The sequence below is a fragment of the Capra hircus genome, chromosome 22 (genome assembly GCF_001704415.2).
Source record: "Capra hircus breed San Clemente chromosome 22, ASM170441v1, whole genome shotgun sequence".
Taxonomy (NCBI): Eukaryota; Metazoa; Chordata; class Mammalia; order Artiodactyla; family Bovidae; genus Capra; species Capra hircus.
This window is the reverse complement of record NC_030829.1, coordinates 38,066,695-38,896,028: the sequence shown is the minus strand read 5'-3', so window position 1 is coordinate 38,896,028 and position 829,334 is coordinate 38,066,695. Positions and strand designations below refer to the sequence as shown.

At 40.9% G+C, this 829,334-nt stretch overlaps 1 protein-coding gene across 22 annotated transcripts; it reads right to left on the bottom strand.

Moving 5' to 3' along the window:
- On the bottom strand, positions 16,794–497,707 carry CADPS (calcium dependent secretion activator). 22 transcript variants are annotated; one of them, XM_018038330.1, is made up of 34 exons: positions 496,865–497,706; positions 369,401–369,514; positions 360,130–360,462; positions 275,868–275,948; positions 266,187–266,420; positions 262,024–262,145; positions 204,361–204,472; positions 195,861–196,000; positions 183,919–183,985; positions 174,706–174,814; positions 168,798–169,010; positions 163,742–163,753; positions 155,493–155,629; positions 151,905–152,092; positions 149,971–150,129; positions 134,911–135,012; positions 133,637–133,700; positions 133,124–133,247; positions 130,715–130,783; positions 129,827–129,844; positions 117,038–117,144; positions 116,029–116,037; positions 112,394–112,414; positions 111,054–111,210; positions 110,070–110,211; positions 102,214–102,360; positions 98,703–98,858; positions 94,621–94,768; positions 84,767–84,841; positions 83,794–83,877; positions 61,960–61,992; positions 54,925–55,032; positions 21,192–21,296; positions 16,794–17,941 (listed from the first exon to the last, which is right to left on the bottom strand). In XM_018038330.1, the coding sequence occupies exons 1-34, from the start codon at positions 497,306–497,308 to the stop codon at positions 17,762–17,764; spliced, it is 4,314 nt and encodes a 1,437-aa protein (XP_017893819.1). In that variant the 5' UTR covers positions 497,309–497,706; the 3' UTR covers positions 16,794–17,761. The 22 variants fall into 22 exon arrangements, with proteins under 22 accessions (XP_017893819.1, XP_017893828.1, XP_017893823.1 ...); XM_018038339.1 differs by lacking the exon at positions 102,214–102,360 and having other exon boundaries at positions 496,865–497,707; XM_018038334.1 differs by lacking the exon at positions 112,394–112,414.

Genomic DNA, 829,334 nt, shown 5'->3' with positions numbered 1-829,334 from the left:
CGGCTTTCGATGCACATATAACCACACTCACGCATATATATGCACACGTAAGTATATTGTATGTATATGTATATATGTTCACTGCTCTCCACAACCCTTCACTTAAAATGCCTTTTGATTAGGACTCTGAATCCAATACCTGCATGTCTCAGTTTGCTAGTCCCGAGCAGTAGTGGGGGCAGGTAGTCATCTTGTAAATGCCTTTTTTTCTTGCCAAGTGATTTCCAGGTAAAACTCAAAGGAAACAATAGTTTACAAAGAACAGTTATATTTTGCATATATTTTATACACTATGTACATACATATAAGTGTGCATTTTATATATATATATATATATATGAAATAAAAAGGCATTTTGGAGGAGTAACAGACCCTGTAGCTCGGATGCTGTCGGATTTCTAACTCCCTGGGAAGACGGCTTAGGATCCTCCGCGTTATTTAACTTGGCAGCTAGTTAAACTCCGCGGTGGAGCCTGCCCAAAGGTATTAGCGTTAAGTGCTAAGAGCTGGAGTTAAGCCGGCAGTGAAAAGGAGGGACTGGAGGGGCCAAAGGGGTAAGAGGAACTGATTCCAGGTTTGCCCAAACTTCTGGAAGTCTGCCGGGCAGAGCAGGTCTGAGTTGGATGGCCTGTTGGATAGGAATCCCAAACTCTGTGATCGCTCTACAAGTGAATCTCTTGGTACTGTTTTGTTTGCTTGGTTGGTTTGGCTTTGCTTTGCTAGGTGTGTATCAGAACGGAAAAGTTCTTTCCTGCCCAGTTTTCTTGAGTTCTCACTAGTTCACGCGAATCCCATCTTCTCCTCACCTAGGTAAAGACTTCCGTCTCTGTGCTCACCTCTGCAGTTTGCAGTTGGGCTTAGATAACAAAATAGGAACTGTAACAGTGCTAAGTAGCGCTCCACCAAGAATGAATAAATCTCTTTCTGGTTCCATCCCTGTCTCCCTCTCACATACAGACCCTCCCACTTTGGGGGTTCAGCTAGGGTGGCCATCAGTGAGTGAAGTCGCTCAGCTGTGTCTGACTCTTTGCAACCCCATGGACTGTAGCCTACCAGGCTCCTCTGTCCATGGGATTTTCCAGGCAATAGTACTGGAGTGGATTGCCATTTCCTTCTCCAGGGGATCTTCCCAACCCAGGGATCAAACCCGGTCTCCCGCATTGTAGACGTGGCCATCAGTAGATGATTACTTATTACTGAGGGCCTTTTGTATGCCAGGCACAGGAGTAGCTAAATATCCACTCTAGTCAGTTCTCAGTTTTGTCCTATAAAGTCAGTACCTATAAATGTGCCCATTATACAGATAACATGTCCAAGGTCACACAGCTGGCAAGAGACTGTTTTAAGAACCCATTCTCCTAAGGACCATGCCAAGAAAATCACAAAAAATACCATCTAGACAATTAGCCTGAGTTGGCTGGTGGAGTGTAAACTGGGAAAATTTGGAGTAGAGTGTAAACACTTGGAAAATTGGTTCGCAGTAACAATTAAATTTGAATATGTGCATTTCTTATAACCCAACAATTCCACTCCTAAGTATATACCTAGCACAAGCGTGTACTTAAGCTCACAAAAAGTCAGGCACTAGAATGTTCATAGCAGCACTATTTGTAATAGTCCTATGCTGGAAATTTCCTGAATAACCATCAAGGGTGGCACCCATAAATAAATCAAGATAAAATAATATACATCAATAAGAATCAACTAACCACTACTACACTAAACATGAGTTTCATGAACATAATATTGACCAAAGCAGCCAGATCCAAAAAACTACACACTGCATGATTTCACTTAAGGTTCAAAGTAGGCAAAATTTGGGGTCATAATGGGGGCTTCTGGGGTGCTGGTAAGGGTTTGTTTTCTGATCTGGATTTTGGTTTGTGAATATTTTTTGAACTATGCACACTTATTATGTGAATGTTTTATATATGTTTGTTAAACTTCTATACATCAGTTAAATACACTTATCTGTTCACATTTTAAGATATCTATTATAATATCTCTTAAAGTCAAAGTGTCATTCACTCAGTCATGTCCAACTCTTTGCAACCCCATGGACTGTCGCCCACCAGGATCCTCTGTCCATGGATTTCTCCAGGCAAAAATACTGGAGTGGGTTGCCATTCCCTTCTCCAGGGGATCTTCCCGACTCGGGGATTGAACCCAGATCTCCCGCACTGCAGGCAGGTTCTTTACCATCTGAGCCACCAGGGAAGCCCAATATCTCTGTATTTGTTAAATAAGTGAATTTTCAGCCTGAATATGTCTAACTCACTCCCCGTCCCCAGTTTCCCCAAAAGATACTGCTCCTTACCTGCCTCTTGCCTTGCATTTCTTCCTTTGCACCAGACAACCACATCAGTTAATTGGGCTCTCATACTTAAAAATAAGCAGCTTCCAGACTTCTAACACAATAGTCTTTGGAGCCTGGGCATTGGATCCAACTTCCCAGGGAACCTGCAATGGGCTCAAGAATGCTTAATCAGGGGAACTCATTTGAAGCATTCTGCTCACCCAAGATCTTAGCGTAGGGGTGGTAGCTTTGAACTTGGACCTGTACCCTTCGCTGCAGGTGAAGCAGGTAAAGAACCTTTGGCCAGGAACTGCCTCAAACCTTTCAGAAACACAATCCGGCAGGTTGCGCTGGGAGATGGAGTTCTGGCTGAAGGTGGCAGGGTGGGATATGGGATGTTTTTAGGGACTAGCATTAATAGAAAGCTTTGGCAAGTCCTTAGAGCTCAACTCACTGGTTCCTGGCCCAGAGGAGTCCAGGGGGAAAAAAGTCTTGGCTGCCTGGCAAAGTGACCCAGTTAGCAGAAGGAGCAGCTCTGCTTTAGGAGAGGGTGGGGAAGTTTATTTCAGCAGGAAAAAGCTTTGGGGCACAGAAATCAAGTACTTGACAATTCCTTTGTGCAAAGCCAAGGTAAATTCTACCAGGGGCAATGGTTGCAAATCTGATCTCAGCACTTTAAGAAAGAAATCTTAAAGAACCTACAACTAAAGCAATTAAAGAGAAGGTAAGAAGGTAAGCTATAATTTAGACAGACTAAAAAGATAAAAATTCTCTGGCAAGTAGATAAGACCCAACATAGAGTAATTCATTCATTAGTTAGCCTCATCTATCTGAGACTTTCTGTATTGGGTACTTAAAAGCTACATGCCAGAGATATAGTGCTTACCAAGATAGACACAATCCATACCCTCATGCCTCTTCAATTCAGTTTAGTTGCTCAGTCGTATCTGACTCTTTGTGACCCCATGGACTGCAGCATGCCAGGCCTCACCAACTCCTGGAGCTTGCTCAAACTCATGTCCATCGAGTCAGTGATGCCATCCAACCATTGTCCCTTTCTCCTCCTGCCTTCAATCTTTCCCAGCATCAGGGTCTTTTCCAGTGAGTCAGTTCTTCGCATCAGGTGGCAAAAGTATTGGAGTTTCAGCATCAGTACTTCTAATGAATATTCAGGACTGATTTTCTTTAGGATGGACTGGTTTGATCTCCTTGCAGTCCAAGGGACTCTCAAGAGTCTTCTCCAACACCACAGTTCAAAAGCATCAATTCTTCAGTGCTCAGCTTTCTTTACAGTCCAACTCTCACATCCCATACATGACTACTGGAAAAACCATAGCCTCGACTAGATGGAACTTTGTTGGCAAAGTAATGTCTCTGCTTTTTAATATACTTTTTAATATCTTTTTATGATCCAGGTTGGTCATAACTTTTCTTCCAAGGAGCAAGCATCTTTTAATTTCATGGCTGAAGTCACCATCTGCAGTGATTTTGGAGCCCCCTCCCAGAAAAAAAGTCTCTCACTATTTCCATTGTTTCCCCATCTATTTGGCATGAAGTGATGGGACATGATGCCATGATCTTAGTTTTCTGAATGCTGAGTTTTAAGCCAACATTTTCTCTCTCCTCTTTCACTTTCATCAATATGCTCTTCAGTTCTTCGCTTTCTGCCATAAGGGTGGTGTCATCTGCATATCTGAGGTTATTAATATTTCTCCTAGCAATCCTGATCCTAGCTTGTGCTTAATACACCCCGGCATTTTGCATGATGTACTCTGCATATAAGTTAAATAAACAGGGTGACAATATACAGCTTTGATGTACTCCTTTCCCAATTTGGAACCAGTCCGTTGTTCTATTTCCTGTTCTAACTGTTGCTTCTTGACCTGTACACAGATTTCTCAGGAGGCAGGTCAGGTGGTCTGGTTTTCCCATCTCTTTAAGAGTTTTCCAGTTTGTTGTGATCCACACAGCCAAAGGCTTTGGCATAGTCAATAAAGCAGAAGTAGATGTTTTTCTGGAACTCTTTTGCTTTTTCAGTGATCCAGCAGATGTTGGTAATTTGATCTCTGGTTCCTCTGCCTTTTCTAAATCCAGCTTGAACATCTGGAAGTTCATGGTTCATGTATTGTTGAAGCCTGGCTTGGAGAATTTTGAACATTACTTTGCTAGTGTGTGAGATGAATGCAATTGTGTGGTAGTTTGAACATTCGTTGGCATTGCCTTTCTTTGGGACTGGAATGAAAACTGACCTTTTCCAGTCCTGTGGCCACTGCTGAGTTTTCCAAATTTGCTGGCATACTGAATGCAGCACTTTCACAGCATCATCTTTTAGGATTTGAAATAGCTCAACTGGAATTCCATCACCTCCACTAGCTTTGTTCATAATGATGCTTCCTAAGGCCCACTTGACTTCGCATTCCAGGATATCTGGCTCTTGATGAGTGATCACACCATCATCCCTCCTACATTTGTTCATTCAACTAATACACTTACATCAGTACCTTCTATAAACCAGGTTATGGGCTCAGAAATGGAGAAAAGACAATGGGCATGGCTAAGGTGGTGCAAGATTCTTAAAGAGAGCAGAATTTGAGGGAAAAAGTAAAAAATATACCCAAAGAACCAAAATATAACCAAAGAACTCCCTGACGGGGAAGTTAAAAAATTTTAAAGCTTCTCACTCCAACAGAGGCCACAGGCTGAAGTCATAAATACCAATTCTCTAGAGACATTTCCATGATGGGTAGGTAGACCCCTCTCCGATAATTTATCATCTGGTGCTTTTTCCTAGAGACAGAATTTTCTGGTTTGGATGGAGCATGGCATTTCTTAGGATATTAGGACATAGCATGAAACTCCTTTCTGGGCTTGGAAGGGCTGAGTGTTTTTGAACCAGAGAATGGTTCTAGAATCAGATCAGGTCAGAAGTCTGGCTTGTCTGAGAGCCGTCGGTCTACAGGCAGGTTACTAAACATCTCTTCAAGTCTGAGTTGCCCACCTTGGGCAGGAGATGAACACCTGTTTGGTCGCAGGGTGGTGAGGACTAAATGAGAAAATGCAGAGAGAGAGCTCAGCACCCATACATGGCCAACGGAAAGCCTTCAGGGAGCATTTGCTATAATTATTATTCTAAGTGTTGTCATTTGTAGATATGGTCCTTCAGTCTGATGGGTAGTGAGATGGGAGAAGACAGCCACAAACATTTACTTTGCTCTGTACTTGTTTTACTTCTTTTGGTAAATAAAGTGAGGTGGTTTTTCCTCCCCTGATTTAAAAAGTAAGCAGTGGAAAAAATATTGGAAAAAGCAGAGAATTACAAAGAAGCATATTAAAATTATATTAGTATTGTACCTAATCTTGTAATTCAGAAATCACAGACAATGCTTTGGTATATATTGTTTTTTTGCCTTTGAATGGTTACCATCATAGGATATATACGGTTCGATAATCTGCTTTTCTATTTAATATAGTATGAATGTTTCCCTGGTCTTAAATATGCAACTAAGACATGATTTTGATGTCTCCATGGTACTCCACTGCCTGGCTTTAACAGGAGTTAGATAGTCCTTTGTCGCTGGATATGTAGGTTGTTCACAAATTTTTTTTTTTTCCCTAATAGTTCAATCAGGAACATTCTCACACATTAATTTTGTGCATAGCTAATTCCTGTAGGATAAATTCCCAGAAGGAGAAATACTGTGGCAAAAGATATGCACATTTTTAAAGCTTTAGATACCAAGTGGCAGATTGCCCTTCCAAGAGGGGGTGCCATGTCTCCTTCCCAGCACCTTCACTAACATTGGGCATTAATTATCATCTAAAACACCCTGACCAACCCGATAGTCCCCACATGGTATTGCATTGCTATTTCTGCCTATCTGTTCCTGTCCAGGGTAGACTCAGGTGCCAAATTATGGAGAACTTGGAATGTAGGAATGTTGGTACAGACTGGGGTGACAGAAGAGAGGAAGAAATATGGGAAAGCATGTCCCCAGAGAGAGAGAAACATCCAGAGAAAGCAAGGAGGGACAGCGTCACATATTTTGGGGCATCCAAATGGTTCTAGTTTGCTTTAGGATTTGAACATTTCCTGAGAAGCCTCCTCACGCCCAGCAGAAAGTGAGCTGCTCCCTTCCTACTGCTTCTAGACCATCTGGCCCTTCCGCAGGCTGGCTTGCCCCTAGGTCCTGCAGGTGGATGTCAATCTGTAGCTGAAGGTCCAGCCCCGAGAGTGGAGTCCTGGGCTAAGGAGGCTAATGTGGTCTGTCTCCCTCCCAAAGGCAGCTAGAGCAGTTCAAAATCTCTCACCATGCCCAGAAAAAGAACCAGAATCCCCAGGCCAAGGAAATGACATGAAATGAGAAGCATGGTCCTGCACATGTGACCAAAGTAAGGGAGGATCTAAGGAGAGTCTCGTGCTGAACTTGAGCCTCTCTGCAGGCAGAGAACTGCACGATTTTCATCACCTCTCTACCTTTCCTGGTGATTAAAAAATAAGCAAATCTTAACAGAAGTGTTCAACACACACAAAACAAATACATAAAAATATAATGACTCCATAGGCAGAGTCCCAGTAAGACCAGTCCTTGGCCAATCATGACTCATCTACATCCCCATCCACTTACCTCCTCACATTGTTCTAAAACAAGTCCAAGACGTACTATTTCATCAACCATAAATAATCTCAGTACCCTCACCTAAGATATCAACGATAATTTCTCAACATCATCAAATACCCAGCATGTCAATTTCTGATTTTTAAATGTTAGAATTTTCAGTAATCATTGGCTTAAATTATGATTCAAATAAGGTCCTTACATTACAATTGGTTGTTATGCCTTATCAGTCTCTCTTAATTTCTAGATTTCTCTCCACCTCTTCTTTCCCCTTGCAATTTCTTTAATGAAAACTCAGGTTTTGTTGTTGTTTTTGTTCTATAGAGTTTTCTTTCACAGTCTACATTTTGCTGACAATAGCTACAGTTTTGGCAATTTTAAAAACTCACGTCTTCAGATGTTGTCCTCACTGCACTCCGTGAACATTCCTTTGAGAGCAAATCTTTGCTAAGTCCTGTGGTCTGTGTCCTCCTGGAGGGCAGGGGCATCTCTTGTTCAATTTTCTCACTGCAGCCACTTGCACTCACCGCTTGGACAGCAAGCACATCTGGTTGGTTGGATGAATCGAATGCCTGAAAGAATTACGTTCATTACACTTCTGCCGGGTACATCCCTGAACTCAGCTTGCAGCCCTGCATTTTATATCACATGTATTTTTTCCCCCATGTGTGGTTAGTGTCTAAGGACAGGATAGATCTCATGCTGCTTTTAAAAACACAGACCTTTTCTCTACTAAGGAGCCACCTATAAGGATGCTCCACACAGATCAAGATTCTGAGTTATGACTAGTTCAAAGGCCAACTGACTTTTCGTCTTTTTTGGTTCTGGAGTGTATACTGGTGCTTTCATTCTCCTCATATTTTAAAGTGTTAGTTGCTTAGTCATGTCCAACTCTTTGTAACCCCAGAGACTGCAGCCCTCCAGGCTCTTCTGTCCATGGGATTCCCCAGGCAGGAATACTGGAGTGGGTTGCCATGCCCTTCTCCAGGGGATCTTCCTGACCCAGGGATCAAACCCGCGTCTCCTGCACTGCAGGCAGATTCTTTTACCATCTGAGCCACCAGGGAATCTGGCTGTTCACTGAAAAGAAGGAAGCCCTCTCAGACTTTTCCTTGGATATTGAGAAGATATTTAATTCCAGAAGAAAGATTTCCTTTAGAGCTGCAGTTCTCTCCCACCCACACCTCCATAGGTCCCCTGGGGGTGGAAGTGGAGGTGGTACAAAGTTCGGTACAGGGGAAACTTAACATTCTATAAATAAGGGCTTGCTTAAGGAATGAAAGAAGAGCCGTAGCAAGGATGTCTCTATCCCTCTTGTTAAATTAAATTGGAGCACATGCTTATTTAACATAATCAAGTGTAGGAAGAATTCTCCTTTGATTTCTTCTCAGATTAAATTTTCACTTAGGACACATAAAGGAGTAAGTAAATTAATATTGATCACCTAGGATCTTATTGGTGGATCAAGCTTTTGTGTTTCTAGACTGAATGACTTTAATTGCTAACACTTAACTGCATTCAAGTAATGTAATACGTATGCAATGAAAATCAAGTCTCCCACCTAAATCTCTGGCCTCTTTCCCCAGAGGCAACTACTTACTTTGGTTTCCTACTATGTGCCAGGTCCTGTGAGCTTAATCATTATTACCAGTTACTGTTATTATTGCATAAATAGTGTGAACTTGTAAAGCAAGTAGACCGGGTATCTTCCTCTTCAGATGAAGTAAATGAGACTCAAGGGGTAGCGGTAATTAGCCTAAGGCTGTATGTCTTTGGTTTTGTGTTAGTTATTTCTGGCTGCACAGTGAAGATGTGTTCACACTGTGAGGGTCTATGATCAGGAATTGAACCCATGCCCCTGCAGTGGAAGCACTAATCTTTTTTACCACTGGACCTCCAGGGAAGTTCCACAAGGCCACATGTTTAGGTGAGAGGCAGAGGCAACACTCAGAGCTAGCCAGCATGGGATCCTACACCCATGGTTCTTAGCCATTAACCATCCTGTCTAGAAACACAAAATTATGACCTACTGATATCCTTGAACAGTAAATTGTAGACTATCATTTGTCAAAACTGTTTTTGCCAGTTTGATGGTTTGAATTTCTTTCAAAAAATTAAAACTCTACAGCTTACATGGTTTGTATAAAAAAGGAAAAGACAGAGTCCCCATTTTATAGGCAAGGAAATTAGGAAGAAAAACAATGGATAAAGCAAGGAGTGGGGTGGGGAGGCGAAAGATGAAGAGCTTTGGCATAAATTTTCAACTTTTCTGTGTGTGTGCATGTGCATGTGTGTGTATGAGTGTGTTTATATGTGTACAGTATGTAAACAGTAGAGCCCTTTGACAGTCTGGTAAGACTATGGACCTCTTCTCAGCATAATGCTTTAAAAAGGCATAAAGTAGATATAATTGCAAGGCAGGCCAATCACATTCATGCACAGTTATCAGAATCTTTAAAAAATCAATGTGTGGCATCGTGATATACGTGCTTCCTTTTTAATGCATTAAATAAGATCTGGTGGCAGGTGTAATAACTAAGGAAATTTAGAAGTACTGATGAGTGTAAATGATATTTTGAGATACTGCAACAACTGTAATGTGATATGAAAATATCTGTGATTTCTCTTGGTGACAAAGTCACAGATGCTACTATGGTTTGCTGTCTCTCTCTTTTTATTCTTTCTTCTTCAAGTTCACAGACCTCTCGAATTCTGGCCCCAACACTCCAGGTTCAGACTCTCTCGCCTGCAAGAGGATATGAGCCAAGGTTAGAGAGCAAAACTTAACCTTCCATCCTGCACCTGCTGCTACTACTGTACTCAAGTCCACAGTTTTCTTGTCCAGATGATGCTCTGTTGGGACACTGTAAACAGTAGATTCATTTAAATGATACTCCTTTAAACTATTTTTAATTTGAAAGAGTAGTGAATGCACATGGTTAAAAGAACCAAACATAAAGCAGTACGCGATGAAAAATGCATCCCCTCTCCCAGAGGTGAACACTGCTACCAGATTCTTCTGAAGCCCTCCTGTATGCCTCAGTGCTGTTGGTCACCAGCAACAGAAACTGACAACAGACAAGGAGCTGATGCGGTAGCTCCGAGAACCCACTGAAGGCTGGGGAAACAGGCTCAGTCAGGAGCCAAGGGTCAAGTGAGGCGCAGACACGAGAGCCCTGGGAACAGTTTTGCTTGGGCTGCTGTTGGGCAAATGCATAGTCGCTGGAAACACCCCTGGTCTAACCAGCAGCCACACTGAAGGGTGTCTGACGCTGCTGTGCCTTGGGGTCCTTCTTTTAACGAACACAGTGTAACAACAGGTCATGCTTAGGGTATTGTTCTGGTTATTTCTCTTTTATAGATGAGAAAACTGATGCCTAGGAAAGATTAGGTAATTTGTCTGAGGTCACAGGGTAGGTGTTCCCACCAGTTGGCTGAAAACTGAACCAAGGTGAGCCTGACTCCAGAACCTGAGCTTGTGCTCTTGATCTCCACCTGTTACTCCTTGGTGCTGTAACTGTCACCCAGGGGTCTGCAGAGCCTGCAGCCCCTGCTTTCACCTGTACTTAACGTTACAAAGAGTGGCTTGAACCCCCATCCTTTGTAATAACAGGATCGGGGCCTCTCACCATTTCAAGGATCATCTTCTCCTCACATCCTGGGAGCAAAGGGGTGCTTGTTTCTCATCCATTCCTGAGCCAGTTCCTAGTTCTGCCTATGCCCTCAGTTCACTGTGTGGGAGGCCTTCCCCTGAGATAGATAGCTCTTTTTCCTTGCATTTTCCCAAAGCAATATTAACACTATGTGTACAGCAGGGCTGTTACGGAGCTGGCGTGGTGGCAGGGGTAGACGCAATGCGAGCTTATGTTTGTTTTCGCAGTGGAGGGATGAGCTCCAATCTCAGACATGCTAAAAAGGAAAAGAAAAAGGTTTGTCTTTGACTCAATGAAACATAAGAATTGATTTCACTTAGAGTCAGAGAAGAAGTGGATCAGAGATGGTTTTACTTCATTTCAATGTTAAGAAGAAACCGTTTCCTTGATTCGGAGATCATTCATCTAGGTTAATCTCTCCAAAATTATTTTATCAGAGATATCCTGAGTTCCAGAGAGAAAGACATCTCCCCTGCCTGCCAAAAATCACTTCATAGGGGTTCAACTTATAGTATCACGAGATCAGAGACTGTCGTTTAATTAAAGCGTCCTCTGAAGAGTTCAAACTTTCCAAATACATTACGATGTCAGTATTCTCCATATGCTCTGGAATTTTTAGTCTATAATCTTGATGTTTGGGTTTTTTTTTTTTTGAAGGGTGGTTTTTATTTAAAATGAAAGTAACTGCACAGAAGAACACGGTGGAGGACTATATTGTGCTCCAAGTTCCATTCTGGGCAGTGGCTGGGGAATCTCAGCGAGGTGCCGAGTTCAGGACCATTCATATAGTGACATCAGAGTTTGAAACCTGGTCCTACCGTCCACCTAATCTGTACTTTTGTTTGCATGAAATACTGGCAGTATTTGTCTTTTTATATTCCCTTTGGTTTTAAGTGCATTCCAAAATTTCCAACACTTTCTCTGAAATCTGTACTATCTTCAATCATGTTTCCTGCTTGGAGATTTAAGCAAAGCCTTGTATGTTCTTCGCAATTGTATTCTCTACCCAGGAAACAAGCCAACTTGTTTCTGATGGACAGAGGGAAATATGCCAGCTTAACCATGTTTACAATTCCTTTTTGCCATCACATCATCAATTCTTAGGAAATAAGGAAAAATTTTATTTGGGTGCTCTTGGCTTTCTGTTGCCTTTGCAGTCCTCTTATTTGTAGTCAGTGTATTAACTGTGATCAGTGTATCCCTCTGTTTGCTGGGGACTGTGATTAAACTGTTGTGGAGGGCTCTTCTTTGACCTTTTCAGTGTACTGTCATCAGAAGAGAGGACTCTGCTGGCTGGCGGCACTGTCGCCAGTCCTTTTCTCCGTTTCTGCTTAGTTACCACAAAGGCAGATTTACAACTTTACATGAAAGGCATAGTTTCATAAGAAGGGAAACAGATGATAATTTTAGTATTTAGATGAAGAAAAAAACACAACCTTGAATAAAAGATGAATATTGATTTTTAAAAATTTGTTTACCCAGAATTGCAGAATTGTGCATAATGTGATTTCAGTTCAGATTTGTTAATCATGTGCTGATGGAAACTGGCCACAAAGAACACTTATTTTGGATTTTAAAATTTAAATAAAATGAACTTCTTAAAATTTATGCTGAAACAATAATGATACAACCCTGGCTGGTTGATTTCCTGAAATTTTTACAGAACCCCAAATTTATGACAGCATGACTATTCTTGTGTGCACCAGAAGTTTGGGTCATGTTAGTGACAAGGTAGATGGTTTTCCTAAGGCTGTTGAGATTCATCTTTTTTATTTTGTAATTCTTTCTTTATAGACAGAGGATACTGTAATAAATTGTCTGTACTTTCTTAGTTATGATCATACTCCAGTATGCCTCTCTGATGTTCTCCCATTCAGTTCAACTAACATTTACTGAATGCCTACTATATTCCAGGCACCTGAATGGCACACACAAATAGACGTAGAGTCCCTGACCTCAAGCAGTTGGCAGTCTGTCGAGGAGACAAGACACACACACACAAATCAGTATAGTATAGTGCAGTTAGACTGGGATTGAATTTGGGGTGTTTCAGAAATTCTTCAGTCACATTTCAGACAGTCTCTTGGGTCACTTCCACAGATGGCTCATTTCCACCATTATGTTTTGATTCATCCTAGATTTCCTCCCGGAATTTTAGTTTATCTTATTTTGCTCTTGTTTCTTCTTTGATTAGACAATCTCCTTAAACACAGCACAACCATTAAAAGTAATACAGAAAATCTGTATGTGCAGACATGGAAATGATCCTTCACTGATAAATGAAAAATATGATTTGCCTCAGTAGGCTCAGGCTGAATCCCATTTGTGAAAATATATTTCTAAATATATATATAAATATATAAAAATATAAATATATCCAACTGGATATTGGATATATGTATTATATATATAAATATATATCCAATATACTTATATATAATTTGAACATATTTGGAAGAATATAGGCCCATCTGTTAGCAATGGCTACTTTGGGGAAATGGGTTGGGGAAGGAAGAGGCTTCAACTTCGTGTTTCATAGAATTCTGCTCTATTTGATTTTTTTTAACTTAAAAATTTTTTTCTTTAAATATTTTGAAAAAGTAAAAATCCTAGTTATGCAGACCATTAAACCCAAACTAAATGAAACTTGAAACCTTAATGCACCCTTCCCATCTTACTCTCTTCTAACCCCCTGCATAAATCTTTCCATGAAGCCAGGTTCCCATAACACACCAAGGATATTCATTAATGTCTCAAGTCAACATGTATTTGTTGAGCGCTTACTATGTTCACCAGGAATCTATCAGAGGAAGGAAAAAAAAGAACAGCTTCAGCCAAGTGGCACATTCCCCTCACCTCCCTCTGCTTTGGACCATGTCTCTTCCTGTCCTTTCTTTGGGCTCTTCAAGGCCCCCTCCTCCAGGAAGCCTTCCTTTCCTTTTCCCTCGTTTGAATCTTATTCAGTGTAAGTCTTTTAAAGAATCATACTGGCTAGACTAAAGGTTCTAAGAGAACAGTAATCATATATGGAGTGACTACAATAAGGATAGAGCAGGGAAGTTGGCAGGGATCACATCCTCTGGCAGTGGGGAAGAACTACATGAAACATGTAATGATGCAAATAGCCCCTCCAAGAATAGTGTGATGAACAGTATGAAAGAGGAGCAGAGCGCATCATGAGGATATATACCAGGAACGTGGATGCTGGACTGAGGGTTGGGTGTGGAAGGGCTTCCCTGCGGAAGTCAAATTTATTTAGCTGGGATGTGAAGGAAGAGATGAAGTGCTTAGGGGAGGAGCCCAGGTGGGAAGCACCATGGTGCCCAGGAAGTAAAAGATGGCAGGTATAGCTGTAACCTAGAGAGAGAGGGGGGTAGAGTTAACAGAGGAGGCTTGTGGGAGAGGTGAGGATCCAATCAGATATGACCTTGTATGTCCCTCAACGAATTCGGGCTTCATTCTATGGGCAAAGGAAGCCCTGAATTCTTTTAATTGGAGGATGGGCAAGATCACACTTACCTTTTAGAAAGGACCCACTGGCTAATGGGAGGGAATGGATTAGAGAGCGAGCCTGGGTGTTTCTAGCACTGGCCAGATAGTAGGACTCCTCTCTCTGCAGACTTGATTGCTAATAGAGTGAATGCTTTTCCATCAGGTTCACACTTCCCTCTATATCTCTGTCTCACCATCCATCTGGCACTTTTTCCTACGGCCTCTTGCCTACCAGTGTTCATACAACTCTAGGATTTTCCTCTTTTAAGAAAAGGGAATAAAATTGAAACATGCAATTCATGAGAGGCTACCCAAACTGCTATTATATGAGTTAAAAGGCAATCAATTCCATTTGTGTAATCACTGAACTACAATTATAAACCACTGCACCACTTACCAGAATAATGAAAATTAAAAGTAGTGACAATACTTAGTACTGTCAAGGGCAATACCTATGGTTGTCAGGGACTTTGATTCTCTGCTGGTAAGACTGTAACTCTGTTCTTGCTCTGTGGAAAACTGGCAGTATTTCCTAAAAATGAACAATATATCTTTACCTTCTAATCCAGCAATTGTACCACAAGTTATGTACAAAGAAATTCATGGCAGTATGATTTATAAGAGCCCCAAACCGAAAAAAAAAAGAGGTTAGCATAGATAAATACACTGTAGTATAGTCATACATTGGAGTTTATAGAGCACTGAAAAGAAATGAAGCACAGCCACACCAACAGTATAACACAGAGCAAAAGATTATGTACTGTGAGTCTAACTGCATCAGAGTTTCAATTTAACTGATGCAATTAGAAACCAGGATAGTGGTAACCTTTGGACAGTGGTTACCCCTAAGGAGGGGGAGAGACTGGGAAGGGGCGTGGGCCTGGGTCTACCTGGGGGTGTTCCTTATGTGCCAGTTCTTGAGCTGGTGGTGATTCAAAAAATGTGCTCCCTTTCACAAATCACTGAGCTGTATGCTTAGGATGTGCATACTCCTTTGCAGGTATATCACATTTTAATTTAGAAAAAGGAGAAGCAAACTTCACATTACATCCCAAAGGAATAAAAAAGAAAGCTCAAGGTTCCCAAATGGTCTCCTTCCCAGTTTTGAGCTCAGGATAATCTGAATGTGAACTTGGTCAGTTTTTGGTTTCTGAGCCCTTCGGATGTCATTTTCTTTCCCCCAGCCCTCCCTCTGGGGTCTCCCCATGGAGGGATGGTGTCCAAAAGGAGCCTCAGTGCTACGCTGTGCTGAATTCTTCTTTTGGAGGAAACTTAATAAAAACCCACCAGCCTTGCTTTAAGGTCTTTTCTAACTTGCTTCTCTTTCCGCCTTTTGGGTTGGTTGCCTCACTGCTCCAGGCTCCTGAGCATTTTCTTCCTCGTCCAACTCCTATACAGGTGATGTGCTCTCTTCTGCATTGTTTAGTTGTTTGTAATCACAGCAAGAAACAGACTTTAGTTTTGCAATTCAAAATGTCACCGACACAAATATAACACAAATATATCTTACAGCATTCTAACTCTTCCACCCTGACTTTGTGCTGTTGGGCAATCAGAGATGCATCCTCAGTTCAGTTCAGTCGCTCAGTTGTATCCGACTCTTTGTGACCCTATGGACTGCTGCATGCCAGGCTTCCCTGTCCATCACCAATTCCTGGAGCTTGCTCAAACTCACGTCCATTGAGTCAGTGGCAATCAGAGATGTTTTACACCTGTATCCTCATCATTTGTCTGAACAATTGTGTGCTAGTATCTCTAGGTGAGTGTTTCTACATGGAATTGTGTCACCATGGGGTAAGTTACCTTATCCTTTCTTATCTCAGTATTCTCGTCTAGAATGAACATAATTACAGTCCTCTCTCCCCAAGGTGGTTGTGAAATCTGAATGTGGTTAAGACATGTAGAAAGTATAAGGTGAGTACATTTGATAATAAGATAGTTGCCCAATAACAGCAACTGTGGGTATAAAATAGTTGCTCAATAAATGGGAGGTATTCTCAGTACCAAGGGCAGGAAGTACTGGTGATTTGTTCCAGCAGACCTTAAGGATTAAATAGAGTGAGATGTGCTATATTTAGAGGGGTTGATCTGTCGAGACCAACTGATGAGCATTTTGCCTGGTCCTAATGAAAAAGCAGTTGCTTCTCTAAGACCTTTGTCAGCCCCAAGGAAAAGGTCAGACTGATTTAGTGGCAGACACAAATAAAACAGGCAAGGCTACCAAAATGTTTGGTTGTCTTTTAAACTTAGGTGATTATACGGCTGACAAAGACTGGGGAGCAAGACGAGTACTCCATATCTTACAGAATCTTGTAAAATGCTTTAACAAATATATAAGAATCATATATAATTGGCACACGCTTTGTTTGAATGCAAACACTGCTGTTAAAGTGGTGCTTAAAAACAGTTTGTTGGCCTTCTCTTCATACAGGAGAAACATTTCTCTCGTTTACACTACTCTCTTGCTTAGCAAACCCTTATTTATCCTATAATGCAAGTGTAATCAGCCCAACATGTCCAAATGCCCACAGATTCTGAATTAGTGGAGTCTGCATTAATGGAATTTTACACTGTTTCTTGTGGAAACAAGTGTTTGTAAACTACCCACTCCAGCAGGTTCGAGAACACTCTGTGAAAACGACCCCTGGCCTCCTCTTGTCCACATCTTCCTGATTTGTGTGTTTTAGTTCCAGCTTTCAAAGGAGATGCAAGGAAAAAAGACTCAAAAGTACTCTTGGGACATCTGAATAGTTATTTATTGAGAAGCCACAGTTTTCCGCACTTTCATAACTGTAGGCTTTATATAAGGCAAAAGCAAGATGGATCTACTACTTTACACAGAAAGAAAGAGCTCTGCAGAGGACCCCAGGGTCATGCAGTTACAGAACAAAATGCAATGTACATGACAGATATAAAAACCAACATGGAACAAAATAATTTTAAACTATGGTTACAATCTACTGAAGGAAATATCCATATCTTAATATAAACACATTTATAGTCTAGGGTCATAATTTAAATATTCAGGTTTTTTTTACATACATGGTTATGGAAACATAAAAGCATAACATTTAATAGGATAAACTTTGATAGAAGACAGTGGCTCTGAACTGTGCTGGATGTCATGAGAGGATCGCTCGTGCCACGGCAATTAGGAGGATCAAGCCACTGGTATGTAGCCATCCTTTTTTTCGGTAATTATTTGGATAAATGACAGTATGGGTTAACAAGGATGCCAAGGGTTCATTTTTTTCAGTTTCAGGGGAAGAGAAGGAACCAAGAGTTGGTTGTTGGAGACTTGCCTTTTGTTTTTCAAAAAACAAAGCAGATCTATTTGTCTTAAATTAATTTATTGTACTCATTTAAATAACTGGCATCCACATATGGGAAATAAAGAAGGTACTTGGCGTACTCGCCCTCATATCCATTTACTGTCAACGTACACACACAGCACATTAATGAAGCATCACTGGACTCTGCTGTACACAGGGGGACACCTAGCAATTGAGCTATGTATTCTCCAAAATGGTATTTGAAAGGTCATTTGCTAATCTTGGTACCACATACCTAAAATGGCAATTGTCTCGGTACATATCTCATGGGCATGGTAGTCGACAGAAAATTCCCTAATGGGGTTAACTAACAGACTAAGGACATGCATTGATTACAAGACTCTGTCCTAACGGGCCCCGAGCCCGAGCATTCTAATCGTCCTCTTCGTCTTCCTCGTCGCTGTCCTTCATGCTGATCCCCTGCAGGCCCCCACCCTCGCTCACAGACGCTGTGGCCTCCTCCACAGTGAGACGGTTCCGGATGGTTTCGTAGGTCTTGCTGTTTAAGGTCGAGTCCAGGACTCCTTGCAATCGGAAATCTCTATAGGTTTTCTAAAGAGGGAAAAGATGCAGTGAGGAGGGAGGTCTCATCTCCATGAAGGGTGGGAGGGGGCTCAAGGCGAGTGTGGGGGTGAGAACAGTGGCCTCAGCTAAGTGTCACACTGCATGCACTGCCACATGAGAAGCCACCATGCTCAGAATTCACTTGTACTGAAAACTGAGATTTGTTGAATGACAGAAAATGAGAAATGGTGACAGGATAAACTGTATTAGATGAGACAAAGCAAAGAACATAAGCTTGTTTATTCAGTTTCATAAAGGGAAATGTTCCATCATTGTTTTGGTTCTCCTTTTTTTTTTTTTTTGGGTCTGGTTCTTTCTCTTGGGTTAGTATACTATCATATGATAGACAGTGTGAATAGCTGTAACACATAAATAATGGATTGCGTGATATGGTATTTTGTGATTGCTGCTGCAGTCTGGTCTTCAGTATTCTTTGAGGTTTGTGACTGCGTATCCCTTTGTCTCATTCACAAGACAGACATATGCATATTGGTGTATGAAACCGATCACGGGCAGCCACAATTAGGGGGAAGATGGAGCGTTAATGCCTCATCAGTATGTTGCAGGCATGTGACTCATGGCTTGTCTCCTTGGGAAAGAAGTGTATCTATTCTGTTCACAACTTCGTGGTCTCAGGGAAGAAATTTGGCTCTTTTTCAAGAACAATGGTTTGGTGTTGCTGTACCACCAGTTTTTCCTTTGTTCCTTCAGGCAATTTCTCTTGGATTTCCTGAGGTATCCCAGGGACTGTTTTTCTAGGAATCCCTTTGCGTTAATTGAACATGACCAGAAGCATCTGGCTGTTGTCTACTTCGCAAGACATGTTTTTTTGCAGAAGGTCCCTCTCTAACTACAACTCTCCTCATCACACTGCATATCATTTTAGCTACTGATTCTGCTGTTTGTTTCTCCTCTTGATATGGGAAGCAGGCTAAGGGGTCAAAGGAAGGTACAGTAACATACTTCAACACCACTTGCATTAGGATTTCTGGTTTCTATAGTCCATCTGATGCAGTCCTAGTGTCATTCACCACGTCAACCACTCCTGAAAATCACGTATGGTAATGACTGCAGAGTTAACTCGTGAATGCTGCTCAGCTCAATGAAGTCCAATAACAAAAGATTATAAATAGGAGGACCATGGGTTCCCTTTGCCAGGTTATATCTGTGGTCCCAGTATGATTATCTGCAGCACTTTTCTTTCTTAAAAGTAATCCGTTCATCCTAACTACTTAAAAAGTACATCCTAATTACTTAAAAGAAATTCAAAGGTCACCCTAACTGTGGCTCAAGCTGCAAGGCTAGGTAGCTAGTAGAATTGTGTCTTCACCTGGAGGGGGTATGGGTAAGAGGTTGATTAGATGCCAGTCTGGTGGAGACCAGATATCCAGACGATTTACTTGGTTGTTCTGTACTTTTCAAGCACTTAGAATTAGTTGCCAGAATATGATGGGGAAAAGAAAGGTAGAGACCATTCAAATATTCTCCTCTCTATTCAAATTCCAGAGCAGTGTGTTTCTCAACCAGACTCCGCATGTCTAATGACATAGAGTTGTTTTTCTTTTTTTTTTAAATACTCCACTGTGTAACACATAAGTAGGGGCTCAACTAATATTTGTCTCAGGTTGGATGGATGAACAAATGCTTGCTGGATAACGAATGAATGGATGAATAAACGGAGTGGATGGAGAGGCAGGGGAAAAAAGCCAATTATCATTGGAAGTTTGCCTGAAGGAGGAGGAGGCCCCTGGTTAACGTACTTAGCGAAGAGGTGGTGAGTGCTGCTTCATCCCTCTGTGTTGTGGCTGTAGTTAAGCCGGGCCCACTTTTGGCAAAAGTGAAGGAGTTCCTTTGGCAGGAATGTTTCTGTGTCCCTTTCCCTGTGGCTCATGTCTGTGTTGTTTTTGGCAGAGGCTAAGAAGCAACCTCCTCTCTGACTTATATTTTTTTTCTTAATAAAATATTGCTAATTCCAACAGTCTCAACAAAAATCTGGAAATATCAGTAATGGGAAGATATTGTAACAGACTAAAATGCACGTCTGCCCAGGAAAGGTCAAATAGAAAAAAATTCCCCTAAGAGTATTTATAGCCAGAAAATGGAATACAAGGGATCAGGCAATGGTTAGTGAGGTTGCCTTAAGGAACTTACATTTAAAAATATGAAAATAAGGCTGGGTACATAGTCCGACTGCATACGTTTCTTTTTTAGGAGCTGCAATACACTGTCTGTAACCTTCCCTGGGAGGACTCTTTTTGAGATCAAATGCATATGATAATAATTCTCCTTAATTACACTCAACGGAACAGTAATTGGTTTTAAGTCAGCACTGAGGTAGAGGAGTACCTTGAATGAAATGGTGCTAATCCGAAAGAGACTAAGAAATGGGGCAGGCGGGAGTGGGTGACTTTTGGCAAACTGTTAAGAAATAAAATTCAGCCCTGTTTTATTGTTAAAATATTTTTAAAGAGACTTTGTGCTTTGAATGAGATTTTTGCATACGAACGTTTTTAAAACCCTCTACGGTGCAGCATCAAATGGAAACTGAAATGATCAAAAACGTATTTACCCCCTTCTGTGATCTTATTATTTCATGTAAACCACTGAGATTTCACGCTGAAATAATTATCATTAGTCCAAGGCACACACACAAGAACAGGGGGAAAAAAAGCTACGTTCAGGGTATGTTACCTCACCTTCGTGATCCTTTACATTTGATTGTGTACACGCATTGCAAGAAAAACTACTTCAATTAACTATGAGAACAATATTGATTTGCATCCTGATAATGGTCACAGGACATATTTAGAAGAAGCCGGAGGTAAATATTTCTATTAAATTAATTGTGGCAAAATTTAATTTAATTAAACCATAAATGAAACTCATAATGGAGGTGATTAGCATGGCGGTACCCCAAAGCCAGCTTCTGAAAGTCTAATGCAAAAGGGCACAATGGCTCCAGCAGTATATCTGCATGGCAAATACATAAAGTATTTTTCCAGTCTGGATAACGTATCAAATGCCTTTTTATTAAATTTCCCTTTGATGTCTGAATAATAAATTAACCAGGCAGCCCACAATGATTTCATCGGTTTTTCTTGCCTGAGATACTGTTTTTAGAATCGTCTTGTTTTATACATAAACTAATATTCTTTGTGTTAGAGAAGTCCTACAGCTTGCCAATGCAATGTATTTCAGCCAGCTATTTGCAAAGGAGAATCACCATGTTTTCTTTTACCTTGACCATCCTAATTAGAGTTTTCAACTGATAAATGTGAAGCTGTAAGTCCATCCGGTCCGTCAGCCAGGTACAGATCACGTTCATGGAGCTGTTGTACCATTGCTGAAAAAAGAGACAAAAGTTCTCCAGCCAACACATCGTGGAGCATTTAAACAGCAGAGAGGGAACAGGCCACGTGTGAGCACCCTGCTCTGCTCCAAAAGGAAGACAAAATGGTTAGAATTTGAGAGCACAGAGATCACGAACAGTGATTTGACACAAAGTCACAGAGTCCTAGGTCAGCCGAAAAAGAGAGCGGTTTGGACTCTGGGTTGAAAACAGAACTCTTCCACTCTACACACCTCATATGCAATCAATTGCATAAGGACCATCTTTTGCTCTGTTGGTTCATTTTACTCAGCCGAGATGTAAGTCACTGCGTATGTTCTAATGCCGTTGTCTCAGGGGTCCGGGAAGATGGCTCCACTGAGCCAGTTGATGCCACTGGCTACTTACCTGTTGAGAAATCCAGACCCTGTCTACTTAGGATGGTTCTGGGAATCAGGCTGAGAGCCTTAGGAATTTAGGGCAAAGTTTACCTTCATTTACCCTAATGGGGCATCTGAATAAAAACAATGAGGGAGGGTTTCTCTTTAACGGCCAAATTATACTCTGGGCAGCTTATGTGGCCTTACATTGGCTGTGCAATCTGTTTTAATCTTAACACCCAAAAATTATGGAAGATGAGAGGGGGGAAAAAAACATCTACAAATGAGCTCATTTCAAGCTGTTGAAATCATACTTCCCCTTAAGGGGGTTAAATTTTGCTTCTTGTCTGTGAAAAATGCTTGAAGCTGTGTCACTTTAGACTGCCACCCCTGTGGTGAAGAGAGTCTCTGGTGCGGTATAATTTTGCAGCACTGCTCATATATTCATAAATCTCACTCGGAGACATATGAACAGTGTTATGAAGTGTCAGTATGAAAAAAAAAATCTAATCTTTTAAACTTCACCAGGTTTCATTACGCGTTGCTGCTTATACCAAACAATTTACAAATAAAATGAAAAGGTGTGGATGGACCTATATATTTATTTATAGGGAAGTATATGAACTGTGCACAGAAAAGATGTAAAAAAAAAAGTGGTTAAAGAATTGAAACATTGCATACTCTCCTGCTAACTGACACGCACATTCGCACACATGCACACGCACACCAGTGGAGATTTGAAAAGCATAAATAAAAACATGTTTCTGATGGTAACTCCACCCTTTCTCACCTAAAGATCATCCAAAATCAGTTTATGCCTAACACTCACAGTTTTTCCGAAGCCTTGTTTCTGACTTAATTTCTTAAAAAAAAAAAAAAAATTAATTTGGGTTTTTACTTGCAAGGTAGAACTGCCAAGTTTCACCTTGTAAGAAACGACACAGTCGCAGCCATGGCCCCTCTCTGCAATCTCCCATTTCGAGGCTCTTTCCTCATCAGAGCCAATTGTGGCTCTCCTTGGAGCCCAGCCGCAAACAGAGACCACACTACCCCAATCGAAGCAGCACTGCAGCCTCACAGCCAACTTCTGCTCTTTTAAAGATCATGGAGGCGAAATTGTCAGTTTCGGGGAACCTTCTGTCCCTCCCCAAAAGAGTGGGTGGGGTGGGGGTGTTCTTTTCCTTCAGATGTGCAGTTCACCCCATGTCGGGAGGGGGTTTGCCCTGGTCAAGCTACTTTAGGCGTGGACAGGTTTTCCCCTCTGGGAGTAAGAACATTTACTGAAACATTGTTTTTTCATGCGGGTGGTGGATGTGATTATTTGGGGTTTTTTGGCACCTCCTGCCTTGGGATCCTGGAGCTCTTGCTGTCACCACTTCTGGGTTTGTTAAGGGGCCCGGGCAGGAACATGACTAGGTTATGGGTGCAGCCCTGCTTTACTCTCAGCAACTGGGGGCCCTCTTGTGTTTACCCCAGGTCTCAAATTCCCACATTTACTGGCTTTATCTGACGTGCAGTCTGGGGGCTCAAATAGTCTATTTTGAGAGTCATGAGCAACGTCCCCCTATCCCCCCACTCCCACCTCCTGGGGTTGGAGAATGACCCTCAAAGGAACCTGGGTGACCTCCCGGCCAATTCGACCAGACCAGGGCCCCATGATGGGTGCATCTCAGGGACACAAAAGAGGAATGTGGCACTCAGGCTTCTAGGCAGAGGTGGCATTTCGCTTTGGCTGTGACAACAGGCAAACCGGCGCTGGCTTCTATCGCTGCCAGCAAGCCTTGTGCAACATGCCTTTTTCTCTTTGCTGAGAGACATGCCACCTTTCAGGGGAAGAAGAAACTAACGAGCGCCCCCCACCCGCTGTTTCATATAAGTAATTCCCCTTCTTGTAAAAAATGGCTTTTGGATAGTCAAACAAGAACAAGAAAAAGGTAGACGGCTCTCAATACTCTTTCTGTGCTGCTGAAAGGGAGATGGATGCGTCAGCTTATCACACTCACAGATTTCCACTCCAGGAGAACAAGAAAGCCCTGGAACATCCATGCTTTTCCTCCTGGATCTCACATCGCGTGAAAGAAGTGTAAAAAATGTATGATGCCCCATTGGCTACACATTTCAAGAGGCAAAAGGGAGTAAGTCACTCCTTTCCAAACCTTATGCTCAGGAGATGAAATTGGAGACACTTTTGGATGAAGTGCGGTGCTAACTTGGTTTTCCAGAAAGGCGCTTACAGGCACTTGGATGTTGGAGGAAGCAGGAGTCACTGCCTTCGAGAACTTGAAAACGTTAAGGGGTGAAAGGGATCTTCCTCCTTTGATCTCCACCTTGGAGAGGAGGCACCCAAGGCCCAGAGAGGTGAAGTGACTTGCCCGCAGTCACACTGCTAGTGAGTCCGTAAGTGGCGGTTTTGCAGGGTTAGGCACTGGCATGAAAAAGCTGATCACCTAAGACTGCTACCTAGGAGGGTGTAACAGTGCACTGGGCATGAGAGCTAATCTGGTGTATCTCTTCCCAACTCTACATTTGGGGGGTATCACACTGATAGCTAGAAATAGGCTTTAGTGGGAGTTCTTACCCTATGGAAATTGGCAAACGCCACCAACTAGGGCCTTCTCCTTTCTAGAAAGCCAGTTGTTAAAGCATTTCATCGGCATATTACTGGGTGTCTGGGGTGTTCTTGCTTTTCCTCATGCAGTTTACAGTGCTTATTAATCAGGTTTGCTTTATTTGAGATTGATGCTAATATAGCAGATTTGTTATGATTCTTTGAAAGATGAAATTAATACAACATTTTAAGTTCTCCCTGCTTTGTTTTGTCTTTGGTTCAGATATGCCTTTTCCAGAGATAGCCACAAAAATTTTGGTAAAATGCACTCTAAACCGTTAGAAATAAAACTTGCGAGTGCATGACATATACTATGCCTTGCCTTAGTTCAGGTATATTAACTACAAACTACCTACATAAGGTTAATTTAATCCTAAAAAAGCCCTTGAGAAATAAAATCACCAGTTACCTGGGCACCATGAAAGTACATTCCCTAGGGAATAATTTTGTGAAGGTTTTGCAGTTAGAAGCCAAAAGAAGAAAGGCTAGTAAACCCTTAGAGAGTTGGGAACTTCTTGGGTAGCTAAGCTGCTGAAACTAACATGATACTGTAAATCAACCACACTTAAATTAAAAAATATTTTTTTAATTGAATGCAAAAAAATAAAAAAAGAGAACTTGGAAGGCTGATCTAAAACCTTACCATTGATTTTCTTTTTTCTTTTCACTTTCCTTCCTTTCTTCCACACAATTGTTAACGTCATAGGCCTGACCTCCTTTTCACCTAGGTTTGTGATCCTGGGCAAATTACTTATGTTCTCAGAGACTCAGTTTCTTGTTCAGTCAATGGGAATTAGTCACTTTCACAGGCCCTTCTGATGGCTAAATGAATTAATGCTAATAAAGCTCACATCACAGTACTTGGCACATAATAAGGCCTCAATAAATGTTAGCTGTTTCCACAATGAACACTACCACCAGCATCATAACAACAGTCACCACCGTCGTCGTCGTCATCATCACCATCACCTCTCTCCTCTTTTTTCCATCTCTTTCTCAAACCAAGAAATGCCATAAAACAAGGAAGAACACAGAACAAATGACCAGAGAAAGCCATGCGGTGGTGGAAGAGATTATTCCTACCGGAATATCTCTGGGATCATATGCCCAAGTCTTACAGGACACATGACTAGCTCTCAACAAAGCAATCCCACTGTAGAGAGGCTTTGTGTTAGAGCATCACCCAAACCTATAAAACCATCCTGAGTGCCATTATACACATTTGAAACTATATTGACCTAGATTTAAATATTGGATTCAAAGGATTCAGACAAGTAATGAGTGATTTTGCAAACTCTACATGGATAAATTACACCTTCAGCTTGGGTTGGATACTTATTAGCTGGATAAACTCAATTCTTAAGCTACTTAACTCTCTGACCCCTAGTCTCCTCTTGGGGTTAATATTAGTACCTACTTTATAGGATTACTGTGAGAGTGAAAAGAGGTAATTGTGTAAAGTGCCTAGCAGAGTGACTGTCACATAGTAAGCACTCAATAAAATTTAGCCAGTACTGTTATTATTACTCCCCAAAATGGACCAGATATCCTTTTATGAATAATACACAATACAGAAGACTTTTCATGATCCATTTCTAGTAAAAATCAACATGCAGATATACTCAGGTCACACATTCTGTCCTGCAACTAACTACACTGACTTCATGCAGAGGAATCCTTACACATAACATGCCTCTTCTGTAAGTGGGGCTTCACTGCAGCTAGAATTAGGGTGAGGCAGGATCTTGCAAAAGTGCAGGACTGGATGCTGCCTTTAATTACTACAAACTCAAATATGAGTTTGTTCATTATGGATGTCTTGCATTCAATTTTAAAAAACATATTAAGACATTTACCTTGATCACTCGTTAAGATTTTGAAACTGAGAAGTGATTCATTCATCTCTCCCCAGTCCCTATACTTGGGTTCACTGTTTATCTGGGAATTTTATCCTCTGGAAGTGCCGTAGGATTGTGAGATGGGATAGATAATCACACCACACTGGACAACACGTTTGGGTTGCTATACTGGGTTTGGACAGCCCCTCATCAGCGGGATGCAGCGTTACCGCACTATAAAAAGGTTGCCGCCTTCACTCCTCTACCATCACAGCCACCTAGATGAGTCTAAATTTTCCACCCTCCCCCACCTTGATGTTAATTCAGCATCCCAAAGGGACCTTACTGTTAATGACTCATTTGTTTTCAGAGCCAGCCACATCGCATTCGTGAGTGGCAATGAAAATAAGGAACAGAGGCTGAAAAGGAGATAAAACTATTCTGTAGTGTTTCCATATTCACTAAATCGCAAGGGCTAACATATCTGCTTACCTTACATGGCTGCCTATCACACCATACCATTCTCTAAGACTTTAGAGTCTATAGTTTTGGCAAAGTGCTATTTTGTACAGGATTCCTAACACACACAAACACACAGTACCCCAAATTAATATAGCTACCTACTCACTGAACATCGAGTCCTTGGAATGTACAAGTAATGTGCACAGCATTCTATAAGCATTATGTAATTTCACCACAGAGCCGAACTTTTAAGAGCATCAATAAGGGGAGAGATGGACTGAGAGTTTGGGGTTAACAGATGCAAACTATCAGATACTGGATGGATGGGCAACAAGGTCCTACTGTACAGCACAGGGAACTATATTCAACGTCCTGGGATAGACCATAATGGAAAAGAATAATATAAAAAAGAATGTATGCATATGTGCGTGTGCATAACTGAGTCACTTTGCTGAACAGCAGAAATTAACACCATATTGTAAATACATAATACATAAATATGTATTGTAAATACATCAATAATAAAAATAAAAAACATAAAACAAAATGACACACTTAAACAAGTATCAATGGTATTAACAACCCTGTTTTACAGATGAGAAAAAGGGGCATAGGTAAGTTAAATAAGGAGCCTGTATTCAGATGACTGGTAAGCAGTGAAGCAGGCTTCAAATTGGTTATTTACCACTACACCTATGTAAGTTGTCACACTTAGCTCAATAATTTTAAAAACCAATGGCTTGTTTATATAGAAACAGATCTACTTGCCAGGTACCCTTTCAGCAAAGTCATTCAGCCCTGAATTTCTCAAACGAGAAGTGTGTGGGTGGGTTCCAGTGTTTTTGGAACTGTCTCCCTCAGAGTCTAAGCTTGGCCTGTTATTGAAAATATTCTACTTTCTATGAGCCTAGAAAGTTGCTAGGTATAGTGTGTGGAGTCAGGGGTTTTCCCACCACGAAAAAAAAAAAAACAAACCAAAAACCTCAACAGCCTTACAGAACTAATAATGGATGAGAGACAATCATTGTTGACTCTTAAAGAGAAATGATTCAGAAAAGTTGGATGGGGGTGAGGGATGCTATTTCTTAGCTAGCATCAATGTATTTTTAATTTCTCTCTGTAGTCCTACCTCATTTCTTCTTCTTTTCTCTTAGGTTGGTAACTCAGCAATTGCTACTAAGAGAAAACTCTCACTGTGGGCAGTTTGAGTTTTCAATGACAAATACAACTAGAAAAACTGCCTCTGTCACAATGGATTTAATTTTCCTAACAGAGTGTTGGAGACACAAAAGTTATGACACTGACCAAAATTTCAGTTCCGAAAAAGTATCCATCATAAGCTTTAACCCTGTCTGTGAACAGGGAGAGGACGAGAGCCTTGGGGAAATTCAGTTTCATGTTCAGTTAAATAGGGTGTCATTAGAAAGGGCTGAAGGGGAAATGATTTTGGGTCGAATATCAAATCCAGTGAAAATAGTCTAGTGCAAAAAGTTCTTCCTGTGTTGCTTTTTTCTTCAAAGAAAAATTTTATAGAAGTATATAGCATGCACACTATAGTGTACCACTTTTGGCAAACCATAAGCATTTACATACAAATTCCAAGCGCATGCCTACAACAGAAGGTAATATTTAGCCCGACACATGAAAATGTACCCTTTCAGAAATTATGGTATTTGGTTAAGGACCAATAACCACACCATGCACAAACACATCTCTTCACACACCTTCTTTGATTAAAAACTGTGACTCTGTCCTATACAACCTATTCACGAATGATAGTTACAATTTACAATGATCTGAGTTCTACTGTTGGCTCATTTCCAAATACCTGTTTCATTTGAAACTGGCATGTTCACCCTACTAATGCCAGGGAGGCAAAGTGCTAAGTGCCTGGGCAATTCGTGGCTAAAGTCTGAACAGTTGAGTCTTTATCATCATCTATAGCCTCACTTCACAGATTAGGAAACTGAAACTGAGAGAAGCAGAGTGGTCTACTAGCTAGCAAGAGATGAAGCCTGGCCTCAAGAGGCTGAGATGCAGTACAGCTTAAGAGACTGGACTTGAATCAGGCCTGTCCTGTGTTAGAATCCTGATAAATTCCTTATCATCCCTGTGCCTCAGTTTTCTTATCTGCTGAATGGGGATGATCAGAAAAACCACTTAGGGTTGTTGTGGGAATTAAATGAGTTAATACATGTGGCATGCTTACAACAGCACCAGGCATATACTAAGTGTTAGCTGTTACTATCTAGCCCTGCTGTCCTACCTTATTCCATGAATAAGAAATATTAATAGTACGTTCCTAAGTGCCAGCTAGTCAGGGTTGTGCAAAGCTTTCTGAGCAGTTCCCATTCTTTGCATAAGACCTGAGCAAACAGGTAATTTATAACTTCTTGATAAGCAACCTGTATTTCTGAAGTGAGGAAACACAGTGAAACCTGGAAGATTTTTTCTTTTCTTTGGAAAGTACCCTTTCTCCAATGCAACACAACCAGACATCAGAGAAACTGCCTCAGCAGTTTAATGAAGAAAGGACACTTTATATGTTGGCAGAGAGTCAAAGAGAAAGATAATACTTGGACCACACCCATGTGACTATGTTCCTCATGCTGCTTTTTGGGACAAAAGTTGATTATTATTAGCAGAAAGGAAACCTGCAACCTATTTAAATGGCTGTATTGAAATACTGTAATGAAATATTTTACATTTGAAGCTTTCAATGCATGTTTCTTTCTTACAATTTGGGTAATTTAAGAGGATGTGAAAAGCTTCATTAAGGTTTCCTCCACACTCCTACCAAAGTCTCCAAAGCTTTGTTGACCTGGGCCAAAATTCCACAGCCTCACGGGTTTCTTACGGCTAAGGATCTGGTTGTATTTGGTGTTCTACTCCAGATTCAGAGAAGGTTTGACAAAGGCTTGGCATGTTCAAGACATCTGTGCCAAGTCGATGAACACTAAAAGACTGCACATAAGTTTCAGAATTTGTCAGAGCCCCCAAAGGGAGCTGATATGCTTTGCTAAGAGAGTGTATCATCTGAGTACTTAAAAAAAATGATATGTAGTTGAAAGATGCAATCTTTTGCCTTACATGAGTGACACTGTAATTCAGGATTTGATTCACCAAAACAACTGCTTCTCGAAGTGGGTATTTCCAGTCACAGCTTCAGGACGCCCAGATAAAAGCACAAAGATACCACAATCCGAGGGTATAGATAATCAGGGTGACATTCTAGGCTGTCCCAAGTGTTCTTTTTCAAATTGAAGGTTTTTTGTTTTTTTTGAATCTTTAATACTTTGGCCACCTGATGCAAAGAACTGACTCACTGGAAAAGACCCTGATGCTGGGAAAGATTGAAGGCAGGAGGAGAAGGGAACAACAGAGGATGAGATGGTTGGATGGCATCACCGACTCAATGGACACGAGTTTGAGCAAGCTCCGGGAGTTGGTGATGGACAGGGAAGCCTGGCATGCGGCAGTCCATGGGGTCGCAAAGAGTTGGACACGACTGAGTGACTGAACTGATAATTCTCTGGATGGCTAAAAACCATTTCATTGAAATCTTTACAAAGCTGTCTAGATGCTGTGGCTTTTCAGGGTTCTAAACTCTGGACAGCAACCTCTGAAAGTCTGATGCAATCCAGACTGAGGGGGACATCAGAGGCAACTTGCTGAAACCATGGTTCCAGAGACCTTTGCTATCTACAATGTGGTAAGAAGAGAACCCCAACGTGGTATGAAGAGAACCCAGCGACTCTTTTGCCTTTAGTTTCTTCTCATAAGGAAGAGATACTGCAAATTAAATATTTTTTTAAACTTTGACTTAAATTGATACTTTTTAAAATTTTTGCTTCTTCTATAGGAATATATATAGAATTTAACATATGGGAGCAATTTTATTTTTAATTTCCTTCAAAAGGGCCTAAGTGATACCTTAATATTCTTTTATCAAAATAAGCAGTTATCTATTCAAGACCAAATTTTACCTGTCTAAACCTGAAATATAGAGAAATGTGCAACAAGCAATGTCTTCAGGAATGACATTTCAAATGGATGTTCAAAATAATGACTCTACTTGGACTCTTGACTAAATGCACTGTAGCCTTTTCACCAAGTCAATACCATCACTACTAGTTGCCTGGGAGAAAAGACAAGGAAAGTAAGAGTCCCATAGGGTTCTTTCTAGGATCAAATCAAGCAGGAGAGTTTAATTCAAAGGTTATATTTATACAGGTTATACAAGGATCTCTCTTTGGAAGATATATATATACATATTTTAATGGTTTGATAAACTGACAATTTCAGTAAGCTGTCCAAAACACCCAAAGCCATGTGGGAAATGAGTTTGCCGGTTCTGAATCAATCAAACTATGTGAAATCCAGCAGGTCACAAGTCTCCTTGTATCCCGCCCAACCCCACATCTCAGTATGGTGAATGGTCACCTGCAAGGAGCTGAGATAGCATCCAAAAGGTCTGCTTCCCTAATACTTCCAAGATATTGCTGTAAAGTTTTCCAACTCTGAATGAAAAAAACTCAAAGATCAGCTCACAGATATTTACCTAAAGACAGAAAGGCACAGAAAGGAGGCACGAAAGTGAATTTTCTGCTGTGAATGCAGCTTCAACTTCCATTGGGATACCAATCTTCCACCATTTCCACAACCTGAGTACCTGCTGTTATAAAAAGATGGGAGACCCAGCAATTCCACAGATGCAAGGAAATGGAAAGCAGGATCCTGAAGAGATATTTGCACACCTGTGTTCAAAGCAGCATTATTTGCAAGAGCCAAAAGGCAGAAGCAACCCAAGTGGCTATGGATAGAAGAATGAATAAACAAAAGGTGGTATCTATACATGGTGGAACAGCATTTAATCTTAAAAAGGAAGGAAATCCTGTCAAATGCTGTAACATGGAGAAAACTTGAGGATACTGTGCTAAGTCAGTCAGTGAAAAAAAAAAGACAAATACTATGATTCCACTTCCATAAGGTATCTACAGTAGTCAAATTCATAGAACAGTGTATGAATGTGGTTGCCAGGGGCTGGGGAGGGGGAAAATGGTGAGTTACTGTTGAATGGCTATAGACTTTCAGTTTTGCAAGACTTAAAAGAGTTCCAGAAATTGGCTGCGTAACAGTGTGAATGCACTTACCACCACTGAACTGTACCATTTGAAATGGTTAACCTGATCAATTTTACATCATGCTTGTTTTTACCACAATCAAAACAAAAAGAAGGGAAATGCAGTATTGCTCTCCTGATTGAAAAGGAAACTTTGCTAAAGAAAGCACGGCCAGGTAGCAGTGTACATGTTCTAATCTGGAACACTCAATCGTGTTTCACAAAAAGCCAAAAAATGATGTGCATGAGGAATGGGGGCCGGGAGGAGATGATTTCTCAAGGCCGAGCTCTGCGACTGTGCAGAACAAAGAACATATCTGGTAGCATTTGCTCAGTCACTTATTGGGTTTATTTAAAACATGCCACGGGGCCAACATTTCTAAATCTGTGAAAGAGAATTAAATGAAGCCCAGAGATGAGAACTGAGAATCCTCATAGAGGATTGGGTCCAAACAGCCAGAAAGGATGCATTTTTCACACCGCGTGACACATCACCTCATATGTTTTCACGGAGACTCCCCCGTCCCCTTCCTGCTCCCCGCCCCCTGATGTTCCCCATACAGAATTGATCAAGCAGCGCTCAGCCCCGAGACCCCGGTTCCCTCTTCCCAAAAGGGCAGCGGCTCCACCATTCAGAATCACCACCCCCCCCCACAACAGACTTATTAAGGTTTGGAATGTGTGTTTAGGAAGCCCTTATTTTAGGAAACAATTAAGTAGAATTAGGCTAATAATGCGAGGCAGGCGAAGCTTTTGCCCTTTGCTGAAAAATAACTCCTACATGGAACAGTTATACTAATAAAAATCATGTATTTCTTAAATGCCTCAAAATGATCTTTGTACCCAGCTTGGCAATTAACACTGCCCCACTGAGGAACATTTATTCCCCAGGCTAAGGAGGATTAATCTCCATGTTTGCTCGACCAATGTCTTCCTTCGCTGAAAATACAGTATGAGGCTTTGGGCTGCAAACAGAAATTTCTGTAAGTGGAGATCTCACAGGAGGCTTAATTCCCTTCTCATCTTAGAGGGTGGCAAGGTGGACAGGAAGGGTTGGGTGCCCCCTACCAGACCCACTGGAGGCCCATGCCAAATACCTCCTTGGGCCAGTCCTTCACCCTGAAGGAGGATGGGAAGGCCTTTCTTTGGGTGGCCTGGGCCTCATCTATGGAAGGGGACTTTAGCTCCCAAATCCCCAAGCTGACTCCTCCTCACTGTAGCCATTCCAGGACCTTCTTCTGGGCCAGAATCTACAGATTTCCCACCTCCAAGCCTGGGCAGGAAGTGACCGCTGGGCAAAAGGGGCACACAGACCCTCCCGTTGGACGCTTTGTCTCCTTGACAACACCCCAGCTGGTGGCCCGAGGAACAGACTTAATTTCTTTTCTTTCTCTGCCCACCCTCCCCGCCCCATACTTCGTTCCCTCTTTCTGTAGATGCAAACGTATGACATCCAACATAAAGTTGCCGAAATAGCAATCTTGTCTCTGAATATATAAATTGCAAAAATTGATATGAATAAATCTGCAAGTAGCACACTGATTGTGGCACATTTTATCAAAAAACGGCACTAGGGTGCTCGCTGGCTGGGCGGGGGGTGGTGTCATTACACATACAGAAAAACATCTGCAAACTCCCAGCTTCTTTACTTAGAACTGAATGGAGGCATGACCTCCTGTTCCTTGCCATGAACCCTGAGTTCACACTCATATTTTACATGTTACAGGAAGCCACAGCTCGCCCCAGGGGTGCTGCAAACAGACACGCAGAAGCCAGATGTAGCCCCCCCACCCCCCTTGCTCCTTAATGCACCTGAAGAAGCTGGCAACTCGACATTCAAAAGCTGACATGCTCGTAGCTTAAGGTCACTTCAGATTTTGTAAAGCGGAGGACAAAACCAGGAATGCTTCTAGGGCTGGGCTGTCAGCAGGGAGGCGGAGGGATTACAAGAAACCTGTGACTCTGCCTCTTTCTGCCTTTGCTGGTAGTTTTTTTGTGTGTGAACAAGTGCCATACAACAGATTGAGCCTCGTATAAAGGCCTGAGACTGTGCAAGGGCCCCCCGCTGGGCCTCAGCTGTGCTTGCAATTAGCAATAGGCACGGAGTGATTATTGTTGGGGTAGCGGATGGCAATGCGAAGTGACAAGTTTTATGGGGGAAGTTGGGAGTGGGGATGCTCGGCAAGTTTCTCTTTCTTTTTTCTTTATTTTTTCCTGGTTCTGCAAAAACCCCATCCTTGGGTGGCTGCAACCTCCCATTGCAGTGAAAGCTAATTCCCCCCTCCTCATCATTCAAAAGAGACTGAACAAAATTGGTAAAAGAATATATATTTTTTTCTCAGTGCTTCAGAATGCGGGTTTTCTAGGTCAGAGCTTCCTGGCTGCCCTATTTAATGTCAGAAATACCCATTTGCCTCAAATTAGCAGAGATCTGGGAGTTGAGGGCAGGAGATTAAGCATACAAAATTACTCAGCAGGTGACGGTGGGGTGGATTTGAGGGTTGAGAAGTCTTTAAAACTGACTACAAGACATTATATACTTCTGACAAAAGAACATAGTAATCCTACCTGCTTGCTTTAACCACTGTTGTTTGCCTATTATTATGTGCTTTAATGCTCATGAGAGCAAAACTAGTGCTGATACTACTCAATTACCATAGTAACTCACACCAGTGACCTCTTATCTCAAGGCTCCCCAGCCCAGCTGAACTAATCCGAAGAGTTTGTGTCTTTTTATTTATTTAAACGGTGACATATACTTGGACTGGAAAGCTCCAGAGGGAGGCTACTCCTCTCTTTGTCCAAGATCAGAACTTGTTTTGAGATTTTGAGTAAGGCCTTTTCACCTTTTGAATCCAAGGTGGTTCTGAAGTTTATGGATTGGAGGCTGTGGGATGTCTTTAAAAACCACTATGAAGACACAGAACAATGCCAAGTAAAGACCAGCAACCTCCCAGCTGCACGATAGTCATGTTGCCCCTTGGGCCTCCTTGGGAGGGGGAAAAATGGGAGACTCTTAATGGGGAACGTTGGCTGTCTTATCCCATCCATGGGGCCAAATGCAGACAGGACAAAACGACTACCCAGAGGAATTTCATCACAAGCTTTTAAAAAGAATTACAAGTGATACTAGCGTAACGTTTTCAAGCTTTTCAATTTTACCTGGCCTGTGAATGTGTTTGCACACATGCATACTGTATACTAGGTCTGAATACTACTGGTGATTCAGAGCCACAGGGTTGCACTAACACATTAAATGTGCTGAAAAGTCCTGCAGTAAAGAAACCCACTGAACTTTGCTTCCTATTTTCCAAATGTATTTGACTAAAGAATCACTTTTCATGAGCCACCTAGTAATAGCTTTCAGGGTACTAATGTTCCGCTGAATCCGCTATGGAAAAAAAATCCTATAATGACATAACTAATAATAATGAACAATAATAGTAGTAAAAATAACGAGAGTAAACATTTAGCGAGCACTTTTTATGTGTCAGGCACTATTCTAAGCGGTTTATATGGGTTAAACTCATTTAATTCTCCTAACAACCTCAAGAAATAGTTACTTTTTAAATTCCATTTTACACTTCTATAGCACCATACTGATATGGATTCATACTCCATGAAAGAGGGAGAAAAGGAAATATAATCCATATGTAATGAGCTGGCTTTTAACGTTCATTCTATTTTTCCTGTTTCCAGAGATCCTGAAGCATGTAAGCTCCCTATATATATATATATATTTTTTCCCCCTATAACTCAAGGCCCTATTTAATATCAAGTTAAATGAGGAGTGAGGCATGACTCCCTGCAAAATCCTTCCACCTGTGAACTTAAGGTACTCAAATAGCAAAATATCTCTCTCTCCTCTGTCTCTTTTTGATTAGCCTCCAATGCCCTGCTGTCCTGAAAAAAAGAATCCAATCTAGGTATCAAAATTAGATCTGTGCTTTCCTGTACACAACGTGATTTCTAAAACTGCTGGACACCTAAGTAATTGAATAAAAATGTAACTAGAGGTCAAGCCCTGAATGGAAGATGGAACATGGGCCCAACACCAGCTGTTCTAACACCCTCTGGCTGACCAATGGGACCTATCACTGTAAATCTGAACATACTTGTGTTTCAGACTTTTATTAACTAGACAAGTTCTTTAGCAAATGTCAGAAGCTGATACCTAACTTTCAGCAATCCCTGATACTTAAGGGAAAAGAAAAAAGCTCTCTCGGGTACCTGGATTTTCTCAGGCTCTTTCTTTCTCCAAGAGACGTAAATAATGAGCCAAACGCGATTAATCCCCAATCAGCTTCTAGCCAGGCCTCGTCTGCCGCCTGGGCTGCCCAGGGCAGGTGTGCAGTTTGGACATTAACAAACTCACCCCGGTTAACAATACCTTTTTTAGGGCCTATTTTTCTCTGGATATGTTGGGGATTTAGTCCTGGGCCTCCCTGTGCATTGAGAAAATGGACCCCCATGCCTTGAGCCTCTGTCCTCTCAAAGAAACCTACTGTTTTGAGAAAAATGTATAGTTACAATCCAAATTCACACTTTCAAGTCATCTCAATCACTTCAAGCTCAATTATGTTGAAAAAGAAACTAGTTTTGGTGGCACATCCTACTAACCTATTATCCACGTGAGAAGGGTTAAGACTTGAGCTGAAAACTGCTCTCTGGGACGCATACAAGGACCTTAGAGGGAGGAGAGAGATTCATCCCAGGAGCGGAAATCAGATTGTTCACGAACAGCATCTGCCCGCCCCCGACTGCTTCATAGGTACAGGAAGTGCATCGAGAGTTAACTGCATTAATTCACAAGCATATTGACGTAAGCAACTGAATAAGAAATCTGCATACCATATAGAAATGATTATAGAAATCATACTCTAAAATAAGGATTGTAACTCATGTACCGAACGGAAAGATAAAGTGGAATGCCAACTATGTCTTTTTAAAACAGGGTTGGTTAATCACATTAAGAGGCTAATTTCATAATTCGCACATATTCACCTTTGTCTATAAAGTCATGACTCGTGAGAGTTTTGTGAGTCAAAGTTGAAGTTCTTATGTGGGAAAATTCATATTGACTTCAGGGAGTTCTTTTTCTGGGCTGAGATTGTTTTAGTCACTACTCTCAATATTAAAAACAACAACAACCAAAACCCATGATCTGCACCTTCACATAATTTGTTATTCCATGGAAAACATTCAGGTAAACAGACAAACGGGATGCTGTTGGTCCAACCACACAGAGAGTTTCCAAGCAGAAGATGACTGGGTGCTTCTCATATACCATCCAGGAGGCAGAGTCCAGAGCCGCAAGGATTCTAAGACAATAAAGCCAACAACTATATCTATGGGTCCAGGACCCTTTTCCAAAGTTCTCTAAGCAGTTTTAAAACTACATCAATGTCAGCCCTCGGGAACCTGGGCTTTCTGGGGAATGGTTTCCCATAAGGAAAGGGTACCATCTTTTTAGGACCAGAGATGGCACTGATTTCCAAGAAGCTGTCCATGGAACAATACTCGGATGCTGGTTCAGGAAGGCCAGGTTTCAAAGACAAGTCAGTGGCATGAGAATGGAGGAGAAAAGATGGCGGGGGCGCTGGTGAAAACTTCTCAAACTCTGAGGAGGAAACATTTAGGGGTACATGGTGATCACCCCTATATAAAGGAGATCAGAAGGTAAGTTCTGATGCCTGGGGCTCAGAGATGAAGAAAAGAAAATCAAAGTGCTGCTTTTTAAAAAGTTAACATGTGTTTTCACCATGTACAGCTGGGCTCTGCTTCCCAAAGGCGCCCTTTCCTCTTGCTTTATTTTTAATCTCCGTAAACCATATTCCCCACTTACTACTTCTCACTCAGTGTGACTCTTTTTTTTTTTTTTTTCTACCTTTCTGGGAGGGAAGAAAAAAAAAAAAACTTCACATTTGCCAGATCACTAACCCAAACCTCCTTTTGGGGGAGCTTGATACCTCATCCCTGCAAAGGGCATGGACCTCAGACCACTGTCCCCACACAGGACACACATCAGACCCTGCTGGGCGCCCTCAGTGTCTACAGACGGTTCTGGATCCACCAGCCAGGAGACAGGAAGGCTGCATCAGGTGCCTTGCTGCAGCATTCAGACGAGTCTAGGACCTGAGCGCATAGAGTTAAACCGTAAATTAGCCATGAGTTAATATGTGCAGGCGGAATCCCTCTGCCTTGCCATTAATGCTTTCCGTCCACAAGGCTCCCTCCCCCTTCTCCACCCCCCCTTCCTTTTTTTGAGGCGACAGAATAAGAAATTAAACACTTGTGGGTTCATTCGAAAGAGTGAATGAAATTGAATAAGCTCTCAGTACTTGAGGCGCACAGCGAGTGCCTGAATGGGGCAAACCTCCTAAGTTGAATGGAGTGTCTTTTGGGACCAATTTGTCTCTTTTCACTCTTTATTCTTCCCTTTCTGCTGACAGATGTACAAAGGCGGAACTGCGCCGTGCAGCTTATCCGCAGGCACCCACAGCAGCTGTCACTTTTGTCGAGCAAGTTAATCAAGCAAATGCCACCATATCCCACTTTCTATAAGGAACAACATGTTATAGACAGTAGTCTTGCTAGAAAGAGACTTTATTTTAACTTTGATTGGCTTGGTTCCTTGGCCCCTCCCAATGCTTCCCCCCTTTTCCCCCTAAAAGGAGGGAGAATGGGGGGATTGTGCCCAAGCCAAAGATTTGGCTGTGATCACATTATAGATTTAATAATAATACTGTGTGACAGGCTGCAGACTGGATTCCAAGTTCTATCCTAAGGACTGAAGGATGCCCTGGGTCTGGTTTTTTTTTTTTTTTTTTTGAGCATGATATTGTTTGCACTGGACTGTTAGGCTGTGTGTCTCAAGTTATAAAAAGAAAAGCTGAGGACAAAAAATAGTATCATGCCACGGATGTCTTGGATTAATTTCATTCTGTTTTCCTTTGTAAAGCAGGTTGCATTATTTACATACTTCTTGTAATAAACCCCCTTGCCTGGCCAGGCTTACAAAAGCTGAGCTAAACGCAGAATCACTTGTCTTTGTACATCTTGCCATTCGTGAGTTCTTTAAGCTGAGTGCCCAAATTTATTTCTAATGTGCACCAGCACGGGCCATCAGGCCTTCATGTCTCTAGTTCTCTGTAAGCCAAGGGGGGGCCACCTTTAAGAGAATCCTAGCACGTCTGCATCCACGTCCTCCCGTGCGGTGGTCACCACTAGCTGGTGACTTCCAGAAACCATAGGCAGAAGTGAGCTTTAGTGAACAGTGTACCACTGCTGACCTTGCTGCCACCGTGAGCCTGCACTCACTTAGGAAGCTGAATGCCCAAAGCAGACATATTTTCAATAAACAAACTCTTTAGAAACAATGTGGAGAGACAACTTTCTAGTGGCCAAGGGATTTGCTACTTTCAAGGGTTGGCTGACAGCTGACGATCTATCTGGTAAGCTCTGTAAGGCTTCAACACACACACATAATTCCTTCCTTCCTCCCTCTCTCCCTCCTTCCTTCCTTCCCTTCTTCCTTCCTCTTTTATCACCCTGTCAGATTGTTTATTCTAATCTTCGGCTGGAAATAAGTCAAGGAAGGACTTTGGTGAAACCCGATCGCAAACTTTCACATTGCTGACATCTTGGGCATTGTTGGATAATGACCACATAATGATTTAGTTGCAACTACATTTGTGTTACGAATGGATTGTATAACCGTGTTATTCTGTAATTCTGGATTACTTTCCCCCTCCTGTAAAGCCCTGCTGATCTGTGAAACTTAGTGCCATTGACAATGCAGCTATGTGGGCAGGTTAAAGGAGTCCATGGGGCCTCGTAGGAGACTCTGGGGCATTGTTGCTGAATTATACCACTTGTGTCAAGGTTTGCTTAAGGAACTTAAGCTGCTACCCTAAACCATTTATCAACTGTCTGGGATGTAATGGTATTGTGTTACCATCATCCCCCTTGCCTCAAATAAACCACAAAACTTTATTCTTATGGGATAAAGGATCTTAGACAGCACCCAGAGGGAAATATAGCCTGAAAGCTGAAAGCCTAGGTAGAAGAGGCTTTTGCAGCACATATGGCATGCAAGCTTCCCCACTGTGTTGCGGTCCCTCTCTGCTGAGGATGGGATTTCACCCTAAAGTGGGTACAGTAGAGCTTCCTGGGGTCTCCCACCTTTAGGTCTAGATTTGCTGGTACAGGTGGAACTCCAGCTTGATGACAAAATCCTCACATTCAGGAAGAGGCTGGGTTGAGTTTTCATTAAAAAGTCTGCCTGATTAGCTATGCAACTCCCATCATTGTTCGTGGACAAGCCGTGACTAACAAGCTCCTTTCTACGAGGGGGTCACAACTGCAATTTCTGTCTCGAGTGCTGCTGTGGCAGCAAGCAGGAAATAATGACTGTGTTACTGTTACACGTGTGGTGGATGAATGTGGGAGGCAGAGCCCTCACTGGATGGGAATTTGGGGCTGCGTATGAAGACTATAGTTTTTTTTTCTGAAAGATATCATGGTTAGGTGTCTACTTTGCATTGGAAAGAAAGGACTTTGATCTAGGACTGATCACTTCTCTGGCTTCTGAATTTACTGAAGTCAATGTACCTCTCAGTGACTCAACTTCTTTGTCTATAAAAACCCACCTCTAAAGAAAGTTACGACAGTTACAGAAATGATTATATTAAGTTCCTAGAACTGTACCCTGGTACATAGATGAGTGAGTGAGGCAAGTCACTCAGTCGTGTCCGACTCTGCGACCCCATGGACTGTAGCCCACCAGGCTCCTCCATCCATGGGATTCTCCAGGCAAGAATACTGGAGTGGGTTGCCATTTCCTTCTCCATGGTACCCCATAAATATTGGCTTTCATCAGCCTCAGTAGCTGTAAAGTGGGCATCATTAGGTATCTACTTTCTAGGGCTGCGAAGAGGACTTACAAGAAATAACACTTTAAATGAGATGATGTGGTTACCATCAATGAATAGTCAAGAGATATACCTAAAAGAAAGACTAAATAAACTTTATCATTATTATTAAACCTGTCAATTATTGGGGCTCTTCCTCCCTGTTTGTACCTACAAAGCAATCCTCTTCCCTCCCTTCACAAGTCCTCTTTGGGACTGACTCACAAAAGTAGCTGATAAACATTTCAGCCCCATCTTCCTAAGGCCTGGGGTACGACAGGAGGAGCACTGTATTTGGAGTTGGGGAGGTTATTAGCAATACTGGATAACTCACTCTTTCTACACCTTCATGACTGGACAGCGTCATTTGGGGTTTAGCAGGGTAAAGCCAGAGCCCTGAAAGATGCTGACCCAGGGAATGAGATTTGGTTTAAAATGCTCAGTAAGGCAGAAAATAGACCTAAGACATTGTAGAAAGTCTATCCAAAGTAGAGGCTGAAAGAGAAATGGTTTTCTAATAAATCTTCAAAATAACTGAAAAGCTGAAAAGCCAAATGGACCCAAACAATCCACTCCTCATTAAATTAACCAGAATACTATATATTCAAGGCTTCTGAACAAAAAATAAATAAATAAATAAGGTGACAGTTGCAAAAATCCATAGTGAGACATTTAAAGAATTACTATTTTTGAGTTAGAATTGGAAATTACAAAATCCTTTTAAAAAATCTCTGACAAGGTCCATGAGGCAGGTTAGAGATTCAATACCTGTGTATACACAGTGACTGAGAGTTCATGGGTGCAATGGTGAGTAAGACAGAGAATACTGCTGCTCTCAGTGTGGTGGTGGTGGAGGGTGGCAGCAGCGGCAAGGCCACAGTTTCAAGAGATGGGGTCCCTGGACTTGGGGGTCTTGGGCAAGCTCTTTTTGGACCTTAGGTTCCTATCTTAAAAATGAAAATAATAGTACCTTCTTCTATCTCTTTGTATGCTTGATATATATATATATAAATATAGAAAGGTTATCAAGTCGTTTTGTTGGCCACAAGATGGAAAGGTTATTACTAGAAATAATAGAACTAAACATGTCTTTTTGACTAAATCAGGACTTATCAACCTTACTAGTGTTGAAATTTAGGGCCAGATAATTCTCTGTTGTGGGGACTGTCCTGTGCAGGGTCATGCTGACCATCTACCATCAGATCTTAGCAGCATCCCTCCCCCGACCCCAGAGGTGTGACTGTCAAAACGTCTCCAAATCGTTTCCAAATGCAAAATGATCCACGGTGCAGAAAATACTGCTCTAAGTCAGTAATTCATGATTGGGCTGAACCCTTGGACTTGTTTAAAAAAACAGATGCTTGAGCTTTATCTTACACCTACTGACTCAGAATCTGTGGCATACAGAATCTGTGGCTGGAATGAATACATTTTTTAAGTTAAAAAAATATATATATATAAATATACAACTTCCAAATTCTAAAGCCCTGTCTAAATATGATTCAAACAATCAGATAATTAACAGAGGGGTATCCTATGTATCTGACCAACATTCCTTAAAATTTCATGTGACTCAAAGAGGAGCCTAACATGACACACAACTGAATATAATGAGATATGATCAATAGGATCCTGGAACAGAAAAAGGACATTAGGTAAAGCTAAAAATGTATGAGAGAACTGTGGCTCACAAAAGTATGTAAGTAATTCTTATGTACACCCCTGGTTAACAAGCACATATTAATGACAAAACAATACCTATTAACATAAAAAGAATTTAGCCCTTAAGATGATGGAGCAGCTGATGCCTACGTGGCAAATATCCAGATGCCTAGACTGGAGTCATCATAACCTGAGTGAAGCTATCACTTAAGTTCTGAAAGGACATCTCCAAACAGAAGTCCTGCCGAGGCTGATGAAGCTACGGTGGTGGTGAGTCAGGGATGCTCCCAGAAGAAGCAATACTGTTTCCCTGTATGGCGCCTGAGCACAGAATCCTCTCTCTTTCTCTTCCCCAAACCCAACCTGCCCAAGCTGGCTCCTCTGGGGTACTATCTCTGCGGCTCCAACCTACAGGACTTTGTTCTAGTTTAAAGCAGATTTTCCCAAGGGAACCCTCCTACACTGTTGGTGGGAATGTAAACTGGTACAGCCACTATGGAAAACAGTTGGAGGTTCCTTAAAAAACTAAAAGTAGAGCTATCATATGATCCAGAAATGCCACTTCTGGGCATATATCTGGAGAAAACTCTGATTTGAAAAGATACATGCACGCCAATGTTTGCAGCAGTATTCTTCACCATAGCCAGGACATGGAAGCAACCTAAGAGTCTATCGACAGATGAACGGATACGGGTGGGAGGGTGGGTGGGTGGGCAGGGGGTGTGTGTGTGTGTGTGTGTGTGTCTGTGTGTGTGTATATGAATATTACCCATCCATAAAAAAGAATGAAATCATACAATAACATGGATTGGATGGACCTAGAGATTCTCATACTAAGTGAAGTAAGTCAGAGAAAGATATGTATTATATGCTATCACTTATGTGTGGAATCTAAAATATGATACAAATGGACTTAGATAATATAAGCAGACTCAGAGACATAGAAAACAAACTTTTGGTTACCAAAGGGGAAATGGAGTGGGGGAGGGATAAATTAGGATTTGGGGATTAGCAGATACAAACTACTATATATAAAATAGATGAACAAAATCCTACTTATAGCACTGGGAATTATATTCAATATTTTACAATACACCAGAATGGAAAAGAATCTGAAAATTCTCTCTTTATATAACTCCATCACTTTGCTGACACAGAAAACTGACATAATATTGTAAATCAACTATACTTCAATTAGAAAAAAAATTTTTTTCTTTAGAGATCCTGTAGCACAACTGGGTTCTTTGTTACTTACTATTATATTTTCTATTTCATCTCTGGTTTTTCAAATTCCTGTTGACAAGGAATGTATCATTACTTTTCTTTGTTGCAAAGCTTATTTTAGTGTTAGGCAAGAATTTCTGTTGGGTTTCATGGTACTACCACTACTGTTGGAGACAGCAAAAGAAGGGGCATTTGTGGAGCAATTTGAATGCGCCAAGCATCATATGGTTTATTCATTGCCTCACTGAGTTGTTCTAATCCAAAGAGGTAGGTACTGTTTTTATCCCTATTTTTAGAGGGGGAAATTGAGGTTACTCAAAGTCACACAACAGGTAAGCAGTCGTAGACCCAAAAACTGACCTTGGGGCTGTCTTACTACAAAGCTTATGCTCTTCATGTCTGTTTGACATAAAGAAGTTAGTTCCTTAAAAACTTGAAAGGACACTTTTTAGTAAAAGGAAGGTGTGGTGATTCATTTAACTGACAAGATTGGAGGTTTATTGATGTACTGAAGTTTCATGGGAACCACTCATGGATAAGTGTTAAGTTCAAGATGAGAAAGACAGGTGTTAAAGATTCTTTGGTTTTTATTTTTGAGACCCTAAAAAGATGTCTTTGGATGACGCTTGTCAAAAGGATTTTGGAGACTAGTTTCTGATAAATCTCTGAAGTCGAGTATTCTTTAGAGACAGAAATCGGAATCCCTTGGTGAGAAAATGATCCAAAGATAATTGCATGTTTTTTACCAACATTTAAAGTTAAATAGCCCATATCACTGCAGACAAAGGATTTTTAAATTATTGACATTTTGAGCTATATAATTCCTTGTTGTGGGGCTGTTCAGTGCAGCCTTCCCGGTCTCTACTCACTAGATTCTAACAGCAACTTTCTATCTGTGACAACTGAAAATGTCTCCAGACATTGCTGAATGGTCTCTGGGAGGTGAAACCACCTCTGGGTTAAAAAAAAACCACTGGTCTAGTACTCCTCAAATCGGTGAGGTACCTCAAATCGGTGAGGTCTCTTCTCTTTAACAAGATGGATCCCTAGGCCAAATAATGAACTTTTTGAACAAAAGGAGGTGATGGTTCTCTTCCTTAAAAAAGGTGTAAAACAGGCTCAAGGATGTATTGTATAACATGTAGAAAACCACCAATGTTTTGTAATAAATATAAATGGAAAGTAACTTTTAAAAATTATAGAAAAAAATTTTAAAAAGCCAAATGGGGGAAAAAGAACTCTACTGACTTAGAGAATTGTACTGGAAAACTCATGAATTTAACTTGGTTTACATATTATTTGTTCTTTGCCAAAAAAATTTTTTTACACAAAATATGATAGGATATTTTATATTCTGGATGGCATGAAGATCTGGTAATTAATAATAATTCCATCCTGGACAAGACCTGGAGATTTGTTGGTATAATGGGCATTAATTAGTCCAGGGATGGTTAGGGTGAAAAATTCTGCCAAAGGCAGTCAAGGTGACCCAATGTGGCAAGCCGCGCAATCATTATAAACCTTCTGATACAGGAATATTCATACTGGTGGCAAATTGCTACACTCCATTAACTGGATTTTTAGTGAACTCAGCAGGAGTTTAACAGAACAGGAAGCTGTTAACTGTTCTCTTCAGAACTGGGAATTTAGGATGAATGAAGTATTCAAGTTGAGCCTTCTTTTCAGGTTTTTGGACACACACAAATAACTTGTAGCCACCTAGTAGAAGCAAAAAAAATAATTTTTTTTTAACCAAGGTCCTGATGAAATTATAAAAAGCAAAGCAATTGAGGGAGGTCAAAGTGGGACTCTGCACTGCTGACCTAACTTGCTGCTCTGGATCCCTCCCCTGGTTTTGAGCGACGACTCCTGAGAGCCATGGTGAGGGAGGTAGGGAGTCCTGGACGTCTCACACGCCTGTCCCATCGCTGCACAAAGCCCTCCAAATATAATCTACTTCCAAAACAGGCACAGCCTCCATGTCACCTCTGGGGTTGACAAGTGGACTCTTCGTTGCTGATGCTACACACACTTCTCAAATGTGTGCGATGGTGGTGGCAGAGGGACATATGACACACAGAGACGTAAGGCTCCCTTGTTCATGTGGAGCATTAACCTCTGGGTCATCCAGATCAGTGGTTCTCAAACAGGAGTCATTTTGGTGTCCCACCCTCCTGCTCCCAGGGTACTTCTGGGAATGTCTAGAGGTTGGGTCATTACAGCTGAGAAGGGGTTGCCCCTGGCATCTGGTGGGTAGAAGCCAGGGAGGCTGCTTAGCATCCTTCAATACACAGGCCAGCACACCCACAACCAAGAACTATCTGGCTTGAAATGTCAGTAGTGCCAAGAGTGAGAACCTCTGCCCTCTAAGGACCTCTTAAAACCTACAAATCATACAATGAAATCATTTCATTGGTTACCATCAAGATTTCTGAAAGACGGAAAATAAGATATCACGCTGCACCTCACAGAGGGTGAAAACTGTTTCATAAACTTTTGTTGTTGTGTGTGTATGCATAAATACATACTGGGTTGTAATACAAAATGTGCTTCCTATTGTGAGTCATAGGCATATAAGAGAGTCACTGATCTTACCCGGTACTTCTCAAACATTAAGTCAACAGAGGATCTTGTTAAAATGGAGATTCAGATCCGTTTCAGCTGGAGTTGGGCTGCAATTCTGTACTCCCAGAGGAGACAGATGCTGATGGTCCATAGAACCACACTTTGAATAATAAGAACCTAGATGATATTTAAAATCTATTCATTAAAAAATTTTAGAGCAAGTGATTACGACTTAGACATCAAGAGATAGTGAAATCTTATGATAGTAACCTCTACAGAGCACTGCAAGAAGGGAAGTATTTGGGGATTTAGTACATCTCGTATCTTCAAACTCAATGTGATAATATTTGTTCCACAAAATGTGCCTTGGCTACTGTGTGTGTGCCTGTATATATGGGGTGTGTGTGTGTGTGTGTGTGTGTGTGTGTGTGTGTGTGTGCATGCACGTGCACATGTGAGTCTGTCACTTACTGCCTCCATGCCATAAGTCTGTCATAAGAAAAAAACAAACCTTTTCTAAGACACAAAAGTATTGTGTGGGTCATGTTAGCAAGGATACTGTGACCTTAATGTAACAGAGCAATCAGCTTGGCTTCTTAGAATGACTATTGGAACATTCTCCGTTGGAAAAGAAAACAAATTAACTGTATTCACCAAATGTCTCTTGGAACAGAGAAAGCTGTTCTGATAAAGATACTTAGCAAAACTCTTTGGTAGGCGCAAGCTCCAGAAAAAATTCAAGACTGGTTTTATGTCGTGTGCCTGAAAGTAAACGAGATCTATTTCTGTGAATGGCTTCAGAGACAACATCTAGATCAGAAAGAACTACTTGAAGACATGGCCCTGAAATATAAATCTGTAAGAATGATGCTAACAAAAAATAAATACTTCCTTTTGGATAGTAACAGCTCATTTGATACAATTAATCCAAATAATCCAAATCTATTAATGCCTCCTTATCTTTTCTGCATGCAGGACTATTGAAACCTCAGGCATGGAAAGAAGCCTGTGGAACAGAAATGTGTTTCTATATCTAAGACTTGAAATGCAAAATAACTGCTATCATTTACTAGTTATTGTGAAGGATATGTATTTGAAAATAAGATTTACTGCCATAGGGCAACAGAGGCATGAAAACATTCTTCTTCCCATCCCCTCCCATTCTAGTAGAGCTTGCTTTCCATCATGTCAAAGATCACCATTATTCATGCCTTACTCTTTGGGCTTAATATCTGAATAAAACTGCCAATATTCCAACAAGGGCAGAACTAAGTCTTCTTCACCTTAATACCGGAGCAAATAGCACATCTGCTAAAAGCAGATCTACATGATGGGAAACAGGGAAGTCATGAAGACATTGGGTCTTTAAGGAGCACTGGATAAAAGTCATGAAAGTGAACAGTTTTCTAATTCCAGCTTGGAACGGTCCCGAGTCTGAGGTTCACTGCAAGAACTCAAACCCTAATATGTGTGTGTGTTTGTATTTTATATTCCTTATAATGTTACAAATCAAGGTGAGATGGACAGGTTTTCCACTTCTCAATTCCCTCTGACTCTGTGCTCCGTTTCCACATTCTACTTGGGAAACGATACTTGGCCCAGGACATGCCTGAACTGCCAGAGTTTACTTTGGGATTCACGATCAGGTGGAAAAAAAAAATCAGTGATCTTTCCTTTCCTGTATTTCCTGATTCATTTTGGATCTGTTTTCCTGTTCAAGTATATATTATCACACAGATTCTCAAGGATATCCTAGGAGCCTGGAGAAAACAATCTTTAGCCTCATCACTGAGGATGATGGGGTTGAGGTCATAGTTCAATTAAAGCTGGATCTGAGGAGTATTGAAAAGCTCAGCTTCAGACTGATTTGAAGGGCTTAATTTCAGATTGATAACCTCAGAGAAAATCCTAGCAGAATTAACCAAGAACCCTTCCAAACGATGTGAGGTGGGGAGTGGGGGAGGCCAGTCTAAGTTCCCAGCCCAAGATTTCACCAAAGCAGTTACAGTGAGATGAGAAACACTGAACTGGGACCTCAGATTTCCTTCTTCAGCTCAGATACCTGTGCCTTAGTGCAGGAAATAAAATCACCACAGCTCTTCATATGGGCAACTTGTTCTTGACCTCTCTGAAGTCCTTGTGGTTTAGCTTTTTATTTTAAAACTAGCTTCAGAAATTTTCCTTACATACAGAGACAGCTTTAAAAAAAAAAAAAAAACAAACCCTGGTTGAATTATGCTGAGTTACTAATTATGTCCAAAAGAGCTACTTGGTTGAATTCAGCTAGATATATATTTTTTTCTCCTTAAATTAGTTCTATGTTTAGATAGTAATAAACTCCTCCAGTCTGCAGAACAATTGGCACGACAGTCCCTTTAAGTCAGGATCATGAAAAAAGGGCCAGTACTGGTAAAAATGAAATTGAATGTACATCTCCACCAGAAACAACGTGTGGCCCTGAATCACAGCCTGGGTTGCACAAACCAACTATAAAGAATATTTTGGGGACAAGTGGGAAATTCTGAATATGGACAGTGAATTAAATGAACACTTACTGACATTGAAAATCAAGACCATCAACTTAAAAATAGCAATTTTTCCTCACTTACTTTGGTTAAAAGTATATCATATACATAAACAGAAAAAGAATCAAAGAATAAACACTCTGCCTGCTGGACATGTAACATTTTCTTATTTCTGCTTAGCGGTATTTTCTAAATGTCTAAAATGTACATTTGTTTCCTCTGTAATAATAAAAGGTATAGTCACTCCTTCCTATCCTTCCCTTCCCCAATCAGAAGGTCAATTATAAGTTATTTGCCAACATACTGTTTCTTTGTTTAGGAGGTAGGGCTAGGTCATTTCAGAGTCAATGGGATGAACAGATAGTTCTATGAGATGATGATGATGATAAAAGACTTGTTAGATTTTTAACCATGCCAGTCTATATTCATTATGTTCTTCAGTCCTCAAAACAACTGTTAAGAAGTCAGTTTCTTCATAGGTGAGAAAACTGAGGCTTAGAGAGATAAAATAATCAACCCGAAGTTAGACAGCTAAGAAGTGGCAAAAACAGAACCCCTTCTCCTGTCTGGCTTACTTCAAAGCCCCAGCCCTGATCACCATTCTTCTACCTGCTTCAGAACTATGTTTTACCAAAGGTACCAGGCGACTGTACATCCTGTAATTCTAAGCAAGTTTGGAGTTAATGCCTGCAAGTGATGGCACGATTCTTACAGCACCTTCACATGGATATGGGGTTTTGTTTAACAAGGAAAAAAGATGCCTGGGAAAAGCCTTTCCACTCCAGGGATGACGATGATGTGATAATGGTGGTGGTGGTGGCTGACACTTACCAAACGCTTCCTGGGCCTGATGCTGGCAGGAGTGCCCGGTGCTCCACCCTCAGAACCACTCCACAGGAAGGTTCTGTTTATTATCATCTCTTACACAGATGAATCAGCTGAAACTGAGAGATTAAGTACCTTGTTCATGGTCACCTAGCTTGTGAGGATCAAGGGTGAATTCTGAAGGCTCCAGAAGACAGGCCTGGGCTCACTACCCAAGAACTCCCATGAAGGGGCAGCCAAGCCGGCTTCTTGCTTCTAGAGGAGATAACTCACTGTCTCTGTGTCTTGAACGCCATATGCCTTGATTTTCTTTAATCAGCCCTTAGAACTACAACCTATTCTATTGGTGAATCTTGTATGCTTCTCTCCACTTTTGTTCTTTTGGAGGTAACTTCCCTCTGAGGCATAGCTGGCCACGCACCTGACAGATATCACCTAAGAACATAATGTTTCTCTTGCTGCCTGGTCTTCTGTACACTTCCTTCCTCGAGCAGAATGGCTCCTACTTTGATTGATACATGTTCACTTAGGTTGTGCTTTTGTAATTTAATCAGGTTATCTGTGGCATCTTATATAAATAAATACAGCAAATATATTTTAATAGGCAGGGGTTTCAGTTTTCAAATTACCCCTTTAAAGGGACATATTCACACTCAATTACTGGGCTGACACATAAAGTGGACAAATACATGATTTGATAATGGAACAGCAAATTAAAATCCATGAAAGGCAGAGAATACGGGGCGGCAGCCCCAACCGAACCTGACTGTGCTGCCTGATTAAGTGCTTATGAGGCGGTGTGGTGAGGGGGCCCTTTCCTGATCTGATAACTGCCAGGGAGAAGCCAAATGCAGAGTCAATCTGCAAATACTTAATCCTCCAGAAGGCAGATTAAGTGTATAATTGACCTATATAATCCACGTATCATCTCCAGTCCAGTGTTTGCTAGGCCTGGTTCACGGTGACACGGGGGCCCGGGGAAGGCAGTGCGCATGCAGCATTACCCCCAGCGTGGATGCCATCCAAGTTTGAGATGGCTTTTTAATCATTCATCTCCGAGCCTGTGAGGTTTAAGCAGATGAATTCACCCTAAGCACATCTCTTTTAATCCCGATTTTCTTCTCAGTCTGTGTCTTCAAGAAGTACAAGGAGGAAAGAAAATAAATTAATTTTTGTTTAGACCTTGAAATCTTAGGTGCTTCTCTTGATGATCTGATCTCTAATTTCCAAAAGCATGTTTTTGTTTCAGGGGAAATGGTGAATTAATCACCAGAGGTGGGGGGAAGCTATCTGCATGATTTATGGACACTCAAGCTTTAAATTGCTGTCTTCCAGTTATTTCTTGGGCTGTGCTTTCCTTTTCAAGCTGCTGCTTCAGGAATATGGAGATTATTCATCTTCATGTTTTATATTTTCTTTAAAAGTCAGCAATAATTTTCAAAGAGGCCAAGCTCTCACTTGAGTCTGACAGCAATCAGATTCTCTTTTCAGAATTCAGCATCTTTAATATAATTTAGATTCCCTATGATTGTACATATCAGCATATTTGCTTGCTCTAAACCTCTGTATCTTTCCCCTCAAATATTATGAACTGTTATTTTGAGCAATTAGAACTGGTTTACAATGGCTCACCATTTTTTAAGCAAAAAAAAAAAAAATTACAAACATGCAGATGAAAAAATGTACATATCTGAAACACCAAGAAAAACGGTTTAAGGATTCTTTTCCTGTCAGCACTTGATTTTGAACTGATCAGTGTTTTTTTAGGAGCATGACTAAAAAGGTTGCTAGCATTTTATAGGAGGACTATGTGAATCAGTGATTAATAAACAGGGAAACTTTCACTGCATTGAAAAGACTTGGTGAGACAACATTATGCTTGACTGTATTTCTTCAATCAACCTAGAAAATGCCTGTTTAAAAAAAATTTTGGCGAAGATGAATTTGGAAAGCTGTTCTTAAGTTACATAATAAAATAGATAAAAATGCAGAACATTAAATATAGAGCCCCAAATGCTATGCCGATAATCTCCCACAAACACCCAATTCCAGCCAGAAGTACAATGACGAGGAAAAGAAAAACCCCAGCTCAGACAGAGACAGAGAGAGAGAACACGGAGATCGGTGCTTGGATAAAACGGAAGATGCACTCATTAAATGACTGGGTATTAGTCTAAACATTCTCAGGAACAGATACACACTAAAGCCATCCAGACTCTTCCACAAGGTACACTCAGAGGCAAAAAAAAAAAAAAAAAAAGAAAAGAAAAGAATCCTGAATAATAAAAACTTAAAGGACTTTCCAGGTAAATTAAACTGAGACTTTGAAACACCGTTAAAAATACAACAGGAACTCTGAGAACCCTCCTCTGAATGACAGATGCCAGCAGGAACTATAAAACAGAATGACACAATAATCAAAATCAACAACCTCCAAACAGCAAACAATCTCGGAGATACATATTTTCCTCATTCAAAATGCTAATGTTCTATTATTCATTTTTGCCATTTATCAAAATGCAACAATTTGGAAGAGACACCTCTCAGATCAACAAGTTTTTCTCAATAGCTTTCTGCCAATTGTTTAGAAACCTGCCCTAGGACCACTATCATTAAGAATGAAGTTGAAAGGGTAAGTCCACTGTAGCAAGAAATGCAGGGTGAGAGGTTTTACAGACGTCCTTTTTGCCTCAATATTCCGATTCCCTTGTGTAGCTTAGTAGACAATGAGGGCCTTCCAGAGCATATATGTAGAGAAATAAACATCCTACTTGAGGAAACAGAAGCCGAAGATAATCAAACATGTTGGTAATCTGATGTTTTGCTGCTAGATTATAGAAAAACAGTAAGTACTGAATTAAATTACTGGGGCTGCATGGTAATGAAGCTTCTTGAGAAGCTCTGGGTTTTATCGAATGACAAATGTTTTAAAATCATGACAGATTCAAGAACTTTTCCTGCACGACATCAGTTAGGTTGCCTAGCACCAATATTCTGTAAATTAGGGGAGCAGGTTATTTGGGAAGTAAGGAAGTAAATGGCACAGAAATTCGCTATCTTGAAATAAAACTGCTGAAAAATTTTTTTCCACAGGGGTGGGAGTGATGTTCAGTGAATGACTGTAATGGTTAAGTTTTAAACTCAGATATTCAGGGAAGTGCAATTAAGATTCCTTTGGAAAAACAGAATTAGGACAATGGGAGATTAAATTGTGGGGATTTTGATAATATTACTGATGCCATTTTATGCTGGTCAGTTTGTAATTCCACAAGGGATTTGACATACTTGTGAATTTTTGAATAACTCTAAACATAATTTGCATTCCGAGAAACATACTCTGTGTATTGTTTCTTTTCATTATTAATTCACACCAATGACCAGAGGGCTTGAATTTGCCTCTGTTCTTCAACAGTTGGGCAAGTCCAGTTTACCATCTGTGCTGGCCAAAGCTACAACCGTACTTTTAAAATCAAGATCCAGTTGTACTTTCCCTTTAAAAAAGCCCCAGAAAAGGACAATCTGCCTTGCTGCCTTTGACAAAGCCACCTTAAAAACATTTTTTCCCCCACCATGTACAACTTCTAATTAAAAAAAAAAAATCAGGAGGAAAAAGTGGGTTGTTTGTCAATGAAATAATAGGCTAAACTGTGGATTCAACATGAAATTCAGTACTAGGTGTCTGAAAGTTTTGGAGAGCACTGGGTTATTCACACACACACTCACACAGAAACACACACACACATGCACACGAGGGCCACACAAAACTGAGAATTAGAAGATAGTGATCAAAGAAAAGAAAAAAAGGCAACCTAGGCATTGAAAAGAACAACCCCACAGGCTTCCTGAACATTTGTGGCTTGGAATTTCATTCAGTGGAGATGGGCAGAGAGTCCACACTCCAAAACACAGACCCAAGGGTGCTGCCTGACTGTTTTCAATGCCTATTGGCTGGGTGATTGGGCCCCAGACACTCCAGGCTTGGTACTTTCATTAAGGCACGCATGCAGAGAAGGGAGAGGACCCGCCGGTGAGCTTTATGCATGTATGAGGCATTCTCAGTGGATGTGGGCCATGCTAGAAGATGTACACAGGAAGATTATTTGATTCTAATTCATGCCACTTGATATAATGTGATAAAACATTTGACATGAGAGATAAGTTCCATTTTAATCTGAGAGAGGACGGGTGGGAATTAAAAAGTAAGAAGGGTTTTCTTGAAGAAAGGTGATGCAGAGGAAAGAGTGATATTGAACACAGAAAGGGGATGATTAGAAAAGAGAAAAAAAAAAAAAAGACAGGAGCCTTTTCAACACACGAGGAAAGCAAATGAGCTGGAAGACAAAGCGCAGAAAAGTCAGGAGCTGCAGATTCTTAAGCGGTGCCAACAATGAGCTCACTTAGCCATGGAACAAAACACACACACACACACACACACACAAACTCGATGTAAATTGCTGAACACAATCGCGGAAAAAATATAGAAACACGGATTCCATAGTAGACCAAAACATTAATGTTCGAGCTGGCACTCAAAACACGGAAACCTGGACAGGAGGAGCTCACGCTTCACAAGACAGAAGTAGGCCATACAATTAGAGCCACACGGAGACAAGGACGCCGGCTTCCATGCACTCTGGCCGGGTCTACACTGGCAAATTCGGTGGGAACTTGAAACAAAATATCTGCCTAAATCAGGCAGCCCCATCTGCTTTGGCCTGAAAGAGACAGAAAATTTGAGACCGAAGCAGATTCCTTTTTATTTTTTGCTTTTGACCTCAGTGGTTTGCTTTGGGAGTGCAGATGTAGTCACAGTGGAAGTAAGTTTACTTGGTAACTAGTACCCCTCAGAAATGTGTTCTCTGAACTTCAAGCCAGGCTGGCAGCCTGATGTAACTGCTCTTTATACCCCTGCTTCTTTTTCCAAATTTTTAAGTGGGTGGGGTGGGAGAGGTGGGGAAGGGACACCCCGGTTTAGAACAGCAAAAGAACAAGTAACTAACATTAAGTGTTTGCCAAAACCCAGGGCTAAAGATTTCTAGTCTTCCAGAAACGCAATAGTCTTTGAAGTGATAACGATGCTACGTTTCCTGCAACAGCTGCATGCCACAGCTGTGAACCACCCTCAGGAGAGGGGCCAGTTGCAGTCTCCCAGACGGCAGGGAGCATCTCGCTAAAGCAGGGCTGGGTTGCAAGAAGGGGAACCATGACCCAGGAAGGTCTTTGCCAGTTAGAGGAAGCTGCCACCTCACAAGCTTCGTGCAGGGAGGAGCCGGCTTGTGCGAGGTCTGTGTGCCGCGCTATGTATCACACAGGTGGGAACTGAGACACGGCCACGCCAGGGAGGGTTGGGGACAGACACAGGACAGATAAGAGCCTAAGGCGGAGGGGAAGGAAAAGATTTAGTTTGCATCAGGACCAATCCATTTTCTCAAAATGTGACTTATCCTCCTGTCTCTTTATTTTGTCACATTTTGGAGGGTCTCCTCCTTGGCCTTCAAGGAGGAGAAGGCATTTACTTACATCAAATAACCTTTCTATATACATCTCCTCATTGACCTTATCACGAAGGACATCCTGAGAGTGGCGGACGAAAGTCACGTACGCATCGGCCACGTCCATCCCAGGTTTCTGCAAAGAAACAGGAGAACGTGAACATGGAATTCTCAGACAGTGGCTCTTTCTCGACTACCCCTGCATGCTCTGCCCACTTCACCCTGCCTGGAACCCCAGCACTTCCCCTGGACTTTGAAACTCTCCTCTAGAGCCAGGAGCAGTCCAGAGCACACCGAATCCAGAGGGTCCACCATATATGGCATCACTATCCACAGCCTGGACTGAGATTCCAGGAACTGAAACTGATATTAAAATCTCCAGCTCTTTCTAGAAATTCAACCTGGCAAGAGGGAGGTTGAGATTGCAGGGTTGTACAGGTGTTTTTTTTTTCCCCATTATTAATTTTTTTTTTCTGGCAAAGATACTCTAATGGATAAATCTTTACCAGATAACAGAGAGATATTCTCTGGTTTTTCTTTTGGTTGAAAGCTCCATCAAAAAATACTCAAAAATATTCTATCTTCCACTTGTCTGTCCTTAAATAATATTAGAAAAATGAAAGCTTTCCCTGATCCCCTCAATTTAAAAAACTGAGGATGTGACAAGTAAAAAAATTCTTTTTCAATCTATACCGCCTCCTACCCAAGTCATATTGTGGGGGTACTTTAACCTGAGTATATAGTGAGTATTTCCTTATTAGTTTACTCAAAGGAGACATTCAACCAATTGTCTTTCTTCCTGGTATAGCTTTAGAGTCCAAGGATTCAAAAAGATGGGGAGGAGGAAGGATTAGACTTTCAAATAAATTAGGTGTTCTGGAAAGGTAAGCAGGTGGTCTCATTCAGTAGTTACAAAATCATTTATGGGAAGAAAAAGAAAACTAAACTAACAATGCATGCTGCTTGAGATGTCGCAATCAAAGTTTTCTCCAAAGAAACCTATTAAAACACTGTAATGTGGGTCATTAGGAGAGCTGCCACAAACCCCTTAAATTTCCAGTCTATATATATGTTTGCTAATAACTAAAAAGATTAGTTTTCATTACTGTGACTTTACCTTAGATCACAAAGTATCATTTTTCTACAAGACATGACTGTCAGGCACTGCAAATTGAAGTTAGTTAACACTTCTGTGTAATTTCCAGGGTGAAAATGAGGAAGGTTTGGAAACAGTAGGTTTGTATTTTTTTTTTTCCTGATACAAAGCAAACAATTATCAAGCAAAGGGCCAATGCCTGGCCCCTGGGATGCTACTAACATTTCTTAACACCTGCTGAAACAATGACAAGGTATTAATTTGAAAAACAATGAGGACAACTCAAAGCGGCAGTAGTCAACTGCTACACTTTCAAGCAATTTTCAGCGAATGGATTGAGCAGGTTGTGTGATGGTCCTATAATTGTTGCAGTTTTCTGATACGAAACCATAGAGGTTCTCCAATGAGATGGAAGTGATAGCTATCAGTTCTAAGCTGGCAACGCTCTCCTCCGCTCCCTTTGGCAGCCACTCATCACAGAGCATCCTCAGTGGGGATGGGGACCCCTACCTGGGGCACTTGAGAAACTTATTATTGTTTCCATTTCTTCCCTGGTGATACTTGTGGCAGACGTTGACTTTTCCTGGATGCAGGCAGCCATCTTAGAGCTAAGATTCAAAGCCAAATTCAGCAGACCTATTTGTAACCACAATAGCGATCTACAATAACGGCTATTTCCACCCCTCCTTCTCGTTTCACTAAATTGCTGTCCTCAAAGGGGCCTTTCATTTATGCTTTAGAACTTTGAAAATAAATATTAGTGCAGTTCAGCTCACCCAGGTAGTTAAAAAACTGAGTTTTTGACTGAGCTTTTATTTTTCTTCATAGCACTCACCAATATCTGACACTGTATAATATATTTAATTGCTTTTTGTCTTCTCCCACTTAGCACATAAGCTCCATGAATACAGGGACCTTATCTGATCTATTTTTAAAAATTGTATCCTCAGCACAGGAATCATGGCACATAGTACGTGCTCACTAAATATTTCCCAAATGAACAAAATCATGAATGAATAAGTCTCTGTCCCACCTCCTTATTTAAACTACTCAGTCACACTACATGGATTTTTTATTTGATCCCCCACACAATGGAGCTTTTGAAAGTCATTTCAACTTCTCTGGGCTTTGGTTATAACCATCTGTAAAATGGGATTAATAATAGCTCCCCTACTTACCTTCAAGGATTGTTATGATCATCAGCTAAAATAATGAAAGTTAAACTGCCTCGAAGGCCACAAATTGCTATTTAAACATAAGCCACTATGATTCTCACCCCCACATCCCCCACAAGATTATATCACTTCATGACCTTACCTACCTTTGGAATCTACTTTGGAACCAAGAAGAAAAAAGTTGCTTCAGAGAAACCAATGTCAAAAAAAAAAAAAAAAAAAAAAGACCAAGTCTGCATGAAAATGTGTTTTCTCCAAGTCCTCTGGTCCCCACATTTTTGACCAGCTTTTTGTCCAATTCTGACAAGCCTGTTTTCCATCCTTTGGTGGACCAGGAAGGGCGATGAGGGGACTTATTTGAAACAGAGGTGCTGACAGAAGTTATCACCTTTCCTGATACCCTTAGCTTGTGGGAGAAGGTTGCCAAACTGGAGCATCAGACATGTAGACTCAGCATACAGTGAGGTCTGGGGCTGTGAAGGGCTACGTCTTGGGAAGTCCTTGGGGGAGCAGGTCACTAAATGGCCACTGGTCACAGGGAAAAGGTGCAAGTACTGTCAGTTCCCATTTAAAGAGGTAGAGAAGGTTGTGCAATGCATTCTAAGCAGGTTTTCAACCAAAATGGTTACACTTATAACTGTTCACTGACCAATAAGCTAACTTGTAGTTGTAGATGAAAAACATTGTTGGTTGAACAACTGATGTTATTAGATAAATGAAGCTTCCCTTGTGGTTCAGCTGGTAAAGAATCAGCCTGCGATGCGGGAGACCTGGGTTTGATCCCTGGGTTGGGAAGATCCCCTGGAGAAGGGAAAGGCCATCCACTCCAGTGTTCTGGCCTGGACAATTCCAGGTGTCACAAAGAGTCGGACACAACTGAGCGACTTTCATTTCACTTTAAACCACATGGCTATCTAGTAACAATGGGAAAAACTTTACAGGATGGTTTTTAATATTTCACAATTACATTGCTTATTTTAAATGTGCCTTGGACAGACTGACAGCATGAGATGTAGATTTTAAAAAATAATTAAACAAATAATGACCATATAAATCTCCATATAGTTAACTATAATCCATGTGTAGAAGACATAATTTGAAGAAGCCACTTGGTGGCTTGGAAGAAATAGGACATTTTAATCATGGTGTGTTCCTCCCAGGATATTTCTGAGCTTGAGAGAAATGAATGCAAATTTCCAGCATCCTAAAGCAATTCTCCAGGCAAGAACACTGGAGTGGGTTGCCATTTCCTTCTCCAATGCATGAAAGTGAAAAGTGAAAGTGAAGTTGCTCAGTCGTGTTCGACTCTTAGCGACCCCATGGACTGCAGCCTACCAGGCTCCTCCGCCCATGAGATTTTCCAGGCAAGAGTACTGGAGTGGGGTGCCATTGCCTTCTCCAAGCCCTAATCAGGAATGCAAATCTGCTCCGTACTGAAGGGTTGAATATTCCACCTAAGACAAAGAGATGTGCTTTGGGGATCACGCAGTGTTTTGAATGACTGATAATAGTGCTTCTCTCTCTTAGTGTAGATAATTAAGAGACAAACGTCTACGGTAACTAAATACTAGTCCCCACAAGAAACTAAACCAACAAACTGTGTGCCAAAAACGTCACAGGGCAACAGAGGTCAACTCACCAGAACTAGAAACAACTTAAGAGATGATTTTATCCCAGAGTTCTTAAACCTGGCTGCAAATGGGGATATGGGAAGCTTGAATGATATTAATGCCTAGACCCCACACCCAGAGATTCCCCTTTAAGCTGCCGAACAACCTCATAGTGATACTTGTGGGAAAAAAAAAAACTCCCTATGTTCCCAGTATAGAACAAAGGTCAAGAATCACTGATTTAGCCACTGGATCCCAGAGTTGTGCAGAATACCAGAATCTAGTGGACAGCTTCTCAGAGATCTCCAGGCTTCACCCCAGAATGGCTGAGTCAGAATCTCCGGAGGCAAGGGGCTGGGAATCTCTATTAAAACAGCAAAAACAACTGAAACAAACCGAAAAAACCTTGCCAACTATCACCTCTGCACATTCTGGTTTGGGGACTACTGATTTAATAGGTGATATTTGCTGGTGAGCTGGTAGACAGACTGGCTCTTCAAGACAAAAACAACCAAACAAAACAACCAACCTTGAAGTGTAGTGCTTGACAGTTTCGTGGTGTAAATACTCCCCCCAAGGCTGAGTTTGAGCCACCAACGTGCCCTCACTGACGGCAGAGTTGGAAGCAAACACACACCATTGACTCTTGGAAGCCAGTGCCAGTGGCTCTCTGTATCAAACCGCTAGCGCTTGAAGGTTCATGCACCCGTCAACTTGTCAGGTGACTGTAGCAGCCACGGAACCTCCCTGTGCCTCAGTTTCCTCACTGTGAAACACGATGGTCCTATTACTCCCCTCCCAGGGCTGTTTCGAGAAGTAAATAATTATTGAGAAGTAAACTAGTATTTACTCTGGGTGAACAATGTATATATAGTACATGTGTATCCTGTACTAATGTTTTCTGGAAAATTATTTATTAAAACATTTGCTATAATATTATTGTCTGAGCCACCAGGGATTTGCTGCAAAAATACTCTAAGGAACTTAATTTTAAAGTTGAGCTTTGTCCCCAAGGCGTACTAATGGGTGAAATCAGGGTGAAAGAGCACATTTGACATGCCGATTGTATTTTTCTAATATTAATTAAAATAATTTCTCGGTTTTTTCAAAAAAAGATGTTTGTCTATGCACGAAAGGAAATCATATTCAGCAGATGATACAGTGTTTAAGAACATTAAGGCTCAGCTGTGCCTCTTATGAACCGTGGGATCCTCAGCAAGCCACCTCTCGGGGCCACGGTTTCCTCATCTCGAAGGGGGATTGTTGTGAAGGTTAAATGTAAAGTGCTTCAAACAATGCCTCACACACGGAGGTTGTTTATAAGGCTTGGCTGCAGTTTTTGTTCCTATAAGATTGTATATTGTGGGTGGGAAGTATACTGCATTTGGGGACATACTGCATCACTTTCTCTGTCTCCCTAGGCGGGGAAAACTTGGCTAATTGATTTTTGTGCCTTTTCGTGTCGACGTAGAATCCATTTTGTTCACATCTTGACAATAAATCTGAGCCTGGCTCACAGGAAGTGGGTTAAGCAAAGTGACATTACCAATACTTGTCTTTTTTTGACCTCTGCCCCCAATAATTTTAGTTGATAGAACCAACTGCCAAATCAATTTTTTCCAACATTTAGGTCTTGCCCACCTATTTAAGGATGCCCACCTAAATCTGTTTAAATCTCATTGGTGAGATCTCCCCTTTGCTTTGAGGTGTAACAGAAAACAGACTTCAGTTACCAGATCTTTGGGTTGGGGACTATAAACTCCCTTTCTATGACTGCTGAAGCCCAGGCTAGGCCAGGGTGGATGTCAACAATTCATCCCACCTCCTCCCTTGTGCAACAAAGCAGAAATATCTCACCCCACCCCACCCTGCTCCTGCTGCAGAAGAGAGTATCCCATGTATGTGCCATGTCATCTGCAGAGTGAATCTGTGATGTGCGTTTTTATCTCTATTTTAAGGATGGAGAACCAGGCTCAAAAACGAGTAGTCTGCTCCCCGTGGACTGGAAGTTTCTACTCTGGGGCTTTTGCGAAAATGAATTACTTCTCTCCTAGCTCCAGGTATGTGAGCTTTTTCTCTTCTCCATTATAAGGACTATCCACGTGAAGGAGTCGGGGGTCCCCCGATGAGAAGTATTATATAAATTCAAAGCATAATTATTGATTGTACATTCTTTCATTAAACAAACAAAATATATGCTAATGCTAAACTCCCTCCAATTTTCCATTTTGCCATCCTTTGAGAAATAAGCCAATAAACCATTACACACTGAGCTTCCTGGGGAAATGAATTTAAATGTTAATATAAATCCTTTTAGAAAAAAACAAATTTTAACAAATAAGTATTTGAACAAGGAGGGTACTTAACCACGTTCAGAATGAGAAACGCTCAGTACAAGGCCCTTGGTGGCTGTTGAGATAAGCTCTTTAAATTTAATATTTTATAATAGACTCACACCTCTTTTGTTAGAAATGGAGAAATAGAATCATTTTCTTTTCCCCTTTACTGGAATATATTTAAATCTCTCCAATTTTATTTTGCTAATAGGCAGGCCCAAGTCGGTCTACAAATGTATCCTGATTTATCACAGGTAATCCCACACTCTAGCATTCATGTGTAATACTTAACCTCAATTTAAATGTAAATTTTGGGCAACTTTGAGTGCTTTATCTGTGAACTTGGAGAGCTCTCTTCATTAATGAGGTCTGGACTAATTATAAGCAGTTTTGTAAGGTTTCTTTAAAACAATTGCAGAATTGACCCCAAAATGAACAAATTCCGAATTTATTTGTTTTTGAAAAATGCTGGCATGCTTGTGCAAATTTCTAGCTCAACGCCCTACTCCCAAGGTGTGCACGTAGGAGGGGAGGGGAGCCGGATGATAACAGAATGAAATATGCCAGAAAAACCAATGGAGATGGAAACGAAAGTGAATCAGGGTCACCCTCCAATACAACGAAAGTGAATCAGGGTCACCCTCAAATACAATCTCTCTTTCCTGCTGAAAGAAACCATACCCTCTTCTCATCTCAAAACGATTTTACCAGGAAATATTCTTGCCTTTCTTCTGGTGATCCAAGTCAGGACTATACAATTTAGTGGCAACTAATGAAAAGAGCACCATCAAAATTCTCATGAAAGCCAACCCCTCCCCCCAAGAAAAACAGTTTTCAAATACTCACAGGCACATCCACGTATTTGGAAGCTGCCTTCACCTAGGGAGGAAAGGAGAGAATGGAAGTGAGGCTGGTGTTTATGTTTAGCTGTTCACAGCTCGATGCTGTATCACCATCGGAGTTAAAACAATCTGCTGGCAGACAGAGCTGACCAGGAAACACAAGAAAGGTACTAAAACAATAAAATCTGTTTGCTATTTTTTTCTGCAAGCGATACCCACTGCTTTGGAGAGAAAAAGAGTGAGCGAGAGGGAGGGAGAGAAAAAGAGAAAGACAGCAAAGTTTTACTGACACACTGGAACTAGTGTGGGAGTTCTGCATTTTCCTCCCTCCCCTTAAAAAAAATTATTATCATTATTATTTTGATGTGGACCATTTTTAAAGTCCTCATCAAATTTTTTTCAATATTGCTTTTGTTTATGTTTGAATTTTTCAGCTGCAGGCCAAGTAGGATTTTAGCACCCTCCCCTCCCGCTGCACCCCAGTATTGGAATCACCACGTTCACCCACACGTCTCCCAGGAAAATATCCAAGGAAGTATTTGTCCCTGTTGCTCTTTTCTCAAAGCCACTTCTTAAAATGTCAACTCTTAGGGTATATATAAAGTTCACCTTAAAAATGCATTCCAATCTACATTAGGTGCAGACAAATGTGGTCTGATTCCACTTACACGAGATACCTAGAATAGTCAAATTCAGAGTCAGAAAGTACACTCAAAGATGCCAAGGACTGGGGGTGGGGTGGGGTGGGAGACTGAGGACTCGGTGTTTAATGAGGAGTTTCAATTTAGGAAGGTGACAGTTTTAGGAGATGGATAATGGTGAGAGTTGTAGAACAATGTGAATGTACTTAGTGTTACTGACGTGTACCATTAAATATGGTTAAAATAATAGGTCTTATATTATGTGACTTTTTCCACAATTAACAACTTAAACAACAACAACAAAGGAGAAATTAGTGAGCCAATGGGCAGAGTGGAAAGAGTACAGGATTTGGACTTAAAAGTTCTGTAAGTGACAGAACTGTTAATATTAATAGTTGACCTTCAGATCATCACTCTGGAGTCCCTTCGCCTAGGTTACTCAATTTCTAGAATAGGGTGATAGCACTGCGTACTTTGTAGGGTTGATAACCTACCTGATCAAGTGAAAAAAATGTATAAGAAAGTGTTTTGTAAACTTTAAAGGGTGGAATACACACTGATTAGTAAATTTTTGAGAGGACAATGCATTCTATCTCCTGAAATCACCACCAACACCCTAGATGATTCCCAGAGTATCCTGGTACAGATTCTCTGAGAACCCTACTTTTTTTTTTTTTTCTTTGCAGCTCTGATTGCAACTGCAATTCAGTCATTTCTCTGCAATGTCTGTCTCCCACACAATGTCATGTCTTGCCCATGGCTGTCTCCCGTGACTCATTTGGTATCTGGCTTAGAAAGGGCACTCAGGGAAAATCTGTAGAAGGAAGAAGCAGCTAGTGACCAGTGCTGGCTTCAGGATGCTTAAGGGATAAGCAGACAAGATGGAGAAGTCACTGCAGGAGTCAGTCTGAAAGCCCAAAGGGTTGCATATAAAGCTGGGTGCTTGCAAAGCATGGTGGGTGAAGGAGTGAACCCACCCTGGGCTGTTAAGGGGAGTATGAGGAAAGCTTTCTAGATTTCACATAATTAACATTTTGCCAAATGATTCTCAACCTGAACTATTGCCTCTTTATTCCTGTTCTGGAATTTAGTTTGAGCAAGAGGGTGACTCTCCTTTCACGTCTCCTCTATGTACGTTAACATTTAACACTTCGATGATGTTTTTCACTTTGCAAAACATTTTCATGTATTGTTTCTTTTTAAGCCAACCTGCAAAAGGGGGGAGGGCTATTAATCCTATCTATTGACTATTGAGAACATTAAAACCCACCGAATTTAAAAATTTATTTGATCCTGACCTGGGCCAGAAGGCAGAGAAGCCCAACTAAGATGCAGGTCTCCTGAGCCCTAACTTTTCCTTTTGAACTCCTGATCTTCTCACCACCGGTAGAAAGTGTGAGGAAGGTAAGCTTCAGTGGTCAGGCAGGCAGTTGCTGACAAAATTCTTCTTCGCAGCTACAAATTGCCTCCTTCGCTCTGTTGAGTGAGTGCTTGGCAGTTGGTAAGAGTTTTGCTACAGCTGAAATGATCAACCTTTCAACACGCCCACTCTTCCCACCAACATGCAGTTTGAACCCAGAAAAGGACACCAGTCAGAGCCTATTCCTTTCAAATCAGATTGGGAAGATGAGGTGAACTCTGTATCCGGATGAAAATCATCCCCTCTGCTACATGCACCAGCACTCAGTTCACGGGTCGTTTTTAAAAATTTGATAACTGCTGACTTGCACTTAACCTTATTAACCTTTCTCCATCCCATAATAAAAAACAGCACAGAATAAGTTGTGGTCCTATTATTATTTAGAAAGATGTGCTATATCATTTTTGGTTCTGGCCACTGAACTTGAAGGAGGATGTTGAGGACCCAGGGCGGTCTGGAAGTGTCTTCTACAAGAAAAGTGAAGGAAAAGTCTCTGGAAAAGGAAGGGCTAACGGCAAAGGAAATGAAAACCTTCATGTAGTTCAGCAAGGACCTTCAATGTAGAGGGTTGAACTAGGTCATGGTAATTCTTGAGCATACAATCAGGAAGGATGAGGAACACAATGGGACTCTAAAGGAAGGTGAAAACAGCTATCTTGGTCCAGCCAGGCGCTGGCTGTCTCTGTGACCGAGGACACTTTGCTGGAGGAGCTCAAGCATGAGGTATGCAGGATGCTCTGACATGAGCTTTTCCTCATGCGAGAGATTACCTCTAAGACTGCTTCCCGTTGTTGCTCATCTTTTTAAGAGACAAAATGCTGGGACTTCCCTGGTGGTCTAGTGGTTAGGAATCCACACTGCAATGCAGGGACATGGGTTCGATCCCTGGTCCAGGAGGATCTCACATGTCATGGGGCAACTGAGCCCATGCACCACTACTGAGCCTGTGCTCTAGAGACCTGGAGGCACAACTGCTGAGCCCGTGTGCTGCAACTACTGAGGCCTGGGTGCCCTAGAGCCCGTGCTCTGCAACAAGGGAGGCCACCACAAGGAGAACCCTGTGCACTGCAACTGGAGAGTAGCCCCTGCTTGCTGCAACTGGAGAAGGCCCGTGTGCAGCCAAGACCCAGCACGGCCAAAAATGAATAAATGAGTAAACTTTTTAAAAAGATAGAAAGCTATTATTAGCTCTGTTTCTTCGTGTGTTTGTTTTTCAGTACACATGTCGAGATGTAGCTGAGTGAGTAAGCTGACAGAACCAGGATCGAACTGTGGCCCCTAGAGAGCCCTTTCCTGCTTAATGTCAACCTTTATGTGCTACCTTTAGGTGCTTTTTTTAAAGTATCCACAGGACTCTGTCTTTGTCCAGCTATATGCTAAGTAGAGAGGAAGCACCAGATCCTCCCAACTCAATAGGGATTTCGAATCATTGTCAAGGGTCAGAAAAATTTGAGTGCACACCAGGTGACTTTGACCAAGTTAATTAACTTCTGAGCCTACTCTGCAAATGGGACAATTATAACGTTCCTCAAAGGAATACAGAGGGGACTGGACGAGGTAATCCAGCTAAGGGTGAAGAACAGAGCTGCAGATGTGGTAAAAGCTACCACATGTACCTCTTCTTACTCCAATGTTGGATTACTGGTGTAGATCAAGTACCAGCTCCACATCCCAGCGGCCATGGAGACAGTTTCATTGCTCATGTCTAGTCCATGAGCAATTTCTCACCATAAAAAGGATGCTGGAATCTCCCCAGGTTTCCAGCAGGTATCTTAGCTGGTTCTCAGTCTGGCAAACGTCCTGTCAATTCCGTGAACACCATATGCAGTGGACTCCTCTCTAGAACACTGAGGCAGTGTTCCCTTCTACTCCCTTCCTCAGGCTGCCCGAGCCAGGGCACAAGTGGGAGGGCAATTCCCCAAGTCAGGGTGCTCTGTACATGCAATCACATATCCCTAGCACTCTCTAGTACAAAGCTAAGTGCCCTATGGCACAGGAGAAAAGGCTGAGGGAGAGGGGTTTGCCCAGACACCATCCTTTCTCCATAGGGACCCAACTGCCCTCCAAGGGAGGCAAGAACTGTGACTTCAACCAGACCTCATTTCCTGAGACTCCCTACTTTCCCACCATCCCCTTTGGTGGGACAAAGAATGCCTGCCTCCTCTCTAGCAGTATCCATAAACACCCCACCCTCACCCCTTGACCAGACAGAGCCAATTCTGGGTTCAAAAGAGACATACAAACTAGGAGAAGTTGATGGAGACCAAGGGTGAAGGTGGTAAGACCAGCTGATCATATTTTCACAGGTCTTCAGGAAAGAACAATTCTCAGGTCCTGGGGACTGCACTAGGGGACAGGGATGGAAGCCACTGATGCTTGACTCACAGCCCCTTCCTTGGATGGTGTCTAAATGCACTATCTCTCCAAACACCCAGAATGAGTCATGTCCCCCGCCACGACTCATAATTATAAGTAACATTTCTTGAGTGCTTCCTACTTGCCAGGTGCAGAGTTAGGAAGACTGCACTTGTTATATTTAATCCTCACAACAACCTTTGAAAAACAGTCCTATTAACAGTCCCATTTTACGGCTGATGAAACTGAGGTTGAGAGAAAGGAAGCAATTTGGCTTAAAGTCACACAGGCAGTAAGTTACAGCTCTGAACCTCACATCCCCCAAGCTGTCTATAATCCAGTTTTTTAAAAAATCTATCAAACCACTTTTATTAACCAGTCATATTTAAGTCTTGTTTCTCATTGTATGTAGACACAACCTAAAATGGCTTTTCCTCGAAAAATATTTGAGGGATTTGAATAATAATCTGTGCCGACTCAGGGCAGAAGGTCCAAAACGGTTTCTCTGGCTTTGAATGTCCCAGCTAATTACCTAGACCCTCCACCTGACTTAGCGTGTGTAGACAGGCTTAATGGTTACTCTATTGAGCTCCTCCATTATTTTTCAGGTGCCCAAAGGTAATCTTTTCATTGAACACTCACCATTCTGGGATTTTCACAATGCTGATGACTAAGGGATTTTCTTCTGCCCAGTCCTAATAAGGGGACCTGAGTTAATCATTGTGTGGCTCTGACAGGGAGCACCACGGGGGCTTAAACCACTTCTCTTGCTTCATTAGGGGAAAAAGCAACCCAGGTGCAGACCACGAGGACCTCAGGGTTTGATACTATTAAATCAATGCACAGACAAAAAAAAAAGTGGATTAGGCCCTTTTTGCAAACAGAAATCTGGTGGGTAGGACGCAAAGATGGAAGAAAAAAGAAGTCAGAACAGATACCACTGCATTAGCGACTGCCTGAGCTCTCTTTCTCCCTGTGGTCCCTTAAAAACAAAAAAAGACAAAAACCAACCAAGCCAACGATTTATTCTCTGCACGAGCTGACTCCACCCGTTTCTGTTTGACTTCACAAGAGCTCTGAGCTGATTTCTCTGCCTTTGCCTAGAAAATGCTGACCACACTGCTCTTTCAAGGGCCCAGCAATATCTACTTCAATGCTTGGTTTGTGAAATATCTGCTGCTAGGATCATGGTGCTATTTTGCCTCTTTTTCCATTTCCCTAACCAAGAAGATCTTAGAAATCATTTTTTTTTTTTTGAGAGTTGAGGCAGTTCAGTATCTCAGTATCATACTTTGTACCACTACTATCTATAAAATGATTTTATCTTTATTAGTTGAATTTTATCATTTATCACTATCCTCATGTCTAGACTGTAGGCTCCATGAGGAATAAGAATTTCTTTCTTTTCTCCTCACTATCTATGTGCCTGGTATACAGTAGAGGCTAAATAAAAAACAATCAACAAAGACAGGGGACTCTACTCAACACTCTGTAATCACCTATATGGAAAAGAACCCGAAAAAGAGTAGATATGTGTGTATGTATAACTAAATCACTTTGTTGTATACCTGAAATGAACACAAAATTGTCAATCAACTATATTCCAATATAAAATAAAAAATTTAAAAAGTGTTGAAAGAATGACTTGCTGAGCATGGTACTCTTTATTCTGTACCCAGGATAGAAGCTTCCAGCGCTCCCTGGAATAACGTAATAACTGGTACACAGTAAGAGCTTAAGAAATATTAGCTAATATTGTTACTAGTGTCTAACTCACATGTAGTTAGCTGGGAGCGACTATACCAAGTGAGTTCTTAGTTGTAGTTTACAGACTAGCAAAAAGGATGGCAAACTCTTGCCTGTGGGTCTAATCTAGTCTGCTGCCTGTTTTTGTGTAGTTCACAAGCTAAGAATGGTTTTCACATTTTTAAATGAAAGAAGATCAAAAGAAGAATCTTATTTCCTGACATGAGACAATGACAAGAAATTGACATTTCAGTGTTCATCGATAAAGTTTTACTGGAACACAGCCATACCCATTCATTTATATCTTGCTGATAGCTGCTTTCATGCTACAAGGCAGAGCATGCGTTACTGTGACAGAAAGTATGCAACTTATAAAGTAAAAAATATTCACTATCTGGCTCTCTCCAGAAGAAATTTTCTGACTTCTGGACTAGAACTTGCTTAAGTGGAAGCCACTGGGATGAGGGTGGGGAAAAATCATGAAATGCACATTTCTCATCTCAGTATGACCATTAACTATTTGACTGTCTATTTGTCCAGCCTGTTGGCCTCTTGTCCTTATCTATGATAATAGGGAACAGAGCTCAGGGTCTTCTCTGGATTTCTTACAGAAATGCAACTCTTAGATGGTGTATGAGGCAGCTGCTAGGAAGGATGTGAAGCAGGGAACACTTCCCACACCTTGAAAAGTTCATAAATACTCTAGCAGGAAAACAAAAGGTTAATAATATTTTAATATTAACAAGAGCTCTGGAAATGAGCCTCTAGGAAAAACTACATTAACAGGGAAAGGGAAAAAACAACAGAGATAAATAAAGACCCTTTGCACAGGTACCAGATAATGCAGCAGTGCCCAGCAGGCAGAACCGGCAGGGAGACAGCAAGATTACAACAGGCAGTGTGTGCTGCCTAGTCACTCTGTGCCAGGCTCTGTTCTCAGTGCTTTTTATGAACCAGCTCATTAATATTCCTGGTACCTTTGAGATACGTCATCTGTAGCTCTCTGGGCTGTCATGAGATTTAACTAAGATGATACACACACGGGGCATAATAAAGGACACAGCAAGTGCTCAGTACTTGCTACTGTTACTACTGTTGGAACTGCAGGCTAAACGAGCAGCCATTAGTAAGATCAGCTAATTTGCCTTGCATCCCTACATGTGCCCCTCTGTGTCCTCAGTCTCTAGTTCTTGTGCTCTCTTTTGTTGTGTGGCAGAGATGGAATGGGCTATACACGCACATAAGCCCCCATGATACGCATCGCTTACGCCAGTAACATGGGAGAAACATGAGTCCATCATTAATCAGCAGATTGGAACTATGTGAAAAAGGACGTGGGCATTTCTAACAGGGCTTAGAGGCGGTGTGGAGAAGCAGCTGAGAGCACAGACTCTGGGGTTAGATGACGTGGGGCCAAATTCTAGATCTACCATTTATTAGACAATTTACTTCACTTTTCTATGCCTCAACTTTCCTCATTTATAAAATGGGGATAATAGAACTTTTCATGGAGTAGATGGGTTATTAAGTGACTTTTCAGAATAGCTCCTGGTTCACAATAAGAAATACGTGCCAGCTCTTAATATTATTTCTGTTGGAAAATCAGGTTGTTCTAGGTTGTCAAACCTTTATATTGACCTTGGTCTGGCCCTGCACTATCAGACAGGTACAAGTGGCTATTTAAATTTAGATAACTGAAAAAGAAATGCAACTAAAAATCCAACTTTTTAGTTGAACTAGCCACATTTCCAGTACAGGTGGCTATTGTATCAGACAGCTGAGATATAGAATAGCTCTGTCATTGAATAAAGTTCTATCAGACACTTCTGGTCTAGATTCAAGAGACATTCATACATATAGGTTATTACATTTTTTAGTGATAAGAATGAAGAAGTGTATCATTCAATTCTCATATCAGAACACGAGATCAGCTGGAAGAAGAAGCAAGGTGAAGGAAGAAGCGATGGGTGTCAAGAGCCTCATCCTGTGGATGAAACAAGAACTCAAGGTGGATGGGAATTATGTAAAGTGATAAAGATTCCAAGGGAGTGCTGGTAATATAGATGCACCTGTAATAGAAGGGAGCTGGGAGGAGAAACAGAGAGGGTAAAGGGAGTAATGCTCTACCTACTATAGCAGGGGAAAAAATCATCTCTATGATCGATAAACCAGAAAGAGCAATTTAAGAACAGCACTTAGAGCTAGGAAGAGAAAAGCCAACTTGTTTAAAAGGGTCCCTTGAGGAATAAGGGATTGAGAGTGGAAAGAGATGGGACTGAGAACTGTTGCTTTTAAAAAATTACTACGGTGTTTCTGTTCTATTTCACATTTCAAATATGTATATTTCCTTCATAAGAAATTATTGCAAAAAGAACAAAACCAGCGATAGAATTTTCAGCATTCTAGCATTTGCAGGAAGACTGTATCTTCTCCAGGGTAACTTCTTCAAGGTTTTTGCTTGACTGAAATCATGTTTCTGAGCAGCAAAACCTAGCAAAAACCCCCCTCAATACATAATCTGGATGCTCTAAGTGCATCTTGGGAAGAGGAATGAATTGCAAGTGCCAACCGAGGGACTGACGGCTTGGGGGAGACAGAATGTGCCAGTGGGTGGATGTACTGGGACTGTGTGTGCGGGTGAGCAGTTGAGCAAACCTCGGTGGCTCTTGCTTGGGGCCAAGTGACAATTACAGTGAAAGCCCCTTCCAACACTTTCTGAGCACTGGAGCAAAACACAGCCCTGAAGTGGATCTGGAATTGCAGACAGCATGACGGGTTCCCAGAGCTCTGCCACCAGAGGGGCTGAAGTGTTTTCAATGCTTGCTGCAGATCAAGGTTGTTTCTGGCCAATTGGGAAGCGCTGTGCCCGTGTCAGCACCGAACTCATGCCGCACAGACGCTCACTCAGTGTGAGGCCATTCTCCTCTGCTTTCCTTTTTAGGAGGGCAGGATTTTAGAAGCGCTGTTTTTACCAGATGTGGGAACTGTGACCTCAAAAATTGTTTATGGGTAGGTCATCAGAAGGCCGCTGCTCAGCAAGATCATCACTGGTTTTCAAAATGTGATTCACATTTGAAAGATAAGAGTCAAGCATCAAAATGTTTTCAAATAAAATTTCTCTAAATTGCCTGTAAGTGGAACTTAAAACAGTTTTTTTTTTCAGATGAGAGAGAGTGAGTACTGGATTCTAAATTCAGACTCTCACTATTGTTTTTTCAATGACTGGCTCTATGAATTTTGGGAAAGTAATTGTCTTTTCACAGACAACACAGAAAGAACACTTGATATAGAGTGAAAGGGAAAGTGTTAGTCACTCAGTTGTGCCCGACTCTTTGCGACCCCATGGACTGCAGCCCACCAGGCTCCTTTGTCTATGGGATTTTCCAGGCAAGGATTCTGGAGTGGTTTGCCATTTCCTTCTCCAGGGGATCTTCCCCACTCAGAGATCAAACCCAGGTCTGCACTGCAGGCAGGTTCTTTACCGACTGAGCTACCAGGGAAGTCACTTGATATGAAGTTGTACATAAAAATACGGATGCCTAATTTACAGTATCTAGCCAATTCTTTTCATAACATGTCTTCTCATTTTACAAGTGAAGGAACTATCACTCAGAGAGGTTAAGCTGCTTTCCCCAGGGAACACAGCTAACATAAGGCAAACCTGGGATCTGAACAAAAATGGATCTGACTTCAAAGGATTCATTACTGCATTATGCTGCCCCCTACCCTGCCACACCTTTGTTCACAAAACAATTTACCTAAGTTTGAGGATAAAATCCAGATCATGGCTTACGGATCTACTTTGAAAAGCAAAGAGGGTCTGCGCTCAGTTGCTTCATTTGTGTCCGACTCTTTGAGACCCTACGGACTATAACCCTCCAGGCTCCTTTGTCCAAGGGATTCTCCAGGCAAGAATACTGGAGTCGGTTGCCATGCCCTCCTCCAGGGATCTTCTTGACTCAGGGATCAAACCCGCACCTCTTATGTCTCCTGCATTGACAGGTGGGTTCTTTACTACCAGCACCACCTGAGAAGTCCAAGGAGGTAATATTATGATGATATTCACCTATCATCACAACAAGACTTCATATGTAACAACTGATGGAACCATCATGGATATTCTGAAATAACCTCTGAGGACCACTGGAGAGCTTCAGAGGGACTGGGGGAAGGTAGGAGAGAGCCCAGGCTTCCCTGGAAAGCCTCCTTAGGCAAGAACACGAGTTGCACGGCTGCTGGTTGATTGCACGGCTTCTGTGCATGTTCATAAATATTGATCGTGATTAAACTATTATCATAGTAATGAGGGTAATAATACCTCCTCCAGCCCATCCCACCACACTACTCTAAGTCCCCACCTTTCATCAAACAAAGAGCTGCTGGCACTGTTGGGGAGTTGGGCAAGAGGCAGGGAAATGATCTCTATTAAGCAAAAGCATTCTGTTCCATGCGCTGATTAGGCGCCGCAGCCTCATTAACGAGGAGAATTGTTCGCGTCTCCTGTTGCTCAGGGTACTGTGCTCCGAGACTGGGTCCAGGAAGTGTATGTTCTCATCTCTCTTCCCCGCTGGGGCTTCCGAACAGATGCCCGATGGAAGGAGACCTGTTTTTCTTTCCACTCTCCCTCATTTCTGTCCCAACCATTATTTCCCAGGGAAGATTTCTGCAAGGCTCAAGGGCTCCTCCAAAACCACTCTTTCTTCTCATGCTGCTGAGACTCAACAATGGTCACAAGCTTATTATTTCCCTGGCACGAGGCTAAGCGATTTATTGGTAATTAACCCTCACACTGGGAGGGGTGATGGTTATTACCCTTTAGAGATGAGGAAATTGAGGCTCAGAGAGGTTTAGTGACTTTTAAAGGACCCCAAGTTGGCAGTGTCATGGAGCAGGTGTGTGAACGTGGGTCCGCTGGACTCCAGGGTCTGTGCCCTCTCAAGGCTACTGAGCTGCTCTTCCATGTACTTATTGACATGACATCCTCTCACTTTAGGGGAAATGTGGAAATGCAGAATGGAGAGCTTTAATTCTGGAAACTCTCCATGAAGGAATAAAGGCTTGTTTTGATTTGATTATATTGGGACTTCCCTGGTGGTCCAGGTGAAGAGTCTGCCTTTCAATGCAGGAGACGCAGGTTCGACCCCTGGTTGGGGAACTAAGATTCCACCTGCCCCAGGACAACTAAGCCCATGCGCCGCCCCCACTGAGCCCACCTGCCCTAGTGCCTGCAACAACAGAACCCACTGCAGGGAGCTCGCACAGCAACTGCAGAGACTGCTTGCCACAGCAAAGACCCAGCACAGCCAGAAAATAAAGAAACAACAATAGTAGGGGGCCCTTGCCCACTTCTGCCATTTTCGGGCTTTATCTTGTAAACATCTCTCAACACCAAGAAGCCCAACTGAATGTAAGCTGGAAGAGGCCAGGGGCCATGTCTTACTCGTGTCCTTGCTTCCACATGGCCCTGGTGCTGAGCCAAGGTAGCCTGTACTGAACAGTAATGTTTCTACATGAGGGCACCACTTGTCACCCCTGCTGCCTTCCCCTATCCCTGCAGCTGCCTCACCTTGAACTCAAGGGTATACAGCGCTTCTACTGCTGCTGCCAGAGATAACCTCTTATAGCCAGGCTAGGTCTGCTAGAGTGAAGCTTTTTTTCTCCCCCGCATTTTTTTTCTTTACTGCATCTCAGGTAAAGATCAGGGAAAACAAACACATTGATAAGACAGGAGGTCTGGGTTCTATGTCAAAATGACTTGCTCAAGTCATTTTCCTTCTCTGGTCTCAGTGTAAACAACTGCAAAAAGGGGTGGCTAGAATGTATCACAACTTCCCAAACTTTTGGCATCAATACCATCTTCCTGATTTGGCCTACTGCCCATCGGCCCTCTGTATGTATTGTATTTACTTATTTACTTAATATTGTCCTTTAAATTGGCTCACTTTTTAAATACTTAATTCTAAAAAGAAACCTGGTATCACTGCCGTAAATGGAAACACAGGATCACTCTTAAGAAGAGAAGGTAAGCGTAAAAATAAATACAACATACATATGACGAAGTTATTACTTTCTAGGTAGACAGGGTTGCCTGCTAAGGGTGCTGTGTCTGAGGCTGCTCATTCTCTCTGTCTCTCTTTTTGTTGGGCATGAAGATCTGAAAATTTGGAGAAGTCTGAGAGGCAAACACTCAAAGGAAACTTTTTCCCTGATAGAAGGATATGGAGGGAAATACAATTAAAAAAGAAATAACTTCCTCACAACTTGACTGGTGTTATTTAATACTGAGTTTTTGCCACATCTGACACCTTCTCACATAACATGTAGACTGTCCGCTACATTTGGTAAATACTCAGTGATACACCAGGAAAGGCTATCAGAGAGAAGGAGGAGGAGGAGGGAGAAAGGGAAGCAGCAGCAGAAGCAGCAGCCTTGGTTGGTAGAATCTGCTAATTTCTGTGCTATGTGCACTTTTACTAGGTCAATGTCAAGCTTCCAACAAGACATCACTAAAAGTGAACATGGAAAGGACTGCAAAGAATTTGCTCTTAACAGCAGGTAGAAACTGAGCACATCACTGGAAACAATGGACCAGAAAATCTCAGGTTCTTGCTTTGTATGGACTCTAGATTGTACCTTTCAGTTAACAAGAATCAAGTCTTTTTAAAAAAGTCTTCCCTAGTCTACAACTCTAGCTCAATAATTCGCATAGAGCCATCATTTAAAACATGGTGGCTGATTAAGTAACTGACTGTAATACTCAGGACTCAGTGATATAACCACAGTAACAACCACAAACATACCAGTATTAAAACAAGCACTGAATGCTTGAGTGAAGTCGCTCAGTCCTGTCCAACTCTTTGTGACCCTGAATGCTTATCCCATTGCAGATATATAGCATTTTCTCATTTATTTCTAAAAATACCACATAATCTAGGTATTATTATTCCTATTGTATGGGTCAGTAAATTAAGATAAGAAGTTAATTAATTTGTTCAAGATTATAATATGGTAAGGGGCAGAACTTGACAAGTAAGTATGGCTTGCTGTATGTTGAAATAAACTTGGCTCAATTTAACATTTTCTTGGAGAATGGAAGATTCAACTCTGGTAACAGAACTATTTTGATTAATAGAGATTCTAGAGATCATGTATGAATGAAAAGTTCCTGAAGAATTAAAGTGAGAAATGCTAAAAGTATACTAAAGTTAATGGAAAATATCTTTGAGGAATCCAATTTCTGGATATGGAAATATGCTGAAATGGAAGTTATAAGAACTTATAAGAGAGTTTTGGTTGCTTCTGTTACAGAATAGTTTGGGTTGCTTAGGAGAAAAGATGCTATGCTAAGGACTGAGCCAGTGAGAAAACTGCTGGTTAAAAGTATTAGGGTCATTTCAACCTTCCCACAGGTTTAAGATGAAGGAAGGTTGTTGTTGCTTATTTTCTCAGTCAGTCAGTTCAGTTGCTCAGTCGTGTCCAACTCCTTGCAACCCCATAGACGGCAGCACTCCAGGCTTCCCTGTCCATCACCAACTCCCAGAGCCTACTCAAACTCATGTCCATCGAGTCAGTGATGCCATCCAACCATTTCATCTTCTGTTGTTCCCTTCTCCTCTCGCCTTCAATCTTTCCCAGCATCAGGGTCTTTTCGTTGAGTCAGTTCTTCGCATCAGGTGGCCAAAGTATTGGAGTTTCAGCTTCAGCATCAGTCCTTCCAATGAATATTCAGGACTGATTTCCTCTAGGATGGCCTGGTTGGATCTCCTTGCAGTCCATAGGACTCTCAAGAGTCTTCTCCAACACCACAGTTCAAAAGCATCAATTCTTCGGTGCTCAGCTTTCTTTATAGTCCAACTCTCACATCCATACATGATCACTGGAAAAACCATAGCTTTGACTAGATGGACCTTTGTTGGCAAAGTAATGTCTCTGCTTTTTAATATGCTGTCCAGGTTGGTCATAACTTTTCTTCCAAGGAGCAAGCATCCTTTAATTTCATGGCTGCAGTCACCATCTGCAGTGATTTTGGGACCCCCCAAAATAAAGTCTCTCACTGTTTCCATTATTTCCCCATCTATTTGCCATGAAGTGATGGGACTGGATGCTGTGATTTAGTTTTCTGAATGTTGAGTTTTAAGCCAACTTTTTCTCTCTCCTCTTTCATTTTCATCAAGAGGCTCTTTAGTTCTTTACTTGCTAAGTTGTGCCTAATTCTTTGCGATCTCATGGACTGCAGCACATGAGGCTTCCCTGTCCATCACTATCTCCCAGAGTTTGCTCAAACTCATGTTCATTGCATTGGTGATGCCATCCAACCATCTCATCCTGTCACCCTCTTTTCCTCCTGCCCTCAGTCTTTCCCAGCATCAGGGTCTTTTCCAATGAGTGGGCTCTTCACATCAGGTGGTCAAAGTATTAGAGCTTCAGCAGCAGTCCTTCCAATGAATATTCAAGGTTGAAGGAAGGTTAAGAATGGCTATTTATGGGACTCCCCCCATAACATGCCAGGTATCATACAAGGCCAATGCTCACTTTGTACCTAACTGTTCCCTCGAGTCTCTGAGGTAGGCACTAGCATCACCACTTTACAGATGAAGAAAGTGAGACTCCAAAATGTTCAATGACTTTCTCACATTTCTGTAAGTCTGGGCTTCACAATCACGTCTCTTCATCTACCTTTCTGGGGATAAGCTTCCCACTGCATGTGACTCAGAGGTCTGGTCAGAATCTCTATCTTTTAATTTCAGAACGATTACTTTCTGTTTGAAGCCATGCACAAGTTTGTTAGGCATTTCTTTCATAGCTGACCTATTACCCTATAGTTCAGCACCTCATGTTCTAAAGAAAATATTGGGTCTGTGTCATGTTCACCCCGAATACTTTATCTGTTTACTAAAGAATATTAAGGGAAATGATTAACTTTGGATGCTTACTTTATTTCTTCTGAAGGGCTGCCTTGGACAGCAGATATGTTAATTGTCATGTGTGTTTTAACAAGGCATGAACTGGAATGAGGATGATGTCCTACTAGGTGATAAAATTATCTGTCACAGACCCCAAAGTGGATGTCAAGCTCTGAAACACTGGGGAGCAGCTGATGAAAGACGTCATAGAAGACACAGCAGATCAGTATTTTACAGTTCTTGAGCATTTCAGGGCAAGCTGTTTTTGTTTGGTCCATGTGAACAAAACACATTAGACAACCTAAGTCTTGCCTTCCACTAGTGGCTCAAAGCTTCAAAACGAGAAGACTGCAAACCCAACACTAGCTTGTAGAAGGCAGCTGGGCTCTCTATGGCCTCTCTTAACTTCTCCGACTGAATCAACTTCCATTATGTCTCTATGCAAACCCTTAAATCCCATAACAACAGGCTCAGGATTAGATCCTTAACTCCATCCAACTCCATCCCTGTCATTTTCCCTCTTTGGCTCTGGCCCTACCCTGAGTCACAATGAACCTCCAGTTTCCAGAGTGAAATAGACCTTCGGGGCTTCTCTGGTGGCTCAGATGGTAAAGCGTCTTCCAGAAATGCGGGAAACCCGGGTTTGATCCAGGGTTGGGAAGACACCCTGGAGAAGGAAATGGCAAACCACTCCAGTCCTCTTGCTTGGAAGATTCCATGAATGGAAGAGCCTGGTAGGCTATAGCCCATGGGGTCACAAAGAGTCGGACACAACTGAGCGACTTCACTTTCACTTTTTACTTTTTTCCTCCCCAAGTCTTTGTACTTTGGACATTCTTTGTTTTCTTCTTCACCAGGTGAGATTTTACTTATCTATTAGACCTCTGCTCAAACGCCTTTCCTCTATGGCCTCCCAGGTGAGGCTGGGTCCCTTTGCGCTATGGTCCAATTGCATCAGCTATGCTGAATAATCGCTACGCTTGTAAATTATTTGTTGAGAATGTCTCTCTCATAGGAATACAATAAGAGATAATGTTCCTCTCATTCATTGCTAAGCTCCCAGTGCCTAGCACATAGTAGGTGCTTCATAAACATGTGTTGAATGGAGCAGCATAAAACTAAAGACTGTTCAGAAAGCATAAAGGAAGTGGGGAGATGCTGTGTGTCTACTCCTTTGGTTTTACTGCAAAACTAATTGGCTGGTGGGTAAATTATAACATACTTTTGCTGGTGAGATGTGAGAAATAGATGACTCTTTCCCTTAAGAACAGTCGATGGTTCTGGGAAGAGTCACTAATTACCTTCATCTACGGGTTTCTTAGCTTCTATGGGGAATAACATTCTGGTGATAATTAAGCAGTAGATCTAAGGTGGAGTTTTATCAGCAGTGTAAGACTCAGCTGGGCACATTACTCAACTTACCTCATCTGTTAAATGGGGTAATCATCATATCTATTACATAGGGTGACTGTGAGGACTGGATGAGAAAATGCATGTCATTTACTTAGCACTGTGCCTGGCACACGTCATGTTCAAAGCATGGAAGCATTTACTACCATGGCCGGTGCTTCTGTCCAAGGCAGGCACCTCTACTCTGAAGTGCAAAAGCCAAATGACTTGAATCACATGAACCTAGCATCTGATAATTTGATGAGGTTACCCTCTGAGGAAGAACCAAGACCTCTCTGTCTATACCGCCATCACCAGCCCACACTGTAAAAAGCCATTTCTCCCTTGCTGGTGTTCCCTGAAGCCAAAGGAAAAATGGAACGCCATCAGAGGTAACACTGATAAGTCAGGACCAACCTCAGCCCACACTACACTTTGAACTGCTTCCTGATCAAACTGTTCTGTGGACAGAAGTGAATACCCTTGATCCAGTTCTGGCCTTTGACCGAGCTGGCAGTCGTGCTCTCTGGCCTGCCCTCAGGGGCTCTGCACTGAAGCAGTCCAAGCTGCTGCTTCATCTGCAGGAACATCAGCCCTGGCCTCAGACTCTAGCAGGAAGAGAAGCATGTCCACCGCATTTCATATCTAAGCGGCAAAACAATTAAAATGCTGACAAAAGGGGAAAACGGTGAATGAGGGTAATTTGAGACCTAGGAGACTGGTCAGACAGTGGAGCTGGGGCCCCTCAACAGCCCTTTATCCTCCCTAACCTGAGCAGTTTCCATGCTATGCTGTGACCATCTCGAATGGATGTGGGTGATGCGGGGGAATCTTAGGTAAATTTTAGGGGGCTTCAGGGAATCTGATGTAATCATTCTGTCTGCTGGCAGCGGGTGCCTCTTACATCCTCCCTTTTCCTTGGAGGCTCCAGAGTGTACAGGGAGAGAGAAAGCTGGCCAAGCTGCAGGGCTTAACCTCCTGAAGCCTCAGTTTCATCATTTGCAGGAGAGCCTTGTTGCAGCAGGATTGTTCAGAGGATTCGACAAGAAAAAATATATTTAAAGCACTTAGCCCTGTGCCAGGCACTTAGCAAGTGCTTAAAGGATAGGAGCTGAAGCTCTTGTAGCTATTTTGGACTTTCAAATTCATCTACCATAGCCATCATCAGATTACACTGAGAGGAATTCAAAACCAAGGGGTGGTCCTGTGTCCCAGGTCACATAGTTTGCTGGTGGGGGGCAGAGCTGGGGTCCCGCCCCCAGTCTCCCCACCCTATGATGTCTTTCTTCACTAAATCCCTTACTCTCAGGACTCATCTGGCTTAGCTGAGTTCTCCATAAATCACACTTCTCAAGCTTCCCATCTTTGTCCCCTGCAACTGAATCTACCCTCTACTCAATCCCTAAACCCTTCTGATGCTCCTTTCAAAGTACCCTGTGAAAATGTCTTCTCTGCTTTCCTGCCACGTGGCCATGGCAGCTGTTGTTCTGTCCAGAAGCATCTCCTCTCCTTTTTACCCATGTCTGGTCCCTTTAAGTCTGGTTCCTCCATCTCCTCCTCGGAGAGACTGTCCAGGACCATCACAGATGAAGGAACACCGCCCCCCCACCCCCGCCACCTTCTCTCTGTCTCCAGTTTGTGGTCTGTACAGCAGTGGCCCCAGCCCCAATAACTTTCTCTTCTTTTTCTTTGTCTTGCATCCTCAGTGTAAGCTCCCAAAGGACAGAGAACATGCCACCCGCACTCACTGCTGGGTCTCTGGCACTGACATGATCCGCAACACACAGGTTTGGGGTAAACACACACCAGGTGAATGAATGCATGAGCCAACAGATGGATTCTAGAAACAACAATTTGGTAACACCTGGAGAGGACCAAGGCAAAGATTCTAACTTGCTGGGAGGACAACCTGGACACCTGTTTGGCCCCCTTCTTGGCCTCCTAAAAGAACAGCGCCTAGCTACCCACAAAGACAGGGAGTCTTCCAGGCAGGCAACCCACACAAAAGCACATCTTGCAGTCGGGGGAAATGGGCGGATGGTTGCTAATTGCGACTTCCAACTGGGCTGATCTTTCAAAAGTTCGAAAGGCGCCTGCCTCCCTAAATCCCGGGCTGCTACCGCTGCTGGGGCTGGAGGAGAGGAGGGGTGTGCCTGGGCGCCTCTCGGGCTGGCACGGAGAAGACACATCTCCTCCTCCCTCCTCCCCCCAGCTCCTCTCCAAGAGAGGAAGCAATGCAGATGGAGACGAGAAATAAATATTCCTGCCTGCTCTGTGCCACTGCAGACGTTTTCCAAAATGTCTGGCTTGGACCATGAAATCAAGCCCACCCAGGAAAGGAGGCGCTCAGCGGGAGAAAGAGGGGGAAAAGGGTGGCATATTTGTCGGTACTTGTCAGCTTTCTGGGGGGCAGAGCACACGGCTCAGACTTGGCAGCCCCCCCGAGGCGGGGACGCGGTGAGTGCACAGTAATGCTTAAGGAACAGAATCGGAAATGGGAGCGAGTGAAGGAAGCCCTGCCAGGCTGTCGGCAGCATCCCTAAGCCTTTGTCCGCGGTCGCAGGACTCCTGGCTGGTCCCCCTGTCCTTGGTGTCAAGGCCTGGTCCACAGTACCTGCTGCCTCCACGCAGCCCTCCGACCTCCACCCCGCTCTGGGATGGTTAACACCACGGCGCCGCAGGCAGTCTTCAAAGGCTCTATGAGATTCGGGCAGGAGCCCAGGATCCACGTGTGGAGACATTCCTGCCACCTCTCTGCATAGCTCGCCTCCTCCAGCGCTGGAGCACCGGCAGGGATGAGAACACAGGCTGCAAATGATAAGTGGGTGCTTCTGGCCTTGGGGGAGCCGAGAGTGTGGGAGGAGTGTCATTAAGGAGGGGAGGTAACGGGCCCACCAACAGCCCTGCAGTGTCCCGCGGTGACAGGAGCTTCACGAGGCGGGCTGCGCGGCTGCAAATGTCTCCCAAAGGGGAGATCGAGAGGCTGAGAATTCCAGCACGAACATTCTGGCATGTGCTGGGTCTTCTTTGCTTCTACCCCTGCTGTGAGAATCCCCCTGGCCCCATGTTCCTGTCACCTCCGGACCACCTTTCACCAGGTCCCCTGGTAAGCAAGGAATGTTCCCCTGGCATTAGGGTGGGGTCCTTAGAGGACTGAATTCTGCTCCAGGAAGAGCAGAGGGGCTTTTATGGTTTGCACTGGTTCAAATCCAGTGCAGCGAAAACAGTTGCTCAAAATGAAGACTCAAAGAAAGTGGTTCTCTTTTGTGGGTGTCAGGATAGCGTTATCCAAAAATGCTGCCTTTAGTTCTGCCTCTTTTCACCATTTCCATGACTTCACTGAGGAATGAGAGATTATCTAATATTTCCCACTCGTGTGCCCTGAATCCTTCTTTATGAATCTTTCCTGCTCACATGCCCATCTGCCTTCTAGTGTCAGGCAATTGCCAGCTGAATGCCACTCTCTCCAGGAAGCTGTTTGGTGGTGGGGAGAAGCTGGCAGAAGACCTGAGTTCCTGTCCTCATTCTTCCAGCTGCTGAGTGACCTTAGACAGATTACTCCCTGTCTCTGGGCCTTGGTTTTTCAGTTCATCTAAGAAATGGGTTGGACAGGGTTCCTTTCAGCTTTGACACATCATGCGTGGTCCTACTGAGTGAATCAAACTGCTGTTCTCTGTCATCCTTTTCCCATCCCAACTTTGCGAACAGACTCCAGAGACCAAGGCCATCACACTTTAAGGACTAAGTTCAATCCTTACACTTGGGAAAGTCAGAACTGCATATCAAAATAAGCTGGGCACATAGATAAAGTATATACATACAATCTAAAAATTGCTTTAAATGTTTTCTGTCTACACTTCCCTTAATTCCCAGGAAATCTAATATATGTATTAGGGAAAGACCAAAGCAGGATATATTTGCAAAGAACTTGTAACTATGTATTAAGTTTGTAATGCATAATCACCTTCTTAGTTATCTTTTATTAATCAAGGCTGCCATTTACTGAAACCTACTATGTGTTATGACTATGCCAAGTCTTTCACTCACATTATTATCATCATGACAGCTCATTACAGAAGAAATTACTTACTCTCCACTTGCCTACAACATTGGTAGTTGATGTGAATTAACACAGAGAAACATAAAGCGAAAACAAAAGGACGCAATTGCATGCCTCCTACAAACCAGAAGCAAACTCAGGCTCAGAGAGGATGAGACAGCTACTCTAGATCACACAGCTGGTTAATACAGGTAATGGGATTTGAACCCAGGTCTGCTGGATTCCACAGATGATGTGCTCCTCCTCTGGCCCGTGCTGGGCTCTGCCTTGGCATTCGATGCCTGTCTAGGAGATCCTTCATCTCCTAGAAGAGAGGTTTTGAAGGACCCATAAATAGCAGGTCCTAAACTGACTGCCTTTCTTATGGTGTTGTGAGAGGAAAACAGCTGGTCTACCAGCCAGCAAAAACCTTGCTGTGAGAAATAGCAAGAAAGCACGCAGCAGCGGTGCCCACCTCGCACAGAAGGGTGAACTGGTAGCCCATTTAAGCCACCATCTCCATGGATCACTTACCTACAGAGAATGAGTCTGGCTTCTGCCAATGACCTATCACACTTCTGTGTCCATGCGCCATGTTGGCACAGAATTAGAGCTTTTCCGAATGTGCACAGATTGGATCATGCGCAGCAGAAGTTGTAAACACCAGTGTCCCCAAGCCCAGGCCAGTACAGGAATGAGCAAAATGGCAAGCAAAGGGGCTACAGGGAACTGGTAAACACCTCTCTGATCTGTGGGGCCTACCGACTGAGCTCCAGCAGACTGCTGCAATGCACACATGCAGACCGAAGGCTGCCGACTGCCTGCCTTATGAAGAAACCCCCAAATACTGACATCTCTGAGTTCTCTTGATTCTTAAACGTGGGCAGCTAATTCAGTAAAGGAAAGTGTACTGGATATGGTGAGGACCAAACAAAACCTACTTAGGAGCTCTATCTGACTTTTAGATCTCTGCTTGGTAATCTCCAAAATTAATTCTCCTCATTTGCAGGAAAAGGAGCCCAGAAATACCTGAGCTAGCTAAGGTGAGCACAGACTGGCAACCCTCTTTGGATACATACATGTATTAATAGAGACATATATGTCTCTGTGTACATGCATATACATACATACATATTATATATCCAAAATTAAATAGAAATGATTTGGATTACTTGTTGTTATGAACTGTTTTGCTTATTTTCCTGTGTTATTATTATACATTAGCAGTTGACCGCAATGAACCTATGTATACAAACCTAAACCAAAATGACATAAAAAGCACCTCGCTCCTAAACCCAACCCAAACTAGAACATACATCAGGAAAGAAAGAAGCTCTTTACTTACGGTAAATGACAAAAAAGAAGAAAACAAAGTCCCCTCATCATATCTGGACAATTTTGCAAGCACTCCTTCCAGGATTGTAACGAACTAGCAAAATAGCAAAAAGGGAAAAGAATCATTATTTCAAACTATAATTGCTCATAATAAAGAGCAACATTTCCCAACCTCCCAGGGACCAGCAATGAGCTCTTGCTCATTTTTAAGTTCTATTATTTGGTTCCTGTCTTTGGGGAAAGGAAGAGACTGCCTTTACACAGAAATATTTGACTTATTCGGCTTTCTCTTCATTATTATGTGATTGCAAATATAGAGTGTTACAGAAGTGCAAAGTGACAAAATATTATTGAGTTGCATATAGCATGCGATAATATTAAATGCACTTTTCAAAATCCAAAACTGCGCAAAGCAGTTTTTACGTTACATATTAGCACTACATTTAATCCAATCTATTTTTATTTGTATTTTATCAGTAATTTTGGGGAAACAGAAGTTTAGTACTGGCAAATATAAATGTCTTCCCATTCAGCATTACTTAGTTAAAATTCTATAATTCATGAGGGTGACTGAAATAGCTTTATCTGACTTTTATGTTTTATTATGACTCTCACTGCATGTGAAACGAGGGGAAAGGGGGTTTTCATGATGGCAGAATTCCTTATTACCATTTAACTTTCTGTTTTTAAAAAGCTAACTTTGTCAGGGCTGAAAAACAAAACAAATATTTCCTGCATAACCTACTGCAACATTGGGGGACAAATTTTTATTAGGGTAACATATGCCACTTGATCAATTCATCTTCACCGGGCTCACAATCATCAGAAAATCCTTCAGAGCTGCAGCTGGGGGACATACTATCTTGTTTCCTGAGAAATACAAGCACCCAGCGCAACTTTTTAACATGTTACATTTTAATGGAAACACAGACATAACAAAGTAATATTCACAATGAAACATTTCACCTGAAGCTGAAGGTTACCTTTGCAACCAAGAGTGTTATCATTTCTTTAACAGTTTCTTCAATTAGTTCGTCTATTTTTGAATGGTATTGATGCTAAAGAACACAGAAAGACAAACATTAGCATGTTTGGGAGGTGCTGGCACTGCATCCATCGGTAATTTTTAGACAACACAATTTATAAATAAAATGTGGCCGGCAGACCTATTTTATTTCCATAGTTCCAGAAGCAGCTGTAAGATTCTGACTCCATGTCTTTGAAGAAGAAAGATCAGAAGCTCTTAAAAAAAAAAAAAATGACCAGACACATCGTTCCTTACCCAAAGCTTTTGCTGGCTTTGATATGCGTAGACACACACATTTACAAATAGGATGCAGGGGTGGCTTAACAAATGGTCTGGCAGTGTGTTGATCTGGGTCTTATAAAGCAAGACACCGCACTGATTTAATATAGAGGATGAAAATTATCTTTAGGAAACTGCTGGGTGATGTGACTTTGGGAATCACAAACTCCAAAGGGAATGTGACCAAGACTGACTAATTTTGCACAAACTGTTCTCAAGTTATCAGATCCTTTGGGTTACCGCCTGAGAGCCGCCCAGTTATACCTCCAGGGGTTGACTCAGTCTAAAGGCAAAGCATCTCTCTAGGAACTCCTGTGGCAGTTACTCAGTTTCTTCATTTGTGGAGAAGCAGACCCAGGTTTATAGGTTCTCCTGAGACTGCTAAGCTTTTCAATTTATCGTACTGCCACTGTCAATTAAAACTTAAACAGTAATGCAAAAACAAATCCCCACACAAACAAAAATCTGCTGTAAATGCCAGGGAAAAAGGAAAAGCGATTTCAACAGAAGATACTGCATGCCAGCTCCTTGACATTTATTAGATCATTTTAGTATCCATTTGAATTATTCCATATTTCCTTAATAAAAAATAACAATGCAAAACATTGCTATTTGGAAAGCAAAATGCACTTACCCACTCTTTAGCAAACTTTCAGAAGGATGATTAATTAGGAACAGAAAAGAAAAGAAACAGTGCAAATAAAAATTAGGACAAAAGGACACATGAGAAAAATAAAAATTAAACAAAGCATCCAAAAAGTTATGAAAACATACATAAATAATAAGCCATAGAAATGTGGTTTGATATTCTGATAACTGGCAATTAGGAGCAAAGGGATGTGAATTAGGTAAATTCACTTAAAGTCATAGGTGAATTCTGATTGTAATTGAAAGACTGAGATAAAGTCCCAGTGCAGAGTTGGTAAGTCATGATGTCTAAGAAAATATGGCTCAGTTTCCTCATCTGCAAAACAAACAGGTAATACTACTACCACCCAGGACCAATGATAAGGGAGGGAAGCTAGTAGGGAATGAGGCAAACTCTGTATGAAGACATTTAGCATTATTAATATGATGATAAAACCATGGCTAAGTCCTTTCCTGCCAGTCCTGCTCTCAAGCTCAAAAATCTACTTTGAAGATCATACTGAGGGTCTAGATGTGAAACCATTTTGTCAACTATAGCTGCAATTCAAATATTTGTTCAAGGTCATAAAGGAGAAGACAAAGCAAGGGAGCGATCACCATCAGTCATCTCATTTTAGTTTTTTAAAATTTATTGAAGGATAATTGCTTTATCATTTTAGTTTTTCATTTTAGTTGATTAGAGGAAAATAAGGACATGAATGGTCCATGTTGGCTCTACTGGTAGCTTCATGAAAGTGGCATAAACCTTCAGGTAAATGGAAAAACTATTTGCAGGATTCTGTGTTAGATGCACAAAGAAAGATGTCAGAGCAAAAGAATTTCAGGAGTATTGACGAAGCTCCAAATTCATTTTTAGGTCTTGAGATAAGATCCAGAATCACATGCTTACTTTCCCTCCCCATGTGACTGCCTCACTCTGCTAGATTTTCTTTAGAATTACTATAAATGATTCACCTTTATTCAATTAATTATGAGGTTTAACTCAGGAAAGCTAGCTGCAGGCAAAATAATATAATGTGAAATATTAAATGAGGGGCTTCTAACCAAGCAAAGAACATCACTGAGAACAGGAACTCTCTCTTGAAACACTTGGCTGAAATGGCAAACAAAGCCAACAGCAATCACTCTCCACACTCTAAGAAAGATTCAGGCTTGGGCTTTCCTGGTGCTCCAGTGGTTAAGAATCTCCCTGCCAATGCAGGGGACCAGGGTTAGATCCCTGGTCCAGAAGGATCCCAAATGTCTGTGGAGCCTGCGAGCTCCAACTACTCAGCCTGCACACCTAGAGCCTGTGCTGTGTAACAAGAGAAGCCACTGCAAAGAGAAGTCTGCTCATCGCAACTAGAGAGACAGTAGCCCTCGCCTGCTGCAACTAGAGAAAGTCCCTGCATGGCAACGAAGACACAGGGCAATCAAATATAAATAAATAATCCTTTTTTTTAAAGGGAGATTTAGGCTCTTGATCGGAAGATTAACAATGTTATTTTGGCTTCAGAAGTGAGAGAACCGCAAACCTTTTCATTCTCTAAGGTATCCAAGCTAAAGTTTATGGAGACACGGGAGCCTCTTCCTACCTTCAATATTTCCATGCGGAACACAGTCCTGAGCATTCTCCAGGGAGAATCACTGTCACTCCCTTTCTCTCTTGGTGAATACTGGGATCTCCACGCTTCTACACCTTTCTTTTTTTCCTACTTATAAAAAAAGGCATCTGCCATGATTATTCTGCTTCTGACTTCCACAGGAAAAACTTGAGCATGTTCACCTCTGCCAGTCTATTTCCTCCTCTCCTCAGTGGGGCTAGAATTAAACCTCTTGTGAAAGTAGGTTGACCAAACAAAGTCATCAAACGATGCTCGGAAACATGATTTAGAAACCCAGAACTGCTATCTGGCAGAATCACTACTACAGTTACTAATTGATTACTACAATGTTTACATGTGTGTATACCTTCTCTCTGCTGTGCTGTGCTCAGTTGCTCATGTCTGGCTCTTTCTGTCCTTACGGACTGTAGCCCGTCAGGCTCCTCTGTCCATGGGATTGTCCAGGCAAGAATACTGCAGTGGGTTGCCATTTCCTCCTCCAGGGGATCTTCCTGACCCAGGGATCAAACCTGCGTCTCCTGTACTGACAGGTGGATTCTTTACTGCTGAACCACCAGGGAAGCTCTTATATGTAAACTATAATCTGAATTAAATAAAACCTACTTTGGGAAAGGTTGTAGGGCAGGGTAGTTATCTACTCTGTTAATCACGTAGCAAAGGGTTACGTATCAAAGCAGCCCCCATTGCTAGTCAAGTAATTACAAAAACCGTGAATTCCTTTCACCGGATTCTTCTGAGACTTATTTGACTGACTTGCTTTTTGGGAGAAATAGTGACCAAGGAATGTGCCTTCACTCTGTTCTCTCAGGAGATTCTGTTCTCTCTCTCCCTGCAGATGAGAAGCTCCATGAAGACATATAAATACTATTGTGGAATCTTTTAATTACCATCCTATCTAGATAGTATTTCCTTGGTGGCTCAGATGGTAAAGAATCTGCCTGCCATGCAGGAGACCCAGCTTCAATCCCTGGGTGGGGAAGGTCCCCTGGAGAAGGGGACTCCAGCATTGGAGCCTGGATTCTTGCCTGGATTCTCCAGGCAAGAATGACTCCAGCATTCTTGCCTGGAGAATCCCAGTGGACAGAGGAGTCTGGAGGGCTACAGTCCATGGCATTGCAAAGAGCTGGATACGACTGAGTGATCAACACTAGATAATACTAGATTATCTTGTCACAAAATTTCTTGCAGTCAAAGGAACTATCCAATTCTGCCTGTAACCTCAGTCAGTTCAGTTCAGTCGCTCAGCCGTGTCCAACTCTTTGTGACCCCATGGACTGCAGCACACCAGGCTTCCCTGTCCATCACCAACTCCCAGAGCCTACTCAAACTCATGTTCATCGAGTCGGTAATGCCATCCAACCATCTCATCCTCTGTTGTCCCCTTCTCCTCCTGCCTTCAATCTTTCCCAGCATCAGGGTCTTTTCAAATGAGTCAGTTCTTCGCATCAGGTGGCCAAAGTATTGGGAGTTTCAGCTTCAGCATCAGTCCTTCCAATGAGAATTCAGGACTGATTTCCTTTAGGATGGCCTGGTTGGATATCCTTGCAGTCCATAGGACTCTCAAGAGTCTTCTCCAACACCACAGTTCAAAAGCATCAATTCTTCAGTGCTCAGCTTTCTTTATAGTCCAACTCTCACATCCATACATGACCATTGGAAAAACCATAGCTTTGACTAGATGGACCTTTGTTGGCAAAGTAATGTCTCTGCTTTTTAATATGCTGTCTAGGTTGGTCCCAGCTTTTCTTCCAAGCGGCAAGCATCTTTTAATTTCATGGCTTCAGTCACTATCTGCAGTGATTTTGGAGCCCCTCAAAATTAAGTCTCTCAATATTTCCATTGTTTCCCCATCTATTTGCCATGAAGTGGTGGGACCGGATGCCATGATCTTAGTTTTCTGAATGTTGAGTTTTAAGCCAACTGTTTCACTCTCCTCTTTCACTTTCATCAAGAAGCTCTTTAGTTCGTCTTTGTTTTCTGCCATAAGGGTAGTGTCATCTGCATATCTGAGGTTATTGATATTTTTCCCAGCAATCTTGATTCCAGTCTGTAACCTAATATGGTACAAAAGGGGATCCTGACTACTTTGGCATTTTTCAGTCCTCTCTGTTGGTTTTCTTAGGTTGGTTTGACCCAGAGGGCTTCCCTGGTGGCTCAGCTGATAAAGAACCTGCCTGCAATGTGAGAGACCTGGGTTAGATCCCTGGGTTGGGAATATCCCCTGGAGAAGGGAGCAGCTACCCACTCCAGTATTCTGGCCTGAAGAATTCTATGGACTGTACAGACCATGGGGTCGCAAAGAGTCAGAGATGACTGAGCCACTTTCACAACAATCATAACAATATTTCTAAGGTATATTCTAGGGCACTAGGTTGTGATGACAGCAAGGGAACCACTGATCTTCATTGGCATGGAAAGTTTGGAGAGTTTACTTTTGCTTCTGATGAGCTAAGTTGCAACGAATTCACAATCACTTTGTGAAAATTATTCCACTTGACTTCCTGTGCTGCACATTCTGCCTTGTCATGGAACAGATTGTGTGTACGTTGTCTTTCTGTTAAGACCATCTGACCTTGGAAATGAGACGAAAACACACTAGACCAAGTGAGAAACTATTTAATACACAATTTCCTCTCTATTGGGGCTTGACAAATTTTAATGAAAAAATAAATATTTAAGATGGAAAAGTATGGTTAACAAATGTTTCAACAGCTGCCTTTAGATGAGACTTTATCCCAGTGATGAAATTCAGGAAGTGATCTTAAAATTGGAAAACACTGTATCACCTGGTTGATATCTAGTCCAAAATACCTTAAGGGAGTTGGAATCTAGGTAGAAACAGGTATAAGTCACTAGATATATAAAATGAGTTTACTATCAAAATATTCACAAAATGAAAAGAGAGTGAAGTCTCAGTTGTGTTTAACTCTTTGCGTGCCCACTGACTGTAGCCTGCTAGGTTACTCCATCCATGGGATTTTCCAGGCCAGAATATTTGAGTGGGTTGCCATTCCCTTCTCCAGGGGATCTTCCTGACCCAGTCGAACCCAGGTCTCCTGCATTACAGGCAGATTCTTTAGTGTCTGAGCCACCAGGGAAGCCCCACAAAATGAAAGCTACATAAAAACATTGGACTTCTTTCCACCCAGTATTGTGATGTCTCCAGCCACCCTTGGCCAATCTCACTTTAACAATTGTTTTACTTTGGAGATGAATATCACCATTCTACAAAGTGAGAAAAATTGAGAGATCACTTGCATGAGACTTCCCAATAAAGTTCTGGCCAAGGTCATGGCTACAGAGCCAGATGTGTGAAGGAAGTACATATTTAAAAGGATGTCTAGTTTCATTCTCACTGTTCTCAGTCATTTGGCATTCTAAGATCAGAAGAGGCCTCATTTTTCACTTAAGTGTCTCTGATACAGTTATATCAGGGAGAAATGGCATGGAAGGTCACTCTAGCATGGCTTGGGAAAGTGACAGGCCTAGGGTAAGGATCACAGACTAGAATACAGTATTGGATGTGCTCTTAATAAAGATCATTTAGTTCAGTTGTCTGTGCAGTAGTTCTGGGAAATTGTGAAACATTTATAAGTGTCAGTTATTGTTTTCATTTAAAAAAAAAAGGAAATAAAGCATGTTGACTCATTTAGGGGTAAATACATGAAGTTTTTTCTACCACATAAAATAGAATAATGTCCAGAAAAAAGCAGTCACTGCTGTTTAGCCTTGAAAATGTTACTATTTGGGAATATCCAAGACAACTTTCTAATCTTACATACAGAAATTAGGAAGCTTTATCCCCAATTTTGACAAGCTACATACCTCTCAAATGTTGTGTGTTGCGTACTCTCTCTCTCATCTGACAAATGACAGCAAGATTATGAGCGTAAGTGACTTGCTCAACGTCATGTAGTTTGGTAGCTAATGTGTAGAATTCGTATGATTTAGTTACTAAAGCCCTTGGACAATTTATTCAAGAAAACCAAGGCTTTGAGATTAAGCCAATGTCATACTACTCTAGCAAGGAACAGGTTAGTGGTAAAAATAAGAAACTGTGGCAAAACAAACTGGTTATTTCTCATCCTATATCTCCAACCAGGGTCTACAGGTTGGCCTGACAAGGCCCTGAAATCGTACAGTGAAATTTATCAAAGTATGTTTTTTTTTTCCTCCTGGAAAATGGCTTCATCCACTTCATTAGATTCTTAGTAGGCTGCCTGACAACACCTCCCTCCACTCCTTCACCCTACTACCACTACCCTCTCAACTCCAGTTCAAAAAGAAAAGATCAGAGTGACTAGCTCTGTTTGAAAAGATGGTTCAGCCATCTGACCAGGTAGGCAGGAGTTCTATGATCAAGGCCATAGCTGAGTCAAACTGAAGAGGGACTGTAAAAGTTGCCAAGGGTAAAGGAAAGCCAATCCTAGTGACACCACCCTTTCCTACCCTGAATGGTGCCATCCTTGTAAAACTCAGTTAAAACGGATATGCCAAGCAGCTATGAGGAGAAACAGATAAAATGGATTTCCATTTTTCTATTTTAAACAATGTTACCAAGAAAGTAAAAAAATAAAAACCAACCCATAGCAGGTAAGAAAATACCTGTAAATCATATATATGATAATGGTCTGATATCCAAAAGATATAAAGAACTCTCATAATCAAACAGCAGATAACAACCCAACTGTGAAAAGGAGCAAGAGATTTGAGCGAATAGACTTTTCTTTAAAGAAGACATACAAGTGGTCAGTATGCTTATGAAAAGATGGCCAACACCACAAATCAAAACTATAATGAGATTCTGTGTTGTCCACACTAGGATGGTGATACCAAAAAAGATGGTTAAGAAGAAGCAGTATTGGCTAAGTTATGGAGAAATAGGATTTCTCGTACATTGCTGACAGGACTGTAAAACGGTGCAGCCACTTTGCACAACAGTTTGATTGTTCCTTACAAGGTAAACACAGAGTTACCGTAAGACCCAGCAATTTCACTCTTAGGTATATATCCAAAAGAAGTGAAACAGAGGTCCACATGAAAATGTGGACAGGAATGTTCGCAGAAGCATTACTCGTAGTAGCTAAAAAACAGAAGCAACTCAAATGTCTATCAACTGACGAAGTGATAAACGAAGTGTGGTATATTCATGTAACAGAATATTATTCAGCTATAAAAAGGAAATCAAGTGAATCTTGAAGACACTTTGCTATGTGAAAGAAACCAGATTTTCAAGGGTTACACATGAGATGCCAGTGATATGAAAAGCTCAGAATAGGCAAATCCTTGGAGACTGTAAGTAGAGGGGTGGTTATCTAGTGTTGGGAAGGGAGAGTTGAGGAATTCCTACTAATGGGTCTGAGTTTCTTTTCAGGGGGATGAACATGTCCTACAACTGACTGTGGTGATGGCTGCACAATTTTGTGAATATACTAAAAATGACTGAATCGTACTCTTTAAAAGGCTGAATTTTTTGGTATGTGAATTATATATCATAATATAAAAAAGCTCAAAGGGAGAAACATTTAGAAGGGATGGTACTTTGGAGTTTGAATTCAAAGGTATTTTAATGAACTTTAGATATCACTAAGAACAGGTTTTTAAAGTAGACTCTGTGAAGCCTATAAGATTGTTCAGAGTCTCCCAGAGAAGTGTTGGTGGGTAGGTGGCTGGTGGGCAGTGAAGAAGTGCAGAGGTGGAGTGGAATATGGTAGGTTGGACTCTGGGCCCCCTATTTCTTGAATTCCTGCCCCCTCCATTTCATCCAGAACAATTTTATTCATTCCATATGCTGGCCTTGGTGAGGTCTGAAGAATCGACAGCTAAAAACAGCCTTAATGAAACTATCCTTTTACAGATGAGGAGACTGAGGTTTGAAGAAGCTGAGTGACTTGATCAGCTCCAGGTTGCAGCACCGCCTGGGGAAAAGAACCAGGGTATGGATGCCCATCTAACCTAAGCCTTTCTCAGGAGGCTGGCTTGTCACACCTCAGCTATTCTCCATAACTCTTTTTGGATACTAAGCCTCCAGACCAGTGGTTTTCACAATGGGGTCTCCAGACCAGCCAGCAGCATCAGCATCACTAGGAAATTTGTCAAAAATACAAATTCTTGGACCACACCTGAGACCTATCGGAAACTCGAGTAGGGTGAGACCCAACAATCTGGGTTTTAAAAAGCTCTCTGGATGAGTCTGATAGGCACTGAAACTGGATACCTACTGCTCCAGATAGTTCTCATGCAGTGAATAGAGCCAGCAAAGAGAACCACTGGCACCTTGCATTTGAGTGTAGTGCTCAGAACACAGCCCCCCGGGGCAAGGTACCCTACAAGAAGATCCATCAGGAGCAGCAGCTAACAGGGATGGCTGAGGAAGCTGACTTGGAGGGGAAAGAAGGTTAGAGACAGTCTTGCCAGGAAGAGAATACCACCAACCCACATTTAAAAATGGAAGGTGCTGAAAGAGAAAATAAATAACGAATAAGGAGCAAATATAATTTAGTAAAAATTCTGAGCATATAAGGCTGGTATCGAAAGATCTGATTTAGGAGCAATTTATGCCAATTGGCAACAACATGAGAGTTGCCAGAAATGTTTCTGAATTAATTCTAAATTGGTATATGAATATCTAGCTGGCTTAAGGCCATCAGAGAAAAATGATCATGATAGTCTTTAATCAAGCCCAAGTTGCTGTTTCTTTCTCCTTTACATTTTAAATACCACTTTGGGATTTGAAACTTAGCAAAGGATTAAACTTTTGGTCAGGGAAGATTCACAATCCATTCAGTCTAAGGGAAATGAAAAGCCTGGGATTTCTTGGAAGTTCAAAGCCTGCTGGCTGGGGACTGGGTGGCAGGGTGAGCTAATGCTATACATCCTTAAGGCTGTGTGATGCTAAGAAGAGCTCTCTCCTGCTGCCCAGATGCTCAGGTAATGAAATGTATTTCCCATGTGAAAATGACTTGCATTCTGTCAAACACACCTGCTGGAGATGCCACCCCAACAAATAAGGTCATCAAGCTTGATCTGACTGAAAGGAACTTTATGGTCACCCCAAGCCCAGACGAGAATCACTTCCAAGTGACTGGCACAGTCATCAGCACATGCCTTAGAAATTTACTTAATGAACAGACAGCAAACATTCATCTGTGGCTTGATCCACGTTAGAGTGTATTTCTGAAACTAGCAGGCTAGAGTAGATGGAAGGAATTTATGAAGTTTTCTTCTACATGATCAATGGAGGAGGGGATGAAATCTGTATCTTTTTTTTTTTTTTTACCTCTTGGCCCATTTCCATGCTGCAAAGTTTTGTTGATTGAGCTTTGGCATCAACCATAACATTAAACATGGTGCATATTGACTGTGGGACTCGGAAATCTGTTGATCGACTGGTTTTTTGCAGCTTAACTTCAAATGCAATCCTGGTTCTATTAAAACAAAGTAGGAAAAGACCGATTCAGCATTCAGATGGCAGCAGGTGGAGGAGACATTTTCTGAGAGGTCAGTGAAAAAGAAAATTGAAGGCTGTAATCAGTTTCAATCGACAATGACTTCACATGTGTTCTTTTAAAAATGACTTTCCCAGCTAAGGAAGCCTATTCACAGAGACAGCCACGTAAACCCTTCCTTTCTCCACAGCACATGGAACACCTGTAGCTCAGCGTATTTCTGTCTATAGTTTACATGCTATGGAGAACCCTAATTGCAGAAGAATGAATGAATAAACAAAAACTCAATTACAGCATTATAGCATATATAAGTTCGCTCACATTTGCACCTGACTACGTTGAAATACTTCATTGAAAAACAACAACCCCCACCCCCTAAAGCAGTTTCTAATGTTAAAAAAATCTCATGGTGGGAAATATCTTAAATGACATTATTTTTTCCCCCTTTCTGGTCGTGAAAGAGAGAGACATAAAAAAAAATTCAAGAAGTTTATTATATTGCTCTAAAGACTAAAAATATAGGATGGTTACCTTTGGGGAGGAGACTGAAATTAGGAGGAGTGGTCCTGGAGAGTGCTTCTACTATGGTTTTTTTTTTTTTTTTGGCTGTTTCTGGGGTTTTGCAATGTTAAAGTATTGCTTTGCAATAAGATTATATTATTTTTACAAGTAAAAGCATCATAATATACTTACCATTTTAAGAAGTATACAACGGTGGAAACTTAAAGTGACTTGATTTTGACATAGGTCAAATTATGATCCCATCAATGTGCTAACTGCTCACAGGAAAAACCTAGTCTGACATGAGCAGGTGGTAATACAGGGCGGAGATGTAATCCTTGGTATCAGCATTGTAAAGGGGGCCAGTTAAGATTTTAAGAGGTTTCGGAGAAGTGGGTCAATGTCATGACATGTCTCTAAAAAAAAAGCACCTGGTTAGTAAGTGGCTTTAATAATGCTCCTTCTGTCTGGTGCATCTTTTGAGCATTGTTCACGGTCAGGTTCTGGAGATCACGCAGCCACCAGGAGAGCACTACTTTAAGAGGTATTTGTAGCAGTTTTCTAACAGTGCATAGGGAGGACCACACAGCTAGTTAGCTCAGGAAAGGATGCCAGCTTGCTAACACACCCTGGGTGCATGCAGGGAAGCCAAGTATAATTTCTAAGGTTGGAAGCCCAGTTCTTAAGAAAAAAAAAAAAGAACTAAAAGGAAAAAAATACCCTTAAAACACTCCTATATATTATATGATCATGTTAAAGATAAATGTATCTTGGCTCCCAAAGACTCGGTGCACTGAAGAAGCTTTCTAATCATGATGATCATTTTAAGCTACGTTGAAAATACATTGCTTTCTGGTTTTGTGAAAAGGGGGCCTGATGCGGACTGACTTGGACAGGTCCCTACGCTGATCTTCTGAGGTTTGTGTGCCAGTTCCGGCCCCAATTTGAGAAATGGAAATGCTAAATCACTCCCTTACAATGAAGTAATCGTCTTCTGTTTTCACAGGAGAGCTGTTCATAGCCCTTGGAGTGTGTGGCTGTGAAAAAAGGAAGCTGAATGCAAAATTAATATGACTGAGAGGGCTCCATGGGATGGAAAAGCCAAGGTCAGTTACTACACTGCCTCTCAGAGGGTGGTTAGGGTGCCTTATTTTGTGTGGATCTCACATAAAGGAGACCAGAAGCTCCGTCAAATGTATGATTTCGACTGCTGAGAAACTTTGAAATGAATGCCTGATTGACTTTCAGGCACTGCACATTTACACCTATGTAGTAATGTTCTTGTCCTTCTAGAACAAGACCCTTTTATTCTTTCCCAAAGAGGAAAGCTAACGTTCTAGGCTCTACTCATGTACATTCTATGTCTTACAACATCCAAGGACTTCTTCAATTTTTAACTGCTGAATCTGGGGGTCTAGGGATGGTATTTGCCGCTATGCTTGCTCTGATCTGCTTTTGTTGGGGCCTCAATTGAAAGGGACATCGGGAAATTTAATGTGTACATGTGAAGCTGACCAACTTCTGTTCACAAAAGGTTACCTAACAGCTGCTATGTGTCAGGCATGAGGAGGGGACCTGAGGAAGGTTAGGAGCTCAGAATGAACAAGATACATTTCCTGCTTTTCAGTAGCCCACAGTCTTGGTGGTGGATGAACCATAAAGACGTGTGATAAGGGGAATTCCCTGGCAGTCCAGTGGTTAGGACTCCGAACTTTCACAGCAGAGGGCGTGGCAGGTTCAATCCCTGGTTGGGGAACTAAGATCCCGCTAGCCAAGCCATGTGGTGAGGGAGGAAATAGGGTCACTATCTACCTTTTACATCCCTGTGTCTTCCCTTTTCCTTACAACATCTCCCTATTTCTTACTCCATAGTCAGAAGTCTGGCTTCTCAGAAAAGGGCAAACAACCCTTTGTGTACAATTGTGTGCAGAGACCAGAAGCTAGTAAGGCTTCCTTCTAGTGCACTGTAGCCAATGTGTAGCTAGAATTGTGCATCTAGTTGTAGATCAAAGGAGAACTTTTCAGCACAGGGAGACTGCCCTGCAAGGATTTTTTGGTGGGTGTTATGGCTTTAGGGAAAGATTTGCTTTTCCTAAAAATGACCATGTAGGAAGTGGGGGAAATCAAAACCCTAAGGAAAGATTTTGACCACTGGTTTGAGAATAGGCTTGTCTTTGGTTCTACGATTGGGGAGAAAAGAGTAAAACACAAAACCTGAGTCCCTAGGACTTTAAGCTCTTAGAAGTGCCATCAGACAGACACCTGTGCACACAGCCCCTTTCCCAATTCCTGCTGTGATGCTCCCCAACCTGGGATTGTGCTGTTCTTTTGCTTTTCGGCCTCCAGTTCTGATGCTATTCCTTCTCGTCTCTTCTTGCAAGATACAAGATACCAGATTCAGATCACTCTCAGCCAAACCCAGCCCCCATCACACACAACTGATCCATCAACTCAACTACAGAACATCTGGAGATCCAGAGGAGTCTGTGGTGTCTGGGAGACTGGGGGTTTTTGTGAGCGAGGAAAGATAATGAAACAGTTATGGACTGGAAAAGGAACTTGGATGTGTGTCTGGAGATAGACAGGGTGATGATAATGATGTCAAACCAGACAAATCTCCTCTCTCTCTCTGATATTCAGATGTAGACACTCCATGAGGGAAGGGATGTGATCTCCCACCCTTCTTGGCATGCCAAGAACTCAGCACTGGGCCTGGCAGACAGGAGGGGCCCAAACAGTTTTTGTTTCTGGTCCTCATTTTCTTATTTCTCTGGAAAGTCTACCTGGAAAGCACAAATGCAGCATCCCCACCTCAATCCCACATGCCATGGTGACAAAATGGGCAATGTGTAGGAAATGAGAATGCACAATTAATGTCTCATGCCCCTTTGTTGCTATCTAGTCAGATTTTGGGCAAGATAACTCACGGTCAGCATGTGGTATGTGCTCACAAAACGAACAGTGCTGTGGAGGTCTTGTCCACATCACTGGAGAGTCAAGAGATGCCTGCTCCCTGTGCTTAAAATAGTGGATTAGTAGGTTCTCCTCTTTCTTTCCAGCCAGCTACCCACCCATACATACACTCATACATTTAACAAATACATATTAACTAAACATTTTGCGCCAGACACTTATGGGTATTAAGTATACAGAGACAAGAAGGACCCTTTCCTCACAGAGCTGAATGAAAACATGGGCAGCCTTAGTTTGTGCCCCTTTTTGTTGGGTTTGGCAAGATGTGGTAAGGTGAACAGAAGCTGTAGTGTGGTCATCACTCCAGCTGACTATGACAAGCAGTCACCTTCTCCCAGACACTCCAAATGACGGCTGACTCAGAGCGGCCACCCAGCCCTTCCTGAGTCAGTGCACAGCAGGGAAGGTGTGCAAAACCTGTCCAGCCACCTGTGCTCACCTTTTGACACAAGATTCGATCATGTCACTTGCCATCAGCTTCAGCCGTTGTTCCAGGTGCTTTCCAAACTCTTCTTCGGGCCAGTGCAAGTCCCGAATGAAGGTCTGCAGGGCATCGAGTTTCCAGAATAGATCTTCTGAAGTGCCTGATCCATTACTGGCAGGATAAAAATGAGAAAATAAGACTCACCCACTGGCCAAGGATTCTGCAAAAGCTGACACAGAACAAGGGGGGGACTAGAAGGCTTAAGGCAAACAGTGGCTTCCACATACAAAACGACGAGTGTTGGCGGTGGAGGTGGGGGCAATCTCCACTGGCAGATTAGAGTTTTACCATACATGACTTAGCAGGCTTTGTTCGGCCAATTATTCCAGACCAGTGAGAAGTCTGAGGACGTGTTGCCCCATCACTCGAACAATGTATGGTAAAAATCAGCCTTCTTTTAATAACCACATTAACACATGTGATGATTCAGATGAAGGCCACGAACCAGGGGGAGAAGTAGGTCTCAACGGATAATAACTACATGGCAACATGCAGTTATTAGAATTCAGGGTTTCATGCATTTCCCCAGCTCCCCTCCAGAGCGGAGGCCTCTTGGAGACTGCACAAGACTTTCAGTTGTAAAAGGACAGTGCTAACAAAGTGGTGAGCGAGGACCCACTTTCTCCCTTGAAGAGCTGGAAAGAAATTAGGGTGACTCAAACCAAGCCGAGTACACCTGGATACCTTGAATCCGAGATTCTTGCTCAGTTTGGTTATTATTCCAATTTTCATAGACCAGCCCATTGCATGACAGCCCCAGGACAGGGTGGGTTGTTGAGGGGAGGTGAGTGGAAAAGGAATATTTGCAAAGCTTTAGGGCACAAAACCCGAGCTCCTGTACTGTTGCACCATCTTACCCAGTCCTCTGTACAGATGGAGAAACTGGTCTCGATTCCTTTCTGTACAATGACGTTTAAGAAACATCTACCTGGGGCAGCGACGGAAAGCCTGTGTACGGGAACTGCTCCACCTCCCACCCTCTCAACCTTCTCTGGCTGGCTTCCTCTTTTAAAACAATTCCATTGGGAGCTCTAAGGGGTGGCCACCCCCCACCCCCTTCCTCGCATACCACTAATGCTAACACGGCAATTTATAAAATGTCCAACATACCATGCATTACCACTTGTTCTGACATCGTCTATAGAAACAGATGAGAGTGGGTGTTTCTATTGTGACAGATGCCAGCTGCATTGAATTAATGCTTCAGAGAGAGAAATATAGCTAGTGCATAAGTGCATACACAGCTACTGCGGGGGGGCGGGGTCGGGGGGCAGACTCCCAACATGCCGGGAGGGAGCCCACGGCCTGCACCAACAGGATCACGTTTTCAAGGACAGACCAGTCTGAGGTCAGTACGTAGATGTATCTGACACGGAGGAGCAGGTAACATGGAAACACGTCCTTAAAATGAAAGGTGGCAAAGGAGGAAACTGAAATCATGAAAAGATATAGAATCAGGCATTTCCTGGTGGGTGACTGAGAATCTACATCTTCTTTCAAGATACTGTGGCAGGCACTGTTCAAAAGTGGGGGAATGCATCGTCAAAGTTTGGCCTTCCCCCTATCCTGTCCTAGGCTTGGGAAAAAGAACCCCCAACTTTGTCTAGTCTAAACCCCGTTTTGGAACTGCATGGTTGTATGTTTTAAATCATTAAGTACATATGAATGCAATAATTGGTATTTATTACAACAACATTTTGACACCCATCTGGTTTCAGAGTTTCAAAAAATTCTTCTAGGGTTTTTTCTTTTTTCTTTGAAGAGCTTATTATTAAGTTTTGACATGAGGAAAAGAATATTTTCTTTTTATTTTTAAGATAAACTGTTAATGTTAAGGCAATAGCACCAAGATTATTTTGATTGCTGAGCAGTTACCAAAATGTGTTCCCACTCATGCCTTAATTAATTGAACGGAGACCATTATCTGCTTTATTACAATGTCTTGATTCATATCTTTTCAAAAACATGTCACAGAGCATGCACAGAAAGAGGTAAGGGAAGCTTTCAGATATTTATTTTTAAATTTTTAACAGATACTACCTAATCTAACTTTTCATATAGTCATCTTAGCATGAATATGATTTATGGGTTTTTTTTTAAGTTTTTTTTTTTCCTCCCATATACAAATTTTGGAGGTTTTAATTTGTCTTCAAAAGAAAATCAGACACATTGACCAGATGATTTCTTTGTGAACTTGTGAGCAAATATACGAGTTTTTAAAAAATGTTAGGTGGCTTTGGAGAAGCCAAGTAGAGCAATCATTCTAAAGTTCTGTTCTCTACCTGGATTACTGCAGAAATAAAAACATGGAGGGCCATCTTGATGAATGTGATTCTGAGATTTCAAAACATCACTGCCAGTTTCAGATCATTTTTTATTCCTTTGATAATAACACTTCCCTTTGAAAATATGCCAATTTATTCTTTCAAGAAAAAGCTGATCTGGCCTATAATTAGCTGTGGTCTAAGACAAGGATCAAAGGAGGGTGTAGGATCACTAAACCTTCTTTCACTTATTAAATCATGCATGTGGTTCTAATTTAATTTTCCTAAGGGAGGATTTTGGGGTGCTGGATCTTCTTCTTGCTTAGGAAAGAGGGAGAGAAGATTCATTTCCTAAGCTAGAAGAAATGACTTCTCAACCTCCACCCTTCAAACTGCTGGCTTTAAAGGGGTTACCTGACCTCCATGGAAAAAGCCCATAAATTGCTGGCATTTGGATGAATACAGAGAAAGGCCCTCGCTACACTGAAACCACAGATGATATGCCCATCCCCGATTTAATGGCACTGAGTTCTCAGATTCAGAGATCTTCTTGCTACCTAGATCTCAATGCTCCAAATTGTATTATGATCTTGGAATGTAGTTTACATAACATTTACATTACTAAGGCTTGATCCATTCAGAAATTTTTGTTTAGCCCAGAACATACTGTTACTATATTCGGCCATTTGCTGACACCAGAAATATGCTTTATGGTTTAAACATTATCTAGGAATTTTTTATTAAAAACAAACAAACAAAAAAACCAAACCAGCTTCTAGATAGGTGTGCTTTTCTCTCTGATTTGGATCAAGCCAAAAATGACTGGCCAGCCCAGCAAAGAGGTTTCCTGGACTATTTTTGGGTGATTAATTTCTAAAGTCATGTCACCTGGATTAGGAAAAAAACAACAACAAAAAAGCAAAACATGGGAAGAAGCCTTTTGCAAAGGAATTCAGGAAGTGAAACACAGTTCTCAAACATTCAGTGGGCGTTAAGACAAATTGTTAGTGCGGTATATATAGCCAACGTCTTACAAACACGCTGCATGCCAGAAATAAACAATATTGTCTCTGTATGATCAGCAAAATATGTCTAATTATCCATCTCCATCTCTGTTATATAGGATGTATAGAAATAAACAATACATATCCATGCCAAGATCACTTAAATTAAATGAGATCTAATGTGAACTGAATACACACTCAGCATCATATATAGCAGCCATCCATGACGGTGCCGAAAAAGTAGGCATTTGTGGGATGCCTAGAGGGATGTTAACTGGTAGATTTGGTACTTTGGGAAGGTTCACATTGGGTAGGTTCACATTGGGTAGATTACTGGTTAAACTCCTGTGGAAGAAACAGACAGAAAGAAAAAATACCATCACAGTGACAATGCAGATGTGGCAGAAGCACGCGACAGTTGTAAATAAACCGGCTAAGTCCACAGAAAGACAACAGTGAAAACTTAAGCAACACATTTCAGAAAGCAGCTTACGGATGGGAGCTGTGGTGTGGCTCAGTTGTTCAGAGAGAAATGATAAAAATTAATGGGAAAAAAATTAACCACAGAGAGACTGAAAAGTGTGGACACTCATGGACACCTATATACAATGATGTTACACATGTTATTTCAAAGCCTGTGTGAGGGGCTTTCAGTTTCCAGAGCCACTGCTTGTGAGGGTCTGGACCTGTCTCAGACAAAAAACTTTAAGTTGATGGGATTCTTGGCATTGCTGTGGCGAGGGCTGTAGTGAAGTAGCTGGGACTGATGGAAAGGGTAGAACACACTTGGATTTTTTCACTCTTGTTTATGAGTTATTTTTGATGGAGGCACATTTCTTAAGTCAGAGAGTAGATATAAGTTGGAGCAGGAAATTCACCCACTTGAACCCATACATGACAGTGGACAAAACCTGAATTCTTTCCAACCCCTACTTCTGAAGACAGTGTATGTGCAATGGGGCATCAGGGTTGATGGCAAAGATAAAGGAATTGTGTCAACAGGAATGATTAGGTTTGTATAATTTTATAGAACACTTAAAGAGAATGGAGACCTCCCCTCCCAAACTAAGTCTAAATAATGTGAAGAAATGCTTACACTCAAAAAGGGAAAAAAATCCCAAATTCAGCTCTTACAGTAAATTCTTTGACCACAAGAGGATTTAAAATGTGGTCTTCTGTTATAAGTAATTACTTCTGAAAGTGAGATAGAGACTGGAGGAAAGGATGACGGGGCCTTGTAAGGGGCTGGGGATATTCTGTTTCTTGATTTGTGTGACTGTCATTTGAATATTAACCAAGTTTTATATTTCCTGTAAAAAGTCAAAATTTAAGTTAAAAAGTAATAAACAGTTAAAAATTGTGACCTTGTATCAGGTTTTCTTTTTAAGCAAAGATTGATCAACTGAGGTAATGAAAGAGAGATGGATGGCTTTATGAGTAAAGAAAGGAAGTAAAACAAAACGAAAACTCCAAAGCGAATCAACCACATCTCTTTGGAGGGACTGTGTCATATACTGTTCAACCAGCTGGCATCGTGCGATTCTGTAGTGGCATTTCAAGGGTGTTCCATCCAGCCAAAGTCACTGGCACAGTGGAGCCCAGCCTAACTCTGCATCTGAGAGGAGCCTTCCTGTTTAAGTGGAGTTGACAGCATTTTGGCAAAGAAGTTGAGGTTTTCTTTTTGGATCTTGCAGAAGAAGAGTAAGTTTTGCCAAAGCAGCTCTGCCCCGGGCAAGCTGTATTTGACTAACACAGCTCTTTCAAGGGCCGGAGCTGCCTCTGGGCTTGCTGAGGGGGGCAAGTCTCCTGATAGGTTTGAAATTTTGGACCCCTGAGATAATCTGGACATCTGTCTCCCTCTAGAAATGAGCTGGCCTTTCATAATGGGAATAGAGCCCTGGATGGTAGATGGAGGAACCTAGGATGCAAAATTGCCAGCCTGGCATTCTCTTCCTTAAGGGAAACAGGTGTCTCAAAGGTTTGTCCTTAACACTTGACATTTGGGGAAAGACAATTACACTTCTCTGCTTGGGACGAAGGGGTGCTCTCGTGGGAATGATCAAGAGCTTAGCTAAAGCTATTAAGTAGAAGGAAAATGGAACTTTGACCTCCATGTTTCTCTGTTTAACTGGGGAATCTGCCTTTGAATTCAGTCCCTAGTGGTTCTCATTCTTAAACACTGCTCTGCAATAAAACCGTTGGCGATTTCCACTGAGACATGTGTAAGCCTATATAAGCAAATGTGATCATTAAATGATACACACACTGAATATTGATCAAGGAATTAGAAGATCTTTTGAGATGGCAGCCTGGAAAGTTAAAATGTCAATTCTGAGCAAATTAAAAATAGCTAGGAATGAATAACATACAAATATATGCAACAGCAACTCAATTTAAACATATTAGTGGAGGGTGGGCACACAAATTAGAAGTGAGCTTTGTTTTAAACATGAAAAATTTTTAAATACTTAGATAATCAAAACATATTGTATTGGCAAAATATGACATTTGGCCAGACTGCTGTAATGGACTCATAGAAACATTCTCGTTCTGTGACGTATCCTTGTGATCTAGTTTTAAAAGGCTGAAGAAACATGCTTGACATTTCTGATTTTAGCAAAATAACATAGTGTATTACTAATGTTATTGATAATTCATTTGGATATTAATCATCTAAGAGTCAATTTCAAGCATTATATGTGACTCATATATATGTTAAAGGGGGAATTTTCCTGTAGCACTCAGGTCTACAGGCTCCTGCAGTGGCTGATGGATATAACAAATTATTACTTTAGAGGGTTGTTTAGCAACTGCATAGAAACAAGTCCAGCATACTTCTCTGTAAAAATCATAATTGGGTATCTCTGGATAGTGTAAGAAGTGTAGACTGCAATCATAACAACAGATACATGCTAAAATTTGCTATTGTAACAACATATACATGTTAAAAATTAAGACTCATTCATTTTGGGGACTGCTGAATGAGTTTGGGGATCTTCTTCAGGGTAGCTCCCATTCATGTCAAAGGACTCATCCCTGGAGCACTAGATTAAAATACTCTTGGTTGCTCTCTCTCACAAAAGGATGAAAATTACAAATATGTGAACATCTCATCATTTCTATGGATTATAGAGTCATTCCTGACTTCTAGGATTAATTTTGGGGCTTTCCTGGTGGCTCAGGTAGCAATGCAGGCCTGGGTTCGATTCCTGGGTCGAGAAGATCCCCTGGAAAAAGGCATGGCAACACACTCCAGTATTCTTGCCTGGGGAAATCCATGGACAGAGGAGCCTGGTGGGTTAGAGCCCATGGGGTCACAAAGAGTTGGACACAACTGAGTGACTAGCATACTTATTTCCTGGGCAGAGAGGGTATCATTGGGTCTTCTCTCAAAGTCTTCTGCTTTAGATTTCTGGATGGGGTTAGATTTAAGACACAGAAAGCCTTCCACTGTATGAACCCTTTGCTGCATGGATACACACAGCAAGACATACTATATACATAGTACATCTTGTCTTCTCTGTGTGCTCTGAACACTAAAACTTCTTTCCTGGTGTACCTTTAGGTCTAATCCCTACTTTGGTCCATGGGGCACTCTTTGGTATCTTTCTAGAGTTTAGAGGGGGTGTTTCTCAACTTTTTGTTTACTATCACTACCAGCCTTCCCCACAAAAGCCTTTTTTTGTGTGCGCATGTTGCTCAGACTCAACCAGATTGAAACGTCCATTCAGGGGAATGTATCTCTTTTTTTCAATTTATTTTCCCCATAGTTCTCCTGCGGTACTCTTAAAACAGTTTTCAGCCTGTAAGGGTTTCCGAATAAATATCAGCTAATCAATACATGGTTACTGAACACCTGCCCTAGGTCCTGTCTGAGGGGTTAGGGAGGCACTGCTGATTAAATGTGTATATGGAATGAATATGGAAATTCAGATTTTCTAGAATGTCTTGGATATTCAAAGTTTATGTTTTACAAAGGAGGATACTGAGGATCGAGAAGGTCATTGGATTTGCCCAAGGCCACTTAGCAAGTTATTAGCAGAGTTGAAGAGTTCTGCCTCTTAGTCTAAGATTTGTCTATTTTATACTAGGACACCTGCATATTGTTATGGTATCTTTGGTTTGACATTTTATTAAGATATTGACATCTTTAGTAATCTGGGAAAAGACATTATTTTAATACTTCTCACATGGCTATCTCAGGCAGAGAGAGAGAGCGTGCATTTTGAGAAACGAGAAACCCAGTTTTTCGAGTGTGCACGTATCAGGAAGCAGTGTTCAGTTCTACAATTCAGAATCACCCTGACCTGAAAGGGGCAACTGTGAAGCGTGGATTCCTTGTGCTGGGAAGTGAGACTGGGGATGATCTGTCAGCGAAAGAGTCGCAGAGGGCTTTCTGCAAGCTTTACATTAGATGCTTTCTAAGTTTTCTTCCACATAGGTCAGGATGACATGACTAGCAACAAACCAACTCTTAAAAGCTGGTAGAATGAGGTCCATCTGCATGGACCAGAAGCTCATACTCCAGGGCCACTGGAAGGGTTCTGAACAACCTGCCCAGCTGTGGGTGGCAGCCCTATGATGTGTCTTGATGGAAACCCGAGAGGGCCATGGGCTCCAGCCAGGCTTGCCCTCAAGAGGTTGACTGACTTCAGCTGTGGTGAGAAGCTACGGGATGACATTTTCCACCAAAGCCTGGAGATTCAAATCACAACCACTATCTGGTCTAATGGACATGGAGATGCAGCTCCTTTTCTCTTCTTGCAGAGATGGAAGCTCACCTTTCTAGAGAAAGGCAGCAACAAGGACCCAGTCATTTCATCCTTTCTATCAAATGACTTTAGTTGTATGAAAGCCGAATAATGATGCTTTCTTTTCTTTTACAGGACTATATTTTGAAGGAAGAAAATCTGAAGGATAAAGAATATTTATACTCCTTTCTTAGGAACTTCATTACATTGGTAGCATTTCCTTGTCAGAGTTCTGTTTTGCTTTAACATTTTAAATATTTTGTTAATTCTTGAACAATGTGGGGCTTTAGAGGCACTGACTCCTGTGCAGTTAAAAATTCACATATACGTTTATACTTAGCCCTTGTACCCATAGTTCCTCCTTACCCTCAGTTCCATATCTGTGGATTCAACCAATCTCTGAGTAGAACTGTCATGTTTACTACCAGAAAAAAATCCCTGTATTAGTGGACCTGTGCCATTCAAACCCATGCTGTTCAAGAGTCAACTGTACCAGTTTTTCCTGAAGTAAGTTTTACAATGCATTTCTCTGTCATTTTATGTATAATCAGGCGCTATAGCAATGACTTTTGAAAAGTAGAAGAACAGAACCATTTGAGTGTAAGAACTGTTTGAGAGAAAGGCTGCGGTGTTTGTTTGTGTGTGTGTGTGCGTGCGCGCTGCAGGATCACATGGCACAATTAGAGATGACTGAGCAAACTACCTAAGCCAGCTTCTTATTTTTGAGTACCCTGATGAAAACCATTCCAAAAAGCTCATTTTTCACTTGGGGGATAAAAAGGATCTAAAAGTCAGACAGAAGCTCATACTTTCTTTTTACATGGTAAGAAGTAGAGCGATTTATCATATAGGTGTGCTCTCAATTCTGTATTCCCTTTTATACCCTTCATATGTGCCAGCCATTCTGCAGATCTGTTCTGTGGTATTCACATTCTGTTTACAAATCAGCTAATAAAATGTAGGTGATTTCACACAATTTAAATTTAGCTTATGTACTAGCTGGCATTTTCCAATACCTCTACCTACTCTGAAAACCATGTACTATTTAGTATGAATTAAATAAACCACAGTCATATTCATGAGCCCACCCACAGCACAGTTTAGGAGAGAAAAAAGCTACTTAAGGGAAAAACACATCCCTATAAACTATTTTTAGGTTTTTAGTCACAAATGATCAACTCTTTGCTAATTTTCAGATCTTTAAATTACTGATCTGAGAGTTCATATTTTATTTATTTCTACCCCTTAAAAACACCCTGTGAGAACATTCCCAGACCAAGACTTCCAATTGTGAAAATAATTCTGAGTCTACTTTTACTTCTGACTGATCACGTATATGTTATGGTGCAGAAGGTTTCTGAAGACTTTAACAGGTTAAAAATGACTTCAGGGACATGATCACAGAGCTTCAGCACAGATTTCACATAATGAGTAGAGACGTTTTTAAAAGTTAGTTTTACAGATGAGAAGACACTTATGGAGGTTCAAGGCCTTGCCTTCTGGCTAGTAACTGGAGAACAAGGCCCCTGCCTCTAGGGCCTTTAAGAAACAGGAACATCCGGATGCCCATCATTTCCTCCCGTGTGTGCTGATGGTAGTAGCCTTCACCATTTAAACCCAAGTAAGTAAATGCTATTTCAAGACCACTGCTATTTTCAAAATGTGAGTATTACTCATTTTAACCTTTTCTTTTTTCACAACCATTCTGCACGGGACAACTGTCTTGATTCGAGTGAGCATTTAAAAAAATACACTCGTTCATGCTTTATCATCAAAGGTCCCGTTTGTATTCTCATGAGTTGAAAGTCAGCAGGGCTGTATTAAAAAACTGTTGTAAACCTGAGAATTATAAGCAAAAATTTATATATATATATATATATATGTATGTATGTATTTTGGTACTTGCAAATGAAGAGCTACTGCCTATTAACCTGCTCAGTAGGGCAAGTCAAGAGACTTCTTATGTGGCTCAGATGTGGAAAGAGGGGGGTATGGGTTGAAAAACCTATTTTGCATTGATTCTTTTATGAGTCAGAATCTGATTCAGTGTAATATTAGAAGGGGAGTCTTGATTCAGAAAACTACTGAAAGACAGGGTGCAAGTAAAGGCTTCCAAGTTGAGAGAAGGCTCCTGAACATCTGTTCTGGTGTACCTGACAGGGTGTGGTACACACCCCACTTCACTCCATGCTGGTTGCCACATCCCACAGATGTAAAGGACCAAAAGAACAAAATGGTTTTTCTTACAGAAAAAAAAAAAAGAGAATCTAACAGAGCAAAGCTCTTATCAGGCTTTACTGGAGCTTTTCTAAGCCTATCAGAAAATTCTCTCCCTCAAGAAGTTCTTCACTTCTCCAGAAAAGGGGTGGGGGGAGGGTCTGAGACTGACCCTCTGGCAGCCTTGAGTGACAGCCCTTCTTCCTTGCTGGGGAATGGAGGTGGCACTGAATCTGCAACCCATTTCTAATAGGATCTATCTGCCAAGCAGCTATGGCAACTGTCAAAATCACAACCTATGGGATTTCCTGTGCTTGGTTCTATAGGATAGATATCCTGTTAGGAAAATAAGTAGTAATTCAGAAAGTTCTAGATTAAGAATGGGCAAAAAAGTTTCTGTATTAGTGTACTCTCCGAGTTTTAAACTACTTCTCGGAGGCTACCCAGGAGACAAGGGTGTTGGGTAGATGAGGGGGGTATGCAGAGTTTCCTAAACATATCTGGCCACAAAGTCCTTTTCTTGAGGAGCATTTCAAAAGCCTAGGCCAAGAAATGACAAACTGGCTCACAGGCCAGCTTCCTGTTTTTGTAAATAAAGTTTTAGGGGAATACAACTATACTTGTTCATTTACTTATTGTCTGTTGCTGCTTTAGCACTACTGTAGAGTGGAGAGCTTATACAGATCATGTGGCATAAAAAGCCAAAATATTTACTATCTGGTCATTCATGAAAAAGTTTGCTGACTCCTTAGACTCCTGTGGAACCCACTTTGGGAAACGTCAATTCCTAGGGGTAAAACCACTAGAGTAAGACACACAGTACAAATATCACAGGCAGGTTTATATCCCATATTGCTTATCTATATTGTGCAATAAAACGAACATTTCATTTTATGAAACATTTCTCAACCTCTTCCCCGCTCCCCTCCTTGGACAAGGAGGGTATGAGCATCATAGTTGGGAGTAAGGTGTTTGCTCTCTGTCCATGTAAACAATGAACACCATAAGACACCATTAATCCATTTGTGTATGACTCTCCAGCCATTTGCACCCAAACTCCGATAGTATCAAAAGAGGTTTCCTTACTTGACTGGTTCCCATGACTCCCGCTCAAAGCCCCTGTGAATGGATTGTGCAATTGAGGACTCCATCAAATCCACATATCTAACCACAAGTGGGGCAAACAGGTCTTGCAGGTGTCTGTGAAATTTTCCATTGCACAAATTATCTAGAACAGATAAGCAAAAGCTCAGTAAGAATCCACAGTAGCTTTATCAGCATACAATGTTGACGTAGAGAGGACCGTTTTCTCTTTTGCAAATACTGCGTCTTAAAAAGCCAAAAAGGAGAGGGAAGAGGACAAGGACGAGAAGGAGGATGGGAAGGAGGAGGAGAAGAAGCAAAGCAAACGGTATATGAATGGCATCATGCTTCAATCTGGGGGGAAGGATAATGGAATTCAAAAACCTTTTACTCATTTGTGTCACTCTCCAGAAAAGGGAAAAAAAGAATGCCCCCTTAAAGAACAACAAAAGCAAAAAGTGATACTTTTATTTTCCTTTAACTTTTCTTTGTACCTGCTCCCTTTCCCCCCTTATGTTACCAGGAAAAAAGGATTCTGTATCCCTTCTTTCCTTCATCATTCTGAGGAGGACGGTCTACTTTGTGGCTATGTGGTGCTCTAAGACACTCTGAAACACCTAGGTGTTACTTAGCTTGAAATTGTTTTTCATCTAGGAAGCATCTTTTGATTAAAAATTCAGAATGTGTAGAGCTGAAGTTAATTAGCTTATTCAAGAGCAAATAAAACACACGGGCATGGGCACCCCTTTCTCCCTGAGCTTGGGTTTTTCTGCCTAGTGAAGAGAGGGCTTCCCTGCAACAGGATACTTGCTGGAAGAAAGGGAATTTTATCAGCTGTAACCCGTTTTTTTTTTTTTTTCCTTTAAAGTAATCATAAAACTCGGAAGAGCTGTTTCCAACATGTAGCCTGCCTGGGATAAACACATTTCAGTCATCAGTTATCTGTACACTACTTAAGAAAGACAAACAGTCAAAGATGATACATACAATCAGTCCGGAGAAAATCATTCAGCAACTGAAACAGTGGGAAACTGTCCCACGTGTCTGGGGGCTGCACTTCCAATGCTGCATCCATGTCCACTGCAAAGAGTGACAGGAACGTCTCGGCATGTTCCACCATCAAGTCTGACCACCACGCGAAGGCCTTTGAGATGTGGCAGAAAAACAACAGGTAAAGAGGTGATGAGCTTTTTGTCTCCAACCTAAGATGTGACGTCAAGCCCTGGCTGTTAAAGACTGATTGTGCATCCAGCAGGGTTTGGTAATCTTATTGTAAAGAGAACAGCACTTTTGGATATAGCTGCGCCTCTATGTGGTCCAGGGCAATGTTTCTCATGAGTCCAGGCCTGCTTTAGAAATCTGCAGCTGTGGAAATGACAGGCACAGAACTTCTGTTCAATTTACAATAACTCAGTACCTTTTGAGTCATGCTCTTTATCACTCTTGTTGACTAGTTCTTGCTCTAAAGTATTAGAATTTGGGAGTTTCTTCACTGTGTTTATGGGTTTTCTGCTGGTCTAACTTGAAAGTTGGTAATTATTGTTTATTATCTCTACACATCTGGGGCTTAATTGTCTGTGGTTTCATACAAGCTTAGCAACTCGCGTTTTCCCTACATGTTAGAAATGTTACTCCTATTTCATACCAAGGCAAAGGAAACCATTGTTGTATTGTCACAAAACTTTTGAGTTGAAATCTCTTTAAGCAGGGAGCCTCTGGTTTTGCATCCTGTCTATAGGAAAGATCAGGCTTTAAGCTAGGAGACCTCAGTAAGATTAGGACTTACTTTTCTGAGGGCTGGACACATATGTACATTGAAAACCAAAAATATCAGTGAAGTAACTCATTTTCATGCACATGGGTCCTTGGAAATCATTGTGCAGGGTCTCAGAGGTGACATTCACATCAGATGGGCCAGATGTGAATGCAATTCAAAGGCATGCATGCATGTTGACTAATCATTTCTGGCAGGGAGCATGCAGAATGAGTGGCAGTGTCAACAGGCCCCCTTTTTATCCCCTTTTGCTGATTTCAAAGAGAGCAGAAAAACAAAAACAATTTGCCAGCCCTTTTTATTCCCCTACCTCCCCACCCGGTGCCATAAAGTATTTACATGGGAAACACTTTCCAGAGCATTCATCGAAAAAAAGATGGGAAGGCATTTCAAAACATGAAAGATGATTATGGAAATAATTCCATAAATAAAAGAGTTTGTTCAATGGCCAAGCTCTTCTGTGATCTCTTAGTTATCTGGGGATATTTTAACAGCCACCAGGAGGCAGAATAGGGGTCCACCTCTCTTCTTTCATGAGATTTCATTTACTTACTTCTCCTTTATCAACATGTGGCTGGTTTGGAAATTAAATGGAAAAAATCAAGTCATGGACCATTCTGCAAGGGCAGCTTGGCTGGAAATAAGACACCTGCTGTTTCCATTTTAACTTACAGTAAAACCTCAGTGATTCAGAGTAAGGGAAGAGAAGAGATGCTAGTCTGTCAGCAAAAAACCTCAATTACTGGGCTTTCTAAAAAAGAACGATCATTTAGCCTCTTTTCAAAGCAGGTTATACACGGGAGCCCAAGTACAATGTATTCATTGACTGGCTATCACTAAGCGTATGATAAACTTAAAAGTATTTTTAAAATTTCAAGTAATTATAGATAAATTGACCTATAAATTGAAGTAAAAAAGATGGGGGCTTTAATTTCATAGATCCTGGGATAAAACTTGGAAGAAAAGCCATTAGAATTTCTAGAGAAAGTTGAGATCATGTCAAACATTTTACTGAAGAGAAATTAAAAGAGCCACATCTGAAGTTGAATTGTCACAAATTAGGAGGAAATGGGTCTGAATCGATGAGATTTTACTGCAGTTTTACCACCTGAGGATGAGAGCCCTGGGGTTTGGGGCTTGTTCCACTGACCACCTGGCTAAATCCAGCCAAGGGAGAAACCCTCCACTCCTCCCCCAGAGCTCTCCTAGCCATCTGCCTTCTAGGCAGAGACCTTCTAAACACTCAAACTTGCTTAAGTTCCACTGCTGCCACCCAACCCTGTGTGGAGGGCAGATTCTCATCAGTCCTGATGGAGGATATCTGCACTGATCACGAAGGCATACCAAACACTGGCTGGCACTTATGCTTCAGTTATTTGTTTCACTTGACATCTTCAGGGTGAGCTCAAAAAATAGTAACTGGGGAGACTGAAATGCCTTCCCAGACACAATTTTGCTCTAGGATGACAAGAAAAAAAAAAAAAAACCCCACAAAATGAAACAAAACAAAACTAATCCTAAATGCCTAAAATAAAAATTTTCTCAGACCAACCTCATACCTGGTTCTTACCAGCTTTATTGAAAAGTTGCAAACCAGAGGCCTTAAGAAGCACCCATTTTTACTCTCTACAGAAAATTTAGTCCCTTGTTAGAATCTGATAAATTATTGAGAAATTATCTACAGTTGTTATATTAATAATCATATAGATTGGCAGCCCTATGGAGAACAATGACTACTGTGATATGAATTATTATCATTAATATCTGGCAGAGAAACCTGGTAATCTAGCGAAGGAAGAGAGATTAAATAGGGGGGTTGTTGGAGAAGTGAAGTTCAAATTTAGTTTTTTATACCCACAGTAATTCTTTCAGAACCTCATAATCAAACCTGACTCATTAAGAAGGAGAAAAAGATTCAGGCGAGAGCAGTAATCACCAAAAAAGCCATTTCTTAATTTTAATCAAATGAACAGAGTCTGTGAACCTGGACTGGGCAAGGCAAAGGTTTAAAATAAAATGACGACGACATCTATATTTACTTTGAACTTGCTCATACAGGCGAATTCTATTTTTGTACATGTCTATGGTGTCTAAAATCTTCAGAAATCTTTTCCAAAGACAAGAAGGGGTTGTACTTTGGTTTCTAGATACTTACCCAGCGTTTTTCATTATTTAAAGGCAAAGATGTATACTTCAGGGGTATGGTCAACCACACTGAACACACTCCGTATTTTCTATACAAACTACATGTATATATGTACCCCTATGTGTACCACAATACATATATACATATACATACGTATACATAGAGAGAGAGATTGGGAAAGTGAAGTTAACAGCACATGAAGGTATAATTCCTGTGTGTGTGCAGGCGTGTATATGCGCATGACTGAGGCTCTGAGAGCAGAATTATGTTGTAATTTAGAGATTCGGGTGATAACTGCTACCATATACTACTTGTGTGTGTGCACATGACAATATTCTTAGCTGGTGGGGATTGTGTTTTCTCCTGAAATATTTAATTACTTTATATTGGAATTCAAAGTAGTTCTAAGGATTATTGACTTCTGTGGGGGAGGTGATCCCATTTGTCACTTTTATTAGTGTGGTGCCAGCAAACAGCATGACTGCTAAGGTCCAGCTAAGATTCATGTTTAGCTCTTACTGATTTTCTAGAGTTCACTGGGCATCTAGAGAAGATGGCAGTGAGTACTGGCCAGTAGGATAAAAATTTCATCCTTCATCCTTTTGGCAGCAAAACCTCATCCTCTCATCCTCAGTGTACCAGGGCAAATTTTACTTCTTTGGTTGCAGCCAAGGGTCTCTTGACCAGGCGTTACCCTGAAATCAGCTGGACAGTTTTAAAAAATCACCAGGGCTGAGGGAAATGTCTCTGTGCTCATAGATGGGTATTTTTGATCAACTGAGTAATGAGGTTTTGTGATTGGGTGAAAGGACTGATTTCGGAAATCTCTCCATTTATCAAAAAGCAAACTGGGCCTCTGAATTCCAAAGTATGCCAAAGTTTTTGTTTCTCACTTCTGAAGTCAGTAAATGAGAACAGAACTGAGTTTATTTCTGCCCTATTTATGAATGGCTTTTGAACACGTAAGATTAAAATATTTTGTGATGATGGTTATGAGGGTGGTTTAAGATGGTGATTAGTACTGAGTGAAGAAGGGCTTTTTGGAAAACTGGGGAAAAAAGGCTTCTTTGGAATATCAGCTTCTCTTTGGTACCACTTGTGAGTCATTTGGGAAAATGTTCTCCTTTCTCAGACTGCAGTAGCCTCAGAAAATAACTTGATTAAATCAAGCATATGTGTCCATTTCCTTCTTCAATCATTCACTGAAAGAAAACCATCTGCTTTGTATCCATGTCTTCAAAAATCTGGTCTGAAATATTGGGAAAAGTCTCAACACCCAAATCAGGAAAGGACTGGCCAGACCTCTCCATGCCTCTGGAGATGATTCTGTAGATACCCAGAAAGAACATACTTACCATCACAATGAACCCCAGATGTCCCCATCTGAAAAGAACATCACATAGGATAGAGTAGAATAAAAAACTCTAGCCCAACTTAATTTTCTGTCTGAAGGTGTCTACATTTGGAGGGTGTTGACGTAGCCCCTCTTCTCACTCTTGGCTGTGCATTTGCTAGGTGTTGCCGGAGTTAGTTGTACCTACCTCGAGGGGTCTTCACCCCATTTTCAGTGAGGGTTTGGGGGACATCATGGTTCGTTGGCACTCTCTCTATATATAAATACTGTATATATGGTTCACATACAGACAGCTGTAGAGGAAGATTAGTATCACTCTGGCTAGCTACTGGTGACTAGGCTCGGTACTCATCTGCTGGGATGAAGGTAAGTACAGACGGACAGAGGAGCTACAACACGCTAAGGGGACAGAGTCAAGGCAGCTAGGAGGCATGTGTTGGGATGTAACCGCAGTCATTGTTAAGTATTATCAATTGCTTCATGCACGCACAAGAGAATCACCCACATTGACCCTGCCGTGGAAGGCCACCCATTTCACAAGCAGTCCACTGGAAATTGCTGTTACATTCCTTGGGTCAGTGTTAGGAAGCAGGGGCACTGGGAGAAGTCCCATTAGAAGACATGGTACTGGAAGGGCATGCACAGACTATGACAGCAGGTGGCTGACTCATTCATTTGGGTCACATACCTCTTTCCCCTGCCACGATCAGCCAAGATTGAGTGGAACAGTAGAAAAACAGGGAGGAAATTTAAATATGCAATCAGGCATTAGTTGGGATGACTGTCTTTATGGTGTATTATTTAACTATACTGTTGATTTTCATTTACTCATGGGAATTAGCATTTTAGGTGCCTTTGACATTACTTTTATTGATGCCCTCTTTTCCCCCTTGTAGATCTGATTGGAGGGGAAGAGGGAGCATGAGTGAGGTTTTTTAGATAGGCGATTTTAAGAGAAATGCTTTTAAATCTCAGTTTTGAAACAAGCAGTGGTGTAACAGTTTGATCATTATGAAATCTTGGAATCTTTTCTTGGAAGGGTTGGGTTGTTTAAGTCCTTACAGGTTTGGGATTGAATTAGCCTCTAAATCCCTCAGTGTATAATTATCAAAATAATGATTTTGACAGTGGCTTGTTAAAAAAAAGTAAGCTATATTTATTTAGATGTAGGTTGGAGAATCAACAAGTTGAACAACACAGAATAATTGGTTTCTGTCACTGAGTTTAGCAACCCAGGTCATCTGAGATTAACAAATGAAGACTCTAGGGCGAGCAGACTAAGTTACAGAGATAAATTCAAAAAGACGGCTCTCAATCCACACACCAAATAAAATAAATCAAAACAACAGTGGTAGCAACAGAAACAGCCACAAAAGACCAAAAAGCATTTCATATGTTCCTGACAATAACCATATGCTGCTTGAATAATTATCTCAAAGATATACTCACCTCTTTGGCTTGTTGCTAGAAACATCTGAAAACTCAAGCTGAAATGTACATCACACAACCCACTTTTTGGCTGTTTTAAACAACCCTGTAAAGGATCCTCCTTGTAAAATTGCCACTTTCATTTGCATTACAAGGTCAGTTAAAAGAAAATGGGAGTTAAGACACTGTATTCACAAAGTTGCCAGTAGAATCAGCCCTGCTGTATCTTCTGAGGAACGAGAGGCCCTGCCCCGCTGGCGCCCGCTTACCTCTGCGTGGTGCTCTTCATTCTGCTGAAGAACTTCAATGACTAGTTCAGCAAGACGTATTGTATCTTCCAGCTTTTTGGCAGGAGTGATTAACCGGCCTACATTTTCTGTAGTACAAGAATTTGTGTTAAAATTCAGTGAAAGTGGTGGGCTAATTTTGTGGCCATTAGAACTAGTGGACAAGAAATTCCAAAGATTATCCCCTTTTAAATTTTTTTCTTAGGTTTCATGCAAATGTTAAATGCCACATAATTAGTAGTGAGCAAACCAGAAAGCCATTTTATTATTATTATCACCATCATTATTATAATACATACTAAGAAAAAGCAGTGCTCCAGCTTCCAATTTGCTTATTAAAGCTGTATGAAGACTATGACAGCCCGTTACAAATTTAGCGACATTTTGTACACATGTTCTTTAAAGACAGCATAAATGGACTATCGTATATCCCTCTCTAGGCAGTGTTTGTGCTACCTGAGGTGGGACGATGTAACAGAAGCTTAGTCTTGATTGCTGCTCCATCTACTTCCTGGCTTTGTCCCTAAACAATACGACAGCACTGTTTTTCATTCAAGGTCGGCATGTTTAACGGGTATTGGAATGTTCATTCTAAAAAAGCAGACTTAAAGGTCTGGCTGTTTTAAGTTGTCCAGGGTGGAGACTGAGAATTAATGGGCATTCCTGGGCCATTAGATAGAAGGCAGGATAGAATTTTTAAAAGAACATAGGGTGTAGAGTATTGGATGAAGTGGTTTGTTTCACTGGTTGGTACAAGTGAAATTTTATCAGTGAGATGGCAACAATGTGCTTTAGGTTCTACTGTATTGAAAGGGCTTTTATGGACTTAAGAACAAACTGATCCCTGGTTTCCAAACTCTGGTTTTCATTTTATCCTTTATAGAGCTAAATTCATGAATGTTTGGCAATGTTATTATGTTACAAAGAACTGTACTTTTTTTTCCTGTTGGGGTGGGGCAAAGCGTAGTAATATTTGAAACAAAGATTTCCTAAGCCAATGAAATGGCCTGAATTCAACCAGTCTAAACTCACAGGTGAACTTGTAGTTTGTGCTTAGACCCCTTCAAATCTTGAAGCCTAAGTCATCTATAGCCCATGGTGTGTAACAGCAGTGTGTAACAGCAATTAGGATCCTTTAGCACAATTCCACAAGGAGGGTATACATGTGCACAAAAGGACTGCTGAAAGTTATTTCAATCTCCTCATCTGAAGCAAATACGTTTTGACTTCAGGGTTTTACTGGCCAGAGAAGGTAACTGAATATTTCACAGGCAGGGCTGGTGTCCTGTTGGTAGTTGGTTGTGTGTGTTTGTCAGGGGAGTGGTAAACAAAATGGTAGGGAGGTGGCTAATTTAAAAAGAAGAGAAACAAGCAGTGTCTCATAATATTTTCCTATTTTTTCGTGCATTTGTTATATAGGTGATGAACATGGAAGATGATTAATAATGTAGGATTTAACAACAACAAAGAAAAATTCTGTGAAACACTATGCAAAAGGAGTGGTCCAGCCAATGGGAACGATGAATGATGGATGCAGTTGGTCAGATAATTGAGGGAGTGCAAGTTTCACTCTAACAAGGCCTGATGACTGGTGTGAAAATGAGCTTTCTGGAATCAGGCCAACAGAATGCTCCGTTGTCTCTGCCAGGTTCAGGTGGAAGTGTGGCTGCGTAGAAGGTGGGGGTTTGAAGGTGGGAGCTGGGGGAAATAAATCTGCAGATTAGGCAGAGAGTCTCCACCACCCAGATAAGGTGATGTGCACAGCTCAGGGGCTGACAGCTCACTGCCTGGTCCACGGCAATAATACCTGGAGCAAGACTGAGTGACAGGTTTGATACCTGTGCTTCTGGGGTGCCTGGTCTGTTTGTAATTTCACAAATGGACTATCATAATTTCATTAGTAGACTTTCAGGCATTTCTAACAAACATACTGTGTATATATGTTGAGGTAATATGTGTAGAGTGAGGTATTTGCATTTCGATAGTAAATATGCACAGGCTACTTTTTTGTTAGTTGATATTCACATTTACACATCAATTTGCAAATTCCTCATCCTATGCTTATTACCTATTCGACACATACACCCACATACACACATCACATACTTACATACATTTTCTAGTAACCAGACAAGCCTGCACGTTAATACAAATCTGCAGGAAATCCCACTTGGGGCACATCTTTGAAATCTCTTACTTACAAAATAGAGACTACTATCCTTTTGGGCGGAACACTTACCGAATCTAGGGAAATTCTATATGTCCATGACACACGATGCAGTAATGGAAATCATTCCATCAATATTCTTCTGTACTTTTATTTCAAAGACGTAAATGATTTTTGTGTTGGGAGAAATCCAAGATGCATAAGCTAGGATCACCTGAAGATTTGTTTTAATATGCAGTGCTCTGAGATTGACTACCATATATATCAATAGATACACATAGAGTGTACATGTGCACACAATCTTTCTGTGAGTGTGTACACTTGTACGCAAATATGTGTATGCCTGATGTATATATACAGACAGTATGTTTAATAAAATCTTTTGCAATTCTGCTTTAACCTGCAACCATTTCATGTAAGTAGGTTACGTATGCTTGAATCTAGAATATTTGATTTTTCAATGGACCCATATAGCCAGACTTTCATTTATTATTAATTAGCTACAATTCCACTATCTGTAGATCAAGCTTCTATATTGAGACATGACTTTATTTTCCTCTTACTTGCATTGTTGACTCACTAGTTAGTAAAAATGGTACTAAAATCAACTTGTTTAAGATGTTGTCTTTAAAGAAAATATTGTGCAAAATCCTGTAGCCCCTCTTCCATCCCCCCAACAGAGATCAAGGAGAAATTTGTGCTTAGAAATGATTTTTTTTTGGGGGGGTCATGTCTGCTGTCTGCATATCTGGAAACACTGCAATCCTCCTATCACCCAATCTTGTACTAGCTGGAGCACTGACAAAGGGGAACTAAAAATACAATATACTTAGTAAACATTTCATACAACAGAATTGAAGCTCATAACATAGAAAAAAATCATCATGCAAAATGTTATGCAACAATGTTATTTTGTGCTGACACTGAGATTTGAAAATGTTGCATATGTCAGACAGAGCTAGACAAAAAAAAATGTGGACATTTGGAAATAATGCTCTCTTTTCAAGTCTCTCAAAACCTACGGTGTCAAACTTGAGAGTCTGAGCCTCAGGTTAGTATGCTGAAGAAAATTTCCAGAGAAATGAACAGAAAAGCAAACTAAACTAGAAAGCTGTCGCATAAAGGAAACGTAAAAGTTTACAGTACTTGGTTTTGGCCTAGGCATGCCTTTGAGCCTCTGATATAACATGCTGGTCTGCGTTTGGGTGGGTGGAGGAGGCCCAGGAGGTGGCGGGGGAGCTGCTCGGGTAGGTGAGGAGAGACGGTTAAAAAAAAAAAAAGTAAAGAGACAAAGTGACTATCACAAAGGTGACAAGTAAGATGACAAACTCTGAAAAGAACAACCAAACAAGCAAAAATGATCACACACGAAAGGAGAGCTGCTGCTTTCCTGGAGTGACTGCAGCGTTACAGAGGTGTGACACTGCCTGACGAGGACAAGACTCTTACCACCGTACTGAGACACTCAGAGGCGGAATGCCTTCATCCGGATGGGAACACATGGATGATGGTGGTGGTACCACTGACCGAAAGAAGATAGACTTTTTGTATAGTAAAGCACGCCTAAATGTTAACAGCTGCTTCCTCCTTCCAGATGACCAGAAATAGCACTTGATGTCAACAGAGCTGGGGGACATGACTTCTCATCCTCACGAGGCTACTTAATTTCCTATGGAAACTTCTCCCCTCTATGTAAGCCTCTCCAGGCTTCAGCTTCCTCCTCTGTAAACTGAGAATATTAACATCTTCTTTTTGTATACCTTGAGAGGTTGCCAAGAACAGCAAAGAAAATAATGCATGGGAGGGATCTCTGTAAAGCTTCAGGTGCCTACAAATCTTCACTGTTGTCTCCCACGTGCTGAGAAGGCAGGGATTAATTGCTTTGCAAAAGCAGATGAAGGGCCATTATTAGTTCAATTGAGCTGGGGAATATTCTTGCTCCCTTTGTGGAATTTCAACATGTCAAAATCTGTCATTTTGCGGGGAAAAAAAAATGTGTGGTATCTGATTGTTTCCAGCTCATTTAATTATTTTCAATTTGGAATTCTCATGGCTTTTATATTGTGGGTTGAATCATATATAAAAACTTGCCAGCTTATCAAATATGTTACTTGCTATTCCAAATGTTAGAATACGGTAATCAGCACTTGACCCATCTGTCATGTGGTTTACAATATCAGCACAGCAAACATCCTATAACAATAGCCTCTCCTTCAACACAGGCGCAGAGCACTATCAGCTTCTGCCATTCTCTCTCTTTAATGAGTGTCTCATTAACCTCGGACCTGGTCCTTTCGAATGGTTTTCATTTATAAAGCAAGCTGTATGGTGAGGGGGACATACTACATTGCCAAGTCTGCTTCTTGGTTTGCTTGAATTTTTCAACTGGGAAAACGAAGTTTACTGCAGGCTTATAGGAAATGGAATTCTAGCGGCAATAATAAAAAATACAAGAAATAAGGATAAATATAATATCCTGGCAAAACTATCTCTTAAAAGCAAAAGTTGATATCATCCTTTTCTTGTGGGATCACCTCAATGTTTGAAATGAAGGACTAAAAAAATATTCTATTCACCAGTCTCTTCTTATTTGAATCTTTTGTTTGGGAAAGATTGTATGTAAATAGACTTTTTAAAAAAATCAGTATTAAATGACAGCTATATAAAGGAAGGCAATTACTAATCTCTTCTTTATAAAAAGGAATTCTATATTTTATGTCTTGTTAAAATCTGCTTTTCCACCTACAGCAGGGCACAAAGTTGGGAGCATTTCTGGTAACGCCTCCTCTGGTTCTCTGAATGAATGTGTATTACCTGAGTGTGCAATTCTTAGGAAAACTCCTAATTTATTCTTTCTCAGATAACAGAACCTGTGTAAACCACTTCGTAAGTCACTTTATAAAACAATGAAATGTCCCAGGGCGGATCCATAACCAGCAAGGCAGCAGATACATATTTCAGCTCAATGGGTCTCAATGAAAATTCGTAAAGGGATTCCCTCCTGCCAACTGTCTGTCCAGAATTCTGACAGTGAGGTTTGCCACCATAGAAAAACAAGCTCCCTATTTTTTTCCCCCTCACAGAGCAAAACAAAAACATCATACCTTGGTTTCCAACTTCATTTACCCAATTACCATTGCTCATGTTTACACAATTAAATCTGCTTGGCTTCCAGAGAGGGAGTTAAATGTGACTGCAGAAAAATAAAAAAGAGAATTCCTCTGCAGGCTCAGCTAAGCAAAGGAAGAGAGGCATCCAGGAGCGAGAGATTCTCCAATAGCCCTTAAATAACCTGACCAGCTCTGACTCCAACAAGCCAGTTAATTGCCAGTTCCAGAAACATCGTATGAGAAATGGATATGGTTGATTGAAAGAACACTTAAAACCAAGTTCCAACCTATTTATGTTTTGCTGAAGATGCCAGTGTTTGTATTACGTAATTACTGAAAATAACTATCCTGGAGCAATTCACTAGGATTTGGGGGTAGGGGTGGATAAAAGCTAGAGTGGGAAGAGAAATCCGAACAGATAGCCACAACATGCTTCCCAGAATACTCTGCCTATCTAAAACAATGGCTCCAAGGACCACACATTTCAAACAGGGTCATAATTCAATGTAACTTCTTCAGTGGGGCAGGCCATCATGCATACTTGATCCCCTGTATCTTCATCACTCCCTTTCAGAAGATTCCATTTTTAGGGCAATATGAAGTATATGTTACTAAAGACCAGTACCTGAGTCACGAATTGTTTACTCTTTTTATTAAAGCCATCTTTGACTCCTCCCCATAAGGACATGGGTGGCGTGGCCTGCCCAAGCCACCTCTACTGTGTCTCTTGATTTTACCTCCCACTGTACGAGATCATGTGGCTATACTCTTGCTGACAGAGTTGATGTTCAACTCTCGTCTCGTCATCTCCACCTCAACGGTTGCTTAAGACTCCAAACCAGCCTTTAGTTCTTTCCCTCCCTTGTAGTTCATTGCTCACACAGTATTCACGGTGATCTTCATACAGCACACATCTGGACCTATCATACACTTGCTCAAAAGCCTTTAAGAGATTCCCTACCACGCCTCTCCCCAGTCCCAAGAGTTATACCTTCATAACAAAGACTCAACTCTTCTGTTGATACCTCTGCTTGAGCTCTTATGGTCCTTGACTAATGGCATGTTTGTCTTTCCCTGTACCCAGTGAATTCTGTATTTCTGGGGACTAGTACAGTACCTGGTTCAGAGCAGGAAATCCTCAGTGGATCCAGCCCAATGGTGTGCTTTCTTGGAAAACCAAATATTCTGTGGTTGCAATATGCATAAATACTATACAGGCAACTTTCATCTCTTAGCCAAAATCCCTGGTTATGGAGCAAATGCATGTAGCTGAATTGCTGAATAGCAAACATTGTTAACTTCTACTTGCAAACCAGAAAACAACTTCAGGTATTTTAATGCAATGAAAAGTGATTTAAGATAATGAAAAATCTTTGTATTCAAATTAAAATATATCCACAAGAAAGAAACAATGCTATTAAGATATATATATATACACACACACACAAAGATATATACATACATACACACACACACAGATATATATACACACACACACACATACATATATATATTTTTTTCCCTCCAATTTGGTATCTTTGTATCCAAGGTCAGGCTTGTCCTCGAGACTGAGCTGTTGTACCTAAGAACAGTAAACTTAATTCTAGAGAGACACAGTAGTGGACATTTGCTATTCTTGTATGTGCAGTTGCCTTGCTTAGAATTGCCTCTCTTCTACTCTATGCGGCTTTAGTGGGAATGTCAAGCAATGAATCCTACATAGGAGCAGCCATGTGAGCCAAGATGGGGCAACCATAACACCCCACGTCATCATGGGTATTATGACTGGCTCAGGGACTAACACATGACCCAAGCCTGGCCAATAAGAGTGTTCTCTGGAACTGTTTTCAGTTTCATAGAGAGGAAACCTCTTTTTGCCTCATGCCTCAGCATCTGGGATAAAAACCTGGTGCTATCTGTGGCTATTTTGGCCCCAACCCCTGCTATCATGACAATCACATTAAAGAAGACTGTCAGCAGCTGGAGAGATCAAGACACACTAAAAGCCTTTATTTCTGAGTCCAATCCCTCCATGCATTTCCTAGCTACACGGGCCAAAAATGACCTTTTCTTGCTTAAGCTATTCACGGTGGTGGTGGTTGTTTTCGAACACTTGCTCTAATAAGGCTACTTATTTAATAGTACTATTAAATATTCACCCAGTCCCCAAATAAACTTTCACTTATATGGTCGTGGGTGCTCTAGGACAGACTCTGGGACGTCTGGATGGATGATGAGCAGGTCTTCAGCAAGGCCGAGGAACATCCCAGGCAGTTCTTGGGGGACCAACCCTGGGCGCCATGCATCAAGGACCCCAGCCCAGGTGACATCCCTGTCTGTGGCATCCCTGCAGCATCCTGCATCTCCCTCCACAACACAGTCTCTAGATGAAATCACTTGTTTTATCGCCTGTCCTCTCCCTGAGAAGTTTATTGGGAGCTGCCTGAGGGCAAGGGACCTGGGCTGCTTTTTCTCACAGCTCCCTTCTCTGGTGCCTGACCCAGCTCCTGGAACTCAATGGGTATTTAACATATGTGGAACTATACTGTAACATTTTCTTTTGAAATTTATGATAAAGAGATAAATCGGCTGCTTCCTATAGCCCACTGACATTCAAACCACAGCCCCTGCCTCAGCGGCTTCATCATCAGTATGTTAGAAATGCAGATTTCCATGCCCCGTTTTAGACCTACCAAATCAGAATGTACGTTTTAACGAGATCCCCAGAGATTTGTATAAAGATTAAATTTTGAGAAGCACTGCTTTCTATTCCATTTCTGAAATCAAATAATATGTCTATATTGTACATTTGGATTTGGGGGTTTCCTTTTAAATAATAATACACCAATAATGACATAATTTTATGTTTATAGTAATATATATAAAACTTTGTCTTTATAGATAGATAGTATTGAGGGCTTATTATGCACCAGGCACTGTGTTAAGAGCTCTGTTGGAAATGTATGTTTTAATCTTTGCAACAACCCTTGGAGAGGAGGAAACATTATTAGCCCCTTTTACAGAAAACAAAGGGGCTTCCCAGGTGGCGCTAGTGGTAAACAATCTGCCTGCCAATGCAGGAGGCATAAGTGAGACGCAGGTTTGATTCCTGGGTTGGGAAGATAGCTGGTGAGGGAAATGGCAACCCACTCCAGTATTCTTGACTGGAGAATCCCACAGATGGAGAAGCCTGGTGGGCTATGGTACACAGGGGCGAAAGAATTGGACATGACTAAAGCAACTTAGTACGCATGCACAGAAAACAAAAGTGAGACTTAAATAGGTTAAAAAGTAATTGGAACCAAGACTGTGTGATGTAAATTTTTGACATAACAGATCCTGAGTGTTCAGGCTGGTCCTGGGAGACTGTTTTCTTGGAGCTGTGCATTTAGGATTCTGGTGTGTGGACTCTGGAATCCCTCAACTGTCACACTAGAAACCAGTTACTAGATCATGAGTGGGGACAGTATCTCTTGGCTGAAAGACATGGCAGCCTGGTGGTGGTGGCGGGGGTCAGTGTGGGGGTGGGTGAGGGCCCTAAAGAGTGTGCAGGACCCCAGACAAGAGCTGCTCACTTGCCCATCTTATTTTGAAACAGGCTTCTTTTCTCTATGCCTTGGTCTCCCCATCTGTCAAATGGTGGTTTGGGATTAAGTGATTGAGAAACCTCTTCTAATTTTATCACTAACAATCACAAGTCTTTCATAGTATAGAAGTTGAAAGTGTGGGCTTGGAATTAGGTTCATGTTCAAATTCTGTCTCTACAACTAACCAGCTGTGTGCCCCTGGGCAAGTTACTTAACATCTCTCTGTTTCATTTCTCTGCATTTCTACAGACAACAGTGATTTTTTATTTCATGGAGTGTAAGAGGCCCATTTTAACATTTCTGAAATTGGATGCATCTTACATTTGATGGTGTGTCATAATTTAGTTGGCAGCATTATTTTATTCTTAGGATTACATAAATTAATGGTGCATCTTATAATTGATGCCTTTTAGATTCAATGAAATATGGTAACAAAATACTTATAGAATGTTGTGAAAATTAAATGAGATATGCATGTATCTACTTAGCACATACTAAATTCTCAATAAATGACAGATAACTCGTGATCGGCAGCATGTCTTTTTGTTCTGGGAGAAGAGATGTCAGTTTCATATTTATTGATTCATGGCATATTTTTAACACATCCTCTCTTCCTCCAGGATCTTCCTTGGTGAGAGTGTTTGAAACATGTTTCTCCCTGCCCTCCTCACTTTTCATAAAGTATAGATGAGATACTAGTCTACAGGATAACTCTGGCTTGGAAACCCTGGTTTATGTATCACTGAAACAAGAACGATGAAAAGATAAACCTTTACTCCCCAGTGTTTAAGACAGGAAGTGTTAGATGGGCCTTGTTTTAGGAATTTAGGATGGCCTGGATCTTGCTGGGATGGGATTTACCCTCACTGGTCTCTTGGGTGAGTGGCTCCATACTGTGTGCTGTTGAGTGTCACAAGCTTGCTTGTTTCTTTTTTTCTTCTTCAACTGGACTCAGACCTATAAGGCTTGATGGAAACAGGGAAAGATACAGAACCTCACTACTACAGAATCTGCCTGAAAGTCATTTGGATAAATCTGACTTGCTCTAGAAGGTTTCTGTCATTTGGGAAGAAAAGAAAAATCCTCAGTTCTCTGACAATCTCAGGGGATCTCACTGCCCTCAGGAAGACTTCACAGGGGAAAGATTCTGACAATGATCTGGGCCCAAAAGACTGCTCTGACTTTGGTGGTTTTCCTGAAATAAAAGTTGTAAGTAATTTTGAATTTATCCACTGAATGAAAGGGTAATATCCAAATGCTATCATGCTGGCTGGAAAGGCTGAATGGAGGAAGGAGACCCCTCCCCCACAATAAAAGGAAAAAAAAAGCATGGTGTTTGAATTTAGAATGATGTGGGTTCAAATCCTGCTGAAGAATGTCATTTATCCTTTCCAAATCTCGACCTCCTCAACTGTAAGAAGGGCAGTAATGAAACCTTCTTGATAGGACTAAAGTAACAAATGAATCAGATCCTTCTTATTAAGTCCTTAGCACAGTGCTTGGGCCCATGGGTACGCTGTCTGTCTGTCTAGCTATATATCTATTTTGCAAATCCTTGCTGTATTTGAAGGAAAAATTATACAAGTATTTAGCCGAGAACTGAGGCAAACCAGCAACAGGTGTGTAGACTTTCTCAGAGATTTGCTGGGTTCAGAAAGTGTGACGGTTTGAATGGAAATGTATTTAAAATAATAGAATTCATTTGCGGAAGTCACAGCTTTTCTTTCATAGAGTAACAGCCTTTTACATCTCTCTCTCTCCTTTTTTTGGAGATACTGTAATTAAACTGAACATGCAATTTCTAATAATGCTCCCCGACAGAAAGCATAAGTCCACCAAAATGCCATCTGTAGAGTCTCGGAGCCTCGCAAAGCACAGTCTGACTGCAGGCTTCAGCAGCTGTTTGCACCTCGATTTTTGTATGGATAACTCCAGTTGTGCCTGGCCACCTCCACACAGTTAGTTTTGCACACCCATCCATGTATTCACACTTTGTTCACTCTAAGGAAACTGAAAAGGTAGGGGGAGGGTAAAAATAAAAGATGTAAAGATCAGGAAAGAAGTGATTATGGTTGTGATTACAGCTGAGATCTACTTTGCTTAGAAGGGGCCTGGGATGTACCAAGCTTCAAACCCAGTTCTGCTGCGATCTTAACTTTCAGGTCCACTTTCACCTCTCCCTCCTCCTCAATCTGTTTTCTCTATCTCTGCTGGTACGGTTTTTCTGGAGTGCAAATCGCCAAGCTGCCCTCTTGCTTAAAGAGCCTTACTGGCTCTCTGTCACCTCTGGATGGGAGACATGTGGAATTTTTCTTGTGAAAACTGTCTGCAAAAATTGGTACAGATTCCAGGTGAAGAACCCAGGGACCACGAGAGACCATCTGAGCTCTCTGTTATGAAGGTACAGAGAGCTCTCATCTGCTGCCTCTGTTGCCATCACTGTGCCCACTCCTGCTGTTCTTTCAGCCTGTTGTACAACCACACTGAGTTACAGAGTAGTTCAGAGTATGGCCTCTGCCTGGCCTCAGACTCTGGCTCTGCACTCAGGCTTCTAGGAACATGTTATTTAACCTCTACATATCTTAGTTGGCTCATTTCTAATATGGGAATAACAGTAGTAGCTATCTCATAAGAGATTTTGAGGTTTAAATGAGTGAATACATATAAATTACTTAAGAGTCATCGCTGGCGTGTAATACACATTGAATAAGCCTTAGCTATTTTTATTAATGGTATGGTTTTATGTATTTGCATATATTACTCTCTTTAGCTAGGATGCCTCTCCACTTTCCCATCCCATCTCCTTTTCACTGATTCTATTTCACCTTTCAAGATGTAGTTCAAACTTGCCATCCCTGCCAAGATTTCTGTGGCTTTCCAACAATGCCCTCTCACACACAACTCTACCCATTAGTATTGCTGAGCGCAGAATTCGTAATTTACATTTAATTACCCATGGACACATATGCTCTATGAGGGTGTCAGCTGTTTCTTCTTGTTTACACAGTCCCTGGTTTTACCATTGTACCTGGCACATGGCAGGCTCCCACTAAGCACCTGTCGAATGAATGAATGAGTGAATGGATAAATGAACATCTTCCCTTCCAGGGAGAGAAGAGCTTATATGTCTTGAACATAGGTTTGTGAGTCTTCAAATACTTATTACTAGCCTAGTGCTTGGCATGTGCTCAAAAATGCTTTCTGAACTGATCTGAAACACATTCAACTTTACTCAGATGATAATTATCTTTGGAGAAGTCTTTAGACCTTAAAACCATGATCTATACTATATATTTTTTCAAGCTTTCCTCAAAATAGACTCAGAAGTTTGGGAACCAAACCAGAAGAAAACTGCCATAGCCAGAAAACTTTTAAGGGCTTTCCTCTCATGAAAATTCTAGCAATGGCCCCTTTAGCCACCTGTGTGTACACCCTGCCCCATCACATGGTACATGCAAGAACAACACGGAGACGATTCCTCTCTGCCTTGGCTGATAAACATTCATCAAAGAACACAAACTTCTCAATAGAGCAGAAAACAGGAAAAAGAAATGAAAAACAAAAAGGAAGATTAGTTTGCTTCAGTCACTTTAAAAAGAAAAAAAGTACATGAGGCCAAATCACTGGAGTCCTTGAAGCCAAAGATGAAATGAAGCTCCACAGCAAACCATAGTTCTGTCCCTTCGAAGCTTATGCCTTTACAGAAAGTCTGCTCTACAGAGGTCAACATCTCGTGGGCAAGAGATATAGTGAGACAGCACAAATTAACTCCTTAATATCATTGCAACTCCACATCAGTCTTTGGGAGTACACACGTTAAGGAGCTATTAAGAAACAAAAACAGAAACAAAAACTAAATATAACTCAACAGTCCTGACAGTTTATAATGCATATACAATGGGTTCACCTGCATCCTTCTGATTCTCTATTTGAAAGAGAAAGCACAACAAGGAGAGAAGAGAGAGAGAAACAAGAACACATATGCAGGATTAATGAGCAAGTGAACCAAAATGCCCCCCACTTATGTGTGATACATGATATTGGAAAGAAAAAGTTGCCCTTGAGTTCCCACCGCCCGGAAGTGTGGGGGCCAGCAAAAAAAGGCTCCTTCACAGAGGTGAAAAATGCTGCACAAATAGAAAATTAGTGAAATTAAGTTTTAATGCGAAATCAAGCTATGAAACATACATGAACTCTCCAAGTGACAATTAAGTCATATGTTCTAGCCAGAGCTTAGAGGACGAGGACAAGTTCAAATCTTCAGAAAGAACAAGGAAAAGCTTCCCAGCTTGCGCGAGAACAGACAGGAGGCATATAAGAGCTCATTTTACATAGAAGGGACCACTTGTGCGATCTTCTACCCACAACAGTTCAACATCTTAAACATGGAAAAGAAAGCACGGTTTTGCCCCAACTGTCCTTTTCCTGACACCTAACACATGGCTCCCCGCCTAGCTGCTATCTTTTGATTGTGTACCAGTGACAAGCACTTTACAAATTGGGGTTACACACAAGCAAAGTAAAAATGCATTCAGGTCACAGACAGAGAATAACTGAAAAACTTACAGACAAATCTGAGTTTATCACAAACAAATGGCTTAATTGTCTAACCTGTGTTAGGCTGATAAAAAGTGACTGGACTTCTCACATTGGGTTTCACAGACAGAATCAACAGACAAGCCAATGCTAAAAAACTTGAAGCAAGGAGAGTGAGTTGATTTGGATCTGGATTTTCTTGAAATAATGAAAACAGAAAGAGTGAAGACAGCATGGCGAGGAGGTGGTAGGTACTCACGAATGGTTAAATCCATCACTTGGGAGGCCAAGCAGAAGACAGGATGCTCATACATTTCTCTCTTTTTCCCTATAAAAGAGGATTTGGGCATGCAAGAGGCTTAGGTCAGAGGTCAAGAGGTTAAAGGTCATAGGTTAGAGGAAAACGTTACATTAGCTCAAAGGAAAATAGCCACAGAATATTTTGGGATAAACACAGGATAAAAGAAAAAAGGAGTATCAAAATTGGAGATCTACTGGATTAACCATTCAGCATGCCGTGAGTCACGAGAGAGATTGTGACCATGATTTTACACGTCTCTTTAGAATAATTTGCAAGAATACAATGACCGAAAACATCATGAATAAAGGGAAACAGAATTTCATTGATTGAAGGCTCCAAGATACTAAGGATTTCAGACTTTAGTATCTAAGGCTCTTGAGGTATTTCTTCATAAACATAGTCTCCGGCAATATTACTATAACTTCTTTCCAACATTCTCAGGGAACTAAGCTATTAATGGTCACAGAGAAGCTCAAATGTCAAGATTTCTTTTCTGGGGGCAGGATCAGTACCTTGTAAAAGAAAGTTGACTGGTAGTAATATCTTTAAAGCTGCCATGTCTCAGCCTATGGTGGACTATGTTCATGAAAGAAAACCTGATACATGCAGCCAGAGGATGTTGGGTTGTCTGAATTAACAATCCCAGCATGCTTTGAAATTGGCATCACAGCCACTTTTGCAGAGGTAAAGTCAAAAAGTGGCTGAGCCAATCACGGACAAGGAAGGAGAGAAGCAGAAGAGAGCAGGTAGTGTGGAATGAGGTACTTCTCTGACAAGAGAGTTGGAAAAAAAAGACTGATTTCTCCAAAGAATCCCCAGACCTAAAAGTCACAGTGCAAAAGATAATTAACACAACCAAGAAGAATTGAGGCACAAAAGGAAATTACAGACCAGCTGATCTACTTTGGAAACGAATGCATTTTTACTTACAGATCTTAAAGTTTGTTTTTGGATATATTTATCTGAAAGAAGAGAGCAGATCTTACCAAAAGACTAGTCATAGCTAGACCAAGACCTACGTACGAGTCAGCGGACATGGCAACCGAATGTTTCTTGATCCCATCCCATCTCTGGCCTGGCCTAGAATTATTAGGTCCCCAGTTGACTTTAACAAATACAACCAATCATTATGTCCTGGCAAGGTAAATGCTGGAATCAGTATTTGCTAATATAGCCCTTTAACAATCTACTTGTTCCTCTATTTTTGTCACTCATTACCAAGTCAAGAGTTGATCATCCTTTTAGTGCCCAATTCTTAAGTGTTTCTCCCTGGATGCATAACAATGAATTCATTACCACTGGTACACAATTTGCATTGTCAGACAGACAAAATTGAGAGAGGGAGGACATGGAATGTACAGAACACTGCGAATTTGACATGATCTTAACCTAATTCTCTAAGGAAACAAGAACTTTAGCAGGGTAAGTGATGGGGCTTTAGTAGTTAATTAGGTCTCTCTCTTTATTTTATTTTTTTTCCAGTCATGTCCTGAAGGCAGACAATGAGTATTTGCTGGATTGATTGGGTGTTTCACAAGGGAGAGAACATCGGATTCCAGAATGCGGACACACTGAGTTTTGCACACAGAACTTCCACATTTATACACTTACACCACGGGTCAAGTTGGGTGTGGTTTTCAAATCACCCTATAGCAGCCAACAGGGTAACAATGAAAAGTAATTAATACCTTTTCAAATAAACAGGTCCCAAAGAACCATATCTTCTTTCTCAAAGTGCCTTTGGACGATTACTTGGTCATTAGTGACCACATCCCTAAAACCTGAAAGGGGAGTGATAACAACCATCCTAGGTTTGGAGTAACAAGATTGAACAAGATCTATAACAAACCAGGAGCCATCAGAGACAGTGGAACACTAACCTGCCATCAAGTTTGAAAAGCTACCAAGAGACAAGATATGTTCAAGGGGCAAGAAAGAATTAAGCAAAATCTTGATGTTGCTTTATTCAATTCTTGTTTTACTTCCAATGCAATCAACAGTGGATAACAAACTGTTTAGTTTTCCTCTATTTAAAGAAGGTAGCCATCCTACAGAGCTCTTTCATAGAAAAACATTAGCCACAGAGCAAAGTTAGGGCCAACACCAACTCTTAGAAGGATCTTAGTTGTCCTATAACATCCTATATTCAACATCTTTTTCTACAAAGACTGTTTCCTGAGCCCCTGTTCTTGAATTCATTTATGTGGCCACAGCCGAGGAAGCTATCACATTTCAAGTGTTTTCAAATTTCAGCTTAAATATAGAGATGGGCCACTATTTTCTGGTGCCTGTCAGGAAAGAGAAAGATGTCCCCAGGGAGGCATACCAAAATTTAAATTAAAAACTGGGGGCAGAAGGGGGTCTTACCTTCGATTTTGGCATACTCTGACAGTCGAGAATAGTTGACTAAAGCAGCTTGCTCTAGACATTTACGGATGACTGCTTTTACCTCCTCCTGTGGCACTGGGGTTACAATGTCTTTCATCAAGACCTACAGGTGGAAAAACAAGGCTCTTAAAACGGTTCAATGATATGTGTTACCCATTTATACTTAAATAATTCAGTTTAAAATTAATTGTGAATGCCTCTTTGCAACTTAATATTGATCATGCACCATGGTTAGAGACAAAATAAAAAACTGCAGTGCACAGTTGGGCTGTCAAAGCCTGTCCATGATTCATGGAAAGGTTAGGAGCATATCATCAGTATATCTTAACTCTTTGAGAGGTTGGCAGTTTTCTCATATTTATTCTGATATTTGATGAACGGTAAAAAAAATCTTCTGAAAATGAGAAACTAGGTCATTCAACCACAATATTTCATCACAGTGATGTTCATGTCTCTGTGTACATGTCATCTGTCTTTTACTTTCATTCTTACCCTTTCCAAGAGTGAGAGGGTAGCTTTCAAAGCACCTTCAGGTCGACCAAATGGAAAGCAATACCTAAAACAGACAGAAAAACGTTCAGGTTGCCGAATCGATTGCATTTTAGCGTGAAATATGCTATAACTTGATTCCTATGGCAACTCTCTCTGAGGAACAGAGAATGCTTTTTATTTTGTCACGTTGTGTTATGTTAATCTGAATTCACACCATATATGTGTGTATATAATGTATATATATGTGTATGTGTGAATAATGACTAAAGAGAGACTCTGCAAATGTCTGCAACAGAAAAGAATATTTCCAGTGATGACATAAGGTTCTGTTTAGATTTCTATTGTGAAGGAGAACTCTTTGTTAGCTCAATTGTGACTTTATATATAATTATTGAGACTGGCATTAAGAAATAGTTTTAGTTGAAACAAGCTAAACTTCAAACACACCTAAATCCCTAGAGGATTAAGATAGGAAATACAAGAGTATATTTTGAGCAAATTCACGATTCTGCTAATTGTCTTGCCTTGACTGTAGTTTTTAATTGCTATTTGATCTTTTGTTACTGGCAATGTATCTTGCATAGAGTGTACAACCAGTAAGGATTTATCCAGGGTTGTGTTGTTTTTTTTTTTTAATGTGTATCACACACAGATTTTATTTATTTTTGCTGCACCACACGGTCTGTGGGATTTTAGTTCCCCAATCAGGGATTGAACCTAGGTCCACAGCAGTGAAAGCCTGCATCTTAACCACTGTACCATCAGGGGAGTCCCTATCGAGGAGGTTTTTTCATGATACAGATAGTTCTAGTGACTATTTCGGGCAGTCATAAGCCTTGCAAGACACTTCCTCATGGTACATAGGGAGCAGGACAGCTTATACAAAGAGGGCTTTGTTCTTTTAGTGGAAATAAAATGACCTTAAGATTTCTAAGTCTCCTGAATATTAGCAAACTCTGTCTTGGTTGGCTTTTTCACTTGTTATTTCAAGTTTTTTTTAAAGTATAGCTGGTTTTCAACATTGTATTAGTATCATGTACACAGCAAAGTGGTTCAGTTTCATATATATATATTTTCTTCTCAGATTCGTTTCACTTACAGGTTATTATAAAATATTGAGCTTAGTTCTCCATGCCATACAATAAGTCCTCATTCAGATGTTTTTAAATATCCAGTGTGTCTCTGATAGATTTATAGTTTTAGAAAATCAAACCCTTAATTTGCCGCTCCTCGGGCTCATCCTCCTAAAATGCCCTTTAACCCCAGATCCTTACCTAAAATGTGTAATCTGATTTTCCAATAGAACCCGGAGCCTCTCCTTGATTTCTTCAAAACGTTCCTTTTCTTCAACAGTCACAGTTCCAATTCCATCAGGCCTGAAAGGAGACATGTCATGAGGTGATGGGAACCTCATATGCTGACACCATCAAATCAAATCTCTAGCAGGAGGAAACTGTCCATTTTAGAAGAACAACTACAGTGATCGATGTGACCTTAGGAGAAGTCCCGCTTCTCGGTGCTGGTGACTAGAGGGGATGGGGTACGCTGAGGTTATCATTTGGAGACATTTGCAGAACTGTCGCTCATTTATTGTGAAATGGTAAAATGCACAAAGTGGTGGCTTGCAGGTTAAAGCAGCTTCTAGATCTTTTCTGTTTGGATCACAGCTTCTGAAAATTTTGAACTGCTTGCCACATTTGTTTTTTTAATTAGGAAAGTTTTATAATACAATTCTCTTAGAATTTGGAACAACTGGCATTAACTGGCAAGGGGCAGAAACAGCTTCTCCCTTGGCTCTGGCAGGTTGGTCTTCTAGTCCACATTTCTACTTTATGTTACCTGAATCTCTTGCAGGCACTTAGGTTTGAGACTCCTGAATTACACACACAAACTCCTATGAAAACCAGGTGCCCTGTAAGTGTCTATCTTTCCCAGAGCTCAATGCTGATAAATGACTCAATTTCCATAATTACAGATGTTCAGATTAATTTAACCACTTATATAGTAACTAAAGAATAAATTACAAGACAGTGTAGAAATTATAAGACCTTTATGAAAGAAACTGAAGAAAACAGATGGAAATATCTTGTGTATTTGGACTGGGAGATTTAATATTGTTAACATATCTATACTATTTAAGTCATCTATATATTTTATGCAATCCCTATCAAAATTCCAGTGGAATTTTTTTTCACAGAAATCCTAAAATCTGTAAGGAACCACAGAAGCCCCAACTAACCAAAGCAATTCTGAGAAGGCAGAACAAAGTCAGAGGCATCTCAGTTCCTGAATTCAAACTTTAAAACTGCAGTAGTCAAAACAGTGTGGCACTGGTATAAAAACACACATACAGACCAATGGATCAGAAATAAACCCTCGCACATACGGTCAAGTAATACTTGACAAGGGAGCCAAGTGTAGTCAATGTGGAAAGGACAATTTCTTCAATAAATGGTGTTGGGAAACTGGATGTTCACATACAAAAGAACGAAGCTGAGCCCTTATCTTAGAACACTCACAACAAAGAACTTGAAATGGACTAAAGATCCCAAACTGTAAAAATCCTAGAAGGAAATATAGAGGAAAAGTTCCTTGATACTGGTCTTGGCAATGATTTTTTTTGAATATGACACCAAAAGCACAAACAACAAGAGCAAAACAGACAAGACAAAAAAGTGACACTTTAGCAAACTAAAAAGCTTCTCCATAGCAAAATGCACAGACAGTCTATATAATGACAGGAAATATCTGCAAACCATCTATGTGATAAGGGGTTACTATTCAAAATACAGCAGGGACGCATAAAAAAACAGCAAAGACCCCAAATAATTTGATTGAAAATAGGCAGAGGACATAGACATTTTTCCAAAGACATATAAATAGCCAGCAGGTACATGAAAAGATGCTCAACATCATTAATCTACAAGGAAATGCAAATTGAAACTGTAATGAACTATCACCCCACACCTGTCAGAATAGCTGTTCTCAAAACAAAAAGACAACAAATAAATGCTGGTGAGTCTGTGGAGAAAAATGAACCCCTGTGCACTGCTGGTAGGAATGGAAACTGACATAGCCACTATGAAAAATAGTATGGAGGTTTTTCAAAAATTGAAAATAAAACTGCCATGTGATCTAGTAATCCCACTTCTGGGTATATATCTGAAAAAAGGAAATCACAGTCTTCAAGATACAACTGCACCTTGTATTAACTGCAGCATTATTTACAATAGCCAAGATAAGGAGACAACCTAACTTGGGTATTGACAATATTATCGACTCAGATGAATGGATAAAGAAAATGTGACCTATACAAAGTAGAGTATCATTCAGCCACGAAAAAGAAGGAAATGCTGCTTTTGTGACCACACGGATGGACATTGAGGGCATTATGCTATGTGAAATAAATGAGACAGAGTAAAATATACAGTGATATGTGTATGATAAACACATATCACTTATATGCAGTATCAAAAGAAGCTGAACTCATAGCAAGAGAGAGTAGAATGGTGGTTGCCAGGGTGGGGGAGTGAGTGAAATGGGGAAATATTGGTCAAAGGGTAAAGCTATAAGAGGAGTAAGTTTTGCGGATCTAATATATCCTATGGTGATTATAATGAACAGTACTGTATTACTTACTTGAAAGTGTTAAAGTAGATTTTAAATGTTTCCAACACACACACAGAGACCCACAGACACACACAGTAAGTATACGAGGGGATGTAGGTGTTGATGAACCTTATTTCAATAATCATTTTAAAATGTATACATGTATCAAGTCATCACATTGTACATCTTAAACTTACATCGTATGTCAATATCTCAATAAAAGCAGAGAAAAGAACAAACCACATAGGCTATTTTTTGATCTTACTGAACTGCTGCTCATTTAATAAGAAAGAATGACCCAGCATAAATAAGTGAATTTCAGTTTAGTCCCAGTATTCTCATGTTTCTGAATCACCAATAGGTTCACACACATTTTCCTTATTTCCTCTGGCCCATTCAAGTTGAGAATACAAAGGAAGGCTGCATATTTATAGCCCAAACTTATCTGTGCCAAATTAGACGTAGGATAATCTGACCCATTCAAAGTCTTCAGCTACCCAGATCTTGTAGTGACTTGTTTTGACTACTGGCTGAGCCAGTTTGCAGATTGGTGCGTCACCATGAAACTTCTATTGGAACATTCTTCAGTTTGCAAATGCAAGTCATCTTGAGACCAAACAAATGGTCTTATTTATAGGCCTTCTCAAGGATCCAGCAGAAGTTGGGAAAATCCTGTATACTAGACCAGTCTGACTGCACAAAAGACTTGGCAAATGATAGCAGTGTACCTCCTGTTAGGGGTTTATTGGTCAGCTTCCCTTCTTTTTAAGTACTAAAAATGCCCTATTTGAAAAAAGAAAAAACTTCCTCTTCCCCATTTTGTGGAAAATATCCGTAACAGTAAAATCCTATACTGTGCATTTACTCACACCCTCCTGAACTTAAGTAGATGCAAAACAGTAAATACCAGGTAGGCAGTTTGAATCTATACATGTGCCCTTATTTTTAAATTTTCAGAAAAATCTCAAATGTTAATTTATGAAATTAAAAAAAAATGTTTTAAGCATGAAATGCCCACAAATCTGTAGTTAAACCTCAGGATGAATTCATTGGCCCCGCAAAATACATGTGACACTTTCTGTAGTAACATCTCATGGGTCTGTTATAATCTAAAACTTCCTTTGGCTATGGCTTTTGGATTTTGTTTACACAAAATTCAGCTTGCTAATGCACTGAATACACATTTATACAGTTGTTTTGTGTGCATACCTACAATCAGTTTGGGAAAAATTGAGCCATTTTAAGCATTTTGTTTCTTAGTGGGGAATTAAGCCAGAGAAAAATGCTATTAAATATAAGGCACAATTCAGAGAGGAGTTTACAGATCACCTAGAAAAGCCTGAAAACCATTTCACAAAGGCAGCCAGAGATGTCTACGGCCATTACTAGGAAATAAACCTCTGTGTGAAGAATATCATTCCTTCCTTACCCAACAAGCCTTCTAAGGCAATCAGGTAATTAGGAAGCAGCTCTCAGATTTGTGTTTGAGATGATAAAAACTGAACATTTAGTATGTGCCTGGCTTTCTTGTAATTCTCACTATAAATGGCATTATGAACATAACATTTCTGATGCTTTCCCCCTTTTGTTTTAATGATTCACATTTATAATTATTAAACGTATCAGATGGCAGCTTCCATGTCTCCTTGGACTACTTTGTGAGCACTGTTAATCTCCCTATTCAAAAAGGTAAACAATGAAAAATTATTGTTATCTTTTCTTAAATTTGCTTCTTAATCACCTATGCCAGTGTGAACACTTTCATTTTAAAATAAATGAAACAAACTAATCTATAATTCATTATAGTTTTGACTTGTATTTCTGTAAGACACACAGTGCAGAGTTCACCAACAAAAACAGGTGATAAAACATATCACGATTTAGACATCCAATGCACATTCATTTGTAATTGCCAGAACTGCCCTGAAATGATGCTAGTAATGAGGGATGTTATTTTACAAATCAAGGGAGAGAAATGCAGGAATAAGAGAATTTGTCTAAGATCACAGATTGTCACTCTATCAGTTAAAAAGCAAAAATAACCTTGGCTGCATTGATTTCTCACAGTTTTTGAAAATTCTGTCAAACATCAATTTCTTTTCCATTGACCCTTATAATTCATCAATGTTAACTGTACAGGTTAACATGGATCTACTAACTGAAAAATCCTGTTCAATATTCTGGGGAATACGGTTCTCCTAGAAGCAATAAAATACTTTCCCTAGAACAGGAGCCACACAAGCCTGTCTTATAATCACACAGAAAGCCTGTGAGACCTCAGACTGAGGGGCTACCTCAGACTGTGGGTGTGTGAGGTACGATCTGGCGGGGGACCTGAGAACTGGCCTTTCTAACAAGTTCCCTGGTCCTGCTGGTTTGGAGAACCTTACTTTAAGAACCTCTGCCTTAGAGAGCAAGAAAATATTTGGTGGGTGGCCGAATACATGAAAGGGTATTTTGGTTCAGGTTTCCTAATTTCTCTCGGATTAGAGTGAATCTGGAACCAGAGATTTTCTCTAAGAAGTACACAGTCCACTTAACGAAGCTAGCAACCCCTTCCAAAAATGGCATTTGCACTGTTTCCAAGGTGCCATTCCAAGCAGTTCTGGTTGCAAAATAAACAGAAGAACTGTACTGGTATCGCTCAGAAGCCATGCTTTGTTTCTGTGTTCTGGAAACATTTGGGGGTGATTCTATAATTGTCATAAAACTGGCTCTGCATCCTGTTCTGCTCTCAATACTTCTAACACTTAAGGAATCAAAAAGAATGAGAGAAGAGGAGGACTGATGCTGGATCTTTACACTCCTACCTAGCAAATCCCAGGCTGAGATGTTTCTTCACTCAGGACACATGTCTAGGAGCCTGAATCCTCTGCTCTCTTGGATCCTATTACATCTTCTGCTGCTGTTTCTGTACTTCTTAGGGTCCACTGCCATTTCCTTAGGGCACCTAGATCTCCTTCGTTAGGAATGCCCTTGGCTGCACTGTGCATAAACTGAGGTGCCTACTCTCCTGCTGTCAATGCTGAAGCCTTCATACAGGCCAGCTCCTCCCTTCGGTGGTCACTGGACATCTCAGTTGGACTATGAACTACACTCAGCCAACTGGACACTCTTCCCTGGAACTTTTACATCAAAGAAACAATGCAAAGATAAAAGAAACAGGTGGGGTTTGCTCATGCTAGCAGCTGTGCCCTACCCAGCCCATCTCCCTATGTTCGTAGTTCTTAATCTGTGACACTACCTTAGAACCAGGAGAGAGCTTTGAGAGGTCCCACCCTCAATCTCTGACTCAGTGTGGGCATCGAGGCCTACACGCCACCAGTTTCATTCCTTAAGTTATTCTCATGTGCAGGTAGGATGGCACCATGGCTTTGATCCTGTGTCCTACTTTTCAGTCACTGCTTGATTCCAGGTTCCCCCTCCCTTTCTTTGAGGTTCCTGGCATCATCCCAATAAACTTTCTTTTGCTTAGATTATCCAGAGTTAGTTTTCGCTCCTTACATGGAACTGCCGTACATGCATAAAGCACACATTCCTTCCTTTCCCACGCGCTCAATTTTAGTAGAAATGTTGACGCCTTTGAATCTAGCTTTACAGACACACATACAAGAAGGAAATGTGATCCCTCGTCACTGGTTCCACCTAACTGCACACTGGCTAACCACTCACTTCTTGTATATCATGATCCTGCAAACTTGAGACAATATGCAGGTCAATTGCAGTCATTTCTGGAGCCCTGTTGAAGACTGGAAGCTCTCCCACCTGCAGGCCATCGCTGGAGCCAGAAGTGGGTCTCTCGGGCCACGACAGACTATATTGCATCTGACACAGCAAGCATCTCCGGAATCCACCTTTCAAGTTTTTGGCAAACCGTTTTCTCACTGTCCTTCACAAAGTTGACATTTTCGGCAGCACGATAGGAAAGATGTCACGTCGGCTGCTCTTCAAGTTCTTGTCACAGTGGTTAGCACCAGTTCTGTCATCTTCATTCTCCTCACAGCCTCCCATCTTAAGCCATGTCACAAATAATAATACATCCAGAGTTGTGTTTTTCTGTTTCTTTTTTTTAAAATCAGATTACAATGACCCTAACCCAGCTGCCCACACTTCAGAACTAGTACTGCCAATTCTCCTTCCTTCACCCAAATATTTCTGAGCTAGAGCTTGTTACTTAATGTCTACTGTAGGATTAATCCAATATGATTAAGCATGAGGCTTTTAATGTGAAAATACTTTATCTTGATATTTGAAATTAAGTGTGAACAACTGAGGCAAAGAATTCAAACTACCTTGTGTTTTGTGAAAGTGAATTGACCTCTTTGGGATTGTTAAATTGTTGTTAGACACCCAGGTGGGCACATGGAGTCCTAGCATTTAATTATTCTGCCAACAGGGTTCTCTACATTGAAAGCTGGGCCACAAAACCTCCATGTGGAATGTAGGATATTTCAAGAAGGTCAGGTTACTAAATTAATTTGAAACATATTGTATTAATTGATGGGTGTGTTCTGACACTGCATCTATCTGGTAATCAAGTGCAGAATCCAGTGTGAAACGAAATGTGTGAATTCAACAAAAGGGGAAAGCGTGTCTGGTCCACCTCTCTGCATTCAGCCAGCTTTAAGCTCCAATCACTATCAACAAGGGGTAAAACTCCAGCTGAAGTGGGAATATACTTTCTCTCCAAATGCAAATGTCCACATATGCCGGTGCAGGCACCGTAAACACGATATATTCTCTCTCTCCAAATGGATGCATGCCTGCAGACCGCAGTATGGATCCATGAAAATGTCCTTAAACAAGCAAGATAACCAAATCCTGCTTGCTACAAAATTGTTCCAGCCCAGAAACATGAAAGCTGAAAGGGTCAGAGTGGAACAGAATATTTTAGTAGCCGTTCCTTGCAATGGTCCCTCAATAGAACATTCAAACTAAACACACACTCTTAACCTCTCTCTCTCTCTCTTTAAAAATTGACTTCTAGCAATTCTTAATCGTTACAACTTTCAAAATGACACTTTTGAATTTAATCCTATTGTGGAATATTTTCCTTTGTCTCTTTCAAGTGGTTAATAACTCCACGTTTAAGAACACCAAAGCAGCACATCTCAAAAGGAGGCATCCTCACTTGCTCATCTGGATGGTTTGTATAATCTCTAGGTTAATTATAAATTGTAATTAGGACTCTCACATCCTGTAGTCACTGCTTCATTATGAAAGCCCAGCCTTACCCTTTCCTTCTCCTCTCCCTCCAGCCCATGCCCTTTTCTAATTATGCCCGGATGCCCTGGGGCTCAGACACGCTGCTAAAACAAATATGTCAAAGTGTTTGTATCACAAAGAGTAAGCTAGGAAGCAACAGCAACCAGTTTCTACAACATTACAAATGCATAGTGAAGATTCTTGAGACTGGCTTTAGTCAATTTGAGAAAGAGGTTAGACCAGGGCAAAAATACACAAGTCAGGTTTTTTGTGACTTGTTTACTGCTTTTCTAAATATGGAGCTAAAACCCAACAATATCAGAAGGTGTCTTTACTCTCTCATAACGATGGGAGTGACAGAAGTCTCTCTCTACTGAACAATCTCAGAATGTGTAAGTTATTGGCGCAAGGACATTAATTAAAGTGGCTTAGGCTCTGCCCAGGTGCTGAGTGAAGCAAGAGCCCCAGAGATGATTAGAAAAATGATGTAAAATGTATGCATTATAGGAGAGTACATATTTCTTTCTCCAGAGAAGGACCAATTTCTAAAATTTTGACTACATAGATTTTTCTTTTTGAGGACTAAGCAAAGAGATGAGTTTCTTTATTTCTAGGCAAGCAAAGACACACCTAGGTTTTAAATTCTACCTTGAATATCCTATGACCCTATGTAAAGATTTCTGAGTGGTTCAGAGCAGTAATATCAGTGGTCCGAGTTTTTGGGTATCACACCTACCCTAAAAAGGGTATGATATCTGAAAACATATTTTGTACCAATGAGCACAGCATGAGGACACATTAGTGTAATTTTAGAAGGAAAATGCACATTATTTGGATTTTCTGTTAGTCACTAATGGGATAGATATCCAACACATTTTATATATGATTTTATATTTGAATTGGAAAATCTGCTATTCTCATGGGGCAAATTTCCTTCAGGAAGAGAGTCACATGGGTTAAAAGATAGCATACAAGCTCTAGAGAGAATTTCTTCTTGGGATGCAGACAATTACATGAAATATCTGGTTTTTCCCTCCTCTCCTTCGCCCGATTAGCTGAGGCTGGTTCATTAGGATTTAAAGAGTATGACGCAGCCGCGTATAAGGCTACCACCACCCACTCGGAGCTGAGAGGTCAAGCAGCCAGGTGCTCCTGTCCATAAGTGAGATAAGGCCTGTGTCAGCATGTAACATGGGGCCAGGAGTTTGAATGTCACTGTCACCCCCCCTCCCCACGCCTGCCTGCTACCAAACTGCTGCATTCACAGGCCGGTAAAAACAGAACTACCCTGCTATCGTCTTTTCTCTCTTTTTTTCGGGGAGGGAGAGTTAGAAAGCACCAGACATAATGTCCTGATGGCTGTATGTGCGTGTAACACAGACAGAAAAGGAGGAAGGAAAGGAGGGAAGGAGATACTGGAGAAAAAAGGAAAAAATAAATACAGATGCAAAATGACTCATTTACTTCTAGGTAGGCATTCCCCCCACAATAAATAAAGGCAACCATGATATGACATGGATTGGGAGTGAGGGACCCACACTGGAGGCAAGGACATGGACAGTAAAGCAAGTGCTGTGGTCCAGGGGAGGGAAGATAGAGACCTGAGCCCTGGCAGTGGTACCGAAGGTGAGGAGAAGTAGGCAGACTCGAAAGAGATGTAAAAGCATGGGCAGGGCACAGTAACTAAAGCTCTGTGATGCGCTGAGGAAGGAGACATCAAGGACGGCTCCCAAGGTTTTGTTTTGGGCAAATGGGTGGGTGGAGTCACTCACTGACTTAGAAACAGGAGTAACAGGAGGAAAGTGAATTCCATCTGAGTGCTCAGTTACTAAGCCACAGGGATCACATGGTTTCTGCACACAAGCAGCACCTTGGCTTCAAATGCATCTCCCAAAAGAATCCTTGGACACATTTTCAGAGATTTTTAGGACTCATGCCCTCTTACATCTGCTTACAGACGCATTAATCTATGCAGCCTACTTTGGATTGGGGCGGTTGGCATTATGGATTTGTTAATTGCTGATACAATGTACTTTCTCCGCAGGCCATATGTGAAGAGCAGCACTGGCATTCAAGAAATGTTAAATAATAATGTAAATGAGAAAAATTTCCAATCCCAATAATAAAGGGATCCAAGGAACATTGACGCAACTTGCAATCATCGGAGCTGTTTGATTGCCTTGTCACTGTGGGACAGTGACCAAAGTGATGTTAATCTAAATGTCATCTAGAAAGAAGACTAAAAATATTATGGTGAAAATTAAGTACTGCAACCTTAGGAGCTGATTTAAAAATTAGAAGATATAGCGATTTACATCTGTGGATTTGATGATCGCCAAGAGCAACCAGCTGAACGTACTCACATTTTCCTTTTCTTTCCCCTCTCTTTGCAAAAATGGGTTCAGTTTTAAAGAGCTAGTTCAAACTAATGTTCCCTCAATCAATGGTTCTTAAATGCTGCTACATGTAAGGTTTAAAACCAAGATGCTTAGGTCATATCCTAGACTAAATCAAAACCTCTGCTGGTGGGGCTAAGGCATCAACATTTTTTCAGGCTCTTAAAGTGATTTCAATGTGCAGCTAAGTTTGACCACCAAGGTCCTGAATAAGTAGGATCTGAAGACCAAATGCCTTAGAAATACCTGGGGAGGAAATGATTAAAAAGGGAAGATGCCTGGCACCATCGAACACTTGCTGAACCAAATTATTTGAAGACGGGACCTCATTCTTTCCATTTTTACAAACTCCCCATGTGATTTCTGTGACAACCCCTGCACAAGCTGAAGATCAGTGTCAAGCCTTTAGACACAGAATACGTCTGTATAAAAGAAACCAAAATCCAAATAAAAAGAAGAAATTTCATCCCAACACCTGGAAGTTTGATGTTCCGGGTTTTGTGTGCAGGGTGCTGCCCTGTGCACTCTAGGATCTTTAGAAACATCCCAGGCCTCTACTCACTAGATGACAACAGCATCACAAAGTAACAATCAGAATGTCTCCAGATATCACCAAGTGTCCCTTGTGGAAGAGATCACCCCAAGTCAAGAAGCTAAAAGATTCCAGGCATGTCGATGGTTCCATTATCTTCCACTGCTTGGAATCATGAACGGTGAAATTGACCAGGTATGTCTACCCTGGATTAGGTGTTCTGGATTCAAGTAGGCATAGTGTCAGGCTTCCCAGGTGGCACAGTGGTAACAAATCTGCCTGCCAGTGCAGGAGATGTGGGTGTGATCCCTGGGTCGGGAAGATCTCCTGGAGAAGCAAATGGCAACCAGTCCAGTAGTCTTCCCTAGGAAATTCCATAGACAGAGGAGTCTTGAGGGTTTCAGTCCATGGGGTTGCAAAAGTGAGACGTAACTTAGCGACTAACAACAATAACAGGCATACTCTCTCACAAAGATGTAGCACAGGCTTTCAGAGAAGATGGGATAAACTCAGTCACCAGCACCTGAGTGATCACTAATGATGTCTAGCTGCAGCAGGGCTGGGCTCTGCCTCCATGTTTGGGGCTGCTGAGTTATTAATAGGTAAAAAAATTAATCAATGGACAAAAAAGCTACTTTTTACCTAATCTAAAGTTGGTTGGGAGATGACAATAGGAATGAGATCTATTATTGAGTTAAATTCAGTTAAAGGGCAATTTGTTTCCATGGGTCATCAGTTCCTTCTTACTGTGAGTCAAAGAATAGATAACCTGTCCACATGTAAACAGTGTTCATCCTGGTGAAAGAGGTAGGAAAATATTTTCCAGTGTTAATTGGTGCTCAAAGGAACGTCTCCTCTAGGTGGCCCTAAGCTCCAGATACACTCTTTTTCTACAAGGTCAAAATCACCAGGTGGGCCAAGACTGACTGTGGATATCTTCAGGGCAAAAATGGAAATTTGTAAGTAATTTTAAAAATTAATTAATTAATTTTTTAATTAATTCAGATGGCTGCTATAGTAGGTCACCTGGAAATGTTGAAACTCATATTCAATGGGCCAAATTTGCATCTCATACCATACAGAGTCTAATGCTGGGCAGGTAATAAGGCAGAGAAGTTACCAATCCAAGCTCCAAAGATAGAATAACCATGTTTGCTATGTGAACCATGCTCACTGAAGACAGTGAATGAATTTATCTGAGACTCAAACTCTTCATCTGTTACGTGATAGTAATAATAATACAGATCTCACAGTGATGCATTAAGGTTAAAATGAGATAATATATGTAAATAGCACTTCACACAGTACTTTGCATATAGCAAACATATTAAATGGTGACAAGTAGCCTTATTTTAATTACACTTTATTTATGAACTCTAACAATGGTTTCAGGAGGCAGGTCAGGTGGTCTGGTATTCCCATTTCTCTCAGAATTTTCCATAGTTTATTGTGATCCACACAGTCAAAGGCTTTGGCATAGTCAATAAAGCAGATGTTTTTCTGGAACTCTCTTGCTTTTTCCATGATCCAGCGGATGTTGGCAATTTGATCTCTGGTTCCTCTGCCTTTTCTAAAACCAGTTTGAACATCTGGAAGTTCACGATTCATGTATTGCTAAAGCCTGGCTTGGAGAATTTTGAGCATTACTTTACTAGTGTGTCAGATGAGTGCAATTGTGCGGTAGTTTGAGCATTCTTTGGCATTGCCTTTCTTTGGGATTGGAATGAAAACTGACCTTTTCCAGTCGTGTGGCCACTGCTGAGTTTTCCAAACTTGCTGGCATATTGAGTGCAGCACTTTCACAGCATCATGTTTCAGGATTTGAAATAGCTCAACTGGAATGCCATCACCTCCACCAGCTTTGTTCATAGTGATGCTTTCTAAGGCCCACTTGACTTCACATTCCAGGATGTCTGCTCTAGGTGAGTGATCACACCATCATGATTATCTGGGTCATGAAGATCTTTTTTGTACAGTTCTTCTGTGTATTGTTGCCACCTCTTCTTAATATCTTCTGCTTCTGTTAGGTCCATCCCATTTCTGTCCTTTATTGAGCCCATCTTTGCATGAAATGTTCCCTTGGTATCTCTAATTTTCTTGAAGAGATCTCTAGCTCTAAAATCACTGCAGATGGTGACTGCAGCCATGAAATTAAAAGACGCTTACTCCATGGAAGGAAAGTTATGACCAACCTTGATAGCATATTCAAAAGCAGAGACATTACTTTGCCAACAATGGTCCATCTAGTCAAGGCTATGGTTTTTCCAGTGGTCATGTATGGATGTGAGAGTTGGACTGTGAAGAAAGCTGAGTGCCAAAGAATTGATGCTTTTGAATTGTGGTGTTGGAGAAGACTCTTGAGAGTCCTCTGGACTGCAAGGAGATCCAACGAGTGCATCCTAAAGGAGATCAGTCCTGGGATTTCTTTGGAAGGAATGATGCTGAAACTCCAATACTTTGGGCACCTCATGAGAAGAGTTGACTCATTGGAAAAGACCCTGATGCTGGGAGAGACTGGGGACAAGAGGAGAAGGGGACAACAGAGGGTGAGATGGCTGGATGGCATCACCGACTCGATGGACATGAGTTTGGGTAAACTCTGGGCATTGGTGATGGACAGGGAGGCCTGGCGTGCTGTGATTCATGGGGTCACAAAGAGCTGGACACGACTGAGCGACTGAACTGAACAATGGTCTATTTAACTTGTTACAGCCCATGGAAGATAATTTTAGAGATTGATGGAGTATAAGAGATGCTATGATTCTATGTGCTCATTTTGCAGATGAGAAAACTGAGGCACTGAAATGAGATATGATCATCTTAGATTTATGCAGAACAGGCTTTAATACTCAGATCAGTAGAATCTATGTACAGTGCTGATGTGGTACAAAGAAGAACTTCAGACTCAGAATATCTGGGTTTTCCACCTCAATTTTCAGACATTCAGTTTCATCATCTGCAAAATGGGTATAAAAGCATCTGACCTGAAAATGTTATAGCAAGTGACATGTATGGAGACAGGAGTATATTAAAAGCATTTTGTAGACTGTAGAATATCACACTTAAGTACAGATATTTAAGATTATTTTTTCTTCCTTACAAAAATAGCAAATATAGACCCTTATTTGTATAAGCCTGAAAGTACCACTCACAATCTTTCCTGGTAGTTTTTCATGGCACAGGAAACAGGTCAGGCTCCAGGAAGTGCAGCCATTTGCTCTCTGCTCCATTTCAGAGCCGAGCATGCCAAAACCAGTACCTTGGACAGCAGCCAGAGAAGCCTTTTCAGGCACCTATAATACTCTGCATTTTCTTACCGACTGCAAGCTACTTCTGCCCTGCACTCTGACCCACACAGGGAAACATGACAACTCCACTCCACTTCTCTCTGCGTATACTGCAAGTTCAGAAGATGGGTGTTCCCATGAAATCAGGGCTTTCTTTGACCTTCACTAATAGACTGGCATACAATGATCTCCTGCCTGCTTCATTTTCTAGGAAGTGAAACTGGCCTTTTCATTTGGTCTGCCTACAGTGAACTGTATGAATTTTAGGACTTAGAAATTTTCAACTGAGCAAATTCATAGTGAAACATAGAGCTTAGCTCCCTGAGAACTTTGTGTCCTTTGGCAATGTCAGGGTCAGAACATCCATTTCAAAACCTCACCATGAAACTTTAAAATGTCAGTGTTAATTTGAGGCAAGATAGGGAAGGTGAAGAAGGACATAGGGATAATGCTGGATATAACTGTACATCTACCTCATTTACTTTAAAAGGGGATAAAAGCCACCGGTTTGCCATTTTACCAATTCACAAAGAGAACAACTAAAAGACACAGGAAACAAGAGAGGATAAACATTATTTTAGAACTTTATTTTTTTTTTTTTTTCCTTATTGGATTTATTTATTTATTTATTTTTTTAAAATGTGCTGATGTATCTTCTTTTTTTTTTTTTTTAATTTTTTATTTATTTATTTTTTTAAAATTTTAAAATCTTAAATTCTTACATGCGTTCCCATTTTAGAACTTTAAAGTATTTTCAAGGTGACTTCATCATATAAATGATTCTATGAGGAGTCATTAATTTGGTGCCTTTATTATAAACAATTATTTGAAAATGGATTACTTTCATGCAATAAATGTAGAACTGAGAGGGTCTGCTGAAAACGATGGACCTACTATAAAGGTATAAACTCATTTTAAGCCAACTCATTTTATTTGCCCCTTAACCATAATTTCAAAATTATAAATCATGGGTTGCTTATTATGAGCGACTTGTTAAGGTACCTGGCCCCTAACTAGATGCCACCAAAAAAAGCAATCTGACTCATGCTTTTGTTTACATATTGCACAATTAGTCTTTTTCAATATGAACATGCTTTAAGAGTCACTAAATACCCGATTCAAATTCAGTCCTAATACATGATATTTTTGCCCATTGCTAGGGTTTTTTTAAGTGCACCTTCAAACAGAGACTTCAGGAATACACAAAGCTTGCTGTTTGCTAAGGTTGAGATTCAGCACAGATGGGGGAGAGGGAAAGGTCACAGACATCCCAAAACACAAGCCAATAGACACAAAACATCTTACCTTTTAGGCTCTGGATTTGCCTGGGTTTTGGGATTTTTTCTTTTTTTGGATTCCTTTTTGGTATCTTTTTTAGCCTCTGGTTCAGATGGGGAGGGAGTTTTGCTCCCTTCAGGGTCTGTGTTTGGTGGCAGCCCACCAAGGTACGCATGCATTTGTTGACTTTGGAGAGGGGGTGGTCGCATGGAGCATGCACAAAGTATGGCCAGCCATGGGAGAATCAAGAGCACACACACATGCACAAACAAAAGAAAGAAAAAGAAGGATGCATCAAACAGCAAAAGCAAATGCATTCGAACTAAAATAATAAGCAAAAAAAAAAAAAGATGCAAACTTGCATAAGGAAAATCAGAACTGAAAAGAAAATAAGAAATCCAAAACTGTTTCCATGACAAGATGTATAAACCTAACTGTGAATCAAGTGGCAGTCTTACAATATGAAATCCAGACAATGTGTATCATAATTCATGATGATGTTTACCAGGGAGTTTACAAAAACACTTCATTATTTTATAACACTTCCTTATTCAGCAACATATGTAGAATACAGTGTGACAACCCAGAGAATATAATGCAACTTCTCTCTCTCTCTTTAAAGAATTCAGTCCAAGAGGCTGTAACAGATAGTCATCAAAGTGTACATATTTATAAAAAGCAGAATTATGCAGAGATAGTCCCCAGGTATCAGAGTTTTCATGAATATCTTTTATGCAAATGAAAGGTCATGTGCTGGGCTAGCAAACCTGGTAACAATGAGAGGTGATGAAAATCTTGTTCCCTGTTAAATATTCAAACCTACAGTGCTATTGTTACCCAGCTCTAAATGTTGAAGTTGCATCTCATAAAATCTACCAGCACTAGAGAGAGGGAAAGCACAGAACCAACCCCACAGATATTCCGGAGTTGTATAGCTTGCAAAGATGGCTGACATGGTTCTGATTTAAAAGAAAAAGCTGTCAATTCTGGACTCTCCCATGTAAGAATTTCCCCAGAGCAGTAAGTTTTTCACTGCAGGCTGGGTTTCTGAAGTCACCCAGTTTTCCGTGTGTGTGCCTTCCCTGGCTATTGGTAAGGGTTCGTGGGGGTAATGGAGGCTTCTCTTTCTAGTAATGTGAGGCTACACACACTGGGATAGTAAACTGGCTCTGGCAGTGCAGAAATTTATTCCGGGTCTTCAGAGCCAAATGGTACCATTCTTATTTGCTGCTTTTTGCATTATTCAGAACATAGATCTTTTCCTCCAGGAGCTGGGCAATGTCTAAAGAAAGAAAGTACTTACTATGTATTAGAAGAACTGATGTTCTGGTCTTGTCTGTAAAACCTATAAACCAAAGGGGTTGACTACACCATGGTCTCTGAAGTTCCTCCCAGCTCTCTGGTTAAGCTCAGTGTCATGATTATCTATGTCTCCCAGCATCACCTTGCTTGCTTCAGCCCTTGAGTTTCCTCTGCTGAGCATTTGTACATGCTCCTCCTTTCGCCCAGAACCACTCAACTCCTAGTTCAGCACTCGGCCCAAGCATCAATTCCTCAGGGAGACTCTCCCATCATCCTGCCACCCCATCTGAATCATGGTCTTTCATTAAATGCTACCATGGGATTTCATCCCTGTTTCTCAAAGAATCAATTTCTCTGTAACTCTGCCTTTGCTTGACGTCTAGTTTTTGCTCACCATGTACGTGGAAGGTGCATCAGAGACCACCCTAGAAGTCCTGTGTGACGTTTCTGTTGAGACTCATGAAAGCAGAAGAAATTCAGACCTGTGTGTATGTTCTTTGTGTTTGTGTGGCTGGTGTGTGTGTGCGCCCACACGTCTGTATTACTGAGCAAATAGGAATGGGTAGACTTACAGATGACCCTAAAGCAGGACCAGCTGTAAACCACTGCCAGCACCTTAAACATCTTTTTAAAAGGAATATCCCTGGACACGTGCCTACCTGTTCCCATGGACGTGGGATGCACAGAAGGCGAAGCTATAGTGAAGGAGGGTTGGGTCGATCATGGCGCCGTTTTCTGCCCGTTCAAGCAAGTCTCTGAGGTAGCACAGATGTCGGTGACATCCTCGGACTCCGTTCCGGGCGCAGTACTCGTCTAGTACAAACACCTGGCCAGGACTGAACCAGCCCTGATTGGGGAATAAAGGAGAGACCTTCTTTCAAATATAGGTTGGGTTTATTTGGGGGAGAGCTCTACAGTTGGGGGTGACTGGAGAAGGGGGTTAAAAATAGCCAGAGCCAACGCTTCTTGATTGCTTATTAAGCCCCAGTCACTCTGTCAAACACCATGTGTGCTAGCTAGTTCAGTCCTCACCAGAGCCCTGTGAGGGAGATGCTGCTCTCCCTGTTGGACGGATGGGAAATCTGCGCTCAGGGAGCACATGGAATTTCCCTAGTGTCCCACAGCTAGTAAGTGATGGAGCATGGATTAGCAGAGGGCAAGATCCCAGAAACAAGAGTCTCACCCACTGCTTTAACACCAAACTGTAAACCCTAAGAGCACTGGAGTGGGGCTAGGGCAAAGTCTTGGTTACTGATAAGAGAAAATAATAACATTAATGCCTTAAATTGGTACAGTGCTTTACCCTTGACAAGAGCTTTTAGTTGAGCCCATGGCAACCTTGAGAAGTAGACAGGGCAGGTTTATCTTTATTTCACAGATGAGGAAATGAAAATAAGAGCTCACAAAGAATACAAAATAGCCAGGACTCAAACCCAGCTCTGTCTTTCTCCGTATCTTCTGTATTTTTAATACTCTGGAGCATTAACAAATACTAGGATTGATCTACATTCATGCCAGGACTTCATAAATCCTTTCACTTTGGAAGAAAAAAATATATATATTTTTTAGATTTTAAAATGAAGATAATAACAGAACTTTCCAAAAAGAACAACATGACTTTAAGTTCTCAAGTTGTGAATCATATATGATTCAACTAAACTGAGAGGAGCTTCCTGTGCCCAGGCTGAGTGCTTTATATTCTCCTTGGCAGTTATTTGTTTTCTTATTATGTATTTGCGTGCTGCAGGACCACACAAAACTCTGCTCTAAAAAAGAATCGGGCTGGACTCTCTCATGCAGAGCACATTAGGAGGTGCCATGGTGTAGAAACTGCTGCCTCCACCAAGCACTTAAGAAAAAAGATGCTCAGTAAGGCCTAGTGACTTGCCACTCAAAATCACTCTTGGGACAAGCCTATAATGAAATCACTTCTTTCAGTCTGAGTACCTTTCTGAAGCCAGAAATAAAAATTGAGGTGGTACTTTATAAGCTGGGAATTTAGGATGATCTTAAATATAAACCTAATTTTACTTTGAGGGTCTTCTCTGAGTCATCTTCTGAATATACCTCTCCATCCTGGGAGAGAAAAGGCAAAAGGAGAAAGTGACTGGGTGGCAGGTAGAGGCCACAGAAGTGCAGCAAGGGAGGCCCCCGCAACACTCGAATCTTGTGCTAGGGATCCGGGGAATCTTCGATTGACAACATGCAGCTCAGCAATGCATCCGACGAAAGACGGCATCTTTCCTATTTCAAATGATAAGTTACTGCAGAGGGCGGGAGAGTAGTCGAGGCAGTGGGCTGCCCCTATAGGCAACTTCTTTGCCACTCCATCTGCTACCCCAAATGCTAAATCTTAGAAACAACACTGCTGTGAAAGATTAAAATATATTTTCTACGACTCAGATGACACCAAGTCTTTTGTAGATGCCAAAATAGCTGCTTTGAAAAGAGTTGAAGAAATATCAATTAGGAGCTCAGTCGAAGACACAGAAAAATTTATGTATCCCTGCTGGTCGGTCTCCAAAACTGACTGGAAAAAAAGACTGTAATAATGAGAAAATGGAATGTATGGAGGCAGGAGATGGGGTCCTCTTAATGGCTCTTATTTTCTGAAATTGGGGGATGATGATTAATACATACAGGTATAAAAATGGGAAAGGAAACTATTTTACACTATTCACAATTAATTTGGAGTTTTTAGGCCTGAATATGACTAACAGGAAGCAAGCTTCAAAATTTCATTTCTGGTTTAATTCTTTAGATGGCATTCACTCCTCAGTGATGAATGTCTTAGTGAAAAAGAAAACTGAAGAAAGTACAATTTGAAAAAAGTCTTGAAAATAATATGTCTCAAAAAAATTCCTCAAGAGACTAGGAATTATATATAAAAGGAAACGATTTAAGTTCAGAGGCAAATTCTTACAAGTTTCATGAACACAATTTATAATTATGTGAATAATTACATAATCACAGAAAACATATTTGAGAAAAACTGCCTTGCAATGCAAGGTAAGCCTTTTTCTTTTTTTTAAAAGTCAAAATGATGTATTCCTTTTCAGTTTGGCAAAGTTCAGACTTCTGATACTGTGATTCTAAACCTGAGATAATCAATGAATCTTTTATGAGACAAAGATTAATAAATTATTCCACATAATCCTGCTTCTGTTTTTTGGACTATTTTATCTGTCATTTTTATATTTTGGCTTCTGACAAAGAACAAAAAAAGGAATTTAAAAGAAAAATTGGAACAGATTTAGGAGAAAGCCATATCATTTAAAGAAAAAAACCCAGATTTTCATTATATTTATGTTGATATCAATAAAATGTCAACCTGAGTTAATTAATATTAACAATATACAGATATATTCATCTTAGTATGTGGAGTGAGAGATGAGGCTTCTCCTCTGCGTAAAGCCATTGCATCCTTAGCCCTCACCTTTCCCATCTTTAAAGTGGGATCAACAGTCTATCTTTAAAAAATAACAATTTCTGGTTTGCAGAAGAAAATAAATTGAGTCTCTTTTAAATTGCATAGCATAAAGCCCAAAATGTATCTTCAGAAATCCAATAAAGACATAATAGCAGTCCTTTGCATGTAAATGATTTAAATCTGGGCTTAAAACAGGATTTTAAGAAATACCCATGCTCTTGTGGGAGAGTTGGACTTCTAACCATCTTAAGCACCATAAAAAAATTCCCTCAAAGGGTATAAAAAATGCTTGGAATACTATGTAGGGAAAAAAGCCACCCAAACAAACAAACCCAAACCCATTTAGCTTATGAAAGGGGAAGTGAACTTTATTGACAAATCATTTTAATCTTTAAAAATATAAACAAAAAGGACCCATTCATTTCTGAGACAGGAGCACAGGGTCTTATTATCTGGGGTGAGGTGGGAGGGGGATCTTGAAGACTAAGAAACCAAGGCAATTTTTACAAGTTCTCTACAAGTAGGTGCCAAACTCGATTATCCTCTTGAGAATATTTCTCATGCAGCAGCTGAAAAGGGGGAAGCTCAGATAGGGAGGCTGAGGAATTGGATCTGTCTCTACTGATAACTTCCTCCCGCTCTGTCTTCTTTCTTTGGTAAGGAAAACTATCTCAACCCAGGAAATCAAGAACACATTTATAATTGTTAAAGAGGTTCCGTAATGGGGAGAAGAGCTTCTGACACAAAGGTAGAGAAATATTTTATCTTTCAAAACGTTATTGCATTTAAATTGCTGTAGACCAAAGAATATACTTGCCAGGCAAGAATAGGAATCATTAAGTCTGTGATCCAAAGTTAGGCGTTGCACCATCTCAAAGAGGGAAGCGTGGTCAAAGTTACAGGGGTTGGAAGAGATAAATTCATCCATGCCATGTTTTTGAGCTCTATCTGCGTCTGTTCATTTATACATGTAGAGAGAGACACAATTTAGAGAAACATCGCATTTTCTTTGACATTTCAAATACACAGGAATTCACTAAGCATTACGAACGCTAGCTGTTTTCCCGTTGCCGCCCACCAACGTCCCCAAGATACTCTTTTTACCTCCCATTGTCAACTTGCATCACTTACTGGTGAGTTTATTGCATTTCGGCAAAAATATATTGGCATCAACGTGTTTATCAAATGATCACAACTCTCGTGCATTTATGTTGTTCTTGAAAAACTAAGCACACGACCGTAACTTCGCCTGTGTTTCACCAAACACTGAAAGCAGATCGGATCTTTGCTTATAAAAGCCTATTTAGCTTTTCAATTTTTAATAGATTCTGCCATTCCAGTGGTTATGTCTAGAGCAATTTCTCTACAATTACTGGGATCATCTGGAAAAAAAGGGTTATGCTGATTCTCAGCCAAGTGACAATATTAGTATCCTCCCCTTTCAAATCCCCGTGGCCAATTTGGTTGCACAAAAGATTTGGGTCCCCATCCTCCAAAATTAAAACAAAATAATAACAAAAGATTTCCACTGAAACCTGGAGAATAAGTTCACTGGGAATTTAGTTAGTGATAGCAAAGGACACTGCCTGAGATAGTGTGCTTACTCAGTTAGCAAAGCTTATGAAAGACAAACAAATTTACTCAGCAAGGGCTATGATCTGCCATTTATTGTGAATTAATAGTCTCAATGTATTCACACTTTTCCTTACAGGGTGAAGGCTGTAGGCAAAACCTCCTAAGGGCTAACTAATTAATCTCAATATGTGTAACTAAAATAGTCTATATTCAATCGGCAAAATAACTCAGAGAATTCAACTCGAGTGAGACCAAGCAAATCTCGGAAGAGGAGGGAATGAAGGTCCTGGAAATTAAAAGAATCAGCTCGCTCCATCTCATAGTTATTCACTCTCCTGAAATGCTGCAAGGAAAAGGAATCTTAAATCAAGCAAGAGTGTATTCATCTCCTTGCGTGCAACATTCTACTCGAATACAGGGACCTGCCAGGGACCAGCGATGCTGTCAGGACATGCAGAGAATGGATTTCTGACTTGAGAAGGTGTTTGAATAATATTTTCAAACGTGGCCTTCATCCCAGGCAGCTTTTTCTCTCTTCCCTGCTTGGGGGCTGACTGAAAATGGGGGTTACAGTTACAGGGTAATATTAGGATGATGATTTTCCCTCATATTATTACTTTTGTGTATCATTCCAATCTAAATGCATGGTGTGTCAGATGTATGCCTTCTTCCTATTAGGTTTTTAAATCTTCAGCAAGTGGTCAGTGTTTGAACAGGATGTGTTGTTTATGCCCAAGACACACGAAAGCAAACGTTTCCAGAAGGCAAGTTGAAGAATGTGTGTTTTAATAGCCAATTCGCTCCTTTCGGAGGATAAGACACGAGATTTTGGAAGGGCTATCACACAGGCAGAAATTTTATTAGAGAATATGGCTCTTTGCTGGGTTAACTGCCTGAGATTTGTCTTCAGGAAAGTGCTTTCAATTTGGAGGTTAGGTGCTTAATCTTTGAGCATTCTTTTGTCTGGTAATGTGGTCTCCAAGCTGTATTTCTCCATCAATTCAGGATGGCGGGAAAGAGAGGTGGCCAGGAAGCTGGTTCTGAGGAAAAGGCTAGCTGTTTCTGCGGGGCGGGGTGGGGTGGGGTGTGTGTGTGTGTGTGTTTCCCGTGGCCCAAGGCAACTGGTTTGAATCTGCTCCAACTTTAGGTGTCTTCCTGCAAGATGACACTCCTGTAACCCAGGCGGTACCGCTCCATCGCCTAGGACAAGTCTGTTCTTTTAGCCCCATCGTGTCAGTCCCTGGAGAAACTAACAGTGGGGTACACACCAATTGCTCGTCCTGTTTCATCCTCATAAAAAGCCTCACTCACGCTGTGCCTCCCAATTTCTAGCAGATAGATGAGGCGAGTTTCGGCCAGCACCAGCTTCCTGCTCTCAGATTTCCCAGAGGAGGCGGCAGGCTGACTAACTGGTCGGGCCGTTCACCTTACCAGCTTGGCTCTGCCATTTTACTGCTCTTCAATTATGATGACGCAAATGGTCACTCAGCTAGAGAGAAGAGGACTCTCTTTTGCGGCTGTTAAAAATATAGCCCGTGTTTCAAGCCTCTTACTCTTTATCTGTTGAGCCTCTTGAAAACTTGGTGATGAACTATTTTGCTTGGCTGCCAGTTCAGGAAATGGATGTGCAAAGAGAGCTTGGCTCCTCTGTGGAGACCCGGGTACAGACCCACCCTACCGCCTTCCCCATCCATCATCATAAGACAGCTTCACCACGCTAATTCTTGGCTTAGACTTCATAGAAAGAACAATTTCATTTTTACTGACAATTTAAAGCAGGCTTTAAAATAGGCTTAAAATTCGCCTGTTTTCCTTTTCTGAAAGTAACCCTATCAACATAAAAATTCCTGTTTCCCTTCTTTCTCCTTTTGTCTCTTGTAAGTTCACATGGTGAATGAGCCTGGGACTGAGGGAGGGGGTCTGGACGCTCCTGTGAGCTCTGGTTTTAAAGAGGTGCGGGAGACTGGCAGAGGTGTTGATCCGTCCTCACGTTTAAAATGAGCCAAACTTTCAGTTCCCTTTCTGGTGTCACTGTCACTTAATTATTCTTAAGGTCCCTTTTACACCTTCCATGTGCGTGGGATGGAGCGTAATGCAGTGGGGATTTCCAGCAAGTAAACCGAGCAGCCCCTGGATTTTGCTTACATAAAATCATCATTTACTCAGAATTAGGCTCATTATTTCAATGGTTCCAACAACTCAGAGTGCTTAACAGGGTGGCTGGCTTCCATGAAATTTCTGAGAGTTTCACTGAGTTTATTATATTCGAGGGTGGGGGGGCGGGGAGAGAATCAGTCGGTGGTGAATGCTATTTTAAGGTGTCCGTGGAAGGGATGTGATTTTGAAGCTCCATCCAAACATGGATTTTGAAATTTTTGCTCTCTGCTGTGCTCCCAGCACCTACCACAGAACCTGGCACACAGCAGGCACTCAAGACATATGTGTTAAAATAATTTATTAATATTTCATTGAAATAAATAAATACAGTTGGTCAACAAATATTTTCTATTTCTTGACTTTCAGAAATGTTGACACATTAAATTCAACAGGAACAATTTATCTGAGGTAGGATAGCAGGTGCTGAGATGGCTGGGCTTAGAGGGTCACAAAGACCGAACGTGAGGCCAGCTCTGCTATTAGAAGATATGAGACGTGAGGAAGTTGACTAATGTTTCTGAGTCTCATTTTCCTCATGTGTTAAGTTGAGAAAGGTGTCTGAGTCTACCTCAGAGGTGGTTGTTGACAGGATCTGGTAAGAAGAATCTGTAAAGCACCTAGGTACCTGGCGTATACAAAGTGCCCGCCTTAGCCGTGAGTGGACGAGAAGGCTTCTCACCGCTCTCAAAGTCAGTTGGTCTAATATTCTCAGAGAGCCAAGGCTGTCTCTACATTGATCACTAATGTTAGTTAGAGGCTGCCTCTTAAACCATATTGTTTCTAGGAAGCTGAGAGTCCTTCCCAAGCTCTCTGCTTTATGCTTCTCCTCTGGCCCTGTATAATTAATTCCTAATCTCTGTCTCTGTGTTTTTGCTGGGTGATGTTCCAGTTTCTCTGTGGTCAGAACACACACTTAAATTCCCTGATAGATAATATGTTTCTTGAGGGTACGTTCCTGATCTGTGATTTTCCCTGCCAGCTCCCAGAGGAGCCAGGTCCTTGAGAGGTATTTATTAACTGACTTACTCTGACACCTCCATCCCAGGAAACTTCCCATCGACTTTATTAAGGAGTCACACACATGGGGATTCAGATGGCATCTTGCAAATCCCAAAGTGGGAACATGTGCTCTTAGGGGGGAAAAAAATCTTATAAAAGGAAACAGAATTCTAGGTGCAGGTGTCTTTGGATACCATTCAGATTGTCTGCCTGTGTCTCCATACATGTCTAGGACCATATGCATTACATATGTTGTCTATTTTAAAATAAAACACTGCAGCGGTCCAGCTGTTCTAAATTCTGTTTCAAAGAACTTGTGGGTGCTTCTCAAGCAACACCATCCAGTCATCCTTGCAATGGCCCAGTCTGTTCTTCCACAGTGCTGAACATTAAAAACTAAATGCTCCGTGCAATCCCATTTTGCCCTGTACAAACGATTGGAACAGGCTGATGAGAGAAAAAGAAAACTCCAATGTTGACATTAGCAAGGGGAAAACAGCCCAGAGCAAAAGGGTGAGAAAGTCAATTCCTGGATTCAGGACACCTTGGGATCCATTCCTTTGCCAATGTTTGGCATGTGTCAAGGGAATGCAAATGAATTTAAATACTAGGCTGAGCAAAACAGAATTAGGAGGGGAAAGTAGAAGCTTAAAGCTCTAATGAGGTTTGGATTAGCTCTTGCTTTCAGAGACACATACCAATGTTCTTTTTCATTAGTGTGTGTGTGTGTGTGTGTGTGTGTGTGTGTGTGTGTGTGGGTGTGTGTGCGTTTAACTTATTTAAGAAATCAAGGATTGACTGAATTTTAAGAATTTACTTCAGTCTTAACCTTTTTCAGACTTGGCTGAATAGTTGCTAACTCTTGCTTGATTTGCAAGGGCTTTACATGTACTGAAAATGGGCTACGTAATTTCATAGGCTTTGGAGCGAGGGCATAATTCAACACATCTTCCAAACAATGCTATTTGTTTCACTTCTGGGCTTTAACTGTATAAAAGATTTTGAAGTCTTCTATAGCATGGGCATAGAAGAATGACTTCACACTGAACTTAAATGAATAATGGTGCCTAAACCACATTTATAAATTTAAGGAACTATCCGTGGGCATCCATGATAAAGGAAAAGGCTGACAGATGCACAGACTTCAGGAAGGCAGGTATCCTTTCAAGTGGAAACTAACTAAAATCTTTACCCCAAGTTTGCTGAAAAACAATTTTGGTGTGGCATTTAAGAAAATGAGAAAATTTTTTGAGAAAATCATGGTTCCTGGAATGATATGATTATGTGGACTTCACACACTCATTTAATCTGCTTAAATTTCAAGTGATGTTCCTCATTGACCATCCTATCATTTATCTGTTCTTTAACCCATCACGATGTTTGGGTTTACTGCATGTCTGCTATTTTCTCCCTCACAATGGGAAAGCACGTATCGTATTATTTCATGATCTCTTAATAGTAAGCATATTTGTGTGATCTTATTTCTGATCCAAAAAAAGTTTAGGTAAGTTTGCAGTAAGGTCTACCAAATGGAATTTTCTTGAGGGGGTGGATAATACAGTTTTTCAATTTTCATTTTATGGAGACTTTATTATCCCAGCAGCTCAGGGAATAAACAGAAAAGGTCAAATCTCTCTTTTTATTTTGTAATATTACATTTTAGAACTTTTTATAGGCTAGAGAAAAAAATTCTGCTGTTGAAAATAAACCATGACTACGTTGCTAATAAACTGTCTGAGAGAGGCTCCTTTCTCTACTGAATCCCTTTTATAATAAACTAGAGGTAGCTGTTTTATCACTGAAATTTAGAGCACAGTTATGGCTGCTGTTACTCCTGATGGATGCTTGAGGCAAGAGAATAGCTAATGTAACTATAAAGTCATTGTGAACTCAAACTGCAAATTAAAAGGTGACTTTGTATCTTTCTTATATGGAAAATGTGTGCTTGTCATATCTGCTTGACAGTGTAAGAGTGAATGTATGGTTTGGACAATAACGAACAATGACAGTAGTCAACCTCATCAGAAGACATGAAATAGAGAAATGACAATGATTGATGGCAGCTGGCTGTTTACAGACTTTTCTAGAAGAGTTTATCTTGGCCATGACCAAGTAATAACCAGGGGATGTTGCTCCCTGCCTGAGCTCTGCACGGCAAGCAAAAGACTGGTCCTCCCCTGCCTGCTGCCCTTGAGAAACAACTTAATTCTTTCATGGTCCCTTTGACTCAGTCAAGCTAACTTGCATGGCCAACACCAAAAGGCTTCCTCAGAAGCTATCAAGGGCCACACTGCATTTTGCAGAAATCACTGACAGGACAACCACGGGGATAAACATGTGATATTTATATCAATGTTCATTTTTGTGATTCTTCATAGGGCAAATGCTTTGAATAAAAATCATCAGAGATTTTTGTCAGTGATCAGGATACAAATAAGTGATCTGTAATTTTCCCTGCTTTACTTATAATTTACAGAGTACTTGATAATATTTTTATGGCACTGAAGCATGAGCTAACACAAATTTTCGGGAGTTGACTAATTAATAGTGTAACAATATGTAGACGTGCCTGAAGTAGGTAACAAAGAAGTGACCCTTCATTTACTATGATCTATTGAGAGCCTACCACAGTATTTGGAAAATTTTGGACCTTACTGTGAGAGTCTATTCTTTTAAAAAGTCATATACTTTATGGAGAGAAGAAATGTGATTTATAGTGTGGTTTGGGGTCATGCAAGTTAATATTGAATTCATTCTCTGATGTTGCATTCCTGCAATGTAGTAACTGCAAGTTGACAATACAAGAAGATATAGCAAAAAGTCTCCTCAGACAAAACTCTAGACAGGAATCAGGCAAATGACTATTTGGAAGTCTATTAGGATATCAATGTGTTGTTGGGAAAATACACGTAATTTTACTAGAAAAAAATTCACTCAGTCATCTATTCAGCCATCTTGTAGATTTTTTTTTTTTAAGTATAGCAAAATCCTAAATTTTTACCAAGTTCACATTCTCCAGTAAGCTTTTAAAAATGCTTCATCAGACATGTAAAGGAAGGAAAGTTAAATTAAGAATTAAGTATCTGCTTGGAGTGGTAAAAAAAAAAACACAAAAAAATCTGTCTGCTAGCCAGGGGTACATTTATGCAAAAGAAAAGAAAAAAAAAAAGGAAGGAGGGGGAAAGCAAAATTAAGAAACGAAAAGAGTCAAGGACTATTATTAAATGGTCAGGAGAAATGATGCGACCTACAACTTCTAAGTGAGCGTCCAGAATACTTGAGTACATATTTGCCTGCTCTCTTGACCAATTTTTCTAGCTCCCTCTAATGTCAAGTTTTCCACATTTTTGGTGACTGACTTTTTCCTCTATGAATAAAGGAACTGTATACTCTGTTTTAGTAATAAATAGTGAAGAGAATGATTTTCTAAGTTTTAAAGTTTCTTTTTTTCTCTTACAGGTGTATTTTTAGAAAAATGAATACAAATACAAAAGATGTAAAAAAACGTTATTGTTGTCTTTGTTCTTGGGAGAGCAGTGGAGAGAGATTTGAGACTAGAGGTCTAAACCCTCCATGACATTGTGAGATTGTGAATCTGAAGCTTCTGTGAATAAATTACATGATTTCAATTGTGTCCTCAATTTCTTGCTTTTGTGTGTGGTAGCTGCATGTATTATATCTCTCTTTTCAAAATTAACCTCTATTGGGTTTTAGAGTACACCCTCAATTTAGGCAGAATGAATTCTTTCACGTTCAAATAATGCATTTACTTTATTAATTGTGTTCTGCAGTTTCTTGGAGTCTTGCTCAGTTACCATCTTTGGGTTTCCTAGCCCACCTTTCTGTTTGTGAAGGTATCCATGGTTACCACACCATTAGTTCTCTGACCATTCTAACCTTTGGAATGGGAAAGGAAAAACAACAACAACACCACATCATCAGAGTGCAAAATGATCTGTTTTCAGGCATTAAGCAGTCAGGTAGCTGTGAATTCCATGAAACGAAGGCATTATTTGCCATTTCGTTGTGATGTTCATTAATAGTCTTAGAATTAAAAAAAAAATAGGAGATGTTAATGGTTGGCTTTACTCAGAGGATCATTTGATGCCAATATGAAAGCCAAGGAGAGGAGGCAATTATGCACACATCACATGCATCCTAGTTCCAGTATGGAAGCTTACATTTCCAACCTAAGGTCAGGAAAATTACATAAAAAGTTTTACTACAAAGTCTAGACATGAGGAAGATTTCAGAGGAGAGGGAGGAAGCACATTGCAGGTGTCAGATAATCTAGTCTGATTATCTGAGCTGTGCTAGCTATAGGGGAACACTTACCCTTCAGTCCAGCTAGAAGTTAGCAGGGTAAGAAGGAACAAACCAGAATAACATAAAGACTAGCAACAAGGCTCAGGAAAGCAGACAGGAGTTCTAACCTAGCAGCTAAAGTTCTCGGGTTCGAGCAAAGATTGAACAAGAAAACTTAAATGAAACAAAACAAAAAACAAGAAAACCAAAGCCAACCCCACCCCAAACCAACAGTAACCAAGGTCCCCCTAACTGTTGAAGGCTGTTCAGGTGGTAGCAAAACTAGAACAATTTTCAAAAACATCCAACTTTAGGGATTTATGATGTGATTAACGGTTATTAGTTGAGAAACAGACATTAATATGAGACTCATTGCAAGTGATATATCAAATAATCATTGACCAAATAGCAAAGCTTAAAATTCCCACTCCCCTCCCAGTCTTGAGAATAGAGGTACTGATCTTCACTGTTGCTCTAACACACACTGGACAGGGATCAGGTGTTTCAGTGAGAGGCCACTTGGTATAACAAATTGTGGCAACACTCAATTATACATTTGGATGTCATTTCCAAAGTAAGCAACATTTGCCTTAAGAAATTGGAAAATTATAAGTATTTGCTGTAAAAATTGTATAGGTAAGCACTGACAATTTTTTTAAGTTTTAACCAAAAAAAAAAAAAAAAAGAGAGAGAAAATTAAATCAACAATAACACACACCAAAAAAACCACAAAAGAACAAAAAAGTTGTAAAGTTTGGTGGAACCCTCCCAAAATTATTGTAGAGTCACATAGAAATTAATGAATAGCAGGATCTATTTTTTTCCAGTTTTCCCAATTTCGTACAAATACTCCACTCCACTCTTAGACGTGTCTTTTCATTTTGAAATCGAACTTCTGAAATTGCTAAAGAAATAAAATCTGCACCCAGAAGTCTGTCAAACTGAATTTAGAAAGACCCAAATAAACTCATGATTACAGTCAAGTATCCCAAACTGTAAAATGTTCCATTTTCAAATTTCCCTTGAGCAGACAGCGACATGACAAGACTGGAGTGTTTATTTTTCCCTATCCAAAAAGCCTCTTGCATTTTTCTGTTAGCTTCCCTTTGCCATATAAATACTAACATAGTGATTACAAAGTTAACTCATTAAAAAGTTCTTCTTCATTCACTTGCAAGGACGGCAGCTACTTTGAGTAAATACTCAAAACCAGCGATTTAATGAGATGTGCACAGAATCAAGTATTTAACAATGATCCTTACCTTTTGGAAGTGAAGGCAATCTTTTTAAAATGCAATACTTGATTGTATTTACTCCTTTTGTTAGAGAGTCTGTGACTGACAATGTTTGTGATGTGACAAAATAAACTGAGGTATAGACTGAGAAGCAAGTGTCAGCGAAGGGCCAACACTTGCTATTTCTTACTATGTTGTGATTGTTTTTCATTTTTCTGTAATCTTGCTTTGCAGTACTAGGTAACCAATTTTTCAGTTTGCCCAGGACTAAACAGCTTCTGCAGAGAAGGCAATGGCACCCCACTCCAGTACTCTTGCCTGGAAACTTCCATGGATGGAGAAGCCTGGTAGGCTGCAGTCCATGGGGTCGCTAAGAGTTGGACACGACTGAGCAACTTCACTTTCACTTTTCACTTGCATGCACTGGAGAAGGAAATGGCAACCCACTCCAGTGTTCTTGCCTGTTGAATCCCAGGGACGGGGAGCCTGGTGGGCTCCCGTCTATGGGGTTGCACAGAGTCGGACAAGACTGAAGTGACTTAGCAGCAAACAGTTTCTGGGACACGGGACTTTAATTGCTAGGATAAGGCAAATTTTGGCAAATTTGGATGAACTAGTTAGGATTCTAAGTATGAATAAACACTAACTCTGACTTAGTTAGTATAAATCTAAATCTAATCTGTTTAATAGTGAGGGTTTGAATTTAAAGGTTTAAATGCAGCTTTGCAGTAACTGTTCCGTAACCTTCACTCTATGGCAGACTCCGCTCAATATGATATAGCCCCCACTCTCAGCGATGTTTGGGTTGTTTCACACAACTACTCAGTGACACCACAGAATACAAAATTCTTGGATCCTGTTTGGATCTTTCTTGTGGGGTTTATATACTCTCGACTGTAAATGACTGGGGATCAGATACAGAAGTTTGGGTAAATCCTGACCAGATTACGATGCTGGTTTCTAAAGTATGGGAACAGAGCCTCACTTTTTGGTACTCTGGCCACAGTTTTCATTAAGTGCCTATACTAGCAATAGGTAAAAGTCTGGAGTAGTTGAGGCTCTGTTTCAGGGGTAGTAAAGTAACTACAGGATTACTGGGTTTAATGCTAGGGGGTTGAAGCTCCATGTAAGGAGTGTCACTGACTGTGGGGTCAGAAGCATACAGTTGTGCAAAGCGGGCACTGCACAACTCAAGAGGCACCGTTCATATTTTTGTCTATGGGAAAAGAGCCTCCTGAAGGGCACAACCTGCATGGCTGAAAGCAGTGGCCTTCTTACAGAACCTGGTATGTGGGGTACGCCTCATACTCTCTAGAGACCTTCTATTCCCAGGCAGAGATGAGGAGGTAATAGAGAAGGGGGTGGCTCTCGCAGCAGGTACTGATAAATCCCAGGGGCATGACACCCCTGACCTTCTCACTCACCTCCCAGCCTGCCTCACATGCTCTTGAGGGATGATACTACTTATCCTCATCCCCAAATTTTAACTCTTAGAATTCTGCTTTGGATGCTCTATTTAACAAAAGCTTCTTCTGTCAACTAGGATAGTAACATATATCAACCTTGTGTCCATGCAAAAAAATCTTCTAGCTGATGTCTACTGACTGGATTCTAATTTCATAGCTAAATGAATCCTACCCACAGAGGGAACTCTAAACCAAGAGCCCTAGTGTATTCCCATAAAGAGGCATGCATCCCTTTCAACAGCCTCTTTCAGTCATCACCTTTATAGAATCTATGTCTGGTCTCCATTTCACTTTACCTCTGAATTTCCATTCTCTTTCCTATACTAGAGAGAAAAAAGTGGGCTGATCATGAACCAGGTACTAACTTCTTAATCTGGGGAGACGATAGAACAGAGACACTGAATGTAAGGTGAAATGACTTCAGAAGAAATGGAAATTATTTGGAAAGAAAGCCGAGATTTTCCAAATATCACCTGTGATACATGTTTTATGAGGTTGATTTAGATGGTGATCATAATTAGGCATTTTTGTTTCCTCATGCACAGATAATTCCATCTGAGAGGGATATGACAGGATGTGTTGTTTCAAAATTCATTTATAAGGAGCCTGTTAGGCCAGGTGAAAGAAGGGATTCTATTACAGAGGAATTTTTATAATTAAGTTAATATTGGGGATGTTTTATTTCAACTAATGACTAAACCATTTACAAAGAGATGCTTCTTTTCTTTCTAAGTGTCACAAATGTTACAGGAAAAAAAAGTAGGAAACTTGGTGGTGGTCATGGCCAGAAGTGCTGTCCCTCCTCCCCTGAGCCCTTCCTCGACTTCTTATTTGTTTGGGGTTTTCTATGTGGAAACCCACATGACTGTGTGATTATTTACACTGTCCCACAGGGAAAGCATCTTCCTTTTAAAAAAAAAATACCCATCAGTACAGGACAAGCATCCCGGGGAGCAGCTGTTGGGTAGTATTTGTCATCCAACAAGAATGTTTCCCCACCAGCAAAGGTGTAACAAGATTTAAGAACATAGTCTGGTTAAATAGAAACAGACATGGCAGTGGAATTCATCGAAAGGGAATTACCTCTACTTAGTTGCTACAGCGACAGAATCATGTGGTCCATGTTTTAAGAGCAAGTGGGGAGAGACTGTGTGAAAGCCCTGGGTTCAAGGTCAGGTTTCCGATGAGGGACTTTCACACTTGCTTTCCCTTTTGCTGTGATTCTTTTCCCACAGATGTCTGTGGGGGTAATTTCCCATCATTTGGGCTTAAGCTCAGATCATCTGTTATATTTCCTCTCCCCATTCACTCACCAACACATGACATTCTTTATGGTGTTTCTCAGTGTGTGAAACTAACTTACTTTTTTTTTTTTTTCACTTGGTTTACTGTCTAGACTTCCCCACTGGGCTGGAAGTATCCTGATGTCTTCCTCATCAACATGTCTCATCACCTAGACAGTTGCTCAGTGAACTACACTGAATGAGGAGGTGCCATGCTAAAGACAAGACTCACCATGATTATTGCTGAAAACTGACTTGTACCTGAGCTATTCCTAACTGACCTGTATTCAGGGTATGGCAGACATTGCTACTTAGGGTGAATGCTTGTAACTAAAATGAATTTGGTGCTTTATGTTTCCAATGTTTCCATTTTCTTTGTTTTAATAAATATCTACAAGGGCATGCTGTGTTTCATCTTACCCTGTGCATCTAAATTGTCCCAAGATCAAAATTATCTTGGTAGCAAGACGGCATGGTGAAAGGGCAAGAAATTAAAACTGATGCTAACCTATAGAGGGGAAGAGACTGGAATATGAACTGGGACTGTTGAAGGAGATGGTTTCATTTCTGGGTTCTGGTATTCTAGCTCAGAATGGGATTTTAGATACTGTGTCGTTTTCCTGTGTGTGCTCCTGTGTCCCCCCCCGCCCATTGCATGTGATAATGTCATCATTTATTTTTAAATGGTTCTAAGCTGCATATTAAAATTTATTTCAAATTAAGCTCTATTTTAAAGTTACTTTTAATAGGAAGAAATGAGGCAAGGACATACATAGCCTAGTATATTTGAAGGACTCAAACAAATACCTGTTTGGCTGTGAATTCTAAACTTTCATCAAAACACAGAGAGAAAAATCTACCTGAAACATATTTTTCTTTGTTTAGTCCTGGAGGAGGGGATTGTCAAGTATTGCACTTTAAAATTACTTTTATCTAACATTTTTGTCCCAACTCTCCCCCTCTGAATTCACTATCTTTTTGGTTTTTTTAAAGGCAAACATGATTTTGAGCATCCTTAATATGAAAGCAACTAGATTTTCTAATTCAACTTTAGAAGACTGACTTTACAGAACTAGTTTTAACAAATGGCATATTTACTTACAAAATTGGGAGATGGGGGCGTCCAGCTGAGGCACATTCCCTCCCTTGGCGTTTAGTTTCTGGACTTGGGTTGGGGGCACAGGCTTGTGTGACTGCCCAGTGGCCCGATACATGGCTTGGACCCAGAGAATGCGATCTTGCTCATCATCACTTGCAAATATCACGGTGTCTCCTTCTTTGACTGCATTGAAGAAGGCTCGGCCACCCTCCAAACCTGTATTAAAAAGGAAGAAAGACTACTAAGTTGAGCTGCAATGTTCTCAGCAGGACTAAGCTCTGAGCGGCAGTCTCTATGCTTTTTCTGGGGCTGGAGAAAAGAGGTGCATCGTTTATCTAACTATAGGATAGTGATACCATGATGTCCAAGAGGCATTTTGAGCCTAGCTGTTGTCTCCTGCCACCTTTGTTTTACTGAGGAAAGAGTCGTCAACTCTGCCTAATGGCAGGGTAAGTATCCATCTATAAACATTCTATTACTTTTCTCATTTTTAAAAACAAGCCAAATGACAACAACAGAAATGCCTCTTGACCCCGCCTCTCAAGTCTACAACCTCAGAGAGCTTTTGGACTCCTGATTTTTGTCTCACTGCCCATTCCAATGAAATTCTGAAGACTCTACTTTCAGGACATTACAACAGAATTTGACCTCTTCTTCTCCAGCGCTACTACTCTGAATTCACCCACATTCATCTCTAACCTGGATTATTCTAGTAGCCTCCTATCTGATCCACCTGCCTCCACCCTCACTCTCTATACTTGACCCTCCAGATGGGAGCCAGGGTAATTGGTTTAGCACAAGAGTCAGGTTGTGCCATCCCTTTGCTCAAAACCTACCAGTAGCTCCGCATTTCCCTTAGAAGAAAAGTCTAGGTTCTGCCAAGGCCTTCCAGGCCCCACGTGAACTGACCACCCCCCCCAACTCCTTCCGCACACCTTTCTTACTATGGGCACATGTATGCAGCCACTTCACGCAGCCATGCAGCCTCCTGCTGCTCCGTGAACACTCCAGGTGCATTCTCGCCTCAGGATCTTTGCATAGTGCTACTGTCTGTGCCTAGGACTCTTCCTCCAGTTATTTTCATGAGTCACCGCCTCGCCTCTTTCATGTCTTTGCTCAGACATCACATGCTTGTTCAGGCCTTCCCTGACCTTCACCTCTCCTTACTCACCTCTTTTCTCTCGCATTCTTTTGCTCCAAAGCTCTTACCACCTCTAAAAAATTATATAATTTACTTCCTAAAGGCAGGGAGTTTTTGTCTCTTTTGTTCCCTGCTGCATCCTGGTACTGAGCACTGTGCTTGGCAGAGAGCGAGTGCTCAACAAATACAAGTTGGATGAATGAATGCTCTACAGACCCATTTTGTCCCATAAGCAGTTCTCTAGGTTAAAATTTAGAGAGAAGTGGGCAAAAGAGGCCTCTCTCTGGGCTCAGGCCAGAGCTACATTGTGTCTGTCAACATACTCCAAAAGCCCATAATTCTGGGGTGACTGGGACTCTCGGTCCATAAACAAAGCTTTGTATCTTCACCAGTTTCCTCATCATTCCTCTACCTTCAACCTACCTCTTTAAAGGTAAAAGGGGAGTAAGTGGAGTAGTTAGAATCCCTAAACCAATAGGGCCCAACTGCCAACCTATTTGACATTTGCCTTGGGAAAGATTTCTGGTGATGTTAAGACTTATCTATTGTGCCGACAATATTAATTCAAACGTCTACTTCATAAGAATGGGTGTGTGTTAATAATTTTGCACTTAGAATTGCCAGGGATTATAGAACAATAAAGATTATCTTTTTTATATGAAGAGTTGAGCCGTACAGCAATTTTAATAAAATGTTTGTGTGTGTTTGTGATTATGAAGCAATATTTTGGTTCTTTTCTTACAGAGAGCTTTAAAATGTGTGATTTGGATAGGATGGTGTAAGCTCTGAAAAGTGGGTACCAAGGAGCTGAAAGGAAAGAATGGGTTCAGTAGAGTTTCTGCAACCTAGTCTCATGGTGACTCCTGGGATATGGTGCTGGGATAGGGCAGGTGAACCCCAGGCCGGCCATCACCGGGCGAGACCTTTCCCCTGCCCTACCACCTCCCATTTGCCAGGGCCTGAAGCTCAGAATAGGGACATTGCGTTCTTGGAGCTACTGTCAGAAAGTCTGTTCATGGGGCTGACTCAGGAAGGAGAGAGGTAGAGGTGCACAGATGCTAAGAAGTGTTGAGATTTTTATGGACTCCTCCCAACAGCCTCACGAAGTGTGTACATGTGGTCACGTACTCAGCCGCACAGTTGTGTCTGACTCATCGCGACCCCATGGAGTATAGCCCGCCAGCCTCCTCTGCCCATGTAATTTCCCAGGCATACTGAGAATACTGGAGTGGGTTGCCATTTCCCGCTCCAGGGGATCCTCCTGATCCAGAGATCGAACCCACATCTCCTTCATCTCCCACAGTGGCAGGCAGATTCTTACCACTGCACCACCTGGGAAGCCTGTAAAGAATATACATTATTGTCCTTATTGTATAAATGTGGAAATTAACTAACTATCTCGTGAACACGAAGTGGAGCTGTGAGGACTGGAGCTGGGCTTCTGACCCCCGCTATCTGACTCCAGAGCTGACAATTATAAGCACAGTGCTGGACCCTCCGGAACCTGGCCAGCACACCTGGCACGCAGCAACTGCTCTTAGAGGATGAGTTACTGACAACAGAGTGGAGCCTAATTATGGGGTGAGGCAAAGAGAAACATGTAAAGCAGGAGAAGCAATGACAGTGACAGCAGTGAAGAGCAACAGAGCTTTTCCAGAAAGCCCGGGAGACCAAGCACACCCCAGTGAGAATGAGGAGAGAGCAGGGCAACTAGCTCAAAGAAAACCAAGGAAGAGGAGACAACGTGAACGCCAACATGTGCTCCCGGGCAGCATTCTTACGCAAGGCAGCAGATCCTGGGGACAGAATCTGCAAAATGCGATGTATGATGATGCCTGGGCTCTCCATGGAACATCCCACAGGGACCGACCTTCAGGAACAAGAGGAGATGTCTGGGAATAGATGGAGGCAGACCAGGCAAGGAATGCTAGCCAGTTCCCTGGCCGGGGATCGCTGTTCCAACCGCACACATGGACATAGTCTATCTAGGGTAGTAAAGTTGTCGAAGATTTAATTTAGTCATTGAAATTGTGCCACTGAATTATTCCAAATGAATATCCTCTTATTTGAAGACTTCCTTATTTAATCTAATAGGAACTGAGAGATTGCTGCATTCTCTTTGAACCATACCCAGGGAAAGATAAAGGGAAGCAGTTTCATCTTTAGATTAAAATGAAGAGCCTAAATGTAAAAACTACTTACAGTTATTTACCAACTCCCCAAACCAACTTTTAAAGGACCCTATACCAGAAGAAGTGATTTAGAGCCAGTGCTTATATTTGGGTGACTGCTGTGATCCAGGCTGGCACAAAGGCAAGGATGTCTATGCTATGAGGCTACCTGCCCCATCTCCACCAGCTGGTTCCACTGACAACCAGAATAAAGCCAAGAGGAGGAGAAGGACAGCTGGACCCAGAGGTCTGGCTTCAAGTGCACACTCACCTTGTGGGCAGCAGTAGGGGAAGACTTCTCAAATCTCTGAGGACACTGGCCAAGTTGTGTATTAATTACCCTGATCTTCAGCTGCAACTTTAATGTCCAAAACAATCTCCTAGAGTGCTTATTTATTATTTAGTAAGTGACCGATGTGGGCCGTTTTTAAAGTCTTTATTGAATTTGTTACAACATCGCTTCTGATTTTACGTTTTTTTTTTTTTTTTTTTTAGTTACAAGGCATGTGGCATCTTAGCTCCCTGACCAGGGATCAAATGTGCACTGAAAGGCTAAGTCTTGATGTCTGGACACCAGGGAAGTCCCCAGAGTGCTTATCTGAACCGGAGGATTCTGGTTCTTCGTTAGGTTTAGGGTTCAGGAACTATTATTTTTCACAATCACTTTTTAAAAAATTCTAGGTTAGATTTTTCCCATGACAATTGGGAGAATCTGCATCTCCATTTTCAATCAAACGTTGCTTTGAAAATAACTAGGACTTGGCACACAGAAAGGCAGAGAAGACTCTGTTTTATTCTCAAGAACATAATCACTCTGCTTTCCATTTACATCCTTGGTAAAGGAATTTATAAATTATATCCCAGGGGATCAATGTGAAGAAAAAGAAGAGAAGCTTTTACACCGTGTGTGCACAGCTACTCCTTTTGCATGTAGATGGAACAGCCTTCTCCCCACTGCAGAGAGGTCTGCTTGCTTCCGTATGAGAAGATAACAACTCAAGCTTCTCTAGAGCTGTACACATAGCCATGTTTTACTGCAGGTGCCAAAGGGTGAGATGGGTTAGACCTCAAGTCCCAGCGCTGCTTCTTCCTTTACGAAATGAGATGACAATTCTGGTCCTATATACTTGGTGGACTGCAGTGAAATCCAAATGCTACCACGTAGAGGAAAGGAAAAGGGAACTGGCTTAAAAGGAGGTAGTGTCACAAAATAGTGCTGTTTTTCCTGCTCATATTGGTCCCTGAGTTTCCCACTTTAAAATGGAGGTCTTGGGAAAGAGGGACTATTTCTCTGAAGGGAATGCCCTGATTTGAGAAGAAACTACTGCAGAATGCCACGAGGGTTCGTTTCTTAATACAGGGGCCACATCCTTTGCTCTAGTTGTTGTGTGAAACTGGCTCAGACTCCAGGGTCCTGTTCATGAGGAGGGATTTCCAGGACGAGCCTTTAAAGTCCTGACACATTTTACGTGGTCAGCTCTGTATCATGCTCTGGCAGGACGCGAATTATCCGTGGAGGTCTGAGGGGGCAGGTCTGGTCCAAAGCACTCGGGAGTGACAATTCTGACGCCCACTGAGATGATAATTTTTCCAAGTGAACTGGGCCAGAGGTCTTCCCAGTTACACCTTTTCAGGTTAACGCTCCATCTTCTCTCAGACTCTGTTTTTCCTTTATGTGTATTTTGTTGCATGTGGAAGAGCAATATGGGAGTAGAAAAAAAGGTTTTGGGCCAAATAATGCAGTATGGTTGGAAATGCTTTCCTTGTGCAGATTTGGCATAAAAATAAACTTCTCTGGGAGAGGGCTGTTGGTGCCTGTTGCTCATTAATATGCTGAAATGATTTCGCACCCCCCCCCCATTTTGAAGGTTCCTTGAGGCAGATTTCTATTCATTTTTTTTTTCTTTCTGGGAAAAAGATAACATGGGTTTGGAGAGAGGTGTGAGAGGGCAGGATGTAGAACTTATGCAATGTAGAACTTCTGAGAAATACTACCATTTGTGTGGTTCTCTTAGTTACATAAGGCTGAGTTTGGATGTCTACGCTGTGGACTGGTGTCTTTTAGGAGAAAAAAAACGGTTTAGAGAAGACTTTCTTTTCAAGTACTATTAGATAACTGTGACTTGTACTCAGCAAACGTGGACCTACAGGGAAGGTTTATCTGGACAGGAAACACAATGCCTGCCAAGCCCATGCATCACTGGTGAATAAGACACAACACACACACACACACACACACACACACACACCTGCCAAGCCCACGCATCACTGGTGAATAAGACACACACACACACACTCATGAGAGTACATGTAGGACTTCTTTTTCAGGAATTTCTATTGAACATTCTAGGGTGGAATTAAAATTTGAGGTGGGCACAGCTACATAAAAGAAAAACGTACTACATTTTCATTTTGGTTTTATGAGGATCCCTTGAGTCAAAACAAACCCCGGACTGGAATTGGCCCTTCTTCATTCAGGACAGAACCTCCAGGGGATGGTGAGCTGTGGCTGTGGCACCCTAGTAACTTGGCTCAGTGTCCAACATGGAGGGAAGGGAAAGAGCTTTGTGAGTTTATGGCCTAGCAGGTGGGCAGGTACCTGGTTGGGGGTCTGTGTAATCCACGGTGTAGCCATCCAGTTGGAGAAGTTCCTGAGGCTCGGCTTTTTTCTCCCGGTAACTGCACATGGCAAATGTGTACTGACTCACCTGAAAAGGAGAAGCAGAGACTGTGAGGTTGATTCCCTAGAGTCCGTCTTCCTTGCATAAACCCTCCCCATTCAAGCCTGTCCTTTCCCCTGAGGCCCTGCACTCTGGAGCTGGGTTCAGTTTGCATTTTTCCATCTCCTGGCTGTGTGACTTGGAGCAAGTTAAGAGACTTCTCTGGGCCTGATACCTCACCTGTAGATGGATATAATCTGAGAACCTACCTTGTCACTGCCTTATTGTGTGGACTGAATGAGTTCATATCTGAAATGCATTTCAAATCTTGTCTTGATGCTTAGGAAGTGCTTGAGAAAAGTTACTGCTACTGCTGCTGCTAAGTCCCTTCAGTCGTGTCCGACTCCGTGCGACCCCATAGACGGCAGCCCACCAGGCTCCCCCGTCCCTGGGATTCTCCAGGCAAGAACATTGGAGTGGGTTGCCATTTCCTTCTCCATGAGAAAAGTTAGCTATTATCATTACTGCTATATTTTAATTGGGCCAAGCTACATGAAATTCACATCTGGGTAGGTCAAAACTGGTTGCATGGCAGCAATTTTATAGCTCCTACCTGTGACTTTGACCCTGGCTCTGGCTGAGGCTGTCATGCTCTCAGACTCAACACAGGTCTTTCAGTCATAAGTTAGGGCCTAGATTTTTATTTACACCCGCCTCCATTTCTTTTAGTATTTTATGCTTTGCAGGTCAATTCTCTGCACTGAGCCACACATCTCATTTCTTCCTCGCCCTTCCCATGGAAGGGGTGCCTTTGGTTGCTTTGAAAAGTCTTCCCTTCATCTCAGACAAGTGCAAGAGTGACATGCTGTCACAAGCAATGAGTGCTTGATCTCTAGGCGCCAGTCACGGGAGAGCCACCCTCAGCCCCTGTCCCTCACCAGCCTCCGCCCACATCAGTGCTGGGTGCATGCTCCACAGCTGCAGGCCGGCCTTCAGGATCCTGTCGCCACAGTGCATCCAGACCCAGCATGGACACTGAGCATTTCTTCATCCAGCCTGTCTGCAAGGAGCCCAGGGAAGAGCAAGCATCCTTCAGGCTTCGGGCTAAAAGCTCAGGGGCATACTTGCCATCCGTGGATGTCAAATGTCTTGGAGGAGTGCCACATCCCTCATCTCTTAGTTCCCTTTATTAAAACAGACATTTACTAAGTGAACTTTGATCCCGGCAGGGGATGTTTTTTTATCTCCTCCGTGGATCAGATTTGTCCTTTTCTTAAATGGTAAGAAATTAGAGCTCTCAAATCCTGCATATATCTCCCACAGTCCCTCGCCTGAAGGTCCCAGCAGTAAGATAACAGGAGTTTTAGGGAGAATGTTTCATTGGTTGGTTTATCTCTTGCTGCCCTCTGTTGGTTCCTGATGAAAACTTTCTGCCTAACTTGGATTTCTTTACTGTGCTTATAGTTTACAGAATCTGTTCCTTATACTGCAGGGTCTCGATGGGCTTCAAGGGAAACATAAAGCTGCTAAGAGTATGTTCGTAAGTGGACATATGCTTTGCAATAAGCATCTTCTTCTAAAGAGGAGGATTAAGAATGGAAGCTTTGCGTAGGGGTCATATAGGCCTGGGACCTCATCCCAGCTCTCCTAAGTTCTCATACATGTAACTCAGAGTCCTTCTCTGTATTTTACCTGTCTTATTGTGGCAGAAGAATAAACTGAGTGGTGAAGAGCTTTCTACATTGTGTGTGATATTCACCTGGCAAATACTCAATATATGCATTTATCTAAGCAGTTTCCTTACATTTGGCACTACTTTCTCCTACAAAGTAGCTGAGCAAGTGTATTTGCCTATCAGATTATAAGTCCTTTGAAGGCATGCCTAGAGAATCATATATCTTCGTTATATTCCCCTTGCCATGAGCAAAATCTACCATGTAATGGGCATTCACTAATTGAGTCTGATTGATTCTAGAAAAATGAGTATTATCATCCAATAAAGAGGTTTCCTCCCTTCCAGATTTACATGTTACTCCAGTCCATTACTGATCCCAGAGACAACTGATTCTTCATACCTGAGAGTAAACAGATATTGTTGACATTGCTCTGCAATGATATTCTTCACCTCTCTGGTAAACTGGACATTATATAGCACATTAATGTGATGATCAGCCAGACAGAGGGTTGGGGAAGTTTATTTGAGATCAGCGAAACATCACAACGGAAAGGTGCTACTTCAAGGTTCAGGCATTTACTATTACTACATGCTTGGGGCTTTTTGACTTTTCCTTCATCTACTTAGAGTCTTGCTTCTTGGAGAGCTGTACGCTGCTGCCCCCTTCTGGCAATACTGTTGAAGTTGTTCCAGACAAACTGGGCTCAAAGAAATTGGTTTATCAGGACCATTTTAATAAGGAATTTGGCAACTTACTTTGGAAAAAAAAGGAGGACAGAAGGAATGATTTATTTTTTAAATATTTCTAATTATTGCAAGGAACCTCAGATTTTCTAGAGATCTTCAAGTGTGAGGGAACAGCAAGGGTTTGGGACTTGCCAAACTGTTGTAAAAGGAGGCAAAAGGAGAAGGGGACAGTAGAGGATGAGACGATTAGATGGCATCAATGACACAATGGACGTGAATTTGAGCAAACTCTGGGAGATAGTGGAGGACAGGAAAGCCTGGCATGCTACACTTCATGGAGTCAAAAAGCGTCGGACGTAACTTAGTGACTGAACAACAGTGAAGCCTTGTAATCCCTGACCTGCCAGAGTTTGCTACATGGAGAGGGCTCCTCAAGAATGAAGCCAGTTTAGAGGAAAGCACAGTCAAGAGATTCTATAAGCAATGAAGCTGCTCAAAAATCAGTGGGTGGATGGATGAATGGATGATACATAAATAGGTAAGAGATTTGTAATTTTAAAAAAATTTGTAATGTAACAAGTATAGTAAAATGCTAACAGAAGAATTTAATCGGTGCTTTTAGAGGTTTTCACTGTAAAATTCTTTCAATTTCTCTATATGTTTGAAAATGTTCTTGATAAAATAGTAGGGATAGATAAAAAGATAACAGGAAAAAAAGCAAAGAAATGGTTCAGATAGAGACTGAGTCTTGGTGACTTTGTTTAAGCTCTGGATCCAGCCATGTCAAAACACTCTTTAGCTAATTAGTAATTTAATAACTAACCAATAAAATTCTTCTAAAACTTAAGCTAATTCAGGTTGATGGTTGTTGTTTACAGAATATAAATATAAACGTCTTTTAGGGCACTTGTGAAGCTGAGTGGCAAGAATGAACATTCATTCAGCGACTAATCATTCACATACTCCATGTCTTACAATTCACTTTCATGGTTAACTTAATATTGATTTCTGGGTGGTAACTATTGTATTATGAGGTGCTTTATATTATCAGGCAATATGCTAGCTTATTCAGATTTAGATTTCTAGAAAGTTGGAATGGTCAGAATTTAGGGACATTATGTTATTTCTATATTTTCTCAGGGCTTCCCTGGTGGCTCAGATGGCAAAGAATCTGCCTGCGATGCAGGAGACCTGGATTCGATCCCGGAGTCGGGAAGATTCCCTGGATAAGGAAATGGCAATCCACTTCACTATTCTTGCCTGGGAAATCCCATGGACAGAGGACCCTGGTGGGCTAAGTCCATGGGGTTGTAAAGAGTCAGACATGACTGAGCGACGACAACTTCCACTTCACTTTCATATTATCTCTAGGGAATCAGAGACAAGATATTATTTCGGGACTACTTAGGCTCTAACTGATGCAAGTGAGAGAGCTGTAGGCCGCTGTGACTGCCCAGTTTCATCTGAGAGTCTAGCGTCATGGAAGCCACCTGCAATCAGAAGACCTGTGTGAGGCTGCACACTGGTGGTCTATGAGCTGTTGCTCCTGGGCAAGTCATTTAAGCAGCCTCGGCTTCTGTTTCCTCCTATGTAGAACTTGGGTGGTGGAGGGGGTAAGATGGGTCCTCACTACAGTACAGAAACATTGTGAAGACCAGCTTGATACACACCCTGTAAACTCCTAGAGGCCGTAAAATAGAATTATCAGCATTATTAGAGAAATCATATAAAGGTGCTAAAAGGGGACAAGTATCTCAGAAATAATTTGACTGAAGACCAGTTAAAAACTGATTTTAACAAGAAATCATGGGGGTGTGGAAGAAAAATATTTTAAAATAAGAAGATGATAGAGGTGAGGCTTTCTAATCTGATATGGATGAGGAGTTGGCTGCGTCCACTCCTCCCCTTCCAACCCAAGATAGGAAGCTCAGAGTGGGGCTAATCATCATTAGCAGCCGTCTGGTCATAGTTCCTGACAATGGTAATCAATGCGCTTGGTCCTGACCACGGCCCTGGCAGTTTAGTTACCCTGATGCTCATTTTCTTGGAGAACATGTACTCTGAGAGAGCATAGTCTACAAGGAATGAGAGACTTGGTTTAATAGGGACGATGACTTCTGAGCAGTGTTTCTTCACAGGTGGTCTCTGGACCCTGCACCAGCACCTCCTGGGCTGCGTGTCAAGGACACAGGTTCCTGAGCTCCATCTCAGAGTCTTCTCTGTGTCAGAGGCCTCTGCATGGCTCCCGAATCTGCATTTTAAACAACACGCAGTCCAGACAGTCCAGGTCCATAACCGGAAAACACGGCGGAGCAACACTGAAGTCTCTGTCACAGAAACCCCCTGAAACGGCTTCATTCCTACCAGGGCCGGTGGTGCAGGCTCTAGTCACTCACCATCATTTTAGCCTTGATCCTTATACACGGGAATTGCTGCTTTGGCTCAACACTCCTCAAAGGGTGGCCTTAGTCCCTGGTTAGTAGGAAGTCCATTAACAGGCTATTTTTTTGTTCCCAAGGTAGCAGCTTAGCTCTAAAAGGAAATCTCATTAAGACAGAATGCAAAAATTCTGCATTATGGACAAAAAAGGAGACCATGTGCGTGTGTGTGTGTGAGAGAGAGACAGACAGCTAGGGTGGGAGAGGAGATGGACTCTGAGGAGACTGGCGTTGGATATGTTCTCTTTAGGCTTTCCAAACAATTTTCCTTGTATTAAATCTAAAGGAACTCACGATCCTGTTGGAAATGATACATCACCAAGTCTCTATAAAAAAACACTCCGTCCGAATGGAGAGGAAACAAACATTCATTGAGTCACGTGGGTAGCTGTGCTTCCTAAGTGGTGGCTTCACGTTGTCCACAGAGACCCCTCTGAGGCTGCTTGGGGAGTCAGGACAGGACAGGGTGGGGGATCTGCTTCTTCCCAGCTCCCTCACCCATCCTCAGATTTGATCAGACCGGTTCTCCTGTTTGTTGTTTTTGGCCACACCACACACTCAGCTCCCCAAGTAGGAACCAGAGACTCTGTGGAGGAAGCGTGGAGTCTTAACCATTGGACCACCAGGAAGTCCAGGTTCTCCTGTTTTTACTTTTGCATGCTGGGTGTCAGTGGAACGGTGCAGTGGCTGAAAAGAAACTCAAAATCATCTGTCTGTTAGACTGGATTCCATACCACATGCAGCTGCCCGGCGCCAATGGGCACCATTTGGACCATCATCTTTCTCTTCAAGCAACCTGGGGTATTTTTGGTTTCCCTGAATTGGGCCAGGATTTGGGGCCTTGAACTTCTCTCTTGCAGTTCTGTTGGCACTGGGGTTGTTTCAGAGTGCTTAAGTTTTTGTTTATCATTTTCATAGAGTGCCTGTAAGTGTGATCATCTAAACAGCAGAGATGAAAAGATGAGCAGAATCCAAAAGTGACGCAGTATTTTCCAGGCAGGCCACTAAAACTGCTCTGAGACACTGTTGTAGTGGACAGGACAAAAAGGTCAACAAAACCTGAGCTCTCCTCCTGGCTCCCCCATTACCTTGGTGATGGTAAGGCTGTCGTATCATCTCTATAGGCCATAGAAGGTGTTAAGGGAAGCATTGGGTTTAGATTGAAGCAGGTTTAGTTTGAGGGATCCCTGTACCCAGTGTACCGCAAGGGCTCTTTAAAGTGAATGAGTATCACATGTACATGAAACATCTCTCAAAATCCTTGTAGGAAAGATGTTGAGCTTTAGGTGGGCCTCCAGTGTCCTTTCATGATTTTCAGAAGTGAGCTCAGAGCCTGCTTTGTAGCTACTGGGTGATTCTTATCTTCTTTTGGTAGAAGGCTTGGTGTGAATGCCCTAAAATGTCTGTGTTCCAGTTGCCTGGCTTACAACAATCATTCTCTTCTTTCGGGTTCAGTACATATTGTATAGACATAGCTTCAGTAACATTTTCAGCACAATTAATTTTTTTTTTCCTGAAGAGTGAAATCTCTCCCAAAGTAGGAGATCAGCCACATCTCCTAAGCACTCTGTCGTTTCAAAGATCCTCAGAGGAAAGTCTTGTGTCCAGGAACGGGCTGCCACAGTGGGAGACGAGACTTTGTATCACATGACAAGGCCGCTTGTCCCACTTCCTCTGAGAAGGTGTCGCCAGCCACTCTCCAGGCCATATGACCTTTCCTTTCTCAGAACCACCTGAAGCACTGCCTGGGCTCTCTCTCTCCTCCTTTGCCTTCTTTCTTCCACCAAACACTTCCTGAGTAAGCATGCCAGACACTGAGCAGGACAGGGTATGTGTTGGAGCTGAGGGGAGGGAAGGACAGCTGGAGGAATCAGAAACAGAACTGACCCTGAAGCAGCACACTGTCTATGCAGGAGCCAGACTCACAAATGAGTCTAGCGGGGCTGCTCTGCCCAGTGGGAGGCACAGAAGGGGAGAATCACCCATAATCCAGCATTACTTCTTTTGATGTCTGTTTCTCTCAACCTACATGCTCTCCTTAGAGTTGGTATCACCTGTTTGTGCCTGCTCAGCATTCACTTCTGCGTCTGGTAACGGCACCCTGATTTTGCACTGGAGACAGCTCAGTGGCACTGAGTCAAAGTGCCATGGCCTGCCCTGTGAAAAGCTGGGTGTGTGACACAAGCTGGACTGAGCCAGCTCCCTGTCTCAAATTCGACCCTTGAGTGGAGATGCAAGGATAGGAAATGGTCAGAGCTGATTCTGTCCTACAGCCACAGCAATGACACTGGCCGTGGTTCCTGCTGCCTGGGTTTCTGGAACTCCTCTGGGAAGTAGCTTTTGCAACAACTGTATCAACTACCACAAAAGCCTTCCAAAATACATTTTTAAAAATCATAATTGCCTTGCATCTGTTTCTGCTGTCTGCTTATGAGGAACTCTAAGAGATACTCTTTTGGAAGTAGGGACTAGGTCTCCAGGTTCTTCTCAATGATCTATCAATGTGCCCTAATCAAAATAGGTACTGGATAAATGTTGCTTAGCTGATATTTCAAGGAAATGTACTGAAAGATTAAATGTCTTCTATCGCTCATTTGAAAGGGTGGGAAAAATTTCGAAGTTTTCCTTTGGCTAATTTATTTTGAGGTTTTGTTGTACCCTAGAGCAATCATGAAAGCAAAGATCATGTCTTGCTTACAGCTAGAGAGATGAAGTCTGCCTGAGAGGCTCAGCAGAGGCTTGACTAGATCCACAGAAGGTCTAGCCTTAGAAGCTCAGGGTTGGTAGAACTTTCAGGGCCATTTAGACTAAGGGGCAGCTGCTTTACTCTGAGGTTTCGGAATTGGTAGAGCCCAAAATACTAGTCAAGGCTCTTTGCAACCTCAAGGACTGTAGTCTGCCAGGATTCTCTGTCCATGGAATTCTCCAGGCCAGAATACTAGAGTGGGTAGCTGTTCCCCTCTCCAGGGGATCTTTCCAAATCAGGAATTGAACCAGGGGCTCCTGCACTACAGGCGATTCTTTACCAGCTGAGCTACCATGGAGGCCCCATAGCCAACACAGTAACCCAGAAACACCTTTAGTCACTTAAATTTAAATTACAAGTTGACTCACTTTATGACATGTTTCAAAGTACAGCATAAATTAATTCTGACAAAATGAATTATAGTTTACATGCTCTGGTGGAACTTACAAATTAAAAAGAGGTAATGGCAAATTCCTTTATAAACTGAAAAATCCTGATGCAAAAAGCAAACAAACCAAAAAGAAAAAAAAGAAGAGCGAGATTTTTCAAGGATACATATTACTATTCTGGAATTATATTTTTCTTAAGGAAGCACAGAAGAGAACAGTGATATCATTTATATGTTTCTAGTGTATTATTAGTACCAATGTCTGTACCTACACCTGCATCTATATATACAGAGACGTTCCTGGCTGCACGGTTAGTAACAGTCCCAACTGGAGAAGCCCAAAGGACATCAAAAAGGAAAACTCAGTGTCTACAATAATTTGTGTTCAAAAACAAAAAAAAATGTTAATAAAAAACATGAAGAGTTTGGTTATTTTTTTAAAAAACATCTATGTGGAAAGATATGTTTAGAAAGCTAATCTTAATTATTGGGGATCTGGAAGCCTCAGAAATCAGTGAGACTGGAATGTTTTTCAGCAGGTAATTCACAACCAAACATATGAAACAAAGAAAAAGATGTAAAAAGTCCAACTAACTTCTGGCTTTTCTCATAATGACCATCTTAATGCTTTTAGAAACAGCAGATTCTTGTAAAACAGGCACACGCTTACTCTCTCCCTGGGCCCTGCATCACTGGCAGAGGTGAGGGTCTACTGTTACCACCTTTCATATATATTTCTATATTGTTAGAATTTTAAAAATAATTAGCATGTATTAATGTTTAGAATTTTAAAGTGATATAAAAGTAGGAAAAAGAGGCATCTGTATCTCTCTGAATGGTGACTGCATGGATATATAATAAATAGAAGTTCATCGAGTTAAACACTTGAGCTTTGTGCCCTTAAGGTAAATTATATAAAAAACATTAAAGTGCTTAGCTGCTCAGTCACGTCCGACTCTTCGCAGCCCCATGAACTATAGCCCGCACCAGGCTTCTCTGTCCACGGGGGTTCTCCAGGCAAGAATACTGGAGTGGAGTGGAATTGCAATGCCTTCCTCCAGGGCATTTTCCCAACCAGGGGATTGAACCCAGCTCTCCCACATTACAGGTGGAATCTTTACTGTCTGAGCCACCAGGGAACCCTCAAAACATTAATGAATCCTATCAAGCGTTTAAAAATAATGGCTCTTAAGTTTGATATTAGAGTTGAAGAGTTACCTGCACTAAGACAAAGAATCTTTTCTTCCATCTCTTCCAGACATTCTTACCGATGGCCCATAAATACCTAAAGAAAAGAAAAAGACCAGAGGTGCATTAAGCTTGAGCAAGTGCACTGTTTAAATTGCTGGGTGCTCATGGACAAGGAAATTCACAGGGCTCAGAAACAGAAAGCAGATTTGGGGGTGTGGTTGAGGATAAGAAACAGGAGGCAGGATTTACTTCCACTTATAGAAAGCACTGTGGCCCATCATCAGACTCGACTTAAACTCCTTGTCAGGTTAAGCACCTTGGAAAATGTTATACTGCCCCTTAATTTGTTTATGTGCTAAGAGTCTTGTAGGCAGGGAAATTCCTGCTGCTGCACAAGAGAGAAAAGAATAGTGCTAAATATTACAACTCTAACTCTTTCACCTCTCCTCAGGTCTTACTCGGGAAAAACTTCTCTTGTTTGCTTCTGCTGTGATTCTGGCAAAAGAAGGTATGATACAGAAAGGAAGACTCAAGCTGACGCAGCAAGTCCTCCCTACACCTCTCCTTCCTCCCCCAAACGCTCGTCTGTTGATGGAAATCATTCTTCATACAGGAAAAAGAAAAAAAAAATTAAGGGAGGTTAAGAATTACAAAGGCACACTTCAAAGATTCTATTATCAGTGTAACTGACTGTTACTGATTCATGAATTATCCCCCACGCCCGGCCTTGTGGACTGATACATGTTGAATTGGCACTGATTAAGGAAGTGAGGCTGGTGCTTTTCAGGCTTTATTGGATCAGGTGAAGAGAGACCTGGTCATACTCAAATGCATTCAAATCCCCGAGTTCCCAAACTGGCTTTATCTGCTGTCAAAAACCAACTGGCCTACTTCCAAGTTCCCACTTCACCTGCAATCAGACAGAATTTCCGCTTTGGAATGTAATGAAGAATGCACCTAATGAAAACATACACTGTTTGACAAATTTCAGGGGCTTCTGGGAGTGGCTGGTGGCCAAAGCAGTCAGACCTTCAAGCCACAGACCAGAGTCATCTGGGTCCTCATGCATATTCCTCAGTCGCAAGTGTAGCTGATTTTTACCTCCTGCAAAGTTCCTCACTCTGCTCACACCTCCCCTCTTTCAGTCTCAGCCCACATTTGAGGGCCATGGTTAACCACAGACCAGAATGATTTGCATCTTCCTTCTGGCCTCAGGACGGATCCTACCATCTGCACATTCTAGCATGATTTCCCTGGGGAAACACTTTCACTGAGTCTCCCCTGTAGACATGAGGGGGGTCCCCAACTTCAGCCACTCACACTGCACTTCCATGATTTATTCCAAATCAATCCATCTATTATATAATTTACTTGCCTTTTTTTTCCCTTTAACTTGACTTATTTAACATGAATAAGTTTATTTTGAAAGGAATTGTCATATCATGTTTATATTTATATACTAATTTTATATTATACTGCATAGTACACATTAAAATAGGTAACTCTTTAATTTTATCTGTGTATCATAAACGGTGTTGTGTAGCATCAGTGGTAATGGGTCAACTAGATCAGGAATACACTCAATCGAAATAAGAATGCGCAACTATGAGAGGGTTTCAAGCAGGGGGCGTGACACATTTTTTTTTCTAATTAAGATGATCCCAACAGTTGCTGAGTGCTTAATGCACTGTAGATTGAAAGGGCAAGAGGGAAGGCAGGGAAATCATTGAGGAGATGGTTACAGGGGTGCAGACCAGAGGATGGTGGCTGAGGCTGTGGAAAAGGCTGGTTGGTGGGTAAATTTATCAGCTCTGAGGCCAACACAGTCAGCTCTGGTTATGTGGATCACCTAGCTGCCTTGGACAGTACTCTTAACCTTCTGGAAATATATTAATGTATCCATGGAAGAAATGGACCTTAAAAGGAAGCCTCAGCCAGGTCTAAGGAGAGAGTGGCTTATTGGTTTGTACTGCTTAAGAGTATATTCTTCCAGTTCCAGTTTTTCTGCTTAATCCAAGGTGTTGGACAAGATACTTAACCACTTTGTACTCTGGAAAAGCATGGCCAGAAACAGCTCTCTCTTGCAGGGTTATTGTGGGGATTAAATGAGATGATGCTTGTGAAGCATAAGCACAAAGTTGGCAAGAAGTAGATGCACAATGAATGTCAGTCTAATTATAAAACATACATAAGCATATCATTACTAACAGCTATTAACAGCTCCATATGTGGTAAGATCTGTCCTTGCACATATGTACACAGGGAAACAGATGAAATGAAAGATCAAATAAAGACAATGGGCAAAGGTTTTTGCGTTTTTAGTAATGACTGGTAAGACTATAACAGTCTCATACTTTTCTAGCAGCTACTACCCATTTTTTCTTTCTTCTTGACCTAAATCTGTAAAAAGAGATTCAAAAAAACAAACACAGCTACTACATCTAAAGAGTTACAGTTCGTTTAAGATTTTTTTTTTTTTTTTTTGGCGTGGACCATTTTTAAAGTCTTTATTGAATCTGTTACAATACTGCTTCTGTTTCATGTTTTGGCTTTTTTGGCCACAAGGCGTGTGGGATCTTAGTTCCTGACCAGGAATCAAACCACACCCCCTGCATCAGAAGGCAAAGTCTTAACTACTGGACTGCCAGGGAAGTCCCATAAAGTGTAGTTTTAACTGAGGAGAATGCAAGTAGGAAAACGAGTTCACTTGAAGTTGCAGAATATAATTCATATGGAATCATTAGTTTTTCTCCTTCATAACAGAAATACTAGCTACTGCTAAGTCTTACTATTCTTCTGTGTTGTGCCCAGTACTTTACATGAATTGATTATATCCACTTGGAGGAGTTAAGAGCTTGAATTTGGAGCTATATTGCCTAGGTTCCTGAGTGACCTTCGGCAAGTTACTAAACATCTCTGCCTCAGTTTTCTCCTCTGTACGATGGAGATAAGAATAATAGTACCTATTTCAAGCGCTGTTGTAAGGATTAAAGTAGCTAATGAAGTAGAAAGTGCTTAGAACAACATCTGGCACAAAGTAAGAACTTACTACTCAGTATGTCACTATGTTATTACTCCTATGTTACAGCTAAGGGAAATGAAGTTCAGAAAGCTCAAGTAACTTCTCTAGGGCTTCAGGCTGGTGAATGACACCACCAGAATTTACACCTGCAACAGTGGCTCTAGACTGCCCTTGCAGCATGCTACTCTTCCTCTTGCAAATCACAAACACTGGCTTTTTTATTGAACTAAGAACATGAATGGCTATTCCAATCAGAGAAGACTTGTGGTTAAAAGCTACTGAATAGGAAAGCTGAGTGGGATCAGAGAAAAATTAATCCTCCTTTAGAAAGCATCATTTGGTTTGCCTGAAAGAAGGGTTTTCCATCTGAGGTTTTCCTCAGAATTTATTGCTAATCTGGCACATAACAGAAGATGTCAAAACTGAGAAAAATGGAGGGCTACAATGCACTGTTTCTGTCTAGCCAGCTCCAGCTCTGTATTTTCTTAGGTTGGAACATGCTCCTTAAGCAGAATGGAATACACCTGGAGCAGATGGAATTCTTTCACTGTAGATGTACAGGTGGCTTTCCCCCTGCTCCCCACCTTACACTCCAGCTCTTCAATCCACAGACAGACCCGTGTGGGCAGTGGCCTTCAGCTGTCTCTTCAAGCCATCCAGATATGTAGAAATCTGGATTTGGGAATAGACATATGAATATTATAGCGCTGTGAGCCTAAGCTAAGCTGAACAGTTATATCTTAAACTCAAGGTGGAAGTACTGAGGTGGGAATTAGCCTGCCATTAGCTATCTTTTGGCTTAGCTACCCCATGCCTCAGTTTACTCAGCTGTCAAATGGGGATGGCACAGCATCTACCTCATTTGGTTGTTGTGAGGAGTGATGAAGATGACTTACCTAGTAACTGGCACATAGTAAGTGCTCAGTAATGTTAGGCATTATGGATGTTTGTTGTTATTATTAGTAGTAGTAAAAAATAGTAGTCCTAGTAGAAAGAATTATTGAGTTGGCCAGAAAGTTTGTTTGGGCTTTTCATATGCTGTCACAGATAATCCCGAACAAACTCTTTGGTCAACCCTATATATATGCAATTACCAACTCTGTAAAGGATTCATCATTGGATTCTCTATTTCAATTTGTGTTCAGCTTCTGGCACACATCTACTGGGAAATAAAGCAACATTCACATATTTGGGTTTGAGGCTCCAGGCAAAACTCTGCATCATGCTTCTAACATATCCTTGCTTGTAACATTTTCTTAAAATCCATGCCTGTGAGACACTGACATCCCTGCCATTCACTAGTGGCATTTTAGCTATATGAGAGTCCAGAGTGAACTATAAAGGACTACAAAGGGAGGAGAAAGATCCACTTGGGTTCAGTTCAATTTTGGGTCCAGGAAATCTCGAACAAATGCATGGAGGAGTCCCTGGCGCCAGCATCCCTCTGCTCTGGGACCACCTAGCAGAGGAGCACCCAGGGTGAGGCTCGCATAGTTGTCATTTGTGTAAAAAGAAAAACACGGGGCAGTCTTCCAAGCAGAGTCTGTGAATGTCCGCAGCTCTGTTTATTAAGTATTGTCTGTGTTTAGTCCTAGGGGAGCACACGGAGGGTGTTCAATGGCTATTCGTGGGGAAATGCTGATTGTGTATCTTCGGGTGTCTCCTCGGGTGCCTAGGGATGAGCCTCCAGAGCAGGGAGAAGAGTACATGGCCCCCTCGCGACATCTGCCAGAATCACTTTCCCCTTACAAAGGGGTGAAGGTGGCTAAGACAGACCTGGAAACCAGGGAGGTGGAGGTTTCATTCTGGGGGGACTGTGGAACCAGAAGTCACGGAGGAGCCTAGAAACGAAGAACTGGTGCCGCCTGGGTTGAAGTGCAGCGTGCGCCTCAGTCCTCAGCATGTAGGAGGCTATACTAGCTCTCCTCTGTGTCCCGCTACTCCTGTGTCACCATGGTACCTGGACCGTCACGATATAATAAGGCAGAGATCCCTTTTTGTTGCTGTTGCTAGAAATTTTTCATGAGACTTTTTCCTAAGAAGACCAATCACAAGAGGACAAAAGCCATTACTACTACTAGGAAGCTTCCCTTCATTCACTGAGGAATGAAAGAGATTACCAAGTGCTAAGGCTCCAGGTGCTTCCATCTTCCTGCAGCATCTCAGCAGGAAGAGGCATGCACTGAGAAAACGTGCAAAGTATAGACGAAAGCAAATGACATGGACGATGACAATCGCCTCCGCCACCAGCTCTTCTGTAGCTGTGGCCGTGGCTCTTCCCATGTTCAGATCCTGTCCTAATGCTTTACGTTTATCAACTCATTTAATCCCCTAGGACAAATATTATCATTACCCCCATCTTATGCTGAGCAAAATGAGGTTCAGAGAGGAGTACGTTCTAGTCACTTGGGATTTATATAAATTGGCCTTTATATAAAGCAATACAATGAAGAAGATAAAACGGAATCAAAGTATTCAACTAATTCAAAAGAAGGTAGGGAAAAAAGGGAATAACTATCAGTTGGGATATACAGAAAACAAACATCAAGATGACAAATACCAATTTAATTTAAACTTAACCTTATCAATAACCACATTAAACAGAAATAGGCTGAATATCCCAATTAAAAGGATATTTAATGCCCAATGGCAGAGATCTTCAGGTTGGATTTTAAAAGGCAGACCTAACTATATGATCCCTGCAAGAAATACACTTTAAATCTAAAGACACAAGTAGGCAAGAAAATAAAAGGATGCAAAAGGATTTATGATGCCAACATTAGTTTTTAAAAAATCTGGAGTGTTTATATTTATTACTGTCATGCCAAATAAATTTCAGGGCCAAATATTACCAGGGATAAAGATCAATTTATAGTGATAAAAGGGTCAATTCATCAAGAAGACATAGTCATTTTAAATGTTGATGCATCTAATAACAGAGCTTCAAAACGTATGATGCAAAGATGGACAGCTTCAAAATATATGCTGTAAAAATGGACAGAACTCTCAAGCAGAAAGAAATAAAGCCACAATTATAGTCAGATTTCAATGATTTATAGAAAATCAGTAAGAATTTAGATGATTTAAACAACATTATCAGCTAACTTGATTTAATTGATCTAATTATAGGAAATAAGCCCATGGGAAATAAAGTGGAATCCCAAATATATTCAAGTAGGTCATTCTAGGTAGTACTGATTGAGAGACTATGTCAAAATGAGTGGTGTCTTGAAGACTTATGGGACAGGAAGAGGAATGTGATCGTCTTCTAGAACAAGAAGTCTAGAGCAATGGCACAGCTAAAAAGATGGAAGAGGATAGAGGATTTTAAGAAACATGGCTGACAATCCTGTCAGTCATTTTGAAAGATGTTTTCATTGGGTATATAGATCTGAGAACATTAAAGGTGTTGCTCCTCTGTCTTCCCACTTGTAATGCTGCTTTTTTTAAGCATTTTGAAAAATATATTTATTTATTTATTTTGGCTGCACTAGGTCTTAGTTGCAAAAATGTGGGATCTAGAGTTTCCCGACCAGGAATCAAACCTGGGCCCCTTGCATAGGGAGCATGGAGTCTTAGCCACTGGACCACCAGGGAAGGCCCTCACTTGTAATGTTTCTAACAAGCACTGTTTTGTTCTTTTTTAAATTTATTTATTTTTTATTTGAAGGATAACTGCTTTACAGAATTTTGTTGTTTTCTGTCAAATATCAACATGAATCAGCAAAACGTATACATATATCCCCTCCTTCCTCCCATCTCCCTCCCTCCCACCTCCCTCCCCATCCCACCCCTCTAGGTTGACAGGAGCCCCTGTTTGGGTTTCCTGAGACATATGGCAAATTCCCATTGGCTATCTATTTTACATAGGGTAATGTAGTTTCCACCTTACTCTCTCCATGCAACTCACCCTCTTCTCCCCTCTACTATTTTGTTCTTGTGTGTGCAACATTTTATTGTCCTCTGGCTGCTTTTATGATTTGCTCTTTATTACTAGTTATTAACATTATACTTACACTGTGTTTTTCTATAGGGTTTTTTTCCATGTTTCTAAACATGTGTTTGTTGAACTTTTTGGATTTAAGTTTTATAGTTTTTATTAAATTAGAAAAATCAGCGCCCCCAAAATCAGAAGAATTGCTATAAATTACCTCTGCCTGAGTGGACTGTGGTTCACTGAATGAATTCCCAGCGGAGCCATGGGAAGCTTTGTATTTTATTCATGTTTCAGGTCTTCCATCAAGTTGATTTCTTTCATTTCAAATGGAAAGAAATAACACAATTCTAGACCTGGCTCTGATGTTTACTCTGCCCTGGGCAAGTGTGCTCACCACTATAAACCTCAGTTTTCCTATTTGTAAAGCAGACATTCATTCATCCATATTCATTTATATGGCAACAAATTTATTGAACTTTTAGTACAGTCAGGCACTGTACTAGCTTCTTTGAACAAAGAAGACAAATGCCTCTGCTGATAAGGAACTCAAAGTCCAGTGGGGAAGACAGACAACAAAATAATAAATGAAGACATAGCTGGTATGTGAGATGACTGTAAGTGCTCTGGTGAAACAAAGAAAGAAGAGAGAGAGAAAAAGGTAGAGAGAGGATAGGTGGGTCAGGAAAGGCATCTCATAAGGTGCAGAGAGGTGCAGAAATCAAGATATCCATCTGGGTGGGGGAGAAGGGACTTCCAAAGCAGAGGAAACAGTGGGGACGAGGGCCCTCAGATGGGGGTACACATGAAGTCCTTGGTGAAGAGCAAGGGGGCCGGTAAGGCTGAAGCCATGATCAAGGTCCGACAGGCAGTGGAGTCTATCAGACAGGGCCTTGGAGCCATGGAAACAACACTGACCTTTATTCTAAATGAGCTTGGGGAATCACTGGAGATTTTCCAGCATTCAAGTGGTAGGATCTGACTTGTGTTTTTTAAAAACATTACACTGGCTTCAGAGTGGGAGATAGCTGACAGGAAGCAAGGGCAGCAGCCAGGAACAGCTTTCGAGGCAAGCGCAACAAGTGAGGGAGTACAGTGGTGGTGATGAGAGGCTAAACTCTAGATTTACCTTGAAGGTGGAAAGAAGAGGACTTGATGACGGGTGAGATGAAGGGTGGGGGACAGAAATATGTCAGAGATGACTCCAAGGATCTTGGTCTGAGCAGCTGAGTGAAGGGAAAGACTATTTAAGATGGAGGGATAATGATACCTAATCCTTGGGAGGCTGTTTCAGGGATAAAATGAGATAATGCAAATGCATGCAATTCCAGAACCTGAAAGCATCATATGGATACAAAAGATGAAAAATTAGAAAGTCATTGAAGAGCTGCTCGTTCTCAAACGTTCCCAATACTCATATCTTAAAGCCAAAGACCAGTGTTGATTTTCTCGCTGACAATTTCCCACTCAATAAAGAAAGCTATTCAAATGGCCCAGTGGCTCATTCCAGGAACCACACAGTCCACACAAAAAAAGAGTAAATCATAATAATTCTAATGTTTCCTTTAAAATTTTAACAAACACTGAAGTAGATATAATTTATTGGGTTGGCCAAAAAGTTTATTCAGTTTTAAGTAAAAATTAAAAACCTATTTTTCATTTTCACCAAGAACTTCATTGAATAACGTATTCACTAATCAGACTTCTTCACTAACCCAATATAATCTCAGCTGTAATTCTTAAAAATACCTTTCTTTTATTCTCTAAGTGAAGTGAAGTGAAGTGAAGCAAAGCCGCTCAGTCGTGTCCGACTCTTCGCGACCCCATGGACTGTAGCCGACCAGGCTCCTCCGTCCATGGGATTCTCCAGGCAAGAATACTGGAGTAGGTTGCCATTTCTTTCTCCAGGGGATCTTCTCGACCCAGGGATCGAACCCAGGTCTCCTGCATTGCAGGCAGATGCTTTAACCTCTGAGCCACCAGGGAAGCCTCCTCATTCTCTAAGCTGTGACACTATTCTGATATTTTTATCCTCCTTCCCCATATAATAGGGTTTCATAAACTATTTTAAGTTCAAATGCAAAAAAATATATAGTTGAGAACATTTTTATTTTCCTTGCATCATCCCTTGAGCAGCTAAGGTCATTCTGATTTTAGGGCACAATGGGTCAGACCAGGTTTTAAGGCAACCACCATTCACTTTTCAGAGCATCTCTATGCCCTCCTGGCATATTTCCTGGCAGGGGTAGTTTTTAAATGGCAGCTTAGTAAACTGAAATAGCTGTGGAGCCCATCAGAAGTGAGTTACAGACTTCTGTCATCCATAAACTCAAGATGGCCTAAAACATGTTAATAATAATTCTACAAATGAATCAAGAGAAAGAAATTACTTAACCCAGATTGGTTAGAGAAATGAAGAGTGTGTGAGAAACAAGACTCTGTCTGAAGAGGAAAGGGGTATGTGTGTCAAGTGTCTGCAGTGGGGATTAAAGAACAGAGTGTTTCTAAAATTCCTGGTTCAGAGCTTCAAAGGGGCCTAGAAAGTAGGGTGAGCTACTGATCTTTTTGAGGAAGTTTTTTTTTGAAGCATGTTTAAGGACAAATATATTCATTCATATTCTCTTTTTTCACTGCTTTATCCTCTGCACTTTGCCCTTATCCCCTCCATATTGCTCACTCACGTTCTTGTTCCTTTAGCAAATATTTACCAAGTATTTATGAGACAATGTCTGCTTCAGACCCATAATCTGTTTCTGGGTACCACAGGAACCCAACAGAATTCTCAAATCCTTTGTCTTAAAAGTAGGATGTTTATATTGAAAAAGAAGAGATTTTAGGGAGAAATCCCATTTACCATTTTGGGAATAAGTGCCAGGAATACGATAAAGAGGAAAAGCTGACCTCAGAAACATGTCACAAACATTTTTTTTTTTCTTGTATGGAGAATTTTATTTTATTTTTTTTAAAATCTTTAATTCTTACATGCGTTCCCAAACATGAACCCCCCTCCCACCTCCCTCACCATAACATCTCTCTGGGTCATCCCCATGCACCAGCTCCAAGCATGCTGTATCCTGCGTCAGACATAGACTGGCGATTCAATTCTTACATGATAGTATACATGTTAGAATGTCATTATCCCAAATCATCCCACCCTCTCCCTCTCCCTCTGAGTCCAAAAGTCCATTATACACATCTGTGTCTCTTTCCCTGTCTTGCATACAGGGTCGTCATTGCCATCTTCCTAAATTCCATATATATGTGTTAGTATACTGTATTGGTGTTTTTCTTTCTGGCTTACTTCACTCTGTATAATCGGCTCCAGTTTCATCCATCTCATCAGAACTGATTCAAATGAATTCTTTTTAACGGCTGAGTAATACTCCATTGTGTATATGTACCACAGCTTTCTTATCCATTCATCTGCTGATGGACATCTAGGTTGTTTCCATGTCCTAGCTATTATAAACAGTGCTGCAATGAACATTGGGGTACATGTGTCTCTTTCAATTCTGGTTTCCTCGGTGTGTATGCCCAGCAGTGGGATTGCTGGGTCATAAGGTAGAATCAATATAGTGAAAATGAGTATATTACCCAAAGCAATTTACAAATTCAATGCAATCCCTATCAAGTCACAAACATTTTTATGAGTTGCTAATGTAACTGAAGCGAAGCTGGATGCCCTTCATGATGGACGGCTGAAAAAGGGCAGAGCATATAGCAGAGCCCTGGCTCACTCCCCTACAGCCTTTACACGGCCACGGGCAGAAGAGCTTTGCCAAAATCCCACCTCATCGTCTAGGAATAGTCTGGCCACCAGACGATGCCATGGAAATTTGTCAAATCTAAGCCAGAGCCCAGGTTCAGTACCTGGTCCTTAGTTTGTGAGGGCCCTTTGCTTCCTCTGGAGTTCCTCAGATCTGACCCCCTCCAATGCCCTGGCTGGTAAGTATCTATCTTTACCTCAAATCCTGAGCCTTTTCTGTTCCCTAGAATCTGGGAGCACCAAGACCAGAATGCCGCTCTTTACTCGGATCACAGGCTGCCGTGATCTGCTCAGTTGCTGGGATGTGAACTGCCCATCCTGACCACGTGCCTCTGAACCTCTCATGGGCTTCTGTTTAAATCTGTCCTAACCAGTGGCCAGTCCCTGCTCTATGAATTCGCCAAATATTTAGCTCATAACCAAGCTTCAATTGAAGCTTGAATGCAGAATGATAGCTGGTTGGCTGTGGTATGTGCAGAATCCTTGGAAAACAACCCACTCCTTTTCATTGGTTTGGCATTCTCCTTATCAGAGTTAAATGGTCCAACTCCTTTCTAAGTGATCACATTTTCTGAGCTTGTGGGGTCCAAGCAATTTAGCTTTGGGTGATGGCGCTCCATATAAACCCACGTGTCAATAAACATTTCCTGTACAAACCACTGGTTTGATCTATAAAATAAAACTACATTTTATCTTTTTTTTAAAATCCTACTTGAAATTACTTTATTGGTCATTCTTCTCAAATCTTAAGAAACTTAAGACAAATTTTCCACTTTGTGGTTAATTTAAATGCTACGCGAAACACTAAAACTGATTCAATGTGAATTGATTGTTTGAAGGTTGCCTAAGGCAACTGCTCACACATCCTGGATGTGGCTGTTAATGAAGGTGTAAGCGCCATGTGTCGGAGAGTCAGAAAGATCTAGATGCCTTTAAAAAGGTATGTGAAGCCAGTAAAACCTCATAAACCAGAATCACCCAGCCTGGGCCTGGGAAGGTTTTGAATTGTACTGGAAATTTTTTTTAAAAAGGAGAAAGAAACAACTATCCTGACAGTTTAGTAAAAATGCAAATACAATAATCATGAGGGTTAAGGAAGTCTATAGTAAATATCATAGTCATGAATTTTAATAATCTCTCATATATTTCTTAATGTTTTCTTCCATGTCATTCTCTAAAGATCAACTTTTTTTTTTTTTAATAAAGAAATGAATGAAGAAATTACCCCTCAGAGAAGGAGCACTTACCCAGAATGCTTCATATTCTGAGGTTTGTCCATTCGGACAGCGAGTTTGATTTTGAGGTCTTGATCGGGGCAGTTTTTGGAGACTGTCATTTTGTGCCACTCTGACTGTTTGGGGCTGTTCGGGGTGGGATGGAGAATAACCTGCAGGGATAAAAGACAACCACCTTAGCCAGAAAATAGGGACACGATATGGGTATGTTTTCACAGATGAGAAACTTTACTGCTGAGAATCTAGGGCCTTTATCCATGCCCTACGGCTAGCAGGAAGGCAGTTAAGGCCTAAACATCAGACTCAAATCCAAGGATTCACCTACCAACCACGGCTGACTGGTGCCATGCAGCTGGGCCTGAGAACAGAAGCAGCATTATTGGTTTTCTTCTCTCACTCCCTGGCTAATTCTGAAAGGGCAGGGATCACAATTTCTGTGATCATGCTTTTGAGTAAAGCAACACAGAACTAAGAATGTACTCCACACATTACTCTCCTCAAAGAAGATGGCTGCATAAAAGGAAGAAATACACTTCTATAGTAGAGAGAACATTTATTTCTTTTCCCATTCTTCAGGATTTCTTCTGCTATCTTGAGAGGAGAAACCCCTTTAGGGTTGCAGGGGAAGAAGGGAGGGACATGATTTGATGTCCCACATTTCAACCTGGATGTGACATCACACAGCACCCAACTCTGTCCTGGCCCAGAGGGAAGCACACACAGCTTGAAGAAGGATAGGCTCTGAGGAAAGGCCTGTCACCAGGGTGCTTCAGAGATGACAAAGTGACTTGGGTCTTCCATCCCAGCTCTGACTGTCACAGATGCCGTAAGTGAAGCCAGAAGGGGACCCACTTTCCTGTAAATCCACTTTTTCATGATGTGCCAAAAGAGTTCTCACTAAGGAGCTAGCTGGGGTCTTGGGAATATGCATTCAAGAGGAGTGAAGTATTTGGAAAAACCCCTAAACAAAGGGAATGTGAACCAAATATAGGCATGACAAAAGCTGGGCCCCTGCTTCTGGGATGGTAGAGTGCCCTGGTTGGTGCATGCTGTTTGGTCTGTTTTCAAAGCCTCTCTTTTCTGCAGGCGCAGCAAAGGCAGCCCCTTGCAGTCTGCAAGAGGATGAGGGAGAGGCGGTCAGAGTCTCAGGGCTGGACACTCGGCCTTCCAGAGGCTGTGTCAGCCTCAGGGCAGTCATGCAGGCTTGGCCTGCACTTGGAGGGTTGGAGCACACAGCTTCCTGTGGGACGGAGGAGAAAGAGCTTGGAGCGGAATAGGAAATGGCAGGAATATAAAATCAGCCCTTTAGACATGTCTTGCCTGCTGATTTTTGACCCCTTCTGATTCTAGGCCTGACCCTTTTTTTATCCACTCAGTTCTGTCTTTCTGATAAAACAGAATTTGTACATTCTTGATAACTCCAACATTTGAGTCCTTTTAAGGTCTAATGACCTGATTAAAATACAAGAAGGCCTGATTTTTCAAAACTGAGGCTGCCAACATTTTTGGATCATTACAGACTTCAGTAAAAAATTTTTAAGCAAGTAGCCAAAAACCTATAAATAGATTATTAGTAATATAAAAATTAATATAAATGTATATAAAATATATATCCATGTATATTTTATATGCTGTATCTTTATATTAATACTGCATTACATATATTTTAAAACATGCACAAACAGAAGTTTTTAAAAGATGAGTTAAAGATTAAAAAAAAAACTTCTATTTTTATTTTTTACTTTATTAATTTTTTTGACATTGCCATCCTTGCAGGATCTCAGTTCCCTGACTGGGTATTGAACCTGTGCCCCTGCAATGGAAGCACAGACTACTAGGGAAGTACCCTCAAACTCTAGTTTTAAACATCTTGCTAATGCTGGTGGCTCTGTACTATTATTAGCTATATGTTAAGGTACCAGGTACAGGTAATGCAGGGCTCACTGTTAGTGATGCCAGATGTGAATCTGTGGTTCAAGAGGACTTAATGGATAATTTCATCCTGTTTTGATGGACATCCACACTGGCATCGTTTTTATCTCATGACATGGATGGCAGAACTCTTCATTAGCAGGACTGATGTCACCTCTACCTTTTTCACATTTTTTTTGCCAGACTCGCAATACCAGTATCGTGTTTAAATCATAGCTCTTCTGTAGTAATCTTTTTGGTCATTTGCTCATTTTGTGAGGGCTGATTTAGCTGAAATTTCTATCACAAAATGTTATCAGTTCACTTACCTGGCACTAGTGAACTGTGGCATGCCTTGGGCCATTGGAAAGAAATAAGTTAGTCACAGTGCCACTGGGTTGTAGAGATCTCTCATTATCTCTCAAGATAAAGCCTGTCCCTCTAGGACACCTCCATCAGGTTCCACATCCTGAGACCCCAGACTGTGGAGGCAGAGAGCAGGCCCTGCTGATCTTGGTGAAGCTGACTTTATCAGCTGTGCTCATTTGGCTCAAGAGGTGATGAGTTGGGAGAGGGGGTGATGTGTTGGGAAACAGGAAGGGGAGGAGCTGATAAGGGAAACACCACCAGGGCCAGAAGAGCAGCAGGTAAGGCCCAGGGCCTCCTTCTGCTTCTGCTCACTTGGCAAAATTGAAATGGGCACTGGGTACCCAGAGCTCATTAACAGGCCATCCACCATATGGATCCTGGGCACATTTCCCATTGGCAATATGCTGTCCATTCGCTGACACAAATGGCCACAGATCATCACTGTCCACTCCACAAAGGCTTCTTCCCCCATTTCATCACTCCCTGGGGAGACCTCATCTCTAGGGTGGATGGAAAGATGAGGTCACTGCAATCCTCCTCCATCTTCATCCCACCCTGCCATGTGCCCGACAGGCTGCCAAATCTTTTGTAAGTGTCAGCCCCGCTGAATTATTAGGGTCCTTCTGGGGGCACACGAGCACACAAGAGTCCTGAGCAGTCCAGACACCTCATCTAGACATTCCAGGCTGCTAATCAAGCACTTTGTCATCTCAGCCGCAGTCCATGTGTGCTGTGCTTTGATGTGGTAATGCTGATGTGGGAACACGTGCCATCCTGAGCAGTAAGCTGCATGCTGGCCGGCCCCAGCTTCCCTACATTACCTGGGCATCCAGAGAGATCCTTCTGGTGGATGGCTTCACCCTGAGTCTTTACCTGGCTTTATTTACCTGGCTGATCCCCTCCAACACTTAGCCTGTAAGTCTCTCCTGATCTCTGCATTCTCCTGGGTCAGTGTTTCTGCTCCTCAGACTAGAATACATCCCCTTGCTATGTGTTCCCTAGGTATCTTTCTCTAGCAGAGCACTCACCCCACTGCACTGTAAGTTCTGGTGTTTTGTCTCCACCCCTTGCGTTTTCTGAGGTTACGGACTGTTCCCTGTCATTCCTGTCTGCTCTGTGCGTGGCACAAATGACCAGACGCGGCAGGCCTGCGCTCCTATTTGATGAATGTGTTTGACAGTACTGCAGTGTTGGCAAGAGTGTGGGGAAACAGACATTCCCTCATGCCTTGTGAGAATTATAAATTGGGGTACACTCTCTGGGGCCTCCCAGTTGGTATAAATGGTAAAGAATCTGCCTGCCAATGTAGCAGACCAAGGGACACGGGTTGGATACCTGGGTTGGGAAAATCCCCTGGAGTAGGAAGTCACAATCCACTCTAGTGTTCCTGCTTGGAAAATTCCATGGACAGAGAAGTCTGGTGGGCTATAGTTAGTGGGGCAACAAAGAGTCGGGCACAACTGAGTGACTGAGCACATACACTCTTTAGGGGACAATTTGGTAGTATCTGTCAAATTTCAATTTTCATTCAGCAAGGTAGTTTTTTGAAATTTATCCTATTTATGTACACAAACATGCAAAGAAATAAACTTAAGGTATTTTAAGAGGCATTGTTTATATAGCCAGAGAGTGGAGACAATCTAAATAAATACATGTACATAGTGTATGTGGCTATGAAAACAAGAGGGAAGTCAGTATGTGGTGATACAGACTAATCTCCAAATATCCTGATATTTCAAGCAAAGTGCAGAGCAATATATATCCAACTATGCTCTTTTTCTCTCTTTTTTTAAAGAGAGATATATTCAAATATGTTTGTACATACTATGTTTGTACCTCCTAAGAATATCTGGGCAAGAATACACACCAAAAACAAGGTTTTCCTCTGGTAAAAGAAACTAAAGTTAGGTGGGTGGGCTCATTCATTTTCATTATATATCCATTTAGATTATTATTTTTTTTTAGTATATGAATGAGCTACTTTTTAGTTAGCAAGACTAATAAAAATGAAACATAAAAACACAAATAGAACCAACGAAATACTATTCCATGAAGGAACATAGCACCAGAATCTGTCAACGTGGCTGTGTCCTGCTAAACTTGGGAAGAATCTACGCATAGAAACACTTATTCAAGGGGTCCAAAGAATCTCCCCCAAACTCCCCTCCCATCCTGGTGGAGGGGAGTCTGGAGGAGAACGCCTCCATGTGTATGTATGGCTGGGTCACTCTGCTGTGCACCTGAACCCATCACAACCCTGTTAACTGGCTGGCTGCCTGCTCAGTTACTAAGCCATGACTGACTCTTTGTGACCCCATGGACTGTATGTGCGTAGCCCACCACGCTCCTCTGTCCATGGGATTTCCCAGGCAAGAATACTAGAGTGGGTTGCTATTTCCTTCTCCAGAGGATTTTCCTGACTCAAGGACTGAACATGTGTCTCCTGCACTGGTAGGTGGATACTCTACCACTGAGCCACCTGGGGAGCACCATTAATTGGCTATTTGTTGTCGTTCAGTTGCTAAGTTGTGTTTGACTCTGCAGCCTCATGGACTGCACAGCTTCACTCTGCAGCATACCAGGCTCCTCTGTCCTCCACTATCTCCCAGAGTTTGCTCAAATTCATGTCCACTGAGTGGGTGATGCTATCTAACCATCTCATCTTCTGCTGCCCCTTGTTAAAAAGGCCACTTCTGTCACCCAGCTGCTGCCTGTGGAGGTGCTGCCGGCAAAGGGTACCCACCGCGCCAGCACTAGGGCCAGGCAGGCCAGCTCCACTGCAAGGTGGAAAGTTTCTTTGGCAGGAAGGAAGGGTAAACTGCTATCTGGCGGAATCTGTAATGAGACTGGAGGAGAGTATAATTTGTTAAGAGATTAATGGCTGTGAGGGGCTGTGGCAAACTCATGGTCTTCACCCCAACAGCAGAGGAGTTTTTGCATAAGAACAAAATGGTGTAGTAAAAACAGCCCTAGAGATGAGGTGACATCATTCCTGGCAAGTCACTTACCTCCTCTGGGCCCAAGAACAGAGGAGGGTAGTAACTGTGCCTTCTCCCTAAGGTTCAGATGAAGAGTCAGTGAGGGGCTGTGGCCTGGCCAGCGGTAAACATGCAGCTGGGTTTGGTCCCGATTGAGTGGGTGGCTGTGTGTGTGCACATGGGCGTGCACTAGAGGATCCTGCCTTCCACAGCAGTCAGTTTTCTCATCTATAAAGTAAAAGGCTTTGACTAGACCAGCGGGTTTTAACTTTTCTGACTCGAAACAGTTTTAGGAAGCTGGCGAACACTTGGATTAGCAAGCATTACTACGTCCCCTGCCCCAACATCTGTAAACAACTTCAAGGGGCTCCTGAGGCCCATGGAATGGGCTCGGGTTGATGCCTCCTGAACTTGAGTCTGCTAACACTAATATCCTAGGTCTCTGAGACACTCATGATTCCTGATTCGAGTCTTCATGGAAAAAGAAAGGTTTGAAGAAAAAGAAAAGACAGGCTCCTTCCCCCACTCTGTGTGTCTCTTTCCCTAGGGATGAAAATGAGTATTTGTCATTTCACAAAGAAAACAGGTAAACCTCTTCTTACTTTAATCCTCCTCCTTTTTTGTGTGTGTGGTGGGGAGAGGTCTTTTTGCTATTAGTCTTGTTTACTTTTTGCCTTATTTCCATCTGTGGTCTCAGTTCAGTTCAGTCGCTCAGTCGTGTCCGACTCTTTGTGATCCCATGAATTGCAGCACGCCAGGCCTCCCTGTCCATCACCAACTCCCGGAGTTCACTCAGACTCATGTCCATTGAGTCCGTGATGCCATCCAGCCATCTCATCCTTGGTCGTCCCCTTCTCCTCCTGCCCCCAATCCCTCCCAGCATCAGAGTCTTTTCCAATGAGTCAACTCTTCGCATGAGGTGGCCAAAGTACTGGAGTTTCAGCTTTAACATCATTCCTTCCAAAGAAATCCCAGGGTTGATCTCCTTCAGAATGGACTGGTTGGATCTCCTTGCAGTCCAAGGGACTCTCAAGAGTCTTCTCCAACACCACAGTTCAAAAGCATCAATTCTTCGGTGCTCAGCCTTCTTCACAGTCCAACTCTCACATCCATACATGACCACTGGAAAAACCATAGCCTTGACTAGGCGGACCTTAGACGGGAAAGTAATGTCTCTGCTTTTGAATATGCTATCTAGGTTGGTCATAACTTTTCTTCCAAGGAGTAAGTGTCTTTTAATTTCATGGCTGCAGTCACCACCTGCAGTGATTTTGGAGCCCCCAAAAATAAAGTCTGACACTGTTTCCACTGTTTCCCCATCTATTTCCCATGAAGTAATGGGACCAGATGCCATGATCTTTGTTTTCTGGATGTTGAGCTTTAGGCCAACTTTTTCGCTCTCCTCTTTCACTTTCATCAAGAGGCTTTTTAGCTCCTCTTCACTTTCTGCCATAAGGGTGGTGTCATCTGCATATCTGAGGTTGTTGATATTTCTGCCGGCAATCTTGATTCCAGCTTGTGTTTCTTCCAGTCCAGCGTTTCTCATGCTGTACTCTGCATAGAAGTTAAATAAGCAGGGTGACAATATACAGCCTTGACGTACTCCTTTTCCTATTTGGAACCAGTCTGTTGTTCCATGTCCAGTTGTAACTGTTGCTTCCTGACCTGCATACAGATTTCTCAAGAGGCAGGTGAGGTGGTCTGGTATTCCCATCTCTTTCAGAATTTTCCACAGTTTATTGTGATCCACACAGTCAAAGGCTTTGGCATAGTCAATAAAGCAGAAATAGATGTTTTTCTGGAACTATGATTCTATATAGTTCTATAGATGAAAACCAGTTAAAGGAAATGAAAAAACAAAGGTACGAAAAAGAAAGTCTGGTTAATGTGCTCTTCCTGGTGTTCTTAGGCGCATGTACCATATGCACGCCTTGAGGTATTCTGTCCCTATCCTCAGAGATGATGTGTCAGAGGCTCGGAGAGGTGAAATGTCTTGGTTTGTGTCACACAGCTTTCAGAAGGGATTATGCATTCAACTAGTGCAAATGAAATGTACTAACAGTCTATGTGCTGGGCTCTGGGGATAGGTATAGGGTGGTGAACAAAACAAGGTCCAGTTTCATGCTCATGGTCTCTCTCTTGCAATGGGAAGAGGGATGGGGGAAGGGGCAAAATGGGGGTAGGGGATTGAGAGGTACAAACTACTATATATAAAATAAATAAGACACAAGGCTATACTGTACAATAGAAGGAATATATCCAGTATTTTATAATATTGTTAATTTGAGTATGATCTATGAAAACACTGAATCACCATGCTGTACACCCGAAACACAACACTGTAATCTGACTACACTCTAATTTTTTAAAAAAGGACAAAATTGCTTTCTGTCTCCTTTGGAATTTTTACAGTTCAGTGGGGGAGACAGAAGCCCAAATCTCTGTAAATTCTCTCAGTGATAAATTCTGGAGGCTATGAACAGGGAAGGAACTGAGGGGGTAAAGGAAGGAGGATGGGGAGTCCACAAAGGGCTCTCTGAGGAGGCAGTGGCATTTATTAGAGAAGCAAGCAACCTCTGGGAGGGTTGGGTGGTAGGAAGAGGGTCCCAGGCAGAGAGAAAGCCTCCTGAAATGAGATAGAATTTGGTGTACTTGAGGGACTAAAATCTGGCCAGTGATGCCGGTGCATCTGGATGAGGGGCGGGGTGACAGAAAGTGAGGCGGCTGGGGCGGTGGGGAGAGGCCAGGTCACACGCGTCACTGTGTACTGCGCTACAGCTCTGGTTTCACTATGGAGTCATGGAAGCACTGAAGGCCAGCAAGGAACAAAGCCACCTGGAGCTCTGAAAATACTGGCTGTTTGGTGCAGAATCAGCCAGTAGCGGAGGTGAAAGAAGAAATTAGTCATAAAAGAAATGATTCAATAAGAATTATTATCTCAGTGGTACTCACAGGGATTGGTAGCACCCTTTGAGATGTTTCAGACATGTGGGGGACATTTTTTGGTTGACAAAACAGTTGGTGCTGGCCTCTGCTGGTATTGAACGGGCGGGGCCCGGGGCACTAATCATCCAGCCACAAGTGGGCTGTTCCTCTATAATGACGAATCGTCCTGCATTCCGCCTGACTGTTGAATATGCCCATCAGATAGGAACAAAGGTAGAAAACACTGCGGATAATCAACTGAGTCTAGATCCTAAATCTCCTACATGTATTCTCTAAGCGTGTTTAGCACTTTTGCAGGGAGCACTTACCCGTCCCAGCTCTTTGTCCTCCAAGGCCAGGACTCCCGTGCTCTCCGTGAACAGCTTCACCTTCACAGCGGGCAGTGCATGGGTTGTAGAGAAGTCACCCTGGGTGCCCCAGCTGTGGACAGAATCAGAGAGGTCATCACAGAGCCCTCCACTGTGACAATGCTCAACTTAGCCCTGCCTTCTTCTCGGGTTGGGTGAACACAGGGTTAACCCGAGGCATCATCACTGGCTGTCACATCCCTCTTCCCTCCCTTCCCAAGCTGCCAGAATGACAAAAAGTGTTAATTAACTTGTTAGACAAATGCAAGACAGATGCTCAGAAAGTTGCCAGGGGTCTTCACAGAGCACTAGAAGGAATCACTTGGAATTAGCATGAAATCAAGTTGCTGAGAACTCTGTCCCATGCACTTGCTTTCCCCACAAACTACTCCAGGGTAACTGCTAACATCTCCTTGTAGCCTCTGAATCAATCCCTAGTTCTTGGAAACTGCTGCTCTAGATTTTGAGCTGGCACTTCCTCTGGCCGGAGCTAACAGATGACTTTACAATGAGACCTCACTAGTAGCGGGGAGGGAGTGAGTCCTATTTCCACTGACATTCACAGATATGTGGACTAGAGCAATGGCTGGAACTCAGGCCTGCTGAAGAGGAATGAAGGTGGAAGGATGTGATGAGGGAAACCCCCTTCCCCACTCACCAATCTCTGGGAACCATAGTGGATGTCCCGAGAGGGGAGCCCCTGGCTTGCCTGGCATCTACCAGTCTGGGTTGACATGAGCCCCTGATGTGCCCCTGACATGTGACCTTTCCATTCATCTGCATGATTCTCACAGATCTACTTCCATCCACTCTGCACCTGAAATAGTGTGATCTTCCTAAAGCGCTGAGTGGATTACAGCGAGCTGCTGCCCTAAACCCTTCCGTGGAACCTGCTCCACTGCCCTGGGGGCCATCCGGACCCCTGGTATGGTCTCCCAGTCATCCACCAGAGGGTCACGGGCTCTTCCTCACGCTTCCTCCGGGCTGTTGCCTGCACGGCTCCCTCTGCTGGCTAACTCTTCAGGGCTCAGCTTAAATAACTTTCCCAGAGAATATGTCCCTTGAACTCCCAGTCTCGATTTGGTTCCAGTGTTAAACTCTCTTGAGCGTACTGTTTAATTTTCTATCCTAAGAATCACAGATTTGTAATGACTGATTTACTGTGGTGATTATTTAGTAACTGGATCCTCTCGCATTCTGTAAGCTCCGTAAATGCATGACTGTGTATTTTGTTTATCTTGCATTACCACAGTACTTAGCACACAAGAGAAACTTAACAAATATTTGTTGAATAAATAAATTAGGCAAATATGTATTCTTTTACAGAATTAGGAAATAGGAATAGATATACTTTTGTACAGAAATGTTTCTCAGTTTGCCTATGTAATGGTTGATTTCCATATTATAGATTAACTCACTGAACATTATTTTTAATGACTGTAATATTATGGATGCATCATAATTTATTTAACCATTCCTCTGTTACTGAGATCGGGTTGGACATTACTTTTAAACTTCATTTCTGTGTATTTCTTTGGGAATCAGGGAGTCAGATGGGAGATTATTTCTTCATTCACTCATCAACAAAGACGGTAGTGCTCCTACAATGTTGTGGGAACTGTGCTCATCAATGATGACTTTCATGGCTTGGAAGTGATCATCCATTTCCAAAATGCTTTCCACACAGGTGGTGACTGTCCTCCTACCATACGGGAAGGAAAGTGCAAATCACAAGGCTTTCTGCCTCCTCTGGATGTCCCTATTCTTTTTTTCTTCTGGCCAATTTTGTCATTCTTGTTTTCAGGGGCATTTCTGTGGTAAATAGCAGGCTTGACTATGTTACTCTATGTTTGCTGGCTGATTATATTTCTTCATTTGTAAATGATGGAACCCTTCTAATCTCATGGTTGTACACAATAGGCTAAATCTCACTAACTTAACTCAAAAACATGAGGTACCTAGAGAGCTGGCAAGAGAGCACGAAATGGAGAGAAGGGGACATCCAGCTCCGCGGGGATCCAAGTGTTTGAGAACCACTGAGGAAATACCGCAGTCACAGAGACAAAGGCAGAGGACATGAAGACAGGACAAGCAGCAACAGGTCTCAAATGCAACAGCAAAATGTTAGATGTACAGATGGAAGCACCTCATTTTGGTCATTAGCTACTGCAGCTATTCCCAAGCTCCTAAGATGGGGAGCCTCTGTCCTAGCAAAGGCAACATGACAAGGCGTAAGGTTTCGAACCCAACATTCTTCATTCAAATTCTGTTAAGTCACTAACAATTGTAGGACTTGGGCGAGTCAATGTCCCTGAGCTTCAGTTTTCTTAGTGATAAAATAACACAATTTCAGAGACTAGTTACAAACAGTAAATGGCAGCAGGTTTGGGACAGGGTAAGAGCCCCTCAAATTTTAACTACCTTCCTTCCCCAAATAAGGATACATAGATGTATTCTAGAAACCATGACACTCACTGATCTTTTGCGTTATTCATTCAACACATATATATTAAGCTCTTATTAAGTATCTGACCCTTTGCTGAACAAACAAGAGGGACTTTACCCTTCCTACTACACAAGGTAAAAAGTTCATACTGTGCCTGTTTTGAAGATGAGAAAACTAAGAACTTCAAGATCTTGTCCATTTTATTCCAGTGAACTGTGATCAGTTTGGGCTGGAACCCAAATCTCTTAATTCCCATTTATAGCTCTTGCTGCTATTAATGTTATATTCAACAACAAGAACTATTAACAATTTTGCAGTGATCATTACTATTTATGATTAACTGTGCTATGAATTTCTTTGGGCATTTATCATGCTTAGTCAAAGAAATAAGGAAGATTCCTGCTGGAAACCAAGAGTGCTCTAAAATGAGGTACTCTATCATGGTCACAAGAGAGGCCTTGATCCCAGGTCCCTGGGCATTCCTCACACTGGATCCCTGGGACACTGACCTGGACACTGGTGTGTAAGGGTTTTTCTGGCCTGTTCAGTGGGCACGACCCAGTCTGCCTGGACCCCTGGTGCCACCCAAGGCTGCTCAGTTCATGAGGCATTCAACATGACTCAGACCGTGGGGCATGGCAAGGTCTCTGAGACCTCATCAGCTGGATGGAGTTCAAGCTACTGGAGTCTGTCCTGACAACTCTGTCCCTTTGACCAGTGGTTTCCTTTCCCTTCCACCAGGCTTGCAGCTGTACCCCTGGCTTTCTACCATGACCCCTGGCTCACCTCAAGTTGCTTGGTTGCTACCGACTCCCAGCTTAGCCCCAGATTTCAAAATGGCAACTCGGCCCAGTGGAGCAGGAAAAAAGAGAAAGCCCTCAGTGTAATCAGGACTAGCTACGTTATTTCCAGGGTCTGGCGCAAAATGAAAATGTGGGCTTTTTGTTCAAAAGGCAGGAAAAAGTGCTAAAGACACTAAAATACAGTGTCCTCCTTTCTCTGAGTATTTCCTCTGTTCAAACGCATGTGTGTTATTCCATAAGACCCCACTTAACTGACTCAAGGTCAAAGATAAAAGAATTAAGAATTTCAAGATAGAAATAAAGAGCATGGACGATACCAAATGTCTGCGTGCGGGGCCTGTGCAGCCACAGGGATCACAAGCTCATGAATCAGGCTCTGAGCCCAAGGCCACCCAGTCTGTTTAGTGTGGTCAGAGCACGGGTGATGGTGGTGGTCGGGAGGAAGGTCGTCACAGTCACAAGACTCTGTGAAAACTACTCCCAGCTCCTTTTGGCAATGCTTCCTACTAGGAGGTGCCCCAAGGAGATTTACTTATCAGCACTTTCCCTGCTCCTCTCCCCTCTGGAAAAAATGTCATGGAAATGTTCATTGTCTTTTTCCAACTATGGTAACAACCTGACTATAACAAAAACAGCTTATATTTCTTGAGAGCTTCCTATGTGCTGGTCACACATTCCTATGGTCATATGTGTATTTTTCTTTTTAAGCGCCCTTGGCCATCCTGTGAAATGCTTATAATGATCTCCCCGCTAGTGACAGATAAGGAAACTGAGGCTCAGAAGGGACAGTAATGTGTCCAAGGTCACAGTGGGCAAATGCATTCTGGCTCCACCACCCAAACTTTTAGCCATGCCGCCAAGCTGCCTTCCTCCCAAATGCCACCAACTTACTTCTTGGTGTTGGGATCCTATTAACATCAACTACCTCTGTAATTCAAAGGCAGAGTTTTGTTACAGAAAGGATGAGACCACTCTGAATTCATTTCACATGCTCAATATGCTTCGCAGACTGCTACATAACCTGCAGACAAATCAGTCCGCGGTGGAACTGGGTCTTCTTGGTGGAGCCAAACATTGATAAATGAATCTGTTTCTCATGGTTGCCTTCTTCTCTGCTCATTTCTTTTCCTTTGTTGAGAACTGACTATGGCTATTAAGATGAATACCTTTACAGGACTGAAATAAAATTCCACTTTGATTGGAAAAGACCAGGAGTTGATAGGATTTATGGCAAACAGCAGTTGGAAAGGTCAACTAAGCTCTCCTTGAACACAGGATACATAAAGTCAAGTGGGTGAGGTGGCCTTCTTCTGAGATTGTATCGCACCTGCTACTGTACTCACACTGTACAACCAGCTCACAAAAGCACTAAAAACAGTCACCAATTGAGTGCTTATTTTGCCAGGTTCTGGGCTGAGCATTTTTCATGGATAATCCCATTTAATCCTTCTGACAGTTTTGTAAGGCATATCCTGTGATTATCACCACTTGATCAGTGGAGAAACTATGACTTGGAGAGGTTAAGTAACTCAGCCAGGGTTTCAGGCTATCCCAGAACTGGGCTTCAAACTCACAGTTTCTGATCCTAAAACCCATGCATCAAACCATAGAGCCTGACCGCTTCTCCATGACTCACTAAGCTGTGTTAGAACTGACAATCATCTGTGTGTCTAGCTCCCTCTCTAGATGAATATCTTGGGGCAAGGAGCATGACTTTTCAAAAAAAAAATATCTACTGTACCAAACACAAGGCCCAACACACAACAAACATTTGTTTAATGACTAGGAAGATATGACAAATTCAGAAGAGTCATGTCACCAGACTCAGGGGATTTTTGAAAAGATCAGACACAAGAGATACCCAAGGGTGTGACTGCCTCCTTTAAGCCAAGTTCAGTTCAGTTTAGTTCAGTCGCTCAGTCGTGTCCGACTCTCTGCGACCCCATGAATTGCAGCATGCCAGGCCTCCCTGTCCATCACCATCTCCCGGAGTTCACTCAGACTCACGTCCATCGAGTCCGTGATGCCATCCAGCCATCTCATCCTCGGTCGTCCCCTTCTCCTCCTGCCCCCAATCCCTCCCAGCATCAGAGTTTTTTCCAATGAGTCAACTCTTCGCATGAGGTGGCCAAAGTACTGGAGCTTCAGCTTGAGCATCATTCCTTCCAAAGAAATCCCAGGGCTGATCTTCAGAATGGACTGGTTGGATCTCCTTGCAGTCCAAGGGACCCTCAAGAGTCTTCTCCAACACCACAGTTCAAAAGAATCAATTCTTCGGTGCTCAGCCTTCTTCACAGTCCAACTCTCACATCCATACATGACCACAGGAAAAACCATAGCCTTGACTAGGTGGACCTTAGTCGGCAAAGTAATGTCTCTGCTTTTGAATATACTATCATAACTTTTCTTCCAAGGAGTAAGCGTCTTTTAATTTCATGGCTGCAGTCACCATCTCCAGTGATTTTGGAGCCCCCCAAAATAAAGTCTGACTCTGTTTCTACTGTTTCCCCATCTATTTCCCATGAAGTGACAGGACCAGATGCCATGATCTTAGTTTTGTGAATGTTGAGCTTTAAGCCAACTTTGTCACTCTCCTCTTTCTCTTTCATCAAGAGGCTTTTTAGTTCCTCTTCACTTTCTGCCATAAGGGTGGTGTCATCTGCATATCTGAGGTGATTGATATTTCTCCTGGCAATCTTGATTCCAGCTTGTGTTTCTTCCAGTCCAGCGTTTCTCATGATGTACTCTGCATAGAAGTTAAATAAGCAGGGTGACAATATACAGCCTTGACGTACTCCTTTTCCTATTTGGAACCAGTCTGTTGTTCCATGTCCAGTTGTAACTGTTGCTTCCTGACCTGCATACAGATTTCTCAAGAGGCAGGTCAGGTGGTCTGGTATTCCCATCTCTTTCAGAATTTTCCACAGTTTATTGTGATCCACACAGTCAAAGGCTTTGGCATAGCCAAGAAAGCAGAAATAGATGTTTTTCTGGAACTCTCTTGCTTTTTCCATGATCCAGTGGATGTTGGCAATTTGATCTCTGGTTCCTCTGCCTTTTCTAAAACCAGCTTGAACATCAGAGAGTTCACGGTTCACGTGTTGCTGAAGTCTGGCTTGGAGAATTTTGAGCATTACTTCACTAGCATGTGAGATGAGTGCAATTATGTGGTAGTGTGAGCCTTCTTTGGCATTGCCTTCCTTTGGAATTGGAATGAAAACTGACCTTTTCCAGTCCTGTGGCCACTGCTGAGTTTTCCAAATTTGCTGGCATATTGAGTGCAGCACTTTCACAGCATCATCTTTCAGGATTTGAAACAGCTCAACTGGAATGCCATCACCTACACTAGCTTTGTTTGTAGTGATGTTTTCTAAGGCCCACTTGACTTCACATTCCAAGATGTCTGGCTCTAGACTAGTGATCACATCATCATGATTATCTGGGTCGTGAAGATCTTTTTTTACAGTTCTTCCATGTATTCTTGCCACCTCTTCTTAATATCTTCTGCTTCTGTTAGGTCCATACCATTTCTGTCCTTTATCCAGCCCATCCTTGCATGAAATGTTCCCTTGGTATCTCTGATCTCTAGTCTTTCCCATTCTGTTGTTTTCCTCTATTTCTTTGCATTGATCACTGAGGAAGGCTTTCTTTTCTCTTCTTGCTATTCTTTGGAACTCTGCATTCAGATGCTTATATCTTTCCTTTTCTCCTTTGCTTTTCGCCGCTCTTCTTTTCACAGCTACTTGTAAGGCCTCCCCAGACAGCCATTTTGCTTTTTTGCATTTCTTTTCCATGGGGATGGTCCTGATCCCTGTCTCCTGTACAATGTCACGAACCTCATTCCATAGTTCATCAGGCATTCTATCTATCAGATCTAGACCCTTAAATCTATTTCTCACTTCCACTGTATAATCATAAGGGATTTGATTTAGGTCATACCTGAATGATGTAGCGGTTTTCCCTACTTTCTCCAATTTAAGTCTGATACCCAGTTGTGGATGTGACTGGTGATAGAAGCAAGATCCGATGCTGTAAAGAGCAATATTGCATACGAACCTGGAATGTCAGGTCCATGAATCAAGGCAAATCGGAATTGGTCAAACAAGAGATGGCAAGGGTGAATGTCGACATTCTAGGAATCAGTGAACTAAAATGGACTGGAATGGGTGAATTTAACTCAGATGACCATTACATCTACTACTACGGGCAGGAATCCCTCAGAAGAAATGGAGTAGCTATCATCGTCAACAAAAGAGTCTGAAATGCAGTACTTGGATGCAATCTCAAAAACGACAGAATGATCTCTGTTCGTCTCCAAGGCAAACCATTCAATATCACAGTTATCCAAGTCTATGCTCCAACCAATAACGCTGAAGAAACTGAAGTTGAACGGTTTTATGAAGACCTACAAGATCTTTTAGAACACCCAAAAAAGATGTCCTTTTCATTATAGAGGACTGGAATGCAAAAGTAGGAAGTCAAGAAACACCTGGAGTAACAGGCAAATTTGGTCTTGGAATGCGGAATGAAGCAGGGCAAAGACTAATAGAGTTTTGCCAAGAAAATGCACTGGTCATAGCAAACACCCTCTTCCAACAACACAAGAGAAGACTCTACACATGGACATCACCAGATGGTCAACACCGAAATCAGATTGATTATATTCTTTGCAGCCAAAGATGGAGAAGCTCTATACAGTCAACAAAAACAAGATCGGGAGCTGCCTGTGGCTTAGATCATGAACTCCTTATTGCCTTTAAGCCAAAGAAAGGGCTTTATCTCCTTGAGGATTAGCTGTGTTGTTAGAGCACCAACACTCTGAAGTGTAACACAGTGTCTGGGAACATGAAGAGGGGAACCAAAAGACATAGCAGCAAGGACAGCACTCTGATGAGCAAGGAGCAGGTCTCTGAAGGTCAAGAGTGGTTAGCTCACAACGCCAAGGCCTGGAAGCAATGTGGGGGCCAACAGTATAATGTTGGAAAGTGTCACCGAGTTCCAAATGAACTACTGTCATTACTTTTGGTCTTTTCAACCAGAAGCAACACAAGCACAGACTGCGCAAATGCAATCACCCACAGTGGCGCCTCCAAATATGAAGGAACGTGTACTGAGACATGTATGTTCACTCCAAATCAAATACCTCTTGCAAGAGGGTGGAGAACAAAGAGAGGAACAGCTGAATAAACTATATGTGCCTTGGTGCTGGATGAAGCTCTGACTTCCACTGCTTAGGACGCAGACCTATACTTTGCCCTCCTGTATTTAGAGAACACTTGCTGAATGTCTACCACGTGCAAATCACTTTGCTAGGTGCTGCTGTGGATCCAAAGATGAACGAGGTGTCAGTGCTGACCATATAGATGTTATATTCTACTTAGGGTGATGTCACGTCCAGAAATAACAACAGTTGTTGTATGTGAGTTGGAGCCTCAACTTTTACATCTGTAACTGGAGATAAGAACAGTACTGATCCTAGAGCGTGGATGGAAGGATAAGTAGGAGATAAGCTATCTGCATATACCGTGTTCAGCTCAATACTCAGCACATGTAAAGCACCAAAAAAAAGTAAGCCTTCCATGTTAGGATTACAGACCATGGACTGGTAAACTAAAGTCTATGGGCCAAGTCTGGCTAACTACCTGCTTACGTATGGCTGATGGACTAAAAGTGGTTTTTACATTTTCAAGTAGCTAAAAATAATCTAAAGAAGAGTTATATTTTGGGACACATGAAAATTAGATGAAATTCAAATTTCAATGCCTTACAATAAAGTTTTATTAGGATACAGCTACACTCATCCATTTACAAATAACCTTCTGCACTTCAAAAGCAGAGGTGAGTAGTCACGACAAGAGACCTTATGGTCAACAAACTTCAATTATTTACTTTCTGGTTCTGTACCGAAAATGTTTGCTGACCCCTCCTACACACACAGTTCAATCACCAGCTCAGCCTAATGGAAATGTTTTTACCTTCATTAGCAGATTAGGAATATGCTCACCAGAGCACATCCACAAAGATAAACTGTAAACACGCACTTACAAGGAGCGCTCGCCGCATGGTGCTTTAACATGCTGCTCGAAATCCTTCCCAGAGCTCTTGCTAGGGCTCTTGGTGTACAGGAAACCTGGGGATTGGGAATCACTGTGTTTCAGACACGTGGTGCCCAAATGCTGTTTTCAGATGCACTTGAGCTGGCTGAGTCATTCAGCCACACTACATCACTATTAATATCAAATAATAAACAAGAGTAGCAGATAATTCATATTTGAGGAAGGATGGAGATGACTTTTAAAGTCACAGCACGTTATTTTTCCGAACCTGTTCCACAGCATTACTGCTTTGAAAATGAATGCTTTGATCTGGGATGGGGTGGAATAGGGGAGAGGGATGTGCTTGGATGGAGGAAGGGAGGAATCTACGGGCAAAGCCACCTTCTACTATGTGCTCAGAGAGCATCTGCTCCGTCGCAGTCCCATCTCTGTTTACTATTTAAAGCCTCTTATTTGCGGAAGCCTCCCCAGACCATATGTTATCAACAAATGTTGCTAATCAAATACACACAGTAATTTTCATTAGAATTTCCCCCACCCCCCTCATGAACAAAAAACAACATTTGCCACAAAGGGAATATACCTCCCAAAATGACAGTAAACATCCACTGCAAACCTCTGACAACAGAATGATATTTATGAATGCGTATGTGAGTAAGCCAAGAACACATCCATGTTAGGCAAATAAGGACCCTTGGAGAATAGGATTTTGTGCAGTTTGGTGTTGGGGGGGGGGATGATGTCATTAGTTGCCATGGCAATGCTCAGCATAAGGCCATCATTCATGCCACAGAGACTAGATTTGCATTTATTCAAGGTATAGGGCTCATGCGAGCTGGGTGTTAGATTGGTGTGGTTCGTAAAATTAACTGTGGGCTTTAACAAGAGAGAAGTGTCATTTCAGGGAATGAAAGTCCCTTGGTCTTGTTGCTAAGAGGGATAAAGTTATTAATTGCCTGGAGACAGCTACGTTAAAATCTTTTGGCCTGCCTTTCAAGGCAAGACAGCATGCTATTCTACATCAAGCGAGTCAATTGTACCACTATGATGTGTTTCATGCAAACTAATTGATAGAATGTGACTCGGGGCCTTTAATGGACTAAAGCTAAACTCCCTCTTGCCTACACAAATGAGGTGTCTGCTTTGTAGAAATTGGGTTGTCCAGGAGGCAGAGGGATGGAAGCTCCAATCTGCCTACCTGACATTTCCACCAGAACAGTTCCTCTCCAGGAATCAGAAATCCAATGTGTCCAAACTTCAGCTTTAACTTTCTCCCCTCAAATCTGTCCCACCAAGGCGTCCCCAACGTAGTCAAAGAACTGCCAGTCACTCAGAAAAGAAAGGTTAGAAGTGTCAGAAAGAGGGTGGATGAGTGGACAGTTAGAACTTTACCAAGAAGCAATTAATTACTCATACTTCTTTATTTGGTTTCTTGTCTGTCTCCTCCTGCAAGAATGTAAACTCCCCCAAGGGCAGGGTTCGTGCCTGTGTATCCATGATATCTAAGGATGGCTGTATCCCTAACACCAAGCACAGTGCCTGGCACGTGGTACATGTCCAATAAGCATTTCCTTAAGGAATGGATTCAATGAATTGTGACTTTATTCATACTCATATGCACATTTGGAGATGAGATTCAAGTTGAAAGAGAAATTTAACAATGTTGGGTTCACCTGGACTTACATTCTTTGGCAAAGTGAAAGAGGAAGTACAGGAAAATTCTTTACCAAAAACTTTATAAGAGTGGGGACCAAGCCCATCCCTGGGCAGTCCAGTGTTTAGCTCTGCCCACTGAAGAAGGAACACTGGATAAATGCCTGGTGAATGAAGGCCAGAGGAGATAGAGTACAAAGATCTGCCTATCAATCCTAGTTTTCTCATTAGCTATGTGACCTTGGACAAACCCATTAGACAAGCAATTTACTTATCTCTATAATAAGGGCAGGGAGACTAATATTTTTTCATCCTAAAGATAAGAGCCTGGCTATATGATTTTGAGCATTTCCTTCTGATGCCTTAGAGTTTTCATCTCTCTGCTTATATTACCCTTTTGTTCTTGTATGTTATCTACTTTTTTTTTGCGCTATTAGAGACCTTAGTATATTAATCGTAGTTGATTTAAATCTCCAGTCTAATAATTTCAACATCTTTACCATATCTGAGCTTCATTCTGATACTTGCTCTGTCTCTTCGAACTGTGTTTTGCATCTTCTCATTTTTGTTGAAAGTGACGTACTGGGTAAATGGAACCCCGTGTGGCTCCAGGAGCAATTTCTTTTCCCAGTCTTTGCTCCAGTAGGCTATGATTCTCTCTGTCCATCTCTCTAAATTTGGGTGTAGTGGTTTTCCCTGTGACTTAAATTCCTTGATGGATCTAAGGAGAGTTGCTGATTTTCTGTTTGTTCAGCCTTTCTATTATTTTGACAACAAAACCCATGCCTTCCAAGCTCTTTACATTCCAGATCAGAAACCAGAAATCCACTAGAGCCTGGCTTGGTCAAGATCCTATCCAGCTGTGAGAATTGAGGCTGCATTCCTTAGTGGAGGCTGACTCATAAGAAAATATACAGGTGGTCAAAAAGAGAATCTAAATGGGAAACTCAAGGCTGGAGTTAAGTATGAGAATGGTGTGGCATTAGGGTGGATGGGGTGGTATGCAGCGCTGGTGCTGCAGGGTGGCGTGAGCCTGGGGTTGGGAGTCGTGGGGTTTGCAGGGCTGGGAGGACATGTCAAGGACTAAATCACGAAGATGACAATACCTCATATGACTTGAGTGTCAGGGTTGGAGTTTGTGGCGTGGAATAAAGATACCCTCTATCATGACGAAAGGGGGTGAGCTTCTGTCATTTGAAACGATGGCCATCTACCCATTCTGAAGTTCTCCTGCATCTCTATCACCTAGCTGTCTTTCATTATCTGTTTATTCTAAGGTCCCACGGACCATTAGAAAAAGTGAACTGTTCACTACATGGTAGACACCAAAAAGATGCTTGCAGGAGACTGCTGAGAACATGTCCATCTACTTTCTTCTCTCTGTGACTCAGCCGACCAATGCTTATTTAATTCCCCACACTATGCTTTTTCCTATAATTGCTCTGGTAACCCGAGCTGGTTATTTGTGTTGCAACCTGTGATTCTCATAATAACTAGGAGGGCCTGTGTCTTTAGAACTTGAACCTGCCTTAGGACACCTTGCAGCTTCCAGAAGATTTACAGGTATACAGTCAGGGAGACTAATGCTGTCAGAAAACCTGGCCAGGGGAATCACAAAATGCACTGCAAACCCCTCTGCACTCCAAGTTGGTTCCACTAAGAACCTGAGCCAAATGATGAAAAACAACTACGAGAGACAGCAACAGACTGAGTTGACTGGGGCTCTGATGATCACTGTGGCCAAGCTCCTTATTTACAAACGAGGAAGCTGGAGCAGTGGGGATGAATTCTGAAGTCAGACTGCTTAATTTCTATCATTTCACAGTTAACTATAGCAGGCAAATGAGTTTGTCTCTCAGAGCTCAGTTTTCGTGTCTATAAAACAGGCACATTATGACTATCTACCGATAGTGCTTCCTATCTGCCTGTCCCCCAATTAAATGAGAGAAGCACTGACAGCTAGCATTATCCATGGAGTTCAGGATTAAGAAAGCAGGCCTGAGAGTCTAGCAACCTGGGTTCCACACCCAGCTGAGCCGCTGAGTGGCTACCTGAGTGAATTTAAAGAGCTGACTGAATGTCTGTGGCCTCCATTTTCTTACCTGTAAAATGAGGACATTAATAATGCTTCCCACTTAGCATCCCCTTGTTAGAATTAGGTGAGGAAAATGCTTCCCAGTCTAGTCATCAATAAGACCTCCAGAATTACTTAGGCCATCTCAGAAATACACAACAGCACTCCAACTGCCAGCAGCAGAATCAAACATAAAGCTATGAGCTGACCTTCCAAGTGTTCTCAAAACCATCTGGGCAATGACTTTTGTGTTTTCTCAGCCTGGGGACGATAAAATTGGGACTTGAATTTTGGACTTATTTTGGCAGCAATGGCACAGGACTGAGAGCTGAAAATGCATTGTCATTTTCTCAAGACTTCATTTTCTCAGGAAGGGCCTGAAACACTTCCTCTTACCGCCATCCTGTATATCATCCTTCTCTGGCTTTCTCTTGACCCTGGGGTGGGGGCTAGTGTATTAGACTATTATTCAAACGGATTCACTCTATCCTGCCTTCTCCAGGAGAACTCAAATTTGACTTTGAAATTGCTCAGGTGACTCTTCTGGGCCAGTGGGGTATTAGCAGATGTGATGGAATCAGGGGCTGGAAATGTGCTTGAATGGTTGGGCTTATTCCCCTGAGCCTCCGTCATCATGGTAAGTATTGTTTCCTCCAGGTAGCTCTGGACCTTCAATCTGGATCCCACAGTGATCTACCTGGAGCAGGACCAAGCCCAACCAGATCCACAGCTGAAGCAGAGCCACCCAGCTGAGCTTGGTACAAACTGGCTAACCCCCGAGCAATATGCACATGAGTGAACGAAATAAATGACTGTGTTTTTAGCTACTGAGTTTTGAGATAGTCTGTTACATGGCAACAGATCACTGATACACTGCCTTCATCTGGTGCTTAATCACATCATCCTCGTTCTATTCTGTCATATAGAATGGTCTGGAGCCCTCAGCTAGGATAGCACATACGGGAGACCTCACACATCTCAGTCCTTTCATATTATTAAAAAGCCTATTGCAGTCACTCAATAAATACCCATCTAAAAACCTTGTTGCTTTGAAAAAAATAGTTCCCAGCTCATATGTCCTCATAAAACCACCTCCCTGTCTGCCAGTGTCAAATGAGGCTGTCTCTCCACAGTGTAAGAACTGGACTCAGGCCTGAGTGTGCTGGTAAAGGCTGCCACAGGCACTGACCAGGTCCCCTAGGGAGCAGGAGGGTCAGACACTTCCTAAGGCCAAGGCAGGCAGCCTGTGTCTCTCACACCACCTGTGGTCAAGCGCTCCCAGGGGAAGACTTAACCACATCAAAGGCATTCCAGATTAAGCCTCCCACATGGAAGGCGACGAGCATCAAGCCAACCTCGGGGACACTTGAGTGCCCTGAACATTTGTAGCTCTGTCTGAGTGGGCACCCGAGCTGTGGCAGGCACACAGAGGCAGCACCGGGGGATCAGGGATGGCCATTGGGAGCATCGGCTGCCCTCCAAGCGCCAGTCTCTTCCTGTGAGACCTCCCAGCAGCCTTTGATAGATAGAGAGGACTGTGGGAGCTATTGTTGGCTTTGCTTCCCTGGGCTGGGTTCCCATCATCCCACAGAGGGGGATCTCCGAGGACACCATTGTGAGCCGCGCTTGTCTCGTTCCCCCAGGGACTGGCTGGTGGATCTGTTCTTTTTTCTCTCTGTTTCACATTTGTGAGGAACCACTGGGAGTGGTCCTGAATGCCAGGAGTCTTAGAGAGAAACACTGAATAGGCCAGCTGGCCAAATGCCCTTCAGTAAGGACTGAGGTGTTGTCTTAGAGCACTGGGAAGATTGCTCTCGAGACCAAGTGTGATGGCACAGGTCCAGAGTGAAGCCAGTGACTTGTTCCTGAAAAGTGACAAATCTCATTTGTAGACAAATATCACTGCCACTCAACCATCCAAGGTGTACTGACGCTGTCTTAGTGGGGTGGAAACATTGCCGATGTTTCCACTCAAGTCTGGCTTTCCTTGCGCTGACTACAGGGGTCCTCCCAGGGCCCAGCTACAGTAATTTCGGAACTCCCACCCACACAAATATTAAACATACTGAAAGGACTCCTCCAGACCATCTTGCCAAAAACATACACAAAGCCGAATGAAAGCTGGATTGACTTGCTATCAACTAGTAATGGAGGGCAAATTTAAGAGACATGTAATTCAATACTACTTTTGATTTTGTAATTATCTTCAATTTGGAGTTAAAATATTTCCTTTTGAGGTTTAGCTAATTTCTCATCCTCTTAAGGACCTTCTGGGTCCCAGGCACTGTACCTCCTGGAGTCTAGTGTGTAAGATGACTCTGCTGGCTAGACTGTCTCAGGCCCAGATATAACTAGTATTTCATGACTGGCACTTGCTTTTCACTCTGAAATAATACATTTGGGGACTTCCCTGGTGAGTCCACTGGCTAAGACTCTGCGCTCCCAATGCAGGAGGCCTAGGTTCAATATCCATTCAGGGAACTAGATTTCACATGCCTCAACCAAGAGTTTGAATGCCACAACTAAAGATCTCACGTGATCTTTAGATGGACCTGGTGCAGTCAAATAAACAAATATTAAAAATGATCTAAAAATAATAGTAATAATCAATTTGAAGTCCCTGCAATTGATAGGAGCCAGGATGAGCTTTAACCTCCACCCAATGCTGACTTGCACACATCCTCCCAGTACAAATCAGCTTCACATTATTTGCCCAGAAAAAGTAAGCAGGCAGATACTGTCATTATTTCTTCCTGCCTGCAAGGCCCACGTGCTCTCTTGTCCTAGTGCCACAAGAGACATAAACAAAAAGCAGGCAACTCGGCCAGGTGTACCTGAGATGCTCAGAGCAAGAGCCGACCACTTGCCTCTGGACCAAGTTTTCTCACCGGCTCTGGGATTTGACAGTAACAAAACCTCCTTCTTTAGCCCCCTGGATTGATGAAGGTCATAACAAATTTCAGGGCTTCAGAAGACTTCACAAATGTTACTTATCGTTTTATAATGGAATCTATTTTTGTCACACTAGCATAACTGAGTGCTTCCTTCCTGCGTCCTCTTCTGCCTTGTGTACAGACGGACACCAGCCCTGCAGTGACGCCCACCTGGAGCCCGTCAGCTCAGGAGCCTTCTCCATGCCCTCCACTGGCTACTTGGTAGGGGCTCTGTTTTGCTTTGTCAGGTTTCCATCACACTGAGGCTCAATGTATCGGAAAACAGAGTGCAGAAAATGTAGGTGCAGCCAGTGAGGACATCTAAAGGTGCTGTGGCTAGCAACGTATGTTCAGATGGTCAGATGCTCTGGTTTTGAACTCAGCTCCTTCTTCTAGAAGCTGTGTCATCATGGGCAAGATACACTACGTCTTGGAGCCTCTGATTCCTCATCTGGTAGGATAAACAAAATACCTACCTCATAGGGTTGTTATAAAGAATAAATCATATCATTCAGGTAAAGCACCAGCATAGTGAACACATGCTTGGCTGAACAGAGTTAGCCACTGTTATTAATTGTGGGCTTCTGGAGGTGGCAGGGGTTTAAAGGACCCTTTAGAAATTTATGTGTTGAACTTGGAGGTTTTCTTGAAGAAGGCCGTGATTAAACCTTCCTTTGGCACACCTGGGTTGTCAGGAACAGCCAGCATCTACATACCATAAACTTTGCTATACCTACACCATGATGGACTTGTTTGCAAGTTTTCTTTAACCAACATAACCACCAAGATTCACTCAAGCATGAGTGTCCTCTCCTGGCTCCCCTCCTGCCTCAGGGGCCATGTCTCCTCAGTCCCCTTTGCTGCTGTTTTCATCTTCTCTCCAGACCTCAGCAGAGCCAGGCTTCAGGCTATGGACCTCTTCTCTGTCTGTAGCAGTGGTTCTCATGGGGATGGTTTTGAGCCCCCGGGACACATTTGGCAATGACTAGAGACATTCTGGGTTGTCCTGAAGTGGTGGGTGCATGTTCAGCTACTGGAATCTAGCGGGTAGAGGCCAGGGCTGCTGCTAAACATTCTGCAGTGCACGAGAGAAACGTTAACAACAGAGAACTTTCCAGCTCAAAATGTCAGCAGCGCCGAGGCTGGGAAATTCTGGTCTACACTGACCACACTAATGAAGTCCCACAGGCACCCCCAACTTAATACGTTCAACACTCAACTCCGAATCCCACCCATTCCAACTCAAATCAGCTCTCCTGAAGTCTTCCTCGGGTCAGCAGTGGGTAAACCCATCCTTTCAGTTGCTCTGGCCAAAAGCTTGGAGTCATCTGCGACTCCAGCAGATCTACTGGTCCCATCTTCAAAGAACAGGCAGAATCTCACCATTCCACTCATCCAACCATGGCCCAAGGCACCGTCATCTCCTCCCTGACTTAGTACACTGCCTTCTAACTTGTTTTTCTTCAACCCCTGTATTCTCCAGTGCCCTCCAAAGCCATAGTGATCTATTTTCTTTTAATTAATTTTTATGGGAGTACAGTTGCTTTATGGTGTTAAGTTTCTACTGTACAGCTAAGTGAATCAGCTCTATGTATACACATAACCCCTCTTTTTAAGATTTCCTTCCCATTTAAGTCACCACGGAGTACTGAGTAGAGTTCCCTAGCTATACAGTAGGCTCTCTTTAGTGCTTTACTTCATGCACAGTGGTGATATATGTCAATCCCAATCTCCCAATTCATTCCCCCTCTCCCCCTTGGTATCCATAAGTTGGTTCTCTGTATCTGTATCTCGCCACAGTGATCCTTTAAAACGCAAGTCAGCTCTCAACATTCCTCTGCTCCAAACATTCCAGTGCTTCTCCAGCTCAGTCAAAATAACTGACAAAGTCTTCACTACGGCCTCCAGGGCCCTACCGGAGTTCGACTTGCACTGCCTCTGATCTTGCCACTTTCACTTTCATTCACTCAGCTCCAGCCAGCACAGTCTCTTTGCTGTTCTTTGAAAATCCCAGCACACTTCCACCTAGCATCTTTGCATGTGCTGTTCCCTATGTCTGAAACACTTCTCGCCCCATACACTGGATGAATTACTCTCTTGGTTTCTTCTAGGCTCTGCCCAAAGTCACTTTATCAGTGAAGACTTCCTTGACCAACATGTCTGAAAAAGAACACCCCCAGGCTCCTGATTCTCCTTCCCTGCTTCATTTTTATCTTCAGCGCTTATTGCCATCTGACATATATTTCCCTTTTGTCTGTTTATTGCTCATCTGCCCCCACTAGAGGCCACACCCTGTGAAGGAGAGTAGCTTTTGTCAGCTTTGTTCTCTGCCACATCTGTATCAAGACTAGTAACCTACACTTCACAAATGTCTGTTGAATAAAGAATTGATTCTGAAATAGTGCTATTGTTGAGTTCTGATTTCAGAATAACTTTCATTATCAACAGACTATTCCAATTACTCTAGGCCAGCTAGAAATCTGTTCTATGCTGGGTAACCAGGGAAAGCTACTTAAAATCTTTGGGCCTCAGCTTCCTTATCTGAAAACTCATCAGACTTTCCATTCATAGATTGCTATGAGATTCCATGAAATAAAACACATAAAGTATTTGACACAGTGTCTATAACACATAAAACACTGAATAAATCATAATAGGCATAGTGATAACACTGGAGCTGTACTTGGGGAGTTTCTCTAGTCTGTAGAGGAGCTCACTAGGAATTCCCCCTTTAGCTGCCCAACTCCAAAGACTTTCCTAAAGTGTTCCATCTGCCTCTTCCCTACCCGTCCCCTGACAGACTTTCTGGGTCAGGCCCAGGGTTCCCCTAGGTTTCTGAGCCCTCTGACTCCATTTACTTCAATCCAAATCAATTCAATAATAGATACGGGACCTAAGTGTTGTTGTCCACAATGGAGATGAATTACTGGGTGCCAGGCAGATGCCTTCTGCCCTGGACTTGCAAGATGACGGGGAGCAGCCATAACAGAGTTGGGGACAGAAGGGAACTGACTGGACAGCCGCCCTTGCTACTCCCTCTGAGTTTTCCAGTGAATGATAGCAGGTTTACTCATTTGCTTCCATATTTCTCATTTGTTGTTGCATTTTTGTTGTTGCTGTTCATTTGCTCATCCATTCACAAATTCACCAACCACTCTATGTTGATCACCATATGTGCTGGGCACTATTATAGGTTTGGGGCAAGAGTCAGTGAATAAGACAGAGAAGGTCCTCACACTCACGAAGAAGGTTTTATCATTTGGGCCAGACAGATAATAACCTGATAAAAAGTGTGATGATTTCTGGGAAGGAAAGACACTGTGAAGATAGTAGAATAGGGTCAGAACACGGAGAATCCTGGGCGCAGGGCTACATTAGGTTGGATAATCAGGGGACAGACTGAAGACATGGTGTTTGAGCTGAGACCAGAGGGGAGGGGTCTGCCATCAAGCGGCCCACATCCTTCTTCGTCCCCCTTCTCTAGTGAAGTAAAGGGACAATGAGGTGGGGCATCATGGCAAAAGGGAGGGATCTAAGCTCTTGGTCTCCAGTTAATCCCTGGTACCCAGTATCCTGAAAATCCTCACTGAGTAAATGAGTGAGTCTGGTTTGATATCCCCGCTCTCTTTACTCCCTTCCTTTTCCCTTCCTTTTTTTCTCCCTCCCTTTTTTTTCTCTCTCTCTCTTTCTGAAGACACTGTCTGAGTACAATGTGGTAAGTAAATTTATTTAAAATCAGAATTCCCAGTATCTAAGTGTTTAAACCCTCCCCTCACAGTTTCCAGATTTATATAAATGATAAGACAATTCGTGACCTCCCCTGAGTGCACACTGTCACACAGCTTCACCCCCTGCCCATGAAGGAGCGGAGCAGAATCAATACCACACAGCTCTGCAATCAAGTTCGAGCGTCATCCCCCTACAGAAGTCTGCATGCCTTTTTCCGCTGCCTGCAAACACCCCCTCTCTCCCTCTAATCTGTAGCTTAGGCTCTGGCAGTTCATCACAAGCACAACAGAATCAGGTTTATTCCCTTCATCAACCGTCCAAGAAAATTTATAGAATTGTGGTCATTAATTTCATCACGTTAAGTGGAGGAGGAATAATAATTTCATCATCCACTATTATTGCTTATAAATTTTTATGAATTATTTGCATTATTAAAAATTCAACATGTGCCTAATGTGAAAATGCAGAGCTGTCTGGATCAGCCAGGCTTTGTTCTTCTTCTGTCAGGCACAAACACTGGTGATGTTTAGGGCACTGACACGTCCTCTTCCCTTCATACAGGGTGGCAGAAGTGGAGTTAGGCTCTTACAGAGTGAGAAAAAAAATGCCAGAAAATCATTAAGAGGCACAATGGGTGACTGATATATGACTTAGCCCTTCTAACAGCAGTGATACTACAGGATGGTTTAAAAGACTGGCATATTCATATTTACCATGAGGAGTCAGACGGCAATTTCATGGTCACGTGCAGGCATCTTGGCTTGGCTAGTGCCTCACCTTTAATAAGGGATCATGTTCCAGCACACCTTGTGTATAATTCTACATTTCCCTATACTCTGTCACTGTCTTAGTCAGCTTGGGCTGCTCTAACAAATGCCCTAGACTGGTAACTTAGACAACATTTATTTTGTTTGGCTACTCTGCTGCTGCTGCTAAGTCACTTCAGTCGTGTCCAACTCCGCGCAACCCCATAGACGGCAGCCCACCAGGTTCCCCCATCCCTGGGATTCTCCAGGCAAGAACACTGGAGCAGGTTGCCATTTCCCTCTCCAGTGCATGAAAGTGAAAAGTGAAAGCGAAGTCGCTCAGTCATGTCCAACTCCCAGCGACCCCATGGACTGACTGCAGCCCACCAGGCTCCTCCGTCCATGGGATTCTCCCACTCTAGAGTCTGGCAAGTCCTAGTACTAACACATTCAGTGTCTGGTGAGAGACTGCTTCCTGGTTATGTCTTCACATGACAGGAGAGATCATTTCTCCTTTGTCTCTTTTACAACCTAATTCCATTTATTAGAGCACCAGTCTTATAACCTAATTGTCTCACAGAGGCCCTACTTCCAATTACTATCATGTGGGGGAATCAGGGCTTCAAATCATATGAATTTGGAGGGTGACATGAACATTCAGTCCGTAACCTTATGTTCCTAGACCTCTAAAATTCCTGGCCTTCTCACAGGCAAAATGCCATCCCAAAAGTTCCCCCCTGAAACTCCGAAGTCTCCTGTAATTATCATCAGGACACTGATTTAGCCAATGCTGATTCTGTAATAATGGATCACATTACAGTGCATCTTGGGCTTCCCTTGTGGCTCAGCTGGCAAAGAATCTGCCCGAAATGCAGAAGACCTGGGTTCGATCCCTGGGTTGGGACAATTCCCTGGAGAAGGGAAAGGCCACCCACTCCAGTGTTCTGGCCTGGAGAATTCCATGGACTGTACAGTCCATGGGGTCATAAAGAGTCGGACACAACTGAGCGACTTTCACTTTCACAGTGCATCTTGTCTGCAATGTCACGTTTTTTTGTATACCGTTAGCAATATTTATTAACTATGGATCTTTGACACGATGCTCAACACTGTATGGATATCATGTGCATGAATCCTTGCAACAACCCTATGATGTAGGTATGACTACTTCTATTTTACAGGTAAGGTGTTCTAGGGATTCACCAAGGCAGAGGGCTGTTTTTGAGTGTCTAATTCCACAGGTATTTACCATGAGGTAATTCATCTGTATTTTGTTAGGTCTATATTTTACTAAAGTTGTCTGAGTAAAGTTAGGGACTTTTTAAGATTAAAAATAATTTTTATTCAAATGTTCTAATCCTATAAAAAAATCTTGCAGAATAAGATATCTTACATTTTCTAATTTTATGATACCCTGTCACCCTGGGAAAAAATGTACGACCAATCTCTTGGAAAACATGAGTTGGTAATCTACTCTTTGCACATCACAATCTTAAGTTCTGAGGTGCTACAAAGATGTCTGGCTCCCAGTTTTTGTCCTTGTTTGTCTGAAGAACAAAGTAATTTTCTGAACAATTAAAAAACTGCCCAGAGGAGCTAAATGGTTTAATATAGTTCAAGAAATGTCCCAAGGCAGAATACAGTCAGCTAATAAATGGATAATAGAGGTAATGAATACTGTGGTTCAGAAGACAGTGAGAGTGATAAACTTTCAACGATTTAAAAGTCATCATGGTGGGGGCAGATGCAACTAGCAGAGGTCCTAAGAATCGGTAAAACGCAGATACAAATATATGGATGTCAAGGGTGAATGGGGGGGTGGGCAGAATTGGGAGATTGGAATTGACATATATACACTAATGATACTATTTATAAAATAGCTAGGGGCTTCTCTGGTGGCTCAGTGGTAAAGAGTTCACTGCTAATGCAGGAGACACGGGTTTGATTCCTGGGTTGGAAAGATTCCCTGGAGAAGGAAATGGCAACCACTCCAGTATTCCTGCCTAGGAAATCCCATGGACAGAGGAGCCTGGCAGACTCCAGTTCATGGGGAGCACAAAAATGTTGAACATGACTTAGTGACTAAACAACAGCAAATAAAGTAGATAACTAATGAGAATATACTGTATAGCAAAGGGAACTCTACTTAATATATTGTGGTGAGCTAAACAGGAAGGAAGTTCAAAAGGGAGGGGGAATGTGGTTGATGCATTTTGCTGTATAGCAGAAACTAACATTGTAAAGCAGCCATACTCTAATAAAAATTAATCTTTTTTAATGGATAAAATATGGATGCGCAGAGGCCATATACTGGGGAGGGGAAGTTGAAAGCATTGGTACTAAAAATCCTTCAGAGGAGAAGGAGGCTACTCAGCAGTAGCTCTATAACAGAAGCTAACCCACGTCCACAGAGAAGTGATGGCAGTCACAGAGGATGGCTAACTTAGGCTTCTGGGTAAACGGTAGAAATGTGTAGGTCTGGTATGATAAATGAACTATCACAAGGCAGGTAGAGATGGCCCAGAGAAAACGAGTGAACTGGGTGAAGTTTATGGACATCTGTTATTTTTCCTGCCCAACACTCTCGTCCGGCCTCTAGTTACAGTACTGTAATTCTGCCTTGGCAACCACCTCTCCCTGGCCTTGGTTCATGTGGTTTGAGTGAAGCTGACCCCACTCCTGAACTGAGAGGTGGCCATTCTTGACACTGCATTTCCTAGGCTAGGATGCTGAAATCAAGTGTGGATCTTTGACTCAGTCGATTAAGAGTCAGCTAAACTTTGGCTAAAAAACAAAGGAGAGATGCTTTTCCTTTAGGGTTACTACATGCAGAATCTGCCTGCAATGCAGGAGACCCAGTTCGATTCCTGGGTCAGGAAGATCCTCTGAAGAAGGGATAGGCTACCCACTCCAGTATCCTTGGGCTTCCCTTATGGCTCAGCTGGTAAAGAATCTGTCTGCAACACGGGAGACCTGGGTTCGATCTCTGGGTTGGGAAGATCCTCTGGAAAAGGGAAAGGCTACCCACTCCAGTATTCTGGCCTGGAGAATTCAATGGACTGTATAGTCCATGGGGTTGCAAACACGACTGAGTGACTTTCACTTTCACTACATGCATAGAGTGTAACCCATGAACTATTGGCCACAACCAATTTGCTTCCATAAGGGAAGAGGTTACCTGAGAATGAAAGCAATCCAGTGGGATAGAGCTGAAGGAAGGAGAAACACCTGATGACGCCATCTGAGCTTTAGGGTCAAGCCATGCCTGCAGGCCTAGACACTTCAGTTACATGAAACGATGGACTCCTGTCTCAGTCTAAGCCAGTTAGAATCAGAGTTCTGTCCACTGCAACAGAAGCAAAGCAAAGCCCCAACTGACCTGCTTGCTGCTTCTTCATTTACTTCTTCCCACAGTTCAGTCATCTCTTCCTTTCAGGTGCCTGCAGCCTCATGACCGGAGTCTGACCTTTTGCTTTTCAGACTGCATTGGCGCTACTCTATTTTTTGAGCATTTCTTTAGAATTCTTCCTAATCAAATCTACTTGCCCTGTGTTCTGTTCCTCCAAGTCCTTAACAGAATACAGATTAGTCAGAAAACACAAAACTTCCTTTATCTATTCCTTCATCTCATTTATTGGCCATCCCTAGGTTGGGAAGATAGCCTGGAGGAAGAAGTTGCAACCCACTCCAATATTCTTGCCTGGAGAATCCCCATGGACTGAAGAGCCTGGTGGGCTACAGTCCATAGTGTTGCAAGAGTCGGACATGACTGAAGCGACTTAGCATAGCATAGCATATAGTAGGCCTAGGCACTGTACTCCACACTTGGAAAATTAGGTAGGAAAAAGTCCCTGCTCTCATGGAGCTCTACTGCTAGATTAGTCGTACAGTAACTTAATCTTTCTTAGGTAATGATGACTAGGAATGGTCTAACCCAGGGATCACCAAACTATATGTTATCGGCTAAACTGGGCCTGTAGCTTGGTTTTGTAAATAGTTTTACTGGACACATCTATGCCCATTCCTTTATACATCACATGTGGCTCTTTTCACATGAAAAAGGCAGAGCTGAGTAGCTGTGACAAAGACTGCAGAGCTTACATTTGCCATATGGCTCTTCACAAAAAAGTGTGCTGACCTGTGGCTTAACCCTCCCAAGGTACTGCATACGTGAAGAGTAAGTGAAATCCCAAGAGATCTGGTGTTTCAGTTCAGTTCTTTTTAATGGTGGAGGTAAATAAACTGTATTGAACTCAGGAGAATGGTGGCCATCTCTGAAACACCATGCTGCAACCACTTTTTCAAAGTCACTGATTTAAAAAAAACCCTATGCATTGTGCGTTCTATCCCATTACGTGGGTTTCTTGTTTCAATATAAAAATCCTTCCAATTTTATCAGTAAGCTGGTTTAACAGGAAGATGCTCCTTGTTGAACTCTGGGACTTTGGGATCCACGCATGTTCCAGCTGGAAAAGCGTCGCCTGCATTCAAAATAGCATGTTTCTAAAGCGGGGCTGTTCAAGTCAAGGCTTTGGGGAGGGGAGGCTTTCTTTAGCTTCTGTAGCACTTCTGCCACCATCAAAGGGATGACAGCAATCAGAAATGCCTGTGCTTTGGATTGAGTTCTGGCCCCAGCATCTGCTCCTTCTGCCTCTTTGGAGTGCTGAGAATTTACAAGGCTCTGAAAAAAATGCTTGGTGTCCTATTCTTGTAGCTTTTGGGGAAGCATTACCGCTTCCTTAATGAGAGGAGACTTTCACATATCATTCTTTAAGCTGTGTTTTATGCCCTTCCCCCAGTGATCTGTTACCACTCATCAATATATTATCTGTGGACAGAGACTGCTTATGGACGCATCTCTTGGTTTGAGGTTCTGATTATGGATTTTTTGTTGCCTTTATTTATTTGTTGGGCATGTTTGGTGGTAGAAAAATCGTTTTGTATGGATGGAGCATTACACTGTTACTGATGTACAAAAAGGTACTCATTATTTATTGGGTGCTATCGATTGCTCTTTTACTCTTGGGCAACTGCGATTCTGTTTATATTGTTAGGTTTTGTTTACCTCTATTGAAAAAAGATTCGCTTAGCAAGACAGACTCAGTCCCTTCCTCCTGGAAGGGTAAGGATGCCAGGGAAGCCTGAGGGACTGTTATCATTCAGGGCTATCGAATGGCTCACTCATGAAAGACTCTGACTGAGGGCCTACTATGTTTCTGGTCTGTGCTAAGCACTGTGTCTGAAGGAGCTCACTGAATTGCTACCCCTGTCATCGGAAGGTACAGTCTTCACCCCCTAGTTTACAGACCATTGACATGTTCAGTCTTTAAGCAACTAGATCAAGGTCAATCCACTGAACAACAACAATAATCATAAATCAACACAGCTCATTATGCTGTGTACTGTGCTGAACACTTTAAACCCGGTGTCTTATTCCATCATGGCAGCAGCTTAGGAGCAGGTACCATTACCGCTGCAGTGTCCACAGTAAAATGGGGCTGAAAACATTAGCCCCATTAGAGAACCTGCCTGCAGATCACCAGACTAGTGAGCAGGGGGGCTGAGACTGCAGCCCCGATAGCTTGACCTCAGAGTCATCTTTTCAGAAAGCCACGCTAATACTCACGTCTTATTATCAGAAAGTGAAACTGGGATCCAACAAGTGCGGCGCCTGCTGAAGTGAATACCCCTCTACCTCAGCAGTGCAGGCCTTAAGCAGCCTCCGGACTGGCACCTCTGGCCTGGCCTTCCTGACACTGAGCAGGAATTCCTGCATGGAAGAGGAATCCCAGTGCCCCTTGCCTCTCTCAGGATGCTGGGTGCTAGGTCAGAAGGAGCACAGGATGCAGAGTTTGGAGGCCTGGGTTCCAGCCCCACTAGAGTCCCGTGCAACTCTGTGTATGTTCCAAGCTCTCTCTTTGAGCAGCCATTCCATCCGTACAGCAAGGGGTTGGATGGGAGGAACTTAACCCTCCCTTCTGGGTTCAGCATCTTTGTTTCTATCATTTAATCTCGCCAAAGATATTGGAGATTTTCCTGTGACTCCCATGTGAATACAAAATATAGACATATCTCTGGATGTAGGGTAGTCACAGTTTTCTAGGAAGTGGATGTTGCATGCTCCATTATGGAACTGGGTTGGGGCCACTCCTGGGTCCTTCACCTGGAGAACAGGATGGAAGGCAGGCAGCAGAGGTGCGAAGAGCGGCCCTCGGCAAAGCAAGAGATTGAATGCCATCCAGGCAGGGCAGGATGGCAGGCTTCTAGGCTTGAAAGGCTTGCTGGGTCGGCAGCATCTCAACGACCTGAATCTCACTCTCCTCTCTCCTAACAGTGACCTCGTTACCCCCAGGCTCCCTAGGTCCCCTCGCTAGGGAGTCTTGCCTGGGAATGTGGGACGGACTGGGAGTCTGGAATTAGCAGGTGCAAACATACACAGAATGATATAGATAAACAGGGGCTTCCCTGGTGGCTTAGTGGTAAGGAATCTGCCAGCAATGCAGGAGATGTGGGTTCGATCCCTGAGTCAGAAAATCCCCTAGAGAAGTAAATGGCTACCTACTCCAGTATTCTTGCCTGGAAAATGCCATGGACAGATGAGTCTGGTGGGCTAGTCCATGGGATCACCAGGGGTTGGACATTAATGAGCGACTAAACAACAATAACAGCACAGATAAACAACAAGGCCCTATTGTATAGCACAGGGAATTATAGTCAATAGCCTGTGATAAACCATAATGGAAAAGGATGTGAAAGAAAATAAATATGTGTGTGTGTGTGTGTGCATGTGTTAGGTGCTCAGTGACTCTTTGCAACCCCATGGACCATAGCTCGCCAGGCTCCTCTGTCCACGGAATTCTCCAGACAAGAATACTGAAATGGGCTGCCGATTCCTCCTCCAGAGGATCTTCCTGACCAGGGATTGAACCTGCGTCTCTTGTGTCTCCTGCATTGGCACGCAGATTCTTTACCACTGTGCCACCTGGGAAGTCCTGTAGTTCAAGAAAGATAGGATGAAAACTTTCCTGAGTCTGCTTTCTCCACCAGTAATGGGTCCTCATTCTTCCTTTAGGCAAATCCCACTCGGCCCCAGGCACTTTCCCTGATCATTCTGGCCCTTGATCACCCCTCCCTCCTGCTGCAGTTACTCCTACCCTACGGAGTTTCTTGAACTGTTTCCCTGAGTTGGTTTCGGTTTGGAGCTGGTGTGTATCGCCAGGCAACCTGACCCAGGGCTGAGTGGGCCCTCCAATGTCTTAGAGAGTCTCAGTGTGGAACGGGGACGAGCTGGAGTTAAACGTCCCCAACTTCTGCATGCCTCTCTACTCTCAACAACAAAGACTATTCTGCACTTGGACTCTGCGCTCCAAGGTTGAGTTCTAGGCGCTGTGGATACACCACAGGGTGCAAGACAGACCCGCATTTTTACTTGTGTTCCAGACCCTTAACGTTTGTTTTTCTGGGTCATGAAACTTCTTCTAACAGTTAAACAATCAGGCCTAGATGCATATGCACGTCTGATTTGTTTTCCAGAACATGGTGATAGTAGGCTTTCCTGTTTTATATAAAGTCCTTTATAGTCAGGACTTTAAAGGCAGACAGCCAGCCTTACTGAAGGAAGTAATACAAACATATTTCATAAATGGACAGGGCCAAGCATTAGGTATACTGATATTTTTAGGCATCTTAGTTCCTTCTTATTACAGAATTCTTTGCTTATCCCTGAGCTAAGTTGGGCTTCGAGGATACACTGGCCTATCATTTGTTCACTGGTAAGATACAAATAGGGCTTCCCAGGTAGCTCAGCGATAAAGAATCCACCTGCCAATGCAGGAGGCATAGGTTCAATCCCTGGGTTGGGTAGCTCCCCTGGAGAAGGAAATGGCTACCCACTCCAGTATTCCAGCCTGGGAAACCCCATGGACAGAGGAGCCTGGCGGGCTATAGTCCATGGGGTCACAAAAGAGTCAGACATGACTCAGCAACTAAACAACATCAAGTAAAAGTGAAAGTCGCTCAGTCGTGTCTGACTCTTTTGGACCCCATGGACAGTAGCCCACCAGGCTCCTCCGTCCATGAGATTTTCTAGACAAGAATACTGGAGTGGGTTGCCATTTCCTTCTAGAGGGGATCTTCCTAACCCAGGGATCGAACCTGGGTCTCTTGCATTGCAGGCAGACTCTACTTGAGCTACCAGGGAAGTCCCTAACAGCTACAAAGATACAAACAAAGGATTCCTGAAGCCTAGGGGAAAAGGAAGCTATAGCAGAATTTAGCCACTAGATGGCGATCCCAGACCATGAATGCCTCCCACTCAGCCAGGGTGGATTTTCTATTCTGTGTCCCAAGCACATTTCCACTGGCTGCAGAAATACTTCAGCAGACCTAGAAAGGTTCAACAATGGCACCAAGCCCTCTCAATTCTTAACTACCTTATTACTTCAACAGTTGGCGTTAACTGATAGATAAGAGGAAAGTATAACTAGTGTTTAGATTCACAGGTAATTTTAAAATGCACCTTGTTTTTTTTTTTTTTTTAAATATGAACCTTGATTCTGCTTTATACAAAAGTGTAACAGTGATAGAAGAAGTCAGAATATCTCAAGAAATGTCCACTTCCCTTCTCTGTGTGGGGTGGTTACATCTATGGCACTTGTCCAGCGCTGACCATACCAGACAGAGACACAAGGTCAAAGCTCAGCCATGCGGATTTCATGCTTTAGAGACTCTGAAACTTGGATCAGGGAAACCGAAGGGTGGGGCGGGGCAGGGCGGGGCGGGGGGAGTTTTAAATGGAAAGTGTCATTGGATTAGTCTTTATTAGTGGCTGATAACTACTGGGTATTTAATTAATATTGAAATACAATCCTTCCATGTCCTCTGATGCAATCAATTTAATCAGGCTCCATCCCTGGCTGCCATCAGGAAATGGACTAGACTGGAATGTATTTCTACTTATTTTTGGCATGTAAGAAGATAATAAATATGACTCAAGAATAAAGTCCTAAACTGATTTACAATCAATTCCCAGCTTCCTTGCTTGCTAGCAGTACATTGGTCCCTATTTGGCAATAATATGAAGAGGGTTAGAGCTTGGACTGGCGATTTTTTTGAGTTAACCATCAGACAACCACATTCTTTGATATAGTTGTTCATTGATGATACTTCCCACAAGGCCAATGAACACAAATTGTAACTTCCCAGAGCTGAACAATTCTTTTCTTAAACTATCATTTCAGTCAGTGCAAAGTAAATTACAGATAAAAAGGACTATTAGTTAAATCAGTGGTTCTTGGTTGGTGGGGACTTCACCTTCCATTTTCTAGAAGATGTTTGGCAAATGTCTGCTGACATATTTTGGTTGTTACAGCCAGGTGTGTGGAGAAGGAAATGGCAACCCACTCCAATACTCTTGCCTAGAGAATCCTGTGGACAGAGGAGCCTGGCAGGCTGCTGTCCATAGGGTCGCACAGAGTCAGGCACAACTGAAGCGACTTAGCATGTATGCATGCACTGGAGAAGGAAATGGCAATCCACTCCTGTGTTCTTGCCTGGAGAATCCCAGGGACGGGGGAGCCTGGTGGGCTGCCGTCTATGGGGTCGCACAGAGTCGGACACGACTGAAGTGACTTAGCAGCAGCAGCCAGGCGTGACTATGCTGCTGGCATCTATTTAGCTTATATCTATAGAATTTATTCTCTTCTTCCTCTTACAACTTTTGAGAGCCTTTTAGAACTTTTCAGAGTTCAGGAATACTGATATGTATCCTACAATGCACAGGGCAACCTCCCGTAACCAAAAATTAATTGTCCCCAAATAGCATTTTGCCAACAAAGGTCCATATAGTCAAAACTAGAGTTTTCCAGTAGTCACGTATGGATGTGAGAGTTGGACCCTAGAGAAAGATGAGTGCTGAAGATTTGATGCTTTTGAACTGTGGTGCTGGAGACTTTTGAGAGTCCCTTGGTCAGCGGGGAGTTCAAACCAGTCAATCCTAAAGGAAATCAACCCTGAATATTCATTGGAAGGACTGATGCTGAAGCTGAAGCTCCAACACTTTGACTACCTGAATTGAAGAGCCAGCTCACTAGAATAGATCCTGATGGTGGGAAAGACTGAGAGCAAGAGGAGAAGGGGATGACAGAGGATAAGATGATTGGATGGCATCACTGACTTAATGGACATGAGTTTGAGCAAACTCTGGGAGATAGTGAAGGACAAAGAAGCCTGGAGTGCTGCAGTTCTTGGGGTTGCAAAGAGTCGGACATGACTTAGCAAATGAACAACAAAATATCAACATAGTGCCGAGGTGGAGAAGCCCTAGTCCATATCTTTCAACTCCATCCAGTGGTGTGGAAATTTTAGCATTTCTAGGAGTTACCCAAACCAGTGAGAGGACTGATGGGGCTGTCTGTGTTTGGGGAGGACAAAATGTTTGGTTCCTTAATCTCTGTCTTTTTCATTGTCTCCCCATCCCCATCCTAGTGTATTTGCATACTCTTCCCAACTCCAGCTGTTTGAGAACTGCATCAGATCATCCGTCTCTAGGAAAGAGGAATCCAAAAATGCAAATGACTTGTTCTCTGCTAAGTACACAGCTGTGCAAAGAACCGTTTAAAACAGAGCTGATAATACTTTTTTTTTTCCCAAGAAAACTTCTATTCTCAAGTTTCCCCAGCCTCTTAAAGAATCTCTTAAACAATCTCTTGTTGAAAGATTAAGTTGTCCATTTCAGATGAACCTGCTTCCTGCTCTACTGAGAATCTGAAAATTTTCACAGACTATTTTTTAAGGAAAAGTCTAAAAAACTTTCAGGAAATTTCTGTCTAATGTCTTTCGTTTATATTTTCAAGATTCTCCCCATTTCACAGGGCAAGTTATCTAATGGTACTGAGTCTCAGCTTTTCTTAGCTGTAAAGTGGGGATGATAATATTTTACAGAATTGTGCTGAGGTGGGTGCACATGGATATTCAGCTGAGGGTAATCCTCTCTCTCTGGCCCCTCCTCCAGGATTGGTTTGGCCTCCAGTAGCCATGTCTGTCGTGTATGAATTTGCCTTCCTGGCCACAGCTGACTGATTCAAGGATAAGGACTTGACCTAGTCTGAGCCAATCAGAATCCTTCATTCCAGAGTCGGAAACTTACAATGGGGAAGCCCAGAAAGGGGCAACAGCTAGAGCTGGGTCACACCAATGGCAGTTCACCAGCATTCTTAGCTCGGTTTTCATGTTATCCCTCGCAAATATCCTTGTGTTTTTAGGTTCCTTTCTCTGAGTTTAATTTTCAAGAATCTTTTTTTGCCTTTGACTCAACTTATATTTATAGATTTCATTCTCCTTTTTTATACCTTTTTACATTCCCACCACATTCCTGAATTTGCAGGTACTTCACAGCCAAACTCAGAGGCCATTTCAAAAGCCATCTCCGCTAGGAGCACTCCTTCGGTTTTCTCAAAAAGAAGGAATCTGCAGTTCACCTCAGAATGGAATCTTTTCTACTTCATATTCACTCTGAATACACATTTCTTATTTCCCTGTGAGTGTGTATGCATCCTAAGGGCAAGGTCTTTGCTTTTCATTTATTCATCTTTGGCCTCTAGTAGTGTTTTACAAGTTGGATACTCAATGGAAATTTATCAGATGAATGAATTATTCATTTTATTTGTGGCCTGGGAACTTCTTCAGTAATTGTTATCTCATCTTTTTCAAGGCTATAATAAAAAATGCTCATGCATATAAAAACAAAATTCAGAGAAAAGCAAGAGCCTATTTCAAATGTTTCCTTCCCTATGGACCTTTCTTTGGTTTTCCCATCAAGAATTAACACTTTCATTTGATGTTTTACTCAGATAAGTCAAGAGACAAAGTTAGTTGTGGAGAAAAACATTTTCTTTTTTTTGTCTTGACTGTCCACCTTCAGTAACATCAATTAATTTCAAACATTTGAAACTAATTGTTTCTCAGTTACTTTACTTCACAAGCTGGCATGGAAGATTTACTAAGCATAGAGAAAACCACAGGATGTTCTTGGAAAATCATTCCAGAAATTCAGAGTATATTTAAGCTCTTTAACAAATAGTTATTGAGTATTGTGAGTCTCAAAACGCAGACTAGTATTCCGGAAATGATACTAGGTGGCACAAAGAGGGGGCAACGAATGCCCATGCTAGACAGCCATCCTCTTCCCTTCCGACTCCTCAAGAAGACTGGCTCAGCATGGCAGAAGAATGTCTTGAATTTGCTCATCCTCTTTTATTTGAAAGAGATGGCAGTTTGTTGACATTGGCGCCTCCTTCTGCAGGGAACAGATTCAATCTAGAATTTACTAAAGTTGTATTGTTTTCACTGAAGTTATTTTTATGGCTACTCTCTATTCACAATCAGACAGAAAAAGGTCTCCTTTAAATCTAAGTTCTAGAATAGGAGTAGATTTTTAAAAATATGAATAAAACAAATAATAGTGCTGGTTGTATGCAGGTATGGTGTGAGGGTGGTCAGGAATGACTGTAGTTTTAGAAAAGACAGAGCCAAGCTAAACACTGTATATTTCAGTGCTGACTGAAGTGCAGTGGATGGTAAAAGTATGATGGATTTGAAAAAGGGAGGGTGACTTACAAGTAGATATATGTCCTAATTCTTCTTAAAGTCAAATACAGAATTTTTTTCTGTGAAAAAATGAGATTTTTCTGTGAAATCTCATTAATATGTGTGCATGATTTATTTTTACATAGTGTTAAGCCCTTAATTCCTCTGAATCGTTTCCACATTACAGTCTACTTTCCTTCCGGTTTGTGTGTGTGTATATGTGTGTGCATCTTGCGTGTGTGTGTGTGCACATCTTGCTTTCAACAGAACACAACAGCAAACATGAACTGTCGTATTCTGATTCTGACAAACTATGCAAACCTCTGCCTAATCCAATTATTCTATGTAATTAAAGCAGTTAGTTTTAAATTACAACTGAGCTGAATTTTAAGGGGAAAAATAAATCTCTCTTTTTAATTTTCTAGTGCCTTGGTTTTATCCAGCTTTGCAAATCGTGCTTATGGCCTGTCTATAAAAATAAACCTAAATGTAAATTATGATTTAAATCTCTGTGGGCAAGCTGTTCTGCCTTATTTGTTAGAAAGCAAATAAGACCTACTTTATGGCCTGTTTACAGAACTGAAAATTTCAAACTGAGGGATTTTAAAAAGACAGCAACCGTCTTGATGCCCTAACTACAGAAATGACTAAACAGAGTAATGCTCTCAGAATAATCTGACAGTCTTGAAAACAAACCATTACTTGATGTCTTTCTTTTAAATTATATGATGATATGGAATTAAAAAATTATACATAAATATATGACTTCTATTCACCATTTAAGCTGTTATTTATACAATCTATAGAGATAGAGGGCTCTAATCTGTTGAGTTTCTTTGTGATGTAGTTTTGATTACAGGCGATCACTTAAGCTTGCATTCAGTCCCCTCCCTCCCTCCTTCAAACTATTTCACTCTTAGTTTATGCTTTTAAAACCACTGGGAAGAAACAGAATTCTCCCTCTCAGTGAAAAGCCATTATTATTTGAGATCTCAAATATATTCAACCTCATACTGTCATATGAAATTCTAATTGTGAAGCTCCAGGGTAGGCAACGTGTTCGTAAATCAGTTGATCTATCCCTGAGGAAGTTTCTCAGGTGACATTGCTCGTGCTCGTAATGTCTAAATATTTAGGTCTGCTCTGCTGTAGGTGGAGTGGAGTATTCCTCTTCCTCTGTTCAGATCCACAAATTAGGAGGAAATCAATTAGGAAGGTGTTTGCTGTGTGACTTGCCTCCCATGGGCATAACCAGAGTGGAAAGAACCCCCTTCCCTGCCCCTGGCACCTGCGGAGAAGAAAAAAACTGTGCGAGCCTGCACTGCTACAAGGGAGAACGTCTCCCGAGCCACATCACTCACTCGGGGCCAAGACACTGATGCGGCGGGATGAAGATGAGATGCAATTCCCCATGCACACTGGCCAGGGAGCAATCATTTTCTTCCAGACTCAAAAAGAAAGAAAAAAAAAAAAAGACATATAAAAGCACAAGAGAATTAGAGAGCTGTTAACACAGGGACAACTCTGAATCCTTTACAGTTGACTAAATATGTGTGTGTGTGTGTGTGTGTGTGTGTGTGTGGGCGCCTGTGTGTGTGTGTGTGTCTGTGTCTGTGTGTGTGCATGCAAAACTTCCTAATTACCAGCACCAGGCTGCTTACAGATACTGACGTAGCAGGTATGCTGACAGAATGAGCTGCTCCTGTCATTCAGGAAGTGGCACCACCACTGTGCGGTCACTCAGACCCCAAACTGAGACCTTATTCTGGATTCTCCCCCCGTTACTTTCACGAATGCACACAGTTTATTTTACCATGAGCCTTTTTGCATCTTTCTCCAAAACATGTCTGTTTTTCTTCACTGTCACTCCAGTCTAAGTCACCATTATCTCTTGTTTGGACAGCCCCCCACTAGTGGCTTCCCACTAGTTTCCTAGTGTCTCTTTTATTTTCAAAAAGGACAGATATGGAACTCCTTTTCTTCTGATAATTTTAAATAACAGCCTTATTCACGTCTAATTTACATACCATAAAATTCATGTTTTAAGTGTAAAATTCAATGATTTTCAGTAAATTTACATGATAGCAACCAATCATTCCCAAAAGATCTGCCTGCAATTCTGCCTGCAGTTCTAGGGAAGCACTAGTCTACTTTCTATCTCTATTGATTTGGCTTTTTTGGATGTATCATATAAATGGGATCACATAACATGGGGTTCTTTGCATCTGGCTTCTTTAACTTATAACGTTTTTGAGGCTTATCAGTGTTGTAGCATGCATTAGCACTTCATTGCTTTATGTTGGCAAATAATAGAGCTATATACATAATTTCTGAAGCACAGTAATTACACAACACCCAGGAAGTTATCACTCAATTTTGAACCAGAAGGTTACAAAGGTATTTAGTGTTCTGTTTATCTCCTGACCCATCACACACATAGAACTCACAAGGTACCTGGCAGGGTGGTCATCCTTTGCTCACAGCTTCCAATGGCTTCCTCTGGCTGTTAAATTAAAACCTAAAGTCGTTTAATGGCCCACAAAGCTCTATCTACCTGGTCTGGCTGTTGCCTATCTGTTTCATGACAGTCCCCCTTGCTTATGTATTCCAGATATAACACTTTTCTTTCTTTTCCTTGACCATCATAAGCTATTCCCACCTCAGGGGCTTTAAACTGGTTCTATGCTCTTTCTGGAACATTCTTCTGCTTGCTCTCCAGGTGGCTGACTTCTTGACACTGAGTTCTCAACTCCCAGAGCAGCATCTCAGGAATAAATTCCCTGACCAATTTATTAATAAAGGGAACTTCCCATGATAGAGCATTTCCTCTCATATTACCCCTTTCCATTTGTTCATAGCACTCACTGCTGTCTTAAAGGGCTTCCCTGCTTCCCTTCCTGAAATTCAGGAGATCCAGGTTCAATCCCTGGGTCAGGAAGACTCCCTGGAGAAGGGAATGGCTACCCACTCCAGTATCCTTGCCTGGAGAATCCCATGGACAGAGGAGCCTGGTGGTTTTCATTATTTCAGTTCAGGTCAGTTGCTCAGTCGTGTCCGACTCTTTGTGACCCCATGGTTTGCAGCATGGTAGGCCTCCCTGTCCATTACCAACTTCTGGAGCTTGTTCCAAGTCATGTCCACTGAGTCAGGGATGCCCATCAACCATCTTGTCCTCTGTCGTCCCCTTCTCCTCCTGCCTTCAATCTTTCCCAGCATCAGGGTCTTTTCAAATGAACCAGTTCTTCACATCAGGTGGCTAAAGTATTGGAGCTTCAGCATCAGTCCTTCCAATGAGTATTCAGCACTGATTTCCTTTAGGATGGACTGGTTGGATCTCCTTGCAGTCCAAGGGACTCTCAAGAGTCTTCTCCAACACCAAAGTTCAAAAGCATCCATTCTTCAGTGCTTAGCTTTCTTTTTAGTCCAACTCTCACATCCACACATGACTACTGGAAAAACCATAGCTTTGACTAGACGGATCTTTGTCAGCAAAGTAACATCTCTGCTTTTTAATACGCTGTCTAGGTTGGTCATAACTTTTCTTCCAAGGAGCAAGTGTCTTTTAATTTCAAGGCTGCAGTCATCATCTGCAGTGGTTTGGGAGCCCAAGGAAATAAAGTCTGTCACTGTTTCCCCATCTATTTGCCATTAAGTGATGGGACTGGATGCCATAATCTCAGTTTTTTGAATGTTGAGCTCCATGCACAGAGGAGCCTGGTGATCTTATTTGTTTACATACTTAATGTCTCCTCCCACTAGAATACAGGTTCTCTGAAGGCAGAGACTGTCTTGTTCATTGTTGTACTCCTGTGGCTAAAGCAGTGTCTGGTTCCTACTTTATATAAATGACTGCTAAATAAATAAGGAAACAGAATATGAATCAGTGCAGAACAACCAGAATATACCAGGATGCAAAGTGGATCAAGAGATCTGGAACAGCTAGGCAGCAGAGTCGCATCAAACCATAGTTTTTGTTTTGGCTGAACTGACAATATTTTTGTATCTGCACTATCTCATTTTCTTTTTAAAATAAGTAATCCTAGGAAGAAATTTTAATCACTTGTCCCTTGATTAAATTTAACCTCATGCAGAGAAAGTATGTACTTCTAATCAGCACCTTGGGTCTAAAAATCATTGCAAATACTGCTGGTCTGGAGCTTTCTGTGATTTATCCTCACTTTTTAACAAGGTGCTTGACGTCAATTTCAAGAAACATGGTTTTAGTTACCCTGGCAACCTAGGTTTAGAATTAAGCCCTATTAACTGCCTCTCCATTTAGAGTGTCCTCAAGGTTATGTACATTTCTCATCTTATTTCTTAAGTGCTCCATTTTGAATATGGGTCAAATCTTTTTCTTAGTTTATTTTTAAAAAGAGATATGAAATTTCAAAAGGAAGAGAAAATTCTTTCCTCAAATTATATCTATGTCTATATCTCAATTATGTTTATACTATTTTGTTTTTTCTCTATATACTTATATAGAGGAAAATATATCTTTTTTTTTACTATGTATTTTTCTGTGTACAATACTTTTTCCTAGATCCTAGAAAAAATTAGGTATTAGGTAATGAAGTTGGTAGCTGATCTTAGGTTACTTTAATTAAAGCCAGTGGTATTAACCTTGGTTCCATGACTTGCCTGGCAGACACATTTTCACTGGAACTTAACACACAATGTGGATATCAGTAAGTTAAAAAAATGGAGAAGGAACTAACTCCCAAACTCTATTCCAAACAGGATTCATATTATTACTAGTTATTGAAGAAGATCTGGAAAATTTCTGCAATGAGATGTGTCTGTTTCATGTGCCTTGTCTCTCCCTGTATAATTTAATCTGCAACTCTGTTTCCTCTCCATGCTTTACTCACCCAAGATTCTATACAAATATAACTAAGAAATTAATTCTTCTCACCTCAATGTATAAACATCACAATGTAACCTGCTTGCTAAGTTACATCAACTATTACTCTGCTGTTTATATAATAATTTTAACTGTGAGCTTTTTTTATGTATCCAGATTAATGAAGCAAATTAAGATTGCTCAGTGAGGCCAGAGAATGACCTTCATTTGAGCACAATGATTGTCTGCTGTTTGTATACAAAGAACTGAATCGCATCTTAATTTGGGGCTTCCCAAATAGCTCAGTTGGTAAAGAATCCACCTGCAATGCAGGAGTCCCCAGTTCTATTCCTGGGTAAGGAAGATCCCCTGGAGAAGAGAAAGGCTACCCACTCCAGTATTCTGGCCTGGAGAATACCATGGATGGTATAGACCATGGGGTCTCAAAGAGTCAGACAAGACTGAGCAACTTTCAAGTTTAAAAGCTGCCAGGAATTCTCTGAGGCCCCAGAGACAAAGACAGCATCCTGATGGCTGAAGCTCCCAATAAATAAACTCATCAAGTGACTATCAATCATATCCTCTCCCCAGCACCCTGCTTGCAGGGTGACGGAGGCTGAAAATCTGTGTTCACTTGAATAGGGTGACCAACTATCCCAACATGCTCCAGGACACAGGATATTTAGTGCTAAGACTGGCAAGTCCTGGGCAAACTGGGAGAGTTGGTCACTCTACTCACCAATAGGAAATAACTATGAACCATTATCCCAGGAATTTCTCCAAAAGAAACAACCATAAATGAATATAAAGATTTCCATACAAGGGTCTGTATCATGTGCCTACATTTATGGTGTTAAGTATACACACTCATAGATACAGAACTGCAAACTGGAAAAACACCACCAAGACATTTATATTCACTATTGACAGATATTGGCATCATGCATAAAAATTCTCCTTACAATTTGTCTCAATTTTTGTCAACATATGACTTTTTTGATCTGAAACATCAAATCTGATATTTAAAACTAAGTCAATAATAAGAACAAGCATGGTGCTTTATACAAAACAGAAAATATTACCTGATGTTTATGTACAAGGTATGTATTTTCCACCCACACTTTTTCAGCAGCTGCACCTGTTAGGAGAATCCTAGGTCTAAGACTCCATTGTGAAGTTGGAGACTAACATCATTTACTTAAATATAACTAAACATGGCTCTTAAGAAAGACTTTAAGTACTCAACACTCACATTATTTACAGAGAGCCGCTGCCTTGTTTGGTGACGTTGAGCCTGTTGTAGGTTACTTCTTGAAATGCTTTCACATTCATACTCCCCAAGCACAGTGCAATCTGACTTTTACACCAAGCAGGGCATGTAAGCTTAAGGGGGAAGCAAATGCCTTTAATTTTCGTTTTTGGTTGGTGTCAGTGTCACGCTAATGTCAGCATGTAGCGTTCTGTAAAAGGTGTATCTTTGCGAAGGTGGAGAGGGGACGGATGCAGCACAGCTGTGGAGTGATCCTCACAGAGAACAAGAGGCCCAGCCAGGGAACCGACTGTCCCAGCTGCACATCCAGGACCCACGGGGCTGCAAGAGATGCCTGCTGACTGCAACGCACTCAAGGTCAGTCACCAAGACACTGGAACCACAGTGTACACACTGGCAAATAACGTGAGCAAAAGCAACGTTTGGGGGGTAATAAACACCTACAATTGCACTCATCTCACACGCTAGTAAAGTCATGCTCAAAATTCTCCAAGCCAGGCTTCAGCAATACCTGAACCGTGAACTCCCTGATGTTCAAGCTGGTTTTAAAAAAGGCAGAGGAACCAGACATCAAATTGCCAACATCCACTGGATCGTGGAAAAAGCAAGAGAGTTCCAGAAAAACATCTATTTCTGCTTTATTGACTATGCCAAAGCCTTTGACTGTGTGGATCACAATAAACTGTGGAAAATTCTGAAACACATGGGAATACCAGACCACCTGACCTGCCTCTTGAGAAATCTGTATGCAGATCAGGAAGCAACAGTTAGAACTGGACATGGAACAACAGACTGGCTCCAAATAGGAAAAGGAGTGCGTCAAGGCTGTATATTGTCACCCTGCTTATTTAACTTCTATGCAGAGTACATCATGAGAAACGCTGGACTGGAAGAAACACAAGCTGGAATCAAGAGTGCCGGGAGTAATATCAATGACCTCAGATATGCAGATGACACCATCCTTATGGCAGAAAGTGAAGAGGAACTAAAAAGCCTCTTGATGAAAGTGAAAGAGGAGAGTGAAAAAGTTGGCTTAGAGCTCAACATTCAGAAAACTAAGATCATGGCATCTGGTCCCTTCACTTCATGGGAAATAGATGGGGAAACAGTGGAAACAGTGTCAGACTTTATTTTTTGGGGCTCCAGAATCACTGCAGATGGTGACTGTAGCCATGAAATTAAAAGACGCTTACTCCTTGGAAGAAAAGTTATGACCAACCTAGATAGCATATTGAAAAGCAGAGACATTACTTTGCCGACTAAGGTCCGTCTAGTCAAGGCTATGGTTTTTCCTGTGGTCATGTATGGATGTGAGAGTTGGACTGTGAAGAAGGCTGAGTGCCAATGAATTGACGCTTTTGAACCATGGTGTTGGAGAAGACTCTTGAGAGTCCCTTGGACTGCAAGGAGATCCAACCAGTCCATTCTGAAGGAGATCAACCCTGGGATTTCTTTGGAGGGAATAATGCTAAAGCTGAAACTTCAGTACCTTGGTCACCTCATGCGAAGAGTTGACTCATTGGAAAAGACTCTGATGCTGGGAGGGATTGGGGGCAGGAAGAGAAGGGGATGATAGAGGATGAGATGGCTGGATGGCATCACGGACTCGATGGACGTGAGTCTGCATGAACTCCGGGAGTTGGTGATGGACAGGGAGGCCTGGCATGCTGCGATTCATGGGGTTGCAAAGAGTCGGACATGACTGAGCGACTGAACTGAACTGAAACACTTACAAACGGGGAGAACCAAGAGATGACAAGGGCTAGAATGCAACACAGTACTATGTCTGAGGGCAGGTCCAGAAATCACTGAAGATGGTGACTTGCTAGCCCATGACATTAAAAAGCCGCTTACTCCTTGGAAGAAAAGTTATGACCAACCTAGATAGCATATTCAAAAGCAGAGACATTACTTTGCCGACTAAGGTCTGCTCTAGTCCAAGGCTATGGTTTTTTCCTGTGGTCATGTACGGATGTGAGAGTTGGACTGTGAAGAAGGCCTGGAGTGCCAATGAATTGACGCTTTTGAACCATGGTGTTGGAGAAGACTCTTGAGAGTCCCTTGGACTGCCAAGGAGATCCAACTGCGTCCATTCTGAAGGAGATCAACCCTGGGATTTCTTTGAGAGGAATGATGCTAAAGCTGAAACTTCAGTAACTTTGGCCCACCTCATGCGAAGAGTTGACTCATTTGGAAAAGACTCTGATGCCTGGGAGGGATTGGGGCCCAGGAGCGAGAAGGCGCGATGACCAGGAGGATGAGACTGGCCTGGATGGCATTCACGGACTCGATGGACGTGAGTCTGCAATGAACTCCGGGAGTTGGGTGATGGACAGGGAGGCCTGGCATGCCTGCGATTCATGGGGTTGCAAAGAGTCGGACACGACTGAGTGACTTCACTTTCTGTCAACTTAGTTAGTCTCCACCAAATCTCTTTGCATCATTTCTTTACAGCAGACCTCAAGGGGCCCTAAACCTGCATTCTGCATGAAAAACAAATGGATAGAGGGTGACAAATAAATATTTGACCAAAGTTGAGTATTAAGTCACAGAATAAGCTGTTAAGAATACAAGAATCAAGTGAAATTATTAAAAAAAAAATAGAGCTACCATATGATCCAGCAATCTCACTCTTGGGCACGTTATCTGGAGAGAAACAAAAGATACTTGCACCCCAGTGTTTGTGGCAGCACTATTCACAATAGCCAGGACATGGAAGGGACCTAAATGTCCATCTATGGTTGAATGGATAAGAAGAGATGTGGTAATACATACAATGGAATATCATTCAGCCATAAAAAAAGAATGAAATAATGCTATCTGCAGCAACATGGATGGGCCTAGAGATTATCTTATTGAGTGAAGTCAGAAAGAGAAAAAAAAATAGTGTATTTTAATGTATATATGTGAAATCTTAAAAAAGGGTACAAATGAACTTATTTACAAAACAGAAATAGAGTCACAGATATAGAAAACAAACTTAAGGTTATCAAGAGGGAAGAGGGTGGGAAGGCTAATTTTAAGATTGGGATTGACACATACACACTACTATATATAACAATAAGAACCCACAGCATATCACAGGGAACTCTATTCTGTAATGATCTATATGGGAAAAGAATCTAAAAAACTGGATATATTATATGTATATTTATAACTGATTCACTTTGCTGTACAACAGAAACTAATAACATTTTTAATCAACTATACTCCCATAAAAATTAATTAAAAATAATATAAAGAGATGTTAACAGGTTTAATCATTTATCTAAAAATATTATCCGGTACTTCTGAGAAGAATACAATTCAGGAGAGTATTATTTTAAATTTGTAAAGCTAGTAACTTAGTTATAATTTTATTATTACAGTTTTAATAGTAACAATTCAAGCTTCTGTTATTGCGGTGTAGGAACAATAATTTCCTAGCACTATCAGCTAAACATGTCCCCTTGGTGCTGTTATATGGCACATTTAAAGATGGATGCCAAAGAGATATTTACTTTGCCTTGAGCTTGGTGAAGAGGTAGAATATTTGGGGGTCAATTCTGACAGTGTGGGGAAATACTAACAGTGAAAGCAAATGATTAAGCTTTTCTTCCTTTCAGATAGCAACTGACTAACGTAAATTTAATCTTTTTCTTGTATAATGTGATGAATGCTAGAATAGCAAATGGGTCTACTGAAAGATTAGAATTATGATATAGCCTAACCTTAATTTTTCTGCCTTGACAATTATTTAAATTTTACAAAGATTTCTTGGCTCAAATGGAATATGATAGTCATCCTAAAGATACCCAGTTATATTATTTTAATAGTCACTTACTTATTTAACTCTTTGACAATCTTAATTTTTTCATATAAAATAAAGTTTTAAAGGTACATTATTATGTTGACATTTGACAATAAATGTATGTGTATATATATATCACTGACAGAGAATTTCAATATACAAAGCATATAGAAAGATTTTTTATTCTAATACACATTTGGAATGCTCACTTATATTTCAGAATATGCAGATATTAACAAAAGGCAGGATACATATCTTGCTTTTATTTCAGATAGTATCACACCAATTGCGTATGATGATTATCTACATCACTGACCATACTACTTTGAGATATGATCTGACTGTCAGGCATTCCAAAGGCAAAGCTAAAGCAAAGGTACACAGATTCTGACTAAACAGTAAGGCCAAAGCCAAACTTTGATGCATCTCTACTCACTGACCTACAATGGCCTTTTCTATTGTTTGCCTGTCCCCTTAGATTGTGGGTGCCATTATGGTGGGATTTTTGCTTCTTTTGTTCACTGCTGTATCCTCAGCACCTTGCACCTGGTTTAGCATATAGCAGCCACTCAGATAAACAAGATAAAAGGAAGAAAGGGCTAGACGAATGAGCAGAAGAGTATGGAGAATGCCATCTTGAGCTCCTCTCCCTGTGATCTGATTCTCCTCCTGACCGACAAATACTTGAGGGATCACCGAGTAGCAGGCCCACGGGGTGGATTCTGATCACAAATGACCAAAAGAGCGCAATGAGCTCTTCCAGAGGCTGCCATGTCCAAAGACCAGGCTCGTTTCGAGGAGTGTCTTGTTTGGGGTCTCTCTAGGGTAGGAGAGTGAGAAAGAGAGAGAAGCATTTTTCAAGTTTCAAATATTTGGCTCAGCAGAAAATCACCTAGTTCTGTTGCTGGAGTGGGTAGCGGACACAACAGGGAGAAAAGCAAGGTGACAAGGCATGGCAGAGCAGAACTAGGGTTTCAGACAGCGACGTTCCTGCCTCGGACTCCTCTTTCCTAACAACTCTCAAGCACTGGTATTGCAACTCTACTGCACTGCTCAATATACAAAGTAGCAGTAGACAAAAGACCTCTGCATTCCTTCTCTCTCTAGCAAATTTACAAAAGAAAAATCCATGACAGCAGAAGTTAGAAGAAGTGAAGTCGCTCAGTCGTGTCCGACTCTTTGCAACCCCATGGACTGCAGCCCACCAGGCTCCTCCGTCCATGGGATTCTCCAGGCAAGAATACTGGAGTGGGGTGCCATTTCCTTCTCCAGGGGATCTTCCCAACCCAGGGATTGAACCCAGGTCTCCTGTATTAGAGTCAGACGCTTTAACCTCTGAGCCACCAGGGAAGCCCATGCCAGAATACCATAACAGCAGAACCATGCCTTAATTAGCTAAATGTCAAGACGCTCCCGGATTTTCCAAAATTATTTTACCCTGTGATGTACCTGGTGATTCTTTGGACAGGTGTGCGTAGTGTGTATGTACTTTGTTCATACTTGAAAAGTAATAGTGGTTTGGTGTCAAGAAGAACTCACAAAATGGGTTGACTTTATTTTTCAGGGTTTTTTTCCTGTTCTTCTGGATGATTTGCAGCCATATCTGTTCTTTCAGATATTGAGAACTCATCTGAGTGGAGATATCTCTGCCACAGTGACAGTTATGGCCATGAGTATTCTAAAGAGGTTTCCAAGTCCATTCTACGGACCCACTTTTTACCTTTGCCCAGAGTCCTTCACCATTTGACATTAAGGCTTTGACCTGAGTCAACCAAGATTTATTAACCATCATACATGTAAGGCATTACAGGAAAACTAATTTGATACATGGATTTTAACAAGTATGATTAAAGAATCTATATATTGTTGGGGCTCAGAGGTGTGGTTGCCCTAATATGCCACAATAGTGCACTGATTATTGTTAAGAGTTACTTGAATAGTCAGGAGGGGGAAATGATATAAAAACACACTCTGATCTCTTCCTTGCCCCAACAGCAGGATATAAATCTCCCACGTAGCTGTATCTTCCATACACCAGGACAGAAAGCATCCTGTCACTGAGCTGGTGGTTTAAGGCGAAGAAGACTATAAAAATACACTTTCTTGCTTCTTCATTAGTCTCCTACCCTAAGCAAAAACCCCCTTGTTAAATCTTCACAAATTAATAATTTGTCTATAAATGATATATAGATAGCCTAGTTTGGTCACTTTGGGGGACCTGTTTTTATGAGACATATTGATTGTATTGATTTAATTGATTTAATTATTGATTTAATAATTCAACCAGCCAAAAGAGCTGAAGAGGGATGGTGGGGTGGCAGGAATTCACCCTCCCTCAAAATGTAAATGAATACATTTCAAGGCAGACTACAAAAGGATATCTAATTGAAAGAGAAAGTATCTTAAACTTCGTTAGTTCACACCACCTGACTTTGATGGCCTGTGCTGTTTTCCTCTCCATCCTGCCTCCAGTGATGGCAACAATAATTATAAATATAAGAATAACAGCCTTCCATTTGTGCCAATGCTCAGCATATATTATTAAATAGATACCTCATCAACAACTTTATAAGTATTATTAGCCTCACTTTACAGATGAAGAAACTGAGGTTCCGAAGGATTTAGTAAACCTACTCACTGTAACAATGTCAGTGGCACAACTGGGGTCCAAACTAGGATTGTCTCAGCTTTGGATGAAACAAATACCCAGGTGATATTTTGGGTGATACCGGGTCCTGTATGATTAGATACATGCTCGAGCATCTGTTCTCATGCACTGGAAAGCATTTTAGCAATAGAGCCCTTTCTCCTTTGGCAGACCTGGCTCTTTGCTTTTCACGTACTTGGAATCCTATAACCTAGGTTTTGGGAGTTGTAGGATTTAAGCAAAGCCTGCCTAACTTTTCTAAGCTTTTTTTTTTAATATGTAAGGAGGGGAAAATGAGCATCTATTTCCTAACACTACCATGTGGGACTCACTGATATTATACTGAGTTTTTGCTACTAGCAATGTTTCTCAAGAGATTACAATATGCCATCCACTGGACTCAGCTCTTACCTTGAATCATAGCACTTTTCAACATTAGTTCCATGGGAACAGGATGTATTACTGTCTCCATTTTAAATCAGAAGAAACTGAAACCCAGTGAGGAGCACCCACTTGCCCAAGGTCACCCAGTGGGTGAGCAGTGAGGCTGGGATTCACACCCAGTTCTGTGTGACTGTACCATTTGGTAACAGGTGGCTTGGTGCCTGCCACCTGCTGTATTTTAATAAATGGCAGGAACAATTGTTATTGATAACGATTTCTCTGAGGAGGGATGAGGCTCAGCAGCAGCTCTCCTGGGATTCTGTAAGCACCTCCAGGGCAGGGGCCGCCTCTTTGCAGACTTGCACACACAACACCGTACAATGTGGCTCCCTATGGGCTGGAATCTGCTGCGGAGCCAAGTGTCTGCACTGACATGGAACACCAGTGAGACAGCACATTCATCACCATTTACACAGGGACAGTGATTTAACCCACAAGAAAACTGAGTTTATGGAAAGGAAATGAGCCTGTTAGACCATTCTGCTGAGTAGTTAATGCTAATTAAAAGACTTTCTCTTAGGGGAGTGACTTCTTTCAGAAAGAGTTAAAAATAAAGACTTTACATTTGGCTCTTGGCTTAGCTCTGTATTATCTGTGCAACTTTGATCAAATCACTTAATCTTCCTGAATCTCAGCAGTTTCATCAGTAAGATGGGAATGACAATAGTTCCTATACTGTAATTTCAGTAGAGCATTAAAGAAGACATTGCCTATGAAATACTTGGTATAGTACCTGGTCACAGAAAGTGCTGGATCAATGTTAGTGATTACTATTTCAGACCCAGCTCACTTTTTCTCCTCATCTCTCCCTTCTCCCTCCAAAGCAAAAATGAGGCCATGATAACAACAGCTAACATGACTACTGTGCAACAGGCACTGTTTTTAAGTGTTTTATATATGTTAACTTAATTTTCTCAAGAATTTGGGAAATAAGGCATGAAGAGGTGACCTGCCCAATGTCACAGAGTTGAGATTCAAACCCAGCACTCTTCCTTCTCATTCTGAGCTCCTGTGCATAACACAAGACTGCATCTGTGCCCCGATGAATCTAAACCAAGCCACTCTTATTTTCTTATTAGTGAGAATTTAGAGTTTCAGGGTTGTATCTCATTACTACAGGTAAGTGACTGTATGACATTCCACCCTATATTCTCCCTGATCGCTAAATACCAAATAATAGTGGTTTCTCACACTGGGCAATTGGCGAAGCTTCCTCCTGGGAGACTGAAGTACAGAATTGCATTCTTTATACCCAACTTGTGCTCAATCATGTCCGACTCTTTGTGACCACATAGACTGTAGTCCACCAGGCTCCTCTGTCCATAGGATTTCCCAAACAAGAATACGGAGTGGGTTGCCACTTCCTTCTCCTGGGGATCTTCCTGACCCAGGGATCAAACCCACATCTCTTGCATCTCCTGCATTGGCAGGAGAGTTCTTTGCCACTAGCGCTACTTGGGAAGCCCTGGGGAGACATATATTGAATTAGATTTCCACTGGACAGTGACAGGCAATAAAGCCAGTTCTCAGATGACATCATCATCAGATGTAACTGCCAAGTAAGCTCTGACAAGGTACTCGAGGAGCTGAGCTAGAAAGGAAATGGACCTACTGTCACTTAGTTCTTAAAGAGCTATCAAAAAAGCTTGATAGCTTTTGATACATTGGCTGTTTCATACCCAGCCAATGTAGGACTCTTCATGAAATCAGAACTTTCATGAATTTCTCACATCTGGATGGAGTATCATGGTCTAACTGCCAAACGCCAGTCACCACATAATAATCCGATTCTGGAACTCCTATCAACTCTAGACACCTTAAACAACTTCATGTTATTGCCTGAAAATTCGACATTAAGTTCTGCTACTATGGCTCTTCTCAGGACCAGCCAGATGAAGACAAAAAACAAATCAAAACAAAACTATAGCACTCTTGAGGGAGAAGGAGTCTTGGATACCACTTCTCAGGATTTGGTGAAGCTGGAAAGCTTGGTGACCTACATGAGAGAGGGTGGCTAACTGAGGATGGAGCCAGATGCAGCACTCAGAGCACCTTCTCCAAAGCTTATTCTCTAGCATCTGTTCATTTCTACTGCGCTGTCAATTGTTGCTTTAGCAGCCAGCTTCCTTTCACCCTCCAGCTCATAAGCAAACACAAACTGGCTGTCAACACAAGTTGTGGCTTCTGGTCCAGGCTTTCTGGTCTCTGAGCACTGCAAACTGTGATTAGAAATGTGCTTCCTCACAACTCAGACATCTTCAGGGAGCCTAGCAAAACTGAATTTCTGGGTCAGTGTTGGCCTTTACCATTTATGATTTAATTAACTCTGAATGAAGCTAAGCCTTTTCCTCAGAAAGGAAAATCCATAGAAATGGCATCAAGTTCTCACTCAGTATAACTATCTTCTGGACTATGACCTTGAGCTGAAGATTCAAGAAAGGTAGATAATAAAGAAGCTGATTCTCAGGAGGCCTCACTCCCTTTCCCACGTGGTGGCTTTGCAGTTCTCAAAACTTAAAGTGGCTCCTGAAGAATTGATCACTCTGTGGTCCAGGCACGAGGATGTTTCCACCCAGCTTTTTCAAGGCTCTACAAAATTGAGGGCCATGTCTGTATTATCTCCCAGTTTATACTGTAGGGGCTCTTATTTGTTGTCTTATTTGTCGACCAAGACTTCCATGGTCTCGAGTTTATTCTGGTCCGTAAAGAGGCTTCAGGTTTCCAGATGGAAATCCAATTGTACCCTCCCCTCACTGGCTTAAAATCTTCTAATGGCTGGATCCTTCTCATCCTTCACGTGTTATATCACACACTACCCACTCTGAGTGGGCTGCCTTGCTCACTTAAGTACCCTACATCCCTGCTTCTTTTTCCTGGAGTAGCCTGTTCATTTCTTACAGAACTGAATTACATCCTGGTTTTATCATGTGTATTCATTTATTCACTTGCTTACTGCTTGTGCCTCTTACTAGACTGTATACTCCATGAGGGCAGGGCTTGATGTGCTAATCACAGCTGTAGCCCCAGCACTTGCTGGCCACAAGTAAAGCATCCCCCATACATCTGTTGAGGGAATATAACTGCTACCCTTTGCACCATTTCCTTATACCTAAATTTCAAAGGGGTCATTCAGGAAATGCACTGTTTCCATTTAAACCATTCCAAGTACACAGGAAAAGATTTTTAGCTAAATTGAAGAAGGAGGTACCATTAAGAAGATGATGCATTAGACAACAAACGAGGGCATGACTTCCTTTCTGACTTTGTAACTGACTTAATGTGGGGCAATTTAATGGAACTGTGCTTCTAAGAATAATTTGGGCATAATAAGCCTGGCCCACTCTGAATTATACCATTAGGACAAATAATCTATTTCACAGAAGAAAAATGTTATAGCAAGCCTCTGTATTTTGTTCTTGTTCTTTTTTTTATATAAAAAATATATTCTTATCAGATAAGATGCCATTAGAAAATGCTATGGCTACAGCCCAGTATATCATTGGGATATTTTAGTTTCTTATTCTCTTGGAAAATGTCAGGAAAAGGTTTGATCATATTTTCAAATTCCTGACAGTAATAAAATCCAGATATCATGAAGCCCATGGTTTGTCAGGGAATAACAAAGTTGCTAAATAATAAAATACCACGTGGCATTCTTGGCTTCAGTTCAGAAGAATATAATTTCAGAGAAGCTAGCACAATGCTGGGCTGCTAACTCCAGCTGCCTTTCTTTTCGGCAGAATTCCTTAAATTTCTCTTGTATTTAGTCCTTAGCACACGCTATGGTTAGATGGCAGCATGTCCACGTGAATCCACTAAGAAGGACAGGCATCTGGGGCTGCATCTTGCACTCAGGGAATATAGATCAGGTTTCCTTACACCATTTCTGCAAATTAATTTGTGTATCATCTTTGCAGTCTTCGCCATTCCCACATACCAATACAAGATAGCTATATGATTTTTTAAAAAATCATACTTAGGTACCATCTGTGTTATTATTTGCTTAATATATTTTATTTAAATTAATTCACTATCTAAATGTTAATATAGGTCTTTAGAAAGAAAAACCTATGTCACCAACCATGATTGGAAGGTAATAGAAAGTACAATCTTTATTACCTCGTGTATTTTTCATTCATTAGTTTGTTTTTCGTGTCCTTTACCAGAATGAATGACCCATGAGGCCAAGGCCTGATTTCTGTTATTTATGTCCATAGCCCCAGCACTAGTTGGACGTAACGAGAGCATCCCAAGTACGCTTGTTAAGAGAATGTAAATGTCTGCCTTCTACATCATTCCCTTATACATAAACTTCAAAGGAGATATCCAGGAAAGATAATCGATTCTCATTTAAATCATTCCAAGACCCAGTACACAGAAAACATTTTTAGTTAAATGAGATCTAAATCACGCTATTAGATTCTAATGGAAGGCTCTTATCTGCCAAAGGGTCTGAGTATGAGGCTGGTAGGGGTATTAAAGGTTTTAGCTCAGTTCAGTCGCTCAGTCTGACTCTTGAGACCCCACGAACTGCCAGGCCACCCTGTCCATCACTAACTTCTGGAGTTTACCCAAACTCCTGTCCACTGAGTCAGTGATGCTATCCAACCATCTCATGCTCTGTCAGTCCCTTCTCCTCCCGCCCTCAATCTTTCCTAGCATCAGGGTCTTTTCAAATGAGTCAGCTCTTTGCATCAGGTGGCCAAAGTATTGGAGCTTCAACATCAGTCCTTCCAATGAACACTCAGGACTGATCTCCTTTAGGATGGACTGGTTGGATCTCCTTGCAGTCCAAGGGACTCCCAAGGGTCTTCTCTAGCACCACAGTTCAAAAGCATCAGTTCTTCGGCAGTCAGCTTTCTTTACAGTCCAACTCTCAACATCCATACATGACTACTGGAAAAAACATAGCCTTGACTAGATGGACCTTTATTGGCAAAGTAATGTCTCTGCCTTTTAATATGCTACCTAGGTTGGTCATAACTTTCCTTCCAAGGAGTAAGCATCTTTTAATTTCATGGCTGCAGTCACCATCTGCAGTGATTTTGGAGGCCACCTCCCCCCCCAAATAAAGACTGTCACTGTTTTTACTGTTTTCCCATCTATTTGCCATGAAGTGATGAAACAGGAGGCCATGATCTCAGTTTTCTGAATGCTGAGCTTTAAGCCAACTTTGTCACTCTCCTCTTTCATTTTCATCAAGAGGCTCTTTAGTTCTTCTTCGCTTTCTGCCATGAGGGTGGTGTCATCTGCATATCTGAGGTTATTGTTATTTCTCCTGGCAATCTTGATTTCACCTTGTGCTTCTTCCAGCCCAGCGTTTCTCATGATGTACTGTGCACAGAAGTTAAATAAGCAAGGTGACAGTATACAGCCTTGACATACTCCTTTCCTGTTTTGGAACCAGTTTACTGTTCCATGTCCAGTTCTAACTGTTGCTTCCTAACCTGCATATAGGTTTCTCAAGAGGCAGGTCAGGTGGTCTGGTATTTCCATGTGTTTCAGAATTTTCCACAGTTTATTGTGATCCACACAGTCAAAGGCTTTGGCATAGACAATAAAGCAGAAGTAGATGTTTTTCTGATGGTCTCTTGCTTTTTCGATGATCCAACAGATGTTGGCAATTTGATCTCTGGTTCCTCTGCCTTTTCTAAAACCAGCTTGAACATCAGGAAGTTCATGGTTCACGTATTGCTGAAGCCTGGCTTAGAGAATTTTGAGCATTACTTTGCTAGCTTATGAGATGAGTGCAATTGTGCAGTAGTTCGAGCATTCTTTGGCATTGCCTTTCTCTGAGATTGAAATGAAAACTGACCTTTTCCAGTCCTGTGGCCATTGCTGAGTTTTCCAGATTTACTGACATACTGAGTGCAGCACTTCCACAGCATCATCTTTTAGGATTTGAAATAGCTCAACTGGAATTCCATCACCTCCACTCGCTTTGTTTGTAGTGATGCTTCCTAAGGCCCACTTGACTTCACATTCCAGGATATCTGGCTCTAGGTGATTGATCACACCACTGTGATTGTCTGGGTCATGAGATCTTTTTTGTACAGGTGTGTGTATTCTTGCCACCTCTTCTTAATATCTTCTGCTTCTGTCAGGTCCATACCATTTTTGTCCTTTACAGAGCCCATCTTTGCATGAAATGTTCCCTTGGTATCTCTAATTTTCTTGAAGAGATCTCTAGTCTTCCCCATTCTGTTGTTTTCCTCTATTTCTTTGCATTGATCGCTGAGGAAGCCTTTCTTATCTCTCCTTGCTATTCTCTGGAACTCTGCATTCAAATGGGTATATCTTTCCTTTTCTCCTTTGCTGTTGGCTTCTCTTCTTTACACAGCTATGTGTAAGGCCTCCTCAGATTAAAGATTTACCAGAACCAATATAAGCATTCTCCTTGACTTGATCAGAAAAACTGAAAAATACATGGAAGGGTAACTTCTTTATCATATGACTTCATGTTACTCAATTCTAGGTCTTCCTAACACCTAACATGATCTCTGTTATCAGCAGAGTAAGAGTGCCACCCTTCAAGAAGCACTGCCTTTGAAGATCTAAACAGACATTTCTATGTCTAAATAGACATTTTAGTAAAACATACAGATGGCTAGAAAGCACATGAACAGATGCTTAACACCACTAATTAATAGAGAACAGCAAATCAAAACTAAAGTATGGTATCACCTCATACCTGTCAGAATGGCCATCATAAAAAAATCTACAAATAACAAATGCTAGAGAGGGTGTGGAGAAAAGGCAACCTTCCTTCACTATTGGTGGGAATGTAAATTGGTAAGAGCCACTATAGAGAACAGTAGAGAAGTTCCTTAAAAAACTAAAAACAGAACTATCATAAAGTTCAGCAAGCCTGCTCTGGGGGATATAGCTGGAGAAAACACTAACTTGAAAAGATATATGCACCCCAGTGTTCACAACAGCACTATTTACAAAAGCCAAGACATGGAAGCAACCTGTCCATTAACAACTGAATGGACAAAGAAGTGGTATATAACTCAGCCATAAAAAAGAATGAAATAATGCTGTTTGCAGCAACATGAATGGACCTAGAGATATTCATACTCAGTGAAGTAAAATCAGAGACAGGAAAATAGATCCCATATGATATCACTACATGTGGAATCTAAAATATGACATAGATGAGCTTATCCACAAAACAGAAACAGACTCACAGACTGAGAAAACAAACTTGCAATTACCAAAAGGGAAGGCTGGGGAGGGAAAAATCAGGAGTTTTGCTTTAGTAGAGACAAATTATTATATATAAAATAGATGACCAACAAGGACCTACTGTATAGCATGGGAAGCTATACTCAGTACTTTGAAATGAGCTAGAATTGAAGGGAATATTAAAAAGAATATGTAACCTAGTTACTCTGTTGTACGCCAGAAACTAACACAACATTGTAAATCCACTATATTTCAATAAAAAGTAAAAAAGAAGAAAAACACTGCCTTATGGTAAGAAAATCCCTCTGCTCTATTTCACAGGAGGTGGGCAAATATATCTGAGTTCTTGAAACCACAGTCTTCCCCTCTCCATTTCCACGCCTTCCTGAGAAGCTCATTGAAAAGTGGGATTTCAGTGACTCCTGCCTCAGCCCCCTCATCAGTTTCCTACCAAAGCAGAAACGGTATGTTGCAAATGAAGGCAATGTTTTTTAAAGTAAGTATATCTCTTGAAAAAATCTGATTGTATATTTTGGCTTCCTACTTCAAAAACCTAGGAGAGGAGGACAACAGAATTGAGAGGATATATGGTCTGCTTCAGAATAACCCACATGTAGCCAAGAGACTGATACAGTGAAAGATGAGAAGGGGTACACATACACACTCACACACATTTTTTCCAACCACACAATGTATTTCACTCATGAATACAGCATTCTTATAACAGGCACCTAATTCAAAATGACCACCTGGGGGCAGAGCTCTGGTTATAACAGAAGATGCAACCTTAATGAAGGAGGTGAGAGAGCTTGAACCCTCCACTGCTAGGTTTGAACAATACAGAGCAGCATTTTCAGTGGATGCTGCTACTGCTGCTAAGTCGCTTCAGTCGTGTCTGACTCTGTGTGACCCCATAGACGGCAGCCCACCAGGTTCCCCCATCCCTGGGATTCTCCAGGCAAGAACACTGGAGTGGGTTGCCATTTCCTTCTCCAATGCATGAAAGTGAAAAGTCAAAGTGAAGTCACTCAGTCGTGTCCGACCCTCAGCGACCCCATGGACTGCAGCCTTCCAGGCTCCTCCATCCATGGGATTTTCCAGGCAAGAGTAGTGGAGTGGGGTGCCATTGCCTTCTCCCAATGGATGCTAATAGGGGTTAATTGAATATCATTTGGGAAACTCATGGATCAACAAAAAACAAGGTTTATTTTTCTTTGGTAAATCTTCAAAGCCTTTAAAGTGCCAATGTGCACTGAATAATTCAGAAAGAAATGTAATGCCTTGCATTTCCCAAAGTCAACTTGAACATGATACCACTCTCCCGTCTTTGTTTTTTTGGATTATTCTATACATTAGAGTTTTAAAAAATATATTCTTGGATAAACTGGGTTATGCACTATACTCCTGAATTTCTGACTGTACTTGGAAAAAAAGAAAAAGCCAAATTCCTTATAGGCTAGGACGTGATAAGATATTACAGTTCCAGCAAATGGGTAAAATACTTGGTAGCAGGAACAATAGAATTTATAAGTACTAAATGAAACAGGCTTCAATGGAATCCTGGTTTTAGAATGTGTCAATAGAGAATGGGCATCAGTTGGTTGTAGAATAGTCAGAGAAAAGAATCAGAAGATGAATAGGGCAGGAAAAGGGCTAAATTTGTCAGATGATGAAGTGGAGTTATTAGGGCAGATGAAAGATGACCCTCCACAGGGTACTTTTTGGGGTAATCAAAATCAAGTAGCAGAGATGACAGTTAGAGATTAGTAATGGGAAAAACTGTGAGCAGAAGCAAGGAGGAAAGGAGAAGAAATACAAGCTTCAGAGAAAAGAAATGATGAAGAGGATTCTGAGTGAGTCCAAACGAGAGGGAAGAAGAAAATGCGACCGTGTGAATGTGCACAGGCTCCTTCATCCTGCCGGATGAAACTGGAGGCAGAGCAGCAGTTAGCAGTGAGCCATGATGAAGAAAAAGGGAGAGAGAAGTGGGCAACAACTGCGGCTTTAGAAGGCAGCTGAGCAGAGCTTATAAGGAGAACTGACATAGAAAGGAGAAAGGAAGAGACGGGAAGAAACATAAACTTTGGTAGACCTCTTTGAGATACTCTAGAAATGGCAAACACAAGCCACTCGTACCTCTTTTTTCATATTGATCATGCTTTATTTTCCTCTGACTATAAATCTGGCTTCAGAACCCTCTCAAAACAGCACTCTAGTTAGCCACTACTGACTGATTTGACCTGATGCTAGTTATGGAAGCTGCGTTCTTATGGTATTAAAAAACAAAAAATACAAACAAGCCCTCTATGGGGTTCGGCTAATACCTACTCACTGACTGAAGAGTAATAAAGAAAAAACTTAACTTCTAGCTAGAAAAGCAAAATGCTTCAGTGTGAGATGTTTATTAATATGGACATAATAATCCACATATATGGAAGTCAGTAAATATATTTGTGAAACATCAGCATTTCAAATAGGTAGACCAAAGCATTCAATATTTGTAATCTGAAACTCTGTTTTAAGCATTCATATGCACATGAAAATCAGCTCATCCTTCACCTTGGCAACTGAAACCGTTAAACCCCATAAACTGATATGAATTACATTTTGAGTTAAGTAGCTGGTATCAAACAACAGCATGTTCAAATAATCAGAGTCTTCTCCTTCCTTCTCTACATATGACACTATATCGGGCTCAACTTCGTAAAAGGTTAGCATGAACACCAAAGAAGTTTTTCTTCCCACCACATGACACATGTTTCAAAAACACATATAAATTATATAACACCCTAGGCAGCACTGATTATGATCAGGCTATGGTGACAGCTGGGGGAAAATTGGGATTTTTATCAATGGTGATAAAAAAGAAACCGCATTCATTTTCAGTCTGAAACTAAATTTTTAAAAAGGGAGGAAGGATGGAGTGTGACAAGTTGCTTTGGTTCCAATTTCCTCCTCCACCCGATAGTTAATTTCACCCAGATCTGAGCATCTGAGGCCTTTGCGTATTCATACAAAGAACCACTTGAAGGCACACAATGCCCTCCGATTTTCCCTAGTCAGGGAAACATTCAGTGCTTTCTTTGAACTATTTTGTTTGAACATCTCAGTATGTTATTCATGTTCTGCCAAACAGCTCATAATGCTTTGAGGGAGGAGAGCTGCTGTTAGGGGTTATCCTTTTTATGACTTTATTCTGAATTAACAACAATAAAAAAGATGTTCATTATCCTAGGCTAGTTTAACTGAGATAGAAAAGGAAAGAGGCAGTGGGGAGAGAGGGAAGAGAACAGTGATCTCTCAAGAATTTTTTGCAGCCTGAGTGTCTACTGACCCAAATACATTCATCATCATAGCTCCCGGGAACCAATGCAATAGAATTCTAAGTGGCCTCCTACATTGACTCCAGCCCTTTTCACTGCAGCCAGGGTAATCCTCTCAAAACACATGTCTAATCATACATGCCTATCCGTCCTCTCTGTGATCTAGTAAGTTTCTTTATGGTGTGGCCTCTTCCTGCCTCGTGGCAGATTATGGCATACCTTGTTCTCTGGACTCCACCCCCACTGGCCTTCTTTGAATGCTGCCATGCCACAGGGCCTCTGCTGACCACAGGGCCTTTGCACAAGCTGACTCTGCGTGGAATGCTCTTTCTACTCCAACTCCTTTGCTCAGCTTTTATAATACTAGCCTAAATGTCTTATAACTTCTCAAGAAGGCCTGCTCTGAATCTGTCTCTACAGACTGGTTCAGGTTCCCCTGATGTCTCCTCACAAAGCACTCCTTCTTTCTCAGTATCTGTATCTATTTGTAGCTATAAATTTGTGAGACTCTTTTTCTGCTCCCCTATTCAACTGAAAGCTCTGCTGGGCTATAACAAAGACTACTTTCCTCTCCACTGTGCAACCATGCACTGCACACACACACACACAGGGAGTCCTTAATAAATATGTGTTTACCTAACAAATTAATGGAATGTGCCTCATGTAATGTACTGCTTAGCTGATATATTCATAACTGTGGCACACAGAGAAAGATTTTGGAAAAAATGCTTATACCAAATAATATTTACAGGTTATCAAATATTATTTAGTAAATATAATTTAAAAAATTCTATCAAGCTCCCCTGCATATCCTGTTGAAACCAGCAGGTGATGACTAAACTCTGTCAGGTAAATGCATAAAATCTCCAGAAAGGAGACTGTATCTCACATTTCCTTCTGTTCTCTGCTCTGAAGGAATGGAACCCTTATTAAGGCTGCTAAGTGAAAATGTAGTCAAGTCATTCTGTCTGGAGAATAAACAAGGTGGATGTCACTGTACTCTTCTGGGGGAACCAAGCTTCAACTTGGGAGTTGGCCAAAATGATGCCAATGAGAAGAACCACCTGGAAGGTGAACCATGGAGAAACACAACTTACGTTGGTTTTGAAGCCTCGGCCTGGTCGGTCTGCAGTTTCTCTCCTCCTTCCACCTCCATCGTGCAATACACAATGCGATTTGGAGCCAAGGATTTGAGGCCTTGGACTTCCATGATCACCACCTGCAAACAGACAGCACAGCAGAGTTTACTGTCAAAGTCTATGGACAGCATCAGCCAGAGGAAAATAGATACATTAAGACCATATACACAAAACCCCAACAGGTATCTGAGAACTTCAATCAGGTGTCTACCAGCCATGTTGGGACATATCCAGCACAAAGATGCAATTCTTCATAGTGTAGCTTATTGCCTCCCAGACGGAAAGACAAGGTTAAGTAACTTAGATGCACACAGGAACCAGATTAAGTGGAATGGGCTACATTTTTCTGTGTTAAAAACACATAAGATCTTGATTTTTCATTTCCACAAGAAATAGACTCTCCTTTTTTTAAAAAAAAAAAGAGAGTCTAGCTTTTAACTCAGAACCTGCTGGAGACATAGACCAAGAAATTAACTTTCCTCTTTACAAAAAGCGATAACACAAGTGCTAAGATAAAGGGCAAGTACCATTTGGCATGAGAGTCAGAGATGCAAAAGGGAGTGATGGGGACTGTGGCAAACTGGAGAGCTCCATTCAAAGGTGGCAACTGCTACTTTGCTACAGCCCCTGTTGCCTTGCTTTACGTCAGTCTAGAGGTAAATGGATCGCCAAATACTCCAGCTTCTGCTACCAGAAAATGAAAACCTGAATCAAAGTCAAAGTTAGAAATCTGAACTTGAAATTGCGACAATAATTTTAAGACAGAGAAATAAAATAAATAAATTCTGTGCAGGCTAACACTGTAGAGCGGAAAAAAAAAAGCCTACAATTGTATACTCTCTGTCTAGACTGAGAAAAAGGCTGGGTTTGGATTGACCAAGTTATATTATTTACAGCTCCTGGCATTTCCCACCACTACCCTCCAACTCCATTCAATCACCTGCTATTTTCATATTTAGTGGTACACACTGCCACTCATCAGAGGGAAGGGAGCAGAGAAGAGAGGAGAAGACACGGATTTAAAAATCAGGAACAAATGACGTCAGAGATCGATAAAGACCAAGGGATATTAACAAATCACTGACTTGCACTCCAAAAGAGCTAATGGCATTACACAAGGAGAAGATTATGGATGTGGAAAAAATGTACACTTCTTTAACAGGCTCAATTCAAAGAAGCCTAAGACAATAGGGCCTGCGCTGCCTCAGGAGTCACAAGTCAATTTTCTGCATAATAGCCCAGGGATTCTCAAATTCAGTGTGAATCAGAATTGCCTGGAAGGAAAAGCCAGACACTGCTGGGCTTCACCCACTTAGCTGCTGACAAGCAGGTCTTGGGTAGAGCCCAAGACTTCTCATTTGTAACTAGTTCCCTGGTGATGCACATACTCATGCTGCAGATCCAGAAGCCAGTATACCACTCATCAGATACTGGGCAAATCTTGACCATCAAGTCACTCTACTTTTAAATCTCTTGAGCTTCAGTTTCCTCATCTGTAGAGTGGGGATAATGGTACAGGTTCTCTCTCTCTCTGTGGCTACTGTGTGAGGATCTAATGAGATGATGCATGTAATTGAACATCTTTTCACTAGGTGGAAAGAACCATCAAATGAAAAAAATGAGAGGCTCTAGGGAAAGAACACAATTTTTGGAGTTTTAAAGATCTGAGTTCAAATCCTGAACCTGCATCTTCACTAGCTGTGTAATGATTTACAAGGTTCTTAACTACTCCAAGGCTTTGTTTCCATATCTGCAAATGCCTTGAAGGGTTGTTGTGAGGATTCACTGAGTGAATGATGGTGAAGGATTCTAGATACCTACTGGTTTTCATCAGAACACTTCTCCCCAACCACCACCTGCTCAAGGACACTCCCCTTGTGTTCCTGGACATCAGTGCTCCTGCTTCAGGGGACTGTTCTCTTCTGTCCCTTCCAGCCATGCAATTCTATAATTACACAAAATTTATCTAGTACTAGCCGCGAATTCAAACCTAGTCTGCCCTGATGAGATGACAGTCCTCTCTCTCTCTGCCTCTTTTTAGCTCCCCTCCCTGTGTCCACCAAAACACATTCACAAACAGATACACAAGGCCTTCTCTTGCTGACTTAGAATGATGAGCAATCTAGCGTTCTAATTACAAAGTATTTGGGAAACCTAGGGCATTTCATTTTGTACTTGCACTTACAAGTTACAACCTGTTTGAATCATGTACACATGGGGGTACGGCTGGGACTCATCCACATGGGTACTTTTGACAATCAGCTGTTTAATATTGAGCACTGATAAAGAATCAGAAAATTACAGACTTAGAAGTTCATGAAAATCAATAAACCACTTTCCCCTCACCTTTTAGTAGAAAGACAAGAGGCAGTAGGGAATAAATTGCCACCTTTAATTGGCAATAATCAAATTCAAAGACACCTAAGAAAAAGCATTCAGTATCTCAGGTGGCAGTATTTAAAAAAAGAAGGAAATTTGTGTGAAATTACACTGGTGATTTTTTCATGCACCAAGTGCTCTATATTTAACTGAATACTGCCTCTTCCACTTGCAAGATACATGTTGAAAATACTGCAATGTGACTATCCCAATCTGAACTGAGCACAGTAAAACAAATTACCGGCAGTTCATTCACAGCAAGCCTTAATGATGTTCTAGAATGTTAATTTAATCTCTACAAATTTTAATTAAATCTATAGAAATTTGATCTATTCTCTTAGTTTCCTGCCTTGGATTATCATAAAATCCTTACAGAGTTTGAGCTTTCATATTTTATGAATGGGTCTCCAACTTTGGAGTATGTAAGGAGTACCTGGATAGCTCCTTAAAACACACGTTCCAGGGCTATGCTCCGTGTGGAGATTTTATTCCTGACAATTTTATTGAGTTTTATTATGTTTTACATATTATATAATTCACCATTTCAAGTGTACAATGTGGTAATTTCAATAAATTTATTAGGTTGTACAACTATCATAACAAATCACTGCTTGGAACATTTTTCTCTCTCCCAATAAGTTTCCTTATGATCATTTCTACCTCCTGTCCTGGGCAACACTAACCTACTTTCAGTTTCTGGATATGTGCCTTTTCTGGACATTTCATATCAATGGCATCAAATAATATGTGGACTCTTGCATCTGGCTTCTTTCACTAAGCATAATGTTTTGGAGGTTTGTCTGTATTTTTAAAAATGTATCAGTAGCTTATTATTTTTTAATTGGTGAAGAGCATTCATTTTTGTCTATTTATTCACCTGTTGATGGACATTTAGATTGTTTCCATTTTTTACTATACTGAATAATGCTGCTATAAACATCTGTAAGCAAGTCTTTGTGGAGACATGTATTTTCATCTCTCTAGGGCAGACACCTAAGAGTGGAAAAGTTGGATCACCTGGTAATTTTATGCTTGCCATTTTGAGAAACCACAAAGCTATTTTCAAAAGTGGCCACACCATTTTATAGTCTCCTCCTCTAGAGATTTGGGTCAATAATTCTGGGGGTGCTGGAATGTGTACACTGAATCAGTTTTTAATAATTCTGATGCAATTAGATCAGATCCACTCCTTACATTCCATGTATGATAAACAAACATGTGAGCCAAAGTGACAGAGAACTACTGACATGTTGAGACTTCTGCCATAATTCTGGCCCAAGGGCGTTCTTTCCTGGGGTGATGAGACAAACTAAACAAGGCTCCACTGCAACAAGGGCCTTTCTACGGAGAAGCCAATGGGAGAGGGAATTGGAGAGAAAACTGTCAACCTACCATGAAATGAAGCTAGACTGTTTGGTTTTTTTGAACATAGGTTACCAAAATGTTAAAATTTCTAAATTGTACAAGATATTTACAAAATCTTTCAGAACTGCTTTAAGACGGGCAAAGTAACTCAACATTAAATTTAGTAAGTGGTTCTTAAGATTGCATTTCCTAAGGAAAAGGATGGTTTCCTGGAGATGGGAAATTACTTGCTGATTAGCTGACCCATGCCTAGCAAGCTGTTATTTTAATAACTGCTCCTGGGGAGCAAAAAGGAGACTAAGCTGATTGTGATGCATCTAATCACCCCAGTCTGGCCTGCTCTGCCAGGAAGCTCTCAAGGATTTAGGGCTTTTTACCTCCAAGGAGAAAGACAGCACGACGTCTGATTTGGACAGCTGGTTCTCACTCTCCTCACCCATGTCAATGATGGAAGCATTGTGGCTGCGCTTGAGTTTCTGAAGCTTGAACTCGCCGCCTTTGGACACTGGCATGCTCTCCAAATTAGCCATGAGCAGGTTGACGGATGACTTCAGCTCCTCAATGTACATGTTTTCCATTTCTTTGGATACGAACTTGGGAAATTTGCGTTCCTTGTAAAGAAAAAGAAAGGAATGAGCCATGGAGTAAATAAAGACTTGATTTACATAAAAGATTTTCATCTTTCAGCCCTGAGTTCTGATGACATCTACAACTAGTGAAATTTTCCCAGATACTGTGGCACATGCTAGGAAAATGTTCAGTCGAGTTGAGTAGACAGCTGCCTGCCTTCTAGTTATTTATCATCTCTAACAGGTAAGAAACACATAATATACAGTAAGAGAGAAATGTTTTATTATAGTTCTATCTTCTCCCCCCCTAGTTATCTCCAGAATATTTGATTTATGGAATGAAAAATGGGGTGATGTTTTTTCAAATCTGGTTTCAAATTACACTGTTTTTCTTTTTTTAGGAAAATGCAGTCAGTTGTTTTTAAGTTGAGGAGACAGAAAGACACCTTATTTCTGGATATCTATAGAGATTTTTCTCACATGAATAATTCAAAAGGAGCTCATTTGAGATGTTTCAAATGTAGCCTGTGGCTATTTCTAAGAGGAATAGTTAACTGTTTTCAAGAAAAACTGAAAGAAAAATTAATGAAGTGATGAAAAACATGATTAAAATTCCTTAGAAAAGAAGACAAAACAACTCAGTATCAGAACTGAACTCTCTATTTTTGCTTTTTTTTTGACCACCCCATGCAGAATGTGGGATCATTGAACCCACACTGTCTACAGAAGTGTGGAGTATAAACCACTGGACCACTGGGAAATATCCCTATTTTTCCCTTTCTTAAGAGTTCGGTTGTAATGGCAACTTGCTTTAGCCAGGCTATGTGTTTCTTCACAGCTCTAAGTTGTCTAGATATCTTGAATGAGTACACTCTGGATTCTTTTCTCAAAGAATCAGCCCTCTGCTGTCCAGCTCCATAACTGAGCAGGTGAGGGGCAAGTCAAACCAGTTTGACGTGTTTTTTTTTTGCAAGTGACAGAAAAATCCAATTTGAACCGACTTAAACAATAAAAGGAATGTACTGGTTTGAAAATGTCCTTTTAGGGTAGCACCGGCTTCCGACAAGGCTGGAATGAGGAGTCAGATAATATCATTGTAACTAAGTTTTTCCTTCAACACTGGGTTTGAGTTTCTCTGAGTTGGCTTCATGCTCAGTCTGGCTCCTCTTTATGTCATAAAAAGGTTGCTAAAGCCCTGTACTTCACAATACCACAGTACCCTATCTAAAGAAAGAGTGAACATCTTCTCTCGTGATGCTCACAGAAGATGGATCATCTTTATCTCAGAATTCTCAGAACTCTGACTGATGTGCATACCCTGAACCAGTTTCCATGGCCAGTGGTGGGGCATGTTGAATTGCTCAGACCTGAGTTGTGTTTTCCGTCTCTGTGGCTCAGGGTAGAACTCCACCTGGATCACAGGGAACACGGATTGGAAACATCAAGGTAGACGCTATGATGGAAGTAGATGAGAAGTCAAGTCTTCCTGAAAGATTCAGAGGTGGCTTTCCAGAGAAGGTGACCCTTGGGCTGAGTGTGATGGATGAGGATGAGTTTGACATTGGGTTGATGTGGCTAAGACAGGGCCACTTGTATTTGCTGATTTTCCATGAAAAATATAACAGGCAACCATAAATCCAAGAAGGTCTATATAAGCTGAACACGGTTGCAAATATTTCCCTATCTCTTTTTCAACATGGTGCTTCTTACAAGTGAAGAGAAGGATGAGGTAAGTTAATTTATGTTAAGGCTGCCAAGTAGCAAAGGTTACATAATAATAGCCTGAAGGCTGTTACAGTCATATATCTCCTTTCTCCTTATATTTTGGCCCAAACCTCATATCTGTATGGGATATTGGAGCTGGGTAAGTGGTATCTTTAATTTGTACTAGAAGCGGCTGGCCCTGCAGTTGCCATGGAGATGGAGAGAAAAGCCATCCTGACTAGGAAGTGGGTTCTTTCCTGCCAATCAGCTTTACTATTAACTGTGATCCCTCATCACACACATCTTTGGGACTCACTGAAAGCCTTTTCATTTGAAAGGCCTTGAAACTCTGCCACAGTCTTGAAACTCTGGAAGAAAACTCAGTGGTTACAGACACCACCACTCTGACCCAGAGGTGGCTTCCACCAAACTTTCTACAGCAGAATATTGGAAAAATCCAGAGTGATCACTCCTCCCTGAACTTGGACAGTTCCTAACAACAGCATAAAAACAGGCTCATAAAACAGGTCTGCAAGGGAAAACAAGGCCATTTCTCTGTTCTGAGTACTTAAGCCTTGAGACGCAATAGCATTCTGTCAATCTCGGCTGAGGTTCTAAAGTGGTGTCTTCAGCAGCACACCCATTATAAACACATTTCAAAGCTGAAGTTGTGCCAAAATAAGGAAAATGTAGTCGTCCATCTCAATTGCTACATTCCCAAGCATAAAAGTAAATCAGCCTTGACAAAAGGATTGCTTATTCATATTGCTTTATGAAAGACACAGCACACGGGTGGAGAAAGTCTCCCACAGAAATTCTCTGCTGGTCATTCATTTTGGTTTTGGGATGATAACATTCCACAGTAGGGATGGCCTCCCAAGGACAATTCCTTCCAGAGTTACTGATGCTCGGCCACACTGAGGGATTTGGGGAACTTCTTGAAAAACAGCATTTGAAAGTGCTAACAGCTCTCTCAGTCATTTGCTTTGCTTTTATGTCTCTTCATTTTCACTCATACCGAATGACATTGTAGATGGTCAGAAGGAAGGCTGTTGGTACAAGGACACTCTCCAGATGCGGAGCTTGCCTACAGACATGCCAAGTCAGCACAATTTCTCAGACCCTTCCTGGGCTCCTAGCACCCGTTAGACAGTACAGCTATCACTAGGAATAAAAGACTCAGCTGAGAGGTAGGTGTCCAAGGTTGGGGGGATCGCCAGAAAGTGCCCAGGCACCATGTGACACATGTGGTGTAAGAAGCGTGTGCAGGTACAAAGGGGCACTGAGGAGCCTTATCCAGTCCACACCAGTGAAACAGACTTGCCTTGAATCCTGGGCCTGCCATTCACTAGTTACGTGACTTTGAACAGATTTCTTCACCTGTCTGAATAACAGTGTTTATATCTGAAATGTGAATGACAAACCTTAAAAAGTTATTGTGAAGAGTAAGAGATAATAAACATTAATACTTTTTGACCACTGAGCATTCATAGGCATACATATCTATGAATACACATATACTCAGCCCATATATATGTATATTTACACACACACATATATGTAAACGCATATATACATATATTCCTACACAGATATACATATCAAATTATATCAGGCACCATGCTACCTCTAGCACTCTAATAACAACAATAGCAATTGTAATAGTGGTGAACACAGAAAAGATCATGCTGCTAGGTGGCATTTACAGGTTCCTGGGTATTAAGTTATATGCTCTACCTGCTTTAATCTTTCCACAACCCAGTGAGGCTGGTGCTGCTATTTATTCCCATTTTCTGGACAAAAATGAGATACAGAAGTTTTATCCATAATCAGCAGAACTGAGTTGAAACCCAGGCCCCACACAACAGGGCTGGATTATCTGGCCCCAAGTGGCACCAGGGCCGAGGTGAATCCTTCGGGGCCTCTCAGCAGTGAGCACCCTCCACACACCTCGCTGTACAGCTCACAGTGCTCAGCCGAGCATGGGCCAGAGCCAAGTCCTCCACAGCAGTGGCCACCCCACCATCACCAGCCAATGTGGCCTGTATGATGCTGGGAGATGGGTGAAAGCGTAGGGAGTGATGGGGGAAGGGTGAGTGTGTTAAATGAGAGAAAGGAGGTCTTGGTAGTAATGGTCAAAATCAGCATCACAGATACTAGAAGCATTTGGGGCACAGCTAGTACAGCTTCCTGGATTGGTTCTTTTACTCAAAGTGGTGCTTAAGTGGCTTCATTGAACTTCCTAGCTTTTATGAATTACATAGACTTACTTTCCCTTGAATGAACCTCCCTGGTATTTAGATTTTTCTTTGAAGTCAGATTCCCCTGGGTTCTTAGCTACCTGTCAAAGTTCAGAGTCAGGGAGATGCTCCCTACACACATTTTTCAGGAAAAAAATTGAACTAAATTTATATGCTTGGACACTGTGCTACTTTTTTACCTAGGATAGATGCCAGGTCCAAGAACATTCATTAAGGTGGAGGTGGTATCATTCTCTGGAAGGAGAGGATCCACTCTGATTTGAGTTTTGGCAATGCATGGAGCAGAACTTTTCCATCACAGAAATATCTGGATGCTGTTTCTCACATAGGCACATCATCATGTTTGCAATGGGACCACGGAATGAGATAGTCATTTTGCTCTGCAGAGAATAGGGTTTAAATGGCAACTCAACATTTAAATGATAGCTTGAAAAACCAACGGTATTTCACTCCCAGACCTCTGCCTCTAATACTGCAGAAGCTGTATTTGTCTTATATAATTAGCTCAAAAATTTTGGAATTTTACCCCAAAATGTGGCCAAAAGAACTGGCAAATATCACAGCAGCACTAATGCCACAAGCTGCCGGTGTAAGCTCCAATGTCAACTTCTAATCACATAATTTAAATAACTTAGACTTAATTCCTGGGTGAAATCTGGGGAAACTTTAATGTCAACATGAGAGGATTTGGGAAAATGTTTGAGCAGGGATTAAGAAGTCTTTCCTACCAGATTTTTAGAAATGCATTCAGGCCCCTTCATGGAGCTTTTAAGGCAGCGTGTCTGATGTTCACAGTGAGGGCTCACAAAGCCGTCTGTCTGATGATTTGTTGGATGCTGGTGTAACTGAATTGACAGATTACACAGTAGGGCTGCGGATGGAGGAAAGCCACCTCACACTTGGCTCCTTTCTCTCTGAGGAAGAAAGGACAAACACCTGCCTGTTGTTTAACTGCATGAGGATGAGAATGCTGCTGGCAGAACCACCAAGGTCCCTACCACCTCTTTCCCAGATTCCAAGGTAATCAAAGTAGAAGGGATTCAGAATTCCAGGAGCCCATTCTGCCTGCTATGTGATACTGCTTCATTTGGGCCTCCGGATGACCTGAAGGGAATGCACAGTAAATTGTTGTGGAAGAGAGAAAGCAGGCTCCAGGAGAGGCAACCGTCAGGGAGGCAGGGGCTGGGACAGTCTTGTCCTGGTGGAACTTCCTGCCTGTCATCTGACTATTGAAAAGAAAGAACATGAAGCTTGGAATTAAAGCACTCAGCTGACTCCTTATTAGCTAGGTGCACTCTGGTGCACCACTTACACTTTCTGATGTGCCTGAATTGGGGAGAATTGTTGCAACGCCCAGAATTGTCTGTCACAGGTCTGAATAAGACTTCATGTGAAATCACACAGCCAGTGTGATTTAATAAAGGACTGATTATCAGAGAGAGGTCAGGATGCAGAAAGGTAAAGGCCTGGGTGAAAGGCATGTCAAACCCTTGGATTGGGATGATGGGGAAATGAAGCTTTGTGTTTGGGATGGCATTTTGGGATGGTAGTGTGCATGATGGTTAAGAGAGAAGGTTCTGGTCACTGAATGACCTTGGCCAAGGCCTCTAACGTCTATGCCCCAACCTCCTCTATTATCCTCAAAAGGGGATAATAATAGAACCTTTCTCATAAACTAAAGTTGTTGGAGGGTCAGAGAGGTTCTCAGATGTAAAATGATTAGGAGAGAGTTGGGCACACAGTAAACACCACATAAGCAATAGTTATTTTGTGTATATCTTCAAGCAGCTCCCAATTTATAATGACCACTCTACCCACAGCCCTGCTTTTAAAGTTAGAATCCTCACCCTCAGTGATGCATCACCAGCATCCACGTGTTTCATTAAGACCCTTACTCCCTTTCATGGTATGATCAACTGCTCCAGGGGCTGGCCCTTGAACTAAGCTGGGTCATTCAGAGGCCTGACTCTTGAGATTGTGAAGGTGAAAGGGGTAGTGAAAAAAGGGGAAAGAGGAGAGAGGGAGAGATATATGAGAGACAGGTTGATTGGCTGAATCATTTCCTATCTGGCCATACTAAAAACCTGTGGAATAGCTATGTTTCTCATTTGAGAAGCAAAGAAAGATGATTTGCAGAGAAAGAAGGAATAATGAATGGGACACACAGACTCAAGAGAAGAGGGGAAACTTTGACCCCTGGGTGGCCCCTGGTTCCATATCCTTCCTAGATCTTGGCTATCACTTGCCCATGGGCTCTGTGAGACATTCCCTAATTCTTAGAATTGATACCCTCTTGTAAAAAGCTTCCCTGTGTTGGAGCTTCTAATTTGCAATCAAGACACTTATCTTATAATTCAGAGAACAGAGTGAATTACGTATGGCAGATGACATCTATTTCCAGGAATTTCTGGTTATGATATTTACAGGAGCTGAAGTTCAGCCATATGGGTTGAATTGCACACCCTCAATAAAATTCACTGTGATGCTAGAAATAGAAAAATCAGGACATGCTGAAAGAAGACAAGCAAGGGTGCTTTGTTTCAATCTCTTCATGAACTAGCTTTTATCTAAGAACTTGATACTTTATTTAATTTCTAATAGACAAGATAGTTCTCACTCTTCCTTAGTATTAGCCAGGTTAGTTTAAGCAGAAGGAGAATTTATTTTCCTTGGCATTCCACTAAACAGGACAAAAAGCAGTTCTATAGCTGCAGGTCAAGACGAAGATTTAGGGGGTTTGAACATCCTGAGGATCTCGGTATATTCTGTCTCTGTTTATTTCTGTATATTGGCTTCACTCTCTTCTCTTCTCTTCCCTACATGGAAGAATTGAACATGACTGCAAACATCTTTTTTACCACTACACAACACAGCTCTGTTAGTTCATGGTCCATAGGTCTCAGGGGTTTCACTGGTTAGGTGCACCCATTTCTGGACCAATCACTGGTGGCCAGGATAGGCTGGAAGCTGTGATTGATTTCACTTGCATGAGGAGCTCACTTCCAGGACCAAGTGACTATGGCAAGGAGGCCAAGGGCGTGAATGAATATTGCAAAAGAAGGCAGTAAATGTCCAGGACAGCAGAAGATAGTAGTGGGCAGGCTCACAGAAATCCTCCTGAATGCTTAAATATACCCTCAATATACTCTGAAATCATTCTCCATTCTCTGTAAAATTTGACCCAGATTCACTTCAGTTGCATATTTCCCTGTTCAAGAAACTCGAATTCTAAGTCGTCAGTAATACTCTATTTGGTGTCAGAGTATCCAGTGATGTGGGCCAGGGGAGAGAATTTCCTCATCTACTGATCAGAAATGAGCAACTTGGCTCACTATGTTAACAGCTGTTCATCCATGATATTTTAAAAATTAAAATTAGCTTACGTGAGTTTCTAAAATTATCTTGTTAAGCCTCAAAGTAAACAAGACAACTAAAATAAAGGTGCCATGAGCTCATTTTAGAAGTGTGTATAAAATTTTAAGTGGCATGAATACTTACTAGCTGTGGATATAATAGCTGCCTAAGAGCAGGGCCTGGATGAAATGACCTCTATTTTCTGGATAATCTGCCAAGGAGACACTGACTTTAGAGAAGTACATTTTAAAGCCTTATTGATGTTTACTCCCACATTAAGCAGGATTTTCAAACTGAGAGTCTTTTACACTACCTTTAGCCAAACAACTGGATACTATTTTTAGCCACCAGACTGACTCGAGTATAAACTTTGAAGGTGTCCAAAAACTAGATGCAAAATATTTCAACAGAAGTGCTTGAGCATGACAGGGAATTTTCCTGCTTCTTGGAGTCTCTCTTGGGGTTTCTCCTCCAGTAGAATTCCTTTCCATGTGTGCAAATCCTGATACACTTCTTCCCATAAAGAGGAAGGCTAAATGCCAAGCTCTACTCTGTGTCCATCTTCCCCATCCTCAATTCCCACAGCCCCCACCCTCACATGCACACAAGGCCTGTGGCTACCATAGGAACCAGTAAGATACTGTTATTTAAAACGTTGATATTTTTTTCTTCATGGATATTTTTGCATTGGTTATGATTTTTAAAGTACTGCATTAAAATATTATTTTGATGCCCACATCCTCCCACCCGGAATTTTTAAATTCTGAATCTGAGGTGGGTACCTCACCCTGTTCCAGTCCTGATACTTAGTCAGATTTGAGTTAAAGGTCTAGTGCAGTCTCTTAACTATTACAGAACTGTTTAGCTTAGATTTTTCCCATCTCTAAAACAAGAATAACTGAAATGTTGTTGCAGGACTGTTTGGAGGACTGAATGAGATGGTACATGTAAAGCATTTAACATGCTTGACACAAAGGCAATACTCAATAAACACCACTAGCGTGACTACTATGAACAACAACACAAATAGCAGATAATACTTAGGCTCATAGTCATCATGAGGAAGAGATAATCCCAACTCTAAAGCAATCCTACCTACTGGGCGACTCAGTCATGCCAATGAAGAATCACCATTCAATGAACTGTCATTATAAGGGTTTACATATGGAAAAAAAGAAAGCACAAAAGTGGGGAGGACAAGCTCTTAGAGAAGGGGTCTTAAGTTGAGGACTGAAGGCTGAGTAGGACGGCGTGATAAGTAGAAGAGAGGAGAAAGGTCATTCCAGGTTGAAACATTAATGAGTACAAAGGCACTGGGGCTGGAAAGGGCCTGGACGCATTAGAGGGAGACATTCTGCGCAGCTGGAATGGGGAGTCCTGGTGGGAAAGTAATGGGAGGGTGAGGCCAGTAAGGAAGGACACAGTTTGTGGATTAAGAGCCTTGAATGTCCTTCTAAAGGAGCAAGCTTCTCTTCTGAGGACAGTGGAGTAGTCTATTGAAGGATTCTGAGGCTCTGTTTTGAGATGTCCATATACAAGGTTTAGAATGACAATTATGTGCAGGATGGACAGAAAATGGTGAGGGAGTGGATCCCCATTTGGAGGCTACTGTAAGATCCAGGCCTGGAAGATGAGGACCTGAACTGAAGCACTAGCAGTGGTGCTGGAATGCAGTAAAAGGGATCTGACCCACATTTGGGAGACAGAATCAATGAGCTGAGTGGCAGACTCAGTGTGGAGTGTTGTGGGAAGGAAGGAGAAATCGACAATAACCAGGAGGTGTCATCCACAGTAATTAGACAGAGGCCACATGAAGAGGAGTAAAAGCAGGTATGTGCACTCAGTCAGAGGAAGAAGGTAAGGAGATTTTGAATACATCCAACTTAAAATGAAGGGGATTATCAAAGTGGAAATGCTCAACAGACAGGTGGAAACATAAGGTAGGGACTCAGAAGGAAGGTAAGGCTGGATCTGAGTATGGATTGGAGTACAGGAAATACATGCATTGTCTCAAGGACAGTGGCCCCGAGGAGGAGGGCTGAGGACTCCATCAGGATGACTATCCTCATCTTTCTTCCTCTCTGATTCTCAGTTTTGTCTTTCCACAGCCCTTAATAGTCCGTGTGCTCCCTGTGTGGGACTCAGGTCTGGTCCCCCAGCGTTTCCTTACCCTGGCTATTTGGTCTGCCATTTGGAGACGGCCGTCCAGCTCTCGTCTGATCTGGGCTGCTTGCTCATCCGGATTGTCCAGCTGCACAAAAGCACAAACATGGAGACTTTGAATTGGGGTGACGACAAAAGCCCAGGAACTCATGACTTTACAATTAACACTCTTACTCTGTGCTCCCATGGACCTATTTCACTAAAACTTAAGTACTGTGTGACAGACAAATCCTTTTAGACAGAGTGTGATGGGGCAGGCAGGCTATTCCTAAGAAAGGCATCTGAATGAACTTGGATAGAAGCACTTATGAACTTCTAGGCAGTAGTGTTTCTAATGAGGGCCTGATGCAGCACTTCTGTTTGGGGTCCAATGAAGAAAGTGTTCACAGGGCAGACATACAGGGAAAGAGACAGTAATATAACCATTAGGGATTTATGGAGCAGACACAGTTCGCATCCAAAGCACCTACATAGCATATTTCCTGCTATTCTCCCACCCCTGGACCATTAGTCAGTTATTGCATCCTTTCTCTCTGAGCCCTGAGACCTTCTCAACCAGTACTCCAGATGGCAGCAGCCTCTCAGGTGGTGTTGATACCTTATATACACTACTATGTATACAATATTGATAGATAACTAATAGAACCGACTGTGAAGCATAGGGAACTCTACTCAATGCTGTGTGGTGACCTGCACGGTGAGGAAATCCAAATCAGAGGGGATATCTGCATACGTGCAGCTGACTCACTCTGTTCTACAGCAGAGACTGGCACAACACCGTAAAGCAACTATATTCCAGTAAAAATCAATGAAAAATTAAACAGTATAAGAGAAGTAGCTGCATGTCTCCTTCTAACTAATTGAAGGCATGCCTTAGAAACTATACTGAGTATGCTTCAAAGGAAGGTCACCAATGAACTGTTTGTGAAATTTGAGGTTAGTTACCCACTCAGCTGACTTTTGGCACATCTATATTAAATTTACATGTGGTTCAAAAAAAGAAATCTATCTTTGTCTTTTCTGATGGGGAGACAATCCCCTAACTTCTCTGGTGTCAGTTTTTACCATCTATAGAATAAAGGTGTTGGTTACATAATCTCCAGCATCCCTTTCCCATATTTCTACAAATCTGTGAAATATATTCTAAGCATTTCTACAAAGGGCCATACAATGAATACTCTAGGCTTTGAGGGCCATAAGCTCTCTGCTGCCGTGACTCATTTCTTCCAATGAACCATGAAAACAGACACAGACAACATCTAAATAAATGAGCGGTGGTGTGTTCTAATACAATTTTATGAACAACAGGTGGTGGGCCATAGTCACGGACCCCTGCTCTAGGAATTAAAAATTCTCTCTTCATTTCTAAGTAAGCTTAGCATTACCCTTCAAACTGTAATGAGTCTGTTTTGTTCAGTAATTGATACATTATTTTATTCACAGAAGAGTTTAATAAGTACAGAACAGTGACATTCAAAAGGGATGTGCTCTATTCTTCATTTCAGAACATATTAACTCACAACAAAAAGTCAATTAAGAACTTGTGAGTTTTCTAAATCTTTTTCTTTAAAGAGCCATTTTTATTCAGAAATTTGAAGATGAAAACCCAACTCCACACTTAAAAAAAAGAAAGTCATCTACGCTATGAAATGGTACAGAAAATAAGTTATGTCTCAGTTCAGTTCAGTCACTCAGTCGTGTCTGACTCTTTGTGACCTCATGGACTGTAGCACCTCAGGCTTCCCTGTCCATCACCAACTCCCAGAGTTCACTCAAACTCATGTCCGTTGAGTTGGTGATACCACCCAACCGTCTCATCCTCTGTCGTTCCCTTCTCCTCCTGCCTTCAATCTTTCCCAGCATCAGGGTCTTTTCAAATGAGTCAGTTCTTCGCACCAGGTGGCTAAAGTATTGGAGTTTCAGCTTCAGCATCAGTCCTTCCAATGAATATTCAGGGCTGATTTCCATTAGGATTGACTGGATTGATCTCCTTGCAGTCCGAGGACCTCTCAAGAGTCTTCTCCAACCCCACAGTTCAAAAGCATCAGTTCTTTGGTGTTCAGCTTTCTTTATAGTCCAACTCTCACATCCACACATAACTGGAAAAAACATAGCTTTGATAAGACAGACCTTTGTTGGCAAAGTAATGTCTCTGCTATTTAATATGCTGTCTAGGTTGGTCATAACTTTTCTTCCAAGGAGCAAGCGTCTTTTAAAAAATTTCATGGCTGCAGTCACCACCTGCAGTGATTATGGAGCCCAAAAAAATAAAGTCTCTCACTGTTTCCACTGTTTTCCCATCTATTTGCCATGAAGTGATGGGACCAGACGCCATGATCTTAGTTTTCTGAACGTTTAATTTTAAGCCAAGTTTTGCACTCCCCTCTTTCACTTTCACCAAGAGCCTCTTTAGTTCTTCACTTTCTGCCATAAGGGTCATACCATCTGCATATTGAGGTTATTGATATTTCTCCCGGCAATCTTGATTTCAGCTTGTGCTTCATCCAGCCCGGCATTTCGCATGATGTACTCTGCATATAAGTTAAATAAGCAGGGTGACAATATACAGCCTTGACGTACTCCTTTCCCTATCTGGAACCAGTCTGCTGTTTCATGTCCAGTTTTAACTGTTGCTTCCTGACCTGCATACAGATTTCTCAAGAGGCAGGTCAGGTGGTCTGGTATTCCCATCTCTTTAAGAATCTTCCACAGTTTGTTGTGATCCACACAGTCAAAGGCTTTGGTGTAGTCAATAAAGCAGAAGTAGATGTTTTTCTGGAACTCTTTTGGTTTTTTGATGATCCAGCATAGGAAGTCAAGAAATACCTGGAGTAACAGGCAAATTTGGCCTTGGAATACAGAATAAAGCAGGGCAAAGGCTAATAGAGTTTTGCCAAGAGAACGCACTGGTCATAGCAAACACCCTCTTCCAACAAAACAAGAGAAGACTCTACACATGGACATCACCAGATGGTCAATACTGAAATCAGACTGATTATATTCTTTGCAGCCAAAGATGGGAGAAGCTCTACACAATCAGGAAAAACAAGACCGGGAGCTGACTGTGGCTCAGATCATGAACTCCTTATTGCCAAATTCAGACTTAAATTGAAGAAAGTAGGGAAAACCACGAGACCATTCAGATATGACCTTAATCAAATCCCTTATGATTATACAGTGGAAATGAGAAATAGAGTCAAGGGATTAGATCTGATAGACAGAGTGCCTGATGAACTACGGACAGAGGTTTGTGACTCTACAGGAAGCAGGGATCATGACCATTCCCAAGAAAAAGAAATGCAAAAAGGCAAAATGGTTGTGTGAGGAAGCCTTACAAACAGCTGTGAAAAGAAGAGAAGCCAAAGGCAAAGGAGAAAAGGAAAGATATACCCATTTGAATGAAGAGCAGCAAGGACAGATAAGAAAGCTTTCCTAAGTGAACAATGCAAAGAAATAGAGGAAAACAATAGAATGGGAAAGACTAGAGATCTCTTAAGAAAATCAGAAATACCAAGGGAACATTTCATGCAAAGACGGGCACAATAAAGGACAGAAATGGTATGGACCTAACAGAAGCAAAAGATATTAAGAAGAGGTGGCAAGAATACACAGAAGAATTATACAAAAATAATTATGTCTACTATGATATAAATAAGAAAGCTGGATAATTTACAATCTTTTTTTTTTTTTTGAAGTACCATGAATAGCCGCCTTTGGTTTGTTCTACAAAACAATAATCTACCTGGCTTTATGCTCTTTTTATCACCCTATTCAATTAATTTGTTGCTTTATCTTCTCTCTTCCACAGGTTTTTTAAAAAATTAATTTATTTCTTTATTGAAGGATAATTGCTTTACACAATTTTGCTGTTCCAGAGTTTTGATGAGCAGAACTATTTCCTAGATCATGAAGACTGGATTGTAACTTTTGGCCATATATCTAGCATTTCTCAAAGGGTGTTCTGCAGAACAACCACCGTAATAAATACTCCAGAAGAAAGGACTTGGAAAGGCTCCAAAAGAATGTTAGATAAGCCTGGAAAATGCTGTGTTGAAATACAGTTTCTGAGTTCTTCAGTAAGGAAAACTGTCAGATTTTGAAACAGTTCAACTATTATTTAACTTAAAATTTTATTTTTTTGCATAATGCCCAAAGAACAAGAGTTGGAAATCCTGTTCTAAATTAATCAGCAGTCACAGCACTGACCAGTGGGCCATCTGTCACTGCTTGACAACTGGCACACACAGGAAACCTGGTATCCTCAGGGCTGGTTTACGCTCCAATGAAGTTCTTTTCAGTCTGTTTCCTGGAAACTTCAGACCTCTTCAGATCCAGGTGCAAATCCACTGGGAACACTTAGAAATGAATGTCTTGTTCAAAATATTATGCAATATATATATATATATATATCTCTGACTACTTCACTGAGAAGAAGCAAAATTATTTGGTTAGAGGCTACAGTTACGGGTTCTATCAGAAGATATGGTGCTCACAGAGGTTAAAACTGAAAAAAAAAAATGTAACAGAACTATTTCCATTATGAAAATTCTCAGAGGTGTCTGAGGGCTCCCACTGGCCTCACCAAATACAACTACAAATGGCAAAGGAAGCCAGCAGTGAAGATGATGAGCAGGCTAGGTCTATATGAAATGTCATTCATTCATTGGTTTACCTATTTGTTCATCAAACTTTTATGGAATGTCTTGCTATGCGTAATACTGGAATACAGAAAGGAACAAGACGGACCCAGCCCTGACTCTATGGAGCTCAAAATCTAGACAGAATAGGTATGATTATTTGAATAATTTGGACACATAAGAGAAGGGATTAGCATTTACTGACGCCTATTTCAAGAGCAGGTATTATATGACATATATTAAACCCTTTTCTCAGGGGTTCCAAGAAATAAATCTTAACATGCATTCTCCCAGGAAAAGGATTCTGGGCCAGGAAACATTGCTTCCTCCTGAAAATTCATAATGCATATTTACATAATATTTAGGGAAATTCTGTAGTAAATAAGCCTACTTAACTGCATTTAATATTGTCTTTGACATAGTTATTTCAGTGAAAACAAGTGTTCCACAGGGTAGTGTGGAAAATTCCCCATGCAAAACATCTTTATGAGGAAGGTACCTTTATCATCACCATCTTATAGACAAGGAAACAGTCTCTGTAATGTACAGGAATGTGGTAAAATGGAATGAGCCATGTGAAATGGAGTTGGCCCTGCCTCAACCTGGAACTCTTTTTGTTCTGCTTAACATTGACTTTCTTTTGTTATTGAGTTGTTCTGGTGTTCTTTTTGGCCCTGACAATTAACTTCTCACTCTTACTTTGTTTAATCAATACAAAGAATCCCCACCCCTCCCCGCCCCATGACTGGGGGGAAGAAAAATAGCTACCCTCTGTTTCCTATCATGACTGATTTCTTCTGGGCAGGCTGCAGCAGTGCCAGAGGCCTCCCTAAGAAATGACAGCAACAGGCATGTCCTTATCCTGGCTCTGCCACTTAGTAGCTGTGTGACCTTGGGCAAGTTACTTAACCTCTCTGTGCTCAGGCCTCCTCATCTGAATAATCAGGATAATACGTCTACCCAAGAAGTAATGGGGATTCACCGAGACCACAGATATAAAGCATTTAGCCCACTCCTTGGCACGCAGCAAACACTTAGGAAATAGTGGCTGCTGGCTGTGTTATAAGAACAGCTCATGCTGGCTGTCATTCTGACATGGCCCACAATGGGGCATCAAAGATTCAGATGAAAGGTGCCGGATGGGCTAGTGTCCCTGCCAGGTGTGGGTGTGGGTGTCTTGGTCTAATCTTCTGTGCCCAAAAAGGAAACTGACAGGGGCTTCCATTTCTGGACAAATTTCCTCGGCTTTTCAGTGTATCCTACTTTCTCCAGGGTCAAGTCCTTTGCTCTGTTGGACTTTAATTAGCAGGAGTGACCAGAAGGTGGACACTGCTGTCTGAGAGTTAATAATCTGAAGGAAAGATGGAAACAGAAATGCAACCAAAGCTCCTGAAAACAGTCTGGTGTGAGAGAGGGGCCAACCTCCACCAAAAGGCTCCACAGACCCACTGGATGAGGCCCCTCCACAATAAAGAGAAATCAAGAAATTATTTTCAAGAGCTGAAAAGAAAAAGTCAGCACGGAGCTTCCATGGAAACAAGGTTCTGTTTACCTTGCTGGTCTTTTCCACCAAGAAAAGGAGAGATCTGCTGGCGAACCAGGCCAAGGGCAAACCTTTCCTGCCGACAGCTCATTAGGGTTAAAATATGTACATGTGCATGAAGGCTTTTTACCTAATTAGCCAAATAATCTTCCTACTAGCAGGGGTCAGACAGAGGCAGCATGGTTGTTTTGATTTGCCAGCCAAGCAAAAGGAACCATTTCTCTGGGCTTTTCTTTTAAAGTGATGGAGAACTAAGCTCGGCACAGGGTTAATGCAGACAAGTATCACCTCAGCCAGGGGTTCAAGCCCATCCAGAGGTCTAGGATTGTCTCCACTCACCGCTGTGCCCTTTCAGTCAATGTAGACACGAGAACTCAGCCCATCTTGGCTGTCGGGCTAGCTAGCACTGGCAGGAACGCCACACAGGGGAGGACCCCCAGGGGGAGTCTGTGCCCAGCTATCCCAATCCTTGGCTGCAGGACTCTCATCTCTCTTAACCTCTCTGAGTCTCAGTTTTTTGACTGCAGCTGCTGCTGCTGCCGCTACTGCTAAGTCGCTTCAGTCGTGTCCGACTCTGTGCGACCCCATAGACGGCAGCCCACCGGGCTCCCCCGTTCCTGGGATTTTCCAGGCAAGAACACTGGAGTGGGTTTTAATTGCAGAGGGAGGACTATTTTCACCTTGCACAGCTACTGAAAGGACTGAATGAGACCTTGTGCTGCAAGGGAAGTCAGGCTGACTTGAGTTCAAACCTTGACTCCGCAATTTCCTTACTCAAAGGGATCAAACAGGTGACTGAACCCTTCTAAGCCTCGGTTTCCTAGTCTGTAAAAAGGGGAGAAGATAAGATACCCACCTCAGTGTGCTTAGAGCATGATGGAGTGGAATGATAATGGTGTGCCCATACGAGATCCTATAGCTTAGCAACTCATTTCTAGAATGAACTCTTTTAAGGACGGGTGCTCATCAGATGTTACCTCCCCTCCGTGCCCTTTGCGATGTATGAAAGAAACCAGGCTGGGGGACAGGGGAGCCCTGGTGTGGACCAGAGGTACTTGTGTTCTGTTCTTGATTTGAACTTAGCCGGAAGATGTCAGGCCAGAGCCATGATCTCTCTGTCCACAACCCCGTTATCTGATAAATAACAAACCCTCAGAGATTATGTTCCAGGAGTCTCTGAAAAGCCTAGAGGAGCATTTCTCAAAGCTACACTCGGGGGAACACGAGTCCTAGGGACCCTCCACGAGATAGGGTTGTGTGTGTTCCTCTCTCCCCTTTCTGAGAAGCAAGAAGACACCTAAGTGGGAAATCCTACATGAAGGCGAGGTTGTGTGGGTCCATATTTCCCAAACTTATCTGACCACATGGGTAGTACATGTGAATACCCCACACATTTTGGGTCATGCTCGCTAGGCAGTTCTCCCATGTGCCTCACTTTTCTCATGGCCATGGATAGAATTTGGTGTGGGGGGAGAAGAGGAGGAGGCAGGGAGGAAGCACCCACACTATGCAAATAAGTCTATATCTCAGGGAAAAGGGACCCATCTGGGAGACCCTGTCTGACATCTGGGGTGATGGAGATATCGTGCCAGGGCCTGGGCACGCAGCCCCCTCACTGGCCTCACAGCCCTGGACAACAGGCCTTGCCAGTGCGCCTGGAGACATCCTTGGGTACCAGCTTTCCCTAGGGATGCCTCAGTGCTCTGGGGCTCACACATTATTTTGTGGAGGCAAGTCCAACTCTGGACTCATCCAGTCATCACTGTTACTGCCACAAAGCAACCCACCATCAAGCGAAGAAAGGACTGTGATTCAAATATGCAGAAAATTGAAATAAACAGGCAGAGTACTCGATGCATTGTTTGAGTAATTGTTCTTCTTTCTGGACAAATCTCTAGTCCTCAGCCTCAGAGCAAATGGACCGAGTTCAGTCTCAGGACTACACTGACATGACCCAGATCAGAGATGACACAGTGACTTCAGGGTAGAGATGAGGGTAGAGGCCCTGCTGAGCTCTGCGGCCTGCTGGGCACCACATTCCCTCTCTGTCTGCTCCACTGTGTCCTCCGCCCAGGCCTGTGGAAGGGCTGGCTTGCTCCTGCTGCTGCACACACCATCTGCCACACCTGCAGCACTCACCCTTGTCTCCTCCGTGACTTAACCCTAACCTCCTCCATCCTTCAGTTTGGCAGCAAACACCAGACTCGGGGAGTTCCCACTGCCGTACACTCTCCCGGTGCGGGCACGTTCCCTTCATCAGCATTTATTGCAATTATAGTTTTACATCCACTCATGAGATTATGTGCTGTCCACCTACTAGGCTGTAAACCCTGTGAGGGCAGGGGATGTGATTTTGCTGACCTCTGCATCCCTGGCACCCAGCCTGGTGCCAACTACAGAGTGTGCTCTGATGACTGCCTGGCCAACTAAAGGACTGAGTTAATGAACTGTGACCTGAAGGAAAGTAACCCACCCACAGTCACAGCATCATCATCAGTGATAAGGCTGGGACTATGTTCCTAACCTGCTCACTTCTAGGCTCTGTCTTGCTGCTCAGCGCTGTGTCCTGCAATGGGCCACTTTCCCTGAAATACATGAAGTCTAAACTTGGCTGGCTTATACCCAGTCACGTCGCCGATAAAGCATCCTTAATTCTGGGCTACCGGGGATCAAGGCAGGTGCGCCTATCAGCAGCTGCAGGGCAAGCCACCTGCTGACCTGAGCTTAGCTCCATCTGTTCCCCTTGTTTCCCTTCTACTTCCCAGGCTGCTCCCTTGGTGCCCAGGGACTCGTGTCTGAGAGGGAGGCTGCCAGAAGCAGCTGCGGAGGAGAGCAGAGGCCCCTCCCAGCATTCCACCCCCCACCCAACCCCGTCCTCCACAGGCCTCTTTTTTTTTATCCTCCTTCAGAGACAAACTGCTCCAGCCAATGCTGCCTTCCTGGTGCACTGCAGTCTGGAAAGTTACAGCCAGGACAGAGTCAGCTTCCACCCAGGGGGTGTGGGTGCCGGAGCTCAAGCCTCAAGAACACGCTGAGGTCTGTACAGGCCTTCGTTACTACACTCAGTGCCTGGCTGCCGCCTCCAGGCTCCTGTCCTCCTGTCTCTTACAGCCCGTCTCCCCTCTGTCCACCTCCGACGTGGAGGCTGTGGAAGAGGGTCACACCTCTCCTGTCCAAGATCAATTGCTGCCTTTCCGCTTTGAAGCCGCGCAACACTGAACAAGTTATTCGATTTCTCCAAGTCTTCACTTTTAATTTCTCAACTCTGTTAACTCTATGATGGGAATAATAATGCGAATACCTCCTTCGTAGGGTTGATGAGAGGTTAAACGAGGTGGTATGTGTATGATGCTTGGCAAAGTGCCTGGCACACACTTTCTGTAAATCTTAGCAGCTATTAGCACTCGGCATTCTGCAGCCCGTATACTTCATCCTTACACAAGTTCTGATTCTATTAACACTTCAAATGGCAGAACAGGTTTCCCCTACTTTCATGAAGGAAAACAAGCTTCAAAAGATGAAGTCACTTGCTGGTAGTTTCAGAGACAGCTGACCCTGCACAGAGGGTATAACCCTGAGAAAAATAGAGCACCAGAAAACCTGTTTTTTCAGAACCAGAAAACCTTAAGATCAAACCCCACCTTCATTACACACTCACTGTGTGACCAAGGCCAGGGCACTCAACCTCTCTGAGCATCTGTACCTGAACTCTAAAATAATTTCCTCAGGGGACTTCTATGATGACAATCATAATAGACATTTCCACACTCTAGGGGTTTGATACATTGTAGGTTTATTATTACTTCTATTATTATTACTGGGGGCGAACCTGATGAAATCTGCAGCCTTGTCTCTGATGTGAGTCTTTATGAGGGCTCCACTTCAGGGTAATTTGTGGACTTTGGTATCCCGTGCACACTCAATTATATTCTGTTTTCATTAAAAACATTCAACATTAGTGGTAAAGGTAAAATAAGTTAGTGTCTTTCTTTCCCATGCCTTATTCCCTCTCCAAGAGAAGACCTTGTGTAGGTCAAAGTCTCCATTCTGAAGGATGCACCTCTCCTTGATTGCAAAAGGCAAGGTTCAGCTCCCAGAGTCTGCCAGCCAATGAGAACATCCTCCGCATCTGAGTCACCCATTTTATGTCTTTGCTGGCTTCTGGCAATGCAGTAAATATAACCCAAGAGCTCCAAATGCAGCAATTCTCTGAGTGAGCAGCAAATAAATATATAAAAATACCCTGGAAAGGAAACCAATCCATTCCTTTATGATCCTGCAGTGCTCAACCAGCCTCCCCCTACCCCCACCCAAGTCCTGCAATGACCTCCCCTCTGCCTTCCACCATGTCAAATCTGATGTATCATTCAGGGGGCTGGTTCCAGACCCATATTCTTCAGGGAAGCCCTCCTGGATTGCTTTGGTCACATATAAACTTGCTGTTGTAGGCAGTGCTGGCCTGTCTAGCATTTCAACCTTCTCTGTGTCACGTGTTTTGGATTTCTTTTCCTGCCTCAATAATTGCTCAGTTCAGTTGTTCAGTCATGTCCAACTCTTTGTGGCCCCTTGGACTGCAGCGTGCCAGGCTTCCCTCTCCGTCACCAACTCCCTGAGCTTGCTCAAACTCATGTCCATCGAGTTGGAGATGCCATCCAACCATCTCCTCCTCTGTCATCCCCTTCTCCTGCCTTCAACCCTGCCCAGCCTCAGGGTCTTTTCCAATGAGTCCGTTCATCACTTCAGGTGGCCAGAGAACTGGAGCTTCAGCTTCAGCATCAGTCCTTCCAATGAACACCCAGGACTGATCTCCTTTAGGATGGACAGTAGGGCACAATAGTCAGGGACCCAGGGAACTAGAAACAGTCAGACCTGGTCTCAAAACTTTGCTCTGCCATTTACTAGCTGACAATATACTCTCTATGTCTGCCGCTTCATCTGCAAAGTGGGAGTCCTAATACTAACGATGCCAACAGCAGAGGTTTGTAGTGAGAATAAAAGAAGATGGTACTCATAAGGCACTTAGCACGGTGTCTCAAATACAATGCGAGGACACAGAGTCAGGCTATCATTTAGTACTTTTGGGGCCAGAGCTTATGAATTTTGTCCAGCATGAAGGACACAGCTGTGCTTTTTATGGATCATCTTAATGATCTTTACTGCTGGGGCTGGGAGATGCTCCAGTTCACTTAGACCATCCTGAGGTCACAGAGATCAAAGCCACTGAGAGAGCAGGCGTTGTCTTTCAGAGTGGGAGTGCGGCCACTGAAGCTTGGCATACAGAGGCAGCAGCTGGTTTCTGTGCTTGGGACTAGGTTGGTTTATTCCTTCTTAACTATGAAGTCATATCTACGGTATCTCCTGAATCCATCTAATCTATTCATCCACTTTCCTAGGGCAGGTTACCACTGTCTCCACCCTGGAGCACTGGCCTGTTTGCCTGCATGCTCTCTGACAAAGCAGTTCTCAACCTGGCCCATACATGAGAAACATCTAGGGGACAGGAAAGACAATCCTGATACCCAGACTACACCCAGATCAACTAAATCAGACATTTGACTTGGGGCTCAGACAGGCATCTTTTTTTTTTTTAAACCTGTTCAGATGATTCCAACATGCAGTAAAGGTTAACAGTCTTTACCAAAAGCCAGTGGTTCTCAAACTATGGTGAGAATCCACCAGAGAAATTGTTAAAAGAGAGTTTTGGGCCTCATTTCTAGAGAGCTTTGATTCAGTAAGTCTGGGGTGAGAATCAAGAATTTACTCATTCTGAGTGATGCTGATGCTGAGAACTGCATTCTGAGGGGATGCCTGTAGTGTATTCTGCTCATCTTGCTGGAATGTGCATTTGCTCATATTTCTCTCATGCTTAAGCCCCTACAGTAATACTCTATTATCCTTGGCAACAGGAATCTGAGATCCTTATCAAAGCAGACTATACTACAAAGCTATAATCATACAAACAGTATGGTACTGGGACAAAAACAAAAATATAGATCAATGCAAAAGGACAGAAATCCCAGTAATAAACCCACACACCTATGGTCAATTAATCTTTGACAAAGGAGGCAAAACTATATAATGGAGAAAGATAGAATCTTCAATAAATATGGTTGGGAAAATTGAAAGTTTACATGTAAAATAATGAGATTAGAACATGCTTTAACACCACACACACACACAAACTCAAAATGGATTAAAGACCTAGATGTAAGACCTGATACTATCAACTCTCAGAGGAAAACATAGGAAGAACACTCTTGACATAAATTGCAGCAATATATTTTTTTTCAATCAGCCTCCTACAGTATTGGAAATAACAAAAACAAACAAACGGAACCTAATCAAACTCAAAATCTTCAGCACAGCTAAGGAAACCATAAACAAAATGAAAATACAATTTGTAGAATGGCAGAAAAGATTTTCAATGATGTAACTGACAAAGGATTAATCTTCAAAATCTACAAACAGCTCATGATGCTTGATTAAAGAAAAATTCTATAAAAAAAATTGGCTTAAATAGACATTTCTCCAAAGAAGAAACACAGACAGCCAAGAGGCACATGAAAAGATGTTTAACATTGCTAAGTTATTAGAGAAATGCAAATCAAAACTGCAATGAGGTATCACCTCATACCGATCAGAATGATCAGCATCAAAAAGTCTATAAACAATAAAAGGTGGAGAGAGTGTGAAGAAAAGAGAACCCTCCTACACTGTTGATGGGAATGTATGTTGGTACAGGCATTATGGAGAACAGTATCGAGGTTCCTTAAGAAACTGAAAATAGAACTACCATATGACCCAGCAAGCCCATTCCTGGACATAAATCCAGAGGGAACCTTGGTTCAATAGGATACATGCACCCTAAAGTTCCTGCAGTGCTGTTTACAACAGCCAAGGAATGGAAGCAACCTAAATGTCCACTGACAGATGACTGGATACAGAAAATGTGGTACATTTATACGATGGGCTATTACTCAGCCATGAAAAACACAATAATGCCATTTGCACCAACATGGATGAACCTAGAGATTATCGTGTTAAGTGAAATAAGTCAGACAAAGATGAATATCATGTAATATTGCTTATACCCAGAATCTAAAAAATAATACAACTGAACTTATTTACAGAACAGAAACAGACCCACAGACTCAGAAAACAAACTTATGGTTACCAAAGGGGAAACACTGTTGGGGAGGGATAAATTGGGGGTTTGGGATTGTCATATACACACGACTACATTTAAAATAGATAAACAACAAGGACCCACTGAATAGCATAGACAATGCTGGTCAATACTCTGTAATAACAGAATATGGGGAAAGATGGGAAAAGAATCTGCAAAATAGATACACATGTATGTATAACTGAATCAGCCTGCTTTACACTTGACACTAATACAACGTTGCTAAAAACTATACTCCCAATACTTCCCAATACAAAATGGAAATGAAAAGCAACAACGAAGCTGAGGCAGCATTACCATCTGGCTCCTGCACGGCTTTCTAGCCTTTTTTTCCCACCGCTTTATCTTGCTCTCTGGGCCCAGGCCACTCTGGGCTGCTTCCAATTCTCAGACATGACATACTTATTCATGGCCCCGAGCCAAGGTGCGTGTGCTGCCTTCCTCTGCCATCTTCATCTGGCTGACACTCACCCCACCTCCCAGTCGCCATGATGTTGCTTCCTTAGGATACTTCTTCACCCCAGCCAAGGTCACTTCCTCAAGGTCCCCACAACATGTTGAACCTCCTCTTCTACCAATCTAATCACATGTGCCATTATTTGCTCCAGGTCATGCTCTCTGCAAGACTATAAGCGCCTTGATGACAGGGACTGTGTCTGTCAGGTCCACTACAAAATATCCTGACTGATGCATGGTAGATATGCAAGAAGTAGTTGCAGAATTAACTTTGAGATGGAGATAATAATGTCTACTTGGCAGGGTGGTTTTGATGAATTAATGAGACAAGGTTGTTGAAAACACTTAGTGTAGTGTTTGATATTTAACAGATGGTTAAATTATGACCTCCTGGAATGAGAAGTCAAGTGGGTCTTAGGAAGCATTGCTACGAACAAAGCTAGTAGAGGTGATGGAATTCCAGTTGAGCTGTTTCAAATCCTAAAAGATGATACTGGGAAAGTGCTGCACTCAATATGCCAGCAAATATGGAAAACTCAGCAGTGGCCACAGGACTGGAAAAGGTCAGTTTTCATTCCAATCCCAAAGAAAGGCCACGCCAAAGAATGCTCAAACTACTGTGCAACTGCACTCATCTCACACGCTAGCAAAGTAATGCTCAAAATTCTCCAAGCCAGGCTTCAACAGTACATGAACTGTGAACTTCCAGATGTTCAAGCTGGTTTTCGAAAAGGCAGAGGAACCAGAGATCAAATTGCCAACATCTGCTGGATCATCGAAAAAGCAGAAGTTTCAGAAAAAACATTTATTTCTGCTTTATTGACTATGCCAAAGCCTTTGACTATGTGGGTCACAACAAACTGTGGAAAATTCTGAAAGAGACTGGAATACCAGACCACCTGACCTGCCTCCTGAGAAATCTGTACACAGGTCAAGAAGTAACAATTAGAACTAGACATGGAACAACAGACTGGTTCCAAATCATGAAGAGTACACCAAGGCTGTATATTGTCACTCTGCTTATTTAACTTATATGCAGAGTACATCATGCAAAATGCCAGGCTGGATGAAGCACAAGCTGGAATCAAGATTACCAGGAGAAATATCAATAACCTCAGATATGCAGATGACATGACCCTTATGGCAGAAAGCAAAGAAGAACTAAAGAGCCTCTTGATGAAAATGAAAGAGCAGAGTTTTTGAAAAAGCTGGCTTAAAACTCAACATTCAGAAAATTAAGATGATGGCATCCAGTCTCATTACTTTATGGCAAATAGATGGGGAAACAATGGAAACTGTGAGAGACTTTATTTTCTTTAGGCTGCAAAATCACTGTAGATGGTGACTGCTGCCATGAAATTGAAAGGAACCTGTTCCTTGGAATAAAAACTGTGACCAACCTAGACAGCATATTAAAAAGCAAACATTACTTTGCCAACAAAGGTCCATTTAATCAAAGCTAAGGTTTCTCCAGTAGTCATGTATGGATGTAAGAGCTGGACTATAAAGAAAGCAGAGCACTGAAGAGTTGATGCTTTTGAACTGTGGTGTTGGAGAAAACTCTTGAGAGTCTCTTGGACAGCAAGGAGATCCAATCAGTCCATGCTAAAGGAAACCAGTCATGAATATTCATTGGAAGAACTGTTGCTGAAGCTGTAACTCCACTACTTTGGCCACCTGATGCAAAGAACGGACTCCTTGGAAAAGATCCTGATGTTGGGAAAGATTGAAGGCAGGAGGAGAAGGGGACGACAGAGGATGAGATGGTTGGATGGCATCACCGACTTATGGACATGAGTTTGAGTAAGCTATAGGAGTTGGTGACAGAAAGGGAAACCTGGTGTGCTGCAGTCCAAGAGGTCGCAAAGAGTTGGCCATGAGTGAGCAACTGAACTGAACAAAATTATGACCTAAATAGAGATCTCAGTTCACATGGTTTAACTTATTAAGTCCTCCTTGAATGTGTAACTGAAATTGAGAAGGGTCAGAACAACTAAAGTGGTGAAAGTCATACACGTGTGAACCAGTCGAACTCTGGGAGTTTCCTCAGTTGGAACCTGGTAGCATTAATACTCAACTCACCTTTTAAAAAATATTGGCTTAAACACTTGCCGTATGCCAACCATTGTGCTACAGAATGTGAAAGCAGCACAAACAGAAATAGCTTTAGTGAGTTTATGGTCCACATGAGAGACAACATATTGAATACCGAGTATATACTATGGCCTGGTATATTCTCTAATTTTTATTCATTGTCGTGTTTAATCTTTGAGAATATTACTATCACTATTATAATCAAATCCACTTTCCAGATGAGGAAACTGAGGCCCAGAGAGATCAAAGTAACACCTCAAAGAAGCGGGAGGGCTGGGATACGAATTCAGTTCTGTCTTAATCCAGAGTGTAATCCAGACAGCTTGCTGTCCCAACACTCAGTGGGGATAACTTCCAGGATTCTTTCAAAACTAAAAAAGAAGGGTTACGATCCAATTAGTAAACTATTTCACAAATGTAAATTATTATGTTTGTTGTCATTAACTTTGAATTTATTTTTTATTAACTTCTCAAATTCTGCTCAGGCAGCTCATCTGATTAAAAAAAAATGCTGATCTGATAAAAAATGATCACTTCAAAATGAGCCACAAGAGATTTCTGACATGAATATGATAGAAAAGAATATGCCTTTTTGTGCTGTTGAATCATTTTGATATCTCAGCAGCTCTGAAGTATGGTGAAAGGCAATTTATAACTGACAAAAATAATGCACTCAATAGGAAATCCAGAAAACATCCATTAACATCTAAAATACACTAATAAAATCAAATGTTTTTGCTAAAAATGTCCACTATGTTAAGAGGAACTGAATTTCATTTTCAAATATTGATCATGCAGTATGAAAGTTACTCACAAGGTCAAAATGAAATCAGGTTTTCCAGCTTCTGTAATTATGAATTTAGTAAATATGTATATGTACATGTGGGCGAGTGTGTGTGTGTGTGCACGTTTAACAGAGATCTCAACCAGTGGAAAACGTTCAGAGCTCTCGATCATAAAGCGGTCCGTCAACTACAACGGAGGTCAAGTAGCGCAACTTCCAGGGCATGTGAGAACTGTCGCATGTGCTTCTCTCTCCTTTGCAGTATGGCACAAACAGAAGACATGTTTCATTTCTAGTACCAGCCTGATCGTTATACAAGCTCCTAGTGGAAACTGGGTCTATTCATGAGTCTACCCACATATATCATTATCTCACTTTGCCTGCCCTGAAGAGTGTGTCTACCTTGGTGATACCATTGTTCAAAGCCAAAAATATTTATGAGGGTGTATTTCACCTTGATTAAGACCTGCCAAAGAAACAGTATGTTTCTGCTATCAAATCCATAAGCAAGTAGATACATTTTATTAGTTATTTTAGAAGCATCTGTGGGCAAGAGGAAAGAGACAGTATTAAAAAGAGTGAGATTCTAAATTTTCCAACAGATGGGAGAAAACAAACAACAAAAAATCCACCCAAATTACACTGTCAGTATTGATTGACAGCTTTCTGCTTGCAATAGTCTGTATCATGTGCTAAACATGAGCAAAGGCATCAAGGTATCATCTACTCTAACACGTGATACACTGCTATATTGAAAATGTAAGTAAATACTAAAAAGTAAACTCAAAAGGGGAGCAAATTCATCAGGAAAGCCTAATGTATTCAACAGTAACAAATCAACAGTGAAATCTCACGGCTGTCTGAAGTCAACAAAGGTTGATTTCTTGCTCACCCTACATGCCCAGCGTTGATTATGGGGGCCACTACTCCACAAAGCCACTCAGGGATCCAGGCAGATGGAAGCACCATTTTGTGACTCTGCCATCTCAACATGTGGCTTCCAAGCTCACGTGACAGGGAACACAGAGCATGCACAACCCATAGCCTGTTGGCTGGAGCCAGTCCCATGATCCTAAACTAACTGCAAGGGCAGCCAGAAAATGTCAAAGAACACACAAAATCTTTGGTGAGCATTTCTGCCTCTGCCACAAAAAGCCACTACAGAGTCTGGTTAAAGTGCTTAAAGTCTATCTTGAATATCTGGAAACTGCTTGATTCTCTATTTTACCTGATCTGTGCTGACAGTTCTACATCATTTCCAAGTAATGCAACTGAACTTTGTGTAACATAATTAAATTTGCATTGTGAAAGGTAAATATGGCTGTGGCTTAGAGGAGGGAAATTAAAGAAGTGCTCTTCTTGGAAAGAGAAGCCTGCAAATAAGCAATATTTTAACCAGTATAAATTAAAACAGTATTGACTGAAATACACAATTCTGGCACTGAAGTGGTTTGAATCAAGACAGCCGTAGGGTCTCATAATCTAATTTATTTCTAATGTACTCAAAGTTGTCCAGGCTAAGAAGTACTTTGAGGGCAGACCACTATCAAGACAGATGATTTCATCATCTGCCATCAAATCATAGCAAAAATCTCTTAAAATTTTATTTGCACTTGACATGCAAGACAAAATCCTCTGTGAAACAGTTTTTAAGATTAGACAGTCCACTTGCTGAAGTTACCCTTTCACATTAGCAAAAACATCTAAGTTGAATTTTCTGAGCAAAGGGAATGCTTCTTAGAGAAAAAGAAAGTTTAAGCAATTGTAGCAAATTTCTCCCCAGCTCACAAATTACTGTAAAAAGTCTCAAAGGCAAAAAAATTTAGTCAGGGATCTCATTAAACACCTTTAAAAAAAAAAACAAGTAAAGTAAATTCACAAATGGGGGTTTTGTTTTTAAAAAGCGATACCAAATGTATGTATCAGGTCAATGCCCTGCTCTTTTTATGTTAGCATTCCTGGACACAGAATTGATTTGTAGAATGACGCCTTTCAGCAAGATGTTTACTGTATTCTAAAGCAGCAGAGTGGAAAAATACATTTTTGAGAAATGGTTTTAACATGAAGTGAAACTCAAAATGATTTTCAAGTGAATAAGCTCTGTTAGGGCCTGACACAAATAGGTTTTCAATATATACTTATTGGGTGATTGCCTATATTTTATCCTCCATGTAACAGGGAACCTTCAGTATTCTAAGCTGATCTATGTGTTTTTAAATTTAAAAATCATTCTCTATGACATGACTGGATCAGCTGCTTAGTCATTTTATTTGGGTAAAAAAAAAAAAAAAAAACCAAGAGACGTACAGCACAGGGAATATAGCCAATATTTCATGGTAACTATAAATGAAGTATAACCTCTAAAAACTGGATCACTATGTTATACACCTGAAACTTGTATAATACTGAAAATCAACCATACCTCAGTAATCTTTTTTAGTTAAAAAAAGGCCTAGGGGCTTCCCTGGTGGCTCAGTGGTAAAGAGTCTGCCCGACAATGCAGGAGATACTAGTTTGATCCCTGATCTGGGAGGACCCCACATGTCACGGAGTAACTAAGCCTGGGCACCACAACTACTGGGCTGTGCTCTAGAGCCCAGGAAGTGCAAACTACTGAGCCCACGCCCCACAGCTCGCGTGCGCCCTAGAGCCGATGCTTTGCAACACGAGCCTGCACACAGCACCTAGAATAGCCCCACAGCCCGTCTCTAGACAAAAGCCCGCGCAGCAACAAAGACTCAGCACAGCCAGAAATAAACAGATGAGTAAAAACCTCAACAGGCTTAGACATTTGAGCTTCATGACTTGGAGTAAATGACATGTTTTTACAAGTTTATGATTTTGATTTCACTAAAATAAGCACCATTTAAAAAATAACAGAAAGAAAAAAGAAAGGGAAAGATCAAAAAGTAGAGGGTTTAGAAAAAATAAGAATACTTAAATATATGAAAGATAAATGAAAATCCTTCAGAAAGTTGAAAGGACTGCACAGAGATTATTATTATTGTTGTTGTTGATCCGGTTTTACTTCCATTTAAGTCCTACAGGCATTTTGCTGACATTTTAGCAAAATGTGTGCTTCTAATTTCTTATTGTGAAATTCTGTCTTAGAGATATCAAATCACAGTGCCACAGGACCCTGTTGGTTTCAGACGGTGCTTAATGGATTCTGTCTTTACAGTTTGACATCTGCAGTTGAGTTGGAAAACGGCTGATTAAAAAATTTAGAGTCAACATATGCAGCCAGCCTGCAAGGAACAAGATAATGCCCTGGGTGACAGCCTGTGGCTTTGATGTAGGACAGTTGGAAGGGATCCTGTGCTGCTGACAGGAAGTCAGACAGCAGCGCCCAACGAGGAAAAAATTCTGAAAAATTCATAAGCTTCTCTATCATTAATAATTAATCCCCAAGTCAATAATCTCTGGCAATTTATACTGGCCCGCACTGGGGAACAGTCAAGGACTGGAACTACACCTCCCTCTGTAAACCTTTCTGAAGTGATTAATTTCACAGCACCCTTCAGCTTCTTATCGGAAAAGCAAGGCTACAGAAATTCAGGAGACAGTCCTCAGCATAAACCATAATATTAGCTATCATCATGTATTAAGATGAAAGTTTCAGGTCTCTCCTTAATAAACTCCTGGAAAATGGCTTAGATTTGCTTCTTAACCAGGTGGACGTGGTTGGGGGAGGGGGTATTCTGTTCCCCAGCGTACACTGGTAAAGCGTGGTGTCATTTCTGGTTGTCACAATTGAAGGAGAGAGCACTACTAGCATCCAGGGTGTAAGAGGCCAGGGATGCTGCTAAACATCCTATTACACAATGCACGGCAAATTCCTACAACTAAGAATGACCCAGACCAAAATGTCAGTAGTACTGAGGTTGAGAAACCCTCCTGTAGATGCATGCAATCTGTTTGCTCTGACAACATATGATTATGAGGGCAAAAAGAACATGGCTGAACTGACATAGAGGCTTAACTTCAGCATGTTAATCCTCGAGCTGTTAAACTCTTTCCAATGCTACCAGCCAGGCTGAGATCTGAAATAACTTGAGGAAAGCAAGAGAGAAGAATGGGGAATTTCAGCAGTTCAGACTGTGGTTAAAAACTTTGTTTGACAGGTGTCAGGCTTCCAGAACTAATCCAGGCAGGTGTATGTGGAACCCAGTGTGAGAGGTTGCTGCATTGTGGGGTGTGTAAGACATGGCCGAGGCGGTGGCAGGGGGGTGGTGTGTGTGTCAACCACTAGAACCTTGAACGAGAGTGCTCAAGTGCATCAGCTCACCTGTGTTCTGAGTGTGTTCTTGACTCAGGCTTCCTCGTCCCAGGGGAAACCTGCAGCAAGGTCTCCAGAAGCACAGTATCTTCTCTAACATTTCTGTCAAGTGGACAATGATGGTAGCACTCACAAACCAAGACCCCAACCCGTAGGTCAGAGTGACCCAAACATACAGCCACCTCTCCTTGATTTAAAAGCCTGAGATGCCTCTTGGAACTGAATCATAACCCAAGAAGTAGAAAACCTAGGGTTGGATGGAAATGTGGGTAAGGAGGGTGACATTCAGGTGGTAGTTTAGATGCTAAGTCGTGTCTGACTTTGCGACCCCATGGACTGTATGTAGCCTGCCAGGCTCCTGTGTCCATGGGATTCTGTCCATGACATTCAGGTAGGTGATCCTTTAGTCCCTTTAATCTAACTCACTTTAAGATAAAAGTGGAAAAACCCACTTCTTTTTTTCAATCATACCAAAAAATTTTGGTGTCTCTCTTTACTAAGTTCCATTTTCAGCTATCTTCTTAGGTTTCCCAGCATCACCACTTCATAAGGAAGAAAAAAATGATGCTTGATTCTAACGTCTATGTTTCTGGAGATTCTTCCACTGTAGTGAGAAACCACACTAATCTTGTACAGAAGAAAGAGCTTCTGATGAATTCATTTTACCAAAGAACATCTTAAGCCAGTTTCTCTTCTCTGATAAGCCTCATAGTTAAGTGGGAAGTTGAGATTCTGGGCCCAGGCTTATATTACCTATCCCTTGTTAAAGTTCTCTGGAAGCATAAATGGATGCATATTTTTACATATAATTTCTACATAAACAAAGCTGCAAATAAGACACATGATGACCCAAGGAAATGTCTGCCATTGGGGTGTTGAAGGGGAGTGTTTCTTTTATTTAGGATTTGGAGACAAACTTTAGGGAAACATCCACATCCTCCAGGGCTTATCAAGAGTCATCCAGCTTGACGTGCTACCTCTGCTCATCCTCCCAGCACCCTCCCCACTGACCTCGTCCCCATGTCTATGGAAGCAGAGGCCTGGGAAAGGACAGGAGAGGGAATGATCAGAAAGAAATATAATTATCAAGGTTCCTGGGACGCTGGTCAAGGGGCATCGTGGTGGCTAGTTTTTGTGCTCCCGGGGGACTATCTGCTACTTCTCCTTTAATAACCTGGAGATACTGGAGACCTGTAAAAACAGGGTCATTTCATTTTTCCTGCTGGATGTTTGGCTTGCAGCCAGCTGGCTTCTCTGTGTCTAGGGTGTTGCTGTTGTTTAGTCGTCAGTCGTGTCTGACTCTTTGCGACCCCATGGACTATACAGCCCACCAGGGTCCCGTCCATGGGATTTCTCAGGCAAGAATACTGGGGTGGGTTGCCATTTCCTTCTCCAGGGATCTTCCTAACCCAGGGATCTTCCTAACCCAGGGATCAAACACGTGTCTCTTGCACTGGAGGGTGCATTCTCTACCACTGAGCCATTACTAAGGTTATTTTTGGCAACCTGGTTATTTGGATATGATATTATAGATACTTTGAAAAGAAAACCAAATATAAATGTGGGTGTGATTAGTATAAATCTACCCTATAAAGTGGTGCTAATAATAGATATCATTCACTGTGACTAAGAAAATTCTGCACATTAATTAAACAGCTAAGATGAATGATGGGCATAGTATGTGGCCCTCAGCTAACTAGATACTTTAGGTAGGTAGATCTAAGACACAAAGAGAATGGCAGAAGAAGGCAGGAAAGTGGTGGAATACATCTGTGGACTATTTTTACTACAACTATTTGGTACGACATAGATGCATGAGTTTCTTAAGCACCAAATGCACACAGAGAAAGATGGCCAAGCTAGAGCCATCTTGCCATAATCCTGTCCTAGAGGGGTGGATACTGGTCCAGGAAGTCCAGCAACGGGAGACTCTGGCATGGAGTCCCAGAGGTAGGAAGGGAGGAGTGATCGGGAGACAGGGAGCTTCTGAAGAAGGTCTAGCTCATGAAAACACATCTTTGCATGACAAGGATCTCCTAGGCTGCACAGCCCACCTCAGACGCACTACTGCCCAATCCAGAAGGCGCCTACTGTGCTCCACCCAAACGTGATTCCTGCCATCTTTCCTCTGTAGGGCAGGCTTTGCGTAACATCCTGTCTTCTAGACTTCTTTCCCACAGGATCTCAGAAAACCACACACTTATTGTCAGGGACCCCAGGGCAGTGTGCAAGTGCACATTTGATTGTGTAACTGTAATCAATATGTGCTTCTCCATTCCTCACAAGATAACCTTAGAGACAGCACAGAGCCTGGCCTGTTAGGAGTCCAATAAATCCTTAAGGACAGAAAGAAGGAAATGAACTTTTCGTAGGGAGTCCTCCCAAAGCCCCCCTCACAGCATTTACCACTGTAGAATTTGGTATTATTATTATGCGCAACACATAGCTAATGTTCCTTTGAGACTAGAAATTTTGGAGGGCAGGAACTACATCTGGTTTCTCTCTTGACCTCTGACCAGTGAAGAAGGAAAGAAACGGTGGACACAGTTTTTGTTGTCTGACAAACCCACACAGATTCATCTCATTTAAAGTCTCCTACAAAATCTTGTTTTGAAGAACTCTGGTTCATCAGTCACCAACTCAGCTTCAGTACATCTATAGTATCTCTAAGGTTCCCAGAATTGACTCTAAATTCTGTTACAGACTAACTTATGCAATCGATCCAGAGGAAAAAGGAATGGTGGACGTGCATAAAACAAAGAGAAGAATGGAATTTAGGCCTTTTTTCCTTTCCAAAGAACCTTACTTGCGGGGCGGCGGGGGTGGGTATCATATTGAAAAAGACACACCATGTTTGCATCTGTAGAGGAATTAAAGAGTACATATTGCTGGGCTGCATTATTAACTAATGAATTCAAAGGCAATAAGAAAATAATCAGAAGTAACAAGAGTGAGCTATTTTTGGCAACATGGAATGAAGTCAATTTGGAAAGGGGGAGGCTTCCTTCTCTAATAACTGAAACCCTATTTCACAGTCCATAGACTTTGTGGCTGCGCCGCGGTATCACAAAAAAGTATTTCTGGAATCAAGGAAAGAACTCAGCCTTTTTTCCTCTGACATTAAAGATAAGTACAGGAGCTATTTTTCTCCCTGTTTATTCTACTTTAGGGAATAAACATAGGGAACCTATATCTCTAGAAAGTCAGTGAATCACTAAATGACCAGAAAATGCCAGGATGGACACACTTAGTCTAAATCCTAAAGAGGCTTAATTTAGAATCATTACGAGGAAGCCCTGAGAGCTAGAGATGCTGTGTATACCTCCTCTGAAAGCACTGTTTTTTCCACTGGAGATATTAGTGCTTCAAAAATCATCTCTGAAATCTGCTACTGTCTAACAAGTCATAGGATTTCCAAATTAGTCTATTTTCATAACCTCCCTCACTTTGCTGAAAGTTCAGAGTTGGAAGCTGAGAGTTCAGGAAACTAGTTCTGCATTTCCAAATTCTTATTTTAAGAGATCTGGCTCTCAGGGCAAAAAAAGTTTCTGAAACAGTTTATAACAAAGGCAGCTCATTCTTTCCTTCCTCATCTACTTCTTTCCACAAATACTAAACATAGACTGTGCCAGGTAATATGCTAGGTGTTAATACACTGATGAGCATAAGTGAACCAACTGAGCCTTCCCTCGTGGCATTTATAATTTACAGAGGGATGATAACATTAATCACACGAGCATGCACACCAACATAAACTTACAACAGATAACTGCTCCAAATGATGAGAACAAGATTCAGTGAAAGAAGTTCTATTTAGTAACTCTTGGATTGAGAGCTAAAGATACACAGAGATTAACTGGGCAAACAACGAAGAGACACATTACAGACAGGGTAGTACAGTCAACCCTTGGTATCCACAGGTTTCCTAACTGTGAATCCAGCCAACCACAAATCCAATTACTGTTGGCTGAATCCGCAGATTTGAAACGTGTGGATATAGCAGGCTAACTGTAATCTTTGTACTATGCCAGTTTACAGAAACGACTAACAAGTGCGGATTCTGGTATCTGTAGGCTCTGAGAATCAATCCCCTGTGGATAGTGAGGTGTGACTGTGTATGTAAAGGGCCTGTGGCAGAAGAGACTGTGGAAGCAACTCAGTATGGGGAGTACAGGGCGAGGGGGAGAGTTGTTCAAAATAAGGTTGGAGAGAGAGACAGGGGTCAAGCCTTGACATGGGGTCATGGAAAGACTGTGTGGGGTCTTGTAGGTCATGGGAGGGTTATTTGTCTTTATCCTACAAGAGCAGGGAACCACTGGAAACTTTAAAGCTGGAAGGGAGAGTAGGAAACATGGGCAGAAGGAATGAGAAATTGACTGGGGTTTCATATAGCTCATCTGGAGAATGGATTGGGTTAAGAGTAAACCCTGTTGATGTGGCCAAGTCAACTGAATACACCAAGCTTCACTCTTTTGCCTTCTAGCTTCCAGTGTTGCTGTCAAAAAAAAAAAAAAAAAAAAAAAAACACCAAAAAACAAAAAACCCTTAAAATCATTTACTCTTTGTTACTTAATCTTAGTTTTGTCCCACATCCTGGAAGCTTGAAGATTCCTCTTTGATCCTGATGTCCTGATGTTCCAGCCTAAGGGTTTTGGTGTGGATCTGTTTTCATCCATTTGTGCTGGGCACTTTCAATCTGGACCATATTTCCTTCAATTGTGTGAAATCTCCTCAAAATTATGTTACTGATAACTCCCTCACCTTCATTTCTTCCGGCCTCTCTTCCTGGAGCTGTCATTCTGACGATGGACCTCCTGAACTGATTCTCTTATTCTCTTACGCTTTCTTTCCTATTTAAAAAAACCGCTTTAAGTCTTTGCTTCATATTCTAAAAGAATTTCTCAATTTATCTTCCAACCCTTCTACTGAGTCTTCAATTGCTGCTATCAAAATTTGTATTTCCAAAACTACTTTTTTTTGTTCTCCAAATGTTCCTTTTTTTGTTGGTAATACACTGTTCTTGTTCCACAGTTGCAATATTTTCTGTGATTCCACTAAAGATGCTAGCGTCTGCTGACATTTTCTTTCTCCTCATGGTCTATGTTTTCTCTGATTTTCTAGTCTTCCATGATTTTCCTTTCGGTTTCCATCTTCCTTATTAGAGGCCTTTCTCAGGTGTCTGATAATCTTTGGGCTTGGGTCATTTTTTTAAAGAGTGTGGGAAACTAAAAATCTAGTTGGAAGCACTGAGAACTTGAGGGAGCTATTGACTCATAGTACTTAAGATGATGTGGAAACTTGATTTGAGGGAAATCTCCAATGTCACTATATCCTGATGTGCCCTGTTGAATAGATTGCCCAGAGAAGATGCTTCCTGTCTCCTGCTTGAAGAATGAAGGCCGAATTATCAGTATTTGGTTGCTATGTGGCAGGGGAAAGCCGAGGATCTCCATATCTAATCTGCATCTGCCCACTTCATCCCCTTTCACCATATCATCGAGACTTTCTCGGCTGTGCCTGATTTATCCTGTCTGGAGACCCTGTGCTTTACCCGCTCCAGTCCTGTTCTGGGAGGAGGTGGCTGGAGTTCTGAGGATACCAATGCTTCTTAGGCTTTCAACCAATTCTTCTCTTTAGTTCCTTTTCTTAAGCCCTCACTTTCAGAGATATACACTGACAGCAGTTTCTGAGCTATTTAAGGAGATAAATCCTAGAGTGCTCAGATTTCTGTACTGTTGGTTTAGGATTAGGTTTCTTTGGGATTGTGGAGTCATTTACCTCTTCCCTGTTTTCCAAATTACAGTGTTCTGTCATCATCTTCTCTCCTCACCCCCTTTAACTATTAGTTTGGAGAGATTAGACTGGAGGGAAGGATGGCAGTCATGACTGTTTTATCCACAGTCCTTTAGTCACTGATTTTCAATTTGTGATCTACAGAGTCCCAAGGCTCCCTGCAGGTCCCTCAGAGACCACACAGAGGCCATGAGTGCAGCTCCAGACTTTCCACATCACTTTTAGGCACAGCAGCTCTAGATTTTAACCCATGAGAAATCTCATTTGAAAAAAGGATTCTGCTGCTAAAAACAACTGCATGTCACTTACAAAACAATCTATGCTTGGCACTGAAACCTATCCATGTGCATGCCCAATGAAAGAGAAGTAGAGGACATATAGACACCACAATGTTCACAGTAACAGCCTCCAAATACGGCCTCTGACTAGCTCCTTCCTCTTGTGGGCTTCTGTCACTCCTGGGATCAGGAGGTGGACTCTGTCTCCCCTCCCCGCGGACTGTGGCTGGCTTTATCACCAGCTGTGGCCCATTAGGCCACAGGAGAGACAGGATGTGGCCCACTAGGTTCTGGAAGCTCTGAGTTCAAGCCTGAAGTGGACTGGAAGCTTCTACCTCCTGTCTCTTGGTGCCCAGCTGCTATACCCTGCAAAGCCCAACATACATGAGAGGAGAATTACAGCCCGTCAGTGCTTTAAAGAACTGTACTGTAAAGTTAGTCAGTACTTACTGCAAACAAGCCATCTTCATTCCAGCTCAGTGGACACTACGGGTGACTGCAATCCGAGTCAACAGCACATAAAGCTAGAAGAACCACCCTTGCAAACCCAGCCAACCCACAGAATCCTGAGCAACAACAGTTGCTCTTTTAAGTCAGAATTTTGTGGTAGTTTGTCACACAGTGACAGATAACTAAAACAGAACATTCTAGGGGCTCTTTTCTTCTCTGTCGTTTTCTGATTTTTAAGACTCTTATTTGTAATAAACATGCTATTTAATTCCCCTTGTTTAAAAATAAGCTATAAAAATATGTAAATAGAGAAGTGACTGTGACTTTTTTGCCTTTATGATTACTTCCCTTGTTCAGTTTTCATAATTAATGCTATGTAAGATGGTTATCAAGGCATGAGCAGTCTCAGAGCAGAATAAAGCTAACCAGTTCTCACAAGTTTCCAACTTGATAGGGTGTAATTACATGTTAACATACATGTGCACATGCACACACACATGCACATACACACACGCACACACCTGACACAAGTGATCCAGACTAGACGAGTGTAAATCACGGCAACAGTCAACAGACTTTCTATGGAAGCGTTTGGTGGAGAATAAACACACCATACAAATCAAAGAAGTGGCAATAACGATTCTAATGTTTCTAAGGGAAGCAAGGGGCTTAAAAAATCATCTATTCCTAACATTTTGGCTCAGAGGTCAGTAACCTGAAGTCTAGACTGTGAAGTGCCTCATTCACATTGCCAGAAAGTGGCAGCGATGATGACTACAAACAAAGATCCATGCTAAGGGGGCAAGTTAACCGCATGCCAGTGAATGGAAATTTTCTGAGAAACTGACGTTTTCGGCAAACAGAAGACTGCTTTACTTTTCCTGATAGAACTCTTCAGATGCATAAAATACTTCTGCCTTCCTGTGGAAGGAAAACAACAATAAAAGGACCAACTTATTTAAAATTATTTTAGAAAGTCAGGTCGGGGAGGGAATCAATGGATCAGCTGACCTCAGTGGGCAGGAAGGTGTCTTCAGTACCACACGCAAGAGAAACAAACTCGTGTATTAACTAGGAATCTGAGAGACATTTCCCTTGATTTTCTGAAGCTTTTTTTTTCTTGCCATTAGACTTCATAAACATTTTAAGTCATTACATAAAAAGCGATTAATCTGAGGACAAGCAGAGGCAAATAAAATCCCCCAGTTTCATAATGGCATACGCTTTAGGATTTTTCATTTTCATTGTTTTTGAGTTTGCCTCTTTGAATGTCCCATTTATGGAATATATTTCATGATGGCACCTCATCAACCTTGTTTACGTGAAATACAACTCATTCGTATTGTAGTGTGTGTTTCCTTGTCACCATTTAACGTTATGCATCTTGGTAACATCTTTCACTTAGGGAGTATCCCAGAATGCACTGGATGACTAGCCAGGAGTGTATTTTAAGCCAGCAGGTATCAGAGAATTTGTCATCACTACACATGCCCTTTGTACAGTGCTTCTCTCCATACAGTAACACCCAGAAGATGCTGGCCTCATGCTAGTTCTTGGTAACATAATTGTGATCACGGTTATGGCTGAGGGCTGCCACCAAGCAGCGCAGCTGCAACAGCTGTCACTATAGCCTGGGAGTTGCCATCAGGAGGGGGTTACTTCCTTTATGGCCAAAGGCTTTCAGCTTAAAACAGCATGAGGAGCTTTGTTTATGGCAGAGAAGAGGGATCAACAGTCTTGCTTGTCTAGATTAGGGTTGAGGGGGGATCTGCAAGGGGGTGGCAAATCTCTCCCATCTGCTCTTGTTTTTCTAAAGGGTTGATGTCAGTCAACAATTTAAAATGGCTAAAAGTCCCTGCTCACTGTCCTCAATATCAGTTCATAGGTTTGTAAATTCATACTGACCTCCTCAGGGAACCTGTGAGAAAGCCCCAAATGGGGAAGGAAATACTGCAAAGTGACATTTGATTAAAAGAGAAACGATTTCAATCAACATTCCAAATGCCAGGGGCATTTGGGGGGCACACTGTTAAGAAATTCTAAGAAAAAGCACTTCAGTGCTGCCAACAAAAGGAATGTCTTCTTGTTTTTAATTAATTGGCAAGAAAGAAGGTATATAATCAGACAAGGAGGCCCTTAAGACCCCAGGGTACTAGGCATTGTGGGCCAAGATGGATTCTGTGTTGAACATTTTCAAATTTCAGGGGTGAGTATCATGACTACTTCACCTTTCTGCTAATATTGTCTTTTGTATATTTTGAAATCTTGCCCTTAAATTTCAATGTTGTGCATTACTGCTACTTCCTACCCTCCACATTTTTTTTTTGGCTTCCACCTTAACAAACGACTATGATAAAAAAACTCTTATTAACCGCCGCCCCCCACTTTCTGTAGGATTTGTAAAGAACTTTTAAAGACCTTATTGCCCCTGTGTAACAACTGTGTAGCAGGTGGCAAGAATAGTGCTGTGAAGTAGTTGGAATTGAAATAAGTCATACTCATTATACAGTTGAGGAAATGGAGGCCTGAAAAGGTAAAGATTAACTCCCAATGTAAATCATTCATTTAATCCCATCATGCATTCATTCAACAGCTATTCAGAGAGCAGGCACTATGCCAGGTGTGCAACCACATTACAGAGCTGAGGTGGAAAAGTACTGTGGCCAGCAGAATACGTTTGGGAACAAAGATGAGGATTTAATCAAAATTTTCCATCACTTCATTAAGATTTCTCACTCTCAGCATGACTAACATTTTCAGATGAATAATTCTTTGTTGTGGGGGCTGTCCTGTGAACTGCAGGATGTTTAGCAGCATCCCTGGCCCCTGCCCAACAGCAACCAGGGGCAAACCTCTCCCACCTGTGATAACCAAAAGTGTCTCCAGATGTTGGCTAGTGTCCTAGGGTGGGTGGGGGTGGGGTGATGGTACACAATTAGTTATCTCCATTGAGAACCACTGAGATAACTGAATTCGTGGTCTCAGTTCCTCATCTCTAAAGTAGGTATAACTGTTTCTACCTGTCAACCTTGCTGTGACTAATGAACTGACCAGAGGTGAGTAACGGGAGATATCAATCACAACTGTATTGTAATTACAGTGGATGTATTACAATTCTAGCTCCCACCATCCTTAAACATCTCCCCATCCTAGTCTGTCGTCATCTCTCATTGCCTAACCTGTAAAGAAGCTTTCAGGTTTGAAAAGGCTTTTCCTGGGCTGACATTTTAGAACTTGCCAAGCTCAGAGGTTCCATGCCATCTTACTGCCCCTTCTGTGAACAACCCAAACAAAGGATCACAAAGCCTTCCAATACCTAGTGTCAGAGGAAGTGGGGATCCTATAACCCACTGGCTCCAAGTGGTTCATGGCAGCAGTGAGAGGTGATGTGAGAAGAGACGAAGAGGAGAAATGAGTTGACAATGTCAGCAATTTTCTCTAAATGAGTCCCAGATTGGGGTGGGGGTGGGGGACAACCTTTCCAGGGAATGAATAAGTGTAACAAATGATTTAGCTTTTGTTGACTTCCTTTGTTACTAGGCTGTGATTTGACAGCTTTCAAGAGTTTTACTGATATCCATTTGTAGAAAAACTTCCTAGTCCTAAAAATAAATACATCTTGAATAAGGAAGGGCTAACGTTAGATTTCATCCAAGTAGTAAAGTGTTTTCTCTAGGCAGAACAAGTACAATTAATTTTTCTCTGCTGCACCTGAGCTGAAAAAAAATGCAGTCCTTTAGTCCCATTCTTTTGGTGTTATTACCTTAGATGGCTTATAAACACTTTCCCTATAACATGAAATTTGAATCTAAAGAGACAGTACACAATGAACTTTAAAATCTTAATGTAAACATAATTAAGAGATAATGCCACGAGGATAGAATGTCATCTTGAGATAATGACCTCCAAGTGCTGTAAAAGTATGGAAGGAGAAGAAAACTGATGCCCAGAAATACAGGTTGGGCATGAGCCAAGACCTTCACTTGAATGTCAGCGCCCTAGGGCTCTCTGAGTAATAACCAAATCACTGCTTTATAAAATATAGTTAATTCTCCGTCATTCTCAGGAGGGGGGTTGCAGGGCATAAAACAAAAGACAACATATTAATTTCTATCTGTATTTCTGTATTTGTATAACCATGAGTGTACTTGACATTATAGAATTTCCTCCTGCCAAGGTCCCAAAATTTATAAGACCCCTGGTCTGAATCTTTCAAAGCCTTAATTTCTGCTTCTGGTTGATAAATCATTTCACGCAAATATGCTAATAGCTTCTCAGGTCATCTTTCCCAGCACATACACTTCTCTTTAAATAACTGGAAAAGCTTCTAGGAAGAAGCAGCTACTAAGATGGGTAAGATGGGTGAGATTTTCAGGAGGCAAGGAGATATATGCTGAGAGGCCATTCCAAGCTCATGGTGGTAGAAAAGTCAAAGCGAGCTGAGAGAGATGACAAGCAGTCTAGTTTGACCACAGGGCAAAACTGGTCAAAAAGAGTATCAAGTATTTTAGCTGGGAAGAGTCCCGATTCTTCTTTAGACTAGAGTCCCAAACAGGTACCCTGTTTGCTATGTTTGCAGTAAAGATGTACTTTGCTTGTCATGCGCAATATGTATTTTTAAGCAAGACTTTCAGTTTCTCTTAAAAGAAGACCTGTCCATACTGGGCCCATGATCCTGCTACAGCTGAAGATGTGATTAGCTGCCTCCACTCAGTGAGCCATTTATTCTCCAGTTGGCCACAGTCCCCACCATTCCATATTGTTTGCCAACATACCAAAAGGGAAAAAGAAGCTGGGCTTTACTGTCAGTGTTTTCTTAGGATAGAGAATCAGAATCTCCAAGAAGATACATGGTTGTATTATGTTTTGTTCATCCACTGATGGTCATGAAAAAGTTGAATTTTTTTGTACCAGATTCACTTCACTCATTTCTATCACTCTCTCAGCATCTGAGATCATGACCACTGCTTTAAACAGAGGAAGATGTTTAAAAGGTTTTCGGGACAGGCGGTGATGTAACCAAATCATACCTCAGTTTGGGCATAAGAAGCTACATCGGACAGAAAAGAAGGAAGAGTGCTCCAAGAGAGAACAGAACAGAATTGGCATGTGACTATGGTGCTACAGACTTGAGCTCACAGGGTCTAGACCAGGCTAGCAGAAGCAGCAATCGACTGGGCAGTAACAGATACAGGGGTGAAGGAGATGACATTTTGGGGTTTTCATTTTAGCTTCCTGAGGTTTTTATTTTGGTAGGATCAGAAATTGGAAAATCAGAAGAAGGAATTGGAGTGCTGAGGTGAGTGATGAGCTAGTTTTGGATACGTGCTAGTAAGGATAATGGGCAGATGAGTTGGAAATAGGAGACTAGGGCATAAGTGAGGGAGACCAGAGAGGAACTGGGAATGATTTGAATGCAAAAGGCAGCTGATATCATGAAAAGGAAGGTCTTTAAGGCTGAGGGACACCATGCAGAAAGAGGAGAAGTCCATGTAAGAACCATGGGAAGAGCTACATATAAGAATGTCTTAATTTGTTCAGACTGGTATAAAAATTATCAAGAGTTGGGAGGCTTATAAACAACAGAACTTTACTTCCCACAGTCAAGTTCAAGTCTCTGGCAGATTCCCTGTCTGGTGAAGACCTACTTCCTGTCTCACAGAAGGCCATCACTCCTTGAATCCTCACGTGGCAAAAGGAGCAAAAGAGACCTCAGGGGTCTGTTTCATAAGGGCACGAATTCCACTCATGAGGATTCCACTCTCACGACCTACTCACCTCCTAAGGGCCCTGCCTCCAAATACCCTTACCCCGAGAACTGAGTTTCAACGTGTGAACTTTGGAGGGACACACTCAGTCTACTGCAGGGAGCCACAAGGGGGCAAGCAGAGAAACGGAGGAAAACCAACAAAACAAAGCAGGATGAGAGGCGGGGACCACGGAACATTGAGCTACAAGGACTTGCGTTGTCAGGACCACTGAATTTAGAGGCACCATGAGGATGGCACCAGATTCAGAGGAGAAAAGGAGAAAGCTGAGGAATGATACATATTAATCAATCTATTAAGTAGATTAAAGGCTTACTCAGCAGGGTTTTCGAGGATCAGAAGTCAGGAAGTGAAAAGTAAACACAGGAACTAAGGGGTCAGAAAGAGTTGTTTTATAAATCACCTCAGTCATTTACTAGAAAGTTCTCATAGAGAGTAGACAGCCCTTCCTTTGTCATCAATGACATTCTGAAATCTGGCATACACCATCAGGTATTTTTTACATGAGAAGACTTGTTTGGGGCTGGTCATGAACGTGTGACTTTTGTTCTATAAACTCATCAGCCATTTTGACATCAACCACTTGACTTTCCCAAAATACCATCACACCTCTGTATGACACAGCGCAGAGCATGTAGGGTGGAAATCTTCTGGGGTGTGCTCATCCTACAGAGGGATCCTCTTCTCCTGTCAATGGCACACTTTTCTCCCAGTGAACTGTCATTCCATCTTGTTCTGGAGGAATGGCAGTTTCAAGCAAGGTACAATCTTCCTACCCACTGTCCCCATTCTTCTACCCAGGCCAAAACATAAGCAGAAGGCCCAAGACAGTCAATCAGACCTGCTCCCTAGAGTCTTAATCTCAAGCAGAGGAACGCGAGAATGTATTTCAGTTGGAATTAAGTCATTCACATGATGGCACCTTGAGGACAGCGTTCGGTACCATCTGTTGTTGTTACCCTCAGAGCAGTGCTGTTTCTGTCAGTCCCTAGGTCTGACTGTTGTCCCTCAACCATCACTGAAAAAAAAAACCAAACCACTGTTGTTTCAGTTAGCTGGCATCAGTTTCAGTTGCTTGTTCCCAAATACTCTCACTGCTATGTATCTGTTTAAGAAGATACTACTGGTGAATTATACTGATGATATGAAGCTGGAAATAAAGATTAATGACCTGGAGATTTGCATGATAAACTATGAACAGTATTTGGAACCATACCATGAATATTATTAACTGCCAGCACAAATTCTCCTCAAAATACACTCCTATCCCCTATGGCAGCAGGACCAGTATCTGTCCTTCACGGCAACAGTGCTCCTCCTTGGAGCAGACCTAGCACATAGTAGATACCCATTAAATAGGTGAGTGATGTATCTCACATATTCCTATGGGAGAGAACATAGGAATATATGCTCTCTGCCATCATGACAGCCATACAAAGCTTTACATTTTGTTTCTCATGAAACTCCTCTAAAGTGAATAGTGGGCTACTTTCTTTACAGACTGGGAGATTGAAACTGAGCCCCAGAGAACTTTAATGCTTGACTTGGTAACAAAATATAGCAGCTCTAGGGGCCATTCTCATCTTTGGAGAAATTAAAAAGAATCACCTTAGGCTTCCCTGGTGGCTCACATGTTAAAGAATCTGCCTGCAATGCGGGAGACCTGGGCTCAATCCCTGGGTCAGGAAGATCCCCTGGAGAAGGGAATGGTTACTCACTCCAGTATTCTTGTCTGCAGAATCCCATGGGCAGAGGAGCCTGCGTTACAGACTCTTTGGGGTCACAAAGAGTCAGACAGAGCTGAGCGACTAGCACTTTCACTTTTCACTTTCAGGCTTTGTCTCTGTTTGCTGCAGCATCATGGACAGCCAACATCCATCCACCAAATTCTTCTCACACTAACCAACCTTGCTGGCCCTGGACCTCAGGGCTAAAGCTGGGAAACCTCAATTCATGGCTGGGCTGGATTACTGCATGAGTCTGAGAGGCAGAGACAGAGAGACACGTGCACACACACACAGAATATCTCATCTGCCTTGCCACAGAGTGTCTTAAAAGTACATGCGCCTGGTACAGAGAGTAAAACACACCTCAAAAATGATTCTTCCAACAGCAGCCAGGAATGACACTTCCTCTCCTGGAAGCCCCTGAGTGAAGACAGTGAATGAATAGATGATATGCCTCTTTTGACAATGGGGTCTTCTCTTATGAAATGGATATAAAAGTCCAGCTACTCATGGACTTTCTTTTATAAATACTGTCTATCACTTAGCATCCATCATTTAAAATTCTCAATCCCAGTGTCTTTAAGAAATCTGCCAATGATGTTTTTTTTTCCACTCTGCCTTCAAACTCTGCTGTGCAGCAGAACTGCATGAGAGTTTGAAAAAAATATGTGGATGCTCAGAACTCACCGCGACCCTTGGGGTCAGGATTTCTAGAGGAGAGAGTTCCACTCCCTACATTTTTGCCCCACTTCCAAGGAAATTCTTAGGTTGAACCAAGTACAAGTGCCGCTCAGTAAAAAGGAACCATCTGAGTTCGAGAAGGCAAACACCTGGCACACACAGTATGGCGTGTTCTCCTGCACAAGCAGACATCACTAACTCATCTCTGTACTCTTCCCCTCTGAGCTGCGATGTTGCTCATCACACAACTACTACTTGATCAGAGTTGGCCCAGGAGAAACTCCTCTTTGTTGACCCAGGAGGTAACATTTATATATTGTTCTAGCTATCTGGAGATGGGTTGGAACCAATAAGCCCACATCCTGCTGTCTTACTACAAACATAAGCCCGATCCTGTAACTATATTCTTGACAGATACCACGAGATCTTTAAAAAAAAAAAAATTAAGTATTATTGACAAATAAAATTTTTCAAACAAAAGTATTTCAGGTGTACAATAGGATGATCTGATACATGTACACATTGTGAAGAAATCCCTGCCATCAAGTTAGTGAACACAACCATCATCTCACAGTTACACCCATTTTTTTCCCCTCCCTGAGAATACTTGAGTTCTGCCATCATCTTAGCAAATTTCATTTATGTTACAGTAATATCAACTATAGTTACCACATGACACATTAGATCCTTGCTGGGGACAGAGGGGTGGGGAAATAGGAGATATTGGTAAAAGGGTAAAAACTTTCAATTACAAGATGAATATGGGTGCATGTCACCATCTTATTCCAAGCCACCATCATTGCTCACCAAGATAGTTCATTAGCATTCTACCTAATCTCCCAGTTTTGATTATTACCCCCTGTACTATAGTCTCCATACACAGCTGAGGTGAGGGTTTTAAATAACCAACTCTGTTGGTATTTTTACTAGGATGATATTGAATTTATAAACTCATCTACAGAGAACTGACATCTTAATAATCTAAAGGAAATCATGTCACTCATACACACACAGGGAATGCTACTCAACAGGAAAGATCTATACAGGAAAAGAACCCTAAAAAGAGTGGCATAGGCATAACTAATTCATTTTGATGTAAATCGGAAATTAACATTTTAAACCAACTGTACACCAATAAAAATTAATAAATTGTTTTTTAAAAAAGGAAGGCATGTCATGGTCATACTCTGAACCATCAGTGTCTCTTGTTTCCAGAATAATCGTGGCTTCTCGGCAGATGATGTGATCTCTAGTCACCTCTCTAATATCATCTTGAGTCACTCTTCCCCCTCACTGATCTCTTGGTTTAAAATATATATATATATTTATATTCTTCATTTTCACTGAATTATATAGCTAATTTACAACATTATATTACTTTCCAGGTGTACAATCTAGTAACTTGATATTTTTTAGATTATACTCCATACAAAGTTATTATAAAATACTGTTATTTCCTTTGCCACACATTGCATCCTTGTAACTTCATTAGCAACTGGCTGGTTTGTACTTCTTAATCCCCTTCACCTATTTCACCCCTCCACCCACTGCTCTTCTCTCTGGTAACCAGTAGCTTGTTCTCTGTATTTGTGAGTTTATTTCTGTTTCATTTGTTGATCTGCTTCATTTTTTTTGGATTCCACATGTAAGTGAAAACATATAGTGTTTCTCTTGCTCTGTCTGGCTCATTTCACCAAGAGTTATTATAACACCCTGCAGGTTCATCTACTATGCCACTGTATATATGTTCATATGTCCCATATTCGTGAACCATTTTTCTGTTGGTGAACACTTAGGTTGTTTCCATGTCGACTACTGTAAATAACGCTGCTATGAACAATGGGATGCATGCATCTTTTTGAATTAGTGTTTTCATTTTGTTCAGATAAAGCCCAGGAGTAAAACTGCTGGCTCATGTGGTAGTTCTAGTTTTAATTTTCTGAGGATCCTCCATACCGTTTTCCATAGCAGCTGAATCAATCTACATTCCCACCAACAGTGTAGGAGGGTTCCCTTTTCATATCCTCACCAACTCTTGTTATTTGTTGTCTTTTTGATAACAGTCATTGTGACAGGTATGAGGTGATACTTCATCGTGGTTTTGATTTGCATTTCTTTCATGATTAGTGATGTTGAGCATTGATCTTTGGGGTTTTTTCCCACTTCCTGAACAGCAAGTTTTTCCTCATCCCCAAACCCCTACACCTTCTCTTCCCTCTGTCAGGGATACTTAGTCCCTTTTAAGACCCCAGTGCTGGGAAAGATTGAAGGCGGGAGGAGAAGGGGACAACAGAGGATGAGATGGTTGGATGGCATCACTGACTCGATGGACATGAGTTTAAGTAAGCTCTGGGAGTTGGTGATGGACAGGGAAGCCTGGTGTGCTGCAGTCCATGGGGTTGCAAAGAGTTGGACACGACTGAGTGACTGAACTGAACTGAATTTCCATGTTGGTTTCTCTCCATCCTTCCTTGTATGGAGAATTTACTTCCTCAGAGACGTGCTCTTGTCCACTCTAACTAGAGCTCATTACCTCTCACCCATTCCTCTCCATCCCATCCATCTGTTCATTTCCTTCCCAGTCATTCCAACAAACCATGATTATTTTGTGCACTCATTTGTTCACTTATTTTTTTTTTAAACTGCTTCTCACTCTGAGTTCTAAGTTAGACACTATGAAGACAGGGAGCATTTGTCATTCTCATCAGGTGCATCCCCAGCACCCAGCATTGGGCTGGGCGTGGAGCAGATTCTCCATCCGTATTTGTACCGTGTCGGGGCTAGGAGTCTGCAACCCTTTCCTTCCTGCTTTGTTGGCTGCTCCCTGTGAGGCTCTGACAACAGGGGTCCCCAAGGAAAAGCTGCAGGGTGGAAGGGGAGCATGGATTTGCCCCTTCCTGTTTGCTTCTTTCGGTGGGAGTTGCACCTCAGCAAAACATCTTCCTCCTGGCTGCAGCAGCGCCTTCTCTCAGCAGCAGCTGAATTCCATGTGCGAGATTTTCATTACTTACAGAACCAACCTCAGAGAAACCAGCATCTCCTCCCAGAGGTCTGGGGACCAGACTGGCAGGGCCCTGTCTCTGAGCTCAGGGACATCACTGTCAGTGCCCAGCAACCTCCTCAGAGGTGTGCCCCTCTTCCTTAAGCTTCTAATTGTGAATAATTCTGATGCATTTTTTTCAAACTCTCATGTAGAACTGCATGGGGAGAATGAGTGGGTCCTGGCCTTGCCACCCAATGTGCATATGAGTCAGGCCTCCTTTTATCACCCTGCTGGGCCTGTATTTCCTCAAGCAGGGTGATCACCTCCTGCGTCACTGGTTCTTTTCAACTCTGCCTGTACTTTGGCACCACTTGACAAGCTTTTAGAAAAAATACTGTTATCTGGATTCTCACTCCCAGAGATTCAGATGTAACCAAACCAAGCTGTGGTCTAGACTCTGGCCCTTAAGAAAAAAATTCTCTTGTTGTAAACCCAGGGTTGATCAATATTGTGTAGGTCAGGGGCTGAAAAACTACAGCTCATGGGCCAAATCTGGCTTATGGACTATTTTTTAAAAATAGTTTTATTGGAACCCAGACCAAACCTGTTTATTTACATTTTGTCTACGGCTGCTTTGATGCTATGAAAGCACAGTTGAGTAGTTGCAGCAGAGACCATACAGTCTGCAAAGACTAAGATATTTACTAACTGCTCCTTTACAGAAAAAGTTTGCCAACCTCTTAATCTAAAGGTCTGTGTGATCTCTACAAGTCTTCCATCTCTACCATGCTATGGATCCAGGACTCCTATCTGATAATTTAAATAATATGGTCAACTCAGAGAAATGACTTTCAAACTTTTTAGACCACTCCCTAAAAGCAGAGACATTACTTTGCCGACTAAGGCCCATCTAGTCAAGGCTATGGTTATTCCAGTGGTCATGTATGGATTTCAGAGTTGGACTGTGAAGAAGGCTGAGTACCAATGAATTGATGCTTTTGAACCATGGTGTTGGAGAAGACTCTTGAGAGTCCTTTGGACTGCAAGGAGATCCAACCAGTCCATTCTGAAGGAGATCAACCCTGGGATTTCTTTGGAAGGAATGATGCTAAAGCTGAAACTCCAGTACTTTGGCCACCTCATGCAAAGAGTTGACTCATTGGAAAAGACTCTGATGCTGGGAGGGATTGGGGGCAGGAGGAGAAGGGGATGACCGAGGATGAGATGGCTGGATGGCATCACTGACTCGATGGACGTGAGTCTGAGTGAACTCTGGGAGTTGGTGATGGACAGGGAGGCCCGGCGTGCTGCGATTCTCTCTCTCTCTCTCTTTCTCTCTCTGTCTCTCTCTCTCTCTCTCTCTCTCTCTCTCTCTGTTGGATTCCTCCAGGGATTAAATTAGATAAAGCAGACCAAGCATTTGGCATAGTGTCTGATACACAGTAAGTACTCCTTCATAAACTTTATTTTTCATTATAATTCTCAAACAATTCACCTGACAATGCAGGACACACAAAAGAAATGGGTTTGACCCCTGGGTCGGGCAGATCCCTTGGAGGAGGAAATGGTGATGCACTCCAGTAGTTTCGCTTGTGAATTCCATGGACAGAAGAACCTGGAGGGCTACAGTCCATGAGGTCACAAAGAATCGGACACGACTGAGATCAAGCCCAGCACAGCACATAATTATCAGAACTCAGTCCTTGAGTGACTCATTCTTATTAGGGATGAATTTTACATTTTAAAGAAGGGAATTGGGTAGCTAATCCTGTGACTCATTCCTATCATTAAAGTGAGAATTCTAGGACTAACGCTATAATCTCTATTTAGTTTTTACCATGCCCCTGGGAATGTACTCACATTTCACATGCTCTGTCTCCCTTAAACCTCACTGGAACACTATAAGGACTGTACCCTTAATATCCTCAGTTTATGATTAGGAAAATGGAGCAAAGAATTTTTCAGTAATATCCCCAAGGCTACACAGCTAGAATTGTGGGAACTCTTAGTTGAGCCCAGAAACTACAGTCTTGTTCACATTATTCCTCTACGACAAGAGAAAGCAGCTACTCTGGGGAAAAGTTAAAATTACTAGTGTTGGTAGTTGGAGGGAGCAGGGTCCAGGAGTGAAAAAGCCCAGTAAAGGGGCCCAGAGCTGTCCCACTTAAAGGTATAGGGATGAACAGAACACAGATGGCAGCCTATCTCCTGGCCTCTGCCAGAGGACCATGAGACCGCTGGGGAGTCTCTTTGAAAAGCCTGAGGGCAAAGTGATGCTTAGAAGAGATGCCCTGCTTGTCATCTGATTTTACTGGAAGATATATACAGGTTCATACCTGCAGGCAATGCCTTGGGGCGCAGAAGCAGTTCCAGGAAAGGATGCCTTACAGAATGACAAAGAAGAATGGGATACAGGCTCTTGTTCGCCAGCAGAGGGAGGTTTGCTCATTTATTCACCGAATCATTCATTCATGCAAATATTCAAACGCCTATGACATGCCAAAGACTGGGAGACACAAAATAAATAAAACATGGTCCCTGCCTTTAAGGATCCATGGAGATCAAGGTCCAAGTGACCAGTTAAGAGTGTATGGGCTGAGCCAGACAGAAGGAAGTGCAGCTGGGGCTCAGCTTGGGGATGCTCCCAAGGATGACACAGAGGAGGAAAGGACGTGCAGAGACCAGCTGAGCTATATCATCTAGAAATAAATGGCTGCTTGCAGCAATATGGATGTAATTAGAGACTATCATACTAAGTGAAATAAGTCAAAAGAGAGACAAATACCATATGATGCCACTGATAAGTAGAATTAAGATATGGCACAAATGAGCCTATCCCTGAAACAGAATCACACAGAGAACAGACTGCTGGCTGCCAAGGCAGAGGCGGGTGGGGGAAAGAGGGAGTGGGAGGCTGGGGTTGGCGGGTCCAAACTAGTATATATATTATGGATGAACAACAAGGTTCTACTGTATAGCAGAGGGAACTATACTCAATGTCATAACTATATTCAATATTCTATCCTGTGTGTGTGTACACACACACAGTCTTTTTAAATATTCTTTTCTATTACGTATGTATCACTGAACCACTCTACTGTACAGCAATAATTAACAAAACATTGCAAATCAACTACAATTTAAAAAATGAAATAAACAGATTGGTAGTGATAAAGCCAGAGAGAAGTGAACACACATGAAAAATACAGACTTGGGAGTATATGGTGACTGACTGGATGGAAGTGAAAGAAATGCAGGAGTTACTGGGATGATTTTTAGTCTGTATCTGGCAATCTCTGCCCAAAGGAAACTTCTATGATGATGGAAATGTTTTATCTTCATTGGTCAAGATGGTAGCTGGTAGTTACACATAACTAGGGAACACTTAAAATATGATTAGTGCAACTGAGGAGTTAAATGTTTAGATGCTTTTAGTTAATGTATATTTGAAGCACTTTACATGAATTTTCTCATTTAATTCGCAAAATGAATCCATGCAGTAGGTACCACCCTTAGGTCTATTTCACAGGTGAAGAGACGGAGGCACAGGGAAGGGAATCACTGGACCAGAGTGACTTAGCCAGTAAGTAGAACGTGAGCTGAGACATCCTGGCCCCAGAGCACATGCTCTCAGTCACTCTATGTCAGCATTCTGCTCACACAAACCTTTCTGTAGAGGTGAGCCCCATTTATGTAACAAACATGTGAAAAGCTTGTGAGATTTCTGACAGAAGAATTATTTACAAGGTATGAAGATTGCTTGTTCTTTAAATGAATACATATGTGAACATCCTGGTTCAACTTTTTGGTAAATCTATAGAACTTGGCTGAGAAAGTTCACACCTCCAACTGAGTGACTCTACTTTATGAATTCTGAAAATGTATTAAACCACTCAAGGGACTCCAAACACTTCTACCACGAGTCACTTAATGCAGGAAGGGACCTCTCAGTGGGGATGGAGGAGAGTTCTGTAGTTCACTTAAGGGAAATGACTGACATTTTTTACTTCCAACGTGGGGAATGCGCATTAGAGCCCACCGGTGGAGACGGTTGTGCGGATGATGAGAAAGCCCTTGGGAACATCCTTCTACAGTCCTCAAAGACTGCTGACATTTGGCCCGTTCCACCAGGAAACTGAAATTGTATTCTGACACCAGTATTAATGACAAGTTGAAGAGAGAAATCTTTGAAGTGACAGACCCCAGGGAGGGAGTCAGAATGAATTACGGAGCTCTAAGACAGATCTGCACTAGCGGCTCCTGGCGTGATGCAGCACAGCTACAGGAGACTGGCAAGGTCACAAAATGGGAGATTCCCAAGACGGAAAGCAGGCAAGTCACACTGAGATGAAGCGCTAGGTCGCATTTTCCCTGAGTTGCCAAAGGTGAAAATTTGAAAGATGAGGAAAGACGCTCCCCAATGAGCCAGTGCTGTGTATAACACAATGTTCAATCCAGTTGACCTGTTCTTACAGCAAAGCACTTCCCTTTGCAAGTCCTCTCATTTAGAACTGGGTGTCCACAACTGCATTTCCGGAAACAGGAGAAGTTTTAGCTAAGTGACACCTGGTCATAATGCTGTAAGTCGTAACTCTGACTTCATTCACTCATTTTATCCATTTATCAGATACTTATGCCATGTCAGGCAACATTTTAGGTACTGGTGACACTGAGGATCAAGTAAGTCTCTACTTACTTGGAGCTAATGTTCTAGTGGGGAAAAAAGGCAATAAACGGGAAAATGAAAGAAAACAATTTCAGATCATTTTATGTATGCTGCAGAAAATAAAGTAAGATGTTAGGACACCACGGCCTCCTTGTATAGGGATGCTTCTCTCAGCCTGAGTGACAGAGGTTAACTGTTCGTTACTCTCAGAGAACATTTCTTTCATGCTCTCTGACTCTGCTCTGCCAATCACTCCAAGTAAATCATAGATGTGGAGATGTCTGTCTGTGATACACTCATCTGAGTGTACATTTCACTTTGATTTGACTCATTCTTCTTTCCATTTGACTCACACATGCTTTAATGATACCTAAAGAAATTAGCTAATATTCACTGGGGTTCTATTTATTTCAACTACTGCTGTCTTTCTTCACCTTTTTACCTCTACCTATGATTCCTCATTTGGTCTTCCTTTCATAAGGCAGGCTTTCTTTCATCAGTCTGCTCTGAATTTGGACTTAGTGCTAATGATGATGGATTTATTACATGGAAATTCAAGTTATCATCAATGATGAAAGCTGGGGGTTACTAAGGATGGTTTCCTCCTGTAGTACAAAGCTGATATCAGCCAGACATAGCACTCTTGAAATTCTAAAATGGTGCCACCAAATTTCAGAAGGCACAGGAGGATCCAGTATCAAACAGTACATGATTTAAAAAAAAAAAACAAAAAAACAGAATTTACAAGAACTCTGTAGACTGACATCATTTTAATCAATATACAAACTGCAGCTTGGAAATATTCCTTTCCTTTTTTCACTGTACCACTTCTGGAAAGCCCAATAGAGGGAAATAACTACTAAAGGCTTCAGCAAAGTAGAAGCTTCAAGAGAACAGAAAAACCCCATATAAATTAACCAAGTCCAGCATATCTGCACTTTGATGATGTCTGTGATTTCAGACTGCTATTAAAAATAACTTATTGTAATATTCCTGTAAGACAGAAGAGTGCTCTAGGGTGGGGGGTGGGGATGAATAAAATCTGCCTCCTGGGCTGTGTTCCTCTCATTAACCTGATGATAGATTTTGTGAGATTCTTTCATTATTTGTGTCACATGTTCTAAATCTGGAAAAGTAACAGTGGCTGGATGAAGTTGCCTAGGGTTCAGTTCCTCTCTCCCCTGTAAGACAGCATCCTTATCATTACAGGCAGCTAGGCACTAAGGAATTCTCCTTTGCCCACAAATACCCACCTCCTCTAGTTCACTCTTCTTCCCTCAGTTGCTCCTGATTTCCCATCAGTGAGGCTTAAGACGGGGCCTGGCTGGCTCCCCTCCAATCTATTCTGCTTTCAACAGAATGTCTGTCTTCACAATCCGTTCTCCCTATATGTCTGGACAAATTTTCCCTTATTATAAGGACATCAGTCATATTGCATTAGGGACCAGCCTAGTGATTTCACTTAAACTGGATTGCCTCTGTAGAGCTTCTATCTTCAAATAAGGTCACATTCATGGAGGGTTAATACTTTCAACGTGAGTTTTGGGGGGATACAGCTTATTCCATAACAGGAAATTATGTCACTTTGCATCCATGAGAATCAACAAGTGTCTAACAGGTAGAAGGCACTTAATAAACACTTCCTGGATGAAAGGAAAAATTAAAAACTGACAAAGGGCCTTGAAGGAGAAACACTGGATTGGTAATTTTCCATAAAGGAGAGTGATGGGCTAACTATGCTGTCAAATGCATTAACATCTAACCCCATGTGGCTACTGAGCATTGAAATAAGACTAGTCCAACTGGAGTTGTGCTGTAATTGCAAAGTACATCCCAGATTTCAAAGACTTAATTTAAAATCATATACAAATACCTTCTTAATAATTTTTATATTTATTATACTGATGAAAAAATAATGTTGGGCTGTATTAAATAAAATTTAAAATACTATGAAAATAAATTTTACTTGCTTATTTTTGCTTTTAACATAACTATTAAAATTTTTAAATGTATATAGCCTGCATTATATCTGTATTGGACAGGATTGGAGCAGAGAGAAAGCACTGAAGTAGGGAGAGAAAGGAAAACATAGTCAGGAAATAATAAACAGTAGTAGCAATAACAATAAGAAAAATATTTGTGTGTATTGTTGTACATGAATATATATTGCCAGTGTATGTATATTATGTAGTGTGTATGTGTGTGGGGGTGTGTGTGTATATATATATATATATATATATATGCTGAGTACTGTGTATATAAAATCTTAATCTTCATGATCTAATGTGGTGGATGTTATTCTTATCTCCATTTCACAGATGAGGAAAGTGAAGGACTTGGCGATCAGGTAACTTGCACAAGAACACTATAAGTGGTGATTTAAACCCAGCCACCCTGGCCTCAGAGCCCTCTCCCTTATGGCCTGCTTCCTTTTCATGAGAAAGTTCTCTATGGAGAAGACAAAAGCATTGAAAAGAGCCAAAATCTGAGTTAGGGTATGCAGAATCCCCCACTGTGAGAAAATTCAACTACCTTCCCTGCCTAATTGGATGCCATGGAGGAGAAACCCAGTTGAGAGTCCCTGGTGCCCCTGCTATCATTGCCTCCAGGCCTGGATCAATGATGAAACAGAAATCCGGAGTGGCTGTGGCATCCATAGCAACCACACAGGATAAAGGTAGGGGCAGGGTGTAGTAAGTGTTTTTCAACTTCGAGGGCCTGGGAACAGAGCAGAAAGCCAGTGCAGACAGAACAATGAGCTAACAACCTCCCTCTGCCAGGGCTCAGCCGCTGAAGAAAGCCCCGTGGGCTGTGCGGAAAGAAGCTCCAGTGCCAGCACACCTCCCTTTCACTGTGATGCGTCTGAAGGTACTTGTAAGACCCAGCTTAGAGCTTCCCGCTTCTGTGATCCAGCATCTTACAGCTGATACTGGCTTTAATGAGAGAATCTCCAGCTCCTGCTCAAACAGAGGGGTGTGTCCAAGCAGTGGTCTGACAAATCAGGTCACTCCCTCCTCCTCTGTCCCAGTAATAATGGTCCCTCCAGGAAGGGGAAAACAAAACTACATTTTTTTTCAGACTTGAAGTCATTATGAGAGATGTGTTGGAATCCCCACTCATTAACTTCTTTACCCTCAGACCCTGGACAGATTGTTTGCTCCAAACTACAGTTTCCTTATTTGTAGAACTGGGTTTTATTTAATACATTAAAGGGTTGTTGCTTATGATTAAAGGAGATACTGTATATGAGGCACTTGGCCCAGTAACTCAAGTATTCAGTAACTATTTGTTTTCCTCCTATGTGCCAAACCTCATATTATTCATTGTTCCTTAAACACATTCCTCAGGTCCCAGATCAGACTGCATTAGAATCTTTGGGGGGCAGCCTGGGAACTTTATTTTCAACATGCTCCCCAATAATTCTGAGAAAGACCACTAAAACTGGAAAACTCAAAGGTTCCATGCTGACTGTCAATACTGCTAGCTATTACCTTATTTCACTTCATAAAAACCCTCAAGAAGACAGACTCTCTTTCTCCACAGCCTCGCTCCTTATTAGCTCTCCAATATGCCTAGACTTAATGACTGAACGATTACCTTCTGTGAAGCTTCTAGGTGGTTTTCAATCTTAGCTGCACATTAGAATCAACTGAGTGGGGACAGGGGAAGGTTTTTAACAAATACCTATATCCAGAGAAAATCATAATTCAAAAAGATACATGCACCTCTGTATTCACTGCAGCACTCTTTACAACAGCCAAGACATGGAAGCAACCAGAATGTCCATCAACAAATGAATGGAGAAAGGAAATGTGCCGCATATACTCAATGGACTATCTCTCAGCCAGAAAACAGAATGAAATCATGCCATTTGCAGCGACACAGAGAGACCAGGAAAGGATCACACTAAGTCTGGTAAATCAGAGAGAGAAAACAAATCACTGGGATCACCTATAGGTGTGATCTAAAACCTGATAAAAATGAATTAATGTATAAAACAACAACAGACTCACAGACTTAGAAAAGAGAGTCTCCAAAAGGGGAAGTCAGGGAGGGGGAAAGGATAACTTAGGAGTTTGGGATTAACATATACACACTACTACATGTAAAATAGATAATAGACTGAGTGTGTATACTCAGTCACGTTCACTCTTTAAGACCCCATGGACTGTAGCCCATGAGGGTCCTCTGTCCATGGGATATCCTAGGCAGGAATACTAGAGTGGGTTGTGATTTCCTCCTCCAGGGGATCTTCCCAACTGAAGAAATGAACCTGTGTCTCTTGCATTGGCAGGAAGATTCTTTACTACTGAGCCACCTGGAAAGTCCCTACTGTATAGCACAGGAAACTATACTATTTTAAAATAAATATGAAAAATAAATAAATATTTAAAATAAATCTGAAAAAAATAGATATATATGTATTTATAAATGAACCACTTTGCTATATATCCAAAACTAACATAACACTGTAAGTCAACTATCCTTCAGTAAGCAAAATAATAATAAAAGAAATAATTAAAAAAAAAAAACTCACTGATTCACCTTGCTGTACAGCGGAAACTAACACAATATTGTAAAGCAACTATACTCCAATTTAAATACCAATTCCTGTATTCTTCTACTCTTGAGATCAACTGAATTATTAAGACTTTCAGTGGTGGGGACTGTGAACAGCTATTTGTAAGACATATGGAACATAAATGCACAAATATTAAATGCATAGCTCAATGATATTTTAGTATAGATAAAAACCATTTAACCACCACATCAAGACATGGAATACTGTCATCCACCCAGAAAGCTTCTTCATGCCTCTTCTAGTCGGTAACACACCTTACTCTTACTCACTCTCTTTGACAGATTCCAAAAATCTACATACAGCATGGTTTGAGAATCACTCATCTGAATTCTAGACCACTGGACTTTCCATCTATCTTTTACCATCCCTTTTGCGAGCTTGTCTTTGGGCAATTTCTTTATGAGATGATAGAGAAGAGGAAATAATAGGATGACTCTTAATTATCAGAGCAAATAAAAAATGAAATACTTTCTGTCTAGCCCAAGCATATCATTGCTGCCTACTCATGCTTATCGCTTCTTTCAACTCCTGACTTTTTTCCTCTGTGCCTATTCCTTCATGCTATCAGGACCCCCCACGAATCGCTCCTTTACTGAGGTTTGTGCTCCTACCAGGAAGCCAGGCTCTGGTTTTAGCTGTAGCAGAAAAGCAAACAAGAAACAAGGGGGAGGTTTTTATTTTCTTCTGCGGCACGAACACCTTGGCACAGACTGGTAAGTTCTAGAGACCCCTTCTCACCTTATGTCTTAAGTTCATACAATAAGATATGCAGGATTACCAAGAGAACTAATTATGTTGACATACAGATATCAAAACAATTTGAAATATCATTTTTAATAAATGTGCTTATTTAATTACTCATTAAATAACAAGGTCTAGCAACAAATCTAATATCCATGGTAATGTTGATGGAGTGATGAGTATAAACAGTATTTCAAGGCATCTGCAGCAACTATGAAGATAATATGCAAGCAGATGTTAACATCATTATAGTTGGTTGCCTACATTTATAACTGAATTACCTGCTAAGTTTCAGGTAAAGGCTAGTAAAAATAAACATGTAACTTTTCCCCCCCCTATTGAGTTCATGGATCTCTTGAATGGAATTTATGGTCTCCCTTTTTGAGTCTCGCTAAATCCCCTGAGTGAGCCAGTTTCAAATTCTTGTTGTCTTGTGATTTTCTAGATGAGAAGCCATACTTCAGGTGACCAGCTGGGCCAGCTTGGTCACACTACTTACAAGGGAGCTGAGACAGGAGGGATGAAGTGACTGTCCAGGGTCATACAGCTGGTCAGAGAGACTGAATTCCAGGTCTTTTTCCATGTCAGTCCTCCTTGTTGTTCAGTCACTAAGTTGTGTCCAATACTTCACAACCCCATGGCCTGCAGCACACCAGGCTTCTCTGTCCTCCACTATCATGTCCCCCTGGGAGCTTGGAATAACCTGATTGTTCTCTTGGTTTACACCAGCTCTGCAAAGTATTTGTTGTTGTTCAGTTACTCAGTCATGTCTGACTCTTTGTGACCCCATGGACTGAGGCACGCCAGGCTTCCCTGTCCTTCACTGTCTCCCGGAGTTTGCTCACTCATGTCCTTTGAGTTGATGATGCCATCCAGTCATTTGCTATTTATTGACTGACTGTATTATTTATTCATAGTATTGCTTTAGAGTCTAAGAGCTATATTCTATTCATACCTATTATTTCCTTCTTATAACTTAAAGTCTAAAACCAAGGGATTCAGGTTTGTGACCTCACTAACCCCATAGTGGATGCGAATTTCCAAGTGGAAAAAAAATCCCCCACATATTCCTGAGCTGCAGCTTTTCAATCCTCCTAAAATATCTAAAAATATATAGTGACAAAATGGGATGACATTATCATTTTATGAAACTTTAAAATGTATTTCAAACATCTTTCTATTTCAGAAGATACACTTTATTCTTTAACAAATGTAAACACTTTTGATTGTATGATTAAGTCAAAACTTTAAACGATTATTCAGTTGATGGCATTTTGGTTGTTTCTAATTTTAGCTATTAAAAACAATGTATATTCATGTATATAATTATTTCTCCCATACGTGAATGCTCTGTACGGTTTATTACTAGAAGTGGAATTATTGGATCAAATAATACTTAATGACAGATACATCTTTTTTGTCCTTAGAAAGGCTGTGCCAATTTATATCCCTAAGAGCAAGATGCCAGAGTGGCAGCTCCACCACGTCCTTGGTAACATTAGGCACTGCTAGTTTTCCTGTTTCACTGCTGCCAATATTTTAGATGAAAATTCAGACACTGCTATTGAATATGCGTTTCTTTGCTTATGAGCAATATTGAAACCTTTTTTATATGCTTATTGTATATTGTATGTATTCAGTGATTGTGCCCTTTGCTCATTTTACCATTTGGGTTATTACAGACATTTCTTAGATGATAAATCAAAATGGAAGACTTGTTGCTCACCTCTGAATTTCATTTTACCAATCTGCATCCTTAACTAGTTAAGAGCTGAATCATTGCTATTTATATAAAATATGAACAGTCAAAAATCCTTCTGGAATTAAAGGTAGGGTGATAAATAAAAGATACTTTACAAAATACGTAAACTATGGTTTTACAAACTTGCCTCAATTCTTTTCTTTGACTTTACTGTAGATGTTTGGCCCTCTCTATCTCCCTGAGTCTATCTCCCTAACAAATGAGCAGAAATTGTGCTCTATAGCAGTTTTCTGACATGATTCCCGATTATTCACCAGTGTTTCATACTGGGAGGAGGAATTGGCCAGAAAGGTTAAGGCTCAAGGTCGTAAAGTTAATGGATGTAAATGAGCCAACATTAAGCCAGGCCACTTCTGAGAGTTCTAGAGTTACAACGTCAGGACCTCTCCTAGTGAAAGAGTTCCTAATAATCCTGTAGTCTTGCATCATGGCTGAATTGTCGCACATTTTCTCTTTTAAAGTGCAGAGATAACACTGGTCACCACTGACTGAGCTTATATCAATGCCAGACACTGTGAATTTTATATGTTTTATCTTCTTTAATCCTCATTAAAACTTTACAAGGTAATGTGATGGGCATTTGCTTCCTTGTTTTTTCCCTATACACACTGACCCTCTTTCTCTTGGTAAAAGACAATCTCCTTGGAGGCGGAGGTGGGGGGAATTATATCTTCCTCACTGTTTGGTCATGGTGGAACCTGACAATTAAAGAGTCTTGTCAAGGAAGGATACTGTGACCCAACCCTGACCAGTACTATTCTCCAGGGTCTTATGGTCTAATCTCTCTGTTGGAGCAGCTCCTCCTCAAGGGTTGTGACCTGTGGGGACTTTTTAGTAGGTCCTACTACTTAGATCCTTTAAGTCGCCTGGCTTTCTGCCTCTTCTGAACCTAGTTTATGGCTATTTCTTTGATTCTCTGTATTCTACATTTACTTCCAATAACTTCACCTTTGGTTAAATCAAGCAGAGTGTTTGTGTATCGTCATTGTATAGATGGGGTATCTGAGGCTATTCGACTAGTAAATTAAGAAGCTGGGGACTATCAAATCCTGTTCTATACCAAAAAGCTCTTCTACACTGATATGTACTCAAGGTCACAGTTAGTTGCTACAGAGGAAAAGCAAGCAAGCAAAGAAACTCTCTAAGTTTCTGTTAACTTGTACAAAGTATAGTAGTTGAATTTATTTTTTTTTTCTTTTTTTTTTTTTTTTTGGATTTTATATATATTTTTTTAATTTTTTTTATTTTAAAAATTTTAAAATCTTTAATTCTTACATGCGTTCCCAAACATGAACCCCCCTCCCACCTCCCTCCCCACAACATCTCTCTGGGTCATCCCCATGCACCAGCCCCAAGCATGCTGCACCCTACGTCAGACATGGACTGGCGATTCAATTCTTACATGACAGTATACATGTTAGAATTCCCATTCTCCCAAATCATCCCACCCTCTCCCTCTCCCTCTGAGTCCAAAAGTCCATTATACACATCTGTGTCTTTTTTCCTGTCTTGCATACAGGGTCGTCATTGCCATCTTCCTAAATTCCATATATATGTGTTAGTATACTGTATTGGTGTTTTTCTTTCTGGCTTACTTCACTCTGTATAATTGGCTCCAGTTTCATCCATCTCATCAGAACTGATTCAAATGAATTCTTTTTAACGGCTGAGTAATACTCCATTGTGTATATGTACCACAGCTTGCTTATCCATTCATCTGCTGATGGACATCTAGGTTGTTTCCATGTCCTGGCTATTATAAACAGTGCTGCGATGAACATTGGGGTACATGTGTCTCTTTCAATTCTGGTTTCCTCGGTGTGTATGCCCAGCAATGGGATTGCTGGGTCATAAGGTAGTTCTATTTGCAATTTTTTAAGGAATCTCCACACTGTTCTCCATAGTGGCTGTACAAGTTTGCATTCCCACCAACAGTGTAGGAGGGTTCCCTTTTCTCCACACCCTCTCCAGCATTTATTGCTTGCAGATTTTTGGATCGCAGCCATTCTGACTGGTGTGAAGTGGTACCTCATTGTGGTTTTGATTTGCATTTCTCTAATAATGAGTGATGTTGAGCATCTTTTCATGTGTTTGTTAGCCATCCGTATGTCTTCTTTGGAGAAATGTCTATTTAGTTTTTTGGCCCATTTTTTGATTGGGTCGTTTATTTTTCTGGAATTGAGCTGCAGAAGTTGCTTGTATATTTTTGAGATTAGTTGTTTGTCAGTTGCTTCATTTGCTATTATTTTCTCCCATTCAGAAGGCTGTCTTTTCACCTTGCTTATATTTTCCTTTGTTGTGCAGAAGCTTTTAATTTTAATTAGATCCCATTTGTTTATTTTTGCTTTTATTTCCAGAATTCTGGGAGGTGGATCATAGAGGATCCTGCTGTGATTTATGTCTGAGAGTGTTTTGCCTATGTTCTCTTCTAGGAGTTTTATAGTTTCTGATCTTACATTTAGATCTTTAATCCATTTTGAGTTTATTTTTGTGTACGGTGTTAGAAAGTGATCTAGTTTCATTCTTTTACAAGTGGTTGACCAGTTTTCCCAGCACCACTTGTTAAAGAGTAGTTGAATTTAAAAATCCTACTCATAAGGAAGGAATTGCATCTGTGATTGGTTCAGTCATGTCTGACTCTTTGCGACCCCATGGACTGTAGCCTGCCTGGCTCCTCTGTCCATGGGATTCTCCAGGCAAGAATACTGGAGTGGGTAGCCATTCCCTTCTCCAGGAGATCTTCCCGACCCAGGGAGTCCTGCATTACCGATTCTTTATCATCTGAGCCACCAGGGAAGCCCACCTAGAGTGTTAAGCAGCTTAACATCAGGTTTAACTAACTGCCCATTTTGCTCAGCTTTGCTACCCTATACTACCCATGAGACAGGAGGAGAGGAGGCAGGGTACAACCTTTAAAAGCATGATATAGACTTTGAGAACATGACATATTTAGAACCAACCAGGCCCAAGATGGCAAGTCTGACTTTCAGTAGACCTTACACCTCATTATATCTGAGGGTATAAATGGCAACCCACTCCAGTGTTCTTGCCTGGAAAATCCCATGGACAGAGGAGACTAGCAGGCTACAATCCATGAGGTCGCAAAGTGTTGGAACCAACTTAGTGACTGAGCACATAATAAGAATAATCTCAATAATCTAACAGCGTTCTTGCCTGATGAATCCCAGGGACGGGGGAGCCTGGTGGGCTGCCGTCTCTGGGGTTGCGCAGAGTTGGACACGACTGAAGCGACTTAGCAGCAGCAGCAGAGGACAAGGCGGAACAGAGATGAAACAAAGATGACCATAATTCATGTGTGCCAGGTGATAAAAGTTGCATCATAGCTTCATGGGAGCTCCTTATATTATTCTTACTTTAGCACATGTCAGAGATTTTCCACAGTAAAAAATTAAACGAAAGGGGTAAAATGCATTTCTTAAGTTAGGTGTAGGTGTTTATTATTCTTTATATATTACATATAATGCTTTGCATAGATTTGTGTCATGAATTTTTTTTTTTTTTGGTTTATCCAATGCCTGCAATATTTATTAGGCTCTGAATGTCATTTCTATTCAGCTGTTGGGCCTTCGACAAGTTACCTTTAACTTTCTCTATATCTCAATTTTCTCACCTAAAATCAAGATAATGGTAAAACACATCTTATATCATTTTGTGTGAATATTAAATTGACAATCTCTAAAGAGATAGCCTGGAGCCTGAGATATTATAAAAACTGAGTGTTAACTTGAACTATTACAATTATTAGTAATATACAGAATTTTTGAGGTTTTTATTCACTCAACATTCACTGAATGCATATTGTGTTTCTGAAATTTTGGTGAGTTTTTTCCTCCTTAGAAGAGTGTAAATAAAAGGAATTTGATAAATATGGGAATTAAGTATTAAATTACATTCATTTAAGTCACAAAAGACATCATACCTATGCTGCTGCTAAGTCACGTCAGTCGTGTCCGACTCTGTGCGACCCCATAGATGGCAGCCCACCAGGCTCCCCTGTCCCTGGGATTCTCCAGGCAAGAATACTGACATGGGTTGCTATTTCCTTCTCCAACGCATGAAAGTGAAAAGTGAAAGTGCAGTCGCTCAGTCATGTCCGACCCTCAGCGACCCCATGGACTGCAGCCTTCCAGGCTTCTCCGTCCATGGGATTTTCCAGGCAAGAGCACTGGAGCGGGGCGCCACTGCCTTCTCTGCATACCTATGCTGCTGCTGCTGCTAAGTCACTTCAGTCGTGTCTGACTCTGTGCAATCCCACAGACTGCAGCCCACCAAAAAACAGTTTTCTTATTATGAAATGTTAAGAATCCATGCCTCATACTAACACATGCACATTAAATACAAATGTTACCTGAAGATAGATATGATCTTTTAAAATGAAATATTGAGACATTTGCTTAGTAACTTAAAATTCAGTGTAGCATTTAGAATACTATCAGACTATGCAAATTCACATGTATTTCTTGTTTATAAATGAGAAAACAACATAGCACAAAGCACAGAACAACACAACATTAGAATTTATACTATTGTAAATCAAATCTAAATCTGTAGGATAATTTCTGGAAAAATCCAGAGAGCTTAGGATCCAGGTCTCTGAATGATAGCTTTTAAAATGTAAGCCAGATCTTTATGCAAACTTGGAACATTCTGTATCATTTGCCTGCTACATAGTCTGACAGATCACAGCACTTTGCCATTTTCTGAAGGTGGCATTACATTAGATGTCATTATATTAGATACTGTCACCCAAACAAGAAGACTTTACTGCTATTTTCTACCATGTGTCTATCTCAAAACCAAACCTTTACCAATGACAGAACTGGGGCAGGAAGATGACAGGATCTTAATCTTTTACATCAGACTTAACGGGTTATCAGTATAATTAGCTGAAGAGTATACTGGTCATCACCTGCTTGCTTGACTAACTTCTATCATGTAGCTTGATTGGTGTTTGACTGAATTACTGGGTATTTTGGACAGAGTCAAAGCCTCACAGAGTCTGAAAATCTAGTGTTCATGGACCAAATGATCCTATTTTTCTAATCTCTTGGTGGCACAAATTTAGATTCTGGCTCATCAGGACAACTTCAAGCAGGCAAAGATAATTAAAAGACCGGTGAAGTGCACAGGGTAGGCATCCAAGCTGGCCCTTCAATCTTAGGTTGTTTCAGAATTTCTCAATGGCAGGGCAAATTCATTCTTCCATAAATGGCCACACAAAGTCTGCACTTTGGTATCTGCCATTCATTCCCCTCTTTTTTGATATACCCATTACAATGAAGACTAGATGGACAAAACAATCAATGAAGGGCTGTATTACTTGTCCATCACAAACCAAAATCAGACGGGATCTGCTAAAGCTCAATATAAAATCTCACATGTTGTCAAGGTAAACATACTATTTGTTGAATGAAAGAAAAGAGAAATGTCAGATGTTCTGGTAATGATGCACATTAGTTTTGTGGTGTTTGGTATTGATTACACAACTGTATCTCAACTGTACCTCAACTGTATCTCCATACATACATGCATGCCTCCTGAACATGCCCACTTAGACACCTAAATGAAGTATCAAAGTTACCTTGCACAGAAGAGCAACTCTGGTTTCATCTACCCCCAAACTTACTCTTTTCTCACCTCTAACAGTAACACCTACATCCATCCCATTGCTCATATTTGGAAACTCAGAGATCATCCTCTTTTCCCTCACATCCCATACTAGGTCTAGGCGTAATTCTTTCTGGCCCTGTATCTGTACTTCCTGCTGAATCTAACGGCTTCTCAGTATCTCCCAACCACCCTCACTGCTCACTTCACTGTGGCTCAGGGTCCCTCCTGGTCTCCCTATGCCCATGTTTGCTCATCCTCTGACTTAGTTTCCACAAAACAGCCAGAGTGTTCTCAAGGTATAAATGAAATCTTATCACAGCTCTGCTTAAAATTCACCAATGGTATCCTGTTGCAGATAAAATACAATCCAAACTCATGACCACAGACTACTAGACCCCACAAGGCCTGGGTCTTGCCCATCTCTCTGATGTCATTTCCTGCCAGCTGCCTCTCTGTTCTCTGTGCTCCTACAACACCCTATACTCATTTTCTCATTGCCACTCCCTTCACCTGGAGACTTGTTTCTACACAGCTCACGGCTGAATCACTCTCATGATTGAGTTCTTGGGCCAAATGTCACCTCTCAGAGTGACTTCTTCTCCTGGCCACTCCAGTTAACAAAACCGCTCCTCCCCTCCCTGACACTCCATCCCATAGTCTTCTTTCATCTTATTCGTAACACTTACCACCATCTGCAATTATTTCACTTAATTATTTACATGTTTATTGTCCATCTTCTTTCACCAGAATGAAAGCGCCACAGAACTAAAAATACATCTGACCTGTTCACATCTGTCAGTCCCAGCTCTAGCCCAGCATCTGGCCCATTGCAGTTTCTCAACAAATGATGACTATGCTCATGAAAAAACACATTAATGCATTTTTAAAAACCCATCCATTTAAATGTCTGATGGCCCTCTATAAACTAAGAACTTTTCTCTGAGGGTGCAAGGGTTACACAATCTCTACCCTTATAGCGTTTCTAAACTGTATCTTTCAACTCAAAAGGAAATGACCACAGAACCTGCTGTTCTTCTGTGCAAGTTTGAAGGGCAACAGCCAGGCACTCTCTCTCTCCTCTACCCATGAGCTTGGCCAGGTGAAATTCCTAGAATGCTAGCTTGAGAATCCTGGATGCTTCCAAGCTGAGTAACTGTTGCTCTACTCTTCACATCTATGTAAAGATATAGATGTGAGACTGGGTGGGCTCAGCGAGTAATAATAGTTTTGGCAGGAGATCTGGCAATGCTAATCCTCTACGGCTAAGGAGCTGACACAACAACCCTCCCCCTCTGGCAGACTGAGTGCAACCCACATCTCCAGAGGGAACAGCCTATTGTCAGACGTATTAGGAATTCGCTGCTCTCCGCAGGCAGTTGCACTGCTCTGACGCTCTGTCATTTCCTTCCCAGAGTCTGTGGGAGGCATCCCCAAGTGTGAGAAGTACAAAGAAAGGGACACTTCAGCTATATAGAAGGTAGCTTCAGTTTACAGAGAGAGGCTCCAGGATTCTGGTTTGCAGAGAGAGGCTCGGAGTATTTGCCTTAAAATGCTGCATGTTTAGGTGATCTGTGATTTCAGACTATTGCTGGTGAGGGAAAGGAATCAGGGCCCTTCCAAAAACAAGGATTTTGGGTAAGTTCAGAGGTCATGGGAGTGTTGTCTCTGGGTTCTTATGCCAACTCCTTGAATTAAGTGCTTCAAAGGCTCATGGTGGAGATAAAAGAAGCAGATCCTAACCAGACTTTGCCTGGGGTCCGCACGGCCTGGCCCCTGCCTGCCCCTCCAGCCCCACCAGCCAGCACGCTCTGCCCTTCTCTCTCCCACACACCTGCTTTCAATCCCTCGCAGTTTTAGTTCCTCTCCTGGCACAAGGCCTTTGCATATACTGTCCCCCCCCACCATTCTACACTTTTCTCACTCACCCTCTATTCACTTAGTGAATGTTACTTATCCTTTACATATCAAACTCAAAGATCAGTTAAGACTAGCTACCCCAACCTCCTAATCTACATCAGATACCCCCACAGAGACCCGTTTCTTTTCTTTATTTTTGTTGTTGTTGTCACTCTCGTTCAGTCATGTTTAACTCTGCAACCCCATGCATAGTAGCACACCAGGCTTCTCTCTCCTCCATCATCTCCCAGAGTTTGCACAAATCCATGTCCATTGAGTCAGTGATGCTATTTAACCATCTCATCTTCTATTGTCCCCTTCTCCTTTTGCCTTCAATCTTTCCCAGCATGGAATTTTTATCTCAATTTAATACTACAAACTCATTGACGAGATCTTGAATCTTGGTTTCCCCCAAAGGTCTGTACAGTACACGGATACAAGGATTTTGTGTGTTCATCATTATATACCAGGTGCCTAGCACAGTGTCCACCTTCAGCAAGTATTCTGTTAAGTATAATTGGGTAAACTGTAAATAAGGGCGATACTTTCGTGGAAAATACACATCCTGAAAAATACAGCCATTGCCAAAAGAAAAAAAGTTCATCCCACCATTATGCTAAAGGTCTAAGTTGGTTATTTGTCCTTTGAGCAAAATCTAATCACCCCCTACCTAAGCTAACATGGCAGGAGCAAACTTGCTATCACTTGAGGGTCTGGGTGGGGTTATGTGACTAGTTTTGCCAGTGAGTTGTGAGCCCATGTGCCTGAGTCCTTTCTAGGTTAGAGCAAGAGCCATCAGATTTTTCTGGATCAAAGAGTAGTCATCATGATCAGAGCTCCCTTGCCTACCTATAAGTGTATATGTAACATAAAAAACAAAAAAACAAGCCCTCATCTTTGAAGCCACCGAGATTTGGGAGCTATCTGTTCCTGCAGCCCAATGTAGCTTATCCTGACTGACGTATGAGTTGAATCCAAACTTCCTTGCCTAAAAAAGTAACATGAAGAATAATGACAGTAAAAACGATAAGCATTTCCTGAAAAGTTACCACGTCAGGATTGGTTTTATACATTAGAGGAAGAATCTCATATCAGTCTCACAAAAAATGGTATAAAGGCAGTAATTTTTTTTATTCTCAGTTTAAGATGCAGAAATTAAACTCAGAGAGGTCAAGGATATTGTGCAGGCTCAGTATCCTTGTGAGAGGTGGAGCCTGACTCTAAAACCCATGAGTGAGAGGCCTGCCCAGCTTAGGCAGAACCAACCGTGAATGGATTATCCAGCACACGTTTTCACCTCAGCACTAACGACATCTGGGGCTGTTGTAATGCTCTGTGGTAGGGGCTGTCATGGGGATGTTTAGCACCATCACGACCTTTAACCTCTACCTGAGTCCTGTATCACCCCTCCCCTAGCTGAACCCCAAATACCTCCAAATACTGAAAAATCTATGGCAGGGGGAAGAGATGTCCAAACTGTCCCCAGCTGAGAACCACTGGGAGAGCAGCTAATTTCATTCAGTGCTGAGAACCTTAACATGATTAAGCTCAGGGATGATGCTGGCAAGACAGAGAAGGCTGGGGCCTTCAGGGAGCTTCCAGTTTTGAGAAAAGAGCCAGATGTTAACCACACAGTCTGTGAACAATTCCTTGGAGAAAGGGCTACCAAACAACGTTCAAAGCCTTCAACTGGGATGAAAAATGTTCTTCGATCTGACTGCACAGAGGCCATTCAGAGTGACAGATTTTTATCACGAAGAGATATTAGAGGTCTCCAATGAATGCCTGTAGATTCTGCTGAACCCAACTGTGACCAGGCTCTTAATCACCTTAAACTCTAAGGTTTCTCTGGCTCAAGGACCCTGCTACCAACCTTAAGACTGGCAGACAGGTGGAGAAAAAGGGACCCTGACACCAACCTTAAGACTGATAGACAGGTGGAGAAAAAGGGACCCAGCATATACAGACCCTCTTCAGCAGCACAGGCTGAGGGGCTCACCTCCGTCATCTGAATATACATGAGCTCGTCTCTGCTAGGCCTTTATCTGTCAAGTGGCTGCCAGAAGGGTTCAGTGGGTCTGGGGATAATGTACTTGTATGTTTATCAGACCAAACAGAAAAAGCATTCACTGAGACTGAGGGATAGGGAAAATATATTCCTCTAAAAATAAACTTGATTTTAATTTCAAACTGGGTCAGTTTGGCTTGGGAATTATTGGGGAGTGCAGCTGAGCTGCTCCAGAGATGAAGAGGAACCCTTGCTAATTTAATTTGCATATGCTGCTTAAAATACAAGAAGCCTGCTGCTGGACTGGCAGCACCCTTTCCGGCCTCTGCAAGCTCTGTCTGAGAGGCACAGCAGGCACTGCTGTCTCACAGAAGGGTGGGGGTCACTGAGGTGCCACAGGCAGCCTTCTTCCCAGGGCCATGCATCCAGGGCAGGGAAGAGGAGGGCGACCAGGTAGAGGGGATCACAGGTCAGGCGGCCTCACTTGGGTCCTGCTGTGTCCAGGGGAACCCTGCCTGCGGTTTTCTGGTGCCAGGGGAGCCTGCGGTTTTCTGGTCCACTGCTTCCCTGCATGCACTTCACCTTGATGTGTGTGTGCTCAGGGTATGGCCAGGAGCTCCAGCGGAACAGGGGTGCCAGAGAAGTAAGGGCCTCTCCATAGGACTTCACATCAGTTCTTCCTCCCCCAGCTCCACTCACAGGCAAGGAGAAACCACAGACTCTTCGGAGACTCTTTTACTCTCTGCCTCCTTGATTTCTTCCCCATCCACTTGTCTACGGCTTATATCATTTGCTCTGAAATGTGCCTCTTCCTTTCCCTAAGAACTCATCAGCTCTCACCTGGGCACCACTGTCAAACTGTCTAACTTTGTAGTTCCTGGATTTGGGAACTTCATGGACTAGGAATCATAATTTAAAAACAGACAAAGGCACAGATATACATTCTGTCTTGTCAAGTAAGGACATTAAAAAAAAAAAATCCCTACCATCTACTACAGTACTATGAATGTTATTTCACAAACAAAAGGCATTTTGACATCAAAAAGGTAGAAAAATTAGTAGTCTCTGAATAGCAAGGGATTCTCAAGAAAGTACAGGGCTTCCCAGGTGTCTCAGTGATGAAGAATCCATCTGCCAAGGCAGCAGATGTGGGCTCCGTCCCTGGGTTTGGAAGATCCCCTGGAGAAGGAAACGGCATTCTTATCTGGGAAATAACATGCACAGAGAAGCCTGGTAGGATACAGTCCATAGGGTTGCAAAACTGGACACGACTGAGCACGCACACAAATAAGTACAAATAGAACAGTGGAATTCTCACCTACATGGTCACATACGCAACACAACACACAGTCTTTAGTTTCCTTATTTCTCGATGGATCAGTGAAAATTCCGGCAATAACTGTCACCAATTCAAAGGCCCACCTGTGGGCAATAGCATCCTAATTTATTTCCCTCACTGATTTCTGTCATGAATCCTCTCCAGGAGACCTCCAAAGAGACACCTTCCTAAAAGGCAAATGTCATCATACATCCCCATAGCTGAACACCTGCGACAACTGCTCAACTATCTTCAGGGGCACACAGGGTAAGGGGAATATAGAGAAGTTCAATCACTCTTCTGACACACAGCAAGCTCCTGACTGGGCCCCAGGATACATGACCATTGCCACTGCAATGAGACAGTAAACTGCCTGTACACACGCACCTACATGGCTGACCGCCTGTCCTCTAGGCCAGCTGGAAGGCTTCATTTGTCTGCCTTTCCTCCCTTCTCATGCACTGCCAACATCTGAATTCCTCATCCTGTCCTCAACACCCCAACTGTACTTCTCCATCTTGCTTCCTTTATTCCAAATTTAAATTCTAACAGAACTGTCCTCGATGATGGAAACATTCCATATTTGCACTTAGATGAAGAGCTGACTCATTTGCAAAGACCCTGATGCTGGGAAAGATCGAGGGCAGGAGAAGAAGGGGACGACAGAGGATAAGACGGTTGCATGGCATCACTGACTCGATGGACGTGGGTTTGGGTGGACTCCGGGAGTTGGTGATGGATGGGAGGCCTGGTGTGCTGTGGTTCATGGGGTCACAGAGTCAGACACGACTGAGTGACTAACCTGAACTGATAGCTGAGAGCCCCACGTGACTAGTGAGCACTTGAAATAGGGTATCATGACCAAGGAACTAAATTTTTATTTTTAGTAAATTCTGATTAACTTAATCCAAAATCACTGCAGATGGTGATTGCAGTCATGAAATTAAAAGACGCTTACTCCTTGGAAGGAAAGTTATGAGCAACCTACATAGCATATTCAAAAGCAGAGACATTACTTTGCCAACAATGGTCTGTCTAGTCAAGGCTATGATTTTTCCAATGGTCATGTATGGATGTGAGAGTTGGACTGTGAAGAAAGCTGAGTGCTGAAGAATGGATGCTTTGGAACTGTGGTGTTGGAGAAGACTCTTGAGAGTCCCTTGGACTGCAAGGAGATCCAACCAGTCCATCCTAAAGGAGATCAGTCCTGGGTGTTCATTGGAAGGACTGATGCTGAAGCTGAGATTCCAATACTTTGGCCACCTCATACAAAGAGTTGACTCATTGGAAAAGACCCTGATGCTGGGAGGGATTGGGGGCAGGAGGAGAAGGGAATGACAGAGGATGAGATGGCTGGGTGGTATCACCGACTCAATGGACATGAGTCTGAGTGATCTCCAGGAGTTGGTGATGGACAGGGAGGCCTGGCGTGCTGCGATTCATGGGGTCGCAAAGAGTCGGACACGACTGAAAGACTGGACTGAACTGAACTAACTTAAAATTAAATTAGCAACCTGAGACTAGTGGCTAGTGCCTTGGACAATGCCGGTCTAGACCCTGCTCAGAGATAACAATAACCTGGAACCCAGGTAAATTCTCCCATAAATGTTCAAAGGGAAAGCATAGTGTAGCAGAGCCAGATCCACTGGGTTTGAACCCGAACTCTAGCTACGGGGCCTTCGGCAAGTTTCAACAATTCTGTGTCTCCGTTTCCTCAACTGTGAAACAGGGATGAAAACAGTACCTGCTTCCTAGGGCTGGGCAATGATTAAATGAGTTAGTATATGCAAAATGCTTCCACACCACCTGACATATAGAAAGCAGTGGAATGTTCGTCAATATTGTTAGTTTACACTGCATGTAAGGCCTTGGGATCAAGTCTGGACTAGTTGCTAAAGATGAGACACTAGTCCCTGCTCCTAAACTGATGCTCAGGAGGTGTCATGCTCCATACACAGACTGCCGGAATCTCAGTCGCAGCAGCAGAGCTGCTCTACAGGACCTCACATGATACAGGAGCACACATGCCTAGCAGGAGAATTTATCACCATTCTCCATATGGAAGAGAAGTTAGCATCTCTCAGGAAGGATGATGCTCCAACAAAGGGCTCAGAAAGACTGGAGTGGGAGAGAAACAGGCTGAAGGAGAAGCCGTGTGGGTATTTTAAAGCTCCATCCTTAGATAATTGAAGGATGCAGCTGGACTGTAGCTGTCTGCAGCTACTGCTGGTGACTCTGGCCTGGCATAGATCCACCCTGGTAGGGGGACAGTGAAGGAAATGGCCACCTCAGGTTCACAGAGGAGCTTTTGAAATCATTCAACTGGAAGAGTAATTACACCAATTTCCTTCATAGTGCTTCACAGCATAAGTAATGCATTTATACCTCTTTCTGCAAACTGAAGCTCTTGATTTTCCTGTTTTCAAATTTGAAATAAAACTCTGGTTCTAGAGGAAATGAAAGAGTCATGCCCCTCAGCCTCAACAAAAACAATCCTTAGGTTCCCAGTAGATTGGACCTTAGCTACAAATACCAAAGGGAGAGAGTATTTGCCTACTGCTAGCAGGATTATTGACCTGGCCTGCACAAGAAGAGACACAGAATTATCTTATGGCATGAGATACACTCTATTAGGAAGGGTAATTTTCTCTATCCTTAATTACAGGGACCCAAGATTGTTCAGTTTCTAGTCATACTGGGGATGTATAATATCTTCAAGCGACCCATTAACTGTATTGATCAATGGCTAGGGAGAAATAAAACAGAATTCTGGTAAAAGAAAGTAAAAACAATATTCAGCTCAAGGTAATTAACCCTTCTGTTCCTTTTATATTTTTGCCACCAACCAAATCACCCTCAAAAATTCTCTTTTTTTTTAAAAAATAATATCACAGTAAGATCAGAAGATCCATCCACCAGAAAGTTAAGTTCCTGCTCTATTTTTGGTTTTATCTGGTATGGGCAGGGATGTGGGACAGTTACTCAAAATTGATCCACATTTTAACAAGCAACTCTTTTTCTAAAAGTCATTGCTTTAAGATGACATAGATAAGGGCTATTTGTGGGTGAAAATGTGAAGCACCCAGATTCTCTCACATTCCTGGTAGCAGCTTCCTGGTAAACTACCCTGGAAAACAGTCTGACAATACCTACTGAGGAAGAACATCTGAGTATCTATCCAGTTGGCCCTCTGTATCCATGGTTCTGCATCTGTGGATTCAATCATCCAGAAACAGAACCTGCAGGACCTTGGGCCAACCATGAAACTGGCGCATCCAGGGATTTTGGCATCTGCAGGGGATCCTGGAACTAGTACCCCAAGATATTGAAGGATGAGTATGTCTATACACCTCCTGATTCAGAATTCTATTATTCCAAAGTATGTATCAAAAAATGGATTCTAACATCCACCAAATACCATGATGAAGAGTATTCAGAACAGTTTTCTCCACAGTAGCACCAAACTAGAACAAAGTCAAATATTCATCAACAGTTCATCAAACCTTGGTGTATTCACAAGCAGAATGAATGAGAATGAACTACTCTTAGTTACCTGCAGCAATAAAAAATACATCTCATAGATATAAAGTTGAGGAAAAGAAGGCAGACACAAGAGGAGACATACAGATAGATAGATTCAGACCTAAAAATTTCATTTACAGAAAGTTTAGAACAGGCAAAACTCATCACCAAGAACAGTTTCAGAGAGTGGGCAATCTGGAGAGAAATGCTGATGTGAAGAGCTCAATATCTAGTTTTTCTCTGATTTCACAGCTGTCTTCATAGCAATAGTCACAGACTTTAAATGGGTAACCTCTTCAACAAAACAGCCCTGGATGCTCCAGTCCTTTACAACAGCTGCCTGGGAGAGTGGCCAGTGAATGCCGTTTACGTGGCATCTGCAGAGATGCAGGCTTCCTACACGCTTTCCCACTAAGGAAAGGTTCTATAAGTGATAATACTAACACAACTTTGAGTGAGCACACCATGGAGACCTTTATACCCATTACCTTGAGAGACAAGACCAACGTTTATTTAGAAGCAGACATTGTTATCTCAGTCCAGGAAGCCTGTGATTCAATCGGTGGACACTGGATAAACAAAATGGACATCGCAATAAAGCTTCTCCCCAAATACTTAGTTTACTTGTACCGGGAGCAAAACTAAAATGAGAACATTCTGATCGCTGGTCTTCTTTTTCTGTAGTTCAGGAGCAGGGGCTGCTTTTCAGAAATGGCATAAGCTCAATTTTGGTTCAATTTGTGCTTGTGTGGCTCTCATCAATTTATAAACGGCCACTGAAACACAATGTTTTTTGATTACGTATATAATCCTACAAGGTCAGGAGGGCACATCTGGTAATGGTAATACTGGAAATTTCTTCCTCCCAAAACTCATATACTCTATAAGCTCTTGGTGATAAATGATATACATTGTATACCAAAGATTCAGAAATATCTATGTAGTACCATAATCGATTAATCTATTAAAGCTTATTTAAAGCAAAAACATGGTAATATTAAGAGTACCTATCTGCATAAGACAATGCATATTTATAACTACCCCAAGCATACATGTTAGTCATTGTTATCTGTACTAGCTTTTGAAATTAATCCTCTGGCCTTAGCACCTAGGATCTAGAAACACTAGGTGGATTCCAGCTGGGTTGGTTACAGCGTTCTCAAGTATCCACACTGCTGAGACCACTGCCTGACTTGGTGTAGTTTTCAGCACTGAAGCTGATGTGGGGCTCAGTACCATTTTTGAGTAACTGGAATCATTCTATTTGTTTCTCTGAGCATGATCACCTCATGATGGGGCAACTGGATGGCTCTCTTCCAAATGTTCTAAATCGGCGAGATTCCTTAAGAAAAATGCTCAGGGAATGTAGGGATGGAACATATTCGCCATCACATGTCCATCATGCTTCCAGTTTAAACCACAAAGGTGCTGAGCAGGTTACTGGAGAGACAACTTGCTCATTCAACCCAAAAAGGAGAGAAAGCCATTTGCACAACAGTCAAACTGACCTGTAAAGTGGGGCTTAAGTGCTCAGTCTTTAACGTCAGAGAGATCTGGGATTAAATCTCATTCCTGCCACTTACTAGCTGTGTGACTCGAGGCAAGTTACTTAAGCATTTTGTGTCTCAGAAATGAAAAGGACTCCACTCATTGGGTTTTTATGTGAGAATTAGACTGTCTGACACATAAGAAGCACAATTCAAATTGTTATTATTGCAGCACAGTTATTCTTGCTGTTGTTGTCTCTAGAAATACCAGGTAACCTTGTATATTCGGCCTTTAACACTTTCTCATTCTATATTAACAGGGGAGAAAGACCTCCTTTGCATCTCAAATTGTTGTTAATGCTACTTGCTAAATATTTCTATTATTAGTTCTCCTCTTTACTAGGCTCATGGTAAGGCTACACTTCCTGGTCTTCTTGTGGTTTGTGAATCTGGGCATAATACAAGGGTTGTGAGAGCAAATGGTGTGAAACTTCTGAGATGAAGCATGTAATGGCTGGTTCGAGACTCACCGGAGTATTCTGTCCTGGCACCCATGACATGGGAAATGTTGGCCATTCCATTAGTCTGAACCTCTGAGTAACCATGCAGTCCAGACTCCCTCTGTCACCCCACAATGGTCATACAGCATGAACAAGAAATAGATTGTTTTAGCCACTGAGATGCTGGGGTGATTTGTTACTACAACCTATTCAGCCAAGCCTGACCACATCACATCACTATTGATAGTCCAGTGATTTTCAGCTGTTGGTAATTTTGCCCTCCCCTGTGGGATATTTGGAAATGTCTGGGGACATGCTGTTTGTCACAAATGGAGGAGTGTGTCAACTACTGGCATCTCGAAAGCAGTGGCCAGGGATGCTGGTAAATGTACTGCAATGCACAGGGCAAACTCCACAAGGATGAATTATCCAGCTGAAAATGCCAATAATACTCTAGCCCAACACTGAACTGCCCTCACCCTCTTTAAGCTGCTCCCCACACTCAGCCCATACCATCAGCGAACAGACCCATAAAGCCTGTGCCTGCCACAGGGACCATGTTCATTTCTCACCACACATGGTTACCTGGGACAGTGAGTCACATTACGACCAACAGTCTGCCTCTAAAATTCTGCCAACCATCCTTGCAAAGGGTACCCTGGAGATTGAGCCGGGTCTGTAGCCCAGACATTACAGGAGAAAAATAGTCACCTTTCTCAAGAGAAGTTCTGCTGTTCCATCACAAGCTGCTAAGGTTGCCTCCCAGTTAGACGCTGGCCTCGTCGTTTTCTACATGACAGAAAAATCTATATTCTGGCTCATTAAACATTTCAGCGTAAAGGTCTGAAAGGAAAGGGAATTTGGCACAGGTCTGAGATGTCCATTTGGATCCAAGCTCCCAAAACTCTGATATCTGGGCTGGGATACTAACAGGCTTCCTTCAAAGAGATGATCATATGTGAGAAGTTTAAAAAGACATAGGCAAGCAGACAGTATCACCAGGACAAGAACCTAGACCTCGCAATGACTCCCAAATCTTCAGTCTCTTCTAATATGTGCTGGGAAGGAGAGTGGGTGGTGATGATGGAATTAGCTTGGGCTTGAAAGTCTGGTTGCCTTGAATTTTTAAACTTATTTCCACTTGTCTCCTGTGTAAAAGTTGTGGTGAGAATTGGGAAGAACATATATGAAATTTTTAGTACAATGTCTGGCATGTTGTTATTACTCAATGAATAACAGGGGTTTTTACAGCATGGACAGTGCAGACCTTACTGCTGGGGAAGGGGTCAGAGCTGAGAGAGGTAGCACGGGCGTGCAAGGCTGTTGGCTACTTTAAAAGCATGAGCTTGGTGAAGAAGGCAGGGAAGGGAGCTGACAAAAACCCAACACAAACGTCACTATCATTTGTGTGCATGCCCCAATATTTTCTTACCTCTCAAATGACGTAGGCCAAATTTGCAATGGAAATTTATTAATAACTTACACCCCAGAGAGGGTTGGCTTTGTTGCAAATCTCAGCAAACAGAGTCCCCATCCCCAGGACAGCTCTAAGTACCTGAAAACTAGCTGAAGGATGACAACTCCAACTGGTGTTAATTTTACAAAGCAAATAAGCTGTAAAAAAGGATTTAAAAATACATTTTTTTCCCCAACACATAGTTACTGAGGCCTAATATGTGTGAGGTGCTGGTTAGTGAGGAGAGATCAAACAGGCTGGGCTCCTGCCCTCACGGAGCTCACTTTCTTGTGGAGGAGGCTGGCAATAAGCAAAATATATGAATGGCAATTTGTGCCAAAAAGGAAAAGAAAAATGGGTGCTGGATTAAAAGAATGGCTCAAGGGTCACATTTTCATATTCAGTGAAGGCCCCTTGGAGGTTGCAGCACTTAAGCTAAAATAGGAAATATCAGTAGGATGTGAGGAAGTTCATTCTAGGAAAAAGAATAATTAGGAAAAGCAAACAGCAAGGGTATGCTTCACGGACACTGTCTCTTTCTGAACTTCCTCGCAGTCTTGTGAAGGAGGCACTTGCAGCAGGACACTTCTGACATGGCCCCAGGGATCCTCACCTCAATATTCATAACCTCAGTCATCTCTTCCCCTCAGGGGACCACTGCACCAGGTAGCTTGGTTCTAACAAATAAACACAGCAAAAACTACAGCATGTCAGTTCGGTGATTAGCTTATAAAAATGATAGCAAACTCGGTCTTCCTAGCAAACTCTCTCTTGCTGGTGCAAGCGGCCATGCTGCAAAGTCCCACTCCCATGTTGGAAAGGCAGGATCCAACAGTCCACAAGGACCTAAATCCTCCCAACAAAAAAGACTGAGTATGGAAGCAGAGTCAGCCCTAGTTGGAGGGATTGTAGCTTCAGACAATACCTTGACTGTAGCCTGTGAGGAACCCTGGGAAAGAAGACCTAGCTAAGCGATGCTTAATTCCTGACCCTCCAGGGCTATGAGATGATAAATGTGTGTTGTTTCAAGTCCAAGTAACTTGCGGGGTAATGGGTTACAAACCAATATATAATAGAGCACTCCTTCATTCTTTCATTCACGTACTGACTCAGTTATTCAAAAGACCTTTTTTCCTGATGTCCCGCAGGCCAGGCAGTGGCCTGCGTGTTAAGGAAACAATGATACACTTCACGGACCCCAGATGCTCGCAGTCCAGAGGGAGAGGAGGTGCACGGTACTAAATTATAGAGTCACCGTGCTCTCTGCTGCTCCGTGGTTGCCATGTCTTGTGCTGGGAACAAACAGAAGCGAAACAACTCTTCCTTGCAGAGCCAGGGAAGGCAGGAAGCAAGGAAAACTGAAGCTCAGAGAAAGTAAGAAGTTACCCAAGGTCACATAGCTCTTCTGATTCATTCCACTCTGCTCAAACACATGTGTTTATATCCAGTGTGAGAGGCCTACAAGTGACCTACAATTCTCAGACTGCTTCTTTTATGCTTCTTGATCATCTAAAAGCTACTACATGTTGAAAGGGATTCTTTGTTGCACATGTAAGATAAAGTAGTGGGTTAATCAGATTTCCGTAACAAAGACTGAAGTTACATTTCCAATTAAATTTCATAAAACAGAAATCAGACCACTCTAATCTAACTCATTACTCTGAATGCATTTGTGCACGATGGGGGCTCACACATCTCTATACAAACAAAGATGCTGGTGCTGGACAGAAAATGATTGAAATCGTGCTTCATGATGGAATCTAATTAGCAAAACAGATTAGTTACACAGGGATGTAACAAAGGCAATGATACCAGAAGAGCATTCATGAATGCTTCAGAATTTGAAGAAACTTGCCTGAGAGCAGAGCCTAAGGTTTTTATTTTGGGTTTGATAATTTGCTAAGCCTGTAAACCTAAAAGGAGCCTAATTAAAGTTAATGAGAAATAATATCTACCTTGAAAGTTTTATTTTATATTTCTGCACAGAGCTCTTATGCTTTTTCTTCCTGTGGTTATGTTCCATATTAGTTTCAAAATTAAAATTTTAAAAGCCCTTATTTATACTTTTAGTTTTCTTTTTCTCTTTCCTGCTCACTTCCCTCTTATTTTACAAGGCAAAACATTTATTTTGAAGCATATTTTATGAGGTATGTATACAGTAAAGGGTAAATTCCAAGGGCATAACTTGGTTAATTTTCTTAGATGTATACCATGAAAACACGATCCTACTCAAGATACAGTAAATAGTGCTGTCCAAAAGGACTTGGTGAGGTGTCTGCATTGTCCACTTTGACAATCACAAGACATACGTGGCTACTGAACACTTGAGATGTGACTAGTGTGAACTGAATTTAAAATTTAACTCAACGAGGTAAGTGGCTGCCATTCTGGATGTTACTGGAATAGAACATTCCTAGCATCTGAGTACCTTCAAATCAATACCTATCCAGTTTCCCCACCCCCTCTGCTGATGCAATCATTATTCTGATTTGTGTCATCATAGATGAGTTTTTCCTGACCTTGAATTTCAAGATAAATGTAACTGAATTTCAAGATAAATGTCTGTGAAATTCATTTTTGTTGTTGAATGTAGCAGTGTTATTCTTCATTTTTAAACTGCTTGAATATTACATTGTATAACTATACTATGATTTGTGTCTCACTTGATATTGTTGATAGATATTTGGATTGCTCCCAATCTTTGGCTACTGGCAATGACACTTCTATAAATATTCTTGGCAATATCCTTTGGTGGACAAATATACTCAGTTCTCTTCGGTAGGTACCAAAGAATGGAAGTGCTGAGTCTCACCATGGTACCACAAAAAATGCAGTAAAGCACATGCTGTGTTATTCCCATTCTACAGAGAAGCACAGTGATGCTCAAGGAAGGTTAAGTGACTTGGCCAAGATGTACAGTGGTAAGGTAAATTCACTGTTGACTTCTTTCTTTACTAAAATGTACTTTTCTCCTATAAAATCAACCAATCAAAAAATTAAAAAAAAAAAAAAGACTGAAATGGCAAGTGTATTAAGAAGTCAACAGCACAGACTTTACTTCTGGGTTATGTAATGATGGTCTTCACTGCCGACACTGTTAACCACCATTATGTCCCACTGTTCACAGAATGGACATAGACAGTCTAAGTTTTGTGTTAAAAACCTTTGGGGCTGTAAAAGCAACATCTGATATTCAAAGGGCAACTTTGTGGAAAGTAAAGAATTATTTCTGTTATGATGTGATATAGTATTTAACTCAGGGGTTGGCAAACTACAGCTCCGGAGTCAAATCTGCCAGTTGCTTGATTTATAAGTAAAGTTTTACTGGAACATAAACAGCCATGCCCATTCCTTTGCATAATGCCTATGGTAGCTTTTGCTACAATGACAGAATTAAGTAGTTGCTATACAGGCTGCAAAGTCCACAAAGCCTAAAACATTTAGCAACCCCTGGTTTAATTCTTCATTGAAAACCTTTGTAAGATGAAAGTTCATGCATGCTTTTGTGGGTGTGTTTTTTTCTTCCAAGACCAACTTTGTTCTAATTCTGGGGTCACTGAACCCAGGAAGGTACTCATTTCCTGTTCTTAACCATCCTCTGAACACTGTGAGGTTTGAAGTATGTTTCTAAAAGTGAAATCAGGACACACTAGTACTGATACAGTGGAACCTAAATGAGTGAAGCAATAATAAACCTTACTGGTTACCAGTGAATAAAAAATAACTAGCTTACAAGCTTATTATGAATAAAGATGCATTCACTAAAATTCTAACTAGAAAATACACAGTGTAACAGATGTAGAAAACAAACATGGTTACTAAGAGGAAAACAGTGGGGGCAGGGATAAACTGGGATTGACATATACACACATCTATATATAAAATAGATAACTAATAAGGACCTAATATAGAGCACAGGTAACTCTACTCAATATTCTGTAATGACCTATATGGGAAAATAATCTTAAAAGGAGTGGATCTATGTATATGTATAAATGATTCACTTTGCTGCACAGCAGAAACTAACACAACAGTGTAAATCAATCATACTCCAATAAAAATTTTTTTGAAAAAAGAAAATGCAAAGAACTGAGTGTCAGCTGACCTTTCTTTTCCTCCAATAAATTTTAGGAATAAAGGAATAGGCTATATTAAAAGAGATTCAAAAAGACTGAGTACAATACACACGTATCTGTCTTCCTAGAATAAAGGCAGGATTGATAAACTTTCTACTTACTCTTCAGAGCCTTCTATATTGATATAAAATTACCATTATTTTCAGCAATTACATGAAAGAGTTAATTTTTAAAATTTTATTTATTTTACTTGGAGGCTAAGTCATACAATCTGGAGTTCAAATCCAGGTTGCTTCTGACTGACTGACTCACCTTGGAAAAATTGTTGAACTTCTTTCTCTCTCTTTTAGGTTGTTTATTAAAATGTGGGTAAAAATAACTAGCTTACAAGCTTATTATGAGGATTAAATATGATAATGTATGTAAAGTACTAAGCTTAGTGTCTGGCATGTGGTCAAGGCTTCATATCTGATAGGTATTATTATTGTTCAAACTGGAGGTCGGACACGGATGGGAGGTGTTCCCTGAATAAAAGTCTATTATGAAAGACAGAACCACTCACAAGCTGGGCAGGAAAGAACTACAATGCTTTACGTATACCTGCATAAAGGGTGAAGACAAAAAAGCTAACCACAACATTTAATCAGTAAACAACACTCTATTATCCAAGTTTCTGCAAACTATAGGTTTGAATCATTGAAGAAGAATAAAGTAAATTCAAATAATGATCATGGGGAGTCTGGGTTGGTGAAGCATGTCAGAAGACCTGTAAAATATCTCCCTTTGCAAAGCGGGGTTCGATTGGTTTGTAACAGCCTCCCTCATTTGGTGAAAGGTAGCAAAGTAGAAAATACTATTTCTGTATGTCCTTTTCTGAAAGAACACCTCTTTAACACCTCTGATTACAATTTTGTGGTTCAATGCTTATGAAAAGACTTCAAATAAACCCAGTATATTTGTAATTCCATTTTGGCAACAAAGGGAAGAGCTTTATAAAATGTCTCCAGCAGTTTCAAAGCCTGCATAGGAAATGCCCAATTTCCTGTTCCTCAGATCCAGGATACCCACTGCCTCTCAATTTCAAGGTTCCATTGCAGTCCATCTCACCATAATAGCAGGCACAGTTAGACAGAAATGTCTAACCATGTGTTCTAGAAAGAACTGATAGAGAAGCAAGAATTTTCTGATGACTTCATCATGAAAAGTCCTGATTTTAAAAGTCCTGAAATTAAATATTGCTATCTGGCCCTGTGCCCTCCACATCTTCAATGCCCACTAATTTTGCCCCTGCTAACAGAGAACATGTTCATGGGGATGGATACATCTTGATCTCTTTCCATATCCCAAGAATGCTGAATTAAAGTACATCTGGCAGGCAAAGCCACTGAAAACCAGCAGTTCAGCAAATATCTAATGACTGTTAGAGGCAGCGAGTGAATTTAATTTCTGTACTTCGTCCTCCCACCCTGTGATGGGAGAGATAGGCAGGGAGTGACCAGAGGGAAGGTTTATGACCACCGGCATTCTGTGACTCTCATGTGAAATCCACACAATAAAACAGGAGAATCAGCAGTTCGATTCTGGTCTCAGACTAACATGTCTGTCCCACTGCTGCACTTTGCCTCAAGGGAAACAAAGGAGGAAACACACACCTTTGTAGAATATGGGCATTTAAGCATCTGAAGACCATAAATGCCTTGGCCTCTCCGTCTAGTGATTTAGTCAATATTTAGTTGAACATCTATTGTGTGCCTAGCATTGTGCTTAAGTATTTGCCCTAGAGTGGTGAATGCAAGACATGGTCCTTGCTCTTAAATAATAGAATCAGGAGAGGGAGCCAGAAAACAAGGGAACAAATAGCAACTACTATGAAGAATTCACGCTTTTGAACTGTGGTGTTGGAGAAGACTTTTGAAAGTCCCTGGACTGTAAGAATTTGCAACCAGTCCATCCTAAAGGAGATCAGTCCTGGCTGTTCATTGGAAGGACTGATGTTGAAGCTGAAACTCCAATACTTTGGCCACCTGATGCGAAGAGCTGACTCATTTGGAAAGACCCTGATGCTGGGAGAGATTGAGGGTGGGAGGAGAAGGGGATGACAGAGGATGAGGTGGTTGGATGGCATCACTGACTCAATGGACATGAGTCTCGGTAAACTCCGGGAGATAGTGGAGGACAGGGAGGCCCGGCGTGCTGCTGTCCATGGAGGTGCAAAGAGTCGTATATGACTGAGTGACTGAACTGAACTGATGCAAGGTAATTTCAGATTGTGTGATTTTCTATGATGGTAAAAAGCAAGGTACTGTTACAGAAAAAAACCAAACCCCAAACATGGAGAAGCCTGTTTTAGGTGGAATGGTAAGGCAGAATTTCTCTTAAAAGGTTACTTGAAGGAGTTCTGTGAAGAACACTGGAATGGGGGCAGAACAACTGTGGCAGAAACTGAGATGATCCCCAGCGACTAACATTCTATTCACTTGCCCTTGAGGGTGGGGGACTCTATGTCCTTGTTGCTGTTTAGCTGCTCAGTCGTGTCCAACTCTTTTGCAACCCTATGGACTATAGCCTGCCAGACTCCTCTGTCCATGGGATTTCCCAGGTAAGAATACTGCAGTGGGTTGCCACTTCCTCCTCCAGGGAATATTTTCGACCCAGGGATCAAATCTGCGTCTCCTGTATTAGGAGGATATTGGCATAGGCCAATTCTTTACCACTGAGCCAGTAGGAAAATCCGGGGGGACTCTATGACTTGCTTCTAATTGATAATATATGACAAGAATGAAGAGATTCTGCAGATGTAATTTAAATCCTTAATCAGTTGACTTTAATAGAAAAGGATGGTTATCCTGGATGGGACTGACTAAGGTGATTAAGATCCTCTCTTTAGAAAAGATTTTTTTGACGTGGACCATTCGTAAGTCTTTACTGAATCTGTTACAGTATTGCTTCTGTTGTTTATGTTTTGATTTTTCAGCAGAGAGGCAGACCTGAATCAGGGATGGAACCCACGCCCCCAGCACTGGAAAGCTAACTCTTAACCAGTGGACTGCCAGTGAAGTCCTGATTAATCAGAGACTTGAAACACCAGACAAGTTCTCTCTCTCTACGGCTGGCTTTGAAGACTTCTACAGCTGCGCTGACATAAGAACATAGCCCAATCATAGTTGATTCTAGCCCTATGATTCCTTGAGCACTCAGAGAACCCAGCTAAGTAATGCCAGATTTCTGATCTACAGAAACTTTGAGATAATACATGGGTAGTATCTTAAAACATTGCATTTGTGGCAATTTTTACACAGCAACACAATGAAAACAAATACAATACTCTGAGCAGGAAAAAACTATAAAAGTCACTAGGAGTTGTTTTGGGGGTGGACAAAGAGGAAGATTGCCAGGAGGTAAAATATGGGCTTGTCTGTGAGAAAACAGAAAAGTTTAGGCTTTATCCCAGTATCTGAAACATGGTGGTTAGTGCGCAGCAAGCAGGTAAAACATTTGTTAAATTGATGAATGAACTTAGGAATAATGAAAGTACACTGCTAAATAAAAGTGTTTAATACTAGTCTGCCATGTCCATCCCCTCAGATGTTAAAACATTTCTTCAGTAGGTATTTATTGCAAGACCATTATGTACAAAGAAATGTAATATTGACAGAGAGCCAAAAAAAAGTGATTAAGAAATACAGCCAGGACAAGAAGCAAATTCTGAGACTACAGATCTTCTGGAGACTTATGGATTAGGAAAAAAATCTACTTAAACAGAGATGAAAGATTCTATGGGGAAAAAAATATCTACTTAAATAGAGATGAAAGACTCTATAATGAGGTATAGATACAATCCAGTAATCCGGGTCACAGCTGAAAGCTGATAATGTGAGGTTTCTGCTCAGAGTCTAATAAACTATTTGAAAAGCTGCCAAGTGTTAATCAAATCCAAGGAAGACAGCCCTGTAACAAGATCACATCATCAAAAGCCACATCAATGATGGACTGGAGGAAAGGTAATGAAATGTTAATACTGAAAATGCAAAGATGTTTATAGACTGGGAAATTATATTCTATGTGTTTCTTCTCAAGTCTTCTGGATTATATGAAAAAAATCTCTAGAAATTCAGAGAAGATAAATGAACAGAATACTGTCATCTGCATCTAACTGCAGTATGTATGTTGCCTTGCTGCCCACAAGGCACAACCGATGGCTGAGGAGAAGATTTGACTCATATCCCCATGTTTCCAGGAGCTATGGGTGAGATCATAAGGACACAACCAGAAAGAAACGCTGTTCTCAAAGAGCAGAACAGAAACATGAAGAAACAACTAACTTTCTTAGCTTCTACTCATCCATATCCCCTTGGAAATTAGTTGGGTTGCTTCCCTAAGAAGGATTTATCTTCATTTAAAAATACATAAAAGTGAAACACCTCTGAAGTGTTTTTCAAGGAGAAATGCCCGCACATTTCAGAATAGAACAATTAAGGGAAACTCATGAAGTTAAGCATATGGATAGGAAGTTGCAGACATCTGGTACATCTACCTGGGCATTAAGTCAATTCCAGATGTGGAGGTTACTAGAAAGAATGAGGAAAAAGCGTGCTTTGCATTCTTTAAGCTTTTAAAATACATCATCATCATCTTTGCATTTTATGAAAATAGAAAGCAGGTCTGTGTTAGTCCCATTTCTCAGATGATAACACCCATTCTCAGAGGTTATCCTATGTTTTTTGAGTAATAGATTTCAACTCAAATGGCTATGTAATTGCTTCTTCTCAAGAGTTTGGGAAAATAAAAACAACACTGATTTCACAATAGGAGTTTTCAATGATTTTACAACGATGATTATGCTGTATGAGCAAACTCTTCTCTGAGCCAGAGCCATGAGCCTTCAAACACGACCGTCTTTAAAAGATTTCATGTGTAAATATGGAGACGTCTATTAAGCCTCCTTGCTTTAAAAAAAAAAAAAATGGTTTGATGGACATTCATTTTTCAACAGACAGTTGATGTGTAACTGATACAATCACTCTTTGTTAAACATTCATTCTCATTTGAGATAAAAACAAGTTCCTGGCAATACCTCACAGAGAGATCACAGAAACCATCAGAAAACTGCACCAGAAATCAGATTATACTTTCTCCTAAAATACAATATGCATACAAGGAAATAAGCATGTTTCTAGATTGAAAGCACTTATGAACTGCTCTCTCTCATAGGGAGAAGGATCAGAAAATATACAACAAAACAAGCATACTTTTATAAATGAAAAGTATATGATTTTCAGTTCTACGTCTTTGCTCCTATGAGTGGATAGAGTACTGCAGAGTTGAGTATAATCTATGAGAAAGCTAGTGAGTGTATCTATAATTTCTGAAACCTGACTGCAGGGTGTTAGAAGTACAGACTTCAGGTGAAATCTGTTCTGGTTAGTCTGGGGCTATTTTCAGGGATGGTGTCAGAGGGAATCTATCTCATCAATGTCAGTATTTAAAGGAACTGGTCACCAGAGTCATGCTGCCCACATCAATGGTGGTGTAAGATTATGTCAGAGGCAGACTGATAAAGAGCATCTACTTTAATGATTATGGTTCCCATTACTGCATAGTATTTTTAAAATCTAGTACATTAAAGCTGTGATTTCACATGTATTACTTCTAAGGTAAAGACAGGCTTACAAAGTGGGTTAAGTGTTGGCTTAATTATGGATATTAAATAATCACACAGGTAGTACTTGGAAATGGTATAAAATCATGAAGGTGATATATTAATGACTGAGGTCTCAAATACAACACTGAAGATAATTTTCTTCTTTTGATACCTTCTTTGTTGAGATTTTTGCTATTTGTTTCTATTTACAAAATACCTATAAACTTAAGGTAGAAAATATGAAAACACCAAAAAGCACAAGTGAGAAACACAAAAACCAATCATAATGCTTAACCTTAAAGATATCATAACCCTTAAAAATAATCATAGTTTAGATTTTATTGTTTGCCTACCCAGTCCTTATTCCATAAAAATGGAATTATATCTTCACACTGGTCCATAGCCTGACTTTCCACTTATTCCACAAATATCTACTGAACATTTCCCCACATGGTAAGTGTTCTTTTTCAGCAACTATTTTGCTAGCTGAAGAGTATTGTCTCATAATGTTAAAATCTAGTTAATCAATCCCCTCCTACTGGGAATGAAGGTTTTTTCTATTTTTTTCACTGTCATATAAAATGCCGCAATGAACATCTTTGGACTTAAAACTCTTGATAAAATCTCTGAGTATCTACTTAAAACAAATTTCTAGAAGCAGAGCTGCCAGGTTAAAAGGTTTGCCAAATATAAAGGTGTTTGGCTGCAAATTAACAGATTATGCTACAGAAAGTTTACCACAATAAATCATTCTACCAGTAAGTGATGAGAATACCCATTTCTGTAACATTTGCAATGTATTATTGTTACCAATGGAATATTTCTTTTAAAATACTTCTGATTGTCAATACAATTATATAACTCAGATGACTAAACACATGGAACTTAGAAATTCTATAATCATATATTCAGAATTATTTTTTTTTTCTTTCTGAATTACCTGTATATGCTCTTTTCCCTGATTTCTACTGAGGTGAACCAATGAAGCAGTAATCAGACTAGGTGTCAGTATAAAATAAAATACTAAATGCCTTAAGTATTCCAGTCCCAAGACATTACTTCCTTTTACATTTCTTATAACCCTCTTTCAGCTAAGGGGACAACCATTATTTCAGAAGAGAAGACATTACTCTTTTATATCATTGTATTTTTTAACACCACATAGAAAAATCTTGAAAATGAGTAGAATAAATTAATTTTTTAGGAGAAACAAGTAAAACAAGGTCCTGCCACTTTACCATAGTCAACAAGTTCGAAGCAACCAAGGTAAGAAATGGCATAGCAATAGATTCATTTCAATGATGCTGATGTTTAAGCAAGAGCAGAAAATCTTCACGATAAGCTAGCCACTGAAATTAGAAAAACTAATCCCTAGAAACATTTTATGCCTAGCAAATTTAGGAACACTTGACTAACTCTAATTCTGCATATTACTTACCACTTAAGTGGGTGATTGTCAATCTTTTTAAAGCTATCACAACTCATCTTCATGTCGTAGACAAGAGGGTGGTGATGGATGGTTTTGCTACCTACTTACCCCAATCTACAAGTGCTACATGGGATGTAGTACTAATACGTTAAAAGAATAAAATACTTAGCAATATATCTACCTAAAGAAACTAAAGACCTATATATAGAAAACTATAAAACACTGATGAAAGAAATCAAAGAGGACACTAATAGATGGAGAAATATACCATGTTCGTGGATCGGAAGAATCAATATAGTGAAAATGAGTATACTACCCAAAGCGATTTACAAATTCAATGCAATCCCTGTCAAGCTATCAGCCACATTTTTCACAGAACTAGAACAAATAATTTCAAGATTTGTATGGAAATACAAAAAACCTCGAATAGCCAAAGCAATCTTGAGAAAGAAGAATGGAACTGGAGGAATCAACTTGCCTGACTTCAGGCTCTACTACAAAGCCAAAGTCATCAAGACAGTATGGTACTGGCACAAAGACAGACATATAGATCAATGGAACAAAATAGAAAGCCCAGAGATAAATCCACACACATATGGACACCTTATCTTTGACAAAGGAGGCAAGAATATACAATGGAGTAAAGACCATCTCTTTAACAAGTGGTGCTGGGAAAACTGGTCAACCACTTGTAAAAGAATGAAACTAGATCACTTTCTAACACCGTACACAAAAATAAACTCAAAATGGATTAAAGATCTAAATGTAAGATCAGAAACTATAAAACTCCTAGAGGAGAACATAGGCAAAACACTCTCCGACATAAATCACAGCAGGATCCTCTATGATCCACCTCCCAGAATTCTGGAAATAAAAGCAAAAATAAACAAATGGGATCTAATTAAAATTAAAAGCTTCTGCACAACAAAGGAAAATATAAGCAAGGTGAAAAGACAGCCTTCTGAATGGAGAGAAAATAATAGCAAATGAAGCAACTGACAAACAACTAATCTCAAAAATATACAAGCAACTTCTGCAGCTCAATTCCAGAAAAATAAACGACCCAATCAAAAAATGGGCCAAAGAACTAAATAGACATTTCTCCAAAGAAGACATACGGATGGCTAACAAACACATGAAAAGATGCTCAACATCACTCATTATTAGAGAAATGCAAATCAAAACCACAATGAGGTACCACTTCACACCAGTCAGAATGGCTGCGATCCAAAAATCTGCAAGCAATAAATGCTGGAGAGGGTGTGGAGAAAAGGGAACCCTCCTACACTGTTGGTGGGAATGCAAACTTGTACAGCCACTATGGAGAACAGTGTGGAGATTCCTTAAAAAATTGCAAATAGAACTACCTTATGACCCAGCAATCCCATTGCTGGGCATACACACCGAGGAAACCAGAATTGAAAGAGACACATGTACCCCAATGTTCATCGCAGCACTGTTTATAATAGCCAGGACATGGAAACAACCTAGATGTCCATCAGCAGATGAATGGATAAGCAAGCTGTGGTACATATACACAATGGAGTATTACTCAGCCGTTAAAAAGAATTCATTTGAATCAGTTCTGATGAGATGGATGAAACTGGAGCCAATTATACAGAGTGAAGTAAGCCAGAAAGAAAAACACCAATACAGTACACTAACACATATATATGGAATTTAGGAAGATGGCAATGACGACCCTGTATGCAAGACAGGAAAAAAGACACAGATGTGTATAATGGACTTTTGGACTCAGAGGGAGAGGGAGAGGGAGAGGGTGGGATGATTTGGGAGAATGGGAATTCTAACATGTATACTATCATGTAAGAATTGAATCGCCAGTCCATGTCTGATGCAGGGTGCAGCATGCTTGGGGCTGGTGCATGGGGATGACCCAGAGAGATCTTGTGGGGAGGGAGGTGGGAGGGGGGTTCATGTTTGGGAACGCATGTAAGAATTAAAGATTTTAAAATTTAAAAAATAAAAAAAAATAAAAATAAATTTAAAAAAAAATAACTAATAAATTTAATCTCAAATTGAGGCTTGAGAATTTCAAATACTTTTTAACCCATCACAGAAACTCTCTATCTTTGGATAGGAAACCAGGGTTCTGAACTGAAGTGGGCTGAGAGGAAAGCAGGGTGTCAGGAATACCTTTGAATATTATATATATATATATACACACACTATATTATGAGATTTCAAACAGATTCCTGTTTACTAAAACATCCAGAAATTTTAAGGTGAGCTATAATGGTTGATAAGAGCCTACCATCTAGTTAGAACAATCTGCCATCATCCATTTATTAATGCAATAGGCATTTACGGAACACTTGTTTCGTGTCAAAGTACTGGAAATACTTTGACAAAGCATTTGACAAAGTATTTTCAATACTTTTTGGAAATATTTGCAAATAAGGCAGAGATGAACTATCGTCCTCATAAAGCCAACATTCTGCTGAAGGATGGGCAGAGAGGGTGAGACAGATAGTAAACATAAAAATAGGTGAATAGGAAATGGAAGACAGTGGTAAATGCTTTGATAAAAATCAAACAGGGGAATGGGAAAAACAGTGACTATGGAGCAAGGAGATGGGAAAAACAGGAAGCAGGTGTGAAGCAAGGGAGAACTTTAGATGAAGTGGTCCAGGAAAACCTCATGGAGAAGCTGACATTTAAGCTGTGCCAGTCATGCAAAGGTCTTGGCAAAGAGTATTCTAAATTGAGGAAAGAGCAAATGCAAAGACCCACAGCCAATGTGATATGTTTTGGAAACAGCAAGAAGGCCAGTGAGAAAGCACACAGGGAAAGCGGTGTGATCCAGGCTGATTCCTGCTCCGCCTTAAGCCTTAGTTATGAGTTGGGATGCCATTCTAGGGGTGAGGGGATGGCCATGGAAGATTTTAAGTGCAGAATTGGCATGATCCAGTTTACAATTTTAAAAGATCACTTCGATTGGTGTGTGGTGGGTACATTTTCTTAGGCAAGAAGGGAGGCAGCGTTACCAGTTGGGTAAACACTGATCATCGAAGTAAATGATGTGTGCCTTGAATTAGCAGACAGCCATGGAGGCAGGAAGAAGAAAATCTCAATATCCTGTAGTTCTTACATTAAACATTTAATTATATACAATGGAATATCATTCAGCCACAAAAAAAAAAAAAAACAATGAAATAATGCTTTTTGTAGCAACACGGATGGATTTAAAGATGATCATACTAAATCTACCATACATAAATTAGATAATTAATAAAGACGTACTGTATAGCATTGGGAACTCTACTCAGTACTCTGTAATAATCTATATGTGCAAGGAATCTAAAAAAGAGTGAATATACATACATATATAACTGACTCACTTTCCTATATAGTACAAATTAACACAACACTGTAAATCAACTATACTCCAATAAAATTTTTTAAAAATTAAACAATATATATATTTATGGCACTGTTCTGATGGTGTCTGTTGACTTTTTGCTTATTCCAATAGACTGTAACAAACTTTAATTGCTACCATTTAGAAAGTGCCCCATGTTACTCCAGGCTTTGCATACATGCATTTTTATGACTGCCTCCCAAGCTCATGTGTGGGGAAGTTAACTCCAAAGGCCTCAGAGTTATTTTAAGTGAGGAGTTATATTAAGATTTGCCAAGGTTTACTGGATTCTGAGCAAGGAACAATTGTTAGTTAATGAACTACAGTGTCCTCATTTAACCAACTTTAGGGGTATAGTTGTACAGAGAAACCAGCTAAAATTCTATAATGGTTCTTAAAAGGCAACGGGGAGCAAGATTACTAGGAAGGGAAGCTCTTGTTTAAAAAAGCATTTTTCTGGGCCCTACCTTGAGAATGCAGAACCAGAATCTAGGGCTGGGGCTGGAAATGTGCCTTTTAAAAATGCTCCCAAGAGACACTCAATAAACTCCGCAAAGTCTGCTGAGTAGGCACACAATAAGTATTTGTTGTATAAAGGAATATAATGGGGAAAGATTTGCAGTTAATGAAGATCTAGAGTACTTCAATCCCCCAAACTTCCATCCAGAGAAAATATAAGCGTACTTTTTGGATGGGCCCAAGATGAGCCTGGAGGAGGGCACAGCAACCCACTCCACTATTCTTCTCTGGAGAATCCCATGGACAGAGGAGCCTGGCAGGCTACAGTCCACAGGGTCGCACAGAGCTGGACATGACTGAAGCGAACTAGCACGCACGCAAGCAGAGCCACCTCAGATCCACTTGGAAATTTTTGGTGTGACTAATATAAGGGTACAAGACAGGTTTTATGGAAGTTTTGTTTAAATAATTTCTCTTGACCAGGTGCTAGGTCCAAATGTGTCACCAAATGAGGAAGTACAAGCCCTTCAGCTGGTAAATACCATCTATTTTAAAAGCACAAAATCTTTAAAAAAAAATCATCTTATCTTACGACACTTTCCACAAAGGGGCCAAGTGACCCCCTGAACACAACACACACAACATCTAGGGGCCAGGAGATTTTTAGGAGCTCACAAAATGTTTTCATTTCTTTTAAAAATCAAAAGAAAAACCTGAAAATATTCTAGACTGGACCATATTCAACTTTTATCAATGCAGTTACAAAACGTAATTTAAAAATATATTAAAATTACAAAATGTAATTTAAAAATACATTTAAAAAAATCAAGATACGCACACGAAGGCAACAATGTCTAGGGAACATAGAAGTTGTCATAGGGCCCCGCTTTTTTTTTTTTTTCCTGTGCTGCATAGCTCGGGGGATATTAGTTCCCCACCAGGGATGCAACCCGAGACCCCTGCAGTGGAAGTGCGGAGCCTTCACCCCGGACCACCAGGGAAGTCCCTGGCCCTGCTTTACTCACAGCCCTGAGCCTGGGTGACAGCTTCTTACCTGGCAAGCATTGTACAGGAGTTGATGCTCGAACTTCTTGATCCCAAGAATGTTCTGGAACATCTCGTAGAGTTGCTCTTTGCTCAGAATCAGCTCCGAAGCGGCGCTGGCCGTCATCCGGGCCTGCTGCTTCCTGGGGTCCTCCTCCCCGCGGTAAATGGCATCAAACTTGGCCATCCAGGAGCTCAGCACAGTCTCCTTGCTGAGGCCGTCGATCTCCGGCAGGCTGCGCACGCGCTTCTCGATGTGCTTCTTGAAGACTTCTCGCGAGTCGTTGGCGGAGCAGCCGCCGCTCTGCACCATGCGAGCCACGCGGTCGCTCTTCAGGAACACCTGTGCGGGAGGGGGTGGGGCAGACGTCAGAAAGCTGCCCTGGAAGAAGTGTTTCCTGTGGCGGGGGCGGGGTTGACCCCTTCGAGGGCATCCCAGGAGGCCCCGGGGTGGGTCACAGCGTGACTGCTACCGCCTAGCTGTGGGAACTCAGGGGAGTCTCTTAGGTGTTCTCCTTTTGTGTCCAAATCTGGAAAATGGGAATGACAGTGGTTATGTACTAGATTGTCACAAGGATAAAATGAGACAATCATATCCTGAGAGGCAGCATAATATAGAGAGACTCGGTTGCTCAGACTGCTTGGGTCCTTACTCTGCCACTAAGTGGCCGTATTTCTTTCAACAGATTAGCCTCTTTGTACTTCAGTTTTCTCATCTATATAATTGGGACAATAGTAGTTTTTACAGCACAGATGCTACTATATGAGGGATAAATGAGTCAATATATGATAAACACTTGAAAGGGTGGTTCACATTAATACCATATGGATTGCTGTGGTGGTGGTGATTATTTTTATATGTAAAATAGCGGGTATGATGTCTGGTCATAGCACTTCACACAGTACATAGTCCACTATTTACATCTCATTTTATCCTCTCAGTGATACTCATCACAATTCATATTGAACAAGGATTACATAAATATGTATTTCATGCCTGTCTCCCCTCCCCAAATGTCAACTCCATGTGGGCCAGAAATGCACCCTTCTTCTTCCCCCAAATATCACTCACCCATCTTTAGAGTAGAGCCTCCTGCTTTGAGAGTGAATTATGAGGAAGGCAGGCCTTACACTCAATCCATTTTGTAAATGGAAAAGCCAAGACTTCAGAGAGGAGTCTTTTTTTAACTCATTAATTCAAAATGGACAACTCTGTAAATGCATCGTCTCCTGACTTCACCCTGGTTCCTCCCTTTCCTATGAGTCTCAACTGCCTGGTGGGACAGCCCTTGGTTATTTTGCTAGTGCTGTCTTGATCCTGGGATAGAGCAGCCATTAACAACAGTTTGCTTTCACTCCATTTGGAAGCTTATATAAGCTACACAGTTCTGGGGTGTCATACAAGGCAGTAAAGCTGCTGCTTCCTATTCACCAAGAGGAAACACCTCATGTTTTTGAGCCATGTCCTGTCCTGGTCACAGTTCAGAAGGTGCATAAATAACCTTCCAGGAACAGAACAAATATTCACTTCCCTGTCATATTTCAGAGAATGCCTGTGGTAGGCGATGGCTTGAGGGGCATCTCATTGCCTTCCACTTCATCACAAAGCCTTCTTTGGGGAGGAGAGATGTTAGAAAGTTGGACTCCATTTATTGTCAATTGAATGAACTAATTCAGGGAGAAATAGAACCAAGGATTTGTTTCACAGGCTAGAGGCCACGGCCTGCTCCTCTGTGCTTGGGAATGGTACTCAGTTGAGACCATAGAGTTCATTTAAAAATCAATTAAAAAAAAAAGGTTACAAATGAATCTTGAGGCTTTAAGAGCTTTAATGAGCTAGCAATTCACCTGAAACTCTATAATGCTTAATGCAGGTAGTTTCTCCATGTAACAAACACAATGTGTTTCAGTTATAGGTCTAGATCTCAAAGAACATCAACATTTTGAAGCAAAAGAGGAAGTTTCTGGAGAGACAGTATAACACTGTGACATGACCTGTAAATCATACTCCCAGGCCAGCTCGGCCATTAACTTTCTGTGTAATCTTGGGTAAGTTACCTCATCTCTCTGATCCTCTAGTATCTTATCTATACACCGAGGGAGTTGAACTATAAAACTTGGAGCTTGTCTTTTATGCTGTAAAGTTTATACTCTTACTCATGAGTCCATTCATCCTTTTTTTAGATACTCACTGGAGGAAGGCATGTGCCAGGTGCCAGGGTTAGAATGAGGAGGAAAAAGATGTTGACCCAGCCTATTGTCCTAATCATCCCATATAAATATCATTACAACCTGGGACAAGTGCTAACCAAGGGAAATTATGCAAGTTCATGCATGCTTGTAACCAGGAGTACATTCCAATATGTGGTCAGGAAAGGCTTCCTGGAGAACTCCTTTAGGGTGAAATGTGAAAGATGGATAGGAAAAGAATGAAAGAAGGAAAAACACATGTAAACACACTGAGGATCTGAGGAAATAAGCAGAAGTCAGTGTGGCTGTGGTGAGAGAAGTGTGAACATGGTCAGTGTAAGACAGGTAGAAGGGGCCGGATGGCTAGCGGCATGGGAGGTTCTATTAAGAACATTAATTCTCATTTGAAGGGCACTGGGAAGCCACTGAAGGCTTTAAACCTAGACATGACACAATCAGGTTCACATGCTCTGGCTTTAATGTAGAAAATGGACCTGAAGAAGGCCAGGAGAGTAGACAGGAGGCCAGTTGAGAGACAGCTTATGAGCACAGGTGAATGATGGTGGTAGCGATGCAAAGGGGTTAGTTAATTCCTTGCTGTCAGCACTAGTGAATATTAGAGGTGACTTAAAAACATTCACTCAACAACGAAGCCACACTCTCCTTCCATTTGTCCATAGCAGCGTCCCACAAATCTGGAATGGGGCCGCATTTCAGGTTCTCACCACCGTATTCCTTTCCCTCATGGCCCCTCCACAGCTGCTATCTGTCCTTTGTCTCTCTAACTTTAGTTAATGTCTGAGGCTCCAGCTAGACTATATAAGTCCTCAGAAGGCAGGAGTTGTATCTGCTTTGTTCCTATTATTTTTTCCGAGTGCCTAAGACAGTGCCTGGCACATAGCTGGTGCTATGTCGAATGAGGAAAATCAGCGAATGAACAGCAGGAACAAAGCAGACATCTCAAAGCAGAGACCCTACGGAGATTATATCTGGATGGAGGGAAGAAGGTAAAGAAGATACCAGCAAGCTCAAATACACTGGTCTCTTAAAAACAATTGACTGACACTACATTTTCCATGAGACCTGATAATAGGGGATAAGAAATGAGGAAGTGTTATTCTCTCAGTTGTGTCTAACTCTTTGAGACCCCATAGACTATAGCCCACCAGGTTCCTCTGTCTATGGGATTCTCCAGGCAAGAATACTGGAGTGGGTTGCCATGCCCTTCTCTGGGAAAGAAATGAGGATATTAGCACATTGGTCCCAGTCAGCATCCATAACTGGTGATCCCTGGGTCCTGCACACATTATTTGCTTTCTACAGGTGCTTCCTTTATACACAATAGCCACTAAATATATATTTGTTGTACTACTAGCGGATGGCTGTAGACAGTCACTTAACTTGTATCAACTCACTCTCCTTCACCATTACCTGGGGTTCAACCAGCCAGCCTTCTCTGAGAAAGATCAAACTGAAAAGACTCTGCAAAGTGGAGGGTTCCATCTGTCTACAGGTAAGATACAATCACTAGGCCCCAGAACAAAAGGGGATGAGTGGAATGTTAAGAGAATAGAGGAAGGAGGCAGAAGATGGAGGAGATGGACAAGTGCCATAAAAGCAGCAAGTCCGCCACAGGGAGAAGCGGTGGCAGCAGAAAGCTAATTCCAGGCACATCACCTGTCTTGGCTTCTCAGTCTTGTCCAAAAGGAAGCCAGGCAGGCAACGTACTTGGGTGTCTCTAAAACGACCCTTGAAATTCATTTGTTCCAGGAGCTCTATCTGGTATTTTGTGTTTTGTTTTCTGTTTCATTTTTCAATGGCTCTTGCAAGAGACTTCAACTCCAGGCACAGCTCTATGCGGCACATCCATAAATCCTGCCCGCTTCTCTGCCAACTCTCAGACAGGTCATAATGGGAGAGGGCAGATAAACAAATAAATACAAAACAGTGAAGAGCAGTCAATTCAGCAACTCAGCCTCATCCATCAGTCTTTCCCTCCATTGCCAGAGCCAAGCAGCCTCAAGGTTGTTTTAGAAACACAGAAGTGCATCAGTACTTAATGACGGTACATGCTATGGGGTAAAGCTGGCCCAGCTCCTGCTTCTCTACAGACAGGCTGAGAACACAAGGCAGACCCTCTATTGCTCTACAAAAGCACATCATTTCAACATAAATAAGAAAAGTACCTAGATGCTATAGTAAATAAGATTTTAAAAACCTACAAAACCAGGTTACTAACAATGTTTCTGATGACTGGCACACACATAATGGTAACCATGGGCTCTAGTGTCAGACAACCTGAGATCAAATTCTGGCTCTACCAGCTGCTGGCTTTGTCAGCTGAGCAACTTACTTCATCTTTCTGGGCTTCAGTTTTATCATCTTTCAAATGGGAACCATAACCAGGATTGGCAAGGATTGGCAAGGGAATTCAATGAGATAATGAAAGTCAACTGATGAACACGCTGCCTGCTCCAAGAACGTAATAAAAGTTAAATGTTATTTTTAAATTGACTATTATACAGCCATGAAAAAAGATAATTTTTCTTCTTTTATCAGCATCAAAGGATGTCCATGATATGCTGCTAAATCAGAGACTTCCAATGGTAGGGGTGAAGTGGGGTTGGGGCACAGGACTGTAACTTTTGATTGAGAACATCACAGGTACTGTAATAAAACTTTTTACTGATGATTGAGCTAGCACAGGTTTGACTTTTGCATAAGTAGAAAGATTGAAAACAACTGTGAAATGAAACAAATGGGTTATTAACATTTTTTAGTTATTTTCCATTTTAACATGGAAATCAAGGCGCTATCTTTACAAGCATAGGTATATCAAAAAATAGCTGGAAAGACATAAACCAAAATTTAATAGTGGTTGTCTAGCATGATGAGATTAGAGGTATTTTCCTAACCATTCATTTCCATTTTTTCCCTATTGTCTAGTTTTATAATTGACATGTTTGACTTTCACAGTTATATAAAACACCCCTTTCTACGTGGGAAAATGACAAATTTTACTTTTTACTGAGACAAGATGCATGTAAATTTCTTAAATAAAAAGCATCTTTGGATCTTAAAGATATTTTTTGTCAGAAAGTAAGGGGAACTTAGGCAAATTTAAGAAACATCTGAGGCCATGACCTATAGTAAGTGGTGGTAGGTTAGGAACAAAAGTAGTTCCCTTGCCCTTTTCTATGTCCTTTTCCCCTGCCTTGACCTTGTACCTTCCATCCCCGTGTCTAGGCCCCACACTGGGGAATGGATTGATTCCGTAACTTTCGATCCTCTTTTACCATTTACTTCTACACAGCAGGTGGGCACTATATCACCACTCTTCCACTCTTGTATTCATACCAGCACTTTTCTGTTGCAGATTTATAATGAGGTTGTATGTCTAAGTGTGTGTGTTTGGAATTTAATCTTGACAGCAAGGAAGATTCTACTACAGATGAAGAAACTGAAGCTCAGAGGTGGCTGAGGTCCCACAGCCAGTTTGCAGCCAAACCAGAATCCACCCCCACTTTCAGACACTCAACTCATCCTCTTGCTTCCGGTCCCCAACCTTTCTGACACCAAGGACCAGTTTCATGAAAGACAATTTTTCCACAGACTGAGGAGAGGGGAATTGTTCTGGGATGATTCAAGTACATCACATATATTGTGCACTTTATTTCTGTTACTATTACATCGGCTCCACCTGAGACCATCAAGCATTAGCTCCCAGTAGCTGGGGACCTCTGCTAGTCTTAACCACTCGGCCCTCGGCTCCCTCCTTCCTTGCCTGGTTTTTCCCATAGGAATAAGTACCTTTAGAATGGCTGGTTACTCTTTTCCTAGGCCACTGAGGAATCATAGTGGTTTTGCCCATGATTGCCTATGAAAATGTATAGCTTTATTTTAGAAAAATAGCCAGGTTACACACACATCTACTTTTCTTAGATAACAAAAAGTTCAGTGATAAAGATGAAATGATATATGTCACTCTGTGCAGAGGACACCTGCAGGTTTTGCCTGCCAACCATCCATCCCCTTCTGTAACAGCACCTCAGTCCGAGAACACCTTTATCGCTACACGCTATTTCGCTGGGGCTGTCACTCACGGGACCGTGTGCTTCCTTTGCCAAGTGGTGAACTGGGGCCTGCACTTGGCATTCAGACTTCCCCTTCTGGGGTTCAGATTCAGAGAGGGGAAGCATAAGAAAGGGATGGGGTTGGAGTAGATTCATGCCAGTGATGGGGTATGCATTATATCCTGCTACCCAGCTTCCTGACGCTAAGCTATCCTGCATCCCATCTTTTCTCTAGATGGTTTTTCTCTTTTGATAACAAAACAACAGTTGTTGTTGTTATTAGGGCTTAATTAAGCCACAGTCAGTTTCTGTTACTCGCAATCAATGAACTGTGTTGGATACACCATTCAAATTTAGTGTGACAAAAACTAACTGAGGCTTTGTTAGAGAAGATCAGCTGAAAATAAAATGAAACAAAACTAAATTCAGTCATAGCAGTGGTACTGGCCGCAGTCCAGACAGCAGCTGTCCTGCTCTAACACGGTGCTGGTCTGCATGCCTTCTACCGTGCTCTACACTCCCTGGCCCCACCAGATGCCCCCGTGTGTCCTTCCAAGCAGGGTCTCAGTGAGGAAGGTTCTGTAAGACCTTTCCATCTGCCTCTTTTCGCTGCTGTCAGGGCCAGCCTGTGAAGGAATGAAAATTAAGCAGGTAAATGGGGAGGGAGGTGAGGATTAGAATGGAGGGTGAGAGGGCTTATGTTTCACAATTTGTCTTAAAAGAGCTGAGAGTTAGAAAAATGTGGGGGCCCTGGAGAAACGGGGTGGGGGGCTCTCTGATGCCTTAGCACTGTGGCATGGAAACAGGATGAAGTTGCTGAGCTAGATCTCAGAGCATCCACCTTGGTGCCCAGCCCTCAAAGCCATCATGAAAGAGATTAAGGGATTAATCTCCTGCCCTGCTTGATCTGCTTTGCCACAGGGAACCTTGGTCTCCCTCTGTCCTGGCCCAGCTCTGCTTCCAGGCCTGACTAGCTTGCAATGAATGCTGGGCAGCTGGGCTCAGACTGGGCTGGATATGGGTGGGCACAGATGGAAAAAGGACAGTGACTTCCCACTCCCTTTATTTAAAAAAAAAATGCTCATCACTACTTTAGCAGGTTGACAAAGCATCTCAGAACTTTTGGAGAAACAGTTTTTGTTTGTTTGTTTAAATTGTCATTATCACTTGTAAACTGGGATATGTCAGGGTTGGTATGGTGGGATGGAGAGAGAGAGAATATGTGTAGGGGAGTGGAGGTTGAGAATTTAGGAGAATGTTTTGCCTCTTAAGCATACATTCCCCCTTCTATTAGAAAGCATCCCAGTTTCATAATGGGAAACCAGGCCATTTCAACACAAATGGTTCCAGTGGAACTGAACCTGCTCTCCAGCTCCAGAGGTGGTGTCTGTCCTGGGTCTGATCCTTGGTCTACCTGAGCAAACACTGACATAAAAGCAACTGGGTCCCAGAGGAAGGGATGGGACTCTGCAACTGGGCAGAGGAAGAGATGCTAGCTCTCCACTGCCCAAGAATGAAAGGAGAGAGAGAAAGGGATGAGTAATCAACTTGGAGCATTCCCAAGTGATATATCAATCCTGATGCCTTGACTAGGGACCTTTGCTTCAGAGGATTAGGCTTCCCAAGAAACATGAATCTCAAGACACTCTAAGCTTTACTAATGAATACAGTAAATAATTAATACCCAACATTAGTTCCTGTTACTCAGATCTCAATATTAAATATTCAGTAATTTCTTTATGTCTATATTCTTATCAGACTAAACAGAAGCCCTTTCAAATAAACTAGCCATTATAGAGGAAAATATCAGGACCACTATAGATATCATGGTAATTTCCAGAGACTCATTAGCAAGTTGATGACTATTAATTTTCAATTTTAATTAATAGATAGAAATGGTGCTTTCTTGTAATTTATATCATTAGTCAAATGAGCTTTCTAATTAAGATCTGCAATCTGCAAATTTACAAACTCATGAATTACTCTAAACATGGAGAATTATTGATAAGTGTCTGCTTGGTCTCAACTGGTTTCCAGATTTTGACAAAAGGGGGATAATTGGTTTCAAGCCCTGGCAGTTTCTAAACAGAACCTTCTTAAATATATTTAGATTATTCACTGCCACACAACCACTATAATCACAGATCTCATCTCCATTCTCCCTTAAATCTAACCAAAAAGTATGTCACATCAGATGAAGCACTAAGTTCGACCCTTATCGGCAATCATTAACAGTTTGTAAACTGAAAAAAAAAAAACACCTAAATCTGACATATATTAAAAAAAAATCAGACTTCTAAAACAGATCCAAATAGAAATTTCATTGAGGAAAATATAGCATGCAAAATGAGTCTGTGGATGGAACTAGCAAACATCAAGGAGATAAAGGCTGTTTACTATTAGAGGCTAATTAGCAAACCAATCAATAATATTTTCACAAGATCTCATTGCAATCTTGCTCCACTCTTTTCATGAAAGAAGGAGTCAAGTGCTTAGCAACAAGAAGGAGCATTTCATTGATTCAACCAGCGAACATTTTAAAAGCATCTACTGAGAAACACAGCACTCAAGGGCGGAATAAGCATGTGCTTATTGACTGAGGCAGGGACACCTGTGTTTTTGTTTTAAAACAATTTTCTACTTAAAAACTGAGTAAAGAAAGGAAAAAAGGAGGAAGGCATTTTAATAGCTGTGTGACTTTGAAAAATTGACCTAACTTCTCTGAGCCTCAGTCTCTTCATCAGTAAAATGGGAATATCACTGTTGTCAAGATTAAGCAAGATATGGTTCGTAAAACACTCACCACTCTTCCTGGTATAACAATTTACAGTTTCCCTCACCCCTTGAACAAAATGCTCCTTTATACTCCTTAAAATTATAATCAGTCACAGACCCCTTGACCTTGGGAAGGATGGCCCTGTAGAAGGCCAAAGCTACTGTTCTCACTGACCAGTATTTCAGAAACCCCGGACTTCAGGTTTGAGCAGTGTTGGCATTCTTCTGTCTGGTGAACCTTACCTCGTAGTAACTCTGGACAGCATTCATAAAGGCTTCGTCAGCCACAATTTGGGTTTCCCCATTGAGGAAAGCCTGAAACCGGTCCTTGACTGTCTGCAGCTGTTGTTTGCTGATCTGTAAGAAACAGAGAAGGAGGAGATGGTGAGGACCTTCTCTAAACAAGGGTCACAGTTACTTTATATTGAGGATGCCAGGCCCATTGGCATGCTGGAGCTGGCGTGTACTGGCGTGTGGAAGCTGATTGCTGTATTTGCAGAAATTCTGTGAGGCAGCTGTTAAACGTATCATTACTAAAAATTAATATAAATTAGAACTAAATTATATTAAAAACAAAATTCAAAAACTCAGAATTCAATGCTTCCTGATTCTTTGATTATCTGTGTTTTTGAGATTACTTACATCTATTGTATTTCCATGGTGGAAATGATAGATAATGGGGTGCTACAATACATTTCTTCCCAGTTTTGCATTCAATTATGTTTTTTACTTTGAGAGGTAGATATCAGCCAAGGTGGGAGTCTGTATTCTACAGACATTGGCAAATGCTACAAATCAGAGTTGGATTTTGTTGCTGTTTTTGTTTTTTTGAGATCTGTTTTCTTGTTTTTGACACACCATTGCACAAGCCCCTCAAAAAGGCTGAAATATCCTGCTTTAAAAAGATATAATAATCAAAACAGCATGATACTGGCATAAAAATGGACACATAGATTAATGGAACAAAATTGAGAACCCAGAAATTAACCCACATATATATGACTCACTAATATACGGCAAGGGAGCTAAGAATGCTTAATAGGGAAAGGACAGTCTCTTCAATAAATGATGTTGGAAAACCAGATATTCACATGCATCAGGATGAAACTGCACTCCTATCTTCTACCACTCACACACAGAGACACACACACAAACACTTCCCTGATAACTCAGTTGGTAAAGAATCCGCCTGCAGTGCAGGAGATCCTAGTTCAATTCCTGGGGTCGGGAAGATCCGCTGGAGAAGGGATAAGCTACCCACTCCAGTATTCTTGGGCTTCCCTGTGGCTCAACTGGTAAAGAATCTGCCCGCAATTTGGAAGACCTGGGTTCTATCCCTGCGTTGGGAAGATCCCCTGGAGAAGGGAAAGGCTACCCTCTCCAGTATTCTGGCCTAGAGAATTCCATGGCCCATGGTGTCGCAAAGAGTGAGACGTGACTGAATGACTTTCACTTTCACAAAATTAATTCAAATATGTTAAAGATTTAAATGTAAGACCCGAAACTGTCATACCACTAGAGGAAAACATAGGGTAAAGCTTCTTGACATTGGTCTTGGCAATGATTTTTTTGGATATCACACCAAAATCACAAAGAATAACATCAAAAATAAACAGATGAGACTACATCAAACTAAAAAGCTGTGACATAGCCAAAGAAACAATCAGCAAAGTGAAATACAATCTGTAAGGAGAAAGTATTTTCAAATCATCTACCTGGTAAGAGGTTAATACCCAAAAGACATAAAGAACTCATATACCTCAATAGAAAACAAAAAAGATTTAAAAAATGGGCAGAGGACTTGAATAGACATTTTTCCACAGCAGACATACAAATGGCCACTAACTACATGAAAAGACCCTCTATTTTACTAATCATGAGGGAAATGCCAATCAAAACTGCAATCACTGCACATCTGCTAGAGTAGCTATTATCAAAAAGATAAGATACAAGTATTGGCAAAGGTGTTGAGAAAAGGGAATTCTATTAACTGTTGCTAGAATTGGTACAGCCACTATGGTTTCTGAAAAAATTAAAAATACAACTACCATATGCTCTAGCAATCCCACTTCTAGGTATACATTCCCAGGAAGGGAAGGAAGTCACTCTCTTGAAGAGATAACTCCTTCCCATGTTCACTGCAGTATTATTTACAATAACCAAAATATGGAAACAACCTACTGCTCATCAATGTATGAACAGGTAAAGAAAATTTGATATGTATACATGTGTGTGTGTACATATGCACATACATATATATAGTACATACATACATAGGAATATTATCATACGTACACAGACACACACATTGGAATATTACTCAGTCATAAAAAGAAAATCCTCCTTTTGCAACAACACATATGGACCTTGAAGGCACTATGCTAAATGAAACAAGTCAGACAGACAAAGACAAATATTGTATATTCTCACATATGCAGAATCTAAAACACCCGAACTCATAAAAAGAGAGACGTAGAGACTACAACAGTGGTTACTGGGGGCTGGGGGTGGGGGAAATGGGGTCAAAGAGTGAAAATTTCTAGCCGTAAGATGAGTAAGTTCTAGGATTCTAATATGTATAACATAGTGGCTACAATTTATATTACTCTTTTAAGTATTTGAAAGTTGTAAAGAGAGTAATGTTACATGCTATCACCACAAAAGAAAAATGGTAATTATATGAGGGGATAGAAGTGTCAACTAACCTTCTTGTGATAAGATTCTGCAGTATATGCATGGACTGAATTGCCACACTGTACGTCTTAAACCTATATATGTTTGTTCTTGTCTGGAGAATCCCAGGGACGGGGGAGCCTGGTAGGCTGCCGTCTATGGGGTCGCACAGAGTTGGACACGACTGAAGCGACTTAGCAGCAGCAGCAGCATGTTATATTTCAATCATATTTCGATAAAGCTTGGGGGTAAGTATCCTGCTAAGTGCAGCATGGAAATAGACAAAAGTTTTTAAACTGTACTGTTATTCCAGGGTGTGGCATAGATAATTGGAGCAGTAGGTTATATGTGATTCTCTGACCTCATCAAACTTGCCTTTCTTCCCCACTTAGGAAAACATCCCTGAAAGATTCCTATTTATTTTCTCTTTTCCATCCCTTATCTAGCTGTGTTCCACTGTCTTCAGTCTAAGGAAGCCCTTCCCAAACCCTAGCCTCTATCTGCCTGCTAAGTAGTTCCAGGCCACATCATGTATTCTAACTACTTGTTAGTTATGATCAAATTTGTTAGATGATCTGTCTCTTCTTGCTATTTTGTTCACTGATGTTTCCCCAGGGCCAACTTAGTGCCTTAATACATGTCAGGTATTCATGTTAAATGGATGAATGAATGAAGTGTATGGAAGATAAATTATTTTTGAACATCCTTTCATTATTTCTAATTTATCTAAAAAGAAAGTCAGCTAAAAACTTTACTCTTTTAAGTTATTTATACAAAGTCATGGGTTTCTCTGGTGGCTCAGACAGTAAAGAATCCACCTGCAATGCAGGAGACGCAGGAGATCAAGTTTGATCCCTTGAGTTGGGATGATCCACTGGAGAAGGGCATGGCAACTCACTCCAATATTCTTGCCTGGAGAATTCCATGAACAGAGGAGCCTGGTGGGCTACAATCCATGGGGTCACAAAGAATCGGACATGACTCAGTAACTTTCACGTTTCGTACAAAGTCACACCTCCTACTTGAGCATAGGATGCTGTGTCTGAGAACTGCTGCTCTAGTAGAAAGACAAAGATCATTTCAGGCCCAGTTCTATCAACCACTGCATCATCTTGGAAAAGTGACATGTTTTCCGAGTTGGCCAAACTTACATTTCATTGCTGGAAGAGGGCCATGATTAAATAAATAAATGTTATCTCATCCTCAGTTTTCTCACTTGCAAAATGGTAATAATCCTAATTACTCACTACCTTGGGATAGTTATAGCTATTCAGTGACATGATACGAGTTCTTTTTTTTTTTTAATTATGAGTTTCTATATACATTGAGAGTGTTTTCATCACTTGAGTCAAAGAAAGTCTTGCTAGTAGAAAATAAGGCTAAAAGCTATAGGAGACTGAAGCCTGCTATGAGTTTTGACTCCATCAGGAAATGAATTGAAGCAAAACAGATTTTTGAGAACAGATATACACGAAAGTTGGGGTGCTTTAGCTAATTTTTTGTACTTTGGGAGAACTGGGGAATGGTGAATTTGGAGGCAGACGTAGAGGGCTTCCCTGGTGGCTCAGTGGTAAAGAGCATACCTTGCAAGGCAGGAGATGCAGGTTCGACCCCTGGTTGGGAAGATCCCCTGTAGAAGGAAATGGCAACCCACTCCAGTATCCTTGCCTGGGGAAATCCCATGGACAGAAGAGCCTGGAGGGTTAGAGTCCATGGGGTCACAAAAGAGTCAGACATGACTTAGCCACGGAGCAGCACAAAGGAGTTAGATTTGTATCAGATTCATAGTTGTTTTGTTCTAGAATACCACTGGCCAATGTCAATGTAATTTTACATTTTATAATAAATTTTCATTTTCTGGTCACATTTCAAAAAGTAAAAAGCAGGTAAAATGAATTTTCGTACACTTCATTAGTCCCAACATGTCAAGATACTATCACATTAATTGTGACTATTAGAGAAATTATTAATAAAATAGTTTACATTCTTTTTTTATACTATGTCTTGAATTCAGTGTGTGTGTGTGTGTGTTTTAGTTGCTCAGTCATATCCGACTCTATGTGACCCCATGGACTGTAGCCCCCCGGCTCCTCTGTCAATGGAATTCTCCAGGCAAGAATACTGGGAGTGGGTTGCCATTTCCTTCTCCAGGGGATCTTCCCAACCTAGAGATCAAACCCGGATCTCCTGCATTGCAGGTGGACTCTTTACCAGTCTCAACCACCAGGGAAACCCATGTACACCTAAAGTACATCCCAATTCAGAATAACCCCACTGCAAGTGTTGAGTAACCACAGGTAGCAAGTGTACAGCATGGGCCTAGAGCATGGAATAGGCTCTAGGCTGCTTCTAGGCTGCTTAAAGCTTTACTTTTCTAACCTGAGTATATTGATTATCAGTGGAATTGGACAGAAAATCATAGTTATAGTTATATACACTGAAATATCAGGCAGCAGTTGATTTGCTCACAAAGATGACACCATCACATGAATTTCTTTTAAGCAGGCTGATTTAAGTCACAAATTTTACAGTATAGAACCAACTGAAGCATCTCACAGAAGTTCTTGCTCAGAATTCCTTCCAAGTCTGGATCCATACCAATTCAGCAAGATTTGGGAGCTGGATGCAGTGAGGTGATGGGGCAGGAATGGAAAGGAAAACAATAAACTGTGCTTTTGCCGTAAGTGCTTCAATAATTAACATAAAATGAGGTGCACACAATCTCGAAGACAGGGATTGTTGACCCAAGCCAAATCCATTATCACTCTTACCTTTTGTTAAACAAGCCTAGTGCTCATTTATTTAAGAAATATTTACAGATAACTTATTGCCTGCCTGGCCCTGGCCCTGCCCCAGGCCCTGAGACCAACAAAACATACCATTTCTCATCTCACCCACCAGGGCTAGGCCCTGGGGAATCAAAGGCAGTAAAGGATTGCCCTCAAGGACCCTGCAGTCTAGATGGAGAGGAAAAGCATACCAAAAACACATAAAAGTATGGTTTAGGGTTTCAGAGGAGAGAGATTACAGATTATAAAAATCTCAAAACCAAATCTGAAATAGATATATGTATATAAGTGACTGAATCACTTTGCTGTACACCTGAAACTAACCAAACATTGTGAATCAGCTACGTATACTCCAATGTAAAAAATTTTTAAATTCGCACAAATGGAATAGTTTATCTAAAAAAAAAAAAAATCCCTGCCAAAAAGAGAAGGCCTCTAGGAATATTCATTTCAATTGAGTTTGTAGAACTCAAGTCATGAAGCCTCACAAAACATCCCCACTTCCCTGGATACCCCAAGCTCCAAGCAGGAGAGTTAAGGACATGAATTCTAGTATGTGTTTATGTCTGCACTTGACACCTGCCCATCCATGTTCACTTCTTTTCTCACCATGAATCAAACAAACATTGCATCCATTAGTCAACTCACTAGTTGTGTCTCACTAGGCAAACAACTAACCTCTGCATACCTCGGATTTTTATCTGTAAAATGGGGCCAATAGTGACCTCATAGGATTGTTCTCAGGGTGAACTGGGATAAGTAAAATATTCATTACAGAACCTGGAACAACATGAATGCTCAATGAACATCAGTTACTGTGATGATTAATTCTCATCTTTGAGTCTTTGCCTACCATTCCCTCAAGAAAGCATGCCTACGGGAAAATTCATTATGTATCCACAAAATTGAGGCCATGAACTGCTTCCCCAGGTGGAATTTTCTACTTGTTCATATCTTTGGTCACAACCCCAAGTGTACATGCACTGCACTATGAAGCTGTTCTAAGCACCAGTCCTTAGAGGTGGGGTTAGGAGCCAGGAGTTGAAAATGTGGGCTTGGAGTCAGAGAGATGTTAGTACAAATACTAGTGATTCCCCTCATTTCCAAAGTGGGTGACCTTGGGAAAGTTATTATCCCTAGGCCTTTGTTCTTCCTGTGTTGGACTAGCCAAAAAGTTCATTTGGGCTTTTCTGTGAGCTGTTATAAAACTCGAATGGATTTTTTGGCTAACCCAACATAACATGGGGATTACAAAACCTACTTCTTAAGGCTTCTCTGGAGAGATGACTAGGACGTGGGGTGATGTAGCCAAGGATCTTAGCACACTCTCCAGATCAAAAGAAGAGTCCAGTGACAAGGGGCGGACCACAGAGCAAACGTCCAAGGCCCTAAACAATGCGGCCTCTGTACACTCCCAGCTTCTGGTCCCACTGTGTTCTCCACTTACTCTGCTCCGGCCACACTGACCTCTTTTCTCCTTCTCAATGCACCTTGACCTTTCTTGCCCAGAAGACTTTGCACCTGCCATTCCCCCTGCCAGGGATGCTCTTACCCTTCCTCTCCCCAAGGCTGTCAACTTCTCACCCTGAGGACTCAGCCTACCTGGTATCTGCCAGGAAGGTCTTCTCAGCTCACCCCACCTACCATGCTGCTCCCCCAAACTGCTCTCTATCAAGTTGCCCTAGACCCTGTGCATTTCCTCCACAACCATTACCACAGTCAGCATACATCTTTTCTAAGATCAATTTAACTGAATTATAACCTGCATGTAGAAAAATATACACCCTAAGCACAGAGCATGAGACATCTTCACACAGTGAAATTTCCTGTGGAAATAATTCTCTTTTCAAGATGACCTAGACCCCAGAAGCTCCTGTACTTTCCCAAACGAATTGCCCCTCTCCAAAGGTGACCTGACTTCTATCATCAGAGACAGATTTTGGCTATTTTTGAACCTGATGTCAGTGCAGTCAAGCATTACGAGATTCTGGCACATGGTTGGGGGTAGCAATAGCTTGTCCACCCTCATTGCTGAGTAGTAAAACACGATATAACTTTGTTCTTTACCCATTCTTCTATTGATGGACATCTGGACCTTGTTTCTCTATTTTATGATTCTACTAACTTTTCATTGTTTATCTCCCCATAAGAGCATCTGTTTCACAGGTAATGAGAATCACATCTGTCTTGCTTACTGCTGTGCTTCTAGTGCCTGTCACAAAATGAGCTCTGATCAAATATGTGTTGAATCAATATATAAGGTTACTAAGTGGTTAATAAATCCCAGGCACCGTGTTAAAACTGGAAGAAGAAAAAAACTGACCAAGGCACAATCTTAGTTCTCATTTTTCTCATAGTATAGTCAGAGATCATATTCATCCTTGATTCCTTAGTATCCTTTCACTGAGTGTATGAGTGAATGAAAATCTCTCTTAGGAACTCCCATAAATAACCAGACTAAGAACCAATCTGTAGGATAGAATTTCTCTCTGGATAAAAGTAACTGACCTACATAGGATTGAATCCTGAAGGTGACCTTGTATGAACACACCAAGATAATTGGCCAAGAGTAGCTGACTGAACAACTCTAAATAGACAAACAGGCCTCTATGAGCTGCTTATGAACAGAATCCTCCTAAAATAGAAGCCCATCTCAAAGCACTCAATATGTATGGAATCCTCTTGTGCATCAGATCAGAATTCAGAATTGAAGTAATGAGTTCCAAGAGCAGAAAACCTGAAAGATGAAAGGTAATTATTGCAGAGGAAAGTGCTGCAGTGGCGTTTGCTAGAACTATTCAAGCATTCTTGGTTCAATCCACCTCATTAAGCGAGGCCTGAAAATTTCCCCTGCATTTCAGACAGTATGTAATCTACTGCAGCATTCTGGAGAAGTATCTAATGGGACCCACAGTGTAGAGAAAACCACACGTTCTAAGGGCTGGTCTCCGGAGAGGCAATGTTGAAGTCAGAGTAAGCTCAGGTCAAATCCCAACCTGAATACAAGTCCTTGGGCATGCAGTTAACTTGGGTTTTCCCGTCTGTAAGTAGCAAATGATCTTATCTACTTTGTAGGGGTTTTGTGAGAATGAGAGGAAATATATATAAGAGAGCATAGCACATGGTACAGAGTAAGGGCTCAGTGAATAAACAAAAATAAGAAGTATTATTGTTACCATTGAGTTTTTCCTTTTTCCCTTTCAATCTTTTAATCTTATTTCAATGCTTTTTTTTTCTTGTTTATTCAATCACTTGAAATTATTACATTTACCCCTTCTTGTTCCTCCCAATTTAGAGGCTGAAAAGCCAACTACTCTTTTCCCAGCATCCTTGCAACATAGGTAGCCGTGTGACAGAGGCAGAAAAGTACTGAGGGTCTTCTGGAAAAGCTTTTGAATGAAATTATCATAAAAAGGAGTACATCTGGGAGTGTAACACTTTCCTTCCTGGCTGCCTCCCTCTTTTGCTGAGAATAAAGGTATTTTGTCTAGACTTGTACAGTTTATTGGGTAACCATGAAAGAAGGTTGATGTTGGTACTTTTGAGGAGCTGCTTGAATGTCTGTAAACACCCGTCTGTGGCTTTCTCGGTATGTGAGAAGAAAAGGAATCACTATTTGGTTAACTCATTGTGTGTTTTCTGTTACTTGCAGGCAAATGCTTTCCTAATGGATACATGTGGCTTCTCTAGGCATGAAAGAAAGCATGCTTCCTAAAGTGCTTATTGGTTAATATGTTTCCTGTGACAGGAGCAATGTATTATGAAGGAGGGAAGAAGCAATGCTTACTAAAAGAATGAGTCTAATATCGTAGCATTCTAACAACTGGGAAAAGGTAACAAAAATTGTTTTTGAGTGTAAAGAGAAGTTTCAATTACACACATACATGAAATCCTTCTCTAAAGTACAAGGTCAGCACTGTAGATTACAACATGAGTTATGATTTTTCTTTATCAAAAAAGAAACTTGGGGGGACTTCCCTGGTGGTTCTCTGAACCAAAATCCCAGCACAGGGGGCCAGAATTCAACCCCTGGTTGAGGAACTGGACCCCACATACCACAACAGAAGATGCCACATGCCGCAGCTGAGACCCAATGTAGTCAAATAAAAAGTAAATTTTTTTTTTAAGAAATTTTTACTTCATTATAGAAAATAGGCAAAAATATCAACAAGTGCTTTAAAAACTAAAAGTTTAATCCAGAGCAATGAGGGCAATGTTGATTTAATTTCTTTTCCTTGAAGGTTATCAAAGTTTATGTTGTTGGCTCATTAATTTTATTCATAGATAAAATCTCCTCTTTCTACAACTAGACTAAAATATTTTGTACAATAAATGAACTCTTGCTTTCAGGAAAATTAAAAATCATTCTTATCAATTTCTACATCATGAACATGTATACAACATGTCCTGAAAAAAAGATGTTGATGTGAGTTTCAAGCATTTTGCTTGAGAAGAAAAATTTGAAAGGCTTCACCACATAAAAATATAATAATTCTGAAATGGAAGTTGAAGGTGCAAAATTATGGACGATGGGAGAAGTTACAATGCAGCTGTAACTCTGATTTTCTCTTTGCGACATGGTTTCCCAAATTCAACCATTCAGGTAATGCTTTCATGAGTATGCACTCTCTATATACCAACTATACTACTATTTACTTTAAATTTTGTCCCAAATGTATTTCAAATAGCTTCATTTTTAACTGAAACTTTAAACAATAATACCTGTGCAGGCCCTGGCTTTATAAACTAGCTATAGCTAACATAGGTATCTACTCTGGTCTTGTACACATCCACCACATTTTTAAAAGTGCTTCTTTAGAAAAAAATTTTAATCTGCTATATATAAATGTTCTTGCTCAATTCTTTTAAATTTAGGGCAGCAGCTGAATGTCTTTACATTAATTACTACCTGTAAAAAAATTAGCTCTGAACTTTTAATTCATTAAATAACAGAAAGTCAAACCAACCATATTACTCCTAAAAAACTGTTGGGGCAGAAGAGAAAGAACAAAGTATTCTATGACCCAAGAAAAGTGACCTTCATAGGAGAATTTAAACACTGATTAAGCTGGAATTCTCTGAGAAAATATTTAGTAAAAGAGAAAAAAATTAGGAACAGATGAATCTAGAGAATGAATCAGATTAATAGTTGGATTAAAGATGGGATGAGAGGAGGTAAAGGGCACAGTACAGGTAGAAGCAAAGAACAGGAGGAGAAGGAGATAACTTGTATACACACTGCAAAGCTCTTAAAAGTTGGATTAAACGTCCTGCCCTTTAATGCAATACTCACAGTTAAAAGGAAAAAAAAATTACATTCTTTCCAATTTGGAAGCACTGAGGCAGCATTCAACTCGAACATTCTGACAGGTGGTTAAAGATGGAAGCTTAGACCCAAGTCCTCATGGAGAGTTGTTCTAGTTGCCACATGTCTCAGATATTTTGGTTTCAAGTCTCTTTATACTTTGATAATTTATTGAAGACTCCAGAGAACATTTCATTATGCAATTCACATCTGTTGATGTGTATTGTAATAGAAATTAAAACTGGATAGTTTTAAATATTTATGAATTCATGGAAAATAACAATATAGTTACCATGTGTTAAATCTAAATAACACTTCAAGAAAATAACTGTATTTTCCCCTGGTGGCTCAGGTGGTAAAGAATCTGTCTGCCATGCGGGAGACTCAGGTTGGGAAGATACCCTGGAAAAGAGAATGGCTACCCACTCCAGTATTCTTGCCTGGAGAATTCCATGGACAGCAGAGCTTGTAAGGCTACAGTCCATGGAGTCACAAAGAGTCAGACACAACGGAGCCACTTACACTTTCACTTTTCAAAAACAAAAATCAGTGAAATCAATGGCAACAGGATACAGTACTGAAAATCTCCTTAAAAAATTAGCAGGAGACAGCCGGATTCTCTTATCTGTCAGTCTGTTGTGATATGCGGTTTTGGTTGAAGCATGTGAAGAAAATCTGGCCTCCCACAGATAGATGGTTGAAAAGGGAGGAATATTTTAATAGCTTTTTGAGAGAGATATGGATTATCTTTGGTAATATACCACAGTTCAGCCAGAATATTTTCTTAAAAGTTAGTTGTGATGTAAAATTGGAAACCTCATCAAAGCGACTGGGGAACAGCAAGCTTTTATGCTGTGTTTAGAACATTGCCCGTATGGGCATATGTTAAAACACAACAGGATACAGTTTTTAGAAAGCAGTAGAAAGGTGGTGGTTTCTGTTGTTTAGTCGCTAAGTCGTGTCCGACTCTTGCAATCGGACCTGCATCTCCTGCACTGTAGGCAGCTTCTTCACCACTGAGCCACTTGGTAAGTCCCTGCGGGAGGAATAAATTAGGAGTTGAGGATTAATATATACACACTACTATATATAAAATAGATAAAAAACAAGGACCTACTGTATAGTGGAGGGAACTTGACTTAATATTCTGTTATAACCTATATGGGAAAAGAATCTAGAAAGGAATAGATACACTGTATATACATAACTGAACCACTCTGCTGTACTCCTGAAACTAACACATTGTAAATCAACTGTGTGTGTGTGTGTGTGTGTGCGCGCACACACGCACACTTGGTTGTGTCCTACTCTTTGTGACTCCACAAACTGCAGCCCACCAGGCTCCTCTGTCCATAGAATTTTCTAGGCAAAAATACTGAAGTGGGTTGCCATTTCCTACTCCAGGGACCTTTCTGACCCAGGGTCATCTCCTGCATTGCATGCATATTCTTAATCACTGCACCACCTGAGAAGCCTACAGTCTATACCCTAATAAAAACTTTAATTTAAAAAATAAAATAAAAATAAAACAGCACAAAGTAGGAAATGAAGATGACTGTGATGTTTCCTCCTCTATCACCACTGAGCTATAGGACTATGGGCATCTTACCTAACTTGTCTTGACATGGGGATACTTATGTACACTCTAGGTTTTGGAGATTATATTAGATAATTCATTAAAACAAACTAAAGTTTGAAAATAAAGCTACAATATGACTTTTTCACCTTTTTTTTAATCATGCAGAGCAATGTCTAACAAGCCTACCCAGATATCACCACATTCTCATAGGTTTGTTTGACTTATTTATTTCTATTGAATAGAGCTCAGATTCTGTGAAGCTAGAGTTTAACTTACAGAGTATGGATAAGTTGCGAATGATTTCTGTCTGGTAGAAAGAGATCATCTCCAAAGTTGCAGAATTATTGACACTGACCAATTTTGAACAGAACTTAGAAAATAGATAAAAAACAAGGATCATTTTAGCATCCCTTTGCTGGCTGAATATATAAATCGCTTCTCCTCTAATACACTTTGAATTAGTTTTCCTTCCTTCTGGTCCTTTTAATAAATAGCTAAATAAATCTTTGGTAAATGCTCATTATGTATTTATTTGCGGTCATGTTTTCAATTTTTTGAAAAATATACTTTGACAATAGATAAAGACTTATCACAGTACTTGGCAGTTAAGTGCTACCAAGTAAGTGTTAGTCCTGTTCTCTCTTTCTCCAGGACTCCGTTTCTAATTTATAAGGAGGAAAGGTTGGACTAATGTTTACTAGGGTTCCATTAGCTTTGCTGGATGAGTCTGGCTGCTAGTGTGCATGGGACCTATTGGAGACAGGTAACCTCGGGCGAGGGAACACATGCTTACTTACTCACATAACCTGTAAGAAGGGGCTATGACAGGGTAGACACCACAGTCTCCCTGAGAATTGTTCACTGCCCCGAGGGCTCACAGCAGACAAAACTCCGAGGCCCACAGCAACTGAGCTGGGTGCTGCCAAGCACAAGAGCAGTGAATCTGTAGGCAAGAAATACTTTGAGGGTATGTCAGGACATGAGTGCGTTGACACACTTCCATTCAGAAATAGAGAAGTCATTCCTACGCAATCCTCTTCCTTTCCAAGAACAAGCAGCTTTAAAGTTGGGTATAGAAACCCAGAAAAGAGCAGATAATGTTGGGTCAGTCTCATGGGCCTCGGATAAATGGGAAACGACACACTGGACACCCAGCATAGGGAGCCGAGAATCCTGAAGCAGAAACAGAAGGAGGGGCTGTGTGGGACAAGGCTGCTGGAAACAGCACGGTAAATTCTGCTCGGAGGGCACAAAAGACAGGAGTGGGGAGAACGCTACTCCTGGGGGCCAGGACATGCTGTGTGGGTGTCGGGGGCAGATGGCAAGTTCGACCCCTGGGTCAGAAAGGTCCCTGGAGTAGGAAATGGCAACCCACTTCATATTTTTGCCTGGAAAATTCTATGGACAGAGGAGCCTGGTGGGCTGCAGTTTGTAGAGTCACAAAAGAGTAGGACACAACCAAGTGTGCGTGTGTGCGCACACATACGCACACACAGTTGATTTACAATGTGTTAGTTTCAGGAGTGGTTCAGTTATGTATATACAGTGTATCTATTCCTTTCTAGATTCTTTTCCCATATAGGTTATAACAGAATATTAAGTCGAGTTCCCTCCACTATACAGTAGGTCCTTATTGTTTATCTATTTTATATATAGGAGTGTGTATATATTAATCCTCAACTCCTAATTTATTCCTCCCGCAGGGACTTACCAAGTGGCTCAGTGGTGAAGAAGCTGCCTACAGTGCAGGAGACGCAGGTCTGATTGCAAAAGAGTCGGACACAACTTAGCGACTAAACAACAGAAACCACCACCTTTCTACGGCTTTCTAAAAACTGTATCCTGTTGTGTTTTAACATATGCCCATAGGGGCAATGTTCTAAACACAGCATAAAAGCTTGCTGTTCCCCAGGCGCATTGATGAGGTTTCCAATTTTACATCACAACTAACTTTTAAGAAAATATTCTGGCTGAACTGTGGTATATTACCAAAGATAATCCATCTCTCTCTCAAAAAGCTATTAAAATATTCCTCCCTTTTCAACCATCTATCTGTGGGAGGCCAGATTTTCTTCACATGCTTCAACCAAAACCGCATATCACAACAGACTGACAGATAAGAGAATCCGGCTGTCTCCTGCTAATTTTTTAAGGAGATTTTCAGTACTGTATCCTGTTGCCATTGATTTCACTGATTTTTGTTTTTGAAAAGTGAAAGTGTAAGTGGCTCCGTTGTGTCTGACTCTTTGTGACTCCATGGACTGTAGCCTTACAGGCTCTGCTGTCCATGGAATTCTCCAGGCAAGAATACTGGAGTGGGTAGCCATTCTCTTTTCCAGGGGATCTTCCCAACCCGAGTCTCCCGCATTGCAGACAGATTCTTTACCACCTGAGCCACCAGGGGAAAATACAGTTATTTTCTTGAAGTGTTATTTAGATTTAACACATGGAAACTATATTGTTATTTTCTATGAATTCATAAATATTTAACACTATCCAGTTTTAATTTCTATTACAATACACATCAACAGATGTAAATTGTATAACGAAAAGCAAACAGACCACAGGAGGACAGAGATGTTACAGAGGCCAGGCGTTCCATGTCTTTGCATCTCAGAGGTCATCTTCTGGAAGGAAACTCTCTTATTTTAGAAATGAATAAGAGACCAGAGTAGGCTTTTACCTCCTCTACCACACTGAAATTTCTTCTTTTTGGTCCCAGATTGAGTTTTGTTCATTTTGTTTTTGTTCTAAAGAAAACCTTCAATACCAAATTCTACCCATTCATACCCTAATATTGCTCACCTCCCTTGTCTCCCCCAATTCTCCACCAATAGTATGCTGACATCTGCTCTGCTAAGAAGTCTAGATATTTGGTGTGGGTGGAAAAGACGAGAAGCATCATTCTGGAACTTGTTGAAAAACTGAAAAAGGACAGGATGTCCAAAGGCAGGAGACAGACAAAGGTGAGAGGGGAAAAAGCATCTCCCCCTCTTGGCAATTTTTGCACAATGCATCCTTACAGTTTAACATCAACACCGACCAAATTTCTGGAGCTCAAATTCATACATCTCTCTATCCATTCACTTATTCATTCATTCACATTCAACCAATTATTTATAGTGCATCACTACATGTCAAGCACTGTTCTGGGCACTGAGGATCCAATGATAATTTTAAAAAGCAAAAAACAAACAAACAAACAAAAAACCCTTGTCCTTTTGGAAGGATGAAAGGATAAGGAAGATAGTCAACCAGAGTGGTTGACCCTCATGATACCTAATTGATGGTATGAGTTCATGAACAACGTTTTACTTAGTGTACAGTAAAAGAAGAGGTAAATTCTGACTTACAATTTACCATATAGTCTCCAAAGGGGGAAATAAAATGTCCCCAAGTGTGAAATTTGGCTATGAAGGACAATCAACTTTCTTTCTCTGGAAGGACATACAGAGTTATGCTATGTCACCCTGGACAGGAGGAAAAATAGCCAAAGAAATTGTCCTTGGTGCTTAATCACTGCATTCCAGGAGTTTTGAGTACATTCTAGACTGTTACTTTCCCAACAGCACCATCTTCCATCCTTCCAGAATGTTCATGTGGTTCCAAAAAGAAAACAAACAATGAAGAGTATGGCTCTCCCTGAATAAAGGTGACCCAGTCTGAGATCTAGGGGCGCATCAGTAAAAGGCTGACTTTGTTTCAAGCACAACTGGGAATGGTGCACACTATGTTTTTCCATCATCAAAAACTTCTATTTTTCCCTCCATGGACCCAAGTCTTGAAAGTTGTCTCCTTTCTAAAACTTTCTATTTATCACCTAATAATGTTTTCTCCCTTATTTTTTCACTAATTAAAGGCCAAGTAAACTTTGAGGTAGGGCTTCCCAGGTAGCTCAGCAGTGAAGAATCCCCTTGTGATACAGGAGACGTGGGTTCGATCCCTAGGCGGAGGTTGTCTGGAGAAGGAAATGGCAATCCACTCCAATATCCTTGCCTGGGTAATCCCATGGACAGAGGTGCCTGGAGGGCTACAATCCATGGCCTTGCAAAAGAGTCGGACATGACTTAGTGATTAAACAACAACAAACTTTGAGCTTCTAGCAGCAGTACCTTCACAATGAATTGGTAGAATTCCAACCCCAGTATTTTAGTTATCCTGGGATAATAAAGAAACAACAAATGAAAATCCAGGTTTGGGAGCTAGACAACAAGGTGTGGTTTGAATCCCGGCTCATCACTTATTAGTTGTGTGATCTCAGGCAATACACTAACCCATTAGTTATCATTATAAAGTTAGGTGAAAGTCACTCAGTCATGTCTGACTCTGTGACCCCATGGACTGCAGCCTGCCAGGCTCCTGTCCATGGAATTCTCCAGGCAAGAATACTGGAGTGGGTAGCCATTCCCTTCTTCACTGGATCATCCCGACCCAGGGATCAAACCTGCATTGCAGGCAGATTCTTAACCATCTGAGCCACTAGAGAAGCCCACAAGTTTTTAAAAAGCAATGCCATTCATTAAAGTATTACTTAAAAGAGCAAATGCCCACTACTGAGGACTGATTGAAAACATTACTGTATCACATGCAATGGAGAAGTATATAATTGTAAGAAAGGAATGGAGAATAGTTTAAGATACTGATATGGAATATCCTCCAGTATGTATTGTTAACAGGAAAAAAAAAATAGGCAGAGAAATGTGTGTATAGTATGATATTATTTATCTAAGAGAAAAGGAGAGAAACACGCACACATTTATAATTAAAAAATGAAAGATAAACCAAAGTTTAAAAGAAAATGGTTTCCAGATTGCAATCTCTGAATACCATTTCCCATGAAAACTGACCAGCGTTCCTCTGCTAATTCCCTGTCTGAGGCATGTAATGTACATGATGACCCCTATCTTACTAGAAATTAAGGGAGCTGTCAAAGACTGCTGGAATCTTGTTAAAAGGAATCAGGAACTAACTAGAGGAGGCTCTCAGTAGCCAGAGATGGATGACTTGAGAATCAATAAAAATAATAACTACCCAGAATGTCAAGCATGTTCAAATCATAACAGTACTCAAACAAAACAGAACAAGACCCATAACTGATTCTCTTCCACAGATGGTAAGGAACCAATCTTTTATTTTGATAGATTAAACTACCAAGCTTTTTTTTTTTTTGGCCTTTCTTGTGTGATCTGTACCTCAGAGTAAACAACAATTGATAAAAGAAACTGTCTTTATAGACTTCTTCCAACTAGTATGTGAAAAAAGAAAGAGTACCACCTGTCACAACCCCCCAAAATAATGAACCTAGGTAATTGTCATCCAGGGCTATTAAGATTCCAAAAGGAAGAAAACTAGTCATTATGTGACTACTGATAGAAATTCAAATACTGCCTTTGAGGGATTCCTGTAAAAGAATCAGATCTTAATGTGACAATCCACCACTGCATCCTATCACCAGTTTATGGGAATTGCAGATGGTCAAGTTAAAAAATTAAAAGGAGGTGCAATCAGCAAGTTCCAGACCATGGGAAACTGTTCAAAACAAATGACCTGATAAAATCAACAACAACAAAAAATCTGTAAGCAAAAATAACAATGAAATATTATTTTAACTTTAAAAGAGTGAGAGAGGAAAATCTAAAGATTAAAAAAAAAAAAAACAGAAGAGTCATACCAATCAATTACAATATATGGACCTCACCTGGAATCTGATTTGAGTGAACAAACGAAAAACATTTGTGACATCTCAGGGAAGTTTGAAAACTGGTTGGATTTTGATGTTATTAGGAATACTGTTAACTTATCAAGTGTAATAATGGTACCATGGGTTATGCCTAAAAGAACAGTTCCTTATATTTTGGAGATTCATACTAAAATATTTATGGGTGTAATGATACTATGTCTGGGATTCACATCATCATAGTTCAGTAAGGAGGCATGGGGAATGTAGAGGAAACAACTGACCGTGAAGTGACAGGTAATGGGTTGAAGGGCGGATACATGAGGGCTCCTGACACTGACCTCTCTACTTACTAAAAACATTTGATATTTCCATAATTGACAAATAGTTTTTCTCAAAGTAAATGAGTGATTGAACTCTGATGGTAGCTGTGTAAGGGGCAGGAGCAGGGAATGTTAGTGACCAGGGCTCTTCAGAGCAATTTAACTTCCCCACCATAACAATGCTGAGTCTCAATCTCCTAATACCACAAGTTTCACAGGCTTGTACTGTATTTTGAATAACTTAAAAAACTGGAATAGCCTCTTTACAGAAATGCAGTGTTCACCCAATTCATGTATGGTAAGATTTCTGGCCATTCCCCAAACTGAAAGAATCCATAAAAAGAACTCAATGTATCACCATTAAAGACCCATCAGCTTTCCACCTCCCTTCCCTATCTAAGGTGGTTATGTTAATGAACACAGAATCAGCACAAATAAGTAAGGAAATGGCCAGATCAAAATTTCCTTTCTTACTCTGCCTCAGCCTATTAAGAATTACACAAATGAGCTCTTCGAATCTATCAAGAGGTCAGCCCTCCCCAGTGCAAAGTTATGAGAAAAATATCTGATAGATGGATAATCATCATTAACAGTGAATTAACAGTGAAACTATGTCCCATGCAGACTATCTTGAGATGTTCGTTAATGACGGCTTGAAGCCATCACAATTAGCAAGACACAAATACACCAAGCATCTTAGACATTAAAGAGACATTAAAGAGAAAAACTCTTTAAAAAAACAAAACACAATGGAGTATTACTCAGCCATTAAAAAGAATACATTTGAATCAGTTCTAATGAGGTGGATGAAACTGGAGCCGATTATACAGAGTGAAGTAAGCCAGAAAGAAAAACACCAATACAGTATACTAACACATATATATGGAATTTAGAAAGATGGCAATGATGACCCTGTATACAAGACAGCAAAAGAGACACAGATGTATAGAACAGACTTTTGGACTCTGTGGGAGAGGGAGAGGGTGGGATGATTTGGGAGAATTGCAATGAAAGATGTATAATATCATGTAAGAAACGAATCACCAGTCTAGGTTCGATGCAGAATACAGGATGCTTGGGGCTGGTGCACGGGGATGACCCAGAGGGATGATATGGGTAGGGAGGTGGGAGAAGGGTTCAGGATTGGGAACTCATGTACACCCGTTGCGGATTCAAGTTGATATATGGCAAAACCAATAAAGTATTGTAAAGTAAAATTTAAAAAAAAACAAATAAAAATTAAAAACAAAACAAAACAAATAAATCTGGTGTTATGGAAAAAGCAATTCGAAGCAAATAATTTTTTCAGAAATGATTCATTTATTGTGCGATGTTAAAACATATCCATATTTTGATGTATCTTAAAAATCTCCTTAAAATAATGGAAAAAATTTTACAAGCCTGATTAATCAGCATTCAGAAGTTTTGAATTTAGAGTTTTAGTTAGTTTTAAACAAATTAAAAAATATATAAAAATGCACTTGCAGAACAACAGATTGACCTAAGAAAAGACAGCTACGCACTAGGTGGATTTCAACAAAAATCTTTGCATAACTGGTGGGAAGAACTGAAATATGGTTAACTTGATCTCCCCATAGTTCATTCACTGTTGATGATGATTATCCATCCGTCAAATATTTTTCTCATAATTTTGCAACACCCTCCCCCCACCGAAAAAAATGTGCAGCCAAAAAAACAAAAAAAGTGAAGCCAAATTTCCATTTGGATCTAAGGATCTTCCTAATGCATCATTTCCAGTTTTGATCAACTAGTGAAAAAAATCTCAGAACTGAGCCTTTGAGCTACTTATTCAGAAAGTGTTAAACAAAAATTTCAAAAATACTGAAGAATATAAGCAGGTAACTTTCACCAAAACATCAATTATAATTACCTTTTTATGATATCAAAAATATTTATGTACTGTTGAAAAATATAACAAAATATTATATTTCATTTTTTGTCTATTTTCTCCATTTACACTTTATTTTATTATGTATATAGTATATTAGTACAGTATTAATAAAAATAAATATAAAAGGGGCATTAGCAAAATGTTTTACTGATGGAGTGTGTGTTCAAAGGAGTTTACAGATCATAGATATAGCGATTAAAGATCTTCATCCTGGAATCAGACTGTTTGAATTCTAGACCCACTGCCCAGTAGCTATGTGGTCTTGAGAAAACAGATTGGCTTTTCTAAGCCTGAGTTTGTTTGTCAAGTAGGCATACTCTTAGTATCTTCATTGTGATTGTTGTAAAGGTTAAATGGAGCTACTATATGACATTGCTCCTTTGTCCCTGGAACGTGCAAGGTACACGAAACGATAGCTACTAGACTCCTCCTCCTCCTCTTCATTGCCATCCCTGTGGTCATCATGCCAAGATCACCATTATCAGGCCACACAGCAGGCTGGTCACTACCATCTATGTTATGCTCTAAATATTAAAATTTAAGTAAACTTCAGTGTGTCTTTGAGGGAATCTCACAGTTGTATAAGAGATTCCATAACTTATTTTGGCAGTTTTATCTTAAAGGCACGACTGCTCGACTAGGTCAGGTGTCCCTCAAGGCTCCTTTGAATAACATGGTATGTAACACACACACAGTCAACTCTGAAATAACTCAAGGGCAGAGATCAGAATACCTTTCCTACGAGTTACCTCCCTTAATTTGTTTACAAACCACAATATGTGATTGAAAACTAAGAGGCTCTTGGAAAAAATCAGCAAGGGCCCAATGATAGCACTTTTCACCATACGCATCCTTTCTCTAGCTTCCTCTCAGGTTCTGCTTGTGTGACAGAATTTTATGGTTTCTATAGCCCTGGGTTTCCTTAGATGAGAATAAACTGAGTTAAGATGGAATTGAGATAAGCATGCACTTTATTAGGGAGATATCCAGAAAGCTGGTGACTCCTAGAAAGTTACTCATTTCTCAATATTCACTTAAATGTTTCATGCCAGAAACAAAAACTCAAACAACCCAATCTTATATCTAAAGGTCCAAGGTCAGGGGTGGCAGCTGAGAGGAGCTACCCCACGTCCAAGGTAAGGAGCAGCAGCTGCACTTTGCTGGAGCAGCCGTGAAGAGATACCCCACGTCTAAGGTAAGGTAAGAGAAATCCAAGTAAGATGGGAGGCGCTGAGAGAGAGCATCAGAGGGCAGACAGACTGAAAGTACAATCACAGACAACTAGCCACTCTGATCACACAGACCACAGCCTTGTCTAACTCAATAAAACTAAGCCATGCTGTGTGGGGCCACCCAAGATGGACGGGTCATGGTGGAGAGGTCAGACAGAATGTGGTCCACTGGAGAAGGGAATGGCAAACCACTTCAGTATTCTTGCCTTGAGAACCCCATGAACAGCATGAAAAGGCAAAAAGGACACTGAAAGATGAACTCCCCAGGTCGATAGGTACCCAATATGCTACTGGAGATCAGTGGAGAAATAATTCCAGAAAGAATGAGGAGACAGAGCCAAAGCAAAAACAACACCCAGTTGTGGATGGGACTGGTGATAGAAGCAAGGTCCGATGCTGTAAAGAGCAATATTGCATAGGAACCTGGAATGTTAGGTCCATGAATCAAGGCAAATTAGAAGTGGTCAAACAGAAGATGGCAAGATTGAACATGGACATTCTAGGAATCAGCAAACTAAGATGGACTGGAATGGGTGAATTTAACTCAGATGACCATTATATCTACTACTGTGGGCAGGAATCCCTTAGAAGAAATGGAGTAGCCATCATGGTCAAAAAAAGAGTCTGAAATGCAGTACTTGGATGCAATCTCAAAAACGACAGAATGATCTCTGTTCATTTCCAAGGCAAACCATTCAATATCACGGTAATCCTAGTCTATGCCCCGACCAGTTATGCTGAAGAAGCTGAAGTTGAATGGTTCTATGAAGACTGACAAGACCTTCTAGAACTAACACCCCCCAAAATGTCCTTTTCATTATAGGGGACTGGAATGCAAAAGTAGGAAGTCAAGAAACACCTGGAGTAACAGGCAAATTTGGCCTTGGAGTACAGGGCAAATGCTAACAGAGTTCTGCCAAGAGAACACACTGGTCATAGCAAACACCCTCTTCCAACAACACAAGAGAAGACTCTACACATGGACATCACCAGATGCTCAACACCAATATCAGATTGATTATATTCTTTGCAGACAAAGATGGAGAAGCTCTATACAGTCAGCAAAAACAAGACCAGGAGCTGACTGTGGCTCACATCATGAACTCCTTATTGCCAAATTCAGACTTAAATTGAAGAAAGTAGGGAAAACCACTAGACCATTCAGGTATGACCTAAAGCAAATCCCTTATGATTATACAGTGGAAGTGAGAAATAGATTTAAGGGACTAGATCTGATAGATCTAGTCTGATGTGCCTAATGAACTATGGACGGAGGTTCATGACATTGTACAGGAGACAGGAATAACACCATCCTCAAGAAAAAGAAATGCAAAAAACCAAAATGGCTGTCTGAGGAGGCCTTACAAATAGCTGCAAAAAGAAGAGAAGCAAAAAGCAAAGGAGAAAAGGAAAGATATAAGTATCTGAATGCAGAGTTCCAAACAATAGCAAGGAGAGATAAGAAAGCCTTCCTCAGCCATCAGTGCAAAGAAATAGAGGAAAACAATAAAACAGGAAAGACTACAGATGACTTTAAGAAAATTAGAGATACCAAGGGAAAATTTCATACAAAGATGGGCTCAATAGAGGACAGAAATTGTATGGACCTAACAGAAGCAGAAGATATTAAGAAGAGGCGGCAAGAATACACAGAAGAACTGTACAAAAAAGATCTTCATGACCCAGATAATCATGATGGTATGATCACTCACAGTCACCTAGAGCCAGACATCCTGGAATGTGAAGTCAAGTGGGCCTTAGGAAGCATCACTATGAACAAAGCTACTGGAGGTGATTGAATTCCTGTTGAGCTATTTCAAATCCTGAAAGATGATGCTGTGAAAGTGCTGCACTCAACATGCCAGCAAATTTGGAAAACTCAGCAATGGCCACAGGACTGGAAAAGGTCAGTTTTCATTCCAATCCCAAAGAAAGGCAATGACAAAGAAGGCTCAAACTACTGCACAATTGCACTCATCTCACATGCTAGTAAAGTAATGCTCAAAATTCTCCAAGCCAGGCTTCAGCAATACATGAACCATGAACTTTCTGATGTTCAAGCTGGTTTTAGAAAAGGCAGAGGAACCAGAGATCAAATTGCCAACATCCACTGGATTGTTGAAAAAGCAAGAGAGTTCCAGAAAAAACATCTATTTCTGCTTTATTGACTATGCCAAAGCCTTTGACTGTGTGGATCACAATAAACTGTGGAAAATTCTTCAAGAGATGGGAATACCAGACCACCTGACCTGCCTCTTGAGAAATCTGTATGCAGGTCAGGAAGCAACAGTTACAACTGGACATGGAACAACAGACTGGTTCCAAATAGGAAAAGGAGTACGTCAAGGCTGTATATTGTCACCCTGCTTATTTAACTTCTATGCAGAGTACATCATGAGAAATGCTGGGCTGGAGGAAGCACAAGCTGGAATCAAGACTGCCGGGAGAAATATCAATAACCTCAGATATGCAGATGACACCACCCTTGTGGCAGAAAGTGAAGAAGAACTAAAGAGCCTCTTGATGAAAGAGGGAAAGAGGAGAGTGAAAAAGTTGACCTAAAGCTCAACATTCAGAAAACGAAGATCATGGCATCTGGTCCCATTGCTTCCTGGCAAATAGATGGGGAAACAGTGGCTAACTTTATTTTTCTGGGCTCTAAAATCACTGCAGATGGTGATTGCAGCCATAAAATTAAAAGATGCTTATTCCTTGGAAGGAAAGTTATTACCAACATAGACAGCATGGTAAAAAGCAGAGATATTACTTTCTCAACAAAGGTCCATCTAGTCAAGGCTATGGTTTTTTTAATAGTCATGTATGGATGTGAGAGTTGGACTATAAAGAAAGCTGAGTGCCAAAGAATTGATGCTTTTTACTGTGGTGTTGGAGAAGACTCTTGAGACTTCCTTAGACTGCAAGGAGATCCAACCAGTCCATCCTAAAGGAGATCAGTCCTGGGTGTTCATTGGTAGGACTGATGTTGAAGTTGAAACTCCAGTACTTTGGCCACCTGATGCAAAGAGTTGACTCATTTGAAAAGACCCTGATGCTGGGAAAGATTGAGGGCAGGAGGAGAAGGGGACAACAGAGGATGAAATGGTTGGATGACATCACCAACTCAATGGACATGGGTTTGGGTAGACTCTGGCAGTTGGTGATGGATATGGAGGCCTGGTGTGCTGTGGTTCATGGGGTTGCAAAGAGTCGGATAGGACTTAGTGACTGAACTGAACTGACATCTAAAGGAACTCAGAAAAGAAGAACAAACAAAAACCAAAGTTTGTGAAGGAAATAAAACATAAAGACCAGTATAGAAATAAATGTTTGCTTCTTTGAAAAGACAAATGAAATTGATAAAACTTTAGACAGGCTCTTCAAAATAAGTAAATAAATGACAGAGGGCCCAAGGAAAGAAAATCAGAAATGAAAGAGAAGCTACAACCAACACTATAGAAATACAAAGGATCATCAGAGATTACTATTAATAACTATACACCAATAAAATGAATGACCTAGAAGAAATGGAAAAGTCTTAGAAACATATAATCTCCCAAGACTGGATCAGTAAGAACTAAAAAAAAATATGAACAGACAAATTACCAGTAATAAAACTGAGTTAATAATAATAATAAAAATTCCAACACACAAAGGTGCAGGACCAGGAGTTCACAGGTGAATTCTACCAAACATTTAAATAAGAGTTAACACCCAGTCTTCTCAAACTATTTCAAAACTCTGATGGGGAACGAATCCTTCCAAACTTACTTTATAAGGCCAGCATCAAGCTGATAACAAAACCAGACTAAGGCACCACACAAAAACAGAAAGTTAGAGACCAACATCACTGATGAACACAGATGTTAAAGTCTTCAACAAAATATTAGCACAGCAAGTTCAACAATACATTTAAAAAGGCCATACACCATAATCAAGTGGATTTACTCCAGGGATGCAGAGGTGATTCAGTATCCTCAAATCAAGCAATGTGATATATCACATTAACAAACTGAAATATAAAAATCATGTAATCATCTGAATAGATGCAAAAATCCTTTGACAAAATTGAAAGGGACTCCTTGTGCACCATTAGTGGGAATGCAAATTGATACAAGTGCTATAGAAAATAGTATGAAGGTTCCTCAAAAATTAAAAACAGACCTACCATGTAATCTAGCAATTCTACTTCTGGGTATTTTTCCAACAAAAACAGAAACATTAGTTGAAAAGATATATGCATCCCTGTGTTCATTATAGCATTATTTATGAAAGCCACATATAGTAGGAACACAAGTGTCCACTAATGGATAACTGGATAAAGAATATATGGTATCTATCTATCTAGTAGAGTATTACTCAGCCATAAAAAAGAGTGAAATCTTGCTATTTGCAACAACATGGAATGACCTAGAGGGTATTATGCTAAGTGAAGTAAATCAGACAAAGACAAATACCATATGATTTCACTTCCGTGTGGAATTGAGAAACAAAGCTAATGAACATAGTGAAACAAATGAACAAATTTGAAACAGGCTTAGAAACAAGTAGATGGTTGTCAGAAGGGAGGAGGATGCGAGGGATGAGTGAAATAGGTGAGGGAGATTAAAAAGTACAAACTTCCACTTACAAAATGAGTATGTCACAGGAACGAAATGTATAACATGGGGCATACAGCCAATAATATTATAATAAATTTGTATGGTGACAGACAGTAACCAGAATTACTGTGTAATGTACAGAAATATCAAATTCCTATGTTGTGCGTCTGGAATTAATATGGTGTTACAGGTCAATTATATTTAAAAAGAAAAAAAAAAGAATGCCTTCAATCCATGCATTTTAAAGATCTATCAGGATGACCTGGGAGACCCACACAGCTGCACTTTTTAATTCTGCAAAGCCATTACACATGTCCTTTAGTCCCTGTTCTAGCTCCTGATTCAATGACATGACTTGTTGCCAAACAGACTTTCCAGCAGAGAGGGCTTCCCCACAGTAACAAGGTTATTAGTGTGTTTTCAATCAGATGACTGGCTTATTTGAATAATCTGCTGTCTTGTTTCTCTCTGTGTGCTCAACCAGAGAGCTAATGAATACAGGCAAAACAAATCTCTTCTTACAAAGGAAAGTGGGATTTCACTCAGGTATTTTTCCAAGAAGACTTAAAACATTCCTGTGAATTTCCAGTATGAAAGGCTAGTGGCTTAGGGTGTTTTTCACTGATTTTAAATAGGATTGAAAACAGGAAACAGAAGTTAGTTTCTAAGATGAGTCTGGCTACACATTCAATCCTGGTGATTTGGCAGTATTTTCAATGATTAGAAAAAAAAAAAAATGACCTCACTGACTTCTGCTGAGAGCAGGGACTACCTTCTGAACAGTTGGTTTTACAGAGCAGTTTGTGGTAGGAAAGAGCACAGATTTTCAATCTAGGTTAAACTGGTTTCTGATCACAGCTCCATAGTTCCCAGCTATGTGATCCTAGACAAATTAATAGATTCTCTCAGCTTCTGGGAATAAATAGCACTTACATCTGTGCTTGTTATAAGAATTAAATGAGATACTATGTATAAATGCACCCTTCCCAGCCAAAAATAAGCACTCATTCATCAGCATTGTGATGACCTTTGTTACGACCACCAGCCTGACGCTTTGAATTAAGAATGGAGATGGTTTGGTTAGAGCTCCAGTTCCAGCATTTTTCTGGATCTCTGGAGTGCCAGAAGCATTTGCTTGGCAACTTTGGGTCTTACTTTCATTTAGTCGAAAATGGCTCAATAAAAATCTGCTGCAAGATTTCCCAAAGGGCAAGCTCAGCAAAATCTAATGCACTAATCTCAGAATTTGAAAGCCAGTGTCAAGTTCATAAAATAGAACCCAGGGAACATAACACTGGACATATATTCAGAGTTCAATCACTCACGGCAATGAGGTTCTAGTATCAGTGCTCACTGAATACTGGAGTATTCATTCTGATCTAGACTTGATGCTAAGAGCTTTTTGTGCGCTGTCTTGGGGGCTCTTCTTGACAACTCAGAGATAGGCACTGCTATTGCAAGTGAGGAAAACAAGACTTACGGAGGCTGGGTAATTATTCTGTTATTGATTTTAATCTTTTCTACATTTTAATAAAATTTCAATTTTACTGGAGTATAGTCGATTTACAATGTTGTCTTTGTACAGTCACTGAGCCCAGATGGTAGACCCAAGTTCTAAACTAAAGCCAGTATTTTGAATTGTGCCACATTCCCTGGAAACAGGAAAGATGACACAGGTCCAACCAGCAGACATACAAAAAAGCACTAATGTTGGACATGGCATACTTCGATCATTTTTCTGTTGCTGGTTTTCATAAACTCAATATGGCAGATTTGCCCCCAGTGAGTTGTATTCTTTGAGTCTGAGTAGATGAGTCGACATCAAGTGACAGCATGAAGCTTAACAAATAAACTGGCAAAACACCCAAGCAAACAGAAAAGGCAGAAACCAGTGCTACACTGAACATGTTCCCAAGACAGTCAGCAAAGGGAATGACACGCAGGAGAATACAAAAGGGATTAGGTTGGAGTTTTCAAAGGTGTTATGTTTATTTTTAGACATTATTCCAAATAAACCTATAAAGATGTTGTCATGCAGTGAGAATGTGTGAGCCATGAGAATAATAATAACTTCAAAGACAGTATACTGTAATTAACGTTTATAAAACATCATTATGTGCCAGACTCTAGGCTAATCAATTTTTATTGAGGGCCTACTATCTGTTAAGTACTATTCTAGGTTCTACAGATAGTCTGAAATAAAATGAGTCCATATTTTCAGGGAGCTTACTTTTGTATATTTTCTCTTAGGTCCAGGAATACAAGCATTTTGGAGCAGACTTTGAAACTCTGCAACAGAGGGCTTAAATTTTTAAAAAAATATTTCACCGAGTAGTACCATTTTGGGGGGAACTTATCATAAAGAAACTTATGTCAATTACTCCTACAACCACAGGGTGGTTTAACACAATAAAAGGAGGAAGTGATATAAATGCTTCTGTGAGTCAAAAGGATATGTTTTGATGTTAGCCTACAATAAAGTTATTACTTTGGCCACTAGAAATTATTTAGAATCTTATGAAACGATTTGAGAAAATGTTAATGATATTACAAAGGAGTACGATATATATTTTTATAAATTTCTTGCACAGAAAAATAAGGCTATATAATCACCAAATTCACAGTAATACCTCTGAATAACTGCTATGGGTGATTTAAATTTTCTTCTCTTTTCTTACTTGTAGTTTCTAAATTCCTGTAATGAGTAGGTGCCACTGATACAAAAAGAAATTACTTTGTAAATGTTGTAGCCTTATTTGTTTCCATGCTGGACAATTTGTTTCCAATTTCAATGTGGCCATGTATATCTCCTGCATAGTGCAAGGAAACAAAAAGGGCAAGAGGAAGTAAAACAAAAAAATAGTGCAAAGGGGAAATAAAAAGTGTTCTTTGGTGATCACTGCGTCCTTTAAGGGTTGATTATCCAGGGGGAGAGGGGAGAGGTGATTAGATTCACATCAGTTCTGCAAATATCGCCTTGCATCTAAAACCAGCTCTAACTAGCACTTAATTGAAATTGCTTCTCCTTTTGAACCTTTGTTTACCTATTTGCAAAATGAGAGGACTGGACAAAATGACTTTTGAGTACATTGTCAATGAGCAAAAATGATTTTCCTTGCTCTGCTGACAATGACCATAACCTCTAGATACCAAGGCATAAAAGTTGAGTCTTATACAGGATATCTATCTACAGGCAGATAGATACAGTGAAAAGTTACAGCTGTGACTAAAGAGGACCAGAGAGCGCTGGTTTTGCAGGCGCGTCTTCGTGTTTCCTGTCTAGTTCTGGTGCTTTTGGAGAGGTGACAATCCTGTTACTGTTTTTTGTTTGTTTGTTTTTCTTTTAGCATCTTTTTTTCCTCAAGCACATGTCTTGGATCCTAAACATAAAAATGAAAATTTATTTACCAGTATTCTTGGTATAACATTGACATTTCCCATCAAATATTTGGGTATCTGATATATAGGTAAGATAACATAAGTGTTAATGAGAAAATAAACACTATTTCAAACCAATAAGATGACATATGAATGTATTTGTGACTCTTAGAGCAGATTATATTTTTCTATTCTACCTGGACATTCTCTTAACAATGCAGAACGATAGGACTTTTTGTGATGACTGAAGTGTTTTCGATCTGCTTGTACAATAGGGTAGATAACAGCCACGTAAGGCTATTGAGCACTTGAAAGATGTAACAAGTGCACGTGGGAAACTGAATTTTATTTAATTTTAACTATTCTAAATCTAAATAACCACACAGTAGCTACAGGCTTGCAATGCAAAATGTGGTCTACGGACCAGCAGTCCCAGGGTTATCTGGGAGTTTGTTAGAAATGCAGACCCTCATTCCCTACCTGAAACCTCTGTACCTGATGCTGCATTTTAACTAGATCCTCCAGTGATTCATATGCAAAGTAACAGTCCAGAAGCATCCCTCTAGAGACAACTGTTCAACTTTCCATTTCATCAGTCAATCAAATAACCAGCGGATCTTTCCATCATCACCAGGTACCAGGATCTCTGTCCGGGGCACCAGACACTGGACTAGGCAGAGCAGGGCAAGTAGAGTGTCACGGGCATGAGCTTGGGATGAGAGTCTTCCTAACATCACTTTCTAAATGTGTTATCCTGAGCAAGCTGTTTGACTTCTCTGAGACTGCTTCCCATCCTTTAAGTGGAAACCATCTGTAAATATTAAATGACAATGCACATTAAGTGCTGAGCTCATGTCTAGCACAGAGCAAGCCCTCAATAAATGGTTCCTGTTGCTTTCATTATCAAGGCTCTTGCCATGAAGCTGCAAGAGATTCACACGCTTAACACCAGTGGTTTAGACAAACCTTAGAGGCTGATGAGAAGGTAAACTATAGTCCATGCTGAAAAGATGCTGACTCACAGCATTCTCAGGGAATGTCACTAATCCCAAGTTCAGGAGGTAGGAAGAGACAGATCCTCTGTAGAGACACATTTTTTCATAAAGTAAAACACTATGAGATAATCAGTGCATTTGGATAAAATGTGCACTGTATTAATTTTTAAAGGCCGCATCCTCTGTCATAGGCACTGAGTAAGTCCTCACAACTACAGTGCATATTATTATGGAACAAATAATCATTGATAATCTCCTTTGGGGAGGCAGTAGAGCATAAAGATTTACAGCATGGATTCTGGAGTCCAATTACCTGGACTGGAAGCCCAGCTCTGCCACTTATTAAAAAATGTTTCCTGTGCCTTAGTCTCTTCATCTACAAAATGAGGACAGCAGTAACATTAACCACACAGGGAGGTACAAAGATTAAATGAGATGATACATTCCAAGTACTCAGTGGGGTGTTGGGTACCCACCAGCTCAGTTAGTAAACTAGAAAGACATGACAGGTGAATAAAATAAAAACATACGTATACCTTTAAAAAACTTCAATAGTCAAATGACTACAAAACAAAACAAAGCAACAACAACAAAAACTGCCTAAAGGTAATCTGTTTGAGAAGTGTTTTGGAAGTACTCTTCTTCACTAGTTCTGTCCCTACTTTGCTCCGTTTTCAAACCAATGTTGCAAGAGGTTGGGAATGCCAGGTTCACAACATGCATACAACTGGGAAATATAATGCATAACATTTAATATGGTGTAGAATATGGCATCAGTCTTTATTTGACCTATTAGAACAGGTCTATTAATTGGAAGCTTTCTTCCATCTTTAGGGTCAATGCTGTTGTTTAAGGCAAAACAGAAACTTATTTATACAAAGCACGGCCCTTTTGGTTTTCTCTGTGAGTCTTCTTGGAGAGAAGCCAGCTCAGACCTGAATTATACAGAATCAGTTTCAGTGTTGCTGCTGATCAAATTTATCCATGAACTGAATTAAGAATTATGGAAGCGGCTGGAGCTAATATATGCAGCAGACCATCCCATTAAGCATCCTTTCTCATTTGCCAGCATGACTGTTAAACCAGAACACAGACCTTTTGACACAAAACACTGCTCAAAAATGACTGCACCAAATAACCAGGGTCCTGTCCCCTGACATATTGTGATCCTCTCTAAAGAAAACTTGGTTGCTTCACGTGGATTAGGGACAGGGTTATTTTCTGAGGACAGTTAATATAGTTCTTAGAGAATTTTACTACATATGTTTATAGATTTCCAATTTTTGGAGAAAATGAAAGAAAAAAACTATAACCATCAAAGGATGAGGTGGGTATGTATACACGCATGTATGTTTGATGACTTTGTTTCTCAGAATCACTATTATAAACTGTAAATAGAACCATGGATAAGCTCTTGAAGAGCAGGAATTCCAATTCTATCTAATTACACCCCCCTTCTCTTAATGCCCCACAAAACCAAATAAAACCTACACTCAAAATTTGTCAAAATAACAGCATAAATAAGTGGGCAAATTTCCAAGCCAGATGACAACTCTGAATAAAAAAAGTATGATAAGCGTGATGATTGAGAGCTTGGGCTCTGAAATCAGTCTGGGTTCAAATCCCAGCTATGCCAGTAAAGAGCTCTGTATTATTGTTCAGTCACTCAGTCATGCCTGACTCTTTGCAACTCCATGGACTGTAGCACACCAGGCTTCCCTGTCCTTCACCATCTCCCAGAGCTTGCTCAAGCTCATGTCCATTGAGTTGATGGTGCCATCCAACGATCTTGTCCTCTGTTGATCTCTTCTCCTCCTGTCTTCAATTTTTTCCAGCATATCAGGGTCTTTTCCAATGAGTCACCTCTTTGCATCAGGTGGCTCAAGTATTGGAGCTTTAGCTTCAGCATCAGTCCTCCAGCACCACAGTTCAAAGGCATCAATTCTTCGGTGCTCAGCCTTTTTTTATTGTCCAGCTTTCACATCCATACATGACTTCTGGAAAAATCATAGCTCTGACTATATGGACCTTTGTAGGCAAAGTAACGTCTCTGCTTTTTAATATGCCACCTAGGTTTGTCATTGCTTTTCTTCCAAGGAGCAAGTGTCTTTTAATTTCATGGTTGCAGTCACCATCCACAGTGATTTTGGAGCTCAAGAAAATAAAGTCCATCACTGTTTCCACACCTTGGCAAAAGACATAAAGCCTTTAAAGTTTTCCCATATGTAGAGTAGGGATAGCAACCTTACCCACCTGGTAAGAGCAGTTAATAATACTTAAATCACTGATGGAAGCTTGCTTTTACATCAGTTTGTATGAAGAGCTATTCTAAGCACTTTCCCTTTATTCCCTAAATATGCTTCATAAAACCCACAGGACATACCGTATTATCTCCTCTTACACCCATTTTGCATGCTAAACCACTTCAGTCATGTCTGACTCTTTGTGAATCTATGGACCATAGCCTATCAGGCTTCTCTGTCCATGGGATTCTCCAAAAAAGAATACTAGAGTGGGCTGCTGAGTCTTCCTTTAGGGGATCTTCCCGACCTAGGGATTGAACCTGCATCTCCTATATCTCTTGCATTAGCAAGCAGGTTCTTTACCACTAGTGCCACCTGGGAAGCCCATTTGACATATGAGGAAATTAAGCCACACACTTGGTAATCTGCCGAAAGCCGCAGAGCTGGTAAGTGCAAGATGCGGTATTTGAACTCAAGGAGTCTAACTTCAGAGTCCATGTGTTAACCTTTGTGCTGTGAGTTGTCTGACACAAATCAGCATTGCTATGAGCTATTTTTATTCCACTGATGCTGGATAGTAATTAAAAAAATAGAGCAGAAACCACTGCTAACCCTCCTATGTCACTGTCAGTCCCTCCCTAGGGATGGGAGGACCCTGCTGATACATTTGTGGGGGCTAGAAAATCTGTGGCTTGTGTTTACAAAGGAGGGACAAATGGTAAAGAATCCAAGAGTTCTTTCCAGTGAATGCTGGGGTCTCAGTAGTTTAGGTAAAGAATTTCCTCAAATCTAATTTCTCCCTTGTCTTCCCAGGTATCAGTTTACAGAATGTGGGGACCAGTCTTTAGCCTGTGGGAGACTCTCCTTCAGACCTGTGTCTCATTGCCAGAGCCTCATGGACCCCACAGGGTCCATTCTCTGCAGGCTTCTGAGTCTTTGGTCTCTGAGTCACCCACAAACCAACCTGTTTTACTAATCATCTTCCTTTTGAACTCCGGCCCTCTAGATTCCCAACCTGACTTCTATATCATGATAGATTTTCTCTCCCTCAAAAATCTTGAATCTGTCCCACCTCAAGGCCTTTACGTGCACTAGAATACTCTTCCAGCAGCTCTTGACAAGACTGGCTTCTAGGGCAGAATCAAAGATTGCAGATGAATAGTGGGAGGAGACCACCTTCTCCCCAATACATCAAAAGACCATCTTCACATGGAACAATTCCTAAAGAACAACTTCTGAACGCTGGCAGAGGATCCCAGACATTCAGAAAGGCAACTGATCTCCTGGAATGAGGAGCTTTGACTTGTGTGCTGTGTGGCCTGAGAAGTCTTGATGCTACTGTAAGAGGTCAAGCCTGAATCCCAGAGACGGGAGACTCAACTTCAGGACTATGGAGCATTAGAGAACTCCCGACCCCATGGAACATTAATAGATGAGAGCCCACCCAGAGGCTTCCATACCTACACTGAGACCAAGCTCCACCCAAGAGCTAGCAAGCTCCAGTGCAGGATGCCCCATGCCAGTTCTCCAACAAAACAGGAACACAACTCTGTACGTTAGCAGGCAGGCTGCCCAGACCCATACCAAAACCAAAGGCACGCCAAAACTCACTCCTGGACACTGCACTGCCCTCCAGAGAGACGAGATCCAGTCCCATCCACCAGAACACAGGCAAAAGTTGCCCCAATCAAGAAACCTCCACAAGGCATTGGTCCAGCCCCACGCACGGGGAGCAGACTCCACAGTTAAGAGAAACTATGACTCTCCAGCTTGCAGAAAGACTGGTTTCCCACCTTACCAATTCTGGGTATCATCTCCAAAATCTTTTTCTCAAAGACACTTGGTCTAACCATCCAGTCAAAAATCCCTTCCTTCTACCACCTGTATCTTATTTATTTAAAACACTTTTTTTTTTTTTTTGCAGTACTGTAAGCTTATGCCCTAGAAGTAAGCTCCAAAAAGGTCCTTATTTATCTTGCCCAACACTCCACCTCTTATGTTAGCACATAGATGCTAACAGTAAACACTGGTTCAACAAATACATACATGTCATCTTTTCTGCATTAGCTCCATGCCCCACTTCTCACCTTCCTGCAACTATATTTTCAAAGTCTTCTCTGACTCACTGACTTCCCACCTCAAGTTCTTCCTCATGGGCTCATGTTCATTCATGTCTTCATACAACAAATGTATATTGAATAGCCAGAAAATGCCAGAAATTGATGGACAAAGATGAATAAAACACATTCTGGCCCTTGTGGAACTTTCAGTCTATTGCACAGGGCAGATGTGCCCAGATGATTGCAACAGAAGCTTCTCTGTCTACCACTGGTATTAAGGAGTTCAGATGGGATCTTAGCTAAAACCAGTGCAGGGGTAGGGAGACTTCCCACAGGGTGTGAAAGAGGAGCTGGTTTTTGAAAGACCAGTGGGAAACAGTCAAATAAGGAAAACTGCAATGGGCATTCCGATAGAGGGAAGAGCATGAACAAAGGTACAGAAATCATGATGGTGGAAAAACTCTAAGTGGTTAAATATTAGATGGTGAGGTGTAAGGAAGGCCCAGATCATGGATGGTTGTGAATCATGTGTTAAGAAGCTTGAACTTAGGACTTCCCTGGCAGTCCATTGGTTAAGAATCTGTGCAGTGAGGGGGCATGGGTTCATTTCAGGATCGAGGAACTAAGATCCCACATGCCACATGGTGCAGCCAAAAAGTTAAAAAAAATCTAGAAGCTTGAACTTTATCCTATAAGCAATGGGGAGCTATTGCGAATTTTATTCAGGAGAGTAAAATCTCCAAGGGAAGCTTGGGTTTTTAAAAAAACACCTCAAAATTTCCTTTCCTTGAGCTCCTGAAGGACAGCAATTCACAGTTGGTCAACTAAAGAGAAAGAGGAAGGAATGAGTTATATAAGAAAAAAAGTGCTGTGTGAAAAGGACATTAAATTCTCTTTTTTCCCCCCCTGCAAAAGGCCTATAGCAGAGAGAGTGTCTAAGCTGGGCATAATTGCAAATTATTTTTTTTTTTACTGGCATCATTTGCTTAAGCTAGGAGATGATTTCACTCTGATTGGAAACCATTTCTGATGCAACTTAAATGACCTACATAAATATTTTATAACCACTCAGGATCAGCATACTTGAGAATAAGCTAGACTACTTCATAAACTTGTTTGCTTTAGTGCTGCAGAGGAAAAAAATAAAACTTGAATAAATGCAGGGCATGTTGGAATCAAAAAGAAGTGAGACAGAAGTTCTTTGGATAAATATCCCACTGCTCTGAAACCGCCGGTTTTCAATAATTTACTACCTAGTAATCATGATTTTATATAGCAACTTATTTCCTCTATGGCAAATACTTAGATGTAGGTATATTTTGTAAAACAGCAAGATAACACCAGAATTCCATAATTTCACAGATTCTGGAGTTAAAGAGACCTGCATTCAAGAGTTGATGTTGCCACTGTCTGTGTATGTGACTCTGAGACAAAGTCACTAAACCTTTCTGAGTCTCTACTGTATATGAATGTATGCGCTCAGTCATCCAGTCGTATCCAACTCTTTGAGACCCTATGCACTGTAGCCTGCCAGGCTCCTCTGTCCATGACATTTTCCAGGCAAGAATACAGAGATCTTCCTGACCTAGGGGTCGAACTTGAGTCTCTTGCATCTCTTGCATTGAGAGGTGGATTCTTTACCACTGTGCCACCTGAGAAGCCCACGTTTATATACAAACAAGGATAATAAGTGGTTTACCTCTAGAGTTGTAATGAGTATTGGATGAGATTATGGGCTTGGCCCAATGTCTGGGACATGGGAGCCAAAAAAAGCAAGCTACCACCACTGCCCCCGCCATATCATGGTAGGGAAATAATCCACCATGACACTGCTAAAAATTCTTGTGACAGCTTTTCTTCTTGACTATCCTTTCAAGTTTGTTTATATGCTAAACATTTTGGGAAGACAGAGATAGGGAGTCTCTACAGGACAGAGGGAAGATTTGTGTACAACCAGCATTATAACTGGGCAAAAACTGGGCAGGTTCACTAGTGGCACTCACATAAACCAGAGTTCCCTAAGCTCACTGTTCCTCAGCTATGACACAGATCCACTGACTACACAGTATCTACCTGGGCTCCTCCCTGTGGCCCCATGACAAGTGGGGAACCCAGGAAGCCACCATGAACAGGAAGGGAGGCCCCAAGTCATGCCATAAATTGGAAAATCCTTGGTCCTCGCTATGCTTCTGTGTCATCTGCCAGCATCCACGATTCTCTGGCAAGTTAACTTGTTAGCTTGAAAGCAGAGTAAAATCTCAGACCCTTCACAGTTCTTGAGAATCGCCTTCCTCTTCATCATTCTGAGAGAAGAAAATGTTGAAAACTGATATTGAGGTCTTTATCCAAAGTGAAACTCCTTATGTGATGCAGGCTTACCACTTCCTCTGAAGCCGCTCATGCATTTGAGTTTAATATTCCCTGGTGGCTCAGACGGTGAAGAATTTGCCTGCAATGCAGGAGACCTGGGTTTGATCCCTGTGTCAGGAAGACCCCGTGGAGGAGGGCATGGCAACCTACTTCAGTATTCTTGCCTGAAGAATCCCATGGACAGACGACCCTGGCGGGCTACAGTCTATGGGGTCGAAGAGTTAGATACAAGTAACACTTTTCAACTAATTTATTCTGTTTTCACTCAGAATCATGTAGATAAATGGAAATATAATTAACTGGATAAATATTTTAAATGCCAGTTAACTCTGAGTGTGTTTACTGGACATGAATTAACCTGATTAAATACAGAATTACATTTCAGTTACAAATTGTAGATTTGCATTTTCCTGGTTGATATAAACAGATGCATTTACTTCTTGTTTTGAATACACAGAGTTCAAAACAGAGCCATCCAGGCAATTGGGTACATATATTGTGCTGCCATGATCTTGCTGAATGTGTTTGTTAATATTCTTTTTAATCTGTGTCATTTTAGTTAAATGATTTGGAATAAACCAGAACAACAGCAATAAAAAGATTAAAACATCACTCCCAGAAAATTCATTTATGAAACATTCTTCTTTGATGTCTTAGTAATAAAACAATTTTACTCCTAGAGCTCCCAATTTAATTTTCTTTCTTTCTATTTTTATAAAAAGCCCTTTGTTAGTATGCTTTCTCCCCCTACCTGCCCCTTTCAGGGTAAACACATAGCCTAGCTATCTTTGTTAAGGTGCAGACTAGGGCACAGGATTAGAATAGGATTGAATGAGTTATTAAATGGAACTTGATTCAAGTCCTAGATCCCTCTCTATGAATACCCTTGGACTGTAAGCCCTAAATTCCTTAATCTGTGCTATGGCATTATAACACATACCTCTAACTCTTACATAGAGTTTTAACTAAGGGCTAGTGCTTCATGAGGTGATGGAATTCCAGTTGAGCTATTTCAAATCCTGAAAGATGATGCTGTGAAAGTGCTGCACTCAATATGCCAGCAAATTTGGAAAACTCAGCAGTGGCCACAGGACTGGAAAAGGTCAGTTTTCATTCCAATCCCAAAGAAAGGCAATGACAAAGAATGCTCAAACTACCGCACAATTGCACTCATCTCACACGCTAGTAAAGTAATGCTCAAAATTCTCCAAGCCAGGCTTCAGCAATACCTGAACCGTGAACTCCCTGATGTTCAAGCTGGTTTTAGAAAAGGCAGAGGAACCAGAGATCAAATTGCCAACATCCGCTGGATCATGGAAAAAGCAAGAGAGTTCCAGAAAAACATCTATTTCTGCTTTCTTGACTATGCCAAAGCCTTTGACTGTGTGGATCACAATAAACTGTGGAAAATTCTTCAAGAGATGGGAATACCAGACCACCTGACCTGCCTCTTGAGAAATCTGTATGCAACAGTTAGAACTGGGCATGGAACAACACACTGGTTCCAAATAGGAAAAGGAGTACGTCAAGGCTGCATATTGTCACCCTGCTTATTTAACTTATAGACAGAGTACATCATGAGAAATGCTGGGCTGGAAGAAGCACAAGCTGGAATCAAGATTGCCGGGAGAAATATCAATAACCTCAGATATGCAGATGACATCACCCTTATGGCAGAAAGTGAAGAGGAACTAAAAAGCCTCTTGATGAAAGTGAAAGTGGAGAGTGAAAAAGTTGACTTAAAGCTCAACATTCAGAAAACGAAGATCATGGCAACTGGTCCCATCACTGCATGGGAAATAGATGGGGGAACAGTGGAAACAGTGTCAGACTTTATTTTTTTGGGCTCCAAAATCATTGCAGATGGTGACTGCAGCTATGGAATTAAAAGATGCTTACTCCTTGGAAGAAAAGTTATGACCAACCTAGATAGTATATTCAAAAGCAGAGACATTACTTTGCCAACAAAGGTCCATCTAGTCAAGGCTATGGTTTTTCCAGTAGTCATGTATGGATGTGAGAGTTGGTCTGTGAAGAAAGCGGAGCACCGAAGAACTGATGCTTTTGAACTGTGGTGTTGGAGAAGACTCTTGAGAGTCCCTTGGACTGCAAGGAGATCCAACCAGGAGTTGGTGATGGACAGGGAGGATTGGCGTGCTGCAATTCATGGGGTCGCAAAAAGTCGGACACAACTGAGCCACTGAATTGAACTGACTGTTTCATGAGTACTACTTCAGTATCGGCCTATAAAACAATAATAGATGATCTGTCCAGTAAATGCCATCAATGCAAGAGTCTTTTGGCAGCTATAGGGCTGAATTAAAAATAATTCCTGCCAACTAATGCTTAATTCACTTCTACTCCTTCATCATGTCTCTGAACAGCCTTTGCATCCACTGAGCAGTTTTCTATCTCACTCCAAGACTAGGTCAAATTCTGCTGAAAAAGTGAAAGTGTTAGCCACTTATTTGAGTTTGACTCTTTATGACCCTATGGATTGTAGCCTGCCAGGCTCCTCTGTCCATGGGATTCTCCAGGCTAGAATACTGGAATGGGCAGCCATTACCTTCTCCAGGGGAATTTTCCCAACCCAGGGGTCAAACCTGGGTCTCCTGCATTACAGGCAGATTCTTTACTATCTGAGCCACCAGGGCAGCCATCAAACCCTGCTAGTCCTCCTAACAGGTGTCAAGCACTTTCCTCTTCAAAGTGGTGGTCAGAGCTATTTGACATTTATTCATGTGATTCTTTGATGGGGTTCTTTCTCCTCTACTACAACTTCAGCTCCGTGAGGACAGACTTGTTTCCCAGTCCGTGAAAGACACACAACGTATTTTGATTGAATGAATCAAGTCTTTGACTTACTTTGATGGGGGTAGAGTTGGATACCTTGGGTGAGGAGAATGGTTTTAAAATGTAAAATGGGTCAAGACACCCCTTTAAGAACTCTATTCAATATTCTGTAATGGCCTATAAGGATAAAGAATCTAAGAGGAATGGATATATGTATATTTTCAACTGAAACATGTATATGTATAACAGATTCACTGTATACGTGAAGATTACACAACACTGTAAATCAACCATACTCCAACAATTTTTTTTAAAAAGACATCCCTTTGACATTCCAGATATTGAATAAATTTAATAAACAGGCAAATATTTACAGACACTTATTAAAGGACCCATCAGAGAAGGCAATGGCACCCCACTCCAGTACTCTTGCCTGGAAAATCCCATGTACAGAGGAGCCTGAAAGGCTGCAGTCCATGGGGTTGCTAAGAGTCGGACACAACTGAGCAACTTCACTTTCATGCATTGGAGAAGGAAATGGCAACCCACTCCAGTATTCTTGCCTGGAGAATCCCAGGGACGGGGGAGCCTGGTGGGCTGCCGTCTATGGGGTCACACAGAGTCAGACACGACTGAAGCAACTTAGCAGCAGCAGCAGCATTAAGGAACACATAATGTTAGACTTTCAGAAAAGGAAATGGCAACCCACTCCAGTATTCTTGCCTGGAGAATCCTCAAGGACAGACAGGAGCCTGGCGGGTTACAGTCCATGGGATCAGAGTTGGACATGACTGAGTGACAAACACTGAATGTTAGATTTTAACGCTATTCAAGTCAAGAATCTGAAGCTAGCTAATCATGACTTATCATTTTTTCAATTTTTTTTTCATTTTCCATCCTTCTGTATCTTACCATTCTCTGACCCAGAGAAAGGATGCACTTTTCTGTGCCACCAAACTAGGTCTTCACCAGGTGTTCCCAGCATTGCTGGGAGGCACTAGTTCTGAGTCAGTGGTGGCACTGCTCCAGGGTCACCCAGGAGTGCTGAGTGGGCTTCTGAGATAAGCAAGAACAACTTTCATCAGTGGAGAGGCCTTTGAGGCAGGCGATGGTGGCTTCCTCCATTACATCTCATTATTTCACCTTCCAAGTCTACTTCAATGTCCAGGAGAGCTAAACCACACAATTCCACATCACTACTCTTGCTGCATAGTCTATGAGCAGGTGGGCCCATGGGGATCGAGTACCCACTAGCTGGGGAAGGAGGGAACCATTGCTTGGAGGTGGCTGACCTGAAAGAAAGATGTCTTGAAGCAAATGAAGGGGAAGCTTAGAGAGGCGCCCAGAAGGAGGTGCCCTGGAGGTGTTTTAGGTTTTTTTTTTTTTGGTCTGTCTCATGTAAGAGTTAGACCATAAAGAAGGCTGAGTGCTAAAGAACTGATGCTTTTGAACTGTGGTACTGGAGAAGACTCTTGAGAGACCCTTGGATTGCAAGGAGACCAAACCAGTCAACCCTAAAGGAAATCAACCCTGAATATTCATTGGAAGGACTGATGCTGAAACTCCAATACTTTGGGCACCTGATGTGAAAAGTCAACTCTAGAAAAGATGCTGAGTCTGGGAATGACTGAAGACAAAAGGAGAAGAGGGGAGGGGGGCAGAGGGTGAGATGGTTAGATAGCATCATCAACTCAGTGGACATCAATCTGAGCAAACTCCAGTAGATAGGGGAGCCTGGTGTGCTGCGTGCAATCCATGGGGTTGCCAGGAGTCGGACAGGACTTGGTAAATGAACAACTACAAGGGACAACTGACAAAGTCTGGACATGCTTTTTGTTGTCACAACCAGGAGAAGAAGGGAGGTGACTACAAGCAGCTGACGGGGAGAAGGCAGGGCTACTGTTAGACATCCTACATCAACACTCTAGCCCTGGCCCAAGGTGTCCACAGTGGTAAAGTGGAGAAACCGAGTATAGCTATATGATCTTCAGTTTCTCAAGCTCCCGGGCTTCGTTTTCTCTTCTACAAAATGAGTATAATCATAGGTCTTATCTCACAAATTAGATGTATTAAATGAGTTATCATCTACGTATAAAATGCTCTCAGCCCGCAGAAAATGCACACTACATGTTAACAAACATTAAGTTGCTGTCCAGTTTAAAATACTTTCATTTCCCCACTGCTTTTAGAGTAATTTCAAGCTTCCCACACATCCTGTACCCTTCTCCAGCGCTCTTGTCCCATAGCCTCTCATCAGAGAAAGCTTACTCACCAATGTTAATTCCCTGAACACACCCAGCTCCTTCCTGCTTGGGGGGCGGGGTGGGCTTTGCACATGCCAGGCCTTCTTATAGGGCCTTCCCTTGTCTGACAGTTGGAAAGCCCCTTCTCTTCCTTCCTCACTCAGCTTACACATCATCTCCTCAAAGAGGGCTTCCTTGATCAGACCGCTGAAGAAGGGCTCTGGTTTTGGTTCTGGTCATGGGCCCTGCTTCTTTTACAGCCCTGGTCACAAGGAGTACTTATTATTTGCTTGCTGACTTGAGTAATGCTTCCATCCCACCACAAGTTGTATGCTTGTTCCATCTTAGCCAAGGACTTGAGTGAAAACTCAAGTTGAATGAAAAAACTGGAGGGCTGGGAAGACAGGTCTTCCTTTGAGACTGGAGGAAATGAAACAAAGAGTGAAGCCCCAGAGCCATCTTAAGGTGGAGGGGTATCCTGCTTTAATAACCTCGACTTTCTCGAGACAAGTCTACTGTTGCCAGGGGCAACAACTCTGGATAGGATGGCACTGAGCTCAAGGAAGAAAAAAGGGGAAAGAGAAAATACAATCAAACTAGGTTTAAGGGCGATCCTTCTCTAAATGAATGCTTAATTCCCCTCATCTATTTCAAATTCATTATTTTTTACAAGTTTGCAGCATTTGTTTCCTATAACAAAGAGCCTCACCAGAGATTACAGCTCAGAAATAACACTGTGTTCCAACAGACTGCTCCCTGGTGATTTGAAATGCCCCTGGAAATAGCTCTGTATTGTTACCACCTTACAAGTCAACAACGTAAATCTGACATGAGTGATTTAATATTGGATAGTTGTAGCTTGGGTTATAACAGATCACAGTGATTTCTATTTTTTCCTTATTTTCTTTATGTATCTATCTTTCCTTTGTTTTTGTTTTTTTATTCATTCATTCATCTAACCATTTAGCATAGTGAAGGACAAAGTCACTGAGTTTTGAAGTTGAAGTATATATTGGGTTGGCCAAAATGTTTTTGGGGTTTTTCCATTAGATATCACGGAAAAACTCAAACAAGCTTTTTGGCCAACCCAATATATACTATCACCTCATCTTTTTATGGAAGGAGGAGGACAGAAATCTCAAATTTACTGAGAGGGAACAAGAAAGTAGTAAGCATGGGTCTTAAGAACCAATATCAAGTAACTCAGAGGCCCAAAGACAGACGTAGAGGGATGAAAAGCTTCTCAGACAAGATTTGTGAACCCTGGGACTACTGATATTTGGAATGGATGGCTGTCCTGGACAAAGAAGAAGGTTTAGTAGGATCTTTGGCTTTTACCACTAGATGCCAATAGCACCTTTTCAGCAGTTAAAACTAAAAACATCTCTTGGCATTGCAGAGGGATGTCTGAGGGGCCAAAACTGCCCATGGAACTGAGAATTCACTTGCTAACCTGCTTTCAGCCCATTTTTGTGCCAGGCATACAATATGCATCATCTCATTTACTCCTCAAAAGCAGCTTAGAGAGTAGATAATTAAATTCATCCTTCTTTCTCAAAGGAAGAAAGTGAGGCTAAGTCATTTGTTTATAGTAACTTCCCTCAATCCTACAGTCAGGACGGGGGAAGGCATAATTCAAGCTGAGGTTGATGGGATTCCAAACCTTAGCTCTCAACCACTGTATTAGGAGGAAAAGTCTTTCTCAAGCTACATTAAAGATGAATTTTCAACATTTTATCAACCACATTCCATCAGGTTTCCTTTTCTTTCTTTCCACATTTATTTTTTTTTCAATTAATTTATTTTAATTGGAGGCTAATTACTTTACAATATTGTAGTGGTTTTTGCCATACATTGACATGAGTCAGCCATGGGTGTACATGTGTCCCCCATCCTGAATCCCCCTCCCTCTTCCCTCCCCATCCCATCCCTCAGGATCGCCCCAGTGCACCAGCCCTGAGCACCCTGTCTCATGCATCAAACCTGAACTGGCAATCTATTTCACATAAGATAATATACATGTTTCAATGTTATTCTCTCAAATCATCCCACCCTCGCCTTCTCCCAGAGTCCAAAAGTCTGTTCTTTATATCTGTGTCTCTTTTGCTGCCTCGAATATAGGGTCACCATTACCATCTTTCTAGATTTCATATATATGTGTTAATATACTATATTGGTATGTTTCTTTCTGACTTACTTCACTCTGTAAAATAGGCTCCACTTTCATCTACCTCATTAGAACTGATTCAAATGCATTTTTTTTAATAGCTGAGTAATATTCCATTGTGTATATGTACCACAGCTTTCTTATCCATTCATCTGCTGATGGACATCTAGGTTGCTTCCAGGTCCTAGCTATTGCAAATAGTGCTGTGATGAACATTGGGGTACATGTGTCTCTTTCAATTCTGGTTTCCTCAGTGTGTATGCCCAGCAGTGGGATAGCTGGGTCATATGGCAGTTCCATTTCCAGTTTTTTAAGAAATCTCCACACTGTTCTCCATCGTGGCTGTATTAGTTTGCATTCCCACCAACACTGTAAGAGGGTTCCCTTTTCTCCACACCCTCTCCAGCATTTATTGTTTGTAGACTTTTTGATAGCAGCCATTCTGACCGGTGTGAGATGTGGTTTTGATTTGCATTTCTCTGACAATGAGTGATGTTGAGCATCTTTTCATGTGTTTGTTAGTCATCTGTATGTCTTCTTTGGAGAAATGTCTGTTTAGTTCTTTGGCCCATTTTTTGATTGGGTCATTTATTTCTCTAGTATTGAGCTGCTTGAGCTGCTTGTATACTTTTGAGATTCATTGTCTGTTGCTTCGTTTGCTGTTATTTTCTCCCATTCTGAAGGCTGTCTTTTCACCTTGCTTATAGTTTTCTTTGTTGTGCAAAAGCTTTTAAGTTTAAGTAGGTCCCATTAGTTTGTTTTTGCTTTTATTTCCATTACACTGGGAGGTGGGTCATAGAGGACTCTGCTGTGATTTATGTCTGAGAGTGTTTTGCCTATGTTTTCCTCTAGGAGTTTTACAGTTTCTGGTCTTACATTTAGATCTTTAATCCATTTTGAGTTTATTTTTGTGTATGGTGTTAGAAAGTGTTCTAGTTTCATTCTTTTACAAGTGGTTGACCAGTTTTCCCAGCACCACTTGTTAAAAAGATGGTCCTTTCTCCATTGTATATTCTTGCCTCCTTTATCAAAGATAAGGTGTCCATAGGTGTGTGGATTTATCTCTGGGCTTTCTGTTTGTCCCATTGATCTATATTTCTGTCTTTGTGCGAGTACCATACTGTCTTGATGTCTGTAGCTTTTTAGTATAGCCTGAAGTCAGGCAGGTTGATTCTTCCAGTTTCATTCTTCTTTCTCAAGATTGCTCTGGCTATTCCAGGTTTTTTGTATTTCCATACAAATTGTGAGATTATTTGTTCTAGTTCTCTGAAAAATAATGTCGGTAGCTTGTTAGGGATTGCAATGAATATGTAGATTCCTCTGGGTAGTATAATCATTTTCGCTATACTGATTCTTCCAATCCATGAGCACAGTATATTCCCCCATCTATTTGTGTCATTTTTTATTTCTTTCATCAGTGCCTCATAGTTTTCTATATGTATGTCTTTTTTTTCTTTAGGTAGATTTATTCCTAAGTATTTTATTCTTTTCATTGCAATGGTGAATGGAATTGCTTCCTTAATTTCTGTTTTCTCATTGTTAGTGTAGAGGAATGCAAGGGATTTCTGTGTGTTAATTTTATATCTGCAATGTTACCATATTTATTAATTAGCACTAGTAATTTTCTGGTGGTGTCTTTAGGGTTTTCTATGTAGAGGATCATGTCATCTGCAAACAGTGAGAGTTTCTCTTCTTTTCCAATCTGGATTCTTTTTACTTCTTTTTCTTCTCTGATTACTGTGGCTAAAACTTCCAAAACTGTGTTGAATAGTAGTGGTGAGAGTGGGCACCCTTGTCTTGTTCCTGACTTTAGGGGAAATGCTTTCAATTTTCCACCACTGAGGATAATGTTTGCTGTGGGTTTATCATATATGTCTATTATTATGTTGAGGTATGTTCCTTCTATGCCTGCTTTCTGGAGGAATTTTTTATCATAAATGGATGTTGAATTTTGTCAAAGGCTTTCTCTGCATCTATTGAGATAATAATATGATTTTATCTTTCAATTTGTTAATGTGGTGTATCATTATTGATTGATTTGTGAATACTGAAGAATCCTTGCATCCCTAGGATAAAGCCCACTTGGTCATGATGTATGATCTTTTTAATATGTGGTTGGATTCTGTTTGTTAGAATTTTTTTGAGGATTTTTGCATCTATGTTCATCAGTGATATTGGCCTGTAGTTTTCTTTTTTTGTGGCATCTTTGTCTGGTTTTGGTATTAGGATAGTGGCTTCATAGAATGAGTTTGGCAGTTTACCTTCCTCTGCAATTTTCTGGAAGAGTTTGAGTAGGATAGGTGTTAGCTTTTCTCTAAATTTTTGGTAGAATTCACCTATGAAGCCATCTGGTCCTGGACTTTTATTTGTTGGAAGATTTTTGATTACAGTTTCAATTTCTGTGCTTGTGATGGGTCTGTTAAGATTTTCTATTTCTTCCTGGTTCAGTTTTGAAAGGTTATACTTTTCTAAGAATTTGTCCCTTTCTTCCAAGTTGTCTATTTTATTGTCATACAGTTGCTGATAGTAGTCTCTCATGATTCTTTGTATTTCTGTGTTGTCTGCGTGATTTCTCCACTTTCATTTCTAATTTTGTTGATTTGATTCTCCCTTTTTTTCTTGATGAGTCTGGCTAATGGTTTGTCTATTTTATTTATCTTTTTAAAGTACCATCTTTTAGTTTTGCTGATTTTTGCTATAATCTCCTTTGTTTCTTTTTCATTTATTTCTACTAACCCTGAGGTTCTTCATTTCTTCTTTTTCTAGCTGCTTTAGATGTAAAGTTAGGTTATTTGATTTTTCTTATTTCTTGAGGTAAGCTTGTATTGCTGTGACCCTTCCCCTTAGCACTGCTTTTACTGAATCCCACAGGTTTTGGGTTGTTGTGTTTTCATTTTCATTTGTTTCTATGCATATTTTGATTTCTTTCTTCTGTGATTTGCTGGTTATTCAGAAGCATGTTGTTTAGTCTCCGTATGTTTGTATTTTTAATAGTTTTTTTCTTGTAGTTGACATCTACTCTTTCTGCACTGTGATCAGAAAAGATGCTTCAAAATGATTTCAAAATACCCCACTCACACCTATGGATTGATCAACTAAACAGAAAATTAGCAAGGAAACACAAACTTTAAATGATTCAATGGACCAATTAGACCTAATTGATATCTATAGGACATTTCACCCCCAAAACAATGAATTTCACCTTTTTCTCAAGTGCACACGGAACATTCTTCAGGATAGATCACATCCTGGGCCATAGATCTAGCCTTGGTAAATTCTTTCCACATTTATTGACACCTTTTGTATGTAAAGCAGCTATATTAAATGATGGAGCCTAGAGAAGCAGTTTACTGCTTATATCTACTCCTCTCCTTTCTCCTCCCTGCTTTGTGTTATGGATGTCAGTTTCTACGTGGTCTTAATCAGCTTCCTTATCTTCTGGCTTTCTGTTGGGCTCAGCCAATGAGAAGCACCAGCAAGAGATCAGAGGGTGGGATGAGAGAGAAGAATGTATTCTACTGATTCCCTTGGGGTCAGAAAGCAGTTTGGTACTTCTCTACCTGAAGCTGCTGTGGGCTGGCTCTCATCCCCTGCCTCTCATCCCCTGCTATGTGCACTCTAGTCTCCTTGCTCCTTCTTCCCTTACGTGCTTAGCTGCTCAGTTGTTTCCGACTCTTTGCAACTGCATGGACTTCAGCCCACCAGGCTCCTCTATCCATGGGGATTCTCCAGGAAAGAATACTGCAGTGGGTTGCCATGCCCTCCTCCACGGATCTTCCCAACCCAGGCACTGAACCCAGGTCTCCCACATTGAAGGTGGATTCTTTACTGTCTGAGCCACCAGGGAAGCCCTTATGGGTTTCCTTGATTCTGCCCACTCTTCTTTAAATAATCCCTTCACTCAGCCCCCCTCAATTATCCAGTCTGAATAACCTACCTGTTTTTTGCTAGGATGCTAATGGCTGTTAAGGAAGAATAAAAATATTAAAGGAAGAGAGCCTAACCCTTGTCTTGGAAAATGTTCTTCCTAATTGGGGAAGAAACCATGCAAACCAAAGAGCTTGAGTAATTACATTGTGAGCATAGAAAATGTGATATACTAATGATAGTGGACATAGCAAAGACTGCAATTTAAGCATCTTCTTTAAACCAAAGCATTAGAGTCTTCTTCTCAATCTTCACTGTAATCCTATGGCATGAGTATTACTGGTCTCATTTATGGTTGAGGAAACGAAGATTAAGTAACTTGTTTAAGGCCATATAACCAGTAACTGGCAGAGCCTATTACTGAATTTAGTGATCAAAGTAGAGTCAAATTAGACTAATACTAACCCCAACTGCAACCAAATACACTTAAAAAAAAAAAAAACATGAGAATACACATATTTTAGAGAGAACTGTTTCCAGTTGAAAAGACACTAACTCACATAACACTAATTCACAAATTGTCCTTGCTCAGGCAAGCAATCAGCAATTCTTCCTGAATAAGATGCTGGAAGAATTATTTCCTCCTTAACATTTACAGTCTTAATTGAGACAGCAAAGGCTACAGTCCAAAAGTGATCAGTTTTTCAAATCAAGGCCTATGAAAGTTAAGAATTATTTCAATGGGTGTTTAGTTTCTGAAACAGCAATTAATTCTTACACTTTTGAGACAGTAGCATTCATTGTGTATTATTGGATAAAATGGGCCTATACAGTTAGTTCAGTCACTCAGTCGTGTCTAACTCTTTGCGACCCCATGGATTGCAGCACACTAGGCTTCCCTGTCCATCACCAACTCCTGGAGCTTGCTCAAACTCATGTCCATTGAGTCAGTGATGCCATCCAACCATCTCATCCTCTGTCAGCCCCTTCTCCTCCTGCCTTCAACCTTTCCCAGCATCAGGGTCTTTTCCAGTGAGTCAGTTCTTCACATCCGGTGACCAAAGCTATTGGAGCTTCAGCTTCAGCATCCAATGAATATTCAGGACTGATTTCCTTTAGGACTGACTGGTTTGATCTCCTAGCATCCAAGGGACTCTCAAGAGTCTTCTCCAACACCACAGTTCAAAAGCATCAATTCTTCGGAGCTCAGCTTTCAACTGAACTATTAGGGAAGCCCATAGCTTTGACTAGATGGACTTTTGCCAGCAAAGTAATATCTCTGCTTTTTAATATGCTGTCTAGGTTGGTCATGGGTTTCCCTCATGGCTCAGTTGGTAAATAATCTGTCTGCAATGCAGGAGACCCGGGTTTGGTCCCTGGTTCAGGAAGATCCCCTGGAGAAGGAAATGGCAACCCACTCCAGTATTCTTGCCTGGAGAACCCTGTGGACAGAGGAGCTGCAGGTTCCAGCTGCTGTCCATGGGGCTGCAAGTCGGACACGACTTAGCAACTAAACCACCACCAAGTTGGTCATAGCTTTTCTTCCAAGGAGGAAGTATCTTTTAATTTCATAGCTATAGTCATCATCTGCAGTGATTTTGGGGCCCAGGAAAATAAAGTATCTCACTGTTTCCATTGTTTCCCCATCTATTTGCCATGAAGTGATGGGACCAGATGCCATGATGTTTATTTTTTGAATGTTGTTTTAAGCCAACTTTTTCACTCTCCTCTTTCACTTTCATCAAGAGGCTCTTTAGTTCCTCTTCACTTTCTGCCATAAGGGTGGTGTCATCTGCATATCTGAGGTTATTGATATTTCTCCCGGTAATCTTAATTCCAGTTTGTGCTTCATTCAGCCTAGCTTTCACATTGATATACTCTGCATACAATTTAAACAAACAGGGTGACAATATAGAGCCTTGATGTACTTCTTTCCCAATTTAGAACCAGTCTGTTGTTCCATGTCTTGTTCTAACCGTTTCTTCTCAACCTACATGCAGATTTCTCAGAAAGCAGGTCAGGTGGTCTGGTATTCCCATCTCTTGAGGAATTTTCTACAGTTTGCTGTGACCCACACAGCCAAAAGCTTTGGCATAGTCAATAAAGCAGAAGCAGATGTTTTTCTGGAACTCTCTTGCTTTTTCTATTAGGGCCTATCAGGGACCAAGACATTTTGACCCCAAAGTTTGACCTTGTCATTTCAACCACAAATGTTTTGATTATAAACATTAATCAGATCTAAACCAATACTGGAGAACTGCCATGAAGGCAATAGTTTCTCCAGTAGATGATATCAAGCCAATTTAATTCCCTAATCAAATTTCTATCCAGCACATGTGAATCATCTCCAGTTTTTCTATTTTCATGTTTTTTAATCAAAGTGATCTTCACAGAGGTGAGCACATTTCTTTTGAAACTTCATCAATGTTTTCTTATTTTATCAGATTTTTTTTTCACAGTGACTTCAAAGTTTTTTGTTTTTATTGCCACAGTGAATTTTCTCATTGTTACCAAGGCTAATTTTCCTGGGTCAACTTCTATAAAATCTACATTTTATCAAGAAGATGTTATTTTCCATCCATTTTAAGGCAATATAAAATTTTATCATGTACAGTTTTAGGAATCCTTAATGTTACTCCATCTGAATTTCTAAATAGAATAAAAAACCATTCTCCATAACCAGGTATTAATTGGAGATGTCACCCATACAGGTCTTCAGTGAGGATTCAGGAGCACAATGTGTGTTTCATGCCAACCACAGAGCTGGGATAGGCGAGGAGAGACTGCACAGTCAAGCCCAGCTCTCTCTTCTCCACTACTAATGAGCCTGATTCCAAAACCAAAGGAATTAGAAAGGGGAAGCCAAACTCACACTTAGGGAATAGCTTTTCATGTTGGGGGTGAGGGGCTTGGTTCTTAGCTTTCATCAGACTTCCAAGGAGGTGGAAGACCCAACAAAAATTGAGTGTCAGAGATGTCAATTCTGTAAGGAGTTGGATGTAAAGCACACTGAAATGAATCAAGTCAAACACTTCACAATATCTTTAATTTTTAACTGAGAGAGTCGCTTAAGATTTTGACCTAATAACTCTCTCCTCTAGTTTCTGCTTACCCCACCCACTCCTCCTCCTGGCTAATCTTATGAAAATCTTCGAAACCAGCCTTTCCTGCACCCCTTCCTTCAGTGTCTTGTGTGTTGCATAATCATCACCAGACTCAGCTACTTGGCATTTAATTCTCTCACAGAAGCACACACTGTCCACACTGCAAGCTCTGAGAAAATGCCTTTCATTTGGCACTATCGATTTGCAACGATTTGTATTAAAAGAATCATAAGAAACAGTGTTTGCAGATGAAGGGCTATGTCATGTGACTGTCCAAAGCCCTGCATGATGAAGGCTTATTTCAATCCTATTTCATCCTTCAAATCCCATCCATGACTCACCCAACTCTTCCTGAAGACTTCTCTCACAGGGAAGCCACCTCATGTTTTTGTCCAAGCACTGTAATTCACAATTTTTTTCATACAGAGCAAGGACTAGCAACTATTAAGTAGTCAGAACTGAGTCAATTTTTGTTAGAAAGTATCTTTCACACCCAAATGAGGACATTCATTATCTCCGTGTCACAGTTTAAGCAAATTTATCACCTCATCAAAAGATACACTCTGTTGGAATTTGAATTAAACTTTTAAAATACTATATTTATTTTGCCCTAAGGTTTTAAAATTGCCTTTTATTTACTTAAATATCCCCCAAGGGCTTAAATGTTTCTGAATTACCTAAAAGTCCTCCAACATATTACATAAGTTCACCCTATGAAAAATTATATATGAAATCAAAATTGTTAAATGTTTTCATTCTGAAAACATTTTTACACAATAATACTGACTTCATTCTAAAAATATTTACACATATTGACATATTTATATGTCAAATGAAAATGAAAAGGGCAGGATATGCATTTATATAAATATAGTATGACCTCAAAGATGAAAAAAATAGTACCTAAAAACAATTGGAAGAAAGGCACAAAAAAATTAACCTATTTTTATTTGGTGGTGGGAATGGTGATTTTAAACTTATTTTTATATACTTTTCTGCATGAGTATATTTTATACAATAAGCATATTTTTACTGGTATAATCAAAAATGTCCCTTTTTTTAAAGCCCTTTCCCCTTCATCTGTAGGTTAGCTTTTCACTATGAGGTGGCAATGCCCACCCAGAAAGGCTAGCTAATATGCCCAAGGTTAATAAGTTAATTAGCATCCACACTCAAGTTTGAACCCAGAAACTGTTGTTCTTAAGAAATGATTCCTTTCCTCCTAGCAAATGAGTAACAAATACTCATCTTCTATATTCAGAGTCAGAGTTAAGATGCAGCCACAGGAATCTCAGCTTCAGATATGCATGTGACCTCATTTTAAAGGCAGCAAAGAAAACAACTGCATTTGCTGCCTCAGGCCACACATGCTTTCTAGATAGTTCTTGGGCATTATGAAAATCACTCACAGGAGCATTTCAGTGGTTCAGAATATATACTCTCCATCATCGGAAATAAGACACACATGCTCTTTTATGAAATTGATGCTGGACCCTTCTGAATTATAAGAGACTGAGTGGGTTCTACAGCCCTCCATTTGAGACAACTCCCCAAAGCATTAGCCAAAGAGTCTGCCAGCAACTGATTTATGTGTGCATAAGAATCCCCTTCCAGAATACTCTTGGTGGGTGACCTTCTGATCCTTTGACTTCCTAATGGAAATTGAAAAGCATGTGACTAGGGGTGTAGGGGTGGGTGGGAGGGGGCATAGGAATAAAAGAACACTAGTCAAAAGTGTCTAAAGCAGGTATTTTGATTCTAATAACCAATTCCGGCACATGTGGGTGTTAAGCGGTGTTATCCCACACCAGGGGTTTCCCTGGTGGCTCAGACAGTAAAGAATCTGCCTGTAATACAGGATCCTGGAGTTTGATCCCTGGGTTGGGAAGATCCTCTGGAGAAGGAAATGGCAACCCACTCCAGTATCCTTGCCTGGAGGATTCCATGGATGAAGAGCCTGGCGGGCTACAGTTCATGGGGTCACAAAGAGTTGGATATGACTGAGTGACTAACACCCCACACCAAGCAATTCTCCACTATTTGATTCAGTTCTGACACTATCTGGAGACAGCAACAAATGCCACAGGTTAAGGGCTCAGTCTCACTGGACAGTCCACTCCCCTCACACAGATTCCAATCACAAGTCCATTTCGTCACTTATGCTTCTGACTGATCAGCTATAAACCAGAGGTTTCCATGACCTCTACCTTGGGCACTGTTAATTTGCTAGAACAGCTCACAGAACCCGGGAAATCCCTCATGTTTTATCAGTTTCTCTTAAAAGGATATGATAAAACATATGGATGAGCATCCAGATGGAAGGGTCATGTAGGGTGTGATGTGTAGCCTCCATCTTTCTCTGGGTACCTGTACAACCACATGTTCACCCTCCTGAAAACTCTTCTAACCCCATATTTTGGGGATTTCTATGGAGGCTTCATCACACAGGCATAATCAACCCTAAACTCCATTTTCAGCCCTTTTCCCTTCTCAAGAGAATGGTAGGTAGGGCTGAAAATTCCAAGTTTCTAATCATGGTTAAGTCTTACTGGTGACCAGCCTGCTGCCAAGAGCCATGTAGGAGCCCACTCAAGGTCGATCCATTGGAAGAAATGACACTCTCATCACTTAGGAAAGTGCAAGAGTTTTAGGAACTCTGTGCTGGGAACTGGAGGAGATGGAAACCAGTATATATATTTTCTGTTATCTCACAGCACCTCATATTCCATAATGCCTCCCTACACCCCCAGATCTCTACTTTCCATATACCCACTTTGCTTTCTTATCTCTCTCTTCTATTTGACTCTAAGCTCTTTTGCAACAGAAGCGTGCTTGGTTTATCACTAAATTCCTCATTCTTTGCCTAGCTGCCAGCACACAATAGAAGCTCAATAAATCCTTATTGAATGAATGAATGAATAAAACACATGGGGTTTTTCTCTTCAACAAGAAGCATGGCTGTATAAAACATTTCTCTTAACTGCACACAGTTGGCACTTACTAAATGCTCTAATCATTTTATGATAAAAGCTATGAAACAAGATAAAAGGCAGTTGCAATCAAGCTAAGCCCATGTAAGACATGGAATCTGTGGGTAGATGTAGAAAGTAAGTAATTAGAAAGTAAGCACATCTAATAAACACAAGGTCATACTGTACAGCACAGGGAACTATATTCAATATCCCGGGATAAGCCATAATAGAAAAGAATATAAAAAAGAATGGATATATGTCTATAACTGAGTCACTTTGTTGTAAAGCAGAAATTAACACATTATAACTCAACTATACTTCAATAAAAATTAAATTTAAAGAAAAGTATGAATATCTGAAAAACTTATTTCTCCAATCCTGTGAAGCTTTTTTTTTTTTTTTTTTCTTTTCCTGGGCCAAAGCACCAGTCTTTGGAAGGTAATGGGAAGGTTTAAACATACCATAGTGAACGTAATATGAGCCACATACATAATTTTAAATTTTCTAGTAGCAGTCAATAAAATACATAGAAATAGATGAAATTAATTTTAACCTAATACCTACTCCAATATATAATATTATCATTTAAAATGTCAATATAGAAAGTTTTATTTTTACTGTTTCTCTAAACCCATGTGTATTTCACATACAGCACTGACTTCTAAGTTTCCAAAATCTCGAATTAAATATCAGGAAGAGATTACATCATGGGAAAACCTTACCGAGGTTGTTCACAAATTTACAATTCCTTCCAAACTGACCAGCCATATTCTGAAAATGCAGTCATACATTTGTTTTCTCAAGAATAGGTTTCAGATGAAGCTGGAGTGTATTTTGTGGGCTGTGCGATCATTAGGGTCTAACTCCATGAAACTTTAATTGTTGAGTACGGGGAGTACTGACTCTCTTACTCCTTCAACTGCTTTCATTACTTTAAAGATCAAAGCAATTAGTTGATGATATGAATCACTAAATAAACTTTCCCGTTTTAAAAGCAAACTCAATTCTGAGGGCTGTGCAGAAATACAAATCTCACACAACAGGTTTGCTTCACTTCTATCTTCTTTTTGGTCCTTCCCTTATCAGAGCTCATCAAACCCCTTTGAGAAGGTTCTGGCCTTCGCTTGAAGATGTGTACAGGTGTTTTTAAAGAAAAAAACAAACTTAAATTTCTGATGTTTAGGAGACTACAGTTCTGAAGACAAAAGGAGACAAAATATGTAAGCACATATTCACCAGAAGACATGTACCAGCTTGATCATGGCAACACAGGTTGAAATAGTCTCAAATTGCAAAGAGCTAAAAGATCTATTACCAGTAGAATGGGTGAAAAACGGCCTAGTCACTGAACTACACACAAAATGAAAATGAATCCACTGCTCTACATGCAACAATATGGATGAACCACACCCACAAATTAGTGAGTGAAAGAAACCAGAAAATTCACACTATGATTCCATTCACATAACGTTCAAACCAGGCAAAAACAATCCATGGTGTTAGCAATCAGAACAGTAGTGAATGTCCATGGGAGCAGCGACTGGTGAGGGGAGAGCTGGGGGACAGATAACGTCTTTTTTCATGATCTGGGTACAAATTATACCTGTCAGATCTGTGTGACCTACTGTATGTCCTTGATACTTCAATACTATTCACATAAAAGTCACGGGCCACATAGAAAGTTGGAAGCTTGGTTGTCACACACTTCAATTTCCTGTGTTCCTATTAAAGATTGGTTACTTTATGCTGCCTCTTGCTTCCACCTTTCTGAGTTTCTAAGTAAGCTAAGATAAAACAAACTGATACGGCTTTTATGTAAAATCCCTCCTTCTGTGTCCCTGCCTTTGTTTTCTCTCTTTTTGTCTGTCTCTCTCTCTGCATCTCTCTCTAAGGCTTTCTGTCTTCTTCAGGCTTGCAAATTTACTGAAAAAAGGAGAGATTAGCAATACATAAACCTTTCTACTTGAATTAGAACAGCTGTGGACACTCTCTGAGCCATGAAGTTAATCTTTCCAGGATGATGTGGGGATCATGAAGAGTTAAAGTATTTTCTGTCAATTTCGCATTTCATTTTTCAGTTTGAGCTGGAAGAGAGATCAATTTTTCTCCACCCATCCAGGGCTCATGGAGATGATCACAGAAGATGGATATATTTTTATAAAGCTTTAAATTAACAACTGCGTAATAGACACTCTGACCTGGCCTTGCTATGAACACTTTAGTTCAGTTCAGTTCAGTCAGTATAAGACAACTGGATAAGGCCAAAAGAATGAAAACAATATTTCACACACCAAAACATATATATATATAATGTATGTATATAAATATATAAAATACATGTATATATTTGGGCTTCCCTGGTGGGTCAGATGGTAAAGAATTTGCAATGCAGAGACTCAGGTTCAATCCCTGGGTTGGGAAGATCCCTGGAGAAGGAAATGGCTACCTGCTCTAATATTCTTGCCTGGGAAATCCCATGGATGGAGGAGACTGGCAGGCTGCAGTCCATGGGTCACTAAGAGTCAGATATGACTGAGTGACAAACATTTTCACTTCCATATATACACACACACACACACATATGCACATATACATAAACATATATATATATATAATGGTTAAAACAAAAAATCTTTCCCATTTCAACTCTTCCTGCCTCTTTGGGAAAACGGTAGATGCAGGCTTTGGACACCATCACCAAGCAACTGAATACATTCTGGGTTTAGTTTGTCTCCTGCTACGCACTCTTACACACCATCAAATAATTTGTTTACAAAGGTGGGTATTTTATTAGTTCCTGCTACAAAAGGAACTTGCGTTAAAAGGATTTCATTTCAAAGCATCATATGGAAATTTGAGCTGAGAACTTACAAAAAAAAATCTATAAACAGCCTACAACAGTCATTTAGAGTAAATAAAATACTGCTGCTGCTAAGTCGCTTCAGTCGTAAGAAAAAAGGAAGAAATTTCTACTTGATGGAAAGTTAAAAAAATAAAATAAAAACCAGGCATGGCTAAATGAAAACATCCTGACACTGCTGGGAAAGATGACCCTACCATCTTCGCAGAAACCTGTCTTAGTGCAGAACAGTATGAAACTATACATTTAGAAAGACTCAGATTACCTAAAAACAGAGCTGCCATATGATCCGGCAATATCACTCCTGGGCATAAATTCAGAGAAAACCATAATTCAAAAAAATATATGCACCCCACTTTTCACTGCAGCACTATTTACAAAAGTCAGGACATAGGAGCAACCTAACTGTCCATCAACAGAGGAACAGATAGAGAAGAAGTGGTACATATATACAATGGAGTAATACTCAGGCATAAAAAATAATGAAATCATGCCATTTGGAGCAACATGACAGAATGTGGTCCACTGGAGAAGGGAATGGCAAGCCACTTCAGTATTCTTGCCTTGAGAACCCCATGAACAGCATGAAAAGGCGAAATGATAGGATACCGAAAGAGGAACTCCCTAGGTCAGTAGGTGCCCAATATGCTACTGGAGATCAGTGGAGAAATAACTCCAGAAAGAATGAAGGGATGGAGCCAAAGCAAAAACAATACCCAGTTGTGGATGTGACTGGTGATAGAAGCAAGATCCGATGCTGTAAAGAGCAATATTGCATAGGAACCTGGAATGTTAGGTCCATGAATCAAGGCAAATTGGAAGTGGTCAAACAAGAGATGGCAAGGGTGAATGTCGACATTCTAGGAATCAGTGAACTAAAATGGACTGGAATGGGTGAATTTCATTCAGATGACCATTACATCTACTACTGCAGGAAGGAATCCCTCAGAAATGGAGTAGCCAGCATGGTCAACAAAAGAGTCTGAAATGCAGTACTTGGATGCAATCTCAAAAATGACAGAATGATCTCTGTTCGTCTCCAAGGCAAACCATTCAATATCACAGTTATCCAAGTCTATGCCCCAACCAGTAACGCTGAAGAAACTGAAGTTGAACGGTTTTATGAAGACCTACAAGATCTTTTAGAACTAACATCCAAAAAAGATGTCCTTTTCATTATAGGGGACTGGAATGCAAAAGTAGGAAGTCAAGAAATTTCCTGGAGTAACAGGAAAATTTGCCCTTGGAATGCAGAATGAAACAGGGCAAAGACTAATAGAGTTTTGCCAAGAAAATGCACTGGTCATAGCAAACACCCTCTTCCAACAATACAAGAGAAGACTCTACATATGGACATCACCAGATGGTCAACACCGATATTAGATTGATTATATTCTTTGCAGCCAAAGATGGAGAAGCTCTATACAGTGAACAAAAACAAGACCAGGAGCTGAATGTGGCTCAGATCATGAACTCCTTATTACCAAATTCAGACTCAAATTGAAGAAAGTAGGGAAAACCGCTAGACCATTCAGGTATGACCTAAATCAAATCCCTTATGATTATACAGTGGAAGTGAGAAATAGATTTAAGGGCCTAGATCTGATAGATAGAGTGCCTGATGAACTATGGAATGAGGTTCATGATATTGTACAGGAGACAGGGATCAAGACCATCCCCATGGAAAAGAAATGCAAAAATGCAAAATGGCTGTCTGGGGAAGCCTTACAAATAGCTGTGAAAAGAAGAGAGGCAAAAAGCAAAGGAGAAAAGGAAAGATATAAGCATCTGAATGCAGAGTTCCAAAGAATAGCAAGGAGAGATGAGAAAGCCTTCTTCAGTGATCAATGCAAAGAAATAGAGGAAAACAACAGAATGGGAAAGACTAGAGATCTCTTCAAGAAAATTAGAGATACCAAGGGAACATTTCATGCAAGGATGGGCTTGATAAAGGACAGAAATGGTCTGGACCTAACAGAAGCAGAAGATATTAAGAAGAGGTGGCAACAATACACAGAAGAACTGTACGAAAAAGATCTTCACGACCCAGATAATCATGATAATGTGATCACTAATCTAGAGCCAGATATCTTGGAATGTGAAGCCAAGTGGGCTTTAGAAAGCATCACTAAGAACAAAGCTAGTGGAGGTGATGGAATTCCAGTTGAGCTATTTCAAATCCTGAAAGATGATGCTGTGAAAGTGCTGCACTCAATATGCCAGCAAATTTGGAAAACTCAGCAGTGGCCACAGGACTGGAAAAGGTCAGTTTTCATTCCAATCCCAAAGAAAGGCAATGCCAAAGAATGCTCACACTACCGCACAATTGCACTCATCTCACATGCTAGTAAAGTAATGCTCAAAATTCTCCAAGCCAGGCTTCAGCAATATGTAAACCGTGAACTCCCTGATGTTCAAGCTGGTTTTAGAAAAGGCAGAGGAACCAGAGATCCAATTGCCAACATCCGCTGGATCATGGAAAAAGCAAGAGAGTTCCAGACATCTATTTCTGCTTTATTGACTATGCCAAAGCCTTTGACTGTGTGGATCACAATATGCTGTGGAAAATTCTTCAAGAGATGGGAATACCAGACCACCTGACCTGCCTCTTAAGAAATCTGTATGCAGGTCAGGAAGCAACAGTTAGAACTGGACATGGAACAACAGACTGGTTCCAAATAGGAAAAGGAGTACGTCAAGGCTGGATATTGTCACCCAGCTTATTTAACTTCTATGCAGAGTACATCATGAGAAACGCTGGGCTGGAAGAAGCACAAGCTGGAATCTAGATTGCCGGGAGAAATATCAATAACCTCAGATATGCAGATGACACCACCCTTATGGCAGAAAGTGAAGAGGAACTAAAAAGTCTCTTGATGAAAGTGAAAGTGAAGAGTGAAAAAGTTGGCTTAAAGCTCAACATTCAGAAAACGAAGATCATGGCATCCAGTCCCATCACTTCATGGGAAATAGATCGGGGAACAGTGGAAACAGTGTCAGACTTTATTTTTTTGGGCTCCAAAATCACTGCAGATGGTGATTGCAGCCATGAAATTAAAAGACGCTTACTCCTTGGAAGAAAAGTTATGACCAACCTAGATAGTATATACAAAAGCAGAGACATTACTTTGCCAACTAAAGTCCATCTAGTCAAGGCTATGGTTTTTCCAGTAGTCATGTATGGATGTGAGAGTTGGACTGTGAAGAAGGCTGAGCGCTGAAGAATTGATGCTTTTGAACTGTGGTGTTGGAGAAAACTCTTGAGCATCCCTTGGACTGCAAGGAGATCCAACCAGTCCATTCTGAAGGAGATCAACCCTGGGATTTCTTTAGAAGGAATGATGCTCAAGCTGAAGCTCCAGTACTTTGGCCACCTCATGTGTGCGTTGACTCATTGGAAAAGACTCTGATGCTGGGAGGTTTGGGGGGCAGGAGAAGAAGGGGACAACTGAGGATGAGATGGCTGGATGGTATCACGGACTTGATGGACGTGAGTCTGAGTGAACTCTGGGAGATGGTGATGGACAGGAAGGCCTGGCGTGCTGCGACTCATGGGGTCACAAAGAGTCGGACATGACTGAGCGACTGAACTGAACTGAACTGGAGCAACATGGAAGAAGCAAGAAATTATGATACTAAGGGAAGTAAGTCAGAGAAAGACAAATACATGATATCACTTATATGTGGAATCTTAAAAAAATGATAAAAATGAACTTATTTACAAAACAGAAACAGACTTGCAGACATAGAAACCAAGCTTATGATTACCAAAGGGGAAGGTGAGGAGAGAGGGATAAATCAGGAATTTGTGAATAACAAGGAAATCAGCCCTGAATATTCATTGGAAGGACTGATGTTGAAGCTGAAACTCCAATACTTTGGCCACCTGATGCGAAGAACTGACTCATCTGAAAAGACCCTGATGCTTGGAAAGATTGAGGGCAGGAGAAGAAGGGGCTGCCGGAGGATGTGATGGTTGGATGACATCACTGACTCAATGGACATCAGTTTGATTAAACTCTGGGAGTTGGTGATGAACAGGGAGGCCTGGTGTACTATAGTCCATGGGGTCGCAAAGAGTTGGACATGACTGAGTGATTGAACTGAAGTAAACAGTAATATATATAGAATAGATAACAAGAATTTACTATATAATATAGGGAACTCTACTTAATATTTTGTAATAACCTATATGGAAAAAGAATCTGGAAACACAGATAAAACCGAATCACTTTGTTGCATGCCTAAAACTAACACAACACTGTAAATCAACCATACTTCAAAAAATTAATTAAAAAAAGAAAGCCTGAAGTTTTTTCACAGGTGAATCTTAAAAATGCCATTTCTCCTGGAGTAATTCAGCAGAGCTGATATATAGTCTTCACTCCTTCCTCATTTCAGTCTTATACTAACACCCAGCTTTCAAATCTCCACAGTCTGCAATGACAAGAACATTTCTAAATGATGCAGAAGCTTTGTCAAAGCCCAGGTTTCCTCCACTTTCTCCGTATCAAAATGCTCCAACCACAGCTGCAGATGAAGTGAAGGATTTGGGTTAAACTTTTCCTGGCCTTTCTCAGCCTTGACCTTGTAAGAATAACAATCAAATGTTCAAGGTCAGGAAATAGACAGATGCGGCCCTGGAGCAAAGATCATGGAGATTCTCCGACAGTTTGAACATCTTTCCTCCCTAGGATTTAAAATATCTCTTCTCCCTTGCATGTAGAACCAAAAGTTGACTGAGGAGCCTTTCTAAACACCGGGGTAACAGACTATTTGATAGACACTGCATAATTTGTTTGCTTTTGCTCTCTGGCTAACTTCAGAACCTCATATCTTGAAAGGTCAAGTACACAGTATTGAAAAAGGTACTTTCTTTCTCAGGGATGGTGAGGCTATCACAAGTCAATTGCATCTCACTTGCCTGAAGGAAATGGCAACCCACTCCAGTATTCTTGCCTGGAGTATCCCATGGACGGAGGAGCTTGGTAGGCTATAGTCCACAGGGTCGCAAAGAGTCGGACACGACTGAGTGACTTCACTTTCACTTGCCTGAAGAATAGGGAAGAGCTCTGTGTGACCTTCAAGGGAACCACATTAATCAGCATTTTCATATGAGATGCAATCTATTTGCCATCTTTGTACTGAATATTAGCTGACTAAGGCTGTATACGTGCCTAGTCACTCAGTCGTGTCTGACTCTTTGCGACCCCATGAACTATGTAGCCTGCCTGGCTCCTCTATCCATGAGGATTCTCCAGGCAAGAATACTGGAGTGGGTTGCCATACCCTCCTCCAGGGGATCTTCCCAAGCCAGGGATTGAACCCAGGTTTCCCACACTGCAGGCAGATTCTTTACTGCCTGAACCACCAGGGCTGTAGAGTTCCCTGAAAAAGAGAAAGCATCTGCTGGCACATTTTCACATGACTGAGCTTGTAGAAACCATTTGATTCCTTGAATATTATGGTTCTTTACCACTTTAGCTCTCTAGATCCATGAAGCAAGGCTCAAAACAACTTCCAAATATGGAGTTTTCTTTAAAGAAAAATTGTCTAGAGTTCATTAAATAATTAGGTGGAATTCATTGTTTGACATTTTCTTCTGCGTATAAATAGAGGTCCTTGAGTAAGCAGCTTGTTTAATGATACTGTGTGAATCATTGTGAAGGTTCAAGGAATTATTGAGCAGAAGCCTAATATTCTGGGTCAAGAAGCTTGTATGCTAGACAGATTGGTATAATAGGAACATGAACACAAGGTTCAAATGGTTTCTAAACCAGTTTTACATAGAAAAGGATGAAAATTGCATATAGATTTCCATGTTCAAATGTCTACATTACCACATCTTCCAGTGAGGGAGGAGAAACAGGATGTGTTTTAGAATGCTACTACCAATGGACTCAAGGACCCTTTGATAATGATAGTAATACCTTCTGTACAACCCACACTTGGTTAAAGTGACTGTGTCCAAGCTAGGAATTTTCTAGCTGAAGTTTGACATTAAAATTCAATGCCAAGTCCACAGTGAGAAGAAAACAACATGCTGAGAATCATTTTTCAAATGTTTTTCTTGACAATTTAAAATAATCACCAAGCAAGCCTCTGGATGGGAAAAATCTCAACTTACGGTCATTGCAAATAGCCAAAGACTTTGCAAAGTCATATCTTCCTCAAACTTGACTAGATTTCAGAGTCATATGGGGACACAGACTCCATACACTGCATCAAAATCTTAAGAAAGGCTAAGACAAGAAAGCATTCCTATGCTCAGAAATAAAAAGCCAAACAACCCAACTTTTAAATAGGCAAAAGATTTCCTACTGTTGGTGTGAATAGAAATTGGTTCAGCCACTATGGAAAAAAGTATGGAGCTTCCTCAAAAAACTAAAAAAAAAAAACAAAACAATAGAATTGCCATATAATCCAGCAATCCCACTCCTGGGCATATCCAGAGAAAACTATAATTTGAAAAGATATATGCACCACTTTATTCATAGCAGCACTATTCACAAGGGCCAACACATGGAAACAACCTAAATGTCCATCAATAGATGAATAGATAAAGAAGATGTGCTGCATATACACAATGGAATACTACTCAGCCATAAAAAAGAATGAAATAATGCCATTTTCAGCAACGTGGATGAACCTAGAGATTATCATACTAAATGCAGTGTGTCAGACAGAGAAAGACAAATACCACGTGATATCATTTATACGTGGAATATAAATATGACACAAATGCACTTATCTACAAAACAGAAAGAGACTCACAGACATAGAGATCAGGCTTGTGGTTGCCAATGGGGATTTGGTGGTGAGGGAGGGATGAACTGGATATCCTGTCGTAAGTCATAATGTAAAAGAATATGAAAAAGAATGATATATATGTGTGTGGGGGTGTGTCTATATAAAACTGGACCACTTTACAGCAGAAATTGACACAACATTGTGAATCAACTATATTTTAATAAAATAAATAGTAAAAAAGAAAAAGGAAACAGACAAAAGGCTTGCACACACACTTCACAAATGAATATACAAGAGTGGCTAATAAGTTCATGAAGAAATGCTCGACATCCTCAGCCATCAGGACAATGCAAATTAAACTACAATAAGCATTTCAAACAGGTAAGTAACTCAAGTAGATGAGTCAAACACACCTATTTGAGTAGCTCAAATTAAAAAGACAGGCAACCAGTGTTGGAGACTGTTGCTACATTTTACACATCAACTAGCAAGGGACTCGGAGAAGGCAATGGCACCCCACTCCAGTACTCTTGCCTGGAAAATCCCATGGACGGAGGAGCCTGGTAGGCTGCAGTGCATCGGGTTGCAAACAGTCAGACACGACTGAGAGACTTCACTTTCACGCATTGGAGAAGGAAATGGCAACCCACTCCAGTGTTCCTGCCTGCAGAATCCCAGGGACGGGGGAGCCTGGTGGGCTGCCATCTATGGGGTCGCACAGAGTCGGACACGACTGTAGCGACTTAGCAGCAGCAGCAAGGGACTGGGGGTTAGGATCTTAATATATTTTTATGGTAGAAAGGAGTCAACCCTTAGCAGTCTCCTAAGGCTGAATTTAAGCTGTCTGCAGAGCTGGAGTTTTATCTGGAAGCTATAGGGAAAAATTCATTTCTAAGCTCATTCAAGTCTTGGCAGAATACAGTTCCTTGCAGCTGTAGGAACGATGTCTCTGTTTCCTTGCTGGCTGTCAGCCAGACCTGCTCTCAGCTCTAGAGGCCACCGATATGCCTCATCATGTGTTCACCCCCATCTTCAAGCCAGTAATGATGTATCTAATCCTTCTCAAGCATGCCATCTCTCTGACTCCACCTTCTGTCCATGAGCCAGAGAAAATGCTTTGCTTTTAAAGGATTCATATAATTAGATTAGACCCACTGGAATAATTTCGCTTTTGTCATATGAATTTGACATAATCAAAATACTGATATTATATTCACAGTTTCCACGTTCACCCAAAGCAAAAGAAATTACACAAGGGTGAGGGTCACTGGGGTCACTCTTGTAATTCTGCCCACCAGATCTTCCTTGCCAGTCTATTTTGCAGCTATACTCAAATGTCTAGTTACTCAAAAATTTGTCTTCCAAGTTATATTGTAAGCGCCAAGGAAATGAGCGCTTATTATTCATAGCTGGTGCCTTGAATAATGAGCCTAAGACTGGGAAGGCTCTGGTTGAATACATGAATCAACAAATGGATGGATGGATGGGATGAAAGTTCAAAATATAGTAGTTGATGCACTAGCTTGTTTATTAGACTAAGGAACAATAGGGAACACAGACTTGGCTGATGGGACTTTTGTTCTCAGGCAGAAAAATAGTGGGGAGAAACTGGGTTTGCAGCATAAAACCCAGATGTCAAGGTTGAGATAAGGAACCCAGAACCTTGAATGAAGATAGTCAGAAACCTGCTAATGCTTAATTTCCATTAGCACATAAGAAATGACCTGTCATTTACCGTGCCATTTCTGTTGGGTTTCTCTAGGGATATCCATTACCTTTCCAAAAAATTAATAGGTGCAGACAGCTAGATGACAGCTAATGAGAAAATAGAAGGTGCATTTTGCGTGTGTACTAACTCAGCTGAAGGGCTTCCCTCATAGCTCAGTTGGTAAAGAACACACCTGCAAAGCAGGAAACCCTGGTTCCATTCCTGGGTCAGAAAGATCTGATGGAGAAGGGATAGGCTACCCACTCCAGTATTCAGGGGCTTCCTTTGTGGCTCAGCTGGTAAAGAATCCATCTGCAATGCAGAGACCTGGGTTCGATCCCTGGGTTGGGAAGATCCCCTGGAGAAGGGAAAGGCTACCCTCTCCAGTATTAAGAGTCGGACATGACTTTCACTTTCACTTTTCAACTTAGCTGATGCAATTTAAACCAGCAGGTGTATCTGTATTGCTAAAATGAAAAACCTACACTCAGTCCTTAACTGAATTGCCACATGGAAAAACAACCTCCTTCAAAGGACAAAATCCAGAATGGGCTGTGGAAAAAAAAAATTCAAATACACAATACCGTATTTCTGATGAAATAATCAGACTTGTACATTCTAAGTTGATAAAACTTTCGAGGTTTGTCCCCACTGAGGGTAATGCAAATGGTTAGCTTTAATTATAGCTCCTCTTTGGGTGATTCAGTGAAATACTTTTTTTAAGTGAGTTTTTAAAATATCCTTTTGTTTTTTCTTTAATGTAAGAAAGTGATCAGGGGGCAGAAAGCCTGTAGGTAACAGAAGAGTAGACTTCAAAGAGGAGTAAGATCAATATGTATTCCCAGGACTAAACCACACAGCTGTAGTTTGCAAATGTGAACACATTACAAGGCCCTCCTCTCTCCACCCCTTAAAGGCTTAATCCTTTGACTGACAGTTATATTCCTATCAGGAAGCAGGACTACACTTATGCTGGTTCTCTGTAGGAGGTAAGTAAGGCTTAATCTGTTTAATCGCTTCATCCATGATTTGACTGAAGAAAAGTAATTAGGATTTCAATTCCTGCCGGTTTCCTTTACTAGGAATGAACTGACTGGGATGGTGGGGGGTGGGGTGGGGGTGGGGCTGTCAAAATCCCATCCTTGCTGAAACTTAGGGGGTTGCAGGTTTACAACTCATGTGACAGCCTAAGGGCCAGTGTCTGTGTTTTTCTGCCAGGGCTCTCACTTTTTTCTCCATCTGACTTCTCTTTGCAGACATTACATAATACAGAAGGGGGAAGTGACCTCAAATAATCTCAGATTAGGAGGACTTGGACAAAGAACCAAACCCAAACTGACATCCAAGGCTGACATCACCATTATCATTCAAACTCCCGATTCTGAAACATTTTGCAGCTGGTGTTTTGGTACCTGTTGGTACCATCCTCAAAAAATAGGATGCATCATTCAAAGCTACATAGATGTCAAAACCTAGCCAGATATTTGACAGAGAGCTGCTGATATCTGTTTAATGCATGAATATTCAACAGTTACAATCTGCTAAACATGGAGTCAGTTATACCACATGTGGCAGTAGTGGGCCAACAGCACCTTGAATCTGGAAGTCAGATTCAACAGCACCTTGAATCTGTACTCTGAGACTACAGCGATAAATCCTGAGTTCTCTCAGAGGCTCTGACAGTGTTCTCTCCAGTGCTGGAAGTCAGAGGCTGTACAGAGTCTGGAGGGTAAGCTAATAAAAAGAAATGAAGGGCTGAATGTAATGGCAGAAAATCCACGCACAAACAATTATTAAAATAATTCCTCAGGTTCACACCTGGGGTTCCCTTTCTTACAAAAAAAAAAAAATCTGTGGTGGGAAGGAAAATGACATTAATAGTGATTTTCCTTATATTGCTCATAGCACAGTGAAAGATATTAGTACTTTATTTTTTTTTTTATAAAAAGGTAATCCTATAGCCTACAGTGTATTCTATCAAGAACTGATATAATTTGGTGCACTTAAAAAGAATAGCCCAGGGGCTGAATTATTTTAATTTTCTTCTCTAATGAGACGTTCTTTGTGTTTCTTCTAAGAACACTTGTTTTCTCTGTCTTCTGTCTCCCACATCCTCTCCCACATACACATGCCAAAAGAAGGGAAAAAAAAGCACATAAGCTGGGCATGCCTGGTGAAAATCTTATGTTTTGGGAGTGAAGCTCGTACATAAACAGCCAAGAAGTATGCGCACATATGTGCTTGCAAATACATACGTGTGCACATACATCCCACATGGAACGTCTAATTTTAAATTTGCTATTCAGGGGAAAAATCACTTATTTTTTGTATTTGTGTATGTTAAAATTAATTTTTATTGGAATATAGTTGCTTTACACTACCATGTCAGTTTTTTCTGAACATAGCAAAGTGAATCAGCTATACATATATGTATATACCCGCTTTTTTAGATTTTCTTCCCATTTGGATCACCACAAAGCACTGAGTGGGGTTCCCTGAGCTATAAAATAGGTTCTCATTAGAAAATCACTTTTCAATTGGGAAACAGCAAAATTGTCTGGGTATCCTTTTCCACTTATTAATTTCACAGCCTTTTGTTTTATATTGCTGTTAAGGTGCTGACCAGGGAGTCAGTCTCAAGAAAGTTCGAAAATTCAGATTTGCGGTTTCTTTTTCTCAATCCTTATTAGCTAAGGGGAAATTGCTACTACTGGGTAAATGCCAAGGGTCAGGAATGCTATTAGGTACTTTATATGCCTTATGTTAGGGGTTTGCACAGTGCGATCACACAGGAATCCAATGTGTGACCCCCAAACGGGCAGCAGCGATACCTGGGAACTTGTTGGAAATGCACATAATCAGGCCTCACCCAAGGCCTAGGGAATCTGAAACTGCGGTGGGTCCAGCAATCTGTTGGGACAAGCCTTCCAGGTGATTCCAGTGTATGTTCAAATGCGGGAAGCACTACTTTGTATCATTTAAACCCCTTAACTGCTTTATGAAGAATGAATTGCTATGTGCCTCCCCAGTTTCCCCTAAAGGAAGATAGTGAGGCTTAGGAGGTAAGGTGATCTGCCCCACAACTGGTCAACAGTGGGGCAAAGATTTAAACTCTAATAATTCATGCTTCTAACACTAAACCTTTTCCATGCAGTCTTCAGTATAGTCCCTGTTGGCTGTAGAAAACAGCTTCAGACTTCACCAACAGCTCTGCCTTGCCTTGCCTGGAGAGGATACAACTTTCCAGGCATGGAGGTGCAGTGGTCCCTCCTTTATCACACCTGCAGTCACAACTCTTCTACCCTCAGCCCTCAGTCCAACAGACATGGCATCGTACAGGTGAACTAGGAGGCATGAGTAGCATTTAAAGCATCAGGAGAGTAGCCCAGGGTGATGACCAGATCTTCGTATTTCTGATCTCAAGAATTCAGACTTTAGCTTCCCAACTCTACACAGGCGGAGGCTTATAAGTAACTGAGACGTGGGCCGGCGTGCCTGTTCCTAAATCTTACCATGTCCTTGACACACAGCTCTTCTTCGCAAGAACTCTGATTCAGCTGATATGAGAGAGAGAGCAAGCAGAGGAGAGTCAGACAGATTCTACAGGGAGCTCCTGAGACATTCCCAAGAACAGTTTTGTTTCACTGATTGGAGTTATCAAGAAAGATTTTTTTAAAAGAGGGGTTTGTTGGACTTCCCCAGTGGTCCAATAGTTAAGACTCCTCATTTCACTGCAGGGGGCATGGGTTCCATCCCTAACTGGGGAACTAAGATCCACGTGCGCTCTATGTAGCACAGCCAATACATAAGTAAATAAGAGGACTTGTGCTAGGTTTATATTTTCCTTAAAATTGGTGAGATTTGAATAAGGCTGATGGGGTGTACTAATTTTGTGGTTTTGACATTGTACCATGGCTGTGTGAAATGTTTACCCCTAGGAGGAACTGAGTGAAGGGTATATAAGACCTCTCTGAATCATTTCTTATAACTATATGTGAATCTTCAACTGTCTCAAAAAGAAAACTTTTTAAAAAATGGTATCATGTGGGCATCGGGGAAACAAAGAGATGTTGGTCCAATAGTCAAAACTTGTTAGAAGATGAATAAAATCTGGAGATCAGATGCTGGCTATAACTAATAATATTGCATTTTATCCTTGAAATTTGCTGAGAGTAGATCTCAAGTGTTTTCAACATACACAAACATAACTATGAGGCAACAGGTATGTTAATTAACTTGACTATGGTAATCATGTCATAACATATAAATATATCAAATCATCAAATTGTACACTGTAAAAAAAAAACATGTAATGCAACCAAATTTATTTGCTAATCAGACCAATAAAGCTGAGGGAAAAACTGGTGTCATGCAAGAAGGACAGGAAGTGGTCTAAGGAGAGTAACCTAGGGCTATGCTACTTCAAATCTTTAAATGTCATTCCTTCCTGAGCCTTAGCATCCCAACAGCTTCCTGGCAGTGGAAAGGAAGGCTCTCACATCATCTCATTCTCTCACGGGAGTCACCGAAACCCAGATGCTTTTGCTCACTACTGAAGCCACACTCTGAGGGAGGGTCTCCTTGATCTGGTAATCAGTGGGTACATTTAGCACCCATCCTTAGGCATGGTTTCTAGGTAACAAAGCCACTCTCTGCTATTTTGGTACATCATCTCTCAACTTACTCCTTCCTCGAAAGGGGTGGACAGGTTGTGAAGAGGGAGTCTTTGTTGGAAAGAAATCTGTTGGTTGCTGCCTATTCAGTTCACTTTTTTTTTTTTTCCTAAGCTGCCAGACGAAGTATTTAAAAATACACCTAAGCTGGTTTGGGTGGCAGGAATGTCACAACAATTGACTGCCTGTTAACGGATTTGATGGAAAGCTTCATGTGACATCCGGCCTTCCAGTCAATTGCCCCCCACCAGGAAGTCTGAAAATAAGATGAATGCTTCCATTGGTGGTGAGGTGTGAAAACAGACAGGATACTCACTCTCCAAGCAAATGTTGGGGGCTGGACAAGACGAATATGTTTTTACTAGAAACACTCATTATGCCAAAGACATCATTTAACCCTCACAATACCTGCGAGGTAAGTACTTTAATCTCTTTTTTATGGATAATTGAAGACTAGAAAAGTGAATTAATTTTCCAGGACCCAATAGCCAGGGAAGATGTGGTGGGGGGGGGGGGTCACAACTCAAACTGGACGCTTTTGAACTCTAAACGCATGGTTAGAGCAGTCATGCTATGCATGCTACGTTGCTGTTGTTTAGCTGCTAAATCATGTCCAGCTCTTTGTGACCCCATGGACTGCAGCCCACCAGGCTCCTCTGTCCATGAGATTTCCCAGGCAAGAATACTGGAGTGGGTTGCCATTTCCTCTGCCAGGGGATCTTCCCGACCCAGGAATCAAACCAGTGTCTCCTGTATCTCCTGCACTGGCAGGCGGATTCTTGACCACTGAGCCACCACGGAAGCCTGTGTATTCCATGGAGACTTCTCTAGTTGCAGATTTTTCATAATCAGGAAGCTATGCTTTCTGCCATCACAGTTGATATTTTCAAGAATATATCTTATAAATGAGAGGGGCTCTCTTGTTTTAAGAGTAGAGAGAGCCAGGAGACTTTAAATGATTAAAACAACCATTTTTTGTGGTATAGATGAACCACAGATGAACCTACTTTGCAAAGCAGAGATACAGACACAGAAGTAGAGAACAAACATATTGACAGCAAGGGAAGAAGAGAGGGTGGGATGAATTGGGAGCTTGGGATTGACATATGCACACTACCGTACATAAAATAGAAAACTAGTGAGAATCTACTTGTAGCACAGGGAACTCTATTCAATGCCCTGTGGTGACCTAAATGGGAAGGAAATTAAAAAAAGAGGGGATATATATATGGCCGATTCACTTTGCCATACACCAGAATGTAACTCAGCATTGTAAAGCAACTACACTCTAACAAAAAAAAAATTTTTTAATGGGGAGTTAAATAATTTTCTAATTCACATTGAAAAAAAAAAAAAACCTCCATTTTGGCCCAGATTAAGCCATGTTTAAAAAAAAGGCGGGGGGTGGGAGGAGGGAGATTATAGATCTGTATGGTTCACAATTTATTGTAAAACGCTTTGCCTCTCTTTGGTACTTAGCATAATTATTATAATACCTCTCATGCATACAGTGCTTTAGGGTTTACAAAGCACTTTCACATATATTATCTCATTTGATCTTCATAATAATCCTATAAGCTCGGTAGGACATTTCACAAATGAGGAAGATGAGGTTCAGAGGGTAAATTGCCAGATCACTGTTTCTCAAAGGGGGAACACCTGAGTTTGAGCCAGGACACGGCTTCATTACATGGGATGGTCTTGTGCACTGCAGGATATATAGCCATGCTGGGCTCCCACGCATTAAATGCCAAGGGCTCTGACTAGTCATGATCACAACTAACCCCCCATCCAACCACATTTTCAAATGGGTACTATGGGAGATGAACATATCATGCCCCAAGGAGAGCCACCGATATAGGGCAAGGGTCAGGGTGGGGGATTACACTTTAGCTAGCCATGGAGCAGGGGCTCAAGTCTGGTCTCCAGATGGCAATTACAGTGCCCTATCTATGCTCTCACAGTGTCAGGCCAGCCAATGTGTAGTGGCATAAGCAGGGCTGGGTGGTCTTCATTACACAGGTCCCATCATGTCAAGGAGAGTACGGTAAAGCAACTGGGCAGAAGGACAGGATGATCACCAAGTAACTGACCAAATGGCCAGTTGGTCACTGAGATAATCCTACCTTTGCGAAGTTTTTTTTTTTTTTGACATAAATTACCAGGATCTACACCAAAAGGCAAATGGATGCAGAAGAGCCTTATATAACAGAAGGATTAGATCTAGATTCATCTCTCCTATCAGTAACCTTCTAATATTCCATTTAATTTAATGATATGTTTATAGTCAGGGAACCAAATTAGATCTCTAAGTATACTTTAATATGTAAATACACATCAACAGAGTTTTAAAATCAGTTCTTCTACTTATTACACTGCTTAGAACAGAATACGTCTTACATTTCAATTTTTCTGTTGAGGTTACAAATTGGCCATTTACGAACTCAATCCTGTAATTAAATGGGCATGTTTACTTTGGCCTCCTCGATTTTTTTATTATTAAGAATTTGATTTTGGTTTCCTTCAGTTGATATGCACATATTGCCTTTCATCACAGTCCCAACCACTCCCAACTGTATTCCCTTTAGTTTATTTAATCCTTTATCTCACATGTATGGTTCCTGTAGGCAACTGAATTTCATGGTCATGTAAAAGTGCATAGCCTAGGGATTATTACATGAGAAAGAAAGGTTGAGGATTCATGAAAAAGATGGCATATCAAGACTTAGGGGCCTGATGCTAATGACTTAAAAGTGTACAGGCTTCGATTTATAATAGCCAAGACATGGAAACAAATCTAAATGCCCACCGACAGATGAACTGGCAAAGAAGATGTGGTATATAAATAAAGTGGAATATTATTCAGCCACAAAAAGAATGAAATAACACCATTTGCAGCTACATGGATAGACCTAGAGATTATCATACTAAGCAAAGTCAGAAAGGGGAAGACAAATCCGATGATATCACTTATATGTGGAGTCTGAACTATGATACAAATGACCTTATTTACAAAGTAGAAACACACTCACAGACATAGAGATAAGACTTGTGGCTGCCAAGGAGAAGGGGGAGTGGGTGAGGGTTGAACTGGGAGTTTAAGATTAGCAGACGCAAGCTATCATATATAGAATGGATAAACAACAAGGTCCTACTGTATAACACAGGAAACTATATTCAATATCTTATAATAAACAATGGAAAACAATAACTGCATCATTTTGCTGTACACTAGAAATTAACACAGTATTTTATATCAACTATACTTCAATAAAATAATAAGTGAGTGCAGGCTTTTCACTTTCAGAAACCATGGTTTTGCTGCAAAAAAAAGAGACAGCATTATAAGTTCTCCTATGTCATATGTTACTGTGAATACCAAGTGAATGGATGACATGTGCTGGGGCGTGGGGAATCCTGCCCATGGCAAAGGTCATGAGGAAGAGGCCTGACAGGCAAAGGCGAGATCAGGCCTCAAGGGGCCCCCCTTCTCGAGCATCTACCCCCAAACCAGAATCTGTCTGTTTTATTATTTCATGACTTTCACCAACTCCTCTGACATGAACAGGGGGCTATCCCTGACCACCTTTCTCTGGAAGAAATCAACTTAGGGCTATAGCTAATAAGTCTCCTGGACATGAGAGGAATATTTTAATTCAAACCCCCTCTGTTAACATTCTAGCTTGCTTGGCAGGTTTATCCAGACTCTTGCAGCTACACATATGATTGTTCACAGCCTCCCAGCTGTGAGAGGCACGGGAAGCCTAAAACATAGAGCCTTTCAAAGAGTTAAAAGTTATTAGAGTCGTGCTGGTGTAGGATTTCATTATTGGGCCAATGCTTGTTGCTAAGTTCCCATATCTCTTATCCACTGTGCACCTGGGAGTGCATTAGTTAACATAGTTGGAATGTAAGAAAAACAAGTGTAGCCTTGAAATCAACCACATCAGACTTTTGAGCTAATTGGTTCTTTCTTGTAACTCACTGCACATTTGCTCCCTAAGAAATGTAACTTGTTTAATACTTTCTGAGGCTGACATAGATTAGAAATGTAAAGAAAAAACATTTCAAGGGAAAATAAGTTTTCTGGTTGAGCAGCCTTTATCAAAAGAGGGTCATAAAATGTCCACAGGCCTCCAAGGCCAGAAGATAATGTACACAACATTGTCTATGGGAAAGGTTTGCAGAAAAAATCCTGGTTTCGATAAAGACAAAACAGATGTAATATTTGGGCTGACTCTTTATGACTTTGCATCTTTCATTTCCCTCTATGTACAAGTAAAGGTATAAAAGACACTTTTGAAAATAAAAATAATGGGCCTTGCTCGAAGAAGCTTGGTCACCCCGTGTCTTTTTTTTCTCTTTCTTTCTTTCTTTTCTTTCTCTCTCTTACTCTGTTTTTCAGGCTGATCCCTTGGAGCATAGAGGCTCCCTGCATTCACTTATCTGCCCGGGTTTCTAAGACCTGAACGGGAAGACGTTCTGTGTTTTCACTCCCTCAGGAGACCGGGAGGGCACCTGTGGCCTCTGTGAACAGGGCAAACTCCTTGTCTCAGGGTTTTATTGGCTTTCTATGTAAACAAAGGAATATCAGCCTCTTTCTTTCCTCTGTTCCTCTCTCATTCATTCATTCATTCATCTACTTACGCTGTTTTCTTCTTCAGGTTCCCCTGGATCCTGCGGGGGCTGGACCCCAGCAGATATGAAAACACTTTGATAGAGTTCAAAGTGCAGCATCCACCCATCCACTGACTATTTACCAAGGGTCTACAATTTACTTAACATTCTTGGTTCTTGGGTTCTGGGCCAAGAATAAAGAGCAAGTCAAGGCTTCATGGAGCTAGTATTAGCCCTCTAGGCTTTATGTTCAATATTAATGAGTACTCTATTAATTTTTGACAGCCACCTCTTTAAGAGAAGACTAAAAAATAGTTCACCTTGAGAACAATGCAAGATAAAGACTAGAGAAGCTGGAGGAGATGCTGCTTCAACTCTCCATTGGATTCAGGAGTTATCCCTGCCCAATGGCCAACCTCTTGTCAATAAACAGCAGTGTTTGGTCTGCTGAAATCTTACTCCTTTTTTCTTCTACCACCATCAGCTAGGTTAGTCATCCTTTCTTTGCTCTAATAACATCCTGTGCTTAGCTCTGTGAAGGCACCTAACACATTGCATTGAAATTTTCAGAAGACCATAAGCATCTTCACACAATCCTGACCCAGGAAAAGGTCTGTCACCTAGTAGGTTCTGTTGAATGACCCAACTCATGTTCATCATTGAAAATCATTCTCTCTCTCCTCTAGACCACAGCAAGTCACTAAAGTTACTTCTCTAGGTTATGATACAAATCAGGATCACCTTCAACATGAAAGAGAAAATTTACCCCCATTTGAATGAGAAGTGTTCTCCCAGTCCACTGTAATGATAATCATCTACCAGCCATTCTTTTCCCCACTGGTCTGTCAAACTGGTACACTAGGGAGGGAAATGCTGAAAATGTCTCCCCCTCATTTTCCCTGGAAAAGCAAATACAGGGAAAACAAGGTAGAAGGAGAATAGCTATTCTGAGTGCTAGAAGCCAAATTAATCAGATACCCTACAAATTCCAGTTGATCATAAACAATCTCCCTACAGGAAATTGGTTCTGCAACTGCACAGTCATGATTTAAGAAATCCTTCAATACATGGCCTTTTCAATGATATAAAAGCTATTATACTGACTGATGGGATGTGCTGGACTTGGACATTTCTCTCCCAAGATAAGAGTCCACATGTTCTGTGGAAACCTTATTACATTATTTTTACATTAGGAAAATAAACACGCACAAGAGATCATCTGGTCCAAGGCCAGGCAAGAGATGCCATAGGATATTTCTATTATCCAGTCAGTCTTTTTATAAATGGATTTATAAATCTTCACATAGCCTCATGTAAACTGGGGACTTTACCAACTGCTGCCCATGGAACAATTCCAGTTTGCTGGGGAGGATTTATTCCTTCATATGCACAAATCACTGCATTTCCTAGATGTTGTACATAAGTATGTACATTTCAAAGATGATAACCAAGATAACTGCTTGATAACAAAATCCAGCCATTTTAAGAGTGGCAAGGCAGGGAGCCTCCCTAAAGTCCTGGGCAGCTTTTTCATAGAGCCTACTCATTCTTAACAAGCATCAAAATAGCTAACACCTATTGTGTGTTATATGCCATGTAGTAGGCAGCACTTGATACGTACTGAATCCTTGCAAAAACTAAGTAAATATTTTTATCTTCATGTTCCAGATGAGGAAAGTGAAAATCAGAGAGGCAAAGTAACTTTTCTAAGGTCACACAGCTCACAAGTCACAGAGTCACTATTACACCTGGGTAATCTACCATCACAGTCTACCCCTGCATGTGGCTGTCTCTATGACAATGGTCCACTGTCACAGTCACTGAGGAGAGCATCAGGTTCTCTGGAATGAACACTGGGTACAAGTTTTACAACTGGATTGCAGGCATGGCTCCATCACCAGATTACTGTGGGGGCATCAATAAATCACTTAATTTCTCTTAACCTCCAGGATCCATATAATTCAGGCATAAGAAAACACAGGTGTTCATAAAAAAATTTAAAGGTCACAGATATGATTTTCTAGAATATAAGTTCTGTGAACACATTCTTCTAAATAGCTAGAACTATAGTAGGAAATACTCAAAAATTGTGGTTGAGTGAATGAGTGATAAAATAAAGGAAAAATCACTACACAAAAGGCATTGAATTCAGCAAACATTTACAACGCAGCTGATCTGAGCTGACTACTTACTATGTGCTACTATCCTAATATGAATAGAATCATCACGCCTCAAGACTATGGTGCAGCATAGGTATGTATCCTCATCCACAGGAAACAAGTAAGGAGACAGATACATGAGAGCTAAGCATCTTGCCTGAAACTGCACAGCTAAGTCTTAGAGCTAGTTTTTAAAACCAGATTCCCTTTGGTCAAGATACAATGGGAATGCAAAGATAAATTACTGAGACTGGTAAATCATCAGTCTCTTAAACAGTTCATTGCCAACAGGTAAGCCATGGGCAGAAAAATAAGAAAGACCATTGGATTTAGTTCATTTCAGTTCAGTGGCTCAGTCGTGTCCGATTCTGTGACCCCATGGACTGCAGCACGCCAGGCTTCCCTGTCCATCACCAACTCCCAGAGCTTGCTCAAACTCATGTCCATCATGGTTGTGATGCCATCCAACCATCTCATCCTCTGTCATCCCCTTCTCCTCCTAGGCTTCAATCTTTCCCAGCATCAAGGTCTTTTCTAATGAGTTAGTTCCTCGGATCAGGTGGCCAAAATGTTGGAGCTTCAGCTTCAGCATCAGTCCTTCCAATGAACATTCAGGACTGATTTCCTTTAGGATGGACTGTTTCCATCTCCTTGCTGTCCAAGGGACTCTTAAGAGTCTCCTCCAACACCACAGTTCAAAAGCATCAGTTCTTCGATGCTCAGCTTTCTTTATGGTCCAACTCTCACATCCATACACTACTACTGGAAAAAACATTGCTTTGCCTAGACGGAACTTTGTCAAATGATTACTTTAAGCCAGTTTTTTCACTCCCCTCTTTCACTTTCATCAAGAGGCTCTTCAAGTTAAGTTTTAAAAAGCAAAACAGAGAACAAACACAGGAAATTGAGAATAATTCTGAATGGGTTTGTCAGGGCTACTGTTTCTAAATTTGGGCTACACTTTACAATCATTGGAGCTTGGCACTAGCAGTTTTTAATACCCCAAGTGGTCCATATTTGCAAGTAGGGTTAAGAGCCACCAGTTCATGGAAATCTCTTAATGAAGTCCTTTATGATAAGTTTTAGGGAAGGGAATCCGTGAGGTGACATTATGATCCTAGGAGAAAAGAGAGCATAAACGACTTCCCCAAGGCCACACCATAAAATATGCCAAAGTTAAAACAGAATCCAGAAACTCATATTAGGGAGCATTTTGAGACAAAGATGCGTCTATACTTGTTTCTGTTGCTGGAGCTATTCAGTTGCTAAAGTCGTGTCAGACTCTTGCTACCTCATGGACTACAGCATGCCAAGTTCTTCTTTCACTAACTCCCAGAGTTTGCTCAAATTCATGTCCTTTGAGTTGGTGATGCTATCTAACCACTTCATCCTCTGCCACCCCTTTCTCCTTTTGCCTTGAATCTTTCCCATCATCAGGATTTTTTCCAATGAGTTGGCACTTCACATTGGTGACCAAATATTGGAGCTTCAGCATCAGTATCAGTCCTTCCAATGAATATTCAAGGGTTGATCTCCTTTAGGATGGACTGGTTTGATCTCCTTGCTATCCAAAAGATTCTCAAGAGTCTTCAACACCACAGTTCAGAAGCATCAATTCTTTGGTGCTCAGCTTTCTTTATGGTCCAACTCTCACATCCACACATGACTACTGGAAAAAACATAGCTCTGACTATATGGACCTCTGTTGGCTAAATGATGTCTCTGCTTTTTAATATGCTGTCTAGGTTGGTCATAACTTTCCTTCCAAGGAGCAAGTATCTTTTAATTTCTGGGTGCAGTGATTTTGGAGCCCAAGGAAATAAAATCTGTCATTGCTTCCACTTCTTCCCCTTGTATTTGCCATGAAGTGATGGGACTAGATGCCATGATACCAGTTTTTTCAACATTGAGTTTCAAGTCAGCTTTTCACTCTTCTTTTTCACCCTCATCAAGAGGCTCTTTAGTTTCTTTTCACTTTCTACCATTAGAGTGGTACCAACTGCATACCTGCGGTTGTTGATATTTCTCCCGACAATCTTAATTCCAGCTCATGATTCATCCAGCCCAGCATTTCACATGATCTACTCTGCATAGAAGTTAAATAAGGAGGGTGACAATAGACAGCCTTGACGTACTCCTGTCTGACTTTTGAACCAGTCCATTGTTCCATGTCTGGTACTGTTGCTTCTTGACCCGCATACAGGTTTTTTAGGAGACGGGTAAAGTGATCTGGTATTCCCATCTCTTTAAGAATTTCCTTAGTTTGCTGTGATCTACACAGTCAAAGGCTTTAGTGTAATCAATGAAGCAGAAGTAGATGTTCTTATGAAACTCTGCTATTTCAGATAGCATCAGGTGTCACTCTGATGGTGGTGACATCTGATGAAAACCACCTGATGAGAGTGGTTTTGAAAACCATCTGATGAAACCATGACTCTGAAGGTGGTTTCATTTCACTGAAGGATATTGTAGAGGATAAACTTCAGAGCAGAATTTTCACCTAGCACCATCAATTTCAGCTTGACGTGCACTTGTTACCAGCAGGATTAAGGAATGGAGAGAGGAGATCAGTTCAGCTCAGTCGTGTCCGATTCTTTGCGACCCCATGAATCGCAGCACGCCAGGCCTTCCTGTCCATCACCAACTCCCAGAGTTCACTCACACTCACGTCCATCGATTCAGTGATGCCATCCAGCCATCTCATCCTCTGTTGTCCCTTCTCCTCCTGCCCCCAATCCCTCCCAGCATCAGAGTCTTTTCCAATGAGTCAACTCTTCGCATTCTGTCTCTCCTCACAGAGCTCATCAAGAGCTTCTGATGTGAAAACACAAAGCTTATGTTAGTCTGTATCTATAGAACCTAAATGTAGAAAGACAAGCCGAGGCGTTGGCTGGTGTGATGGATGGAGCCAGCTACTGCAACTGCTGAAAAATCTCCCAGTCTTATAGTCATAAAACTAAAGGGCAGAGCAGAAGGGGCCATCTGCTTTCGCTGGCTATGGATCCATGCCTGCTTGGAAGGAAGGAAGAGACCCTCCGCTTCTTTCAAACAACAGCAACCAACAACTTCTCCTTGTTCATTTTTGGAGGAACTGCTTATTCTAGGTAGGAAGAGTCTTAAATATGTTCCCATATCTAAAATTAGGAAAGAGTAGGAAAGCAATAAGGCACTGTCTTTTTGTTTTCAGGTCTCTTTCAGTGTTCTGGTCCCAGGGAGAGTCCAGGCTACTTTTCTAGCCTTGGGAGAAGACAGCACAGATTTTTCAATGATTCTTACAGTTTAAACAGGTGATAGTTGCAACAACTAAGGTTACTAGTACCTTTTAATACTATTTTTATCCTGGAAAAGATATTCATTATCTAAGTTCTGGGCTCTGCCCTGGATTGCTTCAGGATCCCTCATGGGAACAGAAAAGAGACAGAAGCTGGAGGTGAGCTAGGTTCACTCCCCTTCCCCTGTAAGGTTCTATACCCTTCCCCTAAAGAGAGTATCTCTATTTTTATATGTTTGTTAGAGTTCTACATAAGATTGCTTTTGATAAAACTTTTCACTTACCAAAATAAATTGATCTGGGAAAAATCAGATCATTAACCATGTATATGATATTATCTCAATTTACAGAAATATACATACATGCATTTATTTTATTTTACTTTTTAGCCATGCCCCCACAGCATGTGGGATCTTAGTTCTCTGACCAGGGGTTGAACGCATGCCCCCTGCCTTGGAAGGGTGGAGTCTTCACCGCTGAACTACAAGAGAAGTCCCATATGTGCATTTATACTGCACAGAAAAAAGAAACTTTTGATGAGTGATAACTCACATTTTTCGGAGAAGGCAATGGCACCCCACTCCACTACTCTTGCCCGGAAAATCCCATGGACGGAGGAGCCTGGTAGGCTGCAGTCCATGGGGTTGCGAAGAGTCGGACACGACTGAGCGACTTCACTTTCACTTTTCACTTTCATGCATTGGAGAAGGAAATGGCAACCCCCTCCAGTGTTCTTGCCTGGAGAATCTCAGGGACGGGGGAGCCTGGTGGGCTGCCGTCTATGGGGTTGCACAGAGTCGGACACGACTGAAGTGACTTAGCAGCAGCAGCAACTCACATTTTTACTGTTTTAATTGTATTTTCTAAGTTTCTAACTTCTCTGTCACAGAGAACTTTTTGTAAGAAGAAAAGAGAATCATGAATGTAAGTAAAAGAAGACTTCATGTTTTCAACACTTTTGGACCTTTAAGGACTCCTTGGCAATGTGAAGTTTGGTACAACAAGAAGAGATGCTCTTCTAGACATGACTGAGGAGGACATTCTGTTTCACATGTGGAAGCATTCACTTTGGGCATCTCTAAGGCAAGTTGTTGGCTTTCAAATGGCACAGCCCAGCATCCCTAAGGCAATTGCTACTTTCAACTGGATGGAGATGGGATATCCAATAAAAGCAATTCACACTTAAAGAACAGTCTAATCCAATTGAGCAGATGCCCTCACTTTACAGAAACAAAGGAAGAGGAGAAGTGATTGCTGAGGCCACTACACAGTGGTGATGGAAAAGTCCGGTCTTCTGAGTTCTTCTGAATCAACTGGGCATAGTTAATCCTTCTTCAGTGACAGACTGAGCCAGAGCACAGTAGTTAAGGGTCCCACCTCTGAGGTCAGACCACTTGCCAGCTACAACCACACAAGTCACCTATCTTCTCCTTGCTTCTGCTCCTTCATCTGAAACATTAGGACCAGGACCTTACTGTACAGGGTTATTGTGAGGCTTGGATCCAAAAATCTCATGTCTGTCAGCCAGCACATGGCTGGACCTAGTCTGGTCTCATCAAATATTTGCAAGAACGATAAGTATTACTATCATATTTTCTTTTCTCCTCCCACCTATCCACTTTCCCAGGAAGCATCAAATTGAATTTAACTGTACGTCCGGTCAAGTTACAGAGGATAGATAAGCTAATGTGATAGGTAAGAAGCTTATCTCCTATGGAAAAATAGGGAAAATTAAGACTGTAATATTCTCCCTATGATAATTCTCTTATATAAATATACCCAGGTAGTGGTGAACAGTATCATAATCCAGCTTGGCATCACTAACCAACAGGTGATGGAATGAGGAGTCTTGGAGATGCCTCTGAAACCTGCAGGTCTCCTGATTCCATAGAGGTGAGCAACACCAGTTAAACTGTTATAAAGAGAAAGCATTTGGTTTTTAGAAGGTGAATTAAAAAGTCAAAGTCAGGAAGCAGGAAGGAGTAAGTACAAGCTATGTCATACTTTAAAGACTTAAAACTTTGAGGTGCTGTAAAGCAAAAATCCAGTGTTGGGGTCATTTAGCTGGCATTCTTAAACAAGGGATTCTTATATGGTCTGTAGGGAATCTATGAAACTCCTAAACCTATGTGCAAAACAGTGTGTGGCTGAGTGTTTAGGGGGCAGAAAGTCTGCAATCTTCAGATTTTCAAAAGAGTTAAGACCCGATTCAAATCCTAATTCTGCCGATTTCTAACTCTGCAATTGTAATCAGTCACTTAACCTCTCTGGGAATAATAATAAAAATTTACCCCATACTGTTATTATGATAATTAACTGAGTTAATATTTAAAACACACTTAGAAAAGTACTCAGGGCACAGTCAGTGTTCATTCACCATCATCATCGTCATCATCCTGGATGCAGAAGGAACTGCTTGCCTGCGGGTCCTGGACAAACTCTGCCCTACAATTAATGAGCAAGTCATTTGAGAGATACGGGCATCAGATGCCCAATAAATAAAATGGGATGCCTCCCAGCTCTAATACTGTGGAACACCTGTTTTGCTCCAGGCATTGGGCAGGCCTTCTAAATATCAAGGTAATATAATGTCCCTTCCCAGGAGGAACTAACTCATGGTCTGGGATGGGCAAATGAGTACAACATAAACACAGATAATTGTAATTAACTGCCAAATTCAATAGCAGAGATACATTCAGAGGATGACAGGGACACAGATGGGAGATCTAATTCAGTTGTGGGCAAAGAGGACCTTCAACACCGGTCCAGAAAAGCTTTGCTTACAAAGATGTTATTTCAGGGGGATGGAGGAAATGGTCAGGGTCCTTTAAGTAGAAATATCGGTAAAGACCAAGAGATGAGAAATAACACTGCAAGTGTGAGAGGCCACAGTGGATTCATGGTTCTGGAGTCCAAAATATGGGATAAGAAGTGGTAAGAAAGCTAGACTATGGAGGGCCTGGATGCCTTGGAGAGGAGCTAAGACTCACCTTGAAGGGAACCTTGTAAGATGTATGCAGAGCTGTGAAGATGTGTTGGGGAGGCCAGAACTGGAGGGTACAGACTAATCTGACTAATTATAACAGGTTCTGAAGTACATACACACAGAGAGAAACGAGGGTAGCAAGAACTAAGGCCACACCATGAACTGTGATTGTGGCTGAGGGGACACTGAGAGGAAGAAAAATACACAAAACACTGAGGAGATAAATAGGAAATGACGTGGTGATTGATTATACCCTGGATGCAAAGGAGACATATTCAAGAAAACCAGTGAGGTTTCTGCTTGGATGACTGGGTACGTGGTGATTCCAGCATCTGAAATTAGAAGAATGAGCTGGGGCTAATGTTTAGGGAGACACTACGGGATACAGCGAGTTGGAGCAAACTGAGGAGGACAGACAGAGTGAATCCAGACTAGGTCTCTAATAAGGATTAAATTAGACAGTGCACATCGATTACTTCATGAACTACAAAAAACTAACTATTATCATAACTCCTGCCTTCAGCTTACAGCATAAGCCTCACTAGTTCTTATTTAACCTCTTTCAGCCTTAAATGTTCCATACCCTTCAATGGGAATAATAACCACCCATCATCTCTAACTCATAAGACTTTTGGGTATAAAGTGAAATTGTCTATGAATCATCAAGCTCTTTCTCAGAAACACCCATAAATCTAACAATATTATTAAACGGCATTACATTCAAAGAGATGAGACTGTGTAGAACATGATTTCCACAGGATTTAGTAATGAGAAGACAATTACAGCTCCGAAATGCATGGTTTAACATGACAGCCAGTTTGCCATGATAATTCTAATCATGTGAGAACTTAGTTTTCCTATCAGTCATATGTCTATTTATGAGAATTTTTTCCTAGAAAACAAAATACTGTATATGTTTTGGTATATGTTGTGTGTGTGTGAGACTGAACGTGTATACCCCCAACATGTACACATGGGAACTAATTAATAATAAACAGCTTTGGGTCCCTGGGGGCTGGTTAATTAAAGCTGAGGACATACTTTTCATAAAAAGTTTTTATACTGTAATATAAACTTTTAACCAGCAGAACTGGCTCATAAGAAATAATCAATAGTCACAATTAAGGATTGGTAATTATCTAAGCTATCTGGTGAATCTTGCATCCCAAATGAGGCAGACTCCTGTTTGCATATTTAATTTTCTGGGTTACTGCCAGTCTTTTCTATTGACCAAATCAAGAAATCACAATAGAATGTCAGCTGAAATCCTGTTCTGTAGTACATATTTTGGAGTCTCCAAGTACCAGACAGGATTTATATTCATTCATCTAACAGTCCGTTGACTTTTGATGGAAAAGAACTTGATTTATTCCTTTTCCATCTCCAAACAGTAAACGAGATGCTAAATTCCTTCCTGTAACACATTCTATTCTTTAACAGCTCTTACTGCCAGTAAATATCTCCTCTTAGTTTCATCTAAATCCATTGTTAGGCACCAATCAGCAGGCACAAAGTAGAGAGGAAACCTTACCAGTTAAATCCATAAGTAAAAGAAGAAAGAAAACCTTTTAATCCAAAACAAACAAAAGGAAAGCTACTAGCTAAGAGTCTCCTCGGGCATTCCTTAGAGTGACAGGTATAGCTGATGCATTGCATTAGCAAAATACTGACCTCATTGCATGTATAGTTTGAGTACAGATTCCAAACCTATGGCTGGGTTTCTTCTAGTATAATCAAGAATGTTTTCCTTTTCTTTAATATGCTCTGAATAAAACTGAACTGTGGGTTCTCCATAGAAAGTGCATTTGGGGCTTTCCCTCTTATAAAGTGATTTCTGCTTATAGTCCAGTTAGCTGTAGCTTAGTAATCTTTTCGGAGAAGGAAATGGCAACCCACTCCAATACTCTTGCCTGGAAAATCCCATGGATGGAGAAGCCTGGTAGGCTACAGTCCATGGGGCCGCAAAGAGTTAGACATGACTGAACGACTTCACTTCACTTCACTTAGTAATCTTTTGACAATGTAAATAAAGCAACTTGCAAAAGGCTTTCTGCAACAGAAAAACAGAACAAAAAACATGATTTACTCAGTGGGTTTGTCTCACAAGTATCTTCTTGGAGACGGAGAACTCCTTATTTCCTGTACTCATTTTGGCACTTGGGCTTGAAAGCCATAAAATAATTTAGCAATCGCACTCCTGGGCATGTATCCAGAGAGAAACCTTGATTTAAAAAGATACACCCCAATGTTCACTGCAGCACTATTTACAATAGCCAAGACATGGAAACAACTAAAATGTCCATCAGCAGATGAATGGATAAAGATGTGGTACATTATATAATTTATGACACAGCCATAAAAAGGAAAGAAATAATGCCATTTGCATGAACCTAGAGATGATCCTACTAAGTGAAGGAGGTCAGGGAGAGAAGGACACATACCCTATGATATTACTTATGGGTATGATCTAGAAATCGATACCAATGGACTCATTTTACAAAACAGAAACAGACTCACAGACTTAGAAAACAAACTTCTGGCTACCAAAGGAGAAAGGTGGGGCAGAGGGAGGGATAAATAAGACGTTGGGATTAACATATACATAGTAGTATATATATACACTGAAAGTGAGAGTGAAGTCGCTCAGGGGAGTCTGACTCTGCGACCCCGTGGACTGTAGCCCACCAGGCTCCTCCATCCATGGGATTCTCCAGGCAAGAATACTGGAGTGGGTTGCCATTGCCTTTTCCAGGGGATCTTCCCGACCCAGGGATCCAACCCAGGTCCCCCGTATTGCAGGCAGACACTTTAACCTCTGAGCCACTAGATAATCAAAATTTCCTTGCTGTATAGCATAGGGAAATCTACTCAACACTCTAATCACAGAGTGATTAGGGAAAAAGAATCCCAAGGGGAATAGATACATGCATAACTGAACAAGGTGACTGTACACCCGAAACAAACAAAACATTGTATCAATTGTTTTCCAGTATACAATAAACATTAATTTTACAAAGAAAAGAAATGGCAACGGCATTCCCCTCAGGCCTCGGTGACCTGGGCTACTGTTATATCCCTGGAGCCTAAGCAGCCTTGGGCGGAAAGAGCTTTGAAATGGCACCTGCTCTCCAAACCTGGTGGTGCGGTTCCAACCAGCAGCCTCCTTCCACAGAGTCGCCCCACCTAAGTACCACAGCACCCTCAGCAGCGTAGTTCCGGGAGGATTTGGGATTTCTCTGAGGAGTGCAGGGTAAGGGGGAAGAAGTCATGAGACATGGACGCCAGCACATTCCACTCTAATCTACAACCCAGGTTGCCAAGGAACCCCAGTGGGGCATGAAGTAGTGCTGCCGCCTTGTGGACGGTTCCCATAGAAACAACTTGAATACCTGTGCCTGCGGGCAATTCAAATCCACAACGCCTGCTGGGCTGGAAAAGACAAGCGATGTCCTGGGGTGGTAACAGAAAAGTAATTCAAAACAGCGAGGACCTTCAAGAAGCCAATCTCAAGAGGTCCTTTAATGCACACTGTTTTTTCTTTTCTTTTTTTTTTTTTTTGAAAGCACATGAAAAGATGCTCCACATAGAAACTTATTCAGTTCAGTTGCTCAGTCATGTCCAGCTCTTTGCGACCCCATGGACTGCAGCACGCCAGGCCTCCCTGTCCATCATCAACTCCTGGAGCCTACTCAGACTCATGTCTATTGAGTCGGTGATGCCATCCTACAATCTCATCCTCTGTCGTCCTGTCGGGGTCTAGCCCCCGCAGGATCTAGGGGAACCTGAAGGAGAAATGGCGTCGGCGGATGATTTAGAGAGAGATAAGGAAAGAATATTGTAGATAAGAAAATAGAGGAGAGAAAGAGGCTGATATTTTTTAGTTTATATGGAAGACCAATAAAACTTTGAGACAAGAAGTTTGTCCTGTTTACGGAGGCCACAGGTGCCTTCCCGGTCTCCCGAGGGAGTGAAGACGCAGAAGGTCTTTTCGTGCAGATAAGTGAAGGCAGGGAACCTTTATGCTCTAAGGGATCAGCCTGAAAAAGAAAGCAAGAGAGAAAAAAAAGAGAAAAAAGAAAAACACAGGGTGACCAAGCTTCTTCAAGCCAGGCCCAATAGCTTTATTATTAAAAGGTACTTTTATACCTTGTTTTATACACAGACGGAAATGAAAGATGCAATGTCATGCAGAGTCAGCCCAAACATTACATCTGTTTTGTCTTATCGAAACCAGGATTTTTTTCTGTAAACTTTTTTCATAGACAATGTTATGTACAAGACCCTCTTTTGATAAAGGCTGTTTAACCAGAAAACTTATTTTTCCTTGAAATGTTTTTTTTTTAATATTTTAAATCTATGTCAGCCTCAAAAAGTATTTAAAAAAGTTACATTTTCATGAAGCTAAGGTGCAGTGAGTTACAAGAAAGAACCAATTAGTTCAAAAGTCTGATGTGGTTAATTTCAAGGCTACACTTGTTTTTTTTACTTTCTAACTATGTTAACTAATGCACTCCCAGGTGCACAGTGGATAAGAGATATGGGAACTTAGCAACAAGCATTGGTCCAATAATGAAATCCTATGCCTAGCACTACTCTAATAACTTTTAACTCTTTAAAAGGCTCTATGTTTTAGGCTTTTCATGCCTCTCACAGTTGGGAGGATGTAAACAATCATATGCATAGCTGCAAGAGTCTGGATATACCTGCCAAGCAAGCTATAATGCTAACAGAGGGGTTTTGATTGGAAATACTTCTCTCATGTCTAGGAGACTTATTAGCTATAGCCCTAAGTTGACTTTTTGCAGAGAAAGGTGGTCAGGAATAGCCCCCTGTTAATGTCAGAGGCGTTGGTGAAAGTCATGAAATAGTAAAACAGACAGATTCTGGTTTTTGTGTAGATGCTCAAGAAAGCCTAGGGAGCCCCTTGAGTTCTGAAGCCTTGCTTAACAGTTTTCTTCCACATGACTTTGTCATGAGTGGGATCGCCCGTGGTGGCTCCCGGCATTGTCCCCTTCTCCTCCTGCCTTCAACCTTTCCCAGCATCTGGGTCTTTTCAAATGAGTCAGTTCTTCACATCAGGTAGCTAAAGTATTAGAGAACTCCAAATCAAAACTACAAGGAGGTATATCACCTCACACCAGCCAGAATAGTCATCCTTAAAAAGACTACAGACAGTAAGTGTGGGAGAGGGTGTAGAGAAAACGGAACCCTCCTACACCATTTTTGGGAATATAAATTGGTAACAATGGAGAACAGTATGGAGGTTCCTTAAAAAACTAAAAACAGAGCTACCACATGATCCAGGCATCGCAGTCCTAGGGTTCTACGGAGAGAGAAACCATAATTTGAAAAGATGCATTGCCCAACACTCACTGTAGCACTAGTTACACTAGCTAAGACACAGAAACAAGCACAATGTCCATCGACGGATGGATGGATAAGAAGATGTGGTACACATATGCACAATGGCATATGACTCGACCATAGAGCAGAAAGAAAGAATCCCTTTTCCAGCAACATGGATGGATCTGGACATAATCACACTAAGTGAAGGAAGTCAGACAGAGAAAAACAAGTATCTTATGATATCACTTACATGTGAAACCTAAGGAAAAAAAGACATAAATGAACTTATTTACAGAACAGAAACAGACTCACAGACTTCTAAAACAAACTTGTGACTACAAGTCACAAGTGGATAAAGGGGGGGGGGATAAATTAGGAATTTGGGAATAACATATACACACTACTATGTATAAAATAATTAACAGGGACCTACTGTACAGCACAGGTAACTACTCAATATTCCTTAATAACCTATATGGGAAAATAATCCGAAAAAGAATGGATATATATATGCATATATGATAACTGTCATTTAGCTGTACATCTGAAACACAAACACTGTAAATTAACTATACTATAAAATTAAATTTTTAAAAATGATAGAAAAGTCTATAGTTCTCTGGCATTCTCTTGTAACACCGGGATTTCCCTCAAAAACCACTTTGAAACTATGTCTGCCAACTATAATGTTGTCTCCCAAATAAGTCAATATATTATTTCCCTCTGGCTTATGGTTCTTTCCCCTTACAAGTGAGGACTGAGAAACTGATTTATTGCCTGTAAGTAAAGACCATCATTCATTTACTTAAAAGGTATCCATTTAGATAACCTATATCCTCAGACAAAAATCAAACATAAAGAAATCATTTACTCCCACATCCAAGACAGGTAATCCTCACTGAAACAATCGAAGACATCTGGGATAGTTTATAGAGAAGATAGAACTTACATGGACCTCATTCATCACAGGTCAAGAGGGCACAGTGTTCATTTATCTACATGGCAATAAGAAGAGCTGACGCTAATACAGCACTAACCCATGTCATGCCATTGTTCTAAGTTTTACAAATATTATCTCAACTAAATTTCACAAAAACCCAGTGAGATAAGTACTATCATTCCTCTTTCTCAGATGAGGAAACTAAGGCACAGGAAGGTCAAGTAGTTTGCCCAAAGATATGGTAGGTAGTAAAGATAAGATTGGCACCCAGGTAGTCCGGTTCCAGAGTCTATATTCTTACCCACTATGGCGTGAGGATTTTTTTCAGTAAATATGTCCAGTGTACATATCAAACTAATAGTGTTTTTAATTTTACAACAAAACTACAAGTTTAAATTTCTGCTTGATTGCCTCAATTATCTATCTAATCATATTCATCATGATATTAACAATAACAATAATTGTCAGTGTTATTTATTTCAGGTTGATGATGAGCCTACCACTAGAATAAGTACACTGCTTAGATTACCTGATTTAATTGATTTCTTATAAAAATTCTACCAAGGCAGAAATTAGCCTCATTTTATAGGTAAGGAAAGTGATGCTCGGGGAAGTTAAGTGCCTTTCACAAGGTAAAAAACAAAGAAGTGGAGAGTCAGAATCTAGACTTTGTGCCTTCCAATAGTGATACATGGCCTCCATCTCACTCTACCCTACAGACATGGCCTGTGTTTAGAATTATGATAATTTAAAACTTTAACACTCACCTTCATGATGCACAAGATGGTGTGTAGTGCAAACCATCCATACTGCTTGACCAAGGTTCTTAGAATGATACTCAACGAACCTGACTGCAATGGTTTTCCTAGCTACTGGAAGGTATGGTATTTTATAAAGCACATGATAAACATGTTTAAAATAAAAATGATTGTTAATCATAAAGTTTAGCAACATTATCAGGCTCTGGTATGATGATTTTCTTCTATATTCCAATAGATAATTATTTTCCTATTTTTCCCTGAATTATAAAAACATTAACAGGTAATTCTATCAAGGAAGATCTTTTCCATGAAAGAAGTGATGCAGTTTAAAGTGAATTACTCTTCCAAGTATTAAAATCAAATAATCATTTCAGTGATTAGTAATAATCACTATTAAGGAGAAAACAATTAATTTCACATGATTTACTCACTATGAGTTCAGTTCAGTCGCTCAGTAGTGTCTGACTCTTTCTGACCCCATGAATCACAGCACGCCAGGCTTCCCTGTCCATCACCATCTCCCGGAGTTCACCCAAACTCATGTGCATTGAGTCAGTGATGCATCCAACCATCTCATCCTCTGTCGTCCCCTTCTCCTCCTGCCCCCAACCCCTCCCAGCATCAGAGTCTTTTCCAATGAGTCAACTCTTCGCACGAGGTGACCAAAGTACTGGAGTTTCAGCCTCAGCATCAGTCCTTCCAATGAACACCCAGGACTGGTCTCCTTTAGGATAGACTGGTTGGATCTCCTTGCAGTCCAAGGGACTCACAAGAGTCTTCTCCAACACCACAGTTCAAAGCATCAGTTCTTTGGCGCTCAGCTTTCTTCACAGTCCAACTCTCACCTCCATACATGACCACAGGAAAAACCATAGCCTTGACTAGACAGACCTTTGCTGGCAAAGTAATATCTCTGCTTTTGAATATGCTATCTAGGTTGGTCATAACTTTCCTTCCAAGGAGTAAGCGTCTTTTAATTTCATGGCTGCAGTCACCATCTGCAATGATTTTGGAGCCCCCAAAAATGAAGTCTGACACTGTTTCCACTGTTTCCCCATCTATTTCCCATGAACCACTTGTATCTTACATTATTCCTTACATGCATAAATAATGAAGACTCACAGCCAAGAAAGAGAAGTATCTGAGCTTTCTATGTTAAAGACAGATGATATTTCACATTTGTATTTCAAAGAGAAATGCAACTGACTTATAAAACATCCCCAAATAATAGTGAGGTAAACTAGATAGCAGTTGGTCTGTATGTGTGTACTGGCCCACAGACATACCCAAGCAATACCCACTATGGCGTGAGGATTTTTTTCAGTAAAGCAGTAGAGGAAAGCAGTAGAGACTTGGATTCAATCTTATCTGGGCCCTTGTAACTTTCACTTTGCTTCTCCATCATTTTCAAGACAAAATTTCTGCCCATGGTGCGATATGGCTGCCCAAGCTCCAGTCATCAAGTTTGTTTTCTAACCAGTAAGAAGAATAAAAAGGAGGAAGGAGAGGCTCCCTTTTAAAATGAAACTTATTGGAAGTCATTCAGATACCACTGACCAGAACTTATTCCCAATGCCATATCTAACTATAATAAGAGGGGTAGCAAATGTCTTTATTTTGTCTTCCAGCTAAAAAATAAGTCCCCATTATTAGGAAGAAGAGGAGAATAGATGTTAGAAGAAAATTAGAAGTTTCTACCAGAGCTTAAAACTATACAAAGAGCAATACTTTTTTCCTGTAAAGTAAGACATTCTCCTTGGCTTCATAGGTATTCCCTTCCCAAAATCTTAATTCAATAAAATCTAAAACCTTAACTCAAATTGCATAATCCAGAGCTGAACAGAGACATTTTATGTATTTGAGAGCAAATGGTATTGTTTTGCTCTTATAAACTGTCTTTCATTGAGCCTCTACCACCACTATCTAGGAAAAAAAAGGGGGAAATAGTGCCAGACCCATCGTGTTAAAATAAGACCTCTCCTGATAAAGTTAGCAATCATGTGTGTTACCCATTCACATAGTCTTTCGTTCATCAAGTTTAAAACACAGGGCTGATCAATAAGAGAAGTCTTAGACATGGTAAAACCTAAAAGAAGGAAAAAATAAGACTAAAACTACCTTGTTTAGAACAAGAATGCAGGCTGGAATGTGCAATGAAAGGAAAATTTGATTTGGGTTCAGGTGGATAATACCTTCCTTTTTGACATTAATTACCTGTTGCTATGGCTTCCCTAGTGGTTTAGACGGTAAAGAATCTGTCTGCAATGTGGGACACTTGGGTTTGATCCCTGGGTCTGGGCCATCCCCTGGAGATGGCTACCCACTCCAGCATTCTTGCCTGGAGAATCCCATGGACTGAGAAGCCTAGCGGGCACAGTCCATTTGGTTGCAAAGAGTAAAAGGTATGACTGAGCAATTAACACTTTCACTGTTCATGGGTTATTTTAGCTTTTTTAAAAAACATTCAATTCATGAAAAAATTTCCCCATTCTTTCTGCCTTTTCATTTTACACTAACCTAAACTGAGGAGCACCTTGGGAAAGCCTGTCAAAGCCAAGGACACACAGCATCCAAGCTTGGAAGGGAACAGGAAACAATCTAAGTGTGAATACAAATTTAAGGAAGACACAAGGATCCATAGTTATCATGGCCTCTGAACTATTTGTTAAAGACTAAAGACTTAAAGAGAATCATGATGATATGATCACTAATCTAGAGCCAGACATCTTGGAATGTAAAGTCAAATGGGCCTTAGAAAGCATCACTATGAACAAAGCTAGTGGAGGTGATGGCATTCCAGTTGAGCTCTTTCAAATCCTGAAACATGATGCTGTGAAAGTGCTGCACTCAATATGCCAGCAAATTTGGAAAACTCAGCAGTGGCCACAGGACTGGAAAAGGTCAGTTTTCATTCCAATCCCAAAGAAAGGCAATGCCAAAGAATACTCAAACTACCGCACAATTGCACTCATTTCACATGCTAGTAAAGTAATGCTCAAAATTCTCCAAGCCAGGCTTCAGCAATACGTGAACTGTGAACTCCCTGATGTTCAAGCTGGTTTTAGAAAAGGCAGAGGAACCAGAGATCAAATTGCCAACATCTGCTGGATCATGGAAAAAGCAAGAGTGTTCCAGAAAAACATCTATTTCTGCTTTCTTGACTATGCCAAAGCCTTTGACTGTGTGGATCACAATAAGCTGTGGAAAATTCTGCAAGAGATGGGAATACCAGACCACCTGACCTGCCTCTTGAGAAATCTGTATGCAGGTCAGGAAGCAACAGTTAGAACTGGACATGGAACAACAGACTGGTTCCAAATAGGAAAAGGAGTACATCAAGGCTGTATATTGTCACCCTGCTTATTTAACTTCTATGCAGAGTACCTCATGAGAAACGATGGGCTGGAAGAAGCACAAGCTGGAATCTAGATTGCTGGGAGAAATATCAATAACCTCAGATATGCAGATGACACCACCCTTATGGCAGAAAGTGAAGAGGAACTAAAAACCCTCTTGATGAAAGTGAAAGAGGAGAGTGAAAAAGTTGGCCTAAAGCTCAACATTCAGAAAACGAAGACCATGGCATCCGATCCCATCACTTCATGGGAAATTGATGGGAGAACAGTGGAAACAGTGTCAGACTTTATTTTTTTGGGCTCCAAAATCACTGCAGATGGTGATTGCAGCCCTGAAATTAAAAGATGCTTACTCCTTGGAAGAAAAGTTATGACCAACCTAGATAGTATATTCAAAAGCAGAGACATTATTTTGCCGACTAAGGTCCATCTAGTCAAGGCTATGGTTTCTCCTGTGGTCATGTATGGATGTGAGAGTCGGACTGTGAAGAACGCTGAGTGCCGAAGAATTGATGCTTTTGAACTGTGGTGTTGGAGAAGACTCTTGAGAGTCCCTTGGACTGCAAGGAGATCCAACCAGTCCATTCTGAAGGAGATCAACCCTGGGATTTCTTTGGAAGGAATGATGCTCAAGCTGAAGCTCCAGTACTTTGGCCACCTCACGTGAAGAGTTGACTCATTGGAAAAGACTCTGAGGCTGGGAGGGATTGGGGGCAGGAGGAGAAGGGGACGACCGAGGATGAGATGGCTGGATGGCATCACTGACTCGATGGACGTGAGTCTGAGTGAACTCCGGGAGTTGGTGATGGACAGGGAGGCCTGGTGTGCTGCGATTCATGGGGTTGCAAAGAGTTGGACAAGACTGAGCGAGTGAACTGAACTGAACTGAAAGACTTAAAGATCTCCAAGGGCGGATTACTTAACATACGAATGCAAATAAGAAATGGATTCTTAATATAATACATAAACTAGACAAACTGCTGACCATTCTCTGACTGTTAGTCTCATGGAATTATGTGGCAAAGTGACAGGCTGAGTTTCAGACAAACTTGTAGTCAAACTCTCGGTCAAGCTAATCAAGATTCTTGAATGGAATTGAAAGTCACTCACTCGTCTGACTCTTTTGTGACCCTATGGATTGTAACCTGCCAGGCTCCTCTGTCCATGGAATTCTCCAGGCAAGAATACTGGAGTGGGTTGCCATTTCCTTCTTCAGGGGATGTTCCCAACCCAGGGATTGAACCCAGGTCTCTCACATTGCAGGCAGATTCTTTTCCATCTGAGCCACCAGGGAAGCCCTGAATGCAAATAAGAGAAGCTAATTCTGGTTAACTGAACAGCAAAAGGAAATTATTGGAAAACACTGGGTAGGCCTCAGGGTTTTCCAAAAGGCAGAATGGGTTTGGAAAAATCAGCAGGAACCAAAGCTAAGCTACTGAGATAAGAGGCAGATCAGCCTGGAAATAGCCATAGACACTCACCATCACACAGTGGGGCCTTTAATTCTGCTGCCTATATTACCATTGGAGAAAGAATGCTATCACTATGAGTGGAATAAAGTTTAAAGGGTTCCCATTCCTTTGCTTCAACTATTCCACACTCAGATAGAATGCCCACTCAGAAGGAATGGTCAATCTGATGTCAGATATCCAGGTCTTGCCAAATAGCATCTTGAGTTTCTATCAGAGGAAACTGGGCCCTATAGTTCAAGACTTATTGTTAACAATTTCTCCCATATAGAAGCGTTCAGAGATTGGCAGTCAAAAATGCAGCACCTCACTAGGAATCAGCAACTTACCAGAAATCTGGTTTGGAACAAGTTACTTTAGCTCCTAGTTTCAGATCCACTACCCCTAAAAAGGAAATACTGTACATCTCATAGGGTCATTTTAAAGATCAACTGAGATTATAAAAATTATAAGACCCAGAATAAGCATTCAATCTCTTGGCCTACTGTCCAGTTTTGTGGCAAAACACAGGGAGAATGCATGATTCCATCAACATTAATAGGATAATTCATTTCATGGCTATTATCATTATCATTGTAATTATTAAGAGTGGGTTTTGAGAATTTAAATTTCCAAACTCCATTTAAGCCCTGCTTCCCTGAAGTGTCTGATGTAATTGGTTGATATGCCTCTGAAATTTCTTATCACCTACCACTCTTTCTTCCTCTTCTTCCTCTCCCTTTCTATCATCTGTCTTTTCCTGTGACTTTTATTGTTGTTGAAGAGATGTGGTGTTTTATTCTGAGGAGTGTCTGCTACCCCACATTTTCCGGATTTCATCTGCATTTTTCTTGGGGCATGTTCCTCTCTCAGTTGTATTTCCTATACTGTGATAGTTGGATCTAGATGACTCATCAGATTCAAGTTCAGTTTTCTGGCAAGATTACTCCATAGGCAGTGTGCTTTCCCTTTAACTGATTTCCAAATATAGTGGTTTTCTAGCACCCTCCAGAAATGGCCAATGAGACGAGTGTCTCTCCTTAGTATTATCATAAACTTAGGGATTTAAATAAATATGATAGGTTTCAAACCATTTCAGTTATTATCCTTACTAATGATCAACTGGCCCCTCTTTTGTCCATCAGAACCTATTTTACTATCCTGAGTCCTTTTCATATGACCCTAGAAATCTTTGGTAATTTTGTCAATAACTACTTTGCTTTTTGATATGACAAACCATTCTTGCCCTACCACTTTCAGTTACAAAATGCCATCAGCACTACCTTTAAAATGACTTTTGCATCTATGCTTTCTTTTTCTTCTGCCAAGACTCAGCCTGAATTCATAATGGCCAGTCAAGAGACTGTTAACACATTATTTAACTTGACTCCCTTTCTCTAATCTTTCCTTACCCACACACCAGTGACTTATCAAAAAAAAAAAACAAAACAAAACTCATGAAAACATCATTTTCCCTTATTTAAAAATCTTTAATAATTCATCTCTCCTTATATATAAAATAAGTCCAAATTTACTGACTTGATTTTTGAAGTTCACCATGATCTGGCCCCAGTTAGCCCTCGTTTCACTATGAATTTCCTAAAGCACATTCCATTTTCCAGCCAAATGATTGCAGTTCAATTCTTTAAAAATAGTCCTGAACTTCTCCCTTCTCATGACTTTGCTTAAACTGAGCCGTAATTTCCACTTTTGAAATGACAGTAATAGTTCAAGACTTGGGTTAGAAACCACGTCCTTCTGGGAGCTTTCACAGGCCATGAACCATCTTCGTCTCTTCCTTCTGGCGTTTTTCACTCAACATTTCACAGGCTAGTTACTCATCCACTTGTCTATGTGCATAGAATGAATGCATAAGTAACCATGACCTTTAAATAACTCAGGTCAGAGCTATGTTACCAAAATGTCAATATTCAATAATTCTTTTACTTTAAAAACTGTTTAAAAGACACTGGACTGACAATATTTTCTAGCATCTTTTCCCCCCAATTCTCCAGTGATATGTAAATAAACTGCAAGCCCTAGGAAACCTACCTAAGCAGTGACTCAAAGGCTTATCTCAAACTTGACATATTAATTTTGTGCAAAGAGAATGAGCTGAATTCATAAATGAATAGCAGAACAAACAGGGGGAAACATCACTGTGATCACTGCCACTTTCACCAGCTCTTTCTGTTGGCAGACTTAAAGAAAAGAAAGAACCTTCAGAAACTAAAATACAATTCTACCAAGCCAGGTCAGAATGGATTCTATTGTACTCAGTCACAGTTTTTCAGTATTTAGAGCCTAAGGTCAAGAACACAGTGATATTTTGTGATAAGACATCTAAAATATATGTGCCCAAAGAAGTAAAAGGAAAGATTGAATTCTCTTAGTTTCATTTTATGCTCAAACTACTGCTGCTTTACTGAATGCGTTTCAGCGTTTACATGGTTTATTTGGAATGACTAAAATACAGAAATCTCAGCTCAGAAAGCTATCCGAGTGACTCGCTTGTCAGCAACTCCAACCCACAAGTTCAACACTTCTTAAATCATGTGAATTGAGAGATAGAATCTATGGGTTGGAACTGATAGAATAAAATTACTAATCTCACTGTCAAAACAGTAAGTTTCTCTGCATGTTCCTTTCATAGTTTTGCCCTGTGAAGGTCACAGCAAGCAATCAATATATCTACTGGCAGGAACATTCGTCTGTGTTGGTGCAGGGAATCTTATTTCCAGAGTCTCTAAATTTGAAGAGTGTAATTTCAAGCCTGAAATCACACCTTTCTGAGGCAGGAGAGTCACTAATGACAAAGGGAATTCTGGGAAATGCCTTTCACATTGGGTGTTCTCCACTGTCTAATAATATAGGGACCAGTGAGACTATTAATAGCTTTTCTTAGGAATTTTATATGTTGCTTACTTTCATGGATGTGTGTGAAAAGTATGACCAGGTTGAGAAAAGTCTAGTTTACAAAAGATTGCACGTATCTTTTTTTGTTGGATGGAGATTTCACAGTCAGAAGACAATGGTGTTTCATTTTCCTTAACTTCTTCCCAATATGAAGCTCCTACCCTGATCCTGAAAATACTTGCCCTCTGTACATGATAAATCCCTCAGTAAAAAGACAAATAGTAGTGAAATTTAAATGGAGTGCGAGGTTGGTTTTTTTTTTTAACTCTTTCAAAGTTGACTGTCCCTTATATTTTATACATTTTTATTTCAAAGAATCAAATGTAGAAATTCATTCAATACATCTTAAAAATTTTAGTCTAGAATGAGGAATTTAGAATGAATCTGTTCAAAACAAACATAAATAGCAGCATGGTTATTGAGTTCTCGTCTCTTGGTACAGATTTAATTTTCACTAGACATTAAGTGCCAGTTATTTTCAAAGAAAACTATAACTAAAATAAAATTGTTCTGATTTTAAAGTTTTCAAATTTTGTATACCTGGACTAGTCTCTTGCCATGTATAGTAGAAACAGAGAAGTTAATGTTAGCCAATGAAATTAGAGGAAAAAGTAAACATACTGGAAAAGAAGTAAATTATTTTAAATAATTCATTATCAAGAAAACCAAAAAATAGCTTAAAACTATTTAGAATGATAAGCAATAAGTATTTTTAAAATTTGTATGCTTTATTTATTCACGTCAACAAAAACACAAAAATACTATGGAATTCTTCTTGACCAATGGAATCAAGATAGCATTTTATCGGTTAATGTTTTTTCAAAATTAGGTGAAGTAGAGGATCCTAAAACAGAAGGTAACCCAATTTTACTTAAAATTTATAACTATTTCCTAACTTTTTGATGTAGGGTTATAATTTTGCCTTTATGTGTAGGTTTCACATCCTCATTAATTTGCACAGTATATGGGTTATGAGTTCCATTTTTTATTTCTTTAAAGAGGAATAAAAATTAAGGAAATTGCAAAGCAATCTGACCAAAAAATCCTTTAGATACCTACTATTTTCCCACCAAAATTGTACTGCAATTTTGCTCAACTACAATTCAATGACATTTTTCAGATGTAATTCAAACTTCCCAGAGGAATCAACTTAGATAAAATAAACAGACTATCTTTTGTTTTTAAAATCATAGCTCATTAAGTTAAATAACACCTAATTGAATATGGGATTATAATAACTACTGAAACTAGCCTAAACAAGTTTGGGAAACACAATTACTCTTGATGAAAAAATATCTCAGTTGATAGGGGCACAAGTGTATTAGAGAGCAGCCTAATAGACTTGAGCACCTTTGCTCTGCAGAGTGAACAGAGAGGTTAGGTTAATGCAAGGAATCATCTAATAGTGGTCAACTAATAAATGTTAGGGCTGAATTATCAATAAATTTTACAATAAATGTTTAGGGCATATATGTTGAAAAATATATTAAGAAGCTGAGGTACATCAAAATATTTGAATTAATGCAGAGAGTTTTTTAGTTCTTAGACAGGATTACTCCATGTCATAAAGATGTCAGCGTTCCCTACATTAATCTAAAGATGCAATGGAATTTCAGTTAAAATCCAAATGATCCTTTATTTTAAAACTGACAGAATCAGTAAATAATATTTTCCCAAAGGGGGAAAAATATCCAGAAGACACAGGGATATTCTGAAAAGTGTAATAAAAGGAACTGTATGTTAATATATCCTAAAATTTGTCATAATACTATGATAGTAGTGGTGATGGTACAGGATGTGAAAGATTAATGACTTTCTGCCCATAAAACAAAAATAAAACCAAATATTCTTATGAACTTAGTGTTTTTTTTAAGAGGTATTTAACCGGTGAGCAAATAGATTATTTAATATATGATACTGAGACAATTGGCTAGTTCTTTGTAAACAAAACAAAGTGGGTTTCATATTTCATTTATTAAAGCATTATACGTTTCAGATGAGTCAAATTGTAAAGGCAAAAAAGTGAAACCATGACAGTAGCAGAATAACACAGTATCAACAGTTTTATAATCTTTAGGTTAAAAAGGTACTTCTTTTCACGAAACCCAGAAACCATAAAGGGGAAAACTGGACAGATTCCACTACATTAAAAAACTTCTGTTTAGCTAAACATGAGGCCAAAAACATAACAAAGAAACAGAAAAAAAAATGTCTAACAACAAATGACAAAACATAAACTGCACATATATGACAAAGTGTTAAGACTATTGAAATAGAGCTTTTTAAAACAAATAATAAATAGAAAAATGAATGGAACGTAAGAGAATTTTAAAAGACAAAATACAAATAGGCAATAAACATGTAAAGAGGAAATGCAGATACAAAATTTTGAAAATCATCTAGTTGATAAAATTGAATGAAAAATAATATCTGGTTTTAATATGGGGAATCAGACATGCTCATGTCCCCCTCATGGGGGTATAAATATTTATAGATGGTTTGGAAGCTAGCAACAAACTGGAAATAAACATACTCTTTGTATTAAGGGCATACACATTTGGAGAAGCGTGGAAAGATATATATACAAACATACTGAAAAATGATTATAGAAGCAAGAGACAGAAATCAATAGAAAACCTGTTGAATAAATTATGGTTCATCTATAAACTGGATTGCTACAAGCCATTTAGAAGAACACTTATTTTATATTTACTGACATGGAAAGGTTTTCTTTACATATTGTCCTTCAAAAAAGAAAGTTGCAAAACATTATAGAATTACTGCTTGTATATGATATATATATACACATATATATATAATATTGATCTCTTTCTCTATTTCTCCATGTAGATAATATAAATATATTTTGTGTATAGAGTGGATGTCTTTGAGTGGTAGAATAAGGAGATTACTTTTAGTTCTAATTTATGTATTTTCTTATTTGATTTTTCTGTAATAAACATTTTAATTTTATTTACAGAAAAATATGTAAACTGGTCAACTTAAGTCAGACTGAAAGTGAAAGTGAAAGTGTTAGTAGCTCAATTGTCTCTGACTCTTTGCAACCCATGGACTGTACCAGGCTCCTCTGTCCATGGAATTTCCAGGGAAGAACAATGGAGTGGGTTGCCATTCCCTTCTCCAGGGGATCTCCCCAACCCAGGGATTGAACCCAGGTCTCCCACAATGCAGGCAAATTCTTTACCATTTGAGCTACCTGGGAAGCCCACTGAATTCACTTTATAATTTTAGTTAGAATACAAGTTAACCCTGATGTAAGACATGATTTATATCTAATCAACAAACCTTATTTTGGGCCCAAATATACATGGAGCTAGAAGGAAATAATTCTTATTTTACTTCTCACATGGCAAATAGGATTCCATTTCTACTTATGGCTGAAGCAAAATAAATTTGAGAGTTAAGGGCTGAAAATTTGAGTTCTGCAATTTCTGTTTTGAAGAGAAATGCAGCATGGATACACTAGTTTTGGCCATAACTCAAAATTACTTACAGAATAAGAGAATTTACTACATTATTGGAAGTTCAGATAAAAGACAGGCTCCAGGTCTGACCTAATGTTGTTGCCTATTACTATTATATCATTAGAAACTCAACTTATTTCCATATCTCAATTACTTTACTCTTTTTAACTTTGGCTTTAGACTAAAATGGGTCTTCTCATGTTTCTTTTTTGTAACTTTTTTTTAAACTGATGTATAGTTGATTTACGATGTGTTAGTTTCAGGTGTACAGCAAAGTGATTCCTGTATGTGTATCTCTGTATACATGTAACATCTTCCAATCATCTGTTGATAGATGCTTAGGTTGACAGATGCTTTGGTTCTTTCCATGTCTTGGTTATTGTAAATGTATTGCAATGAACACTAGGGTGCATGTTGTTTTCAAATTACAGTTTTTTCCAGATTTATGTCCAGGAGTGGGATTTCAGGATAATATGGTAACTATTTTCAGCTTTTTAAGGAACCTCCATACTGTTTTCCATAGTGGCTGTACCAATTTACATTCCCACCAATCTTTCACCAGACTCATCAAGAAAGAAAAGGAAGTGGCAGAGGGGGGGGAGGTGGAGAAGGGAGAGGGCACAAATCAATAAAATTGGAAATGAAAAAGCTACAACCAACACCACAGAAATACAAAGGATCATAACAGACCACCACGAGTAACTATACACCAATAAAATGGGCGATCTAGAAGAAATGCACACATTCCTAGAAAGTTATAGTCTACCAAGACTGAACCAGGAGTAAATTATTAATAGTTCAGTTACAAGTACTGAAACTGAATCTGTGATTTAAAAACTACCACCAAGCAGAAGTCCAGAACTAAATGGCTTCACAGGAGGATTCTATCAAATACTGAGAGAAAAGTTAACACCTATCTTTCTGAAACTATTCCAAGAAATTGCAGGGGAAGGAATACTTCCAAACTTCTTTTATGAGGCCATGATCCCCCGGATACCAAAATCAAAGATATCACAAAAAGAGAATTATAGGCCAATATCACTAATGAACACAGACACAAAAATCCTCAACAAAATACAAGCAAACCGATTCCAACAACACATTAAAAGGACCATACACCATGTCAAGTAGGATTTACCCCAAGGATGCAAGCATTTTTCAATACCCACAAATCAATCAGTGTGACACAGCATATTAATAAATTGAAGAATAAAAACCATATGATCAAAAAAAAATGACCATCTCAGTAGATGCAGAATGATTTTTTTAAATAAAATACAACATCCATTTATGATTAAAAACTCCAGAAAGTGGGCACAGAGGTAACATAACCTCAACATAATGAAGTCCACGAAGCATTTCCTCTAAGGTCAGGAACAAGACAAGGATACGTACTCTCACCATTTCTAGTCAACATAATTTTTGACATCTTAGCCACAGCAATCAAAGAAATGAAAGGAATCCAAATTGAAAAAGACAATATAAAAGTGCCACTGTTTGCAGATGATATGATAACTATACATAGAAATTCCTAAAGATGCTACCAGAGAAGTACTAGAGCTCATCAATGAGTTCAGTAAAGTTTCAGGACGTATAACCACACAGAAATCTGTTGTAGTTTTATACACTGGCAACAAAAGATCAGAAAGAAAAATTAAGAAAATAATTCCATTTCTCATGGTTCTAATTTGGCTCCCAGCAGCAAGATGGCCCATGCTTCCTTGGAATGTCAATCAAAAGAAGAGGAGTAAAACTTTTCTCCCAAGCAGAGTGGAATGTAAGTCCTTAGTTTAGTCTGATTGGATCAACTTAAGTCACATGGTCATTCTCACTCATGAGCCAACCACATTTCCAGTACAGTACCATGTGCCAATTGGCTCGCATCTACAAATCTGCATCTATTCCTGATGCTAGGAATGGGGAAAAATAATTACCTAAAAACCCTATAATTCTGCTTGGCTTTGGGTCATAAATAACGAGTGTGTAACCAATATTGCCCACTAAAAATGACAATTTGGCGTACTGACAAGGTACAACTGAAAGTTTCATTTGAATGATCTCTATGGGTTGATCACACTGATTAAATTTACTATATAATTTGAGGGATTATCCACATCATTTTAATGATATGTTTTGCTTAAATGAGTTTGGGGTCATGAAACAAGTGTAAATTTTCACTCAAATTAACATAAATGTCTCATTTTGCTACTGTCCTCAAGAAATCTGGCATTTTAGGTAGGCAGGTAAATTTGGTGTAATTAAAATCAAAATAAATTACTTGCATTCTCTAAATATCTCTGTTGCTATCACATGTAAATCCTAGGAATGAACTGCTTTTGTTCCAAAATCATAGCTCAATGACAAAAGATAATATTGAGTAACAGATTTTGCTAGAAACAAAGAATATGCCAGAGGATAGTGATTAAAGAAATCATTATACAAAAGCATTTGGATGAGTACACAAAACAGAAATACAGAGCTCTTATTGTGAGGGGAAAATATGACAATATTCTAGATCATAAATCACCCTGAATTTTTGCTGTATACAGTATGTAGCATGTTAAATTGGTTTTCTTTTCCATCAATTCATTTTGAACACGGTCATTTATTGCCAGGTCATAAGCAGTAAACTACATAAACTAAGATCATGGCATCCAGTCCCATCACTTCATGGCAAACAGATGGGGAAACGGTGACAGACTTTATTTCCTTGGGCTCCAAAATCACTGCAGATGGTGACTGCAGCCATGAAATTAAAAGACACTTGCTCCTTGGAAGAAAAGTTGTGACCAACCTAGACAGCATATTAGAAAGCAAAGACATTACTTTGCCGACAAAGGTCTGTCTAGTCAAAGCTAAGGTTTTTCAGCAGTATTGCATGGATGTGAGAGTTGGACTATAAAGAAAGCGGAGCGCCAAAGAATTGATGCTTTTGGACTGTGGTGTTGGAGAAGACTCTTGAGAGTCCCTTGGACTGCAAGGATAGCCAACTAGTTCATCTTAAAGGAAATCAGTCCTGAATATTAATTGAAGGACTGATGCTGAAGCCAAAGCTCCAATACTTTGGCCACCTGATACGAAGAACTGACTCATTTGAAAAGACCCTGATGCTGGGAAAGATCGAGGGTAGGAGGAGAAGCAGACGACAGAGGATGAGATGGGTGGATGGCATCACCAACCCGATGGACGTGAGTCTGAGCAAGCTCTGGGAGTTGGTGATGGACGGGGAGGCCTGGTGTGCTGCAGTCCATGGGGTCGCAAAGAGTCGGACATGACTGAGCAACTGAACTGAAGCAGTAAACAGACAATTCACTTAGCATAATATTTAACTTACGCCACAGCATATCTACATTTATTTCTTTAATGAAAATGGATGGTCTTCTGTACACAGATAAACAGAGGTGAGATTAGGTGACTATTGTTTTGCCTCCCTGTAAAGAGTTCAACATAGCCTTCTGACTCAAATCCTAATTGAATACTGACTAAAAGACAGCTTTGAGAAATAGAAGGAAAAATAGGAAAAGCTCTTTGGATCCAACAACAGACTGACAATTGTTTAGAACTACTGCTTCAGTGGGGTGGGGGTGGGGTGGGGGTGAGGTGGGGGAAGTGGGCCTCTTAATAAAATAAAACAAGTACAAATTGCAACCAGTGTCTGTTTCCTCTGAAGGTCTATAACGCTGAATCATAATATACAGTAGTACTGTGTATACATAACATACAACAGTACTAGGCTGCCTGTGGCAAGTAGATAATAGAAAGAAATCCTCTTCTTTTCTCCATTGCCAGGCAAACAGGAAAGCTGGCAAATGATGTGGGTCCACTGTCAAAGCTCATGGGAAGCTATTTCTAACCTGGTCATGGAAAAATGCTTGAGCAATCATGTCTTTTGCAAATAAGACATTCTGCTTGTGCTGACATTATTCCTTGGACAATCTGAATTTTCAACTGCCTTATGGGAAAATTTATCATGTTAAGACAAGCCTAAGGCCAATCACCCTCCATTTGGCAACTGCTCAGATGTCTGCATTATCTGTAATGGGCTCTAGGCTGCCTATCAAATAAATAACACACAAAGGCTACTGGTATCGCGTGGTCCCCATCTACCTTTCCAGCCTTACATCTTGTATGTACTGTCTGCTCTCGCTAGCTGAGGCTTATGTGCCTTAGCTCATGCTTCCCGCTAGGATATCTGTTCTCATATCTCCCCATATTCAAATGCTACCTATTCCTCAGGCGCAGCACAACCTCCTCCAGGAAGCCCACTCTGATTCTCTGGTAATTAACTGTCTGGTAGTATTCTGAGGCCTAGATGATGTAAGAACCTGGTGACCCAGCAATACCTGAATTATAAGCTGGACCAAAGTCACCTATCTTGGAGGAGAGTTATACACACAGAAAATGACAAATGGAAAATACAATCCTTCTTTATTACCAGAACCTCTCAGTTGCTCAGTCATGTCCACTTCTTTGCAGCCCCATGGACTGAGGCCCACCAGGTTCCTCTGTCAGTGGAATTTTTCAGGCAGAAACACTAGAGCAGGTTGCCATTTTCTACTCCGAAAGATCTTCCTGAACTAGGGATTGAACTGTTATCTTTTCAGTCTCCTGCATTGCCAGGTGAGTTCTTTACCACTAGTGCCACCTGGAAAGCCACTTTACCCCTAGTATTTGAATATGGGGAGACATGATAATAGATTTCAAAGGAAATGTATTGCCTTCAACATAAAACCAAAATGGAAATTAATAAATGTTTAGTTAAATTTCCACCTCTAAATGTCTGTCAACCTCATTCATGGTTAAATTTCAGTTCAGTTACTCAGTTGTGTCCAACTCTTTGAGACCCCCTGGACTGCAGCACCCCAGGCCTCCCTATCCATCACTAACTCCTGGAGTCCACTCAAACTCATGTCCATGGAGTTGATGATGCCATCCAATCATCTCATCCTCTGTCGTCCCCTTCTCCTCCTGCCCTCAATCTTTCCCAGCATCAGGGTCTTTTCAAATGAGTCAGTTCTTCCCATCAGGTGGCCAAAGTAGTGAAGTTTCAGGTTTAGCATCAGTCCTTCAGTGAATATTCAGGACTGATTTCCTATAGGATGGACTGGTTGGATCTCCTTGCAGTCCAAGGGTGTCTCAAGAGTCTTCCCCAACACCACAGTTCAAAAGCATCAATTCTTCGGCGCTCAGCTTTCTTTATAATCCAACTCTCACATCCATACATGACTACTGGAAAAACCATAGTCTTGACTAGATGGACCTTTGTCGGCAAAATAATGTCTCTGCTTTTTAATATGCTGCCTAGGTTGGTCATAACTTCCCTTCCAAGGAGTAAGCGTCTTTTAATTTCATGGCTGCAGTCACCATCTCCAGTGATTTTGGAGCCCAAATAAATAAAGTCTGATGCTGTTTCCACTGTTTCCCCATCTATTTCCCATGAAGTGATGGGACCGGATGCCATGATCTTAGTTTTCTGAAAGTTGAGTTTTAAGCCAACTTTTTCACTCTCCTCTTTCACTTTCATCAAGAGGCTCTTTAATTCTTCACTTTCTGCCATAAGGGTGGTGTTATCTGCATATCTGAGGTTATTGATATTTCTCCCAGCAAGCTTGATTCCAGCTTGTGCTTCATCCTGTCCAGCATTTCTCATGATGTACTCTGCATATAAGTTAAACAAGCAGGGTGACAACATACAGCCTTGACGTACTCCTTTTCCTATTTGAAACCAGTCTGTTGTTCCATGTCCAGCTCTAACTGTTGCTTCCTAACCTGCATACAGGTTTCTCAAGAGGCAGGTCAGGTGGTCTGGTATTCCCATCTCTTTCAGAATTTTCCAGTTTGTGGTGATCCACACAGTTGAAGCCTTTGCCATAGTCAATAAAGCAGAAATAGATGTTTTTCTGGCAATCCAGTGGATGCTGGCAATTTGATCTCTGATTCCTCTGCCTTTTCCAAAACCAGCTTGAACATCTGGAAGTTCATGGTTCATGTACTGTTGAAGCCTGGCTTGGAGAATTTTGAGCATTACTTTGCTAGCATGTGAGATGAATGCAATTGCACAGTAGTTTGAGCATTCTTTGGCACTGCCTTTCTTCGGGATTGGAATGAAAACTGACCTTTTCCAGGCCTGTGGCCACTGCTGAATTGGCCAGCAGTGGCCACAGGACTGGTTAAATTTAGAGCTCATAAAATACTGCTGCAATGAAAAACAATTGGTGACGTTGCCTTTTTTTTTTTTTTTCAGTTTTCCAGAGCTCCTATGAAGATACTATGATTTCTAAGAAATCATATGCATGTGTTAACTTCATACAGACAAAGTTTCAAAAACTGAAAATAAAATTTTATTATTTCATAATCAAAAAAGATGTGTGGATTGGATGTGAGGTACATTTAATATATTTGCCATGAAACTTTCTAAAAGTGTGAGTCAAAAATCACATTGATGCTCCAAAGTCTATACTGGCCCAGTTTGTGCTTAGGGTGACTCTAAGACCGACTCAGTGGTGAGAGGGCCCTAGATGCATTCAGGAGGCCCAGGTTGGTGTTCCATGGTTCTGTCCAACCAGTAGGACATTTTTGGACCCCACTCCCACTCCCACACAGGGTTATGGGATACATACTCCTCCTATGCAAAAAGGTTTTAAAGAATAAACAGGATTACCTCAGCGAACTTGCTATAAATGGTAGAGAAGGTGTACTACTCTAAATACCCATGAATTCAACAATTATAAATTCATGCTTTACGTATTTACTGAGCATCTATTATGGGTAAGCACATCTACCAGACACTGGGGGATACTAAATGAAATCTCTGTAGCATCAGGTGAGAGAAACAGGTACACACTGAAGTAAGATGTGCCCAGTGCCATAATATGATTAAAATAGCACTAGGTTAAGAGTTCTGACCAGAGTCAGACCGTCTGGGCCCAACCCAGCTCTACCTCTTACTAAATGTGTGACCCAAGACAAGTTTCTCAACTACTCTGCCTCTCGGTTTCCTCATTGTAAGGTTAAGAGGAATAGTATCTATCTTATCAGGAATAAATGAGATACAACCTTATAAATTTATAGAACACTGAGTATATAGGGTAAACACCCAATAAATAGTCACTATCTGTTCCTGTTTTTAATGCCTAGATGCCATCATCTACCTAAGAGTGTGATGGGCAAAGTGGGAACGGCCTTTTAAGCTAGAAGAAGAGCATGTACAAAAGACACAGTACCACAAAAGAGCATGCAGCAATGTAGGGATGTTAAGGGCTTAACACATTATTGACTGGAGACATTTTACAGCCATGGCGTTAGTTTCTGCAAATATCCCCTGCCAATAATTGTTGATATAGGTTGAAGCCAAGGATGTACACAGAATTGCAGGAGTTGAGGCTGGATGGGAAGGGAGGACCCAGTTATGCCATGCAAGTGAGTTTGGATCCTGTATAGGCAAAGGAAAGCCGCAGAAGCATTCTAAGCAGGAAGAGGACATGATTAGATGTGCTTCAGAATGACCACTCTGAACAGAATGAGGACAAGAAAGCAAGCAGAAGGAATCGTTAAAATGTTATTGTAAAAGTCCACGCAAATCATCATGAGGGTCCAAAGCACAGCACCAGTGATAAAGGTGAAGGAGAAGAGATGAAAAGTTTATTAACGGGAACATCAATAGGATGAAGTTATGTGCTTCAGCCTTGAATAGTTTGGTTATACAGCAGCAACAGAACTGTACTCCAGAACTCTTAAGAAAATTAATTTATCCTGAGTGAGAAAATGGAGCTCCAAAGAGTCTTGGTGAGATGTTCTACTGTTACCTAGTCTAAGGAAATCCTAGGGGAGATGTGATGGAGGTCAGTGCTCTTCCAAGTGTAATGTGTAGATCTGTGCCGTTTGTGAACTACTCATTATTGGCCTGCACCAAGACAAAGTGCTAGTACTGGAAAAAATACATCAACTTCATCATGCATCAGTTCAGTTCAGCTGACAATTTTTTGCAGCAAGACTTTCTTGAAGAAAGCAGTGAGCTGATTTACATTCTAGCGCAAGTTCCTTATCTCCTGGTGGACCTGTGACAAAGCCTTAACTGACTGCGCCAGTGTGAGGCCACCCCTTCAGCAACACTGATGAATGGATTAGACATTTGGTGAGAGGTGCGTCCTGGAGCTCCAGATTTGAGAATGGAAGTGTAGAGATCATCAGTGGCAAGGTGGCTTAAACAACTGAAACTTACCACCTTATAGCTGTTGGCAGGGTCAGCGTCTTCTGAGGACTCAATGAAGAACATAATTCATGCCTGTACCCTAGCTTCTGGCCATCCCTGGTGTTCCTTGCCTGTAGAAGAGTCACTCCAATCTCTGTTTTCCTCTTCACATGGTGTTCTCACTGTGTACTTCCTCTATGTCCAAATTTCCCCATTCAATAAGGATACCAGTCATTATGGATTAGGGTCCACTCTAAGTTTTAAGTTTTAAGCTGGCTTAAAACTCAACATTCTAAAAGCGAAGATCATGGCATCTGGTCTCATTACTTCATGGCAAATTGATGGGTAAAAAGAAACAGTGTCAGATTTCATTTTCTTGGGCTCCAAAATCACTGTGAATGGTGACTGCTGCCACAAAATTAGAAGATGCTTGCTCCTTGGAAGAAAAGCTATTACAAACCTTAGACAGTATATTAAAAAGCAGAGACATCACTTTGCTGACAAAGGTCTGTAGAGTCAAAGCTATCGTTTTTCCAGTAGTCATGTATGGATGTGAGAACTGGACCATAAAGAAGGCTGGGTGCTGAAGAATTGATGGTTTCAAACTGTGGTGCTGGAAAAGACTCTTGAGAGTCCCTTGGACAGCAAGGAGATCCAACCAGTCCATCCTAAAGGAAATTGCTCCTAATTGGAATGGAGAAGGCAATGGCACTCCACTCCAGTACTATGGCCTGGAAAATCCCATGGACAGAGGAGCCTGGTAGGCTGCAGTCTATGGGGTTGCGAACAGTCGGACACGACTGAGCGACTTCACTTTCACTATTCACTTTTATGCATTGGAGAAGGAAATGGCAACCCACTCCAGTGTTCTTGCCTGGAGAATCCCCGGGACGGGGGAGCCTGGTGGGCTGCTGTCTATGGGGTCACCCAGAGTCGGACATGACTGAAGTGACTTAGCAGCAGCATTCATTGGAAGGACTGATGCTGAAGCTGAAACTCCAATACTTTGGCCACCTGATGTGAAGAGCTGAGTGACTGGAAAGACCCTGATGCTGGGAAAGATTGAAGGCAGGAGGAGAAGGGGGCAACAGAGGACAAAATGGCTGGATGGTATCACTTACTCAATGGACATGAGTTTGAGCAAACTGAGGGAGATGGAAACTCAGGGAAATCTGGCCTGCTGCAGTTCATGGCATCACAGAGAGTCAGACATGACTCAGTGACTGAACAACAACAACGACTTCATCTTAACTAATTACATCTACAAAGACCTTATTTCCAAATAAGGTCCCACTATGAGGTACTGCAGGTTAGGATTTCAGCATATGGATTTTGGGGGAGACATAATCAAGACATAAAGAGAGTCAAGGATGGAGATGTGAAAAACACTAATATTTAATATTCAGATAATCACCATATACTGCCTTACATTATGAGCTCTGTTCATTGCTGATGTACTTCAACATCTCAAACAGATTGATAGGTTCTTAGAAACCAGGAAGGTTGTCTGAAATGTCTTTCCATATTTCGCCTGCAGGATTTAGTGAATTTCTTGTATGTAGAAGTGGTACAAAACAATGCCGTCTGATGATGTATAACAAACAAAAATTGAATATGGAAGAGCCCCCAAGAGCTGTTTTGAACACAGTATGTTGTGACATTCGCTGCCTTATAGACAACAGTTGCTGTACTTGTCAGAAAAATAACCAAAGGAGATGTTCAAGATATATTTTAACTCATTTGCTTAAACAACTCCATGCCTACCATCCACACCAAAAGGCTGTTCTGCATGGGCAACAGAAGGCATAATTATTTGCAAGATTTTTCAATGTTTTCCCTTTGCTTTCTTCAGTCACACAGCAGCTTCTTTGTAGCACTGTGCGCATTTGCCAGAATCCCATTGTCTTTCTGAAAGCAGTATAGCCTCTAAAGGGTTTGAAACTTAGTCTATGCTCCCCCCAAACTTAATGATTAAAAAAAGAAGTTAACTGTAAAGTTATCTGAGAACTTGCCTACTGCATGAAATGGTCCTGAAAAACACAGGCTGATATTTTCCTCCCATAGGCTACAGAGGACATCAATATATTATCAGTTTATTCAGTATCTCTCAATTTTAGAAGGATAGCCAGAATCTTGAAACACTTGGAGGCCTGATCATTAAGTTTATTTTTCAAGACTCTTAGATGTTTACTCTGCTTGTTTAAATGAAAAGAATGGCTTAGCAAAGATAGTTTTCCCTTTGATTACTTTTCCCTTCCCTTTGCTTTTGTGAAAAGCATCAGGAAAATCCACACCTAGGCAGTTTTACTTTACAGATATTTCACACCCATCTTATTTTCTTATTACCTCATCCAATATGCAAAAGCGGAGTCATTATTTATTTACATGCTAACTATACTCAAAAAGGACTTTGGACAGCATACAATGACAGAGAAAGTAGAGCCAAAATCCCATAAAAGTATGGAAAAGAAGCATATTTACTTACATCTAAATATGTAGAACTTGGATTCTGTTATGTAATTCTGACAATATTGAGATTGAATATTGTCAACAGCCTAACTTGCTCTAGTACTGCTGACGACTCATTATTTTTTTTTTCCCCCTCAGAAAGAATTAAGTCAAATAAGACATATGCCCAATATGTTAGTTCTCAACTTGGCTTAAGATTTGGCCACTTAAACACACCCTATGGTGATTCAGAGCCTGTCTGCAATGCAGGAGACCCAGGTTCAATTCCTGGGTGGGGAAGATCCCCTGGAGAAGGAAATGGCAACCCACTCCAAGACCCTTGCTTGGAAAATCCCATGGACAGAGAAGCCTGGTAGACTACAGTCCATGGGGTTGCAAAGAATCGGATGACTGAGCAATTTTCACTACACACATGGTAATTCAAGTTCAATTGAGATTCGGTCACTAAGAGAAATTCCTAATTGATTATGGTCTTTGAAAAAAACTTTCCTCTATAACAGATCTAGAAATTTGTCAGTTGTTGGTATAAAGAAACGAGACTAGGGAGATAATTGATGGCATGTTTCTACAACATAAATTATTTTGAAAACACGGAATAATTGGCTTACCCTCCATGCTTTCCAATAAGATTTTGTAAAAGTATGTAAGTTGTTTGTCCATGATTAAGACAAACTACAAGACTCGTTCATGTCCACTCATTAGAAACTTTCTAGGAAATAAAGCATCACTGCAGAATTTCAACAGTCAATGTTTACAGGCATCTACTATATATTCCAGGCACTGTTTTAGGAGATGGGGAATCAAAAAGGAATAAAAATGTGGTCCCCATCTTTGACATTCCTAGTGGGTGAGAGGCACTCACAAAACAGGTGATTTAAATATATAGGAAGAAAAGTAGAAACAGACTAGCGAATTATAGGAGCACTTAACTCAATATAGAGCTTTGGGTACGATTACTTGAAGGAGGTAATACCTGAGTTAATTAAGGGACAAACAAAAGCAAATCAAGTGAAGACAGGTAGAAAGTTGTTCAAACAACAGAAAGAGCATCAGCAAAGGCACTGAAGTATGAAATAGTGTGGCGGCATTTGGTGGACAAAAATGCAAGAAAGCTATTATTGGATGAGCCAAAATGTTTGTTTGGGATTTTCTGTCACATGGAAAAACCAGAACTTTTTTTGCCAACCCAATACTATCACTGGTAATATTTGTTCAAAGTTTACCACATATTAAGGCCTTATTGCCAAATTCAGACTTAAATTGAAGAAAGTAGGAAAAACCACTAGACCATTCAGGTATGACCTAAACCAAACCCCTTATGATTATACAGTGGAAGTGAGAAATTGATTTAAGGGCCTAGACCTGATAGACAGAGTGCCCGATGAACTACGGACAAAGGTTTGTGACACTGTACAGGAGATAGGGATCAAGACCATCCCCATGGAAAAGAAATGCAAAAAAGCAAAATGGCTGTCTGGGGAGGCCTTACAAATAGCTGTGAAAAGAAGAGAAGTGAAAAGCAAAGGAGAAAAGGAAAGATATAAGCATCTGAATGCAGAATTCCAAAGAATAGCAAGGAGAGATAAGAAAGCCTTCCTCAGCCATCAGTGCAAAGAAATAGAGGAAAACAACAGAATGGGAAAGACTAGAGATCTCTTCAAGAAAATTAGAGATACTAAGGGAACATTTCATGCAAAGATGGGCTCGATAAAGGACAGAAATAGTATGGACCTAACAGAAGCAGAAGATATTAAGAAGAGGTGGCAAGAATACACAGAAGAACTATACAAAAAAGATCTTCATGACCAAGATAATCACGATGGTGTGATCACTCACCTAGAGCCAGACATCCTGAAATGTGAAGTCAAGTGGGCCTTAGAAAGCTTCACTATGAACAAAGCTAGTGGAGGTGATGCAATTCCAGTTGAGCTATTTCAAATCCTGAAAATTGATGCTGTGAAAGTGCTGCACTCAATATGCCAGCAAATTTGGAAAACTCAGCAGTGGCCACAGGACTGGAAAAGGTCAGTTTTCATTCCAATCCCAAAGAAAGGCAATGCCAAAGAAGGCTTAAACTATCGCACAATTGCACTCATCTCACACGCTAGTAAAGTAATGCTCAAAATTCTCCAAGCCAGGCTTCAGCAATACATGAACCATGAACTTCCAGATGTTCAAGCTGGTTTTAGAAAAGGCAGAGGAACCAGAGATCAAATTGCCAGCATCCGCTGGATCATGGAAAAAGCAAGAGAGTTCCAGAAAAACATCTATTTCTGCTTTATTGACTATGCCAAAGCCTTTGACTGTGTGGATCACAATAAGCTGTGGAAAATTCTGAAAGAGATGGGAATACCAGACCACCTGACCTGCCTCTTGAAAAACTTGTATGCAGGTCAAGAAGCAACAGTTAGAACTGGACTTGGAACAACAGACTGATTCCAAATAGGAAAAGGAGTATGTCAAGGCTGTATATTGTCACCCTGCTTATTTAATTTACATGCAGAGTACCTCATGAGAAACGCTGGGCTGGAAGAAACACAAGCTGGAACCAAGATTGCCAGGAGAAATATCAATAACCTCAGATATGCAGATGACACCACCCTTATGGCAGAAAGTGAAGAGGAACTAAAAAGCCTCTTGATGAAAGTGAAAGAGGAGAGTGTGAAAAAGTTGGCTTAAAGCTCAACATTCAGAAAATGAAGATCATGGCATCTGGTCCCATCACTTCCTGGCAAATAGATGGGGAAACAGTGGAAACAGTGTCAGACTTTATTTTGGGGGGCTCCAAAATCACTGCAAATGGTGACTGCAGCCATGAAATTAAAAGACACTTACTCCTTGGAAGAAAAGTTATGACCAACCTAGATAGCATACTGAAAAGCAGAGACATTACTTTACCAACAAAGTCTGTCTAGTTGAGGCTATGGTTTTTCCAATGGTCATGTACAGATGAGAGAGTTGGACTGTGAAGAACGCTGAGCGCCGAAGAATGGATGCTTTTGAACCATGGTGTTGCAGAAGTCTCTTGAGAGTCCCTTGGACTGCAAGGAGATCCAACCAGCCTATCCTAAAGGAGATCAGTCCTGGGTATTCATTGGAGGGACTGATGCTGAAGCTGAAACTCCAGTACTTTGGCCACCTCATGTGAAGTGTTGACTCACTGGAAAAGACTCTGATGCTGGGAGGGATTGGGGGCAGGAGGAGAAGGGGACAACAGAGGATGAGATGGCTGGATGGTATCACTGACTCGACGGACATGAGTTTGAGGAACTCCAGGAGTTGGTGATGGACAGGGAGGCCTGGTGTGCTGCTATCATGGGGCGGCAAAGGGTCAGACATGACTGAGCGACTGAACTGAACTGAATTAAAGGGCTTATTAAGCAGTTAACATAATTTTTTTCTTGCAATTCTCACTATTATTTCCCCCCTTTTTATACAGGAAGGAACTAAGACTTAGAGAGATTGGATAATACCCCAAAGGTCACACAGCTTCTAGGTCAAAAAACTGACTAGGCATTTGAAACAGAGACTAATGACCTGCAGATTTAATGAAGTGTCACAACAAGAAGGAATAATGATGTATTGTACTCTCAACCTCATCTACTCTGTAGACAATGTTGTTATGGTAACCATTTATTCCTGGGTCTACTTATCATATCAATAAGGATAATGATCATGAGGATTATAGCAATACTGAATATAAGGCATACTATGGTCAGCACTTCACATACATTCCTTTCACAGATTAAAAAAAAATACACAAAATTGTACATATCAAATTAGCAATAAGAGGAACACTTATGTACTACTCACCACATGCCAGGCATTGTTCTAAGAGCTTTACTATATTAGCTCACTTACTTTTCACAAGAACTTAATGATGGAGACACCATTACTATTCCTACTTTACTGATGAGTAAACTGAGCCACAGAGTGTTTAAGTACGTTGCCCCAAATCAGAGCCTGCTTGGGGTACATCCGGAAGAGCAAACGTAGGCATTCAACTTTCAGAATCTATGCTCTTTCCTGCACTATACATCATATGTCAAAAGCAACGGCCAGGCTTTAAATCACTGACTGACTTCGTCACCTTTTCTTTGCCTGCTAACAACAGAGAAGTAATTCTTTCACATGCTTGGATGGACAAATGAAAAAATAATAAGGTAATTCTGACTGTCAGCTCTCCAATTGTGCAGAAACTATAAATCTGATCCCAATGGAGAAACACCTGCCAGAGACAGGTAACACAGAGTTCCAAATTCTAGATCTTTTTCTTGGATGCATTACAGAGGCAAGGGTCAGACCATCAATATTAGAGCAGCAATGGCAAGAAGAGACAGTGTTGGAAAGAACCAGATTGCTGCTGTCCTACCAATCAAATTTCTATGATGTTCCTCTTAGTATGAGCATACTTAATTTATTTAAAGTGATTCACATTCCATTAGTTAAGTGAAGACTGATAGTCTTATTTCTGTTGCTTTTTGCAGATTCATTAAAAACTCAGGTCAGCTTTGCTATATTTTCCAGTTATAAGAGGAGCCAGAAACACAAATTTTTACATGTAATATCTTGACAGTTTTAAATGTTGAGAACAAATTCAAAATTTTGAAAAATATACTGTAGTCAAAAATATACTTTCAGTCCATTTCATCCCATAAACTGAATCTCTTGCATGGTCTGTAGCCTTGTAATCTTTTAAGATTGAATCTCCTCCATGAAAAACACAAATTGAACTCTAACTTCATCTCAAATTCTTTGAAGACAATGCCTTATTTTATAATGTCAAAACATACCAAATACAAATTTGAATGAAATTATGTCTTGATAATGAGTGACCTCATTGCTGAGAAAGAAATATCAACTATTATATATCAAATATTATATACAAAGGTGACAAGAGATTATTTGAGGGTTCCCTATCCGCTCTTCATAAGGCAGAGTAGAAATTATCCCAAAGACAGACAGTGACTTTCCTGAAATTGGTGGTTTATTAGTGGTAGAGTTTAAGTTCAAACACAGGTTTCAATACATAACCTTTCTTCTCAACAACCAGCTTTCTTCATTGTTAAGGAAGTCATTTAAACTCCTAGATTCAGCCATGACTGCACCTTGCACTGGATTTTTAAATTATATGCACCAATAAACCTTTCCTGTCCCCTTATTTTCCTATTGATGTGGCTGCTTCAGTTGGGTCTCTGTCATTTAGAACCAAAAGAATGGAATGATTAATCCAAGAAACAGTGACTCTCTGCCACAATCCTCCTACATCATGCTTTTCTCCTAACTGGAATACCTGCCTTTCCTTATGGTTACACAAATCATGCAAAATTTTTAAGACCTACTACCAAATTCAGACTTAAATTGAAGAAAGTAGGGAAAACCACGAGACCATTCAGGTATGACCTAAATCAAATCCCTTATGATTATACAGTGGAAGTGAGAAATTGATTTAAGGGCCTAGATCTGATAGATAGAGTGCCCAATGAACTATGGAATGAGGTTCGTGACATTGTACAGGAGACAGGGATCAAGACCATCCCCATGGAAAAGAAATGCAAAAAAGCAAAATGGCTGTCTGGGGAGGCCTTACAAATAGCTGTGAAAAGAAGAGAAGCGAAAAGCAAAGGAGAAAAGGGAAGATATAAGCATCTGAATGCAGAGTTCCAAAGAATAGCAAGGAGAGATAAGAAAGCCTTCTTCAGCGATCAATGCAAAGAAACAGAGGAAAACAACAGAATGGGAAAGACTAGAGATCTCCTCAAGAAAATTAGAGATACCAAGGGAACATTTCATGCAAAGATGGGCTCGATAAAGGACAGAAATGGTATGGACCTAACAGAAGCAGAAGATATTAAGAAGAGGTGGCAACAATACACAAAAGAACTGTACGAAAAAGATCTTCACGACCAAGATAATCACGATGGTGTGATCACTCACCTAGAGCCAGACATCCTGAAATGTGAAGTCAAGTGGGCCTTAGAAAGCTTCACTACGAACAAAGCTAGTGGAGGTGATGCAATTCCAGTTGAGCTGTTTCAAATCCTGAAACGTGATGCTGTCAAAGTGCTGCACTCAATATGACAGCAAATTTGGAAAACTCAGCAGTGGCCACAGGACTGGAAAAGGTCAGATTTCATTCCAATCTCAAAGAAAAGCAATGTCAAAGAATGCTCAAACTATCACACAATTGCACTCATTTCACATGCTAGTAAAGGAATGCTCAAAATTCTCCAAGCCAGGCTTCAGCAATATGTCAACCGTGAACTTCCAGATGTTCAAGCTGGTTTTAGAAAAGGCAGAGGAACCAGAGATCAAATTGCCAGCATCCGCTGGATCATGGAAAAAGCAAGGGAGTTCCAGAAAAACATCTATTTCTGCTTTATTGACTATGCCAAAGCCTTTGACTCTGTGGATCACAATAAGCTGTGGAAAATTCTGAAAGAGATGGGAATACCAGACCACCTGACCTGCCTCTTGAGAAATCTGTATGCAGGCCAGGAAGCAACAGTTAGAACTGGACATGGAACAACAGACTGGTTCCAAATAGGAAAAGGAGTACATCAAGGCTGTATATTGTCACCCTGCTTATTTAACTTCTATGCAGAGTACATCATAAGAAATGCTGGGCTGGAAGAAACACAAGCTGGAATCAAGATTGCCAGGAGAAATATCAATAACCTCAGATATGCAGATGACATCACCCTTATGGCAGAAAGTGAAGAGGAACTAAAAAGCCTCTTGATGAAAGTGAAAGAGAAGAGTGAAAAAGTTGGCTTAAAGCTCAACATTCAGAAAATGAAGATCATGGCATCTGGTCCCATCACTTCATGTCAAATAGATGGGGAAACAGTAGAAACAGTGTCGGACTTTATTTTGGGGGGCTCTAAAATCACTGCAAATGGTGACTGCAGCCATGAAATTAAAAGACACTTACGCCTTGGAAGAAAAGTTATGACCAACCTAGGTAGCGTGTTCAAAAGCAGAGACATTACTTTGCTGACTAAGGTCCGTCTAGTCAAGGCTATGATTTTTCCAATGGTCATGTATGGATGTGAGAGTTGTACTGTGAAGAAGGCTGAGTGCCAAAGAATTGATGCTTTTGAACTGTGGTGTTGAAGACTCTTGAGAGTCCCTTGGACTGCAAGGAGATCCAACCAGTCCATTCTGAAGGAGATCAACCCTGGGATTTCTTTGGAAGGAATGATGCTCAAGCTGAAGCTCCAGCAGTTTGGCCACCTCATGCGAAGAGTTGACTCATTGGAAAAGACTCTGATGCTGGGAGGAATTGGGGGCGGGAGGAGAAGGGGACGACAGAGGATGAGATGGCTGGATGGCATCACTGACTCGACAGATGTGAATATGAGTGAACTCCGGGTTTGGTAATGGAGCGCTGCGATTCATGGGGTTGCAAAGAGTCGGACACGACTGAGCGACTGAACCGAACTGAAACTGAGAAGGATCCCATGGGGCTCCTGGACACAGAAGGCTTTCTGTGCCCAGCTCCCTCTCCCATGCAAAGTGCACCCCCTTTCTTGTTTGTAGGAAACGGGTTTCAGCTCCAGGATCCTCCCTGAGTTCCGAGGGGTAAAGTTCAAACAGTTCTAATCAAGGAAGGGAAGGGATGCAGATACAAAGGAGGACCAGTCAACAATAGTGTAGCCTTAGCACAGGAGCCTGCCTCAAGGGATATACAGAACAACACCTTTCAGCTCTTCTACAGAAACCAAGCCTCACAATAGATGGAAGATGTTAACTACTTGATGAAACAATCTTCATTCTAGAGAAATGGTCAGGAGATCACCTGATGCCAGATTAACGCCCTGCACATACCCTGTTCTTTATCAGCAACCACAACCTTGAACCACTGCTATAAAACTCAAATTCCTCCAGGTTGGGATATGCAGTTTTGAAGGGGACAAGTCCACTGTGTCCCCCTTGCTTTCTACTTCACCCCGAACTCTGTCTCCGAGATTCGATTTGGCACCAGTGCACAGAGGCTGAGTTTTTGCTATCACTCACCCTAGTCTACTTCCCCCGTGAAGATTTTTACTACTACTATATCCAATCCTGTATGTGTGCACACTCTCCCCTTGTCCTACTTTAGTATTTGTAATCCAGTCCAGTTCCAGTTCAGTCACTAAGTCATGTCCGACTCTTTGCAACCCCATGAACCGCAGTACACCAGGCCTTCCTGTCCATCACCAACTCCCAGAGTCCACCCAAACCCATGTCCATTGAGTCGGTGATGCCATCCAACCATCTCATCCTCCATCATCCGCTTCTCCTCCTGCCCTCAATCTTTCCCAGCATCAGGGTCTTTTCCAATGAGTCAGCTCTTTGCATCAGGTGGCCAAAGTATTGGAGTTTCAGCTTCAGCATTAGTCTTTCCAATGAACACCCAGGACTGACCTCCTTTAGGATGGACTGGTTGGATCTCCTTGCAGTCCAAGGGACTCTCAAGAGTCTTCTCCAACACCACAGTTCAAAAGCATCAATTCTTCAGCAGCATCTTACAATTAAACACTACCTTATTCTCAATTTATCTGACAGCTTCCAAACTAGAACAGAAACTCTCCAATCAAGAATCATACCTCACAACTATGTTCCAGTTCTTCACAAAGCCTGGGAGAATATTTGGTGCAATGAATAACTGGTCTTTCTTAGAACTTGGTCTAAGTAAGTAAAACACGCCTGATGATTCCAACTTGAGTTGTATGAACACTTGGCCCCAAATACTGGCTATATTTTAATGTAACAGCCTATGGTTGTGTATTAGTTTGCTTTTGAAGGAAAAAGACCTTGGAATTATTTGACTTTTACCACTTTACACAGTACAATTTTTCAGGAATGAAAGATTTAATTTCCTTTGTTGTTCAGTCCAGTTTTAGGGAAGCAAAAGGCTATTCCAAGTGTGCAATGAGGCAAGAACTTCTCTTATTACTTCTTTGGTTTTCTGTATCTTCAAAATGTCTCTTCTAGTACCAGTGCCTAACAGTTCCTGCCCATTGCACCAAGATGATTGGGGGTTGGGGGGAAATGCCAAAAAGCAGATTTAAAGAATTCAATTATTTTCCTGAAGAAGAGAAAAACATAATTCTTTTTCGAGGAATCCTGTTTGAACAGTCATTAGTTTTCTCAAAAGGTGAAAATATTTTAATTTTTAAAATGCAAATTGTATGTTGCATTAACAATGCAACCCTTCAGATATTTGAAGAGTAACCTAAGTGCCTCAAAGCATATCTGAATGAATGAATCACCACTATTGATTTAAAATACACACACACTCAGACATATTTAGTAACCTAGCACTTGGTCTTAAATTTTATGAAAGTTATGAGCTTTTGAGTCATAACTGAACAACAAAGTCAAAGAAGTTAGTGAATAAAGATGGAATTTCTCTGGCTAACAGTGACTCAACTTGAGCCATAATTTCAGAGCAAAATATAAGCTGAATCACATGGAAATGAGTAAGTTGATGACTAGACCTAATGTGTTGTAAGTTCAAGTCCTCTTGAATGAGGAATTCAGATAGAAAAGATACAACTTTGGCACTGCCCCTTTCTCTCATCATATACTGGGTTGGCCAAAAGTTCCTTTCAAGTTTTCTATAAGATGGTACAGGAAAACTTGGAAGAACTTTTGGCCAACCCAGTACATACAGGTGTTGTTTAGTTGCCCAGTTGTGTTCAAGTCTTTTGACCCCATGGATGGCTGCATGCCAGGCCTCCCTATCCCTCACCATCTCCTGAAGTTTGCCCAAGTTCATGTCCATTGCATTGGTGATGCCATGATGTGTGTGTGATGTGCCTGTGTGTGTATGTGAACACAGGTGATGCAGTGCTAAAGAATCCACCTATCAACGCAAGAGACGCAAGAGAGATGGGTTCGATCCCTGGGTCAGAAAGATCTCCTGTAGTAGGAAATGGCAACCCACTCCAGTATTCTTGCCTGGCAACTTTCAAGGACAGAAGAGCCTGGCAGGCTACAGTTCATCGGGTTGCAAAGAGTTGGACATGACTGAACACACACACACAATACACACAGACGCACATGTATACACGCCTGCATATGCACTCATAATTCATTCTGGACATCTGGAATCCAGGCATTACAAATAGTTCCTAGCCAAGTTAAAACAAAAACCGAAACAGGTCATGTCAATTTACACGTTACACAGAATTGTTTACAGCGCCTGCTTTTACATTGCCTCAGGAACGTCTATAAGTAGGTGGTTCACATGAGGCAGCCACTCATCACCATTACTACGTGATTTAGAAACATATGGTGTAGCTCTGTCATGCCAGCTTCTAGGTATTCACTCTAGCATTCTGACAAAAAGGAGACAAAGAAAGCTCAGAACTGTTTTTCAAATTATCATTTATCAGCTGCTAAAACATACAATGTGACAGCCTGATGACCAGGTTTTTGTTGTGGTCATAAATTATCATTACCAACATGCTATATTTAGATTTACAGTAGTACAAGGAAAATATACCTACAAATGATACCATATTGAAATTTAGCAAGACCCTGTGCAGTTTCTGGGTATAAATCCTTTCTGTGTTCACCGATTTCTTTTTTGTAGGAAATAGACTTTATGTAACCTCTAGGACCTCCTCTGTGTTCCAAAGAGCAGGTTCAAACCCGTGCTAATCAGAAAAGGGAGGGGATGCAGAGACAAGGGAGCTGCAATCAAGAAACAATGGAGCCTTGGGTCACAGGTACTGGTTCTTCCTCAAGGAATATATTGATAGGATGGCTCAGTGGTAAAGAATCCGCTTGCCAGTGAAGGAGCTGTGGGTTCGGCTCCTCATCCAGGAAAAGCCCCTGGAGAAGGAAACGGCAACCCACTCCAGTCTTCTTGCCTGGGAAATCCCGTGAACAGAGGAGCCTGGTGGGCTACATTCCACAGGGTCTCAAAGAGTCAGACACGACTGAGCACACACACAGGCAACACTAGCTTTGAGCTTTTTGCTTCCCTGGTGGTGCAGAGGCTAAAGCGTCTGCCTGCAATGTGGGAGACCTGGGTTTGATCCCTGGGTCGGGAAGATCCCCTGGAGAAGGAAATGGCAACCCACTCCAGTATTCTTGCCTGGAGAATTTCATGGACGGAGGAGCTTGGTGGGCTACAGTCCACTGGTCACGACTGAGCGGCTTCACTTTCACTTTCTTTCATTTTCAAAGCCGCCACTCAGGGGGAGAATAGCAACTTCAGGCTGAGGCAAGGTTCCCAGAGCACCACCCTGTTAACTTGTTACCAACCAATCAGAGGAAAGTCACACAGTCTGCAGCCTTCACCCTAAATTCTGCCTAAAAAAATCTTTTCCAAAGCCATCGGGGAGTTCAGGGGTTTTGAGCTCGAGCCACTGGTTCTCTTTGGCTGGCCCTGCAATAAACCTTTCTCTGCTCCAAACTCTGATGTTTGGTTTATTTGACTTCACTGTACATCAGGCACATGACCTTATTCGCTAACAATATTTTCACATAGTTTGTTTCAAATCCCTTCTTGTAACTGGAAAGACTGTTTGAGAACCTAGGCATTCTCTTTCCCAGTAAAAGTGAAGCCTAAGTAATTAACTATCAGAATGATCCAGCAATGGCATCTTTTCCCTCTGTTCCTTCCCTATTGTTCTTTTGAGCTAAAATAAAAGATTTTTTTTCCCAGTTCAAAGTATACAGAAAGACTGACAACAGTCTGCTGTTCAGATTTACCAGCTAACAGCCGTCTCTCTCCTTCATGAGTGAGTGAGTGAAAGTCACTCCCATGCCCGACTCTTTGTGATCCCATGGACTGTAGCCTCCTCTGTCCATGGGATTCTCTAGGCAAGAATACTAGAGTGGGTAGCCGTTCCCTTCTCCAGGGGATCTTCCCAACCCAGGGATCGAACTAGGGTCTCCTACATTGCAGATGGCTTTTTTACCAGCTGAGCTACCAGGGAAGCCCTTTCTCTCCTTCATACTCTATGAAATTGGTACTTCAAGGATTATTTTCCCCATGTTGATTTTTTTGGATAGGTGTTCAAAGTGGAAGGGGAAGGTCTCTCTCAACTCAAATAGAAATAATCCTGAGTCAAGAAGTACACTAGACCTGTTGTCAGGATGCTGCTGCTGCTGCTGCTACTAAGTCGCTTCAGTCGTGTTCGACTCTGTGCGACCCCATAGACGGCAGCCCACCAGGCTTCCCCATCCCTGGGATTCTCCAGGCAAGAACACTGGAGTGGGTTGCCATTTCCTTCTCCTAGCCTTCTATTTCTCATTTAGAATACTTCTGGCCAGTGTTGCATATTAAAAAGATAGGATTTGAAATCAGAACCCCATGCCTAAATTCCCACTCTCATCTGTCTACATAGTGCTTTAGGCAAATTAGAAAACCTCACTGAGTTTTCTTTGGGGATGGTAATCCTTACATTGCTGCTAACTAAAATCTATAGTGTATTTAAATGTCCTTCATTTCTACCTAACTTCCTATTTCTGTTCTTAGATCATTTTAAGTTCTCTTCATAATTCCTACATTGTTAATTATGAGAAGAACATAAAATGATCTAGGAATGGAAATAGGTAGTTAGGTAAAATGAAGGACATTTAAATAAATGACAGATTTTAGTAAACAAGGCATAGCTGTTGATTCTTTATTTGTACAACAAGTACCCATACTACTATAAGATAATTACAGAGGAAAACTGTCTGGGTTGTATGGGAACTCTCTATATTATTTTCTCAACTTTTCATTAAATCTAAGACTCTCCTTAAAAGAAGTCCACTTGTAAAAAATGACTTAAAGTAAGTGCCCTGCACTTGGCAAGTACTTAAAACACAGTAGCCAATGTTACTATTATCAAGTAAACTAGTTGGTTTCCTAAAGTTTATTAAACTCTGTATAATATGGTCTTCCTCCACCTGAACTTTATTGAGATATAATTGACATACAACACTGTGTAACTTTAAGGTATACAGCACAATGATTTGACAATATGATCTTTCCTTTTCCCCAGTTTAGCAACTGCTTTTCATAAGCAGTTCTCTCTGCCCCAGCGCTTATCACTCTATTCACTCTCTCTACATCACTTTTCCTCTTTTTTTCATTCATCCATTTCTTTTCTACAAACTCATGTTTACCTTACACCTAGTTTTTATTTCTCTAAGACTAATTCCATCTTATTTCTTGGCTTTAAGTTTGGCCTCCATGATTATGCAAACTTTTACTTTCAATGATGGCTCCTTGAAAAAAAAAAATCAAAGTTCAAGCTTTCTACTTAGAGAAAAATAGCAGAACACTTCTTTTTGGGAAAACACAAAGATATAGTATTGGGGAAAGCTTGTTTTTTTGTTTTTGTTTTTGTAATAAAGAGAGAGATATTCAGCGTACCAATATAGACAGCCTGGAGGCAGCTTTGCCAGGATATGTATTTAGTCTGCTGCAACAACTAAAAATAGTTTGACCAAATACCAGTGTTATCAGTCTGTCCTGGAGTCCCTCTGATATTAAGGTCATGTGTAAAAACACACCTTACTTGTCCCTCAACCACAGCTTTGAATGGATCTGGGTAAAACATACCATATCAGATCAGAAAAACCAGCCTCCTGACGCTCTTTCTCAGGTGGCTGAAGCTTCTGTTTAGAAGACCTGGGTCTATGAGAATAAATTTCTTTTCCCATTCTGGTGCTGGATTTCAACCTGTATTTGAAGGACAGAGCTAGAGAGCCTTTTGACTGATAAAGGGAAGTTTGTTTCTTAACTTTTCTTTAAGTGACAACAGCTTTTCATTGACAAAGGAACAGGACTTCTTTAGTGGGTGCCATTATTAATGAGAGAGATTTTGGAAATGGAATTTCCCCTGCTATAAAGACACAATTACCGAAATAATTTCAACCTGAAGCTTGAAATACCAGGCCCTGTGAACCCAAGCCTCAACCTTAAAAGACTATCCAAAAACTTTTACGTTCTGAAAATACTTTTGCTCTAGGATAGTTCAAAATACACATGGAAAAAGCAAGGAACCACTGATGAGAGGGTGGGGCGGGGGAGGGTGGGGATTAAGCAAGGAGTGTGCAGCCCACCTGTTCTTTCTCAACCAGGAAATCAATTTTATCTTTAATAAAACTGATAACCAAGCTTGTGATAGCCAAAATAAATCATCACTTCTGGGTGGTTTGTGTACATATACATGCAAAACAAACAGAAATCTGTGCTAACTCAAGATAAGGCTGGATAAATATAGGAAAACCTAACACTCTACTCCAGGCAACATATAAATCAGTCTTAAATGGCAACAACCCAGAAATTCTCTATTTTAAGAAACTGGTCTCAGTAACCTCTGAGGGGGTTAGAGCTGGCGTTAATCGCCCTTCACACCGCCCCTCTGGGGGCTTCATGGACTTCTCTGTCAGTTCAGCTGTGGCAGACTCATCTAAAAGACAGAATGAGATGCTAACTTGCTTCACAGCTCTATCCAGCTGAGTACCCTCTTCTGGTCCACCGCCCTCGACCTGCATTAACTAATCCCTTTCTCTGGCTGGAGAACAGCTGATAGAAATAGGCACTTTTTTTCACATCAAAGGCAGTCCGGAACCGTCTTAGCCTTACCCCAACCTCAGACACAAAAAGCTTTTTGATGCTTATAATTGCAAGGCTTTTTCCAGCTGCACTTTATCAAGCTAGTAGTGGCAGGGCTTGGAGGGCCTAGGAGAGTCAGAAGGTGGCGGCGAAGTCACCTTGGGAAAAGAAGGGGGTCAAAGGGAGGAAGGCAGAGGGGCTGACCCCGGGAGAAGGAGCAAGTATACCTGCCCCTGCTCTGGGGTGAGTGAGCAAGGGCAAGGGACATTGGAAGGAAGCCCACCCAAAGTGAAGCGGTGTCCCGAGGACCCCCAAGTCGACCCTAATCTGTGATCATCTGACCCGGGTGGAGGGAGGAGGGTGCCCTTCGTAGTGTCACGGGAAGCTTCGCCTTCCGGGCTCGCTTTCTCCCGCCTGCCCCTGCGGTGGTTCTCTGCCAGGGTTAGCCTGAGCGCGGCTCGGAGGCGCTCCACTTGCTCCGTACCGGAGCCCCCACCTACCGGGCGCCCCTGCTCGCCCTGCGCACGCCCAGGAGGGCGGGCCGGGAGTTGAGCGCAGCCGCCGGCCGCTCGAGAGTGCTGGGAGCCCTGCTAGCGAGTCAGGCCTCTCTGGGCGCCGCCGGCTGCAAGTCACTCTCTGAACCTCCCGGGCCACACAGCAGAACTTGCCCGCCTCGCTCCCCAGCAGGGAGGCCCAGGCACAGGGTGCTGTGCTCCAGGACCCTTGCTGGTTCTGGGCAGCTCCTGGTGCGCTCCGGGCTGGGCTAGGCGAGGCCTGGCCGCGGAGAGGGGGGGGCCTTGTAACCCCTTCCCCGGGGCGCGGTCTCCTCCTCCTGCTCCAGCTCCTCCTCGCCAGCTGCGCCGCCAGCTCCCATTGTTCGCCCCGCCCGCCTGGCAACGTCCCGGCGCTACTCTCTGGGCCTCCCAGGCGCACCTACCTTCTGCTGCCGGCGAGCCATGTCGGTGGGTTGCTTGGCGTTGAAGGGGTAGGCGATGCAGCGCATCACGAACACATAGAGCTGCAGCCTCTTCTTCCTCTCCTCCTCTTCCTTCTGCAGCCGCTCCAACTCTTCCTTCTCCTTCTCGCTCACCACCGACGGGCTAGGGCTGGAGGGTCGGCCGCCACCGGCGCGGCTGCTAGGCTGCAGCCCCCCGGCCCCGCCGCCGCTGCTCGCGCCGCTGCCCCCGCCGCCGCCGGCGCCCATCCCGGCCCCGGCGCCGGCCCCGCCGCCGCCCCCCAGCCCGGCGCCGCCGCCCGAGCCCTCGCTGGTGCGGCTGGGAGACAGGCGCGCGCCGGACGCGGCCGAGCCGAGCACCTCCTTGCCGCTCTCCTCCTCCACGATCTCATCCGATTCCTCTTCGCTGGATGAAGGGTCCAGCATGGTGGCGCCTGGGGAGGGGGGGTCCTTGGAGCCCCTGGCTTAGGGTGCAAAAGGTGAGGGGCGCTGGAGGCAGCTGAGGGTCGGCTCTCCCGGATGGCCGCTTCTCCCCAAATCAGGGAGCAAGCGCGCTGCTGCTCAGCCTCAGCCGCGGAGACTGCTTCCTCCGCCCGGCGCTCGAGAGCTGGGCTCTGACCCACGAGCACGAGGGGAGGAGGGAAGGGGAGAGGTGCGTCCGTGGACCCAAAGTGGGCAAAGGAGGGAGTCAATTGCGAGCCCCGAGCCCACAGCAGGGTGCCATCTGCAGCCGCTGAAGGAGGCGCCTCCAGAAAAGATGCCGAGTGTTGCAAGCTGTCGATGCAGCCTAGAGCCGAAGAGGCATCTTGCCGATTGGGGAGGGAGCGGCGCTTACGTGTTTATTGGCTTAACTCTCCCGTGTCCGCAGCATAAAGGGCGGCTGCAGCGGGCTGGAGCCGGAAGAGCGCGGAGCGTCCCCAAAGTCTCAGAGCTTCCGTAGTGATCCCAGTGCTTTCCCGTCCTCCTCACTCCCACCCCGTTGTGGCTAATTTCCTCCTTGATGCCCAGCCCTCTTGGTTTCAACCTCTCTTCCCGTCCCGCGAACAAAAAGTTCTTGGGAGAGGAGGAAATAGATCAATCAGTGATGACATTTTGTCAGCGGATAGTTGACAAAAGCAGACTTTTTGTCAGCTGTTGGACACACTAAGTTCAGAGATCTCACCGAGACGAAGTCGGCGAGATGTTATACACAAAAGAAAGGCTATTCCCTATAACCAGCTTTCCTCACGTTTTCCTCACCAAACACCGTTTGTCCCACCTGTGTAGGCTCCAGTGCCAGCAGTTTACTTTACATACACCCAACCGTAAAGAAAAGATTTTGAGCGGATTTATGTATCCACCATGCAGCTCAACTCTTTAAGTAGAACCCCCGCCCCTGCCTACTCTGCATTCTTCAGTTCCAAGAACTGGTAATACTTTATGCTGAGGTAAGCCTACCATGGAAATAGAAGGGTTTCTTGTTGCTCAGCCCTTCCTTCATTCTGTCTCGCTGGAGTATCTGGGTGGAGGGTTGGGGACCCCAAAATCAGACAAGGATACTGTAATAACTGAGTGCAGCAACATCGAATGCGTTGACTCTGTCGCACTGTCTTCCTTCCTGCTTCTCTGTTATCTATTAATTCAAAGCAGCAGATGGTGCCTTCCTTCCCCCGGCTCCTTTCACTTAAGCCAATAAAGCCAGCGCACGGGGGAGCTGGCCAGCGTGCTGAATCTAATCAGCGACCCACAGATGGATTGAAAACAAACCAACACTCTTCACCTTTTGATCTTAGACTATCTAGAGACCTCTCATGGCCTTCCCTCACCCCATTTATGTATTTTCAATGCTCTAACTACTCGTAGATACTCGTGGGAGTTATTGTTGAAGTGTACTGTGAATTTAAAGTTTATATCACATCTGTCTTTATTTTAAAATTTACCATGACTATCAATACTATAGACTTTGATAGTCAAAGGAAGTTTTAGCACCTTTTCACAAAGTGAACACTGTTCTAGGTGCTTGGAGTAGGTTGAATTTTTAGACGACATTCTCTTAAAGAGTCTATAATCCCCTTTTGGAGATACAACACAAACACGCGAAAAAGATTGACAGTGCTTATTTCAAGACAACATGTAAACAAATCCAAGTTAGTAAACAGCTAAAAGCTTGCTTGAATGAAGCAACTAGGAATGGAAGAGAATCATATGTTTCTGTAAAAAGAGAGTTGAATTTTAAAGAAAGGAACCATATGACTTAATGGTGAAAAGGGAAGATATTATATGTGGAAACAGCAATTTGCAAAGCCATGGTGATAGGACAGAGGACCGAGTAAGGTACAGAGTGTAATGGAGGCAGTGTGTGGGTAGGAAATGGGAAGGGAGGAGGAAAAAAAGTTGAAATAATCATCCATCTGGCCAAATTGGGGGGGGGAGGGGTGGCAGTGGTCATCTTTAGGACACAAAGAAATAAATGGCTAGCTAAGGAGCATGCGACTTCTGCACAGAAGGCAAGACAAAGTCATTTACTAATTAAATATTTTTCAGCAAGATAAGGCATTTGAGTATTATCACATTATGTACCAGTAGGAGGGTGACCATGAACTCTGTCTTTAGAACCATCTGGAATTTCTCAATCACTGTAATAAGCTTTTGTAGCTTTGTATTTTTAACAACATTTTTCATAAAAACATAAACTCAGTATCTACCTTTTGTTACTCATATAAGCCTATGATTTGGCTATTAAATATGACATTGCTCAGGTAAATTCAACACTTTTCTCAGCACACCCATGAGTGTTCAATCAAAGGAGGCAAACAGATTTTACAGGAAATACCTTTATTTATTTATTTTTTTCCAAAATGTATGTATTGCTGACTTTTAAAACGTACATCTTGGGATATCCTGGTGGTTCAGTGGTTAAGACTGCACTTCCACTGCAGGGGCATGTGTTCAACCACTGGCTGGGGAACTAAGATCCCATGGGTGGTGTGACAAGGCCACACACACACACACACACACACACACACACACAAGTTCATCCTTTCAAAGATATGTTTTACCTTAGCTGAAAGTTAAATGTCCTTGGAGATATTATAACTTTTTTTTTTCTGCTGAAGCTAAGATATCCCAATCTGAACTCCTTAGGCATCTAAACTAGGAATCGTGGCTTTCCTAGATGCAAATTTTGATGAAAAAGGAAGAAAATTATCCCGGAACACATCCAAAGGATCTTAATTATTGTCTACCTTTTGTTAACATCCATATTCTTCTTTTTAAAAGTACAATCCTACCATAGATTCTGATACACATCAGTATTCATATCCTCAAACAAGCTATTTTAGGTGCTTGCATGCTTGCCCCCACCTCCAGTTCTGCTTTGTAGGAAACTTGAATAACCTTAAGGTGATGGAATAAATTTTAGTCAGCCATCTGGAGACCATATCATGAAAGTAGAAGTTATAACAGTGAATTTTTTTAATTCCAGCAAAATCTAGAGGAAATGGAAATGACTGAGACATTAAACTAGGGTTTTATCATCTGGACCTCAATTATTTCTAGATAGACCTCATTTTCCACTGAAGTGTTCATTATAATTACGTAAAAAGCTACAAGTATGAAGGAATAGCTGACTCATTGGCAATCAACAGATACCTTCGTGAAAAACCATCACTTCTTTATGTCACTCATATAACATGTTTCAATCAAATAAACCTGAGTTCAATGCCCATCTTAATGATTTTCTGTGTTTGTTACTAGAGGACAGTATGGCCAAATTGAATATATGTATTTTAAATCTCACAATAAATTTCAGATGTAATCATCTTATCCCATCAATATATATATATTTAAATTTAAGGATAGACATAAACACCAAAAAGGATAAATTTGAACCTTATGGTATGCCTAAATTCAAGTTAAATGCTTGGGATCTGGACCCAGGCAGTTCTGCCTTTGCCACTTAACAGCAGAGTTATGCTGAGAAAATTGTTCAATGACTCAGACTCGGTTTCCTCATCTGTAAGATGAGGGACAGTAGTAATAACTCCCCTTAGAATGACAAGAAAATCAAATTGAATAGTATAAAAAAAGTATTTTTCAACAGACTTTAGGTTTAAGCCTTTTTTTCTGCTAAAAGGAGATGAACTTTTTTCCTCTAAAAGGAAAAGGACTTCATTTTACTTATAAATGAAATAAAATTGAACCTGCATAACTGGAAGGAACAACAGTAAAAAAATCAAATAACCCAACTTTCTCACACTATATTAAAAAATAAACTAAAAATGAATTAAAGACTTAATATAAATTAAACTGTAAAACTCCTAGAAGAAAACATTGAGAGTATTCACTTTGACACTGACCCTAGAATACTTTGGGGGCTGTGTCTCCTCAGGTAAGGGAAACAAAAGCAAAAACAAATAAATGAGAAAAACTGCATCAGACCGAAAGCTTTTGCACAGATAAGGAAACTAGGGAGAAAATGAAAAGGCCACCTACTGTATGGGAAAAGATATTTGCAAATGATATGTCTGATAACGGGTTAATATCCAAAATATATAGAGAACTCATACAAATAAACATTAAAAAAAATTAAAAATGGGGAGAGGGGCTTCCTTGATGGCTCAGTGGTAAAGAATCTGCCTGCCAATGCAGGAGACATGAGTCTGATGCCTGGGTCGGGAAGATCCCACAAATCAGGGAGCAATTAAGCCTGTGCATCACAACATTTGAGCCTGTGCTCTAGAGCCAGAAAGATCAACTACTGAAGTTAGAGCGCCCTAAACCCGAGCTTGCTAACAAGAAACCACCACAATGCAAAGCCTGGACCCAGCAATGAAGAGCAGCCCCTGCTCTATGCAACTAGAGAAGAGCCTATGCTGCAATAAAGACCCAGTACAGCCAAATAAATAAATATCATTAAAAAAAAAAAGGCAGAGAACCTGAAAATACATTTTTCCAAAGAGGACATACAGGTGGCCAACAGGCACATGAAAAGATGCTCAACATCACTAATTTTCAGAGAAATGCAAATCAAAACCACAGTGTCACACCTATCAGAATGGCTAGTATCAAAAAGGCAACAAATAACAAGGGTTGGCAAAGATGAGGAGAAAAGGGAATACCTGAGCACTGTTAGTGGAAATGTAAATTAATGCAGTCACTATGGAAAAACAGGGTGGAAATTCTTCAAAAAATTAAAGATAAAACTACCATATCATCTAGTAATTTAACTCCTAGGCATTTTTCTGAAGAAAGCAAAAACTCTACTTCAAAAAGATATGTGTACCCCTATGTTCATTGCAGCATTATTGACAGTAACCAAGATAAGGAAGCAACCTAAGTGCTCATTGATAGATGAATGGATAAAGGAGACTTGGTGTATACATACAGTGGAATATTACTCAGCCATAAAGAAGAATGAAATACTGATTTCCACAATGTGGAATGGGTGAAATTAACTCAGATGACCATTATATCTACTACTGTGGGGAAGAATCCTTTGGAAGAAATGGAGTAGCCATCATAGTCAACAAAAGAGTCCAAAATGCAAATTCAAAAATGACAGAATGATCTCTGTTCGTTTCCAAGGCAAACCATTCAATATCACAGTAATCCAAGTCTATGTCCTGACCAGTAATGCTAAAGAAGCTAAAGTTGAATGGTTTTATGAAGACCTACAGGACCTTCTAGAACTAACACCCAAAAAAGATGACTTTTTCATTATAGGGGACTGAAATGCGAAAGTAGGAAGTCAAGAAACACCTAGAGTAATAGGCAAATTTGGCCTTGGAGTACAGAATGAAGCAGGGCAAACACTAATTGAATTTTGCCAAGAGAATGCACTGGTCATAGCAAACACCCTCTTCCAACAACACAAGAGAAGACTCTACATATGGACATCACCAGATGGTCAACAACAAAATCGCACTGATTATTGATTCAGTGATGCCATCTAACCATCTCATCCTCTGTCATCCCCTTCTCCTCCTGCCTTCAATCTTTCCCAGCATCAGGGTCTTTTCAAATAAGTCAGTTCTTCGCATCAGGTGGCCAAAGTATTGGAGTTTCAGCCTCAGCATCAGTCCTTCCAATGAATATTCAGGACTGATTTCCTTTAGAATGGACTGGTTGGATCTCCTTGCAGTCCAAGGGACTCTCAAGAGTCTTCTCCAACACCACAGTTCAAAAGCATCAATTCTTCAGCACTCAGCTTTCTTTATAATCCAACTCTCACATCCATACATGACCACTGGAAAAACCATAGCTTTGACTAGATGAACCTTTGTTGGCAAAGTAATGTCTCTGCTTTTTAATATGCTGTCTAGGTTGGTCATAACTTTTCTTCCAAGGAGTAAGCGTCTTTTAATTTCAGGGCTGCAATCACCATCTGCAGTGATTTTGGAGACCCCTCCAAAAGAGTCTGTCACTGTTTCCACTGTTTCCCCATCTATTTGCCAGGAAGTGATGGGACCAGATGCCATGATCTTAGTTGTCTGGATGTTGAGCTTTAAGCCAACTTTTTCACTCTCCTCTTTTACTTTCATCAAGAGACTCTTTAGTTCTTCTTCACTTTCTGCCGTAAGGGTGGTATCATCTGCATATCTGAGGTTATTGATGTTTCTCCTGGTAATCTTGATTCCAGCTTGTGCTTCATCCTGCCCAGCGTTTCTCATGATGTACCCTGCATATAAGTTAAATAAGCAGGGTGATGATATATAGCCTTGACGTACTCCTTTCCCTATTTGGAACCAGTCTGTTGTTCCATATCCAGTTCTAACTGTTGCTTCCTGACCTGCATACAGATTTCTCAAGAGGCAGTATTGTAGGGCAATTATACTTCAAAAACAAATAAACTCATTTTAAAATGAACAGATTAGTAGTTACCAGAGGCAGGGGATGGGAGGCGGGGAAATCAGATGAAGGTAGTCAAAATGTCTGACAAACATTCAGTTCTAAGATAAGTAATTACTAGGGATATAATGTACGAATGATAAATATAATTAACATTGTTGTATACTATATTTGAAAGTTGTTAGGAAGTAAATCCTAAGAGTTCTTACGGTAAGGAAAAATATTTTTTTAATTTTGTATCTATATGAGACAATAGATTTGCAGTAAAATTTTTGTGGTAATCATTTCATGATGGGTGTAAGGTGAATTATCTTCTTGTTCACTTTAAACTTATGCAGTACTATATGTCAATTATACCTCAATAAAACTCAAAGAAAGAAAGAAAGAATCACATAATCCAGAAATAGATCCTTGAATAATAGGATATTTGCTTTTTATTTAATTGATTCCTGTCTTGCTTTAGATAATATTTTCAGAGACTTAGAAAATGGTTTATTTTGTTTGCAAAAGCTGCTCTTCATCATTACTCTTTATCATATAATAAATCTTGCTAAAGTGGGTTAGGATGGAATTAAAGGATAATCATAAGACAAAAATAATAGAATCAAGACACACAAAAACATCTTTTACTCTATGCAACAAAACAAAATGTTTTAGAGTAATAAATAATACTACTTATATGAATTGGTCTTGGAAAACCACCTATTAAGAAGATGATAAAAAATGAAACAATGTATTTTACAGCAAATAATTAACTTGAATTCTGAAAACCAACTATCCACAAGAGTAATCACATTTCTTCTGTATAAAATTTCTCTTAATAAAAATTTCTCTTAAAAAAAGTAGTAGCTAGATATGGCATAGAGTGAAATGCATTTTATGCTGCTGTTTACATGGTTGAAGTGAAGGATTAAGACTTTTGCCTTGACTTTGGGATGCAGTGACATGACAGTAAATAAAGGAGGAAAAATACCCACATACCAGTTTCTGTATGAGATATTAGGTTGATAATTCCTCGAATTAGCCCAGTTTTTCAATTTGGCTTATATTGGTATATGCTGCTACTTTAATCTTCTCAAAATAATTTTTGGTTGATTGGTTATATTCAATAGGTTTCACAGACTGCACTGACTTTAGATTGGGGGGCTTTTAACAGACTTTAAACAGCAATGGCTGTTTAAAACATCATGATATTTTCATATTAATAAGTTTGTTTTTCATTTTAAACAACTGAAAATGGTAAATTCCTTCAGTGTAGGCTACCCTAAAACATATGGGTCTTTTGAATAACTAATCTTCTGGAGGAAAATAATGAGGAAGGAAAAGAGGTTAAGAGAGGCTTGATAAATGAAGGGAAAGTAAGCAAAAATGTAATGATGGGTGGCCACAGGACTGGAAAAGGTCAGTTTTCATTCCAATCCCAAAGAAAGGCAATGCCAAAGAATGCTCAAACTACCGCACAATTGCACTCATATCACACGCTAGTAAAGTAATGCTCAAAATTCTCCAAGCCAGGCTTCAGTAGTATGTGAACCATCAACTCCCAGATGTTCAAGCTGGTTTTAGAAAAGGCAGAGGAACCAGAGATCAAATTGCCAACATCTGCTGGATCATGGAAAAAGCAAGAGAGTTCCAGAAAAACATCTATTTCTGTTTTATTGACTATGCCAAAGCCTTTGACTGTGTGGATCACAATAAACTGTGGAAAATTCTTCAAGAGATGGGAATACCAGACCACCTGACCTGCCTCTTGAGAAACCTGTATGCAGGTCAGGAAACAACAGTTAGAACTGGATATGGAACAATAGACTGGTTCCAAATAGGAAAAGGAGTACATCAAGGCTGTATATTGTCACCCTGCTTATTTAACTTCTATGCAGAGTACATCATAAGAAATGCTGGGCTGGAAGAGCACAAGCTGGAATCAAGATTGCCGGGAGAAATATCAATAACCTCAGATATGCAGATGACCCCACCCTTATGGCAGAAAGTGAAGAGGAATTAAAAAGCCTCTTGATGAAAGTGAAAGAGGAGAGTGAAAAAGTTGGCTTAAAGCTCAACATTCAGAAAATGAAGATCATGGCATCTGGCCCCATCACTTCCAGGCAAATAGATGGGGAAACAGTGGAAACAGTGTCAGACTTTATTTTTGGGGGCTCTAAAATTACTGAAGATGGTGATTGCAGCCCTGAAATTAAAAGACGCTTACTCCTTGGAAGAAAAGTTATGACCAACCTAGACAGCATATTAAAAAGCAGAGACATTACTTTGCCAACAAAGGTTCATCTAGTCAAAGCTATGGTTTTTCCAGTGGTCATGTATGGATGTGAGAGTTGGACTGTGAAGAAGGCTGAGTGCCAAAGAATTGATGCTTTTGAACTGTGGTGTTGGAGAAGACTCTTGAGAGTCCCTTGGACTGCAAGGAGATCCAACCAGTCCATTCTGAAGGAGATCAGCCCTGGGTGTTCTTTGGAAGGAATGATGCTGAAGCTGAAACTCCAGTACTTTGGCCACCTCATGCGAAGAGTTGACTCATTGGAAAAGACTCTGATGCTGGAAGGGATTGGGGGCGGGAGGAGAAGGGGACGACAGAGGATGAGATGGCTGGATGGCATTACGGACTCAATGGACGTGAGTCTGAGTGAACTCCAGGAGTTGGTGATGGACAGGGAAGCCTGGCGTGCTGCAATTCATGGGGTCACAAAGAGTCGGACACAACTGAGTAACTTAACTGAACTGAACTGATCAAGGGATAGATACTAACACTGGGATCACTGGTCAGTAGAGGTTAACCTACTGAGGAAAAGGCTTTAAACCAGGTCTAGTCACCTACATGCCATTAGCAAAAGGGAAATTCATAGATCACAACCTGGACTCTGCTCATAAGAATGTCCCCCTTCTTATTCCTCTTCTTCTCAGTGTGACACTGACTCTTCCTACAGTTGAGTCTACTATTCCAGCCCATTGTTCTTAAGAATGCCATCATTCTTCTCTACTTTCTTTCATCAGTGAGAACTTTCTGCCCAGTGATTCCAAAAGGATCTTTCAGTTCAGTTCAGTTCAGTTCAGTTCAGTCGCTCAGTCGTGTCCAACTCCTTGCGACCCCATGAGTCGCAGCACACCAGGCCTCCCAGTCCATCACCAATACCCAGAGTTCACTCAAACTCATATCCATTGAGTTGGTGATGCCATCCAGCCATCTCATCCTCTGTCATCCCCTTTTCCTCCTGCCCCAATCCTTCTCAGCATCAGAGTCTTTTCCAGAGTCAACTCTTCGCATGAGGTGGCCAAAGTATTGGAGTTCCAGCTTCAGCATCATTCCTTCCAAAGAACACCCAGGGTTGGTCTCCTTTAGAATGGACTGGTTGGATCTCCTTTAAGAAGATGCTAATCTGCATCTTGCACCTAAGAGTTTACCATGAAGAGCAATGGACTTATATAAGGGTCTAGGGTTGCATTATGAAAAGGTTTTGTATACTCCAATTAGGTCCAACTAGTATATTCCAACAGTAAAACTTATGTTCTTTCATCGTCCTACATTCATCCTGTGTGGTTCTTGGGAGAAATACATAAGGAACAATGGTGGGTAAAAAAAATGCCATTATGATGATAACTAGGATATGGCTCAGTAATCCACCCCGTCCCTAGGACATTGATAATACTTGAATAAAAGATACATTTTAGGCTTTGTTTCTAAGCAGAATCTCTACCCTGATCATCTAGAATTCCTATTTTTATGTTTTATCACTTTCTGACTGGTTTTGAGGCATAGGAAATGAAAATAACAATTACATGCAATTGGGCATGCCTGCAAAGAGAGGTAGAGAGAAGGCACTGCCCCAAGACTGCAGGTCTTGAATCTACTCAGCCCAGTCACACAGAAGAAAAATATCAGAAGATTCTGAGAGACGTGACTATCACAGCTCTTTGATGCACAGTGACCTGCCTACTCATGAACATGCTCCAGCTGTCATACATTATCTGATAAATCTGGTTAGTATGCCCTCTTCTTGAGGAGAACAGAGAAGAGAGCCAGAAGCTTGCCTTTCTTCCTGCAAGATCATGACCCAAGCTACCACTTTTCACCAAGTGACTCAAGCTCTCAGAACCCTGGCTCTCCTGCAACCAAGAATCCAACTGAATCACTGCACCTGTTTCTTAAGAGTGGGTCTCTCTATCAGTTTTACTTCTTTGGCATTCTGACACTTTTCTTGGCAATGTCTTTGAAGGAGATAAGTGAACTAATGCACATATGGGCTTAGAATGAAGTATAGTAAGCTTCTGTTAAATGCCAATGGAGATGCTGATGCTGTTGGTAGGTATCATGAAATTTTATTCCAAATGACAAAGCTAGGCTCTATTTTTTGGAAGTGGGAAGAGGGCCACAGTTTACTGAGATCAATGAGAAACCTCTTGCCCCTTAAGAGACAGGCAAGTTGGCATTAGAAACCTGAGGCAGACTATGAGAGTCTGCATCAAAGGTACTTGGAGGAGGTGAGTGTTGTGTTGTTTAAGCAAAGATTTAATACATCCCCATCTTTACTCTTCTGATATCTTGATCTACTTTTATATTTTTAGAAGGTATATGAATATAAGAAGGAGAATTAAGTGAAGGACAAGGGCAAAGTTGTGAAGCTAGAAGAGTTGGCTAGAACTCTAAGGGGAACCCTTGGAGTGTATTTAAACAGGCACATCAACTGTCACAGAGATGCCTTCATTAACTTTTCCTCGCAAGGCATGACTTTATGCTGTAAAAAACCAGTATACAGACTTCCCTTGAACAGGAAAAGAGCTATCTCCATCTTATCCTCATCATAGGAAATGCAATAAATGTTTAAAGAATATTCTGCACTCAAAGTTAACTCACAGTGAAGAGACAGCAAAAAGTAAGACCTAAATCATAAGGCCTTATCTCTCCTCCCATTATTATTTATACTGCACAACAAAATCAGACTCCTGTGAGTCACCAAGCCATTTGTACTGTCAGCCATTAAAACAACACATTTACCATGCACGGGCCATAACCTATTTGATTACTTCAGAAAATGTGTAGAAAAGGAAAACCTTATGGGTGTGATGATGATGCCTTCAGGCACAGGTTGAATAATCACAGAAAACTGAGTCATCATTTTTTCCCACACCCATACATATGCAGGACCTCTGACAACTTCACAGGCAAGGCGAATGGCTTCATCATGGAGTAAGTCCATCATGGGGCTCAATTACGTGTTCAAGGTTACCGAGGGCAACTGAGTCTTCAGTTCCCTGATGACAATTTACTAGCTGCGTGATGAAAGTGATGAATGATCAAACTGTGCCCAAATTCCTGATACAAAATATAGGACTTTAAAATTCTTTTCTCACAGGAATAACTAGCTTAAAAAATAAGAGAAATTGTAGCCTGCAAAGAGTTTGTTTTCACCCCCAAATTTGCCCACGTTAACTGGCATTTAGGTGATAAAAGAAAACTTTTAAGGTCTCTACATCAACCTTATATTCCATAATTATCAATATAGTTTCATGGCCAAATATTTGGTCTTTTTGACCTCATTATTACCTTTGTTGTTGCCATGGTCTGTGTACTGTTTTTCTAATGCTTATAGACATGATTCACTGGGTAAAATATGTCTCTAAACCACCTGTTTTACTGAGTTGCTTCTAGAAAGAAAAAAGAAACTCAAACCAAGAATTATTAAAACACCAAATTTTGCATAAAGGGTATGAGTTGTGCCTTTGGAGTTAGACAGATCTCACATCCTGGCTGTGACCTGAAAAGATAGTTCTTTGATTCTCAATTCTTCGACTTTAAAAGTGTCAATAAAATATCAATAATGCATAAGATTTTGTGAAGGCGAATCAAATTCACATATCTGAGGTGCTTAGCACAAAGGCTGCCCCCCACCCCCCACCCCCCCAGTTCAGGAGGTGAAAGTTACTGTCAACATTACACATTAATTTGTATCCAACTCCATCTGGAAGAACTCAAAGAAGAGAGGTGTCCAGCACTTGCCCACTGCAGAGAGGACAGGTCCTGCTGGAGAAGCTTCTATAAAAATTCTTTGTTATCAAGATCTTATCCTTCCATCTCTGAATAAAGAACTTCATTTGAGATAGCTTACAAAAACACATCAAGTTATCATTACATGCTTTATCAAAATTCATCTGAAGAAGAACTTACTTGCCAATAGACCAAAGAATAAGGATGTTATAACCAGACTTGTAATGAGGTTGACATTCCTGGAAGAAAAAAAAAAAGAAAAGAAAAGTCCATTCAAACATTGCTTTTTGAGGGCTCAGCTAAATAGCTTTCTGAGAGAGCTCCACTAGCTTGTATTTGCATAACAAAAAGATTCCCCCACCTTCCTATAGTCTTATTTGCAGATTCTCAAATAGAATATTTATTAAAGTCTAGATGCAATTAAACCTTTTGTGAAATTTGTGTTTGATCATGAATAGGGGTGAGTCAGAAAGTCTGTGAACAAGACTGAAACATAAAGAGAAGTATACAAGAAAGCATTCTTATCCTATATTTAGCCATAACATTCAAAAAGAGAGAAGACTGTAGAGTAAGATGAAGTTTTCCATTGAGTATGTTCATAGCTAATCTTGGTTTCTTTGTTTATTGCTCTCATTAATTCAACCAACATATGTTGGATGTTGAAAGATTTGCTTATAAAATGGTGATGGGAAAGGTAGTCTTGCCCTAACCTAATCTGTCTGGATTCTGAAAGTGCTTTTGTATGAAAGGAAAATTGAGTGAATCCTCAAATAGTAATGTGTTCCATTAACATAACAAAACCATGTTTCAGATTACTACAAAAAGATGCCACAAAAATCTAAGCTTTTATATTTCACTCTAGAAAATTGAAGGAAGTCTGTTCTTACTTCTATTATTGTTCTGAACTAGGAATTCTTTTAAAATAGTCTGCTATACTAATTTCAAAGAGGTGGTTCCTAAAGAGTTTACACAATCTGAAGAGGTATTGGGGGAGGGGTCAAATAGGGTGATTTTTTCCTAACATAAAAGAGGGTTTAATCTAATCAAATAATTGGTCCATAATTCAAGGAAACCAGAGCAGACTTGTGCATTCGGATGATGTGATTGAGTAAGAGAGAACAAATTTCCTCTCACTATGATTTTGTAGATTTAAATTTCCCAAACTAATTTTCCTGCCACCTGACCTTATTTTCTCCTGCAAAAGCAAAACAAATCAGCTTGAGAGGAAAAGGAAAGGAAAACAATAATCTATGTTTTCATGTTCCTGGATTATTTGATTCCCTGGATAGGCTTGTCTCACTTACTTATAATCATACCAAAATATTCATAATTTAGAAATTGGCAAGAAATGAAACTGCAATCCTTCTGTCCCTGTTGGAACATATCAGGGAATCAGGATTTTCTCTTACCCCAGAGATTCCTTTCAGCATGTGCCAATTTTCAAGCCTGGGGATGCTAAGTGAGAAGAATTACATGTGCAACCTTGCAGTGAGCCAATAGTTCTGGTGTATGTGCCCTGCAAGTGCATTCCAGGACCTCAAAGGCACTTCAATTCTGCTAATTGAAACGCGGTTATGTTTTTAACCATGGGGCCCAGCACCACTTGTCATTTAAATTAGATTTTGTGAGCAGAGACTCTGATAATTCTTATCATTTATTTGTGTCAGGACTTATACATGGACTTATAATAACGCTCATCAAATAATTTTTGACTTTAGAGTTCAACTAATTTTCCACTGGTTTAATGAACATACCTATTTGTACCCTTTGAATTTCTGTTATGTACCAGACTGTGGGCAAGATCCTGAGAAGGCAAAGTCATATGAGCCCAGTTTTTCACTTGCAAGGAGCTCACATTCTAGTTGAAAATATAGGCAATAAAAAAATTGATAATGTCCTCTGGAAGGTTTGAGGTTAGAACTAGAAGCCTATAGTTACAGAGTTAGGATATGGAATAGTACAAGTAGTGAGAAAAACAGAGTGACAATGGGCTATAGCCCAACGTGTCTGAAAGATGAAAAACGTACTATAGAATAAATGGGGAGAGTCTTTATATGAACCCATGTCTCTATGATAGTGCCAAAAAGGTTTTAAGGTGATGTCTTTCTAAAAGAAGGAGGAGGACAGAATGGGTTTTCTGGGCAGGGTGAATTATCTGACCAGACACCAGGCAGATTACAGAATGGCAATGGAAGGATCTATTTGGACACTGGAATCAGATGGGCCTGGGCTCAAATCCTAACTGTCTCTCTAACTCGCATTCAACAACGTAGAAATTGTTTAGAGCAGCTGAATCTACTCACAACCTGCTCTGTTATTGTATTTTCAATTAAGAGTTTTATTGTTAGATTTAAATAAGTCTAAGATTAAGTAACCTTTACAATTTGTCCTATTTGGGGAATAATAGTGATGATTATAATGGCAGACCTTATTGAAGATAATAAAGACAATAAATGTTCATTTATAGGGCACCTGCTTCATCTATGCAGACACTAAGGACTTCATATATTTTATTTCGCTCTTTTTTCCAAACAAGTGCCTAATGGTCTTGATTTGAACTTGTGCTGTTAAACACCTTGATATACTACTGTATAGCACATAAGGTTCTAAGACTGCCTCTTGCTTGTAGTTTGGATTCCAGTCATTAGCAAGGCCATCATTAAAAGATTTGAGTCAAATCCTTTACCAAGTAACCTGACAAAGACATGTGTCTTGGGCAACTTACTTAATGTTTCAGGTTCCCAATTTCCTTTGCTATGGTATCATTATTTATTGGGTTGGTCAAAAAGTTCATTTGGGTTTTTTCATAAGATGTCAGGAAAAAACTGAAAATGAACTTTTTGGTTAGTCTAAGACGTCACAGGATCATTCCAAGGATTAAGAAGTAAGGCTCAAGAAATGTATGGCTAACTATTAGATTTCAATAATCATCACCTATTTTTTCCCCTCCGTATTCCTATGGGTATAGCTACTACAAACAAAAGCAGAGCTCAAGATTCCCCTTTCATTTTTTTTTTTTTTTAATCTCACTTTAATGGAGAGCTTCTCAGCAAAGATATTTGACCTTGTGGGGTCAGTCATCATTTTAGCCCTTTCATTTTGCTTCCATGAGACACCATTCAAATACCATTAAGGACAGCTCTCACTTCATCTTGTCTGCTCCCTAGAAAGCCCCTTGGGTTCAATTTGCAACTGATAATAATTTTGTACTCCATTTCCATGATAACATCTGGTCCCTACTTCCCATCCTTTCCAAATTCCAGTTAAGAAACCTGGAAACAAGTTTTTTCATTTTCTTTTTGTCTCTCCCATGGGCTTTATTCAGTCTCAGAGCTCAGAAGGCATAGCTGTAAAGTAACTACTGTCTGCATTACCAAAAATGCAGGTTACGGTCCATAATAAAATACTTTTTACAGCACACTGCCATCTCTGGCGGCATGAGGGACAGTCAAACCTCCAAAGCACATAAAACAACATTAACTGCAGATGTCACTGAAAGTGACTTTGAGTTGAATTTAGGAAGGAATCTGAAGCTTCTGGAATTTTCAAGGTAAGTCTCTTGCCAGGAGCTAGAGAAACAGGACCTACTGCTTGACAATCAAGCAGGAAGCGTTATAGTACTTCTGGTCTTTTTTTCTCCTGTCAATCAAGTTTGAACACTTCAAGCGGGAACTTTCCCTGAAAATCAGAGGGCACTGGTAATAGAAGGCTTTACTTTGCATTTGCCGGTAGCAATTTGAAACATCTGCTCTTATCACCAGGCTGTGGGTTTCAAATTTTAGTGTGCATAGAGGATGCCTGGACACAATCTCAAAACTGGAAATTTCTGGTTTCCACCCACCAAGTTTTTGATGTATTAAGTCTATAGTGGGTTTCTAGAATATGTGTTTTTGTCAGGTGCCCTGTGGTGCAAATGGTCCATATCCTTCCTCTGATAAATACTACTTAGGGAATTCTCTTTTCTAAGATAAATGGATGGAGGGGATAGGACAGATCCTGGATTATTACTTGTACAGAAAGTGCTGGACAGAAATGGAAAAAAGAAAGGCATTTTCTTTCTTGGGGGAAAAAACAACCAGAATGGGGTCTTAATAATAATGTCATTCTGAGGGAGTCAGAATGAGGAAATACCCAGGGCTAAGAAAACGGTACTGTCCACAGATCTCCTCCCATTGTTTTGTTGTGAAGATGGGTTTCTTCCCTCTCTTCTCTCCAATCTGCTCTAGGATAACTGAAGCAGCCACTCCGCCCAAGGACTTCCCTGTCCTCTTCCAAGCTGTCATTCTCAGCACTCCAGACTCTGCTTCTTACTCCCTGGTTCCAGGTTTTAGTCTGATGGAAACAGGATGAGAACACCAGATGCATCCCTCTTGGCGAAGTGAAGTCTGGGCGCCTCCAAGGCCTGGCCTCCTTCCCCACCTGAGGGAGGAGGAGCAGCTCACCAGGGAGAGCTGGGAAACCCGGACTGGAATTTGCGCTCGGGAACAGAACCCCTGTGCACAGTATCCAGGTGGATACTATAACCATCTTATACGCCAAGGCTTCCATCTCACTGGGTTTCAATCCATAGAAAAATGAGTCAGGGCCTACATAAAAATTTCCTTCTGGATCCTGCTCAATGGGAAATATATTTTAAGAAGGGAAAGCTATTTTTAAGGATTGCTTTTATTAGTCTATTGATTCCAGACCCCAAAATGGGTCAGCTCTCCTCCTGTGCTGCTAAAGGTATTTTTGAGAAGTCGTTAAATAAATGCAAAGTCATGCCTTTGCCACTTGGAGTCCTGACCCACTCTTCGGCTCTGCCGAGGGTGCGGGATGATTTTGTTCTTAGCCTCTTTTGCTGTCAGCCTATTTTTCATTCACCGAGAATCTCTGACCCCTCCATCCCAGGTTAGGCAGTCTGGAGGCCCAGCGGGATTCTCAGACTCCATCTGCAGTTATTTTAAGAATTTCAATTACATAAGCAAGGCCCTTTTTAGAATCCCTTCTTAGGGTCAGTCTCACACAGGACATCCTGAAAATTGCTGCCATGAGCATGTGAGTGGTTTTTGCTATTTGGTCTTTGATGATAAGAGCTCTGGGGCTGCTATCAAGGGAAGGAGAGGGCAGGTCGTGTGACCTCTACCCCTACAGAGCTGCTGGGAGCAACCCTCTTACACTGAGGAAACAGCAGAGGGAATATCCTGCTTCGGTTATAATAAACAGAAACTCAGCTCACACTGGTTGAAACACAGAGAGGGATGTATTGGCTCACACTCCTCAAGTCTAGCAATAGTGCTGCCAGCTTGGTTGGGCCAGAGCTAAAGAGACATCATCAAGATTCAGTCCCTTTGTCTTTAGTTTTACTTTGCTTTTTGTTGCTTTTACTTCATAGAGAAGGAGGTGGCACCCACTCCAGCATTCTTGCCTGGAGAATCCTGTGGACGGAGGAGTCTGGTGGGCTGTGTCTATGGGGTCGCATAGAGTCAGACACGACTGAAGCGACTTAGCATGCATGCATGCATTGGAGAAGGAAACGGCAACCCACTCCAGCCTTCTTGCCTGGAGAATCCTGTGGATGGAGGAGTCTGGTGGGCTGCTGTCTATGGGTTCACAGAGAGTCGGACACGACTGAAGCAACTTAGCAGCAGCAGCAGCAGCAGCAGCAGCAGCAGCAGCAGCAGCAGCAGCAGATTTTACTCCAGGTCAGCCCTTCTCTGTGTAATGTCCTCTCCAAGTCTAGATAATATCCTTTCAATTGAAGTCCTTTGAAAACAAATGTTCTTTCTTCCTAAGAGTCCTGCAAAATTTTCGACTTCAACTTCCTTGGATTGATTTGGGCCAAATGCCACTTATGCTCTATCACCATGGCTTAGGGCATGAGTGCTCTGATTGGCTAATCCATAATCACATGCCTTCTCTTAGAGTCAGAATCACCCACTAAAGGATGTGAACTGTGATGAGAAGACGTGGCTCCCCCAGGAAAATAAGGGTTTGGTCCTTGGAAGAAAAATCAATGCATCTCAGGAGGAGGAGGAAGTAAAACAACCCTAGTACATATTATTCAATTAGCCAAAACAAAGGATGACTGTGAGGTCCCTAACAGACTTCTGGATTTGAGAGCCAGCCACAACCCCCAGGACCCTGACAATCCTATATTTCATGAAGCCTCTGAAATATGGCCAAAAGAAGACAAGTAAAAAGCAAACCCTGTCATGGTACACCACCTGCTTGTACTGCTGGAGAGTTGAGTCCAGCAGTTTGGTCTATTTTAGCTCTTACATATCACAAGATCTTATTTAACAAGAGAAAAATTGCCACTATTGAGTGAGTGTCTACACACACATACACACACACACACATACACACACATACACACACACACATACACACACACACACACAGCAAATATGCTGATCTGTATAATATGCTATCTATTCATATATGCTATCATATATGCTATTCATATAGCATTCAAATATGCTATCTATTCATACTGATGGTCTATGCATACGATTTTGACTGACTGGATTATGGGCAGTGGAATAAAGTCCTAAAGGCACAGAGGTGGTATACAAGCTTCTTGAGGGTAGGGAATAGATATTGTTCATTTCTGTACCTTTATCATTTTACTCTATTCTGGGTACTATGTAAAAAGTACTTTTAAAACCTTAAACCATTTAATTCTCACAATAACCCTATGAAGCAGTTATGATTTGTAATCTCTATTTTACAGATGAGGAAACTGAGGCATAGAGATGCAAGGGCTGGAATTCAACGTCAGGCAGTCTGACCTCACAGCCCTTTCTAGAAATAATGAGCTGGAATTCCAGCTCAGGCAGTCTGACTTCATAGCCCCTTCTAGGGTTCTATCTCCCTGACTCATAGTTTTGACAGAACCATGTTGGGCAGCAGAGAGATGGTCTACACCTGCACTGTCCATGTGTTACTGGTCACATATGCCTCTTTAAATTAAAGTTTATTAAAATGAAATAAGAATTGAATTAGTCAGCTCACTAGTTATAGTTCAGGTGTTCAATAGCCACATGAGGCTAGTACAGATGTATTACAGAACAATTCCATTCCTGACAGAAAATTCTATTAGGCAGCAGTAGCAGATGAATTCTAAATACCATTCTTGGAGTGGAACTGACTGTTTTCCATGGAGCATTCCCACCCACTAAGGTGGCCATCTTTCTCTGCCCGCTCCTTTTACACCCTCTCTTTTCTGGGCATCACTACAGTCATATCAGGCAGGAGTCAACAGCCAGTAAATGCACCCTTTCCCCAAAGTTCTGCTTTGAGCTTTTTTTTTAAATAAACTTTTATATTGGAGTATAGTCATTTAACAATACTGTGATAGTTTCAGGTGAGAGCAGGGTGACTCAGCCATACTGCTAAGAGTTTTAAAGCAGGGAATCTGGTTGCATTGTTGGCAGGAGATCCTGGCAAAAGTGAGGATGCATATATAAAACTCTGGCTTGATATCCTACAAGATATTGCTTGTGTGTTAAAAAGCCCACTATTTGGAGATGTAAAGATCCTGATCTGAACCCCAGATCACCACATACCTACGGTAGGACCTCAGGTAAGTGGCTTGAGCCTCAGATTCTCACCTGTAAAGTGGAGGCAATACCACCTGCCTTCTATCAGCACTGATGTCCTTGACATAGCATCTGCGGATGGCCAAGAATTGGCAGCTGCTGTGGTCACTCTTATGATGATTACATAACTTGGATGACCCTAGTTCTCCAGCCTTCAGGAGTCGCCCTTCTGTTAAAAAACAACAAGACTATATCCTGAGCCAACTCTCAATAGACCACACCTTCCTAGATGATTCTAGGGAGGCTTCAAACATTCCTCTATTCACATTGGGCCCTACCTGTTGTCCTTTAATCTCTGGGTTTGTTCTGGGATCCAGAGTAGTCAGGAGCTAATGTGGTTCACACTGGGGCCTGCAGAATGGCCCAAGGGCTCCTGACCACTTGTTTCCAATCAAACCACAAGCCGGATCTCATGTTCTCAACCCTTTTCTGCAGCCTTGATTCTAGCACTGAGGCCCCTATTTCTCTCTCAGAGACAGAGTCACTGTGTCCTGGTAAGAAGAGAGTGTCCTCACAAGAGGAAGAAAAGCAACTACTGAATGAAAGAAATGCTTAAGGAACCTCAGAAAAAAAAAATTAGAGCTTCTTTGAAGGATTATCACATTTGAGTCCAGTTCAGTCGCTCAGTCGTGTCCAACTCTTTGTGAGCCCTGAACCGCAGCACACCAGGTCTCCCTATCCATCACCAACTCCTGGAGTCCACCCAAACCCATGTCCATTGAGTCGTTGATGCCATCCAACCATCTCATCCTCTGTCATCCCCTTCGCCTCCTGCCCTCAATCTTTCCCAGCATCAGGGTCTTTTCCAATGAGTCAGCTCCTTCAGCTTCAACATCATTCCTTCCAAAGAACACCCAGGGCTGATCTCCTTTAGGATGGACTGGTTGGATCTCCTTGCAGTCCAAGGGACTCTTGAGAGTCTTCTCCAACACCACAATTGAAAAGTATCAGTTCTTCGGCGTTCAGCTTTCTTTATAGTCCAACTCTCATATCCACCGGAGAAGGGAATGGCAAACCACTTCAGCATTCTTGCCTTGAGAACCCCATGAACAGTATGAAAAGGCAAAAAGATAGGACACTGAAAGATGAACTCCCCAGGTCAGTAGGTGCCCAGTATGCTACTGGAGATGACAATTGAGTAGCACTTTACAAATAATAGCTTGAATTACTGAGATCTCGTTATGTGCCAGGCACTGTGCTTGCACTGTTGAAGGCATGATCCCATCTCATTCTTAAATCAGTGGCTATATTACATTCTTAAATCGAGGTAGGTATATTATCCCCTTTTTGGAAGCTGAAGCTCAGAGGGCGAGTAATGGGGTCAAGATTACCCAGGAGGAACCAGGAAAGCCACAGAGGTTGGATAACTGCAGAGTCTGTATTCTTAACATCTATCTTTGCCTTCAATGTTTTTTCAGGTGTGTTATTTCTTTGACTGCAGCCAGCTATTAGCTCAGGGGTCAGGGGGCGGTATTAGCCCCATTTTGCAGAAAAGAAATGGAAACTCAGAGAATTTCAATGAATTTCTCAATGTTACTGAGATCTTCTGAGTTCTACTCCAGAGAGTTTTCATTACACTGAGCAGAAGGGAAGACTTTCCCAGTTCAAATTCTTCTCTGCTGGGTGTTTAAAGCCCTCAAGATACATTTTCATAGCCATCTCTGTGCTATGACTTCAGTTGAAGTATAACATTAATGACCATAAAGGAATTGTTATTCATTATAAGATATCTAATATGTCAACTGGGTTCCAGTTTAAGAGAACGATCTTCTCCCCTTTACCTAACAAGCCTTCTTGAGATCCAAGACTGCAGACGAAACTGGCTTTCCCTTTGCTATCTGTATTGCCCCTGACTCTTAAACTGCTTCTGTTTCCCAAGGCTGCGTGAAGTCTGCTCCCCTCCCCAAAAAAGGGTCCAGTCTCACTTTTTAAAAACATTTAGTTACCTTTGATTCTTCCAAATAGGAATTAACTAGTGACGCATAAGCTTAGCATTTTAAGGAGGAGACAGCACGCACTGGCTGATGTACTATTAGAAGTCACTTTACCGTACTTCTCTGGAGGTCGAGTGGTTAAGAATCCTGCCAACTACTGAAGCCCATGCACCTAGAGCCTGTGTTCCACAACAAGAGAAGCCACTGCAATGAGAAGCCCAAACACTGCACCTAGAGGGTAGCCTCCACTTGCCATAGCTAGAGAAAAGCCTGCAGAGCAACAAAGAAGCAGCAAAGTACAAAACAAATAAAATTTAAAAAATCACTTTGCCTATTCTCTTTACTAAGAAGTTGTCACGATGCTGAGAACGGGCCATGACGAAGGGCCTAGTGAAGTTTACCATCACACTTTCATATCTGAATTCCCTGTGAAAACCTCTTTCCACAGTCAGCTGGGGACTGTGCTTGGCCCTGTGATATGAAGCGTGTGTGTGTGCGTGAGTGCTCAGTTGCTAAGTCGTGTCTGACTCTTCGCGACCCCATGGACTGTAGCCCGCCAGGCTCCTCTGTCCATGGGATTTCCCAGGCAAAAGCACTGGAGTGGGCTGCCATTTCTTTTTCCAGGGGGTCTTCCCGACCCAGGGATCGAACCTGTGTCTTCTGTGTCTGCTGCACTGGCAGGTGGTTTCCTTACCCCTGAGCCACCTGGGAAGCCCTGATGTAAAGTGTATTTGTGTCAATAAATTCACTTGGAATTCTGCTGATCATTCTATTTTATGTTACTATATGACCCTCAAGGGGTCCTAAATATTAAGAGGAACAATTGTTACTTGTAGTTATAATAGCCTATACATCTGGATTGCAAAGTGGGTTGCTTCCTTGAAAAATTAATCTCTTTGGGGGTATGTTTCTTACAGAAATAAAGCATCTATGTATATAATTTATTAATACATAAAAATATAGATACCTAATATGTAAATATATAGAGATAGATATTTACTGTAACATTATAGTGGGAAAGAAAGCAGGAAACCAAGTCCGCTGATAGAGGATTAAATTATGACACATTTATTCTATCAAGCACAACATAGCTGAAAAATTTTTTTTAAGTGCATTAATCTCTGTGTATTAGCCTAAAGGAATCTTCATGATGTAACTGTCAAATGAATGAAAAAAAAAAAAAAGAGCTTCAGAGTAGAGTGAGGGATATGATCCCATTTTTGTAAAATACTACGTCCAAAACCTATTTGTGAGCATTTGTTTTTACACGTTTGAATGAGCACATGTTAGCACATGTTGAAAGTTAGTTAACAGGTTAGTAGATAGTTACTACCTGGTAATCCATTAACACTGGCTTGGTTACCCAGAGGGTATGGGGAGGGAGCCTTGGAAGGAAGAGCGTATTATTAACTTTTGTGTGTCTTGTCCTGATACATACATATTGTACTTATTATTTTTTTTAATCCAATAAAATAAAGTCAATAACAAAGGGCAAAGAAGGTGATTTAAGGAAACAACTGTCTGTGCACGTCACTTCTGGCCAGCGTTACCTGAGAGTCTAGCCCAGGTCCAACTGATAATCTTCCAATCTTCAGAACCAGCCTCTTATGACTAAATATAGAAACAACCTCCCCATAAAGGGTGAGGCTGGACTGTCACCTGCTAAAGTTCTCCTTCAGGAGGGCAATGCCAAAGACTAGCGGAAGGGTTCCTGTGACAAGGACCAAAGAGATACGTCTATTATTTTTCTTCCTTCATATAAAGCATCTTAAAACTGTGGGAATGTTTCTTAAATTCAGTATTCCTGGAAAAGGAACACTGAAGCATTTTGAGTGGGAGAAGAAATGCTGGTGTACTAAATGAAGTCCCTGGCAGTCTTTGTTGTTAACAAATCTGTTCTTCCCTTCCCTTCTCCCTCTCTTCTTCCCTTGCCTCCTTCCTCCTCTTCTCCCTCTTCTTTTACTTGTTTCCTTTCCTCCTTTCTCTTTTGAAAAAATATTTCATTTATTTAATATTTCAAATGGAGATAATATCAGATTCACTGACTTAATTCTTTGGCTAGCAGTAAAGAAGCGGGCTAAGCCTTCCATGCCACACACAGAGATGGTCCCTGACTTGTGATGGTTCAACTTACAGTGTTTCAACTTTACCACGATACCAACGGGATAAGCATTCAATAGAAACAGTACTTGGAATCTGGATCTTTTCCTAGGCTGGCCATGTGTGGTGCATGTCCCCTTATGATGCTGAGCAGCAACAGCCACTGCAGTTCCCAGTCAGCCACCCAATCACCAGGTAAACGACTCATACATGTACAACCATTCTATACCGAACCACTGTGCTTTCCATTTTCAGCACAGTATTCTATACGTTACATGAGATAGTCACCACTGTATTATAGACTAGGCTTTACGTTACATGATTTTGCTCAATTGTAGGTTACTGTAAGTGCTCTAAAGCATGTTTACAGTAGGCTGGGGTAAACTATGATGGTTGGTAGGCTAAGTATATTAAATGCATTTTCAACTTGTGATATTTTCAATTTAAGATGATGCGTATACCAGGATATACCCTCACTGTAAGTCGAGGAAGATCTATATAAGTGTATATGTATATATATATGTGTGTGTGTATGTGTGTGTGTGTGGTATATGTCTATGTGTATATATTTATATGTGTATATATACACATAAGGGCTTCCCTGGTGGTGGAAGTAGTAAAGAATCTGCCTGCCCATGTAGGAGATGTAAGAGACGTGGGTTTGATCCCTGGGTCAGAAAGATCCCCTGGAGGAGGGCATGGCAACCTGCTCCAGTATTCTTGCTTAGAGAATCCCATGGACAGAGGGGCCTGGCAGGCTACAGCCCATAGGGTTGCAAAGAGCTGGACATGACTGAAGCAACTCACCACATGCATATACACATAGACATAAACAATATATGCAAACTGCTCTCCACATCCTGAGGTTTCACTTCAGGCATACAGAAGACTGACTGTACCATGCCATTTTATATAAGCAATTTGAGCATTTTGGTATCCAAGAGGGCTCCTGGAACTCATCCACATGGACACGTGGATGACTGCCACTGCTGCTAAGTCGCTTCAGTCGTGTCCGACTCTGTGTGACCCCATAGATGGCAGCCCACCAGGCTCCCCCATCCCTGGGATTCTCCAGGCAAGAACGCTGGAGTGGGTTGCCATTTCCTTCTCCAATGCATGAAAGTGCAAAGTGAAAGTGAAGTCGCTCAGTTGTGTCCGACTCTTCGCAACCCCATGGACTGCATCCTACCAGGCTCCTCCATCCGTGGGATTTTCCAGGCAAGAGTACTGGAGTGGGGTGCCATTGTCTTCTCCGCTATAAGTGTTAAAATGGAGTGCACCATTTCTACTCCAAACATATTACAAAAGTGGTCACACTATTCTCTATTACGTTACATTTAAAATAAAAAACAACTTGTCTATCAAATGTTAAAGTTCACATACTTCCTTCAGTTTATGCTGAATCCAGCTTGCATCATAGTTTTTGGTTTTATCCCCTATTTGGAGGAATCACATACATTTTAGCAAATAAGATACCTCTGTTGGGCAATTTATTAAGTTCCCCAAAACTTTAAGTGAAAAGAATCATGTATATGTTGTTGTTCAGTCGCCCAGTCGTGTCCAACTCTTTGCGACTCCATCCAGTCCCATCAATTCACGGCAAATTGCTGGGAGCCAGCATGAGGAACTCCACCCATGGCAAAGGCCATGATTAAGGAGGCTTGGCATTATGCAAAGGTGAGATCGAGTCTCAGGAGACCCCCTGTTCCCAAGCATCTACCCCCAAAACCAGAGTCTGTTTTATGCTCTCACCTATACCTCTGACTTTATGGGGGGCTGTTCCCCCACCACCTCTCTCGGAGAAGGAGTTAATTTGCAGTTCCAGTTAATAAAAATTCCTAGGTGTGACAAGTGTTTCAACTTACAAACTCCTCTGAAGTTTCTCTAGCCTGCCTGAGCAGGTTCGTCCGGCCACATGTGATTGTTTACAGCCTCCCAACCGTGAGAGGCACGAGATGCTTTAAAGCTTTCTAAATACAGACTCTTTTGAAAAGTTAGAACATTATTAGTATAGTATAGTGGGTTGATTAGAAATTATATTGGTGAAGGGTTTTTCATTTGTTGAGCCAATATTTGCTGCTAAATCTCCATATTCCCTGCCCTTATAATGAATATAACTAGCATATAGGAGAAATAAGTATTAACCTTTAAGATTAATCATGTTAAACCTTAGGCTAAGTAAATTCCCTTTCTTGATTGTAACCCACTACACCCTTACCCTATAGGAATGCAACTTTATTTGGAGGGTGGCGTCTGGTTTAAGAAAAAATCACCCCTGGAAAAAATAAGTTTTCTAGTTGACTGACTGTTATCAGAAAGGGCCATAAAATGTCAGCAGGCCTTATGGCCAGAAGATGATGTAAAACCCCTAAGACCTTTGTATAATTTTATATGAAGCATCTGATTTTGACAAGGGTCAAGTCTGCTGACCACGCGTAAGTCTGTATTCACCCCTATGTAGAACAAAAAGTGTATAAGCAAACCTGAAAATAAAGAAATCGGATCAGTTTCTGGAAAGACTGATTCCCCCATGTCATTCTTTCTTTCCCCTTCTGGCTGAATTCCCATCTGGAACGTGGGTACTCACCAAGCCTGCTAATTTTGCCTGGGTTTCTAAGATTGGACCGGGGAGGCCTCAGTGCCTCCTCTCCTTGGGGAGAACAGAAAGATGCCTGTGGCCTACGTAGGTGGTGCAAATTCCTTGTCTTGGAGTTTTATTGGTATTCCATGTAAACCAAGTTATTCAGCCTCTTTTTCTCCATTAATTTTCCTACTACACTATTCTTTTCTAATTTCTCTTTATATCTGTAATTAAATAAGTTTTTCCTAGGATGCTGATTCCGTCTCCCCTTCGAATTACCCTGGATCCACCAGGGCTGGACCCCAGCAGCAAATAGATGGGGAAACAGTGGAAACAATGATAGACGTTAATTTTGGGGGGCTCCAAAATCACTGCAGATGGGGATTGCAGCCATGAAATTAAAAGACATTCACTCCTTAGAAGACAAACAATGACCAACCTAGATAGCATATTAAAAAGCAAGGACACTACTTTGCCAACAAAGGTCCATCTAGTCAAAGATATGGGTTTTCCAGTAGTCACGTATGGATGTGAGAGTTGGACTGTGAAGAAAGCTGAGTGCCGAAGAATTAATGCTTTTGAACTGTGGTGTTGGAGAGGACTCTTGAGAGTCCCTTGGACTGCAAGAAGATCAAACCAGTCAGTCCTAAAGGAAATTAGTCCTGAATATTCATTGGAAGGACTGATGCTGAGGCTGAAACTCCAATACTTTGGCCACCTCATGCGAAGAACTGATTCATCTGAAAAGACCCTGATGCTGGGAAAGATGGAAGGAAGGAGGAGAAGGGGATGACAGAGGATGAGGTTGGATGGCATCACTAACTCGATGGACATGATTTTGAGCAAGCTCCAGGAGTTGCTGATGGACAGGGAAGCCTGGCACACTGCAGTCCATAGAGTCACAAAGAGTCAGACACAACTGAGTGATTGAACTGAACTGAACTGGATTGCAGCATCCCAGGCTTCTCTGAACTCTATTATCTCCCAGAGTCTGCCCAAACTCAAGTCCACTGAGTCAGTGGATGCCATCCTACCATCTCATCCTCTGTCATCCTCTTTTCTTCCTGCCCTCAATCTTTCCCAACATCAGAGTCTTCCAATCATGTGTGTTGATCATATATATATATATATATATATATATGAATCCAGTTAGCACACAGTGGGAATTTAGTAAATAAATAGTTGATGTTAAGCAATAGAATTATCAGAAGACAGCATCCAATATCCTGAATACTTTCTGGATTTTTCCCAGTTGTGAGAGCTTTTCGCATCTCTTCTCCTCTCTCTGAAAGCATTAGAATTTAGCCAGCAATTTTTTATTTCTCTCTGATCTCTAAGTTGGACATTGTAATAGCTTTCTAACTTTTGAGATTTCCTATCTAAGGTTAGGATCTCCCCCACTGTCTTTTTCTTAGAAAGTTCAGCCCTTTTCCCTATGGGACTTGTACATTTATGTTATGTTAACATTTGTATATTGAAAAGCAGAGACATTACTTTGCCAACAAAGGTCCATCTAGTCAAGGCTATGGTTTTTCCAGTAGTCATGTATGGATGCGAGAGCTGGACTGTGAAGAACGCTGAGCACCGAAGAATTGATGCTTTTGAACGGTGGTGGTGGAGAAGACTCTTGAGAGTCCCTTGGACTGCAAGGAGATCCAACCAGTCCATCCTAAAGGAGATCAGCCCTGGGATTTCTTTGGAAGGGATGATGCTAAAGCTGAAACTCCAGTACTTTGGCCACCTCATGCAAAGAGTTGACTCATTGGTAAAGACTCTGACGCTGGGAGGCATTGGGGGTGGGAGGAGAAGGGGACGACAGAGGATGAGACGGCTGGATGGCATCACCGACTAGATGGACGTGAGTCTGAGTGAACTCCGGGAGTTGGTGATGGACAGGGAGGTGTGGGGTGCTGCGATTCATGAGGTCGCAAAGAGTTGGACACGACTGAGCGACTGAACTGAACTGAACATCTGCATAACTGTTGGTTCTTGAAATGAAGCACAGCACATATTACTAAGCAATGTCCTTAAATGCCAAGACAATCAGGAGAGTAAACTGGAATATTTCCCATGTTTGTGGGCAGATGTTAAATATCCCAAGATACCAAGTATCAACAATAAAAAACAAACTTGCTGTAGGAATCCTCTGTAGGAAAAGTTCTTTGATTGGGAACCAAGGTCAACTTGCCTGCTTGCTTCTTCCTCCTCTCACGCAACCCCATCATTTGTCATAGGATGCAGGTTGCTATGGTGACAGGGGAAGAGAAATTGAATCGGGAGATCATTGCAAAACATTGCAGTGGGCTCTAAAGGGTATTTTCAGTTAAATTTTTATTTTGCCAATAATTTTAGATTTACAGAAAAGTTGCAAAGATAGTTACAGGTGGTTTCCATGTATCTCTAATCTATTTTCCCCCACTGTATGTTACCATGGTATAGCTGTCAAAACTGAGAAACTTTGTGACATTGATTCATTATTAACCATCTCCAGACTTTATTTGGATTTCACCAGTTTTCCAATTAATGTCTTCTTTCTGTTCCAGGATCCAATATAGGACTTTCCATTGTATTTAGTTTTACTTTACTCCCCACATCTCTGGTTTTGCATCTCAGTCCCCTGCATCCTGTGACAACTTCTCAAGTCTTCCTGTATTTTAGAAAGGATTTCAACGTACTCAGAAGTGTATCAATGTTGACTGCTTTGAACTGGCCTTGAATTGTGGCCTTATTGCCTTTGTCTATGGTTTTTCTGTGGCTCCTATGAGGACAAAATATTTCTTAGGACTCATGCCTGCGTGTGTGCTAAGTCACTTTGTGTGTCCAACTCTGCGACCCCATAGACTGTAGCCTGCCAGCCTCTTCTGTGGGATTCTCCAGAAAAGGATATTGGAGTGGGTTGTCATGCCCTCCTCCAGGGGATCTTTCCAACCCAGGGATCAAACCCTCCTCTCTTCAGTTTCCTGCATTGGCAGGTGAATTCTTTCCCACTGATACAACCAGGGAAGCCCTCTTAGGTCTTGTATGACTTGGCAAATAACATTCCTAGTTTTGTTCTTTTCATATTAATCCTCTGATTGCAGGAAGTCATGACCACTAAGAAGATGTTTCTGGCTGGTGACATTTTTCTTCTAATAGGTAAATAATCTTAGCTCTGGTTCTCTTTCTCCACCCATTACTCTCAAATACCTGGAGAATTAAAAGAAAAGGGTAGGAATGAGAGGGATGTATGACTATGAGCCAAGTGTTCACAAAAGATGGCTTCCTGTGGGCATCTGGAAAGGGGGCAGGACTGCTGTGCTGGCAGGCAGGGAGGAGGAACATTTTGACATTAATGTGAGGGATGGACTGGTCAGCAGATCTTCTCTATCCTATAGAAGCTTGCTTCATATTTGTATAGGTTGCCATGGGCTAGACAAGGTGTGAGAAATCCAGTCCTAGTGTTTAAATTCTCTCCCTAGAGTGCAGCTCCCTTACCTCACCATGTGTATGGGACCACTCCAGTCATTTCCTTTGCACTCTGGAACACCTATTTTGAAAAATAATCTGTAAAATTTGACTCTGGACCCTCTTGCAGATCCCACACATTCTTTTAACTAACATATATTGGGCCATTATTTGAATTTGCCTGCCAATGCAGGAGACACAAAAGAAATGGGTTCCATCCCTGGGTTGGGAAGATCGCATGGAGGAGGAATGGCAACCTGTTCCCGCATTTTTGCCTGGAGAATCCCATGGACAGAGGAGCCAGGTGGGCTACAGTCCATGGGGTCACAAAGAGACACAACTGAGCAACTAAGCACACATACAGAGGTTAACCTAAGCTATATCTACAGTCGGAAAAAAAATTCACATTTGACATTATTGTTTTTCCAGCTAAACAGTAGATGTTCATGAAGAATACTTTAATAGCTCCCCTGATTCAGAAGTTCAGTCACTATAAATTTTGTGGAAAGGAACAGAGAATGACTATTGTGGCACCCCCTAATCTGTTACGTGATGCTCTCCACTTTGAAAGATTAGCTTGGCTGTCTGATTCCACATGTATTTAGTGGACACTTGCTCCATGGCAGGTACTGTGTTAAGGGTAGTGCTTGTATGGTGGTTAAAAAAATAATTGGAAAGCACTTAGCACAGGCCCTGATACAAGTTTAATGCTAACATGTTAGCATTCATTCCCCATCTCCTTTGTCCACACTCACTGATCTATTGATCAGAGTGGTTAACAGGGCCCAGAGCAGAGGTTCTCCATATTTATAGAAAGAATCAAAGAAGAAATGTTGAAATATTCATGCCATTTCTCCTTCCAACCCCTGCAATTTAGAGGAAATATATGAGGTCAATATGACCAGAGATTAAGAGAGCAGGTGGTCGTGTCAGACAGATTCTTTTTGAATACTCCTCCTCCTTGCCATGTGGGTGACCTTGGGGCCAATTACTCAATGTTTCTGAGCTTCAGCTTCTCCATCTATGAAACTGGTATTCCAACAATAACTACAATAAACAGATAGATGTAGAACCTTTAGCATAGTGGCTGATATATCAAATATGTATTTGATGATGGTAGATGCTATTATTATCATTGTTATAAAATTATATTCTGAGAAATGGATACTAATTATTTCACAAGGTCTTAACAATAGAACAAGCTAATCTAAAAGGGTTGCGAAAAAGTTTAGCTTTCTTAGAGAGTCAGATATCAGTCTCAATTTCTATTTTCACAATAGTTGCATGCGTCTATTTTTTTTTTTTGGACACCTGCTATAGGGAGATCTCAAATACTGGATGGTGCTATTTGCTCCTGAGATCTTCCTAACTGTTTAAACAGCTTGCAGTAAAAAGAGAGTGAAAGGGTAAATACATTGTTTGTGAGGGCTATTTGTCATTCTGGTCAAACAGTACTTTTCTAAAACATTTCTACCTTGGGCATTACCTGCTCCTATTGAAATGGAAATATCGGCCTTAAATAGAATGTTATTTCTGTCTAATTGAAATCTTTGATGAATGAGTTGAAGGAGTAGGAGAAAGAAATGATAGGTGGTGTTAGGAATAAATTAATAAAAGATTAAATTCCAAGAAGATTAATTCAGAGACGATTTGTAGTATAGATTAGAAGGGGAAAAAAATCCCCAGAGGAAGACTGTTAAGGTAATTACAGTATTTGTAATATAATCTGATTTCCTTTTCTTGAGAGAGCCACTAGCCTGGCAAACTGGGGATTTTGGTAAATTAATTAGTATCTTGCCTTGATCCTTAAAGGATTCAGAGTGGCTTAAGACCTGCACTATCATTCTCATTAGAAACTTTGGGCTTTCCTGTAATATACTTCATCCAAGCATCCACCCATCAGTACAACCATCCATCCCACACATGTGAATTAGTGGTTAGCTATTTGCCAAGCATTGTGCTGTTGTTGCATATGAATTTCTTGGTAATATGATTATGCCCCTTGGCCCTGTTGAGCATACAGTTTAATTCTAGCTGATCAGAAACCCTGTGTATCATTTTGTTCTCTCCTAAATTTAAGCTAAGCATGTTGCATGTTATGAAGTTTTAAAAAACTTCTTTGGTTTGGAATACTGACGTAATTATCTGAAAGTGGCAACCTTTTGGAGAAAAACAGATTATCCCAGGAAGAGGTCGCTCATCTTAGGAGCTACAGGAAAGACTCAAGTCTCAGGAGGCAATCAATCATCATGACTAACCTTGCCAAATAGCTAAGGTTAGATTGGCGTTCAGAGCCCAGTTCAATGTGATTACACCAGCCGTGATGACTAAACATAATATCACGAAAACTCATTTGATTTCTGCCATTCTTGACTAGTAAATCTTGACATTTCTGAATAGCAGTGTAATCAAATAAGTGAAGGTTCTCTCTATTGTAACTCATGAGGGTAGTCAAAATAAAAAGATAATGAGTTGCTTTGTGACTTTGACTTACTTCATTTAGACAAAGGTATCAGGGGAAGGTGGAAGCTGAATAAATAACTAAGATAAAAGAATGCTATTAGTAGTGGCCATTACAGCTGTAGCTAACATTTACTGAGTGCTTTATGTACATTATCTTGTTTAATCCCCAAGAAAACTCTATGATATAGTATTTTATTGAACACATGATACATTTTAGGTTCAGAGAGCATGAGTAACTTGTCCAAAGTAAAAACAGCTTGGAAATGTGTGAGTAGGGATTTGACCTAACTTAGTCTGATTGCTGGAGAAGGCAATGGCACCCCACTCCAGAACTCTTGCCTGGAAAATCCCATGGATGGAGGAGCCTGGTAGGCTGCAGTCCATGAGGTCACTAAGAGTCGGACACGACTGAGCGACTTCACTTTCACTTTGCACTTTCATGCATTGGAGAAGGAAATGGCAATCCACTCCAGTGTTCTTGCTAGGGACAGGGGAGCCTGGTGGGCTGCCATCTATGGGGTTGCACAGAGTTGGACATGACTGAAGCGACTTAGCAGCAGCAGTCTGATTGCTGAGACTTTGCCAAAGTATGATATATAGCTTCCCTATGGGAGCTTCCTTTTCTGATACCTTTTAGGGTTGGCCAATGGATTTTTAAAAATTTCCTGGTTAGCATCTAACTTTTATTAACTCCAACAGTGACCTGCATGTATTAACCAGTAGGGAAGGCTCCAGAGAAGTCTGGGATGGTTTTAGGAAGGTAGGAAGACTTGAGCCCTATTTCTTCACTGGTTTATCCTAAGAGCACTGAAGAAATCACTTGCAAATGAATCCTGGTTTTGGAGCCTCCTTTTGGTGTATCTGACTTAAGACAGTCAGTGCTCTTCAAGAGGTCAAAGGTTGTGACACTTTCACCATCTCATCTCTGGAAAGGGAGAGAATACCAGGCACATGGTAGGAAGCTTATAAAATCTTGAAAAGAAGGAAGGAAGGAAATCCTGAAAGACTGTGAAGGAAAATGTTACATGTAAACATTAATAGAATGTACTCAAGTTCCAAACAGTTGGAGATACTAGCAAGGATTTTGTGGAACATAATTTAGGCATGTGGAAACTTCTAGGGATAAGAAGAGAGAAAGGTTGAAGAAAGGCGAATGTACATGTAAGAAAAGGTTGTTTATTCCATTTGACAATAATTTATTGAACACCTACTATGTGCTAGGTCCTGCTACAGGTGCTTGGGACCACCAATGAATCAAATAAGGGTCCCTACATTCACTGCACTTACATCTTAGTGGAAGAAACAGACAAACAATACATCTTAAAAAAAGTAAATTATAAAGTCTGTAAGGAAGTTATGTGTTTGGAAAAGAAAAAAAAAATGAGCTAGCTAAGGAGGTCAGGGTTAGTGGAGGATGATGAGGCAGTTTGTAGGAATGAACAGTTCAAAATAATTCCCAGGGAAAGATGAGATGTAAATAAAGACTCAAGATGAGAGTGTGAAGGAAGCAGACTTCTAGGAGACAAAGGTTCCAGCTAGAGAACAGCTGGAGACATAGCCTTAGGCAGGGCTGGGCTTGGCATCTTCAGGGAATAATGAGGTGGCCAGTGGAGCTGGAATGGCATGAGGGAGAGAGAGGGAGGAGGTCAGAGAGGAAAGTGGGGCTAGAGCATCCAGGGTACAATAAGAATTCTGATTTACGGTCATGGTTTCACCGAGATCTTGGGTTTTGGAGCTGGGCAGACCTCGCTCTGAATCTTGCCTTGATTCTTCTTGTGTTACTTCAGGCAAGTCACTTAATTTCATTAAGGCATTGTTTTCTTGTCTTTGAAATGGGTACAGCCCTAGGACCTACTTCAGAAGGTTGCTAAGAGAATTCAGTAGAGTGCTTAGCAGGTAACAAAGCTCAATGATTTTTTTTTTTTAATGTTGAACTTTAAAATAAAAACTGAAGTATATCTGATTTACAATATTGTGTTAGTTTCAGGTGTACCAGCATAGTGAGTCAGTATTTTGGCAGATTAAATTCCATTATAGGTCATTAGAAGATACTGGGTATATAATTCCCTGTGCTATACAGTAAATCCTTGCTGCTTATTTATTTTATATACTGTGCTGTGCTTAGTCGCTCAGTCGTGTCTGACTCTTTGTGACCCCATGGACGGTAGCCGGTCAGGCTCCTTTGTCCATGGAATTCTCCAGGGAAGAATACTGGAGTAGGTTGCCATGGCCTCCTCCAGGGTATCTTCCCCACCCAGGGATTGAACCCAGGTCTCCCATATTGCAGGCAGATTCTTTACCATCTGGGCCACCAGGGAAGCCCATTTTATATACATAGCTTGTGTCTGTTAATTCCTAATTTGTTGCTCCCCTATTTACTCTTCCCTTTGGTAACCACAAGTTTGTTTTCTTTTTATTTATTTATTTCTTTATTTTACTTTACAGTACTGTATTGGTTTTGCCATACATCAACATGAATCCACCATGGGTGTACATGAGTTCCCAATCCTGAAGCCCCCTCCCACCTCCCTCCCCATACCATCTCTCTGGGTCATCCCACAAGTTTGTTTTCTATATCTATGAGTCTGTTTTGCAAATACATTCATTTGTATTACTTCAGATTCTATATATAAGTACAGTATTTGTCTTTTCTGACTTCTTTCACTAAGCATAGTGAACTCTAGGTTTACTCCCATGGCTGCAAATGGCATTATTTCATTTTTCATAGCTGAGTAATATTCCACTATATTATATTCCAATATTGGAATATTCCAAAATATTGCAGTATATATTTTTACACAAAGTAACATGGATTTGACAACACAGATTTCTCCTCAGTGTCAAGGCTTGATGTCTCCCTCTCCCTGGTCTGCAAGTGATTCTGTAGGGAGAGGCAAGAAGTAATGCTTGAACTCTCAGCAGCTTTCCTATGTAAAGGAGGATTTAGGAAAGAAATCAGGGCAGGTGAACCCTCTGTCTATGTACTGATACATGGAGGTTACTGGGCAAACACAGAGAAGAGCATTAAGCCAGCTAGCACAGGGGAGTGAAGCAGGAGTCTTCTTTTATTAAGGAGATGCAGATGGCTCATATGTCCCCCAATCTTTAATTCTTTCCAGTTTGGGACTACTTTGGGTTGCTTCCTCTCATTCTGTCCCCCACAGCCTAATTTTAGGGGAATTTCTCAGCTCAGTAAACCTCAGACAATGGTTCTTAGAAGCTGAACTTCTGCTCCTCCCCATCTGCTAGTGTCTGATCTATTGCACCTGATGATGGATAGCTTTTTCAACGAATGATAACTGTGAATGCAGTTCCCAGGAAAGGAAGAAAAGAATCTTCTTAGTGGAAGATGTCAAGGCATAGAGGTTGGGTGCAAAATGTCAGAGTTTTTGTCTCAGCTTTACCAACAGTCTTTGTTGGGAGGTGGTCAAATGTTTGGGTGGATGAATTCTTCACATAATAATAATCACAGCTAACATTCACATGGCTATTGGTAAATTCCAAGAACTGCCCTAGACACTTTATATTTGTTAATGTTCATAATCTTCAAACAACATTACAGGTATATGCTATGATTATGTCTATTACCGGAACTGTGAGAAAAGAATCTTAAGCAAGCCACACAATTGAAACAGCTGTAGGTAATGGAGTAGCAATTTGAGTCCAGAGAACTTGGTGGAAAAGTCAATGTGTTTAGCCACTATTCCATGGTTGCTCACAAGTTTTTATCTTGTTTATCTCTCATCTTATTTGTACTCTAACTGGGAAATGTTGTGGGTATTGCTCTGACTTCTGATTTATTATCCTTGAACTCTAGATGATATTTAATAGTATCATCTAATACTAATCTGCTAATAAACTGGTTTCACTGGATGCCATAAACACTGTGCAGACTTCTGAAACCAGAACACTAAAACATCTCAATGAGCCTAGCAATTACTTTCTAAACATATACTGAACAGGAACTGCAAAAATATTCCACCAGGATCCAATGCAGGATTGCTTTTTGGCTCAAATTACTTCAAATCTTATTCAGAGGGCAATCAATGGTACTTCTGAAATATCTCATCATTTGGTCCACTGGCACCTCACAATATAGGGCCATCCAAATCTCACTGGGTTGAGCCATGGGCAATCAATTCTGTAATATTTGTTCTCTCGGTTTTCAGCTATTTCTATGAATATGGTGCACGCCCACAAACTTCTTAACACATAGCAATTTATAGTGCCGATATTTTGTTGGGAGAAGGGTTGCTACTTCCAGAAGCTCTCCAGGAGCTCCAAAATTGGTCATTATCGCCAGACATTAAATCATAATGAGGTTTTTTAGCTCTCAGACTTTCCCAGTAACTTCACCCAAAAGAGGGAGAATTTGGGGCGTGGAAAGAACATGAAAATGGAAACAGGAATGCCAGATTTACTGAACTTTGCACCAATCTGTTCTTCTCACTGGGTCTCAGTTTCATCTTCCATAAAACAAGGTTTACGGCAAGTCACAGTCCTCATAAACTACCATTCTTTCATTCACACCACAAAAATGCATTCTGAGTTTCTAGGAATCAGTTTTCTTCTAGACAAGGGTACCACTTATGGAAAAAACATCCATCATTTCTTGCCTTCATGGCACTTACATTCTATAAAGATTATATTTCCCTGAAATGGACTAGTGATATTTCTAGTCTCATACATTCTTCCACAAAGAGAACTTTGTTACTCTTCTATCCATGATGGAGCCTATTTCTCCCTTTTTGTATTTGGGCAGGCACAGTTGACTTGTGCCAATCAACTGTGGCACAAGTGATGATCTGTGACTTCCTTTCCAGGCCAGATCACATTGTCTGGCACTATCTCTCTCTCAAGATGCTCACCCTGGGGACCCAGACACTTCCATAGTGAGGATGCCCAAACTAACACATGGACAGTGATCACGTGATGCAGAGACCTATATGACCTGGGATGTATTAAGTACTTCCTAATTATTGGCTCTTACTACCTCAGCATACAGTAGGCAAAAACAGAATATTTTTAGCAAGAGAATTAAAATGTTAAACACAATATAGTCCCTTATCTCATACCAATCTTGCACCTCTGAGAGAGATGAGGAACAAGAATCAGAGAGATCAGTCAGAAAGGAACAAGTTCATACAGGTGACAAGAACAGAATTTTAGTTCAAACCTCAATCTTCTTTATGCTAAGGGCCCTTCCTGTAACATCATAGAATTAAACGACCATGATTAGGCCCGCACTTTATCTTACGGATATATGATTTCTATGCCTTCCTAAGTTGACATTTTCTTTTCATACCTAAGAATCTGCTAAAAGTGATATTTCAAATATCCCAGTACAAATTCAGCCATGGAATAAATAAACGAGTTGTGTTAGTAAATAGGAAAGTTGAACAGCGTGTTACTCAGTAACTGAAGAAGAATAAATATTTAATATTCCTCAACTCAAATATGGCATTGAAATGATATACATGCATAGTGTTCCATGCACTTAAATGAAAATAAAGATTTTAGAGGCACTGCCAACCTTTCATCAGATTCTGGCTCTAATTAAAGACATTTTCCGTAGGTGTATCCCCATGCAGCTTGCAAGCAGGCACCCAGTCTGTCGGGACTGAGTAATTGGTATTTTACTTTTCTCCCTCTCTGCATAGTTGGACTTCATTGATCATCATTTATCATGATGGGCAATAGATCACAGGGGTAGACTAAGGATGGGGAGTGGGGCAGGGTTGGAAGAAGAGTCTGGATTGGAAGGGAGGATGCCTGGCTTCTAGATCTAGGTCTGTCTCACCTCACCGGGTGACCCTCGGCTCTTCAAGCCGCCACTTCCTCATTTGTAACATGAAACAAGGTAGATTAGCATTGAGAGACAAAATATGTCTATGTTCCAACTCTAATTAATGACAAGTTGACCTGAAGGCTGTGTTGATAAGCATTCTGAGGAATACACAGGCTAGGCAGAAAAGAGCTTCCTGTTTGATTAGCAATGTCTGCCACAGGTAAGGAAAGATATATTCTGCCTTAAAATAGCAGAGTGATTAGACAAATGGAAAGAAGTTGGGTGGGGACTCTGGGCAGCTGAAAATCAGTCAGTAAACATATTTGAGTCAGTTCTAATGAGCTGGATGAACCTAGAGCCTATTACACAGTGAAGTAAGTCAGAAAGAGAAAAACAAATATCATATATTAATGCATATATATATATATATATAAATAAAATCTAGAAAGATGGTACTGATGAACCTATTTGCAGGGAAGCAATGGAGACTCAGACATAGAGAACAGACTTGTGGGTACAGTGGGGGAAGGAGAGGGAGGGATGAATAGAAACAGCAACACTGAAACATTTACATTACTGTATGTAAAATAGATAGCCAGTGGAAATTTGCTGTATGATGCAGGGAGCTCAAACCTGGTGCTCTGTGACAACCTAGAGGGGTGGGATGGAGTGGGAGGTCAGAAGGAGGTTCAAGAGGGAGGGGACATCTGTATTACTATGACTGATTCATGTTGATGTATGGCAGGAACTAACACAATATTGCAAAGCAATTATTCTCCAATTGAAAATACAATAACATTAAAAAAAAAAATTTGCTGCTGGGCCCTGAGGGGGACCAGTCAACCCCTTTGATGAGATTGATCCATTTTTTTTGTACTTCCATCCTGATATTTCTATTTACATTTAATTACATTTACATGGCTTTTTTTTTTCCTTCTAGAGTACTTGTTTGTGGACAGGACTAAATAGATCTCATTCTGTATACACACTGGGAAACAACTGCTCAATATTCAGATTCTGGAGTTAGATAGATCTGAGTTTGAATCTTGATTCTGCCATTTCTTAACTGTGTGGCCCTTAGGAGGGTTGGCAGTCTCTTTCACTTCTGGGTTCCTTGATTGCAGCATGGATGATAATAGTACCCACATCTTAAAATTGGTTACTGCAAATAAATGGCTTTGTCTAGTACCTGGCTGGTGTTACCAACTCACAAATATTAATTATCATACTCCTCAGTATTATTATTATTACTCTCAGAATGCCCACTGGCTACAACAGGAATGGCACAGAGTAGGAACACAATAAATGTTCTCTGCACAAACACACCGGAGAAGGCAACGGCAACCCACTCCAGTACTCTTGCCTGGAAAATCCCATGGACAGAGGAGCCTGGTGGGCTGCAGTCCATGGGGTCGCAAAGTCGGACACGACTGAGCGACTGACTTCACTTTCACTTTTCACTTTCATGCACTGGAGAAGGAAATGGCAACCCACTCCAGTGTTCTTGCCTGGAGAATCCCAGGGACAGGGGAGCTTGGTGGGCTGCCATCTATGGGGTCGCACAGAGTCGGACACGACTGAAGCGACTTAGCAGCAGCAGCAGCAGCATCACAAACACACACATTAATACACAGACGCATGGGTGCATGAATGGACTACTGAATGTAAGCTGGGAGGTCTCGCATTTCAGGTGAGTTTTAGGTTCTGGAGGAGCCTGAATATTATATTAAAGAAATGGATTCTATGCTGAAGGAGAAAGGGCCATTAAAGGTTGGGCACAGGAAGACAATAAACGGCAGCCCTGTATCCTCCTGTAATTGCCACCAGAAGGAGTGGGTGTAGACACAGTGCCAATCAGACCCGGAGGATATGTGAGGGCTGAAGGGTTACAGCACTCTGCACCTGCTGCTGTCGTTCCCGGGCCTTGCTACTCTTCCATGTGGAGCTAGCGTAGCACTGAAACCAGTAATCAGAGAAGAGAAATCACCTCTAAAGGAGAACTTTTTTTTTTTTCCGGTGAATCTTCCCTGTGTGACTGCTGATCAAATTAACTATATAATAGTTGTTTCCACTTCATTTGGGATTATATGGAAACCATCTCCTGCTGCATGATTGATTGACTACTGCTAAAATGTAATTTGAAAACGACATGAAAAGGGAAAGAGCAATACGGATAGAGTCTGGGCTACTTTCATGGTCCCTGGGGCTGGTGGGGCGGGAAGGCGGTGTTTCTTATCATCCTTTCTCTCTCTTTGCCCTTCACTGGCCACATCAAGTGAGGTCAAGCACTAAGAATGGAGAGTGATAAGCCTGGACAAGTCCCTTCTGTCACTTACAAGTGAGGTGACCAGGACTACTTCCGTCATCTCTTGGAGACTCAGTACCTACATCTGCAAAAGTACAGAACTTACAGAAGGGTGGCAGGGATTCATGTTGATGATGGCCACAACCAGTGGAGTATCTGTCCTGCTGTTTTCTGAGTACACAGAGGTAGCAAATAAAGTATAATAATTTCTTCTTCTTCTTATTATTATTATTCAGCTGTCAGGTCCTCTTAGCACATCTCCTTCCCTCTACTTCCACAATAAATATTTACCTATCAACATTATTGTTGCCCACATACTCTCCCTTAGTGACAGACCAGTTAGTAACAAAGAACTGGACCTGCTTAAGCTTGTCTAAGAAAACGGGAAACTTATTGCAAATAAAACACACAGACAAGATATACAATCTCAGGACTTCCTTGGAAGTCCAGTGGTTAAGACTCTGTGCCACCAATGCAGGGGGCCCAGGTTCAATCCCTTGTCAGGGAACTAGATCCTGCATGCCGCAACTAAAGATCCCCATGCTGCAATGAAGCTTGAAGATCCTCCATGCCACAGCTAAGACCTGGAGTAGTCAAATAAATTATTATTTTTTTAAAAGGTAATCTCACAGATATGTAAGGGTCAGAAACAACAGTTTGGGCACTTGGGGATCACAGGTGGACATTCAGAACACAAAATTAGTCTCTGTTCATCAGTGACTTTGCTGGGTTTCAACTCTCTCTGCCTCTTAAGGACTGGGTTGTTCCTCTCACATTTGCTCATCTCCCTCTTGACCTGCGGTTTCAGTTTGCCAATGGCCTAATGTGGCCACGGTCTACCAGACTACAAGTATTTATGAACGCAGCCCACAGTTCAGACTGCAGGGAAATCAAAGCAGTCCATCCTAAAGGAAATCAATCCTGAATATTCATTGGAAAGACTGATGCTGAAGCTGAAGCTCTAAGACTTTGGCCACCTGATGCAAAGAGCTGACTCATTAAAAAATACCCTCATGCTGGGAAAGATTGAAAGAAAGAGGAGAAGCAGATGACAGAGGATGAGATGGTTGGATGGCATCACTGACTCAATGGACATGAGTTTGAGCAAGCTCTGGGAGATGGTCAAGGACAAGGAAGCCTGGTGTGCCACAATCCATGGGATTGCAAAGAGTCCAACACAACTGAGTAACTGAACAGCATAGTTCAGACTGTGTCCTCCTAGGAACGGGATGATTGGTTTAGCTCCAGTCAACTCAATAGTTCCTCTTGGGTCAGATGTTTACCCTGGTTTGAGCTAAGGATCACACAGAACACTGATCGGTCACTGCCAAAGTCAGTGGCAAAGAATGAGTTCTTCAGAAGACGGTGAGCACAAGGCAAAGAAACCAACTGTCAAACCTCTGCATAGAACACTGACCTTCAAACATTTTGGACAGTGACTCTGTAAGAAGCGTATTTTCCATCATGATCCATCAGATACACACACATACACACCAAACAAATATCTATTAATGTGACACAAATATGATGATGGCTGATATATACTGAAATTTCTTAATTTTGTTTTTCTGGTTTATTCTTTAAAGGTGCTAGTCATGAGCAATTAAATCAATTTCACAACCCACTAAAAAGCTGTGACTCACAGAAAAAGCTGACACAGATCATTGGAAGAGACTTCTAATTGATCTTCTCTTTCTAGTCTATTTCATAGACCCTTATCAGATTAACCTTCCTTGATGCCCAGATCCTATGCAACCATCCGATTTCCCATCACACCTATGAAGCTGAAAATCCTAAGTGCCTCTGCCTCTTCAGTCTGTCTGCATCAATCCATTTTCAGCTTTGTGTGCTTGATGCCAAATCTATACTCTGGTGAAATAAATTTCCTCTATATTTTCCTGTCTCCTACTTTTTCCTCCTACTTGGAGCATGCCCTATTCTTGCTTCTTCCAGATTGTGCTCATTTTTTAAGGCTCAGCTCCCATTCTACTCCTGCATCATTTTCCCTTAGTTTCTCAATCAGATGTGGCCTCTGTTTCCTCTGAAACCACTTCCATTGTAGTTCTAATGAAGTAACTTTCACTGTCTAATCAATATTGGAATTGTATTATATTTGCATGGATACTCATTTTCTTGTTATATGTGGGTGGGGAGCAGCAAGATATCTAGTTATATTTGCATTTTTGTTAAATAATAAATAATCTTTTGGTGTCAGTGTTAGTTGCCCAGTCGTGTCCAACTCTTTGCAACCCCAGAGACTGTGGCCACCAGGCTCCTCTGTCCATGGGATTCTCCAGGCAAGAATGCTGGAGTGAGTTGCTATTTCCTTCTGCAGGGGATCTTCCCAACCCAGGGATAGAACCCCAGTCTCCTGCATTGCAGGGAGATTCTTTACCATTTGAGCTACCAGTATAAGTCTAAGGATTGCCTGAGTATATTTTTATTGTTTTGTCACTAAGCCGTGTCTGACTCTTTTGGGACCCTACGGACTATAGCCCACCAGGCTCCTCTGTCCATGAGATTTCCCAGGCAAGAATGCTGGAGTGGGTTGTCATTTGCTTCTCCAGGGGATCTCCCTGACCCAGGGATCAAGCCCCTGTCTCCTGCATTGGCAGGAGGATTCTTTATCGCTGAGTCACCTGGGAAGCCCAGGATATATTATACTTATCTGACATTAAAATTGAACTGGCCTTCTTGTATTTTATCTAGCAACCCAAGTCCCACTGGACAGTAACTTCTTGAAATTAAGTATTATGTCTGGGGACTTCCCTGGTGGCCCAGTGGCTAAGACTCCATGCTCCCAAGGCACGGGGCCTAGGTTCAATCCCTGGTCAGAGAGCTTGATCCCACATGCCGCAACTAATAGTTCCCATGCTACAACTAAAAGATTCATGTGCTGCAACAAAGACCTGGAGCAGCCAAATAAATAAATACATTTCAAAAAAGTACTATGTCTTATTTGTATTCTGTCTGCTTTTCAGGAATGAAAGTGAAAGTTGCTCAGTTGTGTCTGACTCTCTGCGACCTCATGGACTATACAGTCCATGGAATTCTCTCGGCCAGAATTATGGAGTAGGTAGCCTTTCCCTTCTCCAGGGGATCTTCTCAACCCAGGGATCGAACCCAGGTCTCCCGCATTGGAGGATTATTTACCAGCTGAGCTACAGAATGAAGGTGGCTTACAAGGTCCTGATTAGGAGTAAATTATCCTTGGATGTCCTTGATGTTTTCCTAGATGCTATTAAAATCATCTCATGTATTGAGACAGAAAGCATTCAAACTTGTCACCAAATTATCCCAACAGCAGAAGAGAAATCACTCTGACAGCAGAAAAGAAGGGTTGTATGACGGGGAGTCAGTCCACTGCAGGCGTGTGCGCGTGCGCGCGCGCGCACACACACACACACACACACACACACACACACACACTCTCTCTCTCTCTCTCTCTCTCTCTCTCTCTCTCTCTCTCTCTCTCTCTCTCTCTCATGGTCTATAACAGCTCTGTTTTTAACGTCTTAAATTGCTCACCAAGGAATAAAACTTGATGCTTACACAAATTAAAATGCCCCCCTTTACCCTGTAGCTTTGCATAACTCCCACACAGTCTTGCTTATCTCTGGAGAGATCCCAGCTGAAAAAGTACCAAGTAGGTTGCTTGGTGTCACGGCTGAGTGATGGAACAGGCTGGGGGCGGTTCTGCAGGAAGATGGTTCTGGAGGAAGTCCCGGCCCCAAAGCATGTCTCTGAGTGGGAGGAGGGAAGTAAAGCCAGCGCAGTGTTTCCCAAACCTGATTCATCAGGAGATTCACCAAGTAGGTGAGGGAAGGTCCTTCCACACAGAGGCATCAGCTTGCGCTAAACCCCATGCAGAGGGAAATGTGGCCGGAGTGAAAACAGCAGGGAGTGTGTGCTTTAAGATCTGAATTCGCAGGTAAGCTGTGGCCTTAGCAAGTTAGCCCAAAAGGCCAAGTTCAAATGCTCTGCCTTCTCCTCAGGAGCACAGGGAAATGCTTTTATTCGCCCGTAATAAAGTACTGAGTGCCTCTTGTGCAAAAGCTCTGTACCTTTATATTAAGTCAATGGTCCTCAGTCAGGGGTTATTTTGTCCCCTTGGGAACATTTCTACATGTCTGGAGATATTTTTTCCATTGTCACAAGTTGTTAGGGGGTTGGGGAAGAGTTGAACTGACATCTAGCAGGTAGAGTCCTCAGTTCAATTCAGTTCAGTCGCTCAGTTGTGTCCAACTCTTTGCGACCCCATGAATCACAGCACACCAGGCCTCCCTGTCTATCACCAACACCCGGAATTCACTCAGTCTCCTAGATGCTGTTAAATATTATACAACACATAGGACCGTGCCTCAAAGAGTTATCCGGTCCAAAGCAGTAATGTGCTGAGGCTGAGAAACCCTGGATGAAGCAAAGGAGAGATGTGTAAGTGTCTATTTTTAAAAAACCTAAAAAATATTTTCCTCCAAAGAGAATACCACTGTGTTGTTAAAGCAAAACACAAACAAAAACACTGGCTCTCAGCAGTTCCTCTCTAAAATACAGAAATGTTCTGGCTCAGAAAGAGAATTCGGTCATAATAAAATACACACACACACACACATACTCACATATACACACAGTGGCTCCACACTGAAGCCTTCACATTTTTCAATTCTCTGACAGTCAAGTGTTCAACAGACATGATAAGGTATGTGACTTTGCTTCTATGGGGAATTTGTTCCTTGAAAACACAGACACACAAATACATTAAAACAAAACAAAGCAAAACAAAACTCTGAAGCTTGAGAGAAAGAAAAAAAGAGCTCCCAGGCATCTCCCTGATAAAAGAATTGCAGCTGATCGAAATAGAGTAGTAACTATTTGCTGGCAGGGAAAGAGGATGGATTTTGAACATAATTGCACATTTCATTTTATCAAGGCTTTGGTGCAGCCTGAAAGCCAGCAGCAGACTGTATTTGAGAGGATGGGAGACAGCCCATTCGCCACAGGAGGCATCTGCTGAAGCGTGAGAGGCAGGCTATCTCCTTTAACCCTTCCCTCTGTGGTAGGTACATTGCCAAATGCACAGTGGCCGTGACTGCAGCGGTCTTATGATGCCCTTCTGTTTGGTTTCAGTTCATTTGGCAGCTTGTTTCCTGGCTGTGTTTGTCTTCCCTTCCCTCTGATCAGTGGGCTCACTCAGACATAATGGTGTTTGACCAGGTCACGCAGATCTGCCGGTATCCTCAGAACCCAGGACTGGGCCCTCCAAAGAGAAAAGAGAGAGAGATGAGAGCACCGGGAGGAAGAGAACGCAGCAGCTACTGCAGCCAGGACTAAAAAAAGCCCCAGACACATGTCTGCTTTTGGCTTAGGGCATCTGCCCAAACTGCTAATGCTAAGATGTCAGCAGCAGCTGCTGGGCTCCCCTGCTGCTGCCACAGCTGAAGCTGCTACCAGGTAGCTCAGATGTTGGGCCCACAGTTATTTCTTTCTTTTCTATTTTGTGGAGAATATTACTGTGCAAGCCACAGAATAACTGCAATGAGTGTTTCAAGGCAGGAGACATTCTGCAATAATCTGGGAAGGCTTCTTGAAGGAGGTGGAATTTGGCACATCTTAAGGGCAAGGGAAATCTGAATTGGCTTTTCCTGTTGTTCCTCTTTTATTATCAAGGATCCAGATTAGAAGAGGATCTGAGTGTTCTTGTCAATTACACCTCCAGTGCTTTCCTGAGTCCATTTTCCCAACATCCTTTTGGAGGTTGACCCTCCTTTTGGAGATGATCCTTCTCCATACAATCCCAAGAATCAGAGAGTTTATTTGGATCTTGAATAGCATGCTGAGGGCACCACTAGGCCATGGGGAACTTCCTCCATTCTTTGCTTTTTGATCATTTGTTTGTTTAGGGACTGAAAAATTCTTCAAGTCTTGTCAGGGATTAGAGATACCCCAAACAAGTGATCACATTGCCCTGTTTCACTTTCTGAATGTCACCTACCATAATAACTCCTAATCTGTGTACAAGCTAAGAGTGTAAGCTATCCATATCTCAGTTTCTCTATCTTCTAAATGGGATGGTACTTCAAAACAGGGGCTGAAGTAAAGATGAGCTCAGGCAGTCAGATTATAGCTCCAGGACTTTGAAGAGGGAAGCATGGAGCCCATTAAGGTGTAACTGTCCTGGGCAAAGCTGAAACGTACCAGCAGAGGAGCCCAGGTCATGATGAAACTAAGTATACAGGAAAAGTTATAAGTAGGTAGAAATCACAAAAGAGCAAAAGCCATAAATAAGAGGTAAGAAAGGCAGAGAGAAAAAGAATAGTGAGCAAGGAAGCTAGTCAGCAGTGAGAAAAGCAAAAATACACAAAGGTGGGACCAAGAGTAGTCAAGTCCATCCACCTTCTGGATGGAGCATTGATGGGAAGATCTGCCCAGGTCTACTGCCAAGGTCTTTTGAGTTGCTATGGCTTCCCTTCTGGTCTTTCTGTTTCAAATCCCTGCTACCTGACTGGCCATCAAATTTCTTTCCATAATTTGGTCTGACTCTTTCTTATGGGCAACCAGTTAATGTAAAGTAAGCACCAATATAACTATGCAACTTCATATATATTATAGTTTTGCCTGTAGTTATGGCTTCTTTTCTTTATTCTTTGTTCATTTCTTGTTCATTGCCTACATTTTTCAAAAGGATGCTCTTTGTTCTTGCTTTGTACAAGTTATGACAGTAACTGTGTAGGCTTTTATAATCCTTGGGTACAGAAGCTCATAAAGAAATAGGTACTTACTATTCAATGCTTTAGAGGGGGCAGTGGTATATTTTAGAAGCAAACAACTGCCATCATGTTTTACTTGTACCCTCATCGTTTACAAATGTTGAAATTCAGCTTTTGAATAACATTTCTGAATTTCAAAAGAGTTTTTTTTTTCCTCTCTTAATTCTGAGGTAGGTTACAACATCATATAGGATGAGAAAGTGCCTGGGCTCTGGAGTTCAGGAACTCACAGACAAAATCTTGACTACTTTGTATCACTTAAATGCTTTGAATTGACTACTCCCAAGTTTGTCATGAGAATTAAATTAGTAAAACTATGTTAACATCCTAGCGGGTAGGAAAGATTTGGTAAATACTGAACTCCTCCCATAATTCTTACTAGATCAGGACACTTGGGGTTGCAAAAAACAGAAAGCGATTAGCCATCTTAAAAAAACTGGGAAATGCATTGTATAGTTGCTTTTTAGTCACTCAGTCATGTCCAGCTCTTTGCGACCCCATGGACTGCAGCATGCCACACTCCCCTGTCTTTTGTTTTCTTCTGGAGTTTGCTCAAAATCATGTTCATTGAATCAGTGATGATTGGGGCACATTCTAGAACTCAAAGAAAGAGATGCAACTGGGCTCAAGAGGGATTTGAACTCCCGAAAAGCCAAAAAGAAAGTGGGTAGTACTTGGTTGACATAATGCTTACAATATTTAAACATAATTCATAATGATTAAAAAGACATTCAGACAATCTAAAAGAAAGAAAAAGGCACATTAAGAGGGGGCTTCCCAGATAAAGAATCTGCCTGCAGTGCAGGAGATGTGAGTTCAATCTCTGGGTTGGGAGGATCCCCTGGAGAAGGAAATGGCAACCCATTCCAGTATTCTTGCTTGGGAAATCCCATGGACAGAGGAGCCTGGCAAGCTACAGTCCACGGGGCTGCAAAGAGTCAGACACGACTTAGCAACTAAACCACAAAAACCACGAACTAAGAGAAAACAGTGAGTTAAGGACCGTGTTTTATTCAGAATAATAAACTACACATAGGATGACTTTGGGACTGCTAGCATGTGTTAAGTGAAGTACTAAAAATGTCCATTACAAGCATAATAGTGAAGCAGATAACAGATATAGGTGTCAGCAGTATTGTCTTATTTGTCAGATTCTACAGATTTTAAATGCTGAAATAATTGTATTTACTTAAAAAATCTGACAAGGGATGTCTCTAATATTGCTGTTACGATCAAGTCTGCCATTAAATTCTTATTTTACCAAATGTTATTTCACCAAATTAAAAAATGGTTTAAGAAATATCAACATTTCTCTTGGCATGTCTTCTCCATTCTTCTGTCCTCTGCCATCCAAGGTTTCCTGCTACTAAGCCCCATATCATGTGGAGAATACGTCCACCCAATCCTTCCCAGACTGCATCTCTTTCATTTTTTGAAGTTAACACAGACTAAACATCAGTTCCTTGATCTCAGTTTCAAATGTCCACAATTACCCAAGTTGGTCCTTCTCGGATGAGGCCTCCAACAGTAGTAATCAAGACGGTGGGGTCGCATCTATCACACATTGCTGGCACTGAGCCAGTCTGAATGAAAGATAGGGGAGAAAATCAATCTTCAAGGATATGGGGTGGTTGAAACTGGGTTCTAGAATCAGAAAACTGGGTTTGACTTTCAGTTTCATTATTTACATTTGGGAAAGCCACTTGATGTTGCAAGCCTTAATTTTCCCACATATAAATTAGAAACAATAAAGCCTACATCATAGGTTGTTGAGAGGGCTCAATGAACTGGTCTATGTAAATATCTTAGGGTCACCCTGGTGGCTTGGCAGTAAAGACTCTGCCTGTCAATGCAGCAGATGTGGGTTTGATCCCTGGGTCAGAAAAATCCCCTGGAGAAGGAAATAGCAACTCACTCCAGTATTCTTGCCTGGGAAATCCCATGGACAGAGGAGTCTGGAGGGCTACAGTCCATGGAGTTACAGAAAGTTGGACACCAGTTAGTGACTCAACAACAACAAATGTTCATATCCTAGTATGGTGCCCTGAACCCAAGCAGTAATATGTAGGAGACAGCTGCAAGAAGGTGTCTATTACATTGCATTACAGCACATTTTGGTTCATGATGCCTGGCCCTTCTAGAAGGTGTTTGCTTTGGGCTTGTTTCCTGTCTGTTTCTGCAGCCTGCCTGGTCCTCTCAGAAAGTCTTTTTTACTTAAGTCACCAAGATTTTTGTTCCATTACAAACTGGAAATCTGATTAAGAACAGATACCGAGATGTAACTAAGTGACAGGCACATCCTAAGTTCCTTACAGGCATTAATAAATTTTAATTCCTCAAAAACATGGCATTAAAATGCCAAGACTATTAACTCCCTTAAAATATAGACTCTTTTGTGGTGGTTGTCATAGTTGGAGATCCCAAGGGCTAATTTAGAATTTCACTGAAGAAAATGATGTAATTTTTCCTTTTGAGTACGTCAATTCTAATATAGAAATTGCAAATTAAATGAGGTTATTAGTTCCAGAAGAAAGCCTTAAACCCTGCTCAAAACATTAAATACATCTCAGGTAGAATAGAAGCTTGGTATTGACGGCAAGTCTAATCCAGTTCTGTAAAGAGAGTTTTAAATAGAATTGAGAAGCACTCTTTGACTTTAATGTGAATTTTGGCTCCGAATTTGAAAGTGACATTCTTGTTTTAGATGCATCCTGGACTCAAGATTTGACTGAGGCCATTTAGTCCTGCCATCACAGCAAATATCTTGCCTTATGAAACATAAGATTCCATTCACCCTGGGGCTAGAGTCACTCTTTTATACTATGTTAGGCATTTAGACAGGGGCCCTAATTCTTTCAAGTCAATTATTTTCAGTCTGCAATATTTTTCATCTACTGCTCAGAGAGACATAAGCCTTGGGGAGAATAAGGTCCATAAAAGTTTCTGCTGAAAGACTCATTTTTTTATGGGCACTTGGATATAAAGAACAGGACTGAAATCTGAGGATGTGTGTTTGTCAAATATATATGTATCCATGTGCGGATAGATGGATCGATGGCTGGCTGGGTTGAAGAATGGATGACTAGATGGGTAGTTGGGTGGGTGAACAAATGTCTGGATAGGTGGATGGCTGGGTGTTTGACTGGGTGAGTAGGTTAGTGGATGGATGAATAGATGGATGGACGGATGGAGAGATAAGTCATATAATACATATTTTATTTATTTGATTGGGCAGCGTTCATCTTGGGAAGGTACTATAACTGGTAAAATTTCTTCTCCTCTTAGAAATGTGTCATTGTGTGCATTCCCAAGAACTGGAATGCAAGTAGGGCCAAATTCCCTTTACTTCCAGTTTGGTGAGTTCACAAGCAGGTATTTGACTTCAGCGTAGCCGAACAGACAGTCCTTGATAGCACCTGGAAGTTGATTCAGGTGCTGATAAGGTGTGGTGCTTTTAGACGAAATGATCATCTTAGCAGCAGGGGTGGCCTGGAGATCTCTGAATGGACCTGTTCCTGCTAGAACCACTCTGGTTCCAGATGCCTGCCCCTTCCAGAAGGTGTTTGCTTTGGGCTTGTTTCCTAAGTCTGTTTCTGCAGCCTGCTTGGACCTCTCATTAAGTCTTTTTTACTTAAGTCACCAAGATTTTTGTGCCATTTACAAACTGGAAGTCTGATTAAGACCAGATACCGAGAAGTAACTAAGTGTCAGGCACATTCTAAGTTCTTTACAGGCATTAATTTATTTGATATTCACGAGGATGCTATGAGTAAGTACTCTCATTTATTCCTGTTTTCCAGAAGAGTAAACACAGAAAGCCTACATAATTTCTCAAGATCACATAGCTACTGAAAGCAGAACTTGCTTTTGAATTCTGGTAGTCTGACTGGAGGGCATATTTAACTCTGCATTTCTAACTGTTTTGCAGTATTACTTCTGTGAAGATGATAGAGGGAGGGAGAGGGCAAGGAAGAAAAGGAGGGAAGGAGTGTGGCAGAGACTATGCCGTGTTCACCAAAACCTTTCCCCTTTCCTCCTGGCTCACAGTGAGATTACACCTCCCTGCCTCCTTCTCACTTCAATGTAGACATATGAGTGAGTTCTGGCCAAGAGAATATGTACAGAAGTGATGTGTGTCATTTCTAAGTCAAAGTAATGAAGATGTGGTGTGTTTTCCTTCGGTCCTCCTTTCCCCACTGATAGCTGAGTGAAGAGGACCCTGAGGTCCTAGAGGAGGGTCATGATGAACCGACCAAGTAGAATGTTTCCTGAACGGGAACAACCAGATGGGATTGTGATGTGAATGAGAAACAACCTTGATTTTGTTACACTGATATAATTTTAGGGTTGTCCTGTAAAGCCTGTAACCCTCCCTAATATGGGTATAACATAGATGGTAGATTGACAATGGCAGAGCAAAGTAAACTTGAATTCTAATGTAGAGAATCCAATGCCACTTTCACGTGTATGGATTTTTCTACCCGGAGGTGAAATTCTAATCCCCTGGAGAATTGTTCCTGGCATCTCCACGGCTTCGTTATCATTTCCATCAGGACTTTAAAAAGTTCTGGTTTTCAGAGTTTCCCTCCTGCAATGACTTCCTATCTTTTTCTACTGCATCCCAAAGCAGACAGGATATGGAGATTGAGTCATATTTTAAAATCTGTTTTTTGGAACTCATCCAAAAACCTTTGATTAGCCTGAATCTGTACCCTCACCTCTGGAGCATTCTCTTGTTGTAAGTCATATCTTGCATTTTACAAGTGCACAGCTCCCCTCCATGCCTGCACATTTTGGTGCTAGGAAAGAATAAAATACGGTAATTTCATGACATTGAGTTTGTTAAATTATGCACTGGTTAGACTTCATATTCTTCCGTCTAATTAGAGGGTAAGATTTGAGTAATAGCAAGTAAATTGATGCAACATGTCTAAACATATTACTTTATTTTGAATGACACTTTAGTAATAAAAAGGACTAGTTTCACAACAAATCTCTTATCTCAAAAGGTCAGAATATTATATATTTTCAAAAGCTTTCTTACCTGCCGAACATCTTATGGAAGGTAATACCCTGCCTTATGGGGAAAATAATTATCGGGGTACATGGATGCTATCTATCAAAGTATTATTAAACTATGTGGATTATATGAGGGCTTTTTCACTGCATTTGTTAAATTGTATAAGGAGAATTTCATCAAGTACATGTGAAACTAAAATGGATAACTGTCAGATTTACTCATCAAAATGAGGGTGGGGAGACTTTCATGGTGGTCCAGTGCTTTAGAGTCCACCTTCCAGTGCAGGGGACGTGGGTTTGATTCCTAGCCAGGGAACTAAGATCCCACATGCTTCAAGGCAACTAAGCCCAAGTGCCAGAACTAGAGAGCCTGTGTACCGCAACTACTGAGCCCTTGTGCTCTGGAGTCCGTGCACCACAATGAGAGCTCCCCTGTGCCATGACTAAGACCTGACACAGCCAAATAAATAAATAAATAAATATATATATATATATATATATACATATATTTTTTTAATGTGGGCAGGAATACTTAGGATCAGGACACAGATTGTGAATGACATCTGTGATTAGGTTATCTCAGACATTTTTTTGCCCTTGAGCCCCATCAAGATGAGGATACCATGTATAAAACAATTTTTGTATATTTTCAATTTCTATCAGAGACTCAGAAGGACTAGCTGACCTCTCAAGGCTCCTACAATTATCACTACTGTATGAGTTACCATTTTGTTAAAAAATATATGCAGAAGGCAGAGATGGTTGGCACCGTTTATTCTGTCAGTTGAAACTAGGTCTATTTAAGAATTATATTGAGATTTCCCCGATGGTGCAGTGGTTAAGAATTCGCCTGCTAATGTAGGGGATATGGGTTCGATCCCTCCTCAAGGAAGATTCCACATGCTGCCGGGCAACTAAGCCTGTGTGTCACAACTACTGATCCCATGCTCTTGAGCCCACGAGCCACAACCACTGAGCCCACAGGCCCTAGGGCCTATGCTCCATAACAAGAGAAGCCAGTGCGATGAGAAGTCCGAGAAGTCCACACACTGCAACTAGAGCATCCCCCGCTCATTCAAACTAGAGAAAGCCCGTGAGCAGCAACAAAGACCCAGGACAGATAAAAATAAATAAATGAAATTTAAGAAACAAATTATATCTAAAAAGTCACGAATACATAGTCAGCCACAGTATAAAAGATGTAAGATTCGAAAGAGATCTTAGGCAGTCATCTAGTCTAATGCCTTTATTTTATTGATGAGGACAGTGAAGTCCAGAGAAATAAAGTGATTTGCTGACTTTCATCTATCAAGTTATTGTTATTAAAACTGAGAAGTCTAGGAGTGAGAGTCCAACTGTTAACTACTCAGGCTCTCACTCCTAGACTTCTCAGTTTTATCAAACAATAACTTGACAGATGAATGTCAGGGGCTCAAATGTCATCAGGAATCTATCTTCATCCGTCACTTGGCTCTGCTTTTCTCTGTGTTGCTTTCTTCTCATGCAATGATAAGATAATTCTGGTCTTCGATTCTTCCATCTCAGTGGCTCCAGCCTAAACCAAACTTCTTTATTCTACTGGTTCACATAAAAGTCATTCGCACAGTTTGGGTCATAGCCTAGTTCTGAACCAATCACTTGCCAGGGCCATTGTACATTCTGATTTTCTTGGTCTGGGTCAAGATGCCCATCAACAAAGCAGAAAGTCAGATCAGTGTCACCTAACCCATATGGGGCTGTGACTGGGAGGTAGTAGTTCTCAAAGGAGATTCTGGGCAACACTATGAGATGAGGGGACGATGCTGAATGGGAAAAAAGCAACATATGTCTACCACTCACAGCAATTTGCTTTTTAAATCTCCTTGTCAGGTTAATAAATAACTTCATTATTCATTTCATGGAGTATCACAAAGAAGTGATTTTATTTTTAAATTTAGATCTATATTGTATATGGTTTATAGTAAATTTTAAATGATCATCATTAACAGTCACTTTATATGTGAAAAGAAATGCAGCTTTTCTCCTTTAAAAAAAGGACAGACACTAATCTACTTTGAATTAATTCTGGAACAAAAATACATTTTAAAAGAACATCATATCTTATTTAGTTTGAGGATTGAAAGGTTATTAAAATAGAGATGGGGATTTAGCAGGTGTTACAGCATCAAAAATAGATTTGTAAAAAATGACTTCATTTTGATTGTTTGGAAGGCTTGAATTTTCCACGTTAAAGTTAACTGGTTTATTTTTAATGCTTTTCTGTTTTGTTTCCAAGTGGCAAGTTAATAAATTTCAAGGCTTCTATTTCCAGTGTTTCTCTGCAAATAAATCATCATATGGGTAGTTATTATTGTTCTCAATAAATCAAAAGCCAAATTAACTCTAATCATCACTGAAGTTCTTTTAATGAGCAAGGCATGTTAAGGAACAGAGTTATCCTGACATGTATGGTTTAAAAATTCTGATCAGATAAATCTAGGTATCTAGAGGGTATTAATACCAATTTGAGTGGAAATTGTAGATTTGTTATCATTTGTATGATTATTAATTTCTTGCTTTTCTCTTGCTTCTCTCTTTATTCTAAGAGTATAAATTCAGCAATGTGTGAATAAGTAATAATAATAAAAACCAAAGAAAGTTGTGTAACTGTAAAGCCCCTGAGTCAACAGCATTTAGCTGAGTGAAAAATGACCACATACCTTAAAACTGCCCATGATAAGAGTTGGAAGTCCTCAGAGTATTTTGCTTTGTTTCTTTAATAGAAAAAAAAAAAAACAAACAAACTACCTAATTCTTTGATTTCATGGCCTTAAAAAAATCTAAATGAATGCAGAGACTCAAATACCTCTAACAATGTAAACCCTCAGAATATCCTCAGTGACTCCTCGGAGTCTGCAGAATGCAGGTTGGCAAGTGCTGGCCCACTCTTTGGTCTTTCCGGGGTCACTCTTCATTCCATGAAGACAGTTGCTTTCTAAGTATGGCTGCCCCCTAGCCTCAGGAGACAACTGGTTGAGAACTTCAGCTGGTACTATAGGTGTCTTTCATTTCTCCACTTTGCTATCATGAGGAAAAGTCCCAAGTGTCACCTCTCCTGGGTTGCTGTGTCATGGGTGCTCTTAAGGTGCCGTGGGTGGGATGTGGCATTTGGAACCAGGCAGGACGGAGAACTGCTAGCCCTTTCTTTGGACATTGGTCCAGCTTTTCACCTGATCTCAGACAATCTCTTCTCCTCTGAGGAAGCCATCAGCTTCACTCTAGTGCTGATTCTACATGGCTCAGGACTGGAACTGTCTGGACCCAGAACCCCATCTCCATTGCATGCCAGCTGCCCATCTCTCTAGGCTCCAGTTGCCCCATGTGAAGTGGGATGGTAGTAGTCCACACCCCTTGGAGTGGTTGCAAAGATTTATGTAAACAATAATTCCTCTCAAAGCTTCCTTTCATCCTTTTCTACCCTGTTCTGTGCCTGGAAGTCTGACCAGTATAGACTGCATCAGTGGACTCCCTCATGCTATGGATTCTGCTCAACCAATGTGAGCACCAGCAGAGATCTGAGGGTAAAAGGAGCATGAGGTCAGGACACTGATTTCTCCAGTCCCCACCCTTCTAGGCCACCTCTCAGAAACAGCACAGCTCCTCTCAGTTGACTCTTTTCATAGTTTTGTCCACATTCTGGTGAACTTCCTTCCCTTGGCTGCTCGAGGCTTACTTCCCTGTTTGTAAACAGCATTTGTATTAACGTCTCTTCAATTTTGAATGTGCCCTCTCATTCCTGTAGGCATACCATGTGTTTCCCGGCACGCATACCATGAAAAATGCTTGGACTGGTACATAGCAAGCACTTGCATGGTTGTTGGGAGGATTAAAAGATCTACATACACAGCATGATTGGTGCAACATAGGAGTCAATTTATGGTAATGATGTATTATTTATAATAGCTATTATTTTTAGACTAGCAATTGACAGTCATGAGTTCATGATGCTCTCCCAACCCCCAAATCTACAACTAGTCACTATATTCCCCAATTCGAGACTCCGAGAGAAGCAACTGGTCCCAGAACATAGCAGGTTTGTTCTGACTCCAAAGCTTATTCTCCTAATTGCTTCACTGCCATCACAGAAGTTTCTAGTCATATTTCCTGATACAGACATTTGCTTTCAAATATCAAATGATTTTAATAAAGACTTCAGACTGAAATAGTATTTAGCTTACAGATAATTTTTGGAGAGAATCAATTAACTTCCAATGTAGAACAGTCCTATCTGTTAACATGGAGGCAATCTTTTTAGCTTTATTCCCCAGGATCATAAAATGTTATAAATGAAGACTTTTAAAGTCAATTTTCTAAATCTCTGATGCAGGTGTATAGAGTTATTATGTACTGATTTAATATTCAATTAACTTTCTTAAACTCTCTTCTTCATTCTAATAATGTAAAGATGATTTTGAACTTTTTCAGTTTTATCATTTGTGACTGACAGTTTCATTTCCTCCTTTCTAAGTCTTAACACTTGTGATTTATTTTTTCTTATCTTACTCCAAACTCCTGCAATCTCCAGGATAATAGAAGAATTTAAAGTGAATATGCAGGGGTTTCCTTTGATTTTAAGAGGAATGCATCACCATTACGTGTGGGGCTTGCTTTAGGCTTTAGAGGTAAACTTTTTCAGGTTAAAGATGTTCCTACTATTTCCAAAATATTTTTTTGTTTGTTTTAAATTATTTAAAACAGTAGAACCATATTTGTTTCCCTAAACACATAGATATTCTGTGTGTTTAACTTTTGAAAGGTGAAAACATCACGGGCATTATTTATATGTCAAGAAATTCCTTCCCAACACTCCCGTCTCACCCAAAGGCAGCATGATTCAATGGAAAAAAGCTCTAGACTTAGAGTGAGGAGGTCACTATTCTCAACCTGCTGCTGATGCTGCTAAGTCGCTTCAGTCATGTCTGACTCTGTGCGACCCCATAGACGGCAGCCCACCAGGCTCCGCCGTCCCTGGGACTCTCCAGGCAAGAACACTGGAGTGGGTTGCCATTTCCTTCTCCAATGCATGAAAGTGAAAAGTGAAAGTGAAGTCTCTCTGTCGTGTCCGACTGTTCGCGACCCCATGGACTGCAGCCTACCAGGCTCCTCCGTCCATGGGATTTTCCAGGCAAGAGCACTGGAGTGGGGTGCCATTGCCTTCTCCATTCTCAACCTAACTGATGCCAATTTCTGTCAAAGGCCTTTTTGCAGAACTCCTATTTTCTATGCTTTTGCCCCACCACTTGGGCATCTGTTTGAATGATTTAAAAAAGTTGAGTTTGATGATAACAGGGCTTCCACTTTTGGTTTTTCTGAGACGTTATTGCATGGACATTCCAGGAACCATAGTTGTTAGGTCTCTCTTTTCTCCTGTCTCTTGGGATGTGAAGGTAAACTAAAGCTTTAACTGGAGCAAGGAGAAAGAGGTTATTCTGAAGGAAATGGGCTTTACTCAGTCTGAGAGGAAACACAGTTCTTAGTATGTCAGACTTTCCATCTGAGTGAGAGACAATTGCATGAGGTGCTGGAATCAATTCACTATGAGCAGGAGAGAAACACCTTAGATAGTCTTGGGAGAGGAGGCAGTAGCTGGAGGGAAGACAATGCCACTTGATGTTAGCTGAGGTGCGATGCTGAAAGAGACAGACTCAGCCCTTTTCTGGGGAGAAGAAGCCCTGGACATGCAGAAATGAGGTCTGAAGGATGGGATTTAACACCTGTGCTCCCAGGGGAGGATAGGAGTGAGTAACAGGCACTCCTTTTCCTGCTTTTCCCGTGGCTGCTGACACTACTACTAGCAGTCATGTTGTGTCTCTTACTGTATAATAGTAGGCCTGTAGCTTCACAGAAAGCAGAGCAGCTGATTAAATCCACCCAGCATTTCAGAGTGGAGGATTTCATTTACTCCTCAGAGACATTTTGTGGGTGAACGCAGCTCACTTGTATTATATATACTTTTGCACTCAAAAAGACTTTTCCACTTCCACTTGAAAAGTATCTGTCCATTCACAGATTCTGTAGCATCCATCCATTCACCACTAAGTCAGCATTTATTATAATAATACTAATTATTATTACTAAAAGCTAACATTAGTTTAACTCTTACAAAATTTCAATAATTTTACACATACTTTCTCACCTATTCTTCACACCACCTATGAAATACTGCTATTATTCTGTTATACAGATAATAAACGTGAGGCACAAGGAGGTGAAGTCGATTTGCTCACAGTCTCAGAGCTAGTAGTTGAAGGAGGCAAGCCTCAAACCCTAATGTGTTGGATCCAGAGCCTTTTCCAGTGGCTGCTGCTGCTGCTGCTAAGTGACTTCAGTCGTGTCTGACTGTGGCAACTGAAGTCAAATAGTTCACAAGAGTCAACCATTAAATGTTCAGGAATTTTGAGCACAGGTTGTTAAATGCAGCTGTTATGAAACATTCAATTACACAAATTTTTGACTAAATAAACTGCAATAAAACAAAGTTAACAAATACTGAAACTCATCACTTTCTAATTATTTTACTACAGTCTACTTTATCCTTGCTCTTGAAGTCATTTTTGTCTTTTGAATATGGTGGAATTACTATATAATGGTTTGTTACAGCATATCTTTTTGTGACTCTGCATTCAAAGACATCACACTGGTAGCTTGAGTTTGGCCATGGTTGGCAATATATACCATGGAAATAAACTAAAGCTCCTTATTAGGGGAGACTTTTTATCTCCTAAGGAACTAGTGATTAAACACCAGTACACCAGTAGCCCTTTCTGTTCAGTTCAGTTCAGTTCAGTTTAGTTGCTCAGTCGTGCTCTTTGCGACCCCATGAATCGCAGCATGCCAGGCCTCCCTGTCCATCACCAACTCCCGGAGTTCACTCAAACTCATGTCCATCGAGTTGGTGATGCCATCCAGCCATCTCATCCTCTGTCGTCCCCTTCTCCTCCTGCCCACAAGCCCTCCCAGCATCAGAGTCTTTTCCAATGAGTCAGCTCTTTACATGAGGTGGCCAAAGTACTGGAGCTTCGGCTTTAGCATCATTCCTTCCAAAGAACACTCAGGACTGATCTCCTTTAGAATGGACTGGTTGGATCGCCTTGCAGTCCAAGGGACTCTCAAGAGTGTTCTCCAACACCACAGTTCAAAAGCATCAATTCTTCGGCGCTCAGCTTTCTTCACAGTCTAACTCTCACATCCATACATGATCACTGGAAAAACCATAGCCTTGACTAGATGGACCTTTGTTGGCAAAGTAATGTCTCTGCTTTTCAATATGCTATCTAGGTTGGTCATAACTTTCCTCCCAAGGAGTAAGCGTGTTTTAATTTCATGGCTGCAGTCACCATCTGCAGTGATTTTGGAGCCCCCCAAAATAAAGTCTGACACTGTTTCTACTGTTTCCCCATCTATTTCCCATGAAGTCATGGGACCGGATTCTATGATCTTCGTTTTCTGAATGTTGAGCTTTAAGCCAACTTTTTCACTCTCCTCTTTCACTTTCATCAAGAGGCTTTTTAGTTCCTCTTCACTTTCTGCCATAAGGGTGGTGTCATCTGCACATCTACTAGGGTATATAACCTCTGTTTAATACCATGGTATAATGTACTAGGCATTATGCTGCATGTGGAGAGTACAAAATTGGATGAGTCATAGTAGAAAGAAGGAAGAGAAAAATCTCATCCACTGGAAATTAAAAGACTGTGGAGGCTGCTTCATTCCAGTTTGAAACATCACATCAAATAGAATATCTAGGTATAATCTTATTTATGGGAAATAAGACTTAAGATACCCAGGAAAAATATAGTCTAGGCTTTGATATAGTAATTTCCTCAGCCTCTCTTCATTTTTATTGTAGAGAACAGAAAAGGAATCAACTGTATGGCAAGGTGGACCCATTTCAGGTACAGTGTTTCTTGACCCTGCATGAGTCCCACCTTTTATCTTTAGAATATATTGCTTTTTGACCAAGGAAAACATCATTCCTTATCTGGGCCACTTTTCTTTCAGAACCAGTTAACAAAGCATTAATCCAGACAGATGCTTTTTATAGTCAAGAAGATGAATCCTGTAAGGAACAATTAAAACCCACTGATATGGTAATTTCCTCACCAGATATCTTTCTAATAGAATGTCACACCAGCTTGATCAGTCTGGTCAGCCAGATTCATTCTCAACATCCAGTGGAAATATATATACAGAAAGGTAGAAAGCAAGAGAAGAAGAGTAAGGCAGTCAAGACACATGGGTTTAGACCCCATTCTGCCATTTACTGATAAGTCATTTCCCCTTTCTGCACTTCAGTGGCCCTGTTTATAAAATGAAGGAGTTAGACTATCAACATTTTTTTTCAAGTATAGACTTCATAAGCATCACCAATTGCATTAATTAATATTGAGGTTCTCAGATGCCACCTGCAGATATGCCGCTCCTAGCTCTTGGTCATGCCCAATAATTTGCATTTTAAGCCAGCATCTGGGTTAATTCTCTTCCCAGTGATCTGCTCTGTCACATCCATATCACTAGACTTAAGTGATCTTGATTCCTAAATCTGCTGCAGTCTTGAGGTTAAAGGCAATGTTTTCAATGTTAGTGAATAGTTTTTTGATTGTAAGTAGCAGTCTTAAATGTCACTTGAAAGGTACATTTAAGAAAGACATATTTTGCCTTGTAGTACCTGCTGGTTCACATCTTCTATTTGAGTCTTGCCTGTTATTTCCCCTAATTTGATAAAAGTCTTTGGTAGCCTTTTATCTTTTTTATTTCTGATAGGCTTCAGTGTGTATGTTTATGCTATCTGGGTGATGGAAAAATTTAACTGCTAGTTTAAATCACTAAGAAGTGTTCCAATAATGCATTTCCCAAAAGCAGGGGAAAAAAATAAAGATATCACCATGTGTTTGCTGGGAATGATTCTGAAAGCAATTGGAAAGTGACCAAAATCTGAATTATTGTACTATTGAATTCAAGTCAGTATTGCAGAAAACAGCAATACTGGACTGGCTTTTAGGCAGATAACTTATACTCCTTGTCCAACTGATGTTTATCTTGTAATAAGAAATGCAGTTTGAAAATACACACCTATGGGGTCTTAGAAGGATAAAGTCTCTCGATCTTTGGTACAACTACTTTCTACAGCAAAGCAAAAGATATTTTACTCCAGTCTTTTTCCTAACTGGTCAAGTGCTGTACACCTCTGTGATTGCCATCTGCCTGCCACCAGTTCATTCCTCCTCTGGTAATGGCAGCCTCGTTTTCCTTCTGGCCATGCAGCTTCCTTCATTCTCTGAGCACATGGGGCAGGGGTGGACTAGAGGGATGTGTGTGCTTCCAGGGTGAAAGGATATTCCTCTTGGCACAGTGATTGGTTCAGGGATGGGTATGAGGCAGTTTTGATGAGTAAGAATTAAGCTTCAGATTTTCCTTGAATAGCTGGAGAAGAGACCTCTTTTTCATTTTGCTAGATTTGAAGTTAGGCTGAATATGAAGCTGGAGATGCTGACCACTATTTTCTCACTCCACAGAATCTAAAATTGGAAGCAGCCAGTGGAGAACAGAACCCCAAAATGAGTGAGACAATGAAGAGCCAAGAACCTCAAGCTGTGTTTGAAGCTGTTAGGTCTATCCCCTGGATATATTCCCATGAGCTGATAATTTTCTATTTTTATTATGTGATATTGGTGTTTATATATATATATTAATTTTTATTTTATACTGGAGTATATTTGATTAACAACATTGTGTTAGTTTCAGGTATACAGCAAAGTGATTCAGTTATACATATACACATATCTACTTTTTTCCAAATTTCTTTTCCCATTTAGCTTGTTGTTATTCAGTCACCAAGTCATGTCTGACTCTGCAACCCCATGGCAACATCCTAGGCTTTCCTCACCATCTCCCAGAGTTTGCCCAAGTTTGTGTCCATTGAATCAGTGATGCTATCCAACCACCTCATCCTCTGTCGCCCTCTTCTCCTTCTGCTTTCAATCTTCTCCAGCATCAGAGTCTTGGCCAGTGAGTTGGGCCTTCGCATCATGTGGCCAAAGTATTGGAACTTGAGCTTCAGCATCAGTCCTTCCAATGAGTGTTCAGAGTTGATGACTTTTAAAATTGACTGGTTTGATCTTCCTACTGTCCAAAGGACTCTCAAGAGTCTTCTCCAACACCACAGTTTGAGAGTATCAATTCTTCGGTGCTCTGCCTTCTTTATGGTCCAGCTCTCACAACCATATGTGACTACTGGAAAGACCATAGCCTGGATTATATGGATGTTTTGCACCAAAGTGATGTTTTTGGTTTTTAACGCACTGTCTAGGCTTGTCAGAGCTTCCATCTGCCAAGAAGCAATCATCTTCTAATTTCACGGCTACAGTCACTATCCACAGTGATTTTAGAGCCCAAGAAGAGGAAATCTGTCACTGTTTCCACCTTTTCCTCTTCTAGTTGCTGTGAAGTGGTGTGGCCAGAGGCCATGATCTTAGTGTAATACTTAGTTTTAAGCCAGCTTTTCACACTCCCCATTTAGGTTATTACAGAATATTGAGCAGAGTTCCCTGTGCTATACACTAGGTCCTTGTTGGTTATCTATTTTAAATATAGTAATGTGTATATATCAGTCTCAAACTCCCAATTTATCCCTCCCCCCAACCTTTCCCCTTTGGTAACTAAAAGCTTGTTTTTAAGTCTGTGAGTCTAAACCAGCTTTCTTTCGGTTATTTGAAACCAAACTAAACCGAACTGATTCACTAAACAAATGGCCAAAGTGTAATTTGCACATACAAGTTCTTTAAGCTACATAGCTTTTAGTTGTTTTTTTTTTGTTAATGTGTGCCAAATGAAGGTATACATTAAAAGAAAAAAACAAAACCTTAATTCTCTCAAACTGTAATATAGATATTAGAACATATAAGCATATATAAGAAAAGAAAGGCTATATAAGAAACTAGGAACAGTGTTTCCCCTGAAGAAAGAAAAATTAGATAGAAGGGAGACTCGGTTTTCATTGTAGATCCTTTTGTACTATTTGTCTTTTTTACTTTTATTTTGTATACACTGTACCTACTGAAAATTCCAATTACATGCTTCTGCAAAGTCAGTTTCTTTGATAAGCAGTAGCATGTTCATTCGGAGAAGGAAATGGCACCCCACTCCAGTACTCCTGCCTGGAAAATCCCATGGACAGAGTAGGCTGCAGTCCATGGGGTCGCGAAGAGTCAGACATGACTGAGCGACTTCACTTTCACTTTTCACTTTCATGCATTGGAGAAGGAAATGGCAACCCACTCCAGTGTTCTTGCCTAGAGAATCCCAGGGATGGGGGAGCCTGGTGGGCTGCTGTCTATGGGGTCGCACAGACTTGGACATGACTGAAGCAACTTAGCAGCAGCAGCAGCATGTTCATTATTTATGTACCAAGTACATCTTTTCAGATTACTACATGCAGCACTAAGATTGTAGGGCTTCCCAGATGGCACTAGTGGTAAAAAACAAAACAAAAAACAAAAAAACAAAAACAAAACCCACTGCCGATGCAGGAGACTTAAGAGATGTGGGTTCAATCCCTTGGTGAGAAGATCCTCTGGAGGAGGGTATGGCAACCCACTCCAGTAATTTTGCCTGGAGAATCCCATAGACAGAGGAGCCTGGCAGGTTACAGTCCGTGGGGTTGCAAAGAGTCGAACACAACTGAACATATAGTGAATACATGTTAAACTGTATTTTTCTATTTGTTAAGATTCATTTCAGTTCAGTTCAGTCTCTCAGTTGTGTCTGTCTTTGTTAAGATTCATTTCCCCCTAAATATGCTACACCAATGATGGTGACACAAACATTTAAAAATCTTCAGATGCACCGCAGTATAGTGCATGCTTTCTTCATCTAGAAGTACTCTCTGAATTTGGTAGACAATGTGTCACCTCTCTCATTTCCATTAATTTAATCTATCAAGATGCCATCTGTTCACTTCCTTTAATCCTCAGCTTGCCCATTTTGAAGATGAGACATCTCAAAGTAAATGCATCATTAAAACTGTGTACTTAGGGGCGGCTTATATGATTCTATTTCATTACTTTGTTTAGCCTCAGGGACGGGTTATGCCATTTGATTTTCCATTGTCCTTACATCATCTTATTATTTGGTTTTTGGTGAACAGAGCTTATTGAAATGACTGAAGTGAACCTTCTGCTCAGAGGAACAGGAAAACAATACTCGGAAATGAGACTGTGAAGATGAATATTAACTGGGTACATTTTGATCCTCCTGTATTTTATGTTCTTTATCTTCATGGAATTATGTATCATGGTCGGAACCAAGTGGTCTTGAGAGACTGCTTCTGTGGCCCAGCTCTTAATTTTCTGTCCCCTTCTCCTTCAGGTGCTGACTACAATATTATTTGCACTTTTGATCTGGACAATAGAGTTGTAAAGACCCTTTTCGGATTCAAGGATCTAGGGGGTACTTTGGCAATTAAGACCCAGTGTTATAAATTTATTCCAAGGTAGTATAAAGTAAATGAAATAAGATTTAGGATAAGACTATAATTAATCATAGCTACTATTATTTAGTAGCCTATGTCAGATATTTTACCACAAGTTTAATACTCATTTCTCTCAATGTTCCTTTTAAGTAAGTATTGATATAATTATTATTCCCATTGTTCAGATGAGGAAAAACAAAATGAGGCACATTAGCCTAAGTTGTATAAGTTGTCCAAACTACCCAAGGTTCCCCAGGTGAAAAATGAGAATCCTGGGATTTGAACTGTAGTGGCCTTATCCCAGGCTTCTGAGGTGGTACTGGTGGTAAACAGCCTGTCCACCAATAAAGGAGAGATAAGAGACACAGGTTCTATCCCTGGACCGGGAAGATCCCCTGGAGGAGGGCTTGGCAACCCTCTCCAGTACTTTTGCCTGGAGAATCTCATGGACAGAGGAGCCTGGCGGGCTATAGTCGATAGGTTTGCAAAGAGTCACGACTGAAGAGACTTAGCGTGCACACCCGGTCTGATCCTAGAACCCACGACCCTCAAAGGCTCAGCTTCTTTGAGAGGCAGATCATAGCTCAAACCAATAAATAAGGGTGAAAGTAGGCTCCAGATAAAGGTAGATCAGAGGAGGGCATAATTAATTTTATCTGGAGAGACCAGAGAGGCTTCCTGGAAGAGGTGATATAATAGGTGGGTTTTGAAAGGTGAATAGGTGTTTTCTCAGGCAACCACTACACACTGCATGTGCCAAAAGCAAAGAAGCAATTTCACTCACTGATTTCTAAAATTTAATTTCAAACTATCATAGCATATATGTTCAAATCAGGGGATAAAATGCCAGAAGCAAAAAAATTTCAGCACTGAAACGACTTATAGCTGCCTTCCTAAAAGAATGAACCCTCTTCAGCCCTTAGGGATATGTTTAGATACAAGAAAGTACTTAAAATGGTTTGTAAAACTCAATATCACAGAGAAATGCTAGTTCTTATCATGTAACTTTATATGGCATGTTGATTTTTCTACTGGCCTCAATTCTTTACCCTCTCTTGCAGCCTCAGCTTTTGCCATGTGAATTTGCAAAACCCTTTCACTAAAGAGGCAGAGTCTACTTCCTCACCCTTGAACCTGGGCTGTCTTAGTTATTGCTTTAGCCATAAGGTTGTTAGCAGACATGACACAACAGATGCTTTAAAAAGCACTTGGAAAAAAAAGTGGTAAATATAAGACATGTTTTGAACAAAACGATGAGGGAAAAAAGAACTTGGGCATTTTTGCTTGAGTTAGGTCTTCTCACATCAGAAGACTATGTCTAGGATTGTCTGGAGGACAAAAAACATTTCGAGTGGAGCCCCTGGACCCTTTATTTCAAAGAAGGCTACCCTGAAGCAGACCAGTCAGCAACCCTAGACATGTGAGTGAGAGCAAGACCAACTCAGAGTAGCCAAGCCTAGCCTAACCAAGCATACCTGCAGACTGAGGAGCTAAATCAATGCTTATTACTGTAGGTTGCACAGTTTTCCATTTGAATTTTCTGTATCTATAGATAGTTTGAGACTTCCCTGGTGGCTCAGACGGTAAAGCGTCTGTCTACAATGCGGGAGACCTGGGTTTGATCCCTGGGTTGGGAAGATCCCCTGGAGAAGGAAATGGCAATCCACTCCAGGACTACTGCCTGGAAAATCCCATGGACAGAGGAGCCTGGTAGGCTGCAGTCCATGGGGTTGCAAAGAGTCGGACACGACTGAGTGACTTCACTATATATCACTATATATCACTATATATAGATAGTTTGAAGGTTATAGTAGCTGACCTCAAAGTTACCCTAGGGGGAAAACATGATATATTCTACTACTCTCAAGGAGGTGATGTTGCTGTGTCAATTTCACCTGGCTATGAGCATCATTGTGACAGCTGATACTTGATAGAATGTATAAGAACAAATCATGGCAGCTTCAACATGGAAAACTCCTGCAAGTCAGAACCTTCTATTTATTTTATGCTCCAAATAAAAGCAGAAGAAACAGGCACATGATACGTACGTTTTAGGTAAAAAACTGAACAGCAATCTAGCTTCTTTGACAAAAGTAGAAAATTTCATATTTATCCCTGGAGAACTGCAGGGTGAGCTACTGTAACCTATCACTTGTCAAGTAAAATTACAAACAAATCTTACACAGAAATGGCTAGCAGCTAATTTAAATGCTTTTGGGAACCAATAGGTAGCCAAGACATGGGTATGTTATAACTCAGGGATTTTTCCATTAATCTTTAAGGAACTTTAAACCCAAAGTTATTGTTCAAAGAGCCTTTAAAGGGAGGAATTGAAACTATAATATTAGGAAAGTTTTTGAATGTCTTATAGTCCAAATTTTTCAGACACCTTTGTATATGGGCAGAGATGAGCCAACATTAGTTTCAAGTAAATATTATTTCACTTGTTCCTAACTGTAGTGCTGCATATATGCTCAACATAGAAATTGGGAAAAATAAAGTTAAAAGCAAGCAAGTGAAAAATGCTTCCATCATTGAAACACAATCATTGTCAATGGTTGGTATTTTAAATGTATTTTAATCTTATTTTATCTTTTAGTAATAGTAGCACACTTTCAGGCTCAGTGCTGGGAATTATAAGTTCATTTCTCCCTTTGATTGTCATGACTCGGTGAGTTGACATTACCTCCATTTTTTTTAGGTAAGAAAATTGAGAATATAATGACAGGAATGTTGCTGACATATTAGCCCCCCTCTCCGCCAGCTGATATAGAAATTCAGCACTCCTCTTCAGGAGTCCTCCAGTTAATTTTCCTTTATTAACCTTTAATTATGGAAAAGTCAAACACACACAAAAGTAGTGTGATAAGTATCCATACATTAATCATCCAGCTTCAACAATTATCAATACTTATTAGTCTTGTTTCATTCACTGCAACCACTTTTTGCCTTTGGGCTCCAGTTTTCCCTCCGGATTTCCCTATCTGTAGATCACTTGAGGTTAACTCAAGTTAATCTCAAGGTTAACTTCAAGGTTAATCTTAACCTCAAGGTTAATCTTCACGGGCAATTCTGAAATAGTCCCATACTTTAAAAAAGAGAGGTAAGTTGACTCTGTGCATTTTGCCGAAAGAAAGAAAATGTGCTTGGTGCCTATTATCGTGGGCTCAGCACTAGTTACAGTGAATCATGAGGTCCCAGGGAGCTACAGGATGCTCCAGAGTCTGCCACACATTGTCATAAGTTTCATTACAAATGAGAAAACTGCTCTACATAGGGCCATTGTTTCTCTAGCTTCCAGAGAAAACCTTCCAACTGTTAAAGTGGACTGTCCTCCCTTCAAGCCTACCCTCCCAAAGTTGGCCTGGAATGCTTGGCTGTGCCACCATTTTTCACCCTGCAATGTATGAGTGGTTAATATTCATGAGGGCATCTACCAGCAGAGTCTGTAGAGGCATATGGAAACCACAGCCTCTATTCTCAGCAAGTTTGCACCAAAGCGTCTGAGTCTATTTACTCACAATTTCCTGATGTTTTGACATTTCCTTGCTGATTTGCCTCATGAATGAACGCCTCATGACACATTTGTGATCAGAAGCGATATCCCAACAAGCCAAAGATTGGCTTCTCCTGTTGCCAGGGGCCATCTCGTCTCATTTTTGCACAGAATACATGTTGCAAAGTAAAAAAAAAAAGGTGACAGTACTGAATGTCTCTTTCTGTCTCTTATGTCTTAGTCTCTGTAGACGAGAAAGTAAGGCAGAATGGTCACACAGCTGTCTAGTTGTTACTTTTGCATTATAACATGTGTTACTCCAGTCTCATGAAATAAGAAAGAAAACATTATCACCATCATAATTTTTTTTGTGATTTGAAAAGTAAAATATATTCTGTCAAAACAATACAAAAAGAATAAAAAGTATAAAATCTGAAAAGCAAAACTACCTCTCTCATCTCACTTCTAGTCCTGTTTGCTTAATACTCCCCCTTAAAAGTGATTGCTGCTCATTTGGTATGCAAATTTCTAGGCATTTTTCAATATTTTGATATATTCCTCTTAAAATATATGTACATATATATATCCACACACACATAAATTGGAAAATATATATATACACATAGTGTAAAAGAAACATATATGAACACATCTACTCACATATGTGTGTGGTTCTTTTTGCATACTGCAGTAAGTCTAAGATGCCACTGATTATGCAGTCTGTCGTATAGTATATACCACCGTCAAGACTGTTCCCTGGCCAATAACAACTATAAGACATTATCAATTATAAGACATCTTACAATAATGTCAAAATATAAAGAATGTACATTTTAAAATCAGTGAAATATGCCAATTTTTTGCAATTAATTTTTCAATAAGTAGTACTACATACTGGGCAGCAAAGAAGACACGGATGTAAAGAACAGACTTTTGTTCTCAGTGGTCATGTACGGATGTGAGAGTTGGACTGTGAAGAAAGCTGAGCGCCGAAGAACTGAGAGAATAGCATTGACACATGTACATTGCTGCTGCTGCTGCTAAGCTGCTTCACTCTTGTCAGACTCTGTGCGACCCCATAGACGGCAGCCCACCAGGTTCCCCTGTCCCTGGGATTCTCCAGGCGAGAATACTGGAGTGGGTTGCCATTTCCTTCTCCAATGCAGGAAAGTGAAAAGTGAAAGTGAAGTCGCTCAGTCGTGTCTGACTCTTAGCGACCCCATGGACTGCAGCCTACCAGGCTCCTCCGTCCATGGGATTTTCCAGGCAAGAGTACTGGAGTGGGGTGCCATTGCCTTCTCCAACACGTACATTACCATATGCTAAACAGATGACCAGTACAAGTTCGATGCATGAAGCAAAGCAGACAAAGGTGGTACTCTGGGACAAGCCAGAGAGATAGGGTGGGGAGGTAGGTGGGAGGGGAGTTCAGGGTGGGGGACACATGTATACCTGTGGCCAATTCATGTTGATGTATGGCAAAAACCATCACAATATTGTAAAATAATTATCCACCAATTAAAATAAATATATATGGTTAAAAAATAGTACAGCACAGCTATGGTCTCACATGTGGACAAATGGATCCACTTCTTTTTAGTTCAGTTCAGTTCAGTCGCTAAGTCGTGTCCGACTCTTTGCGACCCCATGGATCGCAGCACGCCAGGCCTCCCTGTTCATTACCATCTCCCGGAGTTCACTCAGTCTCACGTCCATTGAGTCCGTGATGCCATCTAGCCGTCTCATCCTCGGTTGTCCCCTTCTCCTCCTGCCCCCAATCCCTCCCAGCATCAGAGTCTTTTTCAATGAGTCAACTTTTCACATGAGGTGTCCAAAGTACTGGAGCTTCAGCTTTAGCATCATTCCTTCCAAAGAAATCCCAGGGTTGATCTCCTTCAGAATGGGCTGGTTGGATCTCCTTGCAGTCCAAGGGACTCTCAAGAGTCTTCTCCAACACCACAGTTCAAAAGCATCAATTCTTCGGCGCTCAGCTTTCTTCACAGTCCAACTCTCACATCCATACATGACCACAGGAAAAACCATAGCCTTGAATAGACGGACCTTAGTCGGCAAAGTAATGTCTCTGCTTTTGAATATACTGTCTAGGTTGGTCATAACTTTTCTTCCAAGGAGCAAGCGTCTTTTAATTTCATGGCTGCAATCACCATCTGCAGTGATTTTGGAGCCCCCAAAAATAAAGTCCGACACTGTTTCTACTGTTTCCCCATCTATTTCCCATGAAGTGATGGGACCAGATGCCATGATCTTCGTTTTCTGAATGTTGAGTTTAGGCCAACTTTTTCACTCTCCTCTTTCACTTTCATCAAGAGGCTTTTTAGTTCCTCTTCACTTTCTGCCATAACAGTGGTGTCATCTACATATCTGAGGTTATTGATATTACTCCCGGCAATCTTGATCCCAGCTTGTGTTTCTTCCAGTCCAGCGTTTCTCATGATGTACTCTGCATAGAAGTTAAATAAGCAGGGTGACAATATACAGCCTTGACGTACTCCTTTTCCTATTTGGAACCAGTCTGTTGTTCCATGTCCAGTTCTAACTGTTGCTTCCTGACTTGCATACAGATTTCTCAAGAGGCAGGTTAGGTGGTCTGGTATTTCCATCTCTTGAAGAATTTTCCCCAGTTTCTTGTGATCCACACAGTCAAAGGCTTTGGCGTAGTCAATAAAGAAGAAATAGATGTTTTTCTGGAACTCTCTTGCTTTTTCCATGATCCAGCGGATGTTGGCAATTTGATCTCTGGTTCCTCTGCCTTTTCTAAAACCAGCTTGAACATCAGGGAGTTCATGGTTCACGTATTGCTGAAGCCTGGCTTGGAGAATTTTGAGCATGACTTTACTAGCATGTGAGATGAGTGCAATTGTGCGGTAGTTTGAGCATTCTTTTGCATTGCCTTTCTTTAAACTGTTGCATATCTCTTCCACAATTTATTGAACATTTAATGAATAGTTCTTACAGAGTTTTAAATATTTAGACTGCTTCTAAGTTTACTATTAAAATAACACTGGATGGCTATATGTCAGCATAAACCTTTGTATACTTTTATGAAAATGTTATAGAATGTATTCCTAGTATCAATTGTATAACTGTTGGGTCAGAAGTTCTAAGCCAGTAAACTGTTTACAGTTACTAAATAGTACCTGGTGATCTGAATGCTCACTTTCCAGTGGAAAACACTGGTTCTGAGAAGCCAAGTGCCTCATTCAGACTCACATGTTACTAAGACATGGACCATTTTGCCAATTGCTTTTGGATTAGGACAGGACTCTTTTCTACTGTGGTTTCATCTTTGACAGAACATAAAATGATTAGTAAGTTTAACGAGAAGGCACTTCAGTCCTTGGAGAGAGGCATTCATTTTTTTCAAGGCTCTGAGCATGACATTTGTGGAAATAGCTGTGTACTTGGGGGGCATTTAATAACCTGTGATGGCAAAGACACCTAAATTATTTGTACACAGGTCTGAGCAATCAGATTTAGCATTGGTTGGTCTGGTTTAGTAGAAAATGTTTCTATTTTGTGGAAACAAAGGAAATGAAGGAATTGGGGGTTTCTCGCTTCTGTGGGGTGGCATGATGATTTTTGAGTTGCACAGAATTGGACTGTCCAGATTTTCTGATCCATTCCAATTTTGTAGACCTTAAAAGAGATCCTCCTCAGCTTTTCATCCTCCTTTCTTCACCCATCAGGAAAAATAACCACTGCAAACCTGGTCACATCAAACTAAGCAAATTTCTGCTGTAATCACACTCATACAATGTTGAATGGAAATAAAAGTTTATTTGAAATCCTGTATAATTATTCTGGTTGATAGGCTACATTATGCAAATCTCCTAAACTGGTGCTTCTCAAATGTTACTGAACATATGAATCCTTAGGGCTCTTATTAATTTTAGAATTTAGATCCTAATTTAGCAGATCTTGGGAAGGACTTACACTGAGTTTCTGGCCCAGCCTATGCTACTGGTTTTAGACCTCACCTTTGAGGAACAAGTTCCTACATGAGCAGTCAGCAAACTACAGCCAGTGGGCCAAATCTGGCCTCCTATCAGTCTTGTAAATAAAGTTTTATTGGCACACAGCCATGCACATTTCCTTTTGTGTTGTCTATGGCTGCATTCCCACTGCAGTGGTAGAGCCAAGTACATAATGGAGACCTTACGACTTGCAAAGCCTGGATTATTTGTGGTCTGGTCCTTTACAGAAAACATTTGCTGCCCCTACTGTCTATGAGTTCTTGGATATTGAATACTTGGTCTTTAGGACAGAGTTTCAACATTCATCCAACATCCAATAAACATTTATCTAACAATAAGTATGCACTAAACAATGTGCTAAAAGGGTTCAGTCATGAACAAGATACCATCCCTATTCCTCATGGAGCTTATATTTATTTTCTCCCTCAATAGTTAAGTGACTACATTCTCTAAGGCTCAGTTTTCTCATCTGTAAAATGGGGCTAAAAATTCCTAATGCTTAGGATTGACATAAGGAGAGTGGTAGGTACAGTAAACAGTCAAAAATAGTCAAAAATATAGGTAAATAGTCAAAAAAGGGTTCTTACTGTATTGTTTTGATGATTTTTCTTACTCTCCAGGTTTTTGGACAATGAACACCTTCCTTACACTGTGTGTGTGTGTGTGACTGTATGTTTCCTTCCTGGCTATTCAGAAAGACAGGAGCTGAAAGTGACTTTTCCTTAAAGTTTAAAAGAAAGGTTTATCAATTCCATCATAGCTTCTGACACTGAAACTTCTCTTTGATTCTGAAACCAAAGCAAGAGCAGTGTTCTTGGCTCTCAGAATGAGCCTTTCTGTGTTTCTCTAGCTGCTGAATCTGCCATCCGTGAGGTGCTAATGGTGACATGGCTCCTGGTGGGGAAGAGTAGAAAGGATGGGAGGAGAGCTGTGCTCTCTCAGCAAGAGTGACAGCCTTTGATGGGATTAGCTAACAACCTCCTATGGGAGAAACAGACAGCCTTTACACTCAACAGCTAAGTTGGATTTTTAATTCATTATTAATTTGATTTCAAAGAAAGACTGAACAACCCCTCCACATTCTCTCTGGGTCAGTGGAGACCTGCACACATGTTTATGCTATTTTGTGTATGTTGAATCTTTAATGGATTATAAATTCAACATAGATGGGAACAACGTATGCCTTAATTTTGTCTCCTAGGAAGCAGATCTCTAAACAAACATTCCATTGTTCATAGTTAATTTGGGAGGTGAGGAAACCAGTAGAGCAGCAAGGAAAGAAGACACGGGAGAGAAGGAAGGGACATCTTATGTTATCATGAGATAGGTAGCATCTAGCTACCCCTAGAGAGCTCCTGGAGTTGAATCCTGCTGTGGGACTCTGGAAAATGCTATAGGAAATGTGCCTCAGAACTATCCCACTGACAGCTATGGCTGCCTGTGATCCCACCCACAATACACCAACTGTCACTTAATCATTGGTTAAGGGCTCGTGTAGGCATTAATTTTCTGATATTTCAGACTAAATAGAAGCCACAGCTGTTTGCTGGAACCAAGCAGGGAGATGGTAAGATCCGAGGGTAGTCACAGGGACTGAGAGCCTCTGGATGGCTTAGCAGTTTCTAATTTCCATGCCTGCAGTGTGCACACACACCAGGTGCCTATGAACTGCTGGCTGTTGTATTCTGGATGAATCTAGATGTATAAACCACACTGCGGGGCCGGGGGGAGGAACAGGGCTGAAAGTGTTTGAGTGGATTGTGGGAAAGCAAATGACAAAGAATGCTTCATGCTATAAAAATTCTGAAGAGAAAGCATAAAGTTACCTTGATGTTACCTGACTTACTGCCCCGTCAACATCAAGGTAGCCCAAAGATGGTGCTTTGGCATGTGGAACGTTGTAAGATGAAGTAGTTTGAGAAAATGGCAGCATTAGGAAGGCCATTTTGACCTTTCCCCTCCTGAAGTAGGTCATAAAACACTTCAATGAGCTTCTTTATCTCCAGAGACAAAGGGATGCTAAGAAGGTTCATAACAGGCCTTGCTGAGTTTCTCCCAGCTTACTCCACTTAGTTCATACTCTCTGACCTGTTACATTTATCCACCACTGTTGTCTCTTAACCACACGTAGCATAAATATTCTCAGGTTGACTGTTTCTTCAGGCTTCATTTTATTTGGAAGCTCCCATGTCCATGTAGTTCAGTTAGTTCAGTTGTTCATTTGTGTCCAACTCTTTGCAACCCCATGGACTGCAGCACGCCAGGCTTCCCTGTCTATCAACTCCCAGAGCTTGCTCAAATTCAAGTCCACTGAGTCAGTGATGCCATCCAACCATCTCATCCTTTCTCATCTCCTTCTCCTCCTGTCTTCAATCTTTTTCCAGCACCAGGGTCTTTTCTAGAGTCAGTTCTTCGCATCAGGTGGCCAAAATATTGGAGCTTTAGCTTCAGCATCAGTCCTTCCAATGAATATTCAGAATTGATTTCCTTTAGGATTGAGTGGTTTGATCTCCTTGTAGTCCAAGGGACACTCAAGAGTCTTATCCAGCATTACAGTTCAAAAGCATCAATTCTTTGGTGCTCAGCTTTCTTTATGATCCAACTCTCACATCCATACATGACTATTGGAAAAACCATAGCTCTGACTAGATGGACCTCTGTCAGCAAAGTGATGTCTGTTCTTTTTAATATGCTGTCTAGGTTTATCATAGATTTTCTTCCAAGGAGTAAGTATCTTTTAATTTCATGGCTGCAGCCACCATCTGCAGTGATTTTGGAGCCCAAGAAATTAAAATCTTTCCCTGTTTCCACTTCTTCCCCATCTATATGAGATGAAGTGATGGGACCAGATGCCATGATCTTAGTTTTCTGACAGTTTAGTTTTAAGCCAGCTTTTTCACTCTCCTCTTTCACCTTCATCAAGAGACTCTTTAGTTCTTCTTCACTTTCTGCCATAAGGGTGGTGTCATCTGCATATCTGAGGTTATTATTATCTCTCCTGTCAGTATTGATTCCAGCTTGTGATTCATCCAGCCTGGCATTTCACATGAAGTACTCTGCATATAAGTTAAATAATCAGGGTGACAATATACAGCCTTGATGCACTGTTTTCCCAATTTGGAACCAGTCTGTTGTTCCATGTCCAGTTATAACTGTTGCTTATTGACCTGCATATAGGTTTCTCAGGAGGCAGGTCAGGTGGTCTGCTATTCCCATCTCTCGAAGAATTTTTCACAGCTTATTGTGATCCACAATCAAAGGCTCTAGTGTAGTCAATGAAGCAGATGTTTTTCTATAATTCTCTTGCTTTTTTGATGATCCAACAGATGTTGGCAATTTGATCTCTGGTTCCTCTGCCTTTTCTAAATCCAGCTTGAACATCTGGGAGTTCTTGGTTTATGTATTGTTGAAGCCTAGCTTGGAGGCTTTTGAGCATGACTTTGTAGCGTGTGAGATGACTGCAATTGTGCAGTAGATAGAACATTCTTTGGCATTACTCTTCTTTGGGACTGGAATGAAAACTGACCTTTTCTAGTCCTGTGGCCACTGATGAATTTTACAAATTTGTTGGAAAACAAATTTGTTTTCCCCCTTATCCTGTTATGAAGTGTCTGAGTGAATGCTCTAGGTTGAAACACCATGTCTGTTCCAGATCATAAAAACCCACTTCAGTTTTCCTTTGCCTGAAGTTTGGAGTAGCTAGGAGACTGTATTAATAAATATTTTGGGTTCTTGGGTTCTGTGGAGTTGTGTATATAGTCTCATATCATAGGTTGTTCTGTTTCTAATGTGTTTCCTCATCTCCTAGTTTTTGGAAGAGTTTGTGATGAATTATTTCCAATTCTTTAAATGTTTAGAAGACTCCAGTAAATACAGTAAATACAGTAAAGCCATCTTGGCTTGAGCTCCTTTTTTGAGGAATTTTTAAAATTACTAGTTCAATCTCTTTGCTTATAGGTATGTTTAAATTTTCCATTTCTATTTGAACGAGTCTTTTTCAGTAGTTTTTATCTTTCTAGGAATTTGTCCACTTCACCTACATTATCTGATTTGTTGGCAGATTGCTTTTTTTATATACTATTTTGTTACAATTATTTTTATTTCTGTAAAGATATCTTTCTTCCATTTGGGATTTTCATAATTTGAATTATTTTCCTTGGTCAATTCTCAGGGTTAGATTATAAAGAATAGGATACTTGGTGCTAAACTAATCTAGGTCCAGATTCTATTTCTATTACTATGTGATCACCATCTCCCAACAAATCTCAGGTTTTAATCTATAAAACGGAGATAATTCAAAACATTCATTCTTTTCATAAATACACATGGAACATCTAAAATGTGCAGGCACTGTTTATAGCTGTGGAGCACAGCAGTGTAAGAAACAAAAATCCTTTCCCACGTGGAACTCACACTTCTTTTGTGAAGTTTAAATATGATAATATTATAGAGCTACTGGCATATAGTACATGCCCAGTGAATGATGGCTATTGTAACTGTATCTCTTCTCTTTGGTGTTGTCCAATACCCCATCAGACTCTGTAGGGAAAGGCTGTGGATACTTTCTAGTATTCAAGAAAGGATGGCTTATGACACTTTCTTGTGTCCTTTCTCTCTCACACCTCATCATAATCAATGCTGCTCAAACACAAACACTGCAGCAGCAATTTCCTTTTATGTCCAACTTCTAATTATCTATAAACACACACTATTATGAAACAGTTCTCTTCTTTTGATGTATGATATCAAACATTTAGCTAGTCAAAACCCTACCTGACTACCCTGTCTGTTGCACTGAAACTCTAGTAGCTCAGAGCTGTGGTAGAATCTTCTAAAGACACATTAATTTGCATAGTTTTCCCATACATTTTTCTTTTCCCTTCCCTCACTCAAGCAGGTAGCAAGACTTGCTCTCTTGTTCTGGGAAGGTTAGCGGCAAATAAGAAAGTGGACAGGGCAGTTCTATTTATGAGCTTCTAATCTCAAAAGTTTTATCCACTAAAGAGATGATGCTAGACTTCTTTCTGGCAGGGAGAGAAGAGGGAGCAGAGCCACTATTGGAAACAAGAATAGAAAGGAAGAAAACTTTTACATTGGATTAAAAAGTGATTTTTGAATACAGAGCTGTGTGTGTGTGTGTGTGTGTGTGTCTGCCCTAAGCAGTAGAGATTTGAACTATCCCTGGAAGCAGCCTTGGAAGATTGTCCAGACTGCCAAGAGGACTGAGTGCTTGGGGTCAATGGAGACACCAGAATCCCCAGTTTTCTCAAAGACCCCAACCCCTAAGCATGACTCTGAAGAAGACATGCCATCAGAACTGGAGGGATGGTGTGGGCTGGAGGCACTGTGGACTCTCAGTAGTAACTAGTACAGGTTCAAGTTCATGACGGAGCACTCTACTTTAAGTTGTGATGCTTCATAGCCTCTGGGACATCCATCATCTTTAGGAAGAAGACTCTCTAATAGCTCATCCTTCTTTGGTTAGCCAGGAGCTGTGGCCCCTGAATTAGAACCAAGTGGATTTAAGGAAGATAAAGAAACAGAAGGACTTTTTGTTCGTTTGTTTTGGTTTGGTTGTTTGTTTTGCTTTGTGGTTTTTCTCTCTCCCTCTCTTTTTTTGGGCACAGCTATGCTTATGGACTGGAAATCATACTTGCTGTCTACATTAGCCACAGGGCAGGAATGAAAACTGAGGACCTCTGTAGGCTTCCCCGGTGGTCCAGTGGCTAAGACTCGGTGCTTCCAATGCAGAGGCCCAGGTTCAACCCCTGTTCAGGGAATTAGATCCCATGTGCTGCAACAAAGATGGATGATCTTACATGCCACAACTGAGGATCTCTAGCTCATTCCTCTTCTGAGAGTTCACATTCCTATTCTGAGAGTCCAGAGCTGGGAAGTATGGGAAATTCTCCAACTGTTTGATTCTTTGCTCCTGTTCTTTTCTGAGTCAGTTGGCTTTGATAAATACAGACTGACTCAAACTGAGAAAGGGACAGATAAACCTAGCACAAACCATGATTCACACACAACCCTGAACGAAATAGTAGCTGAACTCATCAGAGAGTGACAAGGCAATGAGGGGCACATTTACTGTAACACACAGCTGGGACATTCAGAACTCAAGAGCATTTCAAGTCTACCTTCTGGTTTGGTCCACCACAGACTAGGGATCATGGGGGGCAGGGGCTGTCTTTTACTGGCTTCCACTGTGGCTCACACAGGGACTAGCATAGAGCAGGCACTTGATACGTGTTAACTAATTAAATCATCTCATTGTTGAGAGTCTACTATGTTCCAGAAATTGCCCCAGCATTGGGGAAAATATTATTGCATTTAATTCACAGTGCAACCCTGTGAGGTGAATTTCTCAAAATCTCTATTTTAATAAGTGGAAACATTCCAGTTCTGGTTGGAATCTTTTTAATTTTTACTGTATATTGGAGTATAGATGATTAACAATGATGTGTTAGTTATAAGCATATAGCGAAGTGATTCAGTAATACCCATATAAGTATCCAAAATACGTAAAGAAAAATGGATACATGATATTTGAGTCCCTTAATAAATGGTAGTTGTTGTCATAAATTAATCATTTTGGTTTTACTTTTCAGTATTAGGGAATCAACAAGGAAGGGCTTTCATTCTACCCTTAATTATCCTTTCAATCATCCATCCAGTGAAAAAATGTATCCTGAGTTTTACATGCCATATACTTGTCTCTCATAACTACTTTGCCAATATTCAAGTTCTAAAAATCTCTGACTGTTTCATGAGTTGCTTGCTATGACTTCCTGGGTTGGTGAAAAGTTTTTAAGATTTAGAATTATAAAACTGGTTAAAATGTTGCATTAATCAAATCCTAGATTACTAGCAAGTTTTGCTTTGGGCAAATTAGTTATTCTCTCTGAGTCTCAATATCCTCATCTGTACAATGGGAATAATATCCATGTGTTGAATATATCAAGTAGTACATAGTATAGCAATTTGGAAACAAAACCTAAACATGTGTAACTATATAACCATTGTTGTTATCTACTAGAGGAGATTTAAATCTACATATTCACACATAGTAGACTTAATATCGGAAAAAATGGATTTGGTCGGGGGAAGAATGTTGCTACTTTGGAATTTGATAAAATTTGATAAAGGTTGATAAACATTAGAAATGTTTTGCTGTATCTGAGGATATACAGAAAGAGACTAGGGTAAGAAGGCCATATACAGTTGTGCACTTCTGGGCTGCACAAAATCACCTGGCTTGGGAGAAAGAGTGGGTGGGCTAAAATACAAGTTACATTTATGGTGTGCAGTGTCTACATTAGCCTAAAGGAAAAGGTGCCTTTTTCCTTTTTGTAACATTTCCACCAGAGAGGGCTCCCATTTGCATTCACACACCTCTGGGAGACTTTTTTTTTTTTTTTTGTAATTTGCTCAACGTCTTCCCTGAAATCAAATCCTATGATAAGGACTTAGAAACAAATAGTTTATTTGGGAAGAGATACCAGAAAGCACAGTGAAAAAGAAACAGTGACACAGGGAGGTAAAAAGCCAATAAAGTTTACCTAATTAAGTTGCTTTGCAGTGTTGGCACCTAGAGTTCAATTTCAGTGAGGACTCTAAGGAAGATCTGGACAAATTGTCAATCAAATAAAAGGAGACTGGAGGAGTTTGGACTTCTACCCTATTCTGGTTGAGGACTGCAGCTCAGACACTAACTTCCCCACATATTGGGGCCATTTCTCCTTCTGAGGCAGGAAAGTGGATTGACTTCTCCGGAAGTGCCCTTAAGGCGAGATGTTGGCAATATACATGGAACTGTCCACACAGAGGTTCTGAAGTTAGGTGTACTTAGGGAATATGTGGCAGGGCACAGCTGTAGGCTGGAAGTTTTTCCCAAAGTTCTCTAGCAGAAGTGGGTTTGAGGAAGAAGCATGCTCAAGAGAGGTCCTCAAACTTTACACAGCCTGGCCAAGAGCTGATCTTGTTCAGCTCTAATTTTCATTCCATTTTCCTTCCCTCAGTCTCCTTGTGCCCATGAATCACACAGAGCCTAGAGTCAAATCCTGCCCATCTTCCCTTAAATAGCTGTTTGGGCAGTTAGGCATATGACTGGATACAGAGGACATTTAAAATGATAACTTGCCTATTCACAGATGAATGTAATGTAGATTGGCTGACTCATCAAGTCACTTAAGTGCCACAGCAAAACAAATCTACCAGTGATTATAGTCTCCACGGGCTTTAAAGCATTTCTCTATTTCTCTCCTTCCCTATTCTATTTCATTAACATATATTAATGGGAGTGATTATTATCTAAACAAGCATAATCATTTCTAATTAATTGAGATGTTTGTTCATTCAAAAATATAGGCCCTTATTGAGTGCCTACCCCACGCCAAGCTCTAGGCAAGGCACTGAAAATATAGGAGTGAAAAAAATTCGTGATTTCTGCCTTCATGGAGTTTACATTCTAGTGGGATAAACACAGCATGAGAAGAATATATTGAAGGAAACAAACAGGATGATGGGATACAGAGTTTCTGGGAGGGTCCTACTTTAGGTCAGTTGGTCAGGGCAGGCCACTTCAGAGTGGTTAACTGACCTGAGACATGAAGGACAAGAACGATCTTCTTAATTGAGCATGCAGAAATACAAATTAAAAGGCCTGAAGTAGGAAGGAGGGTCTGGAAGGCGTCAACGTGGTTTTAGAGAGTTTAGAACAGTGGTTAATTGGGTGGGTTCTGGAGCCAGAATTAACCACTTAATAGCTCTGTGACCTTGGGCACATCAATTAACTTTCTTGGTGCCTTAGTTTCTTCATCTATAAAATGGGATAATGTAACTCCTACCTCATAATCATGTTATAAAGATTAAATAAAACATTGTATGTTAAGTGCTTATCACCATATCTGAACATAAGAGCTCTACAGATATCATTGAGTTGATCATACCTCCCTTTCCCTCCAAAATTCAACTCTGACAATGGCTGAGCATTCTAAGACAAGTCAAACTTTCAGGTGTGGTTTGATCTCTAAACTTAAAATGGACTCTGTTTCTTTTTCCTTAATTCTCTTAGTTATACCCTCCAGGTGAATCTGCTTTTTCATCTGACTGGCTTCCAACAGGATGACAAAGCTGATAGCATCAGCCATAAGCCTTCTTCTGCACATCCCTGCAGGAGTTCTAGGACTCACACAGACACTGCTCCATCTAGAGAAAAAAAGCACATTCAAGAACATTTCTTACTGAGATTCTGAGAGTCAATCTAATTGGGTTGGCATAGGTCACATGCCTATTTTGAACCAATCCACTGCAACTAAAAAGTGGGCGCACTTGGCTTTACTTAGGTCATGTGCTACTAGAGTTGGGAATGCAGTTAGATATTGAAAGATCTTGAGGCTCTCCAGTGAAAATTGAGGGCTAATGGAAAAGTGGAAAAGGAAATGCTGCTGGGTAGATACAGCAGTATGTCCAGGCATGTTATCCTTTGTTAAACTCATTCTAATTAAATAAAAGAACCTTGGGTTGGAGTAAATTAAGAGATCTATGTCATAACTGTGATCTTCTCATCACATCATCTCATCTAAGACTTGCATAATCAACTGACCCATAGAGATAATTTTCCTCCTCTTAAATTCACTTGTTCAACAAATTTCCTAAACTTCTATTACAGGCAAGACATTGACACAGTGGAAATAAGCAGAACCATCCCTGTCCTCATCAGGCTAATGCTCTAGTCTAGTGGGATTTAAATATGAATGTTATCGCTTTATTGAACAGATGTTCTTAACATTAAGGTGTAATAAAATATGGTGGAATCTGTTTATTTTAACCTTGTATCTGATTCCTATATTTTATCACAAGGGCAGAAACTAAACTATTGGGACTGTAAAAAAGTTAATAAAACAGATTTGTTATAAAACTTTTATTGTTTTCTTTTAAACTTCTCAATCCATGAGAATTTGGATCCTCCATGCTGAAGCTGAAGCTCCAGTACTTTGGCCACCTCATGCGAAGAGTTGGCTCATTGGAAAAGACTCTGATGCTGGGAGGGATTAGGGGCAGGAGGAGAAGGGGATGACCGAGGATGAGATGGCTGGATGGCATCACTGACTCGATGGATGTAAGTCTGAGTGAACTCCGGGAGTTGGTGATGGACAGGGAGGCCTGGCGTGCTGCGATTCATGGGGTCGCAAAGAGTTGGACATGACTGAGTGACTGAACGGAACTGAACTGAGAAACTGTTCTGTCAATATTTAATTTGAATCTGTTTTTATTAACTGTCAGTGTCTATAAGCATCTGCATCTGTTACAAAAAATGTTAGGGCATAAAAGTAGAAATCATAACACAAGGAAATACAATTTATTTCTTGAGAAAGATTAAAAAGTACAGTAAAGATTTACCAGATCCCTTGGGGGAAGTGTTTGATTTAATAAGGAATCATTCTAATTAACCAGAAAAATTCAGTCCTAGATAATAAAATATGTAATTCACAGTTTGAAACTCAAACTTTAATTTCTCTAGTTTTGTTTCAAAGCTAACTTTCATAGTTAAGAGATATTTGCTGGTTTTGTTTTATAAAAATATTTTTTTTTCCTGTTGAAATGTATTGCTCCTTATAAGAGCTGAGAATAGTATCTCATTTTGCCATGAGTTCTCAATACAGAGGTTGCTCCTGTCAGTAGAAAAGGGCCAACCAATTACAATGATGAAAAGGAGGGCATGGTTACAATTTTGAGGGGAGATTGATAAATTTCTTCTCCTGATTAGTACAAGTGACAAACCACATCCAACCGATTTTCCCTTTGGTTTGTACCTCTTCTTCATCCCCTCTGCCATTTATTGGGCCATTGAATAACCAACCACAGTGTCACAGACTACTTCTGAAGCTGATGAGCATAAAGCCATGTGTAAGGTGGAAAGGAACCCAGCTGGTAAAATGAGAAGAGATAAAGAAGAGTAAGTGTTTAAAAGCAAAAGTTCTCATTAAAATTCTCATGTGTAGAGTGGATAAACAAGACGGCCCTACTGTACAGCACAGGGAACTGTATTCAATATCCTGTGATAAAACATAATGGGAAAGAATATGAAAAACAGTGTGTGTGAACACATACACATACACACACACAAAAAAAACTGAATCAATTCGCTGTATGCTAGAAGCATAAATCAGTTCAGCTCAGTTCAGTCGCTCAGTCTTGTCTGACTCTTTGCAACCCCATGGACTGCAGCACACCAGGCTTCCCTGTCTATCACCAACTCCTGGAGCTTACTCAAACTCATGTCCATCAAGTCAGTGATGCTGTCCAACCATCTCATCCTCTGTCATCCCCTTCTCCTCCTGCCTTCAATCTTTCCCAGCATCAGAGTGTTTTCTAATGGGTCAGCTCTTCTCATCAGGCAACCAAAGTATTGGACCTTCAGCTTCATCATCAGTCCTTCCAATGAATATTCAGGACTGATTTCCTATAGGATGGACTGGTTGGACCTCCTTGCTGTCCAAGGGACTCTCAAGAGTCTTCTTTAACACCACAGTTCAAAAGCATCAATTCTTTGGTGCTCAGCTTTCTTTAGAGTCCAACTCTCAGATCCACACATGACTACTGGAAAAAACGTAGCTTTGACTAGAAGGACCTTTGTTGGCAAAGTAGTATCTCTACTTTTTAATATGCCATCTAGGTTGGTCATAGAGTTTCTTCCAAGGAGCAAGCATCTTTTAATTTCATGGATGCAGTCACCATTTGCAATGATCTGGGAGCCCAAAAAATAGTCTGTCACTGTTTGCACTGTTTCCCCATCTATTTGCCATGAAGTGATGGGACCAGATGCCATGATCTCAGTTTTCTGAATGCTAAGTTTTAAGCCATCTTTCTCACTCTCTTTCACTTTCATCAAGAGGCTCTTTAATTCTTCACTTTCTGCCATAAGGGTGGTGTCATCTGCATATCGGAGGTTATTGATATTTCTCCCAGCAATCTTGATTCCAGCTTGTGCTTCTTTCAGCCCAGCATTTCTCATGATGTACTCTGCATCTAAGTTAAATAAGCAGGGTGACAATATACAGCCTTGACGTACTCCTTTTCCTATTTGGAAACCATCTTTTGTTCCATGTCCAGTTCTAACTGTTGCTTCTTGACCTGCATATAGGTTTCTCAGGAGGCAGGTCAGGTGGTCTGCTATTCCCATCTCTTTCAGAATTTTCCACAGTTTATTGTGATCCACACAGTCAAAGGCTTTGGCATAGCCAATAAAGCAGAAGTAGATGTTTTTCTGAAACTCTCTTGCTTTTTCTATGATCCAGCAGATGTTGGCAATTTGATCTCTGGTTCCTCTGCCTTTTCTAGTATGAACATCAGGAAGTTCATGCTTCACATACTGTTGAAGCCTAGCTTGGAGAATTTTCAGCATTACTTTGCTAGTGTGTGAGACGAGTGCAATTGTGTGGTAGTTTGAGCATTCTTTGGCATTGTTTTTCTTTTGGATTGGAATGAAAACTGACCTTTTCCAGTTCTGTGGCACTGCTGAGTTTTCCAAATTTGCTGGCATATTGAGTGCAGCACTTTATCAGCATCATCTTTTAGGATTTGAAATAACTCAACTGGAATTCCATCACCTCCACTAGCTCTGTTCATAGTGATACTTCCTAAGGCCCGCTTGACTTCACATTCCAGGATGTCTGGCTCTAGGTGAGTGGTCACAACATCGTGATTATCTGGGTCATGAAGATCTTTTTTGTACAGTTCTTCTGTGTATTCTTGCCACCTCTTCTTAATATCTTCTGCTTCTGTTAGGTCCATACTATTTCTGTCCTTTATTGTGCCCATCATTGCATGAAATGTTCCCTTGTTATCTCTAATTTTCTTGAAGGGATCTCTAGTCTTTCTCATTCTATTATTTTCCTCTATTTCTTTGCATTGATCACTGAGGAAAGCTTTCTTATCTCTCCTTGCTTTTCTTTGGAATTCTGCATTCAAATGCGTATATCTTTCCTTTTCTTCTTTGCCTTTCACTTCTCTTCTTTTCACAGCTATTTTAAGCCCATTTTGCCTTTTGCATTTCTTTTTCTTGGGGATGGTCTTGATCACTGCCTCCTATACAATGTCATGAACCTCCGTCCATAGTTCTTCAGGCACTCTGTGTATCAGATCTAATCCCTTGAATCTATTTGTCACTTTCACTGTATAATTGTTTGATTTATGTCATACCTGAATGGTCTAGGGGTTTTCCCTACTTTCTGCAATTTCAGTCTGAATTTGGCAATAAGGAGTTCATGAACTGAGTCACAGTCAGTTCCCGGTCTTGTTTTTGCTAACTGTATAGAGTTTTTCCATCTTTGAATGCAAAGAATATAATCAATCTGATTTCGGTGTTGACCATCTTGTGATGTCCATGTGTAGAGTCTTCTCTTGTGTTGTTGGAAGAGGGTGTTTGCTATGACCAGTGCATTCTCTTGGCAAAGCTCTGTTAGGCTTTGACCTGCTTCGTTTTGTATTCCAAGGCCAAATTTGCCTGTTACTCCAGGTATCTCTTGACTTCCTACTTCTGCATTCCTGTCCGCTATAATGAAAAGGGCATCTTTTTGGGGGTGTTAGTTCTAGAAGGTCTTGTAGGTCTTCATAGAACTGTTCATCTTCAGCTTCTTCAGCATTACTGTCAGGACACAGACTTGGATTAGTGTGATATGGAATGGTTTGCCTGGGAAACGGACAGAGATTCTTCTGTCTTTTTTGAAATTGCATCCAAGTACTGCATTTCAGACTCTTTTGTTTACTATGAGGGCTACTCCATTTCTTCTAAGGGATTCTTGCCCACAGTAGTAGATATAATGGTCATCTGAGTTAAATTCACCCATTCTAGTCCATTTTAGTTCACTCATTTCTAAAATTTCGATGTTCACTCTTGCCATCTCCTGTTTGACCACTTCCAATTTGCCTTGATTCACGGACCTAACATTTCAGGTTCCTACACAATATCTCTTTAGAGCATCAGACTTTACTTCTATTACCAGTCACATCCACAACTCAGTGTTGTTTTTGCTTTGGCTCCGTCTCTTCATTCTTTCTGGAGTTATATCTTCAGTGATCTCCCATAGCATATTATTTACCTACCTACCCGGGGAGTTCATCTTTCAGTGTCATATCTTTTTGTCTTTTCATGCTGTTCATGGTGTTCTCAAGGCAAGAATACTTAAGTGGTCTGCCATTCCCTTCTCCAGTGGACCACGTTTTGTCAGAACTCTCCACCATGACCCGTCCATCTTGGGTGGACCTACACGGCATGGCTCATAGTTTCTTTGAGTTAGACAAGGCTGTGGTCCATGTGATCAGTTTGGTTAATTTTCTGTGATTGTGGTTTTCATTCTGTCTGCCCTCTGATGGATAAGGATAAGAGGCTTATGGAAGTTTCCTGATGGGAGAGACTGACTGAAGGGGAAAACTAGGTCTTGTTCTGATGGGTGGAGCCATGCTCAGTAAATCTTTAATCCAATTTTCTGTTGATGGGCAGGGCTCAAGTATACTTTAAAATATAATTTAAAAAAATATATAAGTTTTTCCCATGAGGCTCTCAATTGAAGTGTTTTTCCAGATGAGTCCTGCCAAGGTTCACGGGCCAATCCCAAAGCCTCGTTGACTCAGCTGAGGAGACCCCAGGAGGTATGAAGCAGCCCTGCATGAACTGGTGTAGGATTCAATCCCTATTTTCTTGGATTCTGACAGTATATTAATATAGCATTAAAAGAGGCAGAGTGGAATGGTAATAGTTACTGAATCCATATGTATAATAATAGTGAATGTATAAATTCCTTACTATGAGCCAGGCACTGTTCTTTCTAACTTATAAGCATGAGTATTTGACACAAGCTTATGAGATAAGTTTTATTACGGAGTCTACTTTCTAGTGAGACAGGCAGCCATGAACAAACTAGAACTTGAACAAGATCATGCTGCTAGTACTGAATTCAAACCCAGACAGTCTGACTCTAGATCTAACTTAACACTGTGCTCTGTGATAAGTGCTAGTGTTCTAGAGAAAACATGACATGTGTTTCCTGCCCTCATAGAGCTTAGAGTATTTTTGTAGAGATTATACACATTAAACACACTGCGAGCTACTGTTTGCTGTATATTCATGTTGTGCAAGACATTCTGGGAAGCACAGATAATCTCATGGTATTCCTTACAAACAAAGGGGGGAGGTGAATCTATCAAAAATGGCACAGATAAGATGTGAAGAATAATAGCATAAAAATAAGGACCTTGACCTACTTCAGGTACATGAAGAACATCCAGGAACTTCTTGTCTAAGAGAGAAAAATTGTAGCTGACACCTGAGGCTGCCTGAGAGTTAGACAGCAAAGAGTGTGTTTGTCTGCGTGTATTTCTGGTGAATACTAGTGAGAATAATGGAGAATATTGTAGACAAACAGAACCTAGAGATGTTGCACTCAATTTCCATATGTGTGGCTGTTAAATTTTCAAGGCTATTTTAAGTTCCCCATTCTGTTTTTGGGACTTCCCAAGTACCACAGTGGTAAAGAATCTGCCTGCCAATGCAGGAGATACAAAAGATGTGGGTTCAATCCCTGGGTTGGGAAGATCTCCTGGAGAAGAAAATGGCAACCTATTCTAGTATTCTTGCCTAGAAAATCCCATGGACAGAGAAGCCTGGTGGGCTACAGTCCAGGGGACTGCAACAGCTTCAAAAACAATGGAGCACAGCACAGCACACACACATTCTGTCTTCGAATTATCAACTCCACCATCACTTCCTTAGGAAAACCATCTGTGACTCTCCCAATCAAGTCAGTCCACCCTTTTGATATACTCTCACAGGCTGCCTGCTTATACTCAGCCATTAACATTACATTTAAATTTATTTGCATGATTCTTTGATTAATATCTGTCTCTCATCAGACTATATGATCCAATAGGGGAAGGGTCAAGTTTGTATTTGGTCAGCATTACATTACTTGCATTCAAAATGCATTGAATAAATGAATCAAGATATTTCAGACATATTTTTGTTAGCTTAAATCGATCAATATGTTAGCTTAAAATGATCACATTTATTCCTGAAAGCATATACCCCCTCAGATGAAATAAACATAAATTTTAGACTATGAATTAATTATAATTTAATAACAGGGCATTAAAAAGTTGGCCTCACCTGCCTTTTTAGTAATGCCTTTACACACAATCTATATTCATGCTATTTTCTAAGTAACATACATTATGCAAAGCCACACTGACAGGTGGATGAATGAGTTAGAAAAATATGCAATCCAAAAGCTTCTCTGTACTTTAAAGAAAAATGGGTAACTGTATTTTAAGAAATAAATTGTTTCTCCAATTTTTCTAGGTAGTGAATCAGATACATTATTTATAATTAGTGTCTTTTGCTTTCTTTCCTGCATGGTTTTCCTTTTTCTGAACTTTTTTTTAATCTAGAAGCTATCATGAAGTAATATATTTTGTATTATATCAAATGAAAGAACCAGGAAAAGAGCATGTATTTATCAAAACCAGGGGAAGTTAGTCCATTATTTGATGGCAAGTGAGTTTTTATTGCCCTCTTGGGAGGGTAGAGCCTGGAAGAGACCTGAGAGGGGACCCTGGGGGCTGGGAATGGTGTTTCTTGATCTAAGTACATGTTGTGCATGTGTTCTAATTGTGAAAATTCATCAGGACGTACAATGCTGCTTTATACATTGTACTACCATGTCTCAGGTTCTTTTCTAGACTTGGGGAATATAGCAGGGAAAATACAGACAAAAACCCTGACCTCCTGGAACTAACATTTTAGTCAGGACAACAAGACAATATGTAAGTATACAACTAAATATATACTGTACGTGATCAGTGCTCTGGGATAAAACAAAGCAGGGTGAGGGGATATGAGATGCTGAGCCTGGGTTGGGGGAGTGAGAGCTGTTTCATTCAGGGTTGTCAAGACAGGCCTTTCTGATAAGGAGACATTTCAGAGAGATCCAAAGAAATGGGGGGAAGAAGTCAAAGAGAGATTTAGGAGGGAAGTCTTGAAGGCAAAGGGAAGAGAGTATGCTAGTGTTCTGGGCCCTAATCCAGGCAAGCAGGGGTGGCTGAACAGAGAGAGGAGCACCAGAATTGGAGAGAGAGGCACCATCGCACGGAAGGCCACATCAGCAATTTGGGTTTATTCTCTGCGAGACAGGAAATCTTTGGAGTATGTTTTATATAAAAGCTCTATACTTTGGGCCTTTTGTATATTCTTTCAGTATCTCAAAATGTTTTTTTTAAAGGTGGTTATCTGATATAGATATTGCAATCTGAATTATTTCATTCGATTCATCATCTCTATGTTAAGAGGGGCTCAGGGCAACTTGAGGGCCCCATGAAGGTACATTTGTTGGATGTGGGGTAAAAGGACCCAAGAAGGGAATATGTGTGCACCCATGAGTGTGTGTGTATTTGTGTATAGGGAGTGGTCGCTGAAAACAAATTGTACTTTCTCTATTTTGATAGTCAGATAGCAGTCTACAAAACATGTGCAGAGATTTCATCTCCAGGCAGCAGGTTGTACAACACTTAGGAAACCAGAGAGCATTCTCAGTGAAGGCAGAGAAGGGTAACAGCTCAGGTCAGCACATGACCAGAAGGACAAACCTCTGGGCCCACTTTTATAAAGCTTCCATTTTATTTCGGTTCAGCTACAGTTGTGGAAGCACTGTAAAGAAATGCTGCCTTAGAATTTAAAATGAGTTGACTGTTCTTAGGAGAGACTCTAGTAGATTAACCTCTTCCAGCCTGATACCACCTTCTGTCCATTTGCTTGGGGGCCAACTTCCTGCTCTGAAAAATTTCAATGGTTTGTTCATAAGAAATGCATTGCCTTTCCTATTCTCCCAACACCTACTCAGGGGAGATGGAGGATTCTTAAAGACAAATGGTGAACTATTTATTTCTTTTAGAGATTTTTAGACAGCACACACAACAGTATCGATGCAGAGGGGGAAAAAACCATGAAGAAAGCCCTGTTGTCTCCTATCCAAAACCACCGTCTCTAATCTTTCTGAAAATAGGCTCAATGAAACTAGAAATGATCACCTCTTAAAATTTTTCCATTTGTTCCCTTATGTTTCATCTTATTCAGTCAATTATAGATATGGGAAGTGAGAACCAAGCTACCAGAGTGTGAAGAATCCATTTAAAACCAATATATCTGTCTGTGCCTATGAGGAAGTAGAAAGGTCAATTAGTAATTTCATGTTAACATCAGCCCGCCAGTTCTGATAAAGCTGTATGTTTGTAGTCCACAAAGACATCTAGCTTTAGATGATCAATGTGAACTATTCAATCCTGGTTTTACAAATGATCAACCAAATTAAATGAGTCGGTGTTTACACTGAATGCTGTACATTAAAATGCTGTATATTGATCTTTGCAAAGGTGAAACAGTTCTAAGAAGATGAAAGACATGTACAGTATGGTAAAGAAATGGACCTTTCTTTGGGGAGAGGACAAAACTATCTTTTATTTGTATTTCTAAAATTTTCTATACAATAATAACAGCAAGTATTTATGAAGCATTTGCTGTGTGCCTGGCATGTATAAATGCCTAAGATGTGCTTTTCTCACACTTTAATGTGCCTGAGAGTCAGCTGGGGATCTTGCTAAGACGGAGTTTCTGATTCAGTAGGTCGGTAGTTGGACTTGGGAGTCCGCATTCTAATAAGCTCTTAGGTGATATGGATGTGCTAACCTTCCCTCGATTTTGTGTCTTATACAACATGCTATATAATTCAATCAGAGCACAGACAGTGAGGCTGTTAATATTATCACCTTTTTGTAGGTCAGAGAACTAAGAGTCAGAAAGGTGAGGCGGATTGAACCTTGGTCTCAGGTAGGACATGGCAGACCTCATTCTGACTTTAGAGCTCAAACACCCAACAAATATCTTCCAACTGCCTCCTATTATAATAGAATCAATCTTGATGATTCTATACATTTTAATGTAGCAATAATGAATGGATGCATTTTAATAAGCAATTAATTAATGAATGCATTTTAATAAGCAATAATATAAGCCTTTTAATTTAGTCAAGTCTGTCTGTCTTCAATTTCAGTAAAATTCTGCTGTCTGTATAAAGCTCAGTTTATTAAAAGGAGCTGTTTTCTTCATTTAGACCAGCTCGTGATCGCAAACCACACTGACATTTCCCAGACTGCTTCTGGCATACTAACTGTTTTAAATGTTAGTCTGGTTTCAGGGGAGTCATTATGGAGAACATCAGTCTCATCTCAGAAATGTGCCCTGCATTAAAATGTAGGCTCAGTAAGGCTTTCTTTGAACATTCCCAGAGTAATTATTATGGATAAGCACACTGTAAACATTCATATTTTGTATTAGAGCAAGTGGTCTACATTCAGTTCAATTCCAGAAATCTTTCTTGAGCACCTACTAGATTTTAGATGCTGTGACTCAGGCTCTAGTGGAGGCAGAGAGGAATAAAGGTCAGTCCCGTTTCCTAGGAGCTTACAGTCTTATCCTCACCTCTCAACTGCATCTAAATTTTGTGTAACTAATTAACATCACAGCTAAAGTATCAGAACCAACCCTTGACACATTTATGAATGAGGCAATGTCTGCCTGCATTAGACATCAGTTCAGTTCAGTCACTCAGTCGTGTCCAACTCTCTGCGACCCCATGAATTGCAGCATGCCAGGCCTCCCTGTCCATCACCAACTCCCAGAGTTCACTCAAACTCATGTCCATCAAGTTGGTGATGCCATCCAGCCATCTCATCCTCTGTTGTCCCCTTCTCCTCCTGCCCCCAATCCCTCCCAGCATCAGAGTCTTTTCCAATGAGTCAACCCTTTGCATGAGGTGGCCAAAGTACTGGAGTTTCAGCTTCAGCATCATTCCCTCCAAAGAAATCCCAGGGTTGATCTCCTTCAGAATGGACTGGTTGGATCTCCTTGCAGTCCAAGGGACTCTTAAGAGTCTTCTCCAACGCCACAGTTCAAAAGCATCAGTTCTTCGGCGCTCAGCTTTCTTCACAGTCCAACTCTCACATCCATACATGACCACTGGAAAAACCATAGCCTTGACTAGACGGATCTTTGTTAGCAAAGTAATGTCTCTGCTTTTCAATATGCTATCTAGGTTGTTCATAACTTTTCTTCCAAAGAGCAAGCGTCTTTTAATCTCATGGCTGCAGTTACCATCTGCAGTGATTTTGGAGCCCCCCAAAATAAAGTCTGACACTGTTTCTACTGTTTCCCCATCTATTTCCCATGAAGTGAGGGGACCAGATGCCTGCGACGACGCACAGAGCACGGGCGAGGAGAACTACCCCAGGTCCGAGGTCAGGGGCGGCAGCCAAGAAGGAGATATGCCGCTTCTGAGGCCAGGGGTGGCGGCCGGGAGGAGCATTAGACATAGCTGATTTTAAAGAATCTTGAGAGTAAACAGGTTCACTGCCGTTGATGTGATTCCTTGCCTTACCGTTCAATGAATCATTTGCCTTGTGTGAAAATGCTCAATCATTCCTTTTACTGACTCAAAATTATATCTACTTTATTTTTTTTTCAAAAGTCACATGTATGAATACCAGGGACAAAGGAGGGATGAATTGGGAGGTTAGGATTGACATATATACAGTACTGATACTATGTATAAAATAGATAACTGATGAGAATCTACTGTATAACACAGGGAACTCTACTCAGTGCTTTGTGGTGACCTAAATGGGAAGAAAGTTAAAAAAGAGCTGATATGGGTATACATGTAGCCGATTCACTATGCTGTACACTAGAAGGTAACACAACACTGTAAAGCAACTGTACTCCAACAAAAAACTTTAAAAATCACATGAATATTGTGGGGAGGGACACTAGAGAGGGAACAAAAGGTATTATCCTCAAGCATCAAAATTCATCCAGTCAGATAATGTGTATTGAATACCTACTGAGTGCAATATCCTATGCCAAATGTTTTTGAAAATGCAGTACACATATTAGGCATTGTTCCTGCCCTTAAAGAAGTAACAATCCAATTCAGTGATTCTTAAACTTTCATGTGCACAAACATCACCGAGAATATATTCATACCACGGAATTCTGCTTAGCAATGATAAGAAATGGACTGTTGATGCACTCAGCAGCATGATGCATCCCAAAAACATTATGCTAAGGGAAAGAAGTCAGACATAAGAGAGGAATAAACTGGGCATGTACATTATAGTTATAAAATTAACTGTTAGGAATACACATGACAACTCTAAAAAAACTCATGATTTTGAGGTTATTGTGTGGAAGCTATCCCCGACCACCCAATCTAAAGGAGACCCTTTCTGTTTATTTCTTCATAACATTTGCCATACTTTGTAATTGCATATTTATCAATTTACATGTTTATCTCTGTACTAACCTATAAGTTCCAAGAGGATAGTAGTTACATGTACACTGTTAGCCTCTATATACCTGCTGGCTTTTACAATGCCTGGTATCAATAAAATGTTCTATAGGTACATGTTGCCATAAAGATCATCACCTCCTTGAGAACAACAGTGGCTCATTTTTCCTTTATGTCTCTCAGAAGTAACAGTAAGGACCCAAAGGGCACTCTCAAAAACACTTTTGAATGAAAAAGTCACCAGAAACAATTGTACGGCTCATAATCTAGAAACAGTAAGCAATGTGAGATTTTTCATCCAAATTGGGATGGATGACTTTCTAAACAGGGAAAATTAATTCCGTGAGTAAATGATGCAAATGAGTCTTCATTTTAGCTACTCAAAGCTAATTAATGGAACAGATAATGGGAAAGATGCTGCTCTAGGTTAATCTTTATTTTACACATTATGGAAGAGTCTAGTTAAGTGGTTCTCAGTCCTGAGAGCACAGTAGATTTGTAAATTACAGGTGGCTGGGTTTTCCTTCCACCCTTCTGTGGCAGTAATTCAACTGTTTTGGGTGGGTCCTGTGTATTGATAGTTTTAAAGTCTCCCCAGGTCTGTCATGGCTGAGAACCTCTGTCTTAAAAGGAGGACTGTTTATATAATATAATGTGGTTTTGCTCAGAAAAAAAATTGGATTCAAAACTCATCTCAGTAACTTTCTAGCTATGTGACCTGGTGTAGATTACTGAACCTGTCCCAGCTCCAGAGTTTATAGTTATAAAATAAAATAATAATATCTACCCTGTAAAGTGGTGAGGATTCAAAATTAAACAAAATTCCAATATCAAGTAGGTCTTCATAATTGACCATGTACTTTGTTTCTATATTTAGGTAAGATAATTTGCTTTCTTCAGTTTGCTGCTGCTGCTGCTAAGTCGCTTCAGTCTTGTCCGACTCTGTGCGACTCTGTGCGACTCTATGCCATAGACGGCAGCCCACCAGGCTCCTCCGTCCCTGGGATTCTCCAGGCAAGAATACTGGAGTGGGTTGCCATTTCCTTCTCCGTTCTTCAGTTTAGTCCCAGACAACTCATGTATGCTTATATAAAGCCTATGATGATAGCATCTTGGCTGTGGAAATGGTCTCTGTCTCTCTAAGAGACTAAACTGGCAAATAAGGTGACAGCTTTATTATCAAAGCTAACGTTTGAATGGTTAGACCCCTCTCAATTCACATTTTTCCAAATGAGATTTAAAGAAATAAAATACAATAACAGAGAATCAGTAATTATTAGTCTTTCTGAAGAAATCACCATGGGCCATGCATTGCATTTACAAGCCCTGCATGTATTATTTCATTCAATCCTTAGAGCATCCCTAAGGGACTGGGTACTTTGGTACTGTCATTATTATCCACATTTACAATTAAGGAAAAGAAGGTACAAAGATATAAAATAACTTGCTCATGTCCCACATTTGGTAAAGTGGTAGTGCAAAGATTCAAAGACTAATTTCAGTTGTTGGGTTCTTAATTCTTCCAGCCCTATCACTTTCTTCTAGAAAATAGCCCTTTATGAATATATCTACAGGACTGGGTGAGGGAAATGACACTTAGTCTGACATAATATGTGTTTGGGAATTGAGTGGCTATGGTTTCAAAAACAAACAAAATGGACTGAGTATACAGAATTCATGAGAACTCCCACTTGGCATGAAATTATTTTTGAAATTTATATATTGAATAATCAACTTTACATTTCAGTATTTTTACTGGCAGTTTTCCTTGAGAAATAAGAGATTTTTTGAATACATTTTCTTGTATTTTCAACTGCAATTCTCCCCTCTATCCCTCGATTGAATTATGTCTGAGACAGAGGCCAGGAATCTGTCCCCAGTGGGGTTATGTCTCATTTAAATTCAAGCATCTTGTCCAGGATAGTCCTGTAATTACCCTGAATGCCTTTGGTCCACCTGCTGCCTAATATAAATGTTAGGATGGGTAGAACATTGATGATAGTTTGGAATGATTTTTTAAAAAATGTTTATCAATTAGTACTTTATTTCTAAGACAGAAGCTTTTAAGTTAAAATATACACGTACTCCAAACCATTGTCACACCTAAAAATTAGCAATAATTCTAATATCAATAACCTGTCAGTGTTTGCATTTTCACAATTTCCTTAGGCTTTATAATTGCTTTCACAATTTATTTCAATCAATAAACCACAAGAAAAGCTGGTAACTTGCCATTTATATTTCTCTTGAAATTCCCTTAACTTATAATTGTCCCAGCCTCTGCAATGATCACTTCACATTTTTTAAAATTCAGTTTTTTTTTAAATGGAAGGGTAATTGCTTTATAGAATTTTGTTGTTTTCTGTCAAACCTCAACATGAATCGGCCATTGGTATACAAATATCCCCCTCCCTTTTGAACCTTCCTCCCATCTCCCTCCCCATCCCACCCCTTAGGTTGATACAGAGCCCCTGTTTGAACTTCCTGAGCCACACAGCAATTTCCTGTTGGCTATCTATTTTACATATGGTAACGTAAGCTTCCATGTTACTCTTTCCATGCATCTCACCCTCTCCTCCCCTCTCCCCATGTCCATAAGTCTATTCTCTAGGTCTGTTTCTCCACTGCTGCCCTGTAAGTAAATTCTTCAGTACCATTTTTTCTGGTTTCCATATATATGCATTAGAATATGATATTTATCTTTCTCTTTCTGACTTATTTCACTCTGTATAATAGGTTCTCAAATGTGTTCCTTTTTATGGCTGAGTAATATTCAATTGTGTATATGTACCACAACTTCTTTATCCATTCATCTGTCAAAGGACATCTAGGTTGCTTCCGTGTTCTAGCTATTGTAAATAGCGCTGCAGTAAACAATGGGATACATGTGTCTTTTTCAATTTTGGTTTCCTCAGGATATATGCCTAGGAGTGGGACTGCTGGGTCATATGGGTTTTATTCCTATTTTTTTAAGGAATCTCCATACTGTCTTCCATGGTGGCTGTACCAGTTTACATTCCCACCAACAGTGCAAGCGTTCCCCTTTCTCCACACCCTCTCCAGCAATTATTGTTTGTAGACTTTTTGATGATGGCCATTCTGACTGGTGTGAGGTGATATCTCATTGTAGTTTTGATCTGCATTTCTCTAATAACGAGCGATGTTGAGCATCCTTTCACGTGTTTGTTAGCCATCTGTATGTCTTTGGAGAAATGTCTGTTTAGGTCTTTTTCCACTTTTGGATTGAGTTGTTTGTTTTTCTGGCAGAGTTGCATGAGCTGCTTGTATATTTTGGAAATTAATCCTTTGTCAGTTGTTTCATTTGCTATTATTTTCTCTCATTCTGAGGTTTGTCTTTTCACCTTGCTTATAGTTTCCTTTGTTGTGCAAAAGCTTTTAAGTTTAATCAGTTCCCACTTGTTTACTTTTGTTTTTATTTCCATTACTTTAGGAGGTGGGTCATAGAGGATCTTGCTTTGATTTATGTCATTGAGTGTTCTGCCTATGTTTTCCTCTAAGAGTTTTATAGTTTCTGGTCTTACATTTATGTCTTTAATCCATTTTGAGTTTATGTTTGTGTATGGTATTAGGAAGGATCACTTCACTTTTTTTTTTTTTTTTTTTAAGAAACTGGGCCATCCATCTTGTTTTAGGATTTTGCTAAATATCTCCTGAAATGACTCCTCTTTTTAAGTGGATGCATGAATACTTTTGGAATCCAAGTTGTATCTGGGATGTTTATCGCTAGAAGTTGGCTGTGTTATTTATCTGAAACTTGAAAGGCATCAAAGGGAACATGACTTTGGTTAAGTTCATTCATGCCCTTATTCAGTGAACTAACTGATCCATAACCAAAGGGCTGACTGTAGTAGGTGCTGGGTATACAACAGAAAGGAACATAGTATCTTTCCCCAGAAGCTCATAATCTGAGCTGGGTTGAAAGTAAAGGATGCATATTCTTGTCCTGTGACTTCTCATCCTTGTACGAGAAGTAAAGGCACTTGGAAGGGCTAGGTCCTCACTGTGGTGCACCACCCATCCTGGTCCTATCATCTATCCTATCACATCCCCCTGAGTGGTTCAGCCCTGTGGCTGGAGAGCACATGAACTTGGCTTGAGTTTCTGCTGCTCCCCTTCTGAGCGGGGTCATCCTGGATGGAATACTTAGCCCACATAGGTTTCCCATATAAAATGAGGGCAATTAAAGGTCTCTTCTCATAGACTTGTTGTGAGAATTCAAGAGTTGATATGTAAAACTTTTATCAGTGTCTCACATGTAATAAATACTTGGTAAAAGCTTAAGTTGATGATTTATCTTCTGAATGTTTTGGGTTTTTTTTTTTTCATGTGTGTGTCTTTCTCTCCTCTGCAAAGGAGATATCCAAGGTCTCTTCCAGTTAAAACATCCTCAAATTCTAAAACATCAACAAGGAAACAAGTGCCAGTAAAGGACCGAAGGCATTTTAGCCCCTGCGGTGGTCATGTGCATGAAAAGGCCTTAAACTTTGACTATTGTTTAGCTGGAAGCACTGCTGACCCGATAGAAGGAAATAAGGATGGTTATTTAACATTTTAAGAAAATAAGCCAACATCTCTATTAATGGTTAACAGGGAAGGGGCAACTCCTTCACTAATCAGGGTTTTATTTGTTTATCTGAGATATTTTCTAGTTTTTCCTCTCATAGAAGAATGTGTTGAAAGGTTGGCATGGCTTTCTTTTACCCAGTTGAAAACAGACTTCCCCAAGGTTTGGCCAATAGTCAGAGTCGGTGTTTTGATTTATGGTATTCTCGACTGCATGCCTGACTGATGCCAAACACAGGAGCCCTGATTGTCTTGCACTTGTCTTGCAGAGTGATTTACAATAATTGAGGCTCTTCAAATTTTCAAGAGTCATTTCTTTTCAAAATGAGTACACTTTGGGTCTGGACGGAGTAGAGCAATTTGAAAGTAATGGAGTGGCTTAAGTTTGTTAAGAGGGCTACATTTTGCAAATCTCTGGAGTCTCGGAATTGGCAAACATCAGTGAGTATCAATGATCTGACTGCATGCTTAGACACTCAGTCATGTCCGATTCTTTTTGACTCCATGAACTATAGCCTGCCAGGCTCCTCCGTCCATGGGATTTTACAGGCAGGATTACTGGTATGGGTTGCCATTTCCTCCACCAGGGGATCTTCCTGACCCAAGGCTTGAACCTGTGTCTCCTGCATTGGCAGGCAGATTCTTTACTACTGAGACACTTGAGAAGCTCATCAATGTCTGGCACACTGCAAAAACATATGACTGCTATGCTTAATAGCTGGCATCTTGAGAATATTACCTCCGTACTCCCACCCTCATTTTCCAATATTTGGGGTTGGACACATAACCGTTTGCTAAGGAATCAAGGGTAGTAATGGTGGAGTGTAAATCTGCTACTAAAAATTCACCAGCTCATTTTTCTTGTTTTGGTATTATTTCAAGTGGCTCTTAAAGGGCCAGACAGACACATGCAAACCACCTTGCTTTATCCTTCTTGTTTATCCATCATCCTCCCCACCCTGTACACCCCCCAAACACACTCTAGACACGTGAGACAGGGTCTGAGCTCTGCAGTGAGGGAGCGATCTTCCCCTATATCTGCAAATTTACAATCCCAAGGGATGATTTATCTCCTGAGACTGACACACTGCAATGCCGAGATTCTGTTCTACTTTTGCAATTTGCTCACAAGGCAGAGTGGCGATGGAGAAAACACAAGCTAAGGAAAAACGTAAAACCACAGCAACACTATCAGGGTACTCAAAACAAACTCTTTCCCACACTTTGTATGCTTGCAAAGGAATCATGCTCCTCTATCTAAGATCTGCAACCTGCCCTTCTTCAAGTAATCTTCTGCTTATCCTTCAAGATCCAGTGCAAATTCCACCTGGGCCGGCAGACTCCCTGGGAGCTGTGAGGAGCAGTAATGTGCTTATAGGGTTATCTCGTGAACTGTCCCTGTCCCTCACCAGGTAATTCCCTTCAGGGCAGGGACGTGTCTTGCTCAATTTTCTAGCTCCAAACCTTTCACTGAAGAGAGAATATGAAATGACACTTGGCACATCACTGTCTCATGCCTGGCACAGAAACGGAGATACTCTTCCTCCCCTTAGGCAGGATACTTAGGCAACTCAGGTGTTGGGTACTAAGGGTCTATCACTTCAGCTCTTGCTTTGGTTATGCTTATTGTCATTTATAGGTACCATTTGGATCCATTTTTTCATACTGTAGTGATCAGAGCTGACTCATGCGTGGGCCTGGGAAGAGAATCTGGGGGATGGAAAAATGGACACTTCTCATCTCCTGTTTGACTCCAAATGTTAAGATTTTTAAAGACAAAGCTGGAATTTGATGTGGTAAGACATTTAGGCACAAAAATGACAGTCATGAAGGAAGAAGTTTTTAAATTTCTCAGATACCTAGAAGCAGGAAGCACACCATACCCACAAAGGGCTGCAGAGGGAAGTACCAAGGCCAGGTAGGAGGCAGAAGGTGGAGTAGGGGAATGTGGCAAGACCCTTTACTGTAGTTGCTGCAGGAAGAAACATATGAGGCAGGGTAAACAGGTTTAGGACTGGCTGGTTTGAATAATTTTAGTAGACTCTGTGACCGAGTCTACTGGTCTAATAGAAGTAGAACAGAATCTCGGCCACAGATAGATTAGGTACTGACCTTAGCTGTCTGTTACCCGGTCTGGGGTTATTAGGACAGGTGAGTATTGGCCTAGAATGAGAAAGGTTGATAAAGGAGGTGGCTGGGGAGTCAGGGTGCTGGATGGTTGGTTTCCATATAAAAGGTACAGTCTTAGGGACTTGTTTGCTTTCTCTAGGAATTAACTAACTCTGGGAGGGGCAGTCCCTTCCAGTGTCAGCAAAGTCCCAAAGATATCAAAGCATTAGAATAAAAAGACATGCTTTCTACATTAGGGCTAACTAGCTCACCAGATAACATCCTTATTTGTTCTTCTTAAAGGATAAGAATTCTGCACTGAGGACTGAACTAAAATCATAATGACACCTTGGATTGAAAATTAAAAAAAAAGAAAGAAGAAAGGAAGACTTTTTGTTTTTAAAAGAAAAAAGGTAGAGGAAATAAAGGAGCTGAGCATATAGTAGGTGCTCAGAATACACTCTGAATAAAGAAACATATGATAGATTGTATGTGTGCATGCTGAGTTGCTGCAATTGTGTCCAATTCTTTGAGACTCTATGGACTGTAGCCCACCAGGCTCCTTGTCCATGAGATTCTCCAAACAAGAATACTGGAGTGGGATGCCATGTCCTCTGCTAGGGGATCTTCCTGACCCAGGGATTGAACCCATGTCTCTTAATTGCAGGTGGTTTCTTCACCACTAATGCTCTCCAGGAAGCCCTAGATGATAGAATATCAGTATCTATCAATTTATCTTCCGATTTAATTGTATTATATCATTAATATGAATACAAGACTCTGTGTTAGAGGCAACAAGGTGTTTGCAATTTAAGCCTAAGATTGTATAAAAGAGCTTGTTCTGTCAATTTCAGCTATCACTGAGCAGATGGATGGATGTATTTTCCATAGGGCTGAAATGACAGTTTGTAAGAAGACTGTCTAGTAGTCTACTTGGAAGGTGGTTTCTGCACACTTACTTAAGGGGCCATTCAATCAGTCAATCACCAAGCAGCAGTTCGTTGGTTTAAAGATGACATTTTTATTTTAGGTGAAACCTCAGTGGAAACACGGTCCAGGCAGTTACTCTGATTTCTGAATCTACCAAGGAATATGTCTAGGGCTGCCTTCATTAAAAAAAAAATCTATTTTTCCAAAATCTAGACAAGTGTCTTAAAGGATTTGTCACCAAGTTGATTTATAAATAAATACCTTCAATAAATAAATGGAAGTGTCTGTTTACATATCATTTATAGATGAGCTTGTCAGAGGCTGAGATCAAAAAAATCTGTAGCTAAGTGAATAGCAGAGATAGCAGAGATTCAGATCCTGCCAAGATCAATGGAAATGATGAGAACAAGTACAATAGGACTCCAGGGAAATAGGATCAATTTACAACAGCAGGATCTGCATCTAACTTTCCAAGACTGTCTCTGCAGAGAGGAATTCTCTGAGATGGTAGAGAAGGTTGGACAGGGATCCTACCTGAAAGTAGCTGAAAACTCCACTTTTCTGTGATTAGGAAGGAAATAATTCTCACGTTTGGCCATAAGTCTGTCCTGTTTGTAGGAGGGTGACTCAGTTGAGCACAAAAGGAGACTGGGGTTATGGCCTGATGCCCTCTCCTTGATGTGTAAATAACTGCAATTGATTGCAAAATGGCCTCAATCCTTCATACCTCCTTGCCCCCATTTCCATGTCCCAGCAAGGCCAATAGTTGTCGCTGACTGGCTCGGCCAACAGAATGTGGTAGGAGACATGGTGGGCAAGCTCCTAGTCTAGGCCTCAAGAGTCTTGTGTGTTTCGGAAGATTCTGATCCCAATACCGTTGAGAGAGAAAGAGAATGGATGCATGTTTATTTAGCACCTACTTAATTTCAGGCATCTAATTAAGCTTATTATTAAGGCTAACCACACACATAAGCATAATCATAATAAAATGGCAAAGACTTGAGGAGTTTTTAGGTGCCAGGACTTGAGTTAAAGGATTTACATGTTTTATTTCATATAAAAACCCTAGAAGGTTGGTGTTGTCAGTGGCCCAATGATATAAATAAGGCCAAGAGTACTTCCAAGTAAAGGAACTTGGCTTAGAGCAAAGAGCAGGTAACTCCGAGAACCAATCCATATACAGCTGGCCTCTGTGTCAGCAGAAATGGAACCACAGATACAGAGGGCTGAGCATCCAGGGATATTGGTTTGTGGCAGGGTTCTGGACTCAGTGTGCCTGTGGATATCCAGGGCTAATGATATATACAGTTTCCTTTAATGATCTGTGTGAAAGCACCTGGTCCAAAAACAGCATTGCTCCTTCTTTGATATGTGTGGGTACTAAGAACATGAGACCACAGGCCTCCCCAAGGAGTATAGGCACACATCTGGGGAGAGAAAAAGATTACGTGGAAGGAAATGTTTTTTTTCCCAGACACAGAGGGAAAGCTAGGCTGAATAGGTAAGCCTTGATTATTTTCAGCAGCTTAAAAAAACGTGGAGTAATTAAAGCAAAACTGGTAGCAAAACTCCCCAGATAGATATTCCATGTTCTATCAGTGGCCCCAACTTCCCTCTCAGACTGAATAGCTTTGTGTTATGCTAGGGAACCTGAAGACACTCTTCTATTGCTCTGTTTAAGGGCAATACAGCAGCAAACCTTCAGTACTTTGCAGTCACTATTGGCTCTCTACACTGGCACCTCTGAGCCTTCTTTTCAACTGTCCTCAGTTTATTACCCCAAAGTGAGAGTCCCAGGAGAGCAGACTTCCTTTTCTTGGAGGAATAAGCTGGTGAGCGGGGGTTAACACGTGATGACTGGAGTGCCGGGAAGCAGTCTGGTGATGTTGGTTCAAAAACACCTTGGCTTCATCAGCAGACTCCACTTTTCCCTTGTACTCCACATGTAACCCATCAGCAAACCTCACTGGTTCCACCTTCATGATACAACATGTGACCCTGATCACATTTTCTGCTGCTATTTTCATCTATGCCGTTTTCATTTTGCCTGAGTGGCTGCAGTACCTGTAAATGGCTACCCAAACCTCAAAAGCACAAGCAGATGGATGCTGTTGCAATATGAGATCATGCCCTTTTTCTGCTCAAAACCCAACCATGGCTCCCAGCTCATACTCAGAAAAGCCAAAGTCCTTTGAGGGTCTACAAGACCTTCCAAGGTTTGGTTGGCTGCTCTCTTCCCTGCACACCCTGCTCCACCCACACTGACCCCCTGCTCTTTCTACAAAGTGCCCAGCCTGTTCACCCCTCAGCACCCTTTCATGTAGTCTCCAGGCATCCTCAAGGGCCTCCCTTGACTTCCTTTGTCCAGAGTCACCTTGGTTTGGTAACCTTCCCTGAGACCACCATATCTGAACACTGTAAGCCCCTCTACACTCCCTACTATTTACTCCTGCTTTCCTCTTGCTCCATAGCACTTACCATCTTCCAAAATAACATGCAAGTTGCTTATTTGTTTATTGGCCTTCTTCCTGTAAAGACCAGAGCTTCGTGAAGCCAGAGATCTTTGTCTCTTGGGTTTACTGAAAGGGCCTGACATATACTATGCATTGAATGGATTTCTGTTCAATAAATGGATGGACTTTAACAAGGCAGAAGTCGGTGTACTGTTAAAGAAAAGCGACCATGGAGCCATTCTGCCCAGCTCAGAATTCCTGCCCTACTGCTTACTAGTCTTGGGACATTCATTAATGGGAGCTTGGGACAAGACCCCACTTCCTCATCTGCAAAATGGGTGTGATAGCAGAACACAGCTCAGAGAGAGAATGCCGATGGAATACTTAGCACAGCGTCTGGCATATGCTGAGTGCTCAAGAGACAGTGACTATAGTCATACATTAAAACAAAGTCCCCTGAACATCCCACCCCTTGACATCCCACCCCTTGGACATCCCACCCCTGGACATCCCACCCCTGGACATCCCACCCCTGGACATTCCCACCCCTGGACTTCCCACCCCTTGACATCCCACCCCTTAACATCCTACCCCTTAACATCCTACCTATCTTTTCAGGCCCTACTCAAATGCCACCTCCTCCCTTTAGCCCTTAGGATTGTCCTTGGACTTAACCCTTTCCCCTGCTCTGCTTCAGACATTCACTACCTTGTTTCTTGCACCTTAGCTGTACCATTTCCCTCCTGCATCGAGGTGAGATCTTCTTTGAGAACTGCATGAGGCTCATCTTTGTGTCTCCATTGTACCTAGCACAGTGGAGTCATAACATGGGCAGATCCAACTTGCAAGATCTCAACCATGCTAGTTTGCAATGCCACCATTACTTTTATTATTTTTAATAATCACTGTAAGTAAGCCAGTCACAGTCAATGTATGTTGGCAAAACCTATGGGAAACCTATGGAAAAAGTGTATGGGTGACTCTAAGGTGCTCCAGATAGTGACCAAGAGAAACACATTAATCAAGGAGCCAGGCAAATAGGTGGTGATGCTATACCAATATACACAAGGAAAGAAATTCAAGTATTATAAACACAAAATTCAAGAAAGTATGATCCATGTTAGGGACTTCCCTGGTGGCTCAGATGGTAAAGTGTTTGTCTATAATGCGGGAGACCTGGGTTCAATCCCTGGGTTGGGGAGATCCCTGGAGAAGGATTAGGAGCAATTTTTCCTGTCTAAACAGAATAAGCATTCAATAAATGTTTACTAAGCAGTGGAGTTTATTTGAATTGAAATAAGCCATAAATGTCCCATGGAGGAGTAAATAGCAACCCATTCCAGTATTCTTCCCTGGGAAAATCCATGGATGTAGGCGCCTGGCCGGCTGCAGTCAATGGGGCCGCAAAGAGTCATATACGCCTGAATGCCTGAGCATGCATGCACGCAAGCCATGGATGTATGACTTTGAAATTCAGAGGAAACCAAAAGATCAGGAAAAGAAAATCCTAACCTAGTCCCAAAATAGTTTCCCACAATTTGGTATATAAATAGAAACATTTCTTGAATGCTAAAGATAGAACAAGTAATTGAAGGGGGACTAAAGGGTGACAAGTAATTTGATTGGAAAGGAAAATTCATCTTGTCACTTATTATCTGCAATCCAAATTTATGCAAGACCAGTCAGGAAGCAATTTTCATTTTATCCGAGATAAACCAGAGCTTAAGCCACCAAAGCTTGTCATCTTGAATGTTTCAGTCATTCAATGGTTGGTGCCCTCTTATTTAGAATTCTTGCTGTTATGGTAATTGTCAGGATGCCTTGATTTTTCTAAAATATTGCACGGTGCAGTCTCCTTATAAGAGGATTTGCTGTAGAATGACACTTCATGGGAAAGGCTTCAGTTGCTGAGTTACAAAGATTACTGTACCTTCTTGAAAGGCAGACAGTCTTGGTGGTCCTACAGCATGAAAATTTTGACTTCCCAGGACAGTTTTATGGTGGGCATTAGTTGTGCTTGTTTTCTTTCATCCTCCTGCTGGCTATTTCCTTTGACTGATGCTTCAACAATGTTGGGTCACAACCTAACACCATCCAACAGGCTCCTTCCACCTCATGATGATTATTTCACATTGCTCCTCCATATGTATTTCCATTCTTCCCCACCTGGCTTTGTGCTCTGAGAGGCTGATCTCCATGGACCACAACATCTATGATACCCTGCCCCTTTGACTTCTGGCTGGATTTCATTAATTATGGGGCATGGAGGAAAGCTGAAAAAGAGGAGTGAGTTTGGGATCTTTCTATCTTCCTGGACACGATCCAGTTGCGGTTGTTTATTATATATTAAAGCCATAACTTCTGTTGAGCATCTCTCTTACAACTATCACAACTCATCCTAAGTTCCAAGACCTGCTCCCTCTCCTTGCGCCTTCATACCTAGATGCGCATCTAGGGAACATCACTAACCCTCCTTGGTTTTTCTGAATCCCACTTACAACTCTGTGGTCTCTCATTAAACTCTCCCCAATATCTCCATTTAACTGTATCATCTGTTTCCTGGTAACTGTTTGATGAGTGCCCCAGTATCAGACTATGTCAGTAACATAACAATAAACACTTATCTGTACAGTGTTAGCCCTTATATTTGCTCCTCAAAACAATGCATACTTTATTTACAGGAGGGGCTCTGCCAATATCTTCTATCAGGTCACCCTGTTTATTTTTGTCATAGCACTTATTGCAATCCAGAAGTCTTACTGTTGAATTATTATTTATTGTAGTCTTCCTCTACCACCAGAATGTAAGCTCTGTGAGGACAGGTATAGTGCTTTTTCTTATAAATAGATTGATAGTAATTGACACATGGTAGAAATGAAAGTATGCATTTCTATCTGGGAAAACAATGGATATATAATAGAAACAGTCACCAATCAAGCCAGGAATGAAGTGCATGGTCCTGAGTTGCACTCTTTAGGAGCAGTGCAGGTCCTGATCTCAAGCTTGGTAGGCAGAAGAGGACAGAACATTGTAGGGCTCTCTGAATTCTAGGTTCTGTTTGAAGTTTGCATCAGCCTATCTGTTGTTAAATGTTACAAGTGAAAAGGAGTTAGGAAATTCTTCCAGCCTAGAATAGCTGTATCTGGCTTTGGCACTTGGAATTGAATGTCAGGCTAGTGGCTTTTAAACTACACTTGACTTTGAAAAGAAGCAAACTACACTTGGCTTAGAAAAGAGGTTTAAGGGAAGTCCTACCTCCAGTAACAACAAACTTGATAGATAAAGTGAGATTTCAAAGAAAGAATCAGTTACAGTGTCTGTGACCAACTTGAGAGCTCTGGGAACTTACTACCATGTCACACCTTCATGGGTAGATTAAAAAATGACTGAACATAGGTTATAAAAAACATTGCTATGATCCTAAGGGGTTTGGCCAAGTGTTACTTAAAGGTTTTACACAGGAAGAAATTGCATCTGTATTCCTGTCTGATATGAGATACCTTTTCCACTGTGACAACGGGGGAATTTTCTTTATACGAAATAAAGAAGCAAAAAAATCACGTTAGGTGATAGTCCAGAAGCAGAATAAAGAAGCAGAGTACAGAGAGGACCCAGAGAGATCTCCCAAACTGCAAAGCCATGCAAAAAGAAAGGGAAACCTTACTAGTTAATAGGCAAAAGGCAATTTGCAGGATGTATGAGAAGGAAGCAACCACTATTTAATTTAGTTGATCATGACTTTATTGTACTTCAAGTGAATTTGCCACACAGAGATCCATAATATCAACAGAAAAGCATATTGTGAAGGTCAGAAAAAAGCAGTTGAGGACTTGAGTCCACAGAGTTTCTCAGAAACAAGATAATTCAAATTCTTCTTTCAGGGATCCCTTGAGAATCAGCCTAGTCAGACTGAAGGCTTTAGAGATGCTGCTCATTGCGCTCAGGCTCCTTTCTGTGGGACTCTCACTGCTGAACCATATCTTCTGTAATAAAAATGATTAGCACTTAACAGCATCTAGCAAGAGGCCTTCTGTCTCTTGCAAGACCTTCAGTATCACTGTAGATGGAAATATGTACTAAGCCCTTATGAGAAATGCCAGGCAAACTCTGAATCTAGTACATTAGCCATAATGGAAGTGTAACGGGTTCTTAGGGAGGGGTTGGGTGCAGGGATGTGACTGAAAATTGTGAATGAAGATAGAAATTGGGATAATGCTATTACTGGGATTCACTTCACTAATATGTGTTTAAAAGACTTTTTCTTCCTTCTTGAATCACAGTTGCCAGGCATTCTCATTTCTTTTCAAAATACATTTTTGCAAGGATTAGCTTTTAAATGACGGCAAAGTACAGTAGATTTTAAATTTTTATGTCATTGAGTCTATTTTGAAAATGACTCACCTACCACTTTCTATCTTTTATCATGGAGGAGAGAAGAGAATATCTTACAAATTGCCAGTAAATCAAGATGAATTGACATTCTACCCATCACATTACATCAACTTGTGCTTTTCCAAGAATGGAGACTGTTTCAATTCTTATCATTCCCTCTGGTTTGTTGATCTTAAAAGCTTATCCATTTTCTTGCCCTGCATGAAATTTCATCACTTTCAACTTCAAAAAAGCTTCATACAAGAATATGCAAAGACTGAGAATTCTGCAATCCCCAAACTTCCTCAAATTAAATAATTCCCTCAAATCAAATTATTAACTTTTATACTATCAAGAAACTTGGCTGTGAGCACATCAGCAGCAAGGATTGAACTCCATTCATTGTAACAGGTTGCTACTTAATTAGATTTAGTAAGTGGGCTGATTAAATGAAATATTAATCTCTATTTTATATAGTTTGAGTTTAAATAATTTAGTTTTTAACCACACTGGGTTCATATTCACTAATTCTCCCATTCTTTTTCTCCCTTTCAAGCTTGATTTTAAACAGCATGAAATGATATAAGATTTAAGAATTATCTGGTCATAGTTAACAGATATGGTTACTGTAAATGAAAACACCCAGGAGACTGATACAGACCTGGAATGCTGTGCATATGATCAAATCAAAGTCAGTTCCATCCATACAAAGACTGTACAGGAATGTTCATAGTAGCTTTTAATAGTAGCCCCAAACTGGAAGCAAAGCAAATGTCCATCAAGAGGAAGAAGAATAAACAAATTTTGTCTATCCGTATAATGAAATACTATTCACTAAAACATAGAGATAAGTACTGATACAACCACTTAGATAAATCTCAAAACGTTTTGCCACACAAAAGAACACACTCTGTATGGTTCCATTTATATGAAGCTCAAGAATGGGAAAGATAGTCTATAGTGATAATGGTCAGAGATAGGCTCCCTGCTCGGGCTGTTGAAAGCACCTGGCAGAGGAATTTGAGTAGCCTACTTCCACCATGCCAGTCAAGGGAAGACAAAACAGCCTCCTACTTGTCCTTACCTTCCCCACTGCGGTGGGGCAATCAGACGCCCCTTGCTTGGGCCCTGAGATGGGTTGGGCTTGGGGAGAGTGGGTTTGTTCAATTGGTTTCCGGTTGGTGTAAGGTGGGCATTACCAAAGTACCTTTCTGTTGTTAGTCTGCTCTTTCTCTCTTCCTTTGGTTGGGGACAACGGGCTTCTCTTGAAGCTTTCTTGTCTACACCAGTTGGTGGTGCAGAGATGAAGACTTCTGAAAAGCCGTGAAGCCCAGGGAATGGAGTGCTTTGTCATTCCTCTACTGTCAAGATTCCTGAGCAGTCTCTGCCTTCTTTCCACTTTTCAGAGTCTTCTTATGCTCTTTATTATGTATGTCAGGGATTTTTAGTTGCAGGGAGAGCCTGGATGGAGTGGGACTACTCTCTCTTCCCCAGAACAGAAAGTCCTCTCCTCCATTTTGCTTTAATACCAACACTGAGTAGTATATCCCAACTGAGGCTGGCAAGCACAGTAGGTACTCAACAAATGCTGACTGATCTGGCATCCAAACCTTGTTTGATGTGACCCACCTGCATATTTTTGAAGAGTGGTGAGTAGATTATCTGCTTTGCGTACTTTTAGTTAGTCAATTGTGGTGGCAGCCTCACTATGCAAGGATCCCTCTCATGACCTCGTGCAGGAGTCCAGACCACGTATGGAATTCTAGCACTCACAAGGACATGGCACGTCAGTTGTGTCTAGGGTTGGCCAGATATCTGGAATTCTGCTCCTAGAATTTGCTTCTGCCTGTCCTTTTCTCTGACGACTTACAATCATTATTCGTTAGCCTTGTTGCTGTTTCCCTCAGGTCTTGGTAGGTCACATGCTTTTTAACCACAGAGTTATGATAAAGCTTGTTTGGGTTACCAAAACCCTTTGAAGGATTTGAGTTAGAGGTCCCAGGAAGCTATAAATTACCATGATTATCATTATGGTTTAGTCACTAACAGAGTTAAAGCAGCACTCTGGGTCACAAAAAAATCACATCCTTTGTGATTTTTCCCTTGTGTAGAAAGCTTTATTTTCAATGGGTTCATCACAATTTTCCAGAGACTTCTGGTTCCAACATTGGTAATACATGTTTACCCCTGTGATTTTGGGACAACCTGTGAAAGCAAAAGTCGCTCAGCTGTGTCCGAATCTTTGCAATCCCATGGACTGTAGCCTGCCAGGCTCCTCTGTCTATGGAACTCTCCAGGCTAGAATACTGGAGTGGGTAGCCTTCACCAAGGGATCTTCCCAACTGAGGATGCAAACCCAGGTCTCCTGCACTGCAGGCAGATTCTCTACCTTCTGAGCCACTGTAAGATGAAATACATTCTAGCAAGTGTAGTGAGAAGAATAATTCAGCTTCTCGAGGGAAATACCAAACGGGAGCTCTTGAGAGAATAATGCACCCTCACTCCATGTTGAAAGTATCAGTATACCCAACATTAAAAGGAAAAAACTAACCAGTGAGTTCATAGATCCACTTGGGATTATGTATTTTCTCATTTTGTTCTGTCTTACTTGAAAAAAATTTCTTGTAAAATTATAAAAATGCAAACCTATTATTGAATTTCAACCTATAAGCATTACATTAGACACAACAGGTTCAATGAAAAGAGATAGAAATATTTAAATGAGTGTCCACATTCTCCAGAGATGGCTCTTCCAATGGCTTTGACAAGTTCATGAGTGTCCCTGAAGAGGAGACCCATGCCATAATAAGGGCTCCTTGTTTATGCTCATCTCACCAGCACACAGTTGTAATCTGACTTGGAGACCACTAAAATAATCCTGTGATGCCCTTCATCTGAGGCTGGCAAACTACTGTCCATGGCCAAATGTGGCCCAACAGCTGCTCTTGTAAATAAAGTTTTACTGGCACACAAACATCTTCATTCATTTACATACTGAGACTGCTCTCATGCTCCAACAGCAGAATTCATAAGGGTAACAAGTCTTCAACAAAGCCAAAAACAAACAAACAAACACAAACAAACAAACAAACCACCACACAGAAACAAAACTTTGCTATCTCTTTACATATAATTGAGTTTTCTGACCCCTGCTCTATATTTCACTTATCTTGGTGTTTGGCTCCTGTGCTGTGCCCCTTCTCATGTTCTTGGTTTATGAAGTTCAGAGTCCTTCGGGGCTTAGTTCCTATGCAACCCTTCCTCTCTTCATTGGCTCTGTGGGTCAATGATTCTCAGCCTCAGCTGGTTTGTAGAATCACTTGGGAAGCTTTTTAAAAATACTGATGCCTTGGCATCACCCTGAGAGGTTTTGATTTAATTAGTCTGGGACAGGAATCAGTCCTCATACTTTCTGAAAGCTCCCCAGGTGACTGTAATGCACAGCCAGAATTGGGAACAATTACACTAGTTGATTTTGTCTACTCTCCAGACTTTATATTAACTATATGACAGCAACTCTAAACTTGTATCTTCAGTTCCAATATTCACATTTCCAACTGCTTATTTGACACTGGCACTTAAACTTCTAACAGGCATCTCAAAATCGCTACATCTGAATCAGGACTTCTGACTTCCTTCCGACCATCTCAGTAAATAAAGCTTCATATTTTTGAGTTGCTCAAGAGAAGAATACTACAGTCATCCTTGGCTCCTCCCTGTCTCTTACGTTTGGTCTCTAACACATTAGCAAATCCTACTGCTCCCTTCAAATGTTTGAGAATTCAGCCATTCATGATCTCTTGTGGTCCTAGCCATGGACATCTCTCATGGGTATTGTTTCAATGGTCTGCTATTGTCATGGTCTCTTGGTTTCTGCTCTGGTACCTCTGCAGTCTTTGCTAAAGGAGAAGCCGGAATAATTCTGACAGTACATGAGTCAGATCAATTCATGCCTCTGTTCAAAGGTTGCTAATTGCTTTCCATTATTTTCAGAAAAGAACACAAAGTCTTTCCACTGGCCTCACAAAGTCTTCCCATTGGCCCCAGCTTCCTGTATAACTTCATCTTTGCCTCCTACCTCGATCCTCCTCATTGACTTTGGTTGAGCCACGCCAGGTTCCTGGACATTCCTGGAACAAACCTTTTTACCCTGAAAATCTGTGCCTTCTCCCTAGAGTACTTGCCCCCACTCCCAGACATCCTAGTGGCTCCTCCCAAATATCATCTTATCAGAGATGCTTGCTCTGATCACAAAATCTGAAATTGCTCCTAAATCTTTTTATCTCTCTTGTCTTGCTTTATTTTTTCCCCAAAGCACTTCCATGCGATATTGTTTGTTTATGCTTTGTCTTCCTGTCACTAGCATATTTGCTTCAGTTAGATCAGAGCTGCTGGGGTACACAACCCCAGGGGGTGCACATCATGGTCTGTGGATGTGCCCCTGAAAATTGTGCAGTCCACAGCCTGAGCAGCTGTGCACAGTAATTCTGCACTAAAGCGAAGGGCTTGGTTTTGTTTACGGCTGTGTTTCCAGGGCCTTGGACAGTGCCTGATACAAAATAGGCCCTTAGTAATTTTGTTAAATGAATTGTTGAACATACACTACTAATAATTTTGCTTGAATTCACATTCATGAAAAAGATGCTCTGGAGGTACTTTTCCAGACCATCTACAATGCAATATTTTCCTTCATTTTGACATTTTTATATAGTTGAGAAAAGGTGTTTTCTTTCCCTCATCTTTTTACATTTCCTGGTATGAATCTCTATTTTCCTTTTTCATGACCAATAAGAAATCTTCCGTAAGTTATCTAACAACTCCTCTCATTATTTTTATCATTGAGCTTCATTTAAAAAAATCCAACATCTTACCAGGCATCATATAAGTATTTATGTATTTTAAGTCTCTCTCTCCACTGGACTGAGTTTCATGAATGTAAGGGTTTTGTTTTGTTCACATCCTGGCTCACAGTAGGTGCTTAATAAATATTGGTAGGGAGGAAGACGGGTAGACAGATAGAGTACAATTCACAGGGATCTGAAAGGTTGGTACTAAAGAAGCTGGAAGCTTGCCTATTAGTGAGTGTATCTGATCCACACTGATATCCAGAATAGAGACCATTCTCAGTTACATGCAGTCATTGTCTTCATCAATCAAATCCCAGAGATTATTTCCTAATATCTATTTATGGACAAGAAAATATAAGTAAAATATGTACCCATAAAAATCAGAAAGCTTTACAAATGACTGGATAAATATTATATATATGTATATACATATACATATATATATAAAAATTTAACTGTGAGGAGGAAGGAAATCTTGCCATTTGTGACAACATGGACGAAGCTTGAGGGTATTACGCCAAGTTAAATAAGCCAGATGGAGAAAGACAAATGCTGCATGGTATCACTCATCTGTGGAATCTTTAGAAAAATCAAACTCATAAAAACACAGAGTAGAAAAGAGGTTGCCAGGGGCTGGGTGTAGGGGAGAGAGAGGTTGTTAAAAGGGTACAAACTGTCAGCTATGAGATAAACAAGGTGTGAGGATCTAATGTAAAGCACGGTGACTATAGTTGATAGCACTGAACTGTGTAATTGAAATTAGCTAAGAGAGTGGAACTTAAATGTTCTCACACACACACATACAAAGATAAATATGTAGGGTGATGGGTATGTTAATCAACTTGATATGTATATCAAGTCACCAATATGTACACTTTAAATGTTTTACAATTTGTATACCTTGATAAAGCTGAAATTTAAAAAAAGAAACAACTTGACAAAACAGCTTGAGAGTCACTAAAATTAAGTAGTTAAAGAATGTATTTTGCAGTCATACAGATCTTGCATCAATACCAGCACTGCCACATTCAAAAAAATAAATAAATAAATGCTCAATGGTTTTGGAAACAGAATCAATAGGAATTGTCAGAATTTGACTTAAAAACATGACTTTAACAGATATTCACTTATCTAATCTAGCTTGTTGGATAATACAGTGAAAAAGCTAGTACCATTAATTAACTAGACAGAATATTATATAAAAATTAGGCCTAAACGTAGGTCCTTTATACCAAATAAAACTCTCAATACTTAGTATATTGGAAATCATATTGATTCTATGCATTTATTTATTTTTCTTATGCATTATATTTTTCTCAATTATCTTGATGATTTGGGGGGCTTTTGGTACTTTTTTTTTTCAGTTTTACTTTGACAGAAAAAAGTATCCTTTGAATTTAAATACTAAAATGGTCAGAAATGAATGCCTGAGAACATTTCCGCCCCAGCCCCCCGCCATGGCCAGTAGATCTTGATTTGTTCAGAAATTTTTCTTCATGATGGTGAAGGGAAGAGCAAACAAAATGTTAGAGAGGAAAAGCAGGATTGCTCAGCAGAAGTTGAACAGAAATAGTCATATTTTCTAGAATTCTTTCCAATGTCCTCATATGCTTGAATTATGCATCATGCACTTTTCCCTGAGATGTCACCAATGTCTTTTCTCCAGTCAGCTTGAGTCTGCTACGTGTGTGAAATTATTTGTCTAGAGCCATATAATTGCATATCGTGAGCAACTCATCTTTCAGATGCTAAAGGAAAAAAAAAATCTCAAAATTATACCTTTCTTATCTATGGATAAGGGAAAAAAGTCTTACATGTACTGTCACTTTTCCTTAGAAAAACTGCCATCTCTTTAAAAAACATTGTTTGAAAGCAGTAAATGATGCAGAACAACAGACTGTCAGAGGAAAGACCAAGGATATTTTAAGACCTTACATAATATTTGCAGAAATTCTCAACATCAGAGTAGAAATCATAATCTTGAGAAAGATTACACTGAATTCAAATGACTCATCTACACATGGACAGTGGGGTTTTCTTGCCTTATTTTCCCCCCCCTTGGATAGAAAGAAACTCTGGACTATTTGTGCCTTCCCTATGTCTGTTCTTTATCAAACAAATTGTTACAACAACGTAACAGTCAGTCTGCTAACTGATCATCTTTTAATCTGTTTAGTGGACTCAAAGACAGGTAAGACTAAACATCACTGGGACATTGGGTACAGTGGTGGAGAATAAGGTGAGAAATGCTTTTTTTTTTTTTTTAATTGAGAGAGGTCAAAAAATACTTAAGAAGAATAAAGCATAATTAATGATTGTTTAATTCAAACAATGAAGAAAAATGTCCAGAAGGAAGCAAATTCCAATGTGAAGAAAATGATTTCTTCTCTTAAACACACTCTATATCTTTAATGGTTGGTGGTGGTTTAGTTGCTAAGTCGTGTTCATCTGCTGTGACCCCATGGACTGTCTCCCCTCTGGGCAGACCCCAGAGGACTGCCAGGTTCCTCTGCCCATGGGATTTTGCAGGCAAGAATACTGAATTAGGTTGCTATTCCCTCTTCCAGGGGATCTTCCCAACCCAGGGATCAAACATGGGTCTCCTGCATTGCCTACAGTCTCCTGTATTGCAGGCAGACTTTTTACCAATTGAGCCATCAGGGAAGTGTATATGCACACTTAATGAACTATTTTCTACTGAGAAAAAAAAAAAAGATAGAAGTCCAAAAGAAAATAAATACTAAGTTACGTTGACATCAACCAGTAGTGAAATACTTAATAAAAACTATAAAGAAAATGGCTTGCACTTAAAAAAAAACAAAAAGACTTGTCAAACTAAAATGAGATGAGAACATTTTCCTTGTTTCCTTCTTTAATTAACTACTAACCTGAGCTGGTAGCAAGATAATCTGTTTGAAGTATTTAAGGAGATTGAAAATGATCACTGTAGCTATGTGATCATTTTAACAAAGGCAGACATTAAAGAAAACAATTTCAAACAACGGGCAGTCTACCATTTCTCAAAATCAAGTTTTCTACCTTTATAGTGTGGGTTTTATCTGAAAATATCTGTATATGTATTATGGTTATTGGATTGGATGAAACAAAGAGAAACATCTATAAAGCTAAGCTGATGAGTAATTTAAATGAGAACTAAGTTCTGAATGGCATTTTCATTTCTGTTCTGTTGATTCAAAGATGTTAAGTCCAAAACGTTAATTACTTTTTAGCCGGAGATAAAACCTATCTGTGCTTCCCCCCTCTAGTTCTTTTCTTAATTCAGACTTAGTTGTAAATCCCATATGAAAATATATTCCCTTCCTCCTCACTCCCACACCTCACACACACACACACACTCATGTATCAGTTTATGGTTTAGTATAGGGTTTTGCCAAACTCATTGCCTTAAAGACAAGGTAAGTAACATAAGGGAGGAACAAAAGCTCTGTGTAAGAATATATAGTAGTGAGGACTACAGCAAACTTGCCCAAATAGATCACTTGAAGGGGTCATTGCTGACTATCTCCTGATAATTATTGACACATGGGAATGTAACTCAGTGTCTCTAGATTCTTATTTTGCATGAGAAGCCATGAAGCCATGTTTTATTAAATATCCCATATTTACATACTATCAATGCAACTAAACAAACAAGCTAACAAGATAGCCTTCCATATCAATAACTTAGGTCTGTGGCTGTATTTAATCAGATCCCTATCAAGATGTTGCCTCTGGCTTGGTAAGTAATGTCAGGAGGCTTACTTTTCAGTCTCGCCTTTCCACTCCCTAGGTGGGAAGATTTGGAGAAGTCCTATAAAAGATTAGCACTAGAAATATACATGGATTTGAAATCTTGGAGTGTAAGAGATTTTTGAGACTTTCTTATCCCACCTACTTATTTCAGAGACGGAGATGCTGAAGTCTAGATGAGTGCATTGATTTATCTAAGGTCTTAGGGAACAGCAATAACAGATCTGACACTACAAACATGGCTTCAGAATCCCAGCCCACAAGACCACTCAGTGACTAAAACAATGATAATAGACAGGTCCAGAAGGAATAAAATCATGCATACAGTGTTTAATTTTAAACTGTTTAATTCACTTTTTAAGAATTGTTGGAAGGTAGGGTCTAGTCTATGCCTCTCCAGCACACAGCATACTCCCTTATCATTTTGTCCTCAAATCTTTACTGAATGAATGAATGGGTAAATGAAAAAAAGAAAGAACTCAATCATTATATTTGGACAAAAGAGTAGTCATTAAGAAGCCAGTGATCAAAAACAGAGGAAAGCTATAGTTCAGAGATAAATAAACTAAAGTCAGGTAAAATTCATTTTGTTCACTGGAAACATTAAAACAAACAAAATAAAACAAAAAGCTTCCTTCTGCTGAATTTCTGACATGGAGCTGAATAGGAAAACAGTCTTTCCTAGATCTGATTTCTCCTTACCAGTGCTGGAAATTCAATTTATTGATTCCATCAAAGTGCCCTGCAGAGAAGAGTATAAGCCCTGCTTGAATGTCTGAATGTAGATGATAAAAAGAAACTTGATATTAAAGATAGTTTACATGATAGCCAACAGAAAATACAGCCAAGTCAAGTGTGCCTTTGCTGGTGGCTTATTAAAAAACATTTTTTGTTGTCATTGTTCCGGGAAGATGTATATACTTTCTGGAGCTGTGGCTTACGATTTAATGCATTGTTATTTCATATTCTCCTAGAATGCCTGCTGTTCTCAAGCTCAAAAACTTGCCTACTGCTTTCTTTTCCAGTTAGTCTATTGATTAATTTTTCTCTTTAATGAAAAACTGAAGTGCCAGATTGAGTAAGACAAGTATTGTCCAACGCTTACAAAAGTTAAGGATTTATTTGTGTAAAGTATCAAGCAGGATATATAAATCATATACATAACAGTAAATGAATATGATGAATTCTGCTGTCAATATTCTGTGTTTGCTGTAATTAGGCACATTTTCCCTCTATAAAATAATCCCTGTTGCATCAAATTTAACAGTTGCTTTTCCACTTTGTCCACTAAAATTCTCATAAAATACGGTATGAACAGAACATGGAAGGGCATATTGTGAATTTCATTTATGATTATTTCATTATAGATTTCTAGGTAGCTGGCTGAAAAGGTCTGGTGGAAATTGATAGGATATGACCCAGAGCCAAGGTCAATGCCCATGCATACAAAATACATGTTAACTGTGGCTACATCCTATTGGGATGTTTGCAGGATTTCTATCAGTTGTGTTAGAATCACAGAAACAATGATTTTGATAAATAAATTTTGAGTAATAACCTGTCAATTCAAAGAGACCCTTCTACTAAAATGAGGAATGCATTACCATTGGGTCATTCAGGTTCTTTCCTTTGTGTATGTATTTGTTTTCCAAATCTGCTTTTCTTTCCCTGCTAAGTGGCTTCAGTAGTGTCCGACTCTGTGTGACCCCATAGATGGCAGCCTACCAGGCTCCCCCATCCCTGGGATTCTCCAGGCAAGAACACTGGAGTGGGTTGCCATTTCCTTCTCCAATGCGTGAAAGTGAAGGTGCTCAGCCATGCACGACTCTTAGCGACCCCATGGACTACAGCCTACCAGGCTCCTCTGTCCATGTGATTTTCCAGGCAAGAGTACTGGAGTGGGGTGCCATTGCCTTCTTCCCTGCTGCTGCTGCTGCTAAGTTGCTTCAGTCGTGTTCAGCTCTGTGTGACCCCATAGATGGCAGCCCATGAGGCTCCCCCGTCCCTGGGATTCTCCAGGCAAGAACACTGGAGTGGGTTGCCATTTCCTTCTCTAATGCAAGAAAGTGAAAAGTGAAAGTGAAGTCACTCAGTAGGCAAGTCTAAAGAGATATTTCAACTCAATTAATATATTAATTGGATATGTTAAATGCCCATACTCAGTGGATGTATTCATTGGTCTATGTTGGTCAAATTCTGAGACACAAATACCTATTAGCAACTGTAAAACATTCTTTGTGAAAGCAGCAACTGACATTTATTGAAAACTTACTACAAGCTAGGCACTAGACCTTAATTTCTGTGTATTATCTCCTTTAGGTCTTATAATAACTACCAGTTTGGGTCCTTTTAACCTAAGACTTAGATAGATCTACGTTTAACTTTTTGGGAAACCTCCATACGGTTTTGCATAGTGTCTATACTAACTTACATTCCCACCAACACTGTTCTAAGGTTCCCTTTATCCCCACATCCTTGCCATTCTTGTTATTTCTTGTTTCTTTCTTTTTTTTTTTTTCCACAATAACTATCCTGACGGGTATGAGATGATGTCACATTATGGTTTTGATTTGCTTCCCTTGATGATTCATGAGGTTGAGCATCTTTTCATGTGGCTGCACATGCATGATCCTTTGCATGTCTTCTTTGGAAAAATACTCTTCAGGTCCTCTGCCCACTTTTTAAATTGGATACAATCCTGCAATTCCACTCTTAGTTGCCAAAGAAAACACTAATTAGAAAAGATGCATGCACCCCAATGTTCACAGCAGCAATATTTATGATAGCCAAGATATGGGTGCAACCTAAGGGCTTCCAATCAACAGATGAATGGGTTAAAAATGGATTAAAAACATGATATTTACATATATACACACATCAGAATATTCATCAGAAAAAAAAAATCTTGCCATTTGTGACAACATAGATGGACCTTTAGGGTATTACGCTTAGAGAAATAAACCAGATAGAGAGAGACAAATACTGTATGCTTTCACTTATATGTGGAATCTAAAAACCAAAACAAGCTGACAAACACAACAAAACAGAAACAGACTCACAGAGAACAAACTAGAAGTTACCAGAGATGAGGAGTGGCAGGCTGAGTGAAACAAGTGAAGGGGATTAAGAAGTATAAGCTACCAGTTATAAAATAAATCACACAACTGTAATATACAGTCCAGGAAATATAGACAATATTTTATAATAACTTTTAATTGTATATAATCTATAAAACTGCTGAATCACTACGTTGCACACCTGAAACTATTGTGATATTATAAGTCAACTATAGTTCAATCAAAAAAACCCCTAAGACTGAGGTTAAATCTGTTGGCCAACTCAGCTCTGACTATATATTAACTTCCTAAAAGGTTTCAACTTTATTCTTTATCCTCATAATCCCAGAAAGAATGGGAGCTCAGTGATGGTCAGAGCATTAAGATGATTTATTTCAGCCATAAAAATTATCTCTGAATATACCTGAGTCAATGATGAATTGGACAAGAAAGCCTCAAGTATGCTTTCTGTTCTAGGTTCCTAAACTCTTTTGATTTTGTTTCTATGGGGATTTATGCTGTTTTTTTCACCCACAGGTCACTGTTGATTCAGAATATGCCTATCAGCTATTAAAATCCCCTATCCTTTTTTAATGCATTCTACTGAGTTATTGTTGCTGTTGTTCAGTCGCTCAGTTGTGTCTGACTCTTTGCAACCCCATGGAGTGCAGTATGCCAGAGTTCCCCATCCTTCATCATCTCTCAGAGCTTGCTCAAACTCGTGTCTGTTGAGTTGGTGATGCCATCCAACAATCTCATCCTCTGTTGTACCCTTCTCCTGCCTTCAATCTTTCCCAGCATCAGGGCCTTTTCTAATGAGTTGGCTCTTCACATCGGATGGCCAAAGTACCAGAGCTTCAGCTTCAGCATCTGTCCTTCCAATGACTGTTCAGGATGAATTTCATTTAGGATTGACTGGTTTGACCTCCCTGCAGTCCAAGGGACTCGCAAAAGTCTTCTCCAATACCACAGTTCAAAAGCATTAATTCTTTGGTGTTTAGCCTTCTTTATGGTCCAACATGTCATCCATACATGACTACTGGAAATACTATACCTTTGACTAGAAGGACCTTTGTTGGCAAAGTACTGTCTGCTTTTTAATACACTGTCTAAGTTTGTCACAGCTTTTCTTCCAAGGAGCGAGCATCTTTTAATTTCATGGCTGCAGTCACCATCGGCAGTGATTTTGGACCGCAAGAAAATAGTCTCTCACTGTTTCCACTCTTTCCCCATCTATTTGCCATGAGGTGATGGGGCTGGATGCCATGATCTTACTATTTTGAATGTTGAGTTTTAAGCCAACTTTTTCACTCTCCTCTTTCACTTTCATCGAGAGACTCTTTAGTTCCTCTTAACTTTCTGCCATAAGGGTGGTGTCATCTGCATATCTAAGCTTATTGATATTTCTCCTGGCAATCTTGATTCCAGCTTGTGCTTCATCCATCCTGGCATTTCCCATGATGTAATCTGAATATAAGTTAAATAAGCAGGGTGACAATATACAGCTTTAACATACTCCTTTCCCAATTTGGAACCAGTCCGTTGTTCCATTTCCTGTTCTAACTGTTGCTTCTTGATCTGCAAACAGGTTTCTCATGAGGCAGGTCAGATGGTCTGGTATTCCCAACTCTAAGAATTTTCCCTAGTTTGTTGCGATCCGCACAAAAGCTTTAGCATAGTCAATAAAGCAAAAGTAGTTGTTTTTCTGGAACTCTCCTGCTTTTTTGAAGAGTCCAGTGGATGTTGGCAATTTGATATCTGGTTCCTCTGCCTTTTCTAAATCCAACTTGAACATCTGGAAGTTCTTGGTTCACATACTGTTGAAGCTTGGCTTGCAGAATTTTCAGCATTACTTTGTTAGTGTGTGAGATGGGTGCAACCGTGCAGTAGTTTGAACCTTCTTTGGCATTGCCCTCCTTTAACTTCCCTTTTCCAGTCCTGTGGCCACTCCTGAGCTTTCCAGATTTGCTGGCATATTGAGTGAAGCACTTTAACAGCATAATCTTTTAGGATTTGAAATATCTCAACTGGAATTGCATCACCTCCACTAGCTTTGTTCATAGTGATACTTCCTAAGTTCTACCTGACTTAGCACTCCAAGATATCTGGCTCTACATGAGTGATCACATATCATCGTGATTATCCAGGTCATTAAGATCTTTTTTGTATAGTTCTTCTGTGTATTCTTGTCACCTCTTCTTAATGTCTTCTGCTTCTGTTAGGTCCATACTGTTTCTGTCCTTTATTGTGCCCATCTTTGTATGTAATCTTCCCTTGGCATCTCTAATTTTCTTGAAAAGATCTCTAGTCTTTCCCATTTTATTGTTTTCCTCTATTTCTTTGCATTGTTCACTGAGGAAGGCTTTCTTATCTCTCCTTGCTATTCTTTGGAACTCTGCTTTCAGATGGATATATTTTTTCTTTTCTCCTTTGCCTTTCACTTGTCTTCTTTTCTCAGCTATTTGTAAGGCCTCCTAACACAGCCATTTTGCCTTTTTGCATTTCTTTATCTTGAGGATGGTCTTGGTCACAGCCTCCTATACAATGTCACGAACTTCCGTCCATAGCTCTTCAGGCACTCTATCAGATCTAATCCCTTGAATCTATTTGTCACTTCCACTGTATAATCGTAAGGTGGTTGATTTAGGTCATACCTGAATGGTCTAGTGGTTTTCTCTACTTTCTTCAAATTTAAGTCTGAATTTGGCAATAAGGAGTTCATCATCTGAGCCATAGTCACCTTCTGGTCTTGTTTTTGATGACTGTATACAGCTTCTCCATTTTTGCAAAGAATGTAATCAATCTGATTTTGGTATTAACCATCTGGTGATGTCCATGTGTAGAGTTGTCTCTTGTGTTGTTGGAAGAGGGTGCTTGTTCTGACCAGTGCATTTTCTTGACAAAACTCTGCTAGCCTTTTCCCTGCTTCATTTTGTACTCCAAGGTCAAATGTGCCTGTTACTCCAGGTATCTCTTGACTTCCTACTTTTGCATTCAAGCCCCCTATGATGAAAAGGACATCTTTTTTTTTGGTGTTAGTTCTAGAAGGTCTTGTAGGTCTTCACAGAACTGTTCAACTTCAGCTTCTTTGGCATTAATGGTTGGGGCATAGACTTGGATTACTGTGATATTGAATGGTTTGCCTTAGAAACAGAGATCCTTCTATTGTTTTTGAGATTGCACCCAAGTACCGCACTTTGGACCCTTTCGTTGACTATGATGGCTACTTCTAAGAGATTCTTGCCCATAGTAGTAGATACAATGGTCCTCTGAATTAAATTTGCCCATTCCACTCCATTTTAGTTCACTGATTTCCTAAAATGTTGATGTTCACACTCGCCAACTCCTGTTTGACCATGTCCAGTTTACCTTGATTCATGGACCTAACATTCCAGGTTCCTATGCAATATTGTTCTTTACAGCACTGGACTTTACTTTCACCAGCAGACACGTCCACAACTTGGCATTGTTTCCTCTTTGGCTCAGCCTCTTCATTGCTTCTGGAGCTATTTCTCTGCTTGTCTCCAGTAGCATATTGGGCACCTAGTGACCCAGGGATGTCATCTTTTGGTGTCATATCTTTTTGCCTTTTCATATTGTTCACGGGGTTGTCAAGGCAAGAACGCTGATGTGGTTTGCCATTCCCTTCTCCAGTGGACCACATTTTTTCAGAACTCTCCATCATGACCTGTCCATCTTGGGTGGCCCTACACTGCATGGCTCATAGTTTCATTGAATTAGACAAGATTGTGATCCATGTGGTCAGTTTGGTTAGTTTTCTGTGATTGTAATTTTCATTCCATCTGTCCTCTGATGGATGAGGATAATAGGCTTGTGGAAGCTTCCTGGTGGAGGGGACTGGCTGTGGATAAAACTAGGTCTTGCTCTGCTCTGGCAGGCAGGGCCATGGTAGGGTCATTCTACTGAGAAGTCTTATTTTTTCCCTTATCTATTCACATATTTTTTCTGTAGTTGCAGCGAGCAGGGGCCACTCTATAGTTGTGGTATGTGGGCTTGTCACTGTGGTGGCTTCTCTCGTTGTGGAGCCCAGGCTCTAGCGTGTTCGGGCTTTGTGGCAGTAGTGAGTACTGGTAGTAGTGGGTAGTAGTTGTGGCTCCGGGGCTGTACAGCAGAGGCTCAGTAGTTGTGGCACATGAGCTTAGCTGCTCTGGTGCCCTGTGGGATCCTCCCAGCCCAGGGATGGAACTAGCATCCGCTGCATTGGCAGGCCGGGATTCTTTACCACTGAGCCACCGGGGAAGCCCTCAGGCATATTTTAGATTCTAGGTTTCCACACACGTATCTGGTGAGAGAGGCCAAGATCAAGAGGTCTGGGAGCTGGGGAGACCTCAGCCATAGTTCTGGCTCTGCCATCAAAAGTTCTAGGGCCTTTGACGAGCATCTCAACTTTGCTGGGACTGTTTCCTCTCCTCAAAAGGACTGGCTGCTCGCTCACTAGTGTCTGACTCTTTGCGACTCCATGGACTGTAGCCCACCAGGCTCCTCCAGTTCACACAGGTGGCACTTTGGGACATAAATCCTAATGTTTAGCTTTATTAAAAATATCCATCTCATTGTTATGATCTTTGTGCTTTGATAAACTCTACACAGTTACAAGAAGTATGATGTGTTGGTCACTTTTCTGTCCTGAAAAACAATCATCCATGTAATGGATATTGGCCATTTTGGGAACTACTCAGTTTGGACTCAATTCCTTTAGGGTAAATCATGAGATTGAATCATGGTAAGAAGCAGAGCCCCCAGCCTCCTGCAGAACCCAAAGGTGGGAAACAATTCGCTCCCTTCTCCTGGAAGCCCAGGTGCAGCCCTGTGACTGAGCTGGCCATACAGATGATCCTGCCGGGGCCTTACAATCTTAAGAAATGCAGGGAAAGTACAGACATATACAAAGTGAGATGATGACATGGAGAATGCAGCTGTGAAGGGCAAAGGCAAGCTGCTGGCACCTGTGCTGTTTCCATGGCATGGCTTTGGCAGGTTCTTGCTGCCTTTATTTCTTTAGTTCCTAAGCATCTATAGAGTTTATTTCTTTAGCCTTCATATATATACCCTCTCCTCTCAACCCCTGTCAAAATTCCCCTTGGTCCTCAGGGTCCTAGAGTCAGTTTCTAGAGCTTACAACTATGACCCCTGACAGATGCAAGTCACTTCTCTTCCCCACTGCCTTCCCCCATGGACTGAGGACCCACCATCTCACACCTGGACCAGGTATAGTAGCCTCTCCCCGGCTCTGTTCCCCTGTGTTCCTACTTGCCATGATCTATCCTCCTTCATCATCTAAAATTGCAAGTCAGATTAGGCCATTCACCCTTTAAGGTTCTTCAATGGCTTTCCATCATGTTAACACTAAGACTGCAGCTTCTCACCTTGATTACATCCATTTTTCAACCTCATATCCCATCACTCTCCTCCTCCCCTCTAACTCTAGCCATACTAGCCTTGCTGATTATATCATGCTTAGTCCTGCCTCTGAGCCTTTGTCCCTTTAGAGTTGCTACATTTAAAAAGCTCCTTTGTTACCAGAAGTATGACAAGTTCTTTATCCAAAAATCACATTTAACTGGGTGTCCTAGATTTTAGTTGGCTAAATCTGGACTCTTAACACTGTGCTATTCCTCAGCCTGGGCCCCTCCTCTCTCACTTGCTCAGGGAGGCATCACCTAATCACCTTTCTAAAGACGCCACCCCCACTAGTCATTATGTCTTTATACTCTGTTTATCAAAGCACTAACATTTTCTGAAGTTACCTTTTACTTTCATTTGTGATTATTTGTAGGGTTTTCCTGTTTCAGATGTGTCTCCACCTAGAAAATGAATTCCATGTGGACAGAGGTCTCGACTGTACTGGCCTCTGCTATATCCCAGCGCCTGGAGCTGTGCTTGGTATGTGATAAATACTCAACAGGTAAATACATATTGAATGAAAAAGTGAAATTAATGCCTGACATCAAGCCAAAGAAGAAAGTTCAATAACTTTCTTAGTAAAACCTTTCTCTTTTTAAGTTTTTAACTGTGTGCCTCAGAACTTAAAAAATAATCTATAAAGATAAGTAATGGCACTGGTCTTCTGTAAAGTCACAATGCCGAATACTACCCAGCGGCTATGGTCGTTCATTAGGAATGCTCAAAGGGACACAGACGTCTAAGAAGCTATGTGCAGTTTCTTCTCTCCTTGATCATGTTTCAAATCTAAGTTAGTCTGTGTTCTGCATCTGAAAGGCAAAATGGAGACCATGAAGATGGGGCTTCTTGTTTTCCTACTTCAGCTTGAACAGTGAACTGATTTGAAAAGGACCCCACATTGTTCCCTTCACTTCTCTAATACCCCCATTGTTCTTGGCGTTGCCTCTGAAATGATGAATGGGACTCAAGGGTCCCATGAATTTGTTGCATAAGGAGGCATTCGTTTTCCCCCTTTTCAGTGTAGCTTCATAAAAGCCAGCAGCATTTTAATAGAGTCGGGTTTTATAAACCTGGGAAAATGAGTTTGTGTTCCACAATGAAGTCATGGATATTTTTTTTTATTAATGTGAAGAACTGATTCCCCCAGGAAAATGAAATTCTGCCTCAACTGTTGGTTGGCCTTTCAATCATTCTGACGTCTTGCGCTTGGGGTTTTTGAGTAGAGCTGCAGAGCTCACAGAGAGATGCAGCCTTTCTATAATCTTGGGAAGGCTGGAGCCAGACAGGAGGTGAAACTGAGAACACACACCACTGGGACAAGAATCCCAGTCAGAACCAAGAAAGAGAGGGAGGGGAATAGAGGGAGAAAGGCCAAGAGAGAAAGAAAAAGCAGAAGATAATGCACTAATTTTGTAATCTAGAAGTCCAGAGTTAGGTCTGGTTCAGGTGTGGTTTGATTCAGAGGTTCAAATGAAGATATCTCATTTTCTCTAAGTTATACCTTCTTCATGCTTGGCTTCATTTTCAATGAGGTTGTCCCCAGACTGGTAGCACGATGGCTGCCCATCTCTCCAACTTCCTATTTCATCCAGCTAGTGACCTCAGCACAAAGAAGAACCTCTCTCTGCTAATTCTATCAAACAGTGTTCTGGAGTTGTTGCTTCTCAGTGGCCTACCCTGGCTCAAGTGCCCACCCCGGACCAATCTTGGTCACCAGGGTGATGGAATATACTGAGTGAGCAGTCTTGAATCAATTCCTGCCCATTAGTCAAGGAAGAAGTCATGAGTAATGTTAACTTCCTCCAAACCATACTGACTATGAGAGGGTGATTATTTGTTGAAGAAATTTGGGGTGCTGTTTCTAAATAAAGAGGAGATGACTATATAGGTTGTATAGCCTTCTTCCCCTTTGTCCCCCCCACCCCCCACGTTTTCTCATAATGTCCTCCTGTGCTTATACTACAAATGGTTCTCTAACAGCTCAATGCATTCAGGAAACCATTCTCAGTGCATTTGGCTGCCATCTCTTTATTGCACCAAGAGGGACATCACAAGTGTGTTAACATAGCCAGATAAGATATAAACCTGGCTTTGAAAACAGTATATGTCAAGCAGTAGAGGACAAGTTTGAAGTGGTTTTCTTTCTGACATCAGTGCAGAGAGCAGATGAAAGACCCCTTCTCACCTCCATCTCGGCAAGACCTTCACACACTGTGTTCCTCCTCGTATCATTTCTCTCCATTATCTCAGCATCAAGTGCTTTTGGAAAAAACAACAGGGCTTTGAGTAACAACAGGGACTGCTTACCCTGTTGATCTAAACTGGACATATGTGAAATTATGATGGTGCTCCCTTCCTAAATGTATAAATCCTTCAAAGTGAATACTAATGATACTCATATTGTTGTTTTATTTCCTATCTCTGCCCCTCCAGTCACTGAATGTATAATATTATAAACAATCTTATGCTAAATCGCTTCAGTTGTGTCTGACCCTGTGTGACCCCAGAGATGGCAGCCCACCAGGCTCCCCCGTTCCTGGGATTCTCCAGGCAAGAACATTGGATGGGTTGCCATTTCCTTCTCCAAAACAACCCTATGAGGCAGACACTATTTGGAGATAAGGAAACTGAGGCACAGAGAAGTTAAGTAACTTATGTAAGGTTTGCACAGCTACTGAATTGTAGAATCAGGATTCACACCCAGGCAGTGTGATTTGGCACTTGTGCTGTAACAATTACATTTTGTGTCTCTTATTGAGTTCTTATATGCTTGCTCATCCTATGGAAGCAGTGTAGTTGGGCATGATCGGTCATGCTTTACCAATGAAATAATTAAGGTTCAGCAAAAGGAAGATGATGGGTCCCAGATTTTCTGACTTCCATGTCAGAATTCTCAGGAAGTCCTGACTCATGCCTAAGCAGTAACACCTATGTTGTACTGTTCCATCTACCTACCAGCCCTTTGAGGCAGCCCTGGTACAGGAAAACAAACATCAGACCAACCCATATTGCTGATAAGAGTAAAGTCATTGGAGCCAGATTGCTTTTGCTTCCATATCAACTCTAATCTTTTACTTACAGGTTACATCAACATTCTGGGCTTCAGAACCTGCTCTAAATAGTTAACTGTAAGGGCGAAATGAGTTACTACCTAGAAGACTGTGTAGAATAGTGCCTGATACATAATATGTACTCAAGGACCTGTGTGTACAGGGTCTTTCAGTATTATTTGCCAGTGCTTTATATTGTAAAACACAGAAATCCTCCAAGGACACCCAGTAATGAATGCACTTATATTATGTTTAGCTCTTTCTTTCAACGCCTGTAACTATACTCAATCTCTTTACTAGTGCTGCTTCTTCAACAGTCTGCTTCGTAAGACTGAACACTCTATATAAAGTTAAATTGCTAGTTTACAATAAGGAGTGTGAGGATGGTGTAGAAAAAGCCTGGGAATGGTGCTGTCAGGGGAAGTGAAATGTGGGCTCTGGCACTTATCACCTGTGTGATCTTGGGGAAGTTACTAAACTTCTCTGAGCTCCATTTCCTTATCTGAAAAATGACAATAGTTACACTTCGCTCACTGAGTGATGTGAGGATGATGACTACACGTGTGGCCATGGGCACAAGTGACAGCTCTATTAGTGTAATAGGAAAGAACGAATCTGACTCCATACTAGATCTATTCCTTTTTACTTTAAACTTTGTGCTCTGGTGTCTGTGCTTAGTCATGCTGGCTGTGCCCCTTTAGTAAAAGAACGTTGCCCATGGCCTGAAATATAAGGATAGCCTAGTCTCAAGGCTCTGACCTTTAAGAGTCCATTCATACAGAGATAAAAATTTGTAGAAAAGAGGAAAAAAACATTCGTTTTATCAGAAGTTTACAGGAACGTTGTGACCTGACCTATGTGGACAGATACAAGAACAAGGGCTCTAACACCAAGAAGCTGGCTACTAACCATGCCCCTCCCTCACCTGGCCTTTAAAAGTGCTTTGCCAAAACCTGCAAGGAGTTTGGGGCTTGTGGTGCATAAGCCATCCATCTCCTTGCATGGTTCTGTGGTAAAACTTGCTATGCTCTAAATTCTGATGTTTTGGTTTGTTTGGACTCACTGTGTATTGGGCACAGTGCACTTGTGTGTAATGATCTAACATCAGTAATGTTAGTAACGATTCAGTAACATTAGTAGGTTTTTGTTACATCACTGTTTTCTGACTAGTGTTCTGCCTACGAGGAGAAGGCAATGGCACCCCACTCCAGTACTCTTGCCTGGAAAATCCCATGGATGGAGGAGCCTGGTAGGCTGCAGTCCATGGGATTGTAAAGAGTCGGACACGACTGAGCAACTTCACTTTCACTTTTCACTTTCATGCACTGGAGAAGGAAATGGCAACCCAGTCAGTCCAGTGTTCTTGCCTGGAGAATCCCAGGGACAGGGGAGCCCTGTGGGCTGCTGTCTATGGGGTTGCACAGAGTCAGACAGGACTGAAATGACTTAGCAGCAGCAGCAGCAGCTCCGCCTTCGCAGGCAGAGTCTTTTGATCATCTTTGAGGAGTTTTTCTGCTTTGTGATGGTCTTTGTGGGGCAGACTCTTCATGACAACATCACTACTTACTAGCCAACTCTTTAGTCTGCAGGCATAAACATTTATAAATTTACTTTTTATGAATAGAGCAGATAATGGTCAGAATGCTAAACATGACCCAGTGATAATGGCTCAGCAGGTTGAACTTCCATTTACTGACTCCCTGCAGGCAGGCATTTTACTGCTGTCTATGCACCGAGAATCAAAGAGGAAATGTAGACTCCCCAGGGTCACAGATCCCACAGTGTAGAACCAGTCCTCAAACTCACTAACTCCCTCCCTTCTTTCTTTCCTTCTCTCCTCACTCTCTCCCTTCTTTCTCTCCCCTTCATTCCTTCTTCTTTCCCTCCCTCTTTCCCTCCCCTCCTTTCCCATTCAATTAATATCTTCTGAGAACCTACAGGGATGCCAATATCTTATAAATCTCTGGGAGAAAGAGGCGAGGGGAACATGTTCAGCTGCAGATGACTTACAAGTTTTGAAAGTAATTTTCTCAACTAACCTTGGGGTTCTCCCAAATGGACTATTCATCAGATCTCAGATCATGGACAATCCACTGGTATCTATCCATCCCAATTGACTGAAATTCTTAGGTTTCTTCTGAAACTTTGACATACAGGCTCTTGCTGGGAAATTTTAAATCAGAGTGTAAGTTTTACTAATGAAGCAAATAATAATACAAATATAAAAATAGGGAAATCTCTGAGAGCTAAAATTAAGCCATGAAACTATCAGTACTATTGGTGTTTAAAAATATTATCACAGTGGTATCATGTCTTGTACCTATGTAACTTACTTAAATTCATCTGTAAAGTTTTGGCAAAAAGAGAAAACGGTGGTGAGTGGAAAAGAGGATAGAAAAAGTGAACAACTTAAATAATGCAGGAAATTCAGACCATATTCCATCAGTGTGCCTCCCCTGAATTGATCTTGAGCTGCGATGGGAATCTACTGTTTCTGTGTTTGTCTCAAAAGGTAGGCACCTTGCCATGCTGAATGTGATTCCAGTGTTTTAAAAATAATCCTTTTTCATTTAATATGTCTTGTAAATGCAAATGCATTGCTGTTCAAGAGAAAAGGGTGGTCTGTGTGGGCAGGCAGCCCTGATGGACTCCAGAGTGTTGATTTCCCACGCAGTGCCACTGAATGGCTTGTCAAGGGGGTCGATTTGACTATACATATTTTTCATCTTACATTCTGACTTTGGAGCTTATGTCCTCCTGGTTAGAAACGCCTCTGCTTGATGCTTAAAATGTCTGTTAAGGTCCCTACATAATAAATAACGGATTTGTATCTGCAAATGGCAATAATCTCTAGAAGAAGATAATTTGCAAGGACATTAACTTGATAGGCAAGCCACCATTAATTAGAAATCAGCATGTTGGCTTGTAAATGGCTAATTAAGTCTCTATTGAGATCAACTGCAGGTAAGAGGAAACAAAGAACAACCTAGGAATGTGAAAGCAATGTTTGCTTTTGAATCTGACTCTGCTCAAAAGAAAGGAAGGTCCAGGTGGAATTCTAGTTAAGAAAAAGTTTTAACCAGTGAATTAAAAATGAAAGGATGGGGAAAAATAAGAACAGCTAAAATTTAAAATAGACTGCATTATCTATTTAAACACTGTATTACCACATGATCTGAAAATATTCTCAAGATTGCTTTTAAATAAAAAAAAAAAACAAGTGTGTAAAACGTCTTCAAATCCCCTGGAGACACACCAACCATTTTACTAAACATTTCTAATTACATGTTATATAATTTGACATTCTGTTTTTTACCCCACACATCACAGGAGGGTAAAGTGATACCATTTCAACTGTCAAGAAATACAGAAGTATCACAATTATATTTAAGGCCTGCCATTTTGTCACCTTTCTCTCTCTTTCTTTTTTCAAATTTAATGGGTATAAATCAGGAAACTCCTTTCCTTAGTTCTCAATCTACCCATCCTAACCCAGATTTGGATCTTTCTGAGTAAAAGTTTCCTAGAGGTAAGTTTTGATCTCTTTAAGCTTTGATTGTTGGCTTCGGTTTCCTCCGTGCAGTTTGAACTGAAAGGGGCGAGCCAGTCAGAAACCACCAGGAAGGTGGGTGGAGGGTGACTGCTTGAGTGAAGGACACCCAATGGTCTCATGCTCTTCACTGACCACGCTGCAGAGTAACATTTGTCAGTAAATAAACGAGTTCCTCTTTTCCTCTGACTCATACAACCCCAAGAAGTACGACAGGGAAGCCCACAAAATGAAAGCATCCCTTCCTCTAGGCATCTCATCATTTGGAAATCAACAAAAAGTCAGGTTACCATTTCACACAGATTTGACCATGTTTCCTGGTTTTAAGCAAAAGAACCCAATGCTGGCATCCTATCTTAAGCAAAAGGGAATGTACTGGAAGGTCACCAGAAGTTGGGGAACCTGTGAAGGCTGCAGGGACATGATCTGGGCTCAAGAAAGCTCTGTGGCAACTGCAGAGAGCAGGGAGTCAGGACACATTATTGCTGGGGCAGAGAGAATCCGTCACAGGACACTTGTTAAGGTAAGTCCTCATCAGTCATTTCTTCTGCTTTTATACTACTGACTCAAGATTCACACACCTGGAAAAGAGAGCTTAAATGCCTGAGTTTGGAGAAGGCAATGCAACCACTTCAGTACTCTCACCTGGAAAATCCCATGGATGGAGGAGCCTGGTAGCCTGCAGTCCGTGGGGTCACTAAGAGTCGGACACTCAGTCGGACTGAGCGACTTCACTTTGACTTTTCACTTTCATGCATTGGAGAAGGAAATGGCAACCCACTCCAGTGTTCTTGCCTGGAGAATCCCAGGGATGGGGGAGCCTGGTGGGCTGCCGTTTATGGAGTTGCACAGAGTCAGACATGACTGAAGCAACTTAGCAGCAGCAGCTTTCTAATGGGTTCTTTTGTTTATAAGGACTTGATTTTAAGTTTCTTTTTAAGGAATAGAAAATAGCTAAAGTTTCTTAGTTTAATTTCAGTTACCCGAATCCCATTTGCCATTGATATTCTTAAATATTTTGTTGGGTCAGTATACTGGTAGATAATGAATTGGAAAAGTTTTCAATTTTATTACATAGAATAAACCATTACTAATTAATTCTTCTGAGATTTGGAATTCATTAATTGATCTGTGAATTAAAACATGAGTTTTGTCTAGAGAGTCACTAAAGATAAATTTGTTTTATAAAAGAAGGGAATAAAAATTTGTCACACAATTTGTTCAAGCATTCAAAAAATGTTCATGGAAAGTGAAGATTCTTATTTTACTGGTTTCTCATAATGTCCAGATTACAGGGCTGGCTTGAAAAAACAAAAAAATAAGAGAGAGAGAAAACCTGAAAACATTTTATTGTGTGGCATTTCAAGCTTCTTTTTAGCACCACTCATACTTCAAGCAATGTGAGCTGGGGACATGCCTTAGCTCCAAGCACAAGGAAGCCATCCAACAGATAGTGAACTGAGCGCTAAATTAAATTGACTCAGTATGCTAGCCCAAGAGAAGAGCACTGGGCTCTCCATGACTCCCCAAAGTGGTTCTGAGAGAAACATTTGTCTGGTATTAAGTACATCCTCATACTTTATCTTCCAGAAGCCAGGCTCTCAAAATCCCAGCATCTATCCTTTCTGATTCCACTTTAACAGTACTAGATCTAATTATTTCCATGTAATTTGTTGAAATGTCAGTGTTTAGTTTTTTAAAGCAAGTGATTATCAGTGCTTTAATAAATAATGTTTAATATCAACAGGGATGTAAAATGTGTAAACCATTTAATCTCCTGTTTTTCTCACAAATAAAAGTTTTAAAATGCTAGCTATTTCCCATCATCTCATCAAAATCCTCTCCCTTACTGTATCTTTACTGTTGAAACTGGCAGGAACTTGGCTAGATCCAATATTCACCAAGTTTTGCTGAGATTAAATGTCACTAAAGGATGTTCAAAGCTGTTCTTTGTGAAGAAGTGAAAAGTGCTGGTTGCTCAGTTATGTCTGACTCTGCAACAACATGGACTGCAGCTCACCAGACTCCTCTGTCCATGGAATTCTCCAGGCAAGAATACTGGAATGCATAGCCATTCTCTTCTCCAAGGAATCTTTCTGACCCAGGGATCATCTGGGTTTGTCTCCCAAATTACAGGCAGATTCTTTACAGTCTGAGCCACCAGTGAAGAGTTCTATGTGAAGAATCTCACCCCAAGTTCCCCCTTACTTTTGTCTGCCCAGGGAAAGAGCATGCCACATGGGAGAAGCATGCCACAGTAGAGTTTCCAGTTAACTACAGACTACTATAATCTAATAAATAGCAACTCTGCCACCGTCTATCCATTCTCCGTTCTGACTTTCAGAACTTCCTAAATGGTGTGGGGAAAAAAAAAACAAAAACTTGATCACATCAGACCCAGGAGAAGTAGGATGAAATTTTATTCATTAAATAAGGACATATTAAAATGTGCTGATATAAAATTTCATGTTTAAATCCAATAATGTTTATTAGCATATAGCTTGTGAATTTAACATGTCTGTTAAAGATGAGATTCCTAGAAGCTTAATCTACATGTGTCATTCTAAGAAAGATTCAAATGTGCTCCTTCATAGAAGGAGAACTTCTGTCATCATATAGGTTTTGGACCCACTGCAGAGAGCTGGCATTGGAACATTACACTTTCATGCTGGCATTTTAAACATGGCTCTGTCCTCCCCTCATCGTAGGCTTCTCCATTTCCTCTCGCTCTTCCTTCTGGTTTTCTCTTCTCTTTTGCCACCTTGCCTTAGAGACACAGTTCTACTTCTCATTTCTGTAAGACCTTGGACAACATCAGTTAAACATTCTCTACAGTGCCTGGAGCTCTTTGGAAAAGAGATGCTATATCAATCTAATGAATAAATAAAAGACTATATCCTCAGGCCCTTGTATTGCCTAGTGCTGATGAAGTTAGACATTTTCTAGGATTTGAATGTTACTGAAACAAAGACTAAATGAAACAGTGAACTTCATTTAAATGAAAAGAGGGTACTCTTGGGTAATTCCAACTATACTAAGGATCTACTCATATCCTCTCTGCATATTCTTTGTTTGTGTCGTGTGTGTGTGTTTGCTAAGGTATGTGTATGCAACATGCAACTGTAATTCTAATACTGGTATTCACCAAAATACATTTTATAAGCTTTTATTTTTTCTGCATTGCTCTTAAGATATATTTTCTGTTGTCATAACATGTGCATAGTTAAGAAGCCTGTGTGTTTATGTAATTATATTTGGGTTTCTGGTGAAATCCTCTGGGGACACTTGATTGATTTAAAATAAATGAAATATCATTTGTAAGTTTAAGGGAGGTTTGGAGAGTTGAATGCAGTTCATGCTGAGCCCAGACTCTGGTATCATTACAAAAGGACCATACTCACTGCATAATTTCAGCTTTGCTGCTCCCTTAATTATCACGAATTCATCACTTAAGACACATATATCAGTATTTAAAATTAGAAAAATTCATTGTTTTCAAGTTTGCCCCAACATTAGGCCTTTTTATTATCCAAAGGGCAATGACACCTTTGGAACTGACAATTTATTTCACGCCTGGTTCTCTCCACTGGTGCCAGTGGCCAGAGCCTCAGGGGAAATGGTATAAGTTGCGCTTTGAGAAATAAAGAAGCCAATAAATTTCTCTTCAAATGGGGGTGATTATATTTACATTTGGAAAATTTTCCTATATGGGTACTTTCACTATGTGAAAATACTGTAATTCACTGATGTAGACACAGTGTAGAGTGGCTAGTGGAGGAACAGAAAAGGATTTTATAGGTGTTCCCACTGGGCCAGTTTTCTTGGAATGAGTCAGGCTTAGTCTCCTAAACTATATGGATGATGTATTTTCTTGGCTTCTCTGTCATTCTAATAAGATGATTTTGGTCTCAGATGTATCTGTCATTTAAAAATATATTGGCCAACATGGTAATGAGCTACTGCTGCTAAAAACTGGTATGCCATTGAGTGGCACTCATCTTGGAAGCTTTATGTTTCTCTTTGGAAAATATTTATAAAGTAAGTATCTTGTAAACTGCCTAATAAATCTAACCACATCTGATTGCTCTAAGGGTGAGCATCTGACACAAATTTAGTCAAGCCATTAATGACTAATGACCGGTGACGTGGTAGGATTTAAAAAAAAAGAGAGAGAGAGAGAGAGAGAGAAAATAGGCCAATGTAATTTTCTCTTGGGAGTTTAAACTGGGAGACAGAGAAGGTAGGAGGTAATTAGTAGGAGTCAAGGCTGTAAGTTAAGCAGGGCTAGACTGGAGTGAGCTGCAGCTAAATCTAAAACCACAACAAACTCTTAGCTAGAAGATGAGGATAATAGCAACAGAGCAGACAGCCAGGAAGTCACAGCTGAGCGAGGACTATAGCTCAGTCATGAGTATTTTATATAATCCTCTCCTTTTTTCCTTTCTTTTCTTCCTTCCATGTTTACTTTCTTGTTCATCTCTTCTTTTCACAGGGAACACTTGCTGCTGAACACTGACTATATCCCAGGAGGCAGATATGATGATAAACAAGACAGACATAGTTGCTGCCATCATTATGGAGGTTTAAGTCAAATGAAGGTGATGGAAAAGTCCCAGGGCTGTGCTCTGACCTTGGTCTCCAGAGTGCTTGGGTAATACAAATAAAGGCGTTTGCTCCAATGTCAGGATCTTAATGGCTACACAAGGACAGTGACACAGACCAAATCTGAACACCTGGGGAAATAACTGATAAGCTCTAAATCAATAGCCTTCTCTAGTCCACTCTCAGAAATCACACACTACTCTTCCTCCTCTTGATGCAATACTATGACTGTGTAATTTTCTAGAAGTGACAGAACATGTCTGTCATGTTAGGGCTCTATCTTGAGAGATCATGTCATATACTACTCTAAAGAGGCCACGATCCAGTTCCTTGGGATTCTGTGACAAAGCTCAAAACTTCTAGAAAAATCTTTATTTGAAAACACTGGCGAGTTACTGAAAGTGTGCTTAGTGTCTAAAAGATTGCATGGCACAAAGTATATTAGCCTTGTTGCTCCAGAACGGCCAGAGAAGCAAGCAGACACCAGGTCCTGTATCTTAGAATGAAACTGCAACTGCTTCAGCTATAGAAATCCTCTGGGCTACGGTGATCAGGGTATGCCTTCTTTGAGAGTCTGTGTATAAACCATGCAAGCTTAGGAGCAAATATCTCTACAAATTTGATTCTGATTTCTACTGTCAGAATTTTAAGGAATAAAAATGATTGTTTTAAGCATAATAAGCTTCTTACACTAAGAAATCTACTATATTAACTATCTTTCTTAACAGTGCTGGGTGAATCTGAAACTGCCCATTAGAGAGTAAAGGGTATTGAATGAATCTTAAATCCTCCCTTTTTCTATTTGTATGTCATTAAGTTGGCAACTGAACATTGGTCTGGATCACACGATCAATGCAGAGAATAAGGTCTGGGTACTTCAAGCCCATTTTATCCATGGTAAGTTTTTTGGGGTTTTAATTTCCCAGTTAACTACTTTCACTCTTCTTTGGGAAATATACACATGGTGGCTCAGAAGGTAAAGAATCTGCCTGCAATGCAGGAGACCTGGGTTCAATCCCTGGGTCGATCCCCTGGAGAAGGGAATGGCAATCCACTCCAGTATTCTTGTCTGGAGAATTCCATGGACAGAAGAGCCTGGTGGGATACAGTCCATGGAATCACAAAGAGTCAGACACAACTGAGTGACTGGCACTTTTTCACTTTTGAATACACACACACACACACACACACACACACAGCTTCCCTGGTGGCTTAGATGGTGAAGAGTCTGCCCACAGTGCGGGAGACCCAGGTTTGATCCCTGAGTCTGGAAGACTCCCTGGAGAAGGAAATGGCAACCCACTCCAGTATTCTTGCCTGGAAAATCCCAAGGATAGAGGAGCCTAGCAGGCTACAGTCCATGGGGTCACAAAGAGTTGGAAATGACTGAGAGACTTCACTTTCACTTTTCATACATATATATGTATATGGTCACATTTAATCCTCGGAACAACAGTAGATTATCACGTTGAGTACCATGTTCAAAGTCACACACTGAGGAAGTGGTAGAAGCAGACTTTGAGCCAAGAAAAGGCACAGAAAAACATACAGAGTAAAAGATCATATGGACATAGAGGCAGAGACTGGAATTCTACTTTCTCAAGCCAAGGAATGCCTGGAGCCATCAGAAATTACAAGAGGCAAAAAGGATTTTCCTTCAGAGCACTGGAGGAAGTGTAGTCCCATCAAAACCTTGATTCAGGACTGCTGCCCTCCAAAATTATGAGAAAGTAAATTCCTACTGTTTTAAGCCACCCAATTTGTCCTAGTATGTTATGGCAGTTCTAAGAAGTGAATACATTCCCCATAAAAGAAAAGAACCACTAAACATGACATGCATAAACATATAAATAAATGACCTGAGGACTCAGTGTTGGGTAACCAATTTTCTACACCAAACCACAGAGTTCTAGAAATCTAACATGTAGCTAGATTTCACTAGGTGAGTACACTGAGATATATAGAGGTGAAAACATCTGCTTGATGCCCCAAAGTAAATTAAGAACCTACATCTCTTGATGCCCACTCCTTCCCACCCACCATCAGGTTTTAATGGAATTGCATTGTCAGAGTCTAAAGCAAACTAGTGGTAATTAAATTGAGTTGCATGAGAGCTTCATCATGGAGGCAGAACAGAAGTAGGCTAGGCAAGGCAATAGATGAGCTAAGAAATAAAAAGGTACAATTAAAAGTCTCTAAACTCTTAAGTGTCAGTTGCAAAAACTCTCCCACAAGCTTGAAGGCTACAGAGTAGGAGGCTGTCTCGTCAACCTCTTTCTCTTCCTTGCTTATCTCAGTCTATTTGATATTTTGTTCTTGGAGGGGAAAATGCTAGCGGTGAACCTCTATATGCCTCTGCTTTTGCCCATGCTGTTCCCTCATCTTAGATGGTCCCACTCTCAATGACTTCACTTCAAAATCCTACTCTCTTAAGACTTAAATACCAACTCTTTGCTGATCCTTTGAACTCTTGTGTTTCCTAGCACTTCCAGATCTCAGGGCCTTAGCTTGCTGGTCCTGGCTTTACCCTGTACTGCCCAAGAAACCACAGATCAAGTGCCACTTAATTTCTCTAAGCCTTAGTTTCTCCATTCATTTATTCATTCATTCATACGATCTTTGGTATTTTGCGAGAAACGAGTGTTTTCCAGGTAGTGTTATTAGTGTTGGAAAATGGTGGCGGGGGCAGGGGGAGCGTGGTGGCGGTGTGGAGACAGACTAGGACCACTGTCATAGAAATTATATTTAAAATTGGGAGGGGCAGATAAGAAATATGTAATAATGGCATACTAGCAGTAGTGATAAGTTTTATGAGGAAACAAAAACAAGGTGTCTAGGAGGATGGGGACCATGAGACTAGAGGTTCAAAGAAGAATTCTTGAAGGAAATGATGTTTTAACTGGAATCTGAGTGACAAACAAGAGCCTGTCTGACAAAGATGTGGAGGAAAACACACTTAGCAGAGGGAGGAACAATAGCCCCAGTATGGAACCCCTTTTGGCACTGCCAAGGAGCATAAGGATGACTGTAACTGGATTAAAGGGGATTAGGATGAGTTATTGGAGATGAATATGTAGATGGCAGAGCAGATGCTGAAGGACCTGGCAAACTGTGGAAAATACTACTCCTATTCTATGAGTAATGGAAAGCTATTGGAGAATTCTAAACAGGGTACTCTCATAATATGCTTTACTTTAAAAAAAGTATTGCCTTGGCAGGATGAAGAGGAAGTTGAGTGTGAAAGCATGGAGACCATCTTAGTAGTCTAGGATGATGGCTTCAGGGGCCCAGGACAACACAGTGGAGCTGGAGACTGGTAGTCAGATTTGGAATACTCTTTGGAGGTAGAACTGACAAGATGGAATGGAAACTGCAGGGGGTAAAAGATAGAATAGAGTCATTCAGGGATTGCTCCTGGATTTGACTTGGGCTACATACATGAGGTGTCATTTACCAAGGAGAGACTAAACCCACACCCCTGTACTGTCACGATCTAAGCAGGGGCAACCCTGAAAGTTGTGCAAGTGAAAGTTGCTCAGTTTTGTCCAGCTCTTTGCGACCCCATGGGTATAGTCCACGAAATTCTCTAAGCCAGAATACTGCACTGGGTAGACTTTCCTTCTCCAGGAGATCTTGCCAACCCTAGCATTTGGGAAATCTATATTTGTGAGGGATTCGAATGTGGTGAATAAGAATGTGAACTCTGGAGGCACTCTTAGGTTTGCATCCTGGCTCTGCCGCTTCTCAATGTGTGTCCTTTGGCAAGTTTATTGACCTCTCTAAGGCCCAACTCTCTAAGTTTTCTCACCTGAAAAACAAGCAGTAGAGAACGCCTGTTAATTTGAGGATTTAGTGAGATAATGAACGGAAAAGGCTGAGTACAACCTTGGGACATTAGGTATTCAAAAATGCTGGTAGTACCAGTCATTGGTGTCATCATTTCCTGGGCAGCGTTCTTTCCTTGAAGGAGCATCCCACTTCTTAGGCCTTTCTGTGCTACTGTTGCTTCTCTCTGGTTCTCCCATAGTCCCCAGTGGTGTCACCCCTAGACTTCTTTCCCCCTCACAATGCTTTGTTACTCTTTATCAGAGTTTGCTTGTCCTATGCAAACCCACTCCAGTATCCTTGCCTGGAGAAGCCCCATGGACAGTGGGAGCCTGGCACACTGCAGTCCTTGGAGATGCAAAGAGTTGGACATGACTGAGTGACTAAGCACAGCACATTTGGTGTAAGGGAAAATGCACTGAACTTGAAGGCAAACATCTCATTCACTAACGCATGAGCTGGGACTTCAAATTTTGATAAGCAAAAATTAAAAACATTTAATAAATCATTCCAAATTTGGAAGGCTGAAATTCAAGAATTTAGGAGAAATTTTGTTTGGGTAAGGGAAGAGCTATTATTTACCATTCTTGAAGTGAAGTGAAAGTTGCTCAGTCATGCCCTACTCTTTGCAATCCCATGGACTATACAGTCCATGGAATTCTCTAGGCCAGAATACTTGAGTGGATAGCCTTTCCCTTCTCCAGGGGATCTTCCCAACCCAGGGATCAAACCCAGGTCTCCCACATTGCAGGAAGATTCTTTACCAACTGAGCCACAAGGGAAACCCATTTACCACTCTTACCACTCTAGAAAATGGACAGGCAGCACAACCTTGAATACCAGTGAGACCAAAATGGCCCTATGAGCTAGAGCTTAATCGCAAGGCTTTATGCATAGCAGGCACTGAGCAAATACCTCATCATCTGGTTTAAAGTAAATTTCTGTGAACGTTTTAGTGTCTCTTTGCACTGCACAATTGAATAATGATTGTAGAGCAGATAAGACTAGAGATATTCAAACAAGAAAGGTGACTTCAACTGTACTGTTAGGGCAAATTTTATCCTCTTGCTCTATAATTTTAATTTTCTCAAAGCCTTGAGTCAACATTATTTAACATCACAGGCTTAGATTGTTTTGGCACATTCCCATAATGAATTACTTATCTGCATAATTTATAATAATTTTTACTGTCATGAAAGAACAAATGGTAATTAAATGAGGTTCTATCATTTATCGTGCTTTTGAGATTTGGTCAGCATGAGTGACAGTTATTGTAGCTACATCTCTGCTTACCAAAAATTCCACTTTAGTTCCTCCCTGATCTAGTGACTACATCACAGCTAAAATAATTAGGCACATTTCTTGGAAGTCAAATGGGGCTTGGAACAAAACTGAAAACTCTTGGAATTTCCATTTGAATGTTAAATTCAAAATATAAATGATTTCCTTAGAGTAACTACCAAGAGTGGAGAATGACAGGAGAATTCCTTACCTAATTAGGAAATACTTTTTACAGCTATAAGTTCTCTAGTTTTAAAATTAGACTGGTTGTTAACCTATGGGAACTGGTTGAGTCATGTGAAATTCTAGTACAATAGAATCTGGATCTTGTCTTCTATATTTAGTCACACTCAAATACATTCTTTTCTATTTTTACAAGCATACAGCCCAGCTTAGCAACCAGTAATTATTGGGTAGAATCAGAGACATACAGGGTTTTTCTTAGATTGCAAGAAGGGCTTTGTCTATACAATTTTGACTTTCAGCTAATGCATTATAAATGAAGTCAAAACTTGATACTTTACATAGCTGTTAAGGTTCATGTGCAAAAAGGCTGAGCCTTTATGATCATTCACTTCCCCCTTAACCTTGATCCACCATGTTGAAATTCACACTGTTTCTCATGGCAGTTCACATTCTTTTTAGAGGGAATAAAGTACCTTAGTGGGAATTTAAAAATATTTTTGTGACCTATAATTACTAGTGGGAGAAAATTTAATGCATGTGTCTTGATGAACCAATGGGTCTTTAGCTTTGTCTTTATATAAGAAAGATCATGTATTTTAGGTAAAACTGAGATGGTCTTAACTTCTATCAATTACAGAATAGTTGGCAAATATACTCAGACATGGACATGTACAATAAGATCTTTTTGAAAGAACCAAACATTTCCTACTACAGTAACAGTATAATTTAGAATTATTTAAACTGCTTTATGAAATGACTGCATATTTATTCAACTCATTTATACTTCATGGTAAGGTAAGTTAACATTTAAGGACAAAATATGATTAATGGTCAAATAAAGGAAATGGGACATGATAATATTGCCAGAATATAACAAAGTCTTCATGAAAGCTCTAAATGGAAAAATATATACTTTTGTATTCCAATCCCAAGTATTTTAAAATAAATCAATCTTGATCACATGGGCAAACTGTATTAAAATTTCATAAATGTTTTTTTTCCAACAAGGACAATTGCTCCCTTGTTGATTCTCATCTAATTATTTTACTCAGTATTGACAATGATTATTTCCCACCATAAACAGAGGCTCACATGTCTGTGACTAAATCTCAAATCTGGTGGCATTATGGAGAACAAAATGGAAATGATCCTAAAATTGGGTGGCATGGAGAGTAATTCCATAAAACCATCTTTCAGCTTCAGATGGCCCAGAGAACAGATCGACTTCAGTGTGAGACATGAGACTTTCATTCTTCAGTCAAATGAATATGCAATTTGCTCATCAAAGACATTTCTATTACCTAGTCATTTAAAAAAGTGGGACTAGCATTGCTTGACACAAACTTTGGAACAAAAGCTACCTTACTGAACAAGTAATGGTAATTAACTAAACCTTTTTAACCTGAGACATGGAGCCAAGGTAAACAGCAAGAAAAGGTTTTAAGAAGGAAAAGCATAAAAAAATATGCATTGGAAACAAAATCAATTCCATAGTAAATCACAAGATAATTCCTTCAATGGGAGACATATTCTTTTTTGTTTTTCCTAGCTGGGAAGTATTATAGACCTTAGTTTATAAGTTATAGCTTATAGTACATTTCATTGAAAAGTGACTAATCTCTCATTGAAAAAGATGTTTTCTGTTTTCATTATCAATCTGTTCTTCTTAGTAGGTGTGTATGTCCTTAAAATTTTCAGCCTTTAAAAAACTTCCTCAGGTTACTCAACTAGCCAGAAGGAAAACACGCTTCCAATAAGTTTCTTTCCCACCGCCCCTCCCCCAGCCCACCTCTCAGTTCCTGGTACCCCTGTGCTGTCTTCACTACCTGGGTTTTCTCACATTAGTGGTGCTCTCAATAGATCCACCAGCTTTCCAGCAGACCAGTAAGATTTCCAGGCCTGCTGCCTTGGAAGTTAGATTAATCTGGTTTCAGATATTGGTCCTGCCGCATTTCAGCTCAGAGGCTCTGAATTAGCTACTTTTAATCTCTGTGCTTCAATTTCTTCCTCAGTTTAAGTCACTATGATGTTTGCCTCACTGTAAACACTTTAAAGACTAAAAATATGACTGATAAATTTTAGCCATTTTAAGATAATTTTTATTATTTTGAGGCATTTACCTGCTCCACCTAAAATACCACAGTATAGGGGAATAAATAATAATAACATTCATTGAGCTTTTACTATGTATTAAGCTGTTCTAAGTGTGTTATGTGTTATTAACTTATTTAATTTTTATGGCTCTTAAGATGTTCTGTTATTACTACGCTTATAGATCAGGAAAGTGAACCTCAAAAAAGTTAAAAACTTGCCGATGTTCACATGGTTAGTAAATGGTAAAGAATTAAGTCCAGGCAACCTATAAATTGCTGACATACAGAGTTGTGAAGTTTCAGAATAGAAGTCAGCAGACTTAGGGTCAAGCCCCAGGCTAGTTAGTTGTAAGCTATCTTCAACAATTCTGCATGTCTCTGCATTTCAGAATCCTCATCTCTAAAATGAGCGTAAGTGTTCCTTACCTAAAGATTAAAAAAGGGCAGTTTGAAGTACCTGATTAGTTCTCACAAGTGTAGATTGTAATTATTACTTTCAAGTAATGTTTGTGAAAGTGTTTCAGAAACTCTGTGAGAGCCATTTAAATGTAAATATGCTGCTGATGATCATAATGATTTCCAAAAGGCCTGATGACTGCAAGAAACAGAAACAAATTCAGGCTAAGGTCATTTTAGCTCCTGGGAGCTTCAGATGCCATCTTCTTTGTTAATGATGTGGTATTTGGGGATATTCCTCACCACTCAACTCAGTAGCAAAGAACTAAGGTTCCTGAGATCATTTCACTTAAGCCAAGATCTCTGTCTACTGGAAAAAAAAAAAAAAAAGTTGTCTGAGACATGGCTTGGTGTGTCAAGACACGATGATGAGTAAGGTCTTTCTATGGGGAACTGTTTCATACATCACCATAACTAGAGTAATCTTGGCACAGTGCAAATCTGGGTGCACCATCTCCCGGATTATTATCCTTTAGTGTGTTCATTATTTTGGAGATAAAATCCAAAATCCACATTCTGATCTCCATGTTCAGCAAGGCTGTCTGGCTCTCCTTCACAGCACACTCACCTCCTCAATTTCTGCAGTAGCCACACTGGGCTTCTTTTATACCCTTTTCCCCACAGGGCCCTTACATGAGCAATTCTCTCTGCCTAGCACATTCTTGCCCCTAGATTTCCCTCTTTTAGTTAACTTAGCTCGTCTCTCTACCTCAGAAAGCTTCTCTGATCTTCCTGATGGGGTCAACTCCCCTGTTATAAGTTTTTATTGGACCTTGAAACTCTACACTCTCAAAGCGACTGTCAATTTATCAGTTTGGTTAAATAACTTATGTCTCTGTCCTTCAACAGACCAAATGTTCCAATAAACCTATCAAAGGACCAAACCCTTTGTAATAAGTATTAATATATGTCAAATGCACAAGTGAGAGGGAATATTCCTCTGCCTTTAGTGGTTTTTTCATTCTCATTTGAAAAAAAAATAATTGGAGCCAAACTCCCCTGCTTTTCATCCTCTTGAATATATGACTTTCTTCCTGGAAATGGTGGAATTTGGAAAAGTAAAGAAATATATACAAAGCTGTCCAGGATTAAAAAAAAAAAAAAAAGCAGAAAAAGCAAAAGAAAATGGATATTTTTTTCCCTTTGTATAGAAACAGTTGAGAGAGGAAACAAAGCAAAAAGATTAAAGAGAAGGTAAGTAGATTAACTTATATTATCCAAGAAGCTGTCAATCAAAACTTTGTTGTAAGAAGAAACTGGGACAAAGGGGGCCATACACATAATGGGACTGTGGATTTTGATAAGAAAATGTAAGAGGAAAGAACCAGAGCTTAATTTTATTTTATTTTATTTTTTTCTTTGCATGGCTTTTTAAATTGGATTTAATATTCTGTCATGGTTGCTGTGTTCCAGAAGAATGTCTTTCAGGAAGTTGTGTTTATGTTTCCTTTGCTTTAACAGTGGCATCATCAGGAGGTTGTATGGCACAATGAAGTGGGGGAATCAGGTCTATGGGTAGCCTGCCTGGCTCTGCCACTCACTAGCTACGTGACTCCTGGTAAGCTACTTCCACCTCTGGAACCCACTTCTTCCATCCATTAAATGGGGATAATTAATGTACCCATCTTATGCAGTTATTGAGATGCACCAGTGAGATGATGCTGCAGGGTCTTGACACACTGTTTGGCACACAGTAGAAACTTAATAACGGAGAAGGCAATGGCACCCCAGTCCAGTACTCTTGCCTAGAAAATTCCATGGACGGAGGAGCCTGGTAGGCTACAGTCCAAGGGGTCGCGAAGAGTCGGACACGACTGAGCAACTTCCCTTTCACTTTTCACTTTCATGCATTGGAGAAGGAAATGGCAACCCGCTCCAGTGTTCTTGCCTGGAGAATCCCAGGGACAGCGGAGCCTGGTGGGCTGCCGTCTATGGGGGTCGCACAGAGTCAGACACGACTGAAGCGACTTAGCAGCAGCAGCAGCAGCAGCAGTTTAATAAACATTAGATGCCACTATTATTGCTGGCGGTTCAAGACTGTCTTTCAATATTCTCATCTGGAAGCCTTGGTATGGTCTGGAGTGCGTTGTGCTGCATGGTGGCCCTGGCTCCTGTCTCAGCAAGTGGAGTGCAGAGCAGTCAGCAAAGCAACATATTGTCTCAGTCAGAAGAAATGGGTGAAATTTCTCACCACAACAAACCAAGCAGTTTGGATACAATGGAAGATGCACTGATTTGAAAGGCAATAATAAAATTATTAAGAGCTACCATTTATCAAGCACCTACAACAGGCAGATATCATCCAAACCACCTGATATCTGTAATCACTAAGATTCACAGAAGGTGTGAATTTTCAGTCCATTTTTCTAGATGATAAAAGGAAGGCTCAGAAGTTAATAGATTTATTTGCCTAAGATAACATGACCAACTAGTTAGCGAAAGCACTTGAGTGCTGCCCCAGATGTGCAAAATCTTGAGCTCTTGTAATTTTCGCACTTTAAATGGACTTAGATGGGCTCTCTGTGCCTGGATTGGATCATTACCAAGACCACCAATGACTCCCTCTTAAAGGTAAAGTCGACAATTTTCTCTTCAAAGTAGACTCATGAGCAGCGTGAAAATGTATTATTCTGACTTCCTTCTAGGAAAGTAAAATAGCCTAATATTTTATAAAGTTATGAGTTTAAAAACAGAAAAAAAAAAAACCCAAAATATCATTTGCCCAGTTACTTGGAAATCAGGCAATTATCACATCATTGCTGAGGCTGGTAATGAAATTAAGATAAAGTTTCATCAAAATAGCATATGTAATTTTACAGCAGCAGCAGAATGGATATAAATATGAGCAGATGTGTCTGAGTCTCTGAGATTTATAAATACAGAAACATTTTTCCCATTTGGGGTAAAAAATCATTCTTCACTCTGAATATGAGAACAGTGCAGCTCAGGGCCCTGGCAGGGACAGAGCAGGGAGGGAGACATAGCTAAGAGGCCTGTTCATTCCCTGCAGCTTCCACTGACAGACGCCCTTACTTGCGAGAACCTCTTTATTTACGGTGGCAATGATATACACTGGAGAACTGAGGTCAAATGGTGAATCAAGTATCAAGCCAAACAGAGGGATTTTTCTAGGTGATATTATAGTTTGTTTTTTCATTCTTAGGCAAACAAACAATGTTTTGAGTTCAAAACTCAGGTAGGTTTGGGGGTTCCAAGTCTGTTCTATATCACAGAAAGTGTTGCAAATGATTTATCTAGACGTGTACTTTGCACCTCCACCCCCATCCCACCCTGCAACTTGTTTCCCTAGAAAACAGTTATCTGCTGAGCCATTAGTAAAAAGCTCGGTTATGCTCTAACCGAGAAAGAAGGTAAAGAGAAAGGGGTCTGAGTTACTTATATCAGGACCCTTGAGGGAAGGTGCCAGCGGACCAGGAGATATCAGTTATGCTCAGAAAGGCCAAAAGCACAGAGGTCCAGAGCACAGGCTCAGAAGGACTGTGGATGGCTCAGCTGACTACTTCTCCAAGCCACCTTTCCTCACCTCTAAGATGGCATTTTGTGTATCTGGCCCCAGTGTGCACTGGAGAAAGAGGAGGAGTGTTTACACGGATGCCCAGGGATAAGGAATGTGTGTAAAGGGTAGACTTCCTTACCAGAGAACATTCCCACTGCAGGCAGCCTCCCTTCCTTGTCTGGAGCCTCCTTCAACTCTCTTGAATAGGACTTTGGCAGGAGATCAGAACAGCTGAGTCATCTTCAAGGAGGAGTTTTATCACCACATACACTCTAAGCCTTCCTCCAGTGGAAAAATACCCAGTGCTTTCTGCAGCAGTCCTGAGTGCAGCGGTGGGAGAGCGGGGGCTTGAGTGATGGCGGTAGCTTCCTTCTTGCCCCAGGCCCCAAATAAACAAGTCTTTTCCCTCTGCTATGTCTGAAGTGAAGGGGAGCCAGGCCTGCGGTGGCTTGGCTGCAGGCTACAGTCCACCAACACAGGTGCCTCCTAATTTGTCTGTCTTGCCTGAGAAGCATCATTCGCCAGCCAGGCTTCCTCTCCAGTCCTCTCCTGGCCCCTGCAGAGAAATGGGAGCTCTGGGAAGAACACGCTCTGCTAAGAATACAAGCCCTTGTGGGTCATGAAGAAGATGTTAGTGAGGTTCTCTTCTCCCTCGTGAAGACTTGAAGCCCCAGTGCTCAGGCCTTCATCTTCAAACTGAAATCTCTTGCTTGGCCCTCTTGCCTGAAATCCAGACTCCTAACAGCCATCTCCTTGAATCCTCCACTGGATCGTCTAAAAGGCATTTCAAACTTAACAAGCCCACCACCTCCTAATTCCCTGCCCCACCTCATGGAAACCTTCCTCTCATCATGCTTAGGTAAGTTGCTTGCTTTGTCTAGTTGCTCTGGCAGAAAACTTCCTTCTACTCCTTTTTCTCTTCTCATCCCAGCAGGTTCTGTTGGTTCTACCTTTAAAACTTTTCTAGAATTACATTCCTTTTTTTTCAACTCCACTTTTCCCATCGTGATCAAAACCAACAGCATATCTCACTTGGATTCTGCCCTCGCCCCCTATCCCATTTCTTCCTCCTTCTATCCTGATTCTCCTAATCTACTCCCAACCCAGCAACCAGAGCGATCCTTTAAAACACATATCAGACCATGCCATTTCATGTCCTAATCCTTCCCTTCTGATTGGACCAGGAGCTAGTCTTCACCATGGCCTATAAGTTCTTCACAGTCTGGCCCAGCCTTCCATCAGTGGCCTCTTCTATTACCCTCAGCTGCCCACTTGTCTCAGCCACACGGACCTCCTCACTCTTCCTGGAACACAACAGTAGCACAGCTTCGCTTCTGCTCTAGGACCTCTGCATTTGCTTCTGCCTCTCTCAGAAACACCCCTGATCTTTTAACCCTTTCCAGCCTTTACTCAAATGTCTTCTCAGACCATTCTTCTCAAATCACCATATTTCAAATTGCAGCCCCTACCCTCAATACACCTTATCTTCTTTTCCTGCTTCAGTTTCCAACATAGCACTAACCATCATCTGTTGGATAACAGAATTTATTTCCTCATTTATTCATAGCCTCTCTACCTGTCCACCGAGATTTACGCTGAATGAGGGTAGGGCGTTTTGTCTTATTTTGTATACTGCCATATTCTTGGCACCTGGAATAGTGCCTGGCACGTAGCAGGCATAGCAGACATGCAATGATTATCCCTGGAATAAACTTTTGAAACTCTATGAAGATACATTGCAAAGTGTAAAGTGCTATTACAGGTGCAAAAGACTTTTGAATTCAGATGATTCCAGATCTATACAACTTATCTGCCCGTTAACCTATCATCTATCTTTGCTTTCCAGCTTTAGATACATTTATAATAAAAACAGTGTGAGTGAAAGTCGCTCAGTCATGTCTGATTCTTTGTGACCTCAGGGACTATACAGTCCATAGAATTCTCCAGGCCAGAATACTTGAATAGGTAGCTGTTCCCCTTGTGGCTCAGTTGGTAAAGAATCTGCCTGCAATGCAGGAGACCTGGGTTTGATCCCTGGGTTGGGATGATCTCCTGGAGAAGGGAAAGGCTACCCACTCCAGTATTCTGGCCTTGAGAATCCCATGGACTATATAGTCCATGGGGTCGGAAAGAGTCAGACATGACTGAGCAACTTTCACTTTATATTTTATAATAAAAATAAATATTCACTTATCACCCTGAGCGTGTTCCTCAAAGAGTCAGAAAGAGAATGTCAGTGTTACTGGCAAAAAAAGTACAAATTTTCAGGCCCTAAAATACAGCCCCAGTACATTTTTCTGGTAATACTGTTGCCCTCTGTGACTCTGGAGGTGATAAAACATTCTAAAAGGTTTGATTGGTGGCATGGTTGCTCTTCCATGAGAAAGTATGTGCATAGTACAAAGAGCTTAGGAATTTAGAGTCACATACACCATGCATCAAATTCTGCCTCAGCTGTGTTGATCCAGGCATTTTACTGTCATTTTACCTTAATGAAAATATAAATATAAGTATGTGAATATATACACAATCTCTGTGTCAGGCGTGGTACTATGTCAAAGTTTTCACACTAAAGAGGAAACAGGCTCAGACTTCAAACTGCAAGCTCAATGTGCTCATTATGCATAGACAGAAGAGCTGGGATTCAAACCCAGATGACATTTACTTCAGCACTCATTCCTGTCCTTCTAAACATGCCACCCAGTGTCCTGGGGAACTGACCAGCTGTGGAATCTTCAAGCAATTTTTACTGTTCTGGGTCTGGTTTTTTGACTATATAATCAGGGGTGATTTAACCCTTAAGAACACCTCATTTCTTAGGGCAAGTTTATAACTAGTATTCATTATCAGGACTAAGAAGGGAGAGAAACTTGTCAAAAGGATTGACTAACCATGTCTCTGTTTCCCATCAAATCTAGTGCTCGGCAACACCCAGAGAATTTCCAGGACTGCTCTTTGTGAATTCTTTATTTTCCCAGTTGGTCTTGGACACCAGATTGAGCTAAGCTGTCTCACTGTTAGGGGCAGACAGCAGAGGGGTTGCCTGCAACTCTGCAGTTGTGACTGTGGAATTGACCAGGCAAACACAACCTTCTGCCTTGTTCCCTGCATGGCTTAAACTGTGGGCCTAGGCCTTATAAAATAATAGTCTTTAATGTCATCTGAATCTTGAAGGATGACTTTGTGAGTCTGAACTTCCTTTGTAAAGTCATAAAAATCAAGTAAGTAAATTTTGTAAACCAAAAAAAGATGTGAACAAGAGATTTGCAAAAAGAACATGTACTTGGTATTTGGTATTTGGGCTTGTTTCAAGTAAACTCATTATATCTTGCTTAAACTTAACAGCTTGTAAGTCTATCCCATTGGCATCTCAAGAGGAACTGTGAACAGAGGCTCCTGGGTCCTCTATGGAGACATGTACCAAGGGTACTGTAGTGTGAGACTTAAAATGAACATAATCCCCTTCCTTCATATCTGATGAAATAAAGAGAGTCTCTGATGGCCCCACTTTGCTACAGGGAAAAGGTCCTCTTTAACTTCTGAAAGTGGATTAAATGAACCAAATGCAATTCTTGCTTCTCCTGAATGGCAGGTTTCAGTTTCCTGCCAGCTCATGGAATCACTACAACTGGCCAATTACCTCTTCTCATAGGAACCAGGGCCACTCCATCTTCTTGACACTACAAAGCCTGCCTCCCGTAGTCCCTGACTATCCACTCAGGCTCCAAGCACAGCTCCCAAGTGGCCTGCATGGCATATGGTATCCTCCACCCCAAGACTATGAACAAAGGAGCCTAAACTGCCGTCAGTCTCATCTGTCCAGTGTGGGGTGTCACATCTTCAGTTACCACCATAACCTTTCTTTCACCAGTGGAATCAAAAGAAGGTACAAAACAGGTATATTTCATGATAAAATAACTTGTCTTACTAACTGCCTTTAACGACAAGGTAGGTTGTTCAAGTGTGAAATGAAGAAGTGTTACATGATGGCTTTGCCCCAAGTTAAGAAACAAATTCCTAGGCTCTCAAATTTACGACTTTCTAAACTATATTCATGAAATTAAAAGATGCTTGCTCCTTAGAAGGAAAGCTATGACAAACCTGCTGCTGCTAAGTCGCTTCAGTCGTGTCCGACTCTGCGCGACCCCATAGACGGCAGCCCACCAGGCTCCGCTGTCCCTGGGATTCTCCAGGCAAGAACACTGGAGCGGGTTGCCATTTCCTTCTCCAATGCATGAAAGTGAAAAGTGAAAGTGAAGTCGCTCAGTCGTGTCCAACTCTTAGCGATCCCATGGATTGCAGCCTACCAGGCTCCTCCGTCCATGGAATTTTCCAGGCAAGAGTACTGGAGTGTAGTGCCATTGTCTTCTCCTCTATACAGCATATTAAAAAGCAGAGACATTACTTTTCCGACAAAGGTCAGTATAGTCAAAGTTACGGTCATGTATTGTCCAATAGTCATGTATGGATGTGAGAGTCAGACCATAAGAAAGGCTGAGTGCCGAAGAATTGATGCTTTCGAACTGCGGTGCTGGAGAAGACTCTTGAGAGTCCTTTAGACAGCAAGGATGTCAAACCAGTCAATCCTAAAGGAAACGAACCCTGAATATTCATTGGAAGGACTGATGCTAAATCTGAAGTTCCAATATTTTGGCCACCTGATGCAAAGAGCTGACTCATTGGAAAAGACCTTAATGCTGGGAAAGATCGAGGGCAAGAGGATAAGGGGGTGACAGAGGATGAGATGGATGGCATCACTGACTCAATGGACGTGAGTCTGAGAAAACTCAGGGAGATGGTGAAGGACAGGGAAGCCTGGCGTGCTGCAGTTCATGGGGTTGCAAAAAGTCGGACACGATTTAGTGACTGAACAACAAAACTGTATTTCAGTATTGTATATACCCTGACTTTATGTCATTTAAAGGCTCTTTTTCTAGCTTCAGTTTTTCATGAATAATAGTAGCAGGGCTCAGGGTATCACTCAATTGCTTTGACAAACACACACCAAATGTAAGTCAGGAATCACTTGTGTAAAGTTAATTGAGTCTTGTTTGTAACACAAATACATTTTCTCAGTTTATAACTGCAGTTTTTGTGTCCAATAAGCGAGTCATTGGTCTAGATGGTAAGTCAGGCCCAATTAAATCAATTAAAAAATTACAAAAAGCTGGGTAAGTATTCCACTAATCTACTTACATTTTTTCTTTGAAAGTCTTTCAAAAGCTATAGTAGTAAAAACAAATAAAAATATTAATACTTCTTCTGAAGCTCTGTCATTAGAAAGTGGTAGAAGAGCTTTTGTTCTTTATAGTGCAGCACTATGTGTTACAAGTGTAACAGATAATCCCAGAATTTGTCAGCTAAAACCAACAAATATTCATTATCTCACAGTTTCTGGTAGGTCAGAAGTCAGGGTGTGACTGAATTGTGTGCCTCTGGTCCAAGGTCCCTCCCTCCCAGTTTGTAGTCAAGCTAGCAATCTGGGCAATGGTTGTCTCAAGATTGGATGCACATCTCTGCTCACTCCCGCTGTTGTCAGCAGGCTTCATCCCTTGAGCGCAATTGGTCTCAGGGCTGGTCACATGGGCCTCCCCATGGGATGGCTCACAGCAAGGCTGCTCACTTTTCCCATGAGAGTGAGACAGATTGAGCAAGACAATTTTTTTTAATAACTTCACCCCGTATAGAGCATCCTGTCACTTTGCCATATTCTGTTCCTTAAATGTGAGTCGTTAGGTCTAGTCCACACTCAAGGGAAGAGGGTTACCCAAGAGTATGAATACCAGGAAGGGCAGCAGTAACAGGGAGTCATTTTGGAGGCTGTTGGCTGCAAGTACATTGCAGGTATAATTGCATGCACATTTCTAGCATATGTGATGGCAAACAGCCTCAAGAACTCTAACCACTCCAAGGTCCTTCTCTGGCCACAGGAGCATGCCTGACTCACAGACGGGACAGACCAGAGTGCTGGGGAGATAGTGTCTCCAGGAACAGACTGCAATCAGTAAAGGATGGGAGTCACTGAATAAATATCCCAGGAAACTGGTTACACCGCTTCTTCAATGCCCTGGAAGCACTGAGCTCTAATTCCCCAGGGTGGTAACCTATTTGTGAAAGCACCCTTTACTAGCTTCCAGCCATTGTCTCACCCCTCATCACCCACAGACCTATTTAACTATCTCTCCTTACTGGTACTTCTGTAGTCACCTCGCAAGTTACTTAATTCTAGTCCTTGTCTCTCGCACTACTGCTAATAGCATCAAGAAAATCTTAAATGTTAAACTTTTCTTACACATTTCAGAAATAGCAGAAGAAATCACTAAAACAGGAATCACACAGCTATTTAAGCTGTTCTTTCTTTCATTTAGTATTTATTTGTTGAGCAACTACCACACACATATAACATGTACAATTGAGCACCCAAAATTTTAACAAGTCAGTTCCTGCACTTCATGGCCTACTTGGAAATGACAAAAAAAGGGAAATTTTAATTTATTTTCAGTTCTTGTGTTAGTTATAGGCTTGAGAGAAAAATCTATAGCCTGATAGTGTTTATATTCACTAACTTGGTGGACTATCTATGTATCTGATAGGTATGTGTATATATCTTTGTACCATCTAACCCACATGTTGCAGGAAATACATGTAGCATTTTTTCAAACAGTTATTTGTTAATCTCAGCTTTCATGTGTGTACTGCCCAGGGTCCAATCCATTTCACTTCTGAAGAGTTTTTGGAAAAAAAGTAATCAAGGTAACCATTAGGGTCACCATGCTCAGCAACCTTTCTGCCACATCTGTCACCAATGGAGAGCTGGTTATGTATAGTCATGCAGCTGGGAGCACTAGAAATAAAGTGAATAAAGGAGTGGATGGCCTGAATGGGAGTGGAGTTTAGGTATATTCTCCCCTAAATATACATAATCTGTATACGTGATACAGATACATGCATATGTATGGCTGAGTCCCTTTTCTGTCCACCAGAAACTATCACAACACTGTTAATCGGCTATACTCCAGTGCAAAATAAAAAATTTAAAAAAAAGAGATGGATGGACAGTGCCCGGTCTCAGACTCACAGGATGAGTGACACATGCTAGAATGTTCTCCATTTCTTCTGTAGGCAGGAAATCTGGCTTTAAAGCTTCCTACATCTTAATGGAGAATGTCAGTGAGGAATTAAGTGGCGGGAAACTTCTTGAGTAACAGATAATCTGAGTCACATATCAAGGAAAGCAGTTGTCTCAGATAAACTATCATCACCAACAAACAATCTCTTCAATCAGGAAATCCTCATTTGTAAAATTTCCCAGAAACATCCTACCCCTATTCATCAATGCAAGAGGTGCCTGTGACCATTGTGCTTGTCCACTCAAAAGACAATAAATAAAACTAAAATCCTTCAACAACAACTCAAAACAATTCTTAAAGCAAGATGTATTTCCTTTCAGCTCAACGTATGCCTATGTCAAGCTAGTTGTTTTGAGAGTTGGAATTTCCACAGTAACAGGCTCTCTGTGGAATGGAGAATGTCTGCTCTCTTCCACTTGCCTGACTCAACATGGCTGAAAGGATTTTCCTGCGAGGTTTAAAGAGCATCCATCCTTGAGCTGAGATGGAAAGTGAGACATTCCAGTTTGAAGAGGGTAGCTGTCTTTTTTCAGAAGTGGCAGAGCCTCAGCTATCATGAAATGGCTTTTTCACCTATGTCTGGTGTCAATACACAAAGATTGCTTGTGTGTGGAGAGTCTCAGATTCATTCAAGTTTATGCCATCCCTTTTACAAAGCATTTCAAGAACAAGAAGCCAAAAAGGGAAGGATGTATTCATGGTGGTTGCCAAGGAGTGTGTTGGCTAATTATTGTACAGAAAGCATAAACTTTGTCATCTGATGAATTCGAACTTGAAGAACAACCAGGCCATATTTACATCTGCAATGCTTTGGCAATTCTCTCAAAGATGCCAAATGTCAATTTCCTCATCTGTAAAATGCTGATAACGATTCCTATTTAGTGATACAGGCTATAACCTTTCTGTCCACAAGGGAAGCTGTCTCCAGATTTTTATATATTTATGAGAGACTTTATTAATAACTGATCTGGAACATGCCATTCTGTATGTGGCCAGTCATATTACAGCAGCCTTGAAAAGAATTGATTAAAGATAGTTTATCTGATCTAGTATATTAATAATGGATTCAAAACGGAGAATGGCTTATGGAGAAGAAAAGATTCCTCTCATCATCCTATAGAGGTTCTCTGATTTTTACATGATGAGTCACAAGAAACTTGCCTGACTTGACTTTACATCTCAAGCCTGTTTCAACTCCTGGGGACTTGAGGGGCCATCGGCTACTTTTGCCTTTCTGGCCCCGCGCCTCCTGGTGAAGGCATCTCAATTGTGTTTTGGAGACTCGTCACTCTCAGACCTTAAAGGGCTTTCATTCATTTAAGCTTGGCTTCTCTTTCTTACACAGAGATTACTGTCTAACATCTGGATGATGATAAAGATACTATGAAACACCTGTCGAGCACTTTTTATGTGACATAGTTCTAAACATTTAACGACTTTTATATTTCACTTATTCTTTACAAAAATCCTATGAACTAGGAACTATTATTAAGTCCCATATCCCAGGTGAGAGAGAATCAAGGTGAGGTGTCTTTAGGAAAACCACCCATGTCTAGATGGTATGTAATAGAGGCAGAATTTGAACCCAGGTCTGTCTGATTTCAGAGTCATGATCCTTACCTCAGCATTATGATTAGTAAAAGGAACAAATGTGCAAATACCTTCACATAATGGGTAATTTATCCAGGAGGCACAGAATTACTCCAAACCACATTCTTTTTGATTTCAGAGGAAATTCCTAACTCTAATCTTCTGAGTTTTTTCACCTAGGGTGGTCTTGTGGCTAACAGGATGAGAATGCTGGCAGTTCTAGACTTTGGTCATCACGTGAGCAGAGAAAAACTGATTCTAGTTAAAGGCCATGCTTGCACTTCAGCATTCTCTTGTGTCTGTGAAAAAGGAAGCACGGGGAGAGAAGAGGTGGAGTATTTATGGGAAGATGTGGGCAGCTTGTTGAATTCGAGTGGTTTAAAAGCATTTGCTTTACATTATTGGGACTAATTGAAATAAAAGGTTCGAGGCTCCTGAGAGTTGACTCATTCTCATCATCCTAATATTAGATGAATTGAGTTCCGTGTGGTTGACGGTCTGTACCAAATTTCTCAGTGTTGGCTGACAGCCTCAGAAAGCTCTGTTCTTCTTCTTCTTCTTCTTTTTTTTTACAACATTTCAGTGAGTCATTCCACACACATTGTCGGTACTGATTCCCGAGGGGAGGTGAAGAAGGAAGGTTTCCAAGCTAGAGTGAAGGGCTTGGAAATTCACTGGGGAGCAGAAAACCACCAGCTGCACTCTTATCCAGAATAAACCCTGGGGCACAGGGTCCTGCCTTTCATTCCTGAGCACCATGTTTATTAATCTGGTAACATTGTACTCTTGGAACAATCATACAAATCATACAGTCTCCAAAAGTGAAAGGAAGTAGGTTTCTTTTGTTAAAAATCCAGCTGATTCATCCTAACAAACCACACACACACACACACACACACACACACACACACACACACAGGAAAAGACCCTGATACTGGGAAAGACTGAAGCCAAAATGAGAAGAGGGCAGCAAAGGAAGAGATGGTTGAATGGCATCACTGATTCAATGGACATGAACTTGGGCAAACTCCAGGAGACAGTAAGGGACAGGGAGGCCTGGTGTGCTGGAGTCTGTGTGGTTGCAAAGAATTGAACATGACTAGCGAATGAAAAACAACGTGTGTGTGTGTGTGTGTGTGTGTGTGTGTGTGTGTGTGTGTATGTCCCATCCCCAAAACAGGTTCTTCCATAAATGAAAGGCGGTTTGGCATACTGAAAAAAGTAAGTGCTTTAGAATCAGACACTTCTGAATTTAAATCACCGTTCTGTCATGCATCATCTGGATTTAGACTGCTTAAGCTCTTGGAGGCTCAGCTCCCCTTTTCTTTAAAATGGGGATGATCTTTACGTGTCATGTACTTTCGTGGACATTAGAAATAGTATACTTTAAGTACCCAGTACATAGTAGAATCTTAAGAAAGCAGCAGCTCATGGCATTTAGCTTCTCAGAGACCTGTGAGTATTTCTGACTCGGTCACTTATCAGTAGGTTAGATTTGGGCAAGTTCTTTCACCTTCCCTCAGTCTCGGTTTCCTAGTCTACAAAATGAGGTAATAATACTCTGTAAGATTATTAGTGGATTGAGTGATGCATTATTAACTACTGTAATTACTGCCAGTAATTATAAATCTCTTTAATTGTGCTAAGCCCTTTCATATAACACATATAAAGCACTTGATATATTTCCTACCACTTAGTAAGCAATGAATAAACTAGTTATTATTAGGTTAAATAATATAAATTGCTATTATCAACCATTTTGACCTACAAAGATGGCAATTTCACATGGCTCCACTGAATATTATTCCTAAAGGGTAGCTGTAATTTCCAAGATTCTGTGTCTAGTAACCTGGTAGCCAAAATCACTGCAGATGGTAACTGCAGCCATGAAATTAAAAGATGCTTACCCCTTGGAAGAAAAGCTATGACCAACCTAAACAGCATATTAAAAAGCAGAAACATTACTTTGCCAACAAAGGTCTGTCTAGTCAAAGCTATGGCTTTTTTCCAGTAGTCATGTATGGATGTGAGAGTTTGACTATAAAGAAAGCTGAGTGCCGAAGAATTGATGCTTTTGAACTGTGGTGTTGGAGAAGACTCTTGAGAGTCCCTTGGACTGCAAGGAGATCAAACCAGTCAGTCCTGAAGGAAATCAGTCCTGAATATTCATTGAAAGGACTGATGCTAAAATTGAAGCTACACTACTTTGGCCACCTCATGCATAGAACTGACTCACTGGAAGGGGCCCTGATGCTGGGAAAGATTGAAGGCAGGAGGATAAGGGGATGACAGACAATGAGATGGTTGGAGGGTATCACCGACATGATGGACATGAGTTTGAGCAAGCTCCAGGAGTTGGTGATGAACAGGGAAGCCGGGTGTGCTGCAGTCCATGGGGTCACAAAGAATAGGACAGGACTGAGCAACTGAATGGAACCTGGTAGCTTATATGCTCTTGTTGTGTTTCAGCAGTAGAAACCTGGGGTTAATTACTACTTTTCTTTTCAATGCTTGGGCAGCAATTGATTGAACTTCACAAGAGTCTAATTAATTCACCAGGTTCTGGGGAACTTCTCAAGAGCTTAAGAAGCCAAGTCTCCCTCCTAGTGTTATGGGAGTGGCTAAGAAAGAATGGCTAAGCTGGAAAGAATATAGGTGACCTGGCACCAGGTTATGTCAACTCAAGTCTCTTCAGCATGACACTCAGGTTCCTGATTCTCAAGGATTCCTGAACTTTGTCCTGCATGAGAAAAAATCATTACACAATGCTTTGACCTATAGCTTGCAGTGAATAATCCTTGGTTGAGTATGATCTTCAAGGTGTCCAAAGAAAACTGTTGTGATGTTGGAAATCACTTCTGTCCTTATCAGAACTGTCACATGATAATCAATGTAGGTCGACTTGGAGCTCACTTATAAGACTAGTTGGGGTGCTAGAAGACCAGGCAAGAGGTGATGGTGATTTGAACTAGGGTGATACTATTGGCAATAATGGAATAAGGTGTCATCATTATGTATCTAGGAGGTAGGACCAGTAAGACTTGCTGCTGATTTGAATACGGGGGATGAAGAGAAGAGCCAACTCAGTTGGGCATGGAGTAAATGGTGGTGCCATTTTCTCAGCTGGGCAAGACTGAGGGAAGGCAAGTCTTGGAACCGGAAGTAAATCTAGAGTCCTATTACGGCTGTATTAAATTTGAGGTGGCCTACTGGAGATCTAGGGCTTCCCTAGTGGCTCAGACGGTAAAGCGTCTATTTGCAATGCAGGAGACCCGAGTTCAGTCCCTGGGTTGGGAAGATCCCCTGGAGAAGGAAATGGCAGCCCACTCCAGTATTCTTGCCTGGAAAATCCCATGGATCACGGAGCCTGGTAGGCTACCATCCATGGGGTCGCAAAGAGTCAGACACGACTGAGTGACTTCACTTTCACTGGAGATCTAAGTGGAGGAACATCAAGAATGTAGTTGAAGATAGAACATGTGAGCTCAAGGCATGTGTTGGGGCAGGGGTTTATGGAACACCACTCTGTGTTCTCCATTATGCTCTATCCTGGGAGAGAAACAAAGAAATATGGTCACAGAAAGTTTGATCAAGAGAGAAATAACAGGAAGAGAAAGCCAAGAGATTTAGAGTCTGAGGACAAAAAGAAATAATGGAGAGAAAAAGACCAAGCATCCAAAACTCTTGATTTGAGCTCAGATAATATACAAGGCATTGTGTTGTGTGTTTTTACACACAATAGCTTATATAATGCTCACCAAAATCTATATTACTGCTGAGAAGACCAAGGCTCATAGAATATATTTAACTTACCTAAGAATCATAGCTAGTTATGGGGCAGAGCTGAGACTTTGAACAAAACCTCCCTGACCCTAATGCCTAGATTCAGTATGACTAAGACATTCATTCCTCCTTGTCAGTGAAAATACTTTGTTAACAACCAATAAGGCTTCAGAAAGACAAAGATTTTCCAAGGCCTGCAGAATGCCTGTCCACAGATCATCATCCACTGGAGATCATACTCTTTTTCTCTGCAGAATACAAACCACATTCAGAGGGAGAGGAGAAAAAAGTAAAAAGAAGACAACAATTCAAGATAGAGTTGTTTGTTAAGAATAGGGAGCTGAAATTTATTATTATTATTATCATCATCATATGTCATCTTGATGTATTATGTAACTACTTTTTGTTTTTGTTCCTAGCAATGCTCCCTGTCCTTCTACTGAGAATTCTCTGGTAGGCATTTTAACTAAAATTGTCCTTCCACCCATCCTAGGCAGTCAAATATAGTTCACATGTAATTGCAGCATCATCTCAGCACATGGCTACTTCTTGTTCTGATTCTTTAGCAATATCTCTTGGGAGTTCATTGACTTATCTAATTGGAGTGTTCAGTCTTTAAGGCACCATTGGGTTTGGGGATTAAATGGTGTTGTCATGGACTGGAAGACAACTGGCCATGTCCAGATCATGTGCTTTCCCTTGCAAGTGTAAGGTAGGAAAGCTTCTGAGATTTACATTTCCATTGGTACCATATGGGGCAGGGGAGGGCAGTTTCCCAACATGAAAACAACAGAGATCTATTTCAGCACTTAGATTGGATGGAGGCCACTGCAGTTACTGTTGTGGTTACTAGTACCACTGCTATTTTTATTCCAGCTCCAGGGCAATATTCGAAGCCACACAATAAACCTGAGATTAGCAGTCAGTCCTGGTTTGATTATTGACATAGAGAGGGTTTTCTTTTCTTCCTCTTTTGACAAGCTAGATGAAGCCTGAGCTCCAAGCAGCTCTGCAATCAGTTTCTGAGATCTTATCAAAAGAATGACAAATCAATTTAGAAAACAGGCCCATTGAAATGTCTGAACAGATTCAATCTTCTCTATGACCTAATAATTCAACTTTCTTTTTAAATCCAAGACTAGAATTGTGGGGAGAAGTTGCTGCTTTTCCACTTGAGTCTAGGAAGGCAAAACAGATTTCTTTTATCTGGAGGATTTAGTGTTCACATAATAATTGCCTTTTGATACTTCTTATCTGGGTTTCTTACAAGACTAGCCTGAAAAACTGAGTAGTTAATTTAAGGCAGTGTTTATAACTTTGATACCCACAGTGCTCAAGAACTGCAGAATTGTAGCTCTTAGACCTGGCTTTGAAGGTATATTTTGTTTGGTATGCAAAATGTTTTACTAATTTGATGTAGTTGCCAATATTTTAAAAGTGAATGATTTCACAGTTTTTAAAAATCCAGATTTCTACTTAACAGAAGGTGTGGCACAGCAGGTCCACATTCCCGTAATCAGTAGTCAGCAGAAGCTGAATGGCAGCTGCCTCCATAATTGGGACATAGAGCACTTAGGGATGCATCCTGCTGCAAGTAATTGAAGCTTAAACCACAGGGACATCTATTGTTTGCTTAAGGCATCTGAAGGTAGCTTTGGGGATTTTATTTAAGAGCTTTAACAATGCTATCTTTCTGGTATCTTTCCACTTCCTTAACTGTTTAAATAGGAGAATCATTCCTATCCCACCAGATTGTTTAAGAATTTTTTAAAAATCATGAATGTTAAGTCCTTAGTTCAATGCCTGACACAGTGGGAGAGCTCAATTGGTATTAGCTGTTGCTAAAGAAAGGCAATGCCAAAGAGTGCTCAAACTACCGCACAATTGTACTCATCTCACACACTACTAAAATAATGCTCAAAATTCTCCAAGCCAGGCTTCAGCAATACATGAACTGTGAACTTCCAGATGTTCAAGCTGGTTTTAGAAAAGGCAGAGGAACCAGAGATCAAATTACCAACATCGCTGGATCATGGAAAAAGCAAGAGAGTTCCAGAAAAACATCTATTTCTGCTTTATTGACTATGCCAAAGCCTTTGACTGTGTGGATCACAATAAACTGCGGAAAATTCTGAAAGACATGGAAACACCAGACCACCTGACCTGCCTCTTGAGAAACCTATATGCAGGTCAGGAAGTAACAGTTAGAACTAGACATGAACAATAAACTGGTTCCAAACAGGAAAAGGAATACATCAAGGCTGTATACTGTCACCCTGCTTATTTAACTTCTATGCAGAGTACATCATGAGAAACACTGGGCTGGAAGAAGCACAAGCTGGAATCAAGATTGCCGGGAGAAATATCAATAACCTCAGATATGCAGATGACACCACCCTTATGGCAGAAAGTGAAGAGGAGCTAAAAAGTCTCTTGATGAAAGTGAAAGAGGAGAGTGAAAAAGTTGGCTTAAAGCTCAACATTCAGAAAACGAAGATCATGGCATCTGGTCCCATCACTTCATGGGAAATAGATGGGGAAACAGTGGAAACAGTGTCAGACTTTATGTTTTGGGGCTCCAAAATCACTGCAGATGGTGATTGCAGCCATGAAATTAAAAGGAAACTTGGAAGGAAAGTTATGACCAACATAGACAGCATATTAAAAAGCAGAGACATTGCCAACAAAGGTCTGTCTAGTCAAGGCTATGGTTTTTCCAGTAGTCATGTATGAATGTGAGAGTCAGACTGTGAAGAAAGCTGAGTGCCAAAGAATTGATGCTTTTGAACTGTGGTGTCGGAGAAGACTCTTGAGAGTCCCTTGGACTGCAAGGAGATCCAACCAGTCCATTCTAAAGGAGATCAGTCCTGGGTGTTCATTGGAAGGACTGATGGTAAAGCTGAAACTCCAATACTTTGGCTATCTCATACGAAGAATTGACTCATTGGAAAAGACTCTGATGCTGGGAGGGATTTGGGGGCAGGAGGAGAAGGGGACAGCAGAGAATGAGATGGCTGAATGGCATCACTGACTCAATGGGTGTGAGTTTGAGTAAACTCCGAGAGTTGGTGATGGACAGGGAGGCCTGGCGTGCTGCGATTCATGGGGTCGCAAAGAGTCAGACACGACTGAGCAACTGAACTAGATAACTAACTAATAGTCTATCAACTATTGTGCAGTATTGCTGCATAAAAAGTCACCCAACTCAATGGCTTATAATATTAAGCATTTCTTTTACTGGCTCACAGGCCTGAGGGTTAGTTAGAATGGTTCTGTGTTTTGCTTTAGTGACTGGGCTTGGGACAGTCAAGGTGATGGTTTGTGTTTGGTTCTGCTTGTCCTCACTGCATCAGTGCCTACCTGGGGATATTTCTTATGATGAATGACAGGAGTGTAAGAAAGCAAACCAAAGCATGATATCATATAAGATACTAACTGAATATCCACTTTCTATTGGATAAAATGAGTCGCATGGCCAGGTCAAAGTCAGTGGGGGGTGAAGTGTTCCACTCAAAGCAGGGAAGTAACATTTGCTGAAAATAATCCCACCGATTATAATTTGGAAATCTGGCATCCAAGTAAAAGCACTTTCTTTAAGTGTTCACCTAACTATCTTTGTTGTATCCTTTTTTGCTTCACAATGGCACCACCATCCCTTCTATAGCACAGACATTTTATGCCTTTTCTGAATGTGTTAATGGGATTTGGTTACTTTGAATTAATTCACACTAGGGGTTTCCTGGAGGCTCAGCAGTAAAGAATCTGCCTGCCAATGCAGGAGACATGAGTTCAATCCTGGGTCAGGAAGACCCCTTGGAGAAGGAAATGGCAACCTACTCTAGTATTCTTGCCTGGGGAATCCCATGGACAGAGGAGCATGGCAGGCTACAGTCTGTGGGGTTGCAAAAGAGTCAAGCATGACTTAACAACTGAACAACAGACAATAAAGGCAATAGTAATAACGTGTTACCTCCTCCCAGGAGTATTTGCATTTTAAGTACGATCTACTGCAAGGAGAAGGGGTACTCCCAAGGAGTGAAGGGATGATGCTGGTAAGTTTTGTTGCTATAACACCTGGATGTAGGAGCAGAGATATCTGTGGATCAGTGAGACCCAAGGCAGTGTGGCAAGGCCCAGCAATAGATCATACAAAGATCCCCTGCTGGAAAGCTGTTCCTCTGTAGTGTTGCCAAAGAGGTAAACTGCTTACTAAGATAAATCTCCTGGCCTTCTTGGGCTGAGAGGAGTCCTTGAGAGGAATATTTATTTGACATCTTTTGGTTTCTTATTTAATTGGAGTCACATATCTTCTCTAAAGACATTTATAAACTGTATCCCATTCTACTGATGCAAATTCTGTATGGAGACAAGTTCTGTGTTTGAGTTCACATTTATACTTTTCTATTATAAATTCAGGAGAATACTTTCCATGGAAATTAATGGGAAATTCTTGCCAAATAGCTGTCACCAGTTAGTGCTTTTACTGCGGAATTAGTAGTAATGTACGCTTTACAACGAATATGTTTCATATGATATTTTAAAATCACATGATGAAAAAAATCATGGAACTTTGACTTATTTTTATGCTCTGACTCTGTTTTGCCATCTCTGATGTGTTTTCTGGGGAACACTACATTATCATTATGAGATGCTTCCTTCAGTGAGCTGAACCATCTACTTGGTCTGATATTAATCCTGAAGTTCTCATAAGTCACCCAGAGGATTATACAGTTTCACAGTACCGTATTCTGTAGCTCAGTATGTTTTAAATTATTTGGTCACAGACATGAGTATTTTCTTGTCTTTGTTACAAAGCCAGACAGTATTTCAGGGGCTTTTCCTCCTAAAAGTTTACTATTTTACTCCCCAAATATTTGTCACCTCTGCATTAGACCGGGGTGCATATGGATTTAGGAGTTCAGTTATTTGTAAGTGACCCTGAAGAATGATACTATAAAGGAATTTTTTATTTTCCTAGGACAAAAATATGAGTTGAATATGGAATGAGTTACCTAGCTGGTAAATGAACCTCATTGAAAACCCAGCATATACAATTTAAGGGGCTTTGCTATTCTCTATTCGGTATTGCAGAAAGCAATTGCTTTCCTAAGATAATTTTTAAAGCCTTTTTAAAAAGTAGTAGCTAATGTATATTGAGCATTTACAAAGTGCCAGACACTTAATAGAGGTACTTGAAATGAATTGTCGTGACATAATTTCCCAGGTGGGGGAAACAAGACTTACTCAAAAGAGGTCTTGTCAAGCTCACACGTACTAAGTGGTGGAGCCTGGATTTGAACCTGGGAAGTCAAACTCTGGAGCCCTCCTCCTTCTAGCATTTGTGATAGGAAGGAAGAGGTTTACACAATTCAGAGTTTTACTCGTGAAATTCCATGTATTGAAGATATTTAAGAGGAGATGTTATATTTGGCAAAGAATCAGATCTCTCTACTATTAGGAAAGCAAAAATGAGTGATTTGTGAAATTGTTTCAGTGAGTGCTCCAGCCAGTATTTATTTTAATGGCTGTGTAAATGACTTTAGTCCCATATTTACAGAATCATTAAAGACTTTGGGGATTATTTATAGTTTCTCTGCTATGCTTTATTGCATTTTGTGGGGAAAAATATAATTCATAGAGATATGCTTGAGAATTTGGTGGTTTTCAAAGGCCTCAGAATATATCCCACTGGGCTTTTAAGGGCTGTCGTATTAGCATCATTATTTTTTGTTTCTTTGTTTTACACTATAGAGTTTTCCCACACAATGGTAAATATAAATGTAAAATTTATATTTTACATTTGTAAAATATATTTTACATTTGTGTATTTGTATTTTACCTAGCACAGGGAATATAATGTCAAATTTCTAGCACACAGCAGTTGGTCATGTATTTGAACTTAGAGATTCACAATTTGCGCCTCAAATGTGAATCTTTAAGACCACAGCATGCAGAAGTTGAGCAGACAGGCAGGGCTACCCTGTGTTTAGAATTTGGAGGGATAAATGAAAAAGAACAGTGAAGATTCAGAGCTTGAGGGTTAAAGACAGCTAGTGATAAGAAGGGAGTGTTTCCAAAAGTGATGCCTCTCCAAAAAACTCTAGTGTTGCTGTGATAATTATTAGAGCCATAAAGGAAGCATTGGACAAGGCAGAAAAATAGCAAGACCATGAAACAGTCAGACAAAACTCTAATACTGATCTTTTTCTTTCTCTATACAAACTTGTTATCTCATTGAACACTTATCGATACCTCTAGCTCTTGCTCTGTAGCCCCCTTCTTCTGATTCCAATACCTAATTTTCTTCTGGGGAATGAGTTTTCTCCCACTGAATGCCAGTTGGTGCAACCGTCATTCCAGGTACACCACTCTCTCCTTGTCAGGAGGCAGACCTGTAACCCAAGCATTCTAAATCTTTAATGGCATGACAGAAAGGCTACAAAAGCAGCTGGAGATGGTTCATTCCAGCTTCTTCAGCTGATGAGTTTGTCCATTTGTTCTTGCTGCCAGGATTCTCAGAGCATCACTCGTTACTGGCAGCCTTTTCTCTGGCTGGTTCCTCAGCATTTCTCTTAAGTCTGAATGTTTTCCTCAGAACTCCCAATGGCTTACGTTGTGCTCAAGTTAGACAGATCCATCCATTTCTGTTGCTTGCAAACTAAGACTCCTAACTGAAATTGTTGGTTTTACTATAATTAGATGTAGAAGAAGGGATTTAATGACACGCTTTCTTAAAATATCTAGTCAATGGTTTCAGAAGAGTAGCATTAGCAAATTCCCAGGGGAAAAAAATGCAGCACAATTGTTTTCAGGAGCTTTTCAACTGTGTATGTTCCTCTGAAAGCCAATGGATGCCTAGATTCTAGAACTGAAAACACATTTCTAAACTGATCTCTCCCTGGTGGTTCTAGCAAGAATAGAATCAGATACTCTGAATGTTTAAGAAGAGCACTCTGAACCCCTCCCCTGGTATATATGTGTATATATTTGTTATACATAAACATATCCGCCAAACTTAAGATTTTATGTTCTTACTATGTATTCATTATTCAACAAGTATTTTTCTTTTTTCTCTTTACGTCAGGGAACAAATTATGATGCTACTGTTTATTCTTGGATTCTTCTAAAAGCCCATGGATCAGTTTGGGGGGTGGTAATGAATAGCACACAAAACGGGATCATCTCTATTTGGCCATCAGATTGCCAAAAATAGACACATTCTGCAATTATCATCAGAATGACTTGTTACAGTTTGAAAGTAGATGAAGAACAGTGATGCCAGTTATTCATCACATTCAAATCCCAAGAAACAGTTTTCTATCCATTCAATTTTGAGTAAATCATTGGGTCTGGGTGGTTTTTTCTTGTTTTTTTTTTTTTCCTACTCCTTCCTCATTTCCTCTCTGCCAAACATCTAATCATGCTGAGATGCATCCTGCATAATAAACATACTCTTTGCACTTTCAACGACTATTTTAGTACAATAACATTTTAATATCAGTCTGTTCCTTTCCCACATTCTTCTTTGGAATAACTATATAGCATGATTTGGGCTAAATGCTGTTTTCAAAGTTAATGGTGAAAGCAGTAATAAGAGTAATAAGGTCTCCATCCTCTGCTTTATAGCTGAGTGCATGTGTAATCATTCTCATGTCACATATTGAGGAATCCATTGTAATTTAAGGCTTGGCTTGATTCCTTCAGACACTTGACTGGAACCTCTTCCTTGACGTAATCTGAAGGCAGCTATTAGAAATTAGTATCTCGAACAACAATGAAAGGACAACACAGGAATTTTAGAATTAGACATACTTGAGTGTTTGCTTAGAGTTTCCTGGGAGGATGACTCTGATATAAGGATCAGAGTGCTGCCCGTTAATAGGGAAAGTGATCACAGGAAACAGAGGAATAGGAAAGAAAGCCACCGGAGGAAACTTTCAAAAGCCAGTTACCTTGGTGGACAACTGGAGTTTTGACACTTAGGGAGGGAGCCTGAGAGATGGTGTAGAGCAATGAAGAAGAAGGAAGCTGGGGTATGTATTTACCAATTCCCCAACTTACATTGGTTGAGTGCAGTCTTAGGAGCATTCATTCTTGTCTCATACCTGGACAAACCTGAGTGAAGTGTGTTCCCATGGCCAGGCAAAACCCCTTAGACATCCAGAAAAAAACTATAATTCAAAGAGATACATGTACCCCTATGTTCACAGCAGCACTATTCACAATAGCCAAGATATAGGAACAACCTAGATAGATGTCCATCACGGAGAAAGCAATGGCACCCCACTCCAGTACTCTTGCCTGGAAAATCCCATGGATGGAGGAGTCTGGTGGCCTGCAGTCCATGGGGTCGCTAAGAGTTGGACACGACTGAGCGACTTCACTTTCACTTTTCACTTTTATGCATTGGAGAAGGAAGTGGCAACCCACTCCAGTGTTCTTGCCTGGAGAATCCCAGGGACGGGGGAGCCTGGTGGGCTGCCATCTATGGGGTCGCACAGAGTCAGACACGACTGAAGCGACTTAGCAGCTGCAGCAGCATGCATCACAGTGAGCAGCCTTCACTATGAAGAGATAGGTGCTATGGGCAGGGCCTTGATAGCATCATTTATCCACCTTGCAAAGCTCAATGCAAAGGAGGTCAGGGTGGATGCTTTATGAAATGACTGGATTTGATACTGCTTATGCAGTATGCTTTGAAGGGAAAGGCATTCATTCTTGCTCCAAAATTTCTGTTTCTCCAGATAAATTCAGAGATTTCAATATTCTAGACCTACAGCCATTAGAGAATAATTCTTTCAGGTTAAGCCAGTGGAACTCAAACTAAGTTCCCTGAACCATCTTCAAATTTTCCTGGGAATGCTTCATAGAAATCCAGATTCCTGGTTCTTAACTTCCAGACTGAATCACATCCCTGGGTGTTGGAGAACAGAAAGCAGCTCCAAGCAATATTTATGAACTCCTCCAGTTTGAAAATACCTGAGTATTTCCCCTTTGCCTAATGACCTTAGCATTGTAAAAATGAAAATATAGTTTTTTTTTCCCTTAAAATATTAATACATACTCAAACCTATATATATATGTCAGACCTGTCTTATTTCACTTCTGCATCTGCAATCCTTACCTAGCACAAGCTTGTCACATAGTGAATATGCAACAGATACTAGTCAAATAAGTGAATTCTTATAATAGAAACTAGAATGCAAGCATTCTTGGTGATTGAGTGACTCACACCTCAATGTGTATAAATTTGTCAACTCTTTTCCTCTAAGGAAGGAGGAACAGATGCTATAATAGAACACTGAGAGCCAGAGGGAAGGAATTGATAAAAACAGAATAAGGATCAGTTTTCCAGCTATAAGATTATCCATCTGCAAAATGAGGATATTGTCACCATCTGATATTCTTGTCTGTCTGATGTCCATTCCTTTGCTACTTGACCCTTTACCCTGATATTCCTTTGGGAAACTACTCCTCTTCCATATACAGTCCATGGTGATTATGAAGGTCTGTCTTCAGTGTGGTCAACCACCTTTATTCACCTCCCAGATCACAAGTGATTGATTCAGGAATTGATTTGTGATTCAACTGAGATCAGTTAGATTTTAATCCAAATTGCCTCTTTAATTTCAAAGAGGATTTCTTAATTTATAGAGAAGGGAAATTAAATACCTGTTGACTTTGCTCAAATGGTAGGATGTAGGCCTGTAACTGGTGTTGGCCATCTTTATCATCATCTGGGGAGATGCTACTTCAGAATGAAACCAAAAGAAAAGGAAAGAGAACCAAGAGTTGGAGAGGGTCAGACTCACAAGTATATAGCTGGAGCTCCTGGATCCAGCCATGCCTGAAGCTCTTGCAATTAGTGTGACTTGCCACTCACATGAGCCAACGGTGGTTATGTTCTTGACACCTGAAACAAACAAACAAACAAAAATTCCTTACTGAAAAGAGTTTGAGATGAACTGATATCCAAAGGACTATCACCAGATTGTCACTGAATGTCTACAGCTGTCTGAAAGAGTTAGGTCTGAACCCATGCTCTACTACTTCTTATCTGGTTGAAATTTGAACTGTTACTTCAGGTCTTCAATCCTCAATTTCATCTTATTATAGAGAACTTGGGGTATTATATCTCTCATTGGGTTGTGAGGGTTATACACACATTAACAGTAGCCATGGAAGTGCAAGAAATGGTAGAGTTACTAAAGTTGTTTTATAGGAATTTTTATCACTTTTGGACATTCTTGACCACCTTCAGTTACCTAAGACCTCCCGATAATTCCAAAAGCCTCCGTTAAATAGTATTAATAATGAATTAAGTCATGTTCCATAGGGAGGGAAATTTTTTTCTGAGGGTATTCAAGAGATTGGCTAAGCTCTTTTTCTCCTCATTGCCAGATCATTTGAGGCTGGCAGGGAATCTATTGGATTCCTGCAAGGTGTCTGATGTTCACTATGATGAAATGAGGAAAGTATAAATGTGAAGACTGTAGCAGACTGTACTTTCCAAAGATTGACACAGCAATATCTCTCATTATACGTGTTCTTCAGCCTTGTGAACTTGCTTGCCTCCATCAAGAGGTAGAATCAAATTCCTCTCCCCTTCAATCTGGGCATTTCTTGGGGATCTGCTTTTACCACAGAATACAAAAGAAGTGACACCAAAACTGAATCTGAAGTCTCAAGTGAACACTTGCTTTCCAGATGCTCCCACTTAGGGTAGTGTCTTACAGAACTGAGCTGCCATGCTGGGACAAGCCCATGCCACAAGGAAAGCCTACCATGTAGGTGCAGTTCATGGTCCCAGCCTTTGAATCATTCTGGTCCAAGTGCTAGGCACAGGAGTGAAAGATGGTTCTAGATGCCTTCAGTCTCTAGACAATGCAGTCATCTCCTAGCCCCAAAGTACTTTCAACTAGGGCTGCAGATATTGTAAGCACATAAGAGCTGTCCCTGTTATGACCTTTCCAAATTCCAGACTCGGAATCTGCTGTTTGTTTATACCACTAAAATGTGAGATGACTGCTATTCCTTAGCAATAGATAACTAGAACCTAAGGGACAGCTTAGCCATCAAGGAGCACCCTGTACCTTGAAGATATGATGATGTTCACTGGACCAAAGCTCTGTCAAACTGGACATATCTATAGTGGAAAAAAGTAAACCAATGATAGATAAACGAACAAAATCCATCAGAATAGAACTCAGAACATTAAGTTGTTAGAACTGTTTGTACTTCTGATGGTCAACCACCAGAACTCTTTCATTTATAGAAGAGAGACTCTCCCCAAGAATTGGTGTTGTGATGGAAATATGTCCTGTTCAGGAGCCAAGCCATACAAGTCTATACTTAAACGAATGATTTAACTAGCAGATGGTAGAGTATCAGCAGAGCCCTGAGCTCAGTCAAACCTGGGTTCAAATATGTATTCCCACCCTAGTAGCTGAGTGATCTGTTAGAAACCTTTTCATTATACTAAGCTTCAGTTTCCCCTATCTGCAAAGTGGAAGTGAAAGTCGCTCAATCATGTCCAACTCTGCAACCCCATGGACTATACAGTCCACGGAATTCTCTAGGTTAGAAGTGGGTAGCCTTTTCCCTTTCCAGGGGATCTTCCCAAGCCAGGGATTTAACCCAGGTCTCCCACATTGCAGGTGGATTCTTTACCAGCTGAGTCACCAGGGAAGCCCAAGAATACTGGAGTGGGAAGCCTATCCCTTTTCCAGAGGATCTTCCTGACCCAGGAATTGAACTGGGGTCTCCTGTACTGCAGGCAGATTCTTTACTAACTGAGCTATCAGGGAAGTAGGAAACCATATATACTTCATAGACTTATTTTCAGCATTAAATGAGAAAAAGAAGCACTTAATATATTGCTATGTACATAGTAAACATACCAAGTCTTAACTATTAATGTTATACCCACTGTGTTGAATGTTGTGTTCAAAGCAAGCTGCAAATTCTTTTAACTTAATATATTCAACATGCAGAATTCTGTAAATGTTAGGTGTACACTATGCTACTTTGATGTATTTATATATGGCAATATGGTTGCTGTAATAATGATATTTATCACATTACATGCTTATAGAGCAACATGCTGTCTATATTCAATATACTGAGCATTAGATCTCTATGCCTTATTTAGTGCTTGCTGCAAGTCTGTACCCTTAAATACCATCAGTCTTATCCTCTAACCCTTAGTAACCACCATTTTACTCTGCTTTTGACTTTTTAGATTCCATATACAAGTGCTATCATACAGTGCATCCATGTTATTGCAAGTGGCAAGATGTCCTCCTTTCTCACAGCTGAATGATCTTCCATTGTGCGTATATATCTCATCTTTTTTATCCATTAGTCTGTTGATGGGCATTTTCGGTTGTTTTCATTTCTAGAATATTGTGAATAATGCTGTGATAAATATGAGAATGTATATATCTAGTCAAACTCCTGTTTTTATTTCCCTTTGATACTTACCTAGAATTGGAATTGTTGGATTCTAAAATATAACTTATAGTAAATATATTAACATTTTACGGAGGACCCGAATAAGAACTCTAGCTAATATTCATTGATATGCACACATGCCATGAACTATGCCAAGTTTCTTTACAAGAACTGCCTCTCTTAATTATCACAACAATGCTATCACTCAGGGACCATTACATCCCATTTAAGAGCAAGAAATTGAGGCATTAAAAGTGTAGGTACCCTGCTCCAGGTCACACAGGGATTAAATGGTAATCACGCTGCAGACCAATAGCTCTTAATCACTCTGCCATATTACATTCCCCTATTGGATGCATGTCATTTCACTTTTGAGGTGGGGAGTTTTCTTTTATGTCAAGACACCACCATATTACACTACCAGCATTTCCATGCTTCTACAGAAACTTGAGGTCTCTGTACTTTGTCCTTTGCAGAAACACTGAGGTGCTGAGCAGGTGACTCCCTAAGGCATGCAACAGAATGGTCTGAAGAAAGGGAGAGATAACTGAACAGGGACTGAAGATAGGTTCATTTGGGTTCCTCATGGGTGATTCAGCATTTTCAAGGTGAATTTAATACGGGAAATGTTGCCAGTTCCCATTCACTGAAGACTTGATGCCTGATGCCAAAACCACTTAAGTGACTCAGGAAAATCTATCCTTATCATTTTGCATTGGATGTGCCTTTTAAGGATGGGATTGGTCTTTTGCTTTGATCTTTGGCATGCTAGCAAACACCTTTAATACTTTTTCAAGGATTTTCAGTTTAAATTCCATTTCCTGCCCTATAGATGAAGCAGTTAAAAATATTCACTAGACTCTCCCTGCTCAAAGAGTGGTCCATAGACCATCGGGATCAGCATCTTCTGGAAGCTCTCAACATGCAGAATTTTAAGACATCCTCCCTTAGACCTACTAACTCAGATACTCAGATCCTCAGGGAGAGAATTCCATGGACTGTATAGTCCATGGGGTCGCAAAGACTGAACAACTTGCATGTGGCACTTTGCAAGACACTCAGGTGATTCATATACACATTTAAGTTTCAAAAACACTGTTCTACACACGTATTTATTGAAAACCTCTTTTTTAAAAAACTCTTATTGTTTTAGGCTTTAAAGAAGCTAATAAACTTTTTGGATTCGTGGGAGGACATTTATAAGAATCAAGTAAAAAAAAATAACTCCAGTTCTTAAGAAGTTTTAGTAAGAAAATAAGACAAGAGTAGCTGAGCCTCCTGTGAAACTTTATTTAGCCTGACTGGGAAGGGCTACTCCAAAGATCTGAGACCCAAATGAATGGAAGAAGTAGATGTGTAAAGATAAGGGGGAAGAATACTAAGGAAGAAGATAAAAGCAAGTGCAAAAGTCAGGAGGGAAGAATGACCCTAGAGTGTCCTGAAAACCGAGGGAAAGTCAGAGTACTGTGTGACCGCAAAAGCAATAGGAGATGAGGTCAGTTACTGACAAATAGTCACTGAACAAACAGGCGGCGGTAGGAACTGTCCGAGGTGCTGGAGATGTGGCTGTCCACAAAACAAAGGCCCCATTCTAAAATGAAGATCACATTCTGGAGACTGAGCCAGACAAGTAATAAACAAATGTGAAAATACGTCACCAAACTAAAGACGGGTATGGGGATAGGGAGTTAAAGGAGTCTTATTTTAGAGAAGGGGTTGACAAATTATATAACATGGGCCAAATCCAGATGCCTACCTGCTATTGTAAATAAATTTGTTTGGAACACAAGCATATTCATCATTTTATACATGTTCTATACACGCTCTCATACAACAAGGAAAGAGTCGAGTAGTTGTCACAGAGAGGATATGGTCCCCAAAGTCTAATATATTTACTGTCCAGTCCTTCACGAAAAGTCTGTTTTAAATGACAGAGTGTCTGGGTGGTGGGGTGAGGAGATGGCTCTCTGAGAAAATGAAAGTTGAGTAAAGAGATAGTCAGGACCCAGGTGACATAGGGCCTTTTAGACCATGGCAAAGAGTTTAGGTTTCAAGTACTACAGAATATCATCAGGCAGTTTTAATGGGGGGAAGGGTGGGGGGGAGGTAAATAATCTAATTTATCTTTTACAAAGCTCACTAGAAGTCCACAGGTTCAAAGCCATAGCTTGGATTCTGCCAAGTTTTCTCAACCAAGGCACCTGGAAATGAGAGCCAAGGTGTTTTCCCTTTGATCTTGGCTCTGTCTAGATGATGTGGATTTTTGACCAGAATAAAAATCAAAAGATGTTTAATGCAGAGATGTCCCATTTCCCACCCTTGTGTTTTGTGACAGCATTATGATTAATAGGGCTTTGCACAGTTCCTCATGAATGACTGATCTGGAACAATTCTATGAAAGGGATGTGGTAATTTAGCACCATTGCATGTCTACAGAGGAACAAAGCTGCCCTTATTTTTAGCTTAATGCCACGATTACTTTCGAATATCTTGGCTGCCTTTATTCATTCATCTATTCAACAAATATTTATCGAGTGCCTATTATGGACAAGGCCCTGCATTTGGCAGGATAGATGAAAGGCCTATCTTTGAAAGGTCTTATTTAGTGTTTCCAGAAAGACAGATGAGGCAGCCACAGGAAAAACTGCCAACGACTATTCCATTCAAAGGAATGAAAGAAATGTGGACTCTCTAAAAGGATTAGGGCTTTTCTATTAAAAAGAAGAGGTTGAAAGGGGATATAATTGAAACCACTCCAATCCTGAAGGGCACGGACTTCAACAAATCCAGAGATGTTAAAATGAGGGTCACACAACAGGATAAGATGCTAAGAGTTCATATATCTGACATTTAGGTAGCACTTCGTGCTTTTCAGGCACTGGAAAATGCATTCACTGATTTAAATCTCACAATAATTATTAGTAAGTATGATGCAACAAAGAAACAGAGAGCATAAGTAATTTACTCAAGATCATATGATCTTAGAAGCTCACTAGAAGTCCACAGGTTCAAAACTATAGCTGGGATTCTGCCAAGTTTTCTCAACCAAGCCACCTGGTGATGAGAGCCAAGGTGCTTCCCCTTTGATCTCGGCTCTGTCTGTGACAAAGTGAGGTGGTGGTGAAGCTTGTAATGGTGAAGTGAGGACTAGAAACCAGGGATTTTTGACCCCCAAGCTGATATGGAATATTCTTCATTCAGTTGTTCATATCGTAGGGAATGCTGCTAGATTCAAGAAGTTTGGAAGACACGGAGAGGGGAACTGGAAGTTTTCTATCTTTACTTTTTAAAGCTGATTTTCAGGAAGATAGCTCTCTCTTCTACAGCTTTCTTCTTGGTACCTTTAACAGGGAATGAATGTTGACCCCATGTGGGAATCTTTATCCTGAGTGGCAAAGAGAATTTATCTGCGTACAAACTACTCCACTCTCTGGCTCAGCATTGAAAATCCTGAAATTCCTCCTACAGATCCAGTCTAAAGGTAGTTGAAAGGTACATGTTGATTCTAAGCTTGATGAAGAAAGTTTGAGAAGGTGATGAATAATAATGCTAGCTAAAATGTGTTGAATGTTAAAATGAGGCTGGTTTTGTGCTAAACTTCACATTATGCATGTTATGTGCAATAATCCTATGAGTTATTATTACAGTTATGCCTGTTTTATAAACAAAAGAATCACAGATTAGAGGTGTTGACTGTGTGACTCTTAGGCGACAGAATCAGGACTATGTACTTCTCTCTGGATATAAACAAAGTGCATGAAGCACTCTCTAGTGGATTAATGTAATCTTCTCTGTTGCTGACTGCATACATCATACACAGACACATGTCAATGTGAGTTTTTAACCTTTAATTCAACTGACCTGCTGGTTCTTGGCAAGACAGCCAGGAAAGAACACAAATGAGAGCTGGTAATCTCTCTGATGTGCAACTCCTGATCAATAGCTCCTGATATGCCTTCTGCTGTGAACCGGAGCCATGCTTACCTTTCCATCAGTGACTTGGGAAATGAGTTAACCTGAATTATACTCCAGAGGAGGCAATGCCCATTGCAACTCCAGATAGAGCAAGACATAACTAGATGAAAAACTGGTTAATAAATTCCAGTCCTACCATTTTTGTTAGTGTTGAGTCACACAGAGAGAGAAAGGGCAGAGCCTTTCATGGCTTTGCTGTAAAGAAGCCACTGTAAAAGTCATTTCTGTAGACTCCTTTTTATCAGGATTTTATGCTGTTGAGGTAGTGCTGGATTTGTCCTGGTTGGCTGATTGACCCATTCATTCATTTATCCATCCAACTATTTTTTTAAGCCTAACTGTGTTCTAACTTAATATTCCATTTATCAGGTTAGTGACCCTAAAAGTGTGATCCCCAGATCAGTAGCCTCAGCATCACCTGGAAACTTGTTAAAAATGCAGAATCTCAGGCCTACCCTGGACTATCAGAAGCTGAGGGTAGGGTCCAGTGATTGTTTTAACAACCCTCAGTCAATGATGAGGGATGCCATTCATCCCTACTGTGGACAGGGCAATTTGGGATGTACTTTATCTAAAGCAAGAGAAAATCTTAGAGAATAAAAACTCCCAACAGTGAAAAACGTAGCATCCATTCTTCATAAGGCTCACATTTATTCATTTGTTCAATCATTTACTCAACAATATTTACTGAGCATTTACTATGAGACAGGCATACAAAGTGCTGGAAATACATCAGTGAATGAGACAAACAATCAGAAAAATAGATTAGTTGCAATTGAATTAAGTGCTGTGAAGGAAAGTTATATAGATTTTGTGACAGTTTTTAATGTGGGGGCCTAAACTGTTCCAGAAGGTTCAGGAGGGCCGCCCTAGAAGGTAACATATAGTCTGGGATCTGGAGGATGAACAAGAATCAGTGAAATAATGAGCTTTCCCATCTGGAAAACATTTAAGTGTTCCTGTCAGGATGCTCTATCTAGGTTACAAAGGAGGCATAGACAGAAAGGGATTTGTGCCCAAAGCTGAAGCCATTGGTAACTTCTCAGAGCCTTTGCCACCTAAGTATTTACATTCTGGTTACATCCATCAGAGGGAGTATGAACTCAAGGCAGGATTCAGGCCAAGGTTAGATCTTTTGTTTGTTTCTAAAGGCAAACCTTGGAATAATGACCATGGTCAAGTAATCAATAGCTAGGTTCTTAAAAGACAGAGTGTGCTATGAAGATAAAGATGATTTGCTTTGACTTTCTGTGTCATGTGGTGCCTTGGTTATTAGAAGTGCCTGAGGACAAAGATAGGAGCTTGGAGACGTGATCTGGAAACACAAAGTCTAGATCGTGCAGAGACATCGCTTGCTTTATTTATTTCAGAGCAAGAGTGTTGAGAAAGGAAGAAGAAAAATAAATGGAAGGAACCCTAACTTTTATATACTGCTTGCAAAAGAGAGACCAAGAGAATGAGGATTATCATAATTTGTGTTCAGGAAAATATGTGGTATTGACTGAGAAAAGAATTGTCCCACTGGAAGTAGAATGATCCTTATGTCAAATACAATTGAAACATCAAGGTGTTCTAAATCTTTGTGCAACTCAGCCCATTATTCTGCTAATTCTGTTACACCCGGGGTCAAATGATTCCCAGTGCAGTCATAGGTGATTAACATTTGTTGCCTGAAAATGTGGTCATAACTAGCACTGTAATTATGCAGGATGGTCATGGGGCTTTTTCTTGCAACTGGAATCATACTAACTTCACCTTAGTACCTTCACTACTAACAACTGTAGTGTAGACAGGTGAATCTTACTGTCAAGTGGCAGGCTGATGTTACAGACAACATTTAGTTTCTTAAAGGCAAGTAAAATGGCGCCTTTCTCTCTGTATCTTTGTGCCTAGAACAGTGCTTGACACTTTGCAGCCAGAGTAATTAGGGAGAGGACGACTAGTGGGGATGAATCTGGGGAGAGAAGGAATTAAGGATGGGAAGAAACCGGATCTGAGCTCTAGATAGATGGATTTTCAACTGGCTACTTACTAGACTCACCAGGAGTGTTTTTGGTGCATTTTAATTTTTTGCTGAATAAAACTGGCATAAAGAGAACTGTCCACATCCTTAGCGTACACATGTTAAGAAACAGAACATCATCAGTATCTCAGAAGCTCCTCCTATGCCCCTATACAGTAATTACCAAAGACAAAGGGGAAACATTCTCTGGACTTTCAAATGAGTTTTGGCTGTTTTGGAAATCTACATATTGGCATTTTCAGAATATACTCTGCTGTCTGGTTTCTTTCACTCAACATTAGGTTTGAGATACTGGTTGGTATGCTCATATGTTCATGTTTATTATGTTCCTCTGTATTACTGCAAAATTTATCTACTCTTATCGGGCAACTGGTTTCTCTTTTGTTTTTGGCTTTTTGAATAGTACTGTTGTGAACAGTTTTGAGGATATATTTTGGTATACACAGGGATATTTCCATTGAAATATACTTCTTTTGGGAGTGAAATTTCTAGGTCATATGGCATGTATAAGTTCAGCTTTAGTAGCTATTGCCAAGCAGCTTTCCAAAGGAAGTATATCACTGTTGACCATATTCACCTGCATTGTAGAAGAGTCTGGTTGTTCCACATCCTCATCTACCCTTGCTGCTGCTACTGCTAAGTCGCTTCAATCGTGTTCAACTCTGTGGGACCCCATAGACGGCAGCCTACCAGGCTCCCCTGTCCCTGGGATTCTCCAGGCAAGGACACTGGAATGGGTTGCCATTTTTTTCTCCAATGCATGAAAGTGAAAAGTGAAACAGAAGTCACTCAGTCATGTCTGACTCTTAGCAACCCCATGGACTGCAGCCTACCAGGCTCCTCCATCCATGGGATTTTCCAGACAAGAGTACTGGAGTGGGGTGCCATTGCCTTCTCCGCATCTACCCTTAGTTTTGAGCATCTCTGTCATTTCCAGCTTTTTGGTGAGTATGTAGTCATATTGCTTTGTAGTTTTAAAGTGTACTTCCCTGATGAATAACGAAGTAGGGTCCTTTTTCCTGTGTTTACTGATCCTTTATAAAACCACTGTTTCAAATTTACTGCTCTAGTCCTTTGCCTAATTTTCTATTGGGTTTTCTGTTTTTCTCCTTCTGATTTGTGGGAGTTCTTAACACACTCTGGGTATGAGTCACAGATAGATTTATGTATTATAAATATGTCCTTCCACTCTAGGGCTTAATTTTAAACTTTCTTATTGCTCTGTTTTGATGAACAGAGTTCTTAATTTTAATAGTCTGATTTACTATATTTTTCTTTATGATTACTGCCATTTTATAGTGTCAGTTTACAAGTTTTTATCTACTGTATGGTCATAAATACTTGTTTCAATTTCTCTTCTAAAACTTTTATGATTGTACTTTCTTCATTTAGTCATGAAATCCGTTTGGAATTGACATTTGTATATGGTGTGAAGTAGGGGCCAAGATATATATTTTTTTCTTCCATTAGGATATCCAGGTGATCCAGTTCCCTTTAACTTTCCTAACTCACTAGTCTTCCTTTGCTATGAATCAAATGACGATACATGCGCTAGTTGTTCAGTCGTGTTCAGCTTTTTGCAACCCCATGGACTATAGCCTACCAGGCTCTCTGTCCATGGACTTCTCCAGACAAGAACACTGGAGTGGGTAGCCATTCCCTTCTCCACATCTTTTTGACCCAGGGACTGAACCCATGTTTCCTGCATTGCAGACAGATTTTTTACCATCTGAACCACAAGGCTCCCCAGATGGCACTAACAGTAAAAAAGAAAACAAAACAACCCTGTTTGCCAATGCTGGAGACCCTGGGTTTGATCTCTCAGCTGGGAAGATACCCTGGAGGAGGGCATGGCAACCCACTCCAGTACTCTCGCCTGGAGAATCCCACGGACAGAGGAGCCTGGCAGGCAACAGTCTATAGACGATTGCAGAGTCTGACATGCCTGAAGCAACTTAGCATGTACTCAGCACACATACATGTGTACGTCTCTTTCTGGACTCCGTTTTGTTCTTTCTATTTGTCTGTCCATGTGCCAATACCACAGTAGCTTCATTTTGATAGAAAACAAGATTTATTATGAGCCTGAGCGTACATATTTGTTTTTCTTCAAGATAGTCTTAGTTACACTTCATTTACACTTCGTTACATTTCATTATAATTTTAGCATCAATTTTCCTATTTCCACACACACACACACACACACACACACACACACCCTGTAGCAATTCAGATTGGGACTGCATTAAAATGTTGATTATTTTGGGGAAATTGACAACTTTAGAATGTTGTCTTTTTTTCTACTCATGCACAGTGTATATTTACTTCAGTTTTCTTATACAGTGTTTAATAGTTTTTTAATAGTTTTCAGTAATAAATAGTCTTGCAATCTTTTGTTAGATTTATTCTTTGGCATCTGTTACATTTTGAGGCTACTGAACATGGAACCTGGGCCATTTTTAAACAATGCTGAGGGTAGGCCTCTATGTCTAGAGATGCTGATATAAAAAATCTGAGATGAGATCCCATCCTTGGTGTTTTAATATACAGCCAAGTTTGGACACCTATGCTCTAGATCCAGCCCTCTGCCTGCTCTCAGCAAGCTTAACCTTTGAGTCATTATTTCATTATTTGGAAACATGGAATAAGTATATCTGCCTCACCAAATCGAGTGTTCTGTATTTATAATTTAGTGCTCCATGTAAAACTCAGAAGCATAATAATTTGACCTAGATATTTTTAAAGGATGAATGACAAGATAAATTTTATTTACGAAATACCGTAAAAGCAAACTAATCTGAGGTTGATTTGATCACATTCTCCTGGGATTGACAAAGGCTCAGGAATGAAAATATTCATCATCAAGGCAATGTAATTCTTTCCTTACTCACAGGAGAGCCCTTCACTATTTCATTTAGAACTTGTTCACTATTATGTTCAGAACACTTCTAACACACCAAGTGATCTAGATTTCCAGACTTTAATAGACGAGCAGAGAGAGGCAAGAAGAATAGACCAAAAGGCAAGACCACCAGAAATAAACTCACAGGCATCAAGGGAAATGACATAAATAGCAAAGAAAGGTGAGTTCAAAGGACAGCAGGCTGAAGCCACTTACTATAAGTTTAAGGGAAGCATGAGTCAGGAATATCAGTGAGTATTATTTTGTTATGCACAGTCCTATAACAAATTATCATTATTTAAGCTCCAAATCAGCACAAAAATGCTGTGGGCTTTTTTTTTTTTTTTTAAGGATGGTAGGAAAATGTGTAACACATTTTAGAGGTTTTGAAAAAGAATGCTTAAAGTGAAATTTTGGCACTTTTGCTATCTGAAAATACACTTAGATGTATTTTAAATGTTAAATATTTATCTAATATTTCATCTCTTTGAAATATTAAATAAATGGTATTTTCATTGACTACTCCTCTATGGACTTCCCTGGTGGCTCAGCTGGTAAAGAATCAGCCTTCAACGCAGGAGACCTGGGTCAATCCCTGGGTTGGGAAGATCCCTGGAGAAGAAAACAGCTACCCACTCCAGTATTCTGGCTTGGAGAATACCATGGACTGTATAGCCCATGGGGTTGCAAAGAGTTGAACACAACCGTCCCTTTCAGTTCAGTTCAGTTCAGTTGCTCAGTCGTGTCTGACTCTGCAACCCCATGAATCACAGCATGCCAGGCCTCCCTGTCCATCACCAACTCCTGGAGTTCACTCAGACTCACGTCCATCAAGTCAGTGATGCCATCTAGCCATCTCATCCTCTGTCGTCCCCTTCTCCTCCTGCCCCCAATCCCTACCACCATCAGAGTCTTTTCCACTGAGTAAACTCTTCGCATGAGGTGGCCAAAGTACTGGAGTTTCAGCTTCAACATCATTCCCTCCAAAGAAATCCCAGGGCTGATCTTCAGAATGGACTGGTTGGATCTCCTTGCAGTCCAAGGGACTCTCAAGAGTCTTCTCCAACACCACAGTTCCAAAGCATCAATTCTTTGGCGCTCAGCTTTCTTCACAGTCCAACTCTAACATCCATACATGATTTGTCTTTTTCACATTAATTGGCAACTACTATATATTCCCTATTTATTTAGCTTCTGGTAGATAATTATTGAGCACTGTACTGTAGCAACAGGCTGTTTCAGGTGCTGGGGATACAATCCAGTGAAACACATCAAGGTTGCACCCCTTGTGGGAATCTGTTCTATAGATGCTTGGGAAACAGACAATAATGTGAAAAAGAAATGCTGGAATATTCGATTTTACTAAGTGTATAATGAGAATTCTCCATATAATGAGAAAGTTACTAGTGCAAGAGGGAATAGTCACTGTTCTGGAATTGGCCTGCACTTGCTTCTGCAAGCTGATTGTTAAATTTTGAGGAGCTTTTTAAGCTGGTTGTTAAACACAGCCTTTATTAAAATTTTAATTATACAAACTTAAAATAAATTGAACTAAAAGCAAAAGCAGTAAGTACTCAAAAACTGTTTCCTAATTACTGCATGACCTCAGTAGACCCTATGGGTTATGTAAGGCGTTCCGTCTTACTGACTCCACCTTCAGGATGCCATGTTGGTAGCTTGAAAGAGGACAAGGTGAGAGAGAGTATGTAGACCACAGAGACTGGCAGAGGCCACAAATCAGGGCTTGCTTTATTGTTTTGCTGATTATCTAAAACTTAAGTTATGGAGAGAATATTAATAATGCAAATTCAGTTGAAAATGTCTCGAATCAGTAGCTGTTTCATTGGGTTAGCACTCAAAAATGGAACAAAATATTCTTTCGGTACAAGAGAACTGTTCTCCAATTCCACATTTTCTGTTGACCAGGCCATTGGTATTTTATTCCTCACTCCCAAACAAACTCCTCCAAGTTCTGAGTCTTTGAATTATCAAGAAACAAAACTGAAACCCCTGGGGAGAAATGCTGATCAGCTAGGAAGTGGCCTCTCCGCATTTCTCTCTGCAGTCGCTCCCTTGGCTGGGGCTTCAGTCCCCACCACAGCTTAATAGGCTGGATCTGACAGAGCTCAGTGCTGACACCAACAAGACTTGGATTGTTTCCCATTCCTGCCATCATCAAGCCTCTATACTGGAGACTCCACCAGTCCTATCCAGTGCCTCCTGCAGATGGATTTCACTGACCACACCTGAAACTATCCCCTAGGAATGCTACATCTTAGAGGCTTATACATGTAGAATGGATAGGCAAGGCCCCACTGTGGGAGTACTGTCCTATTCCCCACAGAGAGCTATACTAAATATCCTATGATAAACCATCATGGAAAAGAATATTTAAAAAGTTATATGCGTATAACTGAATCTCTTTGCTGTATAGCGGTAATTAACACAGCATTGTAAATCAACTACACGTCAATTAAAAAAAAAAAAAGAATGCTACATCTTGGCCAAGTATATTGAGCTCCCACATGACTTCCTCTCATGTTCTATCAATTTTTTCCACACTGTTCTCAATTGTATCTTTCAGGGAAGGTTTTTTTGTTTGTTTGTTTTTTAAATCTCTGCACCCAGGAGTGCTAGAACACAGGAAATCAAGACATAGAAACTAAGGTCTCTAATTTCAAGGGTTTTCAGGTTGGGTTGTTAGACAAGCTGTGTTTGTATATATGTTCAAGATTATTCCAATGGTAGGATTTAGTAGGACCTATTAGAATTGTGGTTCAGAAAAGTGCCACTCTGAACTAAAACAATCAGAAACAGTCTAAATATGGATTTGATGAAAATCAGAGCTTCAGTCGGAATTCGCCTCCCTATAGGTTTAGGAAAAATAGTCAAGCAAGAGAAACAAGACGTAAAGAGCAGAGAGGTCATGAGCATGCGTTGCTAATACCTGCATCCCTGCATATGATGGAGGGGCCGTGGGAAAAGGGAATCAAGAATGGCTCCTGTTCTCTAATCTTTTTCTTTGCTCCTCCATCCTGCACTTATTTCTCATTTTGCATTTCTGCTTCCTCAAGGCATCAAATGGGGAATTATTGCTGGAATTTACCTCTCAAAAATGATGAAAACAAAATAAATTTCCCTGAAGCATAGACATCATCTTCTTCCACTTCACCGTACCTCTCATGCCAAGAGCACAGAATTTAGAGACAGATTCCAATCCAGGCCCCTCCATTTCCAGGCCATGTGACCTTATGGGTGTTTTGTCTTCTGTTATCTTTCATTCTCTTTGTATCTCATATAATTTGCCTATAAACAGGGATTCAGAACATCTTCCTTGCAGAATTGGAAGGACTGAATGAATCCAAGTTATGACATCTATCATGTTATGGCTAACCGACAGTGGCCGCAAATGTCAGCTTTTCTACCATGATTTTTTCTATGACATTTATCTTTCAATTTATTGTTAGAGGCTATTTCCCTCCCGCAACCCCTCTGAGTCAGCTTTGTTCTTCCCAGTCTTACTTGATTCTTTTGATGTGGAACCTGTTAGATAATTGATAGATGGTCAGTTGACACTTGGTGAAGAAATGAGTGAAGGGGTGGATGGAGTAAGGATCATCCTGAGCTCTTGTTTCTGCAGAAAAGGTCTGAGGGAAAGTTGTGTGTTACTGTGCTTCATTCTTGGTTCCAGTTACCCCTTTGTCTTTTTTAAACTGTAAGATCACAGCAGGCCTTGATCACTATTCCTGCTCTAATATTGCAAGAATGGCTTCCGGAACATTGGCTGGGAGAAAATAGCAGAACTTGGCTTTGAGTTCTATGAATAAAGCAGTTATAAGCATTGTTCTAACAGTATTTGATGACATTATTTCTCCCATTGTAGGCTGTTTCCTGAATCCTTGGCACTATGTATTGACTGAAGGAATCTAAAAAGGGTATTGAAAAGAGAAAAATAAAATCATCGTAGGATGGGTCTCCTATAGAGCATAAGCAGAGTGTAGGGAGGGTGGAGTATGTGGGGAAAGGAAGCAGATATGGAAGAAGGCAATTTGGACAAGGGAAAATAAGAATGAAAAGAAAAAGACAGAACGTTATAGTAGTGGGGATAAAGGAGAAATATGCGGGAAATGTTTTGTCAAGTCTTAGACTTTCAGGCCCCTAAGGGAAGTTCTGAAAGAACTCTTTTATCTGAATGTTAGGAGATGACCTAATTTTACACTTGACACAGAAAGGCCAGATGACAGAATCCTCAGGGTTACAAGGAACTGTATGGTCTAATGGTGTGACCACCAACAGTGTGATAGAGTATTCTCCTCCGAATCATTGCCTAATAGGAATCTGAGCCGAACTTGCTTGCCACCAAAGGTGTAGAGTTCAGTACATACAGTAGAGGCCCATTTCCTACTTCCTATGATTACTTGTCCTTCCCTCTGCTTAAATGAAATTGACCTCTCTGCCATTTCCACATGCTTGCCTTGTAAGCAAGCTCCAACTTCCTTTTGTTGAGGGACCTTTGGAAAGTTACAAGTTATGAGTTTCAGTTTCTCTATCTGTAAGATCAGTATAATGGTTTTTAGTTTATCCAGTTATGATAAATAAAAATAAATAAATAAATAAAATAATAGATTTAAACCAATGAGCATCCTCAGGTCCTTCCATGGTTTATCTGCTGTGTTTTCCAGGTTTCTCCCCATGCTTAAACTCTTTCAGCCAAACCATTATCCTTCAAGATCCTTCCCAGTTCTCAGACTCCATTTCAATTATCTGTGACCATTTTCCCTTCTTCTCTAATATTTGTATCTCCTACACAGATAACTCAGAATTTTAAGAATGTGAAAGGATGCAGTTAACCTGCTCTGTGAATTCAGATTCCCTCCTATTAAGTTAAAGACCTCAGAGCTACTTTTGCACCCTCTGATAGAGACCCCAAAATCCACAGAAACCCTAAGATCCTTTGTGATACCCAAGACAAGCCTCATAAGTAAGTTTCTTGTCTGCTATGACCTGCCACCTACCAACCTGGAGTGGCCTGCCTTGTTCCTCAGTCTCTCATCATCTTTAATGAAAGAGTTCCATTTATGAACCAACAAGGTCTAATGAATTCACAGTAAAAAACACACCAGTAACAAAGGTCCAGTTGGCCTTTCCTATCTGTGAGTTCTGGATCCAGGGATGCAACAAACCACAGATGATAAATACATATACATACATATATATATTTTTCCTAATTATAGAAGTTTCCAAAAAGCCAGATTTGAATTTGTGATGTCCCAGGAGCTATACACATAGTGTTTACATTGTATTATTATAAGTAATAAAAGGATGACTTATATTATAGGAAAGGATGTGCATAGGTTTTATGCAAATACTACACCATTTTATATAAGGGACTTGAGCATCCATGGATTTTGGTGTCCTTGGGGGTCTTGGAAACAATCCCTCCATGGATAACAAGGAACAATTGTGTGTGTGTGTTCAGTCATTTCCAACTCTTTGTGACCCCATGGACTGTAGCCTGCCAGAGACTGCTCTGTCCATGGGATTTCCCAGGCAAGAATACTGGAGTGGGTTGCCATTTCCTTCTCCATTGATCTTCCTGACTCAGGGATCAACCTTGCCTCCTGCATTGTATCAGGATTCTTTACCACTGAGACACCAGGAAAGTCAAACAAGGGATGATTACATCTACATAAATGTGTTTTATGTGGATAGAACATATAATCTGTATAAATGGGCTTATTTCCTCACCTAGTCTATGATTATTAAATAGAAAGGACAATGCCCAGCTCAATAGATGTTAGCTATTGGGCTCATGGTCACTATCATGTGATTACTGTTGTTTTCTTGACATTGTTGTCATTTTATTGTTTTTCCCAGTGGGTATCTGTGATGTAATTAAAATGGACTACTTGCTTTTTTCCTAACAGAATCCCACACCTCAGACCTCTATCTTGCTCGTGTTTGTTCTGTTTGTAATATTTTTCTCTTTCATCATCACCTGTCAAGATCTTTCCGAACCTCCAGGGTCTATGTCATATAAACACACCCAATTAAGTTGTTTTTTAAGTCCTCAACTGCATAATCTATCTCCTTACCCTTTGAGTCCCTAATAGCCTTCAGGACATCTCTGTCTGAATACAGTAATTTGTGTTCTTGATTTTGGATGTAACCCTTGAACAAATCCAAGGTTTGGGGTGCTGATCCTTCTTGCAGTCAAAAATTCACATATGACTTTATAGTCAGAATTCCATGTGGCAATTGTGCATCCTCAGGTTCAACTAACCATGGATCATGTAGTACTATTGTACATATTTACTGAAAAAAAATCACATATAAGTGTATCCACACAGTTCAACCCCATGTTCAAGGGTAAATTGTGTCAGAACATAGCTTATTTAACTTTGAGGAATGTGTCTTTTTCATAATTACATTCCTAGCAGTGCCTGGCATTCTGACAGTGACCTCTTGGGTGTTAAATAAACGAGTGTAAAATTGAAGAGGTTAGATGCTAAGAAGGTACCATCATCTTAAGCCCCTTTACATACAACTGATTATCACAAATAAACTAATTAGAGGGCAAAGTGATTTACATTCCTTTTAGCAGAGTATGTTGCCTTTAGGGACTCTTGGTAAGGCATAGGCTCACTTAACAATCGTATTTGAGGTTGCCTTTATGGAAATGTATATCCAAGAAGATAGATTTCTGCTTTGTTGGCTTCCTCAGGGCTCAAAAATCACACTGCCTTCATCCTCTCCTTTGGTCATGGGACATTTGCACTGAAAGATCCAAGACAATTTGCCACACAGAAGTGAATTAAAACTGTTTTTGACAACAATAAGGAGTCCTTGCTTGGGTAGGGGGATATTGAATTTATAAAGTGGTTTCATAGATGTTATTGTACACTATCAAATGCCAACTGAATAAACTGAAAATTGTAGTTAAAAAAAGAGATTAACCAAGTTTACCATTTCTGTTGATGTATCGGATAGCACTGAGTAAAATGTTTTTAGTGGGTTATCAGTAAACTATCACTCTCCAGACCTAAAGACCATAGAGCCCAGTGGTATCTTGACTATAACTACAGTTTTATCCATTTAAGTACTCATACTTATTTCTTATGCTTTGGCTGAGATGAAAGCCTGAGTGTGACTAAAGAGTTGTCAGACAACTTCAATACCTAATGACTGATATTCACTCCTGAAAACCAGAGGTAGGGATCATGTCTAATCCAGCCCTAAAATATACTTTTTAACATTAATCTCCTAGGTCAAAGTTGTTTCTGAAGAAGTAGCTGACACACTGTGCTTTTTGAAAAGTCCAAGGGGAACATAGGGTGTTCATGGCTAGAAGCTCAGACCTGAATGGCACCTAAATTCTAAGTCCAGTTTTATTGTTGGGTGATCTGTCATTTTCAGCCAGGTCCCCCCAGGATCTGCTGTAGCTGGAGAAATTGCCGTCAGATCAATACTCATGCTGCAGGGTTTCAGGCTGCAGTTTCTATAACCCAGGGAGAAGGAGGCTCAGAGTGTTTCTTAAGTCCCATTGAAGAAAGGGGGAGATCTGGAGAAGAGGGATATAGCTTGTAGAGCCAGGAAACCTTCTGCCTCGGAAATGGTAGACACAATCCTTCATGCCTTCATAGTAAGAGGTACTCTCTATGGACTATGTTATTATAAGGAAATGGATGAAATTCCCACCATAATATGCCTTCTGTTCCTCTGTAATTCAAGTAGACCCACTTTAAAAAAATGATATGAACAGAGCCTTCAAGTACATTAGTAATGTTTTATTTGAAGTGACTTAGCATGCACGTACTGGGGAATAAGTACATAATTTCCTTTGTATTGTATTTTCTATCTTGTGGTATATATTAAATGTCACAAAGCATATTTTAAAAGAAAAGGGAAAAAACTGAGGTATGGCATTCTGTGTCTGTGTGTGCTCAGCTGCTCAGCCATGTCTGACTCTTTGAGATCCCATAGACTATAGCCCACCAGGTTCCTCTGTCCATGGAATTCTCCCGGCAGGAATATTAGAGTAGGTTGCCATTTTCTACTCCAGGGGACCTTCCTGACCCAGGAATTGAAGCCATGTCTCTTGCACCTCCTGTATTAGCAGGTGGATTCTTTACTACTTAACCACCTGGGAAACCCAGTGTATTCAGCTAGTAAGTCGTTAATTTGTGATATTGCAGTATTTTTTCCTTTATACATCAATTCCATTTCTGGTGATATGGACCCAGCATGGGATAGGAGAAGTGAAGCCTGAGGGTCACTTAAAATTACATGACAATACGGTTCCCACATAGTTAGAGCGGTATAACAACAAAACGCAGAGAAGAAAATGGCACCCCACTCCAGTACTCTTGCCTGGAAAATCCCATGGATGGAGGAGCCTGGTGGGCTGCAGTCCATGGGGTCACTACGAGTCGGACAGGACTGAGAGACTTCACTTTCACTTTTCACTTTCACATGATTGGAGAAGGAAATGGCAACCCACTCCAGTGTTCCTGCCTGGAGAATCCCAGGGACGGCGGAGCCTGGTGGGCTGCTGTCTATGGGGTCGCAGAGTCAGACACGACTGAAGCGACTTGGCGGCAGCAGCAGCAGCAGCACCGACAAAATGAAAAGAGGCTTTTCATTTTCATTCTTGCGTGACTAGACCACACTGCCTGAAGTAAGCTGAATTGTTAAAGTGAAGAATCACATATAGTCATATGTACACCACCTTTGTTTAGAATCATGTGTTGGTATTTCATACACTGAGAGCCTTCTGCTACTGGAGGAGTCTCACCTTTCCCTGGCTATAAAGGAGCTCCTGCTGGTGATCTACTCCAGTGCAGAGAAACAGAGTGAACTGAGAATGTAGAAAAAGGTTTTAGTTTCACACCCAATGGGCCATGACAGTCAGTTCTTAGAGCCCTCCTGTCTCTTCTAAAAGGCGCAAATGCAGTAAAATATAGGACTCTGATGAATGGGGGCTCCTTCAAGGTTTTAAGCATAATTTAAGTATTTCAATGATGGCTAAAGCTAATTAAACCTTTTTTTTCTTCTGTTCCTAAGCTCTTTACCTATATTATGTCATTTAATTTTCCCAACAGCCATATGTGATAGGCCCTATGAGTATACTCATTTTACTGAAGAGGACATCAAGGCTTAAAGTGAAGATGGCTACAAGTAAGTTCAGTCTTATATCCATTTTCAAGTTTGGGATTTGAATGCCTTATTTCTTCTTTTTTTTTTAAAGCAAAGTACAGGGGTGAGATTTTACTGAAGATATTGATTTGGCCTAGGGTATTTCTAGGCTAGGTTATTTCTAGGCCCCATTTTTCTAGCTATCATTTTGTTTAAAAGGATAGATTACTCTAGAGCTAGATCTTTGCCCAGCTCCCCCACAAATCATGTCAGTTCATTATAGGGGAGACTGATTTCCTAGAAACAGTCTGAATATTTAACTAAAGATGGGGGTTGATGAATTATGGGCAGACAAAAGATCCTACACATACACCTTTTCTTTAGAAAGATCTGTGCACTATTGGGTACAAATAGGACTCATTCCCTCCCTGGGGCAGAATATACATTCTTCCAGAAGGGAGGCTTGCCAGCCATCTGATGGATGGGTCTGCAGCTTTCCAGGCTGTTTGGAAGTCTGCAGTAGCTGCTGATTAGAAAAGTCCTCTCTTACATAACAATGACACCTGGTGCACTCATGTAAGAGCACGAGGGGGAATTTTTTTCACCCTTTCTTAAGGATGCAATTGTTTCTGACAGGCAGTGTCATCTGCGGTGAGAGATGTCATTTGTGACTCTCAGTCCCAGCAGACAGCTGAGCTCAAGGAGACTGCTAGCCTTTGATGATGCTACTGACTCTTACCTACGAAAGCCAGAGCACTGCAATGTTAGGGTTCAAGAGATTCTCTGAGTGAAATCTGTAAGGCAAGGGCTCCCAGTGCAATCACACACAACCCACATACTTTCCCTGTCACCAGGCGTTACATGGTGTTCGACTCATTTGCTCAAATATATCTCAATGTAAACTCCAAGAGGAGAAACTCTGGGTCTTGTTGTTTGCTCTGTCTTTCTAGCACAGTGCTGGGCAGGCAGTAGAAGTTTATAAAGTATCTGTTGAATGGTTGGGTGAATGACTGAATACAGGAATTTTAAAAGAAATTTTGCATTTGTGTGAATACATTTGGTGTGTGTGTGTGTGTGTGTGTGTGTGTGTGTGTGTGTGTGAGACTGCAGTCTGTCATTTTCATCTGTTGCTCATATAGGAAACTGAGGCATAGCTGTTAGGGAATTTGTATAAAGCCCAATAAGAAATTAATACCATGGCTAAAATACAGGTTATTTAGCACTATTTTTGAAGTCTTTTATGGAAAGTACTCAGCCAGTTCATATATCTTCCCTTTGTATAGTGCTTTCCAATCTATTTGTGTCTTAGGTCATTCACTATAGATTCACTGCAGAGTTACTGTCTTCCAGACATGATTACCTTATTGTTTTGTTGCCGAACCTCACACCTAGTAGGTATTATTCTTCAACCTACAAAGGAGGGATATCCTACAAAAGAAGGATATATATTACCTTCACAGGTAATATGGCTTGTCCATCAGCAAGAAGAGCCAAGGGCAGCCAAGCAGCACGTGAGTTCTCCCGATCGCAGGTCTGACACTCATCTCCACTGGGAAATGGTACTTTGTGATCTTCTGAGTATGGGGTATTGTTTGGTCTCATGAAGTATCAGTAACTCTGTCTAGTGAACTTGGTGTCTGACATGCCCATTTACTGGGCTTTGATGATGCATGGTTATAAAAGAGAGCAGTCAGGCGCATTATTTTCCACAATTATGACGGATGCTGGAACTCAGTCTAGACTTGGTGCTGATTTCTCATTCATCCTTTTCAGACAGAAGTTAATGAAATGGAATAGAAAACTAAAGGTCACAATAGGCACAATTCTCTTTGGCTCTTGAGATCTGAGTCACAGTTTTTCAATGACTGATTTTCTGGCAGAAATACAACTTCTGATTTTGATCAGCTCATCAAATATAAGGACAGGAGAATAACAATTTTCTAGTACAAAAAGGATGAGATTTCTCTGTTAATACCTCATTAATACCTTCTCTATTAATACCTCATCTGAGCTGGGTTTTTTTTTTTTCTGATGTCTCAACCCTTGGGGGTCTGCCTTCTTAATCAAGAATATTAAGAAAAGTATTTTTGGACTCTGAGCTTCTGTTATTATACTTCACAAATTTTCTTAAACGTGTATGCTTTCGGGACTTCCCAGGTGGCGCAGTGGTGAAGAATCCACTTAGAGTTTTAAATCATGAATAGTAGAAATAATACTGACAGCAACATGGACAAATAACTATAATTTCTTGAGTTTAACTAGTATATTTCTTCCAATGAGGTCAAAAAAATCCCCATGACTTATTTTTCACGTACTTTGCTTGTTTTCCATGTGAGCTAATTAGGATATGCAGCATTTGAGAAAATTTCAAAAGGACTCATTTTAGACACAGAGGCACATCCCTAGATTCCCATCATCTCTATCCTACCAGGCTGCTAGTTTTGGTTACACATTTTTGGATATAAAGAATAGAGTCTTGAAGAAAACAACTCAGATAAGGCGCATGGTTTTTGGAGGATAATTAATACAACAAGAAAGACATAAGGGCATTTTTGGAGGATAATTAATACAACAAGAAAGATAACATATAACCTCCATGGCTTAGATGCTTTGCTTTGTTTTATTTTCCATGGAGCAGGGGTCTTGTTTTCATTCATCACTATATCCCTAGTATGTAGAGGACTATCAAAATTAGAGACACAACATATATTGGAATGAATAATAAAAAAATAATAACTTGAGTGAAGAAAGCCTCCCATTGATTACTTACTATGTGCCAATTACTATGCTAAGACACTTTCATGAATTAGTTTATCTTTATTACAATCCAGTGAAGCTAGAACTATCCTTATCCCGCTTTAAAGGCAAGGAAGTGGTGTCACAGTAAATTTTGATGGCAATGACGACCCTGTATGCAAGACAGGAAAAAAGACACAGATGTGTATAACGGACTTTTGGACTCAGAGGGAGAGGGAGAGGGTGGGATGATTTGGGAGAATGGCATCCTAACATGTATACTATCATGTAAGAATTGAATCGCCAGTCTATGTCTGACGCAGGGTGCAGCATGCTTGGGGCTGGTGCATGGGGATGACCCAGAGAGATGTTGTGGGGAGGGAGGTGGGAGGGGGGTTCATGTTTGGGAACGCATGTAAGAATTAAAGATTTTAAAATTTAAAAAATAAAAAACTAAAACAAAAAATAAATAAAAATTAAAAAATAAATAAATAAATAAAAATAAAAACATAGCCCAAGACTGAAAAGTTGAAGACACAGGCACTGAGCTGAGAACATAGTACCACAGAAAGTCAGAGTCCCTACGACTAGTAGAATCCAACAAGAACTGCTGAAGTTCGGTCTGGTGAGAAATGGAATTTGAAAGACACTTAGTAGTATCTCAGAGCTTATCTCTCTCTTCATTTTTCTCTCTCCCATGGACCATGTGGTCGTGTTATTCTTGCTAATTTTCTGTTTGCCTGGCACTCTTTTTTTTAAATTTAGTTGCTTTATTGGAGTATAATTGCTTTACAGTGTTGTGATAGTTTCTGCTGTACAATAAAGTGAATGAGTCTGCCATATGTATACATATATCCCCTCCCTCTTGGACCTCCCTCGCACCTGTTCCAACCCATCCCCCTAGGCCATCACAGAGCCCTGAGCAGAACTTCCTGCGCTTTACAGCAGGTTCCCACTAGCTGTCTATTTTATGGTAAAGTGTCTTGCACTCTTGACTTGCTATTCCTTCCCTCCTCTCTGGATTTGTTTTCTGTATTTCATGACTTCTGCTTCCTTATGGATCCTGCAGCTGCATCACTTGTAATTACCGTGACTCTTGCATCCTAATTCTTCCTTAGAGAACTAAATCTACCTTATACCTTCATCTTTAGGAGGGAAAAAACTAGTTAATACTATAAGCTATAGTCCCTATTGCCAACATTTGTCAGTTCAGGCTGCTACCAAAAGTTTAAAAAAGGACCACAGACTGAATAGCTTATAAAATTTGATTTCTCACAGTTCAGGAAGTTGAAGGCAGGATAGCTGAGTTCTGATGAGAGCTCTCTTCCAGTATGGTGATAGCTGAATGCTTGTGGTATCCTCCCACGGTGGAAAGAAGGCAGTGAAGCAAACTGTCCTGTGATTCTTATAAGGGCACTGATCCCACTCAAGGAAGTCCTGCCCTTATAGTCTCACCTAATCCTACTTACTTCCCAAAGGCCCCATCTTATAATACCATCACACTGAGGGATAGGGCTAAGTTTGACATATTGTGAGGGGACACACACATTCAGTCCGGAACACCAACCATCTCTTGTTGAGTTTTATAATTAAAGTTGGTGACAGCAAGAATCCAGTTAGTCCGGCTCACTGGCTACCTTTATATTCAGTGTGTAACCCAGGCCCTCTGGCTGGCGTTTGGGCAGGCCACTCACTATCCTTAGAACAGAGCTGGTGCCAGGCCTCTCGAGAGTTTGGGTGCTGTCTAGAAATTTACATGTCTCTAAGACAGTGTCTTTTGGGGGGGGTTTCATCAGTTGGGACTCTTAGCTGAATAGCACTTTTTAAAATGCAACTTAAAAAGCCAGTTTAAAAATAAAAGCAAATATTTATGCTCAGTTCAGAGTACTAGCAGTGTTATCCAGGGCCAGCATTTTTCTCTTTTGCTCTCAGCTCAGCTTTCCTGTTAGTGTCACTCACTCTCACGCATATAACCCATGGAAGCTGAAAGCTTACATTTTACCATTTCTAAGTTTAGCTAAAAGACAAACTATGCCTCTATCCTTCAACAATACAAAAGCCCTAGCAAAAGGAACCCAGATTGCATCTTCATGGCTCAGGTTGGGTTATGCACACGTTCCTGATCCAATCTCAGGGGTCAGTATGAGCATGGCGGTGATGAAATTCTCCAATAGGTCAAAATGAGCAATTTGCTAGAGATGAGTTATAACCATACCACACTGATAGGATGGACTCTAAGTGGATTGGGGGATTATTTAGAGGAAAATCAGAGGGCTACCCTCAGGAGAAGAGTGAACAAGTGCTGGGCCCACAGATTTCCCAATTACAGCTTAGGATGCTGTGCTGGGTTTTAAAGCTGAAAGGAAAGTAGTAAAAATCCATGCTTTCTAGTCTAGGTCACTAGTAGCCTCATCATGATTGAAATCAGGAGAAATAAAGAAATTTCCTCACTTCCCAAAGATGGTTGAATGAGTTCTGCTGCCTGTTATAGGAAGAAAACAGGGTCCTTTAAGGGCAGAATTGTAAATCTCACAGGAAGGAAAGATGGAAGAACAGAAGGCTGAGGTATGAGAAGAGCCAGATCATCTGTAGGAAATGGATTTTTTAAAGTTCTGGTTTCATTCTTGATTAGTTGTGTGACCTCATGTGAATAACTCAACTTTCAGCATCAGTTTCTTCATCTGAAAGATGATGGAATTGGATTAGTTGAGCCTTCTACTTATCTTTGAATTTAATCTGTCCTTCTTACTACTAGTTAATTTTAGAGATTTCTTGTTTACTAATAAAGGCACTGGAAACCTACACATCCTACTCTGAGCATTGCTGCATTGTTGCTGCATTGCACAAATTTTAATTTACAGTGCTGTGTTTTAATTTTACTTTATGTCAAAATATGCTTTAATTTCCCTTGAGATTTCCATTTTGATTCATACTTATAAAGGTGTTGTTTAATTTCCAGATAGCTGAGTATTTTCTAGATATCTTGTTAATAATTTCTAACAATATTGTTGTAAGAGAATTTCAATCTTACCACTGGGTCATAAAAAAGTTTCAATATATTTTCCAATGAATGTGCCATGTGTATTTGGAAATCATATATTCTGTAGTTGTTGGATACAGTATTTTATAGTACTTTTTTAAAGATTTTTTAATGGGGACCATTTTTAAAGTCTTTATTGAATTTGTTATAATATTGCTTTTCTTGTTGATCTTCTGGTTTTATGGCTGTGAGGCATGTGGTATCTTAGCTATCCAACCAGGGATCAAATCCTCACCACCTGCATTGGAAGGTGAGCTCTAAACCACTGGGCCACCAGGGAAATCCCTATAAATATTTATTAGATATACTTGGTTGATAGAATTGTTCAAATTTTCTCTATGCTTGTTGGATTTTTTTTTTTTTTTTTGGTCTTTGTGTTCTGATAATTCATGAGACAGGAATTGTCTATCTCCTTCCTTAGTTCTGTCAGATTTTGCTTTGCATATCTTAAAGTTTGGAATTGGATGCATTCAAAGTTAGGATGTTTGACTTCTTGATGAGTTGACCTTTTTAAATTAGCTAATTTGCCTTTATGCCTGGTAACACTCTTTCTTGAAGTCGACCTTGTCTGATATTAATGTAGTCCTTTCAGCTTTTTTATGCTAAATGTTTGCATAATCTATCTTTTTCTACTCTCCCAATTGGCAGTTTTCTTTTTCTCACTTTGCTTCTTTAAAAAAAATTTATTTACCTTTGTTTTTTAGCAGTTTAACCTCTCTGTGTCTAGTAACAAGTACCTTTTACCTTGCTGACTACATTTTTTGGTTGACGTTCATCAATCTTCAAATATTTTTTTCTCTCTTCTTCTCTCTGCTTTTCCTGGGACTCCAATTACAAATATGGTGGATAATCATTGGTAGCAATTCACAGATTGCTCTCATTTTTTAATATGTTTTACATTCTTTTCCTCTTTAGGTCGATGTGGGTAACTTTTCTTGACCTATTTCAAGCTCGCCAGTCCCCACCTTTGTTGTATTTGGTCTTCTGTTAAACCCAAATGAATTTTCTACTTCTGACATCTTTTTTTTTTTTAACTTTCTAACATTTCAATTTGGCTCTTTTTATAGTTTCTGCTAAAATTCCCCATCTGTTCACTCACATTGTCCACCATATCTTCTAGATCCTTAATCTATTTTCATCATTATTTTAAATTCTCTGTCTTATAATACCAACACTTGGGTCATCTCTTTGTCTTAACTGACCATCAATCAGATGCTCTTGCTTCTTTGAAACTCCCACATTTTCTACTATGTCTTACACACTCTGTGTAAAAGACCAGCAGAGATATAAGTAATATTTTTCTCCTGAAAATGTATGTTCTTTATTCTATGGGGCTAATCATGTTGGAAGCTGAGTCAATCTCATCTATTTAGCTTTGGCGTAACTTTAATTATATTTAGTTCACATGAATATAATATAATAAAGAAGGCAGAGCATCAAAGAATTGATGCTTTTGAACTGTGGTATTGGAGAAGACTCTTGAGAGTCCCTTGGACTGCCGAGGAGATCAAACCAGTTAATCCTAAAGAAAATCAACCCTGAATATTCATTGGAAGGACTGATGCTGAGGTTGAAGTTCCAATACTTTGGCCACCTGATGCAAAGAGCCAACTCAGATTGAAGGTTGAAGACTGAAGGCAGGAGGAGAAGGGGATGACAGAGGATGCGATGGTTAGATGGCATCACCAACTGAATGGGCATGAGTTTGAGCAAGCCCTGAGAGACGATGAAAGACAGGGAAGCCTGGCGTACTACAGTCCATGGGGTCTCAAAGAGTCAGATACTGAACAGTAACAAGTTCACCTGAAGGATCTTCCCTTCAGAAGAACTTGAGATCTGAGTACTGCCAGTCATCTTGAACCTCTATTTTACAGTCTCTCTGAGCATTCTGATCTCAGGTAAGTTCTCTCTGTTCTCAGCACTGCATACTTGGGGGATTCCTCTTGTCCCTCCTGCCCTACTCCTTGTCTTTGGAGGACCAACTTGTTCAAAGTCTGGGATCCTTTGAATGATTTTCTGTCAGCTCTCCTGCACGACTTCCAATCCTCAGCATCACCCCCTCCAGCATTTAGTGAAAGCCTATGAGAAAGAACTGATGGATGGGTGTAGAACTTCTCCATGGTTAAGGCCTCTTAGGATTCTCATCTCTCCTAGTAGTTCGCATGCAGCCACAGTCAGTCATTAAAATTTGTTAAATGTTTGGCTGGTTTATCTTAATCCATGTTTACACAGATTCCCTCTCTCCTTCTCCCACAGTTCTACCAGAGATAAAATAACTATTTGTTTTCTTCTCTCTTAGGATAGTCTTATCACTTTCTGGAATTTTAGCTCATTAAATTTCCTTGCACCCTCAACTCTGTGTAGCTAATCTAAGAAGTCCCTTTAGGGTCATTTTAATGATAGCTTTTCAATTCTGAAGACACAGGAGATCTGAATAAACTGTTGGAGACCAGATGAGCACTATCTATTTGTATCATCAGAACCTGTCTCATAACTCCCCTTTTGGGCAATTTTTTAATAGTTGAATAAAAGACTCAATTACCAACACAGCAGCCAATGGCAAAAAAAATAAAAAAAATTGTGATGGAAGGTGGCATACCAATAGGCACTGAAGACAGTCGCAAGCTGGGATTCAGCACTGCTGAAGCATATTGTGTATTTCTGCTACTTTATTTTTGTTGCTATTGTTGTTTTCTGCAATAAATATCATTTTATTTGAATAAGACAATGTCTTCCTGATGTAACAGATGCTGAGATGGTTACTTTTGCTTTTTTAGAAAATGCATAGAAGGAAAATCTAAGCTACAGTCTGTGGAGAGGATGCAATTCACCAAATATCAAGTAGTCAGGTCTCAGTGGAGACTGTCCCTGCTGGGCTTCTTCACTCTGAGTCTGGCTGTTTTGGATCCGCTGTGACACTGATGTACAGGGAAGAAAGGGGAAAAGCACTGTGTATCCCAATGAAGCAAAAGACAGAGGCTGGACTGAGATTTCAGTCTTGGTGAAGCAGTCTCTTGCTTACTCCAGAGCTCTTGCCCCTCAGTATCCTAGATCTAACTGGAGTTACTAATACTGTGCCCTGTCAAGTCCCCCAGTTTACACAGACATAAGGAGATTCCACTTACTTTCACAAAAAGTAAGCACATTCTTACATCTCTCAATATTGGCCTTATATCATATGAACACTTAGGTCCCTAAAAAGTCTATCCAATCATCTACAAGGGCAAATGAATGATAGGAAGTACAAGGTGAGTTTGCAGTGGAATTGATTATTTTTTCAGCTGATATCAGTGGAAATCTACTGAGTCTCTACTGCACTCATGAAAAACAGATCATGTTTGACAAATGTGACTGGATTATTTTTATACGTTTCGTCTACTGCCTGATAAGTAGGAGTGAGGGAGGTGGAATATTTGTAAAGTGCATGACACTGAACCCATCCAATGGAATGATTCCTAGACCTAGCAATGCTTCCTCTCTTGGAAGAGTGGAAGTCAACGAGCACAGGGCTTAGGAATAGAGGCTTTGAAATTAGATTTTCCTGAGTTTGAATCTTGACTGTACCATTTATTGGGGAAAATGTTTGTGCCTCAATTTCCCAGAGTAATAGAATCACTTATTATCCACCTACCTCTTGTTATTCTCTTAAACACAATGGTATTCATATACAATTCTCCACACTGCTTGGCATACAGTTGGTGTTTACAAAGTGGCAATAACTATAATAATGAAGAAAATTAGATCCATGACTTTGTTGCTGTGGTTCAGTCACTAAGTCATGTCCAACTCTTTGAGATCCCATGGACTGCAGCACACCAGGCTTCCCTGTCCTTCACTATCTCCTGAGTTGGCTCAAATTCATGTCCATTGACTCAGTCATGCTATTTAACCATCTCACCCTCTGCCACCCTTTTCTCCTTTTGCCTTCAATCCTTCCCAGTACCTGTACTTTTTCCATTGAGTCCACTCTTTCATCAGGTGGCCAAACTATTGGAGCTTCAGTTTCAGCAACAGTCCTTCCAATGAATATTCAGGGTTGATTTCCTTTAGGACTGACTGGCTTGATCTCCTTGTAGCCCAAGATACTCTCAAGAGTTTTCTCCAGCACCATTTCAAAAACATCACTTCTTTGACAGTTGTCTTTAAGGTCCAACTCTCACATCCATACACAACTACTGGAAAAATCAGTAGTCGTGTTTGCCAGCTATATAGATGTGTGTCAGCAAAGTGATGCCTTTGCTTTTTGATACACTCTCTAGGTTTGTCATAGCTTTCCTTCTAAGGAGTAAGTGTCTTTTACATGGCTGCAGTCACCATCCAGTGATTTTGGAGCCCAAGATCCATGATAGAAGGCCTCAAGAAAACCCAACAGGAAGTATGGTAATAATTCTGAACGACTTTCTCCAGCTGTACTTGTATATTCATATTATTCTAACCTGAAGGTCTGAATGATTATTTTTTCTGCCAGTACAATTGACTAGTAGTGATTCAGTTGCTCACAATCTTATTGTTCAGCTCTGAAATTCATGGTAGGATTTAGCAGGAGTACAGTGTTTGCTATTCTATTTAGTTTTTTTCACAATTCAGTATTAAATAGAATTTATACCGAGAGGGAAATGAAGATGAGAGAAATTCATCTCTAAATTTCCCTTAGTGTTGCTGTGAAACTATCTGGAATTCAAAGTGTTACTGTGGATAACTGACAGCTGAATGTCTAAAGTTGCAGAAATGGGAGACAAAGTCAAGTGACTTTTATTTCTTGGGAGGGACTTCCCAAGATCTCAGCTTCTCAGTCTAATATTTATGCTTAAACTCAGGTAGGAATGTTTCTAGTGTTTATTAGTAATGGATCTTACATAATCATGCCAAATAGAGCATACAAGTACAGTTATTAATCTTATCTCTGGTTATTTAGCTGATGTAGCTTATTTATTTCCTTACCCCTCCTTCCCATTACCAAAAACAAGAGGTAAAAGGCAGAAAAATAGAGTGGTTAAGATAAGCTAAGAGGTTGAAGTCAGACAGTTTGGATTCAAATCTTGGCTCTGCCTCTTGATAAACACTATGTCTCAGATTGCCCAACTGAAAAATCAGGGTAATGCTTATTTCACTGGGTTCCTATGAGTTTAAAGGAGATAAAATATGTACAATATGGTGTTTCATATATTCTGACTTATCCTATTAACTCAGAATTGAAAGCTTAAGTGTATAGATTCTCCCTCTTGAGTCTAAAGATGTGTGAAGGTCTAAAAGTGTGGTGGGGTGATTGTGTGCCGTAAACCACATTTTTAAAGGAGCCTCTATCTATCTTGTTATTTCCACCCATATATCCAGGGTGGATGTCACTTCAGTTCAGCTCAGTTCAGTTGAGTCGCTCAGTCGTGTCCGACTCTTTGTGACCCCATGAATGGCTTGCTAAACAAAAGTAAAAATGACCAATTTGGAGGCAAGTGACAAGAGAGTACTTCCTATTGTTTTTGTTTCTTAAGTTCAGACTGAGTACAAGCCATGTATAAGAGCCTCAACACCTGCAAGATATCATGAATGTCAATGCTAGGATTAAATAGTGCCAACTCACTAGCAGCTGCCCTGGTTGAGCCAAACACTGATCAGTGAAGGTTCAAGGCTGTGAGATACATGCCAGGAATTGCTCTAGGGTAAGAAAGTCACTGGCTCCAGAGAATCAAGTCAGCAACAACGTGCCTATCCTTCCATCAGCAGTGCCAGGAAGACTCAAGGGACCCAGAGACTACCTGTGGCAAATATCTACAATCAAGATATTTCACTCTGTGAGCCCTTTTGAGGTTCCTTATCATTTCCATACAATAAAATTCCTTACTTCAATAACTGAAATTTGGAAATACTGGCTCTATTATGGTAGTGACGTGAAAAGTTAGATGCCCAGAATGATAGAGTGGAGTCTTAATACTCATGTGTATCTCATTTATCATTGTAGCCCTCTGAAGCTCAAAGCTTAACATAGGGGTGGATCTTTTTAAAAAAATGTTTTCATCATCTCTTGCATACTCCCTTATCTGTTCATGTATACAGACTATCCAATGCAATTTATAATGCCCATTATATAGATGGGGATATTGAGGCCCAGAGAGGGGAAGGAAATTGCTCAGGATCATATCCCTATTCAGTAGAGCAAGACTGGAGTCCCTTGAGTGCAAGCAACAGCAATCCAATGTACTGACTTAAGCAACAAACACATAAATAGTCAGACAAGTAAGAGGGTTACTGGACAACTAATGAGCTGAAAGAAGAGGTGAAGATCCCGGCTTTGGGAGAGACAGAAACAAGTATCTTCAGTGGGCTTGGGGGCAGGAACTCATTAGTAGTCTCTCCAGGATTCTTCCACTGGGTCCTTCAGTCTTAGCCACCTCATTAGCTGTCCACAGTTCAAATTATTGGAGGGACAGATTTGATTCGTCATCAGTTATTGGGACTTCCACCTAAGTTATAGTCAGGACTCTGGACCCCATGATTGATTTCACACTAGAATGACCAGGGTCAAAGTCAGTGGAAAATTCCCAAAGGATACTGATAAAACAGAATGAAAAACATAATATGCATGAAACAAGTGTAAATTACACATTTAAGATAAGAAACTCTTTTTCTAAGGTGAAAAATTCAAAAATATATAATTCTTAACTTTCTAGAAAGTTTAAAACAGTTCCTTTCTTGGTATGAAATGGTTTCTTTAGTGTAGCTTCAGTTTGAGGGATGATGATCAAGGCTCTTGGGCCACCTCCAGCTTTTCTTCCTGGGACATGGCCAGTTTCTGTATTGGAAGTAAGGAAACTTACTGTTCCAGGACTTAACCTACATCTAGAGAATGACTCAGATGTGGTAGAAAAGGCACTCAATGTATAATATCCTACCTCTTAATGAGCTTTTCAATCACTTGAAAAAATGCATTTGCAGGATTTTTAAATCATATATTGGAGAGAGCAAGGGTCAGCCTGAAGTAGAACTATGATGCCAGGAAAAGGCATCACTGCCTGAGAATAAGGAAGACAGGGTTAGGGTTCTGTCTCTGACATTTGCTAGCTTGGATGCTGCTGCTTTACCTTCCTTGGCCTCAGCTTTTTTTTAAACCTATGTAATGAGGATGTTGAAGCATATACTTTCAAAGGAACTGGTAGAATAAGTGAATGAGAAATTGAAGAAATGTATTAGAACTTAATAAGACTAAACTCCACGGACGAGCCTTACTTTGATTCTTTCAAACACAATTACCAGATATGCAAAAATAAACAAGGTAGACATTAATCAAGTATTTTTAAACTTTTCTTCATTGCATTTTTTTCTGTCTCCAAGTTGTCTTTTGCATGAAAATCATCACTGTGATATTACAGCCACTGTTGCCTACCCTGTGATGAAGGTGTGATTGTTTTGAATGCCCAAGTCATCTTGAACGCCCCTTCTTTTCACTAGTCTTTCCTAAGTTGTAAGTCATTTGGACAATCTGGTGGATTAGGACACCAGATGAATAGCAGACTGCCCCACCTCTGACCCTCATTTTTAAAATTACTTTATCAAGGAAGAAATTTTAGGCATTAATGGTTTTGGTGAAATTCCACTCAGATAACCTATCTTAATGGAAACATTGAACAATGAGTAAGCATATTTTCTGAACAAAAGAGTTTTTTAGAAGGATTCTGCAAATATTACACATTTCATTCCCTTTTTTATGTCTAATTTAATTTCTTTGGTGGAGCCCCAGACAGTTTAATAGCCATATTTTGTTAATTTTATTCCTACCCCCTGTAAGGCAAAGAGAAAGTTAACCACATCATATGCCATCAGCTCCATGGAGAGTCTCCTTGAATAATCCAGGCACGCTACTGGACTCTAAATATAGTCTGGATCCTTGCTCTCAAGGAGACCACAGATGGTAGGGTTGGGAGAAGAGCTTCTTTTCATCTTCCATTTAATGCATAGTTTATAGGTGTCATCAACACCTAACTGTGAAGTTGGCTAGAACCCAACTTCACCTCTGCATAATCATGTCCAAGTAGGAGCGGAAGTGCTGTTGTGTCAGCTGTCAATCAGGTTAGGGCAGAGGTAAATCAGACATAGGAGACAGATTTGTTGCAAGTATTTGTAATGTCTCTAAGTCATCTGCAATTCTAAGAAAAGGATTCCCACTGGCCCTGGTACTTGCAAAAGAAAGTCACTCAAAATAACCTAATGATCAGGCTTATCTGCCAATTTGATATGATTAGACTCCAGAGAATAAATGTCTATAACTATTTTAAGAGAGAATTATGGACCCTTTCTCTGTGAACCCCAATCTTATCTTCATCTTCATTCTTCCAGGCAGTTCTGTTGAACATGTAAATATTCCCCCTGCTGTGATTATTATTGCAACTGAACAGAGATGCTCTATTTTCAAGATGCTGATACAAGAGGATCAGAGAATCAGGAGCAATGCACCAGGTAAGACCTCCCCACTGGCAGGTGCTTGTTCAGGAAGTAGCAGCAGTGGGTCTTGCTTTGAGGACAAAATTGAAATTGTACTTTCTTGTAGTCAAGGTTTATTTTCTGTTACAAGGAACATACTCACCGGCCCCCAACCCCTCAAATTAGCTGAAACATGAAGGGCATTATAGCACAAAGGTTCAGGAGCATTTTACGAAACACTGTGGTTTTAATTATAATCTAACCTCTAGAGACTGGGCTCCTGTTGAAGCTGATGTTGTCAGCCAAGAGTCACATCCTGAGCAGCACTGCTGCTGTAACCCATCATTAACCAAACCGTCTCATCAATAGACAAATCTGAGTTGTGATCACACCCTGGAAGCATCTAGAATAAAGGAAGTCCTTCAGAATTCATTAATTTTCTCTACCTAATCCCAATGTTCTATACATTCTGCTATTTACACATCTTTCTAAGAAAGAAAACTATCTCTGACATAGGGACTCTTAGAGTCTTGGAAATACACATAATACATGGTCTTTGGAGATGATCATGAGAGTTACCTTCCATGTTTAGGGGCTTCCCTCGTGGCTCAGACAGTAAAGAATCTGCCTGCAATGCAGGAGACCAGGTTCGATTGCTGGGTTGGGAAGATCTCCTGGAGAAGGAAATAGCAACCCACTCCAGTGTTCTTACCTGGAGAATCCCATGGACAAAGGAGACTTGTAGGCTACAATCCATGGGGTCATAAAGAGTCAGGCGCAACTGAGAGACTGACAAGCTATACTTTGTTTAGTCCTCCACTCAAATAAAATGTCACTCTGGAGCACCTCAAATAAATAATTCTGAGTAACAGAGCATCACTGGAAGATGGCAGAGATCGGTTTCCTGAACTAGGATAAACAACTTCACTCTTCCCACCCATATATCTTCTAAAAATTCTTTATATACAGTAATGCAAATGAACTAAGAGCAATTACATATCCTGAGTAAGTCTCACATGTAGGTTGTTGAGCAAAAAATGCCAAACACGATAAAGTACATACTGCATGGTTCCATTTACATAAAATTGTAAAATAGGTCAAACATCAATGGAGATATAAATCAGGATCCTGGCTGCTCCTGGAGCAGGGTACCGACTGCAGGGGATGGGACTGGGCTGGGAATGGGAGCATAGGAATGACCTTCTGTTTCTTGGCCTGGATGCTGGTCACATGGGCGAGTTTGTGGAAATGCATCAGCTTGTACATGTATGAACTGAGCACTTTTTTGTACATATGTTCAATTCAGTTCAGTCGCTCAGTCAAGCCCGACTCTTTGCGACTCCATGGACTGCAGCAGGCCAGGCGTCTCTGCCTATCACCAACTTCCAGAGCCTACTCAAACTCATGTCTGTCATGTCGGTGATGCCATACAACCATCTCATCCTCTGTCATCCCCTTCTCCTCCACCTTCAATTTTCCCAGCATCAGGGTCTTTTCCAATGAGTTGGTTCTTCACATCACGTAGCCAAAGTATTGGAGTTTGCATGTATCTCTGTATGTTTGTATGTATGTATGAAATATGTATGTTATACTCCATATAAGGTTTCAGAGGAGGTAAAATTCCTTTGTAGAAAAGCAGAAACTAAAATTTTACTGAGACCTTTATCATAGCCATTCTAAACTTCCACACCTAGAAAGAAAAAGCCTGAAAGGAAACATCCCAAAATGTTAACTGTGGTTGGCTGACTCTAAGTAGTGAAAATGTGGATGGGTTTTTTTTTTTTTTTATAGTTCTCTATACTGTTTAGGTTTTTGGTAATATGTGTGTGCTGCATTTATAAAGACGTTGTCACCAAAGTTTTAAAGCTGATTAAAACTAAGTTTTTATACAGATGTTTTTATATAAAAACAAATCAATTTTATTAAGGTAGAAGTAAGAGGACTCACTCCCAGCAAATATAGGAAAAGAAGCCCTGTGCCTACAAATGTCCATTTTAATACATATGTCAAAGCAAAAAGTGGCCGTGAGAATTGAGGGACCTTGACATTCACTTCATGCCCCATAAAAACTATTTCCCAAGGGCAGCTTTCAGCTTCTATTGATATTTGTAGAGCAAGATTCATGAGGGAGAGAGTCTCAGTAAGTGTGGAAACGATCATTTCATGAGCTTTGCAAACCAGGATACAAGTGTCCAAGGACCAAGTGATAAATTGAGTGATGAATGAGATTTTAGACTAAAGCTCAGAGATCCTCAACTCCAGGAAACTCATCTCATGTTCTTTAGTACTTTTAACATTTCTGACAGTAATAAAATTGAACAAAACTATTGATGTGTCTGTGATTGGAATTTTAAAAGACATTCTTTCATTTCTCCTTGAAGTTCTAGAAAAATGAAATTTTTCAAAACAGTTCAACATCTCAACATTTTTGACCAAAGGAGCAATAAAAGCTTCTTGAGAGTTGAAGAGAAAAAAAGGAATGGTGATCTGAGCCTCTATTCTGGTCTCTAACTATTTCCTGGGGTGTTGCCAGCCACGGACAACATCAAACACATGAAGAAAGAGGAGAAGCCACTGGGAAAGAGGGGCCAGTACCAAGTTGGCTAGCCAGGTACATATACTTTGCTGCATTTTGGAGACAGTTTTTAAGGGCTTCATGGGTACATCCATCTCCCTTAAAATAAAGAGATAACTCTTCAGTCAACAATGAGCTAACCAATAATACTTATATTCTGTATACACACACAATGCTGTTCACGTGCATGTATATATGAGCAGTTGCGCAGCGTACCCGTGAGAACACAGGCTCTGGAATCATTCTCCTTGTATTTGAATCTTTACACATGTGTGATTCTGGAAAAAATATTTATCTGAATCTCAGCTTCCTCAGCTATAAGATCCGAGTAACTTTTATTCCTTCCTATTGGGGGATGATGAGAATTATAAAAAAAATTGCACATGTGCCAGTTATCCATATACTGCCTCTCAGCTTGCAATTCACCCTTCAGTATCCACTTTGTGATAATGGATGAAATTTAACCATTTCTCCTTTACAATGAGCACAAAATTAGGCTTTCTTAGCAGAGAGCTCTGGAGAGAATTTCAGGAGGAAACAGGATCTCCTGATGGTTCCAACTGGCACTCACCGGCATGGATGGGCCTCTGTGGTGAGCCTAGAATGTGCGTTCCTCAAGGACCTAGCAGCCCTAGTTAGCATCATCCTCCCTGGTCCTTGCCACGGGACACTGACATCTATACTTTCTGCAGTCACCTCCCCAACTCCTTCTGCAAGCTTGCATGCCCAGTTACTAGCTACACCCGACCTTGCCCCCAGAGTTGCTTCCTGCTTGCCCAACAACTATGGACCAGCTCTGGCCCAGCAAACCAGGGAAACTTCCCATCACCTGGTGAGCTGCAAACTCGACCTTCTCCAGTGAGGTCTGAACCTCAGCCTTGGGAAGGCAGCCAAGTCTATCTTTGGACAGGTATTTTCCCTCAGCTCTCCTACCATATTCGGTTATTTTATATCTTATAGTTACTCTTTTGTCATAGGAATCAGCAAACTTTTCCTGTAAACCACATAGTGATTTAAACCAAGGAAGCTTAGGGTCAATAAAATACAACCCCAGAGTCCAGTGTAGGAACAGGCCTGTTTTTACACAGCCTGTGACCTAAGAATGGTTTGATATTTTTGAAGATTTTAGTAAAGAAGAAGAAAGGGTAGAGGAAGAATAAGGGGAAGAAGAAGGTCCCATGACAAAATTTCCTCCTCTCAATGGATGTTTAACCTTCCCCGGATGTGTGTGTGTCTCTCTCTGTTCTGTGTGACCCACATCTGAAACTCAGTTCTCTTTCCCTGATTTCCATGAAATAACTTTTGGGGTTTCAGTGGGCATGGAGGACATACTCAGACTATGTACCCTACAAGGGCAGCCACCAAAAAGCAGACACAGTTATCTGTGCTCATATGTATTCAGTCTATGTTGGGTTTGAACCTTTGATTAGTTGGCTCAGGTGAGCCTATCACACTGATCAATGTCCCCTGGACTCACACACTGGGAGGGATGGTAAAAACAGAGCCTTGCCAAACTGGGTAATTGCCAGATTCAGTTGGGGCAGCTCCAGTTCCGTTATCCTGATTAGATTCATTTTAATGGACTGACTCTCTGTTGGCTGGATACCTTCTCTATGTTTTCTGGCTATCTTTCCTACTTTCTTAACTTTAATATATTGCAAGTTTTCTTAAGCTAAAATATGTAAAGCTTGACCATCTGAATGTGCTTCAATGGGTTAAACAGATACTTGTAGTTGGAAAGCATACTTTTTAATAAGGGAACAGAGTAATAGTCACTGAAGGTGGGAAGTGATGCAGCAGATAATTTAAAATTGAATTTCTGTTTCAGTACTGAAATTCTTCAAACATTTCTGCTAATTCAAACAAGCATGAGTCTTCAGCCCAATTTCTTGACTTCCTGTTTCTATTCATTCTTTACTCATTGAAACGGAAACTGAAGTCATTCAGTTGTATCCGACTCTTTGCAACCCCATGGACTGTAGCCTGCCAGGCTCCTCCATCCATGGGATTTCCCAGGCAAGAGTACTGGAGTGGGTTGCCATTTCCTTCTCCAGGGGATCTTCCCGACCTTTACTCATTCGGTTCGGTTCAGTTCAGTCACTCAGTCGTGCCCGACTCTTTGCGACCTCATGAATTGCAGCATGCCTGGCCTCCCTGTCCATCACCAACTCCCGGAGTTCACTCAAACTCAGGTCCATTGAGTCGGTGATGCCATCCAGCAATCTCATCCTCTGTCATCCCCTTCTCCTGCCCTCAATCTTCCCCAGCATCAGGGTCTTTTCAAATGAGTCAGCTCTTCACATCAGGTGGCCAAAGTACTGGAGTTTCAGCTTCAACATCAGTCCTTCCAATGAACACCCAGGACTGATCTTGAGGATGGACTGGTTGGATCTCCTTGCAGTCCAAGGGACTCTCAAAAGTCTTCTCTGACACCACAGTTCCAAAGCATCAATTCTTTGGTGCTCAGCTTTCTTCACAGTCCAACTCTCACATCCATACATGACTACTGGAAAAACTATAGCCTTGACTAGACGGACCTTTGTTGGCAAAGTAATGTCTCTGCTTTTGAAGATGCTATCTAGGTTGGTCATAACTTTCCTTCCAAGGAGCAAGTGTCTTTTAATTTCATGGCTGCAATCACAACCTCCAGAAAATAGGAAAAAAAAAAAAAAGTCTCCTACTTTATTACAAAGTAAAGTTCATCTCTCTCTGAGTCAACCTCCAAATTCACTTTGGGATCTCTCTTACACATCTGGAGATTCATTATTACTCTCTTTTCTCATCTAGGGATAAATTAATGTGTTCAGCCAACAAGGAGACGTCTTACCCAGAGAGAAAAGTAACAGAGACCGTGGCATACACGAAGATGCACTGCCCAGCTACTCTTTCAAGGAAGGATTTGCTGTCTAGCTGTGAGAGAACACGATCAGCAGACAGCCTCCAGATTTTGGCTCTTTCAAGGTTCCTGTCAGTTGCAGAGATCTGTCCTACCTGAGGTCATGTAGTTCCTGGGGAAGCCTGCTGAGAGTGATTCAGCAAGTTGGTGATATAAAGGGCTCCCATCTTGGTGATCAAGACCTCTGAAAGGCAAAACATGCACCAAAACCTGCCAAGGCAAAACCTGCCAAGTTGGCAAGTCTTGTGAGACCTGCAACACAAGCTGACCTCTTTCTCTACCCAACCTGGATCTCTTCCTCCCTTGTGGTAGTGTTGATACCCAATAAAAATCTTGTACCCCAAACTCTGACTCAACATCTGTTTCTAGAGAACACAACCTATGACAGAAATTTATATTCCCATTAACACAAAATAATCCATATTTTACCAACACATTCTTGAGTGCCTATTGTATGCCAGGCATTGTACTAGGTAGGGGGTTCACAATAGTAAAATGATACACTGTGGTTCCGCCCCACGGAGCTTGAGGGCTTATGGAGGAAACAGACAAAACACAAATGAATGAATGTGCATGGGGTGGATGAACTAGAAATGTTTCAATTTATGTTGCAGTTGACTGGTTCATATTTTATTTACCTTCAGTAAATTGACCCAATCCAAATTACTTTGGATCTTTCAATAGAACTTGCTTATAGAATATTATACAGCCAGTTGTCACTGGGTTTTCTTTCAGTTTGGTGAGTTCTCTCTCTGCCTCCTTATTCGTTATTAAGAAAATCATTCAGACTGCAGCTTTATGGTTTTAGACATCCCTGTTGGCAACTGGAGCATCTATTTTGGAGACATAATTAAAAAGACTGAAGAATGCACTGAGAACCTTTTATTTGATAGATGCTAAAAAATAAGCCAAGAGAGCTTGGTCAAGATTTCTGGAATGCCAGAGTTTCTAATTACAAGGGATGGTATTTATTTCCTGCCTTAAACAATAGCAAGGTTTTAGTCAAGGTGATTTAGAGGAGATTAGACAAGGAGGTAGGTGCTTGGAGCACACTGAAAGAGAAAATTGGTTCTTCTGCCATTAGCTTTTACTCTGCAAGGCTTTTAGCTTCTAAAACACTTTAATATTGACTTGGACTTTTGGTCCCTTGGGAACTGGGCAGGCCCTAGTATGAACACATGCAGATTGGTTGTACATTTTCTCATTAAGTGTTATCTTTCCTAAGCTCCCTATTGGCAAATTAGTTAGGTTTGACGAGTTATTGTATTCAAGCCATCATGGATGCTTTGGGATTATGATGTAACCCAGAAGTATTAACCTCCTCATTTGGGTACCTAGAGTCTTGGCAAAGCTTCTTAGCTAGCCAATGTTTGAAGTTAGTGTATAAAAACATTAATAGCTAATTGTTGAATGTTCATTACACGCTAAGCACTGGCCAGGGACAGAATATACACATTTTGCCATTCCATCCTCACAAGTATCCTACAAGATAGGTATTATTATCATTTCCATTTCATAGATGATTAAAATGAGGCTTGGATGTGTTAAATGATTTGCCTAGAGACAAAGCTAGTACATGGTAAAGTCAATCTAAACTGCAGTGTGCCTGAATTCAAAATCACAATTATATTCCTAATAGAGTAAGGTCCCATTCATTAAGAAGCCACTAAGTCAAAATTTATAAGGTAACTGTTTCATATTCAAAATTCACGATACTCTGTTTACACACTACTTTCAATACTGTTCTAATCAGACCCTATGTCTTGAATAAAAATGGCTTGGTCCAGTCCATTTTAATTCAGCTCACCAAAAGATTCATGAAAAAAAAAAAAAAAACAACACTGAAAGTGTTAGTCACTCAGTCATGTCCGACTCTTTGTGACCCCATGGACTGTAATTCGTCAGGCTCCTCTGTCCATGGGATTTTCCAGGCAAGAATACTGGAGTGGGTAGCCATTACTTTCTCCAGGGGATCTTCCTAACTCAGGGATTGAACCCAGGTCTCCTGCATTGCAGCTGGATTCTTTACCATCTGAGTCACCAGGAAGCCCCAGAAGATTCATACGGCCCATGAAGTGTTTTAGTTCCTAGGAAGTGAAAGGATGACAAAGATTAAATAAGATACATTTCCTGCCCTCAGTGAAGTCAGAGTCCATCTGGGGCTTTAGTCTTCATCTTCTTGGAGTCTGTTACTCTTCACTCTTCATTCCTTCTCTATAGTTTGTGGAAGCTGGACCAGGAAAGGAATAAAGGAGACTCTTAAGCATTTTTGAGACAACAATTCAAGACTCAATGTGATATCTGGCAAACAGCCAAGCAAATCTCCCTTGCTCATGCAAGGATGGAACCTATGACCCCAGTTTCCTTAGTACTTAGTACTAAGCAGGCAGGTAACAGTGTGTTACATAATTATACTATAATGAAAACCATTTCTTTGGGGGTATGATTCCATCCTTCAGGGGACACTGCAATGTACATATCCACAGAAATAAGCCACTAGCAGTCATTTTTGAACTGTATAGCCTCATCTGAAGATGCAGCTGGTTAGTCAATTGATTAACATTAATTCAAACTGGGCCAATCAGATTATCTTCCTTGGAAATTTTGTATAGCCTATCTCTGTCCTTGTGAGTGGCTGAACCAGTAATAGCTAAACTTGGGGACTATGGGGTGGCTGTAAATTTGTATGTAACAAGGAACAAATAAAATCTATCTGCATCTAGAATACAAATAATACTAGCATACAAAGGAAAACAGCCATGAGAAATAAAGAGAAAGTCATGAAAGGTTTTAAATTTTTGGTTCCAGGCCAGTTTCATAAATGCTGGTTACATTTCCCAAGTCATTTCTTTATTCTCAGAATAAGTTCCCATTCTTGGTAAAAACCAGCCAAGAAACCAGAGTGGTTTCTGTCACTTGTCATCACTGACACTTGACTAGTACAGAGACCAAGCTTCATCTTGACCAGAGCTGCCATACAATGGTGGTTTACTGCACAACGCAAGGGGGTAAGAGTCAACCAAAGATTGCAATATATAACCACATGCAGTGGACCCTGATTCTCAAAGTCACTGAGTCTTTTTGAGCAACTTATTTCCTATGTCCAACTCAATTCATCAAGTATTGATTGAGTCACATTTCTATGCCATAGACTGCACTGGGCAGAGGATACAAAGATTCAAAATAAATGTGCCATAACTTAGGAAAACAAACAGATAACAATCATATCACATTGTGATGATACAGAGTAATGTCTAAGGGGAAAGTCACTAACTCCCTCAGAGAGATCAGGGGGACTACATGGAGGAGGAATACTCGGACAAGTTCCAGGTTGTGGGAACAGCAAGTGTGAAAGTACGAGTAAGTGGAACAGCAGAGTACATTTGCAGAACTGTGGATGGTTTGCAGTTGCTGAAGGTAGAAGGAAAGATAGGCAGGGGACAGAGCTAGAGGGAGGAGCAGGGGCCAAACTACAAGGAGCAAAGCTTGTACCTTACACTGTAGACTAAGGCTTCTCACATTGTAACAACATACAAATCACCTGGGACTCTTGCTAGAAGGAAGGTACATTCCGATCCAATACCTCTGGGGAGTCTGCATTTCTAACAAGCTCGGTGGTAATACTCGTGCTTCTGGGCCACAGATTACACTTTGAGTAGAAGCAATGAACACTGAAGGCAATGAAGTAGGGAATATTTGGGGATTCCAGAAAGACCACTCTGCAGTACTGGGATGGACCTATTAGGTGGGGAAGACTTAAGGAAGAGACCAGCTAGGGCGGTATTTCAAGATTCACATGAGAAATGGTGAAAACAGGAATTAGATTTACTGCGTCACATGCTAGGAAGCAATAAAAACAGTTACTCATTTTCCTGATTATTCTGAATCAATGCTACAGAATGAAGAACTTTAGATTTACATCCTTAAATAGCACAATACGTCTGCTGAGTGTTTATTTCTGTATCCACTGCATTCTTAAACCCATTTCACAATTATTTTCATTTTAACCTGCAAAATCAATTCTACTTGATCAAATAATTTGCTATCAAGGAGTCCTTTCAAGTGGGCTAGATCTGGTCATAAGATATGTAAAGAAGATATGCTAAGATTTGTAAAGAAAGGCATTTTTTACAAGGAATTGGAGGGCATCATCATTTTAACCAGGCTCTATGCACTGTAAAAGTAACGTGGCACCTTGTTTTGCTTAAGAATTACCTGCAGCACTTATTAAAAATGCAGACTCTTCTCCTATCCTTCACCTTCCCTCATCCTTATTTTAAACAGTTTATGTGGATTCAGGTACCCACATTTTAAACCAGTACCTCCAAGAGAATCTGATGCAGGTGAAATACTCAAGAGAAATTAAGAAATACCAATCTAGTTCATTTTAGGAAAAACTAACTGCCTTCCTATAAAATTGCTGTCATTACCTATTACTAATACCACCAAACACACAAGATGATCGCTACCTCCAAGAAGTAAATATTCTCTATGAGTAAAGTGACCAGGAAATTGTATATTTCTCTACCCAACATCCTTATTCCCATGCCATGCTTATACAGGCACTTGTATCTGGCAAGACCCACATAGCATCACCATTATTAATAACCCAAAAAGTAATTTCAAAAGTGTTACAATACTCATTGCTTAATTTGAGTCAATGAAATAGGTAATACAACTCCAACTTTCCATGGCTATGTAGAAAACCTCAGAGATAGTATGGGTCTTGTTCAGCATCACATTGCTGGTTAGGGGAATAAACACCGCAGCAGAATTCTGCCCTATCTTCAAAACAAGTAAATTCAGGAATCAGAACTTCTTATTGTCACCCGCCCCTCCAAGCATCCAAGAAGAACTGTGGCTCTCAACCCTGGCTAATATCAGAATCATCCTTTGAGCTTTCATTCACCTTTGCCAAAGACACAATCTAGACCCAGGTAGGAAACAGGCATCCGTATTTTTAAAGATCCCCAGTGATTTTAATGTGCAGCCACTTTTGAGAAGCTTTGATCTGGAACCTTGGCCAGAGGAGGCTTTGCTCTGGTGCTAATGAAGCTTAAGTCTCAAGGATCTCCACCTCCATAAAGACTGTTTACAAAAGATGTGTATTTAAATTTGTATTCATGATTTATTTTTTTCTCAAAGAAGGCCCCTTGAGTCAGCTTGGGTTCTCTGAGATATGGACAGCAAGAGAGTTTACTGAGGAATGATGAAGGGGAGAGACTGTTGGCAACCCTGATCCCTGATCTCTCAGAGATCCCTGATCTCTCAAAGGTAAATGTGAATGGAGTGTCTCTCTGGACACATGGACACCACACCCCTCATCTATGTAGGTTTCACACCTCAAAACCTAGACCTGCCCCTTCCTTCCTCTGGATTCCTGGCTGAGTTGGGAACGGAGGGAATTAATGCAATAGCACCAGGGTTAACACGGAGACTTTTCAGCAGCAATTCACAAGCCACAAGCACAACCTCAATTTTTCTTTTATTCTGCTGAGAAGGCTTGGCTGTAATGTGCAAGTGTTTTCTCTCAAGCGAATAAACATTGAGTGAATAAACACCACCAAACGGTGATCAATCTGCCAGTCTGTTGTCTTCAGGGACCTACTATGAAAAAAAAACAGGTGATACTTGGATTTATTCATTGTTAGTCACATAATGGTTTTCATCAAGTGTTTTTCTATATTCTAAACACCATGTGATATGTAGTGTTCTGGATTTAAGAGCTGGTTCCTGTTTTCAAGAAGCTTATATTCAGTAAGGGGAGCTAAACCAAAAGCCAGTGACTATGTAAATAAGTAAAATGATGACAGTTTGTAACAAGTGTTTAAGACAGACACAAAGTACCTTGATAGAAAGTGAGGGACTAGGAGCTATCTTAGATAAGGCCTCTCTGAAGGAGGGGATATTTAAATTGAGACTTGAATTTTGGGGATCAGGGTAGGATGAACACAGGGCAGGGGAATGCTCCAGGTAGAGATAAACTCTCGGTCTGTTCTAAGTGTTATTCTAAATCTGGGTTGTCTAGAGCACACTGAGCAATGTGATCCTTGGCACAGAATGAGTTTGGAGAAGTTTGAAAGTTAGACAGACCTTATGAACTATGGCAGGGAGTTTGGACTGTATTTTAAATGTAAGGAGAAGTCATAGAAGGATTTTAGGCAACATGGCAGTGTTGTTGGGAATGAGGGAACTGGATCTACTTGGTGTCCTAAGGGGATGGTTTTGGCTGTTATGCGGGAATGGATAAGGGAGGCAGGGGGGAATGTAGAGACTATTTAGACTGCATCTTGAGATCTGGCATTGGGTAGATGGCTTGGGGGAGTGGGGGGCACATTAAATGCTTTCCTATATCATTTTTCTGCCAAGTAGCTTAAGGAATAATATCAAGAGTTTAAATCTATTTAAGACATTGATTTTCAGAGTGTATTTGAGGGCAACTTTAACAAATGGTATCTATGAGTTCCTATTACAAATTCAAAATGTTTTCATCATTGTATTAAAACTCATTTTTTGTTCTTGACTCTCTCCTAGTAGAACTTGAGTTACACATTTGTAGTAAATATCAATGTACGTTGCAGTATTTATAATTGCATGAGATATTTCCTTAGTTCTGCCTCAAACCAAAGAAAACCACTTTAATTTATTGAGCTCCTACTATATGCCAAAGCACTGTATGAAGATAGATATAGACAGACATAGAGAGATATATAGTTACCTTTTTGGATGAGAAAAACTAGGCTTAATTGACAACATGGCCAAGACCATACAACTTACATGGCACAGAGCTAGGACTGGAACCATTGTCTATCTGATTTCAAAAGCTTGCTTTGAACCACTAAATATACTGCCCAAATATCATGTTGTATCCATTTTTTCCTTGAACTATAGAAAGGAGGGCTTTTCATGTCAACATGGAAATAAAGCAACTCTTTAAAAGATTTCTCAGTCCAAAATCTGATTCTGTGTGTGTTAGGAAAAGTCACACTTCTGGGGGTGAGACGTCTGCCTCCATAAACTGGAATTCACCATCAGAGAATCTTACTTGCTAATCTTATCACACACTGGCTGCCTTCTGAAACCAAATCAACAGCCCTAGAAATATCCCTCAACATCCCACTTGTGAAAATGTGAGCTGCTTAAAGTTTACATTAAATCCTTCCCAGAGCTACATTCAATTAAAACATGATGGTTCATTTAAAACATGTTTCTTATTATTCCCTAAGTAAAATCATCTCCCTAAACATACCTTATATTTGTATAGTGCATCAGCTTGCTTTATATCATTTGATCTTTTATAGACAACTAACACAGGGGTTGGGCTTACCCAGTGGCTCAGTGGTAAAGAATCTACCTGCAATGCTGGGTTCAACCACTGGGTCAGGAAGATCCCCTGGAAAAGGGAATGGCTATCCATTCCAGTAGTCTTGCCTGGAGAATCCCATGGACAGAGGACCTTGGCCAGCTACAGTCCATAGGACCACAAAGAGTTGGACGCAACTGAAGTGACTGAGCACGCAACACAGGGGCTATCATCTTTTTAACAGATGAGGAAGCTAACTCTCAGAGTTGAAATGGTTCTTTAAAGCAAGACGCTAGATCTAAAGAAGGGTAAGAGACAGGAGGAGGGCCCAGGCACTATGACTGACTTCACCACTTTTACAAATATTAAAAGTAAAGAAGTTACAAAAGGCTCTAAGCCATTATTATTTAATAATGTCAGTTTTACATACAGACTCACCCCGTCTCAAGAGGAACTTTAGACCTCCTGGGGAAAGGGCTGGCTAGAAAATGTCTTTTGGTATTTGCAAGAAGGGTATAAATATCATAAATGTGAGGCTTTTCTATACTTAGCTGCCTCTGGCAATATTACTATATTGATTTCCTGTCATTGTTTCCATCACTTGCTCCTTTCATTCACAGCTGGCCCTCTGTCAAGGATTCTTTTCTTCCCCATGCTTTAAATTCCATTCTATTCAAAACCAGCCTGAATCAAACAGAACCTTGAAAGGTGGCTTTTGGACAATAGAGGCCATGCTGATGCTTTGATCTGCAGTGGAACACAGAAGGAGCTGAGGATGTTCAGCCTGCAAAAAAGTCAGACAGGGTACAAACCTGTTATTCAAATAATGGAAGGGATCTCAAAAAGAAGTGGAACCAGGTCTATTTAGTGAAGCCCCAAAGACGGCATCAAAAACCATACGGAAACCATTCCATTCACTGACCCATCTAATAAACTGAGATTTCACAGGATGCAGTATTTTAATATAATTTCAGGATTTACAAAAGATTTTCCTGAGGAAGTGACATTTAAATTGAGACCTGAAAGATGCCTTCATCACAGCCCTATGAATACGCATGCCAAGCAAAGTGAACAGTAAAGGTGGAAAGAATTTGGTACATTCAAAGACCTGAAAGGAAGTTAGTAGCCTAATTAGAAAGACAGACACTTGGAGGAGAGACTGGAAGGAAGTGGGAGTCACACTCTGGAGATAGGCTGTGAGAGAGCAAATTGATTTTAGCTGAGAGTAAATAATAAAATTCTGTCACTCAGATCTGTCTGAAAAGGAACTGGGCTACTGACGAACAAGGGTTGCAAGAAGCTGGGTGACCCTCAAGGACAACATTAGTTAAAGAAATGAAGCAGAAGACAGGGTAGAAGGCTGCCTATCTTTCTACAGTTTAACATGCAACAAACATGGGTTTTTTTGATGCTGTAAACAACAACAAATAAATAGTGAGTGGGTAGAGATCCATGGTGGGAGGTGAAGAGGTCAAAATGAAATGGTGGTGGCAAAGATTAGGGAATTGAGGTCAATGCTCTTAACATGGGAGGCAAATTTCAGTTGTGAGATACGGGCCCTGTAATATCATAGTCTGTGGCTAGGAAAATGTGCTGCTCTCTGCTTCCTGCTGTAGCCTTATGCTTGGCACAGTATATTTGCTAAATAAATAAATGAATGAAAGTCCCTGCAGTGCTGGTGTGCTTACTGCTGCCCCTCAGTTGTTACAAAAGGACACTCACTCAAATTCTACCCATAAATTCTGGGCAATGCCTGAGAAAGGCAGAGGGAAGGGGGAGTTAATCAGCTCCTAAGCGTAGTCTGTCCATAAACCCTTCACTTCCAGGCAAGAAAAATCAGCCGTCCTCCCTTTTCACATTTCCCTGAGGCTCAGCTCTGGTCATTTCTCTTTTCCTTCAAGGCTGCCTGTGATATTCATTTGACCTGATTTCTTCTGTACAGTGTGGCGGTTGAGGATTAGAAGGCTTGTCCTTGCCTGAATTGGAGGAGCTGGCTGAGACTTCCCTGATGGAGAACCCTACCTCCACCATGAACAGCTGCCTGCTTTGTTGGCTCAGGCTGTAGACCATCACTGACAGGTCAGCTGCAGCTAGCAGACAGCTCTGTGCTAACCAAACACCAAGAAAGAAACCCTGGGGAAGGAAGCAGTGCCTGGCAGCACACGCATTAGTCTTCCTCTTCTGCGCCAGACCCCAGGCATTCCGGCGAGATCCCTGCATGATCCAGAGCTCCTAGAAATGGTCTGTTAAGAACAAGACTCACCGCCCGGTAAACATTAGGACATTGACAGGACAGACTCCTCTGGTGGTTTTCTGAGGTGCACCCTGTGTCCACTGGTTTCGATTTGGGGCTCCCGGCAGCTGGAGGCTGCAGGGGATGAAGCTCCCTCATGGTTACAGGGAGAGAGATCACAGCCATGCTGTAGAGTGGCCTGGAGCCAGAGCCAGCTAGTGGCTCTTAGTTATTAATTGCCTATGAGGTGCCAGGTACATATATCATGATTGCAGTGAGCACCGTGATGAGCCACCCATGTCCCTCTGCAAGCTGTTGCTGCAGCTGCTGAAAGTGCCCTTAGCAGACAGATTTCTCTCACCAATTCCTTTAGGACTTACCTCAGCTTCAGAGAGCTGACTTCTCCAAGGTCATGAGCTTCCCTCAGTGATGGATCAAGGTGACTGCGTAAAGGCTGGACCAAGTCAGCCCAATGCAGGAAAGCTTAGATTGGTCATTTTGTTTGCAGAGTTTCCTGTGGGGTTGGTCCAGGCTGGCATTGGAACTGCATGGCAGCTCCACATCTCCCTCTGCCCAATTCTGCTTCCTTCTCCTCAACAGGGGTTTGTCCCAAGCACCCTGCTTAAAAATATCTCACATGTTCAACTTTGTCTCAGAGCCTACTTCAAGGAGAAGCCAACCCAGGAGAGTTATAAAGAGTAAAAATGATTGATGAGTGATTTTTCTCCATCTTGCATTCCCCCTTTGCTTCTCTGTGACCTTCACTATTCATTTAACTTTCTGGGATCCTGTGACTGAAAGGCAAATCTTAAATGCCCAAAATACAAGGGAATGAACTACACATTCCCTTAAAATTGCAAGATATCCAATTTTTTACACAATTAATAATTTAAAAGTTTTCCCCCCTACTGTGATATGATACAAGTGCATTTTGTTTTACTATCTTAAGTGATGCCTACATTATACAGTTGGATCATCACTAGTTCTTGTAAAATATGCAGGAATGTACTGTTTCCCAGTTCACATTTGGAGAAACTAAAGCTCAGAGAAATTAAGTCATTAGTACAAAGATACTGATGCTTAATTTGCCCAAAATACAAACTTACATCTCCCGAAAGTTCTAATACTTATCTCATGCTATTACTCCAATTTTCTTTACTCTGGTGTCTTTATATCAATTATCTATTTCTGTGTAACAAGTTACCTTAACCATTAGTGATTTACAGAAAAACACAGTTGTGATTTCCCACAGTTTCTGAGGGTAAGGGAGAGGTCTGGATTGGTGGTTCTCGCTCAGAGTCTCTCCTGTGGTTACAGTCAGGATGTGGGTTGGTGCCGCAAGCATAAAGGCTGGACTGGAACTGGAGGACCTGCTTCCAACATAGTGGTTGTTGACTGGAGGCCTTCATTTCTCACTGGTTGTTGATAGGAAGCTTCCGTTCTTCACCACATGGAACCTTGCCTAGGATGACTTGAGTGTCTTCACAGCATGGCAACTGACCTCCCCCAAAAAATCTTTTAAGAAGGAGAGCAAAGAGGAAGTTGCAGTGTCTTTTCTGACCTAACCCAGAAGTCAGTATCAAGGCTTCCCTGATAGTTCAGTTGGTAAATAATCCACCTGCAATGCAGGAGACCCGGGTTTGATTCCTGGAGTCAGGAAGATCTGCTGGAAAACAGATAGGCTACCCACTGCATATTCTTGGGCTTCCCTTGTGGCTCAGCTGGTAAAGAATCCACCTGCAATGCAGGAGACCTGGGTTCGATCCCTGGGTTGGAAAGATCCCCTGGAGAAGGGAAAGGCTGCCCACTCCAGTATTTTGGCCTGGAGAATTCCATGAGAGTTAGACACAATTGAGTGACTTTCACTTCAGAAGTCACACATGATCATTCCTCCCATATTCTGTTCATCTGCAGGATTCATTCAGTCCAGTGAATTCTTTTGTTCAAGGTGAGTGGAATTAAGCTCCAAATCTTGAGAGGAGAAATGTCAAGGAACTGATGGACACATGTTAAAACTGCCACAGTCCTGCTGTTTGGTTGGCTTAAACATTACCCACTAACAGGGAAATTTAAGGCACCACAAAGAACCAGACTGTCAAAATTGTACTGCATGAGAGGTTTCTCAGGTTTCACATTAGGTGGCAATTTGATGGCCCTTTATTCCTTGGCTAGAGTTGGATTTTTTAAAAAATTAAAATAATGTGATAATAATGCAATGGTGAAGAATAACTACTGTTCTGCCTGCACAGGATCAATTCTCTTTTCTAAATTTACTTGGGAACCCCCATTTACCTCTCCTGATCCAGGCAGAACTGGCAATCGGAATTCACTTCCTTCAGGTCCAAAGATAGTCATCGTGACCCAGGCCTGGCCAATCAGCATTTTTATTACCCTAGTCACACACTGGTTCTGGGACAGACACAAAAATCATGTGGGCTCAGTGATAGCCAACGTAAAAATTTTGTTGGAAATATTGGAAGTGGATTTCTTTCTATAGGGTTTGGTAGGCTCCTGCCATCATATACAAGGCTTGTTTGAGAAAGAAGTTAGTACCAAGGCAAAATGGTGCCAAGAAACAAAGAGAGAGAGAGAGCAAGCTTCTTAATAATATCATTATTGGCATCTAGAAAGTCCAGCATAACTCAAGCCTGCTCTGTGCCTGGATTTTTAAAGCCATAAGCCAATAAAATACCTACCTTTTTTTTTTAACGTTACAACCAAGAAGTCCTAAAAGAATATCATAATTAATAACATTCATCTCTTAGAACTTTAAATGGGACAAATAACTGGTTCAAAATTGAGAAAGGAGTATGACAAGGCTGTTTACTGTCACCCTGTTTATTTAACTTATATGCAGAGCACATCATGACAAATGCTGGGCTGGATAAGTTATAAGCTGGAATTAAGATTGCCAGGAGAAATATCAACAATCTCAGATACACAGATGATACCACTCTAATGGCAGAAAGCAAAGAGTATCTAAAGAGCCTCTTGATGACAGTGAAAGAGGACAATGAAAAAGCTGGATTAAAAGTCATTAAGAAAAAACTAAGATCATGGCATCTGGTCCCATCACTTCATGGCAAATAGAAGGGGAAAAGTTGGAAACAATGACAGATTTCCTTTTCTTGGGGTCTAAAATCACTGCAGATGGTGCCTGCAGCCATAAAACTAGAAGATGATTGCTTCTTGGAAGGAAAGCTATGACAAACTTAGACAGTGTATTGAAAAGCAAAGGCATCACTTTGCTAACAAAGGTCTGTATAGTCATAGCTGGGTCTTTCCAGTAGTCATGTACGGATCTGAGAGCTGGACCATAAAGAAGGCAGAGCATCAAAGAATGCATGATTTTGAACTGTGGTGCTGAAAAAGACTCTTCAGAATCCCTTGGATAGGAGATCAAACCAGTCAATCCTAAAAGAAATCAGTCCTGAATATTCATTGGAAGGACTGGTGCTGAAGCTGAAGCTCTCATACTTTGGCCACCTGATGAGAAGAGCTGACTCATTGGAAAAGACCCTGATGCTGGGAAATACTGAAGGTAGAAGTAGAAGAGGGCAACAGAGGATGAGATAGATGGATGGCATCACAGATTCAATGGACATGAACTTTGGCAAACTCCGGGAGATGATGAGGGAAAGGGAGGCTTGGCGTGCTGCAGTCCATGGGGTTGCAAAGAGTTGGACACGACTTGGTGACTGAACAACGACAGCAACATCTCTTGTTGAGTATTTATAATATGCTAGGACATATACTAAGACCTAAATATCATTTCATTTATCTCCTAAAGTGATAACATTTTGAAGGATACACTATCATTTTCCCTTGAGAAGAGGCTCAGTGAAGGTAAAATGTGTCAATCATCCTTCAAGGAATAAAGAAGTTGGAATTTAAGCAAAGACTTGTGTAACTAGGCAGCCACAATCCCATCTCTGTGCTGTCCTGACCAATTTAACATTGGGGGATTTTTAAATATTTACTGAACCAATTAGTTCAGTAAGGGTAGTAATTACTACTGATCACTCAGAGCTCAGTCTGCTAAACTTGCAAGCATTGTGTCATTGAATCTTCACATTGACTTTGGGAGGAAAATACTGCTATGGTCATTTCACAGATAAGGAAAGTGAGGACCAGAACAGTTTAGCATCTTGTCCAACATTACACAGCTTTGTAATCAGTAGAGATGGATTCTGACCCAGATATATTTGAGGAGAAGCCACACATACTCACTTTAATATCAGTAAAGATTTAACAATTAAGAGTCTATGGGTACTTTGGAAAGAACACTAGGATCCAATTTAGGATTTTAAAAAGACATTTTCTCTCATTCTATTAGGGTGACCAACACATCGTGGATTCTCCATGATGCTCTCATTTTAAAAACTGTGAGTTACATTGGTTTCACTATCTTGCAGAGGAGTGGCAAATGGGAAGACTAGGATGTTTGTTTTCGACTGGCAAAGAGAAAAAGGGAATTGGCACTGTGAGCTCCTTGCCACCCACTGTTCTTAGACAGAACAGACCCAGGATTCAGGGAAGGTAAGAAACCAGGAGAAACCTGCTACCTTAGCTACCCATCCATATGATAAGCTTAGAAGGCTGGACCTGGGATGTTCCAATTGAAGATGCCTTGAGCATCTGTTTCCATATACCCTGAGCCTAAAAGATAATGCTTTAGTTCCTTAGCACTTTTAGTCCTGGCAGCCAATGGCCTTTGTCAGTAAATGCACCGTGCAAGGTGGGAACCTTTCTTTGAAAGAGTTGTGTGTAGTAGGCAGAGAGCAGGTCATGGGGTCTGGTGTCTTAGGTTTGCACCCAGTTTAGCCACAGCTCCTGTGCTACCTCTGGGCCTTGGATTACTTCACCCCTAAAATGTTGTGGGTAGTGACTATCTTAGAGTTTTGCAGTGTAGATTAATGAGTTAACATGCTTTGTATTTTGAAATATTCCTAAATATAAAGGATGCTGTTAATGCTAAGTTTCATTATATATCACATCTCCTTGAAATCAGTTAATCTTTGTAGCTTAGGTTTTCATTTCTGTTTTCACTACTCACACTATTAAAGGATTCCATCCAAAGACAGAATTTACAAACAGCTCCACATGATAGGCAGAAGGATGGTCCCCCCAAAACGCTCATATTCGAATTCCTAGAATTTAGGATTATGTTATGTTACATGCCAAAGTTGGTACTCAGCTGACATTAACAAGGGTCCTTGAATGTGGAAGAGAGAGGTGGCAGAGTCAGTGTCAGGGTGATACAGCATGAGAAAGATAGGATTGGTCATTGTTGACTTTGAAGATGGAAGGGGAGTCACAGCCAAGGAATATGGGGCAGCCTCTAGGATTTGAAAAAGACCAAAAAAAAAAAAAAAAAAGAAGAAGAAGAAGAAAAATTCTCTTAAGAGCCATCAAAAGCCAATGCATCCCTGATGACACTTTGATTTTAGTTTAGTGAGATCCATTTCAGATTTCTGACCTCTAGAACGGTAAGATAATACATTTGTGTTGTTTTAAGTCAAAAATTTTGTGATAATTTATTATAGCAGCCACAGAAAACAAATAGACTCTAAAACCAAGATAATCCAGCAAGAAATATACATAGGGTTCTCACATGAAGTGAAGCAATTGTCCCTTGTGAGGTGGGTTATTTACTCATGTTTCTCTGGCAGTCTGAGAGTGAGCCTTTTAAGAACTTAAGACATGGTGTTTGATGGATGTGTCTGCAGCATCCCATGGGTTGCTGTAACTCACAGAAGACACAGAGTTAGAGTCTTCAGAGGTGAAACTTAAAAAAATTTTTTTTGGCCAATTTCACTTCTGTATATCTTTCCAAAGTCATCTAAACTGCTCTTGGTCCCCCTCTCTAGTTTTACTGGAATCAGTATTTGAGGATAAATGAATAGGCAGCTAGTGTTTCTTATGGGTTGGTTTTTAATGCGATTTTCTTTTTCACTCTCTCTGAAGAAGAGGCAGTCCAGCAAAATGGCAGAAGGGCTGCAATCTGCAATTAGACTGGCAAGGTTTAAATCATGCCCCTACCACTTTACATGCTCTGTGACCTTCTGCAAGTTACGAAACATCTCCAAGTCTGTTTTCTCATTGAAAAAAAAACTGGGTTAATTAAGAGTAACTCCGTGGAGACTTAGGCATGTTCAACACAATGATAAAGAATTGTGCATGGTGCCTGCCTCATGGTAAGTTCTCCAGAAATGTTAACTGTTACCATTCATTGCCTATTCCTGATCCAAAATAAATCAAGGAAAGAAAGCAGCCCAGTATTCAGAGTATCCTGTGCAGGGGAGGGCACAGAACAACTAACAAAGGCTGAGAGTGGAAACCAAAGAGGCTGGCCAAACACTGACTCAGTTGTTGACAGAGCTTTGGGATTTGGCTGACTCACTCCTGATGAAATTGTGCTCACTCTGCCAGTCTTCCCAGACACTTCGAAACCTGTACTTAGAGAACAGCCCACAAGATGTGTGTATACAGTAAATATTCATCAAAACTCATTTGCAGCCCTGGGTGCTAGTTTACTGGAGCACATACTACCAAAGGCCTTCACAGCATTAACAGGATCCAAAGGGTCTCTCTGGAGTTTGCCTCATTTAGTGTGCAGGACAAGGGCTTTGAAGTCAAACAGACCTTAGTTGAAATCCTAAGTAGCTCTGCTACTTCTCAGCTGCCCTGTTTTCTTCATCTATGAAAGGGAGAGGTTACCTTCCTCTCAAAGATGTTTTCAGGATGAAATGTGATATGCAAATGACAGGCTGGAATAGTCCAAGATGGTCTTGGTCGTAGTAGTTCATGTGTTATTGGTATGGATTATTTGGGTTCAAAAGACGATTCCAGCACTAGCTCCACTGCAAAATATGACCTTGGGGAAATCCTAAACCAATTTTGAAGTTGTTTCTCTTTCTGTACAAAGAGGATAATAAAGTGATACATCTACTTTATGGGGCTGTTATGTATGTCAGATGAGATAAGGCTTGTATATAAAAGTCTTTTTTCTTTTTCTCTTTTTTTTTAAGTCTTATGTTTGGAGTCAGAATATAAATTTTCCAGATTATGCAAAAAGATTCTGATGTTCCCCAACCCTCTCTGTTATTGGTCAGCCTACATAAATGGAATAGCTACCTCAGAGCTGTGCTAAAGTGAGATTTTAGCACTTGGATCCTCGTGGATAATGCCCTATGAGGTTGAGCTCAGTAGACACAAGCTGGGGAGGTCATATGAGGGTAGAGAGAGGTACAGTCAACAGACAATTGCTATTCTTCTGTGTAAACCAGTAGGATTAAGTTTCTGGATTCCAACAGTAGAGCAGGGGCCATCCGCATAAGTAACACAAAGGCCAGAATATCCAAGAAACTAACCCCATAGGGACCAGGTACTAAGTCACTCATTTTCCGCCACTAATCCAAGTTCATCTGCTCATCATCGACTCAATGGACCCGAGTTTAAGCAAACTCTGGGAGATAGTGAAGGACAGGAAAGTCTGTTGTGCTGCAGTCCATGGGGTCACAAAGAGTCGGACATGACTGAGCAACTGAACAATAACAATCTACCCAACCACATGATCAAAGAGAAATCATTCTTCTCATTTTCTAGCAGAGAAAAGCCCAGGATGCTAAGCAAACTATCTATGAAAGAGCAAAGAGTAGACCTAGGATCTTGACCCAGATGTGTTCAGGCTCCAAAACTGATGTTCTTTCCACACATTTACGTTGTATCCCTGGAGTCCCAGTGTGATGGTTTCGTGACTCTTCTGATACCCAGGTCATACTGGACATCGACAGAATCTAGCAACACAGACAGCATGCTTAAACAACTAAGTCAGAGGACTTTAGGGGACATTTGGAAACTTTGATCCTGTGGGAGCCTTGTGATAGTCTCAGAACTGCTTACTTACCAAGTTTAATTGATTGTGGTGTACAAATATTGACACACTTCTCATATGGCATTTCCCAAGGCATATTCCATAAGATATTATATTATTAGTAACAATAAAACTCATAACTACCACAAGTAAACTGAAATTCAACAAACTACTACATTTAAAATTTACTGAAGGTACCAGTTAAATGCTATTTTAAAAACTATCATATTAAATACTGAAAATGTCCTTTTCAACTAGAAACTATTATCTTTATTTTATAGACGAGGAAATCAAGTCTTAGAGAGGTAGATTATCATTTTGAAAAAAAATTAGTTACATTCTCAAGTATATTTTGGAATCCTTTAGTTAATCCACACTGAGCTGTTTCTATTTACTACAGGACTTCTCAGAGCTTTTAATAGACTCTGAGACTCCTCAAGATGGAGATACTTATCCAGGGATTGCCAGATGTATTTGACACAGATTGCTTTCTCTACAGGACATCTCTTTGGCTGCCCTATGACTGCTAGCTTGTCTGCTCCCCCTGGGAATCAGGTCTCCTGTGTTATCTTCATGCCATTCCTTATCTGATCATCTTGAAAAGTCATGAAATTCTTTTCAATTCTTTTCTTTTTCAGAAGCTCTTCTTGTTTATGGACTCTGAGAGGGGTGGAGGGAGGTGTGAATTGCTTTTTATAGAGAACTGAGTCACTGATAGTTTGGACCTAACATATGAGACAGTAGTTATCTGTTCTCCTGAAGAACTGCAGAGTTTAGTTCTGAAACAAGGAGATGAAGTCAGCTTTCCATTTTGCAAACTGCGGAAGTATTCATGGGTAAGAAATAAACTGGAAAATTTGGTTTGCAAAGGTTGCAATGTAAACGATGCTCTGATAAAGTTTAAACCTGGAGGAAAAGTTTAGGGATGTGTGGGGTTTTTATGCATTCTTAATTTACCTTATATAATATTTACCAAATAGCTAGGAGCAGTATGAAAAATAGGAGTGTGTGGGTTCCTTGCCCTGTAAGACTTTATGATTAAAAGTTTACATGCAAAAATCACTAAGACAGGAACAAGATTTTATTTAAACTGCTCCCATTTTTAGTTTTGATATATTTCTAATTAATGTAAAACTTGGGGATTCCCTGGTGGCTCAGAGCATAAAGAGTGCCTGCAATGTGGAAGACCTGAGTTCGATCCCTGGGGTGGGGAAGATCCCCTGGAGAAGAAAATGGCAACCCACTCCAGTATTCTTGCCTGGAAAATCCCATGGAAGGAGAAGCCTGGCAGGCTACAGGCAATGGGGTCGCAAAGAGTGTAAAACTTATCTGCTTATATATCAGTCACCTTGCCACTTATTAACTTGTAAAGTCAACTTCCTCCTTTGAAAATCACCCCTAAAATTCCAAGGAATACAGAAATACAAACTCCATCTTGGATTAAAATACCTTCGGTTAAGTTAAACATGTAACTCCCAAACTATAACATATGACAACAGAAGTTAGATGTAGGCATGGTAAATGACCAAGCAGAGTAGTTCTTTACTCAGATGTCAGATTGCACTGAAGAATCTCTCAAAAGCTCAGGAATTGAAGGCACCCAGTTTTCCAGACTGTGGTAGTCGGGCAGTGACTGAAAACAGGGACACATTTTGAAAGTTAGTATAAGGAGCAATTGTATCTGCAGGTCCCAAGAGCTCTACCTCTAAGACCCTTCACAAGATGAAAGAATGGATGGGCCCTGATAGAAGTGAACCAAAGAGAATTCAGACTTGAGGACCCTGGCTGCAGAGGAGGGTAAGATATAATGTGCCACATTTGAAGGTAGCTTCCAGGGTCACTTGGCTTATTCACATGTAAGCCAAATGTGCTTCCAAAGACAGAAAAACAAACAAACAAACAAACATATCACTCATGGATAAAGTCATTGGAGATTAACAATACGTAGCCATGTACATTTCCTAGGACTACTTTAACAAATTACCACAAAACTAGGTGGTTTAGTGTGACAGAAATTTATTCTTGTAGTTCAGGAGGCCAGAGGTCCAAAATCAAGGTGTGGGCAGGATTAGTTCCCTCTGAAGGCCGAGGGAGAAACCATGTGTCCCCTTCCGAGGGACACATATGAGGAAGTGAAAGGGCAGTGCAAAGCAATAAGCAATACAGTGATCAATTAAAGCATAAAATTCACTGTTTCAAGCTTGGGCAGTAGAAATAATGAATGTTATGAAATTTGCAAGGACTAGAAAACATGAGTATCCAGAGTCAAAGACCCTACTAGGAACACATCACAATGGTGACATACAGACCCATGCTGAGGTGTCATCATGACATTTCAGAAGATCAGGGATGAAAAGACGACCATCAAATTATCCAGGGTAGGTGGGATACAATTCATATTAAAGAAAATGTAATCAGAAAGGCCTCAGGGAGAGTTGAGAGACAATGAGAGAATAGCTTCAAAATTCTGACAAAGTTATTTTCAACCTAGAACTTTACACCTTCTTAACTAACAATCGAACAAAGCTAGTGACTATGCTTAATGACTACATTAATATTATTTAGTCTCCTTAGACTGTTTTCCTTTGTTTCAGCATTTCTCACTTCTCAACCAAAGCTAGTGGAGGTGATGGAATTCCAGTTGAGCTATTTCAAATCCTAAAAGATGATGCTGTGAAAGTCCTGCACTCAATATGCCAGCAAATTTGGAAAACTCAGCAATGGCCACAGGACTGGAAAAGGTCAGTTTTCATTCCAATCCCAAAGAAAGGCAATGCCAAAGAATGCTCAAACTACTGCACAATTGCACTCATCATACACACTAGCAAAGTAATGCTCAAAATTCTCCAAGCCAAGCTTCAACAGTACATGAACCATGAATGTCGAGATATTCAAGTTGGATTTAGAAAAGGCAGAGGAATCAGAGATCAAATTGCAAACATCTGCTGGATCATCAAAAAAGCAAGAGAGTTCCAGAAAAACATCTATTTCTGCTTTATTGACTATGCCAAAGCCTTTGACTATGTAGATCACGATAAACTGGGGAGAATTCTGAAAGAGATGGGAAAACCAGACCACCTGACCTGCCTCTTGAGAAACCTATATGCAGGTCAGGAAGCAACAGCTAGAACTGGACATGGAACAACAGACTGGTTCCAAATAGGAAAAGGAGTACATCAAGGCTGTATATTGTCATCCTGCTTATTTAACATATATGCAGAGTACATCATGTGAAATGCCAGGTTGGATGCAGCACAAGCTGGAATCAAGATTGCTGGGAGAAATATCAATAACCTCAGATATGCAGATGACACCACCCTTATGGCAGAAAGTGAAGAAGAACTAAAAAGCCTCTTGATGAAAGTGAAAGAGGAAGAGTGAAAAGGTTGGCTTAAAACTCAACATTCAGAAAACTAAGATCATGGCATCTGGTCCCATCACTTGATGGCAAATAGATGGAGAAACAATGGAAACAGTGAGAGACTTTATTTTTCTGGGCTCGAAAATCACTGCAGATGGTGCCTGCCATGATGAAATTAAAGGATGTTTGCTTCTTGGAAGAAGAGCTATGACCAACCTAGACAGCATATTAAAAAGCAGAGACATTACTTTGTCAACAAAGGTCAGTCTAGTCAAAGCTATGGTTTTACTGGGAGTCATGTACAGATGTGAGTATAAAGAAAGCTGAGTGCTGAAGAATTGATGCTTTTGAACTGTGGTGTTGGAGAAGATTCTTGAAAGTCTCTTGGACTGCAAGGAGATCCAACCAGTCAATTCTAAAGGAAATCAGTCCTGAATATTCATTGGAAGGACTGATGCTGAAGCTGAAACTCCAATACTTTGGCCACCTGATGCGGAGAACTGACTCATTTGAAAAGACCCTGATTCTGGGAAAGATTGAGGGCAGGAGGAGAAGGGGATGACAGAGGATGAGATGGTTGGATGGCATCACCGAGTCAACGGACATGGGTTTGGGTAGACTCTGGGAGTCGGTGATGGACAGGGAGGCCTGGCGTGCTGCAGTCCATGCTGTCACAAAGAGTTGGACACAACTGAGTGATTGAACTGAAACTATCAATCAAATATAAGGATGCAGGGGTGGGGCCCAGTAGGGTGACACTTTCAAGACTTTCTTATTTCAGTGCACCCTTTCTTCTCTGTTCCAGCAAAATGGAAGAATGGACTAAGCTAGGGGAAAGGAATTCAGAAAAGATGAACTTCAAATCCAAATTAAGGAAAATTCCAGAATGTTAGCTAAGAAAAATCCTGGGGTTCAAGTTGTGCTAGGGAGATGGCAGCATAGATTAAAGTAGAATTTAGGGAACAGGGAGAAATGTCTTCAAGAAACTGTTGAAACTAAGAGATTCTAAGTTTGTCATTTAAAAAAAAATGTATTAAAAAGTGTGTTGAAGAGTTATTACAAAATGTGGAGAGATTTCTTCTATTTACATAAAACAGAGCAGTAAAAAGCAGTTAATTTTAATGCAGGTGAGAAAAAAGTGGGATAAGAGATTAAATGTAATTATGGTTACATTACTTCACTGAACAGTGATAAATATTTACACAGACATAATAGCAAAAGCACTGAAGTGCAGTTAATCAAAAATTGTGATGTAATCATATTGAAAGGGGTAGAAGTAGGGGAAATGAATAGAACTAACATCATCCATCTAAAGAAGAAGTGAGTGGACAATGCTTGAATTTCAGAATTCAAGAAAAAGAAGTGTAGGCATATTTTCTTTTTTAGAAATATAGGGAAATAAGGAGAAGAAACAGCTAAAGGTTTTTCAGTAGGTGCCCCTGGGGAGGAGATCAAGAGATAGTAAATGTGTCTTGGCTGTGTTGACTATGTCCTGGTGATTTGGGGTTTCCGGTTTTGTTCTTAGAGTCCCAGGTTTCTTTGAGTCCCTGCTCTTCTTCCAGTCTGTGAGCTGCCTCAGTTTCCTTCACTGCCACATAATCCAAAAATTACATATTCTGTTTTGCATAATACATTTTGAACTGAGATTCTGTTACAACTAACAGTCCAAGCTATCTCAGTGATAGAGGTGGATCCCATTAATGCATGCAACTTGATGACCCTTGTTAAAAAATTAGTTCTGATTTATGTCTAATGTACAGTCTATTCCCTGTCCTGAACAGACCAAGCCCTTATAATTATACAAAGTTAACCACATTCTGCATCTTCCCCAGGCTTCTCTCACATCGCCTCCAGTTTCTTGTCACACTTTTCACACACCCAACTACTTTCAGTTCCCTACCATGAGTACTTCCTACCCCAACATCCCCCACCCCACCCCACCCCCACCCGCCCAGCATTCTCCTCTAAATTGCTTTCTCTAGAACCTCTTTCCTTTATACATATGGTTAATTGTTCTTCTTCAAGACCCAGCTCAACTGTTTCCTTCCATAGCCTTCTCTGATTTAGTAGGTTGGCCTGGATAGTACTCAACTACACAGCTCAGTGTCAGCCCTTCAAACATTATGCTGTAGTTCTGTGATTCTGATTCTGTATCCTTCTTTAGACAGGAAGCTCCCTAAAGGTTAGAACTGTGTATCAGTTATTGTGGTACCCACAGCTCTCATAGCAGTTGTTCAATATATTTGTACTATACCGACCAGCTTTGCTTCTGTCTACACGGAACATAGATAAATGTGATTATCTTGGTGTTTCACGTGCATAAAAACACCATCTCTGAATGGTGGCTTAAAACAACAACCATTTCTTTTTTTTGTGACTCTAAAGTTAGAGCATGGCAAGTGGGTACAGCTTGTCCCTTTTTTATGTGGTGTTGGCTGAGGTCACACGTGGCTTCATTGAGCTGGGAATTCAGCAAGAGCTCAAACATCTAAGATTCACCCATATGTCTGGTGTCTTGGCAGGGCTGGCAGGAATGGCTGGGACTGGCTGGACCTCTCTCTCCCCAAGGTTCATTTAGTGGCATCGCCTGAGCTCCTTGACATGGGACCTAGATCCCTAAAGGACAAAACCGAGAGCTGCAAAGAGTCTTAAAGCCTCATTGTTCATAATTCACCTTGTCTCTTCTGTTACCTTCTCTCAGTCAAAGCAACTTGTAGGCGCAGCTCAGATTCAAGGAGGGAGAGCAGGTTCCAAGGGGAGGATTGACATGACAAATCTGGGAGAAACTGTTGTCATCCATCTTTACAGACAACCTACATTTTATAATTTAATCATTATGGGTAACTAAATTTCATTCATACATTTCTCAGCAAAAACATTTATTTTTGTGGATAAGAGTATCCCTAGAAAAGTCAAGAAGTGTGACTGGTGAGAAGGCACCTTGTTTTGCATATGTGATTTTAATTTCAAAGATAAAAATAAATGGTTCGGTTGTGATATTTGAAGAGCCATGCTCACACATAGTGCTGATTTTTTTTTTCTACAAATTAAGAAGGGATAAGTTGCTTTTGTAGAAAGATAATGGAAAAAGAAGGGAGCTTATGTGGTCCTATGATAACAAACTTTTCAGTAAAAATGACCTAGATGATATTTCTGAAAATATTAACTGTCCTCGGCCAAAACTTAAAATAACGTTCATCTTTAAAATGATCCATTATATGTAGCCATTCTGTCTTGGGATACATTTTTGCACATTAGTGCTTTCAAGAATATGGAACTTTCAGAGAATAATAAATGGATATACCTGCATTTTAGACATGTTCATTACACTAATTAAAATCTAGTATGGCCACAGCTTTTAATTACTTTTCATCATTGTTGCAGTCAATGAAGCTCGCTTTATTACCCACTATAATGTCTCACTTGTAATAAATCTTCATAAAACCTGAAAAGAGTTTTCATTTCTGAATTCCAGAGATAGGCCTTCCTGTCTAGCTTTGCTTGGAGCAGAATGCATAAATGAGCCTTATTTTCTTGTTACCTGAAAAGATAAACAATGCAAATGAGACTAAATAGAACTATGCTTTTTCCTATCTCTATTTGAATATCCTTTTCTACATTTCATTGTATTTTGAAATTTTTGTTGATAACGATTTGAGAGAGACAAGTCAAAGCATTTAATGAGGCTTAAGAGAGCTAAAGGAAAGATCAGAATTCCTAAGTTCCAGTTTTGGTTCTGCCACAAACTTATTGCTCTTAAGCCTTAAGTAAGTCCCTTAAACAAACAGAACCTTATTGTTTCTCCAGTTGTATCTAAGAGATGAACTCATCTGCTCTTCTTTCTTCACAGAAAAGACAAAGACAGTGAAAGAGCTTTGAAAATTATAAACCTCTAAGGAGATGATATGGGGAAACACATTGGTGAAACCATAAATGAGATGGCAGAGACCATAAAGAATGAAAGGTAGACTGAGTCATTCATTATTTACTCATTTAATATTTATTGAGTGGCACTGTGTTCAAGGCTGGAGATCAGTGGTGTATCAGACAGTTGAGGTTCTTCCCATCTTTGAGGAACTTGCAGCCTGACAGGGGAGACATATTGAACAAGAAAGCAAATAGTTAGAATTTCTGTAATAAGTGCTAGAAAGAAGAGGAATGGGACAGTGTGAGAGAAAGAAACAAGGACAGTATAACTGTCTGGTAAGGGAAGTTGAGCCTGGAGTGTGAGATGGAGTCAGACTGTCAGATGAAGGCAAGTCCTAAGCAAAAAGCAACTCAAGGAAAACAAATATGCCTAGACGACCCTGAGGGAGAGAGAGAGGGCAGGCAGCTAAGAACTATATGAACTATGAAGTGTTTTGGCTCCTAAGAGCCATGGAAAGTGACTGAAGGCTTTTAAGCAGGAAAATGATGGGAGCAGATATTATGCTTTACAAAGGTCCCTTTTGCCACTGGGTTGTAAGTGTCAAAAATGGAAAGAGGAAGTTCCCTCAGAGGGCCAGAAAAGTGAAGATGTAGCATAGTTCAGGGGCTAGCAGTAGCAATCTTGGGGATTAGATGAATTTGAGATATATGTTGGAGGTGAAACTGACTGATAGAATAATTATAATCAGGAAGGATTCCAAGATTTCTGGCCTGACCCATTAGAAGGGTGGTTCTGCTGATTATAGAAGTGAGGAAGCTGGACCAAGTTTGTAAAGGAAATAAAAACATACCATTGTGGCATGTTGAAATTGACATTAAAATGGAGCTATCAAGGAGGCAGTTGGCTAAAAAAATCAAGATACGGGCTAGAGGAATACAAAAGTTGTGAGTGCAAATCCATGCTTCTAAATGACTAAGTATCTTCTGTCATAGAGTGGGTGAAAGGCCAACAAGGCAGGCCATTGCTTTGCTGCCAAGCTGAGTCATGCCATCCCGTAACTGGCTGGGTAAGTGGTTTTCTTTTCAGGTCAGGATCAAGTCTTTCACATTTCCTCCTGGATATTCCTATTCAATCTACAAGTTCTATCCATATACCATTGACTTGAGCAGAAGACAGATATCAGACAGATGAAGTCACCCTGTTTGTGAAGGAGTCACCTGGTAGACTTTCTCCTACCTTCCTTCCTTCCTTCTTTCAGAACCCAAGAACACCGTGCTAAGAAGTGATAAATAGTAGTTACTAGTAGTCCAGGGCTAGGGTCATTTCTACTAAATACCTAGCTTAAAGCAGAGGCATGGAACACAGATGTCAAACATCCTTCACTTGTTTGGCCTATTAAGTCTACATATTACAACTTTCTGCATTTCTCTATCTATAGTTGGTACTTTCTTATCTTATAATTAAGGAAAAGAGAACTGATCTCAATAAGAATACTTTATTGCTTTCTTTTCTTTATTTCCTCCTAATCTACATGACAGTAGCGCTCTCCTTTTCTTTGTTACTGCTGATGACTTTAAATGATGAAACACTGTCCCCGATAGGACTCCTGTGAGCCACTCTAGACTTGATTCCAAGTGCCAGCACTTAGAAGCTCTCTGACCTTCAGCTTGTTGCATATCTCTTGGTCTTAGTCTTCCCACTTGTTAAATGATGCCAAGTACCTTCTACCAAGTAGATGAAATACAGCCTTAACACGATGCTTAGGACAGTGTTTCAGGGATTTATGATTGTTATTATTACTGCTGCTGCTGCTGCGAAGTCGCTTCAGTCGTGTCCGACTCTATGCGACCCCATAGACGGCAGCCCACTAGGCTCCACCATCCTTGGGATTCTCTAGGCAAGAACACTGGAGGGGGTTGCCATTTCCTTCTCCAATGCATGAAAGTGAAAAGTGAAAGTGAAGTCGTTCAGTCGTGTCCGACTCTTAGCGACCCCATGGACTGCAGCCTACCAGGCTCCTCCGTCCGTGGGATTTTCCAGGCAAGAGTACCGGAGTGGGGTGCCATTGCCTTCTCCGTGTTATTATTACTAGACGGACCTAAAGCACTAATTAGTCTTGGGGCTGCACATCCCAGGGTCTTAGGAGTTCAGGTGAGGAATACAAAATCATCAGATTAACAACCATCATTGAATACTGTGAAAGTGGGTTGCTATAGTGATAGAAGTGTTGCTGACCTTGGTAGGCATCTTGAGGAAGGCTGTGCTATTCAGAATAGTCTAGTTTGTGCAAAGTTTTGTGAAAATTTCTACCAATGAACTGATCTTGAGGCATTATCTACTTCCAAGAAGGCACTAAGTATCTTGAAGTCAGTATTATTTCCTTGTATCTACAACTTGGATTGGTGTCCAAATTTACCATGTTATCTCAGTAGGCTACAGCCATGAGAGATGAGGATAGCTTTGGGGTTCGGGGCGAGGGAGAGAAAAGTCTTGATACTTATATGCTATTGAAATAAATGACTGACAAGCAAAGAACATGTGACTGTAGCAAACTGCATTTGGAGACAGTCAAACGCTACCATAAATGACTTGCTTTGGGTTTTCAATCATGCCTTATTCTTGTCTAATGATTTTCCATACCTAATGCTATTTATTCATATAAGATCCTCAATCATTTCACAAATATTTAAGGAGCACCCATTCCATACCTGACACTGAACCTCACTCCAGCTCTGCTAGGTAGGCAGGGAAGGTTGGGGAAACTGAGTCTCAGGAGGTGACATATTTTACTTATCAGTGTCAGGCCTGTTTAGTGTGGTTGCTTGGTTTTACCCTCAGGAGCTATTTCCAATGCCTTTGGGACTTAGGAGAAATGAAATATATTGGACCCTTGGAATTCAAACTTACCATTTCTGGTTTTGACTATTTGTGAACGACCTGAAGCTCCCTGGCTTGTAACATGTGCATATATTTTCATTTTACTGAAGCACGAGCCTGAATTGCCACATGGCTGCTGTGTGGGAGTGTGTGTACTGTACATCTGTTGTTTTTGCCTGCCTGGCTCCTATCCTCCATTCTTCAGTAAGAGCTCTGGGGTTCACTCTGAGGCACTGTGCCTCACTGTGCTGGATCCTGCAGTAGCGGGAAGGTCGGCCAAGAACCCTGAGAAGGGTCTGGGTATGTGACTCAAGTTCAGTCAGTTGGACTCTGTCTTCTAGGAATTTGAAACTTGAAATAAAAGATGTAAGGATGGAAAATAATTCCATTCCATCATGATATCCTGAAAATACTATCTATCCACTTCCATTACTTTAAGTAGGGATTACTAAGGTTTCTCTGTAAAAAGATGGTTAGCAAATATTTTAGGACTTATGGGGCATTATGTCTCTGTTTGGGCTTCCCAGGTGGTACTAGTGGTAAAGAACCAGCCTGCCAGTGCAGGAGACATAAGAGATGCAGGTTTGACCCCTGGGTCAGGAAGATCACCTTGAGGAGGGCACGGCATCCCACTCCAGTACTCTTGCCTGGAGCATCCCGTGGACAGAGGAGCCTGGTGGGCTTAGGGTAGCAGAATCAGACACAACTGAAGTGACTGAGCACGCACACGTGCATGTCTCTGTTTCAACCACCTGACGCATAGCTTTTTCTTTTTACTCTGTGATCTCCACACGTTTCCTTCTAAAAAAATTGTTTTTTCTATTCCATGCTGTGTGTGTGTGTGTGCTCAGTCGTGTCCGACTCTTTGAGACCCCAAGGACTGTAGCCCACAGGCTTCTCTGTCCATGGAGTTTTCCAGGCAAGAATACCGAGTGGATTCCCAGTTCCTACTCCAGGGGATCTTCTTGACCTAAGGATTAAACCTGCATCTCCTGCACTGGCAGATTCTTTACCACTGCACCACCTGGGAAGCCAGACTTAACTTCTGTTGCTTGCTACCAAAGAACTCTACTAATGAAGGTTGAGTCTCAAGGCTAATGAGTGAGCCTAGCTGGCTTCCCACCATCTACATACCAACTGAGCTTTCTCTTTATGCCTCCTACCAAGTTTATGGAATAACAATTGAGAAGAAAGAAAAGAATGCCCTAGCAAAACAGTTAGGCCTGTTGATATAAATTAAAAAAAAAAAAATGGGGTCTACAAAAAAAGAGGATGCTTTGTCAGATGCTTAAGATAAGTTAAAAAACAGAACATTAAATCAGTCAGAGGTTCAATTATATGACTTGAAATAGCCTTTTATAAAATTAAAGAAGAAAAGGTGGGTTTATAACATTGTTTTAGTAAGGATTCCAAAGAGATTTTTTTTTAATGATCATAGAGAGATTTAAAATGTTTTTAAAAATTAACATATTTTAAAAAATATATTAAGGTGAGGTTTACCTGTGGTTTACTTGTTTATTCCTGGGCCTTCCATGCTGGAAGGTGGTAAGTCTGTACAAAGCATTGTATGTTGTGAATCTGGAGTTACAAGAGGATCTCAGAGTGATTAAGCGACAAGAATGCACTTCTGTCAATACTTCTACTGTCTCCGTCTCTTTCTGTTCTAACCAAAAAGTAAATATTGTTAAGCATTCTATTTTGATGCCACAGATAAAAATGAAGCTATTTTTTCACGGCCTGGTATTAGAAGGAATACAAAATGAGCACTGTCCTTGCCTTTAAATAACTGTCCCTCTAGCCGAGTAGAGGCTATTACCCATCCGAGAAATTCTGAGCAGTGCAAAGTGGCCAGGTCATTTCGACAGAGAACGGATGGGTCACTCAAGGTTTCTCCAACAGTGCTAAACTGTGGGATACAGTAAACCTAGCTTCATCTCAAGCAACATTAGAAACCTTGCATCCCAGTTCCTTTGACTCCCACAGGAAACGTGAAGGTGCAGGAGAGTTAGGTAACTTTGGCTAAGGTCCTACTTCTGATCCTGGTGTCACTGCCACTAGCAATTGGTGCTCCTGATTCCTATTCTTAGTAACCTGAATGTATTTATTCAACCTCTCAATAATCCTACGACTTTTTCCAGGTTATAGATGAGGAGACAGGCACTCGCTGCAAGGTAATTTGTCCAGGGTCACCCAGTTGGAAGAGGTAAAGGCAGGTTTCAAACCCAGGCTTTGTGTTCAAGAACACCTCTCTCAAAGTACTGATACCAAGAGTTTGAGTAGCAGTATATGATGCTGCCTATGACTAGACACAGTCGGTTTTGAGATATGATCTAGACAGAGAGTCTACTGAACGCAGATTCCCTTTTATCATAAAAATATTGTCCACTTTGATCGGTCTATTAATTTTACTTTATAGATACCTACTATGTGTGAGGTATTCTGTAGACACTATATTTGATTGTTGCAGTGACGCTGCAAAGGAGATGCTAATTTCCTCCATTTGAGAGAAGGAACCTGGACTGGGTTATCTGAGAACACCTTAACAGTAAGTGGAAAAATACATATTCAGACAGAACTCTAGTTGGTTCCAAAGCCTTTGCTGCCGTCCAAATCTGAGTCTGGCTTCTTTAATGCTATGTTCCAACTTACTGAGCATTTTCTCTACTTCCATCCTTATGCCTGTATTCAGAAATGAGTTGGATATTCTTGCTCAACAAATTGCATCTTATTTCAGCCAAGTAGTTCAGCCCCTCAAGGTTCTCCATAGCCAAATTAACTAGTATTTGGAATGGAAGTCAGACAACAAACCCCAGGGTACTGGATTGAAAATTACAATCTAGCTGGGTTGGTGGCTGAAAAACTAAGGCAAGACACATAGATAATAAACAGCAGGTTTTGGACGGGGAAGTGCGGCATTAAATAATTGAAGCCAGTGAAAGTGGAATGTGGGGCCAAGTCTAAGAAGCTATTTGTGAAAGTGAGAAATGGAATATCGATGTTTGGTACCACTACTGAGAGCTTTCCGGTTAATTACATTCCCGGGTGAAGTCAGAGACAAATATGATACTTACATTTTTCAGGGAACAAAATAATTTTCCTTCATTCACTGGGAAATTGGTAAACTCTCTAGCTCTCTTATTGTCTGTAAAATCTGCAACAGCATTCCATGTATTGTAAAACACTAGATTTGTGGCCTTGACGTATCCCACTTTTATTACAAATTTAATAATTTGTAATAAAATTATTGTGCCTGACTTGCTATGTGCCAGGCAAAGATGCTTCTCAGAGCTCTTAGTTACTGCAACAGTCACAGGGACAACTAGTTCTAACATATGAAAATTACTAGACCGAGATCCCATTCTCTCCCCTATCAATTACTACCTTACACAGCTTTTTTCATAATATGCATCAGTACTGAAAATTATGTATTTATTCATGTATGTGTCTGCTATCTCTCAAAACAGAATATAGCACCAATGCAACAAGGATTTTGCTTCTTGCTCTGGTCCCAACATTTAGAACTGTCCCTGGCAGGTGACAGACATCAGTGCTAAGTAAAATGGAGGCAACCAAGGATGAGGTGACTTGGTTTGTCCAGCATGGGTTGAGGAAAGCACCAGAGTGGGCAGAGCCTCAGAAAGTGCACCAGGATTGATCTATGGAGGAGTAAGTTACGAGCATTGTGGAGAAAATGCAAGGTAGAAACAGATAGATGGGTGCATGAAACTGAATGATGTGTTTAGGCACTGAGGATACAAAGGTTGAGTCCAGGAGAGTAACTTAATAGTATACAGTGCAGACAGATGTCGCCACAGACAACACACAACGATGATGCAATGGGTTAATCCCATTCATCTGCCCCACCTGGCTGAGACCCACTGACTTCACCCACTTCCCACTTTTGGAAACCAAAGGCACTTTCTCAATGAAGCCTTCAACACCTCTGGCTGGGCTCTAGTGTGTTAACAAACCACGCAGCTCTCTTTAGCTATCTCCATTCTATTTCCTTCAAACGTGGATACATTAACTTGCTAGACCCATCTTATGGGTCTAGCAAAAGAACTTTTAATTGACATTCCCAGTGGCAGAGCTAAAATGAATCGCTTTTGATGGTGAAGGTTTTATTAACCTAAGATAATTAGGCAGTGTTTGAAAGGCTCTGAAACAGCCTATGCAGTCTCCAAATATGTCATAATCCATCATGTGTCACTTTTTGGCTTGCACTCTTTCTCTTTTTGCTTTTTCACCAGCACTGCTGTTTGAATGAGTGCCAAGCTGTTTAGAGTCAAAACTCTTCATCGCAATTAACAGAAAACAACAAAAGCTCAAATTATAAAAAGGGGGAATTATTGCGAGAACACTGTGTTAATGTTGTGAGAACATGGAACTCCAGAGCAGCTGGGCCTCTTAAATGACTTGAAAAAGAAATGTGAAACAGGCAGTTTTAATCTCTTAATCTCTGTTTCTGTCTCACTCCCAGCCCTCCCTGCTCTATTGTATCTTTGCCTCTGGCTGTCTCCCTCAGTCCCTTTGTTTTGTTCCCTTCATTTCTTCCCTTTCCCTCTCTCTCTCTTTCTTTCCATCTCTCATTGTTTCCCCTTTCACTGGCTGTCTTTGTTTTCCCATGTTCATAGCTAAGTGTTCCTCACAACACTCCAGACTATACTTGTCCATTTAAGAGACCAGCTCAGATGACTGGTGAATTTCCTAAACCTCTCAGGTTTCAAAATCCATACAAATGGGGGTCTGATTGGTCCAGCTGGGTACCAACCCATGGTCCAACCAAATGTGAGTAGCCAAACAGTCACATGACACAAATATGCCTGGGGAGTGGGTATGCAGAAGTCCTCTGAGGGTATGGAGAGGAGTATTTCTCAGAGAAAGGGTATCGCCACACACTGAACGTATAAGGTGAAAGGTATCTGCTATTTCCAAGCACTGAGTCTGAATGAAAATTGATGGATAAATTAATATTCTTTTTAAACTAATGCTGGCTGAACAAGAAAGCTTGATGAGAGATTCTATTAATATAAGAAATTTTAAAACCTTGTGTAGACTGATTCTTGGGAAAGTTGTTCAACCTTTTCAAATGTCAGGTCATTTAGTACATTGGTAGACTTCAAGTTCCTAGGCTACCAAATGCCAGAGAAGTGTCTTCACACGACCAGTTGCTTTAGCGGGAACAAAGGTACCCATGAGCTGATAAGCAAGTGTTCATGCCTAACAGTGTCTCTTTGCAAAGTGGTTTCTTTCCTATCTTTGGCTTGCTTATGTGAAATGAGACGCACAGATGTGACAATCCAAGCTCCCTTTAGTTTTGGTTTGCTGTGATTCCCCATGGAGGTAAAAGAGGCCCCGCAAAGCCTGGGATGCTGTCAGAAGGAGCTGCCTGCGTAATCATAGCTCACATATACACTTGTGCTTAGCCAGGTCCTCTGAATTCTCCTCAAAGCCGCTGCAGCTGCATTTGGGATCCTGTTTTCCTTTTTGTTTTTCCCTCCTAGGTGGTCTAAAATTAGATTTGCCAACTTTGCAGCTCCTGTCAGATGTCTGCTTCTCAAAGCAGAGATTTTTCAGACTTTTAGCAAAAAACTTTCAGCCCCCAGGGACTGTGGTTACCTTTTTCATCTCTCTTGGCAGAACTCTGAAGGACACATGGTCCTCTGAGTCGGGACTACTGGGGTCTCTCCCTGAGCTCTTAACTACGGAGGTCCTGCACCAAAGGACTCAGCTCTCTTCAGGAGCTGTCAGCATGAGAATCCTGCATGGCAGACAAAGTCCAGGTTAATGAGGCTGAGATTTAGTGTGAATGATTTTACCTGGAAATGACAGAATTATTCAAGTGCGGTTGAGATTATGCTCAGACTTGTCTGGACATTTGGTGGAGGGTGTAAAAATAAAAATGGTAGAATAAGATAATAGATAATAATGATAGAAAGGTAATAATGATAATAATAATAATGATAATAATGATAGAATGCTGCTTTAGTGAGAAGACTCCTTTAATTCTCTTCCCTCCTGTGGAATGGTTTCTTCATTCACTCACTGACTGAGCGCTATGTACGTTCTAGTTCCTGGATGCTGGGGAAGCAGCAATGTAGACACGCGGCTCATCCTCCAGGAAAGGAGGACAGGCGGGAAAACACATGAACATCAGTCAGGGGGCTGTGATCAGGAGTATCTGGATTCTCTCCTGGTCTTCTCTAAATGTTTGGTGTAATTCACTAAGCCATCTGGTCCTGGTTTTTTCTTTGTTGGGAGGTTCTTTGATTACTGATTAAATCATCTTGTCATTTGTCTGCTCAGATTTTCTATTTCTTTATGATTCAGTCTCATTAGCATGTACATTTCTAGGAATTTATCCATTTCTTGTAAGTTAACAACTTTGTTGACGTATAATTGTTCACGGCAGACCCTTATGAGCTTATTTATTTTTGTGGCATTGTAATGTCTCAACTCATTTTTATTTTGAGTCTTCATTTTCCTTAGTTAATAAAACTATGCATTTATCAATTTAATCCTTCAAAAACCAACTCTTGGCTTTATTGATTTTTAAATTGTTTTCCTATTCTTAATTTCACTCATTTTTGTTCCAATCTTCACTATTTCTTTACTTCTGCTAACTGTGGGATTAGGTTTTCTCCTTGTTCTAGTTTCTAGAGGTATAAAATTCAGTTGTTTAACATCTTTCTTCTTTTTGTAATGTAGGCATTGATTACTTTTCTCTTAGTACTGCTTTTGCTATAGCCTGTAAGTTTTGATACACCGTGTTTTCATTGTTGGTAAAATCATTAAAAGACAATCTGAGAGAAAGCTTCATGATGACAGCCTAGGCAATGTTTTCTTTGGATATGATACCAAGAGCACCAGCAACAAAAACAAAAATAGGCAAATAGAACTACACTGAACTGTAAACCTTCTGCCCTGCAAGAGAAATAATCAACAGAGTGAAAATAGACCCTATGGACAGGAAAATATTTGCTAACCACATCTGGTAAAGAGTTAATAACCAAAAAAAACAACTCCTATAATTCAATAGCATAACAACAACTCATTCTAAAATATTGGCAAAAGACTTGAATAGACATCTCTCTAAAAAAGAATACGAATGGCCAACCGATATATAAAAGGATATTCAATATCACTAATCATCAAGGAAATGAAAACCAAATGAGCTATCATCTCATACCTGTTAGGATGCCAATTATCAAAAAAACAGAATGCAGTAAGTTAGAGAAATTGCAACTCTTGTACATGGTTGGTGGGAATGTAAATGTTATGTTCCCTAGGGACAACAGTATCTAGGTTCCTCGAATGCAAAAATAGTACTCCCATACTGTCCAGCACTCCCACTCCTGGGTATATATCCAGAAGAATTGAAATCAGAATCCTGACGAGATTATCAGTCTTGTCATGCTCATTGTTCATTATTCACAACAGGGAGGATACAGAAACAACCTAATTGTCCACTGACAGATGACAGGGCAAAAATAAATTGGTATATATAGACTATGGACTATTATTAGCCTTAAAAACAGAAAGAAATCCCACTATATGTGACAACCTGGATACATCTGGAGGATACTATGCTAAGCAAAATTAGCCAGTCACAGAAATACAAATACTGTATAATTCCACTTATATGAAGGATCTATAAAATAGTCAAACTCATAGAAACAGAGCAGAATGGTGGTTTCTAGGGTCTATTGGGAGAGGAGAATGTGAAATTGCTTCTCAACAGGTATAACATTTCAGACATACACAATGAATCAGTTCTAGAGGTGCAGTATTACAACATCACACCTACAGTTAATGATACTTTTAAGTGCTTTGCACTTAAAATCTGGTAAGAGAGTAGATCTCCTATTAAGTACTCTTACCACAATAAAAAAATAAATCCACTTCCCTCCAAGGAAATAAAAAAGGATTTAATGTGACTTTCTACCACTCTTAATTCTTGGAAGCCAAAGGCCTCACAGCCTTATGAATGCTATTCTTCTAAGAAATGAAGGTATTCTTCTGGGAAGCTCAGGTCTTGCTCTTTGACAGATGTTTCTGACTATTTCAGGTTTTTCAAATGCCCACGAAGAAAGCAGGAAGAGCTCAGCTGAGTCTCCTAAGAGGCCTGCTTGTCATCTTTGAATTCAGGTCAGTGGCCCTTCCCCTTTGCCCTGTGGCATCCTCAGAGCCCGAGTGCCCTGCAAGATGACCTTTGAGTCTGCCCCAGGCTGTTATTCCAACGACTGTTCTTAAGGAAATACAAAGGCAGCTCAGAAGTACCATCCCTCCTCAGCATGGTCCTGAATGCAAATTGCTTTTTAGGCAGGGAGAAGCTTCTGGCTAAAATGGAAGAAGGCTCTGCATTCAGGACACCTAGACCTGGGATCCCTGCTTGGGCAGCGTAACCCTTGTCAAGTCCTGCAGCCAATCTTGGTGGTCTTTCCCAGCCTGGGGAATGGATGGTCAGCCCATTTCCTGAGCTTTACCATTGTTGGACTTTGATTTTAAACAGACTTGAGTTTAAATCCCTGCTTTAACACCCTGGTGACTCTGGAAAATTCTGCATAAAATTGTTCTGCCTACTTCCTATTCTATGTTAAAATAGTTGCATGGGTTTTCCACCAAATTTAGTTGGATGGTCTGACTTAAGGTTTAAGACAGATCACATGATCACAGAGCACACTCTATATCCAGGGTAAGAAATGACAAAAAGGACAAACTGAGAAGGTACTGTGCTCCACACACTGTACTGGGCACTTGATGTGTAGTGTCTCTTTTATTCTTCAGAAGCTCAGGAGATAGTTACTATCATTATCTATTCTCTGCAGAGAAGGAAGTAGCAACTGAGACTGACAACCCTTGTTAGCACAGTTAGTTGTACAAGTCACCTAGCACAAGCACAGTGCTTGGAAACTGGCCGTAATTATTACTAAAGCTGCCTGGTAAGTAACTGACCCCAATTATCATAGAAGAAATCAAATAGCAGCTGTCTGTGCAAAGGGCCATGATACAGTTTTTTTTGTTTTTTAACTTGAGAAACCAAGCACCACACTTGGAGAGTTGGAGAACTCAGGTTTATTTTTTTTATATCTCAATACAGCTGTTATTTTATTTATTTATTTTAATTTTACTTTATATTACTTTACAATACTGTATTGGTTTTGCCATACATCAACATGATACAGTTTTGGTTTTGTGCAGATTCAGAGAAGACTTTACGGAAAGACAATGAGGTGAAACCCTGAGACGAGGTTTTGGGGCTTCCCTTGTGGCTCAGCTGGTAAAGAATCTGCCTGCAATGTGGAAGACCGGAGTTCGATCTCCACATTGGGAAGATCACCTGGAAAAGGGAAAGCCTACTCACTCCAGTATTCTAGCCTGGAGAATTCCATGGACTGTATAGTCCATGGGGTCGCAAAGAGTTGGACACAACTGAGCAACTTTCACTTCCTATGAAGACAAAAGTATTGAGGCATGCACAGGGGAGGGTGCCTAGAAGCAACAAGAATGGCAGAAGCAAAGACATCAAGGCACACAAGCGCAGGATATGTTTGGGGAAACAGAGCGATCCCAGATTGCTAGAGCCATTGTGGGGAAACAGCAGGAGTCCTGCCTGGGATGCCAGCAGGTCTCCCATGTTGGGGAAAACCTGAAATTTATCTTATGGGTCATAGGCTTCAAGCTAGTAGGCCTCTGGTCACATCCAGCCAACATATGTCATTCATGCGGGCTACCAGAGCTATTTTCTCTTAAATTTCGAATTAATTACTAACATTAAAAAAATATGTTTTCAGATTTTATTTATCCCCATTTCTAGATTTTCCAAAATGGAAATATTTGACCATATGGATTCACCCTTCAGTTTGGGGCAATGTGGAGTAATTAGAGGTTATCTAAGAATGATTTATTGGGCTTCCCTAGTGGCTCAGAGGCTAAAGCGTCTGCCTGGAATGCGGGAGACCCGGGTTCGATCCCTGGGTCGGGAAGATCCCCTGCAGAAGGAAATGGCAACCCACTCCAGTACTCTTGCCTGGAGAATCCCATGGAGGGAGGAGCCTGGTGGGCTACAGTCCGTGGGGTCATAAAGAGTCGGACACGACTGAGCGACTTCACTTTCACTTTATTGTCTACCTCTCTGCTGGAGCAAAGAAAATGTATGAATCATTGCTGTTTCCTTTAAGGAACTGTCACTCTAGGGCTGGGCTGACTAGTATGGTTGACACTTGTCCCATGTAACTGTTTAAAATGAAATTAAATACAACTTTAGTTCCCTCAGTCAACACTAACCACACTGCAAGTGCTTAGTGACCACATGTGGCTAGTGATCATTATATCCAACTGTACACATACAGGCAGTCCCCTTATGGCAGAAAGTTCCATTGGACAGCGCTGCTCAGAGAGCAGCCAGGGCTGACACACATGAAGTGGTCAGAAAAACGTACAACATAAAATACCAACCAGCTTGGATGGTGCTGGAGAGGTTGGGAGGAGGTGGAAATTCTCATGAGCCATATTGAGAAAGAAACTTTTTGGAAAGAGGTTGCTTGAGGATGGGTAAGATTAGGCTGGAAGAGAGAAACAGCGTAAGGTATGAGTAAGAATAGAAGGGGTTTCTGTTAGGAATACTTTGGCAACAGATGATAGGACGAACAATTAACAAGAATTTAAGTTTACTTTTCTTACATAACAAGACGTCTGACATTGGTTCAGGGACCCAGTGATGGCAGGCCCAGTGTCTCTGACATTCTCATGGTCTTAATTGTTCTCATGGTTCCTAATTACTGGAAGTTGGATGTTGGAGATCTAGCTTTCATGTCGTTAATCAAGGTAGGAGAAATGAGGAAGGAGGGTGTGCCGGCCAACTTCCAGTCATTGGCCAGAGCAGAATAACATCATGTCACATGTGGAGGAGCACCGAGGCTTTAGGACAAAGGAAGTTGTCACTGGCAGTTCAATAAAGCCATCGGCTGTCTGCCACAGCAGGGGACTGGGGAGGCATGCTAGGGGAAAAGGCAGTGGGCTGAACCCAGGGACATGGGTTATAACTCTCACTCAACTAGTGTGTGAGATTTAGAAAAATTACACTTAAAAACCTCCCACATTTTATCCCTTTATGATACTTAAGGCCCTTTTTGAGGTAGTCCACAGTTCATGATATCATGAGATCCCCAAAGCCATCCTTTCATGCTAAAGTGAAACACAAAACAAAAACCAGTTGAGAAATGATGCTGACTGTAACTCAATCACAGTAGTAGACTGCATTAGCTTTCTATTGTTGCTAAAAAAAAAAAATTGCCAAAAATTCAGTGAATTAAAACAACAGAAATTTATCACCTTACAGTTCTGTAGGTTAGAGATCTAACGTAAGTCTCACTGGACTAAAATCAAGATGTTGGCAGGGTTATGTTCCTTTCTTGAAGTTCTAGGGGAGAATCCATTTCCTTGCCTTTCCAGCTACAGGCTGACCACAGGCCTTGGCTCCTGGTCCCTTCCTTCATCTTTCAAGCCTACAAAGTTGCATCTCTGTGTGTTTTCCTCCTGTACTCACATCTGACCTTCTCTTTTGCCTCTCTGTTTGACTTTTAAGAACCTTTGTGATTATGCTGGGCCCATCCAAATAATCCAGGATAATCTCCCCCTTTTAAAATTTATCTGAATAGCAACCTTAATTTCATCTACAACCTTAATTCCGCCTTGCTATGTAACCTAACATTTTTACAGGTTCTGGGATTTAGGATGTCAACATCTCTAGGGACTGGGAAGGGGGCATTATTCTGCCTGCCACACAGACTTTGGCACAAACTAATTGGATATTAATCCAGAAATTCCACTTTTAAGAATTGCCTAAGGATACAAGGACAGGGAGATAAATATATATGCGTTATAACTTACTGTGCAGATATTTACAACTTCAAGAATTCAAGAGGAAAAGCAATGTCCATGAAAAGGCTGGTGTCAAATTATGGTCCAGCTGTAGGATAGAAAGTTCTGCAGTCATATATGTTTATTGATACAAATGGAGTCAATATGTCAATGTCAAGTGAAAAGCAGATTATAGAATAATGATATGGTATTAGCCTATCAATACTATATGCACACGGAATGTATGTATATACATATGTTGAATGTCTACTAGTGATTATTTCTAGGAGTGGCATATTTGAGAAGCAAGAGATTTTTACTATTTTTAGAATATTTTTTTAGAATGATAATATACATTCAGAGAAAGATTAAGTAATGTCTTTCTAAAGAGAAAAGCTTAATGTTGTAAAAAAAAATACTTTTGTTGCTGTTCAGTTGCTAAATCATGTCCAACTCTTTGTGACCCCATGAACTGCAGCATGCCAGGCTTCCCTGTCCTTCACTATCTTCCAAGTTTGCTCAAACTCATGTCCACCGAGTCAGTGATGCCATCCAACCATCTCATCCCCTGTCTCTCCCCTTCTCTCCTTGTCCTCAATCTTTCCCAGTACCAGGGTCTTTTCCAATGAGTTGGCTCTTCGAATCAGGTGGCTGAAGTATTGGAGCTTCAGCTTCAGCACCAGTCCTTCCAATGAACGTTCAGGATTGATTTCCATTAGGATTGACTGGTTTGCTCTCCTTGCTGTCCAAGGGACTCTCAAGAGTCTTATCCATCACCACAGTTTAAAAGCATCAATTCTTCGGTGCTCAACCTTTTTAATGGTCTCAATCTCATATCCATACATGACTAATGGAAAGATCATAACTTTGACTATACAGACCTTTGTTGGCAAAGTGATGTCTCTGCTTTTTAATACATTGTCTAGGTTCATCACAGCTATTCTTCCAAGGAACAATCATCTTTTAATTTTGTGGCTATGCTGCAGTCACTGTCCACATTGATTTTGGAGCCTAAGAAAATGAAATCTGACACTGTTTCCACATTTCCTCCATCTATTTGCCATGAAGTAATAGGACCAGATGCCATGATCTTTGTTTTTGAATGTTGAGTTTTAAGCCAACTTTCATCTTCAAGAGGCTCTTTAGTTCCTCTTCACTTTCTGCCATTAAAATGGCATCTTATGCATATCTGAGGTTGTTGATATTTCTCCCTGCAATCTTGATTCCAATCTGTGATTTATCCAGCCCTGCTGGATCAGTTCTGAATTATTCACCAGTAGGTACTTCTACTGACAAGTAGAAGTCTTTCTTTTATTTGGGATTCAAACAACAGGGTCTAAATGAAAAATAAGATGTATATCTGGGAGGCATTTTGTTTGTCTACATTCAAAAATCACAGAGAAATCACTGCTACTTTAACTATCTCACTCTTCTATGCTTTTAAATAATCTTCCAAATGCTGTTCCCATTTGCCAGCCTAAAACACAGAAGCTCATTCCACTCAGAATCTTGACGTTCATTTGCTCATTTCTCACCTATAAGATAGACTGTAAACTTTAGGCAGCTTGATATTTTGATTTCCAGGTGTCTTCAAAGATGTGTTTACTATCTCAACAACCAAAATTTAGCAAAAGCCTACTATGTGCCAGTTGTGATGCTGTCATTTCTGGTTCATGTGAGATGCTCTTATTTTCTTTTCTTAAACCTTTTTGTTGCATGAGATGGTTTGAATGTATTTCCCTTTGCAACAGTACATATCCTAATTCGGTTAGCAATTCCCAAACTTCATTTCTCAGTATGGGTGCTCTTTGTAGTATAATATATAAGTACTCTAAAGATAACATTCATTTTTTTTCTCTAATATGGGTGCACACACACACAAATGCACATAAGTATATCATAAAAAAAGAGGTATGACTTGGGAAATGGTGTGCCATTCCCATGATCAAAAGGAACATGCAAGGTTGCATCCAATTCATCAATGCTCTTAACCTGTAAACGGATGCTTAAGACACACTTACCAGCTCACTCTAGACTGGTATACCACTCTATTAACAGTCTCTGGACTCTGTTATGTATCTTATGCCTTATAATTATAACATATTTGTGATATTTTATTACATATTAAACAGAATAATCAAACGTTCATTGTTTTCTTTCCATAGTTACTTCATCTGCAAGAACATTTTAATCTTATCATGAATTCTAATACATAACCATTTGACAGTCCATCAATCCATTATAATTTTAAAAGGAGCACAATGGTCAAATCTTGAATTGTTGGCTATAAATAAGTGTCAAGTTTAAGAAGGATGATGATATATGTATGTATATGAGAGTCATGGAGACATTCTTATAACACAGTACAGTGGTATTCAAGCTTGAACACAGACTGGCCTCACCTGGGCAACCTCTGCTAACATACAGATGCTTGGACTTTAGCTCACATCTAATAAGTGAAAGTTTTCCATGCGAGGAATCCTTGAATTTATATTGTTCAAAATCTCTCTATGATTCTTCCACAGTATGTCCTACAGTATGACCTTGTTTACAAGCCATGAGTATATTCCATTTTCTTACACTTTTTAAAGGAAATTATGCAAGATGAAAAAAAAAGATTTTTACTATTTTGAAGATTATAGGAAACTAATGAAGTCTTTTAAGTGAACAAATAAAATGTAGCTCTTTTTGGAAAGCACAAAAATGCTTATTAATATTACAGCATGTCGAATTAATACTTCTTATTGAATAGTATAGCCTACAACTTAGGCCTTAATAGAATCCTGTTTAAATTATCCCATGCAACTGATATGCACCCACCTCAGCAACAAAGAAAGAATTAATTAGAGAATATAATCTTGGTTGGTTTTATAAGTAAATACAGCCCCTTTGAAAAGTGGTTTGGCCTTGTGTACCAAGAACCTTAAAAATGTTTATTAGCTTCGCACCAATAATTTTTACTGCTAAGAAGAGCCCCTAGGGAAATAATCAGAGAAGAGGGCAAACATATTTAAATAAGGCGACTTCATTTGTAATATCACAAAGTGTGAAGTGACCAAAATGTATTAAGTGTGAGGGGATATTTTAATAAATGATCATGTGTAAACATGATAACACTATGCAGCCATTAGAGTTATATTTATGACATTTGGTGACAAAGGAGAAAAATGCTGCACAATCTAATATTGAAGCAGAAGCTTTAACACTCAAGGGATGCCTAAGGCTGCCAATTTTGCTAGACATAGAAAAGATGTCCCAAAGAGGGGCTGGATTTTGTTTATTTATGTAGGAATGGGGACATACACTAGAGAGAAAATGCAAATAGTTTAAAGAAAATGCAGTGGGAAGTGAGGAAGGAAAGGCATTAGCTGAATAGAGGATCCAGAGGCCACTCTCCACCCTTATTCTATCACACAAACAGGTATCTGAAGGTCAAGGCTGGTGTTTCTCAGCCTTGGCTGCACACTGGAACCATATGAAAATCCTGATGCTCAGGCTCCATCAGGTTTCCCTGATGTCTCAGCAGTAAAGAATCTGCCTGCAGTGCAGGAGACTAGGGTTCGATCCCTGGGTTTGGAAGATCTTCTGGAGAAGGAAACGGCAACCCTCTCCAGTATTCTTGCCAGGGAAATTCCATGGACAGAGGAGCCTGGAGGGAAACAGTCCATGGGTCACAAAAGAGTTCGACATGACTTAGTGACTAAACAGCAGCAGGCTCTATTAAGCCTGTCAAATTGGAATTTCTAGGAGTTAGGACCCAGGTATGTGTTTTAAGCTAGGTGATTCTAATGTATAGCCAAGTTAAGAACCTGATTAAAGAGAGTTCACACGAAGGATTACCCTTGTGCATTGTGAGGAAAGGGAGTAATTAGGTTACAGCACCTCAGATCTCTTCTCCTTCCAACCTCTTAATCTCTCAGTAGAGCTTTGATAAAGTCCCCTGAAACTTTGAGTGAAAAACTGCTTAAACTATCATGAACTTTGTCCTGGGATAGACAGGAAGGAGGTATCCTGTAGCTTCCCCCTTTAGAAGAGACCTCCTTTCCTTGAGAACCCCGAGATTGGATGCTGACCCAGGCAGATCTTCTCTACAGTTCCTTCCCAAAAGACAGCTGGAGACACACCCTGGGGGTTTAGCCAAGCTAAAGGTGACATAGCCACCTTCTCCTTTGCCTTAGTAGAAGAGCTGAATAAGACAAATGACCCTGGTGTCAGCAGAAAGAGATATTGTGAAGATGCCTCGGCCGCAAATACCAAGGGAAGGAAAGAAGGAAAGACAGAAGGAAGGAAGGAACTAAAAATAATTTTCAAGCAAAGATCCATTGTTTTCCTAAATTAGGATCTGCAAACTGGCATCCCTAGGCCCCATCAAACCCAAAATTATGTTGTGTTAAGCACACGTTTACAAAAAACTTGAATCTGATCCTGTTAAAAGGGGTGTGCGATCTCCAGCTCACCTGTCAGTCCTCACTACTACATCGAGGCCACGTCATACACTCGTGTCACGTGACTGGCCTCAGCACACTGAGTGATCCATGACCACCAAACTCTCTATCCTTTAGCAATTTAAATTCTGGATTTATCTTCAAAGGTTGAGACGGAACACTGATCAGTGTGACAGAGATTTCAGCCAAGAACCACCTTCTATATCCTCTCCTTGAAGGATCTTGGACACAAAGTTGGATCAACTTGTGAATTATTGGCCAATGTTATTCTGAGAAACAGCTTTCCATTTCTGCAGAAACTAACCCAAACTAATTAGAGGATTCACCAGGGAAAGAGCCTGTGGCTCCATCTGACACCACGCCATCAGAGCACCAGCTGCTGAATTCTTTTCTTTTGGCCTCAAGAGACTGAGCAGCAGACCATCAACAACCACGCTGCGGGCTAAGACAGGAGAGGAGCTGGCCAGGGTCCAGGTCCCCTGCAAGGGAGCCATCATCCCTCACTTTTTCCTTTTGAGTAGAGGTCCACAGTGAAAAGGAATACACCTTCCATTAAGTGACACGAAAGTTCGTAACTGCTTCTTTTGTGTTTTGGAAAGTCCATAGAAAGGAAATGTAAATCTTCACTTTCTTATGTGCCCTTTGTTCAATAAATAGAATTCAAGATAGATATTGTTTACAATGTTATCTTCCCACCAATCCCAGAGCACTGATTCATACATAAGAACAGTTCAAATATTAGCTCAATGAATGAATGAAGGAACCCATCCTTGGCCAAGCCTATGTAGTCAAGTATCTATACCCCAGGGCAACATCTGATATGTTCTGTAGCTGCTACAAATAAAATCTGCTACAAACAAAATCTGCTGGGTGTTTAGAGGAGAATGATTCCTTTTTATTAAAGGAGGTTAGGAAATATTTTTTGGAGAAGGCAATGGCACCACACTCCAGTACTCTTGCCTGGAAAATCCCATGGACGGAGGAGCCTGGTAGGCTGCAGTCCATGGGATCGCTAAGAGTCAGACACGACTGAGCGAGTTCACTTTCACTTTTCACTTTCCTGCATTGGAGAAGGAAATGGCAACCCACTCCAGTGTTCCTGCATGGAGAATCCCAGGGACGGCGGAGCCTGGTGGGTTGCCGTCTACGGGGTCGCACAGAGTCGGACACGACTGAAGCGACTTAGCAGCAGCAGCAGTAGCAGGAAATATTTTTAGAAGAAATAATATCTGAGCTGTTCCTGAAAGGATAAGGAAGATGCACATTCCATCAAGAATAGAGAAGTTGGGAATATTTTGATATAGGAGCAAGAGCAAAAGGAAATTGCTATGTCATTAAAGGGAATCCATTTCCAGTGGGAACCAAAATTTCCTAAGTAAATGAAGGAAAATTTGATTGGAGATTTATCTCAAAAATGAAACAAAAACTTAAGAAATAAGTAATTTATATTTTATGCTCTGTTAAGTATAATCACAGCAATTTGCTAAGTGAATAGACAATGGATTGGGGCTTCCCAGGTGGTGCTAGTGGTAAAGAAGCCACCTGCTAATGGAGGAGACATAAGAGATACATAAGAGATAAGGGTGAGGAAGATCCCCTGGAGGAGTACATAGCAACCCACTCCAGTATTCTTGCCTGGAAAATCCCCATGGACAGAGGAGCCTGGGGGCTACAGTCCATAGGGTTCCAAAGAGTCGGACATGTTTGAAGTGACTTAGCTGAGTCAATGTACACAAGCAGATAATGCATCAAGGCTGGGGTGTGCATGTGATACTTTTGATACAATTATATGATATCATGAGATGACTGACCTCGTTCACTTTATACTTGACTTTCACAGATTGGCTATGAAGAGATCATATACCTTATAGCTTTGATTCCCTTTTGAAAGCATCACTACAAAGACTCTGATACATTCTCAAGGAATAAGGATCACTTGTAGCTGACTTTGGAATATAAGAAACATATTGAGAAGCTGTGGGTAATAAGGATGGCCAGGTTGACTGGGGCCTTGGACACTGAGATGATAAAGTGGGGCTTTATTTCCTTAATGGACAATAGGGAGCCAAAGAAGACATTCACACATGAAAGTAAACAAAGCCATTCTTCAGGAAGACTTGCCCAGCAGTGCTAAAGAAGATGGGTTGCTGTGGAGGCTACAGGTGTGCCTACAGTCAGGAGACTGATGTCATCCATCAGCACTCATGTTTCCTGATAGAATGTTTGTCTATGGGGAAAGGCAAAGATTCCTCTTTTATCAACGCTTTCTGTCCTCCTTTGACTTCCACTGCAATTGATGGCGATGCATACATTCATTTATCTTGGTAGGATGAGAGACATTTTTCAGAGCCATTTGCATGTTTTAAGCATCCCACACAGAGATGAATGTGGTTGGCAATTTGGAACATATTGTTTGGATTCAGCTCCAGAATCAGGCCTGAGGGAAGAAGGGTTAAGTAAGAAGGAAAACAGCTCCCTCTCAGCCTTTACCACAACTATGAAAACACAAAATTAATGTTTCATCTTGTGATATTTGCTTTAGAAGGTAAACTAAATGAAAAGACTAGATCTCTATGTTAGGCTAAAGACTCAAGTAAGTCTCTGAGATGAAGAAGAACCAAATATAGGGCTGTTATTTTCTAAACCTCTTTCTAAAGCAATTTATTTAATACAACTGCATGTTATGCTTTTAGGGCCTTGAATGGACTGCTATAAATGATGTCCTTTTTCCAGAATGTTACATGGAAATATTGTCAACTACGGTACTTTTAAAACTGTGAATATATCCATTTCTCCTTTCATTCTTTCTTTCAAAGCTCCTCAACCCTCAAATACATACACACACACACTCACACACACACACACACTCACACACACACACACACACGAAAGCACACACCTACTGGCAAAACGCAGAACATGTTCTCGGAACAAGATAAATGGTGGTTCAGTAGAAGGAAATTAACACCTTCCAAATAAGAATTTCAGAAATTAAGCTCTTATTCTCTCAATGATAAGTTCTAAACACGGGTACTTAGCCACCTATGAACCAAGAATGGGTCTATTTCCTTTAGCAAATATTAACAATGACAGTGAAGGGAAAACAGGGTAATTTCCCCTTTTGAAACATCAGTATTTCAAAGGATATTGCTAGCAGGTAGAAGGGCCTCACATCTTTTGGCCCATCTCACTTTCTAAACCTTTCTGGGCTAAGAGATTTTGAAATAGTTTTACAGCCTCTCTACTATAATCAATACTAAATCTTATGAAAACCAGAAAAATCCTAAAATTGAACATAAAGATGACTTTTTTGTTTTTAATCAGGTCCTTTACCCTAAAGGCTTAGCTACCTTTTCTTAGCAGGATGATGAAGGCAGAAAGCACATTTCCTCTCCCCATATCAGGCAGACAATAATGGTATTGAGATTCTCGTGCATGGTGGCAATGCTCTAGCCATGAACCAGGCAGAGGTCGCTGCCCTCAAAATATTAACTTTCCTGAGAGAGGAGAAGAAAAAGAAATGAATGCAGTAAATTCCATAGCTGCTAAATGCTGCGAAAAGATAAAAGCAGGAGCTACTTCCTGACAGGTCATCTGGGTAAACCTCCTTGAAGCGGTGACAGCTAAGTGGACTTAATTTGACTTGAATTCCTGTTTTGGAGTCAAAGTCAGGTTGAGTACGTTGATCTAGGGTTTTAGTTTTCCCAAGATGAAATCCTCATTTCAAACACCAGTATTTAAATTCTGCAACCTCACCTCGGAAGGTCCAGGCTTCCCAGGTAGCTCAGATGGTAAAGAATCTGACTGCAAAATGGGAGACCCGGGTTTGATGCCTGGGCTGGGAGGATCCTGTGGAGAAGGGAATAGCCACTCACTCCAGTATTCTTGCCTGGAGAATTTCATGGACAGAGGAGCCTGGAGGGCTACAGTCCAAGGGGTTACAAAGAGTTGGACACAACTGAGTAACACACACACAAAGGTCCATCCTTTCCACCTTCATGGCATGGAGCAAACAGGGAGCTTTTGCTTTCACAGACCTCTTTGTAGGGTAAGAAACTCTCTTACCAGTTTCTACAGCAAAGGTTAAATAAACAACAATGTTGTGGGATTTATTATTCCCATGTTATGGATGAGGAAATAGACTTCAGAAAGGTTGAGTTAACGGCCAAAGCTTACACGCACAATAGGTAGAACAACGTTGGTAGCTTAGTATAGTGTTTCTTGAAGGTTCTAAAGGTTCTTCGTTGTTTTCAGTTGCTCACTTATGTCTGACTTTTTGTGAAACCATGGACTGCAGCACGCCAGGCTTCCCTGTCCTTCACCATCTCCCAGAGCTTGCTCAAACTCATGTCCCTTGAGTCGGTGATGCCATCCAACCATCTCATCCTCTGTCATCCCCTTCTCCTGCCTTTAATCTTTCCCAGCATCAGGGTCTTTTCTAATGAGTTGGCTCTCTGCATCAGGTGGCCAAAGTATCGGAGATTCAGCTTCAGCATCAGTTCTTAAATGTTGATAACGTATTAGTTCTCTATTGCAGCATAACGAATTACCTCCAAATTTCACAATTCAAAATAAACACTATCAGGGACTTCCCTGGGGGTCTAGTGGCTAAGACTCTGCTCTCCCAATGCAGGGTCTGGGGTTTGATCCCTGGTCAGGGAACTAAATCCTACATGCTGCAATTAAAGAGTTTGAATGCAACAACTAAGACCTGGCACAGCCAAATAAATAAATAAATATGAACATATTTTTTTAAAAAACCACTATCTTCCTTGTCTCTCTGAGGCAAGGCCTCTGACTTAGGGTCTCTTACAAAGCTGTGATCACAGTATCAGCAGGGCTGTAGTCACTTCAAGGCTTGACTGGAAGAGGACTTGCTTCCACCACCACTTACATGGTTGGTACATCTCATGGGCGATTGGCCAGAGGTACTAGATCTTACCATGTGAACCTCCACACAACACAGCTTGTTTCCTCCAGAGCCAGGACTCAGAGGGATGAGAGAGATAGGATGGAAACTGGAGTCCGTTGTAACCCAATCACAGACGTGATCTATTTGTTCACTGTTGCCACATTCTATTCATCAAATCTGAGTCCCTTAGTCTGGTGCACGCCAAAGAGGAAGGGATTACACAAAAGGCATGGTAACAAGGAGGGGTGTTTGGGAGCTATCTTAGAAGCTATCTACCAAAAAAAGTTATTTTCAAAGTAGTATATAGGTCAAAATATATTTTTCATTAGACACCTATTTAAGAATTCAATACTATGTTTAGCAGTACACAATTAAATTTAATGACTTATCAAACTCATGATTAGAGTTTAAGAAATAACTTTATTGTTAAAAAAAGGAAAAAGAAAAAACATAAAATCAATAATCATTTTGACCTGAATTGAAAGATTCAAACTCACAAGGGAAACTTAAAACCTGCAAATTATTTTTTCATTTTATTACATTTAACATCTTCAATTTAATTCCATTAAAATAAAATGATCCATCAAGTCATGTCAATTTGGATTGCATAGGTTGATTGTTTTTGCCACCTTTATTTGTAAACTTTACAGTAGCACTTCAGGTCAAGTTCTCAGACTGGCCTTGCTCTACAGCTGAGGGGGCATATGCACCAAGGTAAGGTGACTTGCTCAAGGTCAACATTAAAAGCTAGAGGTTACCAAGGGAAGTGTGACTCCAGAGCCCACACTCTCAACAGTTTTGGTGAGATCCTGACATCATAAGGAAAATAAACATTTTAGTTAACACAGGTTGCCAGCTCACTTGCGAAGGGACTGCACCACCCTATATTTGTCAAGGTGCACTGGACCAGAAGTAGGTGGACTCCTTTCTGCTTCTACTGCCCTGTAGTCCAACAGAACCCACTTTGCTAGAGCTAATAGTTCAGGAAACATCTTATATCACACACTTATCCTACATCCAACCATCCATCCATCCACCCATTTACACTTCCAACACTCCTGATTCATCTACACACTTATCACTTGTGCACCCCCTCACCCATTCATTTTTCCAACACTCCTAGTTCATGTGCCTTAAATCTGTGTTTCTGAAACTGCAGCCATTAACACTATGTTCTCAATATTTATAGTTATATCTACACACTAGTTTCTCTAGTAAGTAAGTGGCTCCTCTGACATTACTCGAACAGCTCTGAAACTGAGGGCTTTATATGCAAGTTTATTTTTCTTCAAAGACACTTTAAAATAAATTCATGGGAGTTAATTTTTTAAAAAGGGAGTGGGGAGTTTTACCTACCACAACTGCCCAACTTTGGGACTCCATTTGCCCCTATCCTGAAGTGTTCAGAAAGAGCAGCGGGGAGTGGATGTGCCCTTTGTTTTTATTTCAGGACCTCCCCCACCTAGGACAGAACCGGGGAAGTATGTGGATCCAAAGACCCAGCTTATCCTGAGGCTCCAGGAAGATGTTAATGGGGGAGGGGGAAGGGTAAAGGGCTCTCTCCCTCCCCCATCTACCTACCCTCCAGTCCTGTGCAACTGACTGGTTTGAAATGAGATTGTTTTCCTGAACACCTGTGGAACCATCGTTGAGTCAATATTTCATATTCATTAACTAATGAACAGCTGGAGATGGGTAAGCGTTTCTGGGAAGCCTGCTTCCCAAGCTTGCTCAATCAATACCCTCCCTGGATGGTTCCCCGTCTAGTAGCGCACGTGGCTCCTTTCTGAATGTTCACTGCTAGGCGTGGACACTGACGCCCATGTTGGAGCCTCTCTGCAATATGCGTATTTGGGCTGTTGTGTGTATGAGAATAAAGGGAACATTCACAACTCAGATCTATGAAGATCTTTTTGAAGGCTTAGGAGAAGCTTCCCCCTGTCCCCTGTCCCCTGCTTTCTCTGGGCTTCCCTGTTCTGTCTCCTCACACCCTCTTCTCCATTTCTCCCCCCTTCTCCCCCACCTTTTTTCCTCCACGCCACGATCCTATCTTTCCCTCTTCTCTTTATCTACATCTCTCCTTCCTCTTTGTTCTCAACCCGTTTAATTCCATGTAGTTTTTAAAAAAATAATCGACCTGCTTATTTCAGATCTATCCTTATGAAGGAGACTATTTGGATCAGCCAGAAAAGGGGCTAGTTAAAACGATCCCTTAGTTACTGGAGTTGAGGGGAGGGAGGTTGAATGCCTACCTCAGAGCTGCAATACAAATTTTTTTAATTAAAAAAAATGATTTTTGCTGCATAGAGAGGCACGTGGAACTTCCCCGACCAGGGATCAAACCCATGCCCCCTGCACTGGAAGCATGGAGTCTTAACCACTGGACCATCAGGAATTCCTGCTGTATAATACTAACTATGTTCACAGACATATGATTGGCATACATAAAGTGCTCTATAGAAATTTTATTGTTTCCTTATTCATACTCCTTAAACAAAGATAATAACTCTGAGCACCCTTTTCCACTAAACCAGTGTGACACTTCGATTCAATTATTTGGGAACATACCCTGTTTGACAGATACTAAGTTTTATTTTAGGCTTCGCCTTGTTTCTTACAGAGTACCTGGGCATTCCTGCTCTTTATCCCCAATCATGGAGATCTGTAGAATAATTTTAGCTGCAAAACAGACCGTGCTTTGCTTTCCTATGTTTGAGAAAAGGCATTCATTGTAGTATTGTAAAGTGTGTTAGAGCGATGGTTTGCTGCTACTTAAATATTCTTAGGGTGCCCTCTTCTGCTCCTGACAGTAATAGTGCAGATAATTATATCTTAGTCTGGAAAGTCAGATGCAGTTATTCTGTATTAACAAGGAGAGGGAAGACAATATCCTTGGCATTCTAGAAGCAGAAGGAAATGTATACAGAGCACAGACTAATACATGGAGATATATTACCACTCTAATTCAAGTTGATTCCTGTTACTTAACCCTGAGTCCTACCTAATTCATGGATTTTTCATTGGGCGGCCTTGTGGATTATTAGTCTCTCCCACACCTGAGCCCTGATTCTAGTCTTGTTTTCTTCCTTTGATTTATTCTGGAAATTCCAGCAAAGAGGCTGATCTTTTTCAATAGTTTTTCTGCTGTTTCAAACAAGGGCATTTGTAGCGCCTAAGGCCTGGCAGGCATCTAGAAGTACAGGCCATTGTAGGAGGTTGGTTTATCTTACTGGTGCTTTTTCATATACGGAGACAGGGAGAAGTCTCAGGGAAAGACAGTGCCCAGAAATCTGGGCAGCATCTGAGTTGAGTCACTAACCTGCTGAAGCTAGGAAGAAACCCTGATATGGGGACCTGAAGTATCCAGCTGGGGCCTGGGGCATGGGGACCCAAAGGGGAAGAAGGAGAAAATCAGGGTCTCAGGTGGGCAATTGTTGCCACTTTCACTGGTATTTATGGCTATAACTGAGGCTGAGAGCAAGTGCTTTACAGCCTGGTCGGCCAGCAGTTACCTGCACTTTAGGAAGTCTTCCCTTAAGCCACTTAGGTTGCCTCAAGAAGGGACCTCGGCAATCCACAGCTATGTCTGAGCAGCTGTACTCCATCATGGAATTTTGTTAAACTCAGATTTGTTTAAAATATGTGAGATCTAATTTTGGTAGAGATAAGTTTATCCTCTTTAGTGCACTGTTCTATGAACTTTCATAACCACCTCACATTCATGATATATAACATCTCCCTGAATTCTCATGCCCCTTTGTAGACAGATCCTAACCCCACCCCTGGCCCCTGGCAATCACTCATCAGTTTTTTGCCTATTCCAGAAAATCGGATGCAGCCTGTTGACACAAGCTTCCTTCACTTAGCATAGTGCTTCTCAGAGTCATCCACAGAGTGTGCTTTATTAATTTCCTCCTTTTTTCTTACTGTGTAGCAGTCCACAGAATGGCTGTGCTACATTTTGTTGATCTCTTCACAGGCTAAAAATTATTTGGCTATTCTAGCATTTGATGATTATGAATAAAGCTGTCATAAACATTTGTGCACAAAACCAACCCAGAGGCATTCTCATTTGAACCATACATTCTATAATTTCACAGTACTTTAGGACTTCATAGTAGCCTCTCAATACGTCAAGTTGTATGTATACACACATAAACATGCATGCTCAGTCGCTTAGTCATGTCTGACTCTTTTTGACACTATGGACTGTGGCCCTCTGGGCTCCTCTGTTCATGGGATTTTCCAGGCAAGAATACGGGAGTGGGTTGCCATTTCCTATTCCTGAGGATCTTCCCAACCCAGGGACCAAACCTGCATCTCTTGCCTCTCATGCATTGGCAGGCAGATTCTTTACCACTGCGCCACCTCGGAAGCCCACACACACAAATAAACAAAAACAGACACTTACTATTTAAATAACATGAATATATCCATATATGCCTGCTACTTAATATGTAAAATTATTAAAATGTTTTCAGCTATTCACTCCTGGAATACCCAGTCCATGATTATCAAGAGCTATCCATTTGAGTTTTTGACCTCATTCATCGATCTTTTTCCCCCAAATATTCTGTTCCAAATTGGTATTCACACAAAGTAAGTAACGTAGCAAGCACTCCCCTTCCTTTTCATCCCAAATCACACTGGTCTGGGCTGACTTACTAAATCCCTGAACTGCTCTAGCCTGGGGCTGAGATGTTTTATCTCTGGCGTCACGATGATGAAGAACTTGCTGTCAATGCTTCCATGAAATACAGAAAAACTGGCATCTTTCTTTTACTTTTACCCAGGAAACTACAGATACATCCGCTGGATTTCTTTCTGAATACTTGCTGTTTAATACAGAGACCCAGATTTCCTATCTTTTTTAGATATCTAAAGAGACTGGGAAGTGCTGTTATTTCAGCTGTCATGCCAGCCAACTAGCTAGGACAAAGACAAAAGCTTCCCCACTGGTAACATGATTAACCTTCTTAGTTTTGTCCTAGAAGAAAAGCTGGCAATCAAGCTAAAATAAGCAGTTTCACAAAATTCACATCTCATGTGTGATGGCTGTAGAGGACAGACTCCAATTTACTGTATGTTTCTTGATAGCCAGAAACAGCTCAGCTTTGTCCTTTCCTACTGACAGTCCCCATAGCACTTCCTGACTGTTTAATGGAGGAGGAACATTCACCAGAGAAAATGTTCTTTCTTTTCTGTTCCCAAGAACTGGGTTCCTCTTATGCATTTTGGGGGACTGAATGGCCAAAGTCCTGATTACAAGTGAATCAGAATTGACCTCAAGTTTCTCAAAAAAAAAAAAAGGAAAATAACATGAATAGTAATAATAACTGATAGCATTTATTGAACACAGGCTACTTGACTGACGGTGGGCTGAGCACTATGTATTCATTACGGTATTTATTACTCCCAAAGACAACTCCATACATTAAACGCTATTATATTATCCCCTTTCCACCAATGAGAAAACTCAAACTCAGAAGTTAAATAGCTTGCTTAAGAAGGCATACTTAGCATGTGGCAGAGCTGGGATTGGAACATAGCTGTATTTGACTCCAAATGTATGCAGTTAACCACTACATTTAACTGCTTCTTGAGTCTGTCCAACATCCCCACAAATCTTATATCTATAGGTAACAGTGGACTAGATATGGGCTATATACTGGGCTGAAGGAAGCACAGGCTGGAATCAAGATTGCCGGGAGAAATATCAATAACCTCAGATATGCAGATGACACTACCCTTATGGCAGAAAGTGAAGGGGAACTAAAAAGCCTCTTGATGAAAGTAAAAGAGGAGAGTAAAAAAGTTGGCTTAAAGCTCAACATTCAGAAAACTAAGATCATGGCATCCGGTCCCATCACTTCATGGCAAATAGATGGGAAAACCGTGGAAACAGTGGCTGACTTCATTTTTCTGAGCTCCAAAATCACTGCACATGGTGACTGCAGCCATGAGATTAAAAGATGCTTACTCCTTGGAAGGAAAGTTATGACCAACCTGGATAGCATATTCAAAAGCAGAGACATTACTTTGTCAACAAAGGTCCGTCTAGTCAAGGCTATGGTTTTTCCAGTAGTCATGTATGGATGTGAGAGTTGGAGTGTGAAGAAAGCTGAGCACCGAAGGATTGATGCTTTTAAACTGTGGTGTTGGAGAAGACTCTTGAGAGTCCCTTGGACTGCAAGGAGATCCAACCAGTCCATCCTAAAGGAGATCAGTCCTGGGTGTTCATTGGAAGGACTGATATTGAAGCTGAAACTCCAATGTTTTGGCCACCTGATGTGAAGAGCTGACTCACTTGAAAAGACCCTGATGCTGGGAAAGATCGAGGTCAGGAGGAGAAGGGGACGACAGAGGATGAGATGATTGGACGGCATCATCGCCTTGATGGACATGGGTTTGGGTGGGACTCTAGGAGTTGGTGATGGACAGGGTGGCCTGGCGTGCTGCGGTTCATTGGGTCACAGAGTTGGACATGACTGAGTGACTGACCTGAACTGAACTGAAAGTTCAACATTGGGCTGAACTGAACTGAACTGATATACTGGACTGAGTATTTTTATTTTCTTAAGTTCTTATTCAGGAACATAAGTAGCCCCCACTATGCCATTCTGTGGAGTCCACTTGCTATCTATTCTGTACTTTTCCCTCAATGCATTCTTTTAATGATACTGTATTTAAGTCTAGATATTACACACTCAGGGTGGCAAATTCCTTTAGGTTAAATTTTCACAAAGAACTTTCTTTTAGATAGTTTTAGACAGCTGGCATTTAACGTCTGAAGTTACATGGAGTTGAATTCTGAGGTTCCAAGGAGCCAGAGGTGAGAAGGGGAAGTACACATGCTGAGAGCTGTGATGTGCCAGCAACTAAATACAAATGTTGTCAAGCCTCAGTTCCTTTCCCAACAGTATTTTCAGTCAATATTATCACTCTTATTTTACTGGTGGGGAAACTGAAGCTCAGAATAAAGAAGAAATTCACCCAAGGTCCCTCAGCAAATATGTAGTGGGTCCGTGACTTAGACTCTTGCTCCTTTTTAATTTTTCCTTCTTGACCTACATTGGGCTTCTGCCTGAATTCGAAAAAGAATGCTGACTGTAATTCCTCAAGGTGTTTATTGCTAGAGGAGTGGCAGCATTTTGTAGGCAGCTTTCCAAGCATTTTGAAAGATTTATCTGCTTTCTGAGATGAGAGAACATTAGGACCTAGATGTGCTTTTAAGATTGGCCTAAATAGGATGGAAAAACATGCTGTCTAAACAGAAGCAAAATGGGCCAGTAGAAGGCAGATGGGCTTGAGTAAATTGAGATGTGTCTAGGCGGCATCACTCCTATTTTACCATGACAAAATTTCATCTGGAAGTCTACATTTTGCGTGTGGATTAGGTTCTAAAACTAACTAGTAAAAGAGAAAATTGCAGGGAGCCCTAAATTACCCTTAAAAATTCCTGAGAAAGGAAAAATTGTTACCAAACAATCACCTTAGGTTCCCTTAGCTTGCGATGCTCCAGGATTAGAACAAATTGCTCTTCCTTGAGGGCAGTACGAGGCAGAGAAGCAGGTCTGTGTGAAGGGGCTGTGTTGCATGAACACTGCTTCTCTGAGTGGCTGTAAGAAGTGCACACCTGGAGAGATGCCTGTGGGTGTCTCCCAGGCGAAACTCCTGCTCAGGCAGCACCACCTAGAGGGAGGCATCTTCCCTCCTGCTGTGCCCCATTACCCTGTTTGAAAGGCTGCGGTCTAGGTGCTGAGTCACAAATGCAGGACATGTATCTGTGTGGGGCAGCAATGACAGAATGAGTGGAGACTGACTTCCATAAAAGCAGTGATGAGGGCTTTTAGCAGCCTGGATGGTAGAAAGAGTGTAGACAGCAGAACATGACTTTACTCTCTCAAGTGGGTGGTACTGATTAGAAGAGACTTTCTATTTGCAACCAGAGACTGCAGAAGGGAAGGAGATGGAAGTAAAAAACCCCAAAGCAGGTATTTTCAAAGTCATTTTCTTAATATTTTGTTTAAAGGACAAAACCTCCTTAACCAAGAACAGAAAACTTATAATGAACACATAAAAACGTCAAAGGGGTTATTTTGTGGTAATGAAGGAAACCATTTACATGGCACATGGATAACGAGAACATTAAACTTTATTGGGTGTTATTTTTAGAGTTTATTGCATTGATTAGCATTATGCAGGGAAGGTATATGCTACTGAGACTCCTGAATTAGACTGTCTTTTTGGTGATCTTTATATTTCCTATTAATGTTGGGATCAAATGCTGTGTCAGGAGTTTGTATAAGTTTTTTTTATAAGCCCCAGATGGCATATTTCAAGAGAAGGTGGGCTGAGAGTAAACACCACTGACCTCCTCCTGGCTATGTTATTCCTACAACTGTGTGGCTTTGGTGCTGTCTCTGGCTATCTATGCCTTAATTTGTGTGTGTGTGTGTGTGTGTGTGTGTGTGTGTGTGTGTGTTAGTTGTAATTCTCCAGGTAAGAATACTGGAGTGGGTAGTCATTCTCTTCTCCAGGGGATCTTCCCAACTCAGGGATCGAACCCAGATGTCCTGCTTTGCACGCAGAGTCCTTACCACTGCGCCAACTGGGAAGCCCAATGCCTTAGTTTATTTATGAGCAAAATGAGCATTTTGTCCCAAATGACTCCTTGAATCCTTATCAGGTATAGTGTTATTTGCCTTTGTAATGAAGGCCAACATTTTTAAGTTTGGAGCTACCCATTTCAAATTGCACCTGATGGTTCAGACATTTTTTTCCCCACCCTCTGCTTGTAAAATTGCTTGAGGGCAGATTCCTCAAGGGAAGCTCAGATGGGAGAAAACAAAGGAAACGAGATTTGAGCTTCACAGGTTGTCTGCAGCTATTCCCCAGCAGTCTACCTACTCAGGGAAGAGAGTAACAGCAGAGCAAGCTTTCAACTTAGAATTGGGTAGAATTCCCTGGTTTCAAAAGTGGGTTGAGAGCATGAAAATATTTTTTTAAAAATCTCTCTGCATGTCCAAAACTGCATGTACTAGGCTCATAACAGGTAGTCTCACATATTCCTCGTTTTCGTTTGACCTAGGGGTACTGCATGATCAAACATATTTGGGAATTCGGGTTCAACTCTTTCTTTACTGTAGAACTTTCCAGAGACTTCAACATGTTAATACCCATTATGACTCTGCAAGAGGAAATACAAAGGAGCTTAGTATTTCCAAATCTTCTTGGATCATGGAACACTTTTAAAATGTGTTTCTCAGAACTAGTGTTCCATGGAACACCATTTGGAAACAGGGGTTTTAGGTGTCCAATATGATCGAGCACAGAAAGCATGATTCCTATAATCCGGCGTAGCTGGAGGAAAACACTGATTTATCTGGGTAGCTGTTTTGAAAGGTCAGTGATTTGTAATGTTATCTAACTAACTCTCACGTATTTCCAATACATTTAATGAAAAAAAAATTCAGGTGGCCATAAAAGCACACTGGTTCTCACACAGTACCCAGTCATTATCACCTCACTGCTTCAAAATGCGTATTTAACTCAAAGAGAAAGGCCCTTAATATTATCTTCCAGGCCGTGTGTGCTCTGGCCTGATCTGAACTCCAACTGGTTAAACACCAGTCTTATTTCACATGCTGGTTTCCTGGGGCTGGCCATAACAAACCACCACAAACAGAGAGGCTTAAACCAACATAAATCTATTTTCTCACACTTCTGGACGCTACAAGTCTGAAATCAAAGTGCTGGCAGGGCCACCACACTCCCTCTAAGGCCTGTAGGGGAGGATCCTCCCTGCTTTTTCACCTTCTGGGGTCACCAGGTGTTCCTTGCCTCATGGTAGCATAACTCTAATTTCTAGCTCTGTTTTAACATGGCCATTTTCTCTGTGTGTGTGTTTCCTCGTCTGATGATGACAACAATTTCACTGGATTAACTAACAACAGTTAGTTGACGTGTTTGACAGTTTAATAGCTTGGCCTGTTTAATAGTCCAGTTTGACCTGATCTCAGCCAGTTACATCTGCAGTCACCCTATTTTCAAATAAGGTCACATTTTAAAGGTATTAGGGGTTAGGACTTCAGTGTATCTTTTTTGGGGGGGACACAATTCAACCCACAACAACATCTTTCTCTCTCCTCTGTTAGGAGTCTTCATCAACTTCTTGAATTATCTAGACATCTCTCCCACACCTCGCATCCCAACACCTTTTCAAAGGATCATTTCTCCATTTCCTAGCCTCCCACAACACTGTCCTTTCCATTCCTGTCATCTTCTATCTGTGATGACTGTCTTCACATCATCTTTCTCACCCTCCTTCCTCACTGACAGGGGCCACATCAATTTTGCATCCAGGTGTTTCCCTAGCATGAACACAGTTTCTGGCACAGCTTAGTGAAAACTGTGCCTTCATATGCTTACAGTATCTGGATAGACAAATGAATCACTGAAATCAATGCAACTGGAGTCTCTCTGAACAAACATTCCAGAAAGCAGTCTCTTCTGTCTTTTCATGTACCACCTGGTATCTAAAATGAAAGAAACAGAACTGCCCTCGATGCGGTGTGTTTCTTCTCATTCACAGTGGTGGAGGGTATGCCTCTGGAATTCTGGAGTTGCTGTTAAGCTCCAGTGATTGTTACAGCCGATTCTTACAAAACAGTGAAATAATTGTCACACTTCTGTCTCTTGAATGCACACTACTGTCTGTAGCCCCTTTGTGGAGCGTTTGTATGCTCTTCCCTTGACAGATGCTTGAAAAGAGAAGTCGTATCATATTCATTCAGTGGATCTCTGAGGAAAAGTGCGCTCTGTCTGATTGCAAAAGCTAGCTTTGTATTTACAGACTGTATGAGAAATAGCTCTGTTTCCTGCCTGGCAGGAGTACATAATGTACTATCTACTGCAGTCAGAAACTCATCTGAAATAAGATGCTGCACATCCTTTCAGGAGAATAACTGGACAAATCAGACCACAAGCCCCCAAAGCATGTTAAATATGGTGGTGACAACCCATTGGAAAGTTTGGTTCGGGAATAAGGGTTTTAGGGTTCTCCTGATGGTTGAGAACGCTTATATCAGGGGAAAGATTGGCCAGAAACAATACATGAGTGGTTTTCTTCTGTCCTCCCTGCCACTGAAGACCCTTCTCTTAAATTCGTAGCCCCTGATCCATTTTTTTTAAACTCTAGATTCCTGTTTTGTTCAAACTGTTTTTTCAAACCCATATACAATTAAACCACCTAGTGAGAGCATGTATAGATCTTAATTCCACAAGTACATTAGTTTTCAGAAGACAAGAGATGGTTGTTTTAATTAGCCTCACATCTAGAGTGATACTCTTCTTTGAATAAAAACTGCATCCAAATAGATGTCATACCAGGATCTAATTATTACAAAACTGGCATGGGGTTTAAATTACTTGGAAAACATTAAATGATTTATCTCCAGAGTTGGTGTGAGGAAAGATGTGGGTTTCTACATTTATATCAAGAACTCCCCAAAGCTGTTCTCAAATCCAGCAGAGAAGGGGTTATCATTTCTCACTCTGGGACACATAAGGTCTTCTTCATTAGTTAAAAGGGGCATCCTACCACATGTCATCTAGTTTGTCCTCCTAAAAACAAGGACTTGCCTGGCATTTTTTAAAGTATCTTTTAAAAAAAACCTCAATCTAAGTATTTGGGGAATGACTAGTACTGATTCTTCTAGATAAGACTAGCAAGTTATTTCTCAAACAATGTCCTGGGGTGCTCTGCTGAAAAAGTATTCTGTACTCAAGTAATCCTGGGAAGTCCTATAAAGGCTATTTTCCTCTTGTAGGATTACAGTCCAGGTTGGCTACATGAGGTCAGGGACTATGTCTTTCATAGTCATCCTATACCCCTTAGATCAGTCTGAGATTTATATGCAGTAGTTTGGTAAGAAATATGGATTCCACAGAATAATAAAGGCTCAGAAATAGTTAGCCTACTATTTCCCCCAAAAGTTTGACCAAAGAACTTTCTTTAAAGGGAACACTGCAACCCAGGAAGAGCAGAACTAATACCATGTTGAAACTGCCTCCCTCATTCTTTAGGGGATCTATTCTATCACTTGAGCCCTACATGTCAAGAGTTAAACGTCAGAAAGCAGTAGAGAAATGTTCCTTGTGCTCAAGGAGCTCTTAAGAAAGTTCCCATCGCATGGTCCCAAGTTTACTGTTGCTGTTGTTTAGTCGCTAAGCTGTGTTCAACTCTTTGTAACCCCAGGAACAATAGCCTGCCAGGATCCTCTGTCCATGAAATTATCTTGGCAAGAATACTGGAGTGAGTTGCCATTTTCTCCTCCAAGGGATCTTTCTAACCCAGGGACTGAACCCACATCTACCACACCTCCTGCAACGGCAGGTGGGTTCTTACCACTGAGCCAACTGGGAAGCCCTAACTGAATAATTATTTAATTGCTTAATATTCCTCTTTTCAATAGACTAGAAGCTCCACAAGACATGGATGGTATTGATCTTGCTCAGTGTTGTCTAAAAACCTGTGCTTGATGTTTGTTAGACATTTGTTGGATTCATTCCGATTTTGCAATTCAGTGGGGCTTAGAAAATTCCACAGAACTCATGGTAGCTAACAAATGTTTTTTTCCCCCTACCAGGACACTGTTTTTACTGAGAAAAAAAAAAAAGAAGTCAAACATCATTGTGGAAACTATTTTACTAATTAAAATAGGTTGAGTTCAGGTGCACCTGATTCACTAATGAAAATTATTTTCTGTATGCGTCTCTGGTCAGCATTGGTTGTTGAGTACTGTAATCACCCACACTACCTAACTATACACTGGGTGTTGAGAATAAAGCAAAGACTATTTTTAGTGATCACTTTCCTTCAGGAGCAAGTAATCTAGCTGAAAGCTAAGTCCTCATGGAAATTAAGACTGATCGGGGCCAAGAGAAATTTCATTCTGTCTAGGGAAACAGATTGCTGATGAAAATCATCTTATACAAGTTCTCTCCTTTGAATTCCTTATTTTTCTTTATCTCAGGATCAGTTTTGAAGGTTGCTCTAAATCATGTTTGCTGAGACTAAAGTAGATTGATTGGTCTGGGTTCCTACAAACCTTACTTATTTTCCACCCTCTTTTCCTTCCTTTTTAGTCATTTTCACAATCACCATTGCTGTCCTTTTAATCAGCTGTTCAGAACAGTGAACAACATGAGGTGGCTGAATAATGATGGAGAAAAGAAGGTTAAACCACTTAGTTTTTCTGTTAAAAAGCCATCTGTCTTGATTTTCTGTAAGTTGTTTATTATTCCTTTCCCATCTTCCCCCTCTTCCTTTTATTTCTTTTTAACCTTTGATTCTTTACATTTTTCTGTATGTGCTTCCTTTGAATTTTCTTAGTAAATATCTGAAAGGTATTTTAGCTGGTGCCTCTCCCCAACAATATACCGTTTTGTCGATTTTCAAGTGTTTATATGCCCAACAGATGATCCCAACAAAAATTCAATGTTAAAGATGAATCATTAGCAAATTCATTAAACTAGAGTTTTGTTTACATTTCATCTGACAAATCCCATGTAAGACTCTCTCTCTTCATTAGACTTTTTTTTTAATAGAAAAATTTCTACCTATTACTGAAAGCTGTAATCAAGTCAATAGATCATCTGTTGTTGTTCACTTACTAAGTCATGTCTGACTCTTTGTGACATCATGGACTACAGCTGGCCGGGCTCCCCTTTCCTTCAGTATCTCCTAGAGTTTGTTCAAATTCATGTCAATTGAGTTGGTGATGCTAGCTAACCACCACATCCTCTGCCATCCCCTTCTCCTTTTGCTGTCAATCTTGCCCAGCTTCAGGGTCTTTTCCAATGAGCAGGCTCTTTCCATCAGGTGGTCAAAGTACTGGAGCTTCAGCTTCAGCATCAGTCCTTTCAATGAATCTTCAGTGTTGATTTCCTTTAGGATTGATTGGTTTGATCTCCTTGCTAGCCAAGGGACACGCAAGAGTCTTCTCCAGCACCACAGTTCAAAAGCATGAATTCTTCTGCACTCAGCCTTCTTTATGGTCCAACTCTCAGATCAGTACATGACCACTGGAAAAACCACAGCTTTGACTAAGTGAAAAGTGAAAGTGAAAGTCGCTCAGTCATGTCCGACTCTTTGGGATCCCATGGAGTACACAGTTCATGGAATTCTCCAGGCCAAAATACTGGAGTGGGTAGTCTTTCCCTTCTCCAGGGGATCGTCCCCACCCAGGGATCAAACCCAGGTCTCCCACATTGCAGGTGGATTCTTTACCAGCTGAGCCAAAGGGAAGCCCAAGAATACTGGAGTGGGTAACCTGTCCCTCCTCCAGTGGGTCTTCCCGACCCAGGAATCGAACTAGGGTTTCCTGTATTGCAGGCAGATTCTTTACCAACTGAGATATCAGGGAAGTCCCAGCTTTGACTAAATGGCCTTTTATCAGCAAAGTCATGCATCTGCTTTTTAATAAGTTGTCTAGGTTTGTCATAGTTTTTCTTCCAAGAAGCATGCATCTTTTAACTTCATGGCTAGTCTCTGTCAGCAGTGATTTTGAAGGCCAAGAAAATAAAATCTGTCACTTTTCCCCCATCTATTTGCCATGAAGAGAAGGGATCAGATGCCATGATCTTGTTTTTTTCCATGCTGAGTTTTAAGCCAGCTTTTTCACACTCTCCTTTCGCTCTCAAGATCATCTTCAGTTCCTCTTCACTTTCTGCCATTAGAGTATATCATTTGCATATCTGAGATTGTTGATATTTCTCCCTGCCACCTTGATTCCAGGTTGTGATTTATCCAGCCTGGCATTTTGCATGATGACAGGCTCAGTAATACGTGCCATGATCTTGGGAGGACGCACAGAAGTTAAGCAGAACGACAATATACAGCCTTGTCGTACTCCCTTCCCAATTTTGAACCCGTCCACTGTTCCATGTCTGGTTTAAATGGCTGTTTCTGAACCTACATACAGGTTTCTCAGGAGACAGGTAAGGTAGTCTGGTATTCCCATCTCTTTAAGTATTTTCCACAGTTTATTGTGACCCACACAGTCAAACCACTCCAGTATTCTTGCCTGGAGAACTATGGACAGAGGAGGCTGGTGGGCTACAGTCCATGGGGTTGCAAAGAGTCAGGCATGACAGAGCAACCCTGAACAACACAGTCAAAAGCCTTAGCACAGGCAATGAAGCAGAAGCAAATGTTTTTTTCTGGAATTCTCTTGCTTTCCCTATGATCCAATAAATGTTGGCAATTCGCTCTCTGGTTCCTCTGCCTTTTTAAAACCCAGCTTGTACATCTGGAAGTTTTCAGTTCACATACTGCTAAAGTCTAGCTTGAAGGATTTTGAGCATTATCTTGCTAGCATATGAAATGAGCTCAAATGTATGGTAGCTTGAGCATTCTTTGGCATTGCCCTTCTTTGGGATTGGAATCAGATTGATTACATTCTTTGCATTTGAAGATGGAGAAACTATAAATCACAGGAAATCTGTAGTCAGCAACAGATCATAAGAAAGTTGAGAAATTCAATGGAGAAAAAATGCTACCTCATATAAGAAAAACTATAATACCAGAAGGGAACCACCTGAGGGGAACTTTAGCCAGAGTTTGTTTTGTACTGAAAATACACCCAGTTCTATAAATTCACATTTAGATTCTGGAGAATCCTCAAATCACTTAATTTTGTAGCTTTGTCTTTTTAAAGCGTGGAACACATTTTTCAGAGACAGAATTAGGAGTAAGAAAACAGACTGGAGCTGCTTGGGCAAGGAGACGGGTACAGGACATCTGATATGCCCATTCTCCTTCCTCTGTGTCCCCTTGGGAAATTATAAAGTTCAGCAGAACTCATTTAAAAAATGTCAACGTTACCCTACTTGCAGATGAACATCACTTTTGGTAACCTAACTTCAGATTTAATATCTTCCTAGTACTTTACTGATACCTCACACTCGGTATGCAACAAACTCTTACTGTTACCCTTCAGCCTCTTCCCCAGACTCTCTTCTCATTTACTTTCGCAGATTAGGCTTGTTGGGCAGGGACCACAGTGCCTTCCTTCAGTTCCCATCTTTCTCCAAGGAAACCCAAGGTGACAGCCTTTTGCAGAAATAGCATTCTGCTGAATTCCCACCAGCCCTATGTCTCCACAGATGATTCCCACAGCCCTATGTCTCCTGCTCTGATTTTGTTCTGTTTAGTTTTCAACTGCCTTGGTAGAAGATAGAGACTTTTGAGTGTTCAAGCAATTTTCAATTTTGGTGAGAAGAAAAAGTAGCCTGACGTTTGGGCTTCCCAGTATGACTGAACTAGCTTTGTTTTGTCCAGGGCTCAGCAAACCCAAAAGCTCAGACCCTGAGGTTTACAACAAAAAGGAGATTTAAGAGAAAGACAGTGAAGAGAGAAGACAGAAGAACAAATTTCAAACCCACCACCTGCCTGGAAGGCAAAAGGCTGAAAGTGGGTCAGGGTGGGGTATTTATGGGCAGGCAGAAGTATGGGGGCGTGAGAAGTGTTTCTCCATAGCACCTTTTGAAAAAACTTGAATAAGCTTTTTGGTCAACCTAATAGTTTGGATCTTTCTTTAGTTGGAGCTTTTATGCTGACAGACTCCACAACACACGCCATGATCTTGGTAGAACACATTGTTAAATCAAAATTTCACTTTATTTGGGGTGAATTTCCCCAACTCCATCCAAAAGCACTTGTTAAACTGCTCAGTACAGGAGGCTCCCTAAGAGGAACTGCAGATCCATGCCTTCACGAGAGAACCTCAGATGTGTCCATTCTTACGCTTCCTCTCTTATAAATCTTATTTCCTACTAGCATCTTTATCTTTTTAGTTATTTCTTTTGGCTTAGTTGTTTTTCTCCAGTTAACTTTAAAATTATCAAGGGCAGGACCATGTCTTCTATTTACTCTAGAGCTGAACAAATTGTAGAGGTAAAAAATTACAAAAATGCATCACCCGATAATCCTGTCCACTAGTAGTTAATAAAATGCATGCCAAGATTATGCTGTCTGTATCTCTTCAGTATTCTCTGCAGACTGTTAGCTAAGTATTTCTCGAATAGATGGACAAAAGGGGACAAGTGCAAATGTGAGTTAATATTTACTGTGAACCTACTCTGTGCCACATATCATATCAGATGCTTTGTGTGTTTTATTTCATCATATCTTCCAACAATTCTGAAATGTCAGAACTGTAATCTTCAATTGTAATCTCACTTCACAGATGAGAATTGGCATTGGAATCCAATCTTTCAGAATTCGATGATCTTAGCATTATCTCCAACATAGGATGCCTCCTGGGGTCTCATAAAAAAAGGACCCATAAATCCTTTTTTCTTTGCATTTTCAGAGAATAAAACTTGATTCTAAATACTCTGTGGCTAAAAACTGTTTTTACTGGAGTTGAACATGAAGCCAGAGAAGATCTGACTGAAAGTATGTGTTCCTCGATCTGTATTAACAAAACTAAGTTCTTAAGGAGTGTTGAGAGGTATTATGTGAAGAATGATTCTGTGGACAAATAAGATTGGGTACTGTTGGATTAAACAACATTAAACTGACTTCTTAGGGGTGGTCCTAAGATGGCGGAGGAATAGGACGGGGAGATCACTTTCTCACCCACAAATTCATCAAAAGAACATTTGAACACCGAGTAAATTCCACAAAACAACTTCTGAATGCTGGCAGAGAACATTAGGCACCCAGAAAAGCAGCCCATTGAAAGGAGGTAGGAAAAAATATAAAAGACAAAAAGAGAGACAAAAGAGGTAGGGATGGAGCTCCATCCCGGGAAGGGCGTCTTAAAAATAGAGAGAAGTTTCCAAACACCAGGAAACACTCTCACTGCCCAGTCTGTGGCAAGCCTTCGAACCAGAGAGGGCAACATAACCGGGAGGAAAAATAAATACTAAAACCCACAGATTACGTGGCCAGTGGTAACTCCCCCAGCAGAGAAGCAGCAAGACGCCTGCATCTGCAACTAGCAAGCAGGGGCTGGGCAGGGAGGTGCGGGCTGCATTACTTAGAGTAAGGACCGGACCTGAATGCCCTGAAGGAACTAACTTGGGCTCGCAAACCAGACTGTGGGATAGCTACAATGCGAACAGCCCTTACCTAAGACACCGCCAGGCCAGCTCACAGAACAAAGGACTGAGCAGACCTAGCCGGCTGTAGACCATCCCCCTCTGGTGACAGGCAGCCAGAGCCAGAAGGGTGCAATTGCGCCCTAGAGAGGCATTATCTACCAAACTACAAGCAGGCTTCATTGCTAACTACGACTTCTTGGGATTCTGGACAGTCAACATCCGGCTGAGAAGGTGTGCTGGTTGTACACCCAGAAAACCAAGCAGCAAGCATGGGGGAGGCGATAATTCTCAGCAACCGTGCTGGCCAAACACCTGGTCACCTGAGGTGCTCGGACCTGAGAAGGGCACAAAACACAGGCCCAACCAAGTCTGTGCCTCTGAGGACGACCCGAGTGCCTGAACCTGAGCGGCTTAGACCTGGGAGGTGCACACAACCCAGGGCTGGTCTCAGATAGTTCTCTGCCAGGAACTATGTATAGGAAGGGGCCTATAGATCTTGAGAAATATAAGCTGGTCAAGGAACTATCCAAAAATGAACTGACCCCACATTGCCCACAATAACACCAGAGAAACTCCTAGATATATTTTTACTATTTTTACTATCATTCTTTATTTTTTTAATTAAAAAATATTTAAGTCCTCTATTACTCCTTTAATTTTCATTTTTATAGCCTACTATTACTTTGCAAAAAAAAAAAAAAAGAGAGACCCTATTTTTTAAAGCAAACTTCATATATATATATTTTATAATTTTTGTGACTTTTTTTCTTTGATAGTGTATTTTTGAAAATCCAACCTCTACTCTAGATTTTTAATCTTTGCTTTTTGGTATTTTTTTTATATCAATTTTGTACCTTTTAAGAACCCAGACTTCAGTACTCATTTTTACTTGGGAGCGAGATTACTGGCTTGACTGCTCTCTCCCCCTTTGGACTCTAGTTTTTCTCCACCAGGTTGCCTCTATCTCCTCCCTCCCCCTTCTCTTCTCTACCCGACTCTGTGAAACTCTTTGTGTGTTCCAGACAGTGGAGAACACTTAGAGAACTGATTACTGGCTGGATCTGTCTCTCTCCTTTTGATTCCCCCCTTTATCCTCCTGGCCACCTCTGTCTCCTTCCTCCTTCTTCTCTTCTCTGTATAACTCCGTGAGCATCTCTGAGTGGTCCAGACTGTGGAGCGCACATAAGGAAGTGATTACTGGCTAGCTTGCTCTCTCCTCTTTTGATTCCACCTCATCTCATCTGGGTCACCTCTGTCTCCCTCCTCCCTCTTCTCTTCTTCATATAACTCTGTGAACCTCTCTGTGTGTCCCTCACTGTGGAGAAACTTTTTATCTTTAACCTAGTTGTTTTATCAACGGTGCTGTATAGATAGAGAAGTCTTGAGGCTACTGTAAAAATAAGACTGAAAACCAGAAGCAGGAGGCTTAAGTCCAAATCCTGAGAACATCAGAGAACTCCTGACTCCAGGGAACATTAATTGACAGGAGCTCATCAAACGCCTCCATACCTACACTGAAACCAACCACCATCCGAGGGCCAACAAGTTCCAGAGCAAGACATACCACGCAAATTCTCCAGCAACACAGGAACACAGCCCTGAGCGTCAATATATAGGCTGCCCAAAGTCACTCCAAACCCAGTGACATCTCAAACCTCGTTACTGGACACTTCATTGCACTCCAGAGAGAAGAAATCCAGCTCCACCCACCAGAACACCAGCACAAGCTTCCCTAACCGGGAAACCTTGACAAGCCACCCGTACAACCCCACCCACAGCAAGGAAACTCCACAATAAAGAGAACTCCACCAACCGCCAGAATACAGAAAGGCAACCCCAAACACAGCAATATGAACAAGATGAAGAGACAGAGGAACACCCAGCAGGAAAAGGAACAGGATAAATGCCCACAAAACCAAACAAAAGAGGAAGAGATAGGGAATCTACCTGATAAAGAATTCCAAATAATGATAGTGAAAATGATCTAAAACCTTGAAAACAAAATGGAATCACAGGTAAATAGCCTGGAGACATGGATTGAGAAGATGCAAGAAAGGTTTAACAAGGACCTAGAAGAAATAAAAAAGAGTCAATATATAATGAATAATACAATAAATGAGATCAAAAGCACTCTGGAGGAACAAATAGTAGAATAACTGAGGCAGAAGATAGGATTAGTGAGGTAGAAGATAGAATGGTAGAAATAAATGTATCAGAGAGGAAAAAAGAAAAACGAATTAAAAGAAATGAGGCCAGTCTCAGAGACCTCTGGGATAATGTTAAATGCCCCAACATTCGAATTATAGGAGTACCAGAAGAAGAAGACATTTCTCCAAAGAAGACATGCAGATGGCTAACAAAGACATGAAAAGATGCTCAACATCAAGAGAAATGCAAATCAAAACCACAATGAGGTACCATTTCACGCCAGTCAGAATGGCTGCGATCCAAAAGTCTACAAGCAATAAATGCTGGAGAGGGTGTAGAGAAAAGGGAACCCTCTTACACTGTTGGTGGGAATGCAAACTAGTACAGCCACTATGGAGAACAGTGTGGAGATTTCTTAAAAAACTGGAAATAGAATTGCCTTGCTGCTGCTGCTGCTGCTGCTGCTGCTGCTGCTGCTACTGCTAAGTCGCTTCAGTTGTGTCTGACTCTGTGCAACCCCCGAGACGGCAACCCACCAGGCTCCCCCGTCCCTGGGATTCTCCAGGCAAGAACACTGGAGTGGGTTGCCATTTCCTTCTCCAATGCATGAAAGTAAAAAGTGAAAGTGAAGTTGCTCAGTCGTGTCCGACTGCTAGTGACCCCATGGACTGCAGCCTACCAGGCTCCTCCATCCATGGAATTTTCCAGGCAAGAGTACTGGAGTGCCTTATGAGCCAATAATCCCACTGCTGGGCATACACACTGAGGAAATCAGAATTGAAACACATGTACCCCAATGTTCACTGAAGCACTGTTTATAATAGCCAAGACATGGAAGCAACCTAGATGTCCATCAGCAGACGAATGGATAAGAAAGCTGTGGTACATATACACAATGGAGTATTACTCAGCCATAAAAAAGAATACATTTGAATCAGTTCTAATGAGGCAGATAAAACTGGATCCTATTATACAGACTGAAGTAAGCCAGAAAGAAAAACACCAATACAGTATACTAACGCATATATATGAAATTTAGGAAAATGGTAACAATAACCCTGTATGCGAGATAGCAAAAGAGACACAGATGTATAGAAGTCTTTTGGACTCTGTGGGAGAGGGCAAGGGTGGGATGATTTGGGAGAATGGCACTGAAACATGTATAATATCATATGTGAAACGAATTGCCAGTCCAGGATCAATGCATGATACAGGACGCTCAGGGCTGGTGCACTGGGTTGACTCAGAGGGATGGGATGGGGAGGGAAGTGGGAGAGGGCTTCAGGATGGGGAACACGTGTACACCCGTGGTGGATTCATGTTGATGTATAGCAAAACCAATACAATATTGTAAAGTAACTAGCCTCCAATTTAAATAAATAAATTTATAATTTAAAAAATAAACTGACTTCTTGGAGCTTTTAATTGATTAATTCATTCTACAAATATTTATAGAGTATCTGGCAGTGCATTATTTGTTAGAATACAGACACGAATCCTGCTCTTATGAAACTTATAGCCCAGTAGGGGAGACATGTCTAACAAAGAATACACTTACTTAAAATTCTGGCCTGTCCAAGAAACTGAAATTTGGTCAATGTGTCCAGAGCATAGAGAAGGAAAGGGACAGCACAGAGTCTGCAGAGGTGGGAAGTCATTCCATGATATTAGGCTTTATACTTCACGGAGAGAGTTTGGCTTTTGTTCTATTTGAAACAGAAAAGCTTCTGAAGGGTTTTAAGCAGCTACCCAATGTAAAGTCTATTTTAATAGAACCATCTTGCTACTTTGTGTCAACAAGAGTGAATAAAATAAAGCTCTATTAGGACAGGTTTCATTTGGTTTGTTCACTATTACAATCAAAGTGCCTGGGTCAGTGCCTGGTGCATAAAAGATGCTGCACAAATCTTTCTTGAATGAATAAGTATCAGTAATTTGGAAGAAAGCCAGAGTGAAATTCAGAAAACCAGTTAGACAGATACTGCCAAAGTCAAGGTGAGAGGTTATAGAACCCTAGATCAAGTTTACATTAGAAAGAAGGAAAAAAGTCAACAAAATTAAGGACTTGTTTAGGGAGGGTAATATTATGTCTTCCTGGTGGATATGCTGCTGTAGTTAAACAGGAAGAAAGAACCAAGGATAATTGTATCACTGTGTGGCTAATAACTGGTAGTTTGATTATTCGGTAATTGTCTCTCAGCTTGAAGGTCGCCCTTCTACACTCTGCCATGTGGTTCTGGGGCTGAGACTGAACTTTTCTACTTTCCCAACTGTTCCATCAAATTCTGCCAATAGCAAGTGTGACAGAAAGACTGAAAGGCAGGAAGAAAGAGAAGGGCCTGGGTCTTTCCTGTAGGTTTTCTGCTCCCATAAGTCATTGCAGCCTCCACCTTCTTGACCTCAGCAGAAGCTCTTCCTGCCCATGGCAGAGGCTAAGCCAGGTGGCAGCTTTCGAATACTCACAGAACCAGCCTCATCGCCCTCCCCTTGGAGTCACCACACCAGCTGGCACTCCTTTCTCTGGTGTCTGATCTTTAACTCTAATTTAATGAAGTCCTTATGGTAAAAACTTCTTGTTTAATAGACATTGTGTGTCAAGCTTCTACCATTTTATAGAAAACCCTTTAAGCAAAATATTATCCCTAATAAAGGAACTAACAGGGAACAGTTATAAGCATGGCCTTGCCTTTTCTAGATCAAAGAGCTCGACTCCTAATACAGTGTACTGCAAAGCCTTCAGATGAGTCATGGCTCAGCCAAACCCAAAAGGAAGGTGATAAATGGCAGGATCCAAGAATAGAACAACATCATGAAAATTTAGAAAGACTGATCCAGAGGAAGGAAGAACTGATGTTATGCCTTGAGTTTGAGGAAAAGGGTCTATTTCAAATTTCAAAATGATTTTCTTCTCAAAGGCCTCCTCAACTTCTGTCTTGTGACTTTTAACTCAAGGGGTTGGGGGAGTCTACAGGTGGCTAATAAGAGACCAATCACATTCTTTTTATCTTGATGAGCAAAGGGCATTTCAAAATGAATACCGGAAAGTTTTTGTTGCATCTGTGTGGTCAAAACCCTGGGTAGGGCAGGCTAGCTTTAGGCATTGGTAATAACTCCCAAACCTCAGTGGTTAACACATAAAAATGTATCTCTTGACGACACAAAATTTGCGTAGATCAAACACTTCCTCAGGCTGCTGTACCCATGTGATGACTCAGCGATCTTGTGTCTCCACTTTCTGAAACCTAGGCTCCACACAGAAAGGGAAGAGGCTCCAGACAAGCACAGGGAGGATTTACTGCTTGAGCCTGGAGGAGACACAGGTCCTCTGAAAGTTAGACTCCCTAAGAAGATTCTTAGATGGTGATTAAAATGCAATAGAATTAACAAAATATGAAAAAAGCTTTCCCAGAAAGACCTCACCAGAAGTCTTCCCCTTATATTTCATTATCCATAAATGGGTTGTCTGGCTACTCCTAATTCACATGAGTCCAGGGAGTTGAGAATTTGTGATGAGCTCATGCTGCCACTGAACGTCACTCAGTTGTGTCCAACTCTTTGTGACACCATGGACTGTGTAGTCCATGGAATTCTCCAGGCCAGAATCCTAGAGTGGGTAGCATTTCCCTTCTCCAGGGGATCTTCCCAATCCAGGGATCAAACCTAGGTCTCCCGCATTGCAGGTGGGATTCTTTACCAGCTGAGCCACAAGGGAAGCCGAAAATACTGAAGTGGGAAGCCTATCCCTTCTCCAGCAGATCTCCCCTACCCAGGAATCGAACCGGGGTCTCCTGCATTGCAAGTGGATTCTTTACCAACTGAGCTATGAGGAAAGCCCCTAACAAAATATAAATGCTGCCAATAAAAACCCACACAGGGTTAGGGTCGAGTCTAAGAGGTGAATGCTGTCACTTAACAATCTTCCTAAAAGGTAGGAAAAGAGATTTTTCTGTTTGAAAGGGAAGATCTGGGATGCACAGCAGAGCACATCTGTATTGAGTGGGATGGGTAGTAACATAAAAAATAAAATCAGAGAGACAGAATATTACATATTTTTTGCAACTTGGAACAAAAATCAGACAACAGTCACTTAACTGAATATATGTGTATTTTTAACACATTAGGAAGAGGTAAGTGGTCCAAGCTGGTATCACATTCCATGCTACCAGGGCCTCAAGATACTTTCATCTTTTGTTTCTCTGTATGGAGCATGTATCCTCATGGTCATGAAATAGTCACTCTCCCTGTGGGCATTCCATTCCTAATTAATGTAGGAAGAAAATGGCTAAGGGTGAAAGACACATGCATGCTGAATTTGTCCTTTTCTAAAATGACGGGGGAAAAAAGCTTTCCCAGAAAAGACCTCACCAGAAGTCCTCCCCTTATATTTCATTATCCATAAATGGGTTGTCTGGCTACTCCTAATTCATATGAGTCCAGGGAGTTGAGAATTTGTGATGAGCTCATGCTGTCACCGATAGCATCAGTTTTCTGCTCGTAAGAAAGAGCCCATTGTTAACAGCACTGGATAGCCAACCAGCATTGTAAGTCACGGGCAGAGAGACACCAGATCATGGAGGACCTTGGCATCCACAGAAAGGAGTGTAGGTTTTTTTACTCTGAATGCAAAGGGTAACCACTGATGGATTTGAAGAACAGTGCACGATTTAGTTTACAGGGGCAGTTGGAGAGAAAGAGGAGAGGGGAGGCTATCAAGAAGGCCTAAGGTCTTAGGTCACAAGGAACACTAGACGGCTCAGGTGAGTGGCTCAACAGTGCATACGGGGTTTATGATGAGTCTCTGAACTTGAACATGTGACTGCCACCTTGGGCAGATAAACTCATTCTGCTTAGACTCTTCCTCCTGTGGGGAGAGAAAGGAACCTAATAGGTAAACAGGGTGTCAGTTTGATCAGTCCCTTTAACAGAAACCTGAGGTCCTAGAGCTGGAAGCTAGCCTAAGTCATCATGCTCCACTTTCTTCCAGGCAGATAAGGAATCATTATCTTCACTTTATAGATGAGAGAGTTGAAGCTGTGAGCGATCATTGTTGTTCTTGTTGTTTAGCTCCTTAAGTCGTGTCTGACCCTTTTGTGACCCCATGGACGATAGCCACCATGGGGTTGCAAAGAGTCGGACACAACTGAGCGACTGAAACGAACTGAACTGGACCATAGCCAACCAAGTTCCTCTGTCCATGAGATTTCCCAGGCAAGAATACTGGCGTGAGTTGCCATTTCTTTCTCCAGGGCAATCTTCCCGACCCAAAGGTCAACCCATACCTCCTGTATCGGCAGCCGGAATTCTTTACCACTAAGCCACCAACAGAAGCCCAAGAGTGGCCATACCACCTCTTCAACTTATGATTAAAGGCAATTCCAATGGTGGGGGCGGTATGTGAGTTCAATCCCTGGTCGGGGAACTAAGATCCCACCTGCAACAGGGCACTTGAGCCCGTTCCACAACTAGAGAGAAGCCTGTGAGCCGCAACGAAGGTCTCCTCTGCCACAACTAAGACAAATATTTTTTTAAAAAGCAATTACTTGAGTTTGTTTCTGAACCTGAGGTTTGTGACACTTTGCTGGGTATCACATTTGTTCCCTCCCTCTACTGTTCTCCTTATTTCCTTTCTCCTTTATTTTCTCCTCAGTTTACTACACTCTCAAGATTTTCAGATTTCCCATTCAGTACCTTTTTATGGATTAAACTCTGACTGAAAATATTTATAAACAGCAAAGAGAAGAAAACTCCCTGGTAACCCTGTAAATACAGAAAAGGAAAAAAAAAGTTCCTGGAAATTTTTCCAGTTGAAAATAAACAAACGTAGGCCATCTGGCACCACCAAGTGGCGATTCTTGGAATTGCATGGGTAAAAGTAAAACATTTTTTTGCTTCCTGCCAATCTGAGACCCTGCTGTGCGTGTTAGTTATTCACTCTGTGTCTGACTCTTTGAAACTTCATGGACTGTAGTCCACCAGGCTCCACCGCCCATGGAATTGTCCAGGAAAGAATACTGGAGTGGGTAGCCATTCCTTTCTCCAGTGGATCTTCCCAACCCAGGGACGACACACTGGTCTCTTGCACTGCAGACAGACTCTACTGTCTGAGCCACCAGGGAAGCCCAAGACCCTGCTAGGATACCAGATAATAGCTTGATTGCATACATCTTGGAGTGATGATACTCATAAGTCTCCCTGAACCCTGGGATTCTCTCATGTAGATTTGGAGGAGAGGAAATAGTCTTTATAAGATGGAGGAAAGGATCATTGCTTTTGATTTTTTTCTTTGACTTGAAATATTCTTATTTCCATACATGCTGAATCCCAGAGAACTTCTTTGATTTATCAGAGGTCCCATATCTGGTAAGCAGGAACATTAGGATTTGATCACTCCTTCCTGGCTCTTCATCCTGTGATCTAATAACTAAGGTACCATAAATGATTGTTAAACATAGACAACATTGGCCAGAAAGAATCATGCACTTTGAATCATAAAATCAGTCCTGACAATAGGTTAGGGATAAAGATTGGGACTTCTCTGATTCCTATATCATTCACTGGCATTCTTCAGTAATTAGTAACCTCTACATGACAGGAACTCTTCAAAATGTATTTTGAATAAATGGATGAATGAGTCTCCTTTCTTTTCCGTTCACTGGAGCTGGAGGGCAAGCAAACCATGTTCCGCTATTGTGCAGATGATCATGTCCCAGAATATTATTTAACTCTTTTTCCACTGGGCTTGTCTCACGGGTGTTTCCTTGACACAGGAGAACAACTGTGGAAATACCATGATTACAATGTTTGATTCAAGCAGTCAGTCAAAAGCTTTCAATATCAGTCTAGTCCCTCAAACTGCCAGGTTGTTGGGTGATGTCAATGGATGTTGCAGAAAAAATAAGTCTGAACAGTTCTGTAAGTATGGGGATGGCCGTCAGAATCCTGTCATTATCTCAGTAGCTTAACTTTTGAGAAAGCCTTTTCAGTAACTGGCAGGAGATTCAGTAATGGGACCTTAGCTGTGAAAATTTAACACTCAGTTTCAATTCTGGCCTAATCCTAACATGGCCCACAAATAAGTCTTATGTGATTGCATCATCTTTCTTTTAACCTCAGAGCCTTTATCTTTCTTCAAAGAAAATTCTGCTGACTTATCTTTCTCCTATGCCTATGTGTCTGTTTAGAGTTCTCCACTTTCATTATATCAGAAAACAGGTTAGCATAGTAGAAATAGGTGACATTTAGAACCAAAGATTTCTGGATCTGAATCCTGGTGTCAGAACCTTATGGATTTGTAGCTTTGGGCAAAAACCTCACCCTATCTGACTTCAACAACAAATTCAGTTCAGTTCAGTTTAGTCGCTCAGTCGTATCCGACTCTTTGTGACCCCATGGACTGCAGCACGCCAGGCTACCCTGTCCATTACCAACTCCTGGAGCCTGCTCAAACTCATGTCCACGGAGTCAGTGATGCCATCCAACCATCTCATCCTCTGTCATCCCCTTCTCCTCTGCCTTCAATCTTTCCCAGCATCAGGGTCTTTTCAAATGAGCTCTTTACATCAAATGGCCAAAGTATTGGAACTTCAGCTTCAGCATCAGTCCTTCCAATGAATATTCAGGACTGATTTCCTTTAGGACTGACTGGTTTGATCTCCTTGCAATCTGAGGCACTCTCTAGAGTCTTCTCCAGCACCACAATTTGAAAGCATCAATTCTCTGGCACTCAGCTTTCTTTATAGTCCAACTCTCACATCCATACATGACTACTGGAAAAACCATCACTTTGACTAGACGGACCTTTGTCAGCAAAGTAACGTAAAATAAATTAGTGGTATTCATACACTGAAAGAAAAAACAACAAATTAGTGGTATTCATACACTGAAAGAAAAAACAACAAATTAGGAGTATTCATACACTGAAAGATTAAAGATGCATAATGTATCAAGCACAACATCTGATGTATACCTACACACATACATTACATACCAAATACACGGGTGCAATTTAACCATTATTACCATGTTATCATTAAGGTAATTTCCATCAAAAAGAGACATCTACAATCTACTTTTTTGAAATTGGCCTGGGTGCATCAGGTCATCAGAGTAAGTATGTCTCTTCTGTGTGGAGATATTTTAGGTCAGGTAAAAGATCAAGAGAGGGTATTTTCCCCTCAATACTATCATGTAACAGGGGAACTAATTAGCTTCTATTTGTCGTCTCTTGGGTCACCTTTCCGTGTTGTGCACAGTTGTAATTCTTCCACAGTGTGGAAGCTTAAACTATTAACAGGGAAAATCTGCATGGATGTGTGACAATATAAAAAATATCGACTGTACTTGTAGTGTCTGTCTGTTGGAGAATGTACATTTAGTTCAAGTACGTATGCATTCAGTAGCACTTTCATTGAATTAGTTCAAGTTAATTACACTCATAATTAATCATGACAGCATTTTTATGTTTTTGTAAACCAGTCATATGCTTACCATTAGGAATGTATTGACTCAGTCTAAGTCAGTGCTGAGTACATGAGTTCTTAGATCTTTTGTGGTAATACCAAGGTCTTTTATGGGTCCACAGTCCTTGGAAGGGCCTCTCCAATTTGGTCTAAACCTCACATTTTACAGTCAAAGCTACTCTGAATTAGAGGTGTGAAATGGCTTACCCTCGGTCATATGGTTGGTCCATATCAGAACCAGAATTTGGGCCCATATATCTAAAGCCTTTATGATACACTGATTCTGCCATACTAAGGTTTCCCAACTTTACTCTCTCTTACAAACACCTTCAGAATTCTTCCCATATCTATCACTATTAATATTATTCACTTAATATTTTTGTTCTAATCAAATTTAAGATTGCTCACTCCTTAAAACCCAGACTTGTCCTAAGAAATATCCATAAAAATCACTGGCTTTAAAATGCCAGATTCCTCCCCCAAAGACTCATTTAATATGTAAGTATTAATATTTCTTTGTAAAAATGTGTTCATGTACCATCTTGCATCATCTCAGAAGCCACCTGTGGTACACTGACCACCCAGTACATAACTAGCCCAAATACATCACTGCTTCCTTGGAGTAGAAATTTCTGTGTTTCTCTTTCCTTTTAGTGCTTTTTTTTTCCCTCTTGCACATTTCAGTGAGCACTCTGGATAATTCTGTAAAGATAGAGCTTTAAACTCTAGTGAATTGAGGCATATGCCTTCATGCCCCAGAAACGTAATCTAAGATATATCTGAAATAACACCTGTCTCTAATGTGAATACGCACCACATGTCTAGGTTCTGCTCCTTCTAACATATTTGCTATTTATTCTTCCTGTTTTTAGAGATTCTGAAGGAAGGATTCCAGTCTGCTACAGTAAATAGAGCATGAAAATCCAGTCTGGCTTGAATTTTATCCTAGACATTAACCCTATCTCAGCTTTTGCAGGCCATTCCTACTGATTGTGAAAGAAAGAGTTAGTTGCTCCACTGTGTCCAACTCTTTGCAATGTCATGGACTATAGCCCACCAGGCTCCTCTGTCCATGGAATTCTCCAGGCCAAGATTACTGGAGTGGGTTGCCATTTCCTTCTCCAGGGGATCTTCCCAACCCAGGGATGGAACCGGGTCTCCTACATTGTAGGCACATTCTTTACCTTCTGAGCCACCAGAGAAGGTGTGGCCAACAATTAACCTTTATTTCCCCTGCTAAGAACACCTTAACCTACCCTTTATTTCCCCTACTTAAGAACACCTTAACCTTAACGAGAGGATACATACATATCATGTTTCAACCTTAAATGGGGTTCTACACAAAAGCATTCACTGGATACATTTCTCTCTGCATTGCTATCCCAAGGGCTGTATATATATTCAGCATGGGAGAGCAGACTGGTGATGTGCAGGCACTTGTACTCTGACTGTCTGGATTTAGGTAAAGACTCATCTACTTCTCATACTGAATCTATGTGAGTCTCAGTTTCATCATCTGTAAGATGAGGATAATGAGAGCACCTACTTCATAAGGTTGTTATGAGGGACAGATAAGATTTGATGGATAAAACTCTTAGCCCATTGCCTGACACTTACTAGGAGCTTGGCAAATTAGGCTTTACTGTAACAGTAAGGCTGGTAATTTAGGGTTTTTGGGAATTTGGGAATTTAGGGTTTTATGACCTATGCTTTAATGTAAGTGGGATGCTTGGGAGATACCATTTTAATGAAATGACTGGTGATTTTCCATTAAAAAGGGGAAAATGTTAGGTTACTGCTTAGTGACTCCTTCTTATACCTCAATTCTTAAGTCTCTTAGGAAATTACTCCTGTCACAACAAAGAAATAAAATTACTGCCATTTCCTCATGGGATTAATACCATTGTTGGGCTGGTCAAATACTAGGAAAGTGGTCAGCATCCTTCTATGAAAAAGCCATTTTTACTTTTAGCAGGTCTTAGGGGTGAGAAACATGCCAAAAGAAAGCACATGGCTTCACCAGACACTAAGCCATTCAGCGAAGCAAATGCTTTGTGTCAGAAAAAAAAATCATAGCTTTTGCACATTATTTATCAAAGCCAAGGCCATTTAAAATATAAACTGGCTGAATTACTGGAACATTTGTATCTATTTCCCTTATTTGACAAGGCTTACTTGCTATTGTTCTTTCAAATCCTAATTCATGTTGTCCTGACTTCGAAGCTATGTTTCCACCATTTAAAAGAGCACAACAATGAAACAACGTACACAGGATGAAGAGACAAATCCAAGAGTTATAACTCAGAACAGGTCTAATTCAGTGGGAAAAAAAGAAAAAGAGAAGTGGGGAGCCTCATCCACAGAGACACCAGATTTATAAAGTCATAAAGCAAGGTTACTTCATACAGCTCTCAAGGCTGCTTCAAATGAATATTTCAAATTCTGACTCTTACTAGAATTATAGCTAAAGGAACTAAAATCTGATAATGCAGTATTCCCTTCTCCATCCTCAGCATTCCCCAAATTAAACTTTTTATAAGATGGTTTATAGAAAATAATGTTGAATTGATGGTCAGGTCACCTGGGTTCTAGTCCTAACTCTTCTACAACTGTAGAGGCCTTGACCTAGTTTCTTTGGGGGGCTCATGTCCCTCATCTGTAAAACAGAAAGTATTATCACTGACATCTTATAACTATGTCAGTCAAGTCAGAATGACAACGAGGTAGCAACTGAGGAAATATTTTAATCTGAGCAAGTCATTTGATTACACTAGGGGGAAACAAAAAGAAGGCAAAACAGTTTCCCAAAGAAAGCTTTTTCTTTTAACATTTCCATGTAGAAAAAAAAATCCACATTAAAAAATGTTTTAAACTCTGATTCTCAAAAGAAAAAAAAAAGACATATACACTACCAAGTGTCAGACAGACAGCTACTGGGAAGCTGCTATATAAGGCAAGGAGCTCAGCTCCGTGCTTTGTGATGACCTAGAGGGCCTAGGGGGGTGGGATGAGGGTGAGGACAAGAGGGAGATTGATGAGGGAGGGGAGATATGTGTGTGTGTGTGTGTGTGTGTGTGTGTATAATCACACAATTTAAACAAGTTTTGTTCAAAACTCAAAATTTTGATTTACCACCCTCTAGTGGAGACTTTGGAGAAGGCAATGGCACCCCACTCCAGTACTCTTGCCTGGAAAATCCCATGGACGGAGGAGCCTGGTGGGCTGCCGTCCATGGGGTCGCTAAGAGTCAGACACAACTGAGCGACTTCACTTTCACTTTTCACTTTTCACTTTCATGCACTGGAGAAGGAAATGGCAACCCACTCCAGTGTTCTTGCCTTGAAAATCCTAGGGACGGGGGAGCCTGGTGGGCTGCCGTCTATGGGGTCGCACAGTCGGACACGACTGAAGCGACTTAGCAGCAGCAGCAGCAGTGGAGACTTGGAGAGACTTCCCTGGTGGCTCAGACAGTAAAGCATCTGTCTACAATGCGGGAGACCCTGGTTCGATCCCTGGGTCGGGAAGATCCGCTGGAGAAGGAAATGGCAATCCACTCCAGTACTATTGCCTGGAAAATCCCATGGACAGAGGAGCCTGGTAGGCTACAGTCCATGGGGTCGCAAAGAGTCGGACACGACTGAGCGACGTTCCTGTTCCTGTATAGTGGAGACTAAGAGCCAATGTTGTTAATTCCATTTGAAAGTACATATCTTTGTTCATACGACAGGAGTAAGGGGAGCTTCGTTAACACTGTAATCATACACAGTCCTCTTCAAAGTATAATCCAAAGACCTGGGTCTTCAGAATTAGCCCAGCTTCCCAGAATCCACTCAAGAGCAACTCAACTAAGCTCTTTTGAGGGTGGGGTCCAGGGATTGGCATGATTAACAGAGAACTCAGTTGATTTCTAAACTCACTGGAACTTGAAAACCAATGTTCTAGCTCCCTGAGAGGCATGGAATGGATGCGGGCATTATCATAAATCTAGTATATAGTTTGGAAGCGAATCTCTAAACCTTGAGGAGAGATTCAAACTTAAATTCTCTTTGCTTCCTTTCAAATAAGAGGAAAGTAAGTATCATCAGTTCCCTGTCAACTCCAAGGTAAGGATCATGTTCTTTTGACACTCACATAAGGCCTTACATGGTCCAGACCCTACATCCTCAGCCATGTAGGCCCTGGTGATTCTGTTACTCTTTGCCTCTGCCCCCATATTAATACCACTGCCACCATTAAATTCTACCTAGCATTCTTTTAAATCCTAAATAGAGTCTAGGAAATTGATTCTGAATTTTTAAACATGCTATTCACTCTACATGAAATATACTTTCCTCCAACTTAAATTTGATTGGAAATATCATACCATTTTTCGTTATCACCAATGAAACTGAAAAGGACAGCGCTACATGAAATCGAGATCAATGGCAGGAGCATCAAGAGGTGCTCTGTCAACTGCATTTATTCTATCCCTTCTCCATATGCCATTTTTTCCAAGCGTTTGCTGTGTAGACAGTCCACAGTAATGTTGGCCAATGGCAGTGATTATTCCACTTCCCAATCATAAGGCTGACCTCAAGCCCCTTCTTCTTTACCTAAGTTCAGAAATACTTGGGAACTACAAATCAAAATGTCAACTTTATTTCTGACAAAAGCTTGGTTGGAGACAGTAGCGAGATCTCTGGAGGGAAGATTTAGGACTACAGAACCAAGAACTTCTGCCTTGCATGTTTCAGGGTCAAAACAACAGAAGATGGAAGAAAAGAATTCATATTCTGATGTAGCAGTCTTTCAGTAGCTTGGCTCACCCCAATTTATAAAATGAACAAAACCTGTCTCTAAGAAGGGTCTGCTCTATAGAAAGTTTGGAGCTGCCCCTCTGTAGAACCGTTAAATAAGAAAAGTCGATCTTCTAAGCTCTGAAATGTATTTTTCAATATCTATGCAAATGGGGACTTGCCTATAGTCAGAGTTCCTGCTAACAGAGCGCATTATGTTCTGCTCTGGGTCAGTTGGTCTGTGCTAATGGCTTGTTTCTCATTAAAGATGCTGTTTTTACAGGAGAGAGTAAAATACGGTAGTTAAAATCTCAATTATTAACAGGATAATAAAAAGCTATTTCCTTTTTTAATGAAGTTTTTATTGATGTAGTTGTAGGTTCACATGTAATTGTAACAAATAACATAGAACAATCCTTATACAATTTGCCTTACTGTTTTTCCAGTTTAGTTTCTCTCTCATGCAGATTGGGTGAGTCCTACTGTGTCCTCAAGTTCACCACTTTTATCCTGCGTCATCTCCACTCTTCTCTTGAGCCCATCCAGTGAATGATTCATTGGTGCTGTTGTATCCTCGAGTTCTATCATCTCCATTTTAAAAATAATTTTATTTCCCTGCTGAAACTTTCTATTTTTCCATTTATTACAAGAGACTTTGTAATTGATTGCTAAATCATTTTTATGACGACTGCTCTAAAATTCTGGTCAGATAATTCCAATTCTGATTTATTTCCATGGATGCTGCCATCTGTTGGTTGTCTTCTCTGATTCAAGTTGTGATTTTCCTGGTTCTTGGGACAATGGAAACAGTGAGAGACTTTATTTGGGGGGGCTCCAAAATCACTGCAGATGGTGATTGCAGCCATGAAATTAAAAGATGCTTGCTTCTTGGAAGAAAAGTTATGACCAACCTAGACAGCATACTAAAAAGCAGAGACATTACTTTACCAACAAAGGTCTGTCTAGCCAAAGCTATGGTTTTCCCAGTAGTCATGTATGGATGTGAGAGTTGGACTATAAAGAAAGCTGTGTGCCAAAGAATTGATGCTTTTGAACTGTGGTATTGGAGAAGACTCTTAAGAATCGCTTGGACTGCAAGGAGATCCAACCAATCAATCCTAAAGGAAATCAGCCCTGAATATTCATTGGAAGGACTGATGCTGAAGCTGAAACTTCAATACTTTGGCCACCTGATGCGAAGAACTGACTCATTGGAAAAGACCCTGATGCTGAGAAAGATTGAAGGCAGGAGGAGAAGGGGATGACAGAGGGTGAGATGGTTGGATGGCATCACCGACTCAATGGACATGAGTTTGAGTAAACTCCAGGAACTGGTGATGGACAGGGAGGCCTGGCGTGCTGCATTCCATGGAGTTGCAAAGAGTTGGACACGACTGAGCGACTGAACTGAACTGGGATGACATGATTTCAAGCTGCAATGTGGACATTTTGTCTACTACGTTAGAATCTGGGTCCCATCGAAATCTTCCATTTTAACAGGCAGTCATCCACTTAGGCGTCATTTACAGGTCTTGGATTACTTTGTGGGTTGTGGTTCCAACGGCAGTTTAATTTTCAGAGCCTTCGTGGTGTTACTTTGGTCTGCTTGGTTTATGCTGATATTGCCTACAGCACCCGAGGGAAGGAAAGCCCTGCCTGAGCTGCATTCTCTTGTCAGATCAGGGATTAGGATACAATGGGTCTGGGTCATCTGCCTCTATCAGGGGACACCCTGCAATTATTTTGTTCCTTAAGTCCTGAGAAAACCATCTCACCTTCCTCTTACAAGCTTGTGCTATTCCCAGGGCTTATATTTCTGTGGAGTGGGGGAGGAGCAAGGAGAAACTCTTCTACACCATCTTGCCCTAACTCAAAGTCACTCTATTTCATTTTAAGAAGGAAAAAAAGCTCCATTTAAACAAATAATTCCGTTTTTTTTTTTTTTCCCCTGTGAGTCAGTTTCAATCTGCCACAGAGAAGAGGCAACATTATTCAGCCTTGCTGGTTTTGACCCTTTTCCTCCTCAGCAGTTCCTTCTTTTCCACTCTCCATCTCCCCTGACCTGTCTCCCCACCATTATTCCTTCCATCTGTCGAGGTATAAGTTTGAAGTGATTTTTCAACAGGAGAAACCAGCGGTATCAAACGTAAGCATGCACGTGCACACACACACACACAAAACTTCTGTGTTAGGTTAAATACAAAGGCAGCTATAAAGCAGGGAGTTTTAGGTACCAGTGGATTTGTAGTACTATTAAATGAATTCTGTGATTTCCAATAAGAAGAGATCTGACATTTATTCACTTAATTTTAGTGGCTGATGAGGTTATATGTTTCAACATTCTTAGAGGTTATTTAGATTTAATAGGGATCAAAGTGAAACAAAACAGACCCCTAAAGGCATAATTTCAGAGAGCAAAGGCGTGAGGATGTTATTTCACAACAGTGAGTTTGCAAAGGTGGTAGAGGATAATTCAGTATATTTGTATCCTGGAGGAAGTTATGGTATGCTTAAAGACTGGATTCTAAAATTATCACTGCTGTGTTATGTTTTTAATCATAATATTTAATTTAGTCTGAACTTTCAAACAGTCTAAGTCTTTCAGAGTTTAGATGTTTAGGTGTGATCAAAGCCAAGACAGAGAGACATTGTTCTAGAGAATCAAGGGAAACAGACTATCTTCCTATGGGACTGACCTAATTAGGCTGTGAAGTGTGGGCTCCTATCCATTGAGTGTAGGCTGTGGTATGTGTTTTCCAGCTCTCTACAGATGTGGACTCAACATCCGTCCTGTGGACACTGTCATCTAATACTCTGGCACCTTTCCTTCAAATCCACCTTCTCTACCCCGTAACAGGTGTTACGCAGGTGTCTTACCATTGTTAAGCAATGGTTTAACACTTAAAAGATTTATAGGAAAATATTATGAGAGGGACTTAGCTCCTTAAAAACCTCATTTCTTTCTTTATATCCCTATTGGGCTAAGGAGATTCAGTTTAATTAGGCCAGAGTCATACATACATGCTGTTGTTGCTCTTCAGTTGGTAAGTCATGTCCGAATCTTCGTAACCCATGGACTGCAGCACATCAGGCTTCCCTGTCTATCACTATCTCCCAGAGTCTGCTCAAACTCATGTCCATTGAGTCGGTGATGCCATCCAACCATCTCACCCTCTGTCATCCCCTTCTCCTCCTGCCTTCAATCTTTCCCAACATCAGGGTCTTTTCCAGTGAGCCAGCTCTTCACATCAGGTGGCCAAAGTATTGGAGCTTCAGCTTCAGCATCAGTTCTTACAATGAATTTCCTTTAGGGTCAACAGGGTTGATTTCCTTTAGGACTGACTGGTTTGATCTCCTTGCAGTCCAAGGGACGCTCAGTCTTCTCCACCACCAAAGTTGGAAACCATCAATTCTTCAGTGCTCAGCCTTCTTTATGGTCCAGCTCTCACATCCGCATATGGTTACTGGAAAAACCATAGCTCTGACTATACAGACCTATGTGAGATAAGGCAGGTGTTTATTTATTCCATTATATCTTACTGCTTCACTGCTCATTAGTTTTTTTTTAACTATTTTTTAAAAAATATAAGAAGGATTAAGGCCATATCTTGCAAAGCAATCAATACTGGCAAGAGAAGAATTTATTTATTTAACAGGATACAAACGTGCAATCTTATTCTAAAAACTTAACTCATTTATATTTTTCACTTTTTTGTATTAGAAGCATACATCCCACTTTAACAGGGCACTCACCTCCCTAGTCTACACTCTAGGAGAAAAACAAATGATTTCCCTCATCACACAAACAATGTTAAAGGGAGTTTTTCCTGCACTCACTGAAAGAGAAACAGTTTTTCCTATGGCTTATGATCTGTGCTCTGGATGTCCCCTGAAGTCTAGAAGGAAATAAAAGAAGAGATAGTTTTTCTGTGGAGGGATAAACAAGATGTGGAGGTGGTTCTGGGGGTGGAGAAATTAAGTGAGGTGACTGATAAATTCAAGTGACCTCACCATATGGCACTTGTTCTAGAAGGCACTGTCTCATAACCCAGGATACGTCCAGTGAGTGAATCAAGAGGAGGATAGTTGTAAAGGAAACATGCTAAAAGGTCCATGACCCACAGTGTCTTGGAGGCATTACTCATAATGCAAGCCATGCAGCCTTTGCCAGTTGGGACTCTAGTTTGCACCAGATGGAAACCTTGTTCATGTCCTACCAGTACATCACCAGCTAATTTTCCCACAGCGGTAGCATTCTCCTATGCCATGAGACTTTATACTGTCCCCATCCGATGATACCCATGCACCCACGTCTAGACAATGCCATGGACTTCTGAAAGATGAATTTCTAAAGCAGGACAGAGATGAGTATGGACCCTATTTAGCCCATGTATGGCTCAGTGTGAAGACGTTAAAACATCTAGGCTTTCTATAGGCTGTAAGGTGGTACTGATTATGAGGTTTCACCATCACTTTTACAGGGCAGAGATAGAAACAGTGGTAGGGTCGAATGTTGCTTGTGTCTTAGCAGGGCTGGGGCTGGAACAGGAAACAGGATTGGCAAACACAGGAGGAAAAGAGCCCAGATCTGGACTTAATGTTGACTCTGAGCACGTGACCTTGCCCGAGAGCTATTTCCTGATCTCCAAGGTAAGAAATTTCTGATATTGTAAGACCTGTACTTCAGGGACGCCTGGACTCACACCAACCTCAAAGTCAGTCTAACATGATGTCTGCCATTTGGGGTAACTATTTCCCTTGCCAGTGATTGTTTTGAGAAGGAGCCTACAACACATTTCTGGCTAATTAGAGATGAGGGTTACACCACAAGGACTTCTAGAAATTCTTCCTTTCTTTTAAAAAGAAAGATCTTTGGAAGGAATAAGTTCCCTTCTTCCATTTCCTCCATCTTGATATATATTTAGGTTCGACATGCTGGAGACTGCTGCTGTCATCTCACAGTCATGTGGAGAAAGCAAGAGATATAAGAAGAATTTAAGGTGGAGCAATAATTCTCCAAGCCAGGCTTCAGCAATACGTGAACTGTGAACTTCCAGATGTTCAAGTTGGTTTTAGAAAAGGCAGAGGAACCAGAGATCAAATTGCCAACATCTGCTGGATCATGGAAAAAGCAAGAGAGTTCCAGAAAAACATCTATTTCTGCTTTATTGACTATGCCAAAGCCTTTGACTGTATCACAATAAACTGGGTAAAATTCTGAAAGAGATGGGAATACCAGACCACCTGACTTGCTTCTTGAGAAATCTGTATGCAGGTCAGGAAGCAACAGTTAGAACTAGACATGGAACAACAGACTGGTTCCAAATAGAAAAAGGAGTACGTCAAGGCTGTATATTGTCACCCTGCTTATTTAACTTCTCTGCAGAGTACATCATGAGAAACGCTGGGCTGAAAGAAGCACAAGCTAGAATTAGGATTGCCGGGAGAAATATCAATAACCTCAGATATGCAGATGACACCACCCTTATGGCAGAAAGTGAAGAGGAACTAAAAAGCCTCTTGATGAAAATGAAAGAGGAGAGTGAAAAAGTTGGCTTAAAGCTCAACATTCAGAAAACTAAGATCATGTCATCTGGTCCCATCACTTCACGGCAAGTAAATGGGGAAACAGTGGAAACAGTGTCAGACTTTATTTTTTTGGGCTCCAAAATCACTGCAGATGGTGACTGCAGCCATGAAATTAAATGACACTTACTCTTTGGAAGAAAAGTTATGACCAACCTAGATAGCATATTCAAAAGCAGAGACATTACTTTGCCGACTAAGGTCCGTCTAGTCAAGGCCTTGGTTTTTCCTGTGGTCATGTATGGATGTGAGAATTGAACTGTGAAGAAGGCTGAGCGCTGAAGAATTGATGCTTTTGAACTGTGGTGTTGGAGAAGACTCTTGAGAGTCCCTTGGACTGCAAGGAGATCCAACCAGTCCATTCTGAAGGAGATCAACCCTGGGTGTTCTTTGGAAGGAATGATGCTAAAGCTGAAACTCCAGTACTTTGGACACCTCATGCGAAGAGCTGACTCATTGGAAAAGACTCTGATGCTGGGAGGGATTGGGGGCAGGAGGAGAAGGGGACGACCGAGGATGAGATGGCTGGATGGCATCACGGACTCGATGGACGTGAGTCTGAGTGAACTCTGGGAGTTGGTGATGGACAGGGAGGCCTGGCAAGCTGCGATTCATGGGGTCGCAGAGTGAGAGACTGAACTGAACTGAACTGAATAATGAAGTCAAGTCACTGAGCCACTCTGAAATGGCCCCATTTTTAATTCTAATATTGATAAGAAAATAAGTCTTTCTTAGTGTTTAAGCCAATTTTAGTTGAATTTTCTGTTACCTCCAGCCAAAAGCATACCAAATGAATTCATTATTGATGAGAAAATAAATCCTTTGCATCATTTCATGAACTCCTTATGGATTTATGATCCGCTAAGGGTAGCAGGATCTTCTTTCTGGTAGTGGACTATCTCTCCACCCCCTTCCAGGTGGTTCTGAGACTGCATAGGCAACATTCTATGAAAGAATCTTTCTGTAATCACCAAGCACTTTTTCTTTCACTGTGGACAATACAGGGAATAAAACTGAGGAAACAACTCTCCTCTCCCAATTAGCTTCTGAATTCATAAAATATCATATGAGAAAGTAAAAGGCGCATACATGCACATTAAAAACCAGAAGACAGAAACACTCACTTTCAGAAACGCAAAGCAATCACAAAATCAAAGAAGTGATAAGGGGCTTAAGTGAAAATGTGTTAGGGTCTTATGAGAAGCAGCTACAGGCTCTAGTGGCTGCATCTGGGGGCTTGGATGCCTGTGCATAGAAGGGAGTGTAGGGCACAGACGCTACTCACACAGGAAACTAGAGTTTCGATATCTGCAACAAGTCAGCGTTCACAGGGACAGGCAAACGCCATCCCTGCCAGGTGGGGGAAGGAGCAAGGAAGCTTGCCTTATATGCAGGATTGAGTTTAGAATAACCCAGGAAATTCAAACCCCTTATCACATGAATGAGCAGGTCCGAATTCATATCATCAGTGTGGAGCAGAAGTTCCTAAACGAGAAATTAACAACAACAACAACAAAAAAAATGGACCTAGAATAACTGAAATCCATGAATTCTCAGAAGAGGCAAAGCCAGTCTAACCCAATTAGGAGAATTCCACAGTTCAGGAAACCCAGGATGCTAGGGAATTAAGTCTCTACTAAAGATAAGCACCCAGATGAAAATTCCATGGAAGGAAGTGAATTACTGGGATGGAGAATAAGATTGTGCAACATAAAGAAAAAATTGTACATTAAGAACTAGAAATAATGGACCTGTCTAAAAGAGGTTTCAAATAATTATTTTTTAAAATGTTTACATAGGTACAGTGAAAACAGAGATTAAAGCAAGCACAAAACAGTATAAAAAAAACAGATGTGCTAAATGAGAAAGGATACAATGGAAATCTTTAAATGATCATCATAAAATCATCACCATTTTAAAAAATCAATTAACTGGTTGAACAATAGTACAAATACATACAGAAAAATAATGTATATATTGAAACACAGATCTAAGGAACTGACCTAGAGTGTGGAAGAGAAAAACAAGAGAAGTTGAGGCATGTAAAACAGGAAGATGGGGTCTAATATATGTTTGATAGAGGTTCTAGGATACAACAAAGTGAAGGTGGGAGACCTAAAGTTGTAAGAGAAAATGGCTGAGATTTTCCAGAATTGAAAAAAAAAAAATCATCTAAGGCATCCTAAGCCTTAAGGAGCATCCCAAGATCCATTTAGGACCAACAAAAACAAATTCATGTCTAAAAGAATCATTGTAATAAAACTTCAGAAAATCAAAGACAAGCAAAATTCTTACACGCTTCCGGAGACTAAAAGACATATTCCTACAAAGGAATGACTATTCGATTGACAAAAGACTTTCAGTCAACAGTAAGAGCTAATATTTTTGAGTGGTTGCTGTGGGCTGGGCAGTGTTTTAAGTATCTTTCATTTAATGTTCGTAACAATCTGATGGGGGAAAAAATACCCTTCCTATCCCCACTGCACAGATGAATACAGAACAATGAATTAAAGACAGTGGAATAATATATTCAAAGTGGTGAGGTATAAACAATTCAATCTGTGATTCTGTCTCTTACTACACCTTCTTCAAGAGAGGAGCTTGAAGGTTGTTTCTTTCCTGACATATATTTAATAATCCATAAACATTTGAAAGTTGAATAATAATACAAAAAATGTGTTAACTATAACCATCCCAGAAGTGTCATACTGGAATAAGTTTGTCAGAGTTATATATATGGGTGTTGTGTGTGTGCAGTGGCAAGGCAGCAACTGGTGGTGAAGATATATTTTTAAACAAATCTTTGCTTTTTCACTGCCCGACCAGATTGGTGTAAAGAAGTTATGCATTAAAATATTTGGATTAAAGTAGAACAGTGTGTCCTCTCCAAATATCCTATAGCACAAAAGATGGTTTTCTGTATCAGGAAAAAGAGAGCCCTTTAAGTATTTGAAACCAAAGGAATCGAGTACAAAGGACTGCTTACTCAGATGATAGAATAGCTAGGGAACTGATCAGTACTATGAAGCAACTCTGCATTTAGCAAAAGCAAGAGAGCTATTATCAGCCTAGGGCTGGAGTGAGAAAAGTAGGAGGTGGCTGTATCAGAGCTCAGGGTCCCTGGGGAGCCTTTCTGATGAGAACGGAGACCATGGAAATAGTGAACATCTTCCAGGAACTGGAGCTACACAGGTATTGCAGCCATCACTGGGGTTGCCACCTGAAACAGAGGAGAGGGGTAGGTATTTTGACTTTTTCCCTTCTGGTTCTCCATGCTTCCACATACAGCCTTCCATTAGCTAAATCCATCTAAAAGCTGAAAGCAAGACAGCCTGGGAAATGTAGTGTCCTCCAACACAACCAAGGAGAGAAGGGCAGAGAATGAATAGATCTGAGAAAAAAAGTCAAGGGATGGATTCAGCTCACCCAAGCTGATGAATTCAGCTTAAGCTGCTGCAACGACTTTCAGCGTAAGGGCAGACATACGTGTCAGAGGCCTCTTTGATGTCTGCAGTGTTCTCTCACTCTCCCATCTGCCCGAGTCCCTCCACTTTAGCTGGCTCGTCAAGGTTGGCTTTAAAATGGCGTGTGCATTTTGGGTGTGAATGACTAAACAGACTCCTCTTTCAGGCAGAGGCTGAAAGAGGACTTCCAATCAGAGTCCTGTTCTACAAGCTAAAGGGAACTTCATTTAAGACCATCCATATATTGAGCTTGGGGTAATGCATATATCCTCTCAAACCTGCTATGCCTAAAAGCTAATAGCGGAATGTGAAAGCAGCTTTCTGGGTTGGAATGGCTTTTCTCATTTGTATTCTAAGTAACTCACTGAGGCAGACATCAAAACCTCCTCTTACTTCCATTTATTTTGCTCAAGAAAATTTGCAGTTCACATGACTGTTCTGCTTCAAAGAAATGAGAAATCATCAAAATACAAATTGCCTGAACTATCAAGGCAGGAGCTCAGAAAACCTAGCAGAAAAAAGAGAAATTAGGGCACATTTGAAACAGAAATGAAAAGGGTTTTTGCCATGGCTGTCTTCAACTAATATCTCCAAAGCACAAGTAGAAAGAATTTTGAGAATTACTTACTTCATGGAAATTTCATCCTTTCTGAAATTTCATTTTTGAGTAAGTGAACCAGAAAAGATGTCATCGTTAAAAGGCTGTTTTCATTTGGAGCTGATGAATACAAACTATAACATGATTTTTCTGGAATCAGAGTTAAGCAATAACTAGTAGTCATCTTCATCTACCCTCAAAAGAAAAGCCTTTGAGTGAAGAACATGCAAGAAATCAAACAAAAAGTGTGATTTTTTTTTAATTTAAAAGATATTGGCTATAATTAAACACATTTTTTTTTCCTGTTGTTCATCTTTTGATAGAGGTGAATCGTTTAATGAAATATCACTATTATTTCTGGTGGGTGTTTTGAGTGCTAGAAAATATGCTACTTTTGGTGGTGATATGGTTAATTGTTAACTAATCTATCCAAAACTGAGGTAGATTTTATAAACTGTCCCAATTTTTAAAAGCTTTAGTGATATCATTAGGCAATTATTTTTACTTTTGAACTGCCTGTGTTTATAAATTCTCTATTCAATGTATAGAGTTATTATCACTTGATCACTTATGTAAGAAAGCTTTAGTGTATATCTCTGTGTGTACACTTCATAAAGAACATTAGCACCCTCTTCTGGATGACTTTTGAGGCTATAAAAACATTCCTACAATCTTTTTTCATTTCTTAACAATGAACAGCTTAAATATTCATTAAATTTGCTCCTGATTAAAGCACAACCTCTAAGTAATTTAATTATACTGTATATTTCAGAAACACTGATAAGTACTAGTGTCAAAAGACATTTCATCGCTAAACATTACTCACTAGGAATAAGTGTTGGCTTATGAAAAGGGAAAAAAAATGCTGCTTCTACATTTCTCAGAATGAGTATTTGCAATGATTTAAATATACAGAGCTATGCAAGGAAGAAGGGAACCAAGGACAGACAAGGAGCGCAGACTTGTACATTCTTCTCCCAGCTGTCAGGGCTTTAAGAAAAATGGATGCCCTCCTGTGCTTTAATACCAGCCCCTGACACAATTAAATTTTCTTTTATTCTATTGGATTTTTTAAGACAATCAGACACCTTTCAAATTAGACTTCCTGGAGTCCCCCAACTGCTCCTGAAAGATACTGCATGAGGCTGATGATAGAGATGTATCTGAACTTGTTTGACTCATTCATTCATTCACTCACCCATTCATGCTACAAATATTCTGTGAGCATCTCTCCTCCTAGAAGGCACTTTTTCAAGCACCCGAGATGCAGGGAACAGATTCAAGTTCCCAACCTCACAGAAATGACATTTCTAGTGAGGAAAGATGGTTACAGAGCAGAAGTACATGTATAATATGTCTGATGACACATTCTATGCAGAAAAATGAGGCAGGCTGAAGGGGATCAAAAGTGTGGGAGTACAATGGCTGGGCATTTTACAAAGTGGCTGGAAAAATCCTCACTGATAATGTGACACTTGAGCAGAAACTTGAGGTCAGTGAAAGTTTAAACCTCATGGATATTTAGAAAAAGAGTATCCCAAAAAGAAGGAAGAGTACAGGCAAGTCCTCTGAGGTTGGAATCTTCAGTTCAGTTCCGTTCAGTCGCTCAGTTGTGTCCGACTGTTTGCGACCCCATGAATTCCAGCACACCAGGCCTCCCTGTCTATCACCAACTCCTGGAGTTCACTCAAACTCATGTCCATCAAGTCGGTGATGCCATCCAGCCATCTCATCCTCTGTCGTCCCCTTCTCCTCCTGTCCTCAATCCCTCCCATCATCAGGGTCTTTTCCAATGAGTCAACTCTTTGCATGAGGTGGCCAAAGTACTGGAGTTTCAGCTTTAGCATCATTCCTTCCAAAGAACACCCAGGACTGATCTCCTTTAGAATGGACTGGTTGGATCTCCTTGCAGTCCAAGGGACTCTCAAGAGTCTTCTCCAACACCACAGTCCAAAAGCATCAATTCTTCAGCGCTCAGCTTTCTTCACAGTCCAACTCTCACATCCATACATGACCACCGGAAAAACCATAGCCTTGACTAGATGGACCTTTGGTGGCAAAGTAATGTCTCTGCTTTTCAATATGCTATCAAGGTTGGTCATAACTTTTCTTCCAAGGAGTAAGCGTCTTTTAATTTCATGGCTGCAATCACCATCTGCAGTGATTTTGGAGCCCCCCAAATTAAAGTCAGACACTGTTTCTACTGTTTCCCCATTTATTTCCCATGAAGTGATGGGACCAGATGCCATGATCTTCACTTTCTGAATGTTGAGTTTTAAGCCAGCTTTTTCACTCTGCTCTTTCACTTTCATCAAGAGGCTCTTTAGTTCCTCTTCACTTTCTGCCATAAGGGTGGTGTCATCTGTATATCTGAGGTTATTGATATTTCTCCCAGCAATCCTGATTCCAGCTTTTGCTTCCTCCCTTAATTCCTCTTAAATATTTCAAATGCGGTCTAGGGGCTCAGCACACCACAATAGTTAAAAGCCTGTATGACTTTGGAATTTGAAAACTGGGATAAGTTCTGTACATTAGCCACTGACAAATGACTTGAAATCTCTGAGACTTTCTTATCTCATCTATAAAATGGGGATTTATACAATTTCCTTCTTCCCGGTGTTACTGTAAAGCTAAATGACAGTGCAGACAAAGATTAATACTGTAATTGGCATTGTGGTGAGTTCCATAAATGTTAGTTATGACAAGGGAAAAATGCTTCTCAGGGACACTTGAGTTTTCTATAACACTTATGTATTAATATGGATCACAAATGTTGAACTGAAATTCTCTTCTATATATTAGTTCAGAATTATAACATGAGTAGGAAGAAAAATTGTTTCCGTGTGTTCGTGGACAAACTGTTTTCCTTTATGAACCTTACATTTTGCAAAATGAGGAAATTACATTAAACGGGTCACTTCAGTCTAAAGTCTTCAGATAGTATGAAAGCTAATATCCCTGTTTGAAAATCCCTGAAAATGAAATTTTATATTTACTTCTGATAAGGACAACGAGGGACTTGATGACCATCAGGCTTGCTTGAGGCTGAATTATGAAGCATGGAATTTGGTCGCTAATGCCACTGGCTGTAGACTGTGACAGTCAAGCCAAGGTACTATCCCAGAAGGTTGTCAAATTTACACTAATGGAGTAATGCTTTCCTGAAACTCTTGTCCTTTAAAGATTTTTCAAAGGGCTCCATCATCTGGTCTAAGTACAACATTTGGACTATTTCTAGGTCCCTTCCTCCAGGTTAATTCTCTTTCCAAGCTTCCAAGTTCTTTTCTTAAATTAGCCTAAATATGATTAGTGGATGGGTTATAGGCCTTTGGGGGCAGAAGGAGAAGGCAGCAGAGGAAGGGGTCCATCTATAGCCATTTCCATGAGGAAAATGTACTCAAAAAATGAGTTGAGGAGTCCATTCTAGTCCTTACAAGGCATTTTTCTCCATGTTTGAAAAGCTAAAGGTCATACAGCACAAGCTTCCTTATTCATCCTTATAGTCTTTAAACGGGATTAAACAGACGTAGTCAGAGCATTGAAGGGACAGCTAGGTATACAGAGGCAGAGTAATGTACAGAGAGGCCTTGGCATTGTTAGTGATTCAGTAGCAGATTCAACAAAATTTATTCTGAGAAATGCCATATCTTACAACAAAAACGTCCTTCCTTTTTCTTTGCAGAATATATCAGACCTGCTAATGCTGATTCTGCAACTTACTCAATGTTGACTTCGGGCAAGTTTTCCAACCTCTCTGAGTGTTAGGCTCTGTTTATAAAAAGGGGGTAGTGATAATGAGCTAGCAGCATTGCCTGGCACATAGTATGGCTTCAGGACATGGTAACAACTATTATCAAGATAAAAGGGAAAGGTGGTGGTTGGACGGAGCTACTCAGATTGTAAGGTACTTTCTAGCTAGGCGACAGGATGCTGATTTTGTTAAAAAATAGGTTTAAGTATGAAGCTGAAAGGGCTTCCCTAGTGGCTCAGTGGTAAAGAACACACCTGCCAATGCAGGAGACTCAGGTTTGATCTCTGAGTCAAGAAGACTCCCTGGAGAAGGAAACAGCAACCCACTACAGCATTCTTGCCTGGGAAATCCCATGGACAGAGGAATCTGGTGGGCTATAGTCCACGGGGTTGCAAAAGAGCTGGACACGACTTGCCAACTAAACAACAACAACAAATAGAAAACCTAAGAAATAGAGGTGGGAAAGATCTGAAGACAAAGAAGTCAGATATTTTAGATGTTACATGATTAAGGTGTTGAAAAAATAATCACACAGTTGGCAATCGGTCCTCATTCAATGCTCCTAAAATTCTTACATGTCTTAGCTTCTCTGTTTAATTCTTACTGGGAGCAAATCTACTCTAATGGAAATTCTCTGAGGCAGTGACAATATGGGACATATGAAATGGATGTTCTGCAGCACTTGAATTGAGACCAAAATCCATTGTGCTAATTAGTTATTGGAATTTTGTGGTTTATCATGGGATATTGAATATAGTCCCCTGTGGTTTACAGCAGGACCTTGTTGTTTAACCATCATGTATATAATATAATTGTCTACATCCCTTAAGCGCTTCCAGTTTATGGGCATGAAAAGATGGTGTTAAATAAGCATGTGCATAATGACGCATGCTCAAGGGCCACTCATCAGCTTTGTAAGCTGTTTCACGTGACTCTATCATATAACCATTGGACTAAATGTCATTTTGATGAGAACTAGCTCTGTGTTTGCAGAATGGAGACATCATAACATTTTTGGAGCATAATTATTGCCTCTGTGTTGGTGACTCAGTTTTTTACCTTCAGACTTATTTTGCTCCTAACCCTCCCTGTGTAATAGTGACTCAGTTGAGGTCAAATGCAGAAAAGACTGGGAAACAGTAGCTGCATTAAATTTTATACAATCTGTCTCCCAAAACAAACATCAAGTAATCAATGTATAACTCTTGAAAAAAAATTCTACTTAAACACTTTAGGCTTATTTAACACCATCTTTTCATGTCCATAAACTGTAAGCACTTAAAGGGATGTAGACAATTATATTATATACATGATGGTTAAACAACAAGGTCCTGCTGTAAACCACAGGGGACTATATTCAATATCCCATGATAAACCACAATCGAAAATAATATGAAAAGAATATAAATATGTAAAACTGAGTCACTTTGCTGTAAAGCAAAAATTAAATACACCATTGTAAATCAACTATACTTTGGTGTTTTTTTTTTTTTCCAAAAAATGAACAAATAGAAAAAATAAGCAATTGAAGGTACAAAAGGTTAGAACGTGTATGAGAATATATTCAATCTCTCTTTTAATTAGAGACATGGAAAATCAGAAAATAAAGAGATAATACTTTCAGCTAACAGGTTAGGAAAATTTTAAATAGGTGATAAAAAACTAGTAGATGAAACAGGCACTTGTACTCAAGATTATGGTCTTGTAGCCTTTCTGGAGGGGAGATGTGGTGATGTCCATTAACGTTTACAACACACTTGCCCTTGCTCTGTGTTCCAGGAATTCCAGTGCTAGGATTTTTATTGTCAATATTATATTTGTACATAAATTTTAAAGCTATATGGGCAAGGATATTTATTGTAGCTTGTAGCTGTGACAAAATATTACTACCTATAAAGAGTTATAAATACACATATACGAGATAACATTTGGCAATATTATCTCTTTGGGAAGGGCTATTTGCTTGAATTTCTTTCCTCTTTGGTATACTGCATGCCTTGCTTCAGAAATCAAAGAGCACAGTAGAATGCAAATGTCAAACAAGTAGAACACATTTGGCTTTTGAGTTTCAAAAAGTTTCAAAAGCCTTGACCCTGATATTTAGAAGCTTCTACAGTAAATGAGAAAAACTTATCTGTCTCTCCATAGATAAAAACTTCCTGGTTTGGGAAAGTGAGGAAGTCAGAAGGGGAGCTTGTACATAAGTTGTTACATATTATATAAATAACTTATTATTTGTATAATAAAAAAGGTGGAAAGGAGCTTCCACAGAAGGATGAGTCCAGTGGTTGGAAGTAACAAAAGCCAGATTACTTTGCTGAGTCTTAGAGAAAAGAAAATCTGCTTCTTAGGTAAATGCTTAGGAAAGACCAAACCCTGCCCCATCCCCATCTCCCTTTTACGAGTATCCTGACATAGTGCTCAAAGAGGAAGGATGGAATGGCTACCTGGTGCAACTAAAATTTGGGCCTGAGAGGGTCTGCAATGTCTCCCCCAAACCACAGCATGGCACAAGAATCCCCTATGTGCGAGAGCGGCACAGACGCGTGCAGGAGATTCGAAGGATCTAATGGGACTGGGGTGGGACTCAGGGAAGATCATCAGAGATCTATATGGATCAGAGATGGAGGACCAGATAGGACGAATATACCTCAGCATCTGTCAGCATGGAAAGTCAACCACCAAAGACAAGACTGTAGCCACAACCTCTGTTCTACATAAGCCTCATAGAACTCCACTAAATGTCAGACTCAGAATCAGCAGAGATTAAGTCTGGACTACCCAGGGGAATAGAATCCTAAAATAACATGAAGCTGAACTAAAGAAAAATAAAGATAACCGAATGTCTTCCTTGTTTGAGTTACTGGGATCAGAGAGTCTCTCACTTAATACACCATAAAGTATCCATTGAAAATAATGAGGCAAGTATATGCACTCTGATGTGAAAGATTTGCAAGATAAAATTTAAATTAAAAAAGTCAAAAGAAAGAGGGATTTGAGCGGTGTGCACTCCATTAGCATAAAAATATTATATGTCCTAAATGTTCCCAGGATATGAGTAGAAATGATTAACTGTGATTTGCTCTAGAGACTAAAAATCTTCATCTGATACAATTATATAAAGATTTCTTTTAAACCAAGAGCTTATATTATTTTATATTACATATTTATCATTTGTAATAAAATTTCCTTTTTATCCTTATGCCATGTTTTGTGATCCATTACATTTAATTAGAACTCCATTTATGTAGCCTTTATTTCAACAATTTCCGAATAGGATGAAAATAGGTCTTCAATATCTTTTGAGTGTAGCATAAAGCTGCCAAAGAGAGAAATTTTTTTCCAGTAATAAGGAATGTTGCAATGTATCTTAAGGAAAATTACCCTCTCTCCATCACTTCTGTAAAAGTTGATATGCAAACTTTTCTCACTACAAAGCTATAGAAAACTTTCCTAAAAATGTGTCAATAACCAGAATAAGGATGCATGATTCAAAGGGCCGGACAAAGTCACACATTTTCATACACTCTAGCATGTAGTCAACCATGCAGGTCAAAGACCCTGAGAACAGCTTCAAAGTTTACATATGTAGTTAAAGAATGGTTCCTTCAAAGTCATCCTACAGTTATTTTAAGCCATGCAAAACATTCAGTAAGTCATTTTTGGGGGGCACTGCTTTCAAAGTTTATGGCACATGTTTATGAATTTCCTAGACATTCAAATCATCACTCTTTAAGGATAAGTTTAAATATAAATTTTAATAGCAGTCAAAGGTCATTTGGACTCAAATATGGTGAATAAGGCAGTCATTAGATTTAGTTAATAAACTTACAGTAAAAAATGTAGTGTGGTACAACTGCAAAAGAACATGATCGCTCTATAATCTCTGAAGGAAAAAATGCCTAGTCCCCAAAGAAACTTGAATGTTTTAAAAGCTACAGCATCCTTTAAACAACTGCATTGCCTTCCTACAGACTACTGTGAATTAATTCTGATGAACACATTTTAGCCTGTTAAAAACCAAGTTAATGACCTACAGTAGCATTCTCTACAGTTATTTTACAACATGGAACTACAAGATTTTTAAAGCTCTATTTCTAAATACATTAGATCAGCACTGAAAGTAGGTCATGAAACTAATTTAGTGGTTGTAAGCAATGTTAAAAATACAGAAGAGGAACTTCCTTGGTGGTCCAAGGGTTAAGACTCTAGGCTCCCAATGCAGGAGGCTCAGCTTCGATTCTTGGTCAGGGACCTAGATCCCACATGCCACAGCTAAAGATCCTGCATGCCACAATTAAGCCAAACAAAAGAAATAGAACAGCACCAGTATCTCAAATGCAGCTGGTGTAGATATGATTTTATCAAACTGTCTCTGTTATGTATCTTTAGACAAGCATTCATTATTCAGCAAAAACGTATTCACCAAACACAATACACCTGTCAGCCATTTGGACCGCCAGCTAGTCCTCTCTCACCTAGATAACCTCTAAGGTTCTTTCAACCTTAACATTCTCTGGAATATTGAAGTGCAAGTTTAATCGCCTTTTCTAAATTTTTTGAGATAATTTTTAGTGATTACTGTGTGTTCACCTGTGTATGTCAGTATCTCATTTAATCTTTGCTCCAATTAAAACTGCTGCATAACAAACCATTCTAAAACACAGTGGTTTAAAACCACAACAATCACTTACTCAACTGACCAGTTTTGAGCTCAGTCAACAATCAGCGGAGAAGGTCCATGTCTGTTCCTCGGTGTGTCAGTTGGAGTAGCTTCACTGGGATTGGGGAATCCACTTTCAGGATGTGTCATTTCACGGCTGGCAAGCTGGTGCTGGCGGCCAGCTGGGAGCTCAGTTATGGCCAAGGGCAACAGGACACCACTCATTTTAATGAGTTTCTAGGACTTCTTCTCGCCATGGTGGATGGGTTCCTAGAACAAGCATCCCAAGAGACAGTAAGTGGAGCTGCTAGTTTCTTAAGGCTCCAGAACCTGACATGGTGAAGTGACTGTAAAGCCTAGATTAGACAGGAGGAGGGGCTTCCCTGATAGCTCAGTTGGTAAAGAATCCGCCAGCAATGTAGGAGACCCCAGTTCAATTCCTTGGTTGGGAAGATCTGCTGGAGGAGGGATAGGCTACCCACTCCAGTATTCTTGGGCTTCCCTTGTGACTTAGCTGGTAAAGAATCCACCTGCAATGCAGACCTGGGTTCAATCCCTGGGTTGGCAAGATCCCCTGAAAAAGGGAAAGGCTATCCACTCCAGTATCCTGGCCTGGAGAATTCACGGACTGTATAGTCCATGGGGTCGCAAACAGTCAGACACAACTGAGCAACTTTTACTTACTGAAATAGGAAGAAATATTGACTTTAATCCTTGATGAGAAAAATGTGTAAAAATTGGGGGGGGGGGGATCATGTTTCAAACTGCCACATCTTCAAAGAACCACATAAGGTATATTTTCCAGTAATACATCCCAATATTATAGATAATGCAACAGACACAAAGAGTGATTTGTAATTTTCCCCAAAGTCACAGTTTTTACAGGTCACCTAAGACCTGAGCCCAGGTCTTTCAGTCTCTAAAGCCAGGATCCAGGTACTCCACTGTTCTGTCTCTTCCTGTGATTAGTGCATAAAAAACACTACATCCTTCATAATTTATAGCCAGAACTTGTTGCTTGAGGGTAAAAGACCCAGGAGTTCCATGCATTGAGAAAAACATGGGTAGAGATTTGATCTAATAGTGAGTAGGTGAAAAGGTGAAGGAACTCAGTGATCTCTGGAAGAAATATGGGAAGAGAAGCAGACACAGCATCAAAACAATGCTTGAATTGAAGCAAAATAATAATAATACATTAAAAAGTCACTCTAAACTTTATAACCTTTTTGAGAAAATTATTCCAAATAGAGATACACTTGTTCCTTAAGTATGCATTAAAATTCTTTGAGCCTTTAAGAGGAAAAGTGCTCTAAGTGAAAAGTAATTTTTATTATAAGCCAAAACAACCTATCAGCATATAGCAGGAGTAAGTGTGTTTTTTTCTTATGTTTCCAGAACTGAATACTAAACAGGTTCTAGTATTTTTGTTTTCTGTGATGTGAGATATAAGTGGTACTTAGATATTCAACATGAAACTCAATTCCAACCTTTGAGAATAACCCTTGCTCTCTAGCACAAAATACAAAAATATTTAAAATTCAGCAGAATGCAAGACACATTACTGGCCTGCTGAAAGAACAAATTCCTTCCTAGAAGGAAAACACAGGAGTCATTCAAATTCATAGAAACAATTTAAATGTGTTTTCAAGTGTTCAGGGTATAGTGGCAGTTTGGTTTTCAATGACATTTTTAACTTCTAAAGGTGTGCTTTCTGTTGTCATTCTTTTAAACTCTTTAATCCTAAGATACAATGTAAAGACTGTTTTCATTTTTCAGTCAGTAATAAGAATCTTGGCCTCTGTGATGTTTAATACACCAACATGTAGAGAGGAGGACAATGTGTTTGATCACCAGATTTTCACACTCCATCTGCACTGCTGGGACAATGCTTGCTGCATTCCTTTCTTGCAACCTCAATATTTAATATTGCATTTACTTTAAGCAGACATTTAATAAATAATTGTTAAATTGATAAGATATTCCATTTGTTTTAAGAAACAATATTTACTCATAGTCTATGTCCACTTAATTGATTTAAATCAGATTCATTAATATTTAAAAATACATTTTACCTTGTCTCCCTTACTTATTATAGAGCAGCAGGCACATTAGAGACCATCTCTTCTAAACCTTTGTTACAAATGAAGAAATTAAGCCTAGGATCACAGAATCTACCAAATTTGGCCAAAGTGCACAAATGCTGCAGACACTGAAACCAGGTAGAGCCCCTTCGAAGTGAACAAGGACTTTTCTGTTTTCATTATCAACACGAAAGGGAAACATGGCTACCACTTAGCAAGCCAAACATGAGCCAGTGTCCTTCCAAGTAGGACGTGGCCTGGAAAAGAGGATAATTTATCACATAAACGAATTCAAGAATTTGTGATTTCTTTTCTCTTTTTCATTTTTTTAGTACCATTGGCCTTAACATTATTCTCATTATCTTTACATCCCCCTTTTATTAGTACAACATTCAAGTGTGGAAGGAGAAGGCAATGGCAACCCACTCCAGTACTCTTGCCTGGAAAATCCCATGGACAGAGGAGCCTGGTAGGCTGCAGTCCATGGGGTCACAAAGGGTCGAACACAACTGAGTGACTTCACTTTCACGCATTAGAGAAGGAAATGGCAACCCACTCCAGTACTCTTGCCTGGAAAATCCCATGGACAGAGGAGCCTGGTAGGCTGCAGTCCATGGGGTCACAAAGGGTCGAACACAACTGAGTGACTTCACTTTCACACATTAGAGAAGAAAATGGCAACCCACTCCATTATTCTTGCCTGGAGAATCCCAGGGACGGGGAGCCTGGTAGGCTGCCTGCCGGGAGCCAGCGTGAGGAATTCCACCCATCACAAGATCATGCGGCAGAGCTCTGATGGCAAGGCTAATCAGACCTCAGGTTTTCCCCCTGGAATTTCCTGAGCATCCACCCCCCAAAAAATAAGAATCTGCCTGCTTTTCCACTCTTCTGATATTCTCTGGAAAAAGTCAAATCAGGGCTTTAGTCTTCTGCATTTGAAAGGGATGTTTCAGCTTAAACCCCCTCTGATAACTCTCTAGCTTGCCTAACAGGTTCCCCCGGACCTCTTACAACTTGTGAATTGCTTACATCCCCCCAACTGCGAGAGGCCCAAAGCTTAAAGCATCAGAGCCTTTTCTAAAAAGTTAAAAATTATATTGGTACAGGGTTTTCACTGTTGACTCAATGACTGCTGCCAGGCCTCCATATTCTTTATCTTTTAGGTACCTGGGAGGATGTTAATCAATGTAAACAGGATATGGAAAAAGATATATAGTAGTTTTGATGTTAGCAACACTAGACTTTTGCGTTAATTACTTTTCTCTGTTATATATCACTGCACTCCTCTTGTGTCCTTGCTATGTAAGAATGTAACTTTATTTAGTGCTTTCTGAGAACGGCACCAGACTTTGGGAAGATCAACACAAATAAGTCTTCTGGTTGACAAACCCTTATCAGAAAAAAGGTTGTAAAATGTTAGGCCTTTTGGCCAGAAGATGATGTAAATCACCTAACACTTGTGTATACAATTAGGTATGCAGAGAGAAAAGCCTGGTTTTGATAAGAGTCTGGGCTGCTAACGCTGCATAACTTTGTGTTACCCATTGATCTCCATGTTTTATCAAAAGTATAAAAGGCCCTCTGAACAATAGAGGACAGAGCCAGTCGCTGGACTGGTTTCCCCCATGTCTCTCTCTCTTTTTCTCCCTCTCCCTCCTTTTCCTCTTTAATTTCAGGCTGAATTCCCACCTGGGGCGCAAAGGCTCGCCAAGTCTACTTACTTGCCCTGGCTGTTAAGACCCGTGCGAAAGGGAGCCTAATGCAAGGCACCCTTAGATATTCAAGTGAGCACCAGTGGCCCAACGTAGATGGTGCAAGTTCCTTGTCTGGAATTTTATTGGTCTTCCATATAATCCAAGTTATTCAGCCTTCTTTCTCCACTTAATTTTCCTTCTACACTATTTCTTCCTAATCTAATCTTATATTAATAAATAAATAAGTTTTTTCCTCACCAATGCCGTCCCTGCTTCAAATTCCCTGGATCCACCGGGGCTGGACCCCAGCAGCTGCCGTCTATGGGGTCGCACAAAGTCGGACACGACTGAAGCGACTTAGCAGCAGCAGCAAGTGTGGAAGAGATCAGGTGTCTGTTGTGTTTATTACCATTGTGGCTGGTATCTGGTAGCTTAATAGGAAGAAAACAAATATAAAGTTGCATTGTTACAACATCTCCACCCCTCAGTCTCACTTGTTCCAGATACAGTAAGTTCTCTGTATACAAACAAGTTCTGTTCCGAGAGCACGTTTATAAGTTCATTTTGTTTAAGTCCAACAAAGTTAGCCTAGGTATCCAACGAACCCAGTTGGCTATATACTGCTGCTTTTATGTTTGCTTCCAGACTGCTGCTGCTGCTGCTGCTAAGTTCCTTCAGTTGTGTTCGACTCTGTGCGACCCCACAGATGGCAGCCCACCAGACTCCCCTGTCTCTGGGATTCTCCAGGCAAGAACACTGGGGTGGGCTGCCATTTCCTTCTCCAATGCATGAAAGTGAAAAGTGAAAGTGAAGTCGCTCAGTTGCACCCGACTCTTAGCGACCCCATGGAATGCAGCCCACCAGGCTCCTCCATCCATGGGATTTTCCAGGCAAGAGTACTGGAGTGGGGTGCCACTGCCCTCTCCAGACTGCTGTGCTTCAAATAAAGATACTGTAATGCTGTACTCTATACAGTTTTGTTGTTGAGTCACTCAGTCATGTCTGACTTTTTTGCAATGCTATGGACTGAAGCCCACCAGACTCCTCTGTCCATGGGATTCTCCAGGCAAGAATACTGGAGTTGCCACTTCCTTCTCCAGGGGAATCCTGACTTAAGGATCAAAACTGCATCTCCTACATGCAGGCAGATTCCTTACTGCTGAGCCACCAGGGAAGCCCCCCTCTATACAGTACCATGAAGCACACAAAAGCACAACCACCTGTAAAGGATATATGCATGTGGCAATGTACACCAGACAAGTGAACTAACTTATGTGATTAGACACGTGAACACACATTCACACCTTTCAGAGTTTGCAACTTGAAGATTCGTACATGGGAGACTTACTATTCTGGTTACATCTGTGGAGTATGGCTTCCCAAATCTGCTCAGGAAGTACAATGCCTAGGGAACCATGGTTTCATTTACTTTAAAATCAGTATAAGACAAGAAACACAATCCAGATTGGATTATATTCATCTTTATACCAAGAGAGTCACAAAATACAATCATTGTTAATGTTTTTGTAGAGAAAAGGCTCACGAAGGCAAAACTTCCTGGGATCCATGAAAATCCTGATGTGGTCCTGGGCTCTCCCAGGTTGCTTTAAGAACTGGTGATGCTATAGAAGTGCACAGACTTCCCTGAAAATCTATAGGCAGGAACCTGGAGCTCAAAGGTTGTCCCAGCAGTTGGAAGAAGTGAGCTGACATCTGGCTCCCATCTGAGAAATACCCTGGGTTACCTAACAGTGGAGAAGTTAAAGCCAGTGGTAGAAACCATGGAAACTTTTACTCAGTTTTGCCATTTTGATGATTATATGGGACAGACAAGTCTACATCTTGGAATGAAGACAATTACCAATGACCATCTAACATTTTATTAAAAGAGCATCCAGTCATGCTTGAGGTTTGTTTCAGGGGCCTGGTGGAACCCCCCACCCAGGCACCATCAAATAAACTTTAAAGGGGTCATGGGAAGGGAAACAAAGCTAGCAAATCCCAGCAATTTGTGCAATATCATTCATTTCAGCAAAAATATTCTGATGTAGTTAATAACTTTAGAAATGGTTTCACAAATTCAGATTTCCTGTCACTTGAGTATTCATTATTTCACACCGTGGAATAATCATTCTTCATGAAAACAAACAGATAAAAGGAGCACAGAATGTAACTCATGATTTTACATGCGAGTCATAAGTAGGGGGAAACAGTCCTCGAAGAGTCTTTAAAGAGGAAGGTGCCGGTCAATGGTAACCTGACATCCAGGCAGCAAAAGAAGTGGCCTGGGGGGAACTGAACAAACTTCCATTTCATGTTGTAAACTGCTGATCACATTAATCAGTCCATTCTTGATACATACGAGACATGCATTTTATTGTGATCGTTTCTACAAAAACAGTCATGGAAAATATGGAATATTTTTAAAATTTAGAGAACTTAATATTGGCAACAGGAGGAGAGGGCGACAGAGGATGAGATGTTAGATAGCATTACCAACTCAATGGATTCATGAGTTTGGGCAAGCTTCAGGAGACAGTGAAGGACAGGAAGCCTGGCATACTACAGTTCATGAGGTCGAAAAGAGTCAGACGTGGCATAGTGACAAAACAACAATACTGAACCTGTTTTAATATTGTGGAGTTGAACAGAACTGTTTAGCACTCAAAATGAATGTCCCAAATATACTACTTTAAAAAATATCTTCACTGTATCAATCTTCAGTTTCTAGATGATTTTATTTGTGTGAAATATTTGTGAAAAGATTTTTTAAAAGGCTGGGAGATCCACTGGGGAAGAGAATGGCTCCTTACACAAGCATTCTTGCTTAGAGAATTTCAAAGGCAGAGGAGCTTGCTGGGCTACAGTCCATGGGGTCAGAAAGAGTCGGACATGACTGATCAACTAACACCCACACCCACACACACACACACATAATAATAATAATAGCAAATGACTAAAATCCATTTGTATACTTAAATCTATTCTCTGGTATAAGCATAAATTCTATTTTCCTAATAATATAAAGACATGATTTGCTCATGAATAAGGAAATTAACTAATGATGGATTTTCCTCACCAATGCTTGACCATGGAGAGGTGGGTGTGAGTGTACAAGTTGAAATGAATATTCAAACAACTGCTTTTACAACATGGAAAGTCCCATCTTAGAAGTTATGTAGCAGACATTCCTTTATGGTTCATTTCTTAAATGACTGTCTCTAATGATCATTTCTCAGATACAAAGGAATATAAAAATATTTGCAGATGGAAACACTGCCTTCTTCTTTCTTACAAAAGATAAGCCTTTTGTAAGGGTCTTCTTGAATAAAAATACCCAACTACTGCCCTTCACAGAACGGATACTCTAAGCTTATTCCATCTTATTTGATACTATACCATTCAAACTTAGTTTGCATCATTCTACATATATTTGTCACCTAACAGGTGCTTCAGTTCAGTTCAGTCACTCAGTCATGTCCGACTCTTTGCAACTCCATGAATCACAGCACGCCAGGCCTCCCTGTCTATCACCAACTCCGAGAGTCCACCTAAACCCATTGAGTCGATGATGGCATCCAACCGTCTCATCCTCTGTTGTCCCTTTCTCCTCCTGCCCTCAATCTTTCCCAGCATCAGGGTATTTTCAAATGAGTCAGCTCTTCAATGTCAAGTGGCCAAAGTACTGGAATTTCAGCTTCAACATCAGCCCTACCAATGAACACCCAGGACTGATCTCCTTTAGGATGGACTGGCTGGATCTCCTTGCAGTCCAAGAGATTCTCAAGAGTCTTCTCAACACCACAGTTCAAAAGCATCAATTCTTCGGTACTCAGCTTTCTTTCTAGTCCAACTCTCACATTCATACATGACCACTGGAAAAACCATAGCCTTGACTAGACAGACCTTTGTTGACAATGTAAATGTCTCTGATTTTTAATATGCTGTCTAGGTTGGTCATAACTTTCCTTCCAAGGAGTAAGCGTCCTTTAATTTCATGGCTGCAATAACCATCTGCAGTGATTTTGGAGCCCAGAAAATAAAGTCAGCCACTGTTTCCACTGTTTCCCCATTTACTTGCCATGAAGTGATGGGACCAGATGCCATGACCTTAGTTTTCTGAATGTTGAGCTGTAAGCCAACTTTTTCACTCTTCTCTTCCACCTTCATCAAGAGGCTTTTTAGTTCCTCTTCACTTTCTGCCATAAGGGGGGTGTCATCTGCATATTTGAGATTATTGATATTTCTCCCAGCAATCCTGATTCCAGCTTGTGCTTCATCCAGCCTGGCATTTCAGATGATGTACTCTGCAGAGAAGTTAAATAAGCAGGGTGACAATATACAGCCTTGATGTACTCCTTTTCCTATTTGGAACCAGTCTGTTGTTCCATGTCCAGTTCTAACTGTTGCTTCCTGACCTGCATACAAATTTCTTAAGAGGCAGGTCAGGTGGTCTGGTATTCCCATCTCTTTCAGAATTTTCCCCAGTTTATTGTGATACACATAGTCAAAGGCTTTGGCGTAGTCAATAAAGCAGAAATAGATGTTTTTCTGGAACTCAGTTGCTTTTTCAATGATCCAGAGGATGTGGGCAATTTGATCTCTGGTTCCTCTGCCTTTTCTAAAACCAGCTTGAACATCTGGAAGTTCACATGAACCATGAACTTGCTGAACTCCAAGCTTGCTGAAGCCTGGCTTAGAGAATTTAAAGCATTACTTTACTAGCACGTGAGATGAGTGCAATTGTGCGATAGTTTGAGCATTCTTTGGCATTGCCTTTCTTTGAGATTGGAATGAAAACTAATCTTTTCCAGTCCTGTGGCCACTGCTGAGTTTTCCAAATTTACTGGCATACTGAGTGCAGCACTTTCACAGCATCATCTTTCAGGATTTGAAATAGCTCAACTGGAATTCCATCACCTCCACTAGCTTTATTCATAGTGATGCTTAAGGCCCACTTGACTTCACATTCCAGGATGTCTGGCTCTAGGTGAGTGATCACACCATCGTGATTATCTGGGTCATAAAGATAGATCTTTTTTGTACAGTTCTTCTGTGTATTCTTGCCACCTCTTCTTAATATCTTCTGCTTCTGTTAAGTCCCTACCATTTCTGTCCTTTATTGAGCTCATCTTTGCATGAAATGGTCCCTTGGTATCTCTAATTTTCTTGAAGAAATCCCTAGTAATTCCCATTCTGTTGTTTTCCTCTGTTTCTTGGCATTGATTGCTGAGGAAGTCTTTCTTATCTCTCCTTGCTATTCTTTGGAACTCTGCATTCAAATGCGTGTATCTTTCCTTTTCTTCTTTGCTTTCTGCTTCCCTTCTTTTCACGGCTATTTGTAAGCCCTCCTCAGACAGCCATTTTGCTTTTTTGATTTTCTTGGGGATGGTCTTGATTCCTGTCTCCTATACAATGTCACGAACCTCTGTCCATAGTTCATCAGGTACTCTGTCTATCAGATCTAGGCCCTTAAATCTATTTCTCACTTCCACTGTATGGTCATAAGGAATTTTATTTAGGTCGTACCTGAATGGTCTAGTGGTTTTCTCCACTTTCTTAAATTTCAGTCTGAATATCGCAATAAGGAGTTCATGATCTGAGCCACAGTCAGCTCCCAGTCTTGTTTTTGCTGACTGTATAGAGCTTCTCCATCTTTGCCTGCAAAGAATATAATCAATCTGATTTCGGTGTCGACCATCTGGTGATGTCTGTGTAGAGTCTTCTCTTGTGTTGTTGGAAGACTGTGCTTGCTATGACCAGTGGGTTCTCTTGGCAGAACTCTATTAGCCTTTGTCCTGCTTCATCCTGTACTCTAAGGCCAAATTTGCCTGTTACTCCAGGTGTTTCTTGACTTCCTACTTTTGCATTCCAGTCCCCTATAATGAAAAGGACATCTTTCTTTGGTGTTAGTTCTAGAAGGTCTTATAGGTCTTCATAGAATTGTTCAACTTCAGCTTCAGCATTACTGGTCAGGGCATAGACTGGATTACTGTGATACTGAATGCTTTGCCTTGGAAATGAACAGAGGTCATTCTGTTGTTTTTGAGACTGCATCCAAGTACTGCATTTCAGACTCTTTTGTTGACTATGAGGGCTACTCCATTTCTTCTAAGGGATTCTTGCCCACAGTAGTAGATATAATGGTCATCTGAGTTAAATTCACTCATTCCAGTCCCTCTTAGTTCACTGATTCCTAGAATGTCAATGTTCACTCTTGTCATCTCCTGTTTGACCACTTCCAATTTGCCTTGATTCATGGACCTAACATTCCAGGTTCCTATGCAATATTGCTCTTTACAGCATGAAACCCTGCTTCTATCACCAGTCCCAGCCCCAAATGGGTGTTGCTTTTGCTTTGGCTCCATCCCTTCATTCTTTCTGGAGTTATTTCTCCACTGATCTCCTGCAGCATATTGGGCACCTACCAACCTGGGGAGTTCATCTTTCAGTGTCTTATCTTTTTGCCTTTCATACTGTTCATGGGGTTCTCAAGGCATAGGTGCTAGACACTGAGTTTAGCAATGAATGGGCCACAAATATGAGGAAACCATATATTCTACCTTTAAGGAAATCCTTTATTCATCCAACAAACAAAACATTTCATACAAAGATGGGCACAATGAAGGACAGAAATGGTATGTGTAATGTTATGTGTAATGGTAAAAGCAGAAGATATTAAAAAGACATGGCAAGAATACACAGAACTGTACAAAAAAGACCTTCATGACCCAGATAACCACAATGGTGTGATCATTCACCTAGAGCCAAACATCGTGGAACGTGAAGTCAAATGGGTCTTAGGAAGTATCACTATGAATAAAGCAAGTGGAGGTGATGGAATTCCAGTTAAGCTATTTCAAATCCTGAAAGATGATGCTGTGAAAGTGCTGCACTCAATATGTCAGCAAATTTGGAAAACTCAGCAGTGGCCACAGGACTACAAAAGGTTAGTTTACATTCCAATCCCAAAGAAAGGCAATGCCAAAGAATCCTCAAACTACCGCACAACTGCACTCATTTACATGCTAGCATTAGCTCAAAATTCACCAAGCCAGGCTTCAACAGTACGTGAACCATGAACTTCCAGATATCCAAATTGGATTTAGAAAAGGCAGAGGACAAGAGATCAATTTGCCAACATCCATTATCAAAAATGCAAGAGAGTTCCAGAAAATCATCTACTTCTGCTTGACTACGCCAAAGCCTTTGACTGTGTGCATCACAACAAACTGGAAAATTCTTCAAGAAATGGAAATAACAGACCACCTGACCTGCCTCCTGAGAAATCTGTATGCAGGTCAGGAAGCAACAGTTAGAACTGGACATGGAACAAGAAACTGGTTCCAAATCGGGAAAGGAGTACGTCAAGGCTGTATATTGTCACCCTGCTTATTTAAATTGTATGCAGAGTACATCATGAGAAACACGGCTGAAAGAAGCACAAGCTGGATTCAAGTCTGCCAGGAGAAATATCAATAACCTCAGATATGCAGATGACACCACCCTTACGAACTAAAGAGTCTCTTGATGAAAGTGAAAGAGGAGAGTGAAAAGGTTGGCTTAAAACTCAGCATTCAGAAAACTAAGATCATGGCAGCTGGTCCCATCATTTTATGGCAAATAGATGGAAAAGCAATGGAAACAGTGACAGACTTTATTTTCCTGGGCTCCAAAATCACTGCAGATGGTGACTGCAGCCATGAAATTAGAAGACGTTTGCTCCTTGGAAGAAAAGCTATGCCCAACCTAGACAGCATAGGAAAAAGCAGAGACATTATTTTGCCAACAAAGGTCCATCTAGTCAAAGCTATGGTTTTTCCAGTAGTCATGTATGGATGTAGGAGTTGAACTATAAAGAGAGCTGAGTGCCGAAGAATTGATACTTTTGAACCATCATGTTGGAGAAGACTCTTGAGAGCCCCTTGGACTGCAAGGAGATCCAACCAGTCCATCATAAAGGAAAGCAGTCCTGAGTGTTCATTGGACAGACGGATGCTGAAGCTGAAGCATCAATATTTTGGCAACCTGATGCAAAGAGCTGACTCATTGGAAAAAACCCTGATGCTAGGAAAGATTGAAGGTGGGAGGAGACAGGGATGAAAGAGGATGAGATGGTTGGATGGCATCACTGACATGATGGACATGAGTTTGAGTAAACTCCAGGAGTTGGTGATGGACAAGGAAGCCTGGTGCGGCCAAAGTACTGGAGCTTCAGCTTCAGCATCAGCCCTTCCAATGAACACCCAGGACTCCTTTCCTTTAGGATGGACTTGTTGGATCTCCTTGCAGTCCAAGGGACTCTCAGGAGTCTTCTCCAACATGACAGTTCAAAAGGATCAATTCTTTGGCACTCAGCTTTCTTTATAGTTCAACTCTAACATTCAGATATGACTACTGGAAACACCATGGCTTTGACTGGATGGACCTTTGTTGGCAAAGTAATGTCTTTGTTGTCTAGGTTGGGCATAGCTTTTCTTCGAAGGAGCAAGTGTCTTTTAATTTCATGGCTGCAATCACCATCTGCAGTGATTTTGGAGTCCCCCCAAAATAAAGTCTGACACTGTTTCCATTGTTTCCCCATCTATTTGCCATGAAGTGATGGGACCAGATGCCATGATCTTAGTTTTCCAAATATTGAGTTTTAAGCCAACCTTTTCACTCTCCTCTTTCACTTCCATCAAAAGACTCTTTAGTTCGTCTTCGCTTTCTGTCATAAGGGTGGTGTCATCTGCATATCTGAGGTTATTGATATTTCTCCCGGCAATCTTGATTCCAGTTTGTGCTTCATCTACCCAGCATTTCACATGGTGCACTCTACATACAAGTTAAATAAGCAGGGTGACAATATACAGCCTTGGCGTACTCCTTTCCCAATTTGGATCCAGTTTCTTGTTCCATGTCCAGTTCTATCTGTTGCCTCTTGACCTGCATACAGATTTCTCAGGAGACAGGTTAGGTGGTCTGTTATTTTCATCTTTTGAAGAATTTTCCACAGTTTGTTGTGATGCACCCAGTCAAAGGCTTTGGCGTAGTCAATAAAGCAGAAGTAGATATTTTCCTGGAATTCTCTTGCTTTTCGATGATCCAACGGATGTTGGCAATTTGATCTCTTGTCCTCTGCCTTTTCTAAATCCAACTTGAACATCTGGAAGTTCATGGTTCATGTACTGTTGAAGCCTGGTTTGGAGAATTTTGAGCATTACTTTGCTAGCATTTGAGATGAGTGCTAGCCTGTGAGCTGGGGTTCTCAAGCCACCCAAATGGGCAGGGGCAGGTCCCACAGACTGCATTCCATGCAGACAGCTGCTACTAGGTCCCTAAAACAGGGCTAACAGTGATGTTCACTGCCGCCTCAAGACTTGGCCTGGACAGTGGGCAGCAGTGGCGAGGGCTCTGGAACCCTGTGGGACACAGCCCCAGCTGTTTTCTAGGGGAGACCTATGTGAGAAGTGTGGGATCTAACCTTTAGCTCACTCTCTGCCTGACGACTACCACTTCCCTGACTGCTGGCTGAATCCCCTCACTAAAGTCACTCCTTGACAGTTGGTAGCTTGTGGGTGGGGCCTGCTGGAGCACTGACCAATGGCTGAGCAGGACCACTAAAGTTCACTCCTCGACAGTTGGTTGCTACGAGCAGGGCCAGGGCATTGACCAATGGCTGAGCAGGATCACTAAGGTTCACTCCTTGACAGTTGGTTGCTTGTGGACAGGGACCACTGTGGCACTAATCAATGGCCTAGTGGGGCTTGTTGCTTGGAAACTCTGCAAAGTAATGGCACATAGTGATGGCCATGTGCTAAGGGCTGTGCTCAGCTACACTCTGTTATACTACTTGTAACACATCTGAGATCAGACAACTCTATTATTTTCCAAACTTTACTTTCATCTCTGGCTCCATGGTGGCTGGCTGCTCCTGCTTCTGTCATCACATATGAATCTTAACCAGCAGGAAGAGAGAAAGGAAGCGGACTGGTATGAAATGACAAGGAAAAGTGACCATCATAAAATTTTGGTTGCGTAACAATGTATATGGTGGTATCTCACTTCTATAAAATATAGCATGCATACTATTTGAAATATATATAATGTATATATTATGTTTTTGGTATAGATACATATATAACATGCATATATGTTGGCTCAGTGGTAAATAATCCACAAGGAGTGTGTGAGTGCAGGCAAAGATGCTTCAGTCGTGTCCAACTCTTTGCGACCCTATAGACTAGCCCACCAGCTCCTCTGTCCATGGGATTCTCCAGGCAAGAATACTGGAGAATCTCTTAAAACCCGCATCTCTCATGTCTCCCACATTGGCAGGCAGGTTCTTTACCACTAGTGTCACCCAGAAAGCCACTAATGTAGGAGATGTGGGTTCCATCTCTGCGTCGGGAAGATCCCCTGGAGAAGGAGACGGCAACCCACTTTAGTATTCTTGCCTGGAAAATCCCATGAACAGGGGAGCCTGGTGGACTATACTCCATGGAACTGTGGAAGAGTCAGACAGGACTTCGCAGCTAAACAACAACATGTATCTCTATACAAGAAGAGTGTATATTCCTCTGGGCAATGGAAGTAGCAGGTAGAAAAGAGAGATTTCTACTTCAGTTCTAAACTATGTGAAAATTTTTATGTATTACTCATAAAAATATCTGTAAAGACAAGACAGGCTACCGGAAGTGTTAATATGCTTATATTTCTCTCCATGAACTTTCCATTAACACAAACATACACATTAAACCAAAAAATGATTACCTGTAATTGATTTTTAGATAGAGATAAAAACCATCAGATAAAATTACATTTTTCTCTTGGTTAATTAATGATCATGCTAAGGAAAAAGTAATCCAATGTTCATTTCAATAAATGAAAACTTTCATAAATATGCTCCATTTCTTATTCTACCACTGAGCGTAATAGGTCCTTGGCTAGAGAAATAACAGTACCAAGTAATTATTAACATTTTTTTAAACTTCAAGATGTCAACCAAGCATTGTTAGATCTATCCTATTTTTAAATGAAGACTTATTTTAGAGCAGTTTCAGGTTCACAGCAAAACTGAGCAGAAGGAACAGAGACTTCTCATATACCCTCTAGCCGCCCCCCAACAAGCAGAGTCTCCTTCATTATCAATTTCTACTATCTTAGTGATATAATTTTTGCAATGGATGAAGCTATACTGACAGGTCATAATCTCCCAAGATTCATAGTTTACATTACGGTCACTTTTGGTGCTGTATATTACATAGATTTAGAAAAATGTAAAGTGACATGTATCCATCATCATGGTATCATTCAGAGTGTTCTCACTGCCTTAAAAATCCTGTATATGCCACCTTTTCATCCCTCTCTTCACCCTAACTTCTCAAAACCACTGTTTTTTTCCTGTTTCCATAGTTTCACATTTTCCAGAATGTCATATGGCTGGAATTATACAGTTTATAGCTTTTTCATTGACTCCCAATGTTTAAATATACATTTAAGGTTCCTCCACGTCTTTTTATGAAACAAGAGCTCAATTCGTAAAATATCAAGCGTGTTCCTATCATGTTACTATAGCATTTAATGTCCTGTAACACTAAGATATCTTTTGGATATATTGAAAATAAATGAGAACGGTGCTTTTCTTGAAAACAAATGATGTTCCAAAAAATATTACTAGTAAAACTGAAATGAAAAGACATAGAAAGATTGAGAATATAGAATGCATAGGAATAAACTTAACCAAGGAGGTAAAATTATGAAATGCTGCTGAAAGAAATCAAAGAAGACATACACGAATGGAAAGACATATGTGTTCAAGGATTAGAACCCTTACTAAGGTTAAAAATGTCCACAGCACCAAAAGCAATCATACAGTCAATGAGGTCCATATCCTAAGCCCATGAGCACTGTTCACAGAAACAGAAAAAAAGATTTTTTTAAATTCATATAGAACCATAAAGACTTTAAATAACCAAAATGATCTTTAGAAGGAAGACCTAAGCTGAAGGTATCACACTTTCTGATTTCAAAAATACATCACTAAGTTTCAGCAATTAAACAGTTGGTACTCACATAAAGACAGATGCAGACCAATGGAACAAGAGAGGCCAGAAATAAACAAAGGTATACACATTTACCTCTTCTACAAGACTGTCAAGATTACATAATCGGGAAAGGGCAGTCTCTTCAACAAAAGGTGTTGGAGAGACTGGTTATCTGTGTGTTCTAATACCAATTTTTTTTTAAAAAAAGATGAGAATGCAGGTAATCAGTTCCCTAATATCTAATCAGGGAATTGGGGTTGATAATGAAATAAAAGGCACATCAATATCTCTAGTTTCCAGTTATTGTCTGAAGCATGAATATTTTATACTTTGGATAATCAGAAGGTATAAAACAAGTTCAAAGTCCCAAGAATTACTTCAAATTTGGCTTCATTTCCATTTAGTTATGTGAACTTGGGCAAGCAATTCGTTTGTCCATGCTTGAGTTTCATTATTTGTGAAATATGCATAATAACTAACTCATAGTGTTATAAAGAGCTTATCATAGTGCCTGGAACATAGGAAACTCTCAAAAGAAGTAACTTACAATTAGGCTGTTGATGGTATCTGTTGATCATGGTTTGAGGGGAAAAATGCGTTCATTTTCTGTCTTCTCTCCTTCTTTCTCTCTTCTTTTTTTTCTTCCTTCCTTCTTCTTTTTAAACCTGTCTTCTATTTCTGGCAGACAGCCTATGTAATTGTACCTTTCTTCTGGGTATTATTTGCCAAGCAGGTATAAAAGTGCAGTGCAATATAATTTAGTAAAGCCTAATTTTAGGTATTAGATTTGTGCTTCTCTCTGTGTGAGTGTCTCCAGCAGAGTCCTCGCACAGCTGTCAAGCCATGTGAAAGAACTTAGGCCAACAGAGCATACGACCATGAAGGACCACAGAAGTCAATTTTCTAACGTCTCACAGCTGACTTACTTTGTTTCTTACTTAAAGGTTTAGATTAGGAAGGAATAAGTAAATGTATTCTTATAATTACTGAACAGGGTAAGGTTTTCTTTTGCCTCATTCAGAGCAGATGCAAAAGCCATTCTGTCATATTGCAACACAAGGTCTAGAGACCATCTGGAGAATTTATTAAAACGGAAAGGATGCAGTCCAATGTGGATTACATGCTTTTAATAAAGATGTGAGAGAATCCTTCTGATCTGTACTGTCTTCATTATCTGTAAGTTTTTTATATGTAAATATTTCTTTCTTAAACAAGAATAAAATTATTAGACTGCAAACACTGCCAAATAAAACTATTTTTAAGAAAATCATAAATTCCTTCCAAAACTCCACTGATAAATATAAAAGAAATTTTAAAAAAACTTTCATATTGAATTGCTATTTTTTAGGAGGTATATCCAGAGAAGGCAATGGCAACCTACTCCAGTACTCTTGCCTGGAAAATCTCATGGATGGAGGAGCCTGGTGGGCTGCAGTCCATGGGGTTGCGAAGAGTCAGGTACGACTAAGCGACTTCACTTTCACTTTTCACTTTCGTGCATTGGAGAAGGAAATGGCAACCCACTCCAGTGTTCTTGCCTGGAGAATCCCAGGGACGGGGGAGCCTGATGGGCTGCCGTCTATGGGGTCGCACAGAGTCGAACACGACTGAAGCGACTTAGCAGCAGCAGCCGCCGCAGCAGCAGGTATATCAGGAAGACTTCCCCTAAAAATGTTTTGAATGACCTGATATTCTTAACCAAAAAGAGAAGAATTGGAGTGAAAAAGAAATAAGAATTCTGAAAAGAAGAAAGAAAAGAGAAGAAAATGAATGATTTTTCTAAAATGTTTACAGTAAAGTAGTGGTTGTATAATTACTTGAGGTACAAGTATCATAGACCATCTCCTTACCACGGGGGTAGCTCATATTTCTTGGCCATTCGGCAGCTTTCTGTATTAGATTCTTCTGCATGCTTACCTTGTGTTAACTCATTTATTCTTTCTGGCAGTGTGACATGGGTGGTATAGATATTAAGCCCATTTCATAGATAAGCAAACTGAGTGACAAGAGTTGAAGGAACTTACGAGGTCAAGGTCATACAACTGGGAAGTGACTGAGCCAGGATATAATGATTTCAGTCGATTTGTTTCCAAAACCTGTGTCATCACCTCTTACACTGGACTCTTGCCTGGGGAAGAAGACCGTGGGCAAAATGTGTCCATTCACTGGGCTCCACTTCCCTCATTGAAAAGCTGCAGTGGATGTATGAGTTTGTGAAAACAGGGGAGTCGTCCAAGGAGAACTTCAAAAATGATGAGCACTTTGGGCAACACCCCTAATGATGAAAGATGAAAATAATTAGAATGACTGAGCCTTTTAGAGGCAAGGAATGTTTCTACCTGTGTTCATGGAATACCACTAGTAGTAGTCATAGTAGCAGTAGGCAACGGTGCCCATCTTTACTTTCTTTCTGCAGAGAAATTTTGTTTATGTTTCAGCAAGAAAAAAGTTTTTGCCTAAAGCCTGTGACTTTTTCAAATTTGCAACAGAAAACTGCATATCATCTTTTTCTTGAAAAGTTATGATGGTGCGAGAAAAAATCATGACTCTGCTGTTTACCACCCATAAAAGCTTAGCTGAGATTTTTAATTTCTTAGCGCCTGCATTCTCTTATCTGCATAAGAAACAGTAGTACATACTTACACGGTTGATGAGGATATTAAATGAGTTATGCTTATAGGGGTGCTTAGCATTCTGTCCAGGAACTACTTACTATTTAACACACAATCATTATTATGATTACCATTATCATTACTATTAATTCCAGTGGTCAGTGATAAATCCTTTGACATGAGTTTCAGTCCTCTAATGTGCATGTGTTAAAGCCTGGTCATACTGACACAGATATCTGTTTTTTAGAAACAAAGGTGGAAGTAGAAACAGCAAAAGCATTTTGTGATGTGAATCCACCTTGGCCATCTACCCTTGAAATTTTGTATCAGTTCTTATTGTTAATTAAGAATGACTCCATTTGAAAGCTAAAAATTCCATAGGAAGCCTATGGAATCTTATATTGTCATGAAGTTTTAAGCCAAATAGAAACACGCACATCATTAGATGTTATTGCAGCCATTTAAGACTGAGACATCAGTAAGACCTGATCATTGTGTGGAGATATCCTACATTTATTGTAAAATTAGAGATCTTGAAAATGTTTCCACACTGTCTCCCATCCTGTGTACCAGTGACTCTATGCAAACCAAACATACCAACAAATGTTACACAGACATGCTATTGGCTTTTGCTTCCACTCTCACTAGTTAAGAAAAGGTTTGGAAAGATCAGGTTAGCAGCACGAGCAGAGGGTGAAATATATACCAAATTGAATGACTTCCATTCATTACTTACTTCCAGTATTTTAAATATCATAAAACATGGTATTTTCTCCTGCATTAAGTTGCTATGGATAAAATATTAATTTTTCTTTTTTGCCAGAGACATAGAATGATGAAACCCAGGTATGTTATTCCCTGAGGATGAGATTTAATTTGCCTGAATAACTCAAGTCCATCTACAGAAGTTTGGTACTTTGTAGGGTTTTTGTTTTTGTAGTTTTTGATTCAAAATTCACCCTCTTTGAGATTCAAAAAAAAATTTTTAAATGTTATTTGCTTGTCTTATCAAATACTGAGCTTGCACAAACTGGGTTTATGGTTTATCTCACTACAAGGTAAGCCCTGTGAAGGCAGGGATTTTGTCAAGGTGTTTACAGCTGACATAGAAACAATAACACATGTTGGCAGGCAGTCCTTACTCGTCCAATGAATAAGTCAAGGTTTCTCAACCCTGGCAACTATTGACATTTTGTTTGATTCTTTGTTGCAGGCAGCTGTCTTCCGCATTGAAGGATGTTGAACATCTTTGGCCTCTACCCTCTAGATGCCAGGAGGTGCCAGTAGCAACTCCCCTCCCTAGCTGTGACAACTTCAAATGTCTCCAATTATTGTTAAATGTCTCCTGGGGGAGGCAAGGGCCCACAATGCCCTTTATCGAAACTACTGCAGTAATGAATTGTTTTGACATGTCAAAGGAAATCTTCATAACTACAGGCTCCTAGATGAAAATAAAAGAAGAATTTGGAAGCTATTTGATTTGTATAATCAATGCTGACTGCTAAGTTGCTTCAGTCATGTCCAACTCTGCAACCCTATGGACTGCAGCCCTTCAGGTTCCTCTGTCCATGGGATTCTCCAGACAAGAATACTGGAGTGGCTTGCCATGCCCTCCTCCAAGGGATCTTCCTGACCCAGGGATCACACCTGGGTCTCTTATGTCTCCTGCACTGGCAGATGAGTTCTTTAATCTAGTGCCACCTGGAAAGCCCTAATATAATCAATATAAGCCACTAAAATGGATCATTTACTCTCCACCAAGTTAACAGGATTGTTGAATCATTTCAAGAGATTTGTTACAGTAAGAGGGAAATTATTTTTCATCATCACGGGGCAGAGGAGAAGGGGTCACTCTCAGTTACTGACAGTAATACTGTGGCAGTCTTTTATCATCTCTTCTATTGCTCCCAATCCAGTTCTTAAAGGAACCTAATGTTATTTCCATATCTGAATATAGAGGTTCTAGCCCAAAATTTACAAAGCATTTAACATTGTAAATAGGATATGGAACTCAGGGTTATTTTGGTGATGCAGCTGTTGGCAGCTCATACATTTCTGGAACGTGAGAAGCATCCTCTGACAATGTGCAATTGTTGTCTAAGCGACTACATTGCCATTTGCCATGATTCTGGTTTCCTTCACATGGTGTTTGGAGGACTTAGAAAATTTGCCACCATATTAGCAAGGAGGAATGTTGGGTGTGAAGAGAGGCCCGCGGGAATAGGCTCAGTGATCACACTTCATCTTCGCCAAGTTCTCAGCTCAAATGAAATGCAAGTGGGTGGTATTTTAAATAAATCAATCTCTCTGTCTAAAGAGATACACATGTGTATATGATTTTCTAACCTGGATATACTATCCATAAAAGGGGATGGCAGTGATGTTAGATGAGGTATTTAAGCACTTAGCATAGTGGCTGGCAGGTAGTGAGAACTGAGTTGGTGTAAGCTATTATAATTACCTTCATTATTAAACATATGTAGGAGGCGTTATACCTCATAAGCTACTTGACTATGATGGAAAGAGCAATGATGCAAGGACAATGAAGTCACACAGGATGGAATCTTGGTTCAGCTACTTCCTAGCTGTGCACGCTCTAGTGTGCACTCAATCAGCATAATCACGCTGTATTGTATTAGCAGCAACAACAGACTTCAACATCTAAGTTGCTTGCAACTCTTAATGCCTTTCTTGTTCAAATCCATGTCCATCAACGTCCAACTGCAGCTCTGCTTTACATCAATCTTATGCCAAGACCTAGATTGTGAGAACAGCCTCTGCAATGAATACACCAGATTCATCA

What these genes read in the sequence shown, in the direction of transcription:
- CADPS (XM_018038330.1), bottom strand. Translation starts at nt 497,308, where the DNA reads ATGCTGGACCCTTCATCCAGCGAAGAGGAATCGGATGAGATCGTGGAG. An exon ending in TTACACAGACCCCCAACCAG is followed by an intron (nt 169,011 to 174,705) that starts GTACCTGCCCAC and finishes TTTTTAATACAG; the next exon opens with GTTTGGAGGGTGGCCGAGCC. An exon ending in GCTGCTATATATGATGCTGA is followed by an intron (nt 98,859 to 102,213) that starts GTGTGTATTCAG and finishes TTATCCTGCCAG; the next exon opens with TAATGGATCAGGCACTTCAG.